Here is a 1,138,688-nt window from a genome sequence, read left to right as displayed (position 1 = left end):
TTGTTAGAATACCTTTTGTTCGGCTTTTTATGATGTATAATAAAACATTTGCAATTTTCCCGATTCCCGATCTGAATGGGACATCTTTGATGACTTTCTCAATTGGCATACAGTTCAGTATTTTTATTCCATGTCTTTTATTCCAGTTCTTATTATTTTTGGACCGTTGCCAACCCAATCTTGGTGCAAACTTTCGCATTGCAGAATGGAGTTCTGTGCGTACCTTGTCGTTTTATGCACAGCCAATTGTTGCGCAACTATTTGCTCAATTGTACTTTCTGGCCATGTGGTATAAAATGATGTATAAAACATAATATAAAAATCAGAATGTGTATATTTAGATTATTAAGCTGCGTCCTGGTTTCGCGTAATAACGTCAATCTTGAAATTATGAATGTGGAAGACGAATGCCACATGTTTTAGATTGTTCGTTGTAAAACAAACACTTTGCACTTTACGTACGTAATCATAATAAAATATAACGAACTGGTGTATCACGGAAACCAGTAGGTTGTTAAATATTTTTTCTTTTGGTTAAAACTATAAATTCTTGTTTATTGAAACATTTAACAATCAACTCACGTCTTGGGGTTCTTTCACGAGTTTTGGTTGAGAGAAATTCTATTCACCAAAGTTTTCCTATTTCACCAGCAGTCACCGACACTACCACTACAGAAACTTGCAACTTGAATGATTGGTTAGTTTTTTTACAGTTTACAAAAATTTTCACGCCTTTTCTGAAACACTGTTAAAACTTTTAGGAAAGTGACACCAACTTGTCAGAACTTTCATGCACCGTACTTTTCATCAATCATTTCCAAACAAAACGAAAGGATTTTTTAAAAATCAGATCCAATTTTGTGGGATTTTCTTTGGATGTTGTACGTGTGATAGTTTGAATCGGTGGCGGTTTGAAACGATCGGTCACGGTTGGCGAACGCGCGACAACAACGAACGCTGGCAAGCGGTTGCTGGTATTTGCAAGCACACGCTTGGTGGTGGCGGCAGAGGCGGCAGCGGAGGCAAGGTTGGCGGCGGCGCGTTCGCCAAATTGAAAACGCGGAGTGCGAAGTATTTGAATCACTTATCATATTGACAATGCGTGAAATTTGATTATTTTTACTTATATTACGAGGAAATATGATGAGTAAACATAAACATGTTTTGCTTAGATTAATAAACACATAAAGTTTACGTTCACACACTTTATGGGGTTTATTAATCCTTAGAAATTCATTATAATATAATTACATGATCACAGATGCAAACTTAGTTCAAATAAAAAAACTTTAAATTAATAAAGACTAGGGCAAAAGAAATTTAATCATAAAGTTGTTTATTTTACACTTTGGTGATTGCATAAGACATAATTTTAAACATGTCAGAAATTAATTTGGTGCAAAATATTAACAACGTTTTTTCGATGTGTGTTTATTTTGAGCTGGAAGCAATTTATTATCTTCATATGAGAAATCCTTATGGGAAAAATTTAACTCTCTACGCCAATCATGCGTTCTCCGCGCTGAAATGAATTTTTCACGCAATGCGCACATGCATATTTATAAAACACCGCCGGTGGAAAAACTTCCGGTGAGCGCGCAGATGATGCCCGGGGTTGCCAGGCGGAGGCGGCGTCTGAATAAATGCTGGCGGATGAACTTTTGCCGCCTCATAAGACGATTATAATATTTTAAATTATCCGACAAAAAGCATTTCATAGAAAAATTCAATTTATTAATTTAATTTCCAAACTGAAGTAATTTCCAAGTGAAAATGCTGAAACTTTCCTAATTTAGCAAGTCAGGAAGCGCTAAGAATAGTAAACAAGTTTGGACTTAAGTGTGCAGCGTTCATAATTGTGTAATTACGTTGCATCTTTCATACATAACACATGTATGCAAAGTATGCAGCCCATACGAATTTACTCGTATATTCTCTTCGACGTTCTGCTAGACTGCAGATAGCGATGAACGATGAACGAGGGAATTCTCTCAGCAAGTCCTGCGAGGATTCTAAAAGGATGCCGGTAGTAAAAGCTGCGTGGGTGGAAATGGACTTTATTGCCGTGCATTTGCATCTCGGGCCTGCATTTCATGCATCTTGGCAAGAATTAAATTATAATCGAAACGAGTTTACGGACTAAACGGCAATATTTAAGTTATGAGCCAGCAACGAGTTGCACTCATTTAGGATTTCCAACCGAGCTAAGTATTTCATCTGACTTCCGTAAACACAATTATTTATATAAAATAAAACGAGGCTATTGTATGTGCCGGAAAGGAATTTTTCATTTCAAGAACTATCACAAAATCAATATGTCGGTGAAGTAATTGTTTACCTGGATTTTAAAATCGTGTTTTTCGCTTTTAGGCCGCATATCGAGGGTGAGCTGCACCTAATCGACCTAATTTCAGCACCCGGGCCGAGCGTTTATTGTCGTCCATAAAACAAGTCGCCGAAAGCGCGCGTGACAACTTGTGATACCAAGGGGGTACGAAGAACAAAGCACCATTTATTTTCACAAATACACGCCAATCATTATCCGCTCTGCATTAAATCTTCTCATCGATTGCTTTTTGTTAGTTCAAGTTTTTTGAAGTTAGAATATGTTTTTTTGTCTTCAGATTGAAAAGAGTTGTTAACAAAAGATTTTTCGTTAATGTAATTAAAACTAATGATTATTCTGTATTAAAACTTGCCAGATCTTCTTTGTTTTTGGGTTTTTGCAAATCTATAGCAGACGAAAGAAATTAAAACTTTCTTGTATTGTTTCCTGGGATGGCAATGCTAGTATTACGTTAGGAGTTCTTCCAACGCTTTATGCGTCAGCTTTGTACACCTTTCTGAAGCAATTTACAAATTGCAGGGTTGTTAAAGTGTAGAACGAGCAATTGTGTCTCGTAAATTTTAAAAGTAGAAGAAACGTGGCATTAGTGAAACTTGAATAAGTTTAATGCGATTATCGTAATATAAAAAGTGTTTTCAAAGCTATTTTACGTCCAACGCCCGAATGCGAAGCGCAATTAGCAAACTATTTGTTCGCCAAACTGGGAGCAACATGTGTCACCGTGTTTGCGTTTATTCAGCCGCACTCTGTGTGCAACTTTGTTTGAACCTGTAATTTCCTTCTTTTTTTCAGTAGCTTTCTGGTCTCTACTTGGAATTGTTGGAAAAAGCGTTAATTTCGAACGTTCGTTCATCCCCTGCTGACATCCGACTGCTTGCTGATTGAGGCTGGGATTATTAAAATACTGGATCGAATTCCCTTGCCTCGTAGCTTTTCCGCAAATATGTGTTATTCCTGTCATAATATTACATTCGAATTTCTGAACGAATTCGTTTTCCACCAAAAGCTGCTGAAAGAGTGGGATGTCTGGTTGGTTGGTCGTTTGGCTATTTGCCCATATAAAATCACAGCTAAAAAAGCGCTACACTTTTGCTCAGAAAAATCATTATTTCGGTACCATTTGTTAACTTCAAATACTCGGAAAATATTTATGACCCAAGCTTCCGCTTCAGTGATCACTTTTGGGAATGACTGATGTTGGCTTCAGTGGCGGAAAGTTGTTTTGTTTATTTGTTCTTCGGCTAGAAATCATCAATCAAAAAACATATTTGAATTCAAAAATTGCTCAATGCCTTGTGAAAGTACTTTTGGAGTTAATTTAGCGCATGTTGAAATTCTTGAGTTTACAAGTTGGCGGTGCAGCCAAAATTCAATTACTTACAACTTTCCATTTATCCAAAGTACCGTCCTCGGCCACAAGCAGTCGACTTGGTGCAAGTTGACAGAACCGATACAATGCCAAGGACCAAGTATCAATCTAAACTCGAGTGCAACATGTGCGGCTGTAACTTGCAAACAGTTTATCACTTGCTTTGCATTTCGACTTTGGTGTCAAGTATTCAAGTCAATTTCGGTCCGATGTAGTTGAAATTCTTGGAGAGCATTCGGTTCATTTCACATGTCGAACTAGGTCCTTGATGAAACCTATTTTATAGAAATCTAATCCTAATTATTTCTAGAACTGAAGCCAAAACGTGAACACTTTTGTCTCGTTAATGGTAAATTAGAACTCAACTAAATCCATTGGATACCGATCGAATAACAAGCTCGACATCGATTGAATTTGTGCTTGAATGCTGGACCAGTTGGACGTTTTTGTTTGCTCTAATTACAAAAGCCACAAGAACGTACTTTGGTCATGGCACCCCTATAGTTTAACAAATAAATTGGTATAATAAGAAACGTGGCACTAATTAGTTATCAGGGTAACAAGTAAGAAGACTAATTTCACAACGTGTGGAACAATGATTATCGTTTTAATTTGATTACCAAAATTAACATCTTATTGTTTTCTACCTATTTTTACATGTGTGTGAGTGAAATTGTTCTTCTGTGCGTAGACTATCGATTCTCTTGCTCAGCAGTAGCCTCTTGATGTTTGATTTCCTTTGATGTAGTATTCCCTCGATCGCGGTCGTCCGCTTCACCGTCGACTCGCAGACCTTCCAGTTCAGCCTGGATGATTTTCAGCTTGCGCTCGTCTAGAGGGTCGTTCCACTCCTGCAGCTCGGATTTGGCGAACAACACGTAGGTGATTGCCGGCACTATTAGCATCCCTGCCGCGATGAAAAAGACTTTTTGCCATTGTCCGACTGTTTGCTGTAAACATCCATAAAAATTCAATGCGCATTTTGTGAAAAGCTTTCAAATGCACTACTTGTAAGCATTTATGGATTTATTCAGCTACGAATCATGATTGTTTATGGAATGATAAAATAAAATTTGCTGTTGGTGATGGATTGATTGGCTTCCATAAAAAAACATCTGCCTCTGGAGAAATAAACTTCTTGCTTTGTTTTGCTTCTGGCGAAAGTGAGTGACGGTTTGATAAGCGGTACTTGAACCGACGAGTCGCACGATCACGCAAAAACATCTCGCAGATTGATATGTGTTTAGAAAGCTCGTGTGTAAAAAGTTGTTTAAGAAAATACAAGCTGCCTTGTCACATGTTGGCGCAGTCAAGACATAAGTTTTGCGGTTTTTGTCAACTTGTGCTTTTTGTTTGCGTTTTGTTGTGGTCCTGCATTTTTTTTCGTAAAGATTGGAACAAAAACATATATGCGAGCTAAATTTAATTGTGAATTGTTCTTTTCACCGCTGGTATTTTGTATTGGATTTCACGTCAAATTGTGCGCGTGGTTTTCAATTTTCTAAACGCTTTGTCAACCACATTTCCTGTTTCTGCATCGCAAGGACAAAGCATCGTCGTAATTACTCTGCAACTGAACACTAATGCATGCAACATTCTAAATAACATGCACGCAGCATGAAATTTGAGAAAAAAGTAAAATTCTGAAAGGAATTTCAAGTTTAAACTTTTCCGATTGTAGATATGCAGTTGGAACAACGAGAGGATTGCGCAACCAACCTGCATCACCTCATCTCGTATTCTACATGGCACAGATTGAATAGTCGATGAATAGGAAAGGTCAAACCGGCAATATCAATCCTGGGGCTGTACAGTGGATTACATGGCTTGATAAATACGCGTTTCGAACTTTGACCGCAAGATCCTTTACCGGCTTTATAAAACGGGCTTACTAGCAGAGAATGTTTCAAGTTTAAAATGTATCGTACAAAAACTTGCTTCTAAACTGTTTTCAGCTTTATCTATTGTGATTTAAATCATACTGTATTTGCTCAATTCTTTGGTGTTCTTAACAAAAGACGAATACCCCGAGTTGGCTCTAGTGGTTCGACATTTTCGACGTAAAGCTTTTGGTAGCGGTCAAAAGCTCAGTTGAGTTCTGCTAGTGGTCGGTCAGTAGTCATTAAATATACATTGATCCTATTCGAGATTTGAGCTCAAAAGCTGAACGTTTGCAATGTTTCAGGAATTTGCGATAAAGTTTTTCTAATTTACATAAAGAAAATTGGGTGATATCGCATTCTATTTTCTAATGAAAAAGTTTTCTGTGGGAAAGCAGAGAATAAAAAAAACTTTGGCAACCGCGAAAAAGTTTGACTCTCACGCACGATTTTAGTAGGTAATTCGATCAGGGAAAGATAAAAGAATAGTAAAAGCGAAACGCATCCAACATATTAAGCAGGCGTAAAGCAAAAAAAACTTACGTTGTTGTTCGTCAGGACTCCCACAATCGTCGGCGAGATGAATCCGGGAAGGACGGAAATAAAGCCCGATAAGCCCATTTGTATACCTGCAATTAATAAATCAATAAATCAGAAGCGGAAAGCTTTTTAAATTAACCAATAAATTTCTAATTCGGAAAAATTGCTTTTAGATTAGCATTAGGTAATAAAATGATGTTTTAAAAGCATGATGCCTTAGTGGCTTTTATCTCACTCAAACAGCATCATGAGGTTTATTACGATATGATTGATTATATTATGCATTCATGAACTAATGCCTCTAAATTGAGTCAATCAATCTAAATCCATCAATGGGAATCAATTACGTGTACCTAAAATACATATTAGTATACCTTGAATGTAATTATTAATGGAATTAATTAAATATGCGAAAATTTACATATCAATTATAGTTTGATTTGATTTTTGTTTTTCTCTAACAGCCGATGCTATTCTAGTGCTTTCGCTTGTTTTTGTTGTGTTTGCATTGCGATGAACGAAAATCCTCATCATCTGTCGTGGAGAGAAGCACGGTAAGCGGCATTGTATGGCGTGACATCGCACGTTGCATTGTTCTCGCTGTAAATTCATTTCGGCACACGTCAAATCCCCGTGCGTCTCGTCGGAATTTATTAATAGCTGCTCATCAATTATATTAGTATAATAGTGGCGCAACTGTGAGGTACACGGATGATCACTTTCCAGAATATTATCACTATATATTTGTCTGTGGATTTATTGCAGTTGCGACAATACATCTCGTGCAAATGAAGCATGTGGAAAACTTATTTCAAGTCATTGCACTTGAAGTAAAAACACCTAAAAACGCCCCTTCCTTTCTTTCATTTTCAATTTGAGCGTGTTATTCCATCAAGATTATTTGGGCGATAGTCTTAACACTTGATTTCGTGCAAACAAAAACATGACTAATTCCAATAATTGCAACTAATCTCGAAACGCTGCTTGACGTCAAACTTCAAGTGCAATGGACGAATTCCTTTTTCATCGTTATAAAAACTAAATTGCTTAATGATTGAATTCTTAGTATATTACGCCATCGTATATTTCTGAGAATCAATAGGAATTTGTAATTTTGATTAGATTGACTAGACAAGTACCTTTAGATAACAATACGATTAATCCTGAGTACTAGAACTGGAGCAAAACAAACTTGAACTCGACTGAACTCGTCGTTGTACTCGTATTTTTAACAACAATTTATATCATATTATAAAATAATATAGTAAAAATTGTATTTAGTTATTATGTTTTAAATTAAATCATTAAAATTTAACGACGATAAATAATTAGCTGCTTGGCTTTCAAACAAATTAACGCCAACGCGTGTTTTGGATTAATTCAGAATAAACAAAAGAAATTGATTACCTTTTCCGTTGAAACGCTGCGTCCGAGGCTTTTCTGTATGAATTCTTTCTCCGAATTACTGATTCTTGGATGCTCGGCCGGCGTGTCGAAGACGAGAAGGTGCCAGAAGACGTACCACACACAACCGATTATGCCGCACACGTGAAAAACTAGCTCCCAGCCGTAATTTGCGATGATGTAGCCGCACATCGGAAATGTCAGCCCGGCGCCGAGCGAACTCCCTGCGAAGATTAGCGGTATTAAGCGAGTTAAACGCTGGTTAATTAAAACCAATCAAACCAATTTTCCAGTACAAATAACAGAAACAGGTATTTAAACTTCATTGCAGGAGTTAATGCCAACATCATTAAATAAGTCAATTAAAACAGATAACTTGATAAGCTCTACCTAGGTATTAATTAGATCTATATATAATATTTGCAGCATGTGTACACAGTTGTTAAGATGTGCATCCGGTAAAAATTCATTTCCTACTTTGGAAATGATTTATCGATTTCGATTTGTGCGCTGCGAGCATTTTTTGCCTTCTGCTCTCGACGTGAAGCTATAATTTATCATCTTGCACTAAGTTTCCGCATTTTTTTTATTTTGCATTTTTTCTCCGACATCGAAAAGTTTGGTGCTTCATTTAAATTAGTCTAAATTAAAATAAGACTGTAGTTTTGAAGTGTATATTTTTGTAAAGATAACATTCTCATTGCTTGACGACAGAGAATCAAATATTTGCATTAACATGAAAAATATCATGTATAACGTTGTAAATCAATTAAAATTGCTTTTAATTTATTTAGCCTTGTTGTCCTAAAACGCGATAATTATTAAATTTAATTTTGATTTCATTTACGCTGTGATTTTGCATCACACGCTCGAATGGAAGTTTAATGAATAAAGTTTTATATGGTAATGTTGTACCGACATGTTACGTTGAAATTTATTACAAAGAACACTTACCGGGCTTTATTGCATAATAATTATTAATATTAAAACAATTACCTAAATACGCCGTAACAAATTTGCTTCTTTCGTTTGGTGGAATCCATCTCGCTGTCATATTATGCATTGATGGCCAGGAAAATCCCTAAAACAATACATGAAAAAGTGCATTCTGTAAAATATGTGTTAGTGTGGAAATTGTAAAAACTCAAATGTTTTCTAGCGCTCAACTGCGCGTTGAAACTTTGGGTGTTCCAGTAGTGATACGCGAAGCAAAAAGCTCAAAAATCGAAAATCAATGAACAATATACCGAGCTTATTTGCTTTTACATTCCGGGATTTTACAGTCGTTTTTGTGTCCCAGAATGTTTTTGGTAGAGCAGCGCTATAAAATGCACTCACAGTCACAAAACCCTGCAGAATTCGCACGAATATCAAATAATTGGGTCCCCAGTGCGATGCAATCGGCATGACAAAGCAAAGCAGACAACCTGCGAGATTCGATAGACCAAATACGATTTTGGTGCCGTACTTTTGGGCCAGTATTCCACCTGGAAGCTGGGTCAACCAGTATAGCCAAAAGTACGAACCGAGAATCAGGGACTGCTCGTACTCGTCCCAGTTAAAATGCTCCGAATGATCGGGAGGCGCGCTATACACGCTTGGCTGCAATTGTAAAAATTAAACACATTGCGAAAACCGTCCATTTTTCGAGCTTGAAAATTACAGTCGTCAGCGTGCCATTTTTCGATGTGTTGGTATTTGTTGTTGGTACAAGACATTCGCTGCTCAGGTGACCCGCTTTCGGGGGTTTTGCAGGTACCATCGATACGATGGCAATGTTCAAATTGATGCGGAGCATGTAGTTTATTGCAAAACCAGAGAACACCATATACCACAAGACGTCGCGGGTTGTAAACCATGGTTTTTTAGCTAAACGTTATTCTTCCTTAAGAGGTTTACTATAATTGGTTTAAATCAACAACTTACTCTTTGTTACCTCCTTCATTGTTATGACTACTAAATGCAATTCTTGAAATGATGTTTCTTAAATTAAATTAAATGAAACTTTAACTTTTCATTGTCACTCTTGAAAATTAATTTTACTACTAATTTAAGTATAGATGCGCGTTTTAAACGGGAACAAGCACGGCTGTACTACTGCTGGGAACCGTGTTGTTATTGTGTTGTCATCGCGCGCGTCGCACACAATAAATTTTAAAATTTATCGCGTAATCTTATCACGGGACAACTTTCCTCAACAAAACACATGGCGTTCATGATCTACATGCGTGGAACACGAGGATCTTGTTTGATGTGTTTAGTTTGTGTTGAATTTTAATTAACTTTGCATTTTGGACACCTTTTAGATTTATCATTCATAAATTTAGCGCTCATTACCCAAAGCGACAAATCTCAGCCATAAGTAAACTAGTGCATCATGACATTATGTATACAAACAACAACATTTGTTATCACAAGTTGTTGTATTTGTTTATTGAGTATCGATAATAGCCACTTAACTTGTCGCTTCCCATGTAGGTCAATAATTCCCTCAACTAACAGCACTCATTAATTAATTGTTCGACATCATTCAATAAGCAGTTTATTTATATGGAGCTATGATCTTTATTACGATGGCATATAGTGTAAGGTATACAGAGACACATTAGAAATTGCAGCACTTATATAGTTGATGTTGGGTGTTATTGTGCTCTACGATGTAATTAAACAATTTTTAATGTCTCTCCAAACTACCCTACCACTCGTGCATGGAACCGCATACTCATGCATTGCTGTGCTTCTTCAAGAGTTTTCTTTTTCTACTAACATCTTCTCCAGCTCTTCTTGGACAGATTTAATATTTCGTTGTTCTGTAAATAGGAACATAAATTCTCCACGTTATATTTAATATTATTACTTACCTAATGCCGTATACTCTTCGTGTGACATTCCATAGGGTAAATAAATGCGATTTTTTAACGGCAAGATGGTTTTCATCAATTGATACTCATTCTCTAGCAGTAGTTCTCCAGAGTCTAGCATTATGTGAGTGCAGATGGGATGCGGAATAACCTTAACTTTTTCTCCGTTGCATTTTTTGGGAGTAAGATTGATAGTATTCTTACCATCTTCAAGCAGGTAGACCAAATCAGTAGTGTTACTTAAGGTCACCACATTGCGAGGCGGTAACACTTTCTTTAATTGTTCCTCTGCAATCTTCTTAGTCTCCTCGTCGACCGAGTCAGTTACATCCTCGTACAATTCTTCTTCGGCCGCCTTTGACGTAGAATAACTGCGAGATGACTTGATACCGTCAGGCGTAGTCTTCAGGTGGTTGTGTTTTGAAGGCGAGCTTACGAAATACTCAAATCCATCTACAGGCAAGTTTAGAGGAGGCGCCGCAGCGTTGGTTACTTTGTTAGCTTTGTTGAATAAAAAGCACTTTACCTTTTCCAGAGGAGTCATCGCTTGGGGCGCCAACGAAATTAGATTCTCACTGTTTACCTGCTTGAAAATGTCGTCTTTGCTGAACAACAGCTCGGGAATATTGTCAATGTCGCCATTGTTGCGCGGCAGAGCAGTCTGAATATTCCTACTCAAGTCCGGTTTAATTTCCCGCACGCTTGCTTCCTTCTTTGATACACATTTACTGCACTTGCAGTCGACCGGCTCATGCAGTCCTTTGCTCTGTGTCTTCTCGTTGAACAACGATATAACTTTGTCTAAGATAGATTCGTTCTTAGCGCTAACTTCACGCTCTTCCGCTATCACCGGCATGGTTGCCGCCTTTGTGGCTGTGCAAAACTTCCGTCTCAGCGCAGAGCCAGCAAGCATGTTATCAATTTTTACTGCAGATTTCTCCGCCATTATGTCCTGTATCTGGCACTCGTTGTGTATTATGCGCTTGAACGGTGGATGGCAATCGCTAAATGCCGGGAACGGTGATTCAATGACGCAGCATGGAATGTATTCCTTGTCGCAGGTAGCCCGTACCCGCATGCAATCGCGATTGCATATGGGAAGTGGCATTTTGCAACAATCTGGCTGCATTGAGCGAAATTCAGGCCCCGTCATTCGATAAGGCATTTCACAACAGTCAGCCACCCATTTCTTTTTCCGGCACTCGTCCACCTCGTAACGCGGGTCACATGCGCAGCATACATTCTTGGGTCTCACGCATTCTGGCATAGGACCGCATTTACCATCAGCTTTAATACCATCCAGATTGCACCTACTTTTGAGTTTGCATACTCGCTTGCGATCTGGTACCAATTTCATGCCGATCCTTCTGGCGGCACATTTGGCTTGAGCTACAAGCATACGTTTCCTACCGCGGGCACTGGAACATTCAATGGTTCTCTTAAAATGATCCTTCAACTTTCTAGAGATAGCAGCATCCATTTTAGGGCCCTTCTTTCTACGCGCATACATAGGAAACTTTTCCTTGCACATCGGGCGACCACATTTTATCTTTCGCTTGCATTTGAAGGGACACTGCGGACGGCATTTGGTGTGTCCACCACCACGTGGTTTCCTACGTTTCATAACCACAGCAGTGTTATGGAAACCAGCTACTTGAGTGCTTGTAGATGGAAGAGCACTGGCATCGCGGTTCAGGAAACTGCCGCCCTGCACACTACTCATGGTGCTGTAGCCACGTGTGTTAGTGCGTTTCCGGATTTTGGAATAGACTGTATCAAGCTTATAGCGCTTTGACTTCTTACATTTCTTGGGTCGTGGGCAGGCGCATTCACAACGGTAGAATTCGCGTTCCTTTTTAATACCATCACATCTACGCTCGCTGGGTCGGAATTTGAAATCGCAAATTTGATCGCGTTCACAGCATGGTAATCGATGCGGGCTGTAGCACTCGTACTGGGTTATTGGAACTGTCTCACCCTTGTGGAAGGTTTCACAAGTATAAGTGTGTCCCTTGCTTCGGCACAAATCGTTTAGGACGCAATGCTCTTCTGGGACTGGGTCAACGATTTTCCATTTAGGTAACGGCTGCTTTTGAATCTGTTTGCCTAAAGTATCTACAACTACTTGCATATTTGGTTGCAAATAAGGCATGGTATGGCTGCATTCGCAAGTAAGTAGTTCGCTGAACTCTCCATATTCCGAAAAGGCCGGGTATGGAGATCTCTTAACTTTGCAGCAGAGTGGCTCCAAGTGAAATTTGCAGTCCTTCCTCGCCGGCGGCTCGCAACAAACTGCCCCGCAAACTTTCGGACACTTCTTCTTTTTGCATTTTAGCTTCTTGGCAAGCTTTTCAGAAGGATGCTTCTTGTGTCTAGCTACTGTGACAGTAGCATGGAACCCACGCCGTTGGCCCAACGATCCAGATAAACTGCAGGACGCGGTATTTTCTACTGCAAAATTACCCTCAATTTTAGATACATGGTAAAGCAATTCATGTTGTATCAAACTCACCAGTAGAACTTTGTTGGTTGCTTGCTAGGATTTGGCCTTTCATTGATGCCATTGTACTCATTCTTCGCTTATGACAGCTTTTCTGGCCCCGTGAGTGGCAATTGCACCACTTGCATTTGTTCTTGGGTATCTTGCAATTGGGACACCAGAAGTTCTTTAGCTTCTGCTTGGGGTACTTCCATTTGCAGACTTCATCAGCCCGCAGGGGGCATTTTTCCGGGTAACACTTAGGATCTGGTGGATCAGGGCATACACAGATAGGCGGAAGGCGTACCAATTTGACCGGCTTCAATGGTTTCGGTTCGATGCACACGCAGTCGCTTTTAATTTCTGGTAGAGTCCTTCGTTCAATACACTTAGGTTGTTCAATTTCTGTACATTTATCAGGTTTGCATTCCTTGACCTTTTGATATGCTTGCATGTTGAGTCGTCTTAACGGTGGTACATCTGTAATATTCCGTTCAACACATGGGCAATCACCAGGGATAATTGGGGGCAGCTTCTTGGGTGGCACAACTCCATCAACTCGTTCCGTACAAAAGACTGGGCATTTTTCCTCAAGACACTGATATGCGTGTTTCTTGACAAATTTCAGTTTTGGCATTATTTGTGGAACAAACGGTTCGACACAAGGGCAGTCGCTTTTGGGTAGTGGTCGAAGTTGTTTTGGCTCTACGTATATGCATGATTTTGGGTTGCAGCCCGCAGTGCATTCAACGTGCTTTTGATACACCGGGCATTTGGGTGGTCGGCATAAAGGTACTTTGTAAGGTGGAGGATTCTCGCATGGGGGCGGGCAATCGATGGGACACATACCCGGAAACTTGTCGCATGGACAGGGAAATGGGTAAACGTAAGTGCAAGTGGTCTGGTCGCAAGGAAGCATTTCCGGACAACATTCACACTTGTCCCATCGACCATGATGCTTGTACGTGTCTTTGTCAGTATACCGTTTCTTTATTTTACGCTTCGAGCAATCCTTGTGAGTCAGTTTAATTTTTGGCGCACATTTATTCGGTCTACAATCATCGTCGTCGCAACTTTTTCTGATCAAACCACGCGTTTGTGTTAATGTCGTGGGTCCCTGTTCATCAACTGGGCGTGAAAACGTTGAAAAAGGCCGCACAGATGTTAATTGTGTAAAGTTGTAACCAACGTGAGCTTTTGGTGGACCCGCTGCCATTATTTTATCGCTTAGCTTCTGATTAGGAGCGGCGGTTGTATCCGCAGAACTCGTAGAGCCCACAGAACCCGCAGAACCCGCAGAACCCGTGGATTCAGAAGTCGACGGTGTCTCGGAATGTACCGATACAGTGTCTGATGCTTTTTTGGTAATCGTTATTTCCTGAGGCGCAATGCTTATATTGTCAGCAGTTGTAGACATATGTCGCCTAGGAATTTTATTTACTGCGAACCTGGTTGGGTGAACATCCTCCCTCTCGTAGCTCTGTGTCTCCTTACTGCAGAACGGAGTCATGGCTTGTGGTTGGAAACGTGCCAGGGTTTGTCGCCTCACGTACTCACGCTTCAGCGATGCAATATGCTGCTCATCGGGTACGGTCTCTGAACCGTCCCTGAGAAAGTACTCTGCGGAGGCTCTTGTAGTGTTAAAAGCGTTTTGTGCATTTTTCGAAACTAGCTTTGCTCCATGCGCTATACGGTAGCGTAGCGAAGGGCGCAGAGCAGCCTCCGACGGTTTCATGGGTCCGGGCGCATTGCGAACGAAGCGTCGTCCCTGGGGTGTTGATTGAATGTTCGATGACAAATCTTTGCTTCCGCTTAGATTGCGTATGCCAGATTCGTGCGAGGTGCGAAAGCCGAACGATTGTCGTTTGACAGATGAATATGTCCTAAGGGTTCCCTGCAAAGTCGAAAATATGTTTTAGGACAACCGAACCACCGTAGGGGCAGAGGATCACTTACATGCTTAAGATATTTTATACTGGTAATTTGGTTCCATAGACGGGATGCCATCGTAATCTGTATGAGATATGGTAATGGTTGACTACTGCATAGCTGTTCTGAATGGGAAATACAGGAAATTGAATATAACAACAGTTGGTTTTCATGACGCTTCTGCGTTTGTTTTTCAACGCTAGCTATTACTGAATGTGTATTATTTGTTATTTTAAATCATCTAGATTACGCAACATACAAAACAAAATCAATTTTTTTGGACTGACACATTGTGCGTCATGTTGGACTTTTTGTGGTAGAATATTTTTAATTAATTAACTCTCATGTGGTGTTCTTTATGTAGTTATGTTTCTGTTCCCTGATCCGTTGCGATATCTATGAGCGAGTGACTATAACCAGACTCTGCATACGTTGGGGATTCCTGCTTTATTGTGATAAAGTTTAACTACAGAATTTTTGAAGCCACCACAAAAATGTGTTGGATCGAAACATAAAGGAAATGGTTGATAAGTGGAAAATATAATAAAAACAATTTCTTAGATTTATATCTGTCTTACAGAATAGGTAAAGGTTATATTGATTTTGCAGTATAATAACAATATTTATGATTATCACATTTAAGAATACAATACATATTTTGATTCGAATTGACATTCAGTACATTAAGCTCTTTGAGGAATGATTTCATAGTTGAAGCATTTGTTGAAAATAATCAAGTAAAACGTATATTTACTTTGTTTTGTTTTGTGGATGGATGCCGATTTTGATTGATATTTACAGGATGTTAGAATAGTACACCAGTATAAAATATAATTGTAGAAAGATGTCATAAGATATCTAGGATTACAGTTCATTTGGCGTGCGCCGAGTACATTATGTTATTCGATATGTTTCTGTTTGAGTCTGGTGCGAATGAATTAGAGTGTGTAAAATGTTATCGTTTTGCGGGGAACATCTAATCCTATATTATAAATATAATTATCTTCACGTAATATTACATTATATTCTTGGAAAACAATTATACACTTAGCACGTACCTTTAGATTGTCAGTATTTTCGTGATTTTGTCCAAATGAAGCATCCTTTTCATGACGAAATTTATATGTTAGTATATTTGAAATATATATATTTTTATATGCATACTGACTTGTCATAGAAAAGTTATCTCAGTTATAAGAGCACACGATTACACGATTTACGCGCTAACCAACGATAAGTAATTGATACTTTAGTTGCTCGTTAGAAAAGCAATGAAATTTAAAAATGTCTCACCTAGGTGCTGCTATGTAGTAAGAAAGAACATTTAGTGCTCGTTAATTTTGGAAATTATACAACAGTTGTGAAAAAGAAGCAAAAATGCAACACGCAGTAGGAAATACATTTGTTGGTCGTTTTGTTTTTAATTCTGCCGAATTAGTTAATTGGCAAATCGTAGTTTTTGTTTTCGGACAAAATCCTGTGCATATCGATCGGTTGTCCTGAAATCTAAGATTTGAAGTATTGGTTGATCTGCAAAGGAAGCAAACAAACAGAGTGAGTGCGGAGATACTTGTTATTGAAATGTTTCTTACTTCTTTGATGTTGTTGCATCAGTATGAGATCAACGGGTTTCAAACCATGGAAGTTATCCACTCCCAGGCTGTTGTCTGCAACTCCGGGAATAGTCCCCAGAGAGAGAAAAGCTTCCCCCGCAAAATCGTTGGCGGTTAAAACATCATGATCCATTACTGTGAACGCAATCATTGCGCCAGGCGAACGACATTGCTCTAACGTTACGCTGAACTCAAAACACTCATCAAATATTGGATGCAGCGTTTTCTTGTGAACGTTTGTTTGTTGCTCGTTGCAATGTGGAAATACACGAGTGGGTAATAGTTCAATGATTACGAATGGGTCGCTGAATCCGTTGGGATCCAATGGAATAACATCTCGGGCCTGGAGGACCTGAGCAATAAAAATTAAAAGTTTTAAATTCCAGTATATTATTGTTTTAATGTCTACCTCAACACATAATGAGTCATGGTTGAAGTAGGCTCTAACAGCAAGTGCGCCATATTGCGTGCATCCAGTTGTAAGCTGATCATGAAGGCGTTGACTGTAGAACTTCTCAATCAAAGTTTCGGTATCTGTTCGATGGTATTGAAGGCGTTGCTCAACGTGATAATAATTTTCAGAGTGCAGAACTTCCATTGAAAGGCCCTGCCCATCTGCATGAAAGAACGACACCATCATTTCCAGTGCAACATGCAAGCGTTCATGAAAATTGGGCGGGATTTCTTCCCCACTTGTGTTGCCGTCCATTTGCACATTTAGTTCGGCTAAGGAATACTCCCATACCTCGGGCAAAACTCTTTGGAAATTTTGTGGTAGGAGAGCAATGTTTAAAGCCTGCAAATGGTAGTGAAGATACTCAAACAATGGCTCCATTGCTTCGTTAATCGGCAAGGAGTCGGGAGACCACGCTAAATGGAACATGGTTTTCTTGAGAGAATCTTGCATCAGTGGTCCCACTTTCTGTAGGATATCCAGTATTCTGAGTTGTAATTGGCCCAAACAATTCTCTAGTTGGTTAGTTAACACTATAAATTGGTTATCTATCGCGACCGTTTCCAGTGTCAGAAAGTCGAAATAATTAGCTAGAAGTGATATAAATTTAAATACATATTCCATATTGTTGACCGCAATACACATATCATCAGTCACTTTGAATGGGCCGAGTTTTTCAAAATATCCACTCTCTGTCAGCGCTTGGTAAATAATATCCGCGTATAGTAAAGCTGCCGAACAAATACAGTCTAGAAGCTGTGACAACAGTGGAATGGATTGTGCCCTAGGCCATTGAAGGGACCGCCAGAAGTCCCGAAGTTGGCAGAACATTGCAACAACGTCTACGGCCGACGAGTTGTGTTTAACTAATTTCTCGCCGTCGCAAATTTTCTGCATTTCAACGGCTGCTCTTACCCTCTGCAGTGCTTTTCCTTTACATAATGCTAACCAACAGCTCACCGAGGGTTCAAACCATTCGTGACACTTGGGAAGTAACAACTTATGGTCACCACCCGAGGGCAGGTTTTGATTGAAAGCAGCCAGATCTTTGACTTCTAGATAGACCGAAAAAATGAGTCTCATATAGCCTGCGCCGGACGACTCCTGCTGATTCAGAAATGCCACTACCTCATCGGACATTAGTTTGTCGAGTTGTTTGAACACAACACTGAAGTATGGTATGCCATTTGTGCTAAAAATGGAAATAGTTTATTAGTGCTTGAGTAATTGTAAGGTACATGCTCATGGCATACCCCTCAAACAACGGATGATAATGCGAGAGTCCGTGATGCAGATGATAATATATCTCCGAGCAGAAATCGATAAAAGACGCGTCGTACTCGTTGGGAGTGAGGATGGAGTTTTTCATTAGTGCAAACCATTCAGGCGTACCTTTTCTAATTGCCGCAACAATTTCACCTCGAATTTCCTTGTTAAACGGACAACATTTCCAAAAAGCTTTCTACGCAAAAATAAAACATAATCAACACATTTATACCGTTGTTTTAGTAAATGTGTTAGTAACCATTGTTGATAGATGAGCTAAACATCTAAGTAGGTACTCCAATCTAGCTAGAGACGGTGCATGTAATGCAGGAAACAATTGCCGATGATGCCTCAACTGATGCAACCATCGTTCTATAAATTACACACAATTAATGTGGCCCACTTAAAATCTGGGAAGTTTGCTCACCGAGCATAGCATTAAAACTTTCTGCCAACCACATCTCTTCTTCGCGGGTGAGATTACTCGTACCCCATGCATGTTCCACTTCAGTAAGCAATTGCAACATCCACTTGGGATCTAAGGAAGTTTTCAAATACGTCCTCGATGCTCCAACAAATCTGGCCATTGCCGTCTGCAGCTCGCTCAAGTCACCCTGCACTGCGTGTTGATGTAGTATGGTCAATGCAGGTCCTGGCAAGTCGCCGCTCCATGTCCACGTCTCGCGGCTCCAATTTCGCAGCTCGTAGTCAACAAATGCGGCGTATAATGCTTCATGCTGCATCAGTTCCGTCCAATTATCATCATCTGCGCATCCACGATTTTCTCTCGTTGAAAGCCACATTTTAAGTCGAATTCGACCCTGCACGCTACTCCGCTGAGAACGTGCCTCCAATGTAAACCAACCCTCCAAGCCAGTGGACGGAATGTCCTGTAATGGGATATTTACGCAGCCGAGGAAGTCGTCCTGGGAGCTTTGGCGCGCCGACTGACACACCTGTTTGAAGAATCGGCCCAAGCCACGAACCCCGCGGACTTCGTTAAGCTTGCTAACTGCTTCCAAAACCGAACTTTCGTCATCATGATCCCAGATATCCAGATGTAGGGTATCATTATTGATATCATCGATATCACTAGAACAAGCAATTTCGCATTTTTTCAACAAATTTTTAACCGATTTGGTTAGTTTTATTTCAAGTCTTACAATCGAAATTTTTCATTCCATCGTGGATTGAGAGTGTGCGGTTTGACAGACGTTGCTCTGATAAATTTGGCCGGGAGAGCGGTACCAATTGAATCTCGCTGTTCCCGAACCCTACCATCCTTTCTCTTAAAGCTCAGCTTAAAGCTATGGTGTTTTCGTAGCTTCTCATGATTGCCTAAGTTGATTTGATTTGTCGTTTCGCAGACATCGGAGAGAGTTCGTGCCGAAAGTGTTGGGGGCGCGGGCGGCTGTGGGGAGGATGGCGCAGCCACAGGTTGAATGCCCAACATACAATATGGATCGCTAAACCCTATGAACCAAATTAACACAACAATTTTTTTAAATATTGAGAATGGTTGTTTTAAAAATTAGTAAAATATATTGGTTGTAACTTTTACGATTTGCTCCAGAATCGCCAAGTTTAATTAGGAGCGCCTTGAGGCTTCTTCTTGACTGTTTTGATTTATGTAACTTTTCCTGTTTTTTACCTTTTCCTCGGAAGGAAAGAAAAACAGATTTAATGATGATCATAAATATACATTAGTCAGCTTAGAAATACTCTCTAACTTTGTTATTGCAAGCGCACAACCTTTGACGTAATTTATCAAACGAAATAAAAAAATATGAGCAAAATCATGCTGACTCCAGATGATTGAAGATTCTTAAAATTTCTAGTATGTTTATTTCAGCATTTAGTGTGATGAGTTCTGTATAAATGGAACGTCATGCTCTAATTTATATTCTATTTTAAAATGTTAAACAAGTGCAACTGCCAATCATCACGTCAATTTAGAGTCTCAACATTTATTGCAATCAAAGAATGACGCTATGAAATACTGGTAATGTGATGTACTTTATCGCTGAACGGATGTGAAATGACGACATGCAAAAAAAGGAGAAACAAAAGTCGCTAACCGCATTCTGACGTTTCAAATAATACAAAAAATATATCAAATTATTGGTCAACCCATGGGAACCACAATGATTCATCATACGATAATCACGTGCGAGTAGCAGCGCCAATACCGGTGCTCAAACTGTTTTATAAATTAATAAAATTAAGAGAGCAAGTTATTTTGGGAATTCCAGCAATCCTACACAAGAATTGTTAATCGTATGATACTTCGTATCTATCTGACAATGATTCAATGTTTACCGGTTCCAGATTGAATTTCTCTAAATATCTACGCTTACGTTGGTGGCAATCGACACCAATAACACATACGTGTTTAAACAACGCACGTCGACGTCCGAGCTGCTCATTTCGTTGGCGGCCTCACAACAAGTAGCGTCGCACGCGACCTCCACGCTATATTTAAATTATTCGCCGAATTGATTATTAAGCTAGGAAATTTTAAAAACAATTGAAACTAATCATACAAGTGCAGTGTGAAATATCTCAGCAAATAACCAAACATATACAGTATTGAATTATTAATTCTTATTAAATAAAAGTTGTACATAAATATTGATGTATTTTAAACCAAGGCTGTGTCTGTAAACATAAGTGATAATTAATCACAGGTGCCATCAAGCAAGGAACCGGATTATATTAGACGAAAAAAAATTACGTCAGACAAGGTAAAATAATGGAAAGTCGGTATTTACAAGTTATTTTTCTGTGCGTGTGTTATTCTCTCATCTCGTCTGTTCAGGCAAGTTCAAGTTCACATCGTGAACATGGAATAAGAAAAAATATGTAATTAAGTATTTTATTTTATGTAGTGTCATTTGCGTAAACCTTTGAATGGAACTTTGCAATCAAAACGACTAAAATCTGGGCCTGTGTTCCTCATTGACTACACAACAATACTAGTAACACAATTCTCATACGACAATGGTAAATTTAAGAACTCTATAAATAGACATAACAAGTGGTTCAAAGGTATTCTTCGTCGAGGCGATAACAGAACTGAATTCGTTGACCTGACGTTCATGAATTCAACAAACGCTCAGTTGTTAGCTAATTTATACCTAGGTTTGAATATGTATTTACAAGTCCAGGAAAACAGCCAGTATGATGCAAGGCATTTATCAGCCATTGCAATCGTTAACGATAAGAATGAGATAAAAGCTGCTGTATCTATAGACGCTAACGATCTTTTAGATTTGCCAGAAAAAGATCATTTTTTCTCTCCTAAGGCAAGTGAAAAGTTTTTATGAACTATCCATAAATTATTTGTATTTATAATTGTTTGATTTTTATAGGATAATCAAACCTTATTTGTATATCCCAAATGTTGTCCACTCAAGAGTTACTTGAAAAAAGAATCTGATTGGAATTGTGCTAGCAAACATGAAGCTGTCACGGGTAGTGTGGAACGAGTCCCACTTTACAAAAATCGTGGAACTCAGTATGATGATGAAGGATTAAAGACTAAGGATATTATCTATGAGCCCTTTTATTATCCAATAAATTGCAGTCAGAAAAATATACGAGTAAAACTCGATAGCGAAGACAAATTTATTTTGTTGAGCAACCTGGAAATTTTGGTTGATGATGTAAAAAGACCACAAGCACATTGTCTGGATTTTTATCCAGATAAAAATCATGTTTTTCATGAAGCTGTGTACGTATGCTTATCAGATATGGATGTGGATATGAATAAAACAGATATTTTTAATTTATTTTCATCGTCCGGTAATATTAATTGCTTTAGAAATGAAAACAGTTTTTAATGTGTCGTTTTGATTTTAGCACCGACGGCTACACCGACAGTATTACTACTTTTAAGTTTATTTCTATGTCTAAAATAAAGTAATTACTATCGATAATATCTATTTATATTTTTATTGAATCAGATAAGATATCTCCTCGATTCTCAGAACATAACAACATTTCAAATATGCTTAATATATTAAACAAATATTTCAGTTGCTCTCGCGTATTGAAGCATTGAAGTATATCAACAAAAAATGTTGTTACGAGGTTTTTCACTTGTACTAATAATATTATCAATTATTACCGACACCACATCGTACGGCGACGTAAGTTTTGATGACTTTTGATAACTTTGCTCTTACAACAATTTCTCAATGTCTCAGAGTGTACTTCGCAAACCATTAAATGGCACATTTTCATCAAAGCGATTGACTAGTGGTCCAATATTCCTTCTTGATTCTCGCACGATCTTAGTTACGCAATTTACCTATTCTAATATATATTGGAAAAATGTCTTAGAACGTCATAACAAGTGGTTCAAAGCTAAGTTAGTAAATAATACCTTGGTTGATCTCGAGCTTTCTGATGAAAAAGATGCACATATCAACAAACGGAAATACTATGGAGAAAATATTATCTTGAAAGTGCCAGACTCTCCCCAATTCAATATTTTTAGTTTTGACGAGTTGGTGATAGTAAACGATGACAATAAAATAAAAACATCGGTAAAAATTACTGATACTGACAAGCATGATTTGCCTGACCATGCCACCGATACAATGATGGCGGTAAGAATTATTTATTTATTTTATTTTAATTATTAATCATTTTATTCTTTAGCTATATCATAACGGAAAACCTAGGTTTTTTTACCCAAAATGTTCTCCATTTGATAGTTATTCTGTCAATAGTGACACTATCGCAACAGGAACATTCCGGGAAATGCAACGAATTCCAATCCATGAAGTGAAAAACGAATCATACAATACTGACCCATTTGAACCCTTCTACGAACCGTTCTATTCTCCACTGCAATGTACAAGGTATGACAAGATTAAAAAAACATTTCACGTATGCAACATCGAATATGCATTGTAGATTCATTATGGATGAAGAGGATAATATAACTGTATTGATGAATTTGCGTTTGATCACTCCCAATTACCCCGATTTAAAATTAGCGTGTCTTGATGGGAGTACGGAAGATGGAGAAGACATAGTAAAGGAACGCGTGTATGTGTGTTTAGATGAGGACAAAGGTGGCGCGCGAACGTATTCATCTTCATCTTTTTCTTTACTATCCGTGTTATCGGTAATTTGTATTTGGCAATCCGTGTCTCATATTTTTATAAATTAATTTCCAGAAATTTATAAGTTCTGTTTACCTTAGATTAGTGTTATCTATGTTGTCGCTGACTTTATATCTCTATCTGTACAGTCTACAATTCATTTGTATACGAGATTGACTAGTAAATCTCTTTTTAGCAATTAGTGTTTTGAAAGTATTCATATTCAATAACAAAATGAAAATAGGCGGCGTTTTTGCGCTATTTTTGGAAATAACCCTCGTATCTACACAGGTAAAAAATGTTAGTTTAATTCATTAATTAATTCAATCATAACCATTATTTTCACAGAACAATGCAGAAACTGATTTAATACGCCCGCTTAATGGCATATTTCAATACAAGCAATTAACGAGTCGAGAAATTTTTCTTTGGGATTCGGAAACCGTTCTAATAACACAGTTGTTATACTATAATGAAAAGATGACGAATCGAGTTACTATCCGTGTTATCGGTAATTTGTATTTGGCAATCCGTGTCTCATATTTTTATAAATTAATTTCCAGAAATTTATAAGTTCTGTTTACCTTAGATTAGTGTTATCTATGTTGTCGCTGAGTTTATAGCTTTATCTGTACAGTCTACAATTCATTTGTATACGAGATTGACTAGTAAATCTCTTTTTAGCGTTTTAGTGTTTTTGTCAATTTTGACAATTAGTGTTTTGAAAGTATTTATATTCCATAACAAAATGAAAATAGGAGGCGTTTTTGCGCTATTTTTGGAAATAACCCTCGTATCTACACAGGTAAAAAATGTTAGTTTAATTCATTAATTAATTCAATCATAACCATTATTTTCACAGAACAATGCAGAAACTGATTTAATACGCCCGCTTAATGGCATATTTCAATACAAGCAATTAACGAGTCGAGAAATTTTTCTTTGGGATTCGGAAACCGTTCTAATAACACAGTTGTTATACTATAATGAAAAGATGACGAATCGAGAGAAGTTATGTTTCATTGGAATTGATCCTGCCACACCCAAGGATTTGTTTGTTCACTTGCAATTTGATAATGGAAATACGGCCTGCATCAATGAGATGGTTTACCGAGGCCGACAAATAATTTTGAAGACTCCGTCAACATTTTATTTCACAGATTTTCAAAGCATTGGGATTATTAACGACACCAGCAATATAGTATCTCAAGTTTTAATAGATCAAAATGCTGTGTATTTTACAGAGGAAACAAACTATTTGGTATGATGCTATTCATGCTGACTAATTTGTTATAAATCAGACAATTTTGTCATTGTAGGGTCAGTTTTTAGCATATCCTAAATGCTGTCCATTAGATGAATATAATGAAGAAAATTCATGCAAAAAAATGAGCGAAGAGCAACGGACCAAAGCAGAAAATATTCAGATATATACTTTGCATGAGACTGAAAATAGTAGTAAAATGAAATATGACAACAATGAAAATTTTACCTACGCCCGTATACCATTCTATTCTCCTTCGTCGGAAAATCTGTATTGCAGTATGACTAATCAATATTTTTAAATATTTATTTACTTGTATTTGTAGATATTCACTGGATAGAGATGAGTATATATTAACCAATACCTTAGAACTATTTGTTGACAACTACATATGGGGACCGATCGAGTGCATTGATTATACCTATAATGAAATTTCGACCACATTGCAAGAGACTGTTTTTATGAAGTTGCGTGATAATAAATCAGGTTAGTCTTCACTTACAAAAATATTATGTGAATACTTGCATAATTATATTTCAGTTTCGTTGAACCCGGTCACACCGATTTTGCTAGTATTATTTATATTAATTTTACATGGATCTATTAGTATTAAGGTGCAGTGAGAAATAAAATAAATGTAAAAATAATAATAGAGTTTCAGCAAATGTGAAATGTTTGAATTACCGTTTGCGTCTTTAGCTTCGAGTCCTTCGGCGTCCAGGACCACAACGCTGAGCACAACGATAGGCGGCTTTTCCTCTCCTGCCAGGTGCAACATGCGATAGTGTCGATCAGGTGGCACGTCGAATGCCTGCTGGCCATACAAATAAAGGTCCTCCTTGTAATGAGCGTATTGTCCCCCAGGCGCTGGTGCCCCTACCTGAATTGCAAGGAAAAGTTCAATATCGATATTATGAGGCGGGTCGGATAGTTCCGACAACCCACGCGAATGAGTAAGGGTCAATTTGTGCTTTTATGAGTACTGTCTACCACCCGCAAAGTGCTTATTCCTAAGAGAGGAAAAGAGGAGGCGAAGCTAACGCTCACCGTGTTGGCAATCGTGTACAACATTTCAATGTAGAGTTTTTCGCGCTCTGTTTGAGAGAGGCAGCAGTCAATGGGCGTGATGCCAAATTCGGATTCCATCACGTGCGCCTCCATCGCCGCTTTCTCTGCCATTTTTTTAATAGCTTGCCGTTGATTCTCCTGCTTCCAGGAGAGTGCTGTGAAGCTCTCAAAGTACGAGCTGTCTACTTCTTGGACTCTGTTAAAGCAATAAAAATACAACTTTGCCGACCGTGTACCGAACCTTGTATCAAGTGTGTCTTGCTGGCAAGAACTCACCCAGAAACCACCTGATGATCGATATCCGGCCACGATAAACGGCGGCAGCAGAATGTGCGTTTTAGATGGTCGGGCGTGGCCTTTGGCGATTTCTGTCTGAAAGACGCTGTCCGCCTCACTGGGGGTGCCGGTACGAGACTATCCAACGTGCTGCGACGACTTTGTACAAGTGGACTGGCACCCGGGGCCGGCAAAACTTTTGGAAACCCCGGTGTGTTGCTGTCTCCAGAAGAACTGCGTACTGTAGATGGTGTTGGTGACTCTGCTCCAGAGCCACTACCGCTGCCAGTGTCGTTTCTACTTAAAGAAAATCTGCGTGTGTGGAAATTGATTCCCGGCAGAGCACCGAATTAGAATGAATGATACTACTGCTACATTTAACCACAAATATCTCACAGAAACAACAGGCAACCGCACAACGTATTCATGAATGATGACAAGTTTCTTCATAAAGTGATCTTTCTGCTTACCTCTTGGGACTTAGAGTTAATCCAGCGACGCTGTTGCTCACGTACTCTTGCAACGAACTAAAGAAACTCATCTTGGTCTTTTACCTCAAACGGTTCTTGTGAAAAATATTAAGAATTCTGCAACATAAAAGAGCAAACACTAAATGAGACTCATTATTGTTAATGCGTGGTACTTGAGAAAATTTAATGCTCCTATCAAATTTTAAGAGCGTTTAAATTTAGTTCATGTCTCCTCGAAGACCACATACATCGTTGACATGACTTTCGGTCGAACGCCAGAGCATCGAAGCATTATATCGTATAATAACTTTCAACAAGCTTCCCAAAGGACTCCGAGGAAGTGCGACCTTAGCAAGGCCTATAAGCGAGAATACACCGAGTGACAACAATAAAATCCCTGGAGTAGTCGCCAAATCCGACGAGTTACGGCCGAAATTATGGTCATGAATATAAACGAGAATGTTAGTCACAGCGTGGATGTATGAAGACTTAACGTGCATGCAAAAGTAAGTTGTTCAAACGTCGTAAAATATAAACTACTTTACGATAAAGTTTATATATCTTTTGATCAAAAGGAATGAAAGAATATTGTTGGAATGGGATCGTGTATTGAGTATGAGGGTCCGTCGTTTGTTTGCGCCGGTCGTTTAGGACTCATTACACACAAACACCATTAGGCGACGGGGCAAATGTTGCAAAAGCTAATATTGTAGGCACTAACGTAAATGGAGAATAGCGTCAGATAAAAATAAATAAAGTAAAAAACATAGTGAAATATTTAAAATGAAAAAACTTTCTGCGGTGTATATTTATTAAAATTAATATATTTGTTAATTATGAGCCTTGCAAAAATTAGAGACCCCTCGGCATTTTTATTTGCCGTTGTGAAAAGGCACACTCGTCAACGATATCCGCCCACATGCCCACTTCGTGCGGGCATTCGGAAATAAAAAGCGGGCGCGCAGTGCGCCATGAGCTCAGTCTTCCCTGAGTCGTCTAACTGTCCAGTCGCAAACCTTTAGCTTTCATTTCCGTCCCTCTTTCTTTGTTTCCGATTCAGCTCGTGTATAAATGATGTACACAACATCCCTTGTTTGCCATCTGCGCCACAAAAAATTATATAAAAAGATATATTTATCAGTCTTTGGTAAAATATCTAATTCTCCAGTTTATTGCATTGTGCATTGCGATTGAACATTGTTCGTACTTTGCCAATACAGATCAAACAAGTGTCATGACGACATCGACATGCAACGACGTAACAATAGGATTACATGGTTATCTCTATTCTGAACACAGTAACCTAGTTCTCTAGTGGCGCTTCTCAAACTATATTGTGGATAAGTCCGTTGTTAGTTGATTTTGTTCATTATTTTTCATAATTTATTTTCAAAGGGGTAAGTGACGAATCATTAAAGCATCCTTGATAGTAACAACGATAAACGATGTCAAGTCGACATCACTCTGAGTGTGCTTGAAGTGCACTCATTCATTACCGGCTCACGGAAAAAGGTTGAAAGAAGAAAGAGCAACGCCAGATTATTAATTGTTGATTGGCTTACAGATTATATTTGGCATATATAGGTGTTAAGATTCACATAAAAATAGTATCGAATATACTAGGGCATCTACAGAGGTACCTAGTGTTATTAGGTCAAAAATAATTTAAATGCGAGAATTTAAATCCTTCCTACATATTGATATTATTGGTTTAAATTAGTACACCAAATTTATGTTAATTAGTTAAATGTTTCAGGTTATCAAGAAAACTTTTTTTAATTTGAAATTCAAATAGATAGGGAAAAGAGTGCAGATAAACACAGATTTCATACAAAAGTGGTTCATAATGGTTTTTAATTGGTTTAAAAAAAGCACAAATCGACAACTTTATGGCTCTACGTTCGCATAGATTAAACGTCAAATCAAGTCTATTACCTTCTTTTTTTATTCTTTTCTTCAACTCACGCATTTTAAGTGCTTCCAGTCTAGACACATTTCGTATAAAATTTGTAAATTAAATTGCGTTGAGTATTATAGAGCAACAGTTATCTCTTATTCGCAATTATTAAGTATTTGTACCAAGGGAAATTTATATAACGAAGCAAAAATCCTCATTTAACTTCATGTGTTTATCACGCATCTCGATATCGCATGTTTGGAAAACTTTGCGGAGACTGACGTTGACATGGTACTGATGAGTTGTAGAAAATGCTAAGCATCTTTTTTGCTGTGCCTTGACATAGGACAGACATGTGTATGCTGCAACCTTGTTTCAGCAAAGATTCGGTTACGCCATCCGCACACTCATTCTTCTCATATAACAGCTGCGCAAGCAGCACTCGGGATGGCCGATCAATAATTTTAATTCTGGTCTGTTTGTGCGAGATCAAATTGACGCACGAAAGCAAAGGGGATGAAGCAACAAATCAACAATCAGGAATCAAATGAAAATCAATATGGAGTAGGATTTTCAACACAGTACTGATTAATTAACTAAATTCTGTTGTAAATTCCTAGCAGCCACTTGTGCTCCACTATAACATTACAATTTTATTAAACCGCTAACACCGCGAAGGTGGCGTGCAGGCGTGCAATTCGACAAGATTGAATGTCACCAGCGACTCAAGGCTATAATAGCGCGTTTTCCTCCCTTTATCCGCCATTCGCGTACAAACTCCACCTGAAATCCTGGGTATGCAAACGGAGCAACCGCCTTCGCCGCTTTACGCTTCCATTTACATGTCTGCGACTCCTCGCCTGCACGCAATAGACTTCAGTAGCACTTACTTAAAATTAATTAAAAGAGGAAATTCCATTTGCATAAGTTGTGTCGCACTGCGCGCAATGACGTTGCCTTCTGATTTTCCGAACAATGTGTTTGAATGAAAATAATTTCCACGTGAGAATTGCAATAGGAAAATAATTGGACTAATCTGTTAACAAAGTATTATAAAAAAGACGATATAATACTGTACATCGCAAATTGCGAAAAATCTAAGGAATTCTTGGTTTAATAAAATATTAATGCATTACCTGAACAAACCGAATACAGCGTATAAATAATTAATTTTTTAATGGAGGTACCATAATAATAACCAAAGAAGCGCAGACCATTTTTGACATGCACTTATTATTGATTTTGTTGACAATGTGCAAATACAAGAATAAAATTTATTGCTTCAACAATATGTCATAATCAAAAATTTATTGACCGTTTCATTGTTCGTGTTCACTCATTCGCCCATCCACTTGTTGAGCACAAAGTACTACCCCGGAGCGCATACTCCTCCCTCAAATGTACAAGCGGGCCTGGCACAATAAATTGTAAACCGTTTCGATTATTTACCCCAAAATCCCAGCTAAATTGCTTCAAGATTTAAAAGCACTTGACCCACATTTGCCATCCAGCACTTGCAGTGTTGTCATACACAAAGGATACTACAACAGAGGCTTGGAATTCAAAAGTATGTGTATTAAAACAAGCGGGAAACAGGAGTTTACAGGCGTTGTGTCGAGCAGAAAATTGTTCAATTATCTGTGAAATTAATGTATTTCCACCAAACAAGCAATTAGATCTTTTGCACTTCCATGCATAAATAAATATCAGCAGCGCAAAAATGTTCCATTTCGTAAATAATATTTCACTTGGAAATATATCACATTGGCTGGTTTCTATCGCTTTCCGAAATCAATATTCAAGCAGCCAGTGTACTCGGAATTTTGAAAGATGACAACCTCTCAAATCACATCTTCCGATATTGAGATATTTTATCTGAGTAGACATGCCCGTCTATTTTAAATATAGCGGAGTTGGTCATAATATTTAAAACTAACAAACGCGTTTTGATCAATGAAATTTTGCAATAATAATCCCGAATACCTTACACAAATATTCACAGTTCTCATTCTTCTTCTGCAAACAAAGCAGCAGCCACTCCGAAACTATTTACTTTAGATCTCACGTTTGTTCAGAATAATTTATGTCAAGGTTCGCCCAACGTCTCCACCTTATTCATAATTAAGTATATATGGATAAATATTTAATGCGTATAAAACCAGCCGGAAATATTCAACTTTTATTTAGTTGACATTTCAAGGGAAGAATGCGTTGAATAATTTAGGGCGTTCTTTTTAGTATGGACAATAACCAACTAATTAAGTGCGCATTAATTGAAATTTGTATAAACTGTACGTCACTATAAACACAAACACAGATGTTTTAACAGATGCCGAAATGTGCTCAAGTTGAGAGCAGCTGGTGAGATTAACTCTCGTGATTGTTTGTTCAAATAGGTCTCCTCAACCGGACTGATGTCTATCGGTATCAGCGGATAGACATCCCTCAGCTACAACCCCTAATCCGAAACCCGAGCCGTGGCGTATTGCGATAGCGTATTAATATCACGCTCGAGTAATTAAAAATAAAGCACGACGCGCTGGGACGCCGAGGCTGGTCACAACCCTGTGAATAGCGTCGTAATTACCGGCCATTAATAAATGTGTACCAGTTTGGCCAATGCAATCCTCCCGACGCCGCCCCCCGAGTCGAAAAGTTTCGGGGGATGGTTGAAAGGGACGAAGCTACTCATGTGTTTCGAATTTCCAGCTAAATTGCTCACGAGGATTAAAGATTAAATCCATTGATGATGAAATATTAAATAAAGACGCAAATACGCATTCATGTTTATTGCAAACAAATATAGGCACAAAGAGAACCATTCTCTGTGCATATCCTAGTAAATCCAAGCAGAGCTTCTGGGAAATTGTACGCGTTAAGGTAACACCTGTGGGATTTTTCTTGTTGCTCCTTGAATCTCGCCAAGTGCGTTCGCAGGATGTATAAACAACACGAAATAATAGCAGGAACAAGTTGAGAGGCTTACCTTTATGTCTGTTTGTGTATTTTTCCCCGCTGCGAATTATTCCGCCACATCTGCAGAGGAAATTTTCAACAAATCCAGCAGCATGCAGAATCCACAACACAATCACATATTCATGCCCCGTTCGCCCCAGAATAGGAAAAATACCGAGGGCCGCGAGATATCTGCGCCGCGATGCGAGATTGGATTTGAAGGTGGTGAGTACGACGCGAATGTCTCTCAACTACTGCCAGCGGTGGCGGCGTCGTGCGCTATTCAACAAGCGAGCGCGGCGCGTATAAATCTCTCCGTGGCGGCGGCGGCGGCGACCATCCCCGCCGGAGCGACGCAGTGTGCGTTGTGCAGGTGCGCCGCGCAAGCGTCCATCTTCCGAAGCTAACGTTTCATTGATTGGCAGCGCCTAAAAAATGTTCCGAAATTGTTCAAGAACAAACAAAAACAAACAAACACAGGATGAATTCATTTCAAGAAGCAATATATGATTGTATTTAAGGCAACTTTGTTTATTCATATGTACACACACTGTACGCATTACTTTCTCCTTCCCTTTTCATTCCAATTGCAATGGTTAATAGAAAATACGTTCTTTCTAAATGAGTGCTTGCAGCACAAATGTAGACAATGCAAAATCTAATTTTCATATTCTCACGATCCGTTCAATAAAATTGCAATTCGTCACATAGCATCGGCGTTCCATCACGTTTAGTAGTAATAATAATAATAGCTCACTTCCTTACTTATTGTTTTCATGCTCACTATATTTTATCGTAGTATTTATTAGTAGTAGTAGTATTATTCATCGAATCACTAAATTACTTACGCGCCTATATAATCCTAATATTAAAATCACCATGAAACAAAAATCAGCAACTTAAATAAATTAGGGCGTAAATTAGGATATAATACAAACAGTACGAATAAATTAGGTAGTCGAATACAGGCAATGCAGTCGAATGAAAAGTAGAATTCACATACTACGTCGATTTCACTAATTGGTCTCATCTCTCGTATTCTAGCTACTTAATATCTCGCAGTGGCGGGACATGTGTGCGTTCCTGGAATACGCCACCACGCAAAGTAGTTATTGATTCGCCAATGACCAGCAAAAGCATCAACAAGCCGCGTAAATCACGCGCAACCATACGCTGCTTTGTCGATATCATCGATAACTAGCTAAACAACGACAGGGCGTTATTAGTTACATCGCTCGACCATATTAATAAATCATAAAAGAAAAATCTAACTGTGTATTGCTATCTCATAATAAGTTTAGTTCTAAGTCGCGTCCGTTAATGCCGCAGTGAATGTCTAACACGGCAAGGGAATGAAAGTGTGATTGCTCAATTTTGCGTTTGACGTTCTTTGGTGGAGGAGCAGCATACTAATTACGCGAGGCATGTCAAAACCAGTGAGCGACGTTGATTCTGTAATGAGGCACCAGACTGCCCGAGAATGAAGCCGACGCGTACTAATGCCGCGCGTGAAAAGATTGGAAAAGTTGTAAAAGCCGCTGATGGCTTCCACAAGGGGAAATGAAAAAGAGAACTATAGCTATCGAACAAAAACGGTCGGAAAAATATCTTTGCCATCTGCACTAATATGGTATTAATATTGTCTATGAACATTCACTGCGCTTCGAGTTTCGCTGCCTTTTACTCAGGGTAATCGTTCTTGTTTTCGAATGCGAGGCCGCCCTGGTCCCTCTGCCCTGCGGCTTCTCGGCGGCCGCATTAACATGGAATGTCTGTTCTGTATGTAAAATCACTAAACCGAGTGGAATCACACATCACTGGAATAAGCGGCACTTGATTGAAAAACTTGTCATTCGACGGCGCAATTAAATGTTTCCAGAACTAAATCGATTGCTAGGCGGATGTCAGCTGCCAGCACACAGCGTGCTACACGGCAAAATCTAGCCTGTCCCAATCCGGCGGCGATCGAAATTCGTCGAGATTGAAAGGGTCGTGCGGATTCTGTCCTATAGCGATCACCGGATCATAGCCCAACTCCTGGCTAGGCGTGACGTCCGGCAAATTATTGTTCGTTGTTGCAACCGTGGGCATACCATTCGCATTCGCGAAAGAGTTGTCCACAGTAGGTCCGCTCTGCAGCAGGTCCAACCACTCGTCGTCCGTTTCCATAGAAACGTCTGCGTTAGCGTTGTCCATGGCAGCTGCGTTGTTATTGATGTTGTTGTGCTGCCCGCATAGCTCCATAAAATCATCAATGTCGATGTGATGCAGAATGTCATTAGCGTCTAGGCCGAGTATACTCTCGGCAGTTTCCTGCTGCGGTTGCAATGGCGGCGGGTGCGGGTGGTGTTGGAGCAAATGCTGAAAGATTTGCTGTTGTTGTTGGTGATGCAGCGGATTGGTAACGATGTGGTTAGGAAATTCCATTCCGGAAAAGACAGGTTGTTCGGCTTTGATGACATTGCCTGGCGTAAGTGGGTCCTGCGCGGCACTCGGCGGCAGCTCCCCGCTTTTGATTAGAATTTCAAGAACGTCGTCCACATCCTGACTCTTTACGGCGTCCTTTTTCTTGAGCATCTTAGGCAGTAAGGTATCATCATAGAGTGGTGGCGCTGGAGGCGATTTAATATCATGTTGTTCGGGTTTCATATGTGTTTGCGCCACGGTTTGGAAGAAGTTGGGTAAAGAGTTGGATCGATTGTGGCCGTTGATGAGCTTGACTTTGTCAGGAATAAGCTGGCTGAGGAGAAGTGAACCGTCCGCCTGATTCTTTTGATTCTGAAACGCGACATGCTGCTGCTGTTGCTGCTGCATTTTTTGTTCAACTTCGGCGTTCTGCTGTGCCGCCAGCGATTGTATTCGCTCCAGCAGCTGCACGTATTGCGTCTTAGTAGCCGCTTCCAACTTCTGCTTATGCAGTCGCAACTGCCTTTCTAGTTCTTCTATCCGACGCTGTTGTAGACTAATCACTTCCCGCGACTCGGGAGTCTCAATCGCCTGCTGAGAGAGCGACATGGCCGGGCTGGGAGGTTCGCACTCATTGACATCCATATGTTCAGATTGTTCTTCGGAAGCAATCGTCTGCGGTGAAGCTGTATCGACATTATACATCGGCGAATCATGTGACGCCTCAATCTCCTGAAACGAATCGCAACTTGTGGTCGCCGTAGAATTGACGCCATTCGCCGGCGATTGTGCCACTGTGGCGTTGGCAAAAGGTTTTAAACGCTCGATGAGCTGCGGCTTAGAGCCGGATACAGGTAAGCTGCGTCGTTTCAGTTCCGCTTTCAGATCCGTGACTTTCATATCCTCCAGTCGACCTAAGAATCGACTCGTTGCCGGGGCGGATTTAATCACTGCACTTGTCGCTGCTACTGGTGTAGCGGAATGGCCATTGTTAGCCGTCACATCGCTAGACGTTTGCGCGGGCAGAATCAAGCACAGTTTATTGTTCTTGCTATGTTCAAGTTGGTACTGGAGCAACAGTTGTTGCTGTTCTAGGAGAAGTTGATAGGAGCTCTCTCCCTCAGCTCCGGGAAAGGTACTTGCCGAGGACTTTTGCGCGCTGGGCGGACCTTTGTACTCATGGAATTTGATGGTGCGCGCTTTCGGTATCGCTTTAGACTTGGATTTTTTGCGATTCTTGTCTTTGCCGGGCGCGTCTGTTCGCACTTGCGGCAGTTGCGCGACGATGTTTGTGGCCGCTGCAGCAAGCGGGCGCTGCGTGACAAGTTGCAATGGCGGACCGGGCGTCGTCGGCTGCGAGAGAGTTGATGGGCCGGGAGACGCAATGGAAGATAGAGGACTAAGTGTCGACGTGGAAGACACGAGGGATGCCGGGCTAGCTGCTGACGCCTGAGTGAGCAATGGCGCCGCCACGGACCGACAAAGATCCGCAAACACAATGTCACTACTGTCTGTTTTAAGTGGTGCGAGGGTGGCGAGCTGACCGGTCGATGTAGCCACTACCACCGCGTCGGCAGGGGCCGAAATAAGGGATACCACAATACCGGCGGACTTGGCTGCAGTTTCGAGCACGTCCGCCGGTCCAGGGCTAGTGCTATTGTCCTCGGAAGACTGCGAGTCGTCCTCGGGGTTGACATAGCTGAGCGGCTGCTGGGGGCGGTTAAGCTGGCCCTCGCAGGTGGCGCGGTACGGAATGTGTCCTGCTTTAACAGCATGCTCAATGGGCTCTTCAGTATGAAGGATGTTCTTGCGTATCAACTCTAACGGGCCCGGCCTATGCGAGAGTTGTACGTTTAGCTGATCTGCGAGCCGCGCCTTCTTCAACTTGCGCTGTTTGTCGGCGAGACTAGGATCCACATGAGGATCAGGCTCCAAAATATGACGGCTTTCCAGCTCGGTGCGCGATGGCCGCTGTTGGATCTTGCTCTTAAGCAGATCTCCAGTCTTCGCCCTCTCCAATTGGCGTCGCTGACCGTGGAAAGCCCCCGGCGTTTTCAACGCTGCAACAAGTAAACAACACAAATCTTCACATTTTTCTGAAACAATGTCATCGTAAATATTAAAACATTCCAGCCGTAGACAAAGGAATGCTGTTGTAAGCCTTTGTGAAAAAAAAGATGTTACTTACGTGGCATAATGCCCTGGTCGACTAGTTGCTCTAGAGGTCGGCGCAGCATCAGTTTTACCTTCAAAGCTGAAAAAAAGACAGGAATGTATAATACAGGTTCAACAATCCGCGTCAATGATTCAAACATACATTCCTTGTTTTGCTCCAAGGAATTTAATATGGGCGACGAGTCCACGATCGCCTTCGGGGGCGACTCCCTAGGGGGCGTGCCGCCCTCGGCCATGTTCGTCTTGAACCACTCCGGATAGATCGCGGATATGGTTTCTACCAAGTCTCTATCTAAGTGCAATTGCCAATAGCCTGACCCTGACTCGTTTCTATGACTGGACTCTGCAACAAGAACAAAATTACAAAATCAGCAATATGGACACAAGGCATAGTAATCATAATAATAGACAAATATCGAATTGCACCAAATCCAGCTTATTTCGTTTTCATTTGCAATAAAACAACATTTGGGGACAGCTGCCTCAACAAAATCAGTTGTATATTGACCTATATTTTACGCCACGTTCCACATCAATATCTTTCATTGTTTGAAGCGTGATTATTTCTTTCCTAGACGAGTATTGAACTAAATTTGAATTAAATTCATAATTCGACAAGCAAAACGATAGCTAATGTTACTTCTTATTTACCTTAAATCAAAGCACGTGTATTGAAATCTACAATATAAAAAAAAAACGATAAAAATACAAGCTGTGATTTTATTTTCTTTTTTAAGTATGCAAACGCCCACGCCTGTCAACAAGTTCTAAATCCCAAACGATATGCTTACTCTAGCGCGTAAAACTTGTTATTTCAATTTTCAAGCCGTGTATCACATTTAACAGACAACGTTTTGCAGTTTTAGCTAAAATTTAATTTGGAAAATTGCTTCGTGCGACAAGTAATTTATTTTTAATAGCGTAGGGTGTAATTTTTATTACAATATTATTCTAAATCTGGCTTTAGTAGTTCCATTAGTCTCGCGCGAGCAAAAAAGAAATTCTTGGCCATTGGTCAAGAAAAAAATAATTGCGCGCGGCATGTCCGACATGTGCACCGCGACGCTTTATTGTACTGCCGTGCCGGCAAACAATTTCCAAACACCGTAACTAAAACAATTGTATTTTTTTTCCTCTTCGTTGTCTTGAACGCTGTTTCGTCAAGGCGGCACACACGCATTACCCGAAATCGGCGTATAGAGTCAGTGGCCTAAAGATGCCCAAATCCTAAAAATAGCGATGGCTAGCCTATTTCCACGGCCTAAGTGACTTATTCCTACTTATGTCGTCTCTAACATCTAAATTAAACGTCCGTGCAGTGAACAACAATCACAGCCATTTCTTCGTGAAGTTTCTTTACAACATTCAAGTTGTAAATATCGCAAAATAAAATGCGTAGGACCGCACGCGCCTAAAAATAAATACTAATTGCCGAAACAAAAAGCATAACTCGCCGCCGACAGCTTTCCTATTCTAACCTTGACTTTACCAATCGGCAATTAATTCCGATCATAAGCCGCAATATGCCAATTAGAAGGCGGCGGTGCGCGGAATGCGCCGCCGTTCGTCGAAAATCGCCGCTTGCATAATAATCTGTGTGTAACGCGCGAAAAGCGCCAGTCGGGTGCCGCCAACTAGCGTAAGTGTACCATGATCATTGAGACACAGATAATTGAATCGCACGCCGTAAACACATTCAGGATGTACGGATAGCGATGGCGGTGGCGACGTCGGTTGCATAGGCCAAAAATTGCGACCGACTCGCCGATTTTTGGCAGCCGTGTGCCAATAACTTTCTGTACGGCTGATGCACAATGCGGTCGGCGTGGAAAATCCAATAAATGTCAATCCGCCATTTTTTTCCGACCAGCCCCGTGCGACGATTATGAAGATGAAATCTGTGTCACCAAAGTTCCATCGTCTTGTAGACATATCAACTCGCACAGCTAGTCGGCTAAATAAGAACGTAAACAACATTTCTACAAGTCGAAACGACGAAAATACTAGTACGGCTATAAACAGATTCAGTATGATGAACTTAAACCGAAACATTTCGGAAGGAGTGATGTAAAGTGGCAAAGTGTACACCTTGTATAAAAATTTGGAAATCGGTGGCGACGACCTGAAGATGCTGGCGCATGTGTTACCGACTCACAGTTTCCGACGACAAAGACTCTAATGAAGAAAAAATCAACAATGCGTACTGACATTTGGTTCCATGGCAAAATAAAACTACGTGACACTTTCTGATTGCACACTCAAAGAAATAAAATCTATTAATATTGCGCGTAGGTTGCAAGCTCTAATTTGACACTTTCGACCAAAATAACAACATATCTTCCTACCAGAAAATTATTGATCAACTATTATTTAAAGTCGGTCTCTTTACGTAAGAATGTATGTATAAGCAAATGAGAAAGCAAAACGTATTTTTATAAACGCAAATGCTAATTATAGCACAATTTTTACCTTGATAGAAAATTCCTAGTTGTAAAGTTTCGTTGTATTTTCAAATTTAAAAAGCCAAGAAAAATAAATGCACGTAGAACCTAATTTAAATTGTAGAAACTTCACGGTCAGAGCGTACATCTTTAAATTTGAATCGGCAAATAAATAAAAATAAAAAGTTGTAAGAAAATAAAAAAAAATGCATTGTTAACGGAATAAAACGTGGGACCACAACTTAAAATATCTAAATATATTCTCGGTAATAGCACAGCAGCATATTCGTTAACGACGCGCAATCCAAATAAATGTTTTACGCCATTTATAAATAGCAAACGGTGAATTCGCCTACATGTATAATCTGGATATTTTTGTGATTTTGACTAATAGGTAGAAAAATTCAGCATGCGATAGCAAATTCAAATTCAATCTTGACAAAATTTTAATCGAATTAGTACAAACACGATTTCGTTCTCAATTGTAATGGAAATTTAATTACACTCAATGCGCAGCAACCAGTTGGATAATGAAAATAACAACAACAAAAAAAAACTGCGTTTCAGACAAAACTTTTTGCTTTTTCAGCAAATTTACTTTACTTCCGAATATTTAGATATGTTATATGTATGTCGCGCACGATTTCTCTTTCGAAAATAAAATATTCACGACACATTCGAGCCAGATCATCCGGCGCATTAGAATAAAGTCCATCCTGACGTTTTATGCCATTGTAAATGACATAATAAAGTTTAAAAAGCGTGCGGAGCATCCACATACCTTTTTACAATCGCATAATGGCACATAGTTCATATTCTTATTCTACACTTTTACCACAACGCAGAAAATATATTTTTTCTCGTACCCGCTGGTTTCTATGATATGACGAAATCTACTTTCGAACGCGTTTTTCTACGAAAGCCTCGAAAAGCTTAAAGTTTATGTAAACAAATGCTACGTTGGCCTGCGGTATGTCTAAATATTTTTTAAAATTTCAATGTCACTCTCTGCATAAACATCATTATCTTAACATTATCGAACATAATCCAAAAACAATATTGCGTATTGTTATTTTATTTCTGCAATTATGGTGAGTGAATTGAATAGATGCACCTTAAAGGAGCAAAATTCTCGCTCATTATAAATTCCATTTCGACCACAGTCATACGAAATGTTCATTTGTAGCGGCCATTTCATTTCGTTGTGTTGGTATTGTAGTCGCAGCATTGCGTAAATATGTAACTACATTGTAGTCGACGAATATTATTTTTGGCCGGAAAAGTGAAGGCGCCGCACAACTTACCGCCTCCGATGAGCGCTAATGTTTTCAATGCGGTCATGTGTATGTGAATGTGAACACGCGTTAAATAAATGCAGTAAACTAAGGCTCAAAGCGTCGCGATTCGCTGAGAAGTGAAAATCGTTAGCAAACACAAGGACATGTCTCGGATATGTAGCGATAGACATTTTACGCGTTTCAGAATACACTGTAGTTGTTTAGAGACTATGTTGCAGACTTGGCACGTCAATTTTTTTACTAGTATTGCCTGGTGTCTGCGTGACAAACTATTAAACACTAAGGTGTTCTACAAGGGCACACTCTAATCCCTCAACGCCAATCTAAACGAGGACAATTGTGATTTTGAGCTTTCTGCAATTAACCTCAATTAAAGCCAGGGAGGAGTCGTTACATCAAGAAACAAAAAATAACAAAAACACCTTTTTGTTTTGTTTAAATGATTTTGTAGTAAATACAACAAAAATTTGCATTGCAATTTGCAGGGATGTTGGGATAATTACAACAATATTTCAAATGTTGCCATCAATGTTATGTCTTTAAAAAAATATTCAAGATCATAATTGCTAGATATTAAAATATTCTTCATCGTTTAACAAAGTAACACTATAACGTATTCTGTCTGCTACATTGCTTGTAGTGAAAAACATGATATCAAGTCCACCCCTGTAGAATAAAGTTCAATATGTCACGTCACGATAAAACCTAGGATCATAAATCCTCGAGTAATCCAGACTAGTTTTTCATGTACAACGTTTCTACATTCGCCGTAATTGAAATAAGTTTCCAAGAGGACGCAGGACTCTCGCCTACTGGAAACATTACAATCACGTATTAGTTTTTTTTGTTCATCCACCACCGCCTGCACAGAATGCGTTGTGATGTCAGGCAGATTAGCGCTTGGATGAATATATGTTTACACTTGAAAGGTAAACAATTTACACACGCAAAACGTAACTACAACCGGCTGGTTACTAGTAAATATCGGGCGTATATCGGACGGCTGCCCTGTCCACGTTCACATATTTTCACGACTGCTCGCTGCGCGCGCGAGGCGTAAAAATAGGATCCGCGCGGCCCCTGGAAGCAGGCGAACGCGCAGAGTTGCGATGGCGGCGGACACTCAAACGCACCAACGAAGATGCTAATTGATTCATTCTGGTGTCGATTCCGAAGATATTAATTCGATTGCATATTACGCAGATGCAATAACATTGTTTAACGACGAATTAGATATGTGGGCAGTGGGTGCTGATGTGAGTGGAGGCACACAGTGTTGATTTGCCAAAACCACAAACACGAATATATCATAATTTCGTAAACAAAACCAGGGAGCAAAGACTGATACAATGCTCTCTAGAATTCAAGTTGCCACAAACATTAATTAACATAACTTTTGCGTGCACAATGCAAGGAAGACTAATTAATTTAAATTTGTATCACAACTATCACTAATGGCAACACATCAACTTGTACCTTTGGAAATAGGCCACGTTTATTAGTTTCAGATAGGTGTGCAGCTCAATGTTTCTTTATGTCTTTCATTGATGTCGCCTAATTCTTTTGGCCTTTTCTATACGTCACTGACACACTTCACTATTTCATTTCATTTCACTGATTCTATTTCGAACGCTAGGCCCACACTCACACACATCAAAAGCAAAGTACAGCCACTTGAACAAACCATCCAGGCAGGTAATTAGAATTAGTTGCACGTGTCTCGTCAAGCATGTTAATAGAGTAAAAACATTTGTATTTTGAGGGTGGGTTACAACGTCAGGTCCACCGACCATCACACACCACAGCGTAGCTTTACCGTCGCAGTGCTTGCAGCGCTTGGCGCGAGGCTCTCCGAGTGACCCCGTGCTCACGCTCACGGGCATGGTCCACCACCTCTGGTGCGCAAGCCAGGCTGGAGGCTGGAGGCGGTCACGAACTGCGAGTCCAGCGTGCCGCCGACTCTTTCAACATGGCGCACCCACCTACTGCTTCTTCACATTCGACACACCGCGCATTTGCATGAGCTGCTGCATTCAGTCGTTGATTTAAACCGACTGTACGTGTGACGGACACGTAGCGACGCCCGGCGTCGGACTGCAGCTGCAGCGATGCTGAGTGGAAAGCGCCGGTCGAGCGCCGCTAAAGCACGGGATGCGCAGTCCGACGCGCGCGATTCTCAGCCACTCGGCGTCGCGACGCCCATGAAGTGAATTGTAATCATCAAACAACGACGCACAATTCGCACAATTGGTACAATACGTATTGAACTTCATCATTCGCGAAAATTGCCAAACGTGCGTCGCTGCTTACACATTACTCAGGTGACTCACCGCGAAAAACTTTCGGGTTTGAGCTTTCGCGTGAGTAATTCGCCGCGAAAGCTCGACAGCTTCCAAAACGTAATGCGCGTTCACGATGACGCTCCCGACGTCCCTCTGGTGCAATGACGATGATTAGTTGTCGTAAACATCGCGGCTAATGTTATGACAAAACTCGGGATGCATTAATGGTGCCAGCGGTGCGGTCGACGCAATGAGCATAATTTTATAATGACCATATGTCTGCGTTCCCAATGCATGACTGATTCAACACACTATGTCTATGAAAAATGCACAACCATGTTATTCGTGATTTTTAAAATAAAAATTCGTCTATTTTTGCTCAAAAACTTTGCCTAATGAAAAATGTAGCGCCAACTTGTACCGAAATAGCATTTTTAGAGTCCTCAATGAATAATCACGCGCATTGCCCGCTCGACATCCGCCATTATGAAATTTATTTACACTTGCCACAGTTTGTGTCGCGCGTCGCGACGCTCGTAATTCTCATTTTTTCTCAAAATAGTCACTAGAAGAAGGCGGACGTGACCACTTTTTACACAGCAAAGAGTAAAGAGATATTTAAAAAACATATAAACAACGAAATTGAAAATTATCAATTCATAACGTTATTTCGGATTAGGAACCCTTAGCAACGTGATACATACTTCCATTGGACAAACTACTCAAACAACGGAGCGTAATGGAGGATAGCACACAGAACCCCCGCCACTCCAGCCACGCACAACCGTAGAGCCTCCTACATATCGCGTGCGATCAATCATGTGTGGCGCACCTTTCCCCACCACTTTCTGTGGGTAGCCCGCAGATATAAAAAGCCAGCTCCAGTACGAACCACGCTCAGCCATGATTGAGTCCTTCGGCGGTCCAGTCGCAGCTCCAAGGCTCACTTCTTTGTCTTTCTCTCTTCGGGTCGAACAAAGGGATTGTCCTGTCCTTTACTACTACCTTTAAAATTTCTATGCTTTCTAAATAATTATCCAAAACCTAATAGAATATTTTGGCAATGAATGAAAACATCGCCGAAATGCATTTTCCGTTGATTCATCGGACCACTTTGCTAGATGATTAATGAAAACATCTCCCACACATTATTTGCGCCTGCAATTGGCAACAACTTTGCTGGTGCGAAAGGCGGAAAAAGTGACAACCGGGAACGTGCGTGTGATAGGGTAAGGCCGTTTATTCCCAAAAATAAAAGTGAACAATAAATCGCCACACTCTAGCGTCATCCGGCCGGCGGGCTGATACACACTCAACATATATCGGGGATAGTCACAAAATGCACGAGAATCATTTCAAGTCCTAGCTTTGCCAAAATTTTCAACTCGTGTTCGGTCTGGCACTTTGCTGGGCCTGTGTAAATCTGTCAGGAAAATACGGTGGCGAGAGACATGCGTTTATCAGTAATATTATGATAGGGAATAAATTCCACGAGACAGTTCGAATATCATGAATCAATAAATCGACATACACGGTGACCTTCATCGCTCTGCTAATCATCAACAAACCGGTCAGCGCGAGTTTTGTCCTGCTTTGCAAGATTTAAACCCACGCTTCTTCTATACTTAATTAAACTCGCGTGCAAGAAAGTGGAAATGTTTGATCACTAGGGCTGCAAAAAACCCGTAGGTCAGTACTTTTATTTGCTAATACCGATATTTTTTCTATTAATTAATTAATTAAATGAACAAATGCCGGTATTACCGGTTTACCGGTAAAATATTTGAGCACACTAAATTCTCGAAACGATTACAACACCTTTCCATTAATCTTGTTACTCGTGCCAATCTTACAGGCCAGCTGCGAGGCCAAATTGAAGAAACATCATGAAATAGCCAGAAAAACAAACCATTCAGCTACAGGTATAGGGACGATTGTTGAAAAGAGGCTTGTTTACGCTTCGCTTTCGATGTAAACAATCGTTATGGCATACGGCATACATTAGTAACGGGCTGCATGTGTGCGTCGCATGCGCTTTCACACACGTGTACCCAACCCACCCAAATCACTGCAGGTACAAACAACGCATACATGCACACGCTCGCAAATTGTATCATATTGTTTATTATGTGGCGGGTAGCGAATGTCAATGCGAATGCACGAAATAATCGGTGCACGGGTGCTGTCGGTCGATTATTTACACACTGCCACTGTCAGACGGTGGCGTCGCGCACACACCCGGCGCCGGCAACTCGCTGCAATTCGGCCGTAAAGTCGCATGTGGATGCTGCCTCCGAGTGCGAACGCGTGTGGGCGGCGCTCGCTTCACACCGAAATCGAGTCTCCCCGAGATTCGCGCCTCACAGATGCACAACAAATGCAAAAATGCACCAACTCACCTATTTCGCATGGGGATTACGGCGTGCACGCACTACAATCGTAAGAGCGATTGTCGCCGGTTGTAGGTTGTCCACTGTTAACCAGGTAGCATCGTTAATTATTGTGGATTTCACGCTTTATGTTGCACTATTCTGGAGCATAACGTCTTAGTACCGCCATGTTGAAACGGCAACTGACAGCCGAACACGGACGAGCGCTGCGCGAATGTATGCAACTTATCTTACACTCATAAACACATTTCAATTGCTGACTAGTTTTACTTGAAATATGTCACAATTGTACGAATAATAAACTATTCGCAATATTTTTTAATAAATTATATTTTTATCAATGGTCACATACTTGGTTTTGTCAATTTGCTAATTAAATAGTAAACATAGTCTAGTATACATGAATTGTTTCAGTATTGTGATTGGTCTATCATCAGCCATCTTGTTCCAGCACAGACAAGAAACAAAACGCGACTAAATATTTTAAGAGTAAAGAAACTTCACACAAATAGAAAAAAGTACAATACATTGACTTAAAAATGGATAATGTAGAATAAATAGTTAATTTAATAATCGTTATAATTTCGGAGGTGCTTTTCTTCTGTTCGTAACATACAAAGTTTCTATTTAGTAGATGAGTAGTAAAATGCTTTTACCTCGTCAATACATTTGCACCACTCCAGTGCATAGCCTTCTGGATCTTCTAAATAATAAGTCCTATTAGGCTGTAAAAAAGTAGAAAGCAAGTTTTAATAAATGTAAATAAACGCAGAAAATATACATACAGTATGCACATGAAAAGTTTTGAAATTCCTAGGTTCCGGCCGAAGATCAGCACTCCAAGGAATCTCACCTTTGAGCACCATGGCATCCGGATCAACGTAGTACAAATGCGGACCAAGCGTAAGTAAAAGCATCCTCCGCTTCGGAAACAGTCCTTTTCGTTTTTCAATCAAACCCTGTTTCAAAATCAGATTACCCTTTACTAAATCGTTCCACTTATCACCGCGTTGTAATGCTAGGCGTCGATCCTTCTCGGTAGCATCAACATCGGCAATATTTCGATTCGCCTCTGATTTTTTTCGAGTGGGCGTTGCCGCTATCATCTCCAAATGCAAACGACCAGCCTTGCGATCATCAAAACCGGGTTCCAATTCATCAGAAATCTGAGCATTGTGACTCTCATTACTATTGCGACGTTCTTTTCCTAAAGGTGGCTCGCCTAGATCATCCCAATTCACTCCGGCGAAAAATTCGTGCTCACGGATGCTTGAATAAGGGCGCTCGTCAGCAAAGCCTAATCGATCATTTGGGTCCAGTACCAACAACTTGTTAATTAAATCCTTCCCGATCGGATCAAAATTCTCCGGAAAGTCATAATTCAACGCAAGAATCTTCTTGAAAATTAAGTAATCCGATGGTCCGGTAAATGGCATCGTTCCAGATATCATCTGAAAGAGTATACAACCGAACGCCCACAGGTCCACCGCATAGGTGACCCTTCCACTCGTGAGCACCTCGGGGGTGACAAACTGTGCAGTGCCAACAAAACTATTTCTTCTCTGGTTATCAGCAGGCGCCTCAGAAGTCTCTAGAGACTGCGTGTCGCTGATGATTTTCGAACTACCAAAATCAGTTAATAATATGTGCCAGCTATCATCCAGCAGGATGTTTTCAGGTTTGAGGTCGCGATGTATGATATTTTTCGACTTTAATATCTCCAATGCTAAGAGAAGTTCAGCAGCATAGTACTTGCAGCATTCTAATGAAAAGGAGCTGTTGATGTGGGCCAAAAGGTCGCTGTATTTGGCATAGCTGAGGACAAAATACAAACGCTCCACGTCCTGAAACGTGGCGTACAATCTCACAAATAACCTATTGCAACTGGAGAGCTTTAAAAGTGCGTTCTTTTCGCGTGTCACATAGTTCATTTTCTTCTCTTTTACAATGTGTTGTTTCTGGAGCACTTTTACTAAAATTGGGATGACACAGATTATTATTATTTTTTTTTAATTGGTGAATGAATGCTTACTTGCAAATTCCTTATTAGTGTGAATGTCTTTAGCAAGGTATACAGTACTAAAGCTGCCTTCACCAATCACTTTGCCAAACTTGTAGTCAGATGCAGTCCTCTTTTTGGCTGCGGGTTCATCAGAAGGTACCGGCGTCATTTCTCCCAATTCAAATGGCCGTGGCCTACTATCAATCAACCTTTCACTCTGAAATTTCACCTAACAATTTTAATAAGACAGTGCAAATATTAACATTTTTATTGGAGTTGTGATTGTAATATGCATACGCGCATTGCTAAGCAATTGCTGTAAACTGTGAATTATAGCAATATATTTTCCAGCGTATTTACAAAGCACCAGTAAAAGGGAAAACCTGTTGTGGGTTTTATTGGTCGGAAAATCCAACCGCCATTTCGTATGAATATATTGCAAAATTACCTTTCTAGGCAACAACTCCTATGTAAATGATAACATTTCGTTGGTAGTTCTGCAACTGCAGGCAAATGGAACACTTTTCGACCGATTTACGAAGAACAAACAATGAATAAACCCAACATAACACACCATTCGCGTTGCGGAAGAACCGCAAGAACGCTGACCAGCTGATCGTTGCGGTGGCAAGTGATATCTTGGTTGCCTACCTCTCGAACTGTCATTTTACTCAAAATTCAAATATTTCATCCACCGGATCAATGTTTTATTAAATAAGTTTATAGTTTACAGATATAAACTGCATCTAATTTAATAATAATTACTTCTTCCCCTCTTGCCCCAAAATCCACCACCACCACGTTGGAAGCGATCATTCTGCTCCCCTCTGCGCGCAAATTTGTGTGTGGATGGTCCGAAATTTAGTCCTCGACCTCCACCGAATCCATAACCGCCTCCAAATGAATGCCCACGTGGAGGACGTTTACCAAACAACCCGGGCGTGGGTTGAAAACAATCAGCTCTTTCGATTTGATGATTACCAGCCTCCAATGTGCATAGTTCCCTTATTACTTCAACAAGCTAAAAAACAAATTTTTAATCAAAAACAGACAAAAGTCAAGTTGAATAAAATGGGCAACCTCTTGATCGGATTGTGTCATTTGTAAAATATCTTCAGGCCGTTCCGAGTATCGGCGCACCAAGCTCTCCAATGCAGGTCTCAACGCAACCACTTCGGCTGCAATAATTGGATCTATCTCTAAATTAATCCAGTTATCCAAGCGCACAACGCCGTCCACCCAGTCCACTTTCCGAGAGCCAAAGAGCAACAAATGTAAAGGTGACACCATGGACATTTGCTTACAACTCACAGCACGTGTGCGAATCTTTTCACCAAAAACAAAAAACGGAAACTTAAATGTTTGTTCCGAATTACTACAGTTAACGGATGTGCGATGTATGAGCGCCGCCTTTCCTTCGGTGGTGAGAACCTTGCGCTTCTCTTTGTGATAGCATACGTTCGGATACAGTCCAGAGCACATAAGGGCCATCACCATGTCCAATTTAATATCTAGCCCAACCGTATTTAATGACTGACTCTGCAGGGATTCCTCCGGAAAGCCGGAATTTATCAGGGTGTCGTGTAATTGTCGCTTTGCTTCCCATGTAACCCGCATCGTAGACATACTGATGCCTTTGTACTCACAAAAACGAGCTTCTGCTTCTTCTCCACCCTCCCGAGCATTATTCCAGAGCTGCAGACCAAAAACATATTAAACTATAGAATATTTGGCTTCAAATACACACACCTCAAAAGCATTCAACATTGCGACGTGATCGGAACATCTATCACCTGCCAATCCTCGCTGATAAAAACTAAGACGTCGCTGTCCGCCATTCAAAGTAAATATCTCTGGAAATGTTGACGAATTGGCCGCCATAGTAGCCAAAGGTGAGCCGATCATAAAAATACACCCCAAGACCATCATCTTTCCCAGCCGTGGCTCAATAGCCATCCTAGCCAAAATCTTCCCCAATGATGTCAATTCATCATTTTTATCCAGACACTTCATCTCACGCAGTAACACCTCCGCTTCAATAACCGCATCAATCGGCGGTGGTTCAATTGCCTTACTGAGGAAATGTCCAATAGCACCCAGTCGCAATAACTTAATACTCAACGCTAGTTCATGCAGTGGTGATCTAAACATCTCAGGTGTAACATGCTCTTCCAGCTTATCAAAACGCGCGCGCGTGCATAAATGATAACAAATGCCAGGACGCACCCGACCCGCTCGACCCTTTCGCTGTTCTAAGTTCGTCCTCGAAGCCCAAACAGTGGCATAACTCGTCATATTGTTGTGTGCAGTAAACATTTTCAATTTGGATTTGCAACTATCGATTACATACACAACATCATCGATGGTAATCGAAGTTTCAGCAATGTTCGTAGACAAAATCACTTTAGTAACGTGCGCAGGCACGCTCTCAAAGACACGACGTTGATCTTCCCTGGGAAGTTGTGAATGAAGCGGAAGGATTAAATATTGTGAACCACCAAAAACTGGATGCATTTGCAAGTGCCTCAGAAGCGCAAAAATTAAATTCCAGCCGGCAAGGAAAATCAAGATCGCCCCTGGTTCCTTGCGAGCTTTGATGTGTGTCAGTAACGCTTCAATCAGTTCAAACGACAGCTCCTTTTCGGACATGTCCTGAATTATATTCCGAGTGCGTTGCGAATAACTACTGCTCAATGAACGCGCCGCCGTTTTATTCATATCCTCATCAGGTTCATCCGGTACTGAATCCTCACCATCAATGGCTTTCCGTTTGCGTGGATTAATCGTCGGTTGTACAAACCCAGTTTGTTCGATGACATCTTCCAAAAAGAAAGCATCGACTGCAAATGAACGCCCGTCTATGTCCACCACTGGGCAATTATTGAAATATTTCGTGAATAATGAAATGTCTATCGTTGCAGACATCAGTATAACGCGTAAATCCGGATATGTGTGAACCATATCTCTTAAAACCACCAGAATAAAATCGCTGTTCACGTCTCTTTCATGAATTTCATCCACTATAACATGGCTCACGCCACGTAGACCACCTTCGAGTTTTCGAAGAAGTACACCAACGGTGCAGAAAAGAATTGAACCGTACGGACGTGGTAGAACACTCTCAAATCGCACGGAATAACCAACGCTTGCGCCAATCATCTCACAGCGCTCGGAAGCAATTCGCTCGGCTACTGAAATTGCAGAAATGCGGCGCGGTTGGGTAACAGCTATGTTGCACCATGCGCCCTGGCCGCTAGCAATATAATCATCAAGAATGTATTGACATACTTGTGTGGTTTTCCCACACCCTGTGTTACCTTTAACTATAATAACAGGATTTTCGTTTATGGCATGCATTAATTGATCACGGGCGTGGTAAACGGGTAATTCACCTCGTTTTAAAATACTTTCAAGTAGTTCGGGTTCGTTTTGATGCCGTTGTCTTGTAGAGGCTGCTAATTCCTCGCTTAGCTTTTCTAAACTCGTTGTAGCTAGATAGCCCTCATCAATGTTGCAATTCGTCCAAGCGTTCCAGTTTGGAGTTGGCGGAGACCAGGATACTACGCCGCCGCTTATTACCGGCTTCAAGGATTCACCTTCTTCTACCTCTGATAGCAGCAAAGAAATGCCTTCTGGTTTGTTAGGTAGTGGTTCTTGGATTGTAGTAAAATTTAAAGTTCGCAGGCAGTTAATTACTTTCGAGCGCAGGTCAGGTGTAATGTTGACTTTGTAGGGTGTCATTGAATTTGCTGCTTTGTCTTTCTTAAGCGTCCCAGAAAAAGCCTCGATAACATTCAAGTGATATAGTTGCCTCACAATGGAGAGTGCACATGATTTGCTAGCACTTTGTTTGTTGGAGCCGCTTTCGCGACCTGTGATGTTGCGATTTAGTTCTTTGATAAAAATTGTCATTGTAGCGATAAAACTTCTGCAAATCATTTTTTCTAGTTAATTTAGATGCATTTGCAGAATAATTCATACTTACATTTGGTGATCATTTTATTTTATGTTGATAAAAACGGCTACCTACATAAACAATTTTGTACAATTTACTTAAATATTTCCATCATTATTCTGTCTCATGAAGAAAATCAACTAGTAAATTTACTCCATGAGCTATTAATATTTTCAATTGTACAAAATGTTGTATGATAAAAATCAAATAGAATCTATTTATGCTAGATTCTCTTTGATTTTATTGCAAAAATGAGACTTACCTGACATGATCTGGTCCAACCACAGAATACTTGTAATCAGTATTAATTTTGTTCACCTGCATAAACTGGTGCAGCTTACTTTTGGCATTTTCAATTGTCCAGTTTCCATGAATTTGTGCATTCATATCCAGATTCTCAGCCTCCTCCATATGCTGCTGATTCTCTATCTTCCACTTATCATCAGAATTCCCAACAGGTCTATATGCTTGACCTATTCGGCTGGGATTTTCTCCCTCTGTGAAGACTGACCTCTGCTGTACTAGTGGTGGTAGATCAGTGTGTGAAACACCCTGGATATCCAGAACTTGCTCACTTTCCATTCCAGGCACTTCAGCAGCACTGACAAGACCCTGTCGTAGCATGTAGTGTACGAAATCTCTGGTGGCGTTTGTCTGGGCATCTTTCTTGTTGGTGGAATTGCCGACGCCGATGTACAAGTGACCAGGTACACGTACTTCGCAAAGAAATCGAATACGATGCTTTGGTCCTAAGGCAAATGAATAAACATTTTACAAGAAGTCAACTATGATGGATGTTTTTTTGTACTTACCTGCTGGGCGAAACTCGTACATAGGTTGTATGCTGTATTTTTGGCAGAACTGATTAAAGAATGACTTGATATCACTCATTTTAACTTAATAGAGTTGGTCCAACAATTGTACCGAAAACATTAGAGATTGTAAACATACAGCTAGATAGGCAGCGCGTAATACACAAATAGTAAACAAATAAATCAATGGTGTATTATGGGTTGCCTATGTAAATTTAAGCATACCGTTTAATATTTAAACAACTTTATTGAATTTAAATGATAAAAATACATTCCTTATAACTAACAAATATAATATGAAAAACAGTGTTTCAAAGTTAAGCCACAAATGCTTCTTTTTCTACCATGGAATCCTTTGCAAAGTGTAACAACTTGTATGAAGTTGTGTATAATTTAAAAACCATACTCCATATGCAGGCACACTGGCAGACATCTCCAATAAATGTCCTAAGCATCATCCAACTAAGTCAAATCAATGTAAATTACGAGTGAAATAAAGCTTGATAATTATAGTGTAGAGGGGATATTATGCTCTAATCAACGCGGCATGTACTGCACATGTTGCGGTGATGCCTGCGAGTAACTTTTCGAGTAAGGATTACTCTGTGAATGCGGCGGATACATGGTCGTCTGCGGCGGTCCGTACTGCGTGACAGCAGCATACGGCATTGTCGTGCTCGGATAGTTAAACGCCGGCGTTTGACCCATTTCAGGCTGCCCAACATAATTTGGCGCTTGGTAGGTATACTGGCCGCCTGAGTATGGATTGCTAGCAAAAGTTGTCGTATTCTGATAGCCTGAAGGAGTAGTTCTCACAAATTGAGGGTGACTGCTAGGTGCTGTAGAAGGCACAACATTAGACCCTAGACTGGTTGCAGTCCTTTCTTGCTCTGTTGTATCTTTCACAGGTTCCTGTGTGGTTTTGTCAAGCTGAAGTGGATCAAACTCCCTTGGATTCACAGAACTTGCAGCTGGTATAACCTCCTCTCCATTTGGCACATTAGTTTCAGTTACTGCCTCCTTTGTAGTTGGCAGTGAAGATCTATCCCCATCCAAACAATCAAGAATCTTATTAACTTGATCTCTTATACTTCGCAGCTGAACTTTGATTCCTAAAACATCTGCAGAGTTAACTTGTGTGGATGTTTTGTCTTCATCCTTGTCATCATTCATTAAAATTTGCAGTTTTAATATCCGGCTACATTGGATTGCAAATGATAAATCAGAACTATCAAATATTGTTATCAAATCACCATCTGAAATCATAAAAATGTATACTTTGTTGGTGATACTCTTTTGTGAAGCTAGTTATACCTTCATCCTTGTATTTGATGGTTATCTCATCAGTTGAAGACAATTTGCCTCGAAACACTCGCTGCATCATAAGCACCAGTTCGTCGTAGGTAATCGCTTCGTTGTGGATTGGTATGCGACGGATATCATCCGCTAATTGCACTTTTATTATCAGCTTACCGCTGAGGTCCATTTCGGTCTTGCATTCCATTTGGAAATGATAAATGCGGTGTTATTTTAGTTTCCAAATTCAACTGAGCACTGAGCACGAATAAGTACGTGACGCTGTGCACTTGATGACCGTATGTGAAAGCAATTAATGTTTTTTTTATTTCTCTACGACATGCGATGCGTTTGCTGGGTGGAGTAACAGGAATCAGCAGGAGCTGAACAAGGCAGCGTAAATACAGCCGTGCACACGGCGCATATGGAAGGGAGTGTGAACGTGATTAGTGTGACTAAAAATGTATGTACATATTATTTGGGTGCTGCTGCACATCTTATGCATCGCATAAAATGAATTCTATAGGGCTGCTTGAAAGGGAATGATTTTTCATAAATATCAGTGACATTTTAAATTATGGTTCTATTTATGACCGACTTGTTTCAGCGCTGTATGTTTATACAGCGCCATCTACAATTTTGAGCAAAAGAGAATAACAAAAATATTGAAGTTGTAAAGGATGTTCGCTGCTTGATTATTTAACAAAAAACAAAGCAACATTATTAGCAGAATTTAGTGAGTTAGTGATAAGTATAAGTAATGGCTTCGCCTCTAGAAGTATTTGCAAACACGATTAGAAACTTGTCCGCCGAAGGTGAGTTTCCATAAAAATGTCTTTTCTTTATATTTAGGTTATGTTTACAAATCCGCCGCGACTTTTCAGGAAGTTATCGCGATTTATGCGACTACTTAACGAAATCCAGTGACTTATTAGCGAAAAACACACAGCACCTCGATAATGTACTGGAGACATTGGATGTGCAGCAGCATTCACTCGCGATACTCGCAATACTGTGCGCCAAGTTCAATGCACCAGCGTCTACAGCACAGAACAATCGCTACAATCAAGCGCATGATTTCATTCTAAACTGCAATGGGGAACATATTAGGCTTGCACCAGAAATGTGTATGTACCATTAAGTAATTGATTTGATTCAGTTAATTGTTTGTGCTTATGTTTCAGTTGCTGAACTGTGCCACCTAATTACAGCATATTTAGTGGAACAGAAGCAAGCAATCCAGGGAATTTACCTGATCAAAAAAGCCATCAGTAAGATGCAGTTGTTTGATTCTCAGTTGACATCTATACATGCTGATCTTTGTCACTTGAGCCTCCTGGCTAAATGCTTCAAGGAAACTCTGCAGGTGCTTGACATTGACATCACTGGAATGTGCCAGGAATCATCAGCAAATCCCCCCTTTGACACTAAACATTATCTCTTGTACTTCTACTATGGTGGCATGATTTATCTTGCAGTCAAAAACCTGGACAGGGCATTGTACTTTTTTGAGGTGTGCATCACCACGCCTGCGTTCGCTATTTCGCACATTATGTTGGAAGCATACAAGAAATATATTCTAGTTGCGCTGCTCTCTCATGGCAAGGTACAAACGGTGCCGAAATATACGTCGCACGTGGTCACGCGCTTCATCAAGCCTCTGTCTCAGCCCTACCATGATTTGGCGAGCGCGTTTATGAATAATAACATCCCCGAGCTGAATAGTGTGGTTACCAAGAACACAGAACTCTTTGCACGCGATCACAACGTTGGCCTGGTTGCGCAAGTCTCTACAATGATGCACAAGAAAAACATTCAACGACTAACAAAGACCTTTCTCACGTTGAGTCTCGCTGATGTCGCGCTGCGGATTGGCCTGCCAGGCCCCGCGGACGCTGAAAAGATCATTCTTCACATGATCGAAGACCAGCAGATCTTTGCCACCATCAATCAGAAGGATGGTATGGTTGTATTTAGGGACGAACCGGAAAAGTACAACGGACCGGAAGTACTCATCAAGCTTGAAGCGGAACTGGGCGCGTGTATGGATCTTGATAGGAAAATATTCACAATGGATGAAGAGATTCAGGTGAATCCACAGTTTGTCAAAAAAGTGGCGGGTGTACAGGATGAGGACCAGCCAAAGAATACCTACGCTATGTGAATACGTCTGAATATACCATCAATAAACTTTTCTACGCGGGCATTTAATTTGTATTTAGCTATTAATGGTAACATAATTATTGTGATTCAGACGATCCGCTTTCAGTCGTTGGTGCGGCGCGGGCATTCTTACGAATTGGCCCAAAATATGGATGGTCCAACGCTTCCTTAGCCGTTATTCGATCCACGTGGTCGTATCGCAACAGCCGATCTAAGAAGTCCAGCGCATGGTCGTTGATCAAATACTCGTTCTCGGTTTTAATGAACCGGTCCCACTTCTTACGACTGTGGTGGCCCAGCGTGCTTCGAAACTGTGGATTCAAGTGGATTCTGTACTTGTTGAGGTAGTTTTCAAGGTTTTGCGTGCCTAGAACCTTGGCAATGCGCAAGAGTTGATCGAAGTTGTCGCTGCCGCTGAAAAACGGCTCCTTGCGGAAGATCATCGATGCAAACATGCAACCAAGCGACCACATGTCTAGTGAATAATCGTAGTAGCCATATTCGACAAGCAGTTCAGGCCCTTTGAAGTAACGTGATGCAACGCGCACGTTGAATTCAGTGCCGGGCTTGTAGAATTCTGCCAAACCCCAATCGATGAGTCGCAACTTGTGTTGCCCATGGTCTACCATGATGTTGTGCGGTTTGACATCTCGGTGCATGATGCCTTTGCTGTGGCAGAAGTTGAGTGCCTTGATCAGTTCGTAGACGTAGAAGCGCGTGTCGTACTCTGACAAATTGAAGTAGATGTGTTTAAAGTCCGCCTGGTTTACCTGTTCGAATACTAATGCGGTGTTGTTCAGGGGAATGCCGACTACCCCGAGGAGACGGATGATATTTATGCCTCCACGTAGCTCGTTCAGGATCTTGATTTCGCGTTTGATTTTGCGAGCTTTTACCGGTTTTAGAATTTTAACGACAACTTTCAACGCGGTTGACAACTGCAATGCTTCGAAAACTTCGCTATATTTGCCGCGGCCAATTTTTTGGACGATTTCGTAGTCGTCGGAATTTTGGTATTCGGGGGTGAAGCTATCGTAGTTCCAGAACTCTGCTGGCTTATCATTTAAGGCGTCTGCATAAACACGCGATTTGGTCGGGATCGGACCAGCTTGTCCTTCCATCTATAAATACTTGCGAAAGCTCCAAATTGATGACAACTATGAAAATTTCAAACTGTGTTTTCTGTCAATTTTATTATAAGGGTAGATTTGTGATCAAAAACAGACAAATGTCCATCCAAAATTGAGTCGGGCTCAATTTGAAAAATTTATTTGAAAGACAGCTAGCGTAGGCAACCCATGTTACACATGTTCGATGTTACTCCACAAGGCAAACACATGTTTGTTCTAACCACAAAAGTTTTAGGGCGCAATTCGAATTTGTTCATTTAATAATCAATTATCATGGCGAAAAGTCTAAGAAGTAAATGGCGCAGAAAGTGCAGGGCAGTTAAACGTATTCGTTATGGTCAAAAAGAACTTGAACGTCTGAAGAAAACACTTGGGATTGATGAGGCCAAGAATGAAGTTGACATGCAAGATGTTGCTGAAGTTGCTACAGTTGTGGATGCCAAGAAAATCAAAGATGAAGTTGCAGTTGCTGCTAAGGTGAAATCCGAAGATGCTATGGTTACCGATGAGAAGAAGCGCAACTTTAATCCGAAAACATTAAAAGATGAGACTGGTACCTACCCAGTATGGATGAATCAACGTCGCGTCAAAGCCATCAAGAAGGCTGTGAAGAAAACTTCCAAAATAACTCACAGGAAAAAGAGGAAATAATTTTTTTGTGGCTTTCAAACCTCAATTTGTTAATAGGATTTAATATGTATTTAATAATAAATTGCGCGCCTAAAACTTACGTTTTGATTTACGGGGCGCTTCGTTTACAATTGTTGTAAATTTCTTATTAAACTCCTTTGTTTCTCTACAAATAACCTGTCCCCAATGTTTATTACTTATAATGTTGAAAATATTGTTATCCGAAACATTTTTAAATATTTTGCAATGTTCTTTTGGCAAGATTTATCATAACCTCAATAATAGTCAAACTTGGAAAAAAATTTAAGTTTTTCTATAGATCAGCAATCATAATTGAATTTATAAAGCGCTAGCACCTTTAAACTTCACTGTTCACTCTGGTAGTTATTTGAAAGTGAAAATAGCAGGTATAATTAGTATTATCATGGGAATACACGAAGATAATGGGTACCTTGTGAATTGAATGCGTATGTTTGTTCATCGTCTTTTCATATTATTCATATTTTCTGCAAATGGTTTGTTGCACTCCATACAATGACTTTCCTTTCCCTTTCGTTATTACCGCTGAATAACATTATAAATGAAATGAAGATGCGCAGTTTCTATTGTATTCTATATTTCATATGTGATAACGAAATTAACGTTAAAATATTTACCGAGCCATATATATTTAAGTTGTTTTTATTTCCCATAATGTATTCGAATCTTTCACACTGAAGAACAGTGAAAGTAATTTCTTCGCAGCAGCGCCATTCACGTCGTGCCATCTGCCAGAAGATTATTTATTTGTGTAATAGTTCTTCAACCTAAGGTGATGACGATGATTTACTACTTAGTGTCACGTAAGTAATGTTGGATTACGCGTTTCAATGATTTCTTCATGCTGTTTAAGTTTGAAATATTAATTATGAGGAAAACACATCAAAAAAAAAGTTTCCGGATGTTTTTTTTTATAAATAAACAATTTAAGAATTTAATTATTGTTTATACCGAATATTTTTACTAACGTTTTACTTTGTTATAAAATACAATTATATTTTAGCTAATTAGAAATACCGTTATTTATTCAAATTTAAATTTAAAAATATTGGCAATTGACGTAACTTATCACATGTTCCATGATAAGAACTACTATATAACATTAAGCCCAAGTTTGAAAACTTTAAAAGTAAAAAAAGACACACACCATGAAGTTATTTATTATACTTTGCATTCTATTCGCAGTGGTAATTACTCCAGTTTAATAATTTTTATGTCTCTTGCTTTAAACAATTTTTCTTACATGCGTAGGTGTCGGCCGAGAATTATGAAAATGAAATAACCAACACCAACAGTATTTCAATCTCCAGCATTATTGCAAACTTCAGATGCATAAAAGAAAACATAATAAAATTGTTAAAAATACACACACCGAACATCGCACTGGGCCTGCAAGTATGTTTACGCACTGCGCCAGCGGAAACAAAACAAATTGGTAGAAATATTCTCTATCAGCTTCAAGCAATTAATATGAAATGGAACAAGCATCAAAGCTCATCTCGTGTGGCGTTTATTGCGGTTATGGATATTGCAAAGACTGATATTCCTCCATTAATGAAGTCGTTGCGTATGGTGGTTGAATATGCTGCTGATCATCCAGGAACTTATTCATGCATTGAGGATAAAACTAAAGCCGCCAGAGAGATACTAAACAATATAAATGAATGTTAAATGCAAGAATACTGTACTGTAATGGTGGCAATAACATTTTTTCCTGTGGCTTTATCGCACACGAATGTTTTAAACATTTAACTGTTATATTGTTTACAGCACATATTCTCGGAATACTTCCGATGGCCTATAAAAGCTTACTTTCCAAGTTATTTGACTCAAGATCATTTGTGTATTCCTGGCATTCCCCATCTCATCATTTAATCATGCTTATTGTTATTGTTCTCTTATTAATCTACAAAATTTTGGTAGTAAATTCTCAGAGCACCTTGTCTTCGAATTTATGCTTAAATCAAGTTCGCAACTTCTTCAACACTGCGCAGAATTTCCGTGATGACCTACAAAGCTGCACATCTGACCTGACCATCATCAGTGGCGACATTTATAATTACGTTGACCAATTTACGCAGAATTATGACGACTTTCGCAATGCCTTCAATGGGCTTCTCAATTGCAACGGATTCGTCTGCCAAGATCGAATATCGTCCGAAATCTCGCGCTATGTCGATATAATGAATTTTGATTTGGAGACTATCGCCAACGAGATTGGGCAAGCCCAGCCTGGATTAGATCCCGCGACGGCTTATTGCTTGAATTCTGTTGTTAACAATGTAAACAATTCGTTGATATTCAATTTAAATTGTTAGCAGTAAAATTACGCAATTGTTACCCAATAAAGTAATTTTCAAGTTATTCAAACTGCAAAAACGTTCCAGGTTAACACTTTATTTCTGTGATAACACTGGGTACGCCGCTTATAAATACCAAACGATGCAAATGTTCCTTCGTTCATTCACTCCTTTTCAGCAATGAACCGACCTACTGTTTTAATTTGCATTGTTATGCTACATCAGGTAATATTAATTAATATTATAGATGGACGCGCATCAAACGAGTATGTCTTTGTTTAGATTTGTGGAAAAACTTGTTCCACACTCAGTTCTGATGATTTACGTGCTTTATTTGCTCAACAACAACAAGATCGTGCCCTGTTTCCAAACGTTCAATGCCTGACATCACAATTTCGGGAGTTTCTCAATTCTGGGACCAATTTTGGCACAGACCTGCAGCGCTGCACATCTGGTATTCAGAACATCGGCACTGATGTGTTAACACGTGTGGATGATTTTTCTATAAGAAGCACAAATGTCTTAAGCATGTTGTCGGAGTTTCTCACATGCGCGGGTTTGTTTTGTCAATGGCAAACTTTGATAAATGTGGGCAGTGAGACTGTGCAAATGGTGAGCGATATTACACAGCTGGTTACCGATATTTTTGCTTCGCCATGGCAGTTTGCTCCGACAAGTATTAACTGTTTTGCGAATGTAATTACAAGGGTTGCAAACACACTCTCCAATTTAATAACCTGCTTTCAAGGAGGTACTATACCAGAAAGCACTACACCCACAACAACAACGACCACAAACAGATTTCCTGGTTTCCCTGGTTTTCCCAACTTCCAAAATGCTAATCCCAATGTATCAAATAATTAATTGTTTTATAGTTGTGATTAAATTATGCAAAGAATAAAGAATTTATTACCGCATGCAAGGCTAGAGTTTATGTTCGACTATAAATTGTTTCTTTAACGATGTGTGCAGTAAATAAAAAAATGGAAATAGTTTAGGATTGAGTTTCCGCACTATTTGAAATATAAAAACTCGACTAACTGACCGAGTACTGCTTATACCTGCAAAATTAACACCTGAACACAATGCAGTCGCGATATATTTATTTGTACCTACTTTTGGTCTGGCAGTGCAAACTGGTAATTTTTTTATTATTAATTGTGACTGGATTCAAAATATATATTTAAATTTTTAGTCATCAACGCAGAATTCAACCACGGTGGTAAGCATTACAAGCAGTGGTTTGCCCGTAACCAATTCCAGTTCCAATGAGAGCAACAGTTCAAGCAATGAAAGTAACAGCTCTTCTTCTGAAGAAGACTCGTCAGAATCTACGCCTGCACCATTATCATTTCAACTGCAGCAATTCACATGCCTCAACAATCGTTTGATACAGTTTCTTCAACTTGGTATTTCTTTCAATGATAATTTGCTTCAATGCACACCCTCGTTGGCAAATTTAGGGGACGTTGTCTATGATCGCGTCAGTGATTATAATTTGCAATTTGACGACTTATCGTCTTCGTACGCGCTATTGTTGTACTGCCCATCGGCTCTGTGCCGACTTCGCGTTGGGTTTGGTTTAATCACTGACGTGGCACAGATCGCTGCAGATTTGAATGCTATTCAGTATAATCTAAGGAACAATACGACCATTTTACCGAATACGTCAATCGGAGCCACACTAACACCTGCTCGATTAAATGCTACCGAAAGAAATTGTATAAATGGTGTTGTTGATAACGTGGTAAACGTGTTTAATAATATTTCATCGTGTTTTGGTAGTAATTAGTTATATAAAGTGATTATTATTTACAGTCAGTTTGTTTGATGAATATGCTACAAACAATATGCTTTCAAATATATTTAAATAAATAATTATATGTAAATTCCAACATGCTTTTGCACACGTTCCGTGGAAATTTACCAAAATGTATAAATAATCGATATTTGTATAGGATTACACATACTGAGCTAGAAAACATGAAAGCATCGTTGGTTATTCTTGCCGCATTGGCCTTTCTGCAGGTGAGTTATCATAATATATATATTAGTTGCAAATAAAAGGTAATAATTGCATAAAAATATTAAATTTTTAGGTCGCAGTAACGAAAGAAGAATGGGAATTTAATTTATGCGTTATATCTCGAATAGATTATGTCGGTATTACTATTACACAGTTTCCTGATGAAGTCAACAAATGTATAAATGCTTCGGAAAATCTTTCCGAGAAGGTAAAAGCGGAAATCAATAGCTTGATAGCGGCTATGGACCAATTCTTAGAAGATATTGAAGGCAGTGCGAATACTTTTGATATTGACGAATTTGTAGCTGATATTAATGAAAGGATTCCGGTGATTAATGGAACTCAAGCGATTGTTAACAAACTTGTTTGCAATAAAAAAGATCGTAAATGTTTCAATGAACAATTAGATAAACTCAAGCTTCCATTTGTGACTATTAGCGAATGTTAATAAGTAATTATTCTTGCACTGTTTATTAACTTTGTTTTGAAATCAAATAAATATTGAAATATTTATTTTCAACATTTTGTTCTTTACTGTAAAAATTAGTACCCAAAAGTTTATTATAATTATGCACAATGTGTTATCTGTGTTATTGCAGGTAATATTTAATATTCATGAACATGAGCTAGGCATAACAAATTTTTTAAACCGAATAAATATATATATACCGCTATTTATTCGGGATTTTTTCAAAGTGTTTTTAGCATTCACACGTGTGCTACTTAAATAATTTTAATATCATGAAGGTGTTGCTGGTGCTTGTTCAAGCAATGTGCTTAATTCATGTAGGTATGTGACTTAAAATGAGACGTAAAATTATTTTCTTCATTTTAGGTTTCAATTGCACAAAATGAGCAACTGTTGCAGTGCATTTGGCCTCATGCGACTCCACTGTCGAATCATATCGTTGCGGTACCTACTAACATCAACAAATGTTTGGAAAATTCCGAAAATTTACCTGATAAGGTAAAATTAAAAATCGTAGAATTTGTTGAAAGCGTAGAGGCATTCCATAATAACGATCGTGGTTTTGACGTATTTGCGTTTTTAAATCGGGTTGATAAACAGCTAATCAAAATCGCCGAGACAGTTGCCATTGTTGATGAGGGAGTCAACAATAAAACGGATCGTAGGTGTTTTATTAAACAAATAAATGCCATAAAATGTCCATTGCTATCTATTAGCAAATGCCCAAGGGCGACTGTACAAACTTAACTTTTAATTATCACAATAAAGTTTCGGAATTTATCAGCAGTCATAAACCCCGTGTCTTGCACTAGTGCGTTGATAAATATTTTTCTATTTTGTCCAATATTCGAATGTTGGATTTTGCAATCAAAAAGTCCATGTGTGCATAACCAATTTCTTTATGTAGATAATCCACATTCGGTAAAGTGTTGTATAGCTTGATAAAATCCTATAATAATTAAATAATAATGTGTGGATTTGATTGATAATTTTGTGAACAAACCCTTTCATCAATGGCCCAGTCATTATCACTGTAAAATAGCGCCGTCGGGATTTGCACATTGGTGAGATTATATTCCAAAGGTTGTTCTTGTCCATACTTTTCCATGTTTTTTGTAACGCCTTCGTCGTATTTTTGAAAGCGATCTAAATTGTGACAGAATTACAGAATTACAATTTGTGGTTGTTCCCGATAAAAAAAATAATTGTAATTGTACCTGTGTTTTTTACTTGAGCATAATGCATGATTTGTTTCCATGATGCTCCACATGGCCCGTATGTAAACACGGTGGGCAAGAGTGTCTGCAAGCAATAACAATAGCAAACACAAAACGCTTACAAAGTAAACGACGCAAGTAATGATCGTTCAACTTCCGCAACAGCGACGTCTGTGTTTTTTATTATCATTTTATTACATTGTAGCGCTAAATTCGACTTTCCACGATTTCTAATTGCATCAGTGAATTACACATTGTGCATTTTCACACTATGCGTCAAACATACCGTATTAAGATCTTCGTAGTTGAAGCCACATGTTATGCCCAAAACAAAACTGCATACAGGCTGAAAGAACGAATCATCGTGACAAATGGTTTGTGCTGTCATGGAAACCAAATGGGAATATGGGAATAGCTCGTAAAGCTTGAAAGTGTCCAACAACCACTGTAATTTACATACAGAAATATAATGATCTAAGGAAAGTTTAGAAAGATAATGGTACCGACCTCAAAAAATTTCGGTGCGAGACCAAGATACCCCGCTGTTGGTTGGAAACCATAAGTGATGTACACTCCAGGGGCTAAGGCTACACTCGATCTTATCTTTTGGTTGTATTCGGGACGTTCGCTGAGCATTACGTACGCGGCTGCACTTCCTTGGCTGTGTGTCACCACATGGATCCGACCGACGCCGGTTGCAAGCCTGATGTGATCCACACTGGCCGGCATATCATAGTATCCCATCTCATGCCAGGAAAAGTCAAAGAACTCCTTGGGCTGGCGATCGGGGTCCAGCTTCAGATGGCATCTCGAGTACCTATTACCACGGGCGTTGCCCATCCATACGTCGTACCCGCTATCGGCAAGTCGAAACGGCAGTGAGTGTTGCACGCCCGCCATTAACCATCCCATCGAACTCTGGAAGCTGCCATGCATGAAGAAGACGACCGGCGTGCTGGCATTTGCTTGAAAATTTTGCGCATTCAAGCGATGTATCTGTAGAATGTATCCGTCTTCGGTAACCACTGTATGGTTTTCGAAGTGATAACCATTGCGCGTCACAACTTGGCGCTGTCAGTTAAGTCAAAGTTTATAACTTTGTTCATAGTTTATAATTCGAATAAAAATAAGTAACTTACAATATCATTGTCAATGTCGAACCATTGTATTAAGTTTTCATCGATTCCATTGTATATGAAGCGCACTTGACTGACAAGCACGCATATGAAAGCTGTTTTGATCAGCAAGCGGAACCAGTGCTTCATGCTGATTTTGCTATTAAAATTGTACTCCAAATGATTAGTGAATACTGATCATTGACTGGAGAGTAATTACATGTTTCGAAGATGGTATTCAATATAAATATCAACAAATTCCGCAGTAAACAGCAGCGCAACGCGTGCGCAGTTGGTGTTTTTGGTGATAAGAAATTGAGGAATTTAGTAATGTAATTAATTATTTAAAAAAATTAAACAGATTATACGAATTAATAAAAAAGTGAACCGATATGAAGAATATGTTATTAGTAAGTGTCAGCGCTATGAAAGCACTGGCAAATTGTAGTGTTTTTGTAATTATGCTACAAGTATTGGCTGAGCATTAAATTGCGGTGTGAAAAAATAAGCGAAAAGTGAGAGTTCACAATGTGTAGTGCAATGCTGTAGGAAGCGTTGGCGATGCGCCTCACAGATGAATAAAATAGGAAGTAAAGTGAATGCAAACTTTGATCGCTGACGCCGCGCGAAAAATAGCAAAGGTCACAGTTCACTAACATTTTCACTCCTCGTGTGCGAAGCGCTGAAATAATATTTTTTACATTTGATGTTTTGCCTTGACTTTCATCTAATAAAATTGCAATTCTATGATAAGCGCAAAGCAACAATTTGTTTATTTACTAATAAGAGAAATCTCAATGATGCGTTCGGCTAAATATGAACACAAATATGATTTGATTTTTAAATTCAGAAAATTATTTTAGGAAATTATTATAAATACTTATCAATATAATAATATAAGTCAATATGGAAATCAATCAATTTGTAGGCAATTATTCATATTTTTGAACACAAAAATCTAACAAAACGTATATAAACACTTGTTGCAGACTTTTGAAATGAGATTTCAGTAGGTAAAGTTTACAATGAAAGGATTTTTCTGTCTTTTGGGTGTGCTATGTTTTGTGCAGGTAATTCATACATAATTGAATCAATTATTAAAATACAATTAATATTAATTTAATTCAGGTGCTGCTTGCCGATAATGAGTCAAGTGTTACATCTACGCTCACAAGTAGCGCGGAAAGTGATGAAATGGAAGGAAAAATTCTGAAAAAGCCTAGGTGCATTATAAACAACGTACGCAATTTGGTTAAATCGGTCGAAACAGCTGCCCGAGAACTAGATAAATGTACTGAGGACTTAACCGGAATACCACAAATTGTTAATGACCAAATCCAGAATATTAAACAAATGCTCCAGCAACTGAAAGCAATGTTCGCCGCTCTTCAGAAGGTTAATCTTTTTAAGTTCTTCAGGGAAGCACGTAGGATCCTTCAGAACTTAGGCAGTTTTGCAGTGAACTTGACTACTATCATTGGAATTGTTACCGAATTAGACAATCCTGATAATTCTGTGGGTCTACAATGCGTTAAAACTCAATTCCAAGCCCTTCGGGAACCAATTAGAAATTGGGACCGATGCTAGTGCTACGAAATGTGTTTGGAATCGATTTGAGCTAAAAATAAATCTCATGCAGTACATATATTGAGTTTATACCTTGTTAATTGACGCTTTCTTTAATTTAGAAACCTGTTGATTTCATAAATTTCAATTCTGTAATGGAACGATTTTCATCTCGCACCGAATCGGCGTGCGGTGTGTGTAATCCAAGTACGTGAGTACAAGAAAGTTCAAGAGTCGCGCGTCTGCATGTGCGGACTTCCTTTCACTTGCGGATTCTTCTGATGGAAGTACTTAGACGCTGTCGTTGTTACCGCATTTCGTTGTGCGGCCACTTACACATTACTTGTGCGCTGCACATTGTACGCTGGGGATTATGCACAATGACACATAGGACATAACTTTCACGTGTTTTGCTTGGTTTTTCCAGAGTTAATGTTGAGCGCACTCAAACTCAAATAGTTCGTGTTAAATAACAGATGCCACAAGCGCCTTTGATGATTACCACACGATAAGTTAATTAGAAAATCGTTTGTGGCTTGCGACGCAGAATAAAAAATGCGTTCATTCAACTTTCAAATTAGTGAAATTTTTTGAGATTGTTTTTTATTGCAATCATTTTCATCGTCTATCAAAGCATCAATCATCAAATCTGACTGTGTGTACAATATACTCTCTCAGGTTTAGATACTGAGCGAGATGGGAATTGGAATCGTGACTCGACCGGATGATTCACAAAGATGCTGGCGCTATGCTTGAATAGGAACACACTGAAGAGGATAAAAGAAAGTGAAATTGCACACGAAGAGAACGCACGTTCAGACGACTCTCATGGCGTAAAAAATTAACAATTAACCAAGTGTTATTGGCATTCACATTGAATTCAATTTATGGATGATGTTTAGCCGTTTATAGACGAAGTATGTGCAGTAAGCATCCGTTTCTATTATGCCTTTTCTCCCAATAAAACAATTATTGGCGAATTAAAAACCTTGCAATTTATTTAACAAATTAAATTGCTCAAAAACAATTAGTTATTAATTTGATTAGAATTGTTTAGCAGACAATGTGTTTCTCGTGGTAACGTCTTTCTCTTGTTTCGCATCTTTCACTCTCGTTATACGTACGTGCTGGGTCACGGACACAAGGTTTGCCGCTGCTGCTGCCAGGAGTTTGATGGTGGGATATGACGGAGGATGCATTTGGGGAGCTCATGCTGATCGGGAGAGAATTCGTATAAAACCAAGAGGCCACTGTCAATAGAGTCATTCGAACGAAGGTGCTCACCGTCTTGGGAGAATCGGCTGGTGATTTACTGGCTTACTATTAGCGTGTGGATGCGCAGGGGAAGTCACCTTAGATGGCTTCCAAATTATTCGTAAGTGACAGCGCATTTAGCCGATTTCAAACGTATATTGTGTGTGTTTTTAGCTCTTGCTGGTTCTCTCCATGCTGATTGTGTACAGCGCAGCAACATTTGGCAAGGAACAGTAAGCACATTTGTTTTGTTTGCCTGGTTGGTCATAACTTATTTTTATTTGTTCCCATTTGCGTTAGTGTGCACATAAGAATTCATCTACCAGAAGAGTCTCATGGCAAAGAAGAACACCACGATGATGGCGGACACGGCGGTGGTGGCTTCGGCGGTGGATTTGGCGGCGGTGGTGGCCACGGTGGTGGTTACGGCGGAGGCGGTGGTTTCGGAGGTGGCCATCATGGAGGAGGCGGTGACGATCACCACGGTGGTGGCGGAGGAGGCTATGGAGGCGGCGGTGGTTTCGGAGGAGGTTTTGGCGGCGGTGGCGGTGACCATCACGGCGGCGGAGGCGGTTCTGGATACGGCGTAAGCGGCCCAGGCGCCGATGACCATCACTCGGGCGGAGGAGGTGGGCACGGAGGTGGATTTGGCGGCGGATTTGGCGGTGGATTTGGAGGAGGTTTTGGAGGAGGTGGTGGACATGATGATCATCACGGTGGAGGAGGAGGAGGAGGAGGTGGCTATGGCGGTGGAGGCGGAGGTGGATTTGGAGGCGGACACGACGATCATCATGGCGGAGGTGGAGGTGGAGGAGGATACGGCGGCGGAGGAGGCGGTGGATTTGGAGGAGGACATGATGATCACCACGGCGGCGGCGGATATGGTGGCGGAGGCGGTGGAGGATTTGGGGGAGGACATGATGATCACCACGGCGGCGGTGGAGGAGGTGGATTTGGAGGAGGTCACGGCGGAGGATACGGAGGCGGAGGTGGTTTTGGAGGAGGATTTGGAGGACATGACGATCATCATGGAGGAGGAGGAGGAGGAGGTGGATTTGGCGGAGGTCATGGAGGAGGTCATGGCGGGGGTGGCGGAGGAGGTGGCTATGGCGGAGGATTTGGCGGTGGCGGCCACGATGATCATCACGGCGGCGGCGGAGGAGGAGGTGGTTACGGCGGAGGAAGCGGATTTGGCGGTGGTTTTGGAGGAGGCGGACATGATGATCACCACGGTGGGGAGGAGGTGGATTTGGTGGAGGTGGTGGTCACGGAGGCGGATTCGGCGGTGGACATGGCGGTGGCCACGGAGGTGGTCATGGCGGCGGCGGTGGAGGAGGATATGGCGGTGGCGCTGGCGACAGCTTCCTAAGTCAATTTGATGGAGGATTTGGAGGAAGTGGTGGAGGTCATGATGATCATCATGGCGGAGGAGGCGGCGGCGGTGGAGGCTACGGCGGAGGAGGGGTCATGGCGGAGGAGGAGGTCATGGCGGAGGAGGAGGCTATGGCGGAGGAGGAGGTCATGGGGGAGGAGGAGGCCACGGGGGTGGATTTGGAGGAGGATTTGGTGGAGGCCACGGAGGCGGAGGTGGGGGCTATGGAGGAGGCGGCGGTCATGGCGGAGGAGGAAGCAGCGGATGGAGTGCCATTTCAGGAGGAGGTGGTGGTTACGGAGGAGGTGGTCACGGTGGTGGTGGCGGACACGGCGGCGGCGGCTACCACAAGAAGTAACTTTATTGCATATTATCAGCAAACGACATCAACACAATGTGAGCACATCAATAACACATCTAGTTCATTATAATTAAGTTATTACATGATAGACTTTAGTTTCGAGGCGTCCAATTTTGCGGAGGTCTCAAGCATTCCTTTGTACATATTTCTATTGTTATTTTTGTTAATATATTGTTTTAATTATGTTTGTGCAATAGTGCCAAAACCACATTGTTAAAAACTAATTTGACAGTGTCACATTCCCGGTTAAAACATCCTCGGTATCCCTTGGAATGTCAAATTGAAGTGCAACTAGTACATAAGTCAATATATTAGCACATATCTGCAACCCAAGAAACGATTAGAAATAACCATTACATATTTAAAAATCCCATACCGGTCCAGCAATGGTCAGGTCAATCGTAAATATTCCACTCGCAGTCAGAGGGCGATGCAATTTTAATTTTTCGATAAATAATCTAACTTGCTGATGTTCATCAGGAGCGGAAATTCTTGTGGCGTACTCAAGTAAAAAGTTGGTCAGGCCTTGAACCATTCCATGCTGCTGATTGGCTGTTTTCAGGAATACCCACAATCCGAAAGTATGCAGAAACACGAAGAGGCAATTCAAAAATGTATGGTGGTGTCGACGGGGGTTGCCGATTTGTACGTAAAGTAAATAATCACGGCGTACCAGTGCACAATCAGCACCGTAAGCTCCATCATGGTGTGGAAGAGAAACTGCGGATTCATGCTCGCATTTATGTCGTACATTACCAAACTCACCTCTTCGTGCAGGCAGCGCAAATACTCGATGACATTTACCTGTCCGAAAGACTTTAATTTTGCTGCGCCCACATGAACCTCCTTACAAATTTTGTATTTTATTATTCCCATAAAGTCATAGGTATTGTTCGTCTCCTCGATGCCTTTTTCTGGATGAACTGGAACGTATTTAAGTTGGTAAATTGTGAGCTTTTCAAAACATGCTAAAATTCCAATGAAAACCGAAGCAGCACTCATAAAGAGCACGTAAAATAGAAACGTGATATTTTGCGATATTCGATTGATAAACGTCGTGATGTCCACGCTGCTGATGAAATTATCGGAAAAGTTGAGATACAAAAGTGTTCCACATTGAATTGAAAAGATGACTGTTATCATTGCAAGCACACCAAGTTGTGTGCGTCTAATGGAGGTCCTCGCCGAGTTGCAGAGCAATCCCTCGTGCAATAGCGGCGCAAATTTGTTAAATGCGTGAACAAATTTGGGGATTCTCGCCACATTTGTTACCGTAAGTACCAGGATGTAAGTTATGTACAAGATATCGGTGACGGCGCTTAGCAGACCATGCAAAGTTTTTCCCTTCATGATGTTGAATACGTCAAGGAGATCAGTGCTATATATCAACTGCGCAACCAAAGATATAATGCGAGCTAGGGACCATACAATCCACAGTTTGGATTGTCGAAACACACAGTGACCATGATCGTGACTGGTTGTGATCGGAAACAACCCGAAAAACGACAAAGAGACAGACTTGGTCCGATCGTACGACACAAACATAAATCTTGAGATACGGGCGGTGATCGGTGTTTGATGGATTCCATTTTATTGTGATTATTGATCTTGGTTCCAGGAAGCGTGAAACTGTAACGCGACCAAGACGTAGGTAATCACTGTGCCAGTAATCTGCAAGCATATAATAGTGGTTAAAATGGACCCTTTAAACAAACTATTGTCGTACTGATGCCATTAATCGTGTTCCAATCGTGAATATACCCGAAGCTTTAAGAATTGGCTTTTGCGTATGAAGCGTCGTCAGAAGAATTTCGATTTGCGCTGCTTCCGACGGCGTCAACTTGCTGATTGGATAACGGAACAGAAACGAAGTGATATCATCGCTCTACAACAAATGACACAGAAATAATAACCATTTTCATTATCTTACAAATATGCTAGATAAAACACACTCGATGTGATGAAAAAGTACATCGTTTTCTATTTTGTTTATTCGTTTATTAAATTTCCATGTAGATATAGATGTTTCATGCTAATCTAACGTGTCCGATGACATCTTCTGATAGCTGGTGATTAAATTCGATCGTATGTGAAACAATAGGACGTGTCCCAAACGTATTGAATAGAAAAGGATCGTAAGTAAGTTGAATGCAATTACCACAAAATGAAGTTTATGACTTTGTTGTAAAAACAGACAGGTGGTTGTGAAGCTAATCAAATGTTTTATTATCATTATTTGCTCGTGCGCCTGCAGCGATAATTCGTTAATGAACAAAAACGCTACCACAATGTACACATTGTTAATGAGGAGCAGCAACAATAGCGTCCACCAAAACAGAAACAATGGGCTTGTAAACTTGATGCCAAATATCATATTGGAATGAATTGCAATGTACAGCCGGTGTAGTTTTATCAGATGATCTTGTACGTTTTGCATCTTGCAAGCGTCGTAATATTCCAGATCACCTTTCAACTCCTCATTGTGATAGAGCGGCATTCCGCGTGTGGCCAAAATTCTGTAATTGAGCACCTGTTTTATACGCTCCATGCAGGTACTGTACATCTCTTTGTAGAACAGGCAATGACATGTGTATGTGAATACAATACCACCGTTGACAGCTTGCGTGTTTTCGCTGATAATTTTTCGGTATAGATCAAAGTACGATAGTTTATTCAATTGTAGCTTTATTTCGATATAAGTCACGTAAATATATGCCATGCCAAAGGTATGCATGAAGATTAAAAATCCGCGTATCATACAGACGCAGTGGTCATTGATGAGAACGCTAATACCGTAGGAACTCAGATTCTCAGTGATTCGAATCAGACCTGATAGTTCTTTGATTTTAGTGTTTTGTTGTATTTGACTGGCTGTCAGCGCAAAGATGGCAGCCATCAATTCCAAAATACGCATAAAAATGAAAAGCAGTTGCACTTTTGTTAGGGTTGAGTCGAGAAGTTCAAAAAGCTCGCCGATTAAAACCGTAATAAATACACAAATTATAGCTGCGTTTAAAATGCACCGAACGGGTGATATTATCACAGAAGCATGTTGCACTTGTGGATTTTGATGTGGACATTGCCATTTTGTCAGGTTTAAGACGAGAGGACCGTGACACATTAATAAATTTAAAGCGCACACTACACAATTATTCGATTTTGACCTAAAACGCATGTTGCGCGAATCAGTTCTAAATTTAATACGAATTGAAGTCACCTAGCAAACAGTTGAGTGATAAGTGTTTTTTAGGAGTAGGTCATGTTGAAATTATTGAATGCTAATTACGCAGTCTAATTGGATCTATTCATAGATCTATTAAATCGAAGAAATAAGTGTTTCCCTAATGTATTTAATTATTGTTCTGAGGCAGTAAACAAGTAATTAATTTAAGTACTTTAAGTGAATGGGGGAATTGAGTACGTGTGTTAGTTTCTCACAATTATTATTATATTACATATTTGATGAACTGTTATGACATATTTACCACAAAATGCAACTTATCCACTTCGAGCAAATATAAAATAACCATTGTAAAAGATCCCATGTATTTCACCAACATGATGCGCTGATCTGCTCTCAGTCGAAATTCTCCCATAACTTCGCCCGCAACCAAAATATACGCCACGTCGATAAGGTATACCAGTACAACCGCCCACAGGACCAACATTGCCGGATCTCCGAATGCCATCACTAGTTTCATGTTACTATGTAAAGCGCTGTACAAATCTCTTAACTTGACAATGCGATCGTCAATCGTTTGGGAAGTGCATTTTGATATGGACAATTGTCTAGTAAATCGAATTCTTTTTGTAAGAACATGTTTCATTCGTCGAAACACATTCTGATACATTTCTGTGTACAGCATACAGTTACAAACGTAGTTGATTAGCGCTCCGGCAACCAGAACTTGTACACCATGCGATGTCATCTTTAGCATCATGTAAAAATAAGTATACTGATCCAAAACTATGCAAATTTCTAATATTGTTATCATCGTTGAACCAATAATCATGATGTAAGCAAAGATGGTTAAATAACGTACTATTTTACTAAAACCATCGCTGATTAAAATCTCAACGCCTTGCAGCTGTGATCCCTCGGAGATTTTAATCAAACCGTTGATTTCTCGGATTTTACATTTTCGGTGCAAATGATTCATTAGTAAGCATACGATGAAATAACATCTTTCTATGACGTTAATGAACAGCAAGAGTAAGACGCTTTTGCTTCCTTGCCAATTGATCACAGTATTTAAATACATTACAAATTCTATGCAAAATATCATAAGAAATACAACATTAAATGCAAGTCGGGGAATTGATTGTTGCACGCCGCTTGCTTTGCAATTTGGAGTGAGGTGTAGACATTGTGATGTAAAACAATTCCCAAAAAGAACGCCGTTTGCAAACTGCCACTTAAATGTACACACAACACAGTTGTTGGATTTTTGGATCCGTTTTCTCATTCTGCGTGCGATCAAAATCGTATTACTACTGTTTATTGTCACTCACTCACTTCTCACTTGCAATTAGTCGTCGCCGTTAATTAGAATCGAAATGATGCGTAATTTATGATAGTGTCATGAAAATAAATGGTTGTAAACCTACAAACTATAATAGAACCAATAAAATTACGCTGCACGCTAATTGTTAATTTTACTACGCAGTTATTGGATAGATTTGTTGTGGTTTTGCTCATATTCCATTATTTCTATTAATTAATTAGATCTTTTGTGTATTTTGGTTAATAATTCTATAAATAAAATTCATGCTGATAAAGCGATTATTTTACTCACCACCGTTTCCAGAATTTGTGTACAATACAGCAAATAACAGAACATTATGCATGTAATAGAGACGCTCATCATTGCCAATCTAAACTTCACTGACAGTATGTACCACATATCTGTGAGCACGTTAATAATACATAAGACTGCCCTAATTACACAATACACAGTGATGCTTGTATGCCATGACAAATAAGTGGGATTAAAACATTCGGCGTTGAATTTTTTTACCAATTTTACCAACACCAAATAAAGAGCCTGGGAGTTTTGCAATCTTCCCAAAACTTCCCGTTCTTTATCGTTAGATATTGTGTATCGATTAAGACATTTCTCATTACTAATATGTGATTGCGCACACAGTTTCATCCAGTTTTTAGTCAATGCGTATTTAATTTGACGATGAACTGTGGCTATGTAAACCTTGAAAAGAATACAAATCGTTGCAAAGTAGAAGAGATATGCGTGGTGCGCAAAGTTTTTAAGCACATCAGTGCAAACGTGGGCTATATTATTAGCTGCCATAGTATTGAGAATCAAATCTACAGCAAAAGGCTGAAGGAAACCAAAAATATTACCGAAGTTACCATAATATGTTTTTGTAAGTGTTTCGATGATTTCCACGATAAAAGCGTTCCTACGTCGAAGCGAAATGCAATATCATCGGCTATTGTTTGGCAAGTGTTTAGAAATTGCACTTGTGCTTTCAAATTATATAATGTGCAAGCAGACATAAAGATTGTCATTAAATCAAATATATTTTCTTGAAATGAGAGCATCAAGTCTGTTGGATTTTTGCTTTGTAGTATATCTTGGTAATTATTACTGACGTTAATTGAAAGAGCTGCCATGAAAAGAATTTGAACTAATACAGAAATATAGCAAATGTTAAAACTGTCATCACTTGATTTTAACTTGTCTTTGGTACGGATGCATTTCGATGAGATGCATAAAAAGTACAAATATGGCATTAAAGGGCGTAAAGCGCACGAAACGCAATTGATTTCACGTGGCATGATGATCAACTGCGCCATTTTGAGTAAATTCCCCGTAACAAATTGCTCTAATTTGTGTTTATATCAAGATAAATGAAACCACATAATGTTTGAATAATGAATATGGTTTTTCGTTGATAAGGTGAACAAGAAGTGATTGATTTTAATAATTCACAGAAATGGTAGTAACATAAAAAACTGAAACTAATAATTACAAAAAAAGAATTCAGATAATTGCGTACATTTTTAAAAAATTATCTACTTACAACATTTTCAGTAATTGCATATTTTCCAATAAATATGTCGGTTGTAAGCACGTGCATCAGTGCATTTGCTATAATTATCAAATAATCCATTGTAAAATTCAGAATTTTCCCTCAATAAACATAATCAGGACCAAATACAACGTAAAAACCTGCGAAACCGTCAACAGGACAATACTCGTCACTAAAGGATAAGTTTTGCACATGTAGAACCAGCTATTTAGCACGGCCAGATAAAAACGCAGCGCTCTTGCCAGTTTCACATGCAAACCAAACAGATCTGCATGATGCAGTTTGTTTCGGATGTTTTGGAATAATTCTTTAAAAATATGCGTGTACCAAATTGCATGTTGAGCGCAACCAATAATCAAACAACTGTCGACATAAAACAATAAAGCCATCGAGACGCTTCGCATGAAGTGCAAATTAAACTCTTCGTATGAGTACACAACATAAACACTGTATGGCACCACGTAGAGAAAGACGAAAACTGCATATTTCATAAATGTTATATTCATTTCAATGAGCATCTCGCGACTGATCACATGTTGCATGTAGAAATATTCCTTTTTTGAGATAAGCTTATGAATGGCATTCTGCTCGCAAATCTTTTCATGCCGATAGGAAAATATATAGTAAGTCGTCTCGGCCGCATGTAACACATTGCACACATTTATGATATTTTTGAAGTTTTCTTCCAGGGGAATACCATCCGCAGACGCGAATAATTCGTATAAGTTCACCATGAGAATTAGTAAGAGAATGATGAAGACGGCGAACGATATCAAAAGATACACGGGCGCTACATGATAGTTTACGATATTATGCGTTCGAAAGTGTTTGCACGTGTGTTTTAAACTTAAAAGAATAGAGAGAGTAAAAATGTAACTGTTTGAACATGCTACACAGTCGATGTTTAGTTTTCGCTTAATGAACCACATTTTAGACAGAGCAGAGTCTTTCACTACACTATCTCCTGCCATGATTGAATCAAACTATGCCACACTTTAAGATTTCTCGATCGGAGCCCACCTACACACTTTTTTCGGCAACGGAATTGTTGGTGTATTATCGATTTTGTAATCACGTAAAGTAATACAATACAAAATAGAGAAAACGCCTTACAAAGTAAAAATACTTACACCCTCCAACATTTGAACATAATTTCGTATGAAATAAACTGTGCTTAATGCATTCACAATGGCATTCCCAACGGTGAGCATGTAGGAGATATTAAAATTTCTTATTTCGCCGTCAACAATTGCCTTCACCACCAAGTACAAGGTGAATATTTGACTTAGAACTTTGATAACTGTTGCGCGCAAAATAGGATACCCAGAACTAATGTAATTAAAAGTTACATTTATTGCGTGGTAGAATCTTCGAAAAGCTGCTAATCTTCTTTGCAAGTCGAAAGGTCTTTCCTTTAAAGTTTCTTTTATATTATCATACAACTGTTTGAACAGTTCTGCGTACCAAATTGCTTGAGCACAGCTGCCAATCATAATGCATGTGTCCATGTAAAAGAAGATCAACATGTATGCCCTTTGCAGAAACTTAAACTCCAAACCGTTGTAGGAAAAGTACAAGAAAATCAAAAACATGCCCATAGAGCTATACATTGAAATGCTTAGCTTAAACACCGTATGATTGACTCGTTTAATCATTCTGTATCCTATAACATCAGCGATGAAGAACTTCCATCTGATTCGGATCAAATTAACGATGCAACTTTGTTCTTTCAGTCGACAGAATCTCGATTGAAGGGAGAAATAGCATATGCTGATGCTATAAATCACATTTAGTGTGTTGATTAAGTTATGGGTGAGACCGCCAACATTGGAAAATGCACTATTACAGAAAAGTTGGAAAGAATCCATTATCAACATCAGCAAAGATACGGCAAGCAATCCCACAGTAAGATAAACGTAAGGTAGATGTTCTTGATAGGTTTCAATATGGGGAAGGTCTGTATGAATACATTTTGTTTGTAAGCTTAAAATTGGAAGCGCGGTGTAAATGCATCCATTCGAGCACGCCGCGCAATTTTTGTAGAATTTTTTTCGTACATTGAACCACATCGTCACAGATCAACACAGAACATGGCAGGTTTGAACTTGATAATGTCAAGTTTATAAATCGAAGTAAATTACTTGCATTATTTATGATGCAATTTATCAAATTGCACTTACCTGTGATGAAAGTTCGCCGAATGTGATTAGGAAATAAACCGTGGAGGCAACCACGAAATACGTGCGTAGTTCCAACATTATAATAAAATCATTATTCGAAACCTTTGTGTACGTAGTCACCAGCAGTAAGTACACATTGATAATGAGAATGGCTAGAATTAGGATAAACCATATTAGCACCATTGGATCAAAATTCATCCAAACCATCTTCAAATTGAAAAAGATTGCCTTGTGAAACTTGATCATTCTTTTGAGGTGTTGTTCCACGTCGCCAAATATGGGCACCCGTGGATCGTAGTATTGTCTCAATGAAACCACGTTGTGTCTGGCTATTAGCGTATTTGCCACATATTTGTAACACATCATAAACAGTTGTTTGAATAATTTGCACTGAACTGAATATTGATAAAGCCCAACGATGGGGACGATCGTTGAAACCATCGCAGTGATATGTCGAATAATTTCTAATTCGTGGTTATCACTCGCATTCTTGCAACTGTAGTTGATATACATTGATATTAAACATGTGAGCGCAATTATAAACACATAGAACCCATACGCCTTCTTGCGGGCACATTGAATGTACTCCTGTGAGTAAATGCTTATTACTCCAAAGCTTAGTCTATGTTCAACCAGTGAAATGCAAGCGTTGATTTCGTCGGTTCGGAGTTGCGTCGACATAATGGTGCACGATATGACAACCACTGAACATGAGCAGTAGAGTATTTCCGCCACCAGATTGAGCGATGCCAAGACGTCTGGTTTGTCAGCCAGGGTAACATAACAATTTGATGCAATTCCCAATAATAGAAGAGCGATCCATACAAACTGAATACTCCGTCGAAGCCGACAGCGTGTGCTGTGTGCAAAATCAACTTTTGCTGTATGTGGACATCGTACTCGGATAGCACTGATTCCGAAAACAGCACCTATATCGATTAGCGGTTTAATCACACACACTAGGCAATCGGAATTGTCCCGTTTGTAAAACAGAACAAGATTTTTAACCGAGGGTGGCATTTCTGAAAGATGTTCTTCTTAGAAGTCATTGACTGTACTGTGGTGTTGGGCCTAATTCATTCGTTCATTTCAAGCTTGCTCCACAACAATAATAATTACAACCCACACGCAAATATCAAGGGAGGGAAGCTCATGGCCGACACGTGTCTAGACTTAGAATTTATACAGGAATACACACGTAACTTACATGATTAATTGAGTCGACTAGCTGAACCAGGTAAAACATACTGCCCAGGATGATGTAAACGCGCAATTGCAGCATCCACTCCACTCGTGCGTGATTCTCCATTGTCAGTAATAGGTAAATATTAAACACCAGCACTATCAATGACTGCAGGAACCACCACAAAAGAACCGCGTTCAGATGTCTATTGTAGAAAGCCACGCAGTAGTTACTCACGATGTAATATCGCGTTGTTGCTTTCACCTTGACCTCGACTTCTTCGCCACTGTGCAAAATGTTCTGGATTCTTTTATAAAACCCGTGGAAATGTTGCCTCACATATTTTGTTTGCGTAGAGAACAAGAATACAGTGCTAAGGTAAACATTTGTTGATATCAATGCACTTAAAATGAGTATCTTTTCATTTATGATGAGAATGTAATCGTCATGCGTTTTGCTTGCGTACTTCGTAAATTGTATTACAAAATTGCAAGTTATAAAGCCTGCGTAAATTAAAACCGCCATAAAATTTGCAATAATGATAAGCCCATAATAATAACTATGTGGTCTTAACTTATAAAGCTTCTTACTTGTAATACTTTCGTCTAAATGAAAATTTTTCTTATTGTTGGTAATCCAAAGCCAAGCCTTTAATTGTCTTACGCTAGAATCAGTACGGAAGTTAGCAAACACAATCAAAAACAACGAACTTATCGAGAATAGTGCCTCTGTGAGGCTACGAAGAGCACTTTGTATTTGATTAAAATTAGTTATAACGTTGTTTAGAATCAAGGACACTATCAAGGTGAAGCTGAGAACAATGCTACAAACAGTGCGAAGAAGCGATCTTGACCAGACAAATTTGATTTCACGCGCTCCAGCTTCATGTACACAAGTGTAAATAACAGGAGCCATTCCTGATAAGGATGCGCAGTTAAAAATCGGCGATAGAGCACATATGATGCATTCATTTAATCCCATTGTTTCGGTTTCAATTGGACACGTTGTGATATACTCATTACGCGCTTGGCATTAATTTACCTAAACACATTAAAGAAACAAAAATACGCGGCACTAAATTGTTGGAACTGAATCATCAAAGGAAAGTAAAATAACAACATATTTTCTTATCAATTAATTAGTTTGCACTCTTGATATATCATTGTAATCTCAATATGAATATTTAAGTGTTTTTCTTGTAGTTCTATAACACGTTAACATTAACTTTCAATTAGACATTGAAATATGTGCTGTTGTTGCAGTTGGGAAATTGCAGCACTTAATAAAATGCGCTTTATTTTTCTATTGTGGCTTGACACAAATTTCCCATAATCCACGTTAGAAAAAACGGCCATTTGCTTAGCAAACCCGGTCGTTTCACTTTCGTTCTCAAGCACATTTCTTTGCGAATGCATAAATAACGAGCGGTCTGTAATTGTCGGTCGTGTCTTTCACTTTTTTGCTTATTATTGATGTCGATGCGAGTGTTTATTCTCGTGTCGAGAAAGGTACAAATGATTTTCTTCTCGCTGCCGATCAACGAGAGCAACGAGAGCGAGTTTGCAATTTTCTCTGCACTGCGCCATCTCCATCGTCATTGCAACCCACGTCTCGCATAGCATCGGCCGAGTTTATAAATAAAGGCGAGGATCTTTTGCTGGTCAAGTTCACGTGCAAGTTCAAGTGCAACCACAACAAAGCGCCTCAAAATCACGCCAATCCAAAGAATACAATAAAAAATGAAGTGGCTTTTTGTTTCATTGTTCATCATTCACACACTGCCGTGCATATTGTCCGGAACACATAAGAAGTATACCGACTGTTGGTTAGCTAGTAGCCTAGAATAAGTTATTCATTATTTTTCTCTTTATTCAAGAGTTAAGATACTAGTTCCAATGCCAGTTCAGCACGTCCATCATACAAAAGTGGTCAAAGTACCCGAATATCATCACTACTTCCACGATCGCAAGCAGTCTCACCAGAAGCGCTATCCGTACCATAGTCATAACGATTTTGAAGCGTACAATGACAAGGATCCGGCTCTTTATGACGAGTTAAACTATTTTCCCAATATGGCTTACAACGATTTTGAAACGTATCCTGAAGGACATACGAACGCTTTCCATGATAGGCAGCATACGCCTTCTTTGCCTCCACAGCAGTTTTTGAAATCGCTAAAGAATGGCAGCCATAAAAGGCATGTGCAGCACTTCAACTCCAACAATAGTAACCGAAGGAGAAACCCTTACGAACCACAACATTATTATCATAGATATTGATATTAATTACGTGACAACCAAACTGTAAATAATGTTTTAGTACAAAAATATTTCAACACTTTGCTGTGTTGAAATGTGACATTTTGATGGAAACCTAGTGCTAGCTTTCAGTTTCAACACATATTTCATAACTCATAGAGAAAAATATATTTGCTAATGCACTTAAATCTGTTTAATTTACCCAAGAATGTAAATGCTGTTCTAATTAAATTTGCTAGCGTACTCATTAAATAAATATCATTACAAATATAAATATTCTTGTTTACGACTATTTATTAACCTACGTATACGCATGATGGCAGGTTAGAAAAACACAGCTTTCACTGAAACTTAAGATCACCTTGGTATCGCATTGCATGTTACTTTTCTTCAGTGCGCTCCTGCATAAATCAATACCAATGCAATCACTTTATAAATCTAGTCAAGTAGATGAAAGTTAATACCGGAATCTGGTTCGATCTGACTACCTTTAAAATTTGTTTTCGTTCAAATTCAAGTGTTACCTAATTAATTAATTATTCGAAAGTGGTCTTCGTTAATTTCACATGTGCCTCAATAACTTGTTGATCTTTCTTGATTTTATTTTTGACCGGGTGATAGTATTAGAGCACACTGCCAAATTACTGGTTTTCATTTCAGTCGGAAAGTCTATTATAAGATGGCTTGCATAACGCCAATTCGACTGTCGTAAGTTTCTTGGCTGTAGTCGTTATACATTTTTTAATTAGTGTATATTATGGAGTTCCGGTGTTCGGTATGTGTTACGTTACGATAAATGATGAGGGCTTGAGGCAAGGAAAAAATAAATAAGAGGAATGGCGAAACGCGGCAGAACAATATAACAACTTTACGTGACTGGAGAATGCAAGTTGCAACGAAATTGGCTTTTGCATCGAAGACATGAACAAAAAGTAGCTGCAAAAACAAATGAGGAACATAATTGCAATTGTTATGATATTTTACGACAAACAAAGAATTAAGTAATTCCGTCGGTTATGACTGCAAATTGACAATATTTCTACCATTGTTGCGTCTTCTTCAATTCCTGCATAATGCGCTTCTCTGATGAAAAATTCTCTGAGTAAATATTTTCTGGGCTGACAAGCAGATTGATTTGTTATGTTGCGGCGTTGTCTATCCGCATCAGATTCAAGCGTTAAGGATTTTCAATTGATTGTTATGCTTTCTACTGAAACAGGAAGTTTTTGATAACGAAATTTAAAACGATATAAATGAACTCTCCGCCTTATCCGCTTGGTATTTTTCGCTTAAAAAAAGTTCCATCATGCGTTCCACTTTCCTCGGACGCCCGTTGGATGTACTTGGAATTACAAATTTCATCCATACACTTTATGCGTGAGTAATGATCGCAAAAGAGCAAGAGTTAAACGCACGTCGCATCGGCGCGCCGCAACGGAAGCATAACATAAACAACAAATACGCTCTAGATTTAAATTCAAATTGCAGCATTGCAACATTCGAATAAATGTGAAATTAAACTCACGCAAAACACGAGGAATATTGCGTGCTTTTGCACTGAAGACCGTCAACAGCATAGATATCATATGCTTTCTATAGCGATTCTACCAATACTTCCTATAATTTAATCAACTATAACAGCAGCGTATCATGTTGCTGAGTGTGACTTCTCTACCTACGAATGCCGCTGCTAAATTCAATTGGGCGAAAGTCTAATTTCTCTATTCAACAATGGAGGGATGCATTGACTTTACGCGATAATATCGCACTGATCGCACATGCGCTCACGCACACCGACGACGGTTTCCTTTTTGTCTTTTCGCTTTTATGTAATCGGCACAATGTTATTCAACTGGCGTCCAACACGCCGTCAAAATGTGTAACTCAGAAGCCGGCTGGCTTTGAGTGACTGTTGTCCGGCTATGGTGGGGTGCCATCCATATTCTTGTAAGTATAAATATTGCCGATGTCGTGCCGAAATTGTATCAGATTGAGTCGGCTTGTGTCTTCGTGTGGATATCCAGGGAATACGTTCACCTTCATCAGAACATCATGAAATCCGTGGTAATTAGTAATGTGAAAGACACGTTCGCAGCGTTCTTTACTAACACAAGTTTCAGTTGGTCCTTTTGACTGTCGTCATTTATGTGGTTCTTGCGGCTCCAGCTCCGGAACCCGGATGGGGTCATTCGCATCAGTAAGGAAATTCATGCTATTCACATATTTTGGTTATTTACAACCACTGTTTTCAGTAAGCATGTTGTGATCAAAGTGCCATACCATGTGCATACGGTGCATCATCACCACGTGGAAAAAGTGCACGTGCCTGTTATCAAGAAGGAAGTTGTGCACGTGCCAGTGATTAAAAAGGAAATTGTTCATGTGCCGGTCATCAAGAAGGAATACGTGCATGTTCATGATGAACACCACCACGACATCCACGAACATCACTTGGACCATCACGATCTTCACGACTTCCACCATGACCATCATGAGCTCCACGACCTACACGACCACCATGGCTGGTGGTAGGTGCAGACACGAACGACCTGCTCAATCTAATCCAAAAGTACCTGTTAATTCCGTTTACCATTTCATCCAGTATATTACGTGATCCTGTAGTTAGAGGCGTCCAGCCGGAGACACATAGCGTGCGTGCGCGTGCGCGCGCCATTCGCATATTTGGGGATGTGCCGAAAAATGGGATGAGCGAAAGTGCGCAGGCGAATAAAAACCGTCTCGGAGTTTGTCATGCGTAGTTCGCGCGCTTTTTCGGCCAATTCCCGTTGGTATCGCTGGCGCATGGGTGCCGGATGACCTTCTTCTACGATTCTTTCATCTTTGTCATGTATTTTCTATTCAATTTAAGTCTCTTAAGCTAAGTTATTGTCTGAATGACAAATATGTGCAATAAATAAACTCATTTTGTTTTAACAAGTGTGTTCTTGTAAACTGGCAAAGCTAAAGCATTCTGTAGAAATTATTATTGTTTAATTCCAGACTACACTTGTAGGTAGCAGCAGTAAGCACGCTTGGAGAGTCGGTTTGCTGCAGTGAGTATTGCAATAGTTACATGTATTTAAGTCTTTACTGTCGTGCATCTTTTAAACCATTACTAAAATTTCTCCTATGTACTAGAATAATAACACAATGAAATAATCATTTTATAGTTAACTACAATTAAATAATTGTTGCACAAAATCCGTTTTTTGAAATACATAATCTAAATAAAATTTTTCATAAGTTTTGTTAACTACTAATGTTTATAAAAATTGTTATATGTATTTATCCAAGAAATTTTAATCTTTGAATCGAAATGAAAGTTAATCTTGTATTTTCACGCAGTTTTGTAGCGAGTCTTTTTACCATGAATCATATTGCCGCGAGTCTTTACGATTTAATTTTGTTTTTATTTAGTAATGGCTAATTTTTATCCCAGGTTCAAATTTGGAGTTTTCAAACATTTATTATGATCATATTATACATTTTGTAATTAATGCGTTGTAATTCCAATACAATTCTTATATTTTACACATATTTGTTACTTTAATTTTATTATTCATTGGTGTAAGTAGTACTCATCTATAAGATTTTCACCAGACGACTAGAAGAATAGGAAGTAATAAAAGCGAGTATGGTCGGTTAGATAGTTCACAAGTCGCATGTCTTTGCGAAGATCGCTAGTAGAAAGGCGCTGAATTAACGACCAAAGTACTTCCGGTGCTATCATCCAACGCATGTGGGAATAAAACATTTAATTTTCGCAAAAAAATGTTGTAACTCTTAATTCTCCCTAGGTAATAAACTATGTTGATTTTTTAAAATTATTATTTCATTGCTATACCCACTGCATTATGGTTTATTAATATTATCGCAGCAACATTTGGCGCTGCGCCCAAATACGAGAAAGTATGTTTGTAGCAGTCAATCGAAGACTTTGCTGGTAGCTCATTATTTCCATCTCAGTCCAACATACTTTAATTGAAAGTAACAAGCCATTAAAAACGTGATGCTAATTAGAAGATTACTGCACTTACTCATAAGCTAATAACAACAGTAAAATACCAATTATAATGTTTACTCTCCGACTTATTACATATTTTCATTGTTTATTTTCTGCTTGCCTACTGTCACTGAATAAACATACACCAAATTACATATGGTGACATAGATATGGCAGTAAATATTTTTCAAAATTCCCAAAATCTTGCACTTTTACGACATCGTCAAACATTACCGTATTACGTCGTAAACAACAAGTCGTAAATTCTGGAAAATTTAGTTACGCTTATAAAGACCTTTCTGTTGATCAGTGAGATACATTCGAAACATTTGTTGCACGAAATAATAGCTTATAATGAAGGTTTTCACAGTACTTTTGGTGTTATCTTCGGTGTTGTACTGCGTATTTGCTGTTCCCGTTGACACGGGAGATTCGGAGCAAGGTAACACATTTTCGTTTGCTTTATTTAACGGCGGCGGATTAAAATTATGCATACACAAGTTTTGAAAACAGGATTACCAAAAAAATATGTACTTGAACTAATTTTTCTATTCTTGCAGACAACGGCGCAAGATGGTTTAATCCTAATGGGCAAATTCCATGCGTTAATCAGAATTATCCAGGATTCATCAGTTACAAATGTTTAAAAATCTGCATGGCTCGAGGATTTACCGGTGGTACCTGCGAACTAGGATTTTGCCAGTGCACATAAATTGAAAACCTCTTTGATGTAATGCTGATCCACCAATAAAATTCTGCAGCCAAGTCAAAATGTATTCATTTTATTTTATTTACATATTTTCTTTTTCAAAACCAGAAGTAGCGCAAAAGTACATTAGGAGCTCTAAGTCACCTTTGATTTACTTTCCGGAAATCATTATTTTACTGCACTTGCTTTCCATGCTAAGCTATCGGCCATACCGCTATGACCTTTCCATTTCCACTCTGCAGGTCGTTCTCATGCAATCGTTCGAATGTCTCTATAGATATTTAAATTCAATATTGTAGAAGATGCGTTGGACGAGGAAATCGAATTTATATAAAAATGGTCATTTAATTAATCGATCTTTCAAAATTAATTTAGATAAGCATTAAATTTAAACAATGACTTAGAATGCAACAAGTGATCACTACAGTTTCATTGAAAAAGCATCATCACACTGAAAGCAGATGCAATCAATATTCAACACAATAGATTCTCATGCTATTGAAAACAAATCAATATCATAACTTTCACGTCATTCTCTTCGCAGCTAATCAAATGCAATCGTAGTGTTGCGCTGAACATTAAAACATTACAGCATATGCTTTATTATTTACTCATTCGTTTAGTAGCTGGGGATTTATAATTTATTTATTCTTATTATATTTTAAAAATGATAAGACATTTTTTGCTGTATACAGTTTCAAGGGCACCTAAATTTGCGATATCTATATAAAAACGGAATTCTGATTAAACTCATCAGTAAAACAATTCTAATTAACATTACAAGAGCTTGTGCCTTTATACTTAAAATTAAAACATCATGAAGTTTATTATTTGCGCAGTTTTGATTGCTTACGTCGCATGGTCTAATGGCGTTCCGACCATAGATGGTAATTAAACTAACTTCAATTGTTTACTATTTCAAATGTTAATGTGATTTAGGAGAAAATGCAAGGACAATTTTCAATCAAAATACAATTACCCCGGGATCTCCGTGCTTCACTGGTCCGCTATGTCAGTACAGGACTATTCCTTGTTTAATGCAGAGAAGAGCTTGCTCGAGAGGATGTGCTGCAAGCAACGCCACAACCCCAGTCGGAAGTTGTGCCACAGGAGCTTGTGTATGCAGCGCTTAAGATTTAAGATGGTTGAATTGTTAATTACGCGTTCGGTTATTTAGTTAGACTTATTATTATTAATCAGTAGACAACTTTAGTACTTTTAGTAATTTGTAAAGAATGACTAAATATTACATATTTCTATATTAATTCGAATTGTTTGTTGGTTTATTAATTTCAACAGAAACTAGGTTTTTCCTCCATATCTACTCCGACTTTAATTGACTTGAGTGTGATTAGATAATTTTTTAGGAAAGCTACAGTGCGTCTTATTAAAAACACCGCACTACAAGCTATAATTACACATTACAATGTATGAAACGCGAAAAGAAAGCGACCGGTGCTGGCCATGGAGTATGTTGAGGCAGATGGAATGAAACCTGTATGCATGTAAGCACTCGTTTTACCGCATTTACACGCCCGACTAAACGTTAAATTAATAATAATAAAGATTGGCATTACTCGAATTACAATATGTGCTCGGATGCTCTCATACTCACATAATAACATCATATAATCGGACGGCTCTTATGCAATCAAACATCTCGAAGCATCGCACAACTGCGTCTTGGGAGTTTATACTTGAAAGTAATTTCAAGTTTTTACTTTCTTTTATGTAGGTTTGTATATATATATTTACTCGAATCTCAATTTGGACTGGGCTATTAAAAAAACGCAATAAAGTTTTGCAATAATTTGGTGAATTACCACTTTGTTGTTTATTTACTGTCGAAAAGTGTCATATTTATCTAACAGAATGCCTCTACTATGAATCACATTTAGAGATAATGTTTGAGATAAGCATGTAGTAAAATTAGTTTAGCGTGTTGCTTCTTGTATTGTATTTACCACCTCGATCAAACACTGGCGGCTTCCTGCATCTCTATATTTATTTATCAGGAAAGCGGTCTTGCTGTGTTCGAGGTACAGCTTACCTCCAAGTTGCGTCAGATTTACTACATGCTCATGCTTGAATTTGTGCTTATTATTACCATTTTAATTTTGTTTATTTACAACCAATTGATTGCGTGCTGAATCTAACCAGTCTTGTTTCGCCATATTTGTATAATTTAGCATTTTAATGTGTGTGGGCGCACAATATAGTGAAAATAGTCGCCATGGCGACGGTCTGCCGCGGTGCTGACAATTTTTCTCACCGCACGCACTGCTCAGTGCGTAGTTATTTAGTGCATGCACTCCACATAAATCAATTGTGAAATAGGCCCGTATGAAGGAAATTTCTGACCTCACGGATTAAAGTATTTTGATTGAGATGAAAGTTGCTAAATTTAATCAAAATTGCAAAGAAAAAAAAATATGGCATGGAATTAATACAGATTAGAATTTTATGGTAGTTTATTAATGCGATTTGCTTTTTAATGCCGCTATTAAGCTGTCTTAACACACATGCTTGGATATATTTGTACGTACCAAAATGTCAAGAAAGTGTTTTGAATCTTTCTTTCAATTGATTTCATCTGCATAAAAACAAGCCCGTTTCATACTTTCACGCGAAATCAACACATGTCTCACATACCTATAATACATTCGTGTAATTAATCATTATACTGGAATAGAAAAAGAACGGCATTATTTTGTTTTATTCAGTGTTGTTTGTTGAGATAAGTTTTGGTATGCAAATTGTGTAATTCGCGTTAAACAATTTGCGCGTAATGTTTGTTTAAGGCAGCACACGTAACGCGACGTAATTCGTCGAGCTGAGCGGATTATCGTGTCGCGCTCTTCTTTATCAGCAATGGAAACAATGTCAGGGCAAACGCAAGAAGTTAGAAAGTTATTTTAAGTTACTCTTTCCTCACCTACTGTTTATAATGTTGGTTACTTTGCCGAGAAAATGTTACGGGAAGAGGAAATACAGATTAGTAATGATATAAATCATGTTGGTTACCTGCGACAATCATATTCACTACAGAAATAAAATAATAAGTTCAATATTTTGTGTTGTCATTCCGTAAACAATTCTGCTTACTTCTAAACATAACGAAATTTGGTATTTCTGTCACTTTGCGCTCAAATAACTTTCATTTGAATTCCATCATGTAGGTAGATATATGTTTAAAGCCGCACACCATATGTATTTCGAGAGTATGCACAAACAGGTTTGAGAAGTATTTTCAATCACTTTCGAGATTAACTCAATCAAGTAAGTCCGTTTTATTTAGTTCCGACGTCATGAAAAGATGTAACTAAAATATTTAATTCCAAGAAACAAGCACGTCCAATTCGTTCTTTAAGTGATTTTGTAAGCTGGTGTTCTGAATAGTAGATTTGCGTGTAAATGGTGTCAGCGAAGCGATCAGAATGCTGATTACTGAAGTACACCTTCGTTTAGCTGGAGTTTACGTAATTATATCCGGTGAGATTACCGAGTACCGACGAGTATTTCAATAAATACCGACGAGTATTTCAATAAATGAAAATTTCCGCATAGTATTACCTAATTGGTTTAATTAATTATTGCTCCTACTCAAAGTATTGGAATAATGTTTGCAGTTTTTACTTCATTTTTTGCGGTAACGGCATTAGTTAGTTACGAGTATGTCGATAGTTTGGTGTAAACAAATTGAGAATAATTCTGTGAAAGTGAACAATAATAATACATTAGATTAGAAATATCTTCTACTGGCAAAACTTTTTTGGCTTACGTAATAGAAAAGAAATCATCATCAAAATTATTTGTTTTTAAATCTATACACCAACGTTGGAAAGAACAATATTAAACGCAGATTTGTTTATTACTAGTTTGAATTGTTGTTTTACTTCAAACATCAAGTTGGTTCGCATAGGTAGTGAAAGGTCTTCTTTCATTGTTGGCTCTTGAATGCTCGTCACACGCGCAGCAATGCTGCGAAAACCAGAAATGCTCGATTGCGGTAGAGACTTCTTCTGCATCGTCTTCTTCCACTGCTTCAAAATTGTTCATGAGCGATTAGAGTCCAAAGCACTCCAAACGTTCATTGAGCTTGCTTGTCTTCATCTCTTGGATTTGAGCGACGTCGTTCGGAAGTCCAAGAACGTCGGCGTATCGTTAAGCTTACGTCAGAGTCACTAACCAGTTTTGGTTGAATTGTTTCCGGTCGCCTGTCGCACTGTTAAGAGACTGTCTCGCGACAGAGTATGAGGAAATATATTCGATGCGTTGAAAACTTTTCCGCTTGAAAAAAAAAACTAACAAACATTAATACGAACATACAACTAAATAGTTAGGTCGGTATTCATAATGGAGGCACAATCGATAAGAAATTGCAAAGTTAAGATTTATCGCGGTTTAAGTTTTCTTGGTGTCAGTATTTGGCAACTGTAGAGACGGTCGTTCATCCTGCATCACTTCCTGTATGGTTGCATAAAACGCTAAATGTATTGCTTCGCGGTCGTACAAAAACAAATATGTAATTGCAAATCAAACCTCAATAACACCCAAAACAATCAAAACTATCTGACAACAAATCGATTCAATCTTATCACAACATAATATTTCTGCATTTTGTGTTCGAATTTAATATTTTTTTGAGAAATTGGAAGCATACTTGAATATTGAGTTAACGCATAGCTCTAGGCCTTAAAAAAGAAATTTTCGATTGCTTTTCTGCTTCAATTTCTTTTCGATTGATCTCTGCTCATATTAACGGACAGAAATTTGTAACAACCGGTCCAGCCCGACCAAAAAAGAAATGCATGAGTTGTTAGAAGTTCAGTATCGTTTTGAAGGTGTTATTAATTTGAGATATTCATACATGTAGGTAAAGATCCAAGGTGCGGCTTTGCAGGTACATTCACAATTATCATTTAATGAATGTTTTTAATACGTCAGTTGATAAAATATTTTAAATAGTCCGACTCACATGATCTGCATACATAATTTATTCTAACTAGAAAATTAATTCGATTTTTGACGTCACTTGTATGTACATTTATAGCTTAAAACGTTTGACAATGATTTATAACGTTACTTGAACCAAGTTTATCATAAATACTTTCCTTCTGCACTTTAACACTTTGCAAAACTTTTTCCATCCAAAATACAACTTCTAATGCCCCCATGTAGTCGTTTGTTAAATGTAAATTTATTTAAATTTTTTTTAATGTTGAAATGCTCTTTTAGCGGTGTATCATTTTATTACTTTTATTTTTGAATTAGTTTCAAGTAAAAAAAAAACAATGTTTATACTTACAAGCAATGAATGGTTTTTTTCGGCCATGTGTTTTAAAAATTATGATAAATACCCATTTTGCTAATACTAAAAGTCACATAACTAGTTGAATAGAACACAAATCTAAAGTCATGGTTCATGCTGGTGAATAGATTTTAATGGACAGTAACATTTCGCATCATTGTCCGTGTGGCATCCTCTCTTCCCACAATCTACAATCAAATTGAAAAGTGAAAATGCATCTGCAGCGCGGCGCGCATCATCACGACTTCACCTCCACCACACTGGTATTCCACGTGCGTTTCATAGTTTTTACTTTCATTTAATTGTTCAATTCTAAACCTACATACAACAATACAATTAACTCTGATGCTGTTGTTTTACCAATCGAAGGAATCTATAAATTAGTAAATTCGTACTTTAGAGCGAAAATGTGCCAATTCAAGCAAAATAAATTGTGTCATTGTCACAAATTATTGTTGTCACTTGGTTGTGGGTTGCGCCAGACCTGTCAAGAGCGGAGAAAGGCAGAGAACATCAGGTACATCACAGCGCGCCGGTAATGACATAATGAATTGGCCCAGCAGTGCTGCACACCGTATGAATTATAGTCTCGCTGAAGGGTATGCTGATTTGCTTGCCCAGGTGAAAGTGAATATTGCCTGTGAAAAATGTGTGTAAAAAGATAGATTAAATAATGTAATAAGTAATAAATATAGATAGTACTAAGTGGCATTGAATATTGTGAATGTACAGTGGTATTTACACCTAAATACAATTTATATATTGCATTGTTTGTTTATGGTTTGAATTATTTATTTTAAATATATAACTGACAGTTATTATTGCATTACATAAACGCACTACAAGTACTTGCAATTCACTGTTATGAGATGGCCAAATTGAGACTGTTACGACAAGACGACAAAAAGAAATGCTTGCGACGACGAGCCGACGAGTCACGCTCAATGTTTCAGACGTAATTTGGACGAAAACAGTCGGAATTCGTAGTTCGTTAACCAGAACAAGGCAACAAGGGGAGAAATTTAATACTTAAATGAAATTTTTAAAGCTCAGTAAGTACAATGGTTTCACTTGTAAATAAAATTGCGTTTATAATATTTGTAAAAAAATAATTCCAAGTTTGAATTTGTCGGTGAAGTATTGAAATCTTTACAAATTAGATTTGTGGATGCCTTCGTATACCTACTCGTATATTTTAGTGAAGACTTTCACCTACACTTTGGCGAAGCGCGTTATTCGAGGTCCGATCATTAACTTCCCGATTTAATTGTGGTATTATAATTGTAGACGAATACACAACTTATGTTATTACAATAGATAACATATATATTAGAAAATGTGTACTGCATCTTGGATATCTTAAATATGCTTGTGACTTTCCAAATAAGTAAGCCTTAATTTGATACACATATTAAAAAAAAATAGATGGGCTTGCAAACGAAACAACTTTCTTTTATGGTTTACGATTTATTGATCTTGCTGAGCAACTAGTTCAGAATGTGTCAGAATAAGCTACAGATCTTGTATATATTATGTATTCATTTCGAATTTATGAGAAATTTTGGTATGGTGACAAAACATGTCGCTACCGTCTAATCTGAGATGAGGTTAAATTATCACGTTATGCAGATGTGCTCTGCGTGATTATGGTTTCGAGATCCGATTCGCGTTGTTATACTCGTGACGATATTATACTGAAGAAGAATTTGTGTGCATGATGCATGATGTCATTTTGTAATTTAATAAAATTTAGTATTTATTTATATAAGAGCGAAGTTCAAAACTAATGTCAAAATGAAAGTGCTAATATATGAGAATGATGATGAGTCGTGTAATGGCCAAAACATATATTTCAATATTTTGTTATTAGGAATATAAATTACGCAACTATTAAACAGCAAAGAGCCGTAAATTTAATATTTGGATATTGAATAAATTTTGTCCATACAGTAGGCATAAAGTATCATAAATAATATTTTGCAAAGACCTAGAAAAACGCATATAAACGTACGATTATAAATCTAATTGAATATAGATGATATCGTAGACGCACACATTAATTGCTTTCGTTTTCTTTTAATAGTTATTTCTTAACTCCACCCTACATTATCAAGTTTGTATAACTTGCGAGTCAGCACGCTAATTATATTGTTCAATTATTATGTTACGAATATATGGTAAAATAATCTCAATCTACTCTATTGGCTTTAAATGATAGATTTTTGAACATGGGTCGTGTACTGTCTCGTACGATGTGTAGGTGAACCGAGAACTATAATATGGTAAATCAATATCCTTCGTATCTGATGAGCGCGCATCGACGTTGTTCGAGAGTGTCGAGTTACGTTCACGCACGCGTCACGCGTTATTATTTCGACCGCTAATCTCTCGCAAATCGATTTAATCTTATTTTTAACGCGCGCGCCTGCTTGCCCGGGCTAAGTATCAATTTAAAACCTAATGCGCGATGCGTATTCACGTCGTGTTCCAGCAATTAAACGCCGCCGTATCTTTAAATTGCAAACATGAGCCAAAAGCGGCGCAAATATTATTTTTTGCGTGGCACAGAGCATTACACACAAAGTGTTTGCCAAAAATGTTTCCATCCACATCCATACTATAGAAATATTTAGATTTAAAAATAAAAACACTTTGTATATTGCGTCTGGTGAAAAAGCGAGTTTTTCCCCTCAATGTAAATTAGGAGATGGCCGATTGCATAATTTCGGGCTAAAACATTTTAACGTTTTAAACATCATATACAGAGTCTGATGAAACCCGGCGGCACTTTCTGGGCTTGTATTGTGTGTGTATTTGCGGACGCAACGAAGACGTCCGAACACAGCCCGCGCGCGTTGCATACAGATGGGCCAATTTATAAATAAAGGAGTTTCGCCTCCGTAGTTTTTGGCCGGAGCCAAATTCGTTAGTCGTCCCTTCTTGCCAGCCAGGACCTCTGCCGGTCGGAAGCCATTAGGACTAATATCAGGCATCAGCTGCGTCATCGGATTACGGACATCACCCGCACTCACGAGCCGATTTTTATTTGCATAATTCTGGATCATGACCAGTTATGAATTTTAAGAGCGCACGTAATTATTTTGCAAGTACTCGTAAAATGTGATATTTTTAAATTATTACGGATAATATACCGACGTATATAGAGAATTTAACGATTGTGTTATCTTCAATTAGATTCTCCTCAGAAGATTGATATGATCTTCGCCCGCATATACCACCATTGAAGAAGATGAACGCGCTGAAGATATCAAGATTAATAATCTAGTGCAGTTCCATTCGGTGTGCGTGCGCCATTCTTGTATTATTGCAAAGTATAAAAGTTGATGTGATTCTTGACGATTACGCCGTCTTCAAATTTATATTATCCCCTTAATCTTCATTTCATTTTTCTTTTCGTTTATTGTCATTTTGTAGGTCCTGCCGCCGCCCGCGCGAGACGGATAATGACGAACCTTTAAAACCTTGCTTTTATTTTATTTTTATACCCGCCCCTGGTTTTATGTAAGCGCCGACGGCGTTGTCATCTCGCCATAACAATTCTGCGGATGTTTCCGCAAAGCCGAATGCATTGTGCGTCGAAATACGAAAAAGGGACTTATCGCCAAAGGAGTCGCGGTGCTTTCATGTCGCTCAAAGTTGAGCATTTTCCGAAAATTCGTGTTAGACTTTCATTACGGTGATTATTAATAGGTTTGTGCGCAAATTATGCGCCGGCAACGAATATTAACACTTAATTACCGCGTTCATCTTGGAATATTGCTTGGGTGGGAGTTTTTCGGCGGCCGCCACTCCAAACTTTTGCATGCGACGTTAAAATATTGCTTTGACTGAAAGAAGACTTGCGCGCACCAAGGAGGGAAACTTTTCCTGGTCTGCACCTCGCACACGCCTGCTGCTTACCAACCAATTTCAATCTGCTTCTTTTTTCTTCTGTGTCCGTCCGAGTTTCAGAAGCGTGCGAATCGAAAACGCTGTTTCCTTTTCATAATAATCCGAGCGGAGCAAATTAAGGTCTTTTAATTGAAATCGTTACGCCGAAAAGAGACCGCTCAACTCTTTCAAGTTCTTTAATTTTATATTTTACTGATATTTATTTGCACGCCCAAAAAACGCACCGCTTTCATTTTCGTTTCGCGCCTTAACGAGCGCACAAATATCAAATTTCAAAAGCGAGCGCCAAGAATGAAAAAAACACTTTCGTTTAAAAATTAATTTACAGCGGTGGAAATCTCGTGCAATGTCAAAGCATTTTATAAATTTTTACTTTAAGTGCTTTCCGACAACAAGCGACGAGATGAAAGAAAAAAAAGGGCGAAAAAGTAACTCCAGAAACTAAACAGTCACACGGCGAACGCGCGAAGGAACTAAATAAAAAAGTGGATTAGGTCCTCAAGTAGGTGATAATACTCTCTTGTGCGACGAGGACGAATGCGAGAACTTGGGCTGAATCACGCAGTGAGCTTGCGAAAACGAGGGTGCGATCCGGGCTGAGAATGGCAGGTGAAAATTGCAGCCGCTTTGTCGACTTCTTCAAACGTCCACTTTTCTCCCGGCGGATCCTCACTCGCTGCTCGCAAAACACAACTCAACCAAGTGTAGAAAAGAAACCCATTGATTCGATTCTCGCGCGCAGAAAAGTTTGAATTCCGATTCGAATCTCATCGCAATTTATACACACGAAAACTTTGAATAAATGTGTGTGTAATTTAGTAATTTCTGTTGTTCAAGTGACATAAACTCATTTTCCTTTCGCCGGGGTTTTTGCTTGTCAACTTCTCGAAACAAGAGCATTAAACGCGCCCAACGCTCAGCGGAGAGCAAGTAATGCAAACGTCGTTCGAGTTTCAAAAGACCGACAATTTAATAATAATTTTAACGAGGTGTGTTCGTTCGCCGACGCCGGCGACATGGCGGCGCCCGTAACTGCGAATGTGACAATAATGAAATCAACTCGACGAGATAATTAAAAGACCGACGATTCGAGTATGACTCTCGTTTCCTCATCGTTCGTAATCATTGCCGAAAACAAGTTGAATGAACGCGCACAAATTGCAAATTTTTTGGGCAAAACTTTTGATCAACCAAAAAACATTTTGTTTTATTTTATTCGCCTCGCATGCGTGGAGGCATTTCCGACACTTTTAATTATGCAAGCGCCGAAAACATTTCGCGAAATTTTCATTCTCATCCACAAGAGCACTTTATCCCGGCGCTAGGACTTCGTTTCAATTATAGCGTACGATTGCAGAAATGCACCACTCGCTGCATAGAGAATAAAATACAACATGCGACAACAACAAACTTATATTGCGTCGAGTGCTTTTGTGTTGATTACTTTTATAATATGAAATGATGTTTTACCCTGACATTTTTGCCGCCCCGGAATGTCCAATCTGCAACAGAGAAACAAAAATTTGTCGCTGTGCGCATGGAAATTATGTGTGGTGTTTCGACATTAATTTGCTAATCGCTGGGACAGTTTCAGGTCTCTTTGGTCATTCAACAATTGCGCTTGGCGGCCGTTAAAGTCGCTTTTTAGCGCGCGCCAATGAATTAATGCAACTGCAATCGGGCAGATTGCGTCGATAATGCATGGTCAGGGCTGATTTACTGCGGTAGCGCCACTTGTGTGCCCCAAATTAACTATACATCAAGCTGGTATACAACGTATGGCGCTGGAAGTGAAATGGAAGCAATTGGATGTCAAAGTGTATGAAATGCACGAACGCTCCTCGATTGGGTCAAAACCCACAACTTTGGGCACTAGTGTTCCAGCTGCTGCTGCTACTGCTCCGGCTGTCGGTGAAGTGAAGAGGAAACCAATGGTTGGGTGTGGTATGCGAAATAAAGTGAACTGTCGATTCCGCGCGCGGTAACAATCCCGCGAATTGTGTAAACCGTAATGGCCGGCGGTGTCGGGAGACCGATCGAAACGAAATTACCATCGGTATCATAGCGGATTAGTGGTGCGCACCGAGGGTCGCATAATTTATTTACATCTATCACACCTATATCCAGGCGTGTATGTTGCTTGTTCAACATCCAAATAATGAAAACGTAAAAAAGTCTTACGCGGGAATAAGTGTCCCGAGCACGAAATTTCCACATTACAATAAACATTTGCCGTTCAAGGCGGAGGGCTGGGGGTTCATTACGAGGCAACCAACATTACTCTCGAGATAAAGAAACGAGGCCTGGCGCGCGTACAATGTAAATTTAAGTCTGCGAAAAAAACACGCGCGCCGTGGAAAGAAATGAAATTGAGAAAATTTGCTGCTGGGCGATATGCAAAGCCTTGCGTGAAGAATTGGGTGCAAAATTGAAGCAAGAAAGAAACGCGCAACGGCGCATTAGAGGCATTTAGTGGCGCGACACTAAATTCGCCGCCCCCCGGCGTAATTGAATTCGTTCATATTTCCCCCTGGCGCCATGACACAACGCGCCGAAAATTTATTCAAATACAAAACGTAAGCGGCGGTGGAATTTTTCATCGTAAAACGGCGTTGTTTGTCGTCGAAATTTCGCCAATTTCAAGATTTGGATTCAAATTTTTGCGCCGAATTTCGACGCTGATTGAATCAATTTTGAATGGGTCTCTGATTAAATCTCGCGATGGCATCTCGTCATATCGATTTGCCATTAGATGCCATGCCTTGGGTGCTGGTGTGTACAACGTACAAGGGAATGTGATTGCGGATGCCTGGGGGGTGAATTTCATTTCGGCACGCAATCTATGCGACGTACGCACATTGGCACATTCATCAGCATAATGCTAATTAGCATATCAAAGACAAGCCGAAACCTGGCCCATTGAATTACGCGCGCAATAATTGACCTGGCGGTTCGATAAATTGACCGCCCTTGTGTTTGTCCGGTGGTCACCATGCGCTAATCAGCGACCGTAGTATTATTTCCAATCTTGGATCATTTGACGCACAATCGCCCCGCGTGATTGCTAATTTATGCAACTCAAAATACACTAAGCTATCACCCTCCGGCTGGGGGGTGGAAAAATCAATGGTCGTTTGGTATTTTCATGAAAAGACAATATGCGCCTGCTTAAAATTGATGATGATATTGTGACAACAATTTCGCATTTGAGCCATCAGAGACTTTGAAGCGACTTCTTCTTCGCTGCTTCAAATTTTTTTGTTTTTGTTTCGGCGCTCCACCCTCGCTCGGGGAGCCAGCGAGACGCTTAGTATCATCCATTATCCACGCTTCGTAAATCCAAAGTCAATAATAACATTAACCAGTTTAAAGTTTCTCGATACGGCGGCGGCGGCATTTCCATCCGCCGCCACGCTCAAACACAATTTTCAACGTGGGCGTGTCGCGGGCTAACCAACTTCAGCGGGAAAACTCGGGTTAAGCCGAAACGCAATATTGGACCCCGGGATGGGATCACAATGGCGCAAGCCAAACAAAAAATCGCCGAGCATTCAAGTCGAGGTTAAGTTTGCGAAAAGAAAATCGCTCAATGAGTGGCCTGCAAATTGTGCTCCTCATCATCAAGCGCTCTAAGAGCAAGAAAAGCAAAAGCTGCTTAAAGAATGGCGCTAATGACTCGTCAAATGTTTCAGACTCTCTCTCCACGGGCATTTTATTTCAATAGTGAATTTTTTTCATTAAATTTTCCACTGGCGGTCGGAAGGAAATCCGGATTTCTGCCTTCAATAAAACTAAAATTGAAAACGTCTCATGCATTTATTGCTCATGCCCATTCTTGATTCCTTTGTGCGCCTACGCGCACCCCGCACGACACAAAACGAAAAAATAACCGGAGTTAACGCTCCGTAACGATAGGGCACGCAAGAAACGACCGACGACCGCGACCGCCTTTTTGCCATCGCCCGCCAGTCAACTCCGCTCGCCGGGCAAACGAATATATATTACAATAGATGTAAGATAGATACGCGCTGGAAATCCGCTCGGATAAAGAAAAAATAGCCGCCATTCGCGCGGAGAGAATCCAAGGGTTTTACGAGTATTGCGCCGGACCGCGAGTATTGCAACGGGGAGGCTTTAACCGAACCGGCACTTTTCCTTACCGCTATCTGCGCGAGGGACGAAATCACGAAAAACTAAGAGCTATGAAGAGTCAAGAGGTTCGCGTGCTCCCTGGGAACTCCTTAGCTCTAACGCAAAGGGCACATGTTAAAAGTACGCCGCGAAGGAGGAGGAGGCAGAAGACTCTCTCTATGGTCTCGTAAAGATTTTCGCTTTTGTTTATTTTCAGCGCTCACAAAAATTCATGATACACGTGTTTTATGCATGCAAGAGCACCGCTGATAATAAAACGGATAATGGCGCAAAGATTTCACTCGGAGCGCCTCTTAAACCGGAAGCATTGCGCGCGTGCTATCATTGGAAATTATAGCGTATAAAAAGCAAACAATAAAATGTGTCTTGGAAAAAAAAACAGCACATACATTACATACAATGTGTGTGAGTGTAATGTGGAGTCATAAATACTAATATCACATATTACACAGATAGATGTCAACTGTTTCGGATGTTACATTGTACATATGGTTGCATAAACAGCATAAATTTTGGTTTATGAAGAGTAAAACACCAAATTCAACTCTAAATTTTGTTCTGGATAATGCATAGCATGAAATGGCTTTAGCGAGGAATATCTACTAAATCGAAGCGACATGTTGACAGAAAAAAAAGCAGAGAAACGAAACAAAAAAGCGCCGTGCGAGTGCATAAAAAACAAACAACACATATTTGTACTTTGTCCACCTGACACACGCTGGGGAATATATTTAGTCATCAACCGGAAAACATCATTAGCAACGAATTGGGAATTAATGCAAAAATGTTTTTTTTTTTCCAACAAAAATCACATCAAATGAATTTGTGATGATTGCAAAAACATACAAATAATTACAAACTCTTTTAGAGTGAATTTTTTTCCGGAAAGTAAATAATTTGTAATTTAGGTCGCGGGCCAAGTGATTTTAATGAGCCGCGCTGGCGTAATTTATGCGCGAGGTTGATGACTGAGAGTTTACTCACGCTGAGGGCGGTAAAGCACACGCGTCGAGTACTCATGCTCGACACACAAAACGCTCCCAGATGGATGGTAGGATGCGTGCACACAAAGGCGAATTAATAAGCTTTTGCTCTTGATGGGTCCTTGATGGCGTTTTCAGCGCGCGCCGGCTTCAAAAAGTCGAAGAAAAACGCAAAAAGGAAAGTTAAAAGGCTTGGAAAGGTTGAAACGCAAAAAGGTTTAACACGCGCGCACAGATCAGGCCAAAATGTATAAAACTCCAACGAGGAGAAGCGGAAAAGTAAAAGCCAGTTAACGGCGGCAAGCTTGTTAAATAAAAATATCACTTAAATTCGCAAAAAAACAAAAAAATTAAACAAAAAATATTCTTACCTGGAAATCCGTTTCTTTGATCTTGAATTGCCAGCAAAATATTTCTCCTCCTGCAAAAATAGAAAGAAAGAAATTATTAAATAATTGATTTTATTCACGTTTAATTAGTCGCAACTATTTGAGGGTGTCGACAGGAAGCAGAGCAGGACGACAGGATGTAAATATTTGCACGTTCATTTCCGCGACACGCTGCGTCGCCATGACTACCACCTGATGCAAGCGCAGGTCGGAAGATGCACAGTCTGCAGGACAAATTTCACGCCATATACTTGCTATTTATTTCCATGAATACAGGATCGTGCCGGAAAACGTATCCGCACGGCGTGTGCACATAAATCGTTTCGTGATAACTGCTGGAAAATGCTGCTTAATTTTACGCTCTGCTGCGTCACGGACGGCGGCAGCAGCCGACTATTGAAAGGACCTCCTTTTCGTCCGGAGACCGCAGGAAACTGTGATAAATGCAAACCACGTCCAGGAAGTTGTAACATGCATTTCTCGAAAATGCGAAGCAAGGCGATTTTTATGACAGTATAGTCAGGAAAATTCTAAATCCATTAATATCGTGTTAACAGCGAACAGAAACACACAAAAACTATTCCCAATGCGCTCGCACAACAATAGGAATTGAATTGTAACGGATGATAAATCGCATACAAAGTGGACGACGCTTGTTAATTTCGCGGTTCGATTGAATTGTGCGTTGTAATTCGAATCTAATTGCTCGTCGGGCGCGTCAGTTACACCCATTGCACTATTATCTTGTTGTACATGCTGAATTTCACCCGAAAAAGTCATGCGTTGTTCTCAGAAAGCGCATAATTTTTAATAATGCGAAAATTAATTGACAAACGAGCGAAACTGTGTGACCGGAAACGTGCGTCACACCCAGCGGACAAAGCGTTTTCCCGGAAAACGCAAAAAAACTTTTTTGATTGCAATTACGTTGCGCAACTGCTTTTGTTCGCGTTTGAACTATTTCATTAAATATTGTCGCGTTGTAATTTCCACAGCTGGCATAATAAAAAACTTTCGCATCATTGCGCGCGGCGAACTAATTTCTAACTTGTAATTAATTTTTCCCTTCGTAATGTTATAGGACTAATATCGATATATACACAGCGCTATGCGGTGGTGAATTCCCAGCGCAATTGCGCCCGGGATGCGCACGTGATGCAGAAACGCATTAAATCCGAGCCTAATTATCCGCATACTGACGCGCTAGGCATCCGGGCTTCCGGGTTTCCGGGCGGCCAACACCTGCAGCATGCAGGACACGCAAATGTGTAACACAAATGTGTTCATTAACAACGTGCGAACGCCGAGTATCACCAGAGAGTTTCCCGAACTGGCTACAGGTGTGTGATGACTAAACAATCAGAAACTAAATAGGCAACGATAAAAATTTATTGTTTTTAGGTTAGGTTTTGGTTATATCTGTTTGTGTATATATGTGGATTGTGTAGATATCGAATTTCCAAACGCGGATTACGCAACCAAAGCTGAAACGCAATCTATACTCCTGTCCAATAATGCAAACCTCACGATGTGCGAATATTTGGACAAGCAACTATTGACGCACATGCGTAATCAGAGAAACCCCCTCAATTCAACCCCTAACACACACATAAACACACATAAACACGAATCCCGAATGTCTAAAACAAATTTTGAAATATTTTCGCTTGACCACAATTATTAGCAAAATATTTACCTTGCACGAACAGAAACAAATCCCAAAACTGAAATGTTATTATTTACCTGAACGGGTCGTAATGAGGATGAATTTATCTAAATTTAATTTACCGGGGTTCCCGCTAGCCATATTTGGTTAGCACGAAGCAAAACAATATTCTCTTAAACTTTGCGGAGTTTACGGCGGCGCCGCAACCCTGCGCGTATTTAATGGATGTGAGTACCGAGACAGGTGTTCCGCCCCCTCACACACAAGTGCGTCTCCGGATGGAATTAACTAATTGCTAGCGGTGCACATAATTAGCATATAATAACCACACGGCTGAATTTCTGAATTTCAATTAGGAGGCCTGGAATCCCAAAACTCACTTGATATAAGACCCAAACTAAGAATTAAACATTAAGTAGATTATTAATACCTATAAATCCCAAGGTGGATAATACTCGTAATATTCATGTCCAGAAGATAAGATTGGATCATTGGAAGATGCAAACGAGGCAAAAATACGACAAGTCGTTTTAAAAGTTCTGCAAAGAATGGTAGGTGCTTGGCGCATCCGGAAAAGATGATAAAAGATGATGGGAATTGTGATTGCACCGGATCGGTCGTTACGACCAGCATGCCGGAATGGCGCACACATGATATAAGTCGAGTCGCTACGGCTTAGCGCGTTTGATTTCGATTGGAATATCGGAATGTGCACACAAGTTGCGAGCATGGGGGGCTTAAATAACGTGTTGCAACTTGTAATCGGATCAACTTAACGGAAACGCAACATGAGCATCACATCAGCACCCCATCTCCCAGTGATGTGTAGGAGTGTGGTCAGGATTCGAGTTGTCAGGTCAGCATTACAAGCCCCTTATATGTCCTGCACAGATTGGACGTTTGTGATAATCATTACGAATCGGTTTTGATATCACAAAGTAAAATAGTTGAAATCTCTATTTTATGCGCTACTGCGCATGCGTATATGATAGGTTTGTTTTTTAAGTAAAAAAATAATAATAAGTAATAATTATAGTTTTATGATTATACATTTCTGTGAAATCCTGTTTTTCATAGATTTCCAATGCAAAAGTTTGATTACTTTCATAATAAAACCGCGACTGCGGAGGCATCATCTATCGACACAGCAAAAAAACTAACGAAATGCTTGCCTCGAACAAGGAACAAATTACGATGCCGTCTGTGAGCGTATGCGCGTCACGTTTTCCAATAAAAATTCATGTACAATCGCATCCCGAAAGCCAACAGCGTTGAAAATCGAATCGGCGAACTCTATTAATCTCATTTTTTCATTCGTAGGAAAAATTTTAATAAATTATTTTTATTTGGTGAAACAAATTGTATATTTAAAAGAATAATGTAAACATTGTTGATTTCTCAAACTCTAGATCGTTATTAAATTAACTCCATCGGAATGTAGTAGGTATGTATCGACTTGAAAAGTTAAAAGTTCACGACATTCAGTCGAGAGACACACAAAGGAGCAGGAGAGCACACAACGGGCAAGAAATATTTGAAAACTTTTCTGTTTGCTCTCTGTAATCTCTTTAAGAAACTCCTCATTCTTTCTTATTCATCCGCATTCGTTTTTTTCAGCTATTTTATTCGCCGAGTTATTTTACTTTCAAAAGTTAATTTTCTATTCCTGGTTTATTTCTACCAAGTGTTTTAATAATAATGCGAATTACTTGTTTTATATTAGAAAATGTGGAAACAGTAAAGCAGGAGAAAGGCGTTATTGAAACGCGTTGCTACCCGCCGGCGGTGGGGCGGAAGTCAGGGAGGACGCAGAGATAAATATAACAATATTCGCGTTCAACATTAAAGGCAGCGGCGGCGGTGGTGGTGGCGGCAAAAGTCGTCCGCGTGTGTGCGCCAGTGCACGTATAACAACTGGATGAGCACGAACAAGCGAAGCACGGCGCCGTTTGTTACGCTGTGCGGCCATGCGAACGCGGAAAGCCGGAAGAGGCGAAATGTCGTCGCTGCGGGCCGATTTTCTCAGCGCGCTACAACATTCTATCACACTCATCATTGTTTTTCTATTTTATCACACATAAGCCAAACACTCATCAATGGAAATAATCAGTTAATTCTGAATCTATTCACAATATTTTAACTTTAATCGAAAAATACGAGTAAAAGCAGATTTTATGCTGTGGATGAAATTCCAACCTCTCCGACTTGACTTTCACAGCTTAGTTCTTAGTTAGGCGGTCTTTTCATGATTAATAGCGCTGGAGGTCTTAATAGAGCTCTGCTTCGCGTGCATTTTCTTCGACTTATTCAAGCATTACGTACAGCACCTCTCTATGCAAAACCCTCGGCTCAAAGACGCCAAACTTAGCGCAGCAGCGCCGAAATTCAACGACAATATTATTGTCGAATGTCGAGTGTCATCTCGTCGGCTCGTATTCCATCAGGCGCAGAGGGCACACACGCGTGACACTTACATTGATGCGAGGAAAACGTGCGCCACTTGAGTTTTCCTTCCATCTTACTGTCTCTCTTAGTATTCAAGTCATTCGCTCACGCGTCTTGCGCAAATGGAAAGAAGGGAAGATATTCGTTTTGTCGGAGGCTTCCGTTGTTCTATGCGAGAGATTCAACTGGCGCATATGCCGTAGGAAGCTAAGTACTTCCCGACCGGCGGAACAACCATAAGCGGCGTGTAAGCTCACAGGAGTGACAAACATCTTTACATTACGTCAGAATTTTCATCCTGAACGTTGGAAATTTACAAACAATTGCAAGATACCAAAAAAAATCTAATTTTTTAAATTGTGTAATAAAAATATCAATTTGGTAAAAGGGTAGTAACATTTTTGAAAATCAGATTTTCGGATACAATTGCTCACAATTGGAGTATAGTACTCCGAGGCAATGCGCGTACGTAAACGATGCGGCGGTGATAAAGTAAATTCGCCATTACGAACACCGAGCGACATAAAATTGGCAATCGAAGCGATCGGTTTGCGTTCCGGCGTGGTGCTATCATCGGCGCGATTTTCCGTGCCGTGTCATTGCTGCCTAATGCGAACGCGCGCGTCGCGGAAAAAAAACGAGAAACGAGAAACGCGCGAGCGATGGCTGCCGCTTTTTGCAGCCCGCCATAAAAGCGCTCAATTGTACGACGATGCCCTATCAGCGAGCGATAAATCGCATAAAGTTACAACAAATTTTACTGCCGCGCACCAGCCCGGGAGCATTACCGTATCCTATCTGCGCCTATCTGTGCGCATCCCGGCCGTCCAGGATTTCAGCGTTCACTAAAACCGTAAAATTTAGTTTTCACGCGGAAGAAAACCTCGCAACAACGTCAAAAACACCAACAAAAAAAATAAACAGAGTTGGTGTATTAATGTAGTCAGACGTTTGCGCAAAAAGGACATAATGTTCTCGTGTGGGTTTATCTAGTGGCTGGCCGAGGGTTAGAATAAACTGTGGCCACAAATTTCGGCCAGACGCCGAGAATCCGTCTTGCGGGAATCACAACTCTTCGTTTTGGGAACTGCGCGTTGGCGAAAACACACTTTTTATGAGGCACATGGGAACCGCTCACATTTCAACACCGAGGTGTATCTCAACACCTCCACAACCACCATAAACCACTTTCTAGCAGCGCAAAACTTTTTTCCCACCCGGTATTTGAAGCATTGTTTGCAAAATAGACAGAAAAAAGAGAGTAATGTGCTGAATGTAGCGCGGGTAGACTCCGACAACAATGTGTTTTAGGTGTTTGGATGCACGCGTGAACGAGGGGAATAAAACGCGGCTGTGTGTTAACTTTGCTCGGAGAGCGCGGATGGTCAACCGGGGAGCGGCGCGCGGAAAGATATAAACGGGCGTTTTATTAGGATTCATATAAAATTTATACGCGGAGAAACACGCGCGTGTTAAATCTATGCAACCACCTAGGCGAATCTGCACGTAACCTAAACTATAAACCTAAACAGAATTGATGGCGGGATACTGGCTGGAGTGGAAGTGTAAAACGTACGCGTGATAAACTCTCCGATTTAGAATTCACAAAACGCATCGGGGAATTTATTTAAATATCTTTTAAACTAGAAATTGGAACATTTTAATTTTTTGTGAAAATATAGCTGAATAATTTACCTAACACCCTGTATATTTATCAATACTGTAAATTTAATATTTTCAGAGATATTCCAATTTGAAAATTTAACAAAACTCGTTTTTTGCTAATTTTATAGGAAAAAAACCTAAAATTTTAGTTATGCAACCAAACATACCTTATTTTCCAATATCCCTAACCTCGTATCGATACCTAATCTCAATATGCATATGTTTTCTCCCCGGGAAAAATACTTTAATGTCCGTTTTAATCTGTTTCGCAGACTTTATCCCCCCACGAAAAGTTTGTCAATGGGTGACATATTTATCCGGAATTATCTCGCGCCAATAACGCATAGCCACCGTATCCGAGCACGGAAAGTTCACAGAAACGGTCAGCGAATTTACGAAAGCTTATAAACACCGTCTCTATTCGTCCCAGGCAAATCCACAAAGTTTTCCCCTTGAGAGCGCCAAAGCCGCTCCGGTTTCGCCGGGACAATTCGGGCCGAAATCCTCGCACCGCAAAAGGGAGAAACAAATTCCATCCGATGTTAGATGTAGACAAGAATATCGCGCAAAAATGTTTCCGAATAAAATTCGCAAGTTATTTAAGCGGCGGCATCGCGCGTGGTGCACCGTGCGAGAACATTACAAAGTAAAACAAATTGGAGCTCTTGTACACTTGTACGAATGTGAAAATGCAAATTTCACCCACGCCCTTATCTCTACAGCGCGCGCGGTGGCAAACGAAACAAGCGGCGAAAATTTTATTATCCGAAACAAATGGAAATGGAAATCGGCTTCTATTTAAACACTCATTACAGCCCCGCCGACTAACTGTAATGCAAATACTTAAGCCATAGCTTTCGTTATCCACCTCATCTCATCGTACAAGGGGTGTTGTGGTGGCGAGCTAAGTAAGTACAATCGAAACAAACGTATTTCCCTCGTTTGGCAAACAAGACGATTGCGAATTCTATTAAATTACGAAACGCTGGCTGCTGCTGCTGCGTGGTGTGTGATTACAATTCGTGATGGAGACGTTAAAGTCCGCTCCGCTTTAACGCCCCGCAAAACGTATAATTCAATTTGGCTACAATTGTGCTGTGATGAATGTCTAATTCCCATCGACCAATTGCAGAATTTTTCTGTATGAGTATGAGTACAGAATGCAAACACAATATAAAATCGTAGATTTTTCGATTTGATTCTTGTTTGAAAATTGAAGAATAAATGAAATTCTAGACTGTGCGCAGAGATTCGCCAGATGAAACGTCATTCACTGTCAGGATGGCCGCCGCCGAAACTTCCATTCTATCTCCGGCGTCCGTGAACGTCCCTCGGCTTTCGGCTTTCACAGAAATGAAAGTCTGTCTTACCCAGGGCGCGCGCCCGAGATAGCAATTGCAAATGTGCGGAAGATTCGTGCAATAGTTTAAGTCTGCCACGTCGCCGACATTTCCACATCTCCATACATCAACCCGCCGGCCCCGAAACCAAGACCCTATGCGATAACCTGTTTTTTGGTGGCATATGTGTTGGCAAACTTTCCCAGAAAGCGCTCGGAGTCTGAATTAGATTATACATAGTTACAATTTTATTGTAGGCAACCAAACATACTCGCGGTGTTTGGGAAAGATAAATTGCAAGATGAAGCAATTGCAATGAAGTTTGTGGATGTGGACATCGCTCAGATGGTATGTCGTGGTGGTGGTGATTGCCGCAAGCGGCAGTAAAATGCGACCCCGGTGGAAAGTCTCGCAAGATATCGAATAGTGGCGTGCACACGCCTTTTCTTTCCGCATTTTCCTTCCTGATTTCGTTCCTTCGATTCGGAAATGCCAGCACGACGAGCTCGGCTTCCCGTAATGGCGTAAGACAATAAACGGTTTCCTTAATCAAAATCGAAAACGAAATCTTCACCATTTCCTCGGGGCTCCGGTCACGAAACACAAACCGAGTGCTACGGTGCAATTGATGAAAGTACCAGCAATGTAATTGTCACACTTTTCCAAAAACCGGAAAACGGAAATGGAAACCCGGAAAAGAAAAATATTTTCATTTTCTTCTGATTATTCATGCGGAAAAAATATTCCACGGCACTAATTGGAAGAATCGTTCGTCACTTTTTCATCTTACACAAAGCAGCCATCTTATTTCCGTTCCCTATTCAATAGACACCAAGACTGTTTTGTTGTGTGCGAAAAGGTGGGCAAACCGGAAAAGCGGAAAACGGGTCGAAATGAAGCAATTAGGTCGCTGTTTTTGCCCAATATTGCGGCGGTGACACAATGAGTGCCAACAGGACAAAGGACCGGAAAAACCACCGCCCGAAAAGGATATAAATGGGAGTCAATCAAAGCGAAGACACTAACAAACCGGAAAAACTCACGAAGAAAGCGAATAATAAAACGAATTAAAGCTGAACGCCATGAAACGTAACCCGGAAGCGTTGAATTAATGTCCGTCACCCATCAAAGTATCCGGAAAAAGGGAAAAAATTACAACGTTCAGTATAATAGTAGGAAAAAGCGTTAATAAGAGCTGAATCCAAGATGGCCGCGTGTGTGCAACTCACATAAAGTTAGGTTAGAAGAATCTTCTTCCTCTGCTTCTTCCCCAGCGCTGGCGTTCATTCATCTATCAATCTTTTTATCTGTTTCGCCGGGCGTCCGCTTTTTCCCCGGCGCGTCAACATCGCGTTACGCCCGCATCCCTTAAATCGCATGTGTGCAAAACGCGCCGAGTTCTCGAGCTGGTGGGCAATTTTTTACGCCAAAAATTCCGCTTGTTTTTACACGCGTGTCTAACTTATGGCGACGTGAGCAAAATGGCGAACGCGCTGAAAAAGCGCACAGCTCAAAACGTTTTATTTAATTCTAAAAATTCAAAAATAAAATAAACTGATTTTTTTCCTGTTCCGGGAGGGCGTTTTATTCGAGTTGTACGGGTTTTGGGTGAAGCATTGAATCTCGACCAAAAATCGTTAGGATGGCACATCCTTTTTCCATCAATGTGCCACGATTCTCGATTTCCGTGCATTGTCGTCGTGTCCTGATAGTACGTGCGCCACTATCCGAAACTACGCGCCGGATGCCGGATTGTGCGCGACATAAAAGGAAATGATGTACCGAGATTATATTAAAACCGGATGAGCCGCCATTCGTTGTTCGGGTCCTTCACGATCCTACACGTACCTCATTCGGGTTAGGTGTTATCGACATCAGACTCCGGAGGACATTTTTCGGAGTTGGAAATTTGTTTAATTTTATTGTTTTATTTATTTAAATATTTACCCGAAATGTGAAATACCGGTATCGGTATATCGGTATTTTTTTCTTTTACATATTAAACGTTTTCCAAAAAATAATGATTGCCATAAATACCGGTATACCGGTTTTTGAGGTTTGAAATACCGGTGAACCGGTATTTTTATTTACAAATACGGATATTTTTATATACCGGTATATCCAAATTTAGAATTAAAAAATACCGGTATTTAAATCAAAATGTTCATGTGTACACATACACCCTGTATGTTGCATGTTTTGAAAGAGTTTTGCGTGTGTCAACATTTGAGCTGCGAGACGAAGGCGGACGAAGAAGCAAACAAACAAAACTGTAAAGCGAACGAAATTGAGAAATTGCCTCAGCAGTGTACCGCGCGTCGCAGCCGCCGCCGCCGAAAATGTTTGAACGCTAAAATATGTAAGAATATGTAAGTAGATCTTTCATAATAACATTGAATGCGCTTTCCAGTCTATCAATGTGTGTGTGTATGTGCCTAGTTTCGCCGGCGTATACCTGCTCCGCCGCCGGGAATGTGTTTTTGCAAGGAAATTACTCAAAACAAATTTGCTTTGCTCTTCCTAGCGGGGCCGCGCAGCCCGTAATATCACGCAATTTTCGATTCGAACGCCAAAAATTGAATCTGAAAATATTTATGTTCCTAGTTTTGATGGAAATACATTTGCAAGCCCATGATGGACGTTTGATGAATTAATTCGGTGGGATTGTTGATTTGCCCGCTGTTATGATAATAGCATAATTTCAAAAAGCAATTATTAAGTCATCAAAAACTAAAATTGTAAATATTTTAAGTGCTTTTGAATGAAAATTAATTTTTGGTAAAAAAATGATTTTTTTGCAATTTAATTTAAATAATTTTCAAATTTTTGATAAAAAATAAATTAATTTTAGTCATTATTAAGCTTTTAACAACTACAAATGTTAATATTTTAAACGTTTTTCATGTAAAATTAATTTTTTACAAAAAATTGTATTTTTTGCAATTTTAGTTTTGGCGTTTTTGATAATTTTGCAACAAAAAAAATACAAACAGAAGAAAAGTATGCGCATGAAGAGCTCGAGGGCACGAAAGCACAAAAAGAGCCCCTTATTGCCGGATTTCCCAGTTTAATTATAACGCCAGCCAAACAGATCGAGCCGGCTAAGGGCTAAGCTAACGCCATTCGCCGCCTACGCGAAAAGAGGATAATGAAAATAGGGATATACCATGAGAGCTGCCTAAATCGGACGGCGTTAAGTTCCTCTCCATTTTTTCCTCTTTCAAGCACACTTTTAATTTGCACTCAAATTAAAATTAAAAAATTAAATTCGAAAAAGTACTCACACGTTACACTCCATCCATCCATCAGCAATAATTAAATTATTAATTATTAATCGCCCGGTGTGTTGGTTCATCTGCAACAAAATATTTAGTTATCTGAAAGTGTTTGCACGCGTAAAGAGTGTTCGTCGTTTTTCACCCTCAGGTGAGAAACGATAAAGCCAACACGGCGTGGCTGTAAAAGGCAGCACAGCGACACAATGTGACAATGCGAAAATAAAATCCGGGGCGGCGTCGTGTAGGCAACCATCACGCTGAACGATGTCGTCAACATCTCGCCCCGGCATACATTTATGAATAATGAATGCTTATAAAGTGAAAGAAAATTAATATTTATCAGGTGCGACGGAGTATGTACAAAGTACAAGTATTTTCATACAGAGTGTTTCAAATTTTATTCCTGCATAAGTTAATTTTGTAGTATATTAAGTATCAAGTGTTTAAACGGGAGGTTTAGTCACGAGATTGATTAAAAACGAGCGTTTAATCAATCGAGTGTTTAATAATGTTTAGTCACATGTCCACTTTATTTCTACTTTTACTTTTTGGACTTTGAGCTTCTTATTTTAAATCTTTGAAATTCGCTCGCACTCTACTCCAAACTACACCCCGTGACTAAAACCCGTGACTAAAGTACTTTAGTGTTAAAATCCCACTTTTTGTGTCTCTAAACTATGAAAAAACTAAAAATGGAAGTAAAAAGAATAATTTAACAACCTGTATATGCAAGTTTCGTGTTACTCATTTCCGTCTAACGTGTTTTCCCTTTTTCTCTCCAACCCTTACCGGATTTTGGTCCGCATCGTCACTGACACCGGCTTTCGGCTGTTTGTTTTCCAAATAGGACGACACCGCCGCCCGTCGGTATTTGCCTTTCGTTGCTCATTAATTCAGTCGTTAATTTTAAATGTGTGTGCACGCAATACTCGACGCGCACATGCCGCACCCCCCTACGATGTTAAGTATATGTAAACTGCGCTTAATATAAACTTAACGTGTGCCTTTCCACAATTTCCACCCGAAAATAAAACCAATATTTATTTTATTTCGTTTTTAATATCACATAATGAAATATATATTTGATTTCTTGAGGAAAATATCAAGTGCTAATGGAAACTACTGCGAATAGTGAGAGGAGAGAAGAAAAATCATCGTAGAGTATCATTATTATTGTAACGATTTTCATTTTTATCGGACTTATTGCACAGTTCGAGACATGGCTCCATAAAATTGTTCAATTTCTGTATTTTTCAATATTGCTGCAATATTTCCCGCCGCTGCGTTTTATTTCTTTATTTCTCTGGGGCGCGCACAGAGAGAAAAACATTATCGCTCATTTTATATCGCGTCGTCAAAATGAGGCAAAGTGCGTCAAAACGAGAAAATAATCTCGAACAAAATGAAATAACTCGAGCAATACATATATTTCCATCTAGCAGGAGATAAATAATTCATAACATTTTAGGCCCCGGCAGACGAAAATGATTACGTGTATTATGTGTGTTTCGGTTCACCTCACAATTAATTAAAGTTTCATTTGGAAATCAATACATATGCGCTAGTAAATATCGATGATCATTCCACTTGCTTGAATACCCGGAGCGTTCAAAAGCAGTGTGTAGCAGTGTGCTATTGATATTTCACTTTATCCGCGCCGGCAAGATATTTATATTTCATACGGGGCGCCGTGCCAAGTCGAAAAACACACATTTCCATTTGGTCTTATTTTCGCGCGGCGATAGGGCGCGAATGCTGTGCTGCTCGATATTTCATATCGCATTCGTCTTCGATATTTGCCAGTCGAGTGTTCGACCATATGATGCAGTGTGCTAACGTGCGCCGCCTTTTTCTCGAGCCGAAAGGGCTTTGCTGCGACGTGACGCAAAGTAAATGTGCTGCGATGTTGCTTTCTTATTGCTTGATTGTATACATAAATCATTCGAATAGAAATCGAATTTTTGTGCGAAATATTCAAAGAAAAACATGGAGAAAATAAAATTTAGAAAAAATGTGAAAAGTTTTTTTTTTATGTTTTAACGATTTTAAAAATTATAAAAATACAGTTAATAATTTTTTTTTTGTGAAAATAAAGAATTATTTCTCCACCCCGTGACTAAAGCCCGTGAATAAAGTATTTTAGTCACGGCCTTGGCCGTCTGTGTTTTAAAAAAAATGAGACAAAAATTTCTTACAAAGTATCTAGTTTTTTTGGCTTTAAACGACTATAAACATAATATTGTAGTTAATATTGCAGTTAATAATCTTCTTGAGAAAAACTACAGAGTTTCTTTGTAAGAAACAAGCATTTAATGAATAAAAATAAACAATTTGTGAGACAATGAAACGGTTTTCAGCTTTTTCCGACTTTCAACCTTTTCCAGACAAGAAAAAACTACAACTTTAATAAAAATAAATCTAACAACACTTAAAAAATTAAAATATTTTGTTTTATAAATTGCTAGACTCAAATTACAAAGATTTTCCCCCCGAATTCAAAAAAATGTCACAAAATACAAATTCGCCTAATGCATAATAATGCATACGAGCCCTCGCGACTCCTCGCTGGATAACAGTGTTTTACACAGTAACACATGCCCTATTTACGTAGGCATTACGGCACGCGCCTGTCCTAATAGGGTAATGGCTGCCAGTCCTGCAATGGCGGCGGCGGCGCCATCGCAAAGCTCGGATTTCACATTTAAATGTTGTATTATTCCACACATCCCGGCGAGAATTAACGCAAAAATTATGCAAACCGGGGGGATGTGCGCATAATGCTCGCGCGCCCTCTGTTTGCCCGCCGCCTCAACACAGACACATTGTAAACGCAGCTCATATATTCGTTGTTGTCACACGCGTGGGGCGGCAAAAACACACACGCGAGTCCATGATCTCCACTCATGAGCCTTTCGGTCGAAAACCTGCGCGTGAGCTTAAACCGAAAACAAAATATGCGCCGCCACCGCTACGGCCGCCGCCGTTGTGAAATGTATACCGCCAACCCGTCCGGTTGGCGATAATTAAAGTGCTACACATGTCTGTCGTTTTAAAACGATCGCCAACAATGGCTCGCCTCAGAAATCAAATAAATTTAGAATATATACAGTGTGTTTTCAGGACTATTTTTAAATTAATTTAAACACATTGTATATAAAGATATTTTTAGAGTGTATAAAAGTATTTTTTGTGTGAAATTCAGTATTTGGTATAATCACGGTGGCAGTTAGGTGTGCGGTCGGGCCTGCACGCACCATATTTGCCCAATTTGCGCAAAGCGCCCGAATGGCCGGCGCCGGCAAATGTTTTAACACCAAATTACAAACGATGTGCGCCATACACACACGCACATAACCTCACATTCGTTAAATAACGCCGAGCGCATAATGAACGTGTATTTGCATTCGAATGTGTCACCGGAATTCACCTCGAGTAAATTTAATATTTTATGCTTTATATGTTTCATCACAGTTAATTTTACTGCCCTAGGGCAAGAAAAATTAAATTTTAACCAAAAAAATTAAAAACTTTACAAAAATAATTTTTTTTCACCAAAAACCTACTGTATGTATTTTTCTGTTGATAAATTTACGTCGTTCTATTCTTAGCGTCCCTAGCCGCCCCCAACCCCCACCCCCAAACTACCTCCCTCTATTTTATAAGACATAAAAGCCATTTGCTTTTGTGCTTGTCAACCACCAACGACGACTTAAAACAAAAAGACTCGTCTCGATTGAAACGACAATAAACCGGAATAAATAATGAATTCGACAATAACAACAAACAACTCTCCGCTTAAAATATGAAAACAACAATTTTTCAATTATAATATTTTATTACTCAAGCAGCAATATTATATATTTGCACTTTTCGCGGAATATTTCTTCAAGTTTACGAGTACAACAAAACTCAATATCGACGCAAACGCCGAAAGCGTTCGGTGTGCTTACTACGCCGCCGCCGCCGCTGGAATGAAACTTGATAAAACTTTCAATAGACGCTTGTTAACACGTCAATTTTCTTTTATACGCGACGCGAGGCAGAAAAGCACCGTGTGATTCTCACACACACGAAACACATGCATACATACAGGGATACTCTATGTGTTCATTGCAAATAACATCAACTTCCGCTTTAAACTTCTTTCACTAGTTACCAGCGCTCCTTTGCTCACGGTCTTGTTAGGGTAATATATTTATATCTAAGGCGATCTATGTGTGTCGAGGAGTTCAATTTGATTTACGCGAGCGACAACGACCACGTTAAGGAAATATATGAACTGCGGAGTGGGGGTAAAAAACTGTTTTTTGACTCGCGTTCACAAACCATTAAACATTTTATGGAGCTACTGACGCCATAAGACAGGCAATTTAATTTAGAAAGATTTAGTATGTTTTTTAATTATGTGCAATTATTATTTTCAAAGATATTGAAGTTTTTCTAAAAAAATTCAACAAAAAATTCATTATTTTGTTGATTTTTGCAAATATTTTACCTAAAATAAATTTTTTTTACAATTTCTAGTAGATTTATAAAATAATATAGAAGAAAAAAGAATTAATCCCTTTGTAATATACCCTCTTAACAAATTTACACTCGATTTCATCGCTTGATTCGCCTCCTTAGCTAGCTCTTTTTGTCGCGTTATATATGTTTTTATTTTTTGTATACGTGTGTGTTGTTCGTCCTGCAGCAGGACTCCGTCCCCTCCTTTCAACCGGCTAACTATATTGGCAGTCTTTTATATTACAAAGCGCCGCACGTCGTCAACGGCTGCCGGCCCGCCGTTGTCGCATTGAAACGAAATGGAATGGAAGACTCGAAAATATTTGGCTCGCGCGCCGGAATTTCCTTTTCGCAAGCGGCGAATATACGCTCTTTAACCTTATCAATAAAAACGAAGAAGCGGCCATTGTCCGCGCGCGCTTTTATACTTTTGTTCCTTTTCGGCGCGCATAGAGGAGAAGAATCCCGATGCGATGAAAAAAATATTATGACTAAACTAAGTCTCCTCCGCTACTTATTTCAAAAGATACGAGTATTCGTGTGCAACTGGTGCACAACATCGAAACAAAATGGAAGCAGAATGCAAACATCAGCACAAATAGTTTGGGAAGTGGCAAAGTTTGCGCGGAGTCAAAATCGACATCACAATATTACTTCAATATGGTGTTACGCATAAATTATACAGGGTGTTACAGAAAATTCAAAAAATAATATTAAACAATCCTCGGAACAAAGAAAAATTTAATCAAATTTTACAAATTTGTTTATTTAAATTTTCCTAGCGACACCGGAAGTTTGAAATCGTATGTTGTGAATATTTGATATTTCGCAATTTTAAAGTGCAGCAAAACTTGGAGTACTCGCACATAGTTAACTTCTGCAAGTATTACAATATACGAGAAGCAAAGTTGCGCTTCTGGTGCAATTGTGCGCAGTCTGCACAAACTTTAAAATGTCTCACTCAAAATTGCCAGGCAAAAAAAAAAACGAAAAATTCTGCAACTTGAGGTGTGAATGATTTTCACGCGCACATACCTTATATTAAATTCTCGGGTGGCATCCTTCGTCAAGTCGCTTTTCACCATGCGCGCCGACCGCCATCATCCAATTGTAAAACCCTTCCACCTCCACATCCACCGCCGACAATGACAAAGACTTCCGCTTTGAATAATCTCTCCTTAATTTGTCGCGTGTTTCAACCCCACTCTCAAAGAATTAAAGACGTATCTCATATTCCAGTCGGGGCGTAATCTGTAATCAAACAGAACGAGGAGGTTAAAAATGAGTCAGAAAAAAAAAAGAAAGCGCAACACGAGCAATCAAATTAAATTAATTAAAAATAAGTGAAGTGGTGGTCGTCTTCGATGGGCCGTTTTTATGACTTTAATGACTTTTCTGGCACGCTCAGATTTCCTAATTTAATTAGCGGATTAATGACAGGCCTCGAAGAAGTCCTAATCATTTGATATTCTTATTTTCCCGATGTAGAAGAAGGCCTTTAATACGAGTAGAGCAGATAATTAGTTAATTGTAATTGCACCTTTCGGAATTTTGACGTTTTCCGGTCGTGTAATAAAATTAGTGCACGGACACTTCCCGGCCGAGACGACAGGACCATTCCTCATCCTTCATCCCTCATCCCTGTTTCTTTACCACGAACGCTTTGCCTGTAACCTAACGGTCATAACTCATTTACAGACAAAGACATCCCGGGGAGCGGCGCAAGAAGAAAGGATCGTTTCGCAAGCACAAGGACATTATACAGAGTGTTCGATAGTTAAAATAGAAAAAACTTAATAATGTGAAGTCACTGATAAGAGGGTTGTGATGATGTGAAGCACTTTGCCATCTCAATGTGTCTCTTGTCTTCGGCGTGATTCTTTGCGAGCGCTCGTATATTATTATCTCCGCTCCGTCGTCAAGGGGGGTTAACACAAAGGGATGTTTCCACATTGACTTTCTTTGCGCGAAACAAACAACTTTGCGTCGCGCGCCCGTAATTTATGCAACACAATTTACACAAATTTAAAACTTAGAGAAAATAAAGTCGTGAAATATGTTTGAACGCAATAAAATGCAACGAAATAAAATTTGCACAAATTTACTTACGCTCGGTTACGCATACAAATATTGTACATGGCTGGGAATTTACTCAGATTTGCATCAATTTCACACAGCGCGAAAAAATCTCCTCGAGCGTGAAAATTCGCTGCGAACTTTTAAATTATCATTTTAATTACGTGCAGACTTAAAGCTGAGCAAATTTTACGACCGGAAGATGTCGGAAGAGACGCGCCGTGGGATGAAATTAATGTCGAAATAGTGTTTGTTAAGAGGCAAAGTTTTAATTTCGAATTTCATAAACACGAATTAATGCGTTGTACGCAAATTAGCGGTTTAATGAGGTGCAAAATCAAAAATTCCATCGCCGGACACAAAGTTCAAACTGCCAGGCGCTTTCAACTTACACTCGTTTAAAGTTTCCTCGTCGCCGCCACCGCCGACTTGACGTGTGAAACTTTTGTTTGAAACACATTTGCATTTTCATTAAATTTTTACGAAACTTTTCAAAAATTACTTCTCACTTGGCACTTTCCATCAAAGTTATAGTTATACAAGTCCAAAATCACATTTTAATTTATTTATAATAAATATTTTATTATTTAATGTTGTTTTTATTTTTGTTTTCAAAAAATTTTTGTTGATTTTTATTTTGTGCACGAATTTTTGAGTTGAAAGTACAAGTCCCACGTTAAACAAAAGACAAGTATCGCGAATAAGGTTTGAGATGCGGAAGCGGAACTGCCGCCGCCGCGCCGGTCTGGAGAACGACTGACGATGTGGGAGAGTCTTCTTCCCGGCCGGAGACTCGGCGCGCAGTGGCGGCAGCGCGGCGCGGCGCGTTCCGCATCGGGGGCGATCCGGCGCGCGCAATCCGCCGCCGCCGCCGCGCACCGACCAAGCGCATTCCGAGAACCACCCTCGGCATCATCGAATTGCATCAACATAAACAATATTATTTACAATTTCTTTTCTTTTAAACATCAAAATTCCACCAAAAGAAACAAAATAAATCGATGTGTCCAAAGGACTAGTCCAACGAATGATGAATGCAATCCGGAAACACCAAATCGAACATCTCCTGTATCTCATTCGGTGTGCGTGGTGTGGCATAGAGATATTTCATATTTGTTACACATTTTGGCAATGAATGCCGCGGCGGTGGTCGTCATGGACATTAGTTTGGTGTGCGCGCAGCCTTGTTCCTTCTTCCGCTTCCGCGTGCTTCCGTTTTTCTCGAAAACGATCACCGCAGCCTGTTGGTGTGTGGGTGCGCGCGCGCGTGGACGAGAAGTGTCCGCAATCCGAAAGTAATAATTCATACATGCAGCCGCCTACAGCTGTACACAACGGCCGGCGGGCGGCGGCAAAAATTATTGATGATCATATCGGTTTGAAACGCCGTGCTCCGATTGCTTTTCACAACAGGCACATTTCTTTTTTTCCTCTCCCCACTCAACCAAATTCATAAAAATATTATTTTAAAATTTGCATCTTTCTGTTTACCCTGTATAGTATTGATAGATGACAAATTACAATGTTTTAAAGGTGTAATTTTGCCCAAGATGTTTACCTACAAATCTAGGATCTTTGTGGTTGGAGAAAACCTCCTTTCCGGCAATGCCCTTGATGATTAACCGCGTCGGGGGCCACTCGATGCCCTCCCCGGGTTGAATGACTGACGAGTGACTCGATGATGTTCGCCGGCGTGTCGGAAAGTTACCCGCGCGATTAATGACCGAATTTAAGTAGCTGCAGGATAATGCCTGGCTCTTCAAGTAGGGTTTAAGATTATGCAATGTGATTTTGATATCTTAACTATACTAAAACTAAAAGTCTTTGTGTTTTTTTTTGCTGTGTGCGAATGAAAAATAAAAGTTACCTAGTCGTCGACATGCGCGCTGAATTTTGCACGACGCGTATAATTAAATTTTAAAACCGTCTTTGCATAATTAAATTTTCCTTCGGTCGCCGGCTCCGCTCCGCCGCCACCACCGCCGCCAGTTACCCTTTTCGCCGTTGGAAAAATAACGAACATCAAATATTGACTTTTACACATTACATCATCGTAAAAGTGAAAATAAAAGAAAAGAAAAAAACTAACATGTTATTAAATTCTGCATTATTTCGAAATTTCTAGGTTAGATGTAAGTTAAATTGCCTACGTGAAGGTTATCGAGTGCAAGACTACATGGAGGTAAAAGTTGTTGCCGGTTGGAAACAGAAATAAAGCGGAAAGAGTTCGATAACCGAAGGCGCACAGCACACGCAACCAACTTGGCTTTGGGGGTGGAAGGAGGCGGCGTGGCAGCGGCGCTAGAGCACCCTCAAGATGTGACGCGCAGCACGATCAACGGATGCACACTCTAGTGGTGTACGAGTTTCGAGTTGAACAGTTTAAGGACGAGCTTCGGCAGGATGACTTTCGAAATATTGGAAAATATGTATTTTCTCGGTTCGCGGCGTGTTCAACGAAAAGAATCGAATATCGAAATAGAAAGTGGATGAAGTGCAACAAATCGTGAGACATGATTGAAAAGTTATATACGAAAATATGAAATTGCCACCCATAGGAAACTTAAAGAAAAGGGTGATAAATCAAAATTTGCCAAAAACGTCCCCCAAACATACAGAGAAAAAAAGTGGAAGCGTTTAATGCGTGGAACTTTGTTCTTCAAATCTGTTTTTAGTCGAAAATGATCCGCTCCTGTCCAAAACAACTATTATACTCCAATATGCGCGAATATGCGGAGAAGGGAAAACCTTAATGGACCCCGTATTAAATATCGCCGATATCATCCTTCATCATCATCATCATCCAATGCACTATCAGTGTATATAACGTATATAAGTTTATATTGACAAGCACACATCAGCCCATCAAACATTAGTTATCGGAGACGCGCGGGAATCGCGCACGTGCAAATATATGCGATTTTATCCCGAAACTGGAAAACAGCGAGCCCGACATGTGAAAACGACAAGCCATTATTGCAGATATAACATAACACATTTTGGTCTAAAATTTGATACTTGAAGTTTCAAAGTGAATCTTCAATCATTGTCCAACAAAGAAATAAAAATTACAGTCGCGTTATTATCGAGAGATTGTGGCGCTGTGGTGCATTGCAGGCAATGCGGCAAACACTGGTGTATAGTGGGGGGCCTAGGTTAAATCTAAAACACAAAACTTTCTATTTTTCCTGCTCCTGCAGCAAGATTCGATTTGCGCTTCGTATGTGAGGAATGTTTCGACATGGTTAATGCGAGTGCTAACCAGCTAACGAAGTGCCCACCTATGTTCGACTACGTCGAGATGAAGTACCTGCACTCGTGGCAGAATTCGCCCTCGATGCGTTTGATTGTAATGACTTTGAATCCGGCGCGCGTTGCCGTGGAAACACACTTGACAAAGTCACACATCCACACTGCGAGCGGAGCATTTAGATGTGATCAATTTTCTGTTCGTAAAACATTTCGAATGTCAAATCAGTAGCAACACTCTTGCGCGGCAATTCGATAATTGCGGTGTCAAGTTTTCTCGCCGGAATCGTTAATTTTCTCATCTCCTTTCGTCGCGTCTTCTCGCAAAATAGTCCATTAAACTTTTTGGGATGTGTTCGAGGCCGTCGGAGGGGAATCGTAAGAAATTTTAATAAAGTAATGAATGTTGTCTGCACAAGCGGAATGATGGAGCAACCCAACAACCGACAAAGTTTTCGAATGTAAACGCAAACGACCACATCCACCATCAGACGAAATTAGAGAATAAAGAAAGATTACATTTATACGCCTTACAGACAATCAAATTTAATTAGTTTCTGCAACACTCTGTATAAAACTATTTACGAGGCTGACATCATCAGAAACATGTGATTGAAATTCATCATTAGACGCCTCGCAGGAAGTCCAAAGAACAAAGAGTTGTGTGTTTGTGTGCGCAATCTCAAAAATGATATTCGAAAATGTCAAAATCTTTCACAAGACGACCTCGTGGGTTGGTTGAGTTGGGAGTTTATCCACGGTTCGCCGCGCGAGGTTAAAAACGAGAGGGTAGTTGCACGTCATGTTCGATAGCTGAAGATTGATGCTCCTTAAGGATAAGTTACGCCCGGTCCTAATGGAAGGAAACCCGCCACGCAACGACGAGTTTTTACAACGCGCGCGCCCCTGATGGTGAACACATCAAATATTTTTATAGCACACATGAAAATTGCTCGGGACACGCCACACACATACCGACAAACACACAGAAGGAGAATCAACAACAAGGTGAAACTTTTATGACAATCGCTTTTCTTTTTCACTCAGTCGGTGAAAATCTGCCGGAAACAGGAGATGTGAAAATTTAGTTTCAATACCGGTATTTTGGCTTAAACTTAAATACCGGTTTTTATAAAATAAATTATTTGTTTCAGATTTATGAAATTTTTAAATTTTTACTTTATTTTGAAAAATACCGGTATACCGGTATCAATACCGGTTAACCGAAAAAATACCGGTAATACCGGTTTTCCGAAAATCAACTATTTTTAACATTTTCACATTTTTCACATTTATTTTCAAAAAATACCGGTATACCGTTTATGATACCGGTATTCCACGCCCCCCAGCCATTGAACCCATAACCACATCGGACATTATTTGTCATTACAAAGACGATGTGAATGTGTGGGAGCTACGCCGGCTGCGGAATGCCAGAGCGTGGAATATTAAGATAGTAGGGTGTGTAGAATGTGGAAATGTGTTCCACATGATATGCAGATGAAGATGCAATGAGCCACACACGGCAAGATGTGCAAATGCAAAGTAATGGCGGAAGACAAGACAATTCCGCCACCGCTACTGCTACTGCTACTGCAAGGTCGATTTAGTTATGCACATTTCGACATATCGAAATGGAAAATGTATAATGATCGATTTTATACGGAGTTTATGTTCGTTAGCAAAGTTTACCGTAAAGAGCTTTCGCGCAAAGCTGTTTTAAATGGATTTATCTCGAAAATCCCGCGCATACAAACGCAGAGCTTTTGTACAAATATAATTAATTGTAATACTTTAAATACTAAATATTATACACGCGGATAAATCCGCGCCTGTCGCAAACACGATATTTTCGCGGCGCGATGTTTGACGAATGATCTTCGGCGATAAACGTCGACGTAGTTAATCGAGGATATTCGTAACTCGGCGTCATTTATCCCCGGTGCGCGCGCGCATCATTTATAACGTGATAATTTTATCGTCGTTTATCGTTCGTTCGGCGCGCACCGCGATTTATTATTATTTTCTCATCGCTTCCATCACACACACACAAAACTCGATTCTTTATGTCTTCTTATAAATTACTGCTTTATTGTCGACTATATAATATCAGTGTAACGAATAAAATGTTTCACTCGATTTATATTCGTTTGCACCCGCGTAAAATAAAAATTCGATAAGGAATTAATCTTCGTTTGAGTTTTAGCAAAGTTTTTCGGCTGCGCGCGCGATTTTTTTTTATTTTGCATTCATCGTTTTGTTCTCCATGGGTTCGTCCATGATTGAAGAGACGGACAGATGATAAATACGCTTGAGAATGAGAAGTGATGGTCGTGCGCGTCCACCACTCACGCGGATGACGTCTGATCAATGAACACCTTCGACCTCCGCACAGCCCGCCGGCGGAGGCGATCAGATTCGAAAAGCAGTCCGATATATATTAATGGAACTGCCAGAAAATATAAAAGCGCCCGGCGACCGCGACCGCCGCGGTTATTTCACGCCGTAGCGAAGCAAATAGAGAGATATACACATGTTTTGGGGAAAAAAACACAAAAATATGAAAATATCGAAATAGAAGATGCAGCGCAAGTAGAGTATATATTTCGAGGTGATTTAATGTTGCCTGCCGTTCGATTTACAAGCACATAAATTTCGTTTTATATATTTTTCTGCATCGAAAATTGACAGCAATACTATAATACTACGTAATTTAAATATAGAAATAATAAAAATATTTACAAATAAGGCGAAATAAAATTTGAAGAAGTATTTTTTTCCGTGCAGTTTGTTGTTGTTCGCAGCGTTATAATTATGCGCACTGCCGCGAAACGTAATAAAATAACACAATTATAACTTTGGTTCTCTCTTTTTTTTTTCGAGACAAAACTTTTTCAACTTTCAACTCGAGTTTTATACGTGTATGTTGTAATTCGCCGGTTTTGAATGTTCGCAACAAAAGTTCACAGTGGAAAAAATACTACGCGAGGAAAAAGTTGGGTTAAAAAGTTACAAATCATACGCAAGAAGTTTTACCGAATAAAAACCCGTGTACATGAACCTGAAAATTAAATAAAATTTGTTTTTACTCGTATATTGTGTTTGTAATACGAGAATATCTAGGTTAAAATTGTAAATTAAAGCATATTAAGTGTATGAAATACCTACCTGTGTTTTTTCAAATCAATGTGAAAAATTTAAAAATTTGAAAATTTGAAAGAAATTAATAAAATACCGGTATTACCGGAATAAATTTCAGTACACCGGTTTTTCAAATAAATATAAAAAATGTAAAAATGTGAAAATTAAAAAAAATATATTTAATTTCATAAATACCGGTATTGACACCGGTATTACCGGTTTTTTTTTTTCCGAATACCGGTATTTTTTATACCAAAATTACTAAATGAAGAAAAGTTCAACATCTGAAAGAATAATAAATTTTATAAATACCGGTATACCAAAATTTTGATTTAAAACTACCGGTATTGAACTCAAAACACACAAATCTCTTCCTATCACCAACAGAAATTCATCAAGACTTCCTCTTATGTGTGCCACTAGAATTGTGCGATTGCGCAGTGAAAATCCCACAGCCTAGAGCCTACCCCCTGCACGTGTAGAGATCGTATTAATGCTAAGGAGAAGATATCGGCTCATTGCACTTATCTCCTAGTCTATTACGCCGCGCGCGTCGGAATCCGACATTAACAATAATTCACAATTACGCCCGGTGTGCGTCGAAACAGCCGTCTTCGTGTACACGGAACTAGAGATATAGACAACTAAGGGTAGTAAAATTCAACTCTAACTCCCGAAATGTAATTATATCACGAGTCTACTAAATTTTTTCAACTTTTAAACCAAAAACAAATAAATCCGCACTTAAATACTGTAAATTTTTAATTTTCTACTAAACTGTTGTTTTCCAAGGTTGACAAAGTGCACCACACATAGAAACATCAAACAACCCCACAATTCATCCACTGCGCAGTTAATTATACACAGAACACGTAATGAAATTATTTATCGTGTATGCACACACGTCTAGTGTGTCTAGTAGGCAGGTAACTATCAACCGCAAGCAACAGTAGCTTTTAAACTGCATAAAAAATGCCACAAACAGAGCGATAATTGAAATTGAGGTTAGGTTTAGCATGGCTAAAGTAAAAAATCTCATAAATTATTTTTTTCCATTTCTGCGTTTAATAATACCATATTTAAATTTACAGTCAATTTTAGGTTATGTGACATTTCCATAAACGTCACAACTTAACCTCAATTCAACCCCATATTAAATAATTAATTTCCGAATGAAATTATTGACTTTTCTTTCCATCCAGCAGCGTCGGAAATTAGCAAAATCAATATTTTCTTTTCTCGCTGACTTTCGCTTCAAAGCTGGAAAGTCAAAGAGTTAAGATGCTTTCGCACAACAATACGGGCTGTTGACATTGAAGCAGAGGGGTTTGAAATAATAACGCGCTGCAATTGCGCGCAAAACGGCAAGGTGAATGCGCAAACGATTGCGCGATGTTTTCCTAATTGGAATAAGTGGCGGCTGCTGTAGATCTCAACCGCCCCCATGCCGCCGCCTCACCCACACACCGACGCCGGATTAATGCTGTTTACATACGAATACAACGCTCGCGCCGTGTTTATCTTTGCGCGAGTGTCGACTCGAGCCAACATTACGAGCGAATGCAAATTTATTGTTGATGATAACGGCGCGCGCGGAGATATTTTCGACCGTTAATTGCATACGCAAAAATACAACCACCAACTGGCCGCCTCACAGCCGAAACCAAAAGTTAATTATAATTAACACCGGCTTCTTTAATAATTACGAAAATAATCGTTATATCGTCGAAATGACGATAAATTCAACTACATACACACACATACAGAATGCGAAGACAATAAGCGGGAAAATGGTCGGCCATGTTTACGATGATTTTACGCGCGGCGTAGTTTAATACTTTCATAATACGCGCATGGCATGAATCACCATGGCTCGGGGGCGGAAAAATGAAAATAAACGCATTAGCAGCGCGTTATCGTGTGAGGAGATGCGCGCGCGCGACGCCCCTTAAGCAATATTTAATTTTTAACGATGATGAAAACTTTTACGACTTTGATGAAAATGAAAATAATACAATAAACGCGGCGCTGTGTGAGTGTGCGGATATGTCGCACTTGAAATTGAGTGTACAATATTACACCAGATTTGCGTCACAAAACAGCGCATTACAGCCGGAAACAACCATTTTACTTCACAGCGTCTTAATCAACTTAAACGAATTGTTATTATTAAACATTTTATGTCATAATTTATTTTTTAGAAGGAATAAAATGTTTAAAAACTAAAAAATTTACAAAAAATGCAAAAATTTCAGTTTTTCGACCTGAAAATTTAACTTTTTTAGTAAACTACTCAATAGTGACATCACTTCCGGGCATATTCAAACAATTTGAGGTTATGTTGATCTATCATGCGCAACTTCATAGTATTTTTTAAAGATTGAAATTTATTTTTGCAAATTTAGTCCACAAAATGCCAAAAAAAAATTTTTAGGAACTATAAATTTAAGTTTTTTTATAAACTACTCAATAATGACGTCACTTCCGACAAAATAGAAACCACTTGAGGTTATGTTGATCTGTCATGCGCCATTCTATTGTTTTTTGCCTAAATTAAATTTTATTTCCACAAATTTTGATCACTAAACATCATTTTATCCAATAATTAACTCAACATTGATGTCCCAACAACTATTTTTTTCGAAAATAAGAAAAAATATTATAAAAACCAAAAAAAAAGTAATTTTTAAACTTGTCTCCTTAGCACAAGAGGTAAAATTTTTGCGACGCCAGTCACGTGTGCCTCCCGACTCTCCCTGGGAAAAATATGTGACGAGAAGGTGTGCAAAGAATGCGGGTAATGTTAATGTCCTCCGCCTGACGCCATGCCACGGATGGCTTTACAGCGCCGAGACAAGGAGACAAGCGTGCGAATTCGGGAGGGCGCGCGCGCGCCAAGGTGGAAACAACGTGATGTTAACGCGAAAATAAAAGTAAAAAAAGGGAAAGAACAACATCGTAAACGTGTCGTTGTATAGTCATAAGTCTACGCCAAACGAATAACGAGCGATGTCAAAATAAATAAAAATTTCACCAACCATCATTTTTTTTTCTTTTCTCTCTCTTATATTTTCCTAAAGGTAAATTTAATTCGTTTGAATTTAGTTTTATTTTTATCCACGTTGCGTATTTTGTTTTATGAGACGCTTCGGTAATTCAAGGATCAAGCGACAAACGATAGCCCTCCAATTTCGTCAGATTTATCCGAGCAAAACGATTTAGGACCCCACGCAGCAGCAGCACCAGAGTGAAACACAACCTAACCTATAAACATGCCAACGTAGGCTATGTTTGACATAATGGCGTCCTTCCGATGTCACACACCATCACGGCCGGCGCGTGAGGTGTTGACTTGAGAGAACAAAAATAAAACTAAACGCAGTAACTATAGTGCGGAGAACAATTCGTTATTGCAAGCTGGGGGGTGGCGCACAAGATTGGATGTGTCTTGTCGGCTCGCATTATTTACCAATAAATTTCACTCTGTCGAGTGTGTCGAGGAGAAAACCAACATAAACATGAAACAGCCAAAAACAAATCGAAAAAAATAAATTTTACAAAATGTTTCCCCTTTTTATCAAATTTGATCAGTTTTATGTCTTGAATATCGAAAATAGGGGTGTGAAATACCGGTATTTTTTGGTAAAATACCGGTATTTTTTATAAGATGTTAGAAAAAATATTAAATTTTCCAATAAATAAATTTTCGAGATTTTTTTCGGTGTTAATACCGGTGTACCGGTATTTTTTAAATATAAAAACCGGTATACCGGTATATTTTCTTCCAAATACCGGTATTTTTGAAATCTAATTGGATTACTTTTATACCTAAGTCAATAAAAGGCCGAAAAGTTTTTTTTTACGACTCCAAGGTAGTCAAGTGCGAATGTGCTGACTATGCGCAGCCCCCCGGAATGCTGGACAGCGTTATCTTTTTCGACTTATCTCATCCGCAGATGGAATTTAATTAAACAATTCCGCATGTTTGCCCAACAGGCTATCCCACTTGATGATGACCCAAAATATACAAAGTGTGCCCGCAAAAATCAAAAACAATTTTTTTACGAAAAAAATTCTCGTCTGGAAAGTATTCGCCACTCATCGATATGCAAAAGATGTCACCGAAATGCTAGAAGTTCAAGTTGAAGTGAGGTACAAGGGTAGAAGTAGACGAAGAAGTAGAAGTAGTACTTGAACTTTTTTTTACTGTAAGATTGAAGTGAAGAAAGGTCGAAAAATGTTTTTGGATTTTATTTTTGGAAAAATTGAAATAAATTTATCTGCAGTGATGGAAAATGGACAGTTGGAATGATTATATGACTAATATGCAACAATTGCGTGCTGGACGAGTGAAGAAGAGACAATGTGTGTTTTATCGCAACACGCTCATATATTATATTGCGGCTGGGAGTAGTTTGAGCGCCGCATTCGCCGTTACAAGACCCATTCGAGTCTATTCGAGTATTTAATTTCACGCCTCGGCAAATAAGTAACACGTATGTCTGCTGGCGCTTAAATTGCATATATTGAGGCGCCAACGCACAGATTTACGAGCATTTTATTTTTCTATTTTTAAAAAAATTTAATTTTTTTTCGTATAAAAATTGATTTTTTACGAATAAATTTTTATTTTTTATTTATCTATAGAAATAGAAACACGATGTACGAGTACGTTGTGTGTGGTGGTGAGATAAAAGTGCGAAACAAAATGGAATTGTTTTGTCGAAACAGTCGGTTTCGGCGGTGAGCATGTTTTGGTCGGGTAAGCATTCTACGCGCGGGCGTCTAAATTACCCAAATGCATACTTATAGTAAATGAAACACGGGCCGAAGGAAACAGGGTTAGTGTGTGCTCGCAGGAGGGGTGGGCTTGGTGCGAAACACACTATATTCCTTTATCCGCCGCTGTGTTCAAGAGCTCGAGCGGGAGTAGCAGCAGCGGCGACGAGAAGGAGGCGCAAACAGTGCGCCACTATATTTTTCTGGATGATAAATAGAAATTGCGAGGGCAATAAAACTGCACGCGCCCGGTTTCATTCGAGACGAGATTTAGAATTTCGTGCGGACGCAACCACGATCAAGTTTATAAGGTAAACTGGAAGTTTTCTTTAAAAAATTATTTTTTTGAGAAAAAATTTATATTTTTTCATTAAAACACAAAAAAATAAAGAAAACCTATGACCAACTACTCAACAGTGACGTCACTTCCCATAAAGGCTAATCAGGTAGAGGGGGAAGTGGCAGACATGCGCACATCGATTAAATTTTGTATTTTGAGGTTAGAACCACTAAAAATCAAGTTTTTCGTTTTGTTAACCCAAAATTGACGTCACAAAGTTAAGAAATTTAAAAACATTTTATTCATTTGTGATTTTTTTCACTATTTGCCCTTAAAAATAAATAAAAACCTAAACGTCCACTTGAGAATGTTGTTAAGTGTCGCCCCGGCTAACCAACATGGCCGACTATTACGGCAACGATGTATTGCACGTCGAAGCAGGTCTTTCTCTCGATGGTTCACGACCGGACTCGGTTTCGACCACTTGATGGATGTGACAATTAGGAAGGTCCGCAGGAATTGACCGGGGCGCGCGCGTGTGATTGACGATGTTACGCTCGAATGCAATATAAGCTTTTGATTTTACTAGACGCCTCCAGCGCTCCACCCAACCCAAAAAACCCACCACTCTCCACACAAAGTGCAGAAAGGTCAAGTGGTTATAAACAAGACGAACTCGAAGCAATAAATGCGCCTCAGACAATTTTTGATGTTACGAGTAAAATATTGTATTGTGTAATTGAGTTTAATCAATGCGAATTGAATTCGTTTACGCTCAACAATCGAATCAATGCGTGCGCAAACAAAAACGAAATATATTCCGACGCGCGCGAAAAAAAAAACTTGTCGCTGCTCGCCGATTAAATCAGCATCAGTGTAATAGCGCGCTGAAACGGCGCGCGCGTGTTTGCAAAGGTGTCGTCGGCGGCGCGCACCGGCACATAAACTCACGCCGCCACCGCCGCCGCCGCCACCCTCAGATGTAAACAGCACCGTATTCAAATTGGATTGTTTTCTCCTTCAATATCTCTCGGTGCGTTTTTTTTTCTCACAGCGCTCCCGTTTTTATTTACTTATTCGCATTCCAATTTCGCCCTCTTTACCATCATTGCGAGGCGAAATAGAGAAATAACACGGCGTCGGCTACGACAACGGCTGAAGAGGATAATTGTGTTTGTCGTTCGCCTAAACGTCGACACGTATTCGGGGGCGTTGGCATTTTTTTTTCAATTTCTCGGCACCTTTCGCAAGCAAACGAAAATAAAACACGAAATAAGTCAAAAGGCAAATCCACACACAAGTAGGCAACCCAAACATCAACATGTGTTAAACTTTCCGAGCACATTCACGATAATGTTATTGATGATTCGCAATCTCACCAATTTCACGCCAGCTAAATCTCTCCTTCTGTGAGTCTTTATCTTTTGCATATCGAGGGTGTGATGTAAGTTGGCATTGTATGCAACCAAACGCGCACGCCGACATAAAGTATATTACTTGAAAACGAAACGCAATCTAAATTTTCAATATCAATAACTTACTACATTATGCAGTCGAATTTGCGTGCGCAGGTAGTGCGGATCCCGACGCGGCGCTTATATTGGCTCAAATCCAATACCATTTACGAAGTGCCAGCCTCGCAAAAGATTGAAGGCGTTGCAGGAACAACGCGACAGACAGACAGACATATAAAACATAAATTAAACTCAAAAACGTACAAGTTTTTTTAAAACTCATAAAAATTTTCTCCCAAAAAACACACAAAAAAATTGTGAGTAAATTTAACGCCACCGGAAGTAACAGTAGCAGCACGTCCATTGTTTGCTAACGACAGCAAATGACCCACACAGTGTTGCCAACTTAAAATTCGATTAGCGATAAAGTTTCCGCCGCTTCCGCGCGGCCGTAACTTTAAATTAACTAAGCATAACCGAGTTTAGATTTAGTTTCTTAATTAAATTACGCGCTTATCAATAAAATTGAACTAATCCGCTGGCAATTTATGCGTCCGTCCTTAATATAATTGCGCACAACACACGTAAATAATGATTTTTTTTTCTGCGCGCGCGGGCGAATTTTATGAAAACGGCGCGGCTAACGTTTTAATCCAGCGGATGTGACACAGCCGGGCTTTGTACGCACAAAAATGCAATAATCCCTGTCGCACAAACAACGATTGCGGTTATATAAGCAAAATGGCGGCGCCGCCCGCAAACAACAGACGCTAATTTAATGTGTTTCGTGTGGTTTTCAGACACAGCAGACAGAATTATACACGTTTGAAACAAATATGGTTAACTATAAATTCACACAGGGTCATGCCATAAATTCCTACGCGTTTTGTTTTAATAAGAGTTGAAAGCGCTTGAAAGTTATAAATTAAATTACCGCGCGCAATAATGTTTTAATTCGGCGCCGGATAAAATTTCGAGAAATATTGTTCAGAGTTCATTAAATGCGACTTAACGTAGTGTGTCGCCTTGCGGACGGCGTGTTTTTATTTTTTTGTGGTTGGGAAAGCATCGCCTAAGTTGCTCGCGTCGCTCTCGGCCACGTCGCAATCAAAAGACGCGAGTGGACCAAGTGGAAAGCTTTGCGCACATAAAGTGCACAAACATATTTCTCCAAGTTGATCCGCACTAAAAACGAAAAAACACGACAAACGAACGAACGTTGTGCGAAAGCCCAATATGGGGACGAGCAGCGTAAGCTGGTTATTAAGTTCGTCATATCAAAATTAAACTCGCGCTGAGACTGCGGAGGGAAAAACCGGGCGGGCGGGCGGCAGGAGGATGGTTTTGGCGTCGGCGGACGACCTAACAACACGAGACAACGAAACTGTGTCAGGAGAATAATAAACTTCGTCGGCGAGTTATTAATGTTATTAATTCCTCGAGCGCGCAGCGAGGGAAAAACTTGAAGGCTTGAAATCGAAGGCGACAATTTGCGTCGGATTAAAACGCGGAAGTTTTTGGCAATTGGCATGAAATGTAAATGAAAATTATTGCAATTATGAATTTATTTTATGGAACTTGCGTCAAGGAATCTTGAAAATTCATTTTTTGGTTGAAAATTGCAAAATTTTAATGAAAAAACAGAAAAATTTGAAAAAAACGGCAAAAATTTAATAGAACCAATAAAAGAAAGCTACTCAACAATGACGTAATTTCCTCAAAATGTCAAATTTTTCATTTTTAGTTCAATTTTGACATCACAATAAAAAATTTCAAATTAAAACAAGATTTTTACGGTTATCACCAAAAATACCAAGTGAAATTTGTAACATATTATAAATTCAGCACTATTCACCACTAGGTGTCGCCACTATGCATATATTAGTTGCCTGAGCAATCACCGGAAACTAGAAAACGCATTTTTGGAAATTTTTAAGGAAATTTAAGGAAAATTTTACTCAAAACACCAAAAATTTTAGAAAATGGTCAAAAAATATAGATATCTAACAAAAATAAACTACTTAAAAATGACGTCACTTCCGTAAAATGTCAAATTTTCCGTTTTTTTAGCTCAATATTAATGTCACTGGTAAAAATTTTAAATTAAAACATATTTTCTCCCCTTTTGCGCAAAAATATCAAAATTTATTTGTGGCATATGGAAAACCCAGCACTATTCACCGCTAGATGTCGCCACTTTGTGCCGCATTATACGCTCGCGCGTTCGCCGGAAGCGTTTAGCATTTTCGGGTAAAGGGGGAAGTAAAACTGCGTTTTATAATAAAGCGCGCACGACGAGACGATGACACCCCTCGTCTGATGTAGTGCGCCGCGCCGAGTTCGGGCCGCACTAATGCGTCCCATTCTGACGGTGACAGTAATAAATTACTCCTTTTTAAGAACGCGAAGGATACGTCGACACGACGGCCGTGGGCGCGCGCATTACGCGCAACAACGGCCTGTGTGCTGCAGCGTGTGCATTACGGCACTCGGCGCACATGAAGAGTTTAGCTTATTTCCTCCTCCACAGCGGAACGAATCAATCATCTCCGGCTCAAAAATTAAATATTCATCAGCAAAGAGTTAATTTCTTACCGGGGAATTAATTCCCGGCAAAAATGATTTAAACACATGGTATATTATTATTCACTTGTCGTTTGCAAAACATGCAAAACACGAAAATTTCAGCGCAGAGTAACAAAAAGTATAAAGTATGAACGCGCAGGGGGTAAGAAATGCGAAATGCGAAACAAAAAAGTAAGCAATGGTAGGGGGTAAGAAATGCCCTCGAAACGAGCGAAGAAACCGGGAACAAGCAAAAAAATGCATTATGGCAATGTGAGACTATCAAGTGCATCATGGCCTCGAGTCTACGAAACAAATTGCAAAAAATATTTAGATAAATAAGCGTAATTTAAGATTATCGCTCGTAAAAACGTACAAAACGACTATATAACATTATGATCTACTGCGCATGCGTATTGCGTGAGAGGGGCGGAGCTAAATTTAAAGCAAACCGCTTATTTAACATATTACACAACCAGTAGCAATCGAAATTTTGAGATGGAAGTGAAGCCGTTGTTGCGGGTCCACGAAGTGGATCTCGATGCGCCATTGTCGGCCTCCACTTCCACTCAGCGTGGCAGTAAGAGGATACTCTTCATCTTCGCCCAGCGCAGTAAGCATCCCGCAACTCGCGACTAACGATCCGTATGAATAATAATAACGTTTATGGCCTATATATTAATGGCACTCGAAATAATCTGCGTTGTACTTCAAAATACGCAGACTTAAAATATTTCCCTATGCTTTGACTTGCGGTATACACACCGAACATACAAATTTTTATCTTGACATGCAAATTTCCTAGCAAATTATATTGAAAATTATAAAATTAACTTAATTACACCCACAACATGCGATTTTATCGCAATAAAAAAAAGAAAATAATAAGTTTTCATGTGAATTTTTTTAATGTGGTGTTTTGTTTCGTGTTATTATTATTACGTCGTTGGTATTCGTAATTGTCGACAATGTAAAAATTATAAAATTTATCGCGGCGCGGAATCGTGTTTGTTCTATGCATGTGAGTGTGTGTACGGAATGAAAATGAAATTATTATAAGCCAGCGGCACACAAATGAAGAGCTAATAAAGAGGGCGCGCGCGCGGTGCAGTCGAGGGTGCACGCGATTATCGCTTGCATGCATGTAATCGCCCCGCTGTGTGTTTGCTCGCCTTCTACGTCTTCTTTCTCGTTGAGTATTCATAGAAATGAGTATGACTACATTGACGCAGATAGACAAACGCGAGTTGTAGGCAAGTACTTAAATGAATAATGACTAATGACGGCGATTACACTGTGCCCTAATTAAGTCTATTAATATCGGATCGTAAATGTTGGATGGGAATATAATTAAACTTTGTTTACCTTTGTTGCAACAGGTATGGAAGTGTATCTGTAACAGAAAAACAATAAAATTAGTTTTTTTGGAAACAAAAGTAAGTAAATTTTAATTTTTGTTTATAGATGGCATTGTATACGATTTCAATGTCAGATTTTGCATGAAATGCTTGCGATTCAAAAAATAATGCCTGTTTGTTGAAATCTTTAAAGTTGTCACTTTATATTTGACAAATATAAATTATGTGATAATTTAATCATAATGTGACAGACGAGCATTATCAAATCTGTATGCTCAATATTATATATATTAAACTCCATCTGTCACATATGGTATATGATAGTGCCATCTATTAGAAAACGGCTAAACTGTATTTTTCAAAATTAAATAGAGGCGAGAATCGCGACAAATCGTTGATTTTTCTTAGCATTTTTTGCAGAAATAGGCAACCCAATCAACAATACACTTTGGACATTTCAGTGTCTAACAACAATCTCCAAAATAAAACTAATTTAAAAGAAGAATCTGTTGCAGTTTTTAAGAAAATGGCAAAAAAACTGTTAACTAAAAGCCATTTTTCCTCACAAAAAATATATTTTAACAAAAATTAATTTTTACCTAAATAAAAAATTCAATTACTTCTTTATAACCTTCCAAAAAACACAAATAAAACTAAAAATATTCATAATCTGTAATTTAGCACGATTAGTTTAATAATTTCATGAGGAAAATTATTCCGCAAATAAAAGCAACTGTTTAATACCCTTCACTATTCCTCCATGTGGCATTTGTGCGAATATTATGACTGCAATACCCGCACGGATTAAGTTTATAGCCGAGTGAAATACACTTTGTAGATAATTGCCCAACACTCGCGCGTTAATGAGCCACGAATGAAAACGCAAAATGCGCCGGTCATTTCGAATAATATTACGCCGCCATCCAGTTATGCATACAGTGTATCCATCTACATTGTGATAGACTCATTGTCATTACACACTTGTGAATAATACATCCCGCGCGCGCGCGTAGTTTTGATGAAATTTTCCAAAGTTTGCAAAACAAGACAACATCTGCTCAAAAATACGTCGGACAAAAATTCGAGCGCGCGTTTCTTCGGCGGTCCGCCGGCGGCAATCTGCAAGAACCCTGAACTTTCCAAACACCACGTCTATCCGCAATATTGCCGGGGCCGAATTTGCCGAACTAGTCGAACAGCCGGCGACCGCCCCCGGTGCGGGGACGAAGCGCCAACAGGCAAACACACACACACACATACACGCCGATGCAATAAAACGACGCCCTGCGCCAGGAATACGGAAAAAGTTGAGAAAATGAGACGAAATAAACGAATAAGCTGAAAAAATATTCAACCTTCTTCTTCGGCGGCTGCCACCCCCGGCCGATATGTATTTATCTAGCTGCTGCGAGTGCAGGCAGATGGATTTCCTTCACGTCGACGGCGGCGATGTGCGGAAACAGCCGTTTCGCACGTTTCGCGAAGAAATTGTGAAATTGTATTACGACGGCGGCGGCAGCACCAGCAAAAATAGTGTCTGAGCCCTCGAGGTGGTGGATATCGAACATTTTGCGAATTTGTTTCGCAAAATTTCATAAAATCAAATACAAACTCACCAATTTATTAAATATCACAACCGGAGAAAATAATTTTAAGAAAAATTTTTCATAGAAAAAAATATTAACGCAGAACACATTTTGCTCACGTTACATAATTTAGATTGAAACCCAGTGGGGTGAGCGTTAAGCGCGTATATTGTAATAAACTCGAGTTTCTTACGCGCCGCCCGTGGATGTAGAGCAAAGAGCAATGAAGCATTACAAAAGTGCACTTAATTAATTTCCCATTAAAAGCCATTATTAGAGAGCCGTCGCTCACGTTCAACGCCGCGAAACCTGCTCACACCTCTCACCCATCCACCAGGTGAAAATCGCCACCGGGTGTTGCGCAAATCAAATCAACACAATTATTATGAAGCAACAAACATACAGTAGGGACGCAAAACTGAGAAAGTTATCCGGTTGTGTAACTAAACTCTGGGTTGCCATGTTGTGTAAGGAAACAAAACATTTCAAGTCACGTGCGATGGCACGCAATATTTATATTTATAAAAAATAAAATTGCTGTGTAGACAATGTATTGATTACGCAAAATGATTGCTTTTGAAAATTTGCTGTAAATCGGGATTAATATTATTATTAAAGTGGAAATACAGTGGATTTACTCTGTATAACGATGAAATTTGTATAATTTGGTTGGTTTTTATTAATTTTCTTGATATAGCGTTACAGTTACTCCGTGTAACGACGAAAAATATATTTATTTCTAGCATTTATGAGGTATTTAATATTTTTTTAAAGACATGACATCGATGGTAACATTTGAAATATTGTTGTAATTATGATCCCAACATCTCTACAAATTGCAATGCAAATTTCTATAACTTAAGCACGATTTTTCAGCTAATTTGTTGGGGTGCACGTTGCGTTACAAGAAAATCATTTAAACATAACACACGTGAATACAACTGAGCGACGCGGAATTCATATTTAGACTTCAGGAAATATTTACCGGCATTTTTACTAAAGTAATTGAGTTTATAACCAGCACAACAAAAGATTAAACAGATGCCAATCCACAAAAAGTCTCAATATTTGAATATTTTTTGTTTCTGTATAGAATGTCGCCTCGATATAACGTGATAAAATAAATTTACCTATAATTAAACGATACTTTATTAATTTTTTGTGTTTTGTTTCCTGTTTTATCATATTTATAAATATTTGCTTGCAAATATGTTTTAGTAATGCGTAGGCGTACATAGTGCATTAGAAGGTAATAGATTACAGTTACGGCGATCACAATAATAAATAGATAATTCCGCACTAATATGGAAACAGCAGCGGCGGCGGTGGCAGCGGTGCAATGATAATATTGGACGGCAGGTATGATACTGGCTTGATTGACCGTCAACTGATTTACGAGCGCGTCGTAAATTCACCTCTCCGAAATGCGTGCGCCACCAGTTAACTTGATAATATGTATCCATTATCTACTGGGTCAATACTTAACCTCAATTTTATACTATTTTCAAATCATTTTAATTCAAAACAAATTTTTTATCAAATTTTACTAAAAAATGATTTTATTATGTTATATATTAATTTCTACGTTATAATTTTCAACACCTTGTATATAATGTGTATAGTTCTGTTGGTAGTTGCTGTTTTGTGCTTAAACATACATCAGTAGCAATTACCGAATGACAATTTCGACGTTGGCGGCGATGTATGCGGCCGTGCGCCGAGTGCGATTAGAATTTATGCCGACCGGATGTCATTTCATAACCGGGGCGAAAAATCGACACGCGCGCTTCGAGATATTTCGATGATATCGTCACCTATTGTTCACGCCGAGCGCAAAAATTTGAATCAGCGCTCGACGTGCATTAATCATGCACTGCAATGCGCAAATGCGCAAATCATTCAGGTTTTAATTAAAGGATTACGTACGAGTTTTGCACATTATTTACAATTGTAAAATATAAAGAATTTCGCAACTTATTTGAGTTCTAAACTTTGTAAATCTCCTAAATAAACTTAAACTTCACTTCTATGAAATTCTGCGAGTTTCTATTTTAATCCGGGCGCGAGAATCACACAATAGGTAAATAGATTTTCGAGGTTTTCGAGGTCTTCCAAACCGTTCCACATACACACACTTAATTCGAGAATTACAGCCGAAGAGACACCGGAAAAGGAATATTTAACTTCGCTTCGCGCGTCCCAGCTATCTACTCTTACCTATGAGTAGATCTTAGCGCAGTTGGCGCGGCGCACTGGAGCAGCTTTATTATTGTCGCAATTATCTCAGCACCGCGGCGTAATGCGTTCGGCTTGCGCTGAATAATAGTCGAAATGGAATGATTAACACCGCGAATTAATTACTGAAACACGCGTGCCCCAACAAACTCTCTCGTGTGCGCGCGCGGGGATAAAATACGCAAACAAATTTCGAGTGTCGTTTATAATTGGATTATCTGGTAAATCTACGTGGTAGTGGGTGCATAAAATTTAATTATTTACAGATTAAAACTTTTTAAATCACACACAAAACGAATTAATATACAGTGCGGTAAATTTAGGTAAAAATTGGTTTATATTAATTTTTTTGTGTAACAATGAAAAATATTTTCATTTCTTACAATTATAAGCTAGAATATTTTTTTAAAGACATGACATCGATGGTAACATTTGAAATATTGTTGTAATTATGATTCCAACATCCCGGAAAATTGCAATGCATATTTCTATAACTTAAGCACGATTTTTCAGCTAATTTGTTGGGGTGCACGTTGCGTTACTAGAAAATCATTTAAACATAACACAAGTGAATACAACTGAGCGACGCGGAATTCATATTTAGACTTCAGGAAATATTTACCGGCATTTTTACAAGAGTAATTGAGTTTATAACCAGCTTAGAAAAGATTAAACAGTTGCCTATCCGTGCAAAATCCTAATATTTGGTTATTTTTAGTTCCTCGATGTAACGTCGCCTCACTATAACCTAATAATAAATATTTAATAATAAAACAGGTTAAAAAACTTAGAAATTCTTAGACAAATTTAAGTTCTGGTTAAATTCCACATCAAATGTGCATATATAATGCAAAATACTTTGATATATAAAGAGTTATTAACAAATAAAATTAATTTTGCTATCAAGTAGTAAATAAACGGTCATTAAACAAAGTTTTTAACTAAAAATTAAGGACAAAAATAAGTAGAATTTTATTTTCAATGGATCAAACAATATTTTGCTATTTTTTTGTTTATAGGCATAAAAACGCCTCTCTATAACGAAATAAATTTCCCGGTTCCTTCAGCGTCTGTTTAATTTTGATTTAAATAATTAAAAAAATAATAATCAAGTTTTCCGCTTGAAAAAAATTAACGCATGTTCAATATTTTATTTCAATGACACATGTTTCATTATAATCTAGATAATAATAATGCAGATTTAATATCTGCCGCATCTAAATTTGGATGAGCATACATCAACTAATAGATGATGGATGTATCTCCCTCTATAGTGCGCCAGCGGAGCGCGCAATGTCGCGTATTAGTTATTATTACACCGCGCGCACAATGACGAAACCGTTATAAACAATGATATAGATTGTGCGGGCGCGCTCGCATGGCGCCGCGAGGCTGGCGCGTGAAATCGCATCTCGCATCTCGTCCATCACACATCATCCATCGCCATCCATATATGCATTTTGCCCTATTCTGCATCGCGGATATTAATAACAATATATTAACGAGCACACTAAACCTCCACACACATTGTAACCCTAGTCAAGTTGCACCATACATACAATGTGTTTAGGTTACTTTTATGTCAAGTTTTTACGAGTCTATAATTTTCTTAACACCAGAAGCAAGTCATTACTTAGTTTTAATCTTTATACGTTGTAATACGTTGTTTCTTGTTCTTGTTACCCACTGCGTGTTTACTACACATGAGTATAAACTTGGTGGAGGCGCTGGGCAATGATGATGAAAACAAAATATTACGAAAGTGTTTATTGCTAAGTTTAGTACCCTACACAATGATGATTAAATTTTGATGCGTATCTGTTAATTTGAAAAATTTCGGCGTGATGAAAAATAATTTCAAAAATTTATTTGTCACTTTACAACGTTGTAAAAATCAAGAGCGAGTAATAAAAGCGCAATCAAACGCCAAACAACATCTTCTAGACTTCCTTCTCCTCTACTCGAGAGCAGAAAAAAAAACTTGGAAAGCTCTTATGTCAATTCCGTTTTTCCGCGTCATTCGCCACGACCCCACATCTCGGTCATTTCCGCTTGCGCTCTCCTCAAGTTCATCTTTATTCTTTCGATTTTAATTCCGAGCGTCCACACAGCGGTCATAAACTTTAACGATACTTTTCGCACGCGATGTCTTGGAGTCTTTAAAACACATCCGGAAGCAACTTGAGAGTCGATTGAAAATTTAGACAATGTGGCAAAATACGCACTTAACAAGCAAAGGGTTGAAAAGTGAAAAATTAAAAAAAATTCAGCGACAAATTGCTACAATGCACATACGAATGGATAAAAATAAAACTTTTTGCCCTGCGATACAGATAAAGAAATAAAGTAGCGTAGCGAGAAAGGCATTAAAGTGCCGCTCGAAGAGGTTTCCATCTGTTGGGCTGTTTAATGTTTTCCGTTGCGGCGCGCCCGCCCTCGTAAAATTGCACATATGACAATAGTTCATTACTCTTCTTCTTTTTTCATCTCGCCCACCACGCCGAGATAGGTTTTTCGGCCATAAACCATAACTATGCGATAACTAGTAGCCGAGGCGCGCACATCACGCGCGAGCGGAGCAAAAAGTTGGTTATGTTGCGTTAGATAGCCCCGGCTGCTGTGTGTATGTGCAAAAAATTAATGGTTTTTATTGCGCTAAGCTTCCCCTAAGTGTACATTATGACCATTAAAACTCTAGACGCACACAATTCACCAAAACAAAAAATATAAAAATATTTTTGGAAAAAATTTCAAAAAAAATTCAATATTTCAATATTTCAATGCGGTTAGTATTCTGGGCATGCAAGAAATGAAAAAATATAAAAATAAAAAACTTGACAAAAAACGAGCTTGGCAACGCGTGATCGGGATTCCACGGCTGCAGCATCCGGTATCCCTCTTCAGGGTTGTGCTCCGCGCACGTTTCAATTAGAAATCCGACGGACGTGACGTTTTATTATTATGATTATGCATGTACGCCTGTTTGAATTTGTTTGTTTGCATCCGAAGACCGAAAAGTTTTTCATTAAATACACAAATCATTTTTTTCATTTATTTAAAAAAAAAGAACCCACGTCTATTTTTATCACTAAAATAAAATAATATAAATTTTGCTCGGTGTGTCGTAAAGACGCAGGAATAAAAGAAACCATAAAAGTGTATAACGAAATAAACTCGATGGCTTCGCAGCGCAGCGATAAAAATACTCAACGAGAGAGGAGAGAGGAGAGAAAAAAACGTGTGAGTTCATTTTTAAAGCAGACACGTAAAAGAAGCGCGCCCAGCAGCGGAAAATTGTAATAAATGCACTCGAGTTTAATTAGTCAGCGCGCGCGCACAGTGAGTGTAACACGTCTTAATTTACGAGTGCAAAGCAAATGAAGTGTTTTGTCTGCACGTGCACAAAAATAATAACGCATACAACAAAAACCTCTTGGGGTAAAGTGAGCACTACAAGAACAAGACTGAATTAAGACTTCTGCTGCGAAAGACTACGAAACAAATGAATTAAACAACGGGGAAAATTATGATATTAAAGAATTGTCCAATTACGAAATTAATTAATTAAGCAGACTAGATCTACATTCACATTCACATAGATAAACACTGAAAATATAAAAAAATAAAAATTAAATTAAATTAAAACGCCGCTGTCATTCCGTTGGGCAAATTCAATAAGCTGTTCTGCAGCTAATGTCAACGCTAATTAATACATATTGCAATTATTTCAATCTGCGCCCGCGCTGTGTAATCCCTAATCTCATTTGTACGCAAACGCAACATCACAAAATCTACTTTATGATATTATTAACACACGCTTTATGTTTTGGATGTGGATTTAGATTATGAAAACAAAATTTTCAAAAAAAAAATCTTTTTGTTTTTAATTTTGTGCTTCATTAAGGTCAGCCGAATATATTTTTACGCGGTTAGCATGTGGATATGAATGTGTGCTTAGGATGAAACATTAAGAGCGCTTTTATACTTCTTAATGGTCCAATATTCCGACCCGGATTACACCGCCGAGTTTTATAACCCCAAAGATGCTCCGCATGGCTTTCTTCATAAAGCCAATTTTAATGGTCATTAACTGGCGGCGAGGGTCGCGCGCGATGGTCATATAAGAAAAATGTTTTCAAAAACGCGCGACACTTTTCTTCCCCGTCGGATAAATCTGACTTCTTTATCTTTTTATTTTTTTTGTTTAATTTTTTTTATTCTGTTGAGTTAAGGTACAAAATGTTGTCTATTGGCGTTGGTTTTTTATTTATTTTTTGTGTGTCCACAAGACTTGCACGTATTTTATATTATATCCACTTGCATTGTTTCTTTGTCCGCCACAAAGCGGAGCTTTTTGTCCGAAACTCCAAGACCGCTCATATCTCGCGTAGTAAATTAGATTCTCCGAGGAGATATTGTTTAATAGAGACATCTATAAGTTTAATTGGATCGTTTAAGCTGTCAGGCGAGGGGGAAATTTCAAATTTATTTTATTAAACAATTTAAAGCTTAATTTTTTTCATTTTAATATAGATAAACAGAAAAAAAAGAGTTTAAAAAGTGTTTTTCGGTCGATATAATTTCATGCGCGCGTTTAGTTTGTGGCGTTTTAATTCACGCACGCTGGCTGACAGCAAGTGGTGACATGGGTCCGGCGCGCAGCCGCCCCCGCAGGCTGTGCGTGCACAACCACAGTCGAATGTTCTTTTCCACTCGGGCGCGCGCACTCGAATTGTGACATGCTGATGTTGGCAACAACTGATGGTGATGGCGATATGCGTCCAACACGTCCGCCACAAGTCACAAGATTTACAAGCTTCCAAAATTCGTATGAATCAAAAATTACAAACAAAAACCCCCAAAAAACAGAAAAACCTCTACCTGGCTATCATTAATGGTAATACTGCAATGAATATTGATTGTGTTCGGAAATTGTTCCTGTGTTTTGTTTATATTGCTTTTCACGCAATAGTTCCGAATCTGTTTTGCGAACTTTCCAGTTTTATTAAAACATATTCACTGATATTTTACTTTATTTGTGTATAAATGTGAAACACGAGTTTTATTTTTTATTTCATGTATTTTATTTGGTAGACTGTCAGCGCGTTATTATAATAACTACAAATTACGCTAAAACACAACAAATAAATGTCGCGCATTCGTAAATTCATGTTTTAATATAATTATCCAATCAATAGCAATATATTTCGTTATTAATTTCGAGCGCAACGTGTGTTACATTCACATTTAATTTAGTTTTATTCGATTTCCAACTTGCTAAATATTCAAAGTTATCAATGCAACTGTAATATTGTTACATAATATATTCTACAATGTTATTAGTTTTCATTTTGTGCACAAAATTAAATTATTGAGAGTCAGTTACAAAGCAATACAAGTGACACTTCAAATAAGATTTTTGTGTCATCTATTTTTAAAAATTACGTTTAAAAAATTATTTTTTTACTTGCGCCTAAAAAAACGTCTGTTTTCCACGGATTTGAGACACAAAAATGCCTAGACTGTGACTAAAGTACTTCAGTAACGGGCTTTAGTCACGGGATAAAGCGCTTTTAATCAATCTCGTGACTAAAACACCCATTTAACCACTAGATACTTAAATATACTATTTTTTTCATTTTTTAAAAATAATTTCTTTCTGTATCACTTTGTATGTGAATCCTCTGGTGGCAGCGCCTTCGTGTCGCTCGTTAGTCGTCGTCCGCGGAACAATATGAACTCGTATAATCCAAACGGATTAAATTGATATCCGCAAGTCTTATTAAGTTTATTAAGTCTGCGTCGCGCGAGCCCGGCCGAGATGGGACAATTAAACGTGATAAATTTGTCTGCGACTTGACACTAAAGTCCCGCGATGCCTCTTACTTTATCGCCACCTCCCTACGCTTCTATTGTTGCGTCTATTGCCCAAAGTAAGAGACTCACTTAAGACTTAAGACTACCAACTCACTTCTACAATCACACCTATTCGTATAATATAATATTTACACTGTATCTTTGATCATCCATATGCACAAACATGAATTTAATCTATTTTTTCCTCATCCGGTGGAGAGTTTGTGTTATCTCCGGCGGCGGAATTGAATTTATTCGGGTTTTGCGTGGGTCAGTGGAGAGTGGAGTGGCGCGGGTTTTGAGGTCCGAGAGGAGGAAAATAATGCAATCATAAATGCGATTGACTTTAAATCCCACGGGTTATCAGCGTCGGCAAAGCCGAGGAGAAGCCCGACGAGGGAGCAAGACCCTTATCTGTTATCTATCTATCTGATTTTCGTGCAATTTCCAAAGGATACTGCACAAGTGCGCAAGTATATTGTTTACGGTTATTTGTTGACTTAACCAACAAGTAACCCAATCCTTTTAGAAGCTAGAAAAACTTATCGAAACACACAACTCAACAATAAAGAAATTAATTTCCTAAATTAATCAATTAATATTTTGTTCAAAACTTGTTTATTTTTACTCTTATTGCGCCAAAGTAGTTTGGCAAAGTCTTGGCACGGCGCGCACACGTCGGCGTCAGGTCTTATCACAGGGGAAAATTACAAATCGACCCTTTTCCCGATTGATTTATATCGGTTGCCCGGAAATGCGGCCGGCGAAGGCGAACGCGCGGCAAATTAATTGTTTTATTGCATTACACACGTCTATATAATACCCGCATCGACCGATATAGATTACGCACCTATTGCCAAACAATACATTTCGATCATCCTGATAAGAACAACTAATTAAATGCGACGCCAAACATAAATAATATCAGTAATTTAGTGTGTTTTTTTGCGTGTTTTTAAAAAGTTGAATATTTGTGGTAAGAAAATGAAATATTCTAGTTTTATTAGTGGATGGGTGAGGGGAAAAAACTAGGAAAAATTGCGCAAACTTCGTAAACCTTATGCGAGCGCATCGCGAGAATATATTGTCAAACTTGCGCTTTTTGTTCGCAATTAAAAAGTTATTAATGAACTTTAATTGTCGGCCACTTTTTGGCACGCGGTTAGACTGAATGTAGTTTGTGCCTGGTGTCGCCGTTATTCTCATACAGAGTGTTTTAAATTTTACCAAAAACTAAAAATTAAAAATAAATTTTTCACAAAAATATGTTTTAATATTTTTATGTAATGAATGCAAAATTTTATTATTTTTTTGTAGCAAAATTTAATCTCACTCTATAGAGTCGTTTTGTATGGCGGCGGTGGTGGCGGTGGCTGCGGCTGGGCAAAATTCTGAAGGGGGTGAATTGTTTGCGCGTCGGTTTGACAACGCGGTCAATTGTTTAGAGAATTGGGCGGCGACGCTGTAACTCCATCAGCGCGCGCGCCCCCAGGACGCCGCACTCTCTATTACACTTAATGCCACTTCCAAATTATGTGCATAAAAATAATTAAGCTCCAGGGGAATGGTGCGCGCGCGCGCCGACCGCATTATTTCATTTTCAATTGTTTCAATTGTTGCCTCGAGTGCGCGCCGTGGTGTGGTGAAGAAATGGAAAACGGACGAAAATGCCGCCGAAGCGGAGAGAACTGCGTTCGGTATACGACACCGATGGGAAAGCAAAAAGGAAAAATGCGTTTGTGGCAAATTATTAAATAATTTTTAGAAAGAAAAAAAACTGAAAAAAGTTTTTTTTGCAAAAAATCAAAGAAAATAGAAAAAAATCACTTTTTCTGATTTGGAATTTAAAAAACGTAGTTTTCCTGTTTTCCGGTTATCCGGAAAATCTGTATTCGAATAATAAAGAGAAAAAACTAAGTTTGATTCATATTCTAAAATAATTTTTGGAAAAAATGAAAAAAGTTTTTTTTTTTGGAAAAAAATCAAAGAAAAGAGCAAAAAAATCGTAGTTTTTCTTGTTTTCCGGAAAATCTGCATGAAATATACAATACCGAGCTATTAAAAAAATCCTAACTCAAATTATTAAACAAATTTTAGAAAAAAAAAAGCAAAAAAAGCGTTTTTCCCAAAAATCACAGAAAGTACAAAAAAACACTTCCCTGATTTTAACAGACGTAGATTTCCGTTTTTCGGTTTTCCCAGTATTCCCCCCGAGTCCCAATACGCGACGATCGAATCTCCGGACTCCACTCGCCTGGCCGGAAGTTGGCCGGCGTTGTTTTACCGCGATTACGATTATTGAAACTGCCGACAACTCTCGGGTAAGGTTATCATTATTGTTATTGGCGCGCTGGGAATCGCACTTCGGCGGGCGTGAAGGAAATTGTTACCACCCATGATAAGAACCGTCTAGCCGGCAACAATTAAACTTTCTTAATGTTATACGTCTCCAATGAATAATCAAATCAAAAATTTCCAACATATATACAAAATCCCAGCCAAATTTAAAAATAAAAATCGAAATTGTTTTCACTCCTGATGCCTGGGTATCTCATTGAAATTGAATGTCAGGGAACAAAATCCAGCAACCCAGCCTGCGGGTGCAGTCAGGCTCGTCAGTCGGTCAGCAACATGTACCCAACCCGGGAATCAGGATGGAACGCTTCGCTGGGCAATCCAATCAAGCGTTCTTTAATACACTCGACGCTGGTGTTTGTGTTTTTGCGGCATGCGCGTGTGTGATTTTGTATAAATGTTGACTCAGGAATTACAGCCGGCTTTTTCGGCGGCAGGAAATCAAACTGAAATTTCGAACCGCGCGGGGACAAAGCACGAATAAGCCTCTTGCATGTCGCTGGAAATGCATAATATGTCGTCGCGCAGGCGAAATAAATAAGTCGGCAGTCGTCGAGGCGCGCACCAGCAATACACAACCGCCCTGGCCTGTGTACTCTGACTGACGACGATTCCGACTTCACTATCCGCGTAGCCAGTATGTTTGCGTGCACTTATGAGGACGCGGAAGGGGTGCGCATAATATGTTGGTATAAAGCCGACATCCGGATGAATATAAATCGCGGCGATATGCGCCCGAGCCGCCCGAGAGCGAAATCAAACTATTAAACATGTCAGCAGTTAGGACGTTAAACTTAAATATATCGTGCGCCGGAGCCAGCCAGCCAGACGGGGACGAATAGCTGCGAGCAAGATTCCATGCAAATTTCCGCAATAAACTGCCGGCTAATAGTTGCGGCGGAAAAACAGAAAAGCGCAGCGCAGACGGGCTGCGAGACAGCCGGAAAACGTAGGCCTAAACTTTCCACAACAGATTAAATCTAAGAAAAACGCGCAATGCAAACAGGGAAACCATTTTTTCGCACTTTTTTACATTTTATTTTATTTTTTCATTGAATTTTAAATTCAATACCGGTATTTTTTATTCAAAATATCAATATACCAATAATACCGGTATTTATAAATATTATTTTTATCATACTAAAAAAATTTAAAATTTGAAAAAATAATACCGGTATTTAAACCGGTATTTTTTATCCCTAATACCGGTATACCAGTATTTATCACAAACAGTTTTATAATAAAAATTATCGGTTTTTAATACAAAAGAAACGGTATACTGATATTAATACCGGCATTTAAAAAGAAAAATATCGGTATACCGGTATTAAAACCGGTATTTCACTTCCCTAAACTCAAAATTCATTTTTAAAAATTAAATTTCCCGTTTTTTAACTCAACAATCATGTCACAACTCAAAAAATGAAATTTTTCACCTTCTAAACCAACAATTCCGTGAAAATATTTTTTGCATTGTGAATAAAATACAAATACAGAAATAAATTCTTTAATTTTTGACGCATATTCCATGCTCAATACGATTTTCCACGCGAATAAACGCTCCGCATATCTTTCCGGCACATTCTTACAACTGACAAACATACTGATTGAGTTGAATGCGCCGAAAAAGTACGCAAGCGCGTGTCCAGATGAAAATATTCGAAATATTACATTTGAAAATATTGAATTGACTCCGGCGGCGCATGTGTCCCCCGACACGACGGGGGCGACGGGCAAATAAAAAGACGCGCAACCCTCATTTATTATTCATACACGGTACACACGGCAGCGCGGTGGTGGCGGCAGCGGCAGCTGTTCGGTTAGCAAAGCTCCGCAACCCAAAACACACACACACTCACATCAAAGGCGCGCGGGTAACGCATCCTCGGCAAAGGCGTCGCGCGTAAATCAATATCAAACCGTGTTACACGGTTATGTTATGCGCCCCGGCCAGTCCAACCGCCAAACGGAATACATTATCATTTTGACATATTTACCTCACTCACTATACACATACACATAACACACGCATAGTGAGTGAATAATGTACTCATTAATTTTAAAACTGAAATAAATGCGTCGTTTAATTGAAATCCGAGTATTTAATAAATATTTTCTAATTTGTATTTATATCAATATTACAAGTAGCTTAGAGGCTTTGCGGAGGAAGAAGGGAGTCGTGGCTGCGGACGCATCCGGAAATTAATTCCCATCTCCCATGGAGCTCTTTGCATTCGAGTTTTTCTTCTTAATGCTATTGAACATCGTTTCGTTGAATAGATTTATTTGCGACTTTTTTTTCCTCCTCCTGCTGCTGCTTCTTGTGAAGTATAAATACGACGATGAAATATGTTTCAAACGGAAAACAAATTAAGTTAATTTCGAAAAATTCAAATTAAAAAAAAAAGAAAAAAAATCCTGAGTTGAGTTTAAAAGTAGTAATATCAAAAGATAATTAATTTGTTTTCGACGTTGTAATTGTGCGATCATGCGCTGTGCGTGCGCATTAATTTCCTATTTGGGAGACGAGGCGCGCACGTGAAATGTACACGAATAATTTCGACATAATAAATGGGTTTTCATTTAATTGAGTTACCTTCGGCCGGGGCTTATCGTACGCGCATATTGCCAGCCCGTGTGTGCAACTATTAGTGTATTAATTATTTTTCAATTTAATTAGTTTGCTCGCGGGCGTAATTCGAGTGAGTGAATATGAATGAATGTGTGTAGGTATACTCCGTATTTACGCACGTTATTGTTGTTTACAACGTTCGTTATTGATGACATCCACATTGGCTTCGACATTTTCGTATTTAGGTAATAATAATTTAACAGATTTTGTTTAAATAAGTAAAATAAAATGTGAGTGAAACTTGTTGGGATAGCTGGCGGAAGTAAAAGCGGAATTTCCAATAATAGCATAACTGGCACAACATTCGCGCAAACAAAGCAAACAAAGGCCGACGGACAAAGAAAGCAGACCATGAAAACGGATGGTTTTTATAGTTATTATGCGCGGAGGGAAGCCGGGACGCGCCGCCCGTCGTGCTGGTGCGCCTTCCTGTTGATATGATAATTTTCCATGATAATGGCGAATGTAAAACGATTTTTTGCGTGGCCTTTCTTCGCTTCCTGCATGCCGTATTATTTCGCCGCGGCGCAAAGACGGACGGAAAAATCAGATAGACGGAGATTTTTGCTCTCAAGCGTGACGGCGGACTGCGCGACCGACTTTTGTCAACTTGATGTCCGACAATATGCAAAGTAAATATTAGACGTATTTAGATATCACAATATCATCCAAATTATACATTTGACTTTTGTAACTCGTTTTTTATTTCAATTTGTTTAGAAAAACTTTTTTTTTGTAGATTTTTTTAGATTTTTTGTAGGTTTTTATCTGGTAAATAGAAATTTTGCATGTTAAAACGTTATAGCAAGATGTCGTTACATCGATGAACAAAAAATAACCAAATTTACTTGATTTACTTGAGTTTTAAATTAAAATTCCCGCGTTTTATGTGTTTTTGCTTCAAAAGCTTAGTTTTCATATATTTCTGAACAAGTTATGCAACTTTTGAAACAGGTTACATCAAAGAGTAAAAAAATAACAAAATATTGGTATTTTACGCGGATAGAGAACTGTTAAATCTTTTGTAAGCTGGTTATAAACTCACTTATTCTAGTAAAAATGCCGGTAAATAATTCCTGAAGTCTAAATATGAATTCCGCGTCGCTCAGTTGTATTCACTTGTGTTATGTTTAAATGATTTTCTAGTAACGCAACGTGCACCCCAACAAATTAGCTGAAAAATCGTGCTTAAGTTATAGAAATTTGCATTGCAATTTGTAGGGATGTTGGGATCATTATTACAACAATATTACAAATGTTACCACCGATATCATGTCTTAAAAAATATTCTAGCTCATAATTGCTAGCAATAAAAATATTTTTCGTTGTTACACTGAGAAGTTGTTACGTTATAACGAGGAAATAAATAATTAATAAATATCATTTGATTACTACTAGAAGAGTTGAAATTTAGGTGGAATTTCAATAAAAACCTGCGCGTCGCGTGCCTTTTGTGCATTTCTGCATTCGCGTTTTTATCGCGATCTCTATCTGAGCACATGTGCATAAAGAAAGTTCGGTTCCGGGCGCGCGCCGCCACCGCCGAGCCGAGCGCCAGGAAATTGTAACTCGCACCGGGCGACGTTTTTCGTGTCCGAGGCGTCTTTCGCTATCATATGTGCGCGTACGCTGATGGCACGCCATCGTGTGCATTGCGGCAAATGCACCCGCCGCTCAACCACCACCCCCACGCCCGCGCAGGCTTTCATGTTGACGACGGTCGCCGCTTTCCGATTACGCCGCATTCGTATGCGGCCAAGCGTGCCAAGTCACATCGTTCGCCATACCAACAATAATAATAATCGCGTCGTTACGGACGGGCGTAATCCCCAAATGAGCATCGCAATCACTGTAATACCATCATATCGGAAAGTGCACAAATAATACACAAGCACCATTTTTATTTCTCCTACTACACATTCAATCCTCCATAAAAAAATAAAAAAAACTTATCTTGCAACAGGTCCCTGACTAAAGAATTACGAGTACAACCCAAGAAAAAATTTCATGAATTTAAAAATTTAATAAAAATTACATTCACAAATCGTCTCACACCCGGCACCGCACACACATGAAAATAAATGTTGTGTAAGAGTTGTGATAAATGTGAGCACGAGATTTGCGTGTCAAAAATTTAATTACGCCCGGTTTGAATTTGCACCCCCCGCCGTACACGCGACACCACATATCCCAGTGTTAAACGCAGTGTTAAAAGTGAGAGAAGACCGGACATGCTGACCCAATATGCTAAATTCAAGCCACAGCTTCTGTTACGCATCGGTTATGCCAAACGAACGAACGGTTCCTGATGCCACTGATGCAATTACAGCTCGCGCGCACACTCGCCCAGATGAAAGACCCAGCGCGAGCGTAAACAGGATGCAAACATTGATATTACACATCCTCCATCCAACATCCCCCCGACCATGTGTAAAGGTGCCGACTGACGCAACCCTCCTTGTCTTACTTATACCTACACACACCAGGATTAAAGTAGAGAAGATAAAGTACCCGCGCTGACCAAAGCGAGCACGAGTCGAGGATGAAAAGGACGCCGGGAGACATACATCAGGGAAGGAATATATGAGAAGAAAATGAAGGCACCGGTCCGGCGAAATTAGTTTTCGCTTGTCAGCTTGATTACGCGGGATAGAAAAGATGAACCAACCCAGCAACCCAACATACACTACTCTCTAGTCTCTACTACATAACCTAGAATATTATTCCGCACATAATTCGTATTTTATTTTATTTCGTGCATTTCTTAAAAGCAGCGCAGGTAAAACACAAGTAGTATCTTGGTTGCGTAATAAAAGCCACATCGTCAAATAAATTGCGCGTTGTATTATATGATTGCACCCCCGCAAAATTCGTACGTGCGCATGTTTGCCTGCTGGCATAGTTATGGTTATTCGCAGCGCGATGCACAAAACCGAAAACACAGCCAGCGAGGCGAGAGCCACCAACTAACTCAACTCTACTTACATCTACCGAAACCAGCAACCAAGGAAATGTGAATGTGGAACGTGAGAAAAACAACAATCGCGAATTTAGAAGGAAAGATTTAGCGTGAAAGATATAAAACGGAAAATTTCTTAGTTGTTTGGGTTAAAATTCATAGAAGTAAAATTTTATAATATTTGAACTGAAAATAATAAATTTTTTTGAGAAAATTAATTTTTTTTTTCAAAAACCGGTTAACCGGTATGAATACCAAAAATATACCGGTTTTAATATCGGTATTTTGTAAAAATCTTAATTTTTTCTAATCCAATTTTGCTTTTTTAAAAAATACCGATATATCATAATACCGGTTATTAAAAAATACCGGTATTCCAAAAAACCGGTATACCGAAAAACCGGTATTCAACCAAAAATTCATATTTTTTTCTCAAACAGATTTTTTTAATTTTCTTGTGTATAAAATTCAATTATCCATTCCACCGAGACCCAGTTCCAGTTTGAGTTTGACTTTCGTGGCATGCCCCCGATGCTTAATTTACGTACGATTACACGCAATACCGAGAATATTTCACATGTTATCTGCCGCTGGAAATGCCGCAGCAGTGAGTGAACTTTGACTATAAATTATCTAAACTACATTGATACGCCGGCAGCAATGAACGATGACAATTACGGGCCGAGCGTTTGCGGCCGCGAATAAATAAATGAAATGCGAAGTGAGCCGGAACGGCGGCCGCGGCGGGTGGCGTGCGCACTCTTCGTGGAACGGATAATTCAATAACGACGCGCGTTACGAGTGCACATGGAATGTGGACTTATCGGAGCGGACAAATTGTGGATGGGTGGGAGGTGGAGGTGGTGGTTGTGAATGATGTTCGGCTATTACCCACACACGTGGCGCATTAATTAATTAATTGAACTACTTACTTATGTAATCATGCATATTCGATTTGTTGATTGCTTGCTTGATACATATTTAATGCGTGCTGTGTGACATTTATGTACTCGAACTCTATTCTTGTACAGAAATAAATAAATTATATTTCTTTATTAGTAAGAAATAAGATCATTTCCTGTTTCCGGCGTTCTGGTAACTGACTTTATTTGTGGATTAGTTTCAGCCAACTTCCTCATCATTGATTGCTGCATTGAGCTTTCTGCTTATTTATTTTTTGCGATGCGGGGCGGATGTGTTTGAAGCGCAGAGTCGTATAATATTGCGTCGTAATCGCGATCAAATTCAAAGGTTCCGCACGGGATTCGGGCATTGTTTGATTTCGGTAGCGCGCGAGCGCGAGTCGAGATAGAGGTATTTAAAGTGGAAAACTTTCCATCGCCGGCGAAACTTTCATACAAATCTAATGACTATAATGAATAATATTCACATAGCTGTCGAGCTTCAATTTTCCCTATCTGCTCATAATATTATAATCACATTTTTCAAATGCTATAAAATAGTTTTGGAATTACATACAGGGTGTTTATTATGAAATAATTTTAGGTTTGGTTAAATAGTTTTGACATTTACGTAAAACAACATATCCTCAACCAAAAAAACAATTTTTTCCAAAAAAATTTCTAAATTCTTTCAATTTTTTCTAAAATTAAATTTTTTTGTTTGAAAAATGATAAAGTTCAACTTCTTTTGTGTTAATGTGTCATAAAAAAAACATTTTTCTGTGATATAAAATAATTTTACAATGATTTATACAGGATGTTTAAAAAAAACTTAATTTTTAAATCAAAAAAAAAATTTTTTTTTTAATTTTAAATTTTTCCCCTAAATTCCTATATTTTAATTTATTTCTACAAAAATTTTAAGATTTAACCTTCCAAGTGCTATAAAATAGTTTCAAAATAATTTATACAGGGTGTTACCTAATATTTTTACTCCAAATCAAGCAATAAACAGATATAAATCTAATTTTCCGCGTTTTCCGGAATGTAATGAGGAATTCCGAAGAAGATTACCCGCCTGATGATGAAAGAATCCCACAAGACAAAAAGAAATAAGGCGCGTGTCAACCTCAATACCAAAATAACGTCAATTGCAGACGTGCGTGCGCGAAAACGAAGCAAGCAGCGAAAGAAAAACCCGAACGCGCAATTGACATGTCATCAACATCGGTTTCATGACGCGAATGGAGCGATTCGCATTTCGCATGTTACGCGATGTTATTGCATGTTGTGTTTCAATGCTGTGCCTGCGTCTGCGTTTGGCTTCCCGGGGCCGCATTGCATTTTGCAGCATGAATAAACGTGTGTTTTTGAATCGCATTCATTCTATTTAACAAATAGATGCACAACAGTGCATAACTACAACGACGTATTTTGCATAATATGCGAGTTGAGTTATTGTTTCGCATTGGAATAATTATAAACACGTGTTAATTGAAAAACACTCACCGGTAGTAGTCGACGCGGACGCAGTTGAAACGATTGAAGCACCTGAAACAAACGAATAATGTTATTCGTGTTTATTGTGTTGCCTATGTGCTGAAACAACTTTTGTTCACCCAACAAGTTTAATTCATTGTAAAAGTAAAAATCTTCGCATTGTGGAAATGATTGGCAAATCGCGTGCGGGATATAAACACGAATTTTCGAGTTGTAGTTGTTATGTAATACGAGGTCAGTAAAATTGACACATTCCGCACAAATCCTCAAGTTGTGTAAAAAGTTGTGCATGTTCATTAACTTGCTAATTTCATTCGCGTAACCAGGATGCGTGGGTAGCAGCACGGCTGTGAACGGAAGGAAAACAGTCGCGCCGACATCGATTCGCTTCGAGGGTGGCCCGCCGCCTGCCGCCTCCACCGCCGCCGCCGAAAAGTGGCCCTGTCGCGGGCGCGTCTCGCCACGTCGCCGAAACAGCGCGCAATCGATTTCCATTTGGCTTCGCCGAAGACAAGTCTCGTTGCTATGTAAAAGCAGCGCGTATGTGCCAAAGTGTTACCAAGTTTCGTAATCGCGTTGGCTGTTCGACGCCGGAGAGATCAGCAAGCAGCAAGTTTACTCGCGAGGTGTGTGACGTACAACTTGTGTAATTCTGACGCTCACGGCGTTACTAGTTGTTGAATATGTGCCAGATTATTAACAGGTGACAAAGCTCAACGCAATACTACCAATATTTAGAGGAAAAATTTTAAATTGTATAACTGCAGAGGTAGGATAATAATGGCGCATGGTGTGGAAGGTATGCCAAAATCTTGCATTGCCAAGATGTGCGCGTGGTGACAGCGGCGGCGGCAACGGGGCCGGTAGTAGATTAGGTCTAGGTTTAAGCGATGCATTGTGCAATGTTGTTTCCGTCCGCACGGGGCGAAACTATGCAGAAATGCACAAATGCACAACGCTACTAAAGTGCGCGCACAACCAGACGTAGAGGATATAACAGTGTTGCCATTTTTATACAGAAATATACAATGTGTTCCGAAAATTATCAAAATATCAAAATTTTCTAAAAATATTTTATGAAGTAGAAATTTAACTTTTATTAAGAATTTGTTTTGATGTGAAATCAAGAAAAACTCAAAATAACATTTTTTTAACCTCAAATATCTGCAAAACCAAAAAATATTTGAAGAGACTAAAACATGATACAGATAGCACAACTTCTCCTCTTTCATTTGGTATTTTCCCCAAATCTACCCAACAAATATTTCCAAAGATATTGCATTTATTCTGAAACCAAATTTTTGAATTTTTTAAATTTTGCTTTGAACGCTGTGTATATTCCCTCTCAAAGTGCAAGTAATGCAAGTTCTTCGCACTATCACATCTCGAAGAGGTGCGCGGCAAAATCAAGTAAGCCCCGGCGCGGTGGTGATGGTGGCCGACGTCCGACCAACCCCCAAAAGTTATAGTTTCAACATTGCAAGCGACGGAATTGCAATTACCGCCGATTTAATTGCACGAATCTCGAAATTATTTTCCATGCTAACAATCAGCCGCCGCCGCACGCTGCAGCAACTTTCAACATTGATTGAACGCCAGCCGGGGCTGTGTGTTATTGAAGGACACGAATATTGTTCGCCAAGTCTGATCGATTTCCCATTTTCTATTTTAAATCGTGCGGTTTGCCGCAATCCGATATATCCGCGTCTCGGCAGCAACAAACTTCTCCAAAAATTAATTAAGAAAAGCACACTGTATGCAAATCTAGCGGGCGCGCGAGAGGGGGTTATCTCAAGTTTATTAAACAAGACTCTGGAGGAAGTTAATTACCCTCGCGCCGTTACTTGGGGGTGGTATCAATTAGATTTCGGGGTCTTGGCCTAAATTACGAGTCAATTATTTGATCCTTTACCTTTTGGACCACTTGCAACTATCTTCATATTAATAGCATAATTATTTATAAATCAAAATATCAAAATCAAATTTTGGGTTGTAAAATACCGGTAATAATATCGGTTAACCGGTATTTTTATTTTTAAATTATTTTTTATAAATCACAAAATTTACAAAAGTAAAAAAAACTTAAAAAATTAAAGAGTAAAATACCGGTATCAATACCGGTTAACCGGTATTTTTTCTAAAACCGGTTTTTTCTAAAACTATACAATTTTCCATATTTTTATTTGAAAAATCCCGAAATACCGAAAAACCGGTATTAAACCCAACATTCACATCCCTCGTCTGATTGCAGTTTGATGATTTGATAACTTTTGTCATTTTCACGACGTTTTTTCTGTCTGCTGTGCGAAAAACCGTCTTTTAATAATATTACGTACAATATTGGAACATCTGCGTTATGGATGCGTAACATACAGAATGTCCCAAGAATAAAAACCACTAAAATAAAAAATCATAAATTTAAAAATAAAAATTCCCGATTTTTTATTTTTAAAGTTTAGTAAGTTACTATATATTTCCAAGTGATCAGGTAGTTTGGTACTTGAAGAGTGAATCAAGATCGCCTTCATTGTGCACTCGTTGTGCGTCTTTTGGTGGCATCTTAACCGAGTTATCTAAGCGATTCACGTAGCTGTTTGCGTCGCGCCCTCTCGATATTCATGCGGCATCGCGATATAGTCAGCGAAAATAAAATGCGCTTCCGTGTGTGAATCCCCAAACTATCCGCGCAAGTACTGCCGGAATACTAACACCGCACCACGCGGATAACAACCACTATTAAAAATCAGGCGTGTGAGCACAATGTGCAGCGCGGCAGTAATGCTACCTTTGCAAGCTGGGTTGCATATTGTGCACTGTGACATCGAGTGGAAAACCGCCAATCTACTACCACTAGATAGGCAACTTGTTATGCATCGATGCGACTGTCAACCAAGATTCAACGAGGTGAATATGAAGTATCTATAGTTTTTCTCCTCATATAAAGAAGCCGAAAAAAAAAGGAGCGGATCCCATAACCAAGGAAATGGACGCATACCGCCCGTTGATAAGACCTTTAAGGTCCTGATAAATGGCGTCATTTGTAAATGACGCTCGGCTCGCGCCGACTCTCGCTCCTAATTTCGTCGCAAATTTCTTTTCCTCCGCCCGGTCTCTAGTCCCATTGTCCCCGCGAACCCGACCACCATCACCACACACCGCGCTCCTAAACATTTTCTCATTTTTCCTTTCTTAGCGCGCGCGCGCCGCCCGGCAACCCCCTCTGATTTTTTCTGCTTTTTGCGTTCTTTTTGTCCTCGCGCAAGAGGAGCGTGTTCGTTTTTCGGCGCTTTGTGCGCCCGGCAGCTCTAATCGTCTAAGCCATCGCCGCGTCGGTTATTTACGACTGCTAAACGCTTTAAAAATTGCTTCAGCGCACGACATTCACATACGTACGCGGCACACACGTTTGTTCAAGTACTGAACAAAGAATATTTACGTCGGGCATCAGGGGATGTTATTAGGGATGTGAATTTTGGAAAATACCGGTATTTAGGTATTTGTGCAAAATTAATATCGGTATTACCGGTATTTATAAAATTAATCCTGTCTTTTTCTAATATTTTTTACGTTTAATTAAAAAAACCGGTATTTAAATATTTAAAAAAATAAAAATACCGGTATACCGGTTATACCGGTATTTCTTAAAAATGGGAAATTTCCTAATTTTTACAATTTTCATGACAAAAAAATACCGGTATACCGGTTGTAATACCGGTATTTTACATCTCTACTTGGTATTTCGGTAAAAAAATAAAAATACCGGTATTTCACACCCCTAGTTGTTATTATTAAAGATTTGAATGCGCATTTGGTTGCATACAGTGATTATTTTTGCCTGTTTTTCGAGAATTAATTACAGCCTTGTCGAAACAGAAATTAAACCGCAAAGTTGATGACCCTGCAGGCTTCGCATCGCCGATGACACATTGAATGAGGTGTGCTCCCCTTTGTACGCCAGCGCATTTACAAAAATTAATTACGCCTTGATTGATTACCGCATTCAGCTGTCGAATATGTATCGAGTGTGACGCGCGAAACTCAAGATCCAAACACGCGGCTGATAATCTCAAACGCGCAACTAAAAATTAATCCGGTAAAAAATGAAAAATTTAATTGCTAGTGATAAAAATGCCATCAATCCGGCGATCACAAAATAGATCACATTGTGGCACAGTTTTCGATATTCCAATTTCAGCGATTTTACCGAATTTACAGATTTCACGATCGTAAAACAAGCGATCGCGCAATTTCGCAACGCGTATAAATCTCACATCAATCCGTAATCTCAATAATCGTTTCCGTTTAAAAAAAAAAAAAAAACGCGCGCGGTGAGATAAGATGTGACACATCTACGCACACATTTAATTTATATTTCGCTTACGAAGAGGACATAAACGTATAATTCATTTGGGATTTTATTTTATTCTTTCGACATGAAATGAAATAAAATAAAATCAAATAAAAATGCGTTTCGCCCAGCGTAAGCTAACTGGAGCAGCGCCCGTCGTCCAAACGGCCTTTATGATCGATCTGGCCAATAAAAACGCCGGATTAAATTTGCCATTGCGATTGCTGTACGCGCGCGCGAGCCAACTGACGCGCCGCCGCCGCCGCCATCGTCATTATAAGTGTTTGCGGGCGATTAACAATGAGATAAAATCAATCCGATTATAATTTTCCACTCGCGCGCTCCAGATTGCAATCGCACAAAGCCCGCGCATCCTGATACGTTGATTTTATTATTATAAATTGTAATTTATCGATATTATACAGCAAAGTCTATAATGATGCCCATAAATCACTAAATGCTAAATATTTATTTTATCCTAGTGGATATTGAAGAGTTTTTGACTTTTTTTAATTTTTGGCAAATAAAACTTTCTTGCTTTTACATTAGATGTCAGTCAGTATCTGACTTTAAAATGTCGGGCTACCTTTTGGTATAAAAATGTTTCCTTTTGTAAATTTAAAAATAATGCCTGCTCTGTTGGAAATCTTTAAAAGATGTCACTTAAAATTTGACAAATATTAATTATGTGATAATTTAATCTTGATGTGACAGTGGAGCATTATCAAATCTGTACGCTCAATCCCTACTAATATTATAAATGCGAAAGTCCTGATGTTTGCTACACTTTCACGTAAAAACTACTTAACTGATCATCAAAGAAAATTTGTACACATATTTTAGTGGTCCCCTGAATTATAGGCTACTTTTATTTAATAAAAAAACATACAAATAAAATAAAAAATTGTTTAGCCAATAATACCTCTGCATCTGGCTGCCTGACTACCTTTTAACGCCATCCAGCATTCCAGCAATGAAGCTCAAACCCAAGTACCTATAGTACCATCACACTGTATTATCACCACTGTATTACCGACAGCTACGTCAACATCAAACTAATTGACTACAATCTGCGGAGACTGTACACTATACTTCCATAGACTATACTTTCAGCCATTTTAAACTTCCCACCATTCTACTTCATTGTTACTTCTTCTGTGACTACAGACGCGTACGGAAGCAACTTCATTATTTTAGATATTCGCGAGCGAAGCCAAGGGTTAAAGCCAGTATTATATATATTAAACAGCCAACCTCATCTGTCACACATGGTATATGATAGCGCCATCTATTAGAAAACGCCTAAACTGTATTTTTAAAATTAAATATAGGCATGAATCGCGACAAATCGTTGATTTTGCTTAGCATTTTTTGCAGAAACCAGCAACCCAATCATCACCACACTTAAGATATTTCTGTGTCTAACATTAATCTCAAAAATAAAGTTAATTCCAAAGGAAAATCAGTTGTAGTTTTTTAGAAAATTACAAAAAACTGTTAAACTACAATTCAATTTTTCTACAAAAATACCTAACAAAAATTAACACAACAAAATACTGCGATAGATCATTTACTAATACATAAGAAAACTAAATTTCAAAGTTTACTTTAGCATAGTTTCGAAGATAAACACAGTTTTTTAAGTGGCGTTGCGGTGCTTCAAAACCCGCTCTTAAAAGATTCTAGATTAATTTACGAGTGCTAAAATTAAAAAATGAGTTTTTAAGCAGCAATTAACCACGCTGACGCAGACGCGAAGACGCTCCACTTAATTTTTGCGTATTAATAATAAAACTGCGGCCGTAGAATTTTTATAAACAGCGACGAAACGCTTTAATAAATTCCACAGCGCGCGTCCAAACTTGGCGAATTAATCATTCAAATTAAAATTAAAAACGCGTTGCAAAGAATACAAAATTGCAACCATAAAAAATATTTAAATAAAATTACATTATACAGTATGCTCTAAACCCTCCTAATAAAATTTTTAAATTTATATTTTAAACACTCTGTATATATAAATATACATGTACAAGTTGAGCAGAAACTTAAAAAGCGCACACGAAACTTTTTTATGAATAGTGTGCAGCAACAGCGCCGCAGTAATCGGACATAAATTTTCAACTTGCAAATGCGCTTAAACTTAAAACATAAATTCAACTCGAGCGTGTGGAGGCGCCGGGCTTTCAAGTGTCACACAAACTGTCCTCCCTTCACCTTCAACCCTCAACGATTGAACCTTTCACATTAAATACACATGTGAATTTAAAATCACAAAAAAAAATTACCAAACACCCAGTATATAATAAAAACATAAAAACATAAAAATATACAAGTTGTGTTTGTAAATAAATTCTCGATTTGAGTGTGAGCCGCGCAAAATGCAAAGTGGAAATTGTGTGAGCGCGAACCGCTTTTCCTATTTGAAACATATATCCACCCCGAGACGCTTTAGGAAAACTCTCCCTGGAGGACACGAGCGTTGCCGAGTATGTGTGCCGATATTATATCAAACTTTGCGCGTCGATAAATCAGCACACGTGCGGCGCGAGCAAAAGGTGCTTATGCCCGTAGTTTTTGCCAACTTGTTTCGAGCGCATTAGTGCGCAGAAAATTCAATTTCGCGTTTTTCACTCATAAAACTTATAACCGTGCAAAAAACGCAATGATTTCATATTAAATTTTATCAAAAATTTTCATTTTTTCCAACAAAAAACAGAAAAAAAAACTCAAAAAAATATTCTAACATAAACTTAACCATAAAACAGAAATAATTCAGCAACAAGCTGCGAGTAAACTAAGGCTAAGACCGTCGAACGAATTTCCAATTATAACTTTTAATGGCAAACCGACGAATGTGACCGAGTGACTGCGCATTGATTCGATTAGAACTCAAGCGTTTCATCTTCCGCAACCATACACACACACATATAAAACACACAAACATAAATTTTGATTCTTTACTCGCACATCAATATTTTACGAGAATATTACGTGTTGACCTTCAAAAGCAATGCTTTTACTAAACTAGTTAAACATTGTATAGGTTATAATAGAGGTTATGTATGTAGTTGAGCGTCTAATCTGCGTTTAGCTGTATTGTATGTAAATGTGTATGTGTGTGTGTGAGCGATGAGTTACTACCCGGGTCACGCCGCCGTCGAGGGCTGTAATACGTAGATCGGTTGACTTTAGCCCTTTAATCATTACGGTAATTGTGGGCAAATAAGTTTCGTTAATTAACGCGAGCGTCGGCGATGCTTGAGTAATTATAAAAGTCAATAACATCAACAAAACACACATACACGCATGCGTTTAATCCCGGGGTGGAATGTTCGCGTGCAGTGGCAACATCAACGCAAGAAGTAATTATACAGAGTGATTCAGAAAAAATGTAGGAAAAAAATTGTGAAGTGAAGTATTTTTAATCAAATAATTTTTAATTTAAGTTTTTAGGAGATTTTTTTGCTTGTTTTTGCAAAATTTTTGGAAAATGTTGATAATTTTTGAAGAAACAGAGAAAACAACTAATTTTAATAATTAGTATATTAACCATTAGACTCTCTGCTATTTTTGGTAAGAATTAATGCAGTAGTTCTTGAATAAATCACAAAAATTTGTTTTTAGAAAAAGTTAAATATCTCCAAAACTATTAAAGTTACAGTTTTGCTAAATACACTTAATGAAAGAGGAATTATAGCGCCATCTTTTGGCTAAAAAGATTTTCCGAAATGTTTATACTTAAAGAATAAAAGGCAAAAATATTTTGTTTTTCAGCCTCAAATTCGGACTAAACTTAAAAACAACTTTCTAAAATAAAATATTTAATAAAAATCCAACGAATTATATTATTTTTCTATTTACTTTAAATTCCTTGTGAATAATACCACCATCTTATTATCTATGCATTGCGCCCCCATACCACATCGCAAATTTATGAAAACTGCATTGTTCATTAAATTATTCATAACGACTGCAAGCGCCCCCGGCGGCGATTATCGCTTAATAGTTACCTGTTATCCCATTATCTCGCGATTAGTGTTGAATTGTGGAATTGTTGAATCGTCGCAAACACCTACATATCTACCCCCCGCAGTACCATCTATACCACACACACACCCACACAAAACGCATACTGCAATTGAAACGAACCAAACCGACAAATGCACCCAGCCACACTCCATGTATATACGAGTATATACACAGCGGCGGAGGTGGCAGTGGTGGCGGCTAGTGGTTTCAGTGTGTTTTCGTTCCGGGCGCAGCGCGCAAACAGGTCGCGCACGGCAGCACGTGCCTCGGCCGCGAACGTTTAGGATTATACACGTTTTATTGCCGCCACTTAAAACCCACCCCCGAGATATATTTCAACACAATGTATTATGTCGATACATAAATCGGCCCTCCCGGAACCGAATTGGGAATTATTGTGGTTATGTAAGTAAGTATGCAACACAATCGTATGACAAAATAATTTGTGTTAGGCTTACCAATATACACGCTGACAAAATGGTGGACACTTGATTTACTTTTCTTGATTTCTATTTGATTGAAGCAGAGGCACACGTTTGTTAGACTTTTTCGAAAGCCGTGGCGATCCTTGTGGAGTGCTGAAGCCGACTGACGGCCGTGACTACGTGCCGCTACGTTATCGCGTCGTGTCCTCGAGGCCGGCGTCGTGGCCGGCGGCGGCGGCGGCGGCGTCGCGCGATGCATGCATACGAGTACGTGTAATCACGTTCGAGACGCCTCTCTACAACCCCACCTACTTCATTTCGTGTATTTTACGTTTCCGCCCTGCATTTTACGATTGGTTGAAATTTTTCTCCGCGCGAGAAAAAAAATTAAACTTCATATAAATCAATGCATAAAATTAATAACCCTTTCGAAGTCATTGATAAATGGCATCAGATTAATCCCTAGCACACGTGTGCGTGTTGATGTGTACATAACCTAGTTTAAACTTTACAGTTTCACAACTTTCGAGCTATTCGACACACAATATGCCTTCACCGGCGTGGATTCCGTTAACTTATTACGTTTACTTATTACGCGCGGTGCTCCGTCACGATTGCGATAATTAATTGAGGTTGATCAGGTGCGATGCGCAGCATAATGGCGCCGGTATTATCGTAATAACCCACGGCGCCTCCACCATTTCGCCGTTGTGTATTTCTTTTTCTGTGCCGCTGCGCCTCGTGGACGGATTGTACAAATCATTCATGTTTCCGTTAAGCGCATTTAGCTTATCTGCACAGCGCGGAATTGCTTCCGGAACGCAGCGAGATATAAAATTTCGTCGGCGGAACAAAAGCACCGAGTGACTTGAATTGATTGCGTGCAATTTGGTTACACTAATGGAAATGGAAATCTCTGACATTTAAAAAGCCAACAATGTTACAATAATTTTTTGCCGTGAAAAAATGTTTCGTTGAAGTGTGAGTTGTTTTGTTACCTTGGGGGCGGCGGTTGGCGGTTGTCAAGGAGTGTTTGAGTCGAGACTGCTTGCGTTGTGTTTGTAAGATTCCAAAGCAGCGGCGCATTTTACGTGCAATGTGTAAAACACCTGTTTCGTGTAACCGTTCGCCGCCTCCGACAATACCAAGGGGGTGATACTCTACTCTGCTTCATTATGGTAATTACATGGCGTTGCGGTGCATTCGCAGCGCATAATAACATAATTAACTTAATTAATTAACCGTCATAATTTCTCTGATATGCAATTATGAAGAAAACACAAAATAACAAACATTTTATTATTGTACCATTAAAAAATCATTTGTGGATGATATTGGTGATATTTAAAAATATTTATTTGTGGTTTTATTGTGTTTTTGTATGTTTGTAACACGATAAGTCAGAAACTATTCGAGAAATTTTAATGAAATTTGGTAGACTTATAGGTTATGAATTAAAATAGAATATAAACACTTTTTGTCCAGAAAAATTAATATACATTGCAAAAAATAAGCCTAAAAGTTATTAAAATAATAAAATTGTATTTTAAATAGTAATTATACTTATAAATATCGTGTAAATGCATTGTATTGACAAATATTCTAAATAAAAAGTGTTTTCGTATGTTTGTTGCTCAATAACGCAAAAACTAATAAAGAAATTTTGAAAAAACTAAACAATATTATAGATAATATATTAGAATAGTACATAGAATACTTTTTGTCTCAAAAAAATTAAGTTAAAAGTTGGAAAACTAAATTAAAATTGATTTTTTTACAAAATCAAAGTTTTAGTTGTAAAATTATAAAAACCGTAAACTATAATTAACAAAAATGTCTAAATAATTTAGAAAATCATAAAATTAAACCTTTGACGTTTGATATTAAATTGTTGCTGCAATTACTCATTGCTCATTACTCAAAACAATTCCCATTCAATCAAATAATAGCTAACCTATCGCAATTCCGCATTTATCACCAGTATAACATGGCTTCACTTTTCATCTGCGATAATAAATCGCAACATAATGCGAGTCATAATAACGCACTGGCTTACGCGCATGAAAATGTAAATCGAATCGCGCGCGCGGAATATGGAATAATAAAAACATACACACAGCATACGTCTGCGCTCGTACGCGTAATTTGCGCTGTGTGCGAGGTGTGGTGCCAGCAGCAAGTGCGCGCCGGGGTGTAGTGCGTCGCTAATAATTAATTGCAGATACCGCGTGTTTGATTAGGTAGATTATTACGTTATAAATGGGATTAATTAAACATGATACACGCGGTGCGCATTTATTATTGCAACGCGCGCTACACACCCTCGAGCGAGCACCACCGGCACCATCGGCATTGGTTTATAATTTAGATTATTCGGATTTGCTAAATGAACAATGTGTATCATTATTTTGCATACATGTTGTATTTATTGAAAGAAAAAATTGAAATTCTGGGTTAATTTTTGATTTTTTAAAGTAAAATATTTAAATAAATTGTTATAACTGTTAATAATTAATTCTAACAACATCATAGTTTAATTAATAGTTAATTTTGTATCTAAATATGTAAAGATTTGACTGATAATACGATTTTTATACAAAATAAAGAGAAATGAAAGGAAATTCTTTGATTTTTTAACTTTCAACTTTAATTGTTTATAACTTTTAGAAAAATTAAGTTATAAACAAGAGCTTTGCGTCATTTGATAAGGAATTTAATATTAATTCTATTTTTAAAATATTTATAATTCTATCGCAATCATTTCAGCAGTAATTAATAAAAATCCACGATTAGTTTTTGACAAATTAAGTAAATTCTGCGAATTTTTTAACTTTCAAATTTAATTGTTTATAACTTTTAGAAAAATTAAGTTATAAACAAGAGCTTTGCGTCATTTGATAAGGAATTTAATATTAATTCTATTTTTGAAATATTTATAATTCTATCGCAATTATTTCGGTTGTAATTAATAAAAATCTACGATTAGTTTTTGACGAATTAAAAAAATTCTTCGATTTTTTTTAAAACCAACTTTAATTGTTCATAACTTTTAGAAGAATAAACCGAAAAACAAAATCTTAACGTCATTAGACAAAGAATTTAATACAAATTGTATTTCTGAAACATTTATAATTTTAACCTAATTATATTTGTTGTAATTAATAAAAATCTCCGATAATAACAAAAATTTTGAAGACAAATTTTGAAAAACGACTATTTTTAGTATTTTACGACTAAAATATGTTAAAAAAAACATTTTCATAGATATTTTCAAGAAAACATAATAAAGAATTAATGACAAAACCCTTCCTCCCACTTTCACTTGAAAAGGATTGAATTAAACCGATGAATTTCGTGTTAAATTTTTTATCGCTGCACTCTCAACTCAACTCCCGCCCCGAAAAAGCAAATCATCAAAAATTACGCAGTAGGTATTAAAAATTAAAATCGTAAACTGTCAGGAGATATTGATCACCATCTCGTCACTTTCCCATTAATTACATTTACGCTCCCGCTCCATTCCTGCGCGCAAAGATTGCAAATTTAAAATTTCACATCAAAAATCGAAAATTGAAAATTAAAACACCGCCGGCAGCAGGCCGAAGTTTTAGTAGTGTAGCAGCACAATTTTGATGAAAATTATCATCGTTTTCCGCAATACACACTCTACTACAACTCAACAACAAGCGCATGTATAGTGGGCTTTAAAGCCCGCGATTGAAATCGAGCGCGAAGCTTTAGAAATGCACGGGCGCCCGCCGACGCAATATCCATCTCCGAAAAGGCCAACAATTAGTCTGAATAATTTAGCGCGACCATTTATCATGCCCTCGGGGTTCACGCTCTTCTTGTGCGGGTGCCGAAAAACGAGGCCACATCACTGCGATTGACTTGAGCTTTAACTTGATGCTTATTGATTGAAAACGTTACACAATTGCATACAATCTAACTTACAGCGTTCACTAAAATTCCGCGAATTTAAATTTTTATCCTTGTTTTTTGTGAGTACTTAGGAAAGGTACTTGAATTTTATTGATAACGACTTTGGGTCATTTTTCATTGTTAATGAGTTTTATCTACATTAATGCCGGGGTACCTACGAGGAAAGCTCGAGAACAAGTTGTTTACAGCCGAGGTGCGCTGGTTTTTTTATCGTCAGCGTCTGCAGGAGCGAAGAGACGAGAGCGACGGGCGGAAAAGCTGAATGAATACTGATGATGGTGCAGTTTAGCGAACAAATTAATGATTTTTCTCGAACGAACGGTGTGTTATTTTTCTTCTGCCTTTGTCATTTTTATTCCTGCATAATTATCGTTACGTCATTACCGGCTGTAAAGTTTTACTTAAATTTCAACAACAGGATTATTTTTTTTTGAGTTTAAAATATCAAAAATTAATAATTTACTTTATTTCAATACCGGTATTTCGGTATTTTTGAATGAAAATAACCGGTATACCGGTATTTATTAAATTAATTTTTATTATATTGAGAAATATCTATATTTGAAAATGAAAAGTACCGGTGTACCGATATTATTACCGGTATTTTATGAAAAAAAAACCGGTATACCGGTATTAATACCGGTATTTCTGGCCGGTATACCGGTTTTTTTCATAAAATTTTTGATTTTTTTAATAATTATTTTGTTATTTATGATGAAAAATAATCAAAATGTTAAAAAATCATTTCTTTGGTTATAAATATTCGACTGCTACCAATTTTCTGTTACAGAAACAGAATTAACAATAAAGATATGCAATTTTTGGTGCTTATTTCGCAATGTGCAACACGAAAACGCAACATTAAAGCAGATCCGCGCACAGCGGTTGCAATTTGGCAGACCGTTTACCAACACATTTATGAAACGAAAACGATCACACGCTAAACTTTCGCAATATGCAAAACAAAACGTTAAACTAAAACGCGAAGCGCAAACTTTCTTGATACTCGCGTAATTTACTTAAATCCATACATATTGCTTCATGTTGCAAACATCCTCAAATATTCCTTCAACATTTTCCATCTAAAAATCCAACTGAAACTCTTTTTACAATTCACCAAAAATAACTTATTGACATTATGTCACACTGTCATGTTTCGATAATGAATAAACGAGTCCCATTCCCAAATTGATTTTTAATGATTTTTTTTTTCGGTTTTTTCAGCAGCGGAGAAGAAGAAGGGCAAAGACATCGTTTCTGGGCAGATTTAAGGCCCGAGAATGTGGTTGTGAAAACCAGTGGAAGTTTAATTATATGCCGTTTGGCCGCCGCCGCCGCCGCTTCCGTCGCACGATTGCCCGATTGAGAAGAGAAATCAATAATTGGAATAAGAGTCTCCCGGACTCGGCGGCGTGTAAGTTCTTCTCTTCTCAGCGCAGGGAAAACCCACCCGAAAGCAAGCAAAGATTTTTGTCTCTCCCGTTTCGCCGTCTTAACAAATCAGCGGCGAATTCAATTTGGAATTGCTTTCGCTTGGAATTTTCGCTTTAAATTTGAATGAATTAAACATTAATTTCAATTTCCATTTGTGGAAATTTTTGTTCCTGAATGATTTTTAACACCCCCCAGCAACAATAATTAATATCACATTATATAAGTTGTTGTTTGTTGTGCAAGTTCTGATTGCGATTTGAATTTTGCGCGCGTAATTAATTATAACAACACGGAAATTACATTTATTCAAAGCATATTTTCAATAATTAAATACTTTTGACAATAGCGAATGACCCCAGTGTGTTTTTGGAGGCGCGCGGAATTTAATAAATGTTACGCGAACGTTGATAATTAATAAAAATTAACCCTGGCGCCTTTGCGTCGAAATAAATTTGCATGACGTGCGAGTGTAAATAACTTTTTTCTGGATCACAAAACTCGCTTTATTTCCGGGGATTTTCCTCGGGGAGTTTAAGCGCAGGACGCAATTTGCATAGAAAGCAAATGTGTTTTAATTGATACACGGTTTTAATAAGAGTAAAGTTGGGTTGTATTGTGTATGATGTGTTGCCTACCATGACGGATTTTCACGTTTTTAACGTATGACTTTGCAACTTCAGTAAAATTCAAGAAAAACTTAATTTTCGGATGATTTACATGAAATAAATTGTTGTAACTTACAGTTGACAGGGTTCTGCAGTGGATTCACAATGTTTGCGATGATTTTTACTGGATTTAACGAGTTTATCAGCAGATTTTCACGAGTGGAGCACTAACACAACCTGCACGACCTTTGTTCACGCGTTCAACAGTGCTGCCAACCTTGGTCAACGCAGTAAATAAAATCAACACATCTGGTTGCATATAGTGCAGCTTAATCAAATCTACAATACCTACACAAGTAAAGCCTAGCGGTCTAAACATAATATTGCGATATTCTGACGACGAAAATTTGTCTAAATTTGATAAATTCGTGGGTGAGTAGCAAATACACCGCTTTGTATGTATGCGCATCGCGCATATCACGACTCACACTCTGCCTAGCTAAACGTAAGAATCCTAAGAAGAAAATTCGTATGCGAAATCTGAAGAGCAGCGAATGTACCACCCACCCGCCGCCACCAGACGCGCATAACGTGTAATGCATGCATCAACCCTCAAGGCATCCCTGCATTTGCTATTTATACACCTACAGTTATAACCTAAAATAAAATCAGTAGATTTATATGTATTTATATTATACTCTGCTACGTTTTGGTGTTTTGGTGTATTTTTGGTTGCCTATATTAGATATAAAATTATAATTTAGCATTGGAGATTTTATAACAGTCTGTATATTTTATACTGTTCCATGAAAGTTACTGAAGATATGCACACGTGCACTGTCAAACTCGGAGCATCGCCAAACAGTAAAACAATGATAAAGTCGCGCGCCTTGTTAAGATACAAGTCGTTATGTCTCACCTACGAGAGACTCGGCTGCTCTTCTCGTTTCGACTGATAGCGCAAACGTCTTTGCACTCTGGCCCCCACCTCAAAGCAGAGCCACTTATTAAAATTGAATGTTTTACATTCGCGTTCGTAAGTTTGGTTGCCTATGTTTTTTATAAAACTTTAAAATATCAAAAATTAATAATTTACTTTAGTTCAATACCGGTATTTCGGTATTTTTGAATGAAAATAACCGGTATACCGGTATTTATTAAATTAACTACCGGTGTACCGATATTATTACCGGTATTTTATGAAAAAAAAACCGGTATACCGGTATTTCTCACCTGTATACCAGTTTGTTTCATAAAATTTTTGATTTTTTTATAATTATTTTGTTATTTATGACAAAAAAAAATCAAAAACCTTAAAAAATCAGTTCTTTGGTTGTCTCACCTACGAGAGACTCGGTTGATCTTCTCGTTTCGACTGATAGCACAAACGTCTTTGCACTCTGCCCCCCCACCCTCAAAACAGAACCACTTATTAAAATTGAATGTTTTACATTCGCGTACGTACGTTTGGTTGCCTACTCGTATGTTAACTAAAAATTACAAAACTATTTTCGCGACAGCGGAATGATTTATTCCGGAGTGTAAAAATACAAAAAGTTATCTGAAGGAAAGAAAAAAATCACCTTCGAGAAGATATGGCCATGTGATGTGGAAAGCTCGGAAGGCTGGAAAGATGGCGAGACCGACGCGCTCGAACAAAAAAGCAATAGACGCAAAGAAAAAGGCCCGAGCAGCGTTAAAAAAGCTGCGATTTTTTTGTGCACACAGCATGATGGAAGCCCTGGGTGTAATAATACATTGTATGAAAAGGAATGATAAGAATCTGCGGCCCGCATCGTCTCGCAGACGCCGCGCCATCGCCCACACCGCAGAAATACTAGTTTTTATTCACAAACAGATCCGTATTTAATAATTAACAAAGAAAAAATTAAATTTAAACTGATTTATAAAATTAAACCAAAAATATTTTAATTTTTTGTTAGTTTTTATATAAATTATTATTAAATACGGATCTGTAATGCTTAACGTTCGACTTCTTTCTTTCTTTATCGACTCCATGGCTTCCATCTTTCTGTTCTTCCGGTTTTCTAAGATGCGCGTCGTTTTTTTCTTACCACTAGCACCGCCTAATTTCATCATTTAACAATCTATCACGCTCCACATAACATTTTTCATGTAACGCACCTAATTTGTCTTTATTATGACAATGTCGATTGGATACTTCCCTGGCAACCAAAAATGAATGAGTGTATTTGGTTGCCTATATATTAACATCTACATTTTACCCTCAACTATATTAACTACGAGTAAGAGAAGATACTGTGAGATACCCTTTTACTTTGGTAACATTAAAGCCTTTAAGTAATCGTAGGCCATTTCTTAAAATATTCATGTAGAAGCATGGATACACCTACACCAAGGTTATATATACTTTCGTTGGTGGCGTATTGGCCTCACGGGAATACTTACAACGCGATTAAGTCAAAAGGTGAGCGAATGAAGTCTGACTTGAAAACTTTTCAACGGTGTTTTTTCAGTGAGAGTATTTTAGTTGTAGTAATTTGTTTAATTAGATGATTTAGATGAGATAAATAGTTGTAACTTACAGTTGAGAGGGTTCTGCAGTTGTTTTATTGTGTTTAAGATGATTTTTACTGGATTTAACGAGTGTTACTGTTGATTTTCAGAGCGGAGGTTAGTGTTTTAATACAAGTAAAGTTGGGTTGTATTGTGTATGATGTGTTGCCTACCATGACGGTTTTTCACGTTTTTAACGTTTGGTTTTGCAACTTGAGAAATTTTCAAGAAAAACTTAATTTTCGGATGATTTGCAAGAAATAAATAGTTGTAACTTACAGTTGACAGGGTTCAGCAGTTGTTTTACTATGTTTGAGATGATTTTTACTGGATTTAACAAGTTTAACTGCAGATTTTCAGAGCGGAGCACTAACACAACCTGCACGACCTTTGTTCACGCGGTTCAACAGTGCTGCCAACCTCGGCCAACTCAGTAAATACAACCGATACATCTGGTTGCATATAGTGCGGTTTAGTCAAACTTTCAATACAAAAAGTGTAAGTAAAGAATGTTATACAGTTATTAAAGAAAAATATAATAAATATATTCAATTTGTTCATAATTTCAACGCGTATTATAAATGCAGACATGTAAATAAGTAATTTTCACTTACCTCTGGATTGAATTGGACTGGAACACACTGGAATGAAGATCTGCGTTGATTGTTAATTGTCTTAAGAATTTATAAAATCGAAATTCTTTGCACTGCGATACGCACAACCTACGCGAACCGATTCACGCACTCGACTGCAGGTAAGCGACTTGTTTGAGCTCGCACAGCGTTCTTATCTCTTGTGCGGAATGCAGCGAGATAAGAAAACACAACAAACACGTTCGTAGATTCAATATTCACAAGTCCAGTTTGCACTGTTTCGTATGGTTTGATGTTTCAATAAAATGTGAATTCGTTCGTGTGTCTATCAAGAACTTGTTTTGATTTTGTGTGCGATTGTGCATTGCAAACGAGATAAGAAACGATACAAAACGACACAAAACGCACGAAACTGAACATTTATTTTACACTCTTTATAAAATACAAATTCTATTTTATTTAATTTTTATTTTGAATCGGTAAACAAAATCTCAAGAAATACAATTTTTATATGAATTTACTAGCTTTAAAATAATGAAGTTGCTTCGGTACGCGTCTGAAGGCACAGAAGAAGTAACAATGAAGTAGAATGGCGGGAAGTTTAAAATGGCTGAAAGTATAGTCTATGGAAGTATAGTGTACAGTCTCCATAGTGTAGTCAATTGGATTTGATGTTGACGTAGCTGTCGGTAATACAGTGTGATAATACAGTGTGATGGTACTATAGTACTTAGGTTTGAGCTTCATTGCTGGAATGCTAGATGGCGTTAAAGTAGTCAAATAGCCAGATGCAGAGGTATTATTGGCTAAACAATTTCTTTATTTTATTTAAAAAATAATTTTTTTTATTAAATAAAAAGTAGGTTATAACCATTCAGGGACCACTAAGAATATGTGTACAAATTTTCATGATGATCGGTTAAGTTGTTTTTGCGTGAAAGTGTAACAAACATCAGAACTTTCGCATTTCTAATATTATTAGGGATTAGTAGGGATTATAAAAGTAAATGCATTGTAGCGCCACCTGTGGCGAAAATAAACAACTAAAATTGATTTCATCTAAAAATATTTACTTTTTATTGTTTAAATCATTTATTTTATATTTAATAAATAAAAAATGTTTTGTTTTCTATACTAAGACCATAAATACACAATATACTTCCTCAGTAATTGGATATTATGCAGATAAAGACCAAAAGAAGCGCAAAAAATGCATGCAATTGCAACTGAGATGTATTATTATCTCTGTTATCTTGTCTCAAGTGTGGTTTGTATGTGAAATGTGATAGCGATGCCGAATGTGGCAAATGTAACATTTAAATGCATTGGTCGTCCGCGCGCAGAGACCAGCTGTCCAAATTAGCGTCGCTTCGCGGAGCACACAACTCTATTAACTATCTACATCATGTTCAAAATAATATTTATTATTTAAATAATTAGTTACCCTTCATATCAACAACATTCAAATATATTGCATAATTTTTCTAATTTTCAAAACTTTTATTCAAAACACATTGTATATTAGTGACGTCGCCGTAACATGGCACAAATGGCAAATTCAAATTTCGAAATTGCACCATCATGCCATCAGAAATTACATTCTCACATTCCCAGCGCACATTTTGCTCGTTTTCCGGGATTCCTGCCACGTCGAAATTACAATAAAGCGCTGAAATCAGCGCACCACTCCTTCGTCTTTAATTTTTTCCATTCGTTTTTGTTTTCCGACCGAATGTTATGTAAATTAAGACCACTTTCTTATTTCCACCATTCCGACGCTTGTCGCAAACGCGGCTCGTTCATTAATTATGAATTCTCTGTGTGCGCCAGTGTTAAGTGCGCGCAGCAAGAAAGTAACTAGGTCTAACTTGCATAATTTTCGACAATTACAAACGTTTTTGAACGTCCGACGACGACGAAGCCTGCAGTTGGAGATGGAGAGTACAAGTACAAATGCGCCGAGTGCGAATATGCAAATTGTGCTCGTGTTGGACTGTGGGCTGAGACGATGACACCGAGACGCAACGGAACGACACTTTTGATTGCCGCCATTTCGTGCGGGTGAGAGCGAACCCGCAGGGGTGTTTTCCGTACACGCACGCTTTAATAACTCGCTTATTTTCATCGGGGGCGGCGTGCGGTGGTCGTTTCTTGACTTGGCACGCCAAACGGGTTGCATTCATTACGGATTCAAAACTTTCGAGCGCTAGATGTTGCTGTCAATGCGCAAAATGGACGTTGGTAGTGCTATTAAACACTTTGTTTCGGTTTTCAAAGGTTTTTGAAACAAATTTATAAATAACTCAAGTGAAAAGTTGTTATAAACAGCAAAATTTTGTTTTAAAGTTATATTTATTAACAAAAAACTTTATATAATCGATGAAATTAGTAAAATTTGATTAAAAAGTTGCCTAACATGTTCAGAAATACATAAAAACTAAGTTTTTTGATGAAAAAATTCAAAAAACGTGTGAATTTTAACTTAAAACTAAATAAATCAAAGAAAAACTAAAAAAAATATGTTTTTGTATAAAGAGTTGCCTACAACAGAATAAAAACAAACATCCCTACTAATATTATAAATGCGTAAGTCCTGATGTTTGTTACACTTTCACGCAAAAACTACTTAACCGATCATCATGAAAATTTGTACACATATTCTTAGTGGTCCCCGAATGGTTATACGCTACTTTTTATTTAATAAAAAAAATTATTTTTTAAATAAATTAAAGAAATAGTTTAGCCAATAATACCTCTGCATCTGGCTATTTGACTACTTTAACGCCATCTAGCATTCCAGCAATGAAGCTCAAACCTAAGTACTATAGTACCATCACACTGTATTATCACACTGTATTACCGACAGCTACGTCAACATCAAATCCAATTGACTACACTATGGAGACTGTACACTATACTTCCATAGACTATACTTTCAGCCATTTTAAACTTCCCGCCATTCTACTTCATTGTTACTTCTTCAGTGACTACAGACGCGTACGGAAGCAACTTCATTATTTTATTTGCGAGCAAAGCCACTGGTTAAAACTAGTTTTGCATAAATATTTGTTTTTAAGGTTATGACGTTTAACATAACCAACAATATTGACTCCTGACGACTGTAAATTCACTTATACTAAATTATATTGTCTAAAATATGAAAATCTGCATAAAATTGCATTCACCTTTTTACCTTCTTCAATTTACTTCAACTTGTTGTTGCACTTGCGTTTTTGCGTCTTAATCAAATGCATTTACATTTCTAACAACACTCCATTGTGCATTGTGTGTTTGCCACCGCTGCAACAACAACAACTTGCCGCGCACCGCGCTATTATGTTCATATTCATATTCATACTGATATTATTTTGTTGCGCGCCTTGTTGATGAGGTAGGAATGTGCAGGATGCGCAGGATGCACTATACATACCAGCGCAACACTTCTCTCGCTCGGAGGCTGCGATTATTCAGCTTTTGTTGGATTGTAACGACGGTGTTCCTTCCAAGACGGCTGGCTGCTTCCGAGATATGCGCGTGAATGCGAGGTGTTCAAGTTTAACTGTTTACAGACTGTTGCATTCATGATATACGAAGACTGAAATAAAAACAAGTAAAAAACAGGGCATTCAATGGATTTCCAAGAATAGAAAATGATTTAAACACAAATAAAGACAAAAATAAATAAATTTTCATAAAATAACCTCAAAACATTCAATAAATCACGCATTCATGCATTTTCCACAAAACTATCTCAAATATTAAACAATAATATATTTATAAATTATATTTTTGTACAACTTTACAACAATCAACAGATTAATCTCATTACACACATAAAATAATCCAAATTTTTAGTAAAACATAAAAATAATTTACTTTACATTACGCCTGCTACGCTGCAACCCAACATACACTTAACCACACATTCTCTTATGCTGCAATCCGTTCTTTGTACAAATCATCATTCTCCCTCTCAGCAGCTAAAAACTCATTGATCTTTTGCTTCTTTTCACCACCACCACCCCCTGACCCAATATAAGTATGTACAGGACTTAAATTACTGCGATTCATCTTAGCCTCCAGTTGATCAGCACCAAAATTATTCAAAATCTTCATCAGTGGACTGTGATCACTGTCATTATCCCTCAAACTTTGTTCGATTGTCTGCGACATTCTTTTATTTTGTTCCTCTGGAGTTGAAGGAGGTGTACGGTTGGAAGACTTGATATCTTTATGCATTTTCTTCAACATTGTCTCTGATTTCCTTGCTGGTGGTTTCGGAGGTGTAGGTTTCTGTATTTTTGCTTCCTCTTCAACCCTGACAGCTTCCTCTTCAGTTACCATCATATTTTCTAAATCTGCAACCATCTCAGTTTCTGTTTTTCTACTGGGTCTTGGTAAACTTGACTCTCTGGGTTCATAATGCTCCAACATGTTGAGACCATTCCAGTTATCCATATTCTCTGTACTGTTGATTGAATTCAGCGAGTCATCACTTTCTATTTCCGCTAAAGGAGCTTTATTCGTGGATAATTTCTGAAGGACTGATGGGATTAATGATCCTATACTCTTTGCCCTTGAAAGATACGCGTCAAGGTCAGTTGTGATGGACCTGCGTGGTCCATTCTTCTTTGCTGATTCATCCGGTAGACTCAAAGCAGAATGATGACTGTCAGTATCCGAGGGACGTATTGGTAGACTCAACCGGAAGTCACTGTAATTCGGTAGTGAGTTGTTTGAGGATGTGACCAGGATGGACTTTGAGCGTTTTTGATTTGCATTCGGGGTGAATGCACGTTCTTTGACGCTTGTGTGTTTTTCATGTTGGGCTCTGGTGTGGTCACCCCCACAAGGGCAGTTGTAGTTGATTGTTTTCTTAACCATTATCTGCTCCTCGATTTCCTCTTCGTTGTTGTTGTGATAGTTGGGTGTGGATGTCTTGAAGGCATCTTTGACTGTATCCAGCAGTGATCTCCGGACGAGTTTCATTTGTCTTGGAGGTGGAGTGGGGGTAGTGTCATCGTTAAATATAGATTTTTTGCTTTCTGCGCTTTCTTTGCGGGGTTCCGGTGATGAGGGTGCTTCCAGGGCGCAGTCGGTCCAATCTGTTGATCTGCTCAATGGTTTTGAGTAACTTTCCACTTCTATTGTTGATATTGGATCACTAAAAACATAAAAATAAATAAATTTTAACAATTGCATGAAAATCTAGTTTGAAACTAATCTAAAACTTTGTTTTTGTTCCGGATTGTTATAAATCATATAAAATTAAATTAATGCCAGTATGTGTGTGGATTTATAATAAAATTAACCCTTTTGTTAGGGGTTTATAACAATAATATATTACTCGCAAGTTTTTAATGTTTTAATTGAGTTTCCATTAGATTTAATATAAGGACGTTTTATGAAAAGCACCGCGTGGATGTATTAAAAAGTGAAAAAGGTAATAAACTTCAATAAGTGTGCGCGCATCCCCTGGAAGTCCTGGAACGACCCTTTCGGATGGCGAGGGAGCAGCGGTAATGATTTCGCTCAGCGTTTCGTGTGTTTGCGCTCCCAAAAGACGCGCGACGAAAATGCACGCATTTCGAATGATGATAAAACATAAAATACGAAAAAAGTGCATTAAAAACACAATCCCTGTGAGTATTCACCGAAAAAAACTAAAAAACACACGTGTGTAATAAATCCACACATTAGGCAACCCAATATACACCTAACCAATCTTCAAGTTTAATTACTACATTTACTGAATTATTACAACTCGTAAGAAAGATCTAAACATTTGTTTTAATGTCATCCACCGAGGAAATAATGATAGAATAATAACAATTATTGTTATTACATGATGACGTCATTAAACTACATTTAATTCGGTGTAATTAATGTTTGTTTGTCTTCCGGTGGTGATGTAATCAAAAAACATTACCTGTTGATTTGTTTGTCGTCCAAATTCGAATCGGATTTCCATTTCGGCCGCAACTGTAACAAAATATACAAAATTTACTCTAAAATTGCATTGAAAGTTAAACAACACAGAAAAAAAAGTAAAAACCTATTTCAATTTAATTGTTTTAGTATAACACACGGTTGCGTAAAACATTCGCACAAAGAAACAAAAGCACTTTGGAAATAAAACGCGTTTCTATTGTTGCAAATATTTAATTGCAAAATGTGCTGGGGGAAATTCATATTATGAATGACATAATGTGTAATTTATATCGTCGAGTTAATTCGCTTCTTTTATTGTTTGTAAATAAAATTGTGAAATTTATATTTATTGCTTTAATCATTTTTATCGCATCGTTTTATCTGCCGTTTAGAAGAATGCGATTAAAAGTGTAATTTTACACTCAATTATGCAATATTTCTGTATATTGGGTTTATCGCTGTGTGCTATTTATTTTAAAGAGCGTTTCATGGAAGTCCAATCGGTCGTAGGTCATAACAAACTACACTAAAATTGCTATAAATTAATAACAACAACATCAACATCCATTTTTTCGGGTTTTAGTTTTATTATCAGAGGTTTATATTATAAATATTGACCTAGATTTATAAATTACTTGTTTTTTATTGTTTCACTGGGATTATTTCTATTTAAAAATAATAATATTCAAATTAATACAAAATTTTAAATTTGAATTATCTGCACTATAGGCAACCCAATGTGTCGATTTTATTTTTTGAGTTTTCAAGGTTGGCAGCACTGCTGAACGCGCGCACAAAACGTCGTGCAGCTGCAGGTTGTGCTAGTGCTCCGCTGTGAAAATCTTCAGTAAAACTCGTTAAATCCAGTAAAAATCATCTCAAATCCAGTAAAACAACTGCAGAATTCTACAAACTGTAAGTTTTAAACAAAATTCGAAATTTTTGAACGCAAATTGAATGTTTTCTTGTCCAATTTCTAAAATTAAACCTCAAAATATGTAAACCACCACCACTTGTATCAACAATATGTATCTGACAGTTTATTTTCAAACTCTAAACACTCAAACTATTTCTATTTCCGTACGCATTTATAAATTATGATTTAGCGTGCGGTTGCTATGAGTAAAAATAAATGAAAATAAGCAACAATCGTGTCCGATAGCATATCATACACGCAGCGTTAATTTATTTCCACTTATTGGTGTCGACACAATCAGTGAAAACTAATTAAAAGTACATTACAATCGAGAATAATAATGCGCGCCGCGAAAAGCGGGAGGAAGTCACTGCGTAGCGCAACAATGCGCTGCAATAATATTTACAATTAATTAAAATGCAATTGCATTAATACAACAAACGAAACCAGGTGATGAACTGTGATGGCGGCGCACAAGCGGTCGAAATTAATTAAATTAAAATTATTGATATGCCACCAACTGTGAATTGTTATAAACACAAATTAATAACGATCTATGAAATATTGGAACACAAAATGTTCAAAATTGTTGTGTGAGGATTTATATTATAATTAATATTTGGAAATGTTTTATTAAATCGGTTGTAGAGTCAAAAGTAATCAACACCTTTATAAAAAAACTAGCTTTAACCCGCGGCTTTGCTCGCGAATATCTAAAATAATGAAGTTGTTTCCGTACGCGTCTGTAGTCACAGAAGAAGTAACAATGAAGTAGAATGGCGGGAAGTTGAAAATGGCTGAAAGTATAGTCTATGGAAGTATAGTGTACAGTCTCCATAGTGTAGTCAATTGGATTTGATGTTGACGTAGCTGTCGGTAATACAGTGTGATAATACAGTGTGATGGTACTATAGTACTTAGGTTTGAGCTTCATTGCTGGAATGCTAGATGGCGTTAAAGTAGTCAAATAGCCAGATGCAGAGGTATTATTGGCTAAACAATTTCTTTATTTTATTTAAAAAATAATTTTTTTATTAAATAAAAAGTAGCCTATAACCATTCGGGGACCACTAAGAATTTGTGTTCAAATTTTCATGATGATCGGTTAAGTAGTTTTTGCGTGAAAGTGTAACAAACATCAGGACTTTCGCATTTATAATATTAGTAGGGATTGTTTTTATCAGAATCTAGTGAGAAATTAGTGGAATTTTGTTATCAGTTGTTTAGTTATAAATCGAATTTGAATAAATCGTGAGTTTTTGGGTCAGTATCATTACTGATTGTTTGTTATCCACAATGAGGTCGTCATTTCCGTTACGCAAGTAATCGGAAGCTTATTTTTGTGACTAAATAATCACTAATCTGTTTAATATTTTAATTCGTGTGATTATTGCAGTAAAAATCAGACAAAAATCACATAAATTGCGTATTTATTTATTGAGACATGAGTTATGATTTGTTTCTAAGTAAAAAAATTGCGAAACTTTAAAATCCTTAAGATAAGTATCAATCAAAGCGAATTATGGAGCTCTGACGTCACTTCCTGGATCATTTCTTGGGAAAAATGACAACTGTAGACAATCCAATTGAATTTTATGTCGTTTGAACTTTGTTTTCACTAATTTAGTCCTAAAAATCATTTTTTATCTAGTAAATCTATAATTTCTACATGATTTTACATCGAGAAACAAAAAAATACTCAAATATTTGGATTTTGCTTGGATTGGTATCTGTTTAATCATTTGTAAGATGGTTATAAAATCAATTACTCTAGTAAAAATGTCGGTAAATATTTCCTGAAGTCTAAATATGAATTCCGCGTCGCTCAGTTGTATTCACTTGTGTTATGTTTAAATGATTTTCTAGTAACGCAACGTGCACCCCAACAAATTAGCTGAAAAATCGTGCTTAAGTTATAGAAATTTGAATTGCAATATGTAGGGATGTTGGGATCATAATTACAAAAATATTTCAAATGTTACCATCGATGTCATGTCTTTAAAAAAATATTCTAGCTCATAATTGCAGGAAATGAAAATATTTTTCGTCTTTACACAGACAAACTGTAATGCTATGAGAAAAATTAATATGTAAACAAACGAAATTTTATACATATTAATTAAAACATATTTCTAGTTAACTAGTTAAAAAGTTTTTCTAAAAATCCAATTTTTCCCCTATTACGAAAACTTTCTGTTTGCATTTCAACCTAATTATTCCAACGTTTATCGAATTCAATTATCTTCCGCGCACCATTTTTAATTTCGCCTGCACCTGCACCTGTTAAATTTTAAATTAAATTCGATGCATACAATCAGATCGCCCCGAACGAAACTTCTTCCTTGATAGCAAAAAATAAAATCAGTGCCGTTTGACCACAGATGCCATACCATAGGTACGGTGCAATGGAAACATTCCACTGCGTTGTGTTGTGATAGGCCATGGCGCATATTCATACAGTGTAATACAGTAATGAGAGTCATAGTTATATGAGCGGCGGCGGTAATGGCGGGCGGATGGCGGCTGCCGCGTGCGCCGTAGATGCAAACCGGCTGATAATAAGTTCAATGAATGTTAAATGCAAAATTTACATAAATATTAAGTAAGAGCACACGCGCAATGGCGTCGTATTAAAGAGGACTCGGGCGAATTTAGTAATTTGCGTTCGTATCGTATCGGTGATTGTGCACATTGCGTTTTATCACGCTCATGGTTTCATTTAGGCGCATAGGTGCATCAAATGTTTAATAATTAAGCATAATTTAATAAATTTTATCAACAAAGTACAAAAAAATTACATAATTTAATTATTAACCTAAAAAATCAACGTTTTTATGTGTTTTGATGATAAAAACTTAAGAAAAATGAAAAATTTGATAAAATATTTCATTTATTGAATTAATACAGTTTATTATATATAACAAAATATGTAGTAAAACATTTAAAAACAATCAATTTATAATTATTTTAGCCTATTAGAATATTGTGTACAAATTTTCATGATGATCGGTTAAGATACTAGCGCCATCTATTGACACTTTTATTGCAAACTAAAACTTTTGATCAACTATTCCTTGTAGGTAATAAAAATATTTGACTAGAATTGAACTTCGAACAAAATCAAAGCAAAATATTTAAATTGCTTGTTAAAATGTATTTAATGAGCTTTCAAACGAGTACGTACAAAGGACTGTCAATTTTGTCAAACTACATAACCTTATCTACGAAATCATTTTTATTCGGTGATAAATCAATGTTTTTTAGTATTTTCCTGATAATAACTACAAAATACTAAATAATAAATCCAAAACATTTCATTTATTTTATTTACTTTGATTTAAATAACAAAATAACCACAAAAACATCAAAGAAACACATTTTCGCCAATTTAAATGAAAATACGTTTCACTTTGATATAACTGGCGCCATCTATCGTCACTTTACAAACTATAACTTATCACCTGTCCCCTTTGCGATATGAGTAGGCAATAAAAACACAACATGACTTGAATTGAACTACGAACACAATCAGAGCGCAAATTTTAAATTGCTTGTTAGTTGATGGCGATGTTCAAATCGGTTGCGCGCTTCCTTTTTTTTATTATTATTATTATTATTTCGTTCGTCGTGCTCGCATTGTGTTTAATTTCCAACCGCAATTCCGCAACGAATAATTAAACACAATAACGAACCTGCTAAAATCATCCGCGCCCATACGCATTAATTGATACGCTTGATATTTAACAATATAATTATAAATTATAATGAGATGATGAAACTTAAGTAAGTGAGTGTGCTAAGTAGATGTACTTTTATCGCAGAGATAAGATTCGGTAATTATCACACAATACTAACGCTGATAAAATAATGACATGGATTTTGAATTATTTTAAGTGGTTTTTTGAAAGGTGCAGTATATTTACAACAAAATTATTGTAATTTTTAACAAAATTTTTAATTTTAAAGAAAAATTTTTTAAATTTTTTTAGTTTTTTTTGTGTTTTATTTGAAAAAAATTGAAAAAAATTTTTACAATTGAGCTTAAATCACAATTTAATAAATTACTTCCTTATCAAACTGATAAAAACTATAATAATCCATGTATTGTCTAAGTTTTGAGTTGTATTCCATCCAAAAATGTCGCAATTTTTATTTCCGTATTTGATTAACTAATTTCTCTGCACCTGTTTGACTGAAAAAAAAAACAACACACTCACACAACATTGTAACAGTGAGCTAATTTCGACGTGTTGCATTTCGTATGCGAACAAAGGCGTGCGCTCGCGCCATGTTCGAAAATAAATAAACGAAATTGAAAACATACGCCGCCATCGCGCGCACCGAAAACAGCAATACAAGCATGGCTGGCTTGTGCGCGTAGCGTAGCGTAGGCCGAGTGCGTGCATACATACGCTGCGGGTGCTTTTCCTTTATTTCCAATTTAAATACGAGTCGTGTCATCGGCGAGCGCACGCGAATCGAGAATGCGAAATGCGAACGTGATGGGCACACTAATTCGATACGCGGGCGAAATGACACCCCTAGACCAGTACAACACAAACTCACACATAACCACTGTATGCAACCCACACAACAAGAGACTGGCTGGTGCACTGAGGTGGAGATACAATATTGTTATTAATAGTGAATTGGGTGTAATCAAGGCAAGTGGGGTGTAGGTTTATTGGTTCAAGGTCAAAGAAATTTGATATTTGGAATGATTTTTGTCATTAGTGAGAAAAAATGCATTTTTTCAGTTTTCTGTTAGTTTATTGTGTTAAATTAGCTTTTTATGTCACAAGCGCCATCTGGTGGCACGTTTGGAACTACCAGTCACTTGTCAGTTGTCAAATGAGTACACAAGTCTTTCAATTCTGTCAAAACAACTTAAACTGACCTACAAAAATCTTTTTTCTTCAGTAATTCTGCAATATTAAAGGTATTTTTGATATTTCTTTATTTATTCTGTTATTCAAGGCATAGACAAACCAAAAATACAAAAAATATTAATATTGTTGCTTTTATTTACTTACTAGCTTTAACCCGCGGCTTCGCTCGCGAATATCTAAAATAATGAAGTTGTTTCCGTACGCGTCTGTAGTCACAGAAGAAGTAACAATGAAGTAGAATGGCGGGAAGTTTAAAATGGCTGAAAGTATAGTCTATGGAAGTATAGTGTACAGTCTCCATAGTGTAGTCAATTGGATTTGATGTTGACGTAGCTGTCGGTAATACAGTGTGATAATACAGTCTGATGGTACTATTGTACTTAGGTTTGAGCTTTATTTCTGGAATGCTAGATGGCGTTAAAGAAGTCAAATAGCCAGATGCAGAGGTATTATTGGCTAAACAATTTCTTTATTTTATTTAAAAAATAATTTTTTTATTAAATAAAAAGTAGCCTATAACCATTCAGGGACCACTAAGAATATGTGTACAAATTTTCATGATGATCGGTTAAGTAGTTTTTGCGTGAAAGTGTAACAAACATCAGGACTTTTGCATTTATAATATTTTAGTAGGGATTAACAACAAAAAATCATTAATTCTATTTTTAATGTAATTTCGGTTGCATATATCGATTTTCCTAAACATAATTCTCTTTTTTTCTTCTAAATATAAATATTTATGTTTTCTGAAGGGTCTAACAGACCACAGGACTTCCACATGCTTGTTGATTGTTGCTCGGCGCGCTCGGGGAATGCGTTTGATAAATCGAGGCAATTTAGCCGCGGCCTTAACCAGGGCCCACCCAGCCGGAGCGCAAGAGTGTCGCTATTTAGATAATTTTACACGGAACGCAAAACGACCGGTATTAATATTCAGCCGGGGGCACCTTAAATAAAAGCGCAAAGAATTACCGAAAATGAGTGCAAACAAATCACGTAAAACCTCGAAAAAATAAATCGCTATAACTAACATCCGCTACGCGCTGTCGAGGCAATAATCTGATTGAAAATGAGAAACGTCGGATGCGGAGGAAATGAACACCTGACCAAGCTGATGTCACTGATGCAGATGTGACGCACGCATGACATGAAAATTGATAATAAAATACGCGTAATAACGCTGCAAATGCAAATTTAAACCTTACATTCACTTTACGGTATTGTAACCGTAAAAACCGTAAAATGTAAAAACTTAATGTTATTCTTATTCCTCCGGGGAGCACCGTAATCTTAATCTAATAATCTAATAATATAGTTTATGTTAATAATAAAAAGGATAGAAGATGGCTTGGAGAATGTAATTTGCAAACAAAGTGAATCCAAGCATGGCAGGTGTATAAACACACAGAAGAAGAAGTTGAAGAAGTGTGCCGGTGTGTGCAGGTACCACACTTACATTAATTATATCGTTATGGTAACTGTTGTGCAGTTATTTCTTCCTCTATTTACGATGGCATGCGTTACTCATTAAGTCGGGAATATTTAGAAATCATTACAGAAGTCAACAATGTATTTGGCGCTTAATTTATTACAGTGACAAAGGTTGAAATGTTAAATGAGGCTGATTGCAGAGGCACATGGGTGATTGTTGATTATTTACTGCGTAGTTTCATTTTATTGCTGCGATACCTACGTGAGGCGAGAATTATAATATAGAGAGGTGAATTCAATGTATTTCGTAAGCATGCAAATTGTTATTATTGGTTTAATTTGGTTTTTGAAATGATTTTTGAGGTTATGGGCGGAAAATTTGACTTTTTGATGAGAAAATTGATTTTTTGAGGTTATTTTAATAAAAATCTAAGGTGTTGTTTAAAAATTTTGATTTTTTGATAAAAATTTTGACAAAAATTAAGAATAAAGATTAAAAAAATGAATAAATAGCTCTTAAATAGGGTTATGTCATGTTTGACATTTTACTTTAATCTCAAAACTACATTAAATCAATTTAAAATGATAAAATCATTTGTTTTGAATGGATTTTTGAGGTTATGTGCGGTAAATTGGTCTTTTTAATGAAAAAATTTAAGTTTTTTCGGTTATTTTAACAAAAATCAAAGCTGTTGTTTAAGAATTATCATTTTTTTATAAAAATTTTGGCAAAAATTAAAAATAAAGGCAAAACAATGAATAAATAGTTCCTAAGTAAGGTTATGTCATATTTGACATTAAGTCTTAATCTCAAAACTTCGTTAAATCGATTTAAAATGAGAAAATCACACATTTATAAGCAATTATTAATTTTTTCTGTAATTTTGATAACAAAAAAGACCAGTTTTTTAAAAATTTTGATTTTTCCGATTTATATGCAACCCAAATAACACATTATTAAGTAAAATATCAAAAAAATAAGAATTACTAGCAAATACATAAAAATATTTTTTTTAATAAGGTTTTTTTATGTTTCATTTTATTCTTTATCGCAAAACTAAATGAAATCAATTTAAAATGACATTTATTGAACCTGAATGTGTATACAATCAAAAATGTAATTTTTTCTCTCGCGGTTTGTACGAAAGCAGAGGCATATTTTTAAAGTAGCAGTTTGCGAGTCGTCATTTATTCCTGCCGCTGCCATTTACGCAGCCTCCCGGTTTCATTATTTGTGGCACCGTTTTGCGTTGATAATGATTTCATAAATCCGCAGCGTCTGCGAGACGTTCGCGGCTCGCGATAAATATTTATCACCCGCAGTCGGCGGGAAACGTGCGGCTATTAATTTTCGCCAGCATCGCCAACATGTTTCAACTGCCATACTCGTAGTTATCACCCGCAACAGGCAAAACACGCACGTTTTTCCAAAATTTAAAAATAAATAAGAAAAACTCGAAAAATAAGAAAAAATTTGGATTTTTTTCTGAAAAAAATTCATCAATAAAGTAAAATATTTAACGGTTTACATGAACTTATGCTTATCGTACATATAATTTATTGTTAACTCAGGCTAGGGTTCAGTTTGATAAGAGATTGAGTCAACAACGTGCAAATTGGTGGGACTGTGACTCTGACAGTGTAAATATTATGCTTTCATGATTTATAATCCAAGATATTAAAAAATATTTGTATTTATTATTGGTCGTACTAGGTTTTATCCGCGTTCATAATTTTTTTATTACCTGTATTTTAGCATTTTAATAAATAGTGCAAAATGTAAAAAAACATTGATACATTCAAATATATCGCAATTAGAGCTTAAAACAGAAGCATATTCTAAGATATTACTATATACTATGATATTTTCTTCCGTCCGGTGCAAATACGTGCAGATTTCGGGAATTGGACACACGCGAACAGGCTACATATAGTTGGTCCTGGAAGAAGCATGGCTTTTCTTTATTTTATATGTGTAATATTCAATAAGTAAATACCGGCGGTCATCTTCAATAGGCATTTTCATCACATTTTTTTGCATGCGTCAGCGTCATTTATCCTTTTCGTTGCACAAACTTGCAAACTATTTTGCACACCCTGTATGTTATATTTTTGCGACATGCAGTAGCATATGTTATTCTCCTATGTCCAAAATATCTCTAAGCAAAATTTTATCAAAATTAGTTGAGTGGTTTTTGCTTGAAAGTGACACAAACATACAATATTTATAATATTTGTTTACGCGGTTGTCGCGGTTTGTTTAACAATGGTTACTTAACTCGCGAAGGACTTGTTCGCGAGATCTAACTTAATAGATTTTCAAGTGCAAGTTCAAAGAAGTCAGAGTATAACTTAAGCAAGATGGCGTCCGGAACAGATTACAACACAAGAAATACGGGCACGCACAATTTACTAAGCACTGAAGGTCAAAAATACTCACAGATAACTCACGATGACGATTCGATGGAAACAAGACCGAGATGCTCTCGGCTGGCCCTTTTATTTGCACCCTCATACTCCCTCTCAGCGGCCCATCATGGCGCCGCGCAGGAAGTACGAGTGGCGACGCAATACATAAAAAACTTATACTAAGTAACAAACTTAACAACCCTCATCACAACCCTCTAAGCTAGATAGCGCCACTGCTACACTTAGTTCAAAACACACATAGTTCAACGCACTGCTCAAAACAATATTAGTAAGGATAAATAAGAATAAATCAGAAATACACAAATTATTTCAGGTAGATTAACATATCTGATACCACATCAATCACGCACGCATAACCGACACGCCGAATACCAATCAAAATCAATTATGCGCGCGAATTAACGGCAGTTGTACGCGTTTACGAGCGTCATCCCAAAGTGAAATCGAAGACATTCTCGCGCATTTAACGCGTCAATTTATTGCACGCCAATATTGCGGCTGTCACTTTGAAATCTAGGGGTAGATACCGCTGTGACAATTACACGACGCGACTCGACGCGAAGATGTAATGTAAATAATTTCGCTGATTGATTAATGTACGTGTTTAGAAATTTATACACCGTTGCAAACAACTTTCAAAGTTACGTGGGAATAGAAACAATAAAAATTATAAATTAATTGATAATAATTAATTATTGCACATTTGCACAGTGAAATGTGATTGTGCAGCCTGCACACTGCCTACACATTTTCTTCACGGTATGCGATTATTATTGTTGTAACAATCGCGTGTGATTATTTACGCTGCAATTTTGCCATTTTTACCATTCCATTCGTTATTGTCATAGAATGTTGTTTAAGAATTAAAGATTTTCTTTCTGGGAAATTTAAAATAATGTTAAAATTAGTAAAATTTCATTGAATTACAATTTATTAATATATTTTAATAAAACATAAAATAGTATAGCTTCGATTTAACGATATACTCGATATATCGATTAAATTTGAGCAACTTGCTCGGTGAAACAACAATATTTTCAATTGTTAGCAATTTTGAGCTAAAATATTTTTTCAAAGACATGACATCGATGGTAACATTTGAAATATTGTTGTATTTATGATCCCAACATCCCTACAAATTGCAATGCAAATTTCTATAACTTAAGCACGACTTTTCAGCTAATTTGTTGGGGTGCACGTTGCGTTACTAGAAAATCATTTAAACATAACACAAGTGAATACAACTGAGCGACGTGGAATTAATATTTAGACTTCAGGAAATATTTACCGGCATTTTTACAAGAGTAATTGATTTTATAACCAGCTTACAACTGATTAAACAGTTGCCAAACCGCGTAAAATCCCAATATTTGGTTATTTTTTTACTCCTGGATCTAACATAACCTAGTAATTACGGAATTTATTATTTTCGTGGTTAAAAAGTTGCATAACTTGTTCAAAAATACTTAAAAACTAGGTTTTTTATGAAATAATTCAGAAAATGTATGAATTTTAACTTAAAACTCAAATATTTGATTATTTTTTGTTCCTCGATATTACAAAACCTCGTTATAACGCAATAATATGTAAATAATAAAAAAAACTTAAATACTCTCTTAAATAACCTTGAATTATTTTATATGAAAACCAAATAAAAACAAAATAAAATTCGTCTGCAATCATCACAGTTAATTAAATTAATTACCATTTTCTTCAACATGTTTGCATTCGCAATTTACGTCACCGCTAAAAATAAATCAAACCGAACGTGCTTAACCTTAATCTAACCTTAATAAACACCCGACCATCAGCGAGCACTCGATGCGAATCATGACTCAAAGCAAAACGTCCGAAAAAAAACACACAAACGAACTTGTAACAGTTCCTCAGGCGCAGAAAAAAAACATGGCGCCCGGCGAGCGTGCGCGCTTCGCGAAAAGAAAACTATGGAAACTATGACATCACAATGGTCACCATAATCACACTCGTCACACTGTGTGCGTGCATTTATTAGCGGTGACCACGGTGATCACATTCATCGCTAATGGCTGTGACCTTCTGTTCAACAATAAACATTCAACATTGCTAATCTCAGAGTTGAAATTTCAGACTCAGACAACTCAGGCGGACAACAATGTAATTAATTTTGAGTTTAGTGCCATAGGAGCATCTAAATTCCATTTACGCGAGTGTTTTTTATGATAATATGCAAAGTTAAAACGAGTAAAAATAGAATTCATGAGTTTTTGCATTAAAAACATTAAAAAATGATTGTTTTTAGTTTAAACCTGTTTTTCGCGAAAGCTATCAATTTATTCATGTTGAAATTTGTATAAATAATTAGTTTATTCAATACTATTATTAAATTTACTAAAAAAATATATTTTTTTATTTTTATTTCTATTAAAAAAATTATAAAACAATTAAATTCATTAGTATTTGCATGTAAAATTAATCATTTTTGTGCTATTGACGCTAAATTTGACATTTTAATGCAAAAAATTGCTAAAATCGTTTAAAAAATGAAAAAAAAAACTTTTCTTTTCGTTAATATCCAAAAATATCCTTGAAATTACATAATAAACATAAAACCAACCAAAAATATCAACATAGCAACATAAAAATAGATAATTCACTAATTAAAACCAAATTTTTCGTGATTCTATTCCAATATCCACGTATTTCTAAAGATAACATATGTAAATATTAAAAAATATTTTCAAAAATCACTTACGTTGAGTTTGTTTATAATTTTATGAAAAGTTTTCGGCGTTTTCGATCCCGAAGCGCTGTCTGTCTGATCCACACGTTTTTTACAAAACTTATTACCCATTTTATGGTTTTATTGTTAAATCAAAACAATTTATACACAATTATTATTTGAACGTAAAGTTAAAGTTGATTTTGATATTGGTATCGATTCGCGCGACATGTGATTTGCATTATGCTAACGATCGTCGTCCTCGGCTCGCCAACGTCCATCGCGATGTGTCACCTTACCACTAACCGCACAAAAGTAGTCAAAGGAGAGAAAACCTTGCTGGTAGCCACAGAGCATACACATACACTGTTTGTTTATTACGTGCGTCGCGTAGGCAACCACACTACTTGTACTCGCACACAACCAACTTGCAGTTGAACTAGAAAATACAAAACTATACAGGCAGATATTGTATTCGTATTATTTCGATTGCGTTCGTGAGCGTACTCCGACGTAGACGCGCACACAGCTCGACATTCACTAGCGTGCGCTGGATATTATTCTCATATAATATAAGCGATAGTAGAGTATAAAATATAACGTGGTGGGTACACCGGGGTACAGAGTACGGGTACAGGTACAACAACGGTGTGCACGGTGTGTTTATACTGTAGATCACAGTGAGAAACAAAAACAGAACTTTCATTTGATTTTTTTTTGTTATATGATATTTATTGCGTTATTAGGAGATGTCATTATATTGAAGAACAAAATATAAACTAATTTTGGATTTATTTGAGTTTTGAGTTAAAATTCACTCGTTTTAAGAATTATTTCATCAAAAAACTTAGTTTTTATGTATTTTTGAATGAGTTATGCAACTTTTTAACCACTAAAATTATAAATTGCGATATTGTTAGGTTGTGTTGAGGAGCAAAAAATAACCAAATATTGGGATTTTACGCGGATAGGCAACTGTTTAATCTTTTGTAAGCTGGTAATAAACTCAATTACTCTTGAAAAAATGCCGGTAAATATTTCCTGAAGTCTAAATATGAATTCCGCGTAGCTCAGTTGTATTCACTTGTGTTATGTTTAAATGATTTTCTAGTAACGCAACGTGCACCCCAACAAATTAGCTGAAAAATCGTGCTTAAGTTATTGAAATTTGCATTGCAATTTGTAGGGATGTTGAGATCATAATTACAACAATATTTCAAATGTTACCATGAATGTCATGTCTTTAAAAAAATATTCTAGCTCATAATTGCTAAAAATGAAAATATTTTTTGTTGTTACGCAGAGAAATTGTAACTTAACCTATTCTAACCTATAAAATCTAACCTCTACTAGCAACTAATGTGACGTCATTAATTAAAAATTCTTCTTTTTCTGTCTCGTTAAGTCTGTGAGTCAACCTTGTTGACCGTGAATTTTACTTTCTTGATTATCCATATAAGCCAATGAAGTATTTTGGTGTCTGCGTGTAACCTTGAGAATTATTTTAGTGTTGTGTGACTTTTCGTGCATTTTCATGACTAAATAAATTATTTACGCTGTTGCTTTGGCATTTGTGACTCAAACCATGAAAGAAAAACGTTATAATGATTTTCTTAGTTACGTCATTCATGGAGGCCAGCTCAGAAATTAAGATTGCACGATAACAACTTCCTTTGGTTACAACCAACTGCGTTTCGAATCATTAAGAGGCTTTTTTCACAATATTCGTGCTTTTATGTTTGGTTTATGACCTAGTTGCCAAAGAATTTTACTTTTCATGCAAATCATGCTTCAATAATTTTTGTGAATGTATTAAACAATATGTACAAGTAAATCTAAGTTGATTGATGCAATTGTCTACAAGATAATTGCGTTTAATGTTGAAGTTACATAAAATTATCAGTAAATTGAAAAATTTTTTTAAAAAATTGATAGTTTTTTGCGTATAACTCAAAAAGTTTTAATACAAATGCTAAAATATTTTGTCAGTTGTTAAATAATATGATAACAAACAAGTACACCAAATATGAAACTAATTACTCAAATACTTTCTGAGATAATTAAGCATAAAGTTCATGTAATATAGGATTTTGTGTAAATTATGAAAAATGTGATTTTTTCTAGTTTTTTGCTTATAACTCGAAAAGTTTTAATACAAAATTTCAAATATTTGGCCATTTATTAAACAATGTAACAACAAATATCTACAACAAATTTCAAATTAATAACTCTAATACTTTTTGAGATAATCACATTTAAAGTAAAAATTTCTTAACATTTAAAAAAACGTAATCAAATGAAATCATCATTGATTTCAAACTTACAGCAATACAGCAACAACTCTATAACCTTGTAATTGTCTACGCGTGACTGTTGTTTACCAATCAACAATTTGAATAAATTTTATTCTCATAATACATAAGTTTCCGACAGGTGTATACGCGTACAACACATTTGTCTAATATTATATTGTATTCTTATATCCACTTTCATTGCTTTCATTTAAATATCATACTCATATTCTCCTATATTTTGTCTGCTGGTGTGTCACGTGTGGTTATGTCATAAAATGGCGTCTTTTCTTTCGCTCAGCATGTGTCACGATCATAAAATACAATAGTGACTGCGTGTATCCCAGCATCGTTGATTTTCATTTGTGTTAATTCGTTATTTTTTATTATTTACGAGTCCTCAGGCGTTGGAACCGATCATCCTCATAAAATGTAAGAATAGATTGTTTTGTGTGTTGCATAGTCTGCGCATACTCGTATTTCTCAATAGATTCAATGGCATCTATGACGCTCATCGAGACGGAATGTTGTTTATCTTGTTTAAGTATCGCTTCAAATTCATCTTCAATTAGGATTTAGTATTGTAAACAATCTTAAAAATTACTTGATCTGTCGCGCAAGTATGTTTTTTATCATATAGGATTAAATTGATATTAATTATCTGTTTAAATGTGATTAACGGAGAGTTTTAATAATTACATCCTGTATTTTTATGAAATACGCAATTTTTTTATCATTTGAAACGAATTATGGTTTTTTTTAAGATAAAACTGATTGAGTGTAGTCAATAAATATTTGAAAAAAATCGTTTTTACGTATTTTTTAGCGAAATTTTGGTTTTAACAGCAATTATCTTGGTAATTATAATATTTATCAACATAAAATTTATTGCAACACATGAATGATTGTGTTTTGTAATATTTTTTTACATGTTTTTTATCATTTAGGATTAAATAGATATTAATTATCTGTTTAAATGCGATTAACGGAGAATTTGAATGATTACAACCGGTATTTTTATGAAAACACAAAATTTGTTGTAATATAAAGTAAATTATTACTTTACAAAGTCAAAACTGTTTGAGAATATTGCATAAAACTATAAAAAAATAAGTTTTTTGAATTTTTCCGGCAAAATTTGGGCATATTTTGATTTAAAATGTAATTATCTCTGAAATTATCACACTTACCAACATAAAATTAATTGTACCCGGTGCACAATTACATATTTTACAATATCTACAAAATATTTCACTTGTTCACTTGAAATTACGAGACATAATTATCAGATAAAGTAAAAAAAATCAATAAATTCAAGCACTTTCCCTGAAATCTCCACAATCTCACAATGTGCACACATTAATTTTTATTAATCATGCATTGTTGATAATTGTTCCAATCTGCATTCAATTTGCCTCCACTGGTGATAAAGTGCCCATTAAAAGATTATTTTCAACAAAATTTAATCCGCGCATCATAAAAAATTAACAACTTTATTACAGTTATAACTTTTCATTATAATAAAATCAGTTAATATCGCGCAAACAATCCCGAATGAAAATTAGCTTTTAATTTCCTTCATATTTTTATTATTCCTCATCTGACAATGGGAGATTTCTCTTTTTTCTCATGCACATACTCTTAATGTACAAAATAACGACAGAAATAACTATAATAAGATATATAAAGAAAAGTCATCTGCATACGCCGACGAATTGCAATTTGCAGCAACACAAAACGCAAAAGTTTCAAGTTTCAACTTGGAAGACAGTTGCTCCGTCGTTTTACGACACGACTTCCACAAAACTTTCCGGAGTTCACGCGTGTAAGTAAGTGAAATACTCAACGGTTTTATCTCGGTTAGAATTTGAATTAATGAGTGAAACTGTTGCGCGGTAATAAACTAATTACAAAATTACGATTATGAACTTGTGAACTGTGCGCAAATAAAAAATTTTCAGTGCGGAATTAACACTGTGCAAATATTTATTTGTACTTACTTTGTTTTTTAACTTTCGGAGGTAATCCATTGCTGAGTAAAATCACACAAATTAATTTTTACGCATTGATACTTTAGGTGGTTTGTTTGAAAGTGTAGAAATATTTATTTATTTATTTGCTTGGCTCTCTTGGGTGCTTACTGATCGTGGTTTTGCTTTTGCACAGTGATGGCCGACTAAACTGTGGACGCATAAAACCCGTATTGTATTTTGATGCTATGATGTCACTCGTTTAATATTCCACGGTGTATGACGCCGAGGAAAGATTTCTAAAGAGAATTTATTCGCGTGCATAAATTTTGCATTTTATTCGGTCATATTTTAGTTAAAATGGACGATGTAAATGTCAGTTGTAAAAAGTTAGGTTAAATTTGGTATTGTATAGATATATAGTTCATATTATAGTCGCTTAAATGTAGATGGCGTTAGTTGTAGCTAAAATAATTTATTTTAGTTTTAAAATGTTTTTTAAAGGTAAAATTGTTGATGGATATAAAAATAATAAAAAGTGAGGTTAAATTAGATCCTGCATTGAAATAATTCGCACTACCATAATTTAAATATAGATGGCGTTAGTTTTAACTAAGATAATGTTGTTTTTACTTTTAGAAAGGTTTTATTCAAGCTAAAATCGTAGATGGAAATAAAAATAATGTAAAGTGAGGTTAAATTAGGTCCAGTATAGAAATAGTTTACTTTTCAGCCGTTTAAACATAGATGGCGTTAGTTTTAAAAGTAAAATTTTCTTTTTTTTTTCATTTTTTTTTTCTGTGGAATCATCAATATAGAAAACTTATGCTTCATGCACAATAAACACAATGCGTCGATGACACCGAAAGCAATATCTATGTATGATTCGATGCTCCATCGATTTTGTCACCACTCGAAAGCCCTTCTTCTTCTTCTGCTGAATAGAAGCGGAAAAAATGGCGATGATAGAAATAAGGGCAGGCCACCCACAAAAAAAAGGACAAATGGTCGTATACATATGAGGGTTATATGATTGTTAAATAAGATGAAGAAGAAAAAACACGATGGATATTCGATGAGTATTCGATGAGTCTCGAGGATTTTTTCTTTTCAATTGAAAACGCAAAATGCGAAATGGTGGAATAGAACGCACGCGGTTGACTGTTTATTATGTGGTTTTTTTTATTTGCGTGCTTTTCTACACATGTGTTCTTGATGTCAAAAATAGAATTCTATTATTATGGTAATTTTTGTTTAAAATATGCGCGAAAAGTGATTATTTTCATAAATTTTTGCTTTTTTGTTGGATTTTTGTAGGAATAAATTAATATTTTGCAAGGAAATGCTTGCAATTTAAAAAATAATGCTTGCGCGTTGAAATCTTTAAAGTTGTCACTTTATATTTGACAAATATAAATTATGTGATAATTTAATCATGATGTGACAGACGAGCATTATCAAATCTGTACGCTCAATATTATATATATTAAACAGCCAACTCCATCTGTCACACATGGTATATGATAGTGCCATCTATTAGAAAACGGCTAAACTGTATTTTTCAAAATTAAATAGAAGCGAGAATCGCGACAAATCGTTGATTTTGGTTAGCATTTTTTGCAGAAACAGGCAACCCTATCAACACCACACTTAAGGCATTTTTGTGTCTAACAACAATCTCAAAAACAAAGCTAATTCCAGCGAAGTGTGGCCGATTTTTAGGAAATTGCAAAAAACTGTCAAACTACAAATCATTTTTCCTCGCAAAATACCACAGCAATATAAATCAAAAATAAATACTGCACTAGATCATAGACTAATACATTACTACACCAAATTTCATAGTTTTATTTTACATAGTTTTTGAGATAAACACATTTTGATTTTAATTTGCAAAATAACCAATTATTTGACATTAATTTCATTAAAGAACGCGGTCAATACTTTATGTAATAAATAAAATCGTGATCAGAATGTATTAAATGTATCCTTGCCTTGCCGCTTATGCCAAGGTGAGAGTGCTGAGTAACATTACTTACGTTTCAATTTCACATTAAAAAGGCAATAACCAATACTCTCCTATACTAACAAGGTCAATAAAATAAAACGAAATCAAAGCGAAGCCCTACTTAAATCTATGTTAGTAGAAACGAGGAATTAAACGAGATTGATTGACGAGTGTCTTAATTCGAATGCAAATAAGATGCGTGATGCGCCATTAATGAGACGTGCTCTAAATAAATTTGCATCGTATTACCAACTGCAGTACAACTATTTGTGTACTTGGTTGCCTATAGTGAAAAAATCATCTGAACTAGATTTTCGTAACTGTTTCGCTGGAAAATTATGCAAATGTGTAAGTCGATAGAGAAAAACCAACAACACTATATATAAAGTACGCTAATGTCTTCCTGGTTCCTGCTAACACATGCTATGCTAATGAAGTTAATGAAGAATAAAGATTAAGTGTTACGAAGCATGAAAACCGTTAGAAACAAAACACGGATTTATTTTTAGAGTAAAAAAACTTGAAAATTAGTTTAAAATAATTTTTGACGAGTCGTTATCACAAAATTATATTTTCCACACAACACACGTCGACGCATGCATGCAAATAGTCAAGATAATGCGAAGACAAGATATATTACGACCGCATAAAGTTATTATTATGCGGCGCGCTGCTTTTCTTCATGCAAGACGCCTCCACCACCACCACCGCCGCCGCCCCTCAGACATAATTAACCTCAGCGTCGTGCAGCCCCGCAAAACCGCGGCGTAAATGACGATTCAGTTACGAAAACGTAGAAAACTACAAAGTTTCAGTTATAACTACTTGTAATACTAACTAGGTAGTTAGTAAACTAAAAGTTTTTCCAGTTCAAAATGAAGTTTTCTCGTAATTCCGGCGAATTAATTAATAAAATTCTATTTTGAGAGTTTGCGCAACATGTAGTCTCGTCGTGTGTCAGGAATATCATCACAGCACGCACGCGAAACACGACTAGGACTAGATATTAGCGTTATTAATTAACTAAACGTGTATTTTGTTTCGTTGCGTACGAGAAAAGCGAGTTTCGTGTTTTCGCTCAAGCGCTTGGGGAGTGTCACTTGAAAATCTCGCGGAGATTTATCAAGCGTGTTTCTTCACACACACGCGCGTACTGCTGTCGGTTTCGTCTCTTGTTTTATTTCCGGTTCTGTAGAGTTGGAATGGCGACACTTGCGAATGTTGCGAACTCACAGCCGCCGCCCCGGCGTAATTGTAATTGCAATTATTACTGTAATAATCAGCGTAATCTTTGTCTTCATCGCGAGCGACGTGTTTAACGCGCAAACTTTCGGTTAATGCGCGGGAATATTCATGATAATCGAGTTTTATGAAAGTAAAAATTCGTAATTTTATGTTTATGCTAGTTTATTTAATGTGCACGAGTGTAAAACAAGTTGCCTAGCATAAAAGTAAGAAAACCTTGAGTCGCGTGCATTTATAACGTGAATATGTGGTTGCCTATAGTGATTTGGAGTTTTGAATGAAAAATAAAATAAAAGAGAATGAATAGTGGGAATTGCTTCGAATATTCGAACATTTCAGAATTTAGAACTGCATGGAATAGTCTTCGATAGTCAATACAATACCAAACCGATGTCCTGAACGGATTTAATTGCGTTCATTGTCCTTTCTTGATTTTACCACGAATTTATGAAATTCTCGAAATCTGCAAATATTCCACGCATACACACAGTCACAACTTTTTACAAAAAACGCCGCTTTCTTTGTTTCCGGCGTCAAATCACAAATATAAAACTCACGACGCGGACTTTCGAAAGTTATCTCATTAAAAAGGCATTGCACCGAAAGGTTGCGCGCGTTTGCGCCTCGGAGTGAACACATTGTAGGTGTTTGACTTGTTAAAATGTTTTACGGATTAAACATTAAACAATCGCCGCGCGCTGATGTGGAGGAGAGCAGCACTTACTTATTGGCGTATTTGTAGTTAACGACCGGCGCGCCGGGAACGGCGAGGATTTCCCCGTAATTATTATGGGGCTTCTTCGTCCGCGCGGCGCGCACACGGCTTTGTTACGCGTCCGACGGGGTGGTGTTTTATTACATTCGATGATTCCATCAGCATTCAACTTTAGCGATGCGTGTGCTCGTGAGCATTCACAATGCCAGCGGAGGCGGCCGCATTAATTCGGCCCGGGTGGCTGTTAAACGGGTTGATATGTGATATGTGTGTGTGTGCAAACCTGCGAATGAAGGAGGTGGAGGTGGAGGGTTTGTGAGCTATTCTTGCTTTAAATTGACTCTTGGAAATTAAAAATTTAGAAAATTGGCAAAAATGCGAAAAAAATTGATTTAAATTCAACAATATTGTCGTTCAACAATATTGTTGTTCAATTTATTTAATTTTATTACTTAATTCGTGCTTTTTTCAATAAATTCTTTCAATTTTCTGTTTATTATTGGTAATAAATGCATTGTAGCGCCATCTACGCGTAAAATATAGAGTTATACTTCTGTGCGTTGCAGGCAGCGCCCTCATACGCAGTTTACGTCAGTTGCTTGTCAAGTTACGCATACACAATCATTCTCTATGCAACCCTTCATACACTTTTTACCAAACCAACAATTTTAACTAGTTTTCTTTAAATCTATCCGAATTCCTCTGTAAAACCATGATTTTTGAGTAAACTTGTAACTGTTAAACAAATTTGTTTCAACAATATGCTTGTAATGCACATTATTTCACCTAATTTAACTCGTGCTCTCCGCGCCGGCTGTAAATTATCCAATTTTCTTAATTGACTCTTGGAAATTAAAAATTTAAAAAATGACAAAAATTAGAAAAAAAACTTGATTTAAATTTCAATATTGTCGAATAAATATTGTTTTATAGTGTTTTTATGGTTTAAATTCAATTTATTTAGTTTTATTACTAAATTCGTGCTTTTTTGCAATAAATTCTAACAATTTTTCGTTTATTATTGGTAATAAATGCATTGTAGCGCCATCTACGCGTGAAATAGTAAGTTATATTTCTGTGAGTTGCACGCCGCGCCCTCATACGCAGTTTTTGTAAGATGGTGTCAAGTTACACATACACAATCTTTCCCTATGCATACATATTTTTACCAATCCAACAATTTTAACTATTTTTCTTTAAATCTAACCAAATTCCATTGTAAAACCATGATTTCTGAGTAAACTTGTAACTGTTAAACAAATTTGTTTCAACAATGTGCTTGTAATGCACATTATTTCACCTAATTTAACTCGTGCTCTCCGCGCCGGCTGTAAATTATCCAATTTTCTTCACATCTTAACAAACTCACAGCAGGTTTTTGTAAACTCACGCCACAGAAGCTGGGAAAAGATGTTTCTTCAAGATTTAATCGCATTTCTTTCTCTAGCCTAGCGCGCAGAAAAAAATTAGTCACGTCAAATAACACGTTTCTGCGCACACAATGCCAAGTTATAAATTCTAAAACTCCAGCATGTGTGTATGCAACACAAGAAACGCGCAAAAAATGTGCACGACGACGACGACGCGCGGAAAATGAATTTCCCTATTTGCCTTTGTTTCGCTCGTCGCGGGTTGCTGTTTCGTTTTTTTTTATCGCTCGCTTTAGTTTACGGCGGCGCTCTGTTATCGCGCCGCGACGAGGAGGTGGCGCCCGCCCACGCGCGCGCTTATTGCATTCCTGATGTTTCTATTATTATCATTACTTTAACAAGATTGCCAGTCGTTAGTCGGGAGTGACTCGCTGTGTGTTATTGTTTTCGTCTTTTATCCTCGACACGACATGAAAATGCATGGCGACAACAAAGAAACAAAAAGTTATTTTGATTTTATTTACAAAATCGTAGTTTTTTCAAGCAATTTATTATCAACCATCAAATAAATCTCATTATTACTTGATTATCACAATAATTCATCTAATTGCCAGCGCACAATGAAGTAATTAAATGAAGCAAATTTTCTCTCTGTAATTACTTTCTCCACGCATTTAGCCAACAGACGAATAAAAGAAATTGTTATTGATCGCTGTGTACTACATGTTATCGAACAATATGCACGAATGCATCGTTTATAATTTATTTATATTTATTTATTTGGGGCTTGCCTACTTTCTATGATTTTTCTCGTTTTCTTCTCGGTTTCTATCTCTATTGTTGTGCAAGCAAATTCATTTTACATGATTTTTCTCCGTTTGTGCTCTCGGACTAATCTCTTTTTTTATATTTTTAGTTTCACCTTCAACACGAATTCACAATAGCATCAAAATGAATCAATTCTATTGTTGTTCTATTCCGATTTCTCATACACCGCAAATGTTGGTCTTTCAAGTCGCGCTGCTCTTAAAATGCGAATATTTTTGTCATCACGAATTGATTTGCACACACAGCGTACACGCAGTCACAACAAGCTATGCAACCAAACATACAGCAAAAATAAATACTGTACAAATATTGCACAAACATGTACAGTATATATTTTGTATGTTTGGTTGCATATCCCTACTAATATTATAAATGCGAAAGTCCTGATGTTTGTTACACATTCACGCAAAAACTACTTAACCGATCATCATGAAAATTTGTACACATATTCTTAGTGGTCCCCGAATGGTTATAGGCTACTTTTTATTTAATAAAAAAAATTATTTTTTAAATAAAATAAAGAAATAGTTTAGCCAATAATATCTCTGCATCTGGCTATTTGACTACTTTAACGCCATCTAGCATTCCAGCAATGAAGCTCAAACCTAAGTACTATAGTACCATCACACTGTATTATCACACTGTATTACCGACAGCTACGTCAACATCAAATCCAATTGACTACACTATGGAGACTGTACACTATACTTCTTACTTACTTACTTCTTCTGTGACATAAAATCATGTTTTCCTAACTCTACTGTATGTTATTGTTCGTTGTGCGTAGCAAATGCATGCGATATTGTTATATTTAGTTTCGAATTGGGTTAATTGTAAATTTCGCTGGTTTTGACTTCTTGAGTTACCGCACGCACGCGTATCGCATGCAGACAAATTGATTTATCGAAACGGGTCCGTGTAGCGATAAAAGTGTCTGCGTCGTGCACATCGCACACAAAAATGTCGCCAGAAAAGTATGTCTTCCTTCATTCCGAAAGCGATTATGCTCGCTTTTAAATTTCTTTTATCGTCCGCTGGCTTTTGTGTAAGTTGTAAGTTGTTGCACTACCTGCAGTCTAAGTAAGTACTTACAATTCACAGGTACCGCCCGCACAGTCCATACATCAATTAGTATTGCAAATATTACCCGCAGTTGAAGGTAATAATGTTCGGTCGCAAGCCGGTGCTGACAGTAATTCTCCTTTGCAAGTCGGAGGGCAAACTTTTGCGTCTGCGGTCGACTTTGCACTTGCATCGAACGTCGCCGGCTGTAAATTCGGCATTTTGACGCGCTACGTTAGATTACTGCAAATGGCGGACATTTTAATTTTACGTGCACATCATGCGCATGCGTCGGAAGTGGAAGTATCGTGTTTGTGTGATAAAATTAGATTTATGATGGGATATCTTTGGTTTTATGACGAATACAATTTGAATCACGAAATTACACGCCGAAAACATTTGTAATGATATGTATTCCATTTATAAGTGGAAAGTAAATGAGTTTTATGCTGCTTTGTTTGCTGGTTTTTGATTGTCTCGTTTAAACGCTTCAAATTAATTCGTGTTTTGTTCGTTTTAATCATCGTTTTGTTTTACAACATGTTCGAAATGATTTTAATTAATTTTTTTTATAATATTTCTATGAATAGTTTTGGATTTTGTAGGTTAGGAAACATAACCTCCATTAATTTCTATTTTATTGCATATTTTACATCGCAAATAATTAGAATTTAATATTTTAGCACCTTGCACACGTTTAATTAAGGTGTTTCTAATAAATGCAGCTGCAAATTGACGTTGACGTTTTTAATTACGAAGAGAAAATCTGAAATCTCGACGTAGAGCGCTGATTTTTGATGTTTAAGTAAAACGCACGCAAAAATGAATTTACTTTGCGGATATATTTACCATTTATATTTATATTCCGACGGTGTGTGGTGATTGAACGAGTGCACGTTACTTACGCGTATTACGTTCGGGTAATTTCCTGCAATCGTGCGCATTTACTTTTCAATAAACGCGCCGCCATTAAAACGGTAATCCGTGAAGGTAAACAGCGGCGCGCCTGCGAAGACGTTCTATTATGGATTTTCACATGAATATGAATACATATTATGGATACACGTCAATTAGAATTAATAAGCGTGTGCAAACTACTTTATATGCAACGTAACACTTGCTAATTTTGTATTTACAGCGATATTTAACAAAAAAAACATATTTTTCAATAAAAAAAATGTTTAAAGTCGTATAACTCACTTGTTTAAAAAGACAGGAAATTGATTTAAATGTCATTTAAAAGATAATTTAAAGGAGATTTAAGTAAAAAAGAAAAAGAAATTTATAATTTTGTACTTATTAACAAAAACAACAAGAAAACATAAAATTTTCAATCAAAAAATTTTAAACTTTTATAATTCACTTGCTTATAACAACAGGAAATTGATTTTCATGTAATTTAAAAGAGAATTTAAAGAAGATTCAAGTAAAAAAAGAAAAAGTAATTTATGTTTTGAATTTTGGTATTTATTAACAAAAACAACAAAAAAAAACAACATTTTCAATCAAAAATCTTTAAATTCTTATAATTCACTTGTTTAAAATGACAGGAAATTGGTTAAAATGGCATTTAAAAGAGAATTTAAATGAGATTTAAGTAAAAAGGCAAAAAAGATTTATATTTTAAATTTTGGTATTTATTGACAAAAAACAACAAGAAAACCAAAATTTTCAATCAAAAATTTTTAAATTCTTATAATTCACTTGCTTAAAATGACAGGAAATTGATTCTAATGTAATTTAAAAAAGAATTTAAAGAAGATACAAGTTAAAAACAAAAAATAATTTTTTTCTCTAAATTTTTATATTTATTAACAAAAAAACAACAAAAAAACACAAAATATTTCATTATTTGTGCTCTATAAATTTCAAATCGTGAAATATAATCCTCTTAAACTTAATTTTTAATTACTTTTACTACACTAAATATTAATACAAGAATAACATCAAACAACTACATAAATTTACTATTTTGTTCATTCCGACACTAAACAAAAACGAAAACAAAACTGAAACACAAAAACAATGCAATTAATAATTAGATCCAACAAGAACAATAAATAATTAACACTAATGGATAATTTTTAGGTTAAAGCTAATATTAAGTCGTACATTGGCGGCCATTTTGTAAACAAAGACCTGAGATTCAAGCAGCGATGAGAGACGTAATTATCAAATGCCTGCGCGCCAAGATCAATGGATAATTGCATCTGCATTGAGCTGTCAAGCACGGCGCTTGACTTATCTCATACAGATAAGTAATTAAGATCATTTAACGCGATTTCCAACTGTGCGGGCACTCCAGTTGTGTTCATTTTTAAAGATTTGCGAAAGTGTGCTAGTGTATTATCAATTTCTTTTTTCTCTTCTCTTTTTTCAGTTTAACCATAATAAAACTGATTGTAATTTGGTATCGTTGGGGATTGTGGTACGGCCACTTTGGATTTGCGTTTATTGGTCTTCTTTTTCTTCTTCTTATTCGTGGTGTTTGTGGTGGTTTTCTGGCGTTTTTTGCAGTAATCAATGCCGTCCGGCACGCAATTTTTGACCATCAGCGTGGCGGTGGCCATTCGGGCCGTGCGCGTTCGCGTGACGGTGATCGTCGACGTCTGATACACCCGCATCCGGGTGTAATGGGGCAGCATGTCTTCGAGTCGATCCAGCCGATCTTCGATTAATAAATCGTTCATTTTTTCCGCGCTCGGCTTGATTAGCTTGCGTGCGTGTAGTTCCGGCGTCGCTTCGTTGACTTCTTCATCTTCATCATTGACATCCGATTGCAAATGGCCACCCAAAGCGACATCTCTCGCAATTCTATGATAACTAGGCGTTTCACTGCCATGAATATGAACATTTTCCGGACGTGTGCCTACGTCTTTTAAATTCTTATACGCATTAATCTCATCTTTGATTTTTTTATATTGTTCCTCTTCGAGTTGGGCGCGTGAGGATTTGGACACGCGATTGTTGACAAAGTACTCCTTCGTGATGATGTGATCATTGGAGTACTTTTTTGTTGCGGTCGTATTACTCCCGACGGAATCCTTTTTACACGGCGGTTTCTTTTTGCCGGTCGATTTGATGCATACTGGGTTGCGTGCCACGTACTTGGTCACCACATTGATCACCTTCGTTGTAATGGCGGGCGTTGGTTTGATTATATGCGCGAGCGGAATGTTTGGAATCGGTACGTTGTTCACGTAGGGCATCTTCAACGATGGTAACTGATCCAGGTAATTCAACGGGTTGAAAAACTGCGGCTGGCATTGATTGTAAATGTTTGGATGTGCGAGGATTATCGCCGTGATTGCCGATAACAACACAACAGAAAATTGCATGATAAATTTTTTATTATAGGCAAACAAACACACACGAAATATTAATATTATAAAATTAATGTTTTGCTGGCGGTGTCGACGTGCGGACTGAAACGCAAACCGTAATTTCGTATTTTTATATTCACACGCCGCAGTAGCGCAGTAGGCTTTGCGGGAAAAGTGATCACAAGATCAGGTCCCGAGAAGAAGTAGAGGAAGTAGAGGTAAATAACAAGTGCTATCCAATGCTAAACGACTTACTTTATGCACTAACCTTACGCATCTGCAAGAAAGTAAATGATAATCAACACAAAACGCGACTTTATTTAAATCTGTCGTTAAACTTTTTGTTTGTTTGCGCAAAACAAACAAAAGTTGTGCATTGTGAGTTGAAATATTCTGCGCACGACTTGTGCGCTAGTTGAGACATCGGCTAATTTCTTAATTATTCATTACTTTACATTCTGTGCAGATGAGAAGAGAAATTGAACAACGTGGATGGATATAATCAAGAGATAAATTTATTTCAGAAAAATATTCGGTTGTATAAAATCTAGAGATAGGTGAGTATACAATGTGTGTGGATTTAAAGTGGTAATGGTTGGGTCTGAATTCGGCCGGCGGGCACCTCGAGATTGTTGTGAACTTCTTGCGCCGCATCGCTTTCGGCGCTCTCCAAGTTGGTGGGTTTCGGGAATGAGCTCATGGTGGTTGTGGGCACAACCGTGGCCGTCACGACCGACGTCGGCTTTATGTCCAGCAGCGGCGGTGTCTGCGACGGGCAGAGGCTGAGGTCCATCGGCAGACGTGAGGGTTTACATCCCTTCACTGAGAACGTGACCACGGTGCGCGGGTCCAGCACGGTTGTTGTACGCATCTGCATCGCCGTCACCGTCACGGTCGGCGCGTAGATACCGAAATACTCGCCCCAACCCAATGGGGTGGTATGGATCGATGGGATTACTTCGTGATTTATTTCCTCCCTAATAAATTCACATGCACAGATTTTATAATAATAATAAATTTGATGTTTTTTTGTGTAGATTTTTGTTACTTACTTAGCATATCCGCCGAGGAATCTTGGAAACTCTTCCAGGTTTCGTACATTTCGGCATGGCGGGAGACTGGGTTCAACTTGAACGCAGGAGGATGGAATTAGGGACGTGACCATCTGCGGGACAATCTCGGTGCTCGTGTAGCGATATCCAAACCAACGTCCCTCGCGATTCCCGTCGCGGAATGGATCGCCGCGGGGAACTTGCTTGCCGCTTGCAAACACCACTAAAGTGCACAAATATATCGCGTACTTGGACATTCTGCCTCGGAATAAACTTCGTCTGCACCTTGCGAGCGCCTTTTATATTAACTTGCTTAGGAATGCGCCCCTCAAGAACGAAAATACAATGTCTAACAGCCCAACAGGTACGTGTTTTTTTCGTTTTGTTTGTGGGGGTGCAAGGTACAATCATAAAGAGTTTTTTGTTATGAATGGATAAGAATGAAACAGGTTCTTAGTAAACTAAAGTTTTGTTAGGACCGGTGTTACCTATGAAAGAAAAACGGAATTCTTTGTATTTTACGCATAAATTTTAAAGCTTAAAAGAAAATCTTGATAAATAGACTCAGGGTAAAAAATAAAACATGTAATAAACATAAAATTTATAGTTTTATTATGGTAATTCATCATATTTTCGAAAATATTTACCATTTTTATTTCAATGTTGTGTTTTAATGTATGCAACCAAATATACATCAAAAAGTTTAGGCTGCCTATGGTACAACTTGAAAATCGATAGAAATGTCAGCTGAGCGGGCCACGATGACAGAGTAAAACCGTGACCTCCACAACGACTCGACGAAAAGAAAAATTCGCCGCGATGGGCACGAATTAAATCATGATTACCAAGCATTTCTAAGCAGCACGGTGCGCGCACAAGCAGATTCATCGAGTGCGTCGCGCAACCTGAAATCATGTGTTAAATTGTTGCTGTTATCTTTTCCAAACAAACAAATAATTTGACTTCGTTTCTCGAGTGCAATAAACGCAGTTAGCTTGGAACAGTTCAAACAAAAGAAGAAACAATCATGATGAGCATGAAGTCTATCTGGAGTTCAATGTTTGCACCCAGGTTAATTAAATTGCATGGCAATGGCCAGGTTGAGGTGAGCTTGTTTTTTCAAATTTAAATTCATTTTATTAATTTATTAAATCATTTTTTAGAAAGTGTATGAACCCAACGCCTTGGAAAACCTGGGCGATCGCGTACTGCAATCAGTAAGTAACCAATTAATTATTGTTTAATTACTCAGGAGCATAATAAAGATTAATTAAGTACAGCTAGTTAAAAAATTAAACCCACAATTTATTTTGATTGATTTTTTGCATTACGAAACATTTTAAAAAACAATTTTTCATGTTTTTTAATGAATTATTGATGTTTTCCTTCTGCAGATATATTTTATGTGGAAGTTAGGAGTTTATACTTCACCACTTCTTGTTGGCTTCTTATACCGACGCGGATATTTCGAATATGATGGTTGTATCACTCTTACAAAGGTCGCTGGATTAATTGGAGGCATTTTGGCTGTTTCCTATGTCATACGCAGTTTGGGCCGATCGACTAATCCGATGTATCAGAAATTTGTAAAAACCCTGAGTGATGCACAGAACAATCTTACACCAGACACCAAACAGAAGATGGCACAGTTTGATTTCGAATTCTATGCGTGGCCAGTCGAGTTTAAGTACAATGAACTTGATAAGTAAGTTTTAAAACATACAGTGTAGCCTCTTTATCACGTTATAGCGAGGTAACTTTACATCAAGGAACAGAAAATAACAAATATTGAGATTTTAAAGAAGCTACACTGTTTTCATAACTATGATATTCATTCTAACAAAAAAAAAATCGTAATTTTTAAGGGACGATGTTCGATCTCGTCAATATATCACGAAAAATCAGACATCCCGCGGTGTCCTGCAGGTTGGCAGTTCACTACCCTGCCATATCCTGGGATATTTAGCTGTACACACCTTTGGAATTCGATTAATTTATCCTGGATCACTATCAATATTTAACAACTTGATATGTAAGCAAATATTGAATATTTTGATGTTTTTTTTACTATCTAATTTCTTGTACTCTTTATGCATTAGATCAAACGTTAATCCAAGGAAGATCTCGTCTGATTGATGTAAATAATGGTCAACGGTATAAACTAGAAACAAAAGACGAGAACCAAATTGATTCGATGTTTATCGATCGTCGTAACACTGGAAATTCCAACGGTAGCACTTTGGTTGTTTGCTGTGAGGGCAACGCTGGATTTTACGAAATTGGAATTGCATGCACGCCGATTTCGATGGGATATTCAGTCCTAGCATGGAATCATCCTGGCTTTGCAGGCAGTTCCGGTAAACCATATCCACCACAAGAACTAAATGCAATTGACGCTGTTATGCAATTCGCGATCAAAAAACTTGGTTTTCGCGTGGAGAATATTTTAGTTTTCGGTTGGAGTATTGGAGGATTCACGTCAACGTGGGCAGCTATGAATTATCCAGACATTAAAGGACTTGTTAGTTTATTTAATTGTAAAATTTATGTTTTTTTTTTTAATTATTTATTTGCAGATATTAGACGCGTCGTTTGATGATATCCTACCGCTGGCGATTAATACGATGCCATCATGGTCAGAATCGATTGTTCGCTTGGCTATCAGAGAACACGTCAATTTGAACAACGCCGAACAATTAATCAAATATCCCGGCCCGGTTCTAATCATACGTCGTACCGAAGATGAAGTAATTTGTTTAGAGTAAGCTGTTTGTATCTTCTTATCTCTTGTATGCAACTAAAAGATTAATTCACAGGCCTGGCGATGTGAGCACTAATCGCGGTAATAATTTGCTCATGAAGATGTTACTCTATCGCTATCCGATCATCTTCGGTCAGTATCAACAAACCATAGTACAAGAATACCTCGCGTTGGCTCGTCCCAGCGCGCAGGATCAGTACCTCGCGAAAGTTGGCTACAACAACGACGCGTCGAGTAATTACGTCGAGCAGTACATGTCCCAACATCCCAAGGTGTATCCATCGCGTCTCGGTGAAGATATGAAGGACGAGGATGTACGCGCAAAGGTGGCGCTGTTTTTGGTGCGAAAGCACTTCAAGGACTACAAGGCAACCCACTGTACCCCGCTACCAGCAGACATGTTTCAACTTCCTTGGGAAGTGGACGATTTCGTGTTTACATAAACACACTAATAAGCATAGTTTTATTGTATTCTGTTTTGGTTTCTTTGTGGGTGCGTGCGGTGTAGGAAAATGACATTACTTAAGACTTAAGGATGTATCAGACTATATTTATGTTAACCTTTACAATTTTGAACGGCGGGACATAAAGTTCATCATATTTGTGAGAAAGTACTCAGAGGTCTGGCATTCTAATAAGACTTTCGCCTCCCTCTCAGCACATTCAAGCAAGTTATGAATTAAATTATCAGTCATCAACTTTTTGTTGTACATGAGTTGCTCCAGAGGCAACTCACTAAGTTCCTGGATTAGGTTTTTAATGGTAATGTCAATATCAATTTTATGGACAATTTTTGACACCAGATTGTATGCTTTTGCTTCATCAGCAGTGATTTTATGGCCCAGGAGTAATACTTCTGTGGCTTTACTCTTGCCTAGAATCCTTGGGATCAGATAACTGCCGCAACCTTCAATACACAGTCCTAGTTTAACAAAAGGAGCAGAAAATGTGGCTGTGTTTGATGCATAGACAATGTCTGAGAGGCCTGCCAGTGTGAAGCCAATTCCTATTGCTGGACCATTCACCACTGAGACGATTAGTTTAGGGTATTTTAACAGGGCGGTGATCATCTTGACGAATTTCCTGTTGAACTCTAAGGTAATTTGCTCCATGTCCATGTCTCCATCCATTTTTATTGATAAATCATTGCCACTGGTGAAGTATTCATCTTTGCCGGTGAATATCGTCCCAATTATGTTGTCATCAGTCGCATCTTTGTTTAAGATATCAGCGATTTCATTGTATGCATCAACAGAGATGGCGTTTTTCTTCTTGGTGTTGCAGAACTTAATCAGGCGAACTTTGTTTATTACTTGGATCTCCAAACCGAACTTCATCTTGGATAGGTTTCAACTAAACTTGGAGATCAGTGGAATGAGTATGCAATAAAAATTAATAATAATCATTTGTAGACTATGAACTGTGATGATAATGGAGTCACTTAACAACTCAACACTTGAAACACTTGTTTGATTGACTTCAGCTGATTTTTGGAGTATGTTTAGTGGTATACCTAAAATGCCCTTCAAAAGTGGACAATTTTATGGTGGATACTAAAAATTAATAGCAGGAAGAATATAAGAGCAAATTGTATTTTAATTTTATTGATAACCAATTAACAATTATAAAATACAATTTAATACAGATTTCATGTATCTAGCGACATCTTCTGACAATATGTAAACAATTTATCTAGGACAACTTATCAGCTGTGACAATTGCACTATGCATTGAAAACTATACGCCCACACGCATAAACATTCTTATTCTAAACAATGAACATTGTACACTAGTTTAAACAATCACCATGGCTTCCTCACCCTCATCGGTCGCATCTTGCTGCATTTCTAGAGTCTCTGGCGACGACAGCTCTGAAGACAACGTGTTGCCAGAAACTTTACAAAATCAACAAATATATCTAGCTTTAAACAAGGTACATAGCAATAAAAACCATAGTTACCTACATATACTAAACATACAACAATTAATCAAGTATTTGTGTTTCAATAGGAAGCCACTGAAGAAGAACTTGAAACTGCAGTAGCAAAATGTAAAGAACTAGTACTGGAATGTGATAATCTATCGCCAGAACGCAAATGGTTAGTACGGCATCTCATTGAGCTCCGATTACGGCTGCAGGAATGGCGAGAGGCAAAAGATGACCCACAGTATGTGATTTAAATCTAAATTTACTATAACTGTATATAAAATTAGAGTTGGCTGTTGTAGACATCCAAGAAATCGAAGTGGCATATCCAAAAGAACAATAAAAGGCCACCATTTTGTTCTACAATCAATCATTAAGAGAGGAATCAGTAAGGACTGTGATCACTGTACAGGTACCATTTGGTAAGCACAATAAACACATTCTTCAACAAAAGTTCGCAAAGTAGCTATATTTAACTTTATCTTTAGGAATTTTGTACAAGCTTGGTACTTGTGCGATGATTGTGGCTTCAACTCTCATCACAAATGCTTGTCTTCCATAATCCGCGAATGCGCGCACGTCACCGCCACCGAGCAAGGCCAATACGAGTTCAAAATCTGCCCGGAAATCGGCCTCTCCGCCCAAAAATATAAATGTGCCGAATGTAAAACCAGTTTACCAATCGGTAAGTCCCCTAAATTCCTTATAAACATCTTTAGTTAATATTTAAACATGTATTTCAATTGTATCAGCCTTACCTAAAGGAATATTATGCTTTGCTAGGTATTTATTCACAGGTAAAGTTAGTTTTGTGTGATTCCACGTCCAGATACAACCAAAAAATTAAAATATTTTGTTATATATAATAGGTAATACTTGGATAGAGTCCCAAACACGTCGTTGTGACTACACTGGCTTATATTATTGCTCTGGCTGCCACTGGGGCGGTGAAGCAGTCACCCCAGCGCGCATTATCCACAACTGGGACTTTGAACAGAAACCAGTTTGTCAGGCCACCCTGCAGTTAATCAAAGTAACCCTCACAAGGCCTATCATAAACTTAGAGAAACTCAACCCGAAACTATTCGCAATCGTACACGAGCTGGATTTAGTACGACGTACACGCATCGAGTTAAATTTAATGCGGAAATATTTACTGGTATGTCGCGAGGCGCAAAAAGATCATTTATTATGGAAAAGTGTAGATACACCACACCTAATTGAAACAACAGATCTCTATAGTCTTGTGGATCTTTATGAGGCCAGTAATGGTGAATTACCATCAAAATTACTGAACTGGGCATCGATTTTTATCAAACACATCAAAGAAACCTGTGAAGTGTGTCGTGGACGTGGCCACATATGCGAGATTTGCTTCAACGATGAAGTTTTATACCCGTTTGACACTTCTGCTGTGGTTTGTGAACAATGCAATGCTGTCCTGCATAAAATCTGCTTCTCCAGGACAAACGAATGCCCGAAATGTGTGCGTATCAAGAAGCGGTTAGAGAAACAGACTTTGTACCTATATGATGATGATGATGATTGTGATTAATGCTACAATAATGAAATCCACGTGCAAAATTAACGAGTTTATAATTTTCGATTAAATATTTAGTCGTATATAGTCAGGTCCCCCAAATATTTAAACAAATCAATATTAACAATACTACATATACATAGACTGCTGTGATATAACTAAATTATTTCTTAAGCATTGCTTCTTGATCCTGGGCGGTCATTTGGCCCAGTTTCTTGCCTATCCGCTCGTGGATGTCGAGAAATTTAGCGACGCAGCGGTCCAGGCAGACTGCTTCCCCTTTTACAAGTTCACTCTCAGAGTAGGCAGGTGCAATGCATTTTTTGTAGCAGGTCTGTGTGAGTCGGGTGTACAAGTCGGCCATCATTTCAATCTCCAGCTCCTGGATGAGCTGCATTTTATCGGCGTCGAGTTGCATCGCCATTTTGTGTTTTTGGTGTTTTTTGTTTCTGGTTAATCAAAACGACGATAGCTCTTCTCGTATTCGCCGACGTTGGATTTTCTAATTCGTTCTCGTACTTGCATAAGCTCGTAGCGTTTCTTGTCGATGTTACTCTTTGATAAGTAGAATGCGTATAATCCACCGAAAGTTACAGCAGCCCTTTAAAACGTAATATTAATTTCAATTTTCGATTTAAATTATAGGATTTGGATTGAAGGTTATGTCATTGGTTTTTTAATGTAAAAACGTGCAAGTAATATTTGATATGGAATAATGAGGGCACATACCAACAAATTCCTATTTTGCCACTTGTCCCCAATTTCATATTCAGTTGTTGCAGCATAGATGAATAATTCAGCGACTTTTATATATCACATTCCAGTTGAACCTACTACGAAATTGATTCAAGCAATGGAAAATGTGCAATGTTGATTGCGGTGATGTTATGTGATCGGGTCGCCATCTACCGTTTAGATTTAAACGATGTGCAGGTATAGTTCACAGACAATACTCTAGAACAGTCGTTTTGACCGCGTTGGTGAGTACGCACGCGTTCCTATTACAAGCCGTGTTTGTTTTTGATTGAAGATCGCCATCCATTGAAATTGCTAATAAGAAATTAATTTAAGCCTTTTAACATCTACGATGTGTTTGCTGCAAACTCCGGGGGACATCAGTTGAAGTTTGTCATCGTTCCATTGGCAGGTTTAACATTGAATTATTATTATTTAATTACTTTTCATGATTAATTATGTTTAATTATAACGGTCTTGTAATTGGAATTTATGGTCATTTGTATGTACGCATTCGGGATTTACACATTGTGAAATTATTCAGTACACATCATAGAATTGTTATCGTTTTTGGCTGCACTATCGGTGCGAAAACAAGTTTTCGCGTTCAAATCTTGCAGAGGCCGCGCGTTGCTGCCGACTACATTACTCGTATGTGCGCATATACCTATGTTTTAACTTTAATTATAAATTCCATGCTTCACTTTCTTTTCCTTAAATTGATTTAAATATGATACAACTTGATTTTTATTAATTGTATGATTTTATCATAATAGAAATTTGGCTGAATTTCGGGAACCATTTGTGCGATTTTAATGATTCTTTCAAGTTTAGATAAGAAGAGTCTTTTGCAGGAGGACCATTTTTTTATTAAATTGTAAGTATTGTGATTCTTTATCATCCCTATGACTTAGTTTTGCAATTTTCTAACGGGAAAGCAACAAAAATTGCATTTTGTGTTTTGAGACACTGATTTTTCTTGTTTTAGGGCTGTAAAAATTGAACGGGGATTTGCAGGAGGACCATTTTGCATTAAATTGTAAGTATTGTAATTCCTTAATCCCTATGATTTGAAATTCTATCACGGGAAAGCATTAAAAATTGCATTTTGTGTTTCGAGACACAGATTTTTCTTGTTTTAGGGCTGTCAAAATTGAACGGGAACCCGCAGGAAAGCCATTTTTGCATTAAATTGTAAGTGTTGTAATTCTTTATCATCCCTATGACTTAGTTTTGCAATTTTCTCACGGGAAAGCAATAACAATTGCATTTTTGTGTTTCCAGACACTCATTTTTCTTGTTTTAGGGCTGTAAGAATTGAACGGGAATTTGCAGGACCACCATTTTTTTATTAAATTGTAAGTATTGTAATTCTTTATCATCCCTATTATTTAGTTTTGCAATCTTCTAACGGGAAAGCAATAAATATTGCATTTTTGTGTTTTGAGACACTGATTTTTCTTGTTTTAGGGCTGTAAAAATTGAACGGGAATTTGCAGGAGGGCCATTTTTGCATTAAATTGTAAGTATTGTAATTCTTTATCATCCCTATGACTTAGTTTTGCAATTTTCTCACGGGAAAGCAATAAAAATTGCATTTTTGTGTTTCCAGACACTCATTTTTCTTGTTTTAGGGCTATAGAAATTGAACGGGAAAGCAATAAAAATTGCAGGAGGCACTGATTTTTCCATTTTTTGCAGGAGGGCCATTTTGCATTAAATTGTAAGTATTGTAATTCTTTATCATCCCTATGACTTAGTTTTGCAATTTTCTAACGGGAAAGCAATAAAAATTGCATTTTTGTGTTTCGAGACACTGATTTTTCTTGTTTTAGGGCTGTAAAAATTGAACGGGAATTTGCAGGAGGGCCATTTTTGCATTAAATTGTAAGTATTGTAATTCTTTATCATCCCTATGACTTAGTTTTGCAATTTTCTAACGGGAAAGCAATAAAAATTGCATTTTTGTGTTTCGAGACACTGATTTTTCTTGTTTTAGGGCTGTAAAAATTGAACGGGAATTTGCAGGACCACCATTTTTTTATTAAATTGTAAGTATTGTGATTCTTTATCATCCCTATGACTTAGTTTTGCAATTTTCTAACGGGAAAGCAATAAAAATTGCATTTTTGTGTTTTGAGACACTGATTTTTCTTGTTTTAGGGCTGTAAAAATTGAACGGGAATTTATGACCACCCATTTTTGCATTAAATTGTAAGTATTGTGATTCTTTATCATCCCTATGACTTAGTTTTGCAATTTTCTAACGGGAAAGTAATAAAAATTGCATTTTTGTGTTTCGAGGCACTGATTTTTCTTGTTTTAGGGCTGTAAAATTGAACGGAAATTTCGCAGGACCACCATTTTTATTAAAATTGTAAGTATTGTGATTCTTTTATCATCCCTATGACTTAGTTTTGCAATTTAATGGAAAAGCAATAAAATTGCATTTTTGTGTTTTGAGACACTGATTTTCTTGTTTTAGGCTGTAAAATTGAACGGAATCTCTACAGGAGGACCATTTTTTATTAAATCAGGTATTGTAATTTTTATCATCCCTAAGGACTTAGTTTTGCAATTTTCTTAACGGGAAAGCAATAAAATTGCATTTTTTGTGTTTCGAGACACTAATTTTTTCTTTTGTTTTAGGCTGTAAAAATTGAACGGGAATTTGCAGGATAATCATTTTGCATTAAATTGTAAGTATTGTAATTTTTATCATCCCTATGACGAAGTTTTGCAACTTTATCACGGGAATGGATTAAAAATTGCACTTTTTGTGTTTCTGAGACACTGATTTTTCTTGCTTCAGGGCTGTAAAAATTGAACAGGAAATGTGCAGGATGACCATTTTGCATTGAATTGTAAGTATTGTAATTTCTTATCATCCCTATAACTTAGTTTTGCAATTTTCAACGGGAAAGTAATAAAAAATTGCATTTTTGTGTTTTCGAGGCACTGATTTTTCTTGTTTTAGGGGCTGTAAAAATTGAACGGGAATTTGCAGGACCACCATTTTGCATTAAATTGTGGGCATTGTGATTCTTTATCATCCCTATGACTTAGTTTTGCAATTTTCTAACGGGAAAGTAATAAAATTGCATTTTTGTGTTTCGAGGCACCATTTTTCTTGTTTTAGGGCTGTAAAAATTGAATGGACTTTGTGGTGATGGCAATTTGCATTAAATTGTAAGTATTGTAATTTATCATCCCTATGACTTAGTTTTGCAACTTATCACGGAATGGATTAAAAATTGCACTTCTTTGTGTTTCGAGACACCGGGATTTTTCTTTTGTTTTAGGGCTGTAAAATGGAACGGAATTTGCAGGAGGACCATTATTTTATTAAATTGTAAGTATTGTGATTCTTTATCATCCCTATGACTTAGTTTTGCAATTTTCTCACGGGAAAGCAATAAAAATTGCATTTTTGTGATTCGAGACACTGATTTTTCTTGTTTTAGGGTACTGTCTGTATCATAAGTTTATTTTTCAAGTGTGTAGTAATGGGTTCAGTTCTATTATTATACCACGATTTTTTTAAGTTTCAGGGGGAGAATTTTTTAAACGAACAATAAATAAGGTAAATTATATTTGGAGAAAAATATTCAATGAAATGTTTTGTTATGTTTTATTATCTTACTAGCTGACCTGGCGAACTTCGTACCGCCTTATTTATTTTTTATTTATTTAAACTTTATTACACCAAAAAATAATATTGTACAAAAGGCGTACTTAATGCCGTAAGGCATTCTCTGCCAGTCACATCGCTAGCGACCCGCCCCGGCTTCGGCACGGAAGTAAAAACCGCATCAAAATCCGTTGCATAGTTTCAATGATTTAAGCATACAAAGGAATGCATGAGAAAGCGACTTCTTCCTTTTTCAAACAAAAACCTGTAAAATAAAAACTTTTAATAACCTTATTGTTAGTGCGGCGGGTATGTCACAAATTACCACAGATTACTATATAAGTCATGTGAAGTTTATATATGCGTTCTGAAATCTCACACATAGATGGCGCGACAACGGGAAACGGGTTTTATTTTTTTTCAATCTTCCCGAGACATTTTCCTAATATTTTTTTCCGTAAGAACCTTCTACAGAGTATTTGAAAACTGCAAAAAAAAAATCAGCCAAATCGGTCTAGCCGTTTTCATGTGATGGCTTGACCACGCGAAACGGGTTTCATTTTTATATATATAGATGTGACGCCACGGGCCAACAAACTCGGCACAGAGCGATATGACGCGGTGGGTCAGAATGATTGTTGCTATTCTAGTGCTTAGTTCACCTTGCGCTCTCGTGTACACGCGTTTTATTTTTTACGACTGTTTACTTGTATGTATTTTTAAAAGTTATTAATAAAACACTTATTACATTTATAATTTTATTCATACTTGCCTGATACCGGTTCCTACCGTTTTCAGTATTAAATAGTATGGCATATAACTTAAGTGCGTGGCGCAGGAATAACATAACTGTTGCTTGAATTGTGTTGTTGTTTTTTAAAATATGATAAAAGTAGAAACATAAATAGAAGAACCAAATAATAGTGATAAAACACCTGGGTACTGAGTGGAGACCTGCACCTGCTGGCATGCTAGCAGACACGGATCGAATCCTTCAGGTATAGAAGGCATTTTTCCCAAATATAAAAAATGACAGGGTGGTAATTTGGGTTGCATATATGAATTGCAACGAAATATAAGAGAAATTAAAAATACAAGTGAAGTCAATAAGAGAAGTAAGAGCAAATTGTTCGAGAACAGGGAAAAGGAGAATAAGGAGTTGGAGAGACGATAGAAGGAAGAGAAACAGAGTAGAGAAGAGGAGGAGATAGAAGAAAGAGAACAGGGGAGGATCAGATTTTAAATTTTTTGGCACGTGTCGTTATAAGATTGTTCACGGTCGATCTCCCAGAGCGCCTCCGGCGCCTGGTCGATCGCCCACCGCTTCGATTCCCATCCATTGCTCCCGGCCCATCCTACAGCTACGATGTTCTGCGCTTCATCCCCGAAATTATCAGGCATATCAACAATTTTTATGGTGGGGATCATCCTCGAGGGGGGAAACCTTTATAAGGACAACCTGAAGGACTTGTATACTACTTAAGTAAGTCGAGTAGAGATCTCGGACTAGTGTCGCCTCATGAGTAAAGGTGACAGAGTCTAAAAATATTTTATAAGTTCTGACCTGTAGCTGAAATGATAGAAGGGGTTCTCACACATAATATAAGTCACTATACCTTTAAACATTTCTTTATTAAAACATACATAGATACTAAAATACATAGTAGTTACAATATATCGTCCGCCATGTTGAAACATGTTTTACTATCTGCATACACTTGGTACTTGTTTGCGTGTACCAACTACAATGTTACAAATTAGACAATACATTACACCAACAAAATTTATCAAATTTTCGAGGATTATAATAGAAAATTAATATACAGGGTGTTACAAAAAGAAAATTATAATATTTAAAAACAAAACTACTTACATAAACAGTTTATGAAGATGCCCTCAGAGCGAAACATGTCAACTCAATACATAAAATGTAAATCCTGAAGAAATCACGTATAACTTTTAATAAATAAATATTTTTAAACTATACAATGGATTACGTATTCAACAATGAAAGTAATAGAACAATTAAAATGAAATTATTTCCTTATGAATAACAAGAAAAAGTGAATTCTTGAGTGTTACAAAAATAAAACACAAATACGAATTTTATTGTACGAATAAAACAATGAGCACCTTACACGACATAGGCTGCAGCGAGAGCAAAGAAACGCATCCGACGGCACGCGACAAACTTTAACATTTATTGTGTCAAACGGGATGAAGGCATAATTGATAGAGCAATCTATAAATTAATTGCAAATATGAATATAAGATGCAACGTACGAGTACGTGTGGCATCCTGTAGCGAGAGCCGAAGTAAGCAGCCGACGGCAGACAACAATCTTGAACAACGAGTATTGTAATGTGAACATTCAACGCGATAAAAGACAAATAATACAGCAATATATCAATCAATTTTAAATGTAAATATGTAACTATTATAAAAAATATACCTTGATGCAAAATAATTGTTTCGCTTTTGTAGTATCCAATCACTTATAGGCATATTAATTTCGCACATTACAGCCACGATGAAACACGCGCATAATATTAGAGTACGAAAATTATTAAATTCAAAATGTAGTTGATAACGTCTTTTTACATTAAATGAATATAATCGAAGAGTACCCGACGGCCGACGGTACTTGTAAACCGTGCACGCGTTAACCCTGCGAATATACAACCCGCGTTTAACAAACACCGCAAATCACCCTCGTGCAATCGAACGAATCAATTACAGATCAATTAGGAATATTACATAACAACGCGAAGAGAAATTAAGAAATTTAAAGGTTCGCTAAGCGCGCAGTTCACAGGACGATCAAAATTAGACTAACACCGTTTGCAAGCCGACCGCGTGTGCCGAGAATGTGGCGACGGGACACAAGTTGAAAAAGATAACAAAAACTTGTTTGTTTATAAATACAGATAGTAACAGTGTAAGATGCTACAACAATTCTACATAGTATTTATTATAAGGAACATAGACTGCAGATGCACCACGGCCGAAATACGTCGGCTTCACTAAAAGTAGTTACTCTACGCAATAAAAATAAACTAACAACACAATAAATAATGAATAATATAACTCGCGTTACGGAATTTTCTAGCTATAAATTTCAATACAGGGAGATACAAAATTAAATTCCGCATCTAACAAAATTATTCCCGACTTAAAATTAGACCGCGGTCGCGTGTTATAACAAAAAAACTACTATTCCTAGCACAACGAGTACAAATGCGTATACATATACACACAACTATCAATATAACTCGCGTAAAAAAATTTTCTAGCTATAAATTTCAATACAGGGAGATACAAAATTAAATTCCGCATCTAACAAAATTATTCCCGACTTAAAATTAGACCGCGGTCGCGTGTTATAACAAAAAAACTACTATTCCTAGCACAACGAGTACAAATGCGTATACACACAACTATCAATATAACTCGCGTAAAAAAATTTTCTAGCTATAAATTTCAATACAGGGAGATACAAAATTAAATTCCGCATCTTACAAAATTATTCCCGACTTAAAATTAGACCGCGGTCGCGTGTTATAACAAAAAAACTACTATTCCTAGCACAACGAGTACAAATGCGTATACATATACACACAACTATCAATATAACTCGCGTAAAAAATTTTTCTAGCTATAAATTTCAATACAGGGAGATACAAAATTAAATTCCGCATCTAACAAAATTATTCCCGACCTAAAATTAGACCGCGGTCGCGTGTTATAACAAAAAAACTACTATTCCTAGCACAACGAGTACAAATGCGTATACACACAACTATCAATATAACTCGCGTAAAAAAATTTTCTAGCTATAAATTTCGATACAGGGAGATACAAAATTAAATTCCGCATCTAACAAAATTATTCCCGACTTAAAATTAGACCGCGGTCGCGTGTTATAACAAAAAAACTACTATTCCTAGCACAACGAGTACAAATGCGTATACACACAACTATCAATATAACTCGCGTTACGGAATTTTCTAGCAATAAATTTCAATACAGGGAGATACAAAATTAAATTCCGCATCTAACAAAATTATTCCGCATTTACGGTAAGTTGCAATTCAAACCCCTACGAAAAAACCGGCCAAGTGCGGGTCGGCGCCCCTTAACATAACATCATTTTAAATAAAAACGCTTTTTTTATAACTTGGCATAGATAAAACTAATAATTTTCCAATTAATGCGAGATATGCCACAATTTCATCCCAAATAACAATAACAACGTCCTCGATTTGTATTCGCACGAACCGGCACGAGATTAATTTAATTATTTACTTACCAGTCATCTTCAATACACCTACGGCAAGTTCTGTAACAAAATAATACAATGTAGAACACTTTGCCCGGCACTACGATACTACATATCACAGGTCAGATAAAAACTTGTATTACTTACAAGGTAACATGTTTGCGCGTCTACTGTCTTTGTAATCCATGACATCCAACAGTCGACAGAATATAATTTCACGTTTTCTAATATTTTACGAACACTATAAATCATCAGTAACACAACACATTTGTTATTATTACATGGCGTAAACCGAACATATCACGATTTACCGATTCAATCGTTTGTGAAACATCTCGCGAAAGAAATACAGAGTTTCAGTGACGGCGATTAGTAATTTGCAACTACGCGAACGCAAGACACTTTCAGCACTGTGTAAGTTGCACAGCAAACCGTTTCACGGACGTAAACAAATAAATATAACAGATAAGAACAAAACCTGTTGCAACAAGTCGCGCGCGTCCTCTCAGGAACACGCACTACTACCATCCAAAAACTGGCTGCGATAAGTGCGCTTAGAATTTAATTCAAATATGTGTATTCTAGCGTCATCTTGTCGTGATTTACAGAATTAAATTATAATACAAGCACATTTTGAGGGAATGAGAGATTACGAAAAATTAATGTGACTTATTTTACTCATGCATATTAATCCACAAACCTTTATTTGATTTGAAAGTTATAAAAGACTTTTCAAATGACAATAGTACTATTGTATTACTACAATAATACACTTTCTTGTAATCTACCCGATAACACTTTCAACAAACTCTCGCAAATTGTATACGTGACTGAATACTTTTGGATAAACAGTCCCGCAGCCTTTTCCAAACGAAACAATGCCATAAACGGCATCACCACACACAAGTCCACCTCCTGAATCTCCACTGCAAGTATCCGAGCCGCCATTTTCCCATCCTGCGCACATCATAGTCGCCTCTATTCCATCAAACAATGATTTTGAATATTTATAAGCAGCCGCACATTTCTTAGGCTTCCATATTGGTACTGTAGTTGATTGCAGTTGGTCAGGCTTATCACCTTCGTGCTCCAACCGTCCCCAACCGGAAATTCTACAAACACTCCCAACAGGAAGTGGTTCATCATCTTCAGGAAGTCTAACAGGTTGCGCTAAAGCATTAAACGTGATCGGAGTATTCAATTCTATAAGGGCAATATCATGGCTATATTTATGCGCTGAACCAAAAGCGGATGTTGAACCACACGTTTAATACTATGGATTATTCCGCCTTTGCTACGCAGAGTCATTCCAACGACAATTTGTTTTTTCAAAGGATCAAAATCACGCACGCAATGCGCTGCAGTGAGAATCCAAGATGGCGCGAGAATGGACCCACCGCAAGTGTGGAAGTTACTGCCGACATTTTGAAGGGAAACTTGATATGGAACCGAGGTTATGTTGATATTTGAACCACCGATGATTCTAACACCTTAAAAGCAAACAAATTATTAATTTAATCACTAAATTTACATTGTAAATCAATACGAACCACTTGATTGGTTAGAAAATGAACTATTGAGGTTAAAACTGTACAAAAATAAAATTTGATACATTTTGCTGTTTCTAACGTGGCAACAACTTAGAATGACTTGAAAACGGCAAAGGAATCTTAGATATATGTCATCCATCATAAATTTTATTACCTCAGACGATTTAAACTTAAATTGCATGGATTTGCATGAATTTACGCGATAGACTTGTTTGTAATATCAACATTTACGTCACAATCGCAACAATTGTAAAACAGTTCCAAAAATTAGAGCAATATACTCTGTTTAGTAACTATTTAGTGAAGCAACATTGAATTTTGTAAACAACAATCATTATTTTTATAAATAATTTGTTTGCAAAGCTATCACAAGTGTTTTGAAACGATGTAAACTCATTGTCTTGTTAAGGACTTCCTGTAGTACTTGTATATTTAGTCCTTATCACGTTATCTATTGAAATTATGCCAAAACACTGCTGGTTACTGAAATTAATCGAATTAAATGACAATCATCGTATAGAAACACGAGAAATGATAAAAATAGGTTATAAACAGTTTAAAAACAAAATGGCGTTGTTTTATTATTGAATCCTAACCTAATTTACAATATTTACAAATCAGTATTATCATAAATGAAGTTCCTCAAGTTGTACACGTGAGTGAACACCTTAGGATAATCAGGATTAACGCAACCCATTCCAAAGGACACAATACCATACTGAATACCATTGTAGGTAAGTGGACCACCGGAATCACCATTGCAGGTGTTGGGCATTGCACCTTCCCATGCAGCGCAGATCAAAGGCGCATCAGGTCCAACAAACACATTTTCAGGGAAACCCCAGGCATTAGCACAATCTTTCGGGTCCCAGATGGGCAAAGTGGTCTTTTGGAGTTGATCAGGTGAGTCACCATCTTGCCAAAGACGGCCCCATCCCTGAATAAGAGCAATCTTACCAACGGGAAGAGTTTCGTCATCAGTAGGCAGGCGCACGGGTTGAGCCCGTTCGTTGAATTCAATTGGGTCATTCAATTCAAGAAGGGTCATATCGTGACTGTAGGAAACCACGGTGTTGTACTGGGGATGTTGGATTGAACGCTTGATGGTGTGGACAACACCACCTTCGGATTTTTTAGTCATGCCAACAACGACGCGTTTATCTGAGGGGTTTGGGTCGCTGTTCATGCAATGACCAGCGGTGAGGACCCATTTGCTGCTGAGGATGGACCCGCCGCAGAAGTGGAAGCCATCACTGTATTGTAAAGATACCTGCCATGGGATATCCCTGATGTCGGCATCTTCACCACCAACGATACGTGTTGGTTGGGCTGCATACATACAAGTAATATAATTTTTATTCAAATTTGGTTAATATTTTATTATTCTTACCGTGGCAAACACCAACTAACAAAATAACGAGTGCACTTGTTTTGAACATGTTTGCAATGTGGTGTGGCACAGCGCATCGAAAGGTTTATATATGCTTTGATAAGCGTACAAAAATCAATGTTATAATTTGTATTATCAAGTAGTTTACAAATGTGGATCAAAGTATTTTACAACACTTGAACAATGATTAGATTTAATCGATATCCTATTAATATCATCTATTGTTTCTCCTACTCGTACTTTCAGTGTGAAAACCATTTGATAAGAATCATAAGATTTCTATATTTGTATAATTATAGATAAAATCTCTCAAGTTATACACGTGGGTATAAATCTGAGGATAAGATGGAGTAATACATTTTACTCCAAACGACACAATCCCATATTGTACACCATTATAGGTTAGAACACCACCTGAATCACCATGACAGGTATTAGGAACGGCGTCCTTCCAGGCAGCACACATGAAAGGAGCATCAGGGCCATCAAAATCCATTGGGTAACCCCAGTACTTTTGGCACTCCTTAGGATTCCAAAGTGGTAGGGTGGTCTTCTGTAACTGGTCTGAGAGATCCCCCAGCTCTGCAAGACGTCCCCAACCTTGAACAGTGCAATATTCCCCAAATGGAGGAGTTTCTTCATCGCTGGGTATACGAACTGGTTGTGCACGGTCGTTAAATACAATTGGTTTGTCCAATTCAACTAGGGTCATATCATGACTGTAGCCAACGACGGTATAATACCGAGGATGTTGAATTGAACGTTTCATGGTGTGAATAACACCTCCTTCGGATAGTTTAGACATTCCAATAACTACGTGTTTATCAATGGGTGAAGGGTCACTGTCCATACAATGGCCAGCAGTGAGGACCCATTTGTTGGTCAGGATTGATCCTCCGCAGAAGTGGGTGCCATTGACATGTTGAAGGGATACCTGACATGGTACTTCAGTAATATCCACGTCTTCACCTTCGATGATACGTGTTGATAAGGCTAGATTAATTATTCGTAAGTATCTCAAATTGAAATTGATAACTTGTGGTTTTACCGTTCAGGTGACACACGCCGAGCAACAGGATAACGATTGAACTTGTTTTGAACATGTTTGCGAAATGATGTAATACAACACACCGACAGGTTTATACAGTAGAACCTTGATAACTCGAATGTCAAGGGAAACCAAAAAAAATTCGAGATAGCAAGTTTTCGACTTAACAAGAATTTCGAGATATGAAGAGTTAACTCATCAAATTTTGACATAAACTATCAATATAACTCGCGTAAAAAAATTTTCTAGTAATACATTTCGATACAGGGAGATACAGATTTAAATTCCGCATCTAATAAAATTATTCCGGACTTAGAATTAGACCGCGTTCAGGTGTAATTACAAAACAACTACATACCCTAGCGCAACGAGTACAAATGCGTATACACACAACTATCAATATAACTCGCGTAAAGAAATTTTCTAGTAATACATTTCGATACAGGGAGATACAGATTTAAATTCCGCATCTAATAAAATTATTCCGGACTTAGAATTAGACCGCGTTCACGTGTAATTACAAAACAACTACATACCCTAGCGCAACGAGTACAAATGTGTATACACACAACTATCAATATAACTCGCGTAAAAAAATGTTCTAGCAATACATTTCAATACAGGGAGATACACATTTAAATTCCGCATCTAGTAAAAGTAGCGGTAAAAGTGACCCCCAATTCCTATTAGCTAAGCTAGGTAATTTCGAAATTTTAAATTCGAAAATATAATTCATACTACTCCTATACTACTAGCGTACTACTGCCATACTACTGTGATACTACTACTACTGTACTACTACTATATTCTATACTACTTCAATATTACAAACTACCTTTATACTAACTATAACTATTATATTTCCCAAATTCTACACATGTAACACAAGTCATATTTATAAACAACACAAAGGACAACGGCAAGACAATCTATCTACAGATGAACACATGTTCCCCACTTCTACACTATCAAGTTATACTAGAAACATACTACATTTTAGTACAGAAGGAGACAACAACAACACAACATATCTAAATACAAAAACAATCTTTTTAACTTGTACACGAATACTAGGCTCATGCACATTTAAGTCAAGAAAACACAGCGCAAAAGTATATACATTTCAAACATACTTTTAAAGTTATACAAGTGAACCAAACTAGAAACACGCAAATGTAACGCTTAACACAACTTTACTAGCTATTGAGAGTGGGATAAAATACGTGAACATCTAAACTTTAAACAAATAGAACTACAAATTCAACAATTATTACAAAGAAACATTCATCAACAAGATTACTTGACCATTATATGCTTAACTAACTTCCAAGGTGCTACAGGATTATTACAAGAATCATGCAAATTTAAAACATATAGATTAGCACACGAGGGACAATGGTAATACTATTTATCTAATATAAACACATTACACACTACTTTGAGAGATATTAGTTATGCAAAGTACAAGAATGTCGAAGGGACATGTTAACTCAAGACTACGTAGAGACAAAGAAAGAAATTAACATTGACAGACAGGATGATACAAAATAAAAATTCAATTTGAAACACAAGTTTCGCGCAGATTTTTGGTCCAATTATGTTGAAAGTAGAAAAAAGTATAGCGACGTTTGACGGTGTTTATTAACTTCATTCTTCAGTCCTTTTCTTTCTGGGCTCTGTGTATCACAAAATGTAAGATGTTGCACTGTGTCCAGATCCATGGAATGCCCCAGTAAAGCAGATAAATCTAAAAATCAAAGTGTTATAATGCATTTGATAAATTTCACAAGTGTGAAGATTAGGAAAACATAAAATTCAATTACTTACAGTTTTAAACAAGTCCTAAAATCCTGTGAAAACAAAACTGCTTTAACATAACAACGAGTAAGGATAGAAATAATATACAAACAATTTACACCCACCTCGATTTACTGAACCTGTATGCCCTCAATTTTAATTATTTTTCTATGTATAAGTTATTACATTAACTAAAAAAAAACAAAAGTAAAATTTTATTCTTTTATGTTTTATGTATTATATTTTATATATAATTGTGTTAACCTACCGAGGCTTAGTGACACACACGCTGTTTGTAAAGCGTACTATACACTTTATACAACACGTTTTGGGCGGTAAACTTATATTATTTCGTTTTCAGTGTTACAGTGTTATAATTGTAACACTGCACCTTTTAAAATAGAAATAAATAATTATATAAATGATTTCGTTACCTTAATAAAAATTAAAGTAAAATTTTATATATGATACTTTTTATGTACAACTTTTAAAGTTCATCTCACACCAACATTTTTGTAAAGGCTACTTCACACCCTTCACACTTTATATGTGTGTGTTGGAGAGTAAAATATTAATTATTTCTATTTTAGTACTACCGCAATACATTTATAACACTACACATGGCAAAATTGAAATAAATAATTATATAAGTTATTATATTCACTTAATAAAAAAAAGTAAAATTTTATGTATTTATATTTTATGTATTATATTTTATGTATAATTGTGTCAATCAAGCAATGCAGGTTGACACAATAACCTACCGAGGCTTAGTTAACACACCCGAGATTTGTAAAGCGTACCCTACACTTTATAAAATACGTTTATGTTTTATTTCTATTTCAGTATTACAGTGTTATAATTGTAATACTGCACTTTGCAAAATAAAAATAAATAATTATATATGTAATTTCGTTGATATTATTTAAAACAGCAACTCATTTTCTATACCGCGGCAAAGAAAAAACAAAATTATCATTTATTTCCGAGATTTTAGCTATCTTTCCGGGAGTTGCAAGGACGCATCGTATAAAATACCTCTCGCGCTATTTAAGTTTAGAAAATCAATAAAATTGCATCAACTACCCGAATTACAACCAAATTTCTACCGCAAGTCTCAAAAATTCACAAAAAATATCAAAGTTTGACAGTGATTTTAAGGCACTTCTAGCAATATTAATATTATATTATATTATACTATCTAAATTGTACAAATTTTAAAGAATCTCTGAAATCGCAGAAACGGTTTCCGAGATACAGTCAAATTTTTACTGTGTGTTTCTAAAATTCACAAGAATCGTAAAAGTTTGCGACACATTTAAGAGCAGTTCAAGTGTGATTCCTAGAGGCGGCAATAGGGCTTCTTTTAAAAAATAACTCTTGCACTACTGAAATATAAAAGAATCATTGAAATCGTACGAACGGTTTAAATAAAATTAATGATAATCGAATTGTATCATATTTCTACACGGAATTTAAAAATAAAGTTAAAACACATATTCACGCATAATAAACCGTGCAGCCTGCAACAACTCGCAGGTAGTGAAAGATCTAAACACAATAAAAACTTGTTTTTGCACCAACATTGATAAACGCGTAGAGACAAATACAATAACAATTCTATTCTACGCACTGACTAATTTCACGATGCTGAAATCTTCTCGAATGCGTACATACAAAAGACCATACATTGCGATTACGAAACCGTTATTTAGACATAATCAATCATGAAAATTAAATTAATAATATCAATTCAATGCTAAACCTACCAGTGAAATGTCGTAGATGTTGGATTGGATTGGGTGAAAGAATTCCATTTTCCAGAGATGTAACCAAATGTACCACGAATTTCAACCACAAATACCGATGAGCGCGAAGAGATGAAATTAAATTTCGTAATTTCGATGGATGACGAATTTCAACCAAACACAAACGAGGCTTGCACGAGAAACGCGTGTGTTGCACCGCTTGTAGATAAACAGACTGAAGCGAGCAAACTTTAGTACATAGCCCGAACGCAGAATGGAACTGGTTCAGCGCGATAAAAAAAGTTGTTTACAATCAAACAGTGTCACGAGATCTGTCCTCTTTCTTCAACTATGTTTTATGTTAAATTGTGGAATAATACTTGAAACGCCATCTTTTCGAATATCTCAAAACGTTATTTTGGTACAGCTCGCGTGAGTTTAGAATATTGCACATACACATTTATTGCTCTCATTTTCACTTCATCAAACATTTGAAAAGCAAGCAACGAACTCCAATGCAAGCAATAACTAAACAGCATGTATTGAATGACTATGCATACGCATAAATCGTAATCAATAAAAAGTAAGAAAAATAAAATCCACTTTTTGTCAAATATAAAACTATACAAAAACAATCTAAACAAGGGTTTTGTTTATCTTTCTAAAACGAAATGTCAGAATATAAAGAAACGCAGAGGAGTTTCACTCGAAAGTCATCAGGTTGTCGGGAAGAGGAGTATCGTCATTAGCGGCAGCCCGCTTGATGTGTTGGTACCATCTGTCGGCCATACCCGCCGTACCAACGCGAAACTTATAAATGTTTCGTCGTTGTTGGTCAATAAGCTGGAAGACGTCCGTGTGCGGCGAGTTATCGCCGAGCAGGACGTGCGCGCCGACCAGCGAAACCATTTTCGTGGGTTCGCTTTTAAAGTCACATCTTTGCGAACTAAAAACAGAATAAAACATTTAAATGACGCCCGACATCTTGAAATATTAATTGCGTACCCCTTAAATGATTTTGGTGGATAGTAAGCAAGACATGACGCCCATATTTTCACCCAATATCGTTGCCATGACGTAACCGCCGGTTTGCGGCCATGTTTCATTACTGTTTTACGTCGGACGTACCCTTGCAATGTGCATTGGTCCCCAACCAGCATGTCATCATCGTTCAGTCTATAAAAACAAAAGAAAACAATGTTTAATCATATAATTTATGTAATTTAGTAGTGTATAACACGTACCTTGTAAGTAATTGTGATTCTTCCGAAGTATTTCTTGACGCCTCCAGCAATTGCTTCTCATTGGTCGGCGAAGGCATTTCCACAGCTATAACATGATTACTATCTTCTAACTCCGAGTCGTCTAAGAGATGCAACGCCTTGGGCATGTCACACAAGTCAATACTCGTTGTCTGCTGCCCTTTACTAAAAATGCTGCGAAAAACACGAAGATAAACATTATTAAAAATGGCCGCCTGTATCAAAGTAAAACATAAAGATGCAAGCATATTCTAATTACGCAAGTATATCCTTCAAAACTACTACAATATCTCTCCACGTACAATTTGGGTAACAAATGGTGTGTTTGTTTGGCGTTAGTTAATGAGACGACTTACCCCCAGGGTACCACGATCGACGAGTACCCAAATAAAGGGGTTCCCTTATGGAAGTTACGAGGAAGACTCGTGCTACGAAATCTTCGGCGCAACGAACGAGATGAACACAAACATGTTAGTTGGCACACACACACGTTCAGCAGCAGTAATGTCAGCGCAATGAATATAAATGACAAAAAACGCAATTAAGAAATAATAAAATGCATACTTTGTTCCCAGTGAGCGTGACTTTCGATGTCCCGGGATGAACTTTGTTCCGGCAGTGACAGCGTGCAATCGCAATGAACCACTCGATGCCTTTGCGGGTGATAAATTCAGGGAGGCGATTGCGCTATTGTCGATTACAGACTCCTTGGAACTGCAACTGGATGAACTCGGTGGGGGTGATGGTGGTTCTAAACGCAATGATAATCTGGAAAGCAAAAAAACATTAAATCTTTACGGAAATTACTACGGAAAAACTAAAAAACGGTAAAAAGAAAGGAGAGGAACCATATAGGGAGCTACGATTGCTCTAGTGGAGGCTGATTCCTTCGAGCAACCCGTAAAAAGTGGTGGGGGTAAACATGTGTTATTGTTATATGATTACTTACTTATATTGATCATCCTCAATGAACTTCTGCAACTCCTCGATGTACCTGATCGAATTGAGATAGTCGCGCACCGGCGTGATGACCGTCAGATGAGAGTAATTAGAGAGCTGATAATTGGAGATGATGCGCAGAATATTATTCATCTTGAGGCTGCGCTGTTGCGACTCCAGGCCGCCGGAATGCGGATGCGCCATATCAATGTACACCAAGTCAGTCAAATACAGTCCCAAATAGGGAATGCACGGCAACTTGAGACTCTCGATGTGACTGCGCAGATTCGCCCAGTTATTATTATCGGAAAACACCTCGGCGAGCCTATCAAACGTCTGTTTGTCCTTCTTCGATAGGTAGCCCCATGTTTTCGAAAGCCTGCATGACATAGGCAACCAAATAATCGTATAAATCTATATAAAATTGGTTATGTTTAAAAAGTATTACCTATAAATGGAGGCACTTTGTAAGGCTGAGATTATTGCAAAGAGCGAATGCAGATTATTGAGGTCGTAGAGTTTCTTGGCGACTTTGACGAAGTGTGCTAGGAGTTCAGCGCGCGCCTTTGGCGTTTTTCCTGACAACACTTCTTGTAACGTCCAAAAACTCACCTAAAAACACGAAAATTTTATAATTTTCATATAAAAAACACAAGAAAGTAAATAAATACTTACATGATTAAAGCGTCTTGTGAATGCAACCACATTGGGTGCGACGATTAATTTATTCTTCTTGTTCCACGCGCAGCTGGTGAGTTCGTCCGGCTGGATGAGCAGAAAGGAAGGCAGATCGAGCAGCGTCACCTGGCTGGCGAGCTCCTCGGGAGAGATGCGCAACACGTCCAGCACGGCGCCGCCGCCCACGCTTCGCGCCGTGCTCGGAAGGCTTTGTGTTTTCGGATTTACAGGTACTGATGAATATGATGTCCTGCACGCAAAAACCCACAAAAAAATTTACTTTAAACCACTCACAATTTAAAAACAAACAAAAAGACTTACGAATGATTAGAATAATTGTATGGAGGTGGTCCCGGTCCGCCTGATATGCTGTGTGAGGATATTTTTCGTTCGCGTTCGTGTTTCGGATGGCCGCCATTGCTTACTTTGCAACAATCATCTTCCTTGTGATGTTCTTCGAGTTTCTACACAATAAAAAAACACACAAATTCTAAAATCTAATTTTATCTTAATTGAACTAAATTATTACCAAATGCAAATGGTGCTTGTTTTTCGTAACGTTGAATAAAATAAAAATGTTGGACAAGAACAGCGGGTCGAGTGTGGCGCACATCTTAATTCAATTTTAACGTAATTTAATACTACAAAAAGAAATTAATTAATTACTTTCCAAAATATATAAAATATCAAACAAAAACCCAATTCAAACGAGCACCATAAGCACAAAAAAAACAAAACACATTGCGAAACCAAAACAATTCAAATTTTACAAACAAAAAATTAAATAAAAACTTACGTTAAATTTGGCGAAGTTATCTGATGAAATCTCTCGTGGAATTTCAGAGTATCGAAGCATCTTCATATCATTTCCACCGACTATCTGCAAGTTAAAATATAAATATTAATATTTATACATGGTAGTGTAGAGTAGGTATACTTCACACCGGTTTGCGCAATATACAAATGTCGCAATCGAATGTAATACCTGGTAACGATTTAAATCAGATTCAGTTAATTGCGAGCAACAGGTCTATTTTTAATTTCAATGATGAAACACCGGTGGTAATTAATTTTAATTGGACGGTTGGAATAAAATGCATTTCAATTCACAATTAACAAGAAACAACAAAAAACGTGTAAATGCAAATAAAAACAAATAATGTAAAAATCAACGCACATTCATTAAATTATTCATCACCAGTAGCTCGGGTTGAAATTTTTTTATTGCATGACAAGGATCAGCAGTATTTAAACATTTAATATTCAATTAGTGTTTTGCACTATTTTGCACACCCTTCAAGTTATATTTTTGCGACATGCGGTAGCCTATGTTATTCTCCTAGGTTCAAAATACTTCCAAACCAAAATTTATCAAAATTGTTTAATTGGTTTTTGAGTAACAGCGTCACAAACATACAAACAATACGATTAAGAAGTGTCCAACCAAGTAAATTTCTTATTTATTTGCTGTTACTATAGCCACAAAATGTTACAATTTACTCTAACCTATTTATAGAGTTGTAGTGTAATGAAAATGTGCAATTTCAATCAAATTAGTTTCACCTTCGCACATACAGTCACCACGGCGTCAATAAATACGTAATTTATGAGAAAACAGAGTGATTGCCAGGCGCACGTAAACATTCAATTAATGCATGACATTCGAAGGAAATTAAAGGAAAATGTTTAATGGTTTTTCGGATAATTAAAACGCGCGCAGGTTGAATTTCACGCACCAGTTACACAAACAACAACAACACATAAACCGCCAGAGTGAAAAATTTATATTGCGATGCGTTTTTTGCACTTTTTAATTAAATTAAAATTAAATTAATTCATTAATTAATAAATATGGCTTACTCTTCGTAGCTTCATGCACCAGATACAAGCATACGCGTAGATAATCATGATAAGATGCACTGAATACCATCAATATAAATAGATAATCCTTTTACTTGGCACGTTTTGTTGGAGTTTTCTAATTTGTTTGCTTTCGAAATAATCCAATTAACATATCCACTAAACCAGCACATGTGCACACACGCAAACCAGTTCCACAAGAAAATTTCAATTAAAATCCGATTTGAGAAATATTTCACTTTCTTTTGTAAAAAATCCACAAAATAAAATAAAAACACACAATATTCCGTTATAAAACACTCAAAAATAAATTTATTATTTATTTTTGTTTATATTAAACACAATTATGACTATGTACAATTTCCTGCCGGCCGCGATGCGTTTCCGTCGAAAGGTGAACACCGACTGAACGCTGATCAGCGAGTCGCGACTGAACACTCGCTACCGAGTTAAGCGTATTGTTGCTATAACGCGCCAAGTATGAATATAGTTTGCTAATCAACGCTAAAACAAGCGATAATGCAAACTGTAACTTACAACGTCCGCATTGGGAGGCCTGAAGTCTAGAGTCTAGTCGGTGGTCCGAACAGCGCAAATTGCAATTATAACAAACGAGCTGGTAATAACGCCGGTAGCGCACTGAGCAAATATTGTATAAAGTTACAAGTACGGTTGAAAGCTGAAAAGCCTGCAGGCCTGCGGCGGGCCCGGTGCAGGTCGCAGATGGTCGCCGTTAAGAAGGTAAAGAAAAAAGTGGTAAAACGGTTACATGCGCGTGCCTTTTACCGCTGGATTAGTACTTAAATTGGATTTCAGATTGAAATTCGCAAAAAATAAAAATTTAACGAGAAAATTTGAAAATTTTAATTTCTAAAAATGAAATTTTCTGGTTTTGCTAATAGGTGTAATTGACAGAATCGCGAAAAATCGTTGACTTTGCTTAGCATTTTATGCAGAAACAGACAACTCAATCAACACTACACTTAAGTCATTTCTGTGTTTAACAACAATCTAAAAAATAAAACAATTCCCAGAGGAAAATCTCTTTTTTTTGGAAAATCGCGAAAAAGTACAACTCATTTTCCTCCTAAAATTCAAGAAAATGATGTTTAACACCTAATCTTTCTAAATACAAGTTCATTAATCCTTTCCACATGTTATATTATTGTTATTAGCAGGTCACGTTCATGGCGGTCATTCAAACAGCGTTTTGCAATTGCAACGCGATTCGATTTCATTGTCGTTCGCGCTGTCGTCATTTCGTCACCCGACGTGAGCAAGTAAAAATACTCCGCCGGCATACGTCAATCAGAAGCCAAAAGCTTACAACCTAATTATCTATTGTTCGATGCGTACGAGCACAACGTTTTTCCTTTGGTTTTTAATCAGTCCGTGAGCAGCGACCGGCTTCAAGCTTCGTTGAAGAATGCGGCGTGACGCACATTGACAATCGATAAGATATAATTGTCGTGCTGATTGCAATCGGACATTTCCACATGCAATAATCGAGTTCAAACACCTTCAAAACTAAATTTTAAATATTTATTTTACCCAGTGAAGTTCAACAAGACAACCAGGCAAAATAATTTTTTATCGAGTAATACGTCGTTAACTGTAAACGGTAAATTGAAACGAGTAGATTGAGGAAGTAATAACAAAGTGATGACCACATTATGATCATTTTTTCAACATTACCCGCTTGAATAAACTGTGGCAATGGCAATAAGAGTATGATGCGATCAGATGACTAGACTAGACTAGACTAGACTGCAGATGTTTTCAGTTATTCGGACGACTTAGTAATTAATCAAAATTGCAAATAATTGCTACTAACTGTTGTTGAAATGACACCAATATATAAATACTAGTTGTAGAAAATTCTTAAAATCCTTAATCATAATCATTAATTAATTTAGAGCAGTTGTAGTAAATTTGTGACGATGGGAAAACGTACAACTGCACGACCTATTTTCTTACATTTTAAAGAAGACACTTGCAGTATTATTATTCTAGATTCTAGTAGATACTGAAACTATTTACCTACGTAAACAACTCATACTAGTAATCCTAGCAACTATAAACTATGAGGAATTAATGCTGAATGCTGAGGCTTGATATGCACGAGTCGTGTACGCGTATATTTACATTAGTTATGAAATGATGATGAAAGATGTGATGAGTGCGCCAAAAATGAAAACTCCGGGTGGAAACAGACGCGAATCTAGCACACAACCTAGCAACACAACTCATATCATTAGCATGTCATTAATTGATGGTGTGAGATGACAAATTCAGTGATAAGACATTTGCAACATTTCCGTACGCAATCAAACGCAAAATACTTATCTTAACAAATATTATGAATGCGAATGTTTGTGTCACTGCTATGCAAAAACCATTCAATCAATTTTGATAAATTTTGGTTTGGAGATATTTTGAACATAGGAGAATAACATAGGCTACTGAAGCCAATTTTGACAATATAATTTCGCCTATTTTCAATTTTTCAATAATTGAATATTAAATTAAAGTAAAAAACACAAGAAAAAACATATTTTAAAGTAAAAATTGTGGTTTCTGCAAGTAATACCCCCATTATTTGCAAAATCCTCCTATAATCTATTAAAATATATTCTCTTGAATATTTATACAAGCGTCGTCATTATCGGGTCGATGCGTTCGAATGTGTATCGAGGTTAATTCAACCCGACCTTGCTGACACGACGCGTTGCGATGATGCGCCATCGAGGTGATATTCATATTATTCATTCAAGTGTGACACTTCAAACTTTATAGTACTCGTATATTCCAACATTGTTGTATTTTTAATTGAAGTGCGTAATGTGTAATGTGGAAAATTTAAATCCAAACAATTAAATTTCAGAAAAACCCAATCAAAATCAAATCCTAAATTATTTTGAAGTCACGTAGGAAATATTATTATTAAATATTAAAAGTGAAAATAATATAATAACATCTAAACAAGAGGACACAAAGTTGGAAAGTGGAAACATTTGGGCTTGAGTGATTTTAATTTCGATTTCAATTGTGCGCCTTTTCGTCGAAAACTTTCACTGAGCAAACACAAGTGTCGTCTTTAGAAAATTGCAGGTAAAAGTGAGTGACAATCGCAAACAAATAAACAAAGCTATTTATTATGATTACTAGAAGAAAATGTTTATGTGAACCTTTAAACTTTGTTTAATATTGAATTTTCATTTCTCTTTGGATGCACACAAAGAATTTTCTCAATAAATCAATAAAATATTATTACTTTTACATGCATCAATTTGTTAACTTGACTCTAAGAAACCACTAAAACTTTTATTATTATTAATTACACTTTGCTAAGCTATAAACAACTTCCTTCCTCTATTATTGTTTCTGTAAATTTCGCATAATTACACTTCCTTCGGACACTTCTCGCCTACTTTATGCAGATTTCCATCAATTTTCTTGTTTAACGACGCTTTCCAACTGGGTGGCGAGTTATTAATAAGTGCAATTACTGCAGCAAGCAATACGGAAGCTGACAAAAGTGATGATGGATAAAATAAGTCCGAACTTCCAGTTATAACGGTTTTTATCAACACACAAAAATGACTTAGCATTAAAAAACTATCGCAACCTAAATCGTATTTTAATTTAGTCTATACAATGTTATTACTCTCAACATTTGTTAAACAAAAATTTCTAGAATATACAACACACACCTAGACCTAGAATGTTAGCTGGAATCAGCAAACAATGTACATAATAAGCGTTGAAACATTAAACTGCTTAACCTTGGCGTTTCCCATCTATAATGAAGTATAATAATAAGCGTTTGTTATTATTAGACGCGCGAGAAGCGAAAAACAGTCGACAGAAGTATAACGCGATGAGTAATCATTGTGTATGTAAGCGCAATTTGTAAAATAATAGCAAGAAAAAAATGTTTAGAGCATCAAAAAATGTGCTAAACATTAGAGAAAAGAAATAATTCATTCATATTCGGAAAAATTCCTATCTAGTCGCATGCGAGTGCAAACAATGAGTCAACAAGTGTTTATATTATGTTCATTGTTTTATGTAAAGCACACAGCAGACTTATTAGATAAGCGGTGTTATCAACGTAATAATTCAGTTGTAAATATTCCAAATAATTCTTGGTAATTGTAAATATTTACAATGTGTTTTTGGGTTTTTCGAAAACAAAAAATTAAAATTTAGGAATTTTTCCGTACAATTTTTGTAAATAAAAATTTCTGATGAAAAATATGAATGTAAAATATTTTTCTGAGATAATAAACAGTAAAGTTTACAGAAAAATGATAAAAGTAATATTTTTCGAGATATTTACTATCAAAATGAAAAAATAAAATTATAAAACACAAATTATTTGTAATAAGCCATTAATTATTGAATGCCACAACAAAACATTTCAAGTATTTAAAAGTGTAATTATTCATTATATTGATAAGAAGCGGATTTAAATAATATAATGACGCAAGACGAAAAAACCGAAAACAACAAATGAACGTCACTAAATATCTAAATCAGGCCATAGTAAAATTGTAAAAAAAACAACACGTCTTACAAACTATAAAATCATTAATATTAATATAGCTATAAATTATACCTACATTCCAACAGCGATAATTAAGTTGATAATGAAGTTTCCGAGAAGCTATGCATTACCTGCGTTTGTATATAAATTGGACATAAACGCCTAAACTGCTACTTTATTAACTTACTTAAGTAGCATATGGCCATCACGGTGTACGTTGGATGCGCCGACGGTTTTCGAAATAAATTACGCGCGCATCTGGCTAAAAAGCGCGGATAACGAACCAAACGGCACATCGACACAACATAACAAACCGCAAAACCGTTATGCACGGTGATACGTACAATGAGACAAGAAATCAGCCATAAACCACTTGATGCGGGCGCTAAAAGCTTGCTAAATGGCAAACTAACTCAACATTTTTAAAGGATTTTTTGACCGTGACGTCCATTGACAGTGTAGTATCGTTTTAACGTTACTCAATTTAACATTTATATTAATTTTTATTAAAAACGACGAAAAATATTGTCATTTCTAGCAATTATGAGCTAGAATATATTTTTCAAAGACATGACCTCGATGGTAACATTTGAAATATTGTTGTTATTATGATCTCAACATCCCTACAAATTGCAATGCAAATTTCTATAACTTAAGCACGATTTTTCAGCTAATTTGTTGGGGTGCACGGTGCGTTACTAGAAAATCATTTAAACATAACACAAGTGAATACAACATCGCGACGCGGAATTCATATTTAGACTTCAGGAAATGTTTACCGGCATTTTTACTAAAGTAATTGAGTTTATAACCAACTTACAAAAGATTAAACAGATCCAAATCACGTTAAATCCCAAAATTTGCTATTTTTGTTACTCAATGTAACAACACCTCGGAATAAAGTAATAAAATTACCACTCGCCCTGTATAATATTACTATTACATATATTTTTAGTTTTAAGGTTAAATATTTCCAACCTTGACAAGTTATTACCAAGTTATTTAACAGTCCCTGAATATTTCTCGTTCTTTGATTGTGTGCGAATCAATTCAATTGTACCTCCATTTTCTTATCGCACCGGCGTCTAATCCAAGCCAGAAATTAATTCAAGGCTTCCCCAAACGATTCCCAGCATTGTTATAGACAAGAAAAACAAAAGTACGTCATCTGTGACTAGATAACTATTACTTCTATTGTTTGCGAATAATTTGACATTAGTACTATTGTCATTTCTGAATTTAAAAACGCCGAGAGAATGGGAAATCACATCAGCAGTTCGTGGTTCTTTGGTAATATGCCCACCAACGCGTACAGATTGTACATGCATCCGGAGGTGACGCCGCATCCGCTGGAAGAGCCGAGCAACGACTCCTGCCTGGGTTTCGAGAGTCGCGGTAAACGCCAGACAAGTGTCACCCCCGACGAATATTATTCGGCAAAGTTAGAGGCGAAGGAGCGCGATTACTGTGCACATCGCCTATTGGAATTCAAAGCGTGTCGCAGGGATTACTGGCCCTTTCCGGTGTTCTGCGAGCACGAAAAACACATGTATCTGCAGTGTCAGTACGAGGATTTTGTCCTGCGGATGAAGGAATACGAGAGGGAGAGGAGGCTATTACAAAGAGGAATTATACAGAAGAAAGTTTCATAGAAGAATTTATATTTGTAAAATAAAAAGTATTATCGCTCAAATAAAAATGCGGGAAGTTTTTCGTAAGTTTTTTGTTAATTACTCGATAACTAATTGAGATATTTTAATAATTTCTTTACAAATCCATTCTTTATTAAATTCCTGATGTAATTGAGTCTAAAAAATGAGGAAAATTATTTTTTGTTGCAAATTATTTGCGAATTTTTGACATTTTAGTCAAATTTTTATTGAAATTTGGAAGTTTTTCATCAATTATTCAAAAATTAATGAAGTTATCTTTATAATTTCTTCACAAATCTATTCTTTATTAAATTCTTCACCAAATTAAGTCAAAAAAATATGGAAAATAATTTTTTTTCTCACTAATTATACACTAATTTCAAACAATTTTGACAAAATTCAGCAAAAAATCAACTTTAAATGTTAATAACTTTCTTCTCAATAATTTAATCAACAAACCGTCTCCGGAATTAAGCATAGAATTTAAGTAAGAAGCAATTTCCGAAAGAATCATAGCTTTAACCCAAATACTTTTAAAGATATTCACAAATAAAGCTTGAAAAAAATCGTTTTAAACTTTTATCCAACTTCAAAACTTCACAAAAATGTGCTAAAATTTAAACTACGTCGTAATTTATTCCTGTGGCCAGTTACCAAGCTAAATGTTTATAGAAATTGTCTTGGAAAAGTAAACACACACGCTGATTTAACATTTTATCTCACAACTGCTTGCGAAAGCATAATCTGTTTACGTTTGCGAACATAAAACAATTTCGCCCATTGATAAATAGCCGCCATCGCCGCCAATAAAACTCAATTTCAATAATACGTTTCAAGTGAGCGCGATGTTTATTGAAATTGGTTGGAAATCAACTCCTCGACATTCCTGAATCACACCGAAATAATACATACATCAAACACGAGTGCATGACTCACACAAAAATCGTTTGAAGCATGCGCACGCAAAACTCATTCATAAAATTTATCGAAAGTGCATTTATGGAGTTGGAAGAATTTAGGGCTGCGGCGCCAGTGGTTGAATACGGGAAGAAGCAATCAATAAGTCTACACGCGGAAGGAAAAACCATGAGGAAACCGCGCACGTAGCATGGCTTGACTATTACCTACGTGCGGTGTATATCTAGTTAATTAATTTATCTAGGGAGGTAGAAGTAGCGATAAATCAATTTTAGAATAGAAAAGTGAATAAGTATAGATATGGATCTATTTTTATGTGAAATTCTTGAAGTTTTTCATTAATTATTCGAAAAGTAATTGAGTTATGTTGATAATTCCTTCACTAATCTATTCCTAATTAAATTGTGGATCTAATTAAGCTTCAAAAATATAAAAAAATATATTTTTGTAGCAATTACATACGAATTTTTGAATTTTTTTTGTTTTTCTTTTAAATTTTTAAGTTTATCATTAATTATTCGAAAACTAATTAAGTTAGCATGATGATTTCTTCACAAATCTATTCTTTATTAAATTCCTTATCAAATTAAGTCCAAAAACTATTGAAAACTACTTTTAACCGTAAATTACAGGCAAATTTCTGCAAACTTTTACCAAATTTAGTGAAAAATCAACTTTAAATGTTAATAACTTTTTTCTTAATAAATTAATCAACAAACCGCTTTCAAAATTAGACATATAATTTAATTAAAAAGCAATCTCCGAAAGAATCATACCTCTAATCCAAATACTTCTTAAATTATTCACAAATAAAGCTTTGAAAACCAACTCGCTTTGAACTTTTTGTCCAACTAAAAACCTGCAATCTCCACTCAAAAGACACCCACAACCTTTACCTTTGTGCCCTCTCATCGGCACAATTGTCAGTCACAAAAAGCACTAAAGCACTCTGCAAGCAACGTGCTCGGTTTTGTTTAGCAAAGTAGAAAATCGGCGATGAACGTCACCTTTGCCTCTCGTCGAGCGGAAATGCTGGCGTATTATCTCGCCAACAAAAGAGCCAAACAACAAATCCCCAACGAAACCAAACAATACGAGTACCTGTCAAACAATAGCCGATTCTCGAATACTTATTTTCGGTTATTCACTCGCTGTCAGGTGTTCGAAACATAAATCTTACATTAAATATTTATCACTATCAGTTTAGAATCAAAACTTATCATTATCCAATCATAAATACACGCGGCTGATAATATTTCGATAAAATGTAATCACTTTTAACCGTCACATTCAAAATTTCGACTAAACCTTCACAGAAATCCCAATTATTATTATAAATATGATTTAAATAAATAAAAGTGATCCCAGTCAAACAATAAAAATATATTATTATCGATAAATTTTTATGTAAAACTTGTATTTCCATTATTTAACGCGTCGCATGCATGGAATTACAATATTTATCATAAAATAAAGTGTATTGAATGAGAAAAACCAACAAATAAATGACAAGAATGCCCGGCATTGTTAATTAAACTGTTTACACTTTTTATAACGAGAGCACATGCGTCAATATTAGCACACACTTTGCGGCATTATCGCATTAATTAATGTTTAACATGTTTTTTCTTTCTTTATACAAGCGAACGCGGCTAATCACTGGAAATTAAATATTTAAGCATACAGAGACGTAAAAGTGCAGCACAAGCAGTGCAGAGTCGTGATATAATATGTAAACACGGTGGAATCGTGGAAAAGTGTATAATATTTACACAGCGAATGTAAATTTCCATCATAAGTTTGAGTTTGCGAAACATGGACGCTTCGTGTCGATCAGCGACAAGTGTTACGTGCTTATCAATAAAATCATCGTTTACATTTACACGCTTGTGCAAAACTAATATCAACAGAATCATTCCATTTGATTAAAGATTAATTTAGTGCATTTTAATAACAAAATGATTTTTTGAAGATCAATTCTCAGGAAATCATCAAAAATAGCTATGAAATTATATTTTTTTATTGGAAATTTTGCTCAAAATAGCAAAAGTGGTGCAAAATACCGGTTTTAATATCGGTATACTGGTATTTTTTGAATGAAAATACCGGATTATTAATAATTTCTCTCGCAAAGACAATTTTCTTCAAAAATTCTTCTTAATACATTTAAAAGTTCTGATCCAAATCCGAAATATTTTGGCCCAAACCCAAGTAATACACTTTCTTTATTAAGTTCCATAAATTTAAACTCAATCAAAGTAAAAGTTTTCGGATTAATCCAATTGAAAGCTAAACTTACTTCAATTTACAAAAGAAACTTTTCATTTTTAATCAAAATTTACAGAAAATATTCATTAAAAAGAAAACTAAACTAAATTTCCGAGTAAAAGTTGTTATTTTATGAAGTTTTTGATTACACACTTCAAAAATAATAAAACTAGTGTAGTTTTATTTATAAATTAACGGCGTTTGCAGCGTCGTTTCCGTTTAAACTTGGCATTCGGTATTTTGGTACGTACGTTACTTGAAGCAAATAAAAAGAAACACAAAAAATAACTCGAGACGCCATAAAGAAACAAACAAATCGGTGCCAGGCGCAGAGCCGCTGATAAAATTAGACTTTTCAAGCGCGACCTTTGAAATTGAATAATGCATTGACTCTCAACTCTCTACTCGCAGCCGTCACAACCGTTAATTGCAATTGCGAACATTTTCACCATTTCCAAACATTTTCATCTCACTAATAACATAATAACCTAAATATTTTACTTGCAACGAGCTCAAAGCATAAAAATACTGGTCTAATGCTTTGAGGTTGTGTCACAACCTGAATCAATGACAATTTAATCTAATTTACGTTCGTTAAATGTTGACTTACCCGTCAATATCAACAGGAATTCAACCAATCCAACGAATTGCGGCCGAGCATTGTCGTTCAACGCCCGTTTCGATGATCTGCAACGTCCGTGCTCGATAATCCAAACAAGCGACTATTGTCCCACTGTACACTGGTGTTATTACCACGATAATTTCATTTATGTGTAACGCGTTTGCCTTATTTTGGCTTCGCGTTTATTTATACAACGCAACGGACGCGACAACCGCCTGCCATGGATAGAGAATAACAAATGATCGCGGTCCAGGTGCGCGATCCATTTATTCCACGCATGCGTAAACCGCTCCATACAAACCGACAGCAGGCGAATAACTGCGAATGTGTTCAAATTTTTGGTGTATATGTGGTTGCCTAGAGTTATGAAACTAAAATAAAACAATATTATGTTTGGAAATACTTAATAATTCTCATCGAGAGCTAATCACAGTCTAAATATTAATAGAAAAATCATTATTTTGTTATGTTTAATTGCAGTTTAAGTGCACATTTAATTTATTTTACTCATACGTAAACTGCGCACCCTTAACCGACACTAAACGAATATCAACGAATATGTACAAAGTTTTGCTGTATATTTGGTTGCCTATCATAAAATAAACTAAAATGAAACAATATTATGTTTAAAATAAATAAATAATGGCAGCGACGTTGAAAACAAAGCTTAGTTTATGTACATTTATTATATTTTGTATATTATAGATTAATTTACACTACATTCTCTGTGTACACAGTCTGGACGTTGAATTGAATCGAATTTAAACAAAATGAGTGTAAAACAACAGAAATTTTGGTATTCTTTGTTCGCTATAATATTCATCATTCAACATTTATGTATTTTCGCCATTTTGGTAATTATTCTATACACAATTGTTTAGTAATTACAGTTAATCTCATTTCATTAGTTTTGGTTTTCATCGTATAATATAATATTTTATATATAATATATATTTATATATTTTTTATTTATTTATAATGTATGTATAGTAGAAATATATAAATAGATTTGTTTCTTCTTTCAAATGTTTCAACTCAATCGCAATCGTAACACATGTTAATTGATTTAATCAAACTTAATTCAGTAATCAAATTCACTTCAGTAACAATCACTAAATGTTTAATATTTACTAAAGTCATTAGAATAAGCTTAAGTATAAATTACTGGGTGGAAGAAGATTCATCATTAGAGTTAAAAATACAGAGATTTTTGTTTTGAGCTGAAAATAATGCTAGAAGCGAGTTAAAGCAAACAATTCGATGAAACCGTTCGTTTCGATAGTGTGACAGTTCGATCGATAATCATAATAATAGATAACAGGATTGTTGGAATGTTGGAAGATATCGCATCTGCAGCTACAACTAATTCTGCCGCGCCATCGACTAGCGACTAACTACTAACCTCAAAATCTACTCAAGCGTGTTGATGATGTTAGGTTACGTACGTTATTACTGTTATTAGTTTTCTGTTAGGTTGTAAGTGTGTTATTTGGTTACTTATTTGGTTAGTTCTTAGATTATGCATTAGGTGCGGGTAATTTGTTGCTTGTTTTGCATGTTTTGATATATTTCTTGCAATATTTCGAGATATTTACGATGAAATCAACTAAAGAACTTGTCTTTGAACTCACCACAACAAAATTACACATAAAATAATAATTTTGCATCAGAAAAACCTTAAAAACAAGCTTTTTTAGGTTAAATTATCGTTAATTTCAATAAAAATCAATAATAAATTAAATTTAAATTAATAATGAGTTCATAGCAAGTTTTATACTTGATGTTCGACTAAATATGCTAAATTTTAATTATTTGTTATGCTGTCACTACCCGTAATCATTATAAACAATGCAAAATGCAAGTCTTGCTGTATCTCATTTTTGGTATAAGTTTCATACATAAATTTAGTCATTGTGAAGCCTTCCTAACCTTACTTAAGTACAAAGTACCTACTCATTCTTGTCTGATATTGAATTGTTGTTAAATTTCGTTTCCGCACGGTGTATTTCTTTGGTATCATTTTGGTAGATAGATAGATAGATATAAATCTTGTTTTCCTACTGTTTCAGTCTTTGTAACAAGCAAAACCAAATTCTAACGTAAAACAAAGATAACCTTAAAATAAAACTAAGTTTTGAGGTTAAATCACGTTTGCATTGATTTCATTCGCAGATTTTTGAGGTAACTTCACGGTTATATGAATCATTTTCACAAATAATGAATAAATAATAAATAATTTCGCTCATCTCTCAAAAGTCAGTAACTTACAGCTATTTATTGCGCAACGAACAGCGAATGATCAACATGCAAAACAATTTTCATTCCTCATGATTCTCATTCGTTGCGTTACGACATTATTTGTGCGCGTAATTCTCTGACAGCTAGCTTTCATTTGTTATAGTTAACTATTTTTCTATCATTAATGATAACGATGTTGATGCATCGCGAGAAACTTGACAAACAAACGCAAATCAAACGTCTTTCATTAACATTTCAATGATTTCATGATAAAATCTGCGAATGTCATTGCAAATTAAATTCGCCCTTCAAAAAACAAAACCAACACAAACCCAATTAACATTAAAATAATCGTTTTACATAATCAAACAGATTGTTCTATTTACGTTAATTGTATCATACGTAACTCTCCGTCTAAATATTTGTTTAGATTAAGTATGGTTATGTGTTCATTTCTTGTTTTTCTTTTCTCTTTGATTTTCTAATGGACGTGTCGCTTACAATCGGAACTTTCATCGTGCATGTTCGTAATTTACCCAAAACCTATGATTGGTCAACTTGTCCGCCATCATGTAAGGCTACATTTACACAACTAGTGAAGAGACACAAATAAACTCCGAAAATGTCTGAAAGTAGCTAAGTAGGTATGTAGATACATCAAAAGCTCATTGTTGGTTTTCATTTGTTACGTGAGTGTGTGATTCTGTTGAGCTGTGCACGCAAGTAAATTCCGCTATGATATGTGGCTGTCTCTTGTATGTGTCAAGTGTGGTGTGAGGTTAGGTGGAGCAGTACGACGACAGCGACGCTTGCAAGCAACCGCAGGTGGATGACGGTGAGCGTGCACAGCATCATTAGCAAAGCGACGGTGGTTGCGGTGGTGGCGGCAATGGATGCGGTGGGGGTGGTGGATTCTCATGCACGCCGCACACTTCACTTCTTTGCCCCGGAGCCATCCGACTGCTTCTGCTGCGGCGTCTGCGCCGGAGTCGGATCGTCCTGGAACATTGGATTCTTCACTTCCATTTCGCCAGTCTAAAAACCAACACAAAAAATTAAGAAGATTAGATATAAAAACAAATTCTTCTCAGTCGTAAATCATGCGATAAGTAGGTATGATTTTTAAAACTTTGACAGGTGAGGTTATAAATAGATTTTCTTGTCTCACCGGCGCTAGTCCAGGGCATTCGTACACGGTGTAATCACCCTCTTCGTTCTCTTCATCACTGTCCGCCTCCGAAATGGACCCGTGCCTTTCAGTCGCCGCTGCCCTGCAGACAATCAAGAAAAACGACACTTAATTAACAACTCGCATTATTTTTAATTAACGCACACGCAACCCACGCGTCTTTCCTAAGTTAATTTGGTTGCATAACTATGTAATTTTATTTCTTTCCTAACTTGATTTCCTTTTTTCATTCAATTTGAGGAGAACAAAGTTTTTCCGAGAAAATAAAATCAGCAGTTAAACCACAAACGCAAACAAAGCGGAAGGCAAACAAAAGCAGCACGTCACCGAGTGTCTCCAGAGATCGCCGTTAATGACAGCGAAAATAAATGCCATACACTCAAAGTAAAGCAAAGTAAAAATATTAAATATGGCCGCGAGTGGTCCATAATCCAAGCAGGGAATTATTATGATTAACTTTAAACTGAATAAATGAGATGCTGAATAAACGATAATGGCAGATCGTTTGTTATGAGGGTTTACGTCATTATAAGGTATAAGGTAGAAGGATGAATGGAAAGTGGCTGGTGAAGGGTGTGCGAAAGGTGCGCTAAGCCCCAACGGAGCCGTTCAGGCAGGACTCGGACTGAAAACCCTCTCGTGTTTAAACAACGCATTTATAATAATAAACACTGCGCAATGCCGTAATATAATCGATAAAAACACGCTAGGCCACCAATATTTATAGAGTATGCAAATTGTAATATTGGTTGCATAGCACAAATTGAACAAACGGAAAAAATAAAAATTATATAGATGTATTTACCTTTCCATTGCGATGATTTGTTGTTTCTGATGCTGGTAGTGGTACATTTGCGCCGATTGGGCCAGGCGACGATCCCCGGATGGTGAAACCTCCTTATTGGGTCCTGTCACTCCGTACGCCGGATATTCAGCGTCGGAGGCGTTTTTTACATGCTTTTGTAAACTGGAACAAGGAAATAAAAACTAATAATATGCAATAATCGAAATAAAATTAGTTTAGGAGAATAAGAGTGTAAAATACCATTATTTTTTACATTAATATCTTAAATACCGGTATTACCGGTTATAATACCGGTATTTTTCTGTAAGTTACTAACTTTTGAAAGAAGAGCAAAATTATTAGTTATTTATCAATTATTTGTGAAAATTTTTCATATAACCGTGAATCTACGTCAAAAATCTGCGAATGAAATCAATGCATACGTGATTTAACCTCAAAACTTAGTTTTATTTAAGGTTATCTTTGTTTTACGTTTGAATTTGGTTTTAGTTGTTACAAAGACTGAAACAGAAGGAAAACAAGATTTATATCTATCTATCTATCTACCAAAATGATACCAAAGAAATACACCGTGCGGAAACGAAATTTAACAACAATTCAATATCAGACAAGAATGAGTAGGTACTTTGTACTTAAGTAAGGTTAGGAAGGCTTCACAATGACAATAAATTTAATTTGAAACTTATACCAAAAATGAGATACAGCAAGACTTGCATTTTGCATTGTTTATAATGATTACGGGTAGTGGTGACAGCATAACAAATAATTAAAATTCTCATTATTAATTTAAATTTAATTCGTTATTGATTTTTATTAAATTTATCAATAATTTAACATAAAAAACGCATGTTTTTATGGATTTTCTTTCACAAAATTAATTTTTTTATTAAATTTAACTCTTCTAACTAATTTTCCAAATACCGGTAGTACCGGTATACCGGTATAAAACTCAAAATTCACACCCCTAGTTCCAAACAACTTTTAAACCCGCATTAGCCCCGAAAGTTATTTTTATTCCACGATTTTTCGATTTCTAAAAGTGGCCAACGGAAGCCGGAAAGTGGAAGAGTCGAAAAACGGAATTAATGTCCCTTCAGGGAACACCAATCAATCAAGATGGCGCCCGCACATCCATTCACTGCGTTATTCAGCTTTTACGATTTTTCCTCTCTCGCACAAGCCGAGAGTGCAATTTCATCAAATTCCAAGTGCAAATAATATGAAAATATTTACGAACGTCAGATGTCATATTCGCGCGAAGGTGTGTAATTTGGTATTCTAAGTTTTTATTTCGATTCCATTCCGGTTTGCCTTCACGCGTATAATTCTGTATTCATTATTCAGACGACATTCCGCCGCGATGAAAGATGATGAAATTGCTGAACGTGCGGGAATTTCAAGATGAAGGTCACGGAAAATACCTCGGTTAAGACTCTCCTCAGAGGATAAAAATATTAAGCAACCAACAATACATGTCAGTGTTTGATTGTAGTGTTGGTTGCCTAGATACTTTCGTATTCAAGTTGGAAATTAACTTTGAATTGTACGCTTCTGATTGCATGCATTGTGGTGCGATTAGCGCACATTTATCTTAGTGTCAGATTCAGACTTTGCCTTTCTGTCGTTGTGACCTCACAACCACAAATACATGACTATATCTTATTAACACTGCGTTGCAGAAATAATTTTGTGAATCAAATATTAATTACCTATTCAAATATGACATTTGCAATTCTAAGTTCTGTCTGAGTTGATTTTAGTGTATAGATATTTACATTAGTAACTTGGGTTGCCTATTAGTTTGAAGTGTGTATTTGGTTGCCTAACATAATTTATAATTTACCAAATCGAAATAAATTTTTATCGGGAAATTGAGTTTATCAGTCTCAAATGTCCGTATAAATTGATGGAATATTTAATGTGTACTAAATCGTTCCCCGAACAAAGAATAAAAAAGCTACAATGTCGAACATAAAAGCTTATGTCAAAGAAGAGATTATATCGAACGCAGCTTTATTTTACTACCCTTCAACAACTATTACTTCTTTTTTAAAAGTTAAAATGTTTTATTTAAAAAATAAAAATATTTTCTTTTCTTACGCTTCCTGCGTCGCATTATGCAACCCTTCTTTCATCGAATGCAAGAACTCCACCACATTATTAAACATGAAGGTGTTTGTGAACTCCTCGCGCGGATTCGAGCGCTTCGCACTGCCCGCGTGTTGCTCCCATGAGCACCGGCGCAAAACTGCCGCCTCCGCCACCGCGAGTGCGGTCTGCGCCGCCGGCGGTGAATAGAACCCAAAGTGCTCAAGAAAGCGTCGAACCAGAGTACAAAACGATTCCGAAAAACACGTGAATAGAAATAGAAAGAAGTGAAGTGATGGACGGAAATAAAACTGAATACAGCTTAAGTGTTCAGGTGTTCTGTGGGTTGCATAGTGTTAATATTAGTGCTACTTGTGTTGCATTCAATAATATCAAATATTTTTCGTCTATAAATATTTGTAACGTCTTGCAGAGTATTTATAATAATAAATGCAAAATAAAACCATTATATTTGTGTATAGTTGGTTGCCTAATGTCAAGTTTTATTCCTTTGTGTGTTACATTCAACTAAATTTTCATCTGTCACATTCACATAATAAACCCCGCACAATGCCATAGTATACGTGTATAGTTGGTTGCATAGTGTCAATTTTAATCCTGCATGCGATGCATTCAACAAAATTGAATAATTTTTTTTTCCTATTGTAATCACAAAGTCCAACGCTGACAGCCATTCCTTTGTACATGAATACAAGCTTGTAATCTCGATCATGCCGCGACGAATCAATTCGTTGATGTACTCGTACGTTTTTTATGTGTTCACATACTGACGTTATTAAATTCCGAAAGGATAAAACGCTGTCAAAAGGGTCGAAGGGCTGCGAAGGTCACACAAGTACCCTCTTATACTTAATATACTTAATCGAAATTCACGTTAACGTAATTCAACAAAAATGAAACTTTCCTTTTTCATTTAGAGCTATTGGAAAGCAGATGGCGTTGTTGTACATTGTAAAAATTCGTGAATCGTAAAATGGTGCGTGAAATTCTATATTTAAACCTGTTAATCACTTAAGTAATGAGATTCGCTGAACAGACATTCAATCCAATTTGTATGAATGCGTGCTTTCGACACGCCATGATTACTTAATTGAAATTTGAAAATCGACTCAACCAGACATACACAATGCACAATTCGCAACGGTGTCGTTATTAAATGCACTAAACCGACGATAGTGCGGCGTCGTATTGGGTTATTAGCGCTAATCAAGAGTTAAACGATGAACGGGCAATAGAAAAAAACTATTTATTGACTTTTAGGGCGCTGGTTAATTAAGCGCGCCGCTAGAGACAAAGAACTTAATTGCCATTAAGCGTTCGGCAGTCATTTCATTAGAACAATACAAACAATTTCACTATTCAGAAGAAAATAATTAATTTTGAGATTTAAAATAATTAAAGCCGGCTCTGTGCTAAATTTGAAGGTTATATTTAGCGGCAGCGTAAGTTTAGCACGACTCAAATCAGTCGAGTTGTAACTGGCGACGTGATCAGTCACACCGCAAACAAAAATTGTGTTTACAGGCGATAAGAGTGCTGTTATCATTATCACACTGTTAGTAAATGCACGCAGTGAAAGCAAAACAACCATTTGACATCTAGCATTAAGTGTTGACTTTCAAACTACTTCAAAATTAGTTTCAAGATGGCGGAATCACCTACAGAAGCCTTCAATCCGAATGGTAAATATTAAATACTCGCTATTTATTTATTATTTACAGTGTAGCCTCTCTATAACGACAAAATTGTTCAATTTGGTGGTTAATATTAATTTCCTCTGTGTGACGACGAAAATATTTTCATTTCTAGCAAATTATGATCTAGAATATTTTTGAAGACATAACATCAATGGTAACATTTGAAATATTGTTGTAATTATGATCCCAACATCCCTACAAATTGCAATGCAAATTTTTATAACTTAAAAATTGATTAAATATACAGTGTGATTTCAAAATCAACAAAATATTTACCGAAAAAGTAAATTTCATGCGCATACTCTGTGCCAAAAAAATATAAGACTGTTTAAATTTAAGTCCTTCCTTCACAAAAATACTCGTAGCGCAGAATATACCATCGCAAATTCCTTCTAATGCCCTAAAATACACAATACGCCAGCCGCACAAGCGCGCCTGCACACACACATTAAACCAACGAATAATAAAGAATATAAAGGGGATGAAACGCAAAAGAAGATTCCGGCGCGTTTCTCGTAGCCTTCATACACAGCTTTGTGCACGCCGCTAAAACACCGAATGTACGAGTACGGGGACGTATTGCGCTCGCATAATATTTCCAGCTTTTCCACGCCAGACTCACGCGGCTTGTTACATTACAACGCGCGGCGCAAAGCAAAACAAAGAAACCATCAACGTTTTCTTCGTTTTTGACAGACCACAACCACGACCACCACCACTAGCACCATTACACCGGCCACAAACTCTCAGTGTGCTTTGCTGTTTTTGTGCTTTTTGTCGCTCGCTGGCCGCGTTTGCAATTTGATGATAAGCCACCACCACCAGGCCGGGGCGGTTGGCACGTCACCCGCATTATCAAAACCGCGTTATATCCGATTTGCGGTGTTCGCCGCCGACGTTTACCATCGTCGCCAGTGTCCTTAAATAACGCAAAACGCATAGTGTAGACTGGAAAAACAACGCGAGCAAAACCAAGTTTACTGAAAACGTGACGAGAATAATAAATAATAAAAATCAAACATAAAACAACTAAAATACAAGTATTTGATTTTTCTCCAATGATAACACAACATAACCTCAAAATCAACGTAAATCTAAGTAAAATGATTACTCCATAGCTATTTATGTATGTTTGGTTACCTACCACAACATAACTTCAAAGAAATCAACGTAAACCTATCTAAAATAATTATTTTATTGATATATGTATGTTTGGTTTTGTAACACAACATAATCTCAAAAAATAGACATAGATCTAAGTAAAATGATTATTCTATTACTAGTTGTGTATGTTTTGGTTACGCTACCACCACAACATAACCTAATGTATAAACTTATCAAAATAACCGAATTTAGTCTTTTCCCATAGAATACACTTAAATTACATTCATTAATATTCTCTTACGCATGAAGCAATAAAACAAAATTGTAGGAATTAGCGGCGTTATCAAAGATTTATGCTTATTCTACGAAGGATTATTGTGTTTAGTTTAATATTTATACATTCATACCCCTCCCTTTTACCAAAATAAATCAATATCAATGATAGTCTGCACAATTAACATTTGATATTATTTATTGTCTTTCAGATGATTTTCTCGCATTTTTCTCCGTATTTTAAGCGAATTAAACGTGATTCAACGTCGAGTGTCGGCAACTTTATCCGCACGTATTCGTCCCTTTTGCCCGGATTTTGCCTGCTCGAGAGCAACCCTCTCAACCGCTAAACGACGCAAGAGGGACGATTTTATATTCGCTGCGCGTTCGGCAGTATCGCTTTAATTCGTACGAATCGCTTTTCCCCGCGTGGCGCACGGGGAAAGCGCAAAAGGGGCGACGCGCGTCGCCGCAACCGCGAACGTAATTAATCAAATCGGATTATATAAACTTTTCATTGTGCATTTAAACACGCTTTTTATACGCATCTATACATATATAATATGTGTGTATTGTATTTGTGTGAAAGTTGTGAGTCGTTTTTTGTGCGCGCGCCACTGGGGATTTGCATCGCTGATATAATAAATAACTGTTAACTTTCGGGATTTCAGATACTCGACGGCAGAATGCATTACTTTGAAGTAAATAAATATGGCGGACTATTAAAGTTGGGGTAATTTATTTTGAAATAAAAATAAAAAATAAATAAATGATAAGTAGCATTTTTAAAAGTTTCCGCTTCCGCTCGAGGGAATTAGGTAAAGAAAATAAAAATGAACACGAGACTCCAGTCATGAGTTTTTGATCTCTTAAGAGGATAAAAAATGACCGTAAAAGCACGCGGGATGATGGATCGACCCTTTGGGTTCTTCAGCAGCTTTTGCGGAACAACTAGAAAGACAAATGTCACTCGGTGGACAAGAATATAATTTAATTTTAATTTTAACTGTTTTATGCAAAAAACTATATTCAAGTATTTTACTATTTTATAATGACAGAAATTTGAAGAACTTTGAAGTTTGGTGTATATTAATTTCCTCGTTATAGTAACAGTTTTCTCTGTGTGTAACGACGAAATATATTCATTTCAAGAAATTATGAGCTAGAATATTTTTAAAAGACATGACATCGATGGTAACATTTGAAATATTGTTGTAATTATGATCTAAACATCTAGATTGCAAGTACAAATTTCTATAACTTAAGCGATTTTCAGCTAATTTGTTGGAGATTGCACGTTGCGTTACTAGAAAATCATTTGCAAACACAACACAAAGTGAATACAACTGAGCGACGCGGAATTCATATTTAGACTTCAGGAAATATTTACCGGCATTTTTACAAGGTAATTGAGTTTTATAACCAACTTACAAAAATTAAACACATACCAATCCATTATAGAATTCTCAGTATTTTGGTATTTTTGTGTTTCCTGATATAACAACACCTCGTTATAACATAATAAAATTCCGTACCTTTGAGTTATATTTAGTTGAGTGCCACTATACTTCAAAACTCTTTTTTTTCAACAAAAAAGTTTATTACTTCATAAACTTCACAAATGCGAATTGTTCGTATTCAAAGCAAACTACCAGTCGTAGCAACAAAAACAAACACACTACGCATGGCCTAATACGCCTGCAACCAACATTACACATTTATTCTATTAAATATAACGACCTGCATGCCGAGTGCACCGCAAATATTTGATGTTTGACTTTTTGTTGCGCCGTCCACCCTCGTGAGCAAGTCAGCGGCGAGATTTGACGCACCGATGGTTTCATGCAAATTAAATGCACTCGTAGATCGGGGTGGAGGACTCGAAGATGGCGGCCGGTGATAAGCACGCGTTGAGAGAGTTGAGTTTGGCGATATTAATTACTGAAATTCGCGGTGTTTGATGTTGACATCAAACATTTCTGGACTTATGGCAATGTATATAACTCCACTACTCTGCATAATAATTCCCCATAGATGGCGCTAGTTATAAATTTATTAAAATTTTGTATTTTTATTATTTTAATGATTAAATATTCAGGAGATTTGGCTTAAAGACAGCTCAGTTCAATAGTAACATGTTTGATTGCTTTGGCTTTTGTCTGTATGTACTCGTATATAATTTCCCCACGCTTGATTCGACTTTGATTTCCGCCCTCAATTTGCTCACGTCTTCCGCATTGCGTTACCCGCAGCAACTTCCACATCACACAACAACTTCAGTCACATTTCGTTTGCGCCCATGTTATTCTGTTTATATCTTACTAATCCCGAAACATTTACAACCCTTTTTGTGTGCAGTGTTGGTTTGCATACTGTGCGGTTTTGCAACTGCAACTTCTCGAGCACAGTCAAAAGCGTTTACCTTTCAATTATTTCAATTGCACGACCAGCACGCGGCGGCGCATTAAACGTACGCCGCTGGCGGTACGCAAACTCAATTAGGTTAATTAATTAATTCGACAAAGCGCGAGGATTAACGCAATCGCGGCGGAATCGTGTGGGAAAACAGGCGCACAACAAGAGCAGACAGAGTAAGAAGGCATGCGCCGGCTGTGCGTGCCGTACAACTTCCACCTAACCTCACAACCTTCTAGCTACTCTCTGGGGTAGCGCTTAAATCAGCTGGGAAACGGTGGAGGATGCATTCCGGAAGATATTTACTTCCTTCCGCTGATAAACATCTTAATCGATAACCATCACTATAAATTAGATTCGGAATAACCTAAACTTAAAATCTAAACGTAAAAAAGAAATTTACGGGTTTAGATGAATAAATATAGAGCAGCAAATTTTCATAGTCGTTGAAAAAAATTGCTTAGAATAAAAAATCTAACAATAGTTTAGGCACATCTGCATTGAAAATCTTGCCAAAAAATGTCTTTGTGTGTTTTATTTTTGCAATATATTGCATTAAACTTTGCAAATCCGATAAATACGACATGTCCGTATTGAATACGAATGTGTACAGCTTTTGTAAGGATAACTCAACGACTTACAAGCTAAATCGACGACATTTACACAGTAATAAAACGCTTCAAAGCTATTTATAACTTACAAAACTTTTAAAATTTAAAAAGATAGGCAACCAATATTACAAAACAAATATGTTTTATCGCTTTAAATGACTTTAAATTTAAAATTTCAAACATATGCAACCAGTAATACAAATACACTTCTACGTTATGGCAATAGGTTGCTAACATAACTTTTAATTCGAAGGAAATCCGAATCGTGAGAGCTTAAATCAAAACGTATCCGAGGGGCTGTAAAGGGTTCAGGGAATTTAGTGTCATCCTCGTTTGTCGGACGTACGTCCACAAAAGTCACCCGCCGGCAGATCGTAAGTTCTCCTCACGTTTCGGCCATTAAAAGAGTTTAAACAATGATTGAATGACCTCGGAGAAATGGGCTTTCATTTTACGAGCTTTTATGTGGTCACGCGGCACGCCTCATGGTTTTCATGCACATGCAGTACACATTTCGATAAAAGCTCAAAATCACGTTCAGCGTTAACATCAACTTTCAAATAAATTTTTATGAATACAAATCTAAACCTACGAGTATGCAACCCAATGTACATCACCAGCTATTAAATTACATATATCAAAATATATTTATTTTAAGTATTTTAACGCATCATATCAGAACATCAAAGAAAATCCGTCGCTAGCAGCACGAAAATTTAATCTAAATATTTTCATACGATAATATTAGTATATTACCTGCTGCTGAATATTTTTGCGTATCTAGCGCGCGGAGATTTTATTTTATTTTATTTTAATTTAATTCGCGTCCGACGCAGTGTTTCATAATTCCATAGCGCCGTAAAACGAAACAGCCCCAAAGTGGCAAGCTGTAGTTTTAAGCCGCTTTAAGCTCGAAGACCGTCGACGACGACAACGGGCGACCAAAGAGCGCTAAAGTTAAACTTTCGCAATTAGATTTATATACGAATTTAATTTTCAGCTTTAATAAGAAAACTATTTCACTATAATGCGCCCACCGCGCGCTTTTCTTTCATCCACAAAGGTAGCCAGTGAAATATTATACTGTCAAGCTGGAAATTATGCCAATTAAATTTTATTTCGCTCGGGTTTTCATCAAATTTCAGAGCTTTTCAACTTAATTTCTTCTTTTTACGACTGCAGACATTTTATTCTTGATTTTTTTTATTTTTTACCCTCGAAAAAATCAAATTTATGTAAATTTGCGTTAAAATATGAAACTTTTCAATGCTATTAATACATAGATGGCGCTAGTGGTGTCAAATGTTGAAAATAAACCTTTTATGGATCTATTACTACAAGCAATGAGTTTTTCTATTGTCAAAATGAAAATTCTACCAATTAAATTTGATTTCTTTTGAATTTTCCCGAAATTTCCGCAGTTTTCAACTATATTTTTCTTTTTACGACAGCACAAAAAAAAACCTAATTTCTTCTTGAATTACGCTTTAAAAAAAATCAAATTTATGTAAATTTACGTTAAAATAAGAAACTTTTCTATGCTATTGATACATAGATGGCGCTAGTTATGTCTTAAATTCAAAATAAACCTTTTATGTATCTATTATAGTAACAAATGATATTTTATATTGTCAAGTTGAAAATTACGCTAGTTAAATTTAATTTCATTCGAATTTGCATGAAAATTCTACACTTTTCAACTTAAATTCTTATTTTTTCATCTGTAGAAAAACTTTTCCTAATTTATCTCAACATTCCCCTCGAAAAAATCTAATTTTTGTAAATTTACATCAAAATAAAAAACTTTTCAATGCTATTAATTCATAGATGGCGCCACTTGTGCCTTATTTCGCTTATAAACCTTTTATATATGTGTTATTCTTTATGTTCCCACCCTTGATCCCAAAAACAAGCGCTTAATGCCCGGCATTTCCAACTTTTCACGCTGCACCCTTAAAGTTCCTCATCGCCGGCGGATGAGAAATACGCAGCGCGTGTGAGTTTAAAATGCAAACCTTGTAGCGCGCGCGCCGCGACACATCCAGCCTGCCTTAGACGTCTTCAAGTTTTTGCTCCTTTTTCTTGGCGATGCTTACCTGCAACAAAAGGAAAAACGTTAGCAGGGAATAGCGAGAATTGTAGAAACGCGCGTCGCGTCTACTTGCAGCTTTGCATAAACGCGGCGCAAGCAATTTTAATATTTGCAAACTCGTGCATGCGTTGAATAATATAAACACAACTACTGGAAACAGGGAAAGCGAAGGGAAAATGAAAGAAAGCACAAAACGTGCGCGTGCATTATTTAACACATTTCCAGGTAAAAATAAAAATAAAAATAAAATATATGCAACCAAGTGTACAACAACAACAACACAAGTTAAAAAGATTTACGAGTAAAATTTGATACAAATTGCAATTGTAATATCAAAGTAATAACCACACCACACCACAGTAGCAGCAAAAGACGAAAATTTCATTTCCTCAAAATGTAGAAAATCGTGTTTACGACAGTTCGAATACTTCGGAAGGGAAAAAGGGAGAAAACCACCCTCATATTTCGCTTCCTGCCGAAATTGGTGTCATTATAAGCCGTGTGCCGCATTGAAACGCAAATTTTCCGATGTTTATACCCGGCGTACATTTTCCAGCCATTATTCGTGAGCCATCATTAACGAAAACGGAACAAAGTTGTGCGCGCGAGTTAAGTCGCACGGGAAGCGGCGGCGGCGGCGGCGGTCGAGCGATGGAAACTCTCGTCGGTTATTACACGTATTTCGAGAATCAATCGGCCGGTAATACCGGATTTAACAGTCGCGCGTTTCGAGTGGAAATCGAGAAGCCGTAATAGCCCAGAACTAACAAACTACAAATGATCGCAATTATGCAGCAGCGGCAACCAACATTACGCTGAGCGATCGAGTGCCGTAATGCGGGTTGCGGACATTGTTAGAGTGGCACAAATTTAATACTATAGACGCGGTATTTAGTTTCATCAAAGTTCCACATAAAAAAAATATAAAAAAGATTTCCAAGGAAAGAAAAATGTGAATAAATGAATTTCTCATCATTCTTTGAGCTGTCACTCGGCTGTCTTTCACACTTTTCAATTTTTTTGCTTTTAATTGAAATGAATTGAATCGAAAATCGCGTTTTTATCAATCTCATCCTTTCGCGTCTTCGGCCGGCGAGAATGATTCCTCTCTCAGAGGAGTGTCAAAGGACGCGCCAGGCTCTCGAGAGCCCAACCGAGCCGTATTATAGCCGAAGCACGCAGTTCTCTCTCTCAGCATGGATTTAATTCGAATTCATTAGAAAAGTTTCGCAAACTTTTATGCTCCGTCTGTAACCGTCTGCGACGCGACGGGCAAGAGAATAGCGATTGTGATTGTGATGGTGATTCCGACGATATGCCTTTCGGTTTTATCGACGTTTATAAAAGCAAGGGAAAAAATTCGGAAAGGAAATTAAAGCAAGAAAAGAGCTGTAAGGACGCGATGAACATGAAAACAATGAAAATAGGAGAAAAGGAAAGAAAAAAGAAAAAAGTGTAAAGCGTGGGAGTTTTCAAGACTTTGGTGCTTTGTTAATGTTCGACAATCGATAAAAAATCTCGATAAGACGAAAATTGACGAGGATCATAATCACCCATCGGCCGAAATCAATTAATCATGTTCCAAACAAGATTTTAAACACGGAAAAAAACTTTTAATTGCTTGTAAACATTTTTATCCGGATTTTACAATAAATAAATTTATTCCTAAACCAAAATTAATAATTTTATAACCCAGTTTCAATTTTAATTTCAAACGTGTCTGAATATTTGAAAATTGACGTTTAATTAAATCCTGACGACACGTAGTCACAGAAGTCGTCATTATTTCGTCGGACCTTAAAGCGAATTTAATGCCGTAAAACTGTCGCGAGACGGTCGCAAAGTTTCCAAGGATAACGCGAAATTAACAAGCGCCCCAGCTCTGGGGGGGAACGCAAAGGTACATTAGGACCTACATTCGCCCACCTTGCGCAATGCCAAGTCGTAATCGTCGCCGTGCGTTTATTGAGATTTTTGCATTTTTATCATCATTATAACACAGCGTGACATTTTTACATTTCGCGCGCATTTTAAACGTTTTTCTTTGCGTTAATGTACGAGAATTTAACATAAGAATTCAAAAAAACCTGGAAATGGTTAAGCGTTTATTTCAACGGTGAACAGGTGACGAACGCAAATAAAGAAAGCGGAAGTGTGGAAAATGTGGGACAAAAAGCTCAAAGGAGAGAAACAAAACCGCAGGGCAGGAAAAGGGACAAAAGGACGCGTTTAGTATTAATATTAACAACTTACGCTCTGGTAAATCGGATAGCGAATTATAAAAGGGAGAAAACTGAAGGTAAAGACCACAAAATGCCTCAAAAAGAAAAAAAATCACAAAAATTCAACTTTTTTGGTAAAAAATCACAAAATTTAAATATTTTTATGCAAAAAATTAAGAAAAAATAATTTCCATTTAAAAATATCAAACTTTTAAGTGCTATTAATACATAGATGGCGCTAGAGGGGTCTTAATTTCCATATAAAACTTTTAAAAAAAGAAAAAAACTTCAGGAAACTACCAAAAAATGTCAAAACAACAAAAATTCTATTTTTTCCGAAAAAAAAATGCCAAAAAAGACCAAAAAATCAAAATTTCTATTTTTAGTCTAAAAAATGAAGAAAAATACCTTTTATTTTTCACACCTTAAATTTTACTGCTCATTCTATATTCCAAAGGCACATATAATTTAATAACTTTCAATTTTCGTCCTTTCTTCATACTTCCTGACCCCCCGGCGAGTCCTGCTTGTCATTTAACTTTACGTTCGGCCCTCTTTCGCTTGGAGGCTGTCATTTATTTGGTTTCATTTCGTTTTGTTTTATTCCGTTTTATTAGATTTGTTTAATGTTGAATATATCATTGCGCTGTGCTCACTTTCCTCAAGGAAAATAAACGACTACACCACGCCACGAGTTTGTGCACTGGCTTTTATTTATATAGATTTTCTTTTTGCGCGCGGCTTTGTCGCCGGGATATTCGTGCGGGGGGCGCGTAAAATAATATTTTTTATTTACTCTGCAAGCGTGGGTCACGCATTCGGGCATATTATGACACATTTCAAGCGGCCAGAGAGGCGCGCAACCAGTTTGACATTTAATTTCGACGCTTTTTGCTTTATTTCGGATTATTCGTCTTCATTCATTGTTAAAACGCGTAAAACAAAAAATAATAAAAAAAAAAGTGTAAAAATTAAACTTAGAAAGAAAAAATTAATTTTTTTCAAGTTTTTTCTTTGTTAATTGATAAAATTTCAACGATGCTTGATTAAATCTGTTAAATTAACACTCGCATTAACATTATGCACAAATTTTACAATAATACTGATTATATTTATTAAGCAAGCATTACTGCACTCGTCTTTACTTGCACATCACCGCTGCAAATCGCCTAATTCCATAACGTCTGCTATAATTCCGTAATACCATAAGCCCTGCAATACAATATAATAAATACAAATCCACAACAGCGTCAACTTCATTAACCTCGCGCCGCCACACGATTGTGCTACTTGCGCGCGCGCGCCACGCTCACGTCTGCAGCCAGGCAACCCAACATGCACCGCGGAAAGCATAATAATCGTCCACAGCGACGCAACAACTACAACTACAACTATAAGAGCTCCAAAGCTCGAAACAGATGCACGCGATACAATTGCAAGCAAATGCAAACATCACCCACACACACACATATTTCCGCACACTGCGTTTAAATATGCGCTCGCGGAATCCGCCCGAATAATTGAAACTGACAATTCGAGATAAGGCATGTTTTCATGCGCTCCACGCGAATAATAACACTCACTCCGGCTACGGAATATGTGTATACTTGGTTGCCGACCATCGTCAGCGCGCCGGTTACTAATGCTAATTACTTTAGCGAACAAAACGAACACATCCTAATGACCATTGTGCACCACTATGAGGGGGCCAAGTCAGCCTGGAAGCGGTGGTGAAAGGGATGACGACACGTCTCGGCCTGGCCTGGCGGGGACAACGCGCGCGTTGAATTTTAAACGACCGGGGGGAAACTAGCGACAAACGAATTCGCTTAATTGTCATCTGATGTCGCACGTGCCGGCACGATTTTACTTTTAGATTTTAGATTTCGAGAAAAACGCTGCGATAAGCACGTTTCCGAAAGCGGAAATCTGCTCTTACGATTTAAATTACTTTCAATTACTACTTTTATATATATTTCCTAAAACTAGTTACACTTAAGTAGCCTTAACTTCATGTTTACTCAAGATTCTCGAGCGCACAAAGCCAACACACATGTTATACCTTAATATTTACCCAAACATAACCTTAAACTCACACACTGCACTACGCTGGAGCGTTTATTAAATAAACACATGTTTTAGACGCCTTCAACCCTTCACATCGCATTATTTATTCAGCGTAATATAACCTAAGGGTGTTTAATTCATGTTGCGAATATTCTTGGTAATGTACAATGTGTTGCGGTGCTGCGCAACAAGCAAGAAGCAAATAAAACGGATTAATGTGTGATTTGCGCAGGCAACCAACCGAACAGCACATGAGCAATGTATTATAATGATCAAGCGTTGACATTTGACAACTGTAGGCAACCCGTAATACCGTAAGCAAACAAAAGACTATTATTGTCATAATATCACGTTAAAATACGATGGATTTTTTATTTGTCTTGTAAAGAAGATGATGAAAGCGAAACAAAAGCAAATATTTGAATGTGTGTATCATAAAATGGCAAACAGAACGACGATCCGAGCGAATTCGGCTTAGCAGCGTAAGTGGAGTGAAATAATCACCGGAAGCACGGCTCGCGATTTCGTTTTCTTATAATGGCAAACGAACGGTTTTACGACTGTGTCGCGCATGTTATTTATCTTTGCGTTTTGCAACCAAATAAAAATAAAATAAATCAAAGCCAAACGAAAACAAAACAAAACAAAAGAAAATTCTCGATAATTACATTTAAAAATTTAAAAATTTAAATTTTCGTCTTGATTGTTGATTGTTCCCTGCGTCCGTAGTCAATAAACGCACCTTTTTCGGGGTTTGAGCGTTCTGCGTGATGAGGTAAAGTTGCGTCCGTAGGCCGTAGTCCGATTATGGAATGGTTCCGGTTCATTAAAACACAATCGTCTTAAAATTAAAGACGGGCGTGATTTCATGCTCGAATTCGTCGTCGCGCCCTCTGATTCCCCCCTGATATTCCCGACGGAACAAGAACGTGAGTAATGAGCAAACGGCGAGGCGGAAAACCGGGGGCACGGCAGCAAACCGGTGAACAAAACGCGGCAATTAATTATAATTACGCGCAATGCAATTGACAATTGACATGCTAAACGTCAGTCACACCTTTTAATTCATATTTTGCTAATCACGAAAGTTGAAATTTTCAACAAAATGTATAAATTTTGTAAATATTGAGTTCGGTGTTCGGTGGATGTACCGCTAGTCAAAGTATAGGATTTTTTATGTTAGGTTTTGTTATAAATTATTTTTGCGGCGGTGTGTCACCAGCTGCTCGCTCGCTGTTCATGCTAGTTAAATAGTTTGCGCACGCCTGCTGCAGCATCCCCGCTTCGCTACATGCCTTTTGCGCGCTGGTGTTGATGTTCATAATGCGCACTTGGTTTGGTCGAAAAATGTGCGAGACGTCTGGTCATTAATCTTCGCGGGCGTTTAGAAAAATATTAGGCTTGAAATTCACTTCGGAAAATAACAAGAACCGAGAGAAGTGGAGTAATCAACTGCATTCTTTAGAAAATGGCAAAAAAGAAGAGAATATCCGTTGTTTTAAGTAAAATATAGTGTCGTTACATCGAGGAACAAAAATAATTAAATATTGAGTTTTATGTGGATATGCAACTGTTTAATCATTTGTAAGATGGTTATAAACTCAATTACTCTTGTAAAAATGCCAGTAAATATTTCCTGAAGTCTAAATATGAACTCCGCGTCGCTCAGTTGTATTCACTTATGTTTTGTATAAATGATTTTGTGTGTAACGCAACGTGCATCCCCAAAATTAGCTGAAAAATCATGCTTAAGTTATAGAAATTTGCATTGCAATTTTTAGGGATGTTGGGACCATAATTACAACAATATTTCAAATGTTATCATCGATGTCATGTCTTTAAACAAATATTCCCAAAAATAAGAAAATCTTGAGTTTGTACGCGGATTGGAAACTGTTTAATCTTTTTAAACTGGTTAAAAACTCAATTACTCTAGTAAAAATGCCGGTAAATATTTCCTGAAGTCTAAATATGAATTCCGCGTCGCTCAGTTGTATTCACTTGTGTTATGTTTAAATGATTTTCTAGTAACGCAACGTGCACCCCAACAAATTAGCTGAAAAATCGTGCTTAAGTTATAGAAATTTGCATTGCAATTTGTAGGGATGTTGGGATCATAATTACAACAATATTTCAAATGTTACCATCGATGTCATGTCTTTGAAAAAATATTCTAACTCATAATTACTAGAAACGAAAATATTTTTTGTCTTTAAACAAAAAAGCTGCGACGCTATACCGACGAAATTAATATAAACCAACCAAGTTGTACACCTATCATTGTTGTATGAAGATAAGTATATGTTTACCTGTATTATGCATTGGTGTATAAAATTCCACGTCTTCAACTTCTCCATCATCACTCTCACAGTCATTGCTGATGTCATTCTCATTGTTTTCTGAAAGAAAAACCGTCTTAATTCGACCACAATTGATTACTTTATGAATTAGAAAACTCACCGAAATAAGCCTCAATGCGTGCCTTGTCTTCTGGTTCGGACAACTTGCTAAAATCTATGAACAGCGGTGCTTTGCAGCCGAATGCATCGCGAGCCATTTTCGGCGGTTAACAAGTGTGTCGTCTTAACCCCAACAATCTTTGAGTTAGAAAACAGTTTCCTGTGTAATAAATATACCTTCGTGAGTGAGAGGAATTGGTCGATTCAATGTTGTAGCACACGTGGATTATTGCAAATGAGAGAATCGTTGCAAATATGCGGAATGCCGGAACCGTGTGTCGGTTGGCTTTTGCAGCAGTCGATGAGCGACAGGCGACGGTTACATGCTAGATTGAATTTGAACTGCACTGATGGTAGTAGGGATATTGTGTAGAAGAAGTTGCCTATATTGTAATAACAGTTTTATTTTACAAATTCAAAAGAAGTTAATAATTAAACAAAAAAAGCAAACCAAAATTAAACTATTTGATTTAAATTATAAATATATTTATTAAATACAATTATTTTTATGCATGTTATGCAGGTTATTTCCTCATTATTTTATATTAAATAATTTTAATAATTAATTTTGATTATTTAACTCGTTTAAACTGTTTGTTGCAATAGGATATTATTTCTGCAACTAATAATCAAAGTAATGTTTACTTAACTTACAAATGTTTGTATTACAATGGAATATTTAGGGCATGATTAAAAAAATAACTCAAATTTCAATTAAACAAATACCTTTCTTCAATTACTCGTCGAATATAAACAAATTCTTCTTATCTGTGCAGTATAAATAGACTTGAAACTTTTTTTTACCAACTGGTAGTGTCTCACTGCATGTTCATCCATCATGCCGACTACAATTTGTGCGGGAAAATTATGGATCTTCTTTTGTATTTTTTTCATTGCAATAATAATATTTTTTGGAGGAATTTATGTAGTCGATAAAATTAATTTACAATTAATGAAATTACAAATTTACGAAACTCAATTGGAACAATGCAGTCACGGTAAGCATACACGCAAAATATTTTTATTACATTTACATTTAAAATTAAATATAAATTGTGTTATTTTAGAACTGCAAATTTGTCAAAGGGAAGTACAAGCAGAATTACACGAAACACAAATGTAAAATCTTCATGAAAATGAACCAAAATAATGAAACAAGAAACTGTAATTTCACTTACTTACATTATCACTGCATTGATTATTACTCAAACGTTTTATAAATACTAATATGTAATGCGCTATCTTGTTTTTCTTTTAAATAAATGCAAAACGTTTAATTTTTATAAATACTTCTGTAATATGAGTTGCCTATATTACCTACATTTAAATACAACGAATTCAAATAATCAGATATGTACAACTGTCGTTGATGATGAATTCAAAGACAACGATCCACTCTCATTTGATTGTGTTGACCATCCATCGGTTGGTCCCATGTTAGTGCTACGTTTATGTACATCTTGCTGTAGTTTAGCAAACAATTCCGGATGGTTTTTAAAAACTCTCAGCAAATCCACTCGTGACAACAAACACATATCACACCAATGGATTGCAACAGCGGTGGCATTACGTACTTCATTCTCCATCACAATTAATTCCCCAAAGGAATTACCATCATTTAAATGACAAATCTAATAAAATATAAGCATATTAAATAAAAACGAGTGTATTTGGTTGCCTACCTCTTTCCCAGACTGCGTATATACTGCAACTATTCCACTGCGAATAAAAAACATAATATCAGCTTCACTTCCAGCTTGTACAATCACATCAGAAGGCATGTACAATTTGCTTGTTAAGCGACTAGTCAAATCCAGAATAATCTCCATTGGTAAATCATGAAAAATCGGAGACTTTTGTAACAGTTGCGAGTATAACGATGTGAGTAATTCTCTCTGCAACGACTTAGGCAACTCATTCAACAAGGCGGGTTCTTGAAACTTTGCGTGTGCGATTTTATACTGCATATAAACATGCATACGTTTGCGGATTGAAGCTGGAATGCGTTTTATTGCTGCATATCGATCCATTTGATTCAATATATCGATATATTTATACATTAAATGCGAAGCCACTCGCACCATACGAAATATAAACGCTGAAATTATTACAAATAGAATTTAATATAGGTTATGTAGAGTTTAAAGCTTAAATGTTTACTTACTTAAAAACACCAATTCTAATATAAATCCCAATGACAATTACTGCGCTGTCAAGTAAACATGGCTTCGTTCCAAGGTGATATGCGTATCCCATTTGATAGATGTTTGAAAATATGCGCATCATTTTATGCGTTTCGTAGTATTTTATTGAGTTAATGTGATTTGGGTTGTCCATAATGTAATACATGTGTGATATCCACAGAAATAGGATTATTATCGGTATTAAGAATCGGATAATGTTGCTTTTGAATCCATGCGATTGATGAGACTAGAAATATAAAATAAATATAATAGTAATACCGGTATTTATAAAATAATTAAATAAATTAATTAAGAATATTTTTAATTTTGTAAATATGCTAAATAAAAACATGCAAAGATAATTGATTAATTGCAGATTAATTCTTAAATTGATAAATGGATCAATCTTACAATGTTAATTGCCAGTGTCGAAGTATTTATTTGATATTTTCGGATTTGATGAATGTTTAGCATAATAGAAAACATTATTTCTGAAACTACCCAAGTTGAACCTTTTTTTTTGGTCTTTAAAGTTTAAAGTGACTGCTGTGTCGCAGATTTGGGAAGTTTTCATAATTACGACATTTGTTTTTAACTCATCTGTTTATCGATATTGCAATTGAGATATTGATATACCGGTATATATCACAAACAATATCCTATTGAAAAATATTGGTATTTTAAAGTAAAAATACCGGTATACCGGCATTAATACCGGTATTTTCCATTTTTCAGAAAAAATAAAATATACACGATCAATGTAATATATATTAAAATAGCCAACTGTCAGTATGTCAGTATATACTGCATACTAGCGCCATCTACTTAAAAACGACAGAATTAGTTCTAGAAAATTCCGCAGTTTATGTTTTTTGTAATTTTAAGACCACAAAACGAATCAAAAAACAATTTTTAAAGTATTTTTACTCTTGTCATTAACTAATCTATACTTCGTGCGAAAAATATTGATTTTTGATATAGATATCAGTATTTTACTAGGGTTGTATGTAGGCAACCCATATTGCATGTTATTATTTACAAAAATAAAACACTTACTGTTTTAATATCAAAAGCATAAGCCATCAGAGTATGCAACCTCAACAAAATTAAAAACTGTCCATATTTGACAAACGGAAATGTCAGAATTCTTGGTTTAAACAAACAATAACTCGGTGTTGATAACAAATCAACAATAAACCAAGTTTTTAAATATCTTGCAGCGATATATCCCCGATGACACACGATTTGTCTTGTATCTGAGCACTGATATCCACTGTTGAATGTCATTACAATATCCAGCACATTAAAAGTCGATAGAATATATCTTAAATATTGCAAATCGACGCTGAAGTAGCGATTAAGTGGCAATGCGAATGTGATACCAAAGATAATACACATCCAGAGCTCCCAAAAATTACGCAACATGCTGAATGGATGTATAACTTTGTTTTTCATCTGTAACTTGCGTACATTTTCCCGACGAATCATGTATTCCGATTTATATGTGCTCATACTACGTGAATCATTGCGCCAAATCAAAATGGAGGACCAGAGGAAGCGTCGGAGTTGAATACACCAACCACACGAACACATTCGACTAAATAATATAAAAATAAATATTAAATATTTAAAATAAATGTTTAATTTGAGTGTTATTATATTACGCCATGGCGAATTCATTTTCTTCTGCTTCCAATTCACACTCATGTTTGATACCAATACGTTTATCTTCTTTAGTCATCACAAAATAATCAAAATTTAATAATTTCAATAAAATGACATTTATTTCACTTTATTTTATTATACTACAGCCTACTTAATCAATAAATAATTATTTATGTGTTATTTAGTCATTTTTGGTTATTTTTTTGGCCGCCATGTTTGTTGTGCATTGCAAGCACCAACAACATCGTATAATTATAGCTGACAATCTTTTCAATGATCAGTGAATTATTGACGCGTGCTGTTTGCCAGGATATGGCTTCGCTACTCCTGTTGGGACCCATTCTCGCACTTCCGTTGGTCCCCAGACATGTTTCCATACCGGAACATAAATCTAAAATCATAAAATAATATAAATTAAAAGAATATTCAACAAAAAACATATAATTCTAGTTATTTTGAACTTTTAATGTATGCAACCTAACATACACTTAACCTTTACCTTTTTGATCGTCCAGTCTTTCACCCAGTACGCTTTCCATTCTCTACGCGTCTTCCAGAAGCCACCAGGACTCGGTGTTTCTTTTATAGGTAATATTGTTTCACTATAACTAATAATACAATGTTTAATAATGTTTTTGTTTAAATATATTAATAAGTACCTTCTTTTTGAAATAGGTTTCGATGTTGTAAATGTCACTTCACTTGCGCACGCGTCGATCAACCCACACAAAATGACTGCTGCTAGCACGCAGAACGCTATCGACGTTGATGATAACTGTGGATGACACAAGGCAAAAGTGCTACAAATTTTAATTAGCAATCAAGTGACCTATTTACATCGATTCCACACCGTTAGATGTTTAATCTGCTTGCGCTCGCAAAAGAAAGTAAGTAAGTTGTAAAAATATTGATGATATTGATTACATTAACAGTTAGCTTGAAGCCATCGATGTCAAAGCGTGGTTTGTGAGTGAAGATGCGACGCGATCGGTTTATATATACTTTTATAAACATTTAAACTATTTGATCATATAATATTAACAACTTCCGTGTTTGTATTCGAGTGATATTTTTGATTAAAGTGGATTTACATAACTTACGGTAAGTTTTGAGAAATTTATCTTCATTTTTGGTTATGATTTGTTTTGTTTGGTTGTTGATGATGTACTGATTTTGTTTGTTGATAGGAAACGCTTTTATAGGAGGTTTTTGTGGGTGAAGACACGTCTGGAATAATTTTGGCAGATTTTACTTTTCATGGTCATTGTCTATGCCAAACAGCGAATTGTCAGAGTAAAAGTTTTTGGAGAACATGTGCAGCATTGCAAATAAATGCGGTGTTTGTTGATTTAGTTGCTAATATTTCACGATAAACAAATTAATTTATTAATTAAGTGTTGATTCATAAATATTAAGGTAGAAAAGGCTTAGATTTAATAAATTAATTGAATTTTATCAAATTTCTTAAGGTAGGCAACCAAATATGCAAGTAATTTTAACCAACACACTTTCTCAGATGAAACACATCAATATTTACCTCAAAATATCTTTAAAACTATTCTCGAGCATCGATAACTTATTATTAAAGTCTTTTCAACATGTTAAAACAAGGTGAAGTTGATGAATGCAGCAATCCATCGACTATTCTGCTACTAACTATGAGTATAGTTGTGTATAGGTAATACATAATACATAGTTGGTTGCATACCATGAGTTTCTAATCCCAATCTATAAGTCACGTTCTTTTCGCTTCACATTTCACTTGTGTTTGACTGTTTGCTTTTGAGTTTGATTTCGATTTCAATTAAGTACGCATAGAAGTTATTCCGAATGCAGTGACGGCGTAGGATCACTTTCGCGCTAATAAATGGTTTCACTCTCTAATACTACAATAAAGAAAATTAGGCGTGTATTTTGGGTGCAGGTAATTTAATTTAAATATAAGTTCCAAAATCAAAATTAACTCTAATTATAAATTGCAAAATATATAAAATACCGGTATTAATATCGGTATACCGGTAATTTTTCTTTCAAATATCGAAATTTTGCTTGTGATATATACCGGTATACTGATATCTCAATAGCAATATCAATAAACCGATGAGTTAAAAACAAATGTGGTAATTGTGAAATCTTCCTAAATCTGCGACACAGCAGTCACTTTAAACTTTAAAGACCAACAAAAAGGTTCAACTTGGGTAGTTTCAGAAATAATGTTTTCTATTGGGCTAAACATTCATCAAATTCGAAAATATCCAATAAATACTTCGACACTGACAATTAACATTGTAAGATTGACTCATTCACCAATTTCAGAATTAATCTGCAATTAATCAATTATCTTTCCATGTTTTTAGTTAGCACTAGCTTTAACCCGCGGCTTTGCTCACGAATATCTAAAATAATGAAGTTGCTTCCGTACGCGTCTGTAGTCACAAAAGAAGTAACAATGAAGTAGAATGGCGGGAAGTTTAAAATGGCTGAAAGTATAGTCTATGGAAGTATAGTGTACAGTCTCCATAGTGTAGTCAATTGGATTTGATGTTGACGTAGCTGTCGGTAATACAGTGTGATAATACAGTGTGATGGTACTATAGTACTTAGGTTTGAGCTTCATTGCTGGAATGCTAGATGGCGTTAAAGTAGTCAAATAGCCAGATGCAGAGGTATTATTGGCTAAACTATTTCTTTATTTTATTTAAAAAATAATTTTTTTTATTAAATAAAAAGTAGCCTATAACCATTCAGGGACTACTAAGAGTATGTGTACAAATTTTCATGATGATCGGTTCAGTAGTTTTTGCGTGAAAGTGTAACAAACATCAGGACTTACGCATTTATAATATTAGTAGGCATACTTACAAAATTCATAATATTCCAAATTTATTTATTAAATTATTTTATAAATACCGGTATTACCGGTATACTGATATTTCCACTTTAAAAAAATACCGGTATTAAACTCCAAATACATTTTATGAGTCATAAAACAACAATAAAAACAAAAAAACCAAATATAAATATAAACACGTAATAAGAAAAAAACCCACTCAAGTTTTGCAAATCGCCCAACATCCGTGATCTCCATGAAACAATTTCTCTTTCGTTAGGTAATAACCTATGCAAAATGACATCACTTACCAATCCCTCATGTCACCTATTACAACTAATCACAACCGGCGAAAGTTCCACGCTCCGCAATTTACTCGTACATTAAAACAATCTTGCAATAATAATTACAATTTTTCTACAACCAGCGATTGATTCCACCGCCGCGGAAAATCGTGTCAAACACGCATTAACATGTTTAATTGCGTGTATACAGCAGTGTACAGCAGTCTCTGTTTGTTTACCCAACGCACTCGCCTGTCTTCACTGATTAGCGCCGTTTGCTATAGAAATTATCAGTTGTGCTGGTACGACGCGCACGCGGTAATTACTTTCTCCTCGCTTACGTTCACAATCAGCTCAACTGACCGCCGCACGACCCAAATAACAACAATACATCATATAATAATAATAAACATTTTATTATTTTCATCCTTTCGTCTTATAAATACGCGCCGTTTTAAAAACATAACAACAAATCGCTAAAATTACAAGTAACAAGTAGTAACACACATACACATGCACAACGTTCAGTCGTTAAATTAACTAGATAATAATAATTGTTATTGTAAAACTTATTGGTTGATTCTATGATGTGGGAAACTGCCATGTGGATTTCAACTGCGCATGCGCGCCGCCATTCTGCGTTTGTACTGATTCCTGCGCGTTGCGCTTGGCGATCTCATTGGAGGGCACCGTGACTAGTGGCGCATTCGCCGAACTCTGCGCGCTCCGGTCCCATCCATGCTCCTTATGATGATGATCATGATGATCTGGTGATGGGAACCATTCCTGGATAATCACAGGTTTCCATATTTCTTTCCACCCAGGTACCCAGATCTCTTTCCAATCCGGTACCCAGATTTGTTTCCATGCATCTTTCCATTCTAGTTTTTTATCCGTTACCCAGATTTGTTTCTTTTCCGTACGCCATGTTTGCTTCCAGGCTTCTTTCCATTCCAGTTTCTTATCCGGGACCCAGATTTGTTTCTTTTCTAGCTTCCAGGTTTGTTTCCATGCTTCTTTCCAGACGAGTTTCTTGTCATCCACCCAGATTTGTTTCTTCTCCGTACGCCAGACTTGCTTCCATGCCTCTTTCCATTCCAGTTTTTTATCCGGGACCCAGATTTGTTTCTTCGCTGGTTTCCAGTACTTTTTCCACACGGGTTTCCAGATGAGTTTCTTCTTCCAGACGTCATGTGCTGTGTATTCATTACCATGATGATCTTTTCCGAGGAAGTGTTCGCCGGGGATTCCTACTTTGACCCATTCTGGTTTCCAGAGTTTTTTCCATGCGGGGACTTGGATTTCTTTCCATGCGGGGACTTGGATTTCCTTCCAGACTGGTTTCCAGACTTTTTTCCAATCAGGGACTTGGATTTCTTTCCATGCTGGGACCTGGATGGGCTTCCAGACTGGTTTCCAGACCTTTTTCCAATCAGGGACTTTGTATTCTTTCCATGCGGGGACTTGAATCTGCTTCCAGACGGGTTTCCAGACTTTTTTCCAATCGGGGACTTGGTATTCTTTCCAGGCGGGAACCTGGATGGGGACCCAGATGGGTTTACTGTACTTTTTCCAAGATGGCTTCCAGATCTGCTTCTTTGCGGGTTTCCAAATCTTTTTCCAGCCTTTCTTCCATGTTACTTTCTTCTTCCAGTATCCTGGGTCGTGATGCTCGTGGTGATCATGATGGTCATGATGGTCATGGGTCTCAACCTCATGATGGTCATCATGATGTTGTTCCGGCTGATCAAAAACGTGCTGAGTTTCTACCTGTGGTGTATAATCATAACCAACACGTTTTTGTGCTCCACTATAACCAAAAAATCAAACCACAAAAGAAAATATTATCAATTTCTTGTGATTTTTTATAAATAAACTTACTTATTAACTGTTACAGGTTGAAACTTTGACTTGGCAGGTTCCACAGCTTTGCTATGCGAGAATACAACTTGTAGAAGCACTCCAAGCGCAATCTGCAACTGAAAACGCAGGTTAAAGCCACGCGTAACATATGCAACCCAAATAACTTCATGTAACCTCATTAGCGCGTATATAAATATTATAATTATCAATTAAAACGAGATATTCATGCGTAAACTCACGAATACAAAGCGTAAGTAAAAGAAAAAAAGAAATATCGCATCTTATTGTGAAAACTTTCACCGAAAATCAAAATCAGGTCATATTTCTAAGTTGGAATCTAATTCAAAGTCAAAGTGAATGTGATTTGATGCACAAAACTAATTCGAATTTAATTTGATGTTAGTCCCGTGTGTTATAAACCACAATATACAACAATCACACATTAATTTAATGTTTCATATTTTAATTTTGTTTTAGTTTGTTTTAGTTTGGTTATGATTATCACTTTTCTTTGTTTGTTTATTAAATTAAAATTATTGCACTAACCACAAGGCGCCCGTGGACCTTCATGATTGTCGGCGCCACGAGGGACCAGGAGGATTCGCTCGCGGTGCTCTTCGCAGGCCGGTGAAAAACGCGTTAACTCGTCGTGAGCAGCGGCGAGGACGCTTTTTAAACATCGCACACCATGCGCCTACCATGCGCGAAGAATGGCGATGGTGGAACGCGTAACTCTTGGTGATCCTTGCGTAAGGTAGGGGATATATTGAACTTTCCCTCGTGTTGAAGTCGATGGCGATGGCGATGGCGACGGCGACGTGCACCCTGAGGAAACGAAATGTTATGGTCATCAAGGCCTTGGTCACCAGTGGAATATTAGATTTATGTTTTAGGATTTGTTTAGGTTGAATAGAAAGAGAGAAATGTGGAAATTTCACATTGCAAAATTTTTGTGTGGTGTTACGTGGGGGGAATTCCAGTATTAGTGTGATGTGTGTTTGGAGTTGAGTTTTGAAATTTTAGACTATATTTATGATATTGTGCATGTTTTTTGTTTTGGTTTAGTAGGAAAATTGACTGCAAATGAGATTTTGATGGCGTTTTAATATAATTTCGTGTTTTTTTTTCTTTTTCTTAAAAGTAAGATAAAATAGTAAAATTTTATGAATTATTTACATAGTTTACGCATTATAATTCATAATTCATGGAGTTTTAACAACAAGTGTATGTTTGTAACGCATTCACATAAAAACCACTCAATTAATTTTGATAAATTTTAGCTTGGAGATATTTTGGACCTAGGAGAATAACATAGGCTACTGCATGTCGCAAAAATATAACTTACAGGGTGTGCAAAATAGTTTGCAAGTTTGTGCAACAAAAAAGATAAATGACGCTGACGCATGCAAAAAAATGTGATGAAAATGCCTATTGAAGATGACCGCCGGTATTTACGTATTGAATATTACACATTAAAATAAAGAAAACCATGCTTCTTCCAGGACCAACTATATGTAACCTGGTCGCGTGTGTCCAATGCACAAAATCTGCACGTATTTGCACCGAGCGGAAGAACATATAATATAGTATACAATAACATCCTAGAATATGCTTCTGTTTAGAGGTCTAATTGCAATTTATTTTAATGTATCAATGTTTATCAAATTTTGTACAAATTTAAATATCACAGTTTTTAAACTCAGGAGATCGAAGTCAAGCCATAACGCAGGCAAAACAAAGAAAAAGTTAGTTATTGATAAAGTTTTAACAAAAAAATGAAGATTTTTTATTTATTTTCTTTGAATTAAAATTTATTTCTCTAAATATTCGATTATTTATTGCAAATTAATATTTTTTCACAATTCAACTTAAAAATTGTATGTTTTTCTATTTAAATCGATAAAAGTTTAACAAAAATTCAGTTTTTCACAAATTTTCTTTAAATTGGCATTAGTTTCTACAAATATTCAATTATTTATTGCTAATTATCATTTTTTTACACCACAATTCAACAATTTAATTTTCTTATCATATATTTTCCATTTTTCTCCTTTAATTTATCAAATTTTAACAAAAACTATAAAATTTTCACAAATTTTCTTTAAATTAAAATTAATTCCGGTAAATACCCAATTATTCATTGCTAATTGACATTTCTGCACAACTCAATTTAATACCATAATCCTCATAAAATTTCTTTTCTGTTTTTGCAAGCAGCAAACAATACACAATTAAAAATTTAACACGTCGAAATAATTTAATGAAACCATTTTCGCCTCGTTGAAAAAAAAAACACAAACCTCATCAACGAAAAAAACAACATTAATTACACGTATTTACTACGCGCAGTGCTTTGATGCACCGCTCCACTCCGTCTTGGCAAAAAAATAATTGTGTTTTCGCGCCGTTCGTGCCCGACTGTTTACATTAACTTAATAAACGCCTGCAATCGCTCAAAGTGTGTTCCGCGCTACGTGCGCGTAGGTAATTCATGCGTGTAATTAATTAGCATGCGAGTCTACACCGATTTCATTGTGCACGCATAATTTTCACAAGCGGCTCGCTTACCCATTGTCATTATTCGATATCTATTATTATTAGCGGCGCGTATAATAGCGCGGCGCGTGTTATTTAACTTGATTTTTCGTAATTTTATTTCTCAACCATTTAATATTGCTTAATTTGCTTCCGAGTGGTTTAATATTTAAATCGGCATCATGTTTAACCATCAGGAAATCACAGGAAGTAAATTATGAAGTAATTCAATAAAAACAAAGATTATTGATTGATTTATGTGGAAATGGAACGAAAAACGTTTTTGTTGGTTAAGAAATCGCGTGGAATTCAAAGAAAATTATTGAAAGTTGTTTAAATCAACATTCCTACTCAATAAAATAAATATTTACTGATATTTTATGATTTAACTCTATAAAAATACAAATATATGTATATTGGGTTGCATATGCAACAAAAAATTATTTTTTTCTTTCTACGTTAGCAAAACTAATATTTGCGCATAAAATAAACAAATTAATGTGTAATATTGATTGGCTGATTAGTGCTAATTGCAATTACCAATTTCCGCGTTCAATTTAAACCGTTTTTCTGAATTAACGAGAAAGTTGCGTTGCATTTCTTGAAAAAAATCAATGAAATATAATAGATGAATGCGGGTTTCTTTGAAAAATTAAACAAGTTCCTTGTTTTGCATTCGGAAAAGTTTCCGTCGCAAACAAAAATCTTGTCCGTACGCGTGAAATTTCTATTTTGCGCCGCAACATCTTCGATTACGCGCTCTGTACGCTCACTTTCATTCCGAAACGAGTTCGGAAGCGAACCGACTTGAACTTGTGTCTTGCGCGCGCGCTTTTTATACTTTTACTTATTATAAACACTTGGACATTGCACTTGAAGTTGCTCTTGCTCTTGGTCCATGATCTTGTAAAATTCCTGCACGTTCCAAACTACAATTACTAAATTAATTAGTAAAAAATGTATTAAAGGTTATAAAAACGTTAATGTAGGCAACACACAATGCATTAAAACATGTCAAAATTTTTATCTATTGTTTTTCTTTTGAATTTTTTTGCATATCCGGTTTATTATTATATATTTTATATGTGTATGAGTAAAATATAATAAAATGAACATTTGCGGCAAGTTCAATAACGCTGACACTCGAGTTTATCGTAATTACCACGCGTAGAAGACAATTTAAACACTTCCGCGCACTCAACATGCGGATTTGAACATTCGAACAAAACAAGAAACATGCAAAGAAACATTTGTTTTATTTTGTCATAAACGCAAAGAATAGATATCAGCGTGTGTCGTTATTGACTGAAAGTGAAATTTATTAAACGTAAACAGCGTGAAACTCAGTGGGTATGCGCGCGCGTTGTTTTTTCGTTGTTGCCTTTGCATTATTCGTCAATTTCACCCGAAATTGATTTACAAAATGAGTAATATAATATAATAAGCGGTAAAGACGTCAGGAAGAGAGGTTGTGTAATGCGTTCAGTGCAGATAAATTTCTAATTTCGCCAGTTTGCGGTTTCGATGGTCATGAAAGGTGTATTTAACACAAACAATCAAAAATGGGAAAAAAACGTACGAAAAGTTTAACTGTACACTTTGCATGGATGGATAAATCAATATTTAGACTTAAATATCGTTTTCAAGGTTTTTTCAACGGGCAATTATTGTTTAATTAATGGATTTTTGTTAGTTTTTGTAGATACTTTCATTTTTAACGATATTATTGATCAAAAATATATTTTGCTTGACTGGAATCACCTGTATTTAAAAATTTAATATTTAATTAGTGACAAATTTGAAAAACATTGATACATTCAAATAAATCGCAATTAGAGCTCAAAACAGAAGCATATTCTTGGATGATACTATATACTATATTATATGTTCTTCCGTTCGGTGCAAATACGTGCAGATTTCGGGCATTGGACACACGCGAATAGGCTACATATAGTTGGTCCTGGAAGAAGCATGGCTTTTCTTTATTTTATATGTGTAATATTCAATACGTAAATACCGGCCAGCATCTTCAATAGGCATTTTCATCACATTTTTTGCATGTGTCAGCGTCATTTATCTTTTTCGTTGCACAATCTTACAAACTATTTTGCACACCCTGTAAGTTATATTTTTGCGGCATGCAGTAGCCTATGTTATTCTCCTAGGTCCAAAATATCTCCAAACAAAATTTTATCAAAATTGGTTGAATGGTTTCTGTGTAAATGCGTTACAAACATACAAACAAACAAAATTACATTAGCATTTATCATATTTGCTAAAATTTAGGATAAAATCAATAAAATATTTAAAATTAAGATTATTTTATAATAAAATAATGATAAATAGTTGAGTTACAACTTTATAAACCTGAACTACTTTTTTAACTTATAATTTCATATAATTAATGATGAAAATAAAGAAAATCCACAAACGCATCGTGTGGAAATGTTGATTTATTACCTCATTGACAGCTTCATTAATAACTGCATAAACCGCATAAAATCCATAAAGATTAAAAGATTATTACTTAAACAAACGCATAATTATTATTCTTTCTTCGTCTTTCTCTATTTAACACTTTTAAACAAACAAATAACGCCGTACAACGTGGTTATTTACCAACGTACTCGTAAAACAACCAACAACTAATTTGAGACATCGTGTTATTAATTTGTAATATCCTCAAATGATTTGTTTAGAAATGTTGTAATTAACAACATTAACAACTAAATTCTGTCATTTACCATTTAGGAATAATGATGATAATCATTTCAACATTAATTGTAATGAGATTGACTTTTATCGGCCAGGAATGCGCGGAGAAATGCAGAAAATAAGAATTGAAGAAAATTTATTGAGCGTTGCATGCAACTCATTCGTTTTAATTATTGCGTTGAGTTGAATTTAATCAGAATCAGATTATATTGTAAATGATACAATTTTTTACCTTTAAATAAACAAATAAATAAATGCATTTATGTTTTTACTGCTTTTTGAACATCTCTGGAATGTAGAATGTAAGTTTTGCGATTAAAAACACATTTGATTTCTACTTTTATCATTAATTTACTTTCGTAAAAGAAATCTCGTTTTATGACTCTTGAAATTTTTGTTTCAAGATAAAAACATCAAAATTTCAAGTCATAAAATTTCATGTCATAACTTATAAAGCAATAAAATGTATATTAAACTGTCAAATCGCAACATGTATAATTGGTTGCCTATCTTCTATGTTTTAATAAATTGTGTCATGTATTATTCAATAGTCGTCCACCAAAATAAAATGCAAATCTCTTAGAAAATGTAAGTAGATCACTTTCTTTTCACTCGCCAAATCAAATCAATATTTCATTTTAATAGTTCCAACACGTAACACAAACTTCCGATTTTTTTCTTTTTTCAATTCAATTTTTGCCATCACACTCGATAAACTTCATCGGAATTCATGAATATCTAATGTGATGAAAGCTCGCTTTAAAATTTAAATGTTTCAATGTCAATAAAAGCAATCATTTGTATAATTATGCAAATTTTTCAAGTTTATGCTTTGATAATAATTTATTAACATCATTATGTTACCATATAGGAAGGAAATGTCTCTCTCTGGCGGAGAAAGTTGCAAATAATTGCAAAGATCTAAACTAAGTTAATATCTAACCTCGAAACAGATTTCGTATGATTATAATCCAATGTATACCTATGTAAATGTAATATTGGTTGCCTATATTGTTACGTATTGTTGTGTTGAAGGTTAAAAATGATTTGAAATTGATTTATTCTTTAACGCAAACTCTCTAAACTCCATCTAAACGAAAGAATGTACGCGTTCAAGACTGGTTATGAAATATTACTTAAACCGTTTACCGAGTTTGCTTGTCAGCGAGGAGGAAATTTCCATTCGCGTATGCGCCATATCTCGATGTTAATTAACAAGCATCCAAATCGAGACGCGAAATGGAGAAATGACGGAATCGAAAGTGAGTCCTTGAAAGTAAAAGTAACCACCACAAGACGGACTCATCGCGTATATTATACGCTTAAATGTTCTACGAGTGAAAGAAGAAAGAAGCACCGCTGATAATTTATCGAATAAATTGAATTCCTTACGAGATTCACGGCTGTCATGCTCTGATTAACACATTATGTCGAATATTATTCATATTTTAAGCACCAGATGACATCACTTGCGCAGACGTTTAGTAATAATGATAAATCTATTATGTGTTATTATCCCTGCAGCATTCTTGTTGTCATTGTTGACGATTGCATGTCGGTTTGTTACGATTTGTACGCCGCTTTCAATTTGAACATGCGCGATTCATTAACAGTTCGTTAACATTAATGGGTTTTCACTTTTTTCTCCGTTTTGCAATGGGTAAACGATGCGGCGACAATCGATGGTGGATTCCAGAGCATTCACAACATCATAAACAATTATTAATGATGAATTTCTAAAGTTTATCAATTATATTGAAGAAGAATTAAAAACTTTTTAGTTTTTAATGAAAACAAGTATTTTGCGAGTTATAGGCAACTTTTTATACACTAAAATGTTTTGGAAGTTTTTAAATGCAAAAGCCCTACGAATATTATAAATGCAAAAGTCCTGATGTTTGTTACACTTTCACGCAAAAACTACTTAACCGATTATCATGAAAATTTGTACACATATTCTTAGTGGTCCCCGAATGTTAATAGGCTACTTTTTAATTAATAAAAATTATTTTTAAATAAATAAAGAAATGGATTTAGCCAATAATACCTCTGCATCTGGCTAATTATTTCACTTTAACGCCATCGCATTCAGCAATGAAGCTCAAACTAGCCTAAGTACTATAGTACCATCACACTGTATTATCACACTGTATTACCGACAGCTACGTCAACATCAAATCCAATTGACTACACTATGGAGACTGTACACTATACTTCCATAGACTATACTTCATTATTTTAGATATTCGAGAGCGAAGCCGCGGGTTAAAGCTAGTAAAGAATCAAAATATGAAAAAATATGTCAGTAGTCAATATTATTGGTTATATTAAGTAATATAACCTTAAAAATCAAATATTTTGTTTTTTTCTGTAAAATGTTTGTGTTAATGGTGTTATAGGCAACTTTTTATACAAAAAACAAACATATTCAATCATTTCCTAAAGTTTTTCATCTTTTTTGCATAATTTCTCATTTTTCAAATTAAAATATTGACCCTACCTTAACCGACCAATTAAACTTTTGGGCTCATCTTAATGGTGACAAGTCTTGAGGGCACCATCCGAATCACTTTCCTGTTAAGCGCCATTGGCGTTTTCACATAAACCAAAACAAACTCATAAAATGCGCGGTAGCAATAAATAAATGCAACCACAAGTAAATACTAAATTCACGAGAGAAGTGCTTTGAAGAAATTAAAGAGCCAAAAGGTTGAAGACATTTCGAATCACATACGAGTATACATACGGTACTTTACAAGTATGGATTTGTGCATGTGGTTTTATTGTGGTATTGGCGTGAAATTTGGAGAATGGCTTTCTGAGCGGGGTTTTAGCCCACGTTAGATCGGTACGGATGGCGTGCATGAGCGTACGGCAGTTGTGGATTAATTAAGGTTATTTATTTATTTCGCCCGCGTTTACTTTTCGAATAACAACGTAATAAAATACAGTATAAGCATATGATCGTTTTGGTATGGTTTGCGTGGTCGGCGTTTTGGTGTTAGAACTATTTGTTTGGTCGCGCTGTAAACCGATGAGCATGCCGTTATCTACATAATCGGCGCGCACGTTTTAGCCACGTAAAGTTTAAGAGATAACCAAGCTTTACGTACCATCGTCACGCGAAGGCGTTAGTTGAAGCATTTAAGCTTGTTTATTTGTTATTCTGTACGGCGAGCGTGCAATTCACAAAGGGATCCTGTTCTAAGTTTATCGCCTTAAAAATATACCCAGGATGTCCTGTAACATAATTGGCCGCAATTATTTATATTACCAACACGATAACTGCGGTTTACGCAGGTGCGGCGCAACAGCCTTTTTCGCTGGTTAAATTCCTGGAGTTTTCTTAAACTTTTTGAAACATTGGTGACGTAGTATTGTGCGATAGGTGTGTTTAAAGGGCTGGTCGCTTTATCGTAAAACATTTGGATAGTGGGTTGTATTGGTTCTCGTTAAACCGTCCGTATGGGTTTGTTGAGAATATGGTTTTGAACAAAGGGCATTTTGGACGGTTTTTAATTATTATAGTCAATCACCCAGATACTTGATGTATTTGGTTTAATATAAACATTTGAGGTTGGTGTTGGGATCGGATGTTTAATGTTCGTGGCCGTGGATAAGTTGGAAATATGTTTAATTGATACATAAAGGTGTGAGGAATGATAGTTCGTGTGAGTGTGACGTCGGTGAAATAGTCGTTGGTGAAATAAAGGGCTAACGATAGGGCTTGATTAATTGGAACATGGTATTTATAAAAAATGGACACGATATGGTGAGGAGATGTGCGGACGTACAGGTATGATGCGATGCAGAACCACGGCCGAATGGTCAGGATTCGTGCGTTCGTTCAGTGAGATATCACCACTCCAATCAAAACCAAAGGTAAGGGTTAACAATTAAAACAAACAAAACTTTAAAGAGCAAAAATGTGGCGAATAATGTGTGCAGTGCGCGGACCCAGCAACGCGGCCAAATGTTCAAATACGCATCAAATCCTGCGTTATTCATGCATCGTTGCGCGTGCCATCGTGAATAAAAACGTCCTCTGGCATGCAAAACTTCCCTTCTGAAGTTGCAATTCCACCGACTGGTTAGTACTGTAACACTCATTTATGCGGTGGTAAAAACTGCCCGTATCGTCAGTTTCGGACTTTGACCTAAACACATTCAGGAAAGAATCGGCCAGTGATCTACGTCAAATATGTTATTCGGCCTCGGAACGAATATATGGCCTGCTTGTGTTGCGGCGCGCCGGTTTATAATCATAGTGATGTAGGTGCCACTGGGGCGACGTCATTACGGTTCGGCGTCCTGCGATGATAGGCACGGTGACGCATTATTGATCTGGTTAGTCACGGTCGGTTCATGTTTTGTTTGTAGGGCCGTTTCTTCCGCGTTGGCGTCATCGGAAGGCAGACTCTGAGGTTTAGAATATTGGTTGGTCGTTGTGCGTTATTTGTTTTGTGGTACTCAACGACCGGTTCGTTGCGAAGGTTGGGATGGTTTGTTTTCTCGCGGTTTTGGTTCGTATAATTCAACTGACGACGACAATTATTGGATGCTTGAAGAATATCTGCGTGACGTACCTCGGTATGGTTATCGGCGGAGATTATATCTTCTCGTGGATTAACTTCATTGGGATTAATATTAGTGTGGCGGGGAGTTTGATTTATACGTATGTGACGTTCACCAAGAGGAAGGAAACCAGTCCGTACGTGCCGCTGCGGACGGATAAGGAGCGGAAAGCTGATATTGTATAGTACATTGATAAGGTAATGAGGATGTGGAAGGAAGTTCATTCCGAATAGTTAAAGATACATATTATGACTAGGTTTGAGTATAAATTACCTCGAAATGATTGTATAATCATGTATTAGGTGGAATTTAGGTTGTTACCATTGAGATTAGGAGTTTTTGGAAGTTATAGAAGATAATTTGCGTTGATAAAGATGGGGGACATCGATTTATACCAAAGTAATGCTTAATTATGGATGAACGGTATGTAGTTTTCTAATACAGCGACAAATTCGCCACAAAGAACAGTTTAAGCATAGAAATCGTGGTTTTTGGTTGACAAATCACAATGAAATTCAAGGTTTTACAGGATGTTTGTGGTACGTTACTATGATGGTAAACTTTGGATTATTGCGCGGGTAATTTAAAAAGTTAGTATTTTGTATTTTTGCTTAAAATCGCGGTTTTTATATCAAAATCAGTGTTTTAGTTAAAATATTCAAAAAAAGATGTCACGGTATTTTAAAGTTACAGTAGGAAGTCGGTTATAATGGCATCAGAAGAGGAATTGACAAACACGTCATAATAAGCGGACGGCACGTCGCGCAAAGCGTTTGTGAAATAGAAAACCGCGCGGTAAATATGTACGCGCCCATATTAAATCCGGAAATCAAAATTACCGCAATAATCAGCACATTAACACGTTCAAAGTGTATTTTTACTGCAAGTAATCTGTAATTTTTATCTGCTTTTGTTTTCATTTAATTAATTTTCTTGTGATTTTCAGAAGCTTCTTCGGTTTCAAAACATTTGAATTGAACGATTGCTTAATACGGTTATGGTTCTTTAAAAGCATTGAGATTGTCGGGCCAGCCCACGCCAAATTCGGATTAATGGAAAATACGGATTAAGTCGTGGTCAAAATTTCTGGTCTTTCCGATAGTAAATACATAAATGTAATTTGTCAATGCAAAATGTAGCGAAAATAAATATAAAAAGTTCGCCACGTGTCGGGCAAAATCGTCGGGTATCAGCGAACATTACCGGAGGTGTAAGGAATCATGTTGGTCGTATTTATAGCCGAACATAATCTATTAAAATGGGTCATAATAAGCGACATGTCACTGTAATGAGAGTCATTGTTATATCCGACGCGGTACATATGAAAACCAAACTTGGTAGTGTAGTTACGTCATAATAAACGATTTGGTCAATATAAGTGAGTCATAATAAACGGATTCTGCACAACGCCTCTTAATTTCCTCGTTATAAATCACAGTTTCTCATAACGACGAAAAAATATTTTATTTCTAGCAAATATGTGTGCTAGAATATTTTTTCAGGCTGCTTGACGTGATGGTAACATTTGAAATATTGTTGTAATTAAGTCCCAACATCCCTACAAATTGCCGTAAATTTCATAACCAAGCACACATTTTTCAGCTAATTTTGTTGGGGTGCACGTTTACAGAGCTACTAGAAAATCATTTCGTATAACACAAGTATGAATACAACTGAGCGACGCGGAATTCATATTTAGACTTCAGGAAATCTTTACCGGCATTTTTACTAGAGTAATTCAGTTTATAACAGTTTACAAAAGATTAGACAGATGCCAGACCGCGTAAAATATCAATATTTGTTATTTTTTGGTTCCTATGTTGTTATAAAGAGGCTACACTGTATTTATTCTAAGTTTATAGACGTGGCGAAATTCCGCGCGGGCCACGTAACGCTGTTTCAAGAACATCTGCATAATTTGTCTGCATTTAGACATCAAACGCGATAAAGTTTATTCTCGGCGTTCGGTTTATTTTTACGAGACTTTACCAATGGAGATGTTTGTGCTTACACGTACATGCGTCGGAAACACAAAACAATCGAATTTATTTGATGAGTAATCACGCGAAACAATTACAGTTATAATAAATCACTAAATCAATATTTAAGATCACATCTGCTTCTTGAAAACATCATATATTCCATTGAAATGTATATATTTTCTCGAAAATATTATCTTACGGATCTTCGGTGCCATTTTATTCTCGGCTACCTGAAATTGGCACTCACAGACACACATCTGACTATTTGACCCCTCGGAGGGTACCGCTACGCGCCGAAATCTACACCACAGAGACTTTACTTTATGTTTGCCGTCGGCGTAGCGTAGTTGTGGCGCGACGCCGGTTAAGAATGGACGTGACGTAAACGTGTAAACTCGAAAAACAAGCGTCCGAAACCGGAACACCGCAGCATTCTACATCTAGTGAACCAGTGAATCAAACATGAATGAAAACATCACATAAACAGCAAGCAAATCAAATCAAACACATAAAATTCACTTATTTCACTTATCGATAATCAATACATCCATAAATCCATACGTGGCGCAAATAATTGATTCATTCGCAAAATGTAAAATTCCAACACCACACCACATGAATAATGTAAATGACGTGTGGTATACTTGTCAGTTTCGCCGCTACTTATTAACGTAAACGTGTATTTGTTCAATTTTTATCTAACTGCAAACAAATACGAAAGTAATGAGCACACAAGCAACACAAAAGTAACACAAGGCAAACCAACATCAACATCACCCAAACACCGACGACATCATCATGTGGAAGCGCGTGGCCTCTGCGTTATTCTACGCATTCTCTTCGTTCACGATCACCATCGTCAACAAGAACATCCTCACCAACTACAACTTCCCGTCTGGGATGTGTCTGGGCCTCGGGCAGATCCTCACCACCATTCTACTCCTCTACACAGCGAAAATGATAAAAATCATCGATTTCCCAGACTTAAACAGTGAGACATTCTTCAAACTTCAACCACTTCCAATGATCAACATGGGGAATCTTATCTTCGGCCTGGGAGGAACAAAAGAATTAAGTTTACCTATGTACACCGCCTTAAGAAGATTCTTGATACTCATTACAATGTGGGCTGAGTATTACCTGCTCAATGTCCAGCCGAATCTTAACATTACTCTGAGTGTCTACATCATGATCATCGGCGCATTGATAGCTGCCTATGATGATTTAGGATTCAGCGCGGTAGGATACACCTATATCTTCCTGAATAACATCTTCAGCGCTGCGAATGGTGTTTATATCAAGCTAAAACTCGAGACGAAGAATGAAATGGGTAAATGTGGATTGATGTTTTACAATGCGTTGTTTATTTTGATTCCGACGTTGATTATGGCACATCTCACTGGGGAATTACTCCAGGGATATGAATATCCTGGATGGGGTAATAGATGGTTTCTAGCGCAGTTTGGGATGTCTTGTCTGATGGGATTCATTCTGAATTATAGTGTTTATCTTTGCACGACGTATAATTCGGCGCTGGGGACAAGTATAATTGGATGTTTTAAAAACGCGTGTATTACTTATGTTGGGATGGTGTTTGGGAAGGACTATATCTTTTCCACTGTGAATTGTATAGGGATTAATATTAGTGTTGCGGGCAGTTTGATTTATTTGTATTGTAGTCAAAGGACAGATGTGGTGAAGGAAAAGACGAGTTCCAGTGCAATTGTAAAACTTTAAAATGTTTGAATTTTATAAATTTAAACGTTTGTATATATCTAGAAGATAGTTCCTTTAATTATTAGGTTATCTAGAGTGTCTAGAGTGTCTAGGGATTCTAGAACGAGCGAATTTATGCTGGATTTGTTCATGGATTAACTGATTTGGAAGAATTACGTTTTTATCGTGCCATTTTGGTTTCAAAATTAAAAAAACAATGTTATCATCACGTATTTTGGTTATGTTAAAGGATTAAGTTGATTTTTGTGGTTCAGAGGACTGTAATTTTGTAAATTTTTAACTTTTAATGGATTACCTCGAATGTCACACTAGGATAATTATTGTAATGACTTGCCATAGTTGATGAATGATTTTTGATGGTTTTTCTGTTATGGAACCATTGTAAAAATGATTCTGGAATGTAATAATCTGTGATTTGTAGAAAATCTTGTATATTGTAATAGATTCTATGTATTTGTATTGAATTCATGTATGATTTTATAAATTATAATCAATTGAATACCAATTGTTGCATAATTTAAGCGATAAGTTGTGAAATTTTATTGTAATTGTGATTTTTAGATGCTTCGACACGTCCATGGACGTTTTTTACTTGCAAAGCGTTTGAACTGCGGTTATGAACGTGCAGTGCATCAAGAAACGCAAGAAACTCGAAGTGAAAACGCTGCTCAAGGTGAACGTATTGATTGTTTCGAGGAATACTTTAAGAAGCATCATATCCAGACGAATTTCTTTCAAAAAACACTTCTGGGAGTCGGGGCTGGGTTAATGGCGTTGTATGATCCACATCGGGGTGATATGATTGCAACTATGGGTGAAACAACAGGTAAAAATTATAAGTTTTTAATTTTTTTGTTTTTTGTTGAAATTAAATGAGTAAAAGTATAATTTTTAGGCTACGGTGCAATACAATTCATCAGAGAGCGAATGGAGGCTTGCGAGGAAGGTCAACGAATCCTCCGTGAGCGTCCACGAATAAATTCGAAGACTGTTGATTTGGAGAAACTTAAAGCATACCCAGAGGGTACCTTTGGAAAGATGTACAGTAATTTTCTAATCGTTAATGTAAGTTATTCGCGTGGAATGTTTAGTATTATTTCATCGGATTAATGAAAGTTGAGTTGTTGGTACATAGAATCAATTAGTCATTCATGCGGTGCTCGTGAGTACATTAACATAGTAGATAAATGTGTAATTAAATGAAATCATCACTTGTTTAATTTATGGACTGAGCTGCGGAGTGAGTTAATCGTCTGATTGTGAGGCTTTTCTGTTTTGTTTTTTTTGTAGAACGTGACGCCGGATGCAAGGCTGCCGGTGCAATTTGTTGATGATGTCGAGTCGGCGTACGTGATGCAGCGGTACCGCGAAGTTCACGACCTATTTCACGCCGTGCTTGAAATGCCTACGAATATGTTAGGTAATTGTGAAGTAATCATTCATTACAATAACCTACTGAGCGTTTTGTTTAAATATGGTGTAGTCAGGTGTTTTATGATGTTTAAACGAGTGTTGTTTAATCAAGGAACAAAAAATAACAGAATATTAGGATTTTATGTGGATTGGCTTCTGATTTTTCATCATTATACAGAGAAGCTGTAATGTTATAACGAAGAAATTATGTTATAACGAGGCTACACTGTATTTTAATGTTTTTATTAAGTTTTTCTTTAAATTACTTATTTTGTAGGTGAATGTACTGTAAAATGGGTGGAAGCAATACAAACAAGACTACCTATGTGTGTTTCTGGAGCACTGTTTGGTGGAATGCGATTAAAACCAAAGTAAGTCCACATTTTTTACTTATTTTAACATATATTTTACTTTATATTATATTTAAGGCATAGAGAGCTTTATGTCAAGTATCACCTTCCCTGGGCGATTCATACTGCCTACAAAATTAAACCCTTGATGAATGTTTACTATGAAAAACGTTGGGAGCAACCAATCGAAGAGTTTCATCGAGAAATTGGATACCAACCACTTTTATACCCCAAAGGTGCAACTGCAAGTACAAATACAACAACAAAAAGTAAACAAACTTAATTTATGTAAGTATTATCCAAAATTATACAATTTATACTGAAAATAAGGCAAAATGCAATAAATTAAAATTTTTAATTTAAATTTAAGGTTAGTTTAATTTGTTTCCTGCAGATGGCGTAGGTGTATTGTTATTTGCCTAATACCAACTTATCTAACTAACGCCTTTTCGCGCGTTATTGTTTTCACTAACGGCGTCAGTAACGCGTCTTATCTCGCGAAATAATTTAGTGCAGTGAAAAAAACGTGAAAAATGGGTCCAGAATCAGTCCAAAAGCTGCTTACAAGGTAAATAATTTGATTTATTAGATATAATAAGTTAATACATACCGCATTTCATGCGTACCGTTATAAAAATATACAAATTTCGTCGTTAACAATATTGTTGGTTAGCGTTGCAGCGTGTTACTGATTAGAGCTGATTTCACTATCTTGAATTTTACCATTTTCATTTGCATTTGTATCAGCATCAGCCTCACAATCTAATATTTCTAGTTTCGCAAGTAATTCGTTAAGTTTTTCCGCTTTGCGCTCTTCGTTTTTCTCAATTATTGCACATAAATGCTCTGTGAGCATTTCTTTCTTCTCTAGCCTTTGGTGCAGGTGCATTTTTGCATTTAGGAATTCCTTCTCAATCTTATGATACTTTTTCTGTGCCTCTGTGTAGTCATAACTGGCATTCTCAATTTGTTTCCTTAATATTTTCACATCATTTGAGAGTGAATCATCTAACTTTTTGAATTCATCTTGTATTGCCACTAGTTTCTGTTGTTCTTGCAAAGTTCGCTTGGTTCTATCCTCAAGTGCCTTTGCAACTTGTTCTTTTCTCACTCGATTTTGTTCTTCCATGTATTTCTGCTTCTGTGTGAATTCATCCAAGTCAATTGGTTTCTTTTCTGTTTTCTCATCATTTACTACAGTTTGTGATGGTATTGTGGGTGGTGATAAGCTAACATTGACTAGTTTAGCTTCATCAGGCAAATCAGAGGCAGTTAATTTAGATTCCAATGTAATTTGGTTTCTTATTTCTTGTTTCGATGGTTTTGCTTTCATCACCATTGCTGGTGGATGCTTCTTTTTGGTCACAGCTGCAAAATTAACAAAATAAATTAATTATTCGTATGTTTTAATGAATAATTATATATTTACTGGAATTTTTTGGTGTGAGTCTCTCGCCATTTTGTAATTTGGCAATGTCTGCTTCACTAAAACCGGAAAAACTCGACATTTCTGATGTTTAATCATTGAAGAGGAAGTTGAAATCCACGTTGGATGTTGCAAAGAGGCTTGGAAACGAGCTGAAACAGTTTGTTGATGTCACAAGTCAAATGAAACCGAGTTAACTCAGTTAAGTTCACTACGCATGCGCAATATACTTAAAACTCAACTTAAGTAACGATTTAGTTAATCTTTTCACCGCTAGAGTGTACAATGTGCTTGAAACAACACAAATTTAGTTTGTAATAAAAAAAATAAACAAATTGGTTAATCAATTGAACATTTTATTATTAAAATAAGTACTGAATGCATCATTGGTACGTACAAAGGTAAACTGTATAATATCCACTTACTTATGTACAAAATTATAACTGACTTGTAAGCTGGAACGCATTAGAGTATCTAAAGTTAAACTCAGAACAAACGCAACGCTGCTTCATCGATATTCCGAGCGGGACTAACAATTAAACAATAAATATGTACAGACGCTTTGTTTTCCTTCTTACATCTTACACCTATACACGCCGTCAACGTCAATTAATACAATTAGATGATATGGCAGTTTTGCGATGGCGCTGATGAATGACAGAAAATGAATTGGTGGCGAACGCGCGTAATCTCATTACGCGCTCGAATCGATAATCAAATATGACATTTATGTTTAGTGACGCCGATGAATAAATTAGTAAATTATCATTATATTTACAGACTTGGGACGTTCGAAAACAAAAATCGATACCACGCATATTACGTTTTACTAACTAGAATAACAAACAATGAACTAGCTGCATCTTTGGTTCCTACTGGCTGAGGGTCATTTCTTTTTCTTCTTCCGTGCTTAAAATATGTTTACACTAACAAACTTCGCGTTTTCTCAGCCGCATCTCACTTGTAGCGACAGCAATCCACTCATTCCTCGAACTATCCATCCAGGTGAGTCCCAGATTATACCTCCCGTTGAGATTTGCATGCTGACAATGCGAGAACCACCAGCCACCTTCGTAGTTACTCGCACAATGCGTATTACTTATATCCCGATCATTATCAACGGTTGAAAACTCCATTTTGTTTTGATAATCCAACGCATCACTCGCATTCCCACGATATCCTCCAACATGTAGTCTGAATCCATGCTCGAAGTCAGCGACACGGAAATCCTCGTAGTTTGCCTGCCAGTATTTACCGTAGATGTCCTTCATGTTGATCTGTAGACTGGTGCAATTGCTGGCGGTAAGGTGGTGGAGATTCCGATTACCCAGCCAGTGTTCACCGGTCGCCGAGCCGAAACCGTTGCTGTAGTCGTTCCAGTTGCGGTTGAAGTTCACCGAACCATCGTAGCGCTTCTGGATGGTCGTCCATCCATCGCTGCAGTGCGCGAGGATCGGTTCGCCGTCCCCGGGGGAGATGAGGTACACACCGGTGGGACCCGCTACGGCGTTACAGTCGTGCGGCAGCTTGTTCACGATACTTTTATACTCATTCTCGAAAGATTTCAGTTCCTGGACGAGGTGGATCGTTGTTTTGGTTGCGTTTGCATCAGCTGTCAAAGATTCACTCTAAGAAAAAAAGTTTTTATTATTTTTTTTATTCTTTGGGTGAAAAATAACGGTTTTTACCTTTAAAATATGATCGTGTAGTTTAGAAGTCTGTACCAGGGAAGACTTCTTCAAATTGTCGACGTCCGCTGAAATGTCCATGAGACGCTTGGCATCCGCATCGGTTTTATCCTGGAGATTCGACACGCTGACACTAATCGCCTTCACAGAGGCGCGAATGTTGGCGGCGTCCTCTTTGAGCGCCGCCAGCTTGGAGCTGCCATCCGCCGCCTGAAATTCTAATTTCGATATCTCCTTGCGGAACTCGGGCATGAGCTTATCGACGCGATCCTCGATGCTCTCCACGTTCTCGAGTAGTTCCAGCACGGACGAGTGCAGCTTGTCGAAGTTGGCGAATTGCTCGGTCAGATTGCCGATCGCCTTCGTATTGATGCTCTGCTGGCGTTCGACGTCCAGCATCTGAACGCCTTCGGTTTTGATTTCATTGATTTTGTGCTGCTTGAGATAGTTTTCCACCTCGTTGCCGTTGATTCTGTCATAGACGTCGTCTTCGGGTTGCATCGGCGGGCGTAATTCGGAGATTTGCGTTTGCAGTTGGTGGATTTGACTCTCGAGATTCGTGTTCTTCGCTTGTAGACTGCGCGTTGTTTTTTCCAGTTCGACAATGTGCATTTTAAGGATGCGCTGGTGGCGTGAGTGACTTTGGTTGTCTTCCGGATCGACGGAGTGCCGTCGGCTACGGTTTTCAATTCCGCTGATGGGCCGCAACTTCTTCCAATTGTACGACCATTCCATTTGTGCGGCTTTCAGCTGCAAAAACATGAAAAAAATTCGTTTGTTAGGACAAGTATTGGTATATTTTCCATTCATTTATTCTACGCGTACTTCCACCTGTCCGTCTCTTTGTAACCGTCTTTTTTTTTTCTCTCTCTATGCTTCTTATTCTGTATCAATGTGTGTGTGTATAGGGGCCAAACGCAAATTGATGGTCGGATGGACGCTTTTGTATAACATGCTCCATATAGTGAAATACGGCGCGCCGGATAATATAAATTCAAGAATCGATTTCGATAAAGCTTCGCTTCTTCTGAGCACTTTGGCTCGAATACAAATACTCGTCCTGCTTTTGCTTTCCATCCGCATCCGGCCCCCGGTATTCTATTATAATATTTCGCCGACTTTTATACGCGCGCATTATGAACGCATATTGCTTTCAATGCGATTATTCGCATGCCACGAGCGGAATGTGCGAATATTTTCAATTTACTGCCGAATACGGACGAATTCCCGATCAGCACTTTCGCAGGGACTTCAAGGAAAATCATTCATTGTCCTCACACGTAATTTTTCTTATATATTGGCTGGAATCTACACGAAAACCGGCTGGGAATGTGTTGAATCAGGAAATTTAGTTGATTTTGATTTTTTGTGAATAAACGCGGATAACTCGGGTAATTTTTATATTACAAAATTTATTTTGATATGGTTTTAAAGAGGATTAAATTGTGTTTCTATTGATATCAAATAATATGATTTTCTTTAAAAACTTTCGGAGTTACAAGCAGTTAAAGTTTGAAAAGCTCTGAAAAAAGCCGGAATTTAGACAAAATTAAAGATTACTAAAAGAGATAAATCAGAAATCAAAGCAAATAAAGCTAAAAATAAAGAACAGGCTATCAGCCATCGTTTAAGCTCAAAATAATTAAAATCGCACCATGGGAACCTTGTCAAAAATGACTTCAAAGTTGCTTTCACCTGCAAAAATTCAGAGTGGCAACCCAATATACTCGATGTGACACCATGCGTCAAACTTAACTCTACATAAAACATAACCTAACCCCAAATTGTGCATATTATACAGCACAAATCGAAAATTACTAAAATATGATTTCTTCATATTTTACATTCTGAAACATAAACGTTTACAGCGTGAATACCAGTAGACATAATCGAATTATTAATATCTGACTTATTAAGCGCTCGAAACAGTTGCGTTTTGCAACTGCGTGCTGGCCTAAATTAATTACGGCGCTCGCGTTGCGCATCGTGCATTATGCACGCTAAATTTGGCATTAACTTTGAATGCGTTATATATTTGGTCGCCGGTGAAGCGGGTGCATTTTTGATTCGCACTTCGATGGAGCCGCCAACTTGCACACGACCAGAGCGACGCTAATAAATTTTCGATGGATACGTTAACCGGCGCCGGCGGTTATGCAGGAGTGCATTTTGGCTTTTTGGCGCTGGTGCTCAATTATTTATGAACAAGTCCGGCGATCAGGTCAACGCTGATACGCGTCCCGTGTGCGTTTGAGGTTATGTTGCACCGGAATGCAATAAACACAGGCCGCTTGCAGTGTGAAGTACCGACTGTGACATTGGTAAATCATTCGGTATTCACGCGGAATTGCAGTGAAATGAAATGTTTTACGTTTGAGCATTAAGAAATGTCGTAGTATTTTATATTCGACGATAAAACCACGTAAATGCTTTGGGTGTAAGAGTTTAATGGACAAAATTGAATTTTTTCTATTTTGTAATTTAGATGTCGGTATACCGGTATTAATATCGGTATTTCACACCACTAATACCGGTATTCGGGTATATATTGCAAAATTTAACATTTTTAATATTTGAAATAAAAAATACCGGTATTTCGATATTAATACCGGTATTTTACACCCCTAATACCGGTATAAATCAAAATACGAGTCATTAATTCCACATATCGCGATCAAGATTAACATTTATTACAAATTGTAGGCAGGTACAATACTCTTTTGACTATTTGTACCAAAATATAACAAATGAAATTGTTGTTGTTGTTGGTGGAAATAAAGCCAGTCGAGTTAATTGCGATTCTTTATTAGCCCGCGCAACAACAATTAATAACAATGGTTATTAAGGTGCGTTAGCTGAAATTTCGCACGCGCGTGTATGTTATAAGCAATGCATAACATCGCGCCATGCTGCCGCCGCATAATAAAAAGGCGAAGCAGCGCACGAAACGAAATTGTTCGGCGGGGCAGTTAAAGAGGCGAGCGTAATGCAATTATCGTTAAGAAAAAGGCTGCAGTGTGGTTGCGTTTCAGCCCTTCAGCCCTTTGAAATGGCCGACATGTGTTCGTTACGAAAACGGTCATGTTTGCGCTTCGCCGGCGCTGGCAAAACTTAAGTAATTCAACGGATACAATGAGAATTTTTATGTAATTAAAACGTATCAATTGTTTTTATTTTAATTTATGGATGACGGTTTATAACGGTCGAAAAAAACTAGGAAATTCCAACTAGGAGTGAGAAATACCGGTATTAATATCGGTATACCGGTATTTTTTCTTTTCACATATTAAAAATTTTCAATACAATACCGGTATATTGGTATTTTGAGAAATAACGGTATTGATACCGGTATACCGGTATTATTTGTATTAAATACCGGTATTAATATCGGTATACCGGTATTTTTTCTTTTCAATTATTAAAAATTTTCAACACAATATTACTTGCAACAAATACCGGTATATCGGTACTCTGAGAAATACCGGTTTCGATACCGGTATACCGGTACTTTTTGTATTAAATACCGATATGTATTTTGCTTAAAAAAATACTGGAAAACACGAAATGTTTTTCTTTTTTTTAACGTTTTTTTGATGTTATTATCTACTTTTATGTTTTTCTTTTACTGTTTGCCTTTTTTCCTTTGGCAAAGCATATTGCCACATCCCGAAAATATTTCATGAATTCAATAGGTTTTTAATGCCGTGCGCGCTCGGAAATTTATCGAAACGATCGCCGGTATAGTTATACGAGTTGTAGACCGCGCTGTGTATCTTTTTTATTTTTTATTTAAGCCGGCTGGCGTCCAGCTTATAATAAAAGTTCGGCAATATCGGCTTTGCGGCGCAATAATGTTATCGAGAGAGTTGCTGGACACACATGTGTGCATAATGATGCAGGTAGTCGTTTCGGCGGCGCGGCGTGCGGTTGGTCAGCGGGTCGGCAGGTGAAACGAAAGACATCTCGTTTCGGACGCACAACACCTGCTCTTTTCCAAAACGCATCCGACCGATTACCAACCGTCTCAAAAACTTCAACAAGCTGCTCGGTTTACCCATGTATACAAGTGTCACTATAATAATTTCATTCCTAACTGAATAAGAATGGAATTTTTGGTATTTTTTGAAAGAAATATTAATTTTATGAAATATTGCATTAGCTGTCAAACGAAAATGACAGAATATTGTAGATTAGGTCAAGAGGCATAACTTTAAATAGAAATTTATTGTTTTTCAAAGTTTTTTTTTGGTGTTTTTTGAGATATTTTGTTTTTTATTGCTCAGATAATTGCAAAACATCAAAAATATTGTGTAATAAGTTGCCTAGCATCACTGACATTGCTTTTTCTATAATACTTTCATTTATAACTGAATAAAAAGCAAGTTTTGTTAGTTTTATCAAAGAAATATTGAAATTCATGAAATTCTGTGACTGCTGTCAAACTATAATTGACAGAATTTTGTTGGTTATGTCAATAGACATATTTTTTATACTTTTTTAATGTATTACTCAGTATTTTGTTACTTTTTACGCAGAAAAATGCACAAAATCGAAAATCTTGTGTAATAAGTTGCCTAAAATCACCGAAATTAATTTTTCTATATTAATTTCAGTTTTAATTGAATAAAAAGCAATTTTTGTTGGTTTTTGCAAAGAAATATTAAAATTCATTAAATTATGTGACAGCTGTCAAACTATAAATGACAGAATATTGTTGGTTATGTCACCAGACATCATTTTTAATTTTTTTTAATGTTTTACTCAATATTTTGTTACTTTTTACGCAGAAAAATCAAAAAAATCAAAATTTTCGTATAAAAAGTTGCCTAACGCAACCCACATTGTTTTCCAATAGAAATATAAGTAACATATTACATATGAGAATGCGAAGCAGCAGGTAGTCTTGAGAATGGTCATGCAACCAAGTTAGCACCATTCGTATTTTAGAAATTTCGCTCCGCAAGCGAATAAAAGCTCCCAAACCTCCGAAACGCGCACGATAAAGAACAGCACCGTGGTCGTTACATGCATATTCAAGGCGTTTTACGCCTGGAAATTCACATCCTCGGACTCGTAGAAAACAACTCTGGTTCCCTTCGCCAAATATTATTACCCGGTGAATGTGCGCGCAATGGCGCACTCATTTTCTTCCCGTTGTTTGCACCGCCAGCAAAGCAAAAACAATAAAAAAAAGTGAATAGCGCGCGCGCGCACGCTTTCGACTGCAATTTCGCCTCTCTCGTAGTGCGGTAATAAATGCACTTGCAAGCTGTGCTTTTGGAAGAGCCGAGCGGAATTCGTATTCATTTACTCTACGCGTCGTACATTACGCACGCAATTCAGGTCATGAGCGACCGGTTTCGGATAAATGCACGCGTTTTTTTGCGCACGAACAAAATTCCGATTCCGACGACACGGAATTTTTGCGCTGGATGGAAAGAAGCGCGTCGGATTTTTAAAGTGCTGCCTGTCGAACATGGGTGCGATATGTAGGTACGTGCGACAATTCGCGAGAAATTGTGCTGTCGTGCGCGTTATAAATCGTCACCGCATTAAAAATTCCACGCGCATCATGCGCACTCAGTGCCGCCCCCGACACCCCTTTCGGATTTTGTCGGTATTGTCATACTCGTACTGTGACAGAACTTGCAAGTTGGGTGAAGTTTTTCGTGCGCTCCGAGGAGATTTCCAAAATTTTCAACTTTACTTTCATGTTCACGTCGTGCAAAAGCTAAAAATACCGGTATTTTTTGTTTTTGTGCACTCAAAGGAGTTTTGTGACAATTTTTACTTTGCTTTTCTTGTAAAATTCTTAACCCTAAAATATCAACCCAAAAATACGGTTATTTTTTATTTTAATCACAAAATAACCTATGAAAAACGAAAATACCGGTATTTTTCAAAATTTTCAGTTTTTGTAGAATAGAAAAGAACTTAAATTTTAAGATTTTTTTATGAAAAAAATACCGGTATTTTTTCGTTTTTTTTATAAAAAACCGGTATTTTTTAATTTTATCGTTTTTATACGCCAAAAAGAATTTTTCAAAAATTTTGGTTTTATCATTCCATGCAAACTTCTTAACTCTAAAATACCACTTAAAAAAATACCGGTATTTTTAATTTTTCTCTCCAAAAACCTCTTAAAACCGATTTTTTCATTTCCTAAAATAACACTTTTATGATTTCACCCCCTGCGACTATTCCACTGTTAAAAAGTTTGGATTGCAACGTGTGCAGGTTGCGCCTGCAGCGCTTGTGCTCCGAATACCGGAGATTATTGCAGGCGCATTTTTAATTCAGCGCCGACACGAAGCAGCGCTTTGCACAAAGTTAAACGAGCGGCGACTTTGCAGCTTATCAACACTTCCCGCTACTAGCCGGGTGGAGAGCGTCGCAAAGAGTATCATGAAATTTTATAAATTATTTTACGTCCGTGCTCGACGCTGAAGTTGCAAAAGAAGATAAAAAAACGATGCCGACGTCGACCACGCACACCGGGTGTGTTACGTGCGCTCATTTCGCCAATTTCGTAATTCAACTTTCCGGCGCAATGCGCTTTCGATCATAAATAATTTTCCCGAATTAACGCGCGCGCGCATGCACCTGTCGTGGAGGACGGCGCGAGGCACGTTCGTTGCGTTAGTTCATAATTGATGACACATTCGCCAATCTGCAATTAACGTCTCACGAAGAGAGTGAATGTGAATGACAAAAATTTAATTTTTCGCTAATTCGCGCGCGCGAAAAACGTCCGTGGAAATATTAAAATGCACTTAAAAAACTTGGCGAAACTAATTTCGCGTGGCAATGCTGTCGTCAGTTTTAATTACGTAATTAACGCGATTGCGGAGTGTCTTTTTCTTTTGGATTACTTTACTTTACTTTTGGGTTTCACTTCGCGAAGACCGGCAAATGTTTAACATTTAAATTGCTTCTTTTACTTGCAGTGTGTAATAGTAATGCGTATCGTATATCCGGGAAAAATAATGTGAAGAGAATAGAATACAGTAGGGAGGAAGGAAGCGAGTTCTAATAAATCTATACTGCGTGATGGCGATGTCGATGTGTAATTAGGTATTTTGTTACGTGTGGGAGGATAACATACAAACAACTCTTGTTTGGAGAATGGGGGAGAGAAACTTCAAAGGAGAGATGTTTTCTTATTTAAATGTAATTAAAATTTTGGCAAGAAACAAAGAAAAAAGAGGAAAAGATAATTAGAAAAAAGAAAAATAAAGAAAACGCTTTAAAAATACCGGTATTTTTTAAATTTTTCTGTTTTTTGTGCATTTAAATGAATTTTACAAAAATTTAAACCTTAGATTTTATGTAAAATGCTCAACCCTAAATTACGACCACAATAAATACCGGTATTTTTCATTTTGTAATGAAAAAATCTAAAATTGAAAAAAATACCGGTATTTTTGACATTTTTCAGTTTTTGTAAGAAAAAAAGAAGTTCAATATTAAAAAAAATTGTAAAAAAAAAAAATACCGGTATTTTCAAATAATTTCATAACAAAAATAAAAATACCGGTATTTTTTATTTTCTTCAAAAAATAATCTTAAAATTGCAGTTTTTTCTTTCTTTATTAAACAATTTTATGATTTTACTTTCTTAGACTATTCTAATGTTAAAAAATTTTGTATTTGTGCTCCAAATACCAGAAATTTTTGCATTGAAAGAAAATACCGGTTTTTGCGGTTTTAAAATATTATTTATTTACTACATAAATAACTTGTCAAATATAATAATATCTTCATAAGATAAACATACCTCTCCCCGCGTGATACGTCTAAAATAATAAACATTGTGGCAATTTTCGCCGCATCCACATCCACATCCGCTACCTGTGCTAATTTGAAAGATGTAATCAAAGGATAAGACGCCGCTGTTTTCGCTCACACTTCGACACACGCCGCTTCTTTGTGCGCAAATTTCCGGCCTGCGGCCTCCGGTCTACTTTCGCGGCTGGGATTATTAAAGACGCACATATTCTCGAGCCGAGTGCGAACACGTTGAGACCGAAAAGAGAAGAAGTCGTAATGCGGCTGTACGCAAACTGTATATAAACACATCTGTATGTGTGGGTGTGTAATATACATGAGCATAAATGCGCCCGCGGATAGTTGTTACTCGTGAGCGGAGAAGCGCTCTCCGGCGCACAGAGTGAATTTTAAATTAGACTAATTACTGTTTGCGCATGTAAGTTAATACCTGGGTGTAATTAGCGAAATGTCGGGGGCGGGTTGTTTGTGTAGCGGGTGGGAAATGTTGCCACCTGTCAAAAAAATAATACCCTAGCTAAAAATGTCACCATGGTGCACATACAGTGTGTTCAAAACTTTGTCATCCGGTGTTTTCTGTGTTTATGTTTGTGTTTATCGGAATAATCTCTTGAAAAGACACAGAAAAAGAAAAAAAGGAGAAGGAAATTTTCCCGGGCGGCGTTTGTCGAGCGCAAGGTCTTCCGGTTTGCGCCGGCGAACGTAAAATTTAAAGAGTCCATTGTGTATGTGTCGAGGGGCAATTTCCACGCAGGCCCAATTTCGTTTCTTCCATTCGTACAGCTCGCCAAACGAATTGTTACGTTTCTCGAGGCGGAGGAGGAAAAACACAAAGCACGCGCAAACAAATTTCAATATATGAAAAACAAAAACGAAAAAAAATACGCGCATCAAAGTCCAGTGGAATTTTTTTTCCTGCGCTGTTGATAAAACGCAATCATAAAGAAGTAAAGCGCAACAATAACAAAAATTTTATATTGTTTTAAAAAGAGAGCGCGCTTCAATTAAAATTGCATATTTCATGCACAACTATGAATAATTTAATTACGCGCATAGACAAAAGACCGCGTAAAATAACAATGAAAATATAAAAACATTTATTTACCCCCTCGCTTTGGGAGGATTAAAAAAAATAGTCGTACATTCGAAATCAATTGCAGTGCGCCGTGTGAGCCCCAGCGGGGCAAACCGCAGCTTACGAGAGTCTGTAGAACGCGGAAAACGGCTCCTCCACCACTCGACTTGAACTGCTACTCTGGTACTCTTATTCAGAGATTACTGGCTGTTAGTGCCTTGTTACCCGGACGCTCGTCGCCAATCTTGTTTGCGTTCTCGTTCTCCGCGCTTTTTCCACCATCGCCAGCCACTCCCGGGGCGCACGAGTTGAAGTTGAAGTTCTTTCGTTTAAGTTAATTAGGATTCTTTCAAGTGGCGATGGTATACGTCAATGTAATCAACAGAGTAAATACGGCACTGGTTTTTTTTTCACAAACCGGAAAACCGGAAAATACAAAAATCTTACATTTTTAAGAGTTTTTAAAAATATTTTAAACATTTCTTTACTTATATTTGTTTTTTTATTTTTTCTAAAACCGGAAAACCGGAAAACATTAAAATCCTTTGAATTTTTATTATATTTAATATTTTATACATTTCTAGACTCATTTCCGGTTTCCGGTTGGTTTTCCAAAACCGGAAATCATAAAATTTCCCCTTTTTTCTGTTTTATTTAATATCATATATATTTTTATTCTTATCGATTAGAGATTTCCGTATTTCCGGTATACGTGATCACAATTTCACGCCGGCTTTCCGGCCTCAAGTCTCCGCATTATATTGTCTGCCAATTCGGCTCCTCTTCATCCCCTGTCCGGTGTAGCGCAATACGTTATTTGTATCCGCTGTGCCTTATGTTATGATACATATTGGTTGACCTCAAGTTAAGCGCGATGCGATATACTGCCGGTTGAATAGTTGCAGTACACTCCGGTTATTGATTGCCGCAATTAGTTTATGAAACTCGCAGCGGCGTGCTTCGGACAGTTTACAAACAGCACAAAAAAAATAAAAATCCTCTCTGCTGTCGTTGTCATCGAACGCGATGCGATTTAAAGCAGAAAAGTCTATCGAAGAAACATTTGCAAACAAAAGATTTTCAGCCACAGACAGACATAACCTCAATCGAGTGCTATCTGAGCACATTAATAGCACTCCACTTGTCAGGTAATTTACGGCGCGTAGAAGATACGAGTATACCAACTCGTAAGCGAATGACTAAATTTTATCGGAGCATTATACAAACGCGGAATGATATTTCAGTATTACGACGATTCTTTTATCACGCGAAACAAAGTGAAGGGGTGGGGGAGTGTGGGCGCGTCGTTTAGATACGCGATGATAATGACGATATTTATGGCGGCGGCGGTTTAATTATCGATTAAATGTTTACGGTTTTGATTAATTCGCGCGAGCCGCCAGCGCGTCATAGCTCATTCCGCTCCATCGGGCGTGTAATCAACAAGCAATAAGCTATTTAGATTTGGCGCTAACGACAACATCACATTTACATAATTACGATGCGTTTGTGCCTTGATTGTGACGGGGATGTGTTTTCATATTTTAATCATGCGGTATAAATTATATAGTTAATAATTTTCCAAGTAGGAAGTAATCAGGAATGTTGAATACTGTGTTTTATTCATTGTAAACACACTATTAACGATGATTGGGTTGCATACATTTTAGTTTTTTGATTTTATTGCTTTATTCTGTCATAATATGAAGAAAAAGGTAATGTTTTTTTTAATATTTTGGTGTTTTTAGTGAATTTTTGACTTTTTTATGTATTTCTTCAAGTATTTCGCGATTAATCGGTTACTATTCGGTAATTTTGAACCGACTAGTCGGCAGAAAATAATTATTTTGTGAAATTCTGACAAATTTTTATGGAATCTTCAATTTTTTCCTACTTAGATTTTTTTTCGGCGACTATTCGGCCAATATTATTCGACTAGTCGGCGACAAAACTATTAGCCGACAAGTTTTTAATAAAAATTTTATCAAATTTTTATAAATTTTATCAAATTTTATCAAATTTTTATAAATTTTATCAAATTTTTATAAATTTTATCAAATTAAAATAACTTTTATCAAATTTTTATAAATTTTATCAAATTTTTAGGGGATTTTATCAATTTTTTTTAAATTTTATCAAATTTTATCAAATTTTTATACATTTTATCAAATTATTATAACTTTTATCAAATTTTTATGAATTTTATAAAATTTTTATAAATTTTCAAAATTTTCATATTTCTACCGACTATTCCGTGATTCTTATCCGACTATTCGGTGACTAAACATGATTATTCCGCGACTTTTCTTACTCGTACATTTCAAGCATTTTCCCCGCGTGATTTATGTGTGGAGCAAATTTGTGTCGCGTATAATACGCTGTATTGTTGCGAATAAATAACAAAAAATTGCGAAAGTGTAGCGAATACAATTTCGCTCGCTGCGGGCGCACTTGAATACCGTATAATAACACAGCCATTTCATGAATAATAAAAATTCTATTATTTATGATTAAGAGTGTGTGATTTACGACGCAACACTTCTTCCTCGCCCAGGATTCAATATGGCGCATTAACCCGTCGTAAAACTGTTACGAGTGTAATCACGTCAGAAATGAGAAATTATCGGTAAAACATGTTAGAATAACGACGCCACTGGTGATTCGGATGTTTATTTTGCCCCGCGCACCAAATCGATCGCATTTGCCGGATGCTTATTAAAAAAGTTAACGCAATGATTGAATGGTTTTTCATTTCGAATATTCGCAATATTTTCGTGGTCCGGATGCTCACGCTGCGGAAAAGTTTCGTCGATGAATAATAGCCGGATTATTAACGATCGCAAATCCCGCGAGCTCAACGCAAACACGAGGCTGCGCTAATTTTGCGCCTCGAGGAAAGCGATAAACGATTGGAATTCATAAACCCTCTGCTTAAAGAGGCGGCAAGTTAAAGTTTTGCAATTTAAACCATATACTCACACACATATACATATTATACATATACGTGTGTTGAATAATCATGAGTGTTGTAAAAATACGCAGCGTGTGTGGGTGTTGAGAGTCTTCTTAAAACTTGGTTTGAGGTTAGAATGTGGGTTGACGCAAGGGCGGGAATCCTTTAGGGATAATCATTCTACGGAGTCGCCACATCGAAATTCATAAATGTTATCAAAGTTTCACGAGCCGAACGCGGCGCATGCGAGTTTTATTACTTGGAAAAAGTTTCGTCGGTGCTTGGGCGACTTTGGAATGAAGTCGAACTTGTGTTTCACGCTGTGCGGTCCACGGGGATTTCGCATTATCGCGTATATTTGCGTCCATTTTAATTTTTTTTTTTTATTTTGTTTTAATTTTAAAACAAACTTTCTGTTTTTGTAGTAGATGTAATTGTATATGAATTAAATGTTGGAATTTTGTATAAAATGCTTGTTATTTATAAAATAATGCTTGGTTGTTTAAATCTTTAAAGTTGTCACTTTATATTTGACAAATATAAATTATGTGATAATTTAATCATGATGTGACAGACGAGCATTATCAAATCTGTACGCTCAATATTATATATATTAAACAGCCAACTCCATCTGTCACACATGGTATATGATGGTGCCATCTATTAGAAAACAGCTAAACTGTATTTTTCAAAATTAAATAGAGGCGAGAATCGCGAAAAATCGTTGATTTTGCATAGCATTTTTTGCAGAAATAGGCAACCCAATCAACACCACACTTTAGGCATCGCTAATAAACTAATTCCAGAGGTGAATCGGTTGCATTTTTTTACAAAATTACGAATAACTATTAAACTACAAATCATTTTTCTAGCAAAATATATTGTGTAGTAGATAATGAACTGATATATCAATATACAAAATTTCACAGCTTAATTTCCCATAGTTATGGAGAAAAACACATTTTTGTTTCCATTTTCCAAAAAAACTTCTTTAATCTTTAATACCCTGTAGCTATTTGATTTTGAACAAAGCTCGCGCGGTGTTTAAATAAAGTTACTTTCCTCGCCGCGTAACAAAAAAAAAAGAAGACGAAAAAACCGTCTGACCTTTTCACTTTTGTTCGTTTTCTTTGACCTTCTGCGTTTCTGCGTTTAATCTCCGCTCGCAGGAAGGTCCACATTCAACAAATATAAATCACCCGCTCGTTTTGTACCGCGGAATAATTCTCCTGTTCCTCTTTTATATGTATATATGTGTGTGGGTACATATAATTTTCGGTCGCTTCGGTTCGGAATATTTTTCCAAGTCGTGTGTGCTCGCATCACGCTCGCGTTTTTATTTCTCACGAGTGCGACTTTTCCCATGCGCGCGCACCCGAGCGTACAATCATATGCCATGAGTGCCTCTCGCGGTGAATTTATTGCAATTTTCGAGAGATCGACGCGTATCCCAAGGGGATGCCCTGGGGCTGACCCTTCGGGGACTTTCATTGCGCATCAAGATTAAATGAATTAATTTCTGCACTCGTATTATACCCAAGTGAATAATGAAAATTATTATTTCTTTGTTTCAGGTTAGTTTTTATTCCATTCTTCATCAAATAAAGGTAAAAATCAAGTTTTTTCTGTAACGTGATAATCAAACATCATCCCCGCATGATAGAAAACCAATTTCAACCCCTGCTGAGGGGTGAAAACCTTTTTTCCATTATACACACGCACACACATCGGAAAATTGCGCCTCGGCGATCGATGTTAATCGATCCAATCTATGCTCGCCTACGTGTGAAGTAGATAACACACATGAAACACACAATGTCCTTGAAGGGCTGAAATTATTTACTCATTAACAAGTTTTGATTGAGTGCAATATTGTCACATCGTCACTCTATATTTATTCCCCAACACCCCGGCGCCTCCACCAAAATTTTGTTTCTCTGTGTCTGTGTGTGTGTGTGTGCATGAATTATTCCGACTTTGTTTACACGCCCGTTCCTCGTCACAACCCTTTCACGTCGTCAAGAGTCATCGCACGCGTTTGATGACTAAAAGCGGCAACGGCGTAAAAAGGGTTTTACACGAATCATAATTCCGATTCACTTGTCGCGACCTGTCCGCCCGGCTGAAAGCTTTACGAGGCAGGAGGAAATCACAAGACTTTCAACAAACATTTCCGCTTTTCGCGGGGGAAGTGTGACATGACATGATGACGTGAAGCGGCGTTGAAGGCGGGAAGTACTCTCTCGCCAGCCGAAAGCTGCTGAAACACAGTGGCCTAGATTTTGGGACAAATTGTTTGTGTGTTGCATCATTCGCTATGCGCGGAATGCAAGAAACGCCCGGTGAAGGTGTGGGGGTGCGAGTTGGAAATGAGGGAAAAACGATGCCCTTAAAAACACGCGCTTTCTATCTACCTCTCTGCATTCCCATCCCCATTGCTATTCCTGAGCTCTGTTTTTTTTTATTTTTTACGTCCAACCGGAACCAAAGTTCTGCTGGAGGGAGAAAGAGGATGAGAGGGGTTGGGGGGGTGCGCGATGGCCCCATTTCACCCTCAACGTGTTCTATATAAATCACGCTTTGATAAATTACGCCACGGTTTTCTTATTTGCAATAAATCCTTGAAGAATTCCACGGCGACAATTTTCGCGTTTTCCTCCTCTCTACCTTTGCGTGAATGTAAATAGGAAATAAATTTTATGCTGTGTAATAATTAACGCGTGAGTTTAGCTACAATTTAATAATGTCATTATTTCTCTAGAGCAATAATACATATACGTGTACAGAAATTAATTTAGTCATTTTTACGCCGGTTGATTTCGATTTTCGAAGGGATGAAATTCAAATTGGCTCCGCCGGCAAATTTTGCCAATTTGCGTTGGCTGTAAATCAAATCGCACGGAAAATTCACGCCGTGCAATAAACAAAACGACGCTCGTGATTGAAACACGCCGTAAATCGATATAGAGCTCAAAATTGAGGTTAGGTTGACACGTGTCGTGTATAAAGTGTTTGAAGTAAATTTTTATTTGTTTTTAAAGGTTTTATTTTATTGATTGAGCGTGGAAATTAAAAATTCCACACGGCGTGCTTGTAATGCACGATAATAATGTGAAATATTTGACGGGGTCGGGGGCGGTGGAATTTCGCGGTCGTATTACATATGCGCAAGGGCGCGACGCGGCGTGCAAAGTAGAAAAATATGAAAATTGCGGGCTCGCCGCGCGGCAGATGCGTATCAGTTCCGCATAACCGCACAAAATACACAATGCATATTTTAGTTTGCAAATGTTTGCCAGCAGGCGCTACAGCCCCCATGGGGGTGGCTGGAAAATTAAATTTACATTACCAGAGATAATTTTTATTTGTCGTAATTGAATGCATAGATTTCGGTGGGAATATTTATTACGTGATAGAAAAATACCGGTTATTAAATAAATTCTGTCTTTTTTGGTTCGAAAAATTAAATACCGGTATTTTTTTTAATTGATTTTTTTTTCTTTTTTTAATTTTACGTAGATATATATTTTTTTAAATTTTGTTTCATCTTTTCAAAACTTACGATTTTCTAAAATACCGGTTATTAAATATACCGGTATTTGATAGCAAAAATACCGGTATTTTTTTAAATGTCGATTTTCTCCGTCAATAAAAAGAATCAAGCAATTTTTATTTTTGGAACCCGTTGAAGGGTCAGCGCGTTAATTAAATCATTAATTACAATTCGCAAACAAACCCTTGGTAGGGTCTGCGTCTTGGACCAATATTATCCGGATGTAGGATTGTGTTTGATTGTGAAGATCTCCAGAAATGGAAATTTTTGGTCCCGGGCATCACTTAAACCCAAGTCGTATTTCATCCGCAAGTCGTAAAATTGTATCGTACGTAGGGTTGCAAAGGGCGCTGCGCGAAAGTAATTAACCCAGTCATAATTAATAACTAACATTTGCAAGTGGTAACCCCTTTTGGTTTTGTAGTAAACTCGGAATATAATAACTCAACGTTTCGCACACCTCATTTAACGCCAGAGGGCAAAAAACACGTCAATTTCATAGAACTTAGACGTAGGTACAAATGTTCTAGTTTTACCTACTCGTACTGTGTGTGGGATTCATTGTGGAAAAGCACGTAGATAATAAGTGGAAAAACGTCAACCCGAATATTTCGCGACGAGGGTAAATCCCCATGCTGAATGCGAAATTAAGACTGTTAAGAGTGCGCGGTGGGGCAGAGGCGCGCGCAAATTAAGCACCTCTATTTGTCTAGTTAATTGGATTCGTTTTCACGTTATGAAATCGTTTTACCGCGCGCGCACAACGCGGGCATGCTCGGGTATTCTTGCTCGCTACCCACATTAACAGGGAAATGTACATACTGCGCACTATTTTGAATTCAATACGTTCGCATTGTGTGATTGTACAATGATAAGAATGGGTTGGGATGATAATATGCGTGGAAATTACGAAATTGCAAAATTATACTGTTTTCGAGCAGAAAATACAAATTTTAAAAATACCGGTATTTTGGTTTATGGTGGGAAAAATACCGGTATTCTTAAATAACCGGTATTTTAATTTTATAAATAAAAAACCAAAAATTTAAACAAGAAAAGACAAAAACCGGTAGTTTAAATAACCGGTATTTCCAAATTTTAAAAAATACCGGTATTATTTAATTTTTTCCGCAAAAAAATTAAAAACTTACCTGATTCTTTGTCTTGGCGCATGCGACAGCTGTCGCCTTCGAGTGGTCCTTGAACGACGCCATCTCCTCACGCATCTCGAGTATCTGCGCCTCGTACTTGGCGTTCTGACTCCGGCTAACCTCCAGCGCTTTATTGAGATCGGTGATGTCGGTTTTGAGCAGGGCGAGTTGACCATCAACGCGTTCGCGTTCCACCAAGATGGCGGTGGAGTTGATCGTTGTTTGGATCTCGGCCATTTCAGTCCGCACTTCCTGCATGGCATTCGAGAGCCATTTCACAGTGAGATGATCGTTCTTTTCTTGATTTCCCATCGAGGAGGCGGCGTGCGGGGCGTGATGGGCCTTGTGCCCGGTTCGCAGTTGCTCGATGTCCAATCTGGGGAATGCCAAAAACGATTACAATTACAACTTTCGCACGTTTTCCAATAATCGTAAAGCACGCCGGAATTCCAACGATAAAATAAAAATTCCGCGCATAACGAAACGGTTTTTTTTTTGTATGTAAAAAGGGTTCATTTACATAACGACAGGAAAAAGTCCAAAACCTTTTTTGCGTGCTGGAAAAAATTTCAGTAATGTAAAATGTTAACATCAGTGTTAATTAACATTTGAACATTCACGGAATGCGCAAAATTACTGTTTGAGTTTGCTGTACTCGTAGTATAACAAGACGAGCGAACATCAGTGACACATTGTGGTCGGGCAACTCGTAACAACCCGGGCGGAACGTTAATCAATCAGTCAAAATCGCGTTTGTAGCTGCTTTAAACAAAAGCCAGCTCCGGGAGAGATAATCTATCGCGGGTCAAAGAATTTCGGGTCAATGAGTTTCCACCTGCAACACACTCACAGAATAGACTCTCGAGGCACGTCGCGCACATAAATGACGCTGAATATCGCCGGATTCGTATGCATGGAAGTGTGGCAAGCTCGATATCCAATATGGAGGACCAGAGATGGGTTACATTTCGACAGGCGGGAGAGAGTTTAGGGCCGGAACCTGACTTCTGAATGCACATTAATAATTTAATCATTTCTATTGTTGTAATTTTGCTTTATCTTCGCTTTATCTTCCCTTCGAATGATGAAATTTTTATTTTTATTTTTTTGAGGTTTATTTAGCGATTTTTTGTTATGTTTGGTGTGAATATAGGAAAATCTGATGCCAATGGCAATGTTTTTGGTTATATGCGTAAAAAGGCCGTAAATAGGCGTTTGATAATGAAGTTATATCTACGTTTTCGTACCAGCGACCAAAGTGTACGGAACCGGCTGGGCGTTTGTGCAAAATGTACAATGCGAGCCGAGGGTGAATGGTGCATTCGCCGGGCGCGCGCACGAGGTGAGCGCCTCGGGCCATTCGGGTTAATTAAACAAACTCGAAAAGCTTTCGCCGTTCGCCCTCTGCGAACGCGTCGTATCTTTATGCTGCGCGCGGAGAACTAAAACCACACACAGACGAGCGAGTCCATGATTGAGTCCACGATTGGACATTTTACATTTCATCGTTAAAAATTAAAAAACGCTTGAAATTTGATATGAAATTAAAATCTTGCTTTATTACTTTTTTCATTTGCACGTTATAGAGAGGTGATGTTACATAGAGAGAGACAAAAATATTAACAAATGATGTTTGATGTAGTGAAAATTAAGTTTTTCATATTTTTTTATTAAAATTTAGTAAAAAATATTTTTTATTTGAGTTATTTACTATTTTATAGTAAAATCAACTTTATTTGTTAATAACTTTTCATATAACGAAGTATTTTTCCATATTTTTACATATTTGATGTAGAATTTAACGTAGAATTCAATTTTTTTAAAGAATTATTAAATTTATTGAATGAGCAATGAGTTTATTGCATGTTTTATCCATCAAGGAACAAAAAATAACCAAATATTGAGATTTTACGCGGATTGGCATCTGTTTAATCTTTTGTTGCGCTGGTTATAAACTCAATTACTCTAGTAAAAATGCCGGTAAATATTTCCTGAAGTCTAAATATGAATTCCGCGTCGCTCAGTTGTATTCACTTGTGTTATGTTTAAATGATTTTCTAGTAGCGCAAACAAATTAGCTGAAAAATCGTGCTTAAGTTATAGAAATTTGCATTGCAATTTGTAGGGATGTTGGGATCATAATTACAACAATATTTCAAATGTTACCATCGATGTCATGTCTTTAAAAAAAATTCTAGCTCATAATTGCTAGAAATGAAAATATTTTTCGTCGTTATACAGAAAATCTATAACGCTAAAACGAAAAAATTAATATAAGCTCAACAAATTGTATAAATTTCATCGTTATAGACAGATTTTTCGTTAAAATAAGACCACACTGTATAATTCTCTGCAATATATTTCGAAATATCCATGGAGTAGTGGATACGTACTACTTTAATCAGAATTAGGACCTCGGGCGTACAAAAAGCGAACTGTTTTGTGCTTGCAGCAACGCAAAAAAGACGCAAAAAATCCTCCTGCAGCCAAATAGAAACAGAGCGCACATAAATACGCGAAATATACGACGTGTGTGCGCGGCGTGGTGTGCTTTCTTTTGTTGGGATTTTAATTAAGCGACAATCATTTACTTTCACCGACGATACGAGCGACCGAGCCCCGGCACACACACACACACATTAATATCTGCACACACATCCGCACAATATATAAATGTGTGCAAAGATAGTAAAAGCTTCGAGTTTATCTTATGCTCGTGCTTAGGTTTCTAAGCAGCGTGTTGGCGGAGGCGCCGGCAACGGTGACGCATTATGAGCTATTTTATGGTTATTGTTATTGTTTATGTAATATGTGTCGGCGAGACGCACGAAAAAATCCACGCGTATTAAGTGCGAAAACGTTTTTATACGCAGACGCTGCTTTTACGTCGTATTTTATGCGAAATTAAGTGATTGAGGCGAAAATTAAACACAAGAAAAGTTAATTAAACAATATTTAGTATTCTACAACAAAAGCTTTTCTTCTTAAAAGTAAAAGACTTGAATTAACTAATTACACGCTTTTCTTTAGCGAAAAACTTTTCATTTCTCTTCAAAAAAACGAAAAATTTATCCAACGCGACGTGAAAGTTGTTTTATTTCAACGCGCAATAAAAATATGCTTACCGTAAGCTGCGAATCTCCTCGCGGACATCAACAAGTTCCTGACTTTTAATAAGTTTCCGCCTCATGTGCTCCTCGATGCTCTGCAAGTCTTCACGACGGCGCTCCAGAAGCACTGTGACTTGTCGTCCGAGCGTACGCAGCTGCTGGCGCAGATCGACGTCGCCATCATCGGCGGCACTCACACTATGTGTAGAATCCATCAGAGTAGTTGTGGCGCTGGAGATGGTGGTTAAAACACACGCGGCAAGCGCGGCGACGAACGCGAAGCGACAGCCTCGGGTGGCGTGCATTGCGGTGCGGTGGTGCGATGTTGACTGGCTGGTAACTGGCGGCCGCGATGGCGTTATATACGAAGCGGCAAGGAGCTTTCGTTTGGTGTAAAGCTCAAGCGGGGCGAATGCGCGTGCGCGGCGTTTGCACCTGCACAGGTGCTACCAGTACCAGCGTATGGTAGGTACCTCACGTCGTACGTCTGGTAATATTTCTTTCAAACCAGAAAGAAGGAAAAAAATATGTAATTTTTTTTTTGCAAATTTTGAGTTTGGTATTGGTAATTTTTGAAAAAAAAAATTTGGTAAAAATATTTCGTTAAAAAAGTCAATTTTTCTTTGGAATTTTTTAAAATTTAGGTTTTTTGATGCTTTTAACCTCAATTTAAAGCTAACCTAACGCTTATTGGTTCAATTTATTGACGTCACAGTTGAGTAGTTGTCTCTACTTGCTAGTTTTCCTAATTTATACAGGGTGTTCCTCATTCCAAGACCTAAAAATACGTTTTCAAAATTTTTTTTCTTTAAAAACCGAATTTTTTTTAATTTTCTGTCATTTTTTCATTTTTTTTTCTAAAAAAACTCCCCAGACACAAAAAAGAAAGATTTTGCAATACTCGGTGGTCGTTTACAGCGCCATTAAGCATCGAAGTGCTTCGATGTACTCGTAGTCCCTTTTGTCTCCTCATCACATGGCATCTTGCATCTTGCAGTGCGTTGTTTATTTGCACCCGCATCCGCACGTTCATAAATTGCCAAACGATGTGGATAAACTGGTACTCACCACACACACCGGTACCCACTAACCTAGAGCAGCAAAAATATGCGCACTCGTGTTTTATCTCCCCACATAGTTCACCTTTAACTTTGGACTTTGGTTTTGCATATAAGCTGCGCGCTGCACTACAAAGTTGCAAAGTGCAGAGGCAACTTTGAACGCTGTGACCTAACTGAAGCCCCTTCGGATAAAATAAAAATGTGATGACAATGGACCTGTTGCAATGTTAATATTCATATTTATATTTTTTTTTTCACACTAGCTTTAACCCGCGGCTTCGCTCGCGAACATCTAAAATAATGAAGTTGCTTCCGTACGCGTCTGTAGTCACAGAAGAAGTATCAATGAAGTAGAATGGCGGGAAGTTTAAAATGGCTGAAAGTATAGTCTATGGAAGTATAGTGTACAGTCTCCATAGTGTAGTCAATTGGATTTGATGTTGACGTAGCTGTCGGTAATACAGTGTGATAATACAGTGTGATGGTACTATAGTACTTAGGTTTGAGCTTCATTGCTGGAATGCTAGATGGCGTTAAAGTAGTCAAATAGCCAGATGCAGAGGTATTATTGGCTAAACAATTTCTTTATTTTATTTAAAAAATTATTTTTTTTATTAAATAAAAAGTAGCCTATAACCATTCGGGGACCACTAAGAATATGTGTACAAATTTTCATGATGATCGGTTAAGTAGTTTTTGCGTGAAAGTGTAACAAACATCAAGACTTTCGCATTTATAATATTAGTAGGGATTGTAATATAATATTTTTATTGATTAATTTTAATAAGATTTTTTTGTGTTTTGTTTTGTTTTTGTGTTTTTTTTCGGAGGAAAATTTATGAAGTGTCAAATTTTTTCGCACTTTACTCGTGGAAATCATGTAGGAAAAATACGATGACGGCTAAGAACTGGAAGGCGACATGTCGACACGCACGCCGCTCGTAAATTCAGCGTGTTGTTTGTTTGTTTTTGGCAAGTTTTGTATTAAATTTCCAAATCACTCCGTCTTGCTTATTGAATTTCGCCGCTGCGCAACTTTCCGACTCTCATTCACGAATTAAAACAAAATATTATTCTTTAAAAAATCAAATTATACGTATTATTCAATAAGAAATGCAAGAAAATGAAAAATTCAATTTGTTTCGAATTTTTATTTGCTTTTTCTTTCATTGCACGCTTGCGATGTCCATGATTTTTAAGTATTTATAATATTCTCAATTCCCGACGGTCGGACACATAGATATCTTACATCAATTACCGGCGCTCGAGGGAGAAATACCAGCAGTTGAAAAAATTAAAGAAGGAAAAATAAGAATAAAGAAGACGGGCGCGACGCGCAGGCGAAAGAAGTCCGTATGAATTTCGCTTCAAAGAGATTCGCAAAAGTAATTACGTGTGGCGGGGGCGACGTAAACTCGTGTCGGGATGTGTGTACAACGAGCCGGAATTAAATTAGACTCGGCGGAGGAAACGAAAGTGTCGTTGAGCTTTTTTTGCACCGTTGCGCGACGTCATAACTTATACATACACAGAAATAAACTAGTTCTATACCCATACCACTCTACTGCAGATGAAATAGCGTAGAATAATTGATATTTTCAATGATTGCACTTGAATAATTACAAAAAATAATGAAAAAATGAATTTCCACTTGAAGAATTATATAGAAAATATAAATTCAACGTTTTTATGTTTTTATTTGGCGGAATTTTTACTGAAAATTGATTTTTCTGCGTTGTACGGCGAAAAAAACTAATGAAAAGCATTTGTATCACTTACCTTGTGCTCTGCCCTGTGCAGTATTTTTATATATTCATTTAATTGCTGTCGGGCGGGAGCGCAGCGAGAAAAAAGAAATTGTATTCACGCAATCTGCGCGCCGCTTGCGACACACACATGATTGCGAAATGGCGACGTTTCAGATCTTTAATTAAAATGTATTCGGTGGTGGCGGCGGTGAAGGCGGCACATGCCACATCGTTAGCGCCGTCGCTTTTTACCCGTTCGGATTGATGCCGGATGTGCAGCATCCGCAATTCTACGCAGAACTAAAATGTAGTTTAAAAATTATTTATTTTATTCTAAATATCACAAAAAATTGAATTTTTAAAAGTGAATATTAGCTTTAACGCGTTGGGAATTTTTTTATTACTAGTATTTAAAACCTATAATATTTAAATTAGTGAAAAATTTGAAAAACATTGATTCATTCAAATATATCGCAATTAGAGTTCAAAATTGAAGCATTTTCTAAGATGTTACTATATACTATATGTTCTTCCGCCCGGTGCAAATACGTGCAGATTTCGGGCATTGGACACACGCGAACAGGAAACATATAGTTGGTCCTGGAAGAAGCATGGTTTTCTTTATTTTTCTGTGTAATATTCAATTCGTAAATACCGGCGGTCATCTTCAATAGGCATTTTCATCACATTTTTTTTGCATGCGTCAGCGTCATTTATCTTTTTCGTTGCACAAACTTGCAAACTATTTTTCACACCCTGTAAATTATATTTTTGCAACATGCAGTAGCCTATGTTATTCTCCTAAGTCCAAAATATCTCCAAACCAAAATTTATCAAAATTCATTGAGTGGTTTTTGCGTGAATGCGTCACAAACATACAAATAATAAAAGTATCCAGCCCTTTGCCAATTAGCATAGCACAAAGACATTTTCATGCCAATTAATTATATTTCCTTCGAATCCAGAATTCCGTTCCAGTCTGAACATCAAAGACCCCATTCCTCCCATTCCTACTCCTGACGGATCAGCCACTTTACGATCACACCTTTTATTGTCTTTTAACAAGGCACACACTTTCCTATTTTTACGCAGCGTCTTAAAATCATCCCACCGCTCTCATATATTTAAGTGTCACGCGCGCTTAATGAAGAGATCTCAATCCCTATCGTGCTATCGCGGCGAAATTTGAATTTTACGCTCCGAGTGGAAAATCGCCGAAATTTACTTCCTGATGGCCGATGTGTTTAGCTATTTTCCACCGCGTGGCACACGAGCTTTCCACGCAAATAATCCGCGTAATCTTTTAAGACGCGCTGCTAAACGGGCGCAAGTTTTGCCGGCGCGAATAAATTGGGTTAAATCTACTTTATCGCGCAGAAGGAAATAGGAGGCGAACTTGTTATTTCATTATGGCGACTGGCGAGCGTTAATCGCTTAAGTTTCAATCTTTAACTAATATTAAACTTGCTGAATTACTTTCCAAACATAAAATACACCGGTATTTATCTAAATTGCCCCATAAAATAAATAAAATTTCATTTTTTCACGGAAATAATTTATGTTTTGTTTGTTTTGCTTGTAATTAATTAAAATACTGCACTTTCCACTTTACTATCGCCGTCATGGGTGCGATGACGTCGTGATAATGTTTGCTTAGCGTGAAAATTGTTATTAACCCAAATGGAAATCGGCTGTTTGCCATCAAAAAAAAATTCTCACCGCCGGTGCGATTTATAAATCCTGCTGTGTATTTTTTTCTGTTTTTTCTTCTTCCTGTTATTTTTTTGCTTCCTACTCGCCGGTTTCTAAGTGTTCCGAATTTCGTTACGCACACGGCCGGCGAATAAAATCCAGCAGCCATCCAGCCCTCCGGCATAGGATTCGCAGCTTTAAAAAGCCCATTAAACGCGCAATTTCTTTAGAATTGTAATTGCCAAACAATGTTTCCATTTCGCGAGACGCAGGTCCTGCGGCAGTATGGCAGCGTGCGGAGGTGGTGGTTGTGTGGAGCGATTCGCCGGCTTTACGATTTTTAGCTCTCGAGCGCCGAGAGTTTTGATGGCGCTGTTCATTTCGGATTCGCGTAAAACGAATCGATGCGCTGTTGAGCTTTGAGTGCTTTGAACGTTGTTGCGCTTTATCTCACAAAGTTACACAGCGTTTACATACACGCACGTAAATTTTTGTCTCCGTATGTTTAAACTTGTCTCTTGTATGTTTAAATATTTATTTCGGCACGTGAAAGGAATTTTTGTGATTTTTGCTTTTCGCACAGTATATTATGCGCATGCGCCAAAAATTTATTAATATTACTTAACGCAGATGTTTAACATATATTTAAGTGTCACTAGGATGTGAAAAATTTTTAAAAATATTAATTATTATAATAATTACAAGCAAAAATGTCGAAAAATCACAAAAAAACGTTAATTTGGTTTCAAAATGACGCCATCTTGTTATTTTCCATTTGTTTTTGGTAAAATTATGCTCCGTTATTTAAAATATATTTATCTATCACTAGAATTTTTAATAATTAGAAAATATTAATTATTGCAATAATTACAGCCAAAAATGTCAAAAAAATCACAGAAATATGTTAATCTGCTTTCACAACGTCGCCATTTTGTTATTCTGCATTAGTTATTGTTCAAATTTTGTACATACATTTAGCCCACATCTAAGTATCAGTAGAATTTTAAATAATTAAAAAATGTTAATTATTATAGTAATTACAAGCAAAAAACCACAAAAAATTACAAAATTTTTCTTTCTTTTTCACATTTATATCATTTTTCTTCAATTTTCAAACAAACTAGTCAATTATATAAACATTTCTAAAGCTATAAGTTCAAATTTTGAAAGTTTTGCTCCGCCTACTAACTTTCTGCGCATGCGTCAATTTGCCCAATATAATATGATATATTACCGCGTAAGGAAAGCGCCAATAAATCACCTCGCGATAAATTACCGGAAAAGTGAAGACGTTTGACATTTTTAAAACATTGCCCCGCTTCGGCAATAAACTCAATGCTGGAACCGTGTTCTCGTGCTTGCCCGAGAGCCGCCCGAGGACACCTTAACAGATGGCTTCCCGCGTTTCCGCTTTCCGCGTGCACGCGCCGCACGTTCCCGGAATGACCCGGCGTGCCACAAAATAACCTACGGCTGGGCCTGGTGGTGTTTAATGCAGTGTCGTGACATACACAAGGATTACGCACGCATAAAATGTGTTGTCCTTTGAACCTCGGCGCGGAATTTAAAACTTTCGCATATTTAAATCCTTGCAATTATACTACACGATATTCTTTCTTCCGGCTTTCTAACACAAGTCGTAAAAATCATGGAAACTAGAAACATGAATTTCTTCCTTGTTGTACGCATTGGAGAGCGTTTTTTCCGTCTTTGTTCTTATCATGACGAATGGCGCATGGCGAGCTGGATCCACAAGGAATAATAACGTGTGCGCAAAGTAAGGCAATTCTCTCTGGGCGAAAATATGAAACAAAGGAATATATTTGGTTTTCTTATCCTCGGGCCACCTCTCTGCCTCTCTGCCTGCGTGTAACTTGATTCCCGGCGTCGTTGTTTTTTTTTCTTTTCGCGTGTTTTTTAGGTTTTTCCGGTTTTTCACGTGCGGTTTATAAGCTTTCATTTCGGAGCGAATGCAAGAAAATGCGATTTTTTACGCATTTCCATATGCTCGCATGCAAATTGAGGCGTTTTTCTGATGCAACAAATAATGTTTTGAAATTCTAGACGAAAAACAAAGCTGAAAAAGTGTTTAAACCAAATTGAATGCGAAAGCACAAATATCGCTATGAGTAAATATAAACAGAGGCAATATGCATTCAGCGTGGGAGTGTATGTATGTAGATTATTGTGCATCAGCAGTGCAACACTGCACCCACGAGATTTGCCGGAATACGCAAAACGCGGATGCAATTCGGTGCATTTACGAATCATTTTACAACGGGCGCGGAAAAAAATCATAATCTGTTTTCGAAACGCTGCCATTTGGGTATTTTATGTTTGTTGTTGATCAAATTTTGCACACATATTAAATACTTATTTAAGTATTATTAGGATGTAAAATAATGGTAATATATTAAGTGTTATAATATTTATAGTCAAAAAAGTCAAAAAAATCAAAATAAAAATTTTTGGTTCCTTTTTTAATATTTTTCTTTAATTTGCAAGAGAAATAGTTTATTATTTAAATAATATATAAGCGTATCGTAAAGTCTTGTTTACAATCTATCTATTAAAATAAATTTGATCTTTTTATCTTTTTTAGTTTGAAAGTTATCAATGATTTTCCAATATGGGATTTGTCGAATACGCAGAAAATTATAATCCATTTTCAAAACGTTGCCATTTTGTCATTTTACATTTGTTTCTGCTCATATTTTGCACATATATTTTACACATATTTAAGTATCAGTGGGATTTAAAATAATGAGAAAATATTTATTATTATAATATTTACAGCATAAATAGTAAAAAAATCACATAAACCTCTTTTTTTACTTTTCTTCAATTTGCAAAAGAAGTAGTAAATTATATAAATATATTTTAAGTTTATCATAAAGTCTTGTTCACAATCTATGCACAAAACGAATTTGGCCCTTTTATCTCATTTAGTTTCTGAGTTATCAATGATTTTCCAACAAAATCTTATAAAAAATGCTCTATTTTGTCTCTCATCACTTTAAATCTTTCTTAAATTTATTATTAAGTGTTTATTTATTTAAAAACATTTATTATTTTACCTAATTAACTAAATATACTTCTTTCTTACGCTTTTTACGATAAATAATCGACATGATCAAATATATGTTTCCCGACATAATAACAAGACTTTCAATGCGTCCGGAGTCTTAATGCATAAATTGTAAGTTGATGTGATGATAACAATGCAGACACTCATACCGTTCATATTTCTTTGAAAAATAACAACTTGGAAAATACGAAAATACGTACCTACAAAGGTACTTATCAAACGCGAACGCAAAGAAAATTACACTCTTCCCCGTCTCGACCTGAAATGAATGAATGAGTGGCTAAGTGACCGTCTCAATGATACCAATTTAATTTTTAATGATCCATTACACTGTAAACAGCTTGCCATAGATAATTTGATATTTATTTTATGATTTTATTTGTCCCGACGCGCAGCAAACGATTTTAATTCGCGCAGATTACATCTTCCAATTTGCAATATTTTGCTCTGCTGGTTTTTTAATGTTTTATTTAACGCGGATTTTAATGTCTAGTGGAATGTGTGCAAAATGCAAACGTCGGTGCAATTTAAAAACGTAAAAAAGAGTTATTTTCCGACGGATAAATGGATAAATAAAAATAAATTGAATATAACTTTTGTTATTTAACTGGATTTTTTCGGAAATGTAAAAAATAATGTTATTGACTATAAAATTTGTCATAAATATAAATACAATTATTATTTTGACTTGATTTTTGATAGTGTAATCAATTTCAAAGAGATTTAATGTGTTAAATGTTGAAATTCTGCAATTTTTTGAATGATTGCATTGAAAAATCATTGATAACTTTAAAATTATAAGAGATAAAAAGCTAAACTTTATTTTAATTAGTAGATTATATACAGGACTTTATGATAAGCTTAAGATTTATTTATATTATTGACTAATTCTGATGAAAATTTAAAAAAATGCAAAAAACAGTAATTGTTTTGATTTTTTGAATATTTTTGAGTATAAATATTATATTAATTTATATTTTCTAATTTTTATAAATTGTAATCATACTTATGTGTATGTTTAATATGTGTGCAAAATTTGAGCAAAAACGAATGTAAAATGACCAAATGGCAACGTTTTGAAAACTGATTGTAAGTTTATACGCACGTTGTAAAATGACTCGTAAATGCATCGAATTTCAATCGAGTTTTGCTTATTCTGGTAAATTTCGTGCTTGAAAAACCTTCGATAACTCGAAAACGAAAAGAGATAAAAGATTGAAATTTGTTGTAATAAGTAGATTATGAAATAGACTTTTTAATAAGTTTTAAATAAATTCCACTAATTGACGAATTCTTTTAAAAATTAAAGAAAAATGACAGAAATGCATCAAAAAAAAATAAATAAGAAATAGATTAATGGTTTTAGTTGCTTGTAATACATACAATAATTAATATTTTGACCCAATTTTAAATTATACAATAAAACAAAATCTATTTTACCTAAATTTAAAATTTTAACCACCTATCATTAAAAGTTTCTCAAAAATTTTAAAATTTTCCAATAGGAACCATGTTTTCACGTTTTTCATGTAACAGAAAATTAAATAATTTGTTGTTGTGATAGGCGACATGCAGTAATTGCGCCCCGATCTATCAAAACAAGAAAATTCGCCAGCGCACACACGTGAGCCGAATTCAATTAAAATTAAAACAATTATTTCACTCGCGGCGAACGCGTTAATGGCGCACGTAATGTGAGGCGCCACGTCACGCGCAGTTAATAATTGCATGCCACGAATAAATTGAAATTAGTTCCCGTCGGCTGAAAACGTAATAATTACACAATCCGCGCCCGATTCAAATATTATGCATTCGAACTCTACTACCAACCAATTCTGTCACACCAGCAACAGCAACACCACTTGTCCATTTGCATGCTGTAAGCAGGACAAGTGCGCGACAACTCAGCTTAACCAACGGACATTAAATGCGCAAATATACAAAGGCTAAAAGGCACTGTGTGTAGGCACTTTAAGCACATTTCGCGAAAAGTTTCAGCGCGAGTGTAATGTGTGTCCGTAAATTTGCGCCGCACTTGTGGACGTGACGCATATCATTTTTCATTCCGCAACTTTTGTTTTACGCCAACTTCAGTATTCCTGTGCAAAACTTTGATTACACAATGAAATTGCGCGTAATTGCAACGCAACGCACTCGGCCGCTTTCATTTTGTGCTTTTTCTTTTACTCTATGTGTGTAAATTTATATTTTGTTTGTGTACACTTTGTATGCATTGTGAAAATCGAACCGAACGGGTTTTGTTGCGAACGCACTCAGCCGGAGGAGATTAGCGCGAAAGCACAAGTCTGGTGGATGCGCCGGGCGCGCGAGCGCTGTTCATCCGCAAGCCGCGGGTAATAAATAAACTATGCACTCGCGTGTATGCACGTGTGCGCACGTCCAACAAATATGGCGCGAATAAAAGCAGCCCGTGGCAACTATGGCGGCACAAATTGTGCTGGATGGCGGGTTTAGTTTGCGTTTACCTGCGCTGTACACTAGCAACTTTATAACTCTTTAGCGTTTGTGCTTTTAGTACTCGTTGGTATGTGAGGGGGAATGGATTTGTAAAATATCCGCTTTGTCCACTTGTTCATTAGGGGAAATAAGCTTGCAGGATTTGTTTTTCAATTTTTACGTTTTTTTGTAAATTTTTCAAAATTTAATCGTGAATATCATAAAAATGGTTAATGATAGCAAGTTGATATTGATAATTTTGGTTTGTCTCCAAATTTTTGATAATATGGTGAAAGAATTTTTGAGTTTGCTTAAGAAGTTTTTGATTTATTGGCAAAAAACCATAAAAATAACGAAGAAAAAGTGAAATAGCATTTTTTGACCAATTTTGCACATTTTAAACGTGATTATCCATAAAACGGTTATAGATAGCAACTTGATATTAATACCATTTATGTGTTTTTATATTTTAGATAATATTATGAAAGAATTTTTGAATTTTCGTTTAAACTTTTTGATTTATTGTCAAAAAACAGTCAAAATTGTAAGCAAAAAATGCAATTTTTAGCAAAATATAATTTTTTAATTCTAAATATTTTAAAAGTTAATAAACTAATCCGATTTAAATTATTTTAAATTGTTTATTACCACATTTTGCATAAACCATAAAACCATTAATTATTTAAACTGAAAATTTTGTTTTTATTGTAAAACACACGATAAAAATGAAATAATCGTAATTTCACAAGTTTTTTTCCGTGTTTTTATGAATGTTACACGTTGTAAACTAATATTGTCCATTTTTTTTAACAAATATTACCTTCACTAATACGAAAATCATCAAAAACGAACAAGCAAAACAAACAACATAATGAAAATTCGTTGTATTTGGATAAAATAATTTATATTTCATAAATTTGGTAGTACGTACTCTACTCAAACATTTTACTTGTAGAAATGTCACATTTTTATCGATTTTATGCCCGCCGCACACACATTGTCCTCAAACTAGAATTTTCTCTTGTTATTTCAGGTGCAGCGCGCCAACTCAACACGATAAAGGAGGAGTTTTTCAAAACGGCGCAAGAAAAATATTCACCGGTAAGTAAAACCACTTAATTACTGCGCGTAAAATCATGCAACACAATGAACACGTTTATGAAAACATTTAAAACGAAACGTAATGTTCATTTCATTGACATGACATCGTAAATATGCGCGTTTGATGGTTGAGCAAATTTCAACTCGAGCGCGATTTCCGGGAGCGTGTGCGCGTCGTGAAACTCATGAAATATCAAAACCGGAATAGTTTAGGTATATGCTGCGCTGCGTTGCACTGCGAACGTAAAACACACCAATTTCAATTTCGAACGTTTTCGAACAATAACACACCGAACGCCCGACGCGATTTCGATTCCAACAGATGTTTAATATAGTTGGAAACAATTTTCAATGCGCGCTGTCGCAATCAGAGTTCGGGAGCAGCGACGAATTTTCTCTTGTCTCCACTTGTAACTTCCAGAATTTCTGCGCTGACAAAATGTCGTCGCCTAGGTGTGGGTTATGTTTGTGTTGTGGAAATACGAGACACGTCTGTCGCGCGGCAAGTTGCTAGTTATGATGGTGGCAAAACGGCTGGCAATTTGTCGATGACTCGCACTTAATTAAATCCCCGCTTGATCACGCTTCACACTTTACTGCGTCTGTAAATTGTTTTAATCTTGCGAAATGTTGACACGGTGGCAACCTCAACGTGTTTACGAGTGGATAATTTGCATTTTACATCAATAAAAACATGGAATTTTGGAAATTATAACAAAATAATCACTTTTTGTGAATTTTGAGTTCAATACCGATATTTTTTAAAAAGAAATATCGGTATTTAAAATTTAAATACCGCTATATCGGTATTAATACCGGTATTTTACATTTTTAGCTATAAATTCAAAAAATTTTAAGGAAATACTAAAATTTTTCACTTTTTTTGCTTTTAATTGCTTGTAATTACTAAAATAATTAATATTTTGAGTTGACATTTTCCTAAAATATACTTCATGACCTATAAAATATATTTCCAAAATTTAAACAGTTTCCAATCAGTAGTTTTCAAGATAATCTCACTTTATTCCAACAATATAGCCTGATTTCATCCCCTGGCGCACAATTGACGCATAATGAACTTGTTAATCACTGCACCAAATGTGTCAATATTGTACTGCACCAACAGAACAACAGATTAGCAATCCTGGTAAATGTTAATTACAATATACATCAGTTGACTAAAACCTAATACATCCTAAAACAACAAATTTACTCCAAAAACACAAAAACAAAAACAAAAAACATTTTTCGCATTTCTCCGCGTTGAATAAAGAATAATAAAATTTTAAAACACCAAACTATTATCTTTGTGCACTCAGAATTCTCTCCGCTTTACCCTCGGCAAATTGAAATGTAGAGTTAATGGAAACGGCGTCCGGGTCCGCAAAGGTTAATGAATTTAAATCCGAGACAAAATGCAAATTCGATCATTTCACACTTGACGATCGCGAATCGCTCCCGTTCTGCCTGCTGCCGGCTAAAAATATTTGCGTTTTATTTTCGCCGAATTCACTGCGTCGCTGTTTTTAATTAATTGTACGCCATTGTAGGGAATATGTTAATGTAGAAGCAAGGGTTGTTATTGTGGTGGAGGCGCCGGACGTCGACAAACATAAACGTGCGGGCGCAGGGGAAAATTTCATTAGCGGCGACAATTTTTACGTTATTAATTTTTACGACCCTAGGTGTCATAATTAAGCTAATGAGTAGGTCATTTAGCAAATATAAGTAATATTTTTATATTCATGCAGAAATTTATTAAGAAAATTGCAATTTCCGTAGAAATCTAATAAGCTATCAATGCTTGAATGCTCAGAGTCTTGAATCCTTGAGCAAATTGAATGTTTGGCTGATTTCCCCAAGCACAATAGTCTTACGTTGCGTTGGGTTGCATTGCCTCGAGTGGGTTTTGAATTTTCGTAAATTTCGCGCAACCTGCAGCCGGAGAAACGCAGGTGAGGTAACACAACAATGTGCACCGTGTGTACTTACTAGCGCAGCGGAAAATGATTAATATCGCATGCTCGTCGGAGATGGATGGCTGCGATACCGCACTGCCAGACTTTGTATTGTTGCAACCGAGTAGTGCATTCCTCTTTAGCGGCGGCGCAAGGAAAACGTCTTACAATAGACGAACAGCGTGGAAATCAAAGTGATACAGAGCGATACAAACTTGCAACCCTTATTTTACACCCTAGAAATAATTTTTTCGGGGAAAAAAGTTGTTTATATTTTATTCCAAGGTCAAAACTTCTTTTATACAAAATTTTATCAAATTTACGTAAGTGGTTTAGGCGTGAAAGCGTGTCAAACATACAAAAATCACAAAAATGTGTTTATTTTTAAAGTTTCATTATCTTTTTAATGAAATACAAAGAAATAACAACTTTCAACCCTTATTTAACCCCCTTAAAATTATTTTTATGAAATAAAAAATAGTCTATATTCTTTCCCAAGATCATAACTCTCTCTATACAAAATTTTATAAAAATTCATCAAGTGGTTTAGCTGTGAATGCGTCACAAACATACAAAATTCACCTAAATGTGTATATTGTTGAGGTTAAGCTGTGTTTTTGGCGCTGCTGTTGATTTTGGTGCGCTTGGTATAATTTAAGACTTTGCACAGTTTGATTGTCCAATGAATAAAGGGCGCGTTTGTGTGTTAATGTGAAGCTGGGTGAAAATCCACTCGAGCGTATTGTAAGTAGCAACTAATACCCTCATGCACAGCGCTGGCGGACGCGGCGTGTAAACCGAAAGATAATATTTACAATCCGCACTGGCGGCCTGCGAGGCGATATGATAGACGTGCACGTTTACGCATTTAGGGGCGTAATGGCGTAATTGACTTAAGTCGCTGCGCCATTTTCAAACTAACGGGATTTTGCGGTGGAATTCTATTTTGTTGCCAAAAAATTAGGATTTATATTTTCAAATTGCCGCCATTTCGTTGTTAATTAATATAATTTAGTTGTTTTTTCTTTGGATGATAGTGTGGTTAATAAACTTTTAGATTGTGTTTAAATTTTTAATTTATAGCAATTAGAAATTAAATTATTTAAATATTTACTAAGAAAAACAAGAATAATTTTTATTTTCATTAATTTTTACTTTAATCCGCTGTAATTATGTTAATAATTAACATAATTTATTTATTTTTGCTATAGCAAATAGTAAAATTAATATAAAATGGAAATTTGTTTAAACTTTTAGTTTATGATAGTTAGTATTTATATTATTTCATTATTAACAAAAGAAAACAAGAAAATTATTTTTGAAATTTTGAAGTTTTACAAAATATTACTTTAGGCCATCACCATTTTGTTAATAATTAACATAATTGAAATATTTTTTCTTTAGCAAATAGCAAAATTAATATACTATCACATCCTTTTTAAATAATTAATTCATATTAACTATAAATAACATTATTTCATTATTTACTACCAAAAACACAAAAATTATTTTTAAACTTTACAAAATATTATTCAAAACCCTTATTATTTTGTAATTTTTAAGCATTTGATATTTATTTTTCTCTTGGCAATGGCCACTAATATTGCCCCTTATAAACTAATTAAATTATCGATTTTAGATTAATTGCCCGGCCGCAATTGCATTTTTAATGAGCAAAAACAAAAATAATCGAAATTATAATTCGACAAAACTATCGCTATTAATACGAGGGTTTAGAAGCGGATAAATTTAATAATGAATACAGCTAATTGTTGTCCATCCAAGCTAATTAAAATTTAATAATGCATCCATCGACCGTGCGCAGTATTTCATATCTCGAATCAATCTAATTAATTCATCGTTTTGGGCCTGCTTCACACAAAACGAAACGAAAACGCCAAATTAGAGAATATTATAAATTATTATTATTCGCTCTGGAATCAATACAAAAGTAACGAGCAACGACACACACACACAAACATAATAATAAGCAAATTACACGCCATTTAAACGTGATGAATGGATGTTAATGTTGACGAATTCGCATACATTCGTGTTTGTGGAGCGTGTATTGAAAGCTTGTTACTTTTCGCATATCATATCATCCCTTTGGGTGCATGGTATTGATTCTGCTCTTCCGCGAATTTATGTGAAGGCGTTTTGCGTCGTACGCCGGCGGATACTTTGGATGTTTATTGATTTTTATATTAAAACTTTGCGAATTTATGAAACGGGCGCTGTCACGAAAATATAGCGCCTCTAAGGGCGGCGCGGGGTTTTTATTTGTGGTGTATTTTTAACTGGAGCGCCGGCGGCGTAAATATTTATAGGAAATCGTGTGACAACGCCGTGACGTTTCGTTGTACTCGTATTACCGCCGACATTCATTATGCCGGCAATTTTAAGCCGCGGATTATTTTACGGTGCGCCGATGGCTAATTTCGCGATATGCAAATGGTGGAAATTCATATTTCAACCTCAGTGCATGCGGTAAAAAATTTATATATGTAGAAATAAATTTAAATCTACCAGCAACTGGCTTTTAGCATATATACATATTTACAATTTTTAGAAAAGTCGTGGAAGGAAATATGTTTTGTTGTTTTTTTTTTCTTTTTTTGAAGTATTGGATTTATTGGGGAAGCACTAGGGAAAATTTGATCAAATTTTTAGGTATTGAAATCAAATAATGGGTTTTTGTATATCCAAGTATATCAGTAAGAATTTTTATGTTTTTTATAATAGTTTTTGAGTCACTTGCAATTAAAAATTTTAAAATTATTTTAAAATTAACTAAATCTGTTTGATTTATTAATCTTATAGAGAATTATAGAGAATTTTCCGTAGATTAAGATTTTGAAATCCGTTCTTGTCTATCTCTTTTAGTTTACGAGATATTCGCAATTGAAAAAATAGACAAAAAATGGAAAATTTCGCTTTTTCACACTTTGGTCACGTTTTTAGGCCTTTTATCCAACGAAATTAAATTAATTTTAATTCTTATCTAGTAGAGAATTTTCCAATCTTTCATAATTTTTAATCCGTTCCCTTTTATCACTTTTATTTCTCAAGATATTCGCACCCAAAATTTCTGGAAAACATGTAAAACGAAAACAAACAAAAATATGCAGAAATATTTTATTAATATATTATCGGAATCATCTTAATCATAACATGCAATCAATTATTTTTGGTAAATTGATAAATTTATCCACTCTTGGGGCCAGTTGGTGCATTGGGAATGGCATCAACAGCGATATTGGCGGGCAAAATAACATTAGCGGGTGTGGCAGTTGTGATGCTGTGATCTTCCATTGATGGCATATCAGCTGGGATCTCTTCGTCAGAACCAATGTAATATGGGGTGGCAGAGGCCACAACTACCAAAGCGCACAAAACAAGGATCTGAAAAAATAAAAATTTTATGTTTTAGTTACTTATATATAAGTAAATAAATATGTAAATAAAATAGATTTGTTTACTTACGAATTTCATTTTGATTTGATTTGTTGCTGTTTGTATAATCGAACAAACTGATACTTTGCCAAGGAAAACTTGCGGGTATTTATACCAAATTTGTAAAGCATTATCTTATACATTATGTAAATTCTTATTCGTAAAATATTCAAATCAGGTAGTGCAGTGATAAATTTCAAATTTCAATACCAAATATTTTCATAGTTTACAAGCTGATGTAATAATTTACAAATTAATATAATTTAATTAATGTAATTCATTTAACAAGCTTATCTTATAAAGAATTCTCCGAAGATTAAGAATTTGAAATGCGTTCTTGTTTATCTTTTTTAGTTTACGATATATTTGCAATTGAAAAAACTGTGCAAAAAAATAAAAATGTCACTTTTTAGTACTTTGGTCACGTTTTTGGGCTTTTTATCCCACGAAATTAAATTATTGTTAATTTTCATCTAATGGAGAATTTTTCAATATTTCATAATCTACAATCCGCTGGTTGCTATGTCATTTAGTTTGGGAGATATTCGCTATCGAAAATTATCGGACAAATGATGCAACAAATGCAAATTAAAAAATTTCAATTTTTAACATTTTGGTTGCGTTTTTCGACTTTTTACTTTACCAAATGAAATAATTTTAAATTTTTATCTGGTAGAGAATTTCCTACTCTTTCATAATTTACAATCCGCTGATTTCTACCTCTATTAATTTGTGAGATATACGCGTTTAAATTCAAAAGTGAATTCAAAAAATTAACAGAATTTAGAAAATATTAATTTGTACTCTAAATTATTCAAATATTCTTATACCACTCGGTAGAAATTAATAAAAATTTGCAGTTATATCAAATATTATCACCTTTTTCATACACTAAAATAATATTTCGATTTCCTCTAATAATTTTTAAATTACAAACAAAAAAGTAAAAAAAATCTGAAACAGAAATATAACACAAATTGGAATTGCATTGGAAACCTTTCCAAGATTTAAATCACTTGGTCAGCTAACTAACACCGATATCATTAATATTGACCGAGAAGTGGAAGCCCACATCATTAGTGCCCGACGTTCACGACGTCCACGATCACCACTCGAACAAGATTGAGGTTGTGCGCGCCGCGGATCAGAATGCACACGTGCGGCAGATGTTTCCGTGCACCTTGAAATTGTTTTATTTCGTTTTATTTTAACCCACTGACTGCCAGGCACTAAAGTCGCTCAGTGCGAGATGATGCAGGTAGGCGCGTGAGCGTGCCACCGCTTAAACTATCTTGTGCAGCTGGCGGACAACTATTCATTATCTTCTACTTGAACTCTTCTCCTGAAGCCCAAAATGCACAAGGTGGCTTGTGTTATACGAGTATACACATACATTTTGGCAATTACAATATGTGTAGCAGATGGCATAATTTTTGCACACGTGCTTTCGTATCGTTCTTTGTTTAGGTTTTTTTAGTTTATTTTAGTATTATTCGTGAACCACCTGGTAGAATTTTATCATATTTTCAAATATTAAAGTCCATTAATGTGATTTTCAAAATATGAAAGAATTTTCAGATTATATCTAATATTTTTATAGATATTTGATATCAAAATTAATAATTGAGTTATTAAATTTAATGTAGTTCATATATCCGTTTTTAATATTTATTTTCTTATAATTCATGTATCACTCAGTAGAAATTTATTAAATTTTGAGATATGAAAGATAATTAACGTCTTCATTTAAATATTTAAGAATTGTTAAATTATACCTAATAGTTTTTGAGATATTCACATTCAAAGTTAATAATTGATTAAGAAACTTGAATATAGTTTTGAAATATTTATTTTTTTTATTCATTTTATTATTATTCGTGAACCACCCGGTAGAATTTCATCAAATTTCCAAATATTAAAGTCAATTAATATGTTTTCATAGATCTGTAAGAATTTTTAAATTTTATCTAATAGTTTTTGAGATATTTGCTTTCAAAGTTAATAATTTTTTTTACAAATTTGCTTCTAATTCAGAAATCCTTATTTTTAATATTCATTTTATTATAATTTCTGTATCACTCTGTATAAATTGATGTTTTCTACTTGAACTCTTCTCTTGAAGCCCAAAATGCACAAGGTGTCTTATATATCCACACACTTTTTGGCAATTACAATATGTGTAGCAGATGGCACAATTTCTGCACACGTGTCTTTCGTGTTCTTTCTTTGTCTCGGTTTTATTTACATTTGATTAGGGATGACGTATAAAAACGTGCCGTGCGTACAGTTTATCCAATTCATTAGTTATTGATCAGGCGGTCATTTCGGCGTCGATAAAATGCCTCGATGAATATTAAATGACGCACATGCTGACTTTTTGATCGCAGGCAAGCGCGCGCACAAAAAAATAAATTCGAATAAAAACGTCCATAAAAGTGTGTGCACTGAATTTTGCAGATGTCGTTTGCATTCATTTACTGAATCACAATTTTTTCCGAAAGCCAATTTTACATCCATTTATTTAATCAACAAGGAAATGACATGTTTTACATTCGGACGAAATAAATTTTTAATTTATTTTTTTTATTTTAATTAAATTTTCGAGTATTTATTTATCGTGCAGGTGATGAATATTTAAGAAAATTGACGTGTTATTTTAAATATGTAAAAATATTTTGATTATATTTAATAGTTTTTGAGATATCGGCTTACAAAGTTAATAATTGATAAACAAAATTGAATATAGCACAGAAAGATTTGTTTTTTTTAATTTAATTTTAATATTATTCGTGAACCACCCCGTAGAATTTGAAAAACTTTTCAAATATTAAAGTCGGTTAGTGTGTTTTTCTTCTTCTCCAAGAATTTTTTAATTTTATTGAATAGTTTTTAAGATATTTGCCATCAAAGTTCATAGTGGATTCACAGAGTTTATTCTTGATTTTTGTTATTCATTTTATTATAATTCGTCAACCACTCAGTAGAATTTGATAAAATTTTGGATTATTATAGATAATTAACACCTCTTTTTAAATATTTTTGACTTATTAAATTATGTCCAATTGTATACAAAATATCTGTCTTTAAAGTAAAAAATAAACTCCAAACATTATTTACACACAAGCAGTGACCTAATATGTTTCACATTTTCACAAAATAAATTTTTAATTTGTCTTCAAACAAAATTAATTAAATTTGGAGTTTTTATTTATCATGCTGTTGATGAACGTGTACATAATGAACACGTTACCTCCACTTTTACCTCCACCTAGGGTACGCGCCGAACAGGGGAATATTTTAATATCCTGTTTCGCTCGCGCGCCTGACGTCGAGGCTCAGGGAGTCAATTACAAGCGCGGGAGGCGTCGGGCCAAGTTTCCACTTAACTTGATCAATTTTACGCTGTACTTTACCTCCTTTGGTGCCTAGACTTCATCCACTTCTCTGCAGTCGAGTGGAAAAGTAAAACGAAGCTAATACTCTAATACCTACCATACAGATATTGTGTTTTGGAATTGTTCATGTTCATCATCATGCACAAGTTCACTTCGCACTTGTTGAAACGATGTTAACAACAGTTAAATATTTGTACGTCGAGTCCCATCCCTACTTTCATTCAGTTATAGTACGTAGCTTGTTTGTTGTGTGCGCCTGCTAATTAAATTAGATATTTTTCATCCAGCGCTTGAATTACGCTTTTTATTTTGTAAAAATTAAAATTTTCTGAAACCCTTAGTATAAATGAAGAGTTAATGGACTTAATTTTTTTATTTTGAAGTTTTTAGGTTAGTTTTTGACGTATGTTAATAAATAACTCGAAATATTTTCAAAAATTACGGAAAATTTGGTTTAATTGAAAATTTTTAATTTATTTGTGAACCACTCTGTAGAATTTAATCAAACTCTCAAATATTAAAGTTAATTAATGTGTCTTTTCGTATTCTTAAGAATTTTTAAGTTATATTTAATAGTTTTTGAGATATCCGCATTCAACGTTAATAATTCATTTACAAAATTGAATGAAATACAGAAATTTTCGTTTTAATTTTTCATTTTGCGATTATTCGCGAATCACTTGGTAGAAATTGATAAAATTTTGAAATAATAAAGACAATTAATTTCTTCTTTTGAATATTAAAGAATTTTTAAATTTTACCAAATGGATTTTGAGTTATCCGCTTTTAAAGTCAAAAAATAATTTAAAAAATCATAATTTTTAAAATATTCATTTCTACTCAAAAATTTATAATATTTCGTACACCACTCGGTAGAAATGAATAAAAGTTTACAGTTACATTAAATATTAACCCCTCTTTCAAACCCTGAAATAATATTTCAATTTCCTGTAATAGTTTTCAAATTACAAGCATGAAAAGTAATTTGTAGTCGCAAATTTTATTTCAAATAAAAAAGCGGAAAAGAAATAAAACAATCATATTTTGACGATATACATTTTTATTTTGCGCTTGTTTGTAGTATGACCGCAGGTTTTAATTAAATTTTCATTCGAAACGTAGACGAGAGGACACGGCGCGCCAAAGGAACGAAGTTAATAAAAATTAAACGTTGAAACGACCCGACCGTCGCCGCGTACTTACAATTTATATTTCTTTGTTCGGACGCACTGCTGCGTAGCGCGCTTTTGAGGTTACGTAGGAAACACAATTTGCGCGCACAGCGCTAGCTGCGAGCTGAGATGCAAATGCAATGTTTGCACTGAAAATATTATTGCGTTTAATATTGATCTTTCACGTACTTACAAAGTGCGCAAAGCAATGCGAGTAATGCATAAGTAAACACATTGCTTGCGTTTTCATGTTCGAATTTTATTGCCTATTGTCATCGAAGTGTTGATTCAGTGCCATGTGCGCGCTGTTAGGGGAAACAATACAAACATTGAAGAAAAGTAAAGTCAAATGGTCTTTTCGTGCATCTTGCACGTGCCAATAATATTTATTGTGGAAAAATAAATCAGAAATCTTCATTTTTATTTTCATCTTGTTATTATTCGTGTACCACTCGGTAGAAAGTGATGAAATTGTGGAATATTAATGACAATTAACATACTTTTTTTAATATTTAAAAATATTAAAATTATATTTAATACTTTTTGAGTTATGCGCATTTAAAGTCAAAATTTAATTTCAAAAGTGAGCAAAATTTACAATTATTTATTTATATCCTAAATTTTACTATTATTCATGTATCACTCGGTGTAAATTGATAAAATTTTGGTATTTTAAAGATAATTAACGTCCTTTTTAAAATATTAAAGAATAATTGAATTATATTTGTTAGTTTTTGAGATATTTGCGTTCAAAGTTAATAATTGATTAAGAAAATTGATAAAATTTCAAAAATATTTTTTTTTACTAATTTTATAATTATTCGGTAACCACTCGGTAGAATTTGACCAAATTTTCTACAATCATGGTTAATTAATGTGTTTTCTCAAATCTGTAAAATTTTTTAAAGTAAATCACATATTTCTTGAGTTATACGCTTTTTCACGAATAAAATAAAATAAAATTCGCAATAATTAGCCATCATTCTTAGAATTTACACACTCACATGCAATATCTTTGTGCTTGCTTCCACCTTCTCAAAACAATTGCTGACTTGCAGGCAGATGCAGCAGGTGGTTGTCGTGATCTCCCTCATACCCTCCACATCCCATCATCGTGTGTTGGTTGCGCTCTTGGTGCTCACCGCCGAACATTCTTCCTCTTACATACCAACTCCCTTTACATGAGTCGCGCACAAACGAGGAAGCATATATTTCCGCCCCTATCTCCTGTTTCCCGGCCGCTTTCAATGCCAGCAGCTGCATGTACACGCAGCACAATACATGGTGTTCCATAAATTTCAGAAAAAGTTTCATAACTCCATTCAAAAACTCGCCAACTTTCAAATCTAAACGTTTTCTCTTCATTTTTCTCCGCTAACCGAAAAAAATTTTAACTTATACAAAGCAATTTATTCATACTCGCAAAATGTAAGAAAAAACTTTTTTAATATTATCAGTATAAATATTTATTTCAAAATGCCCACCGGAAGCGTATTCAGAGCGAGAGCTAATAACAGTTGCAGGTTGCACTGTTGAAAACACAAAAAAAAGTGTAACATGTCACGCGTGACAGCGCGACGGGCACAAGAGCACACACGAATGATTGTCGGAATGAAACAACCCTCGATCGTCGATTCACGATTGAATGACAAACGTGCCACCACGCACAGCGCATGAAAATGCAAACGCATTTTAAATTACTGCTATAAAACAGAGAGGCGCGTGAATATTTATTGAGTGTGTGCGTGTGTGTGCCGCCGCCAAGCGGTAAATAAATGTGGAGGCGCGCACATTCCATATTTTATGCGCGCATTATTACTAAATAAACGGTATTGCCGCCGCCGCTACATGTTTTGTTCATTTTGTGTCGTTTTCTGTATGCCTGACGACACGGATCAACATTTTTTCACAATCAAAAGTGGTAAAAATCATAAAATATATATTTTTTAGGATAAATATTATTGGCACGTGCAAAGTATAAAAATATTTGATATATATATTTACTTTGTTTACTGTTTGTTTTGTTTTGATATGTAATTTCATTTTTTTTATCCATTTCTACCTAGTGGATTACGAATAATTAGGAAAAAAAAGAGTACAAATTAAGATTTTTGAATGGAAGTCAAATTATTCGTTTTTATTATTCATTTTATTATTATTCATGTACCACTTGGTAGAAATTGATAAAAATTTGACATAATAAAGGTATTTAGTGCCCTTTCTTAAATATTTAATAATTTTGAAATTATATCTAATAGTTTTTGAGTTGTGCGGCTTTAAAATCAAAAATTAATTTCAAAATTTACCAAGATTTACCAAAAAATTCATTTGTAGTTTTAATTTTACAATAATTCGTGTACCACTTGGTAGAAATTGATAAAATTTTGGTATAATAAAGATAATTAATATCTTTTTCTAAATATGAAAGAATAATTAAATTATATCTAATAGTTGCTGAGTTATTCGTCCATAAAATGAAAAATTAGTTTGAAAAGTTTGTTGTTTCAATGTATTCATCATTTAATTCTAAATTTTGCAATTATTCGTGTACCACTTGCTAAATATTGATAAAATTTCGACATATTAAATAAAATTAACATATAATCTCAAATATTCAAGGATTTTAACATTATCTCTAATAGTTTTGGAGTTATACGATTTTAAAGTGAAAACTTTGTTTAAAAAAATGTTGTTTGATTACGACACAAAATTTATAATTAATATTGGTTAATTATTACCAAATTCATCATTTGTTTACATTTTACAATTAAAATAATTTAACATACATTTCCAGCATCGACAAAATGTAAATTTTGGTAAATTTAGTGATTCAACAGCTGTAAAATTACGTATTTTGTACTTTTGGGCATTAGACGCACACCGATCGACCGTCTGTCGCACATCTGCCCATCCAGTTTTATTTTTATTTTTGATTCTTCTCGATTCCAACCAAACCAAATTTACCTGCCCATACTAATACACCGAGTGTTACCACTCATACAAATCAACTTCTTTTATACAAAACACACTTTAGTAGCATGTAAATTGCATTAAAACTTGTTGTAACCTTCGTATATTTACTTCTTAAGGTTACCTGTCTGTCTGTTTACGCTGGCGGCGCACCAAAGCCCCGACGACAGCTGGTAGACCTCTCGAAAAGCCCTTACACTTACTCCGCGACTCGGAACGCGCCAAACAAAAAAAATACCTTCACGAAACGCCAGACGCGTGCCGCTCGCGCGCCTCCGGATATTTTTTCTACACCTCACAGCTTTACCGATGCCAAAAATTAAGAATTTCGGGCCTGTGGAGGTAAATTTCCAACGGTTTTCTTTTGTCCACGCACACGAAGCGAAAACGACCTTCAATATGTCCAATTGAAAGCATGTTATTGTTGAGGTTTCATTCTTTCCCTAAACCCAGGAAGGTTTTTTTGTTAGGAAATGCGTTTTCTATTCTATACACTTGTGCAGAGCGGTGGCGGCAATGGCGGCGGTGAGTGGGTGGGCAACTAAAAGTTAATTGGAAAAGTTTTCATTGCCCGTCGGAGCGTGAGCTAACGTGCGCCCCTGCGCCGACAAATGCGTGCGCGTACTTTACAGCGCGAGTGCAAGACTTTTCAGTTTTCAATAAAATTGCATTTTGCGCAAACATTCAACGAGCGAAATTTCCAAAGTCAATAAAACATTTTCGGGCCATATTAAAATTTCCGCGCGCGCGCACGCCCGCAAAACTTGTAGTTTCGATGATGTTTAACTGGGAATTTCATTAAATAAACTTTTTAATGATGATTGTAGTGATGTATAATACAATTTATCATTTTTTGGACGGCAGGTGAGGATGTGTCGCGTATGAGTTTGCGCAAATTCGCGCGCTATTGACTAAAAGCATGTTTGCACTTTAATCCGCATTATAAATTCGCATCAATTTGGCTTGCGAGCATAAACATATCATCGTGCTTCATACATCATACGTTATGTTGCGCTGAGCGAAATTGCCAGCTACCAACAGCCGGCAAGAAAGTTGCATAACGATGCAACGTCTCAGACCTGCACGTCCTTCACAAAGTGACATCCAACATCATCATCAACTACATCAAACGTCTTTCGAGTAAACATAAAGTTGCAATTCGTAATACGCATATAAATATTGAAAAATGTGAGGGTAATTCACCAACAACATAACCTAACATCAATACTATTATATAAGTGTTGTGGAGCTTATTAAAACAATCAAAATAGTTGATTTTTTAGTCAAATTGCATTAAAAATTTATGAAATAATTTATGTAATTAGTATTTACTTGTAAAAGTGCTTTTTTGCAATAATTATGGTGTTTTTAGCCTAAAATTTGTTGGAGAAACCCAACATTTTACAATTTAGTTCAAAAAATTGTGAAAAGTTGTGTAGAAAGTGATAAAATTCTTAAATATTTTTGGAATTGCGTAATAAATATGAAATGTTCCAAAAATTTCAACATTTTAGTACAAAAACACACAATTCTTTAATTGAAACAACATTTTGCGTGATTATATTTCAATAACTACACTTTTTTGATGATAAAATGCGTAAATTTTATTTTTTTACAATTTTGTTGGTTTATATTAATTTTCTCGTTATAGCGTTAAAGTTTCTCTATGTAACGACGAAAAATATTTTCATTTCTAGCAATTATGAGCAAGAATATTTTTTCAATGACATGACATCGATGGTAACATTTGAAATATTGTTGTAATTATGATCCCAACATCCCTACAAATTGCAATGCATATTTCTATAACTTAAGCACGATTTTTCAGCTAATTTGTTGGGGTGCACGTTGCGTTATTAGAAAATCATTTAAACATAACACAAGTGAATACAACTGAGCGACGCGGAATTCATATTTAGACTTCAGGAAATATTTACCGGCATTTTTACTAGAGTAATTGAGTTTATAATCAGCTTACAAATGATTAAACTGCTGTCAATTCGCGTAAAGTATCAATATTTTGTTATTTTTAGTTCTTTGATGTAATGTTACCTCTAAACTGTAAAAATAACTTTAAAATACACAAAAATTTAAAGTTAATTCCACTGATAACCTAACCAAACATCAATACTATTAAATAAGTATCACTAAAGTAATAAATTTAGCTGTGGGTCGATTTAATTTCCGTTTTAGTAGTTTCTATTTCGTTCCGGGAGGGTTAAAGCTCCGCCTTTTCCGTCGACTCGACAAACCCGACGAACCGTTGAGGACGGAAGGATTTAGACGCTAGATTTCCGAGATTTACCTTAAGATAACTAATAAAACTGATAATTTATCGCCCAAAGTTTGATTTTCGACATACTCGTATATACGTAAACATTATTAATACCAATAATCGTATTTTGATTGTTTGTAATTCGTAAAATTTATGAAACAAAAGCCCTCAGTAGTTATTACTACTTAACAAGCCGCATGTGTGGTTTGTGCGGTTGTGCAATGCGTTGGAAAATTATAATAATCGAAGTAAAAGTGAGTCTCGTGTCGGTGGCTCCCTTGATGTCGCTCGAAGTTGGGGAGTTAATAACGAACGAGAGCGAAATCGGCCGCGACGGGCGACATCTTGACCGTGACAAGTCGCAAGCCGCAACCGGAGCATGAAAAACGAGCCGAAGATGACGAAAATGAAGCGGCCAAGAATGCGCGCTGTCAATTATTACGCCTGATTGCTGTAAAATGTCAAGCGGGCTTGTTTCGGCCATATATTAAACAAGCTGCTTGTAAGTGGAGTGTAATTACAATTAGTAATTTGCCACGGATTAAATTTTATTGTGTGCAAAAGTACAAAACGTAAACGAAAGAAAAAAGTATCGATTATTTGAATTACAGCTTTCAATATATGCAACTTAGCATACACAAAATATTTTTTATATTTTTAATACTTTTTATGTTTGTTTATTGAAAATAATGTTATTAAAATAACATTAAAATATAATCAATAGTTTTACAGCAGTGAATTGCTTATTAAATAACTAAATTTAGTAAAAATTTATTCTAGTTGCGTGTATTATGGGTTGCCTATAGTAAAACTCAATCACAATTTTTTCAAAATCGGTTACATAAATTTTTAAGTTTAAAGTTGTTTTCACTCATTTTTCCACGAAAAACTCACAATATAATAATATTTTTAGTATGTACTAAGTCCTAAATATATCCTACTTTGTCTATTTTGCAATCACAGTGCATAAACGTTAATAGAACAAGTCACAAAGTCAGAAGTCGACCCCGACATGCGAAACGCATTCAACATTCATACACCTTTGTGTACTCAGCAACCTTACAACCTCTTACAAGACTCTATCTTAACTTAAACAAAAGTCAACAACAAACTCAAACAACCTAAAACTAGTTTTGCAATAGCCCCATTTACAAACGCCGTGATTTTTATGTTAAATGCAAGCCACACGTGCGGAAAATTCAATCATTTACTCTAATTAACATGATTTAACAACATTATTAAATTACTTTGTTGTGTACAATATTCTAGGCGTCTTTGTCTTATCAATAACTTATCAATGACAAGTATGTTGTTGTTGTGGTGTGGAATGTTTCACTGTGGTTGAAGTAGTGTGACTTGAATCTTGCATCTTGCATCTCGAATCTCGAATCTTGCATCTTGAATCTTTCAGGAGAGTCCTGCGTTAGGACTCTCGCTGGTTTAGTCGTCGGTTAGTCAGTGAGCACAATGCTTCGGCCGCTGTTAGTCGCGTTGATTCTTGCGGGTGGTTTGATTCGCGACGCGCAATCAAGACACCATCATCTGCATCATCATGAGCACAATCCGCATGCGGAGGAAGTGATCATTAACGTGCCACCTCCACCAGCAGCAGAAACAACAGCGGTTGATGTTGATATTGATCGAAATACTGTCGTGGATGCTGCTACCGGTATTGTTTACAATCCGTATAGTAAACATCATCCAGGGTAATAATTTATTAATATTTTTTGGTTTTTGTTTTATTTTTTGAGATTTATGTCGACTGGTTGAGTTTCCGTCTGCATTTGCGTACATTTTTGTTTTTTTCGTTTCTTGTGGTGGTTGTAGGTACCTAGAGTTGAGGCAATAACGAGCAGACAATGCAAGCAGAACACGCGCGCAACGAATATAAATGCGTATCTAAAGCACCCGAAGGCGCAGACCGCGCAAACGGCACTAAATCGCTTTATTTTTCGCGTGCAATTGTGCACATCTCGAGTGTGAGTGGAAACAACACTGGAGAGCATGCGGGATAAGAATGAGATAAACGCAAGCAGAGCAAATCGTGGCGAGTTTGTCATTATATCAACAGATTTGCAACAGATTGCTGCGAAATGGGCAAAGTTTGCATTTTGCAACATGAAACATTAAAAGTTATTCTCAAAACTAGGAATTATTATTAGATTAGAAAGAGTTTTTAATGTAGGCAACCATATACTTAGAATAGCCTTGTTTTGAGTTTAATTAATTTCGTTATTTATTTTGTAACGACGAAAAATATTTTTATTTCTAGCAATTATGAGCTAGAATATTTTTTAAAGACATGACATCGATGGTAACATTTGAAATATTGTTGTAATTATGATCCCAACATCCCTACAAATTGCAAATGCAAATTTCTATAACTTAGCATGATTTTCAGCTAATTTGTTGGGGTGCGCTTGTGCGTTACTGAAAATCATTTAAACATAACACAAGTGGAATACAACTACAGGAAATATTTACCGGCATTTTTACTAGAGTAATTGAGTTTATAACCAGCTTAGAGATTAAAAAGTTGCCTATCTGCGTAAAATCGCAATATTTAGTGTTATTTTATTATTATTTTGGTTTCTCGATGTAACGAGATAAAATGGCTGCGATTGTAAATTTACTCTTCTTTGGCATCTTCAATTAAATACCACACAAAACATAATTTATGCCCTTGATACCGCCGTCGCCTTTAAAATTGAACCCCTTTTAAGTAGCCTTCTCTGCGCCATTATATTAATTTCGCAGACATTATAAACCCGTTTACGAGTGCAATAAAATCGTTGTACACAACGCGCCCGCACGGCCACTGCAGGCGTACAATTTGCATTCGTTAATTGGCTTTTATCGCTTTAATGGCGTCGCAGCCGCAAAAGAATAAATTACGTGCGTACTTGAAGGACAACATTTAAGAAAACTTCTTTGAAAAACCACATGAATAGCTAATTTTTTCATCGAATTTTTTGAATGCGTCAGCGGCATTTATGTTTACGTTAGCGCAAACTTACCAGAGCTATTTTTCACTGCCTGTAGGTTATATTTTGCGACGTATTTGTGTACCTATATTTATTCTCCTAGGTCCAAAATATCTACAAACCAAAACTTATCAAAATTCATTGAGTGGTTTTTGCGTGAATGCATCACAAACACACAAACAAATTACATTCGCATTTCGCATTGTTTTGTTTGCAACAGGAATATTGCCAAGCCACGAATTTTCAATCCCACGCCAGTCGTTTGTATCAATACAAATCCGTTTACTGGACGGCATAATAATCCCTTTATCACGGCCGCGTTGTCAGCACAATGGACTTCTGAAAGAAATCAAAACGCAACCAAACAGCAATTGAATTAAATCCAGCCATGTCTGCAGCTAATCCCTCACGTCGACTTTCAACAGTTTCAACTGCTTTACCGCTCGCACTGCGCCGATACAAATTGATATCTCTGTATTTGTTGCGTTCGCCAAGCTGAGAAAAGCCACAAAACCCGCCGTCTTGGTTTAACTTTACTTTAACTGTCAACAGTTCTTGTAGTGCTTTGTACTCGCTTTCGAACTTATTCGCGTTCTTGTCGATGCCGAGAATACTCGGACGTTAACATAACACCATCAGGAATTTACAAATTTAGTGGTTTTAAACTCTCAAGTTAATCTGCTGTACGTTTAGAACAATGTGTTTTGATATTTTTTGCTTATGTCGTGTCTGGGCGTGTTGTATTAATAAATTTACCCTTTAAGTAGACATAACTTACAAGCGTATATAATAAACTTTAAGTACCAAATAAAAACCAATGGAATAGAGTAAATGCATTGTTTGGGGTGTAAATGATGGGAAATTGGATTTGTCTAACTACAAAAAAAAAAACGCATTATGCTTATATCCATCAAACTAAACTGCTTTAAATGCAAATAAAGTAAAGTTGGTTGCATAACTATAAAGAAACGTAGGTATTAATTTTATTCTTTAGGCAAAACTTGTTAAAATAATTAAATATACCTGTAATTTGGATGAAAAAAGTTCAAGTTCAAAGGACTCGTCAAAACGTGTCAGTCTACATTTCCAGCACTTTTATAAACCTGAATTGTGTTTAGAGGATCTTTTACCATTACATATCGAAATATGAAAGTCTAACGTTCCCTCACTGACTTTTCGGCGTTAATTTCGGAGCAGCATTCTTGCTCGGATCAGCCATCGCGTTTATTCTTTTATTATTGCGATGCCACACTTTGAGGACCCGGAAACAGCAATTTATGCATGACTCAGCGGCGCTTAGTACGAGCCAAACGCATTTTTGATTATAACTTATCAGTCGTTTTTAAATTCATTTCCTGTAAATTTTTTGTAACAAAAACACAAATTTTGGATTTTGATTAAAAACTGCAAAATTCTGAAAAATTGCTTCAAAGAAACGCTAAAATGTCAAATCTTTTTCTTTCACCAAATGCAGTATTTATCAATATATGTGCTTGTGATATATACCGGTATGCGATATATCTCAGCGCAATATCGATAAACAGATGAGGTTAACAACAAATGTCGTAATTGCTTAGAAAACTTCCCAAATCTACATTGTAGTCACTTTAAACTTTTAAAGACCAACAAAAAGGTTCAGCAGGGCAGTTCAGAAATAATGTTTTCTATTATACTGGAGCATTCATCAAATCCGAAAATATGCAAATAAATAGCGCTTCGACACTGTGGCAATTAACATAAGTAAGATTGACTCTACCAATTTATAGATTAATCTGCAGTGTCAATTATCTTTGAATGTTTTATTTACTTTATACTTACAAAATACGAAATATTCCTAATTTATTTATTGAATTATTTTATAAATACCGGTATTACCGGTATACCGATATTTTTATTAAAAAAATGAAAAATTGATTACGAAATTTGCATAACAAATTTGATTAGAAAACTGTGATTCATTTTATGCAAAACATCGATCTCGTTCGCCGTCCGCACGCCGAAAAGATTCGATGATAAATGACGTCGAAAATGGTAACAACGCCAAAATCCACATTAATATTGAATGCTCAAAATGATAATTGCGTTGTCAATATATCCACACCGCGTTGTACATCCTGCGGGGAATTGGATATGAATAATTTCGCATTCCGCTCGGCGCACGGTTTGAGAGATATCTTAATAACTTCCAGGCATCGTCGCACGCCGCTCCAGCTTAGCCGCTTAGCAGATTAAACGGCGAAAAATCAAAGTCAAACCGCGCTCCAGAAAGACGTGATAAATTGATGAATGAGAGTTGAATTAATGATGGATCATGAAGTCGAATGCAAGTGCGGTCGCTATTAATTTATGCGCGGCAATAAGCGATAAATAATTACGCTGTGGAATGAACTTCACATTGAAATTGATTATTCTATTAAGTATATCTAATTAATTACGTACTATTATCGCTGCGCTTGTGGGAGAAAAATTATTTGAACCTCATAATCCGGTTATCTTTCCAGACTTATTTATTTTGAAGCGCATTGTTGGTGGTTGAGATTTATTTGATGGGGTGATTTCGGCAAAAGCTCCTGCTGATATCCATGCGCATAAATATCGGCCGCGCACAGCATGGTATTACGTTTATATCGGCGACATAAAGAACGCTCCAAAAATTCATGTAAATTACAAACTTATTAAAAATTCACGTTTAAAAGCGAAGATTTTCATTTTTACAAATGAAACTTTCTGGTTTTGCTAATAGAAATCTCTAAAGTTGTTATTTTATATTTGACAAATTAAATAGAAGCCAAAAACGCGACAAATCGTTGATTTTGTTTAGCATTTTTTGCATAAATAGGCAACCCAATCAACACCACACTTAAGTATTTCTGTATTTACAAAATAAAACAAATTCAGAGCAGAATCTGTTGCATTTTTAACAAATTTCTAGTAACTGTTAAACTACAAGTCTCTTTTCTCCCAATACACCACACCAAGAAAGAAATTTCATAGTATTTTTTTTTTATTTTACAGTCGCCATGTTTGCTCCAACCATAAGAATGTAACACAACCAGTAAAAACGCGCCAGTCTTTCTGCAAACCCACGTACAAGAAGTACACGCAGCGCTGCGAGGACAATCAATTATGCAGCGCGATAAGGTAGTTTTAACACGCGCCAGCCAATTATCGCTAATTAACAAAGCTTGCTCACCCAGGGTGGTATACGAGACCGGTTATCGGGACGTCGTCACCACCAAGATCAACAAACAAGTCTTTCATTATTGCTGTCCCGGTTGGAAACAAGCCACAAATAGAAGTTACGGCTGTCATACTCGTAAGTATAGACAACCAGTAATACAATACATACAGTATATACAATAAATGCATTGTTGGTTGCCTATAATAAATAAATTGTAAACTATTTTGATAGCTGTGTGTTCCGATGAATGCCATAACGGCGGTACGTGCACAAAACCGGAATTTTGCACATGTCAGCGTGGATTTACGGGACGCACGTGCGAAGTGGACCGCGACGAGTGCAAGGAGGAGAAGCCCTGCGATCAGATCTGTGTCAACCAGCCGGGCAGTTATCGCTGCGAGTGCAGGGAGAATTACAACCTGCAGGAGGATGGCCACTCTTGTAAACTAGACGGTTCGTACAAGCAAATCAACGCGTCTCTATAATTAGCGCATCAAAATGATTAATGGGATGTGCTGACCTCTGAAATCTTGTTTTCTTGTTTAATTTAGACGATCAAATTGGTTTCGAGGCGAAGGAAATGCAATTTGAGGAGCTGGATTCACGCATTCACAAAATTGAAAATGTAAAAACTAATTTAAAGTAAATTAAAAGTTTTTACTTAATTTAATTTTCAGATTTTGGAGGAAAACAATCCAGGAGCAATAAAAAATAGTTTTCGAGAGTTTGATGATAAGTTAACATATTTCCAAAAGGATTTCTCACTTTTAAAGCAAAATATTGTTCAAAAAGCAGAATACAAAGAAGATTTGACAGCGGTTAAACAAAAATTGGAGAAATTAGAAAAGAAATCGAATAAGATTGATGATTTGGCTGCGCGGTATGATAAAATGACGAAAGCCGTTTATAGATATTAATTTTAAGTCATAAAATAACATTTTAATCCTTCCTTTCCTTAAGAATCTTATTTTTATTCAAATTGCGTCTCATATTCAATCATTATCAGCATTGACAATGTGCGGGCACCGAACAAACAGTTTTTAGAGGTTAGAATTGTAAATACCTGCAAAGTTTAAGTTTAATTATTGTTGTAAGTTTAAAATGACCAGCCTAAAACAAAAACTCGCCTACTTGGCGGCAACTGCCATTCCAATCTATCTCTGGGCGAAATTAATACAGAATTATCTCAAATATAAGCAGCAAATCATTGAAAAGAAGAAAACACACAATAAACACAATTGTGTGGTTACATATTCGAAAGATTCCGGCATGTTTGGATGGCCTGAGTACCCGGAAAGATTACCACTGAATCTCAGCAGTTATGATAAGTTTCTTGAACCTGTTCTGTACTTTATTGACACTGCAAAATACAAATTGGATGTGTCTGTGATGATTTTAAATTGCCAAAACATTATTGATGCACTTGTACAAGCAGCAGAGAGGAATGTCAAGATTAGATTAATACTAGATGCTAGATATAATGATGTAAAGCAGAAGATGAGACTGCTTGTCAAAAAAGGTGAGTTTTTATTGTTTTGACTTAACTTTATTATAATTTGGGATGTTTTCTAGGTGTAAAAATAATGTATGATCAAAAGTTTTTGCATACTGATTCAATGATGCATAATAAGTATGCTATTAAGGATTTTAATCATCCTAATTGTTCAAGAGATTCCGGTTTTTCATTGTGTGGATCTATGAACTGGACTCAATCAGCATTCAGTGAGAATTATGAATTTTTGGTCTTGTCAAGCAATAGACAAGTGGTGGAAGCATTCAATAAGAACTTTGAAGAGTCTTGGGAGTTTCTACATAAAGTAAAGGAGACTAATATGCTTACTGAAACAATGTATCAACTGTAAATTGAAGAACTAAAAATTTGAATTTTATTTGCCATTTTTCTATATGCAACCAACATTACACGGTTGATTTGTGGGACAAGCGTATCAAAAAAGTTTCTCAAGTTATTTTTTATTCATATTTTTAAATGAGCGTTAATGTTAAGTGCGAAAATGTTTTAGTTTAGTATTAATTAACGAATACAAATTGTTTTCCACATGAAAATATCAAAGTTGTCTCATCGGTTGAGTTAAATTTCATTGTTTAATTTCGTATAAGAACACCATATTCCGCTTGGTCTAATTTGACATTTGACAGTTCACATGTTGGTTGTATTCATACCGATTTACAAACACCGACTGCGCATCGTATTTGGCATATTTCTAGTGGAATTAACGAATTTCTCCCGCATTTCTTCAATTATGTGATAGAATCAAACACAAACCACCTCAGCACACGTGTACTTTAGCGATAAAGCGCCAACTCTTCACAATGGAAGACGTCGCAGGTATAATTTTATATAATACATATAAGGTTAGAAAAATCACAGAGATCATTATTGATGTATAATATTCACACTAGCAGCGTCTCCGCACGCTGAAGAGAACACAAACCCCCAATCGACGTCGCCGCAGAGAAATGGCATTGTATCACCAGACTACATCAAATCCAATTCCGGATCATCACTGAAAGACTGTGAGGACCAGACTTCACTGAAACCAGCCTCTGAAGACAATGAGGGTGCACTCAATACATCAAAATCCCCCTCACGATCGCGCTCGCCTTCCAGGAGCGTCCATTCGAAGTCACGGTCGAGATCGCGCTCCAACTCCGACTCCAGAAAGAGCAGATCTCGTTCAAGGTCACGCTCAAGATCACATTCCGGTTCTCGCTCCCGATCTGGTTCACCAGCCAGAGACTCCAAACATGGTTCCAGGTCAAGATCACGTTCTAAGAATCGCAGTCGCTCGCGATCAGGATCCGCATCCCAGCGGAAATCTAGATCTAGATCAAGATCTGGTTCCGGGTCCAGAAAGGGTTCAATTTCTCCAAATTCTAAGCGGAATAGCCGCTCGCGGAGTCGATCTAGGATTAGATCCAGGTCTAGGTCGGGTTCCAGGTCCAGATCACGTTCGGGTTCTCGACGATCAAGATCAAGATCACGTTCTGGCTCACGATCAAGATCTCGATCCCGCTCGGGTTCTGGCCATCGATCGAGATCCGGCTCCCGCAGTCGATCAAGATCCAGGAGTGGATCCAGGCGATCACGGTCGGGATCAAGGTCAAAGTCTAGGTCCAGGTCCAGATCTCGTAGTAGTCGATCTTCTAGATCGAGATCTGGTTCGCGATCACGGTCGAGATCAAGAAGTCGTTCAAGGTCACGATCAAGGTCGAAATCTCGGTCGAGGTCTCGATCACGTTCGGGTAAAACGAATATATTGTGAAAATGATAATGATAATATGGATAACTCATGTTTTGATAGGATCTCGATCTGGTGCTAGCAGGAAAAGACGCGCGTCTTCCGGTTCGGAAGGTAGATCACCATCTAAGCACGAACATGATAGCAATGAAGCGGGAATCAGATGGCGCGCCACCTGCTGCCCGAAAACTTCTGTCCTGCCGAATATCTCGGACGATTCCGATGATGAAATTGATCCGGATCGCGAAACCAGTGGTATTTTTCGACTTATCACGTAAGAGTATTGGTAAGAGTGACAGATGATTGAATTATTTTTATAATAGAAATCATGGCATATCTGATTTTGATGCTATGCTTCAACGCAAACGTGAAGAACAAACGAAGCGAAAACGGCGTGATATTGGCTCATCAACGATAGCCAGTATTATCATTGCGCAAAAGACTGTGAGGACCAGACTTCACTGAAACCAGCCTCTGAAGACAATGAGGGTGCACTCAATACATCAAAATCCCCCTCACGATCTCGCTCGCCTTCCAGGAGCGTCCATTCGAAGTCACGGTCGAGATCTCGCTCCAACTCCGACTCCAGAAAGAGCAGATCTCGTTCAAGGTCACGCTCAAGATCACATTCGGGTTCGCGTTCCCGATCTGGTTCACCAGCCAGAGACTCCAAACACGGTTCCAGATCAAGATCACGCTCTAAAAATCGTAGCCGCTCGCGATCAGGATCCGCATCCCAGCGGAAATCTAGATCTAGATCAAGATCTGGTTCTGGGTCCAGAAAGGGTTCAATTTCACCCAGTTCTAAGCGGAATAGCCGCTCGCGGAGTCGATCTAGGATCAGATCCAGGTCTAGATCGGGTTCTAGGTCCAGATCACGTTCGGGTTCTCGACGATCAAGATCAAGGTCACGTTCTGGCTCACGATCAAGATCCCGATCCCGCTCGGGTTCTGGCCATCGATCGAGATCCGGCTCCCGCAGTCGATCGAGATCCAGGAGTGGATCCAGACGATCTCGGTCGGGATCAAGGTCAAAGTCGAGATCCAGGTCTAGGTCTCGCAGTAGTCGATCTTCTAGATCGAGGTCTGGTTCACGATCACGGTCGAGATCAAGAAGTCGTTCAAGGTCACGATCAAGGTCGAAATCTCGATCGAGGTCTCGATCACGTTCGGGTAAGACGAATATATTGTGAAAATGATAATGATAATATGGATAACTCATGTTTTGATAGGATCTCGATCTGGTGCTAGCAGGAAAAGACGCGCGTCTTCCGGTTCGGAAGGTAGATGACCATCTAAGCACGAACATGATAGCAATGAAGCGGGACCATCGAATGGCGCGCCACCTGCTGCCGAAACTTCTGTCCTGCCGAATATCTCGGACGATTCCGATGATGAAATTGATCCGGATCGCGAAAACCAGTGAGTATTATTTTTGCGACTTATCACGTAAGAAGTGATAGTAGATTGACAGTTGATTGAATTATTTTTTATAATAGAAATCATGGCATATCTGATTTTGATGCTATGCTGCAACGCAAACGTGAAGAACAAACGAAGCGAAGAAAGCGGCGTGATATTGATATCATCAACGATAATGATGATATTATCGCGCAATTGTTGACTGATATGAGGAATGCGGCCGAGGATGACCGCAGACTGAACCAGGCGTCACAACCTGCCACGAAGAAGATTGGCATGCTGCAAAAAGCGATGTCGCAGATGAAGAAACATGATTTGCAGTTGGCGTTTATCGAACACAATGCTCTGAGTGTTCTGACTGATTGGTTGGCGCCGATGCCGGATAGATCTATGCCTTCGTTACAGATTCGCGATGCCATTTTGAAACTGTTGTCGGATTTCCCGAGGATTGATCAGCAATCGTTGAAACAATCTGGTATTGGTAAGGCTGTTATGTACTTGTATAAACATCCAAAGGAGACGAAAGAGAATAGAGAACGCGCTGGGAAACTTATCAGTGAATGGGCGAGGCCTATTTTTAATTTATCTGCTGATTTTAAAGGTATTTTTGTTTTTTCTTTGATTAATGAGTGAAAAGAAATAAAATTTTGTGTTTTTTGTAATAGCTATGTCTAGAGAAGAGCGTCTCCAGCGGGATATTGAACAAATGCCGAAAAGACGCCGTGAAAGCGATGAGGGTTCTTCCAGTAGACGCGATAAAGACATTTCGAAAGCACTTAATGAAGATGGAAAACCTCTACGACCAGGTGATAAAGGATGGGTTGCACGGGCACGCGTTCCAATGCCTTCAAATAAAGACTATCTGGTTAGACCAAAGTGGCAATCTGAGGTGGACATTAGTAGAGTAAGTTTGTTTTCATCATAGAGGGCGAAATATTGATATATTTTGTAAATTTCAGTCATCGAAGAAAGCCATGAATCGATTCGAGCGCCATTACAAGAATTTCATCGACGGCAAACGAGCGAAACAAAGCCGGCGAGCTGTCGAAATTTCAATAGAAGGCAGGAATATGGCTTTGTAAGCAATTTAGTATTAAGGTAATCTTCTGATTTGATTTCTTTACCACCGTGCCGAATTATTTATATTTACAGCGGTGTATTGACGAATAAAAATAATTTTGAAGTCGAATTTTCTGTTCATATTTCCGTAGAGGGCGCTCGACCGCAACGCTTGCGCGTTTATTTGTTTGCAGTGTTGCCATTTACATTTAGTATTGAGACAGCGTCAAGTGTCATTCACTTGTGCGTTGCATTCACCTCTTTCACTTCATTGTCTTCGCAGCAGCCGGTGACGACGTCCATTTGTGACCTTGTATTGCTGATAGCGTGAACTTTAGCTAACCAGGTAGGTGCGCTACACTCTAATCAAATTAACACACGAAAATATAACAACAACTTCCGAGTCAAAGAAAACGATCGTGTTCCGTTAGCGTCCCTCTTCTTCGAGCGACGTAGAGTTTCACAGTATTCCATAAACTCGGATAGACCACACTCTCTCTGTGCCTCTCTGATACAATTACATCTGATTTAATACGATTTACAATGGCTGCATTTCTCTGTGTTTTTGATTGATCCGTTCGTTTCGCTAGTCGTAGTCGCACACAAAATGGCGAATCGAAGATTTGGGAATCAGGGTCCTCCGCAGCGAGGTAACTCGGGCGGGCGCAGTTTTGGTGGGCCCGCGTCGAACATTAGCCCCTGGCAAGGGGGCGCCCCACCCGGCGCGCCAGCCAATAATCAAAATATCCAAAGTCAACTGGCACTTGCTCTCACTAATCTCATCCAGCAGTCTACCCAGCCACCGTCTAACGACGGCCCGCCGTCGCTGCTCAATTTAAACACATCTCCCGGATTTTTCAATCAGGATCAGTATAATAATCAGAATCAGCCGCGATTCCCAGGCGGCAATCGCGGTAGGCAAGATTTCCGCCGCAATGAGCCTTACAATAATAAGGTACTTGTACACAATCATTCTGACAACAGTTTCTGCATTTTTATTGATTGCATCCAGCCTGAGCTGATATCTGATATGATCTGTTTCTTTTTCGTTTGTTGCATTTTTTCTCCACACCTCTAGAATCGTATGAGTGGCTGGCGTAATGATAACAATCGCAACCGAGGATCTAATCATTTCTCGTCACAAAAAAAAGACTTTAATTCTCGCGATAATCACAAGGGCCAGCGACCTACGCCAAGAGATAACTCTAAGAAATTTAATGATAAGCTTTCTTCTAAGCAAGAAAAACCAGCAGCTGAAGCAGCTGACAATGGGTAAGAGAATGATCTACTTTATTGTTATAATTAATTCTTTTTATATTTATATATAAAATATTATGTGTATCAGTACTTTCTTAATTGGCCTATCGTTTTCGCCGAAATTTTACTAATCGATACGAGACGAATGTTTCCTCCGGCATTAGTCCATCTGAGAGATGCTTGCGCACATGTCTTCATCTTCAATGTGCAGTATTTTTGATGTTTCAATAATGATTCAAAGAAAAGTCATCACACACAGTGTCATTTTTCTATTGTAGATCTTCTGAAACATTTGCTAATTTTATTTGTTTTGTGTTAGCAACAAGCAAGTCAAGCAACAGCAGCAACCACAACAACAGTTGGCACCTGCGGTTAAAGTTGAAGATGCACCCAAGTCTGAGGAACAGAAGGAAGATGGTCCAAAGCTGCCCACTAAGTATGACCACATCCCGAATGGGCTTTTGCATTGCTGCGTCTGCAATAAAAGCATGTGGGATGGTGAATCCTTCCAAAATCACGTTGGAGGCAAAGCGCATAAACAGATGATTGCCAGTTTAGAGGAAAGCTTCCAGATTACTGTTAATATTCTGCGTGAAAATATGCGTCTGACTGAGGAGCGTAAGGTGATTGAGTTCGAACGCATGAAGCGCTCACGTCGCTATCAACATAATAATCAACATGAGCCGGAGAGTCATTGCAACATGTGCGATTTGAAGTTTATGGGGAAGATTGTTTTGCACAGACAGTAAGTTATTATTATTTATTGCTAAAAACTTGAGATGATGTTAATTTGATTTTGTTTTGTATTAGGTCTGAAGGTCATCAAAGACTCAAGCGTTTTCTGCATCCAAAGTGTAGCAAATGTCATCTCGAGTTTACATCGCGCATGGAATGGGTGGATCATATCTTCCTGCCTGAGCATTTGCAAAAGGTTAAAGAGTATTTGGATAATAAGAACACTGACTACGGAGAGTACAAAATGTCGATGAAGGTTGACATTGACAATGATCCGCTTTTGGAAGAGAATATGCAGAACGAGGATGATAATCCGATTCTGGAGTTGTCTGATGATTTGAATAATCTCTTCAATCGCATTCCAGTCTTCAAACATGACCGCCCCTTGGCGAAGGATAGTTTGAAGCCGGCTACTGGATTCATCTGCGAGATGTGCAAGATGTTTATGCCTACAAAGGAAGCTTCTGAGGTAATTTATAGGATTAGAATTACATTGTAGCCTCTTTTAATTCCTTGAAAGTTATATATTAATTTCCTTGTTAACAGTTGCCTATCCGCGTAAAATTGCAAAAAAAAATTGTTTTTCGATTCCTTGAGCGTCGTTATAAAAAGGCTACAAGCGATATTATTGAATTATAATGATTTATATGTTTTAGGAGCACAATAAATCATATAAACACTACGTGAAGTTCGTCGAGACCATCAAGGCGAAGTACCAACGTCAGGCGAACGAGAAGAAAAAGGCTGACGAAGCAGCGACCAAGCAGGCCGCTGAAGCTAACACAACTGAAGTCGGCAAAGACGAAGTAATTGATGTCAAGAATGAACCCGAGACAACTTCTTCCACTAAAGTGGATGACGCTCAGAAAGAAAACGGAAATGGTAATAAAAATTGCCAAGAAGATGAGGAAGATGCCGCTTTTAATAATTTGTTAGATGGTATGTGTACAAGAGTTGTTCTGGTTTTGCATTGGATTGTTTTTAATTGTTTACAGATATCTACACCGAAGTGACAGCAGAGTCTGCCTTCGAGAGCAAGGAGTCTGCCCCAGTAAAGGAGGAGGATGTGGTGGAGATTAAAGAAGAGGAATCAGATGTTGTTGAGGTGGAGAAACCTATCACACGTCAAACGAGACGTTCTGCCGTGCGTGTCAACGGCACTCCTCCAGCCGCCAAGAAGGCGCGCTCTTAGATTTTTAATTTTGAACTTGCAATCATAATTAATTTTATGTTTTTTTATTTGCTAGGATTATTATACCCAAATAGATAAATCAGTTCTCGTGTATTCATATAGAGAAGTATGTATAATTTATGTATTGATAAGTATGTGTTGGGTAGGACTGAATAGTGCGATGAGCATGTATTTCTTCAAATGTATTTGGAGTAATTTGATGGTCTTATTTTTATAAATTTAGTTCAATAAGTATACTAAATAAATGACTTACAGATAAAAGTGCTTTCTGATTCTCTGATCTTATGGGTTTCTGTGGATAACCAAGGCCGATTTATCTTCTATTTTTATTTTTGTTTAGTGGATAAATTTTTACCTTAAAAATTGTAAATTGATGCGAAAGGGACTAATTTTTGACCAAAAAATTTTTCAATTAGATTTTTGTTCAGTTTCTGTGCGAAGTCAAAATTTTCTTTAAAAAATTTTCAACATAAAAAAGAGAAATCTTTTGCCTTTTTTATGACGAAATCTTTTTTCAGCAAATGCAACTTTTGAAATAATTGGAATTTTTAAATTCTGTTTTCGGTTTCTGAAAGATAATTTAATTCTATATCGACTATTTAAGTAATTATTTTCCTAGCATTAACCGTTTAGGCTCTGTTTGCAATTTTATTTATACATTTATATTTCCCACCATAATACGGTTAGGTGTTGAGGCGCTTATCAGAATTTTGCACCATGTAAACAACAGCGCACATGTTTTGAAACTAGTTTGGTTCTAACCGCCGGCCGGTACGTATTACTAATTGTATATTTAGTTTTATTCAACATTTTCATATTTGAATTCGTTTTATATTTAAACTTAAATATGTAGTGGTAAATGTTTAAACGTTTTTATTCAAAATCATTAAAATTATGAGACACTGATTTCTGTTAGTGTTAGGTTAGTTTTAGGGCTCTAGAAATTGAACATAAGCTAATTTTACAAATGTGTAGTACCTACCCATTTTAGGTCAATTTTGATTTCGTGTTTCAATCAAATATTTTGTTATGTTTTATTATCTTATGTGACGCGACGGGACAACAACCTAGGCGCGGTGCGGTGTAACGCGGTGGGTTAGCATGATTGTTGTTATTCTAGTTTTGCTTAGTTCACCTTGCGCTCTTGTGTTGAGTGCACGCGTTTTATTTTTATCGATGTTTCCAGTCATTCCTCGTGTTTCTCTTGTGTGTTTAATTCGGTAATCGTGTTGTATTTCTCCTGCCATCGACTGCATTTAATTGTCACTACTACGTGAGTGGGCATTTGTTGATAATTTAAAGCACGTGGAAACGGGAATTATGTAATTGTATGCGTGCGCGATTGCCGACGGACGTCTTCCGATTACTTATTATCCTAATTGGATGAATGTTCCCCTTGTGCAGTTTATGAAAGAGCGAAGTAAGTGTTTTGTTTTGTTTGGTATTTTTATCTTTACTACTATTTTTATGTTTACTTGTATGTATTTTTAAAAGTTATTAATAAAACACCTATTACATTTATAATCTTATTCACATTTCTATTTGGTACCCTCTTTGTCGTTTTTCAGTATTAAATAGTATGGCATATAACTTAAGTGCGTGGCGCAGGAAAAACATAAATAAAAGAATCAAATAACAATGATAAAAACACTCGGTGGTCGAGTGGAGACGTGCACCTGCTGGCATGCTTGCAGACACGGATCGAATCTCAGGTATAGAAGGCATTTTTCTCAAATATAAAAATATCAGGTGTAATTTCGGTTGCATATATGAATTGCAACGAATTATAAGAGAAATTGAAATACAAGTGAAGGCAATAAGAAGAGAAGTAAAGAAAGTAAATAGAGAAACGAGAACAGGGAAAAAGGAGAAAAAGAAGTAGAAGAGAAGAGGAGAGAAGAAAGGAAGAGAAAAGAGTAGAGAATAGGAGGAGATAGAAGAAAGAGAACAGGGGAGGAACAGATTTTTAAATTTTTTGGCACGTGTCGTTATAAGACAGTCTACGGTCGATCTCCCGGAGGCGCTCTGGTCGATCGCCCACTGCTTCGGTGCGTCCATTGCTCCCGGCCCATCCTACAGCTACGATGTCTCTGCGCTTCATCCCCGAAATTATCAGGCATATCAACAATTTTTATGGGATCACCCCCAGAGAGAGGGAACCCTTATAAGAACATCCTTAAGGACTTGTAAAATATTTCTAATTTTTAAGTCGCCTCAAGAGAGGACACTTAAAAACATTCTTACAAGTTCTGACCTGCAGCTGAAATGAAAGATGGAGCACACAAATCATACAGGATACCTTAACAATTTTTATAGAGGGGATCATCCTGAGAGAGGAACTCTCTTAGAGACCCTACCCGTAATGATAGAAGGCGAACACATAAATGAAAGTAGTCAATATATCTTACTATTTCTTTACAATAAATAGAATACAAGTTTTGATTTTACAAGTCAACGGAATTCGTGCCGCCATATTGAACAGGACTTTACGACCTTCTTAGCCGCGCACATCTAACGCCAGCTAAATGTAGCAAGTACCACTTCATAAAGTAAGTGAGATAAACAAATTAGCAACAGCCCATTTTCTACGCCAGTGGAAACAACATACAGGGTGTTACAAATGGAAAATTTAAAATGGAAACAGAAAAACATTTAAGCACAACAAATATCGCTGGTTTTTCACCCAATGTCTGGAAAACTAATATACAGGGTGTTACAAAAAGAAAATTATAATGGTTTTATACAAAACACAGGCTACAATGAGAAAAACATTTATCTGAATCATTTTCGCATGACACTACGGAAAACTAATATACAGGGTGTATGCGAAAGAAAATCAAAAGTTCCTTAGGTGAAACATGAAAAAATTTTACTCTTTTTCAATTTTTCACAGAAGAACAAGGAACATTTATATACAGGGTGATACAAATCGATACAAAAAGGGAAAAAAGGAAAAACCAACTTTTAAGCAGGAGAACGCTTAGAAACAATACACAAGATAATACAAGAAGAAAGCATTAGAAGAGAAATATTAGATATTTAACAATTGCCCAAGGAAAAGCAATGAAGAATAAAAGAAATAGTGATACAATAATATAAAAAATAAATTAAGATTAAATCATTTTCCCTTTGGATAACAAGAAAATGTGAATCCTTATTGTACGAGTAAAACAATGGACCAGCAGCACGCAACACGCCATAGGCTGTAGCGAAGGCAAAGAAACACATCCGACGGCACGCGACAATCTTGAACAACGAGTATTGTAATGTGTGCATAAAACGCGATAAAAGACAAAATTAATACAGCTATCTATCAATCAATTTTAAATGTAAATATGAAACTAGTATAAAAAAACATACCTTGATGCAAAATAAATGTTTCGCTTGTGTAGTATCCAATCACTTATAGGCATATTAATTACGCACATTACAGCAACGATGAAACACGCGTATAATACTAGAATACGAAAATAATTAAATTCAAAATGTAGTTGATAACGTCTTTTTACATTAAATGAATATAATCGAAGAGTATCCACGGCCGACGGTACTCGTACATCATTCACACGTTAACTCGAATAACGCGAATATACTCGTACAACCCGCGTTTAACAAACACCGCACATCACCCTCGTGCAATCGAACGAATCAATTACAGATCTATTAGGAATATTGCATAATAACTCAAAAAAAAAATTAACAAGGGTTCGCGAAGCGCACAGTTCACCGGACGATCAAAATTAGACTAACACCGTTTGCAAGCCGACCGCGTGTGCCGAGAATGTGGCGACGGCACACAAGTTGAAGATAACAAAAACGTGTTTGTTTATAAACACAGATAGTAACAGTGTAAGATGCTAGAACAATTCTATATAGTATGCATTGAACATTTACGTATACTCGTATTATAAGGAACATAGACTGCAGATGCATCACGGCCGAAAGACGTCTAAAATAGTTACCTACACGATAAAGAAATGCACCTAACAACACAATAAATAATGAATAATATAACTCGCGTTACGGAATTTTCTATCAAGACATTTCCATACTTGGAGATACAGAATTAAAATCCGCATCTAATAAAATTATTCCGGACTTAGAATTAGGCTGCGTTCGCGTGTTATAATAGAAAACTACAATTCCAGCGCAACAAGTACAAGTACGTATACACACAACTATCAATATAACTCGCGCAAAAAATTTTCCAGCCAGCAAAGTTCGATACAGGAGATACAGATTTAAATTCCGCATCTAATAAAGCATCTGACTTAGAATTGACTGCTCCGCGCGTTATGACAAAAAACTACAATTCCTAGCGCAACGAGTACAAATGCGTATACACACAACTATTAATATATAACTCGCGCAAAAAATTCTTTTGAGCAATAAAGTTCGGATACAGGAGATATTGGTGATTTAAATTCCGCATCTAATAAAGTTATTCCGACTAAGAATTAGACCGCGTTCGCGTGTTGGCGACAAAAAAAAAAACTACAATTCCTTAAAAACGAGAGTACAAATGCGTATACACACAACCATTAACGGCAACTCTCGCGTAAAAATTTTGAGCAATAAAGTTCGATACAGGAGATACAGATTTACCCGCATCTAACAAAAGTTGGTTCCGACTGAATTAGACTGCGCCTGCGTGTTGCGACAAAAACTACAAATTCCTAGCGCAACGAGTACAAAATGCGTATACCACACAAATTCATAATATAACTCTCGCAAAAAATTTTGAGCAATAAAGTTCGGATAAGCAGGAGATACAGATTTAAATTCCGCATCTAATAAAGTATTCCGGACTAAGAATTGTGACTGCGTTCGCGTAAGTTGCGACAAAAATCTGGCTACCTTAAGCGCAATGAGTACAAATGCGTATACACAACTATTAATATAACTCGCGTAAAAAATTTTTTGAGCAATAAAGTTCGATACAGGGAGATAGATGATTACACTGATTAATTATGTTATGACAAAAAAAAAACTACACCCTAGCGCAACGAGTACAAAATGCGTATACACACAACTATTAATATAACTCTCGCGTAAAAAAAATTTTTGAGCACAAGTTCGATACAGGAGATACAGATTTAAATTCCGCATCTAATAAAGTTATTCCGACTAAGAATTAGACTGCCGTTCGCGTGTTATGACAAAAACTACAATTCCTAGCGCAACGAGTACAAATGCGTATACACACAACTATTAATATAACTCGCGTAAAAAAATTTTGAGCAATAAAGTTCGATACAGGAGATACAGATTTTAAATTCCGCATCTAATAAAAGTTATTCCGGACTAAGAATTAGACCGCGTTCGCGTGTTATGACAAAAACTACAAATCTTCTAGCGCAACGAGTACAAAATGCGTATACACAATAACCATTAATATAACTCGCGCAAAAAAAAATTTTGAGCAATAAAAGTTCGATACAGGAGATACAGATTTAAATTCCGCATCTAATAAAGTTATTCCGACTAAGAATTCAGACCGCGTTCGCGTGTTATGACAAAAACTACAATTCCCTAGCGCAACGAGTACAAATGCGTATACACACAACTATTACTATAACTCGCGTAAAAATTTTGAGCAATAAAGTTCGATACAGGAGATACAGATTTAAATTCCGCATCTAATAAAGTTATTCCGACTAAGAATTAGACCGCGTCTTCGCGTGTTATGACAAAAAAACTACAATTCCTAGCGCAACGAGTACAAATGCGTATACACACAACTATTAATATAACTCGCGTAAAAAAATTTTTGAGCAATAAAGTTCGATACAGGGAGATACAGATTTAAATTCCGCATCTAATAAAGTTATTCCGGACTAAGAATTAGACCGCGTTCGCGTGTTATGACAAAAAAACTACAATTCCTAGCGCAACGAGTACAAATGCGTATACACACAACTATTAATATAACTCGCGTAAAAAAATTTTTTAGCAATAAAGTTCGATACAGGGAGATACAGATTTAAATTCCGCATCTAATAAAGTTATTCCGGACTTAGAATTAGGCCGCGTTCGCGTGTTATAATAAAAAAAACTACATTCAAGCAGAGTTTACCGAACACCGCACATCCTCGTACAGTCCGACAAATCAATTAGGAATATTACACAATCACGCCAAAATAATTAAGAAATGTAAACTTATGGATCGCGAAGGCGCGCGCGTGCAGATCACCGGACGATCAAAATTTGACTAACACCGTTTGCAAGCCGACCGCGTGTGCCGAGAATGTGGCGACGGCACAAAAGTTGAAACAGATAACAAAAACTGGTTTGTTTATATACACAGATAGTAACAGTGTAAGATGCTAGAACAATTCTACATAGAAAGCAGTGAATATTTACGTATATTATATGGAACACTGCATTATAAGGAAGACTGCAGATGCGTCACGGCCGAAATACGTCGGCTTCACTAAAAAATAGTTACTCTACGCAATAGACATGAAACATGTAACTAACAACACAATAAATAACTATCGGCATTATTATCTGGAACTTATAAGCATAGGAGTAATTTTCTCATAAAAAAAATTGTACTTCAATCTACTATATAAAAATAAATCGAGTTTCCCGATTCCGATATCAGAACAATTCTAACTTCTAATTTTCGACATAAAAATGAGCAATTTTTTGCCTTTTTTATGACAAAATTTTTTTTCAGCAAATGCTTTCGAAATAATTACAATTTTTAAATTCTTGTTTTCGTATTCTGGAAGATAATTAAATTCTACTATTGAAGTAATTATTTATCCATCAGTATAAGGCCATCTACAATTATTTCACTAGTATAGTAGTATTTCTTAATATTACAATCATTTCCTAGTATTTCTTGTAAATTTAGAATTGTACGATGATTATAAAAAGCCCTGATTAAACTAAAAGTTCCTATAAAAGTAGCCTTACTATATACAATCGTGTTACGTCGTTTTTTCTCGTGTTGCCTTGACCTTGAATATGAAATTTCTTTGCGCAAGTGGTGGCAACGTTGCATATTTGAATTCTTTGGATCAACCCCTATTGGTCACACAATACGACGAAACAAGACAAGAGGTGATTGCAAACAGATTTTAATCTTCGGGAGAACGTTGAAAAACTATTCTTGTCACAAAGTTTTTACCACTGGAATAAAATAATTACTTTTTAGGAAACTTAAGTTAACCAAAATTAATAATCATGTCCGAAATATTAATTTTTCTTATTTTTAATTTATTTTTTGTATAAACAGAAGTTACAACTCTAGACCATTCGCCTAAGGAGTTCGTTTATCTTGTCCTCCCGGTTACCAAAGTCACCACCCTCAACGTAGTGGTTTGTCTTCTTGCGCCATCCGCCAGTTGGTGTGTTTAACTGCAATTATAAAAACACACATCCAATAAAACAACTACTCAAACAAAACTTTCATGCAAAAACAATAAAAATGTTTGCAACTTTCACAAGATACAATTAAATAAACATTTAAAAATATCTTACTTTAAATTACAAATTAATCTATCCAGAGCTTTTAATCATAACATTTTTGGTTTAAATGCTATGAAGATCTGACTGGATGTCACATTGAAAATTGAATTGTTTACCTTGAAGGGCCACAAGAAGTTTGAGGCATATTTGAAGTTTGTGCCCACAGTGAAGATCTCATGAATCAGGTCTTCAGTGCAGATCATGTTAGCCTTGCCCAGCTTGTCTTCAATGATCTGATTGCTGGTGATTGGTTTACGCTGTCCGTCAATCTTGGCGAAACCACGCTTGTACACCAACTCGCGCACCGACTTCAGATTGGGATAACCCCAAGTGATGTACGGCTCGCAGATACGCATCATGTTGACCGTAGCCTTGTTCAGACGGATGAAGACGCCGTTGTTGATTTGCAACAAACGGAACAACTTCAGGACCTTGCGTACTTTGGGGGCAACTTTGTTGATACTAAAATAAAGAAATTATTAGTTTTATGAATGTTTTAGAAGAATATTTTTTACTTACCCACGGATACGAATGACGAATGCCAGTTTAGCTTCACCGGGGATATAATAGTTGCCGCGGTTACGCGCCTGGCGGATCAACCTGATCTCGTCACGCTCTTTCAGCCTGTATTCCTTGACGTACTCTTCAGCGCGCTTGAAGATCATCTTCCTCTTCTTAATGCCCTCGGTGCGCTTCTTGATGGTGTTTTGCACGCGAGCCTTGCGGGCGGCATCGCGACGCTGACGGTGCTTGAGCACCGATTCTGGCACCGCCGGCAAGCCCTTCGCCGTCTTCGGCTTGGGTGCGGCGGCTGTTTTTGGCTTCGCGTCCTTTGCACTAAAAGTTCAAAACAGACATCAGTTACAAATCATTACTAACCTCTCAACACAAGAATGTAAACACGTTCCACTGGCACTAAGTTTTCATTAATTTTCACTTGTTATGTGGACAAAATACATCTAGCACTTTGTAGATGAATAATTCATTAATTAATAGTAACTTATAAGTGTCAGAAACTGTTTTATTTCAAGCGGATGATTGAAAATTTAGTTTGGAAAATGTTTGGAACTTACGTCGGCGCCATTGCTATCACGTAAAAGAAGGAAACCGAACCTGTCAAGTTGCCTCAGAGAAATAAAGTGTGCTGCCTCCTAGCGGCAACCATGAAAGTAGTATATGGAAGTTACCAGATTTAAAAAAGTTACTGAAGTTAGAATTTACTAAACACTGTGTTTAAAGAAAAGATTTTTATTATTAAGAATAATTTAGCATAATTATAAAAAATAATACCAAAGTACATTTATTTAAACTTGGTGTAGATGTTATAACATATAATATTCAAATTTAATGTATTTTAACAACACAAGGATTTATTCTGACCCAAATTCTTGAAATTTAACAAACTGTATACGAGATTAGTGACTTTCTATAAAAACTTTGGTTACTTTCAATAATTTATTTCAACTGTCACCAGTTACATTATATACGTAAATGCAATAGTGACAATTCCAATACTCTTCATCCGTCTCATTCAACCTCAACAAACGCACGTGGGTTTTGTGTGTTTTGTTTTGTGGTTAGCTCAGTTACCTAGTTAGAGTAGTGCAATGTTTTAGTAGTTTACTAAATAAAAACAAATGTGACTTTGCAACAACATAAAAATTCATTATGACGATTAAAGAAGGTATTAATCCACACACTGCTTTATATCTGTCCTATAATTTTAAACATTTCCAAATAGGTTTATTACAATTGCTAAACAACAATGATGAACCTCTACCTAAACGACTTAAAATCGCCGACAACGCGTTCAAATGCGATGAAGTACGCATCGAGCATCGTGAATTGTTTCTCTTGAAGTGGTTGGCACAAACAGAAATATCTAATAACAGCTTAACATCCTGGCAACAATGCAGTTCTTGGCTATCTTCAGATACTTTCAGGGAACTAAAATCACCAAACTTTACAAACAATGATGTTAAACTATTCCTACAAAGAGTGGAAGAGGAATTCAAGTGTGAAGATGTTGAAATTCACAATGTATTGATAACAGTTGTGTATTCCATTGTGGATTGTAGAATATTTCAACACTATTTCAGAGAAAACTTGATTGAATACATAAAATTCCTTCAAAATATCTTACAAAACTGTGGAAACAGTGAAACATTGATAAATTTGTTGGCCAGACATGAAAAATTATTTGGAAGGAGGTTTACAATCATTCCTGACTTCTACAATTTGTTTATTCAGGAGTTATTTCCTTCTTTTGTTCAAATTTTGATCAAATTTCCAATTACTGAGGGTGACAGATTATTTCTACGTTTATCACAAATAATACAAAAGGTATATTATATAAATAACACAAAAATTTCCTTAAAAAAACACAATTTTTAAACATTTTTAGAATGTATTCAGTAAAAAGCAAGATGAATATTCGAATATACTCACGAAATTATGGACAAACACTGATAATGAAGATTTAAACACTGAAATTCTGCAAGTATTTCTTCAACTGCTGCAAGTGTCAAAAAAATGCAACCCAACATACGTCTATCATGCGCATATATTACTCTTCAATGCATTTTGTAGAACTTTCAAACAAAATTCAACTGTTTCTTACTATTTCTTCGTATATTTACTACAAAATTTAGGATTTTCTTCTGATAAACTAAACAATTCATCAAATACATCCGCGGACTTTAATTTGTCGTTGAATGGATTAATAGGTCTATTGGAAATTATACAGATGAATAATTTAAAATTTGATGTTAAAATCAATGACATATCTTTTGAGGATCTTATCCAAAAACTTCTATTATGTATAATTAGCAAAACAAAGTCGCCTATCGACACAAAATGCTTTGAGATAATTGATTTAATCATAAAAATAAGTCCGTTGACTATCGAATCGATTATATCACCGCTTTTGATTTACTTGATGTGCTCAAGCAAAGAAAAGTTTGCAACTCAATACGCATCTGTCATGTGCAATGTATTTGATGTGTTTTCGAAACTTCATCGCTTACAAAATTTAATTTCAAAGATAATTCGCACTTTGCAACCCGTTTATGTTGATGATGATATGACTAATCATTTAGAAAGCTTAGAATTAGACGATTTTGATTTTATCGGTAAAGTTTCAAAGAGTTTGAAGGAAGAAATCAATGCAGTTGAAGATTATGTTGAATTGGATGTTAATGAAATCTTGCCAAATGCAGTTCTTGAAAAGTTTAGCGCTGGTACTGTTGCCATGGCAACTAAACAAATGAGTAACTTGTTTAAAACATTTACATTCCACTTGGATGAGTTGATTGGACAAGATTTGGCAGAGAAATCAAAAAGTAAGTGGAATTTAATTTAAATTTTAATGATTTTTCTTTAATATTATGTTTAATTTACAGAAACAAGCTATGTGACGTTCATAGAGGTAATAAACCGATTGCTTTGCCATTATTTAGAGAATATAAATTTGTCTGGCAGTTTTAAAATTGCAAATGTTACCGAAAAACTTGTTAAACACCTTGATGAAACGCAAAGTGTGCTGGAAAAGTTTGGTAATTCTTTGGTCGGGATAGAACATGTAAGAAAATATTTAATTTACTATAAAAATGGAGATGTTTAATGTGAAATGTTTTAGAATCAGAATTTAATGCGAGTTTTCCTGCAATTGAGTTACGTCTGGGGTGAATTGAAAATATTAGTGCTGCACAATGGAGAGTCTTTAAGTGAGGTTAAGGATTCTGAAGTGAGTTCGTGTAATATCACGTGTTTGCATTCGTATTTGCCTGCGCAGACGTGGTGTTTGATTGCTGAACGCATTTCGAATTTTGGGGAAGTACTGTGTAAGAAAATCATGGTACGTTTTGAATAATTTATGCAAAATTCAAAATTAAGTTAAGTTAATTTGTTAAAACAATTAAACTTTCCATGTTTTGCTTAATATTATTAGGAAAAGTTATGGATTCAAAAGATTCGTTATTTAATCCTTTCTGGAATGGATACATCCGCAGTAAACGAACATATTTCGACACTTGTTAAAACAATTACACCGATTGAAGAATACTATGAGTATTTACTGTCGAATGAGTTTGCTGCGCATGCAATTTTGAATCGTATGGACGCAAAATCATTAGTTTCGATTGCTGACTGCGTTTTGAAGGATGCTACTCAAAACACAGCAATTTTAAAGCGTGTTATTGAAAGCCGCCATTTTGTTTCTGCGCTTATTTACTCCATGTTAAGAAAAATGAACAAAATATTCAAAAAGGAAGCGAAACAATTGAATTGTGAGTTTATTTCATGTGCGCTTTTTACACATTTTGGTGAAAATCTTCTCCAAGAAGAAATAAATGTGGAAGATATGCATTTAAAAGATTTCTTTGAAAATGCAAACGAAGCAAGCAATAATATCGATGCAGATAAATTTGCAGGATATTTTACTCTCATAAAACAATTACCGATTGTTTTTATTGATAAATCAATACAAAATGTATTGTTTTATTATTTATTGGGAGTATTTCTTGATATTAAGTCTACGAAACAAAATGGCGACGCTGTCAATGACTTGGAGCAAATATTACTAGGTAAGCAACTATATCTACGCAAGTAATACCCAAAATTGTTGTTTATAATATTATTTTTAATTTAGGACTGGCACAAAATAGAATTCTTGTTCTGGATGCCTGTCTACCTGCCAAATTAATGCTTAAAACAATAATAACCAACTTTGACAAGGCACAAGATCTGTTTATTCTGTTAATTCCTAGTCGACACACAGATGGCAGCAGTTTCAACAAAGCTTTGGATTATTTAACGGAAAAGAAGAATTTGAAGGATGATAAACATATTAAATGTTTGCTGGTGCTTATAAAACATTTACGCAAAGTAAGTATTTATTTTTATAGTAATCAAACATTTTTTAATTCTTTTTTTAATTATTTAAGTATAAAAAGTCACGTGAATTACTACAAAACGTCAAAACTAATCTTCAACAACTATGTGAGTCGTTGTTACCACGAATTGCAACATCAAACGAAACTCATTCGATTTATTTGGAAATTTTGATCGAATGCTTGTATAATGACAAAGTTCCTGTCGATGAAAACATTAAAACAGTCCTGGAGGAATATTTAAGTAAATTATTCACCCAAGAAGTGGAAATCAGCAATGGAGACTTGGAATTATTCAATTTTGCATTGACAAATGAATATCTTGATGATGCAAAATCAACTAACGAAGTTTTCATTTCAAATGTAGCGAAATCTTTGCTAAATGTGAAGATTACATCAAATTCTGTTCATGTTTATGCTTCTAACATTGTAAATGTATTGCAAAAGATACAAAAAACTGAAATATTCAACGAATTCTTAACGAAACTACTTCAAAAAGCTGTAAGTCATAAAATATCGAGGTTATGATGTGATTTTTGACAGTTTGGTATTTAGATAACCTCAATTGACAGCCCCGGGGATCTTGCACTTGAAATGCAAGTTTGGCATCAGATTCTCAGCTCACCAATGAAGACTGAAAAGGCAGAAGTCTTCCAGAAAGTTATCGAAGAGTTATTAGTGACTTTATTTAACAAATTACGCGCTGGCGACGCTGGAAAAGAAAATATATTAAATATTCTCATTGATCTTGAACTAAATTTACTACAAAACACGCAGGTAACATTGCTAAATACATTTATTGTAACATTGATTGTTATTCATTTGTTTTTCTTATATTTTGACAGCATTTATTAACATCGACTAGTTTGGACTTATGCTTCGCCACGATAACACAGCGCATGCACCTGTTGGACAATTTTGAGCTGTCATACAAGCGCAGTATGGAAATGCTTGAAGCAATGTTGAAATATCGTCAAGCATTGATCAGTGACCGTCTGTCTGTGTTCCTACAAGAATATCGCATGCTGTTGTCCGCTCTATGCGCGCACAGCGACACTGCAAACAAACAATATGATGACAAACATTTCGACAAGATGGCCGAATTGGCACATGCGCTGGAAAAGTTAACGATTAACTTGTGTAAACTACGTGAACACGTCGCTAGCGTCGCTATTTACCTAATTGCTGATATTCTTAAGGAATTCGAAACGATTGCAATCTATCCTGCGGTCAAGGTAAACTTTTTAAAAATATCTAGTTAGTTACTTTTACAACCGCTAGTTTTTTTCATTCTCTAGTTGGCACTAAACAACTGCGTGTATAACCTAATCGCGCTATGCAACCAACACGGCATCTCATGCTTGATGCGCGCGCTTAGCCCCGGCTCAACGGAGATGTTCAAGATGGCGTACGACAACTACAAGAAGTACCATCGATTCACCGGTAAAGTGTGATCAAATTCATCTCTGAGTGTGTGGAGAGTGGTAGAAAGGTAAATTGATTGTTCATTGTCATGGATAATGCACACCGTCTTTCTCACCCGGGCGGGGTTTTCTCGTCGTGTGGCTGACACAGAACGCAAAACTATCCGGATACTCCGCCATTAGCTTCTGCAGGAGAGTACTCTTCCCCGATCCGGAAGGACCGCACATCACCATCGGTCGCACTTCGTTCGCCATGATGCGAGCCAGAGCTAAACAGGAAACGAGCGATGAGCGTGAATTTTCGGCGAGCAGCACCGTCAGACTGAGTATACCTCTCACGAACGTATGAAAACAATTCATTGCGTGGTGAGTTGGGGTGGGTTTTCATGGGGGTGGGTACTAAACGTAGCTTAACTGCTTATTAAACAATAATAACGCAATTGAAAACAGATGATGATCAAATATGTTGAAATAGCACGTTTTTTATTGCTCTACGGTTGATGTGGGACTTACCTTCGGGTTAATAACGAGCGCACACGCAATTAAGTTATTATCTGTAATTGTAGTGTCGTGGTGTGATGATTTAGCGCGGTAATTTGCCCTCCCTGAGTTTCACTTCGGGTTTTCTTTTAGGTTAGGTGTGGTGCGTGTGATCCAATGCGTGTTTTTACAAGTTTGTGAATTTTGTCGATTATGGCGTCGATTAAATACGCCGGGAAAACACTGGAAATTTCGAATACGATACGCAACTACGTCTTTGCGTCTAAATTTAATTAAACATGCGGAATTTGAAGCGTGTTTGAAACTGTCACGACGAAATGCCAGCGCGCTAAATATATCGTTTTACGACCAAACAAAGCGAACAACACGCCGAATTTTGCTGGCGTTGTGAGTTCAATGATTCATTGAAGTGTTTTCGCAGCACTTTACATGAAACATATGTTTTTTAATAACTTGGAGTAGAAAAACAACTTTATAAGTGTAAAAATGTATTAATTTTGGTTTTAATAGTTAAGTTGTTGTGTGTTAATTAAAAAATAATTACCAGTTGGACATGAACAACCGTTGGTTGTGGTGGACATCTTGAAATGACGAATATAAATGTTTTTATTTTTTAAATTTATATAAACAAATGACATGTGTTGATATGCTACTGGTTATACGGCTCATATAACGTCGCCATCTGTAGGTTAAATGTGTAAACTTGTTGTTTTACTCCTCTTGTGTTACTGTAACTTTTGCGGATCCGGAAATGTCCAATAATTCTTTGGAGGAAAATGTAGCAATGATTGTTTGCTCTCCGGCGATTTTCGGGGTTATCATTAGGAATCCTTTGACCAATCCTTCTGGTTCGACGTCAGCGTGTTCAATAATTTGATTACGGAGCAACGCGGGACCGGAAACGCTGAATTGACAGCGGGTGAGTTCTTTTTTGATTGGGTTCGTGAAACGAAGAGTTACTTGAGTTGGCACGCCAATTGTAAGTTCTTCCGGGATCTTAAAATTTTAAAAAGAACAAATTAAAAATATTAAAGGTTTAAAAGTGGTAGAAATGAGAATTGGGCAACTTTTATGAAAGAAAGGGGTAGGGGAAGTTGGCGTCTCTACCCCCACCACTTTTTGCGGGTCTAGAGTACCTCTGCTGTGTAATAACAAACAAAAAATAAAAATATCTTAAACTTACGCGAATCTCAATCGATGGTTTCAAAACTTGAAAATCATCTTCCCCAGCCCAAGTCTGACGGGTTTCCTGCACGGTGCAAACTGCATACAACTTCATAATACAATACTCCACCAATTTGTCGAGGTAATCATTCGCACGCACCGTCATTTTTAATTGTTCAGCTATAAAAAACAACCTGTACTTAATTTTAAATTCATTAACACAATTTTTTCACATTTTACTTGACTTAGGTTCCATTCTGAATGACCCTTCGGCTTTCTTAACAACGTGAGCTTTAACACCCGTGTAGAAAACACTTCCGGCCGACAAAACAGCGGAAATATTCCTTACTTCCTCGCTGTTGTTCTTTATATCCACAGTCACGTTGAAATCTTCTCCGATTTTGATGCGCTCGAGTTCTACTAGATCAAATGTGACGTCTTCCAAACCAGCATCGGGTAGATCATAAAACCTAACCAACAAAAATAAAGTGTATAAAATGTATCTCTTGTTAAATTATTATTAAAAAACTTACGTTTTTGCCATTTCCGTGCCTCTCACAGCGTTAAACAACGACAAACGCTCAGCTTCAGAACCTTCTTTAGCTTTATACTCACTAGTAATGTCCTGACGATCCTGATCACCATTAGGATCATAAACAAATGGTTGTTTAGTCAACAACATTCTTCCAATACTAAAATTAATTATAACTGATTAAAAAATTACTTATTTTTTTTTAAATATTTACTGATATTTATTGCAGTAGATTTTCGTATAACCAAAATCACTCTTCGGATCAATTTTCCACCGCATGAGATCCGCATTCACGGAAGCAATCATAAAAGCAACGTCGTGATTAAACCCAACTTGTCCCTTCTTAATTGCTTCCACTGAAGCAGGCCCACATTGGAAGAAACCCGAAGATGTTTCCTGCGGTGTGGCGTCAATCGCCTGCCAACCACCATAACCCGATGGTAAATCAGGACGTGCCATCCAAACATCATTCCATACATGGTAATTCCAAATGGAATCTTCACCAGCCGGGTTTAGAGGATCATAATTGAGTTCTTCGTTATTCTCATCGTAGTATTTATCAACTGTGAGTGTACAGTTTGCGTCATGTGCGGAAACAAGGTTAGAAACAACTCTGGAGGGTATTCCCAATGCTCTGCAGACTAAAATTTAAATTTTTAAATTTAAAGTTTGGTTATGTTGTATTTTTAGGTTATATCTACATACTGGTGGTAGTAACACCGGAAAACACCCAACATTGACCATATTGAACAGGTTGGCGTGTTTCTACGAATTGTTCAAGTATTTCCGTGCTTCCTGTCCATGCGGATGGAGCTGTCCCATCATCGTATTCGCCATCCCAGCGTCCAACGAGGATTCCATCATCGTCGTTACTGTTTACTAACTTTGAAATGCATCTGGAGACTTTTATTGGATCACCAAAACTAAAAATTGTGTTTATTAAATAATTTTGTGATTGGTTTATGTAAGTTTTGTTATAAATTACTTTCCAGGAGCCATTTTGGATCGTTCAAACATTAGTAAGCATGCTGGCAAGATGGCGGCTGCGAACTGACCGAAAACCCATTCACGACCACGCGTTGAACCCCATGGACCAACCCAGATCTTACCTACGTCGCTGAGGACGTATTCTTCAAGGAGGCGTTCATCAGGCATGTAAACCATATCGTCTGTTATAAATAAATAAAGAATTAATGTGCTTTTTTATGATTTTTAACGGTTATGTTGATATTTACGGCAATTCCATGGGTTAAACAAGAAATAAATATCGTCTTCATGTTCGTAGATGTTCGGAGTGTTGTCGTCTAATGAATTAACGTTTGTTGTTTCTATTTGAAGCGACCATGCACCCACAGGGATGTCTACAGGAGCAAAAAGCTCTAAGGTAAGACTGCCATCTTCGTTTTCACTCAGAAACTCTGCGGTCCATTGATAGTTGTTACTAACTTCCGGATTGGATTTTCCAAGAGTTAAAACACCTTTTGTTCTTTTTATCGGGTTAGGATTTGGTCCTATATTTTAATAAATTAATTAACAAATATTTTAGAAGCAGATTAATTTTATTACCGTAAGAAAAAATGATTTTTAAAATGTCTTCTGCTGGAGAGTAATTTCTGTTCTCGAAACGTATCGCAGTAATGAATTTCTTTCCACGACGCAACACAGCGACGGGGTGTTCTTCGTCATTGACGATTTCGTAGTTTTTAGTTTTGTGCTCGACTGCGTTATCTTGCGGGTACAAGTAAACGAGTTCAACTTGGAGATTTTCGGCCATTTTGTTGACTAACGAAAAGTTAAACTTGTTTGATAGAAGAGTAATAAACGAATGAAGTCAGATTTTTTTATTATTGATATACAAGTTATACAAATTATTTATATCTTGTGGTTTTGACCTCATTAATGATTTCCTCTTAGCTGTTTGCGGTATTTCCTGCTGATAACAAAAATGAGAGCATACAACAGATTTGCGGTTTTTGAAATCAGCGGCAACCAAGCATACATGATACACTTTGCACGCCACCTGTGGTGGTGTAAGCAGTTATGCTGCTCGTGCGCAACTCGTGTCGCGTTGACGTGCGGCGACGCCGGCTTGTTTAGTGCTTGTTGCGACGACCGCCAGGGCAGTCATCGGCCATTTTGTGTGTAAGCAACGCACAGGTTCGGGGGCTGCGACGCTGCTTGAAGCGTTTTCCGGCCGCTCTGCCGTTGTGTGCGTCTCCAGCCAGCGAAAATCAATGCGTCCGGCTTCCGGAGCACACGCACCGCAAACGATTTAAGCCGTGTGGCGACGGCGGAGGCACGGTGCGACGCAAAACACACACAAGGTAAGGAAGCCCATTCAAGTCACGGTGTTACCCAGCGAGAGCAAACGTCTGTGGTGGTGGCGGCGTCGTTTGCACGGCACGCTGCGAGCGCAATAAAGGACGTTTCAGTAGTTTTGTGTTCAGTTCAGTTCAGTTGTGAGTTCAAAGTTTCAAACGTACGCGAGTCTAAATAAAAAAATGAGTAGGAAAATGTTCATAAGCGTTATTTGAAGAAAATTGACGCGGCACACACACACGCACTCGGTGTGTGCTGATGGTTTTATGGAAGAGAATGGCTGCTCTTGCAAGGTAAGATCCCACAACTTAAAACAACAACATTTGTCCATGATTAATTTTAAATTAAATGAAACTGCGTGAGTATGCGCCATTTTATAACCGCAACAAATCACCAAGTGTTAGTAAACCATTTTGTGTTCTCAGCTGTGATCTGCACCAAGATGGATTCGGACAGGGACGCCTCCTCGGCTGAGTCTGACAATGAAGAGAAGCAGGGACCAAGCAGTCCGGCGAGTTCGGCGGGGTCCAGCTCCCGGAGTAATTCACCAGGTCCACGGAGTCCTTCGCCAACAGGCAGCTCAAGACCGGACACGCGCAGTGGGCCGTGCTCGCCTGCGCAGTCGCGTGACTCTCGATCAAGATCTCGGTCAAGATCGAGGAGTCGATCACCGACGAGGTCGAGATCGCCCTCTGCGTCTGTCTCACCGCAACGTGAACGTGTCCATCGTGAAGAAGAGCATGAAAGCACGCAGAATGGAAATTCACCGCGGTCGGCGCCACCATCGCCGCAGACTTTGGACGACGGTTCAAACGCGTCCATTAAAAGCATGTCTTCGAGAGGATCACGTCGAGCTCACATTACGGCGAACTTAGAAGATGGCAACAGCTCCGATTCGAGCTTGATGAGCGATGAAGAGGAGGGTTTCAGGAGTAAGCCTGCCACGGCTACCTCGACGAAGACTGATACTCAACCGGAGGAGATATCAGATGGTAGGCAACTTTATTTACACATTTTTTAGACATTTTTATATAATTTCCTTTAAATATTATTTATTAGGTGATATGGAGTCGGATAATGAAAAATCAGATAAACCCAAAGAAAACCTCCCGCTTGACGCTGACGATCTTTCCGATGTGTCCGATTTAGACGAATCCATCGGTGGTAATTCAGATTCTGAGAGTTTAAAACAATCTGACAAACCTGCAAGCCCGAAATACTCACCGCAGCAATCACCTGACACGAAAAAACCCGAAAAACAAAATCGCCCCGCAGAGGAAGGTGAAGAACAGCTGGATTTTGAGGAAGAAGACGGTGAGTGCGCTGATGATAAAGACGACGACACAAAACACTCGGAGGAAGCAGGTGAAATCACTGACGATAATAAATCCAAGGAAAAACCGGATGCCAAAGAAAAGGAGGAAGGCGAAGAGCTGGAAGAGGGTGAAGTCACAGACGAAGACGATGTGCGTCCTGAAGAAGTCGAACCACGACCAGTCTGTCGATTTTTCTCACGCGGACAATGCACGTGGGGCTCGAGTTGTCGTTTTCTTCATCCTGGCGTAACCGACAAAGGCAACTATACAATGTTCGAAATGATTCGACCTGTTGTACCTGGTGAATACGGCCGTGAGGAGCGCCCACCTTACGGACGTCCAGAGCCACCTCAAATGGAAAGCGCCTGGGAGCGTGGCCTACGCACAGCGAAAGAAATGCTGCGTAAAAGCATAAAACGAAAAGAGCAGGACATTGATTTCGAGGACAAGAAGAAGAATTTAAGTCTAACTCAAGACGAGTTGGATAAGGAGAATGGGTACTACGTGCGGATGCCATCGCCAGAGCCACGATACGTGCGACATCCGGTTCCGGTTGATTACCCACCTCCAAGACCTTCGCCGGATGAATATTTCGCTGGCAGGCGGCAGGTTTTGTATGAACCAGAGGCATATCCACCTATGCATCCGAGGGAACGACCCATGAGGCCGATGTATCGTGAACCGCCGATGCATAGACCACCTCCACCTGCAGATTATCGCTATGAAGAGGAGCATATGAAGAATCGACGCAGTGGCGGCGCTGGTGGTGGGGGTAAACGAGAGGTGATTGTTCAGCGGGTTGTGGAGGAACGGCCTACGCGGGGTGATGAATGGTCCGATCCGTGGATGCGGTCCAAGTCACCTGGGGCACGCAAACGAGCCGGGTATGTACACAATTTGATATTATTTGAGTGTTTCTCTCTTTTCACTTGGTCACTATGTGTACAATGTGTCTCTATATTGTTGGTACACGTGTTCTTCACGAATTTTATCGCACGTTTGTGTGTTGCTCCCTCAGGAAGCGTTCATACAGCTCAGGTTCTAGTTATTCATCCAGTAGCTCATCCAGAAGTTCATCTAGGTCTAGTAGGTCGTCGTACCGGTCGCGGTCGAGGTCGCCGCCGACGAAGACGGGGCGAGGACGGCCGCCGGGTGCGAATTCAGCGGGTGGTGGAACTGGTGGCGCTGGCGGCGGGTCGGGGCGTGGACGACATGTTGTCTCGCCGTCTGTGATTGTTTCCGAGCGCAAAGCAGCGAGTGAACGAGCTGCAGCGATGAATCCGCCTGCGCCTAAGAAGAGAGCGCCATCTCCAGGTGATAATTTTTATTTTATTGGTGGTTTGGTGGATAAATAGTAAATTTGTGGTTGTTTTTAGGTATGATGAGGGTTGGAGCTCAGAATCCACCAGCGCCCTCTGCGCGGCTGGAAGGTAAAGCACGGAAAGCAATGGCTGCCGCACTCGCACGTGTCAAATCCCGCCGGAAGTCTTCACGGAGTTCGTCGGGGAGTAGTACTAGTGGCAGCTCCAGCGATTCGGATTCCTCTTCGAGCAGTTCCAGCTCGCGTGATAACAGTCCTCCACCTGCCAGACGATCATCAGGTAGAAATTACTCAAAAATTTATTATTATTTTGTTTTATACTAAAATATAGTTTTTTTTTTGTGTGTAGAATTAGCAATGGCGATTAAAGCGAAGGCAATGGATGCCGCTTTGAAAGCCACCGCCGAGAAGCGCCCGGTGAAGATGACTTTCAAAGCAAACGCCGCGCGGAAAGAACTCGGCAAGCCTGCGGATCTGTTAGCGGGTAAAAAGCGGCCGGCGTCACCACCGCTACCGAATGACAAGGGCAAGAAGGGCAGCAGTAGTGGCGCGACTTCGCGCCGCGAGGAACTGCTCAAGCAGCTGAAGGCGGTCGAGGACGCCATCGCCAAGAAGCGCTCGAAAGTCTGAATGTGCGTGCAAAAGTGTATATCGTGTTTTTCTACTCACCTCTTTCCTCACAGATATCAACCGACGGCGTTTATATCATAATCGTTTCAATTTGCTTTTATTTGTTTCGAGAATAGTAGCTTGTTTCGATTTCGAGGTATTTTGTGTAAAACTGATGATGATGCGTACGCAAATGTGAAAACAAAGCACAAAACTGCAGGTTTTTAATAATTTTAGATGATACAGCGATTAGTTGTTAGATACAGAGCAATTATAACATTGGTGAAAACAAAAACAAGAAGTATTTTTAAGTTTGTATGTAAAATATAACGTTTAAGCTAATTACAAGAATGATTTTGTGTGCTTTTTTCGAAACAAACAAGCTGAAAGCAAGTTTTTGTTGTGTGTGAAGTTAGTGTGGTTTAGTTTATGGTGTTATGTGTAATGTTGGTTGCCTACTCGAACATTTATGATATCTGGCCAGTACTCGTGTTTGGTGTCTAGAACAACATCGACAATGTGTTTAATTTCAAACAAGCAAGCAAAAACCAAGTTTTTGATGTTTTGAACGCGCGTTTAGTTTAGATTTATGTTTTTATTTATTTCTGTATCAAAATATTGTGATGTTTCTAATTATTTTATAATCGACATTTATATTATGTGTAAATGTGTAATGTGGGTTGCCTGTGAAGCCATTGATGATATCCAGCCAATGAGCGCGCGTGTTGGCAGCCTAGTACGACACGACCTCGCCGGCCAGTTGTACGCTTACGGTCGCAAACGCTGACGTCACAGCGGCGCGCGCGGGGTGCAGGGCGCGTGGCTTTTCAAAACAATCCTGCCTGCCCTGCGCGCTGCGCTCGGTGGTCTCAGTCCGGCCGAGCTGCGGAACGTGTGCGCGCACCTTACAACGCGTATACCGTCTCGCGTGTGTTTTGTTTTGAACGGGCGCCCCCCAAACAAGTAACACATCGCTGCAACCACACATCTCCGACATCAACAACAAACACCAGTGCCAACTACATTACATCAACGCGAGGATAATCGAAATCAGGATGGACACGGCGACGCTGCGTGAGCAGGTGATGATCAACCAGTTCGTTGTGGCGGCAGGGTGCGCACGCGAGCAAGCCAAGCAACTGCTCCAGGCCGCCCACTGGCAGTTTGAGGTAAATATCAGCGCGCTGGGCGTCCGGCGGCGCGCTTTTGTTTTGGTAAACAAACGTGAGCGGCGAGGAAGATGGCCGCCGCGCGCCGACGGATGAACGACACACATAAACACACACCGACAGCACATGCGCGTTGCGCGTGTGTGTGCAACACGCGTTGCTTACATAAACATTGCGGGCGGGCGGCGGCGTGTGGGGGCGGCGCGCGTATCGACTTCCTACAGCGCGGCCCGCCGCGCTCTGTTTTGGTCAAGGGCTTCAAGGTCATACCCTGATTGAGTTACCGTCGACTATTTATATTTATATTTGTCTACGCGCGTTGACTATGCGAGACATTTTGTATTCGAATTCTATTCGTGAGAAAGTCGCAAGGAATCAATTCGCGGCGCAATTTATATCATTCTAGATGTTTTTTGTTTTGTTTACAATTACTGTTTGAGCAATATTGCGTCACGCAGGGTTGCCAACTTGTGTTTAGAGTTGAAAAACGTTTGATTTGTTTAAGTTCGTAGATCATAGCTGAGAAATCTCGAAATACTTGTGTTTAGTTTTATCACAAGTGCGTTAATCTAATCTGTAGTCGTGCATTGATAATAAACTAGTCAAATAATATGATAAATAATGATTTATTAATAGAAATTTTTGTTTTTTTATAGACTGCACTCAGTATATTCTTCCAAGAGGCTACCATTGGTCAACCGTCAGCACATTTCGGACAGGTACTGTTTAACTGTCACCAGATGGCGTTGATTTTAATTGTGTTTGAATTGTTTTTCCAGCAAGTGATGACACCGTGCAACACACCGGCTACCCCGCCGAATTTCCCCGATACGCTTCTCGCGTTTTCAAAGATGTCCGCCGGTAATGGCAACAGTCCGGCGACGGCATCACAGGCCCATCACCCGCCTCCGCAGCAGTCCACGACGCAGCGATAAGCAGCCACAAATCTGTGGCGTGCGGTGTAAAATAAGTTAACGTGAGAATGCGCTCAAGATTGAATGGATTTGCGAGAAAGAGAAATAACCTGCTAACATAAAAACCTATAAAAGACACAGAAACCGAACGAATGGGGCAGTGAACGCGTGATTCTGTAAATTATAGATTCGTATTGATATTGAAATTTGACAAATTGTGACGAGAGGAGGCGAAATTTTGTTTTAGTTGTGGGTTTGATTGTTTGAGTTTTGATGACGCAAGATGTCGCTGCAAACTACTATTAGATTTACGTAGGGAGTTTATTTGTACATATTATACATACACTTATCTAAGGATGTCGAAAGCGGGCGAGTGATGTGCAGTGATACGTAAGGCGCTTTTGTTTCATTTAGTTATTTTTTCGTGTGTTTATTTTAGTTGCTATGGTAATTGATATGGTGCTGATGCTGATAACTTGTTTGGATTTTCGTTCGATTTGTTTCTCACCGATTCCAAAACCAATAATAGTAGATTTAAGTGAACGCCGCTGAATGCAAATTGTAAATACCTAGGCATTTCATTCACTACACACACACATAATACACTTGAAACTCAATTAAATGTAATTCATGTATTTTAAAACAATGAGAAAACAAGGAGTGCAAATGGACGAAACTCAATCCCAACACTAATTGTAATATTTACAAGTTTATGTGATCGATTTTAAATGTTGTTGAACATATACATGCAAAGGGGTTGGCGGACGAAAGTGTAAAGAAAGAATATTCAAAGTTGGCGATGTGGCGCGGAGCGAGGATGACAAAGGAAGATAATACGTTTGCGTCATTTCTATGTATTCGAACAGGGTTCTTTAAGTGTACCTCTATGACTATAAACGTGCAAACTCATCATCCACTTGGAGGAGACGCAGCAAGAAAATAAATGCAAATTTGTGCAATAAGTTTTGTTATTTTAATCATTGAAATCTTTCTAAATGTAAATTTCAATGTGTTAAAAACATGGCGGATATAATGCATAATTTACGTTTGGTGTATATTTGGTTGCCTATCTTAAAACTCTACAACAAGTTGAAACTCAAACAACAACGCAAAACATTTTCTCTTATAATTTACTCGCTTTGGTTCATTAAACGTTATAAAACGAAGAGTCTAGGCATGCAGTAGGCAGAAATCTAAGAAGAGAGAGTTGAGGCCGCCGCAGGTCAAGCAATAATCCCCGTTATTCGATCGTCTCGCTTGAGTCTACGAAACTGTGCTACGAGTGTCGCGCACCTGAGCGCAGGCATTCAAACAAAAAAAAACAACCAACAAGAAACGTCCTACTCTAATCCAATCTATTCCTACTCTACAGTCCAATGTCTCTGTAGTAGTAGTAAACACATAGTTAGTTTAACATGTAAGAAACGTGGAGAGAGTTCGCAAGTCGCGCGCGCGCAACGAAAATCTAAAAACGGCGTCCGCGCGCTCAGTTTTCGTTGGACTGTGCTGTCGGACGGCGTCCGCGACGCAATCAATTTTTACGCGATATTTACCTATTTTATAAATACCCGGCTGCTGCGAGCGCGTCTGACGTAATTTCCTCGGAGTATTCGCGCACAAAACGCGCGCCGCGACTTGTGTAATTTGCATTCGCATTACTCGCTGCGCGGACGAGTAAGTTGCACATGTGGCTGTTGTATTATTGTCAATAATGACGTTATTAGATATTTTAGACTGGCCCAATTTTCACTAAATCATCGATTTTATAAAGGAGGCTAAGAAAATACCGCGAAACAAGTGAAGGAGTTGAATCTACGAAGTAAATATATAAAAACAAACAAAGAAAATGGAGAAAAACGGAATGGATCCGCCGCCAGCCTACATGCAACAACCGCCGCCATTAATGCCGCCGAGTTATAGTCAAGCAATGGCTGGTTCCATCCCTTTAAACCCTTACACACCTGTGGAACCATGTAAGAATTTAAAACCTTTTATTTTTTGTTTTGTTTATTTTTATTTAACTTTAAATTTTGTTTTGATAACAGTTCAAAATGGCCCGAGGATAATGACAACCGTAGTGCCGTTGGGACCTGAGCAAACGCGAATGATTTGCCCGCACTGCCAAACGGACATCTATACAACGCGCAAAGTGAAACCGAAACCAGCGGCCTATTTAAGCTGCGCGTTGATATTTATGTTTGGGTAAGTTGCACTAAACAAGTGACTGGCGAAAACGTGATGCAAACAAGATGGCGGCATTTCCATCGCTTGACTTTCTATTTATATACGTTTGTATATATGTTTGTTTATTTCCTTTTCAGATGCTTCCTTGGTTGCTGCCTAATTCCATTTTGCATGAATTCTTGCCGATCGGTGAGTCATTCATGTCCGAACTGCGGCAGACATCTTGGCAAATACCTCGGAAACGAATAGGATTTCTTCAGCATCGGTTGCCATCTTGTTCCACAAATCGGAAAATGCATTGCAATTGTTGTTATTTACCTTAGAAGTCTTCAGAAGCACTTAGCAAGTGTCTGCCAATTGAATCTACTTCCAAAAATTTACGAAATCGGTCTAGTCATACCTGAATCTGACCAGAATGAATTTAATGAAATTTAATTCTTTTTAATTGCGAAGATAAGAGCGCGTCCGAACGTACACGTATTTAAATCCAGTGCCTTACACAACATGAGAGTACAAAAAGCTTGTTGTCATTGTTCGTAAATTTTAATGAATCGTTAAATTGTTAAACGACGAGGCGTACAACATTTTAGTTAAGTCACGTTCGTGTTTCATTCGTAGTCGAGGCTCAGCTACTAATTTTAATCGAGTACTACGTACGTTAAAACGCTAATTATCATATTTTGCGAGAGTGCAAGGTTGAATTTGATGTCAAAGTCAATGAAGAAAATGATAAAAAATCAGTTGTTGAAATCTGGTTGTTGATTTTATTACTCTATGCATTTCTAATTGAAAGTTGAATTTTTGAAATGTAATGATTGTATTTTTTATGTTACGATGTTATATCTAGTTGTATAATTGTTTTATTCGATTATGTACTCAGAAAACGCGCTAACAAGAAAGTTTTTGAGCGCTGAATAGTTTCGTAGCGCAACTAATAAGCTAACGTGCTAATAAACTTGATATTTGTTATGTGCTGCTTTCGATTATCCTTTGATTGGTAAAGGTCAATCTAAAATTGGAATCGTATGGGAAACAATCGACAGCCAAACTGTGAAAAGTCAATTTCGCTTAGTTTCAATGTTTTGGTGTATATGTAGTTGCCTATATCAAATTAAGATATTTATTTTATTGTTTTTCATAGAAAATATGACCTAAACTGTAACTGTTACTGTTACTGAAGTAATGCTTGCATATTCTGCAAAAGGCAGATTGCGAAATCAGAATTTAAAAATTCCAATTATTAAAAACCAGCATTAGCTGAAAAAAAAGGTAAAACATTTATTTTTTTGTTTTAAAAATTAAAAGTTGGAGCTTAAGAGATCTGATTTCAGAACTTCATAGATTGTATAATTCTATATCTAATATTGAAGTAAACATTTTTTGTAACATGGACCGTTTTGATCCAATTTGCAATTTAACTAAAACATTTGTATTTCCCACAATAATACAGTTAGGTGTGGTGGCGCTTATCAGTATGTTGCACTATTTATACAACAGCGCACATGTTTTGAAATTAGTTTGGTTCTGATCGCCGGTCGGTACGCGTTACTTGTTGTATATTTTGTTTTATTCAACATTATCTGTCGGAATAGTATTAAATCAACGCACGCATTGCAGGTTGTAACAACAGTTCTCTTTCTCAGTTTATAAAGTATGTGATTAACTAAAGTATTCAAAATTATAAACATTTCGAAGCACTGATTTCTGTTTGTGTTTCAGGTTTGGAAGCTAAACGAAGTTTCGCAGGAGAGTTCCACTTGCCACAAATCGTAAGTATTGAAATTCTGTATCATCTCTATAACCTAGATTTGGCATTTTCTAACAGGAAAGACATGAAAAGAGCATTTTTATGTTTTGATTCACTAATTTTTCTTGTTTTAGGGCTGTCGAAATTGAATGGGACCTCACCGGAGGGCCATTTTTGTATCAAATTGTAAGTATTGTAATTCTGTATTATCTTTATTACTTAGTTTTGCAATTTTCTCATGGGAAAGCCATAAAAATTGCATTTTTGTGTTTAGAGACATTGATTTTTCTTGTTTTAGGGCTGTAGAAATTGAATGGGAACTCACCGGAGGGCCATTTTTGCATCAAATTGTAAGTATTGCAATACTGTATTATCTCTATAATCTAATTTTGCAATTTTGTCATGGGAAAACCATAAAAATTGCATTTTTGTGTTTCGAGACATTGATTTTTCTTGTTTTAAGGCTGGAGATATTGAATGGGAACTTACCGGAGGGCCATTTTTGTATCAAAATGTAAGTATTGTAATTCTTTATTATATTTATTACTTAGTTTTGCAATTTTGTCATGGGAAAACCATAAAAATTGCATTTTTGTGTTTCGAGACATTGATTTTTCTTGTTTTAGGGCGGGAGAAATTGAATGGGAACTCACCGGAGGGCCGTTTTTGCATCAAATTGTGAGTATTGTAATTCTGTATTATCTCTATAATCTAGTTTTGCGATTTTCTCATGGGAAAGCCATAAAAATAGCATTTTTGTGTTTCGAGGCACTGATTTGCTTTGTTTTAGGGCTGTAGAAATTGAATGGGAACTCACCGGAGGGCCGTTTTTGCATCAAAATGTAAGTATTGTAATTCTGTATCCTCTTTATTACTTAGTTTTACGATTTTCTCACGGGAAAGCCATAAAAATTGCATTTTTGTGTTTCGAGGCACTGATTTTTCTTGTTTTAGGGCTGTAGAAGTTGAACGGAAACTTGCAGCAGGGCCATTTTTGCATCAAATTGTGAGTATTGTAATTCTGTATCATCTCTATTACTTAGTTTTGCCATTTTCTCACGGGAAAGCCATAAAAATTGCATTTTTGTGTTTCGAGACACTGATTTTTCTTGTTTTAGTGTACTGTCTGTATCATAAGTTTATTTTTCAAGTGTGTAGTAATGGGTTCAGTTCTATTATTATACCACGATTTTTTTAAGTTTCAGGGGGAGAATTTTTTAAACGAACCATAAATAAGGTAAATCATTTTGGAGAAAAATATTCAATGAAATGTTTTGTTATATTTTATTATCTTATGTGACGCCACGGGCCAACAAACTCGGCACAGAGCGATATGACGCCGTGGGTCAGAATGATTGTTGCTATTTAGTTTTGCTTAGTTCACCTTGCGCTCTCGTGTACACGCGTTTAATTTTTTACCACTGTTTACTTGTATGTATTTTTAAAAGTTATTAAGCCAAAAACACTTATACTCATTTTATAATTTTATTCTACACATTTCTATTTGATACCGTCTTTGCCGTTTTCAGTATTAAATAGTATGGCATATAACAGTTCAGTAGCGCAGGTATAAACATAACTGTTGCTTGGTGTGTTGTTGTTTTTAAAATATGATAAAAGTAGAAACATAAATAGAAGAAGTCAAATAATAATGGTAAAACACTCGGTGGTCGAGAGTGGAGACCTTGATGCCTGCTGGCATGCTAGCAGACACGGATCGAATCTAGGTATAGAAGGCATTTTTCTCAAATATAAAAATATCAGGTGCAAATTTGGGTTGCATATAGTGCAACAGGAAATATATAAGAAATTGAAATACAAATTGAGCCAAAATAAAGAGAGTAAGAGAAGAGTAAATGGAGAAACGAGAACGGGAAAAGGAGAATAAGAAGTGAAGAGAAGAGGAGAGAAAGAAAGGAAGAGAACAGAGTAGAGAGGAGGAGATAGAAAGAAAGAGAACAGGGGAGGGATCAGATTTTTAAATTTTTGGCACGTGTCGTTTATAAGACAGTCTAGCAGGTCGATCTCCCAGAGCGCCTCCGGCGCTCGGGTCGATCCTCACTGCTTCAGTGCGTCCGGCTCCCGGCCCATCCTACAGCTTTCCCCAGTGTCTCTGCGCTGTCCCCAGAAATTATCAACATATCAACGATTTTTATGGTGGGGATCACCCAGAGAGAACTCCTTATAAGGACATCCTTTTAAAGACTTGTAAAAAAGTATTTCCTAATTTTTTAAGTCGCCTCAAGAGAGGGACATAAAAGAAAATATTCTTTACAAAGTTCTGACCTGTAGCTGAAATGAAAGGTAAGGTACACAAATCATACAGGATACCTTAACAATTTTTATAGGGGATCATCCCTAGCACCGTACACGCCATAGGCTGCAGCGAGGGCAAAGAAACGCATCCGACGGCACGCGACAAACTTTAACAATTATTGTGTCAAACGGGATGAAGACATAATTGATAGAGCAATCTATAAATTAATTGCAAATTGCAAATATGAATATGAGATTCAACGTACGAGTATGTGATGTAAACAACACGAACCGAAGTAAGCAGCCGACGGCAAACTACAATCTTGAACAACGAGTATTGTAATGTGTACATTCAACGCGATAAAAGACAAAATTAATACAGCAATCTATCAATCAATTTTAAATGTAAATATGAAACTATTATCAAATAACATACCTTGAAGCAAAATAAATGTTTCGCTTTTGTAGTATCCAATCACTTATAGGCATATCAATTACGCACATTACAGCCACGATGAAACACGCGTATAATACTAAAGTACGAAAATTATTAAATTCAATATGTAGTTAATAACGTCTTTTTACATTAAATGAATATAATCGAAGAGTATCCGGCGGTCGACGGTACTCGTAGGTAAATCACGCACGCGTTAACTCTGCGAATATACAACCCGCGTTTAACAAACACCGCACATCACCCTCGTGCAATCGAACGAATCAATTACAGATCAATTAGGAATATTACATAATAACGCGAAGAGAAATTAAGAAGTTTAAAGGTTTGTTAAACGTGCAGTTCACCGGACGATCAAAATTAGACCAACACCGTTTGCAAGTCGACCACATGTGCCGAGGATGTGGCGACGGCACAAAAGTTGCAAAAGATAACAAAAATTTGTTTGTTTATAAACACAGATAGTAACAGTGTAAGATGCTAGAACAATTCTATATAGTATGCATTGAATATTTACGTATACTCGTCTTATAAGGAACATAGACTGTAGATGCATCACGGCCGAAATACGTCAAAAATAGTAGTTACTCAACGCGATAAAGAAATGCAACTAACAACACAATAAATAATGAATAATACAACTCGCGTTAGGGAAATTTCTAGCAGTAAAATTCGATACAGGGAGATACAGATTTAAATTCCGCATCTAATAAAGTTATTCCGGACTTAGAATTAGACCGCGTTCGCGTGTTATGACAAAAAAACTACAATTCCTAGCGCAACGAGTACAAATGCGTATACACACAACTATCAATATAACTCGCGTTAAAAAATTTTCCAGCTATAAAGTTCGATACAGGGAGATACAGATTTAAATTCCGCATCTAATAAAGTTATCCCGGACTAAGAATTAGACCGCGTTCACGTGTTATAACAAAAACTACAATTCCTAGCGCAACGAGTACAAATGCGTATACACACAACTATCAATATAACTCGCGTTAAAAAATTTTCCAGCAATAAAGTTCGATACAGGGAGATACAGATTTAAATTCCGCATCTAATAAAGTTATTCCGGACTTAGAATTAGACCGCGTTCGCGTGTTATGACAAAAAAACTACAATTCCTAGCGCAACGAGTACAAATGCGTATACACACAACTATCAATATAACTCGCGTTACATCTACGGCAAGTTCTGTAACAAAATAATACAATGTAGAACACGGCACTCCGATACTACATATCAAAGACCGTCAGATAAAAACTTGTATTACTTACAAGGTAACATGTTTGCGCGTCTACAGTCTTTGTTATCCATGACATCCAATAGCCGACAGAAAATAATTTCACAAACACTATAAATCATCAGGAACACAACACATTTCTTAATATTACATGGCGTAAACCGAACATATCACGATTTACCGATTTAATCGTTTTTGAAACATCTCGCTAAAGAAATACAGTTTCAGTGAGTGCGATTAGTAATTTGCAACCACGTGAATGCAAGACACTTTCATGCACTGTGTAAGACGCACGGCAAACCGTTTCACGGACGTAAACAAATAGATAAGAACAAAACCTGTTGCAGTAATTCGCGTGCGATCTCACTGGAACACGCACTACTACCTGCCAACAACTGGCAGCGATAAGTGCGCTTCGAATTTAATGCAAATATGTGCATTCTAGCGTCATCTTGGCGTGATTTACAGAATTAAATTATAATACATGCACATTTTGACGCAACGTAATGATAACGGTCTTAAAAACAAATCAATTCGTTAATGATTTATGTATAACAATCCACAGACCTTTATTTTGAATTTTTATGTTCAAATTATATTTATTTTATTAAAGTTCCCTCGTTCACGTTATATCGATTAGGTATTGAAGTATTCTTTCAGTTGGTACTGTCTACGACATGTAGACTAATCATACTCCTGCTATACACCACCGTAATGAATAATTTAAGTTTTCGCATCGTTGTGCTTACACTCTTAAATCTTACATATGATTAACCCCCGATATATCGTATATTATATATAATTCACTATCTTATGTACAGTTAAAAAATATGATTTAGCTTTTATGTTCATATTTCATCTCGTGAGTGTTTTCTTGTATGCATTAGTACAGCTACAAGTATGGAAAATCGAAAACAATCAGTCACATTCAGGAAGCTACAAGATAGAGATCGCCTATCCATTCATACAATTTCATATAAAAACTATAAACGCACACTCAAAACAACAACAAAAGTGTAAATAAAAAAAAAAAGAAGCAAGAATGTGCAAAAACACACACAAATAATAAATGCAAACATGATAATTAAAACACAATATTTAGCCGTAGTACACATGTGTTGATGCTCGCTCTCGTCGGCGTGTTAATATTTACATGACTTGATGTCTGATGATGATTTCTAGTTGCTGGAAGACGTTTAAACCTAAACACAAGCATCAGTCTCGCGCACGTCATCGTTTTTCGGTATGAATGTGTGTATCTGTGTGTGTGTTGTGTTGATAGAGAAATCAATTAATTCCATTTACATAAATGTATCGTCGCAAAATAGTGTTCTCTTAATACCTATGCTTATTATTATCCGTTTATCTTATCGTTTATCGTTTGTTTCGTGGCAAACATGAAAGAAATCATCGATTAAGGCCATTGTTCTCGCCCTAACATTGTGTTTCGTTTTGATTAGTATGAGATTACCACACCAGGCTGCCGTTCTTTCGCTTTTTTTTTTACATTAAAACGTTGAAACTAAATTTAAAATATTAAAATATGTTTAGAGTACAAAATGAATCAATTGGCACAACGATATTTACCGCGTGGTGTTATTTCTGCGCGTGTTTCGTAGTGGTGTACTGTTTCTTTTTTTTACAATTTTCCTATGTTTCACATGTTTACACTATTTAATATATTACTTTTTACTCTTTTTACTTTGTGGAATGCAAGTTCAACTGTTTGTTTGTTTTCGTCCGTTGGTTGTTTAGTTACCCACCGATTTGCATTGCTTTTGTTTGCAGGCAAACAAACACAACCTGTCGGGTAATTGTGACACCGTCACGTAGCAATTGTAAATTGTTGATAGCGCGTGTAAGATGTGAACTAATTGTCGCGACGCGCTTTCTTCTTGCTCTTCTTTGCCTTTGGCTCCGTCCACGTATCTATTAACAAATACATTATAAAATAAAAATCATGTTAAAATATAATAAATTTTGCTAAATTCTTACCACCAAGTTCGTCAAACACAGCAGCATTCTCAGCCTTTGCTGGAGCAGGCGCAGCTGGTTCCTTAACAGGCTCAGCCACCTTCTGCACCACCTCAACTGGTGCTTGGAGTTTCTTTTCCTCCTCCTTCTTCGGTTTCTTCTCTTTCTTCGGCTTGGTTTCCTTCTTCTCCTCAACAACCGGTGCTGGTTCCTCTACTTTAACTTCCTCGACCTTTTCAACTTTCTCAACAACGACCTTTGTAGTAACCTCCTCCTTCTCTTTCTTGTTTTTCTCACGCAGTTCCTTATTCACGACTTCTTTGGCAAGCTTGTCAATCTCTACGGTTTTCTTTTCCTCGGGCTTCTTCTTCTTATCTTTCTTAGCGGGACTCTCGAGTTTCTTCTTCTTATCAGCTTTGGTTGGAACAGTTTCCCATTCACCATCATCGTAATCCAATGGTTTTTCGTTGGCGGTCTTCTTGTTGCGCTTGTTCTTGATCTCTTCGATAGTCTCTTTCTTCTTGAGTGCTTCGTTCTTCTTGTTCTTCTCGGCCTGCTTGTTGTTCTCCTGCTTCTTGGGCGTCTGCTGCGAGGCGGCCTCCTTTTCCTTCACCGGCGACTTCTTCTCCTTGACTGGAGTCACCTTTTCAGTCACCACTTGTCCATTGGAAGTGGTTTTCTGTAATCAAAGCAATGTGAGTCAACGTCTGGGAATAGACAAGCAGCCGGTGGCTCGCGGCCGAAAATAATTACTGCAAGTTATTTATAATTATCAAGAAACATATGGTGGACCTGACACTCTGACACTGAGCGCGCCACAGCTCTAACCCACTTTTCTAACAATAGGTCGCCGTCGTCGGTCACCCAGCCGACCATCGCACGCGGCTTATCACAACCCTACAACGTGATAAGCAGAACTAATCTTAAAAACCACTCACCTTCTCTTTAATCTTCTTCTTCTTGGAGTTTTTCTTATCATCAGCGGTAGCGGATGCAGACGCGGCTACCTTTTCAAACTTGGGCTGCGCAGCACTTCGGAACCCAAAAGCGAAGACAAGTGCAAACAGTACCACGACGACGGGCACCACCAGCAGCGCCAGCTTGTTGCTGATCAGCTCGGCGACGATCTCCATCTTGGCGTTTGGCTTTTGTTTCGTTTGTGATGATGGCGGAGCGACAACACGCGGAGACACGTTTGGAGACTGGTCTACGACGACGACGGCGACCACGACGGGGACGAAAATTTGGTGACGCGGCCGTGACGTAAACACAACTGCCGATTTGCCGAAAATCTACCACGCATACAATCCTCCACACTACACACGCCAATGGCGCGCATGCGCACACCACACATAACTACAACCATATACAGTGTACTACAAAACAACACTACAGGATGTTACAAAGTATTCACATCTAAATCCATAGAAACAAGTATATTTTGGCACATAATCTGAACCAAATGACTAGAAAACAATCAGTACGAGTACGAAATTCAATAATAAGCCGAGTAATGATGATAGGGCGCTGGCGTTGGTGAAGTAACATGCGGCCGAGGCGGCAACGCAGTCGGATGATACGGACTAGGCGAAACAGAATAACCCGAATAGGAAACCGGTGACATTGCACCATTACCCATCAATCTATTCTGCTCCAACAACCTAGGCTGCTCCAAAAGTCTATCATCCTGCAGCATACGCTGCGCACCGAGTTGATCATTACCCAATAACCTATTCGTCGTGTGATCCGAGAGGATACGATTCGACATATCCGAAATGTGTCTCGGCGCGGAAACAGTCAAATCCCCCGGTAATAACCGCCCTTGATCCAGGCCCAATAATCTAGAATTAGCAATCTGTGAGCGCAGACTCAAATCAACGCTGTGTCGCGGCTGCGCAAGATCCAGCGAAACCCGAAGTATATCTGGATGTGTATACGCAGGTGGCGGCGGCGGCGGGGAATAATTCAACCTCAGATCCACCGTAGGTCGATCTACCTCCGTATATAAATGATGATATCTATTGAGGTTAGGATAGTTATGATAACCTCGCGCAGACATGTCTAATCCTTGTAATTCCGAAGGATTAAGAACCAAAGGTTCAAAATTACGATCAGTGCGGAAATCTTCAATCAAACTTTCATAAGTTTTTCTTTCAAGGTTACTGCGCAACGCGTCAAGGTTATCCAGGTCATAAGACTTCATTCTGAAGTCATCTAGTGAATCAGTATAGGACCTGCGCATTTCACCGTCCATTTCATAAGTTTTTCGCAAATCAAGATCCAATTCAAATTTAGAGCGTAAATCCGGTACTGTTACACTCGACCGCATTGACAAGTCTAAATCTTTATCGCTTTTACCATCTTCATTTACATCTCCGTCAACATCCGCGTCTTCCATGCCTTCAAAGTCTTTCAATTCGCTGTCTAGGTTATCATTATCCACATTACCGTTAAGACTAAATTTATTCGTATCCTCATTGTCTATGAGGTAACTTTTGTGGTTATGATCATGATCTGTCACATCTATAACTTCGAATCTCTTCGTGTCTTTCCGTAAAAACGAAGAATCGAACGCATAATGCGATTTATAAATCGAAAGGTCTAATTGTATACCGTCACGGGTATTATTTGTGACATTATCAGCGTGTAGAGATAAATTCTGCACACCTATACCGTTATTAGAATCATCCGACTCGGGATTGACCACAGCCGACCCGAAATCATAACGTGGCGGACTAGCAACATTATGCTGCGTATGGTTGTGATTGTTGTGTTGCATAGCTTGCGGTGATGATTGAATGTAATCTCGGAAGTTTCGCGGTGAGTTCGGCGGACTAAAGTCCTCCTGATGGAAACTAGAATAGTCGATTCCCATTGATTGACCATGGCGCAATTCATCAATGTCGTCCGTAACAGAAATCTGCTCGTTGACCGACGGACTAATGAGATTTATATCGCGCGAATCCGTCACATCAACTGATTGTGAATAGGTTACATCCGCCAGCGAATCGTTATCGTGCACGTCGTGTACGTTCACATTCGACAAAGTATATAAATTATTAACTAGTGATTCGGCGCATGGCGTGGTGGCGACATCTATGTCTATATTAGGTTCGCTGCAGACTGAGTCCAACGCTGCTTCGACCAATAAACTAGCGTTGGATTCATGGCGATTGTAACCTATGTTGGTTACACTAGGTGCGATTGTTTGATGCTCATTGGGTTGCATATCCTGCGCGTACACGTCTTGTTCGCCAATCCATTTCTTGGATCCTTTGGTGAGAATTTTAATATTCGGCGCGTAGGATTCCATGTTAGGTGGACTTGGAGCTGGGGTTGAATTCGATGCAGAGCTCGATGATTGGTCGGTGAGACGTATTGTCGTCTCTTCAATCTCTAACTCCTCATCAGGTTTAACCTGATTGGTTAAAACTTCTGTGACGTCCGTTGTGATTGCGTTTGTGTCAGTCTTTTGCGAGTCCAAGATGGCTTCCTGTAGATCATCATCTGGATTACCACTGTAAGCTTCGAAAGTGTAATCCACGCTACGTTCAATTTTCGGCATCATGTCCTCTGTGTAGCCATGCACTTTCTTGTAGTGGAATTGTAGACATTGTTTTGTTGTGAATGCAGCGGCGCATGTGCTTTGATTACATCTATATACACACAAAGATAAAATAAATACAAATTTAAATTAAATTTTATTAATGGTTAAAAACTAACCTGAATGGTTTAATCCCACTGTGTGTTAACATGTGAATCTTGAGATTACTTTTGTTCTGGAACGTTTTACCGCATTTACTACACGCGCATGCGCCGTCCATCTGCTTCTGATGAACTTCTTTAAAATGTCGCTGGAGGGCAGCGCGAGAACCAAGTAGTTTCATGCAGTTTTTGCATTGGAATTCTTTTAATACTTCCGACATATCTTAAAATTTGAAAATTCAAGTTAGACTACCATGTAAACATTATATAATGATGACTTACCACTGTGCATACGTTTAATATGCACTTTTAATTTCTGCGGTTGACAGAATTTCCGCCCGCAAAAGTCGCACAGAGGTCGCGATCGATGCGGATTCGCTGAACAACCATAAGTGCGATGCATTTCGAGATAATTTAATCTTAAGAAATACTAAAACACAAAAAAATCAGCCACAAATATCCAATAATGTATTGTTAATTGCATACCTTTTTACAAAATTGACACTGATACGCCCCCTGGCCGTTGTGCAACTCACTAGCGTGTTTCATAATATTCTCTTTACCTAACACAGCAGCCCCGCACACTTTGCAGTGATATTTCCTTATAGTTAGACTATAACGGACATCATGGAACACCGAACAATGTATACGATAATACAGTGGATGTTGAAATGTCATATTACAACCACCACAAGCTAAATAAAACACAAAAATTCAAAATTAGTACAAATAAAATGGCCGCCATTACTAAAAATCACTTACTAGTCTTCTCCATTTTCTTTTTATTCCCACTAAAATCATCCTGCCAGTAAACAAGTTCCTCTCCTTTAGTGACACTCCTAGTTGTAATAAAATACAAATAATTCTCTTTATGCACCACCAACATATTCCGCTGTTCTCTATTCGCCGCAGGCCGTAAATATCTAATCCAATTACTCTCATCCTCACTCTCCGCGTTGAAATACACCCGATCTGTTTCACCCTTGATAATCTCAAACATAAAACGCATAGTGCAATCTTCAGGAACATCTACTTCTTTGATTGTGGGCGCTACAAGCGGTCCAAACTGTGTAAACGCATCGAAAAGCTGCGTACAAAACACGCCTTGTTGCCCTTCCCATCCAGATTGATTAACATCATCTAATTTCAACCCTGGAGGGAATGATTTCAATGCATAGGACTCCACAATCTCATCATCTTCATTATTTAGTGAATTCTGATAAGTTTCAAGCGTAATACTGTCGTTTATAAACATTTTCGGATGTTTTATCAGACACTGATCATGTTCAGTTGGTAAATGATCAGTTTCACAGCTTGGACAAGTAGAATTATTACTAATTAACGTTTCTGGTGACGCTGATGTTGATTTTACAGTAGGAGTTGATGTTAACATGATATCTTTCACATCTTGTTGTAATAATTCAGGTGCTTTCCTTGTATCATGCTCAGTTTCTTTCAATTTCAACTTTTTATCAACTTTTTCACTTGTTTCTTTCATCTTAATGTCGGTAATATTAATTTCTGCTTGTTTTACAACTGGTTTAACAATGTTTTCAATCAATAAAACTTGACTTGCTGGTTTTTGTTGAGTTTGCACTGGAGGAACTTGTAGAGGTGTTAACAAATCATTGGAAATGTTAACCATGATACTAGGTTTAGGAATAGATTCGACATTTTGTGCAGGTTGCTTCAAGGCGTCGGATTTTCGCTTTTTATGTTTGTGTTCCTTCTTTTGCTTACCAGGAGAAACATCAGGTTGTTTTTGTGTTGGCTTTTGTTTCTGCTCATTGTCACCATCACTGTTGCCATGGTTACCATCTTTGTTTGCACATTTGGAAGTATTTCTATGTAAAAAACAATAGAAAATCAAATTAAATTTGATGTTTGAATGTTTATTGTTAGGTACACTTACTTGATGAGATGTTTCTCTGCAAGATCCAGTAGCAGTTTAACAAATTCCTCATTGTTCTGACACTTTGATGAATTCCTGAATTGAATCCAGCGTTTCACGTTGGCGGAGCCAATAACAGCGCTGAGTTTAGAATCACTGGAGGCTGGTTTGGTTTTGGAGTCTTTTGCGTCCTTTGAATGCTTTTTATCTGACCTCGACATCGCCATGGGTGAGGAGGAAGAATTCGCGTCGCTTTTCTTGCATTTCTTCGACATTCTAGCGGTTATGATGATGTAAACTACATCACGTTGATCGTAGATCAATCATTTTTAGATTAACACACCTTTTGGGATGTACACGAGGGTGGAATCGCACTATTTCATTCGATTTAGAATCTGCAGGTCTTCACCTAACATCACAAACACCCAAAAACTGGCGTTCAAGGACGTGCGGCAACCAGTTATACACACAACGCAAGATGGCGGTAGTAAATATGTCAAACAAAATCATTTAAATATTCAAAAATACAATTTAAATGATTAGAAATATATAAACAAACGAGTTTAAAGTTGTTATTGTGAAATATTTCCACAATTATAACAATAATCAATAATTTACGCGCTTATTTTACAAAAAGAAAACACCGGCAGCTGTCAAAAATCAAACAGCGGTCAAAACAAAAATTCTTGCAATAAAATATAAGATTACAATGTTTACCACGTTTGTATCTACAAAAATGTATTAAAAAACACAAAAACATGACTAAATATTTGCGTCTCTACTTGTTGCCATGGCAACCGCACGTCCGCACGTTATTTACACCGCCATCTTGCAAAGTATTGCCAATCGTAAAATAATAAAAATGTATTTCCTTACAACTATCCATCTTACATCCTTCGAGTAAATAAAACTCACTCACGCTTACATTGTATACACTCTAAGTCCTATTATGACGATTTCGATGCTGTCCGCCTCGCGACCGATTCCGTGACTTCTGATTATCATTATTCGACCCGCTTTGCGACGTTGGACCCGTTGAAGATGGCGGTCCATTACCACTCAACCTACTTTGCGCCCCAGTCGTACCCTGTCCACCTGCAGGTCCTTGTTGCTGCATAGCTGGTTTCCCACCAGCACCACCAACACTTCCAGTCGAATTGTTATGCACTATTGCCGGCTGCTGTCCTTGATTGACTTGTAATCCTGGCGCTGGTTGTGGAACAGGTGGACCAACCCTCCCCGCACCATTATTCGTCCCATTATTCAATGGAACGTTGTTTGGTGGTCCAATGGATGTCATCGGCATGTTTGGCGTGTTGTTCGGCTCGCTCATGTTGAGATGCTCGTTGAAAACCATGCAGAACTCGCCCACTTTCTGCAACTCACCACCTTTTGCCGTGTAGAGTGTGAGGCAGTTGCGCCACATGTTGAGGTAGCCTTTGGTGAGGCGCACGATGTCACCTGGTTGCAGCAGGACGCCCGGTTCATCCCAGACGCTGGCGTTGATGCAGGCGCTCTGGTCGGCGACTTTGAATGTGCGCACCTCACGGTTTTCCTTCGTCAGCGTCGGATGGCCCACTTCCAGCACGATGAAGAGCGCGTTCACGTTCTTCAGCCCTGGCCGCATGTCTTTGATCTGCACGTAGTTGTCCATTTGCTGCGGGGGCGGCTAGCAGGCGAGGCGAGGTGCGTCACCTAAGCATAGCAAAAGAGAATGAGAATGGGTGGATTATTATCCGGTGGAGGTGGTGAGTGAAATGATGAGTGCGGCGAGATCCTGCTCGTCCTGTGGCTGAAACCGAAATAATGAAAATGAACAAATGATCTCGATTGGTATGTTTACTGTATCCCCACTGGAATACTCTACATATAAAGACTAGTTCACACAATTGTCATATATTTATCTTGGTATTTTACTTTATTTAAATTATTATCGCAATTAAATCATTAGTAAATAATCTTTAAGTATTTCTGGGTAAAAATACATTAGAATTTACTAATAATTCAACTTTAATTTAATATTATTTAGTGAAAATATGAATTTATGTGAAACAGTTTTTACACTTTTGACATTGTCAAATGAGTTTAACCTACAAATAATCGCAAACTATTCGGTAAACTTAAAATATAGATAACTTTTAACTTACTAGACTGAAATAATCATGGATTTAAAAGATTTCAAGCCAGAAAATGAAGATTTGTATGAAATTTTACAAATTCCGTTTGATTCAACAATAAAAGATGTATGTAGACGTAATAAACATTAATTTGTTTTATCTTACAATATATTTTTTACTCAATTTACTCCTCTTGCTTAGATTAAAAAAGCCTACAGAAAACAAGCCTTAAAATGCCATCCAGATAAAAATCCTGATGATAAAAATGCCGCCGCAGAGTTTCATAAACTCTCAAAAATCCTTGAAATCCTCACAGATGAATCAGCAAGAAAAGCCTATGACAGACTCCTCAAAGGCAGAAAAGAAGCAGCGATTCGCCACTCAGAACTCGATAGTAAAAGAAGAAAACTTAAAGAAGACTTAGAAGCACGAGAAAAAGCTGCGGTTAGTGGCCAGGGAGGAAAATCCGCAGCGCAATTATTTAAAGAAGAAATTGACAGATTAAGAAAAGAAGGCTCCAAACAAGTTGAAGAAGAAATGGAATTAATGAGAAAACAATTCGCAGAAGAACAAGTTAAAGAAGAAGTTTGGGATTCTAGTAAACACAGAATTAAGATTAAGTGGAAAAGCGACAAACACGATGCTCAAAATGGCGGCTACACGCAAGACATGTTGCATAGATTTTTATCAAAGGTAAAAATTAATCTAATGTCATCTTACCGTAAACAATCACAAACTTATAATATTTTTCATTTCAGTATGGGAATATTACGGTTTTAGTGATGTCACCAAAGAAGAAAGGCTCGGCACTTGTTGAATTCGACACGAAAAGATCAGCGGTAAGGTTACACAACGCCATGTTGTTTGGGCATTGCTTAGCAACGATGCATAGTGGGTTGCCTAACATAATCTAATAATATTATTTTCTAGGAAATGGCTGTTGATATCGAAAAAGGCCTCTCAGAAAACCCACTGGAATTATCCTGGGTAGACGGCAAAGGACCCAACCCTCAGGCAGTAAAATCAAACACCATCAAAGAAACAGACTTCGAGAGCATCACATTAATGAAACTACGACAAGCCGAGGAAAGAAAACGTCTCATCGAACAAATGATGGCGGAAGATGAATAAAATGATACTAATTCTATTAAAAAGTACCGTTGGTAAATTATATATCAATCATTTTAATCGTTCCTCGGTTATCCAACGAAACATAAATCATTTGTTTACGCCTCGGTTATAAAATACAATGTCCCACAAATAGTTTCGTATAAAAAAAAAGAAGAATGAATTTGCACGTGTGCCGCACGCCGGTACTAACATTCAACAAAGATGATCAGTTCTTACAAAAACTCAAAATGGTCGTATCGCCAGTCTTGCAGATGCACCGCCATCCTCTCATCGCTGTCGCCTTCATTAATATTAAATTACAAATCCAAATATATACATCTATATAAAACATCTATAAAAATTGCCTGCAAAAAGAATGCTCCTGATCCATAATAATATATATATCTGCACCGCTTGCACTTTCGAATCAATTATTTACCGCTTTATATACATATATATGAAATGCGCGCTTGGAAATCGTGTGTAAATGTGTCTGTGTGTGTGTGTTATATAAATGTATATATAAACATTCGTACTACCCCCGTGCGTCTCACCCGCGCGTGTAAACTAATGAACGGCAATTTTAGTTTAATTTGTCAGCTGGCTAGCGGCCAAACTCGTTGGCGTCGTCTTCGGTGATGTCGCCGTACTCCCAAATGTTCGAGTGGTTCTTCTTGGCGACATCCTGAGCTGCTCTGTATTCAGTCAACTGCAAAAGGAAATTATATCAGCAAAAAACAAATATTAGTAGGTAAATTTTTTGGTTAACTCGATAAAAATGTCATTTTCATTTTAAATTTTAAATTTCGCGCCTCAAATATCGTCGCTGGCTGTCATTTTTCGTGATATTTGATTGGATCAGAGCGGAAAATGGCGTCAATGTTGAACTTACGCGGATAGGCAACTGTTTAATCATTTGCAACTTACGAGTTTGGCCAATCGTCGCTCTCGTCTCTTCTCGACCAAAAGCAAACCATCCGTGATCAGATTCTTGACGATATCATCTTCACGATTCTCAGAAAGCAGGGTGACAGCAGGCGGGGTCCCAGGCGCGCGGTACTCGACATTCAGCAGCAGTACACGATTGCTGGTGTCTTCGCGCAGGTACTTGAGACACATCTCCAAGTACTCGGGATCTTTCGGCAGCGTAACGCATGCAAGCGAATACTCCGTCGCCAGCGCCTTATCACTGGTATAACCAGCGGGCAAACTAGCCAATCGCGACGTGCTCAACGTCTCCGCATTACCGTAATCAATGAAAAGCACATTCGCTTCGCCGCCAGTAACTTTCTCAACCTTTGCGCGATACCACTCGTCATCAACCGAGTACTTGGCAGCGCAAATATCTCCACGCTTCGGCGTGTACGCTCCTGGAAGTGGCGGGTTGGCTTGGAACTCTTGACGCAGTTTAACACTCATCGCTTCGGCTTTGGGCCCTTTCGAAACCAGCTGCGCGTAGATGGTACCCTCACGCGTCACTTCAGTAATGACAACTTCTTCGTAATTCGAAGCGCGTTCGGGATTCGCTCTGTCTTCCTCAACTTTCTGTTCTTCTTCATGTTCCTCAACATAATTCTTCCAACGACGCAACTTGGCAGCCTTCGCGCTATCCTCAGCATTCTTCAATTCACGATAGTATTTCGACCTGTCAGCGTTCGGGTGCATCGCAGCGTAACCATGCTCAATCAGCGCAACAGAAAGATTAACATTATCGATCCATAACCAACCGATAAAATTACCAGCCTTGTCTGTGGATTCCACAGCAATGGTCACCTCCTTTTGGAGGCAACGCTCCTTGGTAAAGACCAGCGCTTCCTCACCGAAAGGTTCCGCAGCAGTGGGTGGTTGATTACCCATTGCAGGACGCGCACCACGTGGGCAATTGATTCCACCGAGCAAGAACGTCGCCAAACAATGCTCTTTAGGGATGTACAGACGTAATCTCGATCCGGACGCCACAAACTCCACAATGGCGTTTACACGGTCAGCACGTTGGAAGGAGGAGAAGTATTGCTTCGATTTAGCGGAATCCTAACAAAAAAAAACATATATTAATTAAGAAATTAATGAAATTAAATTAAATTAATTCAAGGAAATTAAAGTTATAAATACATAAGAGTTCGCGCATGCGCTCGAAATCAAATACGGCCATGTTGCGCTGCACCGACATGACCAGCAGCAGCGCATGCTGCTTTGGTTGCCTAACATCCCCTGACATTTTAAATGGCGTCATACTACTCCGTAGATTAATGCGCATGCGCAATGTCTACTTCATGTCTTTAAAAGTAGAAGTACAAAAAAAACGAAATATTTCTATCTAATACTTACAATTTCATGCACACGATGACTAGGAATATCCTTCTTCGCATGCACACCCTTCAGCGACTTGGCCGCCTTGGTCTCAGCCTGCAGGAGATCATTATAATGCGCACTGCGCTGATCATCATCCTGCCTGTACCTGATCACAGTCGCCAAGCCCTTGGAAACCAACGCTTCAGCAACATTCACACCACCAATCGTCACCGTAGCGCAGGTCTTCTCCGGGAAGCTCTCCCTCGCCTCCTGAATGTAATCCACCGAAACATGCACCTTCTTATCAATCAACTTCTTGCGCAGAAACTCACGCGCCTCAAACATCCACGGAATGTCGTACAGAGGACGGAAGCCTTTCGGACGCGGCACTGGTTTACCATCTTCACCCTCCGCACGGCCAGCCTCCTTGGGAGGTCGGATGGAAGACAGGAAGATTTTCTTCACCAGCCCGCTTTGCATCTTGACCATCAGGGCATCACCGTTGACAACTTCAACAACCGTACCGGAGAATTCCTTATCCTTATTGGGGATAATCGGCGCATTGGACTGCCAATCCTTCCACATGCGTTTCTTAGCGTCCTTTGCTTTCTTTTCAGCAGCGCGCAGTTTATCCGCGCCGGATTTCATGAAAGCGATGGACCAATCAACGCAACGACCAAGACCCTCAGAGAGTAAAGCTTCGGCAATGTTACCCTTTGGATGCAGAATTGTACCAACAAAGTTATTATTGTTGACAGACTCAAGGATAACCTCAATATCCCTCTGGAGAAGCCTGGTTTCAACGTAGAATCTTGCTTCCTTTGAGAAAGGAACTTCTACGCTTGCGTCAGGTCTACCTTTATCGTCAATCTTGAACGCTGGACACCTGATACCGGAAATCATCAGAGTGATATGATTAAACTCTGGTAACAAGAAGGCGCGGATTGTGGAACCGTCACGGACGTGTTCAACGATTGCCTTGATGGGTTTGCCACCGGCTTTGTCGACAAACGCGCGCATATTCTCAATGGACCATTTGATGTCTCTGACATGCTCGGATGGATTCGGGCCCCATTTACCTTTGCCTGCGGCTTTGGCAGCGTCTTCTAATTCAGCCAGGCCTGCGTTGTCAGGTGTACGGCGCACGGTGACCAAACCTTCCTTGACGAGGCTCTCGGTGATATTTTCAGGGACGCCATCTTTGACAAGGTAGACAACCCCGTATTCACGTGTCGCGTTTGGTGGCTTCTCGAATTTGAAGCTCACTTCTTCGCCGATGAGTTTTTTGCGGAGGAATTCACGTGCGTCCCATGCCCATGGTTCGTCCTTGGTGTCTTCAGCGCCTTCGACGGCGCGGCGTGCGAGTTTCGGTGCGGTGACACCGGAGAAGATGATTTGTTTCTCTGGTGGGGGCGCACCTTGCAATGCACGGATGATAACAGAGTCTCCGGAGAGAACCTGGGAGAAAACAAGGTAAATATTAGTGTTATGTACTTGTGATAACGGTATTTTTATAATATTAATCTTAAACTATACTTTAGAATAACTTGAAATTGTAAAAATTAAATTGTGCATGTTTTTTGTGTTAATATTTTGTAAATAATGGTTTATATAATAATTATTTGCTATTTGATAGGAGAATTTACATTATTTGTTAATAACTTTTTATATAATATAGTATTTTGCAAGATATTTACCTATTTTATACAGAATTCAACGTAGAATTCAAGTTTTTAAAGAAATTTGTGTTTTTCAATAACATTTTTGGGGATTTTACGCGAATAGGCAACTGTTTAATCTTTTGTTGTGCAGGTTATATGCTCAGTAGTGTTTAAATGATTTCCTCAACAAATTAGCTGAAAAATCGTGCTTAAGTTATAGAAATTTGCATTGCAATTTGTAGGGATGTTGGGTTGCATAACCACAACAATATTTCAAATGTTTCAAAATATTCTAGGCCATAATTACTAGTTTTAAAGCAAAAAATCACACAATTTTTAATAATCAACGCAACTGACTGAAACTTTTTTACAAAATAATCGCAGTAAACACCCTGAATTATATTTATAAACACCGAATAACAAATAAAACCGTTAAAATTCCACGTTATTCCAACAAAACACTGATTTTTATGCTCAAATATGCGTTTTAAAGCAACTTAATACGCTGTTACGGTATTTCCACCACAAATACTTAATTTTTTAAAGAATTTCTAAGTTTACTCAATGAGTAATAAGTTACAATAACATTTTCTATCATCAAATATTCGAAATGTAAATCAAACACGTTTTACCTAAAGCTACTTTAACCCTACTCATAAATTTCCATTCGTTTAATTTAAAATAACACGTTTTGATTTATTTTTTAATTATATATTACTACTAGTGCATAGATTTGTAAAGGTCACCAACTCTCACGTAGAGACTCGAGATGCCAACTCACACCGAGAGGTTATGCTACCCCGACCTTTCAAACACCGCGCAATCAACCTAAACAATCCCTCAACGCACATCCGCAAACCCTACAATAATAAAAACCTCATCCGCAGGTGATGATTTTCAGTGAGAATTTCGCACAAGCGCACCGCAAATCATCGCTCGCGCCAGCCATATGTGCGCATCGCGACACAACGTGCCAACCAGGCACTCTCTTCGCCACTCGGCAACGTGTGGCCCACACACCGATCACCGAAACAACTCATCCACAAACACGTCGCCGCCGCGACGAAACTTTGACTGAAAACCATCGCGAAACGCGCCCGAAATCACAACCGAAGCACAGGAAACACATTTCGCATCGTTGATGCGCGTGCAAACGTTTCAGTACTTACTTGTTTAACAATTCCTCGAGTCAAAGGCGGATTCTGCTGGGTCGTCATCGCGAATTCGGTCGTACACTGAACGGTGTGCGTACAGCGCGCTCGCCTGACACACGAGCGAGTGGTTAAACGTCACCAACCAGAGGCGCACGTCACGTGACGCGGCGTGAAAGCTGGGAAAGCGGCGCAAGTGGGGAGCTTTCACTCGACGCGCCGAGAGTCTAACGAGAGACACCATTAGCTGCGGAATTAAGGGGCATTTTCAGTCATTAATCGAACGCATGGAATTCGCAAAGAGTTGCGTTTTCGCTTCGCGACGTGATGTGGCACAGCGTCATCTGAAAATCGCACAGCGTGGAGCTTTGGAGTAGGGAGAGTACAAGCATTCACTATAGGCAACTTGTACAGCACAACAACGCGTCAACTTACCAATCATAATTTTTCGAAAATTGATTCCATTATACAATTATATCTTATTAGGTATAATAAAAACTAAACTGAAAATTAAAAAAAAAACTACCTTCTCACAACGGGTACTTTGTCAAATCAAACGTCAAAACTTGACTGATCAAACAATCGCCAGGCTGCAACACACAATACACAAATTAACACAAAAAATTGAAAACCTTTTAAAATAACAAACCTCTGGACAAATCCCAATCAACGCATCCGCATGCGAATAAAACTCTTCTTTCAATGAAATAACAATTGTCTGCAGCGATTCGGTCTTCTGCGTGATGTACTTAGCCACTTTACCGATGTTAGTATTATCCAACGCGGCATCCACCTCATCCAGAACAAAAAATGGCGCCGGTTGATAACTATGTATAGCAAACAACAGCGCCAACGCGGCGACAGTTTTCTCTCCACCGGATAAATTCGACATCGGCTGGAATCTCTTACCTGGCGCGACACAATTATAATTAATCCCGTCCAAAAATGGTTCCTCGGGGTTTTCCGCACCGAGGAACGCCTGCGCAGATTGATTCTGCGCCAATTTCTTATAAATCGTATCGATTTCATTCGATACGTGATCAAAACACTTCGTGAAACGTTCATAACGCTGTTGTTTCACTCTTTCAAACGCCGCCTTTGTTTTCTTGTTCTGTTTACGCAGCGATTCAAATTCTTCGTTTGTTGATTGAAGTTTTCCTTGTGCGAGTTCAAGTTTTTGTATCGCTTTCATATTCGGCGCTTGAATCTTCATCAAAGTATCATGGAGGTTATTAATCGCCTTCTGCAACTTGTCAGACATCTTTTTAACCTCATCTTTTTCTTCGAGATCTTTTAAATTGTCGGATAACATCTCATAATCAATTTGTATACGTGATTCTCGTTCGTATACAACACTTGATGTTGTTACATCCGATGTGCTTTGATTATGATCCTGTTGGACGATATCTTCCATGTTTCCAATCAGCATTGGAATAGCGATGTCGTCCATCTTGCATTGCATTAGGATGTTATGCCTGTCGCCTTTTTTGCTCTCGATTTTATTCTCGATGCTGGTGACTTGTTTCTGAACAGCTTGTATATCCTTTGCGATGGTGCCTACTTCACGTCGACATTTTCCGACTTCTTCTTCCATCGCGTCACATTCTTGTTTGTGTGTGAGTCGATCCGATTTGAGTTTCTCGATTGTTTTCAAATCTTTATCGATTTCATCGCGTTGTTTCTGTTCGGCTTTTTTGCATGATTCTAATTTTTCTTCCTCGTCGTTTACGGTGCGCTCCCAGCGACTTACATTTGTTTGAGTGTCACGACTGCGTTCAAATTCTAAATTTGAAGTGATACGGTTGATTTGCTTCTGGAATTCGAGGCGTTTTTGTTTGCGTTCTTCCTGTGTGCGTAGTTCGCGGTCTTCGTATTGACGGATGTTTTTCACGCCGATTTCTTGGCAGAAGTCGGAGAAGACGACGTCTTCGACGCTGTTCATCTGGAGTTTGATTTCTTCGATTTGTTGCTCGCGGACTTGCATTGAGCGCTCGATGTCTTCAATGTCAGGGCCGTATTTGGCGATTTCTTGCGAGAGGCGTTTCAAATCGTCGTTGATTTTATGGATTTGTTTATTCTAAATATAAAAATATTATTTGTATTTTTAAAACTTTTTAAATTTTAATTACTTACTGTACTCTCCATGTCGGTTTTGGCATACTTTAATCGTGTCTCAGTTCCTCTAATCTGAGAATCGACTGTATTCAACTCCGACTCCTTCCTGCTCTTCTTCATAGCCTCTCTCAACTCTTCAGTAAGTTTCTCCTTCTGTGCCTTCAGCTGCGACATGTGTTTCTCATCCCAACGCTTTGCTTTCCTCGCAAGATCCAATGAACCACCCGAAATAATACCAGATTTATTGTAAAAAGTACCATCCAATGCAACAGCCTAACAAAAACAACAAATTTTGTTATTATTTCTTACTTAAAACAAATAATAAAAATAAAAACTCACGTCATATCGTCCACCTATATCATAGGCAACCTTCATAGCATCCTCAGGAGTTTCACACACCAAAGAATTATTCGTAACGAACAAAACAGCATTTTCAATATCTTGAGGATCAAACTGCAGAACATCATACAACAAACGCACACCTTTCGGGTCAGAAATATTCCTCAAACGCTCTTTCAGCGGTTTCAACTGCAGATAGGAAATAGGAAGAAAAGTTTCTGGATCCAACATTTGTTCCTTCAAGTATTTGATGCAATTACGCGCTGTTTGCTCTGTATCCACAACAATAGCCTCCATAAACTTGCCCAAAACCTTCGTAATGGCAACATTATACCGCTTATGCGTCGGCTGACACATATTTATCATCCTATCAAACTAAAAATACAAAAAACATCAAAATCCAAACTAAATTTAACAAAAAAGAAAATAAAAAAACTTACCACACCAGGATAATTACTCTTGAACCTCTCCACAATCTCTTGCCTCTTCTTCCTTCTAGAATCTTCATGTTTATCTGTTCGTGCATCACCCAACTGCTCACTTACATCCTCCAACTGCCTCTGCACTTCTTGTACACGATCCTTTGATGATCCAACATCTGATTGTAAATCCTGTCGCAATTGTCGTTGATCATGCAAAGCCTGCTCAGAAGTCTTAATATGTTCATTCAATTTATCAATACGCTTCTCCATCTCCTCCTTCTCATGCTCTTTTTGTCTGTGTGTATTTTCTGCTTCTGTGCGCATTCTCGCCACGTTATCCAGCCGATCCTGATCGGATTTCTGCTCGCGATTAACCGAATCAAGGTCTTGCATATATCTTGCTGAGCGTTTCGCTGCTTCCTCTTTCAGGCGATGATATTCACGCACTTGTTCATCTTCAAGATGAACATCACGTCCTTGGCTTTGTGATTCACCGGCAATAGCGTTTTCATATTCGCTTTTTGAGCTTTCGACTTCGGCTAATTCGTCTTCTAGTTTTTTCACGTCGAGATTGTGCGCCTCGTCGGCTTTCTGCGCTTGTTCGAGTGTTTTACGCGCGCTGTCGAGCTTTTTCTGCATGTGAGTTACACGTTCTTTCGCTTTGATGAATTGGGGCTTTTTCTTGGAGATTTCCACTTCAACTTCGCGAATATCTTGCTCTACTTTGGCTAAATCTCGACCGATTCTGCCCTGTTCTTTCTTTTTTTCTTTGAGCGCCTCTTCGGCTTTTTCTTTTTTGCGTTCGATTTTTTCTACTTCTTTTTGTTTTGATTTTAAGTCGCTTTCGTAGTTTTTCATGTCGCGTTCGTTATAGAAGAGACGGAATAATTGTTGTTCGATTTGTTTTTCATTCTGTGAATGAAAATTATTAATCAAAACGACAAAAGACACAAAATTAAATAACACATACCAAATCATCTCTTAATCGGGCGTATTTGTCGGCTTCTTCCTTTTCTAGCCTCGCTTCTTTACGTTCTGCGTTGATGCCTTTCTTCTTTTGGTATGCAAAGTTCATTTCTTCAAGTGCTTTCTGCATTTGGTGCTTAAGTCGGTCGTAATCTTCTTTTAACGCACCAGAACTACAATAATTTATCGTTTGTTGAAGTAATTAAATTAAATTTTGAATAAATAAATAGATATAACCCTATTTATCAGTGTTATTATTGTATTATTGTTTCAGTTTTATTCTTACCCACTAATTTCCTCAAACAAAGCAGTCATTTCTTTCGGATTTTTCATCGCGACACTCTCGACAGCGCCTTGGAAAACCAAGAAATTCTTCGCCTTCACGTTAATCTTCAATCTTTCCAAGTCCGACATGTATTCTTGACTTGATACAATCTAAACACACAAAATACAATAAGAAAATTGCTCAAATAAGTTTAATTTAAATGGATATGTTTCCTATAGTAGCATTTTAGTTTTTCAAGTAAATTCTTGGCCGAAAAACAAATTTTAAGGAATATAACTTGCTCTTTGTGCCAGCATAAACCCACTTTCATAACTCTGAAGAAAGCACGTTCTGGGCGCACAATTAATAACATTTAGTTTGTGTTATTGTTAATTTTGTACCTTATTATTGATGCGATATTCCGACGACGATCCTTGAACGGATCTTTGAAAGGCAACTTCACTTCCTTCATCATCCATATAAAAAACGGCCGTTACTGAAGCGCTAGAAATAGAATTTCATCATCAATAAAGTTTTTATTTTAGTTACATCAACTTTCATTTGTTTTTCATATTAAAATTAAAATGGCGACCAAAAAACAATTTTTATTACCTTCTAGAAATGGGTTTGTTAATTGCAGCACCATGAATCAAATCACTGAGCCTCTTGACCCTAAGAGATTGAGTTCTCTCTCCCATAACAAAACTGATGGCGTCCATGAAGTTCGACTTTCCTGTAAGTTACAACATTAGTGAAGTTATAAATTTGAAGTTAGAGTAGTCAATATAAACAAGTACAAAAACAAAAGGCATCAATTCTAACCTGATCCATTCGGACCGATGACGGCGTTGAACGGTTTCAGTGGTCCGATGATCTTCCTCCCACGATAGGACTTGAAGTTTTCCACTTCGATGTGCTTTAAACGCGGCGGCATCTTGGTTGATATTATTCACTCATTAAATTAATAAATTGAAGGAAAAAACAAGCGAACAATGTTTGGGAATGCAAACGAATGTTACCCGCTTGTGTAAAAATGGCGCTTGAAATTGACAGCGGTTAGTTCATCGGCTTGCTGTAAGAGGGCCAAATATTATTTAAACCAATAAAAACCGTTTTTTCAATGATTATAAAAGAATTTAATTAATTTCTTTATTAAATCAGTCAAATATTAAATAAAATAAAGAGTTTAATATGAAATAAATGTTTAAAATACTAAAAATCATTCTTTTCGTTTATAATTCTCAATCACAATCCTTACAATATGAGTCTGAGGCAAAAAACTCATCTGAACAATCAAATCGTCAATATTTCCGTAAATACACCGCTTTGTAAGTGCCACCTGCACAATTTGCGCATATCTCTCCAAACTAAGCAATAAACTCTCATCTCGCATCACCAACAAATGTCTATCCACATTTTCCAGCTTCGCTTTCTTTTCCAAATCCATCACATACTTTAAAATCCCACCATTTGATTGAGTTAATGCCGTGGCACTCACGGCCCTCGGCGTTGGCAGGACAGGAATCTCAAAAATACTATTCAACAACCCCAAATGCAACTTCTCATATACAGGACTATCAATTTTATAAATCGGTGCCAACACAGTCCATTTTAATAACCCAGCAATCGGTGTCGTTGCTTCCATTGCGATTGCACCAGGCGGAAGCGGATGTTGCATCGTTTGCGCAGCAATACACAGAGAATGATCACTCATTATCCAATTTGTAACAGCTTCGAGCAAACAACTCGGAGGAAATCTTAAACTTCCTTCCACAAAGTACAATTCTCCAATAGCAGTTAAAAAATTCGCTGTAAACTGAGGACATGTCACTGGCAACTCATGAATATTCTCTAAACTTTTAGGCAGAAGAATAAAATAATCTGTAATGATGTTTTCAGCCAATTTGCAGCTATTTGTTGAAGTATTTCCCAATTGTTGCATCCATGTACTTGCAGAATTCAATATTTTAGGTGCATTTGTGCCCAAAGCGATAGAGACAAGTTTGTTTAAGATTTTTAAGCGTTGTGTGGCTGTTGTGCCACTGAATAAATTCATAAAAACTGTATTACAATGAGTTTCATCCTCAGTTTCATTGAGAAAATCATAAAGAACTTCAAGTAGTTGTAATTCTTGGATTGGATTAAAGGCTGGTGTTTTATTTCCACGACGATCCACCTCACAGAAGACAAATTCAGACATTAGGTCTAAAGCCAGATCCATTAGTTTTATATTAGGAGCTCTTCCACATAATAATTGATCTATAATCGAAGAAAAACACAAAAATTAAGCAAACAATCAAATTATTACTTAAAATACGTACTTATATTATTCAGTGCTTCTTTAGCACAAAGTGGATAGTCCATTTTACGCAATACTTGCTTTACTTCACGTTCACTCATCTTTTTAATTAATAATAACTTATTTTAAAATATATGCTGGAGTTATTTGTATTTGTTTTGTGTTTCCAACCTTAAAAAAGCACAATTTCTCTTGATTTCACTCATAACCCAGAAGATTCACATGAAATCTTATTAAAAACCTTCTAAATTATTTGTTTTTAGCACAGTTGTATCATTTTTATCAATAAAATGGTAATTGCGATTGGTTTTGAAGGCAGTGCCAACAAATTAGGCATTGGAATAGTGAAAGATGGCAAAGTATTAAGTAACTGTCGAAGAACCTATATCACACCACCTGGTGAAGGATTTATGCCTAGAGAAACAGCTCATCATCACCGTAGTGTGATTCTTACTGTGCTAAAAGAAGCTTTAGATCAAGCTAAGATCAGCACAGATGATATTGATGTTGTTTGTTATACAAAAGGACCTGGTATGGGTGCTCCTCTTCATACAACTGCAATTGTTGCTAGGACAGTTGCACAAATATGGAATAAACCACTTCTGGGGGTTAATCATTGCATTGGACGTATCCTTTTATACCTTAAACCATTAATATTAAGATATTTTATAGATTAACCAGCAAAAAACGTTAAATTTGAATGTTTATTGTGTTTAAAATTGATTAAAACTTCAAAAATCATCAATATTTATCCAAATTATTGGTTTTTAATCATGTTAAATTACTTGGTTTTCCTTAAAATGTTAAAATACAGACATAGAAATGGGTAGACTCATCACTGGAGCTAAAAACCCCACAGTTCTCTACGTCAGCGGTGGAAACACGCAAGTAATCGCTTATTCCCGCAAACGCTATCGAATTTTCGGCGAAACAATCGACATCGCCGTTGGAAACTGCCTGGATCGCTTCGCACGTGTCATCAAACTCTCAAATGACCCTAGTCCTGGCTATAACATTGAACAGAAAGCGAAAAAAGGCAAGAAATTCTTCGCTCTGCCATACTGTGTCAAAGGAATGGATGTGAGTTTCTCTGGGATTTTATCTAGCATCGAACAGAAAGCTCCGCACCTTTTAGCTCAAGGCTACACGGTGGAAGATCTATGCTATTCATTGCAAGAGACAATTTTCGCTATGTTGGTAGAAACTACAGAGCGTGCATTAGCACATTGCGAATCCAATGAAGTATTGATCGTTGGTGGTGTGGGTTGTAATGAGCGTCTGCAGGAGATGATGGGTCAGATGTGTGAGGAACGAGGCGCGAAGTTATTCGCTACTGATGAGCGATTTTGTATTGATAATGGCGTGATGATTGCGCATGCAGGTGCGGAGATGTTCAGATCGGGGAGTGAGATGTTGTGGAAGGATAGTTTTATCACGCAGAGGTTTCGGACTGATGAGGTCGAAACAACATGGAGAGATGATTAAGTTTTAAAGTAAAATGTTTAATTTTGGATGTATTTTGCGATTGCAAGAGTATAAAATTGAAAATTTCAGTGTTTTCTTGATTATTATTACCCCTGATCAATATTACGTCAATAAATTTGATTGATGATTGATTTGAACGAATGAAGTTCAAAAATGATGATAATTGATGAAGTTTTAAGAGAAAATGTTAAATTTTGAACGTATTTTGTAATTTCAGGTGTGAAAATTGATAATTTCATAGTTTTTGTGTATTATCTTGAACATTATGATCACTGATTGACTGATTGTCAATAAATTTGATTGATTGGATTCAATAAGACTGTTGAAGTGCAAAAAACATTGAAAAATGATTGAAAATGTTAAATTTTGAAGGTATTTTGCGATATCAAGTGTAGAAAATAACAAATTTGACTATTTTGATTCATTTTCTTGATTATTATTATCGTTTATCAATGTTTAGTCAAAAAACTATCAAGAAATACCATTAACCTAATAATACCTTACTTCAAAAAGGTTTAAATGCTCTCCTTTGCTTCAAAGCCAAAATTTTCTTCTTATCTTCCTCTGCTTTCTTCCTCAAAGCAGCCAGTTGATCCTTCTTTGCTTGTCTAATTTGATGCCTATAGAAATTCTTCAAAACTTTATCTTTTTTATTCTTTGCCATTAATTTCTCAGCAACTGATTCCTTCCTAGACAACCCAGGATTTCTACCTTTCTTTGTCACAACAGTCCATCCCTCATCATCAGTCTCCAAAGTCTTGGATTTCTTTCTTACTTCTTCAGCATCATAAGCTTTTATAATCTCCAACATATTTTGTTCTCGCTGATGCTGATTTAGTAAACCTTCATTGTATTGTTTGACATATTTATCTATACCCATTAATATTGGTTCTTTTTCTGTTGATATTGGTTCTAGTTTTTTGAGATTTAATGCTTTGTATAAATCTTTTTCTGTTTTGAATATAATGTAGCAGCATTTAAAACCTGTGTGTGTTGTGTCTTTGAATTTAGTAAATGTGACAGATTGAACTGTTGAATGTGAGTTGAAAGCTTTATGGATGCTTGATTCATCTGCCCATGGAGGTACATTGAGGAGATACATTGTTCTACCATGTGGTTTGTCTTCGGATTGGTTTCTAGTGGAATGTTCTTTCATGAACATTGTTTTTGGATTTGTATCAACAGAGAATTGGATGTAAATTGCTAAGATTACAATGTTTTAGTGTTGGTTATTAGATTAAAGATAAATATGATGTCATACGTTTAAATCCTTGAAGGGCTTTGTCCATTTTGTGGTTGGGCTTCTGTTTTTTAAGATGATACTTGTTGAAAGTTGTTTTTAAACTAACTAAACAAGCAGAGATGCAACGTGAGTGTTATTTATGGTTATGTCGGCTGAGTACATGTGCTGCGTATGTGTATGCGGTTTATGCCACGAATATTCAAATCAGTGGAATAAACAAATACAAAATGCGAAAGAAAATTTATTTACAACTTTTTATAAAAAGTTAATTGTTTTTATACAATTTGTACACATTTTATTCCCTCTCTTATCCTTTCACCACCAAAAATTGTAGTTGACAAGTGTCAAGACAAAATGGCGGCTAAAGTTTTACTGTAGTACCGAGTTTTCAATTGTTTTCATTTAAAAAACAAAAGAAAATCACTTTTTGGGCGTTTTCTTTGGCGATTTTGATCGTTTCCGACTCGCATCGCGTTTATTAACTGTTTTCTTCTTCTTATCTGATTTTCTTGGCGAACGTGATCGACCCTTCTTCTTCTTGGACTTTTTCTTTGACTTATCTGTACCTAAATCAATCGAAATCACCTTGGACGCTGGTTCTGCTGGTTCCAGTTCAATTCTTGTAAAGCAATCATACAATAATTGCGTACAAGCCGTACCTGCACAAAATGGCCGCCATTTAAAAGAAAATAAGTAATAATAAAATATAATTAATAATTACCGGTGCAAAAATCATCCATACACTCAACACAATTCAATGGCCGATACTCCAATGATCCAGATTTACTTTTCACGCGTTTTAATTGTGGATCACGCATTAAATTGCGTTTATCCAACGCCTGGGTCTTTAATTCCGCCTTTTTCAACTCCACAATCCTAAAAATGAACAATTTTAATATCATAACCACAAAATAAACATTTTTCTGTTATTTTAGGTTATATTACAATACCTGGAATAGAAATCTTCATCCATTTTATTCTTTGGGCGTATACTCGTGAGCATTTTCCAATCAATAGGCACCTTCGCCAAATCCTCCAACTTCAACCCTTTCATTTCCTCGGGAGTAGGATCTTTGAACGTGAACTGTTCTTTTAATAGCTTAAAATCTTTCTTGGAAGTCTTAAACTTCATCTTTTTAACATTATCTCGAACTTTCGCATCTTCCGGACGCACTTTCTCAGCTTTCATTTTAAAATCCGGCACTCTATCGAAAATCTGTCTAAATTCTTCCTTGGTATTGACGGTCACCTTGCTGAAATCCAACACAGGACCAGAATCACGCTTCTTCGCCAGAAAATCGTCCATTTTACTATAAAAACAATCAGGTTTTGAGGTTAGGATTATATCATTGTGAGTGTAGCGCCCATAGTTTATTTCTGAGTAAAAATTAGCTTAAAATATCAATTAAGGATTGCGACTGGGTGAGTACAACACACTCCGCTCCTCCCAGTTGTCCTTCAACATTAAATCATTGTGAATTGAGGTTAGTTTATCAAGAACACCATCTTCGGTGTTGTTATTGTTACACACAGGCAGTTTCTCTCTGTATTCCCTTGGCGTTTCGATTTTCATAATGTCCACACGATCCGAGTTATTTCTCTGTGATGTATGTGCATCTTTGGTTGCATAACACCGGCAACTACAACACTGATGCTGCGCATGTTGAGTTTTCGCACGGAAATATATATGATCCTTGTCGCTGTCCAATGGGATAATTTCAGTCTGATAAACTTTTATATTCTCCGCATAGAGGGCGTCGTCCTTCTTCCAAAATCCTCGCTTTTTCCGGTATGTTCTAGGACTTCCGGTTTGACTATCATCACTTGAATATCGTTTATCATCGTAAGTTTTCGTTTGGCGTAACTTCTGTCGCATTTTTCTGCGTTGATAAAGCGGATCCTTTTCACTTTGTTTCAGATATCTTGTTGGTGGCCTATTTACACCCCATTTTGGTCTTTCTTGAGCCTCCATTAACTCTCCATGCCGCATTTCTGATCTGGACCTTCGTTCTTTTCTACTTCGAGATGTTTCATAACATATTTCAATATTAGCGAGTTTTTCACATAATTCTTTACGATAATCAGGAAAATCTGTTTGTGTAGCACTGTCACAAGTCATTTTCTTGTTTCTGTATTGTGTAGGTGTTAATAAACGGTTTTCAGTTCGTGTTGTAGATGAATTCATCGCTTGTGTTTGCGCTGAACTTGATGATAAAGATAAAGATGAGAAAGGTACAACCGAGTTTAAAGTTGGTATCAAAACAAACTGTACGTTTTGCATTTGTAATGATTCCGCTAGCGGATTTTGTAATAACACAGCAAGATTCTCAGAGGTTATATTATTAGGAAAAGTGTGGTTAGGAATGGTAATAGATGGCGCTGTAGAAGTATCACTGTCACTTGACGCGTTTTTCTCTCTATCGAGAATAACAATCTGTTTATCTTCATCGTTTGTTTTTACTAGTTCAACATTAGGTTGTGTTTTGTCTCCGCCATTTTGTTTTTCAATGTTTAAAGCGTTTAAAGTCTCAGTTTTTTCTTGAAGTTGCTGCTGGCGTTCGTTATTTTGATTTTTTCTTGTTTTGGAATCCTTGTCAAGTTTTTCTACATTATCAACGTAATTTAATTGATTCTGACGCATGAGGCGTTGTTTAGCTTTCTCTTCTTTAGCTTCTTTTTCAGCTATTTCTATAGCTTCACGAAGGGCTTCCTTGCGTTTACGTTCGCGTTCCTCTTTCTCTTGCCTCTGACGTTCGTATTCTTGCTGACGTTGATGTTCGATTTCCTGTTCACGTGCGATACGCCTTTCTTCTTCGTATTCCTCCTGTTGAAGACGCGCGCGTTCTTCTTGACGACGTTTTTCGCGTTCTTCAAGTTGTTCACGAATAGCTTCCTGGTGTGCCAACGCCACCTGTCGGCGTCTTTCACGTTCAGCTAGCTCCGCAGTGTCTATGGGGACATTTTGACCACGAATGTAACATCTGCAACCCAACATACACATAAATTCATTAAAATAATTAAAAGTTAAAAATATTACCGATTTGTATTGGAACTCGAACTAGTCCCTGGTCTATCCCCATAATCCTGCTCAGGTGACTCAGCTGGTGATGAATTATTGACAACAACAAGCTCCGTATCGCGTTCTAGACCTCTCTTGACCCATCCTGGTGCGCCTGGTGTGTCCGCCATTGCTTCTTTCGCTGGCGGTTCCCAATAGCGTCCCAGATGCACCCCGCGGTCACCCCATTTGAGTCTATCTTCTCTACCGCTTGATGAGGATTCGTATCCGTTGTTGGCGTGATTAGTGGCGATGAGCACCTGTCGATTGTTGGGAAAGTGCTGGTGCTGGCGAAGAATTTCGCCGCCAGCGCGCGGCAAATGCTCCGGAGTGTGGTGCGCGTTGTCGCTGCCATAGCCTGACGTCTCGCCGCCCATCTCCTTATCAGATTTCTCGTCTGGCGTGTAAGTAAAGTGCTGGTTTTTATACAGCGGCGGCAGTTGCTGCGGGCCCCCGCCGTTGATGGAGGCGGCGCTGTGCTGGCGGCGTCGTGGTGTGCCGGGTACGGTGGTGCTCGAGGACGTGGAGTAGGACGAATCACGTCGAATATATTCGGTCTCTTTTTGGTATTTGGTAACATAACGGGTTCTGGAACAAAATTACATCTAAAGTTAGTTAAAGCTTTAATAACTCAAGAACGGCTGCACAGATTTTGATGATTTTTTATTTGTTTTATTCGTCTTGGTTCCAAATAACATAATAATTATTAAAACATTTAAAATTTTGACTACAAATGTGTTAAACAAAGGATAAAAGTTTGTATTGCAAATCAATTATGATTATAGTTATATAATTGACTCCCAGATGGCGCTCAAGTGGTAATTTTATACTGAAAACCTACGTGGACGAAGTCAAAGTTAATAAATTTATGTTTGCCCTTGAAAAAATAAACAGTTGGCGTCAATCGTCGCCATGATGTAATTAATACGTGAATTATTCATCCACATGTCGGCCATTTGCTTTTATTGTTTTATTCATAGCGTGTTGGGGTGGTAATTGTCTATTAGTTGGCATTTGGATCTCAAGAGGCATTGAACCCTCATGAAACGAGCAATTCCCTTGAATTATTGCGGGCGTTGACCAATAACAAAAAGGTTAATCAATATTTACACCTGCATAACATTGAATTCACCGAATAAATTTCCTATTATCAAATGGAATTAATTTTTGGTAAATTTTACGCAATATATTGCACAATCAATGAAATGTATGCAACTTTATATTCAAATTTAAAACCAAGCAACTGCAGATCATAAATATTCAATTAGATGATGCAGAACGATCGATTCAAACAGAAACAATCACTCAATCAATAAATAACACGTCAATCAAACAATTGTTTCATATAATTCAATGTTGTAATTGCATTGAGGTTACTCATCAATTTGATTGACAGATACAAAACATATTTCTTTTAATTTAGTTATTTTTGTTTGGTTTTACTCATTTATTTTTGTTTTCATGTATGTTATTGTTAAAATAAGTGACATTTGACAGTGAACTTTTAACTTGAAACGAGTTTTCACGATATAAATAGATAATGTTTGCTTTATACTCTTTTGTGTCCTGTCAAATTGATTTTTCTGCGTGTTTCAACACTAATGTGTTGGTTTTTCATTGTATTCTGATGTGACTGACCTACAGGTAGTACAAATTTTCACGGCATTTCCTCGTTTTGGTATTTTGGGGCTAGTTTAACAACTAATACAAATTAAGTAGTAAATCTGACCTTAATTGACTACATTTTTAGGCTAATTTGGTGTGAAAAATAGTATTTAGGTTAAAAATAGCATAAAGTGTGGATAAATAAGGTTAATTGGACATATTTCTATTGTTATGGCATAATATTGCTCAATTAGTTGCATATAGTAAAATAATTTAAGGTAAAAACTTGATTTTAGTCATAAATTATCATAAATAGTAAATAAATAAGGTTAAAGTACTAAAATTTTACATATTTCTCTGGTAATGACATAATTTTGTTCAATTGGTTGCATATAATAAAAGAATTTAGTGTAAAAGATAAAATTTAACATTAAATTATGATAAAAAGAAAATAAAGGGCTTTTCAACGAAAATTTCACGTATTTCTGTATTAATATTGCATGTTGTATACTTGGTTGCATATAATAAAAGAAAAACTTACTTTATATTGGGTCTATCATAGAGCTGAAGGGAATCGCGAGTTCCCCACGGTACATTTTCGCTGAGTCCTGCCAACTCTTCTGCAAACGACATCATACTATCCATTAATCATTTATTTTTGCGCTGATAAACTTGCGCACACATACACACTCGACAATAATTGATTGGATTATTTATTTATCGATAATATTACCCCGTTCGCGCGCCCACTGCTGCTTTTTCCGCTCGATGAGACTCTGCGTGTGTTGATGGGCTGGCAGATTTAGATGAGCATCATAATAAATTGTAGACATTTATGTATCAACTTTTGTTAATTTTTTTCAACTTTGCACACCACTCGCAGTCGCGCTATTTGTACAACATTTACAAACACACCAAAAACCAAAGAAACAACTACAACAAATCAAAACCAAATCGCATTCAAAACTTATGGGCGCTACGTTTTGTTGTTAGATTTAAAATTATATCATACAAAATATTTGTTTATATTTTTTTACCTAAATAAACTTGTCACTTGTTTTATTTATGTCTGTTTGTCGCGTCGTTGACTTGTGAGTTTGTGCTTCGCGTTTGTTTCTTTTTTTAGTTGCTGCCACGTTGAAGGGCTTCACTCGAATGGCGCGCAGCGTGATGGTTTGACCCAGACGCCGCCGCCACCGCCACCACCATCGTCATCGTCGCGCGATTTGCGGTCGCAGCGGCGGACGTCCGAATCCGATGGAAATAATTATGCACGCGCGTGCTGTTTGATCAATCGTGGTTGCCATGGCGATGGGAATACAAACAACCAATGGGGTTAACGGCCCAGATTACAATTTTACTTGCTGACAACCAGACAATCTTACTTTGTGTAATTTCCAATTATTGAAGAATAATTTTTATCTTTTAAGTATAAATTTTAATATATTACTTCATAAATTGTTGTGTTTTGTTGTTTATTTAAAAGTTTATAAATGTTGAACATTGCAGGTGGATGTTTTATTATTCTAGACTTGTTTTTTTGTTCATTTCGATCGTGAGCGGTGAATTCGCCGCATTCTTAGTTAATTTTGCATGATTCACGTGCAGAACAAAGAATATGACGTGAATGTGTGTGTTTCCTGAGTGATTCTTTACTATTGTATTAAGGGAAAGTCATTTACATATTCGATTTAGTAATTAAACAAGAAAATGCTTAAAATTTATGATTTTAGAATAATGGTGACATTTTTATGTAGGCAACTTATGCACCACCAAAAATTTTGGTTTTTAAGTAAAGTTTACTTAAATTTTTTGGTTTTTCTGATTTAGGAAACAAATTTAAGTAATTTTAACTGATATATGTTAATATGTGTTTAAAATAAAGCAGGTGCATATACTGATATCCTTCTCTGACCTACTTTGGAAACAATTTTCCCGTCTTGGGAATGGCACCTGCTTGTTTGCCGCATTCACCCTCTTCCATACTGTACCAGCGCTACTAACACACATTATTTCAATACGCCTACTACATTTTACCCTCCTTAGGGTAGGTAAACTACTGCTTATTAAATCGATGTGCTCCATTTTATTTCCGTGGATAGATTAGCCGTAATTACAAAATTCCACAGAAACTTTGACTCGGGGAATAAATTTGATGTAGGCAACACAAATACCAAACTAATTAATTCTAGCTGACAGGGTAGGTTAAATATAAAAACAAATTTTAACATTATTATAATTAAGATAATATATAATCAAATTATTTATATCAAGCAGATTCCAGTGAAACAATAAAAAAGCAAACCCGCTAGAAACAAATATTTGTCTTAACTGCAACCGTAGGAAAACACGTTTTTCTGCATAAAAACGCAATCGAGGAATCGAACACCATTGCAACTGTACAGGAATCATCCATTCATCGTGCGTGCGTGACGAGGAACTCTTCCAACACGATTTACTCGTCGTGCTATCGCACAACAGCCAATTTCTGATAGTTATCGATAAACACGTTCGACGCCAATAAAACAATCGCCTATTAATATCAATATCAAGGTGTGTATTTATCATCTCTTGAATTCATGCCGCTGCTCATGTTTATGTCCATGCGTTTATCTCATCTCGTGAGTCGACCATGAAACCGTTAGACGGCGACGCAACAAACACCGCACGTTTAAACAACTCATCAATATTAATACAAAACGTATCGATTTCAACTGCATCTAAAATACAAAACACCCTGTATAATAATAGGTGATAGAATCAGATCAGAAAGTTTACGTATAATAAAAATAATTTGTTTATGTTGTTGCTAAGCAACCCAATTCACAAGCAATTTTATTTTTGCTTAAACGAAATGAAAGTTGCCTAATTTTCAACATTAGCGAATTTGAAAAAAAATGAGGAACTAATCACAACGTAACGATTCGTAACGAATCAAGTTTTGCGTAACCGTATTACATTTTAATTACACCGCGCGCGGAAAAAGAGGGTTAGGTTAACGCATGTGTGCGCAGAAGTTGATTAGAAAGTGCGAAAACGGCCCCGATGACTATACTCTCATCAATTTTCAATTCCTGCACGCGTCTGTGCTAGTAGGCTACCAGTCTATTGTTTGTTTGGCGGCCATCTTGGCGGAAAATGATGCTAGACTGATTTTTATTGCGCATTTTTCCACTTTCGGTAGTTTTTTTTTTCTGTTGTACTGTGGTATGATGACGAATTGGTGGTGGGATAAGGTCTTATAGAGAAGGAAATCGACGTGCGATAACTTTCTTTCGCTGCCGACAGTTGAGTCTCGTCTCGAGTCGTCTTCCATTCGCGTCATGCGTTTCTATTAGTTCCAGTTCTTCTGAGCCGGGTGCGCGCGCGCGTGCCGTGTGTGTGTGTGTGCTACAATTTCGTATCGAGGCGTCCGCGTTACTTTTACGCGCATTCCGATACGTGTGTTTGCTTACTTAAGTATCTATAGATACGGAAGACAATACAGATTACTTTGGATTTAATTTTAAGAGTTTAATAGTCCAGTAGATTAGTGAAGATGTTGGTGAAGACGTTGTGGTTGTTGTTTCTTGCTCGTATCGGTGGTGAGACGCGGTATCTTTTACCGGAAGTACCGGAAGTCATGCATCCGCCGATTCCTGACGTTAGTAAGTTAATTAATATATTTTTTTGCTATAAAAAACGCAAAAATTGCAAAAATAATTTTTTCTTGAAATTTTTGTTTTGCAAATAAAAAATTGTTTTAAACAAATATATTGTTACTTTTGGTGTAAAATAGAAAATAAAAGTTGTTTACATGCTATTAGCACCATTTTGCACTAAGTTTCTACTTCATTATTCATTCCAGTGCGGAATTACAACGACACCGACGATTTCTTCGAAAATGTCGACCCGGAAGTCACACCTGGACTTTTCCAGGGCGATATGGCAATGACCAATGAAGTTTACAACTACTGGCGAGTCGGTCTTAAGTGGGACGTATTCCCTGACAAATTATGGAAGAATGGAATCGTTCCCTATGCTATCAGTCCACTTTACGGTAAATTTAATCAAAATTTAACAAAAAAATATCAAAATTTTAATTAATTTTTAATTTTTTACAGATCCTATTGATCATGTGACGATTTACAAAGCAATACGGACTTTAAATTTCATGACCTGTGTGAAATTCATCCCGTGGAATGGCAAAGCAAAAGATTATTTGTTAATTTGGCCAATTCAACATCCGAAAGGTTGTTGGTCGTTTGTGGGACGTTACGGTGGGACGCAAGTTGTGTCGCTGCAACCTCCGGATGAAAATGGTCCCAATTGTTTGGGCACTGAGGGACGGGCTATACATGAACTAATGCATGCGTTGGGTGTGTTTCATGAGCAATCACGATGGGATCGAGATAAATTCGTCAAGATTCATTACGACAATATTATTCCAAGTAAGTTTTAATTTAAAAAAATTAAATTTTTTAAATTTTTAAATAATTTTATCAATGGTAGATGAATAATTTGTTTTTAAACGTGCTAAATGATAAATGTATCCGATGAATATTCATAACAAGTAGATTTTCGCATTTCTTTGCATCGTTAAAAAGTTAAAAACTTTTACGACTGCAGTGACGCGATTTTTCTACCTTTATGAGCGGCCGCGTCGCGTTATAGTTTGGGAGTGTACGAACGGTGGGTAATTAAGTTTTTTGGGTGTCACGTCGCATAATTAACAAATGTGTGCAAATTTTGACCTCGTTTATATTACGGCTTTCTTCTTGTAGTGCCAAACCTTTGTCTTGAAATTCCCCTGCGCGTCGATATTATCATGTGCTGACAAATCGTTTTGCCAAAATATCCCGTATTATAATGTCAACATTCGTGATACATTGGTATTGAGGTTTTTGGTGCAGGCATTTTAAGGGCAGAGTGCAGATGCTTATCGAAACGGAAATATAATACTTTGCGGTGCTTTTAGCGCTTGGTTGCGAAAATCGTTTTGTTGGATCGAAATTAGAATAAATTAAAAGTAGAGAATTGTGTTGCATTAATATAGGCAACCTTGAATACTGAAATATTATTCACTAGCGAATAAAAAAGCAAAAATGATGGTTAAAACAATAATTATTGCTAATTCAAATGCAATATTTGCTAGATTATTTAGTTATCTGCCCATAAATATGATTTATAAGTTAATGTTATTGTAAATTGATTGGAAAAAGGTCAAAGAAGTTATTTATAAATGTATTCCACCCAAAAATCAGGAAATATTGATGTCAAGGGCAAAATCCACCCTTAAAATATCGAAAACAATCAAAACTAAAATAAACACTATGATTTGAACCTGATTTACGATTGTTTGTCATCAAAAGTGACATCAATCAATCGATATACATTTATTTCGGTAATTTTGACTTTATTTGGGTCACTGGTACAAACCACCCTTAAAGTATGCTACGAAAATATTGAAATTATAGGTAAATTGTCAAATATTGGATAAAATTATAGATTATTATGACTACTAGACTGTTTATAATGGCGTAAATATCAGAATATGCAAGATAATTTTAAATTACTGCTTCCAATATTATGGAATATTAATTATCCTGTGTTATTTCAGGATACAAATCAAACTTTGATAAACAAAGCCTCGAAAACACCACCTATAGCTTTGAATACGACTACAATTCAATCATGCACTACGGCCGTTATTACTTCAGCAAAAACCGTGGCAAACCAACGATAACGTCCAAAATGCCGCACGTGACCAAGCTGGGCCAACGCAAAGCAATGTCAAAAGGTGACTGCCTCAAACTCAACGATCTCTACGGCTGCCTCGACAACCCTAAGCTAAAGAAGAAGTACTACAACATTTGTAATTTCATGGGTGTATAATATAAACATTTAAAACAGATTAATTGCCTCGCACGTCAACTGCGCCATCTTGCATTGCAGGTATTAGATACTTAGTTATTTTTTGTTACATCGGCATATCCAGTTCGGAAATGCACGCTCCCAGTACATCACTCACAGGATCAAATTCCGCCTCGAAGACATTGCGAGGAATAAAATCAGTTGCCACTGGCCATGCGAAATCCATGTAAGTGAAAAGGGACGGTACAGAACCATAGCACTTCCGGTACTCATTCATGTCCAGCGTGTGCGGCGTCTCGACGAGAAATTCTATCAATTGTAATTCTGGAATGACGTTTTGGTGGCGCGACGAGGCCAAAGACATGCGATAATTAGTCATCATTTTATTGTCGCTAATTAGCGGATAAGCAAGTGCAGTTGCTTCTTCATCGGTGTAATAAGATGTACGCTGTAAAAAGGGGAAAGCAAACCAAATAGTCAAATATTGGGATTTTACGCGGATAAGCATCTATCTAATCTTTTGCTGTGCTGGTTATAAACCCAATTATTGTTGTAAAAATGCCGGTAAATATTTCCTCAAGTCTAAATATGAATTCCGCTGTGCTCAGTTGTATTCACTTGTGTTATGTTTAAATGATTTTCTAGTAACGCAACGTGCACCCCAAAAAATTAGCAGAAAAATCGTGCTTAAGTTATAGAAATTTGCATTGCAATTTGTAGGGATGTTGGGATCATAATTACAATAATATTTCAAATGTTACCATCGATGTCAGGTCTTTGAAAAAAATATTCTAGCTCATAGTTGCTAGAAATGAAAATATTTTTCGTTGTTAAATAGAGAATCTATAAAATTAACTACAAAGCTTCAGTTTTTACCAATTAAAATTAAAAATTTAATAGCATACCCTTTGGTGACTGGAGAAACTTGGCAGTTCTCCCGTTTGAGAGGAGTCTTCATCAGTAACTTTCAGATTGAAAGCAAGTTTGTACAACTTTTTAATACACATAATTATATTATTCTTTGCTTCCGCAATATCAACGTCAGATTTGATTCTTCTAAGGAGTTTTGGAGGTCGTGCGAATAACTCGGTCCATGACGACAAAAACCTCTAAAATAATTACAATTAACACTAGAAATTTAACTAAACCATACATACCTGGTTAATATTGTGATAAGCCACAAGAACTTTAACAGTTTCTAGGCGATCTTTTGTTTCTTTGGTTGAAAACAAAAGATCCAAATGTTTTTTAATACTATCTTCAGATCCCTTCACAAATCAAAACAAAATGGCGTATAATTCAAACATATACCTATTTATACTTACATCTAAAACGTGTATAAAATGGCGGGTGTAATGTAAAAGGAAACCGGTGAGGAATTCTTCACAATACATCGCATTGACCTGTTCGATGTTAGCCCGGAAGTGTTTACCAATATTATCAGCGTCAGTCTCCGAAAATGTATGTGTTCCGACGTAGATTATGCGATGCACGTAAATATTCTACAAAGTGTTTCTAATATAGCTTCATATTGCAAGTTATTTACAGTTTACTCACCCTTTGGAGTAGTTGCATGTTTTCTAGCAAAATATCGTATACAGAGCGAAGCGTTGGTTCGACACAAACGAATTCAGCTTTTTGCTGGCGTTTCTTCTTCTTCATGCCATATTTTTTATTTGTAAACATTGTTTATGCGTTTTATTCTTTGCAGCGGTTTAAAATTATAATAAAATTGCAGGAACAGGAATTGGCAGCAATTTAATGGTGCTAGAAAATGAAATATATTTAGGTCATTACCATGGAAACTAAACAGTTCAAAATCAATTTCGAAATTCCGTTTCCGGTAATAAATTATATCTGCAATTACAGTGACACAAATTTAAAATTAGCATGTCAAATGATTTAAATAGGTAAAAATATGAAAAATTAAAATTTGAACTTAAAATTAGAGATTTGAAATCTATTATTTTATTAATATTTATGTCAGCACGACAGAATGGACGCTCTCAATGCATACCACGTTGAAATGGACGTGCCACTTGCGTATCATGGCAAAATGAACGTCATCGATGCAGGCAACGGCGAAACCATCAATCTTGCTGCATGATAGTGCAAAACACATATTTTTCAAAGTGCAATTGAGGGATCAAAGCTAAAACTTTCTCAGCTATTTAATAAGCTATCTAAAAGCAAAATGTAAAAACCAACTTTTACTTTTAGAAAACCTCCGGTTTATTTTTTTAATTCATCAACATCGATGAGACAAACAGAATAGTATGCACATTTGTTATGAACATAATGCAGTATACAGTTTGTGAGAAACAAATAAAATAGAACTTCTTCCTTGCATTCGTCGTGCCACCTTACTCCGTAAAAAAAATCTATTCTAATCACAGGAAAAATCATCTTGCAATTTAAACATCGTCTGCACTTGGTCTGTTTTAATTTCTCGCTTGATTGCGGAGGAGCATTCCAAATCGCTCAAAGCCCAACGAAAATCACAATCATACTTTTAGTCAGAGATTAACCTATGTAAATTGTACTATAAGTTTCTTTGTGTTAGTTTCACCTTCATTTATAAACGCTTCGATTATATTGTGACGAATAATGAACATGGAACAACGTCAAATTCGATCTGTGCAAGAATTCGTCCAAATGTGGAAACAAACTTATCGCGCATCATCCCTAAGTTAATAAATAATATGCTCTAGGTTTAAATTCATATTAGTTATGTTACGCAAGTGAACGCACTGCTTTTTAATAATAAATTAAATTGGAATCTAAGAGTGTCGTGTGTGTTGGAGAACAAATATTCGTCCATTAACGAAGATTCAGATCCACAACTGTCGGCGGAATGCTTTTGCAGGGGGTTGGGAGTAAATACTGCGTCAGACCATTCTTCAACACCGAATTACATTGAGAAGTTTCTGAAGTTATGGAGCTTCAAAGTCCGATATTGTTCTTGATAGGTATGTTGTAAGTTTCGATGGATCTTCAATAAGCTGCAAACACAACAAAACAACTTAATTAGTATCATCCAATGTAAATAAAATCAAAGTGTGAATTATTGAAGAAATCAGCATTCTTCTTAGAGGTAATTGTGGTGTGGTATAATGAGCATCACAACGTATTCAGATCCAGGCTCATCATTTGAAATATTTGAATAAATATTTCGATAATAGTAAAACTTACATGAACCGTTGCTGTAGCCGTTTGATTTGCCACCGCCGCCACCACCTCCAAATCTCTGGTGTGTGCGTGGGCCGCTGTTCTCCCGGCCGCGGAAACCGCCGCCGTAACCCCAACGGCCACCGCCGGTTTTGCTGAAACCACCGCCTCTACTAGCCATCTCTGATAGTTTTGGGTTCACAACCTAAACACACAAATAAAAATAAACATCTCAATAAACCCACAACAAAATAATTACATTAAACAAAATAAATTTGTTGGGAAACTTGAGGATGGGATTCAGACTCTGTCCGTGTGAACACCGAAGGCATATTTCCCAATTTGTTTGCTCTACCTCGCACAAGCATTAATGCATCGCCGATGAAACGCAGCGAAGGCATACCAAATACGAGGCCATCAACTCAGTTGATGTTATATAGTACAAAATCGCAATAATAAAATTTTAAACTAACCTGGTTAGCTTCTTTCAACACTGAGACCAAATCCTTCGCCTGTCTGAAGTTGCCAGGCGTGAAAAAGGCGTATGATGTGCCTGTCGAATCGGATCTTCCGGTACGACCAATACGATGAATATAGTCCTCTGACGAGTTGGGGTAGTCAAAGTTAATGACATACTTAATACCCTCCACATCTATTAGAAAAAACATGTTATAGACAACGAACAATCATTGGCATAAATCAAGTAGTCATCCACTTAATTATTTAAGAGTCTCTAATGCTTGTCACTTAAAACTTCATCGCCTTTAATCAATAGGTACGTGTAAAATATTCAGATTGAACGTGATTTGGTTAAAATTTGGAATATGAAGCACAAATTATAGATTGGTTAAGATTTGAGTGAATCATGAATGAATATGAATCACTATGGCAAAAGCTGTTATGATAAATGATTATAAAAATTTCCACAAAGTTGGCATTCATGTAAAACTTGATTAAGATAAATATAAATAAAAATGCTAAGATACTAACCAGTGCGCTCGAGAACACATTAAGAATCCACAAGACGCTAGGCTATGTATGTACCGCGTATTATCGGGTATGGTAGCAATTATAACACTCTGTTGCTGCAGCAGATTCCAATTCGATGATTGGTCTTAATCCACTGCAGGACCGAGCACGGAACGACGAACAATACTTTTGCATGGCACACGCGTTGGAATGACATATTTTTGCACATCTCCCACGTAGTTTTTGTAGTTTTATTTTAAAGGGTAAGGGTAAAATACAAGGAAGTGAGGTGAAAATAGAGTCAGAGAGAAGTGTAGGAGGGTGAGACATGAGTGAAATTGGGATTTGAAGCAAACATGTGCCATCCGCTTTGCCCCGCCGTCGAGTGCGTACGTATCATCGTCTCTTCCCGCAATCGGTCTTCGTCAACTACCTCGGCAGGCTCTGGTGGGCTCGCGCCCACGCCGGTGCCGGTAGCCAGAGGCACCGCAAGACACAGAATTGCGCCCCCACCCACCACGTCTACACATATATGCAAATCTCAAGCGCGCGCGGCGCTTTTCCGATCTGCAGATAAGCATGGTACACATGTATGTAAGTCAAGGGTGCGCAAAAAAGGCGTATTTAATTCATTAGCCACGATTTTTCATCAAATGAGAGCTAACGTGTTTAGTACGCTCATCCTGCATGTGCCTCTGAAACAAAAAAAGGACAACCAGACTGATAAATAAAAGTCGCATCAGATCGCCATACACGGCGTTGTAGCACAAGAGTTATTTGCAGTTAGAGAAACTATAGACTACGTCAAAATGCAGAAATGCGCGCAAATGCACAAAGCCGAGGACATTTTCATCACATTTTCAACATTTACAGTCGCAGCCTCCTCCACACTCACCGCCAACGCAAGGCATTCAAGAGAAATGAATTCAAAGCGTTGAACAATCAATATATACGTGTATCGAACAAAAACATTTCTGAAAACCAGTCTGGAACATCCCCAAAATTTGTGAAATTGCTTATCTTATGCTAGAGATTATACCATACCCAAATATGTTATAGACCTAGTTACGCGGTCGACATTAAGTGACAAAACGTTGCAGTGGTTATTAATTGGCGTGGATGATACGTTCTCACAACGTAAAGAAGATATTGTGCAAACACTCACCGAGACCGCGTGCCGCAACGTCTGTTGCAACAAGGATTGAAGACTTGCCGTTGCGGAACTCCCGCAAGACGTAGTCGCGCTCCTGTTGGCTCTTGTCACCGTGCATGCACACAGCCGGCCAGCCAAAGCGGCGAATGTTGCGTGTGATTGTTTCTACCTTCTTTTTTGTTTCGACAAAGATAATGGTTTTTGCGCCTGGTTCACCATTGTTGCCAATTTCTTGCAGAAGATTATTTAATCTGAGAATAAAAATATTACAAATTAAACATTGCCAAACATGTAATTTAAATTGTAATTTTAAAGAATAAAATCAGTTCTTCTTAGAGGATAAATGTGGTGTGTATAAAATCACAGCAATTCAGATGAAGTTCTCATCATAAAAATAAATTTCAACAAAAAAAAAACTAGAAAGTTGTACATACTTTGTTTCTTTTTCGTGTTCCTGACATACATCAACGATTTGCAAGATGTTGTGATTAGCGGAGAGTTGCAGCGAGCCAATGTTGATCTGAACGTAGTCTTTGAGGAAGTCTGAGGCCAGTTTTCGTACCTCTTTGGGCCATGTGGCACTCCACATAAGTGTTTGTCTGTCTGGGCGAATCTGTTCAATGATCTTTCTGATCTGAGGCTCGAAGCCCATGTCCAACATACGATCAGCTTCATCCAAGACCAGGTATGTACAACGTTGTAAATTGGTGGTACCCTTTTCGAGGAAATCGATCAATCTACCGGGTGTAGCGATGACAATCTCCACACCACGTTCCAGGTCTCTCGCCTGGGGCCCTTTGGGGGCTCCACCGAAAATGCAAGTGTTGCGCACATAGGAGTTAGCGCCAAAGTCATTGGCAACTTGTTGGATTTGTTGCGCAAGCTCACGTGTAGGTGCCAGCACAAGAGCAATGGGGCCCTCGTTGCGCGAGATCGGCTGCTGGTTGTTAATATGTACGATAGCGGGCAGAATATAAGCGAGTGTTTTTCCTGAGCCGGTTTGCGCAATGCCCACCAGATCGTTGCCGCTCATGGCAATAGGCCAGCCCTGTGCCTGAATGGCAGTCGGCTGGTCGTAGCCCTGTTTGCGAATGTTGCTCATAACGTAATCGGGGAAGTTGGCTTCCTCGAAATGCTGGATTGGGTGTGGTACATTACCGCCATCGACAGTTACTTGTTTGCTACGACGATACTGGTCTACTTCGTATGCGGAGCGGCTGTCTACGTTCGGGTGGGGCACGTAGAAGTCTTTCTTAAACGGGCGTAAGGTAGCTGTTTCCCAGTTGGGTTTGCGCAGACGACCACCAGGTGGACCGCTGCTTTGGCTGCCGAAGCGGCCACCCCCTCCGCCGCCACCGCTGCCAAAACGCGAGCGGCCACCAAAACCACCGGAGGAGCCATTGCTGCTACCGTTGCGGTAGCCGCCACCTGGTCCTCCGCTCGATCCACCACGACCTCTGAAGGAACTACTTCCGCCATTGCTGCTTCTTCCGAAAGACCTAAATAAAGAACGGCGAAAATTCAATACAACGGCCATGAACAATGATCATGAGGCGTATTAATAGCCAGCCGACAGGCACGTGTGTAATTCCGTGACGCATGCGACGCGGCCTTGAACGAAAGCGCTGATATTAAAATCGATAACGCCGCGGAATGTTTCAACGCGAGAGATTTCATCAGCTTTCTGACGCTACAGAAAGCAATTCACCAATCGCGTGATCATCAAAATGAAACAAACCATGCTAGAGCAGCAAAAACCGACGTAATTATTTCCTGGAACGGTAAACGACCTGCTTCTAGGCCACACAGCCGTGCTTGAAACGTACAGCACAAAATGGCGGCGCGCTTTCACGAAATCAATACATTAAAACTCAATTATTCATCGGAAAATTGCTTCCACATAAAAATACTACCACACGCGGATTAAGAATTACAATAGAGATGTACTCACATGTTTGCGTAGTTTGGATGCGCTCTGCCACGAAAGATTCCGGTCGATTCGTACCTTGGGAAGGTATCACTTCTGACGTTATTGATGGCGTTGAAGATGTTCTGTAAAGCACCAAATCGTACGTTAGTACCGTGCGTTCTCACCAAACGACAGGCCACCGAAACGATGGCACTCATTGTGAATGTGCGTTTAGAACTGAATACAAGCGAAAGATAAATTTACTACACCAAAAAAATGAAAAGTGCAATTAACAGTTAAGGAAAATGGTGTAGCGGAGAGAAATTAGGACACAACGTACCTCTTCGACGGCCGGTGGAGAAGAGATCAGCACGGAATGGCTTGTTGGGGTTTGTAGCAGTGCGCAGTGTCGCTCCGAACCGGTTTCGTGCATGTTCGGCGTGTTCATTCTGAGCGTGCGCAGTCGGAAACTTTTTTATGAAAGTGACACGAAATGTGATGCTACAAAATTCAAAGCGAAACAAGACATCGACATTTGAAACAATCAATTAAATAATGTTTTGTTTATTAAAGCAACAAGATAACTAGATTTAGAGATTGTTATAGTGTAAATCTATGTTTTTTTGAGATTTTCGTGCTGGTTTCGATCGTGTGTGTTCGTATTTTATCGGAAAATGTCAAAAATGGTCGAAAATTTGACACAAAACAAAGAATTTCGATGTAAAATCATTAAAAACTAGCAAAATATTAACTATTTGATCAATTTACACTTAAATAATAAAGATTTTAAATGATTTTCACATGTTTTAGCGTAAATAGCAGCAATAATTTATTTCTATATGATTTAAACTTCATAATTGACAAACTTGTAGTAAAATTCCTTTAGAACATAAATATAGTCAACATTATTTGTTTAATCATGCATATATAGTATAAGTATAGAAAATACATTGTGGAACACTTGAACTTTGGTAATAAATTGCAAATATTTGGAAAACTAACTGTAAATCGTTGCATTTAACCAATCCTCCAACGAAAACTTGGCAGTGCCTGTTTTTTCTTCATCTCTCGCCTCAAACGTCTGAATCATGTGATTTAACTTCACAATACACATGATAAAATGATCCAGCGCCAGATTCCCGTCGGTACCATAGCGAATCATTAGCAAATTCAATGTATGGCAATTAACGGAATATCCAGCGGATGATAAAGCTTCACGCAGTTCATATCCGCTGAGATTATTCGACTTATCGCGGTCGTGCTCGTTGAAAATGCTAATCCAGTGAATCATGTCATTCCACAACAGCTTGAATTCACTTATTCCCATTCTACCGGAGAAGTCATCATCGTACATGGCTACCATACTGCGGCAGACATCATCGCCAAAGCCTAAATTCACATGCGAGGCTAAAAACAATCAAAATTAGTAAATTTTCTAATCAAAATTAATATTACATACCATTTTTGTGAATTTTCCACGTTTTTCACGAGAAAACAAACAAACAAACAACATGTTAGCATAAAAACATAACAAAAGCAATACAAGTTGCCTATATACTACAACTACTACTACGCCATCATGTTTTAGTCTTCATCCTCATCCATTTTGTTTTTGTTTCTTTATATTTCTTACCGTCTTGTGGTTGACGTTGCATAAGTGGTACTTCTTCCTGTCTTGGTGCAAATTCTTCCGCTAGAGGTGTATCTTTACAGACTTTCATACAGATTAATTCCATGACCATCTTCACGAGATTTCCAGCTAAGTCTTCCGGAAGTTGACTTTGTGGTATTGATGTATTCATGGTTGCATCATTTTGTGGAACTGTTGTTTGTGCGAATCCATTTTCGCAGTCTTAAGAGACAAATACGAAAGCAACAAGCAATACAATACAGTACATTACATTACAATACAATACAAAACAGTACTTTCTTATAACAGTTTGAATTTTTATTAACAAACCTTTTTTCAATGCGACTTTTAAGAGTTTTTGTAAATGCCTCCAGTTGATTTCCTCAGCGGAGCCTGCCAAATTGTGAAAAGCATCCTCCATGCGAAAACGTGACCATAGTTCATTACCAGTTGGTTCATTCACCTAATAAATATAAATTAATAATATTTTATATTAAATTTAACAATAAAAAGCACAAAAATCTTACATATCTTGAAGCAGTAACTTTTTTCTAATGCGTGCAATGTAGACAACCCAACATGCAGGTGAAAGAAAGTGACAACACATAAACATTCACAAATCATAAAATTAACAAACAAAAAACGCCAAACAAATGTAAAGCAAACTAGTATTAAACATATTACACTCACCACTTGATGTTTTCTCATTTCAACTGGCGAATCATTTTCTCTGAAACACAAACATTGATTTAATTCAATTTTAAAACCATTCCGCCATCTTGTTTGTTGCATATTATAAATTTGGGGACCTAATTCTACCTTTTACTCTATGAATTACACTGTTATCATAATAAATGTTGCATTCATGTTGCTTCGTAAATTTTCGAGTTTTATTTTCGAACATTTCAGAGACATAAAAATATATTCCAACTCTTAAATCTTAAAAGAGTGTTCATTTTTAATTTCTGCCATCACCGACTAGATTAAATCGTAATTTTTGAAAAGAAAGCAACGTTTTGAAAAACTGTTTTAGTTGTGCAACATTAGTCTTATTGAGTTAGAGCAACATTAACCTAATAAACTATTCGAGAATAAGCAAAAATAAATAACACTTCCAACAACTACACAACAACAGCAACAATACAGAGGTTAGATGAGGTTAGAATATCAAATTCGAGAATTCAAATAGAATTAATAAGGTGGATATCCTGGATATCCAGAATTCGGTGGTGGATAACCAGGATACGGAGGTTGCGGTGGATAACCCGGATATGGCTGTTGTTGCGGATATCCAGGATAACCACCACCCTGAGGTGGATAAGGTGGTTGTTGTGGGTAAGGCATATTGGGTTGCTGAGGATACGGAGGCGCTTGTGTCGGATAACCGGGGGCGCCACCTTGCGGATAAGCCGGATAAGGCGCAGAATGTTGCTGCCCGGCTTGTCCTTGCTGTGATTGCGCCCCTTGCCCACCACCGGGTTGTTGGAAGTTGAAACTAAAGCGTGAGTTGAGCATATCGTTGAGAAACCCGCCCAGACCACCCAACCCACCACCAGCACCCCCGCCGCCGCCACCTCCGCCCAGAAAATCATTAAAACCACCAAAACCGGAGTTAATTGAACGCGGATTACGCGGTGGTGGTGTTGGTGGACGATATGAGGGCGGAGACGGCGGACGGTATCTAGGCGCATCGTCGACACTGTTGCCGCCGCCGATAGCATTACTGCCGTACTCCATATTGTTCTGATGCTCGGAGAAGACACGCAGGAGGAACTCGCCCTCCTCATCCGGGTCAAACGTCGACGGTACAATACAATACGTTCCTGGATGTAACCGGAAGCGGCAGGTGACTTCGCGGAGGTTAATGTAGGACGGACAACGCGCCACAATGGCGTTGTGTTTGAAAAAGTTGCGATCCAGCGGCTTAGGCGCTGAGTTTGGATCACGAATCTAAAAAATGTGTATGTTTGGTTGCCTATACTACATACAACCTATAAAATTATATAACTTACATAATACAAAACAAAACCAACAGATAACTCCTCCAGACCCATTCGGCGTTTCGACCGGCGATTTTTCTGCATCAACGCGACAATAACCGTACATTTTCCATCATTTTCCTCATCGTCAGTTTCTGTCAACGTAATACGATATTGTGGATTAGATGCGAATGTATCAATGAAATTCCTGCATCCACCAGCGGTCACGCCCCGAACCCACGCCCCTTCATAATAAGACACCTCCCACTTCTTCGCCGTACTGCTTTGATCCAACGAATCAGGATTCAAATTACACAACTCAATGCGATCGAACTTATTCACGAAATCCTTATAAGACATCCAAAACTCTCCGTCTGGAACCGTGCAAATTGGGGCTTTTCCAAGTTGACCTTTTCTTCTTCTGGACAAAACGCCATTCTGGCGATGAATCACTCCATGCGCCGTTCCATTCGGTATCATCACCCCATGGATTGCGCAGACGCAATAGCGGAATTTTTCCGGAGGTGTAAGGTGTGTGAATGTCGACAAATTTGACTTTTGTGATGGAGTAGGCGTGGCCTTTGACGAGACCACACCTGTACGCGCCTCTAGTTCTTGTGGGTCGGGCTACAAACCAAAAATCAATGAAATTAATTAATTAATTAAGCGCGTGTGAGTGAGCGATATAAAAATGATAAAGTATGAATAAATGTCACGCCTTGAAAAATGTTACAAAGTAATTTAATTAACCTCAACAGCATGCAACACAAAATGTTTTTATTTTGAGTTTAATTTAACATTTAAAACTTACTTCAATTGAACATCCCATTAAGGATCCACGCTCGAATGCTTTCAACATGATTTTGTACAAATCTGCGGGGGCGGCGTTTAATTCATACATTTCTGTCACGCCCCCTGTGAAATCCTCCATTGCTTCACATGTGGATCCGCCTTTCAACGCTTCATAAGAACCGTGTAACCTAAAATTTATAAAAATAAATAAAATTTTAAATAAAAAGATGAGAAATTGTTTGTTTTACTTACTTAGCATATGCTTTCTCAAGTAAAGCACTCCAGAACTCATTCTCTGTTGATGAACGTAAAAAGAGGAGCTGTCCGTGTCGTGTGGGAAGACGATCGTCGATGACAATGTCAATCCAGCGGCCATATTGCCAGAAACGGAAGTGAAAGATGCCAGCGTATTTGTCGTAAAAAGCTTGGTCATCAGGTACCACTTGGAAGAAGAGGCGGTGGTACATTGTTAAATTAGCGACGGCAGCAAGGAGCCAACAATCTCCTAATTCTCCTTGTTGGACATCGAAACGAGAGAAGCCTTCGACGAATAGTTGGGGATCACTTGTGATTTGCTACAAAATAAATAATAATACATTAAATTTGTGTAATTTTATAAATATACAGTGTGATTCTGTTTGAAACGACTAGGCGTCAACTTTATTTGTTAATAACTTTTGATGTAACAAAGTATTTTGCAAGATATTTGCATATTCGATGTTGAATTTAACGCAGATTTCAATTTTTCAAAGAATTTCAAAATTCATACAATGAGTAATTTTCGATTATTCCCCGTCTGCTCTTTGTGCGATGCTTCGTAACTACTCAGCATTATTGTATGTGTGTGTGTATACGTGTGGGTTGAGATTGACCGGTTGATGTTTTTGTTTGGAAGGAAAGTCGCTTTCTCTGTCTGTCTCTTTTGTATGCTTAAATCATTGAAACTACGCAGCAGTTTTTGATGCATTTTTACTTCCGTGCGAAGCCGGGGCGGGTCGCTAGTATTATATATAAATGCGAAAGTCCTGATGTTTTGTTACTTTCACGCAAAACTACTTAACCGATCATCATGAAATTTGTACACATATTCTTAGTGGTCCCCGAATGGTTATAGGCTACTTTTTGTTAATAAAAAATATTTTAAAATAAAATAAAGAAATAGTTTAGCCAATAATACCTCTGCATCTGTCTATTTGACTACTTTAGCATATCTAGCATTCCTAACAATGAAGCTCAAACCTAAGTACTGAGTACCATCACACTGTATTATCACACTGTATTACCAAACAGCTACGTCAACATCAATCAATTGACTACACTATGGAATATTGCACTATACTTCATGGGCTATACTTTCGACCATTTTAAACTTCCCGCCATTCTACTTCATTGTTACTTCTTCTGTGACTTCAGACGCGTACGGGCTCAACTTTATTACTTTAGATATTCGCGAGCGAAGCCGTGGGTTAAACGTACTAGTTAATTTATAATTTACTCACCGTAGGCCTCAACCATTCCACACGATAATTAGGCCTGTGACTGAAATACAACGACTGATCCTCGCATGGAAACTGTGGATCCTCGAAAAGCGTCCCATTTGCAAGATGTTGATCTCTAAGCTGGTAGAAGTCTTGCACGCCGCCATCATGTCTTATACCAGATCCACGTTCACCAAACTTAAATCAAACAATAAATAAATAAATAAACAATTTAAAATTAAAATAAAATTAAAACAATTTAAATAAAATAATTACGAGTATTATAAAACAATAAACAAACCATAAAAATTTTCTCCGGATCAATCTTCAAGCACATTTTCAAAATGTGCATTTATTAAACTCTCAGTACTACCCTTAAAACTCCTCTTTTCCAAACCTGCTCTCTATAAACTCAGCATAATTGCGTATGATAGGCCTCGACACTGGCACCGACAATTTATCCTGTACATCGCCTCCGACATTAACACCGCTCTGCTCTGATTGCGGTACAAACGTACGATGCTCATACTCCGGCTGATATTTTATAGCATTAACCGTCACAAGCGATTTTTTCACAAACGCAACTTCCTCTACTGGCTTGATTTCCGGTTGGTTATTATCACAACCGTCAGCACTCATGATAGCCACTTATTTGTTGCTTGCGAATTGTTTTCAAACGCTGACCTACACCTACTCTACGACTACACGCGAACTAAAAACTAGGGCTTATCAAATGCGGCGAGGAAGAAGGCGACCACGCGACGCGACGACCGCGCACCGACTGATTTACACAGCGGATGAAAAGGACGTTAAATAGCAATGGCAGCAGGGCGAGATTATCATACTGCGCAGAAATACGGACAGGATCAACAAGTGTGCGCGTAGAGACAAATTTTTAATTAAAATTTATGTATAAGTACCCCTAATATATTTTCTCTTGATCTCGAGTATTTACAGGAATTAAATCAACTGAAATACTTGGAATCACTTAGAGTCAGAACTAATATTAGAATATCCATATGTTTGGTTGCTTATCAATATGCGCCGGGATTAATATTTGTGTAAAAAGAATAATATTTTATTGAAAATGCGCGTTTCTTCATCTTATGAAGATGCCCTCACAGGCGGCATATCCAAACTCAACAAAACCATTAAATCAAAAAAATCGTTGTAATTTTAATCAATACGTATTTTATACTTATAAAAAATAACATGGATTACGTATTCACCAAAGAAAGTAATAAATTAATAAGGAATATTTTCAATTTTGTAAGTATGCTAAATAAAAACATGCAAAGATAATTGATTAATTGCAGGTTAATTCTTAAATTGGTAAATGAGTCAATCTTACAATGTTAATTGCCAGTGTCGAAGTATTTATTTGATATTTTCGGATTTGATGAATGTTTAGCATAATAGAAAACATTATTTCTGAAACTACCCAAGTTGAACCTTTTTGTTGGTCTTTAAAGTTTAAAGTGACTGCTGTGTCGCAGATTTGGGAAGTTTTCACAATTACGACATTTGTTTTTAACTCATCTGTTTATCGATATTGCTATTGAGATATCGGTATACCGGTATATATCACAAACAATATCATATTGAAAAATATCGGTATTTAAAAGGAAAAATACCGGTATATCGGTATTAATACCGGTATTTTTCACTCTTAATACCGGTATACGGGTATATATCGCAAATTATATCATAATGAGAACTTTTCATATTCGAAAAAAAAAATACCGGTATACCGGTATTGAAACCGACATACCGGTATTGAAACCGGTATTTCTCACCCTAGATGACAATTACAATGGTGTTAAAAAGTGAATTCCGGCATTTCTTTGCCAAAACTAAAACATAATTTTTAGCACCTATTCTGTCGCCATTTTGTTTTAAAATCTTTGATTATTTTGCTTACGCGATAAACCCGACCTGGATCAAACCCAAGTCTCTTATTAACCGACATGCGAACTCTTGTCCCGAACATATTCTCTCGCTCCTTCGTATTCACCCGGCGCTTGTCCACCAATTTCTTACTGTTTAAATCCGCATCCTTGAACTTCCACATACGTCCACTATTTGGATTAGTATCACGCACCAATTCGACACGCCTACCTAACAAATACAGCCAATAGTAAACAAATAATAAACATATAACGCCAATTTGCTGAAATATGCTTTACTTGTGCGCCTGCCCGAAGGTTCAGGAGGACGTGACTTATCCCTTTGTCGTTTTTCTCTTTCTCTGCTTCTTTCTTTTTCTCTAGCTCTGATTCTATCCCTATCTCTTTCTCTATCCCGACCACGATCTCTCCCGCCATCCCTATTTGGAAACCGATTCGCTTCATCTTTATGCACTTGTGTTTTATGCACAGTTTGTGATTCTTTCTCCATAACAGTATGCGATTTCTTATGTTGAACATGTTTACAATGTGAACACGGAAAATCATCATGATGGTGATCATGATGATGATGAGTTTGATGGTCATGATGAATATGAGTATGATCATGATGGTCACTTTTATGTTTCGATGGTTTTTCCAAAGCTACAGTTTCTTTCTTCTGTGTTTTCTGACTTAATATCCTTCGTACTCTTTCACCTATCAAATTCAAACGTTAAATATCAACTGTCAAAGTCATATTGATATTGAATACATGTCAAATCGCTGCCATCTTGCGAAAACCCCGCACAAATCGGTAAACGCCCAACACACTCCACTTCCGCTTGAAGCAACTGCGTTTCCTGCTGGTTTTCTTCAGCAACTACACCTATACTACGTCTATTTTTCAGCATTTCTTAATTTTTTTTTAAATTCACTGAGAATTTTGATAACTAACCTAAAAGTTTGATGAATGTGAATGTAAATGTAAAATGTCAGTTGACTACATTACCGACATCTACACATACGCATACATAGATGTATATTTGGTTGCATACATACAAATATACATAATATTAAATTACATAACGTGTTTTTTCTGCATCTTCATCACTTTAATTTCATAATAATTTAATTACCGCAATGTGCACGCGTAATTAATGTCACTGTGTGACATGGGGTGTGGATTACCTCATCAAACACGCATCAAGTTGATTAATCAACACAATAATAAAAACAAAACAAATAAGTGCAAATAAACACGTAAACATTGGAAAAAACTTACTCTGGGACCGCCAAAGCCCTAAACGAACAAAGAAAACACATAAAACATGCGTTTTAATCATATTAATGATAATACTAACAAGATATGTTTGTGTTTAAAGAATGTATGTTGTGTTATGTCAAGGTCAACATTGATAAGCAATGTATGAGCATGTTTGTTTATTTTAGAATAAAATTTAAATATAAACAAAGTATACTTACGAAACTTTCGGATTTCTCGACTTTTTGGACTTGGATCTCTTGCTCTTCGATTTCCTCATCGCCATCCTCGGGTGGCGGCGCATCTGGATCATCTACAGTTGCAGGATTGTATTTTTCCGGGTCCAACTGCCATCCATAACCATTTCCTACCCAACCATACCCATTTGTAGCACCGGGAGGTTCATCATAATTAATTTTAGGGAAAGCATTACGATATTGATCGTAATCCATCGACATCTTGGAAGATTACTGCAAGAAAAACAAAAAAAACATTAAAAAGAAAAGTTGTTTACAAAATGGCCGCCAAAAATGGCTGGCATTTGGTCAAAAAACATTTTATCATAACTCAACGCAAAATAACTCGATGAAAACGAAAGTTATGAAACAAAACAAAAAAATTCAGTCTTGTTAATTGTTTTATCGGCTTAATTAACAATTGTGTTAATTGTTCGTGACGTAAACTCATAAATACTTCTTTTTGCTTCCCAGAGAGAAGTTAAAACATAATTTATTTGTTTTTTTGCTGAGGAAAGAAGCGAAAAACTTGTTTTTTGCAGATTAACATTTAACATTTCAGTTGTGACATGATTCGCCAATTATGGAACTATAGCAAAGAAAATGTGTGTCAGAGGGGAAACTTTCGGCGGCGCCAACAAGTCACCGTAAATCGATCGCCGCTTTCGCTGCACGACCTTCACGAACATGAAATTGGAACAACCGTGCCCGTGTAACTTGTTGGCATGAAACTAAGAGCAAAGAAAACAAAATAACAAACATGGCGCAGAAAAAACAATTGATGTGCTGTCAGTGATGAAGATAATGAAGTCATGAGAATACAATTCAATACAAATTCAAGGTTAATCATAATCATGCTCATGATCAAATGATTCGTAATTTAAACTTCAAATTTAAACAAAAACTCACGTTTATTATATTTGTGCAGTAGTTATAAACAATAATCCGTGGACATATTCTTCTTATGTTGATTTATATGTGTATCACTATACCACCAGTGAAGTAAAAATAGTGAGGTTATGTTCACAATACAGTTTAGATACACTACACTTCCAAGATTGTCTTTTGTTTCTGCACAAATAACATGCGCACCCGGTGACTCGGGTACTGTCCTCTGTTGCACTGTGTTGTTTTCCTTACTGCGTCAGTAGTCAGCAGTATGAATCGCTGATCGCAAGCTGCAACAGTCGATGCGTCATGAAAAGAAATACACGGTTGTGTTATGTGTTAACCTCGATTCCCCTCCTTGCCAAAGGCGCGGATTCGACGAGTCGTGATTCAAGGTCGTCGTAGTCGCGTCGTAATAAACGCGGTTACCATGTGTTACCGGCAATGAACGAATTTAACTTGTTCTCGTTCACTCACTTGTTCCGCGCTCATCCAAATGCTAAGCACGCGACGAATTCAATTCTCTACAACTGTTTAAATGGTTCAAACCATGCACAACACTTAGGTACTTCTATTTCGATGTGTTTCATTTTTAGTTTCAAATACAAACAACTTTTGTTTTATTGATGTGTTTTTGGTTGCAGCCAAAATGGCTGAGCGACGCCAACGCCATCATTATCGAAATACATAAATAGAATAATTATAGATCAGATTAACGTTAATTCGATGATGTCATCAATGGAATCATTGAGAATAACTAATTATTATGATTATTTATGAATGAAGGATAGTGTTCAGTAGATTACTCAGTTATTTTCCACGAAATTCAGAAGTGAATATGTAAAAATAACTCGGAAGAATGTTCGCGATGGCGCTGTGGTGATGAAGTTGTGTTAGGCTTTTTTGTGCGTTTAAAATTAACATTTTAATGTTTCATCGCTGGTGAGTGAATAAAATTCTATTTTTAGATCGGGGCGTCGCGGATGAAATAAACATTTTGACAATAAATCAACTGCGCATGGGAAAATACAATTTTTGTGCGAAATTTAGACATTTTTTGCTTTATAACTTAATAGAAACACGAATAATTCGTAAATTTAGTGTTAAAAACAAGGAAAATATTAAAAACAGGTGTTGAAATGTCAAAAAACTGTCAAAAATACATCGAATCAGGTTTAACCTATAAAAATGTACAATAATAACCTAAAAACACATTTTAACCTAAAAAATCTGAAGAAATTAATAAAATTATTGAAAAAACATTACAAAATTACGAAAAATAGAGAAATTTAGTGTTCGGAACTCAAAAGTAATCAAAATGGCTGTTAAACTAAAATTATCAAAAGGTTTAACCTATTGTACAATAATAACCTCGCATTTTAACCTAAAAAAGGAAAAAACATTACAAAATCTCGAAAAATACAGAAATTTAGTGTTTGAAACTGAAAAGTATTCAAAATGGCTGTTGAAATGTCAAAAATCTGTCAAAACTATATTTAAGCATATGTAACCTATAAAAATAATCAATTATATCCTCCAAAGATAGGAAATATAACCGAAAGTGATTAAAATCATCAATAAACATGATTTTGCCACTTGAGACAGAATTAAAACAATATAAGTATTAAAATCAGCTGTTTAAATGTCAAAAAACATCTAAACAAATTTAACCTATAAATAACCTATAAAACCAAACGATTATAATCCAAAAAATAATATTTTAATCTAATTAATCACCACAAAATTAATAAAATCATAAAAAGCAAAATTTTATCACTCAAAACACATTTTTTCAACATCTATATAATATATTTATATTCATCTCATTTCTCATTTGTTTTGTAATCATAATCATTACTCTTCATGTATATAATATCGATAGGATACGAAAGAAATACATTTCTGCCGCATAATAGTGCATAATGTAAAAAAAATCGCCTACAACCGTATAATTATACCACTATTATGCAACACATACAGTGTGTCCACACAAACAAGCAAAAATACACCTTATATGACAACACATACGCCATCTGCATGTCAATACTTGAACTCGTACGCTATTGTCACGTTTACACAATCAAAACATACTAAAAACACAAAACTAAAAATAAAACTGCGTACAACAGCGCCATCTGTAAATGTTCCGAAAAAATATTCTAACAATATCATAACCTAAATCATTACGAGCGTATTTTCAACAATAAATATTACAATTGATAACAATTCATCATAATAATAATAATTCATCAATGTCCAGTCTTGTCGTCTTTCTTTTATACATTTTTGGTTATCGTTTAACTAAAAAGCTCCAAAATGTGTTTCATAACCTCTCCGCGCACACATCCGCCATCTTGTTATACACTATTATAGGTTATGTAGTAGTTTTATTTAAATATCATTATCTACCTGTCATTTGTCATCCATTGCCACACGTGTATACATTTTGGTTTTGGAGGTTAGGTTCACATCCGCCAAACACCAAACACAATATACACACTGCTTAACCTAGGGACTTATTGAGCTACGATACCAATGATACCAATATACGATACAATACAGTGTGATTCATTTATGTACAGGGTGTTTACGTGTGTTGTTTGTGTGTGAGTGTGTTGACTTAAGATTACTTAAAGCATTTGTTTATTCGTTTTCATCGTTTATCATCTAATGTCATCCTGTCTCGTGGTGATGTGAGGGGGAGAAAGATATCAAATGTCAAGGTCACAGAGGTCGACGTGATGAGTATGCGCATTGGTTGGGTTGTTTGTCTCATATGTGGGCGGAGCTTCGGGGAAGGAGCTTACACCTACACTTATAGTTTGTTTATGTGTACTTATGCTATGCATTTATAACCTAAAATTCGTGGAGGGATGTTTTAGGTTATTAACTGTGTGTGCGCGCGCGTGCAAAGGGTGCGAAGCTCATTCTAACCTCTAATAATCTACGTGTGTTGCTACGTAAGCCACAAATGTTAAAAATGTCAAAAATGTCAAAAACTTGAACTGTCAAATATCTAAACTCTTTCAAACAACTATAACCTGATTAATATATAGTTTTTTAAGTAAGTTTATATATCGTTATGTGTAAAAGATATTACAAATATGAGAAAAATATCAAACGCTAAACACAACAAGTTGCAATCATGCGCGTGTGTCAATTTAATTAGCTGCTAAGATAAGAGAGAGTTTTTTAGTTATGTATTTTGGGTTGCGGAGTTTCATTAGTTCGTTTTCTACGCTTTTTTCATGTGAAATCAAACATTTAAAGCTTAATTTATGGTAAATTACGTATGATAGCGTTAGATTAATTAATTATTTATAGTATTTGTGCACAACCATAATATACCACCACCCAACTGTGTGCGTTATTCTTTTTGTATGAGTACAACCTGTTGAAATCATATTTTGTATGAAAATTTAATGAAATACCGGTATTTTTGTATATCGGTATTTTTTTCATCGAAATATTGGTAAATATTGATATTATAAGTATTTTAAAACAAAAATACCGGTATACCGAAAACCGGTATTACCGGTATACCGGTATTTTTAGTTGTATAATACCGGTATTTCGGTATACTAATATTTTTTGCTTAAATATCAATAATACCGATATTTACAGAAATTCTATTTTTAAAAATACCGGTATACCGGTTTTATAATACCGGTATTTCGGTATACCGGTATATTTTTCATCAAAATATTGGTAAATATTGGTATTTTAAGCATTTAAAACTAAAAATACCGGTATACCGAAAACCGGTATTACCGGTATACCGGTATTTTAGTTGTATAATACCGGTATTTCGGTATACCGATTTTTTTTGGTTTTAAATACCAATATTACTGATTTTTACAGAAATTCAAATTTTAAAAATACCGATATACCGGTATTAATATCGGTTTTTCGTACCCCTAACATATGAATTGCAAAGAAAACCGTTTTGAATTGTTTAATTGCATATGTATTATAATTTTAAGCTTAATTATAGATTAACTTACTCTTTAACGCTTGCTTTTGAGCCCTACACGTCTAGAATGTCATTTGTTTTCATCAGTATTAATCTTAGTGGACAGGAATCACTACACCTTAGTTAAATTTATACCTTAGCCAAAAGGTTATGTTTGTTTTTTGTGTGCTACGTCATATTTTTTTTTCAGATTATTTTCAACGTTTTGTCATTTTTTAGTTTGCTTTTGGCTTTGTTGTATTCAAGACTTGTAAAAAAGAAAATCATCCACGCGATAGTACCGTGTACATTTGGTTGCATATATTACATGTACGGAATACTATCGCGTGAAATGTTTGTAGCCATTTTGTAACCACGTAATGATTGAAATGTGTTTAGGTTAACTCTATTTCGTTAATTCTTAATTCTTCATTTGTTTCTAATATCCAGTGCCGTATCTATCCTATGCATTTCATGCATTTTTTAATTTTAGCACCGATTTCTGGACACACACTGTATTTTTCATGTCTTGCAATAGCAATATTTGTCTATCTACATTGAATTATCTGGGGTTTTCTTCTTGCACTCGTCTCACTCATCGTAGGTATCCATTTTTTGTTTAAAAATTTAATTATCTTACCTTAACCTCTCTTCTGTTCACACATGTTTTTAACAATGTATCTCTGATGAGTACTTGTTTTGATTGGCGTAGGATCCGTTGGGGATGACGCCATTACTCGTTATCTCCGCTGCTCCTTTGATGGAATATTTAGATGGATTGTTGGATGGCACTGTGCCATTCATGGTCGGCGTGACAGGCATCGCTTGTTTCACCAGTGCGCCTCTGCGTCTTAACCGCAGCGCGCTGCGTTTCGAGGATTCCTAAGTGCTGTTGTTTTGTGCTGTTGTGTTGTTCGTGTTGTTTGTGCTGGTTTTCTCATTCGGCGTTGATTTTTGGAGAATCGGTGATGATATGGGTGAGGGTTTTGTATCAGAGAGTAATTTTTCAGCCTGGTAATACAGAAAATGCATGAAATTATAGAAAAACAAAATGGACGACTGTGTATAGTCAAATTTTGAGTTATATACCGGTATTTCGGTATACCGGTATTTGTTTTTTGTCAAAATATCGTTAATATCGGTGAATATTGAATAAAAAAATAAAAAATACCGGTATATTTATAATACCGGTTTTTCGGTATAATTGGTAATACTGTATTTGGTATCGGTATTTTTTTTGACAGAAATTATCGGTAAATACCGATAAAACATCTTGATCGTAATAAGTACTACCGGTATATTTATAATACCGGTTTTTCGATATACCGGTAATACCGGTATTTAAAAAATTATTTCTCAAAATATCGACTAATAGTAAATATTGGAAATAAAATTGAAAAATATCGCATTTTCAAAAAAATACCGGTATACCGGTATTAATACCGGTATTTTACACCCATTAATCAATACTTACAGAACCAGCTCCTTCTGTTTCTTCCCCTGTAGAATTTGTATTCCCTCTTGACCTGGCAACAATGGTTGCGTAGATTTTGACTGTGGTAAAACAAAAGATGTCTCCCAACTGTCATCCTGACTCCCCGGCAGGAGTTTATCAATAGATGATGAAGACCCAATCATCCGACAGGTATTCCCCATCAATAAATGATTAGGAATCAAATAATCCGTCGATTGCATCTAAACACAAATTAAACAATTCAAGGTTATTTCAAGGTTATCTTCATTTTTTACAAAACCTAACCTGTAAACACCCGTGATCCCCATTGGGTCTCATCACAGTCGCGTCGCGTTCATGTGATGGCGGCCGATTGAAAATCGGCAACGGCGCATTCATAACCTGTGGATCCTGTGAGCAATAACCCATCCGCTCCATAATCAACGCAAATGTGGGTCTCTGCTCCGGGGTGGGATGCCAACACTGCGTCATTATCCCATAAATAGGTCCTGGACAATTCGCGGGTGGTTCCAACCTTCCACCGCTGGTAACCAACTGCATAACCTCTCTATTCGCACACCCTGTATACGGCATGTAACCCATCGACATGATCTCCCATAATAAAACCCCATAACTCCACACATCGGTCTTACTAGTGAAGATCCCATCAAGGAAAGCCTCTGGTGGCATCCATTTGATGGGCAACATTGCTTTACCACCTTTACGGTAGTAATCCGACCGGTAGATGTCTCTGGACATCCCGAAATCAGCAATCTTCACAACCCTGCCGGGACCTTTCGTGGTCAGGAGACAATTTCGGGCTGCGATGTCCCTGTGGATGAACCGATTGTCCTCTAAATATTTACAACCCTTGGCGACGTCCACGGCGATGAGGACAAGGTCCTTCATTGTTAATGGGCTGGTGCGTTCGGGTTTGGGACGTGATTCACGGAGGAAGTTCTTCAGGTCACCTCCAGCGAGGAGTTCAAGGACTATGAACCTTGGATGTTTATCAAAACATACTCCTATGAAGTGGACGATGTTGGGGTGGTTGAATTTGGACATTATAAGGGCCTCCATGAGGAAATCCATCTCTGCTTGGTTTGTGGACATCTCCGGGAGGGTTTTCACTGCAACTGGCATTTCCACGGTGTCATTAGCACGTTGTCGGTAGAATCCTTGGTAGACTTCACCGAAAGCACCTTGACCCAAAGCCCTGGAAATATTTTTGAGGTTTAATAGTTTTTGTAGAATTAGGTTAGAGGGGAGTTGAGTTACTTGACAAGTCTAAGTTGATGTCGAGGTATGTCTTTTAAGTCTTTTAAAGTGTAAACCACGCCTCCGAATTCATAATTTGGGTTGTATTCGGTCATCATGCTGTCAGAGGCTAGTCTTAGGCGGTTTAACTGGAAAGCTGGGCCGGACATCATCTTCCTGCGGAGGGCTTCGTCTAAACTTTGTCTGTATCGGCCATCTGGAAACAAAAAATGCAAATTTTAAGCAATTTTAACTGATTTTTTGTTTAATACCGGTATTTTTGTATATTTCGGTATACCGGTATTTATAAAATTACAAAATCGATAATTATTGAAAGTACCGGTATGTTAAACGAAAAATGTTATGTAAAAATAAAAATACCGGTATTGCGTCAATACCGGTATTTCGGTATACCGGTATTTTCTTAATAAAAAATCAGTAATTATCCGAAACATCAATATTTGAATATAAAAATAAATTTTAATAAAAAAATATTTCGGTATACCGGTATTTTTACTAAACATATTGTCCAATACCGGTATTCCAAAAAACCGGTATTTCTAAGTTCATACCGTAATGAACCAAATTTTCAATATACCAATAATACCGATACTGAAAACCAAAAAATACCGGTATACCGATATAAAAACCGGTATTTTCAAATTCTAACCTATATTCAACAAAAATTATACTTACACATGACAAAACATAAACATCCCAGCAACGCAATACTCAAAAAGATGATCATGGCGATAACATACAACCACATCGGATAATTCTCATCAATATCAACCGCCAGACATGTCTTCCCATTAGGAGCAACCTTCCACCCTTGAGGACAGACACAAGACACTTGCGCCCTTCGTGGATCCAGTGCCACACAACGATAATCACAATCGCAACCTGGTACACCCGGTATAATCATGATTTGCCCAGGTCCCGCGTGATATCCTGACATTGCCTCCGAAAACACCGCCAGAGGGCGTTGGGAATCTATGTAAGAGTAACCTCCTCCGCCATTGGTGGTGTTTCTACCACCATTACCACCTGCATAACCACCTCCACCTCCTCCTGCAGTGCATCCACCTCCACCACCGCCGAAACCACCATCACCACGCCCGTTCTTTGAGTTGTAACACGCTTTACCCCCTCTACCACCTCCAAGCAGACCTTGACCCACGCGGGATTCAAATTCAGGGAGGATGCCTTCAGGGCGTCTCCAACCACCTCCAGCACCTGCCGGACTGCATAATATTTTTGGTATTAAAATAAAATTTTTAATATTTTGAGGTTATGTTTACTAACCTGCTTCCTGACATATCTCCGACAGTTGGCTCCCTCTGTAGGTTAATAGCTTGTCCGTGTTGTATAGCTGCGTCTAGATATTTACCAAAACCAAGACCCCCACCACCTCCAGCTACGGCGATTGGTAGATTCGTAGTGCCTTTATGCATGAATAGATAAGTTCCGCCGCCACCTCCACCGCCGCCATTTTTAATATCCATGTTGAGTATTCTACGTATGCCATCGCCTGTGTCTGTGGTGTTGTCTGGTTGGCAGGAGGAGACGGTTTGTTCGCCTAGTTTTCGCACGCATGCGCTGGTGCCTTCTTGGCCGATGAGCATGAATAACTCTGCACCTTTGCGTAATTCAAGGACAAGACGTGTCATGGCACCTCGAGAGGAACCAACGTCGGAAGAACCTTTACCGCCACTTGCTCCAAAGAGGATGAATCTAAATTTATAGAAAAAAATTGGTTTTAATCGAGTTTTTAGTAGAAAAGTTAATTTTGAGTTCAATACCGGTATTTGTTTAGTCTAAATATTTGTAATACCGGTTATACCGGTATTTGTTAAATATTTATTTGGGATATCGATATACCGGTATATATTGGAAGTGATATTATTGGGGAAAAATACCGGTTTTTTAAGAAAAATACCGGTATACCGGTATTAATACCGGTATTTGTCATCCTCAGTTGCCAAAATTGAAAAATATTAGAATTTGAAAGAAAATATCCATATATCAATATTAATACCGGTATTTTTTAAATCAAAAACCGGTATTTTTCAAAATATTGGTAATACGTACTATTATTTAAAAAAATACCGGTATACCGGTATTAATACCGGTATTTGACAACTTCGGTTGCCGAAATTGAAAAATATTAGAATTTAAAAGAAAATATCGGTATACCAACATTAATACCGGTATTTTTTCAACCAAAAACCGGTATTTTTCAAAATATCGATAATAAATAATATTATTTAAAAAATACCGGTATACCGGTGTTAATACCGGTATTTTTCACTCCTATCCATAAATTTACCTATTTTTTTCAACTTACGTATAAACACCGCTTTCTGGCACTGTCCACTTCTGCATCCCAACAAATCCAACCTCCTTTAACACTTCAACTTGTACATTGGTGCCATTATAAGCATCAGTACAATTTTGTTGTTCTGGACCATTACTCCCAGTTGCATTACAAGTTTTTATCTCGTAATCTACAAATAAAACACAAAATATAACATTTCATAACCTAAAAGTTTACATTTATCACTTACAAGTTTCATTCTCGAATGCTTTGTGTGGTTTGGCCCACAAATGATGATCAATAACCGGATTGTAATAGTTGTAGTCAACTAATTCAGACGCCGGAATATTCAGCCCAAAACATTCCGGACTTAGGGAGATATCATCCAGTGCTATGTCCATAACATAACGAATTCCTTTACGAAAATCAAAGTGCAAGTAATACCGATGAGTTATATTCGGTAAAATCACCACTTGACGACTCCATGGGTCAATAAATGATTGATAACTCCAGAGGAGATCCATGGTGACGTTTTCCTTCGGGCGTAATTCAGTCAATTGTACCATTATGCCATTTTTATGGAAACTTGTTTGATGCAGATAGAAACGTATCTAAAAAGTAAAAAAGTGTTTTTGTTAAAAAATGTTTAATAACTTTTATGATTATTGTTGGATTTTTATTATTTAAACGACAAATTATAAACAATTAAATTATCTATCGGAAAATATGTGATATTAATATTTTAAATTTGGTTTAATAGTGGAAAACTGCTTTCAAAATAAAATTGAAATTTTTTGAGTGAGTTTATGTTTTTTCTTACAAATTGTTTAATAACTTTTGTAAAAACATTCCGATTTTTATTATTTTAAATCCCTGCTATAGATAATTAAATTATCTATTCGAAAATACTTAAAGTTTCATTGCAATTTCCATCAAAAGTCGAAAAAACCCAAAATAAAGTCAAAAACACATTTTTTGTCTGTTTAAACACGTGTTATTCTAACTACTCACCATACAAGAATTATAAAATGGCGACGAAACATTCCCATGTACTTTCGGAGGCGGATTAAACACGATACTCTTCAACATGGCGGTACTGGCAAATTTCACCTCCGAGAACTTGGGCACAACGTGCAAATATTTCCCTAAAACACACGTAAAACATAAAACGCATTTAATTAATGTTTAATCAATGAACACTGAACATGTAAAGTTCACTGGTATGCAACCAACATTACACAAACTTACACCAACCTGGCCATAAATCAGAAAACAAACAGCGCTGGAATTTAATATCTCTGTGTTTGTGGAGTGGAATGTAATTTACCTGTGCTATTGCGATAGGTGTGATCGAAGTCAGGCCCTATGATACTCTGTGCCGTCGCCGCCTGTTGCATAACATTGCCGCCGTCGTGTCGCTTCCACTGAAACGCCGTATTTTCAGCGTTATACCATCCGCACCAATCCACTTCAAAATTACATCGAGCACCATATGGGACTTTATCTACATGAAAATAAATAGAAAAAATACATAGGTTATGTTTGATGTTTTGAGGTTATGTTTGTATTCTAACCGCAATTTTGTGCTTCATCATCGCCATTGGGACAATCCTGTGTGATATCGCACAACTGACTGTAGTTGATGCATTTGTTGGGCGTGGCTCCACTGCAGCGGAATTTATCCGGCGTGCATAAAGTTTTTCCGGTCAGTCCGTCCTCTTCGTAACAGCCGACCAATCGTATTTCATCGAATGCAACAATGGCGCCTTTGGCATGCGCAACTGGACCGTCTGTTTCGACTTCCAGGGAGATTTGGAATTCTTGTGTGATTCTTCCAAGAGTTTTCTCATATTTAGCCCATCTATGAATAATTATATCAGTTAATATTATATTATGAATCAAGTGCGCTAAGTGGCACTTTAACCACGTTTTTCTCAATTTTTTACTTCCACTTTATTTCTACGTTTAGTTTTTGCATTTGAACTTTTTATTTTGAAACTTCAAACTTTGTTAGCACACTAACGACGCATGACATCCCTACTAATGTTATAAATGCGAAAGTCCTGATGTTTGTTACACTTTCACGCAAAAACTACTTAACCGATCATCATGAAAATTTGTACACATATTCTTAGTGGTCCCCGAATGGTTATAGGCTACTTTTTATTTAATAAAAAAATTATTTTTTAAATGAAATAAAGAAATAGTTTAGCCAATAATACCTCTGCATCTGGCTATTTGACTACTTTAACGCCATCTAGCATTCCAGCAATGAAGCTCAAACCTAAGTACTATAGTACCAACACACTGTATTATCACACTGTATTACCGACAGCAACGTCAACATCAAATCTGCAACAATGGCGCCTTTGGCATGCGCAACTGGACCGTCTGTTTCGACTTCCAGGGAGATTTGGAATTCTTGTGTGATTCTTCCAAGAGTTTTCTCATATTTAGCCCATCTATGAATATTTATATTGATTAATATTGTATTAAGTAACAAGTGTGCTAAGTGGCACTTTAACCACGTTTTTCTAATTTTTTTTACTTCCACTTTATTTCTACGTTTAGTTTTTGCATTTGAACTTTTTATTTTGAAACTTCAAACTTTATTAGCACACTGACGACGCATGACATCCCTACTAATATTATAAATGCGAAAGTCCTGATGTTTGTTACACTTTCACGCAAAAACTACTTAACCGATCATCATGAAAATTTGTACACATATTCTTAGTTGTCCCCGAATGGTTATAGGCTACTTTTTATTTAATAAAAAAATTATTTTTAAATGAAATAAAGAAATAGTTTAGCCAATAGCCACCTCTGCATCTAGCTATTTGGCTACTTTAACGCCATCTAGCATTCAGCAGTAAATCAAACCCTAAATTACTATGAGTACCATCACACTGTATTATCACTGTAGCCACCGACAGCAACGTCAACATCAAATCAATTGGCTACACTATGGAGACTGTACACTATACTTCCATAGACTATACTTTCAGTCATTTTAAACTTCCCGCCATTCTACTTCATTGTTACTTCTTCTGTGTCTACAGACGCGTAAGGAAGCAACTTTATTATTTTATATATTCGCGAGCGAAGCCGCGGATTAAACCTAGTTTTATATAATCTTGTACTGCACCGTAGGCAACTGCGCATGCGCAAGCTCCACCCCGTAAAAAAAGTACTTTAATCACGGTTTTGGCCTTTTTTGACTAAATTACCAATTTTTATGTCTCAAAACCGTGGAAAAAGTTATATTTTAAAAGTGGAAGTAAAAAAATACATTTTTTTTTCTATAAAAATGAATAAAATTGTATAATAATAATATTTTACGTACTTTGAATAGTCATTCCGATGTAACTGCTCAATCAAAACCTGTGTGCGTGTGACATTGTGCTGAACTATTCTTATCACGCTGTTGTTCATTCTCTCGGTGTAAATAACAAACTGTAGCTTGCAGTGTTCGGTAGTGGTGGGTTTGAACATGGGGCTGGTGATGGTCCAATTCCATTTCGACGTGGATGAATCTTCAGGTGGGTTTAAACGAATCATCAAGAAATTTCCTAGAAATAAATTTATTTATGAATTTAAATTTTATTGTAAAGGTTGAGTGACGTTGAGCACGTGAGAATGGCGAGAATATAAATAAGTAAATATTTATAGATGTAGGTTCATTCATAATTCGCTTGCCAATGTTAAGAGCGTGTTTCTGCGTGTATTTTAAGATTTTTTTTATTTTTAAAGAAATGAGGCTTAAAAATCTGTGTTTTGGTTAATAAATATTGTTGACTACAAATTTATTGACGTAAATTTTGAAATTTCAAGAATTTTTTTCTTTAATACCGGTATTTTTGAATGAAAAATCGGTATACCGGTAATACCGGTATTTATAAAATAATTAAATAATTAAATTAGGAATATTTTTGCCTTTTGCTAAATAAAAACATGCAAAAGATAAATGACACTGTACTAATTTTAAATTGGTAAATGAGTCAATCTTACATTGTTAATTGCCAGTGTCGAAGTATTTATTTGATATTTTCGGATTTGATGAATGTTTAGCGTAATAGAAAACATTATTTCTGAAACTACCCAAGTTGAACCTTTTTGTTGGTCTTTAAAGTTTAAAGTGACTGCTGTGTCGCAGATTTGGGAAGTTTTCACAATTACGACATTTGTTTTTAACTCATCTGTTTATCGATATTGAAATTGAGATATCGGTATACCGGTATATATCACAAACAATATCATATTGAAATATATCGGTATTTGAAAGTAAAAATACCGGTATATCGGTATTAATACCGGTATTTTACATTTTCTGGGAAAAATAAAATATACACGATCAATGTAATATATATTGAAATAGCCAACTGTCAGTATGTCAGTATATGCTATATACTAGCGCCATCTACTTAAAAACGACAGAATTAGTTCTGAAAAATTCCGCATTTTATGTTTTTTGTAGTTTTAAGACCACAAAACACAACAAAAAACAATTTTTAAAGTATTTTTACTCTTGTCATTAACTAATCAACCACCCCCGATATTTTCCTTCATGATTTTTGCATGATTTGATTCGTTTTTGTTTGTTTCATTGACATTTCCCAAACTTTCTCGGTCTGTTTCGCCCGATGTCAATTATCATTTCATGATTCCACCTTCCCCGAGCGCTTTTTTATCTGGTCCACGTGTCCCTTCAACATGCCAATTTCTGGAAGCCGACAAAACGCTGTCGGTCGCCGCTGCCGCCGCTGCGTCGCTTCCGTTCTTCCGCGTTGCGTGGCGCGAGAGATGCTGCAAGTTGCCAGGACGACCGGCCGGGGGCCGTCCGCGGCAGCGATTGATCACGTAACAGACGTGCGTCACGCGCGCCACCACCGCGCTCGCGATAAGGATGCCATAAAGCGACGACACGCACCCAACCCCACTCCCACCCCCCACCTTACGCCACCCCCACAACGCGAGCAATCAACCTACGACGTACTCAACGCTCACCAGCGTCACCAGTGTATTAACATTTGTTATTTCAACGCAATAAAAGCCTGCTATGAGTATGCGTAGAGTACTACGTAGTGTAACCTAAGATACCTATAAAAATTAATGTATATTTGGTTGCCTATAGTTTTATGTATTCTCTTTCATTGTTTTTTTACGTTTTTTCAATTTATTTTTTAATTTCCGAGTGTGTAAGGTCCGAAAATAGCTCGTAATACAAGGTATCGACGACTATTGAATATATCGAATGATATTTGCACAGTTGTGCGCTCGCACTGGCCGCACACATTAGCGAAAAATAAACAAACGCGCCGCAAAAAAAGAAATGAAGGAGCGACGACACGCACCCCACCCCACTCCCCCCCCCCCACCTTGCGCCACCCCCACAACGCGAGCAATCAACCTACGACGTACTCAACGCTCACCAGCGTCACCAGTGTATTAACATTTGTTATTACAACGCAATAAAAACCTGCTATGAGTATGCGTAGAGTACTACGTAGTGTAACCTAGGATACCTATAAAAATTAATGTACATTTGGTTGCCTATAGTTTTATGTATTCTCTCATTGTGCGTTTTTTTTTGTTAATTTTTGTTGTTTTAAAGCGTTTTTCTTAATAAAATTACGTTTTTTGACTTTTGAATGTTAAAAGCCATAGTATGACGCCATGTTTGAACAAAAATACTACTTGCCGCCCCCAATTACACCCCCAAAACACGTTTTTAAACAATTTTAATATTTTTTTGGCGTTTTAAGTAAAAAAACTATGAAATTTAATGAATTACGTGATGGATGTATTCTCTCATTGTGTTTTTTATGTTTTTCACTTTATTTTTTAATTTCCGAGTGTGTAAGGTCCGAAAATAGCTTGGAATACAAGGTATCGACGACTATTGAATATATCGAATGATATTTGCACAGTTGTGCGCTCGCACTGGCCGCACATTAGCGAAAATAAACAAACGCGCCGCAAAAGAAATGAAGGAAATAATGCGACCGGTGCGGCTTGTCCAGCCACCATATTAGCAGAGATGTAGAGAGGTTTAAGCGTGGAAACAGCGCAAACCAGATGAAATTGCTGAAAATTGCGGCGGATATTACTGCTGCACGCGGTGCAATAGCACATGAGGACTTAATCATGCTAATTTTACTCGTACTTTGTTGCTGGGTTAAAATTAACCTCAAAATTGTTTTTTTGTTAATAACTAAGTAAAAAGTATTACAAATAATTTGGAAATTCTTTTACTAAATTTTAAGTTATATTAAAATATATGATTCCTGAAAATTTCAATGTGATTGGTTGATTAGTTTAGGAGATATTTGAGTTTAAATTTTTTTTCTTTTAACTTAACCTAAAAAATGTAAAAAATAGTGTATTTCTTCAAATCCCAACAAAAATCACTATTGTACACGGTATAATAGCATATTAAGATATAAGAATGCTAATTTAACATCTATTTTAGTACAAAAGCTAAAAATAACCTCAAAATTAGTTTTTCTTTAATAAATCAAAAACTATAAACTATATCCTAAAAATTCTTTTACTAAACCTTGACTAATATTAAAATTTATAATCCTTGAAAATTTCAATAAGATTGTTTAATTAGTTCACAAGATATTTGCATTTAAAGTTTATTTTTCCAACTTAACCTAAAAAAACAAAAATGCATCCATTTTATTATTAGTCGTACTGCGTAAAATTATCCCCCGCGTGTTCAATTTGCGGCAAAGCATGCGGCAAACGCAAATGTAATTATCGCGAGCGTGGAAATTCGATTTCCCCGATTTCCCGACCGCCGCCGCCTGCCGCGGGATATATTCCCCGATGCAATTTTCTCAATCACGACGTTCACAAATTGAAAACGTACACCATTACCCCCCCTCTCCCCTCGCCCGCCTCAAAACCCCAAAAACGCAAATCTAACCAAACTTCCCAACTACTTACCTTTATCATAATGCCTCGAATCATATTTCGGTCCAGCCGAATTATTCACCACATTCTTCCATCCATTCGTGATGAAGAATCCATTTTTGACATCCTGTTTCCATGCCCACGCACACGCCATCTCCGCATCGTCGAAATCACACGCGGTGCCATCTTGTGTGCGTGACCCACGACTCACTTTCGAGATGGCGTACATTTTTTCTTTGCCATCCATGCGTTTACCGGCATCGTCAGCGCTTTGTTTAATGGCTACATCGCCGAAGAATGTCGTGTTAGGTTCCATGCGTGGATGCGCCGCCATTATATCGCGTAGCGCTGCTTTTTTCTCGTCGTTGAGACGTTTGCGCAGCGCGCTGAAGTCTGTCTTGTCTGGTTTGCTTGATGCGCGTTTTGTGCGCCATTTTGATAGCGTTGGATCATCAGCGAACGCTAGGGATGCGTAGCAAACGCAGCACGCGAGTAAAATGCAGAGTACACGCATTATTTGCTGTTAGTTGTTGATATTTGACAGTTTAAGTGATGACATTCTGAAAATATAAAAATAGAAAAGATTTTAGGTTAGAATTTTGTATAATTTGTTAATTTTTGTTGTTTTAAAGCGTTTTTCTTAATAAAATTACGTTTTTTGACTTTGAAATGTTAAAAGCCATAGAATGACGCCATGTTTGTATAACATTACCATTTGCCGCCCCAAATTACACCCCCATAAGACAATTTAAAGTAATTTTAATGATTTTTTTGAGTTTTATGTTAAAAAACTAAGAAATTTAATAAATTACGTGATGAGTATGTAACACAAAATGATTCTAGGTTATATTTTAACATAACCTAATGTCTTCTGTCAATTTTGACAGTTTTAAAACAAGTTTTTTACTAAAAATACATTTTTGAGATGTTTTTTGACATTTGACATATGCGCATGTTACCTTTGGCCATCCCAGGTACACCCAGCATCCTGAATGCCAAAGGCCATGGGTTGCCGCCATGCTTGAACAAAAATACCGCATGCCGCCCCCAATCCACCCCCGAAAAACGCAATTTTAACAAATTTAATGATTTTCTTCGCGTTTAATCTCAAAACAACTAAAAATTTAACTAATTACGTGATGCTTACGTGATAACTTGATGTCCGTGTCCTTATCACTCGATAATATCCACAGAAAATAAATAATTATCAATTCACTGTAGAATTAGTAATGATTTTCACTTGTTTTCTTTAAAATTTTTAAGATTTTGAGCGTTTTTCTTCCAAAACTGTGGTTTTAATAGCGTTTTTTCACGTTTGTGTCCCGCCGTGGCCGAGATGGAACAGATGCACGCACGCTGCGCTCAAACGCCGCACTCGCACTCGCCAACCGCCGCCGATTTCGACGTCGGCGTCGACGTCGCGCCGATGTATAAATATCTCGGCGTCATCTCGGAGAGGAGCGCCGTCGTCGTCACCGTGAGCGTCGTGAGCCTGGACCGCGGGTGGCTGCGAAGCGGTTGCTTTACTCCCGGGGGCGGGCGGACGCTCAAGACAAGGAAGGCGAGATGGGAAAACGCGCGATATCGATTTCTGGCCTCGCCGCCGCTGCCACCGCCGAGAAACGATGATGTGCTGCTGCTGCGTCGCTCTCCCGCTCTGCCAGATGTGGCCTGCACCCACACACGATTGCCGCCAACCGCCTCCGATTGTGATAGCGCCGGTGTGAGCTGGCGCCATCTGACGGGATGCTGGGGATGTGATAAGTGTAATTTAATTTACGTCGATCTGTTGTTTTGGTCGGCTTTGCGTCTCAGACACACTGGTAAAACGTGCTAATAATGTAAGATTATACTTGATTACTCATATCCTGTTTCAATACAAGGAATTTAACGAATTCAATGTGCGTCTTTATTTTTGTTTTGTTTTTTTGTATTTGTAGTTGTAAAAAACTGAGCGGAAATAGCATTCTTTATAGAAAACTATTCAGTTTTGTATAGTATTTTAATTTACATCTTTGGTTTCATGTACTTTGATTGTTTAAAGTAGTTTTAAACAATAAAAACAAAATTTATTCTGTGAATTTGAATTTCTGGTGGCAAAAATTGGAACTAAACTTGTCAATATACAAATTCCTACAATTTTTTTAATTTAAAACTTAAAATAATTGATATAATGATAAATTACCTACGAATTTACGTAGTATATGTTTAATCTCTAGTATTTTACTTCAAGAAAATGTGTGTTTAGTTAAGATCTTTGAAGAATTTCACTTACTTTGAGCGCTTGTCAAATATAATGTACAGCGTGTCTGAACAATTCTCAACATTTTTATATTTAAATACTTATTTAAAGAACTAATACTTAAAATTATAACAAACGAAAGCAAATATTTACTTTTATTAGGTAAAATCTTTATGTTTCACTAATGAAACTTAACAATTTTGCTAGTTTTCTACTTAAATTTAATAAAATAAAATCAAACTGTATGCAATTCGCTAATATTTTGGTTTCGTATAACCATAACCTCTGTTTGTCAACGTATATTCAGTCATCACCACGATTTACACGAATCTCATCATTAAAAACCAAATTTATGCATTTTTCTCTCCGACCCCGATAATTCCGAGCGTGGAAATCCCTATCTAAACAAACAATATGATACACCCGCGATAGCAGAGCAATAAACGCCAATAACACGCCTAAATATGCATTTTTAACTCTAAAAGTTGATAAACTTTCCTACATAATATCAAACACAGCACAACAATTAACAATTCCATAGCAATGGCAGCACAGAAACATTCTTTTGGTCCTTTGATTGGATCTATTGACGAAGGAACTTCAAGCACACGCTTTTTAGTAAGTTATTTTATTAATAAAAATTAAATTAAAAACTAAAATCAATATATTTTAAAGGTATTTGCTGCGAAAACAGCAGAAGTATTGACATTTCATCAGCTATCTTTGAATCACATTACTCCACATGAAGGATGGGTGGAAATGGACCCCATGGAGATATTACATGCAGTTATTGAGACTATGAATGTCACCTGTGACAATTTGAAGAAACTTAATATCAGTCTTGAAGATATTGCAGCAATTGGGATCACCAATCAGAGGGAAACCACTGTATTATGGGATTCACAAACAGGGAAACCATTATATAATGCATTAGGTAAAATTAGGTTTTAACAATATACACAGTATAATTAATTATTATTTATAAATATGATTATTTAAAGTATGGTTGGATATGAGAACTGCCAGCACAGTTGACAAGATCTTAAACAATGGACGTCGTAACAAAAACTTCCTCAAAAGTGTCTGCGGCCTTCCCGTGAGCACATATTTCAGCGCGTTGAAGATTCGCTGGATGATGGACAATGTACAAGCTGTTAAAGATGCCATAAAAGAAAAGAGATGTTTATTTGGAACGATAGATACTTGGTTAATTTGGGTAGGGATTAAACACGAAAAAATACAAATTAAAAACATATAACATTTTTTACTTGTCTAGAACTTAACTGGAGGCATTAATGGTGGATATCACGTGACGGATGTGACTAATGCATCAAGAACAATGTTGATGAACATTAACACTCTGAAATGGGATCCACAGCTGTGTAAAATTTTCGATATTCCAATGCAAATACTGCCTGTTATTCGCAGCTCATCAGAAATTTACGGTTACTTAAGCGAGACGGTTATTAAAGGCATTCCTATATCTGGTGTATGTTTAATTGTATTTATTTATTGTAAAAATGTTAATTTTGTGTGTTTTTTTAGTGTTTGGGTGATCAACAAGCTGCCCTTGTTGGCCAAATGTGTTTTCAAGTCAGTCAGGCAAAGTGTACTTACGGAACTGGATGTTTTCTGCTTTATAATACTGGAAATGCTGTTAGTTTCATATTTTTATCTCAAATTTTAACTTTTTATTGATTTTTAACATATTTTTCTTTGTGTGTAGATTATTCAATCAAATCACGGTCTTCTCACAACAGTGGCCTATCAATTTGGCGCTAACAAACGCCCTGTATACGCCCTTGAAGGATCCATAGCTATTGCAGGCGTAGCAATGCGTTGGCTGCGCGATAATCTAGAAATAATCAAAAACATCGCTGATTCCGCTCAAATCGCACGCGATGCTGACTTGGTTGGTGAAGTTGTGTTCGTTCCTGCATTTTCTGGTTTATATGCGCCTTACTGGCGTAAAGATGCACGCAGGTTTGTTTAATTTCACATAAACATAACAATAAATACTAATAATCATATCTTACAGTGTAATTTGTGGGCTTACCGATGAAACAAAACCTGCTCACTTTATAAAAGCAGCAATAGAAGCAGTAGTCTTTCAAGTACGCGATATTTTGGAAGCCATGTCGTTGGACTGCGGTTATCCACTTACAAAACTCCTCGTAGATGGTGGAATGACTGCAAATGATCTCCTGATGCAGATTCAGGCTGATTATTGTGGTATTCCAGTTGGTAAATATAGAAAACATAATTTTTACGTTAAAATATACTAAAATAATGTTTTATTTATTAGTGAGGCCATACATGGCTGAAACCACTGCCTTGGGAGCTGCGATTGCTGCTGGTGGTGCATTGGGTGTTGAAGTATGGGATCTGGACAATGTACAATCAGTTCCAAGTGATACTTTTTCACCAACAATCACACAAGATCGTAAGTACATTGTTTTGAAGTGTTTTATATTGTTTTACCATGTTTCTTTGGAAAGAATTAGAAAATCAGTTACTATTATTGCTGCTAGTTAATTTATTTTAAATGTTGTGCTCGTACTATTCGGAAAAAAGCGTTTAAAAGGGAATATTATCCGAAAATTTGCAAAAAATGATGGATTTTGTTAGCATTCGCGTTATAGTTATATTATTCGACACTAGATGGCGCAACGATGCACTTTTGCCCATTAAATTCATCTTTATAGTGTGTGGGAGTTATGTGCTTGTTTCATTGCGTTTCTTGTTATGTGGAGAGGGATTCGCGTACGTGTGGCCTTCAACTTTAATATAACTCTATGGATCGTGTAGAGATGTCACCAGGATGCACTTTTCACATTAAACACCACGCGGTTTTCGGCCATGAACAAGTTTATTCGTGTCTGTAAATTTATCTCAACAAAATCCACGTTTTTACGACCTATAAAAAACATAAACAACAACGCAGCATAAATAAAAATAAATCTCAATATTACCATGAATATGAATATTTCACATCTAAAATCAATAAAAAATTAAAAATAAATAAAAATTATTAATAATTTAATTAATTACAGAACGTGACATAAAATACGACCGTTGGAAGTTAGCAATCGCTCGTTGCCTTGAATGGGTCGAAGAAAACGAAGAAGATGGCCTAGGTAAGCCCTCAACCACATCCCCAACACTTAAAAACTTTAAATTCAACACGGCTTTTCGAAATTTGTTCCGTACACTCTTAATTTCTTCTGTTTTTTATTATTTCCTCCTCTTGAAATCCTTTCCAATACTTTCACAAGCACTTGCTTAAATTACAACAATAGATACAAACACAGGTTACACACGTTGGTGTATGAGGTGGCACGATACTTAATGTTGATTACTTAGGAAGCCTCAACAAAAAGCTTGAGGAGGTTTCCAGGTGCCAGTGCCTGCCGAGACACACCGCCCCCCATCTAACCGTCTCATAAATTGCATCGTAGCGCATACTAGCAAGAAACAACAATCAAAGATCACAAAAACACCGACTACTGATTAATATCCATAGCTCATGCTTAATTTAGCTTCGGATTTTAGTTTACGCATGTTTTTCTTATTAATTAGTTTTCATGCTTTCGATTTTATACATGCTTACATGTATTACATCTATTTGATTGTATATCAAATAGATTTAATGCATAAATTGTGTTTCTGAGTGATTTTTGTGTGAAATATTAATCTCTGGCTGAGTTTTTCTAGATAATTGTGAAGAAAGCCGCCATATTGCACTGCCAGCATCGTTGTTCGTCCTTGGATCAATGGCCCTCGTCCTTATTGCAAGCTATGTGCTTAAACGAAGTACTTAACCTTATTTTAGCTCAAAACTCAAGTTTTCTCAAAAACTAACCTCACTTTATGCTGTTATACTGGGAAAGCAGTTGATTTGTTATTTATATTCATTCGTTGCATTTTTATTTCGGTTATTGTCACTTTTACAAGTGATTTTTATGAATTTATTTTGGTATTCAAGGATCAATGGTTCAAAAGGTTGTGGTATTCTGTGATTATTTTCGTTGTATTGCTTTCATGCGCTATAAAATGATGTAAAATGTAAGGATATTATGTGTGTGTGGATCATTTTTCATCTTTTCCACGTGGAAAAATCTTTATTTGACTTCTTCTCGTCACACATATCCTTATCGGCCTGGGAAAATTCTGTTTGTGACGAACGACACTCGAAGATTGATTGATTGTGCACGGCACTCATTTAGGGATTTAGTCGTGCGTCACTTGTCGCGAGAAATGGCGGCTAGAGGAAAGTATCAGGAAGCTGCCTGCGGGGCCACGTGGGGGGTTATGGTGGTGTTCTTATAGTTGAAGGTGTGCGGCTCCAAGTCGGTCATATTCGAAGAGGGATGATGGATGGCGCGGGTGTGCATGCAAAATTAACTGCCAATAAAGAATGGACGACGCGTCGCGTGTATAATGCGGCCGGGCGACAAGGAGGCTTGAAAGTGGAAAGTGGAAATTGCCGGGGGCGGTGATACATCAATGAAACATGAAACATAAGGGTTGATGGCGGCGTGACACTTAGGAAGAGAAAGGAGAAAATCTTCGGATAATGGAGTTTTTTAAAAGGGGAATTTTAAAGAAATTATTTTATCACGGTATAGTGAGGTCGTGTTACATCAAGGAACGAAACATAACCAAATATTAGTATTTTACGCAGATAGGCAACTGTTTATTCATTTGTAACTTGGTTATAAACCCAATTTATTTTGTAAAAATGCCGGTAAATATTTGCTGAAGTCTAAATATGAATTCCGCGTCGCTCAGTTGTATTCACTTGTGTTATGTTTAAATGGGGATTTTATAGCAACGCAACGTGCACCCAACAAATTCACTAGCTGAAAAAATCGCAAGCTTGCTATAGAAATTTGCATTGCAATTTGTAGGGATGTTGGAATCATAATTACAACAATATTTCAAATGTTACCATCGATGTCATAAGTTCTAAAAAAAATATTCTAGCTCATAATTGCTTGAATTGAAAAATATTTTCGTCGTTACACAGAGGAGCCGTAACGCTATGTACTGTAAGAACAGCACTGTGAAATATTTTTTTGGCTTTCTCGGACAGAATTGAGAGAAATTGAAAATTGTAAAGAAGATTCTAGTGGCAGACAGACAAAAAGTAATGCGAGCGGCGTGCACGGTCTGCTGAAGAAGTCATCCGACGGCGGCGGTGGCGGCTGGAAATCACTTTTTCCCGAAACACGAAGGGATGTTCGACGCTGGCCGATGTCACCCTCGTTAGCGCACTACTTTAGCCTTTAGCCGCTTTCAGTAAAAACTCGTCGCTTATCGTCTGCTGCTTCTTTTGCTCTCGTTTTATTCGATGACCATAAGAGGAAACAAAAAACTAAACAGTACCTTCAGTTAAACAGTTAATTATTACGTATTTCAAGAAAAAAATGCGTGAATTTTGAGTTCAAATCGATATTTTGGTATTTTTTGAATGAAAATATCGATATACCGGTAATATCGGTATTTAGAAACAAATTATATAAATTAATTTGGAATATTTTCAATTTTGTAAGTATGCTAAATAAAAACATGCAATGATAATTGATTAATTGCAGATTAATTCTTAAATTGGTAAATGAGTTAATCTTACAATGTTAATTGTCAGTGTCGAAGTATTTTTTTGATATTTTCGGATTTGATGAATGTTTAGCATAATAGAAAACATTATTTCTGAAACTATCCAAGTTGAACCATTTTGTTGCTCTTTAAAGTTTAAAGTGACTGCTGTGTTGCAGATTTGGGAAGTTTTCCCAATTACGACATTTGTTTTTAACTCATCTGTTTATCGATATTGCAATTGAGATATCGGTATACCGGTATATATCCCAAACAATATCATAATGAAAAATATTTGTATTTGAAACTAAAAATACCAGTAAACCGGTATTTCACACCCCTAATCCATGGCTGACTGTAGTTTACCCAAATCCACACGACTTAAACACATAATCATCCCGCACGCAGTGCGTTTGTCACCATGAGGGCTGTTTAATGTAATGTCTCCGCAGCTTTTCCGCCATCCGCACACAAAATGAACCAGTAATAGAATGCGGTAGCAATAACACGACTGCTCAAATGGTGTCAGGGATGGTGTCGCCGATAACGTCCCCGAAAGCGATGACTAATATCGGATTACGTCTGTCGCATTGGTCACAAACAAAGAACAATCGAAGCCTAACGAAAGCTCAACGCGGGTGACATTTCGACGACAAGATATTAATCATAATAATTGAATAACAAACGAAAATAATTATCCAGCCAGACTTGACTTTATCTTCATCTACTACAAACTTTTGGGTTATTTTAGTTCAACTTTGAAAAGGCACAAATTACCCAGACGAAAAAATATGGACGCCTACGGTTCATGTACTCCAGGGAGTATGAAAATGTCTCATCATCAATTTTGACTCCGGAGGAGTTTTTAGCAACTCAAGGGAATTAACAGTACTAGAAATGACAAACCATTCGGGGACCACTAAGAATATGTGTACAAATTTTCATGATGATCGGTTAAGTAGTTTTTGCGTGAAAGTGTAACAAACATCAGGACTTTCGCATTTATAATATTAGTAAGGATTCATTCATTAAATAATTTAATAAAGACGGGTATACTGATATTTTCATTCAAAAAACTCCGATTTGGAGCTCAAAATTTGTTTTTTCTTTGAAATATGTAATAATTAACTGTTTAAATGTAGGTACTGTTTAGTTTTTTGTTTCCTCTTATGGTCATCGAATAAAACCAGAGCAAAAGAAGCAGCAGACGATAAGCGACGAGTTTTTACTGATTAGGTTTGAGCTTCATTGCTGGAACTAGATGGCGTTAAAAGTAGTCAAATAGCCAGATGCGAGAGGTATTGTGGCTAAACTATTTCTTTATTTTAATTAAAAAATAATTTTTTTTATTAAATAAAAAATAACCTATAACCATTCAGGGACCACTAAGAATATATTGTATAAATTTTTTCATGATGATCGGTTAAGTAGTTTTTGCGTGAAAGTGTAACAAACATCAGGAATTTCGCATTTATAATATTAGTAGGGATAAAGCTATATATTAATTTCCTTGTTATAGCGAATAGATACTCTGTGTAACGATGAAAAATATTTTTATTTCTAGCAATTATAAGCTAGAATATTTTTTTAAAGACATGACATCGATGGTAACATTTGAAATATTGTTGTAATTATGTTCCCAACATCCCTACAAATTGCAATGCAAATTTCTATAACTTAATCCCGATTTTTCAGCTAATTTGTTGGGGTGCACGTTGCGTTACTAGAAAATCATTTAAACATAACACAAGTGAATACAACTGAACGATGCGGAATTTATATTTAGACTTCAGCAAATATTTACCGGCATTTTTACGAGAATAATTCAGTTTATAACCAGCTAAGAAAAGATTAAACAGATGCCAGACCGCGTAAAATCCCAAAATTTGATTATTTTTGGCTTTTCTACGTAACGTCACGTTGTTTATAACTACACAGTATTTCAAACCTTATATTTCTTAAATACTCTGAAATATTACATAATATACGAGTACCTCAAGACAAAGGACAAAACCATCTTACGTAATTTTTCAATTTACTAAATTCCACTCGATAGTGATTTCCTCTTTCCGCGGACAAAAGCATAAAGGGGTGTACCGGTGGGGCGCAACCGCATGAAAGTGGATTATAAATGCCACTCCAACACGCAAACAGCACTCATTCTCCTCGCCACGCCGCGGAAGCAACAATTATTTCAATTACTTAACGTTTTATATTTTCTATTTACATTTAAGGATTACCCTAAGAAAATGAGCAAATAATAAGTCAATTTTAAATCAATTTAATTAATTTTTTACCTATATAACACATAAAACATTGAAATTTATAACCTCTTAGTCTTTAAACCGGAAGTTAATGGCGAATTCTCAAAATATTTCAATAAAGCCAAGAAAAATCTAAACAATAGTTTTAAACATTATTATATTAAGCTTTATAGTATTTTTAATGACTGAAACACTCTTAAACCGGAAGTTAATGGCCGCCATCTTAAAAAAATGACTAAGAACCAACCTAGAAATAAATTAATGCATTGTTTTCCAATATAAGAACATAAAACCCTTCTTGCAATTTCCCTAACCAACCGGAACCGATTGTCAGCCATTTTAGTAGCTCTTCGCTCGTTGCGCCCCGAGAACTCACCCTCAACGCGCCAAACGTCGCTATTGTATATTTAAAGCGTGGGCATGTGCGCGCTGAATAAATCGAACGCGAATGCTCGAAACGCGCCGAAATTTCGGGGGTGAAAGGTCCCGAACAGTTCCGAGTCTTCCAGGCGTTCCCCTATTGTCATTATCATGCAAAGTACGCACTTTTCTACGCATGGGAGAATTATTACAGCGTTGGAAGCAGAAGACACTTTTGAAGAGATAATTTTTGTAGGAAAAAAGTAGAATGTTTGATGAATCATAACTCGCTTAATTTAAGTTGTAGGGAGTTAAATAATGTATCATTAGAAGATAAATTTAATAGAGAATAAACATACCAAAAATGAACTTTGTACCATTATTAGTTTATTTGTAAATTAATAAAAACCAAAACATTGCTATTAATTTTTTAAGAAACTTTAATTCATTATATCTCAAAAACTATCAAAGATAAATCAATAATTTTTGAAACACACATAGATCTAGTCTTAAATTATAAAACACACAACATAAAATTTCAAAAAATTTTATCCCACCTCCAATAATCACCAAAAACATAAATTTCACTATAAATTATAGCAATGCCTGTGCGCAGCATCAAACTAAGGGATGAATTCAACATTGGTACAGTTCGGAACGCGCCGCGAGTCCGTCCGGTCGCAATCGCAAGCGCACCCCCTCCGCGAATCGCTATCAGTCGAGACGACGGCGGTGGCGGCGGCGGCTGAGAGGCACCGAGTCTCGGAGTCAGTCGAGGCGCAGCAGCCATCGCGTACGGTCGCTTCAATCCGCGCTATCACTGGTATACATCGGGAGCGTGTTGTTATTCGTGATATTCTCAAACAAAACAGCGTAAACAAGTGCGTAGAACGTAATAAAATGTGAAAACTGGATACTGGATTTTATTCGCTGCCAATCTACCTGATTTTATTAGGTAATATTTTTATTTTTCTGAAATATCTCCCAAACTATTGATGCAATTATCATGAAATTTTAAATGGTGATAAAGTATTAACCAAAGAATGCTTTACTGAAAAAATATTTCAAAAATATGCAATGGTTTTTGAATTATTTTGAAATAAATAAATAATTTCACATTTATTTACATTTTCATGTTATATTTTCGTTTTTCTTAAATATCTCCTAAACTATGAATGCATTTATTATAAAATTTTGTAAGATGATAATGTATTAACCAGAAAATATATTAGTGAAGAAATACTTATAATATTTGCAATAGTTTTTGAGTTATTTGCAAATAAATAAATAATTTCACATTTATTTACATTTTCATGTAAATTTTTGGTTTTTCTTAAATATCTCCTAAACTATTAATACAATTATTATGAAATTTTGTATGATGGCAAACTATTAACTAATGAACATTTTAGTGAAGCAATAATTTAAATTGATTGATTAGTTTTTGAGTTATACATAAATAACTAAATAATTTTCCATTTATTTACATTTCCTTGCATAAACTTGATTAAGTAATAATATTTTTCATATACTTTTGTGTTCTGTTACTATTTTACGAAAATAATGCAATGTAGTGCAGCGTGTGTGGCAGTTTCTTTGTTCTTGATGCTGCGAGACTGCTGCGCTGCTTGCTTCCGGACTTCCGCGTTGGGGGTTGCGATTTTCTCATCGTGATCGTGAAAGAAACTTGTCTGGAAAGTTTCACTACGGCTGCGTCCAGACGGTGAATTGAAAATTTTTCGACGCTCGTAAAAAAGCCAAGTTTAGAGCTGGAAAAAACATAAAAGAAAATCTTACGCCAAGTTTAAACTTTAAAAGCTTTGATATGAAAGTAACGAGTCGATCAATTTCAACGAAATCGCGTGCAGTTTTATTTAAAGTCAATCTTTATTTAGTGCATAACTCTTATTATCTATTTATTCTTACAATTACATTTACATTCAAACAATAAATTTAAATACTTTGGTTTTTTAAGTTGGTATAGATTAATGTAGGCAACCATGTATACACATAACACATTTATTAACCTTTTAATAATTTATTTGTTTTTAAAGCGATTAAATTCAAAGAAATCACGAAATGTTTTATTTAAAAACAATATTTTATTAGTGCTTTACTTAGAAATAAGTTATTTATTATTAAAATTAATTAAATTTTTATTAAAACAAATAAAATTTATTTTTTTAGGTTGGTAGTAATTAAAGATTAACGTAGGCAACCCTTTATACACATAACCAACGCGTCTTTTAACTGTTGAAACTTCTGCGTTTGGTAAGCGTTAATTTTTAAGTTTTTAACATGTTTTAAAACTATTAAAACTATTGTAAGTAAAATCTTGCATTTCGTGTGTCTTGTTTACGTTATTCTGCATTCCATTGTACGATAACATCGATAAGACGATAAAATCCGCGCGTCTTTCACCTTGATACAACCTCTAAACAAGTTTCTCGCGGCGTCGGTTGATAATAGACATGCGCAATCAGAAATAACGCTGATTTTGTGCATTAATTTCATTTCTATTTTGCAGTGTGTTGTGCACCGTCGGTTTGCATCCGACTCGTCGTCGCCATGCCGCATTATTCGGTTTGATTAAAACTCAAGCAAAGTGAACACAGACTCCAAAGAGATACAGAGACACAGAGACACAATCAGTGAGCAGTGCGCGCGCGGAGCTTGCTGATTAAATAAAGATTAATAAAACGCCGCGTCGGAAGCAGCGGCGGCGGCGGCGAGTGCGCGTCGATACGACCATTCGATCCCAGCGAGCCGCGCACCAGCAATGATCACATCATCGTCGGCGACATGAAACGAACGCCGTCTCTCCACTACTTACTATGGATACACATGCTGCTCGCGTCTTTTATGTTCATCGTTACCGGTCTAGGTGAGTGCCATGCTTTTTACAATCACTTAAATTCAATTGGGATGTGTTTCAAGCGAGCGCTGAGAGAGGAAGTTGATGTTATGTGGGAAACATTGATTTTCGGATGGATCATAATGTAATCCATCAATGTTGAAAGAATCTTTTGTTTTTATTGAAAAACATAAAAGTTAAGATGAATTTTCTTAACTTTTTTCATGAAATTTTTTACTTTTCATAAATAACACAAAAACTATAATAACTACAAAATATTTTATTTCATAATAATAATCTACATAAAATTATCTTTCTAAAGACATATAACACAATATTCTACGATTTATTTTAATCGAGTTATAACACTGCAAACGTAAAGTTTAATAATTAAAATGTTAGTTATGGTATGCAACCAGATATACACGCGTTGCAAGTTGATGTTATGTGGGAAACATTGATTTTTGGATGGATCATAATGTAATCCATCAATTCTGAAAGAATCTTTTGTTTTTATTGGAAAACATCAAAGTTATGATGAATTTTTCTCATTTTTCTCTGATTTTTTTTACATTTTCTCAAATAACCCAAAAACTATAATAATTACAAAATATTTTATTTCATAATAATAATCTACATAAAATTATCTTTCTAAAGACATATAACACAATATTCTACGATTAATTTTAATCGAGTTATAACACTGCAAACGTAAAGTTTAATAATTAAAATGCTAGTTATGGTATGCAACCAGATATACACGCGTTGCATAGTGTATGCATTGAATGGTAATTGCGTGTGTCGATATCTCGGCGCTGCGGACGATAAAATAAAAATTAACGCACGCATCGGCGATTATTATGAAATACAAAGCGGCGCGTGATAAATCGTTTCGCATTTGCGCATCGGACGCGCTCGCCGCGCTGACCGGTCGCTCGTTTGCCGGGTATGGAAACTGGATACGCGCACAAGCGGCTAACATAACTGCAAGCGGAAACTGGCGAACGGTGCAGAGATTTATGCGTTTTCATATCCCTCGAAAATACCACGGCTGCGACACGCGGTGCTACAACTCCCACGTGGTGTGGGGGAGGTGATGCACACATTGCGCGCTAAGGGGGTGTGAAATACCGGTATTAACATCGGTATACCGGTATTTTTAAAGTTTTAAATTTTTTTTGATGATTTTAAGAAATACATAAACAAAATTCTTTAAAATAATTTTTTTTAAATTTTTTTAAATTTTGTAATGTGAAATACCGGTATTGATACCGGTATACCGGTATTTTTAAAACAAAAAATTAGTTTGTAATGATTTTTTAAGAGAAATATTAACAAAATTCTTAAAAATAAATTTTTTTTAATTTTTAAATTTAGGAAAGTAAAATACCGGTATTAATATCAGTATACCGGTATTTTAAAACTTTTAAAAAATTTTCTATGTTTTTTTAAGAAATTCATTAACAAAATTCTATAATATAACTTTTTTAAATTTTTTATATTTTGTAATGTGAAATACCGGTATTAAAACCGGTATACCGGTAATTTTTCTTTCAAATACCGGTATTTTTCAATTCAATAAATCTTAAATTTATAAATACCGGTATAATCAATATATCGATCATTCCCGAAATACCGGTTAACCGAAAAACCGATATTCCACTCAAATTCTCTTCTAATTTAATTTTTTTTGGGTAAAAAATTTAAGATGTAAACGGAAACGGCGATTCCTGCGTCGTAAGACGACCCGCAAAAGGATGCTTTGTAGGTGGCGGCGAGGGGGGCGCCGAAATCATTAATTTTAATTTATTGCGGCTCATAAATCCGCTCCGGGGCGCTGTTTGCGCACGTCTCGCGCACGCGAAAAATTTCTTCCCGCATCTCTCACGTTGAATCCACTTTTCGCTGAATTCAGGATGCGGAATGCTTTCTGAATCCTTTTTTTCTTCTCCACGCTTGGCGGGTCTTTTTATTTTGCAACGTTTTACCTACGTAGTGCTCCAGATATTTCTACTTTATAATAATTAAATTGAAATTGGAACGATTTGTTTTCACAGTGCTGCCATCTAACGGCACAATTTTCCATAAAATAATTTTTTCTTATTATACTACTTTATAAAACAATTTTTGAATTTTTTTTAAACGTGGTTTGATTATAATTATTTTAAAGAATTTTTATTGTTTATTAAAATATACAGGGTGTTAAAGAAAATGTTTAAAATTTGAAAAAATATTTAAAAATGTAAAATGTTGTTTGGTATAATGTTCGGTTCTTTGTATGCCATGCCCAGCTGGTCTTCATACCGGCATGTTGAAGAGGAACACACAGGAAATTAATTAATTTCCCTCAATTAGTCGGCCGGCCGATGCCGATGCTTTCGCGCCGCCCCTCACTCGGAACGCACGCCGCCTAAACGCTTGTTTCGTCTACGAAAGCGTTTAATTTTCATTTCAATTTTAAATCTTGTTGCAACTTTGAATAAATTTCCTCACACCGCGTGAGCTGGAAAAGAAAAAATCTCATTTCATGTTTAATTTAAATTTCCAAGCGAAAGAGAAGGTTTGAAGGCTTTAATTTCGCAATTTGTTGATGGGTTTGATTTGGCCGTGTTGTCGAATTGTTGTTGTTGTCGTCGTCGTCGGACGGATCGTGTAACGACAGAGGCACGACTCGTCCGGCGAGAGACGGCGGACGGGAACATGTGGACGTTGTGGACGTAATGACAGCGAAGTTAATTAAATGCTCGTCAATTATATACATGCGCCGCATCGGCGAATAGTGCGCTCGTTTGTAATTACAAACAAATTGAACAAAGCGGCGCACCGGTGCCAACAATCATAGGGGTGGAAGGTGCAAATCATTGCAGGACATTTTATTCACAAAAAAGGTTAAAAATGAATTTTGTGGAGAAAAAAACCGGTATTTTTGAAATCAAAATATCGGTATATCGGTTATACTAGTATTAATTAATTTTTATTGTATTGAAAAATAACGGTACTTAAAATAAAAAATACCGGTATACCGGTACCTATCGATACCGGTATTTTACACTGGTTTTTGTAAAAATGAAAAAAAAGTTATTTTTGTTGATTTTTGGATTTTTTAAATAATTATCGTAAAATTTGAAATTTTGAAAATACCGGTATTTGATTGGTAAATACCGGTATACCGGTATTGATACCGGTATTTCACACCGGTTTTTATAAAAATGAAACAAAAGTTATTTTTGTTGATTTTTCGAATTTTAAAATCATTATCGTAAAATTAAATATTCTAAAAATACCGGTATTTGATAGGAAAATACCGGTATACCGGTATTAATACCGGTATTTTTTAAGCCTAAAAAAAATTACAGTAAATATAATAATTTAGCGCTATATATCAACTAAAAATATGTTATTAAAATATTATCTTCTTTTATTCAACATAAAACTTTAATAAAATACAAAAATAGGTTAAATAAACATAAAACCAATAATTCGCGACATAAACAATAAAAAAAATAAAGTACCTAATCTTCCGATATGTCACTAGTGTAAATATCAGTTTATTTTATTAATTTATTTATTTATTTTTCCATAAAACGCGCATTATTTTTGATTGCGAAATTTAATTAAATATAACAACTACTGCTATTACCATAATAAAAACACATATCATATATTTACACATCGACGCATGCCTAATACACCAGTGTGTGCCTAGTGTAATATTACCGCCATTATTATTGTTGTTCGCGCGCGCGCGCGAAATTGTTGTTAATGCATCGCGTGTCTCGCTAATTTGCAAAATTATACAGATACACACATACACCTACAATACATGAGCGACTAGTACGAGTATAGCAGGTTAAAATGCGTTTTTGTTCACGGCGCGCACGCTTGTTTTAATTTTAACGAATGCAAATATTCGGGGCGACGCAAAAACAAAACATAATCAGCGTGTCAGCGCGTCAGCGCGCGCGCCGTGCGGATACAAGAACTAATGGGCTTGTAAAACAGCGTGTCATAATTAACAATTAAATGCCGTTGATAACAAATTTAATTAAAACATTGTTGTAATTTATGCAGAAAACCAAACAAATAAATTGGGCATATTTTTGGGTATTTAGAGTAAAAATATTAAAAATAGAAAATTTTTATTTTTTACATTTAGGGGTGTGAAATACCGGTATTAATACCGGTATACCGGTATTTTTTCTTTCAAATATGAAAAATTCTTATGATATAATTTGCTATATATACGGTATACCGGTATTAAGAGTGTGAAATACCGGTACTAATACCGGTATACCGGTATTTTTCTTCAAATACCGAAAATTTCCCAATAAAATAAAAATTAATTTTGATAAATACCGGTTTTACCGGTATACCGATCATGCTCCAAATACCGGTATTCTGAAATACCGGTATTGAGTCCCGTGATAAAAAATATAATATAAATATTATAAAAACATATTTTTAGTTGACAAATATCACTAAATGTTTATATTTATTTTAGTTTTTGACATAAACATTTAATTTTTCGTTAAAATATAAAACAAAACCCGAAATTAATTAAATTTACTGATAGTAACACAATTATTTCCCAGTTTGCTGTCGAAAAGTTATAAATTACATTACATGTTCCATGCGAACGTCAAAAAAAGTAAACAAGTAAAATACAACGCAAGATTAAACTGTTATAGACGTCTTAGACTCGCTTTTTACGTCAATTTTGGTAATTTTTTTTTGTGCTTGTTTCAACAAGTTCTTCTCCAATTTTACTCATTTCTCCGGCTGCTTACACTTGGCTAAGTAACAATTGATGTTCTTCTTTGCCCATTGGGATTTTTTGCGGCTGATTTACCCAATTTTCCAATTCGGCCACTTTTTGCCCGATTCGATCCGCTCGTGTATTTTTTTTTCTCTCTCCCAATGTGCGTGCGCGGGCTCTCTTGGGGCCCGAGTTTCATTCGGGCTTTTTGTTTATCTAGTCCGCATAGTAGTACTATACTAATTTGGTAAAGTAACTAAAGTAAAGCGCCGGTAAAGTATAAGAACGAAATCAATTTAGATCCGGCCGTAAATCAACGATATGAATGTTAGAATGGTATCTTCTCGGGGGGAAAGAACAACGAGAGCCAATCGAACACGCGAGATTGGAAAAAACACGTCTAGACTTAGTTTAAAACAAGAGAAACATGAAAACAATCAAGAACAAGTTAGGTTACAGGGTTTTTAGGATATTTTTTGATTGATTTTGTAGAAAGTTTGATAATATTGATAAAATGTTTAATTATTAAGAGTTAGGTTATTAAAATTAATTTTAAACTTTTTAGGTAATCAGAAAAACCGGTTATTGACATTTAAAAAAATAATAATGTGTTTAAAATTACATTTTTCTCTAATTTTATTTCATTTTATTCTTGCAAAAATACAAAAATAGCTCAGAAAGACATTTTAATGTAGGCAACCAGTTATACACCTAACATAAGTAATGCAATTTAGGTTGCCTATATGTAAATATATATTTTTTCAACGGTTTGAGAAGGAAAAAACTGAAAAAACACAAAAATAGCCCATAAAAAATGTTATTATAGGCAACCAACTATACAAATTTATTTTTTTAACGGTAACATTAAATTTTTAACAAAGTTTAAGCTAGAAATGAAGAAAAATAATAATCAGTTATAAAAAAATAATTTTTTTGCATTTTTCTCTTATTTTAATGACTTTTAAAACCGGTTTTTTAAATATTATCTAAAATAACATTATACCGAAACATAAAAATGTGTTTATAAATTTCGCAACATGAAACTCCATCCTATCTCTTTGTCCATTCGCAGCGCGTCCACAGTCTTTGATGCCTTTTTGTATCCTCCTCCTCAGTGGTAGTTGTTGTTGTTGTTCTTCTTCTTGTTTCAAATGCTTCTGCACTGATGATACCTTCCCACCTACTCACCTCGCTACCTTCGCCGGACTTTTTGTTTCTGCGCGCCCCATTCGAATTTGTTTCCGGTCTTTTTGCCTGCATGTTCGACAAAGCGACCAATGGCACGCGCTCGCGCGCTACGCGAAACTTCTTAAATGGGATGCGGTGCGAAGTAGTCAGTCGTTGGTTGCGGCCGCGGACGTTTTCGGGGCGCAAAAGTTAATTAGAAAAGTTGCGCGACGCGACGGCGGCAGCCGCCACCGCTCGACCATCGTCAGACAAACGGACAGCGAGTTTCAGTTTCGGTTACATCCAATCCAATCCAATAGTAGTATCTACTCGTAATCCATGGAAAAGTCACTTATAAGTAGCTGTATAGTTGGTTGCATACTTCAGAGTAAGATTGAGAGCTATTCACCGCGAGATGGCACCACGTTTAAATTTTTTTTTTTGAAAAAATTGTAATTTTATTAATTTTTAGACATTTTTCTAAATTCTAAAGCTGTATAGTTGGTTGCCTACCTTAAATTAGGATTAAGAGCTATTCACCGCTAGGTGGCACTACTTTTTACATTTTTATTTTTAAATTTTTAGAAATATAACCTAATTTTAACGATAGTAGACATTTCTCTGACTTTTAAAGCTGTATAATTGATTGCATACCTCAAATTAACATTAAGAACTATACACCGCTAGATGGCACCACTTGCAACTTTTTTAAAACAAAGTTTTTTAATTTTATCGATCTGAAATATTTCTTTGACGTATGATTACGTCCGATTGTTGATTGCAGACGTGAATTCAATCAAATTTTTCCTTCGCTCTTCTCTGCACTTCTCTTGGGACTTTTCGGAAAGTCCGAAAAGGGTCCAACTTGGGGCGCGCAAAGTCGAAGATGTTTACTCGCGTTTTGGCTCGTCAAAGTTTTCGTCCTCTCCTCTCTTCGTGTGCGCGGCGCTTGATTTCATTCAATCTCCCTTTCAACACACTGTATGTGTGTGTGTGTGTGTAATGCGATGCCGCAATAAAGTAGTTTCGCGTGCGGTCGGCCAGAATTTTCGCTTATTCAAGGCTTTCCTGGCGCGTCCCGAGGGAAAGCAATGTACACACACTCTCAAGGACGTGCTACGCCCGGAGGACATTTTCATATGTATGAAATGTTTGCAAAAAAATCGAATCACGCATTTTACGAGCAAGACGACAAAACGGTTTTCGCTTTTTCTGCCGAATAAATATGCGAAATATAAAAATATGAAAAAAAAATGAAGGAAACACCTTGTATTGTGATTTTATGACGCGCGAAAGAAGTGCCAATATGTTGTGTGTGAAATTTTACGGATTTTATGCTGTAAAGTTTTTATTCGCAGCAAGCAAACATTTATTAGTCTCACATGACACGTTCGCAAGTTTTGCAAATGGCGCGCGTGTAAAATTTTTACGCTGCGAAATTCAAATGTTATTGATGTTTTTATTGCGTATTTTTTTATGTCCTGTGTAACTTGTGATGTGCGGCGATTGACAAATTTTAGATTTTAAGATTTATATTTTTTTGGGTTATATGTGAAAGGTGTTTATTTGGTTGTCTATACGTTGAGAAGGCAACGATGCGAGGCGGACATAAAGAGCGCACACCCTTATTGTGTTCCGAAACTGTGATCGACCCAATTTTAACACCCTCACGCACGCACGTACCTAACCTCTTTCTGGACGGATCTAACCTCAAAAAGTAGAAAATCTTTTGTTGGTTGTGCGCACGTTGGGCTGCAGTGTATTTAACTAAATGTGTGTTCCATACTCGGCGTGGCTGAAGAGCTGCTTGATTTTCGCCGACTGGCTTGCGATGAAAAGCGGAAAAAAGAAAATCAACCTAAACTGAAAGCTGCGAAACTAAATGCCACGGCGCGGAATGGACTGCAAACACATGAAACTAGCAAAGCACCGAAAAGGTAGCAAAAAACTAACACAATACGTGCTTATTGACGTTCCTACACGTTGTGTTGCAATATAACCTCTAAAAATGCAAAAATAGGATAGAAAATAATATAATATAGGCAACCAAGTATACAAAACACACAAGTAATGTAATTAAGGTTGCCTACGTTTAAAATATTGGTTTTTTAATCGGTTTTAAAAGAAAAACTCAAAAATCACAAAAAATAGCATAGAAAAATATTTAATATAGGCAACCGATTATACAAATACTACAGTGGGTTGCCTATAATTATGTATAAATATATTTTTAATTGTTTTGAAAGCTAAAAACACTCAAGAAACTCAAAAAACTTAAAAATCACAAAAATAGCTTAGAAAACTATTTAATATAGGCAACCAACTCTACAAATACTACAGTAGGTTGCCTATAATTATGTACAAATATATTTTTAATTGTTTTGAAAGGTAAAAACACTCAAAAACCTCAAAAATTTAAAAAATACAAAAATAGCTTAGAAATAAATGAATATAGGCAACCAACTATACAAAAATTACTATACCTAATGCAAGTTAGGTTGCCTATGTCCAACTAAATATTTTTAAACGCTTGGTTGTTTTCTTTAAATTTGTAACGAAGCCAAGTGTTCAAATGAAAGCAAAAAAAAAAAGAAACGAACGCCAACTCAATATCCAGGAGCAAGTCCTGACTGTGGTGTGTAAACACAATCGACTGTCGAGTGTTGGGAGAAAACCTAGAACGTAAAACGTAAATCGTAAACCAATCCCACTTTTACTCCTTTTTACTCCTTTAACTCCGACTTGACCGAAGTCGGATGGTGAATTGTTGGTGTGCGGGGGGTGGTGGTAGAAGAGGTATTGCCACCACTACCCCTCCCAATGCCAAATCAAGCCAACTTGCACGTTCAGCAGAATAAAATGCAAACATTAAAATAGTGCAGCGTATGCAACCCACTATACGATTATATTGAGCACTATTAACCACTAGATGGCGTTACTTTCATGTTTAGTGTTTTGATTAACCTGTTGTTTGTTTTTTGATTGATTTTCATTTTTTTGCACGCGCGCGAGAGTTTGAAACACGCCACATAAAAGGCAATCATTTGTAAATTTTTTATTCATCAATTTGTGTGTGCGTTGAAGGGGTGGTTTGTGGGTTGGCGGCGGATCGGTTTGGAAAAACACACGGCTGATGATAAAATCGATAACGGCGAATGAAAAAAAAAGTAACGCGGGACGGGTGATGGCGGGTGACGACGGACGAATTGAAAACGAGCCTGTTAATGTCGCATGCATGCCGCCCCCACCTCTTTTCTCCTCCCGCCCGCCGCTGCTGCCAATGCATTGAATTGCATACGGAAATAAAAATCACATCCGAGTGCAACAATGAACACGGAAATGCGGCGATTTAATTAATTGCTATGTTGACGATAGGCAACCAAATGTACAGCGTCATTGTGTGCTATTGACCACCAGTGTGGGCAGGAACGAAAAGCGGTGCTTAATTAAAAATTTTGCTACTTTTTCTTTTGCGGGTTTATCCACCGGTAAACTACTCCCAGATGCGGGGAAAAGGACAAAGTCTGCTATTTATATATAATTAGTCCCTCCCGGCCGAAATGATCTTGGAGTGCGCTCATCAGCTCTGCCGTACGCGCGCCGCCGCAATAAAATGTACTACGATGCGGCGGCGGCAACGCACTCCCCCATTATCATGCCGCGAGGTAATAAAGTTAATAAACTCCCGAAGGCAATCTGTGCGCTTAATATTTATGCTCGCGCCAATTGTGCTCATACACGCACACATCTTTGGGTTGGATGTGGATGTGGACACCCTTTGCAACATTTTCGGGGCTGAATCTTGTTAAAATGTTGTTGCCACCACCTAACCTTTTTAGGCGTCGAGGAAAGAGAAAATTACGCGGTGACATAAATGACCGCCGGTGTCGAAACACACGAATTGAGACATTTTTCTAGTCTAAGAGGGTTAGCGCTCTGTCTATTACAACACAAAGAGGGTTAGGGAATAATAAATAACCGAAAAATTATTTGGGAATATAGGTTTTTGTGGAAATATGGATAAAATATGATAAAATGGGTTTTTAGGTAAATACCGGTATTTCGGTTAACCTGTATATTTTAGATGAAATTTTAGAAATACCGGTTTTTGTAAAAAAATATTTTGAAATTTAATTTTTAGCGTAAATTGAATAAAATATGAATTAATTAATTTTTGTTCAATACCAGTATTTCGGTATACCGGTATTTTTTGAATAATACCGGTAATACCGGTTTTGGAAAAAAAAATGAAATAAATTAATTTAGAAAATTTTCAATTTTGAACATTATTAAATATACCGGTATAAAAAATATCGGTTTTTTCAACAAAAAATACCGGTTAACCGGTATTAATACCAGTATTTTCCATTTAACGCCTCTAATTTCTACCAAAAAAATCTTGAAAAATAATAAATAACTGAAAATAATTTCTAAATATTAATTTTTCTTATTTTGCATAAAACTAGAATAAAATACCGCAAAATAGAATCGAATGTTGCATTCATTCTCGCCGTCACATCTAAATCGATCCTTCGACGCATCTAATATCCGCATACGTCGGACGCATCCATTGAGAGGCGGTGATGTATGAAGCGACGCTTTCCTGCGTCCATTTCCATCTTTGCGCGCGAAAAATGAAAAATGCATTAAATTCAATTTTCACCCCTTCCTGAACAAACTGTATATAATCGTGCGCATTCAATACACGCTCTAACTCAACGTGCATTTTCGTACAATTCTTATCGGGCGACCAAGCATACAAAACCATTTTGGACGTGTCCGTTTTTAAATTTTCCCCGCTCCCCAAAGAAAAGGAAAAATAAAAAGAAAAAACCAGACCACATTTGAAGTATTTTTTGTTCAACATGTTTTTTCTGTCACACAGTGGACAATCGGCACTCTAACATGCTTTTCACGAGTGATGCTCCTGCAGAGATAATGGACGTCGTCGTCCATCGACCATATTTCACACTCGGATGGACCACACTTAGATATTAAAATATTTTACACATAAAACATATGCTCTGCGTCGTAGATCTGTGTGTTATTGACGTATAAATGTCCTGTTTACGAATTTCATCCCGCATGTTCAAGGGGATGAAAAATATTGTAAATTGCGAGCAAAACAAGCGAAAGGATGATATTCCAGACGTCCGAGAGGCGAATTGTCTGCCACCAGAGGGTAAACATCCCCCTATTCTCGCAAAGTTTTCAAATCGCGGCTGGCGGACTGCAAATGCATTCGTGGTTCGCTTTTTTTCTTTGTGTGCGCGTGGACTACGCGGACGTTTTTCTTTTCTTTCGCTCGCCGTCGCCTAATGCACTTTATTCTCTTGCTGTGTGCGCGCACCCTCGAGGAGAAAGAATGGAAGATATGGGGTCGGCACCCCCTCGACAGTGATGCCGATGCCATTTCATGGCGTATCATTCCATCACAGCGCATCGGAGGGCGTTGTTGGGCTGAATTCGTTCAGAAGTTGTAAGGGGATGTAAGTTAAGGGATGATTTTGATGGTTTTGCGGTTGTTTGAACAATCTAAGCGATTTTTCGACTTTGTTTTGGGAAATTTATGAGGATTATCGATTGTGTAGTGGCGCCACCTGGTGGCAAATAGCTACGGATTAATTTAGAAGGAAAATTATGATATTTTAAGGGTAGAAATGGTGGAGATATTGAGGGGGATGAAATTTAGACATGATTTTAGAATGGTTTTGTTGATTTGTGGTTTTTAACGTGATAACGTCTTTAAAATCGTTTTAGTCGGGTGACTGTTCAGAAACTGTGTCGCGAGGCCTCACGAGGCCGATCGCAGGTATACCCCCTCTCGTTAATGACAGACAATTGCAAACTCTATATCGGCCGATAAAAAGTTTGTAGTGTGCGGGGAGCCTAACAGTAAAACAAATGTGAAGTGCAAGTGAAGTGTTACAACAATTGCAACAAACCGGCTTTATATCACCAATAAGACGTTATCACGTAGCATCTCGATCGTAAGCCTACTTTACAAACAACCATTTTTTTTTTAGCAATTTTTGCAATTTTTCGAATTTTTGTTTAAAAATCTTTGAATTTTGTCGTTGTACTGTGGCGCCACCTAGTGGCGAATGATGGCGAACGTTGAGGATGATTTTAAGACTATTTTGATAGTTTTTGAAAAAATTTTGCGATTTTTATGAATTTTATTATTGGGTCGTAGCGCCACCTAGCGGAAAATAGCTTATTTTTTGCTTTAGAGGCAAATAATTTTATTTCATATTATTTTATGGTAATTTAAGGATTTAGAAGGATATTGAAGGCCGATTTTATAGCCGGGATTCCTTTTTGCGTAAGCGTCTATTAGATTTTTCGAATTTTTGATGATTTATCAGGATTTTTAATTACCCCGAGAAATCCCCTGCCGCCGCCGAAGGAAAAGCGTGAAACCTTCACTTCCTTTGAATGTGAAAAGGACTCGACGGCGACGCGTCGACACCGCGCCGACATCGAATGAATTATAGATTTAAATATACGACATTAATATACAGTGTGTTTGACGAAAAACGCAGGCCGTCGTCGTCGTCGTCTTCTTGTCGGTGTCACAAACTGAATTATTGAAAGATTGGTAAAAATCCACAAGATCCCAGGTTCGCGCAGGTTGAATCGGGATCATCGAGGGATGAAAGTCCCAAAAGACGGGATATAAGATTCACAAGACGAGAAAGGGCCGCCCGCCGAAAAAGGACGCAAGTCATCTTTGCCATCCTTTTGCGCACGGTTTTAATATTTGCTTAGCTTAGCATCGCGAATAGGTAATTTCATCGGCTGCTCATTCATCCCTTCGCATACATATATATATATATATATATGTATATATATATATAGAGGGTGAAATCTTGATATTTCTGCCGGCGGCGGCGACGGTGGCGGCGCGTCATTCGTCGAGATTGGCTTTCGCTCGTCGTTCTTCATAATGGAATTAACTATTGAGGGCGCGCACGACACGAGTGCCACTTTTGTCGGCACGCTTCACCTTTCTCTCGAACGTGGTCGGGCAGCCATCTTTGTCTGGCTTCCATCTTTGTTTCGAACGCGCGAGATTAAAATTAAATTGACATCTAAACACCTTGTGATGTTGACGCAGACATAAAGGGTGTTGCAGATTTATAATTATTTAAAGTGTGAATTTATCGTGTTATAGCGAGGTTATGTTATATCGAGGAACAAAACATAACCAAATATTGAATTTATTTGAGTTTTAAGTTGAAATTCATAAGTTTTACAGAAGTATTTGAGCAACAAACTTAGTTTTTATGTATTTCTGAATAAGTTAGGCAAGTTTTCAACCATTAAAATTATAAACTACGTTATTGCTAGGTTATGTTACATCGAGAAACTAGAATTAATCATATTTTGAATTTATTTGAGTTTTGAGTTAAAATTTACACGTTTTACGAATTATTTTAGCAAAAAACTTAGTTTTTATGTATTTCTGTATAAGTTATGCAACTTTTCAACCACTAAAATTATGAATTACGTTATTTGAGGTTATGTTACATCGAGAAACTACAATTAATCAAATTTTGAATTTATTTGAGTTTTACGTTAAAATTCACTTGTTTTACGAATTATTTGAGCAAAAAACTTAGTTTTTATGTATTTCTGAATAAGTTATGCAACTTTTTAACCATTAAAATTATAAATTACGTTATTACAAGGTTATGTTACATTAAGGCCCATAGAAATAACAAATATTGAGATTTTACGCGGTTAGGCAACTGTTTAATCTTTAATCTTTTGTTGCATTGGTTATAAACTTAATTATTCTTGTAAAAATGCCGGTAAATATTTCCTGAAGTCAAAGTATGAATTCCGCGTCGCTCAGTTGTATTCGCGCGGTATGTTTTGAAATGATTTTCTAGTAACGCAACGTGCGTAACAAATTAGCTGAAAAATCGTGCTTAAGTTATAGAAATTTGCATTGCAATTTGTGAGGGATGTTGGGATCATAATTGCAAGCAATATTTCAAAATATTTACCATCGATGTCATGTCTTTAAAAAAATATTCTAACTCATAATTGCTAGAAATTAAAATATTTTTGTTGTTATAACGAAAAAATTAATATAAATCAACAAATTTTACAAATTTCTGTATTATACAGAGTATATCGTAAATGTAGTTATTTTTCATCGATTGAGTTGTTCAAAATTTTCCTTCTTCTTCTTCTTTTTTTATTTTTGCAAAGGAAAACGAAAAAGATATGATAACGTACGGGACGCCGCCCGTATGTTACATTGCGCGCTCGCCGATGAAAAGGTATCTGCCGAGGGTGTGAGTTGGGTTGCATGCGTGTAGAAGGTAAAATCCTACCGACTCGCCCCGAAATCTCGAGTTTTACGACGCGGGCGTAAAGTTAAACTCATCAATATCCATTCGGATTTATCATCCCTTCGCCTCGGCTCGCCGACTCTCGCTTCAACCCCCTCATGTAACACAAGCTAGCGATGGCAGGGAATGTCTGTCAAGTCAAAATTTTACGACATCATATTTACGTGTCGTTTTTGTGCACACGTGCTGGTAGTGGTGGGGAAGCAGTGGAAAAATTTCCAATTCCCTCTCTGCTTAAGGATAACCCGAGAAGCGAGACTTTTGTGGCTGGGAAATTTTCGGGGCGCACGCACAAAAGTTTTCTAAAGATGTTTGTATGTGTGTATGAGAGTATAGGTGGCGCTGCTGTGCGCTTATCCTCAAGGGAGACTCAGACTCAGACTTCAATTTGTTCCCCATCGACAGACAAGCGACGACGACGTGTAGCAATTTATTTTTACATTCACCATTTTTGTTGCTGCGCGTGAACCAATCGGCTTGTTTTTGTTTTTAATAAATTTCACGCAAATAAAAATATTTGACATCCGTTTAGATGTCAAATTGTCAAATAGTAGTTTAAGTTGCATGTCTGGCGGTGATTTTATCGCTTGCAGTGTTTAATTTTGTTCGCAGCATGCTTGGTTGCATACGCTGCGGTTTAATATCACTGGCTTTGCTTTGTTTTCATCTCCTGGAGGCGACACGACTTCAATAAAACGTATTGCGTTAGAAGTAACAAATAGTTGTGTTGATTGCGCATAGATGGCGTTGGTTGTGTTACACAACAGTTGGCTTATTACATTGTGTTTGACTGGTTTATTAAGGTTATGAAATGAAACCTTTTTCGTGTGTAGGTAATTTTGTAGTGGTTAAAATGTTGGCGCTCGCGAGCGATAAATTAGATTTTTCAACTTTCACGGCCTTCGTGTTGATGACACAAAAATAAATTACATTTTAATGGCGGCGTCGTGCAATAACTCCTTGCGCGTTGCAAGGGGTTTTGTGCTGGTTGCAGTGACATGTGCGAAATTTGTTTGCGCGCAAAATGGTTTAAAAAATAAATGAACTCGGCGCGCACGCAAAATTACACGCTGGAAGATTTAACGAAATAAGAAAATTTCGTGTCCGGGCCGGAGGAGAAAAATATAATAAACGTAATTGTACATATATACAGAGTGTTTTGACACAAAAAAATTGTGTGAATTGTTGGATTTTGGAAGAGAAAATCGCAACCAAAGTGAGACATCAATCATCGCTGCCCCTATGACAGCTGTGCTGTAACTATCGGTGTGTATGGGTGTGTGGGCGCTATCGATGCGTTAGGCAGCCAACATTTCGCCACCCTCCACCCCCTAATTGGAAACAAATTGCAGGCGCGCGTCGGGAGCGAACCTGAAGTAACGATTGCCGGAGCGATTCGTATAACGAGGCGGCGGTGCTCGAAAGTGCGACGGGCGGAAATAGTGATTGCTAACAGTGCCCCTATACGACTGACGATGCTATTTGACAGGCGTTCGATTGTTATAACACGAAAAAATAACACGTTTCGGGTTTTTTTCGCTGTTTTAAGGACAGATTCATGATTATTTCAATGAAAATATTTCCTGGACCAATCAGAGTGTAATACTCAATTGTGACGTCATAAGACATTTCAGTAGTTTAAGAATTATAACCTTAAAATGTAATTTTTTGTGATTTTAAGCGATTTAATCATAAAAAATGGCATAAAACACGTTTTAATTTGTTTTGTTATCAATTCTTTTATTAAAAATTGATTAAATAGCAATCAGAGTGAAATACTCAACAGTGACGTTATTAAAAATTTCAGTAGTTGTAAAATTGTAACCTTAAAATATGATTTTTTGTCATTCTAAGCGATTTTATCATAAAAATTGCTAAAAAAACGTTTAAATTTGTGTCTTACTATTTTATCTTATCAAAAGTACAGCAAATATTAATCATAGTGAAATACTCAACAGTGACGTCATAAGAAATAATATTTCACTAAAAATTTGACTAGTTTAAAAAGTATAACCTTAAAATGCATTTTTTCCAATTTTAACGAATTTTATGTTAAAAATTAGCAAAAAAAACGTTTAAATTTGATTCCTAAAATTTTATTTTTTCAAAAATTCATCAAACAGCAACCAAAGTGAAATACACAATAGTGACGTCACTAAAATATTCACTAGTTTAAAAATTATAACCTTAAAATGCATTTTTTCCCAATTTTAACGAATTTTATGCGAAAAAACTCTTAAATTCAAAGAGTTTAATATGAATTACACTCAACGAAGATGAAGGATGAAGTAGGATGTTGATGGCGTTGATGTCGGGAGTAATTGTAATTTTGTAATTACGAAGACGCAATTTTGCTCTCAGTGCGCTGCAGCACAATAAAAATACGAGTGCGCTATGCAAGTATGCAACCCAATATGCAACGTGCAGTTTTGCAATCACGTCTTTCGAGTGCGTTTCAAGCGTCTTATTGCCTCCGCCGGGATTAACTAAGAAATTAATTACATTCAAGTATTATTGCACTTTAATACCGATTAGAATCCTACAAAAAAAACATTTTTCTTGTTGATATAATCATTTATCAATGTCTGTAATAAGCGATATTCGAACAGGTTTTGAATATGCATGTTTTGTTTTATGTATTTTTATTTTTTTTTCTTTCTCTTTCCGCGCTGTTGTAATTACAGACGAAATTGTAACTAACGAGCGTGTTTTTTCTCATGTTACAGGTGAGTGCGCGTGTTGACTCGACGTGCCACGGATGCGGGGCGCAGTATAATGAGCGATAATAAGTGTCCTGTCAATTGTGGTAAATACTCGTATCGATTTTGTGTACCGTCACAATCATGAATATTCGATTATTACGAGAAAAAAAGCATCATTATTAGCTTTGTTTTAGTTTTTATTTTTTTTTTTCGTTTAATTTTGTGATAGTTTTATATTTTGGTTTATGGATGAGAGGAATTTTCTGAGTCATACTATATGATGTATGACCTCATCTTGCGCGTCCTTCGATTTTTCCATTTCGTCATTTTTTTCTCGTCTCTCTATGGAGGAAAGACCCTCGACTCTTCTTCTGACATGTGAAGAATGCAGAGCTGACGAACCGAGAAGCTTATTTACATGCAAGCGCATGACGTGCATATTTCATTCGCCATTTTGTTTGTGGAATATTTTTGGGTTTTATTTTGAGAAGAAAAATAATTTAATTTGGGTTTTTTAATTTTTTGTTTATTGGGTTGCCTAGATTAAGAGCTATTCATTTTTTTTTTAATTTGGAGGTTATGTTTTGTATTTTCTTTGAAAATTTAATTTCTACCAAAAAATACTAAATATTTAAAAAAATAATTATTTTGTGTGTTTTGGGTTGCCTAGATTAAGAGCTATTCAAATTTTTATAGGTTATAATATAACCTATGTAGTATTTTTTAGAAAATAAAATTTTACTGTTTTTATTTTGTTTGGAAAATAATTGCAACTTTAATTTCTCAAAAAATGTTTTTTTCAAATTTTGTGTTTGTTGGGTTGCCTACATTGAGAGCTACTCAAAATTATTTCTTAGGTTATGGATAGTGTGCTAGTTTTCTTAGAAAATACAATTTTACCATACGTAAAGTCCTCCTCGTCGAGTTGTTGTAGAATGGGTCTGGCGGGGGCGGCAGGGGTTTTGGCACCGAGGCACGGAGGCACTTAACATGCATAATATAACTCCCTCGATACGCTTGTTTTATTAATGGCATAAACACGTCGTTTCATTATTATCAGTCAGAGCTTTAGCTCCACGTCTCTGCTCGCGCTCTCTGCACAGCGCCCCAACCCCCGCGATTTCACCCCCGCCGCCCCCTAGAGTGCACGTCTCGTTACGCTCCATCCGCTCAGCGTATTACAAGCGCGTCGTGTTACAGATTTTCGCACTACGCCAAGCTATTTCTTTGAGATTATACAGGCACGGATTTAGAACTAAATATTTTAAATTTTATTTTTAATATTATTATTATAAAAGATGTTGTTTTTATGTTAGAGGTATAATCATGGATGGTTTATTATATTTTGTGAATTTTATTGGGATGGATATAAGTATGGTCCTGTAATTAAATGTTTTATGCGTCGATAAATTGATGCTCGCTAGGTATATGGCATAATAAAGCATGATATAAAGCGATCTATGAAATTGCGCACGTGGTGTGGCGGTGGCTGCGGTGGCGGCAAACCGTGGGGCGGCAAATGTGGGTGGCGAGCGTCGATAAGCGGCAAAGCTCTGCGGCTATAAAAGCGCGTTAAACGGTTGCGAATCGCAGAGCGCCTCAAATATTTATCAGCGAATCTTTTCCATTACGAAAAATATTATTTTTCAAATTAGCTTTTCTCCGAAACCACTCAAAACAAAAATCTAAAACTTGGTATACTGATGTATCAATCCATAATCTAGTGCAATACTTGTTTTTGGTTCATTTATTTAATTATTTAAGCTAATTACACAACATTTTGTTGTTTTTATTTAATTTTCTCCGTTAAAACGAGGATAAGAGCTAAATTCGATGTTTCATTGGAAAATAATGACTTTTTAAAATATTTAATTATAATAAATAATACAGATATTTATTTAGGATCATATTATCTAAGTAGTAAAGTAAAAACTTTAATTTTCATATTTTTTACTATTAAAATATTACATACAAGTACATTAAAACAAATTCTATTATTCCAACATAAAATATTCTTCTTTAATGTTTTGATTCATAAATCATTATTATTTAAACGCTAATTGTACTTTTGTTCAATTTAAATAACATTTATAATTTAAATTACGCCGGTAAAAAACCTTCAAATCCACCAAAACACCGAGCATAAAACGAAGAGACAAAAAAATATATATTTTCTCTTGTCGTGGAGTGGGAATAACGAAGCTTCATGCCGCTCGCCGCTTATTCAAACAAGAACGAAGGCACTACTTCCGTTCGCCAACATCGACTCCTGTCGTCGGTACCTTTCCGCCGCCGCCAGTGCCGCGCGCGCGACGTGCTTATTTCGCTTCCGCGCGACTTTTCAGGACTTGCCCGGACGGATCCAGGACACTCTCTCGCGCCAAGGTGTGTGTAGTCGTGCGTCCTGCGCGTGCATTCGTACAATTTGTTGTCGCAAACAGCGGCGCGGAATTTTCCTGCGCGCGCTGTGAAAAGTCAAAAGTGCCGACGGCACGACGCGACACGTTTTCTATTTGTCTTCCGTTTTTGTTTCGTTTTCGTTGTATTTTTTTACGTTGTGAGAGTGTGTCGGCTGTTTCCTGTAAGTCCTTATTTTAACTTTACTTTAAATAACATTCAACTTGAAGCCTTCGCGACACAACAAGCGCCGCGCGCCGAAGAAAGTAAAACATTTGCGAAATATAAAAAGCGGACGATGAAAGGGGCACGATTCGAACGCCGAACAATGGTGTCGAGTGTTAAGTGTAAAGATAAGGCTGGTGATTGTTGAGTTTTTTTGCTTTGTTTTAACTTTTAGTAACAAGTTAAACAAGTAAAATTTTATTTTTTCATAAAAAATTTTTTCTTCCTTTTTTTTTTTGAGTCAATAATTAATTTTTACTTCTCAAATTAATATAATTTTCTTTACATTTTTATTTGAGAGATATTAAGTAGTATTTTTTGATTGGCGCCTCCACCAAGAATAATTTTTGCCCGGCGCCTCCACCATTTTTAGTATTTCAGTATTTCTCTGTCTATATTTCGCTCGAATTGCGCGCAAATTGTGAAAGTCGTGCAAGTCGGCCGGGGCGCAGTCGTAAATTATACGGATTGATGGATTTTATTTAATTATGTACTCCGTTTTGCCGCATTACGCGCTCGAGCGACGCGCGCGCGATTCTTGCGCTCAGCAAGTTTTCCGTTTTCATTGGACGAATGCACTAAAAGCCCGAAAGAACGCCGTCGCTAAAAGTTTTGATGATTTTGATGAGTTTTGATGATTTCCGACTTGTTACGGAGCGTAGACATGAAGAATAAAACAAATCAATCATATTTTTATTTATTTTTTCTTTGCAACAAAAAATTATTAAATATTTTTGGATTAAATTTGAATTAAATGCATTGAATTGCAACATACGACAAATTCGAAACTTTGAGAAAGCGGATTGTGGGGTTGCAAGTTATTAAAGTCGCTTCGGGCAGTCACACGCCGGTTATTTATAACAAACCCTCAAATTAAATTAATATTATACCCGTTTGTGTAATCAACTGGCTTGGCCGTGGGGACTCACTCCTCTCAGCCGCCGTCGCTACCGCCGTCGTCGTTGGTGCCGTTGTCGTTGTCGTAACTTTGTGTTCGTGAAACGATGCGACGCTTTAAACTCGCAACTAACTAACCGGCGGTCGTTATGTTTAAATGAGACTCACTCTTTCTTCCAACTGTCATGAGATAATGTACTGAGCAAATAAAAATGCAGAGTGCATCATATATTAAGAGTAGGGGACTTAAATTTTGAGTATTTGGGTTTTTGTTTAGTTTTTTATTAATAACTTTTGATTGCGATGAGATACATTAATAATTTTTGAAGGAGCTTATGGAGAATTCAATTCTCTATTAGGTACTTTAAAAATATGTTAAAATAATATTTTGTTTGATGAGTAATTTAACAAAAAGAAAAAATAATAATTTTTTTTCATAAATCATTTTCTTTTGCAAATAAAAAGTTTGTTTTAAAAGGTAACAACAAAATTATTTTGCTAAAATATGAGTAATTTAACCCTAAATAAACGTGTGAAAAAATAATATTAATATCTTTTATAAGCTCGGAGGTATTAACAAAAAACTAAAAAAAAATCAGATTTTTTCGTTTTTAGACCGTTATTCTACACATATTGCAAAAAATAATCTTTTGAAATGCAGATGATCGCAGTTATTGAGTGTTTATTTGCATAGATTGCGACACATGTCAATTTGAGTCGAATTTAAATACTCTTGTCTATTCGATTGTGTGCCGCTCTTGTTGTTGTTGTTGTTGATGTTGGCGTTGTTGTCGGAGTGCGCCGCGCACCGGAAGTTAAATATGCGATTGCGATCGCTATTACACGATTGTGTTTGTGTTTCATCTTGTTTGGCAACGATGGCAGGCAACCTCTTGAGGCACGCAAACGAATGCAATTTTCAGACAAATTGGAAAGCATCAGCGGGCATCATGGCGCAAAGTTCGTGAGCGAGAGCCCCAGCCAGCTCGACTCGAGTGGTGCATTTGCATCGAGCCATTAATTTAACGAGTTGTTCAACTAAAATGTCATTCTAACTAAACAAAAAACATCCATTACATTTGCATCTTGAATAATATTAATAATACATGTATGCAGAAACGGAAAATGTAATAAAGTAGTTGGATATTACATTTTATACACGAATAAATTCAAAATTAAGAAAAAATTGATTCATTTCACATAAATTTTACGCAAAAAACAAAAAATAACACAATATAAGAATTTTACGCGGATTGGCATCTGTCTAATCTTTTGCTGCGCTGATTATAAACTCAATTACTCTTGTCAAAATGCCGGTAAATATTTCCTGAAGTCTAAATATGAATTTAAAAATCACGCTCAGTTGTATTCACACTTTTTGTTATGTTTTAAATGTTTCACAAGTAACTTTAACGTGCACCCCCAACAATTAACAGAAAAAATCGATAGCTTAAGTTACATAAAATTTGCATTTACACAATTTGCTAGGAATGTTGGGATCATAATTACAACAATATTTCAAATGTTACCATCGATGTCATGTCTTTAAAAAAATATTCTAGCTCATAATTGCTAGAAATTACGATATTTTTCGTCGTTACACAGCGAAACTGTAACTTCTACAAATTTTCACGAATAAATTCAAAATTTAGATAATAGTGACATATTTCACACTAATTTTACCTTTATAACAAAATAATACAAAAATTAAATTATTTAAACTCGATTTTCGGTGGATTAGTAATGATAAGGGTAGTTTAAGATGATTTCCCAGCCGAAATTATGCAGAATGACTGCTTAAAGTCGAGAATTGTTGCGAATTGTAGCGAGTATACACAATAGCAGCAGTACGACGGCCCGGAAAGCCGGAAAACGTAATTTCTTAGGTGCGTACGTGCGGCACGTGAGCGATAACGAATTACGCGCACATGCACAGACGTGTGATAATTTTGGCACTTTGCCGAATTAAGAAATTAAGACAATGAGACGAGCTGCGCGAGAATTTCGCAATTTTCCGTCATTGCACGAGCTGATTACGCCATTACGCCCAGTGGTACATTGCCGCGCATGCGCACCTAAAAATTACGTTTTCCGGCTTTCCGGGCCGTCATTGCTGCTGCTATTGTATACTCGCTGGTCGCAACAATCTCATTAAACAGTCATTCATTCGGCACAATCTTATCGCCGAAAAATCGAAGTTTAAATAATTTAATTTTGTATTATTTTTGTTATAAAAACAAGAATTAGTGTGAAATATCACTAATATCTAAATTTTACGCTACTAACAAATAATACAAAAATTAAATTATTTAAACTCGATTTTCGGTGGATTAGTAATGATAAGGGGTAGTTTAAGATGATTTCCCAGCCAGAATTATGCAGAATGACTGCTTAAGTCGAGAATTATTTGCGAATTGTAGCGAGTATACACAATACTTGGCAATTACGACGGCCCGGAAAGCCGGAAAGCGTAATTTCTTAGGTGCGTACGTGCGGCACGTGATAACAGGAATTGCGTACACAGGCTGTGATAATTTTGGCACTTTGCGAATTAAAATTAAGACAATGGGACGAGGCTGCGCGAGAATTTCGCAATTTTCGGAAATCATTGCACGAGCTGATTACGCCATTACATGATGAAGCTCTACGTGCCCCATTTAACTTATTATGTTATAAACAGTTTAATGTCTAATTCCGCCAGAAATTGTAATTTTATTCCGTGTTATTTCTTAAAATTATCAAAAAACTCAATAATTTCCTTTAAACTAGGTTATATTTAATCCCTATCCTACTAATATTATAAATGCGAAAGTCCTGATGTTTGTTACACTTTCACGCAAAAACTACTTAACTTCAGTCATCAAATGAATTTGTACACACATATTCTTAGTATTGGTCCCCAAGTAGTTTATAGGCTACTTTTTATTTAATAAAAAATATTTTTTAAATAAAATAAAAGGAATTGTTTAACCAATAATACCTCTGCATCAGCTGCTGGCTACTTTAATGCCATCTAGCATTCCAGCAATGGAAGCTCAAACCTAAGTACTATAGTACCATCACACTGTATTATCACACTGTATTACCGACAGCTACGTCAGCATCAAATCAATTGACTACACTATGGAGCTATACTATACTTCCATAGACTATACTTTCAGCCATTTTAAACTTCCCGCCATTCTACTTCATTTATTACTTCTTCTGTGACTACAGGGCGTACGGAAGCTTAACTTCATTATTTTTAGATATTCGCGAGCGGTGCTGCGGATTAGTACTGAGTATATGAATATTTCTGTTATTTAGGTTGCCTACATGGAATATTTTACTGTAAAGCCCAGGGGATAAGATTGGATTGCTTTCGACTTGTAGCAGTACGTAGCGTAACACACGCAAACGGGCAAGACGCGTGCCGTGCTGTGTGACCAAAGGGTCGTTTGCGTGAACACAGCAGGATGAGTGTGAGGGAGGTGAGGTTGTTGGTGGTCCTCGGTCCTCCATCTCGCGTCCGTGGCGCGGTAAGTAATTACGACGCCAACGAGCCAACGATGCTGTCGCGCCAACTGAGCAAAGTGCAAAGTACACCGATATTAAAGTGACAGCTGGTGGTCTCGCCTTGCGTCCTATTTGTTCGGACCCCACATTTCACCCATCTTTTACTCGTCAGCTCGTCACGCTGCGTGTTGGAAATTACGAAACGAAACGAAACTACAACAACACTTAAATGTAACTTTTTAAAATTTTTCTTTAATTAAAAAAAATCGGTTTGAGATGGAATAGTATATTAAGGATCAAGTGCGCTAAGTGGCACTTTAATCACGTACAATAATTTTTCTTTTTTTACTTTATTTTTATGACATTTTATATGGTTTTTCACTTGTACCGTTGATAAATGCGCATGCGCAAGCTTCACCCCGTGACTAAAGTACTTTAATCTCAATTTTCCCCATCCGTGATTAAAATATAACTTTTGTTGCACCAAAACCATGGATTACGTAGAAAAATAAATTTAGTCTTTATATTTTTATCAAACGAGACAATAAATCACGTGATTTTAATGCCTGGGATCTTTTGTTATCCCTGACGCATCTCTACTTGGCTTGGTTGGTTGTTGTTCGACGAGCCGCGAGATCAACGACCAACACACGATTGAAAGGCAGGAATAAGTTATTGGTTTCGTTCTGTGTGCGTTGGAATTTATTTACACGTTGAAAGGACACGCGACCATCGTATGGGATGTATAGGATGGCGATGTGTGTATGTTTGTGGTGTGTGCAGCGGCGTAGATAGGAAGAAAAATCGTCGACAAGTAGAAAAATGACACAAAGAGGATAAAAGCGCGCAGTCCGAGCACACAACAAAAGGACAGTTGGTCGTCCTGGCAACTATTCACTACATTCAGGATATTTAAACACGCGACAACACAAAAACAACAACGGCAAACACTGGGGTTTTATATATTTATATTATAAAAGGAAAAATTTGGAAAATGTTTGTTTGTTGCTTTATAGTGTGGAAAGTACTGGAGGAATTTTGATAAAATTTGGTATAGTGATATTTCAGATATGGGAAAATAATATAGGATAATTTTTATTTAAAAAAATTAATTAGAAGGGTGGGAAATAAGGGTTGAAAGTTGGTATAGAGATAAAATTACAGTTTTAGATTGATTTTTGGACAATAGATCGCTCTAAAACAACAATAGAAAGCCAAAGTAATATATAGTCATATTATTATATGCAATTTTTATTTTTTAGTATGTTTGTTGCTTAATATCGCAAAAACCATTTCAACAATTTTGATGAAACTTTAGAATTTTGTAGTTTATACATAAGAATAGGACATAGGATACTCTTTGTCCCAAAATTTTAATTGAAAGAGTATAAAATAAGGGTTTAAAGTTAAAGTTTTATTTTTTGCCACAATTCAATATTAAATTTATGTAAAATCATCTATTAAATTTTACATAACTAAATTTAAACGGAATTTGTCGCTCTCAAAAGTGAGGATGTACAATTTCCACAATCCTAGACTCAGTACCCAGAATCGAGGACAATACGATTTTAGCAGCGGCGAGAATTGCACTTGCTCAACTCGAGCGCAGCGAAACGGATTGTCGACAATAATTTCCAACCTAAGTGCATTACCACACCACCACCACTACCCACACACACGCTTATCAATGTACACCAGCAGATGCGAGTTAAACTTTATAATTTTCCGATACTTACCCGACAAATTCCAGATTGCGAATGTTCTGGCAGGTAAACAATAACAACACATGTCCCACGTTGATTGCGCGCAGGCTTGAGATATGCACGCGATAATTTATGCAAAGAGTAAATAACTCGATGCCGGCAACCAACTCGACAGCAACTCTTGTGTGATTCTATGCGCAATAGCGTAGAGAGGTAGAGACGCGCGGCGGTTGGTGGCGACAACGGTCCGCAACCCAATATGCACGAGGTGAGCGCCGGATAATAATTAAAGTCAAGCGCGCGCGCAAAACGGCAATTGAAAAGCAAACTTTTGGGTCCGAATTTCACCGATGGCGATAGTTTCTGACGCTAATGAAGATAATATTCCCGAACACAAATAATCACAAATATACAGAGTGTTGCATAAATTCATAAAAACCACTAAATAAAAAAATTAAAAATGAATTATTAAAATAAATTTATATTAAATTAAAATATATATACAGGGTGTTTAAGGGTAATTAAGTAGTTTAATTATACAGTCCGTGCTTGAATTGATTAACATTTGTCTGTTTGCTGTTTGGTTTGTTAAATTGTTGTTTCCGAAGACTCGTCGACGTGTAATCAACCAGAAACGGCGAGTAATTAACGGACCTACCGCCGCCGCCACGGCCACTGCTGATACGCTTCTGCTGAGCCAGAGTACTCGAAGAGTTTCCTCTATTTATGCTTGCGATCTACTCGACCGAAAGTTTGCTCATGGTCTTGCTGTGTTTGGCTTGGCTTGGCGTTGGTGGCGGCGGCGGCGGCGGTGGCTTCTTCGAGGAAGCGGAAAACGCTTCGGATATATTACGCCGCATTATCCACCTTCGGCTCCAACCAGTTTGTGTAATTATGCAACGTGGAGTTGAAAATTCGCAACTTGACTAATGCGCAAACTTAACCTCAATGTTTTAACGTCCGGTACTAATTGCGCCATCTATCGGTGCATTTTATTATTACCATCATAATTTTATTGTTTGGTAATTTTTTTCGGTGTGTGAGGATTAATAATTAGAGTGTGAAAGTTTCCGGAAAGTTTTTTTTTTCATTCCGGAAGTTTTATGCGAATTGTTCATTAAGAATTAATTCGACGGCGTGTAATTAAAAAACGCTTTAATTAATCTCGTAAATATGCTTCAAGTGAAATATTAATTAAAAATATTATCAACTAGCGCCATCTATGCGTGAATAGCTCTCAAAAATGGTTTAAAGGTGTTTAATTTTATCCTCTGTTGAATATTGCTATCAAGTGTTGAACGTCAAGAACAGATTTGCTTCTCAAGCGAATATTGAAAACATCCCCCTTGGTTGGTATGCAAGGATGAAGGACTCCGAGAGCAACTAGCGAACTATCCAGACAAATAATGTAAAATTTACATATTCAAATGCGAATCTGAATTCAGCGGCGGCGAAAATCACAAACCTCGAATCTCCTGAATCCCGAATCCTTGAATATCGTGCGTATGTGTGAATGCATCCTCAAATTTTCGATTTGTGCACATTATGCATGCGAGGAGCTCCGCCCCTACCGTTAGCAATATATGCTAAAAGTTAGACAACCCAATATACACTCAGGTGCTTGATTTTTACGTTGTCGAGTCGCTTTTCTTTTTGATTTTATATTAGTTTTGTATCTTCGTGTAGTTTGCACTTTTCAGCGCGGCTGAGCACGTGAAGACGTGAATAAAATTTAAGGATAAAGGCGGAGTGTGCAGTGCGCGAAGTGCACTCCACCTGCGAATTTTTACGACACAATGGCGCGTGGCGCATTCACGCTCGAGGGCCGCGGCGTTCTCGTTCAAGTAATCCTTGTGCGCTCGTCCTCGACGCGCAAGATGAATGAAAATTGAGTGGTGGAACACGTGGCGTTTATTTTTGAATTAAATTTTATGCATAAAAAGAAGAAAAATCTGAAGTAGTTAGTAGAGGTGCCAAAAATTTAAATTTTAATTTGAATATTTGAATTTCGCGCTTTTTAGGTTATTTTTAGGTTATATTTGCCCAAAAATAATTTATTTTAACAAAATACAATAGATTTTTACATGATTAATAGCTTCCTCTATATTTCATTGCTCAAACTTCAGGAAATGACGTCATTGTTGAGTTTTCAGTCTTTTTTAACGTTTTTCAGATTTTTCCGGCTTTTTTTCTTTAAAATATTCAATAATTTTGCAATTAATTTATGAAAATTCAATTTTATATTCCGTGACTTAAGTTTTTGATAAATAAAAAAAATATTTAGTATTTTATTAGTCGATAGATGGCGCTGCATTGCCACACTGTATAACATACGATATTCAATGTCTCAATGCGATTACACGCAAACAAACATCTTCACTACACTCGATTGCCACGCTATCGCATCATGTCGACGCCGCTGTCGAGTCCTTTCACCAATTTCCGGCGTGTGTGCACTAAGGATCCCGGCGGGTCCTAGTGATTCAATGTTTGCCGGCGTCATGCAGGTTGGCGTAAGGACCAAATATATCAATGCGATAATTGATGTCGTGTATCGGCACGAAGGATCAACATATGTGTGCGTATGCTTCACGTATGTGTAATCCTTTATCCTCGAACGCCTTTGATGTACTCGTACGAGTAAAATCAACCTGAATAGGATTACGAGTATACGAAAGATGTTTTTAATATTTTAAATTATTTATGTGATTAATTTGATGTTTAATGTAGGATATCCTTAGAGAGTAGGTTGAATTAGTTATCCTTGAGGGTTTCATTGATGTAGGTCTATGTCTTGACCACTATCCTAAATTGGGGATGCTTATCAAGGAGATAATCGAATTTAACGCTCGTTAATGCTTGATTATTAAATTTAATGTCCTGGTTTCATTTAGGATAATATCATTTATTGCGATATTGGGTTGTGTTTATTACGGGAAATTAGTATAAGTGTGGTTTATTAATAAATTCCACTTGAATCGGACAAATTTTACAAACCGGAAGTAAATTTTTTTGAAGGATTTTCTTGTTCAAAACAGAAAAATTAGTTTATTTATGATGTTTGACAGTGAATAACCATATAATATCAAAAACCGGAAAACCGGAAAAGTAGCCAACCAAGCAATTTTTTCCCAGAATTCGTCAAAACTTTAATTGTGCTGAATGAAAACTTATGAATCCGAAGAAAAAAAATTGATTTTGATTAAAGTTCAATCTCTGCGCGCTCCTGCGCTCGCCGGAAATGCGGAAAATTTTAATTTAATTTATTGTCGTCCGCCCCCATCGGGAGCACCGAATGCGCTGCAAGATAATCAAAGAGTATTCTGACTTGCAGTCGGCAAATATCCGTCTGTCTGTGTGTATCGTGCGCGCTACTCCTCCGCCTGCCCATCTTGTCCGCCATTTTTCACTGTCGCACTCGCTCCGCCGCGTTCTTTTTATGGCGCGCGACGCGGAAAATAAACGAGTGGACGTCGTAACGATGCCGCGACGCTATCGAACATTGCTATCAGGGAAAATTAAACGCGAGGAACACGCGAAATGAGAGAAAATCAAAAAGGAGAAATACAAATTAAAACCGGAAATAAAAAAGTATCTTCCGAGAAATGCGAACAAAACAAAACGAGTATGTGCAATCAATTGGGTGTGATTGAAGTCTTAATTTATTAAACCGGAAAACCGGAAACCGGAAATCACAAACCGGAAAACTTTATTTTTAAAGTTTTATTTTATGTAGAAAAATATATCTAATATAAAGTGTTGGGAAAATGTCATGTGAGTTTCTTAAACGTGAAAAGGATTCAAGGATGTGAATATGCGCGCGATGCTATTGTTTTATTAAAGCGTTTTCCGTATGCGTTCGGCGTGTGCGGTGCGCCGGGTCGCGCGATGCATAGTTTATGGTGCGAAAAGTGGAAAGTTGAAAATAGGAAGCGTCAAGGATGTCTCTTACAAACGTCTCAAAACTACTTACACCTCACCTAAATTCAATAAAATAAAAATAAAAAATATTTCCGGGAACAAATTTTTTTTATTAAGGATAATAAATTTATAATCCTCGCGAGGAAGAAAAAAAAAATAATGAAGTGCAAATTTTTGTTTGCTTTGCTTTGTTGTTGATATTTATGTTAATGTTTATGTTGATGTTGTCCTTTTATGCAAAGGACGACAACGACCATATTGAATCCTTCTTAAGGATGCGCGGTATCTCCTTCTGCGTGCGCCCGTCAATTTGAAGCCTTTAAGCCGCAAGTTTGAAGCTCTTTTTCAAGGATATACAAGGATAAAGCGATTACGCCGTTATCTCGACCAACTTTCCGACGACCAACTTTAGGCGTTGCAGCGTGGTGTGTCTTTTTGCATTCACGTCCTTGATTTTTTTACAAAAAGTTTGGAGAAATAATAATAAAAAACAAAAATTTCCGGGCGGAAAAACAAATTTTTATATTTAGTTATTCTGGTTTCGGTTGGCGTGACAAGTCCTAGTCTATTAGTATCCTAGAAGATCCTTCACTCGAGACATAGTCCAGCGAGGAGACTACTTCATTAGAGTCCTTGTGCGCGGCACGTGCGGGCTAAAAAGGAGATTCATTCGAGAATCCTTCTAAGCCAAACTAAACTCTCGGCCGGGTCTCAAAAGGACGAGACGAGACACACGCGCACAATGACAAATCCTTAAAGGACCTCCACGGACCCAAACTATTACTATTACCCAACGAGACTTTGGAAATTAAATTGTCTTATCCTAAATTCTCTAAAAAACATTAAAATAGCTCTTAAAATTTTATGTATAGGCAACCAAATGTACTTGTATACATGTGTAATGTATAACTGGTTGTCTACGTTTTGGATTAAGTGACAAATGAGCGTACAAGTGAAATTATGCACTGGACGGCGTGATTTGAGGCAAATTTGCGAAAACACACGAGTGTGCGACTTTATTGCCGGTGGAGGCGGCGGCGCGCGACGGCAATAATCGTGAATAACCGTAGCGCGCGGAGTCCGAGCATAAATATAAATTAAACTTGCCGCCACCGCCGAAATCTGTACGCTTTGACCCTGCTGTGCTGTGCTGGTGGTGGTAGTGGTTGAAACATGAGCCCAATATGTCCGGACGCTAATTGCACTAAATGCAACGATTTAATTGATCGATGTTATATGTGTTTAGGATTTAGCACCGCGTGCGCGGCGCGTGTGTGCCCGCAGAAAGGATTAGCGTCTGCTTGCGTCGGTTTGCCATTAGCAAATGTCATATTAATGCGCTGTAATAATATTGTAATGTGTTTTGCGGTAGTTTCGGATTTCGAGCGCAAAAACTTGCAACCCAAACACTCGGCGAAAAGTTGCGCCTGCCCCCGCGTTGTCGGTCGAAGTGGCAGCGAATGGAAAAGCGCCGCCGCATTGAATCACATTGAATCGAATTGAATAAATCTGACGATGCGCGCGACCGCCGCCCGCCTGCGAAAGGATAACGTGTTTCACTCTGATCCCGAACATAGATATAAACTTTGCCGAACGAGCCAAATATTACACATTTACAATTCAACGAAATCGCACGTAAAATATCTCTACTCTATGTTAGGTTATGTTCAGTTAGTGTGAGTGTGATTCTAACCTAAAAACTGATTTGCACTAGTGGTCATATGGTATATAATGTGTCATGTGTGTTGTCTCTGTGATGTATGCAACCCAGTGAACTCTTCTTCTTCGCCGCCTTGGCGGAAAATCTGCGACCGTAAGTTATTTTCAATTTGGACGCATCGCGGGCATTCCGACGTCGGCGGGACGTGCGCATCCGGCGTGTGCCAGCGGGGTTTATTTCGTTTTTCGGTCGAGATTTTCGAACGGACGCCGCGAAATTCGACGTTTGCTGACTGTGCGTCAGCTCAATTCCAGCCAAAAGTCAACAGTGCCAAACGCAAAACGAAAACCACACATAATCTCAACTTTAACATCAGATTATCTATTATTACATAATATTATTATACGATAAATACTATACTTTATACATTTATTGAGTTTAAAACGTTTCGGTTTGATTTTTATACTTGAAGACGCCGGAAAAAATGTTTTCGGTTTACGAAAGCTTCAAAGTTCATTTTCGAAGGAATGAATTATTCATAGCGCCGCCGGCAGGAAGCCACCCCTGCGCCGACGTCGCGCCGAGAGCATATTAATAACGAATCGAATATCGAAATTGGAATTCGTCGCGGACGATCGCGGCCCAAATGTTCCAACACACACACCCAAACTCATGCAGACACAGAAAAGTTGAAGAAGAAGCGCGTTTCCTAAAAGAATAGAAGGAAGATGGAAAGTGTGTGCGCAATAAAGCATCGACTCGCGCGAGTTGAGGCCTCGCTTAGTATTTCCATCAGGACGTGGAAATAATAAAATTTTTCCGATTGGAAAAACTTTTGCGCCATCGTCTCGATGGCGCGCCCCATTCATAATCCTCGTTAGGGGACGTTATTCATGAATTCATAAACTGTTTCTGTTTTTTTTTTTCATTGGCGCGCGCTTGGCTTTGCTTTGCGTTGCTTTTGAGGTTGTACGTTTTTACACGCTTTATCGAAGCGATGACAAATTAATAACAGCTTACCGGAAGTTAAGCGCTTTTTATCCGCCGGCAAGGGTCGTAAATCTTGTCCTGTGATTCGCGTATGCATTTTTGTTGGGTTTATTCAGCGGATGTGATAGGATAACTAGTTGTTTACATTTTTAATTGCAAATATTAATAAATCAATAATGATTCTTTTAAATTTGAATTTTATTTTTGCTTTTTTTAAATTTTTTATTTTGGTAAAATTTAATTTGGTAATAAATTTCGTTAAAATTTCAATTCAATTATGGACTAATAGTTTTTGAGATTCCAGGCAAAATTAAACTTTGAAATTGGATGAAAATATGCATTATCCATTTTTAGTGCGGTTTTAGTGAATAGTTTTTGAATAAAATTCATAAATCTGTTTCCAATAAAACCGAAATATCTATGAAAATATTAAATGCACAACATTGCCAAATATACTATAATAAAGAGCAATTAATTCCTCATCGTATACATTCAATAATTTCCAAAAATTTGCATTATTTTAGCCACACAAAGAAAAAAACAATTTTTTATCGAAATTATTTACGTTTTTAATCACAACTATCACCAAATCAAATAAAAATACGATTTTCTTAAACCCGACCCAATTTTTTGGCCATTGTAGTTTCCTCACGCATTAATGCGTCAAATCCCCCAACTGTCGACACACTGCGTCACACAAAAAGCGCTTTCTCGCCCCCGCAAGCGTCATAATGACTGCGACGCGCTGACAGTACATCATCTGTCAACGGCGTTGACGACATCGGCTCATAATGCGCACGGATATAATACAGGTTCTCCACCCGTGCCGCGGGTGGTGACAAACTACTATCTCCCCGTGATAGTTTGCGAATGTTTGGCGCGTGATACTGACGTCGCGACGCCGACGTGACACGTCAACGCGCGCGCAGCAAAGAAGTTGAGATAACGAAGCAAAGTTTTGCGCAGTGAGCGAGGAAAAAAAACAACAAGGATAATACGCAGCAAAGTAAAATAGGATGAAATATATAAAAGTGATGGAAAACAAATCAGCGAAAAGTTTTCTTTAATTTCAACTTTGCAAGTCCATACGGACAATAATAACGTAATATACAATGTGTTTATAGTATTTTTACTAATTTTATGTTTTATTCTGTTACAGGTGAGTCAAAAAATCAAAGAAAAAAATAAATTGCGGTTGGAGTAAGTTAAATCTTAAAATATTGCTGTGATTTTCATGTAAGTCTGGTTGCGGAAGCATAATATTAAGATAGCATTTCCTGCGCTACTTATTTTTACTCGTTGTTGTTTTTTTCCAATTATTTTCTTCATTTTCCCAGCGTCTTTCATAGTTTTATCTGCTTTTCTTATCTTGCACTGCCGCGATGCATTCACAGTGGAAAAACAAACAACAAACGCTCCAAAACAAACAAAAACCGCAAGAAAAACACAAACAGCGCGCTTAAAAAAGAATAAAAAATTAAGAAAACCCGACGATGAGAAACTTAATGATACCTAACCTCTCTCCGGCTTGCTTACACTCGCACTCTGTGTTGTGTGTTGTTGGTTGCCTATATGTACTGGAACGCGCAGTTTACTCTACCTCAACTCAGGACTAATTGTTTCATAAAAATTTAATGCGTCGCTTTTATAATACTCGTTTCCGGTGCTACTCGCCTGCCCTGGAGCACTAGGGCATGCACAATATAGGCAACTAAATATACTTTTCGCAAAAAACATTTCGTTTTTCATGCATTTTTTAAATTTCAAATCATATTCATATAATCGCTTGTAATGAGAAAGTTTCCAAGTACTACGTTAAATATTATAGTTTTACTTAAAACAACATGTGTTGTAAAATTGTAGGCCACCCAATATACATTCCGCGTATTTTTTATTTTATTGTTTTCGTTTTTTAATTGCGTTTTCCTGGCAAAGCTGCACTTTAGATGCTTCCTGCAAAGAAAAGGAAAAAATTGCCCGGTGACATTATTAATTTCCACTTTTTATTATTCGTCCCGCCATCTTCGGGCCGACATCCGGCGCGCTGCAATTTTTACGACGCATCTTGAAACTTTATTTCGCAGCGCATGAATTATTACCGCCTATTTGTTCGCTGCTTTTTTTTTCTTCGTTTCTGACATTTACAATTAACGCCCTGGCTTCTTTTATCTTCCATCTTGTGTCTAACTAAACTAATTAACGTTCCGCGTTTTCTTGAAATGCGTTGTAGGCAACCAAACGGGCAATTGTAGTGCGCGCTGGGTTGCCTAGCGCTCGCGCGCGATGTTAAATGCAAATGTGCGCGCGGCGCAAAGAGGGTTGATTTTAAATTTGTTACACGAAGAGGTGCAGCCAACCTGAGTGTACGTGTGGGTGATAGTAGGTATGGCTGGGCTGCTAATTAAATTTGCATCCGTAATTAAACGCATCCGAAGCGAGCACGTTTGCATTAGTTGCGTTTAATTGAAAAGAACTCGGCGAGAAAAAGCGGCACGGAAACGAAAATCAATTCGGGAAATGAAGAAGAAGTCGTTGTGCATTATTTATGTATGTATATATGTTACATATTTATGATGACATCGCTTAGAATTCTCATTTGTTTCGTTTCCGCGCGCGTATTTTACGGCGCTGAATTAGCATAATCTAAGATTGTGGATATCTTTTGGTCTTTGAATAGCGGCGTATTTTAAATACATTTATTGCGAGCAGCCGGAATACATGTCGCACAAGATGTTTGCGCTGATAAAAGCTTTACGGTTAAGTTATGGCCGCCAGCTAGGCAACTTATTATACGCGCACGGTGGAACAAACGCATACTTATACGCGGAATATCTTTGTGTACCTTTGCTGCTTCTTGGAGTCGTGTGCATGCACAAATATGGGCATTCTTTGTACGGTTCAGACCATCCCTAGGCTCGAAATGAAAACAGGATGCATAAATAATGCCATGTGATCAAGATAAAGCGTATAAACTTGCAATAACACGATCGTGAGATGTTTTTGATTCTACAAAGTTTTTTGCTTCTAACTTTTAAAGAAATTTTAGTATAAAAACGTTAATTATATCATGTTATAGATAATTTTATTGGCTATACAAATATCCTTAAATAATTAAAATTGTGTAAGTGGTTTTTAAATTAAAATGATTTTTTAAAATCATATTAACATGCGTAACATAAGCATGAGATGTTTTTTGTTCTTGAAAAGTTTTTTGCTTGTAACTTTTAAACTAATATTAGTACAAGAATGATATTGATATCATATTATAGATAATTTAATTGCCTATCAAAATATGGTTTAACAATTAAAATAACTTAAGTAGTTTTAAAGTTATAGTGATTTTTCTAAAGCGTCTTTTTTACAAAAAAAACATATTTGTATTTTTAACAGCACTTTGAAAGCTTATAACTTTTAAAGTACTTTTTGCACAAAATTGTTATTAATGTTATATTATAGATATTTTTATTGCCTATCAAAATATGTTAAAATAATTAAAATCCATTGAATAGTTTGAAAGTTATTCACATTTTCGCAACGCGTGTTTTCCAAAATAATAAAATCTGTCCTTTCAAAAGCCGTGTTTAGATGTCGCTAGTTTCAATCACAAGCAAAATAGCCATGTCCACCATGTTTACATTAGTGGTTTGCGTCCGCCCCGGTAAAGCATAAACGAATTAGCCGCACAGGTCATACCGGCGCAGGATAAGCACGAAGACCACTCGTAATTTGGTCAAAGCACGTGCAGACGTGGGCCCGAAGAATACCCAAACAGCTTGCCAGGACCTGCGCACATTAGCATATCCGGTGGCATCCGTACCAGACTCTATTAATAATTCATAGATACAAATTAATAAATTCAAATTCGATACACACGCCCGCCATAAATAAATATCGAAATAAATATTCATTATTATTACCAGCAAGTAATTAGGCGTAGTTGATTTTGAAGTTTAGTCGAATATAAGATAAGGATATTACGGAATGATTAAATGCCAGCTTATAATAACCGACGGGGAGAAGGGTCCGGGCTGCGTGTGTGTTGGGTTGCAGCTTATTTGCAGTGTGGGAGCTATTGACTATGCTTGTCATGCACCGCAGGACGACAGCGCGACAGGATGGCAGGACGAAAGCCAACAATGTCGATGAAAAGCTATTGCACAAAGCCGTACCCTATGCGGCACACTGATGGAACGTCTCGGCGTCTCAGGAGTGCATTTTGAAATAGTTATATACAATGTGTTCAAAGTTACCAGAAAAATAATAAAATTAAAAAACTTTTGATTTAAATCTTCACAAATATTTTTAGTATAAAATTTTTGTTTAATTTTTTTTCTCCTTGGAACACATTGTATATTATTAAGTAGTACAAATGACGAGACGTCCCTCTGGTGTCGCGCGCGTCTCCTGGACGTCTCGAAAAGAGAGGACTTATAGGATTTATTAACCCTCCATTAAAATTGCACGCTGCATTATACGACATAATGGCGTGCTCTTTTCCTTGGCCGCCATCTTACTTGCCCCTAAGGGTAGTTTAACTAGCCCTAGCCGCCGGATACGCTTCATCGTCTTTCTGTGCATTACTCTATAGACGCGGTTTTTTTTTTCTTCGAGCGTCGTCCTGCGTCGTAAATTGCTTTTGCTTTTATTTTGCACCCCCCGGACGATATTGGATCGCGAATTTGATTAATTACTTTGATTAAACATCCAGTTTCATGCACGGACTGGATGGCTCTGATGAAATTTGATATTAATCTTTAGTGGGAAGAAATTGTAGTGGGTAATAATTAGGGAAATATTATTCTTTGGAGTTTTTGGGTTTTATCCTTTTTAAATTTAGTTTTTTTGCGATAAATTGTGCTTTATCTGCTATTCTTATGTGTAAGCTATATTATTGCAAAGTTTTATCAAAATAAGTTAAGTAGTTTTTGCGATATTGAGCGACAAACATACTGTAATTTAAGTTTTTTCTTATAACTCAAGAACGGCTGGACGGATTTTAGTTATTTTTGATTTGATGGATGTGTATCAATCATAAAATGCAGAATATTAATAAGAATATTAGAAAATTTAAAAAGAAAAACATTTAAACATGAAAAATCATTATTTAATATAAATATAGTAATAAAATGCATTAAAAATGTAATTTAAAATGAGATTAATTGACAAATCGGGATAAAATCGGTCAGGATATTTAGTATTTTATATAAAAATTTTATTTGCATCGGGAATTTATTTATGCTGATTAGGATATTTGCAATTTTTCAATTGGAAGTGCGAATTAGTTTGCGACGCGCGACATGCGACATGCAAAACGCGAAAACGGCGAATTGGGAATTGGGAATTGCAGGGCGTCGAGTCGAGTGTAGAGAATTGCATTACAGTCGATGGCGGCGGCAATAAAATGTTGTTTAGTGCAAGCGGCCGTTTAGAGTTTAGAGTTGGAAACTTGCGCGCGCGCGCCCGCCCGCTCCAACTGCGCCAATAAACCAATAAACGTACAATGTGTACACGTGCGCCTGTTTTCCGCAAGAAAACGCCACCGAAACATTCGCGAAACAAAACACAACTTGGCCAACGACCAAAACATTAAATTACAATAAATTTATAACACATATTAAATATGTGAATTTTGAGTTTAAATACCGGTATACCGGTATTAATACCGGTATTTTACTGTTCTAATACCGGTATACCGGTATTTATAAAATTAGTTGTTATTTTACTGAATAACATCACTATTTAAAAATAGAAATATCGGTATACCGGTATTAATGGTATTTCACACCCCTAATACCGGTATACCGGTATATTTTGCAATCAATATTGTCTTGAAAAATACCGGTATTTCACACATTCTTACAAATCTAAATCAAATTCAATAGATAAGTTGTTACCCGTCGCTTAACTGACGCCTGTGTTGTTTCCTGATTTGAAATTTGTTTGACGAGTTTCACGCTTCCGCTCTCCGTGTGCATCAATAAATTAATGTGAGCAAACACTGGCAGATAATATAATATTTGCGCACGGCACGGAAACATCGGCGTTGTTTATTTTGACGTCGACTTTAATTGCAAACTTTAACAAAACATCAAAACGCCATCGTCGTGCGGATCAATACACGCGCCGAATATTAAATGATTTGTTTACACATCAAATGGATTCTACAAAATAAACAATTTCTATATAAACTATAAACTAATTAAAGGTGGAATAGATATATGTGTACTCGTATACATTTTTGCGAGTAATTTCAACTTTATTTGCAATTTAATGTTAAGTTCTAGTTTGGAATCGTTTTAGTACTGGAGGAAGAGACAAGTATCAATAAAATCGAAAATCGACGCTTAAAATGCATGACTCGCTCTGTGAAGTTTCGTCTTTGGCGGATACAGGACACTTTGCAGATAACGCTTTGCAAAATAAAGAAATAAATGAAATAAAGTTAAAAAACAAGCGAAATTGGTACATTTGTTGTGTTTTTAAATTACAATTGATAACTTTTAAAGTTATTGTTCAATTTTTATTAAATTTTGTATGTGACAAGATATAGAGCTAAAAAATGTGTGTACCAATTTTTATAGATGTAATTTAATTAGTTTTGGTGTAATTATGAATTTATTATAAATTTTTATTTTGAAAATTTTGAAAATATTTTAAAATTCACTTTTTTGTCTTTGAAAATTATTATTTTTCAACAAAATTTTCTACACTATGAAATATTTATCTGTATTATTGATGTACAAAATTTCAAAGCACTATCTCTAATTGTTTACAAGTTATTGCCTATCAAAATTGATTTATAATATTTTATTTCTTTCATACAAGTATCACCGGAATTTCCGCTTGAAACACTAGAAAAAAAAGCATACAAAACGATGAACACACGCATACACGCAAAGCAATAAGCAATAAAACACTTAAAAAGCGGCCATATTTTTGAGCCGTCCCTTGCGCCGCCACCGGCACTCGTAAAGCACCGCAAGCGGGCGCGCATTGCTAAAAAATAAAGAAAACTTCAAACTGCCTTCGCTGGAGAGTGTCTGAATTACGATGAGTATTTGGGCGCGTTCTTGTGCTCACTTCCGTCCGTTTCGGGGGGCGGCCGCCGCCGCGTGCATTGCATTGTGCGCGCACAAAACGTTCGCGGAAAAAATATGGAAATCTGTTTATGACGCGCGGCGCGCTCGCCCGAGCAGTTTTCCGCCTCAACACGCAACGAGAGAAACTGGAGAGACGCGCAAAGAAATACCGGGGGCCTGGGGGCGGCGGTGGCGACGGCGGCGAGCGTCCGAGTCGCGAATGTCTGCGCTGTCATCGTTTGTTCTCGCCCGTCGCCGTCGCCAGCCAAGCCGCTGCTTTTGTAAATTTGCGAATTTTATGCGCTGTTTGCCGCTCGAATTATTCCAATCCCTCCGCGTTGAAGAGAATAATCCTTTTGTTTCCGTCTTCAATTCTGTCAACAACATTTTTTAAATGTAGGCATAAAAAGGGTTTTATGTTTATTGTAGGCAACACAAATTACTGTGTTACAGATGGTAATGCGGAGCATTTTAGACTTTTACTGTTTGTTAAATAACATAAAAACCACAAAAACTACAAATTTCAGTTATAGTGAGTTTAATAGTTTATTAAATTGCCTATCAACTGGTAGTTTATTTATTGGTTAATTGTATAAGGTAACTGAGTTACGGGCTTTTAAAAAGGGGCAATTTTTATCGCGTTTTTCTTAATAATTTTGTGGTTTTCTTTAAATAACAAACAAATTATTGCATAAAAATAGTTTAAATGTTTACTATTTTGTTGCTGTTATTATTATACACATTTACACGTTAAAATCATTGCTCTATCATTGTTAGTTTAGTAGTTATGACGGTTTTTCTAAAATTTGATTGAAAAAATTGAAAAACTGAATTTGTGTATATTTTTATTGATTACGCCTAAACCAAAAAACCAACAAAATCATAATTTAGTAGATTTATTCTACTTTAAATTTACTATCGATTGACGTTTTGCTCAATAATCTACGACTGTAAACATTAAAGTTATAGTACATCAAAGTCAGAAGTCTTCATAAGATGTATTTTTAGTAATCTACATTTTCAATAGATGGCGCACCATGCATCAATTCCTATATTTATATCGTTGAAATAATTTATCATGAATAATTTGCCTCGAATATAAACCGATTACATTTAATTTATTATGCGCCGCGTAATTACAATGCAACAATTTCGTTAATTTCTATAATTTCAATCAGATTCCTAATGTGTAACCGAATAATCAATAAATAATTTAATACCTACCTATGCACTCGACATGTTTATATTTACACATTCCGCCCGTTTACAAAGAGAATCATTTCCGCTGTGTAGTTTATGCAGAATGAATGATTTACTCTGTGTTTATTCGAGTTGAAGAAATTTTAAATTCCTGCGCTTTGAACTTCTCCGCGTTTTCTTTGATCTACCGCGCCGCCGCTGGTGCACAAACTTGTAAATTAGTAAATTTCGTCGTTGCGCGAAAGTTGGCCGGAAAGAATGCCGAAGAATTTCGTTAATTAACTTTATTACTCGACGCTCGACGTCGCGCTGACGTAATGATGTAATTAATATCGTAATTAATTACTTTGCCAAAATACATCGCATCGCATGCAACAAATACCTCTCGCAATTATTTTTTTATTGTTTTCTTTTGTGCAGTTGTGCTACAATGGGCAACAAATTGCGCACAAAGAGGATGAGGATGATTTCGAGGCGATCGTTAATAAAAGTGCGCGCGCATGCGAGCAGCGACGACGCTTTTCAAACGATTAATTAAATTCGAAACTCTGTCGGAGCTGGCAGCCGGGGTAAATAACGATATGTTTAATGTTTAATGTTTAACTACGACGCTGAGCACACTTCCGATAATGTATAGCACGCGGCTCAAGAAAAAAATGTAATAGAAGCGCAAAGACGATGAAGAAGAACGACGGAAAAGTGCGTCGAGAACAAAAGCACGATTATATTGAATTGCTTTGTTTCAGTTTTGTTTGAACTCTTCTGCGAGCGCGGAAATGATTAATTTCAACATTATCAAACGTTTGCGAATGATTTATCTTTGGCAGTCGAATAAAATCAAACGATTTTTGAATGTTTAATGTAAATTTAGTTAAAATTACAGAGAAATCAAATATTTAATCAATATTTTTATACTTTTTCACGGTTTTAAGGCATGAAAAGTGGTATTTTAATCACGTATGGCCAAAACCGTGCCTAAAGTACTTTAGTCACGGGGTGGAGCTTGCGCCTGCGCCGTCAGTCAAACAAAACTGGAAATAAAGTGATACTAGAAAAAATAGCATAAGCTTCACATCGCTAAACGTGGTTAAAGTGCCGCTTAGCGCACTTGACTCTTAATTTACTATTTTCTACTGTAAGCTAATTATAAATTGGAATAATTTATTGTAAATTAAACCGTAATGCAACGTTAAATCTAAATTTATTTTATGACTTCTTTAAAGACTTTAACTTATTTTGTCGTTATTTTGTCCTTGCGCCGCTTTGTCTAAATTTTTGAGATAGTATAAACTTTGATTAGATAACGCAGCGTTGCGTACGCGCAGAGATCGTAAAGTTGTGTTATTTGTGAGACTGGAAACAAGGACGATATTTAAGGATTCAGCGCGCGCGGCAAACAATTAATGACTTGGCCGTAAATAACTCGCTCGTTTCGAGATTACCACTATTTTATTATTATTTTACGATGGTAAAGACGCGTATTACGTATGTTGTGTTCGAGTGTTACAATTCAAACTAAATCCTAATTTTATTTCCATGTGGAACTAATGTGTATTGTACACATGTAGCATTATGTGAAGAATAGCGGTCTTATGGTTTGATAATTATAATTTTTTTGGTTTTTGTTGAATAACTCGAGAACGGATTAAGATAGGATAATGATTTAAACGTTGTGGGGTGAAGAATTAAAATATGAACAATAATTTATATTGTTTTTGTTAATAGTAATTTTATTTTAAAAGTTATAAACAAAAATATAAATTTTAATAATCATTTTTTGTTTTGCTGATAAAAGTTTAAATATTTACTATTTTAATATTATATTTTTACAATTTTACGCACAATTTAATTCTTAGTTGACTGCTTTTTCTTTTATTGTTCTATCTCTTTTTGTTTAAAAGTTATTAATGAAAATACAACAAAAATTAAGTTTTTTTACATTTTTAGACCGTTGTTCTTCATTATTACAAAACTACCCCTTAAAATTTTGACATATTCTTATATTATTACGGTATTCCTGGTATCAACAATCATTATTTGTTTATATAATGTGTAAATCTGTTTAGACAAGGCTCATTAAGCTAAAAGTATGAATATCTTTTAACGCATGATTAGTTAAAATGCAAATCCGCTCACTTTGCGCCTCACATTTCTCTCGGGGGGCGCAATTCGCGCGCGGATGATTAATGCCGGCGTATAATTACTCGTAGCTAGTGTATATACAGCCATATATGTGTTGGTGTTTGTAAAGCTCTCAGAGAGCAACAAAAATTCGTTTGCTAGCGATAAATATGCGCGCGCTTAATGTGCAACATTTTCAACAACTGTTTATCCAGCTTATAACTCAAGTCAAAACTTTAGGGGTTTAACACACAAAAAATACCGACAATAAATAATAATATTATTAACTAAAGTGGATTATACTAGGTAATATTTATAATTTTATGGGATATTTTTGTATTTATGAAGAACAACGGTCTAAAAATGTGAATAACTTGATTTTTATTGTATTTTTATTAATAACTTTTAAATAAATAGTGATAGAGTAATGAATTTTTAAATAGTCGATTGTGGATTAAATTTTTTATAACACTATGCTAATATAATATTAATATAATGAATATTTAAATTTTTATCGATAAAATAGTAGAGATGTATTTAATTTTTACATTTTTGTTTATAACTTTTAAACCAATTTAGTTATTAACACAATTTAAGTTGATTATTATTAGGATTGTAATTCCTAATCTAATTACCTTTAAATAATTATCCTATCTTTTTTCGTTTTCGAGTTATTTAACAAAAACTACAGAAAATATCAATAAACAGTTGTATAGACAGGGATTCTTTACATATTGCAAACTGTTCACCATACATCCTAGAATTAAAATTACAGGGTCGTACTTTGTGACAAAATAATTTATTTTTAATATAATAATCTATATTAATAACTTAAAAACAATTTTCCCCAATTTTCAAAATTCTAACTGCATTAAAATTGATTTTATTACTTTTTTAACCCAATTTCCAATTTTAAGTGATTATTGAAAATTATTATACATTCATCAAATCCCAAATACTATTTCCAATTGAATTCTCATTCTGCGCATGTAATTATCCAGGGGTTTATGTATATTGGTAATTAGCAATTTGCGATTTACGATGATTTGTAAAACGCCGCGCAAATATTCGAAACGCACGCATCGCACGATTGTCAACACGAAAAGAAACACCCACTCGCCGCCTGCACTACGAGTAAAACTGAAATCGTTCCACAATCCTCTCCAATGCGTGTATGTTCGAATAGAACTAGAGCACAACAAAATCTCCGCTTGTGCTCTGCCTGTTTTCGAGTAGCGCTCGCGCGTTTGTTTGCGCTCGAATATAATGCACGCCATCGCGCGTTTGTTTGCCGGGCTGTTTGTTTTGTCGCCGTGGCGGAAACTTAATTGTATCTGGTCACGTATACATCGCGCGCAAATCTCCCTTCAAACAGCAATCTATTCACTGCACAACTAAAACAAACAACACAATCCGGAGATCTCATAAAGACTTTTCAGTTTGACACATTTTAAAACAATCGAGTTTTAGTTCACTACGTACGCAGCGAATTTGTCACATTCGAAAACATTTAGGGGTGGTTTCCAGAGCAGAGGGTAGTGGGGTTGGAAAGTATTCAAATGTGGATTATACTAGCGGGTGGTTTTGAAATAAAATGAATTAATAATACCCAGTGGTGCTCTCGGACTGGACAAAGGGATGAATAAATAATTGCGCTGCCAACAAGGGTTGTAAATAATGCAAGGGGTAAATATAACTATAAACAATACAAGAATAAATACAATAACACAATAATAACACGGTTAAATCGTAAAAATGCGTTGAAACTAAAAATTTACAAAAAAAAAATTTGCATTGTATGCAACCCACAAAACACTATTTTAATCAGATGCGCATATTGAATTAAAGCATTCACATAGATTCGCCCGGAAAACGCGTGTTGACAGGAGTAAATCGACAAATCTATCGCAATACATCCCTCGAAACATTCCACTGGGTGGGTTTTCATTCCGGGTGGCACGCTTTGTGCGTGAATGCGCATTGTGCGCTGAAATTTACATTTATTTCGCAACTTTGTTGTCGAAATTGAAATTGGATTACGCGTTCCCCGCTTAATCCTGTCATTATCCTTAAATATCAAGTGTATAAACTATTCCCGCCTGCAATCTGTTTATAAATTAATTGTAAAATGCAAAAATTCGATTATGCGAATGTTTGAATACATGTTTGCTTTCAATTAATTCGATTATTTGATTTATTTTCGCGATGCGCTCGAATATCACGTTGCGTTTTTGTCGATGCGAGTTCATCCTCTCGTCTGATGAAATAATTATGCAGCTAATCATGTTAGCGGCGGCGCATAAAAGTCATTAGCTCGTTAACGAGCGTTTTAATGTCAGTTAATTTCGATTAGCATCCGCACTCAGTAGCGCATACATCCGCACTCGTACAATGTGTGCATGCGTGTGTATGTTGGGTGGCGGGCATTTGTGTGCAGACGTGTTGAAATTAAATAAAATCCTAATTAAATTCATATGCTTTGTAAGCACACACATCGGATCGCGCCGATAATTAATTTTCTTTCAGGGGAAATAATTATCGTTTAATTATTTATCGAGTTGAAAATTTTGGTTTGGTATGTCAAAATGTCAAAATTATTAATTTAAACAAAAAAGTATTCACTAAAGTTGATTATATTAGGAAATATTTCAAATTTTATGCGAGATTTTTATAATAGTGAAGAATAACAGTCTAAAAATGTAGAAAACTTGGTTTTTGTTGTGTTTTTGTTAATAACTTTTAAACGAAAAGAGATATAACAATAAATTTTAAAGTAGTCGATTAAGAATTAAAGTTTTTATAATACTATGAGAAAATAATAATAATATATTGAATATTTAAATTTTTATCAACAAAACAAATTTACACTATACAAATTTTATGTTTTTGTTTATAACTTTTAAACTAAAGCGACTATTTACAAACTTGAAATGAATTATTATGTAAATTTTAATTCTTAAGCTAATGACGTTTCAATCATTATCCTATCTTATCTAGTTCTTGAGTTATTCAACAAAAACTACAAAATTTATCAATATACAACAGTTTAGACCGGTATTCTTCACATATTGTAATGTGTACACTATAAAACATATTCCTCTGTCAAAATTTCAAAATCCCACTTTTTTTCTAAAGTTTTTTTGCTCCAAATATTGGCCTACTTAGTCACATCCCTTCATTTACCCCATCTCATCGTTATCCCGCGTCTCCTTAAAGTGAAGAAATGAAGAAACAAAAAATCCACCACACCGGTGGCGGCGGCGATAAAAAATAAAATGAGGGCGGCCGGGAGGCATTAGTCGGTTATGTCGTTAGTGTTTCTTTCATCCCCTTATACTTACGCTGCGCGTCGGAGGCTGCCGCCACAGCTATCTATTCATTTCGACGCAAAGTGCGCAACGCGAGAGCGAATGTTAAAAAGAAGAAGCTTTTCCGCCGCACCGGGGGCGGGGTATGGCCGACGGGGGTTGAATGAGGGTGCTCACGCTGCGCTGCTAAATTACGCGAGGCTTTTTATTCTTTAATTTAACCAATTGCTTTCTATTTTCTTCACTAAGCTCGGAAATTTGTGCTTCAAGGACGACATTTTCAACTCAACTGCTTTATTGTTTAAATGTTAGCTGGATAATAATTTAAATATTTTAGACAAGCTAAATCCTTTAGTACTTTATACGTAATTTGCTTGGTTAGATTTTGGTTAAGAAGTTTAACTGGGGTTTAAGTTATAGAGGGTTTTCCGGACTAATCTCCAAAAGAAAAAAAATGAAATTTTATTAATTTTATCCACATATAAAATTTTATAAATATTTTTTGTTTTCCGGTTAATATTTCCGGTTTTCCGGTTTTATTTTTCACCCTGTATAAACATTTTAAAACTAATTATTTCTATCTCAACAAAATTTATTATTATTTTGGTATAATTTGGATGTTTTCCGGTTTTCCGGTTTTATATTTTCAGCCAGTATAAACCTCATTTAACCTGTTTTCTTCTATCGTGTGGTTAGATTCTGGTTAAGTAGTTTAACTGCGGTTTAAGTTATAGAGGGATTTTCCGGAATATCCTTGAAGAGAGAAAAAAAAGCGCAATTTTAGCAATTTTATCCTGCTACCCGCTTTGAAATAGTCACTTTAATGCCTTTTATCCTTTTTTGTTTCAATCCTTGCAATGCTTGCAAATTTTTTTTTGCTTAATTTTTGCTTAAACATGCGACTTACTTACTTAGTTACTATCCTTACGGTTAGCGCCGACCGCAGAATGTCCTTAAACATCCTTGCACAGAGCATTTGCGTAAAACGCTTGTCTTTGAGCGCGCAGCGCCTTGCCATTACGCTTAATTAAAATTTAATTCAAGGATATAACGAAGCAAAAAGGATGGCAATGAAGTGTAACTAATTTACCGGATATGCTTCCGGTTTGCAAAGGATGAGCGCCGCTTTTGTTTGGAATTTTATTAAATGAAACGTTTATTTACGTGCGGCGATGATGAGGATGATGAAGAGGACGCGAAGGACGAAAACAAACCGATGAACGACGTTTGAATAATTAATTAACGCCTTCAACTAAAATACCAAGCAATTAACAATTAACATCTTCATATGAAATTTTTTGAAACACTCTGTATATTTTATATTTTAGTTTATGTTATCTTTGTAAGTAGTCTTTTTATTTCTGTTTTGTTGAATGTAATATTTTTCTCGAGTGCGGAAGGATAGATAGCAAACTGCAGCGCGGCACGCAGACACCGGGGGCGGTAAGGGTTGTGGGGGGCGGCAGCATTCCTGCAACAAATTCTCTAGCGCGCGCACAGAAAGGTTCTTTAGCTAGATTAAACCGATCAAGCGAGAACGACCGGCTTGATGGATGTTGACCGATAGCCAATGCGCGTAAGGATAAAACTTGATCCTTGTTTTTTTTTTGTTTTTTGTTTTGAAAAAACTGATTTTTCAATAAAAATTTAATTTTTTTTGTTTTGAAGCAAGATTAGATGCAATTTTTATTTTATTGGGTTTAGTTTGTAAACTCTCGGTATTAAAAGAATAATGGGGGCGGGAATGGGGACCGGGGGCGGTTTGTGGACGTCAGTTTTAAGTAAATTACGTTGTTAAGCGAATTGTTCGCGAAAAGCGCGCACGGCGCTAACTTTGCGAGTTTTCGTTCGTTTTTGTTTGCTCCACTTTTTCCACAACCGCCGCCGCCGCCCCCGAAACTCTCGCAGTGCTGTTTTGCATCGTTTTTCGAATTTTCGCAAAACTTTTACTAATAACTTTAATTGATTTGAATTAATAAAATGTATTTTATTAGTGTTTTTCGTTAACATTTTTGTCGGCGATAATTAGAATCGAAAATTAATTAGCTCGTTAGCAAAGTTTGTGGTGGAGTCGCCGGCAGGACTCGCAGGACCTCACAATGTACTTTATGTGCGCTCGTCGTACACGCAAAGTTGCGGGACTTGAGCGGGCAGACTTTATCGACGTTATCAATTATTGAACTTTGCGTTCCTAACTTTTACTCGTCCTTCGTCCTTACGCGTGTCAGTTTCAAGCGGCTTGTGTCAAAGTTGCAAATTAGCAAAGTGGTCGAATTGATAAATTTACAAGTTTCTGATTCCCCAAGCGGATTGTTGGCTTTAATTGACAATGCGCAAACAGGACTAAACAAGAATAAACCTAAATAAACAAAATTAAAAAAATAATTATTACGTTATATTTATATTTACTTAATTTAAAATAAATTTATAAATTTTTCATGTTTTCCGGTTTGCATTTCCGGTTTTCCGGTTTCTTAAATAATTAAAATTAATATCGCAATTTTTTATTATAATCTATATATATAAAATTTGCGTGTCACAGTGTTTGTTTCCATACTCCTCCGAAACGGCTTTACCGATTTTTACCAAATTTTATATGCGTATTCAGTAGGTCTGAGAATCGGCTAACATCTATTTTTCATACCCCTAAGTGATAAGGGTTGTTCACCCTTAACTTTTTTTTTAAATTTTGGACAAATTCTTTTGTTTTTATATTTTTTATAATGTGGAATTAAAAAATACATACAACCCTAAATTTTTAGTTTTTTATCACCAACCCCTATTTCTTTATAGCCATTTTAGTAATTTAATCATTTTTCATCCCGCTCAAAGAAAATTTTTATATGCGTATTCAGTAGGTCTGAGAATCGGTAACTTCATATCTTTAAGTGATAAGGGTTGTTCACCCTTAATTTTTTTTTAAATTTTGGTCGAAATTTTTTGTTTTTATTTTTTTAATGTGGCATTAAAATATACATACAACCCTAAATTTTTGGTTTCTTATCACCAACCCCTATTTTTTATACTAAGTAAGTTACTTTTTGTCTACACTAAAATTTATCTAGAAACTTGAAATAATTTATATGGCAAAACAACGTTTGCCCGGTTAACTAGTTTTAATATAATTTTATTAATATTTCCAGTTAATATTTTTTATGTTTTCCGGTTTTCCGGTTTTATTTTTTTCTGCCTGTATAAACGTTTTTTAACGTGTTTTTTTCTCTATCGCAACCCTCATTCTTCTAGTCGGCGAACGTCTGCGTCTGTGACTGCTCGTTTTTTGTTATCCCGCACACAGTGTTCGTCCTTTTCACCCCATTTCAAACGAGTTCGTTTTGTCGCCCCTGGAGACACCTAGTTAGTTACAAAGATAAATAGTGCAATCATAACGAAGTAACAAGATTTACTTTTCTACTTTTCTTCCGTATCCTTAAAATAAAAGCACGAAAAAAAAACCGGTTAGTAGAGCAGGAAGCGGATTCTTTCCGTTAAAAGAAAGAAAGAGATTTCTCCCACGCGGCGCGATGCAAGATAAACGAGTCGTTTGAGTATCTTTTTAAAGAGATTGATGCCGCCAATTCGAGAAACAATTCAGATAGAAATCCAAGTCGGGGGCGGCGGCATTCTAAAGGTGGTGGTAGTGGCGCAAACGCTTTGTACAAACAAGTCCCGTGAGAGTATAGATGCGACGGCGTGCATTATCTTCAATTTTTTAACATTTTAGCCCACATTCCGACGTTTTCCGGTTTTCCGGATTCCGACACCGGAAAACTAAGCGACTTTATAAATTTTCCACTTCATCTTCACCGACATAACTGGCAAACTGTTTTCGAACAATTCCCGAAGAAATTACTTTCGATAATTCATCCCGGGAAACCCACCCCCAGTTAAAAAAAGAAATTAATTAATTAATAGTGCGTTTATTTAGAGGGTGGCACCGCCCCCGGCGGGTTTTATTTACGCATGAATGTGACGATGACGTCGACATCGCTATGCGAAAGCAAAGAGAATCGCAGATAAGCGATAAGGGTAGTGGGGTTGCGGGGGGGCGGCGGTCGAGATAGGGCGTCACATCGAATATGCAGTGTAGTGTTCAATCAATTTACTGTCAAGTGTAATACCGACTGCTCGTATATCAATCGGTGGATTAATGAGTGCGACAGCCAGAGAGTGATGGGGGGCGGCTGGCGTCGTATTCATGAGCCGTTATTTGCGCGCCTAAACAAGGCAGTCACAACAGGGTTGTACCATGAAAAAATTAAAAATGAAAATTTAAAATTTTGTTTTATTATGAATTTTAAATACGGCCCTGGATGCATGTGGTAGTTACATGACATATTTACGTATTCAAATATTATTCAAATGTAAAGCCGGCAGACGGCGTCGATCGGCAATTTTATTATGCAAATCGTTGATTGACTTCCAGGCGTGTTCGCCGCCGCCGTCACGAAGGGATGTTATCTCTGGTGCACGTCTGTCAAACACATCATGTCATATAAATGCAATTCTTGTTAATACATCAAAACACATCAAAACATAAAATAACCTAAAAATATTTCAATTTAATGCCGGTTCTGTGTTTTTTTATGAGTTTTTTTGAGTTAGATGCAGGATATTCTCAGTTTTAATGGAAATTTTTCTGATTTCATTCTTGAAATTTAATTTCGGAAGCATTCCAGGTATTTGTGTATTTTTGCTGCTACTCCAGGGTTGGGTGGAGGCGGCGACATGTGCGCGTATATATAAACAACGCACGCAAAACGCGCGAAGAAGAATTAAACGCTCCCCAGACGGACGCAATCCGGCCGCCGCACACAAGCCGTGCGCAAACATTTTCACAAATGCCGTATCACACACGGCGCCTCCACCACCGCCGCCGCCAGCACGCCAAAAAGGATAATGAGTCGCAACACAACAAACGCGCGCGCGAAACTAAACTCTCGCTCGAGATATTTTAATTATCAACCGAGGCAGGAGACCACCGCGTGTGTCTGCGAGTTAATTAAATAATATACAAAGTGTTTAAATAAAAAATTAAAATTATAAAAAGTATTTTATTTATTTTTAAAAGTTTTATGTTTGATTTTTAATTTTAGTTTTTTTTATAGCAAACACTCTGTATATTTGTGCGTATTTTAAGTTTTCTAAGCCTGAGGCATGAAAATTAAAACAAAGGAGACATTTGTGTGGCACCAAAGAGGCGCTAGGCCGCCGTGTGTCGTCCGGGGGTGGATGTCGTTTGATAGCACGCGCTTTCATTCGAATAAATTTTATTTGTTTCTCGCCAAGGCAGCGGCAGCGGTCGAAAATTTGGCGAAAACTCAACTCGCGTCGAATTTATCGCCTGCTTGCGTCGGCCCTCCAGTGCCGCATCTATTATACCTTTACTAGCGGGGGGCGGCGTTAATTAAAGACGTTTGCTCAACCATCCAGAGATGTAAATTGTAAATCAACACTTTTTTTAAGACAATGAGCTAATTTAATACGCAAAAGTAAAAAAATAAGTTTTTTTAAGGTTATGATAGGTTATGTTAGGTTATGTTAATATCTCATGTAAAGCATGTAATAGTAATACGTGGAATCTTTCCACTCGGAAGTAATGTGTTTTTGTTAGCGCGCGCGCACGAGCTTTGAAAGCTCCGCAAGCAATAACAATATTTCTCGCCGACATTTGAATACCGCACACGGGAAATTCTATTTTCCGTCGGCGTGCGTGTAAATTTTTGTGTGCGCATGTTAAAAATGACTTAAAAATAAAATTTAAGCTTTTTTCGAACGAAAAATTTCTAAAATTTAATTGCCTAAAAACTCGTCTAGTGTGCTTTAGGAAAAAAGTTATTAATTTATCAATGCTTTGAACTTTTTTGAGGTAAATTTCGTGTCGGCCTTCGTGTGTTCATGTTCCCGGCTTTTCGGAAAGCTTTTTCGAGCACGTAAAACACTCACTAACGCTGCGCGAAAATTTCACCCGTTCGGCACGTCCTCGCCCGCTTCATTCTCGCCGCACTTTTCGATTTTATTTTCCGGCTCCGTTTTCCATTCGCGTTTCATTCTCCGATATCAAACGCAAAACCAGAAAATTCGACTTTTGCAAACGTTACACTCACACCAACACACATCGGGCACATGCGGGCTTAGCAGACGAGGTTGAAACTAGTCGTTGAAATTCCCATTCGGGTAAATGCAAAAGCTGCGTTTGAATGCAAATGGAAAGCTAGTCAGCCGCCCCGGCTTCGATTACAATCACTCATTGGTCATTCATTTCGACGCTTCGGAAGGCGGCGGAAAAAAATAACGCGCAGGTAAAAAGTAGACTTGTCGAATTCGCCGACGAAAAAATCCGCTTGTTACACCCGGCCCGAAATCCTAAAAAGTGACCAATCTATTCCATGCGCTTAAATTAAAATCCCCACGAGTATTCGAAAATTATATTTGTCACTAAATGAAATTCGAATCTTTAATTTGGCACGTACGCTGATTTAGAAATCGGCGAATCGCGAATTTATTTGCACTTATTTTGCCCGGGCTTGACAAATTTCGAAACACGGACGTGTCACATATTATTAATTCGCTTTTGTAATTAAATCCATGGCGTCACGCGCTGTCGATGAAATTCGATTCGTGGCGTGCGCACGAATTAAAAGCAACATTAGCGTGTCGCGCCGGAAACCGACTTGCAAATTGATAAATGAATACCAGCCGGACCGACGTTGATATAAATAACGTTTATTTTTCCATAAACAACTAAATTTTAAAAACCGGAAAACCGGAAATTTGTATTTTATTGCACCTTTTTTCATTATTTTTTTGTTTGTTTACAGAATATTTTTAAATAAACAATGTTTTTCAATGGAAAAATTAAAACCGGAAAACCGGAAATCAATATTTTATCACACTTTTTATCATTATTTTTTGTTTGTTTACAAAATATTTTTAAATAAACAATATTTTCCATTGAAAAATTTAAAACCGGAAAACCGGAAATCATTATTTTATTACAATTTTTCAATGTTGTTTTGTTTGTTTTGCAGAATCTATAGACTGGAATCAGTCGCACACGCGTCATTCAACCGGAACGCACAGACGTTCGATTCGAGCTGACAGCCACACGAATGGCGGCGCCGCATCCGGCGCTAGTGGCGCTGCCAACAGCGAAAAGAACTACATTCAGCTCTACTCGAACCAGCACGTCAAGCTGACACTCGAGTGCGCCGTGAACATCAACTTCAGCACGAGCATCTGGCTGAAGGACGGGCAGATTGTCCAGACAATTCTCAAGGACAATGCGAATAATAAGCGCGTCAGCGGCCACCGCTTCCTCGTCGATAATCTCGGCAATCTTTTGATTGACAATGTGCGTCTTGAGGATGACGGCAGATGGCAGTGCGAGGCGGAGGATCCATTTGGTTTCGTCGTCAACGGAAAACCAATTCAATTGACTGTTGTTGGTAAGTGAAACACTCTGTATATACGTTTTTTTTTATCTTAGGCTGGTTAACTGACAAAACGTCCGAAACACAAACCTCTCTTAATTTAAATACCATCGGAGGCGGCGGGCATGTACGCGTAGATATCTTCTCTGGGGTTTCGAAAAGCTTCCGCCTTCCGGTTCGGTAATATATCGTAATCATTAATCTCGAGACCCACCTTAGAATGGCTCTTCTAAGAATGGTGGCCTGCTTTCGACGGCGGCGGTGGCGGCGGCGGTGAATTGTCTGCGAAAACCAATTATTCACATTTAACAGAAATTGGTACCGAACGGAAACCGCACTTAATCATCGCGCGAAACGATGGAGGCGGCGGCGGTGGCGGCAAACCAAACACTTTGTACCATTAAATAAATTCTCAATGACCAAGGACTGTATGTAATTGACAGTCGAACGCAATAATCGCATATTTTGACAGTTGGTGTCAGTGAATAGGTTATGTCTGTCATTTTTGACGTTTTAGTCAATTTTGACAACATAATAGTGGGTTTTGCGGTCTGGTGCGTTACGGGGTGACAAAACGATTGTGCTCCAACACCCTTTACAACCCTTCGGGGCGGATGGGACGCGTTGCGCACCCTTTTGCCGCTTGACAAACTTATGCTTCACGTGTGTCATAAGTTGTCTTTTTCAACGCATTGTGTTATTTTTTATCGTCGAAAGGGTTGAATAGAATCGCATAGAATAGGGGGCGGCATGAAAAAACGACGCCATCATCGACGATTCTAGCAGACACAGACACACAAGGGTGTTTTCGTTGGGGGCGGTTGCGGTTTCTGCTGTTTTTTTGCTCGCTCTTCTTGCTTTTATCCAACGGTCTGCTTTCTGACTAGCGCGCGCGTTTGACGTGCGTGGTTTTTACTCATAACGCCGCAGCATGTTTTCATGAATTCTCATTCTTGGGATGTAATTTTTCCATTAAGTTCAACGAGATGAAAATAAAATGTTTTTTAGACTCCTAACGCGGGGATGGTTTGCGTTTAATTCGTTATCAACGACTAGAGGGTGGTGTGACAGGTTTAGCCACTGTCTGGTTAGTGTTACGCGTCAGCCGGAAACACGACACGGAACGTGTTTGCAAAGCGGAAATTTAAAAATAAAAAATTGTGCAATGTTTTACTCTAGGCATACTTTTATACTCGTGTTGTTGGATATTGGGTTGCCTAGCTATTGTATACATGTATATTTGGTTGCATACATTGTTTTGATTCTTAATTTTTAGTTTTAGGATTTGTGCGGTATTCGTAAATTTATGATGATATTGAGTGAAGTGAACTTTAACAATTGCCCTTTTCCTGCTTCCTGCACTTTCCGGCCAAACCGATAATAGCAGCGTGTGTGCGCAGGACACGAACGAGCGCGCTTGCTCACGCTCTAATAGTTTCACATCTTACATTGTTCTATTTCGGATGGTACACATCCTCGAGGAAGTCTTAAACATCGACATCCACAAAATGTCTTCCCACACGTCGCACCAGCTTTTAATCCTCGAGCTTGTGTACTGCTATTGACCTAGCGTGCGCGCACACACCTCATAAAAGCTGCTCAAAATGAAAGGCTTAAAAGGTTGTCGGGTATTACTTTTAAAGGACTTGCCAACGCGTGAAAAAAGGACGAAAACTTTGTTTGCTTTTTTTTTGTTTTGCTTCTGTATATGTGTGTGTGTTCTTGGATGAAAATGGAAAGACGGTGGTTGTGGGCGATGTGGTGGTGCGGTCGACACTTATCTGTCGCTGGCAGGCGGTCAGGACGAAGGATATTCAGCTTGGGGAAATTTTCAAACCTCGGCAAATCGGTGCCAAGCCATGCGGGCGACAAAATCGTCAGCTAGAGCCAAAAACCCACCGAAAAAAAAACTTTATAAAACTATTCAGGACTTTTTGTAAATTTAGTCCTTTGAGTTTTTTTTTAAATAGATTAAAAACTAATTATTCATTTTAAATTTAGAAGTCTGAATAATATCCGGGAACAATTGTGCAATTATGACGGCTATATATTCTTCATTATCCTTCATTATTTTTAATTATGCTTGACTGTTGAATGTTATCCTTGAAACAGTCTCTCGTTGATTATCCTCTGACACGTGTTTCTCTCGTTGATATTTTTTAATTATCCATTCGCATTCGTTTTTATTCGCGTTTTCATTTATCATCATGTTGTTCCAAACGAATTAATATCCTTGTCCGGACCTGTAAGGATATACAATGCGCGCATCGCTAAATTCAGTCGCTGATATTATTCCTCACGGTTGGTAATCTCTATAGAATTGAGAACACAAAAAGTTTTCCGCCGCCGGGAAAACACGCTGTGTATGTATGTGTATATGTGGAAGTAGGGAGAGAAAAAAAAAGGAACACAACCACCACATCTCTATGAAAATACGTATTTGTATTTTAATAAAAGGATATTTGTCATGTATGAATATGTGAGTTGGCTGATGGAATAATTTCGCTCTTCATAATCCGTGGCAGCGTAAGGGTGGGATGAAGGACGAAGGACAAGCAACAATGTCGCTTGTTGCTCGCTGCTTGATTAAATTAATTTATGCCGAGGAGAGATGAGACCGTCACGCGAATTTTGCGTGCTCATGCCGACTTGCAGGATATGAAAGGATAATCAGATATTACGTAATGGGATTTTCGGAAAAACATGTTTTTCAAAATATCTAATTTGCATCAAGAATATCATCCACGTTTAAAATAAGATTTAAAGTATTAAAAAATATATAATTAGGTTTTACATTTTGCTTTTTTTGCAAAACTTGCTTGTAAAATCTTCACCAATCGATCAATTTACTTCAAATTAAAAGTATGCGTTAATAAGCAATAATTAACTCCACCAAATATCAATTAATTACCATTGATACTTTTTAAGTTATTAGCTGTTTTCCGCGACTTTTAGTTTTTTTTGTTGCATAAACTTATAAATTATTTTGCACACCCTGTAAGTTATATTTTTGCAACTTGCAATAGCCTATGTTATTCTCCTATGACCAAACTATCTCCATATCAAAATTTATCAAAATTCATTGAATGGTTTTTGCGTAGTTGCGTCACAAACATACATTTATCCCAAACATATTTTTAAATAGTATATAATTCTAGTTGTTTCTTATCCCTGACTTGATGTGCGTTTGCAACCCTTGTTTTCGGCCTCGTTGGCTGGCTTGCCGTCCGAAATAGTTGAAATCGCGGCCGTCGTTGTCGTCGGATGTGCGGATGGTGCGCCGCCGCCCGTCCGTCGTCGGGCGCAACGGTCCATAAAACGGAGACACTCACTGCTTGTTCTACATTCCTCCGGACAGACCGAGGCGCGGAGTGGAACCAGAAGGGGTGGGTTAAACCGGGCGCGCACCGAGCGAACGATTGCTTCCTTCCGAGGCACGAACTCGACTCGGCGGCGGCGGCAGCAACGCGACTTTTGGCAAAACGTTTCAAACCGGGATGAACAAGGCGTGCGCGGGGGTGGAGAGGAAGAAGGAAAGGTCGAGTAATACGGCAGTTCGAGCGATAAAACCGCTGGCTAATAGTCGTACGAGACTCGTACGTTTTTATGAATTACTATATCTTTCATAAACAGGACCGTATCAACCACAAAAATTATATAAAAAAATTTATTATTTGTATTTATTTAAAAATTTTATAAATCCGGTCCTGTGTAGTTGTTTTTAAATTGTGGTGATAGCAGAACGGCGGCCATGTTTACTCAATGCGGTATAATATACAAAGATAGCGCCTTTTCTGGCTGCAGATACGCTCGTGGTGAAATATGTACCGACGCTCGTTTTATAATAGCCTCGGTAATGCTGTGCAATATTGGCTGCCTACACCATGCCAGACGCCAGCAAACCGAAAGGTTATATAGGTTAAAGAATGCTTGGCTATTTGGCATTCACCCATTTCAACAAAACACACTCTCATCTTATCTAAACAATATTTATTTAACATAACTACCATTAGATGGCGTTGCAGTCGACTAATCACAGTATACTCAACAAAAACACACAACTTCTGCAACCACATCAACTTTAAGCACTTGTTTTATTCCGTAGATTTCTCATCTCATCTCACAATTTCTACAACTTCTCAGCTCGATTCAACAAAACTATCTGCGTTATATTGTCCTCCACGGAGGTTACCTGTTTGCTATTACCTGTTGTAGCGTGTGTGTGCACACTTTAAAGTTTAAACGTTTTCCGCAACGCGAGCAACTTTATGACGCTCGTCGTTTCATTTGAACGTGCACGCCGAGACACCATCTTAGGCGCGCATAAGTGCGATCATAAAACGCGCACGCGTGTCGCGAAATTACTATAGGCAACCAAGTATACTCTACACGATGTGAGCGGCTATATCAACACGAGTCGAGAGCTAGGTTTATTAACTTTTGCACAAACTTTGTAAACACTTGACGAGACACACGCTGCATAAATAAACGCATCATCTTTTATTCAGGATTCTCATCAAATAGCAGAAAAGATTAAATGTATCTGAATTATATTGGAGTGAAATAATAATAATAAGAACAAAATCGAAGGATTTGAAGGATTGGAAAGGAATCGAAGGACGATCCGCTTATTACGCATCGCTGGCCTTCATATTTAAGCTCGGCGTGCTTATTGGGTTGCGTGCTTTCTGCATTCTGCCGATATAGGAGATTGAGAATTTCGTCCTTGCGAAATTTCCACGGATTTTCACCCGGGGTATAAATAAACAAAAAAATCTATCCTACCTTGTGATTTATGATTGTTATTATCGTTGACTTTGATAATATTATGTTTTCGTATGAATTTACGCATGTGAACGCATACATTTTAATTAATTTAGTAATTAATGCATGCACAATGCATTCTATGCAACCCTTTCTGTTTGTTAAGGGATAAACTTGTATATAGGTGTATGTAGACATTAATTTTGCAGCGCTGAAAACCTACACGGATTTGTAATCTCGAAATGCGAAAATTTCGCAAATGAACTGGGTCGAAATGGGCGAAACCATATTAACCCTTTGATCATCATGCACGTGCATGCAAAACGCACAAACATAATAATAAAAAAAAACACCGGAAATATTTACGTTTAGCGAAAATTGCGAAATATTTGCACCCCAAATGCATCAATAATTACCGGATGCGGGTGAATGAATTCATGCGTGCCTATGCGTTTTAATTTTATTTCCAACTTTTAAATTGCATTTAAAATTTAAATTCGCTGCGGGCAATATGGCGCAAAAAATAATAAAATGAAATAAAAATTTTTATATATATAGAAATGGACGATTGCAAAAATTAATCTCGGCGTGTGTGCAGAGAGTTTAATTTTAATTTCCAACTAAAAAGCAATCGGAATGTTTTACGATGGTTTATGATGTCGTTTTTTGCATTTATTATTCACGTTTGTGTGCCTAATTCGATTTGCTGGTTCAATTTGCATTCTATTACGAAGTGGCATTTGCGTTATTTTTTAAATTAATTAATATTCATTCAAATAGAAAAAGTGCACATTTATACAGATTTGGAATGTGAATTTAGAATTAGTTAAATATTGTTATTATTTAATACTATTGCTCATTTTTTATCTATTCGGTTTCGGAATTTTATATTTTATGGAATTTTACGTAATTTCAAATTTTAACACTTTTAGTCACGTTTTTGAACTGTTTACTCTTTGTTATTTAAATATTTTTAATTTCTACCTTATAGAGAATCATCTGTAGATTAAGAATTTGTAAGTCGTGCCTTTCTATCGCTTTTAGTTTACGAGATATTTGCAATTGAAAAAACGTCAAAAATTGAAAAATTTACTTTTTAGCATTTTCCATAGCATTTTTCGATCTTTTACTCTATAAAATTAAATGATTTTAATATCTTATCTAATAGAGAATTTCCTAATCTTTCGTAATCTACAATCTTCTGATTGCTATCTCTTTTAGTTTACCAGATATCCGCAATTGAAAAAATGTCAAAAATTGAAAAATTTACTTTTTAGCATTTTCCATCGCTTTTTTCTACCTTTTACCCTATGAAATTAAAAGATTTTATTATCTCATTTAATAGAGAATTTTCCAATCTTTCATAATCTACTGGTTGCTATTTCTTTTAGTTTAGAAGATATTTACTTTCGAAAATCGTCGAAAAAATGATTAATAAAAATTAAGAAATTATTTTTTATTCTTATCTAATAATTTGGCACCAATATTTTATGTACCTAATACCCATTCCAAAGAAATGTATATACTTTACCTAAAAAAATAAAAAATATGTACTTCAATATTAATTTATTTATTAAAATTTAGTCATAAATTAACTCGGTATCGAATCGAAACGAGAAACTTTTATCGAAAACTTAAAAAAACTTTGATTAAGTTTAATAAGTTCAAGTTATACGTTTAATATGTATAATAATAAACGATTGAGACGTGCAAGACGTGGAGGGCGACGGATGCCGAAAGCGGGCGCGCACGGCAAAACTTTCCAGTTAGTTTTCCACTCGGAAATTTCCGCGCGCGCGATGGAAAATTTTCTTCGTGTGTGTTTTTTTTCGCCGTTCAGCAAAAAGTTTCCAATACTTTTAACAAGATATATGTATATTTATACGTGCGTTTCGCCAAATCGAATTCAATCAGCACTAACTAAATATATATACAGGGCGTTTACAAAACACGCATTAAAAAATAATTTTATTTTTACAAAATCACCATGAACACACTGTATACATTCCAATATACCTAATATCGCGGAAAACTAAGACGTATTCCCGGAGTTAACTCCGTCGAGTTAAGAATATTGAAAGTAAATGTATCATGCAAAAAGTATTACTTTTTTCGGGGAGAGAGAGTAAAGGGGGTTGGAGTGGAGGGGGTAGGGAGAAGAAAGAGGAAGTCTTGTGCTCGCGCTAAACGAAAAAGTTATAGTTTAACGTCTCGGCGACGCTCGTCGTCTTTTCTACAATGCACGAAAGATGTATTGCTTCTTTCCTCATCCCCGTCGTCGTCGTCGTCGTCCTTGGAGATTGAGATGCAGGACAAAAATTTGCAAACTTTTTCTATTAGATAAATTTCACTTACGTCATCAAATTTAGATTTAGATTAAAATATATATAAAAGTATTAAGTTTTTGGCTATTTTATTCTTGGTGAAATAATATAGGCAACCAAATATACGCATTATTGTTGAGTGGGTTGCCTACGCATGGAATGTAATATTATGAGCAGCCCGAGGGTTTTATTAAGGATATAGGCTTTTGTGCGCTGTGAGCACGTCAATGCAAAATGGATTGTTTGCGTGCGCGTTGCATTCATAATTGCTTTAATTAAGTTGTTTTCGTTATCCCCGGAACATCCGCCATGTTCGTGCTCGTCCTGGCGTGCAATATGCAAACGCCGGCCTTGGACTAATTTTGATCAGCGTGTTATTAAGTGTGCATACCACAATCACATTCACATGAAATACAGGATGAAAATTTAAATGATTAAATATTTAATTATTAACTTAAACAAAGGGGATGTAATTTACAGAATTTTGCGTTTGAGGTCAAGGAAAGGTTAAAATTGAGTCCCATGGAAAGCTAGAACGGTAATAGCGCATTTCCTCTAATTCCGATCCACCTGCCTAGCACGTAGTCCTGAACCTTTCTCTCCGGCCGGATGTGGTGGAAGTGGTCTTATCGCGCACGCGGCGGGCGACCAAAAACTGGCGGGCCAACTGTTTTCACGCGAATGCGCTAGTGCGGTGGCATAGGTCAGGAGTTTGGCATGCTGGGGACGGCGCAGGACCACGAAAGGATATGCTAACGACGATCGTTTTTTCTTCCGACCGGCGCGCGTTGATTACGCCGCCCTGCCGAATGGCGGCGCGCATTTAATTACATTTTTTGCGGCGCTGCGTCTCTCTCTTATCTCCGCACCACCCGCCGACTGGGCATTCTAGGACCTTCCTAAACGCACAAAAGGAAATTAATGTTTTGCATCAACGCACAGAAAAAAATTTCACTCAAGATTTATTTTTTTTAACAACGCCACGGTTTTTAATGAAATTTTAAAAGTGGGCGGAGCATAAATTTAAAAAAAAATGTTTTATTATATAATAATAACAAATATATTGATAAAAAAGAAAAAAAGTTATTCTCCGGACTTCTATTTTTCCTTTTTTGTATTCTCTAAGATTCTCGACGACGACGCAAATAAAAGAGAAGAACTCACGCTCGCGCATTCTGCAAATTGCCCTCAATAAAAGTTCCAACTTGCCCCCTTTTATTCCCCTCACCCTCCCGATGGGTGGTAGCGCATCAAAGCGAAACATAACATATGGATAACGGCTTCTAATCGCGTAATTGAAACAAATTACGCTGAAATACCCCCACTCCTCTCAGCGGGTACTAAAATATTCCGTGCACGCTCGCAACTTTTATCTCTGCGATAATATATTAAACGCAATTTATTCTGTTGCAGACTCACCAAAGAAGCCCTACATCCTCATCGATAACCGCATCTTGGACCCGGGTAATTTATTCATACCGGTCAAAGAGAACACTGATTTGACCGTGTCTTGTGTGGTCGATGGAGGAAATCCCAAACCAGCTTTAACATGGGATTTAAGTCTAGGGTCGGCTGCGTTGTTGGATGCACCTGAGGTGACGTACCAAGCGCCGAATATTACCGAAACAGTGCGTGAGCAGAAAGTTGGTGCTCGGAATGATGCCCGATTGGAGAGGGTTATGAGGGGACATCATAATGCTACACTAACCTGTATTGTTCATCATCTGGCTCTTCTTCAACCGCTGAATGTGTCACTACTCCTCGATGTTCAATGTAAGTAGAATTTAGATATTTTTCGGTTTGTGGATTTGGGTTATGGTTGTTTGGGAAACAAAGTTTTGTGCAAAATGTCAACGATTGTAAAAAAGCTGTCAAACTAGGACAGCACGTAAAAAACCTCTCCCCCACAAGTCATGTCTAAATTTTTAGTGATAGAAATCCTGTAACTGCAAAAAAAAATCTCAATCGTCATTCCTAAGTCAAGCCCCGACGTCGTAACTGCACGCCTCGTCCTCACCGCCCCCCTCCACCACAAACCCTTTTTTCAACCCGACCCCCACACCATTCTAGTAACCGAAGTTAAGCCGAAGAGACGAGAGTAAGATGCGCGTGCGACGATAGAGGCGTGAGATTGACTATGCAATACATCTGCCGGGCGTGCAGGAATCGCATTCAGTATCAACCCCGTCCGACGGGGGTGTGCCGCTGCAGCTGTGGCCTGCTGAACGTGTGCTATCGCGACGACACGTGCCCGTTCTGCGAAAGGGAGGTGGAGATCAAGTGCAAGACTGACAAGGCATCACTGCCACGAGTCGGCGAAAAGATCAACGACATGATACGCAACCTCTGCAGCTGCTACAAGTGCTGCCCAACGTGCAATTGTAACCCTTGTTGTGTACAACACCCGCTGCCACCTGGTTGCGTGTGTGGTTGCAACCATTCGGCGGGGGGCGTGTGCTGCCGGAAGCCAAGCCCCCCGCATACATGCTGTTGTGATCCTACACCACCATCACCACCGCACGTTGCATCGTGCTGCGATTGCTGTGATACCTCGCCGTCATCCTGCGTGCCTGTCTGCACGCCCTGCTGCCCTGTACCAGCCGACTGCGATTGTTGTTGCGCCATCATCTGCAAACGCCCATCGCTGTACTGCAAGTTATCCCTCGCCACAGTTGGCGTGTTGTTGATGCTTACCATCGCTATGGCTTACTATTACTATAAGAACTATTACCTCAAGTGTTCAACAGTGCGCCGATACAAAATGTGGTGAGGGCCGTGCGGATCTAGTTGGTCCAGGACGGGTGACAGCCAATGTTGTCACACTGACACAGCTGAAAATTTAAGTGCAGTATTTCGTCATCAATAAATTTTTAATTCGCTTTGTCTACACTTTCTGTGTGTTGTGTTGGGTGTGGACTATGTCTATCTGAAAATTATGGGAGGTGATCCAAGATGAACCAAAATGAGTAGTGAATACTACCCTTATTATGACTCGGGTAGTCGAACCTTTACGGGGAGTAGTGATTACCTTCAATATGGACGTATGTATGGGTCAAGCACCTCCTATAGTTCAGGATATCCTTACCCTGATTATGTTCCTGGGAGGAGGCCGAGGTCCAGTACAAAAGGAGGTCCGCGTCCACCGAGTCCTATACCAAATGATTGTCGCAAGTTGTTTCCGGGTGTACCATGTCCTCCCAAAAGTAAAAAGTGTTGTAAATATGCTGAGGATACCATTAATCAACACCCTTCGCAATGCACATGTCGAAAAATACCGAAAATTGTCTCCAAGACAGTGTTTAGAGCTGCTCAACCATGTAAGGGACCATGTGAAGCTGATCCCACTTGTCAGCATTGTATGCATTATGAGTTTGCTCCGGCACGGTGTTCTAACCCTAAACCACAGAAAGTGATAAATCCGGTTAGTTTTGAAAAGTACTACTACCTAGGTGTACCTTCATTATCCAAAAACACAGAACCTGTATTACAGGCTAGGTTTAATCGTTTGGTACCTTGTAATCAAGGTTTGAAAATTCGGGAGATTACTTCAATTGATGATGTTGATTTAACATCGAAATATTCTTTGTCTTCTGTGATTTCTGCACCTTATGAAAGCACAGAATATGATGGTACTTATCCGTATTCTTCTGCGGCAACTGGGTCGTTTGATATCAACACCAGTAGTAGTAGTACAATCACAGAATCTTCCCTGGATGCTGAAAGAGGTCACAGATTGATGGCAATAGGTCCCACGAGAAATAAGGAAGTTGAAAATGTTCCGATACAGAAAAATCATGCTACAGGTCCTGATATGATGACCTCCAAAGTAGCAGGGACCAATTATTCTAAGCCAGGTATTGCTAACCGAGGGATATCAGCTGATTCATTGAAAACTATCCAGGAAGCACCTTTGAAGTTGACTGTTGCTAAACCTGTTGATGGTATGTTACCCACTGCTTATGATGAGACTCCTGTGAAAGAAAAATTAATGAAAGCGGATACAGTTAGCAAAGCACACTCGGGTAAACCCTTCATGGACCAAGAATTTAAGAAGAACCTGATTTCTCAATTGGACTGTGATAGACGGGACATAGAAATTGCTTCTATGGGTTGCGGAAGGGCTCCACCAGCGAGATTTTACGACCCGGGAGGTTGCAGGTCATGCGCAACTTTGAGAGATCATTGGATTCCAGGTACACCTCCTGCACCCCCACCAACACCACGCTCATCCATTACACCTTCAATACCATCTAGGGAACATCAAATTAGTGCTTCAGTATTAACAAAGTTACTTGTTAAGGAAAGGGTTAAGAGTACTAATGATCAAAGTGTTCAAACTGATTACCCTGATCATTTAAGGTTTAGGTCTACAATAGAATCTTTCTCAACACCTGTATTTGATAGTGATTCTAGTGAGATGAGTAGGTTTGGTCCTAGTGTTAGTAGGAATATGATCCAATCTATGATCGAGACCTTATCTCCTGTTTCAAGTGTTAGGTTGGTCAGTAAGACGCAGTCTTTGACGATTATTTCTAAAAGTACTCGGCTAGTAGTTGATACACCTCCTAGGGTTCCTTCTAGGGACCTTCAAAAGTTTAATAGTGCGAAAGTTGATAAAGGAGGTGAGCAATTACAGAAATCTAAGGTTGAAGGTACTAAGGTTACAAATACAAAGGGAACAGTAAAGAAAGATTCTGCAGTTGAGGATATTCCTAATGAGGCTTTGATTGCTGTTGAGGATATTGATGCTGTCGAAAGTTCTAAGGTAAAGGCTTCACCTAGTTATAAAGAAAAAGATAAGAAGGAGAAAAAGAAAAAAAGTAGGATACCTAAGTTGATTCGTCATAAAAAGACACCTAGTAATACTACAATTATTAGGAACAAAACAAAACGGGAGAGGTTTAAGTTTTTCCGAAGGAAAGGTACCAAAAAACCAAAGGCACCTACTGTGGTTAATACCGATCAACAAACTGATAAAATAGAGATAGATAGTAAACCAGAATTAAAGGTTAATACAAGAGGGGAGGTTGATATCCGTGTTATTCCTAGGAAATCTGTTTCTACACTTAGTATTTCTGAGTCTACTTTAGTTATTCCACCATTTGAACCTGAAACGGTTTCACCTACAGAATCTGAAGAAAGCAAAAATTCTGATGAGTCTAATACTTCCAAAGATTCTGAAGAATCAAATGAATCTAAAGATTCTAAAGATTCTAAAGATTCCCAAGAGTCTGGTTCAGATAATTTACAGAATAGTTCTGAAACATTAGTGGTGGAAGTCCCAAAAAAGAAGAAAAAGTTTTCAAAAAAATCTAAAATTCCAATTTTAACTTCCCGGTCATTGTCCAACTCAGATATAAGGTCAAAAACACTTAATAAAGAGGATTCAGAATCTACAGTTGATTCAACTATAGAATCTGAAGATACTACAATAAAAACAACTTCTACGAAAACCACATCTGCCCCTTCTGCCCCTTCTGCATCACTCGTTTCTCATTCATCTAAAACTCATTCCCATTCAACTTACAATTCTTCACCACAAAGATCTAGATCCCTTGCATCATCTAAAACCATTTCAACTTTAGAAACAATTCCTGAAATAGAACGATATCAATATAGGCCCCTACGACACACACATCACAGATACTCTGACATTGATTTTATTAACTGCGGGTCCAATTCACTGAGTAATACAAATGATCGTCACTCAGATAATTGGAAGTACCGACGAGTCCACCCCATGGGGCATCACCATCATCATCATCACCACCAACATGAAGATAGAGAAAGGGAGAAGGGTTATCAGTCTCGTATGGGTATTCCCTGCTATGGTCCCCCGGTCCTTTTTGATAATGGCCAGTGTCGTAATCAATGCACCCAGAAAGATCATGATTACCACAGGTCTCATGGGACTTGTTATACAAAAGAATATGAAGTCTACCAGTCTGAAGGTGTTTGTTGCATTGGTAGTACTTTTAAACTAGCAGGAACGGATAAAAGGTTACAGAATGAAAACCTGCAGACTGTGCCCATGTTTGGAGATGTTGGAAGTCAAGCAGATCATACTTCTTTATTCCGAAGACTGGATGAGGAGTATCTACGAGGGAGTTTTGGAAAGAAACTACCTTTTAGGATACCTTCGAGTATTTTGGAGGGTTTGAAGGAGCATACTAAGGAACCTTTGAAAATCTGTATAAAAGATCGTGGGATACAAACACCTGGGAAGTGTCCCATACATGGGGATAAATTGATCAAAGAAACTGTGATCCCTGTCATTCCAAATAAAAATATCTACCAACCAATGGCGATGGAGAATCATTCCAAGATGAACAAATCAACAGATGTCTATCAGGCTACTTTTGCTGATGATAAAAATAAAAATAAAAATGCTGAACCAGGAGATCTTGAGCCTCGGTCAAGCAGGACCAGTTTAGATGACGATGATGACGATGACGATGAAGATAATATTGAAGAACCCCTAGAAACACAAAAAACCGTCTCTGGAGCTGAAGGTATCCGACGTAGGAGATACAGTGATGAAAGCATAGCAAGCTGGAGATCCAACCGATCTAACCGATCAAACCGTAACTACAAACAACGTCGAGCTGTCAGGTATGAAGATGACCGGTACAAAAAACGAGGTTGGTTAGACCGTTTAAAGCGCAAACAAGTAAACGAAGACAGTGATGATTCCGATGACTATGATGATCGTAGATACTCCCGAGGTAGAAGTAGATCCCGAAAAAAATACGACAACCGCTCCAGAAGCAGGGATAGATCCCGAAGGGATAGAAACCGCTGGTATATGGATGACAAAGACTACTATGAATATGTCAACAGAAAGAATGGTTGTGGTAAACGAGGTGGAAAAAGAAGATCACGAAGTCGCAGTGGTCAATGCGGGAAAAGATCCAGATCCAGGGGTAGAACCAGAGGCGGCAGGTATAGAGATTACGATGATGCTAACACCTACAGACCTTCACGAAAACCAGATTCTGTCCCCCACCACGATGAGGAGGTTGAGTGTCATAATGACTTTGGTATTGCAAGGCAAATATTCGGAGGGGAATGCATGCATGACGGGTTGCTCTGTGGGTGCGAGGTGGGCAACTGGGATTACATCAGACGTCCGGAGGTGTTATCAGTGTTTGTTTTTACGGTGCTTATGATTATCAACCTTATTCTGGCAACGGTGACCGGGTGACTTTGTTAGATAAAAAGTATTTTGATCAATTTATTCTAAGTCTATTTTAAAACCCTTCCAGGGTTGGTTTTTTGTTTTTTTAAAGCAAGGGATGATTCAGAGACACATTTGATATGCGAGAGCAATGTTTGCTTTGCATATAATTCTTGTGTTTGCTTAAAATGGGGCGCTTTCGTGCTTTCAACCCTACGCGCTTTCAACCCCCGCTATCCTCGTAGTTCTTTGGTGTTTCGGTGTTCAACTACTCTTCAACAAGTTTAACTACCGCTTTGCTGCGAGTGTTTTAAGTAAACAACCTTACCTTAGTGCAAAAGTACTCATATACAGTGTGTTTATAACATGAAAAATATTTTTAGATATTTTAATTTGATTTTGAATTATTTTGGGGTTTGGAAAATGAACACCCTGTATATTTGGAAAATATGTAGTCGTTAGGGAAGTTAGTTCGCCGCGAGGATGCGCGCGGATATCCTGTTTAGCTGTTTAGAGAATTTCGGCGTTTCGGCTTTCTCGTTGCGGCATTGGAGTCGTGCGGGGGATGAAGGTGAAGGCTCTCGGCTTCCATTATCCTCGGCAAGTCAAACACGAGGCTGTGGCGGCGGCATCTTCGACTCGACGCGCGACGACCGCGACTGCCAACCAATAGCAATACATAAATTTCCGATGGCATTAGAAACCGGCTCAGACAATAAATGAACTAAGCATTTGTTACAGAAACTTTCTAAGTTCGCAACTAATATCGCCCGCTCGTAATATGTCAAGAGTCAAGATAAACACGAATACGTATTATCTCTCAAACATTCGACCCCTTACCGCCTCCCATACTCCTCCCTATACAGAGAGATAGAACTAATCTTCGATCTTTAATCTTGTTTGCCGAATTACTGATTGCTTTGCTCTGCGATCGGTTTTCTTTTGACTCTAGACGACAAACAACATGCGAGAACGTTTGGTTGCCTAGATATCGCGGGTTTAATAAAGGTCCTTATATGCCATTACACGCATTAGGACTCGGTTGTTGGCTTTCGAGTCAATATGTTTAGGCACTAATAACTTTAGTTTACGACGCCAACTTTTGCAATAAATTAACCGATGAAAATTACCCAAATTAATACAATATACTATATTACACCAAAAGATGGCAGCACTCGTCGCTATACATCTTTTTCCTAACGAAAAAAGTATTCAAGTCTCGATGAGGATAAAGACGAGTATCGTAAACGTGCCCGAAATATGAATGCGTCTTCTCTTATCCTTGCCTCTCGTATGTCGAAGCAGGATACACACTCTTCATTCCTGTTAAGGAGCGTATAAGAATGATGTTATACGCGTGTGATCGCTCCGCGATGAGGAATGACTTCGAAAACTCTTAAAAAGATAGAACGAGACGTGATGATCCTCCAGCGAAGGATAATACAAGCAAAAAAGGAAAACGCCTCGAAAAAATGTGCGATATTGCGGCTGCGGTGAAGACGACGAAGACGACGCAATAAAATGCGGTCGAAATGCGCGCCGGGGATATTTTCGATATATTTATGACGTCATTCGACGTCATATTGCATCGGGGGGCATAAATAAGATTATAGACTATCTCAATCCATTTTTTACGCTGTAAATTTGTCGAGTTGATATTTACGATGTAAAATTTTTGTTACAGACACGCCATCTTTCGCCATTTCAAGGGAACCAGGTTTTGGCTTTCCTATCCGTGAAGGTATGCCTGTATCACTTAAATGTGATGTTGATGCTAACCCTAAAGCTGCGCCAATATGGCAAAAAGACGATACGGATCCACCTGTGCAACAAACACCGGATGGATTCCTGAATTTTACCGAAATACGACGCGAACACAGCGGATGGTACAAGTGCATCTCACGCCATCTACTGGGGAGATTCTCAAGTATCGGCTACTACTTAAACGTCAGATGTAAGTGGATATAACGCCGGCTAATCATATTTATATAGATAGATGGCTGACTTTGGTGGTAACTGTTGATGCATGACCATCGGCATGATTTAGGGTCTGCCGTTGTCATCGTCACACCCCACAACAATAAGGGATGATCTCGATGTGCGCGACTATAGCAACTGCATGAGTATTAGGGGTGGAGGTGGGAAAAAGGGTTGTGTTGTGCAGAATGTGCATGGGGATGAAGGCGGCGCTGGCGACACGCTCTCTCAGTAATATATTATTCATTATTAATCCATCGCGAACAGCGCGCCGGCGGTCGGACGGGTTATTAATTAAATACGTCTGGTCATAACTCAGTCGCGCACATATTGGGCGCGCACCATCCTCGCCCACGTGGGGTATGCAATGTGCAACACAGCGCTGCATGTCAAGCAGGCTGGAAATTAATCGAGTTTATTAAAAGTTACATAATATCAAACATAAACGCAACAAAATCTATTGTTTTATATAATGTTTCTTTTGTTATTTAATTAATTGTAAACAATTCATTGCGAATTGTTTAAATACGTTTGTTGTGTGTGCACAGTGGGTTGCCTACCATTCACACAACGCGCAAAGTATTGTGTTTATTGTTTCGATTGTCAACGGCAAACACACGACGCGGATTAAACTCACGCGCGTCCTCTGGTGGTGTTTTTCTGCGTCGATATTCATCACGTTGACACATTGCGCAAACAAAGGCGTGCGCGTAAACAAAAGATGCTTGATATTAACGCAGATTGTCATTTTCAGACGATATGGAAGTGACGCAGGAGCCTGACTTTGACGTTGGCGAGCTGAGCTCGCCGGGAAGACAACTTGAAGTGGCGCTAGGTGGCGCTGTGCAACTAGCGTGTCCGCCAGGTGAGCAATATATATTTTTAAGTAAATAAAAACTTTATGGAGGTTTTATTAGTGAAAACTTTTGTTTCGAGAGTTTTTATTGTGTTTTCGCACCGGGTGATAAATGAAGTGGTTGACTGGAAGTAAAATCACGAATGGTGGACGTGTAATAAATGTTCATGGCGGCGGTAGCGGTGTAAAAAGGAAAACATTAACGCAAAACAAAAATCGACACCGGAAATTAACGCCAAAAACAAAACAATATACAATATGTCCAGAGATTAATTAAAAATAATTTATTCTACGAAGAATTTTATCGGCCATTTTGTTTTTTGATCAAACTACTCGCTGGGTTTGTGTGTTATCAGTTAGTTTTATCTTTATCTGTATTTTTTCTTCTTTCGCGCAGACATTTAGACGTTACTCGATTTTTTTTCGGGATTTTAGCGTGGCATGCGTGCAGTAAACCCCCGCAGGGGTCGTATATCAAGATGGGTCCGTCGCGTTCGCGTTTTATCCCGAGCGCTGCGCGAATCCGCTGACGATTCGCATCCTCGCAGCCGGCGGGGGATGAATAGAGTTTAGATTAGCATCAAATTGGTGTGTGACGAGCATAAACAAAGTATATTTCATGGATTTCGGGTGCCAGCGCTATGTTGGCGGTGTGTGTGGGGCGGGTGTATGGATGAGTGGCCTCGCGGCCGAGGGTGGCCTAGGGGCTTACATAACGAGCGGTGACATATTTATAGCGCGTGCCGATCGAGAGCGATAACCGGACTCGGATTTATTTTGTTGTTTTTTTTTCTCTGGTTCTCTCTTTTGGAGTCTATTACTTTATTCAACAGAATGCGAGTGTGAGTATTATTTGAATGGGAGTTTATTGCGGAGGCCATTTTGGGATTGGGAGATGACTTATTTAAGTTGTTTTTGAAATTGTTGTAATTTGGGATGTCTTGGTGATAAAAATTAATTAATTGTGGGGTTTTGATGTGGAAGAGAGTGAGGTTATAATTACCTTTGTGTGAAAATGATAACTTTAATAATGTTAAAGTTATAGTTATATTATATTCACCAAAGTTACAATTCATTTTTAACTAGGAAAGAGATTGTTTTTCTTGTTTTATTTGTTTGTAGATTTATGCAAAAGTAATGAGTGAAACGTCATTTTGTTTGTTAATAAATTCTTGTTTAGTTGACATAAAATTTATTCAATTTTAATATTTAGTTCAAAAGTTATAACCAAAAAACTATCCAAAATTAAAAGAATTTTCTTGCATTTTTAACAAAAACATTAATATTAATGCATTAATAATAATAAATAATAATATAATTTTGTATTGAATAAAACTATATTTAACTACTTTTATAATAACGTCGAAATCATAAAAATCCGATAATTGAAACTTGTTTAATTACAGTTTTAAATTGCAAAAAGAATAAAATCAACGAAGTTCCAGTTTTTTCATTTTCTAGTTTTATATGAAATAAATTTTTACCAAACTAATAAATATAGCGGCATATATTGACATATATTTGTCAATAAATTCTCTTTCGTTTGAGGTAAAATTTATTTAATTTTAATAATTAGTTCAAAAGTTATAGTCAAAAAACCACAAAAAATCAAACAAATTTTCTTGCATTTTTAATAAAAGCATTAAAAACTGAACATTTCTTTGTTAGAAAATTATTCTTGTGTGTATTATTTATTTATTGTGATGTTTGCTGCATTTCTTTATCGTATAAAGTTATTACCTTTTAGTGAAGTCGACGTATTTCGGCCTTGATGCATCTACAGTTTATATTTCTTAAATAACACGTAAATATTCAATGCATACTATGTAGAATTCTTCTAGCATCTTACACTGATACTATCAGTGTTTATAAACAAACCAGTTTTTCTTATCTCCTTCAACTTGTGTGCCGTCGCCACGTTCTCAGCACACGCGATCGCCTCGCAAACGGTGTTAGTCTAAGTTTGATCGTCCGGTAATCAACACGCGCGCGTATTCTACGCGATCCGTTACATTTCTTAATTTTTCTACGCATTAATATGTAATATTCCTAATTATGGTAATTACCCTTTGTTTAATTACAATTTTAAGATGAAAACAAAAAAATCAAAATATTTACTATTTCTCATTTTTTTCTAGGAATAACTGGATGCTGGACAAGAGTTGACCAAGGCACAGGCCGTCTGGAACCCCTCGGAGCATCCCAAGAACTTCGCCTGGATCAGGTCCTGTACCAGGAAGCCGGAGAATACCGATGCGTGGCTCCAAATCGCGACGCCATGCGGAAATACGACTCGTTACGAAGTGTCCACAGCGTACACGTCGCCATCACCGGTGAGTCACATAAACAATACTATCTCTAACAAAACAACTAACATCTTAAAACTCGTATATTTATATATCAAAATACACATTTAACAAAAAGTTAAATGAAGCAATAGTTAATTTATATTTTTATCTGGTCCATGACATCATGCAGAGCATTTCGCATTTCGGGGTTGGTTATTAATGATATTCGCATTTGTTCTATTTGATTGCGTACGAGGGGTTAGTTTGCCTCTCAGTGTATATTTGCGTGGTGGTCGCCTGCACTTTGATCTCGGCGTTTTTCCACTCGGCGTTCTTTTATCTCCGCGCGTCCTGTTTCGCCATCAATGGAAGGGGTTAGGCTACGACTAGCTTTTTTCCTCATTTATTTTTATCACCACGATAACGAAAAAAAACGCGCGCGTTTTAGTCATTACTTAAAATTTAACCCTTGTTGAAGGGGTGAAAATGCAAACACCACACAATAAAAAACACAAACATTGCTTGCTTTTTTAATGTTTTTGATGAATGAATAAATTTTTGGAGGAAAGGAAATATGAAAAAGTCGCTGGCGCGCTGGTTTTGCGGCCCTCCCGGGAGGACGACTAGCGGGGTGTCTTTTAGATTTATGATTTTCCAATTGATCGCGACTCAAACTGACTTTGCGGCAATTCCCACGGCGGCAGGGAGCCCGAAGGACTCGAGGAAGTTAAATGACTTTGTAACGTTCCCACATCTTTGCCAGTTAATAACTTTATATAATATTCCGCATTGCGACTCAGATTTTAATGAAAATTTTTGGGTTTTTGTTAATTATTATGAAAAGTTAATGATGCTAATGATTTGCAATGATTTTTTAAAGAATTATTTACAACTAGCTTTAACCCGCGGCTTCGCTCGCGTTGAATCCATCAAATAAATATTAGAAGTCATTATACATAGTTGAAACAGATTGATAGAAAGAATGTATATTTCACTGCTTGGCTAGGATTATCTATGTGAAAAAATTACTACATGCAATAAAGTTTTAAATTTTAGTTGGAATGCTAGATGGCGTTAAAGTGGTCAAATAACCAGATGCAGAGGTATTAGTGACTAAACAATTTCTTTATTTTATTTAAAAAAATAATTATTTTTATTAAATAAAAAGTAGCCTATAACCTATCGGGGACCACTAAGAATATGTGTACAAATTTTCATGATGATCTGTTAAGTCGTTTTTGCGTGAAAGCACGATAAACTTCAGGACATTCGCATTTATAATATTAGTAAGGATTTTCGAATTTGAGTAATTTTTTTCTTCACATTTTTGTTTATAACTTTTGTTCTAATTATCGGATTGCTTCAAAATTGATTTTTATTAGTAAAGAATGAAAAGATCTAACAAGTAATAGACAAAAATATACATTATTACAGCGACATCTATCATTAAAACACAATAACTTTTTCAAAACACTAATATTTTGTTTTTTTTTTACAAATTTTTGCTTATAACTTTTGAAATAATGGAACAATCAGCTTAAAATAAACGACAATATGAAGAGAATTAAATTGTTTATCATAATTACAGTTTTATAATTGATAAATATGTTTAATCATTCTTTAAAAAATGATTAACACTTTTTGAATTCAGAAAAATGTTTTTTTTTACATTTTTCTCTATAACTTTTGAAATAATTTTTCAATCCACTTAAAACAAACGGTAACATGAAGATAATTAAATTATCTACCATATAATATAAAATAATTATAGTTTTATAATTGGTAAATATGTTTAATCATAGTTTAAAAAATGATTTACCCTTTTTAAATTCAAAAAATGTTTTTCTTTATATTTTTCTTTATAACTTTTGAAATAATTATTCAATCAACTTAAAATAAATACAACAAAATAAATTTTTTTTTCATGGTTAATTAATATCAACTTAATAATATTAATGATTCGTAATGATTTTTACGATTTCCCCTTTCTGGGGCCATAAAACGCCGCTCCAAACATGTTTAAATGAAAGTTAAATGAAACAAAGAAAATTTGCCGCTTGCGCATTCAATTTCCTTCTTGTTTCATAACCCCCTACCCCTAATCAGGCGGGCGCCATGCTTCTAAGATGTAAGATACTCATCCGTTGCCGGTTCGCGTATCATTCGAGCGGCGTTCCCGACATTTCAAGTATCGTTTGCATAAGCAAGAGCGCAAATACCATTTCTCCACCTTGCACCCCTTTTTCTCTCACAGAGAGCATTGGTGCCATCTTGTATTTTATTCGTATTGTATCCGAGCGAAAGTGAACGGCTGAATAGTAAACTGGGAGAGTGAAAGTTTTTCCTGCTGTTGCTGTGAGCAGAAGAAAAGGGTAAATACACTCGTTGAGAGCGGGGTGTGAGGGGGATGCGCATCGGCTGTCTGATTAGTTCGTTACAAGTATTCGTCGTTACCGCAATTCTCTTTCATGCCGCTGACGCTGACGAAGTTCGCAGCGAATGTTGCGGCTTTATTCGTTAAGTTTAATTAAAAAAGAAGCCGCAGGGTACGATCTTACCTAGCGCAGAGGGTAAAAACAAACCATTTACGACCTAACACACATATAGCCACCGAGAGAAAAAAATTTAAGTATTTTGAAGACAGGAAAAAACGTTGAAATTAATTTTGGACTAAAATTTTCTTAATTTATTTGTTATCAAAAATTTTGTTTGTAATTTTTTTGTGTTTGACGGAATATAAAATTAAGATTTTTTTGTTTGTTGGTGAGATAACGATTGTTTGTTTAACGTCTGCGAAACAACATTTTTTATTATTTTTTCTTTGCTTTTGTAATACGGAAATTAACAAATCAGGCATATTTTGCTATTTTTGTTTATAACTTTTGAAATAATTAAACAATTTGCTTGAAATACACGAAAATAGAAAGATAATTAAATTATTTATCATATTGAGTAAAATCATTATGTTTTTATTGTTGATAAATATGTTTAATTGTTGTTTAAACAATTATTTTCACTTTTCACATCAAGTCAAATTTTTCTTTAAATTTTTGTTTATAACTTTTGAAATAATTATGCAATCAGCTTAAAATAAACGACAATATGAAGAGAATTAAATTATTTATTATGTAATACAAAATAAATATAATTTTAGAATTGGCAAATATGTTTAATCGTTGTTTCAAAAAATTATTTATATTTTTCAAGTTCAAGTATTGCTTTTCTTTGCATTTTTATTTATAACTTTTGAAATAATTATTCAAACAGCACAAAATAAACGACAATATAAAGATAATTAAATTATTTATAATATAACGTAAGAAAATGAAAGTTTTTAAATTAGTAACTTTATTTAATCGTTGTTTAAAAAAAATTAATTTTTGATTTTCACTTTAACTGAACAAAAAACGTTATATTTTTGTCGCCGGTGAGATAACGATTGTTTGTTAAACGCCTACAAAAAAACTTTTTCATTTTTCTATCTCTCAACTCTCCATAATGCGAAGATTAACACATAAACACGCAAAAACGCATAAAACTGAGTTAATCTATTTTCATTTCATTTTCGACTCGCAAAAAACAAAAGTCACCGAAAGAAAACGCTTCAAAAACTTTTATACCGTTTTTTTGTCCGCTGATTACGTTGAATTTAGTATGAAGATGAATTAAAGTTGGAAACAAAAGATAAACGAGCAGGTAATGTCGTTTTCGGACGATAATAAAAATGTTTTTACATTTTTATCTTTTTTTCCAAATTTTTTGCAAAATAAATTAAACAATGAAAATTTTTATGCGACCATTTTATACCCCTTGTATAAATTTATAATTAGCACTAAAAATTTTTATTCTACCGCTGTTAGTTTCCGATATATAACGATTTTTCCACATTTAACAAGCAGTGACATCTTGCGTGCAATTCATCCGCGTGCTTTTGTGGCTTTTCCTCAAGACGCAGCCAGCCCACCTCCTCCGGGCAGACGATAAAACATTATATAACATTATAATGATCCGATGGAATTGTCGGAATGCGCGGCGGTGGAGTTATTACGCTAATGGATTTTCATTCTTTTCTCTCATTCTCCATCTTCATTCTTCATACTCGCGTACGATGTTATGATGTTATAATATTTATCCACTTTGTAGGTCGGAGTTCAGAGTTCGACTTCTTTTTACGTTTCCTTGGCGAGCTGCAAGGGAAACGTGGCTTTCATAATTTCCTCGAGTTGTTTTCTTTGCTGCACGCGCGCGCTCCTCGATAGATTTTAACGCACCATAATGGCGCTTTTATAGTTTTATAGCATTATATAGGTCATAATACGCTTAATGAAACATTTATCTTGTTAACAATGTTAATATACGTGCGCAAAAAAGCGGAGGAATGATCTGAAATTAATGGCAAATAAAGAAAACAAAAATGAAGCGAGTCATTAATCAAGATTCGTGATGGGCAAAAAATGCGTGATTACAACGACATCTATCATTAAAACACGGAACTCTTTTGAAGCTGGAAGGTTTCTTTACGTTTTTTCTTTATTTTTGCTTATATCTTTTATAATAATTAAGCACATAAGTTAAAATAAACGACAATGTGAAGATGATTCAATTATTTATCACATCGAGTACAATAATTATTGTTTTATTATTGGTAAATGTGTTTAATCGTTGTTTAAATAATCATTTACATTTTTAAATTCAAGTTTTCTTTTTGTTTACATTTTTGTTTATAACTTTTGAAATAATTTTACCATCCACTTCAAATAAACGGCATTTGAAGATAATTAAATTAATTATCATAGAGAGTAAAGAAATTAGTGTTTTATTATTGGTAAATATGTTTAATTGTTGTTTAAAAAATTATTTACATTTTTTAAATTCTTGGAATGTTTTTCTTTACATTTTTGCTTATAACTTTTAAAATAATAACACAATCGACTTACAATAAACGACAATATAAAGATAATTAAATTATCTATCATATAAAGTGAAATACTTACAGCTTTATAATCTGTAAATACATTTATTCGTTGTTTAAAAATTTATTTTAACTTTTCAAATCCAAATTATGTTTTTCTTTACATTTTTACTCATATCTTTTATTCTAATAACCCAATCACTTCAAAATAAATTTTAATCAATAGCCAAATAAAATATCTTCATTATTTATGTCTTTGACAGCAAAATATTAAATTATTTATAGTATTATTGAATCCATAAATGTAGAGATATCACACCGAATTGAAACATGACATCCAAACACGAACGCATTTGTGAAAAGATTGGCGGGTTGCTGGTATTCGGTTAAGTAGCTGTCATTTATCGTTAAACCCATCATTCTGCCACTTAAGTCGCACACCTCACCCTCCTCTGCCAGAGGAGCAAATCTGCTGAGCGATGCTGAACGCATCGCTGCTGAATTTCTGAAGATTCGCTCTTTCAGCGCTCATCGCCGATGTCGTTGGGCGTCTTTGCAGTTTACGCGCTGGCCCGATGGCCAATGACGTTAATGACATTCGCGTAGGGGGCGCCACGCGCAAATTAGTGCCGACACTTAAATGGAACTCGAACTGCGCGCAGCTGTTCGCTGCACGCACACGAAGCGCGTGTTAATGTAATCAAAATTATACAAAGCTGCAAGATCTTTCAAAAAAGGTCCACCCACCGACGCAAAGAAAACATAATTTAATAAAATTCGCTTTAATTTAGTTTAGCGGTTGAGGCATAATCTGTTTGCGGGAAAAGAATTTTTCGAAAAGTTTTCAAGATAATTTAATTTCTAACAAAGTATTTTACGAGATAATTTTTGTGATGAATTATTCATTAGAGGTTGCAACAAATTTGAACAAATTCCACGCGGATGTTATGTCGAAATTGCGTACATTTTCATGCTTTAAAAAAAGCTAAATAACAAATCACGGCTCGTTTTTCACACGCGAAAAGCCGCGCAGCAAACAAGCCAAACAAGAACAACATCAAACTCGAGAAAATTCAACGCGAACGTCTCGCGCTTTAACAAGACGAATAACGAATATTTCTCCGCGATGTATGAATTTTCCGCGAAAGCCAGAAGCACCACCAGCAACAGCAGTGTGAAAAATGCGGAAATTCGTCAGAAGCGTCAAAACTCGCGATGCCTTCTCGGCGAAAAGAAAGCAATAAATTTCCGTCGCTGGCAACAAAAACCGTGTGCGTCTTCCGCCGCCCACAGCGCTATTGTTGATTTTATTTTTATTTTCGACCTTCTCGTCGATCGCATACATATGTATTTATACAGACACAGATTGTACTACATAATCATCGCGCAGATAAAGCATAAAGCGCGAATTGTGTGTCGTAAAATTCGTGGAAATTCGGAAAAGTCAAAGTATCCTGTCGATATTTGTGTTGTTTTTCTTTTGTTTTCGGCGTTTTGTTGGCTGTTTGCGCTTCGATTCCGCTTCCGGTTGCTTTTATTTTATACATTGTATGAATATTTATTTATTCATCTACAAACAGACGGAAATTTATTTTGATATTCGTTCTATTAATAAATATAAATATTATTTTAGTAATGTAGTAGTTTTTTTTTATTTAGTTTTTTGCTTGTAACTTTTGTAAAATTTATGCAATTTTGATTTTAAAAAGTGTATTTTATGGCTAATTAAATTGTCTTTAATTTAAAATTAATTTTAAGGTGATATGATTATTAGAAAAAAAGTTATTATTAAAAACGTTTAGAAAAACATTGAATTTGAATTGAAAAGTGTAAATATTTTTTTAAACAACAATTAAACATGATTATCACTTAGAAATTAATATTTACTTTGTTTAATGTGATAAATAATTTAATTATCTTTATATTGCCATTTATTTTAAGTTGATTGCATATGAATTTTCAAATTTATAAGCAAAAATGTAATGAATATCGTTACTTGAATAATAAAGTAGAATTAATTTTTAAACTAAAATTAAACATGTTTAGCAAGAATAAAACAGTAATTATTTTACTTTATATGATAAATAATTTAATTATCTTTATATTTTCGTTTATTTCAAACAGATTGTATAATTATTTCAAAAGTTATAAGCAAAAATGTAGAAAAAAACTAAAAACGAAGAAAACAACATTTTATTTTTTAATTTCCAATTTTGCACAAAGTTGAATATCATTTTATTATTTAAATGTTCACCGTAAATAATTTTTATATGATAGCAGATTAAATTGTCCATCATCTGATACTACAAACTATTAAAACGCTATCCAATAAAAAGCTTCAATTCCCTCGTAATGCAAATGCGCCATCAAGAAAAGTTGAAAGCCATTACTGAATGAGGAAACATTGAAACCAAGCAATAAATCAGGCGCGCCGATGGCCGTACCGAAACGTTATCAAAAACGCTCATAACTATGACCGTAATCCGGCCGTCATGAGTGTAAAACCTAACCTCATTCGACGTCGTTCGAAAAACGCCGCGCGACGAAGAACAAAAGTGATAAAACACGATAAAGACATAAATAACACCGCACGCAGTACATATGATGCCCGCCTGACGGCCATGACAGTCGGCGGCCATCTTGTCTCCCTCGTGCGCCATCATTAAACAGCAAAATTTCGACGTTATCTCGCGCGAATTTATGAACGATGAAAGCAGCTTTGCGTGAACTTGGCGCGAAGGACAAAAGTTATCGACGGGTGTAAAACCTGATGGCGGCGGTGGGGGGGCCGGCGCGGTAAGTGAAGAGAACGAGGACGAGGGAAAAAGCGATGATAGGATGTGAATTTACAGTTTTCGGCAGTGCGACGCGCCGCGCCGCGTCATTAAAACACACGACGGCGACGGCTTTATTATCGCGTCGATAATCATGATTTATAAATAAAAGTCAAACACCAACAAGCCGAACGTGTTATTTATTATTGCAACGTGTTATATAACCTCAAAACGACAGAAATCTTTTTATTTTTTTATATCCGCTACAAATCAACAATTTAAGAGAGAAAAAAGTCGAGGTTATGTTAGTAATACACACTGTATGCTGAAAAAATATTGAATTTCATATTGAAAAGCCATTATTCCATTCGCAATCTTCGCGAAATGGATATTGCAGAATCTATTTCAAACATTTTAATATTTTCCTTTTCGAATACTTTCAATTTCTCTGCGTTATTCTTCTATTTGAGGAAAAAAAAGTGATAAACGATAATTTTCGGTTTAATATCCAAGCATCAATAATGAAAGAAACGTCCAGTAAAAAATGGATAAAACCCGTCTTCGATATTAACGCGAATATTTACGGCGCCATCTGTGAGCAGCATATCAACTATTTATGAACGCACCAAATTATTTTCGATTTTCATAACGCGCGTGCTGTGTGTGTTTTTCAAGTTTATGTTAGGCAACCAAAAATACTTTTCTTTTTTATATACAAATTACTTGTTCGATTTGTGTATGTCTGGTTGCCTATCACATAACAATCGGCATAAAAGCGTTTAGAACAAAAATCTTAAACTGCTTAGCTTTCCAATTTGTCGATTCAGCCAGTCGGTATACGCATGCGGGCCGTGCGCACATTTAATTCCGCTAAATGGCGCGTTATTTCGGTTTTATGCGCGTTCGTCCGAACGCGCTCGAAGCGTTTTTATCGCGTATTATTATTTTATACATCCCCCGGGCTCGACTAGAGCAAATTACAAGCAGATATTCGCTTGTTATTTCTTTGCCAGCGAGTGTCTGTTGTTTTTTTTTTGTTCTTTCCTCCATTTCTGTATTTCTTCAACTTGTGTACATTATCTTTTCGCTATTGCAGCGCCGGCTGTTATTGCGTGCGACGGGGATTTTAAAATGGCCGCCATGAGACGTCATTATACACACATCGCACATCGATGAATCTCAAAATCTCGCATCTCGAATCGAACACTGCACACACATATATTTCATGTTCTGTGAACTTTTCCGTGTTTTCTTTGAGTGTATGTGTGTGTGCGAGAGCGTCGTTGTAAGTTTTCAGCATATAAATAGCTTCATTTTCCGACGCGAGCGCCGACGCGTCGAGAGCCAATATACACGATCCGCCTTTAATCTTACACCCGCCACGAAATGGCGGGCGGGCGGAAAAGAGAAAAAGGGATGCATAAAGCAATACCACAATCACGCTCTCGGGCAGACTATTAAATCGGGGAAAAACAAGCGAAAAAATCGATAGTTTTTGGTGTTTTGCGGGGAAATTGCGAACCAAATATTTGTGTTTATTATATAGGATATAAAATACCGGTATTCCCAAAAACAGATTTTTTTTTAAAACTTAGTTTTTCTAAATTACGTCTTTCAAAAATACCGGTATACCGGTTTTTCCAAATACCGGTTTTCTTAAATACCGGTATACCGGTTTTTCAAAATATCTTTTTTTTTAAATACCGGTATTAATACCGGTATACCGGTTTTTTAAATACCGATTTTTTAAATACCGGTTTTTTTCAAATACCGATTTTTTAAATACCGTTTTTTTTCAAATACCGATTTTCAAATTCCGGTATTAAACACAAAATTCACATCTTTTAATGGAAACCTCATAAAATGATGTAATTTCACGATGTCAATACGTTTTCGAATTATAATTCTAGTCTTGTTTCCGTTGCGAGCGCGTTTTGACTTTGTCGCACGCCGGCGCGCTGCTTTTATGGCAAAGCGATCACAATTAAAACTTGGAATTTCCAATTAAAATTACACTGTTTGCCATTGTGCTCTGCGCGAGCGCGTGATTGCGTACGCCGAAAACTCGTACGTCAAGTTTACTTTCATCAGCGTTTACTACGTACGGCGATATATGCGTTGCGTTTCACTTTCGTTCCACCGCAACGAAATTCGGCGGAAAATTGCGCCCCGAAAATGAGAGAAAACCTAAAAGTCATTTCCGGCGAACGAATTGATAACGGCTTTGATTGTTTTCTCTTTGTAGCCGCAGTTAGACTTCCCAATATACACTGCAACTTATGTAAAGTAAATAAATTGGAAATTAAAAATTTAAATTAATAGAGTTGCATTTGTATGAAAATTCATTGTGTTGATAATGTTGCACGTGGTATTTGTTTCGATTGTGATGTGTTTTGTTTGACTGTTGACTGTCAAAATTGCGCAAATATCAGCGACGCTTATTGCAAAACCCCGAGCATTGTTTGCGCAAATATATGCCACGAATCGCAAATTGCGATTTGGCGAAAATTCAATCAATCAATATATTCATGTGCCTTCATGCCCCATTCGTTTCTATTTGGTATGTGTGTGTATGTGGGAGATGAAAACGGGCGGAAATCTGTTCGACGAGACACGAGACGAAATGCGGGTTGCGCGACCTCGATATGTGTCATTGCTAAATGACAATTCACAACTCAAACATTGCTAATGCAAATATCAGCAATAATTTGCAATGGAAATTTATAGATGTCGCTTTTTACTCTTTTTGGTTATTGTCACACCATGTATAAAAGGTTTCGGTTGCAATTTCCTCTGTTGGCATTTTCATCATCATCATCTCGGTTTGCTTCACATTCACATCACATCGTCGCGTGTCACAGCAACTCTCAAAGATTACTCAGCGTTCAGGTATCTGTTTAAACAAGGATTACTTCCTTTAGTACATATAGCTTTTGTTCTGCCATCTTATAGCGTAATAGTAGTACTACACAAACAACGTACTTACAGTTTTCTTCTTTTTTTTGCTGTTTGTGGTGTTTGTTGTGTCATATTGGCTAATTTCGGTCGAGCACATTTATGAAAATTATAAGCCGTCTCCCTTCGTCCGTGAAGCGTCAATAACCCGAATCGGACACAACAATATCCGCACGGAAGCATTCGAGGTTATGTGCGTGGGCTTATTTCAAGCGCGCTAGTTTCTGTTTTGTGTCTCCCGGTTTGTTTGATTACCACACGCGCGACTCACAATAGCGCGCGGCAGTGGTGTCGAGCTGGTTGGGTTGCCTATTCGAATGCAGTCGCTTGGAAACTATATATGTGCGCACGTTCGCTCCACTGCACTCGTCTGAATTGTTCGACCGCAAGATGGAGACCTCAAACATGATCGATCACGTAGAAATCTTCGTTCGCACCAGCGGCGAAATTATCCTTAAAATAAAGCATTAAAATATCGTTTTCAACTGCCTTGCTTGCTGCCTGCTTGGCTTGTATTTACTTTATTTTCGTTTCGCGCTCAATGATAAATCAACATCACCGTGTGCCATTTGTTACGCGAAGAAAAACAACGCCCGAAAAAATACGAAACAACTGCAAGAACTGAAACAACTGGCGCGCCAGCGTAACAGCGGGAGCCGACAGGAATGAATCCAAACACAGCCGGAAGAGAGGGCGTTAAAAAAAATAACGCGGACGAAGAAAAATAATCTCGAATCGTTTCAATATTAATCGACACGTTATAACCCATAGACACACACACACAAGTTTCCAGCGCAGTTGGAAATCGAAGAAGGACTGTGATAATCTCGACATAATCCATTTCGATATCGCGCCAGCGCCAGACTTGCTCGCTGAATTTGAGGATTTGTGGATTTAGCCCCCCAAAAACACAGCACGCCGTGTGCTCCAAGCTCATCGGAGGATATGGAAGACGATTTCACCCCAGGGAGCTGCACATGTTACCCGCAAGGACCTTTGATCTGTCTCATATTCCAAGATATTCTATGGCTAGCAATATTAGGCAACTCTAAGGAGCTAAACTTAACATTTACATCAATCCGCACAAGAGTTACACACATAAAAATATACAGGGTGTTTGAGCCTATGAAAAATGCAGTTTTACGAGCGTGATAATTTACGAGCGGAGTCTTGGTGTTAACCACTGTTACATGCTACCCCCATGGTGCTGTGTATGCAAGGGGGTGTGTTAGGCGCGCGCGTGAGGGTTGTTTGCTCGGACACAAAACCCTACCAAACCTAGGACCATAAACATAAATCTGGCGCGTGTTATCTCGCGAACTCATGTGTGCGGCCTCGGTGCATATCATCCCCTTGTTACAACCCCGCGCTATCTTTGCAACCCTCACTCTCTTGAGCGTATCTTGCGTATAATTTCCAGTTTGGAATTTGGCATTCGACACGATTTGCGTATGGGTATAGATTTTGATTTTGAATTCATGGGGATGGGAACAATATGTGTGAAAGGAATAAAACGCAGGCGTGAATAGGGTTAATATTTTTGATTGGAACACATTGTAGGGTTTGTATAACGACTGTCAAGGGATATGGGGTTTTATTTCGTTATAAGGAGGTGTTGTTAGATCTAAAAGAAGTAAAAAATAAGAAAATATTGGTTGATTTAAAATGCTTTATTTAACGAATTATTTACTATTTAATAGCAAAATCAACTTTATTTGTTAATAACTTTTTATATTACAAAGGTTTTTGCATGATATTTGCATATTTGATGCAGAATTTAAGGTAGAATTCAATTTTTTTCCAAAATCTCTTAATTTATTGAACAAGTAATGAGTTTTTAACGTTTGTTTGTCTTCAAGTACAATTTATCACGTTATAGCGAGGTGTTGTAACATCGAGGAACAAAAATTAATCAAATTTTGAATTTATTTGAGTTTAAAGTTAAAATTCAAACGTTTTATGAATAGTTTTAGCATAAAATTTAGTTTTTATGAATTTCTGAATAAGTTATGCAACTTTTCAACCACTAAAATTATTAACTACGTTATTTCTAGGTTATGTTACTTCGATGAGCAAAAAATAACCAAATATTAAGATTTTACGCGTGTAGGCAACTGTTTAATCTTTTGTTGCGCTGGTTATAAACTCAATTACTATTGTAAAAATGCCGGTAAATATTTCCTGAAGTCTAAATATGAATTCCGCGTCGCTCAGTTGTATTCACTTGTGTTATGTTTAAATGATTTTCTAGTAACGCAACGTGCACCCCAACAAATTAGCTGAAAAATCGTGCTTAAGTTATAGAAATTTGCATTGCAATTTGTAGGGATGTTGGGATCATAATTACAACAATATTTCAAATGTTACCATCGATGTCATGTCTTTAAAAAATATTCTAGCTCATAATTGCTAGAAATGAAAATATTTTTCCTAGTTACACAGAGTATTTATAACGCTATAACGAGCAAATTAATATATATTAAATACTAGTTAACCGGGCAAACGTTGTTTTGCCATATAAATTATTTCAAGTTTCTAGATAAATTTTAGGTACAAAAAAGTAACTTACGCTTATAAAAAAAAATAGGCTGGTGATAAGAAAACCAAAAATTTAGGGTTGTATGTATATTTTGCCACATTAAAAAAAATTAAAACAAAAAATTTCCCGACCAAAATTTAAAAAATTAAGGGTGAAACAACCCTATCACTTGTGAGATATGAAGTTACCGATATAAAAATTTTCTTTGGCGGATGAAAATGATTAAATTACGAAAAATGGCTATAAAGAAATAGGGGTTGCGGGATAAGAAGTTAAAATTTAGGGTTGTATGTATTTTTAATTCCAATATAAAAAATAAAAAACAAAAGAATTTGTCCAAAAATTTAAAAAAAGTTAAGGGGCAGAAATCAACCCCTTATCACTCTAGTATGAAAATAGATGTTAGCCGATTCTCAGACCTACTGAATACGCATATAAAATTTGGTAAAAATCGGTAAAGCCGTTTCGGAGGAGTATGGAAACAAACACTGTGACACGCAAATTTTATATATATAGATTATATGTAGTTTGTCGTTAAAACGAGTCATTATTGTAAATCAGTAAAAATTCACGAACAAAAAAATTGCGTTAAAATAATGAGCAAAAATGTAGAACTTAGTTTTGAAAGCAAACGAAGTAAATGAAGCAATGAAGCATGTCTTGAGCGATGGGGTGCAGCGGAAGCAGGCGTGGAAAGCCAATTAGCGGAAAGTTTCCTGGCTCGCGCGCGCGCGGCGAGCCGCCCGTTTTTGTTTTCCTTTTACTTTCGTTTGCTTCATTATACTTTACACTCTTTGCCGCGTGCGAACAACTCGTTTTTCTTGCCAGCTTTCTTCGCGTTTCTACTCGAGTTCTTTACTTCGGCGGTGGGTTCACCTTCTTCCACGAAGGTTTCGGCATTCGTTTTGCCGCTGGAACGAAAATTACGGCAATTAGCAAGGTATTTATGCTTCTTCGAACAAGTTTAACTTTGCAATTTTCCTCCGACTACTCTCGCCAACTTTTCATATTTTCGGTTATTATATTTCATGTTTTAATTGATTTCTTCATCGTCGTCGATTTTTTCTGTGTGTTGGATTTTATAATTGCCCAATTTATTATTCCGTGAATTGTAATCACAAGACTGTGTTTGATATGTAAATATATCCACGCACCACGCCGCCATTGACGTAATTGCGCCCCTGCTCTTGAAAACTATTACTATCTTCAACTTTTGTCTCGCGTGTTCTCGAAGTAAGTAAATCCTATGATGAAGAGCGCGCACAAATTGCTGAGATGCGTGCAGGAGTAGGAGAGGAGGCGAAAGTTGTGTGCAGCTTTCAGCAGTTCCGCCGATTTTCTCCAACAATTCCGATTTTCTCCCGTTTTCCGCGGCGCGCGTCACTCATGCGGGGCGCCGAGAGCTACTCTTTGTGTTTTAAATTGAAATTGGGAATCTAGCATTCTGGCATTCGAGCATCCGCAATCCGGCATTCACAATCCCGACCGCGATGCGCTGAAGAATTACCTCGGAGTAATACGTAACTGAACGAAGCATACCGATGTGATGGTACTATAGTAGGTTTGAGCTTCATTGCTGGAATGCTAGATGGCGTTAAAGTAGTCAAATAGCCAGATGCAGAGGTATTAGCTAAACAATTTCTTTGTTTTATTTTAAAAATATTTTATTAAATAAAAAGTAGCCTATAACCATTCGGGGACCACTAAGAATATGTGTACAAATTTTCCTTGATGATCAGTTAAGTAGTTTTTGCGTGAAAGTGTAACGTATCAGGACTTTCCATTTATATTAGTAGGGATTAGGGCGTTGATAATGCCCGTCTGTCACATCATGATTAAATTATCCATAATTTATATTTGTCAAATATAAAGTATTGTTAACTTTAAAAGATTTCAACAAGCAGGCATTCTTTTATGAACTGCAAGAATTTCATGCAAAATCATGACATTTAAATTATTCAACGGCATCTATTGCGAAACCAGATAGTTCAATAAAATAAAATTTAAATTAAAAAAAAATGTTGCAATAATTACATAGATTAATGCATTTGAGATTTCATGTAGTTGTAGTCACGCTTGCTCTTCTCGTTTGTCGGCATCGCCCTCACAATTAACAACATAATAACGTTAATAACGTTATTGTCGACCGCCTTTTGTGCCACCACTGCTACGACACAATCTGCCGCTCGACTCTCTAGTCTACTTAGTATAACTATAATAACATCCACCGCAACACTACGCCAAACAATATTGTATGCAGCACGTATCTTGATGCAGTGCAGCGAGCATGATGAGTGTAATCATTGATACGATGAAAACGAGCGACCGCAGCGCCGGAAGTCAGCGCGGCAACATGGCGGCGCACGCTGCACACATGCAGCTCTCGGGGTCCTTCCGATATGACGATATTGCACGCAGATTGCACGCTCGCCGCGCACATTCGATAATATCTCTTTAGTTATTAACGAACTACAACGATGACGGCGCCATGACGAACACAACGGTAATCGATTAGGCAATTTGATAGCTTCCCTTATCGCGTACACCACTTAAAATCTATGTTAATAATAGTTGTATTAAATGTCGGTATTAGGTAATACCGGTATTACCGGTATTTTTAATTTCATATTTAAAAAGTTTTAAATTTTGGGATGAATACCGGTATACCAGTTTTAGGAGTATGAAATACCGGTATTAATACCGGTATACCGGTTTTATTTTCAAAAACCGATATTTTTCAATATATACTGGTATTAGGGGTAAAAATACCGGTATACCGATTTTTAATTCGAAAATAAAAAATTATTATTTTTATTACGTATATTTTTTTAATAGTATTATGTAATCTGCATGCAAATAAAGTACGTAATGTGCGCGCCAGTGGAAAGTTATAAAATAATCGTTTTTATCATGTCCTCTCGCGTCATGTATCCGCGATAAATAAAGAAATAATTGTGAATTATTATGTCGTAGATTGTGGGGCTTGCAAGCGGCGCGCAACCCGTCGTACACAATTCTAGAATCGCGCTAGCGAGTGGAATACAATTTTTAAAGAAAACATACACTGTGTCCGCAGTAAAATCAAAATTTTTAAAATTTATTTCAAAGGTTTTATGGCTGAATAGGCATTGAAACACATTGTATATTCCAAAAGCGTTAAAGATCGTCGAGGCGCTAGTTTTCGGCACGTACGCACCGTAAATTTTTACGAAGCCGTTAAGGATAATTTGCAAGCGACGCCGCGCAGCTTTGGACGTCTTCCTAATTCTCCTAATTCTTATTTCTTACAAAGGACAATATTTCACGCACCAACGCATTTTTTCTTTCTTGTTTTTCTATAGGCAACCAAACATACACTCACACAATACTTGCTTAAATCGCCATTGTGTATTCCAATCAAAATATTTGCATGTTAAATTTCGTAATCTGAAGTTTAATGTGGCGGATAGTCGGCAACGTGCTAATATACTCATGGTCCGTGCGACGCGTGTCGGAATGGTTTGCCACGTGGCAAATATTAAACCGTTGTTAGCGACATAATTCATCGTCGTAATCTGCTTCATCCGTTCGTCCAGCGAGCGGGCCGGCGAGCGCTCGGGTGCTCGTACGCTTTTACGTAATGTCTTCATGGTTTTCATCGCAGGTGAGTGTTTGGCGTGTACACTCGTGTGTTACATCATAGGTACAGAGATCTACATCTACTTGCACCCTCTGCGTAACATTCAATGTTTTACCTCACGACACGACGCGAGCGTTTAATGTTTTAATCTACCGTCCTACATTACACGCCCAAGCCTCATCTTTGAGCCCATTACGTTACATATTGCACACGGTAGAGACATAACCTCAATTTTAGTCTACTGCTAGTAAATTTAGCGGATGAATGTTGAGTTCAATACCGGTATATTTTGAATGAATATATCGGTATATTGGTATTTATAAAATTCACTTTTGTTTTAATGTTTTTAATTTTTTTTAAATTTAGGTTTGAAAAAATACCGGTATACCGGTATTTAAATCGGTATAAAAAATACCGGTATTTATAAAATAATATTTTTATAAAATTATTTTTTATCATATTAAAAAATACTTGTATTTAAAAAAAATACCGGTATACCGGTATTAATATCGGTTAACCGGTATTACCGGTATTTACAAAAAATATTTTTTATCATATTGAGAAATAGTGACATTTAAACAAAAAAAATACCGGTATACCGGTTTTGATACCGGTATTTCATACCCCTAGCTTCATTTGAGCAACAAAAATTTTATTTTAGCAAAATTTACTTCACTAAACTCCTTGATGAACACACAAATCATCAAAGTTTCCGCAGTGCACCTCAGTTGATGCACTTGGGCGGTTGCAGGTGGAAAGTTTGCCGGATTAGACTCCCGCAGTAGTTAAGATAGTTTATATCCCGCCTGCAATTTGTTGGATTGTAAGTTGTAAGCAACTAGAGGCGGCGCAATCAACTTCGCATTCAATGTCACACACGCGAAAAAATTGATTTTCACTTCTTGTTTACCTCTTCATATCTCCGCAAAAAAAGAGTGAAACCTAAGAATATTTTCGTGTGTACATATGAAGTGAATAAATATTAAATTTTGTTTGCACATATCGCGAGCATTCGAGTTTGAAAAACGCGAATAAACACACTAACGCAAAGAAAAGCAAAGAAAAAATGGAAATGTGAGGACGTGAAGACGTCTTCAGAAAAATAGACTGCAATGAGAGTGACATGCAATCTGCAAAGTGCACTTTGTGGAAACACTATAAACTAGGTTAAACTATAAGACAAACACTGAAATATTCACAATGTTGAAAAGTTCAATATTTAAATAAAATATTTAGCAATATGTTGTCGATTATTTTATTTAAGTTTATTTTTATTAAAAATTAAAATTCAAAATTATTATTTTTTGTTATTTAAACACATTGTATGTAAAAAGTAATAACTCAAAGAAAGGGGGCGCGCAGAACGCGGACGATGTTTACCTTGTTTACGTCGCTTCCGGTATCGCGCGAGTACCTACAAGAAAAGCGCATTTATCAACATAAATCATACATCAACCTATTGCGCATACAGTGTGTCCACAGTACATTTTCTTAATATTTACGTGTAAAGTATCGTTCGATTGGAACAAGGTGTACTTTGATTTTACGGCGTTCTCGTTGCGCGTAAGGAACTTTGACACATGCTCGAAAGTTTTGCAACTTTCGTAACCGCGTGGAAACATTCAAAAAGCTTTAAAATGTCATTTATTCACAGGATTGCCGCGAGTAAAAGTTCAAAAAGTGCGCCGAAGTTACAAGGGTCTCGGATAAATACGTAAATGATTTGCATTTTAGCTAACAATTGACAATTTGACAGAGTTTTTAGCAAAATCGTTAAATTTTTTTCAGGTTAACTTAACATCCGCTCAATTTTCACGATGTGAAATGTGTCAACGACAGTCGCAACGAAGCCAGACGTCGTTAAAGTCGCGAATTTAGATTTTAAAAAATACCGGTATACCGATAATACCGATATTTATAAAAAATATTTTCAATTTTCTAAATTTTAAAGTAAAATTAAAGAAAAAATAAAACAAAAATATTTAATTAAAAATACCGGTATTTTTGTTATTCAAAATACCGGTATACCGGTAATACCGGTTTTTACAAAACAATATTTTTCATTTTTTAAGTATTAATGAAAAATTAAAGAAAAAATTAAAGAAAAAATTTTAAGCAAAAAATACCGGTATACCGGTATTGACACCGACATTTCTCTCTCCCTAGTATAAATTTTAAAACATGAAATGTGTCAACGACAGTCGACACCACGCCGGGCGTCGTTACCGCCGCGATTGTTAAGTTAATAATTTCGGCGCGAGTTCAAGGCTTTTCGCGACGCAATGGCGGCTTAATTAAATATGTAACAATGTAATAATAGTGACGGCAACGACAACGCCGTCGACGAAGATGCGTTTTCAACGTTCGAAATGTTAACATATCCTCTCTCACCCGCGCACAGAGTGAGAAAGACGAGGAGTGACGGCGGCGTGGGCTAAGATTATTAAGGACAAAAGATGCCGGTGGCTGTGAAACAATCGCAATTTCGAGAATTGAGTCGATCGCAGGCGCATTACAGCGCCGTTGACGAGTGAAAAGGAGCAGACACTTTATCATTTTCGGGATTGCTGTGTAGTGTGCGGTTTTGGAACAGAAGCTTCAACGCCGCGCTCAACTATAGAAACAGAATTAAGAGATTAGATTGTCTTCTGCGCTGGTTGACGCTCGACTTTTGATAATATAATTTAATAAGTTAATGGCGTCAAGATGAATTCACTCAAATGAAAGTTTGGTTTTTGTTTTGTTGGAAAAAAAAGGAAAAAATTGAATTTTGGGTTTAATACCGGTATTTCGGTATACCGGTATATTTTTTAATTAAAATACCGGTAATACCGGTTTTTATAAAATTAAATTTTTTATATTTGCTTAAAACTATCGGTTTTTCTAAAAAAAAATAAAATTTTGCGTTCAATACCGGTATTTTTTTTTAATTTTAAAAATTTTGATTTTTGAAAATAAAAATACCGGTATTTTTCAGTATTGATTGTACAATGTGTAAAAATTGATGTTGCGGCACATTTACGTCACAGCATGGATGATTTATAATTTTGTTGGTTCAAATATCCAATTAAAAGTTGACCTCGCGACGTCGATTTTTGATGCTGCGAGTTTTGATGATGCCACTTACCAACACAAACATGGCGGCGCGCGCGTGTGTGCACTCACCTCAATGGCGTCTGTTTGTTTGCGAACGCGCGTGTTGGTTGGGTTGCCTAAACCTACCGCAACCGCAAACCATCCGCGCGCTGAAACGCGATGCGTACAGCGAAATGAAACGATGGCGCCGCATCGCAACGCGGAAATTTCCGGGAATGAAAAACTAGACGATACCAGCCCCGTGAGGATGTTTTAGATTTATGACCTTTATGACTATCACGTTACGAAACAATCATTTGTTTTGTTTTGGGCGATCTAGCGACAGGAACACGTAGTTTTGAGTAGTAGTGTTTTTTTTTTCTGTGTGTTTAAAAAGTGCATTTAAAATGGCGTCTTGCGGGAGTTTAATCGCGTCACGTTGGGCATGCGATTACATACACATTACAGAGGAAAAAATAGACACACGTTTAAATGTTGGTTGCCTAATTCTCTCGTGTTTTGATATTAAACACAAAACGGCGCGCAAAAACGCAAACAACGTTTCAGTGGAAAAATGTTATCATGACACATTATAACATAACATAACATAACACAACAGAACGTGTAGCATCACACAATATTTACATACATTGTGTTTAGAAACAAAAACATGCAAATAATAATAATAATTGAATGATGATGATGATGTGTGTATACACCTAGGCAACCAACATTACATGGTGTCAAGTCATATATTGATTTAATTCTTTGTTTAATATTTCGATTATACACATTGTATATTATGTTTTTGTTCGCACTAAAATTTATTTAACATTTCCTACCGGGACTAACGTGCTCGGCACTTATCCGCGCTCGCATTGTACTCCCCGGCAGCTTCATTTCGTGTCAATGTTTTTTTTTTCTGCTCTCCACATTTGTTCTTTTTTCGCGCATTTTTCGTTTCGTTACATTGTCTATTATTTTTTCCAGTACTCTGGATGTGTTTATTTATCTGCTCGTAGTTTTTTTTAGTAGAAATTGGCACGTGCGCCCTTGGTTGCTAACAAAAGAGCCGCCAACAACAAAGGCCAATAAAACGCGTTCATCTATGAGGAACAAATGAGCAACAAATGCCAAATGGCGTAGATAAAGAGACCAGAACGAGGCAAAAAAAAAGGTTATGCACGCCGAAAACATTCGGTAATATTTTAAATATTTCGGCGTTATCGTGACAAAAATAACGCTTGTGCACACAAATTCATCAAGTTGACGTAACGCGCAACGTGATTATCGTTATGCAACTGACAAGACAATTAAACAATGAACGAACACCACGCATGATATGCAACCAGCGTTGTACGAGTATGTGGAAGAATGGCCGCGGTTGAAATGTGACACGCGTTACACATGCTGATATTTTGCGCATTTCGCCGATGTAAACGCGTTTTTATCGTGTGGCAAAATAATTGACCAGGAGCATGTTATGTTGCGATTAATTTGAGTGACGGATATAAACGGGGAAAATTATAATATAAACAAAAAATAGTTTCATTATATTGTGAGGAAATTTAGTGTAAATAACAAATATGGGAATTTTTTGTTTAATACCGGTATTTTTAGTTTTTAAAACCGGTAATACCGGTATTTTTTACTTCAAAAATTTTCTTTAACATAAAACATTTTTTAAATATTGTTAGAAAAATGAAAATATTATTTTATAAATACCGGTATTTTTTGAACCCATAAATACCGGTATACCGGTATCACCGGTTTTTATAAAATAATATTTTTAATTTTTAAATAATGCTAAATAACAACAATAAAAAAACGATAGAAATTTTTTTTAATGAAAAAATACCGGTATACCGGTATAAATACCGATTTTTCACAAATGTAGATTTAAAACGGGTAGCTTTTAACACAGGCAATCAATGAGGTTATGTTTGAGTTTTTAATAGAGCTGTAAAAATTTCTAATCACCTTTTCGCCATCATAAATCTTAATAACTTCATGCTGTAATCTTAATAACAAATTCCATGCCGAGGCTGATTTTATGCGCGAATTTCCCGGCCATAAAAACGTGTTGTAAGTCTCCTGTAAGTCGTGAGCGAGAGTTTTCCACTTAAAGCCGGGGTTCATCTCTTCGTTTGTGAATAGTGCGCGGCGCGCCGGAGGCGGTTGGCGTGTGGATTTCGGTGCGAGATAGCTGATATGCTAAATTACGACGCGCCGATCCAGGTTTAAAAAGGCGAACAGAAGGGAAAAACTACCCTCCTCAAAAGCCGTAAAAGAAAATTAAGATTGCGTCAATATATTATATCCTTGACGCCCCAAAGCCCCCATTCGCAAATTTATCCACGTGAACACATTGTATATTTCTGTATCTATTCATTAGTTTAATTTAAAAAATAGCGAAAGACAAATTTCTTCGTTGAAAACAACGTTAATCAAGCTCGCGCACCCTTAAAACTCAAAGGGAAGATGGAAAGGGAAAGCATAAAAGATGCGCCATATTTGCATATTTAGTGGTCGCGGGGTATACTATTAGGAAACCTTTTAGGAGCATCTCATTAGGAGCGTTCAGGTTGCCGCAAATTGCAGACAGACCGAGAACCGAGCGGATGAATAATTGTGCGCAGACGAACCGGAGGCATGCGGTTGCACCCCCATCCCCCACAGGCAGCATGTACGTTGGCGTAGTGGTAGGGAATATGCATCCAGCGAGGATTTAAGGACGAAAGGTGACACGTTGCATTTCGTCTCAATTCAATTCTCATTAGATAAGTGCATAGTTGGTTGCCTACCATGCGATAAATTAGAATTACTTAAACTTTTTACTTTGTTTTAATTTAAATTGTTATAGTGTTGGTATTAATTTTTTTTCATGAGTGTGCTGGACACATTGTATGTTTGTGTGTTATACGAGTGCAATATGCAAATAAAGTTGGCGAGAGTTTCCTTGGAAGGTTTTGAAACTGGTTGGAAGTCCGTAAGTCCGCGTAGCGCGGGTTGCCGAGGTCTTAGGGTTTAAGTTTGTGGGTTTGCGGGGTTTTCGGGGTTTTAGTTAAACTATTCGGGCCACTTATCTTCGTCTCCGATCGCGATCACAACTTTAACACTTTTTTCTCATCAATTTCTTGCTAAAAACGATGTTTTGTGGTTGAAATTAACTGAATTCAAGTAAAATTCGTATTCATGAATTTGTTGAGGCTGAAATTATTACATTTTTTATATGATATTTTGTGTGTAAAGGACGTTTTAATGCGGTGTGATTTTATGGAATTTAATGAAAGAGCGCTCGGAATTATTTCCATGATGATGAAAAGCGAGAGCAGAAAGGAAGAAGTGATTTTCAATTTGATAACGCGCTGGCATAATAAAAATGGAAACCCTTGAAGTTGCTGCGTGCGTTTTTTTTTTCTTCTCTCTGTTCTGGTCTGGGAGGTCTGTGTAGGAAGCTTTACGAAAATCAATTGCGTAAACGTAAAACGAAACGAAATCATGCGGAGCGAAGACGCATCCGATGGGAATGATTATTACGGCCGCGGAGCGCACGCAACACGAAAGAGAAAAGAAACGCTGAGCGTTTTACAAGCGCAACATCAAAGGGAATTTAATTATTGTGCTGTGAAACGCAAATTGGGGTGGTATAAGAATAAGGAAAGCCATAAAATACAATAAAACATATGTTTCAGTGGGAAAATACAAAAATTCTGCTTCAGAATCATAAAAATCACGAAATTTTTACTTTTTCTACGGTTTTGCGACACGAAAAGTGGTAATTTAAACACGGACGGCCATGGTCGTGACTAAAGTACTTTAGTCACGAGGTGGAGCGTATTTGCCTACGGTGCAACACAAACTAATCATGGAAATTGAGTGAAATAGAAAAAAAACCTAAGCATCACGTCGCTAAACGTTGTTAAAGTTTCACTTCGCGCACTTGGTACTTAATATACTATTTTATGTCTTTTCACGAAAGAAAAAAAATACAATAATTGAGAAGTAAAGTCGCGTAAATTGTGCATTTTATGTGTACGTTTCTGCAATATCATTAGCTGCGCGCCCCGCGCGCTCGTATATTTGGTGGCCTATCTTACGGATAGCGTCCGGAAGGACATTTCTTTCGCTTGCGCGCGCGCTCCTTCGAAACGTGTGTCCTAATTTCGCCATGTTTCCAACTTTCCGTGCGGCCCGTCGTCGGGGGAGCGCTTTATTGTCGCGGAGAGCGTGAAAATTGATAAATCTAAATGTCCCTAATGTCCCCGAACACCAACAAAGAAAGAACGCCGGCTAAAAATAACGCACAACACGAACCGGATCAATTTTTAATAAAAACACCAAACAAATAAAAACTGTGTTTTTTGTAGACTTTCATATAAACACATTACTATACTCACACTTTGTAGGTTATACTATAGCTTCGGTAATGTAGTATTAATGAATCGAATTAGAAGAAAATTTGGCATATCGTTTAAATTATGCGCGGCCGTTTAAGGTCGCAACATTAAACATTAACGACGGCCATTAATTCGCGTCGCCATTGCGGCGTTTAGTCCTGTGCGGCGTTGGCGGCGGCGGCGGCGGCAAATTTCCACTCGACGCAATTGCTGGTTTTAGGTTTGGGGGGCTATCTACCCACCGCATAAAATATTTACAGCGTCGACTGCAGCGACGCCGCGGCTTTTAAAACGAGACGTATTTTCTATTAAATTATCTTGTTCGCCCAGTGGCACACTTAAGTCCCGTCTCTACTATCCGGGGCATTCCGTAATTTAATTCGAAAAACGCCAAGTTCCAAAACATCCGGAAACGTACGAAGTATAACTGGTTGCCTACAATTATCATGTTAATATACAGGTTCTTATCTTTAACCTCATTTGTAAACTAATATCATGCAATAGCCATTTTTATAAATACCGGTATTGAGGTTGTGAAATACCGGTATTGATACCGATTAACCGGTATTTGCAATTTGACAAAAATTAATTTAAAAAAAAAATTATTTAAAAATACCTGTATTACCGATATACCGGTATTAGTATTGTCAAATACCGGTATTAATACCGGTATACCGGTATTTTTACTATCAAAAAACGAAAATTATATTTTTTAATTCTAAATTTTTCCGAAACACTCAGTATATACGTATTAGGATGTTTACACGATGTGTGTTGATGGTCCTTCCGCAGGACTTTCAGCTTCGGCACTTACGAGCGTTAGCAGCGCGTTGAAGTGGCGATTGTAATAGTCCTTCGCCCTGCGTCCTTTGAATGTCCCAGATCCTGTTTGCTGTTTAGTCCTCGCCGGTCATAAGCCAATGCGAGCTGTAATTTAAGTACTGGCACTCTGCGGTGTGCTCTGTTTTTGTTGCGGACAATACACCGCGCGCGCTGCTTTGTGTTTTATCGTCCTGTTTAGTGTTATCCTGCATATTAAGAGTCGAACAATGCGGCGGCAAGACGACAACGCGCGCGAGCGTGGGAGGGAATATACCGGAAGTTATAAAACCGGGGAGGGCGCACTTCGTGTGATTTTCGTCTATTCAAACGTGCCGCCGACCAACGAGGACAATTAATTATCCTGTGGCGGCGATTATTTTATAAACAAATTGAATTGCGGCGGTGGTGAAGTATTTTCTAGTTGAAGTATTTCGTATTTTCGTGCAAGGGGTGGGGGAGAGGGAAGTTGCACACAAGTTTTGCAAGGACACCCTTCATTGTGTCCTGTTTTATCGTCCTGTTATGTCCTGTTTAGTTCCGGGACTCCGGGCAGTGCTAAACTTGGACTCATTCACTGTTTTGTGGGTTGCGGTAAAGGCAGCAGCAAGAAATTTATTTATTTTAAGGATAGTTACGGAACTAAACACAAAAAACACATTAAATATTGATTTTTTACCGTTTTTGTAATTTTGTGAACACCCTGTATATTTTTTGTGTAGTTTAACCTCAAAACTATTGTCCTATTTGCCCCTCCGGGGGAAAGTTTGCATATAACCTTAAGAAGAAGCTTTATCTGTCAGTTGTCAAATGGCGGCCATTTTGTTTCGCGCCAATTGACTTCAATTGTTCCCGCAAACAAATTAGCTATTTCCCTAGACTAATTCCCGTTTTGAAAACCGCCGATTTAACCCGGCCACATCGATGAAGCTCGAGGATGCCTCTTTTCGTGCGCTTTTCATCGAAAAGCAAAGTTAACCGAGTTAACAAACTTCTCCGCTCGCAAGCGTCGTTGTCGTCCCATTGTCGAACATCCCCCGCGGGCTTTCGGTTATACTTTTAGTTTTGGTCCACTTTCCTCACCACACACACACACTATCGAGGTCGTGTGGGTTGAATTGAGGGTTAGGTTTATCCGACACGCTTCTTTTCGTCTCCTTCGACCCCTTCGCGACCCTTTTGTCTGCGCCCAGACTTATCTCAAACGATGCACACTATCTTTATGTGTGTGGTGTAAAATTATTCTGTAAGTTTGGTTGCCTAACAAATATTGTAATTGCAATGAAAGTCCGCAGAGGGCGCTGTGTGCGCAGTTAACAGTTTCAATTGATTTCCACCGAATAAATGAAGCAAATAAAGCTTGATTTAGCGAAACGAGGCCTCTCTCGCTGGCGAATTTATCGCCGGGGGCGGCGGCACGACTTTATAGCGGCGTCGCGTATGCACATGGCACACGCCGCACGCGAAATATAAGGGTATTATTTCCCAATCGTAAATTGTGTAGCTTAATTTTGGACCGCGGCGCGCGGCGCAATTCCGCACGGCCATTTGCAATTTACAATTTTCCGCCTGCCGCCCCCGCCGCCTCATTTGATGATATTAACTATTTCCGGACGTTTCGCCCTCCACACGCTACAATCTATTGTGGAATCGAAATTGAAATTGATAGCAAATCGTATTGTTTCAATTAGTAAAAACTCGTACTACTCGTGCATGCCGAGAGATGTCGCCACTTGCGAAAATAATAAATAATTTACTTGTTTCGTTGTGTGTCTTGTTAAATATGCTCGGGCTTGTTATTATTACAATTCAGTTACAATTCGCGCCGAGAGTTAAGAGGGTTGTTATCCGCTTTCGGCCGTGGGCACTTTTGGTTTTACGTTTTAAGGGTTTTACAGTTTATTGTTAAACCCAGCGCGCGCGTTGATTCGGTTTATTCAATTTACGGTCGCGCCTTCGCATTCAAATCCCGATCCTCGAATCCCCAAGCAGTCCCAAGTGTGAAACCCTCACCGCCGCGCCACTAAATGTATCCGAATTTATCAGCGGCGGCGCAAATAAAAGACGCAAACACGTATAATGTATGTAAGAAGAATGGAAAACCCGGCGGAGGCGGCGCACGACGCTCAGATTTGCAATTATAATGCGTTTATCTTTATTTCATTGTGTTGCGAATGCTCGGCGAGTGCTTCGAGCGTTATAAATAATTAAAACTTCAAGCCGTCACATGCCAAACCCAGCGCCATCTTGTTTTTTTTTGTGTTTGATGAGTGGTTTTGTACATATTTTGTCTTTGTTGCAGGACATCCGATGATTTTTCCAACGAATAAAACCATCACGGGTGTTTATGGACAACCGTTGACTTTGACGATGGAATTTTGTGCCAATCCCACATATAATAAGGTCTACTGGATCGCCAAGGACAGAGTATATCGGCCTGGGGAAGCTGATACTGATATAGTTGCCTATGCAATTACTGTAAGTCTTTGAAAACCGATATACCGGTATATTTTTCAAATTGCGATATTTTTAAATCGATAAAATTAATTTTAAAAATACCGGTATTTTTCTGCCAAATACCGGTATTTATGTTTCCAAAACCGGTATTTTTTTATACCAGTATATTTTTTTACTAACAAAATAAAAATTATTCCAAATTAATTAATTTTAGTCTCTTATAAATACCGGTATACCGAGATTTTGCTACCAATCTAAAAATACCGGTTTTGAACTGAAAATTACCATTTTATCAATATAGGCCACAGTGTATACATGTTGATTCTTTCAGAATACATCAACGATTCACTGCCACCAAGCGGTGTTGTACATCCGCAAGGTACGCGTGAGCGACATCGGCGAGTACCTCCTGCTGGTGCGTTCCCCGCAGGGCTTGTCCGAAGGGCTCTTCAACGTGAACATGACGTACGCAAGCGGATACAACGTGCAGCTGTCGAGCGCTGGCGCGCCGCTGATGACTTCCGGCGTTACCATCCCGGCGGCCATCTTGCAACTACTCACTTCACTCTACTCGTTGTTACTTTCCCCGCGTACGCTACTTGTACGATAATTGTGTTATAAGTTGTAATTAATTTATTATTCGACTGATTGTTAGATATTTATTTCTCACAAAACTATTGTAAAGTAAACATAACGTTACCTTTCCGAACCCGATTTCTGGCACGCAGGATGACGAGGATAATAATATTGTTGTGTCAGTATACTTATGTAAGTAAAAACACACATACTTTTGACGGTCTGGAACGAACATTAAATGATTGTGATGAAGCGATGCGGGCGGAGAATGTAGAGAAATTCGTGGCGAATGTCACAGACACAGAAAATAATTTATATACAATATCAATAGCGTATGTAAACTTAAACATAAAGAAGCATTAAAGTAACGATATTATTATTACTGGGACATAAATTGAAATACTATTCATTAACGCAGAGAGAGGCACACACATCCACACACACGACGAAATAAATTAAAGCAAGATAAATACTAATACGATAAACAAATGATAATTAAACGAAAAACGAAGAAATGTATAAAATTTGTTAATAGGTTGCGCTTAAATGTATAAAAAAGAATACCAATAATGTGTAAGACATATTAATACAAAAAACGTCCACGTGTTAAATGTTTTTCAATTATTATAACTTCTTTTTATATAATATCAGTTTTATTTTAGTCAGAAATAATTATTTGTTATTATTTTATATTTTTTTAGTTTTGTAAATCATAATTAGAAAATTTTCAAGTGCTAGGAAAGTTTAAACTACTTGACGGAAGACTAAGAAGTCATGAATATTTTTAAGGGCCAAAAACATCATTATCAAAGTTAAGTATAAAAGTTCAAGTGGTAAACACTCTGTATATTGCTATTATTTAGTAATTTTTAATTTTGTTTTGTTCAGATTACTCTGGAGGTGTTGTTCAAGTAGACCCCAGCCAGGAAGGTGCCTGAAAAGATCCTTTAAGCTCCATCAAAGTTATGTACTTATAATTTATGTGTCCTTTGGTCATCTCAACGCGAGTAAGCTGCTCCGCATGTGTCGCTTATTATTAAGTTGCAGGTAATTATGTTTTCCAATTTCCTAATATTGTGTGCTGTTGAATATTGAAAGCAGCGTGAAAGGTGAGTTCATTTCTATCATTCAAACATTCAACATGGATTGAAATGCCAATATTGTATATCGGTAGAGTGTAAACAATGTTTTTGTTGTTTTCAATGTACGTTCTTATTGTTACCTGAAGCGAAGCGTTCTGCGAGATGCAGCAAACGTATCGGTTATCACGGTTATCAGTGTTGTTTGCCTTGAAAAGTGCGCGCGTCTCAGCACGCAGGCGATGCGGGATTAGTTTAGCGTGTTTGCTGGACGGTTTCAGTCGTGTGAGGAGTTCTGTTGGGTTTGTCCGCGTGTGGACGTCGCGACTCGTCATGTTTCTTTCTATTTTGATTTCGTCGACATTTTGTGGGGATGTACGAGTCTTAGACTGATTTGTTATGAAATACCTGACTGTGAGTATTCTTTTAATATGCTTACTACTAGTTGAATTCTTGCATTTAACATGTTTAGTGTAATCGCAAGACCTTCCTGTTTGCCGTTGCTGTGCACGTTTTATTCGTTTTGATCTTATTTTTATCAGATTTATTTTGTCGTTGCATTTCTAACTGCGTAGCACGTTTCTTGCAGTGTTAATTTGGCAACAAATTGTAAGTATTGTAATTTCGTATCATCTCTATGGCTTAGTTTTGCAATTTTCTCACGGGAAAACAATAAAAATTGCATTTGTGGGTTTCGAGACACTGATTTTTCTTATTTTAGGGCTGTAGAAATTAAACGGGAAGTCGCAGGAGGACCATTTTTGCATCAAATTGTAAGTATTGTAATTCTGTATAATTTCTATGACTTAGTATTGCAATTTTCTCACGGGAAAACAATAAAAATTGCATTTTTGTGTTTCGAGACACTGATTTTTCTTGTTTTAGGGCTGTAGAAATTGAACGGGAACTTGCAGGAGGGCCATTTTTGCATCAAATTGTAAGTATTGTAATTCTGTATCATCTCTATGACTTAGTTTTGCAATTTTCTCACGGGAAAGCCATAAAAATTGCATTTTTGTGTTTCGAGACACTGATTTTTCTTGTTTTAGGGCTGTAGAAATTGAACGGAAACTTGCAGGAGGGCCATTTTTGCATCAAATTGTAAGTATTGTAATTCTGTATCATCTCTATGACTTAGTTTTGCAATTTTCTCACGGGAAAGCCATAAAAATTACATTTTTGTGTTTCGAGACGCTGATTTTTCTTGTTTTAGGGCTGTAGAAATTGAACGGAAACTTGCAGGAGGGCCATTTTTGCATCAAATTGTAAGTATTGTAATTCTGTATCATCTCTATGACTTAGTTTTAATTTTCTCACGGGGAGAAAGCCATAAAAATCGCATTTTGTGTTTCGAGACGCTGATTTTTCTTGTTTAGGGCTGTATAAATTGAACGGAAACTTGTGGAGGGCCATTTTGCATCAAATTGTAAGTATTGTAATTCTGTAATTTCTATGACTTAGTTTTGCAGATTTTCTAGGAAGCCATAAAAATTACATTTTGAAAGTGTTTCGAGACGCTGATTTTTTTTCTTGTTGTGGGCTGTGAAATTGAACGGAAACTTGCAGGAGGGCCATTTTGCATCAAATTGTAAGTATTGTGTGGTACCATGTCTCTATGACTTAGTTTTGCAATTTTCTCACGGGAAAGCCATAAAAATCGCATTTTGTGTTTCGAGACGCTGATTTTTCTTGTTTTTAGGTGTGGGAATTGGACGGAAACTTGCAGGAGGCCATTTTGCATCAAATTGTAAAGTATTGTAATTCTGTATCATCTCCACACTGACTTAGTGCAATTTTCTCACGGGAGAGAAGCCATAAAATCGCATTTTTGTGTTTCGAGACCTTGATTTTCTTGTTTTTTAGGGCTGTATAAATTGAACGGAAACTTGTAGGGCCATTTTGCATCAAATTGTAAATATTGTAATTCTGTATAATTTCTATGACTTAGTTTTTCAGTACTGCCGTGCAAGTACATTTTGTTGTTTCAGAGACACTGGTACTTTCTTTTTAGGTCTGTATCATAGTTTATTTTTCAAGTGTGTAGTAATGGGTTCAGTTCTATTATTATACCACGATTTTTAAGTTCAGGGAGAATTTTTAAATGAACATTATTGTTCATTTATGCAGTAAACTCTGATAAATCATATTTGAAGAAAAATATTCAAGTAGAAAAAGTTTGTTATGTTTTATTCTATGTGGTATACGGGCAACAAACTCGGCACAGAGCGATATGACGCGAAGTCGGAATGATTGTTGCTATTCTAGTTTTCTTAGTTCACCTTGCGCTCTCGTGTGCACACGTTTTATTTTTTCGAATGTTTACTTGTATGTATTTTTTAAAACTTATTAATAAAACACTTATTACATTTATGTGTTCACATTTTGTTTTGGTGCCTCTTGCCGTTTCAGTGTTAATGGTATGGCATATAACTTAAGTGCGTAGCGCAGAATATAACTGTTGCTTGAATTGTGTTGTTTTAAAAACATGATATTAAAATAGAAACATAAATAGAAGAATCAAATAACAATAATAAAAACACTCGGTGGTCGAGTGGGGGCGTGCACCTGCTGCTGGCATGCTAGCAGACACGGATCGAATCAGGTATAGAAGGCATTTTCTCAAATATAAAAAATATCAGGTGAAATTTGGGTTGCATATATGAATTGCAACGAAATATACAGAAATTGAAATACAAGTGGAGGCAAAATGAAAGTAAAAAGAAGAAGTAAATGGAGAAACGAGAACGGGAAAAGGAGATAAGAAGTAGAAGAGAGAAGAGGAGAAGAAAGGGGAAGAGAACAGAGTAGAAGAGGACGAATAGAAGAAAGAACAGGGAGGATCAGATTTTTTTAAATTTTTTAACGTGTCGTTGCTCTGAACGAGTCTACGATTGATCTTCCAAGGCGCCTCCGGCGCTTTCTGGTCGGAGGAGAATCTGCTACTCGCTGCGTCCATTGCTCCCGGCCCAACCTACAGCTACGATGTCTCTGCGCTTCATCCCCAGAAATTATCAGGCATATCAACAATTTTTTATGGTGGGGATCACCCCCCAGAGAACTCCTTATAAGGACATCCTTTTTGAAGACTTGCCAAAATATTTCTAATTTTTAAGTCGCCTCAAGAGAAGTGACACTTAAAATATTCTTACACAGTTCTGACCTGTAGCTGAAAATGAAAGATGGAGTGCACAAATCATACAGAATGCACCCTTAACAATTTTATGGGGATCATCCTGAGAGGAAATTCTCTCTTGAGAACCTCTACCTGAAATCGTGGCCAGAAGGCGAAACATAAATGAAAATGGTCAATATATCTTACGTTTTCTTTATTAACAATAGAATACAAGTTTTGATTTTACAAGTCAGCGAATTCGTGCCGCCATATTGGAACAGGACTACGACCTTCTTAGCCGCGCACATCTAACGCCAGCGTAGCAACAAGTACCACTTCATAAAGTAAATTGGGATAAAACAAATTAGCAATAGCCCATTTTCACGTCCGGTGGAAACAAATATACAGGAGGTGTTACAAGGAAAATTTAAAATTGAAGCGAAAAACATTTAAGGACGACAAATATGCTGGTTTTGCAGCCAGAGCTAATATACAGGGAAACTAATATACAGGGTGTGTTACAAAAGAAAATTATAATATTTCAAAAACAAAACTCAAAACCGCCAAGGGGAAAATATATATTAGGACCATTTTCGCATACACAACAGAAAACTAATGTACAGGGTGTTAGAAAACAGAAAATTATTATTATAGTTGAACAGCAAATGCACAGTACAAACTTGAAACGATCTGTGTTGATGATCTGATGATGACTTTTGAAAAAGCACCACGGGAAATCCAATATACTGGGTGTTACTGAAAGAAAATCAAAGTTCAAGGAGGAAGACAAAGGAAACATTACTTTTTCTATCGGTTTTCACAGAAGCACAAGGAAAATTTATATACAGAGGAATCAAGCGAAAACTTACATTTATTTCAGAACATAAAACAATACAAAAGGATAATGCAAGATGATGAGAAGAAAACACCATATTCTTTTAAAACGAATTTCTACAAGAAAACATTACAAAAACAGAACAATTAAGATGAAATCATTTTCCTCTGGATAATAAGAAAGTGAATGGTTAAATGATATAAAAATAAATCACTAATTTTATTGTACAAGCAAACGCGGAGCGAGCAGCACCGTTACAAGTCGTAGGCTGCAAACGAGGCACAGAAACGCATCCGATGGCATCACGCGACACAAACTTCAACAATAATGTGTTAAACGGCATAAAAACATAATTTATAGAGCAGTTTATTGGCTGATTGCAACTGTGCCGCGAATATGAGATGCAACATAATGAGTATGAGATATAAAACAAATACTACCCGTACATATGCTGCATCCCGCAGCGAGAGCCGAAGTAAGCAGCCGACGGTGACTACAAGCAATCTTGAACAACGAGTATTCTTACCAAATTAATACAGCAACCTATCAATCAATTTTAATTGTAAATATGAAAACTATTATAAACAAAATAAAATTAATTGGTTCATGTTTAGAATAATACATTGTGATAAATGTTGATGTAAAGAAAACATTTATTTTTGTAGTTAAAATCATGCGTTTGTCAAGTGTTTCATGAAATAATCAAAATCTTTGCAAAATATGAAAATATATCTTGATGCGCAAAATAAATTTTTCGCTTTTGAAGTATCCAATACTTATGGCCATATTAATTACTTACACAGCAAACACGCGTTAGTACTAGAGGCGAAACTGATTAAATCTGCAAAATGCAGTTGATAACGACTTTTACATTAAATGAAATGAGAATTAGCAGTATCCGACGGCCGACGGTACTGCAAAATCATTCACACGTAATCTCTTTGCAAATATACACCGCGTTTAACGAACACCCGCACATCACCCTCGCACAACCGAACAGATAAATTACAGAACAATTAGAAATAATATTACATAATAACGCAAAGAAAAATTGGTAAATTTAAAGGTTCATAGCGCGCAGCCCACCGGGATTTCATCAAAATTAGACTACTAACATCGTTCACAGTCGACCGCGTGTGCCGTGAATGGTGACGGCACACCAGTTGAAGATAAATAAAAACTTGTTTGTTTATAAACACAGATAGTACTGTGTAAGATGCTAGAAGAATTCTATAGTATGCATTGAATATTTGCGTATACTCGTATTTTATATTGAACATAGACTGCAGATGCATCGGCCGAAATACGTCTAAAAGAAGCTACTTTACGCGATAAAGAAATGCAACTATCAACATAATAAAATAATGAATAATATAACCTGCGCTTAACTTCTTAGTACAAAATTCATACCGAGATCTGTAGATTAAATTCCACATCTACAAAAATTCGTTCCGACTAGACCGCGTTAGCGTAAGTTGTAAACAAAAACTACAATTCCTAGCGCAACGAGGCCAGTGCCTATACACACAACTATCAATATAACTCGCGTAAAAAAAATTTCTAGCAATAAATTTAGATACTGGGGGATACAGAATTAAATTGCGCATCTAATAAAATTATTCCCGACTAAGAATTAGACCGCGTTAGCGTGTTGTAACAAAAAAACTACAATTCCAAAGCGCAACGCACAAGTGCCTATACACAATAACTATCAATATAACTGCGTAAAAAAATTTTTCAGCAATAAATTTAGATACTGGGAGATACAGAATTACCGTACCCACAAAAATTATTCCCGACTACACCAGACCGCGTTAGCGTGTTGTAACAAAAAAACTACAATTCCTAGCGCAACGAGTACAAGTGCCTATACACACAACTATCAATATAACTCGCGTAAAAAAAATTTTCAGCAATAAATTTAGATACTGGGAGATACAGAATTAAATTCCGCATCTAATAAAATTATTCCCGACTAAGAATTAGACCGCGTTAGCGTGTTGTAACAAAAACTACAATTCCTAGCGCAACGAGCACAAGTGCCTGTACACACAACTATCAATATAACTCGCGTAAAAAAAATTTCCAGCAATAAATTTAGATACTGGGAGATACAGAATTAAATTTCGCATCTAATAAAGTTCCCGACTAAGAATTATAGGACCGCGTTAGCGTGTTGTAAACAAAACTACAATTCCTAGCGCAACGAGTACAAGTATACACACAACTATCAATATAACTCGCGTAAAAAATTTTCTAGCAATAAATTTCAATACAGGAGATACAGATTTAAATTCCGCATCTAATAAAATTATTCCCGACTAAGAATTAGACCGCGTTAGCGTGTTGTAACAAAAAAACTACAATTCCTTAGCGCAACGAGGCACAAGTGCCTGTACACACAATCCATCAATATAACTCGCGTCAAAAAATTTTCAGCAATAAATTTCCAATACAGGAGATACAGATTTAAATTCCACATCTAATAAAATTATTCCCGACTAGGACCGCGTTAGCGTGTTGTAACAAAAAACTACACCCTAGCAAAGTAACGAGTACAAGGTGCCTATATACACACAACTATCAATATAACTCGCGTAAAAAAATTCTAGCAATAAATTTCAATACAGGGAGATACAGATGAATTCGGCATCTAATAAAATTATTCCTGACTATGAATTAGACCGCAGCAAAGTGTTGTAAATAAAAACTACAATTCCTAGCGCAAATGAGTACAAGTGCCTATACTAATAAATCCATCAATATAACTCGCGTAAAAAAATTTTCTAGCAATAAATTTCCCCAATACAGGGAGATAAGCAGATTTAAATTCGGCATCTAATAAAATTATTCCCGACTAAGAATTTAACGTTAGCGTTGTAAATAAAACTACAATTCCTAGCAACGAGTACAAGTGCCTGTACACACAACTATACCTCGCGTCAAAAATTTTTCAGCACACCCCAATACAGGGAGATACAGATTTAAATTCCACACACTAATAAAATTATTCCCGACTAAGAATTTGGGACCGCGTTAGCGTGTTGTAACAAAAACTACAATTCCTAAGTGCAACGAGAGTACAAGTGCCTATACACACAACTAATAATATAACTCGCGTAAAAAAAATTTTCAGCAACAAATTTCAATACAGGGAGATACAGGATTTAAATTCGGCATCCACAAAATTATTCCCGACCATGAATTAGACCGCGTTAGCGTGTTGTAACAAAAACTACAATCACCCTATGCAACGAGTACGCGCCTATACACAATAAATCCATCACTGCTAACTCGCGTGAAAAATTTTCAGCAACAAATTTAGATACTGGGAGATACAGAATTAAATTCCCGCATCTAATAAAATTATTCTGACTAAGAATTATTAGACCGCGTTAAAAGTTAAACAAAAAACTACAATTCCTAGCGCAACGAGTACAAGTGCCTGTACACACAACTATCAATATAACTCGCGTCAAAAATTTTTCAGCAATAAATTTCAATACAGGAGATAAAGATTTAAATTCCACATCTACAAAAATTATTCCCGACTAAGAATTAGACCGCGTTAGCGTGTTGCAACAAAAAAAACTACAATTCCTAGCGCAACGAGTACAAAGTGCTCGTACACACACAACTATCAATATAACTCGCGTCAAAAAATTTTTCAGCAATAAATTTCCAATACAGGGAGATACAGATTTGTTAAATTCCACATCTAATAAAATTATTCCCGACTAAGAATTGTGACTATGTTAGCGTGTTAAAATAAAAACTACAATCTTGAAGTAACGAGTACAAGTGCCTGTACAATAATAACTATCAATATAACTCAGCCAAAAATTTTTTCAGCAATAAATTTCAATACAGGGAGATACAGATTTAAATTCCACATCTAATAAAATTATTCCCGACTAAGAATTAGACCGCAGCAAGTTAGCGTAAGTTGTAACAAAAACTACACCCAGCGCAACGAGTACAAGTGCCTATACACACAACTATCAATATAACTCGCGCAAAAATTTTCTTAGCAATAAATTTCAATACAGGGAGATACAGATTTAAATTCGGCATCTACAAAATTATTATTCCGACCATGAATTAGACCGCGTTAGCGGTTATTGTAACAAAAAACTGGCAATTCCTAGCGCAACGAGTACAAGTGCCTATACACACAACTATCAATATAACTCGCGTAAAAATTTTCTAGCACAAATTCCCCAATACAGGGATAAGGTTAGATTTAAATCTGGCATCTAATAAAATTATTCCCGACCATGAATTACCGCGCTAGCGTGTTGCAACAAAAAAACTACACCCTAGCGCAAATTAAGTACAAGTGTTCGTACACACAACCATCAATATAACTCGCGTCAAAAAATTTTCAGCAAATACCAATACAGGAGATACAGACTTAAATTCCACATCTAATAAAATTATTCCGACTACAATTAGACCGCGTTAGCGTACAACAAAAAACTACAATTCCTAAGCGCAACGAGTACAAGTGCCTATACACAATTATCAATATAACTCGCGTAAAAAATTTTCTAGCAATAAATTCCAATACAGGAGATACAGATTGCAAATTGGCATCTAATAAAACATTCCTGACCATGAATTAGACCGCGTTAGCGTAAGCTAAAATAAAACTACAAATTCCTAGCGCAACGAGTACAAGTGCCTATACACACAACTATCAATATAACTCGCGTAAAAAATTTTCTAGCAATAAATTTCACAGGAGATACAGATTTAAATTCGGCATCTAATAAAATTATTCCCGACCATGAATTAGGACCGCGTTAGCGTGTTGTAACAAAAAACTACACCCTACGCAACGAGGCCGCGCTCATACACACAACTATCAATATAACTCGCGTGAAAATTTTTCAGCAATAAATTTGATACTCGGGAGATACAGACCAAATTTCGCATCTAGCCAAAATTATTCCCGATCTAAGAATTCAGACCGCGCAAGTGTTGTAACAAAAACTACAATTCCTAGCAACGAGTACAAAGCGCCTATACACACAATTATCAATATAACCCGCGTAAAAAATTTTCTAGCAAATAAACTTCAATACAGGAGATTATTACAGATTTAAATTCGGCATCCAAAATTATTCCGACCATGAATTAGACCGCGCGTTAGCGTGTTGTAACAAAAAAACTACAATTCCTAGCGCAACGAGTACAAGTGCCTTTACACACAACTATCAATATAACTCGCGTAAAAAAATTTTTCAGCAATAAATTTAGATACTGGGAGATACAGAATTAAATTGCGCATCTAATAAAAATTATTCCCGACTAAGAATTCAGGACCGTTAGCGTGTTGTAACAAAAGAACTACAATTCCTAGCGCAACGAGTACAAGTACCTGTACACACAACTATCAATATAACTCAAGGCCAAAAAATTTTTCAACAAATTTTCAATACAGGGAGATACAGATTTAAATCTACATCTAATAAAATTATTCCCTGACTCAAGAATTAGACCGCGTTATGTGTTGTAACAAAAAAACTACAATTCCTAAAGCAATGAGTACAAGTGCCTATACAATAACCAATAATATAACCGGGCAGTGAAAAATTTTTCAGCAATAAATTTAGATACCGGGAGATACAGAATTAAATTTCGCATCCACAAAATTATTCCCGACTAAGAATTAGACCGCGTTAGCGTAGTTGTAAATAAAAAAACTACAATTCCTAGCGCAACGAGTACAGTGCCTGTACACACAACTATCATAACTCAAGGCCAAAAATTTTTCAGCAATAAATTTCAATACAGGGAGATACAGATTTAAATTCCGCATCTAATAAAATTATTCCCGACTAAGAATTAGACCGCGTTAGCGTGTTGTAACAAAAAAACTACAATTCCTAGCGCAACGAGTACAAGTGCCTGTACACACACAACTATCAATATAACCGCGTAAAAAAATTTTCAGCAATAAATTTCGATACAGGGAGATACAGATTTAAATTCCGCATCTAATAAAATTATTCCCGACTAAGAATTAGACCGCGTTAGCGTGTTGTAACAAAAAAACTACAATTCCTAGCGCAACGAGTACAAGTGCGTACAATAATAATAACCATCATAACTCGCGTTACGGAATTTCTAGCACGATACTGGTAGATACAGAATTAAATTTCGCATCTAATCAAATACCCCGCGACTAAGAATTCAGGACCGCGTCTGCGTGGTATACAAATCAAAAACTACAACCCTAGGCAACGAGTGCACACAAAATAAAATATAATAAAAACCATATCCAACCCGTTTAGAGAACAATCAAACATCCTCGTACAGTCTAACAAATCAATTATGAATATTACATAATAACGCAAAAATAATTAAGAAATGTAAACTAATTGATCGCGAAGGAGACGCGCGCGTGCAGATCACCGGACGATCAAAATTAAACCAACAATACCGCTCGGTAAGCCGACCGCGTGCAAAGCCGACAGTGTGGTGACGGCACAAAGTTGATAAAAGATAACAAAAACTTGTTTATTTATAAACACAGATAGTAACAGTGTAAGATGCTAGAACAATTCTACATAGAAAGCATTGAATATTTACGTTTATTATAAGGAACACTGCATTATAAAGAAGACTGCAATGCATCACGGCCGTGAAATACGTCCGCTTCACTAAAAAATAGTTATATTCTACGCAATAGAGATTAAACATGTAACTAACAAACACAATAAAATAAATGCCTAATATTATTATTCCAGTACAAAATACGGGCAACGTGCATAAGAGTGTAATTTTTATACACAAACACAAGATTATTAATTACATACCTACAATTTAATTATCAAATTTAAAGAATGCAGGAAACCTTATACAAACAAAGCAACAATATTACAATAAAAAACTACCAATCTGTAAAATTAGTAACAACAACCAAAATATTAAAGAATTCATATAAAAGAAAATTTAGCAAAACCCGATTCCCGAGATAATGACCAATTTCCACAGCATGTTTAATTGTAACACTACGCCTTGTAAAATAGAAGTAAATTATAATATAAGTAACTATGTAAGCTTCATAAAAAAATTAAAAGTAAAATTTTATGTATTACATTTTTATATACAACTTTTAAAGTTCATCTCACACCACCATTTTTGTAAAGGATACTTCACACTTATATGTGTGTACAACAGTAAAATATTACTTATTTCTATTTCAGTGCTACCGTGATATATTTATAACACTATAAAACGTAAAATTTAAATAAATAATTGAATAAGTTATCACATTAACTTAGTAAAAATAAAAGTAAATGTTTATATATTTATGTTTTATATACTATAGTCACGAACTACAGTTTACGTCAACTTGCTACTGCGTCGACCTACCAAGGCTTAGTTAACACACAATCATGCTTTGTAAAGCGTACTTTACACTTTATAAAACACGTTTAAATGTCAGTAAACTTATATTTGTTTCAATTTCAGTGCTATAGTGTTATAATTGCAAACACATCACCTTGTAAAATAGAAATAAATAATTATATAAGTGATTTTGTTAATATTATTTTATATAACAGCTCTTTCTTTATAACGTGACAAAGAAGAAACTTAAAATTCCCCAATTATTTTCGAGATATAACCCAATTTCCATTACAAAACATTGAAAATGCGCCACATACTCGTATTTTGCGAAAGATTGGAGTAAATTGATAATCGAAATACACATTCTAAACCGCGAGAACCACCCGCGGACCAAACCCGACAAAACTTTTCACATGATTGAAACTGCACGGCAAACACGCTAAACTGATCCCGCAACGACAGTGTGCTGAGACGCGCGCGCGTTTCAAGGCAAACAACAACTGATAACCGCGATAACCGATACGTTTGCCGAATGAAGAACGCGTCGCTGCAGCTAACAATAAAAGCATAACGACGAAATTAAAGAATCTAAGAAAGCATCTAATTCCCTGTTTATGTTTCTAAGACCTCAAGTCACCGAAATAAAGACAAACATTTTATGACTAGAACCTTGTACACACCTAAAGTTTACACAATTTACTAGCTTTGATAAGCGCGTTGCGAAAGAAACAATACAATACAATGTAACACAATAAGAAAATTCTAAAGCTAATAGATAATAAGTAATAGTAATACTAATAATTTATTTATAAACATACCAGTAAAACGTCCATAGCGAAATAAATCCAGAAAAGTAAATAACACACGAGCCGCACACACGACTCACGCGACGAAAGGCACGCACAAAACTACCATCAACCTGTTTGCTAGCGTTGCATCTCACACTCGCTTGAGATAAAGAACAGGTACTCAAGCAAGCACTGATAACCGCCTAGAGAAATGCATACAATACAAAATAAACTATTGTATCCATTGAATACAAAAACAAAACACAATACTATACATAAATGGCGATGCATTTAAAATTAACAACAAAACTCAATTTCAAAAACATACAAACAAAAATATCGCATCACACAGAACATGAGTTATTATTTCTTTTATTATTACTCCGAATGAAATGGTAAATAGCAATGATATGTGTAATCTCACATTACTATATAACAATTGGTAGAACGTTACCTAAATTTTAAAAAATACTTAAATTACAGAATAGAGATAATCAAATATATAAAAAAAAAACCTCGTGAACATAACAAGACCACTAATAGAGACAGAGACACATTATACATATTTACAAACAATTGTGTTAAAAAATTCATATGTAGTCATAGAGATAATCTGATAATTAGTAATTCTCATCTAAATTTCGCAACGCATCGTAAACTATATTCAGTCAACTTAAAATATTCCATCCTAACGTTTTCCTACAAATTTCAAACAACATTCTCTTAACTGCAATTATAAAATAGAACATCTTAGCATCACATACTCGTTACCAAAAAATGCAGTTATTTAACCATTCCCAAATTCAATCTTTCAAAGCGTGCGAGTTTTGTGTACCAATTTAATTTCATTTTGAACTCGTTTCCTGATCACGCGCAATACCTACCGTAAAATAAATTATATATCATTTATATAAAAATGCAAATTGCGTGTTGTGGTGTATGTGGAGTTAAGACTGATTTGCGTGAGGACATCCAAACCGGCGCAAAGAAACGAATAATATTACTAATGTGATAACACGTGTCTGGAATGCCCCCGAAAGCACCAATTTGGTAATTTAATATATTAATAAATCCTACATACGAATATTAAAGATTAGCCGTCTCAAGCTCCGCCTTCGCTTTGTGGGCGGTAGGCGGCGGAGGTGGCGGCTGCGACGGTTTGTTCAAGTTGCGCGGCGACGGCGGCGTCTGCAGTGCGTGCGCCGTTGGCACATCGACAATATTACCATCGGAGCGCGTGCGCACATGACTAGGTTTGTTCGGATTGCCGTTGACCCTCTCTAGAACCTGCGAGGGCTCTGAATTCTCCGCCAGTTTTTCATTGGATTTCATCAGCGGCGGTTTTGATGGCGGGGTGGGTCTTGCCACACTATTAGAATTAATATCGCCTTTGTTTTCTAGTTGTTTCGCAGGTATAGGATTGCTAACGCCTAAGAATTTCTCTTTTTCAGCGATTTGCATATCATGTCCTACAGGATGCATCTGAGAGAGTTTTTGTTGTAGTTGAATATTGACCACATTCGGTAATTTATGCGCAGAACTAAATGCTTTGATATTGAACGCTTCTGATTCGTGGTTGCGTGAAGGCGGGCCGCGTAAAGAGGCGGGGCGTGTAGGTATCGCGGGTTTGGCACGCCTACCAGGCTCTAATTCCTCAGTGGATTTATTTCTAAGCATGATATCTGTATCTAAATCAATCGAATTTAAACTTTTCGACATGGAATCATTCCGCTGCAATTGTTTCTCTTTTTCGTGATTCGCGTCGGTCTGAATTAAAGTGCGCGGCGCGGCAACCGGTTTAACTACATGCAATTGTACATCTGATTGATGTTCAACCTCATGCGCATGCGCAACCTTACCATGATTAGTATCCCTATCTAAACTGACTAGTACAGGCTGCTGTTCTTGATCAAGAACCAAACTCGACCGGCGCGAATTACCACTACTTCCGTTCGCACTCTCCTTCTGCAAGAGTTTACTAGTTTCGGTGCGTATTTTGTGCGGGCGATTTAAAGACGCTGTGCCTACTGCCGAATGATAATAATTCTCCGACATTGACCTAACCTCACCGTCAACCTCATTGCGCAAACTCGCCGGCGGTGGTGGCGCTGGCGCATGTCTCGTCTTCTTCCTGCTTGAAGGTTTTGGACTAGCTGCTTCGCTGTCACCCTCCAACAGCGTACTCTGCCGGAGGCAACTCACATCCGGGCGCGTGAAATCATCCGGATCAATCAAATCCGAGCTTTTAATCTCGGTGTATTTCATCATATCCACCGGAAAAAACTCATCCAAATGTGTTAAAAACAGCTCGACGAGCATATTTAACATGGAACACAAATGCATATTAATATCTTGCTTTTCTTGTGACCACAATAAATTCGGGCCCATCACAATGGCGATATTCGTCGGTGTCATGCGATTCTCTGGTTGTTTGGACAGTTTCGATAAGAACTGCATTAAGAACGCTAGATTATCACGATTCGACTGCGGCATTCGCGCCAGGACAGTCTTAACGGCAGCAATGCGATGGTGTTCATCACTTTGGGATTCCACGCAGTGAATCCACTCGTTGTACAGTTTGTAGGTGAGCAGCGGTTCGGGCAGTTCGCGGAGGTACATCTTCAGTGTGCTGGCAAGCACATGGACATCTTTGTATTCAGGTATTAGCGGAAGGGTGAAGCAGCCTGAATCAATGGAATATTTTAGGCGTTTCACTCGGGAACCGCTGCCTGTCAATCGGAAAAGTCCTTCTTCGGACATTCCTAATTCCATTAATGCCAAGGCGCACATTTCCAACGGGAAGGCAATGCGTCTATTGTTGGTTTTCAGGTGGTTTTCTAAGCAGCAACCAAAAATTGGTTTTATTTTATTTTCACCTGGAATTATTAATTAACCCTGAGTATTTATTTGATTAACATGATATAATATATCAAATGCGCTAAACGGCACTTTAACCACGTTGTACTTTAGTCACGGCCTTGGCCGTCCGTGTCTAAAGTGCTGCTTTAAAGATAAAAGTAGAAAAAATGTATTACACTACATACCAACAGTTTGTTCAAGCCTAGGAATAATCTCCTGAAGCTGCTTACAGGCACTTTCATGATAACTTCGTTGCATTTTCAACAACTGCAGGAAAAACGTACAAATTTCATTCTCCCTCCGCAGAAGTGAAAACATCTCAGTTGCTAACACATCACGACTCTGATCCAATTTCATATCGTCTTCATCTGCTTCCCTTTAGGTTGCTCTCCTTGAGCGTGCCTACTTTTTTAGCACTCTAAAAATACCACAATCCCTAATAAACTAAAAATTTCATCGGTTGAATAAATAATTTACCTGATATCGACTCGTCGCTGAATCCTTATCCAAGATATGTACTTTCAACTGCTTGCGCTGTTTGCTGATGGCGGGCAACTCCTTCTCGAGGATCTGATTGATCGGAAAGCTCACGCTCTCCAGTTGCTTCACTCGAACTTGCTTCATTCGCCAATTGTCCCTTCTATCACCGAGAGGACTCACGCAGAACTTGATACAAGAGAGCATCTTTAATGCCATCGTTTTCTTGCATTGAAGCATCGATTGCTTGTTTTATATTGTACTCATCATACTTTTTCTACAAAAATAAATTATTTAGTTATAATTTTATTATATTAAAGATTATAATAAATTTATACCATTCTTTTTTCCTGTTCATTAACCGCACTAGGCAGCTTTTTCCCCACCTCCCCAAGCGCCCTCTGGATGAAATCAACTTTAATGGCTGCTTTGCGCAACTCATCTTGATTAAGTCCTTCACTCTTGTCGGCTCTGCAACAAAAACATAACGTGTTAATGTAACACACACTGTATATGTCTCAACTTTAGATCTGCATGTGATCATTATTCTATTAAAATTGATAAAGAATAAATTGCTGAAAGGATGGCCTTAATGGCCCATTATGCGATATTTTGGGTCAAACTGATTGTAGACTCCTAAAACCACAGCCTTCATCACTGTACAAATATAATATTACTCAAAACTTATTTTCTCAGGAAATGATTGCATCCAAAACAAATACTCGAAGTAATCACGATAAGCAATCGTCGTGACAAATAATTCGAGCAAATACATCACAACTGATAACTGCAAATTAACACAAACAGTTATTAATGCCCAAAAGTTACTGAACTGAATAAAACTATGAAAAACCCAGCGAGTATTGCACAAACAAATTGTGAGCATCAATTTAATGAATGCTTGGCTCAAGGTTAGCACGAAATTTCTAAGTTTTTCGGCCCAGTGTGCAGACCAAAACCGCTAAATCACCTGAATATGCACACAGAAAACTAATTACATCATGCATATCACAAAGTACAGTTAACTGATTTCATGTGTAAAACGTGTAAAATCAAGCCTATTTTTAGAGTGAGTGTTTTCCTCACAACCAGGTGGAACAAATCATCAGCTTCTAATCACTTCAATTGGCTAATAAATAACCCTGCTGATAAGATAGTGTATTTCAAAATGCCAACATGTCTGAATCAAAGTGCAGATTTGCAATCATTTACTGTATATAAAGTTGCAGTAATTCTTGTTCGGACCGTTGTTCTACACTTATGGCAATGCTCACCGTAAAAAGGTCTGATCAGCCAACTGTTTCACCCGCAGGAATTGCTTCTTCATGTTTGCAGCTGGCAGACAATGGCTAGGAAGTCGGCGCTCGCGCTACACGCATTTATGTCATCATGCAGATGATGCAGATGCGAAATTCACATGCCGCGATTTTCCGATCGTCGCGGTGGCTTCGATGAGATCATTGCAGCACTTTCTTTTTCACGGCGGCGCGCGCGCGTGTTTGTGTATCGATGAGCCTTCGTGTGCGCGCCCACCGTCCGCAGTTCGCCAATTATTGTTTCTTTTGTTGCGGCCGTGTTTTTTTCAGTCGTCGCGCGACGGTCGTGTTGCGATGGTCCGGAAACTGCACTCTGCACACTACGCACACACAACGGTGGAAATGTATCCTGAATAGGTGAATCACGCGTACGAAAATAAACTATTCAAACATCAACAACGAACAAGGAGGGTGCGTGGGGTTTTTCGGCTGGGCGAACGCCGCGAACGCTCGTCTTTCTCTGACTTTTCGCCTTGCAGTGCTCGCGAATCGCGGGTGGGAACGAAATGATGGGAGATGGGCTGTGTTCGACATGCACGGTGTGTTGCCTATATAACACAGCTGACACCTTTATACAAAAGCGCGATCTGTCAATATAAAAACTAAACTATCACGTATTGAAAGTAGCATACCATACAAAAAAACTTAAAATATTTAAAACTAACTCATTCAACAAAACAAAACAAAACATGTTAACGCACGTGTTAGTTAAATACAAGGTAATTACTACTTAGAATATTACAATTGTTTAAATTGTACGCATCATTAATTAAATTAGATGCATTCAGAATTTTCCACGGTCAAAAACAATGTTTAATAACGCAATAAATGTAAGAAAACTATGTCACTAGACAAAACCAAAATTACCTCAATACCTAAACCGTAATAAACAAAATCCATGCGCAATTAACTAAAATAAAATCCTTGTGATTAATGTTTTACAGGAGAACCCTCTGAATAAATATTGCAATTGTTATTAAATGCCTTGATATTGGCATTGCATGTTATTTCCTTCCTTTTTAATCTCTACCAACTTGAAACCAATGCTTAAAATGGCGTCGAATCCTTGCGACTGCGCGCACTTGGCATGAATTTAAAGTTGTCATTTTGTCAAATGTTTGACCTTACAATATTCAACAATTTTTGATGTTTTATTCATTTTTGCTAAATGTTTGGCATGCGTGGAATGTTAAACAGTTATATTTTAATCATAAAGATAAATTTTGATAATTTTAGACACAATTTCAGCAGAAAATGATTTAAGTAGATTAATTAAAGCTTTAGATTATAATAAAATTAATCTAATATAATAAATATTCGATTATACCAAAATAATAATAATTTTCCCGCTAGATGTGGCCACATGAAATTTAAGCACTCTACTAAGCGCAGCTACTGAGTATGAGTACGGAGCACATGCGTTTATTTATCAACATCGACATGTTGCTACTTACGGCCGATCAACACACGTATAAATATGCGCCGGCGCGCAACTTCCACGCCAGTCGAAAAGTCGTCATCGCGTTGCGCGCACCTCCGCCACGAATACACCACTTGCGCGTGCGTTTCACATAAATTTTTTTTTTTTACAATTCTGGTACCAAATTACTGCCGGCTGTCTGTCTCCTGTACCGATTACGGAATTCACGCGAATTAACTTTTACTTCTTTGGCGCGCCGCAACTCGCCGGACGAGTGCCGGACAACAAGTGCGCTGCTGTGCCAATTTCGACACCTGACTCGCAATAATTAATAAATAAACTTAATCAAAAGCCAGCGATATGGCGATGACGCGAAGTTTCCTCAACGTGATCCTGCTGGGATTCGCGTTCATGTCGGTGTTCACCGCGTTTCAAACCATGGGTAATGTTCAGGTAAGTTTAATGTAAAAATATAATTATTCCTTTATCACGTTGTGAAACATAATGCGGGAAAATGGCATATTACTACATAGTGTGATGCAATACGAAGGGGGCTCGCATTAGTCGCATGATTAGATGCTCAGATGGCATCTTAATTAGTTTTTTTCATCGAAAAACGAGAGTTTTACGATTAAATGCGTCATTAAAGTACAGACATTAACAGCTGAAATTATTTACACATATACTATGTAATTATATGTGAAAATTGTGTGATAAGACGTTAAAACAAACAAAATTTAGTTAAACTTAACATTAACTTGACATTTAAATTTCACTCAGAGATAACAATTTTTTTGTCATTTTTTATGTAATGCTGTAACTTTATTTGAGTTTAATTCTTTTGATTTTGTTTTCAAGTGCACAGTGCACTGAACCCTGAACCCGAATGTTTTTTTATTTTTATGCGCGGTGTGCACTGGTTCCACCCAAATTTGGACAACAATTCCAACGGTACTTTAATTTTCTTTTGGCAACCTTCCACGAATATTGATTGCAGGTACTAAATTTTAAAAATAAAATAAAAATGTTAATAACTTTTGTTACAAAAGTTCTAGACACAACATTTTTCGCTAGTTTAATGCGCAATTAAATTCTAAGTAACCTACAAAAAGAATTTTTTAAATAACTCAAATATTTTATGAATAATCAACGAAAAACCTATTATTAAAAGTATATTAATTACATACATGGTATTATTATTGCAAATTGCGTCTGAATCCAGCATGATATACATATTCCCACACAAAATAGGAAATTTTCCACTCGATATTTCACTCTTACTTGTATTTGCTGTGCTTAATGCACGCGCGCACGCGCACGTAACATTCATAACATACTTTGCGCGCGCACGCTCCACACATTTCTATTCATTTCCATTTCAAACATCAAACACATCGTGGGATTTTACTCACTTTCATTACACTGCTAAACATTTCATTTCATTTCGTTTCGTTTCAATTTAATTCTGTGAAACTTTATTTTTCATTCTTTTTTTAATCTTTATGACGCAGTTAAACGAAAAAAAGTTGCTCCTTCAACTTCAGGTTCATTTCCTTATATCTGGCTTGAAATTTTTATCGACATTCAACTTGACACAGACATTAAGGTATATTAGCAACAATTTTCGACTTGTATTCGTCTACAATCTAAAAATTAAGTCTTCGACGAGAGAAAAGTGGATGACCTTCATTTTTTTTATTCAATATTATTAAAAAATCATTTGGATACACGTCTAATTGTCATTTAGATTAAATTATTTATTGTTTTATCGGTTAAGGATATTCTGACCGATTAATCGCGTTAATTCGACCACGATAACGATTTTTTCGCTTCGATTGTTCGATTGTGTTTAATTGTACGAGCAAACCGCTTTTCTCGTTTTGAAAGTAGCGCAAAGAAATTCATCGCATGCGCACAAAAAACTCGCGCGAAATTTCTAAAAACCGCGCAGATATTAATTAAGTTAAATAATATACTGGAAAATTTTCATTGTTATTGAATTTAGTGCACGGTCACTTTATAAGTGTTAATTTAATATTTTTATGCACTTTGTGTGCATTGATGACTAAATCAACGCTTATCCGTGTTAGTGTTAGTGTGGTGTTGTTGTTGTTGCATGAATTGTTTTGTTTTGATTGTCGCATTACGCGTGGCGTTCTTTCACGCCCGCGAGCCATCAGCGGCAACCAGCAGGAGTCCTGCAGAGCCTGCATGCTGTCGAGGAACGATTGCGACGTCGGCGTAAAAGGCTGACTACGTATGAGACATTCCATGAGTGAAAACCAAGTGCCGCCAAGGCACACGTTCACTTCTTGCGTTTCACTCTTTCACTTACAAAACAACTCGATGTCAATAATAATAATTCATATAAAAATATCGAATTTTATATTATGGGTTATAAATGTATTCTTCATGTGCAGTGTAGTAGGTTTTTGTTTAAATTTATGCGATTGCATCAAGGAATGTCAAATATTAGCATTCTGGACATTTCGTTTATGTGTCAATGGCAAGTGTGCAAAAATTTCGGCGGTGATGACCAAATACAGCGCTAGAACTAATAAAAATATTAGAATAGGTGAAACAACTTTTCATTCTTGCCTAAGACGCAGAATATTTCGCATAATGCTGGCATTGATAATATTTAATAATATTTTAAATTGTTTAAATTATTTTGAGTTTCTTGAAGGCCTTGAGATGTGAATTTTGAATTTTGAATATAATACCGGTATTTTTTTAAATCAAAATATCGGTATACCGGTAATACCGGTATTTATAAAATAATTTAATTAATTAATTTGACATATTTTTAATTTTGTAAGTATGCTAAATAAAAACATGCAAAGATAATTGATTAATTGCAGATTATTTCTTAAATTGGTAAATGAGTCAATCTTACAATGTTAATTGCCAGTGTCGAAGTATTTATTTGATATTTTCGGATTTGATGAATGTTTAGCATAATAGAAAAAACTACCCAATTTGAACCTTTTTGTTGCTCTTTAAAGTTTAAAGTGAGTGCTGTGTCGCAGATTTGGGAAGTTTTCACAATTACGAAATTTGTTTTTAACTCATCTGTTTATTGATATTGCAATTGAGATATCGGTATACCGGTATATATCACAAACAATATCATAATGAAAAATATCGGTATTTGAAAGAAAAAATATCGGTATATCGGTATTTTGATGTTAAACTTTATTTTTTTCATTAAAATTCACTTCCCTTGATGTATTTTCATATTTTATTATTATTTGAACATAAAAATACCGGTAAACCAATATTAATACCGGTATTTCACTTTTCACTAATTTTAATTATTTGTGTGGCGTGACAATAACCTGTTTATCTACTGCTTAATTCGCACACATTTGATTATTTATTTATTTAACACCGCCCAACTACGCAAAACAAAACATTATCAATTGTTACTGAGATAATACGGATATTAATTGCAAATAAACCATACATAATGACGCGCTCACTGCTTCAGCAAATAACATTAAAAAATATCCAAATACCAACCACATAATAACTTGTTTTCTGCGATGAATAACACAACCATTTTTGTTTGCCAAACAACTTCTAATCCGACAATAATCGTAACATCTGTAATCGATGATTATAAGTTATTTGCAGTTATCAGTGATTCGACGATAACAATAATAATTAATAATTTCTCGCGAAATGCGGTTTAAAAGATACTCGTAATAAAATGACGCTGACATTAAAAAACAAACCAAGAACAAGTTCGTCGAAGTTTCTAAATAAAATGTATGTTATAATCTAATGTAATACAAGTTGATATTGCGTCGTACTCGTATGTAAATCGTACGTTTTATGATCGTAGCGAATTATTGGCGAATTATGAGCGATATCTGCGCATATTCGCGCGCCAATTAAATTCGTTCGGCGGTGTATGGCGATATACAAAAGTTACAAAGCGTTGTGTAATGAAATGTCTGCACGGTCCGCACGACCGACAAACGCGCGGACGTCGAGGTGTATCGACAATCAAGTGAAAGTGCATTTGACCAAAATAGATATAAAATGCGCATGGTACACGTACGAGTAGGTACGAGCACTTGAAACTCAACACACACATGCAACACATGTAATAATTAACTATTAACTTGTTTTGATTTGTTTATCACTTCAAAGTTGTCGATTAAGAGCGCAATTTTATAAACTGAGAGTAGTTGGAGATTAATCGACAAAAACAATTAATATTCGACTAATTTTTTTAAAGTTTTGCACAATATATAGTAGAATAGTTAGCAAAATATGACCACAAAAATCAAAATTGAATCACCATCCTGTTTGTATGTTTGTTTGACTATAACACAAAAACTACTCAATCAATTTTAATACATTTTGGTTTGGAGATATTTTAGACCTAGGAGAATACCATAGACTATTTTTTGTCGCAAACATATAACTTACAGGGTGTGAAAAATAGTTTGCAAGTTTGTGCAACGAAAAAGATAAGTGATACTGACGCATTCAAAAAATGTTATGAAAAAGCTAATGACTCAAGAAGTATTGATGAAAATTAAATTACATTTAGTGGAGCTAATTACAAATTAATAAGGAATATTTGTACAAAATTTGATGTAAATTGCTTAATTGGCAATCGATTTACAATCAATTTTGGTAGAAAATTACACCTGGAGCGATTTTTTTTTGCATTTGCATAAAATATTAAGAAAATATGCCATTCAAACACCGCTAAATGCAATAACCTAAAATATTTTGCTATTTGCTAATCTCTAAAACTAAAAAATCCCTAATCATTATTTTTCTTTTCATTTTTCTAAAAAAAAATAGAAAACAATGTTGGACAGTATAAAAAAAGAAGACTCCAACTTCAAAGGCGATGGCTACACATCCCTAGCAATCATCTACGCGGTCTTCGCCATCTTCAACTGGGCAGCCCCGTCCGCCATCAGCATGGTAGGCCCGAAAATCTCAATGATCTTCGGTGCATTAACATATCTGTTAGTATAATCCCCCCATAAACCTACACACGAAATTTATTCTCTTTTTCTTTCTCCGTGTAGATTCTTCATCTTAATGTTCCTCATACCCAAAACCTGGCTGCTGTACCTCGCCAGTGGCGTGATCGGCGTAGGCGCCGCGATGATCTGGACCGGTCAGGGCAACTATTTGACGCTCAACTCGACGCCGGCGACGATGTCGAGGAATTCGGGCATCTTCTGGGCCATGCTACAAGCCAGGTAAATGCCGAACCGGAATGCACACACCGCACACACCGAAATGAATAATTCATGCCTCAAGGACTTTCGACGTCCTTGAAGGTGTGGTCTATATGATCCTGTCGCGAGTGAAATCAACACTATCATAGACTACTTTTTGCTTGTCATATTATACGCGCAATACTTCCTTAAAGTGCTAAGTTAAACGCGTTTGAAATGAAAACAACCGATGCGGAACCCGAGCGAATGTAAGCACGTAATCTACACTTATTATTACACTGATAAAACCATAAAATTAATAACAATACATCATATAAATTGCACTTGTTGCAAGTTTTTTATAAGTTTTATCTCAATATTATTGTAAATTTATTGTTGGATTGAACTTGAAATTACTTATTATTTATTAATCGTCGAGTTCTTATGGTTTGTTATTCGTTGGCACGGCAAGCACCGCACACAATGTCAACCGGATTTATTTTAGCCGCCGAATGCGCTTCCTTTTTAAGTTTTATTATCATACTAACTAGATAACTAGACTACGATGTCACTGGAACAACAATATGACAATATGACACTGAATGCATGCGTCGTTATCGTTTTTTAAAGGACACAGCAAAAAAGAAACAAAAATGTTTGTTATTTGATTATAAAAAAAAATTAATCATAGATTCGAATGTTGGTCATTGTACTCATAGTTGATGAATGACTCAATTTCGGCGAAACTATGTGTTACAAAACGTGATTTGCGAGTGTTACAACATCTAAAGTCTAAGTTGAAGTCTAAATTTAAAATTTGTACTTTCATTTTTATTACACATAGCTAAGTATCGGTTTTTTGTTACGATCGGATTAAAAATCATGTCAGTTAACTAAACACATAAAATCGTAAATGTGTGAAGTAGTAAAAGTTTACGAAATTTACTAATTCGCCTAATTATTAATTAGACTTTCTAAAATCGCGAATTTCTTTTTTTAATTCTTTATTTCTATTATTTTGCCTAATTTTATTTAATTATTGACAGTTTTACTAGACTATTGTTACAAATTACTTTCAAAAATTATTGATACATGCATACGGGCGCAGTCTAAGTCTGCGAAAGCACAACATGCTCTGAATTGTTTATATTTCACTATAAAATATTTCCCTTCTGCATGCATTGGTGACAAAAGAAGAATTGAAGAGTATGTGTTGCAATTATTGGACTCTTTATCAAAAAATTGCGGACTATTGTCAAAGCAGCTTAAATAAGTACTATTATTTTGAATCAGATAGGTGTCGCTGGTCCCACGGAAAATTTCATGCTACACATAAAAACTTTCTTTGGTGTGGATAATTTGAAAACTGTACAAAACTCTTAGTGTTTTGTATGATGCGATGTTTGAGAATATCAACGAGTTTCGCGACGCTCCCGAAGATATTACAAACGTTATCAAATTCAAAGATATTCCTACTTATCTAGGAACAATGGACGTTTATAAAATATTAACCCGCAGGATGGCGAACATTGTGATTTTCTTAATACAAATGTTACAGTAAGTTGCTCAACTTACTTCTATTTATATTCTACATTAATTTAATTTATAGAACTGATTATAAGCTTAAAAAGACAATTAAGCCCGAGATTCTGCTTGTAATTCAACGCGGTTTGGACATTCACGTCCACGGCGATGAAAACAACCAAATCGAGTATTATTCCATAAAAACATTCAACAACACCAAATTTAGTTGCTATTTTTATTGAAAGCACTCATTCAAAGCCTGCAAACCAACTTTATGAACCATTCAACAATTAAAATGCTGTTTAGATACTTCTTAGAGTCATCAGATAGGTGGCGCTAATGTTAACGGTACCATTACAAATTACAACTATCAAAATAAATGAAACAAAGTTAAAAATATCAAATTTTTAAACAAATTCTTACTTTTCTAGTAATATGAATCAATAACTATGAAAATATTTTCATTTTTCTTATATTTTTTTTCTTTTCTTTCAGTATGTTTATCGGTAATCTCTACGTCTACTTCCAACTCGAAGGCAAAAACCGAAATCGACAAAGACACGCGAACCGTAGTAATCTGGGTACTTTCCGGTATCGCCATGGTCGGCATCGGAATCCTCGTCATTCTCCCGCGCGCCCGCCGCGAGGACGAAGACAGCACCGAAGAACTCAACGTGAAACCCGACGGTCCAGTTCAAGCCCTCGTCGGCGCAGGCAAATTATTCGCATTACTAAACATTGATTCTGTATTTCTAGCATCACTTTCTTCTGGCTAATTGGTACGTCGTTGATTAATATATAAACACACAGCGATTAATTGTGCGCGCGCGAGTAGTACTGACCTGATGGCATTCTTGCACGATGATTTGGGTGAAGGTCGCCGCTCAATTCACATTCAGAGAGTTTAATCAATCCAGCGTCAAGCGTCAAATCAAAGTGTTATTGCCACTTGCACCAAGCCACAAGTCAAAACACGCGTTGTTATTAGATTATATATGTATAGATATAAGATAGCAAGGTTGGGCGGGTTAGTTGAGTGCACTGAAAATATGCCAAATGCGAATTTTTTTGCGTCTTTAACATTGAGCTTGGAGGCTACATTTAGAATTCTTTTTGTTGCAGGTACTGAATTGTCCTTCTACAGTGGTGTGTGTATAGTCCTAAAGTACTGGTTTTACGAAACAATTTGATCCATTTCAATGCTGATTAATTGGTTTGTCGGGGATGTTTTTGGCTGATTAGAGAAGTTATTGGGTAATTGTGTCAATTTTTCTAAGTAAATTGTTTTTAAAATAAATTATTTTACAGGAGGAGCACTTTTTGGTATTTTGGGTGCTAAGACAACGCGATGGGGGAGAGATCCTATCGTGATGGCAGGATTTTTGATTCATTGTGTTGCATACTTTTTGATCTTCCTGAATCTTCCTGATAAAGCGCCTTTGGCTGAAACTATGGATAAAGGTTTTATTGAACCAAATGCGCCGTTGGCGATTTTCTGTTCTTTCCTGCTTGGTTTTGGTGATGCGTGCTACAACACACAAATCTACAGTATTCTTGGAGGTGTCTTCCGGGATAACAGCGCGTCGGCGTTCGCCATCTTCAAATTCACCCAGGTATTTATCAAAAAATTGATATTTTTATGTCGAGAAACAAAAAATAACCAAATATTGAAATTTTACGTGGATTGACATCTTTGATAAAATTTTCTAGCTCATAAAAATGCTTGAAATGAAAATATTTTTCGTCGTTACACAGAAAATGTCTAAAATTTCGTAGTTATACAGAATTTTATATCAAACTGAAATTTTTGATTGATTTTTTAGTTTGTAAATAAATCATCAAGTGTACTGTTGACCCAGATTGATTAAAGATGTACTAATACATTTTTTGATAAAAAAAATTGAAGGTCTCTACTATAGACGAATTTAGAAATGAAAGCCAAGTTTAAGTTACATGTTCACTTTCACCAAAATCATCAAAACACATTGATTACTTTGCGAATGCAAAAATAAACAGTTTTTGGTTGGAAATAATTTAGAAAGTATTTTTTAATTGAACGTAGCATCGATGTCGCAATGTTTAAACACGTTCAATATTACTTAACGTAATCCTTAATCAATCTGTGGACAACTTTAGTCAACTTTACACAAAGTCTTGTTTGCTAACAAACACATTTTTATCAATCATCAATTAATTTTCGTTGGGGCAATGGCCCCGAGACGACAATTTTCGATAAATTATCGTCAAGTCAATGACCTTCAAATTATTATCACGGAGTAATACTACTAATAATAATTATATTAATAATAATAAACAAGTTTTTGATAGTCGTGTTAATTTTAATTTTTTTTTTTCAGTCTGTGGCGGCTGCCGCTTGTTTCTTCTACGCTTCCGCCGTGGGGTTGTACGTACAACTAGGCCTTCTTCTCGGCCTGGCTGTGATCGGCACCGTATCCTTCGTCCTAGTCGAATGGGAGGTAAAACGCGAGAATCGCGAGAAAACCGACTCCGCTTCCGTGAGCGGCTCGAGTTCAGCCAGCGACTCGTAGAACCACCACGAAACCAACTCTTTTAGTTAAAAACTAAAAGAGTTGCGATCGCTAATCATCAGGTTATTAATAAATTTTATTGCTACGTAATTAATATTTAATGCGTTGAATGCGAGTGAACAAACACAAATGTTTAGGCTGTCTTAAGATAAGTAGATAATCGAAGAAGTTGTCTTCCACCTACGTAACGACTGCACCATACAACAAAGTCATTCCACAGTTTTATTTATTTTAAATATGTATGTATTTACTTAATTCCGTGTCGAGGCAAATCACAGAGACACTAGATTTTTATGAGGCGTGTGAAGTAATTTATATCATTGTGACGATTGCGTTCGCGGCGATTCTATTGTCTTCGGACCTGAGTGAAAAGTTCAAACTCCAGACTGATCTGTGATTCTAGCGTAAAAATATCACACTATTAGATTGTAACTGTAACTAGTTTAGCACCTAAGAATTGTCAGAGTTTATCAGAACCACATTTTGAAAGTTATATTAACGTGCTATATGCACAAATGTGCCCGTCAATAAATAAAATATACAATATTAAATAAATTTATAAATTACTCTAATAAATCATTTCCTTACCTCATATTATTTAATTCAGTCAACAATAATATATGATTTCTCGGAATATCGTATTATTTACACTCAAAATTGCATCGCATCGCCATCTATATGTGTGCTAACTATTTATAATACAGATGCAGTTTCACAGCATGCTCTAGAGGTGAAACAAATCAAAACAAACTTCGAATCTTCTTCTAATCTAATCTAGTACAGACAAATAAAATAATATTGAAATTTTCAATAAAACCGAATAATTTACTCCAAAAGTGCATCGTAGCGCCATCTATGTTTCCACCGCACAATTAACACGTGTATATCTAAACAAAAAATCCAAATTATTTAAAATAAACCTAGTGTGCGTGTCAAAGCCAACTATAATTGTTACTCCTTTGAATTTACATCATCCTACCTCTATAATTACAATAAAACAAAGTAAGTTATTAACTTTCTTATCTTTAAGATACAAAAACTTTAAATTTACCACATGTTTTCCAGAGTTATAACCTTAAAGCCACAACACAAACACTTATCAACATGACTGAAGTTAAAGAAGAGCTCAACATGCTGCAGTTTGTAACACAATATGATATTAAACAATCTACGTCTCTACTGGAATCAATCCGATTCCTCATGAGTGAAGGAAAATCGTCAAAAGCAGTAATTACATTCATCAACAAGCAAGTATCCAAAGGCATTTCTAAGGAGCAAGCATTTGAAATGCTGATTAAACTCATTCCTGATTGTAATCAAACTGTTCTTGATGAGAATGCTAAAACTTGGGTTACTTATGCAGTGAGTAAACATAAAGAGGAAATGATTGCGGCGTGCAGATACCAGATTTTAGGTAATTTACAAGTTTTCCTAACAATTTCTGCTTAGTTGGTTGCCTATGTTAAAGATAATTTTATATTATTTCTGAAACTTTTAAATTTCAGTTGAATTATATCACCGTTGCCATAGAAATCAAGAGTTTTACAAGTCTATTGTTACAAATTTACTTTCCAAAATTGTTGATACATGCATCTGGGCGCATCCTAAGTCTGCAGAAGCCCAACATGCTTTGAATTGTTTATATTTCACTATGAAAAGTATTTTCCTTCTGCATGCATTGGTGACAAAAGAAGAATTGAAGAGTATGTGTTTGCGATTTTGGACTCTCCATCGAAAGGTGTGACTGGTAATCGAAGCAGCTAAATGTTACCATATTTTGAATCAGATAGGTGGCGCTGGTCCTAATGGCACCATACACATTAAAAACTTTCAGGATAATTTTGAGAAATTGTACAAAACTCTCAGTGTTTTGTATGATGCGATGTTTGAGAATATCAACGAGTTTCGCGACGCTCCCGAAATATTACAAAACGTTATCAAATTCAAAGATATTCCTACTTATCTAGGAACAATGGACGTTTATAAAATATTAACTCGCAGGATGGCAAACATTGTGATTTTCTTAATACAAATGTTACAGTAAGTTGCCTAACTTACTTTTATTTATATTCTACAATAATTTCATTTATAGAACTGATTATAAGCTTAAAAAGACAATTAAGCCCGAGATTCTGCTTGTAATTCAACGCGGTTTGGACATTTACGTCCACGGCGATGAAAACGACCCAAATCGAGTGCTATTTCATCAAAACATTCAACAACACCAAATTGATTTGCTGTTTTTATTGAAAGCACTCATTCAAAGCCTGCAAAGCAACTTTATGAGACACTCAACAATTAAAATGCTCTTTAGATACCTCGCTAGAGTCACCGACTGCACTTGTTACAATGTGAACAGGTAATATTTTCAGTTCTACCAATTTATCTTTGTTGTTATTAGAATATTTTATTTAGTTTTTACAAGAGTACCATTTACGACGTCATCAAATATTGGCTGCAATGTTCCGGCGAGCAAATCGATGCCAAAACCCTCCAGAAGCTCATCGAAATCATCATAAAAGATATCACTCCCAGTAAAGCAACACTAGTGCTGCAGGTATCATAAAACAGCGTCGTCAAACGAAATGATGCGATATTATATTTAACTCAAATGTGGTTGCAGATAAACGTGAATAGCCGGCGGCCGTCGAGGCACGAATAATAAAGCGTCTACAGCTAGCTGCTTTGGCTACTGCGGCAAACGGAGAAGACGCACCGGTTCGGCGGACTCAGAGTCGCCAATTTGTCAGTCTGCCCTGGGACTACTAGAGACACTCTTTAAATCTGTGCATTTAAACATTAAGAAAACAATTTGTACTGTAAGCATGACTTTTATAACTTTAAAGTTATGTTATAAATGTGTAAAAATTTATTTTTACAGCAATTATTCCACATTATAACAAGTACTCTACTGGATATCTCTGCGAATTATATTTGTTTACCATACACTGAACAAAAATCCGGTCTTGGACTTTATAAAGTGCTCGTTGCCATTTTTGATCAGTCCACGTACACGATCGATATTGACTTGGCAGTGAATATTCTTGCCTTGGCACAGGCCGGTGATGATTTTGAAATTACAAGCGTCTGCCAGCAAGGATTGAAAGCAATTGAAAAAATTGTGCATCCTATTCATGCCCCCATCGGACAATCACAAACAATTACAGAAAATAATGAAGAACAGCAAGAAAAACAACCAGAATCCGGCGCGATTAAAGTTTTAAGCAACTTTTTGATCCAATGCAATCAAAATGATGATGATGAATCATTAAAAGAAAGCGATAACATCACGAATGATTCAAAAAGTGACAAATTAGATGAGACAGCTGAAAGTGTCAAAAGTTTACCTGTCGTGGAAATATCCGACAATGAAGCTAAAATAATGCGATGGGCGTTTAAGTGGCTGGTGGTTGTGGCGTCGCCCCGAACAAGGTTGTAAATTAGGGATTTCGGGGGTTTTACGGCTGTAAATACGAGTTACGACTTATTTGTGCCGGGGAGATAAGGTGACTCGCGAGCATCCCCGCCCGCTGGAGCGTTTATGTTACACATAACTACTTATAACCCACACACACACACAGAAGAAGAAAAACGAGCGTGTGGCTGAAATTATGAGAAACACGAGAAACTTAACGATTTTATAACAAGTTGTGGACAGGAGACAGACAAGAGGGTCACCGTCACCAGATAAAGATAACTTAAATTTCAAGCCACAAGACACAAAGCAGATTATAAATATAAATATAAATAGAAGAATGGGGAACAAGCACATAAGTGGCACTTGTAAATAACTCAAACAACCCTAAATATTTGGACATTTTCCAAGTATTAGGTCATGTTTTCTTGATTGAACAAGATATAAATTAACTTCTCATCGTCGTGTGTTGTGTTGTAGTGAATTCTCTTCGCTGCAACATGTTTTATGGCAACGTTTTATGCGAAACACACGAGTACCGTTTTCATGCGAAGTGAATTTTATTCATTTCGCTGAAGTACTTCATCTAAAGACTGTCGGCATGTCACCACCACAACCGCTATGCTATCAAATCTCTGAGTATTTTACTTAGGTACTCTAACGTATGTCGATAATGTTTTGGGTGTGAAATTACACCGCAGTATGTGCACAGGTGTGACCGTAACACCATGCCGAATGACCAAGGTTGGCTGTGTGTTCATATCCTCTACTAGTGCAATGCACAAGGTCAGCGCAATTTTCACACACGCTTTTATTTTCAATATCGAAATCGAAATCGAAAAATTGCGCGCATGGTAAAAGCAACAAATACGCAAGAATGTGAAATGATTGGACATGGTGCGCCGTGTGGTTGATGGCGATGCTGATGAGTTGAATTCGCTGCGAGCGACGAGCGGCGCACAACGAAGCGAAACGATAAGCGGATACGGGAGAAGAGATAATCATCGGTATTGGTTACATTTGACTGCGGGGGCTTTTGTCCGTGGCTGTCCGAAGTGTGTGCGTCGAGCACAAAAGCTTGAGCTTCGGCTAATTCGCCATAATTGAGTTAATCATCAATTACCGAGTCATCGTGAGTGACTGAGCAAGAAATCAAATTCCTTGACTTTCTACTGTTCTTGCTACTTTATAATCAGCAAAAATTCAGGGTATGCAACTTGTCATACACGAATTATACGCGTAAAATACGTTTAAAACTTACAGGTTATAATAGATGAATAGAGAATTATGATTTTTAAATCTATAAATATTTTTGTAATCAGAACAGAGCGGATATTGAAAAATATATCAAATTGAAGATAATGTAATTGCTTATAAGTTTATAACACTTACAGTAATGACTTTGGTGATTTTCTAAGCGAAAACTTAATTTTAAGCAGGATGTGATACTGCAGCGATGCTAGGTTGACGAACTGTACGTATAGGCAATCAGACACACATCAAAGTATTAAAATTGCGTATTAACTGAGCAAGAAATCACATTCCTCGACTATGCAACTTGTCATACACGAATTATACGCGTAGAATACGTTTAAAACTTGCAGGTTATACTAGGTGAATAGAATTGTGATTTTTAAATCTTAAGATTATTTTATAATCAAACTAACGCGGGTTTTGAAAAATATATCAAATTAAAGATAATTTAATTGTCTATAAGCTTATAATACTTACGATAAAAACTTTAGTGATTTTCTAAGCGAAAACTTAATTTTACGCAGGATATGCAGCAGCAGCGATTTTAGGTTGATGAACTATACGTATAGGCAACCAAGTAAACATCAAAGTAATAAAACTGCATATACAAAGTGTTGTTGAGTTTAGAAAAGTTTAACATGTAAAATGATATAAAACTCTACTCAGAAAGCTTCCCGAGCTTTGAAACCTCGACTATTAGCAGAATAAAAAACGAATCTCCCGAAGAAGAAATTTTGCGTGCGAGAATGTACTGCGTGCGCTCTAGCACAGTCCAATTGCCTTCAGAGGAAGGAGGGCGGTGCTGCTGTTGCATGCCCTCGCTTTCCGCGCTTTCCGAGCTTTCTGCTCCTTCCTCTCTTCTCTCCACCGGTGGCTGGCCGCGGCGGCCGGCGCGCGCTCCGACCAGACTGCGGCGAGCCAGTCTGATCGAGCCCGTCGCGTCGTCAGTACACGCCGCGCCCCGTTCAAGATCGCAGCCTCCGATATCCGCGCGCGAGTTCAAATCTTCGCCAACTTCCTACCATGGCCTAAACACCCAGTGTAGACAACACACCAAAACCAAACAAAAAAAAAAGTTCAAATTCAGTGACAATTCTTCCATTGACCTCTCGGAACAAGGAAGGACCATGACCATGTGTATAGTGCGCCCGAAAATGTTCCTCACCCTCTTACTCCTCGCCGCCGCCTGCGGGCCCACACTCGCCGGCCCCGACAACAGCAACTTCATGAAGATGTTCCCCTCGCAAGCCCAACTAGACCCTTGCTACGACGAAGACAATCGCCCGCGTCGCTGTGTCTCCAACTTCGTCAACGCCGCATTCGGAGTCCCCGTGAAAGCTTCCTCAACTTGTGGGCAACTTGGTTTAACCCACTATTGCGAACCCCCGGAACCCGGATCTCGTCCCCAATGCAACATCTGCGATGACCGCCAACCAAAGTACCGCTTCCCTGCTTCTCATCTAACAGATCTCAACAATCCCAACAATGTCACCTGCTGGAGATCAGACCCTCTCCCCCCAGCGACCTCAATGAATGCTCCACCTGATAACGTCACTCTGGTCCTAAGCTTCGGCAAGAAATACGAAGTCACCTATGTTAATCTGGTCTTCTGCCCGCATACACCTAAACCCGATTCTATTGCTATCTACAAGAGTATGGACTATGGGAAGACCTGGCAACCCTTCCAGTTCTACTCCAGTCAATGCCGGAAAGTCTACGGGAGACCCAATCGCGCCACGATTACTCAATCCAACCAACAGGAAGCTAGATGTACGGATGCCCATCGGTACAATGGTGGTGATGGGATGTCCCATGGACAATCCCGGATAGCTTTCAGTACATTAGATGAACGCCCAAATGCTTCCGATATAGAAAAATCCCCGGTTTTGCAGGATTGGATCACCGCGACGGATATCAAAGTGATTTTTAACCGTCTACACATGCCCACGGATGACCTATCTGATAACCTGGATATTCTGGTTGATGAAAACCTTTATAATAAGCATCTAGGTGGTTTGGATAGAGATGATGACCATACTAATGAACCTGCACCTTCAGTGCAACTTGTGAATGAGATGCAGAGTCTGGATATGGATGTGGAGAGTAAGCCTACTGCCATGGAGGCGGTGAGGAGGTTGCCACCAGCGTACCAGGTGACGCATCAGTATGCCGTGGCGGATTTCTCCGTCGGCGGGAGGTGCAAGTGTAATGGGCATGCGAGCAAATGTTCACGGGGAAGAGATGGGCAGCTGGCGTGCGAATGTCGGCATAATACTGCGGGCAGGGACTGCGAAAGGTGCAAACCGTTCCATTTTGATCGACCATGGGGGCGAGCAACTGACAGGGATGCTAATGAATGCAAAGGTAAGGATTGTTTTATACTTTGTTTACACTAACGCCATCTAGATGCGAATTATATGACTATAACTGTGATTTAATGAATATATAACTTTAGAACCTTATTAAACACCCTGTATGTTGATTTTTCGCGGTAAAATGTAGTCAATGTTATTTTCCATGGTCAAAAGTGTCTCTATACCAAAATTTGGCTAAATTGGTTGGGTGGTTTTTGTGTTAAAACGTTACAAACATACAAAAACACGCGTAGTTGCATAGTATTACATTTATTAAGGCCGCAACGCGAAAAAATTAAGTTATATTTGTTACTTTGATTAATATGACACTTATTCTCTATTTACACTATTACCGATGTGTAATTAAACGCTAAATTATAAATAAATAAATAATTTATCCATTAATATACCTTAGTTTACTCTTTGAAGTTTTTCTCAGCAAAATTTTATGTAAAAATGAACTTGACACAAACTTGACAACTTCATGCTGTACTATATAATATAGGCAACCAAACATACACAAAACTACACCTACTCCATAAGTTTTGGTTTGTTTCTTTGCTTGAAGTCCCTTAAAACTAAATTATGTACCTCCGATGATCACCGTTTTTCACTCCGCACGAAAGCGGCCCACTTGCCGCATTAAGATTCATGGTCTTAATCAGCGCTGCAAGGTGGCAATGAGCAACTTAATCGAGGCGCCTTTTCTGCGCCTCCTGCGCCGCTTTCAACGAAATGAACGCACGCGTTCGCCGATCGATGATGATTTAAGGACTTAAGCTCCCGAGAGTTGTTAGCAGTTAGCACCTCCGCTGAAAATTTAAAGCGCTAAACGTGAATTAATCGCCAATCGGCGGCGTGCGGGCTGATGTAACAACCGCCGCGGCGAGCAAACAGGTTCGAAGAAGAGCATTTCTACGGCCCGCGATGAAGAAGCTGAAGAAAAGCTGTTGGAGAACTTGGTAGTGTACTTCATCAAGGCACTACTCAAGTCGATTCATGAGAAGAACGCGAAGGGTTCGACGACGACTGTGCGTCGGCATCGTTTTAATTAAAAAATTCACTTGATTGATAGACTTTTCTTTCATCGTTTTAGCTAGGCATAGGTTAAGTTTCTTTACTACTCAAAGAAGTGAAATAAAATATTTCAAAAGAATTATTTTCTTATTTTTTAGAGTAAATTGAAGATAATTGAGTAAAAAAGATTTTTTTGAATAAAATTGTTTTTTACAGTTTTTAAAACCCTCTGTAAATCAATAACTACTGGGTTGTTTTTAACAAAATTTTGGCAGCGTAAACTTTAATATTTATACTTAATTTATACCGAATTTTATATTAATTGGACTTTTAGTTTTGTTGTTATCTGGTTTTAAAGATAAAATACAATTTTTAACGTTTTAAAATTTTTTCATTTTTAAAATCGCTATAACTTTTAAACTAATTACTCAATTCATTTGAAATTTCATACACAATAAGATAAATATTTAAACTTTCCGTGTGTAAAATTTCATATTCATAGCGGTAATACTTTTAGAGTAATCCAACAAAAACCCAGAGAAAATTGATTGAAATGTTTTTAAAATTCGAATCACGTAGCATAATAAAAATTCTAGTTTCTTACAAGTTTCGAACGCGAACACGAGTGGATACTATTAGTCTAGTGGTGATTTATTAATCCAGAAGGGTGACGGGCGTACCCAAAGACCATTAGGACTATTAATAAATTCCATTAATCCCGGGGCATTACGCGCGCGTCTGGATTAGGCGTAATTTCTTAAATGGATTTCATAATCCTTCGTTTTCGGCCAGCGCCTACATAAATTGTTTCTTCTTTGTTTCCGGCGGCGCAATTTGCAAACACTTAATTAAAACGTTTTTATTTCACCTTAAATCAAGCCCAAACAAAAATAACACAAAATAAAAAATATTAAAATTTAAATTATTGTAGTTAAACACGATACTTGTACACGTTGCGCAAAAAAAATTGTTCAAGACGGTGAAAAACGAGCGATTTGCATGCGATTGAAGTTGTTGGCTGACCGCAGGGTATAAACATGTGCGAAAAAGAAATTTATGCGCATACCTGATTAAGCATTAACGCATTTCATCCCATAATACAAGAAAAAAACTCACTTTTTGCAGTTTTTACAGTTTTACGCCACTGGAAATGAAAGTTTACGTTGTGTGCTGTTATGAATTACAATGTTTTGGTAACAAAATGTTTTGTTTACGAAATTATCGCATTTTTCGAGTAATATTGCGAAATAAGTAGTGTGTAAATCAGTAAATCACTAAATCATCAATTCGTGTTTTGTTGATATCTTGCTTCAAAGATAAAGTCAAAAATTTAGACGATTTTTGTTCTTTAATCATTAAAATCTCTATAACTTTTAAACTAATTATTCAATTAACATGAAATTTCGTACATAGTAAGCTTATTATTTAACATTTATGTGTGCCAAACTTAAAATTTATAGCAATAATACTTTTTATATAATTCGACTTTAAAATATCAACTGCTAAACTAAAAAAATTCAAGTGTTTACATTGTTTTAAACACTCTGTAAGACAATAACTATTGGGTTATTTCTAACAAAATTTTGAAAGAATGTAATTTAGTATTTCTATATTATTTATACCAAATTTTAAAAAGATTGGACTTCTACTTTTGTTGATAACTGGCTTCAAAGATAAAAATCAAAAATTTTAACATTTTTTTTTTTTAATTTTTAAAATTGCTATAACTTTTAAACTAATTATTCAATTAACATGAAATTTCATACATAATAAGTTTATTACTCATAGTACACCTATACAAAATTCAAAACCCATAGCAAAAATACTTTTGCCATAATTCACCACCAAAACATCAACTTTTAATTTTTCCCAAGAAAACACATCACAAACCCACTCAATTAAAATTATCGCATTTTTCGAGTAATATTGCGAAATAAGTAGTGTGTAAATCAGTAAATCACTAAATCATCAATTCGTGTAAACGAAGTTTGTACTCGGCGGCAATTTCGCTCGGCGAAACGTGCAAAAGTTTGTCTTTTTGTGTCGCTGCGCGAACAATAACAGCGGGTGTTATCCATCATTTTATATTTCGAAAGGAAACGACAACTAAATAGCAACAAAAATGGCTCATAAAGCATTTGTGGCGCGCGCGCCCATCGAAACCAAGATGGAAGTAGATGAGAATGAGAATTTACTACCCAACGTGACCGCTAAAGGCCATCGCGCACCACAACCGTCGCTCTATTGTAGCAAATCGAATTTTTCCCAAAGCAAACCAAAGCATTCTTCGTGCTTTTCCACACCCGTTTGCTGGTTCCAATAATAAAAAGGTCAAAAAGCGAATCACCCAATAAATTCATCCGGTAGAGGCTTCTTCTAAACTGTTCCAACCACTAAGCGTTTAATGCGGCAGCGAGAAATATTGGCTGCAAACAGGTGCGTGCTGCATTTTTATAGCGGCAGACGTGACGAAATGGCGGAGAATGAAAAAAAATCGTATAGGTGTATATATAACGAGATGTGGTGGAAATAAACGAGGTGCGTGTATGGTGTTGGAGCTCATCAACGAGTTGCGGGGATATTTTCGTATCGGAATGCGACATGCAAGTCGCGCAAAGACGAGACGAGAGGCGGTTAATCTGGGCACGTAATCGTGCTGCTAATTTAAAAACGTGCGACGATTTCGCGCCAATTGGGAATTAATAGAGCGGCTAACCAGCGGCGTTGGGAAACTTTGAAAATCAACCGGAATTTCCACGAAAAAAAATAGAAAGAAGAAATAAATCAAAATTGTTTGCAGTGTTTTAAACACTCTGTTAATCATTAACTACTGGATTGTTTTTAATAAAATTTTGGCAGTGTTAAATATATTAAATAAACATTATTTATTGAAAATTTGAAAAAGATTGAACTTTTAGTTATGTTGATATCTGGCTTCAAAGATAAAATCAAAAATTTGGTTGATTTTTGTTTTTAATCATTAAAATCGCTGTAACTTTTAAACTAATTATTCAATTAACATGAAATTCCGTATATAATAAGTTTATTATTTAAACTTTACGTGTGCCAAACTTAAAATTTATAGCAATAATACTTTTTAAATAATTCGACTTTAAAACATCAACTACTAAAATAAAAAAAAATAAAAAGTTTACATTATTTTAAACACTCTGTAAGTCGATAACTATTGGGTTATTCATCACAAAATTTTGACAGAATATAACTTAATATTTATATATTTTTTATACCAAATTTTAAAAAGATTGGACTTCTACTATTGTTGATAACTGGCTTCAAAAATAAAAATCAAAAATTTTAACATTTTTATTTTTTAATTTTTAAAATTGCTATAACTTTTAAATTAATTATTCAATTAGCATGAAATTTCATACATATTAAGTTAATTACATAAACTTCAGCTATACAAAATATATAACCCATAGCAATAATACTTTTGCCATAATTCACTATCAAAACATCAAGTCTTAATTTTTCCCAAGAAAACACGTCATACAAGAACCCAATTAAAACTCGACTGTTTACGCGTGATAATAATCCGGATGTGGCATGTTTATCACCGCCATCTTGTCCCCTGCCCTCGTAAAAATAATAATTCAATCGTTTAGTATTCATAACACGCGGCTCACGCGTTTCACACGCGTTTCGGGTGTTTTAACACCGCTGACAAACGATTACGAGCACGATGAACACACCACTCGAGGTGTTAACTCAATAACGACGCTAGATTAGAATAACAACCCTTTGTGTGAATAAAAAAACCAACATCACCATCATCACGTCCGTCCACATACCACAAACCACATGCTCTCACCGCGTTTTTTACTCAATTGCGTGCGCTAGTATCAAAAATTTCCAGTTATGTACGAGTACTCGTACTTCACAGATGTATTTCACGTGCGTGCCGCGCTTTCCACAAACAAGCACTATAGTTATATATGTGGTTATAGTTATGCGCTACCACGCCGGTTGTGTCCTGGGTGATTATTTGTTATTATTAAGTCGAGATGCGTTGTTAAACAAGAAGCCCCTGTCGCATTGCGACATCAGTGTGTGGACATTGCACCAAAAAGGCGGCTTCTTGAGCAGTGCTTGAGCTAGTAATAATATTTGTGGAGAGGTAACGATTTCACGCACTTCAAAAAGCGGCCCGCGCGCGGAGAAAAAGAAAACACCGAGTTTTATTTTTTTTATTACGACATGTGCGTAAGAGGTAAGATTTTTTGGGAATGGCCGTCGACACGCGATTTCTCAGAAACATTTAAAAGATTTTTGTAAAATTGAAGAAAAAAACCGCAAGGAAGCTTTCAATTTGGTTGAAATTAAGTAGAGTGGAAGTTTAATTGTTGTATTTTATAAATATAATTTGTTTAAATAATTGCTGTGAATAGATTTTGAGTTGTGAGGCTTTAAAGTGAGAATTTTGATTTTTTTGCGAAAAATTGCAATAATTGTTTAAAAAACGAATAAAATTTAAACTAATTGTTGAAATTATACAAAATTTTTAACAAATGAAAGAGTATTAAATTGTTTATAAATGTATAAAATTTCAATGTAGTATTGTGTATAGATTTTTAGTTATGAAGCTTCAAAGTGAGTCATTTGAATTTTTATTTTAAAAAATGGCAATAAAAGTTTCAAAACGCGATAAAAACTTAACTAATTATTCAAATTGAACCAAATTCATGACAAATGATAGCTAATTAAGATATTTATATGTGTACCAAATTTCAATTAAATACTATTTGTAGATTTTTAGTTGTGCAGCTTTAAAGTATGAATTTTGAATTTTTCCCAAAAAAAATGACAAAAAAGTTTAAAAACGTGATAAAAACCAAACTAATCGTTCAAATTAAATAAAACCAAGTAAAAATAAAAGATTATTAATTGATTTATAACTGTACAAAATTTCATTCCTCTACCATTTGTACTTTGTCCATAATTTAACATTAAAGCACTCAAATCTTCAAAATATGCGCTACTGAATTATAAATCATCACACTAAAGACTCCCCGAACACATTCGGTGGTTTATTACGTGATGTGTTTTCAGCTGTGGGCTTGTCGAAAATCTCGCCAGCCCATAAACACTTCCCGAAAGCATGAAAGCATTTAATTACGCGTTTTGGCGACGCGACGACCCGACAAGCTAGTAATTATTATTATTGCCGGGCCTTATTTTATTCGCGCACCTCTCTCGCTGCCGCGAAAGTCGCGCATTTCAGCCGAAATGAATCGTGTGCCTCGTAAACTCATAAACCCGCCGGAGCCGGCGCGGAGATGCTCCACGATGTACATAATTTATTTTTCTCTCGGCACACACGTCGTACGCGCGAGGAGAAAAAGAAGTGTCGGACGCACAAGAGAGCACACGTTAAAACGAGCTTAAAGTCAAGTAAATAAAGTTAAATCGACTTGAATCATGTTTAAATCTACTTAAATCGACTTTGCATCAGCTTTGCTTAAGTAGAAAGTTGGCGCGCATATAATTTCAGAGATAATTCAAGTGCAATGAATCACAATTTTAAAATATATTGTAATTGCATTTTTTAAATGCTTTTTTTTTTATTTTTTATTTTCAAAACGTTGTATCTTCATTAATAATTATACGATTAACTCCATATTTGGAATGAGTAAAGATAATGTGCTAAAATATATTGTATAAAATTTACAGAGCCGTATCTATAAAAGTTTAGTAATTATTTAATTTTTAAGTAGAAAAATGAAAAAATATATACAAATTTTGTTATTCAAAGTAAAACTGTTAATAACTTTCTAATTAATTATCCAATTAACACCAAATTTGGTACATTTCAAGATTATTAGTTTATCTTTATGTGTACCAATTTTCATATTTCTATCTATAATAGTTTTTCTATTATCGTTCCTTAAACTTTCCTTTTCTTAAATTTCCACTAAAACCACTATAATTCTTTCTTTTTCATTTTGGGCTTAATTTACTTTATGAATTGAAAAGTTGTTTACGTAAACAAATCGTTTGGAAAATTAGTCGCTCGCAGGCGAACCACCAGGGCAATTTAATTAATTAACAAAAAGTGTGTTTATCGCGTTGCTCCTTACCCAGGCGCGCAGCACGCTTAATCCGGTCCCGGCCGCATGGAGGCGATTTAAAGCGCGATTTAAAGAAGCTGTTATCCGCAGGATCGCACACGGGTTGCATTTACATATAGTCGACGCTCTAGCGACCGCGATCGCGACTTCTTAAACGCAATTACGGTCAGTTCCTAGCGCATTAAGCCGAATAACTACGAAATAAGTGCGAAATTTATGGCACGGAATTAAGCGGCTTCCAGTGCGCTGATCCCAGCTACAAAACCGGCACAACTGATAGCAGAATGTACTTGCTTTTATTTTAGAACAAAAAATTGAAATCTAATAAAGAATGAAACAATGAACATTCGTGCACGACTAATTTTAATGACGATAAAAGATTTTTTCAAAAAATGCATTAATACTTTTAAAACGTGATAAAATCTAAACTAATCGTTCGAAATAAACAAAATTCTACAAAATGAAAGTTTATTAATTAATCTGTATGTGTACTAAATTTCAATCTTCTACTATTTGTAGATTTTCAGTTATGCAGAGTTAAAATGAAAATTTTGATTTTTTGAAAAAAATTACAATAATCGATTAAAAACGCGATAAAAACTAAACAAATCGTTCGAAATAAACAAAATTCTACAAAATGAAAGTTTATTAATTAATCTGTATGTGTACTGAATTTCAATCTTCTACTATTTGTAGATTTTTAGTTGTACGGCTTTAAACTATGAGTTTTAAAATTTTTCAAAAAAAAAAAATTTAATAAACGATTAAAATCGTGATAAAAACAAAACTAATTATTAAAATTAAACAAAACTCACTAAAACTGAAAGTTTATTAATTAATCTGTAAGTGTACAAAATTTCAATCCTCTGCCATTTGTACTTTACCCATAATTCAACTTTAAAATATGTACTTAATAATGCGCGCTCCTAATGAAACAATGAACATTCGTGCACGACAAATTCTAATACCGATAAAAGATATAGATATAAAATATCAAATATATCTATAACTAGTTTAACAACAATAAACGTCTTCTCCTTATATATACCTGTATACCTAACATTCTGCAAGTCATGTGAAAGAAATACGATTGTACCCACTCTCATCACATCGTCTCCACTGATTGCGCACCCGATAGAAATACTCTTCATCATCATCGATGTTGATGCTCATGTTCATGCTCATCATGATAATCAAATCAACAGGAAGTACGCAAAGATCTTCAACTAGTATACTACTTCTACTCCTACTCTTACTAAATGAGTCAAAATGACTTACCATCGTATGGAAGTCTGGGTGTATCAGCGTCAACTGATCGCACGGGCGATCTGAAATCAGAAAATTCACAGCGTCATAACTCGGTTTGTTGAACATCTGCATGACTGATGATAATTGAAACTTGTATTTCGGTCGCGCCGGTTACAAGAGCGCTGAGTGATGTGACTCTTAAGTAGGTATCGCTGAGCTACAGCACATTGTAGCGGAAATCTGCATACAATGCGAATTGCAACTTTTACACGCCACGCGCGTGCAGATAAATATTTACACAAGGAAGCGATAGGTATCTAAGTATAGCTGAAAACATTCGTCGGGAAGAAGTCATGAGTTCAGCAAGGGAATTGGAGTGGAGGAGATGACTTAAGTCAATAAAATATTTTTCTTCTTTTTCACGGCCTTTGAGACAAGAAAACTGGTAATTAAATTTGATGGTCAAACCGTGAATAATGTAATTTTAAATACGGGGTCGAGTGCACAAGATGATTTTAATAAAGTATTTTTTCCTTTTTTTCACGGTTTTGAAACATGAAAAGTGATAATTTAATCACGAGCGGTCTAGGTCGTGACTAAAGTAATTTAGTCACGGGGTGGTTGTTATACTTCGTTCGAGATTACGTATTGCTGTGAGTGACTGATGGTCGTCAAGTGTTGCAGGTACTCAATGCCTGAATGAAAATCAGCCTCTTAAATTCTAGACTCAATTCGACGTGAAGTACCAGCAGTACCTACACTCCTCCTGTTTGACTATTACTTATCCAGTTGCGTCACGACTTTCATCCGATTCCGATTCAGACGTCTCTATACTCGTACTCTTGTACGTGTTGTGTGTTATTATAAAATCTCCGATTTATATGCGTCGACGTTTCATATCTCAAAGCGCGTGTGCAGCTACACGTGTAAAATGAAAAAAATAACATCCAACACGTTCGAAAGACAAATTGTAATTTACCAAACACTGAGGCGCCTTTTATGGAGCCTTGGCATCGGATATTAAACCATTAAAAGATAAACATAAATTCGTACGAACGGAAAGAATTACTGAAGACGTGAGGAGTATTGAAGTTTCGGTTGATAATACGAAGATTTCTCGAGCTGGAATCATCGAAATGTCATGAATTATTATTCAACTTTTATGTTTTGAATAAATAATTACATATGTGTAACGCGATGGAAAATATTTTCATTTCTAGAAATTATGAGCTAGAATATTTTTTTAAAGACATGACATCGATGGTAACATTTGAAATATTGTTGTAATTATGATCCAAACATCCCTACAAATTGCAATGCAAATTTCTATAACTTAAGCACGATTTTTCAGCTAATTTGTTGGGGGGCACGTTACTAGAAAATCATTTAAACATAATACAAGTGAATACAACTGAGCGTCGCGGAATTCATATTTAGACTTCAGGAAATATTTACAGGCATTTTTACAAGAATAATTGAGCTAATAACCAGCACAACAAAGATTAAACAGTTGCCTATCCACGTAAAATCTTAATATTTGGTTATTTTTTGTTCTTTGATGTAACGCCACCTTGTTATAACCTAATAAAATGTCCCGGCTCGACTAGCGCCATCTATGCGGTGAAAAGTTGAACTAAAGTTGAGGTTATGCAATACCGTAGTAAATTATCACTAAAATTGCTTCAAAAATCACTTTAAACTAATAAAAATATTTGTATTTTAAGTTTTTGTATTTTCTTTTAATATTACCGAAGAAAAAAGTCAAATTTTTGATTTTTTAACCTTTAAAATCATCATAATTTGATTATATGCTCTTAAAATCATAAAAACGTATAAATAAAGAAGATAATTTGTTATTTTTTGTTTTTCGATGTAACGACAACTCGTTATAACCTAATAAAATGTCTCGGGTAGACTAGCGCCATCTATGCGGTGAGAAGTTGAACTAAAATTGAGGTTAAGCAATACAATGGTAAATTATCACTAAAATTGCTTCAAAATCACTTTAAAATAATATAAATATTTTGATTTTAAATTTTTGTAGTTTCTTTTAAAATTACCGAAGAAAAAAAGTCATTTTTTTGATTTTTTAACCGTTAAAATCTTCAAAATTTGATTATTCACTCATAAAATCGTAAAAAACGTGTAAAATAAAGAAGATAATTTGTTATTTTTTATTCCTCGATGTAACGACACCTCGCTATAACGTGTTTCTCTCCCTGTACTAATTTAATACTTCAACCATTATCCAGTTGGAAATTGCGTAAATTTTCTTGACGTGTCCATTACGTCTTGCACGCTCACATTTCACTTAATTACAGGTATCAATAATAGATTATGAGCAGACGAGTCACTCAACAGGCACATGAGTGCCCGAATGAAACGGATAATGAACTGTGGGAGTCTGCGTCGGGTGGTGGCGCACTCCTCGCAGTGTGTCTACCTGCGAGTTGGGAAAGCGCATGATGCACGACGACAAAGCTTAGAGTATTGAAGTTTCGGTTGAGTTAATACGAAGATTTCGAGCTGGGAATCATCGAAATGCCATGAATTATTATTCAACTTTTATGTTTTGAATACATAATTACAGTTATGTGTAACGACGAAAAATATTTTCATTTCTAGAAATTATGAGCTAGAATATTTTTTCAAAGACATGACATCGATGGTAACATTTAAAATATTGTTGTTATTATGATCCCAACATCCCGGAAAATTGCAATGCAAATTTCTATAACTTAAGCACGATTTTTCAGCTAATTTGTTGGGGTGCACGTTGCGTTACTAGAAAATCATTTAAAACATAAATACAAGTGAATACAACTGTGCGACGCGGAATTCATATTTAGACTTCAGGACATATTTACCAAAAGCATTTTGCCAAGAGAATTGAGTTTTATAAATCAGCGCAACAAAGATTAAACAGTTGCCTATCCGCGTAAAATCTTAATATTTGGTTATTTTTTGTTTTTTGATGTAACGACACCTCGTTATAACCTAATAGAATGTCCCGCCTCGACTAGCGCCATCTATGTGCGGTGAAAAGTTGAACTAAAATTAAGGTTGGTGAAATACTCTCGTAGTAAATTATCACTAAAATTGCTTCAAAAATCACTTTAAACTAATAAAAATATTTTGATTTTAAATTTTTGTACTTTCTTTTAATACCTATTACTGAAGAAAAAAATTCATTTTTTGTTTTTTAACCGTTAAAATCTTCATAATTCGATTATTCACTCATAAAATCATAAAAACGTGTAAAATAAAGAAGATAATTTGTTATTTCTTATTCCTCGATGTAACGACACCTCGATATAAAGTGTTTCCTACTAATTTAATACGTCAACCATTATCCAGTTACAAATTCAAAATTTTCTTGACTTCCATTACGTCTTGCACGCTCACATTTCACTTAATTACCAAGGTATCAATAGGATTATGAGCAGACGCATCGCTCAACAGGCACATGCGTGCCCGAATGAAACGGATAATGAACTGTGGGAGTCTGCGTCGGGTGGGTGGGCGCACTCCTCGCAGTGTGTCTACCTGCGAGTTAAAGCATGATGCACGACGACAAGTTTTCATGCACCTGCGACGAGCAGAAGGTGAAGTGTAGACACAGCAGCAGCACACTACTACTAGTTGTAAGTTGTAACACTAGATGAAACATCGCGGAACATCATGGAAACGCTGTAATAATGCGTTATGTGTGTTTTCGTTTTCATCTTGTGTGGGGAGAATGTCGTGTGGCTGCTGCTGCTGTGGCAAAACTAGACGGTGTGTAGTTTTCTCTCGTGTTTGATGTTTGATGTTGTAATTAGTGTCTGACTGTCGCGAGATGAAAAACGAAATGTTAACTACAAGTGCAAACTTCAACCTAAACTTGAGTTTAAATTTAGGTGGGCATATTGTATGTTTAAGAAATGTGCAGAGTAGTTGTTTAAAAATAAAAAAAAATTGGGAGTTGTTGAATAGTGGCGGAATAGTTGCCGACTAGAAACCAAGAAATTTTTTATTTTATTTTTTTACTAAAATTTAATAAATATTAAATATATGTTAAACTAGCGGCTTCGCTCGCGAATATCTAAAATAAAAGTTGCTGCCGTACGCGACTGTAGTCACAGAAGAAGTAACAATGAAGTAGAATGGCGGGAAGTTTAAAATGGCTGAAAGTATAGTCTATGGAGAGTATAGTGTACAGTCTCCATAGTGTAGTCAATTGGATTTGTTGATGTTGACGTAGCTGTCCGGTAATACAGTGTGATAATACGGTGTGTTGGTACACTATAGTACTTAGTTTGAGCTTACATTTGCTGGAATGCTAGATGGCGTTAAAGTAGTCAATAGCCAGATGCAGAGGTATTATTAGCTAAAACAATTTCTTTATTTTTATTTAAAATATTTTTATTAAATAAAAAGTAAGCTATATCCATTCAGGGGACCACTAAGAATATGTGTACAAATTTTCATGATGATCGGTTAAGTAGTTTTTGCGTGAAAGTGTAACAAACATCAGGACTTTCGCATTTATAATATTAGTAGGGATTTTTTTTAAATAAATCGGTAATAGTCGGCCGATATTTTAATACAAAAAAAAATTAAATTTCCTATCAACTGAACTTGACTGGATGAATTTCTGCGCCAATAGATGCTTATCGATTATAATTGCCAGCATCGAATTGAGCCGCCGCGCTAAATATGGTTTTGCAAAACGAGTCGGTGGTTGTGATTGTGCTTCTGATCGAACGCATCGCGCGCCGCATTCTGTAAGTGCATCGAATGTTAAACGTGTAATGCGCAACGTTGATAGCGTAATTTATTGCGCATCCAGTGTGTGCTGTGTGCACGCTCGCCGTCCGGCTTTGATTTACGACCAATTCGAGCGGTACAAAACGGTACAATTGTATAAATTGTACGATTTCGGTGTGCGGGGCGACACGTACGACGACAATTAATTTGTTATACAACATGCAAGAGGCGCGAAAGGTCAAGTTGTCATCGAAATATTAAATGCCAAGAAATGGGAAATGTATTGTGATAAAGAGAATTTAATTGGCTTTCGAATGAGTTTGAAAGTTTTGTAATATTTTTGAAATTCTAGGAGAAAAACGCAAAAATAAACCTAAGTTGTATGTAAATGTATATCAAAATTAAAAAAAAAGTGAAATATCTCCGAAGATATTAATTGCACAGAATTGGCAAATACTCTGAATTATAGATAATTTAATTATCCTTCTAATGGCTTTAAAGGATTTTTAATATTTTTGGGAATTAAAGCCGAAAGAGGCAAAAATTGGAATTTTTAATTCAAATTTTTATATAAAAATTTAACAAAATCTCAAATATCTCCAAAAATATTAAACTTACAAAATAAACAAATATACAGTATTGACGACAATTTAATTGCCATTCATTTGACTTTTCAAATTTTCTAATATTTTCAAAACTTTAGGTAAAAATGAGCAAAAACTGTTTTTTTTTTCTAACTTTTTTCTTGCAATTTCTCCTCATCAAAAAACTTTTATTTCTCGCGCAAAAACTTAAATTTCCCTAACAAAAAAAATATTACCGAACTAATGAAGCATGAGATTGCACACCAGTACCCCGCAGTCCTCGGCTGCGCACATCTTCTCGCGTGCATTAAATCATGTGCTTGTGGCTTTCAGCGCATCACAATCACGCACGTTCATCCGGAGCCCGGCCAAAATTATTAAAACTTTTCCATCGACGCCCGGCGCGCGCGCATGTAATTATTATTTTATTTCGAAACTAATTAATGTTTATTAGCTCGCAGCCGCGCATCGTACCCAACGCGCTCTTAAGACCATCAAGTGGATAATAAACGTAGAGGTACACATCATCTGCAAACATCCTGTTGAGTCGTTCGTTTTTTGTGTGTGCCGGTTCTTTGGCGCTAACGACGTGTTAAATATTTTAATCTCGAATTAATTACTCATTACTCGTCAAGTTATGAACATTATTCATAATAATGTCTATAATTTCCAAGAGGAGTAAAAAGTGAGAAATGTGTGTTAAAGTCCGACCGAAAGTTTGTTTTTTGGGTGATTATGGACTCAGTTTTGGTCGAAACCGAATGAAAATTGGAATATAGTTAGTTATAGAGGTAATAAACAATATAAAAATATAAAATTGAGGTTAGGAATTAAAGAATTCGTCTAAATCGTTCTAGAAAAAATATTGTCGATTTTTACTCAAATCCGACCAAAACTTCTTTTAAAGTCGATTACAGCCACAGTTTTGATCGGATCCGATTGAAAACCGGTATATAATTAGTTAAAGAGGTGATAAAAATTATAAAAATATAAAATTTGGGCTTAGAAGTAAAGAACGTTCAACCGTCCCGAAAAGTTTGTGTTTTGGTGAATTTCTATCGATTTTCAGTTAAAACCGACTTAAGTGTGAAAGCTTCTGGTCGGACACTAATATATTCAGGTGGAATGCAATGGAAATGAGGATGAAGCCATTCGGAATTCATAAATTATAACCTCCGAAGGCAGATAGTGTTAGAAAGCGCCGAAAGTGTAAGAAAAGCACGTCGAGAGTCGCCCGGGCTTTATGATGTGTACTTTCGGGCTTTTATTATTATTATCGGGTAGCGTGTGCGCGCCGACCCAAATTAGATTATGATTATAGTGCCGAACTGCTCAAGGAAACGAGTATCTTGTTACCTAAATTCGACACTCGCCGGTGTTTATCTCCGGAATTTTATATTTATTCATGCTGCGCAGTGGATTATCTTGATTTTCACCACTCTGGATCAATTTTATTTCGAGTTGAGAATTGGAAGTATGTTTTCGAGAGCGTACTAATTAATAACCATAAACACATTAGAAAACAACAACAACAAGCGCACAACAAACGCGGCTTGGCTCTTTATAACTATATTAGCCGGAGTTGTACGCTGTAGCTTTAATAACAACTTTGGCTAACGATCCATTGGCAGATGGAAACGAAGTTAGTAGAAGTAGACTTCGGAGACTATACTTACACTTTCGGCGCTTTCTAACACTATCTGCCTTCGGAGGTTATAATTTATGAATTCCGAATGGCTTCATCCTCATTTCCATTGCATTCCACCTGAATATATTAGTGTCCGACCGAAGCTTTCACACTTAAGTCGGTTTTAACTGAAAATCGATAGAAATTCACCAAAACACAAACTTTTCGGGACGATTTGAACGCGTTCTTTACTTCTAAGCCCAAATTTTATAGTTTTATATTGTGTATTACCTTTATTACTAATTATATACCGGTTTTCAATCAGTTTCGACCAAAACTGTGGCTGTAATCGGCTGTTAAAGTAGTTTTTGTCGAATTTGAGCAAAAATCAAAAACATTTTTTTCCAGGACGATTTAGACGCGTTCTTTTATTCCTAACCTCAATTTTATATTTTTATATTGTTTATCACCTCTTCAACTAATTGCATACCGGTTTTTATTCGGTTTACACCAAAACTGAGGCTATAATCGGCTGTTAAAGTAGTTTTGGTCGAATTTGAGTAAAAATCGACAATATTTTTTTCCAAGACGATTTAGACGCGATCTTTAATTCCTAACCTCAATTTTATATTTTTATAATGTTTATTATCTCTTTACCTAATTATATTTCAATTTTCATTCGATTTCCACCAAAACTGCGCCTATAATCACCCAAAAACCAAACTTTCGGTCGGACTTTAACACAAATTTCTCACTTTTTACTCAAAAAAATTGTTTTTATCATTTTTGTCTTTGATTTTAAAAATATTTGAAATTTTTAAAAGCTATATGAATCACAATTAAATTCTCTTTAATGTGGTATATTTTCCAAAAATGTGCGTTTAATACTTTCGAAGATATTTCAGTTTTTTTTTTGAAATTTTTGTACCAAAATATTCATTAAAAAATTTGTTTTTTTTTTTTTATTTTCTCCTAGAATGTCCAAAATTTTAGAAAACTTTTGAAGCCACTAGAAAGGCAATTAAATTGTCTTTAATTTTGTATATTTGTTTATTTTGTGCAATTAATATTTTAGGAGATATTTAAATTTTTCTAAAAACAGATTTTTGTATTTTTCTCAAAAACCGTTCGAAAAAATCGCAACAAAATTACACAATCGTCTTATTCACACAAAAAACTATAGTTCTTAGCAATACAAAACAAAATAAACATTCTCCTAGTGTCTAAAACTATAACTTTTAGCTTGAGAGCATAAAATCCCATTTTCTCCGCTTATATACCCGCGCCCTGATTGAAAACGTGATGAATTCGAAAAGCCTTCGGCCCGAACGCGTCGAAACCTCAAGTTTGCATTTGTTTACAATTTCCGTCATCGCGATAGCCCGACAATGGCAATGAGCAGCGTTCGCCATTTACCATTCGGCACCTATCTGTAAACCGCCAACTGCCACACTAGCACTACACTCCGAGTATCGAGATTGAAATAATTTTACGGTGCAATAAACATACTTAATAGCAGAGTGTCGATTAAAGTTCAGGATATAAATCACTGGAAATAAAGCTGTTATGTTGCGTGCGTCGGGGATTTAGCACAGAGTGTGGTGGCGAGATGTAATGTAGGCTGTGTATGCATTTACGTCGATTCGTTTACGCGTGCGCTTCATTGAGTTTCACGCGCAAATCCCTCGCAGCGCGGACGTGGATTAGGAAGGAAAATGTTATGTTGTGTTTTCCACGTGGGGAAAACATACATTACACTTATACAGGGTCGTAAATAAATATTTTATGTTTTAAAAGAAGTTAAAATATGTATTAAGAATCAAGTGCGCTAAGTGGCACTTTAATCACGTTTAGTGACGTGATTTTATTTTCATGTTTAGTTTTTGTATTTGATTTTTTTATTTTAACTGTAGGCAAACGCGTGGAGTAAGTTCCACCCCGTGACTTAAAGCACTTTAGTCACTGCTTTGATCATCTGTGTATATTTTAAGTATCAAGTGCGCTAAGTGGCACTTTAACCACGTTTAGCGACGTTTTATTTCCACGTTTAGTTTTTATATTTGATTTTTTTTCATTTTAAAACCATAGGAAATGCGCAGGCGCAAGCTCCACCCCGTGACTAAAGTTCTTTAGTCACGACTTTAACCATCCGTGACTAAAATTCCACATTTCTTGTCTCAAAACCGTGAAAAAAGTGTTTTTTGTTGAATTAATTTTTATTTTACTTAAATTTTTGAATTTTAATGTTTTTTATGTTTTAAACACCCTATATTGAATGCGACAATTACGCCAAAGCTGAACTAATTGAATAGATACGCTTGTGAAAAGCATCTACCTAAATTGCGCCCAATTTAGCTGAAAACTAGGCGATAATCCGCTCGAATATAAATCGATGCGATGTGTTTACTAGAACATGAACTGCCCCGGATTTCCTCCGTCTTTCTCACCCTCGAAACATTCAACCACGCACAGCTATAGCTAAAGTATGAATGAATGAATGAATGGCATTTTTGCATGCAGCTTTTGCACATTGTCCACTTGGGCGATGTACAAAGCGCAGGGAAATCCTTCCAGAGGGTGCTTTTCCATGCACCAGGTGCGTATTTAAGGAAATACACCCAATAATAACAACACTAACAATACATAAATGTATACATTAAATAAAAAAGATTTGAGTCGAGTTTTGAGATAAATCTGTTTGAAGGCAATTACGCTGTCAATTGTCATTTGTCGCAGGCAGGCAGAGGTATTTGTAATGTAAACGTGCGATTGTAAGCGAGATGCTCGGCCGGAATGGCAAAGACGTATATTATTTTTGACGTTTATGCACGACGTTTACTCCCAATTTGTGCATGTGGCTCGCGCTTTGATGTACGCACGTATTTCTACTTTCTAAACCGCGCAATTCGAGCGCGCACGTAACCGAATATGATGGCGAATGTGGTCATTAAGTTTGTCTACATTCGCACCGAGATCAGCGGCCAATCAAAGGCGAGAAATTCGCAACAGGCATTGAAACAGGTATTAATTTTTCAATTTTCTACAAAACTTGCTTGTGAAACATTGACAAATCGAACAAAGTACTTCAAAACATACTGAAATGTTTCTTGTGAATTTAGAATTAAGTGCAGAAAATGTTGAGTTAATTTTTATAGATATTTACGGAAGTATTAAGAATAATTAAACCAAATTAAGTAGGCGTAATTATATATAAATTATGAACATTTGTGTAAATTTTGGAACAAATCGGTTCATTGGTTAAGTTTTTATGAGCCATTCAAGTTGAAATTGCGACAAATAACAAAATTTTACGTTATATCAAATATCTCAAGAATGATAAAAGATAAAATAATTATTTAAAAATCTTCTGTTTTATACACAAATTAGCAATATGTGTACAAAATTTCATCAAAATCTCTTCATTAATTATGATGATATAAAAGATTAAAGATAGAAAAATCAATAAATCGGAAAATGATTAATGTATCCAGAAATTAAATTGAAGATTTTATCAAATATCTTGAATAATTTAAATGATAAGGAAACCAAATTTCGTAAGCATAATTATTGATAATTTACGAATATTTTTTTTACAAAATTTTGCATAAATCGGTCAATTGTTTATGTTTTTACGAGCAATTAAATTTAAAAAAGCAAAAAATTATAAATTTTTACATTTTATCAAATATCTCAATAACTATAAAAGATAAAAGAATAATTTAAAAACTATCTGATTTATACTTAAATAATTGATATGCATACCAAATTTCAACAAAATCGCTTCATTAATAACGCTGATATAAACAATTAAAGATCGCAAACTTAAAAAAATCAATGTCCAAACATAACTTTGTAACAAACATATAAAATCCTTAAAATATTCATTTCTTTGACAAAATAATCCAAGAATCTCAACTTCCGCCCGTAAAAAAGTAATATTTTCGGCGGATTTATGCGTCCAATTTTCCCGTCCACGACACGAAAGATTTCGTTTTCCTTTCGCGGTGGCACCGAGAAAGATCACCGCCGATCTCGGCCGAGATATCGAATTCGCGCGTTCTAGCCGGCAAGTTGTCGTCTCGAAATTGTTTTATATCATTTATGGTAGCACTGCTCCTCCAGCACCGGATTCGCGATATCGAAAATAGAATTGCACGATCAAACGAGCACACCGACATCGAATAAAACAAAGACTCGCGCGCAAAAAAATAGACACAACGCCGAAAACGGCGAGCGGGAAAAATAAATCGAGAGACGTAGATGGCATCATGAAATGTGGAAATGAAATTCGCTCGATACTCTTATAGGTAAGGTAAGGTAGAGAGATGGTTTTTGATCCTTTTTGATGTGATGCTCTTGTTGTTTTCCGCTTCATCGCAAACAACAACTACTTTTTATCTTTTTTCTTCAATTTTTGTATTTTTTACTATATGCACATTTTATCATAGGTATCTGTATGAGTATGAAATGTAACTCTTGCGGCATGTGCTTTTAATGAAAACGTAAGCCGCATTTCCACGTTTCGTAATCATTTTTTAATTAAGCGCTGGCGTGGATATTTGTCGCTCGTTTGCGGCACATGTCGTCGCGTCAGCGTCGTTAGGAGCATTTATTCTGCGTTTGTTTGCTTCTCGCCATCCCTCCTACATTCTACAATTATATATGTGTGTGTGTGTGGGCTCATATATTTCGAGTGTCCGTCCCCTCTTTTTATTAAAAATTAATTAACAACGCGGCCGCGGCACATACACTTCGAATGCGACACGTGTAATTTGTTTTAAGTCGCTTTTTGTTGACCAAAGGCTAATTTATGACCGTCATTAACTCGTTCGTAAGACGGGGCGAGTGTGTGCTAAGAAATTTATTCATGAATAAAGCAGGATACGTACATAACTTCGACACTCGCAGCCAGTTGTGAGCAGTGGATAGAGAGTAGGTGGAAAAATTCGATGCAATGGAAATCGAAAGTGCGGTTTTTGAGTGTTTGCGTTCGCGCTGGATCGAAATTCAAACTTGCGGTGTGATAATATGATTCTGTGCTTGTGTGGAGATAACACGCAATGCTCATAATGTTGAGATTGGTTTAATTAGAGAGAGTTTAAGCTCATATTACAAGGAGGTATAATTTGAAAGGTAAAATTTTGTCGTGGGTGTGAATTTTATGAAATATCTTGGAGAATTTAAATGATAAGAAAGTGAAAGTACGTGGGCGTAATTATAGATAAATTATGAATATTTATACAAAATTTTGACAAAATTGATTGATTAGTTAAGTTTTTATGAGCAATTAAAGCTGATATTGTACAAAATATCATAATTTTATATTTTATCAAATATCACAATAATGATAAATGATAAAATCATTATTTAAAAAGTATTCGATTTATGTTTAAATAAACAATGTGTGTACCAAATTTCATCAATATCGCTTAATTAATAACGCTGATATAAGCGATTAAAGGTTAAAAGTTAATAAATCGAAAATGATAAATGCCTCTGGAAATTAAATTGTAAATTTTATGAAATATCTATAACAATTTTAATGATATGAAAACCAAATTTTGTGGGCATAATTATAAATAAATTATTGACATTCTTACAAAATTTCGAATTCTACTTAGTGGTTATGTTTTTACGAGCAAATAAAGTTGAAATTACAAAAAATAGCAAAAGTTCATATTTTATCAAATATTTCAACAATTGTAAAAGATAAAATAATTATTTAAAAACCATCTGATTTACACTAAAACAAGCTATGTGCTTAAAAATTTCATCAAAATCGCTTCATTAATAACGCCGATACAAACGATTAAAGATCGAGGAGTGTTAATAAATCAACGTCGTATCATCACTTGGGAAAATGATAAATGCCTCTAGAAATGAAATTGAATATAGACATTTACTGCGATTACCTTGCATCGAAAATTAATACCCAAACACGGGCCTTGTAGGTATTTCGGATCGATGCCGTTGGGGTTTGCAGTCGCAGTCGGCTTGTTAATAACGCGGCAATTAGCAGCACGCCCTCGTCGGTAATTGCGTTAACCGTTCGATCCGCGCACCCCTTTGGGGTTTCGCTCATTAACCGTGCACCTCTCTCGCATGCAGAATAACCACACATATCCACACACACAAACATAAACAAACAAATACGATACATGGGCGCAAAGTATCAAAACAAAACAAAATACAAAAATCAACAAAACTCGCAAACTTTGTTTCGCTGGTTTTCTGCGGGATGCGTGTTGGTAATAACTGAAATTAGCAGCAAAAGCCAATTAGTTGACTTTGACAGTGAATAGAGGGTGGGTTTTAAGTGGTGCAGTGCGGTGCGTTTCAAGTTTGGCGTGTCTCGTAATTTAAGAAGGGTCCAAATAGTTTTTCGCTCGCCACATGCATAGACTCTTTGCTTTTCTTTGCTTTTGCCAAGGCGAGACGAGGCGACATGCAGTCTGGAACGAACTTTGCTTTTTGCTTCCGCGTTTCGCTTCGGAGAGAAATTCCACGCCCAAAATAAGCAGAAAAGAGTAGTAAGTAGTAAACATGATTTTAAACGGGAGAAGTGACATTCAACCTAAGTTGATGACCAGTATCATCAATTATGATTGCAGAATTTTTAAAGTTAATTTTAAGTAAGTTTAAATCAACCAAAACTATTTTTTGTAGTTGGATGAAGAAAAAAATTCTGCAAGTTTTAAAACCGCTGTATATCAAAAGTGGTGAGACTTAGAAAAAAGTGTTTAGACAATTTTTATAGAAAATTTCATGATCTACAACTTTTGTCTAAGATAATTTTCCGATAAAACTAGCTGTTTGACTGTAAAATGCAAAAACATAATACTTTAATTGTAGAATCAAAAACACGAATTCTGCAACTTTTAAAACCGTTGTATATCCAAAATGGTGAGACTTTGAAAAAAGTGTAAAATCTATTTTTATAGAAAATTTCATGATCTACAACTTTGGTCTAAGATAATTTCCTGATAAAACAAACCGTTTTGCTGAAAAATGCAAAAAACTAAATTTTTTCTAATTTTAACATTTTTGCAGCAATTCTACGTTCAAAAAGTCAAAAAATCACAATTTAATAAACCTACTTTTAAAGGCATGAGGGGACAGTCAACTAAACTTGATAATCAATATCATACCCGCAGATTTTTATAAATAAACCATTTAACCAACTTCAAATAGAGAAAAATAAATCTTTATGACCATGAGACGTCTATAGAAATAAAACCGTTTAAATTTTTAAACTGTCGGTGAATGGATCACAATAAAACCAAACCGTCCGACAACAATATCATCATAAGATGGTACATTGTACATTGTGGAACAGTTTCATCCGGCTGAACCCTTCACATCCGAGATATGACTGTCTCAGTACTCAAATGTCTGAATCTTGACTCGAAATGCGTGTGTTCTGTTTGTGTCCGCGTCTGCTGGCATCGACATCGCGGAGTGTGAATGGATCAATGGACGAACGAGTGTGGGTGGGCTGGTTCTTGACCACCCATGCCCATATACAACGCATGTGCCACTACAACCCTCATAAAGACACACACAAAACACATTTATTACAATGACTTGGGAAGAATTTTGCGCAAAATTTTGTCGTTTTGAGTTTTTGGAAATATCTTTAAGAATTTTAATGATAAGGAAACCAAATTAAGTGGGGGTTATTATAGATAAATTGTGAATATTTTTACAAAATTTTGTTTAAATAGATTCATAGATTATGTTTTTACGAGCAACCAAAGTTGAAATTGCAAAAAATAACAAAATTTTACATTTTATCAAATATCTTCTTAATGATAAAAGATAAAACAATTATTTAAAAACAATCTGATTTACGCTTAAATAAACAATATATGTACCAAATTTCATCAAAATCGGTTTATGAATAACGCTGATATAAACAATTAAAGATTGATAGGTTTTTAAATTTATGATAATTTATGTCAAAAACTAAAAATGTCAAATTTTATCAAATATCTTGATCAATTTAAAAGATAAGAAAACCAATTTTGATATGCATAATTATAGATAAATTATGAAAATTTTCACCAAATTTGGTCCAAATCGAATCATTGGTTAAGTAATTACAAGCAATTAAACTTGCCACTTCCAAAAAAATGCTATTCTCACTTCTACCCTCATAAAACCACATATATAACAATAACCCAGTAAGAATTCTGCGCAAAATTCCCGTTTCGCTTATGAATTTTAATCAAACACGCGCCCGTCACGCACGCTTAGCTCCCCGACGCAACCGCATAACCGAGTGACATTTTAACAAGCCCGCCGATATTTATGTTGTGCGTTATTTCGGGCCTACCGATGCACACCGCCGTCTGTAGGTCAGGCAAACGTCATATTTACATTTAATATATTTTTACATCCTCAGCAGATTGAAATTAATGCGTGCTGCAATAAAAAAAACACACATAGAAGCTCGTTGTGCGTGAAAACGATTTAAATTTAAGTTTTGAGTAATCGTCGCTGGGTGTTTTGTGTTTCAATTTATCACGAACATCACAACAGGCGGAAAATATTTTTGTTTCGATGAGAAATATGGGAAACATGCGCGTTTAATGTGTAATGTGTATGTTTTTAAAGGATTAAACAAACGTCGACTGAAAATAAAACGTTGAGCTTTTGAAAGCTCAGAATTTGTTATAAAAACAACATTTATCAACGAAATAAAGTGGGATTTTGTGTTCAAAACGTGAGAAATTATTTTTTGAGGTTAATTTTTCAGAATTTTTAACATTTCACGTTTAAAAATTGATTTTTTAGCGTTTATTTCGTGAAATTTGTGTTTTGGAATATAAAACACGCATTTATTTATTATTTTAAGCGCCATTTTGATATAGAACACCAATCAGAGTGAGCTACTCAACTCTGACGTCACTTCCTCAATCAGGCATCAATGAGGTTAGGTTTTATCCACTCAACATTCACGTCAACAGCAATAGCAAGCGTTTTGGCGCGAATTTTAAAAATTTTAAATGAGAATCATTATTTACCGGTATTAATACCGGTATTTCACTCCTAACATTATTTTTATCCAACTAAACTAATAATTTCTATCTAAAAATATCCCAAACAAATTTCTCTATGAGTTGTGAGCAATTACTCAATAAACATCTTCTGAAATCCGAAAATACTTCACATTTCTTTCCACTAATGCAACCCGATTGCCCCGATGCAATCGGACGTCGATAAATTATATGTAAATGTAATCTTAAGCATATCTACGCTGGAAATCTACAACTTGCCGGTTTGGTCCCGGGGTCGTGGGGCGGGCGGCGGACGCCTGCACGCGTATCAATTCCAGTTTGCCGCGCGCGCTTTTACAAACGCATACTATACGTGCTTCGCCTGCCGATCGAGTGCACTTCCAGCACACTTCCACCTTCGATGCTAGAGGTATATATTGATAAATGATGACGCGGCCCGATTTCGAAAATTTCCACCAGTGCACATGAGCATCCCCGGATGCTGGTGAGTGATCGTGAGCGCCAAAAATGTCATCGTGCATGACGGCGCAAATCACGTTTCACGCAGCTATACTCAACCTGAATATGCGAATTTTGAGCTCAATACCGGTATTTTTTTCAAAATTAAAATATCGCTATACCGGTATTTCACAATTCTAATATCGAGATACAAGTTTATTTCGTAAAAGTAAAATTTTTTAATATTTGAAGAAAGAAAACCGGTATACCGGTATTAATACCGGTATTTCACACCAAAAACCGGTATACCGGTATTTCACAATTCTAATCTCAATAAACCGCCATGTTTCGCAAAATTAAAATTTTTAATATTTGAAGAAAAAAACCGGTTGTTAATACCGGTATTTTACACCTAAAAACCGGTATACCGGTATTAATTCCAATCAATATTGATAATATTCTCTATTTAAAAATTTTAAAAATACCGGTATTTTTATGTGGATACCGGTATTTCACACTCGACATATATATTTCTATACACAAGTCAGCAATAGAAGATACAAGTTGTAAATCGCGCTGTTTATGTGCGCAATGCGATGTTGCCGATGTCGTGACATCACGACTTGTGGTCAATGTCAAACAACGCGAGATTAGCACAACTCGTGTATGCGACGCGAATGAAAAACGGCGAAATTTATTAGCGAAATTGAATACCAAACATTACCGCTTGCTAAACTAGTTTCTCGCGCTTGTTTCGCGTCCGCAGCTTACAATATACCATAACAACAACGGTAATAATAGCGCGCATTCAAATGTTATCTTATTATTGTTATACGCCGCTTCTGATTCATTTTGCGCGCGCGCAGGTTAAACAAATCACAATTGAAATCTAATATTGCTTTTCTAAATATTATTTTCTTTTGTTTCAGGTGAGTCACTGCAATATCAACAGGAAAAATGGTATCAAAAAGTCAAAATGGTATATTAAGTATCAAGTGCGCTAAGTGGCACTTTAACCACGTTTAGCGATGTGATTTTTTTTACTTTTACTTTATTTCCACGTTTAATTTTTGTATTTGAACGTTTTATTACCCAAAATGCGCAGGCGCAAGTTCCACCCGTGGCTAAAGTACTTTAGTCACGGTTTGGGCCGCCTGTGATTAAAATACCACTTTTCGAGTCTCAAAACCGTAGAAAAAATGAAAAACTGTTGAAAAAACTTTTTTTTTTCCATAAAATAACAATTTTACATTTTATCAAATATCTCCACAATGATAAATGATAAAATAATTATTTAAAAACAATCTGATTTATGCTTAAATAAACAATAGATGTACCAAATTTCATCAATATCTGATTATGAATAACGCTGATATAAACAATTAAAGATTGATAGGTTTGTAAATCAATGATAATTTTTGTCAAAAACTAAAAATTTTAAATTTGATCAAATATCTTGAACAATTTAAAAGATAAGAAAACCAATTTTGGTATGCATAATTATAGATAAATTATGAACATTTTTACAAAATTTGGTCCAAATCTAATCATTGGTTAAGCAATTACAAGCAATTAAACTTGCCACTTCCAAAAAAATACTACTCTCACTTCTACCCTCATAAAACCACATATACGAGTATAACAATAACCCAGTAGGAATTTAATTTTTGTATTTAAACTTTTTATTACCGAAAATGCGCAGGCGTAAGCTCCACCAGTGACTAAAGTACTTTAGTCACGACTTTGGCCGTCCGTGACTAAAATACCACTTTTCGTGTCTCTAAACCGTGAAAAAAGTGAAAAACTGCTTAAAAAAAACATTTTTTTTTTGCTTTTTACATAAAATAACGGTCAATAAACAACGTTATCACACATTTTAGTAACTCAATAGTCTAGTATTGGTATTTTTTTGAAGTTCTTAATTAAATTAAGATTAAATTCGTCTCAATGAGGGCCTTTGACTGATAAAACCGTGATTATTATTAATGCGACGCTTTCTATTAGTGCAACCCACACACCAAATATTAGATAAAAATTTATGCGTTTTTTATTGGGTTCTTAACGTTTTTTTTTTCTCCTCATCTTGTGTTGTGGGCTTGGCGCGGCCGTGCGTGTGGCGAGTGAGTTTAAGAAATCAATTAACAAGTAGGAGAGTACTACTTATTCAATTTCCGCGCCAACGGTTTATTAATTTTTAATTGACGGTTGCATTACGCACTACATGCGCGTGCGCCAAGATGCAAATTTAATTACAAACTGCGCGCGCGCGCGGAATGCAATTTCAGTTTTTTCTTTTATTTTGCTTGAGACACGATTAAAATCCACTTAGGAGTTTTATAAAGTGATGATTTTTGAGATTTTATAGAAGCGGGTTTTTATTTTATTGTAAAAGACAGGTAAAAAGTCAATTAATTCGAATAAATTAAAATTGAGTCATTAATTAACATAATGCGCGTCTATTGTGGCTATTAAATTAACATTTTTATTATTTCACGCGTTTACAACACCTTGGGGATGAAAAAAAAAATGAAAAAAATTTTTTTTTCTTGTTTAATTCGTCGCGGCACGCACAAAACACGCAGGTAACAGAAACACGATTCAGATGTGGATCCAGATCAAGTATGTTATTCGTAGTGCGTTACCTGTTTTCTTTAGTTGACGATATCTTGACTCCGGCACGTTTTATCGTCAAGTCTCTCGCCATGCATCCCATGTCACGTATTTTATTTCATGTTTTATTTTTTGTGTATTCAGACTTAAGCCTAGTTATACACGGATTACCCATGTGGAAAGTAATTTTCCAAGATTGTGATGCTGTGTGTGTTTGTATCATCAACAGATGAGCACGCCGCGCAAATATCGCCCGAGTAGGGTCAGGGTGTATTGAAATAACACAAACACACACGCAGGCATAGAGGCAGTATGCGTGCACCCTACGCCAGTTGTTGCCGCGCTGAGGGGGTGGACGCGGACGTGCGTCCCGCGCGTCGGGATGCTCTTTGTGCGCGGCGCAGCCCTCGCAATTTAATTCGTTTCGTTTCGCCCCGCGTGGCCGCGGGCGCTTTCGCAGCAACAAACAACTGCCATCGACAGCGCATCCACCACACACCACAACCACCAAAACAGGGAGCAACAAGCGGATACGTATATTTTCTTAATGCAAAAAATATATACATATATACAGAGTTTATATTAATTCCTTTGTTATAGCGTGACAGCTACTCTGTGTAACGATGAAAAATATTTTTATTTCTAGCAATTATGAGGTAGAATATTTTTTAAAGACATGACATCGATGGTAACATTTGAAATATTGTTGTAATTATGATCCCAACATCCCGGAAAATTGCAATGCAAATTTCTATAACTTAAGCACGATTTTTCAGCTAATTTGTTGGGGTGCACGTTGCGTTACTAGAAAATCATTTAAACATAACACAAGTGAATACAACTGAGCGACAAGGAATTCATATTTAGACTTCAGGAAATATTTACCGGCATTTTTACAAGAGTAATTGAGTTTATAACCAGCGCAACAAAGATTAAACAGTTGCCTATCCGCGTAAAATACCAATATTTGGTTATTTTTTGTTTCTTGGTGTAACGACACCTCGCTATAACGTAATAAAGTGTTTTTTGATGATAAAAACGTTATAAACTCATTACTCCTTCGATAAATTTAGAAATTCTTTTCAAAATTGAAATCTACGTTAAATTCTACATGGAATGTGTAAATATCTAGAAAAATACTTTGTTATTTAAAAAGTTATTAACAAATAAAGTTGATTTTCCTATCAAATAGCAAAAACTTCTTACATAAAAATATTTTTACCAAATATTGATTAAAAAAGTATCTAAAATTTAATTTTCTGATGATATTAAACAATATTTGTTATTGTTTTACATCTCCATATAACGAAACTTCTCTATAACGTTATGAAATGTCTAGTAATACTTAATTTAGCGCAGAAATAATTCAATTTAATTTAATTCTGTTTATGTTCTGTTTTGCTGTGACAGTTTCTCTCTCGCGCCCCTAACTCATCCTCACTCACTCACAGCTAATCGGGATTAATATATTCCTAGGCGTGCAGAATGCGAAAAAAAGCGCCCTGAGTGACGCGGATGTGGAATGGGATTGGACGTATGTTTATCGATCGCGACTAATTTGCGTTCGGGGAGGTTTTAATGAATTTAATGTGTGCGCGCATTATGTGCATATTGTTACAACCACCCTTGTTGTATCCTCCTATTCAATATATCTATATGTGAGTAAGTAGTATGTGTGTGTGTGTCAGTGCTGTTTGCTCGGCGCGCATATTAATCGAGTTATGCGCGAGTTTTCGACGCGATTATTCATTCGATTACTCGATGGGCATCGCGCGTCGAATTTTAATTAGACATGCAGTACCTCCACCTCTGCGTGTGTACCACCCTCAGTCAAGTGGCGATTTACAAATTTAATCACTACAATTGTTGTACTCGTATAATACAAAGCATTGTGTTTTTGGTTAAAAAAATTCATTTCGTTTTGCAATACCCGATAAATTTTATATTTATTGGAAATAATTTAAACAGAATTAGAAATTTTTGAATTTTGAGTTGAAATACCGGTTTTCGGTATACCGGTATTTTTTTATAATGTAAATACCGGTATTTCGGTAATACCGGTTTTTATAAATTTAAATTTATAAAAACAAAAAATCATAAAAACAAACAAACAAAAACAAATACCGGTATACCGATGTTAATACCGATATTACCAGTATAATCGAGGAAAAACCGTCAGAATTGAGTAATTTCTCTGATTTTTATTAAAAGACTAATTAATCTAGCACTTAACCATAAATAAATTTCTGTTCTATATTCCATGACCCTCGTTTCCTTAACCAAACATAAATTTGAACCGAAAAGTTATAAAATGTACGCGAAAACTTCACCAAAAAGCTTCACAGATAATCTTCAGTAATAAACGTGAATACAGAGTAATAAACGTAGTGCTTTCGCCGCATTCGAAAGTTTAATAAAAATACAGCAAATGTGCTCTCCACTGAGTGCGCTCGCCGAGCATTATTACATCGCAATAAACGCACAAACTAAAAGTACAGTAATCTCTCTCGACTTCGACTACTTCTTTCACCTGTATGATGAATAATATATTTTTTTATGTTTCCGTTGAAAGTAAACATACGCATATGTAACACACAACATAAACGTAAACGATGATGAGCTTTGATGATAATTAATTTCGCTGCGATGCAACAGGATGGCACATTACGCACAGTTGTCATTTTGGAGTCGTTTGGGCCACGCGAACGCTTCATAAATTCTCCACATAATTATAGACGCACTCACGCATATAATATTCTATGCGGATGGTCGGATCTAATTCGAAATACGTGTGTATTCGTATGATGAACGATGGACGATGTGCGTGTGGCATGCGCCTAATTGAATTCAAAGAGATGCAAACAACAAATAAACATATCATTATGTTAACGACAACGTGTGTTAAATTAACCGGATTTACGCTGATTAAGTAAAAATTGGATAAAATTGAAATTATGTAAATATTAGCGCCATCTGCAGTTGAATTATGTAACTAAAAGCATGAGTATTGGAAATATGAACTTTTATCCCCAGTTTCACTTCTTTTATGATTTATTTTGGCGATAAAAAGTAGTGTATGTTATTTTCTATATTTTTATCTATCTGTAAACCAAATATCATTAAAATTGGTGAAGTGGTTTAGGCGTGAAAGCGTCACAAACAGTTTAATGTGAAATTTTATATGTAATTTTTACGTAGGTTACCTAAATACCTCATAAAATATAACTTACATTCATTTTAACGCCATCTACATTCGAAATTCACAACTATAAAACTAATTTATTCAAAATAATCACTTTCAACCCCAATTTCACCTCTTTTAAAATTTATTTCTACAATAAAAAGTAGCCTATGTTATTCTCCATATTTTTATCCGTCTCTAAACAAAAATTCATAAAAATTCTTCAAGTGGTTTAGCCGTGAAAGCGTAACAAACATTTATAAACAAAAATCTCCATCTAATTCCTCATGTATGTTCTGGATTTGAAATAATTATTCGCCTGTACTTCCCACACTTCCCCCGGTTTTATCTGCGCAAACATTTGCGCATCAAATTAGCACCGCCCGGCTTGTTATCGCAAACGGCTCTCGCACGTTATTGCCGCGTCTCTAGTTAGCGAAAAACTAACTAGCATTATCATTCGCAGCGACACACAACACACCCAAGACCAACCAGCACCCAGCGAGAAACTTCGTCGTTGTTCGGTCGTTACGTCTGCTTTTATTTTCTGCTCTCAATGAAACGTTTTGTCATTAGATTGCGCCCGAGTCGCGGATCAACGACTCGCGACACGCCAGCAATATGCATGCGAGATGATAATAAGTTTCAATTGCGCGCGCCGTAAAAATATCGCCGGTTGATTGGAAGATGCGGATGCTGATAGGGATTGAGGAGATGGAGGAAACATTCCGGATTCAAATCGATATGCAATCGCAATCGCAATCGTACCATGCAGGTGCATTTCCATAATCTCGGATTAATTTTAATAATTTCCTAGTATTTACATACTATTATGCTATTGCAGGAAATTTTAAAAAAAAAGTATATTATGTATCAAGTGCGCTAAGTGTCACTTTAACCACGTTTAATTTTTGTATTTGAACTTTTTATTTTAAAACTTTGAACTTTGTTGGCACACTACTGAGAAACTGTAGGAAATGCGCATGCGCAAACTCCAACCCGTGACTAAAGTACTTTAATCACGATTTTAGCCATCCGTGATTTTTATGTCACAAAACCGAGAAAACTTGTGAAAATAAGAAAAAATATAGAAAAATTCCTACCTTTAATCCGATTCTCGCTGATCCTTGAATTTTTGTCGATGATCTGATCTGAAACAAACATTTTTCTGTTTAAAATCTCAAATAAATTATCGAATCACCTAGGCGTATTTATTTAGCCTAGTCGATTTTCCGCGGAAATTTATTTTAGAAGCGCTTTGAGAATTAATGTAATCAATTTGTGCCTTTCATCCGCCGTTTCTGCGCAAACTTCGACTCCGTGTTTATAATTTTCGTTAAAATTTAAGACGCATGCGAAATAATCTTCGATAATATTTATAAGTTATCAAGTGCGCACGTAATTGTTTTGCGCCCAACTTATTTTAAGACGCGAATTTACGATTCTCTGCCAACACAAAGTACAAAAGTTCAAATACTGCATAAATTAACAACGTATTTAACAGCTGTAAAACTTTGAAAATAATTTATGCATAGAATACGAAGATAAGTGTATAAAAAGAATTTAGAAAAATAATATTTAACAGCGCGCTTTTCAGAGAACTAGTATTTTGAGATTTGTTTATTCTTTAAACATAAATTAACTGGGAATATTATTCATTATGTTGATGGATGAGAATTAACAAATGTGCGCCATTAGTATTAGGTATATATGGTTGCCTATATTGAGCAGGCAACTTACAGTGTTGCATTAATGAAGTACACTAACGCCATCTGCCGGAAAACGATAGAAATTTTTCTAAAAACGCGAATTTTGTTAAAATTTGCAACAAAATGATGATTTCTTTACGTTTTTGCAGAAACCAACAAAATAATCAAAATATTATCGGTTTAAAGTAAATTTCATGTAACTACAGTTCTAAAACGTATTTTTCCGCATAAATTTCTTCTTAACGCGGATATTAACTTTTACTATACCATATTAAACATAATTTCATTGCGCATATTTTGGCATTAATAAACTAGTAATATTGCTGAAATTCAAGCCAAAACAACAATTTTTCCGATTTTTTTCCTCTTGTTACTTCCAACTTTGCTCTTAACGATCACCAAACAAGAAACAACCATAACTACAAATCGGTCATCAAGCCAAACGATTGACTTCCTGGCATTGTTCGATTTTATTACTACACTTACTCTAATTTTCATCAATTGCCCTACAAGCAATACCTCTACATATATTCATTCCTTCCGTTACTCTCACTTCAAACTCTCCTTAAAATTTTTCAAAAATAAATTTCAACTAGAGTTAATTAACGCCACGCTTTCCATGCCTTCACCATAATTTCGTTTAATTCTCAAAGTGCATAAAAATACCGGTTTTATCTATTTTACGAACCTGCCGCTCTGCTCTTCTCTTATCTTGCGCGCGCTTTATTTAATTAAGTTTCTCTACGCGCACGCAGATTAATAACTGGAGGACACTTCGAGATAATACATTTTTATCCGCGCGTTAGAAAGCTGCTATGGCGACGAAAGTTCAAAAAGAAGCTGCGTAATGAATAATCTCATTTTTGATAACATACACACACACGCCCAACATTCAAAAACATGCTCGTGTCCATTGAGATGAAATGATGAAGCAATGAACGAATGCGGAACACGCATCACACTGAAATTCATCTTCATTCATTCATTCACCTTTTACGTTTTACGACTCTGAGGACACATTTTGATAGTGCTATTAATTAAAGTTATTGAACTTTGTGCTCGATGCACACAGTACCGTAATAAACCCACAAAATTTTAAAAATTAAATTTATTTTATTAGATTTTCGATTGAAACAAGTTGAAAGGTCACTAAAAACATAAAATAAGTTGTTTTTGAGAAAATTTATTAAAATTAGGTGCGAAATGAAAAAATACCGGTTTTTTCATAACCGGTATTTTAATGAAAACCGGTATTTAGGTATTCTGTTTACTCTTTTTCTTAATTAATATTTTCAACTTTATTTTGTGAGAAATTTCTAAAAATTGAAAGTGAGATTTTAAAATAACCGGTTTTGTCAATACCGGTATTTATTAAAACCGGTATTTCGGTATTAAATTTTACTCAAACTACTTTTTAGTGTGATTTATCAAAATTCGATGATAAATAAAAAATAACCGGTTATTTTTTCCCTTCACAACCGGTAATAAACCGTCAAAATTAAAAACTTAACTTTACTTAACTAGATTTTCGCTCGAAACAAGTTGAAAGGTCTCCAAAGACATAAAATCATCGCGGAAGTCTTCATTTAACTACTCCACTCGTATCTATGTGTCTTTTGTTGGGTGTGTTGCGCATCGAGAAAAATTACCTATAGAAACAAGCGTTCGCCTTGAGTAACGATCGAAATGATGATAAACTCGCGGCTAGCCCTGCACGCGGACGATTCTTTTGTCTTTATGCTCGACATTATCTAACTGCAAGCACCTATCTCTTGATTAGACTCTTTTGTTTACTTTCCCTCGACCATTCCGACTCGCTTCCTCCCTGCGGAGTGCAGATACCATCTGAATTATTACCAACAAACGTGATTGTAATGCAATGGATGAAATTTTACGCGTTTTGGTAATTGGATTAGTCGAGTCGATATTGTATTGTTTAAATTACGTTAAGTTTTTGAGAAATTTAATGAAATTGAGTGCAAGATTTCAAAAAACCGGTTTTATAACCGGTATTACCGGTATTTGACTTTTTCATTAACATCATTTGCGTAATTTATAAAAATTGGATGCATGATAAAAATACCGGTTTTACAATACCGGTATTTTAATAAAACCGGTATTTAGGTTTTACTTTTTTTTAAATCATTTTTAACTTATTTTTTGAATTATGGTATTAAAACTAACCTAAAAAATGTCTAGACAAATGTTACACATTTTGATTAAAAATATCCCTGATAATTGGATTAGTCGAGTCGATCTTGAGCTGAGGTTAGTTGTATTGTTTAAATTACCTTGTCAGATTGTCAGCGTTTGACAGGCGTAGCATAATACGTTTGTGTTGTTGTTTGTGCGTCTGTTTTCGGTAACGAAGTAATCGCATCGGCCGCCGGTAATAATCGCACGTAATTAAAGCCGGCGTGCGCGCGTAATGCCATTTTAATGATATTAATGCGCGCCAGCCGCTCGCCGCGCTTAATCAATCCGGTTAATTAACCTTTGCGCGCGCGCGCGCGCGAATTTAAATAACGCCCTGCTCGCGGCAATGCATTGTCTGCCGGCGCGGCGACTTATTATGTCGGTTTTGACGTTTCTGACGTGAACAACCGCACTTATCAAGTGGTAATTACACGAGCGACGAGCTACAACACTCCAAGAATCTTAAATTAAGTTTTTACTCTTCATATTAACTTCTTTAACCTAGTTTTATGAGAAAATTTATCATAATTAGGCATGGGATTAAAAAATACCGGTTTTTGAAAAACCGGTATTAAGTTTTTACCTTTATAATGTTTTTAAATTTATTTTTATAAAAAATTTATCAAAATTAAGAGCAAAATAAAAAAACCGGTTTTATCAAAACCGGTATTGAATCCAAAATAACCGGTATTGTCTTATTTTTTCCCTATTTTACCAAAATAGCTACAAAATTAAAAGAAAAAGTTTTTATTATAAAATAATCGGTGTTATAACCTAAAAAATGACCAAACAAAGTGTTTTGACATCATTCCAAGCATGTTTGACTACAAATTACCATAAATCTTGGTCGGCCATTTGTAAACAAAGGTGATTCATCTCAATCCCGTGCAGGCGGCGCTGATTGCAAACAATTGCCTCGTGTGCACGCTCAACAAATCGCGTTTATCGCATGTTTCATGCACTTTTTACACGACGTATCGCGCGACCGACGATAAATTAACGACGTAATTGCGCCGCACACATTCGTAGCGTCGATTTGTTGCGTGGATTCGGCGCTAATGCATTACCAATCCGAGTGCGCGATGCGCGCGCCTGATACGACCGATAGAAATTAATGTAAATTGCCTTTCGCCATACAAAAGCAGAGAGAATATCAACCTCAAACCATTCCATTTCTTGACTTCTATATGTATGTATATGTATTTGTGATTCTCTTATTCATTTATTCAAATGCGCACGCTCGGATTTGTGGGCGTATTTTATAACATGTCAAACGACGCCATGGACGGACAAATTACCGCGCTGCTTCGGCCATAAACGGTCAACTTACGACTTTCAATTACAACAAATGTTCCACGAAACAAGCGCATGTGATATCAAGATGGCGCTGGCGTCTGACACAGGTGGGCGGAGCTTAAGAACACAATTTTGCATGAAAATACTAATATCGAAGCCGATTTGAATATTTGAATATCGCCGGTTGTAGTTATATTAAATTTTCCGGCTGTATTTGCACTTTTCTCAATATTTCCGGTTCGTCCAGCGCGTGTTTCCGGTGTTGTTGCCGTTTTTGCATTCTTTTTGCTTGTTTTGGTTAAGGTAAATATTTAAGGGAGCGCATTTCTCCGATATTGAAAGCATCCCTTAAGGGGTTCCCGATAAACATGGATATTAAATCGATTCCCTCGGCGAATTTTCTCCAGACTCAAGCTTATTACATACATACGAATGTGTATTTACACAAAATAGTTTCCAATTCCTTTTCCGAAGGCGAGGGAAAGAAGAGTTTTTAAAACATTGAGTGTAATTCTTTTGCGATCGCATGAAACGAGTGTTTAATCTGTTCCTCCTTCTTGGCTCGGATTCTAATGCGCTTTTAAAGTGCGGATATGAGACGAGACGCAAAGTGACGGGCGAGTGGAGGAAGTTAGGTCGGATTCGGTTTGTCGAACTTGCGGATGTCGCACGCCACGCAGCGTTGGAGGAAAGAAACAGACGTGGAGGAAAGCAGCGACGATTTATTTCGGCTCGAGCCAGTCTCCTATTCATTTCCCGCTTAAGCCGCGGCGAATTTCCCCGGCGATTACCGCGGCCGATTCGTATTCATTCGGATTCTTTTGTCACGATTTACAAATTCGTGAATATAGCACGTTTTCTTCTTTATTTTACACGTTTTTCATGATTTTATGAATGAATAATTGGATTATGAAAATTTTAAAGGTTAGAAATCAAAAAAATATGATTTTTTTGTTTAGCAATATTAAAAAATTAGTTTAAAGTGATTTTTGAAGCGATTTTAGTGATAATTTAGTAATGCATGACTTAACCTCAATTTTAGTTCACATTGTCATAGCATAGATGGCGCTACGGTAGAGCAAGTCTTGTATAACAAGGAAATTAATATTTTCTTCTTTATTTTACACGTTTTTTATGATTTTATGAATAAATCATTGGATTACGAAGATTTTATAAGTTAGAAATCAAAAAAATATGTTTTTTTTGTTTAGCAATATTAAAAAAATAGTTTAAAGTGATTTTAGAAGCAATTTTAGTGATAATTTAGTAATGCATGACTTAACCTCAATTTTAGTTCACATTGTCATCGCATAGATGGCGCTACGGAAGACCAAACAAGTTTTGTATACAAGGAAATTAATATAAGTCAAGCAATTTGTGCAAATTTCGTCGATGCTTGTTATACCTATGAGACTAATTTTAACCCGCGGCTTCGCTCGCGAATATCTAAAATAATGAAGTTGCTTCCGTACGCGTCTGTAGTCACAGAAGAAGTAACAATGAAGTAGAATGGCGGGAAGTTTAAAATGGCTGAAAGTATAGTCTATGGAAGTATAGTGTACAGTCTCCATAGTGTAGTCAATTGGATTTGATGTTGACGTAGCTGTCGGTAATACAGTGTGATAATACAGTGTGATGGTACTATAGTACTTAGGTTTGAGCTTCATTGCTGGAATGCTAGATGGCGTTAAAGTAGTCAAATAGCCAGATGCAGAGGTATTATTGGCTAAACAATTTCTTTATTTTATTTTAAAAATAATTTTTTTTATTAAATAAAAAGTAGCCTATAAACATTCGGGCACCACTAAGAATATGTGTACAAATTTTCATGATGATCGGTTAAGTAGTTTTTGCGTGAAAGTGTAACAAACATCAGGACTTTCGCATTTATAATATTAGTAGGGATGAATTGATGTAAGAATGTTTGTTGTCCGTTATAAATTTCATCGATGGATGGCAAAATGAATTGGTGCAGTGCGCAGCCGAGCGAATTGAGTGCAATCCTCGCGAATCAATCGTTATCGGTGATTTTCTGATTGGCTGCGCCGACTGCACTGCCTCAGCTTGACTTTCCTCACCGCACCGCACACACAAGCCGTAAAACTAATGAAATGTAAAAAAGCGCATCGCACTGTATGCATTGCCGCACTCGCCGCAATAAACATAAACGTCGAATAAGGATTTTATGGTGTGCGCGGCGCGCGATAATCAGGAAGTCGCGATTTATTGCGGGCACTGCGGCGAAATGCACAAACCCATCTAAATGCAAAACATAGTATCAAACAATCCACATTGTTTGATTTTTCAAATTGCGCTTAAATTAAGCGTCACATTCATGATGGTATTAAGGTGAAATTTCTTATCCCTCTCTCATCTTTTGGAGGCGCAGGGAAGAGGGAAGAGGGAAAAGAAATCACATTGCAAAACAGAAAACAGCAAAACCCCAGACAGACAGACGGGGACGCCTGATGGATGGATGGCGAAATGATGATAGTAAAAAATAACAAGAGGAGAAATCACGGCGTCGTTACACGCTCACGTTGGTAGACGAGTTTGATTTGACCCCACAGGGGTTAATTAGGATCACTCCAGGGGGGAGCAGAAGTAACATCAGGAGGCAAAACAGAAAAAGAAAAGGCAAAAAGCAAAACGAAAGAAAAAAAAAACGCTCAGGATAACTTGTTACACGATTACGGTAGACGTGTACCAACATACGAACATCATCTTTACCTTGGAAAGATCACGAAACTATAATCTGTTCACGTTATTTTTGATTTAAATTAAAATAATATTTTTTAACCTAAAATTTAATTATTTTCAGCATGAAAATTATTTTGAAACACGAAAAGTGGTATTTTAATCATGAAAAACCAAAGTCGTGACTAAAGTACTTTAGTCACGGGGTGGACCTTGTGATTTCGCATTTGCCTAGGGTGCTATACAAGGCTATATGAAATGCCATGCGCCGTCAGTCAAACAAAGCAGCATGCGCTGTTACTGCTCGTGTCGACGCTGCGCGCCTGCGTGTGATTTCAAGTGCGTGCGCGAACTCCCATGTATTTATAACCTTTCATTTCCCAGAAATTTACGAAAAAAATTCGAAGTTTTAAAATAAAAAGTTCAAATACAAAAACTAAAAGTAGAAAAAAAAACGTATGCAAACGTGGTTAAAGTGCCACTTAGCACACTTGATACTTAATATACTATTTTTTACGATTTTGTAATTTTTTTTGTTTTTTGAACTTGACGTAACAATATGTTCATGTTATGCTCGTGTGACTGAGGCTCTAGCACTAACTTTGATTAGTAGGCATACACATTGCACGCCGGCGCACACATTACATTACACTCTATATGGCGATGGTATTTCGCTGCCATGTTGCTGGCAGCATGCATTGCAGGCATTGCCGCCAACGGACAAAAATGGTCGCAATGGCCACGACGCCGCAAATTTGTCATTGAATATTGATAAACTTCTGCATTTCGCCGGCGTCGCAACATGCCTCACTGAATTCCTTTCGCGTGGATTATAAATCGTGTTGTTGTTGTTATTAATGAGCATTTTAGCAACATCTGCTCGTAAGGAATAAAGACGGCGGTGTTACGCTATTTATAACTTTGTTTTGCGCATAAATAGCAAAATAACCAAAATAAATTTTAAAAAAATCAGAAAATGACAAAGAAAATAAAAGTTTACATTTGCGGTTATGTAAAATGACATAACCTAATTGAACAACTACTTTTCTTTTCCTTTTAAACATAAAAAAGGTAAAATTTAACGCAAAGAAGAAACCAGGTCTGAAAAATACCGGTTTTGAGGCCGGTGTACCGGTATTTTTGTTTCTAATACCGGTATTTATTTAATTTCACCTATAAACTTTATTTTTTTCGATTGAGGTTAGTTTAGTTAACATAACCAACAATAATAGATACTTCGTCCAAATTTGGCAGCAGCAACTAGATAAACAAGTACCTCTGATTTTTATTGTTGTTGTTGTTGTTATTGTTGATTGGATCCGCTTTTCATCAATGATATAAATTTATAAATATTAATCGACCAGCCGAACAAACCACGATAAATCTCTTCGGTTCCAGTTTGTTTGCGCTTTTTTCATCACATTTGCACACGCCGCGAGCTGAAATGAATTGCAATATACCGCAAAAGGTCCGAACAACGCATAAATTAAAACACCCACATACAAACTCAATTCAAACAACTTGTACACTTAAATTCCATTTTCTTTACATAAAATAAAATAACAAACATTCTCACCCTTTCTTCCACGTATGTAAATTTATTTAGCAAGTGTTTATTGATAAATTATGATAAATTTTTAATTACACCGCAATTCCAGAAGGGTTAAAGATGCGTTTAATGTGCATCATCAGGCACCATCATTAATAAACCAAAACAAAAGGGGCTTCCACCGCGACGGAGCAAACAATACGCGCGTAATGAATGACAAAATGTCGCAAACACAAGCAACGAACGACATTCAACTGCTCTCAAACTCAAAAACCATTATAATATCTATTATGTAATTAATCTCTGTTACTTCTGTACAACTCCTGCTTCTTCTTCTGTTTATCTAAGCGCGTACTTATTGAATTTTTGATTCTTGATTCCTAATTGATTTATTGCATGCGTGCCGTATTCATTAATTAACCCCGATTGTATTTTTAATTGCGTCTAATGAACTCCCAGCTGCATCTCGACATATTTCTATCGGCGAGCGTCTAATAAATGCAAATGGGGATAATGTAAACATGCATTATGCATATATTATCGTCATTATCTCGCTGGACTACATTCTCTTGGAGTATATTTTTGTCGGTTATGAATGTCAAATTATAATTAATCAAAAAGCTATTTTCGGTTTCGTGTTTGCCAGCCCACAAATTGATTACAATCGGGTTTTAATTTATTTATTGTGTTCTAGCACTCAAGCTGCAAATCAAAAATTGAAATATTTTTGAGGTTAAAACCGTTAGATGGCGGTAGGAATACATACATAACCTCATTTTTTAATTTTTAGGTTAAAATTGTAGTTTTTGACAAGAAAATTGTTTGGAATTGATTTTTATGTAAATTTTGTTTATTTTTGGGGAAATTACTCGATTTTTGGTGAATTTGCGGTGAAAAAATGAAAATTTACATTTTTGGTTATGTAAAATGACATAACCTAATCGAAAAACGACTTTTTCTTAATTTGGATACCAACATAACCTCAATTATGCGTTTTTCTTCTTAAATTTTTGTTATTTATCAATAAATTTTGTTTAAAATCATTTTTTATCTAAATTATTCGCATTTTTGCTTGTCAAACGATGAAATTTACATTGTTGGTTACGTAAAATGACATAACCTCTTCTAAAAACTACATTTTCGTCCATAATTCTGTTTTTCTTAAAGTTCTAAGATATTTTAGTAATTATTCTGCAATTTGTGTCAAAAACAACCTCAAAAATCATAAAAAAATCATTAATTAAATTTTTATTACATATTTTATAGTTAATTGCAAATTACGAGTATGTACGCAATCAGATTCACCTGCTAATAAAAATTAAACGCATCTCTGTAGTTTATTAGAATTTCCTTTTTTCTTCTTTTCTTCTTACAATTCAACCATTAGCATGTTAATGTAAATCATACGCAGTGCACGCCCTATGACGATTATTATTATTATTACCACACAACAGATCGTTCTATATTTTATATCTTTCGAGATCCTGTTCTGGCGAGTGCGTAAGAATGAAGATTTTCTCCGTGGCGCGCTCATTTGTGGTCGCAGACGTGTGTGGTCCATTAAGGCGTCTCTGCGCCAGCATCTTGCGATAGTACGTGCCGATGCAGTGCGCGCGTCTATCGCACGCATCGATAACTACGACGCCATTTTTGCAAATTGCAAAAATGAATTGCGCACATAATCACGATGAATATGAATATGAAACACGCCCAAATGCTATATCTATTAATATTTTTATGTTTATGTTTTATTTAACGCTTTTTGATGGAAATATTATGAAATTTATTCAATCGGAAGACTTGGTGAATAAAGTCATCTTTGTTGTGTGTCTTAAACAAGTTTTTATTATATTCGGAGCGCGTTGAAATGAATGGAATAGAGTGCATTTGCCTGTTTGGGATTTTGTTGGCTTGAATCAACGCCAGAAGTCGTACCAAAGTATATTTTTTATTTACTCTTGAAAATTTCGTTCACGCGGTGCTTTTATTTCAGTTGAGATCTTTTTATTTATTGTTCTTTGTTTTAATCTTCTTTTGTTTCGAGTAATATACGATCGGAGGTTTAGAATTACGTCAATTGTATAATATCAAATATTTTTTCATATGCTATTAGTGTTTATCAGAGGAAACAATAACGAATTGCGTTTATTTTTAGTTGTGAGCGAAATAAGAGCGAAGCGCTGAATGAGAGGGTAATGAGCGTGTGCACCCTTTTATACTGCGCGTGGTCTAATCTTGGAGGGGGTCGCTTACGTAGCGCACATATCACTACCGCCATCTAACGTGATCAGAAATAACAATATTAAAAACTTTAAACTTTAAATATCTCGAAAACTATCCGTCCTATTGACTTGAAATTTGGTACACTTCTTTATTATTAATATATTTATATTCTACCCAAAAATAATTATTACACTGCGAGTAGTTTTTTATTTATTGCAAAAAAACTGAAAAAAATTCTTGAAAAATTAAATTTTCTTATATTTCTTGCTAAATTTATGTGTCTACTGCAGTTATATAACTCTGCGGGTCCACATGCGCGTGTGCGTGCATGAAATTCCATTCATCTTGCAAAATTGGTCATTACGAGCGTCTATTTTGTCAACCCGACGCGTTTTATGCTCGCGCCGCGACGCGCCTCGTATATATTATCTAAATATTTATCCCGCGGGTACGGCTGCCGCCGCCGTAACGACGCTTATGTGTTAATCATGCCCGACTGCGCTGGTCCAGTTCCAGGCCCATAACATTTAACAAGCCGCATGCATCATATTTACGAGCCAAGAACCAAAAATAGAAATATTTAAGTTCTCACATGGAATAAATTTGCGCAGGGACAAAAAATAATGATTAAATCCACAACGCAAACGTAAACATTACTAAACAACCCTCTGCGTGTGAGGGCAGAGGAGAGGGGAGGGGGAGGGAAGGCGTACAGCGCAAATAAGGATCAGGAAAAGCACACGGGGCGCACAAGTGGGGTTGACAGTGCAGCCGCAGGGGCCTGCGTGTCTCGGCTCTCATTACATGCGATAACCACCCTGTGCCAGCGTTCCTTCATCCCTGTGCAGGCCCTGCAGCGAGTTCAAACATCGCTGTCTGTCGCTGACATCGTATTATGAATCCCAACCCCTCTCTTCAATATGTATTGCTCATAGTAGGACAGAAATAACATATTTTTTAACATTTAAGGGTTGTTTTTGAATTTATTTCCCCGTAAACACCCTGTATATTTAATTTTTTCATTTATAATTTGAATTTGCAGTTTAGTACCGGTATTTTCGTTTAGGGGAATGTTTTAAATTAAAATATCTGAAAACCGGTATTGAAAAATACCGGTATTTGAAAATTAAAAACCGGTATTTCGGTATACCGGTATTTTTTAGGGAAAATATGAAAATTCCTATTAATATCGAAAGAAATATCATTTCAAAAAATACCGGTATTTGAAAATAAAAATACCGGTATTACCGATATTGATTCCGACATTTCACACCCCCATTCCTCATCTCATCTCATCGACACGCTGACAATTTGCAAAATGTGCACGTAAACTTGTTGATTGATTAAAACGCACCCACCCTTATCTCTACGTTCGTGTTACCCTAGACGAAGATTTATCACCGCAATCACACACATGCATACACTGGATGTGGGGTTGTTTGGGTAATTAAAAACTAATTTTGTGTGTTTGTTGCAGCATGCGAGTGTAATCAGCACGCCAGGCGGTGCAAGTTCGATATGGATGTGTACAAGGTGTCTGGACGCATCTCGGGCGGTATATGCCTCAAGTGCCGCCATTATACTTCCGGCCGCCATTGTCACTACTGTCGGGAAGGGTTCTATCGCGACGAGAATAAGGCGATCACGCATCGGCGCGCATGCAAACGTAAGTAATTTTTGAATATTTTTTAAAGGGAGTTTTACTTACGGTTTGTGGGGGTTCTGGTGGTCAGATTTTAAAAATCTGAAGAGATTTAGAAAATAGGGGTCGTTGGCTGTCATCTGGAACAAAAATATAGAGATTTTGTTAATAAATAGTAAAATGGCGTTGATTTTAAGAAAAAATGAAAAATTTCTATGGAAAAATGTTATTTGTTAGTTTTTTTGGCTATAAAATTAACAATTTTTATCCGATTTTAAAAATTTGAAGAGATTTATAAAATATAGTTCATTGACTATCTTTTGTCACCAAAATAAATAAATTTTGTTAATAGACAACAAAATGGCGTTGATTTTAAGAAAAAAATCAAAATTTTCATTATCAAAATGATTTTTCTCCGTTTTTTGCCTATAAAATTAACAACAATAAAAAATTTTACTTGATTTTTTGCAAAATCATAAATAAATATTTTCTTAACACCTATACGAAATTTGAGTAATATTCTCCAAGTAGATTTTGAGAAAATCCCAACTTTTGTAACTTATGAATTTAAATCTCAGGGAATTTGCTTGTGGCGCGTGTCCCTGATAATATTCGAAGCACGCGTAACGCAAATGAATAATGCTGTTTGTTTTCCCTTCGCGTGCAAAATCTCAGCAGCCCGATGAGGGTGGCAACCTCTGCAACCTCTTTTCGGTTCGTTAAGTGTCCTCTCCTTTACTCCATCCCCGGTAAAAAATGAGAATCATCGAAGCAGCGAAACGGGTGTAAATTGACATTGATGAATGACATTTTTTCCTTTTCACACTCTCAAAAAGCAACAAAAAAGAATCGCTCGCATCATCACTTTAGTGATAAGTAATAAAATTGTCTACTTCAGATACTACTCGTATATTAAGCGCAAGCAACGGCACTTTAACTAAAATTTAGCATTTAGTGACATAAAACGTGCACAATTTGTTCGCGTAATAAGGGCAATTAGTGTGTGCACCGCACGCCGGCAGAAAATCAGGTGTTATTAGCCGCTTTTATCGCCTTTCTACGAGATACTGGCAGGCGTGCTGCACTCTGCCCGTCCATCCTGCTGCGTCCCCGCCGCGTTTTCGATACGTTACATCGCCACGCATCGCAGAGCGGCAATTATTTACCCGATTTTATTGCGCGATTTCAAGCCGCTACAAGGTTAATTTCCTCTCTCGGGCGCGCTGTACCACAACACCGTGGCACTGCCTGCATTGCTGCAGAGTGAACAGCGAGCGAAGAAAACAATCGTCGTCTACTAATAAACCACGCAGCGCCCACACTACCGCGCTCGTCCGTTTTGTCGACGTTATTGCGCGACAAATGCGACTAAATGTTTCTACAAATGTGTCTGCCATTGCTTACTTATGTTACCTCTTGTACAGGAATATACAAGGTGCAATGGAAACCGTAAAATATAAAAAAAAAAAACATTTTTTTGTTATTTGTGATGTTGGTTGCCTATATTAAAAGAATTACTAACCTTAAAACACTGATTAAAGATTAGTAGAATATTCGGCAACCATTTATACACGAAATAACTAAGAAAATATCTTATGTAAATATTTCCCTATGTTCGATACTTGTACGTCATCTCCAACATTGTCCAACGACAATTTTATGCAACCTAATACAAAATATTTCGAATTTTAACAATTTTCGACTAAATACTGCTCTAAAAACCTACATTTTACTTTTTTGTAACATTGGTTGTCTATATTTAGACAATTACTAACCTTAAAACACGAATTACTGATTTACAGTGTGTATTTCCCTATGTTCGATACTTATACCGTTTCTCCAACATAGTCCTCAACTACATTGATGCACTTAAATATGTTTTTATGAATGTTTTCACTTTCGAATTGTAATAGTTTGTCTTCTCCGCGCCTTGGAGATTACCACTGCTTAAAAAGGGCCTAAACTAGCTGTGATCACCTGCAGTGCGCATAATTACGTTTCCAATTTACATATTTTACATATTAATGAATAAGGCCGTACGAATGTGTCGACGCGGACGATATTTTTCAATTAATCCGCAGCATTTATATGGAAATTGATTGAGCGCAAAACATTTTAAAGCGCTGCGTCTTCTATCTGCTGTTAAGTCTTGGTCTTTTCGTCTCTCGAAGCAATGAATGAAACCATCCCACAAGGATCGATTTCGTCAGCATCATAAACTTAAAGTTGAAATTTTTACGTTCTACGGCGATAAAGACTCGGAATATTATATTTTTGACTTGGAGCGGAAGTAGATACATGTATGATGTGCGGAGGAAGTGAGTACTGGTATATACGCGTAATAATCTCGGATATTTGAAAAATGTCGAAAATGTGTAAATCATAAAAAATGAAGAATAGCAGGAGAATAGCGGGGATTGTAAAGAGAGGAATTTTCGGTTTAACATAACGCACGCTTCATAAATCACGTAAGCGATTTTTCTTCTTCCGGAGGTTTTTCCGGAATTCCCACGATGGGAGGCGGCAAGTTATTAAATGCTTCGATTATATTTTACACAAAAATACAGGTTTTTAAATTTGTCTTTTATATGATGAAAAAATAGTTTTGTTGTATTTTTTTTCTTAAAATAGACGCCTTTTTGTTGTTAATTAATAAATATGATTTGTTTTTGTGGCAAATGATAGTCAATGAACTATATTTTATAAATCTCTTTAGATTTTTAAAATCCGATTATTGTTGTTAATTTTATTGTCAAAAAACTTAGAAAAAACATTTTTCAAAGTAAAATTTGTACTTTTTTCTTAAAATCGACGCCATTTTGTTGTTAATTAACAAAAATTATTTATTTTTGTTACAAAGGATTGTCAATTAACTATATTTTAAGAATCTGTCTAGATTTTTGAAATCGGATTATTTTTGTTAATTTTATTGCCAAAAAACTTAGAAAAAACATTTTTCGACGTAAAATTGGTACTTTTTTCTTAAAATAGACGCCATTTTGTTATTACTTAACAAAAAATATTTATTTTTGTGGCAAATAATAGTCAATGAGCCATATTTTATAAATCTCTTTAGATTTTTAAAATCGGATTATTGTTGTTAATTTTATTGCCAAAAAACTAAGAAAAAACATTTTTCAACGAAAAATTTGTACTTTTTTCTTAAAATCGACACCATTTTGTTATTACATAACAAAAAATATTTATTTTTGTGGCAAATAATAGTCAATGAGCCATATTTTATAAATCTCTTTAGATTTTTAAAATCCGATTATTGTTGTTAATTTTATTGCCAAAAGACTTAGACAAAACATTTTTCAACATAAAATTTGTACTTTTTTCTTAAAATCGACGCCATTTTGTTATTTATGAACAAAAATTATTTATTCTTGTAGCAAATGATAGTCAATAAACTATATTTTATAAATCTCTTTAGACTTTTAAAATCGGATTATTGTTGTTAATTTTATAGGCAAAAAACAAAGCAACAAATAATTTTCAACGAAAAATTTGCAGTTTTTCTCAAAGAAAAAAATATTACTGGCATTCTCGCGACAAAAAACCTCAAATTATTAAATATTTCAATTATATTTTAACAAAAAATATATTTTCTGATACTTTTTTTGCGACTAAACAAAAACCCCAGGTATACACTGTGATGCACTGTCAGAATGGTCCAGGATCTCATTTATCGAGTGTCGAACGATAGCAATTTGACCCTTGGACTTGCGGAGGCAATAAGGCGTAACCAAACACAGTCCGCAGAGTGGACAAACTGCCCATCGGGGATACTAGTCTTGGCCGCGGCGGCCCGAGGGTGTTGAGAGTTCACTATCCTCAATTGTGTAGTAGGGCAATATCCGAAAGTGTTGCAGCCCGCCGACACTTCTTCCTTTTCCCATGCGGGCGCCGAGGTCGAAGGTCGAAGGCGGAAAGTCGGCAAAGCGGAAAGTGGAAAGCAGCATCGCCCCGCTTTGCGATGGGGAGTTGATTTTCTTCGTATTCGCGCGCGAGGCATGTTTGTTTATATCCGGGGCGCGAGCACACTTAATTAACGACATGTAATTAAACTCTTACGCAAATAATTCCGCAGCGCAAAGTTCAAAATTAAACGAAAACTCAAGCGAAATAATCAGCAGCGAAGCAACGCCATCTGGAGATCAATAGTTTTACGAGTAAATTGTTTTATTTTTATGTTGTGTTTATACTTGGAGTGGAATTTAAATCGCCTTAAAAGAGAGTAATTCATGAGGGGGCTGCGTATCAGATTCAATGTTTGTCGGATAAAGTCTCAAAGCCGAGCACGATGTCGACATAAGCCGCCCTCAATGCCGTCTGCGGCATGTTAGTTTATTTTTATCTTCTTTTCGCATTTGTAGACAAATTTTATCCGGAAAAATAGTATTTTATGTATCAAGTGCGCTAAGTGGCACTTTAACCACGTTAACAACTTTTTTCTACGTCCACTTTATTTCCATGCTTAGATTTTTTGTATTTCAATTTTTTATTTTAAAATTCTCCACCCCGTGACTAAAGTACTTTAGTCACGATTTTCATCATCCGTGATTAAATTTCCACTCTTCTTGTCTCAAAACCGTGTAAAAACTGTCGCTATTATTAATTATAATATTATTTTGCACTAATTGCTTCATTAATAGTTTTTATCCATTACACGCTTGTCAAAACGATGTAAAAAAACAAGTCATTCATGTTAACGAAATAATTTATTGCCACATCAATAAATATCGCATTGATTTATGGATTAATTAGTCTCCGAGTAAATTTTGAACGGTAATTGGCCCACACGATGAAAACACGCCGGAAGAATTTTAATCCGAGCGTCCAACAAAAATTTGTCTTAATTAAATATCACGAGCATGTTATGCTGCGCTAATCTGTTTGATCTGGCCGTTTAGCGATGCAGCAATTTGTTTCGCTTTGATGTTTCGGCCGCATCAGCGATCGACGTCGATCAAATAAAAAACCTCAAACTAAAATGCTAATTCAATGCTAGCAACTAGCAGCTTCGAGTGCTAGTGTTGTGTGTTTGTGTATTTAGTCGTTTCGAGCCAAGATGTGTAATTATTCAATTTTGCGTTCGATAGTTAATCGCAGATTTTATCTTGATCTGGATAAGAGTTACGATCTGGTTTGCGGTTTTTTAGTAAGAGATAAACATCTCAATAGCTGTCGTCAAAGTGGATGTAATTAATATGTTTTAAATGTTTTTGAATTTTTATTTTTTTTAAGAGGAAAATTGATTTTTAAATAAAACTTTGTGAAAAACGTGAAAAAATTATCACATGATTAAATATTTTAATATTTTTTTTATTTATTTTAGCTTTAGTGAGTTTTGGGTTGCATAAAATTATCAGTGGACAATGTTGGAGATGCGGTTTAAGCATCGAACATAGAGAAAGTCTAATGTAAAGTGTTTTCTTTGGTTATTTCGTGTTTAATTGGTTGCAAAACACATTTCTAACTTTTACTTCACGTTTTTGGTTACTTTCTGCTTTAATATAGGCAACCATCATTACAAAACAACTAAAATATGATTTATATTGACTCAAAATTAATAATTATATAAATAAAATAAAAATGTTTGTATTTTTTCATTTTTAAGAGGAAAAAAAATCAATTTTTAATCAATTTGTGCAAAAAATAAAAATCTGTTCACACGATAAAATGAAAAGTTTATTACCGCACGATTTGCATCATTATTGACAATAATAAAGACATAAACGATATGATTATGCAACTCGCGCGGCATGCGTGCATCGAATTCCGTTGCGCGCGAGCACTCGTAAACTCAATAAGCGCCAATAAATAATTAATTAACTTTACGATCAATTAGCGGCGAAATTCGTGTCGGACTTTTGTTAAAAACCAATTTACAATTTACAACATTCGAGTAAATCCGTGTTTTCCGCTCTAAAAATAGCCCGAAATTGAAATTCACGCCGCATGTGTGTTGTGTTAAGTTTCAAATTCTGCGTTTTAATTTAGTTACGCATGAAATGGCGCGAAGCTCATGCATGAATTTTCGCACGTTTTACATGTGTACGTAGGGAAAGAGTTTAGTTTAAACTTTCAACATTTTAATGGCTTTTAAAATTTAACACCTTGCGCTGCAGTTTCAACAACTCCAGGCGTCGAGTTGTAAAAATGCGAACTATTTTCGTGTATTTACGTCTACGTTTACAGAATTTCCAGCGAAAATAAAGGGGAAATAAAGTAAAGCAGGCCAAAGTTTGCAGTGACAACTTCAAACAAATTGTGTGTCGATTCATGAACGAGATTTCAGGTTTATTTATTTATTTGAAGAATAGACATAAACCAGATATTTATTTAAAAGTATAAATTAACTGGATTTTCTTCAAATTTTTTGGTGTTTTTATATCAAAATCGCAAAAATTTTGAAAAAAATTGCGTAATTTGCTAAATAATTAAGTGTAATCTATTTGTTAATAAAATACTCAATTGTTAATGTAAAATTTTTATATTTTGTTTCAAAATTTACGATTTTAGGTCAAAAAAAGTCAAAAATTGATGTTTTGCAACTTTTTTCATAAAAATTTCTCGATTTTTACCAAAAAAGCAAAATTTTAAATCCATGAAAATTATTTTCAACAAAATTTCCCAACTAATATTCCGTAATATTATATTTTTGAATTAATTACACTGAACAAGACAAAAGCTTTTATTCCCAAACCTCAAAACTTTCCCGAAAACTCATAATTGTATAGTTTTATCAAATTCTGTATTAAATTTCTTCATTGTTGTGAGTCAACGGCTCCTGCAACTTTTGCATCTCTTGCAGTTCGACCAAACTCTAGATTCTAGACTCTTGAAGACTTCTCTTAGACTCTTCGAGAGTAGCGGATTGCAAAGTCGTGACTCGAAGTATGTGTATGTGTGTTGGCATATTAGGGTATTAAACGCAAGTGCATCTTAATTATCTGCATCCGTACACAATCCTCCCCAAGCGTGCGCGTCGAACGGGCGGCGATATAAAGTTATAATTAAAGTTTGCCGGCGGTGCAAGTAAGCTGTTGCTGTGGCGCGAGATTGCCGCCACTTAAATCCTACTTACGCTGAATTATTGCGCGATCAGATTAGCCACCGACTAAAATATTCGTTTCTTTACAAATAACATTCATCATAGTGTTAAAGCTATAAATTAATTTCTCTGTGTGACGACGAAAAATATTTTCATTTCTAGCAATTATGAGCTAGAATATTTTTTTATAGACATGACATCGATGGTAACATTTGAAATATTGTTGTAATTCTGATCCCAACATCCCTACAAATTGCAATGCAAATTTCTATAACTTAAGCACGATTTTTCAGCTAATTTGTTGGGGTGCACGTTGCGTTACTAGAAAATCATTTAAACATAACACAAGTGAATACAACTGAGCGACGCGGAATTCATATTTAGACTTCTGGAAATATTTACCGGCATTTTTACAAGAGTAATTGAGTTTATAACCAGCACAACAAAAAATTAAACAGATGCCAATACACGTAACATCTCAATATTTTGTTATTTTTTGTTCCTCGATATAACCACACTTCGCTATAACGTAATAAAGTGCCCAGTGTATACTAGCGCCATCTATGCGGTGACAAGACGAACTAAATTTGAGGTTAAGCCGTACAATGATAAATTATCACTAAAATTGCTTTAAAATCACTTTAAATTAATAAAAATATTCAAATTTTATGTTTTTGTATTGTTTTTAATATTATTAAACAAAAAATCTTTCAAAAATCTTTTTCTTATTTGAATATAAATTATAACCAGCTTATAAGTGATTACACAGATGCCAAACACGTCAAATCTCAAAATTTGGTTATTTTATGTTCCTCGATGTAACATAACCTAGCAATATCGTAATTTATAATTTTAGCGGTTAAAAAGTTGCATAACTTATTCAGAATTACATAAAAACTAAGATTTTTGTTAAAATAATTCGTAAAACGTGTGAATTTTAACTTAAAACTCAAATAAATTCCAAATTTTCTTATTTTTTATTTCTCTATATAACAACACCTCCCTATAACGTAATATATTTTACTCCAGTTGACAGTTTGTTGATATTTGCACAAGTGGCACTGCCAGAAGCGCAAAAGGCGACATGTATCCACACCGAGTATATTGCGGCCCTCGTTGGTGTATACACAAACTACTTTCCTAATCATTTATTTACCAACAGTGTCTCACGTGCACTAGACTAGAAACAAACACCGAGGATAACATATTATTGCCTCTATCGATTCGCGACACATTCGTGCCACGTGTAACGGTACCACTCGCGTTAAACTCATTCAACTACACGGATGAAATATGAATACGCGGATTCAGTGCTAATAACGCTACTGAGATCACATAACTCATGCTGAAATGGAATATGAGAGATAATCAGCACGCACATGGGTTTTATACAAAATTACGAATTCCACACAGTTAGTTACGAGTGTGACAATCAATTAAAGTTGATGATTGAATGTTACACAATTTAGAATTCAAGAATTTTCGGTTTTTAGAGGCAAAACAATAATTTTTGCTCTTTTTATTTCAAAAGCAACAAAATATGAAAATTTGTAATCAAAATTGACGTTTTTTGTTAAGAAAAACACAAATTTTGCATTTTTTCCCCAAAATTTTTGACTTTTTTTCCTAAAAAAGACAAAACATCAATTTTTGGACTTTTTCAGCGATAAATAATTAATTTTGAAACAAAATATGAAATTTTTTAAATCAAAATTGAAAGATTTGTGTCGAAAAACACAAATTTTGCCATTTTTTCCCAAAATTTTTGACTTTTTTGCAAAAAAACTGCAAAAAAACTCAAAAATTAGCCAAAAATCATTCTAAAAATGCCAATTTTCACCTCAACTCAATATAAATGATTACTACCTAACTCTACACGATGTATTTTGTTCCGAAATTACAAATTCTAAGCACTTTCCCAATAAAACTCCCCAATTTTCGACAATTCCGGCACGTGTGTAACTTGGGATTACTTGTTGAGAGACACACCCGGCGCTTTTCGACTAACTCTCTTGTTTTGTGTTTTTTTTTTATCTCCCGACATTTTTTCCTCTGCGCTAGCTGCTGCTGCCGCTCTCGCTCGGTGGGCAATGGTCAATCGCACGAAACGCGACTCGTGGGACATTTTACGTGCGACGAGCGACGCCGATGGCCCGCAGCTCCTCGCAAAAGCCGCACACGATTGCGCTCGAGATTTATCTCCGCTTGTTCGTGTTCTTGTTATCCCGGGGCCGTTTATCGCCGCGCTTATATTCCTTTATTTTTTTCGGTGTGCGCGCCGCCGTGTTTCGTCTCGTTTATTTCGCGAGCGAGCGAAAAGCGTTTTAAACGCGCCGTCGTCGTCCGGCGAGTGAGCAAAAAACGTGGACGCGGACGACGTCGTTAAATCTAGGGAAACTAGATTTTGAGAATTTACCAACTTAAGGCATTCATTTTACGAGAGATGGAGATCACACAAAGCACCAAAATAATATAAAAAAGAAAAGAAGTGGAATTTTATTTTATTTTTATTTGGTTGCATCAAAGTTAATTCTTGAGTTATTTAACCGAGTTATTCGAAAGATTTTGTCTAGTTTAGTGTAATTAATTGAAAAATGTAGTATTACAGAATATTAGTTAAGAAATTTTTAGTTTTTCGGGCCAAAATTAAGAGTTTTTAGGGAAAAAAATGGCAAAACATCAATTTTTGCACTTTTCTTGGCCAAAAATAGCAAATTTTGATACAAAATACGAAATTCTTTCATCAATATTTTAGTATTTATATAAACAAATAAATTGCACGAAATTATTTCGCAAATTTTTCTCAAAATTTCGACTTTGGAAGATTTTTCTGTGTTTTTCGAATATGTTTCATATTTCTGGTCATAAAATCGACCAAAAATCAAAAACTATCGCACGGAATGTAACTAAACTTTGAAGATGTATTTGTTTATATATTATGCATGATCTGGCTGCAAAATTTTAATATTTTAACCAAAAATTCTCAATTTATAACATATAAATTATAAATAGATATAAAATCTAAGAAAAAATAATTTTTCTCATTTTAACGGTAAAAAAATTAAATATTTCGCAATTCTTGCTCTTAAGATGACATTTCCTGAACTTCTGAACTAGTTTCACCAAAAATAATTAATCATAAAACTCTTTCCGTATGTTTTTGGTTTGTTTGTTTGTTGTTGACATTCAACTAATTCGCTTTGTATCAGTTTCGATTCGTACTCCATTAATAATCGCATTAGTCGTGTCTGCCGAGTTGATAAATGGATAAACAATAAAATAACGTGGAATTTATTTCATAAGAACGCCAAAATTGCGAAACGTTTCCACTTCTGTCAAGTTGAGAAAAATGTACGCGCATGAAATAAAATAGACGAGATGATTTATGAAATTCCTCACATGCGTAAGGTAATATTTGATATAATATTAAATTTGGACACCGAAATTCCTCAAACAGTGGAATAAACTCGAGTTCAGAAGTAACTACGCGTTGTAGAAGTAATTTAATATATAAAGAAATGCAAGAAGCGCTTCGGTTCGCTTTCGAGTGTCCGGAATACTAAGCGGGACGAAGATTCAATTCTGCCCGAGATTGGAACATTTGAGCGAATAACTCGGTTAAATAATTCTTATCCGGTATTTCTTTTTCTAAGCCATGTTCGACAAGAATTAACTTTCGTATATAACAAAATAATAAAATAAAATTTCTACTTTTTTTTGCTGTTTTTGGGTTTTTATCGCAAAAAAAAAAAATTTTTGGGAATAATTTGTCCTAAAATTTAATTAGCGAATGAAATTAAAAGATCTCAGAGTAAATTAAATGAATGTTAAAAAATTTTGATTTTTCTTTAATTTCTTAACTGAAAATGCGAAAAAAAGTAAAATTTTTGTAAAAAAATGAAATTTTGGCAATAATTCCAAAACTATCGGCCTGAATGTAATTAAATTTTACAGGTTTATTTGTTTACAATAAATTCATGATGTGAAGCAAAAAAATAATTTTTTTAATGATTACTTTTCGATTTATAAGCAAAAAACGTTGGAATAAAGTTAACTTTTTCACTTTACGAATTGTAGGTACTAGATTATGTATATTTGAAAAATACAAATATCATTTTCTGCCTGTGACATTTGTGAGAAACTCTGTAAATCGATGATTTCCAAACGCTTGTTTACAACTGGTAAACGACGTTAAACAAACGATCGTGCAGATTGCCAACCTGTCGAAGGCGATGTTTGCCGGCGGTCGGCGGCTCACGCTTCGATGATGAAAGTTGTCATCAAAAGTTACACACACACAAAACGTAAAAACAAATAACACAAATAAAACATAGCAAACTCGTAGATACTCGTAGAAGACTTGTTTGCGCAACAATTTGAGCAAAAACAGACTGAAATTTAAACAAAGCGAATAATTTATTTTATGCAGCGCATTTTTTTGTCTCGTTCTCGACATTTTCACCCTTTTTCAGTCCGAGCGGTGTCTTCGAGGACGGAATTTTAATATTCGTTAGCAAGCAGCGCATAAGCGTCGTGGCATTGTCAACGTGTTTGTTTCATTCGCGTTTCATGCTCGTAAATTAAAACGCAAGTATGTTTTGACTAACAATTAGCTTGGATGCTTTGCGATTATTTATTGCTTTGTTTTACACTTATTCACGGAAAACGGTTAAGAGTTTCAAGTACGAACGGCACACAAGTATGATTAATGTTTCTATTCTGCAAATTTTAATAATTATAGTAATTTTTTATATTTTTGGTCATAAATTGAGAAGTAATGATTAAAATGATGAAATTTTTCGGCCAAATCATGAGTTAAATATAAACAAATAAATTTACAAAATTTAATTGCATTCGGTGTAATAGTTTTGGAGAAATTGCGAAAATTTTAAGAATTTTTTACGAAAATTTAACTTTTTTGGCATTTTTGGTCAAAAAATCGATTAAAAATCAATAAACTATTAATATTCTTCCAAATAACTATGATAATATTAATTTTAAAGAACTTGTTATTAACAAAAAATAAAATTTTTAATTTTTATTGATTTTTAAAAACCGAAAAACGAAAAATTAATTTTTCTTAGATTTTTGCTCATAAAAAGAAAAGTTTTGATCCAAATCGAAAAATTCTTTCACCAAATCATAAATAAAAGATAAACAAATAAACCTACAAAGTTTCATTACATTCTGTACGATAATTCTCAAGATATAACGAAAAATCTTTGTCAATATTTCCAAAAATTCAATTTTTCACATTTCTCGCTATAAAAACCCTCTTTATCTTATAATATCCATCCTATTAACCTTGATACCATCTACTCCACTTCGCTAATAACCTTAATATTCAATTATACGCTTTTAATTCTTCCCGTCTTCCAGACGATACATAAAATTATAATAATTCCAACACGTCGCGTAATTTGGCGCGATATCTTCTCGCCTGCTGCAGCATTTCCAGAATTACCCTCGTCGATTAATTGCCGGCGAGATAGTGCCAGCGTGTCGTCTCCATCGCGACATAAAGATAGATAGCAACAGATAACACACAAAAGGACCAAAACACACACTCATACATTTTAATGCTTTACTTGATTCTATACGCCCCGTAAACACCCTCCCCTGCAATTTTTCGCACCGACCTTAAACGCCACACGTATTTATTTTAATCCAACGCAGGTGTAATACGCTGAAAAACACGTCGGGGCTGTAATAAGCTCACGCGGTGCGAGACGAATCAGCGTCTGCGAGACACTATCAAGTCGCAAGTGTTTGTTGTAATGAGAGTGGACTTTTAATTAGTTTCGATTTTATTGAACTCACTATGAAGTATATAGTCCAGACCACATTCCCAGATATTTCCACCACATCAATAAACACAGTGAAATATCACTGATCTATTCTGGGCGACTTGACTATATATAAACTTCATTCATTTATTCCACTGTGCAAGTTGCATGCGGTGTGTGAAACTTGTGTTCCAACTCACTTCTTCAGTGGGACGGTTGGAGATGTTTGTACGAGTAGGTTGTGTTTTGTAGGCACTAGTCCACAGCATGGTTAAATATACACGTACCGGATTGTTGGGTGCTTCGAATTTCATTGCACCGTTCGCTAACTATTTTTGCATCAATTAATGTGTATTGCTCTTTACGGCAGCCATGAGTATAAGCGTGTGTGTGTGATGGTTTTTTGTCTTTCTTGGACGCGTATGTTGAGATATCGAAACAGAAATAGAGCCGAACAGACGTGGACATTAAGAGAGCTCTGATTAAACATCATTATGCATGGAGGCATTTAGATACGGAGGAATAAAATCTATAATCTGGTCAAGTTCAAAGTGTAACTTAAGTTTTTTATGATTTTTTTTTATTTTTTTGTTGGTTTTCTTCTGAAATATCAGAATTATTCTTAAAAGTTTTAATTTTTTAATGGAATTCGTTATTATAGAAGATAAAATAGTTTATAGATGAGGTTATGTTGGTTTACATAACCTAGAATATGAGAAATCATCTGATTTTTAATGTAGGCAACCCAAAATGCTTCAAAAGTCATTTTATAATCGAAAAAATTAAATTTCACGAAATAATTTTTACAAAAATTAACTTTACTTGATTATATATTGAATAATTTCTTAATTGATTAACATTTAATTATCGGTGCCGGACGAGATGACGACAATTCATTATGTAAACACTTTCAGCCGCTTCATTCAGAAACATTCGCGTTTTATTTCTTTATTTTCTCATTTTCTTTTATTTTTCTTTTTATTTTGATTTCATTCATTTTAATACTCATTCATGAAGCCTAGCTCAGCTTAGCTGCTCATTATCTTCATCCTGCTGCGCGATGCAAATTACACTTAAGGATTAACTTAACTTAACTTAACTTAAGGATCTCCAAAGTAAGAATTGGTGTGCGTTTGCGCATGTGTGGACGTGAACTCGCGTAAAGATTGGAGATTAATTCGGTTTACAACTCCCCAGGTGACCCAGGTGTTAATGGCGGCACGGTCGAATAAATTAATGCGTTATTTATACACGCAGAGAAAAAAGGTCGCTAATGCACGAGTACGAGTATACGGTGCAAAGTTTGTATATGAGTATGAGTATAAAGTAGAGAGAAGTTAAATTGAGTTGTTTTGTTTGCCGTTGGGGCCCGTGTTTAGCTGCAAAACACACAAATTATGACCTTGATAAAACATCCCGCGGGGGATTTGCTGCTTTGGATAAATATAAATAATGAAAGGTTTCATAATTCTTATACTTTTAGACGTGATATTTGAGTTTTTATCGATTGTGAAAATCTGTAAAGGTAAAAAATTTATGTTTTGAAGGTTTTTTGCTTTTAAGTATGAAAATAATCATTAAAATTATGAAATTTTTTGACCTGAATATAAATAAAACATAAATAAATAAATCTGCAAAATTTTATTGCATTCGGTGTGATAGTTTTGGAAATATGGCGAAAATTTGAATATTTTTACGAAAAATTTTACTTTTTTCGTATTTCTAGTTATAAAATCGAACAATAATCAGTAATTTTTTAATATTTATTTAATTAACTGTGACAACATCAATTTTAATGAAGTTGTCATTAACAAATACATTAATTTTTAATTTTTTAAGAATCCTCAAGCGACGAAATGTGAAAAACAACTTTTTTATTTTACATTTTTGACCGTAAACAAAAAAGTTTTGATTTAAATGATAAAATTCTTTGACCAGATCATAAATAAACTATAAACAAATAAATGTACCAAGTTTAATTACATTCGGTGCAATAGTTTTGGAGAAATCGCGAAAAATTTATAATTTTTTTAACGAAATATTTCTTATTTTCTATTTCTGGTTATAAAATCAAACCAAAAAAGGACTTTACTAGTTCAGTTGAATATAAATAACAAAACCATCATAATTAATTCTTATCCATTCATACCCCACAGGCATACAAAGAAAATATAAGCCTTAAATATTATTAAAATTCATACTATAGATGGCGTCACGCGCAAAACCACGATAATTGTGTAATGGAGTAATTTCATCTGCTCCTAGTACCTACAAACGTGTAATACACGTATGATTTAAGACACTCACTTCCATTAACTCAGTTAGCATAGTAGCATACATGGTAGCCAAAGCAAACACATATTTTTAATAACCGATAAATCGTGCAACACGTAAATGGCGGTTGTACTCGTACTCATGCTTACTCTTGCCTCTTACCGCCATCCACCGATAATTGACTTATCTCGCGGCGAAACAAAGACGTTTATTATTTATCGACGATTAACTCACGAGAAAATTTCACAAAACTGCACTCAAAATTCCACAAAACAAACAGTATTACATTTCGTGAATGTAATATTGGTTGCATACATTAAAAAATAAACAACCCGAGAAATTCCACAAACGTTCTCATTTATTTCTTTATTTTTATGCTCGTCCCTTCAAATAGGCGCAGCAATGATAAATTATACCCGTGCGCAGAGACCAAGACCAAGCACAAGCAAAAAGTACAAAAAAATTTAAAAGATCGCAAGATTCTCGCCAAGAAACGCCTCGCTCGCCACTTTTCACTCCGAGAAACACGACGCAAAAGACAAAACGAAACGGTAGCAATGTGAATAATGCACATCCACTAACGAACTTTTGTACTTAACAAAACTACAATAAATAACCTCAAATGTTTCAGTTTTCAACTCAACTACACTTAAAACCTAAGTAAACATCATTAAAATTTACTAAACGACATGTCTCAATTTTTTTTATTACGCGTATTTTATTTTTTACTAGAAACAACAAAATGAATGGTTATGAAGTTGTTGTATTTGTCTGCGAAATACCTTTAACAAGACCGCGCCTGCGCCTTCTTCATAACCTCATTTGCATACATGCGCAGATAAATTTCGACATGCGCACCGCACGATCTCTCGAGATCTCCGCTCGTTCCCACACTTGAAGCGGTGCGAATTGTGCAACCACACAACAATGTTATCTCCTTGACATAACCTCTTTTCTCTCATTTTGTCCAGAGACACTCCATGAGCCAACACTGTCCACGTATATGTTGCCTTGCCATTTCAAACCCGAAAAAACAAGCAACATTCGCAGGTACCGCTCGTAATAAAACAGGAGTTAACCCTCTGGTAAACCCTCTAAGACCTTCGGTTTTGTATAATTCAGGTAGGACATCTCTTACCCCTCGAGGGTAGGCATCCCATTTAGCAGCTTGCACGCGGTTCTTGAGTACATCTAGCGGTGCAACTAGAATTGCATATGTTAAACCAGCTGTACCTCCAGCTATCATTGCTACTCTAGGAGTGGTTGCTTCCCGTCCTCTGTTGGTCATACCATCACGTAGGGTTTCATATGTTGCGAAATAAGCTCCATTCGCGGGGATTTCTTTCAGTAAAGTGGCACCTATACCTTTGTATATGTTCTTCAATCCGCCATCTTTGTATAATTTTTTTATAACCTCTTTAGCACTCAGGGCGTCTTCTTTATGACTATGTAACCTTTGAATTTGTAACAATACCTTCACTCTATCAGCAGGTGCTTGGATGAAACTTGTAAAAAACCCTGATGTACACCCAGAAATAAAATAATCCTGGGTTTCTAGTAATTCATGTTCGCGTGGTCCTATGAATATTTTGCACACTTTGTATGTGCAGAAGGACATACCATAGTTGGGTATGATGGTTGCCAAAGGTGCTAGTATCCCACGGTATAATCCAAGGATACCTTCTTTTTTAATGAGGTTCTTCATTACTATACCGGGTGTTGGGAGTTTGTTGTCTATTGCGGGTAGGGTTTGCGTGCGGACTTTGATTGTGTCGAATGGGTAGCCGACGAAGGTTGCCAAACAACCACCTATGCCCCCACAGATGAAATATTCTAGTGGGGTTCCGGCGATTTGGTCCAGTGTGAGTTTTGACATGTTTTTTGATTGAGGTTTTGTTGGTTACAGCTTGCGCTTGTCATCCGGTGGGATCGTCCGGTAGGACTTGCAACCAGGCAACCGGGCAGTGTCCGTGCAAAGATGGCGTTACTGGGACTACTTGTAATCGTTGCGCGAAGGGGTATCAACAGAGTCAGTCACAGATAGCACCATGTATCAGTAAGTATTTTAGGGTTTAATATCGGTTTTTTTTAAATTGAAAATATCGGTATACCGGTATTAATACCGGTATTTCACAAACCTAATACCGGTATACCAGGATATCTATATATATTTATATCACTGAATCCAAATTTTTAATATCACTACATAGTATAAAGTAAAGTCGCTCTTTTTCCGGTCCCTTTGTTCGCTTAAATATTTGAAACTACGTAACGGATTTTGATGCCGTTTTTTTTAATAGATAGAGTGATTCAAGAGGAAGGTTTGTATGTATAATAACATCCATTAAATAGTGGAGAAGTACTGTTATTTTTGAGGTTTCTAATGTGATGTCGTAAATACAAAGTTTTCGATTATTCCCGTCTGCTCTTTGTGCGATGCTTCGTAGCTTCCCCCTCCAAGCATAGACGTGTGTTTGTGTGTACGTGTGGGTTGAAGTTGACCGGTTGATGTTTTTGTTTGGAGAAGGAAAGTCGCTTTCTCTGTCTGTCTCTTTGTATGCTTAAATCATTGAAACTACGCAACGGATTTTGATGCGGTTTTTTACTTCCGTGCGAAGCTGGGGCAGGTCGCTAGTTTTATATAAAAAATACCGGTATACCAATATTAATACCGGTATTTCACACACCTAATACCGGTATGTATCACCCATTTTTTTTTAATATTTTAATTAAAAAATACCGGTATACCAATATTAATACCGGTATTTCACACACCTAATACCGGTATACCGGTATTTCACACACCTAATACCGGTATGTATCACCCATTTTTTTTTAATATTTTAATTAAAAAATGCCGGTATAGTGATATTAATACCGATATTTCACAGCACAAAGGAGAAAAATAGTTTTTGATAAAAATTTTTTTTGAAAAAATTGAAATATCTCCGAAAATATTAAATATACAGCATTGGCAAATATACTGTATCAAAAAGAAATAAATTACGCATGTTTTAGCATTAAAAACATTCCAAATTTTTAAAAATACAAGACAAAAGCGCGATTCAAATGTGACTTAAGTGATTTTTCGTATTTAAAGTTTGATTAATTTAATATTTCAGGAATTCCTGTTGTATCAATGCAACGTGACGATCACGATGACGACTACGACTACGAAACCGACGCGTCCTCATCATCGGGCGGGGGTAAGTAAGTGGCTTCTCGTTTTATTTTTGGTTTGCAAGAAAAAAAACTTAAAAACTACGTAGAATCTCCCGGGTGGTTGGCCTCCTCATAATTCTAATAAGATTCAAATCAGACGACGAAAACAAATCGAAATTGATTCAATTATAACTCCTCCTAATATAAGGTCGCTGAGATTTTTCGCGCAGACTTTAGTTGAGGTTGAGGGTTGGAAAAATTTGAATTCAAACATTACGCCCAACTTTCGTTCAATTCCTAAGAATTGGCTAAACTTTCGAATTGCATTTACCGAAACGACGACTTGGCCCACGACGCGAGTGTGTAACGGATTCAATCCCGATGCCAATTTTATTTTATCACCACCAGGGGTTGTAAAAGTGTGGTGAGTAAGCTAAAAGCACCCGAGTACCTCCGGCGGGCGGTATTTTCGTTTTGATCGAATCAAACTAATTGCTCATGCACGGCTGCGATGCGTTCGGGTTGAAACACTTGAAAGCGAAACCAGAAATTTAATTTTAACGCGACACGGCGCTAATTCTTTAAGAAAATTTCCAGAAAATTTATTCAAGCGGAAAAATAAACAAGCAGGAACTCGAAAAGACGAGAGATAAAATAAACCCCCTTATAACCTAAAAAATTGAGGTTTTTATGATCATAACCTTAAATATCTCAATATCAATTTTCTCCCCCTGTTTTTATCGGGATAATATCAATAAAATATCAATTTTTAAAATGCTGACTTTTTAGTATGCGTATATTAAGTATCAAGTGCGCTAAACGACACTTAATTCACGTTTTTCTACTTCTACTTTATTTTCACGGTGAGTTTTTGTATTTGAACTTTTTATTCTAAAACATTCAACTGCACCGTAGACAAATGCGCAGACGCTAGCTCCACCCCGTGACTAAAGTACTTTAGTCACGACTTTGGCCGCCCGTGACTAAAATCTGATTTTTCGTCTTTGGAAATCGTGGAAAAATTGGTGGAAGTAGAAAAAAATAAATTTTACACTCGGATAATTCAAAAATGATAAACCTGAATTCCCTCCGACTTAATATTAAAATTAAAGCTTGTTTTTTGCAATTTCTACAATGCGAAAAAGAAAAACTTTTCCAATTTGCGTTTTTCCGCTCGAATACCCCGCACCCCGCCTCTTTTTCGAGGAAATACTGAATCCCCAGTCTACTAGCGGGGATTTTCCAGCGATTAAACACGCTCCCCGTGTGTTTGCATACCCTCACCCTCAATTTTCACCCTAGATATTCCAAAATCTTGAGTTTACTTGAATTGAGTTACTCACATGTAACTCAACTTTCTTTTCTCTTTTTTTATTCTACTTTTAAGATGCGATACACTTCAAGTTGATTGAAATAATGAAGCAACAAGTTGCTCGTGAAACTATAATAGGTATAATATTATATTACATGGATGAATATTAATGCGACGCGGGTTGCCTAATCGATAATTACGGGGCTTTATCGTCGATTTTACGACGTTAATCTTCCGCGCTACCGTCTTGTCATGTGTATTGAATCTTGTGAGAGAATTATTTCATGGCGCTGTCGGCTGTTTGCGTTTTGAATGGAGCATCTTTGAACATCATCGAACTCGAGAAGAGGAGAGTAATGAGTAACGTTGTAATTATTGTGTGCGCGCGCGCGCGCCGATGAAAAGTATAATGCTAATGGGGCACCGGCTGCGCGCGCCTGCAGGCCATTGCAATTAGCCGTTAAACTATTTTAATTATCGTGCATTAATTAAAATCGAATCTATTCGACTCGGTTGTGTATCGAGTGGAGTTTTAGTTTGCGTTGGTTTTCGGATGAGTTACGGCTGATATTTTGGTTTTGAGTGTGTGTAAATGTGAAATTTATATGAATAAATAATAAATGATTATGTAAATAGGCGGAAATGTTGGTAATGTTTATTAATTTCAACTTATATTGATTATTTAACCTAGAAACAGGATTTTTGAAGCTGTTTTTTCGGTTTTAGTGAATTTTTGTGTAGTTTTTTCGTGATATATCAAATATTTTTGGTTCAAATTTAAAATCCTTTGGGGATATTATAAATTACACATTAGTAAAGATATATTATGAATTTGACAATGATCGGAGTAATAGTTTTCATAATATCGTTGAAATTGTAACACAAATTTAGTAAAAATGCGTTTTTCGGCACTTTTTCACTCTATTTTCCATTTTTAAGAAAATAATATTCATGTAATGTTAAAATCCCTCTAGGATATTGTTACTTATATATTAATTAATAAATAGTATGAATTTGATAATAATCGGAGCCATAGTTTTCACATAATCGTCAAAATTGTAACAGAAATATAGTAAAAACGCAAAATTTCATAGAAATGTATATAAAAACTCGAATAACTTTTGGAAATATTTGACTATTGACCTGAAACTTTCAGGTATTATTTATAATTATGCAATACAAAAGATACAACAAAAAAATTTCCTAAAAACTTATAAATCCATCAAATTTTTACGACTTTCCGAAAAAAAATCAAAATTTTTCGCGTTTTTCACACAATTTCTCATTTTTAACCAAATAATTTTTATGCAAATAAAAAACCCTTTACCCCCAATCATTCCTAACATAAAAAATCACAACTCCAAACATTTTCTACCAAATTACTATCATAATTCAATAAATAAACACATTAAACCTCCAAAAAAACAAATTACAAAGGTTACCAAGCAAACCCCTTGATATTCGATAGTTTTGCACCCCTTGTAACAATAGGGGCGGCATGCACATTGCACACAATAAGGGTAGCACAATTCTGTAATTGACTTTTCACTTTAAAACACATTCTTCTCGGCGTCCCTCCGCAGCTATTCAAGCTCTCTTGCTTGATAATAAATTTAATTTAATCCTGCCATACGCGCAACGTCTTCCCATTATCCAATGCGTAATCCCATTCGTAAAAACACACCTTATACATCCAGCCCCTTTGTTTCTCTTATACACATTTGTTTCCTGCCACGTTTAAGAAGTGTTGCGATGGGGAAATTTTAATTTCCGACATAAACCGCCTGCTGAACTTGATTTATCAACAACACCTCTTCGGAGTTATTCATGCGTAGCTTACACTTCGAATTTATTAAATTTTATTGTAAATTTAACGTCATTAACTGCGTTAATGCATGCGCTGATATAAAAATGCTAAGCCGATCGTGAAAACGAAAAAAAAGTCGCTGTAAAATCTGTTTTACGATGGCTGGCACGTCTTCGGCGTTTGCTTGCGCAATAACTGTAAATCAAATCCGATGCGCCTTCGACTGCGCCGCGCTCGTGAGTTATTTCTCGTAAAATGGCGTATTCATCATCGTAATTATGATGGACGATTGGTAATAAGCTTAGGAATGAATTTCGAGGATTTCGCTGCTTTTTTTATCATCTTCAGTTGCATTTTAACGCTGCCAGTCGTAAACTAATAATAGTTACGTATTAAGTAGTGTTGATTATTACCTGTGCTTGATTTGTTACAGCATGTGGAAAGTGCAAGGCCGCTACAAGACGACTCAATCAAAAAAAGTACTGCAAAAGGGACTACGGTAATGATTTTGTTGTAGAATATTTTTTTTTTTGAGTTAATTGAGAAGAGAATGAAATGAAATGAAATTTAATTTTGTTGATGCGTGTGTAGCAATCATGGCACAAATCCTAAGCCCAGTGGACGGCGAGGACGAACACACCAAGGGCTGGGTGAAGTTCATGGTCAACGTCAAGTCCATCTACAAGAAAAGCCGCGACTCGCGCATCCGAAAAGGCACCATGGTTCTCGTCGTGCCCGTTTCGGATCTGGCATGTAAATGTCCCAAAATCAAACTGAACAAGTAAGTACTGGACCATATTTAACTCTCAAAATAATTTTTTAGAAGATTTGAGGAATATTTTTCGAGATATTTGTGTTTTTAAGTAAAAAATGCTCAATTCGGGCGCAAAATTGAGGTTTTTTGTTACTTTTTGACTGATTAAAATAAATAATATGAATTTAGACTACAGCAGATATCAGATACTATCATTAACAATACCTGTTAACAATTTTAAAATGATCGGAAATGTAGTTTTTGAAATATTAGTGTTTTAAGAACGGAAAATGCTCAAATTAGTCGCAAAAACGAAGTTTTCGGCTAGTTTATGACGGATTAGGCCATATAATACCATTTTCAGCTATTGCAGACTGTAGACAATAACATTATCAACAACTACTATCAATTTGAAAGTATTCAGAACTATATTTTTTGAGATATTCATGTTTCAAGAGTGATAAAGTCGAAAATCTGAATAAAAACTAGGTTTTTTCTTACTTTTTCATGTTTTAAACCAACAGAATACAAATATCTACTAAAATCCTTCTACCAGACGGTTGATAATTACATTATCAACAATTATTATCAATTTGAACATCGAAAAATCCGCCATTTTCATAAAATCTTCAAAATTTCAACAAAATTTTCGCGAAAATTAAAATTTTTACCTAAATTTTTACTTTCAACTCAAATTATGATTGTTCTAGATCGTACTTAATTTTGGGAAGAGAAAAAGACGACTCGCCAACCGGAATCATCACTGATAAGCTCGGCGTGACACAGCGGTCCATCGTCATCGAATGGCAGGAGACGTGGGACCAGCGCATGCGGCGCTTCCGTCGTCGAACGCGCGAATGCAAAAACAACTAAGAAATACCAACTACAACCGAAAGTAAACAAACAGAAAATAGAACAAACAACGCAAACCAACACTTCTAAACACACTCACAACTCACCTACAGAGTGAGATGAGCAGTTAAACGATATATAATCAAGAAAAAGAATCGAAATCGAAACAAAATCATCAAAACTTAAACTAAAAAGCAGACATATTCATGTTGCTTCATTGTTGCCATATTAGTACATTAGCATTGGTGACTTAACTAATGCCCTGTGATTTATTTCTATCACTATATCAGTATATCAAGCGTTTCAGCCGACTTAAGTGCGTTTTGTTCAGGTTAACTAACCCTACTCGTCGTTTTGTACCATAACCTATATTATTTTGTACAGCTTTTTTATATACATAAACAAAACCCTGAAATTTTTCGACTTTTCAAACAAAATCTCACAAATTAATGGATGGTCATTGTTTATATACGAATTTAAGTTATTTATTTTATTTAATCTTTAGTGTGTATGCATGAATTGCTGAATGCGCCGAATTTTCGCTTCAAAAACCACTTGAAATCTTTATCAACACGGAACGAATGAGCGAGTATAACAATGTCTCTTAGTATAACAATGATATGTACAGTATTATAATTATAATATGTATTTAATTACCATTATAAATATTCCATTATTATATTGTGTATTAAATCACTAGCGATAGCTAAGCGTATATTGGGCTGCATAATAATACACAAGATGTGAATGCAGAGGGTGAAGCGGAAGCCGCCATATTGTAACGCGCAGAAACTTAAAGCCAAACATGTCATAATCTATTACTTAGTGTTTCGAATGTTTAATATTAACGCAAAAATAAAAAAATAAAAGTAAACTGTAGATGATGGTAACGACGTACTTACAATTTACAATTTAGTGTTTGTTGTTCAAACATATCACATGTTAATAATACTCTCTACTTGCGAGGAAGCATAAACGTGTCGTAGCAATATTCAGTTCAAGTCCTCGTTCAAGGTGGCGTCGGTTACACTTATCGAATGACCGTTGCAATCGCACCGAAAGATAAATTCAATATTTGTGAGGCGTTTTGTTTTCTCTAGTTGTCTGTAAACCGCGCATTGCATAAATGTGCAACTTTGTATTCATGCATACGACATTTACGATACGAATATGGGATTTATAGTCAAAAAAAACACGAAACAAAACTCATTACACAAACACAATACACACAATTATCTTGATAATTCGAATTAGTTATTTGTAAATTTTGTGTACCTAATAAAACTGTAAAACGAGACTAAATGATTGTTTGAATTCCTACCTTGTTCCCGATGGTCGGATACTGCTTAATTGGCACTTGCACTAATTGTTTCTCACGGTTCTTAAATTCACAACACGCGGCCTCAACATTCCACGACCGATTGTGCGGAATGCAAACAAACAACGATCTGCAATATTTTTGACCGATATGGACGCGTTATCTGATTTCATGCAACTTATTCGACATTGCAGCGCCATCTATCGATCATAATTTGTAGTTTTAAAAATGCAAAATATAAGTTAGCTTAAAATTGTTTTTCAAATGAATGTAATTATATAAAACACACAGAAATACAAATAGTATTTATTTGTACAATAATAAAATCTGTAAATATTATTTTTATTCAGTTAAATTTGTTTTTATTAAAATTATTATTAATCTTATATTTGACATTGTAGCGCCATCTATGAAATTAAATTTAAAGTTTCTGAAATAAACACTACACGTGCGATCTTCAAAATTGTTTAAAAACTTAATATAATTAATTAATGTGACTATGTCAAGCACCCAGAAATACAAAGGGTACTCAATTGTACCATGGTACAACACGTAAGTATCATTTTCATTCACTTAAACCTATTTTTTCTTCAAAAAACATTGTTAACCTTCATCCATTTTAGTGCGGAATGGCAAAACGTATATCAATTAATTTTCTCCAAAAACTCAACGAAAGACGATCAGAAACGCGGATTAGACACGATAACTACATGGCAAATGCGTACGACTCACCTTCCAAGCGGAGTAGAAGGCACATTATGCATTCTCGAAGCAATTTTGATTGAAAAAGAGAATTTAACCGAGAGACAGTATCAAATACTTTGTGCATCAAGTATAATGCGTTTTCTTAACATTTGCGTAGCTCATCGCGCGCAAGTTAACAGTTTCACTCGTACTGCGCGAGATAATTGTATTCCTGATTGGATTATCAGCATTAGACATGATTTCGCACACAGTCAAAAGTTACCAAGCATTTCACTTCTAAACTTGGCACTGAAAGAGAGTTTCAAATGGTTGGAGACAACCTACTGGCATCCTGAACTTGCCACTATGTCTGATAACATCATCAGTGGTGTTAATACTGTGGAAGCAAAAATGGGTTCATGTTCATTAGATGTCCATCAGTTGATGGGTTTATATTGCAATGTATTTGAGTATGATGCAAAGAATTTGTGCTATGATGAGTTTATACAGAATAAACTGGAACTAGTTGATGCTGAGGGTCAACTTGATGAGTATCCCAAGGCGATTATTTATTTATTAGAGTCACAGTTGACTTATCTCTGTGATTATGAGTGGGATAAATGTATTGATGAGATAATTCATAGTCATTTTTATACTGTTCATCCAAACACACTCATTGGTAAGTAAAATGTTAATATTTTTTTGTTTTTTATGTGTTTTAAGGTGAAATTATTTTAGATAAAAAGAATAATGCAACTGCGACTTATTACAACCTTGCTAACTTGATAACTTTAATTGAAAAGCACAATAAACTCCCGCATTTATTAAAAGAGTTGTTTTATTTGTGTGGGGATGAAAAAGAAACAACTGATGTACGCGTTGGTGTTGCCCTGTGGCTTGACGAGATTTTTAAAGGAATGCTTAAGTCTAACAAGAAGAAAACTACTTCTGATGTTGATATTCAATCAAGTAGCAGTACCAGTGGTATTCCGTTTAAACATTTGCATAAACAAACGGTGAAGGCGATCAAAAAGTTGAAACAATTGCTGTTTGTTACTGTTCCTGAACAGTTTAGGAAATATTTCATTAATAAGTATGTTTGTGTGTTATTATTAATTTCAAATTAATTATAATATGAAATGTTTTAGTTTTCTTATTTTAATGGACATAGATGATGTGTCCAGCTTTGTTAAAGAGTTAAATAGACGTGCGGTGACTTATCCAGGTGATGAAATGGAAGATTCTTTGAAAATTCAACAAGAACACATGGATTACGAAACAAAAGTTCAGACATTTTTGGATTCCATGTATGAAGAACTTAATGGCTCCGATTATATGGACACTTCTGAACAATCAGTCGTTAATACACCAGTGGAAGATACCAGTAATAAACGTTGGAAGATAGTTTCCGGTAAGTTGTTAATATATTACAGTGTAGCCTCTTTTGAACAACGAAATTTGCACAGTTTGGTTGGTTTATATTAATTTCTCTGTGTAACGATGAAAAATATTTTCATTTCTTGCAATTCTGAGCTAGAATATTTTTTCAAAGACATGACATCGATGGTAACATTTGAAATACTGTTGTGATTATGATCCCAACATCCCCACAAATTGCAATGCAAATTTCTATAACTTAAGCACGATTTTTCAGCTAATTTGTTGGGGTGCACGTTGCGTTACTAGAAAATCATTTAAACATAACACAAGTGAATACAACTGAACGACGCAGAATTCATATTTAGACTTCAGGAAATATTTATCGGCATTTTTACAAGAATAATTAAGTTTATAACCAGTTTAGAAATGATTAAACAGATGCCAGACCGCGTAAAAGCCCAATATTTGATATTTTTTATTTTTTGATGTCGTTATAAAGAGGCTACACTCTAAATTAACATGTTTTTATCCGCCATTTTGATTTTCAGATACGAGCATGTTTGAATCATGTGCACTTGGAGTCATTCCCCCACAATGGACAGCCTAAACCCATTTCATCGTTTAATTTAAAAAAACACTTACATTTGCATACAATGTGCATTCCGATTATTGATATAACATTCACATGTACATGCTACGAATGTGCAAGGACTAGGAGCGTGCCGACTAAAGTTGAAAAACATCGTCAAGAGCACTTAAATTATCACCGTACCAGTTTAATATTAACAATAATTCGTCGCAAATGTTACTATTTCTATGCTTATTAAGAGCATATAATAAATGTCGATGGCTCATGACTATCCATGAGTTATTTCACTCTCTTTTTTCTGACAATCACACACAATAAAGGTAACTAAATTACAGTGTAACGTGTACATTGACTACTTACGCATTACCAACCCCTACTAAACCACCACACCACGATTACAAGTTAACAACCGAATTATACTCCCGTAATAAGACTGATTTTGTGCTCGCGCGTTAATATTACCATGGTTTTGGTTGTGCTACTCGACTAGGAAGTAGCGCAACACTGGTTTCGACTTGGTTCGTTGCATTACTTGCTGGAGAGCTCCGGATGTGTCCAGGCCCCAGACATCCATTGCTTTCCGATCCATTATGGATATTCTAAAGGAAAATTATTGTAAAAACAATGAAATATTTTTTTTTATTTTAATATTAATTACCTTCCGCCTGAAATGGAATGCAAAAACTTCCAATAACTAGTCCGTAATGTCAGCGGTTCAACGAGCCCAGCGTGAAACAAAATGGCGGTGCTCAGACTGTAAAGGAACACAATGAAACCAGGCACATTCGGCAGGTATCCTTTATCCACACCAAGATTGTATGTTATCTGTAATAGTTTCCAGAAAACATACAAAGCTATGGTGTTGTCTGGATATTTATTAAACGCAAGCCCAGCGATTAATCCGGCTGGGAATGCGTGTAGGGCGGAATCTTGATTTGTTATTCTTCGTAACAAACACATTATTGCCTAGGAAAAGAAGAAAAAACAATTAAAATAAACATATGAAGATTAAATTTACAGTCTTAGTTGTATATAGGTACTCACTGTAAATAGACCCGAGGAACCACCAAGAAACATGGCGATGTTTAAGTTCTTCTGTCTGAAGAGAATGCTGGAAATGGACTTTGGTGATTTTAAGATTGTTTTCAGGTTGAATATTAGTTGTAGACCCATTTGGAAACCAAGACCAATTGAAAACAATTTTGTACTTCTCTGTAACAAAAGAAAATAATACAAAATGGATTTTTGGAAACGGATTTTACAGTTTATAACCTCAAATAAAGGGATTTTGCGTGGATCGGCATCTGTTTAATCTTTTGTAAACTGGTTAAAAACTCAATTACTCTTGTAAAAATGCCTGTAAATATTTCCTGAAGTCTAAATATGAATTCCGCTGTGCTCAGTTGTATTCACTTGTGTTATGTTTAAATGATTTTCTAGAAACGCAACGTGCACCCCAACAAATTAGCTGAAAAATCGTGCTTAAGTTATAGAAATTTGCATTGCAATTTGTAGGGATGTTGGGATCATAATTACAACAATATTTCAAATGTTACCATCGATGTCATGTCTTTGAACAAAATATTCTAGCTCATAACTGCTAGAAATGAAAATATTTTTCGTCGTTACACATTATAACGAGAAATTTAATATAATCCATAAACACTCCATGTGTTTTGAATATAATTACGAAAACAATAGCAAAATCTCAAGTATTAATACTGATATCTTTGCTATTTTTAAGTCTGATAATAAACACACGATAAAACAGATACTTAATAGATAAAATACGTAATCACCACGTGGTGCAGTTTGACAAGTTATCATAAACATGCAAATCACATGCACATCACTTTTGTGAACTTTTAACGACCTATTTATGCCGAACATAAATGACGTGCTAAATGCCCGTCTCTCGTAAACGCAAATTAGATATATAAACAAACACTTATGAATCTGTTTTACGCTTACCTGCAGAGTGTAATAAACGCAGCTGAACGGATGCGGACAAGCCGAGTGCCTATAATAACACTTGATCTTGTAGACAAATCGCTTATACAGCTTCAGCGCTTGCATGACTAGATTGTACAGCGTGCTGCTGCTCTTTTTTTGGTAGCTCCACGACCGATTCAAGCGGGACGCTTCCTGCTCATTATCCTCCGCGCGATGAATGCTATTCGCTTGTGATGAACGTGCAGCATAATCTTTTTCTTCATGCGGACCAAAAACAAATCTAAAACAATAAATGATTGTAATAATCCTTAGAACATCAAGTGTTTTGAGGTATTTTTATGTATTATCAGTGATTCCCCATAAATTTTTATCTGATCCATACTTAATTCTCAAGTATGCGTAACGTGAATTTGAAATTCAAATGCATACTCACTTTAAAATGCTAAATATAGTATCGGGATGCTCGCTGCTGGCGCTTTTGTGATACCCAGCTTTGAAAAATGTCATTAGGAATGCTAAACTCCCGGCAAAAATCGCAATCTCGCCCTTTGGAATGTTCCTCACCATGTTGCGTGTGACCATCATCTTCCACACGGTTTCCGTGGCGATGTTGGTCACATACAGTGCAAGAAGTGGACGGCGGGACGGACGCTCGATTAAAATCGCCATCACACTTGCAATGAATGCAGGAATTCCTGAGATTGTCAAAATATTGTAGTGGCCCATAAGATATCTATAAAAATGCAACATTACTTCATCTAAATTATGTCCAGACGCCATTTTGTGCATGATTATCATGATTTATGCAACTTTATGAGCATAATTATGTTTTTCATGATGAGATCAAAGTATAAAATCATAATTGTTATTACCTGAGTGTACATAATGATCCTGAATAGCCAAAAGCATTAAAACTGAGGAAAGCAGTGGATCTGAGAATGCCTTTGATGGTTTTTTTGATATCCTCCAACTTTGGAACTTTTCCTCTCATCAACAATGCAAGCTACAACAAAGAAAAATGTATTAATAACTTCTTCAACAATTGATTGCACAATTATCAATGATTGGACTATTGATCCTTTATCACAATGTGCTCAAATGAACTTACACAGTATACAGTTGCATAAATGCGAAGTGAATCCACAATTGCATAGAGATACAACCCTGTTGTGGCCTTTGCACAGCTGTCTGACCAAGGGTGCACATACTGCTTGCATGTGACTGTTATAGGGCTCAATTTGCTAAGAACCTGCACCATTTTCTTGCCGCCTGTCAGCAGTTTTGATTCACACAATAAATCAGCCCACACTAATTCATCAAAGTCATTATTTTGATGGGTTTGTAATTATTACTAGTCATTCGCGGGATACGTACGCGCGCGCCCAGCGATTTATCGCGACTGAGACTTGGCGCCTTGGATTTGTGTTTCATGTTTACTGTTACACCATGCACATTTTGCGCTTTGCGGTAATCGATGTTTTTGTACGTTTTGTAGGAACATCACTTCCACCTTTCACGGTTTTGTATAGTGAGAGGGAACAAAATCATATGTTGTAAAGAGGGTTGCCTATCAAATTAAAAATGGATTATTTTGTTTTTGTTTAATTTAAACGCATTAATAGTTGCAAATATGAATAAATAAAGTATTTGTCCGTTTTGGACAAATATTACTTCCATTTTCCAGGGTTTTGTATTGGTTTTGAATCAGAAAATCAGAACAAATTCATTCATTGTACGAAGGGTTGCCTAACAACTAAAGAAAAGATTATTTTGTTTTTATTAAATTTTTACGTAATAATCATTGTAAAGATCTATAAATAAGCAAAATAATATCTCAAATTATATAAATTATGATTGTGTAATAATATAACACAAAGTCATTGCGTACTTTAGCGTAAATAATCATAATTTCTTGTTTATTACTTGTTTATGACGAAATAAAAATAATTTTTGGTTGTAAATATTATGATGATTGTTGTAATTATGAATAACATTAAACAAACACGTTTTTCACAAATTAACGGTTAAAGCAAGTGTAAAACTCGTTAAATTGATAAATATTAGTTATATTTATCGTCAGTAGATGGCAATATCAATATCAAAGTGTAAATTACTTACAAATGTTTAATTTTTATCTCAACTTGTTTTACTATCATATTTCATCGACATTGTAGTCATTTATTATCCATAACAACAAATAATAACAAACATAATAGCACCAAAACAATACAAAACACAAAATAGTCAATAAAAACTAAGAAATAACAACTTATATTCGCTGTAAACTACAAAACTAAATTGTTTCGAACAAAAATTTAGCTTAATTCATGACTAACGTACATAAATATATTCGTAAAAGTACAAAAGGAATGCCGAACGAGCTTAGAACAAAGTTCAGATTGATTTATGACTGTAGAATCTAATCTAATAAAGATATATCATAGGGTTTGTAAAGATTTAGATACACAAGCCAAGTAAATAAAAACCAAATCTCACAAACGGCGTGCTCTAATCATGCAAGTTAGACTTAATAACACAATGCAATGCATTTTACTTTCACTTGCAATTCGTTCCTCCTGCTCCACGGTATCGGGAATATAATCCCATGCAATAAATAACATTAATTCGACTCGTGTTGATGATAAGATCACGAATCACCAAGGCACAGACGGTAGTGTCTAGTCAGTTTGATCCATGTTCCAGTGCCAGTAGTGTCACACCACACTTAGTGAGTATAAGAATCGAAATATTTCGGGAGTTGATTTTGGCATGACTAGACTAAATTCTCTAAATTCAACGTTGAGGTCGGTAAGTACATTGATTGATTGCACAATCATGCAGTTTATCGGACGAGTTTTAGCTCCTGCGACTGTTCATCGTCGACGAACGGCTCGAAGGTGTCATCAGGCGGACGGTAAGTGCCCAGATCGCCTAAAATCATGCAAGTTAATACAAATCTACAAACTACAACTAAGTCAACAAGCAACAAATGTCAACAGCAAGCAAGAAGAGCACACAAAAGTCACAATGTGTAGCAATATACAAAAAAAATGAATTAGTACAGTATGCACAGTAATCTACAGCAATAAATTTCAATTACACGAGGACGGAGAAGTCAAGTGATGTGATTGTCCTCGGTTATTAGCGCTAATAAAGATACACACGCTTGTGGGTTTTGTGTTTGTGCCTGTTTTCAATGGTTAACAAGTGATTCGAATTTATTCGATTAGTTTAACCTCAATTTTGAGCAATTGTACAAAATGGCGCCTCATAAGGCATGTTTTATACTTTTTTTTGGAAAATTATAACAATTATCACATGTTTTGTTATAAAACAATTACAGAAACTTGCGCATAACATCAAAAACATGTTTATAAATGCACGGTTGAATTATAGTGAAATGCAAATAGTGTCAAACTTTCAAATTGGTTTTACACCAGGCTGCACAGGTAAAATTCAACATGCTATGATTATAGCAACTTATTAACCGTAAAATTATCCTTGGAATAATAATTTATACCAATCAAACTGTTTTAATTTATATTTTTTTGTTTTTTGGCCATTTTTCATACTTTTTTCAAAATTTGTCGGAAAAACTTCTGTAATTTGCACCAAAATTTAAATTTTTTAATAAATAAACTTAATTATTGATAAATTCATAGCCAATTAAAGTTTTTACTGCTTATTTTGTTATAATTTCATGTTTAGCACCACAAATCTACTAGAAATCAATGTTTTAAAATTATTTACGATGTTATAACGTACAAAATTTATACACAGCTTAATTATGAAGTGATAAAACCCTTAAATTGTTAAAAAATAATTTTGTTATTAAGTTACTGCCAATTAAATTAAAGAAACACGCCAAAACCGCTTTAAAAGTGTTAAAAACCGTCAAAATATTAATAAATTCCATAAAAATAACTAACAATTAATGAATTACTCAGAAAATTATTAATAATTACCCAGTGTAATTCAATATACCTAGTTTTCCCCGTTCACCATGTCAAAAGCCTCAAAACACAAACAACGTCGCAACAGTTTTGCAACAAAGTGCAACAGAGTGTGTGAACACTATCGAGGTGCATCATTCTCAACATTATTCTTCTCACCTTTATGAGCGCGTTTAATCAGCAGCTGTACACCGAAGTGCACGAGACAGAGCACCAATGAAACAATCCCGAATATCCGGTATGTGATTTTACCAGAGTACTCTTCAAACATGTATCCGCCGACAAAACTACCAATGGACGCTCCTATTCCTTCAAACACTGCACCCACCAATCCCTAAAACACATAAAACAAACAAAAAAATTACAAAAATTTAATATTTTAGGTTATGTAAAGTTTGGTTAATAACTAGTAACCTGCATTGTAGTTTCAGTCCCCGGTGGAGCAATGATACTAGCATACGACGCCATACAAGCATAAAACAATCCAAAAGTGATCCCATTGAAGAATTCAATAGGAAGAATCCACCACGGATCACTGAGTAGAGAATAGAGAATGAAACGCAATCCCATCGCTAACAAAATGAAAGTCATGCAGTTAACATGGCCGATTTTGCGCACAATCCAACCGGAGAGGAAAAAAAGAGGTAGTTCTCCACCCAAGCATTGAATTGCCATCACAATGCCCTCTAGTGTTTTAATCCAGGTGTGGCTGCGTCCGCCTAGGTCTTCTTCAATGAACCAAAAGAGGAAGTTCCAAATCAATCCAGTACACATCCCGATGAATATACACCAGAGGATGAATACACACACGCGTACATCCGTTAACAATTGACTCACATCACGGAGGATATTGACGGAAACATTTGTTTGCTCAGTCTGGAAACAAAAAAATCATCAAACAATGATTAAATCATTAAAAATCATATAAAAATGCAAAAATTACAGAAACCTTATTTACCTTTAGTCTAAATGACACCAAAAAGTCCAAGAGAATCATCGTGAAGCCCAAATAAAACGCATAAGTGTAATTTGATTTGTTATCATCCTCGCTGGTGGCGTCCACGATGAGTCCAGTAATAACCGCACAGATTCCCCATCCCAGTGAACCAAAACACCGTTGATTGCCGTATTTGCTTGGTTTATCACCGAGTAATTCAAAGCAGATTGTGTCGGACACGCTGATGACTACAGCTTGGCCTATCCATGCCAGTATCATGAAGGTAACGAACAACCAGAATTGATACGAGCCGATGATCACGTTGTCGTCGACAACTTGACGTGGTACTAGTGAGTTGAGGTACTGCGAGTCGCATTTGATGTCGCAAAATGAAGAAATTGCGTTGTCTTTCGCCGGACATCTTGGGACCAGTGTTTTTTGGTTAGGTAGGGTTATGTTTGAGATTTTGAAGATGATGCAGTCTTCTGTGAATTGTTCGGCTTTGTCTATGGGGATATGTGCGTTGAATTTTAAGTTCAAGCCGGATTGGTCACTGTAGTTCCACCAGGATTTTACTGTGTACCACATTTTGTCATTTAGGGGACAATTCAGCTGGAAATAGTAATAATTTATTGGTTAGTAATCAGTTAAGAAGGGAAATGTTTGTTAAATGTTGAGGTTAATGCGTCATTTTGATTTTATGGATTTGTTAGGTTAGTTTTCCTATATTTATGCAATATTTACTTAAAATCAATGCTTCATAATCAACTTATCATTGTTTATGATTCATTTGCATATATGTAATGAATATTAAAATAAAAAAACCGAAAAACCGACCAAATGAGGTGTTTTCCTATGTAATGACGCTATTTTCCTATTCTAACCTCAAAATAATATGCAATTAAACATACAAAATGATTTTTGTAGGTTTTACAGCCAAAATAAGTAAAAAACACAGTAAAACAGTAAAAATCAACGCTTCAGAATCTACTTATCATAGTCTATAATAAATTTGCATTTATAAAATGCATGTTAAAAGCAAAAAAACTGTCAAAAATGCACTTTTCCAGTCAATACCGCAATTCTTGCTATTCTTACCTCACAATTAGTAGTATCACCAATCAAATGTGCATCCTCCAATTGTTCCAATTGAAATAAATTCCTATCTGCATGTCTATGTGTCCGATTATTCCAGCAAACATCAAAAACACTCTCACTCGAGTGGCAAGCAAAGTGTGCCCTGCTCACAGTTGTAGTTTCAGGAATGTAAAGAATTGCCAGAAACATAACAGCAGTAAGCAGTTGATTCATCAAAAAGATCCTCTTTTGACACTTGTATCTATCTGCAACTGCTCCAAACATAGGCCTCGCAATCATTCCACAAATTGGTAAAATTGTATAGATAATCCCCACAATAAAACTAGAAAATCCCAGTTGTTTTGCATAAACTGTCAGGAAGGGTGTCACAGGAGCAGTTCCTGAATATAAAACAAAAGGATTACACAATGAATGTTTAATGTTTGATAATTTTGATGAATTACCAGCATTCCAGAGGAAGTAATGTGCCTTCATGGGCCACAACTTCTTGTTGATGTTAAACATTCCCATCTTGAGAAGTTCTAACAGAATAAATTAAACTTTGAACAATTTCCTCATAACCTTAAACGATGGTGAATCAACACACGCTTTGTGGAGCGCACAACTTGCACTGAATTACTGAATTAAACGTGTGTGTATACTGGAAATGAAAGCGAAGTCGAACTTGAAGTTGGGAGTTTGACGTTATATGACTAGCAGTATGTAGGTATCTAATTTGTCAGTAGCTGTTGCACTGTTTGCTAGAGTAGAAGCAGGTCGATACATCGAAATAAATGAAACATTTTATCTTTATTTGAATTTTTTGCTTGCGTTTCCTTCGCCGTATGCATGTGACGCGTTCAATTCCCTACAGGGGGGATGGATTGCACCGAACGAGCGAGTGTTCGATGACAAATGTTAGTCACGGCAATAAATTTAAGCCGTTTTAATTGTTTCAATGTAATCGGGCACGTAGTTGATTACGATTAACGTGTGGACTGGTTCGAGTATACAACGCATAAAAAAGGCGATAGAATTACTCTTCTGGACGGAATTATATACAGCGATTGAGTTTTTTTCGGTTTTATAGCTAAAAGTAGTAAAAAACGCAATAAAATAGTAAAAACTACGAAATTCTTTTGTTTTGTGGGTTTAGAATCTAGAAAATACTCTTATGGAGTGATTTTAGTGTGTAAAATATATTAGAAAGCTTTATAAGTTACAAAAAGTGCAAATAATTTGCTTTTAAAATGCAATTTTATGTTTTGTAGTGAATAAACTAGTTTAAATTGCATTATATGCAAAAAGAAATGTACATGTTATCAAAAATATTACAGAATTATTCGTTTTGACTAAATTAAGCACACAAAATGATATTTTTTCGATTTAACAAGGAAAATTTTCAATAAATGCATTAAAATGGTAAAAAATATATGAAAATTGAGTGTTTTGTGTGTGTAAATTCTGTAAAATACTATTTTGAACTGATTATAACTTCTAAAACTTATTAGAAACCTTTTCCAGTTTCAAAAAATGCTAATTTTGTGTCTTTAACCTAAAATTTATCATTTTTCATGTGTTTTGTAGCAAATAAAATGGTTTAAATTGCTTAAAAAGCAAAAACAAATGTTTATTTCATCAAGAAAACGTATTATTACTTCTCTTGAGCAAATTAAAAACCTAATAATGTGTTTTCTTCGGTATGATAAAGAAGAATTGAAACAAAACGTTTTAAATGCGCAAAAATTACAAAATTTGCTTGTTTTGTGTGTCCAGAATCTATAAAATGCTGTTATGAAGTGATTATAACTTCTAAAACATAATAGAAACCTTTTCCAGTTCCAAAAAATGCAAATTTTGTGTTTTTAACCCACAATTTACAATTTTTCATGTGTTTTGTAGCAAATAAAATAGGTTAAATGACATAACCTTCAAAAATAAATGTACACTTCCTCAAAAAACCCAAACTGCGCATTTTTTCAATGAACTACATGTTTCTTATCAAGTTCCAAACTCTAACAAGGTAATTCCGATCAAAATCACCAAATTAATATGAATTGTCGCTATTTTTACAAATTCCGGAATAGATATTCGAAAAAAAGCACCGAAAACATCACAATCTACAACAATGTACTCAACTCAAGTGCATCTCTGAATTATGCAAACATTATCATCGAATTTACTGATTATCCAAGCTTCCGCTTTCATGTTCTGGAATTATACACATCTCTAGAGAAAAACCTATAATTATTTAACTCCTAGACGAGACACTTTATTAATCACGTAGTGTCTTTTTATTTATAAGTATCTACAGATAACGCATTATACTATAAATCCACTTTATTCCTCAATACAATACAATTCAATTCATTTCGACTTACATAATTTTTTTAATTATTATTTTATGTAAAATTAACGCATTTTCTTCAACTTTGTCAAGTGATTCCTCAGCGCAATTTGTTTATCCTTAAAACTGCGCTTTACTTTACCCTTAGCTTTATGCCTAATCATCTGATAAGCTTTAGTCTTCCTCTTTTCACGATTTGTCTTCGAACAATGCTCATTCTGACGGCCATCTTTATAACCAAACTTTTCGCGATCGGTTTGACCCGCACGCACTGCTTCAATACGCGCTTGCTTATCATGTTTACGTTTCTTGTAGATATTCTCAATATCACCGAGTTTTACCAACCCACTCGGATCTTTCTTAGCGTTTTCTTCTTCCAGCTTACGTTTTATACCTTTAGAAGCAGTTGTTACTTGTTTCTTAGCATTAGCTATATCAATCCTCTTGAAATCTTCATCAGTTAATAATCTACCAATGGAAACCTGTTGTGCCTGCTCGGTTTTTATCTTTTTCGATAAAACCTTGCGTTCTTTACCTTTTAACTTCGGTTTCTTAGGCGAAGAATCAACTTCTTCACCTTCTTCATCACTTTCCTCATCTATATCTTCATCATCATCAATTTCTTCATCTGAATTATCTTCCTGATCATCTTCTTCATCAGAAGAATGTTTAATATCAACCCATTCTTCATCATCCGACGCAGAATCCGAATCAATCTCAATTTCATCGTGTGTTTCCTTCATTAACACCTCCGCACCCGAAATAAAGTCTTTAGCATTAACCTGACCATATTCCAACTTCTCTAACTCTTCAGCTGCTTCATTAGGCCTACCTCTATCTCTTTTATGTAATAATTCAGGCCTTACATGTCTAAACAATTGAATCAGCGACCTGGCCGCCATCATAACCGACCTATCCTTGTAAGTTTTATACATGGCTAAATCCTGCGCTAAGTCTTCACTCATAGCCAACGGAGTCCTTGATGATATCTCCTTGATAGCATTCAAACCAATCGCCATAACATCACTGGAGTTTCTCTCAGTGACGAAATTATTCGCGATTGTTTTCAGCACGGGTTCAATCACATCGGGTGGAACCAACTCGTGACACGCCTGCGCAGTGAACTGTAATATCCTCGTGACTTCCTGTTGATGTGGTTGGAAAAATCTTTGCAAATACGGATAGAAATTAAACAGGAATAAATCATGCAAGCCGATCAATCTGGAAATAACATCCAAAGTCATTAATTTCACTTCGAATCTTTTCGTGGATGTTTCTAATTGTTTAAATAATTTCTCTGCCATTCCCTGTGGATCATGCACGAGTTGTAATGCGGAGAAATTGAAGCTAACTGCGTTGGATTTCTTTTTCTGTTGTTTTTTCACTCCTTTCTTGACTTTCACGAGTTGTTTCTCGCGTTTGCGGGTTTTTTTGTTGACTTTATTCGCCATCATCACTTCGCGGGGGTCTATTTCTTTATCGGAGTCATCATCGTCGGAATCCTTCTCGTCTGGGTCCTTTCCAAGGAAGAATTTCAATGCAGCGACTTGTACTTTGATGATTTTTGAAAAACAAGCTGTGGCAATGACATTGACTGTTTTTGCGTCGTTCCAGACGTTCTTCTTGTAGAGATCAATCATAATATCAAGCGACATCTTGGCTGCTCTTGAATTTGTGTCCTTGAGCATGGTAAACATGAAATTTTGAAGAGTTGTGTTGAGTTTCACATTTTTATGTTTGGAATTCAGGTTTTTGATGTCTGTGACAATGTGTTGCTCTAGGAAACTCCTGAGGGCTTTGTCCTGACATCTCAGGAGTTTGAAGAATAATTCTAGAAGATCTGTGGGGGCAAGGAGGTTTTTGTTTCTGAGGAGGATTAATGCTCGGCAGAAAGTCATCCTCATGCTGTTTTCCAAGACAGTGTTGTGTTTTTCTAATAAATTTATAAGTTTTTGTGGGAAATCTTGTAGTTCCGTTGGGTAACACTGTGCTACCTGTGCCATGAACATAGCAAGCTCATCAAGGGATTTATTTTGTTGTTCTGGGTTGAGTTCGAAGACTTCCACTGTGTTGTTGAAATGTTGTAATTGTTGAGTGAATTCTTCATGATAGGACTGGGGGTCACGCTTGATTAAATTCTGTAGTTGTGGGAGGTTGTCTGGTAGTTGATTGTTTTGTCGACGCACCATTGTTACTAATTTTATTTAATAAATCACTAATAAATCTTGCGACGTAATTCGAATATAGCAAGAGAACGCGTGTTGTATTGTAGGTTATTATTGTATATTTGGTTGCCTATCTAAGACAAGTTTATTTAAACTTATTTTTACCTAAAATAAACTTTTTAATAATAAAAACAATAAATAAATCATGAAAAGTATGTTTTTATTCTGTTTTAACATCAACTTCATCTGTTTTTACTTCATGTGTATCAACATTTTCAGTTTTAACATCATCACCTTTGTTTTCTGTTGAAACTGAATTATTTTCACTCTTTTCCTGATTTTGTACTGTGCCAGTCAACAAATTAAACTTTTTATACTTAACATAATCAGGCACAACACTCAAGAAAACAATATTCTTAATCACCTCAATGATAATACAAACATCAGGTTGTTTCAGATTCACCTTGTTATCCCTTTTAAAACTGTCTGCAACTGCAGCCACCTCTTGAATAACCTTCTCCTTGTTTAAATTGTTATTATTTCTATGATTATAAACAATAGAAAACGTCTTATTGGATGGTAAATGTGTATCCAGTAATAATTTACTGGCAGCAGTGATATCCTCCATGAATGCTTTACAAGTCTGTTGAATTGGAACCAGCCTGACTAGAAATCTAGTCTGAGGATTATTTTGCTCCTGAACATCTTTAACAATCGTTGTTGCTAAAGCTACAGGGTCTTCAACAGAAGTTTTGATGAAAAGTAGATTTTTTGCTCCTGATTCCATCAAATTGAAGCGAAATTCCTTCTTTAAACTGGCGATTTCCGAAGAGAGGTCATCTTCAATGTCTTTTTCGTTGGTGGATGGGACATTTTGTGGCTTGTAGAGAATATCAGCGAATTTATTGAGGATATTGTAAGATTCTTTGACGCATTCTTTTTCGTGGCCATTGCAACTGCAGAGGAATCCTTTCAAGCCTGCTTCTACTGCTGTTCGAGCTCGTTTTGTATATTTCAGACCATAGTACTGCTTTCTTTTCTTATTATCACGATAATCACTCATTTTGTTAACAAAAAATAAACGTGAAGACAACTTGTTTATTTCTAACCAAGAAAATAAGCACGATGTTTGGAAATAACATAAATTAAAAAAAAAAGTTCAAGAAACAAGAACTCTTTATTCATAAAGCATAAGTAACATTTCAATTGTTATTTTCCTAGTTAGCTCCTTTAGTATAAATTATTATTTAAATAATAAATGAATCCATTCTGAAAGCATTATTGACATTTCTGACGTCAGGCACGTCATGAGCAGCTGACTTTCAAACACGATCAATTCCAGTCAATTTGTACAAGTTTATTACATTTATTAGTCCGTAGTTAATTAATAACCCAGCTTAACAATGAGCCAAGATAAAGAACTAGTCATCAAGAAAGTCTTGCACGCTGGTACGAAGCAAGTACACTTTCAAAACGGCACAAAGGCAAGTAATCATCCAAAAACAAACCAGAAACATTATTATTCATCCATTCATTCATTACTCTAGGTCAAGTTTCACTATCAAACACGGAAATGCAACCCGGAACGAACCCTTCTAGACGATTCTAGAAAGATAGGCCATGGGGATCCCATGGAGCTGGTGCTGGGTAAAAAATTCAAAATGGAAGTCTGGGAGGCAATCATAAAGAAACTAGCATTAAATGAAGTTGCACAGTTTACAATTGACAAATCTGTGAGTTGCACATCATAATAACATGTTAAACTTTATATTTATTAAATTTTATGGTTTTTAGTTAGTCTCCCAATATCCATTTGTGGCAAAAACACTCAGAGATGTTCATTTACACAAGCATGAAACAACACACACTTGTGCCCTGGGCATTCAACAATCTGGTTTAGGCTATGAGGATTTGAATGAGCTTATGAAAGAACCATGTGATCTGGAGTTTATTCTAGAATTGGTGGAGGTGCTGCAACCTGAGGACTATCAGAAGGAAACTTGGCAGATGAGTGAAGATGAAAGAATAGAAAGAATTCCAAAGTTGAAGGAAATGGGTAATAATGAATTCAAAAACAAGAATTATAGCAAAGCAGCTGAGCATTATGCACAAGCAATTGGAATGCTTGAACAATTACAACTAAAGTATGCAAATCACAATAAATATTTCATAATTTTTAAATAAAATTTTTGCATGTAGGGAGAAGCCGCATGATACTGAATGGACCACAATATCAAAACAACAAGTTCCATATTTGTTGAATTTTGCACAATGCAAACTGTTTGAGGGTGATTTTTATGCTGTCATTGAACATTGTACTACAGTCTTAAAAACTGAACCAGGTATGGCAATAACTAATCAAATATTTTGCTTTCATAACAATAATTGAGGTTAAAATCATTTTTTTAAACTTTAGATAATGTAAAAGCACTTTTTCGACGTGGGAAAGGACACGTAGGTGCCTGGAATCCTGATCTCGCCCGTGAAGACTTCAATCGTGCCCTAACCCTTGATCCTAGCATTTCTTCAATAGTTAAGAAAGAACTTGAAACATTAGAGGATCTCGTAAAGCAAAAAACCGAAGAAGACAAAGCTACATATAAAAAACTCTTCAGTTAAGTTATCATACCTGTTTTTATGTAATGTTGAGTCAGTAAAATATATAATTCCAATTATTAAATAGAATAGTCTTTGTACAAATCACAAATTTGTCATGTATCACATAATCACACTGGTTATCCACTGGTATCGATAAGGTAAACTATAAAATACTTCAGGACCATTGTCCAGACAGTTTTTTCGCCATGCAGCCACAGCATACACTTTTCCATTCGCTACTAACGGTGCACCAACATCTCCTGTACAAATCCCGAGATGTTTTGACTTTGGCATCATGCAAATCAAACCAGCTTTAGGTTTGTAATCATTATATCTAACATTACACTCTGAATCCTGCATTATTCGAAGGTAAACCATTCGGAGGTCTTTTGGAGTAGTTCCTGGCGTTGCAGTGAAACCCCAGCCAACGATTATTCCCAATTCAAAGTTTCCAAGCATGTTTTTCGTTAGAATCGCTGGGGTTTCTTTAAAAGTGTCTGCGATTTCAAGCAGAGCCAAATCCCCATCTGGACTTAGAGTTATATTGATTACTTTGTGTTCCAGACCAGAATTGTAGTTTAATTGTTGTGTGGATGAGACAATTGTGTAGTCAGAAAATGGCACTCTGTAAATTAAAGAATTTTTTTAGTTTTAAAAACGTTAAAATGGTTTTTTTAAAGGAAAAATTAAAGTTTAACTGATTCAGGACGTAAAAGATTATAAATAGTTGAGTTATTTATACATTTGGTAGCATTGCGCTGCAGTAATGGCCCATTTCGGGTGAATAATCGTCGACGCGCAATAATGCACCGATTTGATCCTCAAAGACGCCATGAAAGGAAAATCCTCCAATTCTGCAATGCGTCCAACTATAAATTTATCACTCATGAATGCCTCCTTTGGTATTCCTACAAATAAACCAATTATTTCCCACAAAAAACAACAAAATTCTAAGTTTTTTGAGTTACCATTGTTTTTGTGTACTAAATTTAAACACAGAATAAACATCACAATTGTTTCGACATTTCCAAAGTGCTTCATCATGCCAAAGCACACAATCTGACCTTTCAAACTGTTAAATAACGCACAAAACATTGATTTAGGAAACGCGCGCGCTCACACTTTACACTTGCGTCTGTCGCTCGCGTTTTATTCAAATTAAATGTGTACTACTCGTACGTATTTTTTATCATCGCCACGCTTTGTTCGACGCAGGATTTGACTCATTCCAAACCTCACACATGTCGCACATTTCTCGCATTCCCTCATTATTGTCAGCAAAATGGATGATTAATTAAATGTGCGTGTTGATGCGTACAATTGATTATTCCCGATTAGTTCTACGTGACTTGATGCTTCGTTCTAATTTTATTCACAACGCGCAAAGTTCAAGCGTTTTATTTATCATTTATAGTGCATCACTGGGAAATTATGCGAAAACATGGAAATTATCACATTATCACATTGATTATTGATTAATTAATTAAATACGCGTTAATTTAATGTTAGATTAATTTATTCTATATTCTATGGCGTGCGTAAGTATCGAGACACTAACAACAACTGGTTTCGTGCTTCATGTGCAGCTGTTACACACAAAGCAAAATGGTGGAGGGAAATACTAGTTGAGGCAAATGAAGGTCAACTTATCAGACACTATGTTTAATAATCCAATCCTTTAACATATAAACATCTGTACAGCTGTCAGGATAACCCAACGCGCACGCATATCCGGCGGATATAACCCCCACCAATTCCCCGTCGCCATTGACCAATGGTCCCCCGGAATCCCCCGAACAGATTCCATGATCTTTCGATTCAAACACACAAACATTCGTGTCAACATCCGGATGGAAATCGTCACAGATACTTTCAGTCACTACATTTGTCTGCATCCATTGCATCTGATTGGGTGGGACCTGTGCTGGGGGCGGGGTGTTTGTATATCCCCATCCGCTAAGGACCATTCTTTCCCCCACGTGGGATTTTCTTGTTACCAAAGGAATCGGTTCGACATCATCGTCAAAATCTATGCTTTCATTGAGTATTGCCAAAGCAATGTCATAATTCAAGGTCACAGGATCAAAATCTTCATGTTTTATAAACTCCTTGACGTGGTACCGTTTTGCAGTGTAGTCCTGATAGTATATACTACCAATCATGGCGTATACATCATAGTTTTTCGCACAATGTGCAGCTGTGAGGATTGTACGATGTGAAATAATGGCACCACCACAATAATGTAACTTATTGAAGACTTGCAAGGATGCGACGTATTTAAATTGTCCTTCGGTGGCATTATATCCTCCAACGACTCTTGGCGGTCGTGATTTTCCACCATTTTGTATCACCCCGCCATCTTACGGATAGATATCTATTAGTTTTGTGAGGGAAATCGTAGGCTACACTTATACTTACCACATGGCGCAATACTAGACAAGATGGCGACCGTTGCAACTAAAACAAAAGATGGAATCGCACGCGCCATTATCTCAGGTTATCACTTCGACATCTGATCGGAGAAAGGAACTGCTCGCTTCTGATTAGCGATAATATTGTTTAAAACGCACAATTTCGGGTGTCACGCCGCTTTTTGATTATCACTGGGTAAACATGGCGAGGAATGTAAAAAGTGATTAAAAAACACACTTTAGATACTATGTGATAAGGTTCTCTATTGCTTATTGCATATTTTGCTCAACGAAACTCTTGAACACGTAGACATCGGTAAAGAAATCCGGTTTTCCGGTGGCGCAGAGGAATGCTGATGAGGTCACACCTACTAACTCCCTGTTACTGCTGACCAGGGGACCACCTGAATCTCCTGAGCAGACGCCATTACCCTTTGAGTGAAGGGTACAGATTTTTCCTTCGAGGTAATAGGAAAAAGGCGCGCATTCATCATCACTGATTATGTTAACAGGAAGGTACTTCAGGTCAACTGGGGCACCAGAAGGTGGGTAAGGATATTCGGTATATCCCCATCCACTGGTAACCACACCACCTTCATAAGGAGGAACAATACGATTGACCAAATTGATTGGTTGAACCAAATCGTTGAACTCAAACGTGTCCTCGATGATTACCACAGCAATATCTGAAGTAATTAATGAAGAATTGTATTCCGGATGGATGATGAACTGGGAAACAACATGGCGTTGAGCGTTGGGATCGTGGATGTTGATTGCGCCTGCCATTACGCGCATGTTAGGCAACTCAACATAATCCACTTTACAGTGGGCTGCAGTCACGACGGTTTTGGAAGATATGATGGTACCACCACAGAAATGGTAATGGTCCACGTCACGTTGCAGGGATACTTGGTAGGTGAACTGACCAGGTGCTGCTTCATATCCACCAACTATTTTTGTATCCAGACTACGTCCTAATGAGAAATTCAAAGAAAAAAATCAATTTTTAAGAAAAATTTTAAGTAGAAATAAAGTATTACCTTGGGTGGTACCCAAAAACGCACAGAGGGCTAAGACTAGAAGAACCTTCATGATTCTTGTTGTTGATTAGAAGTGAATGTGGCACGAATGAGTGGAAAGTAGAATTTATACGATTTCTGGGTCTTGAGGTTGAAAAGTGCTTGACAAGTGCACATTGTAGGTACCTACACTGTAGGTACTTTAGATTGCCTATCTCTGCTACTTGAGCTTTATCTGGGCATTGAAATTTGATCACTTCCAGTGAAATTTGTTCCAATTATAGCCACGGGTTGTCTAATTTACTTTCAGGGGTCACCAGCAACAGATAAACTAATTTTGGTGACCCCCAAACATTTTGTGCAGGTGCCACATTAAAGTGAATAAAATTCAGTATCCAAACGGTTATAATATTGACATTATCGATTAATAAATAGATCAAATTATTGTTCGTCATCATGTACTTCACGTGATTTACATTAGGGGATTTATCTACATCAAATATTTGATAAGTTTTGAAATGAATTAAAATCACGTGGTGTTGATTGTTCTCGAAAGTATAAAACGCCATTTTGTGGAAATCCTAGTCATTCGCCATCATGAAGGCTTTCATTGCTCTGTGTGCCATTTTTGCACTTGCTCAAGGTATGGTACCTTCATTATTCTAACCTTAAATCTAAATAATTAAACTTTAACTTTAAAACTTTTAGGCGCAAGCCTTAATCACCGTATTGTTGGTGGTAACACCGCTGAACCCGGCCAGTTCAAATTCATCGCATCCCTGCGTCAGGCAGGACAGGACCGTCACTTCTGTGGGTCTACCATCATTGGTAAACGTGTCCTCCTGACCGCTGCCCACTGCAAAGTCTACGAGGTAAGCGAAACCGTTGCTGTGGTAGGTACCAACAAACAAGACGATAAGAACGCCAAACGTCACGAATTGGAAGCTTTCATTATTCATGAAAACTATGAACCCTCTTCCATTACCAACGATGTCGCTGTGATTATCCTCAAAGAAGATATTGAATTCGGTGATTTGGTTCAACCTCTACCTTTGGCCAGCCGTGCTATTTCTGATGACGAACGTCTAACCAGTGCCGGATGGGGATTGACCAGCTACCCTGGAAACGTCCCCAATGATTTGCAATGGATGCAAATGAATGTGGTGTCCCATGATTTGTGTCAATGGATTACCGGTGCTAGTCTTACGGGTAAGATCTGCACTTTGGAACAGGAGGGTCAAGGTGTGTGCTCTGGGGACTCCGGTGGCCCACTTGTCAATGAACTGAATGAGATTGTTGGTATTACCTCAGCTGCGTACCTGTGCGCTCTTGGTATGCCAGACTTCTTTACCGATGTCTACTACTTCAGGGATTGGATTGTTTCAAATGGAAATTTGTAAATTGTAATTGTTTGAATAAAGATTGATTAGAAAGTAGATATTGAGAGTTTTGCAAGTCATTTGTTATCTTATCAGGTGACATCATTGTGTTTTAATAATTAATTGAGTAGTAGTAGTGGTATAAAAGGAGATTTCATGATAATAACCTCAAAATTATAAAAATGGCTGCAACTAAGATGGTTCCTCTAGTAAAGGTATACTCGCCGCCATTTTGTGAAACATTCAATGTTAGAAACACACCAAATTTTATATTACTTATTAAGATATAAGTTCAATCTTCCCCCACTACTTTTTTCAGGTCACCCGCAGGTTTAAAAGACTCTCAGTCGTGCCTGACCCTTTTTGGCCTTAATAAGGTACCTATATTCAGCTCTATATTATGGTTATTTATTACTTATCAATCACTATGATTCAATATCCAATACTTAAAGAAATAAACATCAGTAAAAAAGTCAGGTTTTCCTTGCGCACACAAGAACACTGAACTGCCCAGGCCAACAACCTCATCAACACCATCAATTGTATGAATAAGTGGACTTCCCGAATCTGCTCTGCACATACCATGACCCTTCGACTCCAAAGTACAAATCTGCCCCCCAACGGGATAACCAGTCAATTCGTGGCATTCTTCAGGTGACACTACATTCATCTGCATCCACTGCAGATCATTCGCACTGGCACCATCGGGATAGCTGGTGTGTCCCCAACCAGCAGCAGATAAACGTTCCTTATCTACAACACGATGTTTGGGTAACTGTATCGGTTGTGTAACATCATTAAATGTGATTTCAGTTTTTATAGTAATGACGGCGATGTCATTCATGCCCGTGGCTGAATTGAAATTTTCATGTATGGGGAAAGACTCAATTAGGTGACGTTGACCATTTGGGTCGTCTTGTTTGGTCACACCGACTAGGACCTCGATTTGTTCAATTGGGTGTCGACACTGGGCGCATGTTATTAAATGCTTGGGGCTGATTATGACTGCTCCACAAAAATGGCGGTCGGTGCTTATTTGGCGAAGGGAGGCGATGTATTTGAATTGACCGGGGGCGGCTGGTTGGCCACCAACAATACGGTTGTTAATACTTGCTCCTGTAATTTAAGTTTTAGTTAAATATACTTAAATTCTATTCAGTTATTAGTAATACTAACCTTGGATAGTTATTACAGTGGCAAAGAAAGCAATAAATACATTAATAATTGCGGCCATCTTGTTTCGTGAAAAAGATTTTATGATTTACAACAATTTGCGGTTATATATACTTGTTCCGACTGAAAAACCCAAGTATCTTGGTACTTTCCAAGATAAAACCGCTTATACATCATCAATAAATAACAATTAAACGTTTTATCAATGAAAGATTATCATTTCAAGTGTGAATTTTAAATTTAAAGATAAACTATTTCAAGAACAAGCTGAGCTGCGCTCTCCATTGATGATAAATCAAACTAAATTTATATAACCTAACCATGGCTACACATTTCCATATATAAAAATACAAATAAATTGATAAATCTAAATGAAAACTTCTAAATAAATTATGCGTGTGATTCCAAAGCGTTCAGCAATAAGACGCGCTTTGGACAAGTGGCCTGGCAAGCAATACTTTGGTGTCTATCGCTTCCTTCCTCTCTTCTTTTGCCTTGGTGCTGCATTAGAGTTTTCAATGATCAACTGGCAAGTTGGCAAAACAAACTTTTGTAAGTAATTTAAACAATTTCAATCAATAAATATACATAAATCTTTTCATTATATATCTTAGATCATACATATAAAAAACGCCAAGCAAAGAATATCCTTGAAAGAGAATATTACGAACAAAGTCAGCAATCTTAATAAAATACTAGTTACAAAATGCCGGCTGGTGTTGATTGGCCAACATACTTGAAGTTCACCACTGCTGCATTACTTGCAATGCTTGCCGGTTCCCAAACAGTTCACATGTTCTACAAACCATTGAATGACATGGAGAAATATGTAGCAGCAGAGCGAAAATACTGGGAGAATGAGAAACAAAAGCTACAAAACAAAGTCAGTTGAAGTTGATGATCATATGAGTAGATTTTCGTAGTTGTTTACAGTGTAATCAAGTCACTGGTACAGATAATGTAAAAAATCAAATAAAAAACTTAATAACCTAAAACGAAGTTAGCGCAAATTGTTCGGCGTATTCTTTGTACAGTCTTTGCCATGGCAGTTTGGTTTTGATTACATCTAGTACTTCTTTGAGCAGTGTCTTTTTCGATAAACCCTTTAAAAAAATCACAAAAATCAACCTATAACCTAAAAAAATTAATTTTAAACTCACCACAATAAAATTCGAAGTCGTTGTACGTCCAGATTGATGTGTAGGCCCTAATAAATCATCTAAAATGTGCCTAATACGCACCTCAGGGCCTTTTTCTAATAAATGATTAACTGTTGCAAGCAGCCAGTGCTTAAACTCTCCACTCGACTGTAAAACAATGCTTGAAGCTACCTGACACTCAAGAAAACTGAGTTTTACGCTGTGTGGTAAACTATCATTCGATGCAACAACCGGCATTTGTCTCTGTAAAGACGCCAGAGGCAATGTAGGCGCTACAGACCGCGCAAGAATACCGCCACTGCGTGAGATCGGGTCCAGAGGATTCGACAGGGCTATCCACGTCTGCAAATCCAGGTTGTAAGTATACGCACGGCCATCGGAGAGTGTAACAATCGGCATGTTTGTGGAGGAAATTGAACAACCACTCACAGAAGCTGAAAATATTTAAATAATTCACATAAATAACATTTTAATCATAATTATTGAAGTAATACCTTTATTTGTGAGTAGATTCCTGAGAGAAACACGATTTAGGAGTGATGTTTGTGTATCAATCTTCCACATATGCAATAATCCAGTTTTCGTCAACACGAGGCATTTGTCAGTGTCACTTTGACACACAGCAGCAGCAGTGTCTTCGATAAGTAACGGCGGTAATGCCCGCGCGCCTGAATTGACTTTATAGATATTCACACTGAAATCTTCGCAGCATGCCACAACGTACTTGCGACTTGAGCTAACGCATTTGATTTGTGAGCCTAGATAAGTCTCCCACATCGGGGATTTATCATCGACGGTTTTAAACATTTCTATGCGCGCTAATTTGCCTTTTGGTGTTGTCACACATGCATTGGTAATCTATTTAAATTAAAAATAACAAAAAATTAATATTTTATGAGTAAATAATCAATTTAAGCTGAAATTTGATATTTACCTGTATTTTCATAACGCCGTTAAGTTTGGTGACAGTTTGTCCAGGTGGCATCTTCTGTGGATCCAATACATTGACAAATTGTATGATTGGTTGATCGCCGGGCACTTCACAACAAGTGAGTTGTGTGATTTGTGCGCCTGGTGGTCGTGCCATCGCTAATTGTGTTCTTTGGACTTGTTGCACCGCTGAGGATGCCGCTATTGCTTGCACTGGTGTTGTAGCTCGCGATGAAATAGTACTCAGTTGTGTATCGTCCTTTACAACGACAATTTTACTCTTAGAAGGCGATGATGAACTGAATGATGTGTTATTCTGCACGGTTGGTACTTCTAATGAACTACTAAACAAAAAATATAGATAAATGTTTAGATATTTATAAAATAATTGAATATTTGCATGATTTTTGCTGTTTTTTGATTGTTTCTTGTGGTTTTCTTGCACAAATCTCTAAATTATTTGGTTTTTAAGAACAATCTGCTTAAAAATGCATTTTTAAAGAAAATATGACGCAAAAATCACGTTTTACATTACGTGACTTGTATTTCTTTGATAATTTAAAAACTATTTCCAAAAATTCATTTTTAACTTCTGTCTCAAGCTCAATTTTATGCAAATATTCAATTAAAATATATAATTACTTTGTTGGTGTTGACGGAACGGGTTTCAAACACATCGGAGTAATTCTCCGCTTTCCACTGGGCAATCGTGTCTCAACTTGTTGATTAACCGGAGCTAAAACATTCCCTGGCTTCGGTGATTCCAACTGGATCTGCGGAACCACTTTCGGAATATCAATCGTGATGCGATCTTCTTCTTTCTGTTTATTATTATCATTCAACTCGTCCATGGCGCTGAGTAATTCCGGATTCTCAATGATTTGGCTGCCCACAAAGCTGGAATTCATCAAATTACGCTGCAGAGATTTACCGTACATGCGTTCGTAGAGTGAATCCTTTTCGGATTCGGAGAGCGTTATGCCGATGCTGTTCTTATCGAACATAATACAAGCGACTGTGCCGTCCCAGGAACACGCCATTACGTGCAGACCATTGCTGCTCCATGAGATGTCTAGGACACTATCGTCGAAGAGGTCTTTTATGACTACTAATGGGCGTTTTAAAGATGTCAGCCATACGCTTACGGAACGATCACGTGAACCCATCGCACAACAGCAGTATTGTTGGGTTTTCGGGCTGCCAGGGGTGATTTTCTTGAGGATATTCGAGTTGAAACGCTGGAATTATAATTTTTTTTTATAAATGTTTGTTTGTTATGCTTTAACGCGGAAACTACTCAATGGATCATCATGAAATTTTGTATAGACATTCTCAAGAGTATTGTGGAGAATATAGAATACTTTTTGATTGAAAATTATAACATATAGGGTGTTTAATAAGTGATGAAAGTTAAAATAAGGATTTATAGTTCAATATTTCAATTCCAGATGGCGCAGCAACAGGGGAAAAGCTAGTTAACCATATTTTTAATAAAATAATTACTTACAACACATGTCACAGCTTTCCTATGACCAACAAAATCCTTATCTTGTTTCCATCCATCCCTCTCAATAATTTGCGCTGTGGGCCCACCCCCATTCATAGCATGAGCTGATACTAAATACTGACCATCAGGAGACCACGACAGGCGTAACACATGCGTTGTTGCTGAACAATCTTCAAAAGATTCAGTCACTACTTCCTGTTGTTGCCAATCGGCAGTTCTCCATACTCTTAGAGATTTATCATCCGATTGACTCGCGATGTATTTTCCAACTGGATCCCAAGTTACACCCTAGATTTATTTTTAAAATGGTTATTTTATTTTATTTTTTAAATGCTATTACAACTTACTTTAACCATTCCTGTGTGACCTTTTAAAACAGCAACTTTTTCAGGGAATTTCTGTGTGTTCCAAATAATTACCGTGTTGTCAACGCTTGCAGATGCTAGCCAGCCGTCGTGCGGCGCCCAGGCAAGGTCCAACACATCCCCATTGTGTGAATTTAATGTTTGTGTACACTTCCAGGTTTCGACATTTACTTTTCCACCACTGCCAAACACTGTGGAGCTTCCTTCACCTGTTAACTTCCAGATCATTACGAGTTTATCATCCCCGCCGGATGCTAGAAGATGTCCCTGGCAACTCCAGCGGACTACATTCACGCAAGCCAAGTGGTTATCCATTTGGCACAATTGTTTCGGGACATTTTCATCATTTTCATCAGCTTCATTAAGGATTGGGTTCATATTCCAGATGACAATGCGCCCGCCTTGACCACCCTGACCGCCGGTAGCGACGCGGCCTCCTTTCGGGTGGATATCCACCGAGAATATCGGCTTGCCATCTTAAATTTAATTAAAATTAAAGAAATTGTTTAATGGATTTATTTGGAAAGTTTGAGGTTAATGTACACATAAACTTTGGTGGAAGTTACCTTCGTGGCGGACAAATTGCGGTTTCACTATAATCATCTTCTAGGTTTACGAAAGTTCGTAAAATGCGCTAGATATTAATAAGTTCCGATTCATATTTAATTGTTTGCTAAGTGATAACCGCCATTGACGAGTTGCATGACCTTTCTCACGAATGCATTAAACAAACTATAAATTACGAATTATTACGAACACGCACGAATCTTACGCGGGTTTTAGTTTGAAATATTTTTAATAAAATATAAACATTTAACACATAAAACATACAAAAAACTTATTCGCAACAACAATAATAATAAAACTACAAAAATTTGGTATATTTAAAAGTATAAACTATAAAATTAACCAAAATATCAATTTTTGTTATGCAACCATACATACATAATCTGACATTGTAAGGTTATCATTCAAAACATTTCACACGTGTTTTTTCAAAGTAAAAAAGTTTCAAAAACACGATGGGGAAGAAGTCTTCTTGTGAAATAATCCTCGGAAGTTACGAAGAGTTTATCCTAGGTTTCAAATACAACAAAAAAGTACATAATCCACACATAAATATCATAAAATTTACTAAAATTCTAAACAAATTTTTAGGAAGAAGAAGCCCAGCAAACTTTTGCAGTTCACAGCCATGCCGGTAGCATTCGCTGCGTGACAACATGCTTAGATTTACTAGCTTCAGGCGGTGCAGACGACCGTATCGTCGTTTACAATCTAAAAACCCGAAAAGAACATTGTCTCCTCACCCATCACAATGGAACAGTCAACTGTCTACAATTCACTGAAGATCACACACATCTCATCAGTGGAGGCCAAGATGGCATGCTTGCCATCATCAGAGTAGGAAACTGGCAATTAGAGAAAGTTTGGGAGAATGCACACAAAGGTGCTGCCATTCTAGACATTGCCTTACATTCATCTGGCAAATTAGCACTCACACTTGGTGCAGATTCCACTTTAAGAACATGGAATCTTGTCAAAGGTAGACAAGCATATGTTATCAACTTAAACAGCAAATCAAAGGAACCCAAATGTCTACACAGCATTAAATGGGCTCCTGATGGACAAAGATTTGTGTTAGTAGGCAGTACTTATACAGATATATGGAGTATAGATTCAGGTGGAGTGTTAAAATCAATTAAACATGAATATAAAGTTGCCAGTTGCATTTGGCAGTCAGATGAGAAACTGATAGTTGGTTATGAAGAAGGTAAATTTGCAATTGTCAATGTTGGGTCACCAACAGATGAAGATGATCAGATTATTGTACATGATGGTCATTCAAGTAGAGTTAAATGTATGGCAATGCATGGGAATAAATTAGTAACTGCCAGTAGCACAGGAGAGATAAAAGTGTGGAGTGCAAAGTTAAAACAACTTTGTGTGGCTAATGCAGGCTGTAGATTTACTTGTATGTGTTTGGTTTCAATGGAGAATGAAAAAGTTGATGAAAGTTTAGTTGTGGAGGAAGAAATTGAGGAAATTAATGAAGAGGAGATTGTTGCAAAGGGTAAAAAAAAGAAAAAACGTGTTTCTATTATTATTGAGGATGAAGAAGAGAAGATTAAGGTTAAAAAAGGTAAAAAGAAGCTTATTGAGGAGGATAATGATGATGAAGTGATTGTTATCAAAGAAAAGGATGAAATTAAGCCTAAAAAGCAAGATAAAAAGGTTAAAAAGCCACAAAAGAAGAAATTGAAGCAAAAAGTTTGTTAATTAAGCAGAAATAAATCTTGTTTGACTTTTTTTTTGGTAAAATTTTGTGGTTTTTTGTGTTTTGAGAGAAAAAAAACTAAGAAGTTTCCTGTGATACATTTCTTTATTTGATGTAAAACAGAAAAGACAATATGGATTTTTTGTTTATTGTGTAGAAATAACAGGCTAATTTACTTCTTGTAGCCGCAAGACTTCCTGCGACCACGAGCACGCTCGAACTTGCGGCCCTTGGACTTAACGAACGGCTTGGTGTGCGAGTGTGGAACGCCCGGCGCTGGCCCGAAGTGCCTGTCGGCCTCGCGAGACTTACGCCTGCCCTGAATCAGCAAGGTTTTCTTGCCGGTAGGTGCCTTCAGAGCCAATTGATCAAAAGTCAAAATTTCTCCACCTAAAATTTTCCATGTTAATTAATATTTATATTATTTTTTTGTGAATTTATAATGCTTACCAGCTTTAAGGATCCGAGCACGAGCCTTTTCAGTGACGTGAAGTGCGCAAACAGTGAGTTTGGGCAGCTCCCAGATCCTAGCGTCGTCGGTGATGGATCCAACAACGACCACGGTGAGACCCTCACGACCGGGCTTCTTCATGGCGCGCACAATCCGCGCAATGGAAATTGGCGGTCTGTTAATTTTGCTCATAAACAAACGCCGCAACACGATTTTGTTGAACTTGGCGTTTGTACGACGAGCCAAGTATCTGTACAGCTAAAAGAAAGTATGTTTGTGTTAATATTGTTACAAGGTTTTGTTTTTTGAGAAGTTTTTACATACCTTGACAAGAAGACGTAAGTATACATCTTGGCTGCGGGGCTCAGTGCGCCTAACCTTGCGGTCGTGTTTGTGATTGATATCAATACCCTACAACACAAATATCGCTGTTATGAAGAATAACGCACACGAAATTAGGTATCCATATTTATAATCATTGAATTTGGAATTGGATGGATGAGATATCCTAAGATTTTTTGGATATTTCGCGAACGTACCATGTTTGTTGACGGGTTCTGCTAGAAAAGAAAGACGGTGGCGCTGGGCGCGTGTTGCTGCAACTACTGAACTGCGCACGACAGGTACTCTACCGGAGAAAACTTGAACTAACTTATAAATTCACAAGTTGCAATAGTTTAATTTGTTTATTTATTTATAAAACTAACTCAATAATAAATAAAATTATACAATATAATACGCGTAATCTATAACAATTTAATATTTATTATGAAAGTACTTCTCAAATTTGTTCAAAACTTAAAAATTAATCAATAATTTTACAACTAAAATGATTACGCCTCTGACCAAGGGCAACAAACAACAATATAACCAAACATTTTAAACGTCAGTTATCTTTATACTGTTGCCTAATGAACTTTTAAATGTTAATTACTAATCGATAATAAGAAAAATCTCGAAATGAATAAGAAGAAGATAGCTTTTGGTAAAATAAGCGTTAATTTCGCTCAAAATGCGAAAGTGATCGAGTCCACCGACACAATTGAGAAATTTGGCCCAAAAGTAATTGAAACACTCGAAGAAGATGATACAGAATCACAACAGATGAAAGATGTGATGGGAATAAGCTCATTTGGAAAGAAAGCTAAATCATTTGACGTCCAAGTGAGTAATTAAACCCTATATATTAATCTGATAATATTTTAATAAAATCTCATTTTAATTAAGGCAATGGTTGAACAAGTAAAGAAAACAGCAAGAGAAATCACTAAACCAGCTGCTATTGATCCAAAGTCTACAAATGAAGAAGAATCAAGTCAATCAAGTGATGATGAGGATGATTTCATAGGTCCTCCTATACCTAAAGGTAGATTAAAGTAAAATTTAATGTAAAAAACATCTAAAAGTAAATCTTTTGTTAGAAATTCTTGAAGCTCAAGAAACTAAAGAAGACACAACCAAAACAACAAAAGCAGGCAAGTCAAATGATGATGATGATGAAGAGGCAAGCAGTGATGATGAAGAGGATGACAAGGAAACATTCATACCTTGTTCACATGAAGTATCAATGGTTCATGGCAGTAAAGCTGTGACAGCAATGAGTTGTGATCCAAGTGGTGCAAGATTAGCTTCAGGTATAAAATTTAATTCACATCTACAATAAATAAAACTAAAATAACAATTTTTACAGGTTCTGTTGATTATGAAGTCTCTTTCTGGGACTTTGCTGGAATGGACTCCAGTATGCGTTCTTTCCGTACCCTGCAACCTTGCGACAACCACCCTATTCGCAGTTTACACTATTCAGGCACTGGCGATCTCCTGCTTGTAGTTTCCGGCGCGGCGCAGGCGAAAGTCATCGACCGCGATGGTTTCGAAAAGCTGGAAACCGTCAAAGGTGACATGTATCTCTCTGACCAAGCACGCACACTTGGTCATACTTCTAGTTTACTTGCCGGTGCATGGAGTCCTGTATCACGTGAAGAATTTCTCACTACATCATCTGACGGTACAGCGCGTTCCTGGGACATTTACAAAGGTGGTAAAGCGCATAAAGAACTCATTAAATGTCGCGCACAAAACGGGTTGAAAACCGCACCTACTGCATGTTGTTACAATCGAGACGGGCGTGTTTTTGGCTTTGGTTGTGCAGATGGCTCATTACAATTGTGGGATTTACGTCGGAGTACTGTTTCACCCAGTAGTTTATGTCGAAATGCGCATCAACCGGTGGAAATTACTAGTATTTGTTATTCACACGTCGGGGAGCATTTAGTCACACGCAGTATGGACGATACAATGAAGTTATGGGACTTGAGATACTTTAAAAAGTCTATAAATGAGGTTAAAGATCTATTTTCGCGATATGACATGACCGACGCCATCTTTAGTCCGGATGATCGTATGGTTGTCACTTGTACGTCATTAAAAAAAGGCGAAAAGACAGGTTATTTATTACTCTACGATTCAGGCACGTTTCAATTACGTAGAAAGTTAGAAGTCGGTAATTCACACGTAATTAAAACCATCTGGCATCCAAAATTAAATCAAATTTTCGTGGGGACTGGAAACGGTATAGTTAAGTGTTTCTATGATGAAAAACGTAGCATGCGTGGTGCAACACTTTGCGCTGCGAAAACACAACGCAAAGTACAACATACAGAAGTTATAAGTACGCAACAAGTCATCACACCGCATGCATTGCCATTATTCAGACAGGAAAGACGTAAAACAAGCAGGAAACAAATGGAGAAAGATCGTCTGGATCCATTAAAATCAAAACGGCCTGATTTACCGATTACTTCCGGTCAAGGCGGACGTGTCGCTTCAAGCGGTGGTACATTGAGTAGTTTTGTAATAAGAAATTTAGGGTTAAGTAAGCGAGTTGACGACGATCAAGATCCCAGAGAAGCCATTTTGAAGTACGCGAAGGAAGCGGAAGAGAATCCATACTGGATCACACCAGCGTATTCAAAGTCTCAACCTAAGAACGCACCGAAAAAGGACGAGGATGAACCGGAATCAAAGAAACAAAAACAATAAATTTAAATAGTAAGTAACTATGAAGAATAAATTGATAGATTTTTCGATTTATGTGTCGTAAAACTAGATTCGAGGAAAAAAATGTCGCTGACAACATGTAAATGTAATTTAATCGGAATATTGCCACCAGTCCTTCTCGTAGCCTTCGTGAACGTGCTCCAGCAGAGCTTTCCTGCGACCATCACAATATCTGTATTTATCCTGCACTTTTTGTTTTATATCTACCAGATTAGCTTGTGTGATATCCCGCTCGAGATATTCACTCAGCATCTCCGTCGCTGTTTCTAAATCCTTTTGATTATCCTCGAATATCACAGATTGGTTGGTTTTCTTCAAATAAAATGCAAACACGTATGTGTACATCAATGCCTGTCTGCATTCACAGAGAATATCCACTGCTTTCTTCAGAAATTGTACTTCTATCCAACTCATATTGTGCTGTTGCATCTCCTCCATCTTGTCTTTGATTGACATGTAGAGTTTGTGTTCGAAACGCAGACTCTGCATGTGATTCATGTAGCGATTACAGTAGAATAAGTATCGTTGTAGTTTTGCTCTGGATTTTTCCTGGGCATTACGCGCTGCTTTCGCTTCGTCTTCATCGTAACGATTGCAGTTGTACCAACTACTACCATGTGGTTCCCAAGGACCAAGACACACCCAACAGAAGTCTGCTTTGCAGTTTTGATTCTTGCATATCATGTGATTACAACCGCCGTCTTTCTCTATGGTTGCATTGCATTTAGGACATTCTTTGGTGTTGGCTGCTATCCAGTTGGAAGTCTCCGAATCGTCATCACATTTTTTAATCCAACGTTTTAAAATGGCACAGCGAACTGGATCATGCCAGTTTTCTCCGCATGCGTAGCAGAATGTGTGTCCACATGTGCAGGTTACAGGTTTCGCTTCGACGAAACTAACCTAAAATGTTTTTATTAACCTCAATTGAAGGCTATAGGAAGTTGGAAGAGATAACTTACTTTAAGTGCGAATGTGCAGTCTGGGCTTGGGCACCATCTCATCAGACGATTGCATTCAACAAAACTATTGGTTATAAGTTGTTGGTATTTGAGTCGGACTCGACTGTCTTTGACTAATCGCATTACAGTTTGATCGTCTACAAGAATAGAACATTGATGGGCTGCACAGGCGATTGTTTGACCAACGCCTTCTTCCATGATCTTTGTTGTTAGGTATTCGTTCCAACAATGGAAACAAAATCGATGGCCGCATTCCAATCCGGTAAGTTCTGATGGTGGCAGGACCATAAAGCAAATGGCGCATTCCTCACGTCCGGCAACTGCACTACCTGAACTTCGACTTGCTCCCTTTTTCTCTTTCTTATCTTTTTCGTTTTTGCTTTCTTTTTCTTTGTCTTTATCCTTTTCTTTTTCTTTAGTGTTTTTAGTTTGCGGAGCTGATGTGGTCCCCGCTACTGGTGCCTTTTTATAAGGACTGATAACATGCGCCTCCTTGAATAGCTCTTCCTGGTTGCCGTCGTAGAATCGCTCCATAAGTTTCTCCTTGTCCCATTTGAAGTAATTGAGGAGGATGCGTGTGGTGGTTGATGGGATCTGCACCACGGTGTTCACTTCCCGAATGCAGTCGTTCATGTGTTGGACGATTTGTTCGGTGGCGAGCACCTCATACTGGTACTCCTCCTCAAACGGTGGCAGATTGGTGTTGGAGCTGTCGTCGGCGTCGACGCCAAAGTCGACGTCGTCGCCGCTGGTCTCATTGCCCGAGTCTTCGTAAACGCACTCGTCGTCGAAATTCATGTTGGCGGGTGAGGCCCCGATGCTCGCATCACAGCGAAGCTGCGCTTTTAATCACGACGTATGTGTCACAATAAATTTTGATTGATTTTGTTGCTCACTATGAGATGATTTGATGATCATTGACATTTACTCATAGAATTGACAATTAATGTTCAATACTATCAATAACACTGTCATTGCATGAAACAAAACCCAAATATTCTTAAGGGCCCGCTCTTTACTTAGTGATTTTTCCTGGATTAATGTCACCAGTCTCGGTTTTAGTTACGGTACAGATGTTGTTTCCCGCTTTAGATTGGGATAGTCTATAAGTTTTTCCCCTCCAAGAGGGTTGATTTAATCGTTCTATAATTGATATGGAGCCACTTTCTAAGGTGGAAATGTCTCCAACTTTCTAAATTTTCCGGAAGTACCCCAAAATGGCCGTGAAAAATTGGTTATATTTTTCAATTTCAAAAAGTTGCCGTAGAAAATACCCTATATTTCTGGAACCAATAAACCAATGTGGACAATCGCATTGCCATATAATAGATAATGAGCCCCTGTATTAAATAAATACCTTTCCAACCGTTTGTGTCCTCCAAAAGTGCCTCAAAATGGCCGCCACAAATAGGCTATTTTTAAAATGTTCAAAGAGTTGTCGTGGAAAACACCTTATATTTCCGAAAGTTATGGAGCAATTTGAGTTATCTTAACGTCATTTAAAAGCTAAAGAATTCTTCTATATGATGAAGTTTTTTCCAACCCTCTAACTTCTCTGTAAGTGCTTCAAAATAGCCATTAAAAATTTATTTAAAAAAATTAAAAGTTTGTGTGGAAAACACCCTGTATCTCGCGAATGAATGAAAGAATTGAAACATTCTCATTATCATATGATAATTAAAGAGTTTCTTTACACGATGCATACATTTCAAATCCCTTAAACCCTTACAATATACCCTAAAATGCTTATTGAAATTGTGGTGAAAAACGCCTTGTATCTCTGAAACCAATTGAGTAATTCAAGCTATTTTATCGTCATGTGATAGTTAAAGAGTCCCTCTCCAAGGTGAGTTTTTCACGCTTCTTGAAACCCTATGGAAGTGCCCTAAAATAACCATAAAAAAATGCCCATTTCTTTCAATATTTTTCGTTTTTGTGTTGAATGTTGAAATTATTTTTGGTCGATAGAGGGCGTTCCACATGGTCGAAAATAAAAATTTATGACGAAAGACAGGGTCGAACTTTTTTAATGAAATTATTACCTGTCAAACAACAGGGTCAAACTTTTTTCTTAAAAATTTTCAGTTCGAAACCGTCGATGTAGAATTAAATTTGTATTCAAACATTTGTATGTTGCATCCGTTGTACCACAATACAGTTAGATGCAGTTAGATGTAGAAGCGCTTATCAGTATTTTGCACTACGTAAACAACAGCGCACATGTTTTGAAACTAGTTTGGTTCTGATCGCCGACCAGTACGAATTGCTTAAACCACCGCCTGCATTGCAGGATGTAACAACAGTTCTCTTCCTCAGTTTATAAAGTATGTGATTAACTAAAGTATACAAAACTATAAAAATATTGATGCACTGATTACTGTTTGTGTTTCAGGTTTGGAAACTAAACGGAATCTCGCAGGAGAATTCTACTTTCTGTTTGTTATAGGGCTGTAGAAATTGAACGGAAAAACGCAGGGAGGCCATTTATATCTTAAATTGTAAGTATTGTAATTCTGTATCATCTCCAATAGTTAGTTTGGCAATTTTCTCACGGGAAAGCCATAAAAATTGCATTTTTGTGTTTCGAGACACTGATTTTTCTTGTTTTAGGGCTGTAGAAATTGAACGGAAACCCGCTGGAGGGCCATTTTTACAACAAATTGTAAGGATTGTAATTCTGTATCATCTTTTTCACTTAGTTTGGCAATTTTTTTAATTGGAAAGCTAAAAAAAATTGCATTTTTGTGTTTCGAGACACTGATTTTTCTTGTTTTAGGGCTGTAGAAATTGAACGGAAACCCGCAGGAAGGCCAGTTTTACAGCAAATTGTAAGTATTGTAATTCTGAATCATCTCTATCACTTAGTTTGGCAATTTTCTCACGGGAAGGCCATAAAAATTGTATTTTTGTGCTTCGAGACACTGATTTTTCTTGGTTTTAGGGCTGTAGAAATTAAAGGAGGACCCACAGTAGGGCCATTTTTACATCAAATTGTAAGTATTGTAATTCTGTATCATCTCTATTACTTAGTTTGGCAATTTTCGCAAGGGAAAGCCATAAAAATTGAATTTTTGTGTTTCGAGACACTGATTTTTCTTGTTTTAGGGCTGTAGAAATTGAACGGAAACCCGCAGGAAGGACATTTTTACATCAAATTGTAAGGATTGTAATTTTGTATCATCTCTATTACTTAGTTTGGCAATTTTCTCACGGAAAGCTTATAAAAATATATTTTTGTGTTTCGAGAAACTGATTTTTCGATTTTTCTCCATTTAGGGCTGTAGAAATTGAACGGAAACACTCAGGAGGGCCATTTTTATATCAAATTGTAAGTATTGTAATTCTGTATCATCTCTATTACTTTAGTTTGGCAATTTTCACGGGAAAAGCTTATAAAATTGCATTTTTGTGTTTTGAGACACTGATTTTTCTTGTTTTAGGGCGGTAGAAATTAAAGGAGAACCCGCAGGAGGGCCATTTTTACATCAAATTGTAAGTATTGTAATTCTGTATCATCTTCAATAGTTAGTTTGGCAATTTTCTCACGGGAAAGCCATAAAAATTGCATTTTTGTGTTTCGAGACACTGATTTTCTTGTTTTAGGGCTGTAGAAATTGAACGGAAACACTCAGGAGGGCTATTTTTATATCAAATTGTAAGTATTGTAATTCTGTATCATCTCTATTACTTAGTTAGGCAATTTTCACGGTGCTTATAAAATTGCATTTTGTGTTTTGAGACACTGATTTTTCTTGTTTTAGGGCTGTAGAAATTGAACGGAAACCCGCAGGAAGGCCAGTTTTTGGCAGTTAAATTGTAGTATTGTAAATTTGAATCATCTTAATACTTAGTTTACAATTTTCACGTAAAGGCCATAAAATTGCATTTTGTGCTTCGAGACACTGATTTTTCTTGTTTTAGGCTGTAGAAAATTCAAAGGAGAACCCATTGTAGTATTTGCGTTTTACATCAAATTGTAAGTATTGTAATTTGTATCATCTTCATTACTTAGTTTGGCAATTTTCTCACGGGAAAGCCATAAAATTGCATTTTTAAAAGTTTCGAGACACTGATTTTCTTGCTCTTTTAGGGGCTGTAGAAATTGAAATTGGTGAATATTGCAGAAGTATTGCCTAAAATTGTAAAGTATTTTAATTCTGGTATCATAAGTCATTTGTATTGCGTGTGTAAATAATGGTCTAGTTCGCCCTTATATTGGTAGAATCTGATAACCCGAACCTTGTTAAGTCAACCTCTGGCAACTCGAAAAAGATATGCTATTCCTTCCGCTGAACCCCTGAACGACGTAATCGCCCAACTCGAATTTCTTTTAGGACTCAGTAACTCGAACAATAAGTTATTTCCTGTGAGGCACACTGTACATTTTAATACCTGTGTAACTCGAACTGCAAATACTACCCCAGTAAGTCGAAGCTCATAAAATTTATGATTTCTTACCGGATTCCTGAGCTTTAAAAACTCGTGGCAATAAAATCAAAAAGGAATGTTCGGGGCTCAGCCTCTATCTATTGTTTTGTTTTGCACACGCGAAATGAATTCATTCAATAAACTTTCTAATTTCTAAGAAACAGATGCTATATTTCTTCATTTTTGGTCACTTTTGGTTACTTGGCTCAGTCAGTACATATGTATTTGTTTACGTTAACAAGCAACAATATGAGTACAATACAGCAATTGATACACTACGAATTGCATTGAAAGATGTAACGATATCGAGTATCATATATTCGGTTCCTACAATATGAACTAGAAAAATAATTACAAAAATCTGTAAAATGGCTTGAATCAAACGAAGATAACAGATTTTTTTATCAATTATTTAAAAATATACAGTGTAAGTTCATTCATTATAATTAAGTGTAATTTGACTTTCATTTTATGTTACCTAATGTAATGGTCACAAATGTTCTATGAACAGCCTTTTATGTCGAAATTTGATGAGTTAACTCTTCATATCTCGGAAATTTTGTTATCAACACTTAACGAATTTTTTTGGTTTCCTTGACATTCGAGTTAATGTAAGATCTCTACCGTACCACGATTTTTAAGTTTCAGGAGAAGAATTTTTAAATGAACAACAATAAATAAGGTAAATCATATTTGAAGAAAACATTCAATGAAATGTTTTGTTATGTTTTATTATCTTATGACGCCACGGGCCAACAAACTCGGCACAGAGCGATATGACGCGGTGGATCAGAATGATTGTTGCTATTCTATTTTGCTTAGTTCACCTTTGCGCTCTCGTGTACACGCGTTTCTTTTATTTTTATGAATGCTAACTCCAGGCGTATTTTAAAAGTTAATTAATAAAACTCTTATTACATTCATAATCTTATTCACATTTCTATTTGTACCCTTCTTTGCTGTTTTCAGTATTAAAATAGTATGGCATATAACCTAAGTGCGTATATGCAGGAATGTAACATAACTGTTGCTTGAATTGTGTTGATGTGTTTTAAAACATGATAAAAAAGTAGAAACATAAATAGAAGAATCAAATAATACGATAAAAGCACTCCGGTGGTCGAGGGAGACGTGCAATCTGCTGGCATGCTAGTATAAGTAATGGATCGAATCTCGGTACAGGAGGCATTTTTCTAAAATATAAAAAATATCAGGTGTAATTTGGGTTGTATATATGAATTGCAATGAAATATAAGAGAAATTGAAATACAAGGAAGGCAATAAGAGAAGTAAGAAATGAGGAACAGGGAAAAAGGGAGAGAAGAAAAGGAAGAGAACAGAGTTAGAGAAGAGGAGGAGATAGAAGAAAGAGAACAGGAGGATCAGATTTTTTAAATTTTGCACGTCGTTATAAGATGCCCATGGTCGCTGTTTGATTCTTCCATTGCCCTGGCCCATCCTTACAGCTACGATGTCTCTCATGCGCTTCCACGAAATTATCAAGGGCATATCAACAATTTTAAGTGGGGTATCCGTCCCCGAGAGGTGAAACCCTATAAGGACAATCCTTATAAGGACTTGTGGGCGAATATTTCAGCGTCGACTAGGGGAGCTCGACCAGTGTCGCCTCTTAAGAGTAAAAGGTGACAGAGTCTAATTGATATTAAAAATCTGTAAATGGCTTGGAATCAAACAGAAGATAACAGATTTTTTATAATTATTTTGGAAATATACGAAGTAGATTTCGTTAAAGTATAATTATGGCGCGACTTTCATTTTATGTTACCTAAATGTAATTTGTAATAAATATTTCCTGAAATTTGTGCCTTTTTGTAATGAAATTTGATGGAGTTAGCTCTTTCATATCTCGAAAGAAATTCTTGTTAAAGTCGAACACTTGCTGTGGGCACGTTTCACCGGCATTCAGTTATAAGTTATACTGTACCACGTTTTTGCGTTTCAGGAAAATTTTTTTTAAATGAGCAATAAATAAGGTAAATCATATTTGAAAAATGTCAATGAAATGTTTTGTTTATGTTTGTATCTTATAAACCACAGACCCAACAAACTCGGCTTTGGAAACGGTCGCGGCGCGGTGGATCAGAATGATTGTTGCTACATTCTGGTTTTGCCCAGTTCACCGCGCGCTCTCGATAGCCGCGTTTTATTTTTGCGAATGGCCCGCTTGTATGTATTTTTAAAAGTTAATTAAGCAAAGCTGTATTTACATTTATAATCTTGCATTTCTGGTAAAATTTCCTCTTTTTGTTTCCAGAAGTATTAAATAGTATAACTTATAACTTAAATTTGCATTGGCGCAGGAATAACATAACTTCTATTTGGCAGATTGTGTTGATGTTTTAAAAACATGATAAAAGTAGAAACATAAATAGAAGAATCAAATAATAATGATAAAAAGCACTCGGTGGTCGAGGTGGAGACGTACACCTGCTGGCATGCTAGCAGGCACGGATCGAATCTCGGAGTACAGGAGGCATTTTTCTAAAATATAAAAATATCAGGGTGTAATTTGGGTTGCATATAGATTGCAATGAAATATAAGAGAATTGAAATACAAGTGAAGGCAATAAGAAGTAAGAAATGAGAACAGGAAAAGGAAAGAAAGAGGAGAACAGAGTTAGAGAGAAGGAGGAGATAGAAGAAGAGAACAGGGGAGGATCAATTTTTGAATTTTTTTGGCACGTGTCGTTATAAGACAGTCTATGAATTCGCTGCTTCAGGTTATACCATTACTCCCAACCCATCCTACAGCTACGATGTCTCTGCGCTTCATCCCCGAAATTATCAGGCATATCAACAATTTTTATGGTGGGAGATCATCCCCAGAGAGAGGGAACTCCTTATAAGGACAATCCTTATAAGGACTTGTATGAATATTTCTAAGTGTCGACTAGGGAGTCTGACTAGTGTCGCCTCTAAGAGTAAAGGTGACAGAGTCTAAAAATATTTTATAAGTTCTGACCTGTAGCTGAAATGATAGAAGGGGTACTCACACATAATATAAGTCACAATACCTTTAAACATTTCTTTATTAAAACATACATAGATACTAAAATACATAATAGTTACAATATATCGTCCGCCATGTTGAAACATGTTTTACTATCTGCATACACTTGGTACTTGTTTGCGTGTACCAACTACAATGTTACAAATTAGACAATACATTACACCAACAAAATTTATCAAATTTTCGCGGATTATAATAGAAAACTAATATACAGGGTGTTACAAAAAGAAAATTATAATATTTAAAAACAAAACTTCTTACATAAACAGTTTATGAAGATGCCCTCAGGGCGAAACATATCAACTCAATTTAAAAAATGTAAATCCAGAAGAAATCACGTATAACTTTTAATAAATACATATTTTTAAACTATACAATGGATTACGTATTCAACAATGAAAGTAATAGAACAATTAAGATGAAATTATTTTCCTTATGAATAACAAGAAAAAGTGAATTCTTGAGTGTTACAAAAATAAAACACAAATACGAATTTTATTGTACGAATAAAACAATGAGCACCATAGGCTGCAGCGAGGGCAACGAAACGCATCCGACGGCACGCGACAAACTTTAACAATTATTGTGTCAAACGGGATGAAGACATAATTGATAGAGCAATCTATAAATCAACTGCAAATTACAAATATGAATATGAGATACAACGTATGAGTATGTGATGTAAACAACATGTACTCGTACATGTTGCATCCTGTAGCGAGAACCGAAGTAAGTAGCCGACGGCAGACGACAATCTTGAACAACGAGTATTCTAATGTGTACATAAAACGCGATAAAAGACAAAATTAATACAGCAATCTATCAATCAATTTAAATGTAAATATGAAACTATTATAAAAAACATACCTTGATGTAAAATTAATGTTTCGCTTTTGTAGTATCCAATCACTTATATACATATTAATTACGCACATTACAGCAACGATGAAACACGCGTATAATACTAGAATACGAAAATAATTAAATTCAAAATGTAGTTGATAACGTCTTTTTATATTAAATGAATATAATCGAAGAGTATCCGACGGCCGACGGTACTCGTACATCACTCACGCGTTAACTCTGCGAATATACAACCCGCGTTTAACAAACACCGCACATCACCCTCGTGCAATCGAACGAATCAATTAGGGATTAATTAGGAATATTACATAATAACGCGAAAAGAAATTAAGAAGTTTAAAGGTTCGCTAAGCGCGCAGTTCACCGGACGATCAAAATTAGACTAACACCGTTTGCAAGCCGACCGCGTGTGCCGAGAATGTGGCGACGGCACACAAGTTGAAAAAGATAGCAAAAACTTGTTTGTTTATAAACACAAATAGTAACGGTGTAAGATGCTAGAACAATTCTACACAGTATGCATTGAATATTTACGTATATTATAAGGAACATAGACTGCAGATGCATCACGGCCGAAATACGTCTAAAATAGTAGTTACTCAGCGCGATAAAGAAATGCAAATATCAACACAATAAATAATGAATAATATAACTCGCGTTACGGAATTTTCTAGCAATAAATTTCAATACAGGGAGATACAGAATTAAATTCAGCATCTAATAAAATTATCCCGGACTTAGAATTAGACCGCGTTCACGTGTTATAACAAAAAAACTACATACCCTAGCAAAACGAGTACAATTACGTATACACACAACTATCAATATAACTCGCGTAAAAAATTTTCTAGCTATAAATTTCAATACAGGGAGATACAAAATTAAATTCCGCATCTAACAAAATTATTCCCGACTTAAAATTAGACCGCGGTCGCGTGTTATAACAAAAAAACTACTATTCCTAGCACAACGAGTACAAATGCGTATACATATACACACAACTATCAATATAACTCGCGTAAAAAAATTTTCTAGCTATAAATTTCAATACAGGGAGATACAAAATTAAATTCCGCATCTAACAAAATTATTCCCGACTTAAAATTAGACCGCGGTCGCGTGTTATAACAAAAAAACTACTATTCCTAGCACAACGAGTACAAATGCGTATACACACAACTATCAATATAACTCGCGTAAAAAAATTTTCTAGCTATAAATTTCAATACAGGGAGATACAAAATTAAATTCCGCATCTAACAAAATTATTCCCGACTTAAAATTAGACCGCGGTCGCGTGTTATAACAAAAAAACTACTATTCCTAGCGTAACGAGTACAAATGCGTATACACACAACTATCAATATAACTCGCGTAAAAAATTTTCTAGCTATAAATTTCGATACAGGAGATACAAAATTAAATTCCGCATCTAACAAAATTATTCCCGACTTAAAATTAGACCGCGGTCGCGTGTTATAACAAAAACTACTATTCCTAGCACAACGAGTACAAATGCGTATACACACAACTATCAATATAACTCGCGTTACGGAATTTTCTAGCAATAAATTTCAATACAGGGAGATACAAAATTAAATTCCGCATCTAACAAAATTATTCCGCATTTACGGTAAGTTGCAATTCAAACCCCTACGAAAAAACCGGCCAAGTGCGGGTCGGCGCCCCTTAACATAACATCATTTTAAATAAAAACGCTTTTTTTATAACTTGGCATAGATAAAACTAATAATTTTCCAATTAATGCGAGATATGCCACAATTTCATCCCAAATAACAATAACAACGTCCTCGATTTGTATTCGCACGAACCGGCACGAGATTAATTTAATTATTTACTTACCAGTCATCTTCAATACACCTACGGCAAGTTCTGTAACAAAATAATACAATGTAGAACACTTTGCCCGGCACTACGATACTACATATCACAGGTCAGATAAAAACTTGTATTACTTACAAGGTAACATGTTTGCGCGTCTACTGTCTTTGTAATCCATGACATCCAACAGTCGACAGAATATAATTTCACGTTTTCTAATATTTTACGAACACTATAAATCATCAGTAACACAACACATTTGTTATTATTACATGGCGTAAACCGAACATATCACGATTTACCGATTCAATCGTTTGTGAAACATCTCGCGAAAGAAATACAGAGTTTCAGTGACGGCGATTAGTAATTTGCAACTACGCGAACGCAAGACACTTTCAGCACTGTGTAAGTTGCACAGCAAACCGTTTCACGGACGTAAACAAATAAATATAACAGATAAGAACAAAACCTGTTGCAACAAGTCGCGCGCGTCCTCTCAGGAACACGCACTACTACCATCCAAAAACTGGCTGCGATAAGTGCGCTTAGAATTTAATTCAAATATGTGTATTCTAGCGTCATCTTGTCGTGATTTACAGAATTAAATTATAATACAAGCACATTTTGAGGGAATGAGAGATTACGAAAAATTAATGTGACTTATTTTACTCATGCATATTAATCCACAAACCTTTATTTGATTTGAAAGTTATAAAAGACTTTTCAAATGACAATAGTACTATTGTATTACTACAATAATACACTTTCTTGTAATCTACCCGATAACACTTTCAACAAACTCTAAATTGTATACGTGACTGAATACTTTTGGATAAACAGTCCCGCAGCCTTTTCCAAACGAAACAATGCCATAAACGGCATCACCACACACAAGTCCACCTCCTGAATCTCCACTGCAAGTATCCGAGCCGCCATTTTCCCATCCTGCGCACATCATAGTCGCCTCTATTCCATCAAACAATGATTTTGAATATTTATAAGCAGCCGCACATTTCTTAGGCTTCCATATTGGTACTGTAGTTGATTGCAGTTGGTCAGGCTTATCACCTTCGTGCTCCAACCGTCCCCAACCGGAAATTCTACAAACACTCCCAACAGGAAGTGGTTCATCATCTTCAGGAAGTCTAACAGGTTGCGCTAAAGCATTAAACGTGATCGGAGTATTCAATTCTATAAGGGCAATATCATGGCTATATTTATGCGCTGAACCAAAAAGCGGATGTTGAACCACACGTTTAATACTATGGATTATTCCGCCTTTGCTACGCAGAGTCATTCCAACGACAATTTGTTTTTTCAAAGGATCAAAATCACGCACGCAATGCGCTGCAGTGAGAATCCAAGATGGCGCGAGAATGGACCCACCGCAAGTGTGGAAGTTACTGCCGACATTTTGAAGGGAAACTTGATATGGAACCGAGGTTATGTTGATATTTGAACCACCGATGATTCTAACACCTTAAAAGCAAACAAATTATTAATTTAATCACTAAATTTACATTGTAAATCAATACGAACCACTTGATTGGTTAGAAAAATGAACTATTGAGGTTAAAACTGTACAAAAAATAAAAATTTGATACATTTTGCTGTTTCTAACGTGGCAACAACTTAGAATGACTTGAAAACGGCAAAGGAATCTTAGATATATGTCATCCATCATAAATTTTATTACCTCAGACGATTTAAACTTAAATTGCATGGATTTGCATGAATTTACGCGATAGACTTGTTTGTAATATCAACATTTACGTCACAATCGCAACAATTGTAAAACAGTTCCAAAAATTAGAGCAATATACTCTGTTTAGTAACTATTTAGTGAAGCAACATTGAATTTTGTAAACAACAATCATTATTTTTATAAATAATTTGTTTGCAAAGCTATCACAAGTGTTTTGAAACGATGTAAACTCATTGTCTTGTTAAGGACTTCCTGTAGTACTTGTATATTTAGTCCTTATCACGTTATCTATTGAAATTATGCCAAAACACTGCTGGTTACTGAAATTAATCGAATTAAATGACAATCATCGTATAGAAACACGAGAAATGATAAAAATAGGTTATAAACAGTTTAAAAACAAAATGGCGTTGTTTTATTATTGAATCCTAACCTAATTTACAATATTTACAAATCAGTATTATCATAAATGAAGTTCCTCAAGTTGTACACGTGAGTGAACACCTTAGGATAATCAGGATTAACGCAACCCATTCCAAAGGACACAATACCATACTGAATACCATTGTAGGTAAGTGGACCACCGGAATCACCATTGCAGGTGTTGGGCATTGCACCTTCCCATGCAGCGCAGATCAAAGGCGCATCAGGTCCAACAAACACATTTTCAGGGAAACCCCAGGCATTAGCACAATCTTTCGGGTCCCAGATGGGCAAAGTGGTCTTTTGGAGTTGATCAGGTGAGTCACCATCTTGCCAAAGACGGCCCCATCCCTGAATAAGAGCAATCTTACCAACGGGAAGAGTTTCGTCATCAGTAGGCAGGCGCACGGGTTGAGCCCGTTCGTTGAATTCAATTGGGTCATTCAATTCAAGAAGGGTCATATCGTGACTGTAGGAAACCACGGTGTTGTACTGGGGATGTTGGATTGAACGCTTGATGGTGTGGACAACACCACCTTCGGATTTTTAGTCATGCCAACAACGACGCGTTTATCTGAGGGTTTGGGTCGCTGTTCATGCAATGACCAGCGGTGAGGACCCATTTGCTGCTGAGGATGGACCCGCCGCAGAAGTGGAAGCCATCACTGTATTGTAAAGATACCTGCCATGGGATATCCCTGATGTCGGCATCTTCACCACCAACGATACGTGTTGGTTGGGCTGCATACATACAAGTAATATAATTTTTATTCAAATTTGGTTAATATTTTATTATTCTTACCGTGGCAAACACCAACTAACAAAATAACGAGTGCACTTGTTTTGAACATGTTTGCAATGTGGTGTGGCACAGCGCATCGAAAGGTTTATATATGCTTTGATAAGCGTACAAAAATCAATGTTATAATTTGTATTATCAAGTAGTTTACAAATGTGGATCAAAGTATTTTACAACACTTGAACAATGATTAGATTTAATCGATATCCTATTAATATCATCTATTGTTTCTCCTACTCGTACTTTCAGTGTGAAAACCATTTGATAAGAATCATAAGATTTCTATATTTGTATAATTATAGATAAAATCTCTCAAGTTATACACGTGGGTATAAATCTGAGGATAAGATGGAGTAATACATTTTACTCCAAACGACACAATCCCATATTGTACACCATTATAGGTTAGAACACCACCTGAATCACCATGACAGGTATTAGGAACGGCGTCCTTCCAGGCAGCACACATGAAAGGAGCATCAGGGCCATCAAAATCCATTGGGTAACCCCAGTACTTTTGGCACTCCTTAGGATTCCAAAGTGGTAGGGTGGTCTTCTGTAACTGGTCTGAGAGATCCCCCAGCTCTGCAAGACGTCCCCAACCTTGAACAGTGCAATATTCCCCAAATGGAGGAGTTTCTTCATCGCTGGGTATACGAACTGGTTGTGCACGGTCGTTAAATACAATTGGTTTGTCCAATTCAACTAGGGTCATATCATGACTGTAGCCAACGACGGTATAATACCGAGGATGTTGAATTGAACGTTTCATGGTGTGAATAACACCTCCTTCGGATAGTTTAGACATTCCAATAACTACGTGTTTATCAATGGGTGAAGGGTCACTGTCCATACAATGGCCAGCAGTGAGGACCCATTTGTTGGTCAGGATTGATCCTCCGCAGAAGTGGGTGCCATTGACATGTTGAAGGGATACCTGACATGGTACTTCAGTAATATCCACGTCTTCACCTTCGATGATACGTGTTGATAAGGCTAGATTAATTATTCGTAAGTATCTCAAATTGAAATTGATAACTTGTGGTTTTACCGTTCAGGTGACACACGCCGAGCAACAGGATAACGATTGAACTTGTTTTGAACATGTTTGCGAAATGATGTAATACAACACACCGACAGGTTTATATACAGTAGAACCTTGATAACTCGAATGTCAAGGAAACCAAAAATTCGAGATAGCAAGTTTTCGACTTAACAAGAATTTCGAGATATGAAGAGTTAACTCATCAAATTTTGACATAAAATGGCACAATTTCATAGAATATTTATTACGACAAATTATATTAGGTAACATAAAATGAGAGTCAAGTACATAATTATAATGAATGAACTTACACTGTATGTTTTAAATAATTGATAAAAATCTTGTTATCTCTCGTTCTTGATCCAAGCCATTTACAGATTTTTCCTATAACCAACGGTTTGGGTTTCTTTTTTCAGTGCCTGTTTATATTTGCTTGTAATATTGTTAATCGCTCTTTACTGTGCTGCTTCCCACAGTAAAAAAAATTCGAGTTAGTGCGTCGTTCGGGGTTCAGCGGAAGGGAATAGCATATCTTTTCGAGTTACTGAGGATTACGACTTAACAAGGTTCGAGTTATCAAGATTCTACTGTATATACATATTTTGATAACGATTACAATGGTTCCAAATCTGTATTTTCATAAATAAAACTCCGGAGATTGTAAACGTTTGCAAAGACTTTTGGGTAGTCTACATTAACACATCCTATTCCAAAAGATACAATACCAATCAGAATACCATTATAGGTAAGTTCTCCACCTGAATCGCCATTACAAGTGTTAAGTATTGCAGTTTGTTTGTTTAATGTTACTATTATGTGTTATTGTCAATTGTTTTGCACATTGGTATTCTCGTAAATGAAATCTCTTAAATTGTAAACATGGGTAAAGATTTTGGGGTATTGAGGATTGACACATCCTAGGCCATAAGATACAATACCATACTGTACGCCATTGTAGGTTAGGGCACTTCCTGAATCACCATTGCAGGTGTTAGGCACTGCATCTTCCCATTCTGTGCATATATTAGGAGCTTCCGGTCCAATGAAAACCTTTTTAGGGAAAAACCACCAAGCACTTGCGCAATCCTCAGGTGCTCTGATCGGTAAAGTAGTTTTCTTTAAGTGATCCCAATCTTGTTGATCTTCTTCGGTTAGTCCCCAACCTTGAATATTGGCAACTTTACCAACAGGAAGAGTTTCCTCATCAGTGGGTAAACGAATCGGTTGTGCTCGCTTGTTGAAAACAATTGGTTCCTCCAGTTCAATCAAACTCATATCATGGCTGACAATCCACATGGTAAAATATAAAGGGTGACGGATTACACGTTTCATATAATGAATAACACCACCTTCGGAGAGTTTAGTCATGCCGACAACCACTTTTTTGTCTGTGAGGTCAGTTTTATGACTGATACAATGACCAGCGGTTAAGATCCATCTATCGCTGATGATGGAGCCACCACAAAAATGACCGTAATCGTTTTGCAGGGATACCTGCCATGGTACTTCGGTAATGTCAGCATTTTCTCCGCCGATGATACGTGTATGTTGGGCTGCATAACAAAAATATTTATATTTTGTATGATTGTTGATAAACTTTTAATAATTCTTACCATTGCAAATGCTGATCAGAAGAATCAAAATGGCACTTGTTTTAAACATGGTTATAATGTGTTGTGATACCTATACCATCAAGTTTTTGAATTTATATAGTTTAAAGAAAACTGTAATGTATCACATGATTGTCAATCATGTGAGGTTATTTCTTTTTAGTTGATTTTTTGTTGATATAGTTGATCATGTGCAACCGATTAAAGATTAGATTCCTGGTGTATTCATGTGACAAAATTAATAAACAAGATCAAAAATGATGTGATTCGCAATAGATTCGTTTTAATATTTGTAGAGGTTGCAGAGGATAGATGGCGTTGGTGTTAATAACTGGTATATTTACGCAACTACTAAATTTACTTTATTTCATTGTGTTTGTTGTATTCCCCGCACGTTCTTGGTTGATTCTTTATTTGAAATTTTTAATAGCTATTCTCGCTCGGGATAATATTTACATTAAAACAGTCTGATTATGTACAAAATGTATGCATCACGTCCTACACCCCTATATATAGTCAATATGTCAATAAAGTTCAAATGCAAATGTTTAAGATTATGTAGATTAGTAAAGACTTTTTAGAGCAAACATGGCGCGCTGGATTAAACATAAGAACATGTCGGCCATCTTGGTTTAATATCAATTGGCATATTTAGGTTAAAATTTGGCGCATCGATTTGCATCTTTGGCGTGTTCTCGCAAACATTTACGATAATGATAAAGACAACAATTTGACAACAATTAAATATGTACAAAATGGGAAGCACTAAATAACAAATAACAAAAACGAATCTATTACATAGAAAACATTGGTCAATGCGAATATGCAAATATAGGAATATTATATGCGTGTTGTGGTTTTTGGGGGATCTTCTTCTAATGTCAATATTTCAATATGTTTGTTTATCATTTAGTATTGAGTGAGTAGATAGTAATAATTGATTCGGTTGGTTTCGTGTGGCGGTGCGATTGGCTAGTCTCGATTGTGTGCACATTGGGTTGCCTACGTACTCAAATCGTTAAGTATTTCTTTGTCTGTGAAATAATTGATGCACAAGTCGATGATTTGGTTGCCTATCTCCCAGCTTCACACAAAATAACGAAACAAGTGAAAATATTTGTTGATAAAATAGTTAGGAAGCACCCATCAGTCCGTATTTTGTTCTTAATTAATGCAATTCCAAACAAAGAACAAGTAACAACCGCATTGAAAATTGTGTAGGTTTTGTTTTTATTTTTTGGCAAATCTGTGATTTAATCAACGCGTTCAGCTACGATTTGTTCCCAATTGTTACGCGTAGAAATATTCTGTTTGATAAATCGATAAATGGAAGCATAATCGTTAATAAATTCGTCGCAAAATCGCAAAAATCGTGTGGAAATCGCAGGCATATATCCGCCATCTTGTTTTCGTGCAAGCAAAGTACATTATTGGTGCGTATTCGCTTCGCATTTGTTGCTTTGACACATATTCGCGCATTCATCACACCGTTATTGAATTGTTTGTAATTACCTACCGATTAGTAAATCTAAATCAATCAGCACACAACAGTCCATTTGTTTTGTTTCGATTTTCAGTTATGTTTTAGGTTAAATGGCGCCCGCATTATCACAATGTGTCTACTGCGTTGAGAATACGTCGCTCAGTTCGACGACGAGCGCTGGTAGCGGTGAGATGGTCATATGGAGGCACGGTGATTCGGGTAAATAGCCGGAGGCGGCAGTTGCTGCCCCTGCGGCAAGTGCAGCTCATGCATTGGCAACACCGGCAGTAGATGGCGCGCTTGCGTGGATGATCTTCTCACCGAAAACCTTCAAAAACCCCAAAAAAAAAAAACATCAAAATCTTCATTATTTTGATTTAATTCTATTTACCTGTGTTTACTGTTGGTTGGAAAACATCCGCACGGACAAGAACACACTGAGGTATCATCGGGATCGAGGGAAGTTGTTTCTGTACAATGGTGACCGATGTGACCGCTGAGAATGGAGCCATTTGCAGTGATGACATCACCTTCAAGCCTCACAGCGCCAGCTAGTGCCTAAAACACAAAACAACATCATTCACTCATCAAAAGTTTATAAATTAGGTTATGTTGCAATTACCTGCATAGCTTGCGCTTCGTCCCTTCGTTCATCCTCGGTGTTCATCGTGACAAACCGCAACACGAGCAAATTCAACGAGGCGGCAACAATCGCCAGCCCGAAGAGAATAAAGATGAGCGCAAACATAACGTACTCGGGTTTATCGCTCAATGCCGAGTCCTTCTGCAGCGCCACCTGCACAATTTAAATATAAATTACTAACGTAATCCGTAATCCTGATTTGATCCCTCTACCATGTCCCCGAAGCCGATTGTGGTCAGCGTGATGAAACAGTAGTAGACCGAGTCGAAATAGCTCCAGCCTTCGTAGCGTGAGAATGCAGCAGCGCCACCTGCGATCGTCAACGAACTCAGAGTGGTCACAACGCAGATCAAATCCAGTTCGGACGCTGTCGTCTTACGGCAGTTGAGGGAAGACTTTACCGATCTTATTATTACACTAAAATTATAATGTTTTTTTGGGTAGCTGTAATATTATAACCTCAAATTCTAACCTGCTAAGTCTGTTGACACGTTCACCAATGCTTTGAAACATAACCAAACCCAATGGGATGCCAATCATGGCATAGCACATGGTGAAAAGCTTGCCGGCGATGGTGCTTGGCGTAGAATGGCCGTAACCAATTGTGGTTAGAACCGTCGTGGCGTAGTAAAACGCACCGGCGAACTTCCATTGTTTTCCGGCACGATGCGGCTCAGACTTCAGCACGACAGTCTCCATTATTTTAAAATCCGCGTCGGATATTTTGTATCTATCCTTTACAATCTTTTCAATTTCTATAAATGTAATGGTGGACATGAGTGTGGTTGGTTGCCTAGGTTGCCTAAATTAATTTTTACCTTGAAAGATTTCTTTTCGCTGCCGCTCCGTCTTCGACTCCAAGGCGTCGAAGACCGCAGCGCCGATGAGCAGGTACGTGAATGTGCACACAATCAGCGATAGCGTGCGAACGTTTTGCTTCTTCATTCTTCGTCATCCGCGTGCGTCATGATTGCCGACGCGCACAAGATGGCCGCCACGCACCCGCACGCTAGCTTACTACACCGTTCATTTTAAGCCACACGCACATCTTTAATTAACCTAAACAAAACAAAAACACACAACAATTAAATATAAATACAACAAAAAACGCATAAAAATCCATTGTAATGAATTAAAGACTTTCTTTGCGTCGACTCGAGTTGTGTTGGTTGCCTACGTACTTAAAACTATGTTAATTTTATGTTTGTCGATAGTTCATTGTCTATAATCGCAGCGATGTAGTTAATAAGATTAATTTTGGCGCAATCACGTGTGAAATGATTAGATTGCGTTACGTTGTCGTCGTTGTCGTGTCGCATTACTGCACGAAAAGCCTTCCGGTCGTAACCGCACGTGATCGCCATGATTTATGATCATCTCTCGTGAGTCGACTTCCGCAACGAAACAAAACAAGACAACGCCGACATTAACGGCAACCCACCCAACACCAATAAACCATTCTGCAGAAAACAACACAAAACAACATCAGAATTAACCTATTTTATCAACTAAACAACAAAATTTCTTTATTTCTTAAAGTTTTTAATTGAAACCGTTGGTGGATTACATACATGACACTTGACATGTTTACACCGCGAGAATAAGGACGTCGAGGATGTGTTGTCAACATGGCGTCGTGATGTTGCGCACATTAACGTGATTGTAAGTTATGCATTGTTGTGTTTACACGCGCGGGAAATGAGCAAGGGCAAGGGCCAGCGTCCACCCAGCCTGCCATCGGTTTGAAGGGCGAAGCACTCAATTTAATTGCGTCCACCCCCTCGCCACCCGCGCGTAATTTCATTCGACTGCACTTAATTATGCGATAAATGCGAAAACAAATGTTAAACGAGCGAAATAAAAACGCGTGCAAAAATGGCGTGTCCAATAGATGGCATTAGTGGGCCTTAACTCATTATTTTCATTATTTCCGGTATTTTGGAGGGAAAATTACGCGCGAGATGCACGAGTGAACAGCCAACGAGGCGGCGAGCGTTTCTTTTCGTGCCGAAAACTGTGGATCAAAGAAAAAACGAGTCAAAGACGTCCCGCTGTGAGGATGCGCGCCATTGTTGTGTACACAATGCGGCAAATGCGTCAAAATCTAAGCAAAACGACGAATAATACCAGGAAAACCCTTTTTATACTCAGAAAACTCACAAATTATCCTAATTGGAGAGTAACAACCTTCAAAATGTCAAAAAGTTATATTTGACAGAAATAACCTCAAAAACTAGCTATTTTTAAAATATTTTCTATAAAATTGTTTAAAATACAATTTTTTTTGATGAAAATTTAGAAATATATTTGTTTTATTTTGATGCGTTCTTGGAAGCTTTCACTCACAGCGACTCGTCGAGTAAAGAGTAAATACAATTAGTGGCGGGCAATTTATTAACTTTTAATGGCGCCCGTCCCCCGAACGAGCAATTCGCCGGCGAGCAATTAATTAAAATTAATGCGTTTTTATTGCGCAATTATACTTTATGAATATGCGATGCAACTTGTTATTATACTTCCCACAGCCGCACGAACAACCCGCAACCCTCCTTACACTCAATCCGTGCACGCAATCTTCAACTTTCGGGGCTTTACCATCACAGATAATAAATTAAAACAAAGTTGTGTAAGTTTAGTTTAGTTTCGAAGTTAGATTAAAGTGTTTATATGAGTTTATATCTTTTGAAGCTATAGGCAACCAAATTATCAAACATTTTGACACAAACTTGAGCCGGATAAATTGATTTTGCGAATTAACTTTGGCACTTGTTGTGTTGACTTTGTTACATATCAGGTAAAAATGTGAACGCACGAAAATAAAACCGAAAAGCAAATTGACAGCGCAGGAAATTGGCAATGTCTGGATGCCATTACGCCATCCATTTCGGCAGGTGCACATGCGAAAGCAACCCAATACACACCAACACACACACACACAACACTTTGCGCAGCAAATGGACGCCTATAAATAGCAACCCAACGAACAACAATTCAATTTTGAACAGTTTTGACTTTCAGCGCGCCATATCAGTGTCGAAATTATCGCAGCATCAGCTGACTTCCATACGCGCGTATAAATATAAATAAAAAATCAATATGGCGTCGACCATTTTATTTTTAGCACCATTTAGCACATCAAAACTGAAATTTTAGATATTAACCTCAAAAATACACAAAAATAAACGATTTTTGAATTGTAATGGCGTCATATATGTACATAACCTTATTTTAACACTATTCCAGCACAATGCTGTATTCTCTATGCATGATTCCATGATTATTCGAGTGTGCCACACGCGTTTATTCGTTATCAGCTGATGCTAGTGCGTCGCGTATTCATTTGTTTCATAATTTATTAACGCCGAGGGCGAGAGGTGTAACTATTAATAATCCTCGCGGCTATCAGCACTCTATCTGTATGTTTGTTTGCGTTCGCATGTTCGGCGCGTATTAATAGAATGTGCAACAAATTGATTGCAGGCAAATGACACTAAATGACGAAAAAACGCATACTAATCGTGTGCAATGCACACTTGGTTGCCTACTTTATACACCTCATAACCTATAACATATAAATACACTGCGCCCGGATGATTTTGATGGAGTAGTTGAGCGAATGATAAATTTGATGGGTGTGTGATTACGAGAGTGAACTACTTTGGTGGTGGCGGTGGAGATTTTCATCTCGTAAGTTTATGAAGTGATGAAGTGCTCCGACGAGGGGGCGAATAAAAGTGCTGCAATGCAGCAACCCAACAGACGCGTCTGCTTTCTAGGTTACATAAATAATAAACAAGCACAGAGATCAAAAATGGCACTTAAAATATACATTAAACGAATTTATTTCGTTTATTACCAAGAAAAACACAGAAAATAAATAAAAATTATTAAAATTTTAGAAAACTTACTTTGAAAATTGTTTTTTTAAGTAATATTCCTGTTTTTGTTCGTTTCGGGGGTGAAAATCCTTACATTTTCCACGATTGCGTCCGTTAGTCACTTTATTTCGTACACCCGCGTCCAGGTCGTAAAAAAGCCTCCTCATGCGGAAAACTCCCCCGAAAACCACCCGCGCACATATTATCGAAGCCCGCACTGCATCGCAAGCCAATGCGATTGTTCATCCGGCCACATTTTTAGCGTAATCAGATTGAAATTGAGGGATTTTTGAGTGATTTTCGGTAGGTGGACGAGACGCGACGGCGGCCAGCGGTGGAAAAACGACGACCGTGCGTCGTCCGCCAGTCCAGCGGTAGTAAAATCGTGCACGCGAGTCAGCGGCGGCGGCGGCGGCGGCGCGACGCCGTGTCGTTAGCCGCCTATCGTGCGCCGCGCGGCCCGATCGATAACGACGTCGCAGTGACGTCACATTGGTTTTAATGCTTTTCTATTGCATGCGGAGCGAGCTGCGGCCAGCAACATTCAACAGTCGCTGATTGTAAGTGAAAATTTGATTGTCTAGACAAAAAACAATTATATTTGATGATAAAATTAGGCAATATTGCATTATTTATGTGTTATAATCATTAAGATTAGTATTTTGTGTTTCTAAGTGCTTAATTATTAGCAGAATCAGCGGAAAAGCTTAAAGTTAGGTTAAAATTCACCTAGATGGCGATAGAAACATGTTTTTACGCAACCAACTTAACAAATATTTAATTTTTAGCATTAGGCTTGCTTTTAACTTGGTTAAACATATTTTAAAGCATGAAATGAAGCATTATTTATTGTTTTACTCTAAGAAACAACTAGTATCTGTGTAGTTATCATATTATTTGATAAAATAACACAATTTTGCATTGTTTTTGTTCTATTTTCATTAAAAATTCGTAAATTTTGTTTCTAACAACAAAATAATCACTAAAAACGCAAAATAACTAAAAATTAGGTTAAAACTCACATAGATGGCGTTACTCTCACAATTTTCCGCAACCAATTTAACAAATCATCAATTGTCTTCATCACACTTGTTTTAAACTTGTTTAAACTCATTTAAAAACACTAAATCGAGCATAATTCATTTGTTTACCAAGTTCGGATTACATTTACAATATGCTGGCAATGAATCACCATGAATTCAATATCCTCGCAGCCGTTAACAAATGTTATTGTCACAATGTCACATGTTGATTTGCCTTGTGTTATCCGCAATTAGATAAACCGACAACGGCGTGAAACGTTAAACGTTCAACATTCAACATTGTTTGTTGACCACACTCACACCGCCTCATACAATCAGCGTGACTTTTTGACCTTTCTTACCATTTCTCCGCGTTAATTCCGCAGCGATCTTTGTGTGCGATGTTAAAAGATGGTCAAACAACCGAATAAGTCAGTCAGTCGTTGATGGTCAACAGAACTTGAACGTGTGACGTCGATTTTAAATTTTAATTCTTTGATTGTTTAATTGTTAAAGCAATGAAGTCGCTTTTTGCGGTCGTGATCATCGCGGCGACGATTTTCGTCGTTTCTGCGCGTCTGCCGCATCCGTTATCGGATGAATTCATTGCGAAGATCAACAGGCAAGCGACGACGTGGAAGGCCGGCCGGAATTTCGCGCCGAATGTTGATATGAAGTATGTTACAAGGTTGATGGGAGCTCTGCCTGAACCGAAAAAGTAAGTAAACAGTATATTACAATATTTGTTCATAAAAGTATCTAAAATCGCACATGCAGCGCCACCTATACTCTAAAACATAAACTAATAATTTTTACTTTTTAAATTTAGACTTGCCGAACATGTTCATGAATTAGAAGGCGTAGAAATCCCCGAAAACTTCGACGCCAGGGAACAATGGCCTGATTGTCCCACGATTCAAGAAATTAGGGATCAAGGATCATGTGGTTCATGCTGGGTACATTACATAACCTCAATTTACAACTTATAACCTAGTTTAACATAAAAATTAATTTTCTTTAGGCTTTTGGTGCAGTTGAAGCAATGTCCGACCGTGTCTGCATCCATTCCAAGGGTAACATCCACTTCCGGTTCTCTGCTGATGATTTAGTCTCCTGTTGTTGGTTGTGTGGTGCGGGTTGCAACGGTGGATTCCCCGGCGCTGCCTGGCACTACTGGGTGCGCAGTGGATTGGTTTCCGGTGGGACCTATGACTCGCATCAAGGATGCCGCCCTTATGAGATTCCTCCTTGTGAGCATCACGTGAATGGTTCACGTCCTGCTTGTAATGGCGATGATAACAAAACACCGAAATGCGTTAAGGAATGTCAAGATGGTTATAAGGTGTCTTATAAACAAGATAGGCATTTTGGTAAGAAGGCTTACTCGCTGAGGAGTGACCAGAAGCAGATCCAGACCGAGATTATGACCAATGGACCGGTAGAGGGCGCGTTTACTGTTTACGCGGATTTGTTGCAATATAAAAGTGGTAAGTAGATTGTTCTATGTTTAAAAAGTGGTTTAAAAGAGTTAAAATTGATGTTTTTTTAAAGGTGTTTATAAACATGTCACTGGTGAAGCTCTTGGAGGACATGCAATTAGGATTCTGGGATGGGGTGTGGAAAATGACACGCCGTACTGGCTCATTGCTAATTCGTGGAACTCTGATTGGGGAGACAATGGTTTCTTTAAGATACTTCGTGGGGAAGATCATTGTGGCATTGAAGGTGGCATTACTGCTGGTCTACCTCAAGACCAATATTAAATATGATAAAAATCATATTTTATTTTATTCATTTTAATTGTATGAAACAAGCTGCAATAAATTTTGTGTAAAATTTATTATTTTGTGTTATCTTATCAAAAAATAAATAAATTAGAACCTAATTTTGGTTTGTTATTAAATTTGCTTCATTTTAAAATGTTTGTTTTGACGTCTATCATATTGTTCTCTATCCTAACCTCATTTGTGACTTCAAATACGTTTAATATTGAAGATGGTAAGAATAATTAAAGTTTAATAACAAATTTGTAGTGAAAATTGTGTTGTTAATTATAGAAATTCGAAAATTTGATGTTCAACGTCCAAAAAGTATAGATTTGGAGCAAGATTCAAAGTTTGAGGTTATAGATCTTAAAGATGAAGTTGTATCAACAACACTAGTTGCATATAATCAAAAAGATGTAATTACAACTGAAATGGTACCCACAACTCCAGAGAATACATTTATATCTTTGCAAAATCACATTTTAAGTATTAAAAATGTGATTGTTAATTCAATCTTACCAATTACAATGATGATACCGTTTTTATCAGTTTCTAACTTGTTGTGGTTATTGGTAATGTTACTGTTGCCGATTATCAAGAAAAACAGTGAATCTGGATGGTTTTTTGTTTAATTTTTTGAATAATTTTTATTTTAAACTTATTTAGGTTAAATTTTTTAATTAAATATATGTATAACTTTCGCCAAAAATAAAATTGCTTGAATTATGACTGTAAATATAATTTACTTCTTCAAAATGTGTTTTTGTTAATTTATTACATATTGTGTGTGACGTTTTTATTTTTTATCATTGTGTAAATGTTATTTTCGTAATTATTTCGTAATAATTCTTTTTTTGAATAATATTTCTCTAAGAACACTTTAAACATTGCTATAAACTATGTAAAAATGTGTAGAAACGTGATTTTTATATGTTTAATTACGATTGTATCAATTGCAACGTCATTGCCTGACGCTCATCATGATCATCATGCTCGATGGATAGGAAGTAATTTGGGATCGTTATTGGGACTTAAGCCGGTAACGACGGAAGCACCCATTGAAAGTGAACAAAATGGCAGTGAATTGGATAGCGTTGATGAATCAGATGAAGATGCAGATGAATTACCAGAAGAAAAATTGGGTCTTTTGAATAATGTTGTTGGATTGTTGACTACAACAACAACAAAGAGACCAGCTATAAAAACTACAACTGCAGCTCCAGATATTCACGCATTGGTTGGTGTTGCTGCGAGAGTAGATGATGAACCAGATACAACAACAACAACTACTACTAGCACAACTTTAGCCCCAACAACAACTACTCCCACGACTACTACGTCAACAACTACAGAAACTACAACAGAAGTAACAACGGAGACCACAACGGAAACTACAACTGTTGAAACAACTGAAACAACTTCAGAAAGCACAACTGACGAAACTACAACGCCACCTTCAACCACAGTATCGGAAACAACTGAAACTGAAACAGAAATAACAACAACGACAACTGAAGAGACTACTACAACCGCCCCAACGGAAACCACAACTGAAACTACCCCGGAAACAACTGAAGAAGAAACAACTCCTACTACAACGGAAACAACTGTTCAGAGTACGGAAACTACAGAAACAACTGAAGTAGAAACAACAACTGAAAACACAACTGACGAAACTACAACGCAATCTTCAACAGAAACAACTGAAGCGGAGACAACAACAACAACATCTGAAGAGACTACTACAACCTCCTCAACAGAAACCACTCCAGAAACAACTGAAGATGTAACAACTCCAACAAGCACTGAATCAACCACATCAACGGAAACAACCGAAACTGAAGAAACAACCCTCACTACTATTGAAACAACAACAGAAGTTGATATAACTCCAACAACCACACCAGAAACCACAACTACTGAAGTCTCTACTGAGGAAACAACATTGACCACAGTTGATACAACAACTTCGGAAGCAACAACTATAACCACAGTTCCAACAACAACAACAACACAACCTACAACAACAACACAACCTACAACAACTGCTCTTTCTACTACAACTTCAAATTGGCAGGAACATTATGACAAATGGCGTGACGCGCTTACAGCCGCCATTGTACCTCTGACAATGACTTTACCGTTTTTATCACCTCAAAACGCAATATTTCTCTTGTTAATTGTTTTTGCACCAATGATATTCAAATTCTTCTAATCAACATACATTTATACTTCTAAAATTACCCGAAAAATAAAAGCAACCCATGGAATTATCTTTTGTTTCTGTTTGGTTGTTATATACATGGCCTAGCTGATTTTTTGACATTATTTCTGTCAAAATCATCCAACTCCCCATTGAATTATAAAATAGCACCCATCTTTCAATTTCAAGCACTTTTAAGCTCTCCAAAATGGAATCCACAAGTGTTTACGCCCGTATTCAACGCACCGTACTGGAAATCCGCGAAGAAATGGATAGATTCGATCAGTTCAAGAACGTTTACACGAAAGTAATGAAAACGCTGCAGACGCTGTCATCACAATGCGAAGAATCAGCAAGCGCAGTTAAAACAAAAACATCATACCTAAAGATGCTGCTGGATATGGAAAAGAACATCAATGGCGACACCGAAATCAAAGACGAACCAACCGATAACATGGAACTTGAAGAAAGTCCTGAACAAAAAGTATTCGCTGGATTACTCAACATGTAACACAAATATTTTTAAGTTGCACACAAAAGAATATAACTTTAACATGTCTTCGAACATAACCTTCTTTGACAGCTTCGATGCTACATAAAATCATGTCTAAAATGCTTTACTGAAACCAATAAAGTAAGTTTAAATTTACATTTCGTTTACAATCGTTCCTCATTTGTTTGTTCATCCTCCCGCTAACACATTCCTCATCATTATTTTCATCTCATCCATCTCGAAAACAATGAAAACATTTAATAGTAACAATAAAGTGAATGATTTACAAATACAATCAACTGTATGCCTAGGCACTGTACGATGGGAGAGAACAATTCACAGTATTCGATCAAATCTTACGCCCAATAATAATAATCATAATAAAAAAAAAACAATCAATTAAAGAAACAAACGCATTATCGCATCGTGTGTACAATCGTTCTACCAATAAAACCTAATGCGTGAAAGAAGTTTGTTTTTTTTGTCACAATCTATAATCACAGAAGTTATAGTTGCACAGTCTGCGCCCGTCTTCTTCGTTAAACAACAACAAATAAATTCAATAATATAAAAATGATGCGTTTGCAAACGTGTATATATAAAAGAAGTGTGATATTATTTTCAGGACTGTATAGATTTAAAAATGCGGGGTAAAAAATTGATTAATGCGCGCGCGTTTAAAATTAAGTATCTACGATATAAAAAGTTCGCCAAACATGATAAAAAACGATGCGGTAAAAACAACATCCTCATTATCTCAGTGTTTTCATTTTTTTGGTACGACACAGTTCCTCGTTTTAACAGGCACGATAAAGTAATTACTATAGTTTTCATATATGTATATATCGAACAGAGCGATCACATGCGATCACACTAGGCGTGATTCGGTGCATTTAAAATCTGTTCTAATTATTCACGTCATCCGATCGAAAACTGAATGGTTTTTGATTCAGTTGCCAATCGAACAATGTGCAGCGTTTAGCAAATTCACTATAAAACTGAAACATGTAAAAACGTCTTTCCCTCCATCGATATCACAATACTGAACAGATATTTTCGCCAAATTTCATTCGCTAGGTGCATTTTCATCAGTTTTCATTCAGAAACCAGTCTGTGTGTGATTTGGGAATATTCAATTGCACAAAAATCCATTTTACATTATGTGTGTTGTTCGTATGCATATTGCTTTGTTGAATGTAGAAAATATTGAAACAGATCGAAATTTAAAGATTTTTACCCAAACAAATGCGGTTATTTAGTGATTTTTCAGTTTTTGGCTTTCGTGTGAGCGTGGGTGGGGTCGGCGTGAAAATCTAGCACTCATTTTGCGGGGCGTTTACAGTCGATTACATTAATATAGTTTATTTTAGGTTTGGTTGCTTTCCTGTTGCTCGTATGTAGTGTTTTGTTTAGTCTGGGTGACGATTAAAACCTGGTAATTACAAAATACTGTACAATCTGTCCGCATGATTTTCGGCAATGGCGTTGCACACACACACGCACACGGAGACATTCTAACGTGATATGTCGTCTCTCCCAACGGGCGAACTCACGCTTCCGGGAGCGGAATTGCGGGCGGCGTGACCTCCGACTTTACTACGGCCTCCTTTTGCATTGTATCGGTTTCCATCTTGGATGTTTCTTTGTTCTGCACTTGTTGGTTGTCTTTTGTTGCGGAACTGTTAAAAAATCACAAAAATAAAAGTAATAATCAATAAAAACATTTAAAAATATAAATATTAAAAATTTCCGAGGATAGGCAACTGTCAAATCAACAAAGTTATACATATTTCGTCGATATATAAATTTTGACGTTGAATATAGCAACTTACGTCTCGTTAGTTGTCGATGCAACTGCATTTTCCTCGATTTGTAATTGAGCAATATCGATACTCTCCTGTTTGACTCCAGTTGGCGATTCCTCTGCTTCCGTCTCGACATTTTCAATCTTCAAATCATTTTCTGGTACTGGCGCCACAGCTTCATTTGGTTTCTCGATTGTATCAAACTTAGCGTCAAACACAGCAACGCTAAAGTTGGCCCAATCACTGCCACCTGTACTTGCCGTGTCACTTTTAGCTCCCCATGGATCCTCGGAGATAATCATCGACGGAGCTTCGCTTGCTTCATTCGGCCTATTCCACACTAAACAAATAAGTTAAAATATTTAACTTGTTATATAAATCTAGGCTACTACACTTACATTCAGCTTCCATCAAAGGATCATCACCTTCCTCGCTATCACTACTACTGTTGCGCTCTGCATCTTTTTCAATAACCGTCTGAAAAGTGTGTTCCTTCTCATCGAAAATTTGATCGTCCGCATCATCCAATGTGTTGATATTCTGCGCACACACCTGCTTAAACAATTCGTGCTGCTGTACCAAATCGCCTTCGGAGAGGTCGAAATTCATACCGGAACGGCTTTCAATTGTTCTAAACCAACAAAATATACAATTAATTTTTATTTTATTAAACGTAAACTATGAATACGTACGGTAAGGCATCTTCACCGTCCTTGAATTCAAAGTCCTCATCATTGTACGCACCGTACGCATCGTAGAAATTTGCCAGAGATAGCTGTTGGTTTTGGTAATCGGTGAAAATCTAAAATTGTAGTTATTTGATACGATACACACTGGTTTTGCAACAAAATGGCCGACATAGAGGGCGCTGTACTTACTTGTGAGCCGGAACCGGCGGTAGGAAATGATATCTCGTATTCATCGCTGTCTTCGTTCACTGTGTGCGGATGAACTCCAGCCTTTAATTAAATACCATATTAAAATATGTAAATTTAATAAAATTAATGTTTTTTCTTACCAGCAGAGCTTCCCGTACGCGATTGGCCTCGGTCAGCGTATTCTCGTTGAAAGCGCGCAGCGCCTCGGCAGTCTCCGGCGAATTATCTTTAAGCATTATGCCTAATGGAGTATCGGAGCACATTATTACTAGAATATTCGCTATATTAATTAGGTGGCCCATGTAGCCGCGGCGTGCGTTTCCAATTGGACTCGTTTCACTACAAAATCAAATCAAATAAACATTTAACCTAAAAATTTAACCTTAAAAATCATCTACAAACCTTTTTTCATCATTCTCCTTCCAAGCTTCTAAAATCCTTTCGACTAATTTGCAATTAACTAATAACTGCAACCAAATGAACACATTTTTATCATCAACATTTCTTCATCTGCTTAAATAATTAACTTACATGTTTAGATAAGGCAATGTTATCACCCTGATCGGAGGGCAGATTAAAATTGAGGGCGGCGGAGATGCACGCCTGGACTTGCGTGTGCAGAAAATTATTCCACGGAAAGGCGAAGAACAGATCGATGAGAACCGACATGGTGCCAAGAGAGATCACCTCCTGCGCCAGTTCACCACCGCCTATCGAAATCAACGTAGCAAGAAGGCGCGTCACCTGCAGCCGGGTATTCCCCAACGGTGGTTCCAACAACCCCACCGTGGTTAATATGGACGCCTTCTTCGGCGGATCCAGCAGCAGGTTGTGAAAGTCTTTCAAACGCTTCTGGATTTCTTTCAGCGTTGATTCCACCACGCGCTGGCGGCCATCGTTGTCATTCTGGTCATCGTAGTTGGCGTTTGGGTAATTGAATGCAAACGGAATGCTAAAAATCAATAATTTTAATAAAACAATGTGTAAAATGGTTGTTTTCGATACGTACTTAGTTTTATTGGCGTCTAACAATTCTAAAAGTACTTGAATACCGCCAACAATAGCAGTCTCGCATTTTTCCTCGGCCAGAATGTGGTCCAAGAGTAAAGCCACCGTTTCAGGTCTAAAACATGAAGTGTAATATTGGTTGCCTATAGTTGCACATAAAACTTACGATTCTAAAGCATTTAGCAATGGATCGGGATCAATACGTTCAGTAGAATTGCGCTGATTATCTCTCGCTTGCACGATAAAATCGCGCAACAATTGAGCAACATTATTATGCCGGCCGCTGTCTACCTTCGGATCCAACAAAGCGACTAAATTTTGAATTATTCGCTGACTGTCCAAATACTAAAACATTTGCAATTCAATAATTTACATCAAACACAAAAAAAATGAAATTATTTACATTTAAAATATTTTGTCGAACTTCAACGACCTGCGTCATCAACTTGAGCGTAAGATCCATTATCGCCGATGTACTGATGTGGTTGAGCAGCAGCTGGACAAAGTTATCCTTTGCTTTCAGGAAGTCAATAACTTGGATACACGTAACCTGGTTAGACAACCAGTTCTGCTCGGTTTTCTTCGCGATGAGGACGGCCATTATCTTACTGAAAAACGACGCTAGCAGTGGATTCAGAGGCGGCTCCCGATCCAGAAAGGCATATAGTTTCGACAGGAGTGTTTCATCGCCGGCGAGACGCTCATTCAACGACGGAATGTCGCAAGTTATCATCTCACAGGCAATATTAGCGTATTTAAATCGGGAGCGTTCGTCTATATCCTCGGGTGGTTCTGTTGTAGTCAGGGTTACCAACTCTTGCAAGACTTCTTGTTTTATCAAACTAAAAATTATTTTTTTATAATTTCTAATAAAGTTTTAGTTTAAATAATGACTTACAATTCTAGTAGTTGTTTATTCTGAGCTTTGCACTCATTTAAAATGTCCTCTTCATCCATGACTTCTTTAAGTGTAACATCCTGCAATAAAACAAAAATGTTGATATTTTGTTAAGTTGGTATGTAAAACTAGGTTATGTCATGTCTACACTTACTTGTTTGCTGAGAATAGTCTCCAGCTGCGACGACGAGGGATTATTATACTTCCAAAACATGTTGGCGTCTTTAAAGCTGCGAATCAATCATTGGATCGTTGAATCACCGAAATAAAATCGCGATGACATTTGCGAAAATTACCAAGGACGCGTCCGCGTCAATTATCCACCACCACCACCATCCACCCACACTTACCTAAATCGTGTGTGTTTGTATGAAAAAAGATTACAAATACAGCGGCTCCGCTCGGGGTGCGTGGGTTAGGTTCATCGGGGATGACCTCTTCTTATCGGATTGCTGGGCGCTCGCTTTGGTTGTGGAGAATGCCGCGACGAAGCGCATATCACAGGGGTAGCGCGCGCGCACGTCACTTGCACGCACGGTGTGCGTGTCTGTCCGAATGCCTGCACAACTGCACGAAATTGCACCAGATGCACTCGGGGGTGTGATGCGTCTCGTACACCCTCTGCACCGATTACAATTCTTGATTAGGAACGCACGGAAAGCGGCCACCATTCATTCATCCGCTGCTCCCATAATGCACTTGTTGAATGAAAACCGTTGACAGATGACGGACGGAAAGCGTTTGACAGATGACAGACCAAAGTGGATATACAAATATAAGAACATTTAAAAATGTTCAAAATAAGTTTAATAAATTTATAGTAAGATAATTTAGTTTATAATTGTTTTTAAACTATTTAAATATTTAAATAAAACTTGACTTGAATATAAACTGAATTATATATGGTTTTGTGATGAATATGTGGTTGCCTATATTGCATTTAAAACAGTGGAACAAATGTTATTAAATTTAAAAAGAAAACCAAGCCAAAACATAAAATACAATGTAAAATGTCCAAAAAAATGATATAATCTCATCAAAAATATAGTTTCTTTGCTTTCTATTTTAATTTTCAGTTTAATATCTCAAGATATATTTTTTGCAACCCACTATACAGTAACAAAACCTTGTTTGAATTGTTTGGCAGTTAAAACAGTCCGCAGCAGCCAAAAATGAAGATAAATCTGGTTTTAGACCATCGAAAATGTTATCTGACGTGTTGTAAAGTTGTAAATATAATTGTTGCTTGGGTGGGGAGCGCATATATCGAGCGGTCGCGCGCTTTAGCGGCAGGGACGCCGGATACCGCCTGCGAGCGCATATCGTACGGGCTCCGTACGTGACTACTCTGGAAACTTTAGACAAGTATGACTGCGATTTTTGTTGTCATGGCGATGATATCACCATGACTGCAGATGGGGTTGACACGTATCATCTTGTTAAAGCTGCGGGCAGATATAAGTAAGTAAAAATAATCAAATAATTTTAACAAAGTGGAGTATTTATCGCTAATTCTGACGCACACAATATTTCTAGAGTGTAATTATTGTTAATTCAGCTGAATTTTACATCTAGAGATAAAATTTGCCACTTTTCAAAATGGCGTTTGTTATTCGCGTTGTCATTGGCAACGGTGCAAAAAACAAGTGAATTTCCATTTGTAAAGCTAGCGTCAGACAACCTTGAAAACCTGGAAATGTCGAGATACATCTTATTACTCTGACGAAATCAGCGGGAGTGTAATTCCATACACTAAACATCTCGCGAAACGTGTTTACAACTTACTCGCATGTTTACAACTTGATTTTACACGCGCAGTTAAAATACATTTCAAAATTTCATTCATCAATTGATATATATTGATATAGATCATATATAATATTTAATTTAATGATCTGCCAACTCAAGAACTAAAAATATGCAATGTTTAAAGTTACAAGTTATCAGAAACGTGTTCAATTTCGTTTTCATTTCGTATTTAACATAGTTTCATTGAGTTTGATGTGTAATTAATTTCTTTCGAGTAAAATATCGTGTGATAAGGAAGGTTAATAGGTTGAATATGCGCTTATACGAGGCGAGAGAAGACTTTGGGACGCATAGCGTGATCATGCCCGCCAATGACGTGCGTATCTCGCGTGTCATGCCATGTCCTCTCTGGGTGTGTGTTTTTTATTTTCCTGTTTTGTACTTCACTCAGGCCTGGTTGAGCTGCGGATGATTAACTGATTAACAATGTGTCGCTTTACGCATTTACGTAGGACTCGTGCCTTACTCGTACATCCGCATCATACGATAATCACGTAGAGCTTACTTGGCAGTTAAATACTGTGGAATTAAGCAGTTTTTGTTTAATTTAATTATTATAATAATTTATGATGGGAGATAAGGATGTTTGAGTAGTTTTATGGGTTTGAGATTATGGAAAATTTCTTTTTTGTTATATAATTTAATTGTTAGCAGTTTTTTTGGGTTTTTAAATAATTTTTTTAAAGTTTTTTGAATTTATTTATTTATAGAGGGGAGATTTATTAATATTTTTAATTTTGGTGGTGTTTTAGATTGTTTCTTATGTTATGGGTATTGTTTGAGAAGGTTTTGTTAAGTTTTTGTTGTTAATTATTAAGAAAAAAGTCATATTTACTCAAATTTTGCTGTTTTTCGGTCTTTATTTGCAAAATTTTTACTTTTTTGAATTTATTTATTTGTAGAATGGAAATTTATTAATATTTTTAGGTTAGATTGGTTTTTACACTGTTTTTTGTATCATTTTACATGTTTTGAGGAAGTTTTCTGATTAATTTGATGTAAAATAAAGAAAAAAGTCATTTTTACTACAAAAAATAATCATTTCTTAACTTAAAACGTTTTAATCTAGTTTTTTTTTATCTATGCGTTCATAAAAACATTCTTCTATTATCTACGGTATAGTTTTCAATATTTATAAACAACTTGAGCAATAATCTCACGCGTTTTACATTTTTTCATAATTTATTTTTACGATTACTCATCCTACTAATTCATGGGATGTAAATTTAATTTACCGGATGTTATTGTTACTCATACCTTCACTTATCTCGTCTCACCTCATCATTAGTTTGCATATTTTATTATTTTATGTTTGTATTGATTGCTAAGGTTGTGCTTATTATGTTTAGCATTATATTTAGTCATTGGAGCAGTGAGCAATCGACTTTTTAATTTATTATTTAGAGGTTGCTTGCTTCTCGACCTTACTTAATGTTATTAATATTTGATGTATTGCATCATTGTATCATCATTGGTTCTTGGAAGTTTGATATTGAAGTGGAATTTTATCTATATTTTTTAAATATTTATTCTACTTAATTAAAGTTCGTGAGGTAATTAAATTATTGATTTCGTTGTGAGAGTCGTGGTCACGAATAGGATGTGATCAAGCACATGTTGTGGTTGTACAGTATTTTTATCGTTCAATAATTTACTAGTCATTACGCAAATCGAAAGGGTCAGGCGATGAAAGACGTGTTTAGATTTTCAGTCAGTAACCTAGTTTATTTATACACACAGTTATTAATAATTTATATAAAAAATTATAGATTAGACGTAGTTTGGAATGCGTTTGTTCTTTTGAAAAAAAAAAGTTAAAAGACAAACTTTGTATAATGATGAAATTTTTACAATTGGGTTGGTTTATATTAATTTCCTCATTATAGCGTTACAGTTTCTTTGTGTAACGACGAAAAATATTTTTATTTCTAGCAATTATGAGCTAAAATATTTTTTTAAAGACATGACATCGATGGTAACATTTGAAATATTGTTGTAATTATGATCCCAACATCCCTACAAATTGCAATGCAAATTTCTATAACTTTAGCACGATTTTTCAGCTAATTTGTTGGGGTGCACGTTGTGTTACTAGAAAATCATTTAAACATAACACAAGTGAATGCAACTGAGCACAGCGGAATTCATATTTAGACTTTAGGAAATATTTACCGGCATTTTTACAAGAGTAATTGAGTTTATAACCAACTTACAAGCAATTAAACAGATGCCAATCCACGTAAAATCTCAATATTTTGTTAGTTTTTGTTCTTCAATGTAATATCATCAAGCAATAACGTAATTTATAATTTTTATGGTTGAAAAGTTGCATAACTTGTTCAAAAATACATAAAAACTTAGTTTTCTGATAAAATAATTCGTAAAACGTGTGAATTTTAACTAAAAACTTAAAAAAGCTAATATTTGGTTATATTTTGTTCTTCGATATACCAACACCTCTCTATAACGTAATTCTGTATTTTAAATTTTAGTATTATGTGAGTTTTGAAGGCTTTTACGAAAAAGAAAAAAAAAACACAATCTATTTATAACCCCAATTCACCCTTTTAGCACCATTAGTACGATTACCATCTTTGTGAATCTTAGACACAATATTCTTTTCATCTCCCGATGCTGCGTGCGCATTTACATTCACAAGATCACGTTCGTATCACACATGTGCGATGTGTCTACGTGTCTCTACGGGGTGCGATATAAATAGCCTTTGCAGGGGTCGTGATGATTTTAAGCGCGCGCTGGCAAACGCGAGTTTAACCGTCTCGCCTGCTCGCGACGCATTAACAGCCGAAATAAGAAAACCTTCGGGGAATCTTCTCCAATGTTTGTCTTCACCGGCGCCTTTGTTTTTCTTATTGTACGCAACATCCGATCGGCATCATCAGCCGTCGGAATTACGAGTAGCTCGTAGAGAATACAGAGATGGTTTGTTGGGGTGCACGTTGTGTTACTAGAAAATCATTTAAACATAACACAAGTGAATGCAACTGAGCACAGCGGAATTCATATTTAGACTTTAGGAAATATTTACCGGCATTTTTACAAGAGTAATTGAGTTTATAACCAACTTACAATAGATAAAACAGATGCCAGACCACGTAAAATCTCAAAATTAATTATTTTTATTCTTCAATGTAACAAAACCTCACTAGAATGTGATAAAAAGGCACAGTCTCTTTATCATCATTATTCAGAGGCATAAGAAATAAAATAAAACAACAGTTTTTATTCAAAAGTTTAATTAGGTGCAAATAACTATAAAAAAACAAAAATCAAGGTTTTTTATATAAAACTAAATTACCTAAAAGCAAAACTAAATCCGAAACTAATTATCCCATAAATTTAATTGAATCTGCCGTCTGACTTTATTGTTATTGGTATTTTTATAGCCCATATAACATACAAATACCAAACATACAAGTAAATTACAATCATTACAACACACACACACATCACTGACGAACCTTCGACCTTTGCCCTCAATTTCACACCGCCTTGTATGCCATACACAAACAATACCCGCGTATTCACTTCAACTGCTTTTAAATCACACCACAATTTTTTCCGCCTTAAAACAAAAACAACTAAAACATTAACTTTAAGACTCCACCATGAATATTCATAAACAACTATAAATAGGTCTTAAATATTTGCTCATTATTATTATTATTATTATTTAGCAAACAATAATAAATATACTACGTTGTTGTACTATGAAGTATGAAGTAATTCATTGTACATAGTAAAATTTCCACACATTTTACAACACATTTATTTAATATTTTCAGAGAAGTAAAGAGAACAGCAGGTGTTTCAACAACAGATCTCGTCGGCCGAATGCTCCTCCTCACCCGTGAACATTTCCGCCAGGGACAGTTTGAATACAACGTAGCCAAGGAGCATTCATCCACCATGGGCCAAGACTCCACAGCGCGCTCACCCTGGACCGGCTGCTCGCAATTCCTGCCAACAACACAGAAAATCATTCAATTCTCCGATGGATTATCACCGAAACCAGGAGATAAAGTCGTCTACGTCGCTGGAGCGTATGATTTATTCCACGTTGGTCATTTGGATTTTCTGGAGAAAGCAAAACAATATGGCGATTATCTTATTGTCGGTTTACACACTGATCCAGTTGTTAATCGATACAAAGGCTCAAACTATCCCATTATGAATCTACACGAGCGTGTGCTAAGTGTATTGGCTTGTAAATACGTTAATGAAGTAGTAATTGGCGCTCCGTATGAAGTCACCAAAGATCTCATGGAACATTTCAATGTAGACATTGTGGTTCATGGTACCACTGCGGTGATGCATGATGTCTGCGGGAAAGATCCGTTTGTGCTGCCGAAAAGCATTGGGAAGTTCAAAATTATTGATTCTGGCAATGATATGACCACGGAAAAGATTGTAGAGAGGATTATTCGCAATAGACTTGAGTATGAAGCGAGAAATTACAAAAAAGAGCGGAAAGAGTTGGAGGTTTTGAAGTATATTAATGGGAATTAGTGGTTTACATATTTTTTACTCGACCATGAGGATAGAATATTGCAAATTTCACTTTTTAGCTTGCAGGCTTTGATTTTAAAAGCGCTGCTGGATATTTTATTTATATTTTATGTTTTTATCTTTATTTTAAGCATATATAACAAGTTTAACTTAAGCTATATCGTCATGACAAAGATGCTGAATATATGTACCAAATTTGATGGCAAAGAGGGCATAATTATCAAGATGCTACCAAAGATTTTTGTTGGCTGTGAAATTAGAGCGCTCTAATACTATACTCGTAGATGATGCTAGTTACAGAAATGCATTTATGACATGTATAATATTATATTATAATATCAATAACAAAGACTTAGATTTTATTACTGTGAACTCGCTGGGCAGAAATTTTCTATATTGTAATTATCACCTGATTCAGTCAAAAATTGGATTGTTTTGGTTTTAAGTACAAAAATGTTTGAGTTTTTGTGGTTAGGATCACGAAATGCAAGAAGTACAAGTAATTTAAACATGACATGCATTTAAATCAACTGGCAGTGTTTATATTCTAATGAAAATAAATTATACAACCCCGCAAGCATTGTGATTTAAGTAATTGCACAATGCACTTAAGTCACAGCACACATATGCATACATTTGTACAGTTGTTTGTAGTTAGGTGTAGTTTTATCTGTGTATTTTGCAAAACAAACGGTAAACTGTTGTAAACTTGTAGCATAGTTACTATGTGGGCTATTTTTAAGTTGGATGCGCGCCGAAATACGCGTGTGTGCATATTTCCAAAGATAAAGTTGTCTAAAATGCTAACAGTTTGTATTTCAGTGATATACTTTTGCATATTTGTTAAGTAGTTGATTCAATTTTGTAAATTTATATAAATATGTATGTATATTATGGTAATATGTAGTGGAATTAACTAGTTAATTATTATTTTACTATTAATATATGCGCGTTGTAGTTGAGTACAAAAATAATGTTGAGATAAGTCTAGTAAGATGGGAACACATGAGATTCGGATTGAGATTTGCAAAGTGCAGAAATATTGCTAATGTTATCGGAATTTATATATTTCATACTATATTAAATGGAATTCTGAATGGGATTATTTTTATTGAATTTGTTATTTTTGCTTGTTTTGCGATGTTTGTAGGATATATGTTTGGTGTATTATTGGTTGCCTATATATGTATTTTACTTTTACTAATTTTTGTAAATAAAATTCTTCTATAAACACAAATTCTTTCAAAATTTACTTTATATGCTTAAATTATAATTTTTATATCGAAATATTGTTGGTTTTTCTATGTTTAAGTGTTGAAATAATTATTTTATGGAATATTCTCCAACATTTACACCATAACCCCAAATACTTTTCAAATTAACAACATGGCAACTCACGTGGTGGATGATTTTTCCGAAGAAGAAGACCAATTAATCGAAGAAGATGGCATGAAAGTGGAGAATCTAAGTGATGAGGAAGACCTGAAGCCTTCTAAGCCCGATGATGTGTTGTTTCCTACTGAATTAAGGTACCACAACATAAAAAACAAACAAGTTCGAAGTCAACAATATTTGAAGGCTAAAAAGGAAGCTAAAAAGGTATAATTAATTATTATTATATATCTTTACATGCTCTAATATATATATTTAATACTCCTAGGCTAAAAAAGCATTAAAAGCTAAACAAAAAACTGAAGGGGTGCCTAAAAAAGTCCCACATACATTAGATTCACTTCGAGAAAAAGATGAAACCACTATTGATGATATTACAACAGAAGAAAATGAAGTTATTAAAGCAGATTTAGACAACGACGAGTTTTCCACTTACTACCAGAATGAATATGAACCAAAAGTGTTGATTACTTACTCAGATAATCCAACAAAAGTAAGTTTTATCCATAAAATTTGAATTTACTTAAATCTTTAATTTCTTTAATTATTTTTAATATTTTACAATAGAAAACTCGTATATTTGGACGTGAATTAACCCGTATCATTCCGAATTCCTCCAGTTACTACCGAAATCGGTCCGGTGTAAAGAAAATCGTCAAAAGTGCGCTCAATGAAAACTTCACAGATATTGTTATTGTAAACGAAAACCGCAAGGAACCCAATGGTTTACTTGTCATTCATTTACCAGATGGACCCACAGCACACTTCAAATTGAGTAATGTAAGGATCACAACTGAAATGCGGAAAAATTACAGACACATCAGTGCACATAGACCTGAAGTGGTCTTGAATCAATTTACAACTCGGTTGGGTTTAGGAATTGGGCGAATGTTGGGTGCTTTGTTTCATTACAGTCCTGAATTTCAAGGACAAAGATGCGTCACGTTTCATAATCAACGAGATTTTATTTTTTTCAGGCATTACAAGTAAGTTTTCATTAAATTTACTAATAATTTTAGTTAAAGCATTAAAATAAGTTGTTTTCTAATTAATATTAATGTTTTTGTGCAGATACAATTTTGATAAAGAAGGGAAAAGAACAAATTTGAAAGAATTAGGTCCAAGATTTACGCTAAAGTTAAAATCTCTACAAAAAGGTACTTTTGATAGTAAATATGGGCAGTATGAGTGGATTATTGATGGCAAACGACATAAAATGGAAACTAGCAGGAGGAGATTCTTTTTGTAGACGTTATTATTCAATAAATATGAAATTTTTCATCATTTTGGAGTTGTTTTGTCAACTTTTGTCCTTGAATGTAAAAAAAACTTACTAAACGTGCTCATAGGTGGCGCTGCATGTACCATTTGGAAAGAAAATATATCAATATTTTAATTTTCACTAAAGAAAACTATAAAATTAGTATTAAATATAATTTTTTAAACTCTATTTATTAATTATTTAATAATTTTTGTGACATTCACTGCATTTAAGAGCTAATAACTAAATTAATTATAACCAAGTTAAATTTTGCGCCGCTAGATGTCGCTGCATGTATCAAACTGCGCTTAATTCAAAGACAACATGGTGCGACTCGGCGCGCATCAAATTTCCGCCCGCCTCGCAGGTAATAATCGCGCGCGATCTTCGGAATTCCTCGCGATTTGCACCTTGCACCACGCCGTCCCGATGCCCGCCGTCCGGCGCGCACGTATCCACGCCGCGCTCGGCTGAAAGTCATCGCGTCCGCGCGCGCCATTCGCGTTCATTTCGCGTTTGACAGTATCACCACTGGCCTTTGCTGGTCCGCTCAGTGCGATGTGTCCGATGCGTTCAGCGTAATTTCGTAAATTAATTGTTTTCGCGCGCGCGTGTGTCTTCCGTACGGATGTCCGTCGCAGTGTTCGGTGTCGTCCGAGTGTCGTCCAGTTTTCGGTGTGTGAGAGTGTTATTTAAGCATACTTGCTGTCTGTCACAAGAAAACATCAACAAGAAGGTGTAAAACATTAAAAAAAACCACAAAGACGTATCAATAATATTCGATTATCAATTTGTAGGGTGAGAAACTGCGCATGTGGAAGCTATAAAGACGTCAGAGACATTAAACAGTGCTTAAGTCGGTTATGAAGAAGTGATTTTCGGTGCAGTTTACAGCAGTGAGCCAACAGGTAGGTCTTGAGTTGGAGTCTCTTGAGGTTGAGAAAGTGCGTGTTTATGTTCTGTGTATTAAAGGAGCGTGCGTGAAGTAACATATTTTTGTTAAATTTAAATGTGCGCATGCGCATTCTACTTTGTTGAGTTTAAGTACGCTTGTAGGGCAGAGAATAAAAATCACCTATCAAAATTCGATTTGTTTTGTTCCTTTACCTACATGGTTTTGTACTTAAATTTCCATGTAGTAATTAAATTTATTGGTTCTGAAGCGGTTAGTTTTTCATTAGATGTGTGATTGGTGTTTATTGCTCATTGTCGATGGTTGCCGGTTATTGTCTGCGTTATCTTAACAGTGTGAATGTCTTGATCGTGACTGGACGTGGAAATGCAAAAGTGCGTGGATAAATTATCTATTAATAAATACTGTACTATAAAAAAATATTTTTTGTATTTTTGTGCATACTAAGTTAATGTTTTTATCAATATCTTTGAATACTAGTAAAGTGTTACAATCAATCTTTTATTATAAAAATGACCACCTTCTAAATTTTTAGAATTATGGAGGTTTTTGTGGTGAAAAATTTTGTTTTTTCATGTTTTTTTTTGCCCTTTCAAGCAACTTTTGAGCTTTTTATATTTATTTTACCACTTGTTTGCTGTGTCTGGCACGTAGGCGGTGTGCTTTCTACCTATTTTTCAATTTCTGGGTAATTTTATTAGTTTGCAATAGCAATTTTATTAGAAAAAAAAATAATAAAATTGATTTTTAAAACTAATTTATAATACTATTGATTGTGATTACTATTGAAATTGATGAAAGTTGAGTTAATCTACGTTGCAATATGCGTCAGATGCAATTTCATGAAACGTTGTTGACTTTAATTCCTTTTTTCTTGTGTTTTTGTGGTTAAAAGCGCGATCGGTAAAACCCAGGAGCTACTGCTCACCCGCATTAATTCGCCAGTTAAACACTAAACTATTATTGTTGCTTCGCACATTATTCAAGTACCTGCATACTTACTGCTTATACAAAAAAGAAAAAGCGTGTTTTGTATCTAATTTAGACTTCTTATTTTGCAGATACTGAGATTGTTTCAACACATCATGATATCACCGATATTCTACAGATTTGTGTTGTTTTATTAAATTTATTTTTTATTTCCCTAAGAAATTATTTGATAAATATTGTATAACGGCGAAATATGTACAATTTGTTTGGTTTATATTACTTCTCGTTATAGCGTTACAGATTCTCTAGGTAACGACGAAATATTTTCTTTACTTCTAGCAATTTTCGCGAGCTAAGGGAATATTTTTTAAAGACAAGACATCGATGGTAACATTTGAAATATTGTTGTAATTGAGATCCCAACATCCCTACAAATTGCAATGCAAATTTCTTATAACTTAAGCACACGATTTTCAGCTAATTTGTTAGTAATGCTGCGTTACTAGAAAATCATTATTTAAACATAACACAAGTGAATACAACTGAGCGACGCGTGAATTCATATATTTAGACTTCAGGAAATATTTACCGGCATTTTTACAAGAGGAATTGAGTTTATAACCAGCGCAACAAAAAATTAAACAGTTGCCTATCCACGTAAAAACACAAAATTTGATTATTTTTTCCTTTGATTTAATGTCAAATCTATATAACATGATAAATATCATTATAAAGAGGTTAAACTATATTTAAGTATATTATAACACAGGTAAAATGTTCTATTTATTTGTTTATTTGATTTGTTTGAGTGCTTTGACTGTTTGCTCATTTCTTTGATGTCGTAAATTACAATTTATCGCGTTCGTAGTTGACTCTGCCTGCGTCGGTGTGCTTTCCACGTAAAACCCACTTTTCATACGTGAATAATTGACGCGCAAATTGCATCCCTCCCGGTTGACTTTTATAATTTTATCATTTCCATCTTCTGCCTGCCCACTTAAACCCACACACACCATCACTCCATCAATTTGTTTGTGTGCGATTTTAATTTCTCATCACTCTAACTGAACTTGTGCATAATTGTTACAATTTTCATCACTACATCTACACAGTAAATGTGTCAGCTGTAGCAAAATGTTTACACTATGAAATGCGAAAATGTGAAATATTTGTATTGGAGCACAATGCAAATACTACTTTTGTCACACTTTATTCATCCCAAAATATTTTAATATATCGATAATCCTTTCGCTCATGAATGACGCTAATCCTTTCTCCTAGTTTCCACAGTTCTCCGAACCGCGTGAATATATCCAAATATCTCTATACCCTATATATCGTGCAGTAATCTTATTTGCGGAACCAGGTGCTTCGAAAACAGTCGATTGTTCGTCGTTTGAGAAAGGGCTCGAAAAGTGCTTCCAAACACGTTTTCTACTCCTACTAATAATCGAATACGTTCGTATTCATCACTCTTTTTGGTTCGTTTTCATAGAAATATCCGATTTTGTTTATTGAGAAGAGAAAAGAAGAGAAGAGAAGTGTGCGCTTTTGAGGGCGTGTTTCGGGAGCACCGTGCATATTTTTTCGTGTTTTCTATAGCCACATATTGTGATGTTCTGATATGTGTGTGTTGGTGTAGTAGTGCACTTTTGTGGCGCCGATAATGGCGAGTGCGTGGCGCAGCACGTGCACGTAAAGTGTAATTATCATCTTTGAGACTGCACGCACCACACTCACACATGATCTTCGTCTTGCATGTGTTTAACGATTGGTGATGATTTTGCGTCGGGTGTTTTGAAGTTTTAGAGTTTTTTATTTCTTATTTTTTACGAGTTTGTAAGTAATTTCGTCCACGTGCTAATTTTTTTCTTCAGTTTTTCAGTGTGTTTAGTTTGTGTTATTTTATTTTGTAAATTACAGGTTGTTTTCTTTTTGAAACACCGCAAATAATTTATTTTTTGAAAAATTTGTTTGTTTTTGTTAAAATTTTAGTTTTTTGGATTTATTTTCGTGGAGAAATCTTGTTTTGTAGATGAAAACATATTTTCCTGAGCAAAAATTCAAAATTTATTAATAATTAGTTATTTTTTTATGTTTTTCATTAATTTTGAATAATTTTGTTGAATTAATAAAGTAAAACTTTATTTTTGGCAATACTTTCTTTATAAAATTGATTTAAACTTAAATTTTACTTAAATTTTTTTACTGAGCGTGTTTAAAACTTTCATTTTACGCACTTAATCAACAATATTCAACTTAAACAACTTAAAAACCTAATTTTTTTGTACAAAAACTCAAAATTTGTTTATAATTACCTGCTTTTTATTCAGTTTACAAAAATTTTTGTCATTTTTTATTAAATTATTGCAGTAAAACTAATTTTTTGCTATTTTCTGAATTTTTAATTAACTTAACCTTAAAGTTGACTCAAATATTCACTGAGCGTGTCTAAAACTTTCATTTTACGCACTTAATCGCCAATATTCAACATAAACATCTCGAAAACACAGTTATCTGTCCAAAAATACAAAATTCGTTTATAATTTCTTCCTTTTTTTACTTTTTACAAGAATTTTGGTCATTTTTTAATAAATTATTGCAGTAAAGCTTATTTTTTTGCTATTTTATAAATTTTTAATTAACTTAACCTTAATTTTGATAAAAATTTTCACTGAGCATGTCTAAAACTTTTAAACTTTAAAACTTTTTCATTTTACGCACTTAATCTTCTATATTCAACTTGAATTCTATTTCTCTTCATTGTAATAAAATGTCTACAACTTCCTTATAAGAAAGTGCGTGAGTTTAGCCCGGCGAGTACAAGCGCATTAATAATAATCACGATTATAAACGTGCGCGAGCGTGTGTGGGAGGTGTTGCACCGTTGCACGGCGCCGTCATTATTAATACCATAATGACCGGGCGTACAAACAATCGACGACAATAACAAACAATACAAACAGAAACAAACAATGCACGATCATTTGCATCTACGTGAGCACCTGTATTCAATTATTATCAAAATTTAATCCTCAAGCAACAAAAAAAAAACACAAAATTTTATTTTTTAAATTTATTTATTCTTGTTTCAACCATAAAATCACATGAAAATATGTCGCTAAGCGGTTTACCTGAGCATACTCGCGTGCGTGAATTAAACTTTTCGATAACTGTGTGATTCGATGATGGATTACGAAAAATGCCGACACGAGAAGCGAAAAAAAGGAAAATATTTATATGGATTTCGAAGGGCACATTAATCCCTCGTCACGCGACCACAATACAAGTAACACAAACGAAATCTAAAATAATCACCTCGATATATTGTATTATATAATATATAATACATAATAAACAAATTTTCGTTTTTTTTTGAGATCAGAATTCGTGTCGTGTCGTAACATTTTTCGGCGGCGGAAAATCGATGCGTACAACGTACAAGTCGGTGCCCCACACGCCAAATCGATAGAAGAGATGGAGTTGAGTTAAACGTTTAAGGGTTGAACAACCGCTTAAAGTAAAATACTCTATTAAATGTTTCAGTTTTCATGGGGAAAATTGAATGTACGGGTATAATCGAGTAATAAATGTGAAATTTTGATTTTTTCGTGGAAAAACCATGTTTTCTACTTTAGAGCTGTAAAAATTTCAAAAATGTTTTAATGTTTTATTTAAATTAATATTCTCAATGTTTTTTAGGTTAGAAATATTGCCATTACTGAGAAAAAATGATTTTTTTCAGTTTTAGTGTGGAAAACATGCTTTTTCTGCTCTAGAGTTAGAAATATTACTTAAAACTGGTTTAATTTTATACTAAGTTAAACATTTTTATTGTTTAGAACAGAAATCCCAACTAATATTATAAATGCGAAAGTCCTGATGTTTGTTACACTTTCACGCAAAAACTACTTAACCGATCATCATGAAAATTTGTACACATATTCTTAGTGGTCCCCGAATGGTTATAGGCTTATGGCAGTAGAGCCAGGCCCCGAAAGTTGAGCCCCTTGAGGTTGGTAAAGGTGCTGGCGGCCTCGCGGAGTGCCAGCGAGCGTGCGTGAAGTAACATATTTTTGCTAAATTTAAATGTACGCATGCGCATTCTACTTTAGTTGAGTTTAAGTACGCTTGTAAGTAGAGAATAAAATCACTTATCGTAAATTCGATTTGTTTTGTCTTTACCTACATGGTTTTGTACTTAAATATGTAGTAATTAAATTTATTGGTTTCGAAGCGGTTAGTTTTTCATTAGATGTGTGATTGCGTTTATTGCTCATTGTCGATGGTTGCCGGTTATTGTCTGGGTGTTATCTAATAGTGTGAATGCTTTGATCGTGACTGGACGGAATGCAAAAAGTGCGCGTGGATAAAATTATCTATTAATAAATAATTGCAATTAAGTAAAAAATATTTTTTTGTATTTTTGTGCATACCAGCACGTTTTTATCAATATCTTTGAATACTAGTAGTGTTATAATCAATCTTTTATTATAAAATGACTGAATTCTTCTAAATTTTTAGAATTATGGAGGTTTTTGTGGTGAAAAATTTGTTTTTTCATGTTTTTTGCCCTTTCAAGTAACTTTTGAGCTTTTATATTTATTTTATCACTTGTTTGCTGTGTCTGGCACGTAGGCGGTGTGCTTTCTACCTATTTTTCACTTCTTGGGTAATTTTATTGCTTGCAATAGCAATTTTATTAGAAAAAAATAATAAAACATTGATTTTAAACTAATTTATAATACTATTGATTGTGATTAATATTGAAATTGATGAAAGTTGAGTTAATCTACGTTGCACATGCGTCAGATGCAATTTTCATGAAACGTTGTTGACTTTAATTCCTTTTTTTTTTCTTGTGTTTTTTGTGGTTGTGCGCGACTGGTGTCTTGCGGTTTTCACGCTCGCCCGCACACTCGCCAGTTAAACACTAAACCATTATTGTTGCTTCGCACATTATTCAAGTACCTGCATACTTACTGCTTATACAAAAAAGAAAAAAAAGCGTGTTTTGTATCTAATTTAGACTTCTTATTTTGCAGATACTGAGATTGTTTCAACACATCATGATATCACCGATATTCTACAGATTTCAGGTTAGTTTTATTAAATTTTATTTTTTATTTCTAAAAAATTATCGATAAATATTGTATAACGGCGAAATATGTACAATTTGGTTGGTTTATATTAATTTCCTCGTTATAGCGTTACAGATTCTCTAGGTAACGACGAAAAATATTTTCATTTCTAGCAATTATGAGCTAGAATATTTTTTCAAAGACATGACATCGATGGTAACATTTGAAATATTGTTGTAATTATGATCCCAACATCCCTACAAATTGCAATGCAAATTTCTATAACTTAAGCACGATTTTTCAGCTAATTTGTTGGGGTGCACGTTATGTTACAACAAAATCATTTAAACATAACACAAGTGAATACAACTGAGCGACGCGAAATTCATATTTAGACTTCAGCAAATATTTACCGGCATTTTTACAAGAGTAATTGAGTTTATAACCAGCGCAACATAAGATTTAACTGACGTCAAATAGAGTAAATTCTCAATATTTGCTTAATATTTAATATTTTTTGTATTTTAATATAAATATTAATGTGGTATTGATGGTTAAATCTAAAAATCATCGCTGTAGGTAGCCTAAATGTATCATTGAATCATTATACCAGTGTATCACGTAGCATTTTATTTCGGTGATCAACTCATTGAATACTCTACTCTACGCGTATCTAATAACATAACCAACAATTCCGAATGTGATATGATGCGATGTGATTCAATGCGTGTATATATTTAATGAATGAACGACTCGCCATGGTCAGCGAGTAAATGACCAAAAGCTACAAATAGAAGCACGCTGCGTGTGTGTGTGTATGTTTACAAACGTTCAACGGGCTTCTTGTTAATGGGTGGCCGGCGGGAGGATGTGGTAAAGCCGCGCGGCGCACTCAAGGATTTCAACGATACGAGCCGCGCGCGACTGCTAATGCGGTAATATCGAATATGTTGTGTGGATATTTGTGCGTGAAGCCCCAAACCGAGGGCGAGCGGCGGACAATTTGCGGTTTTTATTCACCGAAACTAAACAGTGTGTTGACGTGCGTCAGTTGCGGGCATTATTTGTGCTGCAAAGGGAAAAATAAAATCGAACACAACTGATTCGAATTAACTTTTTGTTCGGCGAAGGATTATTAACTGCACGATTCAGTGAAATGTATAATGCGCCAATAGTTACCGGCCGGCATGAGGAGGGAGATTTGCTGTTTGATTGACTTTGAAAGTTTTCCAACTCATGTTTACCGCGTGTGGTGATTTTTAAAGGTCATTGGGGTTTTAAACACGAAGATGTGAATTTAGATTTAAATTAAAATTGGTATTTTGGGTTTTATTAACAAAATATTAAAAGTATTTTAAAATTGTTTTTATTAAAAGATGGGCAATTAAATTCTCTAAAATATAATATACCTATTTGTCATTATTGTGCGATAAATAGTTTTTGAGATATTTTTGTTTTTGTGAGAAAAAAAAATTCAAAATATTTATTTTTACTACAATTTTTAATAAAATTCATAATATATGCACGTAAAATTGAAAATGTTGCCACTTTTATTATATCATGTTAGCACACATTCCGTTGGGGAGTAATGATTGTGGTGGCAACACAATGCAAATTAATAAATGCGTTTACAATGTGCAACGAGCCGTGCACCCCATTGCACCTGCTTCGGCGTTATTAATTAGTGAATTTACCACCCGGCGACCCACATCCATACACACACACACATACATGCATTCTGTATGTATGTTATCATTGCACTTACACGGTGCAGTAAACTTACATGTTGGCATTTCGCATGTTGAGAACTTAATCTATCAGCCGAGCGTGAACACACGCATGCGAAACGCGCGCGAATTCGATTCGTTTCGCACTTTTCGCTAGAAAACTATCAAATTGTCATTTCCGGTGAAACATAAAATATGCTAAAATCAGATTAAGTAAGTTTTTCATTTCCACCATTAAAACGCCAATTTTACAAAGGTTTTAAGACAAAAAGTGGTATTTTAATCACGGTCGTGACTAAAGTACTTTAGTCACGAGTTTTAGTCACGAGCTTTAGTCACGGACTGGAGTTTTAATACAAAAAACTAAACGTAGAAATAAAATGGAAGTAGAAAAAGTAGCGTAAGTTAAACGTGGTTAAAGTGCCACTTAGCGCACTTGATATTTAAAATAATATTTTTAATTTTTTTTTATTTTGTAGAAAAATCCTTGAGTTTACTTTAGTAGGCAAGAAACTTTAAAACGCTGAACTTAGCCGACGATTATACGCAATTACGATTTGACGACGAAGTGATTCGAGAGATTACGCGAACGTACACTCCACACTTATTATTATTAGGCGCACTCGACTGGTAAAAGGAGTAGCAGCAGCCGGTATTGTTGCTCCGGCGCGCGATTATTAACACAATGTAATTCTTAATTTAAATAATTGCTCATTAGCTTAGCTCGGGGGCGCTATTTGCATTTAAAATGCACCAGCAGCAGCGCAGCAGTAATTATTATTAATATAATATGCGCTTGTGACGAATAATAAAGGAACCCACTCGCGTAATGGAAAAACAAAAATCAAATAATGCATAATAACACCATCCACACACAGAGAAAAAAAAACCTAAGAATAGGGAAACGGGAAAGAAATTAGCGCAACGTTGTATGCGTAATTACGAGCAATTAGTTTTCGTGACACTTATTAAATAAACGCGAACGCAACAACAATAACAATAACAATAACTACCTAGGTACCTATAGCGCGCTAATCTTAATGCACATTAACACCAATTACGTTATTATCATGATTGTGCCGACTGCCGCAGTTGTTTTTCCTTTTCTTTCTTGGTCTGTTTTCAAATAAATATTCGCGATAATCACCCCGAGAGACAATGCAAATGGTTGCCGTGCTACCAATTAAAACAATTACGCAAGTGCAATGGCGGTGTTCTTCTTCTGGTTGTAATAAATAGACCTGGGTAGTAATCATGGGCTTGGATGCCACGCAATGAATGGAATTATGGTGAAGAGAATAAATTTGTAATTATTACCTGCTCGGGGTGGAGTGGAGGAGACAAAACGCGGCGGAAAAATCATCAATGGTGTAGAGGTGGTTTAAGTGAGGTTAGAAATGTTGTGAAATCTGCTCGGGTTTGATTAATGATGGTAATGGTTTCACACGATATCGAGAAATAACTGTAAGTTAATAATCTGGATGAAAATTTGTCTAATAATGCTCGGAAACATTAATTTTTAGAATAAATCAGTTATTTGGTATAAATTATTGGTTTAAAATTTGTATTTTTATGTAAAAATTACGTACGTTGTTCAGAATTGAGTTTAAAATACAAAATTTGACACCCTTCCTCTAAAATTAGTAAAAATTAAATTTAAGAGGATGTGACGTCATTGTTGAGTCGTCCATTATGAATTTTGCAACAGTTTTATAAAAATACTCATAAAAATCAATAAAAATGCGTATTTTTATATTTTATAGCTAAAATTGTGACTATTATTTAATATGATAGATGGCCACTTGACATCGTTATAAAGTTATTTCGATGAATAAACACAAAGTTATGCTGATGGTGAGGACTTGTTGGTTGGCTGAGTAATTGGTGCACGCACAGATGTTGCGAGGCACCTTGCTGTGCCCTAATGCATTCGTCGGCTACTAATATCCGACAACAATGCCCTCCGAATGCCCAGCCAAATGAAAATCTAATTATATCTACAAAACGAGTGTTGAATTAATTTACTTCATCTATCAAATTTAAATTAAAGAATCACACAGTTACAATTTACAAAATAAAATATAGATTTTAAAGAAAAGTAAATTTCTACATTTTTGTTCATAAAAAGTGTTTAAACAATAATAATTTTTAAAACTTTTTATTTTCATATACAGAATTAAATTCTGAATCTACTACTGAAAGAAAAATAATTCTATCTATTTGCATTCCAAAGTTATTAACAAAAAATTATAACAAAACATATTTTTGAGAAGATTTTTGTAGTTTTTTGTTTATAACTTTTAAGCGAAAAGAGATACAGAGTTGGTTTTTGATTATTTAGACGTAGAATTAAATTCTGCATCATATAGTTTTTGAAATTTTCAAAATTAATAAATAAATAAAAAAAGTTATTTGATTTTGAAACAAAATTAGTAAAAAAAGTATTTATTTTATAATTATGTGTATTTGTAACCGGAGTTAATTGTTTGCACCACTAAAGCATGAAATAGAAAATTGAAGCGGAAACGCGATCTTTATCTTCGGGATATTGCGCTCCGAAAGGACTCCGAGGGTGAATTTGCATGAACAGACGAGCTGTTGATGTAATTAATAAGTCAAAACTATCAAGATCGAGCTGCTCGTAAATTATCTAAACCGTTGCAAAGTTACACTCAACTCAACTTTATACATTCAAATTTAAATTATTTACCTACCTACACTTACATTCACAGGGTGATAAACAAAAATAAAAATAAAAATAAAAAACTCTCGGCGTTTTAATTAATCGCGCTTGTTTACGAATCTAAACGCGTGAATACGCGCGTAATTAAGATTTTTCAATGGATGATTTATGAAGAATTTAGCTGCGTCTTTAGTTTCCTAAAGTAACAGTACCGCTAATAAGCTTTTAATCTACCGACTGCCAACCTGGTGGTCATCGTCGAAGAATCGAAATCGGTAGCTGGTAGGCCTACACGCGCTCGTTTGTTACTTCTTCAGACATCGATCACTGAATGCAGCGAACGATTTATTCGGCAACAATTGGGCTTAATTTTGTATAAAACGCTTAACATGTTTAATCATCATCAATTGCATTTGTGTGGGATTCATTTCGGCTACTAGAACTACATTAACCTCAATTTTAAGCTACTAGGAGTGAATAGTTGGAAAATTAAACGTTGTTTTCAGAACAAAATGGTAGAAATTTCAACTGAATAAAATATAAATTAATTATTAGAATAGAAATTTATTGAAACATGCATAGAAATATTAATAGTTTACAAAAAATATGATATTTTTATAGAAATTTTTGTTTTTTAATGGAAAAAATTGATTTTTTGTTTGTATTTTTAAAATTCGCGCCAAAATACATGACGTTATTGTTGAGTAGTTTGGTTTCAATAGTATTTAACATATTTTAGCGTTTTTTCTGTATTTTTTATATGTTTTTTGTTCAAATTTTTGTAAAAATTATGTTTTTCTTAAAAATTTAAAGATTTGGCGTTTGTTATGACGTCAATATTGAGTTTATTAGACAAAATTTGTGAAAAAACAGACAAATTTAACAAAACACGTTTGAGGTTATGCATATTAGGGATGTGACGTCATTATTGAGTCTTTCACTATGAATTTTACAAGAGATTTTATTAAAACACTCAATAATTATAATAAAAATCTAATTTTTGCTTTTAAATCTGCTCTAACCTCAATTTAAAACTACTATTCACATAAAACTAAAATTAAATGATGTTTTGAGAACAAAATGCTAGAATTTCAACTGACAAAACGGATCCAATTAGGGCTCTGGTGGAAAAGAATTGTGTGTTTGAAAGCTTTTGTTGTGTTGTGTTTTTGTCTGTGCCGCCTGCGCCATCCAAAACCGAAATCGATGGTTCCGCGTGGTTCCGGGCGGTGTGCTGCTTTTAATTAACAAACAAGCAAGAAGCGAGCGCGCGCGCAAACGGAAATTAATTTGCATTTAATTTGTAATAGAACCGGACGAACGGAAAGCGCTTAAAGACTCTTTCGGTGTTCGCACCGTGCACGACAGATAACAAACACAGCGCACCACAACATAGACGTCGATATAATTAATTAGCCGGCTAACAATGCCGGCGCTGAGGTGATAATCGACCAATTAAAGCGTTACCAACCGAAAACGCTTTTATCAATTCGAACAATGTTTTTGTATAGACACATACTCATAATACAATAACGATTAAACCATATGTCCATAAATTTCACCCTTCGATGGTAAATTTTTTATTTTATTTCGAAGACAATAAGAGATGATTATGTGACTGTTGCACACCATACACCCACGCATATATTTTTTGTGCACGTCATTATGTGATGTTTAATGTGTGTTTTGTTTGCCCAAGGCATGCATAACGCAATTTATTAAGGGCTTTTTATGTTTGCGCTTCTTTTGTGAGAACCGCCGCGTTCGTTATTCGCGTAATGCCCGTAAAACATTGTATCGTTCGTGGCCATTGGCGAGTTAAACGCTTGTTGCTCGACGGCGATGACTGGCCGAATTAGATGACAATAGGTTAGGTGTCTGCTTAAATACGGATGAATTCGTGACGGTGGCGTACCGTGCGCAACGTTTTAATCTAACTTAAACTGTTCACTCGCTAAATACTAAATAAATAATTATTATACCTAATTTTTTTTCAGCTTCCATCTGTAAAATACCAGTTTGTAGACACAAAAAGTGGTATTTTATATTTGAACGGTTAAGAAGTGAGTAAAATACATTATCTACGTGCATTATTTACGGGACGGAGCTTGCGCATGCGCATTAGCCTACGGAGCAACACAAGACCGTATGAAATGCCATGCGACGTAAGTCAAACACGTGACTAAAAATTATTAAACACTCGATTTCTTAAACTAAATCAATCTCGTGAATAAAATCCCCATTTAACCACTTGATAAATATAGGTACTAATTTAACATTGCATTGCAATTTATGAAACGGCGTCGTTAATGTGAGAATTCAATGATTAATTATAATTATATTACGAAAAATCAATAAGAGCGACGCGCGGGTATTAGCAGATGCCAAAGCGGATGAAATGCGAATGCGCCACTTAATAATAATCAATCGGTGGTAAACTTGTGGAGCGAATATTTTAATTGCGGCGCGGCACAGGCGGCAAGAAAGTCTTCGTCGTCGTCTTCTTGGTCGCGCAGTCGTAACATGTATAATTATAATTACATTTAGATTGCGCTTAGTGGTTTTAATTCGATTTCCAAATATGGATGGGTTGGCGTCGGCCAGGCCATCGATTTGCGCTGTGGTCGATCCTTTGTGGATGAAATGTAACAAGTATTCATTATACATTCGTTGATTTTCTTCAATTAAGCAAAACTTTATTGATAAAAACAAAATATTTAGAGTTTTTTCAGTGGAAATTGTAAATTTTACAAAAAATTGAGAAATATTTTTTGATTTTTTTGTTTTAAGTGATTTTATTTGATGTTTTGGTAAAATATTTAAAGTTTTTTTGCATTAGTAAGATTGTCAATTAAATTCTCTTTAATTTGACATATTCATCAATATTCTACAATAAATATTCTCAGAAATATTTCACTTTAATTAAAAACAAATTTTTCAAAAAAAAATTACTTTTAAAAATATCAAAATAATTATTTTATTTTAAAAGCACTAAACTAAATTTAATTAACCACCTTATTATATCCTTAACGTGTGTCGATTGTGTGTCGATATAATTTAATTTCAATAAAACCGAAATTAAACCGAATTCAATAGCGTGCTGGCGCGTCTCGTGTGACATGTGTTCATAAATTACGCCAACGACATTCGGGTGGAGAGTCCGAAATAAAAAAAAACTCAAACGAATTAGGGACAACTAATTGCCACTTCCGGTGCGGTGGTGCATACACACACGGCGGACGTGCGTCCTCAACACCTAGCTAGATACACTTGACAACAAAGGTACTTATATAGCCACAGAACAACACAAACCACAATTAAATAATGAATAATATTCCTCTTGAGTGCCTTGAGCAACCAACGATCAAGTAACAAACAAATACTTCCGGTTTAAAACAATTTCAATCAAAAATTAAAAATTTCTCTTTAAAATGGCTAAAAAGTATTTATTTATGTTTAATTTTGTTTAATTCTGTTTGATGCGTTGATGTTTGTAGTTTTTGTTGTTTTCCTATTATCCTCATTGGTTCCGGTCGGCGTGTTTGTTTTGTGAAACGCGCTTTTACACTTAAATCACCGGCAATCAAAGCGAATGCGCGCGCGCGGTTAATGGTAATCCAGCCATGCGATAAAGCAACGCCGTCGTCGTGTCCCCAGTGCGTGGAAAAAATCCCAACGCCCTTAATGAAGCAATTTATTAGCAAGAATACGCTCGGATTTGTTCGATTTTATCAAATGCACTCAAACAGCTGCAAATGCACTCCAAGAAAAAAACAAAAAAATTAAAAAGTAAAAACTCAATGATTTAGAGTACATAATTTTATTTTCTACATATGTACATCGGATAATTATGTATTTCTATAAGGTATGCTAGTTTGTAGTCAATGCACATTTGTTTCCATGTTATCATCTTGAATTGTTTATTTTTTCGCTTTTACTTTGTACTATTCGAACGCAAATTGTTTCCAGAACTTATGTACAAAAACACAACATTTGAGAATATCATTTTAATACACATATTGTAGGAGTACTTATTATCGTTTAATATTTACAATAGACTGCGGGGCGTTGGTTTTCATTTAAAATGTGTTACAATTATCCGTTAAAGCCTTGCTAATAATTACAATTTATTACAGTCATAGTAGGTATTCAAATTGGATAGCAATAATACTCGAAGGCGTTTGAAACAAACATTTTTCTCTTTTCCGTCTAGTTTTTATTACACAACACTTAAAAGCAAAAACGAGAAACGAAATAAAGTACCATTGTAGGTAATAAGTTAGGTTAGGTTGCCGTCGCGCACTGGATACGTCCATTTTTACACTTTATCACAATTAAAGTTTTTGTTTTTCTTCAAAAAAATTTTCAATTTGTGTTGATTGGGACTATACGTGGATAGTATCCTCATCATCGCTGGGTGAGCGCCGCCCGGTGGTTCCCGGTGAGCCAGGGTCCAAAGGTGCGTCGGGGCTGGGTGAGCGTGGGGGCGGCGGTGCGTCTCCTTGATTGCTATAGTAACTAGATAAGGTACTAAGTGAACTGCTTGCGGCTAGCGAGCCCAAATGCGCGCTGGGGCCGGGTAGGCCTAAACCCATGCCTACACCGGGTGGGTAGAGGCGGTACGGTAGTGGTTTTTGGAGTGTGACGGCGGCGGCAGCCGCTGCTTGACGATAGTAGATGTCGGCGGCGCTCGGCGCTGCGGCGCTTTGGCCTGGTTGAGGGGGGTACCAGCAGCCGTATGGGGGTGCACCGTAGAGGCGTTGGAAGGCGGCGTAGTTGCCTGCTTCGGCGAGGAGTTCGAGGCCCACTGCTGTTTGACGCTTCCATTTCGTTCTGAAATGAATAAGAATAAAATTATTAGTTAGGAATAACGGTCTATAAAAGAGTTTTGTGGTTTTTTGTTAGTTTTTTTGTTGTAACTTTTAAATGGAAAGAGATAGGAGGTTGTTTTTTGATTATTTGGATGCAGAATTAAATTCTGCATCACTTAGTTTCTATTTTTTTCAAAATTTATAAACAAATAAAAAGTTATTTAATTTTAAAGAAAAAAATAGTAAAAATTTATATTTTTGTTTATAAAAAATTATTTAAACAATATTTATGTTTAAAACTTGATACTTTCTTATTTAGAATTTAATTCTGTATCTATTTCCGAAAGAAAATTAATTCTATCTCATTTCATTTGTGAATTATTAATGAAAAAGTCTAAAAAATCACGTTTTTAATAATCTTAGACTTGTACTCTTCACTATTGCCAAAACGGGCCCCGAAAATTTAAAATAATGACATGGCTTGTTTTGATATAATGGCCGCAAGCAGGAAAATAAAAAAAGGCGGCAACTGTCGAAACAATCAATAATGCGGCATTAACAGGGGGCGGATATCGTCTATCTGGCGCTGGCGGAGATGCTGCGGGCGCGTAAAATTATGCGAAAATTGCCGCTTCATTGTGGTGTGGTCTGGTCTTTCCGGGTTATTAATTTGGCACTGCGGCGCGGTGAAAAAGGCCGCAACGCAAATTAACGTGTCGGTGTGTTTTCGGTGGTTGGTCGAGGGTTGTTGGCGCCTTCCGGGCGCGCCGAGAAGCAAACCAAAGCGTAAACTCCAACACCCACACACCCACAACACACATTTTGCAACGTGTAGATTTTTTCATCCCTTAGTTGGCTGATTATAAGTAGATTAACAACAACAGAGGTAAACGCGGTAAACAAACGAAACGAGGCGGAGATATGAAATACGTACACAAAGTTGACAGTCATCCTGTAATAGACTGGGCGTAACGCAGACAAAAATTTAATCAAGCCCGCAAACGCCGTAATAAAACTAACCGATGTACCAAAAAAAAAATAACACAAAGTTTAATAACAAGCGCCGAGAAGCGGAGAAGCCAATTTAAACACCTTAAAAGCTTTTTACCCGAGGTACTTTGTTCTTGGCTAAAACTAACTGTATTTATAAGCATTGTGATTCCTAAACGTTTTTAATGATTCCTCACTGTACGTGACTGTGACTTTTCGACTCGGCGTCAAACGCCGCCGTGACGAATCTCGAAGCAAACACATGCTGATGTTTTTGAATTTCCAAAAATCATTTAGTCACCTAATTGCGGGGCCCGAGAGCAAGTGCACCCGAAAAGTGCTGACATGCCGCCGCTGGTCTGGCGCCGACAAACAATTATCCTTTCATCGGCCGCTGCGAGACACCCGATAATCAATCCCGAAACGGCAATAAATGCAAAGCAAATTGATACAGCGCAAGCTCACGTAATCACCGCTTCGCTCCATCTTCAACTCGCGGTGATATTTCATTACATTTCACAATTTCCAGGCTTTGAAAGCGTCTAATACACTAATAGCACATTACGTCTGAGTAGTCGACGCATGCGCACTCATTTCACATTCGTTTACATTTCGTGGAATTCATGTGAACATGTCAAATAATAGAATTTTGTGTTTACACCGAAAATTAGTTTCTTTTCAATAGTGCCTAATGTCTAATGTCTAATGAAACACTTACGACGACATTAGCGCCGAACAAAATAAAGTTTAAGCACATGTGAATTCTCGCGCTTAATGGCTTGATACTATTTATTATTATGTAGAATTGTAGACAAACAAACGGTGTCGGAAAAGCATGTTGATGGCCAGTTAATTGAATTAATTCGTTTGTTGTACGCGTTTTTTTCATGAGGTGGCTTGGTGTGTGTGGGAAATTGCTTTTAACGCGTTTATTGTTTCGAATAGTTTGTTACACGTTGGATTATTATGTGCGTTAAGTATATCACCGAAAAGTATAACAACAACAACAATTGATGGTGATGTTTCCAGGCTTTTTGTGTTACAAATAACAAACAAATCTGTTGACTAAAGAGTGATTAGTGTGCTAAAAACTAAATTTTTTGAGAAAATGTTAATTTGGCACAGGTTTTTCGAGTATAGTTAATTACTATACCGAGAAAAATCATTAAAATTTGTTTTAAAATATTTTAAACAAGAAAATTTTGGTAGATTAGGCTGTTTTTTAGTGATTTTTAAGAGAAAAATTAGAAAAAATGAATTTTTTGTGTTTTTTTCATCAAAATTTTTAGTTTTTTTGCGATAAAATTTCAAATATTTTATGTAATATCTTGAAATTTTCTTAAAAACGTAGATAAATATAATAGGGGAGGGTGGGGCAAAGTGGGCCCCAAAAGCGAAAAAAGGGAATTTGTTTACCTTTTTTCACTCGTTACACTATTTTTTACATCCTTGTTCAGTATTCAATATTAATAAGACATTGGCGCGCGCGCGCCCTCCATATGGTCCACGAGGGCAAACAGGTGAGCGCTCACGAGCCGGCTCGGGTGATCGCTATCAGCATCGCACATTGCGTCTCTGCGCGCCCCGGTTTTTGTGTGCACAAACGCGCCCGCAATGCGGAAAGCGGAACTTTTTACACGTGCGCGGGATATAGGTAAGCCAGTCTGGCGAATAGCGGGGCGATCAAATTGCTCGGCGATAAAAATTTTAATACCTGGGTTATAGTACCGAGATCAAATTGCTCGGCGATAAAAATTTTAATACCTGGGTTATAGTACCGACGAAATATTCAAATTTTAAGATATAAAATTATATTTTACAACTCCTCCCACAAAATTTGTTTTTGTAAATTTTAATTAGGGGTAGTTTTTATGATTTTTTCAAACATAACCTAATTTTTTATATATTTAAAGTTAAATTGAGTGAAAAATTGAGTATTTGATGGGTAGAAAGGGAAAATACAAGATTTGGGGTAGTTTAGGGTGGTGAAGGGTGGAATTAAAATTATTTTTAGATAATATTAAATCAAACGAATTGTTTTCTACGAAATATCTTGATTTATACCGCAATTAAATTAAATATTTAAAATTTTGTCATTTTTAAAAACTACCCCTATTGGACCACCCTTGTCAGAAATCATATTTTAAGGACATAAATAACCTGTAAACAAAATTTGATTCAATTTGCTCTTTGCGTTTAGATTTTATTGTAATAAAAGTGTTCGGGAGCTCCGCCCACTTGACTTAAACACGTCCATAACACACGCAATCATCACTTTATTACTGACATCTTCAACGAAATGCTTATTATTCTATCAGCACTCATATTTTTTTAAATTTTTAGGTCAAATTTAGTTAAAAATCAGAAAAATACAAAATTAAGGGTAGTTTAAGGGTTGTTAAGGGTTTATTCAAGATTATTCTTGGAAAATCTCACCCTACAAAATATTTTCTCTAAATTTAGAAGAAAAAATAGAAAAAATTTCTCCTCACCAAATTTGATCAATTTTCACAGAATTGATCAATGTTTCCAGGGGTGGTTTTGTCGATTACGCATTCCTACTGTATCAAATACTATGTCATCATTTTACCTGCTTTCCATTATCAGATTAGAATCGTCCATCCACGATTAGTTCATAAATACTTAAATTGCTGTCGTCTGTCGACATGCATTGCACGCAGTGTTTGTGTGTGTGCGCCTTTATTACCCTTGTTAGTACGTCGTGCGTTTCTGCTCGCATTTTCAGGGTGGCATATAAATTCGCTGGACGTTGGTGCCGTGTCCGTTTCGTGCGCCACACAAAGGTGTTTTGTGCACGCCGCAAGTCGCAGTGTCACTTTGAATTATTTATTGTGCCGACACAAGCACACCCCCATGGGCATGCACCCCTACACCCTATTGAGGGTGCACGTAATGTGTCCCCAGGTCTAATATTGAGACATTTCGCAAATTTTTCCATAAAATGTTTAATTTTCCGCTTGATTTTCATTAAAATATTTTCGGGAGCTCCGCCCAATGCCCTTGAATGGTATTGGTAGTTGAGTATGTGTAGACCACGCCTACTAACCTATATTTATCTTTATAACGTGTGATTTGCTAACGAGGTGATGTCATGATGTCATTGTTGCGTTTTTTACGATGCGATACGTTTGGGAATACGCACACGCTTGTAAAGGCTTTATATATTGGTTATGTGTGTGTGATGGATGATTGTTTCGGCTTTATTAGCGGGTGGGGCCTTCTCACAACAATTGCGTCCCGGTGCATACAAAACGCACTTGAGCGACGCGTTTGTTTCTAATTAAGAATATTGTCGGCGTTTAATGATGTCGCGAAGAATCACGTGATGGTGGATTAGGTGAATTTTGTTTCACAGGTTATGTAGATAGGAGGATCTTGATTTTCATTTTTGCACGAAAGGAAAATATGGTCTGATGAACATTTATAACATAGATGCATTAAATATTATAGAAGTTAATTTTTTTTTTAAGAAAAGTAAAACTACCCTTATTGGACAACCCCTATTGGGAATCTTATTTTAAGGTTATAAATAATGTGTATACAAAATTTTATACGATTTGGTCCACGCGTTTAGGTTTTATGGGGATAAAAGTGTTTGGGAGCTCCGCCCACTTGACTTAAACACGTTGATTATTCATGGAATATGCACTTTATTTCTGATATTTTTAAAGAAATGCTTAGTATTTGATTAATACTTTTATTTATAACATTTTTGGAGTCAAATTAAGTTAAAACCATAAAAAAAAACTAAATTAAGGGTAGTTTAAGGGTGGTTTAGGGTGAATTATAGATTATTCTGAGAAAATCTCATAACCTACTACTTTTTTTCTGCAAAATAACTTGATTTTTAACTCAATTAAATTAAATATTAAAAAAAATGTTTAAAATTTAAAAACAACCCCTATTGAACTACCCCTACCACAAATATCATTCTAAGGTTATAAATAACCTGTACACAAAATTTTATCCAATTTGCTCTTTGCGTTTAGATTTTATTGTAATAAAAGTGTTTGGGAGCTCCGCCCACTTGACTTAAACACGTCCATAACACACGCAATCATCACTTTATTACCGACATCTTCAGCGAAATGCTTATTATTCTATTAGTACTCTCATTTCGACACGTAGCCATGCTTATTGTTCATCTTCTTCGAAACATTCGGCACACATGTCCGGATTAACAATGTTTCTTTAAAAATGATTCTTTAAAAGAGTTTCACATTCAAACGCCGACTTGTGACACTTATTTACTCGTACTTACCTGCGGGCGTGTGGAATGCGTCGAGGAATTTAAATTTCGCCCAATTACCTTGCGGCGCTTTGCGGCTACCGGAATGTCGAACGCGTGAGTCACGACAAAAAGACGGCGAAAAAACTGAATAAAGGAGGGAAGAGAGAGGATTGCAAAATGCGATTTGGAATTTTTCGGTGTACAGTGTACACGCGTATTTTATGGAACGGCCAGTCGTTTGCAGCCTTGATCGATATTCGTTCCGCATACAGATTTCTTCATTTGCATGCATAATCGGGGGATTTTATCATCATGTGTCACGAAATCAATTTTTACACACTGTATGGTAAAAAAATTGTAAAATTTGTTGAACGCTTCAATCATGATTTGTTAGTTTTTATAACATTTTTATATAGATGTCATTATTTTATAGAGTTTTAAGCAGGAAAATTGTGTTTTAAGTGCAAATTACGTTAAAAATGATGTTTTATGTAAAAATTTGATTTTTGTTCGTTATTAATGAATAACTCCCAAACTAATTAATATATTTTAATGATTTCTATACAAACTTGTTCAGAATAAAATTTTTTATCTAAATATGAAACAATTTAATTGGTAGCAGTTTTTAATAAAAAATTATAAGCCAATTTGTAACAATTTTGTTAGTTTTTCTTACAAAATTAAATTTTAATTTCCTATAACTTTGTTTCTAACAATTCAATTTAAAAAATCTTTACTAATCCGACGTAGAATTTAATAGAAAATCAAATCGTGAAAGAATTATAATTCTATCGCCAGTAGTTTTCAAGAAAATCACTAAAATATAACTTGAAACTTATAAATGCACACACAATCAATACTTGCTTTTTTTTTGTTATTTTCAATTTTCGACTTCTTCCTTTCCAAATTTTTTAAATTTAATATTCTATCTTATAAAGAATTTCCTGAAGATTCTGAATTTTCAATCCGTACGTTTCTATCACTTTTAGTTTCCGAGATAATCGCAATTAAAATATCAAAAAACAAATTTTTTTGAGCAATTTTTCAAAAAACCCATACTAATATTCATTTGACAGCTCCACGCTTGTCATAAAATTACATCACATATCACTTGTCAAAATATTTCCAATTTTTAATCATGTGTATGATAAAACTCTCCGATATCTGCAAATACGCCAAAGAAATCCGCTGGTCCCGCTTCAAAATCTCCTACGACTTCCCCGAAGATTTCTACCTCCAAAAATGGCAAACCACCAAACAAATCGATGGGCATTACGTCGCATTCCGCCTGCTATTCCTGCTCTCAGTCTCCTCCCAAATCCACCTCCTAACAAGATTCACCGCCCAAAACGCCCACCTCCCTTTCATCTACTTCACGCATTGGACTTTTGTATCAATGGGCATCTACGGCCTAGCCCACTTTATCCTAGTAATATGTGGTTACACCCATCAACAAACTGAGTGCTACCAAGATGGCGGCGCCAGTGTTCCATCTTTCAGCATCTTGGAACTAAGACTTTTCAATGAAATCACATTAATCTTGGCGAACATTGCGCATAATTGCGCGATTTGTGTTTCCGTGTGTTTCTGGTCAGCTTTTTGGACACAAGAGGAAAGTGATTTGACATGGGGGTGTAAAATGTATCATGTGTGGTTGGCGGTGATTATCATTTGGAATTATGTGTTGATATCGATTAATTTCAAGATTGAATATGCGTATTTACCTTTTGGTTTTGGAGTGATTTATGCGCTGTTTTCCGGGGTGTTTTATTTGAAAGGTGGCGTGGATCATAAGGGTAGGCATTATATTTATAAATTGGTGGATTGGGGACGTGCGCCGAAGATTGCTATATCTGTGGTGATTTCTTCGTTGATTATTGCTGTATTGGTGCAGGTTGTGTTGTTTTATTTGGATAAAGGAAAGAGGAATATTTATAAGAAGTATTTTGTGAAGGATGATGACGAAGGGGCTGAGATGATTGATCCTACAAAGCGAGGATTTGTGTAAAATTTTATGGGGAATCAATTTTTAAAAATATTTTACTTTTATTATTATTATTAAGCAGGATAATACTGTTTTAAGTGCAAATTATGTAAAAATATAATTTTTGCATGACAAATTGATTTTTGTTAGTTATTAATGAATAACTCTTAAAATAATTAAATTATTTTAGTGATTTTTTTGCAAATATATTAAGAATAAAATTCTTTATCTAAATGTGAAAGAATTTTATTGATATCAGTTTTTAAACGGAAGTTATAAGCGAATTTGTAACAAGTTTGCTATTTTTATCCATCAATTCTTCAAAAAAGTACAAAATTTAGCTTTCTGCCTGCAACCCAAATTTGTAGGTGTCTGCCTAAAGTCCGAACTACCCCTAACATATATTGGTACATGCTGAATGTTGCAGTAGAGCGTGCGTGAATGCTTTTAACAAATTGCAGGTAATTTGTGCGCTTGATTTATGTTACCCAACTATCATATACTAGCGTAGTTTTCCTACTGTATCCATCTTAGACGATTTCGACATGTCGAGACAGGAAATTTCACAGAAATCAATTCGGGGAGGGCTTTGGGAAGATGTGGAACGTGAAAAAAGTTGCGTGTACCACTTATTAATCCTCCAGTTGACTCTTGTATTTTATTTAGTAGGTAGTAAAGTGATTTTTTAAGTGAAAAATAGAGAAAAATTGAAATTTTTAGATAAAATATTTGATTTTTGTTAGTTATTAATTAATAACTCCTAAAATAATACACTTATTTTAATTTTTTCTTCATACGTTTATTCAGAATTAAATTCTCTATCCAAATGAGAAAGAATTTTATTGATAGCTGCTTTTAATCAAAAGTTATAAACAAATTTGTAAAAGTTTTGTTATTTTTTCATTCAAAATTCAACTTTAATTGTCAATAACTTCTTTTTCAAATAAATTAATTATCAAAGAGAATCAGTTATGGAATTTAATATAGAATCAATAAGTGTACTTTTATATACTTTGAATTTAATATCTAGGCAGTAAACTTGTTTTTGAAGCGTAAATTACCAAAAAATTTGTTTTTCACAAAAAATTGATTTTTGCTAGTTTTTAATGAATAACTCCTAAACTAATTAAGATATTTTAAAAATTTCTTCATAAATTTATTCAATTTAAAATTCTTTATCAAACTAAAAAATAATTGTACTGATACCACTTTTTAATCAGAAGTTATAAACAAAATTGTAACAATTCTGCTATTTATTTATCAAAAATCAACTTTAATTGCCTATAACTTAATTTTTAAGCAATATAATCCCCAAAATAAATTATCTATCCTACGTAGAATTTAATAAAAAACAAACACATGAAAAAATAATAATTTTATCAGAAGTACTTTTCGAGCAAACCTCTAAAACTTAACTCAAAGCAATAAATGCAAAATACCTTGAAACGAATTATGAATAATTAAAACGAGCTTCACCGACGTTTAGTTTCGACATTATGACTTATGTTATCTATTGTAAACTTTACCAGTCGTCCCGTCTTATTTGCTATTCGTTCTTTTTTATTATTTTGTGCTTTACAGTGCGCGCTCGCGATCTAAAAATAGTTAATAGGTAACAAAAAGTTCCAACAAGGCAGCCAACTTTCCACTTTCCACACGTTTCACGACACAAAGTTGGATCAATATTAGCGAAACTCGTCGCTCTTTAAATTTTTACACCACTTTAACTTCGTTTTTAATACCTACCTAATCGTAAAAAAATATTGCTAACTTGAAATATGTCAATACAATCGCAATCGTATGTAAATGTTGTCGAAAATATCCGGCTTGCCAACTATTCATAAACATAACAAAGGCAAATGAATATGGAAATTCCCCAAAAGTTACCTACATAAGAGTGAAATGCGCGTATAGTATTCTACCAACAATAATAAAATAATAATTGATGATCAAGTGAAGTTCAACGCGAGTAATTTACATTCGCAATTCTCTCGCCCCTGTCAAACACAATAAATTATTCAAGTCGAGTGCATGACTACGTTTCATAGAGCGTTAATTATTCACCAAAAGCAGTGTTGGATTAAAAAAAATTTACAAAATTTTTTTTTCAAATTTTTAGTTCGTTTTGTTGCGTGGTTACTTAAGCATGCTTTGCATTTTATGCCACATAGTTAAACTCGCGTGTTGCGGTTGTTGTAGTGTGTGCGTTTTTATGTAAATGCTAAAATTCTGATTCTTCAATTTTTAATTAAGTCCACGGAGCGTGGCGAGAGCGTTTGTTCTGGTGGAGCGCGCTTGTGGTTCGGTCAAGCAGCAGCAGCCAACACTTGAAGAACAAAGTTAAGACAAGACAAGACTTCTATTCGAACTGCAGTACTCATGGTTGGATTTGGTGGGGTGGATTGCCAAGGTAATGTAACAATGAAATGAACTCAACAACAACTGAATGGCAAAAATATATATCTATTCGACGCCGGCTTATCTCGGCAAACTTCAATTTTCTGCTCGTTTCTGGCTCAGGGCTATCATTTTACTTCTAATTAAGTTTTCATTGCGTTTTCATTACGGTTTCATTATGCTCAACGCGATTATCTCATTAAATTTGATGGTATGATTCGTTTTAATAAGGTGAAATATTTCAATAAACGCAGTGTGTGTGTTTTGCACATTTGAAATATGTAGTTTAATAAGTGCAGGCAAAAGTTATGCAACCCAAGTTGCATTAAAAGTAAATTAATTATATATTTCGTAAATTTTATAGGGAATTAAATGTACTACATATTAATCTTGATCTTGACATTTTTCTTTTACTATCTAGGCAGTGAATTAATATTTTTTAAAGCAAAAATTACTGAAAAAAATTGCTTTTTGGCATAAAAAATAGATTTTTGTTAGTTATTAATGAATAACTTCTAACCTATTTAACTTTCTTTAGCAATTTCTTTACAAATTTATTAAGAATTAAATTCTTTACCTAAGTATGAAAGAATTTTATTGATAACTGTTTTTAATCAAAAGTTATAAGCCAATTTGTAACAATTAGTTTTCTTAAAGTTTAGTTTTTCATATGAAAAATTGATTTTTGTTAGTTATTAATGTATAACTTCTAAACTACTTAACTTTCTTTAGCAATTTCTTTACAAATTAATTTAGAATTAAATTCTTTACCAAAATATGAAAGAATTTTATTGATAACTTATTTTAAACAAAAGTTATAGGCCAATTTGTAACAATTAGTTTTCTTAAAGTTTAGTTTTTCATATGAAAAATTGATTTTTGTTAGTTATTAATGAATTACTCCAAAACTAATTAAGTTATTTTAAATATTTCTTCACAAATTTATTCAGAATAAAATTCCTAATCAAAATATAAAAGAATTTTATTGATAACTATTTTCAATCAAAAGTTACAAGCAAATTTGTAACAATTAAGCTATTTTTATCCATCAATTACTCAAAAAAGTGCAAAATTTAGCTTTCTGCCTGCATTCCCAATTTGTAGGTGTCTGCCTAAAGTCCGAACTACCCCTAACATACATCCCTTCATGCTGAATGTTGCAGTAGAGCGTGCGTGAATGCTTTTAACAATTAGCTTTTCTGCCTGCAACCCAAATTTGTAGGTGTCTGCCTAAAGTCCGAACTACCCCTAACATATATTGGTACATGCTGAATGTTGCAGTAGAGCGTGCGTGAATGCTTTTAACAAATTGCAGGTAATTTGTGCGCTTGATTTATGTTACCCAACTATCATATACTAGCGTAGTTTTCCCTACTGTATTCATTCGAATATCGTGCACGGGTTGAAATTTTATCTTGATATTGGTGAGATTTGTGAGATTGCGAGTGCAGAAAATAAAGTGGATGTGGATGTTTGTTCCAAATCTAAATCGCTTACGATAAACTACTTTCAGTCACAAAAACAAAAAACAGATAAAATTTTAAAAAGAAAAAAAAACAACATAAAATTAAGACGTGTTAAGTTGTCTTTTTGACTTTTTTGACATTTATGACATTTACGACCGCAATTTGTAACACTATGGTTTTTTATTCACACCAGCTGGTTTTTGTTTCACCCATGACACTTTAATTTAATTTTTCGCTTCAATTTTTTTTTTATTCTGCGTTACTGAATGTGTCATAGGGTGGTTTTGGGTTTCGGCGCACACGCGCCACCACTTGAACCAAAACCATATAAATGCCCCAACCGGTGCGCGCACAAGCATCCACCATCTTGAGATAAAACCACCGACAACTTCTTGCTTCCTCTGTGTTTGCACCCTTATTGAATATAATACACGCGCACATGCAGATGAATTTAAATGCTGGGTGTGCGTCGGTTGTTCCTGAAACAGTTTTTGACGACTTGAGCACACTTCTTCATCATCATCATCTCGCAGCTGCCGCCCACACTAATACACACGCGCATGCGCGCACGTGATGCACATGACTTGCGATTACTGAGCATTTATGTGTATATGTGTGTGTTAGTGTGTTTGTTTTGATGTGGTGCAAACTTTGGAATAAGGATGTTGAGTCGCACATGCGGCACATGTCGTCTTCCAGAAGGAGGAAGTCGCGTCACACGCGTCACCATGCGGCTTATTATGTTATGTGGGCTGGAAAGTGAATTATGAATATGCCATATGCAAATGTCTGGAATTTTAAGTTTTACAATAAGTTTACTCAGAGTAAAATTTTAAAAATTAAAAAAAAATCAGAAAAAATAAGATTTTTACTTTAAATATTTTTAAATTTAATTTTATAAAGGTTGATTTTATTTTAGTTTATATTTTGATAGCGTGCATGTGCCAGGGAACATGTTGGCGGTTCGTGATTACGATTTCATGTTCTATTTCTATTTCCATTACGTAATAGAGCAAGAGTTTTGTGCGGTTTTTCAATTTGATGTTTTGTTTTTGTTTTTCTTTGCATGGAAGTTGCTGAAATGTAAAATGCAGCAAATTGTTTCAAGATTTATGTGGGTGGAACACGCTGCAGGGTTGCCAAATTTTTTCATCCCTCAATTCAATCTATTTACATTGAAATTTGAATAAATTTAGATGTATAAATCATTTTTACTGCGCATTAATGTTTTTTCGACATTTTTTACATTTTTTGCATTTTAAGGGTAGTTTTAGGGTAGTTTTATGTCTTGTGTTGAAACTGCACGTGCAAGACCACCATCCATGCCAGAAAAATTGCCAATACTCTATTTTTAAGTAGAAAGAGGAACTTTTCACTTAACTACCCTTAACTAACCCTTAAACACCCTTAAACGTGACGATTTATTGATATCCCATATTGATACGCTTCAGCATACCACCATAGATGATATCATCATGATATACCCTATTTTAAATTTATATACAGAGTGTTTCAAAAAATTTAATTTCCGTATTTTATTTATTATATTATTATCATTGTGAGTTATAGCTGTCATTAATATAGATGATGAGTAGACTTAATGCGGTGACAGTTAAAGCTCTACATTTATATTAAACTTTACACATTACATAAGGGTGCATATTGCTTGAAGGGTGTTGAAGGGTCTAAGTAGTCCTTCTATCTAAGCAATGAGAAATGAGAAATGAGTGTTAAACACCCTCTGTCTTTCTGAATGTGTGATTAAAACGTTTTGATGGCACGAGCTGTGCGGTGAAAGGGTTTGTCTTCATCTTCAGTTTAATTTTCATCGCCATGTTAAACGGTGTCGTGTTTCAAGACCGCGCACGTCGGCCGTATGTCTTTTGTGTGCTGGTGTGTGCATTCGCTCGGATGGTGATCGCATCATCCACATTATCACATTATAATCATCGGGGGTAACCAGCTATAGTGTGTCGACACTTGTTTTCATTTATTTCAGAATTTTGAAGAAAAAAATAACAAAATTATAACAAATTAGCTTGTAACTTTTGATTAAAAACAGTTATCAATAAAATTCTTCTGTATTTTGATAAAGAATTTTATTCTGAATAAATTTTTGAAGAAATCATTAAAATAACTTAATTATCTTAGGAGTAATACATTAATAACTAACAAAAATAAATTTTTTTTTGCAAAAAAACAAATTTTTCAGTAATATTTGCTTTAAAAAATTAAATTTACTGCCTAGATAGTTAAATATAAGTCTTAAGATCAAGATTAATATGTGGTACATTTAATTCCCTATAAAATTTACGAAATAAATAATTAATTGACTTTTAATGCAGTTTGGGTTGCATAACTTTTGCATGCACTTATATAACTTTTTCAAATGTGCAAAACACACACTGCGATTATTGAAATATTTCACCTTATTAAAACGAATCATACCATCAAATTTAATGAGATAATCGCGTTGAGACGCAATGAAACCGTAATGAAAACGCAATGAAAACTTAATTAGAAGTAAAATGATAGTCTCGAGCCAGAAACGAGCAGAAAATTGAAGTTTGCCAAGATAAGCCGACGTCGAATAGATATATATTTTTGCCATTCAGTTGTTGTTGAGTTCATTTTATTGCTATTTACGTACCTTGGCAAATCTAACTAACTAACCAACTACGAGCACTTCGTAGTTCGAATAGAAAGTCTTATTCTAATCTTAACCTTTGTTCTTCGCGTTGGCTGCTGCTGCTTGACCGAACCACAAGCGCGCTCCACCGTAACAAAACGCTCAGCTGTACGCCCGTGGACTTAATTAAAATTGAAGAATCAGAATTTTAGCATTTACATAAAACGCAATACACTACAACAAATCCTGCAACACGCGAGTTTAATCATGTGGTATAAAATGCAAAAGCATGCTTAAGTAAATCCACGCAACAAAACAGTCCAAATTTGAAAAAAAATTTTGTAAATTTTTTAATCCAACACTGCTTAAGTGAATAATTAACGCTCTATGAAACGTAGTCATGCACTCGACTTGAATAATTTATTGTGTTTGACAGGGGCGAGAGAATTGCGAATGTAAATTACTCGCGATGAACTTCACTTGATCATCAATTATTATTTTTATTATTATTTAGTAGAATACTGTACTTTATTCACTCTTATGTGAGTAACTTTTGGGAATTTCCATAATTTTTGCTTGTTATGTTTATGAATAATTGTATAATGAGATCATTTCGACAACATTTACATACGATTGCGATTGTATTGACATATTTCAAGTTAGCAATATTTTTTACGATTAGGTAGGTATTAAAAACGAAGTTAAAGTGGTGTAAAAATTTAAAGAGCGACGAGTTTCGCTAATATTGATCCAACTTTGTGTCGTGAAACGCGTGGAAAGTGGAAAGTTGGCTGCCTTGCTGGAACTTCCTTTTGTTACCTATTAACTATTATTTTTAGATCGCGAGCGCGCACCAAAGCACAAAATAATAAAAAAGAACAATGTTAAATGCTACGGACGCGACTGGTAAAGTTTACAATAGATAACATAAGTCGTAATGTCGAAACTAAACGTCGTTGAAGCGCGTTTTAATTATTCATAATTCGTTTCAAGGTATTTGGCATTTATTGTTTCTAGTTAAGTTTTAGAGGTTTTCTCGAAAAGTACTTGAGATAAAATTATCATTTTTTCATGAGTTTGTTTTTTATTAAATTCTACGTCGGAGAGATAAAGATTTTTTTGGTTATATTGTTTAAAAATAAAGTTATGAACAATTAAAGTTGAATTTTGTAATAAAAATAGCAAAATTGTTACAAATTTGTTTATAACTTTTGAAGAAAAATAGTTATTTATAAAATTATTTCATATTTAGATTCAGAATTTTATTCTTAATAGATTTGTGAAAAAAAATTAAAAATATTTTAATTTGTTTAGGAGTTATTCATTAAAAACTAACAAAAATCAATTTTTATGTGAAAAACTAATTTTTTGGTAATTTTCGCTTTAAAAACAAGTTTACTGCCTTGATACTAAAGTGAAAGTTTATAAAATTAGATTAATTAATTCTACATTAAATTCTATAACTAATTCACAAAGATTTTCCTAATTATTTTATCAGAAAAAGAAATTATAAAGAAATAAAGTTTAATTTTATAAGAAAAAATAACAAATTTGTTACAAATTTGCTTATAACTTTCGATATAAAACAGTTATCAATAAAATTCTTTCATATTTAGATAAATATTTTAATTCTTAATAAATTTGTGAAGAAACAATTAAAATAACCTAAATATTTTAGGAGTTATTAATTAATAACTAACAAAAATCAAATTTTTTTCTGGAAAAATCAATTTTTCTGTATTTTACCCTTAAAAAATCACTTTACTACTTTAGTAAATAAAATAAAAGTGTCAACTGGAGGATTAATAAGTGGTACACGCAACTTTTTTCACGTTCCACATCTTCCCAAAGCCCTCCCCGAATTGATTTCTGTGAAATTTCCTGTCTCGACATGTCGAAATCGTCTAATGTGGTGTGAGTAATCTATTTCAATGTCGTGTGTCTCGGCCATCGACAACAGCGTCGGTCTTTTAATATCCCGACCGGATTCGGAAGCACGTTCCACCATCGTTTGACCGGCGTGCGGGTGGGTGGTGTGCGACTTCCACACGTTCGGCAATAAATTCCTTTCCTCGCACTCACACACAGCCACAGCGAAAATATTTCATTCAAAGAAACACCTCTTTTTTTTTTCTCTTTTTCTCGGTTTTTCTGTGTGTGGATTTGTGTGTGTGTGTGTGTGTGACCGACTACCAGGTAGGTAAATAATGGAAGCAGATCGACGGTGTAGGTGGTTGTAGTACGTGGCGAACGTGCGATACTTGAAATTAATCGCTCGTAAAAACGGCCAACAACAATAAACATACATTTTCGATGTTTTTGGAATTTCGTGGATGGTTATACCGTGAGAACTGGGAAAAATTGAATTTTTTTCGAAGAAAGTGCGTTTTTTTATTAAAATTTTTCAATATTTTTGGTTTAAAGAGAGTAAAAGTCAATAAAATTATAAGTTTTTTAAACAAATTGATGGTATATTAAATTCTACAACTAATTGAGTTAGTTTTTGGTCATAAATTTAATTGGAAGAGAAGTTATGAATAATTAAAGTTTGATTTTGTAAGAAAAAATAATAAAATTGTTACAAATTAGCTTATAACTTTTGATTAAAATAAGTTATTGATTAAATTCTTTCATATTTAGGTAAAGAATTTAATTCTAAATAAATTTGTAAACAAATTGCCAAATAAAGTTAAATAGTTTAGGAGTTATTCATAAATAACTAACAAAAATCAATTTTTCATATGAAACTAACCTTTAAGAAAACTGATTGTTACTAATTGGCTTATAACTTTTGTTTGAAAATAGTTATCAATAAAATTCTTTCATATTTAGGCAAAGAATTTAATTCTATATAAATTTGTAAAGAGATTGTTCAAAAAAGTTAATTAGTTTAAAAGTTATTCATTAATAACTATCAAAAATCAATTCTTCATAAGAAAAACTAAACTTTAAGAAAACTAATTGTTACAAATTGGCTTATAACTTTTGTTTAAAAATAGTTATCAACAAAATTCTTTCATATTTAAGTAAAGAATTTAATTCTAAATAAATTTATAAAGAAATTGCTAAAGAAAGTTAAATAGTTTAGAAGTTATTCATTAATAACTAACAAAAATCTTTTTTTCATATGAAAAACTAAATTTTAAGAACACTAATTGTTACAAATTGGCTTATAACTTTTGTTTAAAAATAGTTATCAATAAAATTCTTTGATATTTAGATAAAGAATTTTATGCCGAATAAATTTATGAAGAAATAATTAAAATAATTTAATTAGTTACGGAGTTATTCGTTAATAACTAACAAAAATCATGTTTTGATGTGAAAAACTAAATTTTCGGTATATTTCATTATTTTGATGATTATTTCAATAAGATATATAGAACAGCAATCAGAGCGAACTACTCAACACTGACGTCACTTCCGCCACCAGTTTTCCGCGAGTTTAGGCAGGAATTTAAGTAATTACAATCAAAAATAACATTTTTATCAACAAAAACATAAAAACATTTTTTCCATTATAAATTATCTTCTTTTTTTCAAAATCTAAATACAATCATTATCCCTGCCTATTATAAGCAGGTGTAAATTGTAATTGTAAATATTCTCGTACATTGTAAGTGCCTTTCCGCATCGATTCCGTCCATCGCGCGACGTGCTGAAATGCTTCAATTGTCGCCGTCGCCGCCGTGTTTGATTTCGGTTTAGTCAAATAATTGATTTTTTTCCTCCTTGGATGAAAACTGAACGTCATGACGACATGCGCAATCTACCCTGACGTGCATACAGTGTGCTCGATTTTTTTTTTCGTGCTTAAATTAAGTCGCGTGTTTTTATGCGGCGCGTTTATTGCGGTGACATGTGGTATACTGGTGTGCGCCGCGGCCGATATGGATGTTTGCTGAATCTGTTCGGTTGGCTTGCGGTTGCGGGTCCGGAAGAAAATAATAAGATGCGTTTCGGTAGCGCGTGGATGGCGGATGGCGGTGTGCGCTGCGCTGCAGAGAGAAGAGCAGCTGGCGGGCGATGGCGCGGATCCGATCCGATCGCAAATACACCTGCCCAAATATATATGCGGCCATTGCACGAGCGCGCGCATGCGCATTCACACGTTCATGAAATAAAAGTGTTTTTAGTGCAAAAAGTGAAATATTTTAACACTAGTGATGAAAAATTTACATTTTAATGTTTTTTACGTGTGGAAAAGTGTTACTTTTTGCACTAGTGCTTAAAAATAAGTTTAAATGTGTAAAATCAACTTTTACAAACCAGTAGAACACATTTTTAACGTTTTTTATGTGAATTTGAGTGCAGAAAGTTGTAATTTTGAGCACTAGTGCGTAAAAACCTATTTTTTTACACGAATTTAACCTAAAAACACAAAAAACTAAAAAATGTTACTTTTTACACTAGTGCGTAAAAATGAGTTAAAATGTGAAAAATCAACTTTTACAAACGAGTAAAACACATTTTTAACATTTTTTACTTTAATTTGCGTGCAAAAGTTGTAATTTTACGCACTAGTGCATAAAAACATATTTTTTACACGAAATTAACCTAAAAACACAAAAAAATTAACTTTAAACACTTCCAAAGTGATTTTCTGATGTAATCTGTTGAATTGGTCTGAGACGATTATCTTCCACCTTTTCAGGTGTTTTTCTTCACAATTGTCACCCCTGGAGATCATAGAGATCAATTTCAGATCAGATCAGATAAAAAATTGAATCATAAGGGTTCATAAGCCACCAGACATCTTGTATTATGATCTGAATATAATCCCGAACGAAATAACCGCATTAAACAAATACCTGTTGATTTAATTTGTGTCTTTTATTGCGTATTCTAAGAAGAATGCCTTCGAAACGTGCGCAGAATCGTAATCGAATTGCATTGTGGCCAGTTTTCTTTAAAAACGTCAAAAATTGTTTTGATTTTGTATAATATTGAATTATTACACATTATTTGTTCACCGCTGCGTGATTTTAGGTGCGCTACATGCGCGCACGTGTAAATATGCGATTCATTTGTTTTTCACATGGAGATAAACGTTATCGTTGACGTCTTTAGTGTAGAAAACGCATTCCAATGCCATTACTTAATATGCAAGTATAAATATGTATATTTGGTTGCATACCTACGTTGTATATTGTATAGTAGATGATCAGCTGCTGCGCAGTTACTATTTCCGAGGTGTCTGCGCGTTGAATTGAATCGAAAATTGAATTGAAGAAGTCCCATCACATCTGAAATAGATGAGAATAGTGTGAGGAGAGTAGAGATGAGGTAAGCTTCGCGTGTATGCCGTGTGGCCGTGCATGGCGCGCACACGGTGTATCGCCAGCCAGTATACTTTTTCCATTCTTGTCTTGCGTAGATATGCACTGCGTGTGTTGAGGTGAGTGGTGTACATTTGGTTGCTGCTGCTGCTGCTGGCGCGCGCGCTTGGCTTCGGCAGTTTCCGGTCGCGGCGGCGCGCACGGTTCGCCAGTCTGCGCCGACAGTTTGTGCGGGTGAGTCGCCGCGTACGCATCCTCAGCGCAGTCAGTGTGCCGGTAGTCCGGTAGTCGCACAACACCGGGCATACACAACAGTCTTCTCGCCGCCGCGGCGCGCATCGCACACACACGATCGACCCGGCAACAACACACATATTTAATATCATCAAACCTGAAGGCACACACAACACGCGTCGAAGAGCAGCACACACACGACGGTGTGTGTGTGTGGTGTCCCGACCACGGGCGAACGGTTTTTATGTAACGAAATCATTTTTATATTTCGCCGCGCCGCGCCGGAACACCAAAAAGTTGTGGTGTTAAACGAGAGTGTGCGTCGTGTGGTGTGTGTGTGATTGTGTTGTTGTTGTTTTTCTTCTGTGTGATGTCTTCTGCTGCGCCTGCTGCCGCTGTTGCAGCACACTGGAGGAGAGGACATAATCCGTCGTCGTCGTCGTCCGCGTAGGTTGTGTTGGTTTGGTGTGCTACGGCGCCAGACTCTACTCGCCAGACTCTTGCTTTGCTCGCTCGCTTGGATTATATTATTTTTTTTGGGTTTCGGCGGTGGTTGTGCGCCACCCCGAATGTGTGTGCAACGTGAGTGCCTTATCCTGCGGCTGCTGGTGGGACGCGCTGCTGTCGCCTGCTGCTGGGGAAGATGTTTCACCGCGTAGTCGCGTCTTGCAACGATCATTCAAGACTGACACTGCATTTGCCTTCGATACAATGTTTCTAAAAACCATACAATGTACGTATTACAATAGTATTTCTTTAAAAGTTGAAATTTTTCCTTTTGTGACCGGAAAACTTGAGAATCGAACTGCGCATGAGCGATATCTTTCGATACAGCTGATTGGTTAGATAGGGGAAGTGACGTCAGTGTTTAGTAGTGAGTTTTGATTGGTTTTTAGGTGTTTTAACATGTTTTACGTGCGGAAATTGATAATTTTTGGTAGTAGAGGTTAAAAATAGGTTTAAGTGTGGAAAATTTAGTTTTACGAATGATTTTTACATAAATTTGGGTGCAAAAAGTTGTTATTTTGTACTTTTCACACTCATTTCAAGTAAAAATCACTAAAAAGTTATTTTAAACACTCAAAATTGTAATTTTTGACTCAATAAAATCTATTTTAACATATTTCACGTGCGAAAATTGACAACTTTTCACACTAGAGCTTAAAAATTGGCTTAAATGTCAAAAATTAACTTTTGCAAACAAGTTTTTAACATTTTTTACACTTTTTATATAAATTTGAGTTCAAAAAGTTGTAATTTTATGCACTAGTGCATAAAAATGTACTTTTTACACTTATTTCAAGTAAAAAGCACTAAAAAGTCACTTTAATCACTGAAAATTGTAATTTTTGATTCAATAAAATCAATTTTAACAAATTCCACGTGTGAAAATTAACAACTTTTCACACTAGAGCTTAAAAATAAGTATAAATGTCGAAAATTAATTTTTACAACTAAATTTTCAACATATTTAACATTTTTTATATAAATTTGAGTTCAAAAAGTTGTAATTTTGTGCACTAGTGCATAAAAACACACTTTTTACACTAAAAAAACGCTAAAAATACTTTTTCTTTAATTTATTATGTTAACAAATAAATTAAGTTATTTGTATTTCTTGTTAGGAAAATTAATCGATGACCTTGTGATGAAAACTTGTGAAATACATACATTACACACGCGATAACATCGAAATATTCGATTTTATTACCACCTACCGCGTTCCCCAGCTCTAACTAATAACATATTAAGCGGAAAATGAATTATTGCCGGTTTTTCCCCAGCCTGACATTGACCGAAAATATTTAGTTCATTGATTTTCAAACATTTTACGATTTTACGTCGAAAAACCTCACGATAAAATCTTTACATGCTAGAAATTATAATTATATGTTTTATTTTAATATAGATTTCAAGTTCAAGTCATTTGAATGTGCGCTATTTTTAGCGATTTGTTTCCTGACTTGGCAACTTGCAGCGAAATTTGCATTCTTTACGATTTGAACACGTGTGATTAATATGCGCGCCGTTCGGGCTTCGCTGGCGCAATAATTACCAATTGATGAAGTGTTTAAGATTTATTGCTGTGCATTGCATGCATTCGCGTTGCTTGCATGGATTAATCTAGTTGTAACTTTGCTAGATTATAACTCGAGCATGGAAGAGACATGCTGCTTGTGCTGTTTGTGGGCAGCACGCCAAAATTTAACACGATACAGCACTCAAATGCTAAAGTTAATGCGGAATATGAAAGTCGTTGAAAATTTATTATTAATTGTCGTGTTTCAAACGTGGAGAATGTTCGTGTTTACGTTTTGTATTTGAATGGAATCCTATTTGTCATTTTGTGTCAAATTGCTTCAACACTTTGCGTGTAATCATCAATTTCTTGGTTTAAATTTAGATTTTGTTGAATAATATTATTTGTCATTAGATATGAGCTGAATATTTGGCCGAGTAGTTGATTCAGATGATTATAATTTTTAATATTAATTTTTTAGACAAAATTTCTTAAATTTTTTTTAATTTGTTTTTTTTTGAAAATTTGTCGATTATTCGGTCGAATATTTGGATTTTATTTATCCCTACTAATAACAATAAATTCCATAAAACTAGGTTATGTTAAATCCCTACTAATATTATAAATGCGAAAGTCCTGATGTTTGTTACACTTTCACGCAAAAACTACCTAACCGATCATCATGAAAATTTGTACACATATTCTTAGTGGTCCCCGAATGGTTATAGGCTACTTTTTATTTAATAAAAAAAATGTTTTTAAAATAAAATAAAAGAAATAGTTTAGCCAATAATACCTCTGCATCTGGCTATTTTGACTACATTTTAACGCCATCTAGCATTCCAGCAATGGAAGCTCAAACCTGGGTACTATTATAGTACTATCACACCGTATTATCAACACTGTACCGACAGCTACGTCAACATCAAATCCAATTGACTACACCTGCGGAGACTACTGTACACTATAATTTCCATAGACTATACTTTCAGCCATTTTAAACTTCCCGCCATTCTACTTCATTGTTACTTCTTCTGTGACTATACAGACGCGTACGGAAGCAACTCCCCATTATTTTAGATATTCGCGAACTTGTGCCGCGGGTTAAAAGCTGTTTTAATATTTTGTCATGATTACTTACGGATATTTTATTATTTTATGTTTTGGGTCAACAGTTATGACGATCCGTGCAAACAATTAAAAACGAATTCATATTTTTATTCGGCGAATATTTTGAAACAACTTCACACAATCGACGAGCGAGTTTACGCCTGGTACAGCGTACCAGCGCAGTTGCCGGCTAAATGCGTGTTATTTTATTAAGAATTGCTGTAAGTGTAAATAGGTCCGTGCGATTAGAATCTCACAAAGCGGAGCAAAATGAACACAATACGAATGCTTAAAATGAATCTCGCAAAGAAAAAATTATAACTTGTGCATTTTATTTGTGTTTTACGTGCAAATAGCCATTGATAAGGCTTACATATTATTTATTTGAGTTTAATATTTTTAATAGTAATTTTATGTTGGTTATTATTTAGTTTTGTACATACTGAGAGCTAATGAGTATTTAAAACGTAATTTTAATGTTTTTGCGTCGTGCGACCGGACTGTAAATTCAAATTACCCGCAAGAATTACGCTCAGAGTCTTTTCATCGTCATCGACGAAAACGCGGGATGGAGCAAAAAGAAACCCGCTTCTCTTAGCTTGGTATGATGCTTACCACGCAAACGTAAGCTGCTCTTGTTCATAACCTCATAATCGTGCACTGAGCAACCGATCGCTAAGTACCTGCTAACTGCCTACTTAAGTCACCTCAAAACAAATCAAAACTTTTGCAAAAAATCACACAATGTACAAATTGGTTGTTTTATATTAATTTCCTCGTTATAGCGTAACAGCTACTCTGTGTAACGACGAAAAATATTTTACCCTTGCAATTATGAGCTAGAATATTTCTTTTAAATACGACATCGATGGTAACATTTGAAATATTGTTCACCAGTACTGATCCCAACGTCCCTACAAATTGCAATGCAAATTTCTATAACTTTAAGCACGATTTTTCGAAAGCTAATTTGTTGGGGTGCACGTTTGCGTTACTGAAAATCATTTAAACAAAACACAAATTAGATACAACTGAGCGACATAGATTCATTTTTAGACTTCAGGAAATATTTACCGGCATTTTTACAAGAGTAATTGAGTTTATAACCAGCTTACAAAAAATTAAACAGACGTCAAACCGCGTAAAATCTTAATATTTGATTATTTTTTCCCTTGATTTAATGTCAAATTTATGTAACATGATAAATATTATTATAAAGAGGTTAAACAATATTTAAGTATATTATAACACAGGTAAAATGTTCTATTTGTTTGTTTATTTGATTTGTTTGAGTGCTTTGACTGTTTGCTCATTTCTTTGATGTCGTAAATTACAATTTATCGCGTTCGAAGTTGACTCTGCCTGCGTCGGTGTGCTTTCCACGTAAAACCCACTTTTCATACGTGAATAATTGACGCGCAAATTGCATCCCTCCCGGTTGACTTTTATAATTTTATCATTTCCATCTTCTGCCTGCCCACTTAAACACACACACCATCACTCCATCAATTTGTTTGTGTGCGATTTTAATTTCTCATCCTCCCAACTGGAATTATGCATTAATAGATTAATAGCGAAGGGGGTTCAAGCGTGTGCATCAGGCGATTAAATATGTAAACTATCGATTTGTAACGCCGGGGGTGAATTACGTGTAACTGCAAGGGTAGTTTTCTTACTTTCTTATGCGGGCGAAGACTTTGAACGATGAATTATTCCTACTTTTAAGGTGAAGTGAGGTGATATAGGCAACCGAATTAACATGTTTGTCTCGCAATAGTATTATTTACTTCGCATGCATGCAAACAGATAATTTGTGACTAGACTAGACTAGACGAGTTTTTGCACGTTTTGTGTGTTGTTTATTTTGTTTTGTTAATTTTTATGTTTTCTTGCAGTGGCGCACGTGATGTGTGCAGCATGGGGCTGGGGGCGGCGTCCGCCCGCCGCGACACCGCGGCCCCCATCGCTACGCCTGCCTTTGATCATCCGGTGCCTGGCGCAGCTCTTCGTCACGTGCTTTCATCGTTTCTAGCCAAGGTTCTCAGGTAAATACACAAAACATTAAATTTTATTTCTACGCTATTAAAATGGCGTCTTTAGCGCTATTGAAAGAATAAAGTTGTTTGTTATGATATTAAGATGCTGCGCATGAGTCATGTGTGCTTGTTTAGTTTATTTATTAGAGGAGTGATGAAGAAAAGTAGGAAATGAACAATTGCGCGCGCGAGTAGGCAGACGCCACGAAATCGACTCACAAATTAAGTCAGCCGCTAACTAACGCACGGATTATTCCTCTTGGCAGCGCTGCATTCAATCATGATAAGCGTGTGACATCATTTTCCTGCTGTGCCATCGCGAAATAATTGCATTTGATGCGTGAAAATTAAAATTATCTTGTTGACGCGTCAATTTCTCACAATTGCACTACTTGTGGTTGGTATTAATTTACTAAAGACAGGATATGCAAATTGTAAGTGCAAGTGGTTTATTTCAGACGTTCGGGACTTATACCGCCAGTCAAAGCATTGGGATTTATGTTTTTATGTATATCTGGTTGCCTATCTATCGGCAAACATGAAATATTGGTACTAATACCGGTATACCGGTATTTTTTGTTCCAAGTATTTAAATTTTTGAAATTTACGATTCATACCGGTATATCGATATTAGAATTGAGAAATACCGGTACAACCGGTATACCGGTATTTTTTATTCAAAATATTCAAAATTTTGAAATTTGCGATTTATACCGGTTTATCGATATTAGAATTGAGAAATACCGGTATAACCGGTATACCGATATTTTAATTTTAAAAACCGGTATACCGGTATTTTTTATTCCAAATATTTAAAATTTTGAAATTTGCGATTTATACCGGTATATCGATATTAGAATTGAGAAATACTGGTATAACCGGTATACCGATATTTCAATTTAAAATAATACCGGTATTCACATCTCTAGATACAATTATTTTCTCATTGTCGTTTGCATTGATGCCACTTGTGTGTTGGTGTGTCTCTGGTCGTGAATGGAAATGAAGGCAGCAGTGCGCGGCCCACATCTCTTCGCGTTGTTGAGTCGCGTCACCTTTTTCTCGCTGCCTGCATGAATGGGCCGGCGATAAAAAGCCCGGTAATAAATTTATATTCGTCGCGATTGTATTGTGCGACAGCGCACCGCGCCTCGCCAAACACGCATCAAATAGAAAGAGTCGCGTCACCTTTTTCTCGCTGCCTGCATGAATGGGCCGGCGATAAAAAGCCCGGTAATAAATTTATATTCGTCGCGATTAGTATTGTGCGATTGCGCGCACCGCGCTCTCGCCAAACACGACCAAATAGAACACGCTACTGCTGCTGGAGCTGTGGTTTGTTCTGGAATGTGATGATGTCACGTGTTTTACTAATTTGTTTATTTAGATTTTCTTTTGTTATACTTCGTTCAGTTACGTGTGCTCATAAAACACGACCAAATAGAACACGCTACTGCTGCTGGAGCTGTGGTTTGTTCTGGAATGTGATGATGTCACGTGTTTTACTAATTTGTTTATTTAGATTTTCTTTTGATTTCATGCAGCCAACAGGCTTGCTATTTTAAAAATTGTTAAATATTTATAGAGAGTTGATATTTTGCATTCTAGGCAGTTTTGTATCAAGTTTTTACAGAAATTTTTAAGTGTTTTTGTTTTATTAAAATTTAAAAAAATTAAAAGTGGGGCAAAAAAGTAAATGTTATTGACTTTTAAAATAAACAATAATATTTAATAAATATTTTCAAATAGCAAAATGGCGGGTTTTTAAACTTAAACTTTAAATATTTTGCGTAAAATTCACGTTTTTCTCGTTTTATTTTTAAAATTACGGCTTTTCTGTTTATTAAAATCGAAAAAATCAAAAAGTAGTTAAATGAAAATATTAGTGACTTTAAAAATAAACAATAATATCTTATAAATCTCTACAAATATCAAAATGGCGTAATTTTGAAGTAAAACTTCATTTTTTTCACCAAAATTTGCGTTTTTTTGTTACAAAATTTAATATATTATTATTGTTGATAAATAATTATGATTTTAATTCTCCAATTAACTTTATTCTTCCCAAGACACGGAATTTCCTGCAATATTACGATTGAAAATAAATAAAACCCGATCTCACGTTAATTAACTGTCATTAATCCGTAAATATTTGTTAAAAAATATTTAAACTTTCGGCTTGTCGTTGAGTGTGTGCACTTCTCTCACATTAAAAATTATTACAAGCGCAGAACGATTCCATTCGATTTGTTTAGCGAGCACTAATTACGAAAGAAAGTTTTGAATAATTTACGAATTACATGCAGGAGAAATAAAAACACAGCCGACATCAACAATGTGCCATTATTATTAATGGCATCGCATCGTCTTACTTAGTTTTCTCTTTAATCTGTTGAACGATAAATTCTTTTAGATTCGACGCAAAACATTAATTAATAAAGCATAATGTCCTTGATTAGTGTAACTCACTTATAGAGAAAATAAGAAATAAGTAAATGAGTAAAATGAGTGGATAATTTGTAATTTGTGTTATCCACTTACGTAATTGTTATTGTTTGTATGCGTTGGAGGTTAGGTTAGGTAGGCGAATGAAAGAAAAAGGAAACTCGACCCACAAAACGTCTAGAGAAGAAAAAAAACTAGGTACTATATTACTGGATAATTTATTTCATGATAGAAATATAGTCAGAGACAATTTCAGAGGTGTTTTTGTATGTTTGTTTCTTAATAACTCAAAAATTATTAATAATAATTGCATAATTTTTTCATAAATATATTCTAGGATAATTTCTGCGTATAATAGTGAAAAAATAATTTTGATATTGTTAATACACAAAAAGTTATTAACAATTAAAGTTTTTTTTGTGTAAATTTTAGGGAAAAACTACGAATTTCGATGAAATTTTTGATAAAATTTAATTTTACGGTTTAATTTTACTATTTATAAATTTCTAATAATGTAGCCGTGACTATATATTAAGTACATGCACGTTATTGCCGCGTGTTGGTCGAATCGATGTTTTATTGCGAGATCTTACGCAATCGGTGCCGCGACAAATTTGGTAATTTGAGGACAAACAAATCCATAACAACCACACAATACCACCAACACAAATAATGCAAACAGAAACGCCATAAGAAAGAAAAAAAAACACTAGAAAGAATAATAATAATAAAAAGACATTTTTATTACTCAGAATTTATTTATGTATTAGTTAATTAACTACGAGAATGTTCAATACACATATTTTTTTGCTTTTGCTTAATTTTTACTTTTTACATCATTGTGTTACGAAATTTAATCTTAATTAACAAATTAACACCGTGCGATGACGACAACGACGTGTTTTTATTACCTGGCCAATTTGTACCATGTTTTAATTAATTAAAATTTGAGTTAACACAAAATATTTGCACAGTTTTTTTTTTAATTATAAATATATGCAAATGTAAATGAGGAGAAAGAAAGGTCTAGGGGCGAGTTTAGCACTAATTAATTAAATGTTTTTGCACATCATAAAGAAGTACATGTTTCGTGTTTATTTTATATACAGTGTGGTCACGATTTAATTAAAAATTTTGTATAACGGTGAAATATGTACAATTTTTTGAGTTTATTTTAATTTATTTGATATAGCGTTACAGATTCTCTGTGTAACGACGAAAAATATTTTTATTTCTAGCAATTATGAGCTAGAATATTTTTTCAAAGACATGACATCGATGGTAAATATTTTAGCCATTATTGTAATTATGATCCCAACATCCCTACAAATTGCAAATGCAAATTTCTATAACTTAAGCACGATTTTTCAGCTACCGTTGGGGTGCACGTTGCGTTACTAGAAAATCATTTAAACATAACACAAGTGAATACAACTGAGCGACGCGGAATTCATATTTAGACTTCAGGAAATATTTACCTGCATTTTCACAAGAGTAATTGAGTTTATAACCAGCGCAACAAAAGATTAAACAAATGCCTGTCCGCGTAAAATCTCAATATTTGGTTATTTTTGTTTCTCGATGATGATATTTGAACACATTGTATAATTACATTGTATTTTATATTCGGTTTACGTGATTGCGGCCGCGGCCCATAAATGAGGAGAAAGAAAGGTCTAGGGGCGAGTTTAGCACTAATTAATTAAATGTTTTTGCACATCATAAAGAAGTACATGTTTCGTGTTTATTTTATATACAGTGTGGTCACGATTTAATTAAAAACACTGTATAACGGCGAAATTTGTACATTTTGGTTGGTTTTTATTAATTTTCTCGTTATAGTGTTATAGTTTCTCTGTGTAACGACGAAAAATATTTTTATATCTATCAATTATGAGCTAGAATATTTTTTTAAAGACATGACATCGATGGTAACATTTGAAATATTGTTGTACTTATGATCCCAACATCCCTACAAATTGCAATGCAAATTTCTATAACTTAAGCACGATTTTTCAGCTAATTTGTTGGGGTGCACGTTGCGTTACTAGAAAATCATTTAAACATAACACAAGTGAATACAACTGAGCAACGCGGAATTCATATTTAGACTTCAGGAAATATTTACCTGCATTTTTACTAGAGTAATTGAGTTTATAACCAACTTACAAAAGATTAAACAGTTGCCTATCTACGTAAAACCTTGTATTTTAGTGATTTTCTTGAAAACTACTGGCGATAGAATTATAATTCTTTCACGATTTGATTTTCTATTAAATTCTACGTCGGATTAGTAAAGATTTTTTAAATTGAATTGTTAGAAAAAAAGTTATAGGAAATTAAAATTTAATTTTGTAAGAAAAACTAACAAAATTGTTAGAAATTGGCTTATAATTTTTTTTATTAAAAACTGCTATCAATTAAATTGTTTCATATTTAGATAAAAAATTTATTCTGAATAAGTTTGTATAGAAAGCATTAAAATATGTTAATTAGTTTGGGAGTTATTCATTAATAACGAGAGTTTATAACCAATTCAACAAAAGATTAAACAAATGCCTGTCCGCGTAAAATCTCAATATTTGGTTATTTTTGTTTCTCGATGATGATATTTGAACACATTGTATAATTACATTGTATTTTATATTCGGTTTACGTGATTGCGGCCGCGGCCCATGGTTTGTGGTTCGCGGTCCGTGGTCCGGTAGTGGGTGGGTGGTCTTCGCGCCTCCGTCTGGCTGCCCCGGCGGCAAGGACGAAAGCGTTTCCAACTCTCTGCCTCTGCCTGTTCGCCTTCCATGCTCAATTATTGCTGCGCACACCACTCACACCAATACACGCGAATGCGCACAACCAGAACACACATTGTCTTGTCTTGTTTTCGCTTTAATTCTTCATCTGCAGTGCACTGCCTGCATTTCTCACGTGCAGATATTATACAAGTGCAAAGAAGTAGTTGTATGTGTGTTTGTATTATTCACATTCGATTTCGTTGTGCTCCCTTTCTTTTTGCGTGCAAAGAAAAAAGTTTTTGTTGCAATTCAAAGAAAAAAAAACAACAAAAATGGAAAAAATTGACTTTGTTTTAAGTATGTGTTTTGTAACATTAGAAATTTTGCATTATTTATTGTTTTATTTGCATAAATTGTTTGTTTTTTGAGTGAAAAATAATTTTTTGGGTTTTTACGCTTAGTTTGGTCATTTTTGAGGTTAAAAAACGAAAAATTTGTTTGTGGATGACATTTCTCTTTGTATTTAAGTAGATTTTGGTGGGGGAAGTGACGTCAGTGTTGAGTAATACACTCTGATTGGTGTTTTAATTTTTATCGTTTCTTCAAAAAATTTTCAATTATTTTTATAAAATAATCATCAATAATAGCATTTTTATTCCTGATTAAACAAAATATTAATATTTTTAGTCCTAAATATGAATTCTGTTCATTTTTAAAAATATCAAATTCTAATTTTATTCCTCGGCGGCTCTTGAAGCGCCCCGAGAAAAGAGAAAAGAGAATGATTCAATCCGTTCATTCTCTAATTCCGAAATGCTATAAATACGTGGCGTGCGCGCGCACGGTTTACGGTTTACGGAATTGTTTGATATATACCGTCGAATGGAATGGAATTCCTGAATGAAAGCAACACCCGGTCATAACGAACGGTGCGAGACAGACGAGCCTCGCGAGACACAGAAGCTGCAGCAGCGGCCGAGGCTGTCTGCCTGCCTTGCCTGCCTCTATGATTCAGAAACAAGCAGAAATAAGCACAAGCATCTCTCAACTTTTACTATTTACTAGCACTGCTTCTGCTGCGGCTGCGGATGCTGCGATGATGAGTACCGTGTGGCGGTGTGGCGGATAAAAGACCGAATCGAGCGTCGTTAATTGCTCACCACGTGGTTTGTGCTTCGTTTCATCTTTTATATCCAACGCAAGCACAAACACAAACACAATAAAATGGAAAATCGAATCAAACTTGTAATAATAGATACGTACACATAGGAATCAATTTAGTTTTTTTTGAAAAATTTTAGTTTTTTGGTAATTACTCAGAAAGTAATAGAGTTAGATTAATTATTTTTTAGGAGTTTGTTCATTATGAAATTATCTATTGGTTTACGTCAAATTTTTATTAAAAATATTTTTTTTATAATTATTTATCGAGTTTTAACCATTTTAATTAAAAATTTCACTTTAATTGCGAATAACTTTGTTTATGATAATTGAATTTATAAAATCTTTACTTTGTCTGACGCAGAATTTAATTCTGAATGCATTCTTATAATAACGATAATTTTAACATTAATAGTTTAAAAGTTATTCATTATTTTCTAAAAATTTCTGTTTTTATAGAATATAAGTGATTTTTTTTGCGAAATGTTTTAGTTTTTTATTAATTACTCGAAAACGAATAAAGTTAAATTAATTATTCTTTTAGAATTTTATTTATTATAAAATTCTCTTTCAACTTATCTCAAAATTTTATTAAAAACATTTATTTATAATTATTTACAGATTTTTAAAGATTATAATTCAAAATTTCACTTTAAATGCCAATAACTTCGTTTATAACAATAAAATTACCAATATTTTTACATTTCCTAATACATAATTTAATTCTGAACGTAATCTATAAAAATAATAATTTTTACACTTATAGTTTAAAAGTTATTAATTATTTTCTAAAAAATTTAACATTCTCGACACATTTTTACACTTAGGCAACTTCTTTTCCTTTTTACGCTTGTCCACTCCATTATTACATTAAATTACATCATATTACGCAACAAATTTAACAATACCACACAATTAATATTCATAATATGCCTTTCATTTGATTGCATAAAAAATAGAAAGTCGATACATATCAAAACTCTAAGCAACTAACAAAAAATTGCATAAACTTACACAAAACACAGCGTTTAAACATTTATAACATAATGAATGACTTTTACATTCGGCTTACACAAACCGCACAAAAAGAAAGCAGCAGCAGCTAACGCGAGTTAAAAAATTTAATAACTCTTTGCGTTTGTGTTTGTTTTTGTATTTTTTGCACGCCGGCAATTAAATGTGCGTTACGTGCTGTTAATGAACTCGTTGTTTGATGGCATTGCATTCATTATTCAGTATTTGTGTCTGCGCCACCACGGACGCTGCAATTATATTACCAGTGTGCATCGTAAATGAACCTGATTGATACTAATTAGTAGCAAAGGGATGCAATTTTTCAATATTCAATCATTTTTTACTCAATGCACGTTTTTAATTGATAGTAGTCACTACTATCTGTACGTTGACCACTTAGTAATGCAAACAATCATGAATCAAGTGGTTTCGTTCACCTGTTTTAAATGTTGCAAGTGTATGAGTGGTTTACTACGTGTGCTGTGCGCGCGCGCGTACGGAGGTAGTATACACTTGGCTGCGTGGTGGCGGCGCACTAATTAATTTAATTGGTAATGTTAATGCTCGTCGGAATTAATTGCCGTTTTATACCGTGTAATGCGGTAATCCGTGCCGCGCGAATTGTTTCTGCGCCAACTTTCGAAGTTGGAGTATAGGAGTACAATCGACGATTTGTATGGATTATCTTGGCTTTTTTTTGCGGAAGTTTTTAGTTTTTTGTTAATTATTCAGAAAATATTTATTATAGAGTGATTATTCTTTTATGGGTTGATAAAGAATTAAATTCTGCATTAATTTTTATATGATTGGTGTTTTTGGGATTGTTGTGTCAAAAGTTATTAACAATTAAAGTTGGATGATGAAAATTTTATTAATTTGTTAATAACTTTTTATGCAATGGAGGTATTTAAGATATTTTTAACCAATTTATAAAGAATTTAATTCTACACAAAACACTGAAGGAATTATTAATATCCATCGATTAGTTTTCGAGTAATTAATTAATTACTGCATTCTGAGCACGGAGACCGCGAACTCGAATTTTTTGCGGAAATGTTTAGTTTTTTATTAATAATTCCTAAACTATTTGTTATAAAATGATAAAATTTTCAGGAAATGATTAAGAATTAAATTCTTGATAAATTATACTAAAGTTTATCTTATTACAATAATTATGTAAAAAGTTATTAACAATTAAAGTTGCATAACGAAAATTTCACTAATTTGTTAATAACTTTTGATTCAATTTAAATATTTAACAAATTCTTTCACCAATCTATAAAGAATTTAACAATTCACAATATTCCAAAGAATTATTAATATCCATCGATTAGTTTCCCTGTAATTAATTAAAAACCGCATTCCTAACCAAGGGCATCACAATTATAACTCCAATACAATTTTCATAACTTTTCTACGCCTGCGCTGCTTCTCTTGAATAGAAATTACAAGATTTTACTCTTTACTCTACTCCCGATGAGCGGTTAGTTTGTTGTGCGCTTGGCGCTTGCCGTGCTTATGTATGTGTTTATGAATGTATGCGCGTTTTGTGGCGGAGGCGCGCACGCGAGAAAGGGCCGGTTCATCGACCCACATACCCACAGCGGTGTGTGCGCGCGTTTTTTTCTTCATTCTTCGTCTTCTTCACTTTACTACCGCCGCCGCGAGAGACTCTCCGGACGCCGACGTGGAAGTAATCGTAATCGTAATAGCAATAGTAAGTTATCGCACGCAGAGCAATAGCGGTGGTTTGTTTTTCTTTTTTCTTTTTGGAAGCCCTAAAGGGCACAAACCGCACGCGGCAGGGAAAGTTTCAAACCACAAAAAACAGGGAAGTTGCATTACTCGTACACAATACCCACAATTGATTTATTTTTGTATGTTTTATGTTTGAAAAATGTGTGTATGTAGTTTGCGCTAGTGCGCATGCGCACACATGCACAACTTACAACTTCCTCGCCGAGAGTAATTATCGTATTGTCTCTAGTTGAAAATTTAGCAATTACAATTAGTTAGAAGACATGCGATGTTAAACTTGTAATTATCACGATTTCCATGAAGAAAAAAAAACAACGAAGAAGAAGAAGAACTAATGAACTTCTTGTTAAATATTTGCGTCGACTAAATTCAAAACGGTTCTTTTGCAACCCTTCCAGCTGCGTTTGCAAGTTGTGACCATGAACATGAACATTATTTTTATCATCATCTACAGAGAAAACGGAAGAAGGTATTAAGAATAAGGAATGGCTACATAACAAGTTGTTTCTTTGGTCTTTTTGGTCTGAAACTCTGATTCTTTATCAGTCAATGACTTCTTCCGCCTTCCGACCGCCTGTGTGTTGGTTATAATCGTAATAATTTGTTGGAATTATGTGTTTTGTGCGTGTGGATTGCGTGTTTCGGAGCGCTTAAATGTACGGGCACGAGCTGGGCACGAAAAATGAAAAAAAAAAACGGTGGCTGAAGAAGTGAAGCGATTTTATTTGCATGCGCATGCGTTGCCAATAGCTATCAAATTTTATCACCACTATAAAATTTGGATTGTTTTTAAATTTACTGTTTTTGGCAGCGATACAAAGTAATTTTGTGTTTTTTCTACTTTTTTCTATGTTTTTGCACTATTGGGCATGCGCAGTGAAGATTTTATGTATGCAACTAAATGTACATGAAATATTTTACTTGGTTTTTGACTCTTAGACGATTTATTAGTTAATTCACAGTTTTTGGCAGAAATACAAAGTGATTCTATGATTTTTCTTACATTTTCTACTTTTTTGCACTAGTACGCATGCGCAGAATAAATTTTATGTATGCAACCAATTGTACATGAAATATTTTACTCATTTTTCGATTTTTCGACGATTTATAAGTTAATTTACAGTTTTTGGCTGAGATACAAAGTGATTTCATGTTTTTTTTTCTATTTTTTCTACTTTTTTGCACTACCTACTACACATGCGCAGTAATGATTTTATGTATGCAACTGAATGTACACGAAACATATTGTTTGTTTTTCCACTTCTAGACGATTTATAAGTTAATTTTCCGTCTCGTTTGCGTTTTATTCGTACTTTTTGCAAATGCGAACACAGCACATTTCAGTTGGCATTGAATTGTCGAGAGAGTTTTAGTAGACGTTTATATCGTTCGGCACAAGCAGCTGCCAAATATTCTTCCCTCTTGTGGCCCGCCTGCCCGTTCGCTCTCTTTCTTTATTTGAAAGCGAAATTGCGCCCGACTTGTTTCTGGCCCTTCTTCTTCTGGTAAACCCATGTTTAAGCCTTATTTACGCGCTCGCATTTCGTATTTTATGACTTTTTCACTTTTACTCTCCTAACCTCACTCGCGCACATGATAACCTTAAATTACTTTGTGTGTAACTTGTAAACGTGCGCGTATTTTACGAAAGGTGCAAATCTTGCGCGCGTACAAAAACGCCGATAATAGCCGATAATTACCCGCCGCGGCGCATTAATTACCCAATTGGATGCAAGAGTTAACCTCCACTTTGCGCAAACAAATTACAACGAGCCATGCGCGCACCGTTAGTTTTCGCATCTGCATTTGCTAAATTATGATAAATACCCAGCTACAGTTTGTTTTTAATCATTTTTTTTTTTTACAGGGAGAAGACGAACGCATGGATTGTTTCATCACAAGTCACCGCCTTGGACAATATTAGCCTTAGTTGTAGTCACTTCGTCATTATTTAGTATAGTCGGTAAGTAATCTTTGCATATTTTCTATTTCGTAAAAATTTCAACTCACGATCGAGTCGTTTATCATCCGTATTTCTATTGTGTGCGATATTAACAATCGAGCAAATCGATAAAATTTGCATTGTGATAAAAGTAGGTCGCATACTTGCGAAAACCACCGGAAATTAATCCATCAGTCAAAAAATATTATTCTTTATCCATTATTCATTATTTTACATTTAATACACGCGCATGCGCAGTAGGTGATTTTTTTTAGCATATAGGCAACTTATTTTACACTTGCGGTGAATTTTCTCATATTGCAAAGCCAACCGCAGTCTAAGGGTGACTTTTATTTTTAGTTTTTTTGTTTGTGTTGAGCTTACAAGTGGGGATTTCGGCGGATTAATTACTATAAGGATTCTGGCGTGGCACATGCTCGCGCATGTAATACAAGAATTATTTCACGCTATTGTCGATCGTCTAGAGGGGTGACGCAAAGCAAATAATCAAAAGCAATTCATGAATGCGTATTTATTTCAAAAGAATCGAAAGTGATTTTTAAGATTTTGGACGAGATCATACGCGAAATATAATAAAACGTTTTGTTTGATTAACAAAAAGACTAAAAGTCATTCAACATTCAATTTAACTTCTCCAAAAGGGGAGAAACACAAATAAACAAGGGGTCGATGGCGAATAAAGTGAACTTGAACTTGAATGCTTTCAATTTCGGCGCGGAAAATAAAAAATCATTTTTTTTTTTTGTGTTTTTCAAGTGTTTGAGTTTAGAATAGCGTCTGGTGGCCGTTGTGTGCGGTGTGTAAAAGCGCGCTGACCGTATCTGAACCATACATAATTAATTATCGTATTAATACGCGCAGGCAGACGCTAACTGATAATACGCTCCTGATCAGCGGGCCAGAACGGCCAGAAGTCGGGAAGCGTCTATGCGTGCCGTTCGCGCCTGCCTCGCGCGCTGCTCTTCTAAACTCTTCACGTAAACCTCTTGCGTGCAAAACGTATACAGTGTGTGCTAAATTAAAACATACACACACAACGTATTTAAATAGTCTCAATGTCGGTGCACTTGAACTTGTAGGTTGAAAGGTGGAATTAATTTTAATATTAGTTTAACCTTGAATTATAATTACGCGCGAGGTTTTCTTGCGGGTGCGCGTAAGGAAAATTAGATTACTTGCATCTTTTTTTGTGTTTGTTTAATTTTTAAGCGCTTGTATAATCAATTATTCATGCGTAATTACATCCAGCCGCCCGCGCTGTTTTTTTCTTGATGAATTTTTTATTTTTTCGCGTTTTAAATTTGCGACCCAGACACATTCAATGTCGTGTCGCGTTTTCAATGTCGCGGAATCTCTCTTGGTTTGGCCGACGGCCAGAAAATGCGCGCACGGGCTTAAGTTTTCTGTCTGCCAATGCGACAGCCAGCGCTAAACTGTAATATCTAGTAAATAAATTAAATCTCGTTGGGCGGTTTTAAAATAGAATAAAAATCATTGTGATTAAATGATGTGGCGTGGTGAGGTGAGGTGTAGTTAGGGCACGGAAGTGCCTGACGGTTGTGGACTGCTTCATTATTTTATTCATCGCCTGCGATTTTGCATATTCAGTCTAGACAGTCGAGAATCTAGAGTAGATAGAGTGAAATATGTACGTGCAAGCGCGCATCGCACATCAAAAAGCGGCCAGCGGCAGACACGCCACCGACGCATAATCGTAATATAGAGTAAAGATCACAAGTTAATCGAGGTGAATTAGCATTAAAATGTCATGATAGGGGATGGGGATTGTCACATGCGATGGTAATAGAAAAATTGTGGAGTTTGACATGCAAATTAAAAAGAAATAGCAAAACAAAAAATTATCAAATTTAGGGATTTTACGTGATTTGGCTTCTGTTTAATTTTTTGTAAGATGGTTATAAACTCAATTACTCTTGTAAAAATGCCGGTAAATATTTCCTGAAGTTTAAATATGAATTCCTCGTCGCTCAGTTGTATTCACTTGTGTTATGTTTAAATGATTTTCTAGTAACGCAACGTGCACCCCAACAAATTAGCTGAAAAATCGTGCTTAAGTTATAGAAATTTGCATTGCAATTTGTAGGAATGTGGAGATCATAATTATAACAATATTTCAAATGATACCATCGATGTCATGACTTTGAAAAAATATTCTAGCTCATAATTCTAGCTCATTCCTATAACGAGGAAATTAATATAAACTAACTAAATAATACAAATTTCTACGTTATAAGGAGTATTTTGATAAAACGAAGCTACTTTGTATTTATTTTTACTATTTTTGCTTTTTAACCTCTAAAAATAATTGTTTTGCATTATTATTATGCAGAAATAACAACATTATTACATTTTATTACGCGTCACTAACAAATATAATTAAATTTACTATTTACTCATCATTTTGTACATAATAAATGCATGAATGACATAATTTTAAAATTATTACTCTTTCAACACAAAAAATGTAATTTAAATTGTTTATAACTTTTTATGCAATAATCCAATCAACATAAATTTACCACACGCATATAGAGAATTTATCTAAGATTATTCCACTGAAAGAATTCTTATTCTATCACCAATACTTTTCGAATAATCAATAAATAACGATAGCAAAACATATTTCCCTGTTGAATTTTTGTTTATCTTCAAATATAACTTTACTAGCGTTTGTAGAGGTGAAAGAAAAAAGTAGCGTTATTTCACGGTGAATTGCAGCTGGTTCGCGCTCGTCTGTGTATGTGTGTACGCATGCAAATCGCGTTGAAATTAATTTTTCGTTAATTGGACGCGATGTTAATGCGATAACGAGCCGCGATTACGGCGGCTGCAGCGCGCGTTGCTCTCGCGCTCCAGAAGCTTCCAATAAGAAGTCAAGTCAAGTGCACTCTTTAGACTAGACAACACTACACTAATTCATTACACACAACTTACAACTACAACAAAACTAAAACTAAAAAACATTAAATGTATTTTCTTAATTTATTTTGAATCTTCTCTAAACGTTTGCAATAAAATTTATCTTTCGCTCGCTCGCGTAATTTTTCGGCGCTTTTTGCGCGTTTTATTACGTAGATAATTACCATAAAATGCTAAATTGTGAGATGCTTTGATTATAAATGTAAATAAAACGAATTTGAATTAAGATTAAGATTAAGCGATGTTCAAAAGTTATTTATGATGGTTTTTTCGCGTGTTTTTCTGCGTTTTTTGCGTTTACGTTGAGAATATTTAGTTTAGATGTTTATTAACGCTGATCTGCTTTGTGTTATGTTGTATGTTGTGTGTTGTGTTGGCAGAAATGAGTGCGGCGTGTGTGTGGCGTGTGTGAATTCGCATATTTGCAATTGCAGTACTTGTATGTAAGTACAATGCACAAGTGCGCGTGCAAGTTTACATACGGCCAGCGTAGACTACATTCCACCGCATTCCGGCGCTTTAACGTCGTGGAAATGTTAATAAACTTACATACAATCGCTCTCTCACTCACACACGCATTAAAGAATATTTTTAAGCATGTAGGAAGAAAAATATTGACGGAAATCGATGAAATTTTAAGGTTTTTATGAAAAAAATTCTAAAAATTTTGTAATTCAAATAGTTTTTAACTTAAATATCAATATTTTCGCACATACAAACATATTACTAACCTCATACATCATAATATTTTGTTAAAAATAGTTTAGTTTGAATAATATTGACGAAAATCAATGAAAATTTTGTATTTTTTCAAGAAAAATTGAAATTTTTATTTTTTCAACAAAATTTTAAATAAAACTGAATTATTTTTATTCTTTTGAGTATAAATTATGTCTAAATGTGTCAAATTTACTTTTGGTGTCTAGCGAGTGCATGTGCATACGCATAGAACTCACTTCCGGTTAATTTCTTTTGGCTGCTGCTGCAGCCGCTCAAACACACAAAAATACACCGAATGCGCCTAACCGTAGTCGAACAAAGTATGTATCTCTATCTATATAGGTACTTACTAAAAGTAGTTTTGGTTTTTATTAAGATCTCTTCTCTTCTACCTACCTACTCGTAGAACTATACAAACATCAAAGCACTGCAAGAATTTTGATGCGTTTCGAATGTGTTATTGCTGTTTGATGTTGTGACACTCTTGATTCTAATTTTAATTTGTTTTGTTTTACAACGAGCGAATAAATTGCTTTAAATCGCTTCAGTGTGTTTAGCGCGCAGTGTGTGTTTGTTTACAAACTCGTGAAACTTTCAAGTTGTTTGTCGTTGAGGGGTTGATGCTCGTTCGGGTGACTCATTTCCCACCCCTCGGAGTAAGTAAACACGCAGAGATGTTTCTTTTTGCAAGTTGTGCAAGTTTCGCATACAATAATATCGTACGGGAAAGTCGCATCTCATGAATCCCTTTCGCTGTACGCTATGAATGATAAAAAGAAAGAATGAAAAGAGCACTTCCCCTTTTCCGGTAGTGGATAATAGCAGGGTTTGGGTTTTGGAAGGTGTCTGAGTTTGTATTAGATAACGGATTTGTAACAAGCTCTTCCGACAAGTTTTAGTAGCGGTAAAGCAAAAGAAGTAAAATGAGTGAATTTTAGAATTTTTTTAGAAATATTCAAGTTTAAATGTTTATAACTTTTGTTGTAATTGCTGGATTTTTAAAATTTTTTTCTGTAGATTGATAGTGTATATTTAATTGGGAATATATTTATGTGAAAGAATTTTTATACTAGGCGATTAGCTTTAGGGAATAATTAAGAAAGTCCAAATTAATGATTATTATTCTTTACAATTTTGAGTAATACGTAACCGAACCAGCGCATACCTTACGTATTGCTAAGGCAACAACAATTCAGCACAAATCTCCATCCACGATGTAAACAAAAACGATTGAAAAACATTTTATATCACATAGTTGCTGTGATGATGTGATAAACATTTTTTCGAAACAATTTCCAAGTTGACAATGACAGCAAAATGGCTAATTAACCAGGAGGGCCCGGGGATAATTAAAGAGTTCACGGTCCGGTCGGCGCGTAATCACTTCAAACGCCGCCGCAGTTGTCGCACGCAACCTTTTCACCATTTCGTGCGACAATTCCTTCTCTCTTAATTGGTCACCCAAGCTCAACAACCACTGAGCAAATACTAAAACTCTTCTAAAACTAAAACGCAACCCGAGAGAGTTCATGGCACTGCGCGCACCGCGATGGTAATCCATCAAAATTATCACGTTACGCAACAAGACGCAACATTTTATTTTCTGTTGCACCTAATAATTCACTTTCGATCAAACCGTTTACGGTCGAAATTTGAAATAAAACAGTCATAGACACACATCAAAGCAACCAAATACGAATGTAACTTTACTTCTTCGGGTTCTTTAGGGTTGGCAGTGGTGAGTAAATGAAGAAGTTCTAAGATAATAAACACGCGCTCTTGAAATAATCTACTCGGGCGTAAACACGCGTTAAATGCGTTAACATAAACAGCAAGTGCAAGAAGTACATGTGTGGCGAGTCAATGAATTCAAGTCAAGTGCAATTTACAGTTAATTTCACCTTGAAATTTAATTTTGTAGTGTTTAGACGTTGAATTTTTTGTGGGAAATTGATTTTTGAAGAATTTTATTTTTAATTTTATCAATGGATGCATTTTGACAAACGGGTATTGTTCACCTGTCATCGGTGTGTTTCCACCTTGATATGGCTTAACGGGGCGATCGATTAATTACGTTATTACTTAAGTGTGTTGTGTGCGTTGCGGGCTTGTGCGTTACGGTTCACTGATAACGAAAAACAAATAATGACGCACTTCCACTCGTCGAGAGAAGTATTGTTTTGTCAAGTTCACACAAATGCACAATATATTGATCAATATATTGAATGATTGACAATTTATTGCGAGGTATTTTAGACAAATATAATAATTATGTTCAATATATTGTTTTATTTAGTATTGAACAATATTTTTATCAATATATTGAACAATCATGTATTTATTGAGTAAATTTACTTTAAAAAAATATTTTTTATGAACGCGTCGAGTATAATTCCGAATGATGTTGAATGAATGACATAGAAATTCTCATTCTCTTTCCCATTCACATTTCATTCAATAATTGATTCATTCATAAAACAAACGTGTCGAAACCTGTTTGCACATGTTATTATTTTAAATGTTTGTGAGTCTGCTGTTTGATCTAAAAATGATATTTGTATCTTTTGTACATACGTAGTGTAGTGTGGGTACCTATAGGGCCGGAAAGGGAAGTGACGTGCGTAGCGCCGCGTCACACCGTGACCAGTTTTCTATGTGCCCTCCTGTGTGCGCTATGCTTTACTTACTCGCACCTCTCGCCTCTCCTGCGGTGCAGAGTGTGTGTATGATGTGTGTGGATACAGAAGTAGACAAAAATAAAATATACAAAAAAAAACGAGTATAGAGACACAACGTGACACTGTATGCATCCGAACAAAGATTGAGTTGAAGTTGGGTTGAGACGACGCGCGGGCGAAAGGTGTGCGAAGGGTGTGAGGCACCGGTCAAACGACAAACGACAGATTTTAATAGAGGAAGTCCGGGGAATCCATCCGGTAAAATATAAAGACGTACAAAGTCATAAAAAATGCAAGAGAGAATTATGTTTCAGTAAAAAAAAAATTAAGTTTTAACGATAAAAAGAAAATTTAAAAAATTGTGCAACTTTAATTGTTTATAACTTTTGTTGTATTTGTTTGATCTTAATAAACTTTACATATTTTGATAGGGAATTTAATTGAAAATTGATTTATGACAGAATTAAGTATTTATATCAATTAGTTTATGAATTATTAACAAAAAACGAACTAAGGAATAATTTTGTGTAAAATTTTACAAAGTCAACTTTAATTCATTATAACTTTTTGTATAATCGATATATCAACGCTATTTTTTGGTATTTGATGTAAAATTTATCTAAGAATATAATTATCAAAGAATCATGCCGTTATCATAAATAGTTTTCGAGTAATTCGTAAATAACTAAAAAATTGTGATTTTTGTCTTTGAAAATTGGTAGTGTAGTCTTTTAAATGAGTTTAGCAGACATATTATTACGATTATTAAACACGAAACGATGAAAAATACTCATTGTAATATTAATATTAATATCTCTGGTTTTTGTCGAGGATAAAATTAAAAACCGATTTAAAACTGTAAAATTTCTAATTTTGCTCCGCGTCTACTTCTACATCGCCTGCTTCTTTTCTGTTTCGTGTTCTGCGAGTTGAAGCAAAGTAAAATTTAATGCTCGCGCTTTGACACTCGGAAATTCGTATTTCGTATTCGCGGTGAAGCAGCCAGCAGCGTCATATGGGAACTGGCACAGAATTCAGTTATTATTTATTAAAATCCTAACAGCCGTGTGCGCGCGGCGCGCTCTGCACACGCGCGTCGACTTTAATTTCTATTTAAACGCCGCAAAACGCCAGCCCAACCTGGATATTTAATTCTCTCAACGGCAACAGCTACAACTACAACTACACAGGTTAAAAAACAATGCCAGTGCGAGAAGTTGAAAAGAAAAATAATCTCAATGTATGCGTATGAGTTAATTATAATTAATGTCGAATTAATTGGCGAAATGTTTGTCACTACGGCGAGGAATCAGCCGAATTTGACGAAAAATTAATTAATCAAGTCGCACGATTGTTAGCGCATGTTTAACGCGAAATAATTACACATCGAACAATGCTAAGAGGATATTTTTGAGAGTTGGAGATGTCTTTTAGAAAGTTTTTGGAAATAAGCAATATCACCCCTTAACTGGAATTAAAAAGTTGATTATTTCATTAACCACAAAACCAATCAAGGTGAAATTTTGAAAATTTATTTATATTCTAATTATTGATTATCTGTGCAATGCATTTCAATTTTCAATGAATAGTTTAATAGTTATTAACAAAAAACTGAAGAAAAACGTCAAAATTTGCAATCAAGTTGACTTATATCAACTTTAAAGTCATATATATCGCAAACGGCAACACTAATCATGGTGAAACTTACAAAACTTATTTATTATCTTATTATTTATCATCTGTCCACAGATTTTTAATTTATAGTGAATAGTTTAAAAGTTATTGACAAAAAACTTAAATAATTCAAAAATATCAGTAAATTGACAAAATTCAATAAAAACACAAATATTTTCTAAACCACTTCACCAATCTAGTCGAAACTTTCAAATTTTATTTATAATCTAATTATTGATAATCTGTGCAAAGCGTTTTTATTTTCAAAGAATAGTTTAAAAGTTATTAATAAAAAACTGAAGAAAAACGTCAAAATCTGCAATTAAGTTGACTTAAATTCACGTTAAAGTCATTTATCTCACAAACGACACTACCAATTATGTTGAAACTCACAAAACTTATTTATTATCTTATTATTTATTATCTGTCCAAAGATTTTTAATTTCTAATGAATAGTTTAAAAGTTATTGACAAAAAACTTAAATAATTCAAAAATATCATTAAATTGACTAAATTCACTAAAAACACAAATATTTCTCAATCCACTTAACCAATTTAGTTGAAACTTTCAAAATTTATTTATAATCTAATAATAAACAATCCCTGCAAAGCATTTGTTTTTCCAACAAATAATTCAAAAGTTATTACACTGCAAAGTAATATATCCCCTTAATTTCTCCAAAATTAAGCCTTAAAATATCTTCACCTTCACTCATGTGACACTCGTGTCTTTTGTCGGCGCTCAATTAAATCCACTCCTTCTCACAGCCCTTGCACACGTCGATAGTGACCAACTCCAGCGGAGATCTAATCGTGTTTGTTTGGCTCCTCGGGTGCCGAGTAATTAATTTACGACGCAGACAACTGGCGCTTGTCGCTGGACCGACCAGCGCGCGCACTTCTCGGAAATCGTGCCGGCCACCTGAGGACACCTACGACGACCTCCGAAATTAACGACAATGATAAGATTCCTCGGGAGGAATTTTAAATCGTTCTTTAAACTCGGCTTTAATTGCTCTATTAAGTTGTGAGCGCCGGCGACGAATTAATCAAGATAAAACTTTTTTTTATTTATTTTGTTCCAAATTGTAAGGGATGATATTTGGTCATGGTCACACCCTTGTTAAATCTAGGGGACAATTGGACTAAATGTACAATAGTAATCAGAACCAAGGGGATTGAATTCAATCAAATGAAAAGGCACCCCTAATATTGCTGGACACGTGCGAATTTGGACATAAAAGGAAGAAATATGATTTTTGAAAGTAAAAGTTAGGTCAATGAGGGGTGACTTTTGTGTTTGTGGTGCAGTTTGGTCAGAAAATAAAATTAGGGATTGAATTTCAGGCGGAATTTTGACCAGATGCTAACTTTTTCTTCTTTTTTTTTTTCTCTGTAAATTTTAAAACCTTAGAAAATCATGATTGGCATATGGGAGGTTATTAAGTAGCAAATGATGTATTTTACGTCCATGAAACGGGTTACAAAATGTAACATTTTACAACCCCCTAAATAAATTTAAGAAAAAATACTTTTAAAAAAAATCTAACGGAGATGATTTCCGCGTATAACACATGTTGCTCTTGAAATTTTCAGACAATAAAAAAGAAAAGCAAGTTGCAACATCTTTCAAGGGCCGTGGAGAGGTTTGGTAAAAGGGCGAAAAATTAAATTACACCCGAAATTAGTAGAAGTCAATTTAGATCGATAATGGCTTTGAGAGTTTTGCGCCGGGGTGGTTTCCACCAGAGGCATATGGTTGTCGGTGGTGTAAAGTAGCGTCTGCTGCGTGTAATTTTTTTTCTTTTATGCTTCTTTTCCTCATTTTTGAAAAATGAGAAATTATAGAACGTAAAAAATAACAAGCGAAAGACACGTGCCATCATTATCATCATCATCATCCCTTAAATTATAATTTTTCTACGAGAATAAATTTCAAATCCGATTAGAAGCGCAAACTGCTTTGTGAATTGTCCGACTGTCCAACTGTCCACCCCTATTTGCAAATAATGCAGATAATACGGCATAATGCACGATTGTTCGGGGGTTAACTACCCCTGAAATGTATTTAGCTATTTACCTGTCAGTAAAGATTTGTTTGGGCGATGGTAATGTGCACGAAATTGGTAATATGTTTAGAAAATTCCGAAAAATTCGAAAGCAGAAGAAGGTTTTGAATTTTGAGATTTATGCGTCGTAAAATTCATAAAAATTAAAAAGCAATTAACAGTTAATTAAAATATTTGTACAAATTAAGCACTGATGCACACTGGGTTTTCGGTGGTCGTCGTGTAGTGGTGATGGTGATGGTGGTTGGAATTTTTATGATGCGCGCGAGTGAATTTATAATCGGTTATAATCTCCAATCTAAATTGATGTTTGTTTGTGTGCCGCGCCGCGCATTCCGCTGTTTCGGTAAGGGGCAGTCGGCAGGTAGGAGAGGAGGTAGCTCATTCAGTAGGAAACTCTTTTCTTTGGACTTCTGCGGTGAAGGTACAAATCATTTTTGCCTCGGGCTAAATGTATTAAATATATAAAAATAAAAATGTGGGAGAAAAAAGTGTTGGGATAAGTTTTTTGGTTATAACTTTTAAAGTAATCCTTGGAATTTAAAATATTTTGGAGGGATAATTAATAATAAGATGTTGAATAAGTATTGTGAGATTCAACTTGATTGGATGTGTCGTTTGTGATATATTTGAGGTTAAAGTGATTTTAAGTCAAATTTATTGCGGTTTTGACGTTTTTGTTAAGTTTTTTGTTAATAATTTTGAAAGTATTGATTGGAATTTGAAATATTTTGGAGAGATTATTAATAATAAGATATTGAATAAGTATTGTGAGATTCAATTTTATTGGTTGTGTCGTTTGTGAAATATTTGAGTTTAAAGTAAACTTAAGTCAACTTAATTGCAAGTTTTGACGTTTTTGTTAAGATTTTTGTTAATAACTTTTAAACTACTAATTGTAAATTAAAATGCTTTGCACATATTATTAATAATTAGATTATAAATAAATTTTGAAAGTTTCATCTTGATTGGTTGTGTGGTTTACTAAATAATCGTGTTTTTGTGGATTAAGTCAATTTTGTGAGAATTTACACTCATTTTTATCAAGTTTTTGCTTAATAAATCAAAAACTATTCAATAAAAATTAAAAATCTTTCGGGAAATCATAAATAATAAGATATCAAACAAGTATTTCAAATTTCAACTTGATTGCTCTTGTAGTTTACGAAATAATCTCATTTTTCCTCAATGTGATTGGTTATATTGACATATCCGAATAGATCCATTCACAGTTTTCGCATCGTTTGAAATTTTAAATTAAATTCATGCAGCGTCACCATCACTCCGCCTGTTTGTATTCGTGTGATGGCGATCATCAGTCATCGGGTTCTCTGGTGCTCGATGGTAAACAGATAAATGGAACGGCCGAACACGACAACGGGCAAACATTCGCGCGCGCGTTCTCGCGCTTTCTGCGCTTTCATCTTCCACCGGCTGCCGCAGCCATCGCGCAGCCGAAGAGAATTTGCGCGCATCATCACTTTACAATTCCGACGCGCCATTGTTACTCGCGCCACCAACTGCCGTGTGTGCTGGTTTGATGTCGCGCACACATATTGTTGATGATTAAAAATAAAATAAAAAAACTCGCCGATTCGTGTGTGGTGCACAACTGAACGGTCATTAGACGAATTATCATCCAATTATTATCTTCTTTTGAGGTGGACCGCAGTGGAGGATTCGAGAGGTACCTTATGGTCTATGTGGTACCCTTGTTAAAAAAATGGCAAAAAGCGACCACCGCACAACTGACACTTTTTTGTCTATTTGGGTCCTCTTCAAACACTCCGAGGGGTGCAATTTGGAGCAATTTACACGTCTACACATCTTGTTGATTTCGTCAAGTCATTATCATCATCATTGACAGATTTTTAGTATATTAAGTATCAAGTGCGCTAAGTGGTACTTTAACCACGTTTAGCGATTTTTTTCAAATTTTTATTTTATTTCCACGTTTAGTTTTTGTATTTGAACCTTTTATCTTAAAACTTCACCTCGTGACTAAAGTACTTTAGTCATGGTTTTGGCCATTCGTGATTAAAGTGCCACTTTAACCACGTTTAGCGATTTTTTCGAATTTTTACTTTATTTTTACGTTTAGTTTTTGTATTTGAACTCCTTATCCTAAAATTTCACCTCGTGACTAAAGGACTTTAGTCATGGCTTTAGCCATCAGTGATTAAAGTACCACTTTAAAGGTAAAAGTAAAAAAAAAACTCTTTTCGTATCATTCAATGATCACTCCCGGTAGGTCTGCTTATTATAATAATAAAACAAACGGCGAGAGGTAATTAGAGTGCTGCGATGGCGGTCTGTAATTTGCACGGACGGCCCAACAAATTAGCTGAAAAATCGTGCTTAAGTTATAGAAATTTGCATTGCAATTTGTAGGGATGTTGGGATCATAATTACAACAATATTTCAAATGTTATCATCGATGTCATGTCTTTGAAAAAATATTCCAGCTCATAATTGCTAGAAATTTTAATATTTTTCGTCGTTACCTTTAAGTTTTAGGTTTTTTTTATTTTTTGGTAGTTAATCCCCTTAAATTGAACACTTTCGTTGATTACTTCTTCTTAACTTAACTTGTTGTCTCCTCTTCGCCTTGTTTCTGTTTTGTTTTGTTTTGTGGTGCTTGGGAAAACTTACAAATTGTATCGGAATGCGGCCGGACATTATCGAAGGACGCGATGGCGCGATGGTCAGCTCCAGTTTTTATTATCCGATCGGTTTCGATATGGTCGCTCTCCTCTTGGTCGTCGTCGTGGCGGCGTCGGCTTCGTTTTCGGATGAAATAGTGCCGGGGCGTGAAGCGCTCGATTCCATAAATCTTGTGGGAACAAGCGCGCCGGCACCTCTTCATACACACACACAGCGGCGTGTGATTTATAATTTACAATCGGCTTAATTTTCGTCTTGACACATTCCCGAACGTGCACGGCCCAACCACGTCAACACATTCAACAAACGCATACATTTTTTATTATTCTACCTGTGAACACATTGTATATATACCTACCAAGTTTATACAATCAATGAAAATGAATTTGTCTCATGGGCGCCATTGACATCCGCCGAAATCAAAATGGCTGCCTTACCACTTGTTCATTCCGATTCCGATTTTGATTCTTTGATTCTTTGATTCTGCGCTAGTTGTTCTCCGTCTGATACTCTGATGTCGAGCGTGTGATTCGTGTGAAGTATTGTTAAATATGTGGGATGAAGAACCGGACCACCTATGAGTAAACTCGTCGTCGGCGCGCCATATATGAAACTGAATAAAAACGAGAAACGAAGCCAACACACACACACACACACACCACAACATACCATGTGTATGTATGTGTATTATTACGTTTTGTTGTGGCGCATAATCAAATATAATACTTTCTCGATTGCGAGTTCGGCGTTTGTTCGAATTGTAAGATGTATGCGCACGCAGGCAACCTAGTTCGCTCGTTCGCTGCCCGCGGTGTTATTAACGATGGGAATCGGGGCTCCTCCTGATGTTTTAATTTCGTATCCATATATTATCAAAGCGATGTATCTACAAATATATAATTCATTCGGTTATGTGTATGTTCTTTGACAGACGACATCTCTAACCTCACTTTGTTTTTGCAGATGCGTGTTCGTCCCGCACAACGCCGAAACCACGGCCGCCGACGTCGCGACCGAACGTCACATTCCACACATACGAATGCCCTCCGGACTACGCGGCGTGGTATTGCCTCAATGGGGCGACATGTTTCACGGTGAAAATAGGTCCTTCTTTGCTATACAATTGCGAGTAAGTACAAACTCACATCGCTTGGTGGCGATAGTATAACCTTAAATATGACATTTGCAAGTTGTAAGCTTGTTATTTTACCTTTTTAGATGTTCTCCTGGTTACATGGGCGTTCGATGTGAATACAAGGACTTGGATCGATCGTATTTACGTAAGTTTTTCGATAATCTGTGAAGCAAACGATAAATTAATTGTTATTTCTGATTACTTTTAGAAGCGAAGCGAGATTACATGCTATCGCAGGCGAGCATAGCCGGCGGAGCGACGATAGCCGTGTTCCTCGTGGTGATCGTGTGCGCGATGACCTACCTCCGCTACAAGCGACGCGCTAAACTCTCCAGCATGAGTAAGGACTGCGTGGACAGCGGCTATCCGCCGGTGCGGCCCACGTTCGGCGTCAAATGGAAGACGACGGCGGCGACGGCGCCCAACTCGGATCTGCCGATCGCCGTCGTGTTGCAACACCAGCGCCACCTACAGCATCCGACGACGATGACGACCGCGTCCGAGAAGCGCCTCATCCCATGACCTACGTAGTTGGATATTCACGTGAAATAAACAAATTCGGTTGTAGAACACGGTGCGCGAGATATTTCGATATTTACACAAGATGGCCGCCGCCCTCTGACGGCTGACTGAAGAAATTTAAACAAAGCCTTGACCAAAAAAAAAAAAAATGCGACGAGCGACTGCGCGTGGACGAGAACTGAACTAGTGCAGTTTATCCAGTTAAAAATTGTGTGCGAGCTAGTGCGCATGCGCGTATGTATGCATTACGTGCAGCGCGCACGATGGACATGACGACGATGATGACAAAAGAAATGATTATTGATTTGTATAAAGTAATTATTTATACGCGGAAGCATTTGTTATATAGATTTATATATACAGCTTTTTTTCTCTTAACCTCTCTCGCCGCGAACGATCCGGTTACAATCAATAATGATGATTTAACAATGATTATATTAACACTTGTTTATTTATTTTATTTTTTAAATAATGTGCATACATGTCGAATGATGATGATGATGATGATATAGGTTTAGTCGAATCTATTCAATGTATTATTGCTGTATGTCGATAAAAAAGCGAACAAAAACGAATGCCATCCAGAGACGGACTAAACGTAAATAATACGCACCCGCTTTGGTTTTCGAATGCATAGCGGGCACAACATTCCTATGTTAATATTAGGTCAATATGTAAAACTAGGCGTGATGCAAATGTTGACATGCGCAGAAGAATCACGACTAATTAATTGATGAATATTGCATCAATTAATTAGCACACGTGGCTGGGAAACACGGATAGTTTTTGTCTTTTTTCTTTTTTGTATAAATGTAGAAACCAACAATAATTCGCGAGATGGATAACGACAAGACGATGATGACAAGATGGACGACGACGAGCAAAATTCTTTTTTTGCATGCAAGCGAAACAATATTATAATATTAAGTAATTTAATAATTTATAAGCACTTGGTTCCTAACAATATTAATTGTATAATTATTTTATGTTGTAATTTTTAATCTTGTAAAGTTATTATTTTGATTTTGACACACAACACAAGAGAAACAACTCGAACAACAAGATGGCCGCTGCTGAAACCAAAGTTTTCTTTCCTCTGCGAGACATTTTACACCAACACACACACACACAGAACACACTTACACACATGATGATGTACATCTTTGGGACGCCCGAATTTAAGCTGTATTATTTTAATTCACTATGTTTATATAAAAAAGAAAACAAAGATAATATGATGATACAAGAAATGAAAATAAAAATATGTTAGAATTTAACGAATGAGAAGAAAAAGCGAACCACGACGGACACACGCATAAACCTGCCTTTGAATACATAGAAATAACTAGTACACTGAGTAATATTTTTGTAAATATTTAACTTATTGTATATAATAAGTGAGAAAATAGACGATAAACGTCGGCCATGTTGTTTGCTGTTGACAGTCTACTTACAAACAGTATAATCATTAAGATTTATTTATTGCGTGGTCGTCCGATTGTCTTCTTGCCACCGATCGCGTTCTGCTTATCTTTTGTTTTGTTGTTCAAGAGCATCGGATGCACCTCTGTAAAATTCAAAACATGTTTATAGTTCTTTTTTATCGGTGAATGTCAAATGACAACTGTCAAAATGTTCAGTCGCTTACCTCCGTCATTCGAGTGCTGTAGTTGAATATCATATGACCGGTACTTCTTTTTCTTCGTCGGTGGTGAATCTAAACTCTGTGGTTGCGGAACAACGACAGCTTCAGGTGCCCAAGTATCCTCCGGTTCTTCAACGTCCGGCGCGATTGGTAAGAATTGTAAATAATCTGAATTCTCGTTTTCTTCATCGGAGCTGCAAAACGCTGCAACCGGATCAACACCTAATACGTCAACATCACACTCGGTGTCTTCCTTCGCGTCGCCGCCGCTTGCAACCGATTTATCTTCATCGGACAGATCAAATTCGCTCTCGCGTTCTTCATATTCAACGTTTTCATCAAGTTCTTTAAAATCTGGTGCGAAAGCCGACCAATTTTCGACTTGGTTCTGTGCCCAGATGCTTACAACTCCCGATGAGATACTCGCTATGATTGGTCGTACAGGATGCCATGCGACGTCCAATAATAACTCGCCTTTTGTTCCGTGTAAGATTTTCACTAAATTTCCGATTGATTTCTCCCAGACGTAGAGGGCATGTTGACGTGCTGAACCAGCGCAGATATATTCACCATCGCCAGAAAAACAACACTTTTTCCACATTGTCCTAGGAAATTAAGTAATTAGTAAAAAAATATTTTGAGGTTAGTTTAGTTTTGACAGCTTACTTGTTAACCAAATCTTGTAGCTTTTGTATGGGTTCCGGTTCGCCATCTTTACCACAAGCAATCACTTCTTTACTATTGTAGACTCTGATAACTCGATCGCCGGTGTTTATGAGGAAACAATCACCCCGACGGGCAAATTCAATACTTTTAACTGCTGTGGCATTGGATGTGCCCAAAACAATCCGGAAACTCGCACGTACTGCCAGGGTATTAGCATTTAATACAATAATCTTGCCTTTTGCATTGCCAGTGTACACATATTCACCTCGACGATCAAAAGATGCCACAATATTTAAATCAGCCTATAAAAAATACAAAAAATCAAAAATTAGTTATTTTTCTGTTGAAATTTTCATTTTTTTGACTTACATCTTCATCGATAGGTAAAACTTGATGCCCTCCATTAGTATCCACAAGCACAGCAGCATGTCTCATGGGACAAACCAATAATCTCTCAACTCCTCGTGGTTCAAACTGTACTTTCAATACTGGGCATGGAAATCTATACTTTTGTTCACATTCTCCTGTGAGCACAGTCCAAATACAAACAGTGTTGTCTGTTGAAGCTGATGCTATTTTATGGCCTGTTCTTGACCAACTGATGCTGCAAACTGGATGAACATGAGCTGAGATGATTTTTGCTACTCCTCTTGTTAGAAAATCCCAGATTACGATGCGACCGTCATTGCAACCGACTGCTAAGAGTGTTCCGCGTTTGTTGAACGAGCATGTTACTGCAACTGAAGAGCCGTCCAACGTCCCGTCGAATTCCTGTTGAATTTAATCGAATTATTAGTATTAATTGAAGGGTTTTTAACCTTAATTTTTGCGTTTTAGTTGAAATATTAGTTACCTCTGGGTAGTTTTGGCCAAATGATTCTGGAATTAAATTCGGGATTAATTTCTACGTTAGGTAAATTTATATTTTCTTACCTAGTAATTCTAGATTCATTTTTATCCGGGTTTTTGTTTCGGTGAAGTTTTCAAAACAAATAAATGCACAACAAACAACAAACGCACTCTGTGACAGTGACAGTTGATTTATACGCGTTAGTTTAGAATTGTCATTACTACGTATAATTTTAACCTAAATTTCTGTCATTTCGAATACAGCGTCATTCATCTAGGGATATTCCTGGTTATATTTTAGTAACTTGCATAGCTTTTAGTATCGTCGCTGACTTGATTCATTCTGCATGCTTTTTATGTCAATTCATAGCCGGCTTGTTTTTAATAAGAATTCAGTAGTTCTGTTGACGACTTGGCGTCGAATATCAAATGATCTCTAAGAACACTTCATTAGATGATTTCAAACAAAATGAACGTGTTTAATTAACTAGTGTGCTGTGAAACTTGTGCGCAATGGGTGATAACACGATAAACACGATTCTGAACGATATTCTGAAAGTGGAAGGCATTGAAGAAGCCTTCAGTTGTTTCCTCGTGCACCGACCGGCGAACGAAGCGGACAAACTCAACGTCTACCTGCAGGAGTTAACCGGCTCGCTGAAGAACACCAACAGCGATGTGCAGGAAAATGCGGTGCGACAAGTTCTGTTTGTGGCGAGTACCAGCTCATACAGTCAGCTGCAACTGCTCATGGAGTTGCTGGAGCAGTTGATAAAGACCCAAGCATTACCAGCAAGACTTACCTGTGAGACAATTGTGAGCTATGATAAACTCACTTATCAGAATCAGGATTTCTGGCTGGAGTGTTTTGCATTGCTCAAAAGGGTGATTGACTTGGTTGAATATAAAGGGGTTAGGGAGATTATGAAAGTAAGTTTTGTTTTATTTTCATTCACATTTATTTTTATTTTGTGTACAACTTGTTTTTTTTTGCTCTTAAATGTAACTTTATCTCATTGTAACCCTGAAAATATTCTTGCTCCATGAAATTTAATGATAGGTTATGTGATTGAAAGTTAGGCAACCCAATACACACCATCACGACACTTCACTATAACTTGATAAAATGGCTACGCTGTATATTTACAAATTTTTTATATTTATTTTTCCATAATTTATAAACTATAAACAAAAACATAATTTTTTCCTTCTAGGGTTGCTGTGAACGAGCAAAAAGCCTCCCGAAACTCCTAAATGCAGGCCTCCAACCACAAACAAAAGCCCTTCTTGAACTCGCTGATAAAATCATGGATCGCAACGTCTGCCTACTCCCTGGCTACCTTCTCGTCAACGAATTACAAAAAGCCTACCCTGATTGCCCACATTGGAGACTCTCATCACTATTCTCAACATACATCGACAGTTTCCGCGCATGCGCTCAAATGGTCTCCATCGTCGGTCAGGCAGAAATGCGTCCTGTCGTAGAACACAGCGGATGTCCTGAACATCTCGTCAATCCTTGGAAATTAGACCCAATCACACTGCGTTTTACCCTAAAAGGAACCCTTCCATACACCAATGACCTTATGTCTAAACAAACCGGACTCTTAAGGTATGTCCTTGAACAACCATACAGCAGAGACATGGTTTGCGGAATGCTGGGCTTACAAAAACAACATAAACAACATTGCGCAGCCCTAGAAGAACAACTAGTTGAATTAGTTGTCCTAGCAATGGAAAAGAGTGAGATTGAAGGAGCAGACACACAAGGATTGTGGCTCCATCTATCCTCACAATTAATTTATTTTGTCTTGTTTCAATTTTCGAGTTTTCCGAATATTGTACTAGCACTACATGATCGTCTTCAAGGCAGGGATCTTAAAAAGGGACGGGATCAACTCATGTGGGTGTTACTACAATTTATATCAGGTTCCATCCAGAGAAACCCACTGAGTAATTTTCTGCCGGTTTTGAGGTTATATCAGCTGTTATTCCCTGATGATGAACCACCTCTACCAGTGCCTGATTTCAATCAACCGCAATGCACGAGACAAATGGCCATGACTTGTATATGGATTCATTTAACTAAGAAAGCATCAAGTGAAGGTCATCCTGCTTGGGCTATACCACCACGACTACGTGCACATCATGACTTTCTACAACATTTAGCCCCACCGCTTGCGATGGGTCCAGATTATCGGATAGCATTGTTATGTAATGCTTATTCTACTAATCAGGATTACTTTAGTAAACCTATGGCTGCTTTGGTTGAGACTATTCAGGGAAGTGCCAAGTCCGCAGCGCCACCTACAGCACCACTTAGCATGGCGGTGCTGGATTCATTAACGGTGCATTCAAAGATGTCGCTGATACATAGCATAGTCACACATGTTATTAAACTAGCACAGACTAAATCAGGCCTGCCGCTTGCGCCTGCGCTGGTGGAAACATATAGCCGACTATTGGTTTATACAGAAATTGAATCCCTGGGTATCAAGGGTTTTATTAGTCAGTTATTGCCGACTGTTTATAAATCACATGCATGGAACACTCTGTATACACTTTTGGAGATGTTTAGTTATCGTATGCATCATATCCATCCGCATTACAGAGTGCAGTTGTTGAGTCATTTGCATTCGCTTGCTGCTGTCCCGCAAGCAAATCAAACTCAACTACATCTTTGTGTTGAGTCGACTGCGTTGAGGTTAATCACTGGTTTGGGCAGTGCTGAAGTACAACCGGAATTATCACGTTTCCTTAGTGAACCCAAGACGTTGGTTTCAGCTGAGTCTGAAGAATTGAACCGTGCGTTAGTTTTGACATTAGCTAGAGCCACGCATGTCACCGGACCCGATGGTACTTGGTGTTTGGATTTACTTACGACGATTGCGCAGAGTACACCGCATGCATGGGCACCACACACACTGGAATGTTTCCCGAAAGCGTTGGCTGATTTCTTTTCACAGAATCAAGTCGCCAGGGAAAATAAACAACAACTGAAGAAAGCTGTGGAGGAAGAATACAGGAAATGGGCTTCGATGAATAACGAAAATGATATTTTAGCGCATTTTGGTGTGCCGGGTGCGCCGCCATTGTTTTTATGTTTGGTTTGGAAGATGTTGCTTGAAACAGACCACATTACACCTATTGCGTATAAAATCCTAGAAAGGATTGGTGCGCGTGCGCTATCCGCACATCTGCGTAAATTCTGCGATAGTTTGGTGTTTGAGTTTAGTAACTCACCAGGCGGTCAACATGTGAATAAATGCGTGGATACCATCAACGATATGATATGGAAGTATAATATCGTTACAATAGATAGATTGGTTTTGTGTTTAGCATTGCGGACACAAGAGGGTCCTGAAGCGCAAGTTTGTTCGTTTATTATTCAACTTGTGTTGTTGAAAGCGACAGAGTTTAGAAATCGTGTACAGGAGTTTGTCAAAGACAACTCGCCGGATCATTGGAATCAAACGAGTTGGCATGATCGACATCTGGACTTTCATCGGAAGTATCCGGAGAAATTTGCACCGGAGGAACAGACTGGAGGGTATCATCCGTATTTTGGCAATGTTTGCTTAAGATTTCTGCCTGTTTTTGATATAGTTGTTCATCGGTTTTTGGAAATTCAACAGGTATGCAAAAATATTTTCATAACCTATAAATATTGTGTTTTTTATTTAAATTTTCTATATTTTAGGTTACAAAAAGTTTAGAAATCCTCCTGGAACACCTCGGTTGTCTCTACAAGTTCCACGATCGTCCAGTGACTTATCTCTACAACACTTTGCATTACTACGAAGCGAAACTTCACGATCGTCCGCCATTGAAGCGTCGGTTGGTTGCCGCAGTATTAGGCGCACTCAAAGAAACCCTCTCGGAACCTTATCAAGTTTATCTAGCGCGTGATGATGTCTGGATACCTGAACTAGATTATTACATACAATTGGTAAAAAGAGTAGTTGATACAATATCAGGCGCCTCACCAGCGAATCTCACTGATTGGCGGTTTAACGAATTCCCCAACGCAGGCGCACATATATTATACACAAGTTGTGTAGAGTTAATGGCGCTGAGTGCAGGTCCACCTGCAGTAGCCAACGGTTTACTTGATGTTATCCTAAGAGGATACATCGCTATACCTACAGAACAAATCAATCAATGGATAAATGCAGTTGGGTTGTTATTATCTGCGTTACCAGCGTCCTATTGGACTGTTTTACATGATCGCCTGCTGGAAACAATTGCTGAAATGGATCCGTATGTATGGGATTCATCTCCGTTTAGATTATTAGACTTTAAAGAAACACACAGAGGCATGCTGTATAATAAATTCAGCTATATGTTGGCGCTGGCTCATTCCGTGTGGCATCATGCTGGACCGGGACATATTGCGAGTGTTCCTCGATGGGTACGTGAGCGTTTACCGGATGTTGTCCGTACGGAGGAACAGTTTCTCATGGTGTGCCATCTGGTGGGCCCGTTTTTAAACCGCTTCAATATGGCGATTGTTGAATTGACGCATGCGTTGTACGATTTATTAGCAAAGGTAGATCATGCACAGAGTAATCTGAATCACATGGAACCGATTTGTGACTTGTTGTATCATATTAAGTACATGTTTGTCGGCGATAGTATGAAGAAGGAACTGGAGGCGGTTGTGCGCACATTGCGACCGGCGTTACAATTGAGGTTAAGGTTTATTGCGCATTTGACCATAGAGGAAGTCAATGCTTCCTAACAGACATACAAACGCGTATAATGTTAAGAATAATTATGTATTTAATCATGAGGATAATTTTTTACTCAAAAGATTAGATTAATCATTGTCTTCATCTGTTTCCGAAGATGAACTTGAAGGTGGATAGTCAACAACTAAAACAAAACTTAATTAATTTTTTATAAAGTGATGTTATTAACTTCTAACCTCGTCTTTGTGCTTGTAAATCCTGTTCTTTTTGTATATAATTCGTTTGTGCGGTGATTACTGATGCACTGTCGGTGCAACCCGCGTAAATGTCGAGAACTTCTTCATTCAGTTTTATGAAAGAATGGCCCCAGCTGAATTGGTCTAGATAATGTTCTGCTATTTTTTTGTAGCCTGTTATATACATTGCTGCTGCCAGGGCTTCCACACAACTTAATTTGCATGGTTTACCATAGTTTATTGGATTGGCAGCTACTAAATATGGTAGTAGTCTGGGGTATGCTGCTTTTAATGCACCGACGGGTGTTTCGTCAATGCGTGCCCATGAGCAGTCAACTACAGCTAGACCTTTTGATTCGATTATTTCTCTGTCATTAGGACAAACTACTCCTTTTCCTGTTGGTGTGAGAACAAGACCAGGAAATTTCTGTTTGATTTTTAAGCATTTTACTAAATTCTGACGCGCTAATTTACGTCCAGAGCATTTTTTTGGGTCGCATTGGTTGAAATCCCACATTCCTACTGTGAAATTTATTTCTACATCACTTTCTTCTGAGGATTCTTCATCAGAGTTCGCCTCTAAAATGATTATATTAAGTTTAAAGTCATATTATGAGTTTTGTGTTACCTGAAGATGATAAATCACTTTCTTGATTTATGTTTAACTTATTTACATCTTCATCTAGAGTAGTCATGATGTTATTATTAATTATTTCGATTATTTTGTTTACAATACTACAGGTGCATGTAAAGTATCAGGTTAAACGTTTGTTGGGTTGCGCACTTTTTCTGTTGACAAACGCGATATGAGGAATAATACGCATGCGCCATCTCAAACGCTTCGTTTGTTTCACAACCGCTTTTTGAAGTAACGGACGCTGTGTCCTAATTTGTGAAGTTTTATTAATTAATTGAATATTTTATGTGTTTTATATTATTCTTGTTTGTAAGTAGTCATTTTCTACATCTTTTACAACTTAAGTTTGCCTTTTAACTATAAATTTACACAAGTTATAAGACAAGCAAATCTTTAAAGGTTAAGTTTTGATTATTTTGTATTTTTGAAGTTATCATGGGTAGAAAATCAAGACCGCGAGCTGAAAACGACGTATCAAGTGATTCCGACGATGAGTTAAATCTATCTGATGAAGAAGGAGCAGTAAGAGTGGATGGCATTTACATTCCGCCAGCACCAGTTCCATATTGTAGTGTTGAAAACAAAGGTCCAAGATTAGTGATCACAAAAATAGTGAACAGCTTCTTCAAAAGCTATGCTAATAATGTCGTCCTGGGGCCATTCCACAAATCATTTAATTCCATCATTGGTCCTAATGGTAGTGGGAAAAGTAATGTCATTGATTCAATGTTGTTTGTGTTTGGCTTCAGGGCCAATAGAATGCGATCAAAGAAATTGTCAGTTTTAATTCACAACTCGTCGAAATTTACGAATGTTCCAAGCGCGACGGTTTCTGTACACTTCTGTCGAATTATCGATAAAACTGATGAGGAATTCGAAGATGTTCCAAACAGCGAATTTGTTGTTTCGCGCACGGTTAATAAAGATAACTCATCGTATTATACGATTGGCAATCGGCGAGTGCACTTTAAAGAAGTGGCGGTATTATTAAAAGAGAATGGAATTGATTTGAAACATAATCGGTTTTTGATTCTGCAAGGAGAGGTCGAACAGATTGCAATGATGCCGGCGAAGTCGAATGGTAGCGATTCTGGTATGCTGGAATATTTGGAGGATATTATTGGGACTACAAGATATAAAGTTTGTATTTTTTGTGTAATTAGATGAGAAAAAACATTAGTTAATGTTTTTTTTGAATATTTAGGAACCGTTGCTTCAACTTGCCGAACGCGTTGAAGTTTATTGGGAGAAACGCACGGAAAAGGCAAATCGTTTAAAAATTGTTCAAGATGAAGTGGAAGTTCTTCGAGAACCTATGGAGGAAGCTGTGGAATTTCTTAAGCTAGAAAATGAGATTGCTAGGGAGAAGAATGTTGTATATCAACACAATATGTAAGTTTTTACATTTTACGAGTAAAATTTAGTTTATATTTGTTATTAATATTTATTCAGCTATGCTACGAAAGAAAACGCGAAAGAAGTAATCGAAGAAAAGGAAGAATTAGAAAAAGAAGTCGAACAAATGAAGAGCAAGTTGGATAATATCAGCAAACAGAAGAAGGAAAAGCAAGCCGAGTTACAAGACGTTGCAAAGAAATACGAAGTCATGGAAAAGCGCAAAGAATCTCTAAAAGAAGCATATGACTGTGCAAACAGTCAGCATGTCGAGCTGCAGGCACAAATGCAACAGATGAATTCCGATCGACACAAGTACAAAGCGCAGTTGGAGAATGAAAAGAAAAAATTGGAGAAATACCAAAAGGAACCTAAAGAAATCGAAGCAGTAAGAAACTACTTATGTAATTTGTTTCATTATAATTAATTTTGTTATTTGTGTGGTAGAAAATCGCTGATTGTGAAAAAGGAATTGAGAAGTTAACGCCAAAAGTAGAAGAACTTCAAAAAGAGAAAATGCATCACCTGGCTACAATGAAAGACCTCACCAAGGATTTACAAAGTGAAAAGGACATTTTAACCGAGGACTTGAAGGTTTTAAAGGATGCTGTCACCGAAACTAAAACAGCTGTAAGTTATTTTATTTATATTTTTATTAAATTATTTTTATTAATTAATATTATTTTTATATAGTTTACTGTAGCCGAGAGTGAATTGAAAGTGTTGACAAGAAATTCCGATCAGGAGACACAAAAGTTACAAAAACTTGAAGCAACGTATGAGGAAATTCGCACTAATATCCAACAATTAACTGATGAAACAAAGAAATTAAATTCTGTGATTCCCACTAAAGAAAAGGAACTACAGAAAGCTAATAGTGAATTACCAGGGATAAAGGCGAAAGAAGAACAATTACTGCATCATCTCAGGTCGACAAGGTCAAAAGTACAAGAGTCTAAAGCCGCTATGCAAGCCTCCTCGAGTAAAAATCGCGTTTTAGATGCGTTAATGCAACAGAAGCGCGAAGGGAAAATTCCTGGCTTTTATGGTCGATTGGTAATTTATAGTTTTTACTAACAAAATTAAAATTTAATATTTGTTGCTATTTTTTTCTACACAGGGTGATTTAGGAGCTATTGATGCTAAATACGACGTCGCCATTTCCACTGCCTGTGGTCCCTTGGACAACATTGTCGTCGATACGGTAGAAACCGGTCAATGGTGCATAGAATTCCTAAAAAAGCATGACATAGGTCGCGCTACAGTAATCGTCTTGCACTTGCAACAGCATTTATTAGACAAATGCAACACTGAAATCCAAACACCCGAGAATGCTCCGCGACTTTTTGATTTGATTCGTACTCCTGATGCACGTTTTCGCCCTGCTTTTTATTATGCTCTACGTGATACTCTTGTCGCGAATGATTTAGATCAAGGTTCGCGGATTGCCTACGGCGAGCAACGTTTTCGTGTTGTTACACTAAAAGGTGAATTGATTGAAATCAGCGGTGCGATGAGTGGCGGAGGTAATCGGGCAATGCGTGGTCGAATGGGACAATCCGTCCAGGTTGAAATCAATCCACAAGAGTTGGCTGAGATTGAACGCGAAATGTCCGAACAGGAAGGTATATTGTCTCAATTGAGACAAAAACAGAATCAATTGGAAACTTTGGTTGCAACTGTGCAGCCAGAACTTCATCAAATGAAAATTGCGAATGAAAAGATGAGTATTGAGTTGAGAGGACTTCAGAAACGTGAACCTACTGTAGTTGCCCAAATTAAGGAGCAGAAAAACAAAGTAAAACGTGTTTCGATTAATTTAGACAAAGTCCACAAGATGGAGAAAGAAGTTGAGGAAAAAAAGTGCGCTTATGATGAAGCTGCGGAGAAAGCGCAGGTTGTACAAGAAAAAGTTGATACATTAACACAGGAGATTAAGGATAAATCGCAGGGGAAAGTAAAAGTTTTAGATGGGAAATTAAAAGAATGTAATAAGAATATTGATAAGCTAAAAACAGAAATAACTCGTCTGAAAGTCAATATAAATACAACTGAAAAAAATGCGGTAAAATCAGAGAAGTTAGTTGAGTCACTGCAAGAAAGTATCAAATCAGCGGAGAATCAATTGCTGCAGATGAAAGCTAAACGCGATGAGATTGAAGCTGATGCTGCCAAGTTTGTTAAATTGATAGAGGATTTGTCGGCGGACATTTTGGAAGGCACCGGAGAGTACAACGACTTGAAAAATGACGTAAAAGAGCTGGAAAGATGCGAAACAGGGTTTAAATCTGAGAAAATCGAACTGGATCAAAAGATGAAGACGCTAAAGGAAGCTTTGTATGAGGTAGAGCAGAAAATACGCGGGTTTCAAGCAAAAGTAAGTTGAATATTTTTGTTTTATTTAAGTATAACTTTTGTTGAACATAGGGGGCGCTTGCATCGCTTTTTTAAACAGATTTTATAATAATCGTTTATGTTTTTACAGTTATCAAGTTTAAAACTTCAAGAAATCCCAACAGAAATAACAGAACCATTCAAAAAATACACTGATGAAGAACTCGAAAAGACTGAGATTGAAAAAGTCCTCAAACAAATCGGTTTATGCGAAATCCAACTCCGTAACACCAAACCTAATCTTGCTGCTATAGAAGAATATCGTAAAAAAGCCGCCTTGGCCGCCGAACGCTCCAGAGAACTCGATGAAGTTCTCCTAAAATGGCAGGCGGTGCGTGAATGCTATGACAATCTACGCGCGCGTCGCAAAGACGAATTCCTCGTTGGTTATCGCATCATCAAAGGTAAACTCAAAGAAATGTACCAGATGATAACAATCGGCGGTGATGCAGATTTCGAACTTGTCGACACCTATGATCCATTCAGTGAAGGCGTCCTACTTCGTGTGCGTCCACCGAAGAAGACGTGGAAACACATTTCGAATCTCAGCGGCGGTGAGAAAACCCTATCCAGTTTAGCGTTAGTATTCGCTTTGCATTATTACAAACCCTCACCTCTATACGTCCTTGACGAGATTGACGCGGCGTTAGATTTCAAAAACGTTTCAATCATAGCTAACTACATAAAAGAACGTACGAAAAACGCGCAGTTTATCATCATCTCGCTGAGAAACGAGATGTTTGAGTTGAGTTGTCATTTGATCGGGATTTACAAGCCGGATAACACCACGATGACTGTCACGATTGATCCGAGGAAGTTTGACGGTGAGAAACAGGTGGAACAAGTCAGAGGACAACAGAAGGACGCAGAAGTTGATTTGTCTCTTGAACCTACTGAGATGGAATCACTTTCTACAATTGGTAGTGTTTTGGCGACAACAAACGGCACTGTAATGGTTACACAAAATACACAAGACCAAAACGGAAGAAAAAGTGTACCTGCGGAGGAAAATGGATTACCACCATCACAAGAAGACATCTTCGCATCACAACAATCACGCACATCTGAAATATCTGACATAATTCCACCTTCACAGGAACAGGAACCCGAAACCAATATGGAGGTTGATTAGGTAATAATATTCGTCTGTGAACGTTTTTAATTTAATTTTTTATATACTGAACACATTTAATTGTCGCTCGACCATCCCCACACCTTCAAAGTCCCTGCGTCGCGTTTACGATCATAACTGTCTTTATCATCGCATGCATACGCGAGTAAATATTGCGATGGATGCCATGCGACTGTGAATGTAGCTGCGTCGACTGCGATGTGCGCGATTTTGTCGCCGGTTTCGACGAAACCAATGTCTATTAGTAAATCTTCGGAGGCTGATGCTAGGAGGAGACCGTCGTGGCTGAAGGATATCGTGCGTACGGGCCAGTCCATGCGTGTGAATACTTTTTTACACGCCAATTCGTTGATGTCCCAGAGGGATACTAATGCGTCGGCGCTGCCAGTAGCGAAATATTTACCGGTCGGGTCGAATTCTATGCAGATACATGTGCCGGGGTGTGCGTTCAAGATGTGTTGCAGTTCTAAGTCAGGATAACTGCAAAAATAACGATTTTTTTGTTATTTTCTATTTACTCTGATATGAGTTGGTAGGATTGAGATTAATGTGTCAAAATTCACCTTAAAATGTGGATGCATCCTTGTCCATTGGTCAAAAAGAAGAGATCACTGGTATTGTTCCATGAAATTTCATTAACTTCAAAGTTGTACTGCTCCTCAGTCTTTATCTTGTTAGTTTTTGTATCAATGAATGTCACTAAATCTTCTTTGTTGCCTACTGCAATTGTTTCTCCATTAGGTGCCCATGTTATATTGATATTTTCTCCCTTTGTTGGAATGACTGCAACACATTTTGATTGCCTGGTGTCCCAAATGCGGACGGTTTTATCGCCGCTGGCAGTGCTTAGTAAATTTGGATTTGTTTGATGCCAGCATAATTGATCTACTGAGCCTCCGTGACCTTTAAATACGGTTTCTTTTACCTAAATTAAAAGTAAATTAAATTGAGATGGTAATTTTATTAACTTTGTGTGGAGTTTTGTGTTACTTACGATGTTATCGCGGTGTAAAGTATGAATGCAGACTGATTTGTCAAAGGAGGCCGGACGCTAAGCGTTTGCCATCACAACTCCAACCGACTGAATGCACTTTTGATGAGTGTCCGGTGTAGACTTTGAATTCGTTGTGCGCTTTGAAGTATTTTTGCAGTTCGTCTATTTTTTCGGTGTACATTTTAAAAGTTTTAAAGTTTTACGATTAGGACTCACACCGTTGCTATGTTTTACTATGGTTATGTTTATGTTTATGTCTGTAGTAGTACATAATACATATAGTTGTTTACATACGCACTAGAGGGCGCAGCGATGTCGGTTTGGATATAAATGTCAGTTCACACTCGTGTGTGTGTGAAACATCACGCGATGTACATACAAAAAACGGTTGAGATAAAAACGAAAACAAACAACATGTAGTTTTAACTGTTACGTTTTCTTACGTTTTATTGATGATATCAAATATAATATATCAAATTAAATAGTATTAACGTGTGAATAAAGAAAAGTGAAGTAATTTAATGTTAAATTCATATTAATAGTGAGACTTCTTTATTGCCGAAGTATTTTAATGAATATTTATGCTTTTAAACATCGCAAATTTATAATAATTAATTTAAAAAGTCATTACAATGCATTTATTTGTATTAAATTTGAAACCAGCAAAGATAGTTTGTACGAGTTTGTCAGTAAAGATGCATTAGGTATGAAATCACGCGATGCGCGTACAAAAAAGTGAAGAGATAAAAAAGAAAACAAACAACATTCAGTTCGGAATGTTATTCTGCCGGTATTTCGAATATTATTGTTCACAACAGGTTTAATCGTGTATAGACAAGCATAGACTTGTTCCTAAATTAAAATTAGAATAATAATTCAAAAATCATTTTAATATGCACATTACTGTTTAGTATAATTATTTCTAAAATATGCAGTGTTTAGGTACTTATTTTTAAGTACTTATATTTCTTAAATGAACTGAGGAATCTGTGTGAGCAATTTATATTCGTCCTCAGTGTATTAGTTTTTTATTTGTTGATCGTTGCTGTGGGAACTCATGTTCTGCGTGCATCGATACGTGTTTTAAATCGCGAGATGGCGCTAAGATGCAGTATTTGCATTAAATTCGAGGCGAGCGTCTCTGTGTGAACATAGTGTGAATGTATCAGTGAGTGCACATCGCGCGCGTTGTGCAGAATCAGGCGATGCGCGCACAAAAAAATGAAAAGATAAACACGAAAATAAACAACATTCAGCGTGAAGTGTTTAGATTCTGCAGGTATTTCGAATAATATCAAGCAACACAATATAATAAATTTAAATATTAACTAATTTAAAAGTAAAATTAGCAATCAAATGCTAAAATCGTGTTAACATCTAATTTAATAATTTCCATTTTTACTGGAAGTATATTGCTTATTTTTTAATTATTTTAAATAATTTTTGTTTATAAATTAAAGAAGTATCTATGCATCAGTAATTTCTGGGTGAGAGTGCATTAAAAAAATTAATTTGCTTCCGCGTGAACTCATCTGTTGCTTGTTCAAATACATGTTTTAAATCGTGAGATGACGCTAGCATGCACTTATCTGCATTAAATTTGAAGCGAGCGTCTGTGTGAATATTGTTTGTGTGTCAGTGAGTGCACAGTCTATTGTCGAGGCGCGTGCTGTGCAAAGTAACGCGATGCACACCAAAAGTGAAGAGATGAAGACGAAAACAAACAACATTCCATGTGAAATGTTAAATTGGAAGGTATGTCGAATAATATAAAACATGACTTATTTATTTATGAGTGCATATTAACTAATTCATAAATTCAAACACATTTAAAAATAAGTAATAACTAAGTCATAAATTAATTATGATTCTGTAATTCTTAAGCCATCTTGACATTTAAAAGTTTTAGTTGTTTATTTAGCAGTGTTTCTTACTTTATAATAATTTTAAAGGATTTATATTTATTTAATTTAATATGCATCATCTCATATTTAAATTCTGAGAGGGCGCCAGAATAGAGTCTTCCAATATCGATCAAACAAACTGTCGCAGTGAAAACTAAACTGTCTCCGAATAACTTGCTTCAGTCGGTCTCTAATCAAATCTATCAACGCAGTGTCACAGTAATTTTACATTTTACAAAGTTTTTATTTAACAAACACTCATGACGATGGCTGCCTCACTGACTCGAAATCGCCCAAACGATTATTTCTATGGTTCGAAAATAATCATTTATTGCAATAATAAAATTATTATTTTTAAAAATCAATATTTGCAGACTCGTCGAATATATCCTCGGGTCCGAAGGACTTCTACAAACAAGCAAAGAGTTCAAAGCAAGCAATGATGTCTTATGTAAGTACTTTAAACTTTCTCTTTCTTAAAATAAACTAAAAAGAAAAAACTTAAAATAAACTTGTTAGGCAATCTGTCCAATCTTCCCATCGATGTTCTCAGACCTTCAAAACTACCCGTGTAAACAATATGTTATCAGACGCGCCGCGCCAATTCCAGCTTATGTGGAAAAGGTCCCCAAAAGCGCTGAGAAAATGTCGCGTGCATTCGTCGCAGGCTCGGATCGCTATAAATATTTCCATAAGTAAATTAATATTAAAAATTCTAAAGAATTATCATTAAAAACAAAAATATAATTTGCAGTAGCCCGATTTCTATAACACAAGTAACAAAAGAAACAGTACCGCAGTTGGATCTGAATTGTTTCTATGATATTGATCGTATACGGAAATATGAAGACCAAAAGAGGTTAATGCGGAAGAAGACGTGGAAACACATTTCGAATCTCAGCGGCGGTGAGAAAACCCTATCCAGTTTAGCGTTAGTATTTGCTCTGCATTATTACAAACCCTCACCTCTATATGTCCTGGACGAAATTGACGCGGCGTTAGATTTTAAAAACGTTTCAATCATAGCTAACTACATCAAAGAACGCACGAAAAACGCGCAGTTTATTATTATCTCACTGAGAAACGAAATGTTTGAGTTGAGTTGTCATTTGATCGGGATTTACAAGCCGGATAACACTACGATGACTGTCACGATTGATCCGAGGAAGTTTGACGGTGAGAAACAGGTGGAACAAGTCAGAGGACAACAGAAGGACGCAGAAGTTGATTTGTCTCTTGAGCCTACCGAAATGGAATCACTTTCTAGCATTGGCAGTGTACTGACGACAACAAACGGCACTTTAATGGTTACACAAAATACACAAGACCAAAACGGAAGAAAAAGTGTACCTGCTGAGGAAAATGGATTACCAGCATCGCAAGAAGACATATTCGCATCACAACAAACACGCACATCTGAAATATCTGACATAATTCCACCTTCACAGGAACCCGAAACCAATATGGAAGTTGATTAGGTAATAATATTCGTCTGTGTACGTTTTTAATTTAATTTTTTTATATACTGAACACATTTAATTGTCGCTCGACCATCCCCCCACCTTTAAAGTCCCTGCGTCGCGTTTACGATCATAACTATCTTTATCATCGCATGCATACGCGAGTAAATATTGCGATGGATGCCATGCGACTGTGAATGTAGCTGCGTCAACTGCAATATGGGCGATTTTGTCGCCGGTTTCGACGAAACCAATGTCTATTAGTAAATCTTCTGAGGCTGATGCTAGGAGTAGACCGTCGTGGCTGAAGGATATCGTGCGTACGGGCCAATCCATGCGTGTGAATACTTTTTTACACGCCAATTCGTTGATGTCCCAGAGAGAAACTAATGCGTCGGCGCTGCCTGTAGCGAAATATTTACCGGTCGGGTCGAATTCTATGCAGATGCATGTGCCGGGATGTGCGTTCAAGATGTGTTGGAGTTCTAAGTCAGGATAACTGCAAAAAAATAACATTTTTTGTTGTTTTTTTTATTTTATGGTGATAAGGTGATGAATTTTACCTTAAAATGTGGATGCATCCTTGTCCATTGGTCAAAAAGAAGAGATCACTGGTATTGTTCCATGAAATTTCATTAACTTCAAAGTTGTACTGCTCTTCAGTCTTTATCTTGTTGGTTTTTGTATCAATGAATGTCACTAGATCTTCTTTGTTGCCAACTGCAATTGTTTCTCCATTAGGTGCCCATGTTATATTGATATTTTCTCCTTTTGTTGGAATAACTGCAACACATTTTGATTGCCTGGTGTCCCAAATGCGGACGGTTTTATCGCCGCTGGCAGTGCTTAGTAAATTTGGATTTGTTTGATGCCAGCATAATTGATCTACTGAGCCTCCGTGACCTTTAAATACGGTTTCTTTTACCTAAATTAAAAGTAAATTAAATTGAGATGGTAATTTTATTAACTTTGTGTGGAGTTTTGTGTTACTTACGATGTTATCGCGGTGTAAAGTATGAATGCAGACTGATTTGTCAAAAGAACCGGACGCTAAACGCTTGCCATCACAACTCCAGCCGACTGAATGCACTTTTGATGAGTGTCCGGTGTAGACTTTGAATTCATTGTGCGCTTTGAAGTATTTTTGCAGTTCGTCTATTTTTTCGGTGTACATTTTAAAAGTTTTTAGTTTTACGATTAGGACTCACACCGTTGCTATGTTTTACTATGGTTATGTTTATGTTTACCTCTGTAGTAGTACATAATACATATAGTTGTTTACATAAGCACTAGAGGGCGCAGCGATGTCGGTTTGGATATAAATGTCAGTTCACACTCGTGTGTGTGTGAAACATCACGCGATGTACATACAAAAAACAGATGAGATAAAAACGAAAACAAACAACATGTAGTTTTAACAGTTACGTTTTCTTACGTTTTATTGATAATATCAAACATAATATATCAAATTAAATAGTATTAACGGGTTTATAAAGTAAAGTGAAGTAATTTAATGTTAAATTAATATTCATAGTGGGACTTCTTTATTGCCGAAGTATTTTAATGAATATTTATGCTTTTAAAAATTGCTAATTTATAATAATTAATTTTAAAAAGGCATTACAATGCATTTATTTGCATTATATTGAAACCAGCGAAGATAGTTTGTATGAGTTTGCCAGTAAAGATGCATCAGGTATGAAATCACGCGATGCGCGCACAAAAAAAGTGAAGAGATAAAAAAGAAAACAAACAACATTCTGTTCGGAATGTTATTCTGCCGGTATTTCGAATATTATTGTTCACAACAGGTTTATTAATCGTGTATAGACAAGTATAGACTTGTTCTTACATTAAAATTAGAATTTTAATGCATAAATCATTTTAATATATATCTACACTACTGTTTAGTATATTTATTGATAAAGTATGCAATATTTAAGTACTTATTTTAAAGTTCATATATTTCTTAAATGAAATGAAGAATCTCTGTGAGCAATTTATATTAGTCGTCAGTGAATCAGTTTTTTTGTTGATTTTGTTGCCGTGTGAACTTATGTTCTGGGTGCATCAATACGTGTTTTAAATCGCGAGATGGCGCTAGGATGCAGTATTTGCATTAAATTCGAGGCGAGCGTCTGTGTGAACATTTTGTGTATGTATCAGTGAGTGCACATCGCGCGTGCTGTGCAGAATCACGCGATGCGCTCACAAAAAAGTCTAAAGATAAACACGAAAACAAACCACTTTCAGTCTGCAGTGTTTAGATTCTGCAGGTATTTCGAATAATATCAAGCAACACAATATTATAAATTTTAATATTAACCAGTTTAAAAGTAAAACTAGCAATTAAATGCTAAAATCGTGTTAACATCTAATTTAATAATAATTCTACATTTATTGAAAGCATATTGCCTATTTATTAATTATTTTAAATAATTTTTGTTCATAAATTAAAGTGACAAGTATCTATGCATCAGTAATTTCCGGGTGAGAGTGCATTAAAAAAATTAATTTGCTTTCGCTTGAACTCATCTGTTGCTTGTTCCAATACATGTTTTAAATCGTGAGATGACGCTAGCATGTACTTATCAACATTAAATTTGAAGCGAGTGTTTGTGTGAATATAGTTTGTGTGTCAGTGAGTGCACATCATATCTATTGTAGAGGCGCGTGCTGTGCAAAATCACGCGATGCACACCAAAAATGAAGAGATAAAGACGAAAACAAACAACATTCCGTGTGAAATGTTGAATTTGAAGGTATGTCGAATAATATAAAACATGACTTATTTATTTATGAGTGCATATTAACTAATTCATAAATTCAAACACATTTAAAAATAAGTAATAACTAATTCAAAATTAATAATAATACTGTAATTCTTAAGCCATCTTGATAATTAATAGTTTTAATTGTTTATTTAGCAGTGTTTCTAACTATATAATAATTTTAAAGGATTTATATGTATTTAATTTAATATGCATCATCTCATATTTAAATTCTGAGAGGGCGCCAGAATAGACTTTCCCAATATCGATCAAACAAACTGTCGCAGTGAAAACTAAACTGTCTCCGAATTACTTGCTTCAGTCGGTCTCTAATCAAATCTATCAACGCATTGTCACAGTAATTTTACATTTTACAAAGTTTTTATTTAACGAACACTCATGACGATGGCTGCCTCACTGACTCGAAATCGCCCAAACGATTATTTCTATGGTTCGAAAATAATCGTTTATTGAAATAATAAAATTATTATTTTTAAAAATCATTATTTGCAGACTCGTCGAATATATCCTCGGGTCCGAAGGACTTCTACAAACAAGCAAAGAGTTCTAAGCAAGCAATGATGTCTTATGTAAGTACTTTAAACTTTTTCTCTTAAAACTGAAAAAAAAAACTTAAAATAAACTTGTTAGGCAATTTGTCCGATTTTCCCATCGATGTTCTCAGACCTTCAAAACTACCCGTGCAAACAATATGTTATCAGACGCGCAGCACCAATTCCAGCTTATGTGGAAAAGGTCCCGAAAAGCGCTGAGAAAATGTCGCGCGCATTCGTCGCCGGCTCGGACCGCTATAAATATTTCCATAAGTAAATTAATATTAAAAATTCTAAAGAATTATCATTAAAAACAAAAATATAACTTGTAGTAGCCCGATTTCTATAACACAAGTCACAAAAGAAACAGTACCGCAGTTGGATCTGAATTGTTTCTATGATATTGATCGTATACGGAAATATGAAGACCAAAAGAGGTTAATGCGGAAGACGCAAGGGAAAAATGTCAAAGTACAAACGATTTATAGAGAAACCTCGGCGCAGACTTCTCCATGGCAGCCGGATTACACTGTCGTTCAGGGTAATCCGGAGTTATTAAAATTAGATTTTTTAAAATGGGGTAAGAATAATCATATATAAACAATATAAAGCAAATGTTAATATCATAAATTATAAAAAAAAGGTGAAGGCCTGCCCCCTGGAACAGCAGAAATAGAATTCATTGATAGAATGCGCAATAAACACAAATGGGAATCAACTTTCCCGGAAGGTAACACCGCCCGAGATTTCAAACAGAAACGCGATATGATTGTCGAATTGAATCGTATCGAATGGGCGAACCGCGAACGCGACATTGAATTAATCCAAGCATTACGTTTAGAACTCTTAGAAAAAATGCTTAATGAAATTCACGAAAAAAGTAAATGTCGCAATGAACAAAAGATGCGCATGTTTGTCGATATGAAAATTGCAGAGAAACAGGAAAAGATCGCCAAGGTTCAAAAATACGCCGAGCGTGAAAAACGACGATTACGGTTACAATTCGCTGGCGTTTTAACCCGCTACGGAAAAGTGGATATTTTCGACGAGCATGCGAATTATAATTCTGAGTTGTATTGCCCATTGATGAGAAACGGGACGAATCCAAGATACAAACATGAGGAACTCTGCAAATTTACTAAATTATACAAACCACAGTATTGCAATGTAGAGAATTATAATTCCATACCGAATCATTTATCGTCGATGGCAGAGCTTGGCGAAATAAAACTAGGTGGTACACGTCTTTGTATAAAAGAAACAAAGTGGACGCTGCCTGTACTCAAGAATTTGTACGAAGAGCTTAAAGGTAAAGCGTGTTTTATATTAATTTTCTACTTCCACTTAAAGCGCCATTTTGTCCACGGTTTCGAGACACTAAAAGTGGCACTTTAATCACGGATGGCCAAATGCGTGACTAAAGTACTTTAGCGCACTAGATACTTATTATACTGTATGATTTTATTGTTTTATGGGTTAGAATTGCGCGTTGAGAGGCAGCAACATCCTAATCTACGTGTTTGTATCCAAATACCACTTAGTGCTATACCCACACCGGAAATTTCGGATGCTACCGATAAAAATCCAGCACTTAATACTGCTGCAACTTTCCTACAGAAAATTCTACGCGGTCGTGCTGCACAAAACAGAGTAAAACAAAAACCGATTTATTGCATGAGTAAATAATAAATATTTACTTATTTCTTGCAGATATTTATTGGTCGTGAACGTTGTCATGAATTAATCGATGAACTGCGTGGTAATTATGCTCTGCTCAAAGGAGATGTGTGTAAGAAGGCGCGTATACGTGAAAAACGCCGAGAGGATCAACTTAATGCAAACAGATGCATGTCAAATGTATCAAGGATCAAAATTTTCTTAATTTTCTTATTAATTATGATGTTTTAAATGTATATAGATGAAAGCATTGGAAGGTTCCCTGCGGAAATTAAGCGGTTCCGTGACCGGTACACTTTTGGACTTCCTCAACAAAGATTTACAGCGCTTGCGTCGAGAAAGAAGGGCACACGCGTTGATTCTCTTAGTAGACAGATTGCGACAGATCAGGGAAGCGGAGGAGGCCGGACGGAGACAGAAAGAGATTCGCCGGCGAAAGGAGCACGACGAGATGTTCAAACAGGTGGTTAAGGTGCATCAGGACACGGTGGATCTTTACCTGCAGGATATCATCACCGAAGGCATGCAATTTGCGTCCGAGGAGAAAGCCAATGAATATGTGCAAACGATGTTGTTGAAAGCTGATCAGGAACAGGCCGAAATGGAACAGAAGTTTGTTATTTACAACAAAAATTCTGCGGGAGTTTTATGTTTTTATTCTGTTTTATTCGCAGTACAAAAGAATCGGAAAGGGAAGATTACATCGCAAGTATGGTTCATAACTTTGTTATTCCGGAGGTGGAGAAGACTATCATCCGGGACCGTATGAAACAACAACAGAAATTAGATCTGCTTAATGCGCATGAGGAGATTTATAAATTTTTGGATACTCTGCCCAAACCGGAAGAACAAGGTAAGTTTTTAAATTATGTTTTTACTTCCATCTTTAAAGCGCCACTTTTTCCACGGTTTCGAGACACAAAAAGTGGCACTTTAATCACGGACGGCCGAAGCCGTGACTAAAGTATTTAACGTAGAAATAGAGAGGAAGTAGAAAAAGACCGTATGCATCACGTCGCTAATCGTGGTTTAAGTGACGTTTAGCGCATTTGATACTTAACATACTATTAAAATATTGATTTTGTTTAATTTTTGTATTCTTTTTAAATGTAGAACTTTCTATTGAATCTTTCGAGACCGCCTCAACATCCCAACAAAAAGTAATCGGTAAGTTTTCCTTTTTCTGTTTTAACTACTTGCTCCACAGTCATTTGTTTCGCAAGTTATAAACAAGTCACTTATATGCTACATTTCTAACACGCCGCCTCGCATATAAATTGCTTAATTTGCATGCGATTGCGAAATTGGTGTATTTGAATGTAAATCTATGTGTGCAGAGGAGGAGCAGATCAAAAAAACACAGGAGACCGAACGCCAGACTGTCATCGAAGACATCCGCGCCATCTTGGACGACTTGGTAGCGGTACCGTATCGTGAATCAACATTAAAGCAACTTATTCCGTGCTCGACGCCGGACGAACCAGACGACACGTCAAGCACCACAGAAACTGTGTATGAGGAAGAAGGCAGAGAGGAAGGTGAGGGTGATGAAATGGACATCGAAGAGGAGGAGAAGTATGAGGCATTGGAGAGTGAGGTTATAAAGTCCGAAGATGAGGTTGATGAATTAGTCAATGAGGAAGAATCGTACGGTGAGGAGGACGAACAAGAAGAAGAGTTGTAAGTTTTATTTTCTTTAAAAAAAATTAAATCTTGAAAATTCACGGGAATCAGTAACAAATATAAAGTCATGAGACATTATTCACGTACTTCCAAGATAAGATTAATGCCATTCTTGGATTGCAAAATGGCGTCGTTGTAAAGTACTGGTTTATATTGCTCGCCTTCCGGTAGACTTACTTTAAAGTTGCGTAGAATATTAATCACACTGGCCCGGGTCATCAATTGCCCATATTTGTAACCTAAAAATATTTTTTAAAGTATTTAATCAGTTCAATGGTTAATAATTACCTATGCAGTTTCTTGGTCCGGCACTGAACGGAATATAAGCATACGCGTGTCGATTTCGACTGTTTTCCGTACTAAATCGCTCCGGGTCGAACTTTTCCGGGTCCGGGTAGTACTTGGCGTTGTTGTGCATCGTATACATCATCACCTGTATGGTAGTGCCTGCAGGGATGCGCAATCCTTCCAGCTCAACGTCCTCTTCGATCTGGCGCTCGATAAGCGGTACGGTCATATAGATTCGCATACACTCTTTAACCACACGGTCCAGATATTTTAACGCGGTGATATTGGCGCAGTTCACTTCAACTTGTTTTCCTTTGGGCATTACCGTGTAGGATTCTTCTACCAACGCGGCTTGCACGTCGGGATGTTTTGCTAATTCATAAAGGCAGAAACCGATGGTTGAAGAGACTGTATCGTGACCCTAAGAATTAAAAAAAAGTATTTTTTATGTGTTTAATAATAATATTACCATTTTTAAAGCGTCACTTTTTGCACGGATTTAAAACACGAAAAGTGACACTTTAACCACGGCCGTGACTAAAGTACTTTAGCCACATTTGTAACCGTTGCACTTACTGCAAACATAAATGTAGAAACTTCTTCGCGTATCTCGGCGTCAGATAGCACATGTTCTACGTGTTTGTATCCAAATACCACTTAGTGCTATACCCACACCGGAAATTTCGGATGCTACCGATAAAAATCCAGCACTTAATACTGCTGCAACTTTCCTACAGAAAATACTACGCGGTCGTGCTGCACAAAACAGAGTAAAACAAAAAACAAGAATATTGCATGAGTAAATATTAAATATTTACTTATTTCTTGCAGATATTTATTGGTCGTGAACGTTGTCATGAATTAATCGATGAACTGCGTGGTAATTATGCTCTGCTCAAAGGAGATGTTTGTAAGAAAGCTCGTATACGTGAAAAACGCAGAGAAGACCAACTTAATGCAAACAGATGCATGTCAAATGTATAAAAGGTGAAAATTCTTCTTTATATTTATTAATTAAGTTGTTTTAAATGTATATAGATGAAAGCATTGGAAGGTTCCCTGCGGAAATTAAGCGGTTCCGTGACCGGTACACTTTTGGACTTCCTCAACAAAGATTTACAGCGCTTGCGTCGCGAAAGAAGGGCACACGCGCTGATTCTCTTAGTAGACAGATTGCGACAGATCAGGGAAGCGGAGGAGGCCGGACGGAGACAGAAAGAGATTCGCCGGCGAAAGGAACACGACGAGATGTTCAAACAGGTGGTTAAGGTGCATCAGGATACGGTGGATCTCTACCTGCAGGATATCATCACCGAAGGCATGCAATTTGCGTCCGAGGAGAAAGCCAATGAATATGTGCAAACGATGTTGATGAAAGCTGATCAGGAACAGGCCGAAATGGAACAGAAGTATGTTATTTTTCCCAAAAAAATCTGCGGGTGTTATATGTTTTTATTTTGTTTTTATTCGCAGTACAAAAGATTCTGAAAGGGAAGATTACATCGCAAGTATGGTTCATAACTTTGTTATTCCGGAAGTGGAGAAGACTATCATCCGAGATCGCATGAAACAACAACAGAAATTAGATCTGCTTAATGCGCATGAGGAAATTTATAAATTTATGGATACTCTGCCTAAACCGGAAGAACAAGGTAAGTTTATTAATATTTTTTTTACTTCCACCTTTAAAGCGCCACTTTTTCCACGGTTTCGAGACACAAAAAGTTGCACTTTAATCACGGACGGCCGAAGCCGTGACTAAAGTATTTAACGTAGAAATAGAGAGGAAGTAGAAAAATACCGTATGAATCACGTCGCTAATCGTGGTTAAAGTGACGTTTAGCGCACTTGATACTTAATATGCTATTATCGATTTTGTTTAATTTTTTTTTTAATGTAGAACTTTCTATTGAATCTTTCGAGACCGCCTCAACATCCCAACAAAAAGTGATCGGTAAGTTTTTCCGTTTCCTGTTTCAACTACTCACTCCAAAGTCGTTTGTTTCGCAAGTTATAAACAAGTCACTTATATGCTACATTTCTAACACGCCGCCTCGCATATAAATTGCTTAATTTGCATGCGAATGCGAAATTGGTGTATTTGAATGTAAATCTATGTGTGCAGAGGAGGAGCAGATCAAAAAAACACAGGAGACCGAACGCCAGACTGTCATCGAAGACATCCGCGCCATCTTGGACGACTTGGTAGCGGTACCGTATCGTGAATCAACGTTAAAGCAGCTTATTCCGTGCTCGACGCCGGACGAACCAGACGACACGTCAAGCACCACAGAAACGGTGTATGAGGAAGAAGGCAGGGAGGAAGGTGAGGGTGATGAAATGGACATGGAAGAAGAAGAGAAGTATGAGGCATTGGAGAGTGAGGTTATGAAGTCCGAAGATGAGGTTGATGAATTAGTCAATGAGGAAGAATCGTACGGTGAGGAGGACGAACAAGAAGAAGAGTTGTAAGTTTTATTTTCTTTAAAAAAAATTTAAACTTGAAAATTCACGGGAAATAGTAACAAATATAAAGTCATTGGACATTATTCACGTACTTCCAAGATAAGATTAATGCCATTCTTGGATTGCAAAATGGCGTCGTTGTAAAGTACTGGTTTATATTGCTCGCCTTCCGGTAGACTCACTTTAAAGTTGCGTAGAATATTAATCACACTGGCCCGGGTCATCAATTGCCCATATTTATAACCTAAAAACAATTTTATTTAATATTTAATATTTTTAATGGGTAAAAATTACCTATGCAGTTCCTTGGTCCGGCACTGAACGGAATATAAGCATACGCGTGTCGATTGCGACTGTTTTCGGTACTGAAGCGCTCCGGGTCGAACTTTTCCGGGTCCGGGTAGTACTTGGCGTTGTTGTGCATCGTATACATCATCACCTGTATGGTAGTGCCTGCAGGGATGCGCAATCCTTCCAGCTCAACGTCCTCTTCGATTTGGCGCTCGATAAGCGGTACGGTCGTATAGATTCGCATACACTCTTTAACCACACGGTCCAGATATTTTAATGCTGTGATATTGGCGCAGTTCACTTCGACTTGTTTTCCTCTGGGCATTACCGTGTAGGATTCTTCTACCAACGCGGCTTGTACGTCGGGATGTTTTGCTAATTCATAGAGGCAGAAACCAATGGTCGAGGAGACAGTATCATGACCCTAGGAATTAAAAAAGTAATTTTTATTCGTTTAATAATAATATTTTTTAGTTCCACTTTTAAAGCGTCACTTTTTTCACGGGTTTAAAACACGTAAAGTGACACTTTAACCACGGCCGTGACTAAAGTACTTTAGCCACATTTGTAACCGTAGTACTTACTGCAAACATAAATGTAGAAACTTCTTCGCGTATCTCGGCATCAGATAGCACATGCTCTTCATCTTGCTTGTCCAGCAGCAAGTCAAGGAACGACCTCTTGGGGCGTTCCTCAAACTCGTCGCTGTTTGAAGTATTCGTGGTAGAGGTTTTGGAATGCGTCGCACGTTCGGCTTTCCGCGAATTGATAACTTGGTTCGTGAACGATTTCATGCAGTCGATGTGCTCGTCCTGCCGCCGCCCCAGCGCGCTATTGTTGAACACGATGGGCGCGCGCAGTAGGACGGAAAAGAAGCGCGTCATGTGGATATCCAAGTAGCCCTTGAGGGCGCGCACGTACGAATGCTCTTCGTTTGCTTGCGCGTTGATACTGTGACGCATCGCGCTATCTAAACCCAAAAAATCAAAAATAAATTAGAAAAAAAAAACATAAAACTTACATTTTTAGAGAAAATACTCACCACAAATAGAATCCAGAGCATATAGTTTGATAAAATGATCAATATTAATAACTTTCGACTGTTTTGTTTTGAGAATTTCGATGAGAATGTTTAAATTTTTGGCCATGAATTCTGAGTAATCTTGGAGACACTTGAAGTGGAATGTTGGCGTGATGATTTTGCGATGTTTTCTCCAGTAGTTACCTTTATGCATAAATTAAATAACTTGTTTATTAAATTATTTACTTTAAAATAAATTTACTTACCGCTGCTATTAATTAGGCCATTGCCTAACCATTTAATCAACAAGTTATAATTCTCCGACTTTTTAATGTGTCGCGTTGAGCTTAAAATCACTTCGATATGTTCTGGCCTTGAAATAACCAAAACCTTCTCAGGGCCCATAACCAAACGGAAAAACTCACCGTGTTCTTTTGCCAATTTCAATTGTAGCTCAAAAACATCTACATCAACATTTATTTATTAATATTTTAATTTTAAAATTAAATTAAATTATTTTTTAAATATTTACCTTTTGGTGACGGCGAAAATCCAAACAAATGTGCATTTCCAATTAATGGTAAAGTCTTCGGGCCTTTAATCTTATAAAAATCAGCATATTTCTGATCGTTGAGGAACTTCTTCACCACAAATAATGCCACAATAATTGTAAATAACACCAACACAAACATTTTATTACTTTAGTTCTGTAGTTCTACTCTGGTCCAACACTTTCGAATGTATCACTTCAACTGCTTCATATTATATTCTTAAAACTTGTTTTTATTGACACGCAACCAAAACAAAACTGCATGTTAATATCAAGGTTAACACAAAGTCGTCTCGCAACATTTAGTACTCGTTTTATTCAGTTACTTCTGTGTTATAACCACGTAACATACGAATAATTTATGACTTAATCCGTGTAATTTTAAAACATTTATCACAATTACCTTTTTGTCTGATTACATGTGACAACAATGTACATTTTTATCATTACGCTATGTTTTTTCCTATCAAAGGTGCTATATTACCGCTTAATTTAAAGTGTGTTTGATTGTTTCGAAACACTCGAACAGTTGCCATGATGATGATAATTTTTAGATGACTTGCAATCGTGGAAAAGGACGGATGAATCGACGATTACAAATCACCTAATTTAATTGTTTAATAACAACAACTGTTCTTTTTTATTTAGAAACAATCAAAATAATTTCTATTTATTTTTACTTTAATATAGCATATACGAATAATTTTTATTCTGCCCTATAAGATATCCTCCCTTACTTTGTAAGGTAATGTAAATTTATGACAAACTGTCATAATTGTCGTATGATCCACGGTGTTCTTCATGGATGTGATGATGGAATTCGATTGGTAATGGCAGCGTTCCAGTCTTAATAAAATATTTTTATTTTAATGTAATTTGATTATTTAAATTTATATTGCTTACCAATTGTTCATCGGGACATGGATGTGCTGCCAATCCATTCGTAGGTGGCATGCGCGCTGGTGGCAGTGGTGGATGTGGTGGAATCTCAAGAGTGGCGCCACCTACGTATGTTGCGCTCGGCAGACATTTTGAACACTGTCTCCTCAAAGCAGGTCGTTGACGTGATCCTCGACATCGCAGTGCAAAACACAACTCGCCGCCCATTTCAGCGCACAGAGATTGATGTGGTGTTGTAGAAGATCTCTTCAAATCAAAATAATTTTATAAATTTATTAAAAATTATTTGTTTTGATTACCTTTTCGGTAAGTGCAATCTTTTTACTATTATAGCAAAATTCAAAGATGGCCACGATGACAGCGAAAGCCAGTCCACACAATAAAACAACAAAGATGCCTCCAATGTTGTCTACACCCAGGGAATTCGCCTTGGACTCTTTGCCTTTCTCATTTCGCGTGCACGTATCCCCCGAATTCTTCCACCATTTATCGTAGAGCATTTGAATCTCGCCCTTTTCCTGCAGTTCGAGGATAGCGAGCGAGATTTTATCGCGCCATGGACTGCCCATTGGCGTAGCGATACCGTATCCTTTCGTATCTAGTAAACCACCGATTTGCGTGAGGTTGCAATCACGCTGGACGATGTAGTCTAACATGGTTGACTCCATCAGGAAAGCGTAGTTACCATCCAGGACCTTAGCGATGCCTTCCTCATATGTGGGAACAAAAACTGAGGGTTTCCGGTTTTCCATGAATCGCCACATTTTTTTGTAGGTTTCTATCATGGAATCCTTTAATTTTAAAATTTAAATAATTTTTTTATAAAATAATTTTGTTAGGTAAATCGTACCCGGAAGAAAGTCATTGTTGAACCGCTTTCAAGAGTACCGTAGGGGATCTCGGTCTGCCCGGCCAAGTCCTCTGCGTTCTCAATCGGCGTAATCATTCGTTCCACAGTGAGAAATGCGGCTAGATTCGCTGTGTATGACGAGATAATAATCAAGGTGAAGAACCACCAAATCCCGCCGACTATGCGTGTAGATGTCGCCTGTGTATACATTTTGTATTATTTAAATTCACGCGCGAGAGAGGTAAACAAAACCGCTTTTTTGTGTGGTTGTTTACCTCCCGATCACGCCACTCGAGCGCGCGAGCGGAAGAGATAAGAAATCATGGTCAACGTGAACGTGCAAAACTGCAACTTGCTAGTTCAGTACGTGCGTGGTCATTGTCGTGTGCGTGTTACCAGTGCGTGAAAAATCCCATTACTTTAATAACGCGTTGCGGTTCGCGAAACATGAAGTAAGCACCCATCGAGGTTGGTGTCTCCGTATATGTGATTATCGTGTTGTGTATCTCATGTACTCGCAATAAACACACCATGGAAGACACGGAAAACACAGAGACAGAAAACCAACTCGCAACTCAACGGGTGCACAAGAATTCTCCATGCAAGAAACAACAAGTTCAAAGGTTAGTCATATAAAATATTAAAGTAGTGGGTATTTTACTAGAGGCGTATTTTTATGTGTGTGTGTGGGTTGTAATGATGAGAATGAGTGCTTAGTTCTTGTTTGAATTTGAACTACCTTTGGATTAAGATCGGAACCCTGCTGCATGAGTGTGCCGATTGTGAACCAGAACGAATTCGGCATCGAGAACTGATTCTCGATCGTTTCGTTCTCGATCTCGCACGGATGCGGGTTCTGCCATTCGTACGGCGAGAAACGGGCGACGATGAACATTGTTATCGACACGAGCACGTACGCCGAGAACACGTACATCCAAATGTCCATCGCTAGCGGGTTCATGAATGAGAACAGCTTGGTTTGCGGCGATGTCGGGACCTGCAAAACATCATGCAGGGCATTGAAGCTTCGATACGGTTATTCGGCTTCTGATAACAAGTCCCGATTAGTAATGGAATTTTTTCGTGTTTGCTAGTGTAAAAGACAAAATTATGAGTACACAAACATTGAAGATGCATAAAATATAGTTGAACCTGTGGATTAACACCGGAACACTGCCGCAGTAGAGTTCCGGTGACGAACCAGAAACTGTTCGCCACTGTGAATTGATTGACGAGTGCCCGGGAACGCTCCCACGGTCGAGGGTTTACCCACTCGTAGGGTGTGAAACGGGCAAGCGCGAAGAGCGTGAAAGACGCCATGAAAAACGCGCCGCTCGCGAAGATCCAGATGTCGACGCCGAGCGGATTCAGAAAGGCAAAGACGGCCGATTCTTTATCGGTCGGCACCTAAATTGAATTAAGCACGCATAAATTCGCTTTTATCACCTTCACGCGCTTCCAAGCTGATTACATGGAGAATGTACACAGAATCAGATTATTTTTTAATCAAATAAGTAGTTGTTGGCGAAATCACTACCTCGTAGAGTATCCAATTTCCAATATTTTCTATGGATTTAATTGACCTACCTTAAAAAGGATGCTGATGCCCAGGTTCATGAAGGGTTTCGTGAAGTCGATTACGCTCTCGCGCGCGTAATTTATCGTCATCGATCCGACGGCCAGGTCGGCTTTCTGCGAGTACACAAAAAGTACAAACACGGTGAAAGATTAATCGTGCACCGATGACATAGAAAACCAACACATTAGCCTACTTACAGAGAGTATAGTTTTTAGGCTACCTGCAGTACTTCTAACCTCACTAACCTCACTAGAGAGGAGTCATGTCTGAATATTTTATGCTAGCCAGGATAAATGCATGCGATATTATTGCCAAAAAGTACGAGAGGTTCTTCTTTTAATAACGCGCGCTCGACATTCAAATAAATTTGATTTATGCGGGCTTGGCGCACTTTTTACACTCTTTGAGGTTATGTGGTTGCATAGTCATAAATTCTCCTAAACTTGAAGGTTACGTCTAGTTTTTAGTGCTTTTTTCAAATGCCCGAGTAATGCCCAGAATATGACGTAATAATTCAATTCCGACTAGCATTCAATTCGAGCGGGGTGTATGTAAAGTGAAACGACTAGTTTTATCACGTCAGGTTAAATGCGCGTCCATAACCTCAATGGAAAACTTTTCGTGGCTAACCAGATGGATATTAAAATCCATAATTTAGGATTATAACGATTATGGCGCGAAATTAATTTTAATTAAATCGATTCGTAATTAAATCACGATTGCCATCATAATTTACACGTGCGTACAATCGGGGATTTCTCATTAAATAATCCTAGCTTCCTGTGAAATGGTCGTGTAGGCTCTAGTAAGTAATTATATTCTTTCTTTCATGCCACCTTTACGAATGCACCTGAATTAAATGCGCGCGTTGCGAATGTTGCAAATATCTCGGGGTTGTTTGTTGGTGAGCGTGGATTGTTGAAAGGTGCGAGCCGTTAATGAGTCCCGCAGGGAATCGGCGCGCGACGCTCAACGCCGAGCACGGAGAGATTAACAACAAGCGTGTGTAATCAGAATGCTCGAACGCTGACTGGCAAGTGCGCGGTAATTTCAACATGGCGACAATGTGGAATTAGGTAAAGTGGAGATTAAGCAGAAAAATATGATATTTCTCAAGAGAAATATGATATTTCTCATCTTCTTGATGCAAAAAATTAGAATTTCATGCATTTTAGTGGAAATTGATTAGTTTCTGTCATATTTATGGTGAAATTATGACGTGGGTCTAAAAATATGACTTGCATTGACTTTAATATCATTTTTCTACTTCTACTTTTTCCACAATTTCGAAACACGAAAAGTTACACTTTAGTCACGACCGTGACTAAAGTCCCATTTATCGCACTTGGTTCTTAATATAATATTTTTATTATTTCTGCACTTTGCCCGCGCGTGTGATAAACTTAAATTTGATAAACCACCGATTCTCTGCTTCGAATTTATTGTTGTTACCTTATCCATGAGTTGTCTAACGATACCGTTCCACTCGCCGGTCTCCAAATCAATTGCGCCGTACTTGCCGTCTGGTACAAGCTCGATGCGGTACTCAAAGCCGACCATTCCGGCGATCTCCTCCAGCAGGTCGATGCAGAACCCCTCGTAGCGCGCATTGCCCGCCAGATTCGGCTGACCTCTCATCATCACGTACGGTTGCTCCTAGCAGGCGTGGGGAGTGCGATTACAAGCGATTACAAGTCGATTTCAAGTACCACTAATCAAAGTAGTGCACAAACTAATTAATTAATCCTACGAGTTGACATGTAATAATAATAACTAAAATAATTAATTTTTCGGGTGGGGGAGTGGGGGTTGTAATGATTACATGCGTCATCAACTGAGCAACCATTCCGTTCCACTCGCCGGTATCCGGATCCTGAGCGCCGTACTTCCGGTCGGGTACTAAGTCCAACAGATAGTCAAAGCCCACCTCCCTGGAGATGCTCTCGAGGATGTCGACGCAGAAGCCGTAAAAGCGGCCGTTACCCGTGTAGTTTTTACCCCAGTGCATCATTACATAGGGTGTTTCCTTTATTTCAAGTTAAATATCATGCAAATAAGAGGTTTAAATGAAAAATAACAAAAAATAAATTTCAAACTTCACGTTTAGGGAAGTTTTGTTTGCTTACGAGAATAGTGATGACCACCAGGGTGACGTTCATCGTCCCCGGGTCAAAGAACGCGGCGCGATCTGTAATGTTCACGCCGGCGGCCGGATTCCATTCGCCGACTTTCACTAGCGCGTGCTGTTTGAGTTTGAGCAGGTCCAATTTGAACTGGATACGCCGTCCCTCCTTGAACTCGATCGGCCCGCTGAGCCCTTTGAATTCCACCTGGGTAAAGTATAAATCAACACAAGTATTAAATTACATTTAAGGTGTTACGCGTTCAATTTCCGAAAAATTTCGATAATAGACTCGTGCGGAAAAAGTTTCGGGGGGACCCAATGAATAAGAAACGTGACAAACTGTGATCTTTTTCCGGCTTGATGACGCGCAATTTACTAAACGAGCGCCATCTATTGAAAGATATGTCGCGTCGTTCGACAAATGGCGTCCACTTTCGTTGACTATTTTTTTTCTTCTTCGCATTGAAAGTGCGAAAGAGAAAGCGACATTAATAATAAAATTGCATTACTCAACAGAAAAAAAAGTTGAAATGTCAGTCAGTCACTCGTGTGAGTTATTACACGTCCGTAATTGACTTCGACATACTTTGACACATACACACGCATGTTTGACACGTGCGTACGCTTTGAAGCCGGCTGCGGGGGTGGACTTTTTAACGAGCTGCTAACGAATCAATATGGCGTCGGATGCGTGTAGGCGCGTTGGGTGGCGGTTATTAAATTTCGCGCTCATTGTCGTCGGGGTGCATTATCATCCCTTGTGTGCGCTCATCGAGCGCGACACTCCATTTAAACGCGTTTTGTCAGTTATAGTGTGAATGATGTGAATGGGGGTTAAATTGCCCGAAGCAAGCGCTCAGGAATAGTCTCATCGACGTGAATGTATGCAACTTTAATTGTTTCTTTAAACACAGTGTATATCCACTTGTATATGCTAGTAATTTATGTGCATGGTATGATTTTAATTTGGCGAAACAACCTTACGTGCTTCAACGGGAGTTGTTAGTGTGGACGAAGGCGAGGAATGCATAAATTCGGGAACAAGCGGGTTACAAACGCGTATAAATTATTTACCAGCAAGCTAGCAGCGCATTTTTACGCCGATTAATGTATTCATTAAGCATTTAAACCGCAGATAATAGCTGGCCGGGACGGGATGGTGGGACCCTTGTCCCGGGACCACCTCTCGGGACCTTCATCACGAATCCCGGCAAACACTTAGTTCCTGTGCGCGGGAAGCTTCAACCATAATTATTCTCATATAAGCACAATGAAATTTATTTTCGACAACCGCGTCTTTCAAACATTGTTTTCAAAAGAATGGAAAAAACACAGCTTAATATCATGATTCATGTATTTTGTACTTGGATTTAATTTATAATCATTTAAAAAGCGTCGTGGCGGCAAATTAAGGATGAAAGCAAGTTTTATGTGAAAGCAAGAAAATGAAATAAAAGAATTCGCAGGAAGAAATTTGCGCGCGCGCTGGATTTTAAAGAGAAAAGAGCTTTTGTTCGCCGCTGTAAGAAGAACAAAGTGTTGTAAAACGCTTTTGGCCGACGTTCAAAACCACCCCTTCATAAAAAATAACAAACAAGTGAAAAATTTGACACAAACACATACTACATTACGCGCAATATCTTAAAATATAACAAAAATTCACAAAAAATCACTTTGTTGAAGCGTGAAACTCAACATAACCCTATCTTTGTAAGTTTGTATTAAATTTAAACTAGTTTTTTGGGTATATTGTATTTGCAAAAATTGGCCAAGACGCCGGGGAAGTTTTTATTGTGACAACAAACGCGCTAAAAATTTCCCCATCCGGGCGCAAAGATAGTAATCCTCTTCGCGAACGTAATAAAAACCACTCGGCTCGGAATTCACTTCTGGAGTAAGTTTCGGAAGTAAAATCTCCTTGCTTACATTCATGCTGCTTCGTTGAGAGAGTTTATGATTTCATATTAAAGCATTAAACATTCAACATTCAAGTTTCGACAACAGAACATAGTCGAGGGGTTAGAGATTTAACTATATGACAAAGCGCAAGAAAATTGAAACCACTATACGCGCGCATTATAAAAGTTTGCGAACAACAATAAGTTAACAAAACACAACACAATGAACAACTGCGAACTGTCATAATAAAAAGTTGTGCAAAGTTTGTGCGTTTGAAGAGGTTTCCAGTAAGTTTTCTAGTTTTGATTGATGAAATCAGATTATGGCTAGTTAATGTACTACTATAGGAGGATGTACAGGGTGTTAAAGAATATTTTTTAAGTAAAAATTCAATTTTTAAGTTTGAAATGAAGAAATTCATGGACTGAGTAAGTCTTCTAGTTTTGATTGATGAAATCAGATTATGGCTAGTTAATGTACTACTATAGAAGGATGTACAAGGTGTTACAGAAAGTATTTTTAAGTAAAAATTCAATTTTTAGGTTAAATATCGAAATTCGTGGACTGAGTAAGTTTTCTAGTTTTGTTTGATGAAATCAGATCATAGCTAGTTAATGTACTACTATAGTAGGATGTACAGGGTGTTTCAGAATATTTTTCAAGTAAAAATTCAATTTTCACTTTTAAAATGTTGAAATTCATGGGCTGAGTAAGTTTTCTAGCTTTGTACTACTATAGTTGGATGTACAGGGTGTTACAAATTTTTTTTTCACTAAAAATTCAATTTTTACGTTGAAAATGTCGAAATTCCTGAATTGAAGTTGTTGAACAAACATAATTAGGCTGTCTACGCCCGGGATTGTTTACGCACCCCCACTCATGCACCCTTTACGACATCCCCCACTTACAACAACACATTGTCCCCAACATACTCGCGTGCAAATCGTAATGGGAAGACGTTGACGAGGGAATGTTGGGAAGATGCCCGATGGAGATGTTGACGTGCTGAGTTAACCGCATTAACATAATAGCAATTACAAACTGGAGTTGAATCAAATCAACTCAAACTCAAGCCGCACGTCAAGCGAATCTCAAGACACTCGATAAATACAAGTCATTAGTGGACATTACGACTTTGACATACAGTGTGTTCATATGGAGATTGAATTAAATTAAATATGATGCACGTAAATCGAATATTCCGCCGACGGCGTGCGAGATTTTCGTGCGCGGAATGCGAAAACTCAAATCTCACTATTCGCGACGCGTAGATTCTGTATTATTGTATTTATGTGCGTACAACCTTCATGTATTATGCAACGTTCAAGTTCTCTCCGCATGGGTGTTGCGGTTGGGCGCAAAAGTGAGGAAAAGGCGGAATTATATGTATATGAATGGTGGATAAGATAAACTGTGGGATTTAGGCGAGTGCGTGACGTGGTTTCTGTCAACTCGATATATTTTTAATCCAACCCTGTGGAAATATCTAATCATGCAGACAAACGACGACCGTGGAAAGTTAAAAACATAACTTGATAACTTTATAAAAACTTTTCATCATCTACGCCGCCAAAGCCCGGCTTATATACGAGTAAGTCATCGGAAAAGAAAATTTAAAATTTGAATAATTAGAATATTGAGGGCGAATTAAAATGCGACGGCGAGAAGGACGGAAGAAGTCATGGTGGTGGAAGTGAGTCTTCTGCTACTCACCGCATTGATGTAATTAATGAGGCTCAGTCCGCCGTCCCAGGGCTGTTCTCTGTCGCAGGACACGTTCGACAGCTTGAGGGTGTGCGACTGCTCCAGAGTCTGCAGGCCGATTGAGAACACGAACACTGAGTCGTACATCAATGCTGCTTCCGCCTAAAGTTGAAAAAAGAAATTTTCGTTCAAAATTTAATTTTTTTCGTTATTCATTCAATATTTGCATGGAAATAATCCAAAATCACAAAATAAATAAAACTATATTGTATAAACAGTTTGTGTTCGTGATGATAAAATTTTCGCACGATAAAAAGTCAAAACAAACATTTGGCGCGCGATTTTTGGCGTTACCGCGATTGCCAATTGTACAAACGTGCGGGTAACGTGGTCAACTGACCGTATTACCCGAGTGAGGGGTTTTCAGGGCCTGGTTTGGCGCGTGGCGTGTGTTTTCCAGACATCTGCACACTGCCTCGACCGCGAGCACACGCCCGAATAGCGATAATAAATCAGCAGGCACACGAGGGTGGTTTGTGCACTGTGTTATACCTGCAGTCCCCAGGAACGTAAGTTCAGACCTCTCTGCATCATTGAGCATCCCCACAGCGCGCGTACGTTTGGTCACGCATATTATTATTATCGATGGCTAACCAAACGTGTGGTGTGCGTGTAGATGTAGAGGAATCGAGGGAAACACAAATCAATGTGCCTAGACTAGTGTTATTCTGATGCCGGGGTGAGTGCAGGGATTATTTGACTTTTGAGTTTTAAGTTTCGGGGCGTGTGGATGAGGTTTCGCGCAATGTTTTCGACCGCAGCCGCCGGAAATGACTGTTAAACGGATCGACGTTATGCCCGCGATCGGATTACCGCCTCACGGCGATTTAAATCTCGTATTTCACGCGCGTTGTCCACGATTGATTTTCGAATTATCGTTTTGTGGTCGGCGGCGTGGAAAATGTCCGGTTTTAACGGAACTGCGCGATTATTTCGAAAATTGAAAACAATTGGAGGGCTATTTTGACAAATTAGCTGCAAAGTACAGACTTGACTGCGTGCCAAAGACACGTATCATTAAAATTAACATAATCAACGAAGTCTAAGGTCTTCAATTACGTTGAAATAAATTTTTAGAAAATTAAAAGGTCCGGAGACTGAAACCGCAAGCAATTGAACTTTACAAAAACAATTACTTGTGGTTTTGCGGTATGTTAAGTATTCACGGGTGTGTTATGCGTTATGCGAATATAATAAACGAGGAATGCAGCCATATCAATACACCGACCTGAATAAAGGACGAATTGAAAGAGACGCTCGGCGCCGGCGGTTGAAAACGCGCCATATCTCGAAGCACCTCTTGTACGCCCAGGTCGTCGACGTCCACGACGCGGAACGCCGTCATATTGACGAAGTTGTATTTGAAGTCCTCCAGATCGAACGTCTCGATGTCGAACGTCGTGAAGAGATAGTGATATTTATAATCGTTCATTTGCAATTGTAATATCTGCGAAAAAAATGATAAATCGCTATAGAAAAAAACATAAAACATGATAAAGCGTCATCCTGCTGTGTGGAGTTCGATTTTTCAAAAAGCCATGCACACGTCTTACGCCTTTGAGGAAGTGATGCATGTTCGTGGGCTTCGTGTCGATGACAATGTTGTGAATCTCCTTGCTTTTGATCTCTTTGAGGACGGCGCGATATGTGTCCGGATCGGCTTGGCGAATATGAATCTCTAGGTCCTTGTTGTGTGGCGAGCGCACCAACTCTCGTAGTTTTATTAACCCTGCAATAATAAAGTCAAAAATATTAAAAATATAATTTTTCTACTTTATCCACGGTTTTGAGACGCGAAAAGTGACACTTTAATCACGATCAGCCATAGCCGTGACTAAAGTATTTTAGTCACGGGATAGAATTTCAAACTCACCATAATCTTCTTCGTAAATAATAGCAACCCGTGTCCAGTTTAAAAAGGACATGACGTCCTGAAAAGCAGCATTGAGAAGATGCTGCGCCGGATGTAGATTGATGGAGAACTCGCGAACATCGGTGTCGAGATCCAGGCGCGCCTCCAGGTGCGGAATATCGAGGGCGTCGCATATCGAGTGAATATGTGAGCCCAGCATAGGGTCTGAAGGACCAAACACCGCTTGCACCCCAAATCGTACTTGATTACAAGCTGCAAAACAAAAACATAAGATATTTTGAGATTATGCATGGAAATGACAGGTTTGGAGGTAATTTTAACAAAAACTATGTTATTTCCAGTTTCGCCGTGGCTTTCCTGGAGATGTGACTGAATTGGAAGTGAATTGGAAATGGTCCAAGTTCGGCGGTGATCCTGCAAAACAATATTAATGCCAACTGCGCACCACGAGCAGCACCAGCACCACGCTCGACATGTTTTATTACATCGCGCGCCTGCCGCACATTCCTATTTAGTAAATGGCGGAGTTTGGAGGTTATCTGGAGCGTCGAAAACTTGGTAAGTCAGCAACCCAAAGTACTGATAAATATGAGAGATGTACATTTGCCTGCTTGCCAATTCCCTGTATTCTTTACCTCGCCGAGTAAAAAATGTAAAGGGACATTCTACGGTTAGTAATACACTTCCACTAGTCCAAGGACCAGAGACTAGTTTGAGTGTTTGGAGTCGGAGTTGGGTTTTATCAAAATTCGGTTACTCCCGGCGCGCCGACAACACTAATCTGTAATAGCGTGTAGTCCCCGGCTACTTTATGCCACCTCTAACTAAATAACTTCGTTAAGTGCATTCTGGAGCGCGTCCAAAAAGGTCTGAAAGCCGGGCTTCACCGCGAGCATCACCGATTCTACTACTATCTATACTCGGAGACTTGTTCAACCAGCAGGAAACCAGCAGCACTATGCGCGCTTGTATTTTGCGTGGATGGAACATTTCCGGAGCAAACGCGAAAATCACACAGAAACTTGATTAATACGTATAGACCTCACTCGCAGACACTGTCAAAAACTAGTCGCAGCATTTAAAAGTTATTTTCTAGTTGTACTTCCGGTTATAGTTTTGTTTGTGGCGCGCGATGTTTATCGCAAAAGTTGCCGAGGATTACGTTTCGCTTCAATGTGTTGCGAAGAATTTAATAAAAGAGCAAAAATAGCAAAACTCAGCGCATGGAAAAGTTTCGCAACTCGGAGACTCTTGGCGTGCACGTCTTTGCATGCGCAGCAAGTGCACCTTGCACACGATTCAGTAACGCTTGAGTTACCTTGGATTTTTCTTTCTGAAACTTCCGTCTTTGTTTCGTGGCTTTCAATTTAAAACTTCGTCGGCGACTTTTAAATCGCTTTGTTTCATTTATACGTTTCGGTTATTGTGAGCGTGATAAATGTGCCGCGCACATCGCCATCTTGATTTTGCGATTAATTACTGAAACTAACCTTCAAATACTGAGGCAATAGACTTGACTGTTCAAGTCGAATTCAGGTGAAAAGGGGGATCCTCGAGTGCAGCAATTAAACTCTCGCACTTCCAAAGTTTACTTTCGTTCGCGCGTCTCGCGCGCGCGAAACGGATTCTTTGATGCCATTAACGCGATTAAGGGGATTCGCCCGGGCGCCCCCTTTGGGTTTACCCGAAGCTTTCCCGATTCGCACCGCCGGCATATTGGTGATGTCTGCACACCTTTGTGGGTAGCGATCTGATTGAATTTAGACTTTATCGAGTTTACTCAATTTAACTATGCTGGATATCAGATTTTAAGAGTTTTTCCTTCATAAATACCAACAATAATCACAAGTGGTTGGGATAATATATAATGCTTTGTATTAAATCATCCCCGTTAGTATGATTTGAAGTTATTCGAGCGGGTTTGTCTCCCAAAGCGGGTTATCACCTCTTTATGTACCCCAGCGCTAGTAAAGCGACGAGTGTAAATCTTTATCATAACAGATTCCCGTTGGCTCTAATTTGATGACTCGTAAAACCACCCTCGCAACCTTTTTTCGGCCATTGTGCACGTTTTACGGGCCAACACTCAAAATCCAACCCAAAATGTCCTGCGTACAGTCGTGGTGGTGGATCGAAAAGTAGTGAAAAAGTATTTTATAACATCGTCAACACCGGCAACCAGAAAGAACTGCTCCTTGGGCGCGCGGGGGTGGGAGGTGAAAGAAGTGGGGAAGTAGAAAAAGGAGGCGAGTACGTGATAAACATTTTTCACGCCGCGATGTAGGGAAGCAAAGCTCTGACGTGACTTGTGGGAAGCGCTTAACGATGAAAAAATATTGAAGATAAAAAATGTTGTAGATGTGGAAAATTCATTGCCAACATGGTATTAATGTGATAAATAGGTGGCCAATTAATTTGTCTTTACACGGGAAGTGTTGAGTTGATAAAAATAAATTAATTAACTCAAATAAATCATCAAAACGTAATTTTAACATAAAATTTCGGAAAATTTTCTTAATAAAATAATTTTACGCACAATTTACAACTATAAATCACCAAATCAAAAGTTAACAATGTTTAGCATTCATGCGATGTCTTACAACTTACTTTTTTCCCTCAACTTTTTTTGCTCTTTACTTTTTTGAAACTTTTTTCCACATTCCCAACACGAAATGCTCGGTGTGTCTCATGTAATTCTTCTACGACCAGTTTGATACGTGTTTTTCGCCTGGATTTTTATAAAACAAGATAGTAGGAAGTAGGAAGATTGAGACTGACGGGGCGCAGTTGACAAAGCCTTTGGGAGGCTAAGATTCGCCTGTCTTGCGTGCCACAACGATCCAACAGCATCGTTTGTATGTTCATGTACCAAACAGAAAAACAAGCACATTTTTATGTTCGTTTACGTTTACTTTTTTTTCCTCTCATCCCAAAGTAATTTCCGCGCAAAGTAAAGCGAAAAAACGCCGAAGAGATTGAAAAAGTGGTTAAATGTTTGGAATTAAATTACGGAAATTGACTTTTTACGATTTTCTGCGTGCGAGGGAATGTAATAAGAGGCTTGTGGATGCGAGTGTACTTTTCTGGCAATCGAGTTTAATTAGCCGAAATTTGCTTGTGCGATGTGAAGCGCAAAATGCGTATTAAATTAATTTTTTGTTGGTTGGCGGAGGAAAATTTGATTACGTCCAACTCAGGTAAGTCAGGTGAGATCAAACACAAACTTTGCCACGCGGTTAATTAAATTAAATATTTTTTTGTGAAATGTTTGCGAAATCCAATTTTGTATAACTGTCAGGCACTTAAAACGAAACCCGCGCGCATAATTTATAAATTTATTGATTTGCGTTTTACGTCCGCGTTCGCATTCATTATTAACGGTGCCATTTTGAAAATATGTTTGGTTTAACTAGCGTAGCCTGCGAATTAATCATGCGATGTGCCAGGCTCATGCTTCTATCTCCTGGTGCAATATTATTTATAGTTGCGTCGAATATGGCACGACCGTAAATACTAGCAACAACTGCATTATATTGGCTGGCAGTTACAAATGATGGATCAAAAGCAAATCAGGAAGTTTTGAAAATGTCACGTGTCACCCAGTTAGCAAGTTAACTAGTTAACAAGCAATGTTATTCTGGTGGTTGTGGAAAGTATTGGTTGGATTGTGTCTACGGGTCTACTAGGCCTATGTCAAAAGTGCGCGGGATTGAGTCGTGAATTGTGAGCGAGGCAAAAGTCTAAAGAAAGTTTCCCCCGGCTGGCAAGCCGTCTTCAGCATGATTAACTGCGAGTTTAAGACCCTCTTGCGGCCGCTTGCAGGCCCTGCGGGTCTTAGGTCGAAGCGAATTAGAGAAAAACTTTTTTGCCCTGTTTGAAACAACAAGAACCCTTCTTTTCTCCGCCAGCATTCCGATTCGCAAACAGGGCCGTTCGGGAGCGGTTTCAATTAGCATTAATCAACTGTCAACTGTCCTGTCATAACTTATAAACCAAAGTATTCATGAAGACATGAAACATTTTTGTTGGGTATCTTGACTGATTTGAAACAAATTTCAATTTTTATTATTTAATCGTCAAATACTTCTAAACCTTTAACACACTAAAGTATTGCAACCAGTTAATATTATAAATTGTATGTGATGGGCTCAGCTATGGGTTTTTGTATTGTTTTGTTTATTGTGTTTTGCATTGCTGCATTGCCGTGTCGTACCTGTGCCCTCTCCCTCTTTCTCATTTCAATCGCAGGTAGAGATTCAACTTATTTAGTTTCATATCTCGGTTCGTCAGTCGATTCGTACGCGTTCTACTGGCACGTGTATCGGGATTTGAATCCAGTAAATTGCTATATATTCGGGGAACAATCGTTGGCGTTCAGTTATAATTGAGACATAAGATATTGTGGTACTAAATAATTATGTCTAGAGTGTTTGTTGACCGCGTCAAGAGCATTTAATTAAAATATTAATCCGGAATTTTAAGTTATTTTTGTGGTTTTCTAACGCGTGATAAAACTAATTTCCTCTGCCGGTTTAATATTTGTTTTATTCGCTGCTTGAATTAAATCGCGTTGAAATTTACCGTGGATATCTAAATTTCATCTCACAGATTTCCACTTTAAATAGCCTATCTGATAGAAATTGGTCTGTAGATTAAGACGCTGCGATCAGATCCTAATTATCTCTTTTAGTTTACGAGATATTCGCGATTGAATAAAATGGGCAAAATTGCAAAATGTCACTTTTTAGCACTTTTAGTCGCGTTTTTCGACCTTTTACTGTAGGAAATATAATTATTTTATATTTTTGTCTGATAGAGAATCTTCCAATCTTTCATAATCAACAATTCGTTAGTAGCTATCTCTTTTAGTTTAAGAGATATGAATTTTTGAAAATCGTCGAAAAAAAGTATCAAGCACCCCCCCCCTTGGCAATTTTTTCTTGCGAAGCGATTATTTGATAATTTATGAAAAGTTGTGTTGGAACATTCTGTTCCTGATGAATCCTTTCTTCGATTTTCATGATGTTTCCTTCAATTTACAGCGGTAATCAATTTGTACTAATTTCAGCCTCCGTGAATTTTTAGGAAGTACCCTTAAATTGTTGATAAATAAGGTTGTTTTTGATAATTTTTAAAAAGTCATTGTCAAAAGTTTATTAATTAAAAGTGATTTGTTTGAGTTTCTCGAGACGAACTGTTATTAAACTTGTTTTCTTTGTTTCAGCACTTGTCGCAAATCTCCGATGCAAGATAGCCAGGTAAAGCAATAACTAAATTATTAAATTATTAATTGGACATTAATTGGCAATTTGTTATCATCGAATTAATGTTAGTCAAATATCTGGTTGTTCTGTTCGCGATCGCGTTGATCCAGACAAGCATCAGTAGTGACAAGTGACAATACACGTGTTTTGGTCCGATTATTCAGTAAACGCGCATTCCATTTCTTTATACTCTAGTCCACATGGATAATAAAGAATAAATAAATAAAGATGCAGAATTGAAAGAATTATTTTTTGATTTTTGTATCACCCTGTATTACACTTTTTAATAATTCTCAGCAGCAGGAAAAAGGTAAAAATTTAAACTTATCGTCGTTGTTTCCGTAATTCTCTAAAAATTTGTTTGCAATGTTCATGATTTTATTTTATATCACCCTGTATAACACTTACCCTTAATATCAAGTAATAATTTGATTATTTCGGTGTTTCTCTTCTAGTGTTTGAAATTTCCTTTAAAATGTGTGTGTTTGGGTTTTGTATCACCTTGTATAACAATTTTCTTTACTGTCCTGCAATACCTTTTTTACATATAAGTTTCTTTTCGCAAATTTTGAGTTTTTTTTTAGTTAGTTTTCCTATTTTGTAACACCCTGTATATTAATTTTCTTTTAAGTCCCTCAGAAAATGCGCGAGGCTGCATGATTTTAAGTATTTTTCTTTTTAGATGTTGCATTTTCATTTTGAAACACCCTGTATATTAGTTTTCTTTCACATGTAGCGAAAAAGGCAGAAAATATGTCGGTATCTTTATTGTGTTATTCTTGTAGGACTTAGTCACATGTGGAGGCTGGGCTAAGTCGTGAGACGTGTCTCAACATGTCCGCATGTGCACGAGAGGCTAAACTGGTATGGTTGATATTAAAATGTAAATTTAAATGTCTAAATTTTTATTGTACTAGTTTACATATGTAAAACATGTCTTAATAAAGAGAGGAAACAAGATATTGCGACTTCTATTTTCTGTGCACCCCTTCTATCATTTCAGGAACAGGTAGGTAAGGACTTGGAAAGTATTTCTCAGTTGTTAGTCGACTCTAGTAGAGGCGACACTTGAAATATTTTTACAAGTCCTTATCTGGGTTGTCCTTATAAGGAGTTCCCCCTCTCAGGGGATGATCCCCCACCATAAAAATTGTTGATATGCCTAAGAAATCCGGGGATGAAGCGCAGAGACATCGTAGCTGTAGGTTGGGCCGGGAGCAATGGAAGAATCGAAGCAGTGGGCGATCGACCAGAGCGCCGGAGGCGCTCTGGGAGATCGACCGTAGACTGTCTTATAACGACACGTGCCAAAAAATTTAAGACTTCTGCCACTCCTGTCTCGGAGTGACTCTTTCTATCCCTGCTCTCTCTTATGTCTCTAACTCTTACTCTTCTTTTTCGTCTTCTCTACAACCCCTCTCTCTCATTCATCCATCTTCTATGTTACTTTCCTTGCTTTGAACTCTAACTTCTTATTCTTATTTATTCTTATTTGAATTCGAATTTCGTTGCACAGGCAACCCACATTTCTCGAATTTATTTTCATATTTAAGAAAAATGCCTTTAGAATCTGGGTATAGATCCGAGGACCCCTAGCATACCAAATGCATGCATATACCACTGAGCCATTCAGCTCTCTTACTTAAGTCTATTTGTTTCTTCTATATATATTGTTGTTTTTATTAAATTTTTAAAAACAACCTTGAGTAAACACGTGCCCCTATGTTATTTAGAGGTATACATACAGTTACGACTGGAAACATAGCAGCAAAGAAAATATATGTAAATGCCTATAAACAGAATAAAATAAAGAAAAATAAAGAAGCATACAGTTTAACAAAAGATTATTTATTTAAAATATACATATATCCTATATACTAGGATACATCTCGCGTAAAATATAAAATAATACCATGTTAAAAGCAATAGCAAATAATCGGTGACATAAAATTACAAATTAAAATATATAAATCAAGTTAAATCTGTAATAAAAAAATAACAGAAAATAGCTTGTTTTACGTCTCTCACAATTTATAAGTCAGTATGATTCAAACTAAAATGCAAATTCTCTACCACGACTTCTTAACGGCAACTAAAAATACTAAAATTACCAGTACCCCGTCGGTAGCTCTATTTTACTAAAGCAAATCAAGTGAATTAAAAGTGAACTGACCCACGAAGGCTGAGACATAAAACATGGCCTCATCAATCATCTCAAAAAAATCCCGTAGCATATTTACAAATATAAAGCGTTTCCATCAGCTCCAACGGCTGATCCGCGCGCGGAACATAACAACGGCACCAGATTGGTGCGATGATATAATCCGAACGCTGAATGTTTGATCACTTTTCCGGTCGGCAGCTCGATCGGCAGCGTATTTTAACGTTCGTTTTGCTTGGATAAATATTCGTCAAAATGCCAAGGAATTATGTATACCACATGTCCAAATATAATTTTATTCGCAATATACCCCAACATCATCATTTCGTTCAACTAAATATTACCTTTTTTGCTGGCGTGAAAACTGTCATCCTTGGGAACATACTGTATGTCGTAGACGAGTGTCGTGTGCGGTAACAGCGTTTTATCCTTGTTGATCTTGTGCACCGCGTATCGAAATGCCAGCTCGGCGATGCTGCCCTTTTGCTCCTGTGTGAATATCGCCCCTGCAAAAAACACAAAACTAAAAATCAATCCCAAATTTAGAAAATCACGGCGCTGAATAGACGGAAAGATATTCCATATAATTCTATCAACATTAATGTCGTGTTAACACCAATAAAATCCCCGATTTCAATGCGCTGTAGCAATTTGAGCACGTTTTCAATATGGCTGCAAACACAAACACATTTATGTCCATGGCGCACCGAAGGCGGTATTTATTCGTGTAGTCGTTTCCGGTTCAAGGCTTCGGTGTAACACGGTTTTACATAAATGCGATTTCCTTACAGAACGAACGGGCGCAAACATAAACATCAACTGGAATCGGAATAGGAATGCAAACGCACAACTACACACATAATTGAACATAACCTAACACGAGCATAAACATTAACGGCGGGCTGTTGCACTAGTTCCACGTTTGTGTGTACGTGTGTGCAATGATTCAACTAAACATAGGATAACAGATGTTACAACGTGTTGGAGGTTGGAAACTCTGATTGAACTGATTTAATATGATGTCGCACGCTGACAAACCAAGACGAGAGGATTGATAATTTAATTTCGAGACCTCATTTCCGCCCGAGGCCCGGAACGACGTCATTTCAGATGCTGGAATTACATCCGGTTTGAATCTTTTGCTGTACTTAGTTATAGCAACATTATTTCGGAAAAAAATGTGACCTTATTGAGGAGACATACGCGTGTACGAACGGAATAAGAGTTTGGGTCAAACTTAAATCTTTCGCGTAGATCGTTATTTTTTTTTGTCTGACTGTGGAAGCGGAATGGACTAATTGTCCGCATCGCATTTATTAGGTCGTAAGTACGCGGGCGGCTCTCGATGATTACGAGCTCTTGCGCTGTCACTCGGCGCAATTAACGAATCCCCTTGATGGCGACCGCACGGAGCAAAAAGCATCAAGCGAGCGCTTTGTTACATCACCATTGACGCGGAACGCGGAAAGAATCGCAAAGAGCAATCGACGAGACGCAAACAAATGAATTTTCTTATAGCGCTTAACTACTCGGTAGTGTTTCAAAGGGCTATCAAGAATCACATCTGCACAAATAAAATGCATATAAAAAACAAAGTTTTTAGAAATGTGAATTTTAAATTTAAAACCGGTATTTTTTTTAAATATTAAAAAATATCGGTATTTGAATTTAAAAAAAAAACGGTATTTTACATCCCTACTATCGGAATATCGGTATTTATACTAATATTTTATGTTCGACGATAGATAGACAACTAAATATACATACATTCTAAAAACACCAATGCTTTGACTTGCGGTATAAGTCCCGAACATGTGAAATAAAGTATTTGTACTTACAATAACAATGGTTGTATCGACAACTGAAATGATAATAGTTTTTTGAAAAAACTAAATCTCCACTGATTTAAACTAAACTTTTCCCCGGTGATAATAAAAACGTTTCAGTTCTAAACGCGGCAAGCGTAACATTTTAACGTGTTCACGTTCGCCTCGCGCGCGCCTGTCGGCTGTAATTCAATCCCAGATTCCTTCTCCCCATCACCCGACGAGAATTCGATCGCTTGCTTGCAACACTGCACTCAATGTTCGTACCAATATGTTACCGTCACGTTGCCGCTCACAACGGAGCATCGACCAAAACTAAAGTGATACGCGTCTATCACTCGAGCGATGCATATTGCAACACAATGCATTTATATGATTATGATTTATATCGGCGCAACTTTACTTTATATTACTTTATGTCATAAAATTTCAAAAAAATAAATCTGTTTAAATGATTACACATTTTTTATGGCACTTTTTTTACGATCACAAAGGCCGCTCGTAAAAAAATAAGAAATGAATTACTTTCCCTCCTCCTTCCAAAATGTGCCGGATGTATGAAAAAAGGATGCCGGGGAAGGATGTAAAGCCTTCATCGCACTTTAATAATATAAAAAAGCAACGTTTCACAAAAAAAGAGGAATTTTACTATTTTTGCATAACTAAAATATAAATTTAAAAAATTAATCCGAAAAATATTTTCGCGCGCACAAACGAAGGTAATGTAGAAAAAAACTGGGTCTGGAATTAATGATCTGTGCAGGATTGTAAAAGCGTTTGTGTGTGTATGTATGTGTGGAAAGGTGTAGGACCTAAACTGTGAGTTGTAAACACCGCCTACGTCCATATCATTACAATTTGAAAGTTGCAAAAAATACACGCCCACACTCAGCTAGGCACGTGCCTTGTCCGAGCTATATGGGTTTTCATCGCCCGAGGGAATCAAGGCGTGAAGTTCGTTACACATTTCATACAAAACCTATACTTCCTTTATACTTTCTAAGATACAATGTGTGAAAAGAAATTATTTTTAGCAAAAAATAACAAGAAAAAAAAATTATTTTAAAATCTGGTAAAAAAAAAACTGAAATTCCTCTAATTTCAAACTATAAAAATGAACACCCTGTATATTTAATAAACCTATGCCCATAGGGAGAACCCTTTGAAATATACATCTTCTCAATAACTGAAATTGAGGTTAGGTTAGCTTTTGCACCATTTCTCATTAAAAAACACAATCGCACGCAAACATAACCTTGAAATGTTACGTAACTAACCTCAAAAGATAACAAGGACCCCGTTTTAGTCAGCATGTCACTAGATTATGCGCCGTGGAAACGCAAAAGCAAAAGAACTTGATTTATTATATTATCATGCACGAAAGGATGAAAAACAGCGAAAGATGCTGGAGAAAAACAAACCGGAAAGTCAATTTGATGAATGAGTTGAGGCCGTGGTCAAATATTAAAAAAATAATCAGTGAGGTAAAAAATTCAGATTAGAAATCATCGGAGCAAAAAATATAAAAGGTTTTTAGACGGATTATATTTCTACTTACCAATTTTAATAACCGGGGGTAGGGCGGCGGCGACCGCGAGCAGTCCGACGACCACCCCCAAAGCGGCCGCCCACCACCGCATGGCTCATGATGCGGTCGAAGACATCGCCAGCTGTCGATTCATGATCCCAATCTGCAAAAAAAAACAAAAATATTATTAGTATATTAAGTATCAAGTGCGCTGCTGCTGATTTGTTTGACTGACGGCGCATGCGTAAGCTCCACCCCATGACTAAAATACTTTAGTCACGGTTTTGGTCGCCCGTTGTTAAAGTACCACTTTTCGTGTCTCTTTTAAGATAGAAATAGAAAAAAATTATTATTTATACCCAAAAATACAAATTAAATACGGCTTAAATCGTAATAAAAAGCTCGCAGGCATGCAAGCGCATAATATACTCCTGAATGCTTTTTAATAAACACCCATTTCGCATTCATATGCAAAAATAAACCGCCGCAATGTGTCTCGTCGGTATTTTTCGCGTCGCAATTTAATCACAACACGACATAAATCTAACGCAGCGCGCGCTAATTGAATTCGTTGGACTGGCGTTGATGGGGTTGAAACAACGACGCGCATTTCAAATATTTTCATGCGTTTGTTTGTGTAGGGATGAGTTTTTTTTCCCTCGTGGTCAAATAAAATATGCCACGCAGAGTGCACTCCTTTCTGGCTGCGACTGTTTTACGACAAAAATTCTAAGATATTTGCTTTTTTGTGTAAAAAAAAACGGCGGGCACTTTTTGCTGAAAAAGACGATCACGTCCACGGCGACGACAATAGCGGGGCGCATCGGCGCCCCATAAAATCTAATAGCACCGCCGTCCGACGATTGCACCATGAGTTCATTCCGCCCTGTGGGTGCGTCCTGCGTTCCGCAGTTAGTTGCAAACGGAATGAATGCCTGAATGGAAATGGAATGGAAACGCTGCCGCGGCTGCTCACTTCGCCAGTGCGTGTGTGCGCGCACGAAAAAAAGCGAAAGCAGTTTTCCACCGAATGAAAAAAAAAACTATTATTAAGGAAAGCAAGTCCGAGAGACGATGAGGAAAATGAACAGGACGTGGTGGAGAATGCGCGCGCGGAGGTCATTGTCGTGCGACGATGCTGTGTGCTCGTTGTCTTCGCATCGTTTTCCTTTTCGTCTGCGCGTTTACGCTCACAGCGGAGATATTTATGCAATAAGTCGAATACGGAATCCGGTCGGCCGTAAATAATAAATGCTCTATTCTACTTTTCATCGGAACGCCGCCGGCGGCCATCTTTGACAACGGAAGGGGAAAACTTTTCATAACCCAACTTTTACATACTTGAGAAGTTATATGATTATTGGCGAAGTTGACTATAAAAACATTGGGAAATTTGCGAAGACACTTGGAATTTATCACTGAGAATCAAACATGAAACGTCATAACACGCGGTTTTAGGTGTCTTATAATTTTAAGTATATATGTAGATATATTTTTATTAGCAATTAACACTTGACATTTATTTAAGAGAAGGTTTTGAAATGTGCTTGGAGAAATCTCCTTCAATGTCACGATTTCAAATCTGTACGCTCAATATTATGTATATTAAACAGCCAACTCTCTGTCACACATGGTGTATGATGGTGCCATCTTTTAGAAAACGGCTAAACTGTTTTTCTTTTCAAAATTAAATGGAGGTTAGAATCGCAACAAATCGTTGATTTTGCTTAGCATTTTTTGCAGAAACAGGCAACCCAATCAACACCACACTTAGGGCATTTCTTTGTCTAGCTACAGTCTCCGAAAAAAAAAATTCCAGAGGAGAATCTGTTACAGTTTTTTAGAAAATTGCAAATAACTGTTATTTTTCCATCCAAAATATCGCATCATCAATATAGATCACCTCCTGATACATTAATACACCAAATTTCATAGTCAAATTTTGAGTGGTTTCAAAGATTAACATTTCCTTTTCCTTTTCGACGGCAAAAACAAAAAGGTGTTAAACTCCAAAACTACGCAAAACTAAATTTTGAAATTTGGCGGAACAATGCATCCGATTATGATCTACTACAAACTTTATTTTTGATGTGGTTTTATTCAATAGTTTTTGAATAAAATCCAAAACTCTATTAAATAAAAACTATAATATCTATAAAAACATAAAATGCAAAACATTTTAGCAAAACAATTCAAAAAACGCTTATTTTAGTTGCCCTGTTCTTTCTAAACCCTTTTCAATATGCGATTAACCAAAAAAAAATGCTTTTGTTTTCAAATCTCTATATTATCCATCCCTACTAGTCAACATGTTATCGCCAAAAAACCGGCGGCTTTTTCCATTTAACAAATTTCTTTATAGGTATCACAGGTTTTACAGGTTTACGGTTGTCGGAGCGATCTGCACGGATTATTAGGTCATCCACTTAGTTCTTTTCTCCACGCTAATAGCGACGTGGATGCTCGTAGGGGTGGAGGCCGTGCGATAAGATTAGAAAAGCACTGGCGGCTTCGGCGGCAGGTCGACGTCGCGACGCACTTACACTTTCCTCCGGAAAACTATAAAATATATTGCCCGGAATGCCGTAAATCTTGGCGCGAACACCGAAAGGGATAACAGTGTGCCTCCGATCCGGACCTAACCTACCAACTCACAACCAACAGTCGCATCGAAAACGCTTTCGAATGCGCATTCCAATTCGGGCTCAAGATGAAGAGATGAACGATAGAATAGAATAGCGAAAAAAGCAGCAGCCGAGAAACAACTTTACAAAAAAAAACCTGAACGAAAAAAAAATTGATCGCGTGCGGAAATCTAGAGAAAATCGGGGAAATAAAGAAATAGGTTTACGCTGGTTTTTCAGTGATATTTACATTTATATTCCTCTGGCTGAAAGCCGAAGAAAAAACGAGGAAAATCACTGCAAATTGAAGGAAATCGAAGAAGAAAGAATCAAGGTGTGTAACAAAACGCAAAGTCATTTCCTGATTGAGATTGCGATTGAAATGCCAGAAATTTTCTTCTATTTTTCCTCCTTTAAAAGAATATAAGGTTTAAAAAATGTAAACAACAATTAGAATTATAACACGTTCGCGTTATACGAGTATGGCTCATCAAAAGTTTGTTTAATGAAGGGCGAGCGATTAACTCAAGTCTTATCCGGGCGGCGGCGCGCAATTTGCAGTGACATTTTGACTTTTATTGTCAGAGAGTACTTATTACATTGTTCGCGGCGGTCTTTAACACCGCCGCCGACGCCCCGGTGGAGCGCCGCGGCAGGGAATTGTTATGCGCTCGGGGAAATTGCGAAAAGTTTCGAGACAAGTACAAGCCGCCAGTGGGGAAATATGAATAAAATCGGGATTAATTTATGTTGCAATTAAAACTCATCGTTGCCGTTTGCTAATCTCACGCGCGCTCTCAACAGTCTCAACATCTTAAGACGCAAGGCACTCTAGGGAGATTTGCGCACTTTAAATCTTTGATACTTTCGTCACACTTGATCCAAAAATTTTATTTATTTTCTCTAAATTTTGTTATTTTAGTTTTTACCTATTAAAATTTATACCCTAGTATTAAATTTCACCCCTCCTGTGTTGTGACCTTTGAGTTTAATAAATTTGACCAGCGCGGAAGCCGCAAACACGCGCCAAACTCGTGTTTGGTTTCGCTTGTTTTCGTTTCGTTTTGTAGCGCGTCGCGAAAACACCCCGGAAGTCGGGGGCATGGGTGACGGGGTGGTAAAGTGGATGGTGAATCCCTGTGCAATTCGTGTGCACTCTGTGGTTTGCGATATTGCACTTGCGATGCACTCAGAACTACGAGTAGCGATTAGCAACGCAAACAAACATCCTGAAGTTGTAATACCTACTAGAAATAATAATTAAAATGTATAAAACTGGAACAAGTATTTTTTACTTTTCGTTTTATATATGACTATTGTACAGAACTGTAATCCCGTAAAGTTAATTAATTTTGATTGCGTTTTTCATTTGTTATACATCATCGCGAATTAATAAACGACACGAATTCACGTCACGTCTCGCGTTTGCTCTTTCATATCTGTCCGAAATTTTCGGCTTGGTTTTCACACGTGCCCACACGTCCACACAACATTCCACTGGCATGTAGTATTAATTTTTTTGTGCCTAACCATAGACAATCTTTGTGTTCAGTATTGCGTTGAATTTTATATACATTCGATTACGTTATAGAGAAGTAAGTTATAGAGATGGTGTATATTTAGTTGCCTAACTTACAAACACATGACATAACCAATTTTAAATAATTAAATATAAGAAAATTTTGAGATTTTACGAAAATTCTCATCTGTTTAATCTGTCTAAAGCTGGTTATAAACTCAATTACTCTAGTAAAAATGCCGGAAAATTTTTTCCTGAAGTCTAAATATGAATTCTGCGTCGCTAAGTTGTATTCACTTGTGTTATGTTTAAATGATTTTCTTGTAACGCAACGTGCACCCCAACAAATTAGCTGAAAAATCGTGCTTAAGTTATAGAAATTTGCATTGCAATTTGTAGGGATGTTGGGATCATAATAACAACAATATTTCAAATGTTACCATCGATGTCATGTCTTTGAAAAATTATTCTAGCTCATAATTGCTTGAAATGAAAATATTTTTCGTCGTTATACAAAGAAATAGTAACATTGCATCGGAAAAAGTAATATAAAACAACGTTATAGGGAGATTTGTCGTTAAATCAAGTAACAATAAAGAAAAACTGTCAAAAAATTAAAATTAATTTGTTTGCTTTCATTTATCTTCTAGCTCTACAAAAAAGAAATATCTGGTAATCTGGTAATCTTATTGTCGTTTGCATTTTTGCATTCGTAAGTAGTTGTGCTTCCCGACATCTTGTAGCGAAAAAAGTCACCGAAGCAAAACACACAAATACGACTTATATTTTTTTATTCTCATCCAGTTTATCCAGTTAATTCTCCTACACACAGCCCGAACAATGAACGCGAATATGAAAGATATTCCAATTCTCATGTTATTATAGGATTTGCTATCTCCTCATGTTCTTATATCAGCTATATTTTATATTTTATTAATCTATTCAGGATTAATGTTTTTCTCCTTCTTGTTTGCGCTTGTCCGCCTCTCAGCGATTCGGATTCCAATTACAATTTTTCATAAGATTAAGACGTTTTCTTATTACTTACTAAAAATATTCGGCTTTTATCACGTTTTATTTCAACGAATTTAGTATATTAGTAATTCAATAAAGTTAATTTCCAAAGAAATAAACTTGTTATCTCTAATAGAGTCTGAAAGTATGACAGATTGTGGCGCAGTGCGATGATTGATGCCTTCTTTCTTATCATCGGCCACCCCCAGCTCTTATCTGCTCTCAGAGTGCCTTCGTAAATAAAACAGTGTATGCTTAACTTTAGGCAGAAATCAAATAAAAAAAGTTTCTGCTTGTTTTTGCCAAAAAATCAACTATTTTCAAAAAAATTTAAAATTTTCACAAAAAAAAGCAAAAAACGTGAAAACCCGAAGAAAATGCAAACAATTTCTTAGGGTTTACTTTATTTGACTTATTTTTATGCGCGAAAGGATCGCAAACGTTCGCAAAAACGACGTAAACAAATATTTATCTACGACTTCAACATCAACTCTCGTAGTGGAGCGTTCACATTTTCACTACACGCTTACATTAACATAAACATTTATTATTGACATTTCAACCCCGCCAGTAACTCCCACACTAATCAAACAGGAAGTATTGAAATTTATCCCATCACTAAACATTTTTTAAAATTCAAACATGCATAAAATTATTATGATTATCGAATTACTGGTTAGTTAATTAATTAATCGTGCTAATTCCCAAATAGCTAATTACAAATGACGATTGAATGTGGCGAGTGCGTGCAATTATTGCGAATCGGTGCGCAATGCGTCGCTTAACACATTATTACACTCCACACATGACGCCACATTGTTCCTGTGTTATCAAAACCGGAAGTAATATATGATCGACATGAACACGAACAATGTCTGTGTGTACATTCGGGAGCGGTAATTACTAGTTGCCAAACAATTTACAAGCGCATTACAAACAAGTCACAAACTAATTTCGTAAATCAACGCGTGTGAAAAAAACCCTGCATGATTGATGATAATATAATCTTGTTATAGTTTATAATTTAATACTAAATATAATTATATTTTTTGTGTTGTAAACTCACCGAAATTGATGTGTAGAACTGGAAGCCGCGAGTGTAACGTAAGTTTAGGCGCTCTTCACGAACGAGACGTTCATGACGTCAGCGCGATCGGCGTGCTACTGAAACCGCCGCCGTCGTGCCGCCACCGTTGGCAGAGTGTGGCGGCAGTGGCGGCGTTGGCTGCGCCGGCGCCCGCCGGTCCGAAAACCACGTGCACGCCACGAGCCAGCCGACTTAATTTATCGCCCGCTGTTTTCTGTTGTTGTTATTTCTCTGGTGACGGCAATGCCGGCGGTGGAGGCGGCCTAGCAGGCAATTCATCACAAAACGCACAGCGAATATTAAATATAAGATAACAATGAAACAAAGAAGGTGCTAAATATAATCAGGTAAGTAAAAATTAAGAAAATGAAACGAAACTAATTAATTTTAATTTCGTTTTTGTTTTGAAAAGATTTTAAATACAACTCTGGTGTTTTTCAGTCATTGGGTAAACATAAAAATAAAAATTTCCATTTTCATCGACTACGGATTGAAAGTTTTAGAGTTTAATGCATAGCGGAAACTATGCATCTTCTTTGCTTGCTTGTATCATCTATATTTAAATCACTGCCGTGTTATTGATTTTATTTTACACGAACAACATGAATTTCATATTAAAGTTTCACAAAATGGATTAAAACATAAATTTGTTTCACTATGGCACACGTGAGATTTACCGCATTAAAACGGAGAGAAACGTGACTAGTCGCGACGAATTCCGAGGATCAACTGACGATAGAAGACGAAAACAAGGTGATACGAATGCAGCAATGACAAAATCTATCGAAGGTGGTAAGATAGCAATACGTTTGATGTAAACAAAACAATTCCATTCAAATACGTCACGATTATCTTAAAATACGATTTTTAACTTGTAGTGTCGCAGAATAATGCAATAAAACATTATATTCATGTGTTAAATGTATAAAAAGTAATGTTTACAACTTTACCCACAATGTTTTCCACACTAGTAGTGAGTAATACTTAGTATATTACGTGTTAAAAATGCAAAACAAAATACATGCAACCAATTGTACACTCATAGCTTCATTTTAAACAAATCTATCAAAAGTTTTCAATATTTTAAGCAGAAATTTGAGAAATTTTCTAACATTTTCATTCTTTATACTTTGTAAAACATGAAAATGTACCTCATACTTTACTACGAAAACATTTCGCATTTCCGCGGCGCATCTGGATGTGATTCACGTGGAAAATCCTTGAAAACCCCAAAACATACAAAGAAAAGTACACATCTCAGTCACACTCAGCCACCAAACCGTCCATCTTACCAAAAAACGTAAACACAAAAATAAACACGTCTTTTCTATTTATTTTTGAACTTAATTTTTATGTAAATTCAAACGTCCTGTATTTAATTCCCGATTTATCTATAATAAATGCAAATGTACAACATAAGCGTGTGTAATTTGTGCGCGATGGGCCAACGATGAAGAACGCGACGATAAGATTCCGCCATTTTGATACAAGCACATCCTTTCCATCCTTCTATATGTATGTGTGTGTGAATGTAAAAATAGGTCAATGCATCGCATCGCATTTCATTCGCGTTCGGGTTTTTACCCGATTTTATTTATAGTCTAGTCTGCCGCCATCACAAAACTACCACAACCCATAACAAAATAAAAAAAAAAACAACCCTCTTTAAAGAAGATGTGTAAACTATTATTTTCAACGCACAACCAAAAAATATCGCGCCCCACCCACACATAATTGAGGAAGTCGAAAAGTTTGCAAGCACAAAACGACATCATTAAACTTGAAAATTTCGGAATTCAGTCGTAATGTGCGATAAACTTGACTACTCAACATAAATTATTAATTCAAATTGTTTTTCTTTGCGTCGCGCACCATTTTGTGATGTTTTACGCATAACCGTGATCCGCAACCGCAAAAACCGCATGTAATGTGTGCTGCATACAGTTGGGCGCATGCAGACGACATCTTGTATTGACATTTTTGACATTTACAAAATTTATTTCGATGCACACATAAAGTATAAATAAATCAGTTATTATTCTATCGAAAATTGGATTTATTTATGCTGCAATACCATTGGAAACACAAATGAAACCTTAAAATATCAAAAACTGCAATCGCTGCACGAATCACTGCAGTACTAACTAAAGAATCCTTAAAAACATTTAATCTTATTACTAACTGACGTGTTTCCATAGCTCAATGTATATTTGCACATAAAATCAAATTCTCTTTTCTGGTCTTGAAATAAAATTCTAAATTTTGACAGTTGAAACATAACCTAACCTGAGGGTTCGTTGACTGTGAGCCGTGCGCTCGTATAAATTTATGAAGCGAAATGTTTGCGAGTTTTGCAAGCGAATTGAGTTATAGTTGCGAACACCCCCGCCGGCGACTTTTCCGAATGCGTGCGCGCATCCTTCGCACTCGTCCTGAATACACTTATTCTTCATTGTTTTGACGAGTTTCAATCGGGCGCGCGCTCAGTTTCAGATACGGATTCAAATATTAACATTTCAAAACTACAACTAAAGCGCAAGTGATTCAAGTCTAATAATATATAACGATCCAAGTTTCGTAATTAATAAATTTTAACAATGCAATTAATTAAATTAATTCCGCCATCAGGCGCATCATTATTATTCGAGGTATTGCTTAATGAGGTCGGGCGGTAGATAATTTAATTTGTTGCAAGTGCACTGGGTAAATATACGAATGTAGGTATTGGTTTGTTGGGCGAATAAAGCGTAAGTAAATTTATGGGATTGTTGTTTACAGTTGGCGCAATGTGCGCAATGTTTTCAGGGTTATCTTGTTTGTTTGCCGATTGTTGGACGCCGGCGTCTCGCATTGCACAAGTAAATGAAGTGAGGAAGTGACCGGAAGCGAATGTCAAAGGGTAGACGCCGACGACGCGCCGAAAATATGAACTCCATTGAACGTAAATAAAAATGTTATACAGGGTGTTACAATCAGATTATTTCAATTTGTTACAAAAAGAAATAAATTGTAACACTCTGTATTATTTTTAGAGTAAATTTATGTATATTGATTCGATTGGATTCGTAAATTTGTAAATTTAATACAATAAGTATAAAGTGAGTATGATATTGCAAAATGGTTAAAATGATAAAAACGAAATAAAAATGAAGCGAAACGAGCCAGCGCGAGCAAAACGAACAAATTGAGCAAAACGGTGTAGACTATGAATGCGGAGGGTGGTCTGGGTTTGCCTTGGCCGGGCGCCAATCAACCAAAACCAACCCCCTGGCGGCGTGGGGTGGCGCTGAATCAAGTTTAAAACGAGATCAAAAAACGACTCAAAACTACAAAACCCATGGAAAAATATTAGAACTGAAAGATAACATTTCAATTAAATTAAATTTTCCCTCAAAATATACTACAAAAAACTAAATTATATTGAAAATAAAAAGATAAAAAATATAAAATAAAGTTAAGCAACCAAATTTACTTTTTCTACTTCCACCATTAAAACGTCACTTTTTTTCAAACTTTTAAGACACAAAAACTAGTGCCTTAAACACGGATAACCAAGGCCGTGACTAAAGTACTTTTATTGTGGTTAAAGTGTCGTTTAGCGCACTTGATACTTAATACATTATCAATCTCATTTTTATGAGTTCCTAGAAACTTCCATTGAAACTGACTTGAAATTTTGTTTGTTTTTTCCTTCTAAATTTTGTATTTTTCAAAAAATGGCTTGTAAATCACCGCCCACATCGTCCAGAAACGTCCTTCCATATATCATCGCGAGGCCTGGTGCTTGTGCTACATCTTATTTGTTTTGATTTATAATCGTCACCCCTCGCGTACAGCGCAGCAAAGCTTCGAGCTTTGGATGAGTTCCCAGTTCCTGGCGGGCGCTAATAAAATTGCGCGCTTTTCGAAACGCCATAAACGCACACTCGCAAACACACTCCTCACAATAAAAAATAAACTGTGTCACGTCATTCGTAACTACTTAAAATCATCATAAATTTTTCCAATACTCCACCAGCACGTTAGCAGTGCAGTAATTCAATTCAATTCGACAATATTCGGCGGTAATTTATTACAACGCACGCACGGTGATAAATTTTGCTGTTGTGTGTTTACATGTTTAGGGAGGCGAAATTTGCGCGGGCGCGATTATAATTACAATTAGTGACGTTTTAATTTGTTTTAATGAGTGTACGCGTAATTGCCAAAAAGTTGCCGTAAATGAGCGCGCATTATGCAAATCGCTCTAATGCTGTAATTGAAGAGAGCGATGCTGCATAAAATATTATATCTGCTGTTTGCCAAAATATTCGTAAGGGTGGAATAAGAGTGGTGGGTTAGTTGCGCGCGGCGTCAATAGATGTCGACGGCGGTATTGATTCAAGCGCACAGCTTTCAGACCTAGGAGTCTGAAAGCGCTCGACTGAAACTGAGATTTTTGCTGTTTTACTCAAAAACTATAAAAGATAGAGTAATAATTCTTTCAAAAATAGATTTAGGAATGAATTCTACTTATAAGTATAGCAAATTCAATTTGTTGAGAGTATTAGACAATTAAATATTCAACATTTTAATAAAATTATTGCAAAAAAGTAGAGAAAAACAAGGTTTTTGCGGTTTTACTAAAAAACTATAAAAGCTAGAATAATAATACTTTCAAAACAAGATTCAGGATTAAATTCTGCATGTAAATATATAAAAATTAATTAGTTGAGAAAATTAAATAATTAAATAATCACCGTTTTAATAAAATTTTAGAAAAAATGCTTGTTTTCAAAGAGGAAAATATACTTGTCATTAAAATAAACATAAATACAATGTTTAATTAACTCTAAATTAATACACAAAAGAATATTCAGTGTACCTTTCCTGGCATTCGCGTAATTCCTAATTTAAATTAATTTTCAACTTAAAATTGTTCAAATTTTACACTTAAACCCCTTGCAACCACAAATTCCAAAATGATTTATCCTTTACTTGACTCCACTTTAATGTATTTATCCGCGCGCGTTGTGTAACCTGTTCTGCAAATTGTGACAAAGTAAAAGTTTATAATTAATAGAAAACACAATAGGAAGCGAAAGCGACGAAAGCGTTCGCTGTGCGGCGCACGTATGCAGGATGCGAGCGAAGTCCTCGGAGAGCGGAAGTGGAAGCGCGCACACGCGGACAGAAATTTATTATATTTAATTATCACCTCCTCACCTGGCCGTAAATTACAGTCGCGCGGCGCGCGGTTTATAATCATGCGTGCTGCCAGATAATACAATGCGCAATTCATAACAGCAGTCAGCAAAAAGCACAAAAAGCTTCGTGCGGATAATTACGAGCGAGTTTATTAAATACGGATTAAGATAAACCAGACAAACAAACAAAATATTAAGATTTTGTAAGTTAAATATTCCAAAAATATTATTAATTTATTTTTCCTACTTCCAGCATTAAAATGCCACTTTTTCCACAGTTTCGAGACACGAAAAGTGGCACTTTAATCACGGGCGGCCAAAGCCGTGACTAAAGTACTTTATAAATACTGTTTAATAATTTTTTCGGCAGTTTTAATATCAAAAAATCAGTTATAAAATGGATTTATTTTTATTTTTTAAAATTTTTTTGTATAATTAATTATTAAATTTTAATTTTTTGCGCACAGGTATGCACGGTATGTTGATAAGTCCCTGGATAGACATTACCTATCCAGATTAATAGCAGCGTGTTTGCCCGTTGCCTATTTCGAGACCTTCAAGACGCAATAAATATTAAACGGGATGACTTTAATGCCGTTTTATGCGTTTGCCTTGCGAGTTCGGCTCTCATTGCTTGAAGAGGCTCTATTTCAAACTGTTCAAAATGCGCAGCCATTGAGTTTAATTATTTCCAACCGAAACTGCAATAACTACAAAACTAAAATGATTCCAAACATAAATCCAGCAGATATTAATCAAATTAATATTTTACATATTTACAAATGAAATAAAATTAAATTCAACACAAAATTCATCTCAACACCCTGTATATCAGTTATCTTGTTCATATTAAAATTGGTAAACGCAATTACCGCTACGTTTTATGAGTGCGCATAAATCCACCGTCAAAATGGTACATTCTTTATGTTTTCACGTTTTTATGGCTACAACATAGCTGATTAAAAATAAAACTGGTATTAAAGTCTAATATTTAACTACAGAATAATTTGACTAAAAAATAGTCGTGGTTTCTCCACGCCTAGGGTGAATGATTCTCAAAGAAGCGTAAGTGATTACTACATCTTAGAAGAAGTAAGTGTGGGTGGTGGTGCCACAGTCAAATAACATTAATCACTCACTCGCAGAACGAGAGCAGATGAAAAGATGCGGGGGCAAGACACCTTATGCGCGCGCGAACAAGTAATCTAATTAATTATTACCTTTCAGGGAAACGTTCCCAAAACATTAGCGAAGGTAAATTAAAGTGACATTAACTAAAAGTGGAGATAATACGATATTATTCATTTACTGTCATAAAGTTAACAATAAACTAAATCTATATTAATTAAACTAGTGAAATGAGTGATTTACACATTTTGTGTTTTGAAAATAAAATAAGTTTAAATTTTATTTTGTTTTGTTATCTTTATTTTCGCACGTAAAATAAAAGCCACCTCTGGAGATAAAATCATCGCACAAGTTTTGGTAATTTGCGGCTTTCGGCGATGCATTAATTTCATTTATTGCAGCCTATTCGTTTACAATTCGAGAGGCGATGACAAAGCCATTTTAACAGCGCGACGTTATTAAAGATAATCGCCTTTCTGCGGGGTGAGGCGGTGCGCGAACATAACTTTTCATTGCGGCGCATTGTCTCATCGATAAGTCGATATCTTATCGTGTTAAACAACCAAAAAGCTAAATAATAGGTATTATGTATCAAAATGCTGCTACTTCATTGCAGGTATTTTAACGTCAAATTCCGTAAAACCACAAAATGTTTAAAATTTGAGGGGTTTATATTAATTTCCTTGTTATAGCGTTACAGTTTCTCTGTGTAATAGCAAAAAATATTTTCATTTCTAGCAATTATGCTAGAATATTTTTTCGAAGACATGACATCGATGGTAACATTTGTAATATTGTTGTAATTATGATCCCAACATCCCTACAAATTGCAATGCAAATTTCTATAACTTAAGCACGATTTTTCAGCTAATTTGTTAGTGCACGCGTTGCGTTACTAGAAAATCATTTAAACATAATACACAAGTGAATACAACTGGAAAGGACGTGAATTCATATTTAGAATTGTGGTAATATTTGGCTTATTTATTTCTTTAAAAACATGTTTCTAAGTCACAAATTTAAATAATATGAATAGTAACGTACAATAGTCAAGAATGCAACACATACCAGTTTAATACAGCGTGCGAAGTTCACCGCCACGTGACAATCACTTTGGTGGTGCATCCAAACAAACAACACAACTGACTGATAAAGACAAAAAATTACACGACTACGTAAAGCCGCGTGCGACCTTACACCGACGTGGATCAGCACTCACTACCACCAACAAACTATTCATGACTGAATATACCAATTTATGAATACTAATATGTGAATACTAGCGCCACCTATACTCACGTTAAAGAATTATATTTAAGTAAGATGCAGCGCGTGAGCTCCCAAGGACACACGACCGACTCTACAATACAACAAAACATAACAAACAGAATTTTGATTAAATAATGTTTTCACGTAAATCATGAGTGACTTTATATAATAACGTATTACCTGCTGGAATAAATGAAAATACAAGACTAGAAATTGCATTATTCCAATAACATGAATTCATTCAAAGTTGTAATATAATATTATATCCGCAGCGGCATCGCAACTTTGATTGCAAAATTCAATACATATCTGGAGTACTCGTATACCCACATACCTGAAATCATCGATACGATAAAAATCCACCCACGCTGATATAAATCTCCTCCAAATACTCAAAATACAATATGTTTAAAATGTATCAACTTATTCCTACAAAAAAAACGCCTAGTTCTGTCTTATATTTTACTATTGACAGTTTAAGAATCATTTAAAAATAAATTCGACATTTATGTAATACGCACGCACGCACGCACGCACCTTTATTACCTTCCGCATACGTGCTCCTAATACAAACACTGCACCCAACCACCAATAGCAATCGCACACCCCATAACAACCCCCGGAGAGCTGCAAACTCCAAACAAAGTTACCACATCGCTGTACAAAAGTTCGATCAGGATTGCTATCGCAACGTATTGAATCTTTCACGTAACTATTCCTTACCAGCCACTACCCGTGCACTAAACTAAACTAATCCACAACCCTACTTGAATGTTTAACATTGTTTACCAAACTAGTTAAATGATTGATGATTTTTCTTTCTTATTCAATTTATGCAAAGTATAAAAATATTTAAACGCTCACGATATGGAAATCTGCTGTAGGGGGATGAAGGTGTCGTAAAACGTGCCACGTGTCGTGTGCCGTGCAAGCAAAACGGCGGGAATCGGCATCAAAACGACGCAGGCGACATAAAACGCACGAAACGAACCGAACACGCATCCTTAAAAGGACGATCGGGTAAGCGAGGAAAACCTTCGATATCATTTAATATCATTTGCTATCTTATATAATAATTTTATATCGACACGACAAATTTGACGTTAAAAGCAATTTTTATCGCGCGTTTTTATAGAAAATATTATTATTTAATCAACAACAGATAGGTAAATAGAATATTAAGTATCAAGTGCGCTAAGTGGCACTTTAACCACGTTTAGCGTGATTCTTATGCTATTTTTTCTACTTCCACGTTTAATTTTCGTATTTCTGTGACTAAAGTACTTTAGTCACGGCCTTGGCCATCCGTGATTAAAGTGCTACTTTTCATGCCTCAAAACCGTAGGAAAAGCGATACTTTAAAGGTGGAAGTAGAAAAAATATTATTATTTAATCAACAACAAAGAGGTAAATACTACATTAAGAATCAAGTGCGCTAAGTGGAACTTTAACAACGTCTAGCGTGATGCTTACGATATTATTTCTCCTTCCATTCGATATCCACTTTTAGTTTTTGTATTTCTGTGGCAAAAGTACTTTAGTCACGGCCGTGATTAAAGTACCACTTTCCGTGTCTAAAACCGTGGAAAAACTCACGATTTAAACGTGGAAGTAGAAAAAATATTATTATTTAATCAATAAAAAGAAAAAATTCAGAAAAGAAGAAGAAAAACGTTGAAAATGTGAAGTGAGAAGTAATTTGCTAATTTGTACCTCTTTGCCAGCAGGAAAAGTGAAGAGAATAACTACCCCCATTCTCTCATCCTCAAGCACATGATCCAAGAGCGTCGACGATTCCAACAAGTCACCGGGGTGCGCCTAGCCGAAACGATTCAACGCTTTCCACTTCATTTCGCTCTCACCCCGCCCCCGCCTTCCACCCTTAGCAACACACGGCTCTGTAGTGTCCTCAATTGCTTCCACTGTTTCCACCACCGGTACTCCTTACCTCCTACTACTCCTCCTCGTACACCTCCGACATCCTTAGAAAGCCTGCGAATGCTAATCGGCGTATTTAATCAGAAAAAATAATTTTCATTTCATTGGCGGCAGCGATGCGTAAAATCCGCAAATTAATCTATAAACCTTTTGTAATATTCCCTAATCTTGTATTCTAATTAAGTTCGCCGGCGTAATCTCGAGGCTAGAAAAGTGTGCGGACGTGTAAGGTGTAAACTATATGTATAACTGGATTTAAACTAGTGTGTGGGAATGATTACGCTCGTATAGTTAACCACATTACCAGCAACCAGTTGTGCATGCATGCATGCACATAGTGGAGGCTAGCGTTAACCTAACCTAACAAACTTAACCGATAGACAGGTGTGTGCAGTGCGCGCGTTAAGCAATGCGGGTTGCAGCGAGAAAATTAGATTCTCAGCTCAGCTGGGATAAAATTACACCGCGGGCTTTTGTAACGTTATAATTCAGCTATTTAAAATCGTAGAGTTTTGAGTAAACTGTCATTAAACAGAGAATTTAAAGCAGATTGTTTCTGCAAAAGATAAAATTTATAGCTGTGTTAGTTTTTATGTGGGCGCAATTAAAGTACTCAAAAGTAAAATCATCCATAACTCGGAAATTAAAAGTGATAAAAGAATAATTCCTTAATAAATCCGTAGATATCAATAAAATATTCAAAATGCTCTTAAAAATAAATAAAATAAATTTTACAGTTCATTAAAAAAGTTAAATTTCTGTTTTGTCCTTGACATCCTTCAGTGAACGGTAAATCTAGACCACCAGATGTACGCGTGTGCGTTTGTGAAATTTGTTGCTTTAATTAACTCTTCAATTTGACAAACACCGCTGCGCGCTGGGCGCACAGGGGGCGCGCAGTGATCCAAACCTGCACGCTCAGTTGGTCACGGACAATTCCCCATTTCCTTCACCCGCCACCCCTACCCCTGCCCCAGCCGCCGCATCCGATCCCCGACTTCTATTTCATTTCCATGCGATCTGGGTGTGCTGCTTGCCTTCCGTGTGCATCGGTCTGCTGAGTTTATTTAGTTTGGCTAATGCCGAACGAGGGATTGTTATCCTTCGCAATGAATGCGTCTCATAATCAAGCTCAACCAAAACGGCTCGAATAGTTACCGAGTTGCACAGACAATACTACAACCGACTACTCGCGTCCAAGTGGTGGTAGTAATGGCGGACAGTTGCTTTTGCTTTGATGTTTAGTTTGCAAACCCCGCCGACTGTAAACTCCCGCCGCAAATCATCGCATCGTCATAACAACTGTTCAAAATACTCGATATACGTGTAACCTCTCGCAATTTATTACTGCACGTGCGGAATTTTGCGCGCAAAAATGCGCGCTATGTAATATTTAGTTATGAATTTAATGTAATGTTGGTTGCATACTGATTTTTTTCCGCAATGAATTGCACGAACGTGCCTGCACCTAACCAAGCTCGTTACACGATATGTGCGCGCCGTTGCAGCCCTTTAAGGCGCCGCCGACCGTCGACCACAATCCTCAGTTCCGAAATAAATTCATTTCTGCGCTCGCGTACGCTCCGCTGATGATAATAAATACAACGAAAATAATGCGAATAATTTCGCGTAATGCAATGTCAAAATAATTTCTGCGGCAATGCAAAACAAAGTGGAATGCATGCAAATGCTTCGCGTATACGACAACTAGATGCGAATAGTTGTACGGCGATGGCATGGCGAGGCCGCCATTTTGTTTCTTTGCGTCGTTTTGCTTTCGCCTTCGGCCATGCGTGCATTACTGTACTGAATTTATACTTGCATTAGTAGTATTAATATGCGCGCGGACATTAAAAACGAACAAAAGCAAGACTACAGCAATGCACTATACGGAATTATTTTTAGTCGGACGAAAGGGACGAAAATTGTTTCAATTACGTATTATTTCTATAGTTTTAAATATTTTACTAATCAAATAAAATCAAATAACTTGAAATTTGAATTTAATTTTTATAATTCTTTTTTTTTTCTTGAAATAAAAATTAGAATTAGGAAATACCGGTACCAATATTGGTTTACCGGTATTTTTATTTTCCAAAACCGGTATTAATACCGGTATACCGGTATTTTTATTTCAAAAACCAATATTTTTCGATATTCAATTTTATTTTCAATAGTTCAATATTTAATTTATACTTATTTTTTTGGTAAAAACCGGTATACCGGTATTTTTTTGTTTCAAAACCCGGTATTAATACCGGTATTCCAGTTTTTCTTTGGCTCAAAAATTGAAATTTTTTAATTTTCAATATTCCTAATTGATTTATTAAATAATTTTATAAATACCGGTATTACCAATACCGGTTTTGAAGTAAAATTCGCATTCCTAGTAAAAACCCCCAAAGTGCACCCGCGAATGTATAAATTACCCCATGTAATAAAGCCGTGACAATCCAATAACGCTGGGGTGTCGATGTGCCCGCTTGTAATAACAACCAATAACGCCATTGTGCGACCACCCCGGGGGGCTTCAAGAGGTATCCAACGCGTGTCGCCGCCACCGCCGACGTCTGATTGCGACGGGGGCTGACGACGATCGTGACCATCGCAATGCGGTCGCCGCTCGCCCGCCCGCCCGCTTTGCAACAATATTATCACTCTACCATCGTGGATGGGTGCAGAGAGCTCTGCTTCTAAGGCTTCCCCGCCTTCCTTCGCTAGCATACAAACACGAGAGCAGTACCCAAAGGCTGGAGTGGGGGTAGTCTCACTTGCAATGTCCGCAAAGTGTGAGCGCGTTAGTTGCTAATCTACCGCATCGAACTTAATTAAACGTAATTGAATGCAAATCTAATTAATTTAGCAAATCCATTACTCGAAATTATCACCCATACGATTTCTCTACCTTTGAATTAAATGAAATAAATTGTAATGTATACTTTTGCTTTATGTCAAGAGTGTTGTTGCAGTTGTTGTTGTGGTGAAAGTGGAAAGTGGAAAATGGAAGGAAAGACGACATTCGTTGAGTATGATTTACGGCGTCCTCCACATCCGCGTCGGGCGCGTACAGTTGGTTACACAACATTTAATTTGTATTGTATTAATTTACAACATAAATATCAACAAAAGGTAGGCAACCAAACACACAAATACAAATACGCAGTTTATTGCATTTTCTTTTGATCTTTTTCAAATGTGTATTTGTTCATCAGCATTATAAAGCAGCGCGTATAAAATACACTCGCAGGTTTAATTACGCCGGCTGTTAATTAACGCCAAACATATTTAACAACCCTTTAAATATCCCCACTTATATTTAAATCAACTGCAAAAAAATGTTCAATTTCTTTTTTTGCGGCGTTGTTATTTTGAAAATGTTCAAATTCCATTACGCATTGTAATCACGGTTCATTATGTGAATTCATTAATTTAACGAGCCAGCGCAATAAATCCTCGTCGACATCCTTCCGCCCACCACTAGCAGAGACGCACCCTTTTGCTTGAGGAGAACATAATCTTCTGCGCGCACTTCCAGCTCATTTGTTTTAACAACAATCGCAACAACAATTGCAATATGATGAAGACGTGAACTTGCGCAGACAAAAGTACGTAATACATTATGCACATTATGCAGTGACTCGTGAAGAGTCATGCTCGGCGCGCACGCCGCACGGATGGCCTGAATGGTAATGTCACAGTTGGTTTATTGTCGCTTTTCTGCGCGGATGGAGACAGCGCGGTGAAAGCGCGAGAGATGATTTCATTCGGGGAAGACTAAGATGATGTTGTTGGCGTGTTTTCATCGCGCCAACCAACAATATACGCGTACATATTTCATTCAAAGTGCAAAAGTATCACGGGATGTGGGATATTATCATAAGGTGACGAAGTGCATACAATCTAATGCCAAACAACAAGTCGCAAATGCAATTTTAACTATTTTCATTAATTAAACTCCTTTAAAATTAAAATTTTTCAACAAAAAGTATCCTATGTTTTATTCTAATGTCTAATCTATAATATTCCTAAATTTCATTAAATTTACTCAAATAGTTTTTGTTTTATCAAAGCACAAACAAACAATAAATAAATTTTATCGCAAAAAACTTTAAAAAACTAAAAATCAAAACTATAATAATAATTGGTCCGTGTGTTGAAGAACCGGTTTGTGCGTCGTCGCACGACTGCCACCGTGGCGGGTGCCGCCGCCGCCGCCGCCAGCAACCCGCCGTCAGTGGCACTCGGGCGTCGGGCGCGTGATCATCGTCGGCGCGGTGCGGTTCGGATCGGTGAGTGGTGCGCGCGCGGAAGACGCGAAGTGTGCGTGTGAGGCTGGTGATGGCTTGCTGGCCGCCCCGCAACCGCCGCCTCTGAAGCAGCAGCAGCAGCAGCAGCAGCGAAAAGGCAGCAAACTCGAGACGTTCGCTAAACGCAAGTCTCAAACTCGTTAACTTTAACGTCGTCGCCGGCGTTGTTGTTCAGTGTGTCTTCGTGGTGCGCGTTTATAGTTCGGCGCGTGGTGTGTTCATTAGAGGGTTAATGTGCATTAATTATTTAGGTAAATTATGCGTAAATACTACACACCCACACAACATCTTTCACTTTAAACTCATTACATTAAATTCTACCAAAATTCTCTGAATATGTTTTTATTAATTGTATAATTATTATGTAATTTATTAATTTCGTATTTGAAACTCATGAAAAAACTTTCGAAAAATTCATTGAGCGTCAATTTATGCAATGCGAAAAACAGCCCTCATCACGTCGAAGGGAGAGTTCGGTTTGTTCGCGTCGGCGGCAACTTTTTCCGGACGCGCCGCCGCAAATTTTATGCAAAAACAATACGCGCACCAAGTTTCTAATTAGATTTCGCAGCGCCGTTTTTGCATTCGCGTGTATTTCGTATTATTTTGTGGAAGCGGCACCCCTTTTGTACAACCACCTAGCTGGCGAGTGTAGAGTGTATTGTATGAAGACGCAATGGAAAACTCACGACTCAAAAAGCTCAAAGCTTTGGCACACTTGGGACTGTGTGGAGTCATTGTATTGAAACGTACCTACATACGTTTTTATTTGACTTTCAAATATTAAAAGCTAGGTTAGGTTGGGTTGGGGTGGATGAAAGTAAAACATGTTTATAACTGTGGTGGGTATTTCATCAAATTTGACTTAAAGCGCTTATTCTTGTACTTTCTGTGTGAATTATTAACCGGTTGCAAAGTTTGCTACGTTTCGATTTTGAAACAACTCACCATTCATCATCTTCAAGCATTTGGAATCTTAATGCAAGATGGGAGAATACAATTGCGTAAATAATTCAATCGAAACAAATTAAATAATTTTTGATAAATTTTTTATAAGTATATTATAATTATTTTTTAATTGTTATTTGGGGCTGAGAGAAAAGAAACAATTTAAAAATGAAAAAAAAAAGTTTGAGAAAAGTGTAAAAAGGCTAAGTTTGTTTATAAATATATAAATATTCATAGTCACCTTATGAATAATTCATCTTCTGTTGTGTTAATGTGAAAACATTAAATATTTTGCAATTGTGCAAATAATCAGATGCAAATTTAATAATTTTTGGATAATTTTCCAATAAATCAGTATATTAACATTAATAAATGTATTCTAAAATTAATTACTGACTAAATTAAATTCTATTTTGTTATTTTGATCATATACTTTTTATATATATTTTTTTTCTAATACTTTTTAAATAAGTTATTAAACCATGAAATCCCCAATATCGTTGGTTACTTACGTCAAATGAAATAAAATCATCGCAAAATATAAACTTTTGTTCCGTTATTTATTATTTTTCTAAACCAACAAAAAATGAATTTAATGAATCAAAAGTTAAAAAATGTTTGTTTTTGCTATATAAATTTTGAATCATTTAATCACCTATTATGTTAAATATTTTATTTCACGCAAAACAGTCAGCTACTCCAATGTTTTGAGTTGCCGTACACGAACCGAACATAATACTACACCCATATCATTTGAACTATTAAAATGCCAAACTGAAATTTGTGTACCTATTTGATAATCTCCTTTGCTCTATAGAAATATTGCCTCGCAGCAATTTAATTCATTAATTATAACAACCGAGGTTCACAATTATTTTTAGATTAATTTTAAAGCATCAATATATGCACAATAATGATTAAATTATTAATACAGGATTACTAATTTCAAACAAAGTGACTCTGTTTAAATATAAATTTTGCAATTATTAATATCATAATTTCAATTTTCACCAAAATAAATAAATAATAAATTGTATATTAATTCATTGCCAAAATTTTCAATGTACCTAACGGAAAATTGAAAAGGCGAATAATTTGCGCAAAAGAATTCGCAGACTTTCGTTGCAAACAAAGACAATTATAAACCACTTCGGGTAAAGTGGTGTCTTGGGGCTGGGAAGCGGACATAATTTGCAACTCGAACAAATTTCGAATGAAACACGAGCTCAAAAAACGTTCAATTTGAATTATCTTCTATTAGCTACATGTTCAACTGTCAAATATGAAAATAATAAAAAAGAAAACATAAATTTTAATTTAATTTTAATTTTTCCTAAACTTAAATTTAGGTACATTAAAATATAAAATTCTAATTAATTAATTTTTTATTCGGCGCATAAAACAGTAATTCACGTTTTTATTTAGTTATAACAACTATCTTGTAAAAATTTCATTCGTTTGAATTAATTACTAAAAATTTTAACGTTTTTAAGCGTTTTTTAACGTGAAAACGCGAATTTAATCACAAAAATCTATGTGCTAGTTAAAAATAATGATTTTTATCATCTTTTAATTTTTTTAGAACCCTGACAAAAATTAAAATTTATTTTTAAAATCTAAATTTAATGCTTTGTTGACTTAACAAAATAAATACACACACGGAAAATTGTGGTGTGTTCAAGTAAGACGATTGCTTTCCTTGTTTTTCGTCACGCATGAGTTAAAACAATCGACATGAACCACACGCGAAGCAAGAAAAAAAAACTCAAAAAAAAGAAAACTTTCACCCCGCGATTTTCATCTCGTATACGCCGATCTATAAACTTGCGTTCGAGGGTAATACACAAAGAAATATGTTTCTATTATCTTTGCTTATTGTGCGCCGAGAATGAAAAATTGATACAAACTTTTTTCATCTTTCCGTTCGCGCTCGATTGTTACACCACCACCGCCCGCATCTATCCATAACCAAAAAGTGTACGAAAAGCTCTTTCACATACGCCGAAAAAAAAATCAATCTTTCTCTTTCATCGCTCAACTTGTAACTCACCCCTTCAAAAACCCACGGCGAGAACTTAGTCTATGACTATGACTTATCGGCGCCGAATTAATTATTCGCCGCCATTGTTTACACGCGTAGCAAACACATGAAATGATGGTTTGAGCTTTTGCGTCGGAGCTTTCACTCGCAAAAAATGATATCAAAAGAAATGATTTGATGGCGCGCTCGCGCGCTGTGCTGCCACAAACGACACAAATGACACCTCCAGACCTGCGCGCCCCTGTCGATAATAACTTCTTCTCTCTGAGAGCCAGCAGGGTGACAACCTCTTTGTTGTCCAAAGCCAGCGGAGCGCGAACGTAAATTGCAATCGTATGATGCGTGCACAAAGTTTTTCTTTCTTTGAAAAAACTTTATTTTTGTTTTTATCATATGCAACCAAACACACACGTTACACTTATTTTTAAAATTATGCTATGCAACCCAACACACACACATTGAATATTTAGCATTAAAATGATAAGTGTTTGTTGATTCAAACAATAACACGCAGTGCGCGACTTGATATAATGAATAATTTACATCTCGGAATAGCACATTTGCTTAAGCAATGATTTAATATTCATGTATTCGGAAGACGGGTCTAACTATCTCGGACCTGCGAGTCCCAAATCCGCAGGCAACCAAGTATACACTCAGCCCGCGCCGCACGCAACCCAAGCAACAGTAACGCGCGCGCCCTTCAAACAACAAAACACTCTCCAAAGCTTTGAAAGCTTCGCGCAACACAACGCACAAAATACAGCGCACAACAGAGCTTTAAAGATATTAAAGATATTGAGACATGAAAGTTTGTATTTTGTGCGTAAATTGTTTCGCAATGCGACAAAAGCGAAACAATTCATTATTATCATCAACATCATCATCATCATCATGATCATGAACAACATCAAAAGAGAGAAGGAAGAGTTTTAAAACAAGTTTAGTGCAACGCGCGCGCTTCGTGCCAAATCTCATCCATCTTCGTCACGTTCGAGCGCCATCTTTGAACGGAGATTATAGATTGCCGATTAGCGCCGCGTGTGTGCGGCTTTTGTTCTCTCGTTTCGAGCACTTCATTAAGTTGCGCTAAATTCCGACACGTGCGAATATCGCGCGCACTAACTTTTAGTTCGGCGTGTCAGTGCGACTAATTTATACCGCGCGCACCTCGATTCCCAATTGGGCGAGTTTTCTCAGCCTCATTAAAAACACATTCGTTCGCTTAATTAAGTTTGCAAAATAAGCATTCACGCGTGTTCGAAACTATTTTCCGTACAACAATTTATCATTTTCGTAAATTCCGCAACGCAAAATTATTTTAAAAATTAACTTACCTAAATATTCATTCACTAAACTTGATAAATCATCATCTGAAACAAAAAAAAAGACAAATTTAATTTATAGGCAACCAAATATACAATACAAAAAGTTTTCCCTAAAAACTAAAACGAATTATGCTTGGAGCACGTCGTCATTAGATCGGCGGCGAAGCGATCGACGCGATTAACGAGATTAAACTAGTGAAATCTAAACTTCCGACTGCTGACTTCCGGTTTCCGACTTGCCGGGCGCCGCTCGGATGCATCCCTGGCTCGTCTTTCATCTTTGCGCTTTTCTTCGTTGCGAGCGAAGCGCATCGCGTCCGTAATGACATTACTGGCAATCTCCTTCATCCCTCCTCGCTCGATCGAGACATATCTCGTTTCGGCGCCATCCCCCCACCCCTAGCTATCGTGCTATCAATTAATCCAGTTATGGAGGTAGTGAACTCTCAATATGCCTCGGATGCAACAAGCCCACTGAGCGCTAGCTGGTAATTTGCGTGTAATTTACGCTCATTTGTCCAGATTTTCTATTCATCACCGCAAAAATGATCAAATTTTATTTTTAGTATAATAGCCGATTTAGGGACAAACAATTTTCTTATAAAATATTTTGATCAAACTTTTACCGTATATACACGTATTATGATAGGTAATAAGATTTAATGTAAGTCGAAAATTGTTTGAAGCGCTTCATGAGCCAGTGAAATAAAAATGTCCGTCGTGAATAATGCAGGAGGCGGCAGAAGAGGCCATTTCATATGCTAATGGTTTAAGAAAGCAAAACCCTGAATTTTGAGCAGCGCGCTTGGCTAGAAAAAAGTATTTTTGGAAAAATAAAAGGGAATAGAATATGAACCGATGTAAAACTGCAAAAGCGCAAAAACACCAAGTTTCTTTTGTTTGCCTTCCGGGTGATGGCGGTGGCGGCGGGCGGCGGTGGAGAAAGTTGGCGCGTCCCTGGACGCGGTTTTGTGCATATTCTTTCGAATCCCAAACGCCACTTGTTCGGCACGTGCCAAGACAAGCCAAAGAGCGGAAATGTTTGATCTTCAGCGTTTGCTCAGCGTTGGTTTAGTTTGTTGACCAAATAAAAGATCATCACCTTTAAAAAGTTAAAGGTTCGAAAAAAGTTATACTTCCGGTTAATTATTTGTTTTGACGTGCCAATGCTTTGAGTTGCGGTATAAAAACCGAACATAGCTATTTATGAAGGTTTTCTGTTTTTTCAATGAAATTTAGACATTTTAAGGTTACGAATGTAGTAAAATGACATAACCGCAATGAAATTAACCAGAAAAAAAGCGTAAGAACCCGCAAAGTGAGTATTCCTTTCATCTTTTCCATGTTTTACAAAATTTAAGTCATGTGTAAAGCATTTCGAAGGCTGTGATGAAAATTAATTTCCGTGCTGCGCTTTCTGCGCGAGCTTTTGTCGCGCGGTCGAGGGGCGGAAGGTGCAGTGCGCCGGAATGACGATCACGTAATGTCGTAAACGAAAATTGCGCGCCGGTAAACGGTACAAACACAATGGGGCACTGCCGGTGCGGCGGCGGCGGCCGAAGACATAAACGGGCAAGAAAACGTGTAGGAAATGCCGTCAAACGGCGCAAGAAAAACGTGTGCGAAACGAGCGCGCAATTGATGCAAAATTATTCGCGAATTCCGATTTTAGAATTTTCCAACAAATAGATACGGGAAAAATAGTCAACAAAAATTATTGTTGAAATGTTCAAAGTGCGCACAGGCAAGCAAAGAGAGCTCAATGGGTGTGGAAAGCTGAAAAGCTCAAAGCTCGTGCGAGGCGCGTCGCGTGCCATTTTGCGAACATCACTGAATAGTTTACGCCCCTGAGTGGAAAAGTTTGTCGCCAGTCGTCATTGATCACCGCCAGTTGCGGAGTGGGCTTAATTTCGGAAAAACTTTCGCGCACGTTTTCCCACTTTTGCTCCTGTGGCTTTAAGTTGAAAAATATTCTAATGCACCTCTCGCCGTGGGGGCTTTTCGCGCCTACTTAACATAATGCGCGGCGAAATCGTCCGGGAAATCACCTGCAAACTTTCGAAAATCTCCTAAATATCAGCGCAAAAACAAAAAATCAAAATTTAAAAATAGAATAAATACTTAGTTAACAATACTACCTAAGTATACAAGGAATAAAAAAAATGACTAAAATTTGAGATTTTACGCGATTTGGCACCTGTTTAATTTTTTGTAAGCTGGTTATACACTCAATTATTTTAGTAAAAATGCCAGTAAATATTTCCTGAAGTCTAAATATGAATTCCGCGTGGCTCAGTTGTATTCACTTGTGTTATGTTTAAATGATTTTCTAGTAACGCAACGTGCACCCCAACAAATTAGCTGAAAAATCGTGCTTAAGTTATAGAAATTTGCATTGCAATTTGTAGAGATATTGGGATCATAATTACAACAATATTTCAAACTAGCTTTAACCCGCGGCTTCGCTCGCGAATATCTAAAATGTTGAAGTTGCTTCCGTACGCGTCTGTAGTCACAGAAGAAGTAACAATGAAGTAGAATGGCGGGAAGTTTAAAATGGCTGAAAGTATAGTCTATGGAAGTATAGTGTACAGTCTCCATAGTGTAGTCAATTGGATTTGATGTTGACGTAGCTGTCGGTAATAGAGTGTGATAATACAGTGTGATGGTACTATAGTACTTAGGTTTGAGCTTCATTGCTGGAATGCTAGATGGCGTTAAAGTAGTCAAATAGCCAGATGCAGAGGTATTATTGGCTAAACTATTTCTTTATTTTATTTAAAAAATAATTTTTTTATTAAATAAATAGTAGCCTATAACCATTCGGGGACCTCTAAGAATATGTGTACAAATTTCCATGATGATGTGTTAAGTAGTTTTTGCGTGAAAGTGTAACAAACATCAGGACTTTCGCATTTAGGTATAATATTAGTAGGGATGTTACCATCGATGCTATGTCTTTGACAACAAATGCTAGATCATAATTGCTAGAAATGAAAATATTTTTTGTCGTTACACAGAGAAACTGTAACGCTACAACAAGAAAATTAATAAAAACCAATCAAATTGTACAAATTTCGCCATTAAACGAGTTTTTTACTAATCTACAGCAATAAACCCAAATCGATATACTTTAAATGTTAGATGTTATCCATTGGCATCAATTGCCCGAATTGTTTGTCAGACGTGCCACGCCGAGTGAATAATACATCCGGATTCGCCCATTCCGCAGCCACCGATGCAGGAGCAACGCTCTGCGGTAATGTCATAGCTGCAGACATTTCTGGGTTGCAATGAAATATTCACAACCAAATCAAAAACCAGCGCCAAAAATCCTATACATTATCATATCCCCGACGCAAATATTAATTAATAAGCAAAATATTAATATTTATGAATGGCAAGAGTCAATATTCATTATAAAGATTAAAATCAGAGTTGCGTGAGGCTAAACGAGTTAATTTCTGTCAGCGTAGCATGTTTACGCACGAAAACCTCGCAGTGCGCCGCGCACACTACCCTAACCTCAATCTCGTTTCGGTCGCAATTAATTTTTCCCCCGGCGTCGGCGTCGGTGGCGACCGACCGGTGGTGGCCGTTACATTTACCACCGCCGCGTGCGCGCTTTATCGCTTCACGCCGCTTCACAAACTTTTCATCGTTTATTAATGCAGATTTGATGATTTTAGCGAGTGCGGCCCTTTTATTAATAGTGGCCGCGCTTCAATTTAGTCTCGCGACTCGCGACGCGCGCAATTTCGGGCAATTTTCTCGATTGCTTTTAGTGCTTCATTAAATTTACAACGCATTCGCGCACGCAGCGGCGCGGCGCCTCCACCAGCAGCCGCATTAAATGGGTTTGTGGGAAAAACGCGCGTACACCGAGCGGAAAACGCAGCCCGCCGGAAGGAAAATGATAAAAAAAAACGCAACCACCATTGCGACAAATATTATATACACATCTATATACAGCTGCTGCAGCGATGCGAGGAATTGCGTTTTCAGTGCTTTCTACTTTTTTGCGTGCGAAAGAATTTTCGTTTCAATTGGCAAACAAACAAACAATCGATAATGCAGCAAAACCGATGAGGAAACGTCCGCTCGTCCAATCAACGAAATGAATGAATGAACGCAACTCAAATATACACACACACGCAATTTTTTCATTCGGTTATTTATTGATGTTTATGTTTACCAAATGTTGTTATCGTCAGGTTTGCTTCTGCTCTGTGTGTGTGTTTTTTTTTATTAATACAAAGCTTTTCGTTTCAGGTGTTTCATCGTCATGCATCCAAAGAGATTCAATCATCGCACCAAACAAAAACAACTAGCAATTGGAGCAATGTGACGTCACCAAACATAACCTCATCATTCGTAGGCTGACAGTGTAGCTTAGCAAACTGATCAATCAATCAATCAATCCAAATCATAGACAACTGTAATTTAGTGCCATTTATCTACAAAGTGTTCTCGTGTAAGAGTGAGTGAGTTTTAAGTGTGCAAATTCAAAATAATAAAATAAATAAAATCATTGTGCGCTATCGCGCATGCGCAATTGACACATCATGGTCCGAGTGAATGACGTGCTCGTGTGCTGCTGTCTATTGGCAATTGTCGCTGCGCTTCCACCAGTCATCCGAATAGGTAAGAAATTTTTTGTTAACTTGGTTGCATACATTGCAGTTTATAACGACAAGAATTTATATTATGATGCAGCAGTTAATTACAAACACATTCCGGAAATTTTCATACTTAAGAATTATTACATGCCATCGCTGCATATTTTACCCTTATAATTAAATAATTTAATAAAAATATGACTTGAATTTCCCACTCACACAGTGTATGACGAATAAAATTACTGACGTGTCGCAAGAGTAAAAACAATATGGAGCGCGGATAAGTTCATTAGAGCGCCGTGGAAATTAGCGCCGACACGCTTAATTGAGTTTCCCTTTACGTTTCCGTATTTCCGCATTTCCCGCGCGTTTTTTTTTATTGTTGTTGTCGCAAGGCGACTCTTTAAATTAAAAAAAAAGGAGGAATCCAATTTGACACACATTAAACAAATACGCGCATACAGTGTGTCCACAGTGTGAGATAATGAATGTTTTTTGTCGCTTGAATATTGATGATGTCCGCCTGTGATCCTTAGATGAATTGTTCGAGTTTTTATTGACTTTGAAATTAGTTGGCGAGCGCCTGGGCGCGCATAACAATGCGCCCGGAATGATTTATAAGCGCACAGGCACTCTGCAGGCGGGCGTCGCGACGCCGAGCGATTAATATCATCTTTAAACGTCGCGAGATTAACACGCCGGATGCGTGCGGAATGGTGAATCTGCTCGAAATTAAAAATTCTCTCTTCGCGACGTCGTAAACTACTCCTCTGCAAGATATTTGTTTACCGTTGCCATGGCAACATAGTAAGCGTCTCTATAACTTAACTTAAAATTCTCCGCGGGTAGGAGTAGAATGTGCGCGGTCTTAAAATATAGTCTTTGCCAGCTCACTTGACGCTTTGGCGGTTTTGACAAGCGGCTTCAGATGCTGGGAAGAAGCGAATAAAAGCAAATTATTACGTCGGGATTGCATTTGTTCGAGGTCTGTTTCGCTCCGCCGAGAGTTAAATTCAGAATAGACGGTTTATGAGCCGGTCGGAAGGATGGCTGAAGGGAAGGATTTACATAAGAAATATTCCGGGCGTGAACTGAACGAACGCGGCTGTAAACTTAACTCGGCGGCGGCGGCGCGCGCGCGGCGCTTATCTGCACTCTGGCGGTGCAGCCAAGCGACGGGGGATAAATTACGTGTTGCACTTTTAATGCATATTTTCCCGGCGGTAAAGCGAAGATATTCCAATATGGCGCTTATTATTTACTTAGCCAAACTTAGAGATTACATTGATTTGCTTGTTTTTGTGCAAAAGTAAAGAAATTGGGTTAAGTTTCATGCTAGGCAACCAAAACAACATTATATGAATATTTCAGCTTTACTTAAGCCTTTAGAAGTGAAAAATATCAATATACGGGTATTTTTATTTTCAAATACCAATATTTTTCAATATGATATTGCGTGTGATATATACCGGTATACCAATATCTCAATAGCAATATCAATAAACAGATGAGTAAAAAACAAATGTCGTAATTGTGAAAACTTTCCAAATCTACGACACAGCAGTCACTTTAAACTTTAAAGAACAACAAAAAAGTTCAACTTGGGTAGTTGACTTACAAAATTGAAAATATTCCGAATTAATTTATTTAATCCCTACTAATATTATAAATGCGAAAGTCCTGATGTTTGTTACACTTTCACGCAAAAACTACTTAACCGATCATCATGAAAATATGTACACATATTGTTAGTGGTCCCCGAAATTGTTATAGGCTACTTTTATTTAATAAAAATATATTTTTAAATAAAATAAAGAATTTGTTTGTTAATAATACCTCTGCATCTGGCTATTTTGACTACTTAACGCCATATCTAGCATTCCAGCAATAAAGTCAAACCTAAGTACTATACCATCACACTGTATTATCACACTGTATTACCGACAGCTACGTCAACATCAAATCCACCACTACACTATGGAGACTGCAATGCACTATACTACCATAGACTATACTTCCTTCAGCCATTTAAACTTCCTCGGCCTTGGTACTTCATTGTTACTTCCTTCTGTGACTACAGACGCGTATGGAAGCAACTTCATTATTTTAGATATTCGCGAGCGAAGCCAAGGGTTAAAGCTAGTTGTTTTATAAATACCGGTATTACCGATGTAGCGATGTTTCATTTAAAAATATACCGGTATTGAACCCAGAATTCACACCAGAACGCGCTATGTGTACAAAATAAATATTTTGAATAAAAACATAAAAACCAGGTGATCCATATAAATATTTACTTGTTTTTAACCTGATGCAACGCGGAAAAAAACTATTTAATTGTTATTTGCTGGAATGGAGAACAAAAACAAACATATCGAGGACTTTAAGCACCTCATCACAGATAACATCGACTGTTAGCAGGAGATAAAACCCTCCAGCATCCATAAATTTCCTCTCACCGCAAAGAAAACAAAAACCAAATGCGAAAAAACAAAAAACTGCGCGTAAAGCGTAAAACGCGTTGATTAATTTGTAAATTGATTATATTTTGATTAAAACCCGACTGGAATATGTATAATATGTACTATCCGCGATTTATTTATCATAATATGACGTCGCGAATGAAAGATAAAGAATGAAAGATGAGGCGGGGTTTTGTTTTATGGCTTTCACGTCGTGGATGCGGCAATAAAACTCGCATGCATCAATCCGCACGTCGCCGTCGCCGGCGTCTTAGTAGCCGTCAACAAAAACGACTATTAAAAGACTTTTGTGCGAGAAAGGTGGATTTTGCGTGCGTTTGCAATGCAACAGCTGGCAGCGCTGGTCCTTCGAGCGCGAGACGCCCGTCGAGATATGAAAGATTGCGGACGCGCGCCGGCGACATTTTTCAACGCCGACGCGCGTCTCTTCTCGATTGCTCATGAATCAAGCGCGTGTCGTTTTATTTTATTTACGCGCCGGATGGATTTGAATTATTAATGAAACGCTTCACGAAGAATAGAAAAAATATGGAGCGGAAATGCAGTGTGAAATTGACACACAAACACATAATTATATCGTAGGCAAACCAAATAACATTTTTCCCACAAAACGCAACCCAAATAACACATACCTACATTCAACTCATAAATATTGATGAAATTCACGTATATTATATCATCGCATATTAAATCTTTGCTCATCAAGTGGATATGCGTGTATTAGTCAAGCAAACATTCATTATTACATCAGCATCAGCGGTACTTAAGCACGACTGAAGGTAAACACTAAACACCGTATTAAGGCTGAAGCGAAACGCGCCAATGAATTACGCTCGCGTTGATAATCGTGAATCATGCGCATGTGCAAAGTAGCCGGTTAGTACGCCGCGGTAATTTAGCCTTCATGAGCGTCGCGACGCGCGTCGCTCCTCAGTTAGTTAATGAAGCCGTGAGGGGGAAATATTTACACTCGACGTCGGCGTCGACAATAAAGCGCTTTACTACAATCACAAAATCATCCGCAAACCAATCTTCTGCATGCAATATTTCATTAGCCGCTTAGAGTAAATAAATAAAATATTTTCCGAATTTTATTAACGCGCATCACAGAGTTAAAACGCATTCGAAAGTCATTTCGTGCGGTTAAGCTCGAGATAATGGCGTAGCGCGTAACGCAAAACTTCTGGGGCTGATAGCTGCGCATTAAACGCACACCATTGTAATTCCGCAAATTGCGCTCATTCTTCGTACATCGCACGTTGCGCGGCTACAAAGTGTGGAAACACAGGAGCCGGATGCGTCAGTTGTAACGCTGGTGGTGGTTTGGTGAAACGTACGCGCAACAAAAGCATACTGCCTTTTAAAAAGTGAATATTGTTGCCTGTTTCGCCTGGGCGCAAGAAACCCCGCGCCTTTATTAATGCGCTAATGGCTCTTGATAATGCCGCGCGCCCGCCGACAGTTCTTAAGAGTCAGGCTTACAGGCGCGCAACAAATCACAAAAACTTTCCTGGTTTAACGCAAGTGGATAATAAGCATCGTGCTTGTACGTTTCATCTGTATCATGCCTAAAATCACGGTCATTGCGTACAACAACAACAAGTACTATGGTTGCGGGATATTCACAAAATTACAAAAGTGAGAATACAAGGGTTTTCACGCCAGCAGCATGTGGTGACATCTGCCGCTACTATTTATAATGTGAAATGTGAACAACTCGATTGTTTTATATTAATTTTCTCGTTATATAGTTACAGATTGTCAGTGTAACGACAAAAAAATATTTTAATTTCTAGCAATTATGAGCTAAAATATTTTTTTAAGACATGACATCGAGGGTAACATTTGAAATATTGTTGTAATTATGATCCCAACATCCCTGCAAATTGCAATGCAAATTTCTATAACTTAGGCACGATTTTTCAGCTAATTTGTTGGGGTGCACGTTGCGTTACTAGAAAATCATTTAAACATAACACAAGTGAATACTACTGAGCGACCCGCATTGTTACTAAAGTAATTTAATTTATGTAATATGAATAATAAAGAAATATTCAAGAATGCAATACGACATACCAGTTTAATACAGCGTGCGAAGTCTCACCAGCCACGACAATCACTTGCAGATCCAATCAAACAACACGACTGACTGATAAAAACAAAAACACGATCTGCTGCACGCCGCGCGCGACCTAACACGGACACGGATCTGCACTCACTACCTGTAACAAACAATTTATGGCTTAGAATACTTCAATACATGACTAATATGTGAATACTAGCGCCATCTGTATTTACCGGTATTGTTACTAGCGTAATTGAGTTTATTATCAGCTAACTAAAGATCTGACTGATGCCGATCAGCGTAAAATCTCTATATTTGATTTTTTTGTTTTTCGATGTAACGTCACTTCGTTTATGAATAAAAAAACACAATTTTTTTCGATAAAACTGGAATATATCCGAAAGAATTAAATGTATAGCATTGACAAATATTCTATATTACAGATCAATTAATTGCGCAACTTTACACCCTGCAAAACTTATGAATTTTTAAAATTTCAACCAAAAATAAATATTTTTCGGTTTTTCACCCGTTCGCTACCAACTTTAAATTTTAAAATATGAAACCAATTGTAAGTTAACCTCGTAAAAATATCAAACGCAACAAAATCCCAGCCGCTGCATTTTTCCATTCGTGAGTAATTGTTTAATTTTTAAAATCAATTACAGTCCGGCTGACTTGTTGTAAAACTGCGTTTTACCACTGCCCTCTCATGTTGAATTAGTAACTATCGAGCATGTGCCGCATTTTTTCCATGTCCAATCCGGCTGGTATAAAATTTTTGAATATTTTATATCTACACTATACAACAACAAAAAACACGAGTGCGCGTGATTTTACGATGTGCCACATTTCCGTCCGTCGAATTTTATTCGCGCGCATAAACCATTTTTGTCATTGATTTATAATTGTGAATAACAATATTAAATTATCGCATTTATGGCAGCGATATAGCGGCTTTAATATTAATAGAATAAATAAATTTTAATATCAATTATCCTGTTGAAAATATTTATCACGCAGCGGAAGAGGAAATTTTTTATTAAAAAATACCAGACGCGTGCAAATTAGAAAAATAACGCAGAACGTCGCCGGGACCAGCTCACAGACACCACACCACTAATACTAAAACAGCGCCTTGACGCCTCTGGAAAGGAAAGAAAAACTAGTGGCTTAATATCATCACGATAATGCGCTGTGCTCCCTCTATCTGTTCGAACGTGCGGCGCAGGCTATATACAAGCACACAAGCGAAGAAAAGCGCAGAAAAAAAACGCATTATGCAGGAATTAGTGTGAGAATTTAATGCAAAAACCTAATTAAGTATCTCGCCATCTAGCCATCTAGCCATCTAGCGGCTGGCGCTGGTGTGAGTGCAGTGCACGACGGGTAGCCTAACTATACCCAGCATGCTTCCTAGTCGGGCGCAATAAAAGTCTCGCAAGCACCTCGACGATATTAATAACGTAATTAACCGCACACGCGATGTGAAAATCTTTTTAAACACATAAAGCGTAAAAATATCTGTTTTAAACCCACGCGCAGGAAAAAATAATATGAAAATTAACGCTAAAACAAGTTTATTTTTACGAGTATGTGCAGTTGGTAATTGTTGTTGTGTACTTTTATTTGAAAGTTGTCACCCCGAGAGAATGCTTAAAAGCGCGTCGAATTGTAGTCTCGGCGAGCTTTATTGCTTCCAGCAAGCGCCATCAGATTAAAAGAACAAACTGCATTTAAATTTCGAGCGCGCGGGGAAGTTCGCGCGCCGCGCCCGGCGGCGAAAAGTTGTGTTTTAAAACTAGTTAAATAACAAGAGGACAACCCCAACGCGGAGGGTTACTCTCGACTAGAGCTTTAATCGTGGCGTCAGAGTGCTAAACAACTCGCACAATTCAGATTATACAAATTATACACGAATCACAATTGAATAATTAAACCTTCAGATAAATAATAATAATTCAAATCAAAAACAATTTTTTTATGCAAAAATTAAAATTAAATTTATATAAAATAAATTCTACGTTTACTTGTAAAATTTACATTTTCCCATTAAATGTTAATTTTTATTAAAAACCCACAGCATATAAAATCTAGCATGTACGCCGCCCCCGCGGCGATGGAAACTAATTTCAACTAAACGACGCGCAGCAAAAAGACAACCACCGCACTGCAAACGTCGTAATCGTCGTAAAACTCATAACAGTGACATGAATACAAAATATAGATAGCGCCACTATAACGACGCACGCGCATAGCGCAAAACCCCGCAACCATATGCACACACAATTACAATATTAGTAAATGTTGGCTAACAGACGCATACGAATCACTGAATATGTTCCGCTCGCGGTGCAAGTGCAATCGTAATGCGCAATTAAATTTAAAGTGATAATAATAATCATAATGGCGGACTGTATCATCCCATGCTGTTTCGTTATGCCGGCGGCGAGCCGACAATAAAAACCTCTCGTGCCCGGACGAGATAATGTCTTAATGGTCATTTAATTAACGCTTACAATCTTAGCCGAGACTAATTAAGTCCATAAAAATTTAAAAATTAATCGCTTTGTTTGTGGAAACCCTCTGTATATACGAAATAAATTTATCGCATGTTTTCTAAGTTTCATGTCTCGAATTAATGCTGCCTTTGAGTCCGTAAATGCACCAGGACTGGAGCATCAAAGCAGAAAAAGGTTTACGCGAATTTATTATCCATACACAGCTGCATAATAAACCCCGCAGGCATTCGTGCGCGTCTTCTTTGTATACTCTCTGCCCGCCGAAAACATTTTCCTGGTTAGTGAGTCGCGCGAATTGCGCGTGATGTCGAAGCGCATTCGCCCCGCAAAGAATGCGAATACCGTTGGAATAACAAATTCAACCGAAAGATATATAGGCAACCACACGTACATATAAAGACGTTGCCCTGGCATACAAGTTGCCTATGTGCGATAAATTTTTATCGGAAGGTTACAAATGTCGGCAATTACTCCACGCGAGCGCAAAATGTAAGCAAAACAAACCATTTTTGTTTGTGTGTTGGTGTTGGTGATGAAAACAATTTTTTTATTTTCATTTCGTTTTATTGATTCTTGATAAAGCAAATTTGCCTTCCTGCATTCGATTGTACTCCGCTCAACACTCGACAGCTTCAAGTATTGCGCGAGCCCAAGAAAAAACCGCAAACGCTGGAATCCGCATTCTTTCGCTGCTGCCGCCGCCCCCGCACGCCGTTCAAAGCTTCATCTTTTATCTCTCTAATCGGCGAACGCCGGCTTATCTGTATCTGGCTTTCATGGTGCACACGCCACCGTCGCCGTCTTCCGAATAAAATCGATTCGCCGCCTCGGCACGTCGACACACTTTTCCGACAATCCGACCAAGAGATGCTGGCCCCGGTCGGCATGCCGGAAGAGTCGTTGCCCCAACACACATCACACAAAAAAGAAGCGAGGAATAAACAAGATGGAAAAGAGCAGAGAGCAAACATCGCGATGAAGGAGAAGCAACCCGGGGACGAAAAAAAAAAATAACCGAGGAAGCAAAAGACATCAAATATACACATGCTCGACATATATTCCGGGTGTGTTTGTGTGTGAATGTGGTAAAATGTAAGCAAGACTTTATATATTTTATACATTCCTCTGTATCGAGCGTCGCGCGGACGTTTCTGAGGCATTTTGTCGTGTGGTGGTGCCGGGGCCGAATATGTGATGTCTGGAATTCCCTCGCCGCCCCCGGCAGCTATATCATTTTTAGCATGTTAATGCAGTTACATGCCGTAAAGGAGAATATCGGGGGAAGCCTTTTACCGCTTCTTTCGCCTAATCGAATTGTCGCCAGCCGCCGCCGCCGTTGCTGCAAAGACGATGCTCCTTAAGGAGTCCCGGGTGCAAAATCGCGTGCAGGTTGAGCAACAATATTTTTACGACCATTCCGGTTTTACGACGGTGCATTCCGTTTTTTTTTTTCGTCGTCTGTTTCATCTTATAAAATCATACAAAATATAATAATAAACGTAATTTATGCGAATGCAAGTGATTTTTTATGCAACCCAACAAGCAACTAACCTCAATTGAACGCGTTGTACAGTGAAATAAACATTGATTTTATTTGCGCTGTCGGGGTTTGTTTAAAGAGCAAAGTTTGACCCCGACGCTGGTTTATTTGCGAGCGGTGGCAATATTGAGGTTGCTTTATTGGAATCGATTTATTTCTGCATTTACACTGTTTTACAAGCGCGCAAAAAACACACCCGAACGGAAAACTTTTCCGCAAACTTTATCGCAAGCGTTGATTTCGAACTTTATTACCGACAAATTAATATTGATTCACTACTAAACGTGGTTAATGTATGTATTATTGGCGTTTTCTTTGAATTATTTATTTTTTCGCCAGTTAAACGTACTTAAATAGCATATTAAGCATCAAGTGCGCTAAGTGGCACTTTAACAACTTTAGCGTGTTTTTCTACTATATTTTCACGTCTTCTGCTGCACAGTAAGCAAACGTGCACAGCGCAAGGTCCACCCCGTGACTAAAGTACTTTAGTCACGACTTTGGCTGTCCGTGGCTTTTATTATAAAACAGATTTATTTATATATTTTCATGACGAGTTTAATTTTATCGCGGATTTCAGATACTGGATGGGTTTGCCGCGCTGTTGTTTAATTCATATATAGTTATTTCATAAATAAAGCTCAAAAGCGTCAACGATTGCCGCCACTAGTCGGATATAAATTTTATACGATTTTCGGGCAGGGCGTACGAGTCGTAAAGGCGAAATAATTAAAATTTATCGTCATCGAAAAACAAGTGTAGCGCACAAGGCCGCCGGCAATAAAAAACTTTAGAGCATTTTTCCCGTGGCTTTGCGGCCGCCGCCGCCGCACTGCTCGATCCTCGTTTCGGCAAATCTTCCCGAGAGCCAGAAAGAAGTAGTTCGTCCTTTGGTGAGCGTGTGATTATGCCGCAAAAGACATATATTTGCACGCTATCCGCCAAAGGATATACGATTCAGGGTTTTCACATTCACATTCACATATCGAACAGTTTTAGATATACTTTTAAAAAGATTTCCTTCGCATAGAAAAAGAAAAAATAATTTTTCAAAACTATTTTCGACGAGTTTTTGTTTGTAAATGTATATTTTTGTTGTGTGTTTAGTGATTTTTTCTTTTGCATGTTTTTCCCTTCTGCGTTTGGGTCTTTTTGGCACCAAACGAGCGCGGTCATAAATTTCCTCCGAAATCGGTCGTTGGCCGACGGACGCAGCATGAGCATGGTGGGCTCAAGGGACGCGAATGCACAAAAGGAGCCCGTCCAGAGCGAAACAGAGACGGATGGCCAGGATAAGACCGCGTGCTATTTTTGCATCGCCAAAGATGCACGGCTTCTGCCATGCCATAATGATTAAAACTCTTCTCCGCAATACAAAACACAAAACCCCCACGACCAAGAAGAAAAAAAAAACACCAAAAACATGCATACGTAATCATTTTTGGCGCTACACAATCCTAGATGGCGCTGGTAATGTGGCCCATTACATGTTCAATCAGCGTGTGCGCGCTTACATCACTTCACGTTGATGGTGAAGTGAGTGGAAGCGATTTTGAGTGAAGTTGAGTGGCGAAGGACGCGAAGGGTTGCTGCTTGCTAGCGCCACAAATCGCGTGCAGCCGTTCGTGCAAAATCATCATCAAGCCGCCCCGGTGCCGCCGCCGCCCAACAAATCGTTTAACCGTTTAACGTATTTATAAAAGCCCCCATCACACACTATCTATCGCCTTGAAATTTACACACGTTTTCACGATGGTCATCATGATCGTGCACAAGAGTTCAAAGCACACTTTATACGGACTTAATTCAGCGTAATAAATTCCTGCGCACAAACACAATTCATTTTATGTTTGAATTATACACTGTATTACAACTACGTCAACATAAATCCAATTGACTGCATATAAATGTATATTTGGTTGCCTACAATAAATTTTCAAAAACTTCCCGCCATTCTACTTCATTGTTACTTCTTCTGTGAACAGACATAAAGCACATATTATTTTAGATATTCGCGAGAATACAAGGGTTAATTATGAAAAATGTGTTTCTTGAAGATAGTCTCAAAACCAAACAACATAACCACATATAAAGAATACGAGTTAATTATGAAAAGTGTTTCTTGAAGATGTCTCAGAAGAAAACAAAAGAATAAAGAATAAACATAAACAAAACATTTTTATGCGCGTTTCTGTTCGTCGTCCAGATGAGCTGATACTCAGACATAATTCCCTAATCAATTTCATCCTTTGATAATGTTATCCTTGCTCTCGAAGCAAAGTAGTTAATTTCAGCGCAAGTTGCTAGTCTAAAGACGTTTAATTTTAACTTGAGTTCAAGTTTTCTACCTTCAAACTTCTTAAACACTTCAGCAGACCCAAAGACCCAAGAGATTCTTAAAATTCTTTCATCTACAAGCACAACCACGCCATGATCCTCCGAGAGATAATAATTATCTATCGTAAAATTAATTTATAACAAACTATACTATACAAAACTCTGGTTACAGCGACGGCGCTATATAAAAAACAGTTTGACATCCTGACAACGATAAACTGCAAAAAACGCTGATGTATATTAATGTGTCATCGTCCGCAGCAGGCATAGTTAATTACACTGGCGAAGCGGCAGGAAAACAAAACCGGAAAAAATTACACAACACAACAGAAACGCGGTTGATATTCGCAATACTCGCACAAAAAGTGGTTATGTTATTAATTAGCGCTTTTTTAAGTATTATATTGCTGAGATAATAGAAACAAGATACGCAAGCGGAGGGAAAATATAAACGCACAACTAAAAATCACTTTGTTAATGTTTAATTGGGTTGGAATTTGCAGCGGCATCGAAAAACTCGATAAACTCCAAATATACACGTGTACGAGTGGAAAATACACATTCGCGTTTCGCATTTCGGATTTTCCATTACGCGCATATTTCGCCAGTAGGCTGTAGGTGCAATTGGTGGCAGCGCCTCCAATCTAATAATATTGTTTATGTAAGCGATGCGTTGCGTACGTTCGGGCACTCGGTGAAAATTTCCGGTTTGCGTTCCGCACAGCGCGCGCAAACCAGCTGACGTCGGCCCCAAAAAATAACACAATTTCGTTTTCAACAATTTTCGAGTTGTTCGAAAATTTCAAAACCCACTCGTATTATTAAATTTCTTCCCGGACGCGCTAGAAATAATAAATTCGCTCGTAAATCCCAACAAATTGAAAAAAATTATCCAACTATAAAATGTACACAGCGCGCACGCTTCCCCCGGCAATGTTGTAAAAACAGTCTTATCATTTGCGAAAGCGTTCCCGATCCGTCTTCTTCTTCCTCCTCTCCTCTCTCGCCTTTCTGTTTCTTCTGGTTCGTGCCTTCAATAAAACGAACTCGTAAATCGTAGACAACATCGGGATTAACTCGAACGTATTACCGCCGCCGTCGACATCTGAGACTAACTCGCATGAGCACCAGGAGAGAGGAAGGAAAACCTAGTGCGTCCACATTCAACATTCTAACATTCGGATAACCACGAAAACGTTTGCCGACGTTACTGAGTGCTGAACACGCTCTCGGCTGCCTGCTATGATCCACTGGTAGCAGGGGCAGGGTATGAAGGCTTGGAAGCGGCACGCGTCGTGCACACTCCGCAAAACTGCCAGGCAAATAAAAAGCGAAACCACCTCTCTCGCCGCCACCCACACCCCCCCGACAAGAGTAAGAACCGCGACTGTGTGCTGCGGGAGTAAAAACGAGAGAAGCGATTCGGTGAGCCGGAACGATCGCGCGCGGCAAAACGGCAAAAGAAGTGATTTACGTGGGATCGTGATTGAAAAACTGTTGAAAATCCTTCGCTCCACATCCGGCGAAATCTTGTGATGCAAGCGGTCGGATAATGTGGAGACATTCTTTCCCCTTCCGCGCATCAAAGAGATATTGATATTACTATTGATATTGATTTGAATTTGAAGATATTTGGATTTAGGGAAATATTTCCTCCGAAAAAAGAGAAGAATTGTGAATGTCAAACATTTTACTCTAATATTATGTAAGGAAATGCCGTCATTCAAAGACAATTAGATTTCGAGTACTTAGAATTTCCTCTCCTTGATGAGTCTCCGAAAATAAACCAGTAGATGGTTTTTATACTACGCGTCTGTTTTTGTTCCCAATGCCAAACGTTTCTTATTTTATTTGCGCCGTTTTTGCATCGTGTCGTGTTTTTTTGTCCTCCTGTTTCGTTTCCGCGTCTTCCGGCCAATGTCTTTGCTCATCACGGTAGGTTTAGGTTTACTCTTCTATTCGGTTCGGTTCGAGGTTTTTTTTGTGCGATGCGCGTTGCGTTGGTTTATTTTATTTCGGTTCAGTTTTTGCGCGCCGCGCCGTCTCATGAGGAATGCTCGGTTTGATGCTTTGTTTATGAGCCATGACAACAGCGGGAAACTTTATAGTGAAAAAACGACCATGCAGCGACCATGATACTGATGGCTGTCTGCGACTCGTGGTTAAACGTAAACGTAGAGCAAGAAAAGAATAAAATACGCCCGGAATTATACGACACTCAAAAACCTAGTCCAGAGGTAATTACAATTACATTTTAAATGTAAATCTAACTTTAATAGAAGTTATTTCATGAGAGGAGTAAAAATTTCGGAATTTTATCTCTCCAGACGATCAAAATCATCAAAACCACTACTCTAACAAAAGAAAAAGCAGAAAGCAAGAAAAAAAACGAAGTCTATATACGATAAGTACTCTGCGAGTCGAAACTATGACGCGTCCTTGGAGACGCGCCATGTTAGCGTCGCGACGCGCTTGTTCTGCTCGTGTTGTTATGATGTTGCCGGCGCACCGCCAACGCCGGAAAAGTTACGGCGAGCGTGGGAGATCGCTGTCTCTCGGCGGATTAGTAAAAGACTGGAAAATCACGCGAGGCGCGCTTAAAAACCAAGCGAACTGGATGCGACTACGTAAAAACTAATAAGAGCAACAATACAAAAACTGCGAAACGCGAAGCGAAAAAAAACTCAGCAATGAAAAAATTTAACAAGTCGACGACAACTCTCAAGTTTTTTCACGTTGACGTCTCATGGCTGCAAAAACCTCACGGAAAAAAAACTACAGCAAGAAAAAACGGAAACTTTTTTCGGAAATATATTGAATTATTGAGTGTGACCAAACGTGAAAGTTTTTTGCCCAAGATTTTTTCCTGTTCCACATCAATCCAATATCTACGAGTATATCTACATTATTATTAATATACTCCATAAATAAGAAACTAGTTAATGCATAAAAGAGTATAGTACATGGGTAAATAAAATGGTTATCTCTCGAAGAACAAAAGACGTTAAAAATAATGCAAGTCGCATCGGCTGCATCAGCACTTTATTATTTCCGGCGTGCTCTTCGGAAATAGTTTTGATAACGCGGATATGGCCGGGAATGCTTATAGCGGCAATAACACTCGAGTGCTCTCTCGCGGTAATCGCGGCTCTCGTGGTAAGTGCATCGCGTGCATAATTGCGGCGGCTCTACGAACCAGTGCGACGCTAGCCACGCATAAAATCAATGTCCCTGCCACAAGTATCGCGCAATCAAAAACATATAATCACGCTGAATTTCCGCCGCAAAAAAAACTTGTCAAAACGTCAAAAAACTGCAATAAAAAATTTTACGCTCGTGTGTGGAATTTTTGTGTGGGCATTAAATTCAGAGCACGTCCACGCCGCCATCAAGAACGTCGACTTGACAGGCGAGCTGGCGCGGGACTGCGTTAAAAATCCCATGAAATAGATCCCTACGAATCTTTAGATCTCTCTTTCCGGGTTGGAAAATGATGCGAAAGTTAAACATCAACAAGACTTACTCGTACAACCCCCGAAAAATAAGCGGATTACAAGCGCAGCTTTCTCTTAATTATTTCTCTGCGCGCGTGGCCGAGAAAAGTAGGTATTTATAATAATTTGTAATTAATTTTAATTAATTGTGGGACACATTGAGTAGGGTTAACAGACTGATCTTGTTCCTATTGAAATGTGTGATTGGCAAATCATTTCGGCGATGAGATCAGCCTGTCGAACCCAGCTCGACACGCAACAATTATTCTAAGTGAAAATTTTCGGCATTTAGCAGGAGGTAAAAGTAAAAGTAAAAAGTGAGCTGAAAGTCGAAACTAAGCTTCGTCGTTTCTTCCAAAAACCGCACGCAGCGCGATTCTCTCACTCAGTGAGCGATTGCGTTCCGCTAGAGAGGCTAAAGCGCGGCGCCTCCACCACCACCCACCTCGACAACGACGAAAGAAACGACAGCGCGCAAGTCCCTAACAAATGGTTACATCGAAAAGGAGGTTACCGAAAGCTTGCCTAATTGTGTGCGCCTTCAAAAATTCCACTCAATAAAACCTCGCACTTTTAAATTCATCCAATTGAAAAAATCCAACAAGACAAGAACACAAAAATGATTCGGAAAGCATACAGGTACATTTCCGGCGACTGGACAAACCGGAAAACTCCTCTCCTCTCATTCTCTCTCCTCTCGTGTAAATCCCCCCCGCTGGGTGGGCTATTAATTAATGCGTGGGAAATCCAGCGCGGGCAAAATTCATGTCGAATTGTTATTGTTGCGAGTTTCCGGCCGATCGGGACCGGGCGATAAATCAATGCGGCGTCGTCGCCTACAAACGGACGGCTCAATAGAATAGACTCACGGATGCCGGCAGCGCAGTCGAGCGTTAGCGCATTATTGAATCTAATAATAATAATAATAATCGAAGAGGAAGACACTCGATACGCGCACGTCGGGCGTATCGATGTCGATTCGCTAGAATAACAGGATGCATATTGGAAGATATTGAGATTACTCAGTATACAGTGTGTTGCGACCTCAAAAAACAAACAACCTGCACTTTAAATTAAGTAAAAGTAAATTAAGGAGAATAATAAATAAAGAATTTCGTTTTAAAACATTTTACGTGCACGTAAAACATCAAAAACAATATTTTCTTGTTTGTATGTGTGGTTGCCTACATCAATCTCAATATACAGGGTGTCCCGACCCCAAATATTTAAAAAAATCACTTAAAAAACAATAAATTACAAAATAATAATTTCAAAACTCGAAAATGTCTTTTTATGAGACTTTAAAAAACCGGAAGTACCAAATATGGTTGATTTGCTTCTAGCGCTATCTATTGGTTCTGACCCTAAACAATCCTAACCCCAACAATTTTCTAACCAGTATACTTGGTTGCCTGCATCCATCTCGATACAAATCAGACACGCGTGACAAGACATTAATTAAATCAATTATTGTTATTAACTGTGTTCTAATCGCTGCGAGCACAAGCGCGAATTGTCCTCACGACGGCTCTAACTCAACGCTTTGATATATTAACACACTACACACGCAGATATCTATCTATCTCCAGTTTCCACGAATCCGGTCCGAGTGTATCGCGCGCGCGAGCATTGTGCGCACGTTTTGAATTTGCGCAAATAATCACATATCACATTAATTATAATAATATTCATGAGTTTACAAGCCACAAATCCGCAAACATCCGCAATCACTACCACACTATATAAACACGTGCGCGCCGCGAAATTCATTTAATTCCCAATAAATATCGCGAAAATTATGCATTTAATTAAATTTTTCAAACAATGTATTATTTGGTATTGATAGCGCGTGTGGGAAATGACGAGAGAAGCGAGTGACAATCGCTTCCGCAATTTAAAACATGGCGGAAATTAACTTTAGTTTAATTTCGTTTAATGTCAACTAGCGACATCTAGCCGGGAAAATATTAAAAATTATTTTATGTTTGTAAATAAACAGAGTTTGATGTGTGGATTTTTGTCTGTAATAAATTGAACGCGATAACAATTAATTCTAGCGCGATGCGTAATGCACAACCGAGCGTAATTAATAGCGCTGTAAACGTGTGCTCATATTACGAGTATTATTTATGCATAAAGTTCACACAAAGCGCAAAAACCCGCGAGCGGTAGGCGCGCGAAACACGTCAAAAGCACTAGCGACTTTTAATTTTGCATTATTTTTTTCAAGCGTTTTTATTTGTTCTTTGATAGAAAAATATACGTATGAAAGGCAAATGTTGTATGGGTGTGTGTGTGTTATATTTTGTAACACTTAAAACAAACCGGCTGAAGAATAATGCAAAAACAAAAAACGTAAAAATTTCAACGTCCACGCCTCGTTATTTACAACTGACGGGGTGTTATAAACACATATTTTCGCTCGCAGCGCCGACAGGCGGACATCACGCGTGTAGGCGTGCGCAAGTTATGTCATGATTTGTGAAAACTCGTGAAAACTGAAACCTGCAGGCCGGTAGATGCGGTGATACGAGATGGGAGAACGGGAAAACAATTTAAATCTATTGTAATTGTTTCAACTTTACAAATTGTGCCGCGAGTGGATTAAAAAATAAAAATAAAACTTGCAAATAAAATCACAACATTTAACAAAAAAATAAATAAAATGGGAGTTTATAAAAAGCAATCATACACCCACTGACTTTAACAGAATTTAAAAATAAATATTTTTATTTGATTCATAGTAAAATTTGATTAACTATAAAACCGTGTAAAAAGTGGTAAAGTAAAAAAATATTTTATTCTTGCTACAATTTAAACTCTACTAAAGTATGTTTAACATAAAGTTGGATAATATTAGATTTACGAAAGCGTAAAATTAATATTTGCAATATCCTAAAATTATTGCTCAATATTATGATATAATACGCGATATACATGCGAGCGCTTCAATAGTTAAAGCATTTGCTAAGTACTAGTAATTATAGCCGAGTGTTTAACATTTCCTTTAGTGATGTTTCACGTTTCCGATCAAATCCGCCATGTTTATACACTGCTTTCAGTTTCGCAGTAAATCCTAAAATTATCCGATCCTGGTAACCTGTGTAACATTGAACTAATACTCAAACCTACATGAATTCACATTAAATTTATAAAAATTAAGTAAAAATCAATAAAAACTTTTTCTCTTTTTGTAAAACTTTTTTTCTTTGTTGGTTGTCAGTCGCAGACAGCTATATATATATATATACTAGTTAACCGGGCAAACGTTGTTTTGCCATATAAATTATTTCAAGTTTCTAGATAAATTTTAGTGTAGACAAAAAGTAACTTACTTATTATAAAAAATAGGGGTTGGTGATAAGAAACCAAAAATTGTATATTTTAATAAAATTAATTAAAACACATTAAAAAAATAAAAACAAAAAATTTCGACCAAAATTTAAAAAAAATTAAGGGTGAACAACCCTTATCACTTAGAGATATGAAGTTACCGATTCTCAGACCTACTGAATACGCATATAAAAATTTTCTTTGAGCGAGATGAAAAATGATTAAATTACTAAAATGGCTATAAAGAAATAGGGTTGGTGATAAAAACTAAAATTTAGGGTTGTATGTATTTTTTAATTCCACATTATAAAAAAATAAAAACAAAAGAATTTGTCCAAAAATTTAAAAAAAAGTTAAGGGTGAACAACCCTTATCACTTAGGGGTATGAAAAATAGATGTTAGCCGATTCTCAGACCTACTGAATACGCATATAAAATTTGGTAAAAATCGGTAAAGCCGTTTCGGAGGAGTATGGAAACAAACACTGTGACACGCAAATTTTATATATATAGATGTAATCTACAATTGTGTAATAAACACATTTAACTATTTTGATTGCGCCGAAGGCATTGTTGAATAACCAAACAAATGTTTAGTCTGATAATTAATTTAGCTTGATTTCGCCCGCCAGCAATCGGCTGTTAGAGCGAACACTCGGCGCAGTCTTAAGAACAACTCAAATACAACCCAAACTCACTATTCACACAATACCCACATAAACAGGATAAACAAACACACAAACAGGTTAAACCCATCCGTAATTACAGAGACAATATAAACCAAAGCAAATTAATACCAAACATTAATACTGATATCGAACAACTCGAAAAACTCAACAAAAAAATGAAAAAAAAATCACCGAAATTCTCGTAATGAGCAAAAACTCGAAACACTGCGCCGCCCGTGTTGCAGCAGGTTTATAATATGTGACGATTATATTTTTTGCTTGTTATACTGTATATTTTATGTGTTGTCCGGAAGTTTTCACCTGCACGAGCGGGCCGAAGCGATGAAAAAGTTTTAATAAAGGCCGACGCGCGCGGAAGTAGGAACTCGCCGGCGAGGCACGCGTCGTCGCCGTATTGTGCGTTCGCTTCCGCGCTCGTCATTGTGTCCTCGAGCACGTGTTGACGCGTTCAATGAGTTCCGAGCGGCGCGCAACAAAAACAAAAAACAAACCGGAAAACCAGAAAACCGAAAAAGTTAAAAACCGAAAAGTAGAAAGTATTATAAAGAAAAAACGCTCCGAAACAGATTTAACACGGGAAAAAACATAAATTATGTTCATGCAACTGACAGTTTTTAATAAAATTACATAAAATTACATAAAATAATAGTAAAATATGAGATAAAATATTTTCAAAAACATAAAAAAATTAATTTTTAAGTTTTTGTTTCACGCTGTATATTTTTTTACCATTCGCTCGTATGTATAATTCCGCGAGCATTAGAAGAAGTTTTACGCTTGTTACAAGTTCGTTCTTGTCGCGTTCGAGGCGTTCGTGTCCTTTATGCAATTATTCGCCCCTTCGCGCGCGTACGCGAGATTTTATTTTACACAGCGTCGACGAGAGTGGACGGACGCGGTCGGTGAAAAGCACCGAATTAAGCAGCGCGAGAAAAGTTTCAAGACGTTCACGAGTCGCAAAACGAAACAAAAAAATATGGACTTACAAAAGAAAAGCTTAAAAGATCACATTACATATAAAGAAACATATTTAATACTTTTAAAAATAAAAACATAAAAATTTAGATATTTTTTCTCCCAACCAATATTTTCTTTTTTTTCACAATATGAAGTGAAGTTCAGTTTTCACTTTTATTTGTAAAGTAGCATCTTTATTAAATTCACTTTTCCGTACGCGTGTGAGTCCTCTATTCCTCTCTTTTTGTTTTCCATACTTTTCCTATGCAAACACCGCCCCCGCATCTACTTGTCGCCTAATAATATTCTCACCACGACGCAGCACAGCGAACGCGGAAAAAAAAATATGGAAAACTGCGCAAAAGTTTCAAGTTTAAGTTTGCATCGTTTCCAACTGCACCAGAGTGAAATACGAGCAGCGCGCTCACAAAGCCAAAGTGAAGAATATGAAAACGAAAAAAACTTGACGCAGCCAGAAACAAAAAACGAAAGACTTTGAAAGCCAGGAAAAAAATGCGTATTGCAATATATCATAATGAAGCGACACAAGACGCAAGACGCAAGACCGGCGACACAAGACCAAAGTCAAGATGAAGATATGTCGGGACTTCATTATCTCCCATATTATATTGTAACTTTTATTCATATTTCTATTTACATTTTTCGGGCGTTTATTAAATTTCCCTCCCTGTTTGCCTACATTTTTCGTGAATAATTAATTTGTTTTCCAAATGTAAACAATTCATAAAACATTCCTCTCGTAAGAAAAATGAAAATATTTGAAGATGTACGAGTAAATCAGTTTACGTGTAATTTTTTAAAATTTCGCACAGCGTAAACAACAAAACAAGAAGTTTCAAGTCTAATCCCGGACAGAATCAAAGTTTCGCGCGCCCGTTTGAAAACATCAAAACTATCCGATTACAACATTTTGATACGCTTGATAGTTATCAACTTGTTATCAAAGCGCTCATGGCGTACTCTCGAAGCTTTCAACTTCCAGGTAGATAGGAGTATATACAACAAGTAGCAGTATGTTTAGTTACACCACACGTACATAAAATATCGGTGTGAGTGTATATATGGTGAATTAGAGTATTTAATAATCCTTCGTGGAGCGGCAGCAACAAACCAACAACGAAGTAATTATTGACGCGAGCGACGAACGCATCGCATTAGTCCATGGGCGTTAATTCGCCGACGCAGTGGCGGCGACAGTGTCTACCTATGACATATGCGAATGCCGACGGCGGCAGCAGAGGCTAATTACGTAACGGTGGCAATCGGGAATTGAATGAATAAATGAATGAATAAAAACTACAAGAAAAAAATGTTGAAATAAACCGTAGGCAACCAAGAATTCATTTTGTGTGTAAATAAAGTTGCCTATGATAAAATTCAGCAACTATAGTCGCCTATATTGAAAAAATTATGAATAAATGAAAACTATAAATGAATTTAAAGCATTTTTTAACTTAGGCAACCAAAAATTCATTTTATGTGTAAATAAAGTTGCCTACAGTAAAAATTTAGCATCTACAGTTGCCTCTATTAAAAAATAATGCATCATGATTAATTATGCGCTTTGTGATCGTAATTACAATCAAATTACGCGTCCAATTTACAATAAATCACGATGCGTGTGTGACGAATGACAATGTCAAAGGCGTCCTGCACGTCCTGCAACCACACACACACCCCGACAAAAGCAGGATTCACGGGATTATCTCCCGTTGGTTGGTCACGTGATCACGTGAGTGCATGCGTGAATGCTTTGCTTCACTCTCCACACTGCACCATTATCCTGTCTCAACGCGTTCTTGCACGCGCACGTGTATAGATAGGTAGCTGCATATTGTCTTGCGTTATATTTCGTAAACAGACGGTGCGCGACGCATACAAATTCACAAATTGATATGCATATCCTGCTTGTGTGTCGCCCGGGCAACTGTATAGCTTTTAAGCGCAGTCTGCGCAACACACAAGGCATGCGAGATGTGCAGTCGAATGGGTTGCATAGATAAGCATACATGCATAAATTAAGGTTTTGCGCGCACAACTAATGGATAATTTTAATTTGTTGAACATTGTTGCGTTGGTATCTCAAGAAAAAAAACTATGAAGTGTAAAAATAAAGATTTTTCGGGGCGGGATTGTTGAAAACGTGAGTTTATTGCTTTCCGCTTGAAATCGCAGGACATCGAGAGCTCATAAGTTTCGATAGATTAAATTCACGGACGATAAAGTGCACTCATGATCGTTCCGAAGAGTTTGCAGAGAGCTTAAGGAGCTTTAAGACAAAGTGCAAAAATGAAATTGTATCAATTCGACTAGAAATTATTTATTAAACTTTAAAAAAACAAAATCAGTTGAATTTAACTGAAATTCAGACAAAAATTGCATTGGTGTGTAAATTTGGTTGCCTATTTAAAAATGAGCAATTTTTGGTTGAAATTATTTCTTAAACTTTGAAAAAAACATAAAATCTTTTGATTTCAACTCAGAAAATCATTGCTTTGTGTTAATTTGGTTGCCTATATTAAAATATTCAATTTTTATGCAAAATTATAGCAAAAATTGTTTATTAAACTTTGAAAACACACAAAATCCTTTGATTTCAACTCAGAAAATCATTGCTTTGTGTTAATTTAGTTGCCTATATTAAAATGTTCAATTTTTGTGGAAATTAATAGCAAGTATAACTCGATTCAGCGTCTCGCGTTGAGCTTTGCGCAACGAAATGAAATTTCCGACGCGCGCAAATTGCCCGCTCCGAATTTATATCCGAAATAGAAAATGTTAAGACTTCGACGCCGGAAGACGCGAAAGTACCTCCACTGCGTGTAACAAGCGCGCTTGTTTGATTTCGTCGTCATTTAGCCGACGCGCAAAGCTAACTTTGCTTGAACTTGACTTGACGACTTCACGACGCGCGCCTGTTTTCATCCCCTTTCGGCTTAATTCGATTTAAGCGAACTCGCCGAGCAAATCTTCAAAGTGCCGCACAAATACTCGACTTGTTTATTTATTTATCAGCGCCGACTGGGCGGAAAATATTTAATAAAATACGCGCGCGCGCGATAAATAAAGTATTATTGTAATTTTCGCCCGCGCAGGTTGCGAGATTTTTTTTCTGCAGCGCGCGCGCACTAATTAAATAATCTATATGCGTCGAATGTAAACACGATTATAAATTTTGCGTCTCTGCTTAATTTGCATATTTAATTAAAGCAGGAACGAATCGACGAGCGAACGTCTTCTACGCGCGCATTTTCGAGACTTTGGCTCTGCGAAATTAATTTATAAGTGACGACAAACGCGTCGCTTCATCAACCCTTAAGTCTCGCGGTGAATTGAAACGCGAATTGGAACATTTCGAATTGCGTGAGTTTTGTGTGTACATAAGATTTAAGAAAGATTTTTTCCTAAACTTTTAATAATAGATATATTAAGTATCAAGTGCGCTAAACAGCATTTTATCCACGTTTAGCTATTTTTTCTACTTTATTTCCACGTTTAATTTTTGTATTTTAACTTTTTATGTTAAAAACGCAATTTCCATCCTGTGACTAAAGTACTTTAGTTACGGTTTTTAGCTGCCTGTGATTAAAGTTCCAAATTTCGTCTCTCAAAGCCATGAAAAAAGTGTAAAGTAGAAAAAGATTTGAGCAGTTTTGAAGAAAATATAATAATTGAAGTGTGAAAAAAGGTGAAGACCTGTGAAGCAGTTTAACTCGCTGTGAGCTCACTCTGAGGTAACAGTCGCAAGTTGGTCGACATCGCATTAAAGTTGTCTAAGTTATGAGTTTGAAAGTCGGCCGATTATGTCCGTGCGTGCGCGGCGCGCCATCGAGATTACGCCGGTTATGCCGTTTCCGGTTTAATGCTAAAGTATTCTAGAGAACATTTGTGGTTGTCTCCCACCTTTCAGAAGACTTTCAGACGAATATTATATTAAAATCCTCACTTTTACCCCTAAAATACAGTTTTATGTTAATTATTCTACTAATTAATTAATTAATCTTAATTTTTCAATTCCTGAAACATCCCTGACTTCATCTTCTATCGCCATACAAAATTCGGTTCACATTGACCAAATGCTTCTACACTTAAATGAATAAAAATGAAAAAAGTTTCGTCCAGAAAGAAAAAAAGCGATTAAAGAAACGAAAAATTTTGTTTAATGTTTAATGGTTGGTTAAATTATATTTTTTAAGTATGACTATTAGGGATGCAAGCTGCGTGGCGAACATTAGCTAAACTTTGAAGTAAAGTTTCAAAGCACGAAAGTGGTAAACGTGAAATTAAAGCGCTTTGCATCCCTTGATAAAATTCGCTGACGTTGGTTCCATTCTTAGGACCTCCGCGAAAAAAAAATTAATTTTATAATAAAAAAAATTCATTCTTCGGGAAGAAAATAAATAAAAATCCATTTATATTTATTTAACTAAAGACTAGTTTGAAACTTTTTGAACTCTGTGGTAAACTTTCGTAGTTCAAAGCTTTTTTTTTTGCTTTACTTCTTTGCTCAAACAGCACTAAAAAACATAAAAGAAAACCGCAGCTTTTATTCCACGGTAATTGTAATAAATTTCCGTTCGATTTCTTTGCATTCGCGGCAAATCCCCGAGATTTTTGTCGGTCGCAAGGCACAATATAAACTTTCGGACTTTTGCCAAGTTTAATGCAAGTTTTAATGCAACTTTGAAACATTTTTACAAATTACAAACAAAAAAACACGCGCCAATTGAATACTTAAAGGTTATTTCAATAAAAAAAAACAACATTTAAATATTAATTATTCGCTTAAAATTAAAATTAAAATTAATGAAACCCAAATATTTAAATTTATTACTTTTCCATAAAAAATATAATAATTATGAAACCGAAACGAAAGCATAAACACTTTTCAGCGCTCGTTATTTACCTGGGAGTGATTTCCCCAGAAAATGCAATTCCAGCCCCGCCAGCGCGCATCGGCGGTTGAATCCGAGTTAATTGAAAACGCATATCGACTATGGAGAGGACTACACGACTACAGCAACGCTAACGAGACGACTTTTCGTCCCGCAGCTATAAAACGCTCAGCCGCGCGCGGGCGGCCCAGCCAATCCGGTTTACTTTTATTCAAGCCATTACTTGATTGCTTTCGACTGTGTGTAAACAGCAACAAGCGGTGCAGTGTCACAAGCCGAAATACGCCGCATTTGCATTCGCACAATTTCCACAAACCGTTTTCATCCTAAGCGTTTCCAAAATGTACATAAGCTGATTTTAGTTTCGCCTAAAGCCAACGATTCAATAAAATTTAAAATTAATAGATGTGATTTAAACTCACCGCAAGAAAACACGCGAATTGCAAAGGAATTCACTGATGTAGAAGTAAATAAACAAACAACTGACTGATAAAAACACATTCCGCGGTGTTCGACGCACGATATCAAACTGAAACGCATGCATCACTTCACTGATGCACGAAAACATGCGCAGCGAGTAACTGAGTTTGATTTCTAATGCAAGCAGTTGACGCTAGCGCCATCTAACGGCGAATTAAAGAATTATATTTAAGTAAAGTGCGCATTTCACTTCTTACCAGCAATAAACAACTCCCAAAGCAACTAAATTTTAAAAATATGCCATTTCTTATTAAAATTCGTTGTTTTTCCACTAAATCGTCAATAAAACAGTCAAAAATATTTAAAATATCAAATTTTTAAATGTTTTCTGTAGATAATATCATACTTCTTAATATTTTTATAGTTTTCTTATAGTTTTAAGCGTTTTCGCGTTTTATTTTGAAAGCTTCTGAGCAAGTTTAGCCGTAGAAGGATAAAATTTCGATTATCCTGTCAAATGCACAACCCCCGAGCGCAGAACGTGCATCCCCGAGCAGGGAATACGAAAGAGCGCAGGCAAAAGGAGCCGGGACGCATCGCACATATTGAAAACAATTCCCAAAACACTAAAAAAAAACATCTGACGTCTAACATCCAACATCTAACCTTTTAACGTCTTGATCCTGCCACCATTTTCTTCTCTCGCATAAAAAAATATAATTAATAACTAAAATAAAATATAAAAACCTATTTTTTACTATCGAACCTTTTTTTTCCTTCAAAAAAAAACCCTGCGCAGTAATATCTTTTTTATCATAAAATAACTCAAAGATTTCGCGTTTCTGTGATCGCACACACATCAAACAGAGGGACGCGCACTTTGATGTCCTGCATGCCGAAGAATAACCGGCTCGTTTGCGCAGCATGTTTAGTGTTTAGGGGCGTAAAAAATAAATAACGATTGACCGGTGGCGGCAATAAAGATAAGAAGCAAACACCCCCCGGCGCGCGGTTTCGGCGGCGGGTCTCATGCATCATTTATCACGACCGCCCCGCGTGTACACGCTCGTTGCGCACGTCAGCGCGTCAGCATCGGGGGCGGCAAGCAGAGCGTGCGTGTTGCTCATTCAAAGCTGCAAACCCGCAACCCGCGACGCACACACAACGTTTTCATCGTCGTTACCACTCTATTTTCACTCTCACCCCGCGCGACCCCTACGATCGTCTGTCAGCTGTCAATCAATGCGCATGTCAATAAACAACTTTTGTTTTCGCTGTGTTTAACCTCAAAATGTTCAAATTCTAACCTCAATTCAGCGCTGTGTTTTATTTTATTTCGTGATAAAACTGAGCAATGACCCGTGAAATACGTGTGCGTAACTTATTTATTTCTTTTGATCTTGATTTCTTTTTGTTGTCAAAATTTTACAAGCGCACAAAGAAATTGTTGGCTTTCCGCACGCAGCGTCAATCGCGAATCGGATGGCGAATTGCGGTTTTTGGTTGTGGAAATTTATTATTTGTCCTTTTTGTGCGTTTTGCTTGCGTTTGACGCGAAGCAGGCGAAAACGTTTTGTTGCGTCGGTGCGGTGCGTGCCCGGAAATCAACAATGTCAACGCTCAATGGCGGTGTGTCGCCACGGGACGGACAGAACGACGACGAGCAGAGCAGGGAAAACGCGCGGCGAGGTCCAAGCGTACACGCGCACGATTGTCGAAACTCGTAAATAACGAATAAACGTAAAGCCGTTTGTGTGTGGGCCGGCTGTGTATTGTGTTACTGGGTTTATTTGCCAACCGCAAGCGGAAAAAAATCTTTACAAATCTGACAATTGTACAATTTCAAATTAATTCAATTTACGTCTTTGAATTTTTCACTAAGTAACTCAATATTAATAAAACTATAGAATTGAAAATTCGAGTGAATAAGTTTGGGAAAGAAATAAATTAATAAGCGTATGTTTGATATTAGTATAAAGAGTGAAAAGTGCAAACTTGAAAATTGTTTGTTGCCAGTTCGGCCAGGTGACAATTTGCAAAACGAATCGAATTCAATTCTATCGCCCGAAGACGCAAACTTTCCGGTCGCTCCACTTGCGGCAACTTTCCGGCCAAACGCGGCAAGTTTAAGTAAGTTTCCGGAAATACCGGAATTACAGCGACGGTGTAACTTGGCGTAAGTTCGCGCGCGTCCGAATCGTAATCGAATACAAATTATTATCATAAAATCTACGCAGAAAATAAATTAATTTTGATGATTAATTGCTATTTACCAAGTATTAAATACTTAAAAACTGCTGGGGCAAAATTTTGTTCTATTTATAGATTTAAAAGTAAAAATTACTGTTTTTATCTTAAATTATTCGAAACATAGCTTTTTTTTACTTTTATTTGTAAAATTCGAGTAATATCTGTATTTGAAAATGATTAAATGTATGCGATGGGGAATTAATTACTCTTTAATATTGTATATTTGTAATATACTGTAAATTTAATTTTTTCCTATGTATTTCATTTTTGCATTGAAAAATATGCATTTTAATCAAAACTACTGAATAAAACCGCATCCAAAAAATATATATTGCACTAGATCATGGCCGGATGCATCTTTTCAGCCAAATTCTATATGTTACAATCCAAAACATGCAAAACTAGAATATGAAATTTGATGGAAAGGTTCATCATTCTATGATCAAATAGTGCACTATCTGTTTCTGCATAAAAATTTAATTTTTGTTAATTTTTAATTAACTTAATAGTTTTATTGTTGATTTTGGAATAAAATCCACGGCCTGAACTTAAGCGAATGAATAAATCTTAATTAAAAAGCGCGCTTAATTGCCGCACTTAATTAGAAAACGAGGTGCTTTATCACAAGCTCTCCTCCACTATTACCTATTAAAATTCAATCACTGAACGCCATTAAAAATGCACAAAAATGACTTTACACATCCACTATTTTTAGAATATTTTAACCAAAATATAAAAGGAGAGTAATAATAAATCTATCAATTTGAGTTGTTTGTCTCTTCTTAGTACATATTATCCTCGAACGTATAATTCAAGCTCAAAGATGTAAAGAGCGAGTGGAGGGATAGAGAATAGAGCAGAAGAAAGCAGACGACGGGCGTAAGGGCGTAAGGACATTTGTCCTGTGCTCAAAGAAACAGGATTCCGGCCTAATCCACAAGGGCTATAAATTAGTTTTACTTTAACGCACTAAATGTTTTGCTTTCGGTCGCTGTACGTTCACTGCTTCCAACATAAAATAAAACGTAAAAAGCGACATTTTAGTTAATTTGACCAAGTAAAAATATAATTTTACGCACTAGTGCGCAAATTATTTTAGTTTTAGCATTACTAGTGTGAAAAATATAAGTTTTTCCATCAAAAATATGGCACAAACTATGAAAAACATTAATAACTCGATTTGTTATCAAGATAAATCCAAAAAACGACGTTTTTGTTAATTTGCGTGTATTAAAAATATAATATTATGCACTAGTGCGCAAAATATTTAAATTTTTGTTCCCCCAGTGCAGAAAAAGTCATTTTTTCTATTTATTTTTACCCAAAAACCTTATGCAAACTATAAAAACTAAGAAATGCGACAATTTACCTAATTTGAGTGTGTAAAAATGTAATTTTATGCACTAGTGCGCAATATAATCTATTTTTAGTACCCCTAGTGCAAAAAATACAACTTTTCTATCAATTTTTACCCAGAAACACTGCCCAAGCTATAAAAACTAAAAAAAACTAAACCTATATTCAATACGTGATTTGTAGTTAAGTTATACGCGAGTTTTTTCCTTCACTACAAGCGCTGTTCATTGTTCAATGTTTTATGCCTCATATTTTATACGTTCAGCTCAGTTTGGTGGTTTTTGAGTCGTGGGCGCTTTTTACGAACGACTCCACTTGCATCGCATAATGCGCTTTTGCGTTTTCTTTTTGCAAACGCGTTTGTTTTACAACTCGAAGGCGGGCGCGCGCACACGCTCGGCGCCTCCACCATTACATCCAGCGCGGCGCGGACACGAACTTGTTTTATGGCCGTAATTGTTTCAAAGTTTACGCTCACGAGCTTTTATCATTTTTCTACACGCGAACACACACCCCTACCCACACGCAGTCGTTAAAGCAATGCATACATTACTATGCATCTTTAAAAGTTGTACATTAACATTTTTATTAGTTGAAAATAAAAACACGAAAAAACACCTCCGCCGCTTTCATTACCGGCTGAAAAATGGCAAAGTTATAGTTGTTTAAAGCGTGGAGTTTTTAAAAAAATGATAGATTAAAGCATTCCGGCGCATATTGTTCGAGATTCGCCCGCTGGCGGTAATCTGTGTGCAATCTCTGCCTCCGCGGGGGCGGCAGAGGACGCAGGAGGTGGCGTGTTCAACATTCCGAGCGCGTTCTACGCGCACTCTACATGGTTAACGTCCAAAAATTCGGAAAATTACGAATTTCTGTTCATTTGCGGTTTTTGACACACGAAAACTATTCCTATTCCGTTCTGTAATACGATATGCACGAAATTCCATTCTTTGCAGTTATTCTTCATGTGGAATTCGCAAAGTTTTAGAATTCGCAGAATTTATTTTTTGCATTCACAGAAATATAAACGGAAACGAGCCAAAAACTTTGGAATTTTTGATGAATAAATTGAAAAATCTATGTGGAATTGTTGATATTTTTGCAAAAAGTGATTCAGAATTAAATTCTGCACCTAAATATTCCAAAAGAATTATTTTTTAGGCAAAATATCAAAAATTACAAGAAAATTTTTCAAAAAAATCAAAATTTTAATTTAATTGTTAATAACAAATAAACCAATAATTTTTCTGTAATTGTTTTTAAACAATCCGATGCAAAATTTAATTCTGAATGTTTTCCAACAAAAATATTCATTCTAGCTCATCGCGTTCGAAAGTTATTAACTAATTATCAAAAAAACACACAATTTTAACTTTGTTGTAGACCATTAAACTTTTTTTCAGTAATTTTTAACCTAGAAACGCGCATCTTTTGCATTTACTGCCCACCCTGCGCACTTTGTAACCTCTCGCAGGACTCCGACGCTTGGAATTCTGCGCGAGTCTGGTTCATGGTTTCATGATTTCATGGCATCGCTGGCCGGCATCCAAATTGCTAAATGTTGAATGCTGAAGCGAGCGCCCGGCGCGCTCTTCCCGTTCGGCGTTAATTTATTTGCGGATGCTGGCGCCTAGCCGCTTCTTCCAAAATGGGCTAAGATTTTGTCCTTCTTTTAGAAGAATGTGGGCGAACGCACTCCGGCGAGCCCCCGAAGAGATAAATCGCACACACGCATATACATGCGCGCCCCCTCAGTGAATTTAAGCGTGAGCGTGAAATATAACCGTTATATGGCTGCGAAATATCCTCATAATTTCACATTTTGGACGCAGCCAAAAACTATAGCTGGATTTAAGCTAAAGCGAAGAGCTGCATGAGGAACGTTCTTTAACTTCTTTAATGTAACCTTGACATTTTAAGTGGGATATTTATCTATTTGATCTATATTTAGACATCATCCGAGTGCAATTCGCAGAAACATTGTGCATTTTATCTCAATAACATCTACTGGGCATGCGGTTGCATTTTATTGAGTATCAACTAGATGTTTATGAATCTTACCTTTCTAGAACAAAAAATAAAACAAAATGAAGTTTTTATTCTCATAATTGTGTTAGGCAACTTACCTTGCAGCAGTCGGTGCGACTCGTGCATCCTCGTCAAATTCATGGTCATCGCTGGCGGCACCAACACTTCTGAGGTTATAATGTGCATATCATCGAATTTTAACATTTGACTCAATATTTACTGTCTATGACTACAACCGACTTGTTCAACCACTACTATACTGTTTCAACTTCACTAACTTGTATTCTATTCATGCAAACTCACCGAATTTACTTTATAATCAGCTTTTATACGCGGCACATTACACCCCAACCAGCACACACGAAAGAAATGCAAACTCATACCGATGACAGCCGAGTCGCCGAGTCCTTGACACACAGCGCCCTCTACTCCATTTTCTGAAACTAATTTAAACTAAACCTGAAACCTTTTCATTCGAAATGATTTTAATGCAAGATAAGAAAATCGTATTTAACCGCAGTGTTCTTACTATTTTCCTCCGCAGATGCATTCATCATTACATTGAATTGATGCAGTAGTAACTTCATCGCGCGACGGAAATTAGTTTCGCACACCTTCGGCGTCGGCGAACTCACCTGCGCCACCGTTGCGCGCTCGAATCCACTTAAACATTTCTTTGTTCTGGAAATTTCCGAGAGAGATACGCGTCTCGTCTGTTTATTTGCCGACGCAGACTAGTCGCGATGATGCCACTCGAGATGCCAGCCAACATTAAATTATAGAATGAGACAAACAAACTGACGCGTTTGCACGGAGTACATCACGAGCGAAGTGCAACGCCGGCGTTTACACAATGCGCCGTAAACGTTGTGACTTCTCTGTTTGCAACGCGCACGCCGGATGCAACCGGTAACTTGTGAGCAAACAGACGAGGCGCATCACGGGAACGAAATTGTGCAATAAGTGTTACACGTCTCAACGTCGCGAGAGAAATTAAATATATATACTGCGCATGCGCACTACCCACGGCCATTTTGAAAATAATTTCAAACCGAAAAAACTTATTTTCTTTAAAAAACATTTTAAGCATAAATTTACTTGGTAAAATTGGATCAACCAACATTTGCAATTTAAAATCGTTGAATAATCGCGTCGAAAAGTTTTAATAGTTTCGTAATAGCCGCATCACATTAGTGTTGATTTGCAACGTTGCCAGTGTCCCTCGTGTGCGATTCACAAACTCGTGCCGCGCACAATCCGCCAACCCTGTGGCTCTATTTCAATGCTCGTGTTCCCCCAACGTGCGCTGTAGTTAAATCATAGCCGGACTAGTTTAACTCTTCTAAGGTACGCAACACACAACGCACACAAACGTATACTGGGACGAAACCCGCAGATAACACCACAGAGAACCCCGCTAGGCAACCAAATGTACTTACATGCGACTTACTATAGATGCCTATATTGGTATGAAGGACGAAGGACGATGAACACAAGGCCGATAAGCCATCCGACCGGAAGGGGTTCGAGTTGTTCGGCTTGCGCCAGGTGATATGTTAGCCTGTTAGCGCGTTACGGCAATAATCCTCGCTTCACTTCACCTCCATCTTGTCGTTTTCTATCTGCGCGCTCTAAGATTATTGCCGTCTCCCCGCCTGCAACACGATTAGTTTCACATTTAATATAGGCAACCAATATCACGATTTTTTGCTTTTCGAATATAATTTAGGCAAGTAAATGCACTCAGCGTTACATCTCGACATGCTTTCAAGTAAATGGAAGCAAATCCAAGTGTGGGTGGCAAATGGATACAATCTAGAAGTGCTTTGTGCAATCATGGCGAACCTGAATCGTTTGCGCACCGAAATCACTTTAAAAACACAATCGCATTACGATGGATACTCAATAATAATAAGTTTTGTGTGTTGTGTGTGTGAATGTGTATGGTGGGTTGCGGCGATCGACTGGAATCATGCGCGGCATGTTACATCTTTCAAAACGCAATCTTGAAACGAAATAAAAACGAAAGGACTAAAGGACAATAGACGCATGCAAATAAGATGGAGCGACGCGACGACGATGTAGAAAACAAAACAAAGATGCCTCGCAGCTTTTCGCTCGTATTTCATGCCGAACGTGTGTGTGCACGGCCATATCACGCTCATGCATACATATTGCACGCAATATTGAATCTCTTTTGAGGTTAGAAATCTGGTTATGTTTATCATATCATGCGCAGCGTAATCAAACATAAACAAAACAAGAAAAAATATTATAGGCAACCAAATACATTTCTACAAACGTAGAAATATTCAAAAGGTAATTTTATGATGTTTACTTGGTTGCATAGTATGTATTTGTGTGTGTGGGTAAATAAACATCACTAAACGTTGCGTCTCTTGTGTTTTGCGCAAAGTGTCCATTGGGGAAATTACGCAGTTGTAATAAAAATGTATAGTGCGATACAAGAAGGAAATATTGATTTTTATAGGTTACTAGCTTTAACCCTTGGCTTCGCTCGCGAATATCTAAAATAATGAAGTTGCTTCCGTACGCGTCTGTAGTCACAGAAGAAGTAACAATGAAGTAGAATGGCGGGAAGTTTAAAATGGCTGAAAGTATAGTCTATGGAAGTATAGTGTACAGTCACCATATTGTAGTCAATTGGATTTGATGTTGACGTAGCTGTCGGTAATACAGTGTGATAATACAGTGTGATGGTACTATAGTACTTAGGTTTGAGCTTCATTGCTGGAATGCTAGATGGCGTTAAAGTAGTCAAATAGCCAGATGCAGAGGTATTATTGGCTAAACAATTTCTTTATTTTATTTCAAAAATAATTTTTTTATTAAATAAAAAGTAGCCTATAACCATTTGGGGACCACCAAGAATATGTGTACAAATTTTCATGATGATCGGTTAAGTAGTTTTTGCGTGAAAGTGTAACAAACATCAGGACTTTCGCATTTATAATATTAGTAGGGATGTATTTATACACTGTACCAATTAGTGTTAAAAATAAGAAATATTGTAAGAATTTTATGTTGAAATATAAAAAAATAAGAAAATCGAAGAGAAAAGAAGAAAATTGTAATAAAAAGTAAAAAATAAGAACTATTTGTCTACAGTGCCACTGGTGCAGTAGAAAATGTGCGACGGAAAGAAGTGATATTTGTATTTTGCAGTAGCAATGTTAGTTTGTGTGCATTGATGGTATTTTTCTTGCAAACATTGCGATGGCAACGACCCTGTTGTAAACAAGCGCAATAAATCGGGAATAAATCGTGAAAAACTTAATTTCCAGGCGGGCAGGACATAAATTCAAGTGGTATCGACGTTTTTAGAAAAAAAATTATAAAAAATTAAAATATTTTCTGTCAGTGGGTTGTTTTACGATAGACAACCCATAAAACGTTAAATATAAATTGTAGGTTATGTATTTTTGACTTTTTGAATTAAATATTAGCTAAAATAGCTATTAAATCATTAATAAATTGTTATTTTAACAAATAATAACAAATTAGTTAAAAAATATTGAAAATAAATCAAATTTCGGGGAAATTTAAATAAAAACTTGTTTTGATTTATTTTATATATGCAACCAACACCTCATGAATATAAATTTTAATATATACAGTGCGTTTTATTGGTTTTTAAGGTTAAAAATTAAATTTTAATGTTTTTTGTTTGTTTTGATTTGTTTTACTATAGGCAACCAATAAAACAATATATATATAAATTGTAGGTTATGTATTTTTGGCTTTTTGAATCAAATATTAGCTAAAATAGCTATTAAATCATTGATAAATTGTTATTTTAACAAATAATAACAAATTAGTTAAAAAATAATAAAAATAAATCAAAATTTGCTGAAATTTAAGTAAAAACTTGTTTTGATTTATTTTATATATGCAACCAACACCACATGAATATAAATTTTATTATATACAGTGCGTTTTATTGGTTTTTAGGCTTAAAAGTTAAATTAATGTTTTTTGTTTGTTTTGACTTGTTTTACTATAGGCAACCTATAAAACACTAAATATAAATAGTTGGTTATGTAATTTTGGCTTTTCAAAATTGAATTTTATCAAAAATAGTAAAAATAAATCAAATTTGAGCAAAATTTAAACTAAAACTTATTTGATTTATTTTATATATGCAACCAACACTACACGAATATAAATTTTAATGTATACAGTGTGTTTTGATTGTTTTTAATGTTTGAACGTGTTTGTTTGTTTTACTTTTGAGATTTATTTCAGAAATCCGTTCGTAAATCAATTTATTTTTGCTTCGATTTGCGCCAGACCTGAGCCCGCACACTAATTTCTAATTAAAAGCCAAGTTTGCCGCAGAGCGCGGATAAACTCCGGCCGCGTCGATTTATAATTAGCCGCGAATCGAAAAACGCGCCGCGGAATAAACAAATATTGATTTTGTATCGGTTTCGGTTTAATTTTCATGTTTTCGTGTTTTCGCGTTCTGTGTCGCAAATATAAACAGAACATAAACTCGCTTTTTCTGCACTCGATTAATTTTTTATTAACTCACACAGCTCTCCAACCCTAAAAAAAAGTTTTCAAAAAGAAAATAAATTTTCGATAAGCAACCAAATGAATTTTATGCTGTATATTTGGTTGCCTATGGTAAATTTACACAACATCAATAGTTTTGCTTGAAATAATAATCAAATAGAAAAGTGTTGAGATGTTGCGCGTGAAATAAGTAACAATAAAAGTGTCGCGCCACAGAATCGTCCATTTGGGAGGCGAGCGAGCATTGAAATGGAATGAAAAGTAAAGTGCCCCGAAGAGCCAGCCAGCCAGCGCCTAAGTACGCCTCCGGAGGAAACCGTGAACGGACTTTCCGCCGAGACGCCGGCGTAGATTGTGCGACGCAAAGGTGACTGTCGGGCCGAAAATGGCCGCCGTTAAAATTGACGTGTTAATAAAAACGTGTTTCGATTGAATTCGCCCGCAATTCAATCGTGCGAATGCTTTTAAAATTCAACTGAAAAAGTTTTACTAAAATTCAAAAACCGGTAAAAAAAAGTATATTTTAACAAAAACAAATTTTACTATAGTTTACATTTTTAGTGTTTTTGGTAAATATGCAAAAATGGAAAAAATCCAATATTCAGCACAACTAACCTAACAAAACTATGAAAAATTTAAATATTTTCTGACTGGGTATTGTTTTACTGTAGGCTACCAATAAAACACTAAATATAAATAGTGAAAAAGTAAATTTGAGCAAAAATAGCTATCAAATTAAAGGAAAATTATTATTTTTATAAATAATAAACAATTTGTTAAAAGAAGTTGCAATAATTGTTAAAATAAACCAAATTTAGGCAAAAATTAGGCTAAAACTTGTTTTTAGCACGAAAATTCAACAAAAAACAACTTACTATAGGCAACCAACACAACTAACCTACAAAAACAGGTAGCAAACTCGTTAACATTTTTTCTTTAGTGTGTTTTTTGGTAAATATTCGCAAAAAATGGAAATAAATCGTGAAAAACTTAATATTCAGCCGAGCAGGACATAAATTTAAGTGGAATCGATGATTTTACTAACAAAACTATGAAAAATTTAAATATTTTTTGACTTGGTATTGTTTTACTGTAGGCTACCAATAAAACACTAAATATAAATAGTTGGTTATGTATTTTAGGCTTTTTAAACTAAATTTGAGCAAAAATAGCTATCAAATGATCTAAAAATGATTATTTTTGTAAATAACAAACAATTATTTAAAAATTGTTACGATAATTGTTAAAATAAACTAAATTTAGCCGAAAATCAGGCTAAAACTTGTTTTTATCACGAAAATATAACAAAATCCGACTTACTATAGGCAACCAACACTAGTAACCTACAAAAACTGCTACCAAACGTATAAAAAATACAAAAAAACAAATTTTTTTGCAAAAACAAACAAAATTCAAACAAAAACTATTTTAACCACTAAAACTCAACAAAAAAATCATACCCTATGCAACCAACAGAACTAACCTACAAAACCACCACCTCCCCAACTTCCCAAAAAAAGTAATTTTTATACAAAAATAAATATTTTTTGTTTGCAATAATTTAAATGTCTGACTTGGCATGAAACAAAGCCTCGCGCGTGGCTTTGCGCCCTAAATAAAAAGAATGAAAGTTATGGTGTCGCGCCAAATAAATTCTCCGCCTCGAAAGACGTATTCCAACCTAAAAAAAAAGCACCAGCAGCCTTTAAAACGACCCGCGCGCGCGAAAAAAGTGTTCTCATGTTACCGCCGCACTCCTTTCTGTTTGCATAGTGCACACACAAGAGCACCGCAAACGTAAAACGAAAAAAGAAAAAAAAAAAGGTTTTTCGGCGGCGGCGCGTGTTATTCATAGGGTTTTTGCCAGTTAATGTCCCCTTTCGGGCGGCGTGGCGTGCAAATTACACGCGTTACACACTTATAATATCCGCGCAAGGGGTGCGACAGATTTTCGAAGTTATTACGCTCGTTTGCCACGCACTTACCGCACATTCTCCGGCGTCGGGGGGCGGCGTTCCATTGACCCGATATTATACATCCATAAGGGTGATTCCGGCCGACGTACGACGACTTCCGCCCGGTTAAACATGTCACACCAAGTGTTCGATATGGATTTAAACCTATAAAAAGGAAATATTGCATAATAAATATAAATGACCTTAAAATAACCTTAAAATATTATAAAATATGTTTTTTGTACTTTTTACACGGTTTTGATACACGAAAAGTAGTATTTTAGTCACGGATGGTCAAAGTCGTGACTAAAGTACTTTAGTCACGGGGTAACTAATGCGCCTGCGCATTTTCCTATGGTACAGTAGAAGATCATATCAAATGACATGCCATAAAGTAAAAAAAATAAGTAAAACGTGGTTAAAGTGTCACTTAGCGCACTTGATACTTAATATTCTGTTTTTAGTGAATTTTATACGTTTTAAGCGTTAAAATGAGTTTAAACGCACTGTATGACTGAATAAATGTATAAATGCGGTTGTGTAGGATACTAAGATGAATGATTCAAAATGGCGGAGAGATCTAATGGGAGTTTCGACATAGTTTGGCGAAATAGGCTTCGCCACGACCTCAATTAGAGAATCAGAGAGCTCTCCGAACTAAAAACCACCCGATGCTTGCCTTCGACACGCCGACATTTTATTTCCGAGCGTTTGTCTCGCTTTGTCTGCCCCGGCGGCGGCTAATACGCACACTAATTGAACCCATTTTAATCAATTACTCTAGCAACCCGCACGAAATGCACCTACAACCACAAAACTTTTCATAATTACACTAGTAATTTTTTTTATTAAATATAGGCAACCCAAATTACATTATATGTATATGAAATGTAATATTAGTTGCCTATATTATTTCATTTAAAGAATACTATACGTTTATATAATTCAATTTCGTATTGCGTTGATTAAACACACAAACGAATAAAAAAAAGAGAAGAGAAGAAAACGGATAACCGGAAATAAAAGTCGAAACCGCGAGACGACACCAGCGTTTGTCGCCTTTTTTTAAGTGTCTGGATGTGTGTGTGTGGGTGTATCGGTTTTATGCGTCGCACGTGAACCGCACACGCCGACTGATTGGAAACCGGCCCTCGCTGATAATTAACGTTGGATACTTTTAATTATTTTCAGGTGCCGAGGCGGGTCGAGTTCTTTTAATTATTTTTTTAGGTCAATTGCCTGTCGGCGTTTCTCGCCCACCAAGAGTTACAGATTTTTCTTGATGTGTTCATTCAAATTACGACGCGAAAATGTGTTACCGACGGGCGTAATTAAGATTTCTTTATATTATACATTTTGTTAATTTGGTTGCCTAACATCTACAATAATATTAAACAAAAAAATGAAATTTTAGAAGAAAAAAAATAAAAAATAATAAAATTTATTTTGAAAAATGTTTAAAATATGTTAAGTGTAAGATTGGTTGCGTATATTAATGAAATTATAGTATTTGTAAATTTGGTTGCCTATTTTATACAAAAAATGAAGAAGTAAAATTAAATTTTAACAAAAAATATAATAAAATTTCCAAAATTTAATTTTACAAAATTGTATAATGTGATATTGGTTGCCTACATTTATGTAGTTATAATTTTTGTAAATTTGGTTGCCTATCTTACAATGTACATAAATTAAATTAAATTTTGTGAGAAAAATAAAATTTATTAAATTTAAAATGAAATTAATCTTAAAAATAGGTTAAAAGTATGATGTGATATTGGTTGCCTATATTCTCATGAAAAATACAAGTGTAATGTAAGTGAAACCAGTACTCTTGTAGTTTTTATGTAAAAAAACACTCAAATAATGTTATTCCGCGAGTTTCTAAGCGCATGCAATGTTTTTCTTTCGTGGGAAATGTAGGAAATGCTCGCCTGGCATCCGCTTCCAAGGTGAAACGCTCTCGTTTATGTGTTTACGCTTACGTTTTACTCCTCTCATCGTGTTATCCTGTTCACGTCCTCAGAAACATCCTGCCGACTTTACCTAACCGTGAACCATGAACTTCAACTCTCTACTCTCAACACTGATTTTATTTAATCAAATTATTTTCCAACCTTTACCAAAACTCACTTCTCCACACTTACACCAAAAAATTATGCAACCAACTATGCATTAGTAGAATAAAACCTGCGATAAAAATTGTTGGCATGAAGAACACGCCGAAATTATCAGCGTATTATCATCATCATAAAGCATTCGAGCATTTCGGCGCGATAACCTGATAACCGGCGGAATTTTGACGACGTGCAGAGGGTCATTAAGGCACGTGAACTTGCTGGCATGTTGGCACGCCTGCTTTGGCAGCGCATTTGTTGTTTCCTGGCAATTCTGACGCGCAGGAAGAAGCGAAATGAGAAAAAAAAAATAAACGGATAACACGCGGAAATGAGCAGTGAGGAATGAGGAAATCTTCGCGTACACGTAGGCAACTAAAGTGACACGAGAGGACACGAAATAAGATGAAAGAGCTGATGTTTTATCACACGTGTGCCAGCAGGCAGCAGGAAACAGTTGGAAAAGAGTAGAAAACAGTAGAAAACTGTGCAAACTGCCAAAAGATGCGCTTTAATAATGTGGAAATAACAAAGCACTGTCTTAGCCTTACAAATATTAACTAGCAGTAAAACATAACCTCTAATATACAGTGTGGTTAGTGATTAGTTAAATATAGGCAACCAATTTAACATTTTTGTTTATTTTAAGAAGAAAAATAAACGTAAAATAAATAAAAAAAGTTTCTTTGTAATTTTTTTTAATGTAGGCAACCAAATTTACTACATTAGGGAACCCAATATTCAATTATAAAGGTTTTAACCACTAAAATCCAATAATAACATTATACTATAGGCAACCAACGCAACTAACCTAAAAAATAGTAAAAAAAACCGCAGAAAAGCTTTGGAAACATTAATAAACATTGTTTTATAACCTCAAATACACAGTGTGGTTAGTGGTTACTCTAATATAGGCAAGCAATTTAACAATTTATACATTTTTGTTCATTTTAAGAAGAAAAATAAACGTAAAATTAATAAAAATGTTTTTTTGTATTTTTTTAATGTAGGCAACCAAATTTACGGCATTTAGCAACCCAACATACAGTAATAGGATTTTTAACCACTAAAATCCAATAAAAACATTTTACTGTAGGCAACCAACGCAACTAACCTAAAAATACAGTAAAAAACCGCAAAAAAGGCTTTAGAAATATTAATAAACAATGTTTCATAACCACAAATATACAGTGTGGTTAGTAAAAATAGGTAACCAATTTAACAAACTATAAATTCCTATATTTCTTTTAGAAAAATTAAAAAATCAGGAAAAAATATTTTATTTTTAATTTTTTTAATATAGGCAACTAAATTTACAACACCACGCAACCCAATACACAGTATACATAAAACGCATATGCTACCCAACGAAAAAACCGTTGTCTCTGTTGTCTCAGTTCGTAAACAACTTCTCATTAAATGATAAAAGGAGGCAATTAATAATACGCGCCCGCCGCTCGAGTGTAAACACACAATAAACACAATATGTGTGCTACACACCCCCGCAAGAGTGCCGAAGACGGCGTTCGCCGCCCCCACAGCTCGTAAACTCAACGCAGTGACTTCCATGTATGCTTCCACTCCCGCCGCCCTCGCCGCCGCCGCCGACGCTCATAAATTGCCAATTATTTATTTTTCACGTTCGACGTTTCACCTCCTTACTCCCTAACGAGATTTTCGCAGCTAATGTTATTTAATACTACTCGTTAAATGAGATTCAGGCCTCATTAATATGAAAACTAAATTTCAACTATTTATAAACTTCGTTGGGTGTTTGTGATGATAGGCAACCGAATTAACTTATGCAAACAAAACAAAACATTATTTCACTTATGCAACACAAAGTTCATCGTCGGCGCTTGAATAAACGTAAAATTTAAATATTAAATGTAAACTTTATAAATTAAAGCTTTTTCGTATATAGAGGATGCAAGGATGTTGTTTGGGTTGCATTTAGTAGCGCAGACTTAGATTGGTACTTGGTACTTATAAACTAGGAATTTAGAAATGGAGATTCGTGAGTAATTAATAGGAATGTGAGTTTAGGTGCTGCAGTAGCTGTAGTTGCATAAGTTTATTTGCAGTTATTTGCACTTTCAGCTTTAGTACAAGTTTTGTATTTGTAGTTTAACGAAGGATGAGTTGTACTCGAATTCACGGATGAGTATAATCAGCAAATATTCAGAATTAACAATTTGTAACAATATTTGTTAAACATAGATATTTTTATTGTATTTTTAAAATTATTTTTAATAAAATTTTTGGCAAAATAAATTTTAGAAAAAAATTTTTGAAAAAAATTTAAAAAAAAATTTTTTTGAAGCAAAAATGTACCGAAAATTAAAGAAAAATATAATTATAAAAAAAATTTTACTAAAATATGACAATTTTAAAAATTTTATCTCAAAAATTTTAATTTTTTGCAAATAAAATGCAAAATTCATACCAATTGCTGTCAAAATCTAAAATTTTAATACCCATTCAGACAGCAATAATTAATTACGTCTATAATTATGCTAAAATAATTCGAATAGAATTAAATCGCACATAAATTCGCCCGAATGCACTTGATTATCATGCGTCATGCGTGTCGCGCGCGCGTTTTCGGGGAAATTGATAGCGCCACGGCAAATATTGTCCGCGCCGACCGAATATGAATATATTCGACTATTATTATCCTCTCCGGCTGGCTTCCTGCCCTCGTGGTTTAATGCCACCGCTACTGACGGATACGGCCCGCATGTGTGCGTGAACAAAAGCTTAATGGGCGACATCGTCGGAGCGGGAAATTTTTGCGAATTCAATGTGCGTGCACGGACCATTTCGATTGCGTGCCGAGGACATTCCAGTCCTGCAGACGGCGGCAAATATTTGCGCCGACCCTTTTTAACCTCGCCGGCCCTAAATCTACCTCTGAATTCAACTTTTAACTTTCCACTTGGATCTAACGTTTAAAGGTTGTAGGTGTATGTGTGTGGATGTGGATGTGTAATTTTGGTATTTGCATTCGTTACACATACAAATGTACATATTTTATATCAATATTTACTTTTAGTTTACATTTTAAAACATTATTTGAAGGTTTTAAATGTTGCGTGTTTTTTTGGTTGTATAACTCTGGTATTTTTAATGGTAGAAGGATGGTTGAAGTGTCATTTGAAAGAGAATTTATTTATTATTAAGCTTGCCAAATTTAAAATTTATGCAATTTTTAGTTTGGGCGTGAAGTGTCAAACAGTAAAAAAATAATTTTTCATTTCAGTAAAAGTAAAAAATTAATTTAAAAAAAACGCTATAACTTTCAAACTAATAGAGATAAATCTATTATTTTTTCTTTAAATTATTCGACTTAATATAAACTATCACATGCCATAACAATAAATTAGTTTAAAACTATAGTTTTTGAATAATCAAAGAAAAACTACAAAAAAATAATAGAAAAAACTCGTTGTTCGATCAATTTTAGCACATAAATTCCACTTTTTTCGGTGATAATCCGAAATCTACATTGGTGCTTTATTTTCTATCGTTTTGATCATTCTGGCTCGCAAACAGTTATTCGTTATTCGTGTTCGTTATAAAATCAGTATCGAGCGGCATATCCTTGCCGCTTTCATATTACCTGTTCAGTAATAAAGTCACGTTTTTAATGCTCCAGTCGTTACTCGTTACAGCCTCCACTGCCTCCTCCGCCTTCGCCGCCCCCACAAAACTCATCCACGTCCAAATATTCGTTCATTGACATTACACTCCTTCTATAACCTTATTTTCAAAGAAATTTTTATGATTTTTGTTAATAACTCAAAAAGTTTTGCTTAAAAGTTTATAAAATTTTGAGAAAATATAAACAATAAGCTAATAAATAAATATTTTAAATTTCATTGTGATTGGATAAATAGTTTAAGAGATATTTGCGTTTAAAGCAAAAATTTCATAATAATTTTTAGTTTTTTAATAATAAATCAATAACTTTTGCTTAAAAGATTATAAAATTTTGTATAAATATAAATTATAATCTTATAAATAAATATTTTAAATTTCATTCAAATCCAATAAATACTTTAAAAGATATTTACATTTAAAATTAAATTTTTTGTTTCTCATAAGATTTCTGTATTCTGGGTTGTATATATAGTAACATTTAATTAAATTTAATGACTTCTGATAGTCTAATGTCATCACAAACTCCCGTCCTCAACGTGTTCCTCATTAATTGATTTTCGTGTGCCTATCAGCTCCTCAAATCACGAAATCACACACTTCACACACGCAAACTTATCCTTCAATACACCAAACATGTATAGCAAGTTGCATACACACAATACGCCACAACACAACTCAACCCACTAACGCTACCTACTGAGAATATGAGTACTTTCACATCCGCGAGGACAATACGCTTGAGTTCCACCCAAACTGCTGTACGTGTTGCCTAACAGTCGTTAATAATTCACGATGAGAATTCACCGACGACAAAGTCTCGCGATATCCTCCTTATCGCAGCAGTGCGCGAACATAGTTGTGGGTTAAGGATATAAGATGGCGGACCGCCACAGGCGGCTGTTAGATGGATTCTCCTGCATCTGCATTAATTAAGTTTCTACGCGGCGGGAGGGAAACCAATCGAACATTCCTGTACAAATTCAAATTGTTATTTGGGTTGCCGTACAATTCCTACAAATTCACGCTGAATGTTTTTGAACGTTGTGCTAATTTCCCAACGGAGAATTTTTTTTTTTTCGTTTTTTTTGGCGTTGTGCGCTGTCAAAGGCAACTTTAATCACGAATGACATCAAAACCTTTGATACTAGTATATATTTGGATATAAAAAATGTTTTAACGCGCATATCAGTAATAACAGCACATAAATTCGGAAGTACTCGGGCGTACCCTTATTTTAGGTTATGCGTGTGCTCGTGAGTGGGTAGGTAACTCATTGTTTAGCGGCGCGGAGATAATCCCGGCCTGATATTGTGCGTGCGATCATGGCAACGTGTTTTCCGGCCGCGCCGCCATTGCCAGCGACGACGCGCAGTCATCCACATCCTTATCCTTATCCTGAGTTCTTATCCTAGGCGGTGGAAATGTGAGTTTGCAGGGTGCTAATTTTAGATTTTACTAGAAATTTAAGCGCCTGATATACCTGCAACCTATTCTGCGTAATATTCATGTATTCATATTATTATGCAACCAAATATACTACTATTAAGTTTTATATGATATTTTGGTTTAATATTTAGTGTGTGATAAGTTGCATATGTTAAATGTTGAGTTAACCTGTTTTTAAAGCTTTTTTTCTTGATTTTCGGTAAAAGTTGATGAAAAAATGGTAAACTAATGCTCGGATATTGTTAATAATTAATTATTATGAGTGTAAATACATAAAAAGTATTAAAAATAATAAGATTTGTTTAAATTTTCACATTGTTTTGGCAAAAAACAAAAATTTCAGTGTTTTTCTAAAGTTTTTTTCAAATAAAACCAAAAGTTTTCATCCAAAATTAAAACTTTTTTTGCAAATATCTAAATAGTATATTAATAAACAAATGTGCAAAATTTAATACTGATTGCATAAATAATTTAAGAGATATTTGCGTTTAAAGTTGCAGATTTAATAATTTCAGATTTCTGCTAGTGAAGTTTTTAGTTTTTATAATTACAAAATATAATTAAAAGAGAGATTAAATTATAATTAAGTTAAAACTGTAATGTTTGTGATTGCGCATGCGTATGACATGGGCGTGGCATGTTTTAAACGTTTGAAGTTTGCATTCTACGCATTCAAAGCACTTTTTATCAGCAGTTTGCTAGAGTCCTGCAGGAATAATAAAAAGAGTCAAATGGCGCGCGGAAAAAAAGAACTCGACAAATGGCGATAACATTTCCGGTCCTTTCGGCTATTAATATATTTTGTTTCTTGTTTCTTTTTTTGTTTCTAAAAACTTAAGAAATTTATTTATTATTGATTTACCAAAGTTTGTTTTTACATTGCATCATAATCAATGGCGATGAGATGCGATTTCGATTCCGGTTCAGATTCCGATTCTGATTCGATGATGACGATGACGATGTCGATATCTAAATATCAGACTTTTATTGGCCGAAAGAGGGACGAGCGAATGCACCAGTTTCACGAGTTCGTTGCGTTATCAATCGAACGATCTTTTTCCTTTCGACTTCCGGCCGCAGCGCCACGGCCGGAATCGATGAGATGCGCAGTTTGCAATGATGATGATTTTCCAATTTCAATAAATTACACTCGGCTCGCTTCATTAACAGATATCGACTTGGATTTGATGTTTTATGTTTTTTAATTAGCAATTTTTGTTACTTTTTCGAAAAAAATTGCAACTTCAAACGCAAATATCTCCGGAATTATTTATTCAAACAACACTAAATTTTGCACACTTATTTGTTTTTATAATATTTATGTAACTGCAAAAGATTTTTGTATTTGGATTAAAACTTTTGGATTTATTTGCAAAAAACATCGTAAAAATACCGAAATTTGAGTTTTTCGTCAAAAAAAATTGTTGTAACTTTCACAAATCTTGTTATTTTTATATAATTTTAATGAATACTGATAGTAAAACTTATAATAATTTAATTTCAATAATATCCTATCAAAAATTTACCATTTTTCTTCAAAATTTTACCAAAAAACAAACAAAAACTATCAAAAAATCAGTAAAATCAAAATTTGCCATATGCAACTTGTCACACACTATTGAAATTTAAATCTAAACCTAAAATATCTTATAAAACTTGCAAAAAAAAACAATTTGTGTGCTTTTGATCAGGGAAAATAGCCTCGTTTAAGCGCATAACTAATGAGGCGCTTCATTTTTTATGAAGCCTGTTTGTTAACCAAGAATTTAAATGAAGTTAGCCGAGGAAACTTGAACCCGACCGACGAGGATGAATATCCGCGCCGCGTAAAGTAAACCCGGCCGGCACTCGGGGTTTTTAATCAATCCGAAAAGTCGAGAGTTAGCGCAGGCGATTAATCATAATCTCGAAAGCTCACAAGCACACAACTTGATGACAACGATTGCCGCCTCCGACGACGAAAAAAACAACGATTAAACAAAAGACCAAGGACAAAAGCCCCAAAGACATTAAATCTAATAAAATTAATGCAAATAAATTAGTTGCACAAATACACCATGACATAATTGTAAATTTGGTTGCCTATATTATCACAATCTGACAGTTTAATGTATGCAACTCAATTTTCAATCAAAATTTAAGAAAAAATGAGAATAAAGTAATAAAAAATGAAAGTATAAAAATTTATTGTAAATTTGGTTGCCTATATAGATGACATCTGACAGTTTAATGTATGCAACTCAAATTTCAATCAAAATTTATGATAATCATGAGTAAAACAATAAAAAAAATTGAAGAAAATAAAATAATTGTAAATTTGGTTGCCTATATTACACAAATTTAGTTTTTGATGTATGCAACTCAATTTTCAATCAAATTTTAAGAAAAACGTGACTAAAATAATAAAAAATTAAATTCAAAAAAAAAATTGTAAATTTGGTTGCCTATATGGCTGACATCTGATGTTTAATGTATGCAACTCAAATTTCAATCGAAATTAAATAGAAATGTTCGCAAAAGAGTCCAAAACGTAAGTCGCAAGACTTGCAGAATGATTGTACGCGTGAGCAGTGGTCGAGTTTGAGTTTCCGGTTGCCGGCGTCAGCTCCAGACGGTAATTAAAAACTATTCAACTAATTTATTTCCGCTCGCAGTGGGCTTGCGCGCGTCCGGTTGCAGTCGTTCGCAAATCACAAACGCGGAAACAATTAGCGATGTAGCAATGTGATTTCGTTCTAATTAAAATAATTAAAACTATTTTACGTTTTGGCTTCGTATTTGCACAGAGACCCGGAAAGTTACGAAAAAGAAAAATACGAAAAACGAGTAGAATTCAAGCAAAAAAAATACGAAAAACATATAAATGATAACATCGCGTATGTAACACACCACACATCTACGGAAATGAAGCATAAACTACCCCCTGGAGTAAGGGTGCAGAGCGCATGCATTATTTTCACCCCCAAAAAAATTTTTCCTAATTTTTTTTCTTTTTTCTAAAAATAATGTTAAAAAATCAAAAAAATATTTTTTAAATTTTTTACTGATAAGAATTTAATTTAATTCAATTCAATTTTATAATTTTTTCTTTTTTATTTTTTTTAAATTCTGTATCACCCTGTATAATGCCGACATAGAGGTTATTAGGGTCGGTGCAGGACTGCAGGACTCCGCTAATGCTCCGCCGTGTCCGGCAGATAAGATAAGGACGAAACTCGTGTTAATTTCGCCCGAGGGCTATTTATTAGGTCAGGCAACCCAACAGCCACGTATTATGCAAATGTCCGCACACATTACACAATCCAAAGTGTTCATTTCAACAAATTTATTAAAATTTGCAATGATTTAAGTCAATTCCACGCAGAAAAAAATTTTAAAAATAAATATATGCAACCCACATACATATACACCGTATACTTATGACATGTTGGTTGCCAACACTTAACTAAAACAATCTTACACGTCTTAAAACTTATTAGTTTAGTTTTCGCAAAGTTTTAACGCTGAAATGTTTGTATGACTTCCTGTTTCTTGTCCAAGTTTATTCAAAACACAAAGCACAAACCTTAATTAAGCATGGCGTCAGTTAATTGCATACAATATGTCCAAAGACAATAAAAATCATTTTTTACTATTTTTAAACTAAAATATTACGAATTTAAGTATAAAAATATTTTGAGTAGCACTAAAGACACATTGTATATAAAGTTTTGTTATTAAAGGTTATGTTATTCCTTGTAATCGTAAAGTTTGTGTATTCTGCTCAAGTTTATTATTATTATTACGATCATCTGTAGATGCAATGTAATGCAATGCGCATCAACACAGAGATAAATTCCGTGTGCGCATTCGCAAGCCCAGCGCGGACGTAAATTGCAAATGCCGGCCATGTTGCAGCAGCACAACTTTCGCGCGCTATATAATGAATGAAGCGCTTTTTGCAGTCTTTGTCTTTCGCGCCGCGTGGCGTCTTTAACTGCACACCATTGCCGAATGAAATATAACAACGCTGCGCTCGGCAAACAAACGAAGCTGGAGCGTTAAACAACGCTCATTTGTTTAGGTTAAACTATCGCTTCGAGTTAATCGTGAAATAAGCATTGAATTATTGGGTAATTAATTTTAATGCGAAGGTTTTTTGAAAATATCGGTATTTTTTGTTATGAAAATACCGGTATACCGGTATTTATTAAATAATTAAATAAATTAATTATAAATATTGAAAATTTAGTTAAATATAAAAAATACCGGTTTTTCACAAAAAAAATACCGGTATACCGGTATTAACACCGGTATTTCTAAAAAAATACCGGTATTTCCGGTATTAAAACCAATTTTTCATCACTCAACTGAAAAATAAAAATATTAACTTTTAATTCAATACCGGTATTTCGGTATACCGGTATTTTTTTTTACCGGTAATACCGGTATTTTTAAAATTAATTTTTATTCTACAGAAAAATATCGCTTTATTTAAAAAATACCGGTATTAATACCGGTTTTTCACCTCCCTACCAATATAACCTAAAATTTTACTGTATTTTTGGTTGCCTACATGTTTCTAATTGATTTGTATTGCTTCCAGGTGCGATATTCACCGAAGATCAAAAAGACAGCAGCGTGGAGCTGGCATTCAAGTACGCCGTGTACAGGATCAACAAGGACAAGGACCTTCTGCCAAACACGACGCTCGTCTACGATATACAATACGTGCCGCGCGACGACAGCTTCCGGACGTCGAAAAAAGGTAAACACACCTTTCAGCCCTTGTAAACATACATTTCGCTCACAACAATACCGCCATTACACAAAGAAAAATAATAATTCTTTTCTAAATCCACCAATGTTAATGTTAATGTTAATGGAAATAATATTAATTTAAAGCAAAATTTCTTATTTCTCCCAAAAGAAAAAATAAGATAAATTAATTTCTCGTCGTGACGCGCCGGCTAAAATTGAATCCTTCATGGACGTGCATTTAACTTTGATTATAATTGGTCTCGTGTTTCACAAGAGGGAATATATATATATACACGTCAAGTCATTACAAATTGAATAACTTTTGCTGCGCGGCTTGTGCCACAGCCCCAGCCGCCGCCACCGCCGCCGTCGCTAGAGAAAGTGTGTAACTGGAGAAGTTTTGCGCGCCGCCGCCAACGCCTATGCGCTATAGCTTTAAATGCGGAATAATGGCCGGCTTTATGATTATTTCGACTATAAACGCCGCGTGCTGCGTGTTTATTGGATGTACGCGCTGTGGCGACAACCCACTATACACGACGGAACTAAATCTATAATTTTATGCAATCCAATACACCGCAGGACATGAATTATGTCGAAAATTAATCGTTTTGCAAACACTCGTGTTATAATAAGTGGTGGTTTAGTGTAATCTGTTTCTGTAATGTTGGTTGCCTATGTTAAAACCATACATAACCTTAAAATACAACTACTAATGTGGAAAATTACAAAATATGTAATTTTTTGTGCATTTTTGATTTAATAACCTATTTTTTATGTGTTTGTAATGTTGGTTGCCTATATTAAAATGATTACTAACCTTAAAATTTAATTTGAAGATTGGCAGTGGGTTCAGCTTCCATCCATGCCTGAAATAATGAAAAAAAAATTATATAAGCATTTCCTTATGTTCGATACATGTACGTAAACTCCAACATTGTCCACCAATGATTTTATACAACCAAATACACACAAACCATAAATTATATGAAAAATTCATTGTTTTATATTTTATTTTGGTACAATTTGTTTGTGTAATGTTGGTTGCCTATACTAAAACATATATAACCTTAAAACATAACCTTTAATGTAAAAAACACAAAATCTTTGATTTTACGTACTTTTATGCTTAAATAACCTATATTCCGCTGTTTTGTAATGTTAGTTGCCTATGTTAAACCCAAAACTAACCTTCTATTGTGAATTAAAGATTACCAGCGCGGATAATTCGAGTGAGCGACGAATTGTTTGAACATTCCCAGCGCGGGCTTGACCAAAACGAGCGAATGCGTCCAATTAGTGGAAAAAGTTCACGCGCAAGCGTTAAATCCGCGAGTTTGGAAGAGCGTTTAGGCATTCACCGCCAGCTCTCCGATCCAGGTTTCAATTTACCGGCATCACTTGCAGCCGGAGTTTCCGCTAAACCGGGATTTTCGCGTTTCGCACGCTCCAAGTTTCGGACACACGAACGCAACGCACTTTGCAAGCGAAACACGAGGAATTAACGTGATCGTGATAAACTGCATGCACAAAGAAAAAACCGATGTGCAACTTGTGCTACTCGCAGTTACTACGCAAGAAATAGAAATTTAAGATGTGTAAGTAACGTACTCGTAAAGAGTAGAAGAGTATATAGTTGTAGTTGTGGGTGTAAGCGCGCGAAGAGAATTGCGAGACTAATGAAACGTTCTCGTGGGAAACGAGTGTAAAAGTTTAACGCGCCAATTTCGGCATTGCCAACTGCTCATGAATTTAAATTAAATTAATTTTTAACGATCGCGTACTCAAACTTTGGTTGGGGTTTTAAGTTTTTCTTGTATTTTATGATGTATTGCTTAGTTTTATGAGTTTCTATTAGGATTTTATTGAAATCATTTCATATTTTTCCATTTTTTGTCAGAAAAAAAAAACGGTATTTCGGTTAACCGGTATTTTAAATGAAAAAAAAATACCGGTTATACCGGTATTTTTTAAATATTTAAATTAATTCATTAAAATATAAAAAATAAAATAGAATATCGAAAAATATTGGTTTTTTGATTGGAAAAATACCGGTATACCGGTATTAATACCGGTATTTTACACCCCTAATACCGGTATACCGGTATATTTCACGTAATTCTTCAGTTAAAGTATTTTTTGATATTTTTCCGTTAAAAATAAGATTTATACGATTTTGTATGGCATAGTAATAATTAAAGTCAAGTGTAATTTTGTTTGGAGGGTTGGCGAGTGATGGGCAACCCTCGTACGTCTTTCCAACTCTTGGGAAGAGGCAGAGGTAGCGCCTTATGGTTTATGGCGGCTGTTTGCGGCCAGTCTGCGGACGCGCAGACCCAAACCAACCCGAATCCGGAAACTAATGCGCGAACCAACCCTCTGAAACCCGCAAACGTCTTGAAATTAAAGTATAATTCACACTTGATCCAAAAAAATACATTTGTAATACAAAAAAAGAAAAATTTTGAATAAATAATAAAAATAGGGGTAAAAAATACAGGTATACCGGTATTTTTGGTTTTAAACACCGGTATTTTTCAATACGGTATCAATATCGGTTTATTTCGAAAAATAACGAACTTATTAAATACCGGTATTACCGGTATACCGATATCAGTTTCAAAATACCGGTATTTTATTCAAGATTCAAATCCCTAGCTAATAACCTTTCTAAAACTTACATTTACCGAATGAAAATTGTAATGTTGGTGGCCTACATTTAAAATATGAGTGTAATAAGTTGCATAAAATAAATCGTCTGCGCATGAAACTTTTGCTGACACCGCTTCAATGACCATTCGAAAAAGTGCACTCAATGCAGTTGACTAAAACGTCATAATCATAATAATTGAATAAAAACGTCGATAACTGTCAGCGCCATTACCCAACCGACCGATTTTCCGCCTATTTTACGAATATATGCGAACACTTGGTATACACTTAAGTTGAGTAACTTTCTCGATGTTTCTATTAAACGTTCTCCCACCGGTAAATATACCTCTTCCTGCGGGAGCTCCACACGCCGCCGGCGTTTGACGCTCATTGTTCCACGGCTCGTAAAAATCTAAACTTTATAGGGTCGGACTGCAAATTGCGGAATTGCGGTCGACGAAAAACCCTCACACACACACAATACACATACACGTAACTTACCGTTCGTTTTTAGTGCCCTTCGAGTGGATTCGCCGTTCGGACCTTTGGCTCAACCGCAAACGTATTACCGAATTAACTTTTCGACCTTCTTTTCCAATTCCGCCGCGTGTGGTTAAAGGTAAACCTCACGCTAAGGTAACTAACCCTCACGACACACAATGCGAATTATGTCAATCTGTGATTATAAAGCCTGTTACACACCAACGAGTATAAAGTCTACGTGTAAAGTTGGTTGCATAGGTTAATTTAAACCGCACCTTAAGTAACCGTCACGACACAAAATGCGAAATATGTCAATCTGTGATTATAAAGCCTGTTACACACCCAATATATATAAAGTCTTAGTGTAAAGTTGGTTGCATAGGTTAATTTAAATTTTGCAAAGTTGTCGGAATTTATTCGATTAAAATTCAAATTGAAAATTTCATCCGCGCCGTCCGTTCTTATCGGATAACGGGATAACGAGACCCTCTGCTCTCGACGAACCGGGAGGAATAAGATAAGCGCATACAGCATCTTCACATTACCCGCATCCGCGGAGCCTTTTCAATTCATGAAAACACGTGCTCGCCTCGAAAAACGCACAATGAACCACCAGCGGAACAATATTCGTGTACGTACTCGCATTATGCACAGCAGGCTTCAAAATGAAGCAAACGACCATCTGCGTCGGGCATCTTACATAGGCGTACGCTGCGTGCTTCTTTGGTTGCCTACTCCACCTACCACATCCGATTTGCATGCGCCGACGAGGAGTATGAATCTCTATTCGGGGATAACGAGCGAAAACGGCGTCCAGGAAAGCACCTGAGGTCTCCACACTGCAAATATAACTGAAAAATATATGCAACCCAATATACATATTAATTTTTGTTGCGTATAAATTTTCATATAACCCTCATCTCAATTAGTATTGGGTGACCAAAATACGCAAAGATATTAACATGGAAAGCCAAATAATTAAACAAAAGACAATAAATCGCATGTGGTTAAGCGGGGACGTTCCCCGAAAGATCATAATGGGAATATGGGTTAACGCGTTACGCACAATCACAATGATGCTAATCAATAAATATACAAAGCGTGCGGCACGTGTTTTCACTAATGAAAATTTATCTAATTTATATTCACAATACATCACAATGTGAAATAACAAAAAGATTAAATTTTATTATGGGTTGTATATGTTTAGATGATGTTTGTGTTGCCTATGTTGAATAATTTATACTCAGGAGAACATAATTAACAATTTCGAGTGCATTCGAGTGTTTAATATTGTCCTGCAAATCCTGTTTGTATTCAGGCGCGCAAGTTTGCATGCAGAAATCGATTTTGTACGCGAATTATTAACTATTAAGTTTGCATACTCCAATACTCAACGCATACATGATTTACTATAGGCAACCTTAAACATACATCAAAACATCTTATTTTTACCTGTATAACAGGTTGCATACGTTAAACTGTTCTTTCAACACGCGTCACACTGCGTCACACACTGCAATACTCATAAAACATATGATTTACTATAGGCAACCCAAAACACACATTAAAACCTCTATATTCAAGTTGCATATAAAAACCTATTGTTTCAGCATGCCGTCAGATGGAGTTCGGCGTCCAAGGCATCTTCGGTCCATCAGATCCTGTCCTCGGTGCACATATACAGAGTATATGCGAAGCTCTGGACGTTCCACACCTCGAAGCCCGCATAGATTTCGAACCTGTGAGTAAAGAACTCTCAATCAATCTGCACCCGAGTCAGGAGCACATGAATCGCGCCTTCAAAGACCTCATGACATTCCTCAACTGGACCAAAGTCGCCATTATCTACGAAGAAGACTACGGTAAGCATTTCTAAAACACAAAAAAACCCATAAATGTGAATGATGAATGATTAAATGGGGTGTGGTTTGATTGTTTTGTGATTGTTGACTTGAACGTGTGTCCAATGTGTCTGAGTGTGGAGACTTGAGCCAAGTGAAATAATGACGCCGCCATCTTTTCGTTTAGTTCCGCTCGTAGGGGGAAAAGGTTAGCAACCGGACGAGTTTGCGTATTTAATATTCGTTTTACAAATACACTCTTTACAGCACACGCTCTTTTCTCTTCTCTTTTGTGTTCTAAAACTCTTCAAACACACTTTAAAAGAAATAATACTAGCAGAAAAAAAAACTCTTCGCTCTTCTGCGCTGTTCTCCTTTGCTTGTGTTCTGACTTTTTCAACTTTTTACATCTTCAACAACACAGTTTTAACACCGTCACAATGTTCTACTGTTACCGATGTTTAGAACACGTGTAGTTAAAAGTTTTAATGGGTTGTTATTATACAGGGTGTTTGATTTTCATACAAAAAAAAACACTTTGTATAAAAATTAACCTCAAAAAATTACATTTGCATGCAAAACTATTAAATATTTGTATATTTGGTTGCCTGTATTAAAGAATGGAATTAAAAATTTAATTATACAGGGTGTTTAATTTAGAAACATATTTTTGTGAATTTTAACCTAAAAAATTTACTTTTTCATGCATAAATATAATTTTGTGTATATTTGGTTGCCTATATTAAAAAAATTAAGTTATAAAACTTAATAGATTGTTATTATACAGAGTGTTTAATTAAAAAAAACATTTTTTAAATAAAATATAACCTAAAATATTTCAATTTGCATGCATAAATATTCAATATTGTATATTTGGTTGCCTATATCAAAGTATCCCCCCCCCAAAAACAAAAGAAAACATTATTTATTCTGCTAATTGAAAAGTAGGTAATTTAATTAACTTGAAAGTTATATTCGTGTGGAATTATTTACCTGTCCACTGTTTACTGTTTGACGCTGCACACCGGTGTAGTGTTTAACTTTATCGCTCAACATGTGCCGTATTGTTATTCAATGTGTGTTGGTGTATGTGTTTGGTGTTGTTACCGGCTCCCTCAGCACGTTTGCCAATTAGCGCTTTAAATTAACGAACGTTGCAACAATTGATAACCAATTTAAACGGGATAGCTCTGTGTCTGCCCGCAGCGGCGTTAATGTTTTCAACACACTACACAGCACAACACACACGGTTACACACACATTAATATTGTACGTTAACGTGTAACACGTTCCACACACACATAGACATTATTTATGCTGTGTTGTAACTTGATCTAGTTTAGTATTACAAATCGTGAAATATTTGTAACTAACTTTAACCCGCAGCTTCGCTCGCGAATATCTAAAATAATGAAGTTGCTTCGTACGCGTCTGTAGTCACAGAGTAACAATGAAGTAGAATGGCGGGAAGTTTAAAATGGCTGAAAGTATAGTCTATGGAGTATAGTGTACAGTCTCCATAGATGTAGTCAATTGGATTTGATGTTGACGTGGCTGTGGTAATACAGTGTGATAATACAGTATGATGGTACTATAGTACTTAGGTTTGAGCTTCATTGCTGGAATGCTAGATGGCGTTAAAGTAGTCAAATATGTAGATGCAAGAGAGGGTATATTGGCTAAACAATTTCTTTTATTTTATTTAAAAATAATTTTTATTAAATAAAAGTAGCCTATAACCATTCAGGGACCACTAAGAATATATTGTACAAATTTTCATGATGATCCGGTTAAAGTAGTTTTGCGTGGTCTTAACAAACATCAGGACTTTCGCATTTATAATAGTAGGGATTATTGTTGAATCTTTTATATATTTGGCCATAAATTTTTGCTTTTGAGATGTATGAAAAATTCATGAAAAACAATTTTTAATGAAAAATATGAACATGACAATTCAATGATGTTATTTGATATTTACATACGCGCTGTTGACATAAAAAGATATCAGTTACGTATTGTTTTGCGTCGTTTTGTGTTTTATTGCGGTAATAAACATCCATGACAGTTTCTAGCTGCGCAAACGGGCAATAACTAGCACAACACGTATCCGGTAAACAGTGTACTAACAACCAAAAGTGAAAATGCAATATACAACATAATATAAAACATAATATCAAATAAAATATAAAATGTACAATATTACGCTTTAATTTTGTGATTATTAAAATGGCTCCCAGTTTAAAAGAGTATAAAATGTTTTCATAATGTATTCATAAAATATTTTTTTATGTTTTATGTTTTAATATTAGTATTAAAGTTGGTTGTGTAATTTTTTGGGTTGTGAACACACTGTATGGACATGTGTCTATAATTTAATGGATCGTTTTCTATAAAATCATATTATGTTATACGAGCCGCACGGTTGAACACGTCTGGCGCTCGGAATTTCTGCAAACAAGTTTTATGCGTCATCCCAACAAATTGATACTGTGTACATCAGGATATCAGGACTGTAGGTATTAGGTTTTATTGAGGTGTATATTTTTTGATGCGTCATAATTCATAAGTGGCGAAATAAAATATAGGAAAATAAAAATATAAACAAATATAATGTTTATTAAATTTTAGTTTGGTTAGGTTATGTTTTATTATAGGAAACCAATATTTCATTATGTATTAAAAGTGGAAAATACCGGTATTGATACCGGTATATCGGTATTTTGTTTTTATTTTAATATAATTTTTTAAATAGAATATTATTTGCGATATATACCGGTATACCGGTATTAGGCGTGTGAAATACCGGTATTAATACCGGTATATTGGTATTTTGTTTTTATTTTTATTTTTTTAAATATAATATCACTTGCGTTATATACCGGTATACCGGTATTCGGAGTGTGAAATACCGGTATTAATACCGATATACCGGTATTTTTATTTTATGTATTAAAATTTTTTAATTTTTCAAAATATACCGATATATTGTTAGTAGTGTAAAATACCGGTATACCGGTTTTATTTTTCCAATACCAATATTTTTATTTAAAAAATACCGGTATTAAACACAAAATTCACATCCTTATTTATGATGTAATATATGATATGGGATAGGCAAACCATGTTTCAATATCCACTTAATTCCATTTTTCTTCTTAGGCAACCCAATATTCAAATTACAAATATTTGCATAAATATAATACAACCGTTCGTTATTAATTCCGTCTTAAATTATTTGTGACATTATCATTTTTATTGAAATTTGAATTTTATCCAAAGTCACAGTTTAACTTAACTTGGAAGCTTTCAAAGCTCGTGCGTTAAGATTTTAGCATTTTATTACATTTTAGTACAAATATGCACATTCCTACGGTCGCATATTTTCCATAGGAAGAGACAAACTTAAATCGCAAACTATTGCATCAATATTAATATTAATATGTTGCGCATGTTCTGCATGCAACAAAAAGAAAGCAAATATTGAAATATTGCAAAATTTCTGCATGTTTTACGTTTTATTATGAAATATATAGCATGTTTGGTGAATGCGCATGATTTAATCTCAATGTTTTGGTAATAATATTGTAATTTTTATGATATTAATTTAATGTTGTTTTTTTATTGGAAAAAATTAGGTTTATTCAAATTGCAAGAATTGGTGAAGGCGCCTGCCGCCGCCCGGACGGAGATGTACATACGTCAAGCCAGCCCCAGCACGTATCGACAGGTGTTGCGCGAGGTGCGCCAGAAAGAGATTTATAAACTCATCGTCGACACAAATCCCAAGAATATTAATCAATTCTTTCGTGCTGTAAGTATTAAAACTAAAAATTTTCAAAATATCAAAATATCTCATAAACTAATAAACATATTAAAACAAATTAAAAACCGTCATTTAGATAATTTAATTATCTTTCATGTGAATTTTAAATTTTTAAAATCGAGCAATAAACAACAAAGATATAAACAAAAATAAAAAAAAAAGTAAAAATATTACAACATAGGCAACCTAATACACATAATACACGTAATGTAAAAGGTTAGTGTTTAAATTAGTTCCCATTTAAAACAGACGTTGTCATCATGATTAAATCAACAATTACCAATAATTATTAACAAACAAATGAACAACTGATGGCCGAATAAAATTAGCAAATGTAATCAAATCAAGTCTACTAATTATAGTCACTGCGTAATAAACACAACAAATTGCAATTAATACGATACGATACACTTATACAAATAACATTACCACCTCAACATAGGCAACCAATATAACAAAAATTTTATATTTCAGATTCTACAACTTCAAATGAACGATTATCGTTATCACTACATGTTCACAACATTCGTAAGTAGACAATAAAAAAGAATTAGTAATTTTTTTCTTCACATTGCGTAAAATATTCTCTGAAATTGCAAAAATCCACTTTGATATTTTATTTATGTCACAAGGATCTCGAGACGTTTGATCTCGAAGACTTCAAATACAACTCGGTCAACATCACCGCCTTTCGCATCGTCGACGTCGAAAGCCCCAAAGTCAAAGACGCTCTGGACGTCATGGAGAAGTTCCAGCCGATCGGCCATCAGATACTCAATCGCAGCGGCATCATTCAGGTATATAATTACAAAACAACTTATCAACACTAATTTCAACATTAATGATAATAATTAATATTTATACAAACAGGCGGAACCAGCATTGATGTTCGACTCGGTTTATGTCTTCGCCAAAGGCCTCTCGGCGATGGAATCCGGGCATTCAATCAAACCTGTCAATTTATCGTGTGACCTTGAACGACCGTGGGATGACGGCCTCTCACTGTATAATTATCTTGACGCTGTGGTGAGTACATGAGTAGATGGAAAACTTTTCGCGGTAATTTTACATTATCCGTACATCCGGTTTAGGTAAAGGTAGCACTTAGGCAACCAACATTACATACATGTGTATGTCACTCGTACGTGTATTGTGTGTTGTCTACCTTATCTCAAAGTTGAAACTTTAAAGTTTTCCGTGGGTGGCGCAGCGTCTAGACACCTTTTTATTCAACTAAAAACTTGGATGAACAAGAGCGCCCACATTCGGTTCCGTTTTCTTATCAATCAACTAAAACTATGGCCGCGGGAGTGAATCAAAGTTATTCTACCATGGAAACTTTGCACAAAGAGAAGAAAATAGGAAAAATCTTTAAATGTTTTCCGTTTTAAGTTATTTTAACGTTTTAACTTGTCAGACGTGTTTTTAACCTCAAAACTTTTAGTGTTTTTATTAAATTTTTGGTTTGTGGTGATTGCTATGGAAGTAAATTATAATTATAATTAATTACCATTGAACTATGTTGGCCTAATAGTGATATATTCTGAATAAATTCGTAATGCGAGCTACCACGCAATTAATTAGTCGTGCGTGTGCATTACCGCCGTGCTCGCCGTAATTGGAAATTAATTAAATTAATTTAAGTCAACGATAGAGAGTATCGGCGATAGAGGCGTGCTGTGCGTTGATATAAATCAATTCAAAGTCAGCGCGCGACTCGTGGCTCATGACGGGAAAGTTTAATGTGATGCGAGGAGTTTGTTCGTAAAGTACACTAGGACGACAGGTACAATGTTAAATTAGGAAAATATTATTCCAACATAATATGGGATTGCAAAGTTTTGTGAAATTTAATTTTTTTAGGTTTAGAGGTTTGTGTTGTATGTGTAAGTTTGGTTGCGAGGAGAAAACAAGAGTAAATTATGAGGTTTTAAAAAAAAAATTAAAAAAAGGTATGTTACACTCGGTATAACTCATGAACCAAACGGCCGATTTTTTTGATTTTTGAATTTTTGGGTTTGTTTTCGTCCTGAATTAAAGAATAAGTCATAAAATTTTAAGAAATCTTATCAAATTTTAAGATAAACACTAAAAATAAAATTATGGTATTACTAAATAATATTTTTTGAAATGTTTCAATTAAAAATTAATTTTTAAGTCAATATTTATTGATGACTAGCTTTACCCCGCGGCTTCGCTCGCGCATATCTAAAATAATGAAGTTGCTTCCGTACGCGTCTGTAGTCACAGAAGAAGTAACAATGAAGTAGAATGGCGGGAAGTTTTAAATGGCTGAAAGTATAGTCTATGGAAGTATAGTGTACAGTCTCCATAATGTAGTCAATTGGATTTGATGTTGACGTAGCTGTCGGTAATACAGTGTGATAATACAGTGTGATGGTACTATAGTATTTAGGTTTGAGCTTCATTGCTGGAATGCTAGATGGCGTTAAAGTAGTCAAATAGCCAGATGCAGAGGTATTATTGGCTAAACAATTTCTTTATTTTATTTCAAAAATAATTTTTTTATTAAATAAAAAGTAGCCAATAACCAGTCGGGGACCACTAAGAATATGTGTACAAATTTTCATGATGATCGGTTAAGTAGTTTTTGCGTGCAAGTGTAACAAACATCAGGACTTTCGCATTTATAATATTAGTAGGGATAATTTATGATTTGATAAATTTCTCCTTAAAAATATTTTCCAGTCTTTTTATATCAAAAGACAAATTTTCATTGGTTGATTGAGTTTTCCCCCATCTTCCATGTCCGATTTTCCCATCCAAAAAAGTGTTTGCTTAATTTACTCCCTAGTCCTTTATCCTTGCGCTTCGTCCCTTCATCCCTTTATCCACTAGTATTTACTTATTCCCAAAAATCCTCTCAAGATCTAAAGACCAAAAAACACGCGCCGCGTGCACTCTTGCACTTCTTGCGCGTTTCCTGCGTTGATTACAGATGTCGCCCGTCCGCCATTACTGCAAATCTAATCACGGAGGTGTTTGTTTATCTATTCCAGACGGGCCTGCACGGCCTCACCGGAAACCTGGAGTTCAACGAAGGCAAGCGCTCCAATTTCAAGCTGGACCTGCTTAAGCTGAAGAAGGAGGAGGTGCGCAAAGTGGGACAATGGACGCCTTCCGGTGGGATCAATATCACTGATCCCAATGCATTCTACGAGTCAAACGCGCCGAATATTACACTGGTTGTAATGACACGTGAGGTAAGAATTTAAAAATTATATTCTTTCTGTTAAATTTTGTGTAAAAACCGATATTTCGGTATTTTTTGAGTCAAAATACCGGTAATACCGGTTTTTTATAAAATAATTCTATTAATTAATTAAAAATATTGATTATGGCAAAATATTAGAATATGTATGAAAAAATACCGGTATACCGGTTTTAATACCGGTATTAGGAAGTAAAAATACCGGTATACCGGTATTTAAAATTTTAAAAAATTGATGAAAAACACATAATATTTCAGTTTTTTGTTAATTTAAACCAATTTTAATGTAAAATTGTTTTAAAACCGGTATACCGGTATTAGGACGTAAAAATACCGGTATACCGGTTTTTAAAATTTAAAAAAATGAAAAAAGTCAAAAATTTTTTTATTTCATTTAAACCAATTTTAAGGTAAAATTATTTTAATACCGGTATACCGGTATTTTCCAACTGATATCCCACACCCCTAGTGTAAACATTACGTCTGTTCGGCTTAGGTCCACAGCCTGAAAACATGGCGAACGATAAATCAAAACGTCAGCCACGGGGCGCAAATTGAGCGATTGTCCGGGGTTACGGAAAGAAACCCGAGCTTGAGCGAAAAAACAAGAACAAAAACTAGGAAAAAAACACACTCGAGAAAGAGTTGACCGTAGCCAATTGCACATCACCCTTCCAAGTCCATGTCTAAGTCTAAGTTACTCCTAATATAAAGTATAGTCGGCTATAGTAAGGTCGATATTGAAGCGATGAGCGCCTGGTGTGAGGGTGGAGAAAATGATGTGCAAAGGAAGCGACGAGCACGGGAAAAAATTGTTAACTTAACAAAGAAGTAATTTGGCCCATCGTTCATGCGCCCTTCGCGTTCCTGGTGTGTATTTCAGGCACGCGGGCTGTCGACTGAATTATTTCGGACGATTTTTCCAGCGCAGGCTTCTTTTTCTTGCGAGGGGAGCGAAAAAATTAGTTAAACGAATAAAATAATAAATCAATCAGTAAATCCGATTAGACGCCCACGACGCAGGGCGGAGCACTTTTCGACAAGATAACTGATAATTATCAGTCAAGAAAAAATATCTACAGGGTGTTAAAATGTCAAAAATTGAAGAGAAACAAGAAAAATTATTTTTTGCTCAAAAATATGAAAATTGGTTAAAATTGTTTTTAAAAATTCATTTTTAGTCAAAGTTTTTCTTATTTTTTTAATTTTTGTTATTAAAAACACATTTTTGTAAATACCGGTATTACCGGTATACCGGTATTTTGTATAAAAAAATACACAAATAACCGGTATACCGAAATACCGCATACCAAAATTTGTGATTTTTCTAATTAAAACCACATGTGATAAATACCGGTATTACCGGAAGACTCCTAATACCGGTATTAATTTTTATCGTTTTGTAAAGAAAAAATACCGGTATTTCACACTTCTATTATGAGATTATTCTTTCTTTACCTAAAAATAACCGAAACGTGCAATTTTATGCTGTTTCAAGATTTGAATAATGATACCTATGGAGTGGAGGCGGAAGTGCTCGCAGCGATGAAAATCAAACAGAAGAAGAAGAAAAAAATGGCGCGCCCGGTGCTATTAATTCATTTTTGCGCTCGCGCCAGCTGACAAATGGAATAATTTCGCGTGTTATTTATGCATTCTCGAACGTACACACACAATGTTATAATCTTCTCGGTGCCTATTAGACTCGGAAGCGGAAATTGTTTCGTTGTGCATTTCGTGCGTGAAATTTATTCAACGACATTATCGAATATTCGACGTTCTGTGCGGAGTGTGGAGTGTGAGTGTGTGTGAGTGTGAGTGTGGTTAGGTTGCATCTTGCATGCAAATTTGGTTGCATACAATAAATGTGTAATGGGTATTAACCTGTTGGAAGTTGCATCGTTTATCATGCTTACGGGTGATAAATATTGCATAAAACTGCAAACAAGTATTGAATAAACAGTATTAATGGGTTTTCAATTATAGAAAATTTGAAAAAAAATTTTTAATGAAAATTTGTTTTTAAAGGAAATTTTGGTCAATTTTAATGTTTGGTGGAAAATTAAGATAAAATTAAAATATTTTAACAAATGACAAAATAACTGTATTTCGGTATACCGGTATATTTGGTAATTTTTAATCAAAATACCGGTATACCGGTATTTTGGAAATTAAAATTGACTTTGAATTATAAATACAGGTATAAATATCGGTATACCGGTATTTTTCGTCCAATACCGGCATTTTTTTGTCCAAAACCGGTATTTTTTGTCCAATACCGGTATTTTTAAATCTGAAAGCAGCAAAAAAACGCACGTTTCAGTTATTTTTGTAGGTAAAGAAAGAATAATCTCATAATGATTCTTTTTTCGCGAAAAAATCTTAAAATCCCCTCTAAGAAAATAAAAAGAAAATTTGACGCGTATTGTTAATAAGATTTATTAGTTAATTCGCACGGGCAGAGATAATTTGCGCCGAAAATAGACCTTGGGGGCGGCTGACAAAGCGACAGCTTTCATATTGCAAGCGGCGATTTGTCACCCCGTTCATCCCTTAACGCAATGAATGCATTAATGAAAAATAGTCGCTTTCGAAGCGAAGGAAGCCGCCGCGGAAGGAAATTCGAATGATTTATGTCACATTTTTCTCAATAAATTTTTAATTTAAAATAACAACTTCAAGTTTCGTCGGGGTTGTTTGACCCAGATGCGGAGGTTTTAATTTTATGCCGGGTGGTGTAGTTGACACAATACTAAAATTGTAGATTATTTTATGAAAAGCTTCGCTAACTACATCTACGACCCTAAAACATTACATTGCAAGGGATGCGCTGTCCACTCCGATGATTTATCATCGCAACTTTAACCGAACCAGACCGGGCGGCCATGTTGAATGGGAAGTTTTCGAGTGCGGAAAAATCTTAACAGTTGAATATACAAATACAAATTGGATTATACAAAGTGTTTATAACACGTTAAAATGTAAATTTTAATTAAAAATGTTTTATAATTAGAAATTAATTTACTAATGGACAGTTTTTTAGGTTATTTATGTTTTTTGTCAAGTTTTATGTTTTGGAGTCGTGGATAGTTATTTATGAGGTCGGATAAAAGTTAAAAATACGCAGCAGAAGAGTTTTCTCATTTAATTTTGTGCGCATACAGTGCTTTTGTTTCTATTTTGTTTGGCAGAGATAAAAGCAAGGAAATCTTTAAGTTTTTGGGTGACTTGACGAAGCAAAAATAAAAAAAACAAAAAAGTTTTTAGTGGGGTTGAGAAATATCGGTAATATTATCGGTATACCGGTATTTTCTCTTAAATTTTGTTATTTTTTTCAATAAAATAAACAATTATTCTATAAATACCGGTATTACCGGTAAAAAATACCGGTATACCGAAAAACCGGTATTGAACTCAAAATTAAAATCTTTAATTCTTCCTATCCGTGTAAAATACCGGTATTAATACCGGTATACCGGTATTTTTTCGTTCAAAAACCGGTATTTTTTCATACAACAAAAATTAAATTTAAAAATACCGGTATTACCAATATTTTGATTTTATAAAAATACCGGTATACCGAAATACCGGTATTGAACTCAGAATTCACGTTTTTAATTCTTCCTACAGGAGTAAAATACCGGTATTAATACCGGAAGTATTTTTTGTTTCAAATACCGGTATTTTTTCAGACAACAAAAATTAAATTTAAAACTACCGGTATAACCGATATTTTCATTTAAAAAAAATACCGGCATACCGAAATACCGAAAAACGTGTTTTCTCTAAAATTTGTTTTTTCTTTGATTAAATCATATCTCAATGATTTTCTGTGAATAAAAATTATGTTCACTTGTTATAATTCCAGGAACGTCCATACGTAATGGTAAAAGAAGAAAAGAACCTGACCGGAAACGCGCGCTATGAAGGCTTCTGCATCGACCTGCTGAAATGGATCGCCAACCAAGTGGGCTTTCAATATTCAATCAGGCTGGTGCCGGATCACATGTACGGCGTCTTCGATCCGGAAACAAAACAGTGGAACGGCATCGTCCGCGAGCTAATGGAAAAAGTACACGCCGATTCATCCATCATCATCTGCTTTATTACTTTCCTCCCTTTTCCCTCTCCTCCCACCATCACCTTCTATTAATTTCATCCACGACATTTCAATTACATTAGACTCACTAACATAACATAACCTACTAACACATAACCTCAATTTCAGAGGGCTGACTTGGCTGTTGCATCGATGACCATCAACTACGCACGGGAAAGTGTCATAGACTTCACAAAACCCTTCATGAATCTAGGAATTGGTATCTTATTCAAGGTAAAATAAAAATTTTAATTTTTTTGGTTTTTTGTAATTTTGAGGTTAAACATGGCGGATATGTCAAATAATAAAACTAGGTACCAACAAGTCAACCAACGAGGCTCTTCAGCTTCATGAATCCTTTAGCAGTGGAGATCTGGTTGTACGTGCTAGCTGCCTACATGTTAGTCTCATTCACCTTGTTCGTAATGGCGCGCTTTTCGCCCTACGAATGGAACAACCCCCACCCCTGCCACCAGGAGTCCGACATCGTCGAGAATCAATTTTCTGTATCCAACAGCTTCTGGTTCATCACCGGCACTTTCCTCCGGCAGGGTTCCGGTCTCAATCCAAAGGTTCGCATAACCTCTAAAAATCCAACATGGCGTATAAACACAAATGCTGACGTCATCACAAAATTTTTTTCTCTAAAATCATTTTGTGATTAAAATGATTTATTTCAGTTATTTGGTCTTTTGTTGTTGTGCGTTGTTTTCAGCTGGTTTTCATGTCCGCTGTTGAGGTTATGTTGTCCAGTGTTAGTGTGCGCGTTATTGATGCTCATTGATAACACGATGAACGCGTTCATCCATCGCTCGCGCGGATTACAGCTAATGCCGACGCTAATACTGCGAAAAAGTGCGGCGTGCGAATGAAAAGAAATGAGGGGTTGTAGCTCACGCCGGATTTAGGCAACCCAAAACACACACACATAACATGAAAACGTTCGTGACTATTTTTCCACTTGTACATGTTCCAAATGTGCAAAAAATCATATTTATTAGTTCAATTTCAATTTTCATTTTCATCCTCACAGCTCGTAAATAATTCGTTTAAGCGCCGTGTAGGGGGCGCTACTATCACACAGCAAGTTAAAAGTTTATTAGCGCAATGCCTGTGTGCGGCAATCGTAAATTCTAAATTCACACACAACATGCACAGAGATAGTCCAATGACTGTATCCCGAGTGGGGTTTGCTGATCGCGATTGCACTGGATAATTACATTTCGACCTCTCTGTAAGGGTCGCTCATAAATGAATCGCATGCATTGTGGGTAATCTACACTCAAACATGCACTATACGTTTATACATTCATCTTAACTTAAAAACTATGTAAAATAGTTTTTAAAATAGGTTAGAATCACTTTAGTTACAAAATAATCCGCTAGATGGCGCTAGATAAGTATTTACCGTATTTTTAAAGGATTTGAGCGTGCGTAATCATCAACGTTTTGGTGTGGCACAAATGAATATTTCGCTTGTCGTAATTCTCCCCTCGTTGCCCAGCGGCGGCGGCGGCGGCGGCGGCGGCGGCGGCGAATCTCTAAATAAATTAAGCCCCACCCGAACAACAACGAGTCCGAAGTCATCGCCTGGATCAGCGGACTTTAGCCGATGGCCGTAATCTACATTCGAGCATTTCGACCATTTCGTAACCCGCTTTTACCCCCACCTCCTGAATACTACTTGCACAAGAGGACTACAGCATCGTAAAACTAGACAAACTTATTTAACTTATTTACGAAACTGTCATGGCGGCCATTACGTCCCATTAGATAATGTCACAATTTCCCAAACATTTAATACATAATTAAATCGCATTACAAAACGGACAAATGATAAATAAAACAGAGAATAAAATAAAATGCGAATTAAATCGTTCAACGATTGAGATTGTGATTAAATCGATCAGAAAGTGCATGAAAAGAAATAAAAAAGAGAAAAAAATCGGATTAAACGGATTAAACCAAGCGCGTAATCGAAGTGAGAAAGAATGGACCACCTATGCCGTGATAATAGCATCAGGGGGGCGGTGGTTGGCGGCAGCGGCGGCGGCAGCGCGTCGCTCGCATCAGAAACACTTTAAAACTTGGATGCAAGTTTTAATTAAAAGCATTCTTTTATTTATTTTTCTGTCGTACAAAAAATGCGTCACCAACATGCAACAGTGCATTGTTTCAAGTTTTTTTCCGGTAGATGGCAGTACTTGATATTTGTTTACACATTTTTCATTAAAATATTTCATGTAACACATGTAAAAAGTAAGAAAAATGTGACAAACGATGTTTTATTTATTTTTTTGTCACTAAAATGCTTAAAAAACATAAAAACAACATTTTTTGTTTTCCACCGCTAGATGTCGCTACTTGACACATGTTTACAATTTTTTTAATTAAAATATTTCTTGTTACGCATGTAGAAACTTAAATAACAGGAAAAAAGCTTTTTTGTCGCTTTTTGTTACATCAACAGAAAAACGATTTTTTGCCGCCAGATGTCGCTACTTGCTACTTGTTTACCCATTTTACCGTTTCCGGCAGATTATTCCGTAATCTTTGACGTGTGTGCATGTTAAATGAGTGAATCTGACTCAAAATGTTTCTTGCTCCACGTGTACAATGAAACAAAGGCTCGAAAAAAATGATTACGCATGTAAATCGTCGCGGAACGTCAAGCGTAAACAATTTAACATCGGTAATAAGCTCGGATGAGTTTTTAATCGCATTACGCCGAACGCGAACACCGTAACCAGCGAGCAGGAAGCTGGAAACACGCGCGCGTCACGTGGTATTAGCGCGTCTCCTCCGCCATTGTCTCTGCCGCCATGCTTAAGAGTGTTAAACATGGCGAATAAATGAAACAGGCGCAAATCTCCTTTGTGCCGCACAGATTTACAATTATAACATACGTGTGAAGCATACAGAGTGTTTTTAATTTTTTTTTTTTTTTTAATTTAATGTTTGGTTAGGAACCGAGGAGAGTTCCAAGTCGGTTATTCTCATTTCTGAATCCACTGGCGGTGGAAATATGGCTGTACATGGTCGGCGCATATTTGCTCGTCTCGCTAACCATCTGGATCGTCGCGCGTTTCTCCCCGCACGAATGGCACGAGCCGGAGTTATGCGACGAGTGTTTAATTAAAAGAATTTCGGCCGCCGACGACGACTTCGACTATGAGTATGATGATGATATTGGTGATAAGCATGACGATCAACATTCCGGATCGTCAGGTAACGCTAGCGGCCATCTTGTGGATAAGATGCGAATTAATATGAATTCCACACATAACCTAACACCTATGACTTGTAATTAAGGCATTGGGAGTGAAATCGAATGTCATCATCATCATTGTCAGCATGCTGAAGAAAGTGATGAAGAAGTGGTTGTGGCTGCTGGGACATGTCTGTTACATTCCAATGGGGATGGGCATCATGCGCCTGCAACGCTGGAAATGTTAGAGAATGACTTTACGATCGCCAACAGTTTCTGGTTCGCCATCGGCACACTAATGCAGCAGGGCTCGGATTTGAATCCGAAGGTAGCGGATGTCGTCCGCATTACAACCCCGCTCTCTCGGCTTGATATCGACATGCGACAATTGTGCTTAGTGCTCTCGGGTAGCGTGCCAGCAAACTCGACGAATTTAGCGCTGGCTAGAGGCTTGGTGCAGACGGATGCACCCGGGGTAAAGTTGCAAATGTCAGGTTCCACGGAAATGTCGAGTTTGTCCAAGTGGGGTTGGAACACAGCGGGGTTGCTGGTGATTTAGTTTTGCTCGATTTGTTTTGGGAATGTCTGAGGACATTAGGAAACGTTTTTGTTTAAAAAAGTGATATTTTAACTTAAAAAAAAAAACGGTATTTCGGTATTTCGGTATTTTTGGTTTATAATATTGATACTTTTTAATTTGATATAATTTGCGATTTTGGGTTAAAAAATACCGGTATTAATACCGGTATACCGGTATTTTTTCATTCCAATACCGGTTTTTTGGTATATTAAAAATTTATTTTATAAATACTGGCATTACCGATATAACGATATTTTGATTTAAAAAATACCGGTATTCGAACCGGTTAATACCGGTATACCGGCATTTTTCATCCAATACCGGTTTTTTGGTACGTTAAAAATTAATTTTATAAATACTAGTATTATCGATAAATCGATATTTTGATTTAAAAAATACCGGTTTCAGAATACCGGTATACCGGTATTTTTATTATCCAATACCGGTTTTTTGGTCCAATAAAAATTAATTTTATAACTACTAGCATTACAGATTTAACGATATTTTGATTTAAAAAATACCGGTATTCATACCGGTTAATACCGGTATACCGGTATTTTTATTCTCAAATACCGGTTTTTTTTTCAAAACAATAAAATTATTTTTTTTTAAATTCTGTATTACTGAATACCGATATTCTAAAAATAGCGAAATACCGGTATTAAACTTCTAATACACTTTTTTATAAAACCTGACATTTTTACATCTGTTTTTTTATATTCCACGCTATTCACTCACAGATTACGAGTACGAGTAAACTACCAAAGCCAGTGCTTTCTGTAATCTTTAGAAAAAGTAATCGCCTCTTTTGTTTTGTATTTGCCTTCAACGCTTCGTCGCTATGCCCAACTATGAAAAACCAGCTCAATGCCAATGTCATTCTGAATATAAATTGCACACTTAAGCGATAAAACTAGCATCCATATTTAAAATCGCAATCATGCGGTGTTTGTGTTTGTGTTTATACGCCAGAAGTACATTTCCACCTAGAATACGCAAAAACAAACAAAAAAAACTGAAAATTTTTAAGGTTATACCATTGTAAATGTTTTGCATTACTATTAACAACATAGGCAACATCAACACGCATCGTCGGCGGCATCTGGTGGTTCTTCACTCTGATCATTATCTCATCATACACAGCGAATCTCGCTGCGTTTCTGACAGTTGAACGCATGATTACGCCGATAGAGAGCGCGCAGGACTTTGCTGAACAAACGGACATCTCGTATGGTACACTGGAAGGTGGCAGCACTATGACGTTCTTTCGGGTATAATAATATTATCCACCGATAGATGGCGTTAGTTTTTTTAAAACATTTTTTTTTAATTTTACAAATAGGATTCAAAAATAGGCATCTATCAAAAAATGTGGAGATTCATGGAGAGTAAACAACCGCCAGTGTTTGTACCATCATACGAAGAAGGCGTCCAACGTGTCCTTGAAGGAAATTACGCGTTTTTAATGGAGTCCACCATGTTGGATTACGCAGTGCAACGTGATTGTAACCTCACACAAATCGGCGGTTTGTTAGATTCGAAAGGTTATGGCATAGCTACACCTAAAGGCAGTCCATGGAGGGATAAAATCTCACTCGCCATCTTGGAACTTCAAGAAAAAGGCGTAATTCAAATATTATATGATAAATGGTGGAAAAATACCGGTGACGTGTGTAATCGCGATGATAAAAGTAAAGAATCAAAGGCTAATGCGCTAGGAGTTGAAAATATAGGTTAGTTTTTTTTATTTCACGTAAAATTGAGGTTATTAATGTTTGTTTTGTTTTTTTCACCACTAGGTGGCGTGTTTGTAGTATTATTATGTGGATTAGCACTGGCAATACTCGTCGCCATCTTGGAATTCTGCTGGAATAGCAAAAAGAATGCACAGACAGATCGTCAGTCCCTGTGTTCCGAAATGGCGGAAGAACTACGCTTTGCCGTTAGATGTCACGGCTCACGTCAAAGACCTGCATTACGTCGCTCGTGCACCAGATGCAGTCCAGCAACCACGTACGTCCCAGCCGCTCTAGACCTGCCACATCTAAATGGGGTAAGTTTAACTCATAAGTATATTTGGTTGCCTATGTTAAACATTATACATAATAAACACAGGAAGGTGTAATTTTACCAATGATGGACCTAAAGAAATCCCCGATAATAAACTACGACGTCGACACCTAGCGTAAACTGTACGCAATCGCCGATGGCTGCGCCGGGGGCGGCGGGTTAACATTCGCCGGCTGTTCGACGAGTTCGATCCGCGACTGTTGCGGTGGGCCGTCGAATGCGCGTCAGAAAGCCGCCACGCTTAGCCATGTCTACCGCCCGACAGCGTACTATCCACCGCCGAATGTGCCACCCACCGGGGGTGGCGGCAATAATAGTAACCCAAGCGATGTGGTGAAATACGCCACACTCGGCCGGCATCTGGCGTGCGACGTCGTCCAGAGCAGCGCGCCGCAAAACACAGCCGATTGCCATAACCATCAGCGACAAGAGAAGATCTTGTGGAAGTTCGATTGTGATATTGGTAGTCCGAACAATCCGGACCTGGTGACGAGGACACTACCGGACGCGATCGTCAGTAGGACCACCACTTTGTGATATTTAGATTTTAACACGAACGCATTGACAGCGTGAGCGCATGAATTTGGACTTTGAAAAACAAAAAAAAACGGAAAAGAAAAATTAAATTAAATTAATCCGGACTGATGTTTGTATAAAGTACATATAAAAATATTAAATAATTAATTAACGCGTAAGAAAAATTGAAAGAATGAAAATTATTAGGTAAATGGACGTTTTAAACATGAAAAACATGAAAAACATGAAAAATTGGTTGTATTGTAAAAGAAAATGTTTAAAATTACGTTTTTTCGCGTTTTTGGATTTTTATCGAATCGAATTATTGAAATAATATTTATTTTACGGTGGGTTTGCTGCCCGCCACCGTCCGATTGCGTTTGTTAAAACAAATATCACAATAAAACAAAAAATACAAAGTTTGGGCTCAAAATACAACAATACTCTGTTTTTATATTTGTTTGTGAGCTCAGGCTATTATTTTATCGCTATTATCGACAATCGTAACTCAATACTTTATTAATGGCGTTGGAATTTATTTCGTGTTACATTATTTGTATTATTAGTGTTATTATTAAATTATTAGCATTGTTTGTGGTTTAATTCCAGTAATATTAAAATTATAAAATGTATAATATCAATTTGATTAGGGATATGTTTGGTTTTATTGACAAAATGTCAAATTTATTATTATTATTATTATTATTATTATATTTGTAATATATAACATATGAGGGCGTATTTAAATTGCGCATATTATTGTCTTTATTATTAATCATTGAATTGATTTGTTCAAATATTATTCAGTGTTATTTCATTATGAATGAAAATGTTGTAAAATAAACGAATGAATCTAATATATATCCGTGTTTCAGTGTTTTAAGTGAAAGGTATTTTCATAACGCTCCGTTAGGTGGCGTTTAATCGGATATACGAGAGTCAAGTGGAGTAGACGACCGCGCGCTCTTGCGATGTACCAGCGTACCACAATACTTCGCTTGTATCCGTGACTATAACTAAAAATAGTAAAAGTGCTTATAACTCAAGAACGGCTGGACAGATTTCAATCATCTTTAATTCATTGGATTCGTCTACATTTCCCGCAGTAAATCAACTATCAAAACATCAAAAATACCCAACAGAAAACAAGGTAAACATAAAAAACCATTTTTCAAGGTTATGTTAAGTCTGTGTCTACTCCCTTGACGTTATCTTCCATCTTTTCCCTCTTAAATAACTATAAATTAACTTGTGTGCATTAATGAAATCAACCGACGTGGCGTGTCTATTCGTCGAAATTAGATTTCCGCGCGCTCCCAATTCCCCAATTCTCAGCACGGCACGCTTAATACGAAAATACGCAGATACGATGGAGCGCATCCCTTACGTTTACGCGCGCACGTCGATGTGAGAACTGATGGCGGGGGCGGCGGAAAGTTTGCCGCGCTCGCCGCATCAACGGCAGCGCGAGAAATGTGGCTTTTCAGATTAGTAACGAATTAGCGTGTGTTCACTTACTCCGCGCCGGGGGCGGCATCGGTTGTGGCGGTGCCAACCGTGGATACGCTCCCAACTTCCATCGGTTGCGGTAACATACACTCTACGCGCACAATTTACGAAAATTTATATCGTGTAAGTTAAAAGTTGAAAATATAGGTTACGTATTAGTAAATTAGTATGAAAAGTGAAGTATAGATGGCGTTAGTAATACTTCAATTTAAAAGTTAATTTTTGGACATTTTTTGATGAAATTTTTAATAGAAAATTAAGAAATTAAATTAAATTCATTAAAAAATAGTTTTTTGTTATTTTTGAATAATTTTTAGGTTAAATTTAATAAATAACAATTATTTTGGTGTATATTAAGTTGCCTACCATGGCACAAATTCAATTAAACTGATTTTTTTCATTTTTTGCTGTTTTTAAATGTTTTTAAGGTTAAATTTTGATAAATAACAAGTTTTATTATGTGTATTAAGTTGCCTACCTTATGAAACCTTAAAAATGACAAACGGTGCGCATCATAGAAAACATTTGAATACGCAATCCCCATTCCTCAAAAAGCCGAAGCATTCGCGAAGCCAACAGTAAGTCGGTTTGTTCATTCGAGCGGCTGGGAAATTTGTCTAGATCAGAGTCAACATGGGGATTTACTACTTACTCGCTCGCTCCGCCATCGCCGAGTTTTCCACTTTTCCATTTCGGTCTTCGGTCCCAAAACCCGCGACTTGCGGAAAGTATTAAACTTCGCTTCGAGTCAAGTCGATTCACATCGCGACTTACACTCCATCCAGCCGCGCTTATATTGCGTGCTGCGCTTCGTCTCAGCCCGAATTGTAAAATATTAAAATTAGTTTTTGATGATATACAGCAAACGGTGGCCTAATGCGATGTATAGATATGGAAAGTCGGCTCTTCACTCGAGAGTAAAGTGGAGGAGTCTCTTCTCTTCGTCAACTTTTACAAGTTTAATATAATACTTGAGTCTTTTTACGCACAGATTTTTAGATTTTTCGGATGAATGCAGCCAGATTGATATCAAGATATTGTATCAGCGTGCGCTAATATTAATTTACATTCACTTTATTCAAATTTGCGAAATTTCAATCTAAAATTCACGTTTTTATAATTTTAATATGAAAACTTTGTAGGCAACCAATTATACAGCTTATATTATATCATGCATAATTGGTTGCCTATATAATTAATACATATTTTAAGACTTTTTTCTTCTTCATCATGATGTATAAAATATCTACCAGTAAACAAAAGTCGTAAAAACAGAATATTTACACATAAAAACAGAGTTTTTTGATAAAAAACAAAAAATGCTGTATAAAAAGTGATAAAAACAGCGTGGGACAAATACGCGCACCGAATTAAAATAGAATTTTGTTTATTGCAAGTTTATTGCAAATTGTCTTGTTGCTTTCGTCGTATTGTGGCCACAAAACACGCCAAAATGGCTCGTAAAAACATTTGTGACCAACTGCGAACACTTGCAAACTCAAATCAACACAAAACATTTAGAATAAAATCAAATAAGAGTAAAATAATAAAATAACCTACAATATTATGTTTTTTTTTTTGTATATTTGGTTGCCTACATTGATTGTGACTCTTTGTGTGTAACATCTGCGCGTCAGAATGCAGAATGTAAAAAAAAACCGAAAGCAATTGTGAATTTATTACTCAATAACGTGCGGCTGAAAATGCACACGCTTCCGCTTCCGGTTCGAGTAAAGCCGTGGCGGGACGCAGCCGAAGAGAGATTTTATAGTTTTCGTGGTTTTCGCACGTTTGCGTTTGCGTACGCCGAAGCTATACGAACGGAAAACCGCTGGAGCTTTTAGATTCTGCACGATTTGCTTAAAATCTCGACGCTTTCACCGTACCCACAACCTGCAAAGCTCAAGCAATTTTCCAACCGAACTTGCCTTACACAAAAAAAAACACAAAAAGTCACAAAAAAAACTTTTAACGTAAAACTTTAAAAACTTATAAATTTCAAGGTTATGTTTATATGAATAGTTGTGATGTTATCCGCTAGATGGATGCATGAATATATTTTTTTCATTTTTTTGAATGTCACGAACAGATCCCGTTTTATTCTGAAGGTTCAAAGTCTAAAACTCACACAAAAAGAAAAAATATATAAAATATACGCCGGTGCATTTGCATAAGCCATTTGTTTTCTTTGAAAGTTTACCAGTATGCATTTTGAATACGAAATCACCTATTCATACAATGACCTGAGTCCTACTAGTAATACTTGCATACAAGATGGCGGATATAATGTTTTATTACTTAAAAAAGCGTAAAATTCTGAGTGTTCATCCAAACGCTCAAAATATTTCACTGTTTTTACATTTACGTCCTAATCAACAATAATAATAATGAAATTTCAAATTTGCTCAAATATAATTGTGTGATATTTCATCATAAATGCAAATATTGCAAAATAAACGAACAAATTTAATATTTATTCGTGGTTTCAGTGTTTTAAGTGATAGGTATTTGTGTAATGCTCCGTCAGGTGGCGTTCAATTGGATATACGCGAGTCTAGTTGAGTAAACGACCGCGCGCTCTTGCGACGTACCAACGTACCACAACATTTTGCATGTATTGAAAGTAAAAGTGCTTATAACTCAAGAACGCCTGAACAGATTTTTATCATCTTTAATATTTTAGATTTGTCAACATTCCAAATAATAGATTAACTATTAAAACATCAAAAATATCCAGGAGAAAGTAAGATACACATAAAAATACTATTTTTAGGTTAAATTACGTTAACGCAACCTCTAAAATTCAATATGTTCATCCAATCCTTCGAAATATTTCACTGTTTTCACTTTGAGCTCCATCGTTGCATCCTCATCAACAACAATCAAACCTTTCGGGTGTAATTGTAGTGCTGATGCAGTCCACATATGACTAACACCTTCTTCGACTGTTTTATACAACGCATACGCTTTCTTCGCTCCTGTTATTAACAACATAACCTCTTTGGCGTCCATAATTGTCCCTACACCTACTGTAAGTGCACTTTTGGGTACATCTTCAATATTATCAAAAAACCTTGAATTAGCTTGGATTGTATTATGTGCTAGTTTTTTCTCTCTTGTTCTTGACGTTAAAGAACTTCCTGCTTCGTTGAATGCCATATGACCATGCTCACCAATTCCACCAATGAATAATTCCACTCCGCCATATTCTTTGATTTTCTCCTCGTATTTTTCACATTCTTTATTTAAATCTTTTGATAGTCCATTGAGGATATTCACGTTTTCCGGATTGATGTCGATGTGTTTGAAAAAGTTCGTCCACATAAAATGGTGGTAACTCTGCGCGTGTAATTTTGGAAGGTTGACGTATTCATCCATGTTGAAGGTCACAACGTGTTTGAATGAAAGAAGACCTTCTTGATGGAATTTTATCAATTGTTGGTACATTCCCAGAGGGGTGCTGCCTGTTGGTAATCCTAGGACAAATGGGTTGTCTGTGGTTGGGTGAAAATCGTTGATTCGCTTCATTACGTATGAGGCTGCCCAGTGGGAGACATCTTGGAATGTTTTTAGTATTACTAAATGCATTTTTTGTATAGTTTTGTAGGATAACTGAAAATTTAGAAATTTTTATTTGATTTTTATGTAATTTTTATTTAATGACAGATCGAAAAAGTGAGGTTAACTTACATTGACGTATGACGTTTGACGTTTGATGGGCAGTATAACAATGAAGTGAGAATTGAATATTGTTGGTTTTTATATTATGGTAGTATATCAGTGAGTAATGTTGTGTTATCATTAACTTAAGCTAATAACTTAAGTAAATCACGTACGAGTATATTAGTTGTTAGAGTTCAGAAGGCAGTTTGTCTAATATGGTTATGTGTTTTAATATGGTTATAGATACTAGAATCAAAGTTTACTGATGAGTAAAGTATGGTTAATGTGTTTGTTCTTAAATGACACGTAAATTAAGATACGGAATATTCGTATTATTTAAATATTTACTAATTTCATATAAATACTTCTATTGCAAATGTTTATAAAGTGTGCAATGATTTGTTAATTAAATTTTTGTTCGTTTTTATTAAACTCGCATTTTATGGAAATTACTTCCAGAAGTGTGAAATACCGGTATTAAAACCGGTATACCGGTATTTTTTGTAACAAACACCGGTATTTTTCAAAAAAATATTGCTTGTAATATATACCGGTATACCGATATCCCAATTGCAATATCGATAAACAAATGAGTTAAAAACAAATGTTGTAATTGTGAAAACTTCCCAAATCTGCGACACAGCAGTCACTTTAATCTTTAAAGAGCAACAAAAAGATTCAACTTGGGTAGTTTCAGAAATAATGTTTTCTATTATGCTAAACATTCATCAAATCCGAAAATATCAAATAAATACTTCGACACTGGCAATTAACATTGTAAGATTGACTCATTTAACAATTTAAGAATGAATCTGCAATTAATCAATTATTTTTGCACGTCTTTATTTAGCATACTTTCAAAATTGAAAATATTCTTAATTATTCTTTGAAAGTTTACCAGTATGCATTTTGAATACGAAATCACCTATTCATACAATGACCTGAGTCCTACTAGTAATACTTGCATACAAGATGGCGGATATAATGTTTTATTACTTAAAAAAAGCGTAAAATTCTGAGTGTTCATCCAAACGCTCAAAATAATTCACTGTTTTCACATTTACGTCCTAATCAACAATAATAATAATTATTATAATGAAATTTCAAATTTACTCAAATATAATTGTGTGATATTTCATTATAAATGCAAATATTGCAAAATAAACGAATAAATTTAATATTTATTCGTGGTTTCAGTGTTTTAAGTTATAGGTATTTGTGTAACGCTCTGTTAGGTGGCGTGCTATTTAATACACTCGGCTCTAGTGGAGTAAACGACCGCGCGCTCTTGCGACGTACCAACGTACCAAAACATTTCGCATGTAATACGTGTATATAACTATTGAAAGTAAAAGTGCTTATAACTCAAGAACGGCTGCACAGATTTTTATTATCTTTAATTCTTTAGATTTGTCACCATTCCAAATAATAGACGAACTATTAAAACATCAAAAATATCCAGAAGAAAGTAAGGTACAGATAAAAATACTATTTTTAAGTTAGATTATGCTAAAATAACCTCTAAAATTCCATATGTTCATCCAATCCTTCGAAATATTTCACTGTTTTCACTTTAAGCTCCATCGTTGCATCCTCATCAACAACAATCAAACCTTTCGGATGCAATTGTAGTGCTGATGCAGTCCACATGTGACTCACACCTTCTTCGACTGTTTTATACAACGCATACGCTTTCTTCGCGCCTGTTATTAATAACATAACCTCTTTGGCGTCCATAATTGTCCCTACTCCAACTGTAAGTGCGCTTTTGGGTACATCTTCAATATTATCAAAGAATCTCGAGTTTGCTTGGATTGTATTATGTGCTAGTTTTTTCTCTCTTGTTCTTGACGTTAAAGAACTTCCTGCTTCGTTGAATGCCATGTGACCGTGTTCACCTATTCCACCAATGAATAATTCCACTCCGCCATATTCTTTGATTTTCTCCTCGTATTTTTCACATTCTTTATTTAAATCTTTTGATAGTCCATTGAGTATATTCACGTTTTCCGGGTTAATATCGATGTGTTTGAAGAAATTCGTCCACATAAAATGATGGTAACTCTGCGCGTGTAATTTTGGAAGGTTGACGTATTCATCCATGTTGAAGGTCACAACGTGTTTGAAAGAAAGAAGGCCTTCTTGGTGGAATTTTATCAATTGTTGGTACATTCCCAGTGGGGTGCTGCCTGTTGGTAATCCTAGGACAAATGGGTTGTCTGTGGTTGGGTGAAAATCGTTGATTCTCTTCATTACGTAGGATGCTGCCCAGTGGGAGACATCTTGGAATGTTTTTAGTATTACTAAATGCATTTTTTGGAAGTTTTAGTCGGATAACTGAAAATTTGGCAATTTTTATTTGATTCTTATTTAATTTTGATTTAATGACAGATTGAAAAAGTGAGGTTTACTTACATTGACATATGACGTATGACGTTTAACGTTTGATGGGCAGTATAACAATGAAGTGAGAATTGAATATTGTTGGTTTTTATATTATGGTAGTATATCAGTGAGTAATGTTGTGTTATCATTAACTTAAGCTAATAACTTAAGTTAATCACGTACGAGTATATTAGTTGTTAGAGTTCAGAAGGCAATGTGTCTAATATGGTTATGTGTTTTAATATGGTTATAGATACTAGAATCAAAGTTTATTGATGAGTAAAGTATGGTTAATGTGTTTGTACTTAAATGACACGTAAATTAAGATACGGTATGTTCGGTTATTTAAATATTTACTAACTTCATATAGATACAGATATAGATTTAGATTCATATAGATATTATTTCAAATGTTTATATGGTATGCAACAATGATTTGTTTGTTAATTGAATTTCAGTTTGTTATTATTAAACTCGCATTTTTATGGAAATTACTTCTAGAAGTTTGAAATACCGGTATTAATACCAGTATACCGGTATTTTTTCTTTCAAATACCGGTATTTTTCAATATGATATTGCTTGTGATATATACCGGTATACCGATATCTCAATTGCAACATCGATAAACATATGAGTTAAAAACAAATGTCGTAATTATGAAAACTTCCCAAATCTGCAACACAGCAGTCAATTTAAACTTTAAAGATCAACAAAAAAGGTTCATCATGGGTAGTTTCAGATATAATGTTTTCTTTTATGCTAAACATTCATCAAATCCGAAAATATCAAATAAATACTTCGACAGTGGCAATTAACATTGTAAGATTGACTCATTTACCAATTTAAGAATTAATCTGCAATTAATCAATTATCTTTGCATGTTTTTATTTAGCAAACTTACAAATTTGAAAATATTACTACTTAATTTATTTAATTATTTAATAAATACCGGTATTACCGGCCTACCAATATTTTCATTAAAAAAATACCGGTATTGAACTCTTCCACTTAATGCATATTTTAAATTTCATGACTCAAATTTCATTAAACAAATATTTTTCACTAAGCACATCATGCATCATACCTATTATTTATATATTTACTATTGTATTGATTGCATTTATTGTATTTATTTTCGATAGAATTGTTTGATTCTCGACGTTTCTTTTGCAACGTTTGCGCGCTGAGTGTACGCTTTGTCGCGTGAAATTTATTTCTCGCCGTCTGTTATTCGATCGAAATACACCATGCAATTTCTTCCCCTTTCACACCCACACCCACACCAGCACACATTCACACAAGCATATTTATTTTACACTGTTACCTTTGGAAAATATATTTCTGCACAATCTATAGGACAATCTCGCAATATGACACAAATTTGATTTATCAGTTGGGAGATTCAATTGTTTCTCTATCATTTTTATATTATTACGGATAACAATATAGTTACGGTGTCTTTACGTGGCCCAAAACTGATTGTTTTGTAAACACAAAAACAAGGTTACATTCACAACATGCTACATGTGTTGCCTACGTTTTAAAAAATGTTTGTTGATTTTTAAAACTCTAATAACTCAGGTAATTAAAGAGATAAAATATTAATTCAAACGTTATTCCAAAGTGTATTTAATGAAGATTATTGTCACTAAAAATCAAATGTGTAAGTTTTATAGTTTTTGAATTATGAAGAAAAAAATAAAAAATTCCAAAAACTTTCATCGAATAATTTTATGATGATTGAATACAAAACCGTAAAAATTGAAGAGTCATCCCCACAAGTCCATTTTCTATTTCATGCTATTCTATTATATTCTATTCCATTAGATTTTATTCCATTTATTCCATTTCATTCCATTTTATGCGGTGCGCTTCGCCGCTGTCGAATTCACTAATGCAGGTCCAAGGTCCAAGGTCCAAAGTCCACGAATTGCAGCATTCTCGAGGTGCTAAAGAGACACACAACATGAAGTCGACACGAAGACGACGCGCGGATCGGTCGAGAAAATGGCGATGGCAATAGCCTTTTCAATATTTGCCGTTTGCCCAAAGAAGGGAGGGGAGAAAGGTATGTAACACCCAACACACCACTCGAATATGAAGATGTTTGAAGTGTAGAAGTCCCCGACGTATTCTGCGCGTGTATTGGGGGGACTATAGAATAGTCGCGCACTATTTCGGCGGCGGCAAAGGGCGGCGGCGACTGTGGGACGGTTGATTATATGAAGAACACGTGTTTGGAATAATCAAACGGATCGCTATGCGTTGGAATTCCTAAATTCACAGATCGTAAAGAGAAGACATAGAGAGGGTGAAAACATACCGGTATCAAAACCGGTATACCGGTATTTTTTTTATAAACCGATATGTTTTTATTAAAAAATTAAATTTAAAAATATAGAAATATAATATAAATTAATTTTAGAAATACCGGTATATACCGGTATTAATACCGGTATTTTTCCGGTACTTTTCCTTCAAAAACCGATTTTTTTAGAATAAAAATATTAACAAATTTAACAAAATAAAAAATAATATTTTTTTAATACCGGTATTTCCGGTTAACCGGTTTTTTTTTGGTGTAAAAATACCAAAATACCGGTATTGAACTCAAAATTTTTCTTTCCTCGTAAAAGACATGTCAAACCAATATACAACGCCATCTATAAACAACTAAATGCACTAAACCGCACCTAACCTCAAATATAATCTATTTTCTCATTGTTAAAGTGTAGAATTTAATCAATTTAATGTACAATTACAGTAAATTGACAGGAATTGCCCGGAACATAAGCCGAAAATGATGTGATGATGGTGTATATCAATGTCACTACATAATCATTCGAAACAAATTCCAATTATCCCGATGCGATTATTTGCGGCGCAAATTAAGCCCTTGATTAATCCCCCACGCTGACTGACGCTCGTTCGTAATTAGCCGTGGCGCGCACAGACGATCAGTTTCGACGTTTCGAGGTTTCGATCGTTTCGATTGAGACGCGCACGCTGTAAATCTATGCATTGAAAGGCGCCATCGACAAACGCGAGATGAAAGCGGCATTCTAATTGGGTTATTACGCGAATAAATATTAATTGTATCGGAATCTCGATCAGACTTCGATAAAAATGTAAATGCGCCCGCCATTTGTGAGCTTTTTAATGCCTTCATTATATTTTATACTTTTCAAAGCACTCGGGTCAATAATTCGAGTGTTTCAAACGATTTAAACATGAAAAATAATTTTTTATCATAAAAGAAGAAAACTGTAATTACAGAAATCTGTAATGCAAATGTTTTAGACTTGTGGTTATGTTTACTTTTTTTTATTTTTTATGTTGAGAGATTCGTGAATCTTGAATCTTGAGTTTTGTGGTAATCTCAGTGAACAAGTTGATTTCCCCGATTCGATTTCATTTCGTGCGAGACACGAAGCAGCTCTACGTTGGAGTCGGAGCTGGAGCTGGAGTCGTTTTGTTTCACGTTTTATCCGGACGATGCGGCAGAGCGCGTTACGATCCCCGTGCCATCATGTTTTCATTTTCATTAAATCCTCGTCCTTTTTCCGAACTATGCCAAACAATGTTACGGCCGGATATTTCTGCTGCACTACGCCGCCGCATTGTCGTGATTATACTTTTATGCTGTATACTTTACTGCCGCCTCTGCAGCCGCCAGCGCAACGACTATTCAATTATTTGAGGTCGTTAGGGTTAGGGAATTTTGTTTGGGACTTAGCGTTATATCGATTTGTAGATTAAGTTTTAGTTTTTACTCAATTTAGAGAGAAAATTATGAAAAATTTAAAGAAATTTTAATGTTTGAAGAGAAATTGGGGATCTAGCGCCCTCTGGTTGTGGAAGAAGTAACAAATTAATATATTTTAAGGTTAAAAATTAATTGATATAGAGGTTAGAAATAAACAAAAATTGTTAATTATTAGTTAATACAATTTAAAAAGAACAAAATTTGAAATTTTTTGTAAAAAAACCGGTATTAATACCGGTATACCGGTATTTAAAAAAAAACCGGTATTAATACCGGTATACCGGTATTTTCTTTCAAAAACCGATATTTTACAATACGATATTCCTTGTGATATATACCGATTACAAATTTTACTTAATTATTTTATAAATACCGGTATTACCGGTATATCGATATTTCCATTAAAAAAATACCGGTATTGAACTCAAAATTCATCTACCCTGTCTCAAGTTTATATCTATATCGGTTTATTTTGCCAACAATCCCTGAAAATGTAATTCAGCAACATTTTCGAAACACTGATGACGTCAGCATCAGCCCGAAGCCACTGGAGTTTCCCAAGAAGATTATTTTCTAAAACTGTGGCGTGTATGTGCCGTGGTGCGTGATGCGACCGGAGTGCGACCACCAGAGGTAAGTCGTAAGTCGTTAGCACTTTTCAGTTTTCACGGGCTTCGCGCGCGCAGTAGGTCTTTGCGGCAAATGCGAAAGATGCCAACTTGCGCCATTTGCACGCATTTGTAGTTTTATCAGCGGTGCGCACTCGTTTTTTCGGCATTATATTCCTCCGCGCACACAAGCACGGTATTTTTTTATATGTGTGTGTTACTTTTCGTACACTTTCGCCTTTCACGTTTCACACGTCAGCCGAGAGAAAAAATTGTTTTCAGAGGTTATATGTGGAGGTTATGTTGACACATAACCTACAAAGGAGGCAGGGAGATATTGTTTAATTAATGATGGTGATGTCGGTAGCTAATGCCAGCGACAAACGTGAGAGATTTCTGTGGTATTATCACGGAAAGTTTCGTGGCCGACTTTCAGCGCGCAAAAGGCAGGCGGTGGTTATTATCTGAAGGGAAAAGTCTGGAAAGCCAAGGAATATTAGTAATGGTGTAATTATGCAAATTTGTTTTTTCAACTTTTTTCGTTACGAAAAAATATGAAAAACTTCATTCATCAATAAAAGTAATTTATTGAAGTGCATATTAAATAGGTTATGTATTACTATTAATGTTATGCAACCAGTTTAACTTATTTTTTTGTTTTTAACTCATCGGTTTATCGATATTGCAATTGAGATATCAGTATATAGGTATATATCACAAACAATATCATATTAAAAAAACCGGTTTATTAAAGAAAAATAACGGTATACCGGTATTAAAACCGGTATTTCACCGGTTCACGAAAGTGAAAACCCTAATAAATTATTCCTCAACGTAAACATTTTCGGATGATTAGTAGATTATATAAAATACGAATGCATATGAATAATAAATACCATAATAGCCATTAGGATTTCACCGACTATACTGAGAGGTAAAGCTAAAAAGTTTAATTAATTAAATAATACTAAAATATTCGACGCATTTGAACGAATCAAAAACTAATTAGATTTGTGTGCGATTTTCACGCATTGCAAATGCTAGCAATTTGACATTTATGCGCGGATTTTACACTAACAATAAATTATTAATCAATTATAATCGGAGGATTAAAATACAAATTGCGATGCGGTAAAATGATGCGCATTAAAACACGAAAAACAGGCAAAATTTAATATAATGCCGGTGCTCATTATCGACAGATATTAATTTGTGCACAAAATTTAGTTATTAACTAATTTACGTGCGTTTATATTCACATTTAATTAATAATTTAACATTAATAATGTTAATGCATGTAAATTTATCAAAATTAGGGTTTAAAATGTAAAAATAATAATTTCAAAGTTTTTTGGATTAAGTTTCAATAAAATTAAACAAATTAACTAATATAATATTACTAATATTATAAATGCGAAAGTCCTGATGTTTGTTACACTTTCACGCAAAAACTTCTTAACCAATCATCATGAAAATTTGAACACATATTCTTAGTGGTCCCCGAATGGTTATAGGCTACTTTTTATTTAATAAAAAAATTATTTTTTAAATAAAATAAAGAAATTGTTTAGCCAATAATAACTCTGCATCTGGCTATTTGACAATTTTAACGCCATCTAGCATTCCAGCAATGAAGCTCAAACCTAAGTACTATAGTACCATCACACTGTATTATCACACTGTATTACCGACAGCTACGTCAACATCAAATCCAATTGACTACACTATAGAGACTGTACACTATACTTCCATAGACTATACTTTCAGCCATTTTAAACTTCCCGCCATTCTACTTCATTGTTACTTCTTCAGTGACTACAGACGCGTACGGAAGCAACTTCATTATTTTAGATATTCGCGAGCAAAGCCGCGGGTTAAAGCTAGTAAATCAATAATTGCCTTAAAATAACTTTTCATCGAGATTTTAAACATCCTAAGAGAAATTAGTTTAAATTTCAAGTGAAAAAATTTTTAATTTTTATTTCTGCATCTAATTCTAACTAAAATTCTTTGTTTGTATGTTTGTGACGCTTTCATACAAAAACCACTCAACCAATTTTGATAAATTTTGGTATGGAGATATTTAGGACCCAGGAGAATAACATAGGCTATGCTAAATATCGCTATCACTAAAATATAACATGAAATCTGTTTAAAATAATTTGCAAGTTTGTGCCACGAAAAAAATAGATGACGCTAATTACAATTCATTTATTACAATCTTTTAAATATATCAATGTTTTTTTTCTAAATTTTCCACTATTTACAATATTAAATTTTTAAATTCCTGTGATTCCAATCAAGCAATAAAAATATTATCAACACAATATAAAATAATTGACTAGTAGTATGAATATTCGTATATTGACTGAAATGAATTTTGTTTTTCTGCGCGACTCATTACTTTTTCTCCGCGGCCGACTGCGTCCTTAGTTTCGCATTATGCCGGCCAGTCCTCCTCGGCCTCCCACGCCGCGCTCATTATTCTCCTTCGCTGCCATGGTTGCGCTTGAGTTTCCGGTCTTGTGCTCAGCGTGGCGCGAATTAGCGCTGCCGCTGCCGCTTCGCCATTCTCAGCATTCTCTGCATTCGAAGGACTGATAAATAATTTATGGCCACATAATTTATTACTTTCCAATTTGTATGCGATTTTCGGCCGGGTGCGGGGCCGGACGAGAAGCCATCCGCAACGTTTTAAATGTGCTCTTATTAATCAATATCATACACAGAACGCGCGGCCTTCACGACCATTGCCCGCCATATCTACATTCCCCCCTCACCCTCATCCTCCCATGCACTCCCATGCCCGGCTGATAAACGATAACAAACATTAAACATACACATGCAACGTATCTACAAATGTTTACACGTACAATTTAATATTTGTATTATTCACTGATCTAGTACCTCGGATCCTAGACATGTTTCAATTGTTGTGTTTATTGATATAGATATTGATGGGTTTATTTTATTTGCTCATCGTTTAGCGCGTGTGTGGAGAGTAAATAAATTTATCGATCGCGTAAAAATCACCAGCACACGCAATGTGTGTGCGTGGAGCGTGTGCTACGCATTCATACGTTCGCGAACGAAACGAATTAGGTTCAATCATCATAAATCATTGTCAAATCAAGTCGAGCGTGTTGGCTTTCAAAATCATCCATATAGCGTTATAGCGCAGTGCGTCCATCGGTGCACGTTTATGTGTTAGTGTGGTATGGCTAGTTGTGTTGGGTAGAGATGATGCGTAACGTTTAACACAAAAAATATCTGTGTACATTTATGTATAAAGAAAGAAAAAAATTGGGAATCGTGTTTTAAGTGGTTTTAAATCAATTTTAATTGGTTAGTAGTAATAGGGGCTTCTTGTTACTTTGTATAGATTGGGTTGGAAGTATGTTGGTACAGCCAGGGTACCGTAGTTTGGCAATAGTGTACCCCCACTACTTTTTGCGGGTTGCTTGTAGTGTATAGTCGTGTCTAAGTTGTTTAGCAATGCAGTTGCAGGGTTCTACGTTTCTCTCATCTTTCTCTTTTGATTTTTGTGTCTTTTTTCTGTTTTCTTCGATAAATTACAGTAAAAAATTATCAAATTTGGTTTTTTCCCATTTTTCTGCTAAACTTTCATGTTTTTATACTTTTTTAAACATTTAAATGTCCATAATTTCAAAATAAACCAATTAAACATCAAATTATTCAAATTTGTCGAGCTGTATTACAGTTTTTGCAATTTTATCAATTTATAATATAAAAAAAAAAGATATTGTACTTTTTAAAACGTAAAACTTTGAAAAAATTTGTGTATCTCCTATAAAACAACTAAAAATTAATAGTTTTTGCTCTAATAATAAACCATAACCTTCAGATATTATTTTATGTCTTTTTTTAAGTCAATTATTCTGAGAAAGAGTTTTAATTTCTATTAAACGGTATAAAATATATTTTTTCCGCTTGAATAATCAATAACTCATTCAAATGATCACAAAGAACGAACGCCGACAAAAAAGAGACAAACAAATTGTCTCCGCCAGCCAAAAAAAGACGTGAATGTGTGAATTGTATCAATTCTGTGTGGGTGTGTGGGTGTTTACGTGTATCGTTCATTGTATATGTATTAGGGCAAATAAGATTTTTTGCAAATTGTAAACGTGAGGCAATAAATCAAAAGTCTCTTTCAATGCGTGCGCCTGCTCGCATCCGCGCCCTCGGCGCGCATCGGCAATCGTCTTGCGCAACTCTATGATTTATAAAAGATTTATGAGATTTAAAAGTCAAAGAATGGAGCGCCGCGACGCAGTTCACGCCCTTTCAATTGGCGCACGATTTACATTATTCGATTCGTCGATACTTCAATTTTCCACAGGTTTATCGCGTGAGAATATTAAATCGAAACAAAATATAAATAATACAATCTTATCTACGTATTAATTTTTTTGTAACCGTTGTAACGACGTAAAATATTTTAATTTGTAGCAATTATAGGTAAAAATATTTTTTCAAAGACATGACATCGATGGTAACATTTGAAATATTGTTGTAATTATGATCCCAACATCCCTACAAATTGCAATGCTAATTTCTATAACTTAAGCACGATTTTTCAGCTAATTTGTTGGGGTGCACGTTGCGTTACTAGAAAATCATTTAAACATAACACAAGTGAATACAACTGAGCGACGCGGAATTCATATTTAGACTTCTGGAAATATTTACCGGCATTTTTACAAGAGTAATTGAGTTTATAACCAGTGCAACAAAAGATTAAACAGATGCCAATCCACGTAAAATCACAATATTTGGTTATTATTTTGTTACACTATGTAACATAACGTCATGCGTTTTGATGCATAAAAAGTTGCATAACTTCTTCAAAAATCAATAAAAACTAATTTTTTTGATGAAATACTTCGTAAAACGTGTGAATTTTAACTAAAAATTTTAAAAAATACCAAAATTGGGGTTTGTTTTGTTCCTCGATGTACCTAACTTAGCGACGCGGAACGCATATTTAGATTATTTAGGCTCCAGGAAATATTTACTGGCATTTTTACAAGAGTAATTGAGTTTATAACCAGCGCAACAAATGATTAAACAGATCCAATACGCGTAAAATCTCAATATTTGTTACTTTTTGTTCATTCGATGTAACATAATAAAATGTATAGTCGGTTATGTGTCGTTATAAAGAAGTTACACTGTATTTTTGAATAAATATCACATCTGCATTTGACTTCATTGAAAACAGACTACCGAGTATGTACGCACTTTACTTCTTTGACTTAAGTTTTGTAGTTTGCGTTGTAAAACCAAATGGAAAATGGAAAATTCAGCCGGTGTTGTTAGTTTTCTTCCGCTTTCCAACGACTCAACGCGTTCGGTTTTGTTTCTTATTTGTATTTCACTTGTTTGCTTAGGTAGTTCATAAATGCTACATGTGTATGAATTACCGTCTGCAGCAAATTGCTTATAAACACTTTTCAAAAACAAAATAAACACAGACTCCAACATCAAATAAGTGCAAATTGAGGTTAAGGTTGATATTTTAGAGTACCTATAATAAATACTACTCATCTACGAGAATATTCATGAATATTTAACTTTGTATCCATAACAATTCTTAATTTTTTCCTGTTTGTTTTTATCACTTCATAGTTTTACTGTTATGTTTGTGTGATATGTGATGGTTTACGATTATATCCGCACTGGATCGGCGGATATCTCATGCGATTATGAGAATACTTTGCGCTACTTTGCGCTGCTCTACTTTGTAACAACATAAAGAATAAATTCCGATTGAATTTGTTTCGATAAAAAGCGATAAGTTTCACACGTATCATCCGAACGGTGTGAACTTTTCCGCGCAGACCAACCCATCCCCAATCTGGTGGTGGATGTCGTTTTGGTCGTCGCAAATGGCACATCTTTATGTAACACACAACACACTCACCCATCAACTGTATACATAAGTGCATAAAAAAGGAAAAACCTTTGAAAATCCCTTTGGTTATCTTCTCACAAGGTTTTATTATGTACCCCTTGCACAAGACGTTTCAGAAAATGATAAAATCATCAAAAATTAAAAAAATTTCAACATTTTCATCATTTTTATCTAATTTAAAATTAAACAAAATTTTGGTGAATTATACGTCTTTATCTTTTGTGTTTACAAGCTGTGGATGTTCTTCGATGATTTTTATCACAATGTCAAGGTGACCATGTTCTGCTGCCCAGAGAATTTCTGTTTCGGGGCTCTCTATGAGAAAATTTAGTTTATGATAAATTTAGTGGTTAAAAAGTGTGTTTACCGTGTGGATTTTCTTCTTCGTCGATGTCATTGAGGTCGTCTTCCCAGCCACTTACTAAAAACTGTGAGGAATCCGTCATTATTTAATTTTTAAACAATTTTGTGCGGTTGTGAGGTTACACTTGCGGTAAACAAGAAATTAAACTTGAAAAGTGCATCGCAGCGCCCTCGGTGAAATAAAATTGGTGTTAAATTTAAAATAAAATTATATTTTATTTTTGAAACAATGAATAAATTAAGTATAAACACTTGAAATATCAATAAAATAAATTTTATAATAATAATAAATTATATTTGGTTGTGAAAAGTTGGAAGATGTAGTGAAATTAACAAATTTCTTTTAATATTATTTCACAAAACTGCATTGCAGTGCCATCTGCCGTAAGTACTACAAACTAACTTGAAAAATCATGGCGTCTAAAAGTTTAAACGCACATAAGCATAAAGTTTGAGTTGTTTGGTGAAGCCGGTTGTGTTTTCTTCAATTAATCCTCGCAGTACTTCAAGGTAAGTGAAAAATTAAACAAAACATACTTATTATATTGCGTATTTTGATTCTTTCACTTTATTTATACGTTTTACAATGTATTTATAACGTTATAATCGAACAACATTTCGAGTTAAAACACTACTCTGCTGTAATGCACCTTTGACGCTTCTAGACGCTTCGAATTTTCATCGTCAAAGATTAATACTGTTATAGGCCGATGTCCTATGTTATTTAAATACAACCATGCCGCCATTACATGTACCGACATTAGTTGAAAGATAACAGACTTTAGAATATCGAATAGATTCAAAAAATGAGTATGTATTTATTGCGTTCTTTTGAAGTAGTTAAAATCCGCACGAAATTAATTACTAATCGTGCTAATGTAATCGTGTCTGACAAGTTCCCTCATTTCGGTTTCGGAACTGACCAGAAGCGGCACACTATCAGAGGAGCCACGATGTGAAATAATCATCGTGTTTGCGCTGTGCACCTTTATCTGGTCCGGAACACAATCTTCAACTAACTTCAATCGATTGCTCATTATCGTCGGGAGGAAAGTCTTTGTCCGTGCGAAGATGTACCAAGTCTGAAATTAGTTCAATCAGAGAATATCACAGATCCACACAAAAGTTATGTTAGGTATTATATAGAAATACATACAAGTAAACAAGATGTGATGGAATAAACAATGGACATGCTATTGCTGTAGTTGATATTCTCAAGTGCGAGCACAGCGACAAACCAGACGATATCATACGAGGTTTGCACGATGCACAGCGTCTTCAAACATCGTTTACTCTCGCGTAAACTGATAATTTCACCATCGGGGCAGTTCTTGTCGTCGGTTCCTTCGATTTCATGCTTTAACGCATTCAATGATTCTGCGGAACTTGTTAACTCAAGTTTGGACAACTCCATGTTGATTTTCCGAATGCCATTCAGGCAATATACGGTTGTAGAGATGATTAATAACGAAACAGGCATCATGTAGTTTACTATCATTCCTTTTTGAACTGATATGAAACAAAATCGTTTTGTTTCGAAACTTCGCGGTGATATTAATATGGAGATCATTGTTAATAGAGCAGGGGCACCGTATGCCACAGAGTAAAATATTTGCATTTTGAGGATGTCCGCATTGCAGAATTTTTTGTAGATGTAGTATACGAACATAAACAGCCAGAAGGCTGTTAGGAGATGGAGATAGTAGAGTGTAACACCGATTATTTGGCACTTGATTGCGTTCCTAGTTGACTGAAACAAAAAGAATTGAAAATATAAGTCAGTATTTTTAATATTTAGCCTTTTAATCATATGTCTATAGTAAAATGGTGGTAAATATAGAATTAATTCAAGAGAAGAGTATAGACGAGAAATATTATATTGTAGGTACTCTAAAATATCAACCTTAACCTCAATTATACTCTATTTGACGTTGGAGTCTGTGTTTATTTTGTTCTTGAAAAGTGTTTATAAGCAATTTGCTACAGACGGCAATTCGATACACATGTAGCATTTATGAACCACCTAAGCAAACAGAAATACAAATAAGAAATAAAAACCGAACGCGTTGAGTCGTTGAAAGCGGAAGAAACTAACAACACCGGCTGAATTTTCCATTTTCCATTTGGCTTTACAACGCAAACTAAAACTAAGTCAAAGAAGTAAAGTGCATGCATACATACTCGGTAGTCTGTTTTCAATGAAGTCAAATGCAGATGTGATATTTATTTAAAATTACAATATAACTTCTCTATAACGACGCCTAAGAGAATATGCATTTTATTACGTTATAGCAAGGTGATTTTAGAGGAACAAAATATAAACAAATAAGATTTTACGCGTTTTGAAATCTGTTGATGTTGTGATCATAATTACAACAATATTTCAAATGTTTCCATTCATGTCATGTCTTTGATACAAATATTCTAGCTCATAATTGCTTAAAATGAAAATATTTTTCATAGTTACACAGAGAAACTATAATGTTATAACGAGAAAATTAACATAAATCAACCAAATTATACCATTTTCGCGATTAAATCGAGTAACATTAAGTTTTTAGATAATAAAATAGTTTCTACTTACATAAACACCCATCATAAATATCAAATTCGACAAACAAAAGCACCCCATCAATTGCAAAAAGATGCAGTTCACGTCCCGCTTGCCATTGAAGTTCTTCTTCAACAATACGATGAAAATCGTTAACAACTGCGCCGCGCAACTCAACACAGACCCGACGATGATAATCTCCTGTCCATAGTTGCTCACATTCTTATTGTGCGATCCATAATACACATACATTAAATTATCAATAAAGTCATGATCCCTCAGATCAGTATCCGCCAAAGAATCATCCGGTAGTTCCACATCAGGCAACACATCCACTGAATACTTATGATGGTAATTCGTGTTAGTATCCGGTTGAGGCAGTATTAAAGATTCCGGTTTGAACTGCACTTTTGAGATATTATTATTCATATTATTGCTAGGATTTGAGTCGTAGTCGTAGTAATAATCTTCATCAGGCGTACGTTTTGTCGTTGGAGCATGTAAACCTAAAATAAAACCTTATTTCGGAAATTTACCACCAAATCTTGAATAAAATCAGTAAAACTTACCTAAAGTAGTTGTAAGATAAGTTAAACAAATCAAACGAAGGTGAAACTTCATGTTTTATTATTGAGCTGGTTTTGAGGGTGGAAAATTCAACGAAAAACACACTTGTGGTCCATGGGGATGCTGGGAACAACTGAATGGGATGGCTCCCAATCAAATCCAGTTGAATACCACAATGCGCATGCGCAGTAGAGTAAAATCAATACAGCTACAATCCTGTCAGTAAGAGCAACAGGATAACACAACAAAGTTCAAGACTGTTTGGGGATTGCGCTTTTATTTTATCAAATGCCAAAGAAAACGTTACAATCTCGTGACAGTAAATTATAAATATTCGAGAAGTATAAAAAATAAAAACAGTAAAAACATCCCCCAACATTTTCCAATCGGCCATTTTCTCTCATTCACTGCGCTCTCAGTATACTTTGCGTATATACGTTTAAAGTAATCAATGCTTGCACATCGGCACATCGTTCTTCACTTATTATAAAATATCTCAAAGTAATTCATCCACTAAGTATGTACACATTAGTCGGTATCAAAAAAATAATGGAATAATGTTCGATCGACCAGCTACAGTAGTAAGCGCCTCCGGAATCAAAACCGAGGCCGTTAAGATTTAAAAAATGAAACAAAACGTAAACGTAAGTAATTCGAGTGTTGTGTGTGGACGTGAATCGTCTCTGTCAAATGTAAAATATCATCGCATTTTAGTTGAAATCTCGCCGGTACAAAACGCAACAGATTGTTTTGTCACATATGATGATTACATGAGGAAAAAAGAGTCGAAAAATTGCACACAACTGCGACAATATTTTACATGCGCGCATGGAAACACATTTATTATTATTTATACATACATGAATCCGATGCAACACGCGGACCTGAAAACCAAACACCACCGAATCGTCGCGAATCACACACACGCGAAAATTGAAGAGTTGCTTCGAAGTTTTGCAAGCGATGATATCGCGGATTCGCATTCGCATTCGCTGTGTGTGTGTGTTTGTATGAAACGACTAATTACGTACCTTGCTTGCGCCTCAGGTGCACAATGCGTGCGCTGCGGCCGCCGCTGGTGGCGGTTGTTGTGGTGCACCATCGGGCGCCTGCTTTGACGCGGCGTGTTCTTCGCTCAGGCTGATATTACTGTTGGAATCGTCGTTGATGTTCAATGATGCATTTGATGAGTCTTCAAACTAATCATAAAATGGTTAAAATATAATTTAATTGTTTTGTGTGTTATACGCACTGATTGTGGATTAACGTCTTCGGAGATTCGCGACTTTTTGTTCGCTGGCTCTTTGTCGTCCTTTTCGGCAGATCGTTTGCGACTATCCGCGCCGTTCTTGACCGCAGCCGCCGCGTTTTTCTTCTCGCACGCGAGGAGACTTGGCGAGAGGTATTGTCCGAGTTGTTTGCGCTTCACGTGACGCGCCTCTAGACGCATGCCTTCCTTCTTGATGTTATGCGCGTGCCGATTGACTGTCTCAGTGAACACCTGTATATCGTACGTTAGATTAATATTGATATTTTCGGTCTTTTCAAACTCCAGCCCGATGAACCACAGGCTGGTGATTGAGTTCTCTTCGCAGTTGGGTTCTACGTAGCTGAAGCTCTCTGGGTTGATGTGTGCCAACGCAATGTGAGTCTTCTTCTCTAATGTACCTACAAACAAAAAAAACATAAGTTTCACATACTAAAATACTTTAGCCACGACCATGGCCGCCCATGACTAAAATGACACTTTTCGTGTCTCAAAACCGTGGAAAAAGTAGAATTTTAAAGGTTGAAGTATAAAAAATAATAATTTTACCTATGAGTAAACGAATTTTACTCTCAACCAGCCCCGACCACTCCAAATGATCATCCTGACACGCGGCGCTCACCAACAGGACAATAAAATGTCGATATTTCATGAAAAACGGCGGAGGTTCGAACAGTTTCTCCCAGGTTTGCTTCCCTATAACAATGTCTTCCGTAAGTGTGAGTCCTTTGGCAAACTCGTCCATCATGATCGCGCGGGTTGATTGTGACACGTTGAAAGTGGAATTCTGTTGAGGATATGCTGGCGTGATGATTGGCATGAGATGATGACGATCTTGAATGTTTACCTACAAATATTAAAATTTTTAAATCATCGCATAAAAATAAATTTTTCTTTTTTTTAACTTACGCGTGGATCCCAAACGGGAAAACCTAAACTAACACTCGAAGGTGGCTGCAGTAAGACTGGCTGCGGCCACTTCCACTTCGAGAAGACGAGGAAAAACTTATGAACTAGAGTGGCAGGCGCCGCGTTCGGATATAATTGACACGTTCGTGCAACTAGCATCGCCCACGACACACCGCCTAAATATCCTAATATATTACTATAAATACCATGTTCTGAAAACATTCAACACAAAATTTAACAAAAAAAAGTTTAATTTTTCGATTGCAAATCATACTTTTAGCCCATAATTTAATCGCTCGCAATGCAAGCCGAAAATTTTCGATGTTAGGAACCAGTCGTAGAATCTCATCAGTGACGCGACAGCCATTCAAGCTGCGCACACATTTCGGATCCAAATTCTTGAGCAGCACATCATCCTGCAAGTCCATCGAGTCAGGGATCTCTTTTAGTAGTAATTGTGCGAACAGCAGATCGATTTCGATGTTGTCAAACTTCATCTTGATCACCGGCACGAAGGCCTCCTCGACTGCGTGCAGGTCACGCACCTCGGGCTGTTGTTTCAGCAACTCGTAGAATGTTGTAAAGTAGTCCGTGCGACTGATGTGACGTGGTGCGACGCATAACGCGTCAATATCAGCACCTTTATTGTGTACCTGTTGATAATTTGAAGTTTTTATTAGTTTTTTATGGGCTTTGATGTTTTTTTGGTACTTACACCTAATCTGTAACTACCAAACGTGTAAATCTTGCCACCGACATTTTCCGCCACGCTCTCAGGCATATTCCTAGCAATAGATACATCTTTAATCCATTGTTTGACTAAGGAATACAGTTTACCGAGTATAATCATGCGGTGGTTTAACTCTTGCTCGGTTTCGAACACATCATACGGCTTTAGCGCCTCCTCGAGTTCGAGTGACTTCGCTATGTCGGATGGCTTCGGCTCGGCCAGTGAGATGGCCGAGGTCATGCCCAAGGTGCGAATGTTTTGTGCATGTTTGGAATTGTTGAGTTGCTGGGAGGACCACATCTTTAAGCCATGTCTGCAAGCAAAAAACATATTTTAATTTAAAAATTTATTTATTTCAAACAATTTTACCACATAAAACATGCAAATAAGTAGTTTATTCGGTGTTTAATTTAATTCTGAAGGTGTTTTCACCACCATAGTGAATTTGTTGGTTAGGTTTAACACTTGCTCAAGAAGCGCCTGAAGATATATCAAAAACAAGTCGCTATCTATCACAAATGATGGAATATATTACAGGATTATATTGTCCGTATGTTAATAATGGGTATTATTATGAAAACTTGAACAATCGGCTAGTATTTAGTAACCGCGCTTTGTTTATCTTCGAGTGTTTACAGAAAAACGCGTCGCGTACAATTGCGTGCTAGTGGCATGTGTGTGGAAATGAGTGTACTCACGTTTTCACGCCTGGGCCGATGAGTGTTTTCTACTACTAGACACTTAACAACTAATTAAAAAACATTTTATTTATCATAACTTAACATGAGCCAGACAATGACACTTGGATCACTCGCATAACTGTCAAGCATGTCGGAGAGCAGTGGAAGCAAGCGCCATTGTCAGGGGAAACGCCAACCGTTGCTTAAAATCCCTAGAAATCACTAGATATAAAGCCGAATACTCCCGAAGGTCACCAAATGCAAACAGCTAAAAAAAAGCGAATCTTTTGTTGCTGATAATTTTTGCTTACTTTGCTTGATAATTGAAACAAACAGAGCGATTATTTTGTAAATAAAGTGTGGAGAAACAGCAAACTCACTTCAGGATTAAAGGTAAGTGCCGCGCAATTAGAAATCAATAGAATAAATTTAAAATTTAGTGATAAGCAGTAATAGACATTTAGATAAGATAAATCCTAGACTAAATTAATTTTAGAAACATGTTTTTATCATAAATAATTTTTAAAAATAATCTAAACAATGGGATTGGAATTTTACTTTCGGTGAAATGTGCAAACACTTTCATCTTATCTTCAAACATAAATATAATCAAGAAAAACAATGCATGGTTCCGGTCTGTGATATTTCACGCCATTTTTATCGGTGACGTTATTTTCGACATAAAAAAACGTATAGTTCAACAATTGGTGCGATATTTATTTGGCCACAATACGCCGTCATTATTTAATTAAAGCATAAAGGTCGCACTGCGGTATGAAAGTCTAAATGCGCGCGCAAGCGTGGATGAGCGCCGATTAAGTTGATATTGTGTTTCAATTGGACATTAATTGAATCAAACCTGTTGGGCATTGTAAAAGACTTCAATAACACACAATAATACCCTAGAAGCACAATAACGTATATTAGCTCAGAATTGTGCAAGTAAATCATCATTATACGCCATATAAATCGTAATAAACACTTGCAATTGATATTTTACAATTTGCCTAAGCCATTTACTAGATAAAAACTTAGGTTATGTTTATAAAACCCATATTTTACGATGTCTAACATTAAATTTTCAAAATAAACATCTCACTTACTTAATACTTCATATTTATTATTCATGCATCGTAATTTTCAACATCTGCTAGAATTAAAAATAAAGAAAAATTAAATTATATTTGAAATCAAGTCACTCTGTGGGCATTTTAACACGTTAAACGCTCTCTCATTGTGATATCATTGCAGTCATTCTTACTTGTATCACGGGTAAGTAAGTACTTAGTACTTACATGTTGGCGTGCACGAAGAGCGTAATTGATAATGAATAGTTTCGAAGTGAGTGGACGGTGTTGGGTGCGCGATGCACGGTGTCTCTGGACCCTCTTCTCATTTACTGCCGCTCGCCAGCCGCCGACGGGCGAACATGCGTGTTGTGTTTTGTAACATCATTCGGAACACTTGTTAAACACACAAAGTTAGATAAAACCAAAGTTTAAAATGTTTTTTGAGTGGATGGAATGTAGATTTGTGCGTGTGGTGTTTATTGTCGGAGTTTTAAGTGTTGTACTTTCATGTGATGTGGGTTATTGCGAAGATGTCAGTGATGAGATGCGGTTTAAAAGTGTGCCTACAACTGTGAAAGCGCATGAAAATAATTCGGTGCTTTTGCCATGTTATTTGGAAACAAGTAATAATGGTAAAAATAATTTTTAAAGAAGTAATTGAATAATTTTGTCATTTAAAACTAGCAAAACTTGTTTTTCTTCAAAATTTAGTTAAATTTAAGCTCGTTTTTTTGATTTTTTTCGAATTATTTGTAATTTACCTGTAAATTTACCTATTTTTCTCTCGTGTCTTGTGATTTTATATTGTTTTCCTTTATTTTCTACAAGTGTCCCACCAAACATTTGGTTTCCGCCTCCAAAAAATACTGATTTCGACTTAGATTCTACGGAAATATGTTTTTTTCCAGGAAGATTTTCAAAAATCTTTAAATCTGTGCTACCCTGCTCTAATTGAATTTTCTCATAATGTTTATTATCAATATTACACTTACTTCTCAATTCTATAATCGAAATTTTTAATGTGTATGAAGCTTTTGTTGGGATTTATTTTTTCATCATAGAAATCTTCGGTTTTGGCTGTAAAAAGTAGTTGAATCGGACATTATTATCATTCTATGATCGATTTAAAATTCCTATGTTTATCATTCTTTAACCCAATATAAACATTTACGAGTATGAATGTGAGTTTTCTGAATTCTTCAAATAAACATTTCCATTCACCTTTTCATACACAAAGAAAACGCGTATAATTTTTGTTATGATTTCTCAAGTATTTTTAGTTGACATCTTCGTGATTGATTGCCACCGTATTAATATTTTTTATTCTATAATTTTTATTCATTTCACGATCATAATCCCATTCATCATTCGTGTCATCAACATTATTACGAAGCATCACGCGCGTGGTGAGTAAATTTTGTTTGTTTTGCAATCAACGGACAACAAGCCGCATTCTTGGGTACATTAGGTACACATGCTGGTACTAAGTGCTTTCGGTACTAGGTACTTATATCCAATGGTATTATATTTTTTATTAAAGTTCATTCATTCAGCAAAGTTCATTCATCGATTTAATTGTCCGCTAACTCAATAAAGATCAATTAATAAATCATGCGCTGATGTGCTGTACTCATTGACCAGATAGAAATTTCAGTTGAATTAAGTTAGAATAAGATTAGTTTTATCCGCGTTGACATTTTTTTTATTGCTTGACTGAGATCATCTGAATTTAAAAATTTTAGTATTCAAATTAGTTCAAAAAATGCAACCAAAAAATATCGCAATTATCGTCAATGTCATTTATCTTTTTGGTTACAAAAACTTGCAAACTATTTTACACACCCTTCAAGTTATATTTTTGCAACAAAAAGTAGTCCATATTATTCTCCTAGGTCCAAAGTATTTCCAAACCAAAATTTATCAAAATTGGTTTAGTGGCTTTTGCGTGAATGTGTTACAAACATACATTTACAAACAATTTAAAATATTAGTTAAGATGTTCTATTTGATATTGTTTAGACGGAGCGAATTCAATCCGTTTGAAATGGTACCGCAACGGTGCAGAGTTTGCCGACAGCGGGCCGCCTCTAACACCGCCCCCGGATCGCTTCAGACTCTGGGAGAACGGCTCGCTGGAAGCTATAAACGTTCAGCCGCAGGATACGGGGGAGTACATGTGCGAAATCATCCGACCGGAACCGTGGGCGCCCGTGCGGCAAGTGCACGCCATCGAAGTACTACGTATGTACTACGCTTTTATTCTACTTATTAATTAGTTTAACCTAAAAACAACAGCTATAACCATAACCACACTCAACACGCATTAAAATCGTATTAAAATCATAGCGTCTGAATTGAACGCGCTGGTTATTTATAGATCCGCCTTCAATTGTGCGCCTGCCAGAGAATGGCTTTCTGGAAGTTAAACTCGGCGAAGAAGTTCAGATGACTTGCAAAGCGGATGGCGTCCCGCAACCTGCGGTGACCTGGTCATCGAAGGGCGAGATTATGCAGTTGCGTGATAGTCGAGAGACGCTTACATTCACAGCGTCTGATAGGAATCTAGCTGGGGCTTATGAATGTATCGCGGCGAATGGTGTTGGGGAACCTGCCAAGGCAGAAATTGAACTTAATGTAATCTGTAATAATTTAAATTATTTTATGTGAACCCCATAATTGTTTTAAAACATCCTGTAGATCCTCCTGAATTGATGTCGACTAGATCTTGGATTCACACTGCTCCTGATCTGCGGGTACAACTGGAGTGCAAAGTTTCCGCTGACCCGCAAGCTGTGGTCACGTGGTTAAAAGGGGAAATCCCTGTTACTCTTGATCAGAGGGTGATGCCTCTGGTCGATGGAGATAAACACACTTTGCTTATTAGGAAGGTGCTGAGGAGTGATTTTGGGTTTTACACTTGCAGAGCTACGAATGATTTGGGTCAAGGGGAAGTTCAAATTCAACTCTCAGGTTAGTCACCAGCTTTAATTATTTTTTAATGCCTGTTTATCACTTCATTTTTATGTTTTGTCTTGATGGTATTATCTCATGCTTCTTTAGGTCTTCTTTTGGACCTCTCCCTTGTCCTTGTTTTTCTCCAGGCCCTTTTAACCTACCTGAGGTTATTCATGTTTTATATAATTTAGGTGTCCCTAATCCGGGTGTATTCAAACGCACCGATGATAAAAACCTGGAATCAGTGAATTCATACACCCTCATCTGGGAGGTAGATAGTTACACGCCTATCATAGAATACAATCTATGGTTCCGCACGTATAAAGAAATGGGTATCCATAAACCTGATTGGACCAAGTTGACTATCCCCACCGAACACAACAGTAATTCAGGTCATATGCACTCCAAATTATACACCATCAAAGGACTCAAAGAAAAAACAATCTACGAAGCTCTTCTAGTATCTCGAAATCGCTACGGATGGTCTAAACCAAGTCCAATTCTAAGATTTGCAACAGTGGGAGCAGGTTAGTGAATTTTTTCTTTACTAATCCATCAAAATTAAATATTACATTGAGTTGTCATATTCTATTTATACTCAGATTTATTGGAAGAGATTATAACTCCTCTCCAGACAGAAACCGACAACAATATAATCCCTATGGATGTGACGAACACATCAGCAGCTATCTCCTACGTGCACAATTATCAAAGAAAATTGTTTACTCTTGCTATTATTTTGTTCAGATTAATATAATGCCACAAAAACATTTTTAGTTTAGTTTAAGTCGTATCCATTTAGATTTAGTAACAAAATTATTTATTTATTTATTTATTTTATAACATTTAATTGCGGTACAATTTCATGAAGGGATTATCCGATGGTGGTTGAAGCCAATTAAGTTCCGAATACTTCGTATCTTTCGTTTCGATCACGTGGAACGTGTAAATCGGTCGTGATTTCGTTGATTTGTTCGGTTCACTAGCATGGACAACTTTCCCATCGATTAATATACACGAACCTTAAACAAGAGGTGAGTTATTGGTAATAATGTTACCCTTTTTCTCATATTTTTGTATTTTGTATTACCTTTGGATACTGGAATGTGTTCAAAGTGATTTTTAGGATAAATCGGCGCTGGTTTATCATAAATCATCAACTCAGGCGATGATTTATCAGGGTTACGAATATAACGACGATGGACACCACCCTTGTGAGACCCACGGATAAACTGAAGACATCCGTTTTCTACCGTGGCATCATCCAGCGCTATCCAGAGTCCCACGACCTTCAAAGGATCCGTGAACAGGTAGGATGCGTCTTGATGTGGCGTAACTATACATCAAAATTGATTTTATTACAACGCGACAGTTGAAACAGCTTAATGTTTATTTAATGAGAATCATGCTATGAGGTGTGTTATAAAATTAAAGATGCGCGCATGTCAGCGCGTATGAATGGGCGTGCAATTAATTGGAGCGTGTCCAAAAAGCGCATGAATCATGCATAAAAGCATTTCGGTGCGTCTTGTTGCATCACGTCTGCAACAAAAAATTGCCAAATTCCAAAAATAACCGCGTGTCAAACAAAAACTGACCCAACGACTGACCCGAAATTAGCTTACCTTCACCGCCGATCTGTTTATTCTTGAAAATGTACATGCTCTGAGCAATGGCGGGCTCCTTAAAACCAAGTTGAAAGCATGCTTCTTTGACGCGTTCGTTGAACGTGTACTTTTTAAAAACGGGATTTAAAACGTGTAGGGCATGGCCAATTTTATTCAGAGATACTTCTGGTGCTACTTTCAACGCGCCCTTTTCATCCAAAGCGCCTTCTTCGAAAAAGTAGCTTATTTTATCAGCGCTGTCCATAAAATACTTCTCCTTGTTTTGTTTGGTTTCCGAGCCGACAGTGCTAAATATTGTGCGGTCAGATTCGGCCGGCATGTTTTTGATTAGTTGATTACATTCGGCGCGGAGCTCGTCGACTTCGGTCGATGATAGGAATCCGTCCAGTACGCAAAATCCGTCGGCGTTGAACTACGAGTATATCGAAACATCAGCGGGTCAAGGATCATATCATAAAAGTAAGAGTGTTATATAATATTTAAATATTTAATGTTTGATAACGATGAATGCTAATTATTGTGTTTTTGGTTTTCAATGTATTTGGAAAATATTGTGTGCATGGTCTTTAGATGGCATGTTTATACACCACATGCCGAGATAGCGTAAATAAACATCTGCGCATCACGATTCGAAGAGTTTCGAAACGATGCGTATCGCGACGCGAGAAAACTAAATGATTTCTAATGATTCGCTTGACAACTCATCGGTCCAAATATGTTTTATATATAGATTTTTAAATTCTTTTGAAATACTGCGTAGATATCTGTTGTCTTCATATTCATATTTCGTTTTTATCATCAATAGTTTTCTATAAAATAAACTAATTGATGTTTAAAGTTATTGGCCATGATACTAGCTCTTCTGATAAAAATTATGAATTAATAATAACTTACCTTTTCAAGAAGAGTCATTTCTGTGGCGTGTATTATATTTTTTATTGATTTAATTATAATACTTGTTTGAGTTCAAACCAAGCACTAGTACCAAGTGAATGAACAGTATCCGCACGCGTTGAGTAAGCTTTTGCGTCAGGTTCGCGCTGTAACTGTGTTTTCTGAGCTGAACTAAACTAAATAAACCGCATATGTGCTTGCTAATGTAAATTGAGTCGCGCTGATTCTTAGTTGCCAGCCGTACGCGTGCGCGCATGCTTTACAACGTTATTAGTCACGTCGGGGTTTCTTGGTTTTATGTTATAATAAATCAAATGTTTAATTTCATGCATCTCTATTTTCAGCTGAAGAAACATTTGCCAACGACTAAATGGTCGTTCTGAAGTGCCATGAAGAAAACCTGTTCAATTAACTTCTTTGTAAATATGTCGTGTGGACAATATCCGGTGTCACCAGAAAAAATAAGTTGATTGAAGACCCTATGCGAAAAACAATTCCCTATATCTTCCGTATACATAGGGCTGGCTTAGGTCATTGCATTGTTATGTTGAACCTTAAGAGATCCTCTTTCAAAGATGATCTTTCCTTTCTTATATCCATCGGGCAGTTTCAAAATGCCCCACAGACTTTGTTGTTTTCTTTAGAGTCCGACTAGAAAGTGAATTTTAGCCGAAACCGAACCGAAATTTCGGTTCTTGCAAATCAGTTCTTCGGCCGAAACTGAAACCGAAACTAATTTACAAACATATATTTTTCTACTTTACCTACACGTCGCCAGTTTTTCCACAAGTTTTTAGATACATAATCTATTTCCTGGGGAGTAAAATCCTCGTTTAGTCACTTGACACTTAATGTAGTATTAATATGAGCGAACTTAAGATGGCAAGTAACGACCGCCATTAGCCGCGAAGTTAGCCGAGCGACGCACGACAATTCACGAAAAGTGAGTTTCGGTGTGGCCGAAAGTTTCTGCCATTTTTGGCCGAAACCGAAACTGAAGCTGAAACCTCTCAAATTCTTGGCTGAAACTGGCCGGAAAACCGAAACCGAAATTTCGGTCGGCCTCTAGTTTCCTTTCGTTTTCTTAACTTTAAATGGAAAACACCCTATATCTGCCACTTGAATAGGGATATTCTGAGTCTTTCAACTTTATTTTGAAGTTGAAGGAAACCTCTACATAGTTCACACCTTTTCCGTCCTTTAAACCATTCGGAAGTGCTTTAAAATACCCTTCAAACACTGGTATTTCCTTAACTATTTCTAGACCTTACATGGAAAACACCCTATATCCCTAGAATGAATAGGACTATTTAGGATTTTTAAACGTCATATTAAAGTTTAAGAAATTCCCTACAAAGTTCACCATATTTCGTTTTTTTATACCATCGGGAAGTGCCCTAAAAACGCGTCCTTTTCCAAACATTGGTAGGTTTCTACTTTTCTTGACTTTTCAAATAAACACCCTATATCTTTTAGAATGAATAGCGATTTAGGAGCCTTTAAACGTCATATTAAAGTTTAAGAAATTCCCTACGAAGTTCACCTTATCTCTTTTTTTTATACCATTGGGAAGTACCCTAAAACGCCCTTCAAACATTGGTATGCTTCTTACTTTTTCTTGACTTTTCAAGGAAAACACCCTATATCTCTGTGGATGAATAGGGCGATTTAGGATTTTTAAACGTCATATTAAAGTTTAAGAAATTCCCTACAAAGTTCACCTTATTTCGTTCTTTTATACCATCGGGAAGTGTCCTAAAACGCCCTTCAAACATTGGTATGCTTCTTTTCTTTTTCTTCTTAACTTTTCATGAAAACACCCTATATCTCTAGAATGAATAGGGCGCTTTTAGGATTTTTATACGTCATATTAAAGTTTAGGAAATTCCTACAAAGTTCACCTTATTTCTTTCTTTATACCATCGGGAAGTGCGCTAAACGCCTTTCAAACATTGGTATGTTTGCTCTTTTCTTGGACTTCTTTCAACGAAAACAATCTTCTATATATCTAGAATGAATAGGGCGATCTAGGATTTTTAAACGTCATATTAAAGTTTAAGAAATTCCCTACAAAGTTCACCTTTTATTTCTTTTCTTTTCTTTTATATAATCGGAAGTGCCCTAAAAACGCTCCTTCAAACATTGGTAGGTTTCTTACTTTTTTCTTGACTTTCAGAAAGAAAAAACACCCTATATCTCTAGAATGAATAGGGCGATCTAGGATTTTTAAACGTCATATTAAAGTTTAAGAAATTCCCTACAAAGTTCACCTTTTTTTTATACCATTGGGAAGTGCCCTAAAACGCCCTTCAAAGTTTTGAGTTGAATATTCCGATGAAATTAATTTAGGTCGGTAGAGGCCGTTTTACATAGCCGAAAAATATATTTCATGGTGAAAGACAGGGTCGAACTTTTTTTAATGAAAAAAATATCTGTCGAACAACAGGGTCGGACTTTTTTCTTAAAATTTTTCAGGCAAAACAATCGAAATACGTTTCTTCCAACGGAAAGTTTAAAAGATTAAATCATGATTATCTCGAGAACTAAGAGGAATACGAAAGACAGAACTTCATATCTTTAATCCTTAAAGAATTCTTGACAAGATGGTATACTACTTGCGAAACGAACAAACAACAAACAAAAGTTTTTGTTATAAAAAAGCCAAAAGATTTCTTTTTTTTATGTCGAAAATTCAAAGTAAGAATTTTTAAATTCTGATTTCGAATTCCAATAGATTTTTTAATTCTACATCGAATATTTACGTAATATTTTTTCATAAGTTTCACCGTTTAAGCCTTAATTGCAATGTTAATTAATAATTTGGTTTTTACATGCCAATAAGGTATGAATAATTGTGTTAATGGTTCCCGATTCAGAATTAAATATACATTCTGCATACGAAATGAGAATTTGAAAATTTCAATTATTACAAAAGCTACATTTGCTGAAAGAAGATTTCCTCATAAAAATGGCAAAAGATGCGGGGCATATTGTTGACGCCGAACTGTCGTGTAACCTTTTAATAAATATCAATAAATCTATCAATAATTCTATAAATCAAGCCAAGATGGCGCTAGAATGCTCATATTTGCAATAAATTCAAAAACGCACTTATCGCTGCCAGTTGCTTCGTTGGTAGTAGTGAGTGTACATCGCCTTAAAAGCGTGTGTCCGTGTGAGATCGCGCTGACTCTGTTGGTAAACAAGTTTTGTTTTATCTTTATATTTACTTGTTTAGCGTCTATGCAGCGGTGTGCGCCGTCGGAACTCACACGCCGCATAAAACTTCAGTGCCTTGCATTCGCGCAGTTGCAAATGACTTGTCGCCGTCGCTCTGTGTGTTCTTTCGCGAGTTGCCGTGTTTCGCCTGCGACGCTTTAAATCAAGTTGGGCTGGCCAATGGATTTTCCTGCAGGGCAAAATCTTTAGATTGATGGCGGCACCGGGCCACAGACTATGGCCATTCATACATAAAATATTATACACATACAAAAGTTCCAACTTTGATTTTGCGGCGGCAAATTCAATGTCCTGGCTGGTTACCTCAGGCCCGCGGGCCTGGGATTGGCCAGCCATGTTTTAAATCGAGTTATATTTGATCACGAATCAACGCCATGCAATAATAACAAATGTTGTGTTACCGATGATTTTATATGCTGCGAATATGTATTAGAAAACGTGAAATTATTTTCTCTCTCCGCTGTTGAGGTCATGGATTGCAAATACAATATCGCGCGAACATGTTGGCCTTGTAAGTAATACAAAGTTTTTATCTAACCGTACTTGATTTGTGGTAGTATCGCAGTGTCGCAAAGTGTTTACATAGTATTATTTCATAGAACTTGCCGTAGATGTTTGAAAGACGACCGTAAGTAACAATAAAATTAATCTCAAAACAGGCATGCGCGAATATCACAAATCGAGTGTGTTATTATTGTGATCTGGGATGAAATTGGGGCATAGCTCGGAAATACTTAGGAATTTTTTTACCAATCTTGTAGAGAAAGAGGGTATGTGGTTTTTTTGTAATAACACGTGAACGCGGTCTAATTATAAGTCCGGAATAGTCTTATTCGATGCGAATTTAAAACCTGTATTCCTATATCGAAATTTATTGTTAGAAAATTTTTTTACGCGAGTTATATTGATAGTTGTGTATACGCACTTGCAATTTGTTGCGCTAGGGTATGTAGTTTTTGTAATAACATGCGTGAACGCGGTCTACCTGCAAGTACGGAATAGTTTTATTGATGCGGAATCTAAATCTGTATCTCCCTATATCGAAATTCTATTGCCAGGAAAATTTTTTACGCGAGTATTGATAGTTGTGTGTATACGCACTTATATATCATTGCAGCTAGGTATGTAGTTTTTTGTAATAACACGTAAACGCGGTCTAATTATAAGTACGAAATAGTATTATTGGATGCGGAATTTAAATCTGTATCTTCAAGTATCGAAATTCTATTGCTAGAAAATTTTTTTTACACGAGTTATATTGATAGGTTGTGTGTATACGCACTTATACCATTGCGCTAGGGTATGTAATTTTTGTAATAACACGTGAACGCGGTCAAATTATAAGTACGGAATAATAGTATTTTTTGGATGCGGAATTTAAATCTGTATCTCCCTATATCGAAATTCTATTGTTAGAAAATTTTTTACGCGAGTTATATTGATAGTTGTGCGTATACTAACTTGTAATTTGTTGCGCTAGGGTATGTAGTTTTTGTACTGACACGTGAACGCGGTCTACCGATAAGTACGGGAATAGTTTTATTGATGCGAATTTAAATCTGTATCTCCCTATATCGAAATTTATTGCTAGAAAAATTTTTTTTACGCGAGTTATATTGATAGTTGTGTGTATACGCACTTATATCCCATTGCGCTAGGGTATGTAGCTTTTCGTACAACACGTAAACGCGGTCTAATTATAAGTACGGAATAGTATTGGTTGAGTGGAATTTAAATCTGTATCTTCAAGTATCGAAATTCTATTGCTGGTGGTAACTTTTTTTACACGAGTTATATTGATAGTTGTGTGTATACGCACTTATAATTCCACATTGCGCTAGGGTATGTAATTTTTGTAGGCCAACACGTGAACGCGGTCAAATTATAAGTACGGAATAGTATTTTTTGATGTGAATTTAAATCTGTGCATCTCCCTATATCATCGAAATTTATTGTTAGAAAAATTTTTACGCGAGTTATATTGATAGTTGTGTGTATACGCACTTGTACTTGTTGGCAGCCAGGGTATGTAGTTTTTGTAATAACACGTGAACGCGGCCCAATTATAAGTACGGAATAGTTTTATTGGATGCGGAATTTAAATCTGTATCTCCCTATATCGAAATTTCTATTGCTGCGCCTTTTACGCGAGTTATATTGATAGTTGTGTATACGCACTTCTATAATGCATTGCGCTAGGGTATGTAGTTTTTGGTAATAACACGCAAACGCGGTCTAATTATAAGTAAGTACGGAATAGTATTATTGATGCGGAATTTAAATCTGTATCTTCAAGTATCGAAATTTATTGCTAGAAAATTTTTTACACGAGTTATATTGATAGTTGTGTGTATACGCACTTATACTCATTGCGCTAGGGTATGTAATTTTTTTTGTAATAACACGTGAACGCGGTCAAATTATAAGTACGGAATAGTATTTTTGGATGCGGAATCTAAAACTGTATCTCCTATATCGAAATCTCTATTGCTAGAAAATTTTTTACGCGAGTTATATTGATAGTTGTGTGTATACGCACCCTTATACCATTGCGCTAGGGTATGTAATTTTGTAATAAATACGTGAACGCGGTCTAATTATAAGTCCGGAATAGTTTTATCTGGATGCGGAATTTAAACCTGTATCTCCCTATATCGAAATCTTCTATTGTTGTAGAAAATTTTTTTTACGAGTTATATTGATAGTTGTGTGTATACGCACTTATACTCATTGCGCTAGGGTATGTAATTTTTTGTAATAATACGTGAATGCGGTCAAATTATAAAGTGCCGGAATAGTATTTTGATGCGGAATTTAAATCTGTATCTCCCTATATCGAAATTTATTGCTAGAAAATTTTTACGCGAGTTATATTGATAGTTGTGTGTATACGCACTTATACTCATTGCGCTAGGGTATGTAATTTTTGTAATAACACGTGAACGCGGTCTACCTTTATAAGTCCGAATAGTTTTATTCGATGTGCGGAATTTAAACCTGTATCTCCCATATCGAAATTCTATTGCTAGGAAAATTTTTTACGCGAGTTATATTGATAGTTGTGTGTATACGCACTTATACTCATTGCGCTAGGTATGTAATTTTTTGTAATAACACGTGAACGCGGTCAAAATTATAAGTAATGGAATAGTATTTTGATGCGGAATTTAAATCTGTATCTCCCTGAGTATCGAAATTTATTGCTAGAAAATTTTTACGAGTTATATTGATAGTTGTGCGTGTATACGCACTTGTACTTGTTGCGCTAGGCATGTAGTTTTTAATAACACGCGAACGCGGTCTACCTATAAGTCCGGAATAGTTTTATTTGTACTTCGTTCCGGTTACGTATTGCTTGACGCCGGGCACAATAGTGTAACCTTTTAATAAATATCAATAAATCTATCAATAATTCTATAAATCAAGCCAAGATGGCGCTAGAATGCTCATATTTTCAATAAATTCAAGACGCACTTATCGCTGCCAGTTGTTTGCAAGTGGTAGTGAGTGTACATCACCTTAAAATGAAACGTGTGTGTCCGTGTGAGATCGCACGACTTGTTGCAACAAGTTTTGTTCTTATCTTTTATATTTATTTGTTTACGTCTATGCAACGGTGTGCCGTCGGAACTCACACGCGGCATGAAACCTAAGTGTCTTGCATTCGCGCAGTTGCAAATGACTTGTCGCCGTCGCTCTGTGTATTTCTTTCGCGAGATGCCGTGTTTCGCTAGCGATTAATTCATTAAATCGAGTTAAATTCGATCACGAATCAACGCCATGCAATAATAACAAATGTGTTGTGTTACTGATGATTTATAGTGTTTGTGAAATATGTATTAGAAAACGTGAAATTATTTTCTCTCTGCTGTTGGAGGTCATGAATTGCAAATACAATATCGCGCGAACATGTTACCTTGTAAATAATACAAGTTTTTATTTACCAGTACGTGATTTGTAGTGTCGTAGTGGTCGTGCAAAGTGTTTACATTGTATTATTTCGATACAGAACTTGCCGTAGATGTTTGAAAGATGTTTGGTAAGTAAATAATAAAATTAATCTCAAGCAGGCTCGTGCGGATACAAATTGAGTGTGTTATTATTGTGATTCGGGATGAAATTAAGGCATAGCTCGGAAATACTTAGAAATTTTTTACCATCGTGTAGAAAAAGAGTTGCTATTTAATATTATGTTTTTTTTCAACCCCGTTAGTCTACTTGAACTATCCGAAATACACACCTTCCGCAATTACGCACGTTTTTGGACCTTTTACACCACGTAATGAAATTATTTTTGTTTTTTATCTAATAGAGAATTTTCAAATCTTTCATAATGAATGATCCGCTGGTTGCTATCTCTTCTAGTTTATAAGAATAAGATATTCGCTATGATTAAGCCCCCTTACCTATTTTGCTTACAAATTAAAATTATAGAGAATTCCGTAGATTAAGAACCTGCGACTTGTTCCATTCTATCTCTCTTAGCTTGCGAAGTAAAGTAACATTTACACAAATGATTGTGTGAAGTGAACCTTGAAAGTAGTACATCAAAAATATAATACATAAAACTATACTTTAATTTTTATTACGGTAACAAATTACTATATAATTATTTATTTCTATTTTTACAAGGTGTAGTGTTACAATTATCATTAAAATTCATAATTTTTAGTTAATAATAACATTTTTTGTTTCTTTCAAATTTTCATTGTCCTGATAAGGAGTTCCCTCTCTCGGGGGATGATCTCCCACCATAAAAATTGTTCTCAATCGGGTAAAAATATAAAATAATTAAATTTCCTAGGCTAAAAGGTCCAAAAAGAATTTATATTTTATGAACGCTAGCATTGTACGGTGCCCTGAATCGAGTCACTTCCGCCGCTACCTTCATACGGTGGCCTTAACTCGAGTCACTTCTACTGCTACCTTCATACGGTGCCCTGACTACGAGTCACTTCTACCGCTACCCTTGTACGGTGCCCTGAACACGAGTCACTTTTACCGCTACCTTTGTACGGTGACCTGAATACGAGTCATTGCATTCCGCTATGAGGAAATTGCAATTAGCAGGTGCCGCCATTGAAATTTTGTTAAGCGCGCTTGTAGTGCCAAAATTAGTAATACAAGCCAGTCTTAGTAAAATAGACGTAAATTTTTCTGTGTTGGTAAACACTTTTTTTATCGCGTTCCAGCGAGAGCGTATCCACTCTGCGTATCGCAGCGACCGCGTGCTGCCGTCGTTACCTCTGTGCAGTTCTATTCTGTTCACCATATGAATCGCGTGTGTTCAATATGACTAGTTTTGATTATTTGTATTAAAATTAAGTAAATTGATTTATATTCAATAAAAAATCGACGGTATATATCGGGATCGGACGTGAACGTAGTTATGCTAGTGTAATTGTGCGTTAAACGTTAAATCGGGGAGTAATCGTCAGTTCACCTTTGCGCGTGTGAGGTTCCGTCGGACGTCGGAGATTCTTCTTCGCCCGTGAAATTACATGGATCTCATTTTAGGAATAGAACTTCTTGGTTCTTACTTTTCAAATATATGAGCTATCATGTAAGTAAAATTATACTGTAAAGTTTTGCCTTCCACACTGGTTAGTCTCAAGTTTTCTCGAAGAAAACATAATAATCATTGCGCGAATCTTTGTTTTCATTGCGCGTAACACTCAGGAACGATCGCTACAATCTTATATCATTAATCCGCTAAATCTACGTGTAATTCATCAACGATTGTTGAGGCATTTATTGATATCTAGTATGTATGGTACGCGATTTAATGCCGTGCCGGTTTTAGCACTACCACTACGGCGCCCCTAACTGCAACTCAAACACATAGAAAAAAACCGGGCAAGTGCGAGTCGGCGCCCCTTAAAGTCCGGCGCCCCTGGGCGGTCGATCAACCACGCCATGCACTAACGCCGGTACTGCGCAACGAGTACAAGCGCGTATACACACAACTATCCATATACGCACTTGTACTTGTTGCGCTAGGTTATGTAGTTTTTTTTGTAATAACACGTGAACGCGGTCTAATTATAAGTCCGGAATAATTTCATTAGATGCGGAATTTAAATCTGTATCACCCTGTATCGAAATTTATTGCTAGAAAGAATTTTTTACACTTGAGTTATATTGATAGTTGTGTGTATACGCACTTATACTCGTTGCGCTTGGGTATGTAGTTTTTTTGTAATAACACGTGAACGCGGTCTAATTCTAAGTCCGGAGTAACTTCATTAGATTCGGAATTTAAATCTGTATCACCCTGTATCGAAATTTATTGCTAGAAAATTTTTTTACGCGAGTTATATTGATAGTTGTGTGTATACGCACTTATACTCGTTGCGCTTGGGTATGTAGTTTTTTTGTAATAACACGTGAACGCGGTCTAATTCTAAGACCGGAGTAACTTCATTAGATGCGGAATTTAAATCTGTATCACCCTGTATCGAGGTGAAATGCTAGAAATTTTTTTTTTTACGCGAGTTATGGTAGTAGTTGTGTGTATACGCACTTTTACTCGTTGCGCGCTGGTTATGTAGTTTTTTAGGTATGGCACCACGTAGACGCGGTCCTAATTCTAAGTCCGGAATAATTTCATTAGATGCGGAATTTATATCTGTATCACCCTGTATCGAAATTTATTGATCGAAAATTTTTTTACGCGAGTTATATTGATAGTTGTGTGTATACGCACTTTTACTCGTTGCGCTAGGGTATGTAGTTTTTTGGTAATAACACGTGAACGCGGTCTAATTCTAAGTCCGGAATTATTTCATTTGATGCAGATTCCCCGTCTGTATCTCCCTTATATTGAGGGAATTTATTGCTAGAAAGTTTTTACGCGAGTTATATTGATAGTTGTGTGTATACGCACTTTTACTCGTTGCGCTAGGGTGTATGTAGTTTTTTTGTAATAACACGTGAACGCGGTCTAATTCTAAGTCCGGAATTATTTCATTTGATGCGGAATTTAAATCTGTATCTCCCTATATTGAAATTTATTGCTAGAAAATTTTTTTACGCGAGTTATATTGATAGTTGTGTGTATACGCACTTATACTCGTTGCGCTAGGGTATGTAGTTTTTTTGTAATAACACGTGAACGCGGTCTAATTCTAAGTCCGGAATAATTTTATTAGATGCGGAATTTAATTCTGTATCTCCCTGTATTAAAATTTATTGTTAGAAAATTTTTTAACGCGAGTTATATTGATAGTTGTGTGTATACGCATTTGTACTCGTTGCGCTAGGGTATGTAGTATTCTTGTTTTAACACGTGAACGCGGTCTAATTCTAAGTGGGGAATAATTTTATTAGATGCGGAATTTAATTCTGTATCTCCCTGTATTGAAATTTATTGCTAGAAAATTCTGTAACGCGAGTTATATTATTCATTATTTATTGTGTTGTTAGTTGCATTTCTTTATCGCGTAGAGTAACTATTTTAGACGTATTGCGGCGGTGATGATGCATCTGCAGTCTATGTTCCTTATAATATACGTAAATATTCAATGCATACTATGTAGGGTGTTCTAGCGGCATCTTACACTGTTACTATCTGTGTTTTATAAACAAACAAGTTTTTTTGATATCTTCAACTTTATTGTGCTGTCGCCACATTCTCACGGCACACGCGGTCGGCTTGTAAACGGTGTTAGTCTAATTTTGATCGTCCGGTGAACTGTGCGTTCGTGAACAGCTGGATTTCTTAATTTTTCTTTGCGTTATTATGTAATATTCCTGGTATTGTTCTGTATTTGAGTCTGTTCGATTGCACGAGGGTGATGTGCGGTGTTTTACATTAAACGCGGGTAGTATATTTGCAAAGATTACGTGTGATTGATGTACGAGTACCGTCGGCCGTCGGATACTCTTCGATTATATTCATTTAATGTAAAAAGTCGTTATGAACTACATTTTGAATTTAATCAGTTTCGTACTCTAGTATTAACGCGTGTTTCCTGTAATGTGCATAATTAATATGCCTATAAGTATTGGATACTTCAAAAGCGAAAAATTTATTTTGCACCAAGGTATGTTTTCATATTTTTGTAAAGATTTTTGATTAATTTCATGAAACGCCCGACAAACCTTGCATGATTTTAACTACAAAAATAAATGTTTTCTTTACTTCAACATTTATCACAATGTATTATTCTAATCATAGACCAGTTAATAATTTATTTTGTTTATAATTCTTCTTTCTAATTCTAGTTTCATATTTAAAATTGATTGATATATTGTTGTATTAATTTTGTCTTTTATCGCGTTGAATGTACACATTAGAATACTCGTTGTACAAGATTGTCGTCTGCCGTCGGCTGCTTACTTCGGCTCTCGCTGCAGGATGCAACATGTACGAGTACGTGATGTTTATATCTCATACTCGTATGTTGCATCTCATATTCATATTTGCAATTTGCAATCGATTTATAAATTGCTCTATAAATTATGTTTTTCATCCCGTTTAACACATTAATTGTTGAAGTTTGTCGCGTGCCGTCGGATGCGTTTCTGTGCCCTCGCTGCAACCTACGACTTGTAACGGTGCACCAGCGCTCACTGATTTACTTATTGCAAATAAAATTATTTGAGTATAATTTTTTATATCATTTTAACCATTTTACTTTTTCCTATTATCAAAGGAAAAATGAGATTTCATCATGAGTATTTCTGTTTTTTTTGTAATGTATTTCGTTTTAAAATGTAATTGTTTTTCTTCTCAACATCTTGCATTATCCTTTTAACTGTATTGTTTTTTTTAGCCGTTGTCCCTGGAAATTAAAATATTTGTTTTCCTTTTTGAGGATTCACCTGTATATAAATTTTCCTTGTAGCAATGCTTCGGTGAAAATCCGATAAAAAGTAATATTTTCTCTTGTCTTCTTCCTTGAACTTTTGATTTTCTTTCAGTAACACCCAGTATATTAGTTTCCCGTGGTGCTTTTCAAGAAGTCATCAAGATCTGTGTTTTCAAGTTTGTACTGTACATTTGCTGTTCAACTATAATAATAATTTTCTTTTTCCTAACACCCTGTACATTAGTTTTCCATTTGTATTTATGCGAAAATGGTCTAATATATGTTTTCCCCCTTGTAGTTTGAGTTTTGTTTTTAAATATTATAATATTCTTTTTGTAACACCCTGTATATTAGTTTTCCAGGCATTGGCTGAAAACCCAGAGATATTTGTTGTGCTTAAATGTTTTTCTGTTTCCATTTTAAATTTTCATTTTGTAACACCCTGTATATTTGTTTCCACTGACGTAGAAAATGGGCTATTTGCTAATTTGTTTATCCCACTTACTTTATGAAGTGGTACTTGCTACATTTTAGCTGGCGTTAGATGTGCCCGGCTAAGAAGGTCGTAAGTTCTGTTCCAATATGGCGGCACGAATTCCGTTGACTTGTAAAATCAAAACTTGTATTTTATTGTTAATAAAGAAATAGAAAGATATATTGACTACTTTCATTTATGTGTTTGCCTTCTATCATTTCAGGTAGAGGTCTCTAAGAGAGAGTTCCCTCTCTCAGGGGATGATCCCCTCTATAAAAATTGTTAAGGTATCCTGTATGATTTGTGTACTCCATCTTTCATTTCAGCTACAGGTCAGAACTTGTAAGAATATTTTTAAGTGTCCCCTCTCTTGAGGCGACTTAAAAATTAGAAATATTTTTACAAGTCTTTAAAAGGATGTCCTTATAAGGAGTTCCCTCTCTCTGGGGATGATCCCCCACCATAAAAATTGTTGATATGCCTGATAATTTCGGGGATGAAGCGCAGAGACATCGCAGCTGTAGGATGGGCCGGGAGCAATGGAAGAATCGAAGCAGTGGACCGTAGACTGTCTTATAACGACACGTGCCAAAAAATTTAAAAATCTGATCCTCCCCTGTTCTCTTTCTTCTATCTCCTCCTCTTCTCTACTCTGTTTTCTCTTCCTTTCTTCTCTCCTTTTTCCCTGTTCTCGTTTCTATATTTACTTTCTTACTTCTCTTATTGCCTTCACTTGTATTTCAATTTCTCTTATATTTCGTTGCATATCATATATGCAACCCAAATTACACCTGATATTTTTATATTTGAGAAAAACGCCTCCTATACCTGAGACTCGATCCGTGTCTGCTAGCATGCCAGCAGGTGCACGTCTCCACTCGACCACCGAGTGTTTTATCATTGTTATTTGATTCTTCTATTTATGTTTCTACATTTATCATGTTTTTAAAAACAACAACACAGTTCAAGCAACAGTTATGTTATTATGTTATTATGTGATTATGTTATTAGCGGCAAAGAGGGTACCAAATAGAAATGTGAATAATATTATAAATGTAATAAGTGTTTTATTAATAACTTTTAAAAATACATACAAGTAAACATTCGCAAAAATAAAACGCGTGTACACAAGAGCATCATTTTGACCCACCGCGTCATATCGCTCTGTGCCGAGGTTGCTGGCCCGTCACATAAGATAATAAAACATAACAAAACATTTCATTAAATATTTTTCTTCAAATATGATTTACCTTATTTATTGTTCGTTTAAATAATTCTCCCCCTGAAACATAAGAAAACGCGGTATAATAATAGAATTGAACTCATTACTACAAGAATGACCCTACTGCGATATCCTGTTCAATTTCTAGCGCTCTAAAACAAGAAAAATCAGTGTCTCAAAATACAAAAATGCAATTTTGACGGCTTTCCCGTGAGAAAATTGCAAAACTAGGTCATAGAGACGATACAGAATTACAATACATACACTTTGAAGTAAAAATGGCCCGCCTGCGAGTTTCCGTTGAATTTCTACAGCCCTAAAACAAGAAAAACCAGTGTCTCAAAATACAAAAATGCAATTTTGACGGCTTTCCCGTGAGAAAATTGCAAAACTAGGTCATAGAGATGATACAGAATTACAATACTTACAATCTGATGTAAAAAATGGCCCTCCTGTGAGTTCCCGTTCAATTTCTACAGCCCTTAAACAAGATAAATCAGTGCCTTAAGACATAAAAATGACAACTGTAATGTTTTGTAAATACAAAACTACTTACGATTTGGCGCAAGAATGACTCTCCTACAAGGTCCCGTTCAATTTCTTGGGGCATTTATAAACTAAGAAAGTGACCTGTTGTTGCAACGTGCAACGTGCGTTGAAATTCCTGCAGAGACTCTATTTGGGCTGTGATTTTAAACTATTCCGACAGAAGTTTGGGTTTGCACACTTATCGTAAAGAGCAACACTATCACTATTTAAATTTATATATATAATGAAGCCAATAATGAGAATGTTGAATATAACTTAATGTACAACAAGCGATGCGTACTGGCCGGCGATCAGAACCAAACTAGTTTCAAAACATGTGCGCTGTTGTTTACATAGTGCAAAATACTGATAAGCGCCTCTACACTTAACTGTATTATGGTGCAAAATACAAATGTTACAATAATATTGCAAATAGGTCCTAAACGATCCACGTTATAAACAAATGTTATTTAAATATTTAGTGTAGAAGCAAGTTACCTATCAGAATCCGGAAACAGAATTTAAAAATTCCAACTTTTAATTTTGTATATAAAAAAGAAAAATCTTTTGCCTTTTTTATAACAAAATCTTTTCTTCAAATTTTTTATACAAATATTTTCATTTTACAAGATATCGACCATCTTGTTAAGAATTCTTGAAGGATCAAGGATATGAAGTTCTTTCTTTCATAGCCCGTTTAGTTGTAGTGATAATTACCATTTAATCTTATAAACTTACCTATGGTGGAGGCGCACCTCGGACCATTTCAACATGAAAATATTTATGAAATAAGTTCGACCCTGTTCTTCGGCAGATAATAATTTCATTAAAAAAAGTTCGACCCTGTCTTTCGCACTTTTCTTGCTACCAATCAAAACTAAAAATAAATTATTTTCAAATTCGTGTTTGTTATCTTTATCTTCACTTAAATAATAAATGAAAATGGTCAAAGGGAGTAAAATAATAGAACATATAGGGTGTTTTCAATATAAAATTTAAATATTTCTGAAAAAAAAAATTTAAAAAACAGCCCAGAATAATTCTTTATACATTTCTTCATTTATTGATTTGACTGCACCGCCATCCGGCCTTATAATTTGCAACATTTTAACAACAATGGCACACTGTACAATTAATATGTAAAATAAAATATGTACACATCTCAAGTTTACGCTCGCCTACAATCAAAGCATCTCATTCAAATTTCTCACTCGCTGACTTCCACCCCATTGCATACAATGTACGTCTCCTAACTTAATACAACATCACATAAACAAGCTACTCGTTTGTTTATGCGTTTGAAGGCACTTTAAAGTTATCATTAACTAAGATTAAACATAGACTTGTAGCTGATTACGATGCCAGATCTCTTCACATCAACATCATCCTCTTAAGTGCTAAACAATTTTTTGATTTCATTGAATATCTAATGCCTCATCCAAGCAAGACACTCATTTGCGCAACAACTATTCAACTGTTTATTTTTTCTGTTATGAATCTGCTGTATAACATGATCATTTTTTTTAATTCCTTACGAATGATATGGTGGGTGGTGTGGCCAACGGCAGCAAAGACTATACAATAATAATTACAATATTTAATACAATCGATCGTGATTCGCTCTCTCGCTCGCTATCTAAACGTAATTAATTAAAAAAAAGTCGATGAGACCAACTTCGATAACTCTCGCCCTCTCGATTCATCACATAAATTACACAAGAAACAACCGCGACCGCAAACAACCGTCAACAATGTATGTAATAAAATTAATAATGACTTCGATAATGACAACGACAATTGGCTGTACAAGTACAAGAACACACAAATCGCTGCCATAACAATTTCTAAGTATTTTTCATTTCTTCGTTTTTGATTTCATTTGCATGAGGTATGTCACGTTTCTTGCATAATTGTTATTGACACATGTAAATTGGGATCAAAAGACTTGTTTGGAGGGAAGTGTTTGTGTGAGTGTGTGTTTATGTGTGTATGTCGCTCATTCCATTTTACTTCACTGTATCACAGCCAAGAATTCACATGGAAATTAAATTTGTAGGTTTATAATTTGAAAAGTCGAGCACGGTATGACATATCGTTCGTTTACATCAAGCAGCATTCAAAATCTTTCGCTTTTCGTTTGTCTGATGAGTCGTGCAAGTATGAAAATATGCGTACGATAAAATACAGATCTTTGTGAAGTGGTATTTGTTTGCTTGTGTTTTCTGTTAGGTTCGCTATTGTCGTTTTAAACATTTAAAAGCAGTTCTATCACACGGGTCCCTTGAGATCGATGGCGGCACTCGCGTGCATCGCGAATGCCAACCGACTCCATACGTATTACACCTTAAACGTTAAAATAATAATTGTTCGTGTTTCGAATGTATCACTCGTCAAAACCCATTGCCCCGACGAATTCGTTCGTTACACCTTCGCATTCACAATTTGCTCCGTCCCCTGCGTTTATATGCATATAATATGTTAATATCATTTCTGTATCATTACTACCTATTATCCTTTTAGTTTCTAGATGTGTGTGGGTGCAGAAATTTTGCACGTGCGCAAAACTCGTCATACTATTGTCATGTAATGATATACGTATCGCATCCAGTAATAATTTGTTATAAATGTTTTATCATTGCACTTAGAAGTTACCGAGTACCGGGTAACAAAGCCTACGGATGCGATTTGATGGTACCATGATGATGCAGCTACGACAGCGTATGTACAATTGTTCGAGTTTCAAACTCGCAAAACGTAAAACATTTTTGTTTCATTCTGAATATTTCGGCAGGGTAAAGTGTGTCGAGCGTGCATCAATATGCGCATATCTTTGCCTAGCGAATACTCTGGGTTAGAACGGTTAGAAATCATAATCCTACGCGATAAGTGTTTGCCTAATTCGTAATTAATCCACGCGCATCCGTCTAGCGGCGTGCTGCTGTTGCTGCTCGTCCTCATCACAGATCTGGTCAGGCGCGGACCACCGCCGCTTCCGCATGCTATCGGGTGACATGGGCGCATCATGGTGTCGCTGCGGTGGCGGCTGCGAATGCGATTGCGGCGGGGCGGACGTGTAATCGCGGCTTTTGCTGATTAAGTTATTCACTAGGTGGCTGGTGGTCGTCGAAGTGGAGGTCGGGGGCGTCGTTCGGTTGTGGGGGACGGCGGTGTGTGGATCTCGAGGTTCGCGGGGCATCAGCGAGATGAGGACGTCGCCAACCCGCAGCTGGTACACCTCGAGGCCGTAGCTCTTCAGCGTCTTTTCCACGTGGCACGAGGCCCAACCCTGGCCGTAGACGTAGAATGGATGCTCGAGGGGTGCTTCCACTTCAACCTAAAACACATAATATACAACTTTAGCAAAAAATTATGATGTATAATTTCACAAGATGGCCATAAACAGACCTAACCTTAATTGGAAACTATTTTAATGATTTTACGCAATAAAAGTTTTGAAATACGTGAAGAATGCGCGCGCCGTAAAATTGAAAAATTTCGGTTCCGGGACCGAAAATCTGAAGGTCACGCGTCTCGAGGCGCGCACGTCGCGCTGGCGCCACTCGCGTACGTTCCTCTCAAAATTGACCTGCATATTTTACCCACACGCGCGTTTTTTCGGGCCGCGGCTTTCAAATGATATCCGTGCGCGCGCGTAACTCAAGACGCCTCGCGAGTTTCACCTGGCGGGATGACGATCAAGGTCGGTACCTTGCCTCCGGCACCACGTGGCACTACTTGTTGATAATCGTATTCACAAATTAAGCAAACCTCAACTATTGTATTCCAAACAATCAACTAAACAATAAAAAATGAATAAGTATCTATACCTGTGCTCGTCGTTCATTATAACTGAGCGTAATGGCCGCCGTGCCGGTTTTGGGATTCTCAGCAATCTTCACCACCGTACTCTCCGCCAATCGTAACTCCGGACTCATCTCCGCCGAATGCACAAAATCCTCTGTCCTCATATCCTCAACATTTCTTAGCTTACCATCCGCCAATTGAATCAATGACCCTTTCGCAAACTTCGCCGCATTGTTATTATTGGTCTTATTCGCTGGTGATCGAGGTGGTGAAACCACAGTCGCCGAAATCCTCTTCCGGGTTTCCCTCAACTGTTCGAGGGAACTCGGCGGAGCATCCTCGGGTCGTGTTAGAATGCGATGTTTAAGTGACCCTTCTTTTCCACATGGAACTTTAAAGGGAGCAGGTGATTTCTTATCGCGGATGATAGTCTGCCCCTGCGCTTTGTGTGCCGTGGGCGGCGAAAAGGCGGGCACCTGCGGTGGGAGGAAAGAACCATTTCCGGTGGGCGTCGTCGGGGAATAACTCTCTAAGGGTGAGAGCGGGGCGTAACTGGAAGGGCGGAGTAATGAGTACGGTTGATAGAGACTCGGAAACCCATGGTATGGGTTCAACATATTCGGCGGGAATACGCGCTGCGCATAGTAAGTCTGCTCGTCACTGAGGTCCTCTTTGTGGGCGGTCAGGTTAACGGGGGTGGCGGCTGATACCACTGGTTGGTGGTGTGTCATCGACCGCGCCGAGTGTGACAGGCGGGTACCATTTGATAATCCACTACTCACACCATTATACCTATAAAAATTATTTTTAAAATTTTAGAAAAAATGTTTTTTTTGTGAAAAAAATTACCTAGATGGAAGCGGTTTGGGTGCAGGACGTACAAACTCCTGCTTCTGCGCGCCCGGCCATCGTTCAGGATGGTAGGTCATCATGTAGTGTGGAATCTGTCCCTCTACGCCGGCGGAAATCATCGGCTGGCTGCCTCCGCGCCGCGGTCCTGAAAATAAACCATCGAATAAGTTAATTTACGTGGAGCGCAACCAGCGTAGCATGAATAATTCAGGCTCGTGAAAACGATAGTGACCTAGAACGCGCCGCCACGGATCGATCGAGAAACTCGTTTTCCGCTTTTCATTCAATACCTAAACCTATTGTCCTCCAAAATTCATTCAACGATAAAAAGACATAAAACAAAATCAACATAACCAAACTTCCCAAACTGCACATAACCTCATTTTTGAACTCGTATTGAGATAGGTTGCATGTGTGCACAGTTATGGCGCAGATTTCGTTTTGTTTGCGAAAGCTTACGTAACAGCACAACACGTAGCGTCGGCATTTCGCGCGGCTGTGAACGCTCGCGCGGTTGGGAAAGGTTATGAGTACGCGACGGGCACCGCCATTACTTACAACCTTCGCCTTGCACTCTACGCTGCTCGTTGGTTGTTCGCGCTCTCAGCCCACAATTCAACTAATCGACCTTGGACACAACTCGCGAAACCACGGATGGATTGCACGCAATCCACCGGCGAAACAAAACGAAGCGAGTAGCGAAAACACGAAAAAAAAAAAGCAGCACACACATATACACAACGCGGAATTCGTTAACGACTCTGCCGACTGACTGACTCCACTTATAACTGAGTTATAACTACATACAACTGTTCGTTGTGTGTGTTTTTTTTTTTTCTGCTGTTTTCGTGGTAACAGCCCGCCGAAGAATGGCGTAAAAATGTGCGAAAAAAAACCGCTATCGGCCGCGCGCGCAAGGATTATAATTGCAAATATCGTTATCGTCTTTATCGCCATTGTTCACTGAGCTAGATACACATTAAAATGCGCGCGTAAACAAATTTGGAAAACCCCCTTGACGAAAAAAGAGGACTCACCGCACTTCAATTTGCAATTTTTTAAATAAATTAAGCGCGAAAAAAAACTATAAAAGAATGAACAAAATTAGTTGGGTATCGAATAATTTGTAAATTTACATGCACGACCTTAGCACGTGCGCTTTTTTAACATTGTAAGTACTTTACTGATATTTTAATTCGTCGTCGCGATTGTTTTTGTGTCGCGTTTACAATTTATTACTATGCACGCCTACACACGACGCTCGGCAACACACGAAAAAACATTCGCATTAGTTGGCATTAGTTGAATTAGCTCGCGATATGAGCTTTCCGCACGAGATCTCACCGTTTTATTACCGCCTATCATGGAATGACTATTGATTTCATCAATAAATAAATTCACTCACACTCTGTGCGCGCGCTTGGCTTGATTTTCACTTTTTTTTATTCACGAATCAACGTCGCGCGCGACTATGTTTTTTGTTTACCAATGCGCGCGTATATTGAACTATTGAGTAATAACATTGATGGAATAATGGACGCCGTGGGCGCATGCATCCACGATTTATAGCCGAAAATGTTGTGAATGACCGGTGTATCAGAGGTGTGTACGTGACAAAATGCGCGTAAATTTTGTGCATCGGCCGATCGTTAGCCGCTAATTACCCGCAAACGCACCCAAAAACCAACACACAACTTACACGGATTTTCTAATCCGAATTCCAGCTCGACCAAAGTGCACACTCACATTCAAAGCACACACATTAAATTATTATTTAATAATTTGTAGTTCTCTAGTAGCAGTTACGCATGTAATAGACATAACACTTGCGAGAGTAAAGTGCAATAATATGCAAATGGAATTGCGAACGTTGGCGAAATCACACAATCAGACACGCCAACGTTATAATTATCATACAGCGAGTGGACACGCTCGTGCGAGTCATAAACATTACTAGCGCATAAAATATCAACACAAAGAAGGCTTAAATTATGTATAAATTGTTTACATGATCGGTTTAATACGAATTTTAGGCAAAATAAACGTAATTCGCATGTTTATTGTAAATATTTGATGATTTAGACTTATACCGCAAGTCAAAGCATAGGAAATTTACTGGATTGCGTCGAGCATGACCTAGGCAACTTTCATAACGCAAAGAAGTCAATTACAACTGCAATAGAATCAACATAAAATTAAAATAAACACAAAAAAGGTCTATAGGTCCATTTTAGTCAAAATTTCAGAAAAAAACAACGTAATTCCTCCGTTAATAAAAAAATTCAACCGTCAAAGCATTAGAATCCATAAAATGCAATGGGGCACAACCTAGGCAACTTTTATAACACAGAAAAGAATAAATTACAGCCGCCATCTAGCGTTAAACACAATTAAACTGCAGTAAAAACAGCAAAAAATAAAAATAATACACAAAAAATGTTTAAACAATACATAAATTGTTTATATGATCGCACTAGCTCCATTTTAACACAAAATTTAATGAAAAACAAACGAAATTCCCTTCTAATATTAAAATTTTACCGTTTTGCACTTATACCGCAACTCAAACCATTAAAAAACTCAATTTTTACATAGAATGCCTCGAGCATGACCTAGGCAACTTTCCTAACACAACAAAAGAATAAATTACCGCCGCCATCTATCGCTGCCCTCAATTACAAATGCAACACACAACCAGCTGTGAAATAATCATTCACTTACGTAAACATTACAAAGTTGCAAGTAGTAAAAATGCCAATTTTCTAAACCTATGCACTAATAAACATGTTTAACGAGTCTGCGCGAATGAAACATATCATTACCTGTGACATTTGCGCCAAAGTTATTCGCTTGAATGATTCGCGCATGCATAATTCATGAATTGCTATACTAATTACATAAAAATACAAATAAAACATTTAAATTTGGTAAATATTTTATTCACGGGGCGGTGCGGACAACACGTGCGACCTTGACACTGACCCGCCTCACGTCAAGGCCGCACCCTGCCACCCCCGGGTGAATATTAACGCTGAAACGATTCGATTTTCATTTCCTCTGACCCTGAAAATAACCACCACAAGTATTATTTATGAATACGCTCTGTGTTCAGCGTTAATCAAAATGTTTCATTGCTTTTCATTAGCTATTGATATTTATGGAGAGTCATTGTCATTCGTTTCTGTTTCAGCTGGTTTAATTCCGTCCGGAGCAGCGCGCGAGAGTTGAATTCGTGTGGCCGTGCTTCAATTGAAACGAATTGATATTAATAAACGTGCATACTCGAGCATCAATTATTATGTGGTTGTTGCCACCAGAGTCAATGTTAGTCACGCACGTAATATTACACAAAAGCGTGATGAATTGAAGCAGATAAATGAAAATATAAAAAAATTTTCTCGAATTTTCCCCAAATTACGTCATCACGTCGAAAAAATTTCCCTTTTTATGACACTCTGGATATCTTTGCACATCCCAAGCTGTCAGTCATACACAGAGGACCACGTGCCGCATTTCATTCTCAATCCTGCGGGTCGTAAACTGCTTGTGCCAGTGCCATTCAGCACTTCACCCTCACGCGCTGCTCTGACGCTCGTTCTGGAATTACGCCTCGCCGGGACTATTGTACGCGCGCGTGGGCGGCAGCGCAGCGGCGGCGGCGGTCGGGATGAATGGGCCCGCCCGCCGCCTTCGCGCCCGCTGCATTGATTTTGTGCCTTGCCAAGGTCGGGGATACGGGGCACGGTTTGGGAGTGCCGTGAGAGAGTGTAGCGTACGCGGAGGCAGCGGCGGCGGTTGCCAACAAACGCGCGAGCGCACACCCGACGACCCATTCACTAACACTCCGCAGCGCGGCGAGTGTAATAGATTCCGACGAATATTACACTCTATTACACACTAATATTTTTCGCTCGCGCGCGGCTGGTTGGTTTAAATGTTTTCTGATACTGAAATGCAACATTTCTTACATCACGAGTGCCTGACGTCCTTACACGTACGCGGTGGACTCGTATACATCCTGGCGTGTCCCGCGCAAGCAGGGTTTTGATGTCTATTTATATAACTACAGCGCGCAGGAAGTTGGAAGTTTTACCAGCGCCTGCTGTTTTTTTTTTCTGTGCGCTTGTGATAAATAAGCGGCTTGCGTACGCGCCGGTATGGATTTATGACCGTGAACATGACACGTGCTATAAATACTACACCTAAACCACAACTAGCTAATCATACTTAAAATCACTCAATTTAAACAAAGCATGGAAATAATAATCATGAAAGGTGGTACAGATAGTCAACAACAAGTCGAGAAAGTCGAATATTTTGTTATTTTTAAAGTCGGTGAAAAATCGGCAAAAATCATTGAATTTTCGCTTAATTATTATACGAAAAAAATATTAAATTCATTAATAAATACTTCATTTAACGATAAACTCTGTAAAATGAGAAAATATGCATAATAATGTTGATTTATGTTAATTTCTTCGTAAAATATTATAGTTTCTCTGTGTGACGACGAAACATATTTTAATTTCTAGCAATTATAAGCTAGAATATTTTTTTAAAGACATGACATCGATGGTAACATTTGAAATATTGTTGTAATTATGATCCCAACATCCCTACAAATTGCAATGCAAATTTCTATAACTTAAGCACGATTTTTCAGCTAATTTGTTGGGGTGCACGTTGCGTTACTAGAAAATCATTTAAACATAACACAAGTGAATACAACTGAGCGACGCGGAATTTGCATTTAGATTTCAGGAAATATTTACCGGTATTTTACAAGAAATAATTGAGTTTATAACCAGCTTACAAAAGATTAAACAGATACCAATCCACGTAAAATCTCAATATTATGTTATTTTTGTTCCCTCGATGAAACGCCATCTCGCTATAACCTCCACTATAATTTGAATGCATAAAAGTTGCATCACTTGTCCAAAAATTAATAAAAACTAAGTTTTTTGATAAAATAATTCGGAATACGATGTAATGACACCTCGCTACAACGTGATAAAATGTATAACTCATGTTACACTGAATTTGATATTGTAATTGATATGATATCAACAAAATCAAACAAAAATCAAAAAATACCAAAAACACAATAAAAATAAAAATTATCAAATCCGACACATCTCCACTAATCATTTTCCTATTTACCCAGCTGCTCTGTAAAATACCCACTATCAATCGCACCAACCAAGGTCAGTTATAGGACGAATCCAGTGCACTTAGTACTAGGCACCGAACTGGAAACACACACTATCACGAACCGCGCTTATCGATCGCTCCACTGTGGTCCCCCATGAATGACAACATCGTGACATCGCTCGCATTCAACTTTGATCTGGAAACAAAATATTCAACGGCTGGTTCATATTTACATTCAATTTTCTTCTGTTTGTTAAACAATTTGCATTTATTTATTTTACTGATCGCATAGCAAAATTCTATGAAACTTTGTAGAATAAATTTTTGTAATAGTTAAAAGTATTGTTGGTTGCCTACAGTACAAATACAAAAATGAAAAATTAGTATTAAACTAGTTTAACTGCTTTAACTATTAGTTTAATTACTTTTTTTGTTTCTAGAACCTATTATAAGTCAATTATGCTAATAAAATTCATAATTTTGTCTAAAATACAAGAAATGTACTTTAACGCCATCTGGACGAAAATTATGTAACTAAAACTATGTGTAACTCAGCATGCAAACTTTAATCCTTAATTTTACATATAAATTAAATTATTGCAACAAAAAGTTGCCTAAGTCATTTTCCATTGCCAAAAATATCTCCACACCAAAATTTATCAAAATTAGTTCAATAGTTTTTATGTGAAAGCGTAACAAACAAACTTCTATTAGTATTTATACTTCTAATATGGATAAAACAATATTTTGTGCCTAGATTTTAATTATCCTCAAATTAATTTTGATATAATTGCTTGTTTTATCGATAAACAAGTAAACCAGTTGCGCCAGATGTTTTTAACACGCCGATAATTACATTTCTAATTATCTTTCTCCGCCAAATCGCACTAATAACAATTTACTCGTAATAAATGTCACTGTAACCATCACAGGTGGTCGTAGTTGACATTAAAAAACCAACCTAAAAATAAAAACTAATTTTGTGTAATAATTTGTAGCAATTCAATTCGTAGCTTTCTCGATTTAGCAAATTTGCTGCATTTCTCGATTGTTCATTGAGCAATTTGCGAACAAAACAACCGCCACAAACAATAAAAATAAGAATTTATAAATTACGTCCTTGAGCGCGCTGCTCGTAATACCATGTCGCATGAAAATTCCATCGACAATTGAATTTGAAAAATAGTTTACCTTTGAATTTTCCACAATGCGAGCGCGCAAAATTACGCCCGCCGATAGTAAAAACCAAATTGTTATTCGTGCTTGCGTTTATTTCTGCTTGCGTGTGCCGTGTGTGTAACGAGGCATGCCCACCGAACATGTGATCGGTAAGTATTTGCAGGATTTCGCATCGAGCATACACAATTTGCATTCGTATGGTTTCATTCGCGGCGGTTATACACTTATTTTTCGACGTTTACGACAGTTGTACAAACACACGACAATTGCGACACTCGCGATATTCCATGAAAAATCGCGCACGATGAATGTTGTTAGAAAAACGCATGACAACTGTACACATTTTGTACTTAACTGCGCTAACATCAACAAAAACCAGCCATTGGAAAACATCGCCGGCTGTAATTAAGCTATTCGTTTAATAATAATTCATTAAAAATTATAATTTAACCGAGCGTACATCAAAATTACACGTTTGGATGATGTGATTTATTTTTGGAATTTACGATGCGCGACTTAGTAATAATTCGTAATTAATTATTAAATATTATGTGTAAATTTGTAAATTTTGGGGAATTTGAGTGTTTTTGTATGTTTGTGACGTTTTACGCAAAAACCGCTGAGTCAATTTTGATAAAATTTGGTATAGATATAGTCTTGACCTTGGAAAATAATATAGGCTACTTTTTATCACAAAAATTTAATTTTAAGGGTGTAAAATAAGAGATAAAAGTTGATATACCGAAATATATGGAGTTATGTGTCTCAAAAACAAAAATTTATTTGGAAATAGAAGAAAAACCTATTAAATGTTTGTTATTGGACAAAATTATGAAATTTTCAGAATTTTTGTATGTTTGTGACGCGTTCACGCAAAAACTACTGAACCAATTTTAATAAAATTTTGTATAAATATATTCTAGACCTTAAAAAGTAACATAGGCTAATTTTTATCCCAAAATTTTAACTCTAAGAGTGTCAAATAAGGGTTAAAAGTTTATGTACCGATAAATATGAAGATATGAGTCAAAAATCAAGAAAAAAAATTAAATCTAACCTAATATTTAATATTTTATATGCAAATATACGAAAAATATACCCAACGCTCGTTATTGAACAAAATAATAAAGTTTCATTGATAACACAACTGACTACAGTTGGTGATAGTTGTGATATCGTCGGTGGCTTCTAGATAAGCCGGGGTTTTTTCGCTCTCACGCAGCGGGTATTATTACTTCCTAAATGCATAACACATATTTACAAACATACAATGTGTTTACATTCCATTACAGCGCACCAAACGACACTCAACCGATTGCATAAAAATACACACACACAATGTATAATCACCTAACACATCTCTAATCATCTGTTAACCTTTAAAATCGCTCTGAAGGTAAACCTACAAACGTAAAACATGTGAATGCACAAACGTAACACTTTCGCAATGTTTGTCATCCGTCGACACTATGTAATTTCGTGTGTGAATGTGGATGTGAGTGTGTTATTTATGGGCATGAATAAGCCACACCGCCACTCATCGCCAAAACTGCCGCATGCAGTGTAACAAAAAGAGAGATTGTTTATAAACAATCCGCGCGTATACACGCAATGAAAACGCGAATCTCATAAAAGCGAAAATTGCAGGAAATTGTGTAAACAATATTTACTGTGGATATTTTCACGGTCGTGATCTCGAAACAAGAAAGAAACGTAAACGTATCAACGAAATTTCGAACTGCAGTGTGGAATTCAGGGTTACATAAATATTACCGTGTTTAAAACGCTATAAACTAGTTGCATAAACGATAGCGGTTGGTAACAAGGTTTAGGAGAGTCGGTTTTCAGTCGGAAATCTAGTTAGAGTTGTAAAAACATTAATAAGTTTACTATTTTCATTAAAATTTAGAAAATAAGTCATAATTGTGGCTTTTTTGATGAATTTTCAAGTTTAGATCAATAACAGTAGTAAAATGATGTTATATAATGTTTGTTATTTGATAAAGTTATTAAAATTATCTTAATTAGTAATGCACTTAATTAGAAACACTACTAAAATCATTTGGTAAGTATAAAATAAATTAGAAATAAATAAAACTTAACTTTTTGTTAAAAAATTGAGGTATTTAAGTAATTTTTCAAGAAAAAACAATTTTTTCTTTATTTTGAGGTTAAAAATGTACTTTTAGGTTATAATTTTATACTCCTAACCCTATTATAGTTACATACATAACCTATAATCATTTTTAGGTTAGTTTAACGCTTTAAAAGTGGTTAAAACTAACAAAACACACATTTTTACTCAAAAATCAAGTTTATCCAACAAAAACAAATATAAATTTAATGAACTAATTAATAATATAACTGCGACATTTATTATTACATTATCAAAAACTAATTAATTAAATAATATATGGAAGTATTTCGGTCAAAAAGAATTAAATTCAACAAGAAAAAATGATTTTTCTATATTTTCAGTCAAAAAAACGTAGTTTTAGGTTATAATTTTATACTTTCCGCCATATTATAGCAATCTACATAACCTACAAATATTTTCAGGTTAGTTTAACCCCTTTATGATAAAATTATGTTAAAAATATCATGTTTTGAAGTAATTTTGAGCAAAATTAATAAAATTCTACCAAAAAACAAGTTTTTTTTCTGTATTTTTAGGTTAAAAACGTACTTTTAGGTTATAATCTCCTACTCCTAACCTTATTCTAACCATCTACATAACCTACAATAATTTTAAACTTATTTCAAACCTTTAAAATTGCTTATAAGTAAAAAAATGACATTTTAAGCAAAAAATCAACTCAACACAACAAAAATTATATTAATAATATTACTACTGCAGTGTATTACATTATCAAAACCTTATAAACGCCGCATCGACAGTAAACCGTGTGTAAACAAGCGATAAATGTAATTTTTGATTACGCATCACATAATTATCACAAACGAAGCCTCCCTAAACGAAGACTTATCGACGCGCAATCAACTAATGACACTGTTCCCCCATAAACAGTGTTTAATCGAAGACTTTTCGACTAGCTTATGTAGATTTCATGCGCTGGGTGTGTTTGGAAGTTTGTTTAGGCATTTAAGTGGTTTTTCAACAACTTGGCAACAACGATAAAAATACACACAGCGAGTGAGCGAGCGCGCGTACTCGCCGGCGCGATTTGCGAATGGCACACACAACGCGCGCAATGTTAACATTTAATAATATCCAAGTGATCCGCGAATGCACACGAACGAAACGATATGAATCAGCTGAACGCGAGACACACATACGATAAATACACACACACTGCGCGCCTACCTCTCTACCCAACCACGCATACTTCAACATCGCATACCTTCTTGTCCGCGTCGAAGTAAATCCACGACATGTGTATCAATGGAATTCCGTCGCGTTTGCCATCCAACACGTTTTAATCCTTTTTAATTTGTTTCTATATCCCACCAGCGCCCGAAAATCAACACCAATTATATGTAAATTTCGTGAATAATTTAAAAACTTTTGTGAGCGTCGCGATATTTTTTTTCGAATGCAGTTTGAGAATGCACGCGTTCGATGATTTTAATGTAGTCCACCCGCCGATCCGTGCACCACGCTCGCGAACCAAACACTGACGCGGATCCACGGACCGCGAACCGGCGAGCTCTACGAGCGCACACATTCACTTCGTCAGCCATCGGCTTCTTCCGTATGACTCATACGAATTGTCGTTGTATACTATACAAATCAATACAAAACAGCGACATTTGTTATTCTTGGTATGAAAAGAATGCATGGTTCATCAACTTAGGTGTTAGTACCTAACCTAATCTGCAATAAAATGTAAATGTAAACGAAGGAACCGAGCGCAGAGAAACCGTCTAGCGTACTTCTACTTACCTACTCCTCGTTATTCGCAACGCGTGCCAGCGATTACGTAAGTTTTAACTTTTAACTCACAAACGCGTGTAAATAAATGAATGATCACTCGCAGTCTGTTGTGATTTTTATGTGTGTACTTGGTTGCCTATGTAATCTAACCTGTATCTGTGTTGTGATAAACTGGTGCCAAAATCAATGCATGTGTAAACACATTTTCCCGATTTTAATAAACGCCAGCGGGGTTCGGTCGTAAGTCGTAAAATGCGCTTATTTACAGCGTGTGGCGACATTGTGCGCTGGCACGCCAGCACTTTCCAATCGAATTAAACACATTAAAACTTCAAACTTTCCACATAAAATTTTTGCCAGAAATCGATCGGGAATAACCTTCGATTTGACCTTGGCTATTAAACTTTAATGCGAAAAAATCTGTGTTTTTCTCAGGCAAATGTTGCAGTGAAAGTTTTTTTTTTCTTGTTTTGTGTAGATTTGTAGTGTTTTTTCTTTTCAGATGGGCCGGTTGTAATTTTTTTGGCGTAAACAACATCTGTGACTAAACTTTTGACATCTCACATCTGTTAGTCATTTATTCAAGTCGGGAAATGACATCATTTACGCCATTTTCTCTGACGCCATGATTTAGACTTCAAAAAAATCTTTGAATGCAAATGTCTCTTAAACTAATCGACCGATTGGGATGAAATTTGCTATAAATATGTATTATTACTTTAAAATTAATAATTCATAAGAATTTTACTGATATTTATAAAACTTTTTGATTTATAAGCAAAAATATAAAAATCTTTAAATGCAAATATCTCAAAAACTAATCGTCTGATTAAGATGAAATTTACTATGAATATTTATTATTACCCTAGCAATAATATCCCTCAAAAATTTTATGAATATCTATAAAACTTTTCATTTTATACGCAAAAATTGTTTTGATATTTTTCCTTATCGTAAATCGATAGAAATACATTGTGCGTGGAGTTTGTCGGCGGCCAGCAGGAAGGAAGCGCCGTTTGTCGTGTCCGGGAACGCCAGGAACGCCAGGAATAGCGACCCCTAGAGTCGCCGTGGCAACACACGACCGGTGTGCGCCCATTGACGTGCCGCGCGACCTTCACCTCGGCGGGGCAGCGCACCACACGTTCGAACACGCTCCCGTCCACTCGGAGAGAGATCTCAGACAAAACTCAACGCACAACTCAAAAGCAATAAGAAAAAAGCAAAAGCAAAAGCTTTGACCGCTTTGCCCAGGTTTTCAAACCCTCCGATCCCCGGGAATTCACAAAATCCACTGCAGATTTATCTCCATCAATAAACCACATCGTCTTATTTATACCTATATATTTATTTATAATATAACAAATGTATGTTAAATACATTTCACACTCACCTCAAAAACCGTAAACCGTAATCGTAAAGATTTGTACGGCGACGCGTCGCGTATGACCTTGGAAAGGTCACCGTCAAGGTTACAACTCGAACTCTCTCACCTCCTTTACCTTACCTTACTTTACTCCGGCGGCGACGAAACTTATGCGCACGCAGGCAGCGCTCAAGTTAAGTCAAGTCAAGTCGTGAAAGAGAAAAAATGCCAACCACGAACAAACACACCAACACACCGCCGATAAACACTAAACCCACACACACGCATGCGCGTTGGGTGAAATTTATTTTCAGCATCTATACCTGTTGACGCGTGTAACGTTAATCTTTGACCTTGAGTTTTATTTTTAGCATAAAATTTAATTTATAACCTAAAATGTTGACTATTTTTACTTTAGTTTAGTTATTCACCGCTAGATGTCGTTTAAATTGTGAATAATAGCATAAAATTTAACTTATAACCTAAAATAATGCCTATTTATAGTTTAGTTGTGTTTTTCACCGATAGATATCGCTTAAACTGTGAATAACAGCATAAAATTTAACTTATAACCTAAAATAATGGCTATTTTTAGTTTAGTTGTGTTTTTCACCGATAGGTGTCGCTTAAAATATGAATAATAGCATAATAGCATATTTTCACCTATAGATGTCGCTTAAACTGTGAATAACAGCATAAAATTTAAATTATAACCTAAAATATTAGCTATTTTAAGTTTAATTTAGTTTTTCACCGATAGATGTCACCTAAACTGTGAATAACAGCATAAAATTCAACTTATAACCTAAAATATTTGCTATTTTTAGTTTAGTTTAATTTTTCACCGATAGATGTCGTTTAACAGTTGATAAAATGTTAAAATATTGTTTATTATTCAATTACTTGTAACAGCTTGACCGCTTCGCGCAAATATTATTTTAGTCAACATATTGCGTTGATGGAGTATTTGTTTAAACTTAGAATGTCCTCTAGCCATCGTCTTTTGCAACATTTTGCGTATTGTGCGAGCGCACTTTGCAAATTTACATACTCATTGACATTTCGTGCGATTAGCAAGGAATAATAAACATTTTTTCTTAATGTGCTAATGTTACATAATGATACAATGTTTATACTTAGCGTGCATTTTTAATATTTTAATATTTAATTAATATTTGGATATTTATTCACGCTTTTTTGATTTGCGAATAATTTATATGCAAAATGACCTTTCCCAACATATTTCGCGCTGTTTATCGCAGCAAACAGCCAGAAAATTAATAAATTATATTAAATTAAATACCAACACACCTTGCACACTAAATTTTACCTTGTGGTATGAATTTAATCACAAAATTCGTGAAATATTAAATTTTTATGTGGTAGGCAACCAGTTATACACGAAACATGTGTTGTTGGTTGTATAATGTTTTATTATCACATTTGGTGCCTTGTGAAATCATTTTAATAGAGAATTAAGCAAAAATTGTAATTTTTAAATGGTAGGCAACCAGTTATACGCAAAACATGTGTTGGTGGATGCATAATGTTTCACCAAAACATTTTGCACACAAAATTTCATCTTGTGCTATGATTTTAAAGGAGAATTAAGCGAAAATATTAATTATTAAGTGGTAGGCAACCAGTTATACATAAAACATGTGTTGTTGGTTGCATAATGCGCGCTTCCAGTTATAATTACAGTGAATAACTGAATAATTCAAGCTTGGATGATGAAATCATTACTTTCCGATGCACACCCACTCGAAATGAACACATTACATCAACATTAATTTTTATCTTAACTTTTCTCCATCGCTGCCAGACGCATATGGTATTAAAAGGCGCGTGGCTTATTTTGTGAAATTCCTGTGGGCGTAACCTGGTTTCCAAATCCCATATGCAATCATTCGAATCTTATCCGCACACGTGTTAAGTTAGCTTCAAGTCCACTTCACATTTGAAGTAGTTGGTAGTTGGTAGTTAGAAGTTAATGTGTAGTTCGGTTGCGCATGGCTTAACGCAAAGGAGTCGAGTTAAGTTGTTTTGAGATTCTTGATTTCTTCAGTTTTGACACCTTTTTCGAGTGTAGACGTTGAAGTAGAAGTACGTAGGTAGTGATAGAAGGAAACTTGAAACGTTGCTTGAATTTTTTATAACTGACGCGGCGAGAAGTTGGGAAAAGTTTTTTAAGTTTTAGAGAAAACAGCGCAGAAGTGAAGAAACGTCGAAGCGCCACGATGTCTAAACAACTATTGCTCAATCTTGCAAACCTCTTTGTTTTTATATACGTGTAGATACACTGAGGCAGTTGAATAAACAAGTAATTTTATTTTCTGTGAGTAATTATTGAGTTACACGAAGATAAAATTAAATGTAGATTTATTACTTTCTTTGGCGAATACGTAATCCATTTTTATATTTGAAATATTTATTTATTATAATTTTAATAAACTTTATAAAGATGCCCTCTGGGCGAAACATGTCAACTCAAATACAAATTGTAAAATCCAAAAATCACGTAAAATTATAATAAATAAATATTTCAAATATTAAATGTAGATGTTATTTCTTTAAATATTACTTTGGCATTTGATTCTGTAATAAATTTTGTAAAAATTTGATTGAATTTAATTTTATATCGATTTTTAAAGAGCAAAAAGTACAAAATTTCGTTAATTATTTTCAAAATTTTTAGTTTTCTGGTTTTAATGATTTAAATGTCATGACTTTGTACGAAATGCTTGAAATTTAAAAAATAATGCTTGCTCGTTGAAATGTCTAAAGCTGTCACTTGTGTATTTGACAAATATAAATGATGTGATAATTTAATCCTGATGTGACAGACGAGCATTATCAAATCAGTACGCTCAATATTATGTATATTAAACAGCCAACTCTCTGTCACACATGGTGTATGATGGAGCCATCTATTAGAAAACGTCTAAACTGTATTTTTCAAAATTCAATAGGGGCAAGAATCGCGACAAATCGTTGATTTTGCTTAGCATTTTTTGCAGAAACAGGCAACCCAATCAACACCACACTTAGAGCATTTCTGTGCCTAACAACAATCTCCGAAATAAAGCTAATTCCAAAGGAGAATCTGTTGCAGTTTTTTAGAAAATTGCGAAAAACTGATAAACTACAAGTTATTTTTCCTTCCAATAATATATCACTATATTAAATTTCATATTCAAATTTTGCGTAGTTTCGGCAGATTAACCAATTCCAAGCATAATTAAATTTAAAATTTGGTAAAATTTTAATGCAATATCAACTTTTGTTGCGGTTTTATTCAATAGTTTTTGAAGAAAATGCAAAAATCTGTTTTCAATAAAACTGAAATAACTATAAAAATAATAATTGTTAATATAGGTACTATATCAAAGAGCAATTAATTCCTCATCATATGCATCAAATAATTTTCAAAAACTCGCATTATTTTAGGAATTCAAATCAAAAAACAGTTGTTTTTTGAGTGGCGCTGTTATCCCTACTAATATTATAAATGCGAAAGTCCTGATGTTTGTTACACTTTCACGCAAAAACTACTTAATCGATCATCATGAAAATTTGTACACATATTCTTACTGGTCTCCGAATGGTTATAGGCTACTTTTTATTTAATAAAAAAATATTTTATAAATAAAATAAAGAACAGCCAGCCAAGCCAATACCTCTGCATCTGGCTATTTGACTACTTTTAACACCATCTAAAGCATTCCAGCAATGAAGCTCAAACCTAAGTAATTATAGTACCATCACACTGTATTATCACACTGTATTACCGACAGCTACGTCGAATATCAAATCCAAATTACCATACCTATGGAGACTGCGTACACTATACTCCATAGATCTATGTACTTTCAGCCATTTTTAAACTTCCCGTTATTCTACTTCATTGTTACTTCTTCTGTGTCTACACACGCGTACGGAAGCAACTTCATTATTTTAAATATTCGCGAGCGAAGCCGCGGGTTAAAGCTAGTACTTCATAAAAACAGCAAAAAATATTATTACCACTCATTAAATACTGTTTTTGTCTGAGTATAATTCGAGTGTAATCATTAATATGCTCATCAACTCGATGTTGTCGCTGTACAACGTGTAAATTACTATTAGCAAACCCATTCATCTTGATTTGATCTAGCTGCCTGCACTGCGCGTGTGCATTCGTGCTATATGTAGTCGTCGGGCGCTTGCCACAACAAGCAATATTTATTGCTCAACGTCTGTTGCATTTCATTGCGCTGCATATGGCGCACGCGGCGCACACATGTGCGATTCGGTTTCACCGCGTCGCATCTCTCGCAAGCCACACAGCGGAGGAGAGGCTGATGCAATGAGTGATATTTTATTGGCGGACTAACCTCACTTGCAGCTGAAAAACCACGCGTCGAATGCATGCCTTCAATACACAAACGGGGAAACTTAACAGAAACAGAATTTACGACTTATTGCATAATTAGTGCGAGCATATTGAGCAAATTGTTACAAACGCTAATTACACATTGAAATTGAAAAAAAAAGTTGAAGTTTTGGTTCGTAGATGGCACTAGTGTAATCTAACCTCAATTAAAGTCTATTTTAAGTGTTTCTGGAAAATTAAAATCAATTTGCGAGCATTTAAATGCATTTTAAAACTTAAAACTTTTAAATTTCAGTTCATAGATGGCGCTAGTTTGCCTAACCTCAATTAAAACCTATTTTACGTATTTTTAATAGCTTAAAATCACTATTCAAACAATTAATTGCTTTTTAAAATTTAAAATCCACTAATTTTAATTCATAGATGGCGTTAATGAAAAATATTACCACCCGCATTGAATTTACATGCGCACGTGTCACCTAACCTCAATTAAACCCTATTTTAAGCATTTCCGAAGGGTTAAAATAAAATCCCATTTAAATTATTTAAATTCAACACTCACAATGCATGATATTTAACTTATTTTCATTGTCTACGCGTGTTTACTCTAACAAAACGTTGATTTAACTACAAACAACTCGTTTATATTCATGCAACACCCACATAGACTATCAATTCAATTGAATTCCATTTAAATTAATATTTATCCACGTATATTATGTAAAGCGAAAGAAAATGTGTCTGTGGTTGTGTGCGTAAACATTGCGAATTATCACACACGTGCGAAATGAAGTCGAAATTAATGCTAATTGCGCAACGAGTCAGTCATACTCATACTTTTAACATTATTACATTATTTCATTACTACCGCTAAACATACTCACATCCACCGTGTGTTTATGACTCAGAAGATTATTTACTATACAATTCATTAGCAGATATAATATAATATAGGCAACCCAATATACATATTCTAATAGAAGAGGATAATAAGTGTGTTTTAGCTACGCCACTGACTCTATCTCTGCCTTTGACCAGTGTATATGTTTTATTTCTGTGCGAAATTCAACATCGACAGTAACCAGTAGCTCGGTAGCCGTGGCACGAGTCGCCGTAATAGAGTGTCGGGCACGCATAAATCGGAGAGGTCATTGGCGCCCGCGCCGCGACCCGTCCGTATGCTTCACTTCAGCTTCATTCGTTCAACAACGCACGCATCGAAATCCCGCAACCCACCATACACGCAAAACGAAACAATGCGAACATAAAACTCACACCCGAAAAATAGGCAACCAAATTCACACGCATGTGTAACACAAGTTGCATATATACAATACCGCAGAAGACCAACGAACTATGAGTGCATCCGCGTATAAATAGTACCGACATTTATTTATATATCGAAAATAGGATAATTGCATGCGTGTGAGTGTTTATACGCGCGATAACAGCGCGTTTAACATACGTCTAGCGCCATATTGTCTCAATGCTACTCTGTTAACAAACAATCTGTGTATCCAGTCGTCATGCTTTTGTTTTCGCGAATGAAACAGACTGTTTTCACGCACAACTTGTTGACACAGTGTAAATACTAAATATAAACTTGACTTACACTTGCGCCGGGAATTAAATTGTTGATTGTTGGTAAATAATTGCAGCGCAGCTGAATTTTTATCCAAAATTACACAAAACAATACACTACACATTGGATACTCATGTTTTATGTTTTACACTAAACACATTTTTGTTTTATGTTTATGTTTACACTTTTTTTTTAAAGTAAATTTGAGTTTTGTTCGTGCGCGCGCGTGTGACTTTCGCTTGCGAGCTTTCGTCGGCGACTGTGTGGCAAACTGTTGCGCTCCGCTTGGAAGAGAGACGCGCGCGCTGTGCGTTGTCCGCGTGCTCTTCTCCGCCGCTTTTACAAACGCTGATTGCACGTATACTACGACCCGACCACTACCGGCGCGACGCGAGTTGTAGTTGTGGATGGTTGTAGACTTGTAGCCGGTTCGGTTGTGCCATAGTACGCAGATACGGTTGTACGCTTACTACGCGCGTAGGAATGCCGCTGTGGCGGAGGCGGACGCAGGGAGGGCGCGCGGAGGGGGAGTAGGGATGAGTTATACTACACACGGTTGAAAGCTGCACAAAAAGCTGTACAACTGCCTACGCATACGCGGATATTATATGTGTGTGGAATACTGCAACCCGTGGTACATGTGTGTTTGGTTGCGTGCCAATTGCATACGAGTATTATGTGTCATACGTAATTTAACCTAAAACATTTTTTGTTTGTTTTGGGGCTGGAACTTCAAGTTAAAGTTAATGTTAAGGTAATGTTGATAGAGAATTTAATTCTGGATCGGATAGTTTAAGAATGACTATTGTATGTGTTTTAGTTATCGAGTTATTAATTAATTAATGAAATAAAACTTTGTGCAGTCTAATTTAGATTGAGACGAGTTTTCGTTTGGTTTTTTGTTAATAACTCGAAAACTAGCAGAGATAATTGAATAATTCTTTCAGGAATCAATTTATTATTAAATTAGGCATCTATTTGACTCATATTTGTTCAAGAAATATTGTTATTTTAGGCGTAAATCGTTAACAAAGTGAAAAAAATCTAAATTTTAACAAAATGAACTAATTTTGCGTTTTACGCCATAAATATTAATTAATTTATTAATAGAAAAATATAATCATATAAAGAATTTAATTCTGAATCGAATGATTCATGAATGATTATTGTATCTTTTTTAGTTCTTGAGTTATTAATTAATTACTGAACTATAAATTTATGCTGTCTAATTTCGACCGTGACAAGTTTTCCTTTAGTTTTTTATTAATAACTGGTAAACTAATAATGTTATTAAAATAATTCTTTCACCAACTGATTCTACATTAAATTTTACACTTATGAACATAAATTTTAAATAAAATATTAATTTATAAATACTTAAAAACAACAAAAATGTAAAAACATCAATTATTTGTGTTTTTTACACAAAATTATTATTTTAGGCCCTAAATATTTATTAATTTTCATATCAAAAAATATAACATACTCCAGAATTTAATATAAAACATATTTCCGAAAGAATTATTAAAATAACTTGTTTACTTTTTGTTTAATTAATTAAAAACCACCGCAAATAAAATTTTAAATGAAAATAATATGAAATTAACTTTTCACTAACATGTATATTTGGTTGCGTGCCAATCTAACACAACTATTACATGTTCCACGTAACATAACCTCAAACCTCAACCATTCCCATGTATTTCTCCAAAATTCTTATTCGTTTTATGTCTGTAACTTCAAGTTAAACTTAAAGTAAAGTTAACTTAAGCACGGCGCAGACGCCGCAGACGATTCCATTCCAGCAATGTTTTTTATTCTTTTATTTTTTACGTTTCACTTCTTCTCCTCTTCGCATCTCTTGATTTGTTCCATTTTGTTGGTGCGTTTTATGCCGTACGATGCTATGCTTTGCTCGTTTTTTATCGTCTACGAATTTAATGAACGCAACACGAACAAATCCACACCGTCTACCTAGCCCCGGCGTGCTCCGAAATAGAAAAGCACATTATTGCGTAATAAAATCAAGTGAAATTAAAAATTAATACGTAGTGCGTTGTGAGTAATTCGAACTGAACGGTGGAATATATGCATGGCGAGCGTGCGCGAAAATGAGTCATTATTTTAGTCACATTCTTCATCGGATGACTAACCGCAGACCTACACAACGCATGCACAGCCCCGGTTGGTGATAATTGCGATATTAGAATCGCGGTTATATCGCGCACAAGTTTAAACTTGCACATTTTATGCAAATTATTGTTATCGACACTTTGTCATCAAACGAACAACGCATGATATTCATGAAGTATATGCATACGCATTGTAATATGAGCGTTTTTTATGAATAACTCGGAAACTAACAGAGATAATTGAATAATTCTTTTAGATATTTATTTATTATTAAATTCTGCGTGTATTTAAGTTGTAATTGTGTGAGAAATAAATTTAGTTTAGCTGTTATTCGCTAATAAAGTGAAAAAAACATAATTTTTAAACAATTCGATTAATTTTGCGATTTGCGGCATAAATATTTAGAAATTTATTTATAGAAAATAATGATTAGATAAAGAATTTAATGCTGAATCGAATGCTTCATGAATGATTATTGTATCTATTTTAGTAATAATGTTATTAATTAATTACTGAATTAAACATTTTTCCTGTCTAATTTAAAACGTAAAAAGTTTACGTTTGGTTATTTGTTAATAACTCATAAACTAACAAAGATAATTGCAAAATTTTTTCAGAAACTTATTTATTATTAAATTCTGCATCTATTTCACTTACATTTTTGCCGAAAATAATATTAGTTTAGACGTAAATCGTTAATAAATTGAAAAAGTCGCATTTCTTAACAATTGAACTAATTTTGCGATTTGTGTTATAAATATTTATTAATTTATTAATAGAAAAATATAAGTAGATAAAGAATTTAATACTGAATCGAATGCTTCAAGAATGACTATTGTATCTTTTTTAGTAATTGAGTTATTAATTGAATTGAATTTACTGCCGTTATGTATGTCTAATTTTGGAGCCAGTGACAACTTTTCCATTAGTTATTTATTAATAACTATTAAACTAATAAAGTTATTAAAATAATTCTTTCTCCAACTGATTCTACAATAAATTTTACACTTATAAACATATACTGTATGAAAATATGAGATTTGAAGTATTGCTGAAAACAACAAAATGTAAAACATGTTGCGTATTTTTAAAACAAATTTCAATTTTATGCCCTAAATATTTATTGATTTTCACATCAAAAAATATAATTCACTCCCAAATTTAATATAAAACACATTCCCGAAAGAATTATTAAAATAACTTGTTTACTTTTTGTTTTGGTGTTTGAATAACGCTTATAAATCGCATTTCTAGTCAGCTGCTTACTCGAAAAACATGAAATTGACTTTTTACTAACACATTTTCTTCCTATTATTACCTCCATGATTGTTGCGCATTTCATCCACATAATAACAAGCGGTATTACGTGAATACACGTGCGGCGCGCGAGCGTACGATGTTATTATTGCTTATTTGGAAGAATGGAAGATACAGCAGCAGCTCATAATAATGCGAGCGCGGAGATTAAATTTCCTCACGTTTTCTTTTCGTAAACTAGGCGCGCGCCCGCAGGCCCCTCACACACACACACAAAGAAAAACCCATCTCGATTTGTTTCGCGTCGAATTGGTCATTTAAAATGCATTACAAATTGAAAATTCTTCAATAATTACATGTATGCAACCCAAATTGTTATTCACGTGTAACATTGGTTGCATACATCAACATTCACCCAGAGATGTCAAATGTCAGATGTCACCATGCGAACAATGCGATGCACACATGACATGGTAATCTGAATACCTTGTGATTCCTCGAACGCACGTCCAATCTTTCAATCTCTCTCGCTGCGAGTCTCTCGTACACAACATCGACATTTAATGCGATGCACCACCTTGTGCTTACTTTACTCCATACTCTACCTCTCCGGTCGCCCGCCGGCGCCTTCTCGGAACAATGATGCGACGCTCCGAGCCGAAATAAACAATGAACGCGTCCGACTGTGAAAAGGGACACTAGTAAATAGCCAACCCACCTAACCTAACACCAACTTTTTGCACCCAACACACACAGGCACCTAACCTACAATGGCGCGGCAGGGAGCCACTCGAAAAGCCGTCGGAGGTGTGCGGCGAATACTATCATCACGGACGTGATTCACCTTCGCTGTGAATGTGGATAAGAATAGAATGGTGCGGGCTGAAGTGGCTGGACGCACAGGTAGTGAGCAGAGGAGGTAGACAGTTTAAAGACGCGTTCAAGACGCGCGTCCTTTTTCTCACAGGCGCAGCGCAGGTCAAAAAGGGAACGAAAGCGAAACGTAAACAGATTAGTGAGCGTGCCATTTAGGTTTTTTTGGTCAAATTCACACATTTTAGAAATAATTTCATCAAAAAATTTTGTTTTTAGGTATTTTTACTCAAATTATGCAACTTTTATGCCTTAAAAATGTTTAATTACGTTCAAGCAAGGTTATGTTACATCGAGGAGCAAAACATAACCAAATTTTGAATTTTTTTAGTTTTTGGTAAAAATTCACACGTTTTATGAAGCATTTCATCAAAAAACTTAGTTTTTATGTATTTTTGAACAAGTTATGCAACTTTTTATGCATTAAAATGATAAATGACGCTTAAGCGAGGTTATGTCACACCAACAAACAAAAAAAAAAACAAATTTTGGATTTTTTTAAAGTTTTTACTTGAAATTGATCCGTTTTATGAAGAATTTCATCAAAAAATTAGGTTTTTGGGCAATTTTTGTCCAAGTTATGCAACTTTTTATGCATTAAAATGATAAATTATGTTATATTGAGGTTATCTTACATCGAGGAATAGACAATAACCTTAAGATTTTACGCGGATTGACATCTGTTTAATCTTTGATAAGCTGATTATAAACTCAATTACTCAAGTAAAAATGCCGGTAAATATTTCCTGAAGTCTAAATATGAATTCCGCGTCGCTCAGTTGTATTCACTTGTGTTATGTTTAAATGATTTTCTAGTAACGCAACGTGCACCCCAACAAATTAGCTGAAAAATCGTGCTTAAGTTATAGAAATTTGCATTGCAATTTGTAGGGATGTTGGGATCATAATTACAACAATATTTCAAATGTTACCATCGATGTCATGTCTTTGAAAAAAATATTCTAACTCATAATTGCTAGAAATTAAAATATTTTTCGTCGTTACACAGAGAAGCTGTAACGTTATAACGAGGAAATTAATATAAACCAACCAAATTGTACAAATTTCGTTGTTAAACAAATTTTTTTGCTAAATTTATCGAAAAAACTTAATTTTTATGAATTTCTCTGCGAGTTATGCAACTTTCCATACACAAAAACAAATTAAATGATCCAAAATTGTCGAAAATGAGAAAAATATTATGTACAACTAAACCCTATCATTATTCAGACCCTTTTTTGGTCTGAGGGAGTGTATAATGATTAGAACATCTTGAAATTCCTCACATAACTCACTCTTTATTGTGTTTTCCTTTAATTTCAGGTTTTACACTTCGTGAAAATAACAACCGCTTTTGTTACCAATTTCTTGCCTATTAGAAATCCAATGCAACGTATATAATTTACAAAATTGCAAATTACACCAAGAATATTACCAGCACACGCAGAAAAAAAAAACGAGAAACGAAACCAACGCCCAGCGCCTGGGAATAATTCGATTTGCGAGTGAAAATTATGCACGCGCAACTAAACCTGAATATGCAACACGCATGCGTGTCAAACAATACGCGTTCCTCCCACAAAAGCCAGCGTATTCATGTCGGGATCTGAGAAAATGTGAAAATTGAATGCGTACGGCCCACTTGACTTATAACTACTACGAAAGGCCATAAAAACGAGGCAAAAACGTTGTCGGGATGCACAAATGCACAAATATGGCCGCTATTGTCCGCATGGCGGCTGTAAAGTGATTCGGGTAGAGGGTAGAATGCAGTAGAAATCCACCCCGGCGTGCGCAAAGAATGCAGTTCATCAAAAAAGTATTAAAACCCGGCGCCCCGCTGGTTAGCAGGTTGTCGTCGTTGAAGATGAAACCCTCGGCGGTCACACACCCTCGGGCTAATGCCGAAACGGCATTTGCTTTGCCCAAGCGTGAAGAGATGAGTGCCACTTGAGGATCTTATTGTGTTGGAGGCGATTTTCACATGTTTCTAGTGATTGCAACTTGGGATCTATGTATTTATGCAAATTTCAAGTGCCACTTGAGGATAATTCATGTTAAGCTTCACGAGAAGTTGCAATCGAGGTGTTATATTACAAAATAAGCAAAATTTTGAAAAAAAATTAAAAATTTTGAGAAAATTTGGAAAAAATTTTAAAAATATGAAGAAAAAAAAGATTTTGAACAAAATCTGAAAATATTTTAACAATTTTTGAAAAATTTTGAAAAAAATTCTCAAATTTTTCGATAATTTTCACAAAAATTCGAAAATTTTGAAAAATTTATTGAAATTTTTTAAACAAATTTAAAATTTTGAAAAATTTCAAAGAAAAAATTAAGATTTTGAATAAAATCTGAAAATATTTTAACAATTTTTAATATTTTTCAAAAAATTCTCAAAATTTTCGCAAAATTTCATAAATTTTCGAAAAAAATTCGAAAATCTGAAATTTTTTTGAAAATATTTCAAATTTTTCGTAAATAACTTTGTTTTTCCCACCGATCTGGTGCATTGTACGTTGTACGTGCGTTTTTTGCCGAAACACACATCATGATCGCATCATGGGCGCAACAAGACAAAAAAGGGTTAACGATAGTGCGCATTCCAGCGCCGGCCGCATTCGTCGCGGTCCGTCACTTCGTAGTAAAGCGCCCGTTGTACGCGCACGCGAGATTCTTCTATGATGCGATAAGTGGTGGCGGAGGATAATAAACGTGCGACCACTTTTTATATCAGATTTCGTTATTGCCCACATAAAAATTCTTCGGACCAAAGCCGAGACAAGAAGAGTGAAGTGAAGTGAAGAAAACAACCTCTACGAAGACACAACATGCATCCGAACACTCAGAAGCCTTCAGGAATGTTACAATCAGTTACAATCACGAATTTCATACAATTGACTTGGTTTGTACTTTGAGTACAAGTTAAATTGGTTGCCTATATTAATAAATTAGGTAAAAATGGCGTAAAAAGTTTTTTTTCTGTTTTTAGCGCTAAAACCAACAAAAATTTATAGTTTTAATATTGAATTAAGTATATAACAGTAAAATCTTGTGATTTTTATTACTTTTGACCAGTTTAGTACTTTAAGTTTGGAATTAAATGCAAAAATAAGTTTTTAGAAGTTATATGAGTTGCCTACACTCACAGAGTAAGTAGCAATGCAAAAAAATTAATTTTTTCGATTTTCAACCGAATAAACAGAGAAAATTTAGTTTTCAAACGTGAAATATGTAGGTAATAGTGTAATCTAAATGTTTTTGCAATTTTTGTTTGATTTTGTTTAATAGTTTCCGAATAAAACGCATAAATCTGTTTTCAGAAAAACTTAAATATCTCCGAAAATATTAAATCTACAATATTGACAAATATACCATCTTAAAGAGAATTTAATTGCCCATATTATGAGTTTTACAGATTTGTAAAATATACGGAAACCTAACCTAAAAATAGTTTTTTATTGCTCCGGAACAAATTCTTCAAAACCTCCTAAAAATACAACTAATTAAGCAATTAAACACTTTATGCAAGATGCCATGAGGCGATAAGGCGTATAATTAAATTAGTAAATTAACAATTTGCTTGTTATACGCTCCGCAGCACTGTTTTAAACGAAAAAAAAAATACAAAAATTAACATTAATAAATTCAAAGCGCCTAACGCATTCCGACATTAATTACACGCGTTGAAAAAACACTCCGAAATCATCGTGGAATTCATTCATTTCGTTTTTGAATTTGAATGATTTGGAAGTTCTAAATTTACGCCCCGAAACAAACGAATCGAGTGAGTTAAGTGACTAAGTGAGAAACGCAAACGCAAACAAACTCACTTCCCGTTCTATTAATGCGTGCGTGCATTGGCTGCTAGACAAAAATGCTATTTTCAGAAATGCGTTCAATAGCCACCCGAAATTGTAACAGTGAACAAAATAAATGCTGAATGCCGGCCATTATCTCACTTCTCACATCACACAACACAACGTACTGAAAAAACAAGCATATCAGAGAATAGCGATCGAAATAAACGATTTGGAACCGAACATTCTGTCGAAAATAACTTCTAACGACCCGAGATCATTCCGGACAAGGTGCAGCGATCAGATTACTAATATCTCGGTGATTTTTCATTTCGTAAAGTTAAAAAAACCAACAAAAGTTCAATTTTAAGAAAGGTTAAGTGTATTGTTGGTTGCCTACCACGATGAATACACTACAACAAAACACATCGAGTATAAAAATGAATTTAAAACAAAAAACACACAAACCAAGAAATAACAATGGAAATAAACTATTATACTGTCAAAAATAACTTCCTAACGACTTGAAATCATTGCAGACAAGGTGCAGCAATCACATTACTAATATCCCGGTGATTTTTCATTTCGTAAAGTTAAAAAAACCAACAAAAGTTCAAATTTAAGAAAGGTTAAGTGTATTGTGGGTTGCCTACCACGATGAATACACTACCACAATACGCATCGAGTATGAAAATGAATTTAAAACAAAAAACACACAAATCAAGAAATAACAATCGAAATAAACTATTATACTGTCAAAAATAACTTCCTAACGACTTGAAATCATTCCAGACAAGGTGCAGCGATCACATTACTAATACTCTGGTGATTTTTCATCCGGCGTAGTTAAAAACAAGTCATTAGGGACGCGCAACACCGGCAGTTGTGTGTTTTTCGTTATAATTTCTTTATTAATGTGTTAATCATGCCAAATACATGTGTAGGTAATACTTACAGATTCGCTCGTGCGGGAGAATCACGGGAATCACGACTAGAACCGGATGTGCGGATGGTTGAGCCACCATTGTGTTCGGAACAAAACATAATCGAACTGCGAAGCGTCAACGGTCAAACAAAACTAACAATGCGAACGCGAGTATGATGTAGGTGTGATTATGTTGTTGTTATGATACACGTGTGTGATGCGTGTGCGTGTGTGGAGCACCGTGGACGATTATAGTAACACCGAGTCGTAAATTCTTTTCTCTTCGGCGCTGGTATTGTTTGTGTGTTTGTTTTTTTTCGAGCGTTTTATGCGGTTGTTGCTACTGAACCAACGCACTACCAATAGTGTCACTAGTGGTGTGCTCGTAAAATGGTTATGCATCACGTATGACTCATTTCCGCGTGTTGTAAATGCATAAAAAGCTCGCATTTGATGTTATTGATGTTAATTAGGCGAAATGTGGATTATAAAAGTTATTTTTGTTCGTTTTGAACGAATTGTGCTTATTAATCTATTTTTCTTTTTATTAAAAAAATTGATAGTTAATATAGGCAACCAACATTACACATTTGATTTATTCTGCAAATAAATTGATGATATTGTTTAGTTTTTATCAAATAAAAAATAAGATAAATATTAAATTACCATTATATCTTGATAATTTTGTATATCATACCATTATTTATCGTTTTTTCTTTATTTTATCAACATTTAACCTTGAAATATATGTCAAGTAAGCAGTTGCTGCCAATTGTAAAAACGGGTGAGAATCCTTTCTTAGTTTTTGTGTGATTTGAAAATTTTCTAACAAGTTAATCACTAAAATGGTACACACTTGTTGTGTACCTGGGTGTAAATACCAATACATTAAAGGAGTTAATGTAAAAATGCACAGGTTAGTCTAAATACTTTTCCTTTGCATAATTTACTAATGAATTTCAATAGATTTCCAAATGATCCTACATTAAAAAGACAATGGCTGAAAGCAATGAAGGGAGCTAACGGCCATTATCATCTACGAAAAGGTGACGTTATTTGCAGTCAACACTTTAAACGCAAATGTTATCACTTAGGTGGTGGCAAATTTTCACTCAAGAAAGATGCTGTTCCAACCATTTTCCATGAATCAAAGAGTATTAGACCTCTTGACATAACAAGCGATGAAACTGATGAAACTAGTTCAAGCGAAGCTTTTGAAGAATGTATAGTGTTTGATCTTGAAGATGAAGAACATGAAGATGTAGAATATGTGGAGGAAGAAGAAGTAAAAGAAGTAGAATATGTGGAGGAAGAAGAAGCAAAAGAAGAAGTAGAATATGTGGAGGATGAAGGAGTAAAAGAAGATGTAGAATATGAAATTTGCTATGCAAACCCACCTGAACCCACAAAACAGCCGCATTTTGTCGGTGATTTTATGTATGAAGATTTAGAAGATCCAGTACAGAGGAGGAAGTTTTGGTGGATGAGCCAAAGAGTTATTGATGATCAAAGCAGGAAGATTCAGTATTATTGCGGGAGAATACGAGAGCTCGAAAAACAAACTGAACGTTTACAGAAAAGATTAGATGGGTTGCCAGAGGTTGAAATTATTGATGTTAATAGTGGCAAACAGTCACAGAGATTGATTTTTACCCCCAAGAAACAATACCTATAGAATTAATATAGGCAATTCAATATACATGAAATATTTATAGTGTGTTCAGAAGTGATGATACTAATGTTTAAAAGTTTAATTCCATTACATTTGTTTCTTTTTATAACGAATAACGTTAATATTGGTATAAAAAAACGTTTATTTTATTATATTTACCTTTGAAAATACAATTTTAACGAGTTTTTCTTCTTTTAAATCCAAAAATTCACTTGCGCACACTGTATACAACTAAACATCTTCACACATGTTGAGCATAACCTAGAAAATTGCATTCGACTTTTAAACTGCGTATTTATATTAAGATTAATCATTTCTTCATTAAAAACATAATAAATAATTGTTAATAATGGCACAAGGTAAAATGAAAGTCAAAACAAAGGTGCCAGAGAGTAATAAGAACAAAAAAGGCAAAGGCAAGGCAGTCACACAGCGAGCAAGTAAGTTTTACTTCATAATTTAACTTCTTTTGCTTAAAATCACCTTTAATCATTCAATTATTCTAGATAAACCCATCACACCCAAGAAGCACAAGTTTGAGGAAGCTCACAAGCTGAAGAAAGCCATCACAAAGACTGTGAATAAAGCAGTAGAGAAAGAAATGAGAGACAGATCTTCAAGTGGCCAGAAAAACTTCTCAAAAGCTCAGGAAGCTGTAGCTGCACATCATAAGAAACTAACACAGGCTGGTGCAAGCACCTCATCATAATAAACTAACAAAAACTTGTATTTTTGGTAAATAAGTTTATTTGTATAAGTTAAATGTTAAAATAATAACATGTAAATAAAAGTCTGATAATTTCAAAGTTATTAATTTAAAAAATCACTTAATGGCACTAGTTTTGAAGCTTTCTGGTAGTTAAATCATGGAGATGCAGTCTGAAAACACAAAAAACATTAATTTTCATACTAAAAGCTTAAAAGCTATTATATTACTCACAATCAATAAATGTCCTGATTTATCCTTTACAATACTCTCAGGACGTCCAAGTTTCACATCGATAATGCCTTGTTTTCCAACCATTTTGTGCTCAATACTAAAAAATAAATAAATTTAAATATAAAGTTTTAGTTAGGTGTATAATTGGTTGCCTATATACACGAACACAATATATGAATATAAACCGAGTGATGCAGAAATATTCAACTAAAAACTCACTTTTTCTTATCTTCAATGGTGAGCATTCCAGGATCGTTCCTCGCAGCAATGATCTGCGTGACACACTCAATCAAATGCGGCACTTCCAGAATAATATCACCCTTTTCCTTCTTAATCAACTCTTCAGGCAGCTTAATCATCAACATTTTATCATTCTCGCTTGTAATCACAAGCGAAATATCCTGCAATTGCAGTTTATGCTTCATCGTCGTCGACGAATTCTTTATCTCCACGATGTAGACATTCGCATTCGTGATAATCATCACACGATCACGCGGTTTATATCCATGTCGATCATATTTAGTCATCATAGTCGAATACTACAACCAAAAACCATCAAAATCATCAAAAACCTATTAAATTTTATATTAAATCTTACCTTAATCTTCTCCGCTTGTAAAGTATTCACATACGCCTTATAAACAAGCTGAATCTCCTCACTAATCCTCTCAGTTTTAAACAAATACGGAATACTAGCTTTGTAGCTCTTCTTCTGCCCGTCAAAAACTTTCTCAGCAAGAACCTTCATCTTCAAATGACGTTTACGCTCAGAAGTAAGGTTATATCTATACACACGTGATAAATGCACACGATGCATCTTCTTCAACAACGCAGAAGCTTCCTGACATGAATGTGGACATGGCGGCCAATAATCAACCAAAACAGACTTGGGCAAAGCCTTTGCAAGACGATTTAACCAATGAAACTTCGCCAACTCAACAAATTTACGATTTAGATCCGTTTTGGGACCATTCCGGGTAATAAAACCTTCAACAAACCTTTAAAAACAAAAATTAGGTTAAACCCACCAAAAATTTAAGGTTATAATACTTTCTGATGGTAACAACAGCTTGTTTCCTCTTCTCAGCCCTTCTACGAGCTAAAAATCTCCGAATCCACTTCTGGACAATAATCGCAGTTGTCCTGAAATGCAAATACTTCTTCCTTTGCAGATATCCCTTCCAATGTGCTTGTAAATACGAAGCAATATCATGCTTCTTCGCTTGATACGCATCTTCAGTTTCAAACAAGGTTTTAGGATACCGAATGAAGACTTTAGTTTTACCCATTCGGTAGTCATCTTTTTCATAACCTAGTTTACACACTAGTACCTGAACGCCATCTTTCGCTGATCCATGATAATGCGGCCATGTTTCCTTCGCCAGACACTTATACCTCTCCAAAAACAACTCATAGGTCCTCCTATAAGCAAACCCAGCTCTCCTAACCCTCAAATTCTCCATCAAACCAAGATAAGTCACTTGGTGATTGACCAAATCCTCATCAAACTTATTACAACTCTTATGATCATTGGGTTTAATACACCTGATGTAATTAGGCTCCTTAACAATCAAAATCTTCATCAATTTATTCAACGAATTCTTGAATTGCGTGATTGCTGTCTCCGGACGCTTCATACTCTCTTGTTCCTTCGCAGTGAAGATGGAATTGACAATGGAATTCTTACAATTGATCATGGCGTCCTTCAAATCCCGGAAGAGTAAATCGTTGTTCTTCTCTATAAAAGTCTTCACGTTGTAGGTAACTGTACCGGCGTAATGCACCAGTTGGAATTCATCTCGACGCATTTTCTTTTGGAGTTTAGCGTCAGCTTTCTGATGACTGATGTAGTGTTTATGTGAATGTAGATTTTGATTCATTTTCATTAGGAGTGTCATGTCGGTTGCATCACCTGGTCGGAGACATTCCTCGTCCATAATGGCGATGATACCTTTATGTTTCTCTTCAACTAAGTCACAGATGACTTTGTTGTCGAAGTACTCGATGTTCTGCCACTCGATGCCTTCACGTAGATATTCTTCCTGTTCGGATTTTAAGGTTAACTCTATGAAGAGTTGTTGGAGTTTCTCGTTACAGAAATTGATGCAGAGTTGTTCGAAGCTGTTGGTTTCGAAGATTTCAAAGCCGTAGATGTCTAGGATGCCCATGACTTGATTGCGGTTTGTGCGTTCGGCTTGTAGGGAGGTGTTGATGCGGTTTACCAGCCAGGTGAAGAGGCGGTCGTAGATTGCTTTGGCGAGGGCATCGCGGGCGTAGATTGAGGTTTCTTTGTTCAATGGGGAGGTTACCACGTCTTTGCGGGCCTCACGGGTGCGGTGGGTAAGAGATTTACGTAATAATTCTACACTGCAGCCTAATAACTACAGGGGAAACAGAAAAAACGTTAAATTTATGAAAAGTTAGGTTAGGTTAGGTTATATTTTAGGTTAGGAAATATATTAGGTTAGAATGGGTTAAGTTAGGTAAAATTGAATTAAGATAGGTTTGATTTTAGGTTAAGTTAGGTTATATATTAGGTTATGTTAGGTTATATGTTAGGTTATGTATTACAATACCTTTGAAATGGACTCTACACTTTCCAATTTGTTTATAGAAGCAATTCCTTCGTCTTCGACGAATTTGACGTTTCCAAGATGGAGGATACTGGCAACTATGTTGAACATATCATTTTTTTCTGTTTCGGTGAACTCAATCACTGATAATGCGTTGACAACGTCATGATAACCACTTGCATCGTTGATCAAATTGGTGTTTGATTGACTCTGTTAAATTTAATATGATTTTGCATTTAAAAACACATTTTAGGTTATTTTAGGTTAGGTTTAAGTTATAATACTTACGCCATTACTCAAATAAAAGTAATTCTCTGGAGATCTCTTCAGGTCTAAGTCTTCAAGACGTGAATCCTCAGCACCTGCTAAAAGTTGATAGAAAATATGGAAATTTCGCTCTCCAGGGACTTGATTAATGACACGTGACTTTTCCAATAGGTAGTTGAGTATATTGCCACCGACTGGATTACCCTGTATGTGGAATATTGATTAAATTTCATTATAACCTCAATTTATAACTGTTTAATTACCTCAAAGTTAAATTCAATATCCATGTACTTTCCAAAGCGACTGGAGTTGTCATTGCGATTAGTCCTCGCGTTTCCGAACGCTTCCAACACTGGATTTGACTGTAAAAGTTTATTTTTGACATTTTCCACGTTTCCCTTTCGATCTGTCACATCCGCAACATATTGCAGAATTTTCTTAGATGCTTCGGTCTTACCAGAACCAGATTCACCTTTAAATCACTAAAAATAGTTAATATTTGAGGTTAAATTTGTTTTTGATGTGTTTAGAGGTTATGTTTACCTGAAATCAATACGCATTGATCGCGATTTTCATGCAATAGAGCTCTGTAGGCTAAATCACTCAACGCAAACCTATAAATGATAAGAATAGCAAATATATTAATGTTTTTTTGAATTGTTGCAATGATTGCAGGTGATTACTTACACATGAGGTGCATTTTCGAATGCGTGTTTGTTCTGATAAGCTTTCACGTGACTGGGCGTGTATATATTAAGCTCCTTGTAAGGATTCACAGAGACTAATACTTGACCAATGTATGTCTACAATAAAAACATAAGAAAATAGTAAATAAACGAGTTTATTGCACGAAAAGTGCAAAAAAAAAGTGAAAAATTGCATTTTTTTGCACAAAACGTGAGAAATTTATGTTAAAAACGTATTTTAGTGCCAAAATATCAAGAAAAACCTCATTATTTACTTAGTTTGTCATAGAAAATATCTGTCAAACACTAATTCTAACCTAAAATATGTCAAAATGTATTAATTTACTGGTTTTTGCATTGAAAAAGATCAAAAAGTCACTTTTAGGCCGATAAAGTCTGAAATTTATCTTAAAAACGTTCTTTTGTACCGAAATAGCCCTTAAAAACTGTTTATTTACTTATATTGACTAAAAATAGCTGTCAAACACAAATTATAACCTAAAATATGTCAAAAATTAACTAATTCACTATTTATTGCATTTAAAACGTGTAAAACATCACTTTTATCAACACAAAGTGCAAAATTCATGTTTAAAACGTATTTATCTACCAAAATAACACTTCAAAACCATTTATTTACCTATTCTGACAAAAAACAGCTGTCAAACATTTATTCTAACCTATAATATGTCAAAATCTACCAGTTTGAGGTTAGTTACACGTAAATTAAGTTATACTTACGTAAATAGCATTCCCATTGAACCTTTTCTCCAAATTCTCGACAAAAACCTTCTGATTAGTATAATCCTCCAACAAAATGGCGTCCTGCACGCCAACACGATCACGATCCTGCAAGGATCGCTCCATCTCGCAGTGAAAACCTGGCAATCACAGCAATTAAATCAATAAAACGTCTAATTGCAACAAAATTCGAACGCTAAATGAACCACTTTGTGCAGTTACTCAGCACACTTAATTTTAATTTAATCTATCGCCGCCTTAATGAAGTAGATCTACGTTTTTAATGATCGCAGTGATATTATCTATTAGCGCTATTACACGTCGACGTTTTATATAATCGTTAATTATGTCGGGAGATAAAACGCACGAAACGCACAAATCGATCGTTAAATCCGCTCGAAAATGTCATCGTCTGTTTGTTTAGTTTGAATTTATTTTACGACTATGTCCGACATTGCCATAAAACTTTTACTTTTGCAACTCAATTGAATTCATTTCCTTCTTTAGCATTGGAGGAAAACTAGTTGCGCAATTACTCATCCGATTAAGATTATCGGACATTATCTGTATTTAATTTGGTTTATGAGCGATTTAAAAGGAAAAAACTGGTTTATTGTTGACTGGTAGAAAGAAAGTGAGTTTACCTTTCTTCCGGTTTGTTGTAGTGTTGTATGGTTGTTGGTAAATGTAATTTTTGTTTGTTTATCTTGACTTGTTGCCGATTCCGACGATGCACTGACACTGATACTGGTCTTTCGTCGCGGAATTCGATTTGTCGGCCAGGTAGGAGTTTGGAATGGGCTTATTCACGCCTTATCGCGCTGGTAATAAAAGGCCTCGTCATTGATAAGCTAACATTCATTCAGATTATATACATTTCGTTGTTTGATACAGATAATAATATGAGTACAATGTGTCCGAGACAAAAATTTTGGTTTTTTGGGAAATTTTTATGAATTGTTGATAATTAATGGTTTTATTGGGATTTTTAGTGGTACATATTTTAGTCTAGATTGATATTTGTATTTTACTACAAAAATTATTTTTTTATTTTGGTTATTTCTAGTCATGATTGATTTTATTTTATTAAGAAAATAATTTCCGATCGGAACATTTTTGCTATTTCTTGGAAATGATTGATATTTAATATGTTTATTTCCTTATAAATTCCCCTTAAAATGATATGTGATTCAATATCCTGTCACTTTATTTACTAAAGTTATAACGACGCAAAGTTAAAAATCAAATATATATATGACATAAATAAATCAAATTTTTATGAATTTATTAAAATTTTGGATTTTTAGCAACAATTTTTTCATTTTTCTTTCATATAACTAGTAGTCCTTGTAATTATCTATCTTTCTAAATAAAAATCAACCTTCTATCTTTTTTAAATCAAAAGTTATAACAATTTTTATTTAAAGTTATGATTGACATTAATTTAATACGGAACACAATTTCCAATCGGTATATTTTTACTCCTCACAGGTAAACTACTTATTGGAAAAGATTGATATTTAATATGTTTATTTCCTGATAAATTCCCCTTCTAATGATATATGATTCAATATCCTATCACTTTATTTACTTAAGTTATAACGTCTTAAACTAAAAATTGAATAAAAACCAAAACTAAGTAAATTTTTTACAAATTTATAAAAATCTGATTAATAAACAACAATTTCTAATTTTTCTTTTGTATAACCTATAGTCCTTATCAATATCTATCATTAAACCCAAAAATCATCCTCCTATCTCTTTTCAATCAAAAGTTATAACACTTTTAATCTCTTACTACCAAATGTGATCATAACCTACATATTTTTGACACATTTGACACCTTATAATTTCCTTCGCACCTTTCCTCCACATGTCAGATATGTCAGACTAAGTTTTATCACTTCGCACAATAAAATTTGATTTGGGTGAAAGTAGGACTATGATTATGTAGATTATAATGTTTTCGTGCCATCTGTGCATCGAAAATTATCGACACATTAAGTATTTGAACACACTTTCAGCAATTAATCATCGCCGGTGCAATCACACACGTAGATATCACTTAGATATAGTTGGTAGACTAATGTAAGTAGCTGGAAATCAATTAATGTCACACATGTTCTGTAATTTCTCAAAATTAAACACTCGTTTTCTGCTTTTTCAAACTTTTTTGCTTTTTTCTTCGTTCTTCTTCTTCTTACTTCTACTCTGTGGTTTCTCGTGTGTCTCATGCGTCTGGTGTGTGATGCAAATTGGTAATTGGCACAACTTTTTGCTTTCTACGCTCAGACGAAAGGCGATCTCGCGGTTTTCTCATATTTCATATGCGAAGAATAAAAATACGGTTTGCAAGTTTTATGACTTTATTTCAAGTAAGTATCAGAAATCAGTGTAGAACTAACATTGTAAACAAAAGAATAACGATCGTATTCATATTCACATTTTCTCTTGTTTTCTTTTCTTTTCGGTTTAATTCTCAATCTCAAGGAAGTAGTTTATTGCGTGGGAAGGCTGTAAACTTTGAACTTCTTTCATCAGTGCATTAATTGCATTCATTAAGCACAGTTAACATGCAAAATGGTTCATTAATTTAATTAAAATGAAAATAATGAATGTAAAAATATAGTTTATAGGTCGTAAAGTAATAAAATTTATGTTTTCATTGTTATTTTTTGTTAATTTACAACAAAAAGTGTAAATACAATGAAAAGTTTAAGTTTAAAAGAGATTAAGACAATGATTGATTATTTGCAAACGTTTGGAAAGAAGTTATTGTTTAATAACTGATTGTTGATTGTAATTATTCATTTGGGTTAAGAAAATGTGTTTAACATCGTGTTTTATTATTTGTTTAACAATGCTGTTTGAGTAAATTTAGATTAGTTGATGAATCACTTTAGTTTTTATTGATTCATGTTAAAAAAATAAATTGGAAACATAAGAAAAGATTTCAGGTCAAAATTGTGTCAAAAACGAATTCTAACCTATAACATCGTTCTTAAGTTATAGAAATTAACAACAATAACAACACTATTTTCATTTTTTTTAAATTTTAGTTTCTTATTGCTAGAAATGAAAAAAGTTTTCAAAATTACAAAAAAAAGCTAAAATTTAATACATTTCTTCATTATACAGGGGATATCGTTAAATCAAATAACGTCAAAACCAAGATTTACTGTTTTTTAAATGAATTATTATTTCAGCAACATTTGTAAAAAAACAGACTCTTGAAATGAAATTTAAAGAAGTTGTATTCATAAAGTTTAATCCCTACTAATATTATAAATGCGAAAGTCCTGATGTTTGTTACACTTTCACGCAAAAACTACTTAACCGATCATCATGAAAATTTGTACACATATTCTTAGTGGTCTCCGAATGATTATAGGCTACTTTTTATTTAATAAAAAAATATTTTTTTAATTAAAATAAATAAATTGTTTAGTATTAATACCTCTGCATCTGGCTATTTGACTACTTTAACGCCATCTAGAATTCCCAGCAATGAAGCTCAAATTAAGTACTATAGTACCATCACACTGTATTATCACACTGCTTATTACCGACAGCTACGTCAACATCAAATCCAATTGACGCTACACTATGGAGACTGTACACTATACTTCCATAGATTATACTTTTTCAACCATTTTAAACTTCCCGCCATTCTACTTCATTATTTGCTTCTTCTGTGACTACAGACGCATACGGAAGCAACTTCATTATTTTAGATATTCGCGAGCGAAGCCGCGGGTTAAAGCTAGTGTTTAATATAATATATAATGGATAACGTCATGCGTGATGCATTCCACTTGTAATAAAATCAAACTCCATAACATAATATAACATAACATAACCTAACATAACCAAATACTTGAGCGTATTTCTTTTATCTTTCGGTAATAAATCCAGAAGCACATACTCGTAAGATTTGTAACGTTTTATAGTGCATTGAAGAGTGAGCATGTGACTGCACGTGACATGCAACTGAAATTTACGTTCCAAGCGAGAATAAACACTCGACACTCGCGCAATCGAGCGCATTCCGATAAGTTCAAGCGCCCGCTCGTCGTGATTGTCATGATTGCGAATTCGTGCATTCTTTCTGCGAATAAATTAAATTATCTTCATATTTTTAAAATAATAAATAATGAACTCATAACTCATAACATCATGATGTTTACATTAAAGTGAAACAAAAGTAAAATAAACATGAATTTAATATTATGATAACAGGAAGATGTTTAAGAAGTTTTTAATGTATTTTTAAAGATTTTGGAAGTTATTAATCAAGACCTGACGCTGGAATATAACTTTAATGAAGACATTTGTAACCGGTAGTAGAAACATCAGTGACATCCGACAACGACTTGTGAGTCACAATAATAACACGATTTAAATATACTCACAAGTCGTACCGCCAAAATTAAGTTTACTTAAGGCGACTTTACTTAAGTAAAGTAAAGTAAAGTCATGTCGAGACTACACTTCAGAGTTAAGTGTACGTCAAGTTGATTTTGTTATTATTATTATTATAAAAACACGATTAAAGTATAAACATATATGTACTTTATGATTTATGACTTAAGTAAAATGAAGGAAGCCATTTATGGTACTTTAATTTAGTAATAGTTTAGCCTAAACAATGAAATTTCAAGTGGAGAGTGTCAAATTGCAAAGTCAAACATTGTCAAAATTAAATCCATTGTAACTTGAGAAATAATTGGTGGAAATTTTTGATTAATGTGTCATTTTAAAGAGAATTTAATCAAGATTTAATATGCCAAGTTTCATTGTCGTAAGTATCGTAGTTTTTGTGTTACAAGTAAAATTTTAAGAAAATAATATTTTACTGTCGGAATAAAATAAAAAAATGAAATATAATTCACGCAGAGTTTTTGCAAAGGTGCAAGTTATTTATAGGAACAATGACGCATTTATTCTCCATATAAAAAATAATTTGTAATGCGATATTGCCAGTAACAATCACAATAAAAGAATATTTATTATAGCGTACAATATTCATAACTATTCCATTTAAACATTAGTAAATATAATTAAAGTTGCATAATATCTGTTGATCTCATTAAAAAAAGGGAAATTATTATCATTGAAATATTTCCAATAATCACAATTGAGAATCACTCAATCATTCAATTTAAAGCCATACGATGTTATCACACATCACAGCCGTCAAAAAAGTCTAGCTCTCAAGCATCTAGGTTTTTTCAAATTTAAATTGTTATCAGAACTATCTATATCCCGATTGTTGGCAAAATATTACCTATTAATCAATGTTATTCGCGTGTTTTCATCTTGAATTGCCTAGGCATTAAATAAACTTTCTAAATTCGCAAAGGTAAACTTTCAAATTTCAGTATCTATTTTTTTATTCAATGGTTTTTGGATAAATAAAAAAATTATTTTCAATAAAACTGCAATATCTCCAAAAATATTAATTGTACAGCATTGGAAAATATATCATATTAAAGAGCATTTAATTCCTCATCCTATGCATAAAATTATTTTCAAATACTCGCATTATTTTAGGAATGAAAAGCAAAAAACTTTTTTGTTTTTTTTGTTTATTGGCGTTGTTCGTCTTCCAAACACTTTCTTAATAGGTATTTCAATAAATTGTTATTAAAATTAACCTAATCTATTTTATCTCATCACAATGTTTAGAAATTTAGTGAAACTAGTCCACAACCCTCATAAAAGTTCACTGTTATCAATCCGTCTGTCGATGTGTGGAAATAACAGAGATTTATGTTGCGGGCCGATAATTACCCACATTACCGGTGAGCAACGTGCGCAATCTGTGCTGGCCATTAACAGCAACAAGCAATAATGCACATTAGAGGCATTACTTTACTTACTTTACTTACTTCATTAGTTTACGTCGATCAAACAAGAAATAAAAAACGAGCACACCTAATACACTGTGCCTCCTAACACTAACATTGTAGTTAAAGTTAATTGAATTCACTGTCTACACAGTTAGTAATTCAATCAAAGCAAAGACCAGGTAATGAACGATGACAACTACATAATTAACTAATAATTACTTCATTTATTATACATTAAAGTTCAATTTTGAGTGAATAGTGTCAAATTGCAAATGCCAAACTAAATTAAAGTTTAAATTCTAAAGTAGTCAAAATTAAATTCATTATAAATTGGGTTGTTTCTAATCTAGAATCTTGGTTAATATGTCATTTTGTAGGGAATTTAATCACGATTTAATATGCCAAAACTCAGTTTCCTAGGTTTTCTAGTTCTTGTGTTATATAGAAAAATTTAAAGTATTGTGAATGTTACCTTTCACAACGATAAAATACCTACTAAAAATCGTTTATAATTCCAAAATTAAAAGACAATAAACAATAGTGTTTAATTATAGAGATAAATTTTGATATTAAATATAAGATGTGCAATAAACAATGCGATATAAATAATAAATAATAAGAAATCATAGGATTTACAGCTATCCAATCATAAAACATGTTTTTTTTTATGTTTTACTATTGTACTTATCAATATTTTACATTATATTTCATGTTTATGACTTTGTTTGACATTATTATAACATGAATAATGTTTTATCACAAGTTAAAATATTCACTAATGACCATGAAAATCACAAAGAAATAAAACTAAAACCTCAAAATTTATTTATTTTTCATTTTTTTACTAAAACTTCAATGAAACTTAACTTAATAAATTATTTAATAAATCTTATTACTTAGAACAATTTAAAAATTGCAACACATGTTATAAATGCCTTTGTGCTGCTAAATTGAATCAAATGAATAAATAGCTAACGAAATTTGAAACCCAGGAATAATTAATTCTGCTAATGCCAGAATGCCGACGTCCACAAAACGTTCATTAGCGATGCGCTCTAATATTTAACCATTTAATATTATTCATATTATACTTATACTTGTACTTAATGAAATTCCTCGAAATATATGCCATTCTGTTATTACAAGCAGCTTGCTGGTATTACAAAGCGCTAACGTAACACTAATATTCTACAATAAATTAAATTCAAACATACCTCACATTAGACACAATTAGTAGAAGATTAATTAATTATTACGTTACAACGAATCATCGAAGAACAAAACATAAATAAATTTTCGATTATTTTTGAGTTTTCGGGTGAAATTCACACGTTTTACGAATTATTTCATAAAAAAATAATTTTTATGTGTTTTTGAACTAGTTATGCAAGTTCTTAATCACTAAAATTATATATTACGATATAGCGAGGTGGTGTTACATCGAGGAATAGAAAATAACCAAATATTGTGATTTGACGTGGATTGGCATCTGTTTAATTTTTTGTACTGGTTATAAACTCAATTACTCTTGTAAAAATGCCGGTAAATATTTCCTGAAGTCTAAATATGAATTCCGCGTCGCTCAGTTGTATTCACTTGTGTTATGTTTAAATGATTTTCTAGTAACGCAACGTGCACCCCAACAAATTAGCTGAAAAATCGTGCTTAAGTTATAGAAATTTGCATTGCAATTTGTAGGGATGTTGGGATCATAATTACAACAATATTTCAAATGTTACCATCGATGTCATGTCTTTAAAAAATATTCTAACTCATAATTGCTAGAAATTAAAATATTTTTCGTCGTTACACAGACAATCTATATCGCTATAACGAATAAATTAATATAAACCAACCAAAATTTACAAATTCCGACTTTATACAAAAAATATTGATATTTTACTTACTTTAAAACTCAAATATCCAATATATGATATCGCCGAATAAAACCACCGAAATCAGTGCACAACTCACAGAAACACCCACCTTTCGAAACAATAACGCATTGAATGTTCCACACAATCGCGCGTCGCGACACGCTGACGTTACTCGTGCATTCGTAATGTGAAAAGTAAAATTTTAATGAGTAATGAACTGTTCCAGTCCGTATTGGCCGCGAACATGTGCGACGATTTTATTTTTATTTACTTTATTTTACTGTTTACTTTTTTTTATTATTTTCGTGACACTATCACTTGTACACATTGATTTAATAATAAAAACACACACAACAAAAAAAACAACACAAAGTTATAAAGTGTTTGGTTTTATTATTTTTCGAAGACGTCTGCGCGAGCCGCGAGCGTGACTCCGCGGTATTTCACGCGCGTCTGCATCGGCGTGAACCTCGAGAAATGTCATGGCCCGACCGGCCGGGTCTGCCGGGTCTGCCCCCGATGATGATGCTTTGGAAAGCAGAGTGTGGGTGCCAAGAAATGTAAGAAGAAGTAAAAAAAAGAAGAAAAAGAAAAGAAGTGAATGTGTAAATACATATAAATATAAGTAAAAATATGCGGGGTAATAATGGGAGGTTATAATCAGTTTTGACGTCTACTGCGCATGCGCAATAAAAAAATCTAAGCACTCGAACAAATTTTACCTAAATTCCTAGAAATTAATCAGAAAAAATGCTAGTAGTTATTGTAGATTACATTATTATTAACAAATTGTGTAATTTATATCATAAATCGTGATAATAATCATTTAAAAAATCAATTTCAAGTATTTTTGATTAATATCTTTATCTTATCACGTAACAATACTTTTTTGTTCCAGCTCCTTAATTATGTACTTGTATTATTAAAAATATTGTTTATCTAAGTTGTAATTTCCACTTCTACTTATCTCTTATCACTAAATAACTCACATGACTATTTCTAACAAATAAATCTATTAATCCTCTAATAATTTTCAATATTTTATCAAATTCTATTGAATTTTTGATTTATGGTATGCAACCAACTATGCATTCATACAAAACTCTACTTATACACTACCATTAGCTATTTATTCATAAACTAGTAAATAAAATGCTAATTATTTATGTTTATTGTTCAAAAACCAACTCATCCTTCAACTATGCTCAACATTTACGATTCTTATCACTAAAACAAAGCACATGCACTCCTGACGTCACAATTTTAACTGTTTTTCTGTTATCGCTGTCTTTAACTTGAATTTTTAACCTACTGGAACATATTTCGACAAAAAACATTTAAATACTCGTTTAAACCTTCGTTTAGAAATATGTTACTCGTAACTAAGTTCAATAACAATAGTGATAGTGATAGTAATTCTACCGCTAGTCTAGTTTAAACCCGCCACCAAGTCAGACTCAAAACAAAATTAAAATTTAAAATGTTTAAAATCAAGTTTAATTTCAATAAAAATTCTCTCTGGACACAATTCACACTCAGTAAGTAATTAAATCTCGCAGTACACTCGTAAATTTCGCAAATGACCATCGAGCGCTGCTAACATGGCGGCGTAAGAATGCGGGACGAGCGTGACTCCGCGGTATTTCACGCGCGTGCCATCGGCGTGAACACTCCCGAGAAATAATGTGGCCCGACCGGCCGGGTCTGCCGGGTCTGCCCCGATGATGATGCTGGAAGCGAGTGTAGGTTATGCCAAGAAATATAAGTAAAAGAAAAAGTGAATGTGTAAATGCATATAAATATAAATAAAAATATTAAAAGCATTAATATTAGGTTATAATCTGTTTTGACGGCTACTGCGCATGCGCATCAAAAATTCTAACAAAATTTATAACATTTTTTTAATTTTTGTTTAATTCCTAGAAATTAATAAGAAAAAATGTTAATAGTTATTGTAGATTACATTATTATTAACAAATTGTGTAATTAATATCATAAATAGTGATAATAATCATTTAAAAAATCAATTTCAAGTATTTTTGATTAATATCTTTATCTTATCACGTAACAATACTTTTTTGTTCCAGCTCCTTAATTATGTACTTGTATTATTAAAAATATTGTTTATCTAAGTTGTAATTTCCACTTCTACTTATCTCTTATCACTAAATAACTCACATGACTATTTCTAACAGGTAGTCTACTAATCTTACTCTAATAATTTTCAATATTTTATCAAGTTATTGAATTTTTTGATTTATGAGTATGCACAACCAACTATGCATTCATACAAAACTCTGTTTACATACACTACCATTAGCTATTATTCATAAACTGGTGATGAAATGCTAATTATTTGCATGTTTTATTGTTCAAAACCAACTCATCCTTCAACTATGCTCAACATTTACGATTCTTATCACTAAAAGTAAGCTTTTATGCACTCTGACGTCACCAATTTTAACTGTTTTCTGTTATGCCTTTGTCTTTAACTTGAATTTTAACCTACTGGAACATATTTCGACAAAAACATTTAAATACTCGTTTAAACCTTCGTTTAAATATGTTACTCGTAACTAAGTTCAATAACAATAGTGATAGTGATAGTAATTCTACCGCTAGTCTAGTTAAACCCGCCACCAAGTCAGACTCAATATTTAAATTTAAAATAAAAATGTTTAAAATCAAGTTTAATTTCAATAAAAATTCTCTCTGGACACAATTCACACTCAGGTAGTAATTAAATCTCGCAGTACACTCGTAAATTTCGCAAATGACCATCGAGCGCTGCTAACATGGCGGCGTAAGAATGCGGGATTGTCGCTTCCGGCGCGCTGCGAACTGGATTTTTACATCGAAACGCAATAAATGTCAGGATACTCAAGATTGTTGCGTCGAGTCACGCCCGTTGCTTAATTATGCAACTGACTGTTAATTACTTATCAACGCATTTTCCTAACATCACAAACATTTTTATACGGTTTTTCAAGCTAATTTAGCATAAAATTCACATCAAAGTAGATAATTATCACTATAAACGTCTGTATTTATACTTTATTAAAACTTAAGTGTATGTTTGGTTGCCTAACATAAATCAAACACATTACAGTTTTGTTTCTCACTGCTGGTGTGAATACCAACTACCAGACGAAAATAATCGGAGGTAAAAACATCAATTGGGACAGTTATCCATTCATGGCATCAGTTGTCAGTCGTGTAAACCTCTACGAAGTGCGATTATGTGGCGGATCTATTATTCATTCACGTTGGATACTCACAGCTGCTCACTGTTTAGAAAAAATAAGGTATTTGTATACTAACAATACCACTAGCGCCACCTACATTTCATTTTTTGAAACTTTCACTCAACAGAACAAACGACGTCCGCGTGTTTATAGGCAGCACAAAATACGCTGGTGGCACTCGTTATTACGCAAAAAATCTAATCCTACATGAAAAATACGACGGAGAACACAATGACATCGCATTAATCGAATTAAAGGAACCTGTAACCTTCGGCGCAGGACAAAAAATACGTCTTAACACATCTCCTATACCAGAAGGTACACAAGCAACTTTAATTGGTTGGGGATTGTTATCAGCACGTAAGAATACAAAAGATGTTCCGCCACTGCACAGTGTCACGCTTCGTGTGACGAAATGTCAGCGGGAGGATTATTTGAATATACCCGGGTTTCCCCCGGGGTTGATTCTGGCGATTAGGAACGATGATGACTCCACGTTGATTTGTACTTCGACTAGGGAGGGAAAGGGCGCGTGCGTGGGTGATTCCGGCGGGCCGCTGATAGCAGGCGGTAAACAAATAGGTATTGTTTCACGCGGAACGCCGTGCGCCACTGGCGTGCCGGATATTTATACGAAAGTTCAGGCGTTTGTGCCGTGGATCGAGAAGCGCACAGGGGTGATTTTTAGGGTGTAAATGTCATGAATTTACAGGTTATGTCAATAAAAATTGGAAAATTATATTGAAACTCTTTGACAACAGATGGCGTTACTTTAAAAATGGAAAATTAATAATTTTAGTGTCTACTTGTGTTTTACCAACGGATTAGTGGAGGTTATGTCATTAAAATTAATAAAATTACATCAAAACTAATTGGTAACAGATGGCGCTGCTTTAAAAATGGAAAATTAATAATTTTATTGTTTTTTTAATGTTTAACTAGCTGTTTATTGCAGGTTAAATCAATAAAACTCATTAAATTCCATCAGAACTATTTGTTAATAGATGGCGTTACTTAAAACGTGTAAAATCATTTCAAAACTATTTAATAACAGATGGCGCTGCTTTAAAAATGAAAAATTAATCATTTTGTTGTTTTTTAATGATTAACCTGCTGTTTATTGCAGGTTAGATCAATAAAACTCATAAAATTCCCTCAGACCTATTTGTTAATAGATGGCGTTACTTAAAATTTGTAAAATCACTTCAAAACTATTTAATAACAGATGGCGCTGCTTTAAAAATGGAAAATTAATCATTTTGACGTTTTTTTAATGTTTAACCAGTTGTTTATTGCTGGTTATATCAATAAAACTCATTAAATTCGCTCAGACCTATTTGTTAATAGATGGCGTTACTTAAAATTTGCAAAATCACTTCAATACTATTTAATAACAGATGGCGCTGCTTTTAAAATGGAAAATTAATCATTTTATTGCTTTTTAATGATTAACTATCAATTTATTGCAAGTTATAACAATAAAACTTATTAAATGCCTTCAGAACTATTTGTTAATAGATGGCGTTACTTAAAAAAACAAAAAAATGAGTTTTTATTGTCCACTAATGTAATAAGCTGTAATTATGACAAAGTAGATAAAATTCTTGACACATATTTGTCCATTGTATAATTTACGTGATTATTTAATCGGTAATCACATGAACAACAATCATTATCATTAAAACCCCGCACCAAGCCAAAGAACCTCCCGAATTCCGCCCATGCGTCATTATTTTATTAAAAATTCTTCCAAGTAAAAGTTAATCAATGCTTAAAACAATTATTTACGTCGAAAATTAAACAAAACAAAATATAAACATGTAATACCCATGGATGTGTATTGTTGGCTGCCGGAATTTCGCAATGATTACATATTAATGGCTGTGCCTGCACGCGATCACTTTTTACCGCGTAATTTTTTGTGCGCAACTTAATAGAGACGTCTTGGCCGGCACCGGGTCTATCGTACTCATCATTGTTATGATTATTATTGTCATTAGGCCAGTGCCATGAGTGCTATCCTTCCTCGCTAGATGACCTTGACGTATGTATGTACACAACTTATATGTAAAAAGATACAATTTGCTGCAACGTGTTTTAGCGAAAAATGAAACATGTAAGAGGGGCAAAAAGTGGTTTGATTGCATGTATATAAACATTTCACGACGCTCATATCAACATCATCAAGAACAAATCACAACAGCCGTGTTGTATGATCAACAAGTTGCCTATATTAAGTGATATAAGCTTTAAAATGGAAATTTATAAGGTAAATCAACAATTTTCATTGTTTTAAAGTTAAAATACGTATAAACATTAATAATATTTACTATTTTAACTGATTTTAATGTTTTTTGACATTTGACAGTCTAATTTTGAATATTTTTAGGTTAATTTGTGTTTTTTGGCATTTTTGGCCTTTGTACAAGTTTTAACTGCACAACCAGTGCAACAAGGTGTACGACCTTTAGGTCTAGACTCCGGTGTGCCTGTTGTTGCACTCCCAAATGTTTCCGATGAACAATCCGACCCTTCAACAGGAGTAAAACGCACAGTTAAACGTGGCGCCCTCTACGGAGGTTACGGTGGACTATACGGCGCTGGTTACGGCTACGGCGCGTACGGATTATACGGCGGTTATGGAGGTTATGGAGGTTATGGTGGCTTCGGCCATTACGGTTATCCATACCATGGATACGGTGGATTTGGTTACGGATACGATTATCCTTACTACGGATATGGTTATGGTGGATATGGATACCCATTTGGTTACGGATACGGATATTATATTTAAATTTAACTTTTTTGAGTTAAAAACGTGAATATTTGATTGATTTACTTTGAAAAATTGATTTTTTTAAAGGAATAATGCGACATAACCTACTTTCAGGCGTTTTATTACCATATTATATTAAAATGTAATAAAAACATTTATTTCTAATGGAAAGTAAGCAATAAAATTTGATTATACTTTGACCCTCATAATGTGTGTTCGTTGTTTCCGTATTTCCTGGATGTTTCTATCAAATATCAAATATCGTTTATTGCAACGCGCGCATTCATATAAACTTGCACCAATTAACATATTAAAAGTTATCGTTCAGTTTATATGTGTGTATTTTATGTCTGTGTGGTTGGGTGTTTTGCACTTTGAAGTTGAAAATGCAGGTCGAGCGTTAATTATTAATTAACCAATTTACCCACATACAGTGTATGCATCGTGTGATAGTGATTGTAAAACGTCATAAATATTATTATGAAGGATAGTTATAATCGAAAATAATTTAGTTTTACTTTTGTAACGGTTTTTTCTTTTTCTTTGTTTTTGTTGTTGTTTGACTGAAAATATATTTTAAAGATTTTTTTGTAGGCTGTCTGTGGTGAAGTTAGGTATTTATTTATAAGTGAGGTGTGTATTTTTATTATTTACCGTTATTGATTTGATTGGATAATTAGAAACAATTAAAAATAAAACGTGTTGGTAACTTGTTTGTCATTTGAGTGTGGATTTTTATTTTTGGTGGTAGTTTTGACTTGAAGGTCCTGGAAATGTTATGTAACTGTTTTTGTATGCGCAAGTCATGATTTTCGATAATTATTTGATAATAACTCGAAAACTATTAGTGATATTATTAATATTTTTTTCATATTTTTGTTCAGAATTAAATTCTTAATGTTTTTATTGTTTAGTTATTTATAATTAATTAACAGTTATTAGTTTATTCGTGAATTAGTAAAATTTTAAAATTTTTGGACGTTTTTATTAATAACTTTTGAAATATTGTTAATAATTAAACAAATTTTACATCAATCAGTGTACAATTTAATGCAAAATCATAAACTACAAGAAAAAAATATTTAATCATGTTTGATTGTCAAGTAATTAATTAATTACTCTTAAAAAACATGAAAACCAAACTTTCTTGTGTCATGTTTTTGTTTACTTTTTAATTAATTATACAAAAACTATAAATGTCAAAACATCAAATCTTACATTTTTCTATTCTCAATAAAATTCTACATAAATTTATATTTTACTGTAAACGATTTGATAAATAATACGCCAGATAATGCAAAAAAAAAAAATTTTAGTTATCAAAATTAATTAATTCCTACTTATCCTAAGTGCAACTTTGCAACTGAAACCCATACTTAAACCTTACCTTACCTACGAATATACCAATCTTAAATGAACAAGTTAGCAAACAGTTTGATTATTAATTATAAACGCAACGATGATTACACACCACGTCCATTCAGTCAACTCCACTGACGCTCAGTCTGTGTGTGGTCGCGAATGAAAATGATGTGTGTTTTGCACTTTGAAGTTGAATGCAGGTCGAGCGTTAATTAATTAACCAATTTACCCACATACAGTGTATGCATCGTGTGATAGTGATTGTAAAATGTCATAAATATTATTATGAAGGATAGTTATAATCGAAAATAATTTAGTTTTACTTTTGTAACGGTTTTTTCTTTGTTTTTGTTGTTGTTTGATTGATAATATTTTTTAAAATATTTTTTTGTAGACTGTCTGTGTTGAAGTTAGGTATTTATTTATAAGTGAGGTGTGTATTTTTATTATTTACCGTTATTGATTTGATTGGATAATTAGAAACAATTAAAAATGAAACGTGTTGGTAACTTGTTTGTCATTTGAGTGTGGATTTTTATTTTTGGTGATAGTTTTGACTTGAAGGCCCTGGAAATATTATGTAACTGTTTTTGTATGCGCAAGTCATGATTTTCGATAATTATTTGATAATAACTCGAAAACTATTAGTGATATTATTATTATTTTTACATATTTTTGTTCAGAATTAAATTCTTAATGTTTTTATTACTTATTTTATTAAAATTAATTTAAATTTGTTAGTTTATTCGTGATTTTGTAAAATTTTAAAATTTTCGAACGTTTTTGTTAATAACTTTTGAACTATTATTAATAAATAAACAAATTTTACATCAATCAGTGTAAAATTTAATGTAAAATCATAAACAACAAGAAAAAATATTTTATCGTGTTTAATTGTCAAGTAATTAATTAATTACTCATAAAAAACCTTCGAACTAAACTTTCTTGTGTCATGTTTTTGTTTACTTTTTAATTAATTATTCAAAAACTATAAATGTCAGAACATCAAATCTTTAACTATTCTATTCTCAATAAAATTCTACATAAATTAATATTTTACCGTAAACAATTTGATAAATAATAAACCAAGAAATGCAAAAAAAGAAAATTTTAGTTATTAAAATTAATTAATTCCTACTTATACTAAGTGCAACTTTGCAACTGAAACCCATACTTAACCTTGCTTTACCTACATTATACCAATCATAAATGAACAAGTTGTAAAACAGTTTGATTATTAATTATAAACGCAACGATGATTACACACCACGTCCATTCAGTCAACTCCGCACGACGGCAAGTCCGCAATGTGTGGTACGAATGAAAAAATTGTTTGCGATCGAAAAATTGATCGACAACTCACATCCACCTTTCTAATAATAACTAATTGTTCTTCAAATGCACATGTTGTTTACATTTACGTGTTTTCTCTTTCAATCAACATACCAACAGCAACTACGCATGCGTCAGTTAAGAAATATAAAAATCTTCATTAATTATTTATGAATTTATGTGTTTTATGCAGATTGTAATCGATTACAAATTACAACACGTGGTGATTTAATAATGATAACAAGAGAGGAAATTGTTTTAAAACTAACAAGGAAGTTTATCGATGTTTATGTTGAGAATTTTATAAAACTAGGTTAAAATATGATTTAAAGTATTTTTTATAACTTATAGGCAATCAATTATGCATTTACTACTTTATCACCTCTCTAATAGGTGGCGTTACTTGCAATCAGAGAAATTATTGTCAAAAACTTATTATTTTACTCAATATTAACTATTTTTGTAATAAAAGTCACAAAATCTCAACTTATAGGCAACCAATCATACATTAATTAATTTATTACCTCAATAATAGATGGCGCAACTTCTAACTTCACAAATTATAGTATTAAACATATTATTTAACTAAATATTTAATAAATTCTGTAATAAAACTTATAAAATCCTTGAAAAACTAACTTTACATACACATCATCCACCAAAATTGACTACAATTATTATTTCACCATAAATAATTAATAACCAGTCGAATAATGAGGTGTTTCGTAGGTGGGACATTCCACAAGGACACTAATTGATCCAGAAATATCAGATACACTAATATTATACCATAAAAACCCCATTAAACAAAAAAATTGAAATAATATTGACGGAAAATCGATTAATTTTCATTAAAACTACACGTGGTGTAATTGTTATTACATTTCCTTTTGTTTTTGTTTAGTTTGGAGTATGTTCGCGTCGATATTCATTTGTTTCGCGTTGTCGTGCGTGGGTATCTTCAAAATATACTACTAGGACATAATATTCTGTTGTGAGTGTGTCGATGCGAGCGTGATGATAAGCGTACGAAATGGCGGACATAGTCAGGCGATTTACTGGGTATTGAAAAATTTTTCAAACAAATTTTTTATTTTTTTGTTTTTTTGGGTTTTTAACGTTTTAATGTTAAGTAAATAAAAGTTTTCTTTTTTATTTGTATTATATTGTGTATTTGGTTGCATAATACACATAAAAAATGTTTGTATTTGATTGTATTGACTAAGTGTATGTTAGTAAATGGTGAATCGAAAGCTCGTTGAAGCATCATCGTCGCCATCGGAAAAGAATAGCGGAATAGTGGAATGAATGGCGTGTGTTTGTATTATTGGCGTCGCGCGGGAATCATAGCGACGCGCGCGGACGCGTCGGCGGCGTCGGCGGCGGCATTTTTTCACGTTCGTCAGTCATCCATGTGAATTCAACACCCCTGCACGCGAAATCGCGTTAGTAAAGTTGACAATGACACGCGCGCAGTGAAAACTTATAGGGGAAAAGTGACAAACACGAAAAAATAGGAAAGCAAAGACAACAAAGGACAAACAAGACTTAAAAGGATAAAGAAACACTTAAAATTGACAACTGACGGATAAAAGTGAATAAAATATATGTAGTTACTAAATCAAAGTGTTGAAAGTGTTTGCTTAACATTCATAAATCAAAAATTAATAAGTAAGTAATTTTATGCGTTTAAAACTATAGGCAACCAAAAATACAAAATAAAAATACACATACGTTGTTTTATACTAGAAACGTAAGATAATTATGTTTGATTTTTGTTTAAATGTGTAATTTGTCGATTTTCTCGTAATTTATCAACTAATCAAACATAATTCAAGTCAATTTTCATCCTAATTTTCCTTTGCTTGTTCTCGTTTCCGATTATATTGATAGTTTTGACCCTTGGCCATGAAGGGCACTAACCTTGCGTAACTTTGACCATTAAAAGCGCCTTAAAGATGTTTCGAATTCATTGTTGACCCTTGCGTGCGTGCCATGATTTCATCACTTCCATCACGATTCGGCTTCATTAATGTTTCACCCACAGCAACACGCACTACACGGAAATTCAAACAAGAATATTCCGGAAGTTTTTATTTCACATTTCACAAAATACCAAAACGTTTAGAAGTAATTATCACAATATATGCAACCCATGTTACTATATCTATATTAATGTATATTAAGTTGCCTATTTTGTCTTTTTTTTAAAGATTTAAGATCAAGATGTTGGAATTATGATGGTAACGAGACCAACGAGATTATACAAAACCCCTCCGGGGTCCAGGGGGAATAGTCCTAACAGGACAACAGCTGTAACTCCTCCAGGAGCTAAAAAGAAAGCCAGCACACCTCCAGCAGTAAGAAGACCTCCACCTGGCCGTAGTCCAGCAAGAAGTCCTCAGAAAACTCCTCCAACGAAAGCAAGAAGTGTTGGGAATAGTCCTGTGCGAAATACAACAAGTAATCGGAGTTCCCGAGGGAGTAGTCCGGCAAAAACACCTCAATCACGTGGCAGCGAGTAAGTAAATCATAAATTTTTAATGTATGCAACCAATAATACACTAGAAAGCATTAAAAATTGCATAGAAATGAATTTTACGCCTATTTTTAACCTAAAAAGACATAAATTAAATTTAAATTCGTTTTCTCTCAATTAAATTGAAAATAAACACAAATTCTTTAATGTAGGCAACCAGTTTTACACTAAAAAGCATTAAAACATGAATAGAAATGAAATTTTCGAGTATTTTTAACCTAAAAAGACAAAAATTAAATTTAAATTTGTTTTCTTTCAATTAAATTGAAAATAAACACAAATTCCTAATGTAGGCAACCAGTTTTACTCTAAAAAGCATTAAAACATGAATAGAAATAAAATTTTCGAGTATTTTTAACCTAAAAACGACAAAAAGTACGTTTAAATTCATTTTCTTGCGATTAAATTGCAAGTAAACACAAATTCCTAATGTAGGCAACTAGTTTTACACTAAAAAGCATAAAAACTTGCATAAGACTAAATTTTACGATATTTTTAAACTTAAAAACATAAAAATTAAGATAAATTTAATTTTCTTGCGGTCAAGGTGAATCCTGTCAAGATAATTACAAAGTCTGACGCATCCAAATGAAATATGGAAACAAATATATCCGTTATTGTTTGTATGAACAATTGTTTTGAGTGGTTTTTCACATCAAGTCTTCCTCCAGCATGTTTACCGTATTTACACAGTAATACAAAGAAATATTTCTATTTTCCACGCTGAGTAAATAGAGTGTAAGCCGAGCAATGACAATTAGAATAAATATATTGAAGAATACAAAGAAGAATGACATGTTGTGTACTCGTACATCAGACAACATGATAATAATCAAAGGACTAGAAAACATTTCGTCTGTTTGTCAACAGAAAAGAATTCCAGTCCGACTTAACCCTTGAATTATTTAAATTAAACGTTAAGCGAAAGTTAATTATGATTGCGAGGTATTTCAGGCCACGAAACGAAATTTTTTGTTTGTTGTTTAATTTATAATTTATAACAAATAGATTATTTGATTCGGTGCGTGTGTATAAATAGGAGCGCAATTGTTTTTCAGCATTTATTTCGATTGGTAATAGACAAGAAATAAAAAAAAAGTGAGTATTGATTTTATCGAAAACAAATTAAGCGGACGTGTGTATGGAAAGACATAGGTAGAGGTAGGTTGGGTTGACAGGACGAAGGTTATTATTTACCATATGGGCAAAACAAAGAAAAAGTTGAAAAAGTGTAATTATTCGATGGTTGAAAATCTAGACAGAGGTATTGGATGGGCAGTGATTGACTACGCATTAGTTATGCATATGCAACCTTCAATTTTTTTATAGTCGTTTTGTGAAATGTGAAAATACCATTAAAGACTGATGAAGAAATAATTAATGAGGGACGTAAAAGAAAAGTAATTGTTATGTCATTATGTGATTGGAGTTTTTTTTTAGAAAATGAGAAAAAAATAATGTTTTGTTATATTAAAGTAAAATATGAATAAATTTTTTTTAAAGTTGATTTTTAAATGCAATGATGGTTAATACTTTGAAGTTGCGGTATAGTGTTAGTTTGGTAACTAAAGCAGTCAGGCCTATAATGCTACTATGGTTTTAACCCATGACTTCGCTCACTTGAATATCTAAAACAATGAAGATTCCGTACGCGTCTGTAGTCACAGAAAAGTAACAATATAAAAGTAGAATATAAATAGTAAATAAAGTAAATGAAGTAAATACAGTTTAAAATGGCTGAAAGTATAGTCTATGGAAGTATAGTGTACAGTCTCCATAATTAGCAGTCAATTAGTTTGATGTTGACGTAGCTGTCGGTAATACAGTGTGATAATACAGTGTGATGGTACTATAGTACTTAGGTTTTGACTTCATTACTGGAATGTAGATAGCGTTAAAAGTGATCAAATAGCCAGATGCAGAGGTATTATTGCCTAAACAATTCCTTTATTTTTATTTAAAAAATAATTTTTTATTAAATAAAAAAGTAGCCTATAACCATTCGGGGACCACCTAAGAATATATTATTTTTAAATTTTCATGATGATCGGTTAAGTAGTTTTGCGTGAAAGTGTAACAAACATCAAGGACTTTTGCATTTATGTGTAGGGATAATTTTAGTAATCACTGAAACGTTGTTATTTTAACTATTTTAATGAATATTTAATCAACTAAAATCTAAATTAGTCTCAATATGTTCCATATATGCCCTTTAAATTTATCTACAGTTTGATCATAATTCATTGTGGTATGTAATCATGACGTAGCAGTAATTTATTGAACATAAAACAAAAATAAAGAAGTAATGCTTTGTATTCTTGGTAAGATAATAAAATATGAACAAAAATGTTTTTTAAAGAAAAATTTTAAAATTTAAAAGTGGCCAATGTTTTGAGTTGCGGTATACTCGTAATATCAGCTTAAGTATTCATATGCAACCAACTATGCAGTAATTTTTATAATGCTTCAGTTAATAACTAAAACGTAGTTATTTTAACAATTTCACTCAATATTTAATAATCTAAAATCTAAATATGGGCATCATTAAGTCCAAAGTACTTACTTTACGAGTAAATTTATTATCAAATAATTTAGCATTTTATCTAATTGATTATTAAGTTATTTCCGAAATATGGAACATTGTCAATAATTTATTGATTACAATCATCAGTAGATAAGAAAAAAAAACACAAAGTAATATTAGTGCTGATAAAGCAACAAAAAAATTCTTCACAAAATGGAGGTGACGCCTACATACTCGTAACACACATGACGTCATAAATGCTCATTATCCCAGTTTATTCATGATGGACAAACTTTAAAAGTTACTACTTAGCAGTCTAGGAAGTTATATTGTAATAAATGGCAATTATTCGGTTTATGCAGTTTATTTCATAGGGTTGTTTAGTTTCATAGTAGTTTAGTTTGATATGTTTATAAGGCCATGGGTAAACTCGGCCATTTTGTTTCTCCGAATGCTTTTGTTTTATTGTGGACAATGACAGTTATCGATGATTAATCACTAGCTTTTCTTTATTGTCTTTTTATGAATAAATTCTGAAGTGACATTTAGAAGAGCTACAAGAATTTATGGTAAAGAAATATCAAAGATAAGTAAAAAATTGGGTTAGGCAATTTCCAAGCGTATTATATTTACTCAGCCACTTAGAGTGAGCTAAAATTGTAAGTACAGGTTCAATACCGGTATTTTTAATAAAATATTAGAAAACCAGTAATACCGGTATTTATAAAATAATTAAATAAATTAATTAGAAATATTTTCAATTTTGAGAAAGTAATGCTAAATAAAAACATGCAATGATAATTGATTAATTGCAGATTAATTCCTAAAATTGGTAAATAGGTCAATCTTGCAATGTTAATTGCCAGTGTCAGAAGTATTTATTTGATATTTTCGGATTTTGATGAATGTTTAGCATAATAGAAAACATTATTTCTAGAGGACAACCCAAGTTGAACCTTTTGTTGCACTTTAAAGTTTAAAGTGACTGCTGTGTCACTGGAATTTGGGAAGTTTTCACAATTACGACATTTGTTTTAACTCATCTGTTTATCTGATATTTGCAATTGAGATATCGGTAAACGGTATATATCACAAACAATATCATAATGTGAAACAAAAAATACCGGTATTAATACCGGTATTTCATTCCCCACTACTTAAAAATTGGAAATTAGTATCAAGTTTACTCATTTCAACACAATGTTTGCTTATTATTCATTTCTTATCACAAACAAAATCAAAAACACGTAATTTTCTAGAAATTTACTCTACAACTCAATTTTTCTTAATGAAAATTCTTCTAGATTGTGTTAAAGTCAAATTAGTCTAGCACATGTACAATTTCCCGGTAAAAGCATGAAACGTAAACCAACGAAACAAAAAGTCTCATACATTAATTCATAAAACACACTCAGACGATAATAAAACCATTCCCACCTCACATTCCACCCATTCTTACAATTGTTATGAGCACTTATTTCTCGAAACCACCACAACACAGTATTAGTCAAGGAAAAAGCTGTTAAGTGAGGTTATGCATGTGTGTTGGTGTGATGACAATCTGACTCCTGCGTCGTTGTGAGTGCAGACTTGTGGCATTATGCGGCAATCAGTTAATGGCCACCTAAAGTTGACCTTGACTTTATATCCACACTTTATCACTCACTATATCTTAATACCTTTATGCATTTCGAGAATATTCATTACAAATAACCATTCGGGGACCACTAAGAATATGTGTACAAATTTTCATGATGATCGGTTAAGTAGTTTTTGCGTGAAAGTGTAACAAACATCAGGACTTTTGCATTTATAATATTAGTAGGGATAGTTTTAGTAATCACTAAAACGTTGTTATTTTAACAATTTTAATGAATATTTAATCAACTAAAATCTAAATTAGTGTCAATATGTTCATACTTAATGCCCACTTTAAATTTATCTACAGTTTGATCTAATTCATTATTAATTTATGCTTAATCATGACATTATTGGTAATTTATTGATCATAAAACAAAAATAAAGAAGTAATGCTTTGTATTCTTGGTAAAATAATGAAATATGAATAAAAATACTTTTTTTAAAGAAAAATTTTAAAATTAAAAAATTGCCAATGCTTTGAGTTGTGGTATACTCGTAACATCAGCTTAAGTACTCATATGCAACCAGCTATGCAGTAATTTTTATAATGCTCTAGTTAATGACTTAAAAGTAGTTATTTTAACAATTTCACTCAATATTTAATACATAATCTAAAATTTAAAAATGAGTATCATTAAGTCCAAAGTACTTACTTTACGAGTAAATTTATTATCAAATAATTTAGCATTTTATCTAATTGATTATTAAGTTATTTCCGAAATATGGAACACTGTCAATAATTTATTGATTACTATCATCAGTATGTAACCAAAAAAAAAAACAGTAATATTAGGCTGATAAAGCAATAAAAAAATTCTTCACAAAATAGAGGTGACGCCTACATAACACACATGACGTCATAAATGCTCATTATCCTAGTGTATGCATGATGGACAAACTTTAAAAGTTACTACTTAGCAGTCTAGGAAGTTATATCGTAATAAATGGCAATTATTCGGTTTATGCAGTTTATTTCATAAGGTTTATGAGTTTCATGGTTAGTTAGTTTGATATGTTTATAAGGTCACGGGTAAACTCGTCCATTTTGTTTCTCCGAATGCTTTTGTTTTATTGTGGACAATGACAGTTATCGATGATTAATCACCAACATTTCGTTATTGTCTTTTTATGAATAAATTCTGAAGTGACATTTAGAGAAACTACAAGAATTTATGGTAAAAATAAAGATAAGTAAAAAAATTGGGTTAGGCAATTTCCAAGCATGTTATATTTACTCAGCCATAGGGAGTGAGCTAAAATTGTAAATTTTGAGTTCAATACCGGTATTTTTTTAATAAAAATATTAGAAAACCGGTAATACCGGTATTTATAAAATAATTAAATAAATTAATTAGAAATATTTTCAATTTTGAAAGTATGCTAAATAAAAACATGCAATGATAATTGATTAATTGCAGATTAATTCTAAAATTGGTAAATGAGTCAATCTTGCAATGTTAATTGCCAGTGTCGAAGTATTTATTTGATATTTTCGGATTTGATGAATGTTTAGCATAATAGAAAACATTATTTCTGAGACAACCCAAGTTGAACCTTTTTGTTGCACTTTAAAGTTTAAAGTGACTGCTGTGTCGCAGATTTGGGAAGTTTTCACAATTACGACATTTGTTTTAACTCATCTGTTTATCGATATTGCAATTGAGATATCGGTAAACCGGTATATATCACAAACAATATCATATTGAAAAATATCGGTTTTTGAAACAAAAAATACCGGTATTAATACCGGTATTTCATTCCCCACTACTTAAAAATAGAAAATTAGTATAAGTTTACTTAATTCAACAAAATGTTTGCTTATTATTCATTTCTTATCACAAACATAATCAAAAACACGTAATTTTCTCGAAATTTACTCAACAACTCAATTTTTCTTAATGAAAATTCTTCTAGATTGTGTTAAAGTCAAATTAGTACTGTAATATACAATTTCCCGGTAAAAGCATGCCAACGTAAACCCACAAAACAAAAAAATCATGCATTAATTCATAAAACACACTCAGACGATAATAAAAGCATTCCCACCTCACATTCGAACATTCCACCCATTCTTACAATAGTTATGAGCACTTATTTCTAGAAACCACCACAACACAGCATTAGTCAAGCAAAAAGCTGTTAAGTGAGGTTATGCATGTGTGTAGGTATGATGGCAATCTGACTCCTGCGTCGTTGTGAGTGCAGACCTGTGGCATTATGCGGCAATCAGTTAATGGCCACCTAAAGTTGACCTTGACTTTATATCCACACTTTATCACTCACTATATCTTAATACCTTTATGCATTTCGAGAATATTCATTACAAACCACTAACCTACAAAAACTTATTCAAACATTCAAAAAAAAAAGTAGAAATCTGTAAAAATCAAATATTTGAGGTTAAATCCTATCTAGACATTTCACAACTCACCAAATATCAAATATCAAAGGTGTTGTACTTGTACGTGGTTGATTTTCACGAAATTTGCGTTGAATAATTACCCGCACGCACACGTCGTGAAACAATTGACAAGCAAATGGCCGCCGATGGGCATTAATATTGCACGAGGCAATTGCTCCTCACGTGTCACACACGCCAATTGCAGCGTAAATGTTTGCGTTTACGCCATTGCTGCATGATGCGAGTCGCGTGTCGCGTTAATTTTTTATTGCCGACACCAGCAATGGCGTCCAGTGGTGTCTATTAAAAGGGCTTCGATCCAACATTCACCCCTGGATGGTAAATTAGCATCGTAGTTAATTACACGCTTTAAATAATATATAGATAAACAGAAGTTATTTTTAGGTTATATTTACATATAAGCTTAAAATAAACAGATATTAATTGGTTATTTTGTTGCAGCACCGGAAGTATCGATGTATTCGATGAAACAGATACAACTCGACGTGTTATTTCCACTTTTAATCAAGGAGAAGATAATATTAATGTCGTAGTAAGGTAAAAATTCAAAATTTTGTACATATAACGCCACCTATCGTACGATTTCTTAACTATTCATGATTAAAAGTAAAACTAACCTAATTTCTAAACTTTTTGGGTGATTTTTAAGAGTAAGGCCCTTAAATCCAAAGGAACAACAACGTGGAGATCGTCCAGTGTTGCAATTTCCGGGAAATGGCCAAATATTAGTAAGTTTTTCACAATTTTCATAAAAAACACTTAAAAATCGATATTTAGTGTGAAGCTGTTGATGATGGAGGTCCAAGAGGCGAGAAAAAACCAAAACTTTTCTCATACAACGTTGTTTTCGAGCCTGCGGCGACGCAAGAAGACGTTTTGCAGTTTTCCGGTATAAAACGCCTGATAGAAATGGCAATGGAAGGTTTTAGATGTACAGCGTTCTGTTACGGACAAACCGGAAGTGGGAAAACGCATACATTGACAGGTCCACCCGGACTGGTAATATAAAAACATTAAAAAACAGTTTTTACTTAAAAAAATTAAAATTAAAAAAAAATTGTTTTTAGTTTGGGAAAAAATTTGCTCCGTACAGTGACCAACACGGATTGGTTTTCCGGTCATTCTTATACCTATTCCAACTGATAAAAGCCAAACCCGAGATGCATTTTGTGCTTAAAGCAAGTTTTTTGGAAATCTACAACGAAAAAGTCATCGATTTATTAAACCCAGGCAGTGTACGTAAACCCCTCGCCGTCAGATGGAGTAAAAAAGCGCGTGGGTTTTTCGTCGAGAATCTATTCACGGTAGATTGCGAAGAATTAGACGATTTAATCGCTGTCCTCGAGGAAGGAATGCGGAATCGTTCAGTAGGCAGCCACAACATGAACGACACCTCAAGGTATAACCTCAAATTATTACTTAAGTTAATAAAAATTAAAAAAACATAAAATTTGTGTGTTTAGTCGAAGTCACACGATATTATCCGTCTACATAACCTCTGAGCAACCGGCGGAAAATGGCGTCTTCATCTCCCGCTCGGGAAAATTAAACTTCGTTGATTTAGCAGGCAGTGAAATGACAAAAAAGACGCAAAGCGAAGGAAAAACCCTCGAAGAAGCAAACAACATCAATAAAAGTTTGATGGTTCTAGGTGAGTGTTCAATTAAGTCTCCAATACAAAAATAGTATTGACCTTATCCGTTTTGTTCTGATTTCTGATTTCTGAGTTTTCCACTTGACTGATTCGGGTCAAGCAATTTCCACCGATAATTGATCTATTGATCATGTTTTTACTTCTCAGGCTACTGCATTGCTTCACTAAGTGACCCAAAACGTAAAGACAAACACATCCCCTACAGAGATTCAAAGTTAACAAAACTCCTCGCTGATTCGTTAGCTGGGAATGGCGTCACGTTGATGGCAAGTGCTATAATTTAACACGTAATTGAATAATTAATTTTTAAACGCAATCAATCGATTACAGATCGCTTGCATTTCACCCGCAAAGTATAACTACGCAGAGAGTATCAATACGCTTCGATATGCAGCTCGCGCGAAGAAAATCCGAACCAAACCGGTGGTTTTGATGGTAAAAAATGTGATTTTGGTTGCCTACATTAAATAATATTATATTAAATTATAGGATCCACGGGAAGCGTTGATTCTAAGTTTGAAACGTGAAGTGAACGCACTGCAGACCGAGAATGAACACTTGCGATCCGCTCTAAATGGCTACAAATCAAGTAGTTTTAGCGAAACGAGCGTCACCGGTGAGTTTTTTTTTACGTGTTTACTATTTATACACATCCGCATCCGCCTACTGAGTGTCGCAATGCGTAAGTTGCATGCGCATGCGTAGTGTTTCAACGACCTCGTATCTAAACGTGTTTACGTAAAGTCGTCGTTGAGACTTAGTGCGCGTGCGGCGATATTGCAAGCGCCTCTGTGGCCCAATGGATAAGGCATCGGCCTCCTAAGCCGAGGATTGTGGGTTCGAGTCCCACCAGAGGTACAACGCGGTTAACTTTTTTTATAGTTTATTTTCACCTACCATAAATAAATAATTAATTAAATATGATTTTATATCAGGTCGTCCGATATTAAGTCCCGAAGATGTTAATCCCGATCGTCTTGCACAACTAGAAGGTCCGCAACTTGTCGAACTCATCAGAGTCTACGTGCAAGAAAACGAAGCTCTACATAAAGATAATGAAGAATTATTCGCGTCACGTGATGCGTTGTTAAGAGAACATGAAATAGTCTCGCGAGAAAATGAACGCCTACTTAAAAAGCTGGAAGATGTCAATTCGTAAGTGTATTTTAAGTTGCCTATGTTACAGGAGTAGTAGAAGGTTCCTGGACCATTTTGACAGCTTTTTGGTTATATTGCACTGTCACGCACATAATAAAATCTCTGCTATTGCGAGAAATAAACATAGAAATGCAAAACGCAATGTTTAAATGCTCCAAGTGCCTTCTAATTTCAAACGCTTGTTTGTGATGAGCTAATCTGCTGTCCCATTCAAGTGGAGTTCATTCTAGGGCTTGCGTTAGGTCGCCGCTGATACAAACCGGAGCCATCAGTGCAGAAATAGGCAGCCATCAACGCACCGGTGCTAGTAACGTGTGGACCAACCCAATTGACCACAAAGTAGGCAACTAAACATACATAAATACTTATTTATGTAATATTTATATAATTTTTCTTTAGGAAACCAATGGAATACCTGAATCAATCCAGAAAGAACTTGATAAACGTCGTATAGGCGACAGGTATGTAATAATTTTAAGTAAATTGTTTATAATTTAATGATTTGTGTAGTATACCTGAGAAAATGAGCGCCCATCGAAGGCACAATTCGTGGGACGGCAGGCCTGGATCCAACACCGCCATTCGAGCGAAGAGTTCCGGTTCGGACGGTGGGAAATCATCCGATCATCGTGCGCGCATGCAACACATCGAGTAAGTAGTGCATTCAAGGTCATGTCAAAGTGATAGATCCAAAGCTCAGCGACGCAAATTTAACTATGACCAATTTTGCGGTTTGCTCATTAGATTCAGAAACCATATGTGCTTACGAAAACGAGTCATATCGTATGGATATTTCCGTAACTTTGTTTTGCGTGTTTAATCTGTTTATTGTCGTTTGTTTTTATCAATGTGTGTGTGTTTGTGTTTGTCACATTTACTCTAATCTCTTACCACACCGCTGCCAACCGGAAATTAATTCTGCGATTTGGGATTAATGAACACCGATAATGATTGACTAATGTTATGGAAATATCTATGGCATAAATTTGCAGGGCTGTGTAAAAGTTGTAGTATTAGCACTAAACGAATGCTTAAAGCAGCGTCTCGGGGGCGGTGGGCGAATGGCGGCAGCCGGAGGATGATAAGCCGCGTTTCTCGATGGGCAACAAGGACATGTTCGGTAGCTCGATCAGCATCGATCAGGACGACGATGATATTTTCGATCGGCCATGAGCGGCCATCTTGATTCCCAAGCCGGCAAACAACGTAAACCTATAGAATATTGTGTTATTTAATCTTGTTGAGTGTAATATCAATAAATTTTACAAAAATCTGCACGTTTTATTCGAATATTACGAAAGATGTCGTAATATTACGCACGCAATACTCGCAGGTAAATAATAAATGATAATTACCTTGTAAACTCCTTTCCACGGCCACGAGACGCTGCGTTTACGTTTTTCTTGATCGATTTCTTTTTTAAAACCAAGCGCATATTTATAGTGTTGAAGTGCAGAATGTTCTAGAAGTTTTCAAACGCTTCGCTTTTGTTTCATTTGGTGAGCACAGCGGCAACACTGTTACACTGTGTGATTAGGTAGGAAGCAAGTTGTGTGGATTGCCACCAGAGTGCGTCGTTGCAGTGTGTCGGATGTCGGCGCAAATCGAAGCTGTAGTAAAACGGAAAGTCATCGCAACACGTCAGTCTGACTGCGTGTTTGACCGCCATCAAACAGTCGCAACGTAAGTATTCCTAATTGTTGTTTGTTTCCAATTGGCGTGCGTGTTGTCTTCGTTAGAAGTGGTGCGTTTCCCCCCGCGCAACGTTCAAATTTCCCGCTGGGCCCTGCAAAGGGTCCATTTGGCAATCCTGCCCATCCGCCGGCTTCGCGCGCGCTCTGCCTCTCTCTTGTTCGTCACGCCGGCCACCATCGCGCGTTGTGTGCGGACAACTCTGTAGTTAATTCGCCAACGCGCCACGCACATAAACAATTTAGGGCTCAAGGGTGGAGGCGGCTAGCATTAAAACCGTTGTCTTGTGTGTCCGATGTCTAGTGCTGAAGTCCTAGCCAGCTCCGTCGATCCCCCAGCCAAGAAGCGGAAGCTTGATTCGTCGTCGCTGCCGGCGAGCATCGAAATGGCGAACAACGGCGCGGGCGCCTCCAAGGGGGCGAGCGACATCGACGAGGGCCTCTACTCGCGTCAACTGTACGTGCTGGGTCACGATGCAATGCGCCGCATGGCGTCCAGTGACGTTCTCATCTCCGGCCTCGGCGGTCTCGGCGTCGAAGTTGCGAAAAACGTTATCCTCGGCGGAGTGAAAAGTGTCACACTGCACGACGAAGCGAAATGCACCACCAATGACCTCTCGTCGCAATTCTACATCTCCGAATCGGACGTGGGTCAAAACCGTGCGGAGGCCTGTCTGAAGAAGCTCTCCGAACTCAACACATATGTCCCGACCAAGGCGTACACCGGTGAGCTCTCCGAGGAATTCCTGAGTGGATTCCGTGTGGTTGTACTCACAGCGAGTTCCCTCGCTGAACAATTGCGTATCGCCGCGTTCACGCACGCCAAGAACATTGCCCTGGTGATTGCAGACACCCGAGGGCTGTTTGCTCAAGTTTTCTGTGATTTCGGCCCGGCGTTCAGCGTCGTCGACGTGAACGGCGAGTCCACCGTGTCGGCCATGATCGCCGACATCACCAACGATAAAGAATCCATCGTCACCTGCATCGATGACGCGCGCCACGGCATGGAGGACGGCGACTATGTCACCTTCTCCGAGATCAAGGGCATGACTGAACTGAACAATCAGCAGCCGATGAAGATCAAAGTCCCCGGGCCGTACACTTTCAGTATTGGCGATACTACTGCCTACGGGAAGTATGAACGTGGCGGTATTGCCCAACAGGTGAAAATGCCGAAAGTCTTACCATTTAAACCTCTGGCTGAGTCGATTAGAGAACCAGAGTTCTTGATCACTGATTTTGCTAAGTTTGAGCATCCTGCACAGTTGCACATTGCTTTTAATGCTTTGCATAAGTATCAGGAGAAGTTTAATAGATTACCGAAGCCTTGCTGTACTGAAGATGCAGAGGAGTTCTTAGCCATTGCTAAATCAGTCGCTGCCATTTGCAATGACGCGTCAATAATGGGGTTGTTGGAGACTTTCGCGAAGGTTTCTTCTGGGGATTTGAATCCCATGAATGCGACCATTGGTGGAATTGTCGCGCAGGAAGTCATAAAGGCTTGTTCGGGTAAATTTCATCCGGTTTTCCAATGGTTGTACTTCGATGCGATCGAATGTCTGCCGGAGGATAAGGAGGAGATCACTGAGGAAACTGCGGCGCCCATTGGGTCGAGATACGACGCACAGATTGCTGTTTCCGGGAGAGATTTCCAGAAAAAGCTTGCTATGTTGTTAAAAATTAAAATATTTAACTTGTAATAATTTTAAAAAATAATTTTAGGTGCATTAAAGTACTTTGTGGTTGGCGCCGGTGCACTCGGCTGCGAATTACTCAAGAATTTCGCTATGATGGGAGTCGCTGGAGAAGGTGGACAACTTACTGTTACTGATATGGACCTCATCGAGAAGAGTAACCTCACTAGACAGTTTTTGTTCAGGCCGCATGATGTACAACGTGCCAAATCAGCAACTGCAGCGAAGGTAAACAAAAAAGACTTAATTAGTTTATTTTTTCTCCTTCCACCTTTAAATTGTCACTTTTTCCACGGTTTTGAGACGCGAAAAGTGGTAATTTAATCACAAACAGTCAAAACCGTGGTTAAAATACTTTAGTCACGGGGTTGTATTGTAGCGTTGTTAAAGTTAAAGTTTTTCTACTGTTTTGAGTCCTAAAAAAATGTAATTTAATCACAAACAGTCAAAACCATGCCTAAAGTACTTTAGTCACGGGGTAACATTGTTAAAGTACCGTTTAGCTCACTAGATACTTAATACACCATAAAACCTAACTTAATTTCTAATTTTAATAATTTAAAGGTTATAAAATCGATGAACCCATCAATAAACATAATCGCCCATGAGAACCGCGTTGGAACCGAAACCGAAGGCGTCTACGATGACGAATTCTTCGAAGCTCTGACGGCGTAGCCAACGCTTTGGACAACGTAGACGCACGTATCTACATGGACCGTCGCTGCGTGTACTACCGCAAACCCCTGCTGGAATCAGGCACGCTCGGCACCAAAGGCAACACACAGGTAGTCGTCCCCCATCTCACCGAATCCTACAGCTCCTCACAAGACCCACCCGAGAAATCCATCCCCATCTGCACGCTGAAAAACTTCCCCAATGCCATCGAGCATACTCTCCAATGGGCGCGTGATACCTTCGAAGGGCTATTCAAACAATCCGCCGAGAACGCATCTTTATACCTTGCTGATCCTGAATTCGTCGATCGTACACTAAAACTACCGGGCGTACAACCCGTGGAGATTCTGGAATCAGTTAAAGCGGCTCTTCTGGATGACCGCCCGATGAACATGCAGGACTGTGTCACCTGGGCGCGTCTACACTTTGAAGAACAGTACAGTAATCAGATCAAGCAGTTGTTGTTCAACTTCCCACCGGATCAACTCACTTCAACCGGGCAGTTGTTCTGGAGCGGGCCGAAGAGATGTCCATCACCGTTGAAATTTGATCCTAATGTGACTCTACACATGGATTACATCTTCACAGCTGCTAATTTAAAAGCAGAAGTTTATGGTATCCCACAAATTAGAGACAGGGAACAAATTTTGGAAATGGTTAACAATGTAGATGTCCCAGAATTTGTTCCTAAATCTGGTGTGAAGATTGCTGTCACCGATTCGCAAATGGCGGTGCAGAATGGCTCCGGTTGTGATTTGGACCGTGTGGGTCTGCTTGCGGAAAGTCTACCCAAGGTATCCACCCTCGCTGGGCTGAAATTAACTCCGTTGGAATTCGAAAAAGACGACGATACTAACTTACATATTGATTTTATCGTCGCTACGTCGAATCTACGCGCTGCAAACTATCAAATCCCGCCTGCGGATCGCCACAAGTCGAAGTTAATCGCTGGGAAAATCATCCCGGCGATTGCTACCACTACTTCCGTTGTAGCTGGTCTTGTCGGGCTGGAGTTGTATAAACTTGCACGCGGTGTACGTAAAATGGAAACATTTAAGAATGGTTTCGTTAATTTAGCTCTGCCGTTCTTTGGATTCTCGGAACCAATCGCCGCTCCGAAGTTGGAGTACTGCGGTAAGGAGTGGACCCTTTGGGATCGTTTTGAAATCCAGGGCGAGATGACCCTTCAAGAGTTCCTTGATTACTTCAAGGATGAACACGGTTTGGAGATTACGATGTTGTCGCAGGGTGTCTGCATGCTGTACTCGTTCTTCATGGCGAAGGCCAAGGCGCAGGAACGTCTCGCGCTGCCCATGTCCGAGGTGGTCAAGCGCGTGTCCAAGAAGAAGCTGGAGCCGCACGTGCGGGCGCTTGTGTTCGAGCTGTGCTGCAATGATGCCGATGGTAATGACGTTGAGGTGCCGTACGTCAAGTACAACCTGCCGTAGGCGCCCGCCTCTTCTCTCTGACCAGCAACACACACACAACACACAAACAATATATACCCTCTTGGACCACACACGCTGAAGTGAGTGGTGCGCGTGCGCGACTAAATTAAAGCGATATGAAATAAAAATTGTGATCTTCTTGTTAACTCTATGGAAAAAAAAATGATGATGAAAAATGAATTGAATTGTTTATAAATGTAGAAAGATTATTTTGTATCGGCGCTGGGCAGAGGGGGACGGTGCGACACGACGACGACGGGTCATTAGCATTAGGCGGCTAATTATATTCTACTGAGGTTATTTATATATCAAAATATTAATAATAATCACACATGTACTGCGACGAGAGAGTGAAATGAATTTACTAATAAGATTAATATCTAGCATTTACGGATAGCAGCGGATGATGTTTTTTTTTTGGGATTATGCGTGAGGAATGAAGCGAGCGATGATTTTTGTTTTGTTCTCACTAACGCTGAATTTAAGCATGGCGACGATTTACTTTTGGTGTCCGAGTTAGGGTAGCATAATGTTTATTTTCTTATTGAGTATTTTCACGTGTGAAGTTTATCAAACATCAATAAATGCAGCTAAATTTATATTCACAAAACTGTTTGAATAAGTTTTAAATTGAAATTTTGAATTCATCATGGCGGCTTTTATGTTGTCATATTTAGTGGGGAGAATTTTCTAGAACTTAAGCGAAAAAATCCCTAGATTTTGTTCTGCAAGATGTTAATACTTAAAATAACATCAAAAACTGTAAATTTAACAACAATACCTTTTAGTATACATAATACTAATGTAAAAAGAATCAATTTTATTGATTATTTGTTGAAATATTTTAATTTTGTAAATAGTGAAAAATTATGTTGGCAGCACTGATTCTAACCAAATAATTCACTTTCTCGCGTCAATCGAATCACGTTTTCCGGCGCAGACCGACCCAACCGGCATTTGTAGTTTATAATTTTCTAATTCTTAAAAACATCACAAACATGAGTGGAATCTTCAAAGTGGCGAGCAGATTCAACACGCTGCGCTCATTGCTCCAGCCAGTGAAATGCGCCGTGCAGCGCGTGACCGCCACCCAACAACAACACCGGCAAATCGCTAGGAATCTCTGGTACATGTGCAACTCACGCGATAACTACACTCATCTGCAGAAGAACACGACCGAATTATGCGGCTGCGGTTGTGGTAGTCTCGCCGGTGTGCACACCAAAGCCGAACGTGAACTAGTCGAATTCCTCACGGAGGAGATCCTCGCCGAACGCAAGGCACAAAAAGCGAAAACCATCCCCACCGAGGTGGATGGCTTCACCGCAACCCTCAAAGGCGCTGAAGTCACCCTTACAAAGACCACCGACAAGGAAAAGTAAGTTTTTTAATCATAAAAAACATTTTTATATGAATATAAAAAATTTATTGGTTATGTTTAATTCAGGATCAAGATTCGTTTCAATGTGAACCACACAGTGGACACCGATCACGAAGCAGATGTGAACCCCAACATGGACAAAGCCGACATCGGCGAGCTGAAATCCAAGCCAGCGCTCAAGGTGGACCTCGTCCGTGGAGATATCACCGTCAGCCTGCTGTGTTCATTCATTGGACCCAATGAACAAGATGAGAACTACAACGATGTCTTCGGTATCGATGAGATCAGCATCTATTCGGGCGATTGGAACGAGAATGTCTACGCTGTGTCCGGCGAGGTGGTAGACACATACCTCTATGACCTGTTGATGAACTACCTGGAGGAGAAGGGTGTTAGCAATGAGTTTGTAGAGAAAGTAAGCGCCTACAGCACGGCCTATGAGCATTCATGCTACATTGGCCTGCTGGAGGGACTGTCAACGTTCGCGTCGGGAAAATAGTTTATTTAATAATAGCTTTAACACATCTAGGATGGTAATTGTTAAGTATTGTTTAAGTTGTATCAGCTGCCTGCTGTTTTCCATTTAGGCCAGCGACACATGCAACAAGTTTTCACTACAGACTACTCACGATCGTTATTCCTTTTATAATTCATTTCCATGATAATAAAATTGTAAATGCGGCGTGTGGAATAACTTTGGTGATTGAGAGGCAGCGATTTGTACCGTTTTATCAGGTTGACTGGTTGTGTTGACTAGGAGTGATTCTTGTTGGGTGGTTTCCTTTCTTGTTCTGTGCCAAGGAGATCTTTTTCCACTTCTTTGAGGTCAATGTTGTGGGTTTTCATTGCTCTCTGGAAAGATAACACCCTGTATGTGTCAGTAGAATATAATAATTATTCTGCATCTAGTTTTAACTTCTTTTTTACAAAATTTTTCATATATTTGTGTAATTTTGTAATTATTTTAAAACTAAATGCAGAATTATGGAAGTAGTTTGTGTAAATGTCCTTAAATATGTGGTTTTTTAACAAACTAATCGATTTATATGATTTGCAAGTAAATAACTTACTTGTACACACTCCTGGTAGACTTTCAGCAATGGTGCACACATTTTATCATCTGTGGAGCCTTTGAGAAAGTGTTCAGAGAACCATGTATTGAAACAAGCATCATACTGCTTCTTTAATTCCGTGCAATCAGCGCCAATACTGTTCATTATGTCGCCCTATGTGAGTATTATGCTTTTTCACTCAAAATTTGCCTTTGTTATTACGAAATGTCTTGAAAATCTAATTTTTAATTTGTAATTTTTAGGTTAGGTGAGACGACGGCCGATTCTAACCAGGTTACGATGATGACAATGACGTTTTCGATTTCTGCTGCCAGTGGGGGAGTATTCAAAAACGAAAAAATAAGGTAATGCTACTTTTAAATACAATATAGCCTCTATATAACGACGAAACGCGTATAATTTGGTTGGTTTATAGTAAATTTATCGTTATAGCGTTAGAATTTATCTGTGTAACGACGAAAAATATTTTCATTTCCAGCAATTATGAGCTAGAATATTTTTTAAAGACATGACATCGATGGTAACATTTTGAATATTGCTGTAATTATGATCCCAAATATCCCTACAAATTGCAAAATGCAAATTTCTCATAACTTAAGCACGATTTTTCGCAGCTAATTTGTTGGGGTAATGCTGCGTTACTAGAAAATCATTTAAACATAAATACGTAAGTAATACAAACTGAGCGACGCGGAATTCATATTTAGACTTTGCAGCCATTTTACCTGGCATTTTAACTAAAATAATTCGAGTTTGGCAAACTAGTTTACAAAGATGAACTCAAAATTATCCGTAAAACTCAAAATGGATCATTTTTGTTCCTGTTTGAGATCAATGCTATATAGAGGCTTCAATTTACGCAAGAAATAAAACGAATGCCATCTAACAGTAGTTCGTGACTTATACAAAAATATCTCAACATTTTACATTCGCTTATAGTATGTATAAACGCCCCGACGATAATAGTTTATAACAAGTTTAGTAACCGGAGCAATAAAAATCATCAAGCATCACGTTACGTAATATAAACTATAATCATAGGAAAGGAGGAGAGAAATCGGTTCATAACTGATCTTAAACAAATGAAGTGGAAGGAAAGCAAGGGGATTTCATGGATAACAAATAATTCCTATCCGAAAAATCTAACTCTGTCCTTTCGTTTGTCTCAGCGGACTCTAACTGCTGCTTAGTAATAATAACCTTCACACTGTCAGCGCTGCGCTCATCGCTAACCACCAAGTCATCACTATGATCCTTTTTACCCGCAATTAATTCATCCACCGCCTCTTGCAGTATCGTATTATACTGCCGGCGGATTTCATCCAAATCACTCGTATGCAACTTCACACTCCGCTGCGCCTTGTCATCCGCAACCAGTATATCATCATCCTTACGGTAAAACTCAATATTCAATTGTTGCAATAACCATTCCGTCTGTGTCTTTATATCAGCTTTCACCGGCTTATCATTTGCATATATCACCTCGCCCAGTGAGAGATAATAGATATCAACAATGGTACGTGGCACGTATAACTCGCGGTTCTCCGACTCCATGATCTTCTTGAGGAAATCTTTCCGAATGTGAGTCCATTCATATATCAAAACCCTCCCAAATAACACCGCCTGCATTTTCGTGACGATTTAATCCACGAGCGGCGACAACGTAACGGGAACGAACCAACTCTTACTTCTTCCGTGAAATCAATGCCGGTGTGTTTATTGAGGAACTCCTGGACGGATATCTTCAGTTTCTGAAACATGGACTCCTCTTTACTCGGCGGCCATGTTTCCGTGCCTGTCTTCAACTCGGCAATGGTCACTTCAAGGTTAGGTTGTTTTGACAGTGTAAGCAGAAGTTTAGAAGCTTCCTGCGCGAACAGAAACACCGTGGGAATGTGAACATCATCAGTACCATCACCGGACATGGAAACATCGGAGATGAATCTGCGCTGCCAGGAGTGTTATCACTGATAATTGCGCCTACAGCACCCAAACGTTGAACGCGGCGTGATTTTTCTACAAACATACAATCACCACGCTCCATAATGGCGATTTTTCCTTTTATATCTTCGCCTTGCGGCATTTCTCCACACCCACGTGATGGATGTACGATAATCGTGGGGCGCGGATACTTTTTATCATCTTTGAGGTTAGTACCAAAGTGGGAGGGGCCTGCAGCAAGAGTAATCCGCTTTACTTCTCCATCCGGTTGCATAGCATCGAATGAAACCGCCTGCGGTGACGCATCCGGTTGCTGTGATTGTATTTTCGACAACTCCACCATTTCCTGCATGAATAATAAACCCTCCTCTGCATCAGCAGAAGATCTCGCCGCGGCGAAAGTATGAACTAATTGTACGCGGCCATCATTCAACGCGATGATATTAATCCCCATCTCTTTGATGATTTTCAGATGGTTTACATTGGCTGAGGAGAAGTCGTTCGCCGTGAGGCGGCGCTTACCAACCCGACGAGGACACATGCCATCCACCATGTTGCGCAGTGGCTTGCGCACCGACTCCGGAAACAACTGCAGAGTATTCGGACATGTACGCGCATGCTCATACTGATCCAACTCTTCAATCGAGTGCGAATAGTTGCCTATACTCGCCAATGACAGCGGTAATAAGTGTCCTTCTGTCGTAAAAATAAACTCGTCCATATTCAGAAGCAAATCATCACGATCCGCGAAAAGTAAGTATAAATACTTTAATGTCTCAGAGAGTACGAATGAATCCATACGGTCTTCTTTCTTTCCAGTGCGCACGTCATTCACGGCTGCATAACCGCACGGCACACGCGCGTACTTCTGCAGAGTTTTCAAAACAGTCTTACCAACTTCCAGATAGTACGGATCATTCGTCGCGCCGTATAAAAAGTAAGTACTTTCTAAAAACTCCGGTCGTAGTGGGTGATTACCCCAATGCACTTGGAAGTCCGTCGTGAACGCTTCGGGAATGAATTTATGCCGTTGCATAACCTGATATAACATCTCATGCGTCTCCACCGCGGGTTTAAGATCACCTTTGAGCACTTGCAACCCCGGCCAGAACGCTAACAACGCATCCATATAATTCCTTGAATTTGTATGCGGTCGATGCATGAGTACATCCAACAACATCGGTCCTTGTGAGATGTATTTCATAACCGCGCTGTAATGTCGATTAAATCGATTCAGATATCGATCATCGCCGAGTAGAATGTACGCTTTCAGGCAGTACTCGTAATAGGAATCAATGCCGGCGCCGACGCCGGAATCACGTCGTACCCAATCACCGCTGTGCACGTTTAGAACAGTGCCCATGAGATCGGAACTACGATGGCGCATCTTCCATAGTTCATCCATGGCGCGGTGCGCTTTCTGTTCAAAGATTGGCTCGCCGGTGAGTCGGCTTAAGGCGGCCATTTCTAGAATGATGGAACCGGCGCAGGCAGTGCATGTTTCTTTCGCTGTGTCCAGGCGGTTGCTCTTGATGCCGTATTTTAAGTTGACGCGCGAGTGCGGGATGCCGGTGGTGGTGTTGAACGCTGGCAGGAGGCGGTAGCCGATGTCTTTGGCCATGTCCAGGAGTTCGCCTTTGTACCATTGGACGTAGTCAGTCTGTTGCTTGATGTATTCAGCGAGGACATGGCTTGATAAGAGTCCACTAGTGGAAAGAATCAAGTTATTAGTTAAAATTAGTCAAAGTTTTAACTAAAATTTGACTTTAAAGATGCGCAAAGTAAAAATCAGGCATTTTTTGTCAAAATCTTTTTAAAACATGAAAGAAATGTTGTAAAATTCATTTTTTTCTACTTCCACTGCCAAAAAGCTACTTTTTTCACGGTTTCAAGACACATAATGGCTAAGGACGTGATAAAGTACTTTAGTCACGGGTCTAGGCTTGCGTCTACGCGTAGTGTGACAATAAAGTTCGAAGTTTAAAAATCAGAAGTTCAAATATAAAAACAAAACGTGGAAATAAAGTATAAGTAGAAAAAAACGTAAGCAACACATCCTTAAACGTGGTTAAAGCGACTTTTAGCACACTTGATACTTAAAATATGATTAATCTTTGAACTTACCCTAATACACGGATATTTGTCTCGAAAACCGAGACAATAATATCACTGTCGAATGAAACATCGTTTATCACAAGTTTTATTGCATGTTCAAACTCCTCGAAGTCGCCGAGAATCACCAGCGTGTCTAGAGTATCAATCAAGGTTAATGAAAAACTGTAAAAAACACTCAGTAGATTAATATTTACAATTCCCTGATTAAACCAAAGTCAAAACAATATAAAAATAAGTGAAAATAAGTTCGTAAAACACTTACTTTCCTAGGCAATCATCTATATCACCCCTATTTGGTGTTAATCCACGAAATCTACCCTTACAACTCAATGGCATCAGTTCATCAGCTGGATAGGCATTCTCCATGTATGCTCGATAAGCATGATAGAACATATCTCTTGCCTCCTCTCTAAAAATTCATTTTCATTAAGTATTTAATCATAAACTAAGTTTACAACAACAAACCTTAATTGTATTCTCTCCTCTTGACTCATTGGCGGTGTGTCCGTCTTGCTGAGACATGCTGATGCTCCCACAAGCACAATCACCACATGCAGAGCAAACCATTGCAATGTGAACATGGTAAATTTGGAATCTCTGGCTGGGCAATCAGAGGGCGTCATGATTGTCCTGTGCTAAACATATTGTTGGCTCGGTGGCGGGCGCTCGTCGTCCGTACACCGACGTGTGTGCGCTGAATTTGTTGATAGTGTTATCACGCTGCACGTATGCGAGCGCAGGAGGAAATTTCACGTTAATTATCGTTTAGTAGGCGTATAATTCGCCCGGTGCACATAGCCGTCGAGGTGGAGGTGTACGCACTTCGCGGTGGCGATTTTACATGTTTCGGAATGGTGTACGGTTGTTTCTTTGGCTTTGAGGAACAATTACGCTAGAAATTTTGGGCACTGACGATTTGACAAGTGTCACTGTCACCTGAATTTGACAAGTATGTACACATACCATTGGAATATAGGCAAGACGCGTTACGTGTGCGCAGAAAATTGGGTTGCATAGTTTAAAAGTTGAAATTTATTAAAATTATATTAAATTTATCGTAAAATATGATAAATATAATATTATTTTAATGAAAATTATTTAAAATTCATTTAATATTCACTATTTAACTATTTACATTCTAGATTTATTTAAAATTTAAAAAAAGAATTAAGTTATAACTCCTTGTTGAACCTGTAGATGGCGCTGCAATGCACTACTTCGTTCAATTCCGTGCATAACTTTTTAACTTGTCACTTACCTTCTTGTGCATCGCACAAACTGGTTTGTTATCAGTGCAGTTGTTTGTTATGTTGCTGGCCATAACAAATAGTTAAATTCAATCTAATTCTTTCAGTCGCAAAGTGCCGGTTCGCGAGTGACATTCACCAACGTAAAAAAACAATCGCCGTGCAGTTTTTTCCACCATTTTGAAGTGCATTCCAAACCGTGTCCAGCAACAGCAGCCGAGGGATGAGTTGAAGAAAAACAATTTTCCGGTGAGTTATTAATATATAATCTTTTAATCATTCACAATAAAACAAAATTACATATTCGCATACCGAAAGTGAATAAAACCGATTCAATCGTCAATCACGCGAGGATTCAATCGTTTCTTGCGTCGAATCAATCATTATATAAAAAATTCATCTATAATACATATCACAGAATCCTGTATCTTACGACTTATGGCATTCACAATTTCTTCATTATTACATATCGCCCTCATCGCTCTACCGCTACAAAAATATGTACAATTTATAAATTATTTATGCCGGCAACATCAGCATTTAAGAAGCTCTGAGATCGACCAAGGTATTTAAAGGAATATAATTAAGACGTGCGCGCATGCGCATATGATTCAAGCATATTTTGCGTTGCATTCGGAATGCAAGCGGCGGACAAAATTAAGTTCTGCGCTGTGTTTGGCACTCTGAATTCAAACAAATACATAAAAAAACAAACAAAAAAAAACTTTAAGTTTAGAGTGTGTACAATGTAAATGTACATGAAGCAAGCGAGATATAAAATTAATAAGTGAACGTAATTAATGTACAGTAATATACAAATCTTCTTAGTTATATAAAATCTTCTTTCACTCACTTCCGTATTTATAAAATATACACAATTGCGCGCCAATGTGGTGCGAATAACACAGTTTCAATCAAAGTTTTTTTTTCTTCTGAAAATCGTCTTTTAGTGCTAACTATGCAGCACACAATGCGCTTTGTCTTCCGCAGTGAGTTGATGCATGAGCACAGCCCAATCTTCCAATCGCGGCGCGCATTTCAGAGTTAATTCTCCGAGTTTACGCCGCGCCATGAAAACGAATTCACCCACGCCGTGTGAGACGCCACAGCGTTGCGCGACGTTGAGGACAACTTCATTGTCGATGTCAATCGTTGGCGCGTTGAGGGAATTTGTTTCCAGGTCGAAATCGTCGCCGTCTTCGGTTGTGTGACGGATTAGTTTGGTGATTTTGATTGCCATCTGGGATGTTTCCGCGTCTTCGTCGTTTTCTATGCCGTGGATTGTCCCACGAGTAACTGGAAATTAAAAATGTAAAAATTTGATTAGTTTAGTTTATTGATCTTGTTGAGTTTGAATTGAAAAATAATTCAATCCGTTAAAAATCGAATGTTTGGTAAACATTGGAAAGATTATTCTTATTCTTATCTTTAATACGAGTAGATAGTGAACTGCGACGCAGTTTATTGATAACAACAAGATTCTTTCGATGTTTATGTAGTGTCAATATTTATTGTGAAGAAAAATAATGGGAACATGTATAAACTTGTTCAGACTTGCGTATTTTAGATGAAAATACCAGTATTAATACCGGTTAACCGGTATTTTACTTCTAATATCGATGTTGTTTAAATTAGTTTTTTTTAATTATTTTCTATTAATATTTAAAAGTTTTGAAAAACCGGTTAAATACCGGTATATTGATATTTTTTTAAAAAATACCGGTATCAAGTCCCAAATACCGGTATACCTACTGAAATACGAATATTAAATTTAAAATTTAAAATATATATGTGTGTAAAATACCGGTATTAATATATACCGATATTTTCATTCAAATAAACCGGTATTAAACTCAAAATTCACTGCATCTTTATCGCGTGAATTTCAATTGAATGCAATTTCTCGCAATTCCAATTTGGTTAATAAGCCAAAATTCCGGCCTCGTTAGCATTTTTAAAATTTTCTTTTTATTTCCCTGCTGCACGATTATCATTCACGTGTTGCCGTCGAAATAAAACCTGCACTTTCTTGCCATCATCATCTTGTACCTCGAAAGACATAAGACAAGCGCGCGCGCGCATGACTTAAGTTTTGTTCTCGGTTCATCTCGGCACGTACGAGTCTAGAGAGAGTTCCAGTTCGAAATTCGTTACCATATCTGGACGATTGCCATCCGAGCCTCGCAACAAGCGCTCGTATTTTATTACGTCTGCTAACCGCGGGCCAAAAAACGACCAACAATAATTCCAAAATCACTTTTTTGTGGTGCGCACGAGCGCCCGACCCGAAAATTGAACGTCGGCGGGTCAAACCCAAAAAAGTGCACACAACACACGAGGACGGTCGGTAATTTTTTCAACGTGCGTTGTTTCATGAATAATAACATGTCAGTTAATTGGACACACGGAACGGACACGTGTGAAATCCGAACTAATGAGTATTTGTTAACTTACCCAAATAGTGTCAATATTTATATGTGAAGAAAAATAATGGGAACATGTATAAACTTGTTCAGACTTGCGTATTTCAGATGAAAATACCGGTATTAATACCGGTTAACCGGTATTTTTCTTCAAATATGGATGTTGTTTAAATTAGATTTTTTTAAATTCTTTTCTATTGGATATTTGAAAGTTTTGAAAAAACCGGTTAAATACCGGTATATTGATATTTTTTTTACAAAAATACCGGTATCAAGTCCCAAATACCGGTATACCTACTGAAATACGAATATTAAATTTAAAATTTAAAATATAAATGTGTAAAATACCGGTATTAATATATACCGATATTTTCATTCAAATAAACCGGTATTAAACTCAAAATTCACTGCATCTTTATCGCGTGAATTTCAATTGAATGCAATTTCTCGCAATTCCAATTTGGTTAATAAGCCAAAATTCCGGCCTCGTTAGCATTTTTAAAATTTTCTTTTTATTTCCCTGCTGCACGATTATCATTCACGTGTTGCCGTCGAAATAAAACCTGCACTTTCTTGCCATCATCATCTTGTACCTCGAAAGACATAAGACAAGCGCGCGCGCGCATGACTTAAGTTTTGTTCTCGGTTCATCTCGGCACGTACGAGTCTAGAGAGAGTTCCAGTTCGAAATTCGTTACCATATCTGGACGATTGCGCTCGTATTTTATTACGTCTGCTAACCGCGGGCCAAAAAACGACCAACAATATTTCCAAAATCACTTTTTTGTGGTGCGCACGAGCGCCGACCAAAGATGAACGTCGGCGGGTCAAACCCAAAAGTGCACACAATACGAGGACGGTCGGTAATTTTTTCAGCGTGCGTTGTTTCATGAATAATAACATGTCAGTTAATTGGACACACGGAACGGACACGTGTGAAATCCGAACTAATGAGTATTTGTTAACTTACCCAAATCACTTGTACAGAACGCATGCGCCAATTCGTCACTTGTACACGGTCGGCATTCTGATAAACAAAACAAGAAAAAAAAGTGTTAAAAACACACATGTATATGAATATAAGAAACAATGGCGACAATTCAAGGCGTGCCGCGTGTATAATTGAGTGTTAATTACCTTCGGTCGGGTCGAACGCCTTCGAACCTCGCGGCAACGGTTGCAGATCATATTCGAATTCAGCGACGCGTTTCTCGACCGCATCGCCATCTACAGTCTCCACGTAGATAGCCACTTGGTTATTCTTACTGTTGAAACATCTGCAACCACAAACACACATGTTAAACTAGCTTTGACCCGCGGCTTCGCTTGCGAATATCTAAAATAATGAAGTTGCTTCCGTACGCGTCTGTAGTCACAAAAGACGTAACAATGAAGTAGAATGGCGGGAAGTTTAAAATGGCTGAAAGTATAGTCTATGGAAGTATAGTGTACAGTCTCCATAGTGTAGTCAATTGGATTTGATGTAGACGTAGCTGTCGGTAATACAGTGTGATAATACAGTGTGATGGCACTATAGTAGTACTTAGGCTCTGACATCATTGCTGGAATGCTAGATGTATGCTAAAGTAGTCAAACAATGCATGCAGGTATTATTACAAATACCTTGGCTTTATTTCAAAATAATTTATTCTTTATTAAATAAAAAGTAGCCTATAAACTATCTGGGACCACTAAGAATATGTAAATGTTCCTTTCTACATGATCGGTTAAGCAGTTTTTGCGAAAGTGCACAAACATCAGGACTTTTGCATTTATAATATTAGTAGGGAAGTAGGGATGTGTTGCCTATATTACATAAACCAATACAAAAACTAACCTTGTAAGTTTATTACCACCGTCATCATTCGAATAAAGTGGTAGAAGTGATCTAGGTCCCTCTAGAAATAATCTAGCAGGTACATGTTTGTCCACATCAGGGTGTATTTTGATACACGCACGAAACTCGCGATCTTGCCCAGGCAAACGTAGTAAAACACGCAGTGCTCCACGAGGGTATAGCCATTTTATCCGCCCGCTTGTACAGCGTAGATAAACCGGTGTAACACCACGACCCATTTTTGTCGAAATCGTTGTTAATCCACTGCAAAAAAACACAAAAAACGTAAGTTTACAATAAAATTAAATAAAGTAAAATTAGTTCATTGCTGTGGACTTTTATATAAACACATATAAAATCTCACGTTGAAAGTTTTTCCTTCTTTTTTAAGTCTCTCTCGAGAGATTAAAAGCCGTGCCACGCCTTGCAGTAAAATAGCGCGCATGTTATAATGTTATAACCGAGATTTGCAGGCGGGCGCTAATGTACAAATCTTTCACAACCCGGACAAAGTGAAGTGTAGCATTTCGAGCGCATAATAAAATGATTTTTTGCACAGCATTAAAACATACGTATCGAATTAGAAACCAGCACAAAAGGGCATAAAATGGTAGGTGTAGAGTTAACGACAGGCAACCAACATTACAACAATAAAAGTAAATGTTTTTAACGACTTGTAAATCATTTCGAAAACATTTTTAAAAGTGCGAAAATCGAAATATTTCTGTTTTCGGCTGATGACATGCCTTTTACATCTTGCTCGATTTCTGGTCTACGTAAACAATAACAATGAAATAAGGTCGAAAGCAACGCGACGTGATTATTTTCATTCGTTCTCTTCTCACACAGAGAATATTCTAGGTTATGTCGTTGACTGCTGCGGTGATATTTAAGATCGTGCGGTTATTAATTTCAACCTGAGCGTGATTTGTGATTTATCGCCGAAACAAATTCCCTTGACACAGAAAGCAAGCAAAAAAAGCGCATGGTTTTATTTTTATATTATGAATATCTTCGTGTGGTCTCTGCGTAAAACCACAATAAAATGTATAAACCGTTTGAAACAAATTGCTTTCGAACCGGGACCACGTGATGAATGAGTCAATGTCTTGCAAATTGCTATTATTGCTATTAATCCAAAGTGGTAAAGATGTAAACATTCAACGGCACGAACTCTGTGTGTGCTGCACATAGAATAATACCAGCGATACGTTCTTGTGCTTTTTGTTTAAGTTGTGTGTGTGTGCGCCGATTGTTTGCGATTTATTTCTTTGTTTGTGCGGGTTTTAACGAGCCATAAAAATATGCGTAATATCTTTCCACTTTATCAACGCATGCGACCAGCGGCCGATGGCAATTTATTTGCACAACGCATTCTCGGTGTCATGGCGCGAGATTGATCGCCATCGGAGTCACTTTCTCGTCTCGTGTCGATCAAGAACACAAAGTGCATGTATAGAGTGCGTGTATAATTTCGATTTAAAGATGTAATCGGCAGAAAATTAAAAATCATGATTAATATTTGCCATTTACTGCAGAGCAGACAAAACAGGAAACTGTAACGCGTAGAACTGGTTGCATAGCACTATTGGAATGTGTATAACTGGTTGCATAGCAAAACAAGACGCCATCTTTGAATTTCATCACTTAAAACGAAAAAATTCACTTTTTACGAGTTGATGACTCAATGTTTTGAATTTAATTAGTTTTTTGTTTTTCGGGCGTGCAACCGGAGATTTTTCATGCGTTGACGAGGAATTAAATTACTTTTTATGCGCTCACAGCGCTATTTGTCGATAGTCATGTTTATAGTTGAGTTTATAAAGCTGATTAAGTTTAGCGTTCGTGGAATTACAACGCTTTGAAAATATTTATAAATTACATTAATACTACATATTCAGGTTACATATTTTTTTGCATTTCACGCATGAATACATTTTTAATTCACTGCCTAAGCATTAAATTACAATTTCGAGTGCAGATTTCACGCGTGGACATAAATAATTTATTGTACACTTTTTCTCCATACGAAAGATAATCTGGTATTATAAATGGTATGCAATGCAATTTGTCGTTTGTGTCCTTCTTCGATTAACAAAACGCGCCTTGAAGTGATAATCCTGCGTCGGGCCGCAATCGCAGCCGGTTCCATTAAAGATTTAAGATTTTAACATGTGTCATTATCTCGGATGCATTAAACCTCGCCCGAGTGGTCACTCTAGAAATATAGATATATCCTCTCTCAGCAAGCGAGAGAGAAGTAATCGTAAAGTTTTCAAATTTAAGTGCCGCACACGTGTTTATGATTGTTGATTGTCAAGTTTTAAACTTTTTTGTTTTGCTAAGTTTTTTGTTTTGTTTTTGTTTTAAGTTCTTACAGTTATTGTTTTGTGGCGGTCCACACCTCCTACATAAAATCAGATCAAATATTACGCTGGTAATTTACGATCCGGGCTTTTGTTTCGTTCGCTGAGTAGTGTGTTCAGGGTACGGCTGATTTTATATGTTTTGTGTTGATTGTTTTAATGCTCTCGGGCGCGTGTACAATCGAATAAAACGATCGCTACGAAAAGAAATAGCTACGGACATAAACCAGTTGTGTTGCTGTGTACCCTGTGAATGTCATCTCGGCCGCGAATCGTAGACGCCGTTGATTGCTTTTTATCGCCGTCGGGCGCGCACTAATTGTTCCCTTCGTGACGTCAGAGGTAAATCAACGCTAATCAACTCAACATTGATTATAAACTATATAAAAATGTATTATACATCTACAAAATGAGTTTTTAGTTAAAATTCACACATTTTACGATTTATTTCGTTGAAAAAACTTAGTTTTTATTTATTTTTAGTCAAGTTATGCAATTTTTTCACTACTATACTTATAAATTACCTTATTGCTAGGTTATGTCACATCCGAAAGGCAAACGCCGGCAAATTTTGATAATTTTTGAGTTTTTAGTTAAAATTCACATATTTTACGATTTATTTCATCAAAAAACTTAGTTATTAGTTATTTTTAGTCAAGTAAAGCAATATTTTATGCTGCACTAAGGTATAAGTGTAGATTATAGCGAGATGTTGTCATGCAAATTAAAGGTACATATTGTGCAGGTTTTGTTAAAATTCAAACGTTTATGCATTGTTATTTCATCAAAAACTTGGATTTTTATGTATTTCTGAACAAGTTATGCAACTTTTTAACCACTAAACTTATAAATTACCTTATTGCTAAGGATTACATATGTTACATCGAGGAGGAACAAAATACCCAAAAATATTGATATTTTACGTGGTCTGGCAGCCTGTTTAATCTTTTTGTTGCTGATTATAAACCAATTACTTGAAAAATGCGGTAGAAAATATTTCCTGAAGTCTAAATATGAATTCCACTTTGTGCTCAGTTGTATTCACTTGTGTTATGTTTAAATGATTTTTCTAGTAACGCAACGTGCACCCCAGCAGTAGCTGAAAATCGTTAACTAAGTTATAGATATTTGCATTGCAATTTGTAGGGATGTTGGGATCATAATTACAACAATATTTCAAATATTTACCATCGATGTCATGTCTTTAAAAAATATTCTAGCTCATAATTGCTAGAAATAAAAATATTTTTCGTCGTTACAGAGCAACTATAACTCTACAACGAAAAAATTAATATAAACTCAGCAAATTGTACAAATTTCATCTTAAAACTCATTTTATTTCATTTTTACGCGCTGTGCTCTAAGCAAAAAAACATAAATGCATAATATAAATGCATAACAAAAAACCAACCGAACCGAGAGCAATTTATATCGATGTCGATCTGGTTTAGTCGAAAGCAACACCCCACACATCCACGCGTTTATATGCAGTGTGTACGCGCATATAGAAGTAGACACACCGTGGGCTATAATATAACACAACGCACACGTGCACGCGCGCCGGCCGAAACCAGTGTGTAATGTGTAGTGTGTAGGCTGTGGTCGGTTGTTGCGCACTGCCCACGCACCAGATTGAAAAAATATCCCGTTCACGGCCATCGCATTTCAACAACACTCACAAACTCACCACACACTATTATTCTATAGTTGCCGTATTGTAGAGAGTAGGTTGTATTATTCATAGTGTCGCCATCTGTATTGGTTCCGCTCCGCATCGCGCGGCCATATCTATAACCTAACCCGCACACAATCGCGCGCCTGGTGTCGTTATAGCATTATAGTTGATAGCAAATTGCGCATAATAATAGTAATGGCACGAACTGGATCTCGCGCGTGGCGTGCCCGCACGCTCCATCACTTTTTGCACACGAAGCATTTCTATCTGGTTCTTTAGTTTTCTTTAGTTTTACTTGCATCGCATCAGTTCCGCCTTTCTTTCAAAACTACATTACATACTGAATGACAATCATCAACTAATTTTTTCTTTAATTTTATTACGTTTTTTACGTTTAATTCTTTTACATAACCTAACCTAACCTATAAATCTTAACTTTAACTTCGCACAGGTTGATTATTGAGGTAGAGGTTAACTTTGTGAATAGCCTCAAGGGTTGTATTCATTACCACGTGAAAATAACGGCGCTTATTGCACTTCTCTTCTCGTGAGGGCGGCGCATACACAAAATTACAGGGTGCGCAGTTATAAATCGCAGAAAAAACCTTCTCACACACATATAATAACCCAACTTTCTCTGTTTCTTCAACCTATCTTATGTTTTGTTTCGGAGGTAACTTTTGCTAACTAAAGTCACTTCGTATCTCTTACCGCCGACGCGCACACGAACGTGACAAACCAAACAAACGTGACTGGAACTTTGAAATCGTTGAAATGTTCAAACATCGCCACACTTTCCGCTCTTCAACCTGCGCAATGCACACTCGGATGGGACGTGTGTGGTTAAGAGATAAGTGTGTGCCGAAACGAAGGGCACACAAAAAGGGACCTAGGCAAACGTAAACATGTGCCGCACACACAATTTTTGAGTTTTTCGTATTTATTCCGTATCCGTGTTCCAAAAAAAAAAACACTTTTTGATGATTTATTAGGGTCTACACACATTCCTATCTTACTGTCGAGTCTGCCGGGTTTCTCGTATTTATTTTTTGATAATACATTTTATCATTTCCCTAAGTAATAAGTAATATTGACTTAAAACCATAGTATTTGTTGATGTAGTGTAAATATCTAAGTTATTATACACGCGCCGCGTCGCTGCACTCCTATAAACTAGTTGTAACGGACGCATGGGGTTTTTATGATTCGTAGTGCAGTGCGCAGGCGCGGCGTACTTACTATACTCTCGGAACACGCTTGAAAGTATGACGACTCGTGCGCTCGACGTCGACGATTATTTCGTATGCCTTCGGGCGCTCGAAAACTAAATGCGCCTACGATTAGCACCACAACCAAGTGCGAGAGAAGAGAAGAGATGCAAAAATACAGGTTATATCTGTGGTGTTATCTTTGTAATTTTTATTGTCGTCCGACGCAACACGGCGGAAAATTAAAATTAACTTTTAAATCTGCAGGCGGTTTTTGCTTTCCTCGGCTGTTAAGTCACTTGGGGGACGATGTAAACGTTACACAGCTCCAGTTTCTTCTCCGCTCAGGAAGGAATTTTCGACCAGACAGCATGAAATTTGAGCTGGTTTAAATTGCGCGCCAAAAACACACATGCGCAGCACATTTTTATGATTTTAATATTTTGTTTGTTAAATGTTTTGATTAGCAGTGAAAATTTAATGAATTTAATGATTGATATTTATAAATTTAACACAACGAGAAATTTTCAGACGTGGCGGTGAAATGCGCACAAAGTTGCAGAAGAATGCACCGGCGGCGTCGTTTGATCTCCTATAGTCTTATACGAAAGTCATACATGCGCGCGCACGGGGCGACTTCTTCATGCCCAAGTTCGGTGCGGGCTGGTACGTGACAGATTGTGGCTACCGACGTCCGCCGACCATATACGACACACTTTACTTACACACGCGCATGCGTTTTCTTTTTCGGCCGGGGTTCGGGTTAACGAGCAAAAAATCGAACAAATTGATTTCCGATCGACGTGCGTTCGGCGTATCAAGTCCACGAGTGACTTAAGGTAACTTAAGGACTTAAGCTAACCATAGATGGTTAAAGGCAAGTTGGTCGGGTTACTTAAGTTGAGTTAAATATAATTATTATTTATTGGCGGATATAAAAATGCAGTTTTGCAACGGCGTCTTGTTATTGAAGTTTGGGCGCCTTGGGGATGATTAAAATGCACAATTTATTCGGACGCGACGTGTGTTAAAATTTACGTCATTACGGTCTCGTTAAACTACAGTTATGTCTTTATAAAATTGCATTTTGATATGGTTAAAGAGAAAACGGATGCAAATTCATTGCAAATGAGGTTTTTGGACAAATTTTGGTAAAAATAAAAAAAGTTCAATGAATAAAAATTATAAAAACGTTTTACTTAAGTTTTAAGTAAGAAATTTTGTAATTTTAAAGGAGAAATGGTGAAAAATGATTGACACATTTTTTGGGAAAATTTTTGCAAAAAAAAGTTAAAAAAAACAACGTAAATTTAAGAAAAAATAAGAAAAACTCATTTACTTAAGTATAAAATGGAAAATTTTGAAATTTTAAATGAAAACGGATGCGAAATAAACGTGATGGAATTTTTTTTTACAAATTTTAGAAAAAAAAAAAGATAAACGGAAGTCAACAATGCACCTTCGACTAAAAACACCTTTAGAATATTAATACTGTCAATACTTGTCTGCAACGGAAGTATAACCACACTTAAGTACACTTAAAATCATAAATCCAAGTAAACTTGTCACACCTTAAGTCATTTCAACTGATTGAAACCCACACTCCCTCAAAAGTAGTAAGTACGCCGCGCCTGCGCGTTAAAAAAAAAAATAGTGATCTCATAACAAACAATAAATAATTATTTAGTAATAAAACTTATTCTCTGATTGTTCGTATGATTAATATCGCATGTTGAGTTCCCTCGCATCCCCGGAGGAGATAATAATTTCTGGTATTCTCGCGTCTTGATTAGCTCATAAAAGTGTACCATGTGTACAGCCGCCTGCCTACGAGCATCATCATCGTCGTGTAGGTCGATTGTTTCGATTAAAGCGAGCGCGTCCCGCAATCAACGGGTGGCTGGGTCCCGAAACGCGCGCGCAGGCATTAAATTACACGCGCACACGAACAATGGCGGCGAGACAACCCCCACGGGGGCCGCCGAAACCTGTTCGCATACACAAAAGCCTCTCATCTCACCATGTAACAAAAAAAAATTTGAATATTTAGATTGCGGCCAAATTAAGCTCATAATCATCTCGAAACTAGATTAACCTATCGTCTTTCATGCTTGGGTTTTGTTTTAATCAAACAAGTTTGAGGTCGCGCATGAAGCGAACATAACAATAAGTTGAATATATGCGCCTGCGCATGTGTATGAGTATGCAAAGGACCCGTAGGCGCGCAGCGTGAGTCGCTCGCGCGCGCGCGTTGAGATAAATCATTAATCTAAATGTCCCCACAGCGCGCGCGCAACACGAACACAACAGCGCTGGAAAGCGGTCATTCCGCAGGTAGGTGGATGTAGATTATGCTCATATTCTGGTTGACCGCGAGCACGGCTTTACATATTGTTACGTTTCGAATAAAAGCTGTTTTTTTTTGTATTGAATCGCATCCACATAAGCCACAACAGCAAAGGAAAACAATGTGTATCTCGCGCCCACTGTAAAAATCAACGATAAAAGCGATAAATTTCGTTATTGGTTTTATGGCGCGCGATAAAGCCGCGCGCCACACAATGGCGTGGAAATTTAATTTGAAGCAGACAACACCCTGTATGGGGTTTTAGTACGTATTATATGATGTTGAGTTTATTGCAGTAGCTATATGGAGGAATGCAAGTGGAAAACGCATTAGCCACACGGCTACTCCAAAGTCATCTTAGGTGTGTATGTGTATCAACCTTCCATCTTCGTCCATCATCATCACCATGGTGACTTTGCAAGTTTTGCAGAAGGGTTTTTAACACAATTCACAATGAAAACATTTCGATGCATCCTCGCGGGTGGTATATTATCATAAGAATGGTGTTGCTAATGATACACCTTTAAATTTCGACTTAAGTCACAACTTAAGTCACCTCAAATCATACTTAAGTCATATTTTATATTTTATCATTTGCTCTGGTTCTGATGAATTCTGATATTTTCGATTCACCCACGCATAATGTAGATTTTAATTTTTTTTTGTTATATTTATATACTTAAGTTAAGTTTATATATTTTTTTGCCTCTCTCGGCAAGTTTTCGATTGTGCCCGTGAAAGAGCTCCATTGTTCGCCATAAAAGGACAAAATTTACATGTTCCTGTTCTCGGGCTTCCAGCGAGTAACTTAAGCCAAAGAGTGCCAAGTGACTTAAGTCAAGTCGAGTTGAAACTGTGCGCTGCGCTTCAGTTTTATGTGTCTTGCGACAAAAAGGCGCTCAATAGCGTGCCAGAGCACCAACAACAAATGCCGAACAAATCATCAGAGCCACTGTAAGTTGTAAATTTTTTTCTCTTGGATCGATAATATATTTTTTGTTGTTGTGCGCATGCGCAGTGCAGTTGGAGATTTTATGCATTTAATGCAACATCCAGTTAGGCGTGTGTTGTGGACCGGTTTTCAGGAATAGATAATTTACATGTCATTCGGAATTTAACGGCGCGCGCGCAGTCGTCGCCATCGGCTCGTGCGCCAAAAGGGACGCATTCTTAAACCGCACTCCAGTTTCCTAGCATATTCTATATCTTTCGACTTGATTGCATTGCATGGCGAACGTGTGTTTTCCTTCTCTTCCTTCTTCGCAACTCCTCGCAACGCAAAGTTAAGTAAAACTTGTATAAGATGACTTATGCGTTATAACTAAGTGCATTTCGCATGCGCAGTGCGCAACTCACTCTAATTACGCGCGTATTTTTCTTCTTATTTATTATTTTTAACTGTGGGAACATATTTAAGAAATTTCGCCAATGTCATCATAATTTTTTTGCGACACATGTGCGCCGCACATTTGCAAAATCTCACTTACATCGTGAGAAAGTTTTTTTAAATCAACATAAAGAAACATAATTTTTTACCTTCCAGTCCAATCGCATTCATCGCCCATAATCGTCCCGGAAACCACCGCAAACATACAAGCGATGATTAATAGATATTGCGGGAAGTAGAAATAATCCAAGAGGCGGCGTGCGCCGCCCCCAAAACCTGCGGCCAGCATGTTTACATAAACTTCTCACAACATCTACACCATATTTAATCCGTAACACTAATTTAAACCCACTAATATCCACACTTTGAGTTTATTGCGTTAAGGCAACTTAATTCGCGGAACTGCAGCGCGTAAAGTAAAAGTTGCGTAACGCGCGCAACGCAGTGAGTCGTCGTTCACAACGAGCATACACGAACAGACTCGTGTGAAAGGCACAACGCTACTGACGAAGCTTCGTATGCTTGGGTTTTGAAAGCTCGCTACGCGCGGGACAACGGATAAAAGTGGGGGAAGTACCCATACCACGAGTAGACTATGCGCTATGCAACAAGTGTTTTAATTTTGCACCAAAACAAACAAATGCACTTGTGTAATCACAGAAATTTTTCATTTATCATAATAATCTTAAGTGAATTTTTATTTTTCAATATTCATATTGAGTTTATTCAACAAATTAAAATTTATCAATTTATGAACCATCTGGTCATCTGGATGAATTTTATTGATCGAACACATGTTGACTGTGCAATATGCTGAATATTGTTGATTGTATTGTATTCGATTGCGTTTTATTAATCATCTTCATTGGCGATCGAAGCCAACCGCAGCTTATTTTTCTGCGGTCAGAATGTCAGTCAGTAGACACACGTAATGGGTTTATAAGTAGTCGGGCGCCGAGGATCTGCATCATGTGTGCATTTAGTGTGTTCGATCTTCGATATCATTCGCCATTCGCGGAATTCGTATTAGTCGCTTAGCTGGAATCGGAATTTTTCGGTTGCGTGTCAATAATTGCCTCAAAAATTTGAATTTTTGTGTTTTTGAATATGGTAATGTTGTAATTATGAAATTCTTTGGTAATTTCAGGCGCTAAAAATAATAGTTGTTCGTTTTTATTGTGTTGAATAAGATTAAATATGCGTGAAACGTATATGGCTCGTGCAGGTTTGAAGAAAAAGCGCGCGCGCGGCTTTTGTTTAAGTCGACGACGCATGCCCTAAAACGCACTTTCTTAGTTAACTCAGCGCGGCGCGCCGACGTGCAGCGCAGCGGTGAATACCAAACAGTGGATTTATTGCAAACAACGAAAAAAGCGCACGCACATGAACAAAAGGACATCGTTTCATGTGCTCGTTACACATCAGACGCACCCTTAACTGACTTAAGTTGCCTACTTTAGTCATGAGTAGAAAACACACACAAAAAAAAACAAAATGGCGAATAGTCGTAATTAAACACAACTCTTTTTCTATTTCCTTCTTGGGAATTTCCGTCACAAGTCACAAGTCACATGTTTATTTGATACATACATTGAATTAACAGATGTAAAACAACGTCATTGAACAGGACAGGAAATATCAAAAATTTCTTTTTTTTTGTCGGCGAAAACAAAGAACTAAATGCGTAATGAATTCACTTGTCGCCCTTAAACGAAATCAATTATATCCGATATATATCACGGCGTCACTTAACTTCTTTACTCTTGTGATGAGTGTTGAAAAAGTACCGCTTGTTCCGCCCTCATTACCCAATACTCAATATACAGAGTGTTTGAGGTTTAATAATAATAATTATCTTTAGCTAGGGCAATTAAATTGATATTAAGGTTAAGTTTGGTGTAAGTTAACCTAAAAACAGGTGTTTGTCGATTGGGTTCCCAATCGTGGCGGGAGGGCTTGGCGGTCAGCTTCTCATGACCTGGTGCGCCGCCGGCCTTCACCTTCGAACGCGCGGGAAACTCCTCCGCAGGTCACATCATACGAAATTTACTATGTTGCAATGTTTATTTACAAATCAAAATAAAATTGCATTTGTTTTGTTTTGTTTTTGTTGGATAAGGATTTAACTGATTGTTTTTATTTTGTGTGTTTGGTAAGAAAGTGATATTAAATTAGCGCCGCTCACGGTTTGGAAAGTGCACACAGGTAAATCGACGCGTCGTGTGCACGAAAAAGCGAAACGTATTAATTTTACATTGCGCAGTTGCTCGTAAAATTGCGCAAACGCGAATACAAAGACACTATCTTCGAAAACCATCGAAATACGGGAGAAATACAAATCGTGAATAAGAGATTTTTTACTTCCACCTTTAAAGCGGCACTTTTTGCATGGTTTTGAGACACGAAAAGTGGTAATTTAAGCAAGGACGGCCAAAGCCGTGACTAAAGTCGTGAATAAAGTACTTTAGTCACGGGGTGACGCTGACGCATGCGCATTTACCTACGATGTAGTACAATACTATATGAAATATTCAAATACAAAAACTAAACGTGGAAATAAAGTGAAAATAGAAAAAAATATCGTAAGCTAAACGTGGTTAAAGTGCCATTTAGCACACTTGATACTTAAAATACTAATTTTACTATTTATGTTTTAAATTTTAATTTTTACTACAATAACACACATGCTTAACCATTTAGTGGCCGCCGCGGCTCCTGAGAGAAAAGTTCATTAAGTAATGAGCGTCATCGAGTGCGCTGGTAATGAGTGGAAGTCGGGAGTCACACGAGAAATTCCCGTCGAGTGCCGTAACGAGTAACGAGCGTATACGCAACGTGTACAACACATTTCTAGCCATCGACCGACGCCGCCGACGTACGTGTTGACATTCACGCTGAATAATAAACACGCGACAAGCGATATATTGTTTATCTATTTACAATAAATTTTTACGCAGATTATAATGTAAAGAAATGAGCAGCGACTTGTGGCTGTGACTAGATCAGTTCTCACGCATCTTCAACAAGTTTCATAAATATTAGGATTAGGTTTTGTGATATCATGCGCCGCCTACGATGACGTCATAGTTTATTGTTTATATTTTGTGAATAATCAGAGGGAAAGGAAATATTTTTGGGAAATCGTATTTTTATGTTGATTATTACTAGAAATTTGAGAAAATTGGGTTTTTTGTTGATTATCACTAGAAATTTCAGAAAATTGGGTTTTTTGTTGTTGGAATGTGAATTTTTGGTTCAATACCGGTATTTTTTTGTATATAAAAATATCGGTATACCGGTAATACCGGTATTTATTACAAAATTAAAGAAATTATTCAGGAATATTGAAAGTTGATAAATATTGATATTTAAAAGAAAAATACCGGTATACCGGTATTAATACCGGTATTTCACATCAAGCATTACTTTCTATCCATTTTACTACCTAGAAAATTTTATTCCCAACTCTACGACTAGATAAATACATAAATTGAATCCGCAATAGTGCAGCTGCAGATAGAATTGATTATGCAAGATAAGTGCAAAGTCAATTAGCACTCCAGCTCGGCGGCACGAGTCATGCCAGCGCGCAGCAAATCGTTCCGGTTGTTTTAATCGCGCGCGCCATTGCGTCATTGCCATCATTGCAATCATTACTCCATTGGTGGTAATATTGCCAACGATTGCGCCGATTGAACTTCAAGCAACTTTAATTGATGCATTAATACTCGCACGATTCACCATCCAATTTCATTCACTCGTTTTTTTTTCTCCATTTCCCATTTAATCTCGCGATAAAATAAAATTAATAAATCGCCAAAGATGGTCGTTGGAAATTGAGTTTATGTTGGTTTAAGGCGTATGATATTATATGCATATCGGTGCGTTTTACCATGCCTAGTTTACAACCGCATTCATTGGCTACCGCATTTGCATTCGCATTCACTTACTCGGCTATTTTATATTGCGGACTTTGCGTTTGCGGCTTATTGTCCATTCAACGATTAGAAAACTCAAAACACCATGGCGATCGTAAAAAACCACGCTAACACAACAAATACACCGGCGTATGGGTATTGAATGTAAAATAACGTAGGTTGGACGCTCATGTGAGGTTATGTTGTGTATCCAACTGGGAAATATTCAATGAGGCGCGCTATTGTGGGCAATATTGCAGCAGTATGCAAACGTTAACTTCTGGTTTTTGCCAAGCACCAACATCTCCGATAAATATAAATATAAATATGGCTTGTGTTTGCGCTTGTGGCTACCGATCGTATATTTCCTCTTCAACGACTGCGTGTGTTGCACAAGAATTGCGGAACAAATCGCACAAACTGGTTTCAATCGGTTTTCAATCGGTGCGCACGTGCGCAAAATGTACAACATTTACAAAAATTGAAATTTTATAATTCTGGGCGGTAAGTTGCTTTCATTTCGGGGAGGTATGGAGTAAATACTAATTAAAACATTAAATTTTATTGCGTACTTTTTTGGGAGGTCTCCAAGACCACCTTGAGTATGTTTTTCGTGCAAAAATGGCAGTGGTTGGTGGGTACCTTGATTTTTTTGCTTTAGGCTGCTGTAACAATTAAGATATTAATAATTTAAGTCGCTTTTGGTGGTCCTGAGTGCGCAGGGGACTGTGTACATGCAAATATAATAAAGTTTTATGTCCATTATGGTGGTATTACCCGATATGGGCAAGGTACAAGCGGAATTGCCGAATGGCTTCATTACGCCGAATTTAATTAAGTGCTTATGGGAGGTCTGCTCATATATTAAAAGAAAAAATTTCACCGGAAATTGTTAAATTGATTAATTTATTGTTTTTGGACTATTTTTGATGAAATTGTTGAATTTTTAGCAAAAAAAATTAAATTTTTTTTTTTTGAAAATTTTCAATTTTTGCTATTTTTGCTTATATAGGTTTAAATTCTGGTGGGGGAAATGACGTCAGAGTTGAGTATTTTCTTCTGATTGGTTTTCTACACATTTTTCTCTTTATTTCAAAATATTCACAGCAGGAAAAATAAAAATACTTACGTTTTGACTCGAGGGTAACATGCGTGTGAATCTAGGTCAGTTTGGAGCAAAAATTATTCGTTCCCACAATGTGAACGTAGGTGGAACGTGGAACGCCACGTGTGTACCTATATGGAAGATAGTTTGCACGTTTCGCACCCTAATATTTAACTTCCCCCTGTTTTCGCTTTAGTTACATACAATTATCTACACACAAAGTGCACTACTCGACTCTCCCCCTTTGTGTCCTCCTCATTCACATTTCGCGGCAATTTTTTTTCACGTTGAAACCTGCTTGCGCTCCGCGGCGGCGTGAATCGTGATTGCAAGTCGGTGAGTGATTTGTTGCGCGCTCTTCTTCAGCCTTGAGTGCCGCGTGCAGGATGTTATTCTCGGCGCGATATCGCATTGTGTGCAAATGTTAATAGGTGTCATTATATCGACTTTATAACTCTCACGACACGAGACTGGATCACAAACAAAACTTAGGCATTGCGAGCGGCGACCTGCTCAACACCTGACACGCGGGACAATCGTGTGATATCAAAAAAGCGCCGATTGATGTGTGGTCATAATTTTATTATTAATTTTATCTGTGTAAAACGAAAAATATTTACATTTCTAGCAATTATGAGCTAGAATATTTTTTCAAAGACATGACATTGATGTTAACATTTGAAATATTGTTGTAATTATGATCCCAACATCCCGGAAAATTGCAATGCAAATTTCTATAACTTAAGCACGATTTTTCAGCTAATTTGTTGGGGTGCACGTTGCGTTACAACAAAATCATTTAAACTAAACACAAGTGACTACAACTGAGCGACGCGGAATTCATATTAAGACTTCACGAAATATTTACCGGCATTTTTCCTATCATAATTGAGTTTATAACCAGGTTAAAAAAGATTAAACAAATGTCAATACACGTAAAATCCCAATATTTGTTATTTTTTTCATCCTGAATTTCCAAAAATTCGCTATAACGTAATAAACAGCATTTTATTTAACAATATTTTAATTTTCTCATTAAAAATGAATTATTTATATCCCTATCCATTCCTAACCTTTCTCCTTTCTACCTCCTTCTCACAAAAGACAATTCGCCGCATCTTCCGGCACTGTAATTAAATCCACATCCCATAATACGTGTTGCTATTTGTTATTCCTCGGCTGGTCCTTGAAATCGCAAAAATAGAATGAGCGGACGCAAGAAATGCCATCTTCAGATAACTCAGTTACACGCCGCGTGCAACCAGCCAACCGGCCAAAGTCAGATACGAATCTGCGTGTGCTTGTTATGAGCGCAGAGTTATTGATATCGCCGCGAATATCAATACCCATCTACGGTTAATGTAGAAAATAATTAAATTACCCGCGCGGTAAGTAGGTATTAGCTGGTGCGAAACACAAGTATTTCCAGCACACACATGGCCATTACATCTGAGGGGAATACACACGACCGAATCGATCGCCAGATGGTTTTCGATACGGCCTTTCAATGCTACGGCATATTCATTCGATATTGACAGCGAGCGTAATGGAAGACGTGCGTTGTTTATTGGTTTTTTGATTGCATCAAGCGAGCCAATTCATGTAACTTATGAATGGATCGAAAACTATCTAAAGATCGAGATAACATTCGCTTCGAATCGCCGTAATAATTAATTAATAAGTAATTTCAAATAAATAAATAACATGTTTAAATGCTCTATATATGGTCGGATATTTGTGTCATAGTTAAGTGGTCCTTGTTCGCAGTGTCCACGGATATGGTTCTCCAATGTTGGTTGGCATTGTGTGTTCGCGTCTGATACTGAACCAACACCAATTCTAATAGTAGCAGTAGCATTGGAGCGTGCGCCGGCCGAACGAATAAATATTGGAAAATGTGCGTTTTGTGGGTCAGTGGGACACACTGAGCTGCGACACCGAGTGTAATACACTTGACAAAACCTTTAAATCACAATATAACAAACAACATTTAGAAGAATAAAAATTTTAATAAAAAATTCTAAATTTATCTTTTCGTAGACAAGTGGCAAATTGTATTTCAACGCAAACAACAAACAATGCGCGCAAAAGCAAGCAGTTAAAGCAGAAAACCGCCAAGTCGGAGGCGCGCCCGCTCGCGTTAACGGCACATGCACTCCGCCACTTCTTGGGAACAAGTCTTGCAAGTTAACCGTTGACTGCACCACAGACTACACCACTATATATATATACAGGCATAGGCAGTAGTACTAATACTTATAAAATTCATATTATGTTGTAATATTATTGCAAACACTCAACATGATAATACATATAGTAATATTAATTAAAGTGACCGTGAATGAAGCAATATGCAGCAATAGAATTAATATCCTTTCCGCTCGGCATTCGCAATACAATCAGACATGATAATTATTGCAAACATGTCAAAATAATAAATTGCACAAGGAAATGTATTAAGAGTTTTTTCCGCATATCCGGTCAATATTATACCGACAACTGCAGTATATAAACGAGTAATCAAACGGTACGTACATTTAAGTTTTAACCATTTAATTAAATTTCATTCGTTTCCAGTGGAATCGATTCGATTCGATGAATGAAGTAAAATATAAATATAAATATAAAAATAAAAACATTGCGCATGCAATAGCATTTAATGTGATATAATTTATAAACTATTTTTAATATTATCCCTACTAATATTATAAATGCGAAAGTCCTAATGTTTGTTACACTTTCACGCAAAAACTACTTAACCGATCATCATGAAAATTTGTACACATATTCTTAGTGGTCCCCGAATGGTTATAGGCTACTTTTTATTTAATAAAAAAATTATTTTTAAAATAAAATAAAGAAATAGTTTAGCCAATAATACCTCTGCATCTGGCTATTTGACTACTTTAACGCCATCTAGCATTCCAGCAATGAAGCTCAAACCTAAGTACTATAGTACCATCACACTGTATTATCACACTGTAATACCGACAGCTACGTCAACATCAAGTCCAATTGACTACACTATGGAGACTGTACACTATACTTCCATAGACTATACTTTCAGCAATTTTAAACTTCCCGCCATTCTACTTCATTGTTACTTCTTCTGTGACTACAGACGCGTACGGAAGCAACTTCATTATTTTAGATATTCGCGAGCGAAGCCGCGGGTTAAAGCTAGTATTAAATATAATGTCATAATTTTTTTGTATTGTATGTAAAAAAATACAACCGGTTTGCTGTGAGTTGCAAGCACTCATCGTAAAAATTATGACCAAATTCGTAATAATAAACATAAATATAGCCGGTTTTTATTGCATTTGCATTTCACATCGCTTGACATTAAACGTCGATTCATTGCATTGGCACTCCGATGGCGCCGAGCGTATTTTCTGAACGCTGATAACAAGCCGAAACAAACACGCAACAATTAGCACACATTTCGTTACTAACGTGTGCGCTGTGCTTGCTTTGCGATGATAAAATCTATCTCGAATGAATGAGTCGCGTCTGGGTTCGTCTAAGCATGAGTTATGAGAAGTTCAAGCGAATGATATTAATAAAGCTTCATGCGCGAGATGAAACTTAGAATTGACATGTCGCGACTTGTACGGGACAAGTTAATTAAGTCTAATTTATTACTCTTTGATTGGGGCTGGAATGTGTTTGTCGGGTTTTGAAGGTTAATAATATTTTAAATTTATTTTATTTTCAGAAGCCAACAATACTAATGATATTTGTAAAGAAAAAACTTTTCCGAAATTTGCAATTGCAAATCAGCCAATTTTTGTTTGTTTGTTGGAGTTTAAAAGGAAAACATCTTCAAGTTGCCTTCGTCAACTAGTTTCTAGGAGTTGGTGGAAGTTTTATTTCCATCGATTTCACTTGAGCGTGCGTCGGTGAAAATTTCGCAAAACATGAAATGATATCGCATCAAAGTTTTCCAACTTGTCCCGCAGCGCCGAGTAGAGCACACACGGTACAAACAGCCTGTGCTGTCGAATACCTCCTCCTACACCTACAGCATGGACTGTTGAGAACGTCAAATGGAAAAGTTTCGCACCTGTTTATTTATTTATTTATTTATTTTCAACAATTTCGAAGCGATCGCGCGTTGTCGAAGCACGATATGAGGAAAATGTGAAAAGAACGGTTATTCTAAAACGTATTGCGTTCGCATCTCCGAAGATTTCTACGCTCGTGAGACTTGCAACAAAAGCAAAAGAAAATGAGAAGAGGCGAACGGCTGCGGCTGGAGGCGACGTTGCCGCAGTGATCCGAGACAGCTGCTCGCCACGCAAGCTGCATGCATAACCAGTTTTCTTGCTCAGCGTGTTCGGCGCGCGTTCAATCAACCTCTCTCCTGTGTGCACGGAGAGGGCTTCGTCTCAGATTCTCAACTTTACTTCAAAATAGGCGTGAGTTTACTTGTGCTTGACTCAGCACACTTCGTGCGGTGTGCGACTCTCGACTCTCAACTGTAATCGTTCGCTTCGAAACCTACTTAGACAATGCATTCTTGTTCGAACAAGAAGTTTGATAAATTTTCACCTTAGGATAAAGAATCTTTAAGGCTTAAAATAACTGATATTTCTACTTTAAGTCATTATGATCGACATCATTAATTTTTTTTCCATTTGAGAGAAAACTTCAAGTTTAAAAAGGCTCTGCATGTTTCAAACACTTTGCGTGACATTAAACAGAACTGTGAAGTTTGTGACCTTTAATATTTGCTTAATTAATCACTCTAGCACTTCTTCAAACCGACATCAGAAAAAAATGCCCTTGAAGAAGATCAAAAACATTTTTTTTCCGATTTTACAAAGTTGGAATCGCATAAAATGCTTTCAACTTGATTTTAACATTTGCCATATTAATTATCCTACGCATAGTTTTAAATTAGTTATGGAAACGATAAATAATTTCCGAATGTATGAAATGAATAAGTTCTGCACCCTTTTGGCACGTTAGGCATTTAATATAAAATATCAAATTGCACGTATACGAATTAAACAGAAACTCGTATTAATTACGCGGATGAGTTATGCGCGGCATTCATGCGATTGCATTCAGTTTGTCGTTGTGTCGGTTTGCATTTCCACGCGCAGTCGGTCTGAGACTGAAGGAGCTTCGGCGTCATTTCGGGATGGATGGCGTGTCTATTTTAATCTATGTTTTTAATCGCTACCCGCCGCCGTCGCCGCGGCGTGAAACTGCTCATTGAAAAACAGCGCTAAAGAATGCACAGCATAATTAAGCTGTAATTAACTGGCGCCATTGCGAGTCATTTTTATTCAAACGCTTGTATTCAACTATTATGTTCGTCCATCCGACTGACAACTCTTTAAATTAATTTTTAAAACTGTAAAAACGCACATAATTTTTTTGTAAATGCAAAAAAAAATTTAAATTCTTGTAACTTTAATAAGATTCAAACTTTTAGAATATAATAACCCTTCTGCAGCTCATAACTTGCCCCAATTATCCGTATATGAAGCGTGGAAATTTGGGTTTTACGTTTTAGGACCCATGCATTACTGTCATCGAAGCGCGTCGTCCTTCAACGGCATAAATCACCAATTCGGGCAGTGGGCCCGAGGCAAGTCAGGGGGAAACACCCACCCACACCCCAAAAAGGGTTTTATTTCGCGCCGCCAGCTATAGGCAAACGAGTGAGGCAAAAAAAAGAACCGCAGATAAAAAAAAAGCGGAGCGATGAGGACGAATAAAAAGCATGTTATGCCTTCTCGGTCCTCAAGGACGAATATACGACCTGCGAATGCGCTCGCACACGATCCTTGCGTATCTTACGCCATCTTATACGCTCCAATAACTTGGATGACGACAGTGTTCTTCGCGAAGTGGAAGTGTGGAGGGTGACTTAAAAGCAACGAAATACACCCGAAGGACCAAAACCTCTTAGTCAAAGATGCGTTTTGCACGCGATGAGCGAGAAAAAAAATTAAAAAGTAATTAAAATTTAAAATATTCCTTTTTTGCAGCGTCGAGTGCTTCGCGCGGAGCAAGCGATTATTAATTTTGATGCATTTGCATGAAACACGCAAGACACTGGGCGTGTCTAAGAACTGGTCCGCTTGCAGGAAGTAAAGTATTAACTCTTGGAGGTTAATTTTTTTATCTTAAATTTTTGGTGTGCATTCGTTCCATTTTTCTTCGTTTTATTTTTGTGCGCCGGGAGGCGCAGTGCGGCCCTCTAGCAGTTTTTTCTGTTCAACGCGTCCGGGTCCGAAAAACCGAGGAAAATTAAAGCAAAGTTTTCGAATTAAAAAACTTTCGACGCCGCGCCGCGCTTTTTTATTCATTTCCTGTCTGCGATTGCGAATCGTATTCCTGCGTTTTTGTGCATAGTCTTTATCTTTCGCAAAATTTTATGAAATTGATTATCAAGTGGTGATTAATATGCTTTTTGCACATTCCTCCAAATTTGTCTGGATTTGACAATTTATACGCTGCGAAAAAATATGAAAGATTTTGTTTTGGTTTGGAAAAAAAATTATAGAATGTAAAGTGTTGGAAAAATGTATGCGAGCAGGCCATTACCAGTTCCTGTACACGTTGTGCACAGTTTCCGACCGCTTTTCAGTGTCTTCTTCGCACATACATTTTCGACTCTTTTCTTTTTCCACTATTTCCCCGTGACTAAGGTATAGCATCACGCCTTGTTTGTTGTGGCATTTTTGCCGGCGTCTATTTACTTTGTTTGCGCACTTGTGAGCCAAAGAGCACACCCGAAACTATGGCTTGGCGAGATATCTACGTGATTCTATCTACGATATCACTAATGCATTATTTTCGAGGCCGCGCAAAGCATGCTGTCCATATTCTTATCTACACCATGTCGATACACTCTCTCACTGGGGACTAACGTCGCTTGTTTACTATTCTCTGCGCGCAGAGCGGAATTGAGAAATAGAATGTGTTGTTATGCCCTGTCGATATGTGATGTCAAGCCTACATTTCAGTATTTTACACACTTTTAAAATACACAACAAAAATATCTGAACATCAACTTTTGATTAAAATTGCTTATTTAACATTTATGTTTACCTTTGTATTATTGTATTGTGAGTAACAACTTTACACCCTGCAAGAGGTTGGATAAAGAAGAAATAAAATCTGTTCTTTTATTCCCGTCTTTGAGCATTTATACGCTCGCGTTTTCATTGCCGTTTTATACCCGTTAATATAACCGGATGCACCTTCATCCCACTACGTGCGCGGTGCAAGGGTTGTAAATGCAACGATTATTATTTTTTTTTATCTGCACACTGCGATGGCTGAATGCCGGCAGACACGAAACTAAAACTGTCTTATTACGTATTTATCTATTATCTATTCGGCAATTCGCAATAAAACCGTTTGATATCGCAGCATCGTTATATGATATCCTCCCGCAGCTGCGAGTACATCGCTTTTCTATCCTCCCAGATCGCAAATGGTGATTTAAGAGTGCGAAATGCACCATAAAAGGAAACCGGAACATAAAATAATAAAATCTTCGTCTACGGAATAGAATTCTAGAACATAGGTACTTCTCGAACTAAACTATTTTAAATTTTTAAAACATTAGAAACAGATTATGTGTCTAATGACATATTCGTACAGAAATCATTCAATAGACCCATAATCTAGCTTATAGCTCATACATAAATCATAACATGACATGATGTTGATGTTGGTAATGGTTTGATTACGTTTTCGCCGTTCGTCGATCCGACATGTCGTTCTCCTTGCTGATTGCTCGCACATCGAGTACACGTACGCGAATAATAAATGTTAGGATGCACACGGTGGCGCGCAATTGACGTGCTCTTAATCAGAAACATCCGTACCTAATGGCACCTAATGGCACACTCGTATCCACACCACCACCACCGTTAAAACGGAGCGTTTATGTCGCGCATTGATTTGTTGATACGCTGCAATTCTCTCTAATTTCTAAATTAAACTGCCCGCACTGCGCAGGGTTAGTGCGACGTGCACAAATTTGCGGGAACAAATGCAAACGACGTGATGGTGTCTTCCGATAACGTTCGGCTGCGGCGAAAAAAGCGCGCCACGGGCTAAAAGCACAAATAAAATAAAAGACAAAGTGCGCCGGCAGCGGTGGTGGCAGCGCGATGGGTCCGCTTTATTTGCATGAAAACACGATTTTTTATACACTCGGCCCTTCTCGCTGCTCGAAGGAAAACGAACAGAAACTTCCTACAACGGTGCGCGTTTGAAAATGGCCAATTGCAGTCTAATCCTGGACGCATAGCAAAGATTACATAATTTTAAAAACTTTAACTTTCCTGATGATACTATTTTATTCAAACAAGAAAAATTTAAAAATAAATAAATAATGTACTTCTTTACGTGTGATACGTACTAAACCTACTAAAAACGTTTCCGGATCAGGACATAAATCATTATCGCATAAACACTTGTTGATAAGATGCGTAAACTTTCCGCATGCGTTCGGCACGGCACTAAATTCTCTGCGCGTCCTGCAGCTCAAACTCCCGCTTGGCAGTTGGCACGCACGCTGCCGAATTATGTATGCGATATACTCGCCCTTTCGTTCGCCCTTAAACCTCCCTCGCCATACACCGCGCGCGCCGCAATCTCCAATGACCTATTAATGTCTTTTTCGTTTCCTGATGCGTCGAAGCGTTCCGCGTTCAACATTTATTTATTATTTATCGCCGCCGTAGATTATATCTGGGGTCGTAATATCACTTCCCAGTTTGATAGAGAATACCATTGATGTTTTTATCAATTACATGGCTTGAGTGTGTTATCAACTCCAACAAGTCTTTTCAAAACAGAGTCACACTAAACTGTAATGTTGCCGTAATACTTATAATGGTAATGGTAATCCGCCGCCAGCTTTTAATGCATTCTAATGTGAGCGAGTCATGTTTGAAGTACGTGTGGTTTTCGAATGGGAATGCAAACATGCCGCGACGCGCTGCGCTCCGAGAGTGGAACATTAGAAGTGGAACTTATCAGATAACAGAAGTAGATGCTGCGTTCCACAGCGTGCCCGAGAAGAGGAGAACTGGAATGTTGGGTCTGGTGAGAAATTCGAGCTAGTTCAAGTTGAATTCAGAGTGCAACAGTGAAGAAACACAAAATTATAGCAATTTGTAAGTTTTTCTAACAGATTCAAGAATATTTCCAATGGTTTCATCAATATAACACAAGGTTTCTTTCATTTCCTGTCGTAGTTAAATAATTTAATAGCTATCCAATGCGTTTGCGTTTTTGTTGACTGAGAATATTAAATAATTAAACGGCACATAATTGGCAAGTTGCTTCTGCGCCTCTTCAAAGCAATAGTTTGGCGGAAGGATGGTTAGCCGGACGGGATGCTAAACAGCGGGAATTAAATCAGATCGTGCGGGTGCCGCAAAACCGTAACCCTTTTACGCCGCCGTCCTCGAAAACCGAAAACTAATGCCCGAAGCGGTCTCGAAAAGAGCATCCAAAAGTTGCGCCATACTACACTACCATCCGTCTATCTTCTATCTTGCGATTGATAGCAAGTTGGTGCTCCTGTTGACGCAGGACGCTGAACGTGAAGGCGTCGAAAACGTGCATTAATGCGGCTTCTTCTTCGTTTGCTTATAGACAGCCGCCGCAGCGAAACCGAAATGGATTTAATTAAACATTAATTAAACGAACGCAAACGAAGGCGTAGGCTCGGCAACGAGAAGAACCGAATGAAACAAAAACACATCTACACACATACCACATGCCACATTCGCAGTTACCGCAGGAAAGCGCGAAAAGGAAGAAGACACTCCTCAATGTTTGATAACATTCGTTTACCAGGAGTTACTTGTTAGCGTTTAGCGACATTTATTTTATGACATCTCGGATGATTTCATTAGTTATGGATCTATTTTTACCTTTATGACTTCATTCTCCTCCGCGTTGAGTATTAATTAGAAAATAATCCCAAATTCAGGTAGAAACCGCCTCCAACGAACTTTTAGAAACACATACTAATAATTTTTATTATTTAAAAACAATATCACATATTTATGTTCGAAATTGGGAATTAAGCACGTTTTGTGAACAAAGTTTTTATTTATTTTATTGTATGCTTTATCGTGAAGAGATACCACACAATCGCACATGCACACACACCTGCACAGCGGAGAGTCGGTTTTTACAGTTTTGGTACGGAATGAATAAACATCCGCACGCGGTTACGGCCCGCTGGCGGCAGGCGAGACACAGGTCGACCGAACGCAAACATGCGCGACGACACCGCGGACGTCCTGCACGAAACTGGTTCCTCGGGCTTGCGAGCGAGTCGGCGTACGCTGCCTCGGCTGGCTCGTATTTGTCTCCCAAACAGCGCGCTTGCTGGAGCTGCGCGGCCTCGCCTCTTCGCAGGCCTGCTCAGCGCGCGCGCCGCTTGCGTGCAACGCCGGTCACAGTGTTTTCCTGCTGCTGTACTCGCGGTGTGCTCACTGCAAAGTGTACCAAGGCGAGAGCACCGAATATACCAATGAACCATCGTCATTAACCCTACAATACCAGGTTTTTCTTTAACATATATTATATATTGTTTAAATTTGAATAAAGTTAATAAATGTACAAAACGTACCGCATGTGTGTGGGTGCGTAATACAGGTTTCTGTAAATTAACCTAACTTTTATATTTGACATCTCCACGCGTCATCTATGTAAATTTAGCGAAAGTAAAAAAATATTTTGAAAGGTTAGATTTAAATTGTGATTATATATTCTAGGGTTAATACCTACCTATCGCAGCAAAGAAAGTAATGGAGCAATGTGCGTACAGAGAGCGTGTGGTACAAACATGCGGCACGACCGAACATTACACGCGGCGGCGGCGACGGCAGCCGGCAAAGGAAGAAAACGCAAAGAGCAAGCCGACGTCTCGGCGCAAGGAAATAAACTAGAAATAAACGTATAAAGAGTCATAAAACAGCCTTATATACGTCTGCGGATCTCCGCAGCGAGCACGAAGGCCTGCAAGCGGGACAAGCACACAAAGCCTACCAGACATTATACTAACATCCAAGTTCTAAGGTTTCTAACTGTGCGTTTGAAATGATGGAAACCTGCATTACTTTCAACTTCTACACGCTCACTTGTTGATAAAAATAAAGCAAAAAACAAAACGAAAATAATTCGAATGAAGTTTATGAAGATGCCCTCTGGGCGAAACATGTTAAACTCAACAAAAAAAAAACCTGTAAATCCAAAAATCACGTTGTAATTTTAATCAATAAATATTCTTATATTTATAAAAATAAACATGGATTACGTATTCACCAAAGAAAGTAATAAATTCGAATGAACTTATTCTTCGTTTTATTTGATTTAAATATATTTAAAAATCGAATACAAATTGATGCTAATTATTAGCAACTTTTGTTGAATATTGCCATTTGAATTTAAATTGGTATGCCGTACTATTTCCGCACGAGTTTAATTACGCCACTTGGTGTTATCACGGTGTTGAACGAAAATATTAACCCGTGTGCGCAGCGTACGCATTATTCATAATTAAAAGCTCGTTTCGACGCCCGTGAACTATTCCGAATCGGCGAAATATTTGCTCGATGCATAATTAAAGTAGAGCTAAACATTTTACAAATATAAAGCAAACTATTAAACTGCGTACATGAGCCTGCAATTGGCTGCAATTTTATTTATTAGTGTTACTTTTATTTCTACATTTCCTACGCTATTCAGCAAACGGTGTCGCTGAATTTAATCGCGTACTTTTTTAATTAAACTCTCCGTTTTAATTGTTTGCATGTTTTGTTGCATTAATTCGCCGTATTCATTGTTAATTACATTCGTTAAGCTTGTTACATCGGTGTGATAAGTATAGAATTTCTTCATTTTTATTTAAATACGCAACTTTTTAGGTTGGTGAAATGTGAATGGAATTATAAATAATTACTTAGATTGTAATAAAAATTATTTTCACATTGCTGTGGAGTTTTGCATGTTCAGCGACATATTTCCCCCACACGTGCGATCGCTTATCATTTCACTTATGACTTTCGAGCCGGACATTTCGTAACGTTGGTAAAACATTATATAAAGTGACAAAGGCACCGCAGAGTTTGTTTTATCATTTGGTTGAGTACAATTGTTGAATGTATGTGCGGGTTGTATATATATTTTTTTCAGTGTCGGTTGATAACGGTCAGCGACATGAAAGTTACAAGCGATACACGTGCATGTCCTTTGTGTGCTTACTTCAGCGAAAGCTGTACGCACGCGTTTTATCAATTATTTATTACCTTTTTGTTTAATTGGTCGTGATATTTTTTTCGCGGCCATTTATCTTCGTCTAATCTGTGTGTCATTAACATTTAAGCTTATTATGCGTGACATTATGAGATTATTTGATGAAAGGTCATTATCGTAAAGATGCCTTCAGTCAAACTCCCCGGAGAGGGTTGCAAGAGTGCATTTTTCACTATCACTATCACTATCTTTCCATTAGTGGGGTAAACTGTGCATTTGGCTTCACTATTGTCTACTCACCCTTTCGAGCGATGAATCAGGCAAAAATCGAATAAAATGTAAGGACAAACTTCTTCGGCAGACTTCGCCGGCTGGAATCGAAGAACAACAGGCAGAAATAAAAAGAAAAACAAGGAAAAGCCGTGTAAAGCCATTTAAGAAGGCATGTTCGTTCGTCCTGGCTGCCGCCTGCCGCTCTGATTGATCACTTTCGTACTCGACGCGGACACGAACAACGCGAAAACGCAGGAATCGAAATTAGACGTTCGTCCTGCACCGCGACCGCCAGAGTTCACAGGACCTGCTCTCATTCACGGCTATTTACTATAACAGGAAGCCGAGACTTTCGGGACAAAAAAGACAAACAAAATGCTCATTCGTCTTGCTTGCCAGTTTAGGCAAAAAGTTTCTAATGCCAAAAGCTCACGCCTGGATAAAACGCTAGTGAAAACGTCGCAAAAATCCGTATAGAAAAAAGAAAATTCTGCAAGTAACTGAAAAGAAAGTAATTGAATTATTTGAAAAAAATATATTTAGAGGTTATATGTAAAAGTGTTAGAACTAGTTAAAACTTAGAATTAATTAATATTAGTGTAATTAAATTAGTTAAAGATCTAAACTTAGTTGTCGATCATGCTCGATGAAGAAATACTTTTTGATTAATGGCTTCTGCGCGACCGTTTCCGAAATCGACGCTATCAGATGAATAGTCAGGTACAAACATAATAAAAGATACAAAGTACCACCAATAGCAACTCCAACAAGAGGTCCTGCTGATAATTCTAATTCCGTAATAGTTGACGATACGAAATATATGTTAATTCCAATGATCACAATTGCCAATAGCAATGTAACAATTTTAATCACGCTGAAATTAAAAATAGTTTAGAACAATATTTCTAAAAATATTTAGAAAATAAGTAAACTTACATTCCATTAACAAATTCACCCATAATATTTTTATTGCTCGTGAATGCTATTGTTGGAATAACTGCAAAGGGCAGTTGTAAGCTCATGACAGCATTAAGCACGTCATTCATTCCTGTTAGATCCTCGATGTCACTGAAGAATGCAGTGCAAAATGTCGGAATGATCGCGATGGTCCTTGTGAAAAGAACTCGCTTCCACCTGGCCCATTTTAGATTCAGAAAACCTTCCATCGCGAACTGCCCGGCGTAGGTTCCAGTCATGGTAGAGCTTTGTCCAGCTGCGAGAATACCGATCGCCCAGATGTACAAAGATGCAGCTCCGAATGTACATCCCAAGAATATTCCACCTTTATAAAGGTCAGCTTCTACGAATTTATCGTTTGCCTATATAAATCAAAAATATATTATACAAAAATTGGATATTTAAAAATTTTAAATTTGTAATATTTACCGGAAATACATCTGATGCGTCAATATCATTCTTATCACATTGTTCTAATAACTGATTATTAGTAGTTTGATACAATCCGTAACCGAAAACAGTGACAACAAAAACAATTTGTTGAATTTGAACTTCGGCGCCTTCGAATCGAGGCTTAATTTCGCAGTCACGTTTTTAAACTCTCCACGCAGCGTCTTCGGTTTGGCTGGTTGTGAAAAAATGACGCTGGGGCTGGATAATGCCGTGAGAAAAATACAAAATTCCCACTTGCGCACATCGAGAGAGTATCGCACACAGAGTAACGCACGACTCGTACTAACTACCTGCTACGGACCACAGTAACTACACTCGAGATGAAGAAAATTATTAACAACGAATCAGCCATCAACGGACAATTTTATTATTTGGTAATTTCAGTCATTCAGAGAAATATAAATTACGTGCAAGTATTTTTACTATGGGTTATCTTGTTAGTGTACTGTTGGTTGCCTATATGTATATGCATAACCTCAAAAGTTAACTATGCGTAATTTCTTGTTATAACGTGGAAGCTACTCTGTGTAACGACTAAAAATATTTTAATTTCTAGCAATTATGAGCTAGAATATTTTTTAAAGACATGACATCGATGGTAACATTTGAAATATTGTTGTAATTATGATTATATACTTAAGCACGATTTTTCAGCTAATTTGTTGGGGTGCACGTTGCGTTACTAGAAAATCATTTAAACATAACACAAGTGAATACAACTGAGCGACGAGGAATTCATATTTAGACTTCAGGAAATATTTACCGGCATTTTTACAAGAGTAATTGAGTTTATAACCAGCACAACAAAAGAGTAAACGGTTACCTATTCTTGTAAAATCTCAATATTTCAGTATTTTTTGTTCCTCGATGTAACATAACCTCGCTATAACGTAATTTTTACTTTTAATGGTTATAAAGTTGCATAACTTAATCAAAATATATTTTATTTTGCTATAATGCACCTAACAAATATAAAATATACAATGTGCACATATTTTTCAACGAACTTGATGCCAAACGATTCGCGTTGTGACTCGTTAAAACGCGATAAATTCCAATTAAGAATCCGTAACATAAATTTCGTGCGCCTGACTGCGTCGATTTTAATGCGTGCGGAACACGTGTACTTGCGACTTCATATTAAAAAAATATTTACGCGTCCAGCTACGGCCGGGGTAACAAGATGATTAAATTTTATTCCAATTTTAATCCGTGCGAAATTTCGCAAGCGGAGAATCAAAACGATGTCGAAACGCGCTGCATTTAACTGGAACGAATACCTCTCAACCTGTGTGCATAAAGTTTTCGGCGTCGTTAGCTTGGCTTCGTATTTAACGACGCGCAACTTTATTTTTTTATTTTTTATTTTTCTTTTTGCATCGTGATGCGTGATCCGGTTCGCGGTGACTTCCTTACGCGGCGTCGCCAACTCGTAATTGTTAACTTCTTAACTTGTACGTACTTGTTACCTGAGATGAAGAAAAATCAGCTATCGAAATCACCATCTGTTCGATGTACGACATCCTGACATAAATGCGCTTTTATTTAATTAATTATTTTTTTCCAAGAATTTTCTATAAAAAAATCAAATTTTTTGTTTTGTTTTCTTTAGAAAACGTGATCAGTCATAAGTTTACACGATTATCTGAGCATTTCACACCGTAGTGATAACAATCGGTGTTAACGTTTGTAAGTGCCAGCGCCACTCGACAATCTGTCAATATTTGTCTGTTTCGAGGTGGTCCAGCCCTTAAACAGCAATAAAATCCATCAAATATCAGCTCCAGCGAGCGTGAAGTAAAGATAAAACAAAGATAACTCAGATAAAGTCATACAATCTAATGAAAACTTCGACGAATTCATTTTTAGACGTTTATTATGTTTGGTTACGTATAAAAAGTTGCCTACACAGGCACAACAGAAATGAGACATAATTTTAGACATAAATTTACGAGCACAAAATCAAACACACACTCTTAAACGAACAAAATAAACTCAATACGACACTATCTTCAACCCCTCAAAAACTCACATACCTACAACCCACGATAACACTCATTAACACAACACAAAAACTTACTTGACACTCAGAACACCCTAAAACACAAAATTTTAAATCAGTTTCGGCTTGATGCCCACAGGGCGAAACATGTAAAACTCATACAAAATTGTAAAATCCATATAAATCACAAAACAATTTAATAAATACATCTTGAAAACTTCGACGAATTCATTTTTAGACGTTTATTATGTTTGGTTACGTATAAAAAGTTGCCTACACAGACACAACAGAAATGAGACATAATTTTAGGTTATGTATGTCAGCGGGAGATGTCTACCGACTTAATTGAATACATAAAATAAATAAATTAGCAAATGATGATTTTTTTGCTTTTGATTTTGATTTGAGTTGAGTTTTGCTTCGCACGTGTTCTTGATCTTCAACTTGTCTGTAGCCAGTTTTTTTTTCTCTTCTGTCTTGTCTTCTTATGGAAGTGATGTGATGCTGGTATCAGTTGGGATAATAAAGAAGTGCTAAGAGCATCCGAGCCGCACCTCCAGCGCACGCATTGTGCCGGCCGTAAAAACTGAAAAGCGCTGACGCTCGCCAGTCGCGTGTGGGTGTTCCGATATTGCTCATGAATACCAAAAATGCGATTTGACCTGCAGATTGATTTCGGGGCCGATCCTAGTCGAAGCATAGCATCATTACAATGGGCACACGTTTTGAATTGTAAATTGCGTCATTTCACAAAGCTCGTATTGTGTTTTTGCTAATAATACAAAAGTCAAGTATTTATTTTTAGGTTAAACTAAAAAAACATAACCTACTAGCTTTAACCCACGGCTTCGCTCGCGAATATCTAAAATAATGAAGTTGCTTCCGTACGCGTCTGTAGTCACAGAAGAAGTAACAATGAAGTTGAATGGCGGGAAGTTTAAAATGGCTGAAAGTATAGTCTATGGAAGTATAGTGTACAGTCTCCATAGTGTAGTCAATTGGATTTGATGTTGACGTAGCTGTCGGTAATACAGTGTGATAATACAGTGTGATGGTACTATATAGTACTTGGGTTTGAGCTTCATTGCTGGAATGCTTAGATGGCGTTAAGTAGTCAAATGTAGATGCAGAGGTATTATTGGCTAAACAATTTCTTTATTTTATTTTAAAAATATATTTTTATTAAATAAAAAAGTAGCCTATAACCATTCAGGGACCCACTAAGAATATGTGTACAAATTTTTCATGATGATCGGTTAAAGTAGTTTTTTTGCGTGAAATTCTGCTTATTAAACATCAGGACTTTCCATTTATAATATTAGTAGAGTTTTTTTACCCCAGTGCTGGGGTTTTGAAACTATAAATTTCTAAATTCAACACGCAAGCCAATATGTAAATCAGAAACTAATTATATTACTGGCATGGAAACAATGCAAATCGCTTCTGGAAACCCAAACATCTCCATATCTTTTGTTTTATTCATTAAAACATAACCTAAACAAGTGGTACGCCGCCACATTCCAACTCTCAGATAATATTATAATTTGCTTAACCTTTGTGACTCCGTTTGTTTTGTTTTTTTAAGTTTTTTCTTTTTTATTTTTTTTTGTTTCGAGGTTTTGAATGCGACAACACAACTCTTTCACTACTCATTCGTTTGTTTTATTGCATGCGCTTGGAGTGATGTGTGTGCACTTTGTTTTATATTCGCTCCATTCCGGTTATATTGTTCGGCGCGAGCCATAGAAGGATATTCCACGAAAAACTCAAATGTAAATCGTTAAATTGTGACACACAGGCCAAATGCGTCGTCGCGCCGCTTGTCGTACAGCGCGCGCATTTATAACGCGCCGACGCTTTTATTACACCTCGGGCACAGGCAGAGGACTCTAGCATAGAGAGTTTTATAAGAATAATAACAACGAGTTGTTCTGAAAAGGGAAAAACTTGCTCGGCTTGCGCGCGGCAATGAAAAATAGAGTGGAATGCGTTTGAGCGGTTTGAGGTTTTGTCCTGAGCGTGATGCTGGCCGTAACAGTTAAATATCCGTTGTCAAGGCGGCCATCCTGCGACGGGCTTTTTACGAAGCGAATAAAACTGATTTATGCGCCGGCGCGTTCAGAACTAGATTGTCCGCCTGATTGTTCGCACTTTATATGTAGATTTCGTACAATGCTTTTATATTTATTACTTTTCTTGTCTAGCAGCCATCTTGTCAACTTATATTATATTACATTGTAATGTTGGTTGCATGTATAGACTAGTCATTTTATTAGGTTATAGCGATGTGTTGTTACATTGTTACATAGTTTTTAGTGAAAATTAACACGTTTTAAAATTATTTCATTAAAACTAAGTTTTTATGTATTTCTGCACAAGTTATGCAACTTTTTACCCACTAAAATTATAAATTACGATATAGCTAGGTTATGTTACATCAAGGAACAAAAAATAACCAAATATTGAGATTTTTCGCGGTTTGGTGTCTGTTTAATTTTTTGTCATTGGTTTCTAAAATCTCAAATTACCAGTAAAAATGCCGGTAAATATATTTCCCTTCTGTAGAAGTCTGTAAATACGAAACTTTGTCGCTCAGTCGAATTCACTTGTAAGCAGTGTTGTTCATTTCTAGTAAACGCAACGCGCACCCAAACAAATTAGCTGGAAAAATCGTGTGCTTAAGTTATAGAAATTTGTACTGCAATTTGTAGGGATGTTGGGACTACAATAACAACAATATTTCAAATGTTACCATCGATGTCATGTCATTGAAAAAAATATTCTAGCTCATAATTGCTAAAATTGAAAATATTTTTCGTCGTTCCACAGAGAAATTGTAACGCTATAACGAAGAAATTATTATAAAACCAACCAAGTTGTACATATTTCGCTTTTATACAGAGTGTGTCCTAAAATTGAATGTCGTTAAAACTTGTTTTCATTAGCTTAATTCATATTATGACGCATTTCATTTAGTGAAGTATTTAGATATTTTCTAAAAACATGTAAATTAATTGAATGCATGTTGGTCATCATCATAACTTGACTGAAAACAACCGGAAATAGCACAATTACACGCATTTAGAGGTTATTGATGCACGCTATTCTTAGTTTGATATAAATTGGACGTAACTTTGTACAAAATCGAATTGTACAACATGAAATACCTATTAGTTTTAGTTTTTCTTATCGCCGTCGTGGTGATACCTGACGAATTGTTGAAAAAAATATACGAAATACATTATTCAGTTGAACCCATTCGACAAGCTCTTTTGGATGCCAAGGCGGAAGGCGTACTTAAAGGCAAAAATTTAATGATATTATTGTAATCCCACAAATTACAAAATTGAACATTTTAATATTCAACATTTATATCAATTCTTGTCAACCGGAAACACATTTAATAATAATTTAAACCAAAACTGTTTTTGGGTATAAATACGCAGAGATTTTTTGAAAAAGTTATCAGTTCACTTCTGTCTTTTCAACTACAACAACAAAAAACAAAATTTTATCACGATGATGAAATACATGATGGTTTTTATTGTTGACGGTCATGTAAGTGGTAAGTGAAATGAATAATTTCGCCAAATTTTAAAATTTTAAAATTTTTTTTGTTAAAACACAGGCTGAGTATGTTTTCCGCCCAATCAAAGACGCAGTTCATCATGAACAGGAGTCCGACCAAACTCAATCATGAATGCGATAAAGGGAGGCGTAGGCAAAAAATAAAATTCTAGTCAAGACCTACATTACTTTACGCCACCGATTGAAATATGAAATAGAATTGATTTTGCAACTTATTGATTATTTATTTGTCTTTCATCTGCGCTATTTTAATCTAGTTGTTGTTCTGGAATGCGATTGTGTCTTGAGCAAGAAAACAATGAGTCGCTTTGTGCATGTGCACTATGTGCAGTCACTTCTTTATGCTCAACAAACTGCCGAGATTTATCGCGGCGTGTGCGCGCACGCGCGCCCGCATAATCCGGAAAACAAAACAGCAATCTCTAAGAAGCACTAAAATTCGCGTCGACTCATAACAACGCGCGCCGCCATTGTTCTATCAAAGTGCCGTACCCTTTTGTTTTACATTCATAACATTCATATTCTCATTCAATATATTATTGTGCACGAATCAACTTAATGTTTAAGTATTTTTAAGCTTTTGTTTCAAGTGTGGTTGTGTTCATTGTTGGTGGTACTAAGGTAGGCAACTGAATATACTTAAAAGAAGTATTATGGTATTAAAGTCGACGTTTGGTGAATTTATTCGTTCGTAATTCAAACGAGTCGAAGAAAAAACGATTTAATGTGCGCGTCCTCGAGGCTTTTGGCAATTTTTAACGGCAGGACACGCTACTACCTATTTTCGTTCGGGTACGCGGACCGAAAGCCCTTTGGGCATTCTGCATACCTGGACATTTTACATTTCGAGCGGGCCCTGTTGACGGTTAATGCCACTTGATGATGATGATGACTACCTATCAAAACATCACATTATTACAAACAACTGGACTGTCTATTCAAGGCAAAAACGTCATTTGCTGGCAATTCCAGTGAAAAAAATACTAAATTACGTTTTAATTAATAAAAAAATTTAAATTTTTATGATAAAATTATTGATTTTGTTTATATTTTTTTTAAATAAATCAAAATTAACTTAGCATAATGATTTTTACTTAACAGCATGATCAAAAATATAACAACATGGTCGATTCTCATGAATTGAAAGGTCGAAAAAGTGCTTCGCAATCCGCTGACGGTTTCGCAACCGCGTGTTGTGTTTTTTTTTTGCGGGCGAGATGCAATCACAATCACCTCTTTCGCGACGCGCCGCATTGCCCGCCATCTCATGCATAAGCAATGAGCGCCGGCGCGTAATTACGTCCATAATTCGCAATTTAAAGAGATTCGGCCGACCGTAAATTATAACCGAATAATTAATACCTTGCCACTCCGAAAAAATCGATTCATTCGGTATTCGATGCTCGTTTGTGGCCTAAAATGTCTTTTGAAATTCTTTAAACTACCAAAAATTTTCAGTTGAGGCTGTGTGGTGTTTGGTTTTGTGGGAGACATTTTTAATAAAATCAAGGGGGGTCTTGAATTTGGTTGTTTCCGACCGCATAATCATAATTCATAAGAGGTATTGTCGTAGTGGTGTATTGGAAAAGGGATTCCGGACAAACGGTGCTCGCACAGCATGATAGAAGCATCAAGAGAATAATAACAGTTGAAGGTAGTCGTAGTCTACTGAAGGAATAAAGAAATAGTTTTTTTTTTTGGGATTTTGGGAGGTTGTCTGCCCTGTGTCTACTTCTGAGATTATAAAAAAAATATTGTGGTTACTGGAATTGCTGTTTTTGATCAGTTGTGGATAAAACACCTTTAAAAAGCTATAAATAGGTACCCTTTGTACATTGATACGCAATGGAATGGTGGGTGTCCCACATCGTCATATGTGGATATCCTACCCCACCACTTTTGCGGGTAGTCCGCAGTTATAAAGAGGAGTTTGCATTGCGCAACGCGCTCAGTCATATTTAGATTGTCCAGTAATCCTGTCTTACCTCTTTATAATTTTTATTCGCCCTCTGTATATGCTCAAGTGGGGTAGGACGTTTTCTGGGAATGCCCATTCTCAATTTTTGTCTTTTTGTGCGTCCTGCAGTGTTATAAATCGTAAGACATGTTTAATATTGCGTCGTTACAACCGTTGAACATATGCAACCAACATGTCATCAAACATGAATGTTTATTTAGTTTAAACACTTTATTCAATTTTTATTTATAAATAATACTTAATATACCTCAATAGTATATTCTTGAAGTTGTAATAACAATTGCGATTGTCCTTACCGTAAAATATTTAAACTGATCTTAACATAACCTTCTATTTTCTGCATAGATTAACAAGTGCGCTCGGCATAAAATTAAATTTATTTGAAATTTTATCATTATAAATTGTTGTAAGTACTCTATATAATATTTTACAACGTTCATTAACAATTTTTTAATCTTTTACAGGCTGCAACACCCTGAAACAATGCCAAATCAAACATATCAAGAGGACTACTACCGCCCACAATGTCTTCAACAATCTCAGTCTATAAATCCCTTAAACCCAATAAATAACATAAATCCACCAGTGGCAGGACCAGCACAATGTGTCCAACCACAACAATACTCCTCAGTCACACCTTACCCCACACTAAGCAACAATTCCTATTACAATTCCCAATCAGTTTACAATCAACATCATGACTACTACCCGAAAACAATCCCACTTCCACAGAGTTCCCTTCCATATGACAAAGACTGGCTGCCTGATGCTCGTATAGTCAGTGATATAGAAAAAGGACTCAGATTACAGACAAAATAGAAACAATTGAAATAACCAGCAAAGATTTAAGTCCTGCAAGTTGCTGCAGTAATTTTGATCTTCTCCTACATGATTACTACAATAAAAATTACACTGAATTTCCATCATGTTCACAAGTTCAGAATGAACTACAACATCAACAACAACAGCAGAATATCAAACAAGTGAAATACTGCAGCATACAGAAACCTAACTATGAGTGTAATTATATCCTGAGCAATCCACAAACTGATTGCTTTCAGGATGTATTTCCATCTACACTCCCAGATCTCAACTTTGATCCGGTTGATGGAGGTTCAGATGATAGTGATATCATTGTAGAAGATTTAGATGATGATGACTATATAGAAGATCAGGATCCGTCAAATGATACAAGAAAATTCAATTGTTTATTGTGCAACGTGTCTTATTCACCGATCGGGAGTCAGTTCTATTATTTAACCGCGGAGAATCCTTTAACGATGTCTTCACAGAAGTCGGTTTCTGAAAAATTGAAAGGTATAGTTGGAAATTTTAATGAAAGTTATCTGTGTTGTCAATGTCTGGGGTTGATTAACACTATAGATCATTTAGAAATGAAACTACAAGGGTTAAAGGATGATTTAATCAAGAAATATGAGTCTAGTAACGGTGTAAAGGTAAAAATTGACAAAAAAACGAAAATGAAGTGTAATCATAAGTTAAAATGCAAAATATGTAAATGTAGTATTGGTTTAAAGAGTGTTTTTACGAATCACATGCGGAAACATCGATTAAGCAAGCGATTTTTATGCGATATATGTGGAAAACGTTTCACAAACGCTAAAAACTTCAAAATTCATATTAAAAATCATTCGGGAGATGTGAAAACGAAACTTATAAGCGGGTATTCTTGTTCCACATGTAAAAAAGTATTCAGAACGATGTCGAATTTAAAGGAACACGTGAATTATTGCTCAGGGAATTTGCCTTTCAAGTGTACAAAGTGTCATAAAAAGTTTCCATCAACTACGAAACTTAAAAATCACATTAAATTGAAACACGAAAAGAAATTTACTTCGATTTGTTCGATTTGTAACATTGGTTTCGTACAAATCAGTGATTATAAGCGGCATATGATCTCACACAGTACACATAAGAAGTTCAATTGTTCCCAATGTGATAAATCGTACAAAACATTGAGTAATCTCAACTTCCACATGAAGTTCCACGCCAAAAAGTTGCCTTTCCTTTGTGAGATATGCACAAAAGGTTTTATGCGTAAAGAGTATCTAGAATCACACATGGCGTCGCACACGGGTGAGAAAAACTTCTGTTGCACCATGTGTGATAAGAAGTTTGTGTCGCAGAAGAATCTCGACGCGCATTTGAAGTATCATAATGGAGGGATTAATAAAAAGTCGTGTAATATTTGCGGGAAGGTAATATCGAAGATTGCGCTTGAAGATCATTTAAGAACACATAGTAATTTGAAAGAGTTCAAGTGTGATGGGTGTGAGGAACGTTTCAATACGAAAAGTTCATTGCAGAAGCATAGGAAACGAAAACATGATTTGTAATGAATAAATGTTTTAATTAAGTTTAAATTTAATCAGTTTCCATTGATTCTTCATCTTCTGATGCTGAATCATCATTTGATGATTCTTCTTCATCGTCATCTGAATTATCTGGTGTTGCTAACCATTCAGATGATTTTACATCGTCTTGGATGATTGTATTCCATTCTTCTAGTTTTTTCAAATCGAGCGCATAGAAGTCTTGGAAAGTGATTTCTTTATCGCCATCTTCATACATTCCACCATATAGATAAAGCACACCATGTTTGATAGCTAATCCACAGTTTAATCTTGGTGAAGGTTGAAATATTTGATTAGTATTGTTAGTGGAAGCTGATGTTGATGTAGTGGCGGTTGGTGCAGGTCCTATTGTTACTTTAAACACTCCATCATCTGATATTGTGGTAGTTTCAACTTTTTTTGTAACTTCCTCATCTATATGATCTGCGCTGTCAGGGTTATCGTCATCGCTGTCATTCTGTTTCCTGCGTGGCTTGGTAACGTCCTGTTTTCCGCGTATATTTACACTACGCCAAACTAATTTCTCTAAATCAAGCATGTGCATATCGTTGTAGAACACCCCAGCGAGTTCTTCATCCTCATCAGTGGTATCGTATACACCTCCGAAGCAATACGATGTGTTGTTCGGTGCAGTTGTCAGTGGCATGCTGCAGCGAGGTGCGAAAGTAACGCCACCTAGCTTGGTCGTAACCCATTTGTACTTGGTTCCTGTCGTGTCATTCTCTGAAATCAAAGAAATAGTTAGAGAAATATCGTGATATATTATATTTAGAGGTGAGATTATTATTAATACGTACTATCAGGTTGTAGTATAAACGCATCAGTGTATACGTGGCCTTTATCAACGTCTTTTTTGATTTTCTCTTTACTATAACCTCCATAAATCAAAATGCGGCCATCTTGTAACGCGACCATACAACAACCACTTCTTGGCGCTGGTGCAGTACCTGTAGGTTCTAATTTTAACCATTTGTAACTTTCAGTGTTGAAAGTGTAGATATCATTGAAATATTTGTAATCTCTTGAGTTGTCATGAAACCCTCCAAAGACAAATATCTGTTTCTTGCTGTACACCATTCGATGGCCACTTCTTGCACTTGGGCCATTTGGTGTGGTGATTTTCTCCCATTTTTTGGCTGCGAGGTGATACAACCATAGATCTCTATAGTGATAGAATTGATTTTCACTTGGGCTAGTGTATTCTCCACCAAACACCCAAAGTTGTCCTTTGTTAGTGGAACTAGCTATCATTTGATGACCACATCTTGGTGGTGGACCCTTTGGTGCTTTAACAACAGTCCAAGTGTTGTTAGGAATGTTGTAGAAGTACAGATCATTGTAAACAAATGTTTTTTGGCCATTGTGGAACTCTCCACCATACAAAACCAACTCTTCTTTCTCAGGATGTGCTACAAATGAGAAGTTGATTCTTCTTGATGGTGGTTCGACGATGTGTTCAGTAACTTGTTGCCTTTTGTTTTCTTCATCTTCAATTTGTTTTAGTATGGTCTCAATGTCATCCTAGAGGTTATGAAGATAATGCGAGTTAGAAATCGGTTTTATAATGAAAGTATATAATGATTACCTCTCCAATTGCTTGTAATTGTTTCTTCTGTTTTGCCGATAACTTCTTTTCGGTTTTCTGTGCTGTTTTCTCTGCTCCTTTGCCTTTTTTCTTGTCTTTAGTTTTCTTACCCATGTTTTAAAAATTTCAACACGTGTTGTTCGGATGAAATTTGTGTTGCCTACCTTTGATTCACAACATAAAAGTTTTTTAAAAGTAAAATTTGTTTATAGTTAAAATTTAGATTTATTACAAAAACGTAGTTTATAATTACTTAAAATTAAATAAAAACAATAACAATAAAAGCGAGTATTGCACGACGTCCCGTATTTCAACATGATAACAACAAAATAAATAATTAAAACAATTATTAAGTGTAAAATAACAATAAAACAATAAACTAACAATAATTACTGAGTTAATTTGCTAACTAAGGCTAACTTGGGAAATAATAAATAGTTTTGGTTGAGATTATTGCACGTGATTTGAGCATTTCGAATATCTTCAATTAGAACTTCATCATCCGCCATTTTGTAATCAATGCTGCGTTGATTCACCACCATAAGTCACCTCCGCATGGTACCCGGAATCATCCACGTAGTATGATACAGTTTGCATCCTACCATCCGGCAACAAAGCATGATATTCCCCTTTGGTAGTCTCGCCATCTTTACTCTCCTTGTGTCCATAGTCATTGCCATGATCGTAGTCGCGAATGCGGTACCCAAACTCGTAATTCGCAGCATACTGCAACTGCGAATGAGAAATCATTGTTAATTGTTCAAACATGAATAGATATCCATTATAAGCAAAAAGTGCGGTGAAAGTAATTTCGGTAGCAGGAATGCCTCGTCCATCATCATGAGTGAGACATGAGTGTGACGTCGACGATTCAGTTTGTGCGCGGATTTATTTGACAGAGAAAGTACCTACATAGGGGGCCAGGCAGCGCGTTTCGTTCGGCGGCATTGTTGCGCGTCGCTATTTCCTTTTCGTATGATATTCTAATTTCATGAGCCTTGATCATATCTACGCGATGCAGACATCGGCAGTACCCGGTTGAACGCGACACGAGCATGATACCTCCGGTAGCGATTCATCTTGTCTACTTATCCGGCCATTTTGTTTAACAAAACATTCATATTTTTAAATATTGATTGTTTTGATAATGGTTCGGTAAAGTAAACAAACAGAATCATCTCGTAACTCATAAATATTTAATACCATGTACAACATGTAATCTGACATAAAACTTAACCTATTTTAATGTATATGCAACTTGTGTAGCAATTTGTTGATATTCCTCTGAATAATCTTTAATTTGTGTTTACTTAAAGGTCTTCGTTGGTATTTATGTTTTGGGTGGTGTTTAGGTCGATGAGATCTGAACTTTGATCGATGACCATGACCATGACCATGGGGGTGACCATAATGTGCATGGTTATGATCATTATTTGAGTTGTTAATGATTATCACCGGTTGTTTTGATTCATTTGGCGAATTATGTGAGTGATGTGAATATTCGCGACCGAGATCGGAAAGTACGCTTTCCCAATGTTGTTTTTTATGCCCATCATGGTCATCATGATGATAATATTCATCATCATCATGATTGTGATAGTGCGCGTGATCATAGTGATGGTAACCGTGTTTATGATGATGTCCGCGACCACGATTGTGATTGTGATGTCGATGCACGAAAAACTTGCGTTCATTTGGGTGGAAAACCACGAAATCGTCGTCAATCCGCGAGATTAATTTCTGGGTCGACATAGACATATCCGGAATTGTGGTGTTATCACCATCAAGTGATACTACCTCATATGGTTTGTGATTGTGATTGTTATTAATACCGCGATTATTAGTTTCCGGTGGTTTTATTATAAGTTTTGTACTGAGATAAATTTTTTTCGTGCTGTTGAAGTGATCAACTGCATCTTGCATGTCTTTATAGTCTTGGTAATCATAATTTTTTGTATTGTTAGAAATTGTATCTTTATCGTTATCGTCGTAATCTTCGTAAAAATACATAACCGTAGCGCTTTCAGCGTCATCTATGTGTGTTTTGTGTAGTGTTTCACGTTTTTGTCGGATAGATGGCGTGGTTATACTTACTTCCTGTTCGCCATGAGCGTTTTTTGTGTGGCCTATCACGGTGAATTGCGGAGGGATGTAGAACTTGTCCACTTCGGCGTTGTCTTCATGCGTGTTGTACTTTGGTTTGGGTTCATAGCTAGGTGTTTTTGCTGAAGCTGCCTGGAGGTGGTGTACTGGTGCATGATGGACTGGTGCTGCCACCGCTTGTGGGAATAATTGCACAGGGGTAAATTGTGCATGGGGTTGCGCATGCGTTGTAAAGTAATGGTTTTGCGTCTCTGAAGCTTCGACATTCTGGTACTTTTTGTGTTTTTGACTGTTTTTAGCTCGGGTATTTTGCGCAACGGAATGTACATCATCTTTTTGTTCTTCTTTATTCTTCTGTTCTTGTTCTTGTTTGTGTTTGTAAGCTAAAGCAGCGATTCTTGCCCTTTCCCGTGCTTGTTCCTGTTGACGGCGTCTTTCAGCAGCTTTTCTTTTTTCTTCCTTTTCTTTTTGTTTTGCTTCCTCGGTGCGTTGTTCTTCAGCTTCTTGTTCTGCCTGCGCATGTGCTCTAGCTAATGCTTCATTCTGTACTTTGATTTGTTCAAGAGCTACATGTTCAGCTTGTTTCTGCGCACGCGCGATAGCTTCATGTTGTGCTTTCACATGCTCCAGCGCTTTCTTCTGCGCTTGCGCGATTATATTCTCCGCATGCGCGCTGGCAGTCGCATCCAATTGCGCTTGTAATGATTTTAAAGCATCAGGACCATTTCCGTGTTTGTTCAACGATTGCAGAGCTTGATTCACTACGTGATTGTTTTGTGCTTGACTTTGATGAGACAGATTGATATTTTGTTTCTTTTGATTATTGGGGATGTCAAAGTAATCTTCTTTAATAGGAGTATGATCCTTGTAGTAACCACCTTGATTTTGGTGTTGGTGTTGACCATGTTGTCTTTCATTCAACAACTGTTGTAAGCCATGAAGTTGATTCTCAGGAGTTTGACCAAGCAGGGAACTCAAAGCTGTGAGTTGATCTCCACCTGAAGGAGCAATGGAAAACCCTCCCAAATTCTGGGAGAGAACTTTTGGTCCACGATCTACGTAATTAATGTAACTGGAGTCATCCTGGCGACTTCCAGCGGGTTCATCTTCTTCATTGACCAAATAACTATTTGGTTTAAGGCTTTTTTTAGCGATCTTTTTTGGAACTCGGTTTTGAGGTGATTCTTTTTCTATATCTTCAAGACCCAAACGTGATGGGATGGATGTTACCGTTCCAGATGTTGAAGATAAAGTTGAACTCAATGTAGACGTAAAGGTTTGTTAATTTCCGTTGGAGAATTCAGAGGATTTTGATTGTCTTGGTTTTGTATCTAATTGTTGTTGTTGTTGATAACGCACTCGTTGTGGATCAAACTGATTCCCTTTCTGCACCTTTTGATACTCTTGATAATTGAACCCAGGAGGTTTCTCATATTTATCTTGTGTTTGTTTTGGGGAATTGTTTTCGTAAACTTCCGGAATGTGTGCAGCATGTGCAAATAAAGCAACACAACATGTTAACACCTAAAAGTAATTAAAAATTAGTAATTATAATCTAATTAGATTTTAATTATCTTATTATTAACTTACAATAATTGAATAATCCATTGTTTGTATGTGGGTGTTAAATTTTCTAAGTTTTAAAAATGTTGCGCACTTTTTTGTTGCACTGTTAACATTGACACTGTTAACAAGTCACTTTCTTCGCCGAACGCGGCGAGTCGAATGTTGGCCATCCGGGGACAAACAGGGAGTTTTATAGCGTCGCCGTCCTGTTCGCCATGAGCGTTTTTCGTGTGGCCTATCACTGTGAATTGCGGGGGGATGTAGAATTTGTCCACTTCGGCGTTGTCTTCATGTGCGTTGTACTTTGGTTTGTGTTCGTACGTAGGCGTTTTTGCTGAAGCAGCCTGAAGATGGTGGACTGGTGCATGATGGACTGGTGCTGCCACCGCTTGTGGAAATAATTGCACTGGAGTAAATTGTGCATGGGGTTGCGCATGCGTTGTAAAGTAATGATTTTGTGTCTCTGAAGCTTCTACATTTTGGTACTTCTTGTGTTTTTGACTGTTTTTTGCTCTGGTATTCTGCGCAACGGAATGTGCATCATCTTTTTGTTCTTCTTTATTTTTCTGTTCTTGTTCTTGTTTGTGTTTGTAAGCTAAAGCTGCGATTCTTGCCCTTTCACGTGCTTGTTCCTGTTGTCTACGTCTTTCAGCTGCTTTTCTTTTTTCTTCCTTTTCCTTTTGTTTTGCTTCCTCAGCACGTTGTTCCTCAGCTTCTTGTTCTGCCTGCGCATGCGCTCTAGCCAAAGCTTCATTTTGCACCTTAATTTGTTCCAATGCTACGTGTTCTGCTTGTTTCTGCGCACGCGCGATAGCTTCATGTTGTGCTTTGACATGCTCCAACGCTTTCTTCTGCGCTTGCGCGATTATATTCTCCGCATGCGCGCTTGCAGTCGCATCCAATTGCGCTTGTAATGACTTCAAAGCATCAGGACCATTTCCATGTTTGTTCAACGATTGCAGAGCTTGATTCACCACGTGATTGTTATGAGCTTGACTTTGATGAGACAGATTGATATTTTGTTTCTTTTGAGTATTTGGGATATCAAAGTAATCTTCTTTGATCGGAGTATGGTCCTTGTAGTAACCTCCTTGATGTTGGTGTTGACCATGTTGTCTTTCATTCAACAACTGTTGTAAACCATGTAGTTGATTCTCAGGAGTTTGACCAAGCAGGGAACTCAAAGCTGTGAGTTGATCTCCACCTGAAGGAGCAATGGAAAACCCTCCCAAATTCTGGGACAAGACTTTAGGTCCACGATCTACATAATTAATGTAACTGGAGTCATCTTGGCGACTTCCAGCGGGTTCATCTTCTTCATTAACCAAATAACTATTTGGTTTAAGACTTTTCTTCGCAATTTTTTTCGGAACTCGGGTTTGGGGTGATTCTGTTTCAATATCATCAAGACCCAAACGTGATGGGATGGATGTTACCGTTCCAGATGTTGAAGATAAAGTTGAACTTAATGTAGACGTGAAAGGTTTGCTGATTTCCGTTGAGAATTCAGAAGATTTTGCTTGTCTTGGTTTTGTGTCGAGTTGTTGTTGTTGCTGGTAACGTACTCGTTGTGGATCAAACTGATTTCCTTTCTGAACCTTCTGATACTCTTGGTAATTGAATCCAGGAGGTTTCTCGTATTTATCTTGTGTTTGTTTCGGGGAATTGTTTTCGTAAACTTCCGGTATATGTGCTGCATGTGCAAATATAGCAACACAACATGTTAACACCTAAAAATAATTAAAAATTAGTAATTATAATCTAATTAGATATTAATTATCTTATTATTAACTTACAATAATTGAATAATCCATTTTTTGTATGTGGGTGTTAATTTTCTAAGTTTTAAAAATTTTGCGCACTTTTTTGTTGCACTGTTAACATTGACACTGTTAACAAGTCACTTTCTTCGCCGAACGCGGCGAGTCGAATGTTGGCCATCCGGGGACAAACAGGGAGTTTTATAGCGTCGCCGGAGGGGCCCACGTCTCTTTCTCTTTCTCGCCGAGGAAGACACCGAGGCGAAGAAAGCACCGGAGCTGTGTATATTTGGATTAGCATAACATATGCGCCATGTGTCTGCTGATGTTCAGGTGAATTTCTCTATGTTGTGGTTCGATAGTAGGTCGCATAATGTGTTCGAACCACCGGAGCGCCCAAAGCACATCAATACCTTGGCGCGTTTATCGCCAAAAAATTTTTCACGCTCGTGCTCGTGCATCGAACAATTACCGAGCCAATCACATTCATAGATTTTTGATGTTAATTGCTCTATTCCACTTGTGTTGTGTTCATTCATTACAATGGACATGTTTCGATTGTTTCGCGGTTTGTTAAAGCGCATCGAATCAACGAAAGTGATTTGATTATGATCTGAATTTAATTTGGCGCATTTCAGGTATTTTTAGCTGCATTTACTTAGGATTTTCTTCATGGTGTTAGAAAAAGTTATGTCATTTTGTCACGCTTGACGCTTCTTCGATCTTCGGTCGATGGATGCGCGTGTTTAGAAAGGATCGCACATTATGTAAAGCGCGCACGCGAAGATAAGCCGAGTTAATGTAAGTAAACATAAATCAAAAAAATAAATTGGAGTGAAACCGAAATACCGGAAACTACTAAGTACACATGTAAAATCATCTCGTTAAATTATGTTTTTTGAGAGTAATTTAAAAGATTATGTATGAGATTTTACTTTTGCGCATCTCCAAAGTATGACTTTCAAAAAATATTTAATTTTTGTTTGATATTTACGTACTTTAAAACTAAAAACAAAGAAATTGATTTAATAACCAGGAATTTAGGTTTTCTATTTGAATAAACCACAGTGAGTCAAACAATCCAAGTGAAAATCTATCAAAATTTAGGCCTTTGTAACAACAAAGTGCCTTAAGTCATTATTTCTTTCTTCCTCTCGATTCTAAATTGAATTCACCGCTAATGCGATGGTGCTTCTTTAATTATGGTGCAATTAACCGCAAATTTGTATAAATAAATGATCCACATTACGCACCACAGATGAATGCTCATTGAAAACTATACAGGGTATTCATATTTTACTTTTTGCTTACAAGTAAATATTCTCACACGTTAGAGAATAACAGAACATTCATTGAATGTGAAGAGTGAAAATTTATTTATAACAATAAAAC

General features: G+C 36.5%; 130 protein-coding genes, 21 long non-coding RNA genes and 1 other non-coding gene across 197 annotated transcripts; 67 read left to right on the top strand and 85 right to left on the bottom strand.

Annotated features, from left to right (window-relative positions):
* Positions 1–4,292: 4,292 nt before the first annotated feature.
* On the bottom strand, positions 4,293–9,704 carry LOC135794786 (sialin-like). Its single transcript, XM_065306179.1, has 8 exons — positions 9,467–9,704; positions 9,204–9,409; positions 8,879–9,142; positions 8,537–8,621; positions 7,544–7,764; positions 6,276–6,285; positions 6,140–6,225; positions 4,293–4,666 (listed from the first exon to the last, which is right to left on the bottom strand). The coding sequence occupies exons 1-8, from the start codon at positions 9,483–9,485 to the stop codon at positions 4,409–4,411; spliced, it is 1,149 nt and encodes a 382-aa protein (XP_065162251.1). The 5' UTR covers positions 9,486–9,704; the 3' UTR covers positions 4,293–4,408.
* Positions 9,705–10,066: 362 nt separating this feature from the next.
* Positions 10,067–14,960, bottom strand: LOC135793768 (uncharacterized). Of its 2 annotated transcripts, none has more exons than XM_065304850.1 (4): positions 14,837–14,960; positions 12,914–14,774; positions 10,402–12,852; positions 10,067–10,350 (listed from the first exon to the last, which is right to left on the bottom strand). In XM_065304850.1, the coding sequence occupies exons 1-4, from the start codon at positions 14,885–14,887 to the stop codon at positions 10,283–10,285; spliced, it is 4,431 nt and encodes a 1,476-aa protein (XP_065160922.1). In that variant the 5' UTR covers positions 14,888–14,960; the 3' UTR covers positions 10,067–10,282. The 2 variants fall into 2 exon arrangements, with proteins under 2 accessions (XP_065160922.1, XP_065160924.1); XM_065304852.1 differs by lacking the exon at positions 10,067–10,350 and having other exon boundaries at positions 10,688–10,854; positions 10,928–12,852.
* A 402-nt stretch (positions 14,961–15,362) lies between these two features.
* Positions 15,363–31,237, bottom strand: unc-13-4A (BAI1 associated protein 3). 2 transcript variants are annotated; one of them, XM_065304435.1, is made up of 12 exons: positions 31,218–31,237; positions 26,335–26,451; positions 25,865–26,161; positions 25,568–25,784; positions 25,205–25,400; positions 19,306–19,615; positions 18,570–19,234; positions 18,402–18,514; positions 18,130–18,338; positions 16,832–18,068; positions 16,402–16,774; positions 15,363–16,339 (listed from the first exon to the last, which is right to left on the bottom strand). In XM_065304435.1, exons 2-12 carry the CDS (start codon positions 26,403–26,405, stop codon positions 16,248–16,250), a joined length of 3,780 nt encoding a protein of 1,259 aa, XP_065160507.1. In that variant the 5' UTR covers positions 26,406–26,451; positions 31,218–31,237; the 3' UTR covers positions 15,363–16,247. The 2 variants fall into 2 exon arrangements, with proteins under 2 accessions (XP_065160507.1, XP_065160506.1); XM_065304434.1 differs by lacking the exon at positions 31,218–31,237 and having other exon boundaries at positions 25,865–26,176; positions 26,335–26,453.
* LOC135793463 (uncharacterized) lies at positions 20,526–23,455 on the top strand. Its single transcript, XM_065304437.1, has 7 exons — positions 20,526–20,960; positions 21,031–21,447; positions 21,514–21,946; positions 22,004–22,293; positions 22,351–22,755; positions 22,808–23,010; positions 23,066–23,455. The coding sequence occupies exons 1-4, from the start codon at positions 20,895–20,897 to the stop codon at positions 22,060–22,062; spliced, it is 975 nt and encodes a 324-aa protein (XP_065160509.1). The 5' UTR covers positions 20,526–20,894; the 3' UTR covers positions 22,063–22,293; positions 22,351–22,755; positions 22,808–23,010; positions 23,066–23,455.
* On the top strand, positions 23,756–27,087 carry LOC135793464 (uncharacterized). Of its 3 annotated transcripts, XR_010548635.1 has the most exons (6): positions 23,756–24,061; positions 24,119–24,517; positions 24,576–24,790; positions 24,846–25,006; positions 25,061–26,840; positions 26,910–27,087. XR_010548635.1 is itself a non-coding variant. In XM_065304438.1 (5 exons), the coding sequence occupies exons 1-5, from the start codon at positions 24,005–24,007 to the stop codon at positions 25,141–25,143; spliced, it is 915 nt and encodes a 304-aa protein (XP_065160510.1). In that variant the 5' UTR covers positions 23,756–24,004; the 3' UTR covers positions 25,144–25,170. The 3 variants fall into 3 exon arrangements, 1 of the variants encoding a protein (XP_065160510.1); XR_010548636.1 differs by lacking the exon at positions 26,910–27,087 and having other exon boundaries at positions 23,756–24,070; positions 25,061–25,170; XM_065304438.1 differs by lacking the exon at positions 26,910–27,087 and having other exon boundaries at positions 25,061–25,170.
* A 459-nt stretch (positions 31,238–31,696) lies between the features above and the next one.
* Positions 31,697–44,379, bottom strand: Mrtf (Myocardin-related transcription factor). Of its 2 annotated transcripts, none has more exons than XM_065306498.1 (4): positions 44,188–44,379; positions 35,910–36,110; positions 35,781–35,846; positions 31,697–35,652 (listed from the first exon to the last, which is right to left on the bottom strand). In XM_065306498.1, the coding sequence occupies exons 2-4, from the start codon at positions 36,001–36,003 to the stop codon at positions 33,113–33,115; spliced, it is 2,700 nt and encodes an 899-aa protein (XP_065162570.1). In that variant the 5' UTR covers positions 36,004–36,110; positions 44,188–44,379; the 3' UTR covers positions 31,697–33,112. The 2 variants fall into 2 exon arrangements, with proteins under 2 accessions (XP_065162570.1, XP_065162569.1); XM_065306497.1 differs by lacking the exon at positions 44,188–44,379 and adding an exon at positions 41,323–41,595.
* LOC135794965 (uncharacterized) lies at positions 43,160–44,525 on the top strand. The gene is made up of 2 exons (XR_010549005.1): positions 43,160–43,477; positions 43,644–44,525. It is a non-coding gene; the product is annotated as an uncharacterized lncRNA (long non-coding RNA).
* Positions 44,526–44,706: 181 nt separating this feature from the next.
* On the bottom strand, positions 44,707–46,819 carry Pdk1 (Phosphoinositide-dependent kinase 1). Of its 2 annotated transcripts, none has more exons than XM_065306499.1 (4): positions 46,629–46,819; positions 46,211–46,409; positions 44,964–46,150; positions 44,707–44,903 (listed from the first exon to the last, which is right to left on the bottom strand). In XM_065306499.1, exons 2-4 carry the CDS (start codon positions 46,347–46,349, stop codon positions 44,802–44,804), a joined length of 1,428 nt encoding a protein of 475 aa, XP_065162571.1. In that variant the 5' UTR covers positions 46,350–46,409; positions 46,629–46,819; the 3' UTR covers positions 44,707–44,801. The 2 variants fall into 2 exon arrangements, with proteins under 2 accessions (XP_065162571.1, XP_065162572.1); XM_065306500.1 differs by having other exon boundaries at positions 46,211–46,397.
* A 46-nt stretch (positions 46,820–46,865) lies between these two features.
* Positions 46,866–51,100, bottom strand: mle (dosage compensation regulator mle). 3 transcript variants are annotated; one of them, XM_065306493.1, is made up of 5 exons: positions 50,948–51,100; positions 50,398–50,884; positions 47,930–50,108; positions 47,261–47,875; positions 46,866–47,201 (listed from the first exon to the last, which is right to left on the bottom strand). In XM_065306493.1, the coding sequence occupies exons 1-5, from the start codon at positions 51,024–51,026 to the stop codon at positions 46,932–46,934; spliced, it is 3,630 nt and encodes a 1,209-aa protein (XP_065162565.1). In that variant the 5' UTR covers positions 51,027–51,100; the 3' UTR covers positions 46,866–46,931. The 3 variants fall into 3 exon arrangements, with proteins under 3 accessions (XP_065162565.1, XP_065162566.1, XP_065162567.1); XM_065306494.1 differs by lacking the exon at positions 50,948–51,100 and adding an exon at positions 50,166–50,206 and having other exon boundaries at positions 50,398–50,497; XM_065306495.1 differs by lacking the exons at positions 50,398–50,884; positions 50,948–51,100 and adding an exon at positions 50,166–50,396.
* Positions 51,101–51,174: 74 nt separating this feature from the next.
* Positions 51,175–52,791, bottom strand: LOC135793524 (protein TFG-like). Its single transcript, XM_065304524.1, has 2 exons — positions 52,262–52,791; positions 51,175–52,203 (listed from the first exon to the last, which is right to left on the bottom strand). Exons 1-2 carry the CDS (start codon positions 52,449–52,451, stop codon positions 51,485–51,487), a joined length of 909 nt encoding a protein of 302 aa, XP_065160596.1. The 5' UTR covers positions 52,452–52,791; the 3' UTR covers positions 51,175–51,484.
* Positions 52,792–52,865: 74 nt separating this feature from the next.
* On the top strand, positions 52,866–54,449 carry CSN3 (COP9 signalosome subunit 3). Its single transcript, XM_065304522.1, has 3 exons — positions 52,866–53,058; positions 53,128–53,370; positions 53,428–54,449. The coding sequence occupies exons 1-3, from the start codon at positions 53,004–53,006 to the stop codon at positions 54,405–54,407; spliced, it is 1,278 nt and encodes a 425-aa protein (XP_065160594.1). The 5' UTR covers positions 52,866–53,003; the 3' UTR covers positions 54,408–54,449.
* On the bottom strand, positions 54,432–55,586 carry LOC135793523 (casein kinase II subunit alpha-like). Its single transcript, XM_065304523.1, has one exon. It carries the CDS (start codon positions 55,525–55,527, stop codon positions 54,484–54,486), a length of 1,044 nt encoding a protein of 347 aa, XP_065160595.1. The 5' UTR covers positions 55,528–55,586; the 3' UTR covers positions 54,432–54,483.
* Positions 55,587–55,691: 105 nt separating this feature from the next.
* Positions 55,692–56,297, top strand: LOC135793525 (protein LLP homolog). The gene has a single exon (XM_065304525.1). It carries the CDS (start codon positions 55,810–55,812, stop codon positions 56,185–56,187), a length of 378 nt encoding a protein of 125 aa, XP_065160597.1. The 5' UTR covers positions 55,692–55,809; the 3' UTR covers positions 56,188–56,297.
* A 1,040-nt stretch (positions 56,298–57,337) lies between these two features.
* LOC135793503 (uncharacterized) lies at positions 57,338–61,794 on the top strand. Its single transcript, XR_010548641.1, has 6 exons — positions 57,338–57,392; positions 57,457–58,730; positions 58,788–59,644; positions 59,701–60,533; positions 60,605–61,317; positions 61,367–61,794. It is a non-coding gene; the product is annotated as an uncharacterized lncRNA (long non-coding RNA).
* Positions 61,694–63,559, bottom strand: LOC135793502 (lipase 3-like). Its single transcript, XM_065304499.1, has 6 exons — positions 63,357–63,559; positions 62,725–63,288; positions 62,504–62,662; positions 62,218–62,302; positions 62,004–62,146; positions 61,694–61,949 (listed from the first exon to the last, which is right to left on the bottom strand). Exons 1-6 carry the CDS (start codon positions 63,480–63,482, stop codon positions 61,809–61,811), a joined length of 1,218 nt encoding a protein of 405 aa, XP_065160571.1. The 5' UTR covers positions 63,483–63,559; the 3' UTR covers positions 61,694–61,808.
* Positions 63,560–64,245: 686 nt separating this feature from the next.
* LOC135793504 (uncharacterized) lies at positions 64,246–64,975 on the top strand. The gene is made up of 2 exons (XR_010548642.1): positions 64,246–64,402; positions 64,461–64,975. It is a non-coding gene; the product is annotated as an uncharacterized lncRNA (long non-coding RNA).
* Positions 64,976–66,174: 1,199 nt separating this feature from the next.
* LOC135793844 (uncharacterized) lies at positions 66,175–68,070 on the top strand. The gene is made up of 5 exons (XM_065304954.1): positions 66,175–66,273; positions 66,327–66,385; positions 66,453–67,261; positions 67,411–67,497; positions 67,632–68,070. The coding sequence occupies exons 1-5, from the start codon at positions 66,256–66,258 to the stop codon at positions 67,880–67,882; spliced, it is 1,224 nt and encodes a 407-aa protein (XP_065161026.1). The 5' UTR covers positions 66,175–66,255; the 3' UTR covers positions 67,883–68,070.
* Positions 68,071–69,443: 1,373 nt separating this feature from the next.
* On the bottom strand, positions 69,444–77,455 carry LOC135793845 (uncharacterized). The gene is made up of 3 exons (XM_065304955.1): positions 77,327–77,455; positions 69,612–69,770; positions 69,444–69,556 (listed from the first exon to the last, which is right to left on the bottom strand). Exons 1-3 carry the CDS (start codon positions 77,426–77,428, stop codon positions 69,485–69,487), a joined length of 333 nt encoding a protein of 110 aa, XP_065161027.1. The 5' UTR covers positions 77,429–77,455; the 3' UTR covers positions 69,444–69,484.
* A 1,742-nt stretch (positions 77,456–79,197) lies between these two features.
* Positions 79,198–82,092, top strand: LOC135794785 (histidine-rich glycoprotein-like). Its single transcript, XM_065306178.1, has 2 exons — positions 79,198–79,499; positions 81,813–82,092. Exons 1-2 carry the CDS (start codon positions 79,198–79,200, stop codon positions 82,090–82,092), a joined length of 582 nt encoding a protein of 193 aa, XP_065162250.1.
* Positions 82,093–83,766: 1,674 nt separating this feature from the next.
* On the top strand, positions 83,767–84,339 carry LOC135793827 (uncharacterized). The gene is made up of 2 exons (XR_010548726.1): positions 83,767–84,005; positions 84,124–84,339. It is a non-coding gene; the product is annotated as an uncharacterized lncRNA (long non-coding RNA).
* A 676-nt stretch (positions 84,340–85,015) lies between these two features.
* On the top strand, positions 85,016–85,543 carry LOC135794042 (uncharacterized). Its single transcript, XR_010548775.1, has 2 exons — positions 85,016–85,159; positions 85,212–85,543. It is a non-coding gene; the product is annotated as an uncharacterized lncRNA (long non-coding RNA).
* A 9,421-nt stretch (positions 85,544–94,964) lies between these two features.
* LOC135794779 (uncharacterized) lies at positions 94,965–161,910 on the bottom strand. Its single transcript, XM_065306169.1, has 7 exons — positions 161,685–161,910; positions 152,856–152,897; positions 132,829–132,856; positions 114,955–115,170; positions 109,420–109,490; positions 99,002–99,051; positions 94,965–94,997 (listed from the first exon to the last, which is right to left on the bottom strand). The coding sequence occupies exons 1-4, from the start codon at positions 161,908–161,910 to the stop codon at positions 115,098–115,100; spliced, it is 369 nt and encodes a 122-aa protein (XP_065162241.1). The 3' UTR covers positions 94,965–94,997; positions 99,002–99,051; positions 109,420–109,490; positions 114,955–115,097.
* A 12,609-nt stretch (positions 161,911–174,519) lies between these two features.
* LOC135794176 (nucleolar and spindle-associated protein 1-like) lies at positions 174,520–193,525 on the bottom strand. Of its 2 annotated transcripts, none has more exons than XM_065305358.1 (3): positions 193,353–193,525; positions 176,693–176,745; positions 174,520–175,927 (listed from the first exon to the last, which is right to left on the bottom strand). In XM_065305358.1, the coding sequence occupies exons 1-3, from the start codon at positions 193,380–193,382 to the stop codon at positions 174,694–174,696; spliced, it is 1,317 nt and encodes a 438-aa protein (XP_065161430.1). In that variant the 5' UTR covers positions 193,383–193,525; the 3' UTR covers positions 174,520–174,693. The 2 variants fall into 2 exon arrangements, with proteins under 2 accessions (XP_065161430.1, XP_065161429.1); XM_065305357.1 differs by lacking the exon at positions 193,353–193,525 and adding an exon at positions 189,095–189,617.
* On the bottom strand, positions 182,951–187,227 carry LOC135794186 (uncharacterized). Its single transcript, XR_010548823.1, has 2 exons — positions 185,928–187,227; positions 182,951–185,870 (listed from the first exon to the last, which is right to left on the bottom strand). It is a non-coding gene; the product is annotated as an uncharacterized lncRNA (long non-coding RNA).
* A 10,876-nt stretch (positions 193,526–204,401) lies between the features above and the next one.
* Positions 204,402–205,182, bottom strand: LOC135794182 (uncharacterized). The gene is made up of 2 exons (XM_065305365.1): positions 204,926–205,182; positions 204,402–204,850 (listed from the first exon to the last, which is right to left on the bottom strand). The coding sequence occupies exons 1-2, from the start codon at positions 205,180–205,182 to the stop codon at positions 204,454–204,456; spliced, it is 654 nt and encodes a 217-aa protein (XP_065161437.1). The 3' UTR covers positions 204,402–204,453.
* Positions 205,183–205,661: 479 nt separating this feature from the next.
* Positions 205,662–208,384, top strand: LOC135794175 (phosphatidylserine lipase ABHD16A). The gene is made up of 7 exons (XM_065305356.1): positions 205,662–206,030; positions 206,089–206,142; positions 206,320–206,630; positions 206,791–206,957; positions 207,025–207,446; positions 207,502–207,686; positions 207,742–208,384. Exons 1-7 carry the CDS (start codon positions 205,953–205,955, stop codon positions 208,127–208,129), a joined length of 1,605 nt encoding a protein of 534 aa, XP_065161428.1. The 5' UTR covers positions 205,662–205,952; the 3' UTR covers positions 208,130–208,384.
* On the bottom strand, positions 208,216–209,165 carry LOC135794180 (enoyl-CoA delta isomerase 2). The gene has a single exon (XM_065305363.1). It carries the CDS (start codon positions 209,021–209,023, stop codon positions 208,250–208,252), a length of 774 nt encoding a protein of 257 aa, XP_065161435.1. The 5' UTR covers positions 209,024–209,165; the 3' UTR covers positions 208,216–208,249.
* A 184-nt stretch (positions 209,166–209,349) lies between these two features.
* Positions 209,350–211,201, top strand: DEF8 (differentially expressed in FDCP 8 homolog). 3 transcript variants are annotated; one of them, XM_065305360.1, is made up of 6 exons: positions 209,350–209,619; positions 209,697–209,854; positions 209,916–210,035; positions 210,102–210,298; positions 210,366–210,410; positions 210,483–211,201. In XM_065305360.1, the coding sequence occupies exons 1-6, from the start codon at positions 209,494–209,496 to the stop codon at positions 211,166–211,168; spliced, it is 1,332 nt and encodes a 443-aa protein (XP_065161432.1). In that variant the 5' UTR covers positions 209,350–209,493; the 3' UTR covers positions 211,169–211,201. The 3 variants fall into 3 exon arrangements, with proteins under 3 accessions (XP_065161432.1, XP_065161431.1, XP_065161433.1); XM_065305359.1 differs by having other exon boundaries at positions 209,901–210,035; XM_065305361.1 differs by lacking the exon at positions 210,366–210,410 and having other exon boundaries at positions 209,901–210,035.
* Positions 211,191–211,577, bottom strand: Tim10 (translocase of inner membrane 10). The gene has a single exon (XM_065305367.1). The coding sequence runs from the start codon at positions 211,575–211,577 to the stop codon at positions 211,317–211,319; it is 261 nt and encodes an 86-aa protein (XP_065161439.1). The 3' UTR covers positions 211,191–211,316.
* A 29-nt stretch (positions 211,578–211,606) lies between these two features.
* LOC135794184 (uncharacterized) lies at positions 211,607–212,044 on the bottom strand. Its single transcript, XM_065305368.1, has 2 exons — positions 211,883–212,044; positions 211,607–211,754 (listed from the first exon to the last, which is right to left on the bottom strand). The coding sequence occupies exons 1-2, from the start codon at positions 211,936–211,938 to the stop codon at positions 211,607–211,609; spliced, it is 204 nt and encodes a 67-aa protein (XP_065161440.1). The 5' UTR covers positions 211,939–212,044.
* Positions 212,045–212,306: 262 nt separating this feature from the next.
* LOC135794185 (uncharacterized) lies at positions 212,307–214,077 on the top strand. Its single transcript, XR_010548822.1, has 7 exons — positions 212,307–212,539; positions 213,031–213,082; positions 213,195–213,246; positions 213,359–213,410; positions 213,724–213,775; positions 213,888–213,939; positions 214,052–214,077. It is a non-coding gene; the product is annotated as an uncharacterized lncRNA (long non-coding RNA).
* Positions 214,078–215,203: 1,126 nt separating this feature from the next.
* Positions 215,204–215,616, top strand: LOC135794012 (uncharacterized). The gene is made up of 2 exons (XR_010548770.1): positions 215,204–215,240; positions 215,353–215,616. It is a non-coding gene; the product is annotated as an uncharacterized lncRNA (long non-coding RNA).
* A 4,868-nt stretch (positions 215,617–220,484) lies between these two features.
* LOC135794778 (trypsin-5-like) lies at positions 220,485–221,413 on the bottom strand. Its single transcript, XM_065306168.1, is given in 3 exon segments — positions 220,485–221,042; positions 221,045–221,289; positions 221,350–221,413. Coding segments are annotated over 3 exon segments (768 nt in total). The 3' UTR covers positions 220,485–220,583.
* A 491-nt stretch (positions 221,414–221,904) lies between these two features.
* Positions 221,905–222,864, bottom strand: LOC135794181 (trypsin-1-like). Its single transcript, XM_065305364.1, has 2 exons — positions 222,740–222,864; positions 221,905–222,678 (listed from the first exon to the last, which is right to left on the bottom strand). Exons 1-2 carry the CDS (start codon positions 222,786–222,788, stop codon positions 221,960–221,962), a joined length of 768 nt encoding a protein of 255 aa, XP_065161436.1. The 5' UTR covers positions 222,789–222,864; the 3' UTR covers positions 221,905–221,959.
* Positions 222,854–223,976, bottom strand: LOC135794178 (trypsin-1-like). Its single transcript, XM_065305362.1, has 2 exons — positions 223,788–223,976; positions 222,854–223,732 (listed from the first exon to the last, which is right to left on the bottom strand). Exons 1-2 carry the CDS (start codon positions 223,840–223,842, stop codon positions 223,008–223,010), a joined length of 780 nt encoding a protein of 259 aa, XP_065161434.1. The 5' UTR covers positions 223,843–223,976; the 3' UTR covers positions 222,854–223,007.
* A 1,202-nt stretch (positions 223,977–225,178) lies between these two features.
* Positions 225,179–242,326, bottom strand: RalGPS (Ral GEF with PH domain and SH3 binding motif). 4 transcript variants are annotated; one of them, XM_065305354.1, is made up of 14 exons: positions 242,069–242,326; positions 231,008–231,091; positions 230,741–230,852; positions 230,533–230,675; positions 230,209–230,461; positions 229,982–230,145; positions 229,544–229,912; positions 229,159–229,362; positions 228,577–228,768; positions 228,338–228,508; positions 227,354–228,278; positions 225,710–225,775; positions 225,615–225,637; positions 225,179–225,534 (listed from the first exon to the last, which is right to left on the bottom strand). In XM_065305354.1, the coding sequence occupies exons 3-11, from the start codon at positions 230,822–230,824 to the stop codon at positions 228,035–228,037; spliced, it is 1,824 nt and encodes a 607-aa protein (XP_065161426.1). In that variant the 5' UTR covers positions 230,825–230,852; positions 231,008–231,091; positions 242,069–242,326; the 3' UTR covers positions 225,179–225,534; positions 225,615–225,637; positions 225,710–225,775; positions 227,354–228,034. The 4 variants fall into 4 exon arrangements, with proteins under 4 accessions (XP_065161426.1, XP_065161427.1, XP_065161424.1 ...); XM_065305355.1 differs by lacking the exon at positions 230,741–230,852 and having other exon boundaries at positions 242,069–242,325; XM_065305352.1 differs by lacking the exons at positions 230,741–230,852; positions 242,069–242,326 and adding an exon at positions 232,072–232,470 and having other exon boundaries at positions 225,615–225,651.
* On the top strand, positions 237,877–238,272 carry LOC135794776 (NADH dehydrogenase [ubiquinone] 1 beta subcomplex subunit 7-like). The gene has a single exon (XM_065306167.1). The coding sequence runs from the start codon at positions 237,877–237,879 to the stop codon at positions 238,270–238,272; it is 396 nt and encodes a 131-aa protein (XP_065162239.1).
* Positions 242,327–242,747: 421 nt separating the features above from the next.
* LOC135794114 (neural proliferation differentiation and control protein 1) lies at positions 242,748–248,562 on the bottom strand. The gene is made up of 4 exons (XM_065305268.1): positions 248,413–248,562; positions 246,313–246,474; positions 245,487–245,589; positions 242,748–245,353 (listed from the first exon to the last, which is right to left on the bottom strand). The coding sequence occupies exons 1-4, from the start codon at positions 248,478–248,480 to the stop codon at positions 245,252–245,254; spliced, it is 435 nt and encodes a 144-aa protein (XP_065161340.1). The 5' UTR covers positions 248,481–248,562; the 3' UTR covers positions 242,748–245,251.
* Positions 248,563–264,603: 16,041 nt separating this feature from the next.
* On the bottom strand, positions 264,604–267,346 carry LOC135794775 (potassium/sodium hyperpolarization-activated cyclic nucleotide-gated channel 4-like). Its single transcript, XM_065306166.1, has 5 exons — positions 267,209–267,346; positions 266,601–267,141; positions 265,526–265,791; positions 265,044–265,401; positions 264,604–264,992 (listed from the first exon to the last, which is right to left on the bottom strand). The coding sequence occupies exons 1-5, from the start codon at positions 267,283–267,285 to the stop codon at positions 264,708–264,710; spliced, it is 1,527 nt and encodes a 508-aa protein (XP_065162238.1). The 5' UTR covers positions 267,286–267,346; the 3' UTR covers positions 264,604–264,707.
* Positions 267,310–270,665, bottom strand: LOC135793689 (uncharacterized). 2 transcript variants are annotated; one of them, XM_065304750.1, is made up of 5 exons: positions 270,351–270,665; positions 268,310–268,436; positions 267,869–267,984; positions 267,709–267,817; positions 267,310–267,600 (listed from the first exon to the last, which is right to left on the bottom strand). In XM_065304750.1, the coding sequence occupies exons 2-5, from the start codon at positions 268,334–268,336 to the stop codon at positions 267,487–267,489; spliced, it is 366 nt and encodes a 121-aa protein (XP_065160822.1). In that variant the 5' UTR covers positions 268,337–268,436; positions 270,351–270,665; the 3' UTR covers positions 267,310–267,486. The 2 variants fall into 2 exon arrangements, with proteins under 2 accessions (XP_065160822.1, XP_065160821.1); XM_065304749.1 differs by lacking the exon at positions 270,351–270,665 and having other exon boundaries at positions 268,310–268,437.
* Positions 270,666–270,720: 55 nt separating this feature from the next.
* Positions 270,721–272,816, bottom strand: LOC135793757 (uncharacterized). Its single transcript, XM_065304839.1, has 3 exons — positions 272,733–272,816; positions 272,205–272,302; positions 270,721–272,133 (listed from the first exon to the last, which is right to left on the bottom strand). The coding sequence occupies exons 1-3, from the start codon at positions 272,754–272,756 to the stop codon at positions 270,906–270,908; spliced, it is 1,350 nt and encodes a 449-aa protein (XP_065160911.1). The 5' UTR covers positions 272,757–272,816; the 3' UTR covers positions 270,721–270,905.
* Positions 272,817–283,681: 10,865 nt separating this feature from the next.
* Positions 283,682–287,857, top strand: LOC135794774 (solute carrier family 35 member D2-like protein). The gene is made up of 6 exons (XM_065306165.1): positions 283,682–285,727; positions 286,292–286,556; positions 286,626–286,795; positions 287,021–287,150; positions 287,421–287,514; positions 287,572–287,857. The coding sequence occupies exons 1-6, from the start codon at positions 284,792–284,794 to the stop codon at positions 287,774–287,776; spliced, it is 1,800 nt and encodes a 599-aa protein (XP_065162237.1). The 5' UTR covers positions 283,682–284,791; the 3' UTR covers positions 287,777–287,857.
* A 197-nt stretch (positions 287,858–288,054) lies between these two features.
* Gorab (Golgin, RAB6 interacting) lies at positions 288,055–289,122 on the bottom strand. Its single transcript, XM_065304513.1, has 2 exons — positions 288,923–289,122; positions 288,055–288,861 (listed from the first exon to the last, which is right to left on the bottom strand). Exons 1-2 carry the CDS (start codon positions 288,999–289,001, stop codon positions 288,179–288,181), a joined length of 762 nt encoding a protein of 253 aa, XP_065160585.1. The 5' UTR covers positions 289,002–289,122; the 3' UTR covers positions 288,055–288,178.
* A 136-nt stretch (positions 289,123–289,258) lies between these two features.
* LOC135793515 (protein scabrous-like) lies at positions 289,259–310,556 on the bottom strand. The gene is made up of 4 exons (XM_065304512.1): positions 310,253–310,556; positions 307,128–307,503; positions 290,608–291,357; positions 289,259–290,547 (listed from the first exon to the last, which is right to left on the bottom strand). Exons 1-4 carry the CDS (start codon positions 310,540–310,542, stop codon positions 289,846–289,848), a joined length of 2,118 nt encoding a protein of 705 aa, XP_065160584.1. The 5' UTR covers positions 310,543–310,556; the 3' UTR covers positions 289,259–289,845.
* Positions 310,557–326,466: 15,910 nt separating this feature from the next.
* On the bottom strand, positions 326,467–327,297 carry LOC135794340 (uncharacterized). Its single transcript, XR_010548871.1, has 2 exons — positions 326,829–327,297; positions 326,467–326,747 (listed from the first exon to the last, which is right to left on the bottom strand). It is a non-coding gene; the product is annotated as an uncharacterized lncRNA (long non-coding RNA).
* Positions 327,298–338,034: 10,737 nt separating this feature from the next.
* On the top strand, positions 338,035–343,728 carry LOC135793521 (epidermal growth factor-like protein slowdown). The gene is made up of 6 exons (XM_065304521.1): positions 338,035–338,316; positions 342,610–342,735; positions 342,792–342,910; positions 343,007–343,228; positions 343,327–343,400; positions 343,453–343,728. The coding sequence occupies exons 1-6, from the start codon at positions 338,078–338,080 to the stop codon at positions 343,690–343,692; spliced, it is 1,020 nt and encodes a 339-aa protein (XP_065160593.1). The 5' UTR covers positions 338,035–338,077; the 3' UTR covers positions 343,693–343,728.
* A 148-nt stretch (positions 343,729–343,876) lies between these two features.
* LOC135794358 (mitochondrial cardiolipin hydrolase-like) lies at positions 343,877–344,662 on the top strand. Its single transcript, XM_065305590.1, has 2 exons — positions 343,877–344,294; positions 344,348–344,662. Exons 1-2 carry the CDS (start codon positions 343,877–343,879, stop codon positions 344,635–344,637), a joined length of 708 nt encoding a protein of 235 aa, XP_065161662.1. The 3' UTR covers positions 344,638–344,662.
* Positions 344,663–344,918: 256 nt separating this feature from the next.
* Positions 344,919–348,637, top strand: LOC135794773 (IWS1-like protein). The gene is made up of 9 exons (XM_065306164.1): positions 344,919–345,122; positions 345,197–346,039; positions 346,099–346,309; positions 346,454–347,208; positions 347,268–347,281; positions 347,336–347,457; positions 347,535–348,058; positions 348,123–348,361; positions 348,417–348,637. Exons 1-9 carry the CDS (start codon positions 345,107–345,109, stop codon positions 348,537–348,539), a joined length of 2,847 nt encoding a protein of 948 aa, XP_065162236.1. The 5' UTR covers positions 344,919–345,106; the 3' UTR covers positions 348,540–348,637.
* A 79-nt stretch (positions 348,638–348,716) lies between these two features.
* On the top strand, positions 348,717–351,961 carry Pep (Protein on ecdysone puffs). Of its 3 annotated transcripts, none has more exons than XM_065304443.1 (7): positions 348,717–348,862; positions 349,107–349,471; positions 349,595–349,788; positions 350,093–350,518; positions 350,584–350,977; positions 351,165–351,390; positions 351,504–351,961. In XM_065304443.1, the coding sequence occupies exons 2-7, from the start codon at positions 349,124–349,126 to the stop codon at positions 351,698–351,700; spliced, it is 1,785 nt and encodes a 594-aa protein (XP_065160515.1). In that variant the 5' UTR covers positions 348,717–348,862; positions 349,107–349,123; the 3' UTR covers positions 351,701–351,961. The 3 variants fall into 3 exon arrangements, with proteins under 3 accessions (XP_065160515.1, XP_065160513.1, XP_065160514.1); XM_065304441.1 differs by having other exon boundaries at positions 351,165–351,447; XM_065304442.1 differs by lacking the exon at positions 348,717–348,862 and having other exon boundaries at positions 348,869–349,471; positions 351,165–351,447.
* Positions 351,962–358,906: 6,945 nt separating this feature from the next.
* On the bottom strand, positions 358,907–360,334 carry RpL7 (ribosomal protein L7). Its single transcript, XM_065305182.1, has 4 exons — positions 360,253–360,334; positions 359,699–360,016; positions 359,296–359,641; positions 358,907–359,068 (listed from the first exon to the last, which is right to left on the bottom strand). The coding sequence occupies exons 1-4, from the start codon at positions 360,261–360,263 to the stop codon at positions 358,958–358,960; spliced, it is 786 nt and encodes a 261-aa protein (XP_065161254.1). The 5' UTR covers positions 360,264–360,334; the 3' UTR covers positions 358,907–358,957.
* A 370-nt stretch (positions 360,335–360,704) lies between these two features.
* LOC135794772 (uncharacterized) lies at positions 360,705–365,580 on the top strand. Its single transcript, XM_065306163.1, has 11 exons — positions 360,705–360,863; positions 360,921–361,522; positions 361,584–362,520; positions 362,581–362,759; positions 362,817–363,035; positions 363,129–363,762; positions 363,828–364,063; positions 364,123–364,569; positions 364,624–364,845; positions 364,914–365,303; positions 365,367–365,580. Exons 1-11 carry the CDS (start codon positions 360,848–360,850, stop codon positions 365,520–365,522), a joined length of 4,038 nt encoding a protein of 1,345 aa, XP_065162235.1. The 5' UTR covers positions 360,705–360,847; the 3' UTR covers positions 365,523–365,580.
* Positions 365,581–365,587: 7 nt separating this feature from the next.
* On the bottom strand, positions 365,588–366,348 carry LOC135794520 (uncharacterized). Of its 2 annotated transcripts, none has more exons than XR_010548906.1 (3): positions 366,006–366,348; positions 365,825–365,906; positions 365,588–365,761 (listed from the first exon to the last, which is right to left on the bottom strand). It is a non-coding gene; the product is annotated as an uncharacterized lncRNA (long non-coding RNA). The 2 variants fall into 2 exon arrangements; XR_010548907.1 differs by having other exon boundaries at positions 365,622–365,761; positions 365,825–365,909; positions 366,006–366,148.
* A 233-nt stretch (positions 366,349–366,581) lies between these two features.
* Positions 366,582–369,536, bottom strand: LOC135794502 (hemocyte protein-glutamine gamma-glutamyltransferase-like). The gene is made up of 9 exons (XM_065305810.1): positions 369,256–369,536; positions 368,925–369,200; positions 368,675–368,858; positions 368,395–368,612; positions 367,904–368,330; positions 367,691–367,849; positions 367,398–367,627; positions 367,177–367,337; positions 366,582–366,989 (listed from the first exon to the last, which is right to left on the bottom strand). Exons 1-9 carry the CDS (start codon positions 369,461–369,463, stop codon positions 366,705–366,707), a joined length of 2,148 nt encoding a protein of 715 aa, XP_065161882.1. The 5' UTR covers positions 369,464–369,536; the 3' UTR covers positions 366,582–366,704.
* Positions 369,537–369,780: 244 nt separating this feature from the next.
* LOC135794501 (zinc finger CCCH domain-containing protein 18) lies at positions 369,781–373,605 on the top strand. Its single transcript, XM_065305809.1, has 6 exons — positions 369,781–370,301; positions 370,434–371,000; positions 371,068–372,208; positions 372,343–372,638; positions 372,701–372,925; positions 372,995–373,605. The coding sequence occupies exons 2-6, from the start codon at positions 370,451–370,453 to the stop codon at positions 373,273–373,275; spliced, it is 2,493 nt and encodes an 830-aa protein (XP_065161881.1). The 5' UTR covers positions 369,781–370,301; positions 370,434–370,450; the 3' UTR covers positions 373,276–373,605.
* A 464-nt stretch (positions 373,606–374,069) lies between these two features.
* On the top strand, positions 374,070–376,299 carry LOC135794519 (UBA-like domain-containing protein 2). The gene is made up of 3 exons (XM_065305830.1): positions 374,070–374,423; positions 375,080–375,142; positions 375,203–376,299. The coding sequence occupies exons 1-3, from the start codon at positions 374,310–374,312 to the stop codon at positions 375,356–375,358; spliced, it is 333 nt and encodes a 110-aa protein (XP_065161902.1). The 5' UTR covers positions 374,070–374,309; the 3' UTR covers positions 375,359–376,299.
* A 498-nt stretch (positions 376,300–376,797) lies between these two features.
* On the top strand, positions 376,798–378,490 carry LOC135794518 (lipopolysaccharide-induced tumor necrosis factor-alpha factor homolog). 2 transcript variants are annotated; one of them, XM_065305829.1, is made up of 4 exons: positions 376,798–377,011; positions 377,071–377,310; positions 377,383–377,539; positions 377,659–378,490. In XM_065305829.1, exons 2-4 carry the CDS (start codon positions 377,184–377,186, stop codon positions 377,768–377,770), a joined length of 396 nt encoding a protein of 131 aa, XP_065161901.1. In that variant the 5' UTR covers positions 376,798–377,011; positions 377,071–377,183; the 3' UTR covers positions 377,771–378,490. The 2 variants fall into 2 exon arrangements, with proteins under 2 accessions (XP_065161901.1, XP_065161900.1); XM_065305828.1 differs by having other exon boundaries at positions 376,799–377,011; positions 377,062–377,310.
* A 5,278-nt stretch (positions 378,491–383,768) lies between these two features.
* On the bottom strand, positions 383,769–386,485 carry LOC135794207 (DNA ligase 1-like). The gene is made up of 3 exons (XM_065305405.1): positions 386,137–386,485; positions 385,220–385,877; positions 383,769–385,153 (listed from the first exon to the last, which is right to left on the bottom strand). The coding sequence occupies exons 1-3, from the start codon at positions 386,329–386,331 to the stop codon at positions 385,095–385,097; spliced, it is 912 nt and encodes a 303-aa protein (XP_065161477.1). The 5' UTR covers positions 386,332–386,485; the 3' UTR covers positions 383,769–385,094.
* Positions 386,486–386,619: 134 nt separating this feature from the next.
* LOC135794204 (uncharacterized) lies at positions 386,620–391,503 on the bottom strand. The gene is made up of 6 exons (XM_065305402.1): positions 390,816–391,503; positions 389,666–390,747; positions 389,390–389,598; positions 389,186–389,333; positions 388,922–389,126; positions 386,620–388,854 (listed from the first exon to the last, which is right to left on the bottom strand). The coding sequence occupies exons 1-6, from the start codon at positions 391,067–391,069 to the stop codon at positions 386,694–386,696; spliced, it is 4,059 nt and encodes a 1,352-aa protein (XP_065161474.1). The 5' UTR covers positions 391,070–391,503; the 3' UTR covers positions 386,620–386,693.
* A 140-nt stretch (positions 391,504–391,643) lies between these two features.
* LOC135794210 (SOSS complex subunit B homolog) lies at positions 391,644–392,679 on the bottom strand. Its single transcript, XM_065305407.1, has one exon. It carries the CDS (start codon positions 392,446–392,448, stop codon positions 391,732–391,734), a length of 717 nt encoding a protein of 238 aa, XP_065161479.1. The 5' UTR covers positions 392,449–392,679; the 3' UTR covers positions 391,644–391,731.
* Positions 392,680–392,859: 180 nt separating this feature from the next.
* LOC135794208 (dnaJ homolog subfamily C member 17) lies at positions 392,860–394,093 on the top strand. Its single transcript, XM_065305406.1, has 4 exons — positions 392,860–393,037; positions 393,113–393,604; positions 393,670–393,750; positions 393,842–394,093. Exons 1-4 carry the CDS (start codon positions 392,957–392,959, stop codon positions 394,040–394,042), a joined length of 855 nt encoding a protein of 284 aa, XP_065161478.1. The 5' UTR covers positions 392,860–392,956; the 3' UTR covers positions 394,043–394,093.
* Tudor-SN (Staphylococcal nuclease domain-containing protein 1) lies at positions 394,080–399,283 on the bottom strand. The gene is made up of 4 exons (XM_065305404.1): positions 399,144–399,283; positions 396,350–397,771; positions 394,949–396,052; positions 394,080–394,730 (listed from the first exon to the last, which is right to left on the bottom strand). The coding sequence occupies exons 1-4, from the start codon at positions 399,189–399,191 to the stop codon at positions 394,626–394,628; spliced, it is 2,679 nt and encodes an 892-aa protein (XP_065161476.1). The 5' UTR covers positions 399,192–399,283; the 3' UTR covers positions 394,080–394,625.
* SMC1 (structural maintenance of chromosomes 1) lies at positions 399,254–404,279 on the bottom strand. 2 transcript variants are annotated; one of them, XR_010548826.1, is made up of 11 exons: positions 404,055–404,279; positions 403,845–403,965; positions 403,634–403,736; positions 403,254–403,402; positions 402,972–403,140; positions 402,020–402,913; positions 401,580–401,954; positions 401,259–401,513; positions 399,775–401,202; positions 399,561–399,715; positions 399,254–399,372 (listed from the first exon to the last, which is right to left on the bottom strand). XR_010548826.1 is itself a non-coding variant. In XM_065305403.1 (10 exons), exons 1-10 carry the CDS (start codon positions 404,164–404,166, stop codon positions 399,656–399,658), a joined length of 3,666 nt encoding a protein of 1,221 aa, XP_065161475.1. In that variant the 5' UTR covers positions 404,167–404,279; the 3' UTR covers positions 399,557–399,655. The 2 variants fall into 2 exon arrangements, 1 of the variants encoding a protein (XP_065161475.1); XM_065305403.1 differs by lacking the exon at positions 399,254–399,372 and having other exon boundaries at positions 399,557–399,715.
* Positions 404,280–404,344: 65 nt separating this feature from the next.
* On the bottom strand, positions 404,345–405,694 carry LOC135793717 (integrator complex subunit 15). Its single transcript, XM_065304786.1, has 2 exons — positions 405,554–405,694; positions 404,345–405,491 (listed from the first exon to the last, which is right to left on the bottom strand). The coding sequence occupies exons 1-2, from the start codon at positions 405,630–405,632 to the stop codon at positions 404,452–404,454; spliced, it is 1,119 nt and encodes a 372-aa protein (XP_065160858.1). The 5' UTR covers positions 405,633–405,694; the 3' UTR covers positions 404,345–404,451.
* Positions 405,695–405,821: 127 nt separating this feature from the next.
* On the top strand, positions 405,822–407,084 carry Tcs3 (Probable tRNA N6-adenosine threonylcarbamoyltransferase Tcs3). The gene is made up of 2 exons (XM_065304787.1): positions 405,822–406,158; positions 406,346–407,084. Exons 1-2 carry the CDS (start codon positions 405,822–405,824, stop codon positions 407,014–407,016), a joined length of 1,008 nt encoding a protein of 335 aa, XP_065160859.1. The 3' UTR covers positions 407,017–407,084.
* Positions 407,085–407,430: 346 nt separating this feature from the next.
* LOC135793720 (ribosomal RNA-processing protein 7 homolog A) lies at positions 407,431–408,453 on the bottom strand. The gene is made up of 2 exons (XM_065304789.1): positions 408,278–408,453; positions 407,431–408,219 (listed from the first exon to the last, which is right to left on the bottom strand). The coding sequence occupies exons 1-2, from the start codon at positions 408,303–408,305 to the stop codon at positions 407,522–407,524; spliced, it is 726 nt and encodes a 241-aa protein (XP_065160861.1). The 5' UTR covers positions 408,306–408,453; the 3' UTR covers positions 407,431–407,521.
* A 34-nt stretch (positions 408,454–408,487) lies between these two features.
* LOC135793719 (uncharacterized) lies at positions 408,488–409,565 on the bottom strand. Its single transcript, XM_065304788.1, has 3 exons — positions 409,210–409,565; positions 408,981–409,135; positions 408,488–408,918 (listed from the first exon to the last, which is right to left on the bottom strand). The coding sequence occupies exons 1-3, from the start codon at positions 409,563–409,565 to the stop codon at positions 408,680–408,682; spliced, it is 750 nt and encodes a 249-aa protein (XP_065160860.1). The 3' UTR covers positions 408,488–408,679.
* Positions 409,566–409,615: 50 nt separating this feature from the next.
* On the bottom strand, positions 409,616–414,148 carry LOC135793716 (zinc finger CCCH domain-containing protein 13-like). The gene is made up of 5 exons (XM_065304785.1): positions 413,960–414,148; positions 413,656–413,855; positions 413,464–413,542; positions 411,297–411,905; positions 409,616–411,240 (listed from the first exon to the last, which is right to left on the bottom strand). Exons 2-5 carry the CDS (start codon positions 413,753–413,755, stop codon positions 409,665–409,667), a joined length of 2,364 nt encoding a protein of 787 aa, XP_065160857.1. The 5' UTR covers positions 413,756–413,855; positions 413,960–414,148; the 3' UTR covers positions 409,616–409,664.
* A 1,990-nt stretch (positions 414,149–416,138) lies between these two features.
* LOC135794628 (hatching enzyme 1.2-like) lies at positions 416,139–418,815 on the top strand. Its single transcript, XM_065305965.1, has 4 exons — positions 416,139–416,569; positions 416,770–416,961; positions 417,026–417,352; positions 418,522–418,815. Exons 1-4 carry the CDS (start codon positions 416,461–416,463, stop codon positions 418,794–418,796), a joined length of 903 nt encoding a protein of 300 aa, XP_065162037.1. The 5' UTR covers positions 416,139–416,460; the 3' UTR covers positions 418,797–418,815.
* On the bottom strand, positions 418,774–420,857 carry LOC135794627 (uncharacterized). The gene is made up of 5 exons (XM_065305964.1): positions 420,333–420,857; positions 420,101–420,277; positions 419,933–420,043; positions 419,681–419,884; positions 418,774–419,223 (listed from the first exon to the last, which is right to left on the bottom strand). The coding sequence occupies exons 1-5, from the start codon at positions 420,459–420,461 to the stop codon at positions 418,882–418,884; spliced, it is 963 nt and encodes a 320-aa protein (XP_065162036.1). The 5' UTR covers positions 420,462–420,857; the 3' UTR covers positions 418,774–418,881.
* Positions 420,858–420,983: 126 nt separating this feature from the next.
* On the bottom strand, positions 420,984–426,459 carry LOC135794626 (uncharacterized). Of its 2 annotated transcripts, XM_065305962.1 has the most exons (7): positions 426,315–426,455; positions 426,017–426,117; positions 424,500–425,564; positions 424,078–424,316; positions 422,417–422,595; positions 421,968–422,148; positions 420,984–421,777 (listed from the first exon to the last, which is right to left on the bottom strand). In XM_065305962.1, the coding sequence occupies exons 1-7, from the start codon at positions 426,420–426,422 to the stop codon at positions 421,770–421,772; spliced, it is 1,881 nt and encodes a 626-aa protein (XP_065162034.1). In that variant the 5' UTR covers positions 426,423–426,455; the 3' UTR covers positions 420,984–421,769. The 2 variants fall into 2 exon arrangements, with proteins under 2 accessions (XP_065162034.1, XP_065162035.1); XM_065305963.1 differs by lacking the exons at positions 420,984–421,777; positions 421,968–422,148; positions 422,417–422,595 and adding an exon at positions 423,519–423,607 and having other exon boundaries at positions 426,315–426,459.
* A 319-nt stretch (positions 426,460–426,778) lies between these two features.
* On the bottom strand, positions 426,779–434,719 carry LOC135794625 (calpain-A-like). Its single transcript, XM_065305961.1, is given in 15 exon segments — positions 426,779–427,381; positions 427,608–427,826; positions 427,935–428,067; positions 428,132–428,155; positions 428,295–428,334; positions 429,337–429,554; positions 429,617–430,007; positions 430,009–430,177; positions 430,180–430,210; positions 430,395–430,563; positions 430,628–430,950; positions 431,875–432,051; positions 433,775–433,971; positions 434,040–434,456; positions 434,512–434,719. Coding segments are annotated over 15 exon segments (3,057 nt in total). The 5' UTR covers positions 434,651–434,719; the 3' UTR covers positions 426,779–426,971.
* A 1,683-nt stretch (positions 434,720–436,402) lies between these two features.
* Positions 436,403–436,924, top strand: LOC135794629 (uncharacterized). The gene is made up of 2 exons (XR_010548926.1): positions 436,403–436,689; positions 436,769–436,924. It is a non-coding gene; the product is annotated as an uncharacterized lncRNA (long non-coding RNA).
* A 3,376-nt stretch (positions 436,925–440,300) lies between these two features.
* Alk (Anaplastic lymphoma kinase) lies at positions 440,301–453,662 on the bottom strand. The gene is made up of 15 exons (XM_065306162.1): positions 453,172–453,662; positions 452,058–452,584; positions 448,450–448,675; positions 446,678–446,964; positions 446,431–446,607; positions 446,115–446,248; positions 445,354–445,714; positions 445,134–445,293; positions 444,092–444,520; positions 443,483–444,030; positions 442,808–443,003; positions 441,836–442,745; positions 441,551–441,771; positions 440,967–441,087; positions 440,301–440,922 (listed from the first exon to the last, which is right to left on the bottom strand). The coding sequence occupies exons 2-15, from the start codon at positions 452,536–452,538 to the stop codon at positions 440,746–440,748; spliced, it is 4,428 nt and encodes a 1,475-aa protein (XP_065162234.1). The 5' UTR covers positions 452,539–452,584; positions 453,172–453,662; the 3' UTR covers positions 440,301–440,745.
* An 881-nt stretch (positions 453,663–454,543) lies between these two features.
* On the top strand, positions 454,544–458,335 carry LOC135794010 (glycerol kinase 3-like). The gene is made up of 10 exons (XM_065305138.1): positions 454,544–454,884; positions 454,942–455,200; positions 455,268–455,482; positions 455,543–455,755; positions 455,812–455,922; positions 455,993–456,249; positions 456,305–456,510; positions 456,572–456,709; positions 457,320–457,403; positions 457,981–458,335. Exons 1-10 carry the CDS (start codon positions 454,810–454,812, stop codon positions 458,085–458,087), a joined length of 1,665 nt encoding a protein of 554 aa, XP_065161210.1. The 5' UTR covers positions 454,544–454,809; the 3' UTR covers positions 458,088–458,335.
* A 4,908-nt stretch (positions 458,336–463,243) lies between these two features.
* On the top strand, positions 463,244–566,885 carry tei (irregular chiasm C-roughest protein teiresias). Its single transcript, XM_065305813.1, has 9 exons — positions 463,244–463,443; positions 465,016–465,372; positions 518,361–518,777; positions 527,264–527,623; positions 534,712–534,981; positions 535,759–535,869; positions 537,999–538,193; positions 565,544–565,719; positions 566,030–566,885. The coding sequence occupies exons 2-9, from the start codon at positions 465,291–465,293 to the stop codon at positions 566,306–566,308; spliced, it is 1,890 nt and encodes a 629-aa protein (XP_065161885.1). The 5' UTR covers positions 463,244–463,443; positions 465,016–465,290; the 3' UTR covers positions 566,309–566,885.
* On the bottom strand, positions 518,684–519,224 carry LOC135794521 (uncharacterized). Its single transcript, XR_010548908.1, has 3 exons — positions 519,101–519,224; positions 518,853–519,044; positions 518,684–518,791 (listed from the first exon to the last, which is right to left on the bottom strand). It is a non-coding gene; the product is annotated as an uncharacterized lncRNA (long non-coding RNA).
* LOC135794499 (uncharacterized) lies at positions 527,664–533,106 on the top strand. 2 transcript variants are annotated; one of them, XM_065305806.1, is made up of 2 exons: positions 527,681–530,043; positions 531,562–533,106. In XM_065305806.1, exons 1-2 carry the CDS (start codon positions 528,813–528,815, stop codon positions 533,052–533,054), a joined length of 2,724 nt encoding a protein of 907 aa, XP_065161878.1. In that variant the 5' UTR covers positions 527,681–528,812; the 3' UTR covers positions 533,055–533,106. The 2 variants fall into 2 exon arrangements, with proteins under 2 accessions (XP_065161877.1, XP_065161878.1); XM_065305805.1 differs by having other exon boundaries at positions 527,664–533,106.
* A 12,918-nt stretch (positions 566,886–579,803) lies between the features above and the next one.
* On the bottom strand, positions 579,804–584,597 carry LOC135794770 (rho GTPase-activating protein 17-like). Its single transcript, XM_065306161.1, is given in 7 exon segments — positions 579,804–582,323; positions 582,492–582,682; positions 582,684–582,724; positions 582,784–582,910; positions 582,954–583,060; positions 583,122–583,254; positions 584,058–584,597. Coding segments are annotated over 7 exon segments (2,442 nt in total). The 5' UTR covers positions 584,111–584,597; the 3' UTR covers positions 579,804–580,533.
* A 1,008-nt stretch (positions 584,598–585,605) lies between these two features.
* On the top strand, positions 585,606–595,339 carry LOC135794130 (UNC93-like protein MFSD11). Its single transcript, XM_065305295.1, is given in 8 exon segments — positions 585,606–585,972; positions 590,344–590,513; positions 590,577–590,753; positions 592,731–592,782; positions 592,784–593,006; positions 593,358–593,383; positions 593,483–593,848; positions 594,593–595,339. Coding segments are annotated over 8 exon segments (1,299 nt in total). The 5' UTR covers positions 585,606–585,879; the 3' UTR covers positions 594,785–595,339.
* A 306-nt stretch (positions 595,340–595,645) lies between these two features.
* Positions 595,646–596,433, top strand: LOC135793587 (uncharacterized). Its single transcript, XR_010548656.1, has 3 exons — positions 595,646–595,786; positions 595,850–596,198; positions 596,290–596,433. It is a non-coding gene; the product is annotated as an uncharacterized lncRNA (long non-coding RNA).
* Positions 596,434–596,521: 88 nt separating this feature from the next.
* Positions 596,522–597,446, top strand: LOC135794769 (uncharacterized). The gene is made up of 4 exons (XM_065306159.1): positions 596,522–596,824; positions 596,877–597,143; positions 597,200–597,341; positions 597,408–597,446. Exons 1-4 carry the CDS (start codon positions 596,667–596,669, stop codon positions 597,444–597,446), a joined length of 606 nt encoding a protein of 201 aa, XP_065162231.1. The 5' UTR covers positions 596,522–596,666.
* A 2,913-nt stretch (positions 597,447–600,359) lies between these two features.
* LOC135794057 (netrin-1-like) lies at positions 600,360–669,991 on the top strand. 2 transcript variants are annotated; one of them, XM_065305191.1, is made up of 7 exons: positions 600,360–601,817; positions 645,518–645,706; positions 662,709–662,858; positions 663,925–664,012; positions 667,517–667,582; positions 667,675–667,864; positions 668,548–668,690. In XM_065305191.1, the coding sequence occupies exons 1-6, from the start codon at positions 600,581–600,583 to the stop codon at positions 667,838–667,840; spliced, it is 1,896 nt and encodes a 631-aa protein (XP_065161263.1). In that variant the 5' UTR covers positions 600,360–600,580; the 3' UTR covers positions 667,841–667,864; positions 668,548–668,690. The 2 variants fall into 2 exon arrangements, with proteins under 2 accessions (XP_065161263.1, XP_065161262.1); XM_065305190.1 differs by having other exon boundaries at positions 600,362–601,817; positions 663,925–664,008; positions 668,548–669,991.
* On the bottom strand, positions 633,474–670,116 carry LOC135794059 (uncharacterized). The gene is made up of 3 exons (XR_010548780.1): positions 670,011–670,116; positions 645,749–645,822; positions 633,474–633,521 (listed from the first exon to the last, which is right to left on the bottom strand). It is a non-coding gene; the product is annotated as an uncharacterized lncRNA (long non-coding RNA).
* On the bottom strand, positions 661,761–662,678 carry LOC135794417 (congested-like trachea protein). The gene has a single exon (XM_065305697.1). The coding sequence runs from the start codon at positions 662,676–662,678 to the stop codon at positions 661,761–661,763; it is 918 nt and encodes a 305-aa protein (XP_065161769.1).
* Positions 670,117–670,428: 312 nt separating the features above from the next.
* Positions 670,429–672,994, top strand: LOC135793727 (uncharacterized). Its single transcript, XM_065304790.1, has 5 exons — positions 670,429–670,559; positions 670,631–671,370; positions 671,430–671,784; positions 671,840–672,102; positions 672,620–672,994. The coding sequence occupies exons 1-5, from the start codon at positions 670,507–670,509 to the stop codon at positions 672,676–672,678; spliced, it is 1,470 nt and encodes a 489-aa protein (XP_065160862.1). The 5' UTR covers positions 670,429–670,506; the 3' UTR covers positions 672,679–672,994.
* On the bottom strand, positions 672,680–676,135 carry LOC135793728 (transmembrane protein 135-like). Its single transcript, XM_065304792.1, has 7 exons — positions 675,722–676,135; positions 675,486–675,616; positions 675,047–675,346; positions 674,632–674,893; positions 673,705–673,872; positions 673,319–673,626; positions 672,680–673,259 (listed from the first exon to the last, which is right to left on the bottom strand). The coding sequence occupies exons 1-7, from the start codon at positions 675,869–675,871 to the stop codon at positions 673,139–673,141; spliced, it is 1,440 nt and encodes a 479-aa protein (XP_065160864.1). The 5' UTR covers positions 675,872–676,135; the 3' UTR covers positions 672,680–673,138.
* Positions 676,136–676,754: 619 nt separating this feature from the next.
* On the bottom strand, positions 676,755–681,355 carry Sugb (Sugar baby). Of its 2 annotated transcripts, none has more exons than XR_010548727.1 (6): positions 681,045–681,355; positions 680,602–680,981; positions 679,525–680,115; positions 678,981–679,442; positions 677,601–678,900; positions 676,755–677,544 (listed from the first exon to the last, which is right to left on the bottom strand). XR_010548727.1 is itself a non-coding variant. In XM_065304945.1 (6 exons), exons 1-6 carry the CDS (start codon positions 681,109–681,111, stop codon positions 677,456–677,458), a joined length of 1,764 nt encoding a protein of 587 aa, XP_065161017.1. In that variant the 5' UTR covers positions 681,112–681,353; the 3' UTR covers positions 676,755–677,455. The 2 variants fall into 2 exon arrangements, 1 of the variants encoding a protein (XP_065161017.1); XM_065304945.1 differs by having other exon boundaries at positions 678,726–678,900; positions 681,045–681,353.
* Positions 681,356–682,902: 1,547 nt separating this feature from the next.
* Positions 682,903–685,206, bottom strand: Mys45A (SDA1 domain containing protein Mys45A). Its single transcript, XM_065305151.1, has one exon. It carries the CDS (start codon positions 685,114–685,116, stop codon positions 682,993–682,995), a length of 2,124 nt encoding a protein of 707 aa, XP_065161223.1. The 5' UTR covers positions 685,117–685,206; the 3' UTR covers positions 682,903–682,992.
* An 85-nt stretch (positions 685,207–685,291) lies between these two features.
* Positions 685,292–686,234, bottom strand: LOC135794509 (THUMP domain-containing protein 1). The gene has a single exon (XM_065305818.1). The coding sequence runs from the start codon at positions 686,153–686,155 to the stop codon at positions 685,313–685,315; it is 843 nt and encodes a 280-aa protein (XP_065161890.1). The 5' UTR covers positions 686,156–686,234; the 3' UTR covers positions 685,292–685,312.
* A 63-nt stretch (positions 686,235–686,297) lies between these two features.
* Positions 686,298–687,777, top strand: LOC135794508 (AH receptor-interacting protein). Its single transcript, XM_065305817.1, has 5 exons — positions 686,298–686,576; positions 686,640–686,825; positions 686,887–687,236; positions 687,292–687,434; positions 687,509–687,777. Exons 1-5 carry the CDS (start codon positions 686,496–686,498, stop codon positions 687,709–687,711), a joined length of 963 nt encoding a protein of 320 aa, XP_065161889.1. The 5' UTR covers positions 686,298–686,495; the 3' UTR covers positions 687,712–687,777.
* Positions 687,708–690,303, bottom strand: LOC135794510 (chymotrypsin-2-like). Of its 2 annotated transcripts, XM_065305820.1 has the most exons (4): positions 690,109–690,303; positions 688,659–690,049; positions 688,433–688,598; positions 687,708–688,315 (listed from the first exon to the last, which is right to left on the bottom strand). In XM_065305820.1, exons 1-2 carry the CDS (start codon positions 690,176–690,178, stop codon positions 689,340–689,342), a joined length of 780 nt encoding a protein of 259 aa, XP_065161892.1. In that variant the 5' UTR covers positions 690,179–690,303; the 3' UTR covers positions 687,708–688,315; positions 688,433–688,598; positions 688,659–689,339. The 2 variants fall into 2 exon arrangements, with proteins under 2 accessions (XP_065161892.1, XP_065161891.1); XM_065305819.1 differs by lacking the exon at positions 690,109–690,303 and having other exon boundaries at positions 688,659–689,341.
* A 42-nt stretch (positions 690,304–690,345) lies between these two features.
* Positions 690,346–691,516, bottom strand: LOC135794514 (chymotrypsin-2-like). The gene is made up of 2 exons (XM_065305823.1): positions 691,142–691,516; positions 690,346–691,075 (listed from the first exon to the last, which is right to left on the bottom strand). The coding sequence occupies exons 1-2, from the start codon at positions 691,191–691,193 to the stop codon at positions 690,372–690,374; spliced, it is 756 nt and encodes a 251-aa protein (XP_065161895.1). The 5' UTR covers positions 691,194–691,516; the 3' UTR covers positions 690,346–690,371.
* Positions 691,517–691,602: 86 nt separating this feature from the next.
* On the top strand, positions 691,603–692,556 carry LOC135794515 (chymotrypsin-2-like). Its single transcript, XM_065305824.1, has 2 exons — positions 691,603–691,763; positions 691,829–692,556. The coding sequence occupies exons 1-2, from the start codon at positions 691,718–691,720 to the stop codon at positions 692,518–692,520; spliced, it is 738 nt and encodes a 245-aa protein (XP_065161896.1). The 5' UTR covers positions 691,603–691,717; the 3' UTR covers positions 692,521–692,556.
* Positions 692,557–692,885: 329 nt separating this feature from the next.
* LOC135794513 (chymotrypsin-2-like) lies at positions 692,886–693,886 on the bottom strand. Its single transcript, XM_065305822.1, has 2 exons — positions 693,676–693,886; positions 692,886–693,615 (listed from the first exon to the last, which is right to left on the bottom strand). Exons 1-2 carry the CDS (start codon positions 693,731–693,733, stop codon positions 692,918–692,920), a joined length of 756 nt encoding a protein of 251 aa, XP_065161894.1. The 5' UTR covers positions 693,734–693,886; the 3' UTR covers positions 692,886–692,917.
* Positions 693,887–693,922: 36 nt separating this feature from the next.
* On the top strand, positions 693,923–694,667 carry LOC135794517 (ubiquinol-cytochrome c reductase complex assembly factor 5-like). The gene is given in 2 exon segments (XM_065305827.1): positions 693,923–694,224; positions 694,287–694,667. Coding segments are annotated over 2 exon segments (438 nt in total). The 5' UTR covers positions 693,923–694,064; the 3' UTR covers positions 694,565–694,667.
* On the bottom strand, positions 694,567–698,357 carry Hira (histone cell cycle regulator-like protein). 2 transcript variants are annotated; one of them, XM_065305807.1, is made up of 8 exons: positions 698,201–698,357; positions 697,617–698,110; positions 697,270–697,557; positions 696,405–697,000; positions 695,767–696,106; positions 695,327–695,690; positions 694,833–695,266; positions 694,567–694,775 (listed from the first exon to the last, which is right to left on the bottom strand). In XM_065305807.1, exons 1-8 carry the CDS (start codon positions 698,235–698,237, stop codon positions 694,662–694,664), a joined length of 2,667 nt encoding a protein of 888 aa, XP_065161879.1. In that variant the 5' UTR covers positions 698,238–698,357; the 3' UTR covers positions 694,567–694,661. The 2 variants fall into 2 exon arrangements, with proteins under 2 accessions (XP_065161879.1, XP_065161880.1); XM_065305808.1 differs by having other exon boundaries at positions 695,767–696,103.
* Positions 698,358–698,584: 227 nt separating this feature from the next.
* On the top strand, positions 698,585–699,956 carry LOC135794507 (p21-activated protein kinase-interacting protein 1-like). The gene is made up of 2 exons (XM_065305816.1): positions 698,585–698,734; positions 698,793–699,956. The coding sequence occupies exons 1-2, from the start codon at positions 698,657–698,659 to the stop codon at positions 699,912–699,914; spliced, it is 1,200 nt and encodes a 399-aa protein (XP_065161888.1). The 5' UTR covers positions 698,585–698,656; the 3' UTR covers positions 699,915–699,956.
* A 42-nt stretch (positions 699,957–699,998) lies between these two features.
* RpL18 (ribosomal protein L18) lies at positions 699,999–701,026 on the bottom strand. The gene is made up of 4 exons (XM_065305826.1): positions 700,903–701,026; positions 700,688–700,774; positions 700,363–700,621; positions 699,999–700,302 (listed from the first exon to the last, which is right to left on the bottom strand). The coding sequence occupies exons 1-4, from the start codon at positions 700,903–700,905 to the stop codon at positions 700,085–700,087; spliced, it is 567 nt and encodes a 188-aa protein (XP_065161898.1). The 5' UTR covers positions 700,906–701,026; the 3' UTR covers positions 699,999–700,084.
* Positions 701,027–701,067: 41 nt separating this feature from the next.
* On the top strand, positions 701,068–703,771 carry LOC135794504 (gastrulation defective protein 1 homolog). Of its 2 annotated transcripts, XM_065305812.1 has the most exons (5): positions 701,068–701,527; positions 701,591–701,729; positions 701,785–701,997; positions 702,054–703,414; positions 703,473–703,771. In XM_065305812.1, the coding sequence occupies exons 1-4, from the start codon at positions 701,324–701,326 to the stop codon at positions 703,403–703,405; spliced, it is 1,908 nt and encodes a 635-aa protein (XP_065161884.1). In that variant the 5' UTR covers positions 701,068–701,323; the 3' UTR covers positions 703,406–703,414; positions 703,473–703,771. The 2 variants fall into 2 exon arrangements, with proteins under 2 accessions (XP_065161884.1, XP_065161883.1); XM_065305811.1 differs by lacking the exon at positions 703,473–703,771 and having other exon boundaries at positions 702,054–703,452.
* LOC135794506 (E3 ubiquitin-protein ligase ariadne-1-like) lies at positions 703,433–705,334 on the bottom strand. The gene is made up of 2 exons (XM_065305815.1): positions 704,386–705,334; positions 703,433–704,326 (listed from the first exon to the last, which is right to left on the bottom strand). The coding sequence occupies exons 1-2, from the start codon at positions 705,181–705,183 to the stop codon at positions 703,514–703,516; spliced, it is 1,611 nt and encodes a 536-aa protein (XP_065161887.1). The 5' UTR covers positions 705,184–705,334; the 3' UTR covers positions 703,433–703,513.
* Positions 705,335–707,353: 2,019 nt separating this feature from the next.
* On the top strand, positions 707,354–708,188 carry LOC135794522 (uncharacterized). The gene is made up of 5 exons (XR_010548909.1): positions 707,354–707,378; positions 707,662–707,713; positions 707,826–707,877; positions 707,989–708,040; positions 708,147–708,188. It is a non-coding gene; the product is annotated as an uncharacterized lncRNA (long non-coding RNA).
* Positions 708,189–715,210: 7,022 nt separating this feature from the next.
* LOC135794511 (trypsin-5-like) lies at positions 715,211–716,187 on the bottom strand. The gene is made up of 2 exons (XM_065305821.1): positions 716,090–716,187; positions 715,211–716,029 (listed from the first exon to the last, which is right to left on the bottom strand). The coding sequence occupies exons 1-2, from the start codon at positions 716,154–716,156 to the stop codon at positions 715,326–715,328; spliced, it is 771 nt and encodes a 256-aa protein (XP_065161893.1). The 5' UTR covers positions 716,157–716,187; the 3' UTR covers positions 715,211–715,325.
* Positions 716,188–716,647: 460 nt separating this feature from the next.
* On the bottom strand, positions 716,648–717,595 carry LOC135794246 (trypsin-1-like). Its single transcript, XM_065305448.1, is given in 3 exon segments — positions 716,648–717,251; positions 717,253–717,419; positions 717,481–717,595. Coding segments are annotated over 3 exon segments (765 nt in total). The 5' UTR covers positions 717,530–717,595; the 3' UTR covers positions 716,648–716,702.
* Positions 717,595–718,612, bottom strand: LOC135794245 (trypsin-1-like). Its single transcript, XM_065305447.1, has 2 exons — positions 718,529–718,612; positions 717,595–718,473 (listed from the first exon to the last, which is right to left on the bottom strand). The coding sequence occupies exons 1-2, from the start codon at positions 718,581–718,583 to the stop codon at positions 717,749–717,751; spliced, it is 780 nt and encodes a 259-aa protein (XP_065161519.1). The 5' UTR covers positions 718,584–718,612; the 3' UTR covers positions 717,595–717,748.
* A 387-nt stretch (positions 718,613–718,999) lies between these two features.
* LOC135794906 (trypsin-2-like) lies at positions 719,000–720,338 on the bottom strand. Its single transcript, XM_065306390.1, has 2 exons — positions 720,136–720,338; positions 719,000–720,075 (listed from the first exon to the last, which is right to left on the bottom strand). The coding sequence occupies exons 1-2, from the start codon at positions 720,182–720,184 to the stop codon at positions 719,348–719,350; spliced, it is 777 nt and encodes a 258-aa protein (XP_065162462.1). The 5' UTR covers positions 720,185–720,338; the 3' UTR covers positions 719,000–719,347.
* A 133-nt stretch (positions 720,339–720,471) lies between these two features.
* Task6 (TWIK-related acid-sensitive K[+] channel 6) lies at positions 720,472–727,431 on the bottom strand. The gene is made up of 8 exons (XM_065306388.1): positions 727,159–727,431; positions 726,167–726,716; positions 723,077–723,317; positions 722,731–723,013; positions 722,471–722,675; positions 722,238–722,411; positions 722,007–722,173; positions 720,472–721,943 (listed from the first exon to the last, which is right to left on the bottom strand). The coding sequence occupies exons 3-8, from the start codon at positions 723,201–723,203 to the stop codon at positions 721,811–721,813; spliced, it is 1,089 nt and encodes a 362-aa protein (XP_065162460.1). The 5' UTR covers positions 723,204–723,317; positions 726,167–726,716; positions 727,159–727,431; the 3' UTR covers positions 720,472–721,810.
* Positions 727,432–727,533: 102 nt separating this feature from the next.
* On the top strand, positions 727,534–728,998 carry CtsB (Cathepsin B). The gene is made up of 4 exons (XM_065306389.1): positions 727,534–727,876; positions 727,988–728,114; positions 728,180–728,645; positions 728,710–728,998. Exons 1-4 carry the CDS (start codon positions 727,677–727,679, stop codon positions 728,919–728,921), a joined length of 1,005 nt encoding a protein of 334 aa, XP_065162461.1. The 5' UTR covers positions 727,534–727,676; the 3' UTR covers positions 728,922–728,998.
* An 85-nt stretch (positions 728,999–729,083) lies between these two features.
* Positions 729,084–729,653, top strand: LOC135794902 (uncharacterized). The gene is made up of 2 exons (XR_010548976.1): positions 729,084–729,156; positions 729,216–729,653. It is a non-coding gene; the product is annotated as an uncharacterized lncRNA (long non-coding RNA).
* Positions 729,654–729,754: 101 nt separating this feature from the next.
* LOC135794901 (salivary glue protein Sgs-3-like) lies at positions 729,755–731,776 on the top strand. Its single transcript, XM_065306387.1, has one exon. It carries the CDS (start codon positions 729,832–729,834, stop codon positions 731,137–731,139), a length of 1,308 nt encoding a protein of 435 aa, XP_065162459.1. The 5' UTR covers positions 729,755–729,831; the 3' UTR covers positions 731,140–731,776.
* fmt (phosphatase 6 regulatory subunit 1-like protein fmt) lies at positions 731,729–736,934 on the bottom strand. Of its 2 annotated transcripts, none has more exons than XM_065306385.1 (14): positions 736,560–736,934; positions 736,364–736,439; positions 736,210–736,289; positions 735,715–736,153; positions 735,478–735,656; positions 735,313–735,426; positions 734,835–735,255; positions 734,706–734,770; positions 734,444–734,642; positions 734,304–734,384; positions 734,118–734,227; positions 733,824–734,056; positions 733,453–733,765; positions 731,729–733,299 (listed from the first exon to the last, which is right to left on the bottom strand). In XM_065306385.1, the coding sequence occupies exons 2-14, from the start codon at positions 736,421–736,423 to the stop codon at positions 733,170–733,172; spliced, it is 2,424 nt and encodes an 807-aa protein (XP_065162457.1). In that variant the 5' UTR covers positions 736,424–736,439; positions 736,560–736,934; the 3' UTR covers positions 731,729–733,169. The 2 variants fall into 2 exon arrangements, with proteins under 2 accessions (XP_065162457.1, XP_065162458.1); XM_065306386.1 differs by having other exon boundaries at positions 734,118–734,200.
* Positions 736,935–737,537: 603 nt separating this feature from the next.
* Positions 737,538–743,650, top strand: Pect (phosphoethanolamine cytidylyltransferase). Its single transcript, XM_065304845.1, has 2 exons — positions 737,538–737,670; positions 741,825–743,650. The coding sequence occupies exons 1-2, from the start codon at positions 737,615–737,617 to the stop codon at positions 742,546–742,548; spliced, it is 780 nt and encodes a 259-aa protein (XP_065160917.1). The 5' UTR covers positions 737,538–737,614; the 3' UTR covers positions 742,549–743,650.
* A 166-nt stretch (positions 743,651–743,816) lies between these two features.
* On the top strand, positions 743,817–745,224 carry LOC135793763 (probable ribosome production factor 1). The gene is made up of 4 exons (XM_065304844.1): positions 743,817–744,147; positions 744,209–744,433; positions 744,508–744,926; positions 745,012–745,224. The coding sequence occupies exons 1-4, from the start codon at positions 743,935–743,937 to the stop codon at positions 745,187–745,189; spliced, it is 1,035 nt and encodes a 344-aa protein (XP_065160916.1). The 5' UTR covers positions 743,817–743,934; the 3' UTR covers positions 745,190–745,224.
* Positions 745,225–745,530: 306 nt separating this feature from the next.
* Positions 745,531–747,224, top strand: LOC135793663 (uncharacterized). The gene is made up of 3 exons (XR_010548683.1): positions 745,531–745,937; positions 745,999–746,109; positions 747,176–747,224. It is a non-coding gene; the product is annotated as an uncharacterized lncRNA (long non-coding RNA).
* Positions 747,225–767,726: 20,502 nt separating this feature from the next.
* LOC135794764 (protein rolling stone-like) lies at positions 767,727–768,596 on the top strand. The gene has a single exon (XM_065306151.1). The coding sequence runs from the start codon at positions 767,727–767,729 to the stop codon at positions 768,594–768,596; it is 870 nt and encodes a 289-aa protein (XP_065162223.1).
* An 11,972-nt stretch (positions 768,597–780,568) lies between these two features.
* LOC135793661 (pro-neuregulin-3, membrane-bound isoform-like) lies at positions 780,569–812,640 on the top strand. Its single transcript, XM_065304696.1, is given in 6 exon segments — positions 780,569–781,310; positions 785,603–785,752; positions 796,721–796,816; positions 810,525–810,690; positions 810,780–810,841; positions 810,905–812,640. Coding segments are annotated over 6 exon segments (810 nt in total). The 5' UTR covers positions 780,569–781,288; the 3' UTR covers positions 811,219–812,640.
* Positions 809,431–811,048, bottom strand: LOC135793662 (uncharacterized). Of its 4 annotated transcripts, none has more exons than XR_010548680.1 (5): positions 810,922–811,048; positions 810,772–810,858; positions 810,507–810,710; positions 809,920–810,447; positions 809,431–809,815 (listed from the first exon to the last, which is right to left on the bottom strand). It is a non-coding gene; the product is annotated as an uncharacterized lncRNA (long non-coding RNA). The 4 variants fall into 4 exon arrangements; XR_010548681.1 differs by having other exon boundaries at positions 809,431–809,892; positions 809,999–810,447; XR_010548679.1 differs by having other exon boundaries at positions 809,431–810,174; positions 810,256–810,447.
* Positions 812,580–814,589, bottom strand: Rbbp5 (retinoblastoma binding protein 5). The gene is made up of 6 exons (XM_065304694.1): positions 814,463–814,589; positions 814,383–814,408; positions 813,899–814,300; positions 813,530–813,831; positions 812,867–813,468; positions 812,580–812,785 (listed from the first exon to the last, which is right to left on the bottom strand). Exons 1-6 carry the CDS (start codon positions 814,479–814,481, stop codon positions 812,694–812,696), a joined length of 1,443 nt encoding a protein of 480 aa, XP_065160766.1. The 5' UTR covers positions 814,482–814,589; the 3' UTR covers positions 812,580–812,693.
* Positions 814,590–814,787: 198 nt separating this feature from the next.
* MED23 (mediator complex subunit 23) lies at positions 814,788–819,304 on the top strand. The gene is made up of 3 exons (XM_065305201.1): positions 814,788–815,308; positions 815,593–818,013; positions 818,079–819,304. Exons 1-3 carry the CDS (start codon positions 814,892–814,894, stop codon positions 819,117–819,119), a joined length of 3,879 nt encoding a protein of 1,292 aa, XP_065161273.1. The 5' UTR covers positions 814,788–814,891; the 3' UTR covers positions 819,120–819,304.
* Positions 819,138–820,112, bottom strand: LOC135794073 (uncharacterized). The gene is made up of 3 exons (XM_065305217.1): positions 819,934–820,112; positions 819,306–819,884; positions 819,138–819,253 (listed from the first exon to the last, which is right to left on the bottom strand). Exons 1-3 carry the CDS (start codon positions 819,998–820,000, stop codon positions 819,198–819,200), a joined length of 702 nt encoding a protein of 233 aa, XP_065161289.1. The 5' UTR covers positions 820,001–820,112; the 3' UTR covers positions 819,138–819,197.
* Positions 820,113–820,148: 36 nt separating this feature from the next.
* On the top strand, positions 820,149–824,914 carry glu (structural maintenance of chromosomes 4-like protein gluon). Its single transcript, XM_065305198.1, has 8 exons — positions 820,149–820,251; positions 820,373–821,082; positions 821,147–821,334; positions 821,395–821,725; positions 821,785–821,967; positions 822,031–822,393; positions 822,458–823,714; positions 823,823–824,914. Exons 2-8 carry the CDS (start codon positions 820,378–820,380, stop codon positions 824,861–824,863), a joined length of 4,068 nt encoding a protein of 1,355 aa, XP_065161270.1. The 5' UTR covers positions 820,149–820,251; positions 820,373–820,377; the 3' UTR covers positions 824,864–824,914.
* LOC135794072 (THO complex subunit 3-like) lies at positions 824,881–826,118 on the bottom strand. The gene is given in 4 exon segments (XM_065305216.1): positions 824,881–825,343; positions 825,427–825,788; positions 825,858–825,905; positions 825,907–826,118. Coding segments are annotated over 4 exon segments (966 nt in total). The 5' UTR covers positions 826,039–826,118; the 3' UTR covers positions 824,881–824,919.
* Positions 826,119–827,933: 1,815 nt separating this feature from the next.
* On the top strand, positions 827,934–829,291 carry LOC135794070 (uncharacterized). Its single transcript, XM_065305214.1, has 4 exons — positions 827,934–828,073; positions 828,136–828,212; positions 828,281–828,456; positions 828,516–829,291. The coding sequence occupies exons 1-4, from the start codon at positions 828,022–828,024 to the stop codon at positions 829,237–829,239; spliced, it is 1,029 nt and encodes a 342-aa protein (XP_065161286.1). The 5' UTR covers positions 827,934–828,021; the 3' UTR covers positions 829,240–829,291.
* Positions 829,257–830,478, bottom strand: LOC135794071 (THO complex subunit 3-like). The gene is made up of 3 exons (XM_065305215.1): positions 830,216–830,478; positions 829,785–830,146; positions 829,257–829,720 (listed from the first exon to the last, which is right to left on the bottom strand). The coding sequence occupies exons 1-3, from the start codon at positions 830,393–830,395 to the stop codon at positions 829,297–829,299; spliced, it is 966 nt and encodes a 321-aa protein (XP_065161287.1). The 5' UTR covers positions 830,396–830,478; the 3' UTR covers positions 829,257–829,296.
* Positions 830,479–832,292: 1,814 nt separating this feature from the next.
* On the top strand, positions 832,293–838,751 carry LOC135794763 (cilia- and flagella-associated protein 91-like). The gene is made up of 17 exons (XM_065306150.1): positions 832,293–832,443; positions 832,506–832,582; positions 832,644–832,819; positions 832,879–833,126; positions 833,190–833,855; positions 834,027–834,196; positions 834,257–834,403; positions 834,465–834,835; positions 834,898–835,076; positions 835,337–835,390; positions 835,561–835,904; positions 836,788–836,964; positions 837,026–837,172; positions 837,233–837,603; positions 837,668–837,846; positions 838,095–838,148; positions 838,320–838,751. Exons 1-17 carry the CDS (start codon positions 832,392–832,394, stop codon positions 838,664–838,666), a joined length of 3,759 nt encoding a protein of 1,252 aa, XP_065162222.1. The 5' UTR covers positions 832,293–832,391; the 3' UTR covers positions 838,667–838,751.
* Positions 838,656–840,807, bottom strand: LOC135794069 (cytochrome P450 4C1-like). The gene is made up of 6 exons (XM_065305213.1): positions 840,505–840,807; positions 840,239–840,436; positions 839,994–840,176; positions 839,536–839,921; positions 838,955–839,375; positions 838,656–838,904 (listed from the first exon to the last, which is right to left on the bottom strand). The coding sequence occupies exons 1-6, from the start codon at positions 840,662–840,664 to the stop codon at positions 838,741–838,743; spliced, it is 1,512 nt and encodes a 503-aa protein (XP_065161285.1). The 5' UTR covers positions 840,665–840,807; the 3' UTR covers positions 838,656–838,740.
* Positions 840,808–840,818: 11 nt separating this feature from the next.
* LOC135794067 (glutamate receptor ionotropic, kainate 2-like) lies at positions 840,819–922,620 on the bottom strand. Of its 8 annotated transcripts, XM_065305205.1 has the most exons (20): positions 922,219–922,620; positions 921,993–922,132; positions 921,788–921,928; positions 895,859–896,004; positions 886,690–886,725; positions 862,322–862,454; positions 859,282–859,443; positions 851,513–851,764; positions 851,193–851,368; positions 850,868–851,086; positions 849,589–849,741; positions 845,978–846,181; positions 845,674–845,877; positions 845,304–845,507; positions 843,860–843,964; positions 843,012–843,269; positions 842,273–842,470; positions 841,722–842,213; positions 841,426–841,668; positions 840,819–841,368 (listed from the first exon to the last, which is right to left on the bottom strand). In XM_065305205.1, exons 6-20 carry the CDS (start codon positions 862,401–862,403, stop codon positions 841,279–841,281), a joined length of 3,042 nt encoding a protein of 1,013 aa, XP_065161277.1. In that variant the 5' UTR covers positions 862,404–862,454; positions 886,690–886,725; positions 895,859–896,004; positions 921,788–921,928; positions 921,993–922,132; positions 922,219–922,620; the 3' UTR covers positions 840,819–841,278. The 8 variants fall into 8 exon arrangements, with proteins under 8 accessions (XP_065161277.1, XP_065161274.1, XP_065161275.1 ...); XM_065305202.1 differs by having other exon boundaries at positions 921,788–922,126; XM_065305203.1 differs by having other exon boundaries at positions 921,788–922,126; positions 922,325–922,620.
* LOC135794075 (uncharacterized) lies at positions 842,498–857,021 on the top strand. The gene is made up of 3 exons (XR_010548791.1): positions 842,498–842,895; positions 851,854–852,070; positions 856,737–857,021. It is a non-coding gene; the product is annotated as an uncharacterized lncRNA (long non-coding RNA).
* LOC135794068 (glutamate receptor ionotropic, kainate 2) lies at positions 882,303–963,388 on the top strand. Of its 2 annotated transcripts, XM_065305211.1 has the most exons (17): positions 882,303–882,614; positions 890,953–891,324; positions 939,995–940,156; positions 944,898–945,149; positions 945,316–945,336; positions 948,764–948,939; positions 949,426–949,479; positions 949,584–949,748; positions 949,822–949,977; positions 951,972–952,175; positions 956,052–956,255; positions 956,412–956,516; positions 956,597–956,854; positions 961,144–961,341; positions 961,413–961,803; positions 961,870–962,123; positions 962,186–963,388. In XM_065305211.1, the coding sequence occupies exons 2-17, from the start codon at positions 891,246–891,248 to the stop codon at positions 962,252–962,254; spliced, it is 2,748 nt and encodes a 915-aa protein (XP_065161283.1). In that variant the 5' UTR covers positions 882,303–882,614; positions 890,953–891,245; the 3' UTR covers positions 962,255–963,388. The 2 variants fall into 2 exon arrangements, with proteins under 2 accessions (XP_065161283.1, XP_065161284.1); XM_065305212.1 differs by lacking the exon at positions 945,316–945,336.
* Positions 963,389–966,820: 3,432 nt separating this feature from the next.
* LOC135794289 (glucosamine-6-phosphate isomerase-like) lies at positions 966,821–967,846 on the bottom strand. The gene has a single exon (XM_065305504.1). The coding sequence runs from the start codon at positions 967,751–967,753 to the stop codon at positions 966,962–966,964; it is 792 nt and encodes a 263-aa protein (XP_065161576.1). The 5' UTR covers positions 967,754–967,846; the 3' UTR covers positions 966,821–966,961.
* A 1,352-nt stretch (positions 967,847–969,198) lies between these two features.
* LOC135794244 (glucosamine-6-phosphate isomerase-like) lies at positions 969,199–970,375 on the bottom strand. Its single transcript, XM_065305445.1, has 2 exons — positions 970,244–970,375; positions 969,199–970,165 (listed from the first exon to the last, which is right to left on the bottom strand). The coding sequence occupies exon 2, from the start codon at positions 970,139–970,141 to the stop codon at positions 969,350–969,352; it is 792 nt and encodes a 263-aa protein (XP_065161517.1). The 5' UTR covers positions 970,142–970,165; positions 970,244–970,375; the 3' UTR covers positions 969,199–969,349.
* An 11,051-nt stretch (positions 970,376–981,426) lies between these two features.
* Positions 981,427–984,162, bottom strand: LOC135793500 (uncharacterized). Of its 2 annotated transcripts, none has more exons than XM_065304495.1 (4): positions 984,010–984,162; positions 983,474–983,958; positions 982,046–982,639; positions 981,427–981,971 (listed from the first exon to the last, which is right to left on the bottom strand). In XM_065304495.1, the coding sequence occupies exons 1-4, from the start codon at positions 984,059–984,061 to the stop codon at positions 981,747–981,749; spliced, it is 1,356 nt and encodes a 451-aa protein (XP_065160567.1). In that variant the 5' UTR covers positions 984,062–984,162; the 3' UTR covers positions 981,427–981,746. The 2 variants fall into 2 exon arrangements, with proteins under 2 accessions (XP_065160567.1, XP_065160568.1); XM_065304496.1 differs by having other exon boundaries at positions 983,474–983,946; positions 984,010–984,159.
* Positions 984,163–984,262: 100 nt separating this feature from the next.
* hrg (poly(A) polymerase hiiragi) lies at positions 984,263–987,772 on the bottom strand. Its single transcript, XM_065304493.1, has 7 exons — positions 987,612–987,772; positions 986,899–987,226; positions 986,458–986,836; positions 986,184–986,395; positions 985,824–986,121; positions 985,260–985,675; positions 984,263–985,206 (listed from the first exon to the last, which is right to left on the bottom strand). Exons 2-7 carry the CDS (start codon positions 987,211–987,213, stop codon positions 985,051–985,053), a joined length of 1,776 nt encoding a protein of 591 aa, XP_065160565.1. The 5' UTR covers positions 987,214–987,226; positions 987,612–987,772; the 3' UTR covers positions 984,263–985,050.
* A 1,146-nt stretch (positions 987,773–988,918) lies between these two features.
* wrapper lies at positions 988,919–992,388 on the top strand. Its single transcript, XM_065304494.1, has 6 exons — positions 988,919–989,295; positions 990,683–990,904; positions 991,041–991,304; positions 991,361–991,633; positions 991,810–992,145; positions 992,221–992,388. The coding sequence occupies exons 1-6, from the start codon at positions 989,097–989,099 to the stop codon at positions 992,373–992,375; spliced, it is 1,449 nt and encodes a 482-aa protein (XP_065160566.1). The 5' UTR covers positions 988,919–989,096; the 3' UTR covers positions 992,376–992,388.
* Positions 992,389–992,421: 33 nt separating this feature from the next.
* Positions 992,422–994,271, bottom strand: Phyhd1 (Phytanoyl-CoA dioxygenase domain containing 1). The gene is made up of 4 exons (XM_065304498.1): positions 994,141–994,271; positions 993,244–993,658; positions 992,709–992,954; positions 992,422–992,640 (listed from the first exon to the last, which is right to left on the bottom strand). Exons 1-4 carry the CDS (start codon positions 994,156–994,158, stop codon positions 992,465–992,467), a joined length of 855 nt encoding a protein of 284 aa, XP_065160570.1. The 5' UTR covers positions 994,159–994,271; the 3' UTR covers positions 992,422–992,464.
* Positions 994,272–1,007,715: 13,444 nt separating this feature from the next.
* On the bottom strand, positions 1,007,716–1,008,769 carry LOC135793879 (uncharacterized). The gene is made up of 3 exons (XR_010548738.1): positions 1,008,447–1,008,769; positions 1,008,319–1,008,371; positions 1,007,716–1,008,206 (listed from the first exon to the last, which is right to left on the bottom strand). It is a non-coding gene; the product is annotated as an uncharacterized lncRNA (long non-coding RNA).
* Positions 1,008,770–1,009,458: 689 nt separating this feature from the next.
* On the bottom strand, positions 1,009,459–1,039,920 carry Atx-1 (Ataxin 1). 3 transcript variants are annotated; one of them, XM_065304937.1, is made up of 4 exons: positions 1,039,644–1,039,920; positions 1,013,072–1,013,219; positions 1,012,246–1,013,014; positions 1,009,459–1,011,752 (listed from the first exon to the last, which is right to left on the bottom strand). In XM_065304937.1, the coding sequence occupies exons 2-4, from the start codon at positions 1,013,191–1,013,193 to the stop codon at positions 1,011,324–1,011,326; spliced, it is 1,320 nt and encodes a 439-aa protein (XP_065161009.1). In that variant the 5' UTR covers positions 1,013,194–1,013,219; positions 1,039,644–1,039,920; the 3' UTR covers positions 1,009,459–1,011,323. The 3 variants fall into 3 exon arrangements, with proteins under 3 accessions (XP_065161009.1, XP_065161008.1, XP_065161007.1); XM_065304936.1 differs by lacking the exon at positions 1,039,644–1,039,920 and adding an exon at positions 1,030,656–1,031,003; XM_065304935.1 differs by lacking the exon at positions 1,039,644–1,039,920 and adding an exon at positions 1,022,770–1,023,053.
* A 424-nt stretch (positions 1,039,921–1,040,344) lies between these two features.
* LOC135793691 (THAP domain-containing protein 1-like) lies at positions 1,040,345–1,041,458 on the top strand. The gene is made up of 2 exons (XM_065304754.1): positions 1,040,345–1,040,529; positions 1,040,580–1,041,458. The coding sequence occupies exons 1-2, from the start codon at positions 1,040,459–1,040,461 to the stop codon at positions 1,041,286–1,041,288; spliced, it is 780 nt and encodes a 259-aa protein (XP_065160826.1). The 5' UTR covers positions 1,040,345–1,040,458; the 3' UTR covers positions 1,041,289–1,041,458.
* Positions 1,041,459–1,041,491: 33 nt separating this feature from the next.
* On the top strand, positions 1,041,492–1,042,091 carry LOC135793692 (uncharacterized). The gene is made up of 2 exons (XM_065304755.1): positions 1,041,492–1,041,725; positions 1,041,792–1,042,091. The coding sequence occupies exons 1-2, from the start codon at positions 1,041,635–1,041,637 to the stop codon at positions 1,041,992–1,041,994; spliced, it is 294 nt and encodes a 97-aa protein (XP_065160827.1). The 5' UTR covers positions 1,041,492–1,041,634; the 3' UTR covers positions 1,041,995–1,042,091.
* Myo61F (Myosin 61F) lies at positions 1,042,010–1,054,459 on the bottom strand. 2 transcript variants are annotated; one of them, XM_065304752.1, is made up of 12 exons: positions 1,054,252–1,054,459; positions 1,046,493–1,046,632; positions 1,045,753–1,045,868; positions 1,045,609–1,045,679; positions 1,045,329–1,045,537; positions 1,045,087–1,045,269; positions 1,044,802–1,045,008; positions 1,043,276–1,044,606; positions 1,042,824–1,043,223; positions 1,042,445–1,042,764; positions 1,042,226–1,042,322; positions 1,042,010–1,042,164 (listed from the first exon to the last, which is right to left on the bottom strand). In XM_065304752.1, exons 2-12 carry the CDS (start codon positions 1,046,616–1,046,618, stop codon positions 1,042,150–1,042,152), a joined length of 3,075 nt encoding a protein of 1,024 aa, XP_065160824.1. In that variant the 5' UTR covers positions 1,046,619–1,046,632; positions 1,054,252–1,054,459; the 3' UTR covers positions 1,042,010–1,042,149. The 2 variants fall into 2 exon arrangements, with proteins under 2 accessions (XP_065160824.1, XP_065160823.1); XM_065304751.1 differs by lacking the exon at positions 1,054,252–1,054,459 and adding an exon at positions 1,047,137–1,047,294.
* Positions 1,054,460–1,055,590: 1,131 nt separating this feature from the next.
* Positions 1,055,591–1,058,202, top strand: LOC135794298 (chymotrypsin-1-like). 2 transcript variants are annotated; one of them, XM_065305522.1, is made up of 3 exons: positions 1,055,591–1,055,759; positions 1,057,331–1,057,526; positions 1,057,594–1,058,202. In XM_065305522.1, the coding sequence occupies exons 1-3, from the start codon at positions 1,055,702–1,055,704 to the stop codon at positions 1,058,159–1,058,161; spliced, it is 822 nt and encodes a 273-aa protein (XP_065161594.1). In that variant the 5' UTR covers positions 1,055,591–1,055,701; the 3' UTR covers positions 1,058,162–1,058,202. The 2 variants fall into 2 exon arrangements, with proteins under 2 accessions (XP_065161594.1, XP_065161595.1); XM_065305523.1 differs by lacking the exon at positions 1,055,591–1,055,759 and adding an exon at positions 1,056,798–1,056,953.
* Positions 1,058,203–1,059,578: 1,376 nt separating this feature from the next.
* Positions 1,059,579–1,060,451, top strand: LOC135793701 (shematrin-like protein 1). Its single transcript, XM_065304768.1, has 2 exons — positions 1,059,579–1,059,735; positions 1,059,856–1,060,451. The coding sequence occupies exons 1-2, from the start codon at positions 1,059,679–1,059,681 to the stop codon at positions 1,060,258–1,060,260; spliced, it is 462 nt and encodes a 153-aa protein (XP_065160840.1). The 5' UTR covers positions 1,059,579–1,059,678; the 3' UTR covers positions 1,060,261–1,060,451.
* Positions 1,060,452–1,064,356: 3,905 nt separating this feature from the next.
* Positions 1,064,357–1,076,145, top strand: Klp54D (Kinesin-like protein at 54D). 2 transcript variants are annotated; one of them, XM_065305069.1, is made up of 15 exons: positions 1,064,357–1,064,607; positions 1,065,150–1,065,457; positions 1,072,504–1,072,599; positions 1,072,712–1,072,790; positions 1,072,840–1,073,061; positions 1,073,130–1,073,461; positions 1,073,526–1,073,713; positions 1,073,864–1,073,982; positions 1,074,047–1,074,151; positions 1,074,206–1,074,332; positions 1,074,652–1,074,871; positions 1,075,117–1,075,213; positions 1,075,274–1,075,335; positions 1,075,385–1,075,525; positions 1,075,915–1,076,145. In XM_065305069.1, exons 2-15 carry the CDS (start codon positions 1,065,174–1,065,176, stop codon positions 1,076,045–1,076,047), a joined length of 2,205 nt encoding a protein of 734 aa, XP_065161141.1. In that variant the 5' UTR covers positions 1,064,357–1,064,607; positions 1,065,150–1,065,173; the 3' UTR covers positions 1,076,048–1,076,145. The 2 variants fall into 2 exon arrangements, with proteins under 2 accessions (XP_065161141.1, XP_065161140.1); XM_065305068.1 differs by having other exon boundaries at positions 1,075,912–1,076,145.
* Positions 1,074,502–1,074,574, top strand: TRNAR-CCU (transfer RNA arginine (anticodon CCU)). The gene has a single exon. It is a non-coding gene; the product is annotated as a tRNA-Arg (tRNA).
* On the bottom strand, positions 1,074,863–1,076,360 carry LOC135793953 (uncharacterized). Its single transcript, XR_010548751.1, has 3 exons — positions 1,076,230–1,076,360; positions 1,075,390–1,076,086; positions 1,074,863–1,075,221 (listed from the first exon to the last, which is right to left on the bottom strand). It is a non-coding gene; the product is annotated as an uncharacterized lncRNA (long non-coding RNA).
* A 72-nt stretch (positions 1,076,361–1,076,432) lies between these two features.
* On the top strand, positions 1,076,433–1,080,992 carry LOC135793944 (ubiquitin-like modifier-activating enzyme 1). The gene is given in 5 exon segments (XM_065305066.1): positions 1,076,433–1,076,557; positions 1,076,870–1,078,230; positions 1,078,288–1,078,487; positions 1,078,824–1,078,920; positions 1,078,923–1,080,992. Coding segments are annotated over 5 exon segments (3,210 nt in total). The 5' UTR covers positions 1,076,433–1,076,465; the 3' UTR covers positions 1,080,383–1,080,992.
* Positions 1,080,993–1,081,274: 282 nt separating this feature from the next.
* Positions 1,081,275–1,082,445, top strand: P32 (complement C1q binding protein P32). Its single transcript, XM_065305072.1, has 2 exons — positions 1,081,275–1,081,760; positions 1,081,830–1,082,445. The coding sequence occupies exons 1-2, from the start codon at positions 1,081,381–1,081,383 to the stop codon at positions 1,082,260–1,082,262; spliced, it is 813 nt and encodes a 270-aa protein (XP_065161144.1). The 5' UTR covers positions 1,081,275–1,081,380; the 3' UTR covers positions 1,082,263–1,082,445.
* On the bottom strand, positions 1,082,251–1,083,133 carry LOC135793951 (TP53-regulated inhibitor of apoptosis 1-like). Its single transcript, XM_065305073.1, has 2 exons — positions 1,082,834–1,083,133; positions 1,082,251–1,082,615 (listed from the first exon to the last, which is right to left on the bottom strand). Exons 1-2 carry the CDS (start codon positions 1,082,978–1,082,980, stop codon positions 1,082,517–1,082,519), a joined length of 246 nt encoding a protein of 81 aa, XP_065161145.1. The 5' UTR covers positions 1,082,981–1,083,133; the 3' UTR covers positions 1,082,251–1,082,516.
* Positions 1,083,134–1,084,511: 1,378 nt separating this feature from the next.
* Edem2 (ER degradation enhancer, mannosidase alpha-like 2) lies at positions 1,084,512–1,087,515 on the bottom strand. Its single transcript, XM_065305067.1, has 4 exons — positions 1,087,358–1,087,515; positions 1,087,155–1,087,301; positions 1,086,902–1,087,054; positions 1,084,512–1,086,483 (listed from the first exon to the last, which is right to left on the bottom strand). The coding sequence occupies exons 1-4, from the start codon at positions 1,087,513–1,087,515 to the stop codon at positions 1,084,653–1,084,655; spliced, it is 2,289 nt and encodes a 762-aa protein (XP_065161139.1). The 3' UTR covers positions 1,084,512–1,084,652.
* A 238-nt stretch (positions 1,087,516–1,087,753) lies between these two features.
* LOC135793952 (zinc finger protein 569-like) lies at positions 1,087,754–1,130,285 on the top strand. The gene is given in 4 exon segments (XM_065305074.1): positions 1,087,754–1,087,841; positions 1,088,247–1,088,388; positions 1,128,372–1,128,717; positions 1,128,720–1,130,285. Coding segments are annotated over 2 exon segments (1,872 nt in total). The 5' UTR covers positions 1,087,754–1,087,841; positions 1,088,247–1,088,388; positions 1,128,372–1,128,390; the 3' UTR covers positions 1,130,265–1,130,285.
* LOC135793948 (meteorin-like protein) lies at positions 1,088,390–1,101,882 on the bottom strand. The gene is made up of 5 exons (XM_065305071.1): positions 1,101,532–1,101,882; positions 1,092,400–1,092,663; positions 1,091,700–1,091,839; positions 1,091,533–1,091,589; positions 1,088,390–1,089,435 (listed from the first exon to the last, which is right to left on the bottom strand). Exons 1-5 carry the CDS (start codon positions 1,101,669–1,101,671, stop codon positions 1,089,092–1,089,094), a joined length of 945 nt encoding a protein of 314 aa, XP_065161143.1. The 5' UTR covers positions 1,101,672–1,101,882; the 3' UTR covers positions 1,088,390–1,089,091.
* Positions 1,119,450–1,121,862, bottom strand: LOC135794762 (protein Malvolio-like). Its single transcript, XM_065306149.1, has 4 exons — positions 1,121,809–1,121,862; positions 1,120,316–1,120,459; positions 1,119,866–1,120,248; positions 1,119,450–1,119,803 (listed from the first exon to the last, which is right to left on the bottom strand). The coding sequence occupies exons 1-4, from the start codon at positions 1,121,860–1,121,862 to the stop codon at positions 1,119,542–1,119,544; spliced, it is 843 nt and encodes a 280-aa protein (XP_065162221.1). The 3' UTR covers positions 1,119,450–1,119,541.
* Positions 1,130,258–1,132,023, bottom strand: LOC135793947 (kelch domain-containing protein 4-like). Its single transcript, XM_065305070.1, has 3 exons — positions 1,131,868–1,132,023; positions 1,131,080–1,131,803; positions 1,130,258–1,131,005 (listed from the first exon to the last, which is right to left on the bottom strand). The coding sequence occupies exons 1-3, from the start codon at positions 1,131,979–1,131,981 to the stop codon at positions 1,130,293–1,130,295; spliced, it is 1,551 nt and encodes a 516-aa protein (XP_065161142.1). The 5' UTR covers positions 1,131,982–1,132,023; the 3' UTR covers positions 1,130,258–1,130,292.
* Positions 1,132,024–1,138,688: the final 6,665 nt, after the last annotated feature.

This window comes from Atheta coriaria, unplaced genomic scaffold (assembly GCF_025399875.1).
Source record: "Atheta coriaria isolate IRGN ID8LTWV9N9 unplaced genomic scaffold, Caltech_Dcor_3.1 hic_scaffold_6_pilon, whole genome shotgun sequence".
Lineage (NCBI taxonomy): Eukaryota > Metazoa > Arthropoda > Insecta > Coleoptera > Staphylinidae > Dalotia > Dalotia coriaria.
This window is presented reverse-complemented; position numbering and strand designations above follow the sequence as displayed.

Excerpts from the sequence above, each read along its gene's own strand:
- LOC135794786 (XM_065306179.1), bottom strand. Across the intron at positions 7,765-8,536 it reads ATTTGTTACGGCGTATTTAG|GGAGTTCGCTCGGCGCCGGG; the intron begins GTAATTGTTTTA and ends TAATCTTCGCAG. Across the intron at positions 4,667-6,139 it reads GAGTCCTGACGAACAACAAC|CAAACAGTCGGACAATGGCA; the intron begins GTAAGTTTTTTT and ends GGATGTTTACAG.
- LOC135793768 (XM_065304850.1), bottom strand. The coding sequence starts at position 14,887 with ATGGCATCCCGTCTATGGAACCAAATTACCAGTATAAAATATCTTAAG. Across the intron at positions 12,853-12,913 it reads CAACCAACAAAGTTCTACTG|TAGAAAATACCGCGTCCTGC; the intron begins GTGAGTTTGATA and ends GTAATTTTGCAG. Across the intron at positions 10,351-10,401 it reads CGAAGAGTATACGGCATTAG|AACAACGAAATATTAAATCT; the intron begins GTAAGTAATAAT and ends TCCTATTTACAG.
- LOC135793463 (XM_065304437.1), top strand. The coding sequence starts at position 20,895 with ATGGAAAGTCGGTATTTACAAGTTATTTTTCTGTGCGTGTGTTATTCT. Across the intron at positions 21,448-21,513 it reads ATCATTTTTTCTCTCCTAAG|GATAATCAAACCTTATTTGT; the intron begins GCAAGTGAAAAG and ends TGATTTTTATAG. Across the intron at positions 21,947-22,003 it reads TAATTTATTTTCATCGTCCG|CACCGACGGCTACACCGACA; the intron begins GTAATATTAATT and ends TTTTGATTTTAG.
- LOC135793464 (XM_065304438.1), top strand. The coding sequence starts at position 24,005 with ATGAAAATAGGAGGCGTTTTTGCGCTATTTTTGGAAATAACCCTCGTA. Across the intron at positions 24,062-24,118 it reads TAACCCTCGTATCTACACAG|AACAATGCAGAAACTGATTT; the intron begins GTAAAAAATGTT and ends TTATTTTCACAG. Across the intron at positions 24,518-24,575 it reads CAGAGGAAACAAACTATTTG|GGTCAGTTTTTAGCATATCC; the intron begins GTATGATGCTAT and ends TTGTCATTGTAG.
- unc-13-4A (XM_065304434.1), bottom strand. The coding sequence starts at position 26,405 with ATGAGTTTCTTTAGTTCGTTGCAAGAGTACGTGAGCAACAGCGTCGCT. Across the intron at positions 26,177-26,334 it reads TTAACTCTAAGTCCCAAGAG|ATTTTCTTTAAGTAGAAACG; the intron begins GTAAGCAGAAAG and ends CCACACACGCAG. Across the intron at positions 19,616-25,204 it reads CGAAGCTAAAGACGCAAACG|GGTTTAGCGATCCATATTGT; the intron begins GTAATTCAAACA and ends TTTGGTTCATAG.
- Mrtf (XM_065306497.1), bottom strand. The coding sequence starts at position 41,389 with ATGCCCGTGAGCGTGAGCACGGGGTCACTCGGAGAGCCTCGCGCCAAG. Across the intron at positions 36,111-41,322 it reads GCGCTGCAAGCACTGCGACG|AGTCCAGTCATAGAAACGAG; the intron begins GTAAAGCTACGC and ends TTCTTGTTGCAG. Across the intron at positions 35,653-35,780 it reads CGACCAGGGCATTATGCCAC|CGTTGAAAACGCCGGGGGCT; the intron begins GTAAGTAACATC and ends TACTTGTTGCAG.
- Pdk1 (XM_065306499.1), bottom strand. The coding sequence starts at position 46,349 with ATGACGCCGGTACCTTCTGATGAACCCGCAGCCAAAAAGAGGACTGCA. Across the intron at positions 46,151-46,210 it reads CACTAATAAGGAATTTGCAA|TAAAAGTGCTCCAGAAACAA; the intron begins GTAAGCATTCAT and ends TCCCAATTTTAG. Across the intron at positions 44,904-44,963 it reads AAACTTTTCATGTGCATACT|CCTAATAGGACTTATTATTT; the intron begins GTATGTATATTT and ends ACTTTTTTACAG.
- mle (XM_065306493.1), bottom strand. The coding sequence starts at position 51,026 with ATGAGTGATATCAAGTCATTCTTTAATCAGTTCTGCCAAAAATACAGC. Across the intron at positions 50,109-50,397 it reads GTTGGACCAGATCATGTCAG|AAGTTTTATCGCTACAATGA; the intron begins GTAAGTCTCATT and ends AATGATTTGCAG. Across the intron at positions 47,202-47,260 it reads TGACACAATCCGATCAAGAG|CTTGTTGAAGTAATAAGGGA; the intron begins GTTGCCCATTTT and ends TTTGTTTTTTAG.
- LOC135793524 (XM_065304524.1), bottom strand. The coding sequence starts at position 52,451 with ATGGAATGCAAGACCGAAATGGACCTCAGCGGTAAGCTGATAATAAAA. Across the intron at positions 52,204-52,261 it reads CATCAAATACAAGGATGAAG|ATGGTGATTTGATAACAATA; the intron begins GTATAACTAGCT and ends TTATGATTTCAG.
- CSN3 (XM_065304522.1), top strand. The coding sequence starts at position 53,004 with ATGGCTTCGCCTCTAGAAGTATTTGCAAACACGATTAGAAACTTGTCC. Across the intron at positions 53,059-53,127 it reads TAGAAACTTGTCCGCCGAAG|GAAGTTATCGCGATTTATGC; the intron begins GTGAGTTTCCAT and ends GCGACTTTTCAG. Across the intron at positions 53,371-53,427 it reads TAGGCTTGCACCAGAAATGT|TTGCTGAACTGTGCCACCTA; the intron begins GTATGTACCATT and ends CTTATGTTTCAG.
- LOC135793523 (XM_065304523.1), bottom strand. The coding sequence starts at position 55,527 with ATGGAAGGACAAGCTGGTCCGATCCCGACCAAATCGCGTGTTTATGCA.
- LOC135793525 (XM_065304525.1), top strand. The coding sequence starts at position 55,810 with ATGGCGAAAAGTCTAAGAAGTAAATGGCGCAGAAAGTGCAGGGCAGTT.
- LOC135793502 (XM_065304499.1), bottom strand. The coding sequence starts at position 63,482 with ATGAAGCACTGGTTCCGCTTGCTGATCAAAACAGCTTTCATATGCGTG. Across the intron at positions 62,663-62,724 it reads TCGCACCGAAATTTTTTGAG|TGGTTGTTGGACACTTTCAA; the intron begins GTCGGTACCATT and ends TGTAAATTACAG. Across the intron at positions 61,950-62,003 it reads ACTGGGCCATTGATGAAAGG|GATTTTATCAAGCTATACAA; the intron begins GTTTGTTCACAA and ends TAATTATTATAG.
- LOC135793844 (XM_065304954.1), top strand. Across the intron at positions 67,262-67,410 it reads TGGCGGAGGAGGTGGCTATG|GTGGTGGTCACGGAGGCGGA; the intron begins GCGGAGGATTTG and ends GATTTGGTGGAG. Across the intron at positions 67,498-67,631 it reads CGGTGGAGGAGGATATGGCG|GAGGTCATGGCGGAGGAGGA; the intron begins GTGGCGCTGGCG and ends ATGGCGGAGGAG.
- LOC135793845 (XM_065304955.1), bottom strand. The coding sequence starts at position 77,428 with ATGGAGAATCACGCACGAGTGGAGTGGATGCTGCAATTGCGCGTTTAC. Across the intron at positions 69,771-77,326 it reads TAGTCGACTCAATTAATCAT|AGCGATGATATCACTTCGTT; the intron begins GTAAGTTACGTG and ends CATTTGTTGTAG. Across the intron at positions 69,557-69,611 it reads GAACACGATTAATGGCATCA|ATTACTGGCACAGTGATTAC; the intron begins GTACGACAATAG and ends ATATGCTTGCAG.
- LOC135794785 (XM_065306178.1), top strand. The coding sequence starts at position 79,198 with ATGCCAGTTCAGCACGTCCATCATACAAAAGTGGTCAAAGTACCCGAA. Across the intron at positions 79,500-81,812 it reads AAGAATGGCAGCCATAAAAG|TAAGCATGTTGTGATCAAAG; the intron begins GCATGTGCAGCA and ends CACTGTTTTCAG.
- LOC135794779 (XM_065306169.1), bottom strand. The coding sequence starts at position 161,910 with ATGCATCGCGCGACGCCGCCGCCGCCGCCGCCGGCCACGACGCCGGCC. Across the intron at positions 152,898-161,684 it reads TTTTGTCAGCGTGTATATTG|GTGCTTCAATCGTTTCAACT; the intron begins GTAAGCCTAACA and ends CGTTTGTTTCAG. Across the intron at positions 115,171-132,828 it reads CCATACCTGTTGCAACAAAG|ATTACGCCCCGACTGGAATA; the intron begins GTAAACAAAGTT and ends GTTTGATTACAG.
- LOC135794176 (XM_065305357.1), bottom strand. The coding sequence starts at position 189,193 with ATGGGTAATAAGTTTTGTAAAAAACGTGTGGATCAGACAGACAGCGCT. Across the intron at positions 176,746-189,094 it reads AAATTATAAACAAACTCAAC|TTGCGGCCGAAATGGAAATC; the intron begins GTAAGTGATTTT and ends ATTTTGTTACAG. Across the intron at positions 175,928-176,692 it reads GACGACAAACAAATCAACAG|TGATCCAATATCAACAATAG; the intron begins GTAATGTTTTTT and ends TTATGTTTTTAG.
- LOC135794182 (XM_065305365.1), bottom strand. The coding sequence starts at position 205,182 with ATGTCCAAGTACGCGATATATTTGTGCACTTTAGTGGTGTTTGCAAGC. Across the intron at positions 204,851-204,925 it reads TTCCTCGGCGGATATGCTAA|GGAGGAAATAAATCACGAAG; the intron begins GTAAGTAACAAA and ends TGAATTTATTAG.
- LOC135794175 (XM_065305356.1), top strand. The coding sequence starts at position 205,953 with ATGATGAGCATGAAGTCTATCTGGAGTTCAATGTTTGCACCCAGGTTA. Across the intron at positions 206,031-206,088 it reads ATGGCAATGGCCAGGTTGAG|AAAGTGTATGAACCCAACGC; the intron begins GTGAGCTTGTTT and ends ATCATTTTTTAG. Across the intron at positions 206,958-207,024 it reads AATATTTAACAACTTGATAT|ATCAAACGTTAATCCAAGGA; the intron begins GTAAGCAAATAT and ends TTTATGCATTAG.
- LOC135794180 (XM_065305363.1), bottom strand. The coding sequence starts at position 209,023 with ATGAAGTTCGGTTTGGAGATCCAAGTAATAAACAAAGTTCGCCTGATT.
- DEF8 (XM_065305359.1), top strand. The coding sequence starts at position 209,494 with ATGGCTTCCTCACCCTCATCGGTCGCATCTTGCTGCATTTCTAGAGTC. Across the intron at positions 209,855-209,900 it reads GAGGCAAAAGATGACCCACA|AGTTGGCTGTTGTAGACATC; the intron begins GTATGTGATTTA and ends ATATAAAATTAG. Across the intron at positions 210,299-210,365 it reads TAAAACCAGTTTACCAATCG|CCTTACCTAAAGGAATATTA; the intron begins GTAAGTCCCCTA and ends CAATTGTATCAG.
- Tim10 (XM_065305367.1), bottom strand. The coding sequence starts at position 211,577 with ATGGCGATGCAACTCGACGCCGATAAAATGCAGCTCATCCAGGAGCTG.
- LOC135794184 (XM_065305368.1), bottom strand. The coding sequence starts at position 211,938 with ATGCTGCAACAACTGAATATGAAATTGGGGACAAGTGGCAAAATAGGA. Across the intron at positions 211,755-211,882 it reads GGCAAAATAGGAATTTGTTG|GGCTGCTGTAACTTTCGGTG; the intron begins GTATGTGCCCTC and ends TACGTTTTAAAG.
- LOC135794181 (XM_065305364.1), bottom strand. The coding sequence starts at position 222,788 with ATGTTCAAAACAAGTGCACTCGTTATTTTGTTAGTTGGTGTTTGCCAC. Across the intron at positions 222,679-222,739 it reads GTTAGTTGGTGTTTGCCACG|CCCAACCAACACGTATCGTT; the intron begins GTAAGAATAATA and ends GTATGTATGCAG.
- LOC135794178 (XM_065305362.1), bottom strand. The coding sequence starts at position 223,842 with ATGTTCAAAACAAGTTCAATCGTTATCCTGTTGCTCGGCGTGTGTCAC. Across the intron at positions 223,733-223,787 it reads CGGCGTGTGTCACCTGAACG|CCTTATCAACACGTATCATC; the intron begins GTAAAACCACAA and ends TAATTAATCTAG.
- RalGPS (XM_065305352.1), bottom strand. The coding sequence starts at position 232,119 with ATGATTATCTACGCGTATGCTTGTATCTGGTGCATGAAGCTACGAAGA. Across the intron at positions 230,676-231,007 it reads ATAACTTCGCCAAATTTAAC|AAACTCGAAGAACATCACAA; the intron begins GTAAGTTTTTAT and ends TTTATTGTGTAG. Across the intron at positions 230,146-230,208 it reads TCACAAGACGCTTTAATCAT|GTGAGTTTTTGGACGTTACA; the intron begins GTAAGTATTTAT and ends TCGTGTTTTTAG.
- LOC135794776 (XM_065306167.1), top strand. The coding sequence starts at position 237,877 with ATGGGAAATCACATCAGCAGTTCGTGGTTCTTTGGTAATATGCCCACC.
- LOC135794114 (XM_065305268.1), bottom strand. The coding sequence starts at position 248,480 with ATGTTTAATAATGTGGTGGAGTTCTTGCATTCGATGAAAGAAGGGTTG. Across the intron at positions 246,475-248,412 it reads CATAATGCGACGCAGGAAGC|TTTACAAAAGCATGTAAAAA; the intron begins GTAAGAAAAGAA and ends TCCTTGTTCCAG. Across the intron at positions 245,354-245,486 it reads AATGCCCTGGACTAGCGCCG|ACTGGCGAAATGGAAGTGAA; the intron begins GTGAGACAAGAA and ends GTTGGTTTTTAG.
- LOC135794775 (XM_065306166.1), bottom strand. The coding sequence starts at position 267,285 with ATGACTAAAGAAGATAAACGTATTGGTATCAAACATGAGTGTGAATTG. Across the intron at positions 265,792-266,600 it reads ATGCTTTTGATATTAAAACA|TCTCATCAATCGCATGGATT; the intron begins GTAAGTGTTTTA and ends TTATATTTCTAG. Across the intron at positions 265,402-265,525 it reads ATTAGAATTGGTGTTTTTAA|ATTGAATCAAATGGATCGAT; the intron begins GTAAGTAAACAT and ends ATATATCGATAT.
- LOC135793689 (XM_065304750.1), bottom strand. The coding sequence starts at position 268,336 with ATGAAGATAAATTTCTCAAAACTTACC. Across the intron at positions 267,818-267,868 it reads AAACCTATTTCAAAAAGAAG|TTATAGTGAAACAATATTAC; the intron begins GTACTTATTAAT and ends TTGTATTATTAG. Across the intron at positions 267,601-267,708 it reads AAGACTGGACGATCAAAAAG|ATTTATGTTCCGGTATGGAA; the intron begins GTAAAGGTTAAG and ends TTATGATTTTAG.
- LOC135793757 (XM_065304839.1), bottom strand. The coding sequence starts at position 272,756 with ATGAAGGTCCACGGGCGCCTTGTG. Across the intron at positions 272,303-272,732 it reads AGGTCCACGGGCGCCTTGTG|TTGCAGATTGCGCTTGGAGT; the intron begins GTTAGTGCAATA and ends CTGCGTTTTCAG. Across the intron at positions 272,134-272,204 it reads CAACCTGTAACAGTTAATAA|TGGAGCACAAAAACGTGTTG; the intron begins GTAAGTTTATTT and ends TTTTGGTTATAG.
- LOC135794774 (XM_065306165.1), top strand. The coding sequence starts at position 284,792 with ATGTGGAAGCGCGTGGCCTCTGCGTTATTCTACGCATTCTCTTCGTTC. Across the intron at positions 286,557-286,625 it reads AACTATGGGTGAAACAACAG|GCTACGGTGCAATACAATTC; the intron begins GTAAAAATTATA and ends TATAATTTTTAG. Across the intron at positions 287,515-287,571 it reads GGAATGCGATTAAAACCAAA|GCATAGAGAGCTTTATGTCA; the intron begins GTAAGTCCACAT and ends ATTATATTTAAG.
- Gorab (XM_065304513.1), bottom strand. The coding sequence starts at position 289,001 with ATGTCGAGTTTTTCCGGTTTTAGTGAAGCAGACATTGCCAAATTACAA. Across the intron at positions 288,862-288,922 it reads ACTCACACCAAAAAATTCCA|CTGTGACCAAAAAGAAGCAT; the intron begins GTAAATATATAA and ends TTAATTTTGCAG.
- LOC135793515 (XM_065304512.1), bottom strand. The coding sequence starts at position 310,542 with ATGCACGCCACCCGAGGCTGTCGCTTCGCGTTCGTCGCCGCGCTTGCC. Across the intron at positions 307,504-310,252 it reads GAGGAGATTCGCAGCTTACG|ATTGGACATCGAGCAACTGC; the intron begins GTAAGCATATTT and ends GGCATTCCCCAG. Across the intron at positions 290,548-290,607 it reads TACACGATCATATTTTAAAG|AGTGAATCTTTGACAGCTGA; the intron begins GTAAAAACCGTT and ends TTTTTTTCTTAG.
- LOC135793521 (XM_065304521.1), top strand. The coding sequence starts at position 338,078 with ATGCTTCGGCCGCTGTTAGTCGCGTTGATTCTTGCGGGTGGTTTGATT. Across the intron at positions 338,317-342,609 it reads TATAGTAAACATCATCCAGG|TCGCCATGTTTGCTCCAACC; the intron begins GTAATAATTTAT and ends TTTATTTTACAG. Across the intron at positions 342,736-342,791 it reads CAATTATGCAGCGCGATAAG|GGTGGTATACGAGACCGGTT; the intron begins GTAGTTTTAACA and ends TTGCTCACCCAG.
- LOC135794358 (XM_065305590.1), top strand. The coding sequence starts at position 343,877 with ATGACCAGCCTAAAACAAAAACTCGCCTACTTGGCGGCAACTGCCATT. Across the intron at positions 344,295-344,347 it reads GAGACTGCTTGTCAAAAAAG|GTGTAAAAATAATGTATGAT; the intron begins GTGAGTTTTTAT and ends GATGTTTTCTAG.
- LOC135794773 (XM_065306164.1), top strand. Across the intron at positions 346,040-346,098 it reads GAGGTCTCGATCACGTTCGG|GATCTCGATCTGGTGCTAGC; the intron begins GTAAAACGAATA and ends ATGTTTTGATAG. Across the intron at positions 348,059-348,122 it reads TTTATCTGCTGATTTTAAAG|CTATGTCTAGAGAAGAGCGT; the intron begins GTATTTTTGTTT and ends TTTTTGTAATAG.
- Pep (XM_065304441.1), top strand. The coding sequence starts at position 349,124 with ATGGCGAATCGAAGATTTGGGAATCAGGGTCCTCCGCAGCGAGGTAAC. Across the intron at positions 349,472-349,594 it reads ATGAGCCTTACAATAATAAG|AATCGTATGAGTGGCTGGCG; the intron begins GTACTTGTACAC and ends CCACACCTCTAG. Across the intron at positions 350,978-351,164 it reads CTACAAAGGAAGCTTCTGAG|GAGCACAATAAATCATATAA; the intron begins GTAATTTATAGG and ends TATATGTTTTAG.
- RpL7 (XM_065305182.1), bottom strand. Across the intron at positions 359,642-359,698 it reads TTCGTCATTCGTATCCGTGG|TATCAACAAAGTTGCCCCCA; the intron begins GTAAGTAAAAAA and ends TCTTTATTTTAG. Across the intron at positions 359,069-359,295 it reads ACTTCTTGTGGCCCTTCAAG|TTAAACACACCAACTGGCGG; the intron begins GTAAACAATTCA and ends TTATAATTGCAG.
- LOC135794772 (XM_065306163.1), top strand. Across the intron at positions 361,523-361,583 it reads TATCACAAATAATACAAAAG|AATGTATTCAGTAAAAAGCA; the intron begins GTATATTATATA and ends AAACATTTTTAG. Across the intron at positions 362,760-362,816 it reads CTTTGGTCGGGATAGAACAT|AATCAGAATTTAATGCGAGT; the intron begins GTAAGAAAATAT and ends GAAATGTTTTAG.
- LOC135794502 (XM_065305810.1), bottom strand. The coding sequence starts at position 369,463 with ATGGCCGAAAATCTCCAAGTTGAACTCGTTTACTTGTACCCGCAAGAT. Across the intron at positions 369,201-369,255 it reads AAAAATCATTTTTTCTTACG|GACCAAATCCTAACCCGATA; the intron begins GTAATAAAATTA and ends ATTAAAATATAG. Across the intron at positions 368,331-368,394 it reads TTCCGGTGTTACTACCACCA|TCTGCAGAGCATTGGGAATA; the intron begins GTATGTAGATAT and ends TTTAAATTTTAG.
- LOC135794501 (XM_065305809.1), top strand. The coding sequence starts at position 370,451 with ATGGATTCGGACAGGGACGCCTCCTCGGCTGAGTCTGACAATGAAGAG. Across the intron at positions 371,001-371,067 it reads ACCGGAGGAGATATCAGATG|GTGATATGGAGTCGGATAAT; the intron begins GTAGGCAACTTT and ends ATTATTTATTAG. Across the intron at positions 372,639-372,700 it reads GAAGAGAGCGCCATCTCCAG|GTATGATGAGGGTTGGAGCT; the intron begins GTGATAATTTTT and ends GGTTGTTTTTAG.
- LOC135794519 (XM_065305830.1), top strand. The coding sequence starts at position 374,310 with ATGGACACGGCGACGCTGCGTGAGCAGGTGATGATCAACCAGTTCGTT. Across the intron at positions 374,424-375,079 it reads CCGCCCACTGGCAGTTTGAG|ACTGCACTCAGTATATTCTT; the intron begins GTAAATATCAGC and ends GTTTTTTTATAG. Across the intron at positions 375,143-375,202 it reads CGTCAGCACATTTCGGACAG|CAAGTGATGACACCGTGCAA; the intron begins GTACTGTTTAAC and ends TTGTTTTTCCAG.
- LOC135794518 (XM_065305829.1), top strand. The coding sequence starts at position 377,184 with ATGGAGAAAAACGGAATGGATCCGCCGCCAGCCTACATGCAACAACCG. Across the intron at positions 377,311-377,382 it reads TTACACACCTGTGGAACCAT|TTCAAAATGGCCCGAGGATA; the intron begins GTAAGAATTTAA and ends TTTTGATAACAG. Across the intron at positions 377,540-377,658 it reads GCGTTGATATTTATGTTTGG|ATGCTTCCTTGGTTGCTGCC; the intron begins GTAAGTTGCACT and ends TTTCCTTTTCAG.
- LOC135794207 (XM_065305405.1), bottom strand. The coding sequence starts at position 386,331 with ATGGAGATCGTCGCCGAGCTGATCAGCAACAAGCTGGCGCTGCTGGTG. Across the intron at positions 385,878-386,136 it reads AGAAGAAGATTAAAGAGAAG|AAAACCACTTCCAATGGACA; the intron begins GTGAGTGGTTTT and ends CTTTGATTACAG. Across the intron at positions 385,154-385,219 it reads TGTGTTTGACGAACTTGGTG|ATACGTGGACGGAGCCAAAG; the intron begins GTAAGAATTTAG and ends ATTTGTTAATAG.
- LOC135794204 (XM_065305402.1), bottom strand. The coding sequence starts at position 391,069 with ATGTCGAAGAAATGCAAGAAAAGCGACGCGAATTCTTCCTCCTCACCC. Across the intron at positions 389,334-389,389 it reads AGTGTCAATTTTGTAAAAAG|TATTTCTTAAGATTAAATTA; the intron begins GTATGCAATTAA and ends TTTGTGTTTTAG. Across the intron at positions 389,127-389,185 it reads TATTAAACGTATGCACAGTG|ATATGTCGGAAGTATTAAAA; the intron begins GTAAGTCATCAT and ends TCAAATTTTAAG.
- LOC135794210 (XM_065305407.1), bottom strand. The coding sequence starts at position 392,448 with ATGGACAACTACGTGCAGATCAAAGACATGCGGCCAGGGCTGAAGAAC.
- LOC135794208 (XM_065305406.1), top strand. The coding sequence starts at position 392,957 with ATGGATTTAAAAGATTTCAAGCCAGAAAATGAAGATTTGTATGAAATT. Across the intron at positions 393,038-393,112 it reads TTGATTCAACAATAAAAGAT|ATTAAAAAAGCCTACAGAAA; the intron begins GTATGTAGACGT and ends CCTCTTGCTTAG. Across the intron at positions 393,605-393,669 it reads TGCATAGATTTTTATCAAAG|TATGGGAATATTACGGTTTT; the intron begins GTAAAAATTAAT and ends TTTTCATTTCAG.
- Tudor-SN (XM_065305404.1), bottom strand. The coding sequence starts at position 399,191 with ATGACGACCCAGCAGAATCCGCCTTTGACTCGAGGAATTGTTAAACAA. Across the intron at positions 396,053-396,349 it reads GTCATCGTGTGCATGAAATT|GATTCCGCTAAATCGAAGCA; the intron begins GTAAGTATTAGA and ends TTTTTTTGTTAG. Across the intron at positions 394,731-394,948 it reads AGCGACGATTGGCCAAACTC|TTGACTGAATACAGAGCAGC; the intron begins GTAAGTTGCAAA and ends TTCCTTTTGCAG.
- SMC1 (XM_065305403.1), bottom strand. The coding sequence starts at position 404,166 with ATGCCGCCGCGTTTAAAGCACATCGAAGTGGAAAACTTCAAGTCCTAT. Across the intron at positions 403,403-403,633 it reads AATATCGCATCAATAATAAG|ATTGTATCAAGTCAAGAATA; the intron begins GTACAAAATTAA and ends TTGTGTGTTTAG. Across the intron at positions 399,716-399,774 it reads TGATTGGGATTTGTCCAGAG|CCTGGCGATTGTTTGATCAG; the intron begins GTTTGTTATTTT and ends TGTGTGTTGCAG.
- LOC135793717 (XM_065304786.1), bottom strand. The coding sequence starts at position 405,632 with ATGAGTGAACGTGAAGTAAAGCAAGTATTGCGTAAAATGGACTATCCA. Across the intron at positions 405,492-405,553 it reads AGAAGCACTGAATAATATAA|ATCAATTATTATGTGGAAGA; the intron begins GTACGTATTTTA and ends CTTCGATTATAG.
- Tcs3 (XM_065304787.1), top strand. The coding sequence starts at position 405,822 with ATGGTAATTGCGATTGGTTTTGAAGGCAGTGCCAACAAATTAGGCATT. Across the intron at positions 406,159-406,345 it reads GGTTAATCATTGCATTGGAC|ACATAGAAATGGGTAGACTC; the intron begins GTATCCTTTTAT and ends GTTAAAATACAG.
- LOC135793720 (XM_065304789.1), bottom strand. The coding sequence starts at position 408,305 with ATGGACAAAGCCCTTCAAGGATTTAAAC. Across the intron at positions 408,220-408,277 it reads AGCCCTTCAAGGATTTAAAC|CAATTTACATCCAATTCTCT; the intron begins GTATGACATCAT and ends TTGTAATCTTAG.
- LOC135793719 (XM_065304788.1), bottom strand. The coding sequence starts at position 409,565 with ATGGACGATTTTCTGGCGAAGAAGCGTGATTCTGGTCCTGTGTTGGAT. Across the intron at positions 409,136-409,209 it reads GATGAAGATTTCTATTCCAG|GATTGTGGAGTTGAAAAAGG; the intron begins GTATTGTAATAT and ends GTTCATTTTTAG. Across the intron at positions 408,919-408,980 it reads TATGGATGATTTTTGCACCG|GTACGGCTTGTACGCAATTA; the intron begins GTAATTATTAAT and ends CATTTTGTGCAG.
- LOC135793716 (XM_065304785.1), bottom strand. The coding sequence starts at position 413,755 with ATGTCTACAATTTATTATGATGCTCATCTAAATCTGCCAGCCCATCAA. Across the intron at positions 411,906-413,463 it reads TATGATAGACCCAATATAAA|AACCCGTTATGTTACCAAAT; the intron begins GTAAGTTTTTCT and ends ATTTTGTTCCAG. Across the intron at positions 411,241-411,296 it reads TCGAGTTCCAATACAAATCG|ATGTTACATTCGTGGTCAAA; the intron begins GTAATATTTTTA and ends GTTGGGTTGCAG.
- LOC135794628 (XM_065305965.1), top strand. The coding sequence starts at position 416,461 with ATGTTGGTGAAGACGTTGTGGTTGTTGTTTCTTGCTCGTATCGGTGGT. Across the intron at positions 416,570-416,769 it reads TCCGCCGATTCCTGACGTTA|TGCGGAATTACAACGACACC; the intron begins GTAAGTTAATTA and ends TATTCATTCCAG. Across the intron at positions 416,962-417,025 it reads TGCTATCAGTCCACTTTACG|ATCCTATTGATCATGTGACG; the intron begins GTAAATTTAATC and ends AATTTTTTACAG.
- LOC135794627 (XM_065305964.1), bottom strand. The coding sequence starts at position 420,461 with ATGTTTACAAATAAAAAATATGGCATGAAGAAGAAGAAACGCCAGCAA. Across the intron at positions 420,278-420,332 it reads ACATGCAACTACTCCAAAGG|AATATTTACGTGCATCGCAT; the intron begins GTGAGTAAACTG and ends AACACTTTGTAG. Across the intron at positions 420,044-420,100 it reads ATTTTATACACGTTTTAGAT|GGATCTGAAGATAGTATTAA; the intron begins GTAAGTATAAAT and ends TGATTTGTGAAG.
- LOC135794626 (XM_065305962.1), bottom strand. The coding sequence starts at position 426,422 with ATGAACACGCCGAACATGCACGAAACCGGTTCGGAGCGACACTGCGCA. Across the intron at positions 426,118-426,314 it reads CTCCACCGGCCGTCGAAGAG|AACATCTTCAACGCCATCAA; the intron begins GTACGTTGTGTC and ends GGTGCTTTACAG. Across the intron at positions 424,317-424,499 it reads GAACACGAAAAAGAAACAAA|ATTAAATAATCTTCTGCAAG; the intron begins GTATGTACAACT and ends TTTTATTCTCAG.
- Alk (XM_065306162.1), bottom strand. The coding sequence starts at position 452,538 with ATGCGTGTACTCTGCATTTTACTCGCGTGCTGCGTTTGCTACGCATCC. Across the intron at positions 446,608-446,677 it reads TGATGAAGCACAAAATTGCG|ATAAAGTCCCATATGGTGCT; the intron begins GTTAGAATACAA and ends ATTTTCATGTAG. Across the intron at positions 445,294-445,353 it reads AGCATTCGAGAATGAAACTT|ATTACGAGATAAAAACTTGT; the intron begins GTAAGTGATAAA and ends TTTTATTTGTAG.
- LOC135794010 (XM_065305138.1), top strand. The coding sequence starts at position 454,810 with ATGGCAGCACAGAAACATTCTTTTGGTCCTTTGATTGGATCTATTGAC. Across the intron at positions 455,201-455,267 it reads ACCATTATATAATGCATTAG|TATGGTTGGATATGAGAACT; the intron begins GTAAAATTAGGT and ends GATTATTTAAAG. Across the intron at positions 455,923-455,992 it reads TTTATAATACTGGAAATGCT|ATTATTCAATCAAATCACGG; the intron begins GTTAGTTTCATA and ends CTTTGTGTGTAG.
- tei (XM_065305813.1), top strand. The coding sequence starts at position 465,291 with ATGAAACGAACGCCGTCTCTCCACTACTTACTATGGATACACATGCTG. Across the intron at positions 527,624-534,711 it reads ACTACTCCTCGATGTTCAAT|ACACGCCATCTTTCGCCATT; the intron begins GTAAGTAGAATT and ends TTTTTGTTACAG. Across the intron at positions 565,720-566,029 it reads TAGTTGCCTATGCAATTACT|AATACATCAACGATTCACTG; the intron begins GTAAGTCTTTGA and ends TGATTCTTTCAG.
- LOC135794499 (XM_065305805.1), top strand. The coding sequence starts at position 528,813 with ATGAGTAGTGAATACTACCCTTATTATGACTCGGGTAGTCGAACCTTT.
- LOC135794769 (XM_065306159.1), top strand. The coding sequence starts at position 596,667 with ATGTTTGAGAATATCAACGAGTTTCGCGACGCTCCCGAAATATTACAA. Across the intron at positions 596,825-596,876 it reads TTCTTAATACAAATGTTACA|AACTGATTATAAGCTTAAAA; the intron begins GTAAGTTGCCTA and ends TTTCATTTATAG. Across the intron at positions 597,342-597,407 it reads AAGCAACACTAGTGCTGCAG|ATAAACGTGAATAGCCGGCG; the intron begins GTATCATAAAAC and ends ATGTGGTTGCAG.
- LOC135794057 (XM_065305190.1), top strand. The coding sequence starts at position 600,581 with ATGACCATGTGTATAGTGCGCCCGAAAATGTTCCTCACCCTCTTACTC. Across the intron at positions 667,583-667,674 it reads GTACTGCAAAAGGGACTACG|CAATCATGGCACAAATCCTA; the intron begins GTAATGATTTTG and ends ATGCGTGTGTAG. Across the intron at positions 667,865-668,547 it reads CCCAAAATCAAACTGAACAA|ATCGTACTTAATTTTGGGAA; the intron begins GTAAGTACTGGA and ends TGATTGTTCTAG.
- LOC135794417 (XM_065305697.1), bottom strand. The coding sequence starts at position 662,678 with ATGTCAAAACTCACACTGGACCAAATCGCCGGAACCCCACTAGAATAT.
- LOC135793727 (XM_065304790.1), top strand. The coding sequence starts at position 670,507 with ATGTCAAGCACCCAGAAATACAAAGGGTACTCAATTGTACCATGGTAC. Across the intron at positions 671,785-671,839 it reads AGGAAATATTTCATTAATAA|TTTTCTTATTTTAATGGACA; the intron begins GTATGTTTGTGT and ends GAAATGTTTTAG. Across the intron at positions 672,103-672,619 it reads ACGTTGGAAGATAGTTTCCG|ATACGAGCATGTTTGAATCA; the intron begins GTAAGTTGTTAA and ends TTTGATTTTCAG.
- LOC135793728 (XM_065304792.1), bottom strand. The coding sequence starts at position 675,871 with ATGGTGCAGGTTCTTAGCAAATTGAGCCCTATAACAGTCACATGCAAG. Across the intron at positions 673,873-674,631 it reads GCGTTTATTACACTCTGCAG|AGAAGTACAAAATTGTTTTC; the intron begins GTAAGCGTAAAA and ends CTTTTGTTACAG. Across the intron at positions 673,627-673,704 it reads GTTCCTCGGGTCTATTTACA|GCAATAATGTGTTTGTTACG; the intron begins GTGAGTACCTAT and ends TTCTTTTCCTAG.
- Sugb (XM_065304945.1), bottom strand. The coding sequence starts at position 681,111 with ATGGGAATGTTTAACATCAACAAGAAGTTGTGGCCCATGAAGGCACAT. Across the intron at positions 679,443-679,524 it reads TGGTGTCATTTAGACTAAAG|ACTGAGCAAACAAATGTTTC; the intron begins GTAAATAAGGTT and ends TTTTGTTTCCAG. Across the intron at positions 677,545-678,725 it reads GATTAAACGCGCTCATAAAG|GCGATCTGGGCACTTACCGT; the intron begins GTGAGAAGAATA and ends GCATGATTTTAG.
- Mys45A (XM_065305151.1), bottom strand. The coding sequence starts at position 685,116 with ATGGTGCGTCGACAAAACAATCAACTACCAGACAACCTCCCACAACTA.
- LOC135794509 (XM_065305818.1), bottom strand. The coding sequence starts at position 686,155 with ATGAGTGATTATCGTGATAATAAGAAAAGAAAGCAGTACTATGGTCTG.
- LOC135794508 (XM_065305817.1), top strand. The coding sequence starts at position 686,496 with ATGAGCCAAGATAAAGAACTAGTCATCAAGAAAGTCTTGCACGCTGGT. Across the intron at positions 686,577-686,639 it reads ACTTTCAAAACGGCACAAAG|GTCAAGTTTCACTATCAAAC; the intron begins GCAAGTAATCAT and ends TCATTACTCTAG. Across the intron at positions 686,826-686,886 it reads AGTTTACAATTGACAAATCT|TTAGTCTCCCAATATCCATT; the intron begins GTGAGTTGCACA and ends TATGGTTTTTAG.
- LOC135794510 (XM_065305819.1), bottom strand. The coding sequence starts at position 688,785 with ATGTTTTGTGCGTTATTTAACAGTTTGAAAGGTCAGATTGTGTGCTTT. Across the intron at positions 688,599-688,658 it reads TTTAGTACACAAAAACAATG|GAATACCAAAGGAGGCATTC; the intron begins GTAACTCAAAAA and ends GTTTATTTGTAG. Across the intron at positions 688,316-688,432 it reads GCAGCGCAATGCTACCAAAT|AGTGCCATTTTCTGACTACA; the intron begins GTATAAATAACT and ends TTTAATTTACAG.
- LOC135794514 (XM_065305823.1), bottom strand. The coding sequence starts at position 691,193 with ATGAAGGTTCTTCTAGTCTTAGCCCTCTGTGCGTTTTTGGGTACCACC. Across the intron at positions 691,076-691,141 it reads GTTTTTGGGTACCACCCAAG|GACGTAGTCTGGATACAAAA; the intron begins GTAATACTTTAT and ends ATTTCTCATTAG.
- LOC135794515 (XM_065305824.1), top strand. The coding sequence starts at position 691,718 with ATGAAGGCTTTCATTGCTCTGTGTGCCATTTTTGCACTTGCTCAAG. Across the intron at positions 691,764-691,828 it reads CATTTTTGCACTTGCTCAAG|GCGCAAGCCTTAATCACCGT; the intron begins GTATGGTACCTT and ends TAAAACTTTTAG.
- LOC135794513 (XM_065305822.1), bottom strand. The coding sequence starts at position 693,733 with ATGGCCGCAATTATTAATGTATTTATTGCTTTCTTTGCCACTGTAATA. Across the intron at positions 693,616-693,675 it reads CACTGTAATAACTATCCAAG|GAGCAAGTATTAACAACCGT; the intron begins GTTAGTATTACT and ends CTTAAATTACAG.
- Hira (XM_065305807.1), bottom strand. The coding sequence starts at position 698,237 with ATGATTATAGTGAAACCGCAATTTGTCCGCCACGAAG. Across the intron at positions 695,691-695,766 it reads ACGGCGTTATGAAAATACAG|ATTACCAATGCATGTGTGAC; the intron begins GTAAATATCAAA and ends TAATTTAAATAG. Across the intron at positions 695,267-695,326 it reads GAATCTACTCACAAATAAAG|CTTCTGTGAGTGGTTGTTCA; the intron begins GTATTACTTCAA and ends AAATATTTTCAG.
- LOC135794507 (XM_065305816.1), top strand. The coding sequence starts at position 698,657 with ATGGGGAAGAAGTCTTCTTGTGAAATAATCCTCGGAAGTTACGAAGAG. Across the intron at positions 698,735-698,792 it reads GTTTCAAATACAACAAAAAA|GAAGAAGAAGCCCAGCAAAC; the intron begins GTACATAATCCA and ends ACAAATTTTTAG.
- RpL18 (XM_065305826.1), bottom strand. Across the intron at positions 700,622-700,687 it reads ACTTACGTCTTCTTGTCAAG|CTGTACAGATACTTGGCTCG; the intron begins GTATGTAAAAAC and ends ACTTTCTTTTAG. Across the intron at positions 700,303-700,362 it reads TGCTCGGATCCTTAAAGCTG|GTGGAGAAATTTTGACTTTT; the intron begins GTAAGCATTATA and ends GGAAAATTTTAG.
- LOC135794504 (XM_065305812.1), top strand. The coding sequence starts at position 701,324 with ATGAATAAGAAGAAGATAGCTTTTGGTAAAATAAGCGTTAATTTCGCT. Across the intron at positions 701,528-701,590 it reads CTAAATCATTTGACGTCCAA|GCAATGGTTGAACAAGTAAA; the intron begins GTGAGTAATTAA and ends ATTTTAATTAAG. Across the intron at positions 701,730-701,784 it reads AGGTCCTCCTATACCTAAAG|AAATTCTTGAAGCTCAAGAA; the intron begins GTAGATTAAAGT and ends ATCTTTTGTTAG.
- LOC135794506 (XM_065305815.1), bottom strand. The coding sequence starts at position 705,183 with ATGAATTTCGACGACGAGTGCGTTTACGAAGACTCGGGCAATGAGACC. Across the intron at positions 704,327-704,385 it reads ACTGCACATTCGCACTTAAA|GTTAGTTTCGTCGAAGCGAA; the intron begins GTAAGTTATCTC and ends AAAACATTTTAG.
- LOC135794511 (XM_065305821.1), bottom strand. The coding sequence starts at position 716,156 with ATGTATCAAATTTTTATTTTTTGTACAGTTTTAACCTCAATAGTTCAT. Across the intron at positions 716,030-716,089 it reads TTTTTCTAACCAATCAAGTG|GTGTTAGAATCATCGGTGGT; the intron begins GTTCGTATTGAT and ends TTTGCTTTTAAG.
- LOC135794245 (XM_065305447.1), bottom strand. The coding sequence starts at position 718,583 with ATGTTCAAAACAAGTTCAATCGTTATCCTGTTGCTCGGCGTGTGTCAC. Across the intron at positions 718,474-718,528 it reads CGGCGTGTGTCACCTGAACG|CCTTATCAACACGTATCATC; the intron begins GTAAAACCACAA and ends TAATTAATCTAG.
- LOC135794906 (XM_065306390.1), bottom strand. The coding sequence starts at position 720,184 with ATGTTTAAAACAAGTGCCATTTTGATTCTTCTGATCAGCATTTGCAAT. Across the intron at positions 720,076-720,135 it reads TCTGATCAGCATTTGCAATG|CCCAACATACACGTATCATC; the intron begins GTAAGAATTATT and ends TTTGTTATGCAG.
- Task6 (XM_065306388.1), bottom strand. The coding sequence starts at position 723,203 with ATGAAGAAGCAAAACGTTCGCACGCTATCGCTGATTGTGTGCACATTC. Across the intron at positions 723,014-723,076 it reads GCGAAAAGAAATCTTTCAAG|AAATTGAAAAGATTGTAAAG; the intron begins GTAAAAATTAAT and ends TTACATTTATAG. Across the intron at positions 722,412-722,470 it reads CAATCGGCTTCGGGGACATG|GTGGCGCTGCAGAAGGACTC; the intron begins GTAGAGGGATCA and ends TAAATTGTGCAG.
- CtsB (XM_065306389.1), top strand. The coding sequence starts at position 727,677 with ATGAAGTCGCTTTTTGCGGTCGTGATCATCGCGGCGACGATTTTCGTC. Across the intron at positions 728,115-728,179 it reads GATCATGTGGTTCATGCTGG|GCTTTTGGTGCAGTTGAAGC; the intron begins GTACATTACATA and ends AATTTTCTTTAG. Across the intron at positions 728,646-728,709 it reads TTTGTTGCAATATAAAAGTG|GTGTTTATAAACATGTCACT; the intron begins GTAAGTAGATTG and ends GTTTTTTTAAAG.
- LOC135794901 (XM_065306387.1), top strand. The coding sequence starts at position 729,832 with ATGTGTAGAAACGTGATTTTTATATGTTTAATTACGATTGTATCAATT.
- fmt (XM_065306385.1), bottom strand. The coding sequence starts at position 736,423 with ATGTTTTGGAAGTATAATAATCCCTCGTCGTCGCAGCTGGAGACTATT. Across the intron at positions 735,427-735,477 it reads TTGCTAAATGCTTTAGAATC|ACCTGAAACGGTGGCTTTAC; the intron begins GTAAGTTTTATG and ends TTCATGTTTTAG. Across the intron at positions 734,771-734,834 it reads ACATTGCCTTATCTAAACAT|TTATTAGTTAATTGCAAATT; the intron begins GTAAGTTAATTA and ends ATTTGGTTGCAG.
- Pect (XM_065304845.1), top strand. The coding sequence starts at position 737,615 with ATGACTGCAGATGGGGTTGACACGTATCATCTTGTTAAAGCTGCGGGC. Across the intron at positions 737,671-741,824 it reads AAAGCTGCGGGCAGATATAA|AGAAGTAAAGAGAACAGCAG; the intron begins GTAAGTAAAAAT and ends TAATATTTTCAG.
- LOC135793763 (XM_065304844.1), top strand. The coding sequence starts at position 743,935 with ATGGCAACTCACGTGGTGGATGATTTTTCCGAAGAAGAAGACCAATTA. Across the intron at positions 744,148-744,208 it reads CTAAAAAGGAAGCTAAAAAG|GCTAAAAAAGCATTAAAAGC; the intron begins GTATAATTAATT and ends TAATACTCCTAG. Across the intron at positions 744,927-745,011 it reads ATTTTTTTCAGGCATTACAA|ATACAATTTTGATAAAGAAG; the intron begins GTAAGTTTTCAT and ends GTTTTTGTGCAG.
- LOC135794764 (XM_065306151.1), top strand. The coding sequence starts at position 767,727 with ATGTGTATGATAAAACTCTCCGATATCTGCAAATACGCCAAAGAAATC.
- Rbbp5 (XM_065304694.1), bottom strand. Across the intron at positions 813,832-813,898 it reads TTTTACCTATCGATGAAGAT|GCTGATTTAAATATTGTGGC; the intron begins GTAAGTCAAAAA and ends TATTTTTTATAG. Across the intron at positions 813,469-813,529 it reads CTACAAGATTTGGTTAACAA|GACAATGTGGAAAAAGTGTT; the intron begins GTAAGCTGTCAA and ends TTAATTTCCTAG.
- MED23 (XM_065305201.1), top strand. The coding sequence starts at position 814,892 with ATGGGTGATAACACGATAAACACGATTCTGAACGATATTCTGAAAGTG. Across the intron at positions 815,309-815,592 it reads GGGTTAGGGAGATTATGAAA|GGTTGCTGTGAACGAGCAAA; the intron begins GTAAGTTTTGTT and ends TTTTCCTTCTAG. Across the intron at positions 818,014-818,078 it reads GGTTTTTGGAAATTCAACAG|GTTACAAAAAGTTTAGAAAT; the intron begins GTATGCAAAAAT and ends TCTATATTTTAG.
- LOC135794073 (XM_065305217.1), bottom strand. The coding sequence starts at position 820,000 with ATGACTACTCTAGATGAAGATGTAAATAAGTTAAACATAAATCAAGAA. Across the intron at positions 819,885-819,933 it reads AAGTGATTTATCATCTTCAG|AGGCGAACTCTGATGAAGAA; the intron begins GTAACACAAAAC and ends TAATCATTTTAG. Across the intron at positions 819,254-819,305 it reads TTTACAAGCACAAAGACGAG|TTGTTGACTATCCACCTTCA; the intron begins GTTAGAAGTTAA and ends GTTTTGTTTTAG.
- glu (XM_065305198.1), top strand. The coding sequence starts at position 820,378 with ATGGGTAGAAAATCAAGACCGCGAGCTGAAAACGACGTATCAAGTGAT. Across the intron at positions 821,083-821,146 it reads TTGGGACTACAAGATATAAA|GAACCGTTGCTTCAACTTGC; the intron begins GTTTGTATTTTT and ends TTGAATATTTAG. Across the intron at positions 823,715-823,822 it reads TACGCGGGTTTCAAGCAAAA|TTATCAAGTTTAAAACTTCA; the intron begins GTAAGTTGAATA and ends ATGTTTTTACAG.
- LOC135794070 (XM_065305214.1), top strand. The coding sequence starts at position 828,022 with ATGACGATGGCTGCCTCACTGACTCGAAATCGCCCAAACGATTATTTC. Across the intron at positions 828,074-828,135 it reads CCCAAACGATTATTTCTATG|ACTCGTCGAATATATCCTCG; the intron begins GTTCGAAAATAA and ends CAATATTTGCAG. Across the intron at positions 828,213-828,280 it reads AGCAAGCAATGATGTCTTAT|GCAATCTGTCCAATCTTCCC; the intron begins GTAAGTACTTTA and ends TAAACTTGTTAG.
- LOC135794071 (XM_065305215.1), bottom strand. The coding sequence starts at position 830,395 with ATGTACACCGAAAAAATAGACGAACTGCAAAAATACTTCAAAGCGCAC. Across the intron at positions 830,147-830,215 it reads CTTTACACCGCGATAACATC|GTAAAAGAAACCGTATTTAA; the intron begins GTAAGTAACACA and ends CTTTTAATTTAG. Across the intron at positions 829,721-829,784 it reads GGATGCATCCACATTTTAAG|TTATCCTGACTTAGAACTCC; the intron begins GTAAAATTCATC and ends ATTTTTTTGCAG.
- LOC135794763 (XM_065306150.1), top strand. The coding sequence starts at position 832,392 with ATGACGATGGCTGCCTCACTGACTCGAAATCGCCCAAACGATTATTTC. Across the intron at positions 832,444-832,505 it reads CCCAAACGATTATTTCTATG|ACTCGTCGAATATATCCTCG; the intron begins GTTCGAAAATAA and ends CATTATTTGCAG. Across the intron at positions 835,391-835,560 it reads ATCCCAACAAAAAGTAATCG|AGGAGGAGCAGATCAAAAAA; the intron begins GTAAGTTTTCCT and ends CTATGTGTGCAG.
- LOC135794069 (XM_065305213.1), bottom strand. The coding sequence starts at position 840,664 with ATGTTTGTGTTGGTGTTATTTACAATTATTGTGGCATTATTTGTGGTG. Across the intron at positions 839,376-839,535 it reads TTTCTACATTTATGTTTGCA|GGTCATGATACTGTCTCCTC; the intron begins GTAAGTACTACG and ends TTTAATTCCTAG. Across the intron at positions 838,905-838,954 it reads CGGACCAAGGAACTGCATAG|GTTATAAATATGGGCAATTG; the intron begins GTAATTTTTACC and ends AATTGTTTTTAG.
- LOC135794067 (XM_065305204.1), bottom strand. The coding sequence starts at position 862,403 with ATGCGGTGGTGGGCGGCCGCTTTGGGGGTGGTCGTCGGACTGCTCGCG. Across the intron at positions 851,369-851,512 it reads TATTTACGAAGAAGATTATG|GGTTAATAAAACTACGAGAG; the intron begins GTGAGTTTGAAA and ends TTATTATTGCAG. Across the intron at positions 843,965-845,303 it reads TTAGACAACTCATGGATAAG|AAAGCCGACCTGGCCGTCGG; the intron begins GTAACAACAATA and ends GTGTACTCGCAG.
- LOC135794068 (XM_065305211.1), top strand. The coding sequence starts at position 891,246 with ATGGTCCGAGTGAATGACGTGCTCGTGTGCTGCTGTCTATTGGCAATT. Across the intron at positions 948,940-949,425 it reads TTAATCAATTCTTTCGTGCT|ATTCTACAACTTCAAATGAA; the intron begins GTAAGTATTAAA and ends TTTATATTTCAG. Across the intron at positions 949,749-949,821 it reads ATCGCAGCGGCATCATTCAG|GCGGAACCAGCATTGATGTT; the intron begins GTATATAATTAC and ends TTATACAAACAG.
- LOC135794289 (XM_065305504.1), bottom strand. The coding sequence starts at position 967,753 with ATGCATTTAGTAATACTAAAAACATTCCAAGATGTCTCCCACTGGGCA.
- LOC135794244 (XM_065305445.1), bottom strand. The coding sequence starts at position 970,141 with ATGCATTTAGTAATACTAAAAACATTCCAAGATGTCTCCCACTGGGCA.
- LOC135793500 (XM_065304495.1), bottom strand. The coding sequence starts at position 984,061 with ATGAAGTTTCACCTTCGTTTGATTTGTTTAACTTATCTTACAACTACT. Across the intron at positions 982,640-983,473 it reads TATTTATGATGGGTGTTTAT|TCAACTAGGAACGCAATCAA; the intron begins GTAAGTAGAAAC and ends TTTTTGTTTCAG. Across the intron at positions 981,972-982,045 it reads CCATCACATCTTGTTTACTT|ACTTGGTACATCTTCGCACG; the intron begins GTATGTATTTCT and ends AACTAATTTCAG.
- hrg (XM_065304493.1), bottom strand. The coding sequence starts at position 987,213 with ATGTGGTCCTCCCAGCAACTCAACAATTCCAAACATGCACAAAACATT. Across the intron at positions 986,396-986,457 it reads GATTAAATTATGGGCTAAAA|AACATGGTATTTATAGTAAT; the intron begins GTATGATTTGCA and ends GAATGTTTTCAG. Across the intron at positions 985,676-985,823 it reads TAAAATTCGTTTACTCATAG|GTACATTAGAGAAGAAGACT; the intron begins GTAAAATTATTA and ends TTTTGTTTGTAG.
- wrapper (XM_065304494.1), top strand. The coding sequence starts at position 989,097 with ATGTTTTTTGAGTGGATGGAATGTAGATTTGTGCGTGTGGTGTTTATT. Across the intron at positions 990,905-991,040 it reads GCACGCCATCGAAGTACTAC|ATCCGCCTTCAATTGTGCGC; the intron begins GTATGTACTACG and ends GGTTATTTATAG. Across the intron at positions 992,146-992,220 it reads ATTTGCAACAGTGGGAGCAG|ATTTATTGGAAGAGATTATA; the intron begins GTTAGTGAATTT and ends ATTTATACTCAG.
- Phyhd1 (XM_065304498.1), bottom strand. Across the intron at positions 992,955-993,243 it reads TAAACAGATCGGCGGTGAAG|TTACGCCACATCAAGACGCA; the intron begins GTAAGCTAATTT and ends TTTGATGTATAG. Across the intron at positions 992,641-992,708 it reads ACACATTCCAGTATCCAAAG|GTTCGTGTATATTAATCGAT; the intron begins GTAATACAAAAT and ends CTCTTGTTTAAG.
- Atx-1 (XM_065304937.1), bottom strand. The coding sequence starts at position 1,013,193 with ATGATTTCCGCCGGCGTAGAGGGACAGATTCCACACTACATGATGACC. Across the intron at positions 1,013,015-1,013,071 it reads CCCAAACCGCTTCCATCTAG|GTATAATGGTGTGAGTAGTG; the intron begins GTAATTTTTTTC and ends TAATTTTTATAG. Across the intron at positions 1,011,753-1,012,245 it reads ATAATGAACGACGAGCACAG|GTTGAAGTGGAAGCACCCCT; the intron begins GTATAGATACTT and ends TATGTGTTTTAG.
- LOC135793691 (XM_065304754.1), top strand. The coding sequence starts at position 1,040,459 with ATGGTACACACTTGTTGTGTACCTGGGTGTAAATACCAATACATTAAA. Across the intron at positions 1,040,530-1,040,579 it reads GTTAATGTAAAAATGCACAG|ATTTCCAAATGATCCTACAT; the intron begins GTTAGTCTAAAT and ends GAATTTCAATAG.
- LOC135793692 (XM_065304755.1), top strand. The coding sequence starts at position 1,041,635 with ATGGCACAAGGTAAAATGAAAGTCAAAACAAAGGTGCCAGAGAGTAAT. Across the intron at positions 1,041,726-1,041,791 it reads GGCAGTCACACAGCGAGCAA|ATAAACCCATCACACCCAAG; the intron begins GTAAGTTTTACT and ends CAATTATTCTAG.
- Myo61F (XM_065304752.1), bottom strand. The coding sequence starts at position 1,046,618 with ATGGAGCGATCCTTGCAGGATCGTGATCGTGTTGGCGTGCAGGACGCC. Across the intron at positions 1,045,270-1,045,328 it reads ATATTGAATTTAACTTTGAG|GGTAATCCAGTCGGTGGCAA; the intron begins GTAATTAAACAG and ends TTCCACATACAG. Across the intron at positions 1,042,323-1,042,444 it reads ACCATTGAAGATAAGAAAAA|TATTGAGCACAAAATGGTTG; the intron begins GTGAGTTTTTAG and ends TTTATTTTTTAG.
- LOC135794298 (XM_065305522.1), top strand. The coding sequence starts at position 1,055,702 with ATGTTTAAAATCAAGTTTAATTTCAATAAAAATTCTCTCTGGACACAA. Across the intron at positions 1,055,760-1,057,330 it reads CTGGACACAATTCACACTCA|TTTTGTTTCTCACTGCTGGT; the intron begins GTAAGTAATTAA and ends AACACATTACAG. Across the intron at positions 1,057,527-1,057,593 it reads CACTGTTTAGAAAAAATAAG|AACAAACGACGTCCGCGTGT; the intron begins GTATTTGTATAC and ends TTCACTCAACAG.
- LOC135793701 (XM_065304768.1), top strand. The coding sequence starts at position 1,059,679 with ATGATCAACAAGTTGCCTATATTAAGTGATATAAGCTTTAAAATGGAA. Across the intron at positions 1,059,736-1,059,855 it reads TTAAAATGGAAATTTATAAG|GTTAATTTGTGTTTTTTGGC; the intron begins GTAAATCAACAA and ends GAATATTTTTAG.
- Klp54D (XM_065305068.1), top strand. The coding sequence starts at position 1,065,174 with ATGATGGTAACGAGACCAACGAGATTATACAAAACCCCTCCGGGGTCC. Across the intron at positions 1,065,458-1,072,503 it reads CCTCAATCACGTGGCAGCGA|CACCGGAAGTATCGATGTAT; the intron begins GTAAGTAAATCA and ends ATTTTGTTGCAG. Across the intron at positions 1,074,333-1,074,651 it reads TAGCGAAACGAGCGTCACCG|GTCGTCCGATATTAAGTCCC; the intron begins GTGAGTTTTTTT and ends ATTTTATATCAG.
- P32 (XM_065305072.1), top strand. The coding sequence starts at position 1,081,381 with ATGAGTGGAATCTTCAAAGTGGCGAGCAGATTCAACACGCTGCGCTCA. Across the intron at positions 1,081,761-1,081,829 it reads AAGACCACCGACAAGGAAAA|GATCAAGATTCGTTTCAATG; the intron begins GTAAGTTTTTTA and ends TGTTTAATTCAG.
- LOC135793951 (XM_065305073.1), bottom strand. The coding sequence starts at position 1,082,980 with ATGAACAGTATTGGCGCTGATTGCACGGAATTAAAGAAGCAGTATGAT. Across the intron at positions 1,082,616-1,082,833 it reads TCTACCAGGAGTGTGTACAA|AGAGCAATGAAAACCCACAA; the intron begins GTAAGTTATTTA and ends TTATCTTTCCAG.
- Edem2 (XM_065305067.1), bottom strand. The coding sequence starts at position 1,087,515 with ATGACGCCCTCTGATTGCCCAGCCAGAGATTCCAAATTTACCATGTTC. Across the intron at positions 1,087,302-1,087,357 it reads GAGGAGAGAATACAATTAAG|AGAGGAGGCAAGAGATATGT; the intron begins GTTTGTTGTTGT and ends ATGAATTTTTAG. Across the intron at positions 1,086,484-1,086,901 it reads ACAAATATCCGTGTATTAGG|TGGACTCTTATCAAGCCATG; the intron begins GTAAGTTCAAAG and ends TCTTTCCACTAG.
- LOC135793948 (XM_065305071.1), bottom strand. The coding sequence starts at position 1,101,671 with ATGCTGGCCGCAGGTTTTGGGGGCGGCGCACGCCGCCTCTTGGATTAT. Across the intron at positions 1,092,664-1,101,531 it reads GAATGCGATTGGACTGGAAG|TGGATTAACAACGATTTCGA; the intron begins GTAAAAAATTAT and ends GTTTTTTTGCAG. Across the intron at positions 1,091,840-1,092,399 it reads GGTGGTAATAAACTTACAAG|ATGTTTCAACAGTAAGAATA; the intron begins GTTAGTTTTTGT and ends TTGTGGTTGCAG.
- LOC135794762 (XM_065306149.1), bottom strand. The coding sequence starts at position 1,121,862 with ATGTCGTACATCGAACAGATGGTGATTTCGATAGCTGATTTTTCTTCA. Across the intron at positions 1,120,460-1,121,808 it reads CTGATTTTTCTTCATCTCAG|CCTCGATTCGAAGGCGCCGA; the intron begins GTAACAAGTACG and ends TGCGAAATTAAG. Across the intron at positions 1,120,249-1,120,315 it reads ACGCATCAGATGTATTTCCG|GCAAACGATAAATTCGTAGA; the intron begins GTAAATATTACA and ends TGATTTATATAG.
- LOC135793947 (XM_065305070.1), bottom strand. The coding sequence starts at position 1,131,981 with ATGGGTAAGAAAACTAAAGACAAGAAAAAAGGCAAAGGAGCAGAGAAA. Across the intron at positions 1,131,804-1,131,867 it reads AATTACAAGCAATTGGAGAG|GATGACATTGAGACCATACT; the intron begins GTAATCATTATA and ends CATAACCTCTAG. Across the intron at positions 1,131,006-1,131,079 it reads GTTTATACTACAACCTGATA|AGAATGACACGACAGGAACC; the intron begins GTACGTATTAAT and ends CTTTGATTTCAG.